Source organism: Notamacropus eugenii, chromosome 2 (genome assembly GCF_028372415.1).
Source record: "Notamacropus eugenii isolate mMacEug1 chromosome 2, mMacEug1.pri_v2, whole genome shotgun sequence".
Lineage (NCBI taxonomy): Eukaryota > Metazoa > Chordata > Mammalia > Diprotodontia > Macropodidae > Notamacropus > Notamacropus eugenii.
The window spans coordinates 509,507,842-510,661,274 of NC_092873.1; the positions used below are offsets into that span (position 1 = coordinate 509,507,842).

The 1,153,433-nt window shown below is 44.7% G+C and overlaps 2 protein-coding genes and 3 long non-coding RNA genes across 26 annotated transcripts; 4 read left to right on the forward strand and 1 right to left on the reverse strand.

The window, feature by feature from the left end:
- Positions 1-28,872: 28,872 nt before the first annotated feature.
- Positions 28,873-935,669, reverse strand: BEND5 (BEN domain containing 5). Of its 9 annotated transcripts, XM_072649372.1 has the most exons (13): positions 935,516-935,669; positions 853,643-853,765; positions 725,008-725,132; positions 479,593-479,687; positions 363,534-363,750; positions 269,514-269,553; positions 96,643-96,732; positions 82,107-82,221; positions 75,310-75,421; positions 53,983-54,135; positions 51,144-51,306; positions 35,711-35,807; positions 28,873-30,827 (listed from the first exon to the last, which is right to left on the reverse strand). In XM_072649372.1, the coding sequence occupies exons 1-13, from the start codon at positions 935,547-935,549 to the stop codon at positions 30,707-30,709; spliced, it is 1,485 nt and encodes a 494-aa protein (XP_072505473.1). In that variant the 5' UTR covers positions 935,550-935,669; the 3' UTR covers positions 28,873-30,706. The 9 variants fall into 9 exon arrangements, with proteins under 9 accessions (XP_072505473.1, XP_072505472.1, XP_072505476.1 ...); XM_072649371.1 differs by lacking the exons at positions 28,873-30,827; positions 35,711-35,807; positions 51,144-51,306; ... (2 more) ...; positions 82,107-82,221; positions 96,643-96,732 and adding exons at positions 155,496-156,259; positions 158,860-159,073; positions 165,090-165,238; positions 182,929-183,316; positions 187,389-187,522; XM_072649373.1 differs by lacking the exons at positions 28,873-30,827; positions 35,711-35,807; positions 51,144-51,306; ... (2 more) ...; positions 82,107-82,221; positions 96,643-96,732 and adding exons at positions 162,568-162,714; positions 165,090-165,238; positions 182,929-183,316; positions 187,389-187,522.
- Positions 401,344-409,778, forward strand: LOC140530115 (uncharacterized). 2 transcript variants are annotated; one of them, XR_011975801.1, is made up of 3 exons: positions 401,344-401,507; positions 401,729-401,815; positions 407,174-409,778. It is a non-coding gene; the product is annotated as an uncharacterized lncRNA (long non-coding RNA). The 2 variants fall into 2 exon arrangements; XR_011975800.1 differs by having other exon boundaries at positions 401,344-401,815.
- Positions 572,354-584,249, forward strand: LOC140530114 (uncharacterized). 2 transcript variants are annotated; one of them, XR_011975799.1, is made up of 3 exons: positions 572,456-572,714; positions 575,930-576,023; positions 583,795-584,249. It is a non-coding gene; the product is annotated as an uncharacterized lncRNA (long non-coding RNA). The 2 variants fall into 2 exon arrangements; XR_011975798.1 differs by lacking the exon at positions 583,795-584,249 and having other exon boundaries at positions 572,354-572,714; positions 575,930-576,577.
- Positions 767,948-774,627, forward strand: LOC140530111 (uncharacterized). 2 transcript variants are annotated; one of them, XR_011975797.1, is made up of 3 exons: positions 767,948-768,046; positions 768,628-768,698; positions 774,237-774,627. It is a non-coding gene; the product is annotated as an uncharacterized lncRNA (long non-coding RNA). The 2 variants fall into 2 exon arrangements; XR_011975796.1 differs by having other exon boundaries at positions 768,032-768,114.
- An 18,580-nt stretch (positions 935,670-954,249) lies between the features above and the next one.
- Positions 954,250-1,094,267, forward strand: ELAVL4 (ELAV like RNA binding protein 4). Of its 11 annotated transcripts, XM_072649387.1 has the most exons (9): positions 954,673-954,743; positions 959,270-959,405; positions 981,810-981,983; positions 1,033,189-1,033,429; positions 1,068,916-1,069,019; positions 1,086,097-1,086,250; positions 1,088,844-1,089,069; positions 1,090,789-1,090,827; positions 1,093,454-1,094,267. In XM_072649387.1, the coding sequence occupies exons 4-9, from the start codon at positions 1,033,201-1,033,203 to the stop codon at positions 1,093,779-1,093,781; spliced, it is 1,080 nt and encodes a 359-aa protein (XP_072505488.1). In that variant the 5' UTR covers positions 954,673-954,743; positions 959,270-959,405; positions 981,810-981,983; positions 1,033,189-1,033,200; the 3' UTR covers positions 1,093,782-1,094,267. The 11 variants fall into 11 exon arrangements, 10 of the variants coding, with proteins under 10 accessions (XP_072505486.1, XP_072505493.1, XP_072505487.1 ...); XR_011975802.1 differs by lacking the exons at positions 954,673-954,743; positions 959,270-959,405; positions 981,810-981,983 and adding exons at positions 954,250-954,431; positions 1,091,884-1,091,976; XM_072649385.1 differs by lacking the exons at positions 954,673-954,743; positions 981,810-981,983 and adding an exon at positions 954,264-954,431.
- Positions 1,094,268-1,153,433: the final 59,166 nt, after the last annotated feature.

The following is a 1,153,433-nucleotide window of genomic DNA, read 5'->3' on the forward strand; positions in this document are numbered from 1 at the left end:
AACCAGGACCAGGACAAGATACTGTCGGCTACAGGGAGATTGACTTAAGATGGAAAAGGAATGAAAAGAGGAGTTGTAAGGTGAAGGGGAGTTTATTCATAATAGAACTGAGGTTTCAGAGGATACCATGGAAGGTAAGAGCAGAGAAAGGTGAGACTGAGCTGGATAGAAATAAGAGGATAGGGACTAGGAAGCAGGGGAGATAATGGAAGATGCCTGAATCACAGGGACTGGGAAACTGGAGAAAGAAGCTCTTTAGTCATAGGAATAGAGAAGATGGCTAGCTAGCTACCAAATTCCAGCATCCTATGAAGCCCAGAGCAGGGCTTTGGGTTGGGCACTCATCTACAGATTACCACAGAGTTGGGCTGGGTTGGGTCTGAGTCAATCAGAAAACAAGTCGACAGGGGCCGGCCTGAGAATCACATGTGATTCCAATTCTCAGGCTTCATGTCAATAGAAGAACTCAGATAGTTTAGTATTATGGGAGCCAGGAAAAGAGACACCCTCCAGGACAACCATGTCAAAAGTAGGGGGAGGAAGACCCAGAAGACATCTGTGCATTCAGACCTGGACCAGGCCCACAGAGGTCCCATAGCAGCCCAGATACACACAGGTGTCTGATCCCCACTCAGTTCAGATTCTAACTACATACCTTCTTCAGTCTCTTTCCACCTCCAGATTCTGTGACTCCAAGATGCTGACAGGAGGGTGAATTTTCACTCTTTATCTTCACAATTTGACTCCAAATTACTTCTCTAGAATGATCTATCACTTCCCCTCATACCCCCTATGTGCTCTTTCCTTATACATGGCATGTTCACTTTATCTGGTACATTCTCCCTCCTCTTTTCTACCTCTTAGAATTCCAAGCTCCTTTCAAGGCTCAGCCCAAGGGCTGCCTCCTTCCAGAGGTCTTCCTTTCTTCCAAACCACTTATCAAGTCTCTTTTCTCCTGCTGAAGTGACTTTTTATTTACTTTTTATGAATTTTATATTTGTTTATCTGTGTACATGTGTTGTTTCCCCCTCCCCAGCAGAATGCCAACTCCTTGTGGGCAGATATGGTACCATTTTGTCCTCCATTTGACATGTAGTAGACTCTTAGTAAATGCTTGTAGTACTGGATTTATATAATAGTAATAACTCACGTTTCTCTCAGGCTTAAAGGGCCTTTGGCTCATGTGAAAGTAGGATTTCATTCCCCCCTACAGCAAACCAAGGCTTTGTGAATGGACCCCTAATGTTATTTAAATGAAGTCTACTAATTGAATTCTCTCTTTTTAATCACAGAGTTTGACTGGGAAAAACACCATCCAATACTTATTTTATAAATCCTCTAATTAGGCCTAACCCCCAAGTCTATTGATTCTCAAATACAACCCTCCAGGGCTTTCCATGCTCCCCGGTCCTTGACCCAGGTACAAAAATAATTAGAGACAAATTACAATCCAGAGTCTTGGCCTGATTCCTGGAGCCAGGATCTCAGGAGGCCCAGAATCATAGAATCCCAGAACTTTGAGGAAGCCATCTCTCCCCCAAGGTCGCTGATCCTCCAAGCTGACAGTGCCCTTTCTCTCCCCAAACTACCTTGTATTAAACTACTCTCTTTATTCTCTTTATATTTATTCTGTATTATGTCAGTTCTTATCTGGAGAGCAATTTGGAACTATACCCAAAGGATTATAAAGTGTGTACACCCTTTGATCCAGCAATACCGCCTCTAGGTCTGTGTCCCAAAGAGATCATACAAATGGAGAAAGAACTCACATGTACAAACATATTTATGGTAGCTCTTTTTATGGTGGCAAAGAATTGTCAATTGAGGGGATGCCAATCAATTGGGGAATGACTGAACAAGTGTGTTATATGAATGTAACGGAATACTGTTGTTGAGCAGGCAGACCAGAAAAACCTGTGAAGATTTGAATGAACTGATGCTGAATGAAGTGAGCAGAACCGGGAGAACACTGTACACAGTAACAGCAACATTGTAACAGTAACAGCAACTTTGTTAGACTTATCTCTTCTTAGCAATGCAAGGATCCAAGACAACTCCAAAGGACTCAGGATGGAAAATGCTGTCCACAGCCAGAGAAAGGACTTTGGAGTCTGAATGCAGATTGAAGCGCATTATTTGCTCTCTCTCTCTCTCTCTCTCTCTCTCTCTCTCTCTCTCTCTCTCTTTTTGTTTATTTCTTCTTTCTCGTGGTTTCTTTCATTGGTTCTCATTCTTTTTACAACATGACTAATGTGAAAATAGGTTCAATATGAATGTATATGTAGAGCCTATATCAAATTATATGCTGTCTTGGGGTGAGGAGGGGAGAGATGGGGAGAAAATTTGGAGCTCAAAATCTTATGGAAGTGAATGTTGAAGACTAAAATTAAATACATTTTTTAAAATATATGTTGTTTGATGGATGAGTGAGTTGTGTGACTCATACAGGTGTAGGTGTGTCTCCAGGTTGTGTAAGGCCTGGGGGTACAGGGCACCTGGAGAGTTTGTGAGAGACAAACAAAAGAAGGAAGAATTATGAATAAATAAATAAAGGGGAAAATCAGCAAAAAGTGAGAGGAGGACAGAGAGCTTAAAGAAAAGAGAAAAGCAGAAGGAATAGAAAGAAAAGAGGGGAAAGATAAAAAGACAGGGGAAAGGTGAGGGAGTAAAAAGAAGGGAATGAAAAGAAAGTGAAAAGGGAAGAGAGGGAAGGGATGGTAACAGGTAGAAAAAGAGAGACAGAGACAGAATAAATAGTCCAAGGACATGAACAAACAGTTCTCAAAGGAAAAAGTGAACAGCAAAGGATTCCCAACCATATGGAAAAATGCTCCAAATAACTAATAAGAGAAATGCAAATCAAAATAACCCTGAGGTTTCATCTCACATCCTGAAAATCAGCAAAAATGACCAAATAAATAGAAACCAATGTTGGAGGGATGGGCATGGATAGGCATACTCATATAGTATTGGTGGAGCTGTGAAATGGCATAACCATTTTGGAAAACAATGTGGAATTATATAAATAAAGTGACTAAAATATCCATATCCTTTAAACCAGAGATTCCACTACTGGACTTATACTCCAAGGAAGTCACTGATCAGAAGAAAGTCTTCATATACTCCAAAATATTTATAACAGCATTTTTTGTGATATTTAAGAATTGAAAACAAAGTAGATGCCCATCCATTGGGAAATGGTTAAATACATCGTGGTTTAAAAATGTAATGCATACTTTATCGTTGTTCAATCATTTTTTATTTGTATCTGACTCTGCATGATCCCATTTGAGATTTTCTTGGCAAAGATAGTGGAGTATTTTGCCATTTTATTTCTGGCTCATAGATAAGGAAACTGAGGTAAAAAAAAGAGTCAAGTGACTTGTTTAGGATCACTAGTAAGTGTCTGAGGAATACTGCTGTGCTATAAAGAAATTAAGCGTGTGATGAAGGAAGAGAAGCATGGAAAAATCTCCATGAACTGATGTAGAGTGAAGTAAGCAGAGCCAACAAAATAATATACACGGTAACTATAACCATGTAAATGAAAAGAACAATGACTCACCAAAAAATCCAAAGAAAATGTGAGAAAATTATAAAAACTAAGCAGTATTCAAATGAAGTGAAATGAGAGGACACTCATTTTACTCCTTTATATAAAGTGGAAGGTTTACAAGTGTTACACATATTTTCAGAGAGGTGGTCCTCTCTAAAAACATACTATTTGTCATATGGGATGGCTCTCTGGGAGGGGAGGAATACTTAGGATAACTACACTCTGCCCATGTTGGACCATCACCAGTCATCTTGACTTTTGTCTTGTCATTGGATTGATGACTCTAAAGGAGAGAGTAAGGCCAGTGACTTTGCCCAGCTCTGCCTCACTTAAATCCAATTCAAGCACAAGTCAAGACATCACCCTCATGATGTCATTGGTCCTTGTCAAAAATGAAAGACCAACAAAAATAATGGCGACAACAAAAGATATGAATAAAAACTTGAAAAATAAAAAAACAGAGACATAGAAAAAGAGACAGAAACAGGGATAGACCTCAGGTAGAACTCTTCTCTCTGGACTTCGTCATGCATACAATGCAGGGTTTGGAATAGATGATCTCTAAAGTTCCTGTTAGTGTAGAGCCATTAACAGACTTTGAAGGATATTGAAAATAGAAGAAAGAATGAAAAGAGAATGAGCAAAGACAAAAGAGGAGGAGATGGGGAAGGAAAAGGAAGATAGGGAAGTCAGTAGTTCATTTTCATATGGTATTGGTGCTTTCGAGTTTGCAGTGCACTACTTTTCAGACATTATCTCATTTATCCTTATGATAACCTTATGAGGTAGGTGACATTATTGTCCTAATTTTATGAATGAGGAAAGAAACGTTCAGAGAGGTTAAGAGACTTGCCAAGGGTCATACAGCTAGTATGAGTCTGAGAAGGGATTTCATACCCAGGTCAGTTAAGTAACTACATACCTTTCATCTAGTTAAAGGAAGAAGGAGAGAGAAACAGAACACAGAATGAAACAGAAATAAAAGGATTACCACTGCCAGAGGGAGAAATAAAGAATACAGTTCTAATAATCACTTCAAGGAAACTGGACCCAGATGACTCTGGAGGAGAAAGTGAGACTGACAGCCTTGCACAGCCCTCCATCACTCAAATCAGTCAATTGCAAGTTGTCATCATCTTCCTCATGTCACAGTCCTCTTCAAGAATGAAGGACAAACACAACCACGACCAAGGAATCTAAGACACAGAGCAGTTTATTGTGAATAAGTTTTAATCTTATCTCAACATTAACCCCAGCCCTGGAATTATGCTAGCTCTGCTGGAGAATGGGGAGAGATACAGAGAGAATCTAGGGGAAGGGCACTGTCTTTGTTTCTTCACTGCTGAGGACTTAGTTCCCCTTTAGAGAAAAGGGCATAAGACATACTCTGAGAAGGTACGCTCATGCCCAAAGGGCATGAGAAAGTACAAAAGGTCTAAGACAGGAGCCAGGCACAGAGGATCCTAAAACCCATCTCTCCAATAAAAGTCCAGACCAAACCATCACTGCTGCCTTTAATTACAGAGCACAGCTAGATGCTTGGACACATTGATTCTAGAAAGCTTTTGATCCAATGCCAACAAATAAACTCCTACTAAAGAAGCAAAAATGCCCATTTCTAGTGAGATTTCACATTGAGGCTGAACCTAAGGCCATATAACTTAAGCAAGCTCAAAGTGATAGATTCCCCAAACCTCAGAAACCTTCAGAGATATCTGCAACCAGTCCACATCTGAGCAGGTATTCTCTCTGCAACATCTCCAACAAGTGATCATCAAGCATTACTTGAAGACCTACTTTGATGAGGAACTCACTACCTCCTGTGGCAGCTTCCATTTTGAGACAGTTCTCATTGGTCAAAATAATATTTCCTGACTTCAGGACTAAATTTGGATCTATCATCTGAGGTCAGGTAGAAAAAAAACACATTCTTTTACCATGTCACAGCCACTCAAGAACTTGGAGACAACCACAACAATTAACAGGGATTTATTAAGTACCTCCTCTTTGTCCATCTAGGTTGGGCAAGTCAGTGAAGTGAGGGTGGGAAATAAGAGGAATGGGGGAGGTATCCAGCAAGGCAAAAAGAAATTAGAGGAGTATAAATAGTCGTTTAGCATGGTGGAGTGGAGACAGACCATCTGGATTCAACCCTAGCTCTGCTACTTACTATCTTCAAGACCTTGAAAAGTCCCTCCTCTTTCTACATTTTAGTTCCCTCTTTTGTAAAATGAATAGGCTGGACTGGATTATCTCTAAGGATCCTTTCACCCCCAGAGTTCTGTACTTCCATGGTGTGTCCCACAAAATACTCTCACTTTTCTTCTTGCACACTTGTGTGAGTCCAAAATTTCATTCATTCAACAAATACTCTTCAGAACTGTGTAGAGTGTGGGCTGGGGCAGCGAGGGCAGTGGGAGACAATACAAAGTTTACACCAGATGCCATTTTTGCCCCCATAAAACTTGAGGTCCAGAAGGGAGAATTGGGGTACAGTCTCTAGTTTGTGCTAAAAGATCAATAGTTAGACAAGAAATGTCGTTTGTAGAGACTGTTGTGTAAGGACGATGCATCTGCCATGAGGAAGGCTACAAGAGATGGCACTCATGGGCAAAATAAAGGAATGAGCAGCTGATGGAGGGAATAACTAGCTGGGCACCAAAGTCTGAAATCCACTCTTCCAGTACGCTGCAACAAGACTCTGATGACAGATTGAGGGAGAGGTATCTGGAAAGCTGAGAACTCAGAACAGAATCAGCACTAAAGCCAGGGACAGCGCCAAGCCTCTCAGAGATAGGTACTCTGTGAGATACCATAAGGATTTAAGGAGGTGGAATTTTGGGCCTCACAGTCAGGTTGGCTGCTATGGTAGAGATATGTAGCAGCTTCACTTGTTTCCAATCAGTGGCTGAGAACCCAAAGAGGCTTCATGTTTGGGAAGGGCCAGGTTATGGTGCCATGGTCCAAGGAAGCTTTTTTAGAATAGATACATCCCCCAGGATACTGATTCCTGGGGGGAAAGTCAGGAAAAACAGTTTTGTTTATTTCCCCCTTTCATAGTACACCATCCTCCCTCACCCTCAATTACCACCCCCCCACTCCACCCCTCAGCATCTCATGTGCCATGGCTGGGCTTGCCAATCCCCATTGTCTGGGGGACAGATATCTAATATTAAGTACATGTTGATGAAACTTTCCTGAAACAACCCAAGATTTGTGCTCTTAGGAGCACAGGGTGCCTGGTCTGAGACTTTTGCCCCACCAAACTCTGGGTGAATTTGAGATCCCCAGACATATTACATTCAAAGATCCTACGGACTTCTTGGATAGCACTACCACTAACTTCCCACAAGTAGAACACCTCTTCTGTGTCAAGGAGAGAGAAATTTCTGTTGGACACAGATTATTGAGGGAGATCTCAGGAACTGTGGGAAATATAGCACCATGGACCACTTTCAAGTTTAGCATGAGTGGCAGTGAATGGGATTAGATTTGCTCAATAGTAACATCTTCAGGACAAGTTACTCACTATATCCTGGGCCCAGTCTGGGAGAGAGATTAAAGAAAAAAGGGGCTAAAACATCAGAAAATATATGGCTAATTGCCCAGGAGACAGAATAGACATTGAGTGGATGAGTTCAGGAGATGCTCAGTTACCAGATACAGTGTGTGATGGGGTTGCTGACCTTAGATGCTCTGCTTAACCTCCTTACATTAACTTCCTTTTAATATTTAATTTTTATTTTATTTTTCCTCAATTACATGTAAACAAAAAATTTTCACATTCATATTTTTTAAAATTCTGAGTTTCACATGTATAGATTATATCAAATTATATCAAATTGAGAGGGAAGAAAGGGATGGAATTTAGAACTCAAAACTTTTTTTAAATGCTAAAAATTGTTTTAATTGGGAGGAAAACAAAATACTATTTAAAAATAAAATTCTGAGTTCCATACTCTTTTCCCCCTTCCCTCCTCTTCTCAATCCTTGGGAAGGCAAGCAATTTGAGGTAAATTACACACGCAAACATTGGCTTCTATGAAGTGCTCTTTACTCTCAGAAACGTTCGGTTCAGACTAAGAAGGATCTCACTCAGCTCTGTAAGCTATTGCTGCCTGAAGTTTCATGTGAGTTGTTTCAGGAAATCACATTATGTGAATATGGTTTGAGCTGCCATTCCATACCATCTCTACCAACAGACTAAGCAGGAAATATAAATCAGATAGAAGAGCAAATAACGAAAGAAAACTCAAGTGCTAGAATTATCCTTTCCTCCCCTCCTGTCCAACAGAAATCAAGGGAAGGCATCTCTCACTGGCTAGCATGCCAGAGGGAGAGGAGATAACCCATAGATATCTTGGCCTTTTAAGCAAGAAGGGTCACCCCAGGAGACTCCCTCTCTCAGCAAGGTAATGTGCCCCAGAGCTGCTGGTCCATTTTGCCACCATGGCTGCCTTTCTTCCTTGGATCCAAAGCTGTCATTTCCATCTTTTCTGCAGCTTCCATCTGCTACAGCTGTTGTCTGCCTCAATGGTTGCTGCTCCTACACCAAGCTGCTGCTGCCATCTGCTGCTGCCGCAGCCTCATTTACTCAGAAAGAAGGCAGTATTACCAAGAATTGCAAAATCTTAGGCAAAAAGCCCTCGGGTTCAGAGGCGGTGTTTTTTATGGCTGCTACCCACTGAAGGCAAGAGATTTGGATGGAAAATAGATTTGAAAAGTCAATTGTGAGTCAAGAAGTTAGCGCCTCAAAATCAAGCAAGTATTTTAAAAGTATTTTCCTTGTGCCATGTGTTATGTTAGATGGAATAGGATTGAGATTTCTCAACCTCATATTAAAATAAAGGAATGAAAGACTTTTGCTCATGGATAAAATGCATCTAAGAAGAACTGGTTTAAAAAAAGTGTGTGTGTGTGTATGTGTGTGTGTGTGTGCGTGCGTGCGTGCGTGCGTGCGTGCGTGCTTGACTGGAGCTGTGCAAAACTAATCAAAGGAAGTTAAATTGAAAGAGGAAGTGGCTTGCCTAGGGTCATACAGTTAATAAGTGTTGGCTTATAAGTGGACTCCAGGTCCACCCCTTTAGCCACTGAACTACCTCACTCAGGCCTCAATCTTACCCTCCCTCCAGATAAAGAGTCAGAATGAAAACAACCCAGACTACAATTATATCTTCTTACTGGTAGTTCAGTGATGTAGTGGATAGAGAGCTTGCCCTAGAGTCAGGAAGACCTGTATTCAAATACAGACACTTTCTAGCTATGTGACCCAGAGTAAGTCACTTAACCTCTACTTGCCTAGGTTTCTTCATCTGTAAAATGGGGATATTAACAACTCCCACTTCCCAGGATTGTTATGAGGCTCAAATAAGATGATATTTATAAAGCACCTAGCACAGTGCCTGGAACATAGTAGGTACTTTGTGTTTATTGACTTCACTTACTTGTGCCACATATATTCTTTTTTTCATAGAAGTATTTTATTTTTTCCAATTACATGTAAAGATAGTTTTCAACATTCAGTTTTGTAAAATTTTGACTTCAAGTCTTTCCCTCTCCCTCCCTTCCCTCACCCCTCCCCAGTACAGCAAGCACTCTGCTATAGGTTACGCATCATGTAAAACATATTTCCACACTTGTCATGTTGTGAAAGAAGAATCAGAACAAAAGGGGAAAACCATGAGAAAGAAAAGACAAAAGCAAGTGAAAATTGTCTGCTTCACTCTGCATTCAGACTCCGTCGCTCTTTCTCTGGATATGGAGAGCATTTTCCATCACGAGTCTTTTGGAATTGTGTTGGATCATTGTATTGCTAAGAAGAGCTAATACAGATGTTCTTTGAAAATCAGAGTTGCTGACTTTCACCTGTATACTCTTGCTTCTGTCCTAGTCTGGGAACATTCTCATAACATTGGGTTACTGCACAGAAATTTTAGGCTGTGAAGTCATTCCATTGTGCCTGGTCTCCTTTCTGGGAAGGGAAGTAACACCGTTCCTTCTGTTCTTCCTACTTGGCTCCTTATCAGAGCTGCCTAAGGCCCTGAGAGGACACCAACTTGAGGCAAACCCTTACTGATGTTAATAGCCTACCTGAATTCATTGGTCAATGATGAACAATCATACCTCCCCAGCCAATGGTTCTGCACCACTGACTGTATTTGTTCAGACTAGGTTCTCTGACTGCTGACTGCACCCTACTTCCTATTCCATCCAATACAATCCCATTAATGCTTCCCTCTAAAACTACCCACTCCTTTCATTGTGCTCTCTGGAATGCCTGCTCCATATGTAACAAACTTGGCTTCATCTTAAATGTTTTTTTTCCCACCCCTTCCATCTTCTTGTACTCTCTGAGACTTGGCTCCCCACCAATGACGTAGCCTCCTGCACTGCCCATCTCCTCCCTAATCAAGGCGCACTAACACCAGACCTCCTCCTATCTTCCTATCAACCACTAATCGTAACCTTACGATGCCGCCCACGTCCACTCCATCCCTTCATATACTCTTCAATGCAGTGAAACTGGCCTTATTGCTGTTCCTGAAACAGGGCACTCCCACCCCTGACTGTCCCCCATTCCTGGAATTTTCCCTTTCTTTGTCTCTGCCATTTGACTTCCCGGCCTTCCTACAAATCACAGATAAAATCCCACCTTCTATAAGAAACCTATCTTGATCCCCATTAATGCTCATTGCTTTCCTCTGCTGATTATTTTCAATGGATCTTACCTATTGCTTGTTTATATCTTGTTGTTTGCGTTCTGTTTCCTCCTTTAAGTTGTGAGCTCCTTGAGGGCAAAGACTGTCTTTTGCCTTTCTTTAAAACCTCGGTGCCTAGCACCATATCTGACACACAGAAGGTGCTTAGCAAGATAGTTATTGACTGACTGAGCCAGATAGACCCAGTTGTTTCTGCATTTCTTTTTCCTTGAAGGATGACTCAAAAGTCCTTCTTCCAGCCTATGATCCTCAGGTGTTCAATAGGACATGTCCTCCTCATACAAGACTGAAAAGAAGAAGGAAGAGGCGTAGGAGATGAGATAGGTAGCAATGATTATCAGTGTAGCTTCTGAGTATTGCCAGAGAGGCTAATTTCATTTTTCTAAGTTCAGGGCAAATGTTACCATTAATAATTCAGAGCAAATGTTATCATTAATGTTCAGAGCAATAATAAATGTTATCATTAATAATTCAGGGCACTTAGGGTTTTCTCTTGTTTTTTTTTTTTTTCCCTTGCTACTTTAGGGAGTTTAATTATGCTGATCATTAATTGAATAAGCTCAGAGGGATGGACAAATTATGGCCAAAGTGCTCCAACTTGTTAACCTTTGAGCACAGACTGGCTATCCTGTCCTGCTGCTTGATGGAACTGGAGAAAGCTGGGATACTGTGCTCACTGGGGCCACTACAAGTTTATGTTATGTAATCTTAAGTGGCCTCTCACTGTAGCAAGGCAATCCTTTCACATGATTCACTCTCCCATTCTCCCCAGCAGCTTTTCCAAATCTTTGCATCCCTTCTCAAACTTCTCATGGCACCCTCTCCCCCACCCATCAGCTAAGAACCGTGCCTCATATTTCACTGAAAAAATTGAAGCTATTTGCTGAGAGCTCCCTCTTCTTCTCTCCTCCTCACTTTATATCAATCATGTGTCACTTTCTTTTCCTTTACCCTTATCTCACATAAAGATCTGACCTTTCTCTTTGTCAAGGCAAACCCCTCTACCTGCACAAGTGACCCTATCCCATACTGATTCCCCTAGCAGATTGTCTCCCCCACTCTTTCAGTTATCTTCAATCTTTTCCTGTTTCCTGGCTGCTTCTCTGCTGCCTACAAATGTGACCATGTCTCCCTCATACTAATGAGATATTTCACATTATCTTCCATTTTTCCATTCTTCTCTCTTTGTTCTGTGATATCATACTTTCTCGCAAAGTCCTTAGCCTCCATCTGTGCCATTCTAGTTTTGAAAGAACTATTTTCTTCAGTGAGCTTTTGAGTCTCCTTTTCCATTTGGCTAATTCTGCTTTTGAAAACATTCTTCTCCTCATTGGCTTTTTGAACCTCTTTTGCCAATTGAGTTAGGTTAGTTTTCAAGGTGTTAATTTCTTCAACATTTTTTTGGTTCTCCTTTAGCAGGGAGCTGATCTGCTTTTCATGCTTTTCTTTCATCTCTCTCATTTCTCTTCCCAGTTTTTCCTCCACCTCTCTAACTTGATTTTCAAAATTCCTTTTGAGTTCTTCCATGGCCTGAGCCCATTGGGTGGGCTGGGACACAGAAGCCTTGATTTCTGTGTCTTTGCCTGATGGTAAGCATTGTTCTTCCTCATCAGAAAGGAAGGGAGGAAATGTCTGTTCTCCAAGAAAGTAGCCTTCAATAGTCTTATTTCTTTTCCCTTTTCTGGGCATTTTTCCAGCCAGGGTCCTCCCAGCCAGTGTTTGGGGTCTGAGATTCAAATGCTGCTTCCAGCCTTAGGGCTTTTGGCGGGGACAGGGCTGCTATTCAGTGTGAGAATTAAGTTCAGGTGGTCAGGTCGGGGCAGGGCCGCCTCTCAGGCTCAGTTCCCTCAGGGGGTTTATGCACAGACCTTCCACAATGGATCCAGGCTCCCGCCCGCTTGGGGAGCCCTGGTCTGCAGCCGCCTCTCAGCTTCTACCTCCCGGGAGGGCCCGAATCATGGGGGCACCCCACTCCCCTCTCAACCCGCCAAAGAGACTCTCTCACCGACCCCCGTCACCTGTGGGCGGAGGGACTTGTGCGGCCGCTGGAGATCCCGTCCCTGAAGCCTGCTCGGGTCTGTTTCTCTTGGTGCCGTGGCCGCAGCAGGTCTGGGCTGGGCTGGGCTCCGCGTCTGCAGCGCGACGGACCTTTTGCGAGAGGTTTGCAGGTCCCTCTGTGGATGGAGGGACCCGCGTGGCCGCTGGAGATCCCGTCCCCGAAGCCCGCTCGGATCTTTTCCTCTCGGAGCCATGGCTGCTGCAGGGCTGCCCTCAGCTCCCAGTCCCGGCGCCCAGTCCGCAGTGGGAAGGACCCCCCCACGAGAGGTTTGCAGGTCCCTCCAGAACAGAAATCTCCCTCACTCCAATATTCCGTGGCCTCTGGGTGCAGAATTCGCCCTGAGTTACTCCCCTGTAGCCGTTTTGTGGGTTGTGGGTTTGGAGCTATGTGTATGTGCGTCTTTCTACTCCGCCATCTTGGCTCCGCCCCCTCTCCCACTAAAACAAAACAAAATGTACTCTGTCTGTCCATATCTGCTAGCAATTATCAAATGTCTCTTCATCATTTTGTGGTTAAAGCCCTTGAGGAAGCCATCTATAATTAGTCCCTCTACTTCCTCTTCTCTCACTCAATTCTAAATCCCTTCTTCTCTTATTTTTGACATCATCATGAGGCTGAAACTACACTCTTCAAAGTCACCAAGGATCTCAGAGGGGAAAAGGTAGCTTTCTATGTTCACATTGCTGATAAGTTTTAGAAGTAAGATTCAAATTCTCTCCGATTCTAAGATCCTGCTTCTTAACACTGACTTACAAATCATGCTTTTTTATTTTCAAACTAGATCTTTTAATAGGTATAGGTTGTTCTCAGTGAAGAAACTAATGTACATTATCACCTTTTATGCAGCTGAAAGTCCAAGAGATTTGCTTTGAAATCTGAAAGGTTGTGACTGGCCTAGGGTTGTACACTCAGCAAGTGTCAGAGGTGGGGTTGCTCTTCCTGTGGATAGAGAGGCTGACTTTCTATCTACTGCTTCCCACCTATGCTGCAGCCATAAAAGTCCTGGAGCTCAGAATAGTCTGGGTAATGCTAGACTTATCTTCTGTCATTATCAGACCACATCTAGAGCATTTTATTCAATTCTGGAGATCAGATTTGAGGAAGGGAGGAGAGAGGTGACCAGAATGGAGAAGGCTCTGGAAATCATCTTATGAAGACCAGTCCAAGGAAATGGGGATTTTTAGCCCAGAGGAAAGAAGACTAGACATGAAATGTGAGAGCTGTCTTCAGGTATTTGAAGGGCTTTCAAGTGGAGGTGGTATTTAAATTGTCCTGTTTGGCCACAGAGAGCAGAACTGGAAAGCAAGGGATGGACGTACTGGACAGTCAGATTTTAGAGTGATTTAAAGCAAAATTTACTATTGGAACTGCCTAAAAGTGAAATAGGGCAGCTGGGTGGCACAGTGGATAGAGTGCCAGGCCCAGAGTCAGGAGGACCTGAGTTCAAGTCTGGCCTCAGACACTTATTAACCCTGGGCAACTCACTTAACCCTGTTTGCCTCAGTTTCCTTATCTGTAAAGTGAACTGAAGAAGGAAATGGCAAACCACTCCAGTATCTTTGCCAAGAAATCCCCAAATGGGGTCACAAAGAGTCAGGTGATACTGAGCAACAACAAAAAATTAAATGAGCTGTTTCGTGAAGTAATGAACTCTCTGTCACTAGAAGTCTTCGATCAGTGATTGGAGGATTCATCGCTAGGAAGGCAGGCATTCTTTCCTTGGTTGGGGTAATAATAATATTCAGGTGCTCAAAATATTCCAACGAACCTGTGATTTCATCTATTGATTTTCTCCTTGCTTGCCCACCTTACGCTGGCAGTTTGTCACTGAGAGAGAGGATGTAGGATTCAAAAGAATTGGCCACTGAGGCATGAAGAGCTGCCTATCCAGTGTGTATACCTTCAAAAGAGTGACTCCATCCCTATTACTCTCTCTTTATCCTCTCTTTGGACAATGTGGTATGCAACTCTGACTCTGTCTCTCTGCCTCTATCTTTCTGTCTCTCCACCCCCCCCCCCCATTTTTGGTGTGGTAAGGAGTGGCAGCCCTCTCCCTCTTCCCTCCACCTTCAGAGTACACAGGCTGCCTAGATAAGCCTGAGCTTCAGCCTCCAGCCTTCTCCTTTTAATATTTTTTTTTCCTGATCACAGATGCCTGAATAGTAATCCTGAGATAGACATTTTCAAACTTGGAGACAACAACATAACTTGAAGATATTAGGGGCTCCTGGGTCCCTCAGTGCAGACTGACTGGCAACAGCTGTGGGTTTCAGCAACGTTGTCCTTCTCAGAGAAGACAAGAAGGGATAATGAGTCTAAACCTTGATCTATTTGGTCAGAAAACATTGACCTTAAGGAAACTATTCAGCTAGTGTAAAAGACAAGGTGAAATGCATCTGCTTCAGTCCCACTAAGTGCTCCATGTTTTTACATTTTAAGTTCTCAGGAGAATACAGTAGTTCAGTTTATTCTCTCATGCTTTAAGCCCTTGTCGATGCATTCTTATGAATCTTTTTTGTCTAAAGCATTTCTTTTATTTGAGGAAATAAAGAGCTCACCCACACTTGACCTACATTGTGCATCGGGTATCCTTCCATTCCCTTTTGGGGAGACCCTACATCTGAGCTGTACCTAAGATTTAATCAAATTTTCCCAAGTCTTTGGGTTTGGGGTTTGGGAAAGAAGAGTCAGAGAGTTTGAGGAACTATCTCCATCTGTTTCATTAAAACTTCAGCTTCAGCAGCCGTGAACTTGGTACCCACACCCCAGAGCCCACAGCTGGGATCTCAGCTCCTGTTTGCACATAATATCTTTTTGGTTGCATCAGGCTGAATAATATCATAGAGCTTCAAGGAAGAATTCCATAATCACTCAAAAGAGATTGGCCAATCTACCCACATAGAGCAAACCAAGTGGATGAAGAATGCCTTATTGTACAGGTTAGGGACAGGTAGGTGATACCATGGATAGAAAACTGGACCCAGAGTCAGGAAGACCTGAGCTCCCATCTGGCCTCAAATACTTTCTAGCTATATGCCCCTGAGCAAGTCAATTAACCTCTCTTTGCCTCCATTTCCTTATCTGTAAAATGGGGATCCTAATAGTACCTTTCTCCCAGGTTTATGGTAAGGCTCACTTAGCACAATGTCTGGCACATAGTAGATGCTATATAAATGGTATTTATGCATAAATATTAGATGATGACATGTAGTTGGATGGACAAACTCGAAAGTTCATCCATTAGTATATATTCCTTGGCCATTATTTTAACCAGTCCTATAGTTTCATTGGCATAGGGAGCTTCTGGGGAAGAACCTTGTCTCCTAATGCAGATTTCCTCTTGGAACACTCTGCAGATACTTAGATGATGGGAAGCAGTTGATAGTTCTGTAGTCTTTAAGGCTCACAAAATGCTTTCTAAGCGCTGTTCCTTTTATCCTCTTGAATCTCTTTGAGGGGGCTACAAGAAGTCTTCTTAGACCCTCCTCTGTGAATGACAGGGATGGGTCAGTTCAACTCACAGGTGCCTCCTAGCTCTATGAACCTTTGATAAGAGAAGGTTTAGTCATGACCTTCTCCGGACGTCCTGCATGAGAGGGACGAGGGGAGGTTGAAATGAGAGAGGTAATTTATAGCAATGTGATTTTGATGACAATAACCATAACAAAACCTTAAGGTTTGCTACGTGCTTTACAAATGTCTTGTTTTGTCCTCTTATCATTATGTGCTATTATCTCTATTTTACAGAGGAAGAAACAACTTAAGTGACTTGCCCAGAATCATACAGCTAGTAAATATCTGAAACGAGATTTGAACTCAGGTCTTCCAGATTCCACAACCAGCATCTGATCCACTGTGCTACCCCCTGTGCTGGCTGGAAAATGCCAAGTGTTTCGCAATTAATTCTCAGTACCATTATTTTAGAATATACATTGATTAACTGACCAGGATGATAAAGGGACTAAGGCCTATGAAACACAAGAAATAAGATGAATTCCAATTGAATTGGAAATGGTTCATCTGGAGAAGAGAAGACTTAGAGAGATATGTCAGAGCTGTGTTTAAGTATCTGACAACAATAACATATTTATAAAACACTTTAAGGTTCTTGTTATCATGTCTGATGTCCAGTAGGGCAGTCTTCTCTGGCTAAACTGTTAGGGGTGGGTGTGATCATGATACTCATTTTTCAGATGAGAGAAATGAGGTTCAGGTTCAGAGAAGTCAGGTGATTTTCTGAGAGTCACACAGCTAGCCAGTGTCTGAGGCAAGATTCAAACCCAGCCCTTCCTGACTCCAGCGCCATATTTTCCACCTGTGCCATGCTTCTTCTGCTTGTAGATTTTTGACAGGGTCTCATGTGGTTGAGAGATTAGTCTTGTATCTCTTGGCTCCTATAGGAAGAACCAGGACTGAGTAGGAAAACCTGCTGAGAGGCAGATTTAGTCTTGATGTAAACGTGAGCTTCCTAACAATGACAATGCTACAAAATTTGTAATTTTATTGGCTGCTGAGTTGGAATATCAATTCCCTTTTCAAATATAAATAGTTTCATTTGTGGTATTTCTATTTCCAGCACAGCACAATACCTGGCACGTGGCTTGTGGATGGTTTACTGATTAATAGTGAATTGGCTACTATTGAAGGTTTTTAGACAGAGACTGGATGGCCACTGGCTGGGGCCATTGTCAAGGATCCTTATTCAAGGACAGTTTGGATCAAATGTCCTTTAAGTTCACTTCCAGTTTTGAGATCCTGTCATTTGTGGCCTTTCCTCCATTTCCAGGATGGGAGGAACCATAAGACTGCCCACCAGCTAGGAAGACCACCCTACTGGACATGAATTGATCCAACTGTCCATCCTAGTGGCCTGGATGATACAGATGGAATCTGGAAGAAGATTGGAGTAGAATGACCATGGAAATCCTCTGGGCACCAGCTGATTGTCTGGGTTTCTGGTTCAAGTACAATAGACAGTCTGCTAGCACTGCTGATGGGGTTCACAGGCCACAGCACAAGCAGTTTAGCCAGAGAAGATGCTGTGGACTCTATGGCTGTGTTGGCCCATGAAAGAAGTTGTGGAAGAACTATTAGCCAAATTGTGGGCTGGACCCAGGACACTAGGGTCCCTCTAAGAGAAGTGCCCCTTCCCCGGGCTCCCCTTCTTCTGTTGAAACTAATGAGTCACGATTGGAAGAATGTTTTTCTGTGCCTCCAAAACCATTTTGCTTAATGAGGTACTAAGTCTTTCTAATTAGGCCCAGAAGGAACCGGGTACGTGCCCCTAAAGAGCAGTAATGATTCCGGTTATTTATGGCAATAAAAAATGGAAAATAAGAATTCTCCAGCAGAATGTGCCCATTTATCCTCACACATTGTGCCTACCAGGCAATCACCCTATTTAGGCCGAGGCTTTGTTGCTAAAGACATTAATTGAAATGTAAATTCAATGTAAATCGGCTAATTAAATTGATGGGTAATGAGCTCATCGTAGAGGCTGCTTGGATCAGAAGCATTTTGCTAATAAACAAGCATTATCACAGCCCTCTGGACGTGCAGCCTGGGCAGATCTGTGCCCTGATACTAGAGGGGGGTTTGGCCCAGGAATGGAAGGAGGTGAGTAGCCAGGGGATGCTTGGATGGCATCCGCACTGCTTCAGAATGTCCAAGCACTCCTCTGAGTGTTTTATTTCCATAATCCCATTTGGGGCCTCAGTTTCCTCCTCTACAAAATGGGGATAATAAGTCCTACACTTCCCTTCAGCCTCCCAAGGCTGCTAAAAGCATTAGAAAGCAAGATGATGTGGTCAAAAAAATGACTTGGAGTCAGACAACCTCTCTCTCTCTCTCTCTCCTTCTCTCTCTCTCTCTCTCCCTCTCCCTCTCACACACACACACAGTTTCCCCCTACGATGGATGAAGATCAGATGGTCCCTAGGGTTCCTCCCAGCTCTATTCTATACTCTGTAATCTCCTTTTCCCAACATTCTCAGTTCTCTGGCTCCATTTCACACATAAGGAAACTGAGACAGAAATTAAATGACACTCCCAAGGTAACAAAGGTAGGATTCCATCCCAAGTCTTCTTGACTCTGTAGCATTTAAAAAGATTAGAGAGACACAGTTCCTGGGTAATTTAATCATTTTATTCATAATGTCAGCATTTTAATAAAAGGGTAATCATTTGGCCATCTGTCTCTCAGACCAAGGACCATCATGGCTGCCAGCTCACGGCTTACAGGCCCTTTTGGAAGAGGTGTGCCCCCAAGGATGGCAATCAGCTCTGATTGGCTAACAATTAGCGAGAATGGATATTCCAGGGAGGGGCTGGACCTGAACGTTGATTATGCCATTGACTTCTAAAGTTGGCCTCAGCCTTGGGCAGTCTATTCAAAGATTTTGTCTCCACCCAAACCTGAGCAGAACATGATGGCCACCCCACATGGGGGAGGTTTGGATAGAAGAGAAGGTTACTTCAGCCTTCAAAGACTGAGGTCTTGAAATAAGATAAGAGAAAAAGGGGAAAATCCGAACCTCTCCAAACCATTGGTTATTAATAATTGTTTGTCTCAACTCCAAGTCAATAAAGTACCCTGATAGTCTGCCTCCAATTCATGGAATATAATGTCCAAAAGAGATGGCTTGTAATAAAACACAGGGCAGTAGATGCTTATGCACACACATTCTAAACATAGAAAACCATGTGCAACAATCTGTCAAACTTGGCATCCTCAAGGGGGAGCACAAAAAAGGTAGACACTATACATGGAAGGCATAGCAGAAGAGGAGACCCTCTGTAAGGAGAGCTCCTAATAGGTGTCACTGAGACTTGAGATGGGGCCCATTGTTGGAACACTGCCTCAGACCTACCAAGAACTCCTTCCTAGTTCTGTCTTCTGAGACTAACATCTATTTAACTTCAAGAATGTGCTTTCGCATGGGATGTAACTGGACAGGGTACTCACCATCACCTTAAGCTTTTAAAAGATATATATGAAAGATGGAAGTCCAAGCAGGTAACAGAATGACTAAAGGAGAGTGGAATGTTCCTGCAAGATTAGTGTCAGGTGTAGGAAAGCCAAGAAGGATCTGGTGAGCCATCCCAAGGACAACAGAAATGTTTCTCTTGTTTGTTTTTCAGGGCAAAAAGGAGGATCAGAGAAGGGTAGAGATTGTTATTGAGCATGGGTGGGGGATGATGATAATGGATGATGGCAATAAGGCTGAACCCAATGTTTATTTCGATTCTGCTTTCTCAGCCAAGGAAAATGGGAAGTAAGTAAAGGAGCAGGGTATTAAAACTGAAAAGAAGATGCTGAGAGATGACCTCGATGTGCTTGAAGAGTTTAGGTCTACAGCCTCATGTTGTGTGGGACTTCAAGAACTGTCATGTTCAGTGTGCATGACCTTGAATACGTTGCTTCCTGAAGAATGGGAGAGAGATTCCAGACTAGAGAAGGGCAAGTGACCCTGTATTACAAAAAGAGAAGAGGCTAGAATGTGCAAATTGAGGTCAGTGAGCTTGACTTCCTAACAAAATCCTAGAACAATTACTAATAGGTTGGTTTGTGAACATTTAGAAAAGGAAATGGTCATCACTAAAAGCCAATATGGATTCATTAAGCATGTATGGGTATTCATACCAGACTTACCTTGTTCTCTTTCTTGAGGCAGCTACCTGGTGCAGTGGCTAGAGTAATGCACCCACGATAAGGAAGGCCTAGATTTGACTCCTGCCTCAAGTTACTTAGTGGTATGACCCTGGGCAAGTCACTTAAAAACTCAGTTTCAGTTTCCCCACCTATAAAATGGGAATAATAATTCTCTCAGAGGGTTGTTGTGAATAGCAAATGAGATAGAACATGTACAGCGCTTTGCAAACTTAAAAGCACTAGATGAATGCTAGCTATCAAGATAACAGTGATGATGATGATGATGATGATGGGGGAGGAAGGCTGTGGTAAGGTTAGGGAAATGTTGAAATTACCATTTACTTTGATTTTGTCATAACATCTGATAATGTCTTTCATGATGTCCTTGTGGACCAAATGGAAATAGAGGACTGGCAGTAATATAATTAGGTGAACGTGAACTTGGTTGAATGGATGGACCCAAAGAATGAGTTTGATGTCAGTTTGGAAAGTAATCGCTAGTGGAGTGTCCCAGGGATATGCAGTTGGCCAATTCTTTTTGACATTTTTATCAGTGACTCTGATAGCATACTTGTTGAACGTAGAGATGACAGGAAACATGAAGGGGCAGGTGACACCTTGAATAATGAATGTACTTAAAAGATGGGATTTAGCAAGCACAAATATGAGGTTGTACCCTAGGATTTAAAAAAAAAATCAACTTCTCAAATACAGAATAGGAGACATGTGGGGTTCATGGTTCATAGGGAAAAGATCTGAGGGCTTTAGTGTACAGCAAGTTGAATGCGAGTCACCAGAGTAACCTGGAGGCAACTGCTCTCCTGGCCAAAGTGAGAGATGCACCATGTCCAGGACCCCGGAATGGACAGTCCCTGTACGTTCTGCTCTGGCTAGATCACCCTGAGAGAAGAACGGTTCTGAGCACAAGATGGAAAAGATGCAGATGAGAAGGAGTGAAGATGAAACCAGAAGATTTTATCACATGCAGATCATTAGAAGAAACTTTTCATGTTAAGCCTGAGGAAGAGAAGGCTTTAGGTATTTGAAGGCCTATCATGGGGAAAAGGGACTAGGCTTTCCAGGTTTGGCCCCAGAGAACAGGACTGGGTACTTTGGGTGGAATTTGGAGAGGCAGATTCAGGCTGGATGTCAGAACAAATTGCCTAAAAATTAGAACTTTTCAAATATGGAATAGGATGCCTTGGGAGGGAGGGAACTCCCTTCCCTGAGGATCTTCATGCAGAGACTGACTACTTGACAGAGACATTGTTGGGAGTATTACTGTTTAGACATTTGTTAAACAATGCCTAACGTGGTAAGTGCCTGATGCATTATCTATCTATCTATCTATCTATCTATCTATCTATCTATCTATCTATCTATCTATCTATCTATCTACGCATCTGTCTGTCTACTTATCTACTTCTTTATCTAGCTAGTTAGCTATGTCCATCTGTCTGTCTGTAATGCTGTGTTTCAAAGTCTGAGGAGTTCAGAATCCCAGATGCCGACAGAAGTACCTCAGAGACATTTAATCTGATCTAAATAGGATCATTCCCTACAATACCTCCATCGCCTAGTCACCTAGCCTCCTCTTGAGGGACCTGAGAATTTGGGAACTAAAGATAATATATATTTTTGGACCTTTGGGTATAAGATAACAGTGGAGGAAAGGCAGCAAGGTGTACTAGATATATCATTGGATCTGAAGTCAGGAGACACTGGATTCAAATCCTGCCTCACACACTTACTAGGTGTGTGACTGGTCAAGTCACTTAATCTCTCCACGTCTCCGAGGTTGAATTCCATTACCTCTAAGGTCCCTTCCATCAATAAATCTGTGATCTTGCGTTTTGGCTTTTAGAAAGAACATTGCCATGTGAACTCCTCACCATAAAGGATTGCAAGGAGTGGGAAGTTAAAACTCAGGAAGGGAGCTGGGCCCTTTCCCTGAGGACTGACATCTAAGACCTACACTTCAATTCTCATTTTACTGAACAGAGCAGAGGTTGAATGAACCTGCTTTTCAGAGATAGTGACACCAAAGCTGAAAGCAAAAAGAAAACAAAAAGCAAAAAACCAAAAAAAAAAACCCAACTTAGTTCATGGAGGTCTAGTTATTTTCATTTGTAAAACAACCCACGTAGTGGGGGGCGGGGAGAGAAACAAAAACCAAGCCACAAAGTGAAAGGTTTAAGGAAAGCTAAAGAAATCAGGGCCACTAGGTGGAGTCACAGTGCACAGAGAGCCGGGCCTGAAGTCAGGAAGACTCATTTTCCTCAGTTCAAATCTAGCCTCAGACACTTTCTAGCTGTTTGACCCTGGGCAAGTCCCTTCATCCATTTTGCCTCAGTTTCCTCATCTGTAAAATGAGCAGAAGGGAAAAGCAAATCACTCCAGTTTCTTTGCCAAGAAAACCCCAAATGGGGCCAAGAACTTGACCCCTTTCTCTTATTCACCTAATGGAAGGACAAATTAGGAGAAGGTTGTCTGCTGCCACTGATGAGGAAGGGGCCATGCTCCACAAAGCTGTTCCCAGTCTCTTCTGACTACAGAGCTTGGCAAACAAGCTTTAAAGCTAACCAGAGGTGTGGCCAATCTTTGCAGATAATAGCCAGCTGCCCTTCTAATCCCATCAAGGAGAAAATGTTTCCTAAAGGGGAACCAAGGAGCTTTTTCTTTATTTTTTTAAAATAGATTTTATTGATTTTTCTCTGTTTTTACATTACCTACATTTTTCCTGGATTCTTTCCCCTGTCCTTTTCCAGAGTTCCACCCTGTACCACAAAGAATTTTTTTAAAAAAAGGAAAAGGGGGATGGAAAAACTGATAAATATATTGAAAAAAATCTTACCTTATCTACAATATTCCTCACCTGTGGATGCCCTGCTTCTGCAAAGGAGGATGGTGGAAGGAAGAGGAGATGTCTTCTCATATCTCTTTATGATTTACCACCATTTATCTTTAGTTGTTTTGTGGAGGTTGTTCCTTCCATTTACATCGTTGTCCTTATCTCGTAGGTTGTTCTCTTTGCTCTGCTGACTTGGCTCCGCATCAGTTCACCAAAGTCTTCCCATCTTTGAATTATTCTTACTCATCATTTCATACAGCGTAGTAAGATTTCATTACATTCACGAACCGCAATTCATCCATCCATTCTCCAAGTTATTAACATTTACTTTGTTTCCAGTTCTTTGCTACCACAAAAAGTGCTGCTGTGAAGAAATATGGAGCCTTTACATTTGCCCTTGACCTCTTTGGACTAGATGTTTAGCCACGTTAAGCCAAAGGTTGTGGACAAAAGTTATGAATAGTCTGTTTTCAAATGAGAAAAAAATCAAAGTTATCAGTAGTCATACAAAAAATGTTCCAAACCACTAATCATTAAAACAACTCTGGGGTACCACTTCATACCCATTAGATTGGCTAAGATGACAAAAAAGGAAATGACAAATGCTGGAGGGGAGGTGGGAAAATAGGTAATCTAACATGCTCTTGATAAAGCTGCGAACTAATCCCACCATTCTGGAAAGGAATTTGGAACTGTGTCCAAAGCAAAATCAAAGAAAAGAGGAAAATGACTCATACGTACAAAAATATTTATAGCAGCTCTTTTGTGGTGTCAGAGAATTGGAAATTCAGGGGTTGTCCATCAAACAGGAAATGACTGAACAAGTTATGGTATATGAATTCAATGGAATACTACTGTGCTGTGCTGTAAGAAATAATGAATGGGGTGACTTCAGAAAAACCTGGGAAGACTCACATAAACTGATGCAAAGTGAAATGAGTGGAATCAGAAGACCAATTTATATAGTAACCCAAAATTGTAACGATAAACTTTTAAAGACTTACTGTGGTTAACACAATGACCAACCACATTTCCAAAAGACTCATAATGAAACATATTATCCACCTCCAGACAGAGAATTAATGGACTAAGAGTACAGGTTGAAATATATTTTCTTCTCTTTGTTTTTCTTGACTTTTTTTCTTGGAACATGTGTAATATAGAAATTTATTTTGAATGATTATATATATTTGTAATGGGTTTTGTTTTTCTTGCCTTCTCATTGGGTGAGGGAGAAAATTTGGAACTGAAAATAAAATAAAATTGAGTAAAAAAAGAGGTATGGATATTTTAGCTGCATTATTGGCATAATTCCAAATTGCTTTCCCGAATGGTTGCACCAATCCACAGCTCCACCAACAATGCATTAAAATACTTGTCTTCCCACGATCCCTCCAATGTTAACTGTCCCTATCTTCTGTCATCTTTGCCAATTAACTAGGAGTTGGTTTTGATTTGCATTTCTCTTATTATTAGTGATTCAGAGTATTCCATCATATAATAGTTAATAGTTTGTAATTATTTTTAGAACAGTTTGTTCATATCCTTTGGCCACTTACCTTTTAGGGAACAGTTTTGGGTTATATATGTGTGTGTACATATAATCAAATAGGCATATGCTATTCATCAATCTTGGATAGCAAATCCTTATTAGATAAATTCGATATGAAAATGTTTATCTTTTCCCAGAGTCTGCTTTGGGATTGTCTTTTGCCTCTTTTTGCATCTCCAGAACTGAACACTGTGGTTGGCACAAAGTAGGAACTTAATAAATGTTTATTGATTGATTATCCTAGATGCATTAATTCTGTTTGTGCAAAAACTTCAATTTCACATAGTCAAAGTTGGGGCTTTTCAATTGCAAGTCATGGCATCATCTTGCTGATGTCATGATCCTCTTCAAGAATGAAGGACAAACCACACAACCTGTGTTAACACCTGGTCACCTCAGTTGGCTGCCCCTTTACTTTCTGGGATTCTTTTTGTTCTCTTTACGTTTAATTTAACATCTTGTTGTCTGTGACTACATCCTGGGCTTGGAGGACATCTATTGATCATCTCCCCTTTCTCCCCTACCCAAGCACACACTATGACATTAGCAAGAAGAGTGGAGAGTAGCTTACTGGCTGCAGCTCCCACTTTGGTGTTTGGTGAGTTGTGTGTGTGAATCATTGTGCTCACCTTATTATTAAGGGAGAAGGAAGCTGAAGACCCTGGTAGAACAGTGACAAGTGAATGTAGCAACAGAAGGCTAATGTGGCTTCCAGATTTTCCTTGGTGCATCAGTTGAAGGAACTGGGCATGTTTAGCTTGGGGAAGAGAAGACTCGGGGGGAACATGAGAGCTGCCCCTCATCATGGAGGAGGCATCAGTCTGGATCTATTTGGGCACAACCAGGAGCAGGGGGAGGCAGGCATACAGGCCAGATTAGTCCAGAGATACTCCTGTTAACCAGGAGGGCAGTCCCAGGATAGCATGGGCTCCTTCCTTGGAGGTCCTCCAGCCCAAGCTGGGCAACCACTCACCTATATGTTCTAAGAGAGCTTTTTGTTCCATTCTAGGTGGACTCAAAAACTCCCCAGGTCCCTGATAACTCAGAAATTCTGTGTTTCTGTGATAGGAGACTAGAAAATACAAGCCAATCTACTTATTGACCGTCAGAGATTCTATGAAATGAACTGAAAAATCTACTCTTACAAGTCACCATCCAGGACATATCTTGGGCTCTTCCATCTCACACTGTTCTTTATCCTTCAGTTTCTTGCTCTAAGAGTCCATTGGATACCAGAGGTAGTTCTTGTGGGAGCCCCAAGCCTTTTCTTCTATAGCCTAAACACCTCCACTTCCTTCATCAAGCTTCATTTGGCCTGCTACCCTAGCTCCTCACAGATTCATAGAATTTTAGAGTGAGATGGGCCCTTCAGTACCATCATGTTCAGTCTCATTTTAAAGATAAGGAAACTGAGGTCCAGGAGTGGGTGGGGTTGATTATAGAACAGGTTAATGGCAGAGCTGAGACTAGAACCCAGGTTACATGACTCTACTCTCCTAAAGTTTTGGAGCTCCTAAGTATGTTCTCACTAATCTCGTGGAAAGTCTTGGTACAAAGTGAGAGGATGCCTGGGAGGCCCTGAGGTCCAGCAGCTGCTGCTGGGGGTATCTTGCAGGACAGCAAGAGGTGGAAGCCATCCCTTCCTATCTTCATCAGCCGTCTAGGAAGTCCTGCTCTGCCCCTCACCCCCTACTGGCCTGGGGCCCTTCCCCAGACCCAGAGCTGGGGAGGTAGCCAGCCCCTAGGCCTCTAGAGCTGCCTTCAGGGCAGGCAGGTGGGCACCAGGTGGGAGGTGAGGAAAGAGGAGTCCGGAGACAGACCAAGGGCACTGGGGAGAAATTGGGAATGAGAGTGATCCAGCCAGGCTTCTCCAGGAGCTGCCTCTTCATAACCAGCATCAAATATTTATCATATTTTCAGTCCCTGGGCCATGCACTCAGACAGCTGTTAATATAAATGAAATGGTCTGACTGGCAGCTGCCCAAGAAAAGAATTTAATCTTTGGGGAAGGGGCAGGAGAAGTGAGTTCACATGCCTCACTGGGGTCTCCCCAAGGCTTTGAGCTTCAGCTTGTAACCTTACTACAAATCTTCTTACTCTAAAAGAACATTAGAGGTCACCAGGGGAAACCTCAAACCCCTTTGTTACCCTGAGACCCTGATCAATTGGGGTCTGTGTTAATATACTAATAAAACAAGCTCCCAATTCTACGGCTTGTTAAAAGTTAACTCACTTTTCTCATGACACAATACTCCTGTCAGTTTGGGAGTAAAGGATTATTATCCCCATTTTCAGAGAAGGAAAATGACGTGTCAAGGTCATACAGTTACTGACAGGGTCAGGATTTAAACCCAGCTCTGTGACCACTACACCACACTGCAAGCCTAAGACAGTGGGAACAGGAAGGTAACAAGGGTGAGCACCAGCCCTGAGGAGGGCATTAAGCAGATGCATGCCTATTCCAGAACTCCCTCAACTAACAGATAGAAGTAGGCAGAATCTGAAGCCCAGGGCAGAGGCCTGTGAAGCAGCCCTTTCTACGCAAAGGAAGCCATAAGAGAAGTTATGCTTCTTTGGGGGAGAGAGGTGGGGTCCCTCATTCCTCCTCAGAGCTTTCCCCCTATCTATTTGCCCCTGACCTTGGTGTGCCATTCTGCAAGATGCTGAATCTTGGACATAGAGTGCACTCACTAATGGTTGGACAGAGATGACGCTCATGCTAATCCCCTCTATACCACATCCAGTCAACCTGAACCACTTCCAGCCTTTGTCTCACCTCCTTCGTGAAGTCTTCCTTTAATCTCCCAGCTAACCTCTCATTTCTCACATTTTCCTAGACTATTGTGACCATTCTCTTGACCCCTTCCCTCCCTACCAGGATCTTTTTCATCTGTGCTCATGTTTGTACTCTCCAATAGGATGTAAGCTCCTGCACGCATGGACTATGTCTGGTTTTGTCTTGACATCTCCATCCCCTAGTACTACATTTGGCACACAGGAGGTGCATAAACAATGTTTGCTGGATTGGATGGAATTCTGTCCTAAGGTCAGTGACAGTTTGGCAATGATTTCTAAGGTCATCTCTACTGTCTTGGTTTTGGCAGTTACTAGAACCAGAGAAGCAACAGTCATAGGTTCTTGTCTGAACATAAAACAGAAGCAGAAGTATAATATCTGAACCATTAGTGAGAGGGAGTGATCGGGACACCAGATCAGGTCATACCAAGAAGGCAGTATTTAAGGATGGGATGCAAGAAGAGACTCCGGACGTATGGCTGACATGTATTACAGTGGAACTTAGGACAAGGCTAAGGTATGACCTGCTTCTGACCTGGGTCAGAGCCCCAGGCTGGGGATGCTTTAGAGACTTTCAGATTAGGATTGGTGCCTACCTATTGGGTCCCTTCTAGCTCTGCAATTCTGAGCTTCTTTGAGGGAGGGATTGGGACCTAGATCTGGCCAGATCAAGGATACCCAAGTCATGATCTGACTGGAACAAGGGTAGACATAGGCCCTTAAGACTTTTATTTAGGTTTCCTGGATGAAAGGCCCTTGCTGGGTACAATTGTTCTTCTTTAGCTTGCCCCCCAACTTCACCCCCACTCAGCTGGGTCCAGGCTCTAGTCTTCATGCCCCAGAGTGGGATTTGCAAGTCTATGTTTGCCACTGAAAAGATGGGTTTGCCCTTGACCTGGGGATGTGGGGAGCAGACTCTAGGGCCCAAAGTTGGGATGCCATTTGCATATGTGTGCAATGGATGAGATGTCCAGAGGTGTAGGGAAAAGGAGGCCTGTCCTTTGGTGATTGAAGAGGGCCAGGGCTAGACTTAGGATCCTGGAAATGGGAGAAATGTTCTTTGACTTCTGCCTTCAACCCTTTAGCTCTGATTATGAGAAGGCTTTGCCATTAAATCTTCATTGGCAGCATCCTCCTCACCTTCATCTCCTGATTCTTTCTCCAGGAGCCATCCCTTCTGCATATGACAACCTTTCCAATACTTGAGGATGGCTGCCATGTTTCCCAGGGTCCTCTTTCCTTTAGGTTCAATACAGTATATTAATTTCCTTCGAGTGATCCTATTACACCTAAATTAAAAGCTTCTTGCGGGCAGGATACATCATATAAACTTCAAATCCCCCTCAGCACCTAGCATAGAATTCTGAACACAGTAAGCATTTAGTATATAACTGGATGCTGGACAGCTGAAAGGATGGAGGGAAGGAGGTTCAAAGCCTGCTCTCCTTGGATGCTTCAATTAATAAGCACCCATCCCAAAATGTGATATTTTGAACCAAACATAATACTCTAAATGGAGTCTGAACAGGCCTCTTGTTCAGAGGAGTATCTACTCCACTTGTCAGCAGAGTGTTGGAAGGCATTCCCTTTGTAAATTGGGGACTGACTAAATATGAGTGGAGGGATTGATGGATTGATGAAAGCAGTAGGAAGGAAATGAGGGAAGGAAGACTCATGGAAAAGTCAACTGGTGCACAAACCCCTTTATTTCTATTTCCTCCAGTATAAAGACCCCCTGAGACAAGTTGCACACACAGCCAGGTGTTTTTGAGTCCATAAACAGAGAACTCTTGGCATCAATATTTAAAGACCATCATGCAAGAGGAAAACACTTAAAAGAAAATTCTCTCTCAATTTCTATAACTACCTTTGAACAACATCTTCAACAGAAATCTACGGACATCCGCCCAACAGGAGCTGTCCATGAATGCAGTCTGAATTCAAAGGGCCCGTTCTCCAATCCCCGCCCTGCTTCTTGGCATTTCTCCTAATCCATGTCTCCGTGAGGTCATTTTAATTATCGGCTGTCACAATTACTCATCTTGCTGCTTACCCAGACAGGGAGCCGCCAGCAGCCACTGGGGCCACATTCATCATGCTAAGGCACTTTTCCTTGCAGAAGAAAGACCCAACACTTAACCCCTACCACCTTGGGAAGGAGAATGGAGAAGGGGGCTTTGGATTTTTTTGTTGTCATTTATCTCTCTCCTCCAAACATGGCACAGGGGAGGGGTATGTGGGAAGGATTGTTCCGTCTTCGGTTCTCCAATCTTTTCCAGTGACAATCACTTCCCCCCCACCCTGATTCTTCCAGAATATGACCAGCAAAGTATGGATACAGGCACTAGTGTCAGCCCCCATCTGTGCTAAGGCTATGCATTGATCTCAGGATACCCAGGGAGAGAGGAGCAACAAAAGAGGCCTGTTGAAGGGCCCAGCAATCTTGGATTTCTCTGTAGCCAACATTTGAAATAAGCTTCCCAGGGAGCTCAGTAGGTAGTTTTTAGGGAAGCATTTGGGGAGGGGAAGGGAGATTCATGCTAGGAGCCCTATCTATAAGTCAACAAAGCTGCAGTAGCCAGCATCCTTTGCTTAAGAAACTAACAATGCATAGCAACATATGCAACTTAGAAAAGCTCTGGAAGGAAAGGGGAAAGTCTGATCCATTGACTCACTGAATAGCTAATGTGAGGGACATGCCCCATCCTTGCCTCTCTTACCCCACTAAGGTAGCTGGGTCAGCTGAGACAGGAGGGTAGAGAGGCAGCAGCAGCTGGAGCCCTTAGCCATGAGAAGGCTATCAGCCTCTCTCTGGCTCTGCCCAGGCAGGAGCAGGGAAAGCCAGAACCTCTGGGCCAGTGTTTGTTTTGGGCTGACCCATTGTCTTGTGGCTGCAGAGCTGTACCTTATGGAAAGAGGGAGGGCCAGAGAGCTGGGTGAGATTTCTGTGTGCAGCTCTGGGAACTGTGGGTCATCTTACTATGGAAAATGTCATTTGAATTTTATTGGCTTAGCAGCAAGTGGGCTCAAGGTCTGAATTCAATTTATTATCAGTGAAAGGAAAAGTCAGGAGTAAACTTCCACAGTATTTGTCCAAACATAGGCCATAATTCGGCTTATATAAAACCTGAGTGTGGCCTGTAATCCCATTATTTTTCAGTGTATGCTGATATGGGATATGTGTATAAGTGTATATGTATATAAACATACACATATACATGCATGTAAGCATATACACATACAGACATACATACACATACATACACACAGTCCTTTCTTGGGTCAGGTACATAGTCTCACTTTTTGGTTGGTCAATATTTGGATCAATATGGATAATTGTGTCTTTTCCCCATCCCCCTTCAATTCTCCCCTTTCCTTCCAGGCTACTTATCATTTTAGAAATCCTCACGTGGGAAATGAAGGAGGGCTTCTCTCTTTGGACCCTCCTTTGTGACACTCTCGCCTCTGCTGGCTCTGAAGGGTAACCATTCCTCCCAAGCCCTGCCAGCATCCTCTGGGTCTTTATGAAGACTGGGAGTGGTCTTTGTGATTGAAAGAGCTCTTCTTGTCTCCTTTGAAGGCTGAGTGGGAACTTGTTTGGGCCCGAACATGTGAGTACTTGAAGGGAGGTGATCTTTCCTTCCTACAAAGGGGAACAAAACAGAGAGAAAAGCATGATCCAGTGACTGAGGGCACAAGGCTGAGCCTGGAACCAGACCTCTGGATCTACTGCTGGGACAATGGGTTGCCAGTGGGGCCATGTTCATAGATTTCTAAGTTGGAAAGGTTCTATGCTGGAAGGGACCTTAGAACACAGGCAGCTTGTGCTGAGAGGGGTTTTATTATGGTCAAGGGCACCACCATCAATCATCCAGTTCCCAAACCTAGGTGTCATCCTCCACTCCTCACCTGCACTCATCCCACATATCCAATGTGGCTGAGTGTTCTCATTTGCACCTCCATAGCTTCTCTTATTTTTCTCCTCCTCTCTTCTAATTCTGCCACCACCCTGATATGAGTTCTCACCCTCAACTTCTCACACCTTAACTAATGAAATAACCTGGTGGTTGGCCTCCCTCCTCACTCCAGTGCATCCTGTACTTAACTGTCAAACTGATCCTCCTAAAGAGTAGGTCTAATCATGCCAATGCATTGATTGCATTGGTCAATAAAATCTACATGGTAAACATTTATTAATGTTAGATGAATAACTGACTTAGAAGATAGAACATAGAATGCCCAAGTTGGTAGGGACCCTAAGTCACAGAAAGAGAAATGTTTGATACATTGAAATATCCTTAGATCTCTCTGTCTTCATAGGCTGACCTGGGCTGGAAAAAATGACTCAGTGACTTTTTCTTAGATTTCCCCAGGCAGGATAAGAACCTGTGATTGGCCTCTGGTAAGAGAAGAGCTTCAGGGAAATAAGAGCTGAATGCACCAAATCTAGAACCTGAGAGCTGAGCACACTACTCATTCATCACCTTCTTTTTCTTTATGAAGAGGGAGTGGAAAGCCAAGAGAGTGAAAAGTAAGATAGACTACAAAAGAGAAATACACAATTAGTGACCACAATTGTGAATCTGAATGGCATGAACTCAACCATAAAATGGAAGAGGATAGCAGACTGGGTTAGAAAACAGAATTCAACATATATTGTTTCCCAGGAACACTTGAAACATAAAGATTTACACAGAGTTGAAATAAGAGGCTGAAGCAAAATCCATCCTGCTTCAACTGAAGGAAAAATTTAGAACAACTCTGAGCAATATAACGAAGAACAATTCCAGAGGTCTAGCAATAAAGCATGCTAATCACCTCCTGGCAGAAAGGTGAGAGTGCAGAATGAGACATGTATTTTTATGCATGGCCAATAGAAGAATTAATTTTGCTTAACTATCGCCTATGTGTTATAGGAGTTTGTTTTTCTTTTCTTTTTTCCAGTGGGAGAGGTGAGAAGAAGAAAATGTTAATACTTATTAACTGACAAAAAACAAAATAAAAGTTATATTAAAATTGTATTACAGTTCTTGATGCTCAGAATGAGCTACAAGGCTAGCCTGAGAAATTAAGGACAAAAAAAAGGTTTTGAGGGTTTTTTTAAAAAATCTATACGAGGGAAGGAAGATCAAAGGAGAAAGAAGACCTTCAGAGAGGATGGGATGATGACAACAAGAAATTTTGCTCAATTTCTTCCTCTTGTTTTCTTGGTCAAGGAGAAGGACCTTTGAGAACAACAAAAGTGAAGAACAAAAATGAATAATGGGAGGACGTCCAACATAAGGAAGGAGATAGTGAGAAGCACCCAGATGTCCTGGAGGAGGAGTTCAAATCATCTGGCCCAGAGGAAGGATGCTAAAACAATAAGCAGATGGAAAATAGGAGAGGTGCTACAGGACTGGAGAATGGAAACTTCTGCTTCAGAAGTGGGAAGAAGGGGGACAGAGCCAAGATGGTGGAGTTGAAGGACGGACCTGCTCTAGCCCTTCCCCCATAATCCATAAAATACCTGTAAAAGTGACTCTAAACAAAATATAGAGCAGCAGAAGCCATAAAATGACAGAGTGAAAGAGATTTCCAGCCCAAGACAGCCTGGAAGGCTGACAGGAGAGGTCTATTGCACCAGGCTCGGAGCAGAGTGCAGCCCAGCCTTGGCTGGGCAGCATGAACAGGACTGAAGCAGGCTTCAGAGTGGAACCACAGGCAGCAGCTGTGGTTCCCAGATTTCTCAAACCCACAAATGCCAAAGACAGCTTCAAAGGTCAGTAAGAAAGCTCTTTCATGTAGGTGAGAGGGAGGCTTGGGTGCCGCCCCAGCCCCAGGGCAGTGGCAGTCACCGCAGCAGCAGCATCCACTTTTGGAGCCCTGGGAGAATCAAGTGGCTGATCTGGATCTCCACCCTGAATGGAGGTCCTGGGGTGAGGAGGAGAACTGGCACTGGTGTGGTGGAACTGGTGGCTGTGGAAAGAGAACTCTACTCACAGATCCTGGGCAGAAAAGAGTGCTTGTGGTTGCTCTCAGACCAGAGCACAGGCCAGGAGAGGAGTAAACTCCTCTCCCTTGATTGTGCTACCTTGGAGGAACTAAGAACTTACAGGTCCCTAGACTATACCCTCCACTTGACAAAGGACTCAAAAGTCAAGTAACTGGCTGGGAAAATGCCCCAAAAAGGGAAGAAAAATAAGACTATAGAAGATTACTTTCTTGGTGAAAAGGTATTTTCTTCCATCCTTTCAGATGAAAAAGAAGAAAGCATATCATAAGAGGAAGACATCAAAAGTCAAGGTTTCTATATCCAAAACCTCCAAAAAAAAATATGAAATAGTCTCAGGCCATGGAAGAGCTCAAAAAGGACTTTGAAAATCAAGTAAGAGAGGTGAAAGAAAAATTGGGAAGAGAAATGAGAACGATACAAGAAAATCATGACAAGCAAGTCAACAGTTTGCTAAAGGAGACCCAAAAAAATGCTGAAGAAAATAACACCTTTAAAAATAGACTAACCCAAATGGCAAAAGAGGTTCAAAAAGTCAGTGAAGAGAAGAATGCTTTAAAAAGCAGAACTGGTCAAATGGAAAAGGAGGTTCAAAAGTTCACTGAAGAAAATAGTTCTTCAGAAGTGGGAAGAAGACAAGGCCTGCAGACTCTGGACTGATGAGCTTGACTTTGGTTCTTGGAAAAACTCTAGAACAGAACATTCAAGACAACATCTGGTAAACCTTGAGAAAGGAAGTGGTGATTGCAAAGAGCCAACAGGACTTCCTTAAGAACAGGCCATCTGAGATTTGCCTCATTTCCTTTCTTTGATGGGATTACTGTACTCTCTATGGATGGAATGCTAGGGATAGTCTATCTCAATTTAAGCAAAGTTTTTATAATGTTTCTCAGACCCTTCTTGTGGATAGAAGTAGAAGTTTCCTGAGGACAGGGACTGTTTGTTTCACTTTTTTGTTTATATCTCCTGGGCTTAGCAGAATACCTGGTGTACAGTCAGCACTTAATAAATGCTCATTGGTTGGTTGACTGTCTGGTGTGGGCTAATCGATAGTACCATTCAATGACTCAGAACTAGTTAGAAGGCTGATGGATTCAGGATGCTTGGACTCAAAGGGTAGGTCTTAGTAATTCAGCCTCATTATGGGCGGAGTTCCCTGGAACTTTTTGCTTGCCTCCCCTTTTTTACTGTATCCTGGAATGCATGCTCATGAAATCTGAATTTGGGTAAGAGTCTCACCTCTGATTCTTCCTAGGTTTGTTGTATTGTATTGTATTGTATTGTATTGTATTGTATTGTATTGTATTGTATTGTATTGTATTGTATTGTATTGCATTGTATTGTAGCTTTCTGACACTGGGCCTGAATTTCTTAATTTGAAAAATGAGGATGATATTCAGTGTACTTCCTACTCAGCAGTGATTGATTCCGAGCTGGACACAACCCTAAAGTTCACTCTCCATTTTCCAGGTAAACCTGAGGCCAGTTACCAACTCCAGCCACCTTCCTGAGCACTGGCCCAAGCAGTCGCTGACACATTTGGAGTGAGATAGTGGTTACTTGTCTGTGCCCTCTGGCCTAGATTCAGGCAACTCCAAGGAACAGTGGTCCCACTGGTCCTCCCTAGCCCCCCAGATGTGCCAGGCACAGGGGCTACCACTGACATCTCATAATTATCAAGAGAGATGGGAAAAACAATAGCTACAAATTCATAGGCAAAACATAATTTTCTTTAAAAATCTGAAGTGTTCCCTGTCATACCATTTGCTGCTTGGGGAGGAAGGAGGGATAGGCAAGGAATGGACAGAGTCTCACAGGGCCAGAGCTGGTCCCACTTCCCTGCCAGCCCTGAGGGCAGTGTATGTGCCCAAGGACAGACTTGGGGAAAGAGCCTCCAGAGGCAGAAGTGGGGGTAAGGTCTGAAGGCATGATCATAGCCACCGGAGGCCATGGGGTCTAACCCCCACATTACACAGGTGAAGAGACTGAAGCCCAGGGAGGGGAAAAGCAAGAACACAATAGGATTATGGAGCTGGAGCTGAAAATGCCCTTAGGAGTCATCTGTTTCAACTCATTTTACAGATGAGAAAACTGAGGCTGTTATATTGCTCCAGGTCCCACAGGGAATCAGCAGAAGAGGCCCGATCTGAACCTAGGTCTGCTTAGCCCAGCAGCATACTGGGCTGCCTCCTATCTCCACCACCAAAGCCCTCTCCTCCTAAGAGTCAAAGGAGGGGGGAAGGGTCACTGTTCCCATCTTAATCATCATAGTCATAATGGCCATTCTCACCATGACCCCTGATGCATAAACCCTTTAAGGTTTCCCCCACTGGACTGTGAGCTCCCTGGGGCAGATCCTCCCTCTTCTGCCTTCCTTAGTGTTCCCAACACGTAGCACAGGACCTGGACCGTGGGAAGGGGTTAGTAACTAGGCTTGTTGTGCTGTGCCATCTTCTATCAGAGCTGCCCATGTCCAGGCCAATGCCAGGGGTCAGAGCAGACCAGGCTGCCCTTCTCTCTGAGTGCTCTCTTACCTGAGCCTGGGCATGGGAAAGGACACTTTCTCCACAATGGGGTTCAGGCGATAGTAGTCCATGAAGGTCCGTGCCACGTTCCGCCCCAGCTTCATGTCTGAGCATTCTCTTGTTAAGGAGCTTTTCAGAAAAAGAGATTTCAAAAGAAAGCAAAGCAAAGCCATGGAGAGGGTCAGGGCTGGCCCAACCCTGCTGAGCATGAACAGACCCAAGTCCAGCAGCCCATAACCAAAGGAAGGTACCTTTGGCATGAGCTACTGAGCCAATCACAGAACCTGAGAGCTAGCTGGAAGGTCCCTGTAATCTGAATTACCTGTGGCATCCCTGATACATGGTCATCCTTCCTCCAGGGAGGAAACCCACTCCACCTGGGAACACATACAGGAAGTTTCTCTTGGCATCAGACCTAACTTAGTCTATTTTCAGCTTCCTCTCTACCTCATTTCCACTTCCCCGCTGGCTTTGGTTCTGCCCTCCAGGGTCAAGTGGAACACAGCTATATGTCATATAAAAGACAATCCTTCAAATACTGGAAGGCACCTGGAGCCTTCTCTTCTCCCACTAAATATGCCCAGTTTCTTCAATCTGCACGTCAGGAAAGCCAAGGTTCTTTCTTGGGGGCCCTCCCTGGGCCATTCTTCAGTTTACCAACATTATTCCTAAAACACAGTACCCACAACTGGTCACAGGTCCTCCAGATGAGGCCTGACTGGGGCAGGGGTCACCTCCTCCTTCCTGAGACATTGTGACTTCCTAAATGCAGCTGGAATGGTTAGGGAGTGAGATCCTTGGCAGGGGAGGGTTTTCAGACCTTACCCAAAGCTACCCACAGGGAAATGCATCAGATTCTGAGGAAGAAAACTTTGGAATTGATTATTGCCTTGTTTCCTTCTCCAAATATTCTGCCCTTCTTTATCTAGGGCCTTTCTCACTGCAGGCTTAAAAGGTCTCCTAACCACAGAAGCTGCTGCCTCCTTCTCCCCTGTATCTTAAATCTTTTTCCAAAGACAGGTTGTTTTAATTGAAAATGTTCTTTCCATCCCTCTCCCTCACTGCCCCCACTTTCTCCAATAAACAGACCCATTTGCAGTAAATCATTTTGTGTGAGGCTTTCTAAGCTGCAGGAATAAATAAGGAGGAGCTGGGGTGGGGGTAGTGGCAGCCAATGTTTAGGCCCTGCTGCTAGATGATAAACCTTCACTTTCTAAACCTTCACTGTACTAACCTCAGCCAAGATGGCAACTCTCCAAAGCTAGGCTGGTTCAGGGGCATTCCAAGGCTCACCAGAAAGGGGTGAGAGCCAAAGTATCCAGGATCTTGGGGTGGGGACAGGGAGGCAGACATTCATGTTGGTGGCAGAGGGCATCAGGTCCCTTCCCCTGGGCTGTAGTGGAGAGAGCCCTGGGCCTGGGGAAACCTGGATTTGAATCCTGTTCACTTGCCAAGGTATCTCTGCAGCCTCAGGGGAGCCCCTTAGTTTCAATGAGCCTTAAGTCTCCCCATCTGCAGCAGGAGGATAATCACCCCAAGTAGCCTGCAGCTGCCAGGGCCAGAGAACAGGAGAGTGCCATGGAAAGGGTGGCTCCCATTAATCTGAGCCTCAGGAAACAACACTGGAGGTCAAGTCTCTGAACCAGATTTCAATTCCTGGGACTGTGCCGAGGCCTCAGTCTCTTCTTTGTAAAATGAGGGAGAGGTCAAACTAAATGTTCCTTATTCTTTCCTCTGCCTCTGACATTCTGTGATTCCATGACATAGAAGTCATAACATAGATGACAAATTGAGAGCCAGAAGGGACCTTAGAGACCCTCCAGTCTAACACCCTGGTTTTACAGATGAGGAAACTGAGGCTCAGATATGGAGAAATGACTTGCCCAAGATCACTAAGTTTCTTTCCCTCCTCCTAACCCAGTGAACTATATTTATCTAAGACATGAGTGGGGATAGAGGTCCAAGGCCATTGAAGAGATAGATAGATAGACAGATAGACAGACGGATGGATAGATAGATAGAAAGATAGAAGGATATAGACAGAGAAGCAGATAGATAGCATTTATTAAGTGGTTATTATGTCCCAGGCACCATGCTAAGCCCTGAGGACACGAATATAAGCAAACAGGACAGTCCCTTCCTTCAAGGAGCTTATATTCCACAAGCTAGGGGAGCTGGACTGTAGCAATGACCTCCTGACTGACCTCCCTGCCTCCAACCTTTCCTCTCTCCTGCCTATACACTCAGTTGCTCAAGTGGTTGTCTTGATGTGGGTTCTGTCCATGACATTCGATTGTTTAAGCCCATTCTCGGCCTCCTTATGCCTATCCTATGCATCTCCTCAACCGCGGTGTGAAGCCCCAGGACCTGGTTCCCACCTCCTTTATCTCTTTTTTTGGAGTAGGAAAGGCAAGGCAATTGGGGTTGGGCGACTTCCCAAGGTCACACAGCTAGTGCGTATGTCGTGTCTGAGGCCAGATTTGAACTCAGGTCCTCCTGACTCCAGGGCAGGTGCTCTATTCACTGCATCAACTTGCTATCTCCCAGCTCCTTTGTTTCACTCCATCCCACCATGATTTCTGTATTCTAGCCAAATTGCTTCTCAGCTCTTCTCCCATCACATCCTTCTCTTTCTCACTTCTGCAAATTGCCAACAGCATTCTCCATGCCAGGTTAGGATCTTCCTCTCCTCATGTGAATAAGAAGAGCTCACCTTTGTTGGAACTTGAGTATTGGTCCAGCACTTTCTTTACCCACCCACCCCACCTCCTCCCACCCCCCACCCAGGAGGAAGGGATGCTAGGATTAGCCCATTACAGAGAAGGAGCTGGAAAGCTCAGCAGAGGAATGGCTTGCCTGAGGTGACCAACTAGGATCCAGCTGAGGAGGGACTCGAGCCAGGCTGCCCAGATACAAGGCTAGGACTCAGCTATAGAACGGATTGACATCCTTCCCCTTCTGCAAGGTCCAGTGCACTGTCCCTTCCTCTAGGAAGCTTCCCGTGAAGCACCAAATGGAACATCACAGAATCCCAGGAAGGAAGGAAGCTCAGAGCTTAGGGACAATGAAGGGGATTGGCTGGGTGGTCTCTAAGGTCCCTTTGAGTTCAAAAGTCAATCTATGACCTCTCTCATTTTACTGATGGGGAAACTGCTGGCCTCCACCCCATGGATCTTCAATAAAGGAATGTGGATGAACTGCCCAGAGCCTGGCATATAATGAGGACAGCTTTGAGGGCTGAGTTCCAAAAACAGGGTGCTCCATAAAAATTGTCTCAACAATTATTTCCCCATGAACATTTAGACTCTGGTAAGCAGAGCAGTCAGAACTATTGGAGGAGGAAGGGGCCTGGGAATAGGGGATGAGAGGGGCCTTAGAACAGGGAAGATCAGAACTGGGAAGAGCCTGAGAACAGAAGAGGTCAGGGCTGGGAGGGGCCTGAGGACAGGGAGTGTCAGACCTGGAACAGCATTTAAAGATTGTCCAGTCTCTTTATCTTACAGATGGGAAAACTGAGGCCCAAAGAGGGGACATAATTTGTCCTTGTCTTCCTAATGACAAATCCAGAACTTGGTCCCTTGCATTGCTTTGCCTTCTGTATGTAAACTCTTTGTTTGTTTTTTTAACCTTAGAAGAGCCCATACATGTATACACACACATCACACGCATACATGTGTTCACATACCTACACACACTTTTGTCTGGTTGTATGATCATCTGTATAGGGGAGCTCCTGTATGGAATCTCCCTCCCCTGAGGTGGAAGGAAGCTCGTTTGTCCCTGAGACACTAAGACCTTCAGTGACTTGCTGGGGGTCACACAGCCAGGATGTATTACTGACAGGTCTTGCTGCCTCCTGCTGACTCCAAAGACCAGTTCTCAAAGTACTAAGTCTCATTACCACTCATTGGTTAAGTAATCAAGTAACTAAAAACACTGTGATACAAACCAAAAGGGTGTCTGATACAATGACAACAAAAAAGGTCCTTAGCTCAGTGCCAGAACCCAGTAGGTGCTAAATAAATGCTTATTCCCTTCCGCCTTCCCTGGTCCATGCTCTATACGCAAGGTAGAGAGCTTAACTATTGGCCTCTGTGATTCTTCTGCTTTTCGCCAGAGGGCAGCAGTGAGACCAAAAGGTAGCTCATGCCAAAGTATAAAGAAGGCCTTGGGGACTGTGAGACGTGCTGGGCTGTGTAAGGTCTTCAAGCAGAGAATGGATAACAGATCAGTTGTTGGATGTGTCCCAGCAAGGGTTCCCTTCTGATATAAACAGGGGTCCCTCCCTCAGGGGCCCCTCCAGCTCTCATATTTGGTCCCTCTATAACATCTAGAAAAGTCTCCTCACAGTAAGAGCTGCCCCAAAGTGACTTGGGTTGAGTAAGGAGGTAGTGAGCGCCTCATTGTTAGACATCTCCAAGAAGAAGCTGGTTAACAGTCCATCAGGGTGTGCTCTAGAGGGGATTTTAGGTCAGTGATATCCAGGGGGGCTAATGCCCCTGAAGCCTACCCAGCTCTGGGTCACTGGGCCTCAGGCTCTCAGCCCACAGACCTGCTGAGATTAATTCTCCTAGTTTTCTGCTCCCCCAAAGCAGAAACGTGTTGGTGAGGAAATGGAAATCTCATGGGGAAGAATTCTGAGCAGAAGAACATGCTTGACCCCAAGGACCTTGGTGATAAGAACAAAGAGTCTGAGCTGAGGTCAGGGCATTTGGGTTAGAAGGCACCCCAAAGATCATTAGGTTCCCTTTACAAAGGAGGAAACTGAGTCAAATACCTTGGCCAAGGGGACAAGGCTAAGACGGAGCAGAGCTGGGTGTGAGGTCTTGGTCTTAGATCTAGGGCTCCATTGCAAGCTTGGCTTTCTCCTGGAAGCTTTTCCTGATTACTCCCCACTCCAAGATTGCTCCCTGCTTGAATCTGTCACCTCCTTCTGTCTGGTGTCTCCTTCGCATCAATCACATTCTACTTGGGGGAGGAGGGGGCTGTCATCTGGCTCCCCATGCTCTCCCCCAGAGCTAAATGAGGGCCCTGCCCCTAGCTGCATCTCAGCACTTTACAAAAGGAGCCTTTTCCTTTGGGACTGGGGTCATGAGGTGTCCTAAAAAAGGCCAGGAGACCTATGTTCAAGGTCAGGACTCTGCTGTGGTATGACCTTGGGCAAGGTCGGGGCCTGGGTCACCTCCTTTGCCAAGTGAGGGTGTTGGACCATCTGATTGCAGGTTTCCCTGCCTCCTGAATCTAGAAGACAGGCCGGGTCCACACCTGCAGCCCATCCCAGCCTCTGGTGGCATGCAGGGGCCTTCTCTCACTCACTCCCAGAAGCTGCTACCTTGGCTCTGGCACGCAGGACCTGCCTCTGTGCCAGCCCCACTTCAATCAGCAAGCTGCCTCCTCTGCCAGGTGTCCTTGGGGTACAGACAGTATTTACAGCCCATCTGTCTGTCTCAAATCCACTTCTTACACAAGAGGGACATTCATCTCCCCCTTTCTCGTTCTCAATGCCCCCCCACCACCACTTGAAATTTGACATCCTCTGCTAGTCCTTTCCCCATCCGCAGTTCTCTATGACTTTGGAAATTGACTCTGTCTTCCCACCTGGGTCCCAGCTCCATAAGTGATGGCATTTTGAGTTAGCTCCACTCGCCTCCTCCTAACGGCCAGAGGCCGCTCTCCTGCTGTGTGGGAATGTATTTTTAGAATTTTCAACTGAAATGAAGAAGAAAAAAAAATCCAAGAATAAACACTGGATAAATATTTGCCCATTGGCGCAGTGGGAGAAGCCGGAGAGGTGAGAGAGAGAGATAGAGAGAAAAAGAGAGAGAGAGAGAGACAGAGAAGGAGGGAGGGAGGGAGAGAGGAGGGGGGAAGGGAGAGAGAGAAGGGGAGAAGAGGTAAGGAAAGAGAAGAAGAAAGAATGAGAAAGGAAAGGACAGAGACAAAGAGAAAGGAAAGAGAAAGAAAGACAGAGAAAGAGAAGCAGAGGAGAAATAGAACAGAGATAGAGAGAAAGAGGGTGAAGGAGAGAGAGAGATGGAGAGGGAGAGAGACAGAGACAGAGACAGAGGAGGAAGAGGAGGGGAGGGGTAGGGAAGGAAGAAGAGGAGAAAGATTAGAGAAACAGAGAGGGAGAAGAGATGCACAGAAAGACAGACACACACACACACACACAGAGACAGACAGACAGAGAGTTGAGCCTACTTCCTGAAGCTAGTTTCTTCCTCTAATCTTTAATTTGCACCACCAGAATATAGGACTCAGAGTCAGTGTCTCTGACATCTTATCAGAGAACCATCAGATTTTAGAAACAAAATCTTATAGACTTCTAAGATTACCAAATCTTGTCAACAGAAGCATAGGACCATCGAATCTAAGGAACACAAACCATTGGCTCATAGGATTTCACTTTCTAAACCCCAGAGTCTTAGAATGATGGAATCACCAAGTTCACAACGTAGCTGGGAATGTTGAATCTGAAAGTGACCTGAGCTGGTGCCTGGCCACCCTTGGTGGGCCTTCCCCAGGAGTTTCTGGGAGGAGCCTCAGAGAAACTGTGGGGCAGGCAGAGGTGGTCTGTGACTGGAGATCCTCTCTGCTAACCAAGCAGTGGATGGAGGCTCAGGGATTGGTTTTATCACTGCCAAAGGGGCATCTTCTTCTCAGCCCTGGCCCTTCTGCCATTTTCTTCTTTTGGATGCACTTATGGTTGGATTTCTTCATTCATGGCACTTGATGAGAGATGATGTTATGCAGGGAGTGGTCTTGAGGTCTCTTCCTCATCAATGACACGTGGCCCAGAGAAACAGGCCTCAAGCCTTGGCTTCAGCATGTGTTTTTTCTCATGGTAGGTGATGAGATTAGAATCTCTAATCTTGTGAGTTTAGAAAGGCCAGGAGGGTACCTGGGCATCTTGAAATTTCAGAGACTTGGTTTGCATCCAGGGGAGCTTTGATGCCCTGAGGAGCAAGGGGGTCACCTTCAGGAATGACCTTCAAGACCCAGGCCAGTGGTGGCTGCAAATAGAACTCATCCTAAAGTGATGCTGCCTTTGGACATGGACTGGATGGACCAACACTCTCTAGATAGTGAGCTAAGTTTGAGGCTTCTCCCTCCAGAGAATGAAATGGTTCCCAAAGGATTAGGAGAAATGTTTCTTCTTTTTTCCTCTATATGTTTGAGGTAAATATCTCTTTGTAAAAGCTAACTGATGTTGTGTAATTAAATGGAACTGAGATATAACCAATCAGTCTAGTCACTGGCCCCCAATAGTGGGAGATGTAAGGGAACAGCTGATGGGGCTTGAGCTGGTGATATTTAAGAAGAAATACATCCAAATTAGGGTAGCTAGGTGGCGCTGGGTCTGGAGTCAGGAAGATTCATCTTCCTGAGCTCAAATCTGACCTCAGACACTTTCTAGTTGTGTGACTCTGGGTAAGTCACTTCATCCTGTTTGCCTCAGTTTCCTCATCTGTAAAACAAGTTGGAGAAGGAAATGGCAAACCACTCCAGTATCTTTGTCAAGAAAACCCCAAATGGGGTCTTAAAGAGTTAGACACAGCTGAACAACACCTTCAAATTCCTAAGGGTTATCCTAGAACCCTGAGGGACAAAGGTCTCAGTCTGGTCCTGGAAAAGTGAGGCCAGAGCACACTTAACGTAAATCAAATAACCAAACCTTAGAAACAAAGTCTTAGAATCATAGAATCTTAGATTCTCAGAACATAGACTCACCAAGCCATAAAAATAAAGTCTTTGCGTCTTAGAATCAAAGGCTTATCAAATCTGGGAAACAAAGCCTTAGAATTATACAGTCTATGGAAATCTTAGAAACAGAGACTGCAGACTTAATTAGAAGTCACTGATTGCAAGCTGAGTCAGTCCATTTTCCTGGCACTAGGTGGTGCAATGGACAGTGTTCACCTGGAGTTTGGAAGCTCTGAGCAGACCCTTATCTAGCTATGTGGTCTTGGGTGAGTTCTTGAACCTTTCTCTGACTTAGTTTTCTCATTTACAAAATGGGGATAATAAAAGCTCCTTCCTCCCAAGGTCAACATGGGGGCCAAATGAGATCACAAAGGCTTTGCCAACTTTAAAGTGCATGCATAAATGCTAGCTATCATTTTTATTTTCTGAGACTCAGTTTTCTCCTGTGCAAAATGGGTACACCTTCACTACATAGCATGAAGAATTCTTGGGAGTGAGGAAAGAGCTTTGAAAAGTATACAGAAAGTACTACTGAAAATGAACTATCAAAGTCTTCTAGCCCAGCTTTCTAGATGCTACAACACTCTCCACTTGCCAGGGCTCTGCTTGAATCCCTCCAGTGATCCACAGCTCACTACCTAACAAGGTGGAGAAGGGAAGGGGAGGAGAGAAGAGGGAAGGACACCTCACTGCATCACTTTTCACAGCAGCAAGGAACTGTACACAAAGCTGCTGCCCATCAGTTGGGGACTGGCTGGACAAAGCATGGTCCATGAATGGAAGGGTCTTTCACTACACCATAGAAAGTAATGATGACTATACAGTATGCAGAAAAGTGGGTCTTAGGCACCGAGCAGAGGGAGCAGATCCAGGAAAAACCAGGCCCAGTGGCTACAGCATGTAACCAGGAGAGAGGGCCCCTAAACTCAGAGCAGCTGCGATGACCCATCTTGGTCCCAAAGAACAGATGATAAAGCACATTTCCCTCCTCTCAATGGTGAGGTGGAGGACTGTGGGTGAAGAATGCTGCATACTAGTTCTGATAAAAGCTGGCATTGATATAGTGCTTTAAGATTTACAAAATGCTTTATGTATATAACATTTTCATAACAACCTTCAGAGGTCCCCATTTTACAGATGAGGAAACTGAGACAAATAGAGGTTGAGTGACTTGCCTGTAGTCACACGGCTAGTGAGTGTCTGAGGTCACATTTGAATTCAGGTCTTCCTGATTTTGCAGGTGCTCCACCCACCATGGCAACAATAGCTACCTCTGCCCTGTCAGATGCAGTGGCCTGGCCAGTCAACTTTGCTTAACTTATTTTTTTCCTCCTTATTATAAGGGCTTACTGCGCCATGGCAGTACCTCTGAGATACAGTTATCACCTGGTGATAAGCGATGTCAGTAAAAACTGTGTGAAGCTTTTCAAAAAGCAAATGTACTGATTTGCTGTAAATTTGATAAATGTGTTTGTAAATGCTGCTCATCATTCCTGCTATGAACTCTCCAAGTTAAGGATTAGGGATCTTACCTGGGAACTCTGTTGTGACAATTCACCTTTACAGATTTTAAAACATAATTTTATTTTTTGTCATTTTATTTTGTTGATCCCCCCCACAAAAAAGCCCAACTTAAATGTTTCTTCCTCCAGGAACTCTTCCTGGAGCATTAGTAAAATGAGGTTAATGAGACCTAGAATGTCTCCCTCCTAGGATGGCGGAAGCCTGAATAAGAGAATGACTGAAAGTGTTTTGTAAACCTGAAAGAGCCATCATACCAGTCGTCATCATCACCATCACCATCATCACCATCACCATCTTCATCATCACCATCACCATCTTCATCATCACCATCACCATCTTCATCATCATCACTATCTTCACCATCACCATCTTCATCATCATCATCATCATCACTATCTTCACCATCACCATCTTCATCATCATCATCACCATCTTCATCACCACCATTATCATCATCATAATTGTCTGTGACACTCAGAGGGCTGGACATGGAGTTAGGAGAGCCTGAATTCAAAGTCCTACCTTCGATACATACTGACTGTGTGACCTTGGGCAGATCACTTAACCCCCCAGTGCCCAGACCATTCTCTAAGCCTGTGAGTTGCAGCAAAAAGGGGACTGACTTGCATTGGAATAGGGAGCTTCCACACTGGAAGATTCCTTTGTTGATTCAAAGCAAGGAAGAATGAAAAAAATAAGAACAAAAGAACGAAAGCTTACTGTTTGCAAGGCTTTGTTCATCTCTGGGGATACAAAGACAGACGCAGCTCGTGCTGCCCTCACGGAGCTTACAGCCTTCTCATCACATGGAGGAGAGCAGGCAGCTGAGTGATGCAGCGCACAGAGCAACGGTCTAGAGTCAGAAAGGCCCAAGCACCAATCTGGACTGTCATTTACTAGCTGTGTGACCCTGGGCAAGTCATTGAACCCCATCTGCCTCAGTTTCCTCATTTGTAAAATGAGTTGGAGAAGGAAATGGCAAATCACTCCAGGATCTCTGCCAAGAAAACCCCAAATGGAGTCACACAGAGTCTGAAACAATTGAAGATCACACAGACATTGGGGGAAGAGTAGAATGCAGGCCTCCTGCCCTATAATCCAATGCTGTTTTCCTTCACTTCAGGAATAGACCTATCTCTCTCTCTCTCTCTCTCTGTCTCTGTCTCTGTCTCTCTCTCTCTCTCTGTCTCTGTCTCTGTCTCTCTCTCTCTCTCTTTCTCTCTCCCTCCCTCTCTCTCTCTCTCTCTCCCTCCCTCCCTCCCTCCCTCCCTCTCTCTCTCTCTCTCTCTCTCTCTCTCTCTCTCTCTCTCTCTCTCTCTCTCTCTCTCACACACACACACACACACACACACACACACACACACAGACACACACACATCAAGGGTTGGGCTGCTGGTGGGGTTACCTTGTGCACAGCTCACAATTCTACCAACAGTTTTCCAAGAAAGCAAATGTCTGCCTCCCTTGGAAGGAGAGCCAGCCACTGCCGATGCCAAATGCCAAGATAATGTTGGCTTTCCAGGGGAGAAGTTGGATTGTACCGAGTCACTTTGAGTGTCAAAGCATCTAATTACCACAGCTAATTAACACGGTCGACAGCGGGCAGAAGATAGGGGCAGAGGCTTGAGCCAAGGCCACTCATCTCTGGCTGGCAACGGGAGGGTGGACGGGCTCATTGGTTAGGAGCAGCCGTCCTCATGAGTCACCTCCCTCATGGGCCAGAGGAGCTGAGGGGAGAGAGCAGAAGACAGGCAGAATACCTCCCCGGCAAGTGCTCTATGCCTAAATCCTGCCTTCCTTCTGCTAGTCACCGGGCAGCTGACCTCGCAGACCCCTGCCTTGATGTCTCAGTTCTGTAAAATGGGCCTGCAGCTGCTAATCCAATCAGGAGTGTATGGGGGAAGATCCTAGGGAGGTGTATATGATGTCAGTCTTAGAAATGGTGGAATAGAATTGGGAGTGCAGGGAGAGACTGAGACAGAGACAGATGGGCAGCATCCTAAGACAGGGCAGGTTTCAAAGACTCAGACAAAGGGGAGCAAGGAAGAACAAAAAAGAGGGATGGCAAGCACTCGAGAAGAAAACTAGACAATGCCCTTAAGGTCAGAAGAGACAAATCCCGCTTTTCAGAAATGTGAAGAAACCGAGGCCCAGAAGTGAAGTGACTTGCCCAGAATCACACAGCTAGTAAGTGGCAGGATTTGAACATAGGAACCTGGACTCCAGTTTTCACTTACAAGTTATGCATAAATCATAGGATTTAGTTCTAGAAGGGATGGGAAGGCCTCCATGAGCGCAGTCCCCTCCTGAATCAAAGAATCCAAACTGGAGAGGAACTGAGCCTCTAGCCAAGCCTATGCCTGATTAGGAATGTCCTTTATGACATCCCTAACAAGACACTGCGCAGCCTCTGCTGGAAGGCCTCCTGGGGATGGTGATGACGACTACCCTCCCAGCAGCTCCCTTCCATCTCACTGTCTCTGAGGTCTCACCTGAGCCTGGATGTTCTCCCTCCTCTTCCTCACCTCCCGGTTTCCTTCCAGTCCCAGCTGAAGGGTATCCAGGCCCCCTCAACACTGAGAGATGATTTCCAGGTCAGCCTGAATCAATCTTGTTCCTATGTTATTGTGTCTCTCACTAGACTGGGAGTTTCTTGACGGTTGGGATGTCTCTTGTACTCGCTAGTCCTGGTTCTGCTGAGACCAAGCAGAGCAAAGCCAAGCTGGCTTCCCAGATAGCCTTGAAAGGCAACTCCCTGGGGGGCTTTTCTTCTCCAGCATAAACATTCCCAGTTTCTTTAATGCTTCTGGGCCCTGGACTCCAGACCCTTCATCATGCTGGTAGCACTCCTCTGTATACTCACCAGCTTATCTATATCCCTTGAATGCTCTGGTGCCCCACATTGAGCCCAGTGCTACACATGAGCTCTGACTAGGACTGAGGACAGAGGGTGAGCAGGAAAGAAATCAGTGCAGGGTCAGAAAAAGGCTGAGGTGTCTGCCCAAGGAGCAGGGATAGGGCAAAAATGGATCATTCAACCTAGACCAAAATGGACCAGGTAATGTCAGGGCTGGGAAGGGCCTTAGAACAGGGGATGTCAGGGCTGGGAGGGCATTAGAGTATGGAATGTCAGTGATGGGTATGTCCTTACAGAATATCTGGTTCATTCTCCCTCCTACCCCAGACCCATTTTATAGAGGAGTAAACTAAGGTCTTAGAGGGGAAATATGGGCAAAGGTTACAGGGTGAGCTAGTCCCAGAGTCAGGACTCCATTCCAGAGACTCTTATTTACATCCCCATGCTGATGCGTGGCAGGGCTTAACAACCTAAAAGAAGATGCCACCTCCCATTGGCATTTCTGGCCTGAGCCCCCTTATTTTGGGGCATTTCCCACAGAAGGCCCCAGGATTGCCTCCTCCCCATTTGCATGTGCCCTCGTTAACTGCTCTGTTAATCAAGCCTAGGTTGCCACAGATGACAATGAATAAGGCTGGAAGGAAGCTACCATCGTAGACCTTGCCCAGGCAGGCTGTTATTAATCAGCATTTTAACAGAGCCTAATTAGAGCCGCCCATGGCTTCCACCGGGAAAGGCCCTTGTTACCCCATTCAGCAAATGGACAGCAGAGCTATCCGCCGGGCAGGGGGCTCAGTAGAGGCTAGAAGAAGCCCCTTCTACCAGGCCAGAGCCTGGGGTTTGTTGGGTGACCTTGGATAAGTTCATGTCCTCCCTTCTCCTTTATCTAATGAGGCTAATGAGACTCACATGAGCAGCCTCAGGAAGCTACTCCTGAGATGAAATGAAATGACGTGGGTAGAGTGTTTTGCAAGCCTTGAAGGAGGATACCAATGTCAGCCATTCTCAATTCATTATAAGACTATGAAGACAAAGGGGGAGAAGAGATCTCATCCCAGCTTTGCATGGCCTTCAGTGCAGGACACAGGGTGTTACACACAGTAGGCACTTAATAGATGTTTGTGGCACTGAATGAAGTGGACTTATCATTACTTGTTCCCAGAACTGATGTTTTGTTTTTGTCCTTAGAAGAACGACGTTGAGTCAGGGCTGGCAGCTCATCTTCCCTGTCTACTACTAGGTTTTCAGCTCTATGTAAGTGATGGGAAGGGAATGAATGAAGGCCTCACTGACCTCCTTGGGGCTCCTCACAGATCCAGACTCCTCAAAACAGACTCTATTTCCCCCAAACCCTTCCCTCTGATTAATATTCCCATTATTGTCAAGGGGCCACAATCCTACCAGTCACTAGGCTCATGAGCCTTGGCTGCCCTCTCTGACTCCTCACTCTGGATCATGCCATGCATTCAATCAGTTGTCAAGGCCTGTCCATTCTACCTCTATCCTTCTCTGCATTTACAGAGTCATTCAAGAGTCAGAGAATGTCAGAGCTGGAAGGGAATTTAGAACAAGGAATGTCAGGGCTGGGAGGGATCTTAGAACAGGGGATATCAGAGCTAGGAGAGGCCTTAGAACAGGTAATGTCAAGACTGAGAGGCGCCTAAGAATATGGTATGTTAGAACATAAAGAGACCTTAGAGATCCTCATTTGTCCTCATTTTATCAATGGAAACCAAAAACCCAGGAAGAGGAAGTTGAATATCCAAAGTCATACAATCAATTAAGATTAGACTCAGGCATGAAATTTAGGTCCATTTCTCAGCCTTCTGTGGGCCCTCTTTTGGGGGAGCGGACACAGAGAAGGGAAGAAGAGCTGGCATTTTTCCTCTAGGAGCTTAGAAGACATGGACAGAGGCCTGAAGAGGAATCTGCAAGTCTTCATTTACAAAATCAGATGGTTGGATATGATGGCTGTGGGATCTCTTTCTGGTGTTTGATTCTAGGACCACTTCACAGAATTCTTGGGTGGGCAAGACACTGAGTCAATATTTTGGAGGTCCATCATGGAGAAGTACACGTGCCCAACAGGCCCTTGGTCATTCTCTCCTCCCCGGCCCATCCCCCAGCTCCAAGGTCCCTGAGGGTTTGATTGGGGGCTGTCTACTTATGGGGGCTATCCAGTTTACAGTCATAGAGTGGATGGCTGTTAATGTGGGGAATTACAGTGCTCTGAAGTCATTTTCTAGCACTCACTGTCTGCCTTGGTACATGTGCCTCTGGCTGCCATGGAAACCCAGCAGATGGCCAGGGATGGAGAGATTTGCTGAGCACTGAGGCCATTAGTGGGTGGCCAGGAGGAACTTGTGTTTGGTCCTAAACTCATTCTCGGTTTCCTATGCCCACAGATGTCATATCTCATGCTTGTATCTCTATCTATGACCTTCCCCTTTTAGAAAGGAGAGGGATAAGCTAGAGAATGTCCAGAGGAAAGAAGTGGGGATGGAGAAGCGACTGAGTCAGAAGGTGGCTCTGTCTATTCAGATACAGCACAGGGTTTGTAATTCAGCAGCATGCTTTTTTCATAAAGAGATGATAGGCTCAAAAAGTCAATTTTGCAAGGCTAGGAGCCAGACTGCAAGCGTCTGATAAAGATCTGGGGGTCACCGTGGGCTGCAAGCTCCCTATGAATCAATAGTGAGGAAGGGCAGCCAAAAAGCTGAAGTGATCTTAGGCTCCTCTGAAAAAGGTCTTCAATCAGGCTGAGAGTTAGAGCAGATGAGAGCGGGTAGAGGTCTCTGAGCTGTCTTCTAGCTCTGAGAGTCTGAAGGAAGATGGAAAAGAGAAAAGAAGAGAGAAATGAGAGGGGAGAGGAGGGGAGGAGAAGAGAGAAGAGAAGAAGGAAGGGGAGAGGACAAGAAAGGAGGGGTGAACAGTGAGCAGGGGAAGAGAGAAGAGGAGAGGGAGGAGACAGGGAGGGAAGAAGAGGGGAGGAGAGGAGAGGTGTGGAGATGGGAGAAAGAGAGAGAGGAGAGGAGAGGATAGGAAAGGAGAGAGAGGGGGAGGAAAGGAGAGAGGAGAGGAGAGGGATGGGGAGAGGAGAGGAAAGTGATTTCAAGGTTAGGGATCCGAATGATAGAGCAGTTCTTGCCAAGTTTGGTACCAAGATCACTGGACTCACATCCAGTCATTGTGTTTTAGGGGGTGAGTAAGGCAGCCTTCAGATCATCACTGAGTGGACTCTCACAACCTCCCATAGGCACAAACATTTTCCTCCCAAGCTCAGCCCTTTGCCCATGTAAAACATGGGGTCAACCTGGTCCTGGTCCTTGGTCTTGCCCACAGCCCTGGAAAGGATACAGGCCTCCTCGGTGTAGGGCACAGTCACTGCAGTACCCCCAATGATGTAGCTGAAGAAAGACACCTCAAGGGTGTAGCAGTAGGAGGTGTGGTCCAGCAGGCCTCCAAGGAAACGCCGGCCAGTTCCTGCCTTCACAGCATCCCGATTGAAGGATGTGCTGGACTGTGGGGAGATAAAGGGGACTGATCATTCTCATCAGGCCAGTGAAGTGGGAGAGCTGCCCACCAATCATCCCTTGATTTCCCTATGTCATTCACTAGCCCCTCTTCTTTCTCTTTCATTCATTTCTTTTATGACACCCTTCCCTTCACTTTTCTATGTTGTAAAACAAACACACACCACCAGATACCTCTCCATTGCCTCTTCTCAAGTCTTCAGAGACTATGGTTCTCCATCACTTTGAGCCACGAAAGAATACTGGACCTTGTTTCACAGAGAATTTCCCAAAGGTAATTTATGCTGATGCACAAACTCTAAGGATTGCTCAACTGCTCCCCGTCTAGATGTACATTCTTTATCCAATTGGTTTTTCATGTGTAAATATGTTTAGACCAAACTCATTAGCCATAACTATGGATCTCATTTAGGAGGCTTTGCAGTGCTCCAGGGTCTGATACAACCAGGACAATGTCATTTTAAACAGAAACATCCAAAACCTCCAGACCTCACAATCCATACACAAGGATTTTTAACCTTTTTTTTTGTGCCACAGATCTCTTGGACAGGCTGGTGAAATGTATGGGCCCCATCTCAGAATAATATGTTTAAATGCATGCAGTAAAATATATAGATTTCTAAGGAAGCTAGTTAAATTGATAATATAGTCACAAAAAATATTTTTTAAAAGTTCAGAGACCCTAGGTTAAGAACCCCTGATCTATAGAAAATCATTCTTTGACTTAGACTCCACACCATCTCTCCTCTATGTCAATGGCAAGTGAATATTTTGGATGGGCATCTCCCTACTGCTTTGCCTTGTCTGATAATACTGACCAGGTCATTGAATAAGGTTTATGATAAGTTGGAAGGTGTTCAGAGAAAGACAACCAAGAAGTCATGATTCCATAACTTATAACAATATTTAGTCAGCAGAAGAGAAGGTTCAGGGAGAACATGATAGTGTCTAAGTAATTGAGGGCCTGACATGGAATAGGGGTGAAATTTGTTTCATTTGTTCCCAGAGGATGGAACCAGGAATGGTGGGTGGAAATTGAAGAGAGGACAATTTAGGCTTGATGTCCCAAAAAGTGTCTTAACAGTTGGCAGTATCCAAAAGTGGAATGAGTTGCCTCCAGAGGAAATGGGTTTGCTCTCATTAAAGATCTTCAAGCAGAGGTTGGATGATCCCTTAACAGGTATATTAAAATGGGAACTCATTTGTGTATAGGCTGGATCAGACAGATCCTGAAGTCTCTTCCAGCTCTTAAAATCAGGTTCAGGTTTGCTGACTCCACTCTCCTTGATGGTGAAAAGAACTTCTTATAAACACATCTGCAGATCTTTTCCATCTTTTATTTGTTTGGGAACATTCCAGGTTCATCCTTAAATTCCCTGTGGTGACATTCCCCAGTTAAGTTTCTCACCAAGCTTTTTATAAGCCAATTTTTCTCCCTACTCTTTCTGTTTTATGAGGGGCTATTACAAGATCTTCTATCATTTTCTATAGAATATTACAAATGAGTTTATAGTCTAAGCTAGTGTCTAAAAACCAATGAGTTTAACAACGGAGTTTTTTATTAGATACCTAGATTTAAAGTTAGAAACTCCCTTAGTGTCCATCTAATGCCCTCCTCATTTTACAGATGAGGAAATTGAGGTTCAGAGAGAATAATTATGATAATAATAACCAATGCTTTATTAGTGCTTTTCAGTTTGCAAAAAGCTTTAAAGGGATTGTCTCCCTTGATTTTATCATATGACCCAAGAAGTGTGTGCTCCTCCTCCCTTGCCTCCTCCTCCTCCTTGTCCCTTTGTCTTGCTCCCTCAATCACCTTTTCCCCCAGCCTTCTCTCTTCTCTCCCTGTAGATTCACCTTGATAGAACTCTCATTTGCTTCCATGGTATTAATGCCCACCTCCATGCAGATGCCTCTTAGATCTGGATCACTGACTTATTTCTCAAGCTCCACCTCTGCATGTCCAGCTGCCTGCAGGACATCTCCCCCCACATCCCCCTCTAGCACCTCAAACAGGGTCTAAAACCTATACTCATGTTCTTTCTTTCAAAACTTGTTTCTCCTTCTGGGCTGGACTTTGAAAAAAGGTGAAAGTGAAATGGCTGTTCAATAATCCCACACTGTGTCTCATGTTTTAACACTTTAAATCCCAGTCTTCCAGGATGGTACAATAGGAGTTATGGGTTACTGTTCTCTGTATTTTAAGTCTTTGTCCAAGAGAGATCTCATAGTCTCCACCCACTCAGCAGATCAGAAGAGTGAGACCACCAGATGATAGAGCCACTCTCCTTCACCACTAGCCAATGTCCTCTGATGCAGCCCCACAATCCCCATGAGGAAGCTCAAAAGACCAAAAGGGAAAGCTCTCACGTTCTTAAAGCACCAGTCCTTCAGAGCTGAGCCAGGGTCCCAGGAAGTGGCCAAGAAGACCAGATAAGCTTCCTATGGGCTCCCATGGGCCTCCTCAGGTCTATCCCACCCCCCGCCCAGACCTATCCTTTCCAACAGTATTTACCTCCATCCCCAGCCAAGGCTCAGCATAGGACGGGCATGAACACTTGTATGAATGTGAATTGAACTGGAGAAGAGAAAGAGGAAGAGAGGAGGAGCAAGCCCAAGATGGGAGATCAGCAGGGACCTCAGGGGCAGGGAGAGATGCTTACAAAGGAGAAGTCTTCAGCATTCTGGCACAGGAGCTTGGGAAAGATGGCCTGCCTCTGGAACCTCTCCTCATCTTCAAAGATGTTTCCATACATGAAGCCGTTCATCATGGTGGAGTGTGCGTGGATGTCAATGTAGAACTCCAGGCTGGTTTTCTGGACAGAGAGACAGACAGAGACAGAGAAATAGAGACAGAGAGAGAGACAGAGAAAGAAACATGGAGAGAGAAAGAGAAAGAGAGAGAGGGAGAGAGAGAGAGGGAGAGGGAGAGGGAAAGAGAGAGAGAGAGAGAGAGAGAGAGAGAAAGAGAGAGAGAGAGAGAGAGAGAGAGAGAGAGAGAGAGAGACAGAGAGGGAGAAGGAGAGAGAGACAGAGATAGAGAAACAGAGACAGAGAAAGAAACAGGGACAGAGAGGGAAAGAGAGAGAGAGAGGGAGAGGGAGAGAGAGAGAGACTGTCAGTGACCTGGAGAAGAAAGATGGCCTGTGAAGGGCCAGCAGCCTAGAGAACACAAGTGTAGGGGGCCCTGCACCTCTTTATCTCAGGCAGTGGAACCTGTCCTGGTTTGAGCACCTCCTAAAGAGACTTGAGGAGACAGGTTCAGTTTTGCTGGGTTAAGGCACCTGGTTACCGAAAGGTTTAATAGTCACAAGGGGTTTGGTGTACAGAGCAAGACTGTGTACTAATGCAGGCTGACAAGTCCAGAGAGTGAGTTAGGAGAGACATTATGCTCTGGCTCAGTGTCCACTCTAGCCCATCCTGTGCTTTTAGGGTCTTTCACCTCTAAGATCCTGGTCTTAGAAACCACTCCTCCTTCACCTGTCACATGAGGCATTTGGACTAGATGACGGTCCCTCCCAGCCCAGACATTCTCTTTTCTCTGTTCCAAGGTTCCTTCTAACTCAGACATTCTCTGCTCTGTTTTCTAAGACCCTTTTTAAGTGCTGATAATCCATATTCTATGTTCTGAGATCCTTTCTAGCTCTGACATTGCAAGTTCTATGATCTAGGACCCTTCCAACTCTGACATTCTCCATTCTAAGGACTCCTCCCTTACCTGACATCTTTTCTTCTAGGTTTTATGCAGATATCTGAGAAGTTTCCTACATTTGACCAGTTTTAGCTGAAACTTTAACCTTATGAGGATCATCATGTGGCCAGGGAAGGAAGGCCTGGTAGCTGCCCCTTCAATCCCCAAAGCCTTTATTAAGTGGTCTATAATGAATCTGTGACTGTCCGTCTCTAAGTGGTATAGACTGTGAAGACACAAACAGGATGCCACCCACACTGAGTAATATCAAACCCATCATTTTCAGCTTTATAGGTGAAAGACAATGATTTACCAGGAACACTATAAAAGTCATCTTTGGTTTTTTTTATTTCTTTCAATTGCCTGTCTTTCCCCTGAGCTTTTGATGATCGGCAGACGGGGAAAGGGGCTGGAAGCAAGATAGTAAGAAGTGCTCATGGTCAGACTGCAATGAGGATGAGAGAATGCAGAGAATGTGATGAGGATTAAGAGCTTGGAGGCAGCTCAGAAGTCACCTTCATCACCTGGGTTGACCTCATTGGCTTTCAGATGGGGAAATTGAGGCCCAGAAGTTGATTTTGAAGAAAACTTCTGTTCTAATCCTGACTCCTTCATCAGGTTTCAGGGATTGTAAACTGATTCTGCTTCTCAAATATTAAATAGGAAGTCTGAGTAGGTCATTTTAAGTTTCCTTCTGTGTCTAACAGTATTATTCTATGGTCTGTGTCCTAGGTGTTAAGTCCCTCCCAGCTCTGATAGTCCCTGTTCTAAGGCCCTTCCCAGCCTGATATTCTCTGTTCTAAGGCTCCTCCCAGCTCTGACATCCCCTGTTCTAAGATTCCTTCCAGTTCTGCCATCCTGGGTTCTAAGGGTCCTCCCATCCCAAGCATTCAATGACTCTGGCTGGATTAGACCACAGCCAGCATTATTCTCTAGAGAAGACTGGGTCTTTCCTTATACTATATGTCAGCAAGAGAATGAACAAAAGATACAAACACACCCTCCCTTTCTTTCCTCCCTATAGTAGCTTGAGGATTTTAATTAAAGCCCAGTAACAAAGTGGGGGCCGTTGCCTCACTGGCCCACAGCTTCTTTTGCCGTCAGGGACTTGAGAGGAGATTAAAATCAGTGCCAATAAAATTAAAACCACCTCAGGGCATATTTTCAACACAATTTAACTGTAGAGTCAGTTTTTCTCCCTCCCCCCCAGAGCCAAGAGAGGAAATGGGTTTTCCATCCATCTCCTGGGACATTCTCATCCACTGCATTGTTTAGCAAAGAGCCCTGAAGTAGGAGCTGAGAGACAGGACCTAGGACTCAGCTCTGCCGCTCATTGATTCCCTCTGTGACTGGGTTTATGTCTAGTATTGCCATGATTCTTGTTTTTCTTGATCTGAAAGGCAGCAAGAGGGAGTGGAAAGTGCATTTTAGATCCAGTGGAATGGAAGTTTCTCGAGAAGACTGTTTGGTTTTGTCTTTGTATCCCTAGTGCCTGGTGCATAGTAATCAATCCACGACAAGCACTTATTCAGCAGTCTAAGAGTAGTTATACATTACCGATTCATGATTAAATCTTTGTCAATATGCATTTGTGAGTATTCCATGTTTTAAGCATTTCCTTTGTGGGGAGAAAATAAATAGCTGTCCCATACCTGATCTACATTGTATGTTAAATACCTACTTCCCTTTGGGGGAAGACAATAGACATGAGGCAAACCTAAATTTTAAGTGGTTCTTCCTGAGGCTCTGTAGAAGTGTCTCCTCTCAAATCAATCCTCACTGCTGTATACAGTCTGTTCCCTGATTGACTCTCTCTATTCCATTCCCCTCAGTGGAAGCTCCAAACCTCTTCTCCTCTCAAACTTCCTACACCACAGCTTCCAAAAGCCTCAAGGGAAACTTGACCTCATCAATGTAGAGATTCTTTCCAATGCTGTATATCCCAACCCATCCATGATGGTCCATCCTTTGTGCCCCCAGCCATGAACAGCACACATTTGTCATATTGTAGACAATCCTCCCATTGTTCTTATCACCCACTCTAGGCATGGAGAACTCAAAAAGACAGATCCCTGAGGTCCCACATTGACTTAGAAAACACAATTAACAATATCTATGTGTATTTTTATTTATTTTGTTAATCACACTGGGGAATTTTGCAGCAGAGTTTGACATCTCTGATCTAGTCCAATTCTCGAATGTTACTAATGGGGAAACTGAGGCTCAGAGAGGCTGTCACTTTCCCAAGGTCATTGAGTTAGAATTCAATCCCAGAACTGTAATCACAAGGCACCAGGGTCCCCTCTCTCATGATCTTATATAATCCCACATGTTTGCTGGTTGGTCATCTGTGTCTGTACCCTGTTCCCCTTCCAGACTGTGAACCCCAAGAGGGCAGAGAGTATCCAGTCTGCTGTGTCTTCTCTGCTGAAGAGAGAGTCCAGTCTCTTCCATTGCCAATTTAGGGCTCAGCACACAGCTGGCAGTTCAGAAATGTTTGCTGAGTAACTGAATGAATGGGAACATCTGCCTAGAAATGGAGATTCTAAGAACATCAGAGCTAGGAGGGAACTTTGTGAAGACGTGACCCCTGAGTCAGCCCATCCCGCTAAGAGACAGCAAGTAAGAGGGCATCAGAAAGAAAACTGGCTGCCAGAGATGGGAGGGTCTTAGAACAGACCACAAACACGAGGAGCCAAAGATCAAAGAATGCCAGTGTTGGGAGAGACTTTAGAACATAGAGCATGAAACCTTAGTACTGTGAGGTCCCTTAGAACATAGACCAGATTATTACACCCATTTGACAGATAAGAAAACTAAGGTTCAGAGAGGTCTGCGTGGATCATATTTCAGACTCAGGTCTCCCAACTTCAAGCTGGCTCTTTTCCCAGTACAAGCCCAGGAAGAGCCTGTTTTTTTCTTAGTCCTTGATGAAGATGTTTCACTTCACTGAACTCCTGACATGACCAGCCCAGTCTGCAATGCAAACTTTTCCATAACTCCTGCAGGTCCTCTGTCCCCATGCCCTCTACACCCTCCTCATTCTCTGAAGTTAGTAAAGTGCTGCCACTTAATGGGAAGTACAGCCTGGCACTGGGCATCAGCCTGGGCTCCTGCACCCAGAGATAAAGAGATAGAGAGAAAAAGGGAGACACACAGAGAGACCAACAGATACATGGCCTTCAAGGGAGGAGGACAGAGAGAGAAAGAACAGAAACATATCTGGAGATAGTGAGGTTAAGAAAGATGCAGAGATGGAGAAATAGAGATGGGGATATGTAAGGTGAAGAGGAGAGAGACCAGAGAAAAGATAGAGACACAGCACATACACATACACACACATACACACACACACACACACACACACACACACATACACACACACAGGAGGCAGGGAGAGTTCTGGGGATGAGGAGAGAAGGGAGGAGGAAGGAGGCAGTGCAGAAAGGGGAAGTGGCAGAGAGAAGCAGAGGATGTACAGACTGGAAGGCAAAGAGATACAGAGTGAGAGGAAAAGGAATAGGAAGAGGTGGGGGCAGAGACAAGAAAGGCAAAGACACCAGTGAGGGGACCACAGACACACACAGAGGGATGGAAAGCAGAGCTGTGTGAGATAAGGAGGCAGGGCTGGCTAAGGAGAGAGAGGGGAGGAGAGGGAGAGGGAGATGGAGAGGGGGAGAAAGAGGAGAGAGTGAGAGAGAGAGAGAGAGAGAGAGAGAGAGAGAGAGAGAGAGAGAGAGAGAGAGAGAGAGAGATAAGAAAGTAGAGAGAGGGGGAAGCATGCAGATACAGAGACAAGCATTCTGAGGAAACTATAAAGATTTAGGACCCACAGTTTCCCTGGGTAATTTTCCTTTTCTAAAGGAAGAAGGTCAAGGTGGAAGTGGGTCCCATCGACAGTCCCTGCACATAAGGAGGTCAGTGTCAGGGGCACCTCGGGCACCACTAGGCTATAATGAGGTGTCAGGGAAAGAATCCTACACTGCAATCCAGGAGACTTGTGATCCACTTGGGCTCACTGTTAATCCAGTGCAAGTCCCTTCCTCTAGCAGGGCATGCTTTCTCCTCTGTGAAATGGGGACAAGACATCCTTCCCTAGCTCCCTCACAGGAATGTTGCAAGACTCAGATAAACTAAAGGAGGGGGTGGCCACAGACCACCGCTTACATCTGAGCTGGCATCACTTTTCCTATAAACCTGCTCAAAGTGGGGGATGTGAGTACGTCCTACAGCCATGGCTGATAGGAGTCTCTGGCCTTTATGTAGAGATTTAGAGGAAATTTTTCCCCCTAGGGTTTCTCTTCAAACCAGACACTAAAGGTATGCTGGAATAGACAGATTATCTTAGTTGTCTCCTGTGGTCCTAGCCCTGTGCCAACTTCTGAGGAAGATACCGAGTTCAAATAAAATGTAGTCCCTGTCCTCACGGATCTCGCAGACTAGTTGGAGGGTGAGATTCAAACACAAGACAACTGCAGCACACCACACTACACAAAGAGTGACCCCAAACTCATCGACCATCATGTTTCATGTTCCCTGAAAAGAGGACCCTGCTGGTTGTCACAGAGACAAAAGGACCCTTGGTAAGAGTGAGACAGGTATCAAGTTGTATCGAAGCATTTGTATTCCTTTAAATCTTGTTTGAATTTTGAATCATATCAAAATTTAATATTTGTTGTTATTATTGTTCAGTTACTTCAGCTGTGTCTGACTCTTTGTGACCTCATTTGGGGTTTTCTTGGTAAAGATACTGAAGTGGTTTGCCATTTCCTTCTCCAGTTCATTTTACAGATGAGGAAACTGAGGCAGACAGGCTTAAGTGACTTGCCCAGGGTCACACAGTCATTAAGGGTCAGAGGCTGGATTTGAACTCCTGACTCCAAGCCTGGCACTCTGTGCACTATGGCACCACCTAGCTTCCCCTACACTAGCGTGCCCACACTAGTCAATGTTTAGGATTAGCGTAAATTGCCTGAGAGTGAGCATGGAGGTTGTAAGCTAAATTAGTGATGGGAAGAGCTTTGGAACTGTGGCATGTGAGGTATGCTGAGAAGTGGAGCCAATGGTCTGGGTGCTCACCTCTACCCTCCACAAAGTCCATGTTAATTTAGAATGATCTATAATGAAAACCATAAATGGAGACTGTTCCATCGCAATCATGGGCACAGCTGAACTCATCTTGGGTTTCTGTTTCCAAGGACAGTAGCTGGGATGGGGACATGGGACACCCAGTAAGATGTTCTAGATTGGTTCTGTGTGGCCCAAGGGGGCAGAACTAGGAGCAGTTTGGTTGGGAGGGAAGGAGAATTTCTAAAAATTTGAATTTTCCAACAACAGAATGGATTCCCTTAGACGACACTGAGTTCTCCATCATGGGTAGTCGACAAGAACACCCAAGTATCTTCATGAGGATCTCTCTAAGGGATTTTTGTTTTAAGGGATGGCTAAGGAAGACAGAAGCATGGATCAATATCAAAGCTGTGCTGAGTTGGAGTAATGATGGATGGGCTCTAGAGGGGGACACAGTGTGTGTGTGTGTGTGTGTGTGTGTGTGTGTGTGTGTGTGTGTGTGTGTGTGTGTGTGTGTGAAAGAAAGAGAAAGAGAGAGAGAGAGAGAAAGAGAGAGAGAGAGAGAGAGTTTGAGGTCCCTTCCAATTATAAGATTGTAATATTTGATGACTCATAGATTCCAGCTCTTTTGTCTGAATAAAGTCAGGGAAAATCTAGTCCCCTTTCCTTTTTAAAATATTAGTCTTTCCTTCCTGACTCTGTTTCCTGTTTCCTGCCTATACATGGGACCAACTCAGTCATGGCAGCCCTGGGAGTCTGGATGCCCACTTGTTAGAGTAAGAATTCCTTTTGTGTATGAGTATATGGGCAACCATTAAGATCTCTCCAAACTCTTAAGAGAAATTATTGTTTTACTATTACATTAATAACCAGTTATTAAATTAGGATCCAGGTTTTTCTCCTCAATTGACTCATTAAGGCCCAGCCCTTGGTAAAGTCAGTCTCTGAAGGACATGACTAACTGAGGAGATTACTCTTAGCCCTCAAAGAACACGGTCTTCAATCCTGGACAGGATCCCAGGTGGGGCCCCATCCAACTAAGAGACTAAACATGAGTTTAGAGTATAAATAGAATCTAGTCTGGGCAAGTCCTTACCCTGGCGAAAGGAGCCCCTAGCCTCACGCCCCTCTATTAGAGTTTAGGGTGACTCAGATCATGAAGGAAGAAAACCAGCCAGAGTGGTCTGGGTGAAGATAGACTCCCCTGTCCAGAGTGCTGAATCTCATAATCAAACCACATCCTCAGCAGAGGAACTGAAGGCTTTTAGTTTGTCTCCTCATGAAATGTCCATCAATCAGGGTTGATTTTCAATTGTCAAGAGAATTTCCAGGTTATTTAAAGCTTGCAGGCTCTTTATGGATCATCTTTGGTTAGAGAGACACCATTGACCATCAATTTATTGATTATTAGCTAGCCCAATTAATAAACTGATTAATTACCCAGAAACTCTGTCTCTCAGGATTTTTTATTCATTTCACTGTCAAAGTCTGCAATTCTGTGATCCCAGAGATCAAGGGAGAAGGCATGTGTGTTTGCCGAGAACTTTCTAAATTGAATCTGTTTGAACATAAAAGCTTTTGGGGTGAAATATTAAAGTCTGGGTGAGAAACTGAAGATATTAGGGGCTTAGCTTGTATGTTCATTGCTGCTTCTAGCTGAAGTAGAAGAGAAGGCTTTGGCCTGTGAACAGTTGGTTGCAAGATCAGGATGTCTGAGTTTTGAATAATGTAGCAGAGACAGATAAAGGTACAAGAAAGCCTGATGAACATTTGTTAAGTAACAGGACATAGCATGGGGCAGTTAGGTGGTGCAGTGGATAGAGTGTCAGGGCTGGAGTCAAAAAGACATCTTCTTGAGTTCAAATCTAACCTCAGCTAGCCTTACTAGATGTGTGACCCTGGGCATCCCGTTTGCATCAGTTTCCTCATCTGCCAAATGAGCTGAAGAAGGAAATGATCAACCCCTTCAGTATCTTTGCCAAGAAAACCCCAAATGAGGTCACAAAGAGTTGGACACAACTGAAAAATGACAACAACAGGGCAGGGCACTTTTCCTATACATAGTAAGGCTGAGCTCTCAGAAGTGTCTTGTGTCCTAAGGAATGATGAAGACACATGTATGTATGTGTATGTATGTATATATACATGTATGTATATATACCTCCTTCTATATACCTACTTACGTAGATGTTGTCTTTTCCATTAGTAAGTTCCCTGAGGACACAGAAAAGTTTTTGCTTTTTTCTTTGTATTCAATATTTAGAACAGCACCTGGCACATTGAAGGTGTTAAATAAACAGTTGTTGAGTGATTGACTGACATGGTATCTGGCGCAACATCAGGCAATAATGGTCAGAAGCAGAAGAGATAGAAGGTGAGTGCCTCCCTTCTAAGGGAGACTGAAATAGTAGCTTTTTGTGTGCCTGATAGAGGTGACTGAGAGTTCTCCTGTCTTCCTGGTGCCTGTATCTGGGGTGGCACCAAGAGCCGCCTTGGATCTGCCAAAGATGATGACCATTTCTGATTCTTGGGTGATTCACAGGAAAGCACATGGTCCTTCCAGTAGGAAGCTAGAAAGCATTGCTAATGACTATAAAGTTCTGGGCAGGGAGTTGAAGAATTTACAGAAGGCCCAGATGGTGTTTTCATCACGATTTCTGGTCCAATGTAGGGATAGAAGAAGAGAAAGGAAGATCCATCCAGGAAGTGAACAGTTAGTTAAGAAAATGGTATCTGAGAAGAAGGTTTGGATTTCTGCCCCAAAGCTTCAAAAAACTGAACAACAACCCCTTGGCCAGGGTGGAATATATCTAATGAGGGCTGGTAAATAGGAATTTATCTTCAGGCACACAATTGATTAAGAAGACCAAGCCAAAAATGACAGGAAGAGGAGACACTTAGCAACATGTATCTGCCAAGGCGGAGAGCGCCTGGAGGAGCGGGTGCAGCACAGGGAGAGTGTCAGTAATTCACCAAAGGCAGCATCCAAGAAGAGAATGAGCGATAAGCCCATGCCTCAGGTGTCTGTGTTTAAATGGCCCAAGTTTGGGCCAATAATAAGATTAACCAGAGACCTCAAGGCAAGGTGGTCAATTCAACTGAACAGGTAATCGCTGAACAGACTTGGTGGATAAGACTCATGACCAGATTGGAGCTTCAGAAGGAAATTCAGAAAAGGAGAGAAAAATGAGGGTTGTGGGATAGTGCTCTTTGCTAAGCGTGATCAAGAGAAAGGGCAATTGTGGTGGAGAATCTATGGATGAGATCAATGGAAGGAGAAATAGGAGTGATCTTGTCACAGGAGTACACTTTATAAACAGTAACAACAAGCATTTATGAACCACTTACTATGTGCCTGGCATTGTGCTAAGTTTCAATGAAAGGTAAAAATGCATTGGTCAGAAAAGAAAAACAAAAACAACCTTCCTAACTGTGAGGGCTGCTGGGGACTGGCCACTGCAGGACCTGGGGACATCTCTCTCAGGGGAGGCTGAATGACCTGACTGGTATGTTATGGAGAGGATTCTTGATCAGGGATGGGATGGACTGAGGTTCCTGCCAATACTGTGATTCTGGGAAGTATGGGAAGGGCTATCCTGCTCTGCTTAGAGATCAGAACCAGGAGCACCAGAGACAGATTGAGGTTCAATGGAGGAAAACCTCCTCACTATCAAAGCTGTCCTGGAGTGGAAGGGGCTGTCTTGAAAGGTGGTGAGTTCTCTTTCCCTGAAAATCTTTAGGCAGAGGCTGGAGGAAAACCTCATCTGTCAATCAATAAAAAAAACTAAGTACCTTCTGTGTACCAAGCACATTGCTAAGTTCCCAGACAGCTCTCTAGGATGGTGTAGAAAGGATTATTGGATGCATGAGAGTTAGACTGGATGCCCTCAGAGGGTCCTGCCCACTGAAAAAATTCTCTGACTGTGTGACCTAGGAGGATATAACATGATGGATAGGACTGTTTTTACTCACAGCTCCTGAAGACTAGGAACCTGTTGGGGACCAACATCTGAGATGTCAGAACCAAGCAGAAAGCTTGTGAGAGAGATCCTCTGGAATAGTCATGGCCCCACTCAAGGCTGTCAATATACATCCACTGAACAGGAGGGAAGTCACCACACCAAGACAACCTGCTTGTGTCACTGAGGTCATGTGCAAATGCTTTAAAGATGGTGGACATTTTCCAAGGGGAGGGCAGGACAAAACTTTCCATGCCCCAGTGAGAGTCCAACTTAAAATGTGGATCTGCAAGGCATCATGGGATGACAAAAAAGGTCTCACACTGACAAACAGATGATGGGGTTTTGAGTCCCAGCTCTGCCATGGATTCATGTATGACCTTGGGAAAGTCCTTTCCCCTCCGTGGGCCTCAGTTTGCTCATCCAGAGTCAAAATGTATGAGGAAAAGGGAGTCTAAGTTCTCTGTATCATCTGGGTCCAGAGCAGAGGAGCCCTTTTGGGAAAGGGAAAGGATACAGTGGCTCAGCCTCCATGGGATCGTTTGTGGTCCCTCCGTGCAATCAATGGGATCATGGATGACACATATAGAGTCAATGCAAAGTAACCTTGGATGGCACAGGCCCTGGGATAGGCTTCCCATAGGAAATGGTGCTGACTAATGTGCTACAGAGATGTGAGATATTATTAGACACAGGGATCTCTTGTGTTCCTCCTGAGTCTGACCTTCCCCATTCTGAGTCCAATTCAGTTGAGCTGACATTTATGAAGCACTGACTGTATTCCTCACCCTGGACTGGGTGTTGGGTTATAACCAGAGTATGAAAAGTGCCTTTCAGCTTTTCTTTGATTTGTCTATTGAAAACTGCCTCGCTTCCTACCAATTTTTCCTGCTTCCTGTTTCAGCCATTCCATTGGGGTGGCATGATCACTGTCTCCCAATTCTTAAAAGACCATCATGCAGAAAAGAGATGAGGCTTGTTCAGTCTGGTCCCAGAGGGCAGAACCAGAAGCGATGGGGAAGATAAGGGAGGCTGATTGGGTTTTGATTGAAGCAAATATTTATGCTCAGAGCTGTTCAGAAAAGCATTACATTTCATGGCAGGTGGGGGGGCGGTGGAGTGAGTTCCCAATTTTTTGTGGTATGCAAGCAAAGGTCAGTTGGCCACTTCATGGGGATATTGTGGAAACAATTCCTGTTTCAAGCAGCAGCTGGATTACATGACCTTGAAGTTCCTTCAAATTTCACAAACATTTACTGAGTAACTCTCCCAGCCGAAGTTCTGTGTTGGATGCTTTGGGAGTCACAAAGACCAGGTTCAAATCTTGGGTCTTCTACTTACTACTTGTGTGACCCTCCCTTACCTGAGCCTCAGTTCACTCATATGTAAAATGTTTATACTAGCTGGTCTCTGAGGACCTTCCTACCTCTAAATCCTGTGATCCCACAGGTATCCTCCAACCTTCTCCTCCTTGGTGCCCAGTCTCCTCCCTTAGGGACCTAGGACTCTAGATCAGGAAGGTCTAGGATTGAACAGAGAGCTCTGACCTGTGCAGACAGGGACGGAGGAACTTGTACAGCCTGCCTTTGACTGTCAATACTGAATCACTGGGGCTGGCTCCAGAGGCCTCAAGGATTCCAGGGCTGAGTGCAGGCACAGGCTATGCATCCCATATTCTCAGCAGCCATAAACACTGGGACACAGAGGCAGACTGGGAGCCTTGTTGAGATTCTACTCACAGCCAAAGTCATTTCCCAGCCGGCCACCTGCTGTCAGCCTGAGGTTTGTGTGTGAAAAATAGACAGTGTGCCCGCCTGCTGGCAGGTCCTGTTAGCCTCTTAAGGAGGGAGACAGGGAGGGAGAAAGGAAAGAAGACAGGGCAGAAGGGAGGAAGAAAGGTAGAGAGGGAAGGGAGGGAGGGTGAAAGGAAGGACAGGAGGGGAGAAAGAAGGAAGGGAGGTAAGGAAGAAAGAGTAAAGAAGAAAAGGAGAAATAAGAAAGGAAGAAAGAAAAAAGGAAGGAAGGAAGGAAGGAAGGTTGGCTACTGAGGTAAGAACTATAAGGGGATTATTTAACTTGGGGCACAAGCAGTTGGGACAGGGCAAGCTTGCTTGCTGGGCTGAGGACAGGTGAGTGGAGCAGGTGAAGGGCAGCCCAAAGACAGCCTGACCCCAAGGGCAGTCACAGAGACTTAGGGTCAGTCAGGGCACATGTAACACAGGCCAGCAGAGTACCAGGAGGCTGACATGGCCCAGCAACCACCATGTGGAGCAAGGAAAGCTCCTCCCTGCATCACTCACCAAAGTTATTGCCCTGGGCCCAAGCCCCATTCACTCTGTGCTAGATACACTCTAGCTAAGAACGATCCCTGAGCACTCTGGAGAAGTCTGGAACCAGACCAGGGGTTGGGGATCAAAAAAGAAGCTGGCTCCTTTCTTACATGCTTATGCCCTCCCCCTGACTCTGACACCCTGTGCTCCGCTGCACTTGGCCCTAATACTGGAATGGCCTTCACAGCATCACCAACACCATCCCAGCATCTGACTTTTGCTACATGGGAATCAATGCCTTGGGGACCACAGGATCTAGAGCTGGAAGCAAGTTTGTGAGCTCTGTATCCCAACCCCTCACGTGCCAGTGGAGGGGAGGGCCCTGCCCACGCCCACTCAGCAGGCAGGCACTAGCAACCCCAGTCTCCTGACTCAAGAACTCTTCCTCCTACAGCATGTGTTGCTCTTTCTGCTACCTTGAAGACTTTCAGAGTCATTGATCAACGAAAAGTTGTGGCAGAGGAAGTGACTGCCTTCTTCAAATGTCTGGCGGGCTGTTGCGGAGCAGGAGGAATAAAACTTCACTGAATCTCAGGGCCAGGGGGGCCTTCAGAGGCATTTAGTCCAACCCTAACTGAATAAAACTTCTTTCTACAAAATTTCATTGGAGCTTGAAGACCTTTAATGAGGCCACCCTCATGGTTAGGAAGACTTTTCTCATATGTGATACATGTGGTACCCTCCATTAGGGCAGGGATTGTATTTTTTTTTTTTTTGGTATCTCCATCACTTGGCATAATGCTGGCACATAGTATGTCCTTTTTTTTTAGAAGGACAAATTTCTGAATTTTATTTTATTTTTTATTTTTTTAATTTTTCAAATTATTTTGTTTTCAGTTTTATACAATCACTTCCATATATCTTAGATTTTTTCCACTGCCTCCCTCTTCTTTCCCCCTCCCTCCCCACTCCCTCCCTGAGACATAGTATGTCTTTAAGGATGTTTGTTGACTAAAACTGACTTGTAACTTCCACCAACTATAGCTGCCACCACTTCTAAGTCTTCTCGAAGCACCCCATCTTCTCCAATTGATCCTCTTAGGAAAATGACCTCTAAGCTCTTCACCACCCTAGCTGCTTTCCTAGCTTTTCTGTGTCCCTTCTAGAATTTAGTGCCTAGAACTGAGCTCAATACTCTAAAAGTGGTCCAACTAACACAAGGACATGGGAAATATCACCTCCTTTAAGCCTATACTTCATAGAGTTATTAGCATAATTGAGCGTTGTACTTTGTCAAAGGCGGTTTCATTTATTGGGCACCTACCTCTCAGGGTTATTGTGAATTTCATATAACATGTGCAGCAATTTACAAACCTTAAATCACTGTGTAAATGCTAACTACTATTTTCCTAATGTTGAACTACTCTTACATCTCTTATACAGATATAGCTTGGTCATAATGAATGATTTCTTGAACGAACTGCTGTCACCTAATAAAATTTTATTTAAAGTTTAAGTCAATGTTCATTGATAAGATTTAGGTATGGTGTTTGACTTATCAACTTTTGAGAAAAAATTGTATAGCATCCGTACTAATTGTTCTTCAAAAGTTTGATAGAATTCTCCTATACATCCATCAGTCAGGGCTTTTTGTTTTCCTTTGGTAGTTCCCTTACAGCTAGATCTATTGCCTTTTCTGAGATTGGGTTATTTAAGATGGTTTCTTGGTCTTTTGATGGTTTGAGTATTTTATTTTTTTGAAGGCATTCTTGTTCTTAGTTTTCTTAGCAAAAAACTGTGCTTAGTAGGTAATTTTTTTCTTCTGATTTGGTTTGAAATCATCTTATTGATTTGATTTTCTGATTTTTAATCAGGTTGGCTAAAGGTTAATGTTAGTACTCATATCAAAGCACCTACCCTATATATATATATATATATATATACATATATATATATGTATATGTATGTATGTATGTATATACAGTCTGTCTATTTCTCCTCTTACTTTTAACATCTCTTATTTTGTGCGTATTTTAGGCTTGCTCATTTGTTGACTTTCTAACTTTTTAAAATGCATATTCAGCTCATTAATCATCTTCTTTCCTAATTTGTTAACGCACATTTTTAGGGAAATAATTTTCCCCTGAGGAATGCTTTTAGCTGCATCCGAGAAATTTTGTAATTTAGTATTTTGGCATAATGATTTCATCAGTATCATTTTCTGTCACATAATTATTCATTGTTTCTACGATTTGTCCTTTGACATAATTCATTATTTAGGAAATTACTATTGAGTTTCCATTTATGTTTGTCTCTTTTGTTTGTGATACCTGAACTGACTAACTTTTATTCTGTTATGATCTGTAAGAAATGTGTTTGCTATTTCTGTTTCCATTATTTCTGTGCCCTAACAGGCAATTTTTGTAAGGTTCTATATGGTGTTGAGAAATACATATATCCTTTAACAGGTCCATTTAGAAGATGCCACAAATCTTTTAGCCCTAGTTTCTACAGTAATTCGTTAAATTTCATATTTCCTTTTTGTTTATTTTTCTGTTAGATTTGTCTAAAACTGAGAGGGGGCACATTGAAGTCTCCTGCTATTATTGTTAACATCTATATCTTATTGTAAGTCAATTAACTTTTCCTTTATGAATTTGAAGCATATGAGTTTATATAATACTGACATTAGTTTGTTTCCCATGATTTCTTTCAGCATAGTTTCTGTGTTTATCTCTTATGTTGTGAATTTTTGTTTTTGTTTTATCTGATAGCATTATTGTAACTCCCACCTTTTTTTGATTCACTTGATGGCTAGTAAATTTTTTTTCTATTGTTTCCCATTCAATTTTATTCTGTATATACCTTTGCTTTTTAGGTGTGCTTATTGTAAGCAAAAGATGGTGGATTTTTCTTTCCTTATCCAATATATCACCTCCTTTCATTTTATTGGATTGTTTAATCCATTCACATTTAAAGTTATGAGTCATAGGTTTAGTCTTCCTCCATTTATCCCTAACACTGCTTCTATTCCCCCTGCTTTTGGACTTTTATTGTTTCTCTTCCTCTGTAAAGACCATGCTTTGTCTTTTCAGTTATTTTTCCTTTATTAAATCAGGTTCTCTTCTTCTGCTTTTTAGATTACACACACACACACACACACACACACACACACACACACACACACCCCCAGTCCCCCAACTCCCATTTGTCTCCCCTTTCTCAAGTTTTAGAGTTTTATTTAATTTATTCTTTGTTCTTTCATGCTTTTATTTAGTTATCTAATTCTTCCTCTTACAAAAATCTCAGTTAAATAGTCAAGTAAATTTTCCCTTCTCTTCCCATTTAATTTCTTTTTCTTTTTAGGTGTTTTTTTAATTCTTTGCCTTTTTTCTTAAAAGGATTTCTTTCTTAGTTTTCTTCATTAATTCTCTAGCCTCTTCTTCTTTGATTCATGGTCCTTATACTTATTTATTTCTTTCCTAGCTCTTAATTCCTTGTGGAATTAATCTTTGATGGTATCTATTTTAAGCTCCCTCTCCTAAAAGATTCTATGTTATTGCCTTATAGGTCTTTCCCCTTCCTTCTTTATCTCTGTTATGCGTGGAACTATTATCTTCTTATTCCAGTTAACTCTGCTTAGAGACAGCAGGATGGTTCAGTGGATAGAACACTGGGCTTGAAGTTAGGATAGACCTGAGTTCAAATTCAGCCTCAGATACTTACTAGCCGAGTGACCCTGGGAAAGTCATTTAATTTCTATTTGCCTTACTTTTCTCAACTGTAAAATGGAGATAATAATAACACTTCCCTCCCAGGGTTATTGTGAGAATCAAATGAGATAATATTTGTAAAGCTCTGAGAGCAATATCTGGCAGTGTAGACACTTGATAAATGCTCATTTTCTTAATGCATCTCAAGAGAGTTGGCCCATCAGCTGGGGCATGGCTAAACAAGTTATGGTATATGAATGTGATGGAACACTATTGTACCATAAGAAACTACGAAGGGGATGGTTTCAGAAAGGAACACGGGAAGATTTGTAAGAACTGATGCCAAGTGAAATGAGCAGAACCAAGAGGACATTGTACATGGTAACAGCTGATATTGCAACACTGATCAACTGCGAAACACTTGGCTACTCTAACCAAGACCGTGATCCAAGATAGTTCCATGGGACCCATGATGAAAAATACTACCCACTTCCAGAGGGAGAATTGATGAACTCTGAATGCAGACTTTTTTTTTACTCCCTTTAAGTTTCTTGCTTTTCATTGTTTAGAGTTTTTGTTTTTGTTTCGCAACGTAGCTAATGTGGAAATATGTTATGCATGATTTCACATGTATAATGATTATCATATTGTTTGTCTTATTAAGGGGTGGGGGTGGGAGGGAGGGAGAGAATTTGGAACTCAAACTGAAAAAATGAATGTTAAATGACTAAAGTGGAAGTACATTTAATACGATTGTACATGTATAGCCCATATCAGATGGTATTCCGTCTCGGGGAGAGGAGAAGGGAAGGAGGGAAGAAAATTTAAAACTCGAAATCTTATAAAAATGAATGTTGAAAACTAAAACTAATTAAATAAATATTAAAAAGGAAAAAATGAATGTTAAAAATTTAATGTACTTGGGAAAAATTTAATTAAACAAAATGCTACCCAAGATCATATTAGCTTTCTTGGCTATTGCATCACACTGACAGTGACAGGAAAGAGACAAGCCTTTATTAAGTGCCTACTATGTGCCAGGCACTGTGTTAACTGCTTTACAATTATTACCTTATTATTCCCACTTTACAGTTGAGCAAACTGAGGCAGACAGAGGCTAAATGACTTACCTAGGGTCACTAGCTAGTAAGTGCCTGTGTCTGGATTTGATTCCAGGGCCAGTGTTCTATCCACTGCACCACCTACCTACATCTAAATGGGTACCTTCTCTGAAACTTGTCACCTTAGAGATTTTCTTAGAGCCCCTTGCTCAGCACGTATGGATCACAGAAGAGGCTTGAACCCAGGACTTCCTGGATCTCACAGATAATGATAGTAACTGTGATAATAAAAACTAGCATTTCTATAGTCAGAGTGACTTGACAAGGATCTTATTGGTATATACTATGATTATCTCCATTTTGCAGTTGAGGAAAGTGAGACTAACTGAGATTAAATAATTTGTGGGGAAATCACAGAGCCAGTAAGTATCTGTGGCAGGATTTGAATTCAGGTCTTTCTGAATGCAGGTCTGGTGCTCTATTCATGGGGAAGTCTGGAAAACCCCCCAGTGAGCTCTTTCCACACGCTTCTTTCTGCTGGGGCTCAGAGAGAATTTTAATCAATGGCACTTAGCAGGGGGGGTGGGGGAAGGGGAAGGAATAGAAGGGTTTGTTACCTACAGAGAAGCAGATTTTGGTTCAATATTAGGAAGACTTTCTCCCAGCCCCCACAATAATCAGAGCTGTCCAACAATGGAACAGGCTACCTGGATAGGTAGTGAGCTCCTCATTACTAAAAGTATTCAAATGGATGCAGGCTGACCACTTGTAAGGAATGGTGTGTGGTGGGGGGGGGGGGGGGGGCGGGAAGGGAGATTCCAGCTTCAGGTACTGTCTCATCTCAGTTACTGGGGTTCCTTGCAGCTTGATGATCCTGTGAATCTTGGAAAACAATGGCAGCATGTGGAGGAAAAGGATTAGGGTAACTGGGGGTGGGTAAAAGTGGGGAGGGCAGAATCTCCAGCCCAGCCTTGTGCAGAGGAGTCAAAAAGGTGATCAAGATTACATCACTCATCACAGGCTTCAAGTTGATAAAATAATAATTCCTTATAAAATTCCAAATTTCATAAACTGTAATACAAGCTCTCCCCTCAAAAAGCTGTAAACAAGTCAGCAAACCCAAGCCTCGCCTGAGGTCCCAGATGACAGACCCTTGACCTGTTTAATTCCCTTTTTATCAAATCCTGTCTCCTGGAGGGTGGTTATTGGTTTCCAGGGAGCCTGAGGGATAGGGAGGAGCTCGAACTGGCAGATGGTTGCTTTATGGGAGCGAGGTTGATATCCTGCCCTGAGATCTAAGCTCCCCCATTTTTCTTTGGGGGAGCTGGGTACCGTGGGTGGGGGCAGAGAGGCTGGAGTGAGGGGAGCATCATTCCCCACAGTAAACTTGAGCCCTGGGTCTGGAGTCATAGACCCCAGGTTTAAATGCTGGCTTTGGTTGTAACTATGTCTTCCAGTGAGTCCCTTCCCTTCTCTGGCCTCAGTTTTCCCATCTGTACAGAGGAGTTAGGCTTAGTAAGTTCTAATATTTCTTCTAGTTTTGAAGCCTTTGATATGATGATTGATTCCTAACTAAAATCCTTGTTTGGAATAGAAGACAGCCCTCAAACAGAACATGTCCCTAACGGGAGATCTCAGTGAAAGGAGAGCTGATCAGGAGAATGCAGTCAGGGTGGGGAAGGGTCTGGGGATGTGATGTATATGAAGGTCAGATGAAGGAGCTAAGGGTGTTTAGGAGAGGAGAAGACTCAAGGGGAAACAACAGCTGCCTTTAAGCACCCAGCTGTTCTGCAGAAGAGACTTAGCTCTGTTCTGTTTGGCCCCAGAGCAGAGACAAAGGTGGGGGGGGTCAGAAAATGAGCCGTCTCCCAACATGGAATGAGATGCATTGGGAGGTAGTGAGCTCTTAACTGCTGGAGGTCTCCAAGCAGACTGGACAGTCAGTCACTGGTGGGGAATGTGGGGAGGAGTCTGCTGTTGTAAAGATTAGACTAGATGGTATGAGCAGAATGGCACCTGGAGGTGGGCAGTGCTGTATCTCTCCATCACTCACTTTCCCTGGCTTTTTCTCTTTGTCTCTATCTGTTTTTCCCTCTGTCCCTAAATGCGCTCTCTTTGTCTCTGTCTTTCTCTGTCTCTCTCCTCCTCCTCCTCCTCTTTTGCAAGTAACTCCAGGTGGATCTAGAAGCTGATTACTTGGTCTCCAGGAGTTGGACAATAAAGGAGCCATACAGCCTGGCTGTTTGGGGCACTGGCCTTTATGGGGAAGATAAGCAGGAAGCCCAGTTCGGGCCCTAGATCTCCCAGATCTCTTTTGGAGTTTCTGAGGCTGAGGGGCCCAGGGAGGCGGGAGGCAGGGCTGCAGAATATAGACTATGGTCCCTCTGAAGTCTGTCATTGGGGCGCTGGAGGAAAGCCTGAGGCACTTGGGCTTGGGGAGGTCAGGGGGAAAAAATCTGGGGGTCTAGACACTGGGGTTCTCGATTCCTTTTTGCCAATGAGACTGGGGGTCTAGACACTGGGGCTCTCGATCCCTTTTTGCCAATGAGACTTTGTATGACCTTTCACAAAACATTTCCCTTCCCAGCTTCCTCTCCTGAATGATCTCCCAGGTCCACTTAAAGAATACTGTGGCAATTCTTTATTCAAGTCATGTTCTGATAAAGAAGAAAGATGTCCAAGAGGGAGGTCTTCCCCAGTTCTCCCTCCCCCCACTGTTCATGCCCCCCATCTGAGATTTCCATCCACTCACCCCGTAGGCATCTGGTATGTACAGAATTGTTGACACATTATCTCCCCCCTTAGACTGAACTCCTTGAGGACCAGGACTATTTTTCCTTTTCTTTGTATCCCAAGGGCCTGACACATAATAGGTTGAATGAATCACTTGGTTGCTGTTCAGTTGCATCTGATTCTTCGCAACCCCATTTGGGGTTTTCTTGGCAAAGATACTGGAGTGGTTTGCCATTTCCTTCTCCAGCTCATTTCACAGATGAGGAAACCAAGGCAAATAGGGTGAAGCAACTCATCCAGGATCACATAGCTAGTAAGTATCCGAGGCCAGATTTGAACTCAGATCTTCCTGACTTCAGGTCCAGGGCTCTATCCACTGCACCACCTAGATGCCCAGGATGAATCACTGTATCCTCAGAATTATCTACGATCTCACTTCCTAGAACAATGGTCACTCAATGAGCGGGCATCACAGCTGGATTCTAGGCCAAGTTCAGGTGTTCTCATTCATAGTCCCCTCTCCCATAACTTCCTCCTCCTCCCCCCTCACTCTACTGTTTAACTCTCACCCTTGTTTTTAGGGTAAACTTGAATCAGTTTCACCTGTTTTATTAAACTGACTCCAAGCCAACCCCAGGCACAGAAGCTCTCCTGCGTGAGGTGTGGGTTGCTCTTAACTAAATGGTTTAGTCTCTGAGAGATTGAATTGTCAGGATAAGGGGGTGTGGCAACACCCAAATACCAAGGGAATGCAATTGTTATGAAGCGGCCCCTGTGGCCTTAGCCACTGTCCCTGGAAGGTGTGCCTTGACCAGAGCCTATAGACCCTGTGCTTTTGGAAACCTCTGAACACCAGCTCTCTCAGTTCTCCTTCCTCTTCTTAGGCCCCTGGCCTTGGATCAAGTTGGACCAGACATGAATGTGTGGACAGAGAGACTTCGTGGCTGTCCCAGATACCCCAGCTGAAGGTAGCCTCCAAATGAGTGGGAAAAGCTACAGTGTTCCCTCAATGGAGAGGTCACCCTTGCTCCCTGCCGGCCTCCAGGCCCCACATGTCAGAACACTGGCATGCCAGCCCCATGGAGTTCTCCAGGGACAGAGGCAACAAGTCCATGTTTCTCTAGGTACCATCCCTGGTGGAATGTTCCAAAATAGAGTTTGTAATGAAAGGCGGCCAACCAGGGCTTGGTCTCATCAAGGAACTATGTAGAAACAGCTGAATTGGTGCTTCTTCTCTGCAGTGGCTGATGCCTCAGTGAGATCTTCTACCTCTGGCCCTACCTTGATCCCTCCCCAACCTCTCAGGCCCCCTGCCTGCGGGGCCATGAGATCTGAGGTCTCTCACGGACATCTCTCCTTCCCCCTCAGCTAAATCTGCCTTAGTACCGGCCAGAATTCCTGGCTATGGTTTTGTTACAATGGCCACCACCCCATCTCTGCCCCTGCCCCATCCTGAGGCAGAGGGAACATAGTTATGTTTGGTTATCACTCACCGGGTCATTGTGCATCTGGATAATGAGCTGCTTCACCCCATACAGAGTCGGATGGGCCCATGGGGAGGGGTCCAGCCAGTGTCGATTCAGGTCAAACCCCATCAGGGAGCACCTGGAAAAAAGCCAAGAGCAGCCATCAGGCAGGGCCTGAGAGAAGAAAGTCAGTTGGGCACAGAGCAGCAGCCCAGGAGGGGCCGCTAGAGCTTTACCCAGATGTCTCAGGGCAACCCTGGGAGGGAGCTTAGAGGGCCTTAGAATATGGAATGTCAGAGTGGGACAAGAAGTGGAAGGAGGGCCTTAGAAGCTAGAACAGAGAAATATCAGAGCTGGGAGGAACTTTAGAGCTGGAAATGCCAGAGCCAAAGGGCCCTTGCAAGAGAGAATGTCAAAGCAGCAATGTGCCTTAAAATACAGAATGGCAGAACGAAGAGGGCCTTAGAATCTAGAACAAAAAAATGTCAGGGCTGGAAGGGACCTTAGAACATGGAATGGCAGAACTGGGAGGGCCTTAGAATTTAGAACAGAGATACGTCAGAGCTGGGAAGAACCTTAGAACTGGGAATGTCAAAACCTGATAGGCTTTAGAACATGGAAAATCAGAACAGGGAGGGATACTTATACGTAACTTGATCCAACCTTGTTACTTTACAAAGGAGGAAAGTGAGGCTTAAAGAGAGCAAGGGGTCTATCCAGCCAAGGCTAGAAAGCCAGTGTGGAGCTTGAACAGGAAGCCAGCTCCAATCCATCAGTCTGGGATCTTTCCACTGAAGCACAGCATGGAACTATATCCATCAGTACTTGAGCCTCTGCACCTCCCCAGCTCTGGGCATGATACAAGATGAGCTAGAGCTCAGTCCAGGGAAGGGAGGGATCCAGGCTCTGAGTTCTCTCCTGTGGGCTCACAGACTCAGCTGCTCCCCTTGCCTCACACCCCAGTCTGCCTTGAAGATGCCATGCCCTTCCACCATGGGGGCAGAAGCCGCCTCCACACACAGCTTGGCCATCTGGGCTCTGTTCTGGGAGACCCGACATGAAGGTGATTTAAATAATTGCTTTTGGCCCAGCACTCTCCTGGGTTAGTAGCTTGATTAGACTTTCAGCCCTCAGAGAAACCTGGCTCCAGTTATAGAGGACACACAGAGAACTGGAGACAACTCATCCCAGGAGGAAGGGCCCAGGGGCTGGCTCATGCCACAAAGCGCAGACCTGAGGGGGAGGCTGGGGACTCTCTCTTCCTAGTGTGCTAGCTGACCTTGGATCAGTCACCTCTGTCTAGGTCTCATTTTTTTCACCTATCAGAGGATTAATAAACAGACAGTGAGACCATGGCCTGATAATGGGGCAGGGGGCAGGGAGGGAAGAGCGGGTGTCATCCTACTTATCCCTTGTGTGTTCTCACTGAAGCCTGCTTTCCCCAAACCTGGGGGGCCTGTCATAACAAGTATGGATTTCTTTTTCTCTGTCACTTTCTCTAGGAGGTAAGAGTCAGTTGGTCCCAGGGTTCCTGTCTTTTCTATCCAATGTGATCAGTTTCTTCTCATTCAAGAATCGGATCTGGAATAAAACCTTCCTGACCCTGGCCCCAGGCTGAGCCCTGACCTTGGCCCCAGGCCGAGACTAATCCTCATCACAGGCTGAGTCATTGCATGAATCTCTCCATTTGTCACAAATGGAAATTGGGCAGGCCAGTGTGGCTGGCTCCATGTAGTCTCTTCACGTATTGAGGCAATCATCTCCTAATGACATTGGGCTGGGAAGATTGAATGTGAGCACTGGGATGTCAGGAAAAGAGCTAGAACGGCTTCCAAACACTGCCCAGCCCAAGCCCAGCCAACACACAAAACCAGGGGAGAGTTAGTTTCCTTTGAAAAGAGATCCAAATATGGAGATTGTTTCTGTCGTGGGACTTCAGAGGCCATCCAGCCCAAATGCCCCTTTTTACAGAAGAGGAAACTGAGACCTAGAGAGGAGCAGTACTCTGCCCAGGTTCCTACTTGGAATTAGCAGCAGAGCTGGCACTGGAAGCCCTGTCACCTTCCTCACTCCCTCAGGTTTTTCTTTATCTTTCCCAGGGAGGGCAGTGAGTGAGTAGCCCATAGTTGGCCCTGAACCTCTGCACCTTCCCAGATCCCCCAAGTCCTGGCCAGGGTCGGGTCTACATCCCATTAGACTGGGAGTCCCTTGTGGAAGGGGTCATGTTTTTTGCCTTTCTTTGTATGCCCAGCACTTAGTAGAGTGCCTGATTCGTATTATCTGGGGCAAAAGCACAGAAGTGGGAGTGTCATCTTAGAGGAACTTCAAATGGGCCAGGATTGCTGGATTGTAGAGTATTTTTTATTTCATTTTCAGTTCTGTCCAACTCTCCATGAACCCACTGGGATTTTCTTGGCAAAGATACTGGAATGGTTTGCCATTTCCTTCTCCAGTTCATTTTACAAATGAGCAAACTGAGGCAGAAAGGGTGAAGTGACTTGCCCAGGGTCACACAGCTAGTATTTGAATTCAGGAGAATGAGTTTTCTTGACGCTAGGTCCAGCCCTCTATGAACTATGGCACCACCTAGCTGCCCAATAGGGCGTGTGTTGTTCTGTTGTTTGAGTCATTCCGGACTCTTCGTGGTCCCATCTGGAGTTTTCTTGGTAAGGATTCTGGAGCGGCAGGAGGCATGATGGATGACATCAAAGGACTCACAGAAGGGATTAAAGTCTCTCTGCCCAGAGCATGGTCCTGGTCCTCAGGCGTCCTGTGGGGAGCCAAGCAAGCCAGACCTACATGAAGTCTTGGCCACTATTTCCACTATCCTCCTTGGAGCACTGGATGCCAGCATCCCAGGGCATCACCCCAGATGTGGAGGAATTCCCTCGACTATATCCTGGACAAAGCATTGGTCAGGCTTGTTGTGAAGACCTCTCGTGATGGGGAGATCATTGCCTCTCAAGGTGCCCCCTTCCATTGTTGGACAGTTCTTACTGATAACCTGTTGTGCTCTATATGTTAAGATACCAAGGCAGCCAGTATTTATGAAGCACCTATGGTGTACCAGACGCTATGTGCTGGGGATACAAAGAAAGACAAAAGCCTTCCCAGTCCTCTAGCAATGGCTCCCAATCTATATGGTACCAAAATTTGTTTCTCCATAACTTAGCTGCCATTCTTCCTAATTCTGCCCTGTAGGGTCAAGGACAGACTCAGGAACTGTCTGAGCTGGAAATGTCTTTAGAACACACAGCACAAGGAATGTCAGAGAGCCAGGATGGAACTTAGAACATGGAACAGGTAGAACTAAGAATATAAAATATCAAGTTCCAACTGGGAGAGATCTTAGAAGAGAACATGGGGAGAGACTAGAACATAGAACACATGATGGTAGACCATAGTGACTGCCTAGATAAAACTCCTTATTCAAATGAGGAAACTGAGGCCTATCCAGGTTAAGGCACTTGCCCACAGTCACACAGCTAGTAAACAGTGGAGCAGGGTTTTGAATTCAAGTCCTATGACCATAATTCTAAGACCTTAGTACAGGGAACATCAGAACTGGAAGGGGCCCTAAAGATCATTTTATGTAGGGTCAAAGAAAGTCTCCAATGGGGAGGGGATCCGTCCAAGGTCACCCAGCTGCGGGCTGGCCCCAACGCAGCAACTTCTCCGCTGTACCATACCCAGACTTTATTCAGAGCACGTACATCTGACATCAGCCACCCTCCCCATACAAACGGGGGCTCTCTATCTCGAGATGACAAGATAAATGACTTTGCTGGATCTCTCTTCTTAATTAGGTCTTTGTCATGTGTACTCCACGGAGCCTGGGATAAGCAAACAGCTCTGGACCTCGGAATCCATATATTGCTCTTATTTCTGTTTCTGGGCATAACAAATCAATAATTGCCAGGTAGGGCCTCCCGCTGCCACTGCCTAACTGGAATTTAACGACAATTACCTTTTGTTACCATAGAAATGGGGCCGAAGTCCTTCCCTGCAATAGCTCTTCTCCCCCCAACCTCCCTCCCCGCCCCCTCCCACCAGACCCAGCTTGGGGAGGGGGGAGGCTGCGGTGAAGCATTACCATAGTAATTGCCTCTCTGTCATCATAAAAAGAGCCAGGCCCCCAAAGAGATCTCAAGGCTGCAGAATTTCTCATCTGCCAGAAAACTGGCGAGGAAGCAGGGGCGGTGACAGAAGGGGCAGAGAAAAAAAGTGCAGGCTTTCAGAGTTGGAGGGCACCCCAGGGCCATCTTGTCCAGCTCCTACCTGGCCAAGAATTCCCTGAGATGGAGTCATCTTGCTGGAACACCATCAGGGTCGGGGGAGTCACTACCTGCTAAGGGTGTGCATGCCACTTTTGGACAGCTCTCCTCACTGGGCTGTTTGTTTGTTTTTTGCCTTTCATGTAGTTGAAGGTGTTGATAGGAAGTATAGCTACTGGAGGAGGGGGATATCAGAAGTTAACCTCTTTCATAATTCGGTCTTAGGTTACATTTGGGTGGTTCCTGGGCTCCATGAAATCCTTGGGTTGTCAAAAGACCTCAAACAGGAAAGCAAATTTGGGGATGCCTCCCTTGCCCCCGTGGCAGACTCAATAGGGAAGATGGTCAGATCTGGAGGGGCTTTAATCTGCATCGCTGAAGGACCCTCTTGAACCAGCAAGGTTCCAGACTTTGTCAGAGGGTTTGGGGAATTATATCCATCTAGGGAGGGACATGACTCATTTACAAGCTTCCCCTTTCCAACAAATGGGTCTCACCAAGGTCATCTCACAGATCCTGTGCTTTTTGATAAAGTCTATCCCCAACCAACCCTTGCCTGCCTCCAATGATTCACCCCCACCTAGTAGCACAGGTGTATAAGTTTAGAGCTGTTGTGGAAAGATGCCTGGATTTGGAGCAGGAGACCAGGGTTTGAATACCAGTTCTGCCTCTTCATATGTTGGGGAAGACACTTTAATGCCCTGGGACTCAGTTTCTCCATCTATAAAATAAGGGGATTGGACTAGATGACTTCTGAGATGCATTCTAGTATCAAATCCACAACCCCATGAAGACTAGAGGGGTAAGTGACTTTCTAAAGGTCACTCAGGTAGTGAGGAGCACAGCCAAGAGTCAACCCTTGATCCTCAGAGTCCAGATACCAGGCTTTCCCATATCATGTAGAAAGCCACAAAAAACCAAATACATGAAGGTAGGCTCACTTCCTCTCATGTGGAGGTGCTCCAGAATAATGGCTCCAAGTCTGAGGCACTCTGTGTGTTTGCACCTCCTCAAAACCATAGCTCATGAGCCCCCACTGATAACTGTACTTTTACTGAACAGACAGAGGCTACATTAGTTCAAACAAAAGATATTTACTCAAATTGGGGTTGAGATTAGACCTGTGATTTCATTAATCCAGGAAACTCCTGGATAAGGAAACTTCCTCTACCCACTTTCACTGCTAATTATTATTATAGACAGATGTTCAGAGCACTGAAAGCATAAGGTGCTTGCTCATACAACAAGAATGTGTCATGGGTAAGACTCGAACCCAGGTTTTCATGACTCTGAGGTCAGCTTTCTATCTACTATTTCTCACTACTTCTTTTAATCAAACAGCATAATAAATAAAATGAAAGGAACTCTGCTCCCTCTGCCAGGTGCACATGGGGTATAATCTTCCCTGGGTTGCCATGGCACCTACAGGGAAGGGCACACATGCAAAGAGCAGTCATGACCATGGAGCACACAAGGAGGGAACAAACATGATCAGTGAACATACATGAGGAGGCACATATCAGGGACACTTGTGGCCAGGACAATTCACACCTCTGACAGTGCAGGGGAGTTGACATCCCTTCATGTCCTTGAGAGCAAGGTCTGAGCCAACATCTTTATATTTCCAGAACCAAAACCCAGCCTGCTGGACACAGGAGGTGCTTAGAGAATATTAGAGGGAGATGGGGCTTGAAGGAATGTTTAGATTTAGGGAGGAGGGAACTGAAATAAAATGCCCCCCAAAGGGCTGCCCAACCAAATCCATGCATCATCCCACTGCAGAGAAGGTAAAGGACCTGCAGTTTGTAATGCTCTTATCTCCTGAAAGGTGGGATGACCCTGAGCTCTGGTATGAAAGGTCAGCCCATTGGTCAACAAGAAATGCATCTAGAGCCATAGATTTCAATATGGAGGGATCCTCAGAGGTCGTATACCCTAAGACCCTCATTCTATAGAGGAATGAAATGAATCCCAGAGAATGTGAGTGACTCACTTAGGGTCATACGGTTCAGGAGCAGCAGAGCTGGGAACCAAGTCCAGAGCCAGTCCAGGCCTCATTGCATGGCATCAAAGTGCCCTCACCACTGTGAGGATGACCTGGGGCTTAATGTAGCTGAACGTGTGTATGAGTGTGTGTGTGTGTGTGTGTGAGTATGTGTGTGAGTGCATGTGTGTGTGTGAGTGTGTGCGTGTGAGTGTGCGTGTGAGTGTGTGTGTGTGTATGTGTGTGTGAGTGTTTGTGTGTGTATGTGTGAGTGTGTACGTGTGTGTGTATGTGTGAGTATTTCTAATCCCAGCTTGGCCACAAGTTGCTCTGTGACTTAGGCCAGGAAGGACATTTCCTTTATCTGAGCCTCAGTTTCCTCATCTGTAATTTAAAGGGGAAATACTTGGTTTGTGGGACCTTGAAGCTACTCTCCACCAATGCTGGTGCTGACCATCCCCTGGGGTCCTGGTCAGCCCAAAGCTTGTGCTTTAGGATCCTTTTATTCCTTCTTTCTCTTTCCTTAAAGCTCCCATACATGGGCTTTCCAGTGGGGCATCCCTTACCTGTAATTTCCCAAGTAGACTCCATCAGGGTTCAACATTGGTGCAATCTTGAAGACCAGGTGGTCCCGCAGGACTCGGGCAATTGGGTGATGGCTCACAAGGAAGTCAATGATCCCTGGGAAGAGGAGGGAAGGGGCAGAGTTAAAGGGGCTTCTTGTCTAGCCAATATGGTGGCCATCCTTACTGGTAACCATGTTGGCTCAGTGGTAGAGAGGGCACCAATTCTGGGAAAGGAGTATCTATTCTGGTACAAATAGCCCTGGGAGGTAGGTGCTGTTATCTCCTTTGTATAGCTGAGGAAACTGAAGCAGACAGAGGTGAGGTGACTTGCCCAGGGTCACACAACTTGGAAGTGTGTCTGAGGGCAGATTGGAAGACATTGGCCAGTAGGTGGGAGAGGGATTTGGCAGCACAGTTAGTGCAAGTGGACTTCTGGTGTCCCTGGAATGTATGGGTAGCCACCTACTCTTTCTATAGAAGTGGGATCCTGATGTTATCTATCACTTAGGGCTTTCACCAAAAAGGGGCTGATTTCTTCATTTTATCAGGCTCAGAGTCAGGAGCCCTGGGTTCTGTTCTTGGCTCTGTCACTTCCTGAGCATGAGCAAGTCTCCCCTACCTGAAGTCTCAGCTTCCCCTGTAAGATGAGAATTGGAATAGCTGGCCTCTAGGGTGAATTACAGCTTTGCCAATCTATGGTCTGTGTTGATGGTCCCATATGGTTCTGGGTAAAAAGGTTTTAGTGGCTTGCTATTGAGGCAAATCAGAGATGGGGTCAGCAGGGTTATAGAGCAATTGAAAAGCCAATGCATCAGTGGACTGCATAGTCCATAAGGATGGGAGACCCGTTGTCCTTGGTCCTGGTCAGGCCATGTCTGAGCTCTACTCTGGGTGCTACCAACTTAAGAAGAACACTGATAAGATGAATAGAGTCCAAAGGAGGGCAGCCAGGGTGGGGAGGGCCTGGGGTCCATATCCTGTAAGGGTCAGCTAAAAGAACTGGACATATTGAGCCTCCAGCAGAGAAGAGTGGAGGTGGGCGTGGGAGAAGCAGACAGGATAGCTGTCTTCAAGTGTTGTGGAGGAAGAATAACGATTTTTCCTTTAGTATGGATTGGACCAGATATGTCTGAAAAGCCTCCCTGGTCTGGGATTCTACCAACTCTTTCCTTCTCTCTGCTTCTCTGGAGTTTTGATGGGGGTCAGTAGCATCTCTCTGTCCAGCTGTCTGGCCGCAGGTCGGGCAGCAGATCCAGACCTTCCCCCTGGCTGGTTGGGCAGCTGCCTTCTTTCTTTCATCCTCTCCCCCTGCTTTTAATAGCTGCCTAATTGGCAGGCCAATTAATCTGCTCATCTGTGAAGAGGAAATTTTGGGCACGGAGGAGCTCGGCTTCCAGAAGCCCTCTCGAAGGTAACATTAACAGGACCTGGCTTGCTGAGCACCCTGCAATATGATGTCAGGCCGAGCTGGGAGCCCAGGTCAATTACTGGACAAATTAAGCAATTATTAGCCACTAACGAGGGCGGCTGGCATCATTACCCTTCCTGTTTACCAGCAAACTCTTATTTTTAGATGCAGACCAACAAATAAATTAGGAAATCTGCTTTGGTGTGGGCTCAGCAGGCAAAGAGATAGCATGTTGGCTCTTGTCTCCTAATGGGTGCCTGACCTCAGACCAGCCAGGCCTGGAATCCTAAGCCAAGCCAGATCCCCAAAGGGATATGGGTTTCTGTCTGTATATCATCCCTCTCTATCTGCTCTCATGGTCAAAAGAGTCACTCATTAGTGGCCCACTCCAGGACCTGAGGTCCTCCATTCTGTTTAGCCCTAACATATGTGGTGGCTGTGGAAAGCAACCTGGAAGTGAATCACATTTCCACTAGCTGGCCAGCTTTGGCTATGCCCCTTCCAGGCCTCAGTTCCCTAATATGTAAAAATGATTGAGTTGCACTAGATATCCAAAGTCTCTTCAGCCCTAAATCCTACGGCATAGCCCTCAACAGAGATGGGCATTTCTTAGCCTGCTCTCCTGTCTCCCCACTGGTAGCCTGGACCCTGCCCCTGGCCCTCAGGCAAGACCTTTTGCCTTGTCTCAGCAGGTGTGTGGTTGAGAAGCATGGGACACCACTGTCTCCACAGAATCCCAAAGCAGATACTGCAAACCAAAATTTTGCTCAGCCCCCCAGTGCAGTGGAGAGGTAGTGTGTGATGGGCTTATGACCTGTGAGGAGGGAGTGGGGGGTGGGGGCAGGGAGAAGCACAGAATATATCCGTAGGGATCCAGGTAACCAGAAAAGGGCTGGTCATTTCCCTGCATGGCCCCAGGGGGTAGAGCCAGGCAGATTTTTACCTTAATAGAAGGAAAAGCTTCCTAACAAGTAGAACTGGTCCAAATCAGGGGAGCACACCTTTGAAGCACTTGTTGGAGGTAAGAATAGCTGACACTGAGAGAATGGCTTAAAGCTGGGGAGCTTCTTTGTAGCTGCTATCTCACTTGATGCCCACAACAACCCCATTTCCTCATCTGTAAAATGAGGATAATAAGGCTAACCGGGTCACCCAGCTGATAAGGATCCCATGAGATGACATATGCAAACCTGAAAGTGCTATGGCTATTCTAGCTAGTGTTATCATTATCATTATTATTTTACAAGTAGGGAAACTGAGGTCAGAGAGGGTAGGAGGTTGCTCATAGTCCCATGTGGCATGTAGCAGAGCCAAGATCTGAATTCTGGCCCTCATCTCCACATCTAGGGCTCCTTCAGTCACATCCTAAAGCTTTTCATCCACATCTCTGGGAACTGACTAGATGGGCTGGATCCATACGGGGTGGCTTCCCTACTTCCCTTGAAGACTTTGCTACTACTTCCCTGGGCCTAGTCATCTCTCCTGTTCAGACTCCTGGAGTCCTCTGCAAACCCTAAGGGGACACAGATAGCACAAAGTCAGGCATAACATACAACCCTGGGCATGAAGACATGGATATAAGGTCTTATACGTGGGTTCAAAATATGACTTCAAAGTATAAGATGGCAACAGGGAGGAGAAAACAAAGACAATACTTTGTCTGAAAAAGATCTGGGGACTTGAATGGACCACAAGCTCAGTATGAATCAAGGGTATCATTGGGAAGCCAAAATACTTTTGGTGATACCAAAATACTATGGTAATCAAGAGAGGTGTCCTGGGATAAAGAACTGATAGATACACTGTTCTCTCCTGTGGTCAGGCCCCAGCTAGAGGGCTGGATTCAGTTCTGGGCACTACAGTTTAGAAGGGACATTGGCATTCAGAAGATGGCTACGAGCATAGTGAAGGGCCTCAAGTCCACATCACGTGAGGATCAGTTGATGGAACCAGGGATGGTTATCTTAGAGAAGAGAGGTCTTAAGGGAGACATAACAACTGTCTTCAAGAATCCAAAGGGTTGTTCTGTTTGACTGTAAAGGCCAAGACCAGGAAGGGGCAGCATGTGTGGGCTCATAGAAAGGTGGCCTTCAGCTTGAAGACTGTCCTAAGCCTGGGAACTGTCCAAAGGTGGAAGGTGCTGCCTGCAGAGGTGGCTGTAGGGATTTGTGCTCAGGCGGAAGTTGACTTGGGTGACCTCTGGGGTCCTTCTCATCTCTGACATTCTGGGATTCCTATTCCTTTGGCTTTTTGAAGATTGTAGGACCCACCTACACCATTTCCCCGACCCTCAGGCGGCCTAAGCAATTGAATCCGCTCTTTCAAACACAATAGCCTTCCCTCTGCCCTCCAAGCCAATTCTGCTCTCACTGGTGAGCTTTCCCTGACTTCTTCTGCCGGGAGGATCCCCGGGCCTTTCATAGAAAGTCTTCCACTCTCCCCCAGCCCCTGTGTTTGTGACTCCCCACCTGGCCCATAGTACCCTCCACCGTCATGGAGACCCCACTGCTTCATTCTGCAGAAGACATAGACCCAGAGAGGTTGTGACTTATAGAAGGTCACAGAGCAAGGATTTCATCCCTAGTTCCCTGACTCCAAAGTCTGGCTTTCTTCTTCTACACATGCCCCTGGCTCCAGCTCTGGCTTGGCCACTAACATAGCATTTCCTCCTTCAAATCAGGATCTTCAGCTAGACCTAGAACTACAGCATCTCTAGAGTGAAAAGAAGCCCAAAGGATATCTGGCCCAACCTATTCAGTTTTGAGGTGAGGAAACACAGTAATGGATGAGTGAAGTCAGCCATTCAATAAGCATTGATTAAGTACTTACCCCATGCTGGGCCCTTGACCTCAAGGAGCTCCCATTCTAACTGGGCCTGAGGTGTAAATGACTAGGCAAATACAAGATAGTGCAGTGTAGATGGAAGATGATCTGAGAGGAGGGCACTAGCACCTGGGGTAGTGATGGAGGATGGGGAAAGCTCTCCTAGAGAAGATGCCATTAGGGCTGAGTCTTAGGAAGCTTAGAGGGGAGAAGGGACAGTGTCCCAGGCATTGGGGACATGTTGCCAGTGGCAAAGTGAAACACTGATATGGATGTTCAGGTGTGAGGAACAGCAAAGACATGGGTGAGGCTGGACTGCAAAGTGCATGGAGAGGAATAAAATGCAGGAAGACTAGAAAGGCAGGAAGAGGCCAAGATGTAAAGGCTGCTTAAAGCCAAACAAAGGACTTTATATTTGAGCCTGGGGATAATCATTGGTCACTAGAGTTTACTGAATGGGGCTGGGGGTGGGAGGGTGAGGAGGGTGACATAGTCACACCTACACTTCAGAAAGATCACTTTGGCCTGGGTGTGGAGGAGTATTTGGAATGGGGAAGCCCATTAAGAGGTTACTACAATAGTCTGGGTCAAAGGTGATGAGGACATCAGATGGGGATATATATGACAGATATTCTAAAATTACAAGATCTGAGAAGACACTGGCTCTGTGGGGTGAGTGCAAGGCTTTTAAGATGGCATCAAGGTTGCAGGCCAAGGTGACTGAAAGGACAGTGATACTCTCAATGCAAAGGGGGACGTTCACAAAAGAGGAGAGTTTGGAGAAAAGATCATGAGCTCTGTTTTGGCTATGGGGGATCTGAGATGGCTATGGGACATCCACTCTAAGATGTATGAATGCAGCTCAGAAGAGATGTCAGGGCTGGATATATGGGATAGGGGAATGGATATGGGGATCTTCTTCATAGAGATGATCACTGAGTGACATAGGATAGAGAGAACAGAGAACAAGACCCAGGATAGAACTTTCAGGGACACCCCCTGGGGAGGCAGATTTGCATGCAGAACCAGCCAAGGAGATTGAGGAGGAACAATTAGGTTGCTAGAAGGAGAATTTAGAAGGCCGCATCTGGAAAATGCAGAGAGGAGAAAGTGTCCAGGAGGAGGGGGTGATCAAAAGGCAGAGAAAGATGAGGACTGAGAAAAGGAAGGAGGTGCCCTAGGAGCAAGTATGGCAGCTGGGATTGACCTGAGCTTGAGTCTTGGCTCAAATGTAACCCCAAGCAAGTCATGTATCATGCTTGGGGCTCACTATCTCCACCTGTCAAATGAGGGGGTTGGATGAGATGACCTCAGAGACCCTTGGCAATTTCCATTGGAAAGAAGCCAGAGTTTAGAAGAGAGTGAGAGGAAAGGAAGTAGAGGCAGAGGGTGTGGGTATCTTTCTCAGGGCATTTAACCAAGAGGGGAAGATCAAAATCCAAAGAAGCCTACCCAAAATGGATGAATTGAGAGAATCTTTTTAAGGATGGAGATGCATAGATAGGGAGACAGAAGATTATTGAGAGAGGGAAGAAGACAGAGGGGACAATCTGCTGGAACAAGGGGCTGGTCTTGGCCAGGAGAACTGTGCCTATATCAGAGGCTGAAGGGAAAAAGAAGATAAACTCGGGGTGATGTCAGCAAGAGCTCTAGGGAAATGGCCTCAAATGTTTAAGTGAAATACAGGAGGAAAAGATCTGGGGTAAGAGAAGAGCCATGAGAGGTTGGGAAGGGCAACAGTGGAGAGTGGGATAGAGAATCAATGAGAGAGAGAGGAAGTAATTTGGCCAAGACCACTAAGATCCTACATGGTAAGTATAGGATTAAAACTCAGATCCTCGGACCCTAGATCTTAAACTATCCATGTTTGTGAGATCCTGGAAGTCAGAGCAGAGCTAGAAGCAATGAGGGGGAAGAGAGAAGGAAGTTTGACATGAGGCTGAGATCTCCAACCACCAGAGCTATTAGATTACAAAACAGTTGGTCATATGAGGTAGTGAGCTCCCCATCACTGGATATATGAGTCTGACACACTCTCCTGTCAGGCTGGCTGCACTGGATAAAAGACTGGCCCCATGCCATCTAAGGCCCCTTCCATTTCAGAGATTCTGAGCTTCTATGGTTTCATGGGTTTTAGCTACACTTTCTCCATTGGTAAAAATCATACAGTCCATAGGAGTGCAGGCTTTAGAGCTAAAAGGGACCCTAGTGGGGTCTAGTGCCCAGTTTGTTTAACAGAGGAGGGAGCAGGTGCAGAGAAGGACAGACTCAAGGATGCAGAGGTGAGGAAGGGGCAGAGCTAGGCTCTGAGGCCCAGTCTAGACTAGGAGTCCTCTGGGGCTCCTCCCAGATCTGGCAGCCCAGGACTCCATGTGACCTTGAAAGGCCCTCTAGTGCTAAGATTCAAGACAGCCTAGCACGTGGGGTCCTAGACTGGAGAGTGTTCTGAAAAGGGCGCTGCTGGGACTGGCTGGCCCCCAACAGCCCAAGGTGTCCTGGAGCCCAGAACCAGCTGCTTTCCTCTGGCTGTGTCCAAGTACTCCCCCTCCAGACTTCATTCATTCGAACAACAGCGGGCCAGACAGGTAGGGGGTGGGAATTGGGCTCTCAGACAGATGGAAACAGTGAGGACAGAGGCGCTCGCTGGCTGCCCAAGGTCATCTTATTGGGGACTTATCAGGGAGAGGAAGCTCCAACTGCCTGCCATACTCTAACCCTCCAGCAGCTCCTGCTCTCAAAGGGATGGAAGAGAAGTGTGAGCCAAGGCAAGGGTCCCAGATTCGGCCCTAGTCTGAACCCCCACTCTTCCATCTGTGACAAGTATATCTCAGAGCCTGTCCTTCTTCCTCTTCCTCAATTTTATCCTCCATTAAAGGGCAACAGTGGAGAGTGGGATAGAGAATCAATGAGAGAGAGAGGAAGTAATTTGGCCAAGGCCACTAAGATCCTACATGGTAAGTATAGGATTAAAACTCAGATCCTCGGACCCTAGATCTTAAACTATCCATGTTTGTGAGATCCTGGAAGTCAGAGCAGAGCTAGAAGCAATGAGGGGGAAGAGAGAAGGAAGTTTGACATGAGGCTGAGATCTCCAACCACCAGAGCTATTAGATTACAAAACAGTTGGTCTTATGAGGTAGTGAGCTCCCCATCACTCAAGGGTCTCTCAAAATCTCTTGATCCTATTAGTGGGGATGGACCTGGGGGTGGGATGGGTGTACTACATAGGATGTTTCTTTAGCTGTGTGGCATGAGCCTGGGTTTTGTCCTAGACCTGTCACTATTGGCTTTCTGGGCCTCAGTTTCCTCATCTGCAAAATGGGGATAATAACAGCCCCTCTCTCCCAGGGCTGTTGTGAAGATCACATGAGATAATAACTGTAAAGTGCTCAGCACAGTGCCTGGAAAACTGCAGGTAGCTGCTGTGATTATAGTGAAGATGATGGTGATGATGATGATGTCCTGGTCCTCTGTCTACAAAGAGTCAGGGTCCTGAGGCAAAAGCAACCTTCATAACAGCTTTAGGCTGTGTGCAAACAAAGGGTGGCCAATGAGACAGGTTTAGGCTGAGAAGGACAGAGAGATCAAAGACCAGGTTCTGATTCACAGGTGACTGAACAAGAGCTCTAACCTCTTCATTTTGCAGAAGAAGACACCAAGACTCAGAGCATGCAAAGGATTAGGTCAGGGTCACATAGAAAGTCAGTGACAGTCAGAATTCGAACCCTAACTCAGGCCATACTCCAGGTTACTAAATAGGCATCCAAGGAAAATACAGATGTGAAATGGTTGGTCTATCTATTGAGATTCAGTTCAACAAAAATGTATTGCAGATGCTGAGTGATGGGGAGCTCATCCCCTCCTGTGGTAGCCCATTTCCATTTGGGGTAGGTCTCCTAAGTAGGCCTCTTCAAACCCTGGTGATCCTAGTTCTGCCCTCTTAGGCCAGACAGAATACCCAAGGTGTAATGACAATTACACTAGAGGTGATGTTGGGTGATCCGGGTACAAATCTCAGCTTGGAAGCTTGCTGGCTGTGGCATCTTGGACAGGTCACTGAGGTAGGTTAGAAAGGGCAAGGATTTTACCTCCATTTTATAGGAGAACAAGCTGAGGTTCAGAAAAAGGTGATTTGGTTTACAGAATACAGTTTACAAGCACTTCGGTAATGTCAACAAGCATTTACTAAGTACAGGGGAGGTAGGGACAAATACATCCCAAGAGCTGCCATTCTGCTAGAGCCTTCTATCTGTGTGAGGAAGGGTGGGGAGGAGGAAGAGAAGGAGACAGGTAACACAGAGACTGGGTGTTCATGTGAAGAACAAAGCACACACATATACCTATACTCTTACCCCTTTACAAAATAGGAAAGACTTCTCCAGAATGGAAACAGAGAGAAAGCTTTCTTCCAACTAGCAATAGACTGGCCTTGTCCTGTTGGCCAGCCCTGAGGTACAGCTATGTAAAGTTGCCCCCTGTGATGAAAGGTCAGAGATGGGGGATTTCTCCCTCTTCTACCCCGCCCCCCTCACCATCAGCAAGACTGCTCAAACTGTGGAAGACAACATATCCAGCTGGGAAAGAGAAACACAGAGACATAGAGATACAGACAGAGACAGAAAAAGGGACAGAGACATAGAGATACAGAGAGACAGAAAGAGGGACAGAGACATAGAGATACAGACAGAGAGAGAAAGAGGGACAGAGACATAGAGAGATACAAAGAGACAGACAGAGTCATTGGAGGTGAGTATGAGAAGAGAAGCAGTTGTAGATTCTGGTAGAACTAACCCTGGTGGCTGTGAATTGAGCCGGGGAAAAGAGAAGGTTCAGGGAGCTCAGCTAAGTAACCTGCCTAGCAGAGACCTATTCCAAAGGTGGAGCATCATGAGGACACCCTCAGAAAAGGAAGACCATTGGGGCACTGCAATGACAGAGGAATGAGTTACCTTGGCCATGTGTGTTCAGCACATATGTGCCTTTCCACCAGTGTGTACTTACTATAGCCATCAAGCTCAGTATATTTGTGGACAAAATGCCCCAAGTCAATGTGGGGAAGAAGGATATTGGAAGCTACTATTCTTATTATGCTACTTTAGTATAAATCCCTTTGCTTTACAGCTAACTGCATCTGGTGGCTGACTATTAAAAGTAAATGCACCTGTTGGGGCTCATAGCATCATAGTTAGACTCTCCCCATGGAGACACAAAGGACCAGAGATTTTACAGTAGAAAGGAATTTTTAAGATTATTCAGTCCAACATCCAACACCCAAAAGAAAAGAAAACTGAGGACCATAAAAGGAAAGGGACTTACTATCTATTTTCAAGTCCCGTATGGTAGTCACTGGGTCACACTGCCTCTCTGTTTTCTCCAGCATATGATGAGGTCTCACTGAAGGGGGTCTGATCAGGGGAATGGAATGGTTAGACTGGCCTGCCTGCTTCAAGAGGTGGGGCTAGGAGAGGTAAACCCACACAAGAGATTCATGGCAGGGCCCCTTTAAATAGTATTTAAGCCTTGGTTTCCGGATCATTACCTTCAGCCTGCAGCATGGGGAGGCTCTGCCCCAGTGTTACAGCCGAGATGCTGACAAGCAGTGGGACTGTGAGTCACGAGGAACATATGGTCTAAGTGACAGGAATTCAATTTTGCCAACTGCCCTGGCCCCCTGTTGGGAGAATTGAGGTCTGCCCAGCCTCACTTCATTTGCAAACTTCGTACTAGAGAGCTAGAGGGACAAGAAGTATCCTCTAGGTCAGCCCCCATGTTTTACAGAAAGGGAAACTGAGGTCAAGAGAGGGAAAGGGACCTGCCCAAGGTCACATGGAGAGTAGAACCAATATTTGAACCCAGGACCTCTGACTCCAAATCCAGGGCTCCTTTCCACTATACCTTTAACAGGCTGAAAAGAGTGTAGACTGAATGGGAGCTGAGGTGATTCTGATGAGTTTTGTAAGCTGTAAGGAAAGGTATAGAAATGGGAGTTATCAATATCATCATTGTCTCTGGACTGTAAATTTCATGGGAACAGGAATGAATTGTAACATCTCCTCCAGACCCAGAGATGGATACAAGGGATCTGCCTAGGTGTTGGATGGATGGATGGATGGATGGATGGATGGATGGATGGATGGATGGATGGGTGGATGGATGGATGGATGGATGGATGGATGGATGGATGGATGGATGGATGGATGGAAGAATAAATGAGGGGCAGAGGAAAGATTAGAAATGAAGATCTAAGCCTCACACAAAGAGGGGGAGGGAGGCCTGGAGCTTGTCGAGGACTGAAGGAGGTCACCTTGCCCTTGAAGCTGGGCCAGGACACAGACAGCTGGGATGGAGTGGGGGGGGGGGGGGGGGCTGAGAGCACAGCTCTGTCCAGTGTCCCCAGGCCTCCATCCAGGTTTCTGAGCCTGGCAGAAAATTGTCATTGTAGATTCCCCTGCCCCTTACTGCTTTTATCTCCTCCCCATTGCTGTTTTGGATTGTGGAGATTTGGGGGAAGCCAGATGACTCAGTTGGACCACCTTCTCTCAGTGGGGAGAAGAGAGAAAGTGGGGAAAAAAGACAAAATGTAGGGAACCTGGTTACCTCCCTCCAGGCTGCCCCTCCTAAGACTGGCCAGAGGATATGAGGGGTGAAATATGCCAAATGCATCAGAAGGCTTTGGAGCTCTGATATTCTTTGTTCCATGTTCTAAGGTCTCTCCTAGCTCTGACAACATGAGATAACATGCTTTAAGATCATACTTTTAAAGTCTACAGTAGACTTTTTCTGTGAAGTAGCACAGATTCAGTTACACTTGCTTTACAGAGGAGGAAACTGAGGCTTCAAGAAGCGACTTCCTCTACTTCACACAATGGATAAGTGAGGTAAATGTCCGATGACACAGAATAACTGAATTTGAGGGTAGGAAGGGCCCCTCTCAGCCAATGAGTCCAACATACAGGAAGAAAACCCCACTAAAATATGCCTAACCAGTGGAGACCTCTAACCTCAATGGCTGACCATCAAGAAGATCCCCTCATCTTCCCAAGGCAGCCCATTCCCTTCCAGACGCTTTCATGGTTGGAGAGTTTTCTTGACATTGACCTTGACATCATCTTGGCCCCTCCCCCTCATCAGTCCTGCCTTTGTCCCCTGGAGATGGACAGACCAAGGCTAATCCTTGTTCCTCAGCTCAGTTTCCCCTTCTGTCAAAAAAGGAGGTGGGCCTCAAGAATCCCTCTCATTCCTGAGGTTCTGTAGCCCTAAATTTGGGAATGAAATGAGGAAAAGAAAGAAAGAAAAAAGAAAGAAAATGAAATGAAATAGGCAGACCTTAAGTGCCACAACTTGATGTGTACTTGGCTCTATCTAGTAGCATGTCTTGCCCAAATCTCTTCTCCTGGTTGAATCTCTTCAACCTATAGGAACCCAAGGGTCCAGACTCTTATTCCAAAGTTCCGTTCTCCCTCCTGGCTGCTTCTCTCTCTAAAACTAGTTGCACAAATGCAATCAGACATTGCTTTGGTGCCTGTTATATGTAAAGAGCCGGGGTCTGAATTCCCAAGGAGATCAGCATTCAGGCCAGGGTCCAATCCCACCCCTTCCCTCCCCTTGTTGCTAATTCCATCAAGCAGGCATGTCTCCTTCCTCTCTCTTCCCCTTTCCGAAGAACCTCCACACTTTTTAAGGACTTCCTCTTGGGGCTAGATCTAATCATCACAGAAGAATGGAATTTTTAAGAGATCCAGAAGGAACTTCACAAGGCATCTCTCCTGACTCACATCTGATACAGGAATCCCCATCCTCTATTCTTGGTGCAGTGGAGAAAGGGCTGGGTTGGGAATCTGAGGACTTGGATCTGACCTCAAGGTCTGCCACAAATAGCCCTTGTGACCTTAGACAAGGTCAATGAATTCTTGAGTGCCTAGCCAGAGAAAACTCAGGTAGAAATGGATGGTTGTTGAATTATGTGACCAACTGTCTTAAGGAAGAAAAATAAGATTTATTCTGCTTTGGTCCTAGAGGGCAAAACCAGCATCCCTGGTGGAGGGAGAGTGAGAAAGGATGTTACAGAGATGCGAAGTTAGACTAGAGGTGAGGAAAGACTCCCTGAGCATGAGGCTGCCCCTATGTGGCCTGGGAGCCTCAGGGAGGAGGGAGCTCCCCTCCAGGGAGGTCTCTAAGCAGAGGCTGATTGGCCACTTGGGGATATCACTGGCAGAATTCTTGACCCATTATAGACCAGTTGAAATAGATGGCTCTGGGGCTTCCTCCAGTTTGGGAATTCTGTGATTCTGAGGTTCAAAAGTGAACTGAGAAGGGGAGTGGAAGTAGATCTCTAAATGGAACAGTATGGAAAAATCAGCTTTCCCTTACACCTGGTAGGGGGAAGATCCCAAACTCTTTCTTATCCCCCCAGCTATGAGTCTGGAGGACATAAAACTTGGAGCAGAAAATGTCAGAGCTGGGAGGGGCCTTAGAACAGGGAAGGTCAGAGCTGGGAGGGAATGTAAAACATATAATATAGAATGTCAGGAGTGAGGGGAGCTTGAAGTTCCATGATTATGGTCTTAGATGCTCCAGGAAGGAGCTGTACCTGAAGGAATGCCTAGGATTATATGCCAGAGCTGGCCCAGCCTCCCCAAGTCTTTGGCATTCTTATGGCATTCAATCTCAGGCATTCAACATGTGCCCAGCTCCACAACCCTTCTTTGCCTTCTTAAAGACTATCTGCCAGTGACTCATCTTGGCATGAGCTCTTCCCTGTCTTCTTGGTAAGGGGAATCACTGTTTTCCTACCTTTCCTGTTCTCTACTTCCATTTTTTGAAAAATCACTGCTTCACCCATCCATTCATCCATCCATCCATCCATCTATCCATCCATCATCCATCCATTCTTCTACCCATCCACCCACCATGGAATACAAGATCACAGCACCCTTGAGCCTTAGAGCTGACCATAGAAGTCACCAAATCCAACCTCCATTTGAATAGGAGTCCATTATATAATCTGCCTGGCAAGGACCTCTGTCTGTTTGGAGCCCTCCCATAATGGGGTGCTCACTACCTCCTGGGGCAGCAGGCTCATTCTACTTTTGGAAAGCACATTCTTTGGATGATCTTCCTTGCGCTCTTTTTCTTGAAGGTCACTGCAGTTCGAATGAGTCTTGGGCTCCACCATGTCACATTTGACCCTACAAAGTTATTCCCCTCTGGGGGCCTTGGTTACATCTCTTGAATAAACGTTTTGGTGTGGAGGCCCTCCAAGATTCCTGCCACCTTGACATCCAATTAAGCCTTTGGAACTGAATCCCCATTGCCCTTAATTCTGCTCTCTCCATCTCCTCCCTCTTGTCCCCAGTGTACAGAGGAAGCTGACGCCAGGGCTTTTATTCCTGTTTTACAGATGAAGGGCCTGATGCTCAGAGATGTTACATGTCTTGCCAGAGGTCACACAGCAAATGAGCTGTGAAATTAGAGATGGAGCAAGGCCGCCGGGCTCCCAGAGACTATTTCCAGTGACATTATTTGTTCAAAAAGGAGAAAATAGCTGGGTAGTGCTAAAATTATGACTTGGTTCACAGAATTTTTAAAAAACAGAATCACAGAGTTGGAAGAGACCTGTGTGGGCATTTAATTGAATTCCTGCCCTGAGTAATGAACCCTATTTACAATACCTCTGAAAAGTGGTCATTCATTTGAAGACTTATCATGACCTTCAAAGCTGCCCATTCCATTTTTGGACAGGCCTTGTTACTTTTGGTGATCAGCCAGAGAATGAAATGATGCAGCTGGAATGGAAGCATTGCTGGGGAGGGGGTCTGAGGGGTGGGGCGTCATCATCGAAACTTTAGGAAGCTCAGGTAAAAGGGCTCAGAATATTCAGCCTTAAGAAACAAAGGCCTAGAGGGGGGGTGTTTGGTGTGCACATGAGACCCATCTCCAAATATCTGAAGAGCCTACACAGGGGAAGGATCAGCTTTGTTCTGCTTGGCCCCAGAGAACAGAAGCAGAATGGACAGGGAGAAGTTGTAAGGAGGGAGATTTTGGTTCAATGTTAGAAAAGTGTTTCTAGTCATCAGAATGTCCAAAAATAGAATAAACTGTCTTGACAGGTAGTGAGCTCCCCGTCTTTGGAAAGGAGTACATAAGGGAGACTGTGGCACTGGATAGTAACTAGATTTGTTCTGAAATGTTAGACTTGTGACTGTCCCAGCTGTTTCAGAGACCTATAAGGGAACATCAGAAACATGGCTGAACAAAGGAGGGGAGGAGGCAAGGGCAGGGTTCTTAGGGCCCTCGGATACTCACCCTGGCACACAAAGGAGGAGGGGGTCTCCCCAGGGTGGATTCGGCCTGTAATGAAAACCACCTTCTGCTCAGCTCCATCGTAGAGGTTCCCTGCAAGGGGAAAAATAAGAGAGGTGAGGCAGGCAGGGCCAGGGAATACCCTGAAGGGCAGCTCATATGACCAACTTGGAGGCAGATGACCACCAATGGTGCAGTGGATAGAGCCTGGAGTTGGAAAGACCTGAGGTCAAATCCACCCTCAAACACTTACTTGCTTTGTGCAAATCACTTAACCACTGTCTGCCTCAGTTTCCTCATCTGTAAAATGGAGACAATAACCCCAGGGTAGTTGCGAGGATCAAATAAACACTTAGCACAGCGCCTGAAATACAGTAGGTGCTATATAAATGCTTATTCCTTTCCCAAGCAGTGTGGTATTAGATAAGCACACACTGGGTACCCAGCTCTCAGGCCCACAGACAGAGAAGTAAGGCACAATTCCTGCCCACTGGGAGCTCAGAATCTAACAGGGAGATGAGAGTCACACATGCTTCTTTAGAACTTAGTCAATTAACAAGTTGCTGTTAAGCACCTCGTCTGTGTTAGGCACCATGTTCAGAGCCATGGATGAAAAGAAACCAGGTCCACATCCTGAAGAAACTTTCTGAGGAGATATCAAGGAATATAGAGGCACCTACAGATCCACCTTAGAGTGGAGAGCACCGGTAGTCCTGGGGACTGGGAAAGTCTTTGTGTAGAAAGAAGTATTTGAGCTGAGCCTCAGAAGAAGCCAGGGATTCTAAGAGGAAGAAGTGATGAGGGAGGGCATTCCAAGCATGGGGGACAGCCAGTGCAAAGACATGGTGGTGAGAAATGGAGTGTTGCATGTGAGAAACAACAAATAGGTTAGAAAGCCTACTGAAACTTCTCTCCCCCAAGATACTAATGATCTCCTAATGGACAAATCCAATGATATCCTCTGTTCTAAGGACCCTCCCAGCTCTGATCATTCCCTGTTCTAAGATCATTTCCAACCCTAACATTCTCATTTCTATATTCCAAGGTCTCTTCTAGCTTTGACATTCATTCCCTCCTATATGTTCTAAGTATAAGGGTGAGATTGAGTAAGCCCATCAAATTACCCCCACCCTACTCAAAATTCTAGTCCTAGTTACAGTAACCAAGGAAGATGTCTCAATTGAATCAAATCAAAGGCATTGCAACCAAGTGTGAAAAGGTTCTGATTAGATTATATGTCTCTGATGAGTCACTGGATGAGCTGGGGTGATCATGCAGAAGAGGAGTCTCCAGGTTGGGTGAGGGAATCTGGTCACCCTCCCTGTGCAGAGATCAGTGCCAACTGAAGGACAGAGATTCTGGGAAGCAGCAGATGAGGACAGTATTCTGTCTCGGGGTGGGGGGAGGTTGCTTGGGGTGGAGGGGAAGAGCATTTTGGCTTTGGCCTTCATCTTCACCCTCATGGACCTGATGAAGGAAGACCTAATGAACTTCAGAGATCCAGAAGATTTGCCATCCTTCCAATGGCATCCCAGAATTGTCTCTGGAACAGCTGATAGTCATGCCTGCACCAGGAGCCAAGGACAGACTGGACTCAGATTGACAGTTGTACAGAACCCAAGAGAGATCCACTCAGTAACCTAAGGGGAGGCAGAAGCTGTGAGTTGCCTCTTTGCTACACAAGTTCTCTCGGCTTAAATGTACTTCCTTTTTTAATTCTATATGTATTAATGGGAGAGGGTGTCAGACATTTGGGGGATTTTTGTTAGCTTCACATTTATTCTTACTGACCATCATAGTAAATATCCATTTCTAAAAGTTCCTTAAGTCTGACTAAGTGACCATCTTGGGTGAGGAAGACGTACACTGATGGGGACTCATGAGCTACTACAGAAAGACAACTCCCAGTTCCCCAGTACTACCCGATGAATCCTCAGGGTGTATAGTAGATTATTCTATGCAAGGGTGAGTTGGATTCAGAGCATGTGCTATTTAAGTTCACTCTTACCCCCAACCTCTTCTTCTCTCAGCTCCCTCCCACCCCTGAAATTCTCAATTCCACATGCTAAGGTCTTCCCTAGCTCTGACATCCTGCGTTCTGTGTTCTAAGATTTCCAAACTCTGACATTCTGTGTTTAGAAGATGTCCCTTCCAGCTCTGAAATTGTGCTTGATCTATTTCTTTCTCTCTCTCTTTCCCTCTAAGAGAAAGAAGAGAGAACATAGATAGATAGGCATAGACCTATACATTCTTATGTAGATAGATATATAGATACAGCTAAGCATAGATGCATGTATATATCCACATATATATATATACACACATGCAGACTAAAGACTACACAGTCTTTAAGAGGTCATGGATGGATAGAGAGGAAGTCCACATGATCTGAACTTCTGGCTCAGGATTCCTTGGGACAGACCTTTAGACATGACTCAGGCTTTCAATCCCCACCTTCGCTCCATCTGGGGTGCTCCCCATACCTCTCCCAAACAGCTGGCTCCCTCCCTAGGCAGCCACAATCAATGGCTGGCTGCCAAGGCATTCTTCTTATTAAAGTCATTGTTGTCTTCACATTTATTCCAAAACAGGACACTTGAGGGGCTTTCCTGAGAGCCTCTCTCTTTGCCCAGACTGGCAGCTGGCATGTCGTGGGGGCTGTTGCCAGGCCCCCAATAGGCACTGCCCTTGCCCTTGCACCCAAATGATTTGGCTCTGGAACATTTCTGCTGATGGAGGGAAAATGTAAATTGTGTCTTCCATGTGCACCCTAATTTTATGCAGCCCCTGTGTCTTCATAAAAAGATAGCGCTTGGGCTAATAAAAATGAAGCATTCTGGGGCTAATGCAGTGAATGTTTATGTAGGCAGGTAACAAATTGGTTTGTCATTTAGCAGCCCATAAAAAGCATTCTAATCACCGGCCTGCAGACGAGATCCTGAGCTTTTGCTGAGCTCGGGCCTTCCAGGGGATAAACAAATCAGAGAGGGTGCAGCAATTCTGGGGTGGGTACTTATGGTACCCCATCCTCCACTTCTCAACTTCTCCATCCATAAGTGAGGTACAGGGTCACTCTGGTGGCTTGGATACAGCCCTGGACTTGGGGAATGAGCTCCAACTCAAATCGAGGAGAGCAGCCCTATTGACTTGCTGTTTGGCCTAGGGGGCAGGGGTTCTTTTACCTCTCTAAGATTTTGTTTCCTTCTCTGCACAATGAGGGAACTGGGCTAGCTGACCTCAAAGGGCCCACCTAGCTTTGTCACTCTGAAATGCAGGAATTTGGACTTTTCAAATTAAAACAAGAAGAAGCTGGAACATCACATTTGAGAGAACTGCAGAATCTCAGGACTGGAACAGACCTCAGGAAGTCCCTAAAACAATGTTCTTCCCAGTACAGGAATCCCCTCAATAGGCTTTGTGATGGTGGGGCTGACCAGCCTCTTCTGGAAGACCTCCAGTCACGCTTGGGGCAAGAATGAAGATTGACTTCTAAGTCAGCCTCTCCTATTGGGCAGCTCCCATTGGCACATGGACAGCTCCCATTGGCATGAAGTCTTTCTTGACACTAAGCCTCAATCCTTGCAATTCCCACCCCAACCCTGACACCCCACTGCTCCTAGTTCTACTGTTCAAGGTCAAGTAGAACAAAGGAAATCTCTCTTCCAGGTGACAGCCCTTCTACAAATGGAAGACATGGCTGCAGAAATCTCTTCTCTAAGCTAAACAGCCTCAAATACCTTCAACAGAACTTTTGGTTCACGAGATTAACTGATGGGTGGTGACTAGAGATCACAGTTTAATTCCCTCATTTTCTAGGTGAGGAAGCCAAGGCCCAAAGAAATATTTTAAGCCCCAAACCAGGGAGGGATTAAAGGTGTGGTCCCTAGAATCTGGTCCCCAGTCTCCAGACTGCAAATCCACACTTTTTCTACAACAGCCTCTATATCATGTCTGGTCATTTAATGCCCAGTCCTGTCCTCCTCCACAAGTGTGACCTTGGGCATGTTGTTAAACTTCCCTGAAGAAGAGAAGCTGGGTGAGCTGAGGTCCCTGTGTTTTTAGGGTCTCCAATTCCCCATCCTCCAGCAGACTGTGGAGCCAGAGGATGGCTTTGAATATCCTCTGCAGGGGAGGATATCAGTGGCTACTAGGAAGGAGGTCCAGAATATATCCCCAATCCATTATGGTGTTCTAGCAGAGGCAGCACTTGAGGAGAAGAGAGCTAATGAGAAAAAGAGGGTGAAATAGGAGGAAAAAGAAAAATACAAAAGAGGAGAAAAAAAGAAAAGAGAAAGAGATGGGAGAAAAGAAGAGAGAGAGAGGAAAGAAAGGAGTGGGGAAATGTGGAAAGAAAGAAAAGAAGAGAGCTGAGCTACTAGGGATGACTGAACACAGAGCAGCAGATCTTTAGCCCTTCCATTTAACAGATGGGGAAACTAAGGCCTGGAAAAGGAGATGACTTACATGAGTTCATTCTCAGCCTAGTTAAACAAGTCCTATCATCTGATCACTGATTCACTCCCCAATGTCCTTCCGACTGAGGTGGCCAAGGCATCCCTGTTGGATGACTTGGTGTAGCTGTCCCAGGATGGAGCTGACCATCCTTGGAAACTTTCCCCATCCACAATCAACCCCTTACCCCTTAGACCTTCCTACCCCACACTACAAACATCCCAGAGAGTGTGACCCAAGACCTTGCTATTCTGTGCTGCTGAAGAGACGCTGAGCATCTCTGCAGTGAAGGACAAGGTCGGCAGCCAGGTACCCAGGGGGGCTGCCAGAGACAAGCAGGGAGTTGGGGGGAAGCTGATCCACTCCCATGGGAGTGATATGCAAATCACAGCCAGAAAACAGTTGGCTTGAACATAGTAATGGGCTTTTCCAGAATAATGAGACTAGAGCTCAGCCTTACTGTTAATGGCAATAAACAAGCCATCTGCTTTCCCATGGAGGCCCATCCAAATATAGAGAACATCATGGTGAGACTCTAGAAGAAGTACACAGAGAAAAAGGCCCTACAGCCCCGAGTCGGCCCGGCTAAAAGTCAAAGGAGTTGTTATGACCATCAGACAGCTATTCATTGACAACCGGTTTGACACAGCTCCAACACTTTCCATGCCTTCCTATTCCCCATAGGATAAATGCCTGCATACAAAACCCTCCACAGGCTAGCCCCAATCCAGACTTCCAGTTTTAGCTTCCAGCCATTGCCCATCCTGCACTCTGTGCCCCCTCCAAACTGAATTCTTTGCTATCCTTTAAACATGACCAGGCAACTTCCCACTGGAATGCCGGCTCATGCTGAGTGTGCCTGTGTCTCCCCCTTACCTGGTGAGCCCCCATTCCCTAGCATGAGACCCTTGTCCTCTGGGTTCTGGCCTAGAAGTGGTGGGACATAAGGAGGGCTGTGTTCAGCACCATGATGTGGGGCTCGCCACCGTCACCCCTTTGTGGCTCAGCTCCACATTCTCCTTTCCCATCTCCCCCTTGGGCCCCTGGAGAGGCTTCTTACCCACCCTAGTGAAGGTCAAAGGCAGGACTTTGTCCCAGCTCTCTCCTGCCTCTAAGCATGACCTTTGTTCCGCTATGTTACAAACTTCTGTCTTTTATCCTCCTGTTGACACAGCATCCCATAGGAACCCAATTCTCAGCCCACCTGAATCAGGCCTAAGGCTTCATGGGAGCTGAAGTTCCTAGCCTGACAGGCTTGTGCCTCCCACGCAGCCTTCTGGCTTGCCTTTGTTTGGGTCATATTGCGATAATAATAAGTCACTTAGATTAATGGAGAACTTGACAGTTTACAAAGTTCCTTCCCCATAAAAACCATAGGGAGTACAAGCATTATTTTCATTTTTCAGAGAAGGAAATTGAGGCTCAGAAAGCGTAGTGGATTCTTAGTACAATCGAAAGAAGACTGGATTTATAGCTGGGGCTCAAATTTCATCTCTGCTGACAGCTAACTCTGTGACTCTTACCTCTGTGGGCCTCAGTTTCCTCATTTGAAAAATGAGAGGTCTGGATTAATGGCTCTTAAGATCCTTCCCAGCTCAAGTTCTATGAACCTTGAATCCCCACTTTGGCAGCACAGGGTCACACAGGTGGGAAGCAGCAAGGTTGGCACTTACAGCCGGATCATCTGACCCTAAGCCCTGCCCTGTGTGTGGCCTCAGTTCTCTTTCCATGTGTGGGAAGTGTGGACTACCTGCTTGTTCCCCATGGACAGACAGGGGGCTGCACATTCCTCTGTATAAACCCTGGAGTGGTGGCGGCGGCAGTGGCAGCACCAGGTACAACTTCAGGTTAGGTTGTGTTCACCATGTTGTCCTAGCTCCTCCTTTATACTACCACTCACTTCCTTGTCACATCCAGGTTTGCAAAACCCTTCCCTCAAAGCCCTGGAGGCAGAAAGGGCCAGTATTACAGAGGAGGAAACTGAGGCTGGGGCGGGAGGGCGCACGGCAGAGGCACCCAGGACCAATGAACTGCTCAATCATCAAGCATTTACTAAAGTGTCAGGCTGTGCCAGAGAGAGAAATGAATCCATTCTTGCCTTCAGGGAGTTTACATTTTCTCAGACTACGAAGCCTTGAGACTTGTCATATGAGTTAAAGAGTGTGGGGATGTTTATCTCCTGAGGGGTGACATGAGAGTTGTCTTCAAGTATCTGAAGGGTGTGAGACTTGTCCTGGGGTAGGGGTGGGGGGTGGGGTGGCAGAGAGAGAGGCAGAAAGTATCAATTTAGGCGGATATCAGGAAAAACTCCTCAGATTCCCAAATGGAAGGGACCACCTCAATAGGTGTGTACTAGAGGTATGTAAGTAAAGATAGGTCAGTGTTCTGATCCTGGGCCTGATCACCACGAGCATCCCAGGCCCCATTTCTGGGCACACCACCCTGAGGGACGGGCACAAACAAGTCACTGCTGAGCTGTGCCCTCTGAAAACCAAGGGGAGCACGAGTGAGCAGATGGCAGATGCCCAGGGCAGCAGCTCCAGGGTGGTGACATGGATGTGATCCGGGCCCTGAGTCAGACACCCATCTTTTCCTGATAAAGGTGGAATATTTGTGTGAATAGCACTTTCTTTCCCGTTGAGAACTTCATTTCCTCCTATAAAAGTCCTGCTTTTAATCTCAAATCCCCACTGGCGTCTTCATCTAAATCCAGGAAACGCTACTGGGCTTTAGCGATTAAGTCGAGCGAAGGCAAAGGATTTCTATTAAAGTTGGTGATTTTTTTTTTTAAAACCAGCATTTTTGAGGGTGCCCCAGAAGCTGGTTTATTTCAAGTGCTGAAAGAAAAAAAGAATCAGGCATTTTCTCCTGATTTTGCCGCTTCCTGCTGATGTGGATCCGAGCAAGGTCCTTGACTTCTGGGGGTCTCAGTTAACACTTCAGTGAAGTGAGAGGGTCTTCCATTCACATACATTGGGTTCTGTGACCCTGGGCGGTGCAGATAGACATGAATTAAGACTCCTAAGTCATGAACCAATTCTTGGTAGGAATCCTAACTTAGTGACTTACTACTTGTGTGACCTCGGACAAGTCAGCTAGCATCTGAGGGTTTCGGTTTCCTCACTCATATGATAGGGATCAGACTAGCTCTGACATCCTAAGATCCTGGCATTGAAGGCTGAGGGCTCCACCTCTCTCTTCCAACTAAAGACCTTACAAATAATCCATTTGAAGCCTTTCACAGTCTTCACATCACTGCTTTGTGGTCCACTAAAACCCCAAGATCTTTTTTCAAAATAAATGTTGCTGCCTAGCCATGATTTTTTGGAGAACAAAATGGCAAACTACTCCAGCATCTTTGCCAAGGCAACCCCAAATAGATCATGGAGAGTCAGACACCACTGACTGTTGTTAAATAACAACAACAAATGATGATTCCTAGAGTCACTAGGTAGTTCAGTGGATAGAGTGCTGAGCCTGGAGTCAGGAAGACCTGAGTTCGAATCTGACCTCAGATAGTGACCCTGGGCAAGTCACTTTACCTCTATCTGCTCCAGTTTCCTCATCTGTTAAATGGGGATAATAAGAGCACCTATCCCTGGATTGCTGTGAAGATCACATTTGATAACAGGAAAGTGTTTAGCTCTGTGCCTGGCACATGGTAAATGGTATACAAATGTAGCTAGTATTCATCACTTCCCTAAAATGTAGCGCTCAGAACAGCAGGCAGGGAGGCCCACGGTGGCCGTCAGCTTAGACTTGAATACAACCCCATCTGTTTCCATTAAGGTATAAAAAATAAAATTGTTCTACGGCAGCTTTTGGCATAGCAACCAGAACTGATCATGAGGAACGAGGTGGGGGCAAAGTGGACTGCTATTGGAGAAAAACTAAATATATATGAATATAATAGACTGTTATTATGCCTGGAGAAATGATGAAATGGACAATTTCAGCAGAAACTGAGCCGCTCTGACGCTCCCTGTTCTCAGGCCCCTCCCAATCTGATATTCCTTGTTCAGTGTTCTAATGGCCCTCCCAGTTAGGACATTCCATTACTTATTTCTGACCCAGGGGCTTCTTAGAAGAGGTGTTAGAAGAGGCATTAAAAGATGGATAGGAATCAAATATAAAGAGATAGGGCTGGGAGAATATTCTAGGCACTGGCCCCAGTGTGAACAAAGCTGCGAACAGGGGAAAATTCAAGGCCAATTTGAGCAAAGGTGAGAGTTTGGAGAAGAATGAGTAGTCATGGTGGAAAGTGGTGTAGGGGGAAGTGGGCAGAGGGAGAGGAGGTGCCTGAGGTCAGATCCCTTCCTGATACAGTAGCCAGCGGCACCTACAGAATTTATTAGTTTAAACTGAACTGGCCGTGTACTGGCTCATAAAGATACTTAGTACTCACTGGACGATCTATACCATCTCCCTACCTCATTATATGCATCCTAGACTCCTCATTATGTGTATCCTTGTCTTAGACATATTAAACATATATACACACGCACACACACACACGCACACACACACACACAGGCACACACACACACAGGCACACACACACACGCACACACACATGCACACATGCACACACGCGCACACACGCGCGCGCACACACACGCACACACACACACGCACACGCACACACGCACACACACACACACGCGCACACACACACGCACACACACACACACACGCGCGCACAACACATGCACACGCACACACGCGCACACACGCGCACACACATGCACACATGCACACACGCGCGCACACGCGCACGCACACACATGCACACACACACGCACACACACGTACACACACATGCACACATGCACACACACGCGCGCGCACACGCGCACACACACGCACACACCCACACACGCACACACATGCACACATGCACACACGCGCGCGCACACACACGCGCGCACACACACACACACACACACACATATACTCCCTTGTATACTATAGTATACTATACAATCTTGTCTAACAAGACATTGATGGGAGCAGCCTGGGTATTTCTCAGTCAGCCCTGAGCACTGGTTGACTTAGTGACATTGCAGGCCCAAAATCACACCTCCTTATAGCCCCTCTTTGAGCTATTTCCCAGTGAACTCTGGGTAAAAAGCCTGTACAGTAGTTACTGAAAGTGTATATTCCTTTAAGAACTGATCACTCCTTAACCACTCCCTGTGTGTGTGTTCGTCCTTCCTTGCTGAAGAAGACCATGCCATCAGAGAAATGATGACATGACTTGCATTTGACTTTGTTTTAAGTGAGGGAAGGCTGTGCAGGTCCCCAGCCTCACTTCTCCTTCAGAACCATCTGAATCCAGTGACCAGATATTCATCAGTATGATTGGAGATGACCCAGAATGAGGCAATCAGGGTTAAATGACTTGCCCAAGGTCACACAGCTAGTGAGTGTCAAGTGTCTGAGGTGACATTTGAACTCACATCCTCCTGACTCCTGCACTGGTGCTCTATCCACTGCACCACTTAGCTGCCCCTAACCACTCCCTAATCCTGCCCTGAATCTCCTAGTTAGCATATTTGGCACATGTTTTACTACAGTTTATCCTATATAAACTTTAACTGTATCCCTTTTAGATTGCAGGTTCCCTAAGAACTCTTGCCTGCTGAAAATTGTAACAATAAATCTTTGCCACCTTGACTTCAAGAATGCTTGAGTCCAAAAATTCATTCTAGCCACCCCCTCCTGTGCTCCAGTCCTTGAGGGGTCCTCTCCCCCAGACTTCAACCGTATCATCACTGGGGATCTCCCACATGTCCAGCTGTGTGCTGTAAAGGGAGACCAGGCCCCCAAGACCCAGGATTTGTTCACAGAGAAGTCAGAGTCTTGGGGAGGTGAGGGTGGCCCTCAGGGAATCCAGTGTGAGGGGAGATAGAGAGCATTGTTATGGGCCCCACCCTCAGGGACCTCACAGTCTGGGGGGGGGGAGGGGCGTGGAACTGAAGAGGGATGTCCTTAGCAAGCCCTAGTCATTAGTAGCTGTTCTTCTGATTTAGACTTGAACAAATCCCAAACCAGGCGAATAATATGGGATTTAAGTGGCCAGTGACAGTCATCAACAGAAATGGGAATGTTTGTTGAGTGAATACAATGAACAGAGAGATGAAGTCATGCTTTGGGCTAGTACCTCAAGCATAGAATCTTTGAGGCAGAAGGGACCATGCCCTCCCCCCCAACCCTTCTCAGGATGCCTGGTCTAATTGGACAGTTCTGTCCAGGTCAGAGTCAGCAGCTTTCCCTGAGAAGGTGGCCCAGACCCATCACTCCTCCAAAGGATGCTGAGAGAATGAATCCCCTTTCAGATTACAAGTTGGAAAGGTGAACTTTCACCCTGTCAGAAAATGCGAACAAATTTAATTGAAACATAAAATCATTTTCCGTGTTCCCAGGCCCTCAGTTCCTAATTAATGCTTGGTACAATTTCCAGGCCTGCAAATAGAGCAGCTCTCTCATGTCACTTAAATCAAATGTGGTGGAAATGAGGCTCAAGCGGAGCCTCTCCGTTAACTCCTATTTCCCAGGTGGTGGCAGTGGGATGGGCACAGTCCTGGGTGACTAGGCCAGGTGTCGATAGACACTGACCAAGGGCAGAAGGAACACACAGTCCCTGGGGATGGAGCTGCCTGCCTTGTTCCACCAGGCTCAGATACACAGGCAGAAAATCCAGCTGATTTTATCTCCAAGGATCTTGGCTGAGGAGGTGGCTGTGCAAGAGGGGGCTGGGTGGCAATTTGAGGTCACTTCTCAAAAAAATGACCCTTCACAAATTTTCATGTAGAAAGATAAGAGCTTCATCACGCACGGGTAGGAAGGAGTCTCCCCAGCTTTCAGCAACATCTAACCTCAGAAACTAGGTAACCACGGCTCTGGGACCACAGCAGCTGTGGGCTTCTAGAATCTCACCCACAAAAAGCTCTAGAATCATGGCATCAAGAGATTCTAGACACCAGTGGAAGAAAGTTCTAGAACTCTGGAGGCACCAATCATGAATAGGACCTGAACACAGGTTCACAGGATAATAGAATGAGAAATGGAAGAGGCTTCACAGGTCAGCCTAGTCCAGCCCCCTCATTCTATGGAGAGATCTAAGGAGGATAAAGGATTTTCCCAGGGTCAGGCATCCCATGGCAAGCCCACAGATCTTGAACCCAGGTCCTGTGGATCCCACTGCCTCCCGAGATATAAGGGCCACTGAGGCTACACACTTATTGGAACAAAGGAAGAGCTTGTTATGACTATAGAAGAAACTGACCCAGACTAAAGGTGAGGTGGGTCCCCGCTAGGGAGCCCCCAAAGTGCAGCATATGGGACCCTTAATAGACTTTGTTCCCTTGAGCTTCTTAAACCAGTGTACCTGGGGGACAGGGGTTAAACACCAAGATAGGGGCACAAGAATGACCTGTGAATAACAGTGGGGATGTCCCTCTAGAACCACCAAGAGCTTCCTGCCAGGCCTGGGGTCTTTTCATGCCTTGGGTACTTCCTTGCCTGCAGCTGCCCAAGCTCTTCCTGCTGGGCCAGACTGCAGAGATGGAGACTAGGGAGTGAAAAGAGTTCTGGAAAACTTGCCTCCAGTTAAGCCCCTTCCTCCTTGGGAAAAAAGATGGAGTTGGGCTAGAATCTAAGGCCCCTCCCAGCCCTGGCACCCCCTGCCCTCGGGCCCCTCCCAGCCCTGACCTCCTCTATTCTCTGTTCCAAGGTCACTTTCATCTTTAACAGTCGCTGCTTCCGCAGGCTTTACAATTTTTGTGTGTTTTTTGTTGTTTGTTGCTTCCGGGCTGTGATCTCACAGAACTGGGAGCTCCCAAAGGGAAAATTTCCCTCCATTCATACAGATCACCAATTCTTCTCTAACTTAGAGTATTAGAGACTTGTGGGGGGTGGAGAGGGGAACTGGGAGCTGGTGTGGGGGTGTCCCAGGTCAGATTTTACTCTAGATCCTCCTGACTCTAAGGACACCGGTTGTGACTCAGAGGAGCTGGGTTCTAATCTTAACTCTGTGACAAACTACTTGTATGACCTTGTATAAGTCCATTCCCCTCTGTGGACTTCAGTTTCCTCATTTATAAAATGAAAGAGATAGCCTTGATGACTTCTGAGGAAGAAATTCCAGTCCCAGGATCCTATGTTCCTCTCCCCATTGTGCTGTGCTGACAAATCTTGCTGGTTAGGATCTAGTAACTGAACAGAGAGCCTGGGGAGTATTGCTCTACTACCCCAGCTACCACTCCACCAAACACATCTTGACAGACATACTTTCATTTTCTTAATAATATTTTCTCCAATTACATGTCAAAACAATTTTTAACATTCATTTTTACAAGATTTTGAGTTCCAAGTTGTTCTGCCTCCTCTCCCCTTTCCTAAAATGGTAGGCAATTTGATATAGGTTATACATGTGCTATCATGTAAAACATATTTCCATATTAGTCATAGTTGCAAAAGAAGAAATAGATCAAAAGGGGAAAAAACATGAAAAAGAATAAGTGAAAAAAGTATGCTTCAATCTGCATTCAGAGATCATTAGTTCTTTAACTAGATGTGGATAGCATTTTCCTCGGTGAGTGTTTTGGACTTGTCTTGGATCCTCGTGTTGCCGAGAAGACCTGAGTCATTCATAGCTGGTCATCACACAAGGTTGTTGACACTGAGTACAATGTTCTCCTGGTTCTGCTCATTTCACTTTGCATCAGTTTGTACAAGTCTTTCCAGTTTTTCTGAAATCTGCCTGCTCATCATTTCTTATAGCACAATAGTATTCCATTACATTCATATGCCACAATTTGTTTAGCCATTCCCCAATTGATGGGCATTCTTTCAATTTCCAATTCTTTGCCATCACAAAAAGAGCTGCTATAAATATATTTGTACATGTGGGTCCTTTTTCCTTTTTTTTGATCTCTTTGGGATACAGACCTAGTAATGGTATTGCTAGATCAAAGGGTATGCACAGTTTTATAACCGTTTAGGCATAGCTCCAAACTGATCCCCAGAATAGTTGGATCAGTTCACAACTCCACCAACAGTTCATTAGTGTTCTAATTTTCCCACATCTTCTCCAACATTTAATTTTCCCTTTTTGTCATTTTAGTCAATCTGACAAGCATGAGGTGGTACCTCAGAGTTGCTTTAATTTGTATTTCTCTAATCAAAAATTATTTGGATACTTTCTTGATATGCATATAGATAGCTTTGATTTCTTCATCTGAAAACTGCCTGACAAATGTATTTTCAGCACATGAGATTATTCTAACAACAGCTCATCAGCTCTTTCAGGCTGACACTGCACTTTCCCCACAGCCACCCTGATGGGGAGGGAGGCAAAGATTATTAGACCCATTTCACAGACTGTGAAACTGAGGCTTCATGTGAGCAGAGGCCACATACCTCAGAAGGGTCAGAGCCAGGATTTGAACCCCTGGCCTCTTGAGTCTCCTTCCATACAACTGGCACCTCATCTTGAGATTTTTGCCTTATCTTAACGATCCCTGAATTTGGTGACAAATCTGGGTCACTATGGGCAGAGGAGTTGGCCATGCAGAGAGGTTGCAGCCAGCAGGGAGAGCTCATGTTGACACAGTTACTTTAAGAAGTCCTAATTCTCTAAATCTTAAAGGTTTATAGACCCCTTTCCTCACAATAGCCCTGTGAAGATGAGAGGCTCCACTTTACAGATAAGGAGACTGAAGTTCAGACAGAACAAGAGTCCTGCTTGAGGGTGTACACCAAGGCTGTGGTAGAGCTGAAATCTGAACTCTGATCTCTGTCTCTGTCTGTCTCTCTCACTGTCCCTGTCTGTGTCTGTTTCTCTCTCTCCTTCCCTGTATCTCCTTCTCTCTCTCTCTCTCTCTCTCTCTCTCTCTCTCTCTCTCTCTCTCTCTCTCTCTCTCTCTCTCTCTCTCTCTCTCTCTCTCTTTCTCTCTCTCAACAGCCCCTCACCCTCCTCCAGTGGAACCCCATACTGCATGACCACTGTCCTCTCCATCAGAGCTCCCTTCCAACATATCGTCTCTATGAGGCATAGAATCTCAGAGCCTAAAAAGCCTTCTGATGGCACCATATGATGGAGAATCTGCCTGGCCCAGAGCCCTGAGCAGTGGGGAGAAGGTGCTAAGAGGCAGCTTAGGTTTGATATGAGTGAGGAAAACCTTCCTTGAGCCAGCGATGTCACCAAGTCCCACAGGGCTGCCTCAGATTGATACTAGTAGTAAGCCCCTAGTTCATGGATGTCTTCAAGCAAAGGCTTCATGGCCACTCCGGTTTTAGACAAGAAGATTCTCATTCAGTATAGGTCAGATTCATGCTTTAGGAGGCCCCTCCTAATCGTGAGACTCTGGGACCTGGGATGACTGACAGGTCTGGGGATGCAGTGCATGATGTCACTATGATGAGGAACTCTCAGAAGGTGCAGACTGGCACCTTCTCCTACAGAGTCACCTCCAGCCCTGAGAGATGAGGTGATTTGCCCAAAGTCACGAAGCCAGTACCTGTCAGAAGCCAGACCTGAACAAAGGCCTTCCTGCACTCCAAGGCTGGCTCTCTCTTGAATACGTTAATGTGGCCTAAGCAGGCTGCTGGGTGGCTCTGTGATTAGAGCACTCGGATGGGAGTCAGATACCTTCTAGCAGCGTGACCCTGGACAAGTCCCTTCACTTCTGTCTGCCTCAGTTTCCTCATCTGTAAAATGGGGATAAACATGTAAAGTACCCTGTTCACCTTAAAGCACTATATGGATGCTGGCCATTATTATTAGAGCACATTCACAACCTTTTACTGTGTGACCCAGGGCCATTTCCTTCCCTTTCTGAGTCTCAATTTCCTTTAGGAACAGTAGGAATCCAGGTTGGTTCCCCTCATAAACTTGTAACCAAGGGCACTGAGTCCGTCCTGTCCAGCTGCCCCAGGTGATCACTGCCCTTTGAAGGATGGGTCCGACCTGCCTGAGCCCACATCCAAAGACAGCATTTCTTCCCTTCTATTAGCTCCCCTCCTGCCTGCAATTAAAATGCTGAGCAGGGAGGGAGGCACACAGGGGCCCAAGGAGCAGATGGTCCGAAGAAAGCCCCTGCCTGCCTCCTCTGAGCACTGGCCAGCTAATGACAGCCAGGGCCATATGGCCCTGCCAGAGCCCAGCCCTCTGTGCCAGTCACAGCCCAAACACCACTCTACCAGGGTGGCCTGAGTTACCCACCTCCCCTTAGGACCCAAACAAGCACTAGATGGGAGATGACAGGTGGGCCAGGGAAGCCCCAGTTCGGCGGTCCCCCCCAAAATTCCCCACAGGAGACACTTCCCAATGCGACTAAAACATGACACCCATACCCAGAGTGTTCTCATGGCAGTTGAAAGAAGGGGCCTCAGCACTTATCGAGTCCTACCCCCACCCTCTACAGATGGGGAAACTGAGGCCCAAGGTCACAAAGTGGTGAGGGCCAGAACATGATTCCAATGACAGGTAAAGAAATGAGAATATGTTAAAGGGCTGTCACTTAGAGACCCCAGGGAAGCAGAACCAAGGAGAGTGTGTATGGGGGGAGGGGAGGAGCTGCAAAGAAACCAGTTTGGGCTTGATGTCAAAAAAACAAACAGAAACCTTTCTCACCATTGGAGCCATCCCTGAGTGGAATGGAGTGGCTCAGGAGGTAGTGAACTCATCATCAGTAGAGGGCTCTGAGCACAGGCCAGGCATAAGGGAGAAGGAATTCCACTTTAGGCATAGGTTAGACTGGATGGACTTTCCAATGCTAAAATGTTTGTGATCTGGAGAAAATGAGGCCTCAAGGATGGGGCAACACATTGGCCAAAGTCCCAAGAACACAAGTGGCTCATTTCCCTAGATGTCAGGCCCCTGGTTCGCTTCACTGCACTGGAAACATTTCCCCATTTTATTATGGTCCCCATTTTACAGAGAAGAAAACTGAGGCCCAGAGGGGCAGGTGGCTCCCCCTCTACCCACACACATCACACAGAAAAGCAGTGGCAGAGTCAGACTAGAACACAAACTTTCTCACTTGCATTGGAGGACTTTTTCATTAGTCTTCCTCCCCCAAAACACACACACACACGTACATGCACATGCACGCACATGCACACACACCCCCTAAAAAATAGGTATCCAGTCCTAGAAAAAAGTGCCCTTAAAGTGCCCTTTTTCTGTTTCCCTTTCCTTCTACAACCTTGGCTGGAAGTGAGTTCAGCTGGGGCTGTCAGGCCTCCCCTCAATTAATGCAGCAGTCAGGCACTAAGGGGCAGCTGAGGTTGGCAAACACCTCCTTGAATTCAAGAAGAGGGAGACAACCCTGGAGTAACAAGGCCCCCGCGCTCAGTGCCCACCCCCAGACCTACACCGTTTCCAGGCAAGGTAAGTCTTCAAGAGATGCAAACATTCTGGTAGAGGAACCAGAAGGAGCATTGGAGGAGACAAACACAAACACAGGCTTTCAGACCAGTCCTCCCAGTAATGAGGGAACCAAAAGCCTCCCAGCCTAAGCTTAGAGCTGATAAGGGCCTTAGAGAAAAGAATGTGTGAGCTGGGAGGGGCCTGAGAACTGGGGACGTCAGAGCTGGGAGGGGTCTGAGAACAGGGGATTCAGGGCTGGGAAGGGCCTGAGAACAGGGGATGTCAGGGCTGGGAGGGGCCTGAGAACTGGGGATGTCAAAGCTGGGAGGGGTCTGAGAACAGGGGATGTCAGGGCTGGGAGGGGCCTGAGAACTGGGGATGTCAGAGCTGGGAGGGGTCTGAGAACAGAGGATGTCTCTCTCAAGCCTGTTATTGTACTAGTGGAGAAATCGAGTCCCAAAGAGGGGAAACAGACTTGGATTCTGAAAGCCTGTTGCTTGGTCATTTGGAAGAGCAGCTGAGAGAAGACAGCACCTCCCCCTGTGGAAGTGACTCTGGTCCTGAGGGCGAGCACACACTCCTTCTCCCAAAGGCACCTCATTGCCGGCTCTGTGTCAGGCTGAGCCAGGACAGCCCCAGCCCCAAGCCTAGCCCCTGAGACAGTCTGGGAGAGCAGTGGGAACCAGGTCTGCTGACAGATGCATGTGTGAAGGAAGGAGGCAGCCCCCCTCCCCCGAGGTCCTGGGTTACGTACATCCAGCCTGCACATCTGGTGGGGGCCTAGATGCCAAGGATGGGGCAAGAAGAGGAGAGAAGGTGGAAAGAGGCTGTCTAGCTCAGTGGTTAGTCAGTCACCAAGCACTTATTAAGATCCCACCTTGCAAATTTAAGAAACATCAAACAAAATGTGAATTTTTATGTGCACAGTAGCATAGAAAAAGAGGCTTGCACATGAAACTGGGTCTATTATAAATAGTTTGCATTTCTTTTAAAATACAATAAATTGTACATGTAATTTTCAAAAACAAAATCCCACTGTGCAGGCACCATGCTGAGCTCCGGAGCCCCAAAGGGAAAAGCAGTCCTTGCCCTAAAGGAGTTTATAGTATAATGGGGGGGGTGAGGGGGGAGACATACAACACGCAAACAACTAGATATGAGCAGGCTATAGACAGGATGACTGGAAATAGTCTCAGAGGGATGGCATGGAATTAAAGGAGTTTGGGAAAGACTTCTTGTAGAAGGTGGGGTTTTAGCTAAGACCTGAAAAAGGCCAGGGAAGCCAGAGATGAGGAGGAAAAGCTTTCTGGGCAAGGGGCACCACCAGGAAAAATGCATGGATTTGGGAACTAGAAAGCCATGAATGAGGAACAGCAGGGAGGCCACTATCCCTGGATTCCAGGTCTAGTCTGGGGCTGGCAGAAGGGAACTGGAAGGAGGGGGGAGGTTATGAAGGGCTTTGAACACTAACCAGTGGCCATCATATTTGATTCTGGAGGTCCTAGGGAGTCACTTGAGTTTAGTGACTAGACGGATGACATGATTTGACAGTGTTTTAGAAAGGGCACTTTGATACTTAACTGAAACATGGATTGTAATGGAGAGAGACTTGAGGCAGACAGAGCCCCCCCATCCTGGGCCATTGCCATAGTCGAGGTGTTAGGCGATGATGCCAGGGGTGGCAGTGTCAGAAGAGAGAAGGATAAATGTTATAAAGATAAAATCAGCAGACCTGGGTATGAGGGTGAGAGTGAGGTTACAGGGACAATACCTAAGCTGTGAGCCTGAGAGCCTGGGAGGATGGTGGTGCCCTTGGAAGTAACAGAGAATTTGGAAAGACAGGAGAGTTTGCGGCTAAAGCGAATGATTTTAGGTTTGGACATGTGGCCTTTAGGATGGCTACTGGACATCCAGTTTGAGATGTCTGAAAGGCAGCTGAAAGCGTGAGATTGGAGATCAGCAGAGAGGTTATTTGAGAATCATCAGCACGAAGATGATCATTGACTCCATGGGAACTGATGAGACACAGTATGGAGAGAGAAAGGAAGGGGACACTCCTGGTTAGTCGGCATGACCTGAATAAAGATTCAGCAAAGGGGATGGGCCTCCTTTGTGTTCAGACAGATGGGAAGAGGCTAATGGAGATTACTATCCAACCTCCCCACCCCCCCCCCAAAAAAAACAACCTAAGGAAAAGAGTATCAAGGAGAAGATGGGTGATCAGGAGTATCTGGTGGTGCAGAAGTCGGTGAAGAATTAAGATTGAGAAAAGGTCATTAGATTGGGCAGTTAAGAGACCATTGGTAACTTTGGGGAGAGCAGTTCCAGTGGAATGATGAGGCCAGAAGCCAGATGGTAGAGAGTGAGAGGAGAGAAGGTGGAGGAACCTAGTGTAGACAGCCCTCTCAAGGAGTTTTGCCACAAACAAGAGGAGAGAAACGGGACGATAGCTAGGGCGGATGGATGGGAAAAGTGAGGGTTTTGTGAGAATGGGGAGACATGGGGCAGCAGGAAAGCAGCCAGTAGACAGGAAGAGATTGAAGATAAGTGAGAGGGTGAGGATTATAGAGAGGAAGATCCACTGGAGGAGACAGCATGGAGAGGGCTCACTTGTGCATGTAGAGAGCTTAGCCTTGGTAAGGAGAAAGGCCTCCCCCTTCAGGAGCCCTACCATCCTCCCAGTCACCCAGGCTCATCATTTAGGTGTCATTCTTGCTCTCTCTCTCTCTCTCTCTCTCTCTCTCTCTCTCTCTCTCTCTCTCTCTCTCTCTGTCTCTGTCTCTCTGTCTCTCTCTCTCCTTCCCTCCCCCTCTCTTCTTTCCTCCCCTCTCTCTCTCCCTCCATAAACAATCTGATGCTAAAGCCTATAGATTCACCTTCCTAACATCTCTAATATCTGTTCCCTCTGCTGGCACTGCCAGCACCCTGGCGCGGGCTATTATCACCTCATGCCTGAAATGCTGCACAAACTGCTGGTTGGTTTTCCTGCTTCTCTCCTTGTTCCTACTTCCTAAAATGAAAGCCTGACCATGTCAAACCCCTCCCATCCTCCACCATTTGATCAACTCCTGTGACTCTCTATTATTTCAAGTCCTCTGTTTGGTTTATAAAGCCCTCGATACCTGGCTCCTTATCTTTCCAGTCTTCTTACACTATACTCTTCCCCCTCCCCACCTCCCACTAGATACTTTGGGATCCAGCAAAGATCTCTTTGCCACTCCTCAGCAATTCATCTCTAGACTCTGATCATTTTAATTGGCTATCCCCCATACCTGGAATTCTCTCCTTCCTCTCTGCCTCCTGGCTTTTCTGATTCCTTCAAGTTCTACAAGAAATCTTTCCTGGTTTCCCTTAATGCTGGTGTCTTCCCTCTGTTGATTGTTTTAAATGTATCTTTTCTACAGCTTGTTTGTAGATAGTAGCTTGCACACCGTCTCCATCATTAAACCATGAGTTCTTGAGAGCAGGGACTGTCTTTTCCCTTTCTTTGTATCCTCAGACCCTTGTACAGTGCCTGGCGCATAGTAGACACTTAGTAAATGCTAGTTGACTGAAAGACTGTGAACTAGGTACTGAGTTTCTTGAGGAAGAAAAGAGAATGTCCAAATCTTGATAGATAATAACTATCATGATCTAGACTGGGTGATGAATTTGGAAATTATGGTCCTCAAAGGAGGAGATGTTGCTAAAGTTATGGTAGTAGAGGGAGAGTGGAAGCTGCAATGGGGAGAATTCTAGCTCCCCCAACACAACCAACGAGTCAAGGGTTCATGAGCAAAAGGAGGGGAGGTTCCAAATCACTGGGATGGGGAGAGTAGACAAGAGTGGAAACTAGAGGGAAAAGTGAAAATAGAAAGAACCCATTAATCATATTATGAACAAAAGCCCAAACTGGAAACACCCAGGAATGTCATAACCAAAATTCACAGCTTCCAGAAAAAAAAAATTCAAGTAAAGAAAGAGCTCAAAGATCAAGAAGCCACATTTAAGATTAGACAAGACTACAATGCAAATATTATAAAGAAGAGGAATCTTGGAACATACAAAAGATGAAAGAAAAATAGTTTCTAGAAGCCCCTTAGCCCTATATCTTCCCTGTCTTTCCTGCAGACACTTGACACTCACTAGCTGTGTGACCTTGGGCAAGTCACTTAACCCCAATGGCCTCATCCTGGGTCATCTCCAGTCATCCTGATGAATATCTGGTCACTGGATTCAGATGGCTCAGGAGGAGAAGTGAGGCTGGTGACCAGCACAGCCCTCTCTCACTCAAAACAAAGTCAAGTGCAAATCATGTCATCATTTCTCTGATGGCGTGGTCTTCTTCGGCAACGAAGGACAAACACACACACAATGCTTCTAGGATACAATATAAGATCCTTAGCCCAACACTTAAATCCTTCCACAGTCTAGCTCTCACCTATCTTTTCAGTTTTGTGCATTTTGTTCCAGAAAAATTGGCCTATGAAAAGTTTCTTATACATAAGTGTCTTTGCCCTTGCTCAAGTTACCCCTAGGTCTAGAATGACCCCTCATGCTTTGAAGGGTTCCACCCTTAGCATTCCTATCTTCTTTTAAAGGATACTTTAGTTACCACATTTTACAGAAGACTTCTCCTGATCCCAAGCTACTAGTGCTCTCAGTTTCTACAAATGACATTGTATCTGACACTGACATATCTGTATATGTATTGTTTCTTCCATTCCAGCTCCAAAATCTAGTTCTCCCTTCCCATCCCCCTCCCTAAGTATACATAGTGCACGGATTATTTTCACTTTTGTTTCTGTCTCTCCCGCACTGAGAACATTACTAGGTGCTTGATATTAAAATCTGTTGTATCCTAGCTTGTATTCTGGTTGCATGTTAAGGGGTCATCTCCTCTATCCAAACATGAGCACCATGAGGCCCAGGACTGGTGAACATTCCTCTCTCTGCTCCACATGAGTGCCTAGCATGGGACATTACACCCAGGAGAGGCACAAGAAGCACACAATGAATTTCAAATGTGCCTTTCAGCCACTGTCTCTGGTCTCCTTCTATACCCCACCCCCTCTAGTGAATGTATTCATTCAATCACTCATTTACTCATAAATTAATTAATTCAGCAACCATATATTGAGCACCTACTATGTGCTAGGGCTGTGCTAGGTGCTGGGGAGCTAAGAAGCTGAGAGAAAGCTTCTCTCAAGGAGACTGTGGTATAGCCCAGATAAGTCATAGGTAAGTCCATACGAAATAAATTCCAGGGTAGCTAGGTGGCATAGTGAATAGAGCACCAGTCCTGGAGTCAGAAGGACCTGAGTTCAAATCCAGCCTCAGACACTGGACACTGACTATCAGTGTGACTGTGGACAAGTCACTTAACCCCAGTTGCCTCACCAAAAGAAATGGGGGGCAGGAATAAATTCCAGGCACATGGGAAAGGATGGGCAATGTACAAGTAGCAACTAGGGGTCCAAGAGACTGTGACTAGAAAGCAGCACTTGAGTTGCACTTTGAAGCAAACTAGAGGTGGAAACACCAAGTGACTGCATTTCAGACATGGGAGACAACCTGGGCAAAGAGATGGAGAGGGAATGCTGTGGAGGAGGGATGGTAAGAAGTTCAGTTTGGCTGGACTGGGATGTATGTGAAAGGTACTCCAGCAGTCCCCCTGAGCCAGGAAAATACTTCCTCACCTCTGCCTACAAGAATCCATTCTTTCTTTAAAAATTTATCAGGGGTGGGGAACCTCTAGGTCCCCAAGTGCAGCCCTTTGACTGAATAACTTGGATTCGAGTCCAAGGGCTGTAGTTGAGGACAGAGAGGGCCACATGTAGCCTCGAGGCCACAGGTTCCCCAACCCTTAGCTTATGGGCCACCTTCTCTACGAAGCCTCTCCTTATTCCTCCAGCTGCTAGTTAGTGGCTTCTCCCTCCACAATCCCCCCTAAAAAATGATCTCATCTTTCGTTTGGATATACACATCCTGGTCCACGTACACATTGTCTCTCCCTGTTGAATGTAGCAAGCTTCTTAGGGCAAGTGATGACCTCATTTTATTTTTAATTTGTATCCTCAGAGCCTAGTCTTGCTTGGCATGCAGTAGGTAATTAATGAATGCTTGTTGACTGTTTGACTGCAAAGAATCTGGAGCTTATGAGTATGTGTGGAATTTTGTTTGTTCACTGGAATGTGGGTTATAAACTTATAGTAAAAATTGTTCTAAAAATAAACCCCAGGAACAAGAACATGCATTTCTCTAGTTCTTCCAACCATCTCTAAGGTGCGCCAAGGGCTTTCCCTGTGGCAACCCCAGGGGCTGACAGACACCAGTCATCATCCCCCTTTTATAGATGAGGAAGCTGAAGCCTGAGTAGGGCCCAAGAAGGGAGCATGAGGCTTGGCTGACATGCTCCAAACACTGACTGAGCCCAGGCTATATCCTGGAGAAGCAGGAGAGCTGGGAAGGGAATGCATCCTGGGAAGTCGGCCGTGAGTGTGGAGTCTGATGCCAAAGCTTGGGAAGAGGAGAGGAGCTGGTGGGTCAGTAAATATTTATTTTGACCATGGATTTTCTCCAGCAGAAAGCTCTCTGGAGGGCAATGGGAGGCTGAGAATGGGCAGATGGTACCTTTGGGGCTTTCTGTTGCTGCTGCTTCCTGAAGGGAAAAGGAGGGGAAATCCAGCTAGGACCTGGCAAAGCCTTCTCTGGCATGAGCTCAGAGCCAGGAGGAGGCCCCTCCAAAGCCCAAGCCCCCAAATCTCCAGAGTCCCCTTTTTGCTCAATCACAGGCCCCATAAAACCAGAGACAAGGTTTCAGGATCCTTGTGTCCAGCCCCCTTATTTACAGAGGGGACAGAAGTCCAGAGAGGGAAAAGCAAGCAGGGACTAGAACCCAGGGCACCTGATACCCAGATCAGGTCACATATTAAGTGCCTACTTTGTGCCAGGTGCTAGGCTAAGAGCTGGGGATACAAATGCAAAGGATAGTTCGTGCCCTCAGTGACTTTATAATCTAATGGAGAAGCCTGAACAGAGGGTGGGGTGGGGAGAAGGTACCAGCATGGGGCATGTTGGAAAGGTCTAAGGAAGCCCCAAGCAGGTGTCCTTCCATGATGCCAGGCTGTGTGCCACGGGCTCCCAGAGAATTCATCAGGGGTTTTTAGGGGAGGAGGCCATTTTGCTACTGCTTTTCAGTAACGATGAGAAAGAGGCCATGATCTTCCGTTACAGGCCAGGCAGGCCCTGGCCTCTCTCTCCTTCCCCCTCCACAGTAGCTTCTATGGGAGACCTTTCCTCTACTTCATAAAGGTCAGGATGGTGAAAGTTACCCTTGGTCTGTAGGAGTTTCCTCATATCAACCTTACTAGGGAGGATGAATGGATGGAAGAATGGATGGATGGACGGATGGATGGATGTATGGATAGATGGATGGATGGATGGATGGACGGATGGACGGATGGACGGATGGATGGATAGATGGATGAATGGATGAACGGACAGATAGATGGATGGATGAATAGATGAATAAATATTTATAAAGCAAGTGCTACGGGCAGGGTACTGTGTGAGGGCCACGTCCTGACGTCCGGGAGCTTACTTCCTAATAGAACACAAGACTGGCCACAAGGATCCCTGAGCCTTGTCTCTGGCTCCGTGGGGCCTATGACTGAGTCAAGTGTGTGGGTGGGGGAGAGGTGTGTCTCCCACCACCTGCTGGAGGTTTGGGGGTCTGGACTACTTGGGGAGGGTGCTTCTCACCACTCTGAGCTCATGCCAGCAGAGAACTCAAAGGACTGTAACATTGATTCAGTTCAACAAAGGTTTGCAAAGCTCCTACTATGTGTAGAACACTGTATGCTGGGGATCCAAGGATGAAAACAGACACTGAGGGAGTTTATACCCTCCTGGCATGGAAGTCCCATGGGAGCTGGGGCTGGAGGGAGCCTGCCTAGACCAAGCTCCACGCCCCCAACCCCCAGTCTAATGCAGCCATGATGAGTGGATGAGTGGTGAAGTATCCAGCTACTGAGGACCTCCAGGAAGCGGAGACAGATATGCAAATGGAGGCCTGGGGAGGTGAAATGCTTCAGGAGGTGGTGAGCTCTCTCTTACTGAGGGTCTGCAAGCAGGGACCAGATGACATCAATCAGTCAGTCAGTCAACAAGCATTTCCAGATGTGAAGAACCGTAAGAAGACCAGTATGGTTAGACCTTAAAGGGCATGGAGGGCAGGAAAGAGTTAACAAGACTAGAAAGGAAGAAAGAGGCCCAGGTGTGAAGGGCTTTGAATGCCTGAGGTTGTAATTTTGGGTCCTGGAGGGAACAGGAAGCCCCTGGGGTTCACTGAGTGGGGTAGGGTCATATGGTCAGAATTAAACATTGGGAAAACCATTTTGGCAGGAGGACAGATGTGTGAGGCAGGCACATTAGAAGGCTACTGGTAGAGTCCAGGCAAGAGGTGTCCAGAAGCTGGTAGTCACCATGGGGTAGATGGGATCACTGTCAGGTGTCAGAGCTTCTTTTCCAGGAGTAGTTTAGCCTAGGTTGCCCTTGAGACATGGAAGACCTGAGACTTTCTGGCTGCACGCATAAAACTAAAAATGGGCCATGGAGGCCTCTTAATGGCTGAGGCATGTTTGTGTAGAGGTGACCAATGCCAGCTCACTGAGACTTCCTAAGCTGGATGTAGCCCAGGGATAGGCTGGGCCTCTTTCCTCCTCAATGGGCCACTTGGAGCTGTGAGCAACTTGCTATGAGAGAGGAGAACAGCAGGGCATCCCAAGAGGTTTCTAGACGCAGCCTCCAGCCCTGGTCATGGGTTCCCTCCTCCTGCTGACCAGACAACCCTAGCTCCAGGCCTGAGGGCAGCCTCCCTCTGCTCAGTCCAGATCAGAGTAATGGCTCCTTGGGAGACCTCTGGGATTTGACCAGGGTCACCTACATTTTCTATCTTCAAGCCAGAGCTTTTCCTACTGACCCATGTTGCTCCCTGAGCATGCAGATGGTTAGGCCTCTTCGACATTGTTTCCCTGTGTGATGAGAGGGTTAAACTAAATGATTCCTAAGAGGCCTCACAGTGAGGAGGCAGTGTGCCCTGGTAGGAGGATTCGAATGCTGTCTCTGATACTAGCTGGGTCACCACAGCAAAGTCATCTGGGGGCAGCTAGGTGGTACTCTTGTGGATAGAGAGCTGTCCTTAGAGCCAGGAGGACCTGCCTTCAAATCTAACTTCAGACACTTACTAACTGTGTGAACCTGGGCAAGTCACTTAATCCAGATTGCCTCCAAAGAAAGAAAAGAAAAGAGGGACCTATCCTTGCTAGTCTCAGTTTCCTCGTCTGTTAAAGGAGGATTGGGGCTAGATGACCTCTATAGCTTGATGATTCTAAAATCTCCCACTGGCTCATTTTAACCTCACAACGGACCCCTGCATTTGCTTCCCATTTCTCCAACTTTTTAAAAGTTACTTTCCCCTCTGTAGGCCTCAGTTTCTTTCTCTGTAAAATGGGAATGATAATACTTGTACTAGGGTAATGGGATCATGTAATATAATCCCTCATTACTTTATTCTTTAAAATTAATTTCATTTTCAATTCCACACTCAGTCCCTTCTCCCACCCATTGAGAAGGCAAGAAATGCAAAATCCATTCCAAATAGAAAGTCATGCAAAACAAATTTCCACATTAGCCATGTTCTGGGGGGGAAGAAAAGAAAAAGAGACCCTTCATTTTACAGAGGAGGAAACTGAGGACAAAAGAAAGGAAGGTGTTTGCCCAAAGTCACTCCTGGAGGAAGTGTGGGAATCAGGATTTGAACCTGGGTGTCTTTGACTCCAAAGTCACTGTGTTTGGCCATGGAATGCCCTGTCCCAGAATGCCAGAGCTCTCCCAAATCCCAATCCTGGGTAGGGCTAGGTTTCTTCTAAGGTCTCTAGAGTGTTATGATCTTCTGAATTCCCTCCTGCAGGAGGAATGGGACTTGGGGGCAGAGGAGGTCCTGGTAATGAGGACTGGAAAGGGAGATGGGATGGATGAAATTCAGAAATCCCCCAAAGACAGGCATATAGGGGCAGGTTGTGGGTCACCTGGAATAATTCGAGGACTAAGCATTCTTAAAGTCAAGGTAAAGATTTATTATGCTATTCAGCAGGCAAAGTTCTTAAAGAACCTGCAACATTAGAAGTTTATATAGGATATTCTATAGTAAGACATGTGCCAAACATGCTACTGAGGTGATTCAGGGTGGGATTAGGGAGTGATTAAGGAGTGGTTAGTTCTTAAAGGGACATGCACTTTTAGTATCTACTGCACAGGTATTTTGCCCAGAGTTCATTGGGAAATAGCCCAAGGGGGGGGCTACTTGGAGGTGCAGTTTTAGGCCTGCAAAGTCACTAAGTCAACTAACAGTCAGGACTGACTCAGGAATACCAGGCTGCTCTCATCAATGTCTTGTTAGACAAGATAAAGGTAAGGGAGTATACGTATGTCTAAGTCCAGGATGCGTGTGATTGGTCAGGGAGTACTAAATATCTTTATGACCCAGGACACAGCCAGCTCAGCCAGTATACAGCTGGTTCAAACTAATAAATTCTGTAGGTGCAGCTGGCTACTGTAGCAGGAAGGGAGATCTAGTGCAGGCTGGCCTTGGGCTGGGGAGAAACTGCCTGGGATAGTGTTTAGAGGCTAAGAAGAAAAGGTGATTTTGAGAGAGAAATGTGATTTTAGAATTGGGGTCCAAGCACACACATCCAAGCACTCCATCAAGAGATAATCAAAGGGTTGAAGCTAGAATAGACCTTGGGAGTCTTCCAGGTCAGAGAGACAGAGTTCAGTTCACTATGAGAAAACTGCTCTCCCTTCTAATGACCAGAACTCCACAATGGGACTGACTATTCAAGATGGGAATGAGCTCCTTGTCATTGGAAATGTTCAAGCAGGGTGCCCATTTGTCATGGATGATGTGGAGGGATTCCTCCTCACTGGGAGGGCTCTGAATCTCTGAGTTCCCTTCAGTTTCTATGGTTCTAAGATATGAAAACTCTGGGATTCTGTTAGTCCTTTTGTTGTTTTTCAGTCATGTCCACCTCTTAGTGACTCTGTGGACCACACTGTCCATGAGGTTTTCTTGGCAAAGGTACTGGAGTGGTTGGCCATTTCCTTCTCCAGTGGATTATGATAAACAGAGGTTAAGCGACTTGACCAGGGTCACACAGCTAGTAAATCTGAGACTGGATTCGAACTCAAGTCTTCCTGATTCTAGGCCTGTATCCACTGAGTCAACAAGCTGCCTCTGTTACTCCCTTTGGGAATTTACAGTTCTATGGGGACATGATTCTTTGACTTGAGACTGTAGGATTCACAGATTCTAGGATCTGAAAATCTAGGGCTTTCTCTGGTTCTAAGATTCTCAAATGGGAAGGTTCTTTTGTCCCAAAGATCCCATGATTTGAAGACACTAAGTGTCCAGGACGATTCCTGGAATCCCACCCGACCAGGTTCTGAGATTCTGGGCAGCAAGATCTACACCCTGGCCAAAGGCCCAGCCTACCCCACAGACACGCTAGCTCTCCAGGCCTCCCAGGGCTGAGAGGAATGCCCAGTCCTCTTTCCCCAGCTGGTAGCAATGATATGGAGACATGCCTGCTTTGCCTCGGTCTAATCATCCCCAAAACAAATGGCAGATACAAATAGGGCTGGGGGGGAGGGGACTAGTGTTTTCCATTTAGAGACCATGCATTATTTACATTATCATTATTCCACCCAATTTGAGTTCACCCTTTCATCCTAATTTCAGTATAATCAAAGGCAATGAATATTTAATCAGGCAGCCTTCCAAAAACTGGGCCGTCATTAACATAATGGCCCTGGGACTTCGAGGCTGCCTTCCTTCAAATGCACAGAATCCACCCCTTCAGGCTCACCAGCCTCGCCTCACCCCCAATCTCTTCCTCTACCCCTTGGGCCCCCAGCTCTAAAGTCTGCTGTAGAGGGAGTTCTGGACAGGGTCACTAGTGGCTGAGACTGGACAGCTCACCATGTATCTAGTAAGTGTCTCCTGAGTGCAGGGCTCTGTGTCTGCTAGTGACACACGAAGGTGGATGAATGAATGAATGATTGAAAACACATTTATCAAGCTCCTACTATGTGCAAAGTATTCTTTTAAACACCTTGGATACAATCCAAGGAAGCTACAAGTTTCAGCTCTCAAAGTGCTGAAGACAGGCCAACAATTCTAGTGGGAAGGGCTACTGTCCACAGGATTTAGCCTGTACCCTTGGGCTCTAAGATGACCCTTTGGCTTAGCTTGTACTGAAGCTAGGCTACTGAACCAGGCTGTCTCTACCATCCTCCTTTCCCTCATCCCCCACTTCCAACTCTCAGTGCCATCTTCCCCTAAGAGAAGGAGAGCTTCTTGAGGGCAGGGACTCTCTTGTTCGCTTGTATCTCTCCCCCAGCACATAGGACAGTGACCTGGCACAAAGTAAACACTCAGTAAATGCTTCTCCATTCATTCAGTCAGAAGCCCTAGCCAATTGACTGGATAAACTGAGGCAGTCACTGCCCCTCTCTGGGCTCCACTTCCCTCTCTGTTGAATGGAGATGGTAATCTATGCCCCCACCAACCTCAGAAACAGATTTCAAGGACCCAGTTAGAGACTGGATATGAAAGTACTTTGAAAAACACTGCCTCTGACTGGGAGTAGACTAGAGGTAGAGGGTGGGTGTTCCCTAACTGCCAAACTGTGGAGAACAGCTCTGGGTGGGAACTGCTGAAGAGCTACATAGCCCTGGCCCAGCCCCTTCCTCTCCCTCTGGATCTCAGCTCCTTCCCAGTCAAATGGCCAGGAAGAGGGGGTGGAGTTACCTGGCGATGCTCTCTCTCTAAGACCTTTTTAAAATCAGCCAGCCTATGGTTCTTTAAATATAACTCCCCAGACTCATGCTGGTATAGCTGGCATATATTCACAGAGGCCATTCTTTCCTTCTTTTTCTCCTTAGCTGGGTGGCAGAGCAGAGAGAAAACAGGGCAGAGTTAGGAATTGATGGGATATAGGCTCTGGAAACTGCCCCCCCACACACACACATACAGTCAAGTCTCTGACATTGGCCTGAGGCATCTACCCATTCCAGTAATCCTCTCAACAGATTTTTCTTTGCCATGATCTCCCAGTTCTTTGTTTCCAGTCCTCCACTGTCTGTTATCTCTGGATGGCCCAGGCTACTTCTCACCCTTGACTTTATCTAGACCCCATTCTCTTGGTCCAGGCATTTGACCTCAAGTCACCCCAGCCAACTGACCACTCCCATCAAGATCCACACTAGACCCCTCCTCCTGTCACCCGAGACTACTTGGCCACTCCTAGATCCTCCCCACAGTCTTTCTTTATATAAGATCCATCTTGTTTCCATTAAAGTGTTCAGATTCAATCTACCCCACTTGTCCATACAAGCATCACCAATGCTGACACTTCTTAAGAGTTTGGCCAATATGGCAGATTTTTAGAATCATGCCCACCCTCTATTGGTGTTCTAATAAACTTTGTTTTCCTTTGGCTGAAAGAAGGCTTGGGTTGAATTCATCAGGCAGGACCTGTGTGTCATTATTTTGGGGTCTCAGCACCCCTAAACCTCAACAGAATGACCTGATTTAGAGTTCTTCTTCAGACACCAGCTGTATGACCCCAACCTCTTCACCTCCCTGGGCCTCAGTTTCCTCATCTGTAAAATGAAGGGGCTGGACTGCATGGACCCTGAGGCCCTTTCTAGCTCTAAATCTATGGATCCATCTGTTGGTCCAAGGAGCAAAGATGAGGGAGCTGGACCTGTACTTCCTGAAGATGTGACTATTGACAAAGTCACCAAGAGCTGGTAGGGCCATGAGAGGCATCTAGTCTAATCTGTACCTGAGCAAAAATTGCCCCCCACCTCCAAGCCTTGAAGGGCTCCAGTGAGGAGGAGATCACTACCTCTGAGTCAGTCATTTCAATATTTAGATAACTCAGATTGTTAGGGAGTTTTTCCCGCCATCCAATGTGGTTCTGCCCTCTGTGGCAAAGCAGAACAGGACTAATTCTTCTCTCACCTGACAATCCTTCACATACATGAAGACAGATGCCATGTTCCCCTTGAGTCTTCTTTTCTCCAGGCTGAACACCCCCATTTCCTTCCACTGCCCTTCTTATGGCACAGACTTGAGACCCTTCCCTAGGCTGGTAGTCTTCCTCTACTGATCTATGCTGATCAATGTCCTCCCTACCTTGTGGTGCCCAAAGCTGGACCCAATCCCCCAGTGACCAGAGCAGAGAAAAATGGAGACAATGCTCCTCACCCTATTTCTTGTGAGGATTGTTGAGAAATAGGGGCATTGTAAATCACAGAACCCAGAGGAATGCCAGCTTTCTGTACTGTTATGATCTGAGAGGTTCACGTGGACTCCCAGCTCAGCAGCCTTCACCAGGAAGTTTTCCCTTATTCACAGTCTCTTCTCCCCCAACCCAGCTACACGTGATCTCTGGATTTCACAGCCCTCCTCCAGTGCCTCTCTTAGGAGCCTTACAGCATCCCCCAGGGCTGCTGTTAAAGGATCTCTTAGTGTGTTCGTGTGTGTGTGTGTGTGTGTGCCAGCTTCTTACAAGGTCCTGAGCTTCCTGAAGGCAGTGATCCAGTCTCATTGACCTTTTGTCTCCCCTTCAGCACCTTGGACAGGGCTTTCCTCCAGGAATCCAAATGGAATGCATGTGTGAACCAATGAATGAACCCAGAAACAGGAGACTATACCTTACCTGACCCTGTCTGAATACCATAATTAAGGGCTGCTGGGTCTAGCAGCTGGGAGCTGGGGCCATTTGCCTTGGCATTCAAAGTCCTTCTCAATCTGGATCCAACTTGATTTTCCGGACTTTGTTCATACACATGACTTTCCATGCTCTATGATCTGGCCAAACTGGATTGCTTCATGACAGATTTAAGATGGAAGGAAGCTTGGAAGTTATTTAATCTCACCCCTACATTTTATAGGTGAAGAAACTGAGGCCCAGAGAAATACTGTGACTCCTTTAAGTCCCCTGAGCCCTCACCTTGTCATTTTTTCATCTCTTACCTCCATGCCTTTGTACAAACCAATCCCAGACATGGAACACATTCACTCCTCATCTCTTCCAACTCATACTAAGTTGAGCTTAGAAGTCACAATGAAGTCCCTTGTTTTACAGAAGAGGACACTGAGCCTCTACAGGGTCAAAAAGGCAGTGGTAGATTTGGCATTCCAACTCATCTCCTGACTGGATACAGTGTTCCTTCTGCAGGGATCCTCTGAAATCTTTTTCTTCCTTCATGGACTAACTCAGTTGCTCCTTCCTTTGTAAAGCCTTCCCTGATTTCCCCATCCAGCTGAAAATCCATGGTTCTATTTATCCAGCTGTAACTTTTCTCCTGACTTTCATTCTCCAATCTCTAACTGTCTCTGATTGGACACCTCAAGCTGGATAGCCTGCTGACACCTCACACTCAACCTGTCCAAGTGAAGTCATTATCCTCTCCCCCACTTCCCCCCAAAGCATTCCCTCTTCCTAATTTCTCTACTACCATCAAGGACAATACCATCCACCCATTCTTCAGGCTCACAAGCCTGGATTCCTCTGTCATCCCCTATAACCAGTCTGTGGCCAAGGCCTGTAGATTTCACCTTTTAGACCTCTCTTCTCTTCTCTGTCACTGACCCAAACCGGAGTAGACTCTCTTCATCTCTCACCTGGACTATTGCAATAGCAGCTGGGGTGGGGGAGGGGAGGACTTCCTGTCCCCAGTCTCTCCCTACTCCCCACCCCCATCCATTCAGTCATCAAAGTGATTTTCCTAACCTGTGGGTCTAATCATGTCACACACACACACACACACACACACACACACACACACCACTCATTAAACTTGCATGGCTCCCTATTGTCTCCAGGATTAAATATAAAATCCTTTGCTTGGCATTCAGAGCCCTCCCTAGCTTTTGTTATTGTTGTTCAGTCTTTGTGACCCCATTTGAGGTTTTCTTGGCTGGACCGGTTTGCCATTTCCTTCTCCAGCGGGTTAAGGCAAACACAAGTTAAATGACTTGCTCAGGCTTAGTCAGTGGTTGCCTGAGGTCCAATTTGAACTCAGGTCTTCCTGACTTCAGGCCAAGTGCTCTATCCACTGAGCCACTTGGCTGCCTCATTTTTGTGGTGTTCTCATACATTACTCCCTTTTTCCACCAACTCAATCCAGTGACACTGGCCCTCCTTTTCCTCCCATAAGACATTCCATCTCCCAACTCTGGGAATTTTATCTGCTTGGAATTCTACCCCTCCTCCTCTCTACCTCCTGGCTTCTCTGGCCTCCTTTATGCCTCAGATAAAAGCCAATCTTCTACAAGAATCTTTTCCTAATCCCCTTTAACTGAGAGCCTTCCCTCTGTGGTTAGGTTCAATTTATTCTGTCTGTTCTGCTTACAGGCCAAATTTCCTCCTCTCCCCACCCCCCTCTTCTTAGACTGGCAGCTTCTTGAGGGCAGGAACTGTTTTGGCATCCCCAGGACTTAGCACAACGTGCCTGTCACCCAGCAGGTCTTTAATAAATGCTTGATGACTTGATTTTTATTTCTCCTCTGTCCATGCCTGGACCTTGCTTCTGTCCCCATCACACCATGCTTTGCATCCTTCCCAGATTCCCCCAGGAGATGGTCAGGGCATGAAGTCAGAGACAGGCTCTTTCCCCATCCTCATCCCCAGCTCCAGGCACAGGATCCTGAGTATATTAGCAGGACCTGGAAAGAGCTGTTTACTGGATTTCAGATTTAGTTCTGGAAGGAACCTGTCAGGGGCCGTCTTGTCCCATCTCCTCATGTTTTCCCCAGGGTAAGCAGAGGAGCCAAGATTCAAACCCAGGGCTCAGACTTCAGAACCTATGGCCGCAGGACCATCACAAAGAACTGAATGGAGATCAATGGACTGAAGAAATTGGCGTGGCCTCTGAGGCATAGGAAACTACCAGGGTCAAGTGCTCCACACTTCCTATGAGGCACTGGGGATTTGACTTCCATAGACAACATTTACCAGGACCAAGAGGTCAAGGCTTGCCAGGGTAGCTAGTGGAAGTTCTGGCCCACCACCTGGTGGTGAGTCCAAGAACTTCACCCTCTGCACTCAGCATCCCTAACCTGACCTTGGGGTTATCGGTCATTGAACAAGCATTTACAAGGCTCCTGCTGACTTCTGAAGTCTGGGCGCCAAGTGCAGGAGATAGAAAGGCAAAGAGGGAAAGTCTTTGGCTCTGAGAATGTCACATTCTAACTTGGGTGGGGTCATGTATATTTCTAAGTTTCCACAAAATAAATCCAAGGTAAAAGTTGGAGGGGGTGTGGTGAGGGTTCTTATATCTTGACAGACCCAGGAAAGATTTGGAGAAGGTATGACTTGAGCAGAGTTTTGAAGGACACAAAGGTTCCTACAAGGCTCAGATGAAGTGAGACTGCATTCTAGGTATGGTGGCCAAGCAATGGAGATGGGAGATGGAGGAAGGGAGAATGTGAGGAAGGGCAAGGTTGGCTTCCATTTTAGAGATGAGAAAACTGAGGCTGAGGGAGGTTAAAAGACTTGCTCACACAGTTAGTAGGTGTTTGAGGTAGGATTTGAACTCACATCTTTCAGACTCCTAGTCCAGACCTCTAACCACTGCACCACCCAGCTACCACCAGATTTAGCAACTGATTGGATGCATGGTGTGAGTGTGAGTAAGCATGAAGGATCCTGAGACTGCCAACCTGGGTGTCTGGAAGGATGGTGGGGCTCTGACAGAAATATGGGTGTTTTGAAGGGAAGTTTTGGTGAATGATGATGAGTTCTGTTTTGGGCAAATTAAGTTGTAAATTATCTACAGCAGAGACTCAAGATGTCCCAGAACAGCTGGGGAGGTGGGAATGGGACTCAGGGAGAGACGAGGGCCAGAGAGATGGAGCTGGGAGCCCTCAGCAGAGAGGTGGGGACTGAACTCACAGGACCAGCCTAGAGAGGGAACAGGGAGAAGAGGGCACAGGAGGCCCAAGTTTGGGTGCATAACAAGGAGAAAGTTCTAGCAAAGAAGACAGAGGCCAGGCCAGCCAGGTAGGAGGAGAACCAGCAGAGCAAGAGGATGGCAGGGAAACCCAGAGAGGACACAGAGGCAGGCAGAGATCATCAGCAAGGAAAGGGTGGAAAGAGAAACGAGAAAAGGCCATTAGATGTGCCCCCAGCTCTGACATTCTGTCTTCTCTGTTCTAAGCTGCCTCCCAGCCCTGACATCCCCTGTTCCCAGGTCCCTCCCAGCCCTGACTTCCCCTGTTCTAAGGCCATTCCCAGCTCTTACAGTCTGCGTTCTCTGTCCTAGAGTCCATCCCTGCTCTGTCTGGGAGTCTGTAAGCGTGTGATACAGGGCCGGAAGAATAGGGCAGAAGGAAGCATGTAACCTAAATTCCTCTCCCTTGGCTTCGTTCCTTGTCACCTCCCGGGGTGATTCAAACCCAAATACCTTTGGAGATGCAGCCAAAGCCCACAAACAATGGGGGCTAGCTGCCAATGGGCATGACTGAAAGAAACCAGACGGAGAATGCGTCTCTGTTCTCCTTCCCTCCCTGGCATGTGACTCGGACTGGGGGAGAGCCAGGCTGGGGGTGGGGTGCAGGGAGGGAAGGCTGCACAGCCATGGTCCATGAGGCAGCCTGCACGGCAGAGGCCTGAGATCTGGGGGCACCCAGGCCCCCAAATGAATCAATTCTGATTAACTAGGCTAATGGTTGCTGATTAACTAGGTGTGGGTGGGCTCTCTGTGACAACTGAAGTTATCCCAAAGGTCTCCCAGGTTTCCTGTATAGATGATACAGTGGGAAAAGAGCTAGGCCCACAGTCAGGAAGCCCTGAGTTCAAATCCAGCCTCACACACTTACTAGCTAAGGGATCTTGGCCCCGTCACTTACAGCTGTCTGCCTCAGTTTTCTCATTTGTAAAATGGGCACAATAATCTTATCTGTTGGTGGTAGTTGATCCCAAGAGGAGATGATATCTGTAAAGTACTTTGTAAATCTCACTATTTTAAGAGGTCCCCAACCTTGTCATGTTTCATCAAAAAAAATCAATATAAAACCATGGCTTCCCAAAGCCATGGTCTCAGTGGGCTAGTGCCCAAGGACAGGGCTGGTCCTCCTCCAGTAGACCCACATTTAAGCCTTGGAAATCAACCAGTAAAAAAATAAATCTTCTGAGCCTCAGTTTCTCTATCTGTAAAATGGAAGGGTTGAGTCCCTTTTAGATGGAGCACTCTGCTTTTCTCCACTATTTAAAAAAAAAAAGCAACACAAAACCTCTGTGCCAGGTGCCCTCACCTACAGCAGCTGCAAAGATCCAAGGCTGAGATCTGACGCAGTACCTGCCCTTGCACCATGGAAGGGAGGTAAGACACACCCACACGGACAGACACCCATGACACCCACGATCAGTTCGGTTCAATTCCTTTCAATAAGACTCTAGACCAGGCAAGAGAGGTATGGATTTTCATAATAACAGCCATCCCTTAGCCTAGGGAGGCTACTTATTCTCTACTGAGGCCATACCATAAGTGTATAAGAAGAAAAAAGCCTTAAGCGTCTATTAAGTGCCTCCCTCCTCTGTCCCAAGAACTGTGCTAAGTGCTCTACAAATATCATCTCATCTGATCCTTCTAACAACGCTGAAAGGCAGGTGCAATTGCTATTGTTACCATTTGACCAATGGGGAAACTGAGGCAAACGGCTGTTAGGTGACTTGCCCAGGGTGACACAGCTAGTAAGAGTTTGAGGCTAGATTCGAACTCAAGTCTTCTGGCTTCATTTCACTACTCAGTTGCCTCTGAGAAAGGTGGCAGTGTGTTCAGCTCTGGTCTGGACTCCTCAGGGAAAGGGGTCCTTCGTGAGGGGACTGAGGAAGGAGGGCTTTCTGGGGGATGGCATTTGCTAGGCTTTAAAGGCTGGGAAAAGGCATGGAGAGGGCAAACCAAGTGTCAGGCACAGCATGAACATGATCTTGGAGGCAGAGTATTAACACAGAGCAAGCCTTCAGAGGCAGATGTTCTCCAAGTATGGCCCCTGGACTTCTGAGGGCCATGGATCCCTCAATGGCCTGCATTGCTGAGGGTCACAAATCAGGGCCCATGACAGCAGGAAGGAGCCCAGGCTGGGGGGAGCCTGGGTGGGAGGCTAGGAGACTTGGGTTCGAATTCTGGTGAGTTGAGACAATGAAAGCTTACCTGAGCATATGGCCCAACCCTGCTACTTTACAGATAAGGAAACTGAGGCTAGGGGAGGGGCAAGGGGACTTGTCTAAGATAATAAAAGCAAACATTCTGTAAAATGAGGCTCTGTGGCCTCAGCTTCTTCTAGCTGCAGGATCCCAGGCTTCCTGGGGCCAAGGGGAGTTATCTGGGCAAGGACTTTTCTATCTGAGGCAGCAGGCTCATTTGCTCGTTCATTCAACAATAATTTATCAATAACTACTATGTGCTGGATGCTAGGGATACCAAGACCAAAGCCAAGTACCTGTCCACGAGGAGGTTACCCTCTAATAGGGAAGCACAACATCAATACACCAATAAATAAATTTAAAAGATCTGCAAAGCAAATAAAAGGTTATTTCAGGTGTAGATAGGAAGGAAACACTGACACCTTGTGGGGGGGGCAGTGGGGACCCAAAAAAACCAGCGTCTTCCACGGTGAAGTCAGTCAACAAGGCCTTGCTATGTGCATAGCACTGTGCTGAGTACTAGGGATGTAAAGAGAGTGGTGGGATTTGAACCCCGGGCTTCCTTGGCTCCAGGGCTGCTTCCCATTCTTTTCCCTCCCTCTGTAAGAGGAGGAGCCGGGTGGTCTCAAGCATCTTTGGTTCCTCTCATTTAATTTCTTCCATGATAAAAATGCCCAGGCAGAACACTGAAGAAATGAGCCTTCCTAGATGGCGGGGTGTGATCTGTGACTGTCACTGACTGCCTTCTCCAAACAGTCAAAGTGACCCTGGCACTGCTGAAGGACCACACACTGTAGCCAGTCATCAGCTGAGAAAGATGGCCTTCAGGACAGCCTGGGACTGGCTGTGTGCCTGTCGTCAGAGTAGACACCCATGGAAGTTGAAAGGGTTGGTCACCACAGGCTGACTCAGTCAATCCAGCAGCATTGATTGAGCACCTGTTCTGGGCCAGCTGCGATTCTAGGGCCTCAGGATGCAAGCACCAGGTGGAGATGGACCTGGCCTCAAGGAGCTTCACATCACTGGCCCCAAACAAGCCAAGGAGGACATGGGTGGCAATCAGCCACTGTGGAGGAGGTCCCATGACCCTGGGAGGATGAGAGTGAACTCAGTGTCTTCAGCTCGGGAAGGAGCTTCTGAAGGCAGAGGGGCCTGTGTCTGACCCTCTCGTAGAACAAGAATCCGCCTTTCGGCCACCTGTGCCTAGTGGACAGGCAGGATCCACTTTCTACTTGCATGCAATCTGGGACTGAGAGCTCATTACCCACCAAGGTAACCATTCCACTCTTTAGGCACTCTAAGAATTAGGATGCTGTTTCTTGGGATGAACTGAAACCTGCCTTCCTCCCTGTCTTCTGTTGGAAAAGACAGTCTCATCCCAGCAGAGATATTTAGTTCCTCTCCCTATCAACTATCAAGAAACACAGGACCCCAGCACCGGAGCTCGGAAAGGACCCCAGGGGACAGCTAGCCTGAGCCATTCATTGGACAAGCTCATTATAGATGTCAGGCAGAATTTATTAATCACCTACTATACACCAGCCACTCTGCCAGTGAGACTGAGGGGAAATCAAGTCACTCATGTGAGGTCATAGAAAAAACCAGAGGCAGGTTTCAAGCCCAGCTTCTCTGCCCCCAGAGCCAATGTTCTTTCCATTGCACCCACCAGTTTGGGGTGAGGGTGGAAAGAGGAGATGCCTAAGGGAAGACCTTGATGTCCACAGAACAACCAGTGGGCACACTCACTCCTGTCTGGGGCAGCAGCAGCCATCAGGTTGGAACAGTCACCCATGACGTAGACAGCCATGGCAGCCGCCACATTGGCCGACCGGAGAAGAATTTGTTGGCAGTTTTTCATGAACGTAGACTTTTCAAATGGAAAGGCAATTTAGTGATTTGTGCCATCTCGGCTTCCAATCTCCATGGGGAGAGGGCTTTAAATGAAAACTCAACCTGATTCTATTATGTGTCAGGAATTGTAGGTCACTTCAGTTCTACAGTCACTGCCTGGTTCTATAAAAGTGACAGAACCTGGGGACCTGAAAGGATCAGGACAAAAGGGAAAGAGGGCAAGACAGGAGCGTGCCAACCTGCTGTGTGACCATGGGCCTCAGTTTCCTCCTTTGCTAAATAAAGAGGGTGGGCCAGGGGGCTGCCAGAGCTTTGTTCGATGCTTAAGTGGTCCCACTGTGGAACTCTGATCAGGAAACCAGAGACGGGTAGCTTTCATCACTAGAAAGTTCTCCCTTAATTCAAAGTTAAATTGATCTCTTGGTGGCTCTCCCTCCCACGCTGCTCCTGGCTTTGACCTCTAGGTCCGGCAGACGGGTCTCATTCCTCTGGTAAGTGACTGACTTTTCAGGTGCTCAATGTAAGTTACCATGTCCTCCCTCCCAATCTTCTCTTTTCCAGGGGAAATGTGCCCAGTCACTTCAATGGTCTCCACAGGACACGGACTCCAGGCCTTTCACCTTCTTGTCCATACCTTCTGAACCCTCTGCTATAGCCACATCCCTATGTCCAGAACTGAACATAAGACTCAAAGGACCAATCAACACTTATTAATCACCTACTGTATACAAGGTACTTTACCAGGCACTCACAAAGCACTCTAGAATGGCTTCCATCCTAATAGGGGAGACAAGAACTCTCTCTCTCTCTCTCTCTCTCTCTCTCTCTCTCTCTCTCTCTCTCTCTCACACACACACACACACACACACACACACATTTTATATATATATGTATGTATGTATATATATGTGTAGGTATGTATATATGTTTATTATGTATATATACATATACACATATATTATCTATAGCTAAAAACACATATATTACATATGTAAGAATGCATATATGCATATACATGTATATGGAGCAGCTAGGTGGCGCCATAGTACACATAGCACCATGCCTGGAGTCAGGAAGACTCATTTCCCTGAGTTCAAATCCAACCTCAGATACTTCCTACCTATGTGACCCTGGGCAAGTCACTTCACCCTGTTTACCTCAGCTTCCTCATCTGTAAAATGAGCTAGAGAAGGAAATGGTAAACCTCACCAGGATCTCTACCAAGAAAACCCCAAATGGGGTCACAAAGAGTCATACATGACTGAAATGTTTAAACACACACATATATCCACATATATGGCATAAATATAAAGAAAGATAACTAAGATAAAGTACAGAGTAGTTAAACATGAGGCAAGTGTAGGAGGGCATTAGGAGCTGGGTGGAGCTCAGAAAAGGCTTCCCACTGCATTTTTTTTAATCAGTGCCTTGAGTCAGGCTTATCAGATTGGCAGAGGACACAAAGCTGAGACAGAAAGCTAAGACCATCGATGACAGAGTTAGGATCCAGAAGAATCTTGACTGGTTAAAATCTTTTATTGTTGTTTAGTTGTTTTTCAGCCACATCCAACTCTCCATGACCCCATTTGGGGTCTTCTTGGCAACGATCCTGGAGTGGTTTGTCATTTCCTTGTCCACCTCACTTTACAGATCAGAAAATAGGCAAATGGGGCTAAGTGACTTGCTCAGGGTCACATAGCTAGTAAGTGTCTGAGGCCAGATTTGAATTGAGGAAGATGAGTCCAGCGCTCTCTCTACTGCTCTACCTAGCTATCCTGGCTAGAGCCTTGAGATAAATCTAATAAGAAAAAAATTAACAAAAATAATGTAAAATCTTTGTCCTTGGGTACAAAAAAAATCAACTTCAAGTATCAGATGGGAGAGGCAGTTGTTCTGAAAAAGATCTGGGGGTTTGAGTGGACTCCAAGCTCAGGAGAAGCTAGCAGGGTGACGATGGAGCAGTCAAAAAAGCTCATGGGATCTGAGGTTCCATTAAATGAGGCAAAGCTTCCAGGATCAGGGTGATACCCATCCTGCCATCCTCTGGTCTATCAGGCCTCACCTGGAGTAAGGACAGTGACAGGTTGGAAAGAGGCAGCTAGGACGGGGAAGGGCCTTGCCATTGGAAGGAAGGTCCCTTGAAGGAAGGAGGGATGGTTAACCTGGAAAAGATCAGCCTTATCCTGTTTGTCCTCTGAGGGCTGATGCAGGGCTAAAAGGGGGAAGCTAGAAGAGGCAAATTGAGGCTTGATATCAGGGAGCATTTATAAGGTGTCCCAGAGTGCAATGGGGTGCTTCTGGAGGTGGTGAGTTGGCCTTCCTTGAAGGTCTCCAAGCAGAGGTGGGATGATCATTTGCCAAACGGGCTATAGTAGGGTTCAATTCGAGGCTGATGAGGTCACTTCCCAGTCTCTTTGCTAATCTCTGAAAGCTTCCTGGGAGTTTCCTTTTTGTCTCTGAACTCTCTGTACTAGGCACAGGGCCTGACTCATAAGGAGTTTGGGAAATTCTTGTTAAATTGAATGAAAACCCTTCATTTGACAGTGCCATGCCCTTTTACCATCAGGCAGTCTCTTTCCTCCTCTTCTCACTCAAACCACTGGCCAACACCATCACCACTCCTTGCCTTCACTTTCCTCACTTCCTAACAGCCTTCAATCTGGCTTGGTGGCCACCACCGATGGAAACTGCTCTCACCAAGGTAATCAATAACTATGACGTGCCAAAGCCCAATGTCTTTTCCCCAGTTCTCACTCTTCTCGACCTTCCTATAGCTTTTGACATTATTGTCGGTGGGTTCTCCTAGACACTCTCTCACCTGGTTCTCCTGTCCCGTCCTTTGCTGGATCCTCAGCTGCGTCTGACCCACTCACTCACTGGGATGTGCGCTAGGGCCATGGAGGTCCTAGAGTCAGCTCTTACAGTAATTTTTCAGGGTGAGCACTTACACCACAGAAATCAGCAGATGCTACAAATCAGGTCTTGCATTATTGCTGTATTGATTTTAGACTTACAGAAGTGTTGAGAAAAATGTTAATGAAACATTAAACATGGGTACCTTTTCTTTGGGGGGGAGCCTGTTGTTAAACATTCACCAGCACACCTCTGTCCTGGTCCCCTTCTCTTCTTTGACCACACTCTCTCCTGATATTTACTCCAACTGGTTCAAGTACCTTCTTTATGTAGGTGACTCCCAGATCCAGCCTCAATCTCTCTCCAGAGCTCCATTCCTCCATCACTAACTTCCTATTGAACCACTGAGCTTGGATGTCTCATAGTCACTTCAGATTCACCATGTCCAAACAGAATGCAAGACTTTCCTTCTTCTCTTTCCCTATACAGATCAAGGATTCCCTTCCAGGTTTCCAGGTTCACAACCACTGAAGTCAGCTGTGACTCTTTACAGTCTCTCCCTCCTCCTTTCCAATCCTTTGCTGAGTACCTCCACCAGGTATCCCATCTGTTCCCTCCTCCCCACTCACACAACCACCACGCTTCCCTGTACCATTTTGGCTGATTCCTCATTTGCCCCATTGCTTATAACCCCAAAGATTTTACAGGGAAAAGGGACCAAATAGAGGACCTTGAGTCCCACCTCTTCACTTCACAGATGAGGAAACTGAGGCACAGAGAAATTCTCTGTTCTAGGAGCCATGGTTAAAATAGAAACTTGTTGAAGGAAGGGGCTGCTCTGATTTGTCTCTGTATCCCGCAGTGATTAGGTGTTGACTGATCCTGTTCTTTGCCCTAGGGCCCCTCTCAACTCTAAATTCCCTCTTCTATGTACCAGACTTGTCACCCCCTGCATCCCCCAGTCCATGTGAGTGAGGAAATGCATCAGGGGGCTCATTCCCTTTGGCAGAATCTTCTCTGGCTCCTCTCTCTCCAGGCTGACTCCTCCTGGGCCAGTGACGTTTACCCTGAGGACATTTCCCACAATGCTTTACCATGTGTAGGCCAGCCTACTCTCCCAGCCCCGAAAGCTTCAGGCTCACAAGGTTTCTACTTGGATCAGTGATATTCCTTCCCTGCCTTACTTTTCAATACAACCTCCTTCCCTTTTCAAGACACTTGGTGGGCTCTTCCAGGCAACCAACTCAAGTCCAAACCCCTGATCCTGGAATTTGAGGCTCCCTGCTGTGGCCCCCACTTTACATTTGCAGACTTGTTACTATGCCCCTTCATTCCCCCCATGTTTGAGTCAAACTGGCCGCCTCATAACTTGGTAAGCCTCCTCTATGGCTCCCCACTTCTGGGCTACCTCCTGTTCCTCAGTTCACCTGCCTGATCAGATCCGTTTGTCAGACTCCTCCCCAGCCTTCAAGGCTTAACTCAAAGGCTAAAGCCTCTAGGAAACGCTCTCTGATCACCGTCACCTAGACACAGATCTTTCTCTTTTCCTGAACAGAGGTAAAAATAATAACAGCAGACATTAATAATAACACCTGACATTTATATAGCCTTAAGGCTTACAATTTGGCTCACAAAACCCCTAGGAGGTAGGCACTATTATTAGCCCCATTTTATACAGGAGGAAACTGAGGCTGACCGTGACTTGGCTAGGAGTTACATATCCAGTAAGCGTCACAGGCAGGATTTGGATTCAGGTCTATCTCCCCTTAGAATGTCTCCTTTCTAACGCCCTAGTCTCATCTCCATTAGCAGTCTCAGAGTCTATGTACTCTGGAGGGCAGAGCTTGGGCCTCTACATCCCCTTCCTCTCCAGAGGGTCAGGATGGGCATTCATTCAGAATAAGCACAACTCACTATCATAGAATTAGAGAATTTGAGACCCGAGAGGGATCTCAGAGGCATCTGCTCCGAACTATAACTGAAAAGCTGGAAAGAAAAGCCTGCCCACAACAGCTCTCACAACCAGCCTCTTTCATGGGGACCTCCTCCCAGAGAGGGGGGAGCTTCCCCAGGTAGCCCCTCCCTCCTTGGGGCAGATCTTATTAGGAAGTGATTTCAGACAACCAGATCCTGATGAGGGCTGGAAAGATACAGAAACCCCAAGACTAGAGTTCGCTGAAGGGGTCATTTTCAGAAAAGAATTCGTGGATTCAAGCATTCTTGAGGTCAAGGTGATAAAAAGATTTATTACGTTTTTCAGCGGGCAAGAGGGAACCTGCAACCTTAGAGGGGTTAAAGTTTATATAGGATATTCTATAGTAAAACATGTGCCAAGTATGCCAATTAGGTGATTCAGGTCAAAATGAGGGAGTGGTTAGTTCTTAAAGGAACATGCACTTTTAGTATCTACTGCACAGCTATTTTACCCAGAGTTCACTGGAAAATAGCCCAAGGGGGGTTGGCTACATGCAGGTGTGGTTTTAGGCCTGAAATGTCACTAAGCTGACTAACAGTCAGGACAGACTAAGTAATAACCAGGCTGCTCCCCATTAATGTCTTGTTAGACAAGATAAATGTGAGGGAGTATACATGTACCTAAGTTTAGGATGCATATGATTGCTCAGTGAGTAGTAAATGTCTTTATGATCCAGGACACAGCCAGTTCAGCCAGTATACAGCCAGTTCAAACTTATAAATTCTATAGGTACAGCTGGCTATTGTATCAGGAAGGGAGATCTAGGGCAGGCTGTCGTTGGGCTGGGGAGAAACTGCCTAAGATAGTGTTTAGAGGCTAAGGAGTAATGTGAGTTTCGATCTGGGGTCCAAGCACATGCACCCAAGCACCCCATGAATTCCACTGGTCTCACTGCAGCATCCCCTTCCTCCTAGCTCTCCACAATCCCCCAGCCCAACCTGGGACAACCCTTGCCCCCCATCCCCTCCACTGCCAGCATGATTCTCCTTCAAACCCTCTGGGCCCATGAAGAATCAGGTTGAGCCATCCTCAGAGCAGCAGCCCTTCCTATATGTTGAGGGTCAATGATGGCCCATTGAAAGGAGATAGATTTCTGGAGATAAGTAAAAGTACAAAGGGTAGTCAGGTGGTAGGTACCCCCTCACCTCCTAGCAGAAGCAGAACAACATGTGAAAATCCCAGAGACAAAGTCCACCAGCTGACGAGCTCACCGTTCACATTAAGAAAGTCTTTTTCCACATATAACAAACTTCCTTCTAACCCGGCCCAGCTTCCTCCACCTCCAATGCTGCTTATAGTCCATCCCTTCTTGTCAGTAAAACTTCTAGATTTTGAGAGGAATATAGATCAAAGATCTCTCGGAGAACCCTGAGACACAAAGGAGACGGTGCTGGAGTCTGGGTTCAAATCTCGGATCTGAGACATTAATGGATCAATCAATGGGTACTTATTAAGTGCCTGCTATGAGCCAAGAGCCATAGATACACATACAGTAAATGAAAAGATCCCTAATGCCAAGAAGCCTCTGTCCTGACTGGGAAAAAGAATCCAATGTGATGAAATAAATCCTAGGTTGGAGAGAATGGCACTGGTGGTTGGAGAGATTACCTAAGTCTTTTGGGACCAGGCGGAGCTTGCAGCTGAGTCTTGAAGGAAGAGAGGGACTCTATGAGGCAGAGGCGAGGAGAGAGTGCATTCCAGGCATGCTCAGGCAAAAGCATGGAGGTGAGAAATGGAGGGTCACGTGAGAGAGAAAGATAGGTCAGCTGAGGCAAAATAATATCCAGCAAGGCTGGGGACAGGTTGTGTAGGCTTTGAAAGCTAAACTGAGGAGTTTTTACTGGATCTTGTAGGCAAGAGGGAGTCGTAGTTTATTGAGTAGTAGAGTGACCTTGTCAGATCTGTGCGATCTTCTGAGGGTCACTTGACCACTCTGGGCCTGGAGAGGGGAAGGGTCTTTCCCAGGGTCACAAAATGAAGATGTATCAAAGGACAACCCAAAGCCAGGGCCACCAACTCCAGAGTCACCTCTCTCTCCAGTGAACTGCACCGGGTCCTAATAATAATAGCAATGACCAGCATTTCTCTGGTTCTCTCCCTTTTCTTTCCTTCTCTTCATTTTGAAACCTCAGTCTCTTCATTTCCTCCAGTCTCCGACAGTGAGGGAGCCAGCCCTTCTTGTGCCCCTGATCCTCTCTCTTCCCCTCTTTGCTAGAAGCCAGAGTTCTTAGTAATCTCTCTTCTCTCCAATCTTCAGGCTTTCCCTGTCTCCTGGCTCCTTCTTTCTTGTCTTTATCTCTCCTCCTCATCTGCTACCACCTCCTCCAGGCACTGCCATCTCTCTCCTGGCTAAAATAGAAATAGTTGGTCTACAGTGACTGCCTCTGCCCTTACCGTTTGCCTTCCCACCTCACAGCTGAAACTGTTCTCTCTGAAGTTACCAATGATCTCTTAATGGCCAATGCTGATGGTCTTTGCTCCGACTTGATCTTTCTCGACCCGATACTGTAAGTACCCTCTCCTCCCAGTCTGGGTTGGTATGATGCTGTGCTCTCTGTCGACCTATCAGATCAAGCTTGGTCCTCTCCACAATTTTCCCTAACTGGTGATTCCCAAGGCTCTGCCCCCAGACGCAGTTCCTCTCTCAACTCTCCTTCTCCAAGGTCTCTTAGTGACTTCCTACTGGGGACTTTACTATCTATGTAGATATTCCCTCAGAACTCCCATTTTCCTCACTTTCTTCTTCAGTCATAGAGATGGTCACACATGAGATCCCATCATTATCTACATGTTCCTCTTTCCCAGTTAGGAACTCTGAGGTTCCCTCCATCACTCCCCATCAAGCCACCTCTCCCTAGACATCACCCCCTCTAAACTTTCTTGTTCATCAAGACCTCCACTCTTCTCATTCCTCAGAATTTCCTTGGCTATTATCCTGGATCTGACTTAATTTTCTTCCCTCTAAACCCAATAGTTGGGCATTGCAACTCTGCCCTGTCCTCTGCTCTTGAATCTCTGTTCCCTGGATTATTCCTAACATTCACCTCCACTCCTACTCATAAATCATGATACCCTGAGGACTGGGTACATTACAAATTCATGTTATCCTGCTTCAACTGGGCTCTCCCTGCAGTGAAGTGGTCATTTCATTCTCTTATTGCTGTTCCTTTATCCCATTGACCATAGGTGCTATCTCACATCTTTTCTCCTCCAACCTCTCACACCTCCCCCTTCCACTCTCTCTCAACCCAGGATCTTGCTTCGGACTTGAATGAGAAAATTAAGGCCATTTGACATGATCTATTTCTTTGCCCTTTCTCTTCATCTCAAAACCCCTTGACAGTATCTCCTATTCTCTCCTCCTTTCCTCCAGTTTCTAACAAGAGATGGCCCTCCTAGGACCTTGCCAAGGTCAACTCCTCCCCTTATATGCCTGGTCCTTCCTCCACTTGTCTTCTGTAGTTGACTGTATCCTCAATCCACAGTCCTGCCAACCCACCATCAGCTTCTACCTCTCTGTATTTGCTGGTTCTTTCTCTACTGTGTTTAAATAGCCCAAGCACCCTTTGTTACCTTCCATACCTTCAAGCTTTGGTCTTATGTCTCCCCCCTTTGGAAGCCAAACTCTTTGAAAACATCATAGATCACACACACATACACACACACATGCACACACATGCACACACACATATGTATGTGTGTATTTTTTTTCCCAAGAAGGGAGGGGAGAATAAAATCTAATTTACTGTTCTCACTGTTCAACACTAACAATCTGGTTTCCAACCTCATCAGCTGAAGCTGCTCTCTCTGAAGTCACCAATGACCTCTCATTTGCCCACTCTGATGGTTTTTCCTTAGGTTTCTCAACATATTTCTCAACATCTCTGCTGCATCTGACACTATGGACCAACTTTTCTTTATGGACAGTCTCTCCCTTCTGGATTTTTTGGTGACCCTGCTCTCACCTATCTGTCCACCTATCTGACAACTCCTTCTCAGTCTCTTTTGCTGGTTGGTCACCTGTGTCCTTCCCCTTAGTTGTGGGTATTCTCCAAGGTTTTTCCTACAGATCTCACTTTTTCTCTGTTCTCCTCTCCCTTCTTCTCCTCCCTCTATTATGGGTAATCTCACTCGGTCCCATGAAGTTTATCATTTCTAACAAATGACTTAAAGGTCTATGTCCTTTTTTCCAGTCTGCGTTCAAGTCCTCCATCACTATCTCCCTAGTGAACTTTCAGACTGCATTTCCTGGAGATATCTTAAACTCAATGTATCTCAAGCAATTAATTATCCTACTCCCTAGATCCTCCCCCTTTCAGACTTCCTTTCTCCATCGAAGGCACCACCATCCTCCCATCATCTCAGGTTTGGGCCCTCGCCATTATCCTATGTGCCTATTTCTTGCTTTCCTCACATATCTAATCAGGAGCCAAGCCTTGCAATCTCTACCCCACAACATTTCTCAAATCCAACGTCTTCTCTCCACTCACACATTTACCACCTGAGTTCAAGCCCTCATCACCTCTCTTTTAAATTATTGCAGGTCTCTTCATTGATCTTTATACTTCTTCTCTTTATACCTCCTCATCCCAGTCCACCCTCCATACAGCTGCCTGAGTCATTTTCCTTAAGTGTAGATCTGAAAAAAAAGTCAAGAATATCAAGGGAATTAATGAAAGCAAATGTGAAGGAAGGCGGCCTAGCCACACCCGATCTGAAACTACATCACAAAGTGGTAATTATCAAAACAATCTGGTCCTGGCTAAGAATAGAGTGAGAGATCAGGAGACTAGATTAGGTACATGACATACAGAAGTAAACAACCTTGGCAATCTAGTGTTTGACAAACCCAAAGATCCAAGCTACTGGGACATGAACTCACTATCTGACAAAAACTGCTGGGAAAATTGGAAAAGTTTGGCAGAAACCAGGAACAGACCAACATCTCACACCATGTATCAAGAAAAGGTCAAAATAAGTACATGATTGGTACTTATAAAGAATGGTACCATAAGCAAATTAGAAGAGCAAGGAATAGTTTATCTATCAGGTCTATGGATAAGGGAAGAGTTAATAACCAAATAAAAGATAGCATTATGAGATGTAAAATGGATAGTTTTGATTACATTAAATTAAGAAGTTTTTATATAAATAAAACCAATGCAACTAAGATTAGAAGGAAAGGAGAAAATTGGGAAAATTATTTTACAGAAAATGTCTCTGATAAAGGTTTCATTTCTCAAATATATAAAGAATTAAGTCAATTTTATAAGAATACAAATAATTTCCTAATGAATAAATGGTCAAAGTACATGGATAGGCACTTTTGAATGAATCAAAGCTGTCTAGTCATATGAAAAAATGCTCTAAATTACTACTGATCAGAGAAACGCAAATGAAAACAACTCTGAGGTACCATATCACATCCAGATTAGCTAATATGGCAGAAAAGGAAAATGATCAATGTTGGAGAGGATGTGAGAAAATTAAGATACTAATGCACTGTTGGTAGAGTTGTGAACTCATACCCCAATTCTGGAAAGCAATTTGTAACTACGTCCAAAGGACCATATAGCCGTGCATACCTTTAGGTCCAACAATACCACTGCTAGGCCTGTACCTGAAAGGAAAACACAAACAAATAGGAAAAGGACCTATATGTGCAAAAATATTTATAGCAGCTCTTTTAGTGGTGGCAAAGAATTGAAAATGAGGGGATACCCATCTGTTGGGAAATGGCTGAATAAGTTGAGCTAAATGATTGTAATGGAATATGGTTATGCTGTAAGAAACAACAAGCAGGATGCTTTCAGGAAAACGTGGAAAGACTTATACAAACTGGTGTAAAGTGAGCAGAATCAGGAAAACACTGCACACAGTACCAGTACCATATAGTGATCAACTGTAAAGGACTTAGCTCTTCTCAGCAACACGATAATCCACGAGGACTCATGATGAAAAATGCTATCTACCTCCAGAGAAAGGACTAATAAAGTCTGAATGAAAATCAAAGCATAACATTTTTCTCTTAATTGCTTGTGGGTTTTTTTGGGGGGGGGATCGGTATTTTTTTTACAACATGGCTAATATGGAAATACTGTTTTGCATGATTACACATATATAACCTATATCAAATTGCTTACCATCTTAGGAAGGAAGGAGGTAGAGCATTTGGAATTCAAAACTTTGAAAAAACAAATGTTAAAAGTTGTTTTTATATGCAATTGTAAAAAATACAATTTCTAAAAATTGCAGCTTTGACCATGTCATCTCCTTTCCTTTTCACACTCAGTAAACTCTACAAGCTCTCTACTTTCTCTAGAATGAAAGTCTCTGTTTAACCTTTAAAGCTGACCCCAATCTCTTTCTAGCCCTACTGGATGCTCATTTTACTCCTGAGCCCTGAGATCTAGCTAACCTGGCTCTTTCTCTGTTTCTCACACATTCCACCTCTAGACCTTTGCACCGGCTGTCCCCCATGCCTGGAATGCCGTCCCTCCTTCCCTCCATCTCCTGAAGACCCTCTTTTCTTTCAAGACAAAGAGCAAGCACCAGATTCTTTGTTGTAATCCTTAAAAGTGCTTGTGTAGAAGATGGTGGAGTGATCAGTAATTGCTATCTCCCTCCCCTTGTTTACCCTGAAGTACCCAGAGAATATTTCCCCAGGAAAAATCTTGGAACAGTGGGATCAGGCAAAGGGGTAAACAGTCTTTTAGCCTGTGAGGCTAGGAAAATCGCTAAGCAGGGTCCCTCTTGCTGTGGCTGAAAGGGACCAGCGCAGGACCAGAGCTGTACTAGACAACCCCACCTCAGCAAACCCGGAGGAGATCCTGAGCCCCAGGGCAGTGAAGCCCACAATCAAATCACAAATACCAGGACCCCAGACGTGCCTCAGCACTCCAGGGTAATCGGGAGGACACTAGTGCAGACGGGTTGGCAAATCACTGAGCTTGCTTATGTTCCAGCTCAGCAGAGGAGACCTCGTGTGGCCAGACCACCCCTCTCCCACACTTAATGCAGCTAGTTCCACAGTAACTCTGAGGAAACCCAGAAAGACTTCAGCTGGCCTCTGCTTTCAGCTCAGCACCAAGTAAGCTGCAGAATTTTAGCTTCCAGCTGAAAGAATCAGAGGCCATAACACACAAAGCCTCAAGTTCAAGGTACAAGAAATATGGGACAGAGCCCCCTGTGCCCCAGAAGCAGAGACCTACTTTAAAATCCAGGTAAAGGATGATCATCATGAGCAAGAAGCAAGCCAGAAAATAAAAGACCATAGAATCTTTCTATGGGGACAAGGACCAAAACATGAATACCAAAGATGTCAGCATTGAGACTGTACTCCCATCTGAAACTTCAGAGGGAATATGAACTGGTCTCAAACCCGAAGAGCATTCCTTGAAGAGGTCAAAAAGGATCTTAAAAACCAAATTAGAGAAATAGAACAAAAACTGTCCTATGATATTAAAAATATGAAAAAAGAATTCACTGAAGAGAACTCCTTAAAAAGGGAAATTGGACAATTGTAAAAGGAAGTACAAAATCTATCTGGGAAAATTGGACAAATGGAAAAGGAAGTACAAAAACTAACTAGAGAAAGCAACTCCTTAAAAGGAACAATTGGACAGATGGAAAAGGAGATGCAAAAGTTAACGGAAGAAAACAATTTGATAAAAATTAGAATCGGGCAAGTAGAAGCTAATGAATCTATGAGACATCAAGAATCAACCAAACAGAATATAAACAATGAAAAGACAGAAGAAAATGTAAAATATCTAAGTTGGAAAAACAACTGGCCTGGAAAATAGATCCAGGAGAGAAAAATCTAAGAATTACTGGTCTACCAGAAAGCCATGATGAAAAAAAGAGCCTGGACAATATCTTCCAAGAAATCATCAAGGAAAACTGCCCAGAAGTCCTAGATCCAGAGGGCAAAATGGTCATCAAAAGAATCCACCATTCATCTCCTGAAAGGGATCCCAAACTAAAAACACCAAGGAATATCGTTGCCAAATTCCAGAACTCTCAAGTGAAGGAGAAAATACTGTAGGAAGCCAGAAGGAAAACATTCAAATATTGAGGAGCTACATTCAGGATCACATAGAACCTGGTAGTTTCTACATTAAAAGACTGAAGGGATTAGAATATGATATTCTGTAAGGCAAAGGAGCTGGGACTACAACCAAGGATCAATTACCTAGCATAATATTTCAGGCAAGGACATGGAAATTCAGTGAAATAAGGGATTTCCAGACCTTCCTGATGAAAAGGCTAGAGCTCAATAGAAAATTCGATCTTCAAACACAGGTCTCAATAGAGGCATAAAAAGGTAAACGGGAAAAAACTTGTTATTCAATATGGGCAAACTGTTTACATTCCTGTAAGAGAAGATGATACCTGTTAGTTTTGAGAACTGTATATTTATTATGATATATAAAAGGGATATAAATAGATAGAGGGAGTGGGTATAAGGTAAAGGAGGTGATGATAAAAATGTGATCTAAGGGTGCAAACTGATTGTAACGAGAGATGTGAAAAGCAGGAGGCAGAAAAAGGTAAATTACATCACAGGAAGAAGCACACAAATACATTACAGCAGAAGGAAAGGGGAGGGAGATGAGCACTGTTTGAGATTTACTCACATATGATTTGGTTCAAGGAGAGAACAACAAATTCAGTTAAGTATAGAAATCTAACTAACTCTATAAGCAGTAGGAGGGGAAGGGGAAAGAAAAGGGAGGGGAGGCTAAAAGGGAGGGAAGTAGTAAGAGAAAAGGGGAGTAAAAGGGAGGGGGGCAGAAAAAAGGAAGGAAGACTGTGGGAGGTGGTGGTCAAAAATTAAAACTCTATTGTGAAGGGGAAGGGAGAAGGGACAGCTAAAAGCACAAATGGTGGGAGAGAGGATGGAGGGAAAGACACCGATTGTAATCATAACTGTGAATGTGAATGGAATGAACTTTCCCATAAAACAGAGATGGATAGCAGAATGGATTAAAAACCATAATCCAACAATATGCTGTTTACAAGAAACACATATGAAATGGGAGCATGCACACAGGGTAAAGGTAAAAGATTGGAGTAGAATACATTGTGCTTCAACTGATGTAAAAAAAGTAGGGGTAGCAATCCTAATCTCAGACAAAGCAAAAGCAGAAATAGATCGAATCAAAAGAGATAAGGAAGGAAATTATATCCTGCTAAAAGGCACCATAGACAATGAAGCAATTTCACTACTAAACATATATGCTCCAAGTGATATAGCATCCAAATTCTTAGAGGAGAAATTGACGGAGTTACAGGAAGAAATAGACAGCAAAACTACACTAGTGGGGGACCTCAACCTCCCCCTTTCTGAACTCAAAAAATCTAACCTCAAAATAAACAAGAAAGAAGTTGAAGAAGCGAATAAAACTCTGGATAAGGTAAATATGATAGCTCTCTGGAGAAAAGTGAATGGGGAGAGAAAGGAATATACCTTTTCCTCAGTGGTACATGACATATATACAAAAACTGACCATGTACTAGGGCATAAAAACCTCACAATCCAGTGCAAAAAGGCAGAGATAGTCAAAGTATCCTTCTCAGATCATAATGCAATAAAAATTACATGTAGTCAAAGGTCACAAATAGATAAACCAAAAATTAATTGGAAACTAAATAATCTAATCCTAAAGAATGAGTGAGTTAAACAACAAATTATAGAAACAGTCAAAAATTTCATTCAAGAGAATGGCAATAATGAGATAGCCTGCCAAATCTTATGGGATACTGCAAAAGCAGTTCTTAGGGGAAATTTTATATCTCTGAATGCCTACATATATAAAATAGAAAAAGAGGAGATCAATGAACTGGGCATGCAGCTGAAAAAGCTAGAAAAAGAACAAATTGAAAATCTCTAAGTAAAGACCAAATTAGAAATACTGAAAACCAAAGGAGAGATTAATAAAATTGAAAGTAAGAAAACAACTGAACTAATAAATAAAACTAGGAGTTGGTTTTATGAAAAAACCAATAAAATTGATAAACTTTTGGTCAATTTGATTAAAAAAAGAAAGAAGAAAACCAAATTACCAATATCAAAAATGAAAAGGGTGAAGTAACCTCTAATGAGGAGGAAATTGAAACAATAATTGGAAATTATTTTGCCCAACTGTATGCCCATAAATTTGACAATTTAAATGAGATGGATGATTATTTTAAAAAATATAAATTGCCCAGATTAACAGAGGAGGAAGTTGAATACTTAAATAACCCTATCTCAGAAAAAGAAATTGAACAAGCCATCAGTGAACTCCCTAGGAAAAAAATCTAAAGGGCCAGATGAATTTACAAGTAAATTCTATCAAACATTTAATTCCAATACTATATAGACTATTTGGGAAAATTGGGGAAGAAGGAGTTCTACTAAATTCCTTTTATGATAGAAATATGGTTCTGATACCTAAACCAGGAAGACCCAAAACAGAGAAAGAAAATTATAGACCAATTTCTCTAATGAATATAGATGCAAAAATTTTAAATAAGATATTAGCAAAAAGAATACAGCAACTTATCATGAGAATAATACATTATGATCAGGTAGGATTTGTACCAGGAATGCAGGACTGGTTCAATATTAGGAAAACTATTAGCATTATTGATCATATCAACAACAAAACTAACAGAAACCACAGATTATCTCAAAAGATGCAGAAAAAGCTTTTGACAAAATACAACATCCATTCCTACTGAAAAAACTGGAGAGCATAGGAATAAATGGAGCCTTCCTTTAAATGATAAATAGCATCTACCTAAAACCATCAGCAAGAATTATATGCAATGGGGATAAGCTAGATGCATTTCCAATAAGATCAGGGGTGAAACAAAGATGTCCATTATCACCACTGTTATTCAAAATGGTACTAGAAATGTTAGCTGTAGCAATAAGAGAAGAAAAGAAATTGAAGGAATTAGAACAGGCAAAAAAGAAACTAAGTTATCCCTCTTTGGATAATATACTTAGAGAATCCCAGAGAATCAAGTAAAAAACTACTTGAAATAATAAATAACTTTGGCAAAATTGCAGGTTACAAAATAAACCTACACAAATCATCTGCATTTCTATATATTACTAACAAAGCCCAACAGTAAGAGATAGAAAGAGAAATCCCATTTAAAGCTAAGGTAGACACTATAAAATATCTGGGATTCTATCTGCCAGAACAAACCCAGGGACTATATGAACACAATTACAAAACACTTTTTTGCACAAACAAAGTCAGATCTAAGTAATTGGAAAAACATAAGTTGCTCATAGGTAGGCCAAGCCAATATAATAAAAACGACAATTCTACCTAAATTAATTTACTTATTCAGTGCCATACTAATCAAACTATGAGATAATTATTTTCTAGAGCTAGATAAAACAATATCAAAATTCATCTGGAAGAACAAAAGGTTCAGAATATCAAGGGAACTAGTGAAAAGAAATGCTAGGGAAGGTGGTCTAGCCCTACCAGATCTCAAATTGTATTATGAAGCAGCAATCATCAAAACCACTTGGTACTGGCTAAGAAACAGAGGGGTAGACCAGTGGAATATGTTATGTACTCAAGCTACTGTAGTCAATGAATATAGCAATCTACTGTTTGATAAATCCAAGGACTCTAGCTTCTGGGGTAAGAACTCACTGTTTGACAAAAATTGCTAGGAAAACTGGATAATGGTGGCAGAAACTGGGCATAGACCAATGCCTGATACTGTACACAAGAATAAAGTCCAAATGGATATATGATCTAGGTATAAAGATTGATACTATAAACAAATTAGGGGAGCAAGGGATGGTGTATTTATCAGATTTATGGAGAATGGAGAAATTTTTGACCACACAAGAGATAGAGAACATTATGAAGTGCAAAATGGATAATTTTGATTCCATTACATTGAAAAGTTTTTGCACAAACAATCCCAATGCAACAAAGATTAGGAGAGAAACAGAACGACAAAGGTCTCATTTCTAAAATATATAGAGAACTGGGTCAAATGTACAAGAATCTAAGTCATTCCCCAACTAATATATGGTCAAAGAATATGAACAGGCAGTTTGCAGAGGAAGAAATTAAAGCTCTCTATGGTTATATGAAAAAATGCTCTAAATCACCATATTAGAGAGATGCAAATCAAAACAACTCTGAGGTACCGCATCACACCTATCAGATTGGCTAACATGACAAAACAGGATGATAAATGTTGGAGAAGATGTGGTAGAATTGGAACAGTATTTCATTGTTGGTAGAGCTGTGAGCTGATCCAACCATTCTGGAGAGCAATTTGGAGCTATGCCCAAAGGGCTACAAAAATGTGTATACCCTTTGACCCAGCAATATCGTTTCTAGGACTGTATCCCCAAGAGATCATAAAAATGGGAAAGGGTTCCTCATGTACAAAAATATTTATAGCAGCTCTCTTTGTGGTGGCCAAAAACTGGAAATCAAGGGAATGCCCATCAATTGGGGAATGGCTGAACAAGTTGTGGTATATGAATGTAATGCAATACTACTGTGCTGTAAGAAATGATGAACAGGAAGACTTCAGAGAGGCCTGGACTTATATGAACTGATGCTCAGTTAGAGGAGCAGAATCAGAACTTTGTACACAGCAATAACCACAGCATGTAAGGAATTTTTCTGATACACTTAGTCCTTCACAGCAATGCAAGGACCTAAAAAATTCCCAATGGACTCTTGAGACAAAACGCCTTCCACATTCAGAGAAAGAACTATGGAACTGGACTGCAGAATGAAGAACATCATTTTTTTTTGTATTACGTTTTGTTTTGTTTTATGGCTTCTCCCATTCATTTTAATTCTTCTATGCAACATGATTAAGGTGAAAATGTATTTAATAGGAATGTATGTGTAGAACCTATACAAGATTGTACACTGTCTGAGGGAGAGAGTGGGGAGGGAGGGGGGAAGGAGGGGGAGGGAAGAGAAAAAAATCTAAGATATATGGAAGTGATTGCAGAACACTGAAAACAAATAAAATAACTTGATGAAAAAGTAAAAAAGTAAAAAAAGAGAAAAAAGTGTTTGTGTACTCTGGCCTTCTTAAATTATCTTGCACCCAATGAGCAGTAGCTAGGTGGCACAGAGGATCGTGCACTGAGTCTGGAGTCAGAAAGACCTGAGTTCAAATGCAGCCCCAGACATTTCCCAGCTATGTTACCCTAGGCAAGTCATTTAACCCCACTTCTCATGATTTCCTTAACTGTAAAACAGGGATAATAAAAGCACCTGCTTCCCAGGGCTGTTGTGAGACTCAAATGCGATTAGGTTTGAAAAGCAATTAGCAGTGCCCAGCACATGGTAGTTACTATATAAAGGCTATTGTTATGACTTGATATATATTTGCATTTGTTCACTTTACGTTTATTCTATGTTTTTTATATCTGTTTATCTCCAGTAGAATGGAAGCTTACTTTGAGTAGGGCCGATTTCATTCTGTCTTTGTATGCCTAGGGTCCAGCACTTGGGAAAGCTTGTTGATTGACTGACCAACTCCCCTAAGGTTAATTAGGATCTCTGCAGATGACTCTCAGACTCATCCATCCAACCCACCATTTTCCTGAGCCTCAGGCCTACACCACCAGATACCTACTGGGTATTCCAAACCAGACATTCCAGATGCACCTCAGACTCTAAGGGGCCAAAACAACTCATGACCTTCCTCTGACCAAACTCCAACCTCTTCCAGAGTTCAGTGGCACCACCATCTTCCCAGCGACTGCATTATCTTTGCCTCCTGACTCTCCCTCATACCCCATTTCTCATCATTTTCCAAATCTTGCTGTCTCTACCTCTACACCTTCATCCTTTCTCTCAAATCATAAGGCCTCAGCCTGAGTCCAGACCCTCGTTCCTCTTACCTACACTATTCAAGGGTCTCCTTATTGGTCTCCATGTCTCAGGTTTCTCCTCATTTTAGTCTGTCTTCTACTTAGCTGCTCAAGTGGCTTTTCTGAAGACCAGATGGGGCTGTGTCATGCCCTCACTCCATAACCCCAGGGGTTCCCTCCTTATTCTAGGAAGAAAGAAAAGCTCTTCTGGTTAGCTTCTGGAAGCTTCCAGCCTTATTATATGTTACTTCCCTCCTTCACTTTACAGTTCAGTCAAACTGGCTTTCTCTCTGTTCCTCATACATGATGATCCTCCATCTCCCATCTCCAGGTCTTTGTCCTGATTGTCCCCCAGGCATGGAATGCGTGCCTCCTGTCCTCCTTCAAGATGCAGTCCAAGTGCCACTTTCTCCAGTCTTTCCTGACCCCCTCCCCAACTATTGCTCCCACTCTCCCTCCTTCCTTGCTCAGGAGCCCTGAGCAAGTCTACCTGACCACAAGTTCCACATAAGCTGCCATTTGGCCCCATTGGGGATGTACCCAACAGTGATATCATAGGTACAGACCAAAACCTTCTCCACAGTCTTTCCTGACCATTTCCCCAACTATTGCTCACATTATCCCTCCCAAATTACCTTGTAATTGTTCTGAATACCCATCTACACTCATGTCTCATCTTTAGAATACAAAATCCTTGAAGGTCAGGGATTGCTCCATTCCTTGTCCTTGTGCCATTTGTGCCTAACACAGTGCCTGGCACATAGTAGGCACTTAATCAATTTTTGTTCTTAAATAGTGTCAAGGTTTGCAAAGAACTTTACATAATTAACTCACCTGATCCTCACAACAACCCTGTGAGGTAGGCATTATTTCAGCCCTCATTTTACAGAGGAGGAAACTGAGAGAGAAGTGGATAGCCGAACAGCAGTGGCTGCTGGATCCCCATGCCCATGTTGACATGAGGACCCTGCACAGCACAAAGGACCACTAAAAGAGGGGCTCTGAGCAAGTCTGTCTGATCACAAGTTCCACACAAGTTGCCATTTAGCACTGGCCTACGTAGGATGAGCCCCTACTGGGGAAGTACCCAACAGTGATATCATAGGTGCAGACCAAAAGGAACAAACAAACAACTCTCCTCGGAAAAACGGGTCCAAGTCATCCTGGGGGTGCTTAGTGGTTTCTGGCAGACATGCATTAACTAGATGTTGACTCTTCAAAGAAATCATGAGCCTTTATTATACAACAAAACATATGAACAGAGATAGAAACAGAGGTCCTGGAAGGAGTGAGACAGTTCAGCTCCAATACCAGTCAAGCACTTTACGCCTCCCAGCCCTCCCCCCTCAGACTCACATCCCCTCCCCCTCGGAAAGCAGAACACGACTGTGGGCGGCGGGTGGTGTACGGATAATAAGAGCTCCCATCTCTAGAGCATTTCCAAGTCTCCAGAGTGCTTTCCTCACAACAGCCCTGTGAGGTAGGTAGTGCAAGGATTATTATCCCCATTTGACAGATGGGGAAACTGAGGCCTGGAGAGTTGAAGCAACTTGCCCAAGGTCCCAGGTCTTCTAAGTGCTGGCACTGGGTTCTGAACCCAGGTCTTCGGCCTCCAAAATCAAGGCTCTTTCCCCTGCATGGCTAACATCTGAATGAATCTCAGGCTGGCAACGGAGCAGGCTCAGGGTGGGGAGCACATGGGTTCGAGTCCCCTCCAGACACTGCCCTCACCCACCCTGGAACCCCGGCTCTGGCGTTGGCCACAGCGGCCCAGATCCAGGCACAAGGAGCAGGCTGTGGCGCATTTATGGAAAGCCTGGTTTATTGCAGATTGTATTTGGCCTCTCTCCGCTCCTCGTTCTTACAAGACTTGTTGATGTCCATGATCTTCTCACAGATGTATTTGTTGACCTTGGATAGTCTCTGTGCAATCTCTGTCTCATCCACAGTTTCTTGTGCTATTCGATCATAGAGACACTCTGTGGGGAGACAGAGAAAGGAAGTACGAATGAGGAACCACTGTGGGAGGCTGACCATGCCCCTCCTCTGCTCTATAAACACCTATGGCTTCCCATACAACTCTTGTTAATTTTCAAAGCCCTGGAGTGCCTACAGCCTGCCCTCAGTGGACCTTACTTCTCCACCCGCACTCTGGGAGTAGTTCAGATCTTCTCTATTCTTCTGCTGACTCCTAACCCATCCCTACCCCACTCCATCCCACTGTGGCTTCCCCATCTCCATTCCTTCAGGAAGCCTTCCCAAAGTACCTTGTATTTACTCACTTCAGCCTCAGTTTCCTCATATGTAAAATGAGAGAACAGGAGTAGAGGACTTCTAAATATATAATTCTAAGCAATGAGTATCCATATGAAGGAGCCATGGGCCCCTAGGAATAAACCGGGGTGTGTGTGTGTGTGTGTGTGTGTGTGTGTGTGTGTGTGTGTGTCTGTGTGTCTGTGTGTCTGTGTGTGTGTCTGTGTGTCTGTGTGTGTGTGTGTGTGCGCGCGCCAAAGGACCTAACAGGGTTTGGAGGAGGCTCACACACCCCACTGAGGGGCCTCACTTCGGGGAGGGCTGGGGGAGCTACATTTTGCTTCCCTTCTAGGGGAACCACTTGTTGGGACGTCACAGTGGTGACTCCACTTGGGCACAGAGGCCTCGGGGAATCCTGCCACCTCCTTCATTCTCCTAAAAAGCAGTGGGGATGGCAGCTAAATCACAAAGTGATGAATGTCCTCAGAGTCTGGCCCAGTCCCTCCTCAAGAATCCCTCTGAAATTTAGCAAAAGTTTATCTCTGTATACCCCTCCCCCTTTCTCTGGAAAGTCTACCAGGAGCCCTGCAGACTTGGAAAGTGTCTGTGGGGGGGAGGGGTTCCCTTCCTGCTTCAGGATGACTCACATAGCCCATCCTCCTGCAAACCTCCAGAGGCTCCAGCTTTGCTTATATCTCCTCACTGACTGTGTAGAATGAGATGGCAAAGAGATACAGAATACAATAAAAATGGTCTATATTTGCCCAACATGAGAAGAAAGAGGGGGCCAAGTGCATCTTGGAACAGACACAGAAAGTGGTAAGGAGGAGCCACAGGAAAAATGGAAAGCCAATTTCTTTTTAGTATGGAAGCCAGAAGACCTGGGCTCGCAGGGTGATTGTGAGCATGTCCTCTCCCCTCCCGGGGCCTGCTTCCTTATCTGTAAAAGGAAGGGGTCGGGTGAGATGAGGGCCAGTTGCCCACCACCCAGCTCAGCGAGTTTGGGCTTCCTCTGGGCTCTGACATTTCTCATTCCAATGTTCAAAGGGCCCGCAGAGCTCTGACATTTTCTGATTTCTCAACTTTGGCATTCTCCATTCTAAGATCCTTCTCATCGCTAACACTCTCTGTTCTAAGGTCACTCTCAGCCCTAACATTCTTTGTTCTAAGATCACTATCAGTCATAAACTCCCTGTTCTAAGATCATTCTCATCCCTAACATCCCCTGTTCTATGCTCCCCAACTGACATTCCCTCTTCTAAGATCACTCTGAGCCCTAAACTTCTCTGTTCTAAGCTCTCTCCCTGCTCTGATATCCCATTTGTTCTCAGGCCCCTCCCAGCTCCGATATCCCCAGTTCTGAGGTTCCTCCCAGCTCTAACATTCCCTGTTCTAAGGACTCTCGTAGCTTCCTCTCAGCACTGACATCCCGTTTGTTCTAAGACCCCTCCCAGCCCTGACACTCCCTGTTCTGAGACCTCTCCCTGGCCTCCATGACACACACAAGGAAGTTCATCCCTTGACTTGGTCCTCACTCTCCAATGTTCTACCTCCACAATCCAGAACTCAGCCCTCCTCTTCTCTGTCCCAGGCCCCCTTGGTTCTGGGATCACTTTCCTACCTTCACCATCTCCAGCCCTGAGTTTCCGAGCTTGATTTCAAATCACAAAATTACAGAACATTAGTGCTGGAGGAGCCATAGAGAGGAGCACCTAAGTCTTGTTCCTGCCCTGAGGAGGAAAGGAGGCCCCAGCAGGAGATGTCACACCTTGGCCGGATGTCCAGCAACGGACCTGACAGAGGATGGAGGAGAATGCTCTAGAATGGGGGGCCCAAGGAGCTCATCCTTGGACACACAGAAGAAGAGTGATAGCTCTGGGAAGAACTTGGGAACGAATGAATCAAATGGCATTTACGGTCCTATGACTGGGGAGGCATATCAAAGCAAGAAAGAACCTCAGATCCTAGAACACAGAATGTCCAATCTGAAAGGTCATACAACATGAGACAGAGCTTAGCACCCAGCACAGAGACGAGGGAGCTTTAGGGACCCCCTAGTCTAGGCCCTACGGGACATGTTCAGCACCTAGGAGCACAATAGTGCAGACTATCAGAACTGGGACCTGTTCTTTGCCAGAGAGGAGATCAAATCAACAAAGCCTAGAGCTGAGAGGTCCTGGGTTCCAAGGCCACATCCACTCCTCTTCCCACTCCGTTCTTCCTGGCTGGCCTCAGAAACCATGGCAGGATCCTAAAGAGCAGGCGAGTCCTTCTCACTGGCACTGTTGGCCCTGAGAATGGGGCCTGCGGGGCTGAGTAGACCTACCTCTGACGATGCTAAGTTTGTGAGGTGAGAGGGGCGGCTTGGGGATGGCATCTTTCTTCTTCTTGGTGGCGACACCAGTGACGCTACGGTTCTTGAGCACGTCTGTCCCCCAGATCATGACGGCCAGGTTCTTGGTATATTTGGAGTCTCCTTGGGTGACCTGCAGCTGGTGCCATCTTTCCTCATCAACCCAGATCCCGCTTCCAAGGTGCACCTGGTGGGGCAGAAATCAGAGGATTGGTTGGTTACCTGGGAACAGGGACACAACGAGGCAGGTTTGTGGGGCCCTCTGAGCGCTGATGGGGAGGAAGGGAAGGAACCTGAGGGAGCCAAGTTACTGTATGTTAAGTCCTAGGAAGCCATAAGGAACCTGACAGAGGATGGAGGAGAATGTCTTAGAATGGGGCTCAGGAGGTCCAGCTCCAATATGTACTGGTGGCCTTAGTTGGGCTTCAATGGCTCGGAAGGTCTGTTACATGTCACACATCCTCCCATATGTGCAGGGCCTCAAGCTTGGCCTGGAAATGACCCCCAGGCTGCTCTCAAGGAACTGCCAGCCCTGCAGGGCAGAAATCTTAGCAAAGGGGACATCTAAATAGCATGGAATCAAAGATGGCACCCTTGTGTCTAGGCCCAGCTGAAATGCCACTCCTTGAAGGAACATAGGTCTTAAGGCTGTCAAGACTCTGAGGGACCCTCCAGTCAATGCCCTCATTTTACAGGGGAGGAAACTGAAGCCCAGAGAAGAAAGGACTTCCCTAAGGACACAAAGCTAGTAAAGAGGCAGAAGCCTGGAGTCCTTCCTTCAGGTTCCCTGGACTCTCCCAGGCAGCTTGTACCAAATCACTTCCCTGCTTAAACATTTCACACACATCCAGGGGTCTGTGAACCTGTGTTTTAAAAAATGCTGACATCTCTGTTTCAGCATTGGTGACCTCTGCAATTCTATGGATTTTAGGCTTTCCAAAACCTTACTCTGGGAAGGGGTTCACCCAAGGGCTTTATCCGATGGTGCACCTCAGGTGTCCATATGACAAACAGGGCCAGGAACCCTCCTTACTGAGGAAGCGGATCAGACCCACAGAAGGGGCCTGCCCACAGTCACACAGGGATGGGGAACGCTCAGCGAGAAAATTCCTTCTACTAACGGAGACAGGCAAATGTCCTGCTGCTAGGAGGTGGGCCTGGGGGTTTCGGAGGCTGACAACCACCATGGGGCTGCACCATGTCTGTACCACTGGAAGCTGCTGGCCTCCCAGTGCTACTGCTCACTATGTCCCAGAAAAGACACCGCTCCACTCAAGCATCATCAGTTACCTTTTTTCTCTATATTCTCTGCTCTAAGGCCCCCCAAGCTGTGACATCCCATGTTCTCTGCTCTGTGGCCAGCTCCAATATCCCATGTTCTCTGCTCTAAGGCCCTCCCAGCTGTGACATCCCATGTTCTCTGCTCTATGGCCAGCTCCAATATCCCATGTTCTCTGCTCTAAGGCCCTCCTAGCTGTGACATCCCATGTTCTCTGCTCTATGGCCAGCTCCAACATTCCATGTTCTCTGCTCTAAGGCCCTCCCAGCTCCTACATCCCATGTTCTCTGCTCTCAGGGCCTCCCAGCTCCAACATCCCACATTCTCTGCTCTAAGGCCCTCCCAGCTCCAACATTCCATGTTCTCTGCTCTAAGGCCCTCCCAGCTCCTACATCCCATGTTCTCTGTTCTAAGGTCAGCTCCAATATCCCATGTTCTCTGCTCTAAGGCCCTCCCAGCTGTGACATCCCATGTTCTCTGCTCTAAGGTCAGCTCCAATATCCCATGTTCTCTGCTCTAAGGCCCTCCCAGCTCCTACATCCCATGTTCTTTGCTCTAAGGTCAGCTCCAACATCCCACGTTCTCTGCTCTAAGGCCCTCCCAGCTCCAACATTCCATGTTCTCTGCTCTAAGGCCCTCCCAGTTCCTACATCCCATGTTCTCTGTTCTAAGGTCAGCTCCAATATCCCATGTTCTCTCCTCTAAGGCCCTCCCAGCTGTGACATCCCATGTTCTCTGCTCTATGGCCAGCTCCAATATCCCATGTTCTCTGCTCTCAGGGCCTCCCAGCTCCAACATCCCATGTTCTCTGCTCTAAGGTCAGCTCCAATATCCCATGTTCTCTGCTCTAAGGCCCCTCCCAGCTCTGACATCCTTTGACTCTCAGAAATAAAGCTCCTATCTGCACATACTGTGAGGTCCAGTGCCCTTGGCTTCCTGGCTGTCCCTGTAACAATGCTCCATCTCTGGCCTGGCTGTCCTCTCTGGCCACCCCCACACCTGCATGTTCTCCCTCATCTCCTCTTCTTAGCTTCCTTCAAGTCACAATTCCAGAGTCACCTTCTACACCTCCTTCCCCTCCCCCATTTTCATGGCCTCTGACTTGATGACAGATGGTTGTCGCACACTGACTTCGAGCCTGAGGGCAGGGACTGTCTTTATTCTTTCTTTGTATCTCTGGCACTTAGCCCAGGACCAGGCATACAGCAGGGGCTTAATAAATGTTTGACTGAAAGAAATGGGAAAGAAAAGGAAGGGGTCAAGTCAGGTGAGACTGCTAGTCTTCCACCCAGCTCAAAAAATCTGGGCTTCCTCTGGGCTCTGACATCTCTCATTCTGTTCTAAGATCACTCTTAGTCCTAAAAAAGCCAGTTTTAGGAGACATTTCTAAGGCCGAAAAGGTCATATTAATATAGGGAAACAATTCCACATGACCTGGGACCATCTGCAGCCTGTCCTAACCATGCTTAGCTGTGCAGTTGGCTGGGCTGGAGGTCCCTCCCCTGGATATCTCCCTGAAAACTTTTCTAGAGCCAGTCTTTGTCCTCTCGAAGTCCTCCAAGCCCCTCCCTGAGGCCCCTTCTACAGCTTCTGCTGCCTGGAGAATGTCTGTTGTCCTGAAGACTCTGTCGTAGGGTACAAAATGGAGGGAAAGATCCCTTGGGGTCATGATTTGGTGCTTGGAGGAGTCTTACTGGGTTGTCTTCTCCAAGCCCCTCGTTCTGCAGATGAAGAGGAGGAGGCCCAGAGTCACACAGAATCAGGATCCCCCCAGATCCTGGGCTTTTTCCAGTAGCTCCCCTCACCCACACCCTGGTCCCAAGGGAATGTGGGATGTTAGTGATTTGAAGCTTGTGCATATGGAACAAGATCCAATCCTAATTTCCAAGGCCCCTCTGGTGCACAATGAATCCCCCCTAACTCCAAGACCTCCATTAGGAAAGCTTTCCCCTGTAATAGGCCTGGCTTCATCACTTTCCACTATTCTGGTGGGAGAAAAAGCCTTTGAGCACAGAACACAAAGCTCCTCTGCTTCCAACCATCTCCTTTTGATAATGGGAAAGTGAGGCCCATGAAAACAAAGGGCCTTGGCCAAGGTGGTGCACCTGGCCTGCTGGGCCTAGTGATCCTCATTCCTGGGGTCTCTTCCAGGGATTTCTCAATAGCCCCAAAGGCTGGAGGAGGTGCAGTGAGGCCAATGGAGATAAATAGTACCTTTCTCACTGATGAACCCTTTCAGAGAAATGCTGGTGCTCACAGAAATCATTTTTCAACACAAACCATGATAATGGTGACTTCACACGTATAACTGATATCTGCTTGCCTTCTCAAAGGTGAGGGGAGGGGAGTGGGGAAGTGTGAGAGGGAGGGAGAGAATTTGGAATTCAAAAATTTCCTCAATGTAAAAATTTACATTTTATTTTGCATGTAATTGGGAAATAAATAAAAACATTCTTAAAAATTAAAAAAAAATAAAGATGTTAATTGGCACTCGTTTCTTTCACTCCCAAGGCAGCCTGAAGAATGCTCATAGCTCTCAATCTGTGTTCCTAGGAATTAATGCAGGCCTGGTGACCAGGCTGACCTGTGAATATTGCCAGCCTCCCCCTATTTTATGGGCCCCCCTACCAATACCACTCAAAGGATGGTCTGTCATTGTTATCTTTAAATAATACCTTACCGTGGTGAGAGCGCTCACCTGCTCAGAAATCTTTCATGGTTCCCTTGAGCACACCAAGTAAAGTCCAACCTCCTTGTCTCAGCATTCAAGGCCTCCCCCTGCCTGCCTCAGTTTCACAACATTCTAGACTGTGCTCCAGGAGGGCAGGGCCCACATTTTGTCCAAACTGCATGTCTCTTCCTACACATCAGCTAAGACATGGTTCCTGCCCACAGACCTCTGCACTGTCCCTGAAACAGAGACTGGGATAAATGTCACATGGTAAGAGGAGGGGGACTTGTGATTTAGATTAAGATCGTGCCAGATGGTATTAGAGCTTTTTGGAATCCACTTTCTCTGGCCCTACAAGGCTAGATCTTGAGACGGTAGAAGTCAGGCTTGAAAGGGTCTTTGGAGAGGACATGATGCCTACAATTTCTCTGATCTTTGATCCCATGGCCCTTCCCCCATCTGCCTAGGGTACTCCTTTCCCCGATTTAAGAGTCAGGTGACTCAGCCAAGGCCACAAGCAAGTAAGTGGTAGCACTGAAAGGAGGGCCCTGACGTCAGAATCCCATGTGACCTGGAGGCCAAGGCCCTTCCCAAGCCCAGAAACACCTAATTTGATGTTGAAGGAGTTAGAGTGGGTTGTGAGGGGCCCAAGCACTGTACTTGAGAGCCAGCATCATCTCAGCAGCTGCCTGCAGAGTGGCAGTCCCACCATGGTACAGGGCATGGTCACCTCTCTTTAATAACTCAGTGGATAAACAGGCTGGTCAGTGCGAGAGAGATGCCACAGAGAATGTGTCTGACCCTGAACCTCTGATGGCCTCTGGAACTGCCCTCTTCTGCCAAGGATGCACCCCACATGCTGGAGGCTGGCCTTCCGTGGGCAGGTCTTTGAGCATGGTGGGATGTAGGCTATCTAGTGGTTATCCCTAGAGTTTGCTATGTCTCCTGATGAGAGAGAAACCTGGTATCTGAATGATGGGAAGTCCTGGTGGGACATGAGCTGAGTCAGATGTCAGCATGCCCGCTTAGGGGACCATGTGGGGCATAGTGCTTCCCCTCTCGGGGTCTCAGGGGGCTGGACACAATAAACTGGAATGGCCTTCCCTGCTAACATCCTGAGTTTGTGACAAGTTCGGTCCCATCAAGACCCCTGATGACCCCAACCTGATCACTTCTCCCCAGCAGTTGTGGTTCCTTTCTATGAAATGAGGAGGCCAAGAGCAGCCTAATGGAGGACATGCCATCAGGAAGGCCTGGGTTCCCATACCTCCTCTGACACCTGGCCAAGTCACCATCCTTCTCTACCTTGGTTTCCCCTCTGTAACACAGAAGGGTGGTCTCAATACCTCCCAATCAATGATCCCATGATTAAACCATCTCTCGTGTCACCTTGGACAAGCCATTCCCCTTGCATGGACGTCAGTTTCCTCCTCTCTAAAATGGTTGTACGGGCACTCTGGGCACAGATGAGAGATGCGGTGACCTGGGGAGGGGCAGGAAGGGTGCGAGAGCAGCCTCTGAGGGGGACCTTTTCATAACCTAGGACCTACAGAAATAAGGCAGCCGGATACAGCCCCAGAGGAAAAAGGAAGCGCTTGAGTCCTGTGCAGCCAGCACACAGGAAAAGGCAGCCACCACGTTAACTGGGAATAGATGAAATCCCGGGAAGAGCAGAGAGGGAGCTGAGGCCACTCTTTAGACCCCACTGTGGACAGCTGTTGCCATGGGACCTTGGGGAAGTTGCTTCTTCTTGCTGGGCCTCAGTTTCTCCCTTTGTAAAACAGAGGGCCTCCCAGGTCCCTTCCAGCCCTAGAGCTCAGACTCTATGATTCTAGAGTGTTTTTCCCTCCCTGGTGCCCCTGAGCTTGCCTCATCTGTACAACACCTTGCCCTTCCTTGCACCAAGGGCACCCAAGGGACCCCAGAGAGACCCATAGGGCAAGGGGCTGCTGGACATGGCTTCCCGACAGTCTGGATGTGGGGCGGGGTGAGGGAGAGCTGGGGTGCTGTCCTGACATTCTGTGTGGCCTTGGGGAGTCCTGGTGTCCTCATCTGTAAGATGGGAGCAATACCACACTACTGCGTGTGTCTCACACAGCATAGGAGCACACTAACTCTACACAGACAGGGGCTCCTATGGGTGAGGAGAGCTGTCATAAGAATGCAGATAATCCCAGCCCCGGCCCCCTCCCAGGGGTCCCGGCCAGCTTGCTCCCTCTGCCTGCACCCAGAGGGCGGCCATGCAGGTAATACCTTGCCATTCTCTAGAATATACTTGTCCATAACGGGGGCGGGAACAGGATAATAGGCCGACGTATTTGCCTCCTCACTGAATGTCTTCTGTGATTCCAGCTCGGGTTCAAGGGACTCTGACTTTACTTTTTCCAGCTCAATAGCAGGACCTAGGCAGTTAAGAAAAGAGATCCGTCTGCCACTCCAAAGACAACAGAAAGCAAGCATTCTCCCTGACCCGTAGCACCACATATACCATGATGTCCTGGAGTCCTGAGAAGGGACTCTCGCTCGTACAGAAGAGAAGCCGAGGGTCAGAGAGGGGCAGGGTCTGTGGCTGAGCAGTTGGTCAGGGAACCACCGTCCTACTTCTCCAGATGCATTTTCCTCTATTTCCCAATAGGCCCCAGCCACAACAGACAACTCCACAGCCCCTGACCATGCCTGTGTTTTCTCATAGCTGTGCATCGAATGATAGTTGTCAAGTGTGTAGCACAGGGTTTAGTCCCTTCCTCCCTCCCCTCCAAGTCGGCCTTGTTGGTCAAGGCCCAGCTGCAGAGTCAGCCCCTTCAGGAAGCCCACCCTCAACTGGTAATGCACAAAGTCTCCCCTCACCCTTAGAATCACTGAACATTTGAGCTGCGATCAGCTGTAGAGATGATGTGGGACCCTCCTCCCCATTTGGCAAATCTCAGGCCCAGAGAAGGAAGGCCCCTCGTGGCCAAGATGAGGAGTAATGTCAGACGTTTACAGGTTTAGACTTGAGAGGGATCTTGGAAAAATTTTGTCCAAGTCCCTCCTTTTAGAGATGAGGAAACTGAGGTGGAGAGGTTTAAGTGAACTGTAAGGAATGCTAATTGACTGACTGACTTGCCTAGTTAGTACAATCTGAACGCTGGGCCTGCTCTAGAGCTGGTCCTCCTTCCACTGCCCTGAGACTCAGGCTGATGATCACGCCACCAGGACCCACACCGTGGTGTCCACGTTTTCTTCCCTCTGCTGGACTGTGAGGTCCCTCGGGGCCAGCACAGATGCCTCCTTAATGCTGGACACCCAAGAAATGGACTGATGAGAAACACTCAGCTCCTACCAGCATGCTTCAGTTTAGTCTGAGGCTCCCCTCACACCTATAAATGACCCCCTGGTGGGTGAGGCTACATATAGCCACTGAGCTTCAGGCCTTTGCCTGGAGGTAGGAGGTTGGATGAGAAATCCTCCCTGACCCCGGCTCCATACACACTCTCCACAGCACATTCACAGACTCACAGAATCTCAGAGGTCACAGCCTGAGGGCCAAGCAGGGATTCCCTTGACCTCCTCCTGGACACATATCCCACCTCCCACAAGTCCCATGCTGCTTCCTGGAGGTCTATGCAGCAGGAATGGGACAAGAGATGATGGCTTCCTCAGTGCTCTACACAGAACTGGGCACAGTCACTGGAAGGCAGACAAAGGCTATTGTTCTCAGGGGTGAGACCTTCTCTTGAGCCAGCTACAACAGCTTTCTTGACCAATAAAAGAGCACCTGAGGTAAGTGACTGAAAGGGAACCAAGAGGCCATGGAGACCAGTACCTTCATCTTCTTAATGAGGGAAGCTGAGGTCTACAGAGGTAAACGGAGGGGCACTCATAAACAAGTTCAAACAACTTGATTAGGGGACACTGTGAAAGAAATTGGGGATGGGGGTGGTCTGAGAAAACAGAAGGCCCAAGAAGAGTCAACAGTGTGATGAGACTGTCAAGGAAATGTAATGTGACAGTCAGGAAGAGAGGGAGGGAGGGATGGTCCCTCTGTCCTCTGCACTGGTCAGACCTTGTTGGGAGGATCTGCTGCATTCGAGGTGCCATGACTAAAGACAGCTGGAAAGGGTCTGGAAGGGCAGCTCAGATGGTGCAGGGACCCATGCTCATGAGGGTCAGCTGAGGGACACACAGATATCTGGCCTGGGGTGGGGAGGGGGACATAGGAGCTGGATGATGGGCTGTCATGTGGAAGACTTGGCCCCAGAGGAGACACAAAGGGCAAGGGGGATGTTGCTGAAGAAGAGGATGATCCTTCCAAAAGATGGGTCATTCTGGTAGTAAGAGTATGGGACAACTGCTGGACAGCCTAATATAGGGTCAGAGGCCATTCCTGGCCTTCTCTCCTCTTTAAAGCTTCCACAGGAGCCCCCAAAGACTGCCTCACAGAAAACAGAGGAAGCAGAGGCTGTTGGCCATTCTCCCCCACTTTGTCTCCCCCATCACCCCATCCCTGACCCATCCCTCTCCAACAAGGAGGCAGGCCTTCTCTTAGCTAAGGTCTTCCCCCATTTCCTCCTGTTTTCTCCAGAAGACAGTCCCTTCCATTATCTAACCCTCTATAGTCTTTAGCTTGTCCTCATCAACTGTTTCCTTCTTTGCTTCTTTGGAACTGGGCCAAACCAGCCTTGATGCTTTAAAAAAAACCATCCAAGACTACTGCACTCTGCCACAGCTAAGGCTGCACCCTATTACTCTCCTCATCCTCAGACTAGGATCTGAAAGAAGCTGCCCACACCCCTGGCCTCTGCTCCTCAAGAAACCAACTTCAAGGATATTCACTCATTTCCAAAGCAAGTCCAATGGCCTCTTCTTAACCTTCATTCTCCTTGACCTCTGAGCAGCCTGACACTGCTGGCTGCCCTCCCCTCCCTGGCCTCCTCCTCAGTCTCCTGTGCTGGTCACCCTCAGTGAGCCTGGGTGTTTCCCACAGCTTTGTCCAGAGCCCTCTTCCCTTTTCTCAGTGACCTCACTGGCTCTCCAGCTCAATGACCATCTTTGTGCAGAAGACTCTCAGATGTATATAGTCACCCCACATCCCCTACTGAGCACCAGTCCTGCATGCCAAATGTTCCCCCCGGGCCATCTTGAACTAAGCATCTCCAAAACAGAACTCAGGATCTTTGTCTCCAAACCTTTGTATTACTGTCAAGGACAGCACCATCCTCCCAACTGACCAGGTTCAACTCTCAGTCAGGCTCACCTCCCCATTCTTTCTCTTACCCCCCAGATCCATATCAGTGAATTCTGCCATTTTTAATAGCTAATAGATAGTACTTTGAGATTTGCAAAGCACTTTATATACATTTATATACACTATTGTGAGGGGGTTGGATTTAAAGAAAGGTAGACCTGAGTTCAAATATTGGCTCAAATACCAGCTGTGTGACCCTGGGTAAGTCACTTAACCTCTGCCTGCCTCAGTTTCCTCATCTGGATAATCACAGGGTTGGACTCAACAGCCTCTCCCCACTCCAATCCCACCTTCTACACAGCTGCTAGTCATTTTTCTAATGCGTGGGTTTGATAATGTGATGCCCTACTCCTCAGATTCTGACTGCCAAGGATCAAGTATAAGCTCCTTTGACATTTAAGTCCCTTCATCTCTGGGCCCCTTCCTACCCTCCTAGGGCCCTCTTTGCTTTCTCCATTACACCCCAATCTGCCCACTGGCTGTTCTGCACATACCCAGTCTCTGCACCTTTGCCCAGGCAGTTCCCTCTGCCTGATGTGCACCACCTTTTAGAATCCCTGGTGGCCTTCAAGACTCTGCTCAAAGACCACTTTCTACATGAAACCTTTCCTGGTTTCTCTAGGTTCAAGGGCATGCCCCTCTCCACATTACTTTGAATGAATTCTGCATTTATTCTTCATACAATTATACTTGCATGTGCTGACTCCTATAAGAAGAGAAGCTGCTCAGGGCCAGGGACCAGTCACCGGTATTTTAATAACCCCAGTGTCTCACACAGTAGTGCTTTGTAGTAAATACTTGTGTGACCAAGTACACATCTGAGTCTCTCCTGTACTCAATAAGCTGAGGTGTCCATTGTCTCCGCTTGGCATTTAGAACTCTGGGCAACCTCCACCCTCCACCTCTGACTTTTGTGCACATCACTCCACCCTACTGAGGTCCAGGCAAGGCTGCCTCTACCCTGATCTCCACAGATGACACTGCATCACAGGCCTCCAAGGTGCAGGAAAGCTGATCTTGGCTCTGTGTAACAGAGCTCGAAGGCACTGCCAGCTCTGGGGAGGTGTTCATGCACAGGATGGCTAGGGATGCTGCTGAAGTATTCCTGCACTGAGTGAGAGCCTGATATGACTTCCAGGGTTCCTCCCAATTGGGCAATTCTACTATACAACTAACAGTTGCTGGGTTCCGACCCAGTTCAATGAGCATCCTCCTTGGCTCCAAGGTGTGGGGAGACCTGGGGGTCCTGGGCTCTTCCCTGAAGGTACTCACTGCCATGCAGAGGGTCTTCCTTCCAGCCCCCTCTACAAGGAGGCTTTGCTGGTCCCTGGCAGGCAGAATTCATACCCTCTGAATGGTACTTGGTTATCACTACCCACAAACATAACTATTTGCTTATCCATGTACCTATCATGTCCTCCAAGCAGAATGCTAGGAAAGGGATGACTTCCTAGCAGTCTGTATTCTCAGTACCTAGCACCATGCCTAGTACAGAAGAGATACACCAGGCTCCCCCATGGTGATGTCTAAGTGCCCAATTCATGCATTCTCCCTCTATCCCTTACTCTGCAGGTCAGGCCTGGCAGGGGCCTTCAATGCCCTTGAATTCCACAAGCCTTTAAGGACCTAATACATGCCAAGCGCTGAGAAGACATAGGCAAAAGTAAACCATGAGACCTGATCTCATGTAAAGACATGTGAGAAGAGGAGGAATTTGAGATCTGGAGGGTGAGTCACCTAGCTGGTCAGTGACACTGGCAGGATCTACCTCAGCCCAGGGGAAAGGCCTCCAGCTACTCAGGGCTCAAGGACTTGGAGCTGGGTGACCCTAGCCAAGCCTCTGTTTTCTTTGATCCGCTGACTTCTACGAGGAGAGAACTTTGTAATTCCTAAAGGGCCATAGACAGGAGCAAAGGTTGCTATCAAAACCACTATGATGATCATGGAAGGCCAAAATGGTCCCACAGAGGCTTTGTCATTAAGACTTTAGCAGTTTGGGCCTAGAGAGCCCTATCTCCCAGGATTCCTGCCTCAGTCTGCCTCTAAATGCTCCACAAATGCCTGCCTGGACATATCTCGACAGGAGTGGGCACCAATGGAGCCCAGGAGCTTTCTCTGTGTGGTCGCCCTATAGTGTGCCCCTCCACTTCTCCCCCCCCCCGGGTGTCCCCCAACTTTATGAATTCTCAGACCTGTGCTATTCCAAGACTCACAGTCATGGAGTGCCACCAAAAGAACTCAGAGGCTTAAAAGATGCATTTTTACTTCAGGGAGAAGATATTTAAAAGTACTGTGAGATTTCCCCAAGGCAATGCTGATCAGTTGGTCTCACACTGTCCATCTAAAGTGTCCGCCCAAGCTGGCAGGCTCTCTATCCAACTGCATGGCACAGAGTGGACAGTCGGCATGCTTCACCCACTTGGTTTTTCTCACATGGAAAGCTGGCAATGAGTCTTCAAAATAATGATGGCTTTCTTCTGGGAGGCTCAGCAGTATGGTGGAGGCTTGGCCCAACCAGCACAGTGCTGCCTGGAAGCAGAAGCACCTGCAGGACTTGCAACATCTTTTGTCTTTGTATCACCAGTTCTATGCACAGTGCCTGGCATACAGTAGGTACTTAATCAATGCTTGCTGACCTCTTCACTGAGAGGGACACCCTTCTCCTTTTGGACTGCCCAACCCCAACAGTCACTGACAATGGTGATGACAGTACAGGAGAACTTATGAGGCCTTCTCTATCCTGGCAGTGGCCATCTGCACTTAATGGGGCATCCTTCCATGTGGAGGATGTGAGGCAAGGCTCAGTGGTTGGAGCTGGGCTATGACCTCTTGGCTCCTGACCCTACTCTTTATACTACACCTCACTGATCCTAGGAGTCAGTTTTTCTAAGAGGTGAAACCTCATCTTCTCCGTGCTGGGAACTGAAGGAGACAGTGTCTCACACCCACTGCACAGAATTCAGAGAGGAGGAGGAGGACAGTGCGTTCATGAAGACAGTATTTTCCAGAGCAGGCAAACTGGCCCCAGCTCTCTGCTCCAGGAGGCCTATCTTTTGAGGGTAATGGGATTATTGCAAATGAGATAGCATTCAGGCACTCTGAAATGCCCCAACTTAAGCCACAGAAATACTCATTATCCCAAAGGGATTGTTTATTTCACAGCATCACAGAGTAAAGGGAGTCAGAGCTGGACCACCTGGTCCAAGCCCCATTTACTGATGAGGACTCCAAGGTCCCAGGAAGGGAAGGTCACCCAGAGGATGGAAGGTCTGCAGCTAGAAGAGGCCTCCTGGACCAGCAATGCAAGAGTCCTTAACTTGGGGTCTGTGGACTTTTCAAAAGAAATGATCTCATTTGTGTTTCAATAGTCTCGGTTTCCTCAGTGATCCTACATAGCTAAAGCTATGGTTCTGAGAAGAGCTCCATGGGCTTCACCAGACCGGCTGCTGCCCCACTGATGAAGAATGAAGGCCCAGAGGAGAGAAGGACTTCCTCAAGGTCTGAGAGGTCATCAGGAACAGTGCCAGGATTAGATCCCAGCACCTTTTCCAGCACACTTAAAAGCTTTGCCCCCTTTCTTCTTGGCTCTATTGTAGAACAGAGAAGAAGCCACAGGAACCAGGGAGAGTCTTTGAGGCAGGTTTGCATGGGTTGGGGGAAGGCAAGAGGGAACATGGTGTGAAGCAAGGACTGGCACCCACTCATTCGGCCTTGCTGCGTGTGCGTATGTCCCTGGCCGAAGGCTCTCCCCTTTGAGCACAGGAACAGTCTCCCTGGCCCGGGCTTTGTGGATCAGTGGGGATGGATCATGGAATATCAATGAATAAAAGAGGAACACTTTTCTTTTTCCCACCTCTCCCAATTCTATTCAGTCTTCAAGGCCCAGGCTCCCCTGACTGCCCAGCCCATCTCTAGCTACCTCATCACCACAATAACAGTGACAGCACCCCCTCTCCCAGCTCCACCACTTCCCATGTCCTCCCAGGCTCACAAAGCACTTGACCATAAAGGAAGGAGCACAAATGCCCTCATTCTAGTTTTACAGATGAGGAAACTGAGGTATGTCACCGAGCCTTGGGCCAGGGCCTCCACCGGGGATACAATTGCCTCCTAGCATTTACTCCAGGCCAGGAGCCACCAGCAAAGCTTGATTTCACCCACATGAAATCCCAGATACCCCTACACAGGAGGAAGATAGGTGGGCCTGGGAATTGGCCACTGACCTTTACAGATCCATCTCCCCACACTGATGTCTGACTGTCACAGAGACAGGAACAAGGGAACTAGGGCATCAGCGTCCTCCCAGATCCCCAACTTTCAGCCTTCAGTGTTGAACTCGACTCCTGCTTGTCTCATCTCCCCACATCCAATCTGCTGACAAGGTCTGTCAATTTCACCTTCTCTCTTCAGACCCTGACACCACCCACCACCCAACTACCACTCCCATCCACCCTCCACTCAGCTGCCAAAGGGAAGAAGGTCCCACTCCCACCCCTGCCTCCCCTCCTCAATTTACTCCAGTGGCTCCCTTTTGTCTCCAGGGTCAACTATAAATGCCCCAGCTTGCATTTAAAGCCCCCTGCCCCCTCCTACCTTTCCAGTCTCTTTTGTGATTCTCCATCCTGCACTCTATGTTCCAAATACAGCCTTCCACTGCCTTATCTCCCTGCCTCTGTAGGGACTGTGGCCCATGCCTGCAATGCTCTCTCTCCTCCCCTCTGCCTCCTAGAATTCCTGGTTTCCTTCAAGATCAGCTGAAATCCCTCCTTCTGCAGGGGGCCTCCATTGCTCACTGCCTCCCCCAGTGCCTTCCCTCTTAAGTCCCCTTCCACCTACTCTGAATACATCCTGCAAGGACCAAAGTTTGTGCTGTCATCCATTAGAGGGAAGCCACAGAGCAGGGACCGTGCACACTTAGCAGCTCCTTCCTTCTCCCAGACCTGTATATGACTTTGTATAGAGCTTGTGTTCAGGTTATTTTTCCTCCCAAAAGAACACAAGTTTTTTTAGGCAAGGGACCTTTTAATTTTTATTGGCCAATGGCCACATTTGTTTGACTTCCCTGGCTCCAGGTCCCAACTAAAATTCTACCTTCTATGGGAAACCTTCCCCAGCTCCCTTAAGGAGTGCCCTCTCTTCCTACATTATAATTTCCTGTTTATACTGTCTATAGTGAGACAGTATATAGGTGGCTCCCCATGGGACTGTGAGCCTTTCTAGGGCAGGCACTTTCTCTTAGTTTTCTTTGTACCCTTATCGCCAGGCATGGCTCCTGGCATATAGTACACTTAAACACTTAAAAGGTTTGGGTTGACCACATGCAAATGCCCCTATGGTGCTGCCTAGACCTTCCTTATGTCTTCAACCTATTCTTACTTGCCCACTCTCTTCCCTCTCCCCATTCATCTTTACACCTGTTACCCCTATCACAAAGGATTCATCCCAGGGGAGGTAGAAAGGGCTTTGAAAAGGGAGGAGTTCCTATTTCTCTGACTTCAGCAGAGTCAGAAATAGGCTATCTCAGGCCAGGAGTGGCAGGCCTGGCTGAGGTTCTACCAGGGATTCCCTGTTTGGGTGTGGACTGGACTAGAGAAGGCTGAAGTTTACCTTATCACACAATCTAGGGTTCCCCTCTCTTTTCCCCCTGCAGGCCCATGCCCAGAAGGCACAGGACTGAACTCAAGCCACTGGAGTGTGCCTTATCTTTCTCATCTATAAAATGGAAATCAAGAGCCTAAGAGACTTTTGAGGATGTTCACTGAGAAGCATCCATCCATAGCCTTCCCTGGTCACATAGCTATAGCCTGAAAGCTCATCATGATGTGAGCACAATAGGGTGGTCGAGGAAGCCAGGGAGAAGCTGGACAGTCAGTATCTAGGCTTAGGGAGGTGATGGCTCCACTGACTTCTGTCCTCCTCAGGCCCCAGATAGAGCCAGGGGAGCTACGCTCTGGGAACATTTTAGGGAGATGTCAGATGAGCTGGGCTATGGCCGTGAAGGGATCAAGGCCTTTTTGTTCTGGTCATGTGGTAGAAGGGACTAGCCTGGCTCTTCAGGCCATTTCTGGAGGCCACCCCCTCCTCAGGGATGCTGCGAGGAGGGTCTGTTATTCAGACAGAGGAAGTGGCCTGCCAGCTGAGGCTCAGGGCCCTTTCAGCTCAGACATTCTGAGTGTGACGAGTGTCTGGGCAGGAGGCAGGCCAGCTTTCTTCCTAGGGCTCTCTCAAGAGAGAAGCCCTTACCTTAAGACGAGCAAAGTAGGGGATGAGGGGCAGACTTGACTGTGGCAATGTTAATTAGACCTTAACTAGCCGTGAAGACTATTGGTCCCAAGGGAAGCTGGGCTTTCTCTGGCCTTTCCACTCCCCAGGGGCTGCCCAAGGTGACAGGCTTCTGGGCCAGCAGCAAAGAACACAATTAGTAGAGGTCACCCAGGCCCTCAGGCTGCCTCCTGGGCCTGGGGATGCAGGATGTAGTGAAGAGTTTACTGTAGGCCTTGGACAAATGCTTCATTTCATGCTGCCTCTGCTGGGCAGCACAGTCCAGCAGAGTTTCCTCATCCCTAGGACCCTGGCATATCAGAGACAGAACACAGGCCGTCAGAGCTGGGAGCACCCTCAGGTCACAGAACATAGAAAGGCCTTCAGAGGTCATCTAGGACAACTCACTCATTATAAAGAGGAAGAGAATGAGATCCATGGGGATGACTGTCTCACAGTCACACAGGCATTGAACTGCAGAGCCAGGATTGGAACCCAGGGCCTTTGGCTCCAGTCAGCCCTCAACATAAATGACTCTCTGAGGCCCTCACCTAACAAATGGAAAATGTGAATGAAGGCCAACAGAGGCCTTTGGACCGTCAGCTGGACCATGTATGCCATCTCTGACTACGGGAGCCCCCAGAACAGGCTACCCCTTCTAGGAAGTCTTCTTGTTCCCTCTCATCCCTCCTCCCCAACACATCTATCATCTCTAGAGAGAGCATCTCCTGCTTGACTGAGATCTGGCTGTGCTTTGACCTCCCACCCTGACTTGACCCTCCTTGCCTGTGATCTCACACCATCACCATTAGTCCTGCCTTACCCCTCCCTGCAGTCGATGATAACCTCCCTCCAAGTCCTTTCAAATGAGGACCTGATATCACCTGCTCCAGGAGGTTCTCCAAGATTTCCCCACAAGCTGAGAGAGATCTTTTGGCTCCTTAACACCTTGACTGCCATCCAGGAGGGTCCTACACTGCAGAATCTCTCCATTTTGGGATCTCTTAGCACTTTATACTCCTTGTCTGTACTTGTCTCCACTTCTGTGTCCATCCCAGTACTGAAGGCTTTGGGGAAGGACATGAATAGTCTTGGTGTGATACAGGGAATGAGTTTCTCATCTAAGCTGCTGCTTTCTTAAGACCAAAGAACCAAATTTAACCATTCTTAAGAATTCAGGGTCATGCCTCTGACTATCAGTTAACGAGCAGGGCTGAGCCTGGCTTTGAGCACCCAAGTCAAGTTAGGACCTTCTGTCAAGGGGCCTGGCCTGCTCCTGTTTAACCAGTCTCTGCTGATCTGCTGTGAAGCTGCCCAGCACACAACAGGTAGGATGGAAGTTTGATTGAACAGAGGCTGGAGAGGGTCTCCAGCCCCTCCTGGAGAGACTGGGCCAGCTCTTCACTTCTGGTCTCTTGCCCACCTTCTCTAAGGTGGCCGAGGTGACCCACAGGTCTGACTGCAACAAGCCTTATGTTACTTCCAAAGAAAAGTGATGGGGTGCCTGGGTGCCTCTGCTTAGACCCCAGTTCTCAAATCACATTTCTCTTTAAAAAACACATTTCTTGAGCGGGGGGAGAGCCAAGATGGTAGAGTAGGAGAATGGACCTACTCTTAGCTCTACGCCCAAACTCCATAAAATAACCTGTACAAAATGACTCTAAACAAATTCTAGAGGAGTAGAAGCCACAAAACAACAGAAGAAAAAAGATTTCCAGTCCAAGACAGCCTAGAAGGCCAACAGGAAAGGTCTATCTCACCAGGCATGTAGCAGAGTACAGCCCAACCTTGGCCATACTGCGGCTCAGACAGAGCTGGAGCAGGTGGAATCTGGGGCAGCAGCTGCAGTTCCAAGATTTCTCACCCTCAAAATGCCAAAGACAGCTTCAAAGGTCAGTGAGAAAGCTCTTTCACCTGGGTGAGAAGGGAGCAGGGTCCAGCCCTAATCTCGGGCCCAGGGCAGTGAAAGTCACTGTGGCACAGTGTCCATTTTGGAGCCCTCGGCCTAAAGACTCTGGGGGGAACTGAGCTGTTGATCTGGATCTCAGCCCTGAGTGGTGGTCCCGAGGTGAGAAGGCGCACTGGCAAGGTAGAGCTGGTGGAAGATTTGGAGAGGGAATCCTTCTCATAGATCCTGGGCAGAAAAGAGTGCTTGTGGTTGCTCTCAGACTAGAGCACAGGCCAGGAGAGGAGTAAAGTCCTCTCCCTTGACTGTACCACCTTGGAGGAACTGAGAGCCTACAGGTCCCTAGAGTATAACCTCCACTTGACAAAGGACTCAAAAGTCAAGTAACTGGCTGGGAAATTGCCCAAAAAAGGTGAAAAAATAATTCTATAGAAAGTTACTTTCTTGGTGAAAAGCTATTTTCTTCCATCCTTTAGGATGAGGAGGAACGAAGCATACCATTAGAGGAAGACATAAAAGTCAAGGCTTCTGCATCCAAAACCTCCAAAAAATATGCAATGGTCTCAGGCCATGGAACAGCTCAAAAAAGATTTTGAAAATCAAGTAAGAGAAGTAAGGGAAGAGAAATGAGAGTGATGCAAGAAAATCATGAAAAGTGAGTCAACAGCTTGCTAAAGGAGACCCAAAAAAATGCTGAAGAAAATGACACCTTTAAAAATAGACTAACCCAAATGGCAAAAGAGGTCCAAAAAGCCAATGAGGAGAAAAATCCTTTAAAAAGCAGAATTAGCCAAATGGAAAAGGAGGTTCAAAAGTTCACTGAAGAAAATAGATCTTTAAAAATTAGAATGGAACAGATGGAAGCTAATGACTTTGTGAGAAACCAAGAAATTAAAAAACAAAATCAAAATAATGAAAAAATTGAAGACAATATGAAATATCTCATTGGAAAAACAACTGACCTGGAAAATAGATCCAGGAGAGACAATTTAAAAATTATGGGGCTACCTGAAAGTCATGATAAATAAAAAACAGCCTAGACAGCATCTTTCATGAAATTATCAAGGGAAACTGCCCTGATATTCTAGAACAAGAGGGTAAAATAAATATTGAAAGAATTCACTGACCACTTCCTGAAAGAGATCCAAAAAGAAAAACTCCTAGGAATATTGTAACCAGATTCCAGAATTCCAAGGTCAAGGAGAAAATATTATAAGCAGTCAGAAAGAAACAATTTGAGTATTGTGGAAATACAATCAGGATAACACAGGATACAGCAGCTTCTACATTAAGGGATCAAAGGGCTTGGAATATGATATTCCAGAAGTCAAAGGAAATAGGATTAAAACTAAGAATTACCTACTCAGAAAAACTAAGTATAATAATTCAGGGGAAAAGTGGTCATTCAATGAAATAGAGGACTTTCAAGCATTCTTGATGAAAAGACCAGAGCTGAATAGAAAATGTGACTCTCAAACACAAGAATCAAGAGAAGCATGAAAAGGTAAACAGGAAAGAGAAATCATAAGGGACTTACTAAAGTTGAACTGTTTACATGGAAAGATAATATTTGTAACTCTTGAGACTTCTCTCAGTATTTGGGTAGTAGGAGGGATTATATACATATAGACAGGGTGAGTTGAATAGGAAGGGATGATATCTAAAAAAGTAAAATTAAGGAGTGAGAGAGGAACATAATGGGAGGAGAAGGGGAGAAATGGAATGGGGCAAATTATCTTTCATAAAAGAGGCAAGAAAAAGCTTTTTCAATGGAAGAAAAAGGGGGGAGCTGAGAGGGAAAAAGTGAAGCTTACTCTCTTCACATTTGGCTTAAGGAGGGAATAACATGAACACTCAATTTGGTATGAAAATCTATCTTACACTACAGGAAAGTAGGGGAGAAGGAGATAAGTGGGACATTGGAGGGGGAGGGTAAATAGGAAGAAGGAGTAATTAACAGTAAACACTTTTGGGGAGGGACAAGGAGTCCAAAGAAACAATAGAATAAATGGAGTACAGGAAAGGATGGAGGGAAATATAGCTAGTCTTTCACAACATGACTATTATGGAAGTCTTTTGCATAACTACGCATGTACAGCCTATATTGAATTGCTTACCTTCAAAGTGCGGATGGGTGGGGAGGTAAGGGAGAGAAGTTGGAACTCAAAGTTTTAGGAACAAATGCTGAGAATTGTTTTTGCATGCAACTGGAAAAGAAGAAATACAGGCAATGGGGAACAGAAATCTATCTTACCCTACAAGAAAAGAGAGAATATGGGGATAAGGGAAGGAAGGGGTATGACAGAACAGAGGGCAGATTGGGGGAAGGGATATTCAGAATGCATGGGGTCTTGGGTGGGGGAGAGGAGAGATGGGGAAAAAATTTGGAACTCAAAATCTTATGGAAATGAATGTTGAAAATTAAAATAAATAAATTAAAAAAAAACCCAACACATTTCTCTCTAGTCTCAAAACACTATCCCAGGCAGTTCCTCTCCAGCCCAAGGACAGCTTGCCCTAGATCTCCCTTCCTGCTATAGTGGCCAGCTGCACCTACAGAATTCATTAGTTTGAACCAGCTGTGTACTGGCTGAACTGGCTGTGTCCTGGGTCATAATGACATTTACTACTCACTGACCAATCACATGCATCCTAGACTTAGACACATGTATACTGTGTTACCTTTATCTTGTCTAACAAGACATTGATGAGAGCAACCTGGTATTCCTGAGTTGGTCCTGATTGTTAGTTGACTTAGTGACTTTTCAGGCCTAAAACCACACCTTCATATAGCCCACCCCCCAAACCTTGGGCTATTTCCCAATGAACTCTGGGTAAAATACCTGCAAAGTAGATACTAAAAGTACATGTTGTTTTAAGAACCAACCACTCCCTAATCCTATCCTGAATCACCTAGGTAGCATGTTTGGCAAATCTTACTATAGAATATCCTATATAAACTTTAACTGCACCTCTCTAAGGTTGCGGGTTCCCTAAGAACTCTTGCACACTGAAAAGCATAACAATAAATCTTTACCATCTTGACCTCAAGATTGCTTGAGTCCTCACAGGGAACTCCAGTCTTGAGGTTCTTCCATCTTTCCTGAACCTCATCAGGAGCTCTGCATGATGACAAGCCAGGGGTCTGTGAGCCTGGTTATTATTACTGGAGAAGGGGACAGAGAATTAATTCAAGAGCTGTGCCTTTAAAGAACCTCTGAAGAGGTGGAGCAGGACCTTTCATGATGTGGAACTGGGAGCACACTACACAGGGGATCTTAGCTTTTTCTGTGTCCTGGACCACACCTGGGGTAGCTGGGTAAAACCTGGACACCTCTTCTCAGAAGGCTTTTAAATGTATAAAGCTAAATACCTAAAATAACGCAGGAAATGAGGAATAGGGAAATGCAGCTACTGGGATATTTTTTTTAAAATGTTCCCTGACCTCAGGTTAAGAAGCCCTAGAAAGTATCTTCCCTGCCCTGGTGGTCTCTAATGTATCCTGTCTGTATCGTGTTTACCTTAGTTGTGTGATATTGTCCCATTAGACTAAAAGTTCCCTGAGGGAAAGATCTGGTTTCTTCGTAACCTCTGGAGCTCAGTAAGCACTTCGTAAATGAACACAGTACGTCCTGAATAAATGCTTGCAGGTTCACTGGCTTTCTTACCAACCTCTCAGGGTTGCTGGGGAGTCCAAGAGCACAGACAAGTTAGAACCCTTCATTTGTTCTAACCTCCTCACTTTACAGAGGATGAAGAAGACTCTGTGAGGGTCACCTGGGTCACCAGTGCTTTGGCCCTGGTGTCCACAGGCCACATGTCTAACCTGGGGCCATGGACAGATCTCAGAGTGCCATGGACTTGGACTTTTTAAAAGACTTAAATAACTATCTCCATCTGATTGGTTTCCTTTACAATCCCAAGCATTTTATTTAAAGGATTTAAAAATGTTATTTTAAGGGGAAGCTAGGTGGTATAGTGGATAGAGCGGAGGTCTTTGAGTCAGGAGGACCTGGGTTCAAATTTGATCTCAAATACCATTCGACCCTGGGCAAGTGCCTTAACCCTGTTTGCCTTAGTTTCCTCATCTGTAAAATGAGCTGCAGAAGGAAAGACAGACCACTACAGTCTCTCTGCCAAGAAAACTCCATATGGGAGTCACACGGCTGAAATGACTGAACAACAAAAGATGCTTAATAGATGTTTGCTGGAGCTGACTGAACTGCTCTTCCATGGCAGCCCCAGAGGCCAGGATTCCCAGTCTATTCTCTGCACAGGGCTGGTGCTCAGGCTGCAGGGGCAATTTTTTCTAGGCAAATGGTTGTAGGAAAACAACAAAAACCATGCCCTATTCCAGCAGGCTGGTGTGCCTGCGATGGCCAAAGGCTGCTTGTTTGGGGATGGAAATTCCTCACCTCTGTCAAGCCAGCGCTTCTGTGGCTTCCAAAGAGGCTTCTTAAAGGCTTAAATTCAACTCTGACTAAGGACAACCCAGATTCTCCTTAAGTCACAAGGTTCATCTTGGAGTGGGTTCCCAGAAAAAAAAAAAAACAACAAAAAAAAACGATCAAAAATCCATGTTCTGCAAATACCTCCAGCTAGGAGCAGCCAACAGTGGCAGCCCTGGATTCCTAGGGCCAAACGATCTCCTTCCCTCCCCTCAGCAGCACTGATTCAGAAATCAATTCCCTCAGTCTCAGTTGGGATTGTCCTCAAGGAGCAGCTACCCCAACTCCCTTGGGCCAGTGATCCGTGCCTTAGCGATGGGCACTCACCACCTTCTAAGGCAGCCCTGTCCACTCTGGGATGGCTTCAATTGCAAGCAATGTCTTCCTCCATCCACCAGTCCTAGCTCTGTCCTGGGGAGCCAAGCAGAAGAGGTCCAATCTCTCCTCCTCTTCTTCCCCTCAGATTAAAAAGTCTGGTATGGACAATCATTCCTGTGGAAGCTCTGGAGGTTTCTAACAGATTTCTCTGCTGGTCCAGAGTCAGGCTCTAACTCTGGGTTCTGTAGCCAGAGCCTCTGCTGGGGCAAAGGAAACCAAGCAGGCTGAACCAGAGTTCAGAGTTCAGAAGTTCTGAACCCATGTCTGTGAACTGGTTTCTTTTGTATGTGGACAACTGCATTTCACTCTCTTTAGTTTCCTTTCTAATCCTACACATTCTGTTTTGTTCTGAGAGAGGGTCCCTAAGCTTCAGCAGACTTAGGGGTAGGGGTGGGGGTCGAAGACACAAAAATGGTTTCAAACTCTTTGAACAAAATGATCTCTAAGAGCCATTGAGATTGACAACCCTGTGAATCTCAGCCTGTGGGAGATGAGTGGGGCGGGTTAGGGAGGCAGCCTGGAACACTGGGACATCTGCTGGGTTACAAATTACCGGCTCCTAGGCTCAGTGCTGCTGCTGGGGCAGGGGAAGTCAGGTAACCTTGGGCAGGCCATATCACCTCTCTGTGCCCCTTTCCCTCATCAATCTGATCAGGTCCTAGAAAGGACCAAACAAATCGTAATAGTCACACCTGATGACTTTAGCACCTTATCACGGCCATTTTACAGGTGAGGATACAGAGAGGTGAGGGAGTTGGCCCCCATCACATAATCAGCTCAAGGCAGACAGCTGCACAGGCTTGCTGGGCCCAAGCCCCCAACTGGGGCAAGCCAAGATCACCACATTCATGGAGATCTGTGCCTCTGCCTTTGGAGACCAGGATCCTGAAGAGAAAGGAGCCCTTCCTTCTGGGGTCAGACACAGGGATTCAGGGCTTGTCCTCAGCACCCTCAGGCGCTACTGGCCTGGGAACAGAAGCTCCCATACCCCTGCTTTCCCCATACCTACCAAGGGCTTTCCAGAGGAAAAAGCCACCCAGATCTAAGGCGGGCACAGCCATGATCATCATTCCCCTTTTACAGGAGAGGAAACTGAGGCCCAGAGAGGGAAGTGATGTACCCATGGTTATACCAGCAGCAAGGGCCAGACTTCTGAGCTTTTGTAAGAGGATCTGATCTCAGCTTCCCTGGGCCTCCCTCCGCTGCTCTCAGCCTTTCAAAGACTGGCCCTTGTTCTTCCACCTGGCACCTGGCCTTGCAGCCCTGGACCATCCCGGTCATCCTCATCTGGCAACCCTCAAACTAAGCCCAGTCCTCTAGGCAGGGTCTGTCTGACCAGGGACAAAGATGAGGACAGTTCCCAGCTCTGAATGGGGAGCCTCTATCCCACGAACTTCTTGAGCTAACAAGCACATTGCTGGCAAATCCTGAGCCCCCTCCCCACGAATGCCCTCTCCAACAAACTGCTGCCTGGCCAAGGTCCTTCCATCTCATACTGGAGAATTGATTTTTTGAACCCACAGAGTAAAGCTTTACATTTAGTCAGATACAATGTAACCTCATCTTCATTCAAAGTGGCTGCCCTTCAAGGACTTTTTGGATGCTCATTCTGTCACCCAAGATGGTGGCTGTCTAGCTGAGCTGGAGTTCTATGGAAAGCACACCCTCTGTGGCTTCTGGATAAAGCCACCAGTGAAAACAGGAGGCAGCAAAGAGGCAGACAGATGCTCTGGCCCTGGCTCCAGTCAGGCAGCTCAGACATGCTGTGGATCTCGCTCAGCAGCCTCATTCTACAGGAGTTCCACCAGACAAGGGTGAGTTTCCTCCTTTGAGCCCCTCTCTACCCACCCCACCAGCATGGCCAGCACTTACCACTGCCCAGCCGCAGTAGCAGCACATCCTGGAGCCGGCGATTCAGGTCCCGGAGTTCCTTCATCTCTGACACCAGCGTCCCACATTCCTTGAGCTTCTTGGCCTGCTGCACGAGCTGTCTGCGAGTCCGCTCCAGTTCCTGCTGGATATGGCGCATCTCCTCCTGCTGCTGCTGGTAGCTCCTGAGCAGCTCCTCATACAGGGCCCGGGGTACCATGGCATCATCCATATTGTCCATGCCATCCACGCCCTTGGAGGAGTCCACAAAGATGTCCTCAGGGCTGCCACTGCCCACCAGGCTCAGCCCGTTCTGTTTCTCGAGGCGAGCCACCACGGCCTCGATGCTCTTGTGGGCACCTGACTCACTTTGCTTCCGCCCCTCTTGTCTCTGGGGGTGACAACAGAGGAAACAGAGGTCAATGTCAACTCCTGCATGTGGGCTCAAAAAGTCAACTGCACAAAGAGAGAAGAGGGAGCACTAGGGATAGAGGAAGGGTGGGTGGGGGAGGGGTGAAAAAGTCCTGGGACTGAGCAAAACCACCAACAGGAAGTGCCTGTTGAATACAGAGCATGGGGATCTCACCCTGAGGGAGCTCAGAGTCTTGGAAATGCGGGGGCACCAACACAGAGAGCACCAATATACCCCATTTCATGTAAATGCCCCTGAGAGGCACTGACCCAATGTGCCCCAGGGTCTGAGGAGGAGCATCTGACTTGAGATTTCAGGAATGGCGAAGGAGCTCAGTGTAGTATGCAAGTCTCAAGGTTCAGGGATGCTATCTGTCCAGAGGGAGGGAGGCAACCATCCTATCCCCCGCTGCCTGGCCAGAGTCTGCTCTGGACCACAGTGGGCAGAGGGGGCTGGAGACAATGCCATGAAAGGCACTGGGAAAGGCTCTGGGGATGCCCCTCCTAGAGCAGACTTTGGGGGAACATGATCTGGTCATCAAGCAGCTCATGGCTTGGGCCAGAGCCTGGACTCACTCTGCTCGGCCCCAGAGGACAAAATGAGGTGCAAAGGAGTGAGGTGGGTAAGACAGGGCCGGCTACGAGGAAGCAGATCTAGCCATTCACCCAAGGAGGAGGACATTCCAAACACCCAGGAGGGTCCAGGCAGAGAACCCCACACTTTTGACTTGGCCATAATTTAGTAAGTACCTACAGAATTCCATGCACTTGCCTGAGCATGGGGGATACAAAGAGAGGCAGGGCCCCACCCCCTCCCTCAGCCCCAGCCCCAAAGCCCATACAACCCAATAGAGACAGAGCCCTGACTGCTGAGGTCCCTTGTGCATCAGAGCTCAACAGAAATGCTCTGGTAACTGCCTTAGCCTTGGGCCTTTCCAAGCCCATCTGGAGACTTCTGTTCTTTATGTCCCAAGAGTTAAACAGAACCAAAGAATGTCAGACAGAGCTGGGAGGGGCCTGAGGACAGGGGATGTCAGGGCTGGGAATGCCCTTAAAACAGAAGAGCACATTCTGACATTGTGTTCTAGAGTCTTAGGCCCCTCCCAGCTCTGACACTGTCTGCTTTAAATGTCTCAGCCAAGAGAGCCCTTGAAGATAACCCCAGGATCAAGGTTGGCCCCTGGCTGACCTCCCCAGCTCCATGACTCCTACCCAGTGCTTGATCTTTCTAGGAGCCCCAGAGGCCCCAGCCAGGAAGGGGTAGAGTTGGGCTGAGCCCTGCCCCTCCACCCAGCTCCTGGAACACAGGGGTCCACCCGGCAGGAGGGGATGTCATTGGTGGCCACCACAGCTGCTGCAGTGCAGGGCTGGCCATAGGCTCCCAGGCCTGCCACTGCCTCGGGGCTCACAGCTTTATGATACCAACTCTTGTTGAACAAACTCATAAAGCAGTTTACAGAGGGAAGGTTAGAGCAGTGGGCTGGCACACACCCACCACAACGCAGCCAAACCCTTCAGAGCCAGCAGGGGCCCGGGCCATCACTCGGCTCCTGCCAAGGATCTGCCTCTGCCAGAGTGAGGGACCTGGGTTCTAATTCTGACACCACTACTTCCTCGCTGTATGAATGGGAGAGCAAGCCCATTTCCCTGTCTCAGTCCATTTCGTCCACTATAAAAGGAGGGCTTTGGATGAGAAGGTTCCCAAGGCCCTTCCCGCCACAGCACCTGTCAACTCTGTGACCCGAGGAAACTCAGTTTCCTCATGTCTAAAGTAGGAACAATATACTTGAAAGGCCTAGCTCATAGGACTGACATGAGAAAGCATTCAGAATCCCTGACTGAAGGAATACAGAAGGAACTGACAGGGTGCTTGGGTGCCTGTGCTTGGACCCTAATTCCAAAATCACAATTCTCTCTAGCCTCAAAACACCGCCCCTGGCAGTTGATCCCCAGATCAAGGACAGCCTGCCCCACCAAAACCTTCACCTCCCTTCCTGCTACAGTAGCCAGCTGCACCTACAGAAGTTATTAGTTTGAACTGGCTGTGTCCTGGCTCATAAAGATATTTAGTACTCACTGACCTATCATATGCATCCTGGACTTGGATGTGGGTATACGCCTGACATTTATCTTGTCAAAACAAAGCATTGATGAGAACAGCCTGGGTATTTCTCAGTCAGCTCTAACCATTAGCTGACTTAGTGAAGCAGGCCTAAAACCACACCTTCCTGTATCCCCACCTTGGGTTATTTCCCAGTGAACTCTAGGTAAAATGCCTGAGCAGTAGAAACTAAAAGTGCATGTTCCTTCAAGAACTGACCACTCCTTAATATATTTATTTTTTTCCTTCCTTCCTTCCTTCCTTCCTTCCTTCTTTCCTTCCTTCCTTCCTTCCTTCCTTCCTTCCTTCCTTCCTTCCTTCCTTCCTTCCTTCCTTCCTTCCTTCCTTCCTTCTTTCGTTCCATCTTTCCACAAAACCTTAAACCAGTTCGCCCTGAAGCTCATAACAGTTTTCTGCCCAAGCTTCATTTAATGGCTGTATTTTGGGTCCTCCTGGCTTACAGTGAATGTCAATGGTAACTGTTTCTCTTTGGAAGAGTGAACTTGAGGGTCTTCCCCTCCCAGCTTGATTTTTTCTTTTTTCTAATTAAAGAGCCATCCTTTGACTCACTTCTTTTTTTTTTTTTTTTCCTTGACTTCTTAAAGCAGCCTATTGACTGAACAGGTGTTACCTCACTCCAAGTGAGAATCTGAAAAGGCCTTAGCCTAAAAGGGCCAGGGTCTCCCATTACATCCTGGGTCATCTCCAGTCATCCTGATAAATATCTGATCATTGGATCCAGATGGTACTGGAGGAGAAAGTGAGGCTGGTGACCTGGCACAACCCTTCCTCACTCAAATCAAAGCCAATTGCAAGTCCTCTTCAGAAAAGAAGGACAAACACAACTCCTTAACCATTCCCTAATCCCACCCTGAAGCACTTGATTAGCATATTTGGCACATGTTTTACTATAGAATATCCTGTATAAACTGTACCCTCTTTTAAATCGCAGGTACTCTAAGAACTCTTGCCCACTGAAAAGCATAACAATAAACTTTTGCCACCTTGACCTCAAAAATGCTTGAGCCTGTGAATTCATTCTGGATGACCCTCTCCTGTACTCTGGTCTTTGGGGGGGTCCCCAAATACCCCCACCTTTCCAATCTCATCCGATTCATCAATTCCCTGTCTTCTGATCAGGCCCATGGATCCAGAACAGCCCCTGGAAATCAGTTGAGTCTGGCCCCTTATTGTACAGTGGAAACCAGAGATGGGCAGGGACTCCACAAGAGGCAGGATGGAGCATCCAGTCCAGCTCATGACTGTGTACTGAACACGTGCCCTCCAGTGTTTGCTTGAAGACCCCTCCCCACGGGGTGCCAGTCACAGAACCTTCACAGGGACCCCCATGCCACTTTGGATGGAGATGAAAGTTCTTCCTCCACCCCTCTGGCTGTTGCCAGTTCTTTCACTGGGGGTCAAGCAGAACAAAGCTAATCCTTCTATCGCATGATCTCCTATGCTGTTTCTTCTTTAAGCTTACTGTGCCCACTGCCTCCCACAGTCCCTACGATAGTACACAACACACTGGTCACTTTCCAATTCTTCAATGTCCTTCTTAAGCTTTGGTGCCCAGGACTGGACTCGTTGAGCCAACTGTGTGCAGGGTGAGCTGGGAGGGTCTTGGGTCTGCCCCTGTTCCTCCTCTGGACACTATCTCCCTCCTACAGCAGCCCAAGACCTGCAGTAAACACCCAGTGTTTTGGTTGCTATATTGAGCTGTAGACTCATCGAAAGGCTGCCATCTACTCAAAGCCCCAGATCTTATCTACATCTGCTGGCTCGCCATGTCTCCTCAAGCCTGGCCTTGGGCAGCTGATTTTTTGAACCCCGGTGTAGGACTTGACATTGATCCTGCTTCATTTCATACAAGCTGACCTGGAGAATTCTTAAGCTACAACTACTTCCCAAAGGCCTCAAGCCCTTCCCAAGACAGGAAAGAAGGCGATACCTTACTGTGTCTAAACTCCCCATCGTCATCGCCATAGTCTCGGACCTCCTCCTCATCTTCTATGTGATTGAGGGAAAGTTTGGGGATTTTGATTTTCTTCTGCATGACACTATTTTCAAGGTCAGTTTTGTCCTCTGAAAACGTAGACGAAAAGAACAAGGTGAGTTACACAGGTAGAGAGATGCCCTTCAGGTGCCCAAGCATCCCAAGTGCTGGCTAATGCTTCTGGCAAGACCAGTTAAAAATGAGAAAGCTTCCTCATGGAATTACGAGATGTCTGAGAAGCCAGGAATCTCTGGGAGAGCCAGGAACATGCCCAAAGTCACACAAAGAGCCATGGCACCACCAAGGCACTCAGGCTAGGACCCTCTCCATGATGCCGTGTGCTGAGCTCAGGGACCCTGACAAGGGCATCCTGAAGGATCTCAAAATGAGATCATAGGAACTGGATTCCTCCTTCTCTTCTTCCTCAAAGGTTCCCCAACTGATGTATTCCAAATGCATTTCCCAACATGACCTAGAAAGGAGCATTTGGCATTCAACCAGCTCAAAGGCAAAACAAAGGTCGTGCTGGGGAAGGTATTATGTTTGGGGGTGTATGGTGTTTTGGTGGATGCGATTTTGGGGTGCATCTCTTCTGATACCATGTTGGATGAATCCCTGTTCTCCTGAATTTCCACATCTCATTAGAGAATGAAGATCATGGAGGAATAAGCGCCATCTAAGTCAGATATTTTGAAGACACAAAAGGCCAAGACTTCCAAAGTTCAGCTCTGAGCCATGGTTTCCCTAGGCTCAAACTCTGATTCACTTAAAGATGTCTGCTTTGCTTAGAGCTGGTCCCCTGGATGGATCACAATCTATGTGGTCAGGGGACCTGCAATAGCCTTAGAAATGGAGGTAAACCCTACTGCACCCTGGGCACCTGTTTCTATACTGGGGAGAACCATCTGTGAGGTGAAGACATGCTTAGTGGACAGAAACAACTCTTCCACACTGGATGTTGAGGGGGACAGAGGGAGTAAAGGAAGGTGAGGAGGGAATGACAGAAAGGAAAGGAGGGAGAAAGAGAGAGAAAGGAGAAGAATGAGAGAGGAAGGAGAGAGAGAGAAAGGAGGGGAGGGAGAGAGAGAGGAGGGAGAGCAAGAGAGAAAGGAAGATTGAGAGAGGGAAAGGAGGGGAAGGAGAGAGAGAGGAAGGAGAGAAAGGAGGGGAGGAAGAGAGAGGGAAAGGTAAGAGGGAGAGAGAAGAAAAGGAAAGGAGAGGAGAGGAGGGAGGGAGGGAGAAAGGGAAGGAGGGAGAGAGAAAGAGGGAAGGAGGGGGGGGAGGGAAGAACAAACTCTGGGGGGAGGCTGGATCTGTGGACACATTAGTGGGCTGGCTGTGGATGTCACTCCTGGAGTCTTAGGGACAGGGCCCTGGCAGGGGCCAGAGACTAAAACAATAGATCCCTCTATTGGGGGCTTTAGTATCTATATAGCTCTCTCATCCTAACAGCCCCATCAGCAGCCTGCACATGACTCATTACTTCCATTTTAGAGAAGAAACTGAGGCCTGAAGATAGAGATTTGCTCAGAGTCACCAAGCTAGTCAATCTGAACCCAGGTCTCTTGACTCTAGGCTTGGCACGTGAGTATTCCAGGAAGCTGTACTGTTTCTTTTAGCATTTCTAGCCCTGATGCTGGCAAAGGACAGGCCTAAGACCTTGACCTAAGACATGAACCTTCCTCCTCCCTCCTCAAGATCAATCCGCAAATATCTCCACTCTAAGGTTGCAGCAGCAACAGCAGGCCCTGTCAGCATCTGCAAGAAGCTTTGGGTGTCTATAAGGAGAGGGGGCCAAGGAGGACAGGGAGGCGCCAACATCTTAGGCCTCAATCAAGGGAAAGTTTCTGGTCTTTCTTTAAAACAAGCAAAAAATAAAAATGTTTAAAGCTGTTCCAGTTCTTTTTTTCTCTCTCTTTTCTAGACCTAAAAATAAACAAATCAACAGAATTATGCAAAACTGCTATAAATTAACAGAGATCAGGGCAAGGGCTGAGGGTTTGCAGGGAAATGTTCAGAGCATGAGGTCTTGGGTTCAAATGTCAGCCCTCTCATTAGGAGGACATTGAGAGGCCAGGCACTTAGCACGTGAAGAAACTGAGGCAGGGACAGGAGAAGCAGCAGTAGGTGAAGCCCTGGCCGTAGAGGTTTCATGTGCGTCTTTGGATGCCTCCTGACTATGTTACCCTGGGCAAGTCACCTAAGATCTCTGAGCCTTAGGCTCTTCCTCTAACATGGGGCTGATCCCACGGTCACATCTCCCTCCCAGGGGATGCTGGGAGAGTCAAACAATGAGGTATTTGTGAATCTTTGGCAAGGACTACTACTATTACTCTAGCTGTTGCTGTTAGATGAGAGAAACACGGCCAGCTCCCTCCTCTCTTGGCCAGAGGATCGGTGCACAATAGTCAAATGGGGTGGGGCAGGAGGTATCAGTCCTGACCTGGGACACTTGGGTACCTCCATCACTCTGTCTTGCCATTGCTCTTGAGAAGGGTGGATCTACTGGCCTGTGGTCCCAGTCCCCATCTCTGTGATTCTGCCAACCCAAACGAGTCTCCCTGGCCACTCGAGGGCTGCCCGGGGATGTTGTCTCTACCTAGACAACAGAGGGCCTTCATCTGGAAGACGTGAACTTAGTTTGTAATAGTAGTTCAATACTACTGGTTTCCTTTGCAATCCTGTGCATTTTATTTTGCATATTTAAAAACAAAACTTTGCTAAAGGCCCATGGGCTTTCCCAGGCTGACTTCACAAAGGGAAAGGAGTCCTGCGTTAGTATGTCAGCTCCTTGTGGGGAGGGATCAACTTTGCTTTTGTATCCCTGGCATCTGGCACAGTGCTTGGCATTCAGTAAGAGGCAAATAAATGCTTTTTCTTTCATTCATTCCCTGGGGCTCAATCTTCATGTGTAGAATGAGAGGACCCCTTCCAGATCTTCACCCCAGAATCCTAGCAATTCAGGTCATCTGGTCCAGCCCTGCTACCCACCCACCCCAGGCACAGACCGTCTAGACTCGAAGCCTTCCTGGTTCTTCTACCAGACTCTGAGTTTACCAAGCACAGGCCAGTGGCTACAAAGACAGAGGCAGTGCCAGTGACTCTGATCATCACTCTTCACATCCCCCTGCAGCAGCTCCCTGACCCCAGCCTGGGAGGACAGACATGTCTATCCTCAGCTGGGAAGGCCCAAGATCCCCCAAAGGCCACTGGTCAATGACAGATCATGTCTTCCTGTCCTATTTCTTCCCCAGAGCAGAGGATGGTGTTAAGTGTTAGGATGTCCCTGTTCCTGCCAGCACAGTTAAGCAGAGCCCTGAGGTTAGCATAGCAAAGCAGATGATGGTGTTACCAAGGCAGACCCTGGAAGCCAGACTGGGAGCCTTGAAGCCCCTGGTCATGGAGAAAGCCAGGTGAGTAAGCAGCCACTGACTGCACTGACTTTTTTATTTCTAGGTCCCAGTCGGTGTTTGTAAGTGCAATGTGATTAGAGAAATTGCTTCTGAGCATGTTCAGGAGAAGGGAAGCCCTTCCTATGCCCCTGGTTAGGCCTGCCTTATAGGGCACTGAGTGTCTGCAGTCTTCACCAGCCAGCTCAGAGCACCAAAGGTCAGGAAGCATACCAGATGGGGACCAGAAGCCCTGAGTCCGAATCTCACCTTTGCCAGGGGTCTGGGGCGAAGACCTTCCCTTCTCTGCGCTTCAGTTTCCTCCCTTGAAAAATGAGAGAGATGGACTATGAAGTCCCCAAGGTATCTCTGACCTCTAAACAAGGATGGGGTGGATCAACACAATCTTGACCTTGGGCCTGAGCAATTCTGCCAAAAGCAGGGTCTTCCCAGAGAGGGAGCTAGGGGAGTTAAGGATGGCAAAACTCCCAGCCTGGCTATTCTAGGGAACAGATCCAAACCCAAGTGGATTGGAGAAGTGTCAGCCACAGCTTCTGTGGGCAGGAAGGATTTCCCAGTGTCTTTTGGTCCATCCCAAACTGCTGGCCATTCAGCCTCTGCCTGAAGCCCTCAGTGGATGGGAGGCCACCCCCAAACACAGAGTGGACTGTTAGACAAAGTGGACAAAGGAGGTTGGATTTAAAGGGTCCAGACTGGGGGGGCCTGCTCTGATTCAACCACTTGCTAGTTTCAGTCTCTTCATCAGGGAAATGGTATTAATCAAAGGATCACCGAGTGACTTCTTGAGAGCATGAAATCGGCACTGTAGGATACACTGAAAAATATGGGGATGTTTAGCCTGAAGATAAGACTTAGAGAGAAGGTGAAAACAGGAAGGAAGGGAATGTGACAGCTGTCATCTAGAACCTTAAAGGCCCCAAACAGCATGTCGTGGAGTGATGGGGGGTGGACAATGGAGGGAGGGAGATGTCATTCTACATGAGGAAAAATCTTGAAAGGTAGTAAGCTCCCCATTCCTAGAAATCTTCAAGAAGATGACCATTTGTCAGGGAGGGGATGTTGCAGTAAGAAAGTGAAGGTTGAGCTATATCCCATGAGGTCCCCCCAAACTCTCAAGATTCCATAACACATTAACTTTTCTTCCCTGGGACTTGGCTTCTCCATCTATAAAACAATGGGTTGGGACTGGAAGGACAATAAGGAACTCCCACCCCCGCCATCTCTGACACTCCTTTTTCTAAGGTACCATCCAGTTCTGATACTCTATGTTCTAAGTCCCCTCCCAGTCCCTACATTCTCTGTTCCAAGGCTCTCCCAGCCCTGACATCCCTTGTCCTCAGGCTCCTCCCAGCCCTGACATTCCCTGTTCTAAGTTCCCTCCCAGTCCTGATAATGGGGTGCTTAGGTGCCTGTGCTTGGACCCGAATTCTAAACTCACATTTCTTCTTAGCCTCAAAACACTATCCCAGGCAGTTTCTCCCCAGCCCAAGGCCAGCCTGCGTTAGATCTCCCTTCCTGCTACAGTAGCCAGCTGCACCTACAGAATTTATTAGTTTGAACCAGCTGTATACTGGTTGAGCTGGCTGTGTCCTGGGTTATAAAGTACTCACTGACCAATCATACGCATCCTAGACTGAGACACATGTATCCTCCCTCACATTTATCTTGTCTAACAAGACACTGATTAGGAGCAGCTTGGGTATGACTTAGTCTGTCCTGACCATTAGCTGACTTAATGAGGTTTCAAGCCTAAAACCACACCTCCACATAGCCCCCTCCTTTGGGCTGTTTCCTGACAAACTCTGGGTAAAATACCTGTACAGTAGATACTAAAAGTGCATGTTCCTTTAAGAACTAACCACTCCCTAATCCCTCCCTGAATCATTTAGTTAGCATATTTGGGACATGTTTTACTATAGAACATCCTATATAAACTTTAACTGCACCCCTCTAAGGTTGCAGGCTCCCTAAGAACTCTTGCCTGCTGAAAAGCATAACAATAAATCTTTACCACTTTGACTTCAAGAATGCCTGAGTCTGTGAATTCATTCTAGGTGACCCGCCCCTGTACTCTGGTCCTTAGGGAGTCTCACAATTTGCTTCCCCCTTTTTTTCCAACTCTAATCACGGACATTCCCTGTTCCAAGGTCCTCCCAGCTCCAACATTCCCCTACCCTATGGCGCCTCCCAGATGAGATATCCTCTAAGTCCTAAGATCCTTAACATTCTCTGTTACGATATTCTCTGTTCTCAGATCTAAGGACTCTGACACCTCCAACATTCTAGGATTCTCTCACTGACCAGGATGATGGATTTACCCAGTGGCCCCTGGAAAGCTCCTTAATAGACTTAATTCGTCTTACAGGAGTCAGGTCTCTGTTCCAAACCAGGCTTGCACTAGGAAAGACTCTATCTTTATGGCTTCCAAGGTTTAACTAAGCTCTGTGTGAAGAGGGGCCTCTGGCAGACACCCGAACCCTCCAGGTCACCCAAGTCCACCAAGAGTTCAAAATAGCCCAGCAGGGCAGCTGCCTGCATATTGGGCAGAGGACAAGTTCTTGCCTTGGAGCTGAGGCTGGATCCTACTGGAGCACTTTGTTTTCACCTGTGGGGTGGGGAGAGAGGAGAAGTGGGCCTTGAGGTGGGCATTCTCCATCAAGTCTACGCTCAGAAACTCAATAAGCTTCTGCTAGGAAAAGTGCAAAGAGCTACTTACCTGGGGAGATCTTCTGTAAGTGCCAAGCCTGGCTAAGCAATGACCCCCAGGCATGGTGGGGGCAAAAAAATCCAAATGCTCTCAAGGTCCCACAGGAGCCCACCAACACTGGACTGGACCTCAACAAGTGGCTGTGTAGTGTCAAACAGGTAGTGTTAGGAGGCATGCTATCTCCATTTTTCAGATGAGTAAACTGAGCCTCAGAAAAGTTAAGTGACTTGTTCAGGGTCACAAAGAGGTGTCCGATCAGCTCACATGAATGAGGAAAGAAGGTCAGAAAAGTCACATGACTTGCCCAGACCACATAAGTTTGGTCTCCCAATTTCAAGGGGCCTGCTGATCTCGCCCAAGTATACTAGAAGAATCTGCAAACAATGGAAAGATCCTCAGTGTCCAGGAAAAAGAAGGGTACCTTGCATGTTCCAGGAGTCTCCTTGAAAATGAAAGTCTGGAGGGGAGGGCACTGATAGTTAAAATCAATCAGTCAATCAACAAACATTTGTGGATACTATCAGGGAAAGTGAAGCCATCCTTATCTTTAAAGGGGAAACATCTTAGTAGAGATGCCCTGGGGGAAGTGGGGGGAGGGAGGAGAGGCACTACCAGGATAATCATGGGAGCCTTCCTGAGGGAGATGGGATACAAGCTAAACCTTGAAAGGAGCTAGGAGTCCCCAGGGGCAGGAGAAGCATTCCATTATGGCAGTGGGACCACCCTTGCAAACCACAGCCAGTGGGTCACAGGCCAGAGTTGGAGTGAGATCTATTATCACCCTGAAGAGGTCGTGAGACTGCAGTTCAGACTGGGAAGGACTTTCAATGCCATATACATGAGTTTGTACTTAATCCTAAGGGACATGGGGAGTCACTGCAGCTTCTTGAGTAGAGGAGGGACATGGTCAGATCAGGAACTGGGAGAAGGAGGATGGATTGGAGAGAGAGAAGAGTGGAGACATGGAGGCCAATGGGGAGACAGCAATAACCCAGGCAAGGGATGAGCAACAAGGGAGACTCTGGGGATATTGTGGAGGGAGAAATAACAGGATGGAGCAGCAAACACAGGAGGGGAGGGCCGGGCCTGGCAGCAGAACGGGGCTGTCAAAGGAAGAGGGACATGCAGAAGAGGGGGAAAGAGGAGTTTTAATTGGGGGTCCAGACTATGCAGTGAAGATGCTAGGGCTCAGGAGAGAGGGAAGGGCTGGATTTAGAGGTTTCAGAGCTGAGAATGGAATTCAGGGGAGTTTGTGAGATCACCAAGAGTTAGAAAAGGGGAAGGCCCAGGACAGAGGCCTGAGAGGCATCCGCCGTTAGAGGGGGCTACAGAGATGATGAGCCTGCAGGGGACATGATGAGACAGCTGACAGAAGAACCAGGAGACAACAGAGCAGAGGGAGAGGTCAAGAATGAAGAGGGAGGAGGAGAAAAAAGTCCAGCTGGGAGAGGCCTTAGGACAGAGAAATGAATGTCCATGGTGGAAAACTCCTTAGAACACAGAATGTCAGAGCTGGGTGGGCCCACAGGATAGAGAGGCCTTAGAACATGGAATATCAGAGCTGGGAGGGCTCTTAGAACAAAGAACACAGAATGTCAGAGGCGGGAGAGGCCTTAGAACAGAGACCATCAGAGATGGAGGGAGCTGAGAACTGAAATGAAAAGTGGAGAGGCCTTGGAGCTGAGAAAGTCACATCTATTGAGGAGCAGTCTGGCCTCTCTGGAGGCACTAACTCATGGATGAGTCCATTCCCTTCTCTGGAAACTGAGGATACTGCATCCTGCATTAATAGGTGTCCACCTATGTGTCCAGCTGTGACTTGTTCAAAGCTGGTCTAGGATGACCTCTGCCAACTCTGGCCTATAGTCTCAGTGACCTCTGGGGGCTGTGTAACCCTGTAGATGGGACTGACATGGTTAATGTTCTCTTGTGCTCTGGAGGTATGGGGGTGGCCCCCACAAGCTCCTCTCTTTGCTCCAGTGTATATCAGCTAAAACATGTCAAAACTGAAACTCTTAGCTTTGCCGCCTCCTCCCCCCAACCCCCTTGGCAGGCTCCCTCACTGATGACATCTAGCAATCCTGGCCAGCCCTCTGCCTCCCTGCTAATCCTGGGTGCTTGCCAAAGCATTTCTCTTGCCATCACTCTGTTTGGACCAAAGATGCCAAGATGGGCCGAGAACACGGAACAAACTGAAGTTATCCAAGAAAGAAGAAAGGGGCTTGGAAAGAAACCTCCTCCAAAGTTCTGAGCTTTTGCAGCTGAAGGACTGACAGAGGAGGCTGCTGGCTTTTTTTGGTCTTTTACATGGATGCAGGCGATGGCATGGCTCTGCAGCGAAGTTTTTTGGTCTGTGCTCATAACTAGCAGATGGGTGTTAGAAATGTGCCTGACCTGGAACCAGAGGCCTGGCTCCACCTTGAGCACGTGACTCTGCAGTTCTGGTTTCCCCATCTTCAAGAGGGGGGCTGGCCTGGATGACAGCCAGTGACCCTTCCATCTCTGCCACGTGGTGTGGCTCACAGGAGGAGGGCTAACAATGGGTGGCCTCCCCTATTCCTAGGCCCTGGCTGCTTCAAGCTCTGTCCAAAAAAGGGACCAGGCTATGGAATACATGGCTGCTAACAAAACGCAGATGAGCCCAGGCTCTTTGGGGAAAGTTGACCCAGGGAAATGGGGCCTGACAGAGAAAGGGTGGAGGGCTTTTAGAAAGGTTGGGAAAGGGTCCCTCCCTCAATTCTGCCCTGGGACTCTGTGCCCTGCTGATTGCCAAAGGCTCTTCAGAGGGCTCAGTGTTCTGGGCCTCGTGACTCACTCGCTGCACTCTTTGGGTCACAGTGCACTCATGAGTGCCTGGACTGGCTGACCTGAAGGCTCCCTGGGTGATGGGCTTGGAGGGAGCCTTCAGGAAGCAGGATGCTCTCCAGAGGCACCACAAAGCCTCTCTGAACCTCAGCTGCAGCCTCCCTTTGGGTGTCAGAAGAGAAAGATTAACTATCATGGCTGATTCAGACATAAGGAAGTCAAAGCTTGCCTTTCACATAGCATCTCCTCAGGGCACAGAAAGAAAGCCGTCTCTGACCCAACAGATTAGTGTTTTAGTGGAGAAGATGGCCAAGGTGGGGGGGGGGGGGAGGGAGAGGAAGGGGTAGCGTCAAGAGATAACTAGCAAAGCATCCCCCCAAATCACAGAATCACAGAACACCAGAAGGACTGAGGAAGAAAGAAGAGACAGCGGCAGAGCTGGGAGGGTCTTAGAACAGGGAAGGTTTTCAAGACTGTTCAGCCAAATGCCCTTCTGGACAGGAAACTGAGGCCCAGGGAGAAGTGACTTGGTCGAGGTGGCAGCTGCAGCCCATATCAGTGTGACTTCTTCTAGGAGTGATGCTGCCCAGCTTGCCCAATACCCACTCCCACTTGGGCTTTAAGAAGGGAAAATGCTACAGCAGCTCTAGGAAGAATCTCTAAGTCTTTTAGGGGATTTCAAGCCAGTCTATAACCAGGGAAAGGGCCCCAAAGGAAAAAGGAACCAGTTAATTAGAGTTGAACAAACAGATGAAATGTCTTGGTAGAAAACCAAGGCTTCTACCCTAAAAAATGGTGGGCCCTGACTCCCCCAAAGATTGGAGCAAGGAGTAAAAAAGTCTCTCCTCAGGTTTTGCTGAACATGGTGACAGCAAATCTTGGGAGAAAGTGGGCAATTTCTCAATGTCTCTCCCTCTTTCTATCTCTGTCTCTCTCTTTCCCTTTCTCCATCCCCCTCCCTCTTCCCTCCAGGTCTCTCTCTCTTTTCTCTCTGTCACACACTCACACACACACACACACACACACACACACACACACGTTGCACAGAACACAAAACTGCCAGGCTTTGGAGTCCCAATTCATTGATGCCTTTCAGACATGAGCCCCTGACTATTCTCCAGATCTGCTTTATACAGAACCAGATCACAGCATCTTACAAATCTGGTTTCCGTAGGATGCTTGTAGGACTATTTTTTTCCCCACTTGGTACCTCCACATTATTTTCGTTTCACCTCTATCTCTTTTTAGGAGGCAGCCTATACCTAAGAAGGCAGCTATTCAAAATACTATGGCAACCCTGGACCACAGGTGTGACCAGGCTGAGGAATGCTACCGTCCTAACAGGTGGGGAGAAGATTGCAAAAGGGCATGCCAGGGAGCACCATGGGACAAGAATGAAGACACAGGAATGAGAAGAAATAGACTTGCAGCATGACTTCAATCACAGACTTTCCCTTTTCTGGGCCTCAGTTTCCCTCTTACTGGGCTGCTGCAGAAGAGTGGTTTATAACACTAAATAAAGCCTTTCTTAGAGAAATGCTTTGGGGAAAACGTCAGGAGAGCAGGAGACTGGAGTCCCACCCCTCAGGCCTCGGGTTATCATCTTTAAAATAAGGATGTAGTCTCGAATTAAGAGTTCTGGCTCTGAAGGCAGTGAGATCTTTCCCCTCTGTAAGCCTCAGTTTCCTCATCTGAACAATGACCTCTACCAGTTCTCAGATCCTGCTAACCTGTTGCTGTTTACAACAGCATGTCATGGCTAGCACTGGAGATGGCATTAATGGTAGGAGGCTTCAGAGCTGACTTGCCGGGGCAAATGGTGGTGAATCACCCACTGGGATGGTTTTTCTTCCTTCTAGGACAAGACAGCTAAGGTTACAAATCTAGCGGGTGCCTCAGGCATCACATTTTAGGGAGGGTGTGGACAAGCTGGAGCTGCTCCAAAGGAGGGTGTCCCCAGGAGGTCCAGCCTAAGGACTGATGACAGAGGGAGTTTAACCTGGAGAGGACTCCAGTTTGTTAAGCTGGGTCCCAGAGCAAGAGCAGGGACTGGGGTGGGGACAGATTGCCCAGAGCCAGGTCAGAGTCTGTCTCCCCTCCTGGGAGGGACTTCTCGATCAGGTACAGAGTGGACTAGAGGGCCTCCACCTCCCTGTCTGCAGAATGGAGTCACACAATTCTATGATACCAGCTGACTCGGTTCCTACTCTTGGGAAACAGCTGATCTCTTTTGCTGAAGATATGGGGGAAAAAAAGGAAGTAGCCAAGACCTTTCCCCTTCGTCAGCTTTCAATCTGAGTGTGTTCCATGGCCCCTACATGACAGCAGGGTGTCCCATGGCAAGGCTGGCCCTCAGAAGATCCCCTGGCTCCTTATTCCAGAGGTCTGCCATGTACCCAGCTGTATTTTCTGCCTGTTAGTCCCAGACTACAGTCCCTCTCCCCAGCATAAGCAGCCCAGGGAGGAGGCCAGCCCCACAGCCCACCCAACACCTGCCCAGGGATCAGCATAGTGTTAACTGGCTGAAAGAACCCTCAACTCCCATGGAGAAGAGCTGGCTTTGGGTGACAGTGCTGTCACTTCTTAGCTCTGGGACTTGGGCGGGTTACTGAACTGCTCTGGCCTCAGTTTCCTAAGAAGGTTGGACTAGATATCATGAGTACTGTTCTCTGATGCTACACAGACAGCTAGGAATACTGGGTCTGGAGTCCAGAAGGCCAGAGTTCAAAACTGGTCTTAGAGCCTTACCTGTCATGCTACTCTGGGCAGGTCACTACCCTTCTGTCTCAGTTTCCTCAACTGCAAAATGGGGATAATAACAGTCCCAATCTCCCAGGGTTGTTGGAGGGAAATCAAATGAGAAAATACATGTAAATCACTCAGTGCAACGTGTGGATCAGAGTTGGTGCTTAATCAATGCTTGTTCCCTCCACCCTGCCTCCCTTTGGGAGCCTCAGTTTCTTTATCTATAAGGCCAAAAATCAAGAATGGTCCCAGTTCAGGGCTCATCAGAGCAATGCAGGGAGAGAGGCAGGAGGCAGGGGGACAGAGGCGGAAGCAGCGTTATGTGGGGGACTCTGGGATTTGGAGTCAGCAGACCTGGGTCTACCACCAGCTCTCAGCGTGACTATGCTCAGTCCCTGCTGGGGCTCATCTCCATTTGCAAGATGGGTTGGTGCCCACCAGGAGATCATTCATTGTGTGCGATGTGAAAGCAGGGTATGAACGGAAGGGCGTGTCGCACTTAGCAGGGTGCCTGGCACAAAGGAGGTGCTTAAATGTTTACTGACTGACTGGTATGGAACTATAGACCCCCAGGCTTGGCTGCCGCCTCCCAGAAGCCTCCCCAGATCACATCCCAAGCCACCTAGGACCCTGGAGCACTGGCTGCTGGGAATTCTTAAGAAGCATTTGCGTGTCAGCCAAAGAGGCCCAAGGAGGGAGCAGGACACTCCTGGGTTCTTTAAGCAGAACCGGAGCACCACCCATGAGGAAGGTGAAGGCACAGCCTTGGCAGAAATCAGCCCATCTCAGGAGGACAGGAACCTCAGGGGCTTCTAGCCAACTCACCCAGGCAGGAAACCACTGACAACTTCCCTTCCAAGCAGTCATCTAGGTTTTGCTTGGATACCTCCAGGGATGGGGAGCTCACTATTTTATAGAGCAGTGAGGGAGGCTCATGACCTGCCACTTGGGGACAGATCCAACAGGAACCCCTGACTGGGGCTTCTGGGCTAGGAACTGGTGAGGTTGAGTGATTTCCTTTCAGCCTCACTCCTCACACAGCCTAGCCCCAACAGGCTTCGTTTCCAAAAGTATGGACCAAAAGCCCTTGGGCCTCAACAACTCCTATATGTTTGAGGAGGGGCACAGACAGGAAAATAGCCCTCCTCCACCCCAGAAACCACCTTCTCTTCCCTTTTCCCTCCCCACCCACCCCAATCCATTCTTTAAAATTTTTTTTCAACAAGTCAAATGGAGGGAAAGATACAGGTGCCCCTTGGTAGACTGTCAACTCCCTGAAACTCTCCCTCGCCTCCCACTGCATCCTGGGCTGCACATGCTCAATAAATACCTGTCTGCTAATGCAGTCAGGTATTTTCCCAATTCACAATCTCTTCCCACTTTCTCATACTGTCTTGACCCTAAGACTCATCCTCCTCTTTACCCAGGGACCAACTTCCCAGCTTTTTTGATCACCACCCAGGCCTTTTCCCACTGCTACCTGACCAAAGGGGCTTACTGGCTGGTCATCGGGGGCGGATCCTTCCCCTTCTCTGGGCCTCAGTTTCCTGACCTGTAAAATGAGTTAATCCATATGACTGCTAAGGCCCCTTCCAGATCCAAATCCTAAAATTCCTGAGTCAAGTAAGGAAGCAGGGACTCCATTTCATAGCTGACTGCCTGGGCTGACCCTAATGGGAAAGCAGCATGTTTCAGGGCAACTGTTCATAGATGACTGTTCATAGGGGAGCCAAAAGAGGATTGTTAGCATACGAAGGTCACATCAAGACCAGGACACAGAACTGGGACTTTTTAGCTGGGAGAAGAGGGCTGCTAGGAGACACCTTCAAATGTGTACGAAGGGCTATGAAGTGGACCCCAGAGAGCAGGACAAACAGCAACTTGAATGATGATGGAGGAGTGGGTGTGGGGGAGGAAGCCCAGATTTATAAGGAGAATTTTTTAGGCTTGATGTCAGGAAACAAATTCCTAGCAGTTAAAACTGCTTGATAAGGTCTCTGTCTTGGGGGTGGTGAGTTCATCATCACTGATGGTATTTAACCCAGAGCTGAATGATCGCTTGCTGGGGATTCTGCAGGGGGACTCTTTGCTAAGGTATGGATAGGGACAGATGTCTATCTAGCCCTCTCTCCATCCTTCCCAGCTTTGTGAAAGTGATCCCAAGTAATCCTTGTTCTCCTTAGACACCCAACCTCCTCACCCCTTGGCTTCCTGGACTTGATCCCAGATACCTCCACAGCTCTGAAGCACCACCTGTCTTTCTCTTCCTCCTTGTTGCTTATGAATGGTGGGGGTGGGGGTGGGCATTAGAAGGCAGTGTGGTACAATATAAGGAACATAGTGGGCTGGGAGTTGGGAGACCCCAAAGGGTGCTGGATTTGGAGTTGGAGGCACTCAGTTAAAAAATCCAGACTGTCACTTACTAGCTAAGTGACCTTGAGCAAGTCCCTTCCCTTTGCTGGATCTCAGTTCCCTTCTGTGTAAGATGAGCAGGGAGCCTTCCAAACATCCATGAAATTGGAAAGACCACCTATGTCTCACAGAGATGCCAGGACTCCTAATTCTTAGTTGCCCTATCTGTACAATGTAGATAATTCCTGTTCTACCTACTTCACAGGAGTCCTTAAATGAGAGCTCATTGTCACAGAAAGAGCCCCAGCATCTGGGCTGGCCTCAATGGAAACTCTCCAGGCATCAGTTTCTCCATCTGAGACAGGGGATCCAGGTCCTTCCTTCCTTGTACACTTGACAGGAAGACTGGTGTGTGATGAGAGGCTCCTGGGAGCTACAGACAAGAGTCTACCCAAATACAGAGGGTTTGGGAGTAACTCACACCCTTCTAAAGCGGACGGAGGAGGAACAGGGGGGCATTGTGAAGTGGCCCTGGCTTCAGGTCCTAGACCAAAAGTCACCATGTCCCAACAGCTCTGTGTGTGTGTGTGTGTGTGTGTGTGTGTGTGTGTGTGTGTGTGCGCGCGCGTGTGTGTGTTGGGGGAGGGGGACAGGTAGCTACGGGACAGCTGCCCCGCCCCCCCAACCACCTTCTCCTGCCTCTCCCCACCTTCGGCTCTTGAAAACTCCTTTCCAACAAGTGCAACCAGACGGAGCAGAGGGCCAAGGGGGGCAGGGATGACAATGGGAACCGATCTCAATTTTAACTGGTCTGGCCTTTCAGAAAGAAACCTCGGCAAAAGAGCCTGGGAGAAGACCGCCGGGGGCGCGGCTGCAGAGGGCCGGCCCGGCCGTCTCCCGCCCCGGGGACCCCCGCCCCCGGCCCCCGGCCCAGCTCCGGCCCCCTCCCCGGCCCCCGGGCCTCACTCACCTGCCAGCGCCAGGATCTGGGCCTTGTGCGGCAGCAGCGCGCCCCAGGAGGCCCCGGCGGGCGCGGGCGCGGGGGGCGCCGCCGCCTCGGGGGGCTCGGGGCTCCGGTAGACCGCGTAGACCTTCTGGTTGTCAAAGTCGAGGCGCGAGCGGGGGCTGAAGTCGCGCACGCAGGACACGGGCAGCGCGTAGCACACGTTGTCCTCCAGGAAACGCACAAAGGCGTACATGGCCGGGGCTGCGGAGGCCGGAGGGGGACGGACCCGAGGCGGCACCGACGGCCGAGCGGACGGACCGAGGGAGGGGGCCCCCGGCGGCCGCGGCTCCGGCTCCGGCTCCGCTCAGGGGCCCGCCCGCCCGAGCAGCTGCAGGAGGCGCGGGGGCCGGGCCGGGCCGGGCCTGGCTGGGGGCGGGGGCGGGGCGCGGCACGCGCGGGGCGGGGGGGGGGCGAAGCTCCGGGGCTCGCCGTCCTCCCCCCGTTCTTATTGTTCCCGAAAACCCCCCGCTCTGCCCATCGGCTGCTCTCGCCTGGGCGCCCAGGAGACAGGAGGGAGAAAGGGGGAGGGGGAAAGGGGGACGGCTAGACCTGGGGGAGGGAAGGAGAGGGGGCGGCTCCGGGAGCGTCCGCCGCTTTGGCTAAGTCAGACCCGAGCAATCACCGCCGGAGCGCGGCGCGGAGCGAACGGCGGGAGGGGGGGCGGGGGCCCCCGGCTGGAGACGCGCGGAGGATCCGAGAAGCGAACGGCGGCTGCCAGCCTCACCTGGCAGCGGGAGACCCCCCGGCGAGGCCGCGGGGAGTCTGCCTGGGCTTCTAAGTTCTCTGTCCAAATCTTTCCCTGGCGCTTCTCCCGAAGCCTCTGCCGGAATCCCTTTCCCCTCCAAACTTCTCACCCTCAGCCATCCAAGGCTCCCACCCCCGACTCTGGCTCTCTCTCCCCGGCGCTCTCCCGCTGTCTGTCTCCCTCCTTCTCCCTCCCTATCTGTCTGTCTCCTTCTGCCAGGTGCCCACGGCTCGGGCCCTCTGCCCCAAGTTGTGCCCGGACTCCCGGGCCTGGGAGCCTGCTGCCCTCGCCCCAGGTGGAGGCTCGGGCAGGTGGGCTCCCAAGCTGGAGCCTCCTCCTCCTCCTCCCACCCCGCCTCCTCGTAACAGTTTTCACTTAGGATACAAAGTAGCAGACTCAGCCTGTGGGGACCACCCTGCCGTGCTGACTCTCTGAGGCCCTTGACCAAATCCTCTTCCTAGTGCCGGTCCTCCTTCGATCACACCTTAAGTGACAGTATTGTCCTGCTAGGTCTCTCAGGCCCCTCCCAGCTGACATTCTGTGACACTACAGGCGGCAGGTTTTGGGGGAGAGGTGAAACCCTGAAGCTCATGGAAAATACACCTGGCCTCTGCGCTCATCTGCGATCTCCAATCTCCGCTCCATAGCAGCCAAGAATGCCTCCCCAAGCCCGGGCCACCAATGTACCTCACCCCAACACTGGATCTTCCCGAAGTTCTAAACTTCATTGGAAAAGGAAAAATGCTTGATTGGTTTGTCAAAGACAAATGGAGTGCTAGGGCAGAAAGGGACCATCTGGTCCAAATCTTACATTTTACAGATGAACAAACTAAGGTCGGCATCCTAACAGAATGAACATTCAGGGCTGCCATGGGAGCCTCAGGCCTGAGCTCTTTCCACAGACCTGCTTCCCAACTGCAAACAAAGCTCTCTGTTATCTATACTAACAAAGAAGAACGTCAGGGAGATAAAACCATAGTTGGAGCAAAGCCTTCAAACCACTTCCACTTGAGAACTCCATCGCAAGTCACCTCTTTTGGTGTAAACAAGCCATGACTGATGTCTCAGGGGACACTGTCCAGAGGTGTCCTCAGCAAGGCCCAAGTATTCTCACTGATGGCCACTGCTAGGCCAATCATGCCCACTGGGATAAGGAAGCAGAAGCGCCCAAGCTGCCAAAGTTGTCGCCTGTACAGCAGCCTGGGCAGTGAGCTGACCCAGCAGAGTAGGCATCTAGGGTAGATGCTCCAGGCGAGGACTGTGCTGGGCCAGATGTGAAGAGAAGGCAGAGGGCTTGTTGAGCTGCCTCCACTCTGACCACCCCAAGCCACTCCCTGTCACAAAAATGCATCTGTGTAACGCTATCATAACGCCACAGTCTTTGACCTAAAATGGTGAGAGAAGCAGGTCACCTAAGCTAGAGGGATCAAGGGGGTGGGCCCATCCTTAGGTCAGACCTAGGGATGGCAGCAGCACAGCTCCTGAGCTGCTGGAGGAAAGAGGGAGGGCTCCCAGGGTCTTCAGAGAAGCCTTCAGAACATATCAAGGATAGCAGGGTCAGAATTTGCAAACACAGCTAACTGCAAGAGCATCCTGTAAAACGGATGTCTCCAAGGCACATCTCCACACCTCCAAGGGGTGATGGCCTGGCTCCCAAGGTGTGTGGGATCCTCTCGGGGTTGTCCCCTCAGTATTAGCCAAGACTCAGGCACCCACAGAAACTGTGCAGGTAACATTTTCCATCCCATCTCCAGCATTCCCACATCCTTATCACAAGGTCACCTTGTAACCCCCTAGAGTACTCCTCAGCTACTGAGGCAAAGGTCAGTGAGGAAGACTCCCCATCCCCTTCATTTCTCCAGTTTGCAATTGACATTACAGATGCCAGTGCATCATCTTTCTCCCCAAACTGGGGGCTCTTCCAAACTTCTCTTTTATTTTTTAGGTGCCATCTTCCTTCTATCTCTCAGATCCACAAACTCAATGTCATTCTCAATTCTTGCCTTTCCCTCACACCACATATCCAGGTAGTTTCCAAATCCTGTCCTTTCAATCTCCACATCTTTTCTTTTCATCCTTTTCTCAATTCCCAGGTATAACCAGGTGTAGTTTGCGCCCCCTTACCTGGATGATTCCAATATTCTCCTGCGTGGAATCTCCTTGCCTCAAAGTCCCACTCAAATCTGATCCATCCTCCCCAAAACTGCCAAAGTGATTTCTGTGAAGTACAGAAGTACAGGTCTGACCATGTCACCATCCTACTCAAACTCCAATGAGTCCCTATGGACTCTACAATCAAATATTTCTGCCTTATTTCATCATTTTAAATGTGTCTTTTGTGTATGTTTTATAATGTACATCATTATTAGCAGATTTTCTTTGTCAAGATTATAAATAATATACATACAGTGGGAGGCATATATCCTCAAAATTCTTTTTTTACTGATGGATCCCATTTCTATAAAGTAAGTTCAAGCACTGACATACTATCTATACTCATTCCTAAATGGTCATCATGCCAGTGATTCTAAACCTCCTCATCCAGTTGCTGATGTACAAATCCAATCTCCCATGCTTATCTGCTCCTACTCCATCCACCTCAACCTTTCTCTTCTCTTACCCTCCATATCACTCCAGATCCACATGCCTCTTCCATGGTGCTCTCTGGAATGCCTACTCCATAAGTAACAAATGTGCTTTCATCTTAAACCTATTCCCTTTCTTATTCCTTCTGCTAGATGCTTCTCCCAATGAAAACATTTCCCTTGGCACCCTTCCCAGAACTGATGGCACTTTCATACTCTCACTGGTCACAATGGGAGAGTTGGAATATCTCCTGTTCACCATCGCTACTTCAGACCTTTCCTCTATCACCATCACTCAACAACCTCTTCTTTAACCTTCATGTTGTCCAAGTTTATCACTCAGACCAGAGCCAGGTGGCCATTATCTCCTGACACTCCAGGTCGTTCTTCCTCTCTTCTCAATGAGTTCTGTGCCCCAACTCTTCAAGGTACTTCAGCATATAAATGGATGGTCCCTCATCATTCTAACCTCTTAGTTCCTCAACTTACTCAGTCCTCATGAACTATTCCTTCTGCCCACCTCAGCTGCTTACAGAGATGTATCTTTGAGCTTGATATCATTGACAAGTGCTCCATTCCCACGCTCATAATCTCTGAAATCCCATTATAAGATTATAATCTTTTTTCCTTCTATATTCCCTGCTGCCTTATGACCCTTAACCCTGCTCTTCATTCTCCCCATCACTTCCAAGCCCTCTACCATTCAGTTGTCTCCCATGCCATCACTCCTTCACAGGCTACATTCTCATCCTTCTCCTATCTCACCTCACTGGTCAATCAGTTCTATACTACACTGTCCTCTATTCTCTTCCCCCATTTTTTTCATCGATAACACCAAGGCAAAAACGAGCCCTGAATTGCTCCCACCATTTGCCTTCTTCCCTTCAATTCTATTTCTTTTCATTGCAAAATCTAAAGGTCTTTTCTCAATTTTAACTCTTTGGAACCTCTTGCAACCTTTGATACTATTGAACACCTCCTCCTATTTTATATCTAGGTTTTTAAAAAATTACATTTTATTAAAATTTTCACAAAGATCCATTTTTCTCCTCCCCCCCCCCCAAGAAATCACTAAAAACAAAACCTGTTACAAACATGGATAGTCAAGAAAAACAAATTCCCACATTTGCCACATCCAAAATAAAATATCTCAACGCACATTCTGGGTATATCACTTCACTATCAAGAAGTGGATGGCATTTTTCATCAGGAATTCTCTGGAATTGTAGTTGGTCTTTGTGTTGATCAGAGTTCCTATATCTTTCAAAGTTGTTTGTCTTTACAATATTTTTGTTGTATAATTTTTTTCTCTTATTTCTACTCACTTCACTTTGAATCAGTTCATACAAGTCTACCCAGGCTTCTCTGAAGCCATCCCCTTCATCAATTTTTAAAGCACAATAGTATTCAAACACAATCATATAACACAACTTGTACAGTCATTTATCAATTGATGGGTACCCACTCACTTCCCAATTTTTGACCACCATGATTATACATTTGGGTCCTTCCCGCCTTTCTCTGTCTTCTTTGGGACATAGACCTAGATATTGCTGGGTCAAAAATGTACACATAGTTTAATAGCTGCTTTGGCCTCATTCCAAATACCTTCCAGAATGACTGGAGGAGTGCACAGTTCCATCAACAGGGAATTAATGCACCCATTTTGCCCATGTGCCCTCAGCATTTGTTATTTCTTCTTTTTTGTCAACTTTGCCAAAGTGTGTGAGTTAGAATCTCAAAGTTGTTTTAAATTGCATCTAATTGTTAGTAATTTAGAGCATTTTCATATGGCTATTGATGATTTGGATTTCTTACTCTGAAAACTGCCTATTCATATCCTTTTATCATTTGTCAATAGAGAATGGTGTTTATTTTCATATGTATTTATACATAAATTTCAATAGGTTCTCTAAATATCTTAGATATGAACTCTCAAGTTTTTTTTTAAACAACACTGTTCTTTCTTGGTTTTCTTCCTACCTGTTTGACTTCCCCTCATGCTCCTTTGTTAGGTCTTCATTCTGGTCATGCTCACTAACTAGGGGTATCTTTCCATGGCGCTATCCTAGGTCCTCTTCTCCTCTCTCTCTCTAATATCTCACTTGTTGATCCATCAGCTCTCATTACTTCAACCATCATCTCTCTAAAGATGGCTCTCAAATCTCTAGTTCTACCTCTGGCCTCTCTTCTGATCTCCCATTCTGTACCATCAATTACCTTTCATGTTCTTAGGCATCTCAAGCTCAACATGTCCAAAACAGAACATTATCTTTAAAAAAAAAATTTAACTTATTTTTTAATTAACAAGCATTTATTTTTTCTCTGTATACTCTCCCTCAATTAGAACAAGGCAAAGAAAACTCTTGGAACAAATATGCACAATCAAGCAAAACAAATTCCCATGTGGGCCATCTCTTAAAACATATGTCTTATTGTTCATCTTAAGTCCATCACTTCTCTTTCAGGAGGACAGTAGCATGCTTAATCACTGGTCCTCTGGTTTGGTCACTGCATTGATCAGGATTCTTAAGTCTTTCAAAGTTAATTGTCTTTATAATGCTGTCATATAAATTGCTTTCCTAGTGCCTGCCACTCCCCTTTGTATCAATTCATACAAATCTCCTCAGACTTTTGTAAAATCATCCACTTTATCATTTACGACCAACACAAGAATATTCTATTACATTCCTATACCATAATTAGTTGATGAATATTCCCGTACTTTCTAATTCTTGGCTCCAGTAGAGAGAAACTACAAATATTTTTGCATATGTGAGTCCTTTTTCTCTTTTTCAGTAGGTATACACAATTTATTGACTCTGCCTTTCATAACACCTTGACCAGTTCTCTAGCAACAGTGCATTAATATGCTTGTTTTCCCACAACATTTGTCATTTTCCTTTTTTTTTTTTTTTTTTGCCATTTTTGGTAGAATTGGTTTAAATTGCATTTCTCTGTGTGTTCGTCCTTTGTTGCCAAAGAAGACCATGCCATCAGAGAAATGATGACGTGACTTGCACTTGACTTTGTTTTGAGTGAGGGAGGGCTGTGCAGGTCCCTAGCCTCACTTCTCCTCCAGAGCCATCTGAACCCAGTGACCATATATTCATCAGGATGACTGGAGATGTCCCAGGATGAGCAATTGGAGTTAAATGACTTGCCCAAGGTCACACAGCTGGTGAGTGTCAGGTGTTTGAGGTGATATTTAAACTCAGGTCCTCCTTACTCCTGCACTGGTGCTCTATCCACTGCACCACCTAGCTGCTCCTGCATTTCTCTGATTTTTAGTTTAATGGTAGAGTGTTAGTGGAGTAAATAATCCAAGTCATTCCACTGCACTTCAAATAGGTGATAAGATGCCTTGATACCTCAACTGAGTGAAAACAATCAATCAATTACACTCTTTAAACTGATTGCGAAAAAGACCTTCGAAAGGAGTGCCAATGCACAAGAACCATGCTTAGATGGGCAGAGGAAACTTAGTCCCACTCCAGGGGCTGTTCATAAAATGTCAAGCCAGTTGAGAACCTTTTGGAGAGGTTGAAATAAGAATGGAATTCCAGGATCAACCTTGGAGGAGAATTGCTTGGGGGGAGGGGAGGAGAAGACTTGTCTTGACCTAGGTCTCTTCCCCATCTCACTTCCAGCCTATTTTCTCTAGAGAATGACCCTTCAAGTTTCAAAGAATCCAGAGCATTTTGCACTTCCCATCTTCCCACTGGTGCTCGACTTCCAGGTGACAGCTGCGAATGAAACCAAAGAGAGACTAGGTGTAGATTTATGGGTCCTCAAGAAACCAAGCAAAGCAGTGGCTCCCATTCCAGAGAGAAGTTCTTGAGCCCCTCCAGAAGGGGAGGAGAGGACTTGCAGCAACCACGAGCTGCACTTTCCAAGTCCTTGGACTCTGTTTGTGCTGATGGGAGATGCTGGGAGAGAGGGTTATGCCAGCTGTTCTTACTGTATCATGTTAGTAGATGCCCCCAGTTACTTAAATCGACTCTTAACTGAAAATCCTAAGGGGAGACACAGAGGTAGAGGCTCACAAACTATATCTATAGAAGACCCCCCATACCTCCAATCCCTCACCATTACACCCCTGGAGCACTGACGTGATGTAGGAACCAAGCTTTGGGGAATCTGTTTGATTACTGGATGTGTGAGTGGGGATAAGCCCCTCAGAGCACAGGCTATATTAGTGATATGGAGTATTTTATCATCTGGCTTGTGAAAGCTTATATTTCTTTCTTTCAAAATTGCCTTCTCCTATCTTTTGACTATTTATCAATAAGAGAATAGCTCTTAGAACTCATCTTTCCCCCTAAATTCTCCCCACTTCCGAATCCTGGAGGACGGACATGCCATTCTCCTAGGCTTCCACCATCTTCACTTTCACTCACCTCACACAAGCAGTCTGTGGTCAGATCTGAGTACTCCCACCTCCCCTAGATCTCTGTGTACTTCCCTAATCTCTCCTCACACAGCCCACACTCCACTACAGAACGTTAGCACCTCTAAATGGAACTCTTCCAACATCCGACCACTCTTCTTCACTTCTTTCCCCACGAATCCCTTCTCCACTGAGCTGTCAAAGGAATTCTCCTAAATTACAGCCCTGACCATGTCACTTTCCCCTGCCCAACAAACTACAGCAGTTCCCTGGTATTTCCAGGATAGAAGAGAGACTCCTCTGTTGGGCCCCTCCATGACCTCCATGGTTCAGCCTGCTGACCCTTCTGCCCTCCAGCTCCCACGCCTTTGCATGGGCTGCCCCTAGGCCTAGACTGCTCTTGCTCCTGCCTCACCTCTTAGCTTCTCTGGCCTTTCCTGGTCCTTCCTCCCCAGTCCTGGGGCTTCCTTCTGAGACCACCTCTACTTTATCCTGTACAAACATCCATCCTGTATGTACATGCCTACTTACATATTTGCCTCTGCCTTTAGAATGCTCACATCCCTTGAGGACAGGGACCAGATTCTGGCTTTTCTTTGAGTCTCAGGCCTTAGCACAGGGCCTGGAAATGAGAGGGATGGAGAGATGTATCCTGCAGGAAGTGGCGCCCCAGGGGCTGACCCAGGCACTACTTCCTAAGGGCATTAAAACTGGCCAAGCACTTTCCTTCCCATAGTCCCTGTAAGGCATTATTGGGGGTTAGTAGCCCCAAGTTATAGATTAGAGACTTTCACTTAGAGAGAGGCCATAGGACCCTAAGCTTACATCTGGGAGGGACCTCGGAGGTCTTTATTTAAGATTTATTAAGCACCTGCAGAGCACCAGGCACTTGTCTGATGCAGCTGCCTCAGTTTACAAAGGAGGAGATGGGCCTCAAAGCTGCTAATGCCTTCCCTGCTAAGGATCCCTGCCATCTACACCATGCATTTTGTACAGGTCCACTGAGGGACATTGTGCCTCTCCCACCGGGATTGTGTTTGGTGTCTGGCACACAGTAAGTGCTTAATAAATGTTTGTAGACTTTTGTTATTGAAGTGAAGTGATTTGCCTGAGGTTGTGCCACTAACACATGTCAGATCCCTGACCAAAACCAGTTCCTCTGACTCCTCCAGACCAACGCTGTCATCGCAGCAACCTCGAGGCTTCCATGGGCAGTTCCCCCTGGTCAGCCAGGGAACATGGGAGATCATTTGGGAGGCATGTGCTACCATGGGAAGAGCAAAGAAGAGATGAGAAAATAGGTCTCCTTCCCTTCCTTGCAGAGGTCCTGGAGTCAGAGGATTTGGGTTCAAATCTTACCTCACTGGTCAAATGAAAGTCTTGTACTTACAGCCTTGGGATCCCTCTAAATATGATTGCTGACTCTGCCACACATGTGACTTGGGCCATGCTCCCAACCCTCTACTGATCATACACAAAAACAAGAGAGTTTCCAGGTATAGAAAACCCCTTCCCTTCCCTGGAGCTCAGAGATAACAGGACTTACCTACCACGAAGGACTGTTGGGAGGAAATCCTCCCTCCTGTGTGAGGCCCGCCATGGTTGTATACCCACAGCTGTCTTCCCCCTCCACTGTCTATATCCTGTGTTCATACAGTTATTTGCATGCTGACTCCCCCATTAAGCTGTGAGCTCCCCAAGGGCAGGGACCATTTTTGGTATCTTGTTGTATCCCTACCACTTCGCACTGTGTCCAGCATTTAGTGCTTAATAAATGCTTGTTGATGGAATTACTAGGAACTGGACCAGGGATTTCATGGGCTCCCAGTGAGAAATTCCTTCCACCATGGAAGTTTGGAACTTACTCTGCAGCTGACGGTCTTAGAGGTGTCTTACCCTCTGCCTGGGGCCCAGAAGGGTTCGGTGATTTGTCCAGGGTCGCACTGCCAACAGGAGTCAGAACTTGAGCCTAGATCCTCGTGGCTCCAAGGCCACCTCCATCACACTGTCTCCCCTTAGGAGAAAGGCCCTTTGACAATGGCCAAGGCTTCAACTCCTCTTTTCAACTGCTCAGACTCTCCCCCTCTCCTCACTCCTCTGCCAAGTGCATTTGGCATCCAAGCCAAGTCTTTTTAAAACAATCTGGGGAAAGCTTGGCTGCAAAGAAGAGATGAGAAAATGCGTCTCCTTCTCTTCCTTGCAGAGGTGGGGGGGAGGGGGAGAGGCAAAGGATACGGCTTTGGGAGATTTCATGGACTGTCAGACTTGGCCGATGTGTTGGTTACTTGTGCTGAACAGCCTTCCTCCCTTTTTTTATTTACACTTTGTGACAAGAGAGGACTCGGTGGGGAAGGCACAGGGAAGGGCCCATTTGGAATTTGGGGTTATGGTGATGGAAAAATGAAAGGCATCTATCACAATTTATAAAAGGATCGGGGGCTCCTGTTAGACCAAGATTGCTAGACCCTCTGTCACGGACCCTTTACAATAATCTCAGCTGAGCACAGTGGGGTGCAAAAAAAAAGGGGAATCTGGAGACATCACAGGAACCTTTTAATCTAAGCCTTCGGGTACCTCAAGTCCTTTTGGGGGGTTGTGGATGTGTGTTTGTATGTGTCTTCTAGTAACCTTGGAAGAGCTGAAGTGAAGGCAGTACTTACTATACAAGATCTAAAGCCCCACAGAAATACAAATTCTCCTTATTCACCTTTCCAATAGATGAAAGAGAGACAGTATGGTACAGTGGGCAGCACTTGCAGACAGAAAGACCTGGGTTTGAATCCCGCTTCTGACAGCTCTCGACTTCCTTCTTTACTCAAACATAAAGATCCTTCACCTCAGTTTCATCAGTAATATGAAGATGATCAAACCTCTCACAAAGTTGTGGTAAGGCTCTAATGAGATAATCATGATTTTTTTAAGCTAAAAATGAATTAAAATGACTGAAAGTTCTGACATTGTGATAGACCAACAGGCAAATAGACTGACTGACAAAGGAACAGACAGGGGTCGAGCTCGCCTGGCCATGATTTATTCCACAGGATCTTTCTGCTGAGTTGTACACAACTAACTGGGGGTTAAGAGCAGAGGCTCTTTGGGGGAGCGAGATGCCGGGGCTTGCGCCAAGAGCCCTGGATAGAAGCAGCGTCAGCCCTGTTTGCTATTATCGTGTGGAATTCTCCACGTACTTTGCAAAACTATTTTAAGGAGACCTGGGCTCTGGACATGTTTAGCGGCACTGGAGCGTAGCCTTTAAACCTCTCAACTAATGATTGACCACATTTTTTCATGATCTTGCCTCTTTTTGTTTGGCTCTGCTTGGCTCTCTGTGTCTTCTTTTTTTGGCTCAGACAGACCAGAGAGGAGCCGATTGTCCAGGAAATGGTGGCTGTCGAGCTTCCCAAAGCCCTGTGGCCCAGTTTCTGCTGGAGCAAGAATGATACCAGGAGAAAGAAAGGTCAGCTTGGTGAGCTCCTGCCTTGGACATGGCTTTGAAAGGGGAATATGAGGGAGGGACTGTGAACTGGCAAGCCGAAGACATGTGCCTGATCCTGCCACTGGCTGGGGGGCCTTGGTCAAGTCATCTGCACTGGCTAGGCCTCTGTACTTATATAATAAAAAGAATGGATTGATTAGATGGTCTCTGAGGTCCTTACCAGCCATGAAATTGTTTGATGTTTTGATGTCTCTCCTAGCTCTGATGTTCCATATTCTGTTTTCTGAGGTTCTTCCCAGATCAAACATTCCATGCTCTATATTCTAAAATTCCTTCTAGCTCTGACATCCCCTGTTCTCAGGTTCGCCCCCGCCCCAGTTCTGATAGTCTATGTTACCTATGTGAGGCACCATGTTATTCTTTCCATTTCACAGAGGGGAATTTGTGAAGCCAGGTGACTTGCCCAGAATCACATAGGTAGAAGGCAGTAAATCTCAGATTCCAGGCCTCCTGACACTTGACCCCAAACTGCAGCTGTTTCGAGCCAATGAAAGTTCAGCTCTCGGGTTCCTCATGGCCCCTACAGGTGGATGCTCAGCTTCTCTTTCTCCTGATCCAGAGCAAAGCCCCCAAGGAAGGCTTCCAGAGCACGCCTCCCATTCCCCCAAGCTCTATGAGCTATGGATCCCAGGAGGAAGTTCCATACAAGCCCTCCTGGGCAAAAAAGAAGGAACCCTCTTCCCTTAGTGGGAAAGAACTCCATCCTGAAGCACGAATTCTAGGCAATAATTGAAAGCAGAGTCACCAAACATCTATTTTCTGCAAAATGTCAGGGCTGGAAATATCTCTGAGAACAGTGGCCAGGGAGCTGGCAGAGAGCTTAGGACAACGACTCTCAGAGCTGGGAGTCAAACTGGAAAGAAAGTGAGGTGCCCAAGGTCTCCTGGTGAGATGGGGGAGCAGGGCTGGGCCAGGATCCAGATAGTGGGACTGTTTTCCAGCTGATACTGCCCCTCCCTGCCCTTACCCTCTCTACAGACAGAGGGCTCAGCTTCATCTCCTAGTCAGACAGCAGGGTCACAACACAGACTACCAAGGTGGTAGTGGTTGAGAATCTCTGAAGGACTACCACAAGGAAGAAGATGTGATGCTTTCTGCCTTTCCAGAATTACGAACAATGCAACCAGAGGGCAAGAGAGACAGATTTAGACTTAAAGCCCTGCCTAACAATGAGAGCTATCCATAAATGGAATGGGTTGCTCTGTGACACAGTGAGTTCCCCATCACTGGAGGTCTCTAAGCAAAAGTCTGGTGATGCTTTAGTGTCACCAGGAATATTTTAAAAATTATTTTATTTCATTAAATATTTCCTAATAATACATAAAATAATTTTTAACTATCATTTTAAAAACTTTGAGTTCCAAATTTTCTCCCTACTTTCTACCCCTGTCTCCTCCCTGAGAAGGCAAGCTTTGATTTAGATTATTAATGTGAGGTCAAGTCAAATCTACTTCCATATTAGCCATGTTGCAAAAGAAAACCCAAACAAAATAAAACAGTAAAAATAAAGAGAGTTTAAAAAAAGCATGCTTCCATCTGCATTCCAAGTTCATCAGTTCTCTCTCTGGAGGGGACAGCATTTCTCATCATGGGCCCCCAGGAATTACCTTGGATCACCATCTGGATCAGAATAGTCAAGTCTTTCACAGTTGGTCATTCTTACAATATTGCTGTTCCTGGATTTCCCATAATTCTAGTGTCCTCCCTTGCCAATAATACCCTAAACACATTGCTGCATGTCTTCTCCCCATGAGACTGGGAGCTCATCTACATGCTTTGCCTTTCATGCAAACAAGAAACGTTCAGGGTATTATTGGCAAGAACAGGGAAGACACTGGAATTATAGGAAATCTGGGAAGGCTTCCTGTAGGAAGTGCCATTTTTCCTGGGACAGTAAAGGAAGTCAGGGAAGTCAGTGGTCAGAGCAGAGGAGGAAGAGTGTCCAGGCATGGGGATCAGCCAGGAGGGTGGGGACACTGGAGCAAAGGGTATATGGTGGGCCTGAGGTGTGAGAAGGCAGCAAAGGGAGGGAAGCCCCAGAAGTTTATTGAGTAGAAGGTGATGTGATCAAATCTGTGCTTTAGGAAGATTATTTTGACAGTTGCGGGGGGTGGGGGTGACTAGGGGAAAGAATTGAGGTAGGGGGACCAATCAGAAGACTACTGTAATAGAAGTGAATATATTTTGTATATAGATAGCTATAAACAGACACACGTATATATGGGTGTGTATGCATATATGTGTATATATACATGTGTAGAAAATGTTCTGAAGGTAAAATTAACAGGACTTGGTAACAGGTTGAATCTGGGGATAAGAGAGAGGAGGCAAAGCTCATTCCTAGAGGAGTGAGGCTGGGTGACTGAGAAATTAGGAAGAAGAGACAACTTTTGGGAAAGACAGTGAGTACAGTTTTAACCTTGTTGAGTTAAAGATGTCTACAAGACATCCAGGTCAAAAAAGACAATTAGAAACGGGAGGCCAGAGGTCAGGAGAGGCTGTGGCTGAATAAGTGGACCTGGGAATTTTCAGCTTAGAGCTCCTCGCTGACTCTATGGGAGCTCACCAATCCAAAGAGTCCATAGGCAGAAGGAGCAGCACAGAACTTTGCAGGGTCCCCATGGTTAGTGGTCATGGGAGCAGCACAGAACTTTGCAGGGTCCCCATGGTTAGTGGTCATGAGCTGAATGAAGATCCAGCAAAGGAGTCTGAGAAGGAACAGGAGGTCATGTAGTGGGGGCAGAACAGTTACTTTGCATGTAATTTGCATTTCCTTATCTATGTAGATATTGTGTCCTTATCATGGTGGAAGGTAAGCTTCTTCAGGGTAGGAGCAGTTTCTTTTTATTCTGAATCCCCAGCGCCTTGTATAGTATTTGTTCCAGATCAGATGCTCCACATATGGTTGTTGGATCAAATACTACGGGCTAGCAATGGGTCTAAAGGGACCAAGGTCTCCCATTGCATCCTGGGTCATCTCCAGTCATCCTGATGAATATCTGGTCACTGCACCCAAATGGCACAGGAGGAGAAAGTGAGGTTGGTGACCTTGCACAGCCCTCCCTCATTCAAAACAAAGTCAAGTGCAAGTCATGTCATCGTTTCTCTGATGGTATGACCTTCTTCGGCAAAGGAGGACAAACACAATTGCTGTTACTGTATGTACTGGTCTCTTGGTTCTGATCAGGACCACTTCATTTTGCATCTGTTCATAGAAGTTTTTCTAGGTTTATTCTAAAACCATCCCTCTCATCATTTCCTCTAGCACAACAGTATTCCATCACAACTATAGACAACAACTTGTTCAGCCATTCTCCAATTAATGTGCATCCCCTTAATTTCCAATTCTTTGCCACCACCAAAAGGGCTGCTATCGATATTTGTGTACATATAGGTCCATTTCACTTTACTTTGATCTCTTTTGGATACAGACCTACTAACAGTATTTCTGGGTCAAAGGGGATGCACAGCTTTATAACTCTTCAGGCATAGTTCCAAATTGTTTTTCAGACTGGGATAGTTCACAACTCCACCAATTGTGCATTAGTGTCCCTATTTTTCCACATCCCCTCTAGCAATTTCCGTTTCTGCCATGTTAGGCAGTCTGATAGTGAGTGGTCTGAGGTAGTATCTCAGAGTTATTTTAATTCTCATTTCTCTATTCAGTAGTGATTTGGAACATTTTTTCATATCATCAGGAACATTAAAGGGGAGCTTGATGGGTCAGGTAGGGCTGGCTTGGATGAGGTGCCCTCTTCAGGCCTCTTCAGCATGAGGATTCTGATTCCAGGCACCTTGTGGTAGGAGTTAAGTTGGAGGACAGCTTGGGCCTCTACTTCATGGAGTGGCCCCTACAAGACCATCCCCATATCTGCTCCATGGGACAGATAACATGCAAAGAACTATGTACAAGAAAGCTATATACAGGTTCAACAGTTGGTTGGTTGTCCTTTGTTCTTGAAGAAGACCCAAATGACTTCACTATGTTGAGATCAAGGTGCAGTGTGCCCAACTATGTCTGATCAGACCAATATCAGCTTAGAAGGCTCTACCTCAAGTCAGGCACAAATAGTCTTATAAACACTTGGAGTGGAGAAGGCTCTAAATCTGCACATCTCATGTTTCCTTTGAGCTATTGCAATTCTGCTTTATGCATAGAGCACAGCACCGTCTTTGATGGGGCATGCCAGGTTGGGCAGTTCTGTGCCAGCGTCTCCCATGTCTCAAAATTGATTCCAAAGTTTTTCAGAGAGACCTTAAGAGTGTCCTTCTATCACTTCTGACCTTGATGTGAGCACTTACCTTGTGTGAATCTCCATAAAGTAATCTTTTAGGCAAATGCGTGTTTGGCATTTAAACAATGTGACCAACCCCTAGCAACTGCACTCAGTGTAGTAGAATTCTGAATGCTTGGGCTCAAGAAAGGATTTCAGTGTCTAGTACCTTATAGTGCCAGGTAAGCTTCAGAATCTTCCTAAGATTATTCAAGTGGAAGAGATTCAGTTACTTGGCATGACACTGGTTCACAGGCAAACAATGAGGTTGGTACAACAGCTCTGTAGACTTTCAGTTTGGTAGGCAGCTTAATACCTTTTTCTCCCACACTTTCCTTCAGAGCCTCCCAAACACTAAACTATCTCTGGCAATTCATGTATCAAGCTCTTCATCTATGTGCACATCCCTGGAAAGTATACTGCCAAGGTAAGTGAATTTATCCACAGCATTCAAAATGTCTCCATTTGCTGTAACTGATAGCTCCACATATATAGATGGTGTGGTGCTAGCTGGTGGAAAACCTGTGTTTTCTTGGTGCTAATTTCTACACCAAAATTAGCACAAGCAGCAGAGGATCTATCCATACTTTGTTGCATCTAGCCTCAGAGGCTGCATTGAGTGTACAATCATCTCCGAACAAAAAGTCACACACTAACTCTCCCTCCACTTTAGTCTTGGCTTGTAGCCTTATCAAGTTAAATAATTTACCATTAGTGCTGTAGCTGACCTTGAATACATTTAAAATAGGATATAATCAACAGACGAAAGACATTACAATTAAGAGAGATTGCAAAAAGCTTCCTGTAGAAGGTGGGATTTTAACTGAGAGTTGAGGGAAACCAGGGAATCTGGGAGGTGGAAATGAGGGGAAGCATTCCAGACATGGGGGACAGACAGTGAAAATTTCCAAAGTCAGGAGATGAAGTGTCTTATTTGAAGATGAAGGCTTGGAACACCAGAGGATTTTGTATTTGACATTGGGGATGACAGGGAGTCACAGGGGTTTATTGAGGGGGGTAAAGAGTGCCAAAGTTGTTGAACTGGAAGATGGATCAGAGTGGGGAAGATATTTGAGGTGGTCAAACCACCAGCAGCTGGTCTAAGCATGAGGTGATGAGGGTCTGCACTAGAATGGTGGCAGGAACAGAGGAAAGGAAGGGCATATTTAAAAGATACTGCAGTGGTGACATCAACAAGCCTTGGCAACAACTTGGATATGGGAGTGAAAGAGAGGGAGGAGTCAGGGATGACTCCTAGGACCTGGTGGACTACCCTCAACAGTAATAGAGTTTTGAACATACTGAGTTTAAGATGTCCACTGGACATCTAACGTAAGGTGTTTAATAAGAGTGGAAGCTTAGTCTGGGGCCAGGGTCAGGGCTCTGGCTGATAATCTGTTGGAGCATTTTTTCAGTCTCTGATGGGGCTGCTCCCTTTGGCTGAGCACTAGGGCTGCCTTGGCAGGAAACAGCTGGGCTGAGAGTTTTGTACAGACAAGGCCAGAGAGACAGCTCTGGCTTTGACTCCTGGTCAGAGCTTACCCAAACAGAGAGATGGACAGCAGGGCCAAAGGATCACGGTTAGGCTCCAGAGGAGCCCCAGCCATCCCAGTAGGAAACACCTTGACCCTGATCTGCTGCTGGCCCTATCCAGAAGTTTGAGAATGTTTTCTCAGAGGAGGCTTTGAGTTTGTTTGAATCTGCCATGGCTCAGCACTCCCTGGTTTCAACTGCAAGTGAAGGAGGAAATGTGGAAGTATTTTTAGCAGAGTCGACGTTGTGGGCCCTTACCCCAAGAGACTAGTGGCTTTCCAGGCAAGAATGCTCCCCCCCAGTCTGTGGGCAAGATGTGGGCAGGAAGGCCCAACATCAGCTACATGAATAACACCCATTTCTCGTGTGTTTCAGTCTTTATAAATCCCCTGGGCCCAGTGGGGCAGGTAGGGCAAGAATCAGCCTAGCTATTTTGTAGGAGAGATTGAGGCTTGTAAAGATTAGGGAATGGTAATAACATCATGCCATGAAGAAGGGAGGAAGCCAGGCCCAGGCCCCTGAATTTCATGCCCACTGTGTTCTTCACTATCCCACGCCTGTGGAGTACTCTAAGCCAGTAAGATCCTTTGCAGTTCAATGGTTAGTTATCTCATGGTCCTGAATCCAAAGGGATCCATAAGCCAAGAGTCTAGCCCAAAATGTGCTGCTCCCACAGAGCAGAGAGGGCCCATCTTTGCTGATGACTAGACAGTCCCCTGGTCACTGTTAGGGAAATAGGCTGGCTACTCAGGTGGCCAGCTTGGGGACCACCCTGTTCAAAACAGCAGCTGGATCAGGAACCAAGACATAAGGCAAAGTAACAAATGCTAAGTACTTACTACATGCTAGCCACTGAGTTACACACTGGAGATGCAAATACAACAAAAAGAAAGACAATGCCTGATTTCAAAGAACTTACATTTGGGTATGGGGGTGGGTATGGAAGGTGGGAGAGAGATACACAAAGGGAGCTGAAAAATCGGGAGGAGGGGTAGGAAGGAGATGGGAAAGGAAGGTACCCGGGAGGGGCTGGGGCATGGCTCCATCATAGTGAAATCCAACACTCAGAAGCAGAGTCAGGAGGGGAACTAATGTTGGTCCCTTCCAAAAATGGAAGTCTAGAATGGAAATCATCACTGGGAAAAGGGATTGGCATGGCCAAGGGACCTCGGTTCTAGTACTCGCCATGCCACTACCTGTTTGTGTGATCCTGGACACTGTGTGATTCATTCCTCAATTTCCCTATTAAATCAAGGTGATTGAACTACCTCTGACATTGTGTCCTGTCTTCAAAAGTTCCTCCCTGCTCTGACATTCTCTGTTCTCTATTTTGGCCTTCCCAGCTCTGACAAAATCTGTTCTCTGGGTTTTTCCAGCTCTGACAATATGTATTCTCAGGTTCGTCCCAGCTCTAATATTGTATGTTTTAAGATCTCTTTCACCTAGCTCTTTATCAGAAACAAAGCAGGTACTTAATAAACGACTGGTGGTTGAGTCAATCTTTTGTTCCTATTTTAATAGAAGGTCAGAGCTGGAAGAATTTTCAGAACTTATTAACAATTTGGGGTAAAGCTAAATAAATTTATTGATTATAAACCTTACAACTTTTTACATCTTTAAAAAAGATTTAATATGCATTATGTCCTCCTCTTAGGGTAGTCCCTAATTTTACATGATTCAGCATCAAGCTTACAAGATTTTGACTCTTTGTTCTTTAAAATTCTTCACTGTGAAACCATCCTTAAATAACACTGAATATTAAGCAAACCTTTGACAAATAGTTCGTTTTTCTAAGTCTAGCCTTAATCAAAGCCCATAAATCAGGTTATTTTAAAGGTCATTAGATAGCCTGTTTATCTGTAAGCAGTCAGGTGGTGCAAAGGGTAAAGTGGCCAGGTCTGGAGTTAGGAAGATCCAAATTCAAATCCAGCCTAGCTGTATGACCCTTGACCAGTCACTAAACCTCTGCCTCAGTTTCTCATCTGTAAAATAAGGATAACAATAGCACCTACTTCCAAGGGTTGTTGTGAGGATTAAGTATTTGTAAATTTTGTCTTGGCATAGTACTTGGCACATAGTGGGTTCCATATAAATGTTAACTATTATTATATTATCTCTTGCATATATTTCTTAACCTTTCATGATGTGCGTGTGGCATGGTGTATTTGGAAATTTCTGAAATAATTTTGCCTTTCAGTATTTCAATATGTTTTTCAGAGTTCATAATTTGCTCAATGGGCCCACAAGAAATTTTTAAAATCCCCAAAACATTTTGGGGGGTTGATGTTTTACAATCCAGTGATCTTGATCTACTTGGGCATTTTCTGATAATAACTTGGATAGAGTCTTAAATACAAAAGTGAGTTTTATTGATACAAATTACATTTTCCTGACTTCAGTAGTCAATTCTTTGTATTGTCAAGTCTATAGAAATAATTAGGAGCTTTTTAAAAATTTTTTTTAAAAACTCTGTTCCAACTTCAATCAGTTGCCTCTCCAGCACTGCAGGGGAATTGGCTGACTCTTTACCCAAGTGTTTCTGATAACCTGAGTTTTGCCTCAACCACAAAGAGGTCATCAGCAGTTAGCAAGACATAAATGTAAATCTAAATTGAGGCAGAGAGCCAAACCTCTGCCCAGCTAGGGGCCCAGAGTGGTTGGGATGGCATTGTTAGTTAATATAAACTCTCTAAAGCAGCAAAGGAGGGAACCACATGGACCTGAGGGGCATTAGATTGCCTCTGGGCTTCAAATGAGAGAATTATTATAACAGGATGTTAACAATTGTTTTCCAAGAATTAATTATCCTATTTTACAGCAATTGTTTGCCAGCTTGGGTTGGGATGTTATGCATTTTCAACACGTTCCTTTGTGCTTTGGGTACAGACCAATCCTATTTCAATTTTGAAACAGTTGATATCCTCACGCCAACAGCCTCTGCAATGTCTCTGTCACTGAAATGTGCTCTTTAAGAGCTACAACTTTTGCACATTGCCTTGGAGCAGTATCCACTCTTAAAAACCACAAAATTAAAAAGCCAACAAACGAGAGCAACATAAGATGTATGACACAAAAACGTATTCAAATGATAGAAAATGAACTAAAGGTGAAGAAACCAACCCAATCTCCTTTCTTCTCCTCAGAGTCATGTCCTGAGGAATTTAGCATCAGTAGCACATGTCAGCATAGTCTCCACTGAATCAAACTGTATCAAAATGATTACTCATATACCTCACTATAGAACTGAGAAGGTCAGAGACGGAATATCCCTTGAGGATCAAGAACAGGGAATGTCAGAAGTAGGAGGGCCATTAGAGAAGAGGATGACAGGGTTCATAGGGAAACATGGCATCACAGAATTTTGGAGCTGAAAGAGACCTGAATAAGAATTCTGTCTTTGGTGGGGTGGAGCCAAGATGGCAGAGTAGAAAGACAGATCTGCTCTAGCTCTCCCCTCATAGCCCATAAAATATCTGTATAAAAATGGCTCTGAACAAATTCTAGAGCAACAGAAGCTACAAAATGACAGAATGAAAGAGATTTCCAGCCCAAGACAGCCTGGAAGGTTGACAGGAAAAAGTGTATTGCACTGGGCCAGGGGTGGAGCACAGCCCAGCCTGGGCCATGCAGCAAGGACAGGACTGGAGCAGGCTTCAGGATGCAGAATCAAGGATAACAGCTGTGATTCCTAGATTTCTCAACCCACAAATGCCAAAGACAGATTCAAAAGTTAGTGAGAAAGTTCTTTCACCTGGGTGAGAGGGGTGTGTGGTCTGGCCATAGCCCTGGCAGCAGCCACTGCAGCAGTGTTCACTTTTGGAGCCCTTGGCCTAAAGACCTTGGGGGAATTAAGTGGTCAATCAGGGTCTCAGTCCTGAGTGACAGTCCTGGGGTGAGGAGGAGCACTGACACGGTGGAGCTGATGGAAGATCTGGAGAGGGAATCCTTCTCATAGATCCTGGGCAGAAAAGAGTGCTTGTGGTTGCTGTCAGACCAGAGCACAGGCTAGGAGAGGAGTAAAGTCCTCTCCCTTGACTGTACCACCTTGGAGGAACTGAGAACCTACAGGTCCCTAAAGTATAACCTCCACTTGACAAAGGACTCAAAAGTCAAGTAACTGGCTGGGAAAATGCCCAAAAAAGGTGAAAAATTAATTTTATAGAAAGTTACTTTCTTGGTGAAAAGGTATTTTCTTCCATCCTTTAGGATGAGGAAGAACAAAGCATACCATCAGAAGAACACATCAAAGTCAAGGTTTCTACACCCAAAACCTCCAAAAAAATATGCAATGGTCTCAGGTCATGGAAGAGCTCAAAAAGGATTTTGAAAATCAAGTAAGAGAAGTGGAGGAAAAATTGGGAAGAGAAATGAGAGTGATGCAAGAAAATCATGAAAAGTGGGTCAACAGCTGGCTAAAGGAGAGTCAAAAAAATGCTAAAGAAAATAACACCTTTAAAAATCGAGTAACCCAAATGGCAAAAGAGATCCAAAAAGTCAATGAGAAGAAGAATGCTTTAAAAAGTAGAATTGGCCAAAGGAAAAGGAGGTTCAAAAACTCACTGAAGAAAATACTTCTTTAAAAATGAGAATGGAACACATGGAAGCTAATGACTTTATGAGAAACTAAGAAATTACAAAACAAAACCAAAACATCGAAAAAATAGAAGACAATGTGAAATATCTCACTGGAAAAACAACTGACCTGGAAAATAGATCCAGGAGAGGTAATTTAAAAATTATTGATCTACCTGAAAACCATGATAAAAAAAAAGAGCCTAGACATTACCTTCCAAGAAATTATCAAGGAGAACTACCCTGATATTCTAGAACCAGAGGGTAAAATAGAATTGGAAAGAATTCACTGATCACCTCCTAAAAGAGATCTGAAATGAAAAACTCCTAGGAATATTGTAGCCAAATTTCAGAGTTCCCAGGTCAAGGAGAAAATATTATAGTTAGCTAGAAAGAAACAATTTAAGTATTGTGGAAATATAATCAGGATAACACAGGATTTAGCAGCTTCTACACTAACGGATCAAAGGGCTTGGATACGATATTCCAGAGGTCAAATGAGCTAGAATTACAACCAAGAATCACCTACTCAGAAAAACTGAGTATAATACTTCAGGGGAAAAAATGGTATTTCAATGAAATAGAGGACTTCCAAGCATTCTTGTTGAAAAGACCAGAGCTGAATAGAAAATTTTACTTTCAAATAGAAGAACCAAGAGAAACATGAAAAGGTAAACAGGAAAGAGAAGCCTTAAGGAACTCATTAAAGTTGAACTGTATACATTCCTACATGGAAAGATGTTATTTGTAACTCATGAGATTTTTTTCAATATTAGGGTAGTTAGAAGGAATATATATATGTAAGTGTGTATGGGTATATATGTGCATATTATATGTATGTGTAGGTATGAATATGTACATGTATGTATGTGTTAACACCTAGAAAAAATAAAATTTACTGTTGAATGGAATGTACTAGGAGTAAGAAAAAGCGAAAGGTAGAATATAGCAAATGATCTCACATACAAGAGCGAAGAAAGAGCTTCTACAATGGAGGGAAAGAGGGAGGAGATGAAAGGAAATACTTGAGCCTTACTCTCATGGGATTAAGTTTAAGGAGGGAATAACACATACTCAGTTGGATATGGAAATCTATTTTACCCTGCAGGAAGGCAAGGGAGAAGGTGATAGGAGAGGGAAGATAAGAGCAGGGACAGTAAATTGGGGAAGATGATAATCAGAAGCAAACACTACCTGGGAGGACAGGTCATGGGACAGAATGGAATAAATGAACGGCAGGATAGGACAGAGGGAAATGTGGTTAGTCTTTTACAACATAACTATTATGGAAGTGCTTTGCATTGTTATACATGTATGACCTATATTGAATTGCTTGTTTTCTCAATGAAGGTGGTTGGGGAAGGAGGAAGAGAATATGGAACTCAAAGCTTTAAGAATGAATGTTAAAAATTGTTTTAGTATGCAACTGGAAATTAAGCTATATAGGCAATGGAGTAAAGAAATCTATTTTACCCTATAGGAAAATAGAGGGGAAGGAAGAGGGATGGAAGAAGGGTGGGTAATAGAAGGGAGGACAGACTGGAGGAAGGGGTGGATGAGGTACATGCTGTCCTGGGGTGGGGGGTGGGGAGAGATGGAGAGAAATTTTGAATTCAAATTGTTGTGGAAGTGAATGTTAAGAACTGAAAAATAAATAAATTACATACTTAAAAAAAAAAAAACCAAAATGAATTCCCTCTTTACCCTGCTCAATGAGTGACCATGCTGTCTCTGCCAGAGGACCTCCGGAAGGCCTCTGGCTCAGCACTCCTCAGGCAGCCTCATCTTCTGTTGGTCAATTCTAAACTGTTAGAAAGATTTTCTTTACATCAAGTCTAATTCTTTCTGTTTGAAATTTCTTCCGCTTCCCCTCCTCTCCCCACCCTCACCCACTGCTTCGAGTTCTTCTGTGTAACAGACATTTGCACACTAAAGCGATCACATCGCCTCCAAGGCTTCTCTTCTCCAGGACAGACATGCCCATTTCCTTCATACAACAAGATCCCTGATCATTCTGGCACATTCCTCTGGTCCCAGAACTGAATCTGATACTCCAGATACAGTCTGACCAGGGCAGAGGGCAGCAAAGGAAGCCTCCCGCCTGCTTGTTCACACAAGTTGTGACTTTCTTAACCTAGCCCAAGATTGTATGAGCGTCTTTGGTTCATGGGCATAGGACAGAGAATGTAAGTCATTGAATGTAGCATGTCAGAGCTGAGATATGGAAAACTTACTGATGAGGAAACTGAAACAGAAAGGACATAACCTGCCAAAGGCCACACAATGAGTCACTGGCCAAGTCAGGCCTAGAAGTTGTTTCAGGTTTCACCCGAGCACATCTTTAACAGATAAAGGCACGATGAATCTGCAGTGAGAAGACCTAAGTCTCAGTCCTGCTTCTTCCAGGCAGAGCTAGGTGTTCCTGAGCTGACACTCCACCTCCCAGGCTCCCTTGCCACACCCTGTCTGCCCATCTCGTCCTTACTATGAATATGCCTCTGAGCAGCTGGAAGGCCTACCATGGTGGGAGGAGCACCGGCCTGCAAATCAGGAGGGCTGGGACTGGCTCTGTCACTCGCTTCCCAGTGACCAAGGGAAGATCATTTCATCTCTGGGCCTCTCTTGGTCTCCTCAGCTATAGAGTGGACATGAAGGATCCTAGGCTGGGCTGAGAGCAGGACTCCACAGATCTTCAAGTGTGGAGGACAGGGGTTTTACAAATGGCTTAAGCACTGTCTATAAAATCAGGACAAGGACATCCTGGGGCAAGTGGAAAGGGGCAGAGAGGGGATGTGCCCAAAGACCAGAATGAGGTGGGGAAGCTGGGGATGACATTGTTCAAATACTCAATCATCTCCCTTGTCTCCTTGACCCAACTGGGCTGTAGCGGGTCTGAAAGGGCCATGTAACCATAATGGTCATCCCCACTGACCCCATGCCAGAGAGTCATGCTGGGCATCCCCGAGTTGTCTGATGTGGTTGTTGTTGATTTGGATAGAGGCACAGCCTGAAAGTGATATTTAATAAGAATAAATGTGAAGTCTGACACTTAGGTTCAAAAAAATTAACAGTAAGTAAAAGGCAAGGGAGGCCTGCCTACAGGACAGTTCAAATCTAAACATTACCTTAGCGGTTTAGTGCACTTCAAGCTCAAAGTAAGTCAAGAGTATGACCTGGTGGCCAAAAACACTAACGTGATGATAGCTGGCATTTATTATTTAGCTCTTTGAGGTCAGCAAAACACTTCACTAGTGTGCGTGAATCTGATCCTCACAACAACCCTGGGAAAGAAGTGCTATTATCATCCCCATTTTATAGATGGGAAAACTAAGACAAACAGAAGTTAAGTGACTTGCTCAGGGTCACAAAGCTAGTCAGTGTCTGAGGTTGGATTTGAACTCAAGGAGATGAGAGTTCTGGGCTTTGTACCCTGTGGTGCCACCTAGCTGCCCAGTCTGGAGGTGCTTAATAAATGCCTCTTGATTTACCAATCAATGACGAGGTCTTTTTTTCTTAGGACATGTGGGCAGGCCTGTGCCCCTCTGCACCTTCACCCATGGCCAGTGTGGACTTCTTCATCTCTGCCTCAGACTTTCCCTGGCTTCCCTTGTTAAGCACAGCTATGGTGTTGCCTTCTCCACAGTCTTCCCTCATCCAGACTCTTTCTGGAGCAAGGAAAACTAGAGTTCTAACTCAGTCTCTACCAGTCACTAATTGTGTGACTGCAGGCAAATCTCTGTGTAGTCCATATTATTCTCAGGGACTCCAAGTTACAGAGGAGGAAGAGATCTGCCTGGGTGGAGAGGCTCTCTATGTGAGGAGTTCCCCACAAAAACGACATTGTGGGTCTGGGTCCTGGACAAAGCACCTCCTCCCAGGGTTGTTGGATGGGCCATAGGAGGTAGGAATGTACGTGGAACCGAACAGGGCTTTGGCCCCAGCAGCCATGACCCACACAGAAGCCTTCTCCTCCTTATGTTCTCTTGTCCTCCTCCTACCCATTTCCCATGCGCCCCAGACTGTTTTCGTAACACAGAGATCTGGCAGTGTCACCACCTAACTCCAAACCCTTTAGCGGCTCCCTCTGACTCAGCAGTCAGGCTCCAGCCTCAGAAGCCCTCCACTTGGTGCTCCACCCACGTGGCCTCTGCCTCAGTTCCTTCATCTCATCTCATCCTTGCCTGCTTTCTTGCTTTTCTTGTAGGCACTCTGTCCCCTGGGATAACCCTTCCCCAGTTCCATAAGCCAAAATTCTTCCCTTTCTTCTAGATTCAGCTCTAACATTTACTCCCAGCCATATCCACCCAGCGGTGCTGGTACTCTGGCCATCAGCTTCACCACAACCTTGGGCTCTGGCCCGGAACTGGTCTCCACCCACTTCCCTGCCCTCTTCTGTGACGCCTCCTCCACCTCCAAGCTGCCCTTTCAACGTCCAGTGGGCTGTCCTGCTTACTTGTATTTCTAGCCCTTGTGCTGATTATAGTGCCTGGTCCACAGAAAACTATAAATGCTCATTCCATCTGTCATCTATCTGTCCATCTGACTATCTCTGTCTATCCATATGTCTGTCTATATATCTGTCTATCCATCCATACCTCCATTCATCTATCCATCCATGTATCTCTCTGTTAGCAGTGTGATCCCAGGTAAGTTGCTCACCTTCTTGGTAGTTCCATTCTCTCCTCCTTATAATGAAGGGGATTGCCTCGGTGGCCTTTAAGGTTCCTTTTTGGTCTAAATCTCTGATCCTCTGGTTGCGTTATCCTTCAGGAAGTCTTCCATGACCTCCTCCCACCCCTTCACTCTGAGAAGTCACAGAATCTCAGAGACAGCAGGACTTTCCTACATTACAAGCTATCTACCTGAAGACAAATCCTGTCTGTGACCCATCAGACAAGCAGGTGTCCAGCTCAGATCACTCTCATTGTTTTTCTTTATATGAGGCCTGACTCAGCTCTGTGCAAACTCCAGTCATTACTCTTACTGTTATTCGCGAGGGCCAAGCAGCAAAAAATCTAGCTCCTCCCCAAGAAGGTTCACCCATGCCTTTCCCAAAAGAGGACCCGAGAACCAGGCACCATCCTATAGACGGACCCTGCTCAAGGGACGGTACAGGGGACATGATGTCTGGCACTGAGTAGGTCCCATACGTCCTTGGTGATTGAACTGAATGATTAATTAACTGATTAATTAATAAATGAAGCTCCATATCATCATTTGCTTTAAGCTCCACTATCAGAGCCCAGAGTCTATGGGCCAGCCCCTGAGGGCCTGAATGGCAGTAGTGAGGGGCCTGGTTTGGAGCTGGTTCATGGACTTGTGACCTGGGTGACAGGTTTCTCATTGATTCCTCTAGGACTGCACCTTCTTAGACTTGGCCTGTTAAAGTCTATCGTTCAGCATCTTTCCCTCCTGATTTTGTGTCAATGGTAAATTTGCTAAGTGGGCCACTGTGTATTTAAGGCAGTCTGATAAAAACTCTCCTTCTCACCCTCTATTCCAGCTTCAGCACGGTTCCCAATCGCCTGGATGATACCACATAAAACTTCCCTTCACAAACAGGCTTCAGTCTCTGCTTTCATTCTGATTTGATACGATGCCCCTCATGCTTGCCCTCCATTCTAGCCAAGCTGGCTTGCTTGATGCTCCTTGGACACATTTCATTGTGCAGTTCCCTCATCTCTGTCTTTGGGAATTCTGAGCTTACCCTGAGCTCCTACAAGGGACTTTTCCAGCCCTTTCTCATTAAGGTGCGCCCCATTTCCCCCACCGAAATTACTTTGTAAACTTTTGTATTTACTCATCTGGCCTCATGGTGTCTCCTCCCAGATAAATATAAGCTCCTGGAAGTCAGAGACATTTTTGTCTCTGAATCTCCAGGGTCCATCATAGAGCTTGGCCCATGGCAAACACAGAATAAATGAATGCTATCAAACTGAACTAGATGTGGACACTGAACCATTAACAACTACTCCTGATCATTCGATCAGTTTTGGGACTCCTTCTCTGCATCGTCTTCTTCTCAAACACTTTGATAAGTCCAGGGAAAGGAGATCTGCCTCAGTCCCCGAGTGCACCAGCAACTCTGACAAAAAAGACGAGTCTACTCTGGCAGAACCAATTCTGGCTGAAACAATTCTGATCACTACTTCTGTTTTCTGGTGCTCACTAAGCATCTCATTAATAAAGAATACATTCTAGAATTTTTCCAAGATTGAAGTCAAAGTGCACAGGCTAGAGTTGACCAACTCTACTCTTTTCCCTCTTTAGAAAATCAGACCATCACGTGTTCTCAATTCCCATCATCTACACTCTTCTCAAAGATGGCCGTCCTAGCTGCCTGTTGTTTTGGAACCCTGGGATGAAGCTGATTTGGTTTGACCTACTGACTTGAAATCATCATGAGCAGCTGGGTGCGCTTTTATTGCCTCTTGATTTCTCTTGAATATTTAGCTCTCTCTTAGCCATTACTTTCCCATCTGAGGACCATTATTACCCTTGGCAGGGAGAACAGCCAAATGGAACTGTGACCTCTTTGATGCCAGAGTCCCCTTCAGTGATACAATCATAGTCGTTCCCTTTCTGCCCATTCCATGTCTTCCTGGCCTTTTCTGGACATTAGAAGGGTATGGGTGGAACCCTCTGGCCTGCTCTCTATCATCCCTAGCCCTCAATCTAATTCATCTTCTCTTTCTGTCATTCAATTCTTTGATAGCACTTTTGTTGTTGCTCTTCCTGGAAGTTCCTCAGTTCCCTTTTTGCAGTCTGTTCACTCTCACCATGAGCCTCTCCACTGACCTCTGTGTTGTTGAGTTGTTTCAGTTGTATCCAGAACTCTGTGACCCCATTTGGGATTTTCTTAGCAGAGATACTGACATTTGCCATTTCCTTCTCATTTTACAGATGAGGAAACTGAGGCAAACAGGGTTAGGTGACTTGCCCAGGGTCACACAGCTAGTGAGTGTCTGAGGCCAGATTTGAACTCGGGTCCTCCTGACTTCAGGGATGGTGCTCTTATCCACTGGGCCATCTAGGTGCCTCTGTGAGATACTCATCTTAAATTCTTTGGAGGTAGTGGTGTTCCACATCTCACTGCTATATAAAAGGACTGGTATGAGTTTAATATTAAAAAGAGGGATCATTACTTCCATGGGAAGCTTGGGATCAGTAAAAGAACTTAGCAAATTCTAGAAGGCAGTTCAATCCACAAACTTCCCTCCTTCCAACTCTGGGCCCAGCTCACTGTCCATTTGCTCTGCCTGTCCAAGAATATACAGCTGGACAAGCTCTGCAGAGTGTATGTAAAGATCCTGTTGAAATCTATGTAATCAATATCCTTCATCCACGTGGTCTTTCCTGTGTGTATGGTCAGGTCAGGTTCCTTTGAGGGATGAGAGATCTCTTCCACAAGGATCTGAAATATTATGGAATTGGATGCAATCAACTCAATGTCATCTACCAACAGTAGCACCTGCAGGACCCTCGATCCACACATGCTCTTTGGGAATAAGCGAATGGGGACTAAGTCACCAGGGGACTACTTTGTAAGAGACACCAATCATTTGGAGGGTTGAGGAAGAGTCTGGAGTGAAGAGTTAGGAGGTCTGGGTTTTATGTCCAGCCCTGTCACTTACTGGTCCTCAGCTTCCTTACCTATGCAGCGGGCTCTCTGTTCCCACATAGACTTTAGAAGTGGAAGACATCTCGTGCCAAGATGCTTCTCTTTCATCCCCCCTCCTGTTCTCTCAGGCCTCTCTCCAGGCTTGTCCCTTCCTTCAGGTCCCTGTAGGACACACCCTCTTGTTAGGTCACTCCCTCTCCCTGGGAAAGTGAGCTCCCACCTCCAGTTCCCGACTTCTCTCTGTCCCTACACTATAAGCCTTGGACTATGCAAATCTGTGTGTAATGGATTTGGTATAATTCAGCAAATGTTTATTAAGCACCTAGTGCATGCCCAGTGCCAGACTAGGGGCTGGAGATACAAATAGAAAGAATGAAAGAAGAAAGGCCCTGCCCGCAGAGAGCATCTATTCTAGGACTGGGCAGGAGCTGCTTGTGGTTGGCTCCACGTCCCCCAGTCACCTTGGCAATCAACTAACAAAGCCCCATGACCCATTCAGCAGCCCTGACACCCTGACCCCAGAAAAAGAAGGGGACATCTCCAGACTCGCACTTTCTGCCCTGGTCGTGTGTTTCTTACCAGCTCATGGGCAAGGAAACAAAGGAGAAGTACTACGTCTGTGTGCCATGGCTGCGTGTCCCGGACCTGCAGAGGGGGATAAAGAACATCACACTGGTGGAGGATGGTTGGAAAGGCCTGGAGATGCTCATCAAGGACAAGAAAAGGCTTGGCTGAGGCTCCCTCAGAGGCAAGGTCATGGAGCTGTAGGAATTGTGGCCAAGGGGTCACTCATGTCCTGCTTGGCCCCCGAGGAGAGAACTAGGAGTGGGGGATTGGGGAGAGAAATACACCAGAAACCATTTAGGAAGGATTATAGAACATGCAAAGCAGCTCCCAAATGGAACAGGCATCTTAGGGGAAGAGTGAGCTTCCCTTCACCACAAGTAACAACCTGACTAGGATGTTGGAGACAGGATTCATGATGCTTTGTGCAGAAGTTGGAATAGTTGGTCTTCCAGCTCTGACATTCCCTGATCTAAGGCCCCTCCCAATTCTGACATCCCTAGTTCTAAGGCCCCTCCCAGCCCTGACATCCTTTCTTTTATGACCTAAGGTTCTCAGATTTGACATTCAATGCTCTCTGTTAAATGTTCTGTGTTCTCACATTCCTTCCAACTCTGTGGTTCTCCAAGATTAAAATCTGTCCCATTACCTTAGAATCCCAACTGGTGCCCCTGGGGGAGCAGAGCTCATGAATTCATTTAGAAGCATTCGGGGACTTGTCAGCATGACTGTTCCCAGGGTGTCCACGGCCAGGTCTGTTGCTGATTAGCTCAGTTCCCTGCAACACTCTGTTAATGAGACCACAGCTTTTAGCTGGATCTCCATCCATGCAGTGGGCTCAGCTGCTTGGCCAAGGTTGGCACCTGATGAAGTGTTTGTGGCTTGAGTCCCACACAGTGAGCACCCATCTCGCTGTTACCATCTCATATGGCATGTTACTGTAGAAAGCGGTAGGAATGGGTCCATCTGTACCTGAGGTGGAGGACGTGGAAAATTGGCAAAGCCTTTTCCAATTCTGCTGATGATGCAGACTCATTACTGTCTAAACCAAAGCATCTGGGAGTTGGAAGAGGCCTTAGTAGCCAGCTAGTCTAAGCTGTACCCTGCAAAGAATCCCCCTTGCCCCTATCCAACAAATGCCCATTTTGCTAGGCATCAAAGACCCTAGAAAGCCATTCTGCTTGAGATGGCTCTTAGTGTTAGGAGGGTTTTTGGTTTACTTTTCTGACACTAAACCCAAGTTTTTGCCTCTTTCATCTCTTCTAATCCTCCCTCTTTCCAACCTGACCTCCCAACCCCCAACTGCCCCACAGTCCTTTGTTCTAATTCTGTGCTGTGGAGTCAAAAAGTAAAGGTCTAATCCTTCTTTCCCCTCATTCCCTACTCCTCCAGTCTTCTCTTTTTTGTTTAGGCTAAACAAGTCATGGAAAAGAGAACATGGTAAAGAGGATGTCAAAACTGAGAGGTCCCTTAGAACAGGGAATGTCAGGGTTTGGAGGTCCCTTAGAACTGGGGATGTCAGGGTTTGGAGGTCCCTTAGAACTGGGGATGTCAGGGTTTGGAGGTCCCTTAGAACTGGGGATGTCAGGGTTTGGAGGTCCCTTAGAACAGAGAAGGTCAGATCTGAGAGGGGCCTTAGAACAGAGAATGTCAAAACTGAGAGGGAGATATTAGAACAGGGGATGTCAGAGCTGGAAGGGGGCCTTAGAACAGGAAATGTAAGGCTGGGAGGGCTCCGAACACATAAACAATGTCTGAAGTAGGAGTGCCTTGGCCTATCAGAACTAGGAAAGCTCTTGGGGGCTACCGACAGAACTTATGACAGAGCAGGCAGCCCAGCCCAGGTGTCTTGACCTTCCAGTCATCTCCTGCCTAGTGTCTCCCCTCTGACTACCCAGCACTGTCTTCAATGAGGCCAAGGTCCCCGATGGGTCAGTAGAAGAAGCCTCCTCCTGCCCAGGTCCTTGTGCCATGTGCCAGGGATCACGGAGGCCACTTGCCATCCTGGGGTGGTATGTACTCAGTCCTTCAGGATTGAGGGAGTCTGTGGTGGATGGCTGTCCATGCTTCCCCTCTTTGGATGTTCTTGGAGCCCACATTCAGAGTTTCCTTCCCCCCTGCCAAGCCTCAGCCTTGAGAGAACCTCTGGGCAGATGTTCAGAATTCTTGTGCACACACATCTGTGTGTCAGAAGGGCAGTGTGAGCCTCTGGTCCAGGGCCCTGACTGGAGGGAAGGGGGTGCTGCTAGCAGACACCTCACCCTCTTTTGGGAAGGGGCCCTCAGAGCTCTCCTAGGTCAAGTCAGCCAGAGCCTGGCCAGGCAGACAAAGACTAAGTCATTTCCACCCCCCCAAGAAAAGTCATGGCTCCTAGGTCAGTTCAGTAGGTGCCAGATTACAGATCACCAATTCAGGTTCTTGACTATACAGACGAGGAGTGAGGACTAGTGCAGGTAAGGTACTTGTAATCAGAGCACCTGCTGTGATGCTTTCCTTTGCCCTGGCTACAGGGCATATGAGAAGCAGGGCAGGGTGAAGATCTCTCCTTTCCCTCCATCCCCAGGCCCTACCACTGTACTTCATTGCCTTTCTGGAGCAGAAGAGGAGGGAGTCATACCAGGGAGCTGGGACAGAGAGCAGACTCCTCACCTCCATGCACCTGGGCGCTGACGCCTCAGCCTGTGCACACAGGTTTAATAAGTCAGCACGTATGTGTGGAGCACACACTAAGTGTGCCAGGAGATAGAGGTGCTCAGACCAAAGTGGAAGAGGCTCTCCATTAGGGAGCTTAGACTGTGTGGTGAGAGGAAACACAGAAAGAGGTAAGTAAATGCCAGGTAAATGGAGGGGCACCAAGCATGAGGAAGCAGAGATGGCTCTGCCTAAGGCCCTACTGACCCCCTCACTGCCTGCGTCGGTGCCTCTGAGTTTCCATCTTCTGTGCAAGAAAGAGGAAGGGAGAGAGGGAAGGAAGAAAGGGAGAAAGGAAAGAAGGAAGAGAGAAAGAAAAAGGAAGAAAGGAAGGAGATATAAAGATGATATAGATGGCTAGGTCATTTATTCAGCACGTAGGACACGTCAGGCTCTGAGCTGAGTGCTAGAAATACAAATACAAGGTCTTTGCCCTTCAGATGCTTCCATTCTAGTGAGGGAAGATGGCGTGTAACAGGGAGCTGGGGGGGCCTTGCGATGCTGGTGATGTTCCCCTCTCCTCCAGCCTCTCCGCCCTCCCCATGGTGTGTCCTCTCAGGAAGCTCTTCATCTGGCCGTCCCCCAAGCCTGTGCTCTTGTCTCATCTCATCTGTCTTTTCTCCTTCTTTGATGCTCCTTCCCTGAGCCCTCCCATTCATCCCAACAGCTTTAACTGTGATTTCTGTTCAGAAGCCCCCCAGATCTATAGCCAAGTCCCACCTGAGCCCTTTTCTGCTCTCCAGGCTTGCACCTCCAATCTCCAGTCAGACACCCTGGCCTGGACACCCCAAATTCAGTGTACTCTCTGCTCCTTCCACTTCCAATTCCTTTTCTCTGGCTCTGACATCACCCCTCACTTGAATTCCTGTGTCCTCAGAATTGAATTTCATTACATTTAAATCACTTTATTAAAAAAATTTATCATATGTAAGTTTTACTGTATTATTTTCCCAGAAATACAAAGTGTCTATTCATGTGTATTCGTGTGATCAGGGCTGACAGAGATAGAAGCTGAGAGAGTGAAAGAGAGGCAGAATGACAGAGACAGAGATGGCTATAAAGATGGGGATAGAGATATTTAGATAGTTTCCTCTGACAGGATGCGCCAGCTGTTCCATTTTGGTGTTTGTCACCCGAGGGTCTCACTTGTTTTTATGTATTATATATTTTTGATCATATGTTTACATATGTAAATACTCTCTATAATGTGTATTTCCATGTAGACAAATACACACATATCTGTATCCATCCATCCATCTAGATGTCTATCTAAAACATAGCCCCTTCTCACCAGGTGGTCCAAGTCTCCTGGGGGGAGGCCTTCCACAGGAGGTACCATAAGAGGTTCAGCTGTGATGGGACAAAGGAACAATCCAGACATAGGGCTATAAGAGAAAAGGGAGCAACCCTTTGAGCAGTGCAGGAGAAGGCCCACATGATGAGTCAACTCAACAGTCAGCAATCATTCATGAAGAGTCTACTGTGCACCAGGCAAAAAACAGTCCCTGCTCCCAAGAAGTTTATCATCTGATGGAGGAGATAACATGCAAACAGCTAGAAATAAGCAAGATCTATACAGGATAAATGGGGGAAGAGAGGTCTCAGAAGAATAGGGAAGAATGAGGAAAAGCTTGCAGAAGGTGGAACTTCAGCTGAGACCTGATGGAAGCCAGCAAAGCCAGGAGGCAGAGGTGAGGAGGGACAGCATGCCAGGTGGGGAGCACAGCCAATGAAGGTGTCTGGAGTCAGGGAGTGAAGGGAAAGCAAGGAGACCAATATCACTGGATCACAGGGCACCTACAGAGGAGGAAGGTGTAAGAATCCTGGAAAGGTTGGAGGGGGATAGGGTAGGAAGGGCTTTGAATGCCAAACAGAAGACTTTATAATGGATCTTGGGGGTGACAGAGCTAGTGTGTGTGTGTGTGTGTGTGTGTGTGTGTGTATTTGTGTGTGCATGTATGTGTATGTGTGTGTGTGAAAGAGGGAGAGATACACACACGGTTAAACTTGCATGTTAGGACTGGAGGATGTACTGGAGGGGCAAAGACATGACAGGCAGACCAGCCAGCAGCCGTTAAACTAGTTCAGGTGTGAGGCGACAACAGCATATGCCAGGGTGGGAGAAATGACAGGACTTGGCCACTGGCTAGATATGGGAGGGGGGAGGAGGAGGCTGAGGATAATAGCTGGGGATCCATCCTGGGTGCCTGAGAGGGTTGGTGGTACCCTCAAGAGTAACAGGCAAGGTTGGAAGAGGGGGTGGCGAGGTGGCACCACAGCACACAGAGCACAGAGCACAGAGCCTGGAGTCAGAATGATTCCAATCAGGCTTCAGAACACCTACTAGTTGTATGGTGTTGAGTGAGTCACTTAACCCTATTTACCTCAGTTTCCTCATCTGTAAAATAAGCTGGAGAAAGAAATGGCAAATCACTCCAGTGTCTTTGCCAAGAAAGCCCCAATGGGGTCACAGGGAGACGGACGTTACTGAAAAATAACTGTCCAGCAGTAACAAGAAGGAAGAGGGAGAAGATTTAGGAGAAAGATAGAGAGCTTCATCGTGTACACGTTGAGCTTAAGATGTCTACAGAGCATCGGTCTGAGACGTCCCAAAGACAGCTGGAGAAGCAGATGACGCTGAGCACAGTCAGGGCTGGGCAGGCAGATCAGAGAATCATCAGCATAGAGATCATCGTGCGAAATGGGGGCCCAGGACAGAGCCCTGGGGAGCAGCCTCAGTCAGAGAGGCTGGAGGACAGCCAGGATCAAGCGAGAGGAGACCGTCCAGGGCCAGGGTGGTCCGTAGAGTCAGGGGCTGCAGAGAGGTGAAGGTCACCAGAACCAGTGATGAGGATGTTGGTGGTGGCCATGGAGAGAGCAGGTTCGGTTCAAGGATGAGGTCTGAAGTCAGGCTGTACAAAGTCCAGAAGAGAGCAAGAGAGGAGGAAGAGGAGGCCCCTAAGGATCATGGACTATGGGCAGGCTCTTTAAGGCTTTTAACCATGAAAGGGAGAAGAGACAGGGGACAGCAACTAGGGGAGATGGAGAGAGCAAGGGAAGGTCTGTTAAGGCTGGGCTCTTATGACCTAAGAGTGTATGTGTGTTCATGTGTGTGTGGGCATGTGCAGGCAGTAGGGAAGAGCCAGCAGACAAGAAGGGACTGGAGTTAAGTGGGAGAGTGGGGATGACAGAGGGAGAATGTGCTGGAGAAGATGGGATGGAATGGGAACAGCCGTCCCCATGAAGGGGATTGCTTGGTAAAGGGCAGGGATCACTCCGCTTTCTGTCTTCCATCTGGCCATTCTCTTGCCCTACACCCTGCCTGCTTCTGTGAACCATAAGAACTTGCCACAGGTTCTGGTGCTGGACATTCTGGAGCAGAGGCCATCCTGCCCCTCTCTCAGCTGCCCTCTGGGGCCCATGTGTGACACTTGGCCAGTCATCGTTAGCCCCCATCTCTGCTGCACTCAGGAGCCCAGCCTGGGCATCTGCTCCTGAGCCAGCCTGCTCACTGCTGCCCTCTCTGAACCCTTGGACCTTGCCGCTTCTCCCACCATCATGGGCCCACTCCCCCATCAGTCACCTCCCCACCTTTTAGCTCTGAAACGATAACCAAACTGATATTGCTCCCAGAAGGGTCATGCCAACTCCTCCTGCCCCTGTGAGTGCCCTCTGTGTTCACCCCTCCCTCAGATCTCTATAGAAGGTCAGCTCCCTGAGGGTAGGAGCCAGAGTCACGCCTGTACCCACCACCGCAGTGCTCAGCACATAATAAACTTCATAAATGCATGTCTGTTCTTTCATTCACTTTCTGGGGTCTGGAAGACCCCAGCCTGAGAGAGGAGTCTGGGGCCGCAGGGCCTATTCATTCTGGGAATGAGAGTTCTCCAGCAGGGAACCAACTCCAGAGTTGGCTTCAGGTGGTCCTCACCATGGTCGTCTTCCTCATCTTTCTCTTCCAATCCCTTCCCTTGTCCTGCTGATGTCCCTTTGCAGAATCTCTCCCATCAGTCATTTCCCTGGCAACCCAGGCACTATCTGCCTCTTGAGGACCTCCCCACCTCCAGTTTCTCCCCCTGCCCCCATTTCTCCTTCATGCTCTACTAGAATATAATCATTCTGAGGCACACATCTATTTCTGGCCTAGAACCTTCCGTGGCTCCCACCTGCTTGGTTTGCCACATGATGCTACCTTTTCAGAGGTATCTCACGTTACTTCTCATCTCTGTGTGCCCCTCTCCAGTCATGCCAGGCAGCTTCTTTGTCTGGAGATGGACCCTGAGTCACAAGGTCTCCTGTGCTCTCTATTTTCCATCCCTATGTCTGTGGAATTCCTACCCAGCGTTTCAAACCCTATTCAGATGTCTCCTTCTGGAAGCCTGCCCTGGGACTTAGGTGGGAATGTGTCCCCTCCCTACTGGGCACTGAATTTCCTTCTCTAGGCTATATAGGCCCAGCCCCTTCAAATGAGTCTCAGGTCCTTTCTTTCATCATTTTTTTCTTTCTGGAGGGTGTAGGGAGTGAGAGGAGACATCCAACCAAAGAATTACAGGCTACAGTGCTGTCAGGCACTTAGACATTGTCTGGATTGGGGGTTCTTAACCTTCCAAGGGATCTGGGAACAAAGGTCATGAATGTGGATGAGAAAAAAAATACATCATTATTTACATTAACCATTAGATTCTTTTGTAATCCTGTGTGTTTCATGTAGTCAGAGAAGGGTCTACGACACAAAAAAGGTTAAAAACCCTTAGTCTCAATCAGGCTCCAGTTTTACAGATGAGGAAACGGAGGTCCAGAGGGAAATGATTTGCTCAAAGTCTCTCTGGGCTAAGATACGGCATTTCAGATTTGGGAGGTAATTCAGCTTCCATGTCTCCTGGCCACCCAGCATTCCCACAAAGATACTCTTTTTTGAAGATGTTCTAGACAGCCCCATCCCACCAAACTGGCTCCTCCTCAGCCTCCTAGTTCCGGAGCAGAGTGGAGCACAGACTCCCAGCCTCGTTCTCCTCTGCCTCCAAACCCAATGTCTTTCCATGCCGCCCCCTCCCTGGATCTGGGCAGGTTCCAGGGTGCCAGCTTCCTTATCTGTAAAGTGAGGGGGCTGCAGGAGATGGTGTGCCTGAACTTGGTGCCAGACCTTTGATGGAATGATGGGAACATCCCTCCCTGGAAGGAGGGGCCCTGGGGAGCCCCACTTGCTGCCAGTTGGCAGATCCCCTGCCCCCTGGGCCTCCCACCCTCCCCCCCCTTTCTGTGATGACAATCGATGTAACTGATACCCCGGGATTTTCCACTCCAACAGCCCTGCTGGAAGGCTTTTCGCATCTGATAAACAATGCCATATGGGCCAGAAGGATTCCTGTCCCTGGGCTTCCGTGCCAGCAGATGGGACACAATAGGTGTTTCACCAGAACACTGAACTGTCAGTGAGCCCTGGCAGCCACACAAAATGTCGCAATATCTCTCCCTCCCCCGGAGAGTTGCCCCCAGGACTGGGGTCTCCCCATGGGCATGTTTAGGAGCTACTTCATCCCTAGGGGACTGTCATGCGGAAGTGGGCTCATTTTGCTTGGTCCCTGAGGATAGACCTGGGGGAGTGAAGGGGTGGAGAGAGCATTCTGTAGAATCTAGACTTTGGCTCAATGTAAGCAAAAACTTCCCAAAAGTCTGAGCTGCCAACAATGAAATGGGTTACCTTGGGAGGTAGTGATCTCCCTGTCACTGAGGGTCATCAATCAGAAATTTTGGACAGCTGAAGAAGACAGTGAGGGTGGTACTCTGATGGGGGCACCAGGGCTCGAGATGTTGGCACTGTGGGCAGTTTCGCAGACCCTCGTGAGGGGAGAGGAGGAAAAATAAAATCCAGAAGAGACTGTATGCCAAGTCCCCCTCGCCTCCTGGGGGGAATGTGAGCCAATCAGAGCAGACTGACGGGCCACCGTCAGACTTGATGGGAGCCAGAGCCAGGGAACAGCGCACAGTCCAAGCTCACCCACTAGCCTCTAGCACAAGTCGGCTCCTGGATAGATGACTTTATTGGAAAGTGAGCAGAGTTAAATTCAGCCAGAGTGGGGAAGGGACCAGCACGAAGAAGGGCTGGAGGCTCGAGAGACAGATGGGTTCATAGTTCCAGGCACTTCTAATTACAATTCCAGAACTGACTGCTCCACAAGCCAGCTAGAGATAGCTTCTCCTCATAGTGCAAGCCCACCCTTTCCTTAGGAGCAGAAGCCATTTCACTAAAACTTAATTAATATAATTAATATATTTCATTACTTTGGTTTCGTCTCAGCTGCTCTGAGTGAATGCAGGAGAAGAGAGATTCCAGTGACCGAGAAAAAAGGAGCCTCTTGGCTCTGGGTCCTCTCCTCCAATGCCTTATTTTCCTGATACTAAGGGCGGGAGAGGAGAAGGGAGTTGTCCAAAGTCACACAGCTAATGAATGAGGGCCCAAGCTGGGGACCCAGGTACTGGACACCAGGAGCAGTGTCCTCTCCACCATACTGCCAGGGAATTGCTGTGTGTCTTAGATTCAGCAAGCTACCTACCTGAGCATGAACAAAAGCGACGGGACCAGACAGGCGCAGTTATTTTTCCCTCTGTAAAATTCACTTTGTCCCCAAACCTTGAGAAATCAGGATTCGTGACATGGGGTGTTATTTTCAGAAGCCTCCTTGCAGCCCATATGCTCACTGAAGGCTACACCAGGCATCATGTGGCCCCTTTAAATCAACGTGGAAGAAGAAAGAGCAGAGTTTGACTCCTTGGAACAAATAGGACACTCCTGGGGTTGTGGGAAGAGAGTGTAGACTTGCCATCTTTTAGATCTAGGACCCCCACATTTCAAAAATGAGGAAATCGAGACCCATAGAGGGGAAGAGATTTCTCCAAAATCACCCAGCTAATAAATGCTGCAGTCAAGGAGGGACCCCAGGTCTTTGGACCTCAAGCCCAGGCTTTCTTCCTTACATCCAATGACAAACCAGATACAGATTCCATCTTGGCTGATGAATCTCATCCAAGGCCTCAGGAGTGAATCTTGGGCCTTGCAGGGTGGAGGTGCCAAGGGGGACGTGGAATGGGGGCTCTGGAGGAAGCCTCTGTTATTCTCCACAGTGAAGTTGTTATCTTTTATGGCGGCCTTGTCTGCCATACCATAATGGACACCGTGACAGAGGGGATGGTGATCGATAAACAGCTCCAACCCTCCCGTTCTGCACCGATGGCTCTAATTGAAAAGTGACTCAGGCAGAACCTCTTCTCTTGGGCATGTGGCATTCTCCCCCACCCACCACTACCCCCCATCCCCCCACAGCTACCCCCGTTTTGATCAAGATAAGGATTAAGCAATAGTGGACGGACAAAGTGTAATTGGTGCTATGCCATTCAACAGGAAGCTGGGAACAAGAGAGCAGATGATGGTTGGGAGGTGGAGGGATCATATAGGTTCTGTTGGGACCCAAAGAACAGAACCTGGAGCAGAGCAGTGGGGATGGAGGTAGGGGTGGGGCTGCTGCAGAGAGACAGATTAGAACTCAACATGAGAAGAAGCTTCCTAAGAATTAGAATTGTCTAAAAGCCAAGTGGTTTTTTTTGTAAGGTAATGAGCTCCCCATCACTGGGGTTCTCCGGAAAGATCCTAATCCCTTAAAATACCTCAAGATGAGTACCATGTCCCTCTAAGTCTCTTTTTCTCCAGGCTAAACATCCCCAGTTCTTTCTGGAGCAGGAGTCAACCAGCCCTCTGCTAAAAATGGTTTTAATTTCAATGTTTTTAAAAAATGGTCCCCATAGAAACAAGACACAGGCTCTCCGGACACAGTTTGCTACTGTCCTAGAGCATGCTCTCAAGGCTGCCCTTCTGTGGTGTGGGCACCCATCAACATCCTCCTTAAAACATGGCTCCAGATGTGAACCGAGGAGTCTGGGTATGATCTGTCCAGGGCAGAGGTCGGGGCAGCACTCATGACTGAATGTTGCATCTTGGGATGCAGCCTAAGGCTCCAGGTTGCCCTGGTCACAGAATCACTGAGTGTCTGGGTCAAAGGGATGGCAGAGGACACTCATCAATAAAACTGCCCTGACAAGTTGTCATCCACGCTGAGTTTGGACCCTGCACCTAGGGGCAGTCACCAGCCCCAAAGGCAGCAGTGAGTTCACATCACTGACTGCTCTGAATCTTGGGTTTTTCCTGACATCATCTAGATTGATGTCTTAGTGGCATCTCCCCATGACCCCAGTTTCTTGCTCTTTGAAGCCAAACAGGAAAAGTCTAACTTCCTTTGGTGGGATAATGCTTCCCATGCTTGAATGCAGCATCCTCCTCCCCTGTGCCCAGCCCCAGGCCTTTCCCCTCCAAGCTAAACATCCCTAGCTCCTTTGATCATCTCCATAGAGCATGCTATCCAGCTGATGGGGTGCTTGGGTGACTATACTTGGACCCCAATTCTAAAATCACATTTCTTCCTAGCCTCAAAATACTATTCCTGGCAGTTACTCCCCAGCCCAAGGACAGATAGCCTGCACTAGATCTCTCTCTGTTCCTGATACAGTAGCCAGTTGTACCTATAGAATTTATTAGTTTGAACCAGCTGTGTACTGGCTGAGCTGGCTGTGTCCTGGGTCATAAAGACATTTACTACTCACTGACCAATCATATGCATCCTAAACTTAGGATTTATCTTGTCTAACAAAACATTGATGGGGAGCAACCTGGTATTCCTTAGTCAGTCCTGACTGTTAGTTGACTTAGTGGGACTGTTTCAGGCCTAAAACCACACCTCCATGTAGCCCCCCCCCCCCGCTTGGGCTCTGATTAAACTCCCAATGAGCTCTGGATAAAATACCTGAGCAGTAGATACTCCGAGCCAAAAGATGGGGAACAATGGGGAGGAGCTGGACCAAGAGCCTGAGGAAGAGGCTGATACCTTGGGGATTGTTCCCAAGTAGGAGGCAGAGGACCCGGGTTCATGTCCCAGGTCTGTCACTTGACACCTGTGTGACCCTGAGCAAACCTTTTCCCACCCTAGGTCTCAACTTCTTCAATGGTAAAAGGGGCTTTCAGGCATTGGGCTGATCCGTGTTTCATTTCTATCTCTGTCCCCAGTGCTTCATGGGAAGTAGGGCTTAAGGGGTGCTTGCTGAAGCAAATTAAATCACTAAATCTGTGAGCCTGGGGCAGTCACTTATTCTCTTGAAGACTCAGTTTCCTCATTTGGATAATAGGGATAACAACGGTGCCCATCTCCCTGGGCTGTGGTGGGGTTCAAATGAGACAGAGAACACAAACACTTCACAGATCTTAAAGAGCTATTATTGTTAATATTAAACATTAATACCAATGGATTGATTGGTTCTCTACAGAAAAAGGGAAGATGGGCAAGAATTGTAGAGGATACGTCCATAGAGCAGGACCCACAGAGAGGTCACGTCTCCACCTAAATGTTCTTAAGACAGGTGTATGATCCCACAATGTGGAGGACAGAAGGAGGAGGAGGAAGGGAGGAAAGAATGGGCCTTCGAGTCTGCCTCCTCAAGTGATAGAAGGGGAACTGAGGCAGAGAGGGGTTCAGAGTCCACAGATAGCAAGTATCTGAGAGAGGATTTGAGCCGAGGCCATCCAGACTTTGAGGCCAGTGCCAGAGCCCCAGTGCCACACTATAAGGGGCCTCTTTAGCCCTCTCTGCTCCCCAGATCCATTACCTATTGGCACTGACTCCAATACAGTCCTAGTGGACCGAGGAGCTTGGGACAATTCATGGATGATTTTGCCTGGAGGGCTCTTGCCTGCACTCTGCCAAAGACAGACTCTCTCCATCCATCCTTCAAGGCCTTCCCTATGTGTCATCTCTCCCTGGAAGCCTTCCCTGACTACTCTAGCTCTCGCTGACCTTACTCAGAACTTTAGGTTCAAATCCAGATCTCTGGGCTCAATCAGTCTGGTGGGAGGAGACTTCCCAAGTGGGAGACATGGGTAAGCAGCCCATGAAAATGGGCAAAGGCCAGAGTAAGAGGGACTTTTGAAGCCAGAGAAAGGAGCTTGTATTTGATCCTGGAGGCTTCTTGGGCAGCAAAGCATGATGTGGTCAGAGAATGCTTTAAGGTCCTGTGATTAGAGCCACCCAAGGGCACTAGGGATGGCATCTACATGTTTCAATCCCCAGCCTCTGGCTTCTGCTTGCCCCAAGTAAACACAAGCCAGCATCTCCGAAAAAACAGGGTCAGTGGTACTGTTGGGAGTCACAATGGGCAGCACCCTCCTGGTGGGCTTCCAGCTTTGCTGCAAGCACTTGCTTGTGCAGAAGGGAGGGTCTGGAGCAGAAAGTGGGCCTGCCCTTAGGTCACAGCCATGTAAAGATCACCCATTCCAAGCAGAGGGGGACAGTGACAGTTTTTCTTGGGATACCTCATCCTGAGCCCAGCCCAGGCCCCTGCAGCTAAAACATCTTTTCCAACTGCCCAGCACTGCACCATTGGAAGGAACCTCGAAGGTCATGGGGGCCACTTGACAGATGAGGAAATTGAGGCCTAGACAGAGGAAGGGACTTGCCCTGGTTAATAAGAGGCAGGGCTGTGGTTGGCCTCTCATCCTGACTTTCTTCTCACGAGGCCATAGGAGGGAGGCTCAGCTGAAAGCCCTGGGGCTCTCTCTCCTGAAGGTCAGTTTTGAAAAGAAAGATGCAACTTGTTCTATTTGGCTTCAGAGGGTAAGAATTGGTCCAGTGGGGATGGAATTTGATTTAAAGGGAGCAAAGGTGGGAGATCAGGGCTTGGGAAGGAGTTTTGAGAAGGTGGAGGGAAAATCAAAAACTTCCTAATAAAAGAAGCTGTCCCCAAAGTGGACCAAGCAGCCTCAGGAGGTAGTGAGCTCCCTATCACAGATGACTCCAATTAGAAACTAGATGCCCACTAGCCTAGGATACTGGGGCAGAAATTCTTGCTCAGGAGTAGGTTGGGTGAGAAGCTGCTGGGATTCTGTTCAACTTGGGTCCCAGGATTTTATTTAGTTTAAGGAATATTGGGGGGAACGATGGCACCTTCCTTCAAATAACTGGAGGGACTTCGTGTGGAAGAAGGCCCCCAGAGGGCAGAGCTAGGATCAAGTTTTTTTGGGGGGTGTTAAAGGTAGTAGATCTAGTTGTGCGATCCTGGACAAATCACTTAACCTTTGTTTGCCACAGTTTCCTCAACTGTAAAATGGGGATGATAACAATACCTGCCTCACAGGGTTGTTGTGAGGATCAGATGAGATAAAATTTATAAAGTGCTCAGCACAGTACATGAAATATATAAATGTTGTAATGACAATAATGATGACATTATTATTAACATCTAAGGAAAATGAAGATGGAGAGCTGGCTGTCCGAGAGCTCCAGCAATGGAATGGGTTGTAAGTTGGCAGGTAGTGAGCCCTCTGTTCTGAGCAGCTATAGTGGGGGGAGGCTAGGGAGGGGATTCATGCCAGGCATGTCTATGTGCTAGGCCTTCTTGGAGGGGTCTCTTTGGCATCACACCTCCCAAGGTTCTTGGGGAGCAAACACTGGCTTGGTTCATCACCAAGTCTCCCTGACAAATTACTTCCTCTGAGAGGCGGCTTGTCAGTCATCACCTTGGGGAGGGCGCACAGTTTACATAAGGACACCTAGGTTCTCAGAGAGGGATCCGACTTCCTGGGTCAGTTAGGAGTGGCTGGCCACTGGCTACAGCCCAGGCGAGACTTCTGGGCCAAAGTTCAGGATGACAATGGCACATGCTTGCCATGCTGGCTTTCATTCCTCTGAGACGATGGTCACCCTATGGGCCACATCTGGGAGTGGGCTCAGGGCAAGACGCCCACACGCTCAACCCTGCCAAGGTTATTTCTTAGGTTCCCTTAAACAAGGCCCGAGTTTTCTCCCATGTAAAAAGGGGGGGTGGTCTTAATGATCTCCAAGTTTCCTCCAAGCTCTGCATCCAGGGCCCCAGTCAGGCATGTGGAGGCCAGGGGGGACGTTTCCTTCTAGCTTAAGGTCTATAAGGGACAGAACTCTGAGCCTACAAAGCAATGCTCTCTGTCCAGCTCTCCCCAACTCTGCGCTGACTGATCCTCCCACTTTCCCTCAAAGGCCCTGCTGAAAACGGTGCCTCACAGATACCCCAGCCTGAAATAATTCAACCACTCCCAAGAAGATGTCCTCAGTGAGGAACCACTGTCCCCGGGAAGCTGCAAACAGAGCCCCAGAAAGAACTCCTCCCTTTGGCTTCATCAGCAGGGCCTGGCCTGGCTGCCCTGGCCAACCTTTCCCACGAACACTGAGGCTGTCCTCGTCAAGACACCTTCAGGCCACCCACCCCTCTGGAATGACCCTCCCCCCATCAGCCTTATCCAAGGCCCCCTTCTCCTTTACCAAGGCCCTTCTCATGATAGGACAGTTCCCTCAGTCCCAGAAAATCACCCCTTGGTTTTGGGAATGTGGCATCCCTCCCTCCCTAATGGAGGGACATCGCCTTTCCTGCCAGCCACCAGGTGTCATCAGACTTACTGTCCTTGGTCCTCATCCAGACTGGCCTCACTCACCCCAGCCCTCCAGCCAGGCTGGCTCCTTGGCTACTGTCACTGTCCAGCCTGGCTTGTTAGAAACCACTGCCAGAAAGAGCACTGAGCACCCTCCCAAGGGGCTGGGAACCCTGGGGCTTAGGGGTAATTTGTCTTCCCAGGAGTTAAATCACTTTAGGATGGAAAAATAAAATCGACTCAATGATTTCGGCTTTTTAAAACCGAAAATTACGGAAATTGTTTCTGACAGCGAATTGCTCCTAATTAATTCCTCGCTCTGCTGGGAAAACGTGCGGGATTGTTGATTTCCACATTTCACCAGCTTTATAACAAAAAAAAACACATTTTTTAGAAGTTGGGACTTTGAGAATAGTGTAGGGATGGGGGGGACTGGTGGGAGGGCATGAGCCCGCCCATGATGTCTGCTTGGTCTAGAGGCCATCCAAGCATCTGCCCCAGGTTCTCTCTGTCTCTGTCTCCTTCTGTCTGTCTCTGTTTGCTTCTCTGTCTTTCTGTCTCTGTCTTTCTCCCCTCTCTGTGTCTCTCTTACTCTCACTCTCAACAAAGTGCCAGGCACACAGTAGGCACTGTGTAAATGCTTTCTAGAAGGTTTGCTAAGCAATTTACGAATATTATATCACTTGATCCTCACAACAATTCTGGGAGATGGGGGGCTATTTCTATCACCCCCATTTTATAGTTGAGGAAACTGAAGGAATGGGTTAAGTGCCCTGCCCAGGGTCACACAGTTAGTAAATAGCTAAGGCTGGATTTGAACTCAGCTCTTTCTGACCACAGGCCCAGTGCTCCAAGTTCTACAGCAGTGCCTGAGGGCTGAGGCAGGGCCAGCAGAGAGGCCCTCCACCTTGTCAGGAAGGCAGTTGCTGACTCCCGTCTTATCCAAAATGTGGAGTGAATGGTCGGACCAGGGAGGGGTTCTCATGAGCATCTCACAACAATCTCTACATGCCATAACTGTGTCAATCCATCAAGTCCACTGGGCAGATGCCTTGAGAACTGCTGGGCAGGAAGTGTCAAGAGAAGCAGGGGCATGTTGGGGAATCATGAATGGTGTCTGTCCCTGAGCTCCTTGGGGCACATTCCTGGCACTGCGATTGCGGTAAGGTCCAAGGCTCTCACATTTTCCCACCATTTCATTTTTCCCCCAAAATAGCCGCCCCAATGCACGGCCTCCCCAGGCCATTGATGTCTCTCCTCCCCACTGCTCCTTCAACAGAGGCTAATTTCATCTTTTATCATCTTTGCAAATTTTCTGGGTGTGAGGTGAGAACTCAACTGTTTCATTTGAATTTCTCTCATTAATAATCTGAAGGGTTTTAAAAATTTGGTTGTTCATCATTTCTGAGGATACTTGTGTATATATTATTGTCCTTATTTCACAAAATAAGTAAACGGAGGCACAGATACACTAAGTGCCCACCTCGGGTCCCATCGCTAACAGTCATCGATTACATTCCTGGGGGACCCTAAGGTTTAGGGGGTGCTTTGCATACATCATCTCTCTGGAGCCTCACAAGAACCCTGGGAGGGAGGGCTGTAGGGACAGTCTAATTTACAGATGAGGAAACTGAGGCTTGGTTAAACGATTTACTCTGGGTCTTCCAACACTAAGCCTAGTGTGCTTTTCACTCTACTCCAGGATATCAGGGGCCTTTGGGGAGATAGCTCTGGGCAGAGGGGTAATTCTAAGAGTCAGAAATCAGAGAGGGCCAAGGGACAGTCTAAGGTCATGTCTAGTCACCAGCACAGGCGGAAGCCACCGCCAGACCTCCTGACAAGGTGCTCCTCAGCTCAAATATGGATGAGCTGGATCACATGCCCTTGGAGGTCCCTACTCTGACATGCTGAGAGTCTCTGATTCCAAGGGGGATAGGCTGCCTTCGTCGATGAGGTCTGACAAGTCACTAGGTCCCTGAATCTCTCAGGAGGCCTCCCCAATCCCTCTACAGCCTTGGGGACAGACAGGAGGTCAGTGAGCTTCTCACCATGGGGGAGGGTGTCGAGGAGTCTGCCAGGCCTGGGCTGAGTGTTCACATCCATCATAGAGGCAGGAGACCTAGAGGACCTCCCCAAAGCAGAATCTCTCCCAGAGCATTTTGATTCTTTAACACCTTGGCCTCACCAGAGCTCTTTCCTCATAAGAGACTTGTGAGGTACATCAGGCAAGCATTTTCAGACCAGTTTTACAGATCAGAAGACTGAGGCTCAAAACAGTGAAGGAAGTCACTTTTCATGTCACTTACATAAGTTTGGGATCAGGACCCAAACCCTGTTTGGTAACAACACCCTGAGAAGTAGGTGTTTCTTCATTGCTCGAATACCTTTAGTGATGGGGAACTCACTACTTGACAGAGCAGCCCAATTAATTGTGGGACAGTACTAATTGTTAAGGAAGGTTTTCTCCTTTCTGATACGGAGTTTAAATCTATCTCCCTGCAGCTCCCACCCTTTGGTTCCTGCTCTGCTCTGTGGGGCCACCCGCGGTTTATTTTTCCTTGAATCCCTCCAACAGCAGGGAGCTCACTTTTCCATGTTCTCTTCAATGTTAGCAGAATGTATGTATAGTGACACATTTAAGGGCTCACAGTAGTCACAGTAAACTTCAAGGTAACTGGCTCCCCATCTCCAACCTGGAATGAATGGCAACTTAAACTTCCTGTCCATTCACTTCCATTCCAGCTTGGATAAAGGCTCCTTGGAGATGTATGGAGTCATTCCTTCTGGAGCCCTAGCACTCCCTGATGAAAAGGGCCAGCTGTCACCCATGTGTTTCTGAGCTAGGCAGCCTGGGAGGGGATCTGGTGCTGGTCTCAGAGGGGCTGGGTTTGAATCCTGACTCTGCCTGTGTGGACTTGGATAAATCCCTTCTCTTTGTGCTTCAACTTCTGTATCTGTAAAATGGTAAACTGGGAGGGGGGAGTGGGCTACATGAGCTCCAGGGTCTTTTTCAGCCCACACTCTCATGAGTTAACCTTGCACTACATTAAACCAGGGGCTGGGAAGCAGGCAGTCTTCTTCTAAGAAGCATGAACCAAATAAGAATGCATGAAATAAAATACATGTGATGACAAAGGACACCAATCTTTGTGAAACAGAGTCATCAAAACAGTTTTTAAAAGTCCAAATTCACTCATCCAGGCTAAGAAACTGTGCTAAAGAAACGTGACAGAAGAAGGGGGATGGAGACAGAAATTACTGACTGGCTGATTAACCGATTGAGGGAGAAAAGATACAGAGAGACACATACACAGAGACATAACCAGAGACAGAGAGAGAAATGGTGTTTGCTGATTGAGGGGATGGAGAGAGAGAGGGAAAGGGAGAGGGGGGGGAGAGAGAGAGACAGACAGACAGACAGACAGAGAGACAGAGAGAGAGAGAGAGAGAGAGACAGAGAGAAAGAGACAGAGAGAGAGAGAGAGAGAGAAAGACAGACAGACAGACAGAGAGAGAGAGAGAGAGAGAGAGAGAGAGAGAGAGAGAGAGAGAGAGAGAGAGGCAGACACAGACAGACAAAGACACAGAGAGAAGTTGTGGTAAGTCCCTGAGTCTTTCCAGCCTTGGAGTTCCCAATCAATGAGCTCTTTCATTGTCAAATCCAGACTCCTCCTCCCAATACCTCTCTGGGACCAGTCCCCTTCTCCCGAGCTTAGACCATCACTCCTCATGTGGACAGCAGTGATGGCCTCCTCATTGGCCTCCTGGCCTCCAGGCTCTCCCCTCTCCAGTTCACCTCTCCAGGCATTGCCCACATCACTTCCTCGCTCAAGCTTAAGCAGCTCATTATTTACTAGGATAAAAAGGGTGTTGATAGGCTAATGGGTAGGGGGCGGAGAATGGTCTCTGCCACCTCCCTGTTTCTGTCCTTCACTTGCTCAGGGCCTGCCTCCTCCAGGAGGCCTTCTCTGATTCCCAAAGCCAGTGGTGAGGCCCCTCCTGGCCCCTCAGCCCTCCCTCCCTGCCTGCTCAGTGGTGCTTTCTCCATTCTAGCAGGTGTCTGAATTGTTCTCGTACTTGGCTCATTTCACTTTGAGTTCAGAGGCTCCTGGAGATCTCTCAGATCCAGCCTCAGGACCCTGGACAAAGCAGGGGCCTAAATGCTCCCTGCCTGTCTCCTGGCAATTCTTTAAAGCCCAGATCAAAGGCAATATCTTTCAGGAAATCATCCTCCATCCTCCCCCGTCCCCCAAAGTCAACAGAGACCTTCTTCTTCCCCAAGACCTCAGAGAGCCCTACTTTCGCCTTGCTCTGATGTGAGTGTCCAGCAATTATATGAACTGGAGACCTATGTACTGGGGCATCCTGAGGACCTAACACTATGCCTTGTATATGGTAGGTGCTTAATAAGTGCTCACTGGTTTGAACTGGACCGCATCATTGAATGGGCTGAACCAAAGAACCAGCTTTGCCTTTATAAGTCATTCAAGTCAAAGACTCATTTCTTCCCAGTCTACTCCGGTAAACCAGGCACAGAAGGCAGGGAGAGGGGCTTTGGAAGCCATGGGATGCCCACAATCACAGACAGAAAGGGTCTAGATTTACAGCTCGCTCACGCTCTCCCTGTCACATGCTCAGCCATCCTCTAGTTTACGAGCCATTGTCATCCTTTGTCCCCCCACCCCCACCCCTTTAAATATTAAAAAATGAAATCACCGGCAATTAATTTCTTCCATACTGTTCAATCATGACCAATAAGCAGGCAGCATGTGTGCAGAGGGGCTGTCGGGACAGCATGCGAAGACAGCATTCAAAATGAGTTTGTTTATCATTCCAGAATTCTAATCCAGGGGCCTCACTTTATACATTCTGCTAACGTCCTGAGATGTATACAAATGAGCTTGACTTGGGAAAATAACTTAATAAACTCAGGGTTAGCTGCACAATTAAAGGAGGCATTTGGGAGCTATAAAATCCACAGAACAGCATTTACATCTTTCTGGTACATCCAGGATTCCAACTCCCCAGCTCAAGCCCCCACCCCCGGTGCCCCATTTTCCCCTGCCCACAGTCCATAAATCTGCCACTTGGAAGAGGTGGTGCTGGGTATGGAGGATCACAGAATCAGGGTGGAGGAGACCTCAGGGATGTGCTCCCACCTCCTTGTGTTATGGGGCAGAAAACAGATGCCTACAAAGGCGAAAAGGCCTTGTCCAAAGTCACAGGGCTGAGAAGGGGCAGGGCTGGTCCTTGAACCCAAGATAGCTAAAGCCAAAGCCAGGCCCCTGGGGGAAACTCAGCAGAGCAATTTTTTACAAGAACTTGCTCTTACTTGGTTCAACCCTGTGCTCACTTCTGAGCATCACATGTTACAAAAGACATTGACAAGCTAAAGTGACCAGGAAGAGTTATCCTCTCTCTGCCCTCCCATCACACCCTAACATCCCCTGCTCCTATGTTCTAAGGCCCTCCCAGCTCCTATGTTCTAAGGTTCCTTCCAGCTAAAACTTTCCAGGTTCTTTTTTTTAAATAAATTTTTATTGTTTTAACATTTACTACATTTCCTGATGTATCTCCACTCCCCCCAAGTGCCTCTCAAGGAACCCTCCCTTACATAGATTTTTTTTAAAAAAGAAGTATGGGGTAGCTGTCCTGATGGGGCTCTCAGGGAGGCCAAAAACAGACAATCCTAGCATTTCTGTACTTCGTTATTTTCCCAAGGAGATTTCGTTGCTGCCAGAAAGGGAATGAAGAAGTTGGGGCCACAAGCAGCCATGTTACTCTTCTCAGAGACAGTCCTAGGCCAGAATTATATCTATATGCTCCCTTAAATATGACTAGCCAAGAGGTATAATTTTTAGGTTCAAGCTAAACTCTGAGTCTCTCTTCCTTAATGGGAAAGGAGAACTCCAAGTTCTCACTGCTCTCCTTCAAGAAGGCTTAACCCCTTTCCCACCAGATGCCAATTTCAAAATGAACACATATAGCAAATAACAGAGAAATCCACTTATCCAAGTAGACAGAAAAATGAAAATCAGAGGAAGTATGCATATGAGAATATATGCCAGACAGTACCAATCGAAAGAACTCCACCATTGGGAGTGAGAGATCTGAGTTCAAAGAGCATCCCCAATGTCACCCAAGGGGAAGTTTTCCCAAAGACTCTAGCATAGCTAGTTGAAGACAGGGACAAGATGGGGACTGCCAGCTCCTCTCATATTGGCTTCTTCCCAGAGTCTTCCTCTCCCTTCAGCCACCTGGAGAAAGGTTGGCATTGTACACCTTCTCTCTGGCAGCTGAAAGCCAGAAGGGCCCAGAATCTCTCTCTTTTTACTCTTGCAAACTCCAGCCTGCCCCCTACCAAACATGGTGCACTGATCTCCACCAGTGAGGGAAGTTCCATACAATTGGTCCTTTGAGCCAGGGTTACAGAATGAGAAAGAGAGGTCCATAAAATGAACCAATGTATTTTAGAAGTCTGGTGTTATATGCAACGTCCCACACTTGTGAGCTCCTCATCTCTGCGAAGGAGGGGTTAGAGGATATCCTCTCACGTCTCTTCTTTGGGGCCAGGCTTGTTCCTTGTGATCTTGGCTGCTTTGTGACTGTTCCTTCCACTTACATAGCTGCAGTCATTGTAGAGATAGTTTTCACGGCTCTGCTCACTTCAGGCTGTATCAGTTCATGCGAGTCTTTCCGTGATTCTCTGTATTCATCACATTCACTGTTTCTCACAGCACAAGAATGTTCCATTCCATTCATGTGCCACTGTTTGCTAAGCTGTTCCATAATTGATGGGCATCTGCTCTGTTTCTAGTGCTTCACTACCCCCCAAAACACTGTTGTAAATGTTTGGGTGCACATGAAGAGCTTTCTTTTGGTCAATGACCACTTTGAGGTGTGTGCCTAGCACTGGTTTCTAAGGCCCCTCCTGGCTCTAATGCTCCATAAGTCTATAAAAAACAGGAGATGTAACACAATTTGTAATAGTGAAGCCTTTTCTCCATGTTCAGTGACCCTCCTCAGCCACTAGCCATTGTCCCTGACCCAGCATTTCCAGAAAATAAAAAAGACAGTGAAAAGTAACCGAAATACCATTGACTCAGAGCTCCCCTGTGGGTGCTAACACCTTTCTGTGGGCCAGGAATAGTCGAAAATCTGGTTCATTCAAGGATGCAAGAGTTGGAAGCAAAAGTGGGGTCATGTTGTGGGAAAGCGTGCAGGAGGAAAGAATAAGCAGTGGAGCCAAGGGGGCCTAGAAATGTTCTGCCCTGGCAGAAATGGCCAGCTCTCTGGAACAAATTGGAACGCCCTGGATCAGAGCAACTTGCTGCCATTAAAGCATCATGTTAGTCACAGCATCTCAGAGCTGGAAGAAACCTCAAAGGCCTCCAGTTCAAAATATGACGGAGAAAGATCCCTTTTATAATATGCCCTAAAAGTGGTTATCCAACCTTTTATGGGGGGTGGGGGGGTGGGAGAAAGAGCACAGTATTGTACAGTATAATTAATATAGGGTTTTTTGGGGGATGAAGACTTCCTTCAGAATTCTTTATATAAAGTCAAATTTGGTATTTTTGGGTCAAACGGTATGCAGAGTTTAGTGACTTTTTGAACATAGTTCCAAATTGCTTTCCAAAATGTCTGGAACAATCCAAAGTTTCACCAACTGGGCATCGGTTTGTCTTCTCACAGCTCTTTCAACTATTATCATCATCCTCTTTGTTCTATTTCCCAATATAATGGGTTTGAAATAGAACCTCAGAGTCTTTTTGATTCATATTTCTCTTATTTTTAGTGATTTGCAGCATTTTTAGTTGATAGCTCACCATTCTTTTAAAAACTTGGTTCTTGCCCTTTGACCATTTATATATTCGAATAGCTTTTGTCCTTATCTAGTCCAATCATGTATCTGTTCTGTATCTGTACATCAGACTTTGCTGTGTAGACTGTTCCCAATTAACTCCTTTCCTTCTAAATCTAACTATATTGATTAAAAAGTAACTATAAAATGCATAACATCTGGGAGTTCAGTTAACAAGACACATGCAGGAATTATATGAATACATAAACAAAAAGCTCTTTACACAAAGACAGGTCTAAATAATTGAAGAGCAATTAATTACTTGCGATTGAATCATGCCAATAAAATTCAAATGACAGTTTATTGATTACCAATCATTTTACCAAAAGTTACTTTATGAAACTAGAAAAATAATAACAAAATTAATAAAAAAGTCAAGAATCTCAAGAGAAACAATGAAAAAAAATGGGAAGGAAAGGGGCAGAGCAGTACCAGATTTCAAACTATACGATAAAGGAGAAATCATCAGATATTTTGGTACTGGTTAAAAAAACAGAAAAAGTTGATCAGTAGAACAAGCTAGGTACACAGAACTCAAAAGCAACTGAACATGATAGTATAGTGCCTGGTAAATCTAAGGATTCTAACTACTGGAGTAAGGACTCACTATTTGATAAAAACCTACTTGAAAACTGGAAAGTAATTTGGTAGAAATTAGGTTTATTTGAAGCAACATCTCGTACCATGTATTACAATGAGATCCAAATGGATATGTGACTTAGATCACAGAAATTAGAGGAACTGAAGCTTGTTTGGCTTTTGACTATTCCCTCTTCAGTTCCGGTACCCCTTTTAATACTCTTTACAATTCTCCCTTTCTCTCTTTCCTTGTTGAGTTTAATATATTTCACACCCAAATTCTGTGTGTATATGTATGTCTGGTTCAGACGAGAGGCTATGAGGGCCTGGAGCAGGGTGGTCATGATTGGAGCAGAGAGAGCGAGATGAACAGGAGGGGTGTGCAGCAAGCGTTTCCTTGGCCATGATCTAAGTTTGCCTCTGTGCCTCTCTTCCTAGTTTTTTTCCTGGTTTTGTCCTCTGGTGCCAAGTAGAACCAGGCTACTCACAGATGAATAAATATTTATTTAATTGCACTATGATCTGGGTTATTTCTTTCCATCTTTTCCACAAGAATGGCATGAGATAAGCTAGCAAACACATTATCAAAATCTAGGTAAACTATATTTACAGTCAAAAAAGGAAATTAGGTTAGTCAGACACAACTAGTTCCTCTTAAAAACAAATACGTTTTATTGATGCCTTTTGTTTTTACATCACTGGGGGCACAGCCCTTTTCTTCCTTTCTCCTCGAATCAGTGAAACTTCTCTATGACAGAAAAACAATCAAAAACATCTGATGCAAAGAACACAGCTTACACTATTTACAACATTCTGCCCTAATAGCACTCCACCTTTCTGCTGGAAGGAAGGAGACTTGTTCCATGGTTGCTTCTTGGAAGCTCTTTGTGGTTTTTAAAAGTTCTCAGAGCTTCGCTTCCTTTTAATTACCTGCACCCATTATCCATATTGTTCTTTCGATTCGATTATTTTATTTGTACCAGTTTATACAAATCTTCTCATGATGCAATGGGTTCCTCTTTTTTTAACTGCATGGTAATATTCAATTGCATTCATTTAATAGAGTCCTTACAGCACTCCCCCACTAATGGGCACCCAATTTATTTCCAGTTCTTTTCTACCCCAAAGAATACTGTTATAAATATTGTGTCAAACATTGGAACTTTGCTCTGTCTTCGACTTTCATGGATCATATATCCAATAGTGAGGTAGCTGACCCAAAGGATATCTACAGCTTAGCAACTTTCTTAGAGATTCCAAAGTGATAATCAAAGTGACAGCTCACCTGTAGTTGTGTTGGTATGTCTATCTTACGATAACTCTTTCAACATTAGTTAGATTCATTTTTTGGTTAGTTTCATTAGATCCATTTTTGAGGTGAAGTCTCAAAATGTTTTTAATATGTATTCATCTTACTATTAGTGATTTGGAGCTTGCTTCTATCACTAATAATTTGCAATTCTTTTTTTAAATTAAATTATTTTTTTTAAGTTCCAATTTTAAGTTCCAAGCTGTCTCTCTGTCTCTCTCCCCCCCTCCCTCTCTCTCTCCCCCCTCTCTATCTCTCTCTCTGTCTCTCAGTGTCTCTCTCTGTCCTTGTCTCTCTCTCTCATACACACACACACACACACACACACACACACACACACACACACTAAACCACACTATACATCCTTCTATTTATCACTTCTTTCTCTGGAGGATGACAGCATCTTCCTTCATGGGTCCTTTGTAGTTGCTTTGATTGCTTCTAATACTCAGAACAGCCAAGTCGCCTGCAGTTATTTTTCAGACGATTTCATTGTTACAACACCCAACGTTTTCTTGGTTCTGCTCATTTCACTCGATGTTATTTCATGTGTCTTTTCCACATTTGTCTAATTGCAATTCTTTTGAAAATTGCTAATATCCTTTGATGACTTTATCTACTGGGAATAAATAACTTACACTGCCATATATTTGTGTTAATTGTCTACAGATCTCAAATGCCAATCCTACTCTAATCAATGATATTTGACAGAAGTCACTTAACTTCTTAGGGCTGCACAAAAATCTCAAGGATTCCAGGTTGTAGAGCAGGTGCTGATCTGACTGACAGAATGAATCCTTCAACAGGAACTCACTTCACCAGGAAAAGTACAGGTCTTTTTAAAAAAACATGATATGGACTTTTTCCCACTTTACATTTTACCTTTTTAATTCTGTTTTCATTTATTTTAGTTGTTCAAGAGCTTTCTGATTTTACATAAATGAAACAACTGCCTAATTTGTCTTAGTTTTATCAAGAATTAGCTTCCTAGTTATACTTAAGGAAGTTACCTCCTCTTGCTCTCGTCTAATTTTTAAATGCTATGACCTTTTATAGAGGTAGCACACCAGAGTGGATAATGAGTTAGCCCTGGAATCAGGAAAGTTTGGGATCAAGCCTTGTCTCTGTCAGGTAAATACTAGCAAGGTGACCCCAAGAAGGTCACCTGACCTCTCAGGGTATCTATAAGGCTATTTCGAGCATCTGCATTGGTAGAGGGAATTTCTTTGCTAGAAGTTTCCTATAGAAACAAAATTACACCTTAAAAAAGAAAAAAATATATTTTTGATCTTAATATTGTATATGATATAAAATATTGGTCTAAATCTCATTTCTGTCAAACCAATTTCTGGTTTTTCTAGCAGTTCTTGACAAAAAGGGAGTTTTTCCCTTGGTTACTTGATTACTTCTGTTTCATGCTGATCTGCTCTGTTCTACTTTTCTGATTTTTAGCCAAGAATAAGTCACTTTCATGATTATTCATAAAATTGTTTCATATATTGTAATACCATGTGCCCTCCTTTTCAATTTTTCCGCATTATTCTCTTTGAGATTCTAAGTCTTTTGTTCCTTCAAATAAATTCAGTTATTGTTCTGTCTAGCTCTATAAAGTACATATCCATTGCATTTTGATTTGTATAGTGCTAAATCTTTAAATCAATTTGGGTATCATCATTTATACACACACACACACACACACACACACACACACACACACACACATATATATATGATACATATGCATATATATTTATAATGGCACTCCTCTACCATAAATAATGAGCATCAATCTATTTAGTTAATCCTTTATTTCTAAAAATAGTGTTCTATGTGTTTATCTAAATTACGTGTGTGTTGGTAAATTAACTCCCAGATATGTTATACATTTTTGTAGTTCTTTTGAGTGGAATCCCATTTTTTTTTTTTTGGTTTTTGCTGGCACTATATAGCAAAACTGAAAACTTCTACAGATTTATTTTGTAAACAGCTATATTTCTGAATCTATTAATCATCTAAATTAGTTTCTCTGCTAATTCACTGAGGTTTTCTAAGTTTACCATACTGCCATCTGCAAATGGGGATAATATTGAGTCCTTTCTGTTGATACTGACACTTTTAATTTTGTTCTCATGTTATTGCTGTATCTAGTATTTCTGTCAAATATATCAAACATCAAAGAGTGAGGAGAAGTTAGGAAGAGGGGAAATCATTGCTTTACCCCTGTTTATACAAGAAAAGCTTCTAGATTTTTTTTCAAATACAAACCATGCTGGAGTTTATAAGCTTTGGATCATATTTAGAGAAAGTCTATTCTTGGTTGTTTTTTAGTCTTTAACACACGAACGTTACATTTTGTCAAAGGTGTTTTATGCATCTGCTAAAGTTGTCACGGGTTTATATTATTATTATTTAATCATTTAATGTTATTAAATGACGGCATGGTTTGTTTTAGATGAAGCCATGTGGTTTGTTGTGATTACCCTTTCTTTTTCTGTCTGTTCAGTAACCATCTCTTTGATAATTCTTCTAAAATTTCCAGGGAATTGATGTTTAATTCACTGATCTGTTGTTTGCTGAATCCAGTCCTTTTTTCTTTTCTTTTTACTTTCTGTAAACAAGGACATTTGCCCTCTTGAGCGCTAACACATGTCTCTTTTTCTTCATGACCTCTCAGTAACAGTGGTTCAGTAATTACAACTGCCATGTCCTTCAGGGTATCTATGCCAGGGAATTTTAATTCACTAGTGACAAATTAACGGATAAGCAGCAAGGACAGAAGAGTTAGGAAGATCTGAGTTTGAATCCAGCTTCAAGTACTTAATAGCTGTGTGACTCTTGGGCAAGTCACTTAGCCCAAGTCCCAGTTTTCTCATCTGTAAAATGGAGATAATGACAACTGTGGTACCAATTTCTTGGGGTGTTCTGGGCATCATGGAATAATAGTTTTAAAGCAGATGGCACCTTAAAGGTCATTTCATTTCCCTCCTCATTTTTGTACAGGAACTGAGGCTCTAAGAGGTTAAGAAACTTGCCCAAGGTCACATATGTAGTAAATGACAAAAGAAGGGGAAAAAAGTTAACATTGTATGCAAAGCACTTTGCAAACTCGAACGTGCTCTATGAATGTAATTAAAATTTATATCTATATATAATTCTAATATTTACGTTATAATTATAGATATATAATTATAGTTAATCTATGATGGAACAATGTATGCGAAGGGAGCTCTAACGGGAGACAGTCTGAAGCCCCCTCATCTTGGTGGGAATTCTTCCCCAAGGCAGCCACTGTGACCATATCCTCATACTGACCCAGACAAGAGGAGAGACAGTTAAAGGAACAGATAGGATTCCAGGCTTTCCAGTTAGAAAGGAAGTTGGAGGTCCCTTCTCCAAGGTGCACATTTGACAGAGGAGAAGAATGGAACCTAAGACAGGAAGGACCATCCCCTAGTAAAGTGGCCCAAAAAGGAGCCCAAGGCAACCCCCTACTCCAAAGCCAGTGCTATTTTAAGATTGATGCTTTACAATATGTTAGGGACTGTCATGTTCCCAAGAAGTTGAGCAGCCTTATGCTGCTTGGCACCAGAGGGCAGGGCCAGGAGCAGGGAAGAACGCCTCAACAGGGGTGAGCTCCCTGGGATGACCAGTTGCCACCGAGGGCTCTTTCAGCTCTGTGGCTGACACTCTTCCAGCACCTGCTAGTAAGGGTGCCTGATTTACAGGACCTGGGGGCAGGGGAAGGCCGAGAGTGCTCCATCTCCACTTCTCCTTGCCTCTAAGAACTAGCTGTGACCCTGCATGTGATGTCCTTTCAAAGCTGCTTCCTCCTCTCCAGTCCTGGGTCTCATATTAGGAATCCCTGTCTGGGTGCCTCCATTCACCCCAGCATCCCTCTGTCTGCGGGCCTGGACCACGGCACATTGTGGCGAGGCCTGGCGATCTCTGGGGCTTAAGGAGTACATCAATTACTGTTAGGGAAGAACGGTGTCTCTTTAAAGGTTATCTGAAGGTTGATCGCTATCTCCTTCCTTATAGCCAGCCAATCTATCTCAGCCTTATGAATGTATTTGACCTTTTTATAGTTACCAGGGAAAAAATAACAGAACAAAAGTTAATTTCTAGCTCGATAATACAGTGTCTTTTCCCTCCTGCTGCAATGAAAGGGCATTTAAATCGATCCCTGCACAATGGCCTGCTGATGAATGTTGGGACCCAATTTTCTCATTTTGCTAACTGGAGATGGGGAATTCTGAATAGTTCTCCAGGCCAGCCGTTGTCCCTGGCCGCCATGAGGCTGACTGCATTGTGCCCAAACAATGCCGCTGGCAGAGAATCATTAGGGGAGGATCGGCCAACCTGAAAGGTCAGTTAGTTAGAAATGTCAGCTTTCAATGGAGCCAGTCGGACCTGTGGATGCCTGGATCCAATTAAAGGGATGAGAGGAGGGCCAGGCAACACGACTCTGACCCAGAATGATAATCAGCCTTTGCAGGAGGCCAGAGGGGCTCCTTTTGTGCTCCTGGGGAGGTCATCAGAACTCAGAGGTTCCTCAGTGGAGAGAACTCCAAGGGTTGGGTGGGGAAGGAAGCACCTAGGATTTGGTACCTGCTCTGTCCAGAGCTCCATTCAGAACCTTGGGCAGCCTTTTACCACAGAACATTAAGACCACTGCAGAGGAGGAAACAGAAGCTAAGTGATATGACAGGAACAGGCAGATGTGAGATCTGAACCCAGGTCCTCAGACTCCAACACTCCCTGGACTATTCTGTGAGTTGGATCAGGCACAGAGATCTAAGCTCAAGACCAACCCCCACCCTCTCTTGTGTAATCTTGAATAAATTTCCTTCCCTCTCAGGACCTCAGTTTATATTTCTATAAAATGAGATGTTTTCGCTAGCTGGCCTGGAAGGTCCCTTCCTGCTCTGAATTTATGAGGCCACGATCCTGCCTATGTAACCGTCCCCTTCCTCCCGGCCCACCTACTGCCTTCAGGGAACCTGAGCCAGCAAGTTCCCTTGTTGGGGGGGGATCGTCCCTCCCTGATGTTGCAGGGTCCTGCCTGACTGGTCCTTACAGTCATTCTATTCTCCAGGGGATTGAAATAAGGTATGCCTATGAAGAAACAAAGCTACAACTTCTTTGCAGATGATATGATGGCATACTTAGAGAAAACTAGAGAATCAAGTAAAAAACTATTTGAAATAATTAACAACCTTATCAAAGCTACAGGATATAAATAAACCCACATAAATCATCTGCATTTCTACGTATTACTAACAAATCCCAACAACAAGAGATAGAAAGAGAAATTCCATTTAAAATAACTGTGTAAAATATAAAGTATTTGAGAGTCTACCTGCCAAGACAAACCCACAAACTATATGAACACAATTATAAAACACTTTTCACACAAATAAGTCAGACTGAAATAATTGGAAAAATGTAAGTCACTCATGGGTGGCCAAGCTAATATAATAAAAATTAATCCTACCTAAATTAATTTACTTATTTAGTGTCATACCAATTAAATTACCAAACATTTATTTTATAGAGTTAGAAAAAATAACAAAATTCATCTGGGAGTACAAAATGTCCAGAATATCAATGGAATTAATAAAAAGAAATACAGGGGAAGGTGGCATAACTGCATCAGATCTAAAACTGTATTATAAAGCAGTAGTTACCAAACTACTTGGTACTGGCTATGAAATAGAGTGATGGATCAGTGGGATAGGTTAGGTACACAAGACACAGTATTCAGTGACTCTAATAATCTACTGTCTGATAAACTCAAAGACTCTAGCTTCTGGGATAAGAACTCACTATTTGAAAAAATCTGTTAGGAAAACTGGAAAACAGTATGGCAGAAACTAGGCATGGACCAAGATGTTACAATGTGTACCAAGGCAAGGCCAAAATGGATACATGATTCAGACATAAAGGGTGAGAGTATGTTCAAATTAAGAGACCAAAGAGTAGTTTACCTTTCAGATCTATGGAGAACAAAAGAATTTATGACCAAACAAGAGACAGAGAACATTATGAAATGCAAAATGGATAATTTTAATTATATTAAATTAATAAGGTTTTGCACAAATAAAACCAATGCAACCAAGATTAGAAGGAAGTAGAAACGTGGGAAGTAATTTTTACAGCCAATGTCTCTGATAAGGCCTCATTTCTAAAATATATAGAGAACTGAGTAGAATTTACAAGAATATAAGTCATTTTCCAACTGATAAATGGTCAATGAACAGGCAGTTTTCATATGAAGAAATTAAAGCTATCTATAGTCATATGAAAAAATGCTCTAAATCACTACTGATTAGAGAATGCAAATTAAAAACAATTCTAAGGTACCACCTCACACCTATCAGACTGGTTGACAGGACAAAACAGGAAAATGATAAATGTTGGAGAAGATGTGGGAAAACTGGAACACTAATGCATTGTTGGTAGAGTTGTGAACCAGTTCAACTATTCTGGAGGACAATTTGGAACTATGCCCAAAGGTCTATAAAACTGTGCATATCCTTTGATCCAGATATACCACTTCTAGGTCTGTATCCCAAAGAGATCATTAAAAAGGGAAAAGGGCCCACATGTACAACAATATCTATAGCAGCTCTTTTTGTGGTAGCTAAGAACTGGAAATCAAGGGAATGCCCATCAACCGGAGAATAGCTAAACAAGTTGTAATATATGAATGTAATAGAATGCTATTGTGATTGTGTTGTAAGAAATGATGACGAGGAAGACTTCAGAAAAACCTAGAAATACTTATATGAACTGATGCTAAGTGAAACGAGCAGAACCAAGAGAACATTATACACAGTAACAGCCACAGTGTGCGAGGACTGTTTCTGATAGACTTAGCCCTTCACAGAAATGCAAGGACCTAAAATATTTTCAAAGGACTCGATGCAAAATGTCATCCACCTCCAGAGAAAGAGCTATAGAGTCAGAACGCAGAATGAAGCAGACTATTTTCTCCTTTGTCTTGTTTTGGTTTTTCTCATGGTTTCTCCTATTTCTTTTAATTCTTCTATGCAACGTGACTAATGTGAAAACGTGTTTAATAAGAATGTATGTTTAGAGCCCATATAAGATTGCATGCTGTCTTGGGGAGGAAGGGAGGAGGGAGGGGGAGAAAATTTAAAATTTATAGATGTGATTGTTGGAAATTGAAAACAAATAAACTAATTTACAAAAGAAAAAAAAAGAAATGATGAGCAGGCAGACTTCAGAAAAACCTGGAAAGACATATAAACGGATGCTGAGCAAAGTGAGAAGAACCAAGAGAACATTGTACCTAGTAACAACAACATTGTGCAATGACCAGCCTTGATAGACGCAGCTCTTCTCAGCAACACAATGATCTAAGACAATTCCAAAAGACTCATGGTGGAAAATGCTACCCACTTCCACAGAAAGAATTGTAGAGTCTGAATGCAGATCAAAGCAGATTATTTTCTCTTTTTTATTTCTTGTTTTTTCTTTCTCATGTTCTCCTCTTTTGTTTTGTGAACAAAACTTTCACAGCATTAGAAATGTGGAAATACGTTGAATATGATTGTACATGTAGAGCCTATATCAGATTGTCTGCCATTTTGGGGAGGAGGAAAAGTTTAGAACTCAAAATCTTATAAAAGTAAATGTTGAATACTAAAAATAAATAAATAAAAAAATTTAATTTTAAAAAAAGAAAGAAGGCATGCCCCCCCAGACCACTCATTACCGTGTGGGCTGAGAAGAGCAAGGAGGTGCCCAGGTCAGGCACATAGCTAGTTAGTAATGAGACTAGACCTTAATCCTAAATCCTAATTTCATATCAAGGGTTCTTTCCAGGAAAACACAGTAGCAGTTTATTTTTGGCTGAATGTATAAAAGACCAAGCTGAGTTGGGCTAGTCCCTTTGCCTCTCTGGGCTTCAGTGTCCCCTTGCGTAAAATGAAGGTATAAGATAAATGGCTTCCAGAGTCTCCCCAGCTTAAAGTCCATGACGCTATTATTTTATCCCCTAGGCAAATAAAGTGAGCAACCTTCCCCAGCCTGGGTGAAAGGATGCTCAGCTCAATTACATATTGTAGAAATGAAGGGAGCTAGGGTGATCACACCTGCTTATACTGAGCCACTGCTAGGAAGGAGAAGACCCAGGAATCCCCTGGCCACCCAAACAGGACTGGACTCTGAACCATCGAAATTTCCCTTGGCCTGTATGTCTCACCCTGGGTCTAGCAATCTTCCTAGGGTGGAAAAGATGCCTGGAGGGCTAAATACCACCTGAGGCAGGATGAGCTCAATCATGGACTGTTCTGCCTGGAAAGAGATCCTAGTATGACCACAGGGTTAAGGGCTTGTGTGGCAACTGTGAAAACTGAGTGAGCCACACTGACTCCATCTTGTGACTCAATTCTGGAGTCAGCTCAATTCCCTTTCTACCCAGTTATGGGTCTGTTCCAATTTCTGCTTTGTGAGGAAACTTTATTCAATTGTAGTAATTGTGAGAAAACCTCATTGTATTGTTTGAACCTAACTCTTTGTGGCTGAGGAGCTGGACCACCTCTACCTACTGCGTAGAGATCCTTTAACTAAGGACCTAGATTATGCTGACCAGAAACCTGGTCAGATCCAAAGACTGATGCAAGGAGTTTTCTCACAAACACACATTTCAAGAAAGCCATGGGTCTTATCTGAAAGCCAGTTCTTTGCTGGTCAATCAGTTACTGTTCCCTTATTCTCTGACTGAATATGGACACCTGGAGGGGAGTGCGACACCTCTTTTTCTGATTACAGAGAATTACACCTGTTGATTCTTCCCTTCCCAACTTGGAAAGCCCCTAATCTTTCCTCCAATTAAAAATCAAATTACCAATTCTTGAATCCTTGTTTACATTCTGTTAACTGTCTTTTTTTAATGTACTTGGGGTCCAATGCCAAGCTGAGGAGGCCTGGTCCCAATTTGTTAGGCAATTGGCATGCATTGCTTAATAAACTGATACACTTGGAAGCTTGAACTTTTTTGCTTCCTTGCATATTTCAGATTTCATCCATCATAGTTGAGCTACTACACAAACCTTGACCCATGTTCCACAGACTCCCAGGGAAAGCTCTCCATCCTTAACTTTGGGAGATTTACCAGGGTTTGGGCCCATAGGTTCAGGAAGGTTCCATGAGCTGTCTGATATCCAGGCACCAGGTAGGCTCAGCTCTGGGATGTGCTTCCTCAGTCCCTGAGGAGTCAGTGGAGGAAGACACAGATCTGGGAAGGATGGATGGAAAGTACTATAATGTTAACAATGACAGTGACTATGGCAATAGCTTGCTGGTTGGTCTCCCTGCCTCCAATCCCCTCCCCTGACTGAGAGTTCTCTCTGGCTGCTCCCCACCTTCCAGAAGGAAGGAAGTAGCCTTTCCTGATCCTCTCAAGCCTAGTGTCTTCCCTCTGCTGATGATTGTCTCCAATTTGCCCTGTCTATAGCTCATTGCTGATTAGACAGGCACTGTGCTTTTCATTTCTGGGTATCCCCTGCCTCCGCTTAGTGTCTAGAGCACAGCAAGTGCTTCCTGGGTGTTTGTGGACTTGATGATGCCCTTGGCAGTTGCCCCAGGTGCCCCAGTGAAGGGCCCTGCTGAGAGAGGAGGCTCCGTCCTACAGAGTACCCAAGCCCAGGTCAGGATCCACTTCTTGACCACCAGGCCAGGTAGGAGCAGTCCTCATTCATGAAAGCACAATGGCTCCCTTTGTCCATTCTGTAAAGTGCAGAGGTGGAGGGAAGAGGGGCAGAGCAGGTAGAAGACCTGCCTTCATGTCCTGCCTTGGACACATGGTAGACAAGCTTGTCAGGGCAACAGACAGTTCTCCCAGACTATACTCTACAGCTGAGATGCTGATCTACACTGGGGAAGGGCATTTCTACACCAGGAGCTCCCTTTTCCTGAGAAATCCCAGGTCCAGATCCCCCAAGAGCAACAACTTTGCCTTCATGTTGTCTCCATCCCTAGATCCTCATCTCCTGAAGGTCGTCAATTTGGTTTTTTATTCTTAGGTAGGCAGCTGGGTGACACAGTGGATAGACTTTCAGGCCTGGAGTCAGGAAGACTCATTCTCCTGAGTTCAAATCTGACCTCAAACACTTACTAGCTGTGTGACCCTGGGCAAGGCAATTAATCCTGTTGGCCTCAGTTTCCTCATCTATAAAATGAGCTAGAGAAGGAGATGGCAAACCACTCCAGGATCTTGGTCAAGAAAACCCCAGACGAGGCCATAAAGAGTCAGACACAACTGAAAGGCAACATCAACAAATCACAGTGCCTGGTACTCAGTAGATAGTCAATAAACATCTGTTGGATTGAACCGATGGGGAAACTGAGGCACAGAGCAGCAGAGGGTCCAGAGCCAGGCCTCCTGCTTCCCGAGCGTCAGCCCTGGGCCACTCCCCCAGTGCTCCTCTGCCTCCCAACAATTTGTTCTGGTCACGCCACCGACACCATGGATTATGTCACAGCCCACACGGTCATGCCTTGCCTCAGATCCTCTCCCCAGTGGCCATGACTCATCAGTGTTTCCCTAAAGGTCGTTGGGTGAGGGATGAAGGCAGTTGAGGGGAGCTGGGTTCAACTGGACACACACCTCCTGGCGGAAGTCTGGCTGCTGCCACACCTGCCACCACCAGCCACCACTTTAGATGCTGAAGAGGTCTGTTCACTGACATGGGGGCAGGCCCCCACCTTCAGATGTCTCAGGGCCAAGTTCTCCAGGCAGGCCCTGGGCCCTGGGACCTTGCCCAGGATTCTGACTGCCCAGAATCTCCTGACCCTCTTCTTTCCTCTGGGCTGCCAGTGGTCCCCTTACAGATCTCCCTTCATTACAGCCTTCTGCTCTCCCACCCCTGATCCTTCTGCCACTGGAGCCCTTGTCCCTTCTTGGCTGTGCCCCCTCACCACCCAAAACATTCCCTGTGGTTTGGCAGAGCAGGGGCGAACTTCAGTCCCCTTTGGGGCCTGGCTTCCCCTTATGCCTTACATGTGGTTACTATTAACCCTTGGGACCTTTCTCTTCTAAGATTCATTGCAGGCCTTCTGACCCCAAGCCAGCCCTTCCTCCTTCCTAGTGCCAGACAAACTGTGATTGAGCGGACTGTGGCCAGCCAGGGTTACACCGTGCTCTTGGCTTCCCAAAAATTCATTCCATCAGTCTTTACAGCCTTGGCTCTAGGCTGGGGCTAGTCCACATCAGCCTTCTTACCCCCAGCCTCCAGTCACCATACAGCAGAGATCTTAGTCCCACAGAGGCAGTACCTCTGACTGGCTCAAGGAGACATCTCCAATCGTTTCATGGCCTCTACCTCATCACATCCCACAGACCCTCTTTCCTGGAGGCCCCAGCTCTCCAGAGGTCACATCTCTCCAGACCAGCACCTTCCCTCCCAAGCTCCCTCTGGGGACTTTCCCACCTGGGTGAAAGCCAGCCTCAGCTCCTATGATCACCATCACTCCTAGCTGAGGCCAGACCTTAGCCCCAACATGTTCTCCTTCCTTTGTTCCTGCCGCCCTTTCACGGCTTCTGTTTGCCAACAAAGAGAGAGTCCGCTCCTTCAAACCCCAAACATTGAGCTTCCCCAGCCAGGCACCCCTGAAGCCAGCAGTGAAAGCCCTCTCCAGACACCAGGGAGAAAAGCTGCCCCTCCCTCAAATTCCTACAGACCTGCCACCCTGTGGCACCCAGCAGCCTTCTGGCAACAGGCCCTCCCTGTGCCACAAGAGGCTTGTCCGCTCAGGTCCTCTCTGTCCCTCCAGCTCAGGCTTACTTTCTCCTCTGACCTTGCTTGTGCTAGTCAGCTCTCAACTACTTAGAACCCTAGTCCATAAGACTTCTAGGATCACTCCAGGCTCTGCTTATATTCCAGCCCCCAGACATTGTCTGTCTAAAGAAGCCAGCAAAGATATCCACACCATAGAATGAATTCCAGTGAGGAAAATCCCAAAGACTCAACCCAGAGCACTTCCACAGATCTCTTCCCTCAAAGCAGTCAGGACAGGCCTGAGAGGAGAGAAAAGGTAAATGGCTTAGAGATACATCTGGGGCCTCTGCCCCAATGGGAATGCCCCTGGCCCATGACAGGCAGCAGCCCAAGAGGCACTGGAGAAAGGACCACAGGGACAGAGGAGAGAAGAGATGGCCAGTTCCCAAATCATCCCCACCAGGTGTCCCAGACAGGGTAGCTGGGTGCTACCTGGATCAGCAGGGAGCTTGGCACACCATGCCAGGCAACCAGCATCTCTTCGGGCAAACAAAGAGAATGTCAAGGGTCATGCTTGCTGACTCACCGGGGCTGGTTATGGTCAGGAGGTCAAGCTGCCGCTGTTGCTGGAAAAGACAAGCACAAGAAGGATTGTTAGAATCCAGGCAGCAGCTGTGGGGGCCAGGGAAGGGCATAGGGAGCACATTCAGGGCTCATGCTTGGCCGTCCAGTGTGGACATGGACAACAGGCCTGTTCTAACATCTAGGAGAGGATTAATCACATTACATGACACTGGCTGATGGCTATGGAGAACTGCTCTGCTGACCCTACAGAGGGAAGGATTCTGGGAGTAGAGTCACCAGCCTGGGAAGGTTTGCACCTGCCCTCCTGGCCACAGAACCCCCAGAATGACCAAGCTGGGAAGGTTTTTAGACCCTGCAGAATTTGAAGGCAGAAGAACTCCATTTTGCAGATGGAGAAACCAAGGCCCAGGGAGGGAAGGAAAGGGACTTCCCAAATGATATACTCAAACACTTTGCAGGACCTGAACTAAGGCTCTCTGAATCCAGAGACAGAATTCTTCCCACTAGTCTACTACCCTGGTTGAACAACATGCCTCAGTTTCCTCTTCTGTCAAATGAGGGACTTAGACTAGATAATAGGAGCACAGGTTTTGAGCCCCATGGGGCCTTTTGAAGGATGAAGACAGTGAGGTCCCAAGGTCCCAATGGCCACTGTTTCCCTGGTTGTCTTCCCCTCCTTCACCTCTGACCAGAACTGGGCTCCCACCTGTGGAGGAGCACTCCCCTTGTCTCAGTTGGTATCAGGCTCATGCCACTTTGTGGAGACCTGCTATGCTGCAGGGGTGTCCCCCCTGCCCCTCACTCTAGGTCCAATTAAATCAGCACGATCATTCCAAGAGATGCTCATCAACTGGTTCTGACTCAAATCATCAGCTCTGTGACCTCCCAGTCAACTACCTATGTCCTTGGCCATCACTCCCCATATAAATTGTCTTTCCCCATTGAATGTGAGCTCCTCAAAGGTATGGTCTTCTTGCTTGCTTGTTTGCGTATCTTTAGCATATTAAAAGTACTTTATAAATGCTTTTTATACAAGCAATCATCCATCCACACCTATCCATATCAATAAATCCATTGATCCTCTCATCCACATGCATCCATCTACCCATTCATTCACATCTCTCCATCTACCCATTCATCTATACATCCATCCAACAGCAGGTGAGCTTTCAAACCCAGCTCTTCTGTTCCCAGCTCCAACCCCCTTTAGACATTACTCTGAGTTCTCCTTCCCACTCTAAGGCTCTCACATCTTTTTCTATAAGACTCCTGAGAGGCAGGAAGGGCAAGTATTGCTTTATTCATTTTACAGATTAGGAAACTGAGTTCCAGAGAAGAGAAGTCAGTTGTTCAAGATCATACAATAAATCAGTTGAGAAGCTGAAATTGGAATGCATAATCTCTTGACTCCACACATAGGCTTTCCTCTAGACCCAATCCATAGCAAATAAATTATTTGCCTAGGGTCAAGAACAAGCCATCTAAGACACCAGAATCTAAACCCAAGTCTCCTTCCCTTCCACCAAGTTCAGTGATCACATCTCTGGTCATCCACAGCTTAGTAATTGTACAGTGGTCCTCCCTCAGGCAGTGCCCCCAGTCAGAAGCCAAAGGGCCAGAGGAGGATGAGACACTGTTTTTGCCCAAGGAATCCCACTGGTGAATAAAAAGCAGCCCAGTCTTCTTCCAAGGGGCACCAATCAAATCCACTAATGGTGAGTCCTGCTGCTTTAAATTGTAACCAAAAGAGACTGAGGAAAGAAAGGGGCACAGTGTGAGGGATGAGAGTCACCCAGGTCCAGTGGCAGAAGAGGCCTCAGAGTCCAGTCAGTTTAGCCCCCTGGACACACAGATGGGGAACTGGAAGTCCAGAGTGGGTGAATGACAGAATGGGTGATTGAAGGTCATACAGCAATTGGGGCAGGGGGAACTGGACTAGAATCCAGGCCTTCTGGCTCCTGGCTTCTTTCTTTCATAGCACAGGACGCCTTACTAGTTTTGCTCAAATAATCCTAGACTAGGAAAACTGATGGATCTGTAGAAGGCAGTGTGGTCCAGCAGAAAGGGCAGAAATCCGAAGACTGGGATGTGACTCCTAGGTCTGCTAGTCACTAGCAATGTGACCTTGGGGAATTCTCAAGCCTTCCCTAGGCTTCAGTTTTTCTACTTGTCAGCCAGTTAATCTTTGGCCTGTATTCTGAGGATGAGATGAGACAACAGATTCATGAATCCAAGTGTTTGGATTTCTGGCTGGTCCTCTGCATCACCAGTCATCTTAGGGCCTCTGCTCAGAGACCTGGAGGGAGACAGAGTCTACCACCTCTGGAGATGGCTCTCCAGGTAAGAAGGCTTCTCATTACTGCTAAACCCAAAGTGGGCTCTTGGTAAGACGCCCCACTGGGCTCAAGCAGAGTCAATCCCTCTTCCCTGGGACAGGCCCTAGGAGACTGGTGACAGGTCTCACGGTCCCCCTCCTCCTCCAGTCTTCTCTTCTCCGCACTAAGTATTCCCATTTCCTTTGATGAGTCCTCAGGTACCTGACCTCAAGACCCATTCCATCCTCGGGATACTGGGTGCTCTCCATTGGATCAGTGTGGCTCTCAGAATCCCAGGATGCTAAGAACACAGCTTCTGAGGTCAGTGAGGCCACCCCTCTCTTTTACCAACAAGGAGCTCAAGGGACTCACCCATCACCAAATAACTTGAGTCAGGAATTGAACCCAGGTCTTCCTGACTCAAAGGCCATAATGCCACTCTGCCCCTTTTCAACTGTGATAGTTGGGTCTGAACAAAATGTTACAGATTTCTAAGTGCTTTGCTAATTTGACATAATAACAAGGAGCAATAGAGAAAGGCAGGACTAGAGAGGAGGACTTCCTGACTCAGAATGGAGCATTCTGTCTACTAGGACACATACCTTCTCACCCTCCTCCTCTTCACCAGCAGCACCAACCCTGACTGCTTGGGGACTTCGGCCTCATCATCTCCATGCTTTTCCTATGAAGGAGAGAGGCAATGGCTCTGGCTCCACATGCCACGACATTGGGGCCCTTCAGCAAGAAACTTAATCTGTTCTCCAGATGTTCTGCCCCTGGGGAGGTAGGACAACCCATCTTCCAAGCTCAGTCTGGCACCGAGCACAGTCCTTGCTGGACCTGCACTCCTGGTCCACAACACTCGCTCGCCAACAGAACTAGGTGGCCAGGGCAGCTGGGAATGAGTAACAGCCCTTACTTCGATCCTGTCAGCGATAATAACAAACATGCTTCTAGAGCTCTAGGACGTCTACAAAGCTCCTTCCTCAAAAAATACCATCATGCCCACTTTACAGATGAGAAAGATGCGGTTCAGGGAAGGAAAATGTCTAGAGTTAGAGCAGAGAATGTCATAGCTGAGAGGGGCCTTAGAACAGGGAATGTCAGAGCTGGGAGGGGAGGTCAGGACTCTGGAATCTGCTATTGACTAAGCTGGGTGATCTTATTCGTACAGCTTGGCCTCAGTTTCCCCTTCTGCAACATGAGGGTATTAGACTCAATGGACCCATTCCAGTGTTGACATTCCACATCTAACAGGTTCTAAGAAATATCCTATGGTCCTCAGATGATGGATCCAGGGATGCCAGAGAATAGAAGACTGGATGTATGGGGGTGATATGAGGGCTGGGGCTGCAGGAAGAGGGAATCCACCTCTTTGCTTGGCCCTGAGGACAGATCCAGCAACAGGGTGGGGAAGTTAAAAACAGGCCAGAACTCAGAGACATACCAGTTCAGTTTCCACAGCACTGATTCCAGTCCTTCCCCTCAGAATAAGGACTGGGACCTTCTCCCTTCTAAGTGCCCTCTCCTTGGGAAGAGGCAGTACCACCTTCTCAGCCCTCAGGGTCACAGTCTGGGTGTGGCCATGACTCCTCCCTCCCTTGTACTGCCCAGTCCTGCTGATTTTACCTTCATCAGCCCTTCTCTCCTGTGATGGCCCCCACACACACATCTCCCACCCTGGTGTGGAGCCTCATCGCTCCATCTGGACGATAGCCTACTGGAGTGTCCCTGCCTCAAGGCTCTCCCCTCTCCAGGCCTTTCTTCCCAAAGGACGCAGAATGTGGTTCCCTGTTGCTCCAGGTACCCTGTGACCCAGTGACTCCGGCCCCCTCTGACATCCCACACATGGGATTCTCTCCCTCCTCACTTCACATCTCTTGACTTCTGTGGCTTCCCTCAAGTCTCACCCAAAACCTGCCTCCAGCAAGAACCCTTGCCCAGCCCTTTAACACCCTGTCTCTGCAGAGCCTTCCCTCTGTGATTACCTCCTATCTGCTCTGGAGGGCTGAGGTCACAGTGGTTTGTACCTTGTGAGCTCCCTAAGAGTGGCCTGTCTATAGCCACACACAGTAAGTGACTAATAAATGCCTGTTCACTTGACTTATATTGAGCTGAAATCTGTCCCTGCAAAGGCTTCCCTCCCCTTCCTTCTGCCCTCTGGGGTGAAGCAGACAAACGTAATCCCTTCTCCAAGAGACAGTCCTTTGAATACTTGCATGAAATTAGACTCAAGAATCATTTGCTAAGCACCTATCACGTACCAGATATTATGCTACACACCAGGAATACAAATTTGGGATAGTCCCCAAGTTAGCGTTCATTCAACATGCTGGGAAATAAGGAAACAGGAAATAAGGATGTTGGAACTCCCAGGTGAGGAAAGTCCCTCCACTACCTATGAAAGCCCCAAGAAGTCTGATGACTTCAGGGACCTTGTGCTCACTGGCTTCCCATGTGCAGAGAAGCAGTGATGGAGCTAGGGAGCTTGGATGAGTGGGGGACTCAAGCCAAATGAACAAATATGGACTTAAAGACAGCTAGCAGATTCCTCTGGTCCTATCTCTAATTCTGACTCTACCCATCTCCAGTTCCATGCCTTGGTTTCCTCATTTGTGAATTAGGTCTAATAATACTTGTGGCACCCGCCTTGTGGGGTCAGCACCAGTGACCATGCAGGCAGAAAGGGCTCTGCCAGCTTGAAGGTGCTTCGGGGAAGTCGGCTGCCATTACTGTTGTTATCACTCTTAGACTGATTACAGAAAAAACAGCAGCACAGTGAAAACAGGGAGTGCTCCCACCCAGCACCATCATGGCCCTGCAGTGAAGTCCTCCACCTCACTAGAGTGCTCCACAAACTAAAATCCCAAGCAGAATGGGCTGAAGCTAACAGCATTAAGGGGCAGACCACCGAGCAGTGGACCTGGAATCAACAAGGTCACACAAGCGGTGGGACCCTGGGCAAGTCACTTCACCTCTGCTTGCCTCAGTTTCTTTATCTGTAATGTGGGGGTGATCATAGCATCTCTCAGAGCTGCTGTGAGAATTCAGCAAAGACACATGGGTAAAGCACTTTGCAAACCCTGTGGTGCTATATTTTAGCCCTAATTATTAGCGATCTCCTCCCTAGTCAGGGACATGGCTTTGTTTGCCAAAGGACCACAGATCTAGAGCTGGAAACAGTCTCGGAGCTTACATAGACCCAGATCTTCATTTTACAATTGAGGAAACAGGCAAACAGAGGTGAAGTGATTTGCCCAAGGTCACAGGGCCAGTATGTGTCTGAGGTCAGATATGAACTTAGGTATGCCTGATTCCAGATCCCCAAGTGGCAAAATAATGCAAACACAGTATGTGCTTTATTCCAATTTTATAGGGATTAAAACATCCAAGGTCACAGAGGAAACCTGTGGCAGAAAGAAAACACTCAGCTTTCTCTTGAACCCTGTGCTAACACCACCAGGCCTCTCCAAAATTCTAAGCCCTTCTCTCAATGAGTCTCTGCTTGTTGCCCAGGGAGGAGAGAGCAGAAGCAGGGCCAGAGTCTGTCCCTTGCGTGCCCTGTGTGCAAATGTTCCAGCTTCAGGGTGCCTTCCTGCCTCTCTATCCCTCAGCCCACAGATAGGGGCCTGGCTTGGAAGGTGCCCCAAGGCTGCCCCGTCTTGCTTTTCTGTCCACATTCCTGGTACAGGTATCAGGAAGGACAGGGGGAATGGCTGGAGCTCCCCCAAGCTCCTCGTCAGCTTAGATTTACAGCCCAGTACTGTTCATAACCTGCCCCCAATGCATGGTTAGTCTAATTTAGGACGATGCCATCCCCTCCCCACCCTGCAAATGTCCCCCAGCATCTCACGGTTGCATGATGATTAAAGCTGGAACACAGCAGCACTTTCCATTTTTATTAAGAGCTGTAAAGCAGAGGGGGCCTTGTGCATCTCAATAAGTCCTTTTTACAGGATCCCAGAATGTCAGAGCTGGGGGGAGCTGCAGCAGCATGGGATCTGACTTGAATCCCAACGAATCCCCTCTGTGGCACATGCTTTCTGGAGTGGGCTCAGAGACCTCTGGGGAGGGGGCCATCCTCCCCCCACCTCCAGGTAGTGCCTTGGAGACTTCGGGGCTGGAGGCATGTCCCACCATCCATCCTAAATCAGCTTCTCTGTCACCTGCTCCTGTGGGCCCTATTTCTATAGGTGATGCCTCCCCCTGGGGTGTGTGTGTGTGTGCGTGTGTGTGTGTTTGTGCCTGAGTTTGTGTATACCTTGTGCTGTGCATGTGGTGGGTTGTATTGAAAGTGTGTGTGTGTGTGCGTGTGTGTGTGCAGGGGGATCCTAAAAGCTGTGTCAATCAATTAACCAATCAACAAGCATTTTCAAGCCCCTACTGTGTGCACTGCCCTGTGCTGCCCACCTGGATTCACAACAAGGCAGTCTCTTCTCCGTGGGATCTTATGTTAGTCACAAATAATCTGTCCTTAAGCACCTGGGTGCGCCCCGCTGGGCTAAGTACTGGCTTTACAAAGAAAGGCCAAACACTGGGCCCCTGTCCTGAAGGAGCTCCCCTCCCGAAGGGACAGCAGCCAGTATTTGGAAATTGTAGATGGAGTAAATGGAAGTGAGGGTGCACACGGATGGTCGGCCGGCCGAGCAGCTGGGGAGGGTGTGCAGGGAAGGGTGGAAAGGGGGAGCAGATACCTGTGCAGAGCACTGGGGACGGCCGTGCTGTCTGGGCACAGCAGCTGGGGAGAGCGAGGGCCAAGGACAGTGATGAAAGATAGGCAGGAGGGAAGGCTTTAAAACACCAGACTGACAATGAATCCTAGCAGTTCTAGGGAGCTTTGGAAGCTTATGGAGCTGGGGAGTGACCTGCTCAGACCCTGTTCTTTCAAACTTAATGGGAAGCAGGCAGAGTAGGCATTTCTAGACGCCACAGCACTGTGGGAGAGGAAGACTGAAGGTATCTACTGCAGATTGGCCATTTGCTTCTCTTCTCAAGTTTCCAAGTAACTCTCGAGGCTGTCCTGTGTCTAGGCAGCATCTGGTGGAGGGTGGACTGGCATGAGGGTGGGTGGGGGAACAAAATCCAGGCTGGCCTATGATGGGCTGTGTGCTGCTGCCTGGGGACCAGCCAGGCTGAGGGAGGGGAGACTCACCACCACGACGGCTGCAGAGGCTGACTGACTTTTGTCTGGCCACCTCCACTCTTGGTGACCCTCTGGTAAGGTGGGGAAGGGGTCCCACTCTGCACAAACACTAAGAAGGGGAGTCTGCTGCAGCAGGGTCAGGGGGCGTCATGGCAAAGCTGAATCTTAGAGGTGGAAGATCTGAGAATGAGCCTTGTTGGGCATGTCCTTCGACCCCTCTGTGCCCATCCCCTCATCTGTAAAATGGTGAGGACACTATTTCCCACTGCCTATCTCTGGGGGTAGCCTTTGGATATGACCTCGGATACCAAGTTTACACAATCATTATTAGTCTGTAGCACTGCAAAGTACAGAAGAAGGCACAGACTCCAGGGAGTGTAGAGATGGGGGCATGATTTCATCTTGGGGAAATCCTGGAAGACTCCCTGGAGGAAGTGGCCCCTGAGCCAAGATCGGCTGAGTGTTTGGTCATTCTTGCTGCTTCTAGAGGCGTCTGTCTGGTGGAATTGGGTCTCTAGAATCAAGTGTACTGAAATAACAGGAGATGCCAGGAGGACTGTAGGCTGATCCATCCTTCTAGGAAGCCTTAAGAACATGGTCCATTAAGCGAGGGATTCTGGAGCAGATGCCTGCTGGATCTGTCCTGCAGCACGCGAGCTAGTTGTGGGAGGGGCGCTAGCCTAGCTCCATCTCCCTTCTCCCCTCCAGGGATGTGAGTGAGCTCTGGGCCCACATTAGCCAGCCAACTGGTGGTGGTAGCAGGGGCCACAGTCTGCGACATTATCTCCCATCATATTCAGTCAATTTAATATCCGCTCTGTCAATGCCTTCACAGCTAAATGTTATTACCAGCAGGCGGGGAGGAGGAAGGGGGGGGGGGGAGACACTCCTTCCTTACCTAAGAACACACTTGGTCATGGACACAAACAGTTGGTGATGCAGGTAGGATGCAGAAGATCTCACTGGGAGGATGGGGAAGGCTTCCTGAGGCCAGAGGCAGCCGAGCTGGGCCATGAAGGACAGGAAAGAGTTCATGGCCTCCCAGAGGTTCTGCCAAGCCACAGCAGGGGGATGGGAGGTTAGGGCCAGAGAGCACTTGAAGGGCTGTCCCAGGGACAGAAAGCAGAGGGGCGGCTATATGTCAGGAAGAACTTCCTAGAAGCAGAGTAAGCCAGTGGGCATTTCTAGAGCACCCTAAGGTTTGCAAGACACTTTACGTATATTATCTCACGTGATCCTCACAACAGCCCTGCCAGGGAGGTGTTATTATCCCAGGAAACTGAGGCAAACAGAGGCTAAGTGACTTGGCCAGGGTCACACAGCTAGTAAGTTTCTGAACTCAGGTCTTGTTGACTCGAAGTCCTGTACTTTACTGTACCACTTGGTTGTATCTGCACATTACATGAAGGAAGACAGGAAGGAAGGGAAGAAGGGAAGAAAGGAGGGAGGGAAGAAGGAAGGAAGGAAGCAAGGAAAGAAGGATTTATTAAGTACTTCCTACATTGGATTAGCCAACCTCTGAGGTTCCTTCCTGCCTTAGGTCTTAGGATCCTGCAAACTTGCTGGCTAAAAGCCTCTCCAAACTGAGCTGGGCAATGGACCCAACATGTGCTCATATTTTTGGCCTTTCTAAGCCTGGGAAGGCTGGTCCTCTGCACCAGCATCTAAAAGGCCAGCACCTACCCCATATCCCTCTGAGACATCAGTTACCAAGGGACACACCAATGTGTTGAAAACATGGGCCCTCCAATTCTGTTGCCAATGAAAGGTGTATGTCTGTGTGTGTTTGCGTGTGCGTGTGTGTGTGTGTGTGTGTGTGTGTGTGTGTGTGTGTGTGGAGGGTAACCAAAAGGAAATTCTTTTATCACAAATTCAGAAGATAGTACCAGCCCCCCAAGGCCCAGCGGCAATGCCACATAATGGAAAACGCACTGGGCTTGTGTTCTCCCCCGGGCTCTCTCATTTACTTCCTATGTGATCTTGGTGAGGATGGTTAGATTCTGTATTCAGGCCAGAAAAATCTAATAACATCGAGACAATGTGAACCTGTGTATGTTCGTGTGTGTGTGTGTATGTGTGTGTGTGTGTGTGTGTGTGTGTGGTGCCTCTGTGTGTGTGCCTTTCTCCCTGAGAAGCAGCAGGTAAGGCTCTGATTGAATTTCATCTTGATTTCATTAAATATTCATAAAGGCCAATTAGAAGGGTAGCAAAGACAGCCAGAAGTGCCCCCCCCCTCACACACAGACACACACAGACTCTGCCCTGAAAGCTCAACTCAGCCCCTGCCCAAGGTGGGCAGGAAGCCTCTGGTGGGAGCAGCCCCATCCCTAGTGGCAGCACAGGCAGCCTTGGCGGGCAGATGGTGGGCAGTGAGGCCCAGGAAGGGTTCAGGATTCTGAAGCAGAGTGAGCTGCTTACTTGAGAGAATGCAGAATGTAGATGAGTGCCAGCATTCTCAATCAGGGGGCCAGAGATGGAAATCTCTGCTGTAATGAGCCTGACCCTGGCGTGAGGCTGATTACACTGGAGAGAGGCTGTTTAAAATTCACAATCAATCAGGCCCATTTATTCTAACCTTTCCCCACAAAACTGCTAGGTTACTATGGGATTTATTGAGGATGCTCAGCCCTCCCTTCAACTACTAATTTGAAAATTACAGCCAGGACAGAACTGGGTGAGCTGTGTCAGAAAAATATATATGGGTGTTTATGCTCCAAGGGACCCATTAGGAACACAGGATAGAGACTGTTAAGAGTTGGACAGACTCTTAGACCAGAGAGCAGAGAACATTAGAGCTGGGAAGTGTCTGAGAACAGGGAATATCAGAACTGGGAAGGGCCTTAGAACAGGGGATATCAGGGTTGGGAGGGGCCTGAGAACTGAGGATGTCAAAGTTGGAAGAGGCCTGAGAACAGAGAAGGTCAGAGCTGGAACTCCTTCAGACCTCTCTTATCTACCCTCCTGACATTCTGGACCGGCCCTCCATTTCTCTGTGGCCTTCTCACCCTGGACTCTCCCTTTTCCTGATTGTGTATTTTGAAGACTTGCCTAGACTGGCATTGCTCCCCCCTCACTTGTCTCCCACCTCCACAGCTGACTCTCTGCTCTCTCTACTAGGCTTCCTGTGGGCCCCTTTGCCCCCTCTTCAGCTCCCAGCCTTCTTTTTGCTCATATCTGCATTCCCTGCACCTGGCACAGTCTGCACTAGAAGTAAGTGCTGAATGACTGCTGGTTTGATTTGACTCGGGTCTCCCACTAGAACCCATTAGACTCTCTGTGGGCAGGGCTATCTCAGATCTGCTTTTGGAACCTTGTATCTGGCACTCTGTAACAGTTCTTAATACCTTAACATAAAATAAATAATTATATCTGGCACCTAATAAGTCCTTGAATAGGAACCCCAAGAATTGGATGGAAACTTGGAACTTAGAACCTAGAATATCAGGGTAAGGAGGAACGGAGAACATACGACATCAACTGTTAGGGGTCAGTAGAACCTTAAACTTCCCAAAAGTCAGAACTGAAGTCAATCTGGGTCTTTCCTTCCTTCCTGCTATGCTCAAAATGGGTTCAAAATGTCACTATGCTGTCGGGTAAAGGCTGGGCTGTCAGGGCACATGGTCTCCTTCACACATCCTTCCATCTCTCCTGCTCCCCCAAGAAACATCTCCTGGGGTGGTGCAGAGAGTGAGGCAGCACATAATGAGGGGGAGGGAGGGAAGTAGCATTTATATAGCACCTACTTATATATTAGCTTCCTTCTTCCCTCCCCTCCCTCTGTCCCCACTGGGAATCACATCCTTATCTGTAGGTGTTCTGCCCAAAGGAATATAAATTTTGATCTCTGAAACCTCACAAGATATCTTGGGGTTTATGGGCTAGATTTCTTTCTTCTCTTTCCTACTTATTTCTTCTATTATTAAAAAAATAATTGGGACAATTAACTCTTTTGCCCATGTAGTTTCATTTATGACTTCTTGAAATACAGCACTGGAAAACCAGACTTTGATAAAAATCCAATAGGATTCAAATATTTGATGGTGCCTTACCCCCAAATCACTGGGTCTCACTGACTGGCCAACAATAGATCCCAGACCAAGCCTCATTGGTCATTGTTTGGGTTTTGATGGCTTAGCATGAGCACAAAATAGCAATTGTTTCAACTTTAGCCAGAAACCCCTGCCAAAGTGATTTTCTTTTATTTTTTGACTAGGTAAAAGAGGCCATTATTTTAGCCTTAATCACTGATGTTGCCTCAGACAAACTGATACCTGGGAAAGACCTTAACTTAAAAAGGCCAAGGTCTCCCACTGCACCGGGGCCATCTCCAGTCCCATTATCTGTATCTGGCCAATGGACCCAGATGGCTCCAGAGGAGAAAGTGAGGCTGGTGACTTTGCACAGCCCTCCCTCACTTAAATCACTTCACTTACAAGTCAAATGACATCATCCTCCTGAAGTCATTGGTTATCTTCAAGAACAAAGGAGAAACAACAAAACTTTGTAATGTAACATTGTAACATAACAATTGTAACATAACAATATAATAATATGTGTATATATATATATATATATATAAATGTAGATAGATAGACAGACAGATAGATCATGGGAGGAAGGTGGATAAAGAAACTGAGGCAGATCAATGTTAGGTACGACTCGAAGGGAGCCAGAGAAGCCAGGAGGCTGCGAGGAGGGAGAGAGTCCAGTCAGGAGCACAGCCTTGTTCCAGATATACCCGGGAGGCCAGTGTCGCTGGATCACAGAACCCATTGGTAAGGGGATGGGCAAGAGCAGGCAATGAGGCAGGAGAGGCCAGGTGATTTACGGCTTTGAGCTCAAAGGGTTTTATGTTTGATCCTAGAGGTTACAGGGAGCCACTGAAGTTAACTGAATGGGGTGGGGGAGTGACGGGGTCAGAGCTGCTTTTCAGGAAGACCAGTGGAGGATGGCCTGGGGCGGAGGGAGCCTTGAGGCAGGCAGACCAATGGATGATGAGGTCTTAGGACACAGACCCTGAGCCAGCACAGGATTTTAGTGCCAGGCCCAACATCCCCAACCCCAGACTTTCCCTGGCAGTGCAGTCACTGCATTAGCTGAAAGATTTGGTCAGATGCTTCAACAAGATAGTAAAGAGAAGCATTTACTCTGCTCAGAGTCAGATAGGAGGCAAACTGGGAGAAAGCAATGTCAAGAAAATCCAGAGAAGAGAGAGTTCTTGGGAGAAGAAAGTGGTTCACAGGTGAATGCAGCAGACAGGTCAAGAAAGATGGAGACTGAGGAAATACAGTAGTATCGGGCAATGAAAAGGTTGTTGATAAATTGGAAGAGAGGAGACTCAGTTGAAGCACAAGGTTGGATGTCAGACTTGTGAGTACTAAGTCCTTAATAAATGATTTTGGATTGAATAGGAACTGTGAGAACTTGGTGGAAACTCAGAACCTAGAACTCAGAATGTCAGGGGTGGGAGGAACTGTTAGGGGTCAGTGATACCTTCAACGTTCCAAAAGACAGAACTAAAGCTGATCTAGGTCTTTCCTTCCTTCCTGCTATGCTCAAAATGGGTCCAAAATGTGACTGTGCTATTTGGGTCAAGGCTGGGCTGTCATTCTAGCAACTGAGAAGAGAAAGGAGAAGTAAGGAGAAGAGCTGTCTCTGGGAATGTGTCTGTGAAAAGGAGAGCTATAGGATGCTAGGTGGTGGTGACGGCAGGGTCTAGGGAGAAATTTTTCAGGATGCAAGAGACTTGAGCATGTTTGAAGGGATCAGGGGAGAGACTGAACATAGGAGGTTGAGGATGGTAAAGGAAGCAGTCTGCTAGAGGAGATAGAATGGAGCGGAGATCACAGTTGTTTGTAGACAGGCTAGCTTTGGAAAGAAGGACCCCTCCTCATCAAAGAGTGGAGTAAAAGAGGAAAGGATGAAGGAGGATGTCCAGGGGCTGGGAGGTGGAGGAGGAGGACAAAAGAGGGGGGTCATAGTGACCAGGTAAAGACTGAAGGGAGATTCTCAGCTGATGGTGGAGGGAAGAAGTGCCGTGGGAGGCTGAAGAGAGAAGGAAAGGTCTGGGATGGCTGCAGCAAGCAGATGACAGAGAATCACTTTGAACTTGTGACTTCATTGGTCCAGCAACTCCTTTGACCAAAGCAGATTGGTGTCTGCTCCCTAACTTATTGTTTTGAGAAGGTTCTAGGGCTCTGAGGTTAGGATCATGCAGGTAGAAGCTAAAGCCCCATCTCCCTGAATCCAAGGCCAGCACCATACCCACCACCGCACAATGCTTTCAATCAGGAAAGACTACAAACCCCCTTCCTGCAGTGAGGACACTGCACAAATCAGATACCATAAATCAGTAGTGGTCCTAGGCGACCTGGCACAAAGAGGGTAGGAGAGAGGGAGGCCAGTTGTAAGAATCTGGCAGGACAGAGGGCAAGGATTGGAGTGTGGAGGAGAAGGGAGAGACGCTGGTTAACTAGAGGGCTCAGATTGGGGAGGGAGGAAAGCACAGCCTTCAGATATTTGGAAGACTGGTTTCTGTGGGGCTGCCCACTCCCTGGTGCCTGGGGTGAATGAGGCGTTAGTGTATTTCATAAAGAAGAAATTGTTAATATTCCCACTCCTCCAATCATCTTACCGAATGTTTATTGTGCTCATAATATGCCCATGATAAAGAGGCCCCATTGAGGGCGGTTGGCCGCAAAGTTATTCCCTTCTCTGGCCCTCAGTTTCTTCCTCTATAAAATGAGGGGGCTGGGCTGGGTCCCCAACTGATCATCTCCATCTTTGTCCCTGACATTTTCTCCCTCTCCCACCCTCCTCTATCTAGCTGAAGGATTCCTGCTCTCCCTCCACTCCTTCCACCTCCAATCTAGGGACCAAGGAACATTTTCAGCAAAATGAAATTATCTCAGCTCCTTATTGGATTTTCTGAGAGCTAGCCTTTTCCATGACCCACCTCAGGGGGCAAGTCAAATTAAAATAACCTTAATAAATAAATTGTTAATGAGCTAATGAAATGAAAAGGGCCTGAAGCGTCAGAAACCTGTGGCAACAATAGCCAAGTCTGGCTGCTCGGCTCGAGGCCAACACAAGACACGTTGATCAGTCCCATGCACACGCTTGCTTTTTTCAGATCCTACTCTTCAAACCAACTCTGCAGGAAACTTTTAAGAACAGTCATTAGTGGCTTGGGAAGGAGTTTATAATGAATGAATGAATGAATGAACAAGTGGAAAAACAGGTGGAGTATATGGGCCCCAAATCCAAATATGAGGACTGTCTCTGAGAAGAAGGATTTTACGTGTTCATAAGATAACAAGACATTGGATCTGAGGGCATCCTTAGAGGTCTCCTGTCCTGTTTTACAGATTAGGAAACAGAGGCTCAGGGTAAAGTGATTTGTGCAAGGCCACACAACTAGGAAGTGTCAGACTCATGCTGTGAGCCCCCATATTCTATCTTCAAATGCATAGTTCTTCTGCTTGCCCCGCCTCCTCCCCATAGCAGGAATAAGAGTAATGGGGAGAAAGAGCAGGGGTCAGTCAGACTCATCACAGGAAAACAGTAGGAAGGGCAGTGCAGGGGGAGGACAGGCCTTCTAGAGTCAGAGGGCTTGGGCTCAAATCCCAGGCAGATGCTCACGCCCTATGAGACCTTGGACAAGTTCAGGGACCCAAGTGGAGAGGTAAACTGGACCTCCAAAGAATCAAGATGGGGCAGGAGGAAAAGCACAGTCAGTGCAGGGGTGAGAACTGAGGGGTGGGAGGTCTGGAGGTCAGGGTGAGGATGAGGAACAGGGGCTGGGCACTACGAGGCAGACAAAGAGAGCTCACGAACATGGAAGTAGCATGTTTGATGGCGAAGGCAAGATCCTGGGCATTGCCCCTCTGGGAGTGGCCCTCTCTGGGAGTGGCCCCCTCTGGGCTCCGCCCTCTCTGGGCATGGCTGTGTGGGGTGGGGCAGGAGGGCCAGGTGAAGAACTAGCACTGATACATACTACATATTGATCTATGCACAAGCTGAAGTCCTCTCGTTTGAGGGCAGAAGTCAGTCAATAAACATTGAATAAGTGCCCACTGTGGGCCAGGCCCTGTGCTAAGTGAAGAAGATACAAAGAAAGGTAAAAGTCAGTCCCTGCTCGCCAGGAGCTCGCAATCTGATGGGAAGACTGCATGTAGACGACCATGTATGAGCAAGCTGCTCACAGAGGGATTGGGGAAGGCTTCCTGTAGAAGGTGGGACTTTATCTGGGACCTGAAGAAAGCTAGGAGATGGAGATGAAGAGGGAGGGAGTTCCATGTATGGGAGCGATCTAGGGAAAATAAAGTCAGGAGATGGGAGTATCTTGTTTGAGGACAGCAAGGAGACCAGCGTCACTGAACTGACGAGAACATGGTGGGGGGGGCAGTTAAGGTATCATTATGAAGACTAGAGAAGTGGGGGGTGGGGCTAGGTTATGAAGGGTCCTGAACACCAGAGGATTTGATCACTAGAATTTACTAAGTGTATGTGGGGTAAGAGGGTAAAGGGGAGGTGACCTGTATTTTGGGAAAATCACTTTGACAGGTGAGTGAAGAATGGACTGAAGTGAAGAGAGACTTGAGGCAGAAGGAGACTCCAAATAGTCCATGCATGAGGAGGTGAGGGCCTGAACCAGACTGGTGGCAGTGTCATGAAGAGAAAAGGACGTACATGAGAGATGCTGGGAAGGCTGAAAGCATGCGATTTGATAACAGACTGGATACCAGAGGCAAGAATGAGAAGAAGTCTGAGAGGATGCCTAGATTGTAAGCCTGGGGGCTGGGAGGTGGGCGGTGCTCTTGACAGTAATTAGGCAGTTAGGAAGAGGGGAGAGTTAGGGAGAAAGATGTTGAGTTCTGTTCTGAGAAGGCTGAATTTAAGATGTCTAGAGTACAATCTGCAGCAGAGATGTGAAATTGATAGGTACTAGGCCACTGGAGCTGTCTGAAGGGGCATTATGGCCAGATAAATAGATCTGAGCATTATTCACAAAGAAATGATCATTGAATCCATGGAAGCTGATAAGGTCAGCACATGAAGTGGTTTAGAAGGAAAGGAAGAGGTCCCAAGACAGAGCCCGGTAGAACACCCACAGATCACCCATCTGACCTCAATGAAGATCCAGCAAATGAGACTGAGGGGTGGTCAGAGAAGTAGGAGGAAAACCAGGGCAGAAATAGGAGTATCAGGGAGAAAAGAGTGATCCACAGAGTTGGAGGCTGCAAAGGAAAATGAGCCTTGAGAGAAAGCTATTGGATCTGGAAACTAAGAGATCATTAGTAATGTGAGGAGCCAGAGTCAAGAGGCAAGGAAGAGGGAATAGTGCTTGCAGTAGCTTCTCAAAGAGTTTAGACCTGAATGGAGGAACGTATAAAATGATCACTAGCCCACAGAGTTGGATCAAGCCAGTAGAGACTGCAGATACATGAGAGTGGAAATGAGGAAGGGGACAATCTGCTGAAGAAAGGGGAATGGGATGGGACCTCTTGGGCACATAGAGGGGCTGACCTTGGCAGGGAGAAGGACCAGCTCACTAAGTAAGATGGGGTGCAAGGCGAGAAAGTAAAGAAAGCATCTGTGTGAAGTGAGATAAAGGGGAGGGGCAGGAGGAAGGAGTTCTCAGAAAAGGGCCACATATTTTCCTCTGATGTATGAGGCAATGTCTGTCTGTTCAGCTGAGAGCACCGGGGGAGGGGGAGTCATGGGAGGTTTGAGGAGATAAAAAAGTTTTGGAAGGGCTGTGGGCTTGGCAGGGCCCAACTGGTGATGTGACAAGGGGCCAAGGGACTCAGTCTGCGATCGTGGAGGTATTACAGCTCTGTGTGTCTGAGTTGTGGTGGAGGAACTGGGAGGTCAGGTCATCTGAGGGAGTGTCAGTGGGTATGCTGAAGTCCCCTAGGGTAAGGGCAGGAGCTGGGAAGAGGAAGATTGTGAGTGGGGCACCAAACTCACTAAGGAAGGAAGCAGAGTGTCCTGGATGTCTGCAGACACCAGCTACCAGGACCCTGATTAGAAGGCAAATGTGGAGTGCTTGAACCTCAGAGCAGGAGAAGTTACTGAGTGTGATAGAGGTGGGGAAGAATCTGGAAGTGGCAAACGGGGGTCATGGAGGATGAGTGAGCACAGCCAGTTGTAGAGAAGACAGCCAGGGAGGCTGTATCATCAGGAGGGCATCAGGTGTAAGTGAAAGTCAGAAGATGGAAGAAGTGAGGAAAGGAAAAGATTGAAAATGAAAGCCAATTTGTTACCTGTGGAGCAGGCATTCCAGAGGGCACAAAAGATCTGAAGGAATAAGGGAATGCATGTGAGGGATGGAGAATAGGGTTTATACAGTGAGAACTCAGAATCGCTGGAACAGGGAGAGTATGAAGGCAGAGGAGGGTATATTAACCTGAGTTCAGGCAGATAGTCATCCCCAGAGGGCCAAGGAGTGGTGTGGAAAAGGAGCAGTCCATAGGAGAGCTGGAGGTAAATGATGTGCAGCCCAGTTGGGTCTTCTCATGATAAAACAGTCCTTCTACATCATCCCAGGATGCTTGTTTCAGCAATGAGTCCTCCTCCCTCATGCATCTCTCCCTATTGGAGCCAGGAAGGGCCTTTGAACAGAGAATGTCATGGAGCTAATAATATAGACTCTTAATATCAAAGGATAGTCCAGCTCCTCTTTTACAGAGAAGGCAACAAGGCTGAGTCTTATGTGTTGTCTCCAATTCAAGATGGCTCTTCTCCTGGTTCTTGATCTTGTCATTCTAACAGAGAACAATCTCCTGAACTATGTGGAATGTATACTGATCCACTCTTGTTCTTCCAAGGGTAGCCTTCCATTGTAGAATGAGGTGGGCCCACTGATTCATTAACTCTTTCTGCAGTGGTTCAATCACGTGGATCAAGGTGAAGAGATAGTGGGACAATCTCAGGTTCACAAACTGGTCATGGGTCCTACAGGATGGCATGTGCCTTGAATGGTCAAGAAGTGTAGCCAGGGTATCCTAAAGAGATCATAAAAATGAGAAAAGGCCCCACATGTACAAAAATATTTATAACAGCTCTCTTTGTGGTGGCCAAGAACTGGAAATCAAGGGGATGCCTATCAGCTGGGGAACGGCCAAGCAAGCTGTGGTATATGAATGTATACTACTGAGCTACAAGAAATGATGAGCAGGTGGATTTCAGAGAAAACCTGGAAAGACTTATATGAACTGATGCTGAGTGAAGTGAGTGGAACCAGGAGAGCATCGTACACAGTAACAGCCACAGTCTGTGATAACTGATTTTGATAGACTTAGCCCTTCTCAGTATTGCAAGGACCTAAAACAATTCCAAAAGACTCATGATAGAAAATGCCATCCACATCCAGAGAAAGAACCATGGAGTCTGAATGCAGAGCGAAGGAGACTTTTCTTTTTTTTGTTGTTGTTTTATTTTGTTTCTTCTTTCTCATGGTTTCTCCCATTAGTTTATAATTCTTCTATACAACATGACTAATGTGAAAATATGTTTAATAGGAATGTATGTGTAGAGTCCATATTGGATTGCAGGCTATCTTGGACAGGGAGGGAGGAGGGAGGGGGGAAAATTTAAAACTTATGGAAGTAAATGATGAAAACTAAAAATAAGTAAGTCAACTTAATAAAAAAAAAAAGAAGTGGTCACCAGAGATCCATCCAGATGCTCACAACCTGTCTCTCTTGTACCTTCTGGATGGAGAGACAAGAGCTACCTCTGGGCACTTCTCCTTCCTGCCCCTCCCCTTCCCCAGTAACCAAGGAAGCAAGACTCTGATGGCTCACCCTGATGGGACCTCTCCTCCCTTCTATCTGGTGACAGGAGAGTCACCCAACTCTTCTTTTATAGGATAAAACAGGAAGGGATCCCAGAAAGGTCCTGAACTCTAGGGCATTCACAGAAGTGACTAGAAGAATCTCTCTGCATCTCTTCCCCTCTCCTCTCCTCCCCTCTTCTCCCCTCTCTTCTCTTCCTCCTCTCCTCTGCTCTCATTCTCTCTCTCTCTCTCCCTCCCTCCCTCCCTCTCTCTCTCTCTCTCTCTCTCTCTCTCTCTCTCTCTCTCTCTCTCTCTCTCTCTCTCTCTCTCTCTCTCTCCCTCCCCCCTCTCTCCCTCCCTCCCTCCCACATCACCACCCACCTCTTCTAAGAGTTAATAAATCCCTGTGGCCTCATGTTGACATAGGTCCATCTAGGCCTCAAATGACTCCTGACTGTAATCCATCCCAATCTTCTTTCCAGGATGCCAGGATACTTGTGTGCCTCAGATTTCAGGATCATTGCTGAGCATTCGATTTCCATTGCCTGGGGGTCATTTCTGGTGGGTTCAGATACTCACTGCTGATTTAAGAGTTGCCCTGATTGTGCACATTTGTGGTTGTATGCCCATTAGAGCTTTAATAGCTTTCCCTACTAGTCACATTCTTGATGAGCTCCATTAAGTCTCCACACAGATACATTTGCTTCATGGGGTTCCGTTTTGCTGCTGCTCTGTGACCAAGGCCTAAGGGCCCCCAGCAGGCTTTGGGGTGCAGCAGACTCAAACATGACTTTAAAGAGTTAGGGGAGCTTCTCTTCTGTCAGACTGGTTTAAAGAAGTGACTTGTGCCACCCCAGGCCCTCTGACACCAAACCTGATCCACTTCTTTGACCAACAAGTCAGAGCTGGAATGGAAATGAGAGATTTCCTAGCCTGATTCCTTTATTTGGTAGGGGATATAGGAGGCCTGGAGAAGGAAGGTTTAGCGGAGCTAGAACAAGGTCCCACCTTCACCCTGGGGGTCTTTCCATGGACCCCTGTCCCAGAGGAGGCAGGAGGAGACTGGAGGCCTAAAGGCCCCTGCCCAGCATCACAGGGCCCATGATGAGGAACTGGAAGGAAAGTGAGGAGTCCTAGAATGCCAGGGGTGGAAAGCTGCTGAAGGAGTCCAAGTCACAAGTCCTTCCCAACCCCTGCCTTGCTTCACATCTGTCCAAGTGTGGTCTTGGTCCTACCCCGGATAACTTGTGCAGAGCCCAAGGGCCAGGCTCCTTTCCAGCCTTCCTGGCCATCCCGTTATATGAAACACACTCGAAGGCCAACCTGCTTTCAAGTGTCTCAGGTCACACTGATCTTGCTCTCCCAGGAAGCCTCCCTGGGTTTGGGACAGAAAGGATCATGGATTTCTGCTTCCTCTAAACTCCAGTAAACACCAAAAGGAGTGGTGATGCAAGACTGAACCCTGCGAGGTCTCTCAACTCCACATTCATGGCTCTTTCTCCTGCCCTAGAATACTCTCTTCACTAAGGAGCTCTTCTGGCCAGTCCCATGTTGATTCAGAGGATCCAGGTGGTGCTGGAGCGGGGAGACAGGCTCTGACTGTTCTCCACTGGCTTAGTCCTTCCTCTTGGCTTTGTACTCCCTAAAAGTCTGAGGAACCTGCCCTTGGTGCTGATTTTTACAAGTCACTGATAAAAATGAGAAACTAGCCATGTCCCAGCACACTGCTCACCACACTACCCTACTACGCTTACATTGTCGCTCCCCTGGGCAGCTTCGGCCTGTCTCTGAACTTATTGAATCACTCTGGATGAGCCACATCTTTTCTACAACAGCAGCAGAATGGACTTGATGAAACCCTTTGAAAAAACCCAGGTACATCCTTCACTTTGCCAGCTCAAAGTGGGAATCCAACTGGTGTGGAGTGGCTCAGGCCCTCTGTGACCCCTGTTTCCTTTTCTAGACATCCATAGCCCACCCTCTAATGATGCTTCCTAGAATTTTGCAAGAAGTGGGAGTCAGGCCCACTTGCCTGCAGTTTGCAAACTCTGTTATCTTCTCCCCCCCTTTTTTTTTTTTAAATCCAACGCTATTTGCCTTCCCCAAGTCCCTCCAGTCTCCAATCTCTGCAGGCTTCTCAGTGCCTGAGCACAGGCACAGTCAGCGGACAAACATTTATGATGAATGACTATGTGTCAGAACTGTGCTATGCTCTGCAGAGACAAAGACAGAAGGGAAGGGGAAGGGAGTGAGCTTTTAGACTGCTCCTCCTAAGTGTCTGGCAGGCAGCTAAGTGGCACCATAGTGCACAGAGTGCTGGGTGGGAGTCAGAAAGACCCAAGTTCAAAACGGATCTCAGACACTTACTAGCTGTGTGCCCCTGGGCAAGTCACTTAACCTTGATTGCCTCCATTTCCCCATCTGTAAAATAAGATGGAATAAGATGGCAATCCACGCCAGTATACGTACCAAGAAAACCCAGATGGGGTCACAAAGAGTCTGAAACAACTGAAACCACAACAGAATGTGCCTGGCATTGTGCTTATAAGTACTTCCTACAAGCGTTATCTAACATGGTCCCCACAATAGGTAGGTGCTGTTATGATGTCATTTTACAGCTGAGGAAACTGAGGCAAACAGTGGTTAAATGATTTGCCTGTGGTCACACAGCTGGTCAGGGAGCTCAGGTCCTCCTGGCAGGAAATTCCACAAGTATGTAAGCAATTTGAGGATAGAGATTGTTTGAGTCCTTCTCTTTGAATAACCAGTGCCTGGCAACTGGTGCTTAATCAATGTGGCCTGACTGACAGATCCACAAGATCCAGGGCACTTTGACACATGAGGAGCCTTGGGCCCTGACCTGCCCAAGCCCACCCAGATAGGAGGTACCAGAGTGGCCTGTGGAACTCCAGGCCTCTGTCCAGGTCTGCAATTGGCATCTCCACTTGTTACTCCAGGGCCAAGTCAGGTCTTGGTCCTGGATTCCGTGTCCATGCCCTCATCCTTCACACAGGGATGTCTGAGGAGGGGTTAAGCCACCGTCTCTGGAGGTCTGTGAGCAGATCCTACATGGGGGGGCTGGTCTTGCCAACCTCTGTGATGCCTGCCTAACCGCCAAGCTTGGAGAATTGGTGAGCCCCCAGGGATTCCAAGGTCCCTCAGCCTGGGTGGTACAGTAAAAGGCAGCAGGAGGACATGGAGAGATGGAGGGAGCCAGGCTCTGTGTGACCTTGGACAAGTCCCTGCCCCTCCCAGTGCCTCAGTATCCTCAGCTGTAACACAAGGTGGCCTTCTTCTTCATCCTCAGGTACTTCTGAATGGGGCTGAGTTGAGCAGTGCCTGGGAAACAGCCCGACTGTTTGCTCTCAGCTCTCAAGGATTTAGAGTATTGACTTTGGAGGATGCCCAAAGATGCCCGTCTGATCAGGGTTTTAGCTCAGAGTCAGAACATGCAGGCTTGGTCTTAGTCTGCTCAGAATCCCAAAGTCTTTTAATATCCCTGGCAGCAGCATGATGCCAGGGGCTGAGCACACATCCCCTCATTTGCAGCAGGTGCCCCTTGGCCATGTCTGACTACAGCTGCCATTTAGCAGTGCTCTCAGGGATCCTAAATCCCCACTGCCTACCAAACTGAGACCCAACAAGTCTCCTGGACCAGCCCCAGAGGGTGGCCAAGCTGGAAGGAAGCTGGAAGGGTGCCTTTCACCCAAGACCCTCCTCTATGGTGGAGAAAAGAGAAGAGACCCACCTGTGCTCACCCAGCCCTCCAGGCCTGATTGCAGGCCAGAAGTTCTCTCCCCAAAGCTCCCCTCCCTTCGTGATGCCTGATGTACCAGGGCCCTGACTACCAGGCCACCTCCACTCAAGGATGGAGCATGCTGAGGGGAACTGGGAGTGCGGTGTCCCTGGCAATGAGCCACCCAACCTGACACTTTGGACAAGCAAACCTGGAGGCCAATCAATAAATATTCAGTAAGTGCCTACTGTGCGCCAGACACTGTGCTGAGCACTAGGGATACAAAAGGAGGCAAACCCAGGCCCTGCCCTTCAGAGCCAGAACACAAAACATCAGATCTGGCAGGGGCCTTCAAGATCCCTCACCTTACAAAGAGAGCTTTAGGCCCCATGCAGGCAATGGACCTTCCCTGGGTCCCACTACAGGGCTTCCGAGTCCAGAGTGTCCCCCACCACCAAGGATGTAGCATACTCAAGGCAGGGCCCCATAATTCACTAGCTGTGGGGCCTTGGGAAAGCCACCCCCTCTCCTCTGTATCTCAGTGGGCAAAGGGATGCCAAAAATTCCTCCTGGCTATCACACCACCCATCGGGATGGACAAGGAAGGCCAACACCCATAATACCTGATCATTTGTATCTGAGAATCCCAGAAGTAACCTGTGCAAAAAGTGACGCCCCTGCACATGGACTTGACATGGGGCTGCCTGTCCTCTCCTCCATCACTTCCAGTCAAGATGAACTCACAAGCTCCCGAAGAAGCCTGCTCCACTTTTGGACATCAGAGAACGTGAGGAATGTTTCCTGACCTTAGCCTGAAATGGGCCTCCTCTGACCCCCCAGGTCTACCCTTTGGGGCCAAGCAGAGAGCTTAATGACTGTGCACAAGTCACTGAGCCTCATCTGAGGAGGAAGACGAAGCTGCAAGTCCCTCCTGCCCAGCGTTGCTTAGAAGTCCAACACGACCGCGCAAAGCAAGGGTTCTGTAAACCATGACAGTGAGGACCCACTAGGACCCCTCCTTTAATAGTCTACCACTGCATCCTCCATAAATGCACTGGCCCTCCCCATCTGTGGCATGGTCCAAACAGACAGAGCCACGGACTCAGTGTGACATGTCAGGGTGACAACCTTTGCCAGTATCATGGCAGATGTCTGCACTAGGTGGATTCCCAGTCCTCCAGCATTCAAGGCCCTCCCCAGTCTGACCTTGCCCCACTCTTTCACGTACTCTATGCTCCAAAATAGTCCACTGTCCCATGAATGGGACTTGGCTTCTATGCCTCAGGCCTGGACCTGGAATGATCTAGCTGTTTCTCTCCCCAGATACGCATCTCTGCCTTCTCAATCTCCACTTTCCTTCTGGGCAGAGCAGATACTTCCCTGACAGCCTTTTCCTTCCCTGAACCACTCTCCCAAGGTCCATAGGGAAGCCTCTCTCCCTCCCTTGAACCTCTGCCACCCTCATCAGCCCTTCTCTTTGGGGGGTCTCTCCTCAAACTCACCATGGTCTACTTTGTACCCCTATGACACCATGGTGGGCAGAACCGGAGGGACCTTGGGGTGGCCTTGGCCATGCCCTTTATTCTACAGATGAAAAGTCTGAGGCTCAGAGAGGGAAAAGGACCTGCCTGACCACACACAACAGCAGACCTGACCCTTTAACCAGCTCCTCAGATCCCTAAGCCAGGGCCTTCTCCTGACCCACAACTGCATCCTCATCCCACACCAACATGGCACAACATCTCTCTTCCTCCCCAAGTTTGCCAAATGCTGAGAGACAGCACCTGAGCACCAGGGGCCTCCCTCCCCCTCAGTGAGGAGCAGGGCCTACCAGGATGCCCAGGGCTGCCAGCCAGACAACGTGGCCAAGATGACAGTGAGAGCACACGTCACACACGCCCAGGGAGTGCCTCATCAGCATTCCAGGGAGACACAAACTGTTTATGGGGTGCTGAACTCAATTAAAATTTTAATTGGAATCCAGACACAGATGGCTCGGAGGAGACCAGCACCCAGCGCTCTCCCTCTGATGTATGTGTGTATGAATATGCATATGTATGTATGGGCTGTACTGACTGTGTGTGCACAGACATGTGTATGGTTGTGTATGTATGTGTGTGCCTGGCATTCTCCCTCTAAAGAATGCATGTTTATGTGAATATGCATGTATATATATAGGTCATACTGACTGTGTGTGCACAGATATCTGTGTGTCTGTGTATGTCTATGTGTATCTCTGCATGTGTGTATCCAGCAGTCTCCCTCTGATCTATGTGTAGATGAATATGTATGTGAATGTATGTGACGTACTGTGTGTGCACAGATGTGTGTGTATGTCTATGTATGTGTGTGCCCAGCGCTTTCCCTCTGATATATGCATGTATGAATATGCATGTGTATGTATGGGCCATATGGACTGTGTATGAATAGACATGTGTATCTGTGTCTGTCTATGTGTGTCTGTGTATGTGTGTGCCCAGCACTCTCCCTCTAAAGAATGCATATGCAGGTGAATATGCATATTTATGTATGGGCTGTACTGACTGTGTGTGCACAGACATGTGTGTGTATGTCTACATATGCATGTCCAGCATTCTCCCTCTAAAGAATGCATGTGCATGTGTGCCTGTCTCTGTGCACATGGATCTGTAAACACACGTGTGCCTCTGTACTTGTATGTGACACTTATGTCAAGCACACATATGTGAAGAGGCAGTGTGGTACAACAGACAGGTCTTGGCAGGGCAGTGCAAGGATCCCAGAGCATATCACAAGTCTAGGCCAGCAGGAACCTCATCACCAATCCGGTACAAGCTCATCTCACATGGGGGGAAACTGAGGCCCAGTGACAGGGAGGGACTTGCCCAAGGTCACACATAAAAATGACAGCAGCTAGCAGTTATGCAGTTATGCAGCCCTTGAAGGTTGGTGAAGTGCTTTCCATTCTGAGGTTAATTCAAATCCAGATCCTCTGACTTAGAGGCCATTGTCCTTTCTCCTGAACACAAGCCAGGGGAACCTGGATTCCAGCCATGCTTCTTGCTCGCTTTCTGATCATGGACCAGTCCCTTCCCTGGGCAGATCATACACGTGATGATTGGAGGTTTATCTGCTAAGTTTACTGGGGCAGGAGGAGGAAGAAAGCACATTCACAAAATCACACATTGTGGAAATACTGAAGACATGTGAGTGAGTGTGCAACACCCAAGTAAATGCCTCAAAGGTTCATCCTCATGTTTGTCCTTCAATTAGACAGGTCCACTTGTTGTCCACAACACATCATCTCCTCCCTCTACACCTTCGCCTTGGATGCCCTGTTCCCCCGACCCCTCTGCTTCCTGACATCCCTCTCTACATACTGAGCTGCAGACCTACTGTGGTAAGTGAGATCAAGATGCAGCAAATGAGAGGGCAGAGAATTCTGAAAAATGGAAAGAGACCCAGGAGAGTTGTGAAAGACTGGAGGGAAGACTCCAGGGAGAGATGATGACTCAGGTGCCCAAGGCAGCAGGGAGGTCAGGGAGGACATGCTTTGAGACCAGGTCACTGGACTCACATGGAAGGATCAGAAGGTGCCCTGGATCGCTGGCAAAGGAGAAGCCACAAGGCCCAGCCCTGGCCAGAAGCTCAGGGGGCTCACATGAGCCATGGAACTTTCAGGGGCTTCCTCTCCCTCCTCAGTATCAGGAACAGTCTGGGACTGTGGACAGGGCATTCTGTGCCTGCCAGTTTCCAGACTCCCTTCTTCCTCTGATATTTTAGGACTTCGCTTGCTTCAGCTCCATCTTGTTTCTACCCAAAATGATGGCAGACAGAGCCACAGAGAAATGATCAGAGGGACATGGAATTAGTGTTTCAGCAGCAGGCCAAGGGGTAAAGCCTCCCATTGACCCTGGGAGCAGGGAGCTGTGGGTCTGAATCAGGCTGGGGGAGGAGGACGGATGGGTACCACAGGGCCTCTGAATGGTGGGCAGGGTGTGTGTAAAATGGGAAATGATCACTATCCCAGTACAGAAAGTCAGTGTTTATAGAGCGCGAGATGCTGAGACCATCAAAGTTAACAAGCATAGCCTTAGAACGGACTTATAGAAACCGCAATGTCAGAACTCAGGCGGATCTAAGAACCTAGAACAGGAGATCTCAAAGCTGGGAAGGAGAAGTCTTAGAACAGGGGATGTCAGGATTGGGAGGGCATTAGAACAGGGGATGTCAGAGTTAGGAAGGAAGGGTCTTAGAACAGGGGATGTTAGAGCTGAGTGCAAAGACGTAACTAGAAATTGTTACTCCTGGTGAAGGAGTTAGAGTAGATGGGAAATCAGGCTAAGGGATTTACCAAGTGTGTAGCTGCCTGGTAGAGTAAGTAGTTTCCATAACACTAAAGTACTAGATAGTGTTAGGGAAGTGTATAGGTGGGGGAAGTAGAGGGTGAACAGGAACATTGTGTATACAGAGGTCCTGGACCAGGGTGTAGCCAACAAGGAGAAGAAATGTGCTGTTAGCACTTTATCAATTCTACTGCCCTGGGTCAATGCACTAGTTGTCCCATCCTACTTCTACTTCTAGGTTAGAAGGGCATTTTAACATATAACACCAAGTCAGAACCAAGAAGGACTTTAAAGACCATGCAATCCTACAACTCCCCTACCCCCTTCCACAAATGAGACAACACAGGCTTAGCGCAAAGGAGGTGTCCAAGGTTATGCCACAGCCTGCTGTCTTACCTGGACCCAAGCCTGGATCCCTGAAGTCCAGGCCTTCCTACCCCAAGCCCAGAGTCAGTCCTTCCTTCAGCTGCCAAAGGGCAACAATTCTCTTGTGATGAGCTGAGCCAAAGGTTTTCAAACACATGCCCACCATAAATGGTGTTCAAGAGAAAGCCATTGTTTCGTGCAATTACCCGGTTGCCAGGGAAACATACGCAGGAGTTATTGGCAGTAAAAGTTTAAAGAGAGACTGTCACTTATCCTAAAGAAAAGGGGACGAAGCTGGTAGGGATGGCCCTGGGGTTCAGTGTGGGGAGAGTCCTCTTTTTCTGGGGCTCTCCTTCAACTTAGACCTTGAACAGGACTTTTTCATAGGGAAATCATGTGGTATTGGAGGGGAAAGAGCCTAGTGTTTGTGCTCAGGGTCAGAGACACAGAGGTGCAAACACCCAGCCTCACATTCTGGCTGGCTCATAATGGTGCTTATGTCATACATTATATCAGTCATAATGATTGATGGACAGAATCTCTGAGATCAGTCACATCACACACAGCCAGGGAGGGATTGGGATCTCCAAGGTTGCCCAAACTGGCAGCCACAGGCGACAGACTAAAGGGGCATCCTCCTAACCTCCTGGGCATTTGGTGAATGGTCAGTAGAGACTGAAGGAGGCTGATGAAAACGAAAAAATGATGCAGACTGACTGGACCAAGGGCGATGAGGATGAGAATGGAGTGGGGCAGGGGGTGGGGAGCATAGAGAGCGAGGACTGTGAACCGTCTGGCCACCATTCCGTACTAGTGCTGAATGGCTCTAGAAAGAGAAGTTGTACTTATAGGCAGCTGGGTGGTACCAGCACTTGGCCTGGAGGCAGGAAGACCTGAGTTCAACTTCTGCCTCAGACACTTACTAGCTGTGTAACTTGGAACAAGTCACTTGAAACTCTGCCTCAGTTTCCTCATTTCACATTAACAGATACAAATGATATGTATTTCCCTCCATCCTATTTTCTTCTGTTTATTCTTCTCTCTCTCTTTTTATTTGTCCCAAGTTTGTTTTGTTTCTCACCTCTGTTTCCCTTAATCCTCTCTCCCTTTTATCACCCACTCTCCACCATATCTCTTATCCCCTTCCCCTCTATTTCCACATTGGTTAAAATAGATTTCTACCCAGTTAAGTGTGTGTGTGTGTGGGGGGGGGATAATACACACATATATTCTTCCTTCTTTGAACCAATTTCAAAGACTGAGGCTCAAGCATTGCTTGACACCCTCCACTCTAAAAGCTCTTCCTTATAAGCTTTTTTATGTGAGAAATTTTCTGCATTTTACCTCTCCCTTCCCTCTTCTCCCAGGGCATCCATCTTTCTCAACCCTTCAGGTTTTTTTTCGAGATCATCCCAACATAATCAACTCACATCTGTGGCCTCTGTCTCCACAGACTCCTTCTAACTGCCCTGATAATGATTACATTCTTAGGAGTTACACATATCATCTTCCTATGTAGGAATATAAGCAGGATAACTCTACTGAGTCCCTTATGATGACTCTTTTATGTTTACCTTTTTATGCTTCTCTTGAGAATTCTGTTTGAATGCCGACTTTTCTATTTAACTCTGATCTTTTCATTAAGAATGCTTGAAAATCCTCTATTTCATTAAACATCCACTTCCTCCCTGAAGCATTACACTCAGTTTTGTTGGGTAGGTGATTCCAGATTGTAGTCCTAGCACCTTTGCCTTCTGGAATATGACCTTCCAAGCCCTCTGCTCCTTTAACATGGTAGCCGCTAAATCTTGTGTGATCCTGCCTGTGGCTCTACAACATCTGAATTGCTTCTTTCTGGCTCTTTGAAGTATTTCGTTTTTGACCTAGGAGCTATAGAATTTGGCTATAATATTCCTGGAAGTTTTCATTTTGGGATCTCCTTCAGGAAGTGATCAATGGATTCTTTCAATTTCGCTCTTTGGATCTAAGATATCAAGGTAGTTTTCCTGGATATTTCTTGAAATTTGATGTTTAAGCTTTGTTTTTATCATGGTTTTCAGGCAGCCCAATAATTTCTAAATTATCTCTCCTTGATCTTGTTTCTAGGTCAGTGTTTTTACATTCCTTTTTAAGACAGTACTCCTTGGTAAGAAGTTCTCCCTCAAATCCTAATGCAATTTGCCTCTTTATAACTCATTGCAATTTAAAGAATCCAGAACACAGAGTGGGGAAAGAAGCCTCCAGTCCTTCCTCTGCCTTCTTTAGAGGATGTCCCAGGAGTCCTGCTGGGTATATGTGGCTGGGATTTCAAAGACTTGTTTCTCCAGAGATTTGGGAAGGAGAGGCAGATACTCTTTGAGGATGAGTTTATCTTTCCCATTCCAGAAGTCCACAGAAACTATCCATATGGATGTGGTGGGATTATACAGGTTTGAGAAGGTCCCACATGGCCACTGTCTCTTTCCTCAAAGCCTAGGACTCAATCATCAACCACCATCAACCCGATGTGAGGCTGCTGGTGGTCCTATGCCCTGAGAAAGTAGAAAAGTGTTGGTGACATTTTCAGGAAAAAGAGTTCACAACAACCACAGAGCATGCCCAGAGGAGGGCAACTGCATAATGAGAGGGCTAGAGATCATGCCATTTACTGAAGGATTTACTGAAGTCAGCGGGATGTTTAGCCTAGAGAAGAGAAGGGGCATAGGGAAAAGGAGGGGAATGATGAAAGGTCGACACAGGAAAGAGGGATTAGACTGGCTGAAGGTGGGCCCTGGAGACAGAATTAGGTCCAATAAAACCACATTACAAATAGAGATTTGGGTTCAGCAGAATAACAAGGAAAGCTGGGATGGTCTGCCTCCACAGAGGCAGAGGCTAGGAAATCTCTTCTCAGAGATGCAGTACAGAGGATTCCTGTTTCAGCAGAAAGCTGGCTTCTTCACCTTCTCGGATCCTTTCCAGTTCTGACATTCTAGATTCTTTTGATACCAGGGCTTGGTTTGAGACTTGTTACTGGTCCCAAACAATCTTTTCTAAGCAATGGCAGATTTCTTGAAGTCAATGCACAAATCCTGTCCAAAGAGCATCCCATTGGGTGGTGTGTGACCCAAGGACTTGAGGGCCTCCACAGATACCCCCACACACCGGGCTGAGGTTTGCCAGTGGAGGTGACATTTTCTGGCAAAGGTGGTCATGGCAAGGTACATTTGGCTGGACAGTGGATGGAGAGTCTATTATGAAGTGGACCTGTAGGCTTTCCACACTGTGAACCAGGCCTGACCCTACCTGGATCCCAGCTTACCTGCCTTATCACTACATGCCTCTGGACAAGGCCTTTCTCCTCTGACAAATGGAAGAAAGGGAGGGTGGTGTCCAGTTCAGACATTCTGTCTCTGCTCTTCCTACTTTCTTCTCCCCTCCTTTTTCTTCTCCTCTCTCTTCTCTCCGTGTCTTTCTGTCTTTCTCTGTCTGGGCTTGAGATTTCCCTGTTATATGACATTCCTGATGCAGACTGTCTTTGTTTCATCTGCACTTTATAATCTGAGAGAGCTGGCTGGGGGCTCTGAGAGCGGGGAATGTGTCACAGGTGGCACCTGAATTCAAGCTTTCTTTTTGGGCAAGAGCTGGCAGAACAGAAGTGGAATGGGCTTCTCTGAGAAGGGGAGATGACCAGTGGGGGATGGGTGCAGACAGTGGACCAAATCTGGGGGTGACAAGATGTTTCTGAGCCCCCTCAAGCTCTGAGGTCCAGAGACTCTGAGATTCTGTCACAGCACTCATGGATCTGGGTTTCCTGACCAGAGCTCATTCCAGGGCAGTCAGAGGGGCTTCCTGAGGGGCTTGGATCTGGGCTGGGCTCAGTGAAGAGGCAGGGTTGCCTGACACATCATTTCAGGGAGGCCCCATCACCTGTGGCATCTAGGTCAGTGAAAGAAGTCAGGAAGACAATGGCTATTTCAGCATTCAGCAGGCCTTGTAGCAGAGTCCTGGGCTTAGAGACTGAGGACCCAAGTTTTAAGTGTCTCAGTGGCATCACAGAGGAGGGAAAGTAAGGAACCTCAGAGGCCCCTCATTTCACCGATGAGCCAAGTGTATGGCTCCAGGTCACCCAGGTAAGAGGTAGGGATTCAATACAAGGTTCTCTGCCTCCTTCCTTCCCCTGTGCTCACCACTGGTATAGTTGTGGAGGTCATGTCCCTGTCTTTAAAATTCCTATCTTTAAAATGGGGATATTTGTACACCATACCCTGCAGGGTAGTTGGTAGGGTAAGTCCTATGCCATCTCAAGGCTTTCTAGAACTGCCACGATCATTGCAGGAGCCATCAAAGCACTGCGATGATGTGCTCTACTGGCATTTACAAAAACTGTTTCATATCCACAATCCCTTTGGAGCTGTGAATACCCTTGCCTAGAAAGCCAGACCAGAGAGAGGACACAAAGCCACTGACAGCAGTGAGACATAAAAAGTGTTGGAGCTGGGGTCTCTTAATGTTCCCACTTTACAGATGAGGAAACCAAGGCAACAATAACTTCACTGACTTAACTAGGGTCACATACAGCAAGGGTGAGAGGCAGGACTCAGACCCAGGCAATCCTGACTCTGAGAGCAGCAGCCTGGCTACTTTCACAGCATTTCTGCTTTACAAGTGGCCAGTACTAGGTCCATACGAGGAAGGCAAGTGTCTGTGTAGGTCAAGGCTCTGGGAACAATCCTTCCCTCAAGGGCAGACTGGGCTGCTTGGTACTCAGGGAATGTGCAGGGGTCGAGGGAGGCTGGGAGCCAGGACAGGGGAAGGCCCTTTTCTCAGTCCCATGTTTGTAATTCCTGCTGAGCCAGAGCTGTCCAGTGAACCATTGTCTGTTGGTCTAGGCATCTAGGGGTCCATAGACCCTTCTTGGCCAAAAGTTAGAAGCAGCCAACATTTTAGATTAGGGGAGGAAAATCATCTTTTTCTAGAAGAAATATACCACAGGAACCAGGAGAACTGGATCCCAGACCTGGCCCTGCCACCAACTTATTATATAGCCTTAGGTAAGTTAATTCCACCTCCCTGAGCCTCAGTTTCTTCATTAAAAAAATGAGGAACTGGGGACAGGATTCCTTCCAGCCTCTTGAGTCCTCACCAATCACGCCTCTGGTGAGGGAGCAGGAAGAGAGTGCAGTGTGGCTGAACAATAATGATCATGATAGCAATAACAATTAATGAACATTTATTAAGTGCCTACTGCATTCCAGGGGCTGGGGCCCTGTGCTAAGCTAGCACGTAAACAACATTTTGATGTAAGCACATTTCATTTGAGAACTGGATGGTGAAACTGAAGATGGGAGGGAGTCTCTTCCTGGATTGGGTGCCCTTGGGTCCCAATGTTTCTCCTCTTTAAATCAAGGGAGAGAGACTAGATGCTTTCCAGGCCCCTGCCAGCTCTGATATCCTGAGACTCAGAGACCATGGCCAGTCTGGGTGATACCAGAATTGCAGAGTCCAGTGGTAAAGACACCCCCATTTGTTGCTAGGCAACTAGTCTGCCTGTTCCAGGAAGATTCTGAGCAGACACTGTCCCCTCACTGCTTGTCCCTATGTACAGGAGGAGAAAGAGAAGGAAGAAGAAATGCCAGGACAGGGCAGAACATCGGTGCCCTCCAAAGGAGATGTGGACAAAGGACCTGTCTCTACCTCCTGGGCCAGCCTGGGGGTATGCTGGGGAGCCAGCACAGACGGGCACAGTCCCATGCTCATAGAGGCTCACAGTTTTAGAGCCAGAAGGGACCTGGGTGGGCACAATCAGAATTTCTTTGAGTCATATCAGTCAACCATTCAACAAGACTAGAGAAGGGCCAACTTTGGAGGCAAAGCACTGGAAACACAAAGGCCAAATGGATGAGGTCTATTGGCAAGAAGCTGACAATCTGTGGGAAGAAAATGTGTGTGTATGTGTGTGTGCATGCATGTGCGTGCATGTGTGTGTATGAGCGTGTGTGTGTGTGTGTGTGTGTGTGTGTGTATGTATAGAACAAGTGAAAAGAAAGGATTTGAACACAAGGTAGTCTGGGAAGGAGGGCACTCAGAATAGGCTGGAGGACCAGAAAAGGTTTCATGCTTGGCCTGTGTCTTGAAGGAAGAGGATTCTCTGAGGCGGAAAGGAGGAGGGAATGCCTTCTAGGCACAAGGAAAGGCCTGGGCCAAGGCATGGAGACAATAGATGGAGTGCCATAGGTAAGGAACAAAAAGCCAGCAGGAACGGACCAAACATATAGGAGGGGAGTGATGCATAAGGAGGCTGGACAGGGAGGCTGGGGCCAGGTGCTGAAGGCATTTAAAAGCCAAACAGAGGAGTTGGTGCTGTATCCCAGGAGCCACTGGATCTTACTGAGTGGGAGGCAGGGCTGGCAAGGGCAGACTTATACCTAAGAAAGACCACTTGGCTATCTGTATGGAGGAGGGATCCTGGTACAGGGAGACTTGAGGCCCAGTGACCAAACTGGAGGCCTTTGGAATAACATGAGAGCCTTTCTGAAGAATGTGCCTGTGCATTCAGAAAAAGGTTCAGATGCAAGAAATGTAAGGGTAGAACTATAAAGCCATGGCAACTGACTGGATGTGTGGGGTGAAGGGGATGAGATGTCAAAGATGACACCAAAGTTACAACCCTGGGATTCCCAGAGGATAGTAGGGCTTTGTTAGAGACGGGGAAGGCTCTGGGGGAGGTCAACGAGTTCTGCTTGGGGGATGTCTCTGCAATATCCAACTGGAAAGATCCAGTAACAGTGGGTGATACCAGCCTAGAGTTCAGGAGAGTGTAAAGTGGGCATCCTGCCTTACTGAATGCATACAGTGAGGGCTCCCACATCCACCCTGGCCAGAGGTGGCTAGTTCTCGATGTGAGGAAGCTCCATCCTGACATCAGCCTGAAGCTGCCTCCACAAATCCCTGACCAGCTCAGGTGCTTCTAGTTCTGCCCTCAGAGACCAAGGTGAACAAGGCTCATCTCTCCTCCAGATGACAGCCCTTCAGGTACTTGAGGGCAGCTCTCCTGTCCCTGCCCAGACTCTCCCCTCCTTCTTCTTGTTCAGTCATGTCCCACTCTTTTCGACCCCATTTGGAGTTTTCTTGGCAGAGACACTGGAGGAGTTTGTCATTTCCTTCTCCAGCTCATTTTACAGATGAAGAAACTGAGGCAATCTGGGTGAAGTGACTTGCTCAGGGTCACACAGCTGGTCATTGTGAGCCAGATTTGAACTCACAAAGATGAGTCTTCCTGAATTATTCACCGTGCCACCTGCAAGTCAAGAGCTGGCCCCCTGGCACCTGGTCCTATTTTCAGGGCATTTTTGATCATTGTTGTTAAGATAATACTCCTGCCCAGGGGGAGCCTCTGAACTAAGATCAAGAGTGGAATCCAAAGCCCCTCCCTGAGAGGCTCGTTCCCTCCCTCCCTCCGGCCCCAGCTCTGACCTTCTCTCTTCCAGATGAGGTAATAGAAAGACGCTTAAAGTATGTTAATGCCCAGATTCTCCTCAGCCGCTCTGGTCACCCTCCTCTCTGGGTCTGTGAGACACTTCTCTCTCCTGGTTCTCCTCCTCCCTCTCAGACTGCTCCTCTGCCTCCTTTGCTGGATCCTCCACCAGATCATGCCCTTTACCTGTAGGGTCCGTCAGGATCTGGGCTCCTCCCTTCTCCCTTCATGCTGCGTCCCTTGGTGATCTCATCAGCTCCTATGTTATTGTCTCGGTTCTACCTATCTTGACCTGACCTCATTCCTGACCTCTGACCTTACATAACAAACAGGATGTCCAGTAGACTTCCTAAACTCATCATGTACAAAACTGAACTCATGGTATTTCCCCCCAACCCCTCCTGTCCTCCTACCTTCCTGGTCATCACCAACAGCTCCACCTTCCTCTGGCCCCTCCCAAAGGTAAAGGATGAAGCCTGTTGATTTTACCTCTTCAACATGTCTTCCCTCTACCCTCTTATCTCCTCTGATATGGCTCCCACCCAGGTATAGGCCCTGGATTATGGCAGTAGCTGCTGGGTGGGAGGAAGGTTCTGCCTGCCTCAGTCTCCCCCCACTCCAGTCTGTCCTCCATCCAGACACCAAAGTGATTTTCCCAAAGTGCAGGTCTGGTCATGGCCCCCAGCTACTCAATAAACTCCCCTGGCTCTCTGCACCAGGCCCCCTTTAATTTCCCCTAATAGGAAGCTCCATCTGGGCTCAGGCATTTCTCTGGCCATCCCCCACATCTGGAGCACTCTCCTCCACATCTCTGACTCCCGACTTCTCTGACTCCTTCAGGTCCCAGCTAACACCCTGCCTTCCCTAGGAAGCCTCTCCCACCACTTTTAATTCTGCTCATTCCTTCCTCTTTCTATTGTGCATAGCTTGTTTATACATTTTCCTTTGCTTTGTCATCTCCCATCAGACTGAGCACCTTCCTTTGTATCATCAGAACTTAGCACAGAGCTGGTACACACTGACTGACTGACTAATATACATGAGCTGTCTGCGTTGTGGTTATGAGCACATCCTCTTGCTTGGTCCTGCCTGCCCACCCTGACATTCCACATTTTAGGTTCTCAGTGCCCTCACTGAGGAGCAGGTCTCTAAGGGGAAGGAAGCAGGCTGTAGGAATGAAGCAGCCACAGAAGTATCCTTGGTGGGCAGAGGGAGGGATTCTCACTGCTGGGGCCAGGGCATCTTGGAGAAGGAGGTTGGGTAAGACTTGACCCTATGTTGGGCCTTGCCCTTTGCTTTAGACTCTTGTTTTCCTGTCTTCTGGTTTTTTTGTGAGGCCTGGACTCAGCCCTCAAGGGCGTCCTCACATCTGGCAGGGGGCTCAGGCATCCTGGGAATGATTCCCAGGGCTTGCTCCTCATTAGCTCTGTGGTCTTGGAAATCTTATGTCCCCTCTTGGAGCCTTGACTTTCCCATCTGTAAACTGAGGATAATAATGGCCCCATTCTCTGTGACTGAGTTGGGATGAGGAAAGGCAAGGGTCCGTTCATCTTTACACACTTCTGGTGATAGCCACATGGTCAGTAGGGGCCCATTTCCCAGCCCTTGGCCCCTCTGGGGCTTACCCCATCTGGGGCCAGGGTCTGGGGGCACATATGGTCGAAATGGGGAAGCTCTTCCTCCAGCTCCCCTGCGGACCACAGCCTGGGGTCAGTTCTGCTGCACTCAGGCCTTGGATTGCTCTGTGATATCGGTCAAGTTCTTGGCCTCTCTGCATCTTTGTGCCCTGCCTTCCCTCCATGGAACCAAACACATTATTAATACCTGCCTCATCATACCCTTTGGGGAGGGTGAAGATTAATGAGAGGGTATCCAGGAGGCCTCAGGAGCCTCTCAGAGAAAGGTCATCTACAAATAAGGAGGGACTGTGGCGGGGGTTGGGGGTGGGAGGGGAATGGGAGAGAAATGGTTTCTAGCTGATCAGAGTACTCAGAACCTGGGGCTAGATCCCACCTCAGCCCTCTGGGACTCCGTTTCCTTATCTGCAAAATGACTCTGAGGTTTTTTCCAGCTTTAGGCCTGTGATTCTGTGACCTTTGTGGCATTTCAGACATACATGAACACACATAAATCCAAATACACACAGAGTCCTCATTAAATCCGCTGGTTTTAGCGCAGAGTCACTGATCCTTTGACCAGGAAGGGACTTCAGTCCAAGCCAGCACTCAATGCCTGGCCCCCTCGTAGAGCCTGCTGGACAGAAGGCATGCACTGTGCTTGAATCCTTGTATGAAGGGGGAGCTCACTGCCTCCCAAGGCAACTCTTTTCATGCTGGGACATGTTGCACCCATTCTGAGCCAAATCTGCTTCCCTGCCACATCTCTGCTTTGCCTTCAGACTTAGTTCAAGCGCTGCCTTTCATAGGAAGCCTTTCTTGGCCTCCTCACCCCCAGCGACTTGGTTTGTATGTGTCTCTATCTCCCTAGTCTACACAGCGGTCTCCCTGATAAAATAGGAGCTCCTTGAAGGCAGGCACTGTTTTCACTTCTAGCCCCCACACCTAGCTCAGTGCCTAGCACAGACAGACAGATTAATCCCCCATTGCTCCTGTTTCTAGACAGAAACTCTTGTGTTCTCTTGTCCCTGCAATGGAGAACTATTTTACCATCTAGGAGTCACAGACTCATAGAAAGGGTCAGGGACCACTTGATTCAAACTACTGAGGAATCCACAATATAACCTTCCTGAGGAATGGCTACCCAGCCTCTGCTTGGAGACCTCCCCACTCCACACTGGGACAGCTCATTGATAGAAAGTTCTCCATGACATTCAGCCTTCACTGCCCACATGGATACTTCCATTGCCCTGGTTCTGCTCTCTGGAACCAAAGTCTAGCATAGATTTAGAGCCCAACTCACTCACTTTGCAGATGAGGAAAATGAAAAACAGAGGGAGAGAAGTGACTCACTCAAGGTCACATTTCCACATGATGGCCCTTCCCCATGTCCAAGAATCTTGTCTCCTCCAGGCCCTACTCCATCCTGGCTGTTGTCCTCTAGACATTTCCCAACTTATCTACCCATGCCATAGTTCCCAGAATAGAAGCCAGTACTCCAGATGGGGTCTCATGAAGGCAGAGGATAGTGGCACCATGGCCTCCCTCACTCTCAACACAGCAGAAGATAGCACTAGCTTCGGGGGCTGCCCTATACCCCACTTCTTGCAATCCACTAAGACCCTTCAATCTATTTCAGGTGGCCTTCCCCCATGGTCACACACTTGTGAAATGGGAACTGAGGCTCAGTCAAAGCCAGGTGCTGGTCAGGTGGCCTGCACTGATGACTCCAGTCCCAGCCCCTGCCCCCACCTCCAGCCTCAGTTCCCAGGTCATATTGACTTTGGGGACAAAATACAACAATGGACACAGAGCTTTGTGCTTGTCCCGTGGGCCGTATCTGTAGGCCCTCTGCATCTCTACTGCAGCCCTTGCCCAAGACAATGACTGTAACCTCTGGTGTTTGCTTCAAAATTGCAGTGATTTACATCCATCATGTCAACAAAGCCACCAAAGCACTGCGGGTACTGTCTTTTATAGATGAGGAAAATGAGGTTGGGAAATGTGGAATAACTTGTCCACCATCACACAACTAGGAAGTGACAGAAGGAGGGCTTTCAAAGCCAGGTTTCCTGATGTCCAGTATAGCCCTCTGGCTGCACCAGCCATTTCCTTAAGCCTTCTATAGAGGGCCTACCCAAACGGCAGAAACCATCCTTCTTCTGACTCTTTAAATACTACATGGCCACGAGTGAACCCCTTAGATTATATCTGTGCCTTCCTCTCCTTCAGATCCAAAGCACTGGTTGTGACGGGCTATAGCCTGCCCGGTACCTACCAATATCCTACAGGCAGCACCTTTCCAGTGACATCCCCTACTCCCATAAACAAAGGATCAAAGTTGCCGTGCTCCCCATTCTGGCTGCCCACCCCTATCTTGGAAAGATAGAGACTAGAGTGCCTAATATATTCAAAGCACCAACATTAATAGCAGCAGAGGAAATTGCTGGGCTATGGAGAACCACTGATGAAAATGAAGCTACAGGGTAATCAGTAAAATTGTCTCCAATCACAAGGGCCATTCAGTGTGTGGCAGACATTGTGAAGGGGGGGGGGGCAAGGAGTGGGAGGGAGAGAAGAGAGAAAGGAAAACAAAGTTGGAAGGAAAGAAGGGAGAAGAGAAAGAAAAGGAGGAAAAAGAAAGGAAGGAAGGGAGAGAGGGAGGGAAAAAGGAAGGAGGGAGGGAGGAAGGACATAAGAAAGAAAGGAGGTAGGTAGGTAAGAGGAAGTTAGGGAAGGAAAGAAGGAATGAAGGAGGGAAGGAGGCTAGAAAGGAAAAAGGAAGGGAGGGAAAGATAAGACAAAGGATGGAGAGAAAGAGAGAAGAGTGAGAGGTAGGTGCAGGGACAGGCTGTTGAAGAAAGTGACCAAGGATGGGCAGGAGACAGGTGTGTGGAGGTCTTAGCTTGGCCAACCCCAGCCTTCCTGAGCCTCCACTCTGGGTCACGAGATGGAATGAGGGAGCAACAGCACCCTCTGCTTCCTTGAAAGGAGCTCATGGGAGAGAAGGGCTGGTGACAAGGACCATAGAGAACAATGTGACACTGGATGGGCTTGGGAAATCAGTGAGAGACATGGGAAGCTTCCTGGAAGAGACAATGCCAGGGCCAGGCAAGCAGGCTTGGCAGGAGGAATGGCCTGACAAGGCAGAGGGAAGGAGGCCTGAACCTCATTTTAGAACAGCTCATGCATGGTTCACTTAATGTGGAGAAGAGACTGAAAGGCTGCTGACAGAAAGAAAGGTGCCAGTGAGAGGTCAATGGTGAAAGGCCTTGATGAACACTAGGCTAAGGAGGTGGCAGCAAGAGACAGCAGGGTTCCAGGCTCACAGCCAGGATCTTGGTCCTTAGAATAGACATGTTGGAGCTGGGGGGGGGGGCGCTCTTAGAACAGCCTTCCCCGATAGCTGCCCAGAAATTCTCCCTAGTTATGTGACCATTAGCAAGTCACCCAAGCTCGCAGAGGCAGAGACAACACCCAAGCCAAAATTCAGCTGCAGGGCAGATGGAGAGTCTGCAGAAGCCCTGAGGGGTGCTGGGGTAGAGGGTAGCCAGAGGTCCTAAGACAGTAGACCAGTGCTGGGGAATGGAGGGGCCTGGAGGACCTTGGGAGGCAGTGGGAGGGCAGAGGCCTGGGGGGGTCTTCATCTTGTTGGAAGGAACAGAGTCATTGGCTCCCAGCTCATCTGAGTCCTGGAGCAGAGTGTAGAGCTGGGGAGGGGGCTGGGATGGCCCTGGGATAGCCCAGGGGCTTAGCCCCATGTCATCGGAAGACCAGGCTAAGGAACCAGCCAAGTTAAGCCCAGGACAGGGAAGATTCAGTGATGGTTCAGCAACTGTTTTTAGGTATCTGAAAGGCTGTGCATGTGTGCATATGTGTGTCTGTGTGAGTGTATGTCTGTGTGTATGTGTGCATGCATGTGTGCATGTGTGTATGATGTCTGTAAGTGTGTGTGTGCATGCATGTGTGTGCATGCATGTGTATGTGTGTGTGTGTGTGTGTGTGTGTGTGTGTGTGTGTGTGTGTGTGTATGTAGGGGGGATTATTCTTGCCCTGGCTGGCCTCAGAAGTAGCACCAGTGGCAGGAGGGGAAAGCTGGGGGAGGGATGCTACACTGACCAAGTGGTATAGGTGGCTAGGAGTGGTGTTGGTAACGAGATCTCCATCACTGAGGGCTTAATGAAGAGGCTAGGTTTGCTGGGAGACAACATACCAGTCTCACTTTGAGGGGTGGGGTCATGACCACATAAGACAGCATCCTCTCCCATTCTTATCCTCATCCACCTCATTACCTTTACCATTGTTACAACCATCAAATAGAACCTTAAAGTGTGGCATACATGCTTCTACTATTTTCTTACAAATAAGGAAACTGAGGTCCTAAACAGTTAAATAACTTGCTGGGTAGCAAAGGGTGAAGCCAAAATTTGAACATAAGACCTCTTATTTACTTAGTGTGTGAGGTGCAGTAGATCTGAAGTGAGGGGACCTAAGTTCAAATCCCGAGGCTGCCAGTTGGTCACTGTGACCCCAGGCTCCTCATTTGTAAAATGGGGATAATGCTGGAATACTTGCATTTACCACCTTTTAGGGCTATGGCTAGGAAAGCCATTTGTGAACCTTACATTATCAGGGTGATGAAGAGGGGAGGGAGGGTAGAGGTGATGACCCAGACTCTTCAGGTCCTCAGAAAGATGGATCACACACTTTTCTTCTCCGTCAGCTCTTCCTGCTGCCACGACGTATGGGGCCACTCACCATTCTGCTGAGAGAGCCTTCTCTGAACTCTCTTCTCCTGACAGCTGCTCAGCCCTGAACTCCCTTTGAGACGGGCCGCCCCACTCACGAACATCACCATCCATTCAGACAGCCATTGAGAGTCTTAAGGGGGCCATTCGCTGAGATTGGATTTCTCCCAAAGAAAAGAACATACCAGTTTTATTTTCGTTATTTTGCCAGCTCATCGAGAAAAACACGATGAAAAAAATATAGAATGTCTGCTGCACAATTCATCACAGGAAGTGTTATGGGAGAAAAAGGATTTCCATTTCTAATGGTGGCAATAAGAAGTAGCTGCATAGGCTGGGGTCAGGAAGGAATTGAGGAGGGAAGGTCTCATTTACCACATCTGGATCCAGAGACTCAGATGCATCTTACACAACAGCCAGTCTCCACCCACCATGGACAATGTCACCTGACAAGAACTGACAAGCTTTGCTTGTTTTCAAAGCTGGGGTCCAGGGCAGGGCCCATGCTAGAGGAGGGACCCTTGTGCACTCACTAATGCAGAAGGCTCTCGTGACAAGAGCTGAGGTTGAATAAGAGGTGACTGAGGATTGTTATGGCCCTGTGACCCTAAGAAAAGCATGGACTCTGTCTGAGTCTCATCTGTCAAACCAGGAGGTGGAAGGGCAGAATGTCTAAGGTCCTTCCCAGTGGGGAAGAAAAGCACAGACACACATGAAATCTCTGTGTATGATTTCAATTACAGGGATTACTTCATATATAAAAGTTTCCAATGACTGGAATGCCATGGCAAACAACAGGCCGGGCAGAGTTACCAAATTCACTGTAGTTCCTGATACATTTCAGACCCTAATCCTCCTGATTGTTGGAAGAGGACCAACCCACTGTGATTCTGGAGTCTTATTACTGATGATCTCAATCTAAGGGGATCATGACCATGTGGTGAGAGCATGAGACTGAGTCACCTCCACCTCTCACCCTCATTCTCATCACCATCATCACCAGCACATACAATATCAGAGGAAGTAGGAATATGAGAGCATAGAACACAGAGTGGCAGAACTGGGAGGGGCCTAAGACGGAATGTCAGGGCTGGGAAGCCCTTAAAATATAGGATATCAGATCTGGGAAGGTCTTACAACATACTCCAAGAGGACCATGACATCAAGATGCTGACATGACTTTCAGTTGACTTTGATTTGAGTGAGAGAGGGTTGTGCAAGGTCACCAACCTCACTTTCTTCTCCTGAGCCATCTGGGTGCAGTGGCCTGAGTCATTAGGGTGACTAGAGATGGCTCAGGATGCAATGTGAGACCCTGATCTTTTCAGGCTAAGGTCTTATCACATTCTCATTTTGAGTGAGAAACATCCATTCAATGAATAGGCTTCTTTAAGTAGTTACTCAAGGGATGGCCCCTTCGATAAAAAAAAATCAAACTGGGAGGGGAAGACCCCAGAGCTGGGAGGGTCTTAAGACAGGGAATGTTAGGCCCTTAGAATACAGAATGTCAGAGCTGGGAGGGACTTTATGAGAACCAAAGTGAATTTTTTTTTTAAAACTCTTAAGCACTTATATATGCAGGACATGATGCTAGGCCCTGGGGATACAAAGAGAGAAACCAAACAATCCGTTGCTCCCACAACTCAAAATATGGCAGTGGAGGGTGAGGGAGGATACAACTATATAAAAATCTGTGCTTATAAAGGACACATAAGGTGGTTATTTGATATGTGTAGCACTGACTTTGCACTCGCTCCTCTGGCCTCCACTTCTCCCACATATTATTTCTTCCATTAGGTTCTAGGGTAGGGGTGCCTTCCCAATGTTCCTCTCTTCCTCCATTGGTTTGCTTCTCCTATTGATTATCAGTTGACAACAACATTTAGAAAAGGACTATTTACGAAGGTGGGGGCAACTTGGGGGTCAGTGGATAGAGCACTGGGTCTGGAGTTGGGAGAACCCAAATTCAATTCCCACCTCAGACGCTTACTATCCGTATGACCTTGGGCAAATCACTTCACCTGTTTGCCTTGATCTACTCGAGAAGGAAATGATGAAGCACTGGAGTCTCTTTGCCAAGAAAACCCCTTGGACAGTATGGTCCACAGGGTCATGAAGAGTCATACACGGCTGAGGAACCAAACAGATTTACTAAGGTAAATGCAATGATGGGTCCCCAGGCCATGCCCTGAGAAAGAACAAGTTCACCACCAAATAACAAACTATACACCTCTAAGCCCAAGGGCTCAGCAAGGTCTCATTTCCAGCCTCCAGCCCAGTCTGAACCCTGAGTGGAACAACTGAGCAGGAAGCCCAGACCAAAGGGGAGTCTGGAACAGAGGTTCCTAGCTATCAGAGAGTGGCTGAGTTTAGCAGTATGAGGGAAAGAAGGAGAGAAGGAGGGAAGGAGAGAAGGAGGGAGGGAGGGAGGGAGGAAGAGAGAAAGGGAAAGGAGGAAGGGAGAAAGGAAGGAAGGAAGGAGGAAGGAAGCACGTTTTCATTAAGTGTCTATAATGTGCTAGACACTGAGCTCAGTGCTTTACAAATGTTATTTAACTATCACAATAACCCTGTAAGGTAGGTGCCATTATTATCTTCACTTTATAGTTAAGTAAATGAAACAGACAGAAGTTAAGTGACTTGCCCAGGGTCACATGGCTAGTAAGGGTTTGGGGTCAAATTTCAACTCAGATCTTCCTGCCTAGAGGTCTAGGGCTCTAGTCATTACACTCCCTAGTTGTCTTCCAATTAAAGGCAAGCTAATGGCATTGTACAGATCCAAATACAGATTGGGAATTTAGAGTTCAGCCCAGAAGGGCAGTGATCAGACTGTGTCTGGAATCAAACCACTCTGGAAACACTGAAAGCTTGGAGGTCCCCAATCTGGCCTTTCCCCGAAATCTCAGAATAATGTAATACTCAGTACCTCAAGAAGCTGGACAGTCCCCCCAGAAGTGGATGGATCTGGTCCTAATACAAAGTCCAAAGCCAAGAATGAGGGTGGCAAAGGGGGCAGCCGCAACAGCAAAATGAATCCCCCTAACATAAAAAGCTTCTCACGGTGCCAGGGTGCCCAAGACACAGACCTGGAAGGAAAGGATGGCCCCAAAACATCTGTGAGCCAAATAGCAAAGAAAAACACAGCTCAGAGACAAGTTGAACTAAAGTTCCTAGAAGAGATGATGAAGCAAGAGATTAAAAAAAAGAGTTAAAAGTGATTTTAAAAAAACCAATTGAGAGTGGTAGAAGAAAAATCAATTAGAAAAAAAATGGAAGCTTCGGAAAAAAGGTTTGGAAAGAGAATTAATAACTTGGTACAACAGCTCCAAAACCTTGTGCAAACAACAAAAATGAAGTAAATATAAGCTAATGAATCTACAAGACAAAAAAAAAATATTAAAACAAAGTCAAAAGATTGGAAACAAGAAAATGTAACATCTCAGAAAAAAAACCAATTGACCTGTAAAACAGCATGGAGAAATGATTCATGAATCCTTGGACTACCTGAAAGTCATCACCAAAAAGAACAGAAATCTACCAAACAAGGAAGAAGACGTAGCGGAGTGGATGATGTCTGAACCTCATTCTCATCTCAACTGACCAAAGGAAGGAAGAACATACTCACATTTGAGTGCAGAAATATATGTTATTCAACATGAAAATTGAAGAGAAAAAGAAGGGAACAGGAGGAATAAGGGAAAGGTCCATCTTAAGGAAAACAAATTCTAACTAAGGAGGGTGAGTTTGGAAAGAACGGGTAAGAGCCTGTGCTTGGGCTCTGACTGAGGCAAAGGGAGACAGTAGTAGGGAAAGAAGTAGATTATACCAAGCCTAGAGAACTGAGACTAATAAGATTACTGCTTCTCTTTCACCACTCTATTCTCCAAAAAGGGAAGGGGAAACAAAGTGAATGAAAAGTATAAGACAATAGGATGGAGGTAAATATACAACTAACAAACGTAACTGTGAATGTGAATGTGATAAACTTGCCCATAAAACAGAATAGGACTAGAAAAGGGAATAGAAAGCAGAGTCTCACAACATATTGCAGACAGGAAATGCACTTGAAAAAGAAAGATGTACAGAAGTAAAGGCAGGATTGTAGCAAAATCTATTATACTTTAATTGAAGCAAAAAAGGAAGGGTAGCAACTATGATCTCAGATAAAGCAACCATAAAAACAAACCTAATTAAAAGAAATAAAAAGGGAAACTGCATTTGCTGAAAGGACCATAATGAATTAATATAAATACCAAATACATCAAATACCATAGATTCTAAATACTTAAAGAAAATGCTTAATGAAAAAGCTAAATGAGTTACAGGAAGAAAGAGACAATAAAACTATAAATTGGGTGACTTTAATTTACCCTTCACAGAATTAGATAAATCTAATAAAATAAACAAAAAGGAATGAAGGATCTGAATAGAATTTTAGAAAAGTTGGATATGATAAGGCCTCTGGAGATTAATGAATGGGAACAGAAAGGAGTATTCCTATTTCTAATCTGTTCATGGCACCTTCACATTTCATCATATATTAGCACTTTAAAACCTCACAAACGGGGGGCAGAGCTAAGATGGCAGAGGAGAAAGACACACAAATGCAGCCCATAAAATACTGGTAGAGAGGGACTTTCAACAAATTTTGGAGCAGTAGAAGTGGAGAACAACAGAGTGGAGGAGATTTCCAGCACTGGGTGACCTGAAAGGCCCACGGGAAACGTCTGTTGCATCAGATGCAGAGCGGAGCCCAACCCAGCCTTGGCCGCAGAAGCACAACTTGCAAACAGCCCTCAGGGGCGGAATCTCCAGTCATGGAATCCCCATTCCCAGTAGCAGTGGTTCCCAGATCCCTCAACCCACAGGCACCAAAGGTCAGTGACGGGGGTTTTTTCAGCTGGCCAGGAAGGGAGAAGGGCCTTCCCATAGCTCTGGTCCCAGGCAGCGGCCAGCTGCAGAGGCCACATTGGGCAGGCAGCAGCAGTTTCTGCAGCCCCTACAGCAGCCTGCATCCATTGTTGGATCATAAAAACCCAGGGGGCACTGAGGAGCTGAATATTACCTCAGCCCTGTGTAGAGGCCCTGAGGGAGCTGGCAGAACTAGAGACCAGGTGGCTGTGGAGAGGAAACTGCTAAGATCCTGTGCATAAAAATCCTTTCCTACTTCCAGACCAGTGTACACTCTTGATTGTGCCACCTTGCAGGAACTGAGATCTTACAGATTTCCAGAGTATACCTACTCTTGACAAAGGACCCAAAAGTCAATTAACTGGTTGGGAAATGCCCAAAAAAGGGGAAAAAATAAGACTGTAGAAGGTTGCTTTCTTGGTGAACAGATATCTTCTCCCATCCTTTCAGATGAGGAAGAACAATGCCTACCATCAGGGAAAGATATAAAACTCAAGGCTTCTGTATCCCAAACATCCAAAATTCAATGGTCTCAGGCCATGGAAGAGCTCAAAAAGGATTTTGAAAATCAAGTGAGAGAGGTGGAGGAAAAACTGGGAAGAGAAATGAGAGAGATGCAAGAAAATCGTGAAAAGCGGGTCAACATCTTGCTAAAGGAGACCCAAAAAAAATGTTGAAGAAAATAACACCTTTAAAAATAGGCTAACTCAATTGGCAAAAGAGGTTCAAAAAGCCAATGAGGAGAAGAATGCTTTAAAAGGCAGAATTAGCCAAATGGAAAAGAAGGTTCAAAAGCTCACTGAAGAAAATAGCTCTTTAAAAATTAGAATGGAACAGATGGAGGCTAATGACTTTATGAGAAACCAAGAAATCACAAAACAAAACAAAAAAGAAAAAATGGAAGATAATGTGAAATATCTCATTGGAAAAACAACTGACCTGGAAAATAGATCCAAGAGAGATAATTTTAAAATTATGGGATTACCTGAAAGCCATGATCAAAAAAAGAGCCTAGACATCATCTTTCATGAAATTATCAAGGAAAACTACCCTGATATTCTAGAACCAGGGGGCAAAACAAATACTTAAAGAATCCACCCATCACCTCCTGAAAGAGATCCAAAAAGAGAAACTCCTAGGAACACTGTGGCCAAATTCCAGAGTTCCCAGGTCAAGGAGAAAATATTGCAAGCAGCTGGAAAGAAACAATTCAAAGTATTGTGGAAATACAATCAGGATAATACAAGATCTAGCAGCTTCTACATTAAGGGATAGAAGGGCATGGAATAGGATATTCCAGAAGTCAAAGGAACTAGGACTAAAACCAAGAATCATCTACCCAGCAAAACTGAGTATAATACTTCAGGGGAAAAAATGGTCTTTCAATGAAATAGAGGATTTTCAAGCATTCTTGATGAAAAGACCAGAGCTGAAAATAAAATTTGACCTTCAAACACAAGAATGAAGAGAAGCTTGAAAAGGTAAACAGCAAAGAGAAATCATAAAGGACTTATTAAAGTTGAACTATTTACATTCCTACATGGAAAGACAATATTTGTAACTCTTGAAACTTTTTTCAGTATCTGAGTACTTGGCGGGATTACACATACACACACACACACACACACTCACACACACATAGAGAGAGAGAGACAGAGAGCACAGGGTGAATTGAATAAGATGGGATCATATCTTAAAAAATGAAATTAAGCGGTGAGAGAGAAATATATTGGGAGGAGAAAGGGAGAAATGGAATGGGGAAAATTATCTCATAAAAGAGGCAAGTAAAAGACTTTTCAGTGAAAGGAAAAAGGGGGGAAGTGAGAGAAAAAACATGAAGCTTACTCTCATCACATTCAACTAAAGGAAGGAATAAAATGCACGCTCATTTTGGTATGAAAACCTATCTTACAATATAGGAAAGTGGGAGACAAGGGGATAAGCAGGATGGGGGTATGATGGAAGGGAGGGCAGTGGGAGGAAGGAGAAATTAGAAGTCAACACTCTTGGGGAGGGATAGGATCAAAAGAGAGAATGGAAGAAATGGGGGGCAGGATAGGATGGAGGGAAATATAGTCTTACACAACATGACTATTATGGAAGTCATTTGCAAAGCTTCACAGATATGGCCTATATTGAATTGCTTGCCTTCACAAAGGGAATGGGTGGGGAGCGAGGGAGGAAGAAAAGTTGGAACTCAAAGTTTTAGGTACAACTGTTGAGTATTGTTCTTGCAACTAGGAAATAAGAAATACAGGTAATAGGGTATAGAAAGTTATCTTGCCGTACAGGACAAAAGAGAAGATGGGGATAAGGGAAGGGAGGGATGTTAGAAGGGAGGACAGATTGGGGATAGGGGTAATTAGAATGCTTGGTGTTTTGGGGTGGGGGAGGGGAGAAATGGGGAGAAAATTTGGAACCTAAAATTTTGTGGAAATGAATGTTGAAAACTTAAATAAATAAATGGAAAAAAAAACCCTCACAAACAAATGCAGAAAAGCAGGTTGGGACTGGGAACTTACACCTTGGAAATACTCTTTGCCCCTGCTGTCCCTCCCTCTGTTGGAGCACAGAGGGGTCCTCTCAGAAACCCCATTTAATGAAGGCTCCCAAGGCAGCAATCTCTTCATTTCCTACCATCTTTGATTCTCTGGACTTCTCCATCATGTCCCTGACCTGGGTACCTTTTCTCTCCCCTTTTTATGTGTTGTTTTTCCTATTAGAATATAAGCATTAGAGCAAGAATGTTCTTTTTGCTTGTATTTGCAAATTCTTAGTACTTAGCACAGTGCCTGGAATTGAGTAACCGCTGGCTGTCTTAACTTAACCTATATTATTAACATATTTTTTTTACTGACTACAAAACAACAAAAGTATGTATTCAAGGGTGGAGAGAAGATGGCAGAGTAATAGCACGGATTTTCTAGAGCACTCCCTACAAAACCCAGCCAAATACCTGTAAAACATGACTTTACCAAATTCTGGAGCTCTAGAATCCACAGAATGCCAGAATGAAGCAAATCTCTAACCCAAGACAGCCTGGAAGGTCACCAGGAAGTGTTTATTGTGCTTACTGGGAACAGAGCACAGTCCAGTGTGTGCTGTGCTGGCACAGATAGCATCTGAGCAGGCCTTGGGGAGGACTGAATTTCTCACACCTGTGACAGTTTCCAGACTTCATGACCCCAAAATGCTCAGGAAAAATTGGAAGGTCAGTGGAGAAATCCTGGACCTGTGTGAGAGAATAGAGTGGTGAGGCTCCAGTCTCAGGGTGGCAGAGTGGGGAAGGGGAAGAGGAATCCTTGGCAGATACGGTAGCAACAGAGGCATCTGCAGCCACTCTTTCTAGAGCTCTAGGCCCACAGATCATGAGGAAATCAAGAGGCTGACAATACACTGCCCCCCCAACCTTACTGGAAGCAGAGAACTACCTTGACAAAGAACTCAAAAGTCAAGTAAATGGCTGGGGAAATGAGCAAAAACCAGAAAAAGAATCAGTCTAAAGAAGCTTACTTTGGTGACAAGGAAGACCAAAACGTGCAAACGGAAGACAACAAAGTCAAAGCTTCTCTATCCAAAGCCTCCAAGAAAAATATGAATTGGTCTCAGGCCATAGAAGAGCTCAAAAAAGATTCTGAAAATCAAGCAAGAGAAGTAGAGCAAAAATTGAGAAGAGAAATGAGAGCGATGCAAGAAAATCATGAAAAACAAGTCAACTGCTTGCTAAAGAAGACCCAAGAAATGCTGAAGAAAATAACACTTTAAAAAATAGACAAATGGCAAAAGAGATCCAAAAGGCCAGTGAGGAGAAGAAAGCCCTAAAAATCAGAACTGGACAGATGGAAAAGGAGGTCCAAAAGCTCAATGAAGAAAATAATCCTGTACAGATTAGAATGGAGCAGATGGAAGCTAATGACTTTTTGAAAAATCAAAAAATTATAAACAAAACCAAAGGAATGAAAAAATAGCAGATAATGTGAAATATCTCACTGGAAAAACAACTGATCTGGAAAATAGATCCAGGAGAGACAATTTAAAAATTATGGGACTACTTGAAAGTCCTGGTTAAAAAAAGATCCTAGACATCATCTTTGAAGAAATGATGAAGGAAAACTACCCTGATGTTCTAGAACCAGAGGGTAAAATAAATATTGAAAGAATCTACCAATAGCCTCCTGAAAGAGATCCCAAAAGGAAAATTCCTAATAATATTGTAGCCAAATTCCAGAGTTCCCAGGTCAAGGAGAAAATATTGCAAGCAACCAGAAAGAAACAATTAGAGTATTGTAGAAATACAATCAGGACAACACAAGATCTAGCGGCTTCTACATTAAGGGATCACAGGACTTGGAATATGATATTCCAGAAGTCAAAGGAGCTAGGATTAAAACCAAGAATCACCTACCCAGCCAAACTGAGTATAATACTTCAGGGGAAAAATGGTCCTTCAATGAAATAGAGTAATTTCAAGCATTCTTGATGAAAAGATCAGAGCTGAATAGAAAATTTGATTTTCAAACACAAGAATCAAGAGAGGGATGAAAAAGCAAACAGGAAAGAGAAATCATAAGGGACTTACTAAAGATGAACTGTTTACACTCATACATGGAAAGATAATATGACTCTTGAAACTTTTCTCAGTATTCTGGTAGTTGGAGGGATTATATACATAAAGACAGAGGGCACAGGGGGAGTTGAGTAGGAAGGGATAATATCTAAAAAATAAAATTAAGAAGTAAGAGAGGAATATATTGGGAAGAGAAAGAGAGAAATAGAATGGGGCAAATTATCTCTCACATCAAAGCGGCAAGAAAAAGTTTTTTCAATGGAGGGGAAGAGGGGGGAGGTGAGAGGGAAAAAGTGAACCTTACTCTCATCACATTCGGTTTAAGGTGGGAATAACATGCACATTCAATTTGCTATGAAAATCTATCTTACACTATAGAAAAGTAGGGAAGAAGGGGATAAGTGGGATGTGGGGGGATGCCAGAAACAAGGGCAAATGGGTGGAGGGAGTAATTAGAAGTAGATGCTTTTGAGGAGGGATAGGGTCAAAAGAGAGAATAGAATAAATAGGCAGCAGGAAAGGACAGAAGGGAATATAGTTAGTCTTTCACAACATGACTTTTATGGAAGTGTTTTGCATAACTACTCATGGATAACATATATTGAATTGCCTGTCTTCTCAGTGGGGATGGGTGGGGAGGGAGGAAGGCAGAGAAGTTGGAACTCAAAGTTTTAGGAGCAAATGTTAAAAACTGTTTTTACATGCAACTGGGAAATAATATATACAGGTAATGAGTTATAGAAATCTATCTTGCCCTACAAGAAAATAGACGACATGGGGATAAGGGATGTGATAGAAGGGAGGGCAGATTGGAGGAAGAGGTAATCAGAATGTACACTGCCTTGGGGTGGGTGGAGAGGAGAGATGGGGTGAAAATTTGGAACTCAAAATCTTGTGGAAATGAATGTTGAAAACTAAAATTAAATAATTAAAAAAATATATATTCAACAAAGGGCCAATGAAGAAACAAATAAAATTAGTTGGAGATTGATCATAAAGAATAGATGGGTCAATGAACAAATCATCAAAACAATTTTAAACATCATTAAAAATAATGACAACAATGAGACAACATACCAAGACTTTTGGGAGGCAGTCAAAATAGGCCCTAGGGAAAAAGTTCTTATCTCTAAAACTTGCATCAATAAAAGAAAGAGAAGTCCAATAAATTGGTTATGTAACTAAAACACAAACAACCCCAGAAAAACAAATTAACCACTCTCCAATTAAACATCAAAAAAGAAATCATGAGATTAAAGGAGAGATTAACAAAAAGGGAAACAAAAATCCAATAAATTAATAAATAAAACTAAAAACTTAAAAATACAATAGATAAACCATTAATTTGATTAAAAAAGAAAGAAAACCAAATCATCAAAATAAAAATAAATAAGGTAAGTTCTTAACCAAAGAAGAAAAAAATAGAAGAAATTAGAAAATATTTTGTCCAAGTGAAGGCCAATAAAACTGATGATCTTAATGAAATTTATGAATTTTTACAAAAAAATAAAATGCTTTTATTATTAAAAAATAAAGGATTTAACCCAATCTTAGAAAAGAAACTTGAATAAGTCAATACATGAACTAGACAAAAATTCAAAAAATAACAAGCCAAGATCAGATGTATTTACTAGAGAGTTCTACCATACATTTAAAAAACAATTTTAATATAATATAAACTATTTGGAAAAATATGAAATTAAATAATCCTACCAATTTTCTTCTATGATACAAATATGGTCTTGTTCTCTAAAGCAGAGAGAATCAAAACACAGAAAGGAAACCATAGACCAATATCCCTAAGTGATACCGGTGCAAAATTTTAAATAAAATATTAGCATGTAGACGGTAGCAATGTTTTATGCATAATATTATATATGTGATAACTAGGCTGGATGTATAGCATATATGCATGACTAGCACAATATTTAGAAAATTCAAAACATAACTGACCATACTAATAACAAGAACTACAAAAATTACATGGTTAGACCAACAGACATAAAAAAAGCTTTTGACAAGATACAGTATCCATTCCTGTGAAAAATATTAGAAAACATAGGGATAAAATCTTTTCAGCAAGTTTCTCTAATAAAGGTCTAATTTCTAAGCTATCTAGAGGAAATGATTGAAATTTGTAACCATAAAAACCATTCCCTAGTAGATAAATAGTCAAATGACATGAACAGGCAGACTCCCCTCCTATCAGTGCCCAGGTCTCTGATCTTAACCCATGCTTATCTTGGGGGTTAAAGATACTCAACAAACTGCTCTAAGATAGAATATTCTAGTGGTTTTCCTCTTTTTTCGGTTCTCCCCTCATCCCCTTGGGGGATGATTTGTATTTTAAAAGAAGAGATTAGAGAAGCCTAGAGCTGAAGGAATAAACCAGTAATGAGACTATTTCAGGCATTCTGACTGGGAAAGGTAGTCATCAGAGCTCTGGAATCACTAAAAAAGCCTCCACCATTTAAGTCAGTCACAGCCTTAGAGGCTGAGTCCCAGGGCCATTTTGGAGGAGAGTAGAGGCTGATGCCCCCAAGGTGGGCGCTCTCTCCTCCAGCCATCACACATCTGCTGGTCTTTGCCTTCCATTCCCTAGCACAGTGCTCCTTGCTTTTTGTCTCTGTGTCCCCATTACCCAACATACAGGAGGTGCTTAACAAATGCTTGTTGGAGTGACATTGAATGGAGACTGCTTTGAAAATATCAAGTGCTACACGGAAATGAATGGTTATTATTGCCCTTATGGGCAGCTAGGTGGCGCCATAGTGCATACATCAGGAAGACTCACCTTCCTGAGTTCAAATCTGGTCTCAGACACTTACTAGTTGTGTGACCCTGGACAAGTCACTTACCCCTGTTTGTCTCAGTTTCCTAATCTGTTAAATGAGCTAGAGAAGGAAATGGCAAACCACTCCAGTATCTTTGCTGAGAAAACATGAAATGAGGTCATGAGGTGTTGAACACAACTGAAACAACTGAACAAAACAGCATTACTGTCCTTGTAGTCCAGCTGCACTACAGACACGATGGCTTGCAGGGATCAGCTGATTAACTGTAAATAATCAGTTATTAATCATAATAAAGGCTAACATTTATAAAGCCCTTTAAGGTTAAAAATATTATCTCATTTGATCCTTGCAACAACTCTGGGATATGGGTTCTATTAATACCCCTCTTTTACAGATGAAGAAACTGACGCAGACAGCACTTAAGTGATTTGCCCAGGGTCACGCAGCTAGTAAATATCGGAGGTTGGATTCAAACTCTGGACTCCAGGTCCAGAGCTCTGTCCACTACGCTACGTAGCTGTATTTATTGTGTGTACCTATTATGTGCCAGACACTGTGCTAAGCCCTGGAAATACAAGGGCAAGAGCAGAGTCAGGAGGCCTGGGTCTAAATGCCTTGGATTATCACCATCTTTCTGGGTCTCAGTCCCTTCTTCTCTAATACAAGGATAATAATCTTGTGTTCCCTCGTTCTCTCTAAGCTTGTCATGGTGGGAGCTGGGCAGAGGCAAATGAGTTTTTTAAGCTTAAGATGAGTTGTCACGATTCTCAGTGAACTTTTACCTCCTTGGTAATAACCAGAATTAGGGTTCACATGTGCATTCTGCCTCAGGGTTTAGACAGCAGGTACTTGCTGACTGATGGCTCCTTTGTTGCCATCTTGGGTAGCTGTGAGCAGTCCTTATTAAGTGACACGTGACTGGCTTCTGAAATGGGGCCTCATTTCTCTCTTCCCTGGTTGCAGCAGAAACAAGCCACTGAGCTGTCACTCACGGGCACTGGCCGGCAGCTCCGAAATGCCAGCCATCCTTCCTGTATGTTTAAGCTTTGAAGTGTTGGTTTTACAGAGCAGCAGGAAAAGTGACCCATGGTCTGGCTGACATTTGAGAAGGCCCACATGGGGCTCCACTGCTCTAGCTTGGCAGAGCCTAGAATGCTGGCTCTATAAGTCCCTGGGGCAAGATGGTGGCACAGCCAGCACCTACCTGGTGTCACTCACTAGGTCACAAGAAGCCCACATCTTCCTGGGCACCCCTTCTTACTCCATTGTAGAGGGGGGGGAGCAAGGCCCCCAGGGGCCTACAAGGAATAAGAAGAAACTCAAATGCCACCTGAAAAAGCTTCTGAAAATAGCCTGCAATTGTACAGCCCTTGAAGGATTACAGAAGGTTTTCTTCCCCACTATGGAGTGATGTTGGCAGTGAAAGGATGGTACTCCCCAGGGGCTGATGAAGAAAGTGAAGCCCAGGGTGCCAAGTGATTCAGAGCTCACACAGTGAGTCAGGGTCATAGGAACATGGGATCATGACTCTGGAGGGCACCTCAGAGGCTCCTCATTCTATTCTCTCCTTTTTCAAGTGAGGATACTGGGGCCCAAGAAGCTGCAGCTGCCCCAGGTCACTCAGGCAGTGAGAGTTAGAGCCATGTCTCAAACTGTGGGACTACAATTCATCTCTTCCTCCAAAGCCAGTCCTCCCTGAACTTCCCTCCTGTTGTCAAGGGCCCACCATCTTTCCAATCCCCCAGATTCCAAACCTCTGAGTTGTCCTCTAACAAGGTACCAGCCAAGGCAGACTTTAGGGATGTTCCTATGCTTCCGTCAGCAACTAAGTTTTGACTACTTCCATAACTTCTCTCCCCTCTGTCCCCTTCTCTCCATTAACATCACCTGGCCTCCACTATACTTTAGGCCTTCATTCTGTCTCACCTGGACTACTGCCTCCTGATGGCTTACCCTGTGACCAGTCTCTCCTTACTCCGATACATCCTCTACCCAGCCACCAAAGAGATTTTCCTAAAGAGCAGATCTAAACATATTGGTTGGTTAGATGTTGTCCTTTGTCTTCGATGAGGACCAAAATGACATTATCATGACAAAGTGAAATTTCAGTGTGTCCGACTGTGGCTGATTAGACCAACACGAGTTTGGAATGTCCTACCACAAGTTGGGCACAGGTAGTCCACATGAATATGTGGGATGGACATCCCAAATTTGCCCATCCTGCATGTACTTTGTGCTGTCTCAATTCTGCTTTGCTCAAAGAGCACAACACCCTTTCTGATGTGGGCATGCCAGGCTGAGCAGTCCTGTGCCAGTGTCTCCCCTGCTGCACAGTCAAATCTAAAGATCTTGAGAGAGATCTTGAGAGTGTCCTTGTATCACTTCTTCTGGCCACCATGTGATCATCTGCCCCATGCAAGTTCTCCATAAAATAGTCTTTTTGGCAAGTGTACATTTTGCATTCAAACAACGTGGCCAGCCCATCGGAGTTGTGCTCTCTGAAGCATAGTTTGAATACTTGGCAGTTCAGCTCGAGCAAGGACTTCAGCTTCTGGTAACTTATCCTGCCAGGTGATCTTCAGAATCTTCCTAAGACAATACAAATGGAAGCAATTCAGTTTCCTGGCATGGTGCTGGTGGACTGTCCATGTTTCACAAGCATATAACAATGAGGTCAGCACAATGGCTCTGTAGACCTTCAGTCTGTTAGTCAGTCTAATACCTCTTCTCTCCCAAACTTTTCTTTGGAGCCTCCCAAACACTGAGCTAGCTCTGGCAATGTGTGCATCAACCTCATTGTCAATGTGTACATCCCTGGAAAGTACACTACCAAGGTAAGTGAACTTATCCACAGCATTCAACACTTCTCCATTTGTTGTAATTGATGGTTCTACATATGAATGGTGTGGTGGTGGCTGATGGAGCACCTGTGTTTTCTTGGTGTTAATTATTAGGCCAAAATGAGCACAGGCAGCAGAGAATTGATCCATACTTTGTTGCATCTCAGCTTCAGAGGCTGCATTGAGTGCACAATCATCTGCAAACAGAAAACCATGCACCACCGCTCTCTCCACTTTGGTCTTGGTTTGCAGCCTTTTCAAATTGAAGAACTTACCATCAGTATGGTAGTTGACCTCTAACTATATTTTTCCCTGCTTAAGACTCTCCAGTGGCTCCTTCTTACCTCTAGCTATAACAGACTCCTCCATTTGGTACTTTTGTTTTCTCAATTAACAAACATCTAGGGCTACTTTTAAATTTTCATCAATCAATGTTAAGCTCACGTTATGTCTATAAAACAGTTTTGTCTGTGATAAGCTTCCACTTCCAACTGAGGTTCTTGGTTGAGTTCTCCAGAATACTGAGGTCTGTATTTATAGAATGGTTTAGTAGGGACATAATGCTTCTGAAGTATCATGTCTTGCAAAGGTATCTGGCAGGTGCTAAACTTTTGGAACCTACAATGATAGTTTACACAGAATCTACTCTTTGATTACATTATATGCATCAATCAATAAGTCACAACACCTTGAAGATAACCCTTCTGTTATTTCAGGTGTAACTTCTCGGTCCGAAATGATCATCAGAAATGTTTCCGACATTTGCACAACTAAGCCACTTGTTCTGACACATTTTTTTGTTGACAGATTGTGGGTTCAGTTTATTTGATTCCACCCTTGGAGCCCAGACATTTCATAGAATCCAAAGGGAAGGAAGCCAATTCGGGTTACACCTGACAAATCCATTGACATTTACCTATTGTTGGTCTTTATTACTGCTTAGTGAAGAGATGCTTTCTTGTTCCAAAAGTATGTGTTAAGATTTCAGCCTGTTTCCCTTGGGTTTGGACAACATTCTCCATTTTCTTTTTTGAAAAGGAATTGTTCTTCCTTCCAAATCTGTCTGGGGGTGATAGCCCTGTGTTTCATTAATATTTTATAGGCTGTGGTTGGGATACTTTCCACATCTGTTAGGAGACATAGACCCAAAAGTATATGCTAATATCAGTACTACGTGAACATCTTCTCACCACCAAGCTTCGATTTTAAGATGCTAGTCAGCCTCTTGACATGTGCAGTCACAATTTTCCCTCTGAGAACTTTATGCTTAATGTGCCTGGAGAGACAAAGCTATTTGTAACTGTGACCTTCATCTGATCCAAACTGACCTCTGAATTCAAACTTGAAGTTTCAGTCATGATCTCCCTTGATTTACATAAAGAATTTTATCTTTATCAAGACCCTTGAGAAAGATTCCAGGAGCAGAGAGACTACTTGGGTGTTTTTTTTAATGGGTGTTTTCGTGGAGCAGCATGACTTGATGATCCTGGGCTACCATGCAACCTTTTGTGCCACCATCTTAACAATGATCCCTCCCTAAAGTCTTTTCATACATCTTTGGTCACTTTCTTGAGCTACTCCTGCCATGGTAGGCTTAACTCCTGTCCTAAGGAACATTCCTCAATAGCTTTACCTTTCCTCCTAAACTTCTTACATTGACAATTGTTCAGATCCTCAAATATTTTTACTTTCTCTGGCTAATATTGAAGGACAATGGGCTAGTTGATGATGTTTTTAGCAAGTACCTGGTTGTCAGAACTGTATTTTGGTTTAGTTGGGCCGCTAATTGGATTCGTGCCATCAGAATCAAAAAGGGCTTTTAACAAGTCTAAGCTCAGCCGACCCATCTCCTCTAAAAATCATTTGCGATGTTGGAGTTATTTTTGATGTCTATTCCAGAATTAAGCATAATTTCTAGAGTTTGGGTTAGGTGCTTTTTAGCTTTTTAGCAACCTTCCATTGTTCATCTTTTCCTCTTTAGATTTTAGTGGCTCTTGTATTTAGCTCTTACTTTCATCTAACCCAGAATTGTTAATGTTATAGAAAATTCAGTCTTCCCATATTGTGTGATGATGTTTGGATAAAACCAGTCCTAGGACTCTCCCTCTATCATTCTTTTGTATTTAACCCTATGTGGACAATTAGACAGTTCAATAAAATAATTGTTTTTTGTAACTCAATCAAGCATTAGAATGTAAGCTCCTTGTTAGAATTAGCATTACACATGGGAAACATCTTTAGCATAAGTCCAGTGACTGATCCGATGACAAAACTGAGACATATCTCCTTCTATTCTCACATGAGTCTGATTATTATCCATTGATTATATTGACTGTAGTATTCTCATCATCATCTCACTCTTTTCCCCTCTTTCAATGAGGTTTACATATAAACAGTCCTGGGACAAGTTCCTCTCCTGAGATTCTATTTGTGTGTGTGTGTGTAATGTTCAATGAACATTGGCCAGGTGGATAAAAGGCTTGCTCTTGGCAGTTGAATCCAAGTACTGGGATGTCAGCCCATATTCTCTCTGCAGGGTCCCTGGGAACAGCCATGGTCTGACTCACAAAAGGGATGGTGTGCACCTTGTCCTGTGTCCACATGGTCTGGGTGCCCTGGGCCAAGCCTCTGGCCTTTCAAAACTCTTTTGATCCACTCCCTGGAGATGAAGTTTTGGTCTGGTGACATCTATTAAAAATATTGTCTGCAAACTTGCAAAAATGAATGTTATGTTAAAAATAAATAAATGAATAAAGAATGGATGTGATATCTGGGTCATGGTGGGGAACAGTTCAGTCTGTGATAACACTGTGAATCTAGAACCATTTATGCACTGGCATCCCCAGGATATTCTGAGGTCTGTATCTGTCACATGAGAATTTGTAAGTTCAGGCCAAAACAGTGAGTTTCTGACATATAATTTTAGCCATCAGGTCATGTCTTGTTAGGTCTTTATCAGGGGCTAAATGCCCCTGAAATTGCAGTTTCTTCTATTTCCTTATATAAGTGCTAATAATAGCTAGGTTTATAGAGAGCTTTGAGGTTCAGAAAGCTCCATAGAGTGGGCGCTACCTTGTCGATCATCACAACAGCCCTGGGAAAGCAGTCTTATTACTATTCCCATTTTACAGGCAAGGAAACTGAGGAGCAGAGGCTAAATGACTTGCCTGGAGTCACATGGGTAGTGAGTGTCTGAGGCAGGATTTGAACTCATGTCTTCCTAACTCCAAGTCCAGTGATCTCTCCACTGTGCCCCTCAGTTGGATTCATAAGAGTGTCTGGCTGCTTTTTCTTCTTCCCATCTTCCTATGTAATACAATGGTCTCCTGAGGTCAAAGTTTAGTGATAGCAATGACCCACGTGGTGGAACCAATTATTTACCTGGGAAATCTGCATAGACCAACCTTGTTCTCACACCTCTCAGATGGTGAAGACATATTTGGATTGGAGGTCAGGAGAGAGCCTGGGCATCAGGGGCCGGCTTGCCATGGCCTTGATAAAGTTAAAGAATCTCTACAGGCCAAGATTCCCTTCCACAAAATGGCACTACTAGCTATATTTCCTGGGGTTGGGTCTGGGAAAGTTTCTTACACAACTTAGGGTGATATAAAAATTTGAGATATTGTAATTAAGAATGAAGAGAGCTTGGAGGGTAGGGCTTTAGAACAGGGAATGTCAGAGCTGGGAAGGGCCTTAGAATAAAGAAAAGAAAATGCCAGACCTGGAAGGAATAAAATAACATAGAACAGAGCATGTCAAAGCCAGGGGTAATCTTAGAACAGGGAGCATCTGAGCGGAGCCCATGGAAGATGTTCAGCAAGTTTCGGCTAATATGGCAGGCAGCAGCACAGCACCAGCGTAGTTCTAGAAAGAGCACTGGTCATAGTTCAGGCAACCTGGATTTCAATCCTGCCTCCTCCATTTACTAGCTGAGTGAATACAGCACAGATGTCAAAAGTGGAATAGACCTCAGAGATAGGAACAGGGTGGCATTGTAGAAGGCGTGCTGGACTGACTGGTGGTCAGAACGCTTGGCAGGAAGGCCCTGCTTGGCTCTTTCTTAGCATTGTTCACCTCCTAAACGCAGTCCCTCCTCCCATCTACCTCTCAGAGCTACTCATTTCCTTCAGGCTCCCCTTAAGCATCACTTTCTAAATAAGGCCTTCCTTGAGTCTCCTAGATGCTGGCTTTCTATATAGTTTTCATGTAGTATAAGGTGTGTGCGTAATATTTACTTCTATGTATCATTCATGTTGATCCCAACCTAATAGAATGTAAGATCACTGAAGGCAAAGGTTATTTCCATTTTTTATCCTTGGTACGTAGCATACAGTGGGGGCTTAATAAAGCCTTGCTGACTAACTTTGTTGATTGATTGATTGATTGTGTGACTGCTGGCAAGTCACTTCGACTCAGTTTCTTCACCTGCTACACAAAGAAAATCTATCTCAGAGAGTTTGTAAAATTCAAATGGGGAACTGTATTGAATGTGCTGTAGAAAAGTAAAATATAAGCATGATTCTTATCTCCCAAGGCCTCTTTTCATGGTTACAGAACTTGGGATTCAGAGAGGGCACCATATGCCCAAGGTCACACAGCAAGTCAGCAGCACAGCTGAGACAGATTGAAGTTTGTCCTAATAGAATGCGGCCCCATCCTAGGGCCTCTCATCCACTCTTGGAGAGGCCGTCTTGGCAGCCACCTGAAATCCAGCAGCAGGCCTCAAAGAACAAGATATGACTCAGAGATTTAGCACCAGGCTGTTCCCGGAGTTCAATTACCCTAAAAAATCTTCCTCTCCACAAAAGTTCCGTTGCCTTCGACTTGCTCTGATTACAGCCTTCAGAAACCCCTTCGGGCTCCCTTCCTAATACTGGCCCATTCCAAAGACTCAACAGTAATCTAATCTGGGCCAGTAATTGCATCCTTGGTCAGAAGAACAAGACAGCCACTTAATAAAGAGGACACAGGCCCAACAGGGAGCAGGGAAATAATCCCGCGCTGGATGCAATGCACAGGTCAAGCTTGCATCGATCCAACCACAGGATGGAGGATGTTGTGGAAGAATCCTTCATCTGGGATCAGCATCGAATCCCACCCTTGAGCACAAAATCAACTTTACCAGCATATGGTGGACACTCAAGGGGGTCTGAACAACCAAAGATCCAGGGAGGACAGCAGACCCAGCTACACAGAGGTGATTGTTCTTCTCTCTCATCTTCCATCCTGTCCAGGCTACATCCTGAGTATGATGCCCAGGTCTTGGTGACACATTTTAGGAAGGGCATTGATGAGCTGGGGGGCATTTGGAAGGGCAGCAGGATGATGACTGGAGTAGAAGCACATTCATAAGAGGATGAAGGAACAATCAGGTGATGTGCTTATATTGCTTTCAGTCTGTAGAGTACTTTATTTGTGTCCTGATCTGACCCTTGTTTCACCCTGGAGATGGTGCCACGGGCATCATTACTGCCATTCTATTGATGAGAAAATTTAAAAGAGCTTAATCAACTCATCCACAGATACAGCTAGTAAGTGTTAGGAGTGAGATCAGAAGGCAGCTCTCTCCTGATTACAAGCTAGCAGTCTTTACAAGACCCCCCATTGCACCTTGTGGAAAAAATCTCAGGTATTTAACTTAGACCCAAATGACTCTGGGATAGTTTTCTTCAGGCATATAAAGAGCAGCAAGGTGGCACAATGGATAGGATGCCTAACCTAGAGTCAGGAACACTCCTCGTCATGAGTTCAAATCTGGCCTTAGACACTTTTTAGCTCTATGCCCTGGATAATTCACTTCACCCTGTTGACCTCAGTTTCCTCAACTGTAAAATGAGATGGAGAGGAGGGCGGAGCCAAGATGGCGGAGTAGAAAGACGCACATACACATAGCTCCGAACCCACAACCCATAGAACAACTAAAAAGAAGTAACTCACGGCGAATTCTGCACCCAGAGGCCACAGAACATTGGAGCGAGGGAGATTTCTGTTCCGGAGAGACCTGCAAACCTCTCGCAAAAGGTCCTTTGCGCTGCAGACTGGGCGCCGGGACTGGGAGCTGAGTACAGCCCTGCCGCAGCCGCGGCACTGAGAGGAACAGATCCGAGCAGGCTTCAGGGACGGGATCTCCAGCGGCCGCACAAGTCCCTCCACCCACAGGTGATGGGGGTTGGTGAGAGAGTCTCTTTGGCGGGTCGAGGGGGGAGTAGGGTGCCCCCATGGCTCGGGCCCCCTTGGGAGACAGAAGCTGAGGGGCGGCAGCAGACCGGGGCTCCCCAAGCAGGCAGGAGCCTGGATCCATTGTTGAAGGTCTGTGCATAAACTCCCTGAGGGAACTGAGCCTGAGAGGTGGCCCTGCCCCAACCTGAGCATCTGAACTTAATCTCACACTGAATAGCAGCCCTGCCCCCACCCAAAGCCCTGAGGCTGGAAGCAGCATTTGAATCTCAGACCCCAAACGCTGGCTGGGAGGATCAGGAGGCGAGGTGGGTGTGAGGAAAATATTCAGAGGTCAAGCCACTGGCTGGGAAAATGCCCAGAAAAGGGAAAAGAAATAAGACTATAGAAGGTTACTTTCTTGGTGAACAGGCATTTCCTCCCTTCCTTTCTGATGAGGAAGAACAATGCTTACCATCAAGCAAAGACACAGAAATCAAGGCTTCTGTGTCCCAGCCCACCCAATGGGCTCAGGCCATGGAAGAGCTCAAAAAGAATTTTGAAAATTAAGTTAGAGAGGTGGAGGAAAAGCTGGGAAGAGAAATAAGAGACATGAAGTCAAAGCATGAACAGCAAATCAGCTCCCTGCTAAAGGAGACCCAAAAAAATGTTGAAGAAAATAACACCTTGAGAACCAGCCTAACTCAATTGGCAAAAGAGGTTCAAAAAGCCAATGAGGAGAAGAATGCTTTCAAAAGCAGAGTTAGCCAAATGGAAAAGGAGATTCAAAATCTCACTGAAGAAAATAGTTCTTTCAAAATTAGAATGGCACAGATGGAGGCTAAGGACTTTATGAGAAAGCAAGAAATCACAGAACAAAGCCAGAAGAATGGAAAAATGGAAGATAATGTGAAATATCTCATTGGAAAAACAACTGACCTGGAAAATAGATCCAGGAGAGACAATTTAAAAATTACGGGACTACCTGAAAGCCATGATCAAAAGAAGAGCCTAGACATCATCTTCCATGAAATTATCAAGGAAAACTGCCCTGAAATTCTAGAACCAGAGGGCAAAATAAATATTCAAGGAATCCACAGAACACCACCTGAAAGAGATCCAAAAAGAGAAACTCCTAGGAACATTGTGGCCAAATTTCAGAGTTCCCAGGTCAAGGAGAAAATATTGCAAGCAACTAGAAAGAAACAATTCAAGTATTGTGGAAATACAATCAGGATAACACAAGATCTAGCAGCCTCTACATTAAGGGATCGAAGGGAATGGAATAGGATATTCCAGAAGTCAAAGGAACTAGGACTAAAACCAAGAATCACCTACCCAGCAAAACTGAGTATAATACTTCAGGGGAAAAATTGGTCTTTCAATGAAATAGAGGATTTTCAAGCATTCTTGATGAAAAGACCAGAGCTGAAAAGAAAATTTGACTTCCAAACACAAGAATGAAGAGAACCATGAAAAGGTGAACAGCAAGGAGAAGTCATAAGGGACTTACTAAAGTTGAACTGTTTACATTCCTACATGGAAAGACAATATTTGTAACTCTTGAAACATTTCAGTATCTGGGTACTGGGTGGGATTACACACACACACACATGCACACACGCACACATACATAGAGACAGAGTGCACAGAGTGAATTGAAGAGGATGGGATCATATCTTAAAAAAAAATGAAATCAAGCAGTGAGAGAGAAAGATATTGGGAGGAGAATGGGAGAAATTGAATGGGGCAAATTATTTCTCATAAAAGAGGCAAGCAAAAGACTCATTAGTGGAGGGATAAAGAGGAGAGGTGAGAGAAAAACATGAAGTCTACTCTCATCACATTCCACTAAAGGAAAGAATAAAATGTACACTCATTTTGGTAGGAAAACCTATCTTACAATACAGGAAAGTGGGGGATAAGGGGATAAGCAGGGTGGGGGGGATGATAGAAGGGAGGGCATGGGGAGGAGAGTGCAATTTGAGGTCGACACTCATGGGGAGGGATAGGATCAAAAGAGAATAGAAGTAATGGGGGACAGGATAGGATGGAGGGAAATATAGTTAGTCCTATACAACACAACTATTATGGAAGTCATTTGCAAAACTACACAGATTTGGCCTATATTGAATTGCTTGTCTTCCAAGGGGAAGGGGTGGAGAGGGAGGGAGGTAAAGAAGTTGGAACTCAAAGTGTTAGGATCAACTGTCGAGTAATGTTCTTGCTGCTAGGAAATAAGAAATACAGGTAAAGGGGTATAGAAAGCTATCTGGCCCTACAGGACAAAAGAGAAGACGGAGACAAGGGCAGAGAGGGATGATAGAAGAGAGAGCAGATTGGTCATAGGGGCAATTAGAATGCTTGGTGTTTTGGGGGGTGAGGGGTTAAAAGGGGAGAAAATTTGTAACCCAAAATTTTGTGAAAATGAATGTTAAAAGTTAAATAAAAAAAAGAAATAAAAAATAAAAAAAAAATGAGATGGAGAAGGAAACAGCAAACCACTCCAGGATCTTTGCCAAGAAAGCCCCAAATGGGGTCATAAAGAGTCAAATATGACTGAAATGATTGAACCACCACCAAAAAAGGCTGTCACATGAAGCGGAATCAGCCTTGTTCTAATCTGTGCCAGATGGTGTATATACAGGCTGTGGGAGGAAGAGGGAAATGAAACTTCCCAACAATTTGAGCTATCTCCAAGTGGAAAGGGCTGCCTTGGGAGATCATGGGTCTTCCTCCAATAGAGGTTTTTAGGGAAGACAGTGGAGGAGATTCTTGCTCCCATATGGTTTGGGCTAGGTGGGTCTCTGAGGTCTCTTCCATTTTTGAGGTTCTAAAATACTGAGATTCTACATTCCTAATTTAAAAAGAACAATTTAACAATTTACAATTAACCTACTGTCAGAACTTAAGCCTTTTTTTCTGGGTCTCTATTCCCCCATGTATAACACAATATATTTTATTGAGGATGTAATATATCAACTGTTTTTGCCATACCAAAATTGGATGATAAATTACTAAATACCTCTTGTAAAAAGTCACTTAAGGCTGGCTGACTGCATGATTCTCTCAGCTGTTATTCTTGGTGGGGGCTCAAGCTGATATCATTAGAGAATCACTCTTAACCCCTCAGAGTTCTAGAATTCTGAAGGGGAGAGGTAAACAAGCTCTGGAGACTCACTGCATCACTGGAACTTGGGCAAAGAATCTTCAGAGCATATGTGAGATATGTAGACATATGACACCACTCATTTACCCACAGGAAAGGGCAATAACATCAGCATGAACTTTCTTCACACACAGCTATGTATCAGTGTTACACTGATGAGGTTTTTCCTCATTGGAGCTTTCTGATGAACAAGTGTTTTCGTCCTGGATGAAAGTTTTTCCACATTAATTTTATGTGCGCGCGCATGTGTGTGTGTGTGTGTGTGTGTGTGTGTGTGTGTGTGTGTGTGTGTGTGTGTGTGTGTGTGTGTGTATGAAACAAAATGCACATATATACATATCATATAATGGAATATGTATAATATATTTATGTATACAGAATACGTATCTGTAGAAAATGGACTGGTGCTAAGTAACGTATTTGCATTGGGATAGTCTGGAAGGATGTACATGTAAAAAATTTGAATAAATAATTAAAAATTGCCTTTGTGGACCAGAGCATGAAGAAATCAGGAAGGTGTCTCACAGGAGGCAACCATTTGGCTGAGCCCCAAAGGGAGCTACAAGTGCAAGGTGGAGCATCCCGGAGATGTGGGATTTTATAGTGTGTGCCAAGAACAGGAGGCAGGCAGGAGAAGGCTCTACAGGAAAGAGTAAAAAGCAGAGCCAAGCTGCCCAAATAGCAAAGAGAGTTGTGAGACTGTAGATCAAGAGAGACCTTAGGGTGAGATAAGCAGATTCATGACTTTTACTTTATGAAACTGGGCCAACTTTGCATGATCGCTGCTTCTTTTTCTAAATGATCCCCAGCCACTCTTTTAACAACATGATTGTTACAAATACAATAGTATTTTCTCAGCATGTATACAGATGCTTTGGAACATGGGCTATGTGAATGACACAACTCTCAGTTAGTCAGTAGACATCTATTAAGCACCTACTACGTGCCAGTCACTCTGCTCAGTGCTGTCACAATTGAAAGAGAATTATGGTCTTAATTAAGATTTTCTTTCTAAGGTCTTGCAGGTCTGAAAAACATCCATTTTCTTTCACTCCATCCTGATGAAAATCAGGACCAGATTAAGGTCTTTTAAACAAATTACTTATGATTAGTCACAGGCCCAATGCCTTAACTCTCTAAGGAAATTTCGAGCAGCCCAGTGGTTCATCCAAAGAAATCTGTGTGAAGGAGCAGGGAGACCACTCCTGCTTTTCTACAAACTCATTGGGTGACATCCTCTTTCTGGGCCTCAGTGTCCCCTCCTTGGGTAAAATTAACATGACTTCTCTAAAGTCTCTCCCAACTCAGACACTCCAATTTCTGTAGTTTTGGGTCCCTTCCAGTTCTGACATCCCATGTCCTACGTTCTGAGGTCCTTCTATCTCAGGCATTCCCTATTTTATGTGCAAGTCCACCAGCCCTCTACCCAAGGTGCTATTCCTTCTCCACCTTAAGTCTCCTTCCCGTGATAAGCTCGCACAAAAAAATTAAGGAAGGCCGTGGGTACCTTAGCAGGTTTCTATAAGCCTTGATATCTAGCTAAAGGCTGCCACCACTAAAACAACATTTTTCTTTTCTTTTTCTTTAATTTTATTTACTTTTTGATTACATTGTAAGTTCCAAACTGTCAACCTCCCTCCTCCCCACCCTGCACTAGAGAAAGCCACCATTTGACACAGATACATACATACATATGTATGTATGTGCATATGTGTGTGTATGTATGTATTCATATGTATGTAAGAAAAGTTTGGGAGAGAAGAGTAAGTATTAGACTGACTATCAAACTGAAGGTCTCCAGAGCCATTGTGCTAACCTCATTGCCCTATGCTTGTGAAACATGGACAGTCTACCAGTGCCCTGCCAGGAAACTGAATCGCTTCCATTTGAACTGTCTTAGGAAGATTCTGAGGATCACCTGGCAGGATAAGGTACCAGACACTGAAGTCCTTGTTTGAGCAGAAATGGCAAGTATTCAAATGATGCTTCAGAGAGCACAATTCTGATGGGCTGGCCACGTTGTTTGAATGCCAAAAAGACTATTTTATGGAGAACTTGCATGGGGCAGGTGATCATATGGTGGCCAGAAGAAAGGATACAAGGACACTCTCAAGCTCTTTCTCAAGAACTTTGGATTTGACTGTGCAACAGGGGAGACACTGGCACAGGATTGTTCAGTATGGTGTGCCCACATCAGAAAGGGTTCTGTGCTCTTTGAGCAAAGCATTGAGACAGCACAAAGTAAACGCAGGATGCGCAAATTTGGGATATCCACCCCAAATATTCATATAGACTATCTGTGCCCAACCTGTGGTAGAGCATTCTGAGCTCCTATTGGCCTGATCAGCCACAGTTGGACACACTGAAATTTCACTTTATCATGGTGATGTCACTTTGGTCCTCTGTGAAGACGGACAACAACCAACCAACTATGTATTCTGCTATTTCTCAGTACCTTCTCTGGAGGTGGATAGCATCTTCTTTCATGGATTCTTTGTAGTTGATTTGAGTATTTGTAATACTCACAATAGCTTAGTCACTCACAGTTGTTCTTCTAACAATACTGCCATTACTGCACACAACATTCTCTTGGTTCTGCCATCTGTCCCTTTCTAAGACCCTCCCTGTCCCCTGTCAATTCCATCTGAAGATGGGAATAGTTCCTAGGGTTGCAGCCCAGAGGTTGGGTTTCCCAGCCCATGATTACACACTCATGCTGCTTCTAAAATCCTAGGGCTTCTATTCCAATAGATCTGATCCCTTAACCTTCAGAGGCTCAAACATTTCTCCTCTTGCTTGAAAAACAATAGAAAATTAAAGGACAATTTCTCTTTACCTTCTAAATCTTGGCAATGTGAAAAAGGGAGAGGGAAGAAGAGCCATGAAGGCCTGGTTTGGTGTGACTCTCACCTACCAAATGCACAGTTTTCTCTTTGGAATTTCAAGAACTCTTACTCTTTAATCTGTTATTTATTCTTCTCCAGCCTTGGCTTCCTTAAGAGCAGAAAAGGATTAATGGTTTCAAATTCCAGAGTGCTGACCTTTATTCTACATTAAAATGCTTATTGGAGAGCATCCTGCTGAGGGCCTGGGAGCCCTTTAGAGCTGTGGACCCAAGGAAATAGAAAGTTTAACTCATATGTCCCTGAAGAAGCCAGGCAGCATGAAAATTCACTGTGTGTATGTGTGTGTGTGTGTGTGTGTGTGTGTGTGTGTGTGTGTGTGTGTGTGTGTGTGTGTGTGTGTATGAAAGAGAGATGGGGGAGGGGAGGGAAGTAAGACAGACAGAGACAGACAGAGAGACAGAAACAGACAGACAGAGACACAAAGACAGAAACAGAGAGAAACAACGATGTGCTGAGTTTATGCATTGATGTAGAATTAAAGACCCCAAGAGCTTTGCCTCCAGGCAGGCAGTTGTCCATCTGCCCATCCACATCACTCTCCATCCTCTATATTACATAGTGGACACAGTAGAGAGAACAGAACCAGGTGAGAAGAAAAATTAGGAAAACTGCAGAATTTCTGTGTTGCAGGAGGACACAGCTCATAGCAGAAGAGGGATTCCTGGCACAGCACCCCTGACAAACCGAGATGCAGACTGCCTGAAGAATCCAGGGATGGGAAGCTCCTCACCTCTTGCGGAAGTTCACTGGCTAGCACTTCCTCATCTAGATGGCCAGCAGTCTTCTTAGAAACCACAACCTGGCTCCCCTCCATCACTGCAGTATTCTTATATTCTTCTCTACTAAACCCTCCACACTCCTGTCAAACCGACCTATTTGCTGTTCTACATATACAGCCTTCATTCTACCCCCAACTCTGTGCCTGTGACAAAGCTTCCTGGAGCCCCATCTCCCAGGCCCAGTCCCATTGTGGAGAATCCCCTTCCTCCTTCAAAGTGAAGTCCCTGATAGCCCTGATCTACCCCAACCACTGTGTTTGCTTAGTCTAGATTTCATCTTTGTTTAACTGGATACATCCTTCTGGCCAAATAATACCTTGAGGGTGGCAGCAGAGATCTCCTTTATTCTTTGTCTCCCCAGTCCTGGCAGAGCACCTTGGACAGAGTGGGGACTTGGTAAAGATCACCTTGTACAGGTGATCACAGATCTAGAACTGGGAGGGATTTGGGGAGCTTTTTAATCCATCTGCCTCATTTTATAGATGAGGAAACTGAGGCCCAGAGAAGTGATTGATCCCAGGGTGCCTCCTGCCCCCTTGAGTCAAACAGAACAAATGCCATCCTTCTCCCATGACATATGTGAACCCAGGCAGCACAGTGTAGACAGTACTCCATTTATTCAGTCATATGCCCCTGGAGTCTCCTTGTCTCCAGGCTAAAAACATTCAGCTATTTCAACCAATTTTCAAACAGCACAGAGCCAAGGCCCTGCAGCAGGAGGTCTGCCTCCTCTGAACACTGTCCAGGTGATCATCCCATGCTGCAGGTATGTGAAGCATGGTCTGACCAGATGCCCAGTGCTCAGAGAGGGGCTGAACCCAAAGGCTCTGAGGCCACTTCCTGCTCTCTGGTTCTCTGATTCTCTCATCTTCAACTGTCTACTATTAAGTTAATTGCAAATAATGATGGATGGAATTTATATAGAGCTTTCAGTTTCACAAAGCACTTTATGAAGAATGTCTCATTTGACCCAACAAATCTGGGGGAGGGTGCCATTGTCACCCCATTTTACAAGTGAGGGAAATGAAAAATTCTTAGAGGTAGTAGCACTTTAAAAACTCGGCAGCCATTCAGTGTTCCCTCTTCTTCACCATTCAGCCTCTGGCTAGGCCAGGGAGGACAGCTCTCTGGTCCTCCATCCCTGCAAAGCCCATGGGCTGATGCCAGGGCACTGAAAGCTGCTACGTCCCCAGTAAGTGCTGTCCCTAGGATCCTGGAGTAACACCACACTCAGTACCCAAAGAAAGTAGAAGGAGCCAGAAGGACGAGAGTTAATCTCAGACATTCCCTCTAGAAGTAGACAAGTCCTACCAATGTCCAAAGTCAGGAAGTAGGTTGGAAGAATGAGAAGACAAAAAAACAACGAAAAAGAATCCCACCATAAAGAGCTATTAGAGATCCAATAAAGAGGAACAAGTTCCACTACGTACACACATATTTATAGCAACTTTCTTTGTAGTGGCAAAAACTGAAAACCAAGATGATGTCCAACAATTGAGTAATGATTAAATAAACTTGGTATATGAATCTGATGGCATACTACTGTGCTGTAAGAAATGAGGAAATAGATGTATCCAAAACTATGAAAACATTTCTATGAACTAACACAGAATGAAGTGAGTAGAATGAGGAAACCACTTTATAGTATGACACCAATGTTATGGAAATGAACAGTTCTGGGAAATTCATAAACTGAAGCAGAATGAAATGAACAGACCCGCAAGAACATTTTGCACAATAACATCACTGGACAAACCAACAACTCAGAAAGCTGTAAGAGCTATGATCCATCGGATCATAGGATCTGGAGGATTTCAGAGGCCCAAGAGGCAGCATGCTCTCTGGAAGAGAGAGAGGACGGATTTAGCGGGTAGAAGGACACATAGAGTTCTGTGTACCATGCATTTGTATACCACATCTTTCTGTATAGCCATAAAGGGAATTTATTTTGCTTGACTGTGCACATTTGTTTCAAGAAATTTATTTTTATTTTGTTCTTCAATGGAATGAAATGTCAGTTGGAAAGAAAGTAAAAAACAGATTTCTGTTAATTAAAAAAAAATAAAGAGGTGAATGGTGGCACAACAATGTGAAATCTTGTACACCATATTGTTAGTTTTACTTAACTTTTTTTTTACTTTGTTAAACCACTCTCACCAAGTGAAAATAATATGTAAATGTTAGTAATGCAAAAATAAGACACATTAATAAAATGAGAATTTTTTTCAAAAGCTATTATGGTGATAGGGATATACTAGAACAAACCCAGAAGAAGAGAACATAAGACTCCAAAAGATCTACAAGCAAATTCTCAAAGGAAAATACAGCATAGACAGAAATTCAAACAGATTTTCTGGAATCGACGAAGCAGGAGTTTAAAAATGTATTTACAAATTTTAAAAAGGGTTTAGAATGTATTTGCAAATTAAATGAGAGTGCTAGAGGATAAAATGAAAAAGAAATGGGGACTGTGGAACAATGAACTGGAAAGAGAATTATGAAATGTTAAAACAAAGATAAAAAACAGAAAAAAGAGAAGAAAATATAATTTTTTCATATATCATAGCAAAAAACAACTGACATGAAATCAGATCAAAGGGAAATAATTTAAGAATCATTGGTCTGAAAGACACTGGACTTCCTGAAAGCCATGACCAAAAAAAACAAAAAAGAGAGCTTGGACATCCTATTTCAAGAAATCATAAAACTACCCAGATTTTTTTTAGAACCAGAGGACAAAGTGGAAATAGAATCCTCCACTAATGGAGGAGAGGACAACTTGGAATATAATATTCCAGAAGGCAAAAGATGTAGCCTTCAGCCAAGGATAACTTACCCAGAAAATGGATTGCTAATGAAACAGAGGACTTCCAAGAATTCCTGATGAACAAAACAGAGCTGCAAATCTCTTTGAAGTGCAAATACCGGAGCCAGGAGAAACATAAAAAGTTGGCATGAGCAAACAATCACAGGGAATAAAAACAGGATAAATTATTTACATTCTAATGGGGAGATGATAAACTGTCCTGAAGAACCCTACCATCATCAGTGGTCACAGAGGGATTTTAGTTAGAAAGTGGGCCTGGAAGTGGCTGTATTATGCTTTGTTGATTTCAAAAGAAAAATAAAAAGGGAGGGGAAGAGGAATACATCGGGCAGTCAGGAAAGAGAGAGAATGATGGGAAAACTATCTCATATATAACCAGTGTGTAAAAAAGAAGAGCCCTACAAGGATACAAGAGACAGAGGGAGGGGAGACATTTTAATTTCACTTTCATCTGAATTGGTCGAAGGAGAGAAGAAAACCTCACAATTGGGTAGAGAAATACACTTTACTCAAAAAGGAAACAGAAGAAAAGGGGGAGAAGGGAAAGGAGGAAATAAGGAGGGTAAATTGAGAGGGATATACAAAACTGTTTATAGTAACTCTTTGTGATGACAAAGAGTAGGCAACTGAATAGGTGTCCCTCAATTGGGAAATGGCTGAGCAAGTTATGGTCTATACACTGTGATGGAATACTATTGTGTTGCAAGAAATGATGAAGGGGATGGTTTCACAGAAACCTGGGAAGACTTTTATGAACTGATACAGAGTGAAGTGAGTAGAACCAGTAGGCCAGTCCATTTGTTGGTTCAGTTGTGTCCTACTCTTTGTGACCCATTTGGGGTTTTCATGGCAAAGATCCTAGAGTGGTTCACCATGTCTGTCTCCAGCTTATTTTTATAGATAGGGAAAGGAGGCAAACAGGGTTAAGTGACTTGCCCAAGGTCACACAGCTAAGTCAGTGTCTGAGATCAAATTTGAACTCAGGAAGATGACTGACTCCAGGCCAGGTGCTCTATCTACTGTGCCACTTACCTGCCTCAATTTATGCCATAATAATATTGTAAAGACAAACAACTTTGAAGTGTATTTCCATCAGTACAATGTTCAACCACAATCCACAAGCTGCCTGCCTCCTGAGAGAGAGGTGAAGGCAAAGTGAGAAATATTTCTTAGACATGGCCAATGCAGGAATTTGTTTTGCTTGACTATGCATGATTATACCAAGGGTTTTGTTTCTCTTGTTTTCTTAATGGAAGGAGGGATGTGTAGAGGAGATGTGAGAGAGGGAGAGAGAAGGTAGATTTTCATTAACAATAAAACAAATTTAATTTAAATAAATAAATGACATATCAACAAGTTGGTCTAATCAACAAGATAAGTAAATACTAACAAGCAAGGGGATCAGGGAAGAATTAAAGGACCCTACGAGGCCAGGGACGGAGGTGCAGGCAGGACCCGACAACCTGCCTGTACTGCTACAGTCTGAGTCTGGTATCCCTCTTCTCACTAAGTCCCTTATCAGACTGAGTTAGAGGCATTATGGTGATCTCCTATTTATCTAGCAACTAAAGGTTTGTAAAGTATACATGATCTGACTGGCATCCTGAAAAGCAAATGTTCCTTTTATCCCCATTTTACAAAAGTGGAATAACTTATCCTCTGACTTAATGCTAGTAAATATTTGGGACAAGATTATTTGATGTAGGGAATATGGCCCTTTCGCTTTCTGGAAGGGAAGTAAAAGGCTACCAGTTTTACCAGCTCCCTCCAGACTTTTTATATCTTGCTCTCAGGTTGACATGCATGGCAATCCAGACCACTATAGTTTAGAAAAAAATCTCCTCAAAGCAGCTCCAAGTCCTTTGTAGCTTTGCTAAGGGCAGTCAGTCCCTGGGATCATAAAGGGACCCAAGCCAGTTACACAGGGTGAGGATAGGAATTAAAAGGCATTTTAGATCCTAACCCAGATAAGTGTTTGGATTGATAGTATGAGGGGAGGAGGAGAGGAAAGATCCTTCAAAGATAGATGTAAAATACCTAGGGGCTTCTGCAGTTAGCTGGCCCAGTGGGCATGGCTGGGGTCTGCAACACAAAAAAGCTACAAGAGCCTCTAGGGCTAAACGATAAAGACCCAGTGTGTCCTTCCTGGTCTTGAAGAGCTGACCCAGGAAAGCTGAGCACCAAGCCAATGTCAGCATTCTCTCAACAGAGGCTGCATCACATCTGGACACCAGCAGATGGCAGCGCAGAGGAGCAGCAATTCAGCTGTTCTGTAGTTGGAGAAGGAAGAATTCAGGATGATGCCAAGGCAGAAAGCCTGGTGCCGAGGGTCTGGTGCCCTCTCCAGAAGTGAGGGTGCCTGGAGGAGGAGCGGGTTTAGGGGAAAGAGGGTGAGATCCGTGCTGGCTGAAGCATATGGGGAGCTACTATGACTCAGGACTGAAGCCTGGAGAAATCCGGGGGATGCGGAGGTGGCACTTGAAGGCGAGGACAGCCACGCTCTGGGGACAGGGTATGAATGATGGTGACCTGGCCCAGCCTCAGCGTCCGGCAACGAGAAACGGGCAGGGTCTGCCCAAGATGGAAAAGTGATACTTCACATTACTGCGTCACTCCACAATCAGAGGGCCACCTCCGCAGGGTATCCTACAGGAGGGGCATTTCACCTTTCCTTGCAGCAAACTGGGTGAAGTGCATCACCTACCTTTCAACAAAGTTCTATGTCTGAAACAACTTATAAAGCATGCAGCACTACAGAAATCGTTCTTATTACATGGCGATTTTTGTCTGTTTACGGTGAACTTTTGTCAGAATATCCTGGGGGTTCAAGTTCTGGTTGGGACCCATCCTATGAACCTAGAGGGCCCATTTAACTCTTCCAGGCCTCCATTTCCCTATTTGTAATCTGAACAGAGGACATGGGGTTTTAAGTCTTCCGAATCTGGTTTAATCCTCCCATTTTACAGATGATGAAACAAAGGCCATGAAATGTTAAGTGACTGACTAGATCTTTAAAAAACAAACATTTAGTGACTCCCCATTGCTGTTAAAATAAAATTCAAACCCCTCCCCTGCCTCTTAAAGCCCCAAACAGCCTGGATTCCATCAAGCTTTCCAGTCTCCTTTCATGTTCCTCCCCTTCCCACAATCTGTTCCAGCCCAACTGCCCTTCCCCATCCATGCCCCCACACCTGGAACATTCTCCCTCCTCTGCTTCCTTCAAAACCTAGCTCAGGAGCTTTGATTTGCTCCTCTGTAACAGAGGAGGGATCCCTGCCCCCTCTCCTTCCTGGACACATCAGCATCTAAGAAAGGAGTGAGCGGCTGTGAAGACAGCTTGGGACTCCCAAAGTCAGTGCTTTTGTGCCTCAGAGGCTGCTGCTTCTTCCTGTGCTTCCCTTGAGAGTGGGACAACTAGCAGGTAACCAATCACTAAAGAGCTGGGGCCGGGGCAGGGGAGGGGGGGTGCAGCAGGGAAAGCAGACTGCTACCTTCGAAGGCATCCCACATCTACAGTACCAACACAGCAGCCAAAGGCTGTGGGCAGAGTCCAAGAAATGGAGTCAGGAAAACCTGGAATCCAGGCCCATGGCAGGCACTTATTAAGTGGGTGAGTCACTGGGTAAGTCACCACATCTGTCTCAGCCTCAGTTTCCTCATCTGTAAATGAAAGGCTTGGTCTCAGCAGCCTCCAAACTGCCTTCTAGCTGTCTATTATCCTATGAAGGAGCAAGCAGAAGGTCAGTTCTCAGAGGGCAGGGGCTGGTGGGCTTTTTTCTCTGCACACCCAGCAGCTGGCACAAGGTTGGTGATTCATAAGTGCTCATTGACATGCTCCATCAAACATCAGCAGACCTGGGTTCTAATCCCAGCTGTCCTCCGTCTGGGCCCCAGTTTCCTCCTCTGTAAAAGGAGAGGGCTAGCGGGGGTGGTCTCTGACCTTTCCTCGAGCTCTGCCAATCTGTGCCTGTGGTGTTTCCTTAGGAAGACCCAGGACTAGCACTGCCCAGGGAGTGCTCACCTCGAGTCCTTTTCCCCACTGGTTCGAGGGTGCTGGCTTCCCTCCCGGGCAGGCTCCTTAAGCAAGAAATAGGGGTCCCAGGACAATGTTAGGCCTTCAGATAGTGTTTACAATGACTGGTGTAAGACCCACAGCAGTTTCTGAGGGGTCCGAGTCAAAGGCTCCCTCAGCATCTCCTGTCCAAAATCAATACTGGGCAAAGACCATTTAGCACTCTACTCCAACAGGTCAGGCCCAGGACCTTGTCATCCAGAAATGTGACTACGGAAGTGGAGGTGGAGAAGCTGATCTCTAATGATGACTCAGAAACTCTCACAGAATTGTTAATGTCCCCAGTGGGTGGAGAGGGAAGGAGAGGTGTGTAGCAGCATAGGATGGATCCCAGGCTTGAAAACAAGAAGGGCTCTTCTCAATCTTCTATTCCTGTGTCACAGAGAATGAAGCCAAAGCCCAGAGCAGGGAATGTCTTTGCCTAAGGTCACCCAGCTTGTAAGTGGCAGAAGCAGGATAGATATCAGCCTGGGTCTGTGGGCGCTAGACTCTCCCACAACATGGTAGCCTAGATGCATCTAGGGACCTGCCCACTGGGCCAGGCCTGGGGATGCTCTTCATTGTTACTTGGCATCTGCTTGAGAATGGAGGTCTGCTCAGAGATGCCTGCTGTATGCTTGGCAGCCACTCTGGGTGGGACTGTCTCCATGACAGTTCAAACAGAAAACTGTCCCTGTTCCTAATGCTCTCCCATCAGGCTCCTAGGGTGGGTGCAAGGCTGGTACTTCAAGGGGGCAAGGGTTGTGGCTGTCAGACCCATCCACTGGTACTGGGCAGAGAGCAGAGCGAAGGAACTGGGGGAAGCAACAAAGAGACAGACTTAGGTTGGAAGTCAGGAAGAACTTTCCACCACGCTGTCCCTGAATACAAGGGCCTGGGCTCCCCTATCCTTGGAGGTCTACAAGCCAAAGCTGGAAGTCACTTGTCAGAAACAATGGAGAGAACACTCTTAAGTCAAGTTAAGCTGAAATGAGACACCTCCGAGGCCATCAGTGACTGAATACACAATCCTGTTTTCGTCAAGGGCCTCCCCATCACCCCCACCGCCCAGGCCTGAAACCATGGACTTAGGTGTGTCCTTCTTTCCATGACTTCTGGCAGCCTGACATTCCTATGCACTGCTGCTCCCATCCCCCACACCTCTCCTAGATGCCCCATTCTCTGCTCTGACACAGCCCCCACCTCAGTCAGGGCCTCTCCCCTGGACGCATGCAGCAGCCTGCAGCTCAGTCTTCTGCCTTTCATCCCTCTCTCCAGTGCAACCTCCGCACAGTTGTCAAAAGGCACCTTCAGTCATCAGTCTAGATATGTGGTGCCTCTGAGATAAAATACTCATTTCTCAGTCTGCCATTTGAGGCTCTCCAACATCTAGCTCTAATCTGGACCTCTCAAGTTACCCCAGTATATCTCAATATTTACTAATATCCAGAGAAACAGAGTTGCCAAATTTCCCACATCTCAGCCCTTCCTCATGTAGTTCTTTATGTTTAGAATGCCTTCCTTTTCATCTCAAAAGCAAACACCAGCTCTTTTGTTTGGCCTTCGAAATGCTTTACCGCTCAGCTTCAGCTGACCCCCTAATTCCATCCCCCCTCAGCCTTGCCTGAGGATGTCCCTGCAGTGGCTCAGGGTCTCTGAACTATGGTCTGTAAAACTCCAATCCCACTTCAGACACTTGCTACTCCCTTACACTTAATTGGGCCACAGTTTCCTCATGTGTCAAGTGTGCCTGAAAATAAATACAAAGAAGAAACAAAATTATCACTTTCTGCAGATGATGATGCCTTGTTTAGAAAACCCTAAAGAGTTCACCAAAAATTAAGAGAAACAATGAAGTCAGCAAAGTTGAAAAATATCAGCCAAGTCTACATAAATCACCAGCATTCATGTGAGTTATCTACAAAACCCAGAAGGAAGAGATAGAAAGAGACTTTCCATTCAAAATAACTACTGAAGCCATGAGAGATTTGGGAATGTGTCTACCGGGATGTGCCCAGGAAATAGCTCGAAAACACTCCGTGCAGAAATAAAGATAGACCCAAATAATAGGAGAAACATGAATTGCTTATGAGAAAATCAAGTCAGTGTAATAACAAGTGATTTATATCTAAGTTAATTCACTTAATTAGTGCTATACCAATCAAACTATCAAAAGGATGTGTTATAGAGTTAAAAAAATAACAAAATTCATGTATAGAAACAAAAAGCCAAGAAACTCAAAGGTGATAATGAAAAGCAACAAGAAGCAGGGTCAGGGGAGGCGAGGGGTCTGTCAGCGCCAGATTCCAAACTGTACTCCAAAGCCATAACCATTCCAATGATTTGGTAATGGCTGAAAAATAGAGAGAGGGATGAGTGGAACAGATTAAATGCCCAACATAGAGAAGCAAAAACAAACACAATAGCATGATGTTGGATAAACCCCAAAACCCTGGTTACTGGGGGTGATGACTCACTATTGGACAAAACTGCTGGGCCAACTAGACAAGAAGTTAGGTCTAGATCAACACCTAACACCATAGACCAAGACAAGCTCCAAATGGGCTTGTCGCTTAGACATAACGGATGACAAATGGATGAACAAATTAGCTGAGCAAGGAAGAAATTATCACTTCAATCTATGGAGAGGGGAAGGAGGCATAACCAGACAAGCAATGAAAAGGAGAGCTGAAGAAATGGGCAATTATGATTATATAAATTTAAAAGTTTTTGCACAAGTAAGTTTAATAGAGTTAAAATTAGAAGAGAAAGAGGTCTGGGGTGGGGGGAGGAATCTTTGTAGCACGTTTCTGATAAAAGTCTCATATACAAGATACATGAGTTCATACAAATTTATAAAACAAAGAGCTATTCCCCAATAGATAACTGGTTAAAGAATATGAACAAAGGTATAAATACAAGTTATCAAAAACCACATTAAAAATAACCTAAATTACTAGTCATTAGGGAAATGCAAATTAAAGTCATCAAGGCCACAAGCATTTTTAAAGCACTTCTCATGCACGGTGCAAAGTCCTGGGAATACAGATCTAAGGAAAAAGAGAGACAGCTCCTGACCTCCAGGGATTCACATTCTAACTGGGTGTAGTAGAGGGAAAACAACATGATGAAGAAGATCAGAGAATTGACCTTAGAAAGGTGTGGCATATGGCTGACCCAAGCACTTCAAAATGGAGGTTCTGTGAGGAATTCGCTCATGGCAGAAGGAACACTGACGGATCTTCCAGAATGAGAAATGGGGAAATATCAAGAATGTCTATCATGTGCCAGGCGCTGTGCCAAGCCTGTGTGCAAATATTATTTCATTTGATCTTCACAACAACCCTTGGAGGTGCTGTTATCATCCCTATTTTACAGCTGAGGAAACTGAGGCAAAGAAGTGATGTGAGTTGCCCAGGGTCACAGAGTTACTAAAGTATCTGAGGCTGGATTGGAACTCAGATCTTCCTGACTCTGACACCCTATCTGCTGTACTATCTAGTTGCCTTTAGCTGAGAGGACCACAGGGGCACAGTGTTAAAGTCCAGAAAGTCAGAAACAACTGGAGGTTTTACCTGACACCCATGAAACTAAGAGGTAAAATGGCAGAAAAGAAAAATAACAAATATTGGAGGGGCTGTGGGGAAAAAAAGCCCACTACTGCCTTGGTAGAATTGTGAACTGGTCCAGCCAGTGTAGCAAGGAATGTCCAACTACGTCCCCAAAGTTACTAAACTACATACCCCTTTTGACCTAGCAATATCACTCTGGGGCCTGTACCCCAAATATGAGAAGAGATTATATAGGTAAAGTTATATGTAGCAGCTCCTTTCACTAGGAGACAAAAACCATAAACGAAGGTCGTGTCCTGTATCACATGAATGTAAAGAGAAATTACTTTGCCATAAGAGGTGAAACGGACAGTTCCGAGAAAGCCAAGAAGCCCTTTATAAACAGATGCGGAGCCAAGTGAGCAGAGCAAGGACAGTTCACATGGCAGAGGCAACGTAAGGGAGAACACGACCTGAAAAGCCTTCAGAAGTCTGGGCAACAAACCACGACGCTGACACACGGCCTCCGTGGGATGTGGCCAACGTGGGCAGTTGTGTGGTGGGACTATGATGAGGGTTTTGTATTTTGTATTTTTGTGTTGTTGTTCACTGGGGTAAGGGGGGCAATGGGAGTCACAGACTATAAATGCATAATAAAGTAAAGAAAAAGAAAGCAAAATAAAACCAAAGGATTGGATTCAGTGACCTCTAAGGTCTGGTCAGGGTTCAAACCTAAGATCCTGTCATCTCCTTTTGTTGTGCCTGGGACACACCCTTCTTTACTTCTACCTCTTGGAGTCCCTTCCCAGCTTCTGTCAGACTCCAGCTCCAGGTCCCCTTCCTACAGAAGCCTTTCCCCTCAATTACTAGTGCTCCCTCCTCCACAAAGCAAATGTATTTGCTTTGTATTATATATTATTTTATTCAATTTTTATTCAATATATTATATATTTTTAATTCATTTCTATGTGCGCATGTTTTTTTTTTTTCTCTAAATAGAATATCTGGCTCTTGAACACAGAGTCTACTTTGCTTTTTCTTTAAGTGTCCCCAACTCATGTAGAGTCCATAGGTGATTTGTAAAAACTTAATGATTGATGGACTATCTTAAGGTCTCCCCTAGCTCTAATATTCAGGGTTCTGAGGGCCTTGCACAGTATGTTCCAAGCTTTCTCCCTCTGCCTGGTCTGTGTTCTAAGAGCCCTCCCAGCCCTGAACATTTCCAGTCTGTTCCAAGGTTTCTGTCAGCTCTGAAATTCTCTAAATTCCCTCCCAGCTCTGAAATTCCATCTTGTGTTCTCCAGGTCCTTTTGCCTCAGATATTCTATATTCCAGGAACTTTCTATGTTCTAAGGCCCCCAAAAGCTCTAGGCCTCATTTCCAGGCTTTCATCTCTCAGGGTTTCCTAGAAAATGGAGTCATGGTCTGGAGCTCTCCTGTTCACATTTCCAGCCATTTGCCTTTTTTCCAGTACAGTAGCACCACATCAAGCCGACCTAGTTAGACAAAGTTCTGAAACTTTTAAATATGCATGAATGTTATTGAATGGAAGAAAAAGGCTGAAATAAAATGGCTGCAGTGAATATTAATATCTTATTATAATCCAATTTAATGCTGAAAATACGACCGCAACAGAACTTTCTACAACATAAAATCTGGGGAAGAAAATGTCTCCATTCTGTTTTCAGGAAATAATCACCCTTTTCAACTCAAACTGCAGTAAATAAGCTGCAAAGACCAGCTGATGAAAGGCGTGTCCAAGATAAAGAATTCAGAAAACAATGATGGTCGCTGCTCTCCTGTTTATGCTTTAAGCTTGGGGGCAAAGAAGGAGTCTCAGCCCAGGATCTGGGTAGAGGAGGGAGATTTTTGGGGGATCCTGACAAAAAGTGGCAAGATGGCCAAGTTTGAGTCAATAGCAGCTCATGGGCTTGGGGAAGGGAAGAGTCATCCTCTGTCCTGACCTTCTCAGCCGTAGGGCAGAGAGGCAGCATAGTATGGTAGAAAAAAGCCTGACTTTGGAGTGAGAGGAGCTGGGTTCAAATCCTCACTCTGCTGCTTCTCCCCTGCATGATCCTGGGCAAATTCTAGAGCCTTGGCCCCATGGAGAATGGACTGGAAACTGAGGAAAGGGAGGAGAGAAAGGCTCAAGGATCTCAGTGGGACCATGCCTGAGCCCAAAAGCATTGCTGTCAAGTGGTCTTCTTTTGGGGGCAGAACAGAATGAGTCTATTCATTCATAGGAACAGAGCCAGGGCTGGAAGAGACTTAGAGATAATCTGGCCTGACCTCTGGTCCAGGGAAGGGCAGGGATGCAAGGCCTGAGCTGGAGAGGTCTCTGGGTCTCTGATGTCAAATCTGGGGCTCTCTGTTTTTGGAAAATACTCTCCCTCTTCTACTTTGACTCTCATTTGTCCCCTTCCTTGTTCAATTAATTGCCAAGTTCTGTCGATTCCACAGCTACAAAGGCTCTCACACCCAACCCCTTACCTCTCCTCAGGAAGCCATGACCCAGGTCCTTATCCCCTCTCTCCTGGACTCCTCCCAGCCTACAGGCACATACCCCTCTCCTCCACTGCCCAAGAGATCTGCCAAAGACACCTGTCCAACCATCGTACACCACTGCTCAAAGACCTCCAGAGACTCCCTACTGGCTCCAGGGTAAGACATAGAGTCCTCCTCCTGACCCTGAAGCCCGTCCACAACCTGACTCCCAATTATACCCCTCCCTTCTGTCTACAGTCACATCATTCCCCATGCACAGTCTCTACATGCCAGACAAACTAGGGGCCTGTTTACCCAACTCAATGTGAGATTTCCTGCTTCAATGTGTCCCCACAGGCAATTCCCCCTTCTGCCCCTCCATTCCTGAGAGACCATTTATCCTCATCACTCTTCCCAGAAGCTTCACCTTCCTTCAAGGCTTAGCTCCAGTCACCTCCTTTGGTCTGACTGAAACTGAAGAGGAATTCCTCTGTAGGATAAGTTTAATGACTACCCCCTTCAGCACAAGGCTCAGCATCAGTCCAACCCAGCAAGGACAGCCCTCCAAGATCAGGGAGGTTGAGTTAGAATTGAAAATGGCTCCAACTTTTCTGAATCATCGATGGACAACTCCAGCTGGAGCATTCTGTGCATGCTCTGGGGGGTCCGCATGAGTGGCCAGCATGGATTTTGGATAGAAACAGGACCAAGCAACCTGGGAAGGCTTTGCATTTGGTCCAGGGACATCAAATAGGTCTGAAGCCTGACCACTGGCCCAGCAAAGAATAAAGAGGCAGTCAGCAGAAGTTGGGTAAAAGGGGGTGATGGCTTTGTTTTCACCATGGCAACTCACAAGGACCTTCCTAGGGCACAGAGGGAGGACTCACACTATCTGAATCATTGTCACCCTGAAGTATGGCTGGGGGGGTCTCCCGTTCTGGGACTGAGGAGAAAGCTCAGGTTTCATACCCCGTCTGGGAGACACCCATATCCTCAACAGCTGAGAACCCTCAGACCTAAAGAATGTCAAACCTGGAAGGGATCCTGGGGGTCATTGTGTCAAACTTCTTCAGTTCAAAGAAGGAAACTGAGGCCCAGAGAGAGGACATGACTTCTTCCCAATGACACAGGAAGCCTGGCAGGGCCAGGAATGGTCTTCAGTTTCCTAAATTCAGATGCAGCGTTTTTGCCTTCTTTTTGAGGAGGGGCCCACACCCACTCTCCTCCCTCTCTCCCCACTGAGGGCCTGGACCAGCTGTCCCTAATTCTCTGGCCTCCCAGCAGCAATCCCTTCCAAAGAAAGAGTCCCAGCACAGTGGGAGGACAATCTCCCTTTTCCCTCCCCTGAGGGTTTATGGGAGGATCGGGCTGGCAGGATGCTGAATCTCATTCCTAAAATCTCAGGATAGAGAAGGCAGGGATGTGGAAGATGTTGGGGATATTCTCCTCTCTCCCCTCCTCTCTTGGAGCCTCAGTTTCCTTCTTTATAAAATAAGATGGAAATGATTTCATCCATACTTTCCAGATCAAATATTCTGTTCCAAAACTCTACGTTTTCTGTTTCAACAATTACTATTCTAAAGTCCTTGCAGTTAGGACATTTTATATGTTAAATTCTTTGGACCATTCCATGACTGACTTCCCATGTTCCATGTTCTAAAGTCCCTCCCAGCTGATAGTCTATGGTCTAAAGTCTCAATATTACAGGGATGTTTAATCTCTTCCATCTCTGACACTGTGGCCTATGTTCTAGGGGTTTCTCATGGCTGACATCCCAAGTTCCAAGTTCTAAGGTCCTTTCTGGCTCCTACATTTCATGCCCTATAGTCCCATTCTGTTCTGACATCCTTTATCCTCTAAGATTTCTAACGTTTTTGGCACTCTGTGTTCTAACGTTCTGTCTTCTAAGTTCTCATCCATCTCTGACATCTGCTGATTCTGTGATTTTGAGACCTGAGCATACTCATGCCCAGATGCAGAGTTTTTGAGTAAACCAAGGATGGCAGGTAAACCATCAACCTTGTAGATAGCTTATCACATACAACTGGGGCAGCCCACAGCATTTGGTTCCATCAGGTGCATCATCACCCTTCCTCCTAGCCTCACACAGATCCTTCACATCTCAGGCCTTCTTGTTCAACAGGGGGTCAGCATGAAATTGGTCCTCACCAGGCCTTCTAGGCTCTTGGCTCCAAGGAGGCAGGCTTGCTCCAGCAGAACTCACTGCCTGGTGAGTGTCTTCTGCAAGCCTGGCTGCCTCCTGGGGATTGAGGATACGTGCATCTCCAGTTAATCTTGGTTCTCTGTAGGGAGAAGAAGGCAAACAGTTCCAAGAGCACTGTGTTTCAAGAAGTGGTACATCAGAGCAGAGTCAAAGGCATCCAAGATGGGAGGCAGAGGGGCCGTGCTGCATGAAGCTTAGAACAGATAGCGTTCCACCAAACGTTCCTGGGGCCCAGTTTACAGATAGAGCAGGCTGATTAGTACCTTCCAACAATTACTCAATTTAAAACTCAGCCAAAAGGGGGTATTAGCATTATTTCTTGTAATCATGCTGTGGTTCCCAGATCAGTGGAGATGCTCTCAGCTTTCAGAGGAGGGTAACAGATGGGCCAGGCCCAGACGCCATTAGCAGAGGAGGCAGAGGATGAATCCAAGATCTCTCCTTCCACGCCCAAGCACTACGCTAGATCTTTACAAATACTATTGAATTTGATCCTCTCAATAACCCTGAGAAGTAGGTGCTGTTATTATCCTCATTTCACAAATAAAAAAGGAAAATGATAATATTAGAAGGGTTGTAGGATGGCATGCACATTGATGCATTTTGGGTGGACCTGTCAATGGTTAATTCTGGAAAGAAATGTGGAACTATAAAAAAAAAAAATCCATTAAACAGTGTATATCCTTTGACCCAACTATACCACTGCTAGGCTTAAACCCAAAAGAGATCAATGAACAAATAAAAGGTATGTTACATAAAAAAAATTATAGCAGCTATTCTTGTGACAAAAAACTGGAAACTAAGAGGATATTCAACAATTAAAGAATGATGTAATAAGTTCTCATATGTAAGTGTGATGGCATACTATTTTGCTGGGGGGAAAAGCAAGAAATAGGTGAGTTCAAAGAGACATGGTAAGATATGTATGAATTGATAAAAGAGTGAAATGAGCAGAACCAGAGAACCAATTTATGCTCAACATTAATACTATAAAAATGAACAATTTTAAGGACTTATAAACTGATAAAAAATGAAATGAGCAGAATTAGGAAAACAATTTATACAATAACAACAACCCTGTAAAAATAAATAACTTTGAAAGCTTTAAGAACTATGATCTATACAATGACCAGTCATGATTACAGCGACTGATGACGAAACATGACAGAAAGGTGATAGACTTAGGGGCGGAATGAGACATATGTGTATATTTATATGGAGTCACTAAGAATATTTGTTTTGTTTGATGATAAATATTTATTTCAAGAAATTTGTTTTTCTTTCTTTTTCCCAAATGGGAGAGGGGGAGACAAAATGAAATTTGGCTAATTTTTAAGAAAAAAAGAAGTGGGGGTTGGAGCCAAGATGGCAGAGTAAAAGGACTATTGTGTAGAAGCTGTCCCTCCCCCATAGCCCATAAAATACCTGTAAAAAATTACTCCAAGCAAATTTTAGAGCAGCAGAAGACACAAAATGACAGAGTGAAAGAGATTTCCAGCCTTTAGCAGCATGGAAGACTGACAGGAAAGGTCTATTGCACTGGACGTGGAGCAGAGCACAGCCTGATCTCAGCCACACAACATGGTGCAGCACAGACAGGACCAGAGCAGGCTGGGGCACAGAATTCCAGGGAACAGTTGCAGTTCCCAGACTACTCAACCCACAAACATCAAAGACAGCTTCAAAGGTCAGTGAGAAAGCTCTTTCACCTGGGGGAGAAGGGAACAAGGTCTGGCCCCACCAGTGGCAGCAACTGGAGTGACAGCATCCAGTTTTGGAGCCCTTGGCTTAAATACCCTGGGGGAATTGAGCTGCTGATCTGGATCTCAGCCCTGAGTGGTGGCCCTGGGGTGAGGAGTGCTGGCTGGCATGGGGGAGCTGGTGGAGGCTTTGAAGAGGTAATTCTACTTGCAGATTCTGGGCAGAAAAGTTTGCGGTAGCTCCCAGACTAGAGCACAGGCCAGGAGAGGAATAAACTCCTCTCCCTTGATTGTACCACCTTGGAGGAAATGAGAACTTATAGGTTCCAAGAGTATACACTGCTCTTGAAAAGGACTCAAAAGTCAAGTAACAGGCTGGGAAAATGCCCAATAAAGGGGAAAAAAATAAGATTCTAGAAGGTTACTGTCTTGGTGAACAGGTATTTTCTTCCATCCTTTTAGATGAGGAAGAACAATGCATACCATCAGAGGAAGACCTAAAAGTTAAGACTTCTGCATCCAAAACCTCCAAAATAAATATGTAATGGTCTCAGGCCATGGAAAAGTTCAAAAAGGACTTTGAAAATCAAGTAAGAGAGGTGGAAGAAAAACTGGGAAAATAAATGAGAGAGATGCAAGAAAACCATGAAAAGTGAGTCAATAGCTTGCTAAAAGAGACCCCAAAAATGCTGAAGAAAATAACACCTTTAAAAATAGGCTAACTCAATTGGCAAAAGAGGTCCAAAAAGCCAATGAAGAAAAGAATACTTTAAAAAGCAGAATTAGCCAAATGGAAATGGAAGTTTAAAAGTTTGCTGAAGAAAATAGTTCTTTAAAAATGAAAATGGAGCTGATAGAAGCTAATGACTTTATGAGAAGCAAGAAACTGTGGAGCAAAACCAGAGGAATGACAGGATGGAGGATAATGTGGAATATCTCACTGGAGGAGCAACTGACCTGGGGGATAGATCCAGGAGAGACAATTTAAAAATTATGGGATTACCTGAGAGCTATGATCAAATAAAAGAGCCTAGACATCACCTTTCATGAAATTTTCAGGGAAAACTGTCCTGATATTCTAGAACCAGAGGGTAAAATAAATATTGAAAGAATCCACTGATCAACTCCTGAAAGAGATCCAAAAAGAGAAACTCCTAAGAATATTGTAGCCGAGTTCCCAGGTCAAGGAGAAAATACTACAAGCAGTTAAAGGAAACAATTCAAGTATTAGGGAGATACAATCAGGATGACACAGGATCTAACAGCTTCTACAGTAGGGATTGAGAGTCTTTGAATATGATATTCCAGAAGTCAGAGGAACTAAGATTAAAACCAGGGTCACATACCCAGCAAAACTGAGTATAATACTTCAGTGGGAAAATGGTCATGCAATGAAATAGAGGACTTTCAAGCATTCTTGATAAAAAGATCAGAACTGAATAGAAAATCTGACTTTCAAACCCAAGAATCAAGAGAAGCATTAAAAGGTAAACAGGAAAGAGAAATCATAAGGGACTTACTAAATTTGAACTGTTTACATTCCTACATGAGAAGATAATATTTGTAACTCTGGAAACTTTTCTCAGTATTTGGGTAGTTGGAAGGATTATACACACACACACATACGCATATAGACAGAGGGCACAGGATGAATTGAATAGGAAGGGATGATATCTAAAAAAATAAAATTAAGGGATGAGAGAGGAATATATTGGGAAGAGAAATGGAGAAGTGGAATGCAAATTATCTCTCATAAAAGAGGAAAGATAAAGCTTTTTCAGTGGAGGGGGAAAGGGGTGAGATGAGATGGGAAAAAGTGAAGCTTACTCTCCTCACATTTGGCTTAAGGAGGGAATAATACAAACACTCAATTTGGTATGAAAATCTATCTTACACTACAGGAAAGTAGGGGAGAAGAGGACAAATGGGGTTGGGCGATGACAAAAGGGAGGGCAAATGGGAGGAGGGAGTAATTAGAAGCAAACACTTCTGGGGACAGACAAGGTCAAAAGAGAGAATAGAATAAATGGGGGGCAGGATCAGATGGAGGGAAATATAGTTAGTCTTACACAACATGACACTTATGGAAATCTTTAGCAAAACTACACATATATAGCCTATATATTCCTTACCTTCTCAGTGGGGATGGGTGGGGAGGGAGGAAGGGAGAGAAGTTGGAACTCAAAGTTTTAGGAAGGAATGTTAAAAACTGTTTTTACATGCAACTAGGAAGTAAGAAATACCAGCAATGTGATATAGAAATCTATCTTGCCTTACAAGAAATGAGAGAAGATAGGGATAAGGAAAGTGAGGGATGTGATAGAAGGGAGGGCAGATTGGGGTCAGGGGTGATCAGAATGCATGGTGTTTTGGGGTAGGGGGAGGAGAGAGATGGGGAAAAATTTGGAACTCAAAATTTTGTGGAAGTGAATGTTTAAAACTAAAAATAAATAAACAAAAAAAGAAAAATCCCCAAAAGTGTCAGAAAAAAAAAAGAATCACCCATACTCAGCTTAGCCCCAACCTTTCTTTCAAACTACCCAAGTAATGATAACATTCTTAAAGTACAGATGTTTACACATATAAGAAACAAACAGTTTCACCTTATTGAGTCCCTTATAATTGGTCTTTAATGTTTACCATATATTTCTCCTGGATCTTATATGTCAAATTCTACATCAAGTTCTGTTGTTATTTTTTTTTTATCACAAATACCTAAATGTCTTTCAGTTCATTAACTATGTTTTTTTCATTCAAGATGCAAGCTCTTTTGCCCTTTGAAATGCAATGTTCCAAGACCTATGGCCTTTTGGCGTGCAGACTGCTATTTCTTGTGTAATCTTGATTTTGGCTCTGCAGCATTTAAATTTTTTTTTCCTTATTGCTTGTGATATTTTCTCCTTGATTTGGGAGATTTGGAATTCGACTATGACATACCTACAAGTTTTCATCCTGGGACCTCTTTTGGGTGGGAATCAGTAAATTTTTTTTCTATTTCTACTTTAATCTCCCATTCTAGAACTTCAGGACAATTTGTCTTAATAATTTCGTATAGTATTGTATCAAGATTCTTTTTTTGATAATGACTTTTAGATGTCCAATGTTTCTTATATTGTCTCTCCTTGATCTGTACTCGGATTAGTTGTTTTTCTAATGAGATGTTTCACATCCTCCTCTATTTTTTCATATTTTGGATTTTGTTTTGTTATTTCTTGGTTCCCCTTGGCCAATTCTAATTTTCAAGGAGTATTTTCTTTCTTAAGTTTTTGGATCTCTTTTTCCAGTTGGTTGCCTCTCTTCAAAAATTTCAAGATTTTCTTGGATTGATGTTATTTTTTTCTTAATTTTTCCTTTATCTCTTTTATTTGGTTTTTCAAGTCCTTTTTAAGTTCTTCCAAGAAGTCTTTTCGGGCTTGTGACCATTTGATGTTCCTCTTAGAGGTAAGAGTGCCTTTTTTATTTCACTTTCTTCCTCTGAATATGAACCCAGACCTTCTCTATGCCCATAGTAGCTTTCTAAAAGTGAATAAGCACATAAGAAAGAACCCAACTGTATTGTTTTGTTTTGGTTTTTCTCATGGCTTCTCTTATTTCTTTTAATTCTTCTATGCAACATGACTAATATGATAATGTGTTAATAAGAATGTATATGTAGAACTCATATAAGATTTCATGACATCATGGGAAGGAAAGAAGTGATGGTTGAAAACTGAAAACAAATCATTAACAAAAAAAAATAGAGAAGTGGGGAGGGGTCATACAAGTTTGAAATTCTGTATGCATTTTCAGATGAGGTCACTGCATAATTAATTTTACTAACTGCTTCATTTTGTTATAAGAGTAAATGTTTGTAAACGTAAAAAACAAAAGACAATACAACTTTTAACAAAAGGAAATAAATAGCTGTCCCATATCTGATTCCTACTATACATTAAGTACAGGAATACCTTTCTATTTCCTGCTTTGAGAAGAACCAAAGAATGAAGTGAATTTAAGCTATAGGTAAGGCTTCACTGGAATGGTGAGGTGGGGGAATAGAGAGTATAAGGAAAAGACCCTGACCCTTTGCTGAGGTTGTTAGGCTTCCTCAGGACTGATCCTGGTTACCCTGTGCATGGATCTAAAGAAGGCCTTTTATTAGACAGGGACAGGGCATGGTACCCCAATACTCTCAGCCAAACGGGTTTTAATTATTAGATAATTGTAACACAAGTAACATGTCAGAATATGATGTGTCCTTAGAAAAAGGGGTCAATCCAAGGGGAGAGAGATTTCAAGAAGCAAAAGTCACTTCTAAATGGGAGAGAGATGGAGGAATCAGGGACAGATTCATGGAGGAGGATTCATGTACAGATTGAGGTCTCAAGGAAGAAAAGGATTTTAAGAGATAGTGAAAAGGGCAGTTGAAAGGCAGGTCTGTACAAATATAGGCCAGATGGAAATGCTAGGACAAGAAGAGGGAGCAGCTCCTGCCCAGTCTGGCTGGACTTTGAGGGTATGGAAAGGAGAAATGGAAAGCAAGACTGAAAAGGAAGGCTGTGACCTATGGAGAACCCAGGATGACAGGGGAAAGAATATGCCCAAAGGGCTTGCGGGCACTGCTTCTGACTGGGAGAGGGATGAGCACGTTTCTTCATTTCCACAGCTGGCGACATGAAGCTGTCTGGTTCCAGCCCCTGCATCCCCGCCTCCTTCCCACCCTACCCCAAGCTGGCTGTTTGCTTGTTTACCCTCTCATCTTGTAATTATTGTGCCTCCAAATTAGAAAGGGAATTAACTAATCACAGCCTTTTCTGGCTCCTTTGGAAGTAAGAATTGTTCATCCCTAAGGAGGGTGCATTGCAGGATCATGGGGATGGGAGACCATACTTCCCAAAAGATTAGTCTCAGAGCTCATTCTGGCCCCAAAAAGCTCTGGGCTACTTCATCCATAAGGACTCGATCCTCACCCCCTTCTGATCCCTCTTTTACAATCTGCTGGGAGACTCATCCTCCTGAAAGGCTCATGGATTCCTAGAAGGGACCTCAGGGAAGGATTCCTGTGGGATCTAGAACAAGAAAAATGACAGAAATTGGGAGAAAGCACCCTCAAGGCTTGGAGAGTGGAAGAAAAGATGCATGTAGATGGAAGATGAATGACTAAGTTCAGGGGGATGTCCATGTCAGGAAGGAGGGTCCCATGAAACAGGACTGGAAAGGCAGGGGAATCTGCTTTTAACCTCTGGAAGATGGGGAGCCACTGACAAGTGGCAATCAAATTTGGAAGAAAGTTGCTTTTATGTTTTCTAACAGAAACACTAACAGTGAGTTTCACTGTGTATAAATGGCAAGTTTCAAGAAACCACAAGTTCACCCAGGATGACCTACTGGTCACTTATTGGGTCTAGAATGAATAGACCTCAATGTTCCAGGATCTGACTGTTTAGATGGGCACCAGAACCCCCCTACATCTTGGCAACTGTCTTCAAGAGTTTCTGCAATTAAATTTTTAAAACTCCAGTAACACAACCTTCAAGAACCCAGGGTGACCGCCACGCTACAATGAGGGTCTTCCATAGAGAAAAAAATAGAAATATAGCCTGGATGACATGCAATTTATAGTCAAGAATTCAATCAATTCAGTTCATTAATATGGGAACTATTACACGCAGGTCAAAGAACAGAAGTTCCAAAGACATTGGAAATATCTAGAAAATGAACAAGTGTTTAAATTGTTCTGAGAAGCAAATAACATGATGCACATGAAGTGGTTCACAAAACTTAAGCATAACATAAATATCAGTGGGTTTATTATAGTTGTAATTTAAGCAATAAATATTCTAATTTCTCTCATTAAAAAAATATTATGCTCAGGGGAGTAGCATGGTCCAACCTACGCCTTGGGAAGGTGATCCATGACTGAATGAGCAGAGATGATGCTCTTGGAGGCAGTCCTGACTGACCTGTCGGAGCACTAGGATAGAAAAGGCCAAGTCAATAAACAACCCTTTAGTGCACCCACTGGGGCCAAGGCTTTGGATCAGCTTCTTTGGAAGCAGCAAGATGATCTCCATATAAACCAGCAGGATAGAAACCCCTCTACTGGGGCTTCTGATTATTCCCAGACTCCTACATGCATAGGAGTTACTTATCCTGAGCAATATCTCTGGGTGTATAGGGCATGGGACCATTGAATAAATTAATGGAACTCTGTCTTTGCATGTGCTTTCATAGAGCCTACCTTTGTCTTGTGCTCTCTATCTCTCTCTATCTGTCTCTCTATCTCTATCTGTCTCCAATATTAATGGAACTCTATCTTTGCATGTGCTCTCACAGACCCTACCTTTGTCTTGTTCTCTCTGTCTATCTCTCTCTCTGTCTGTCTCTCTATCTCTATCTCTGTCTCCAATATTAATGGAACTCTATCTTTGTGTGTGCTCTCATAGACCCTACCTTTGTCTGGTGTTCTCTGTCTCTCTGTCTCTGTCTCTCTCTCAGATAGTAATGGCACTCTGCCCTTGTGGGAGAGCTCATAGGTTCTGCCTCTTGTTTTCTCTGTTTCTACCTCACGTACGAGCACATATATGTGCCTCCCTCTTTTTCTAGAGTGTGTTTCTGCCATTGGTCCAAGGGAGACAGACCTCTTCATCTGCGTCCCAGGAAGAGAGAGGATGCCCAGCAAGTTCGGCGCCCAGGGGTGGAGCCAGGTTCGTGTCCTGGGGGCAAGAGTCTTGATGGAAAGCAGCTCCAGACTGGTCTGGCTAGAAACACATGAAGGCATAGCTCGAAATCCTGCCTCCTTCTGTGAATGAGGGTCACCAGGGTAAGAAAACTGCCATAAACAGCCTGGATGATGTTGTTTATTGGAAAGATATATAAGCCTGTTCTGCAAACCAGCAGCTGTCTACACTGCTCTTTCACAATAAATTATTTCTCATGCCATCATTCACATTTAACAACATGACCACTTAGGTCCCTTGTCATGAGTTGAGACACCAAAGTATAGGAATTTCAAGACTGATGTCCACAAGTAATCCTACACATGCATTGACAATATCAGGGTCCCACAGGAATACCCATAAGAATAATTAAGAGCACAGAAAATGTTGCAAGGGACCCTGCTGTCACTGACCTTGATATGTAATCATCAATGCTCAGACCTCAAGTATTCTCTGTACCTAAGACCTCAGGTAGCACAAAGCACAGTCTGATGGACAAGACACTCCCCAGATATACACAGCAAAAGGGAATTTGATCAAATTAGAAAAAGCTACCCAAGTAAGAAGACCTCTCCACAAAACCTCACCCCAAACTCCAAACCACAGTATTTAGATCAACTGAAATATCACTTAGTTCTCTGTCTCTCTCTCAACCATCACTGTAACTTCAGTAAAATAGATTATTCTACAACAAACACCCACACAAAGGTTCATGGTCCCTCTGCTTCTCTTTGCAATCTGCAGGCCACCTCGGAGTGGAAGAGAGGCCAGTGACCTTCTCAAGGATGTTGGCAATGACTGCTGCCTTCCTACCCTTACAGTCCTACTTCCCTGCCTCCCTGATTGAGGTAACAGGAGAAAACACATAGGACTCACCACACTCAGTCCCAGGGGCTCCCGGAAGAAGTAGTCCATGTTTCTTTTCTGCAGGCTGTCGAGATAGTGTTGGAATCGTGTGTACGTGTATGGGTAGCAGTAGGCAAAGTGATAAATGTCATCTTCCCGGTCAAAGCAGAAAGCAAAGGACATCACGTAGTTTTTGCGATGGTCTGGGCAGCGGTAATAGTACACATTTTTTGGTGGCAATCGTTGCCTGAAAGGAACAAAGCAAGAAATATGAGAACGTCCAACTCTTGTTCAGGATGAGCAGTGAGGAAAATGAGGCTGGATGCCCGGGCTCAGAAAACCATTCACAGAGCAGCCAGAAAACGATGGAAGCACAGCTCATTAGAGCACAGCAAGGCTATAGGATATTAGAGATGGAGGGGCCCCAGGGCATGAAATGTGGAGCTGGAACAGACCTTGGAAGAGAGAACACAGAGGGCCAGAGCAGGGAAGCCCTTCACAACACACAACAGTAAAGGTCAGAACCAGGAAGAGCTTTAGAATAGAAAACAGGGAATGCCAGAGGTGGAAGGACCTGAGAACACAGAGTCCATAATGTCGGAGGGAGGGACTGAGACACAGTGGATTCCAGCCCAGGGACTATTCAACAAGGGGTCCACAAATCCAAACACATCCAACATTCTCTTTATGATCATCATTTAGCTCTAACAAAACATACAGCTTTATTCAATGGAAAGCATAAGCAAGGATACCTTTGGGGAATCGAATGGATGATGTGTCTTGTACACACACACACACACACACACACACACAGAAGTAACATACATGTGTTATTTTTTTCACTCATGTGTATAGATGCCATTTGTGATGAGTAAAATTCAAACTCATTCGAAAGCATTTGCCCGTTCAGATTAGACTTGTACCATCATGTTGTCAGAGAAGTCACTTTCATGTTAGAGTCCAAAGAATTATTTGACATTGAAAAAGCATACTCAGAACCAAAAAGGCAGGAAATTGTGGCATAGATTTGGGACTGAGAAGCAGGGCCATCGAGCAAATCCCAAGGGATGTCCAAGATGGAATGGGGGGCCTTAACGAGCATTGCAACCCAAAGAATGAACGTTCCCAGGGATGGCGAGAAGCCTGGAAAAGCTCTTTGCATGTATTACCTTATGCGATCTTCACAACTCCCCGGGGAAGCAAGTGTTGTTATTATCACTACTTTACAGATAAGGTCATTGAGGCTGAGAGTTTGCCCAGAGATCTGAGCTTGACTGCCCACACTCTGCCTAGAGCACAGACCATGAAACATCAAAGCTGGGAAGGACAGAGGACATCAGAGCTAGGGTGAACCCTCCACCACTCAGTGGCAGGGCCATGGGGATCTCAGAACACAACATGGAATGACAAAGCTGGAAGTGACCTTGGAACTTAGAAGGAAAACTTCTGGGGAGATGATAGGCCAGGAAGGGAAGGAGACAACCTCGACTGTCTCAGGTTTCTGTGTGCCTTCCTCTGGAAACTATGAGGGAGTGAGTAAAAAATCACTTATTGAGCTCTTCCCTTGTGCAGAGACTCTGTTAAGCTCTGGGGATACAAAGAGAAACAATGTGGGATTATTCTGGGGGAATGGTGAAAGCATGGATCCATTCTGTGCACCTCCACTTCCCCAACCCACCCAACACCACCTACCCAGGGAGCTCTGTGGGATGCACGAGGGCAGGAACCAGGCCATGCTCATCTTCTTTTATGCTTTTTTTTTTAAATAATTAAATTTATTTATTTAACTTTTAACATTCATTTTCACAAAATTTTGGGTTACCAATTTTCTCCCCTTTTATCCCCTCCCCCCCCCAAACCCAAGCATTCTAATTGCCCCTGTGACCAATCTGCTCTCTCTTCTATCATCCCTCTCTGCCCTTGTCTCCGTCTTCTCTTTTGTCCTGTAGGGCCAGATAGCTTTCCATACCCCTTTACCTGTATTTCTTATTTCCTAGTGGCAAGAACATTACTCGACAGTTCATCCTAACACTTTGAGTTCCAACTTCTTTACCTCCCTCCCTCTCCACCCCTTCCCTTTGGAAGGCAAGCAATTCAATATAGGCCAAATCTGTGTAGTTTTGCAAATGACTTCCATAATAGTTGTGTTGTATAGGACTAACTATATTTCCCTCCATCCTATCCTGTTCCCCATTACTTCTATTCTCTTTTGATCCTATCCCTCCCCATGAGTGTCGACCTCGGATTGCATTCTCCTCCCCATGCCCTCCCTTCTATCATCCCCCCCACCCTGCTTGTCCCCTTGTCCCCCACTTTCCTGTATTGTGAGATAGGTTTTCCTACCAAAATGAGTGTGCATTTTATTCTTTCCTTTAGTGGAATGTGATAAGAGTAGACTTCATGTTTTTCTCTCACCTCCCCTCTTTATCCCTCCACTAATGAGTCTTTTGCTTGCTTCTTTTATGAGAGATAATTTGCCCCATTCAATTTCTCCCTTTCTCCTCCTAATATCTTTCTCTCTCACTGCTTGATTTCATTTTTTTTTAAGATATGATCCCATCCTCTTCAATTCACTCTGTGCACTCCGTCTCTATGTATGTGTGCGTGTGTGCATGTGTGTGTGTGTGTAATCCCACCCAGTACCCAGATACTGAAATGTTTCAAGAGTTACAAATATTGTCTTTCCATGTAGGAATATAAACAGTTCAACTTTAGTAAGTCCCTTATGACTTCTCTTTGCTGTTCACCTTTTCATGGTTCTCTTCATTCTTGTGTTTGAAAGTCAAATTTTCTTTTCAGCTCTGGTCTTTTCATCAAGAATGCTTGAAAATCCTCTATTTCATTGAAAGACCATTTTTTCCCCTGAAGTATTATACTCAGTTTTGCTGGGTAGGTGATTCTTGGTTTTAGTCCTAGTTCCTTTGACTTCTGGAATATCCTATTCCATGCCCTTCGATCCCTTAATGTAGAGGCTGCTAGATCTTGTGTTATCCTGATTGTATTTCCACAGTACTTGAATTGTTTCTTTCTAGCTGCTTGCAATATTTTCTCCTTGACCTGGGAACTCTGGAATTTGGCCACAATGTTCCTAGGAGTTTCTCTTTTTGGATCTCTTTCAGGCGGTGTTCTGTGGATTCCTTGAATATTTATTTTGCCCTCTGGTTCTAGAATTTCAGGGCAGTTTTCCTTGATAATTTCATGGAAGATGATGTCTAGGCTCTTCTTTTGATCATGGCTTTCAGGTAGACCCAAAATTTTTAAATTGTCTCTCCTGAATCTATTTTCCAGGTCAGTTGTTTTTCCAATGAGATATTTCACATTATCTTCCATTTTTCCATTCTTTTGGTTTTGTATTGTGATATCATGCTTTCTCACAAAGTCCTTAGCCTCCATCTGTGCCATTCTAGTTTTGAAAGAACTATTTTCTTCAGTGAGCTTTTGAATCTCCTTTTCCATTTGGCTAATTCTGCTTTTGAAAGCATTCTTCTCCTCATTGCCTTTTTGAACTTCTTTTGCCAATTGAGTTAGGCTAGTTTTCAAGGTGTTAATTTCTTCAACATTTTTTTGGGTCTCCTTTAGCAGGGAGCTGATCTGCTTTTCATGCTTTTCTTTCATCTCTCTCATTTCTCTTCCCAGTTTTTCCTCCACCTCTCTAACTTGATTTTCAAAATTCTTTTTGAGCTCTTCCATGGCCTGAGCCCATTGGGTGGGCTGGGACACAGAAGCCTTGATTTCTGTGTCTTTGGCTGATGGTAAGCATTGTTCTTCCTCATCAGAAAGGAAGGGAGGAAATGCCTGTTCTCCAAGAAAGTAGCCTTCAATAGTCTTATTTCTTTTCCCTTTTCTGGGCATTTTCCCAGCCAGTGACTTGACTTCTGAATATTCTCCTCACACCCACCTCGCCTCCTGATCCTCCCAGCCAGCGTTTGGGGTCTGAGATTCAAATGCTGCTTCTCAGCCTCAAGGCTTTGGGCGGGGGCAGGGCTGCTATTCAGTGTGAGATTAAGTTCAGGTGGTCAGGTCAGGGCAGGGCCACCTCTCAGGCTCAGTTCCCTCAGGGGGTTTATGCACAGATCTTCCACAATGGATCCCGGCTCCTGCCCCCTTGGGGAGTCCCGGTCTGCAGCCGCCTCTCAGCTTCTACCTCCCGGGGGGGCCTGAGTTATGGGGGCACCCCACTCCCCTCTCGACCCGCCAAAGAGACTCTCTCACCGACCCCCGTCACCTGTGGGTGGAGGGACTTTGTGCGGCCGCTGGAGATCCTGTCCCTGAAGCTTGCTCAGATCTGTATCTCTCGGTTCCGTGGCCATGGCAGGGCTGCACTCAGCTCACAGTCCCGGCTCCCAGTCCCGGCGCCCAGTCTGCAGCGCGAAGGACCTTTTGCGAGAGGTTTGCAGGTCTCTCCGGAACAGAAATCTCCCTCACTCCAATGTTCCGTGGCCTCTGGGTGCAGAATTCGCCGTGAGTTACTCCCCTGTAGCCATTCTATGTGTTGTGGGTTCGGAGCTATGTGTATGTGCGTCTTTCCACTCCGCCATCTTGGCTCTGCCCCCTTCTTTTATGCTTTAAAAATACTTTTATTGAAAGTTTTGAGTTCCAAATTCTAGCCCTCCCTCCCCTCCCCCCTCCCTGAGACGGTCAGCAATCAGATATAAGTTATACATGCGCAATTATGTAAAACGTTTCCATATTGGTCATTTTATGCAAGAATGAAATGAAGTGAAAAATAGCCCGTTTCAGTCTGTATTCCAACAATATTAGCACTTTCTCTGGAGGCAGATAGCAAGCTTCATCACAGATTCTTTGAGACTGTCTTGGATCATTGCATTGCTGAGAATAGCTAAGTCATTTAGCGTTGATCTTTGTACAATGTTCTGGTTACCGTGTACAACACTCTCCTGGTTCTGTTCACTTCATTCTGCATCAGTTCATCTAAATCTTTCCAGGTTTTTCCAAAATCTGCCTGCTTATCACTTCTTATAGCACAATCAGACACCACAGCTTGTTTAGCCATTCCTCAATTTTCAATTCTTTGCCACCACAAAAAGAACTGTTATAAATATTTTTGTACTAAGAGGTTCTTTTATCTCTCTCTTTTTTAATCTCTTCTGGATACAGAGGTAGTAGTGGTATTGCTGGATTGAAGTGTATGCAGTTTTATAGCCTTTGCACATAGTTCCAAATTGTTCTCCAGAATGATTGGATCAGTTTACAACAACACCAACAGTGCATTAGTGTCCCAGTTTTTCCACATCTCCTCCAACATCCAACACGTTCCTTTTTTGTCAAATTAGTCAGTCTAATAGGTGTGAGGTGATCCCTTAGAGCTGTTTTAATTTGCATTTCTCTGATCAATAGTGATTTAGGGCATTTTTTCATATGACTACAGATAACTTTGATTTGTCTTAAAACTGTCTGTTCATATCCTTTGACCATTTATCGATTGGGGAATGACTTATATTTTTATAAGTTTGACTAGGTCTTGCTAATCCTTACTTCCCTCAAGTCAGGCTCTCTATTTCCCTCAAGGCTGAGATCTGGGTTCTGAACACAACAGTTGATAAATAACCAGTTTCATAATCAATATGAAGCCACTCCCCCCAACCTCTTGCCCCCACCCATCATGGTCACACAGGCCCAAAGATGTGGCCAGCTGTTTTGAGGAGCAATACAGTTTGTTAATAGCTCTCCCTGTGTGAGCTGTTGACTTTTATCTTGATGCTCTGGAAATATGCCAGCTCAAGCAGATAGCTGCCAGCTGTGTGTATGACCAGGAGCAACTTCATTCTCTGTAAAAAGAGGGCAAGAGGCAGTGTGGCACAGTAGATAGAGAGGTGGCCCCAGAGTCAGGAAGACCTCCAACATAGGCTGACTGAGTGACCTGAACAAGCCAACCCCTTAACATTAACATAAGCTTTCAGGGCTCCTGGCAGCTCCCTAAGAGTGTAAGTGGTAGAGAAGATGCTGACTGGCTCTGGGAGAAAGGATTTCCTCACTAGAAGGTCCCTACACCAGTGAAATCCCAAGTCCAGCCCTTGTCCCTTACCCCTCCAGCAGGGGCTGAGAAAGGGAGTTATTATTAATGGGTCGGTATCACCATGAGGGAGCTCTCTAGTGAGATGTCTCAGTATGTTTTTTATCAATGACCCAGACAAAGAGATATATGGTTTGCTTATTAAATCTGCAGGTTGCCATCCTGGACCTTGACACTGAACCCAAAGAGATAAGCTGAGGCTTCATGGAAGGACAATCTCCCCAAAAAGCTGAACTGTCCAAAAGGGGAAAGAAGTGCCTGGGGAGATGGTAGAGTCCCCCTGGAGGCCTGCAAGCAGAGAGCCTTGGTGATCACTTGGTGGACATGTAGCAACCAAGTCCTAGCTGGACCAGGTGCTTCTGAGGTCCCAACCAGCTCCAAGATTTTTAACTTCCATCTGCCAAACCTCAAGAGGGTCCTTAGACCATGGAATGTCAGAGCTCAGAAGGTCCTTAGAAAAGAGAACAGGGAAGCTATGAACATGAGCCAACTGAATAACAAGAAACAAAAAAAAAATCATATGATTACGGAAAGAAGCAGAAAAAGCTTCTGACAAGGTATAACACCCAGCTCTGACTGGGAAAAAAATCACTAAAAGACAGGAATATAAGTGTCTTTCATCAAGCAGTATCTACTAAAAACAAAAATTCAGGATTATAAGGCATTAAACAAGAAAGCCTTTCCAATAAGATCAGCCATAAACCACTATAAAAATAAAAAATAGCTATACTCATACAGTACTTTAAGGTTTACAAAGCACTTTGTAAATATTATCTTATTTGTTTCACACAATAACCTTGAGAAAGTAGGTACTATTATTATCCCCATTTTACCAATGAGGAAATGGAGGCTGAGAGAGGTTATGTCACTTGCCCAGGATCTCACAGCTAATAGGTATTTGAGGCTGAATTTGGATTCAGGTTTTTTTGACTCCAAGACAAGGGGCTCTATCCGCTGCACATGTAGAATGCAGAACTTGTAAAGAATCTCCCAAACTTGAAGATTAAAGAAGACAGTAGTGGCAAGATTCTATTTGGGGTACCTTGACAAAGGTCACTTGCATGTTTCAACCAGCAGCTGCTCTTCGCTAAACCCATCAAATTATTTAAATAATCATACCACCACCCGCCTTGCTCTTCCATGTCAGCTGTCTCCAGCTTAGATGTATGCACAGGGAGAATGCCTATCTTCAACAAACCCTCTGGACTTTGGTTTAAAATCAATGGAAAATGGAGCAGCCAAAGCAGTGAGTGGTGAAGCCTGCTAGTGTCTGGTGGGGGCATGAAGTGAGGAATCACAAACCCTTGGAGTGGGAAAGCTTTCAGAGGCATTAGCCCAACCTGTCTCTGAATAAGGATCCCCTTGGCCAATCCCTTGTCACAGAGCATCCTAGCCTCTGCTGGAGACTCTCCAGGAAGCTCACCACCTCGTAAGGCAGCACATTTCACTTTTGGACAACTCTCATTGTAAAGCAGAGTTGAGTCTTTCCCCAACTTCCACCCAACCCAGTACTCACCATGGTGCCCTTCAGGGCCAAACAGGAAAGAATAATGTCTAACCCTTCTTCCTCATGACACCCTGCAAATTCTTTGGGAAGGCTAGCACATGCCCATGAGGGGTTAAACATGCCCACTTCCTTCAAATGATCCTCCTGTGTCATGAACACATCCCCTTCCTATCCTGGCTGCCCTCCTGTGGCACTCAGATTGGAAAGTGGGCAAACCAGGGCATGAGACAGCAGGTCCTTTTACCTCCTCATTTCCAGATTTAAAGTCTCTCTTCATGTAGCCCAAGGCTGCCCCATCACACTACTGACTCATACTGAGCTGCTGTCTACTCAACCCCCAGAATTTTTTTAGGCAAACTGCTGACTGCTTGTACTTGTGAAGCTGACACTTCAAAGTCAAATGGAAGAGTTTCCACCAGCTCAGATTCAGCCCAAGGCTCCAACCCACCAAGACACTTTGGGATCCTGACTCTGTCCTCCACTAAGTTAGCTCTCCCTCCCAGTCTGGTGCCATCTGTAGATCTGATGAGCCTACCACCCATTTCTTTACCCAGGTCATGGATAAAAAAGTTAAACAGCATGCTGCCAAACACAGATCTCTGAGGAGAAGGGAGCTGCTGGAGTTTATTGAGTGGGGGGCCACTGTAATATGACATTTCAAGAGATGAGGGAATTTGGACAAGGTTGCCTGGCAAGTTGTCATCAGAGCCAGTAAGGGTACAAACCCAGGCAAAGTCCAGGAGTTCCACAGCAACTCAGCTAGAATTCCAAGGCCAGCCTTGAGGATAACATTGAAGAGCCTCTTCACAAGGTGACCTTGGTGGACATCATTCCCCTTTTCCTGATCGAGGCTCTCACCAAAGGGGCCTTTTCTCTGCCCCACACCCACAGTTCTCTATCTCTGGACCTCGTGTCTTTGTAGTGGCTATGCCCCATGCCTGGAAGGCCCCTGTCTTCCCCACTACTCCACAGAATCATGTCTTCCATCTCGACTCATGAATCTCATGCCCCATCTTTTACATGAAGCCTTTTCTGAACTTCTCAGGGTCAAGTCTTCCCTCTCAAACTGTTGCATTTTTATCTAAAAAAGATGGAATCTAACTATAGAAATCTCCCTGATTTCTTTTTAGAAATGACAATGGCACTTTCAACAAGATGGTGACATAAACTTCATTTTTAAAAAAGTCAGGTTAACCATAAGAACTCAAAAGAACTCTCAGATAGGCAGGGTGATGATCAATCTGATCAAACCAAGAACGAAGAACAAAGAATTCCTTCTAAGAGAACATTTCCAAGACAATAAGGTCATATTCGGCGCATGTTGCTACAGTAATTCTGTATTTGTTCTGCATGTATTTATCATGTATAGGCTTACATGTGCTTACATGTTACATATATGCTTACATAGGCTTACATGTTATTTCCCCTATAGAGGGCAGAAATTGTTTCGTTTTTAATCTTTGTATTTCTGGCTTCTGCCTTCAGCATCTCATTGTCAATGCTAACTGTGTCCTCTGTCCTGGAGGTGCCCCTGGGCTCCTGGAAAGTCATGCCATGGGAGCACAGACTCTGACTTCTTATCCCAGGGTGGAAAGGCTTGGAGTATGGTTCTGGCAACAGAACGATTCTGTCTTCCAAGGACTGGCCTAGCTGACTACTACAGAGAAACTCATCACCACTGGACTGGACACTCAGTAATGAAACTTTTTTGGAATTTATAACAACAAAAAGTAAACAGTAATGAGAAAAAAGACCTGGTCATAATATGGTAGTAACATAATATAATGACAGTAATAATATAATAGTAATAAGAAAAAAGACATACGATTAAGATTTAACTCTGAATTATTTAAACAAGCTATTGAAACTAGGAAAGGGAAAACAGAAATGACATTGTCATGGACTCTAATCATTTCATTCAGAAGTTAAATAAATGTAAATTAATTATAACAAGGAGAAAAAGATAGCCCAGAAATCACCTTAGTCAGCAAACAGAGAGAGATGGCTTCCAAGGTGACTATGGGTTAGAATGGAAATTTGTCTTTAAAAGGTTAAAAAGGACGTTGAATGATTATAAGCAGGATCATGTCATAAAGCAGAGAGAAGCAGTGGAGGGTAAAGATATTCTAAATAGATGTTGGCAAAAAGACCCACCCGAGCAAAGTCATCCTAAGGGCAATCAAGGATGAAAACAGAGAAATCCAATAAGGAGAAAAATGGCAAGGATTCTCCTTCTCTACTAAGGACAGCGAAATGCCATACTTGGTCAGAAGATGCAGAAACAGCATCATAAAGAGCAAATGTGGGCAAAGCAGCCACATGGGATGAGACGTTTCTAGTCTATGCTTGAAGCTACCCTCACATCCTCCCTCCCGCTAACCCAGAGAGTCCCCACAGCAAGGCTACTGGGGTCTACAGGGCGCTAGGAGAATAGTGACAACCAATGACCTGTCTGCTTCCTTTCCTATCTGTTCACAACCTTTATGGGGGTCATCTGTATGGGAGCTGCAGGGATCCTGGAGGAGGGCATTCACAGGAGCAAGCGGGCATTCACAGGAGCAAGCAGGCTTTCTCATGGATTTATCATTATCATCTCACAACTGATTGAGAGGTGTAGAGAAAATGAGACCCTATCATGTTTACTGTTGGTTAAGTGCAAAAAAGAAAGTATTTGACTTGGCAGAATGGAAGACTGTCCCAAAGGCAAGCATCTTTATCAGCACTGTGAGCTCATTCAGCAGCATCTTCACACGGCAATGGAATAATGTAGAGATGGATGATGGTGGGTCCAGAACTGCAAAGGAGGGGGGAGCAGTCTGGGGTGCTTTCACTAAGTTGTAGAGCACTCTTCCTGACCCCAAGCTGCCCGTGAAGGCAAGGGCCAATCTTTCTGATGCCAATACTTTACTAGTTTCTCTCCACAGCAGAGAGACCTGGAACACCAATGACTCTGAAGAACTAAAGATGAACATAACACTGAAAGCACTGGAAAAATGCATGGTGGGTATGAGCAGGCTGCAACAGGAAAAAGAGAGACTAGGAGGAAGACCAAGAGTCAAGGACATAATCAAGGAAGTGCATGACAGGGAGAAAAGATGGGCTGGTCATGAGGTGAGAGCACGAGATGCTAGGCACAGAGCCACAGAGCTCCCCTGGCACCCCCATGATGTGAACAGAAAGCAGGAAAAGGGGCTGCGGCATGCTGGGGGGACTTCCTCAACAAAGATTAGAGTCACAGAGCCTGGATGGGCTTCACCCTGCATCACCAAAGGGAACTCTTGAAGAAGTAAGATCCCAGGGCATTTGAGTATCCCCAGGACCGAGCATGGAGTCCAACACATCACAGACACTTGATAAATGTTTGTTGGCTGTCAGGAAGGAGCCGGAATAGCAGGAAAGGCACTCAGCTTGGAGAGCAAACCTCAGTGTTGACATTTGCTCCCTAACTTTGGACATTTCCTCTAACCTAGCTGGACTTTAATGGTCTCATCTGTAATAATGAGGAAGTTGTGGCAGATGACCTTTAAGATCCTTCCAATTTTAATCCTATAATCCTATAATTGATTGATTGAATAGGGAAAGTTATATCTGTAGGATCTCCTTTGAAGACCGTACTATGACATTTTCTCCTAGAAAGAAAAAACACAACTATTTCCTCATTGCCTTAATTTCTTTACTTGCTACTCCTCAGTTACTCACAACCTGACTTCTGAGTCCATCATTCAAGTGATGATGCCTTCTCCAGTGTCATCAGTGATCTTGTAACTGTCATATCTGATAATCTCTCGGACCCTATTGTCTATGACCTCTACAGCTTGTGACATTGTTGGCCACCTTCTCCTCCAAGACTTGTCTCTTTCCTCAGTTTTCATGACAACATTCTCTCCTGGCCTTCCTCTCTGACTCACTGTTCCTTCTCAGTCAACTTTACTGAGTCATCCTCCATCTCCCACCTCCGAAGTGTGGGTGCCCCCTAAGGCCCGATCATCTTCTCTTTTCTTTTTATATTTATTCTGTCTCTGTCTCTCTCTGTCTGTTTGTCTCTCTTTCATTATCTCCCATGAGTTCAATCATGTCTATGCAAATGATTACCAGATCTATATACCCAGACTAACCTCTCTATTAATTTAACTCTGGTCCCATATCTCCAACTGTCTACTGGACATCTACACCTAGATCACCCACAATCATCCAACCATACCCAAAACAAAACAGATGTTTTCCCCTAAATTCACCCCTTTTCTAATTGTTCTATTTCTGTCCAGATCACTACCATACTTCTCACTGGCTAGATTCGTAACCTCCAAATTCTTCTTGACTTCTCCCTAACCCACTATCACCACATATAATCAGGTGTCAGCTCTTGTTGACTTTCCCTCCACCATGTCTCTCATGCCAGCTCTCTCTTCCCCACCACCATTCAGGCCCTTACATCCTGAATTATCAGGTCACCTCACTGAACAAGGACCTTCTACGACTCCCCTCAGTCTGACCTTCCTGCCTCCTGTCCAGATAAATGGGCCTCTTCAACGTCCCCTAAAGGCCACTGGAGATAAAACCACCTCCATGTGCCATCTCCTCCTATTGAAATGTGAACTCCCTGGGAGACTTTCTATTTGTATCTACAGTGCTCAGCACAGGGCTCTGCACAGAGTGAGTGCTTAATAAATGCTCCCTCTCCTCCTCCCTTCTTTCCTTTCTTCCTTCCCTTCCTTCCTTGCCTCCCTCTCTCCCTTCTCTCCTTGATTCCTAACTTCCATCCAGGCTCAGCTCAAGGAGAATATCTTCCCTAAGATTTCTCCCCAGACATTGTCAGCGATCTTCCTGCCCCACTTAGCTGGTATTTACTTCATGTCTATACTTTGGGGTCACAACCTCTATGCTCCTCAGTAGGCTCGCCTCACTTGTCCGTATCCATGTTGTATCCCCTTAGTAGAATGTTAGCTCTGGAGGACAGGGATGTGTCCTTTTTGTCTCTGTGTCCTCATCCCCCAGCATGGAGCCTGCCTAATATAGGCAGGTGCCTAATAAAAGCTCGATCTGAATGATTACAATTCAGTGCTACAATAATGTGGGCTATGATCACACAAAACAAGGAGTCCCCTGGGCTGACTGACAGAGGCAAGATACACAAAAGATTCCAACAGGCTAAAATATTGCCCTGGACCAAAGAAGGTCACAATGAACAACAGTTAAATGAAAGGCTTGGTTGCTGTTTCTTTACTCTAGTTTAAAGAATCAACTTTACAAGCACGATGGGGGAAGGTGTGGCCAGGCAATAGTCCCTTTGGAAAGACCTGGAGGCTTTAGTGGACTATATGCTCAATATCCAGCAGCAGTGCGGGGGGCAGCCTGCAGGAGGGCTGCTGCATCCTGGGTAGACACGAGAGCGGCTGAGAGCATGCAGGGCAAGCAGGTGATTTTACCATCTGCCCTGGTCAGGTTCACTCGAGAGAACTGTGTTGAGTTCTGTGCACCACAGTGTGAGAAGGATGGTGGCAAGCTGGATAGCACTTTGAGTAAAGGTGAAGAGGAAAGAGAATTAAAGAGAGCGGGAGATGAGGAATGAGAGAGGAGCAAAGGAGGATGGGAGAGGCAGATAGATAAGTAGATGGGTAAGTAGGCAGACTGACTATTTATCAACTGCTTACCATGTAGTAGGCATTGCGCTAAATTCTGGGAATATAAACACAAGGAAGGACAGCTCTGTTCTCAAGGAGATGACAGTCTAAGGAGGAAAGATGCACTGAGGGGCACCGGGAGGGAGTGGGAAGCCTCCAGGGAGGGGACCCACAGGCCAAAGTTCATCTATCAGAGTTGCTGAACAAAATAGGGATAGACAAAAGAGAAGGTGCCAGGAGGCCATGCTGGCTGAGTTCATGTATCTGAAAGATGGTGGTCTTGGGGAAGATGGTCTACACTGACTTGTTCTGGTTGGTCCCAGGGGGCAGTGGAAAGGTGGACCAGCCAGCTCCAAGACTGAATCTGTGAGCGATTGATATCTCTGTTTGGCAACACTGATCTCTTGGGGGAGGGAAAAATGAAGTTGAGGGGAAAAACCCAACTCACAAGGTTGCTCCATTTTAAGAGTGTATGTGTCATCACAGGAAGGGAAAGCATTTGATTGGATGACTAATGCTGCGCTCTCTTCAACAAAGCTGCCATCACCTGAGAAAAGTCGTGGAGCTTTGAAAGCCCTGCCGAGTCCCGCTGTGGGGGAGGATCCCTGCCTTCCTGACACCAGCACGCCAACATCCTGTCAGTCACCTCCCTCTGGAGTACTTCACCCTAAATGGTGTCCTTTACCCACTTTCGTTGGTCCCCATGGGGAAGATGGGTCATCTCCAGCAATGAGGATTCAGGCCTTAACAGCTATGAGAGATGGGGGTTTGCTCTACCTCTGTCAGAACAACTTGACTGGGAAAAGGAGATGGTGGATACAGACCCTCTCATCAATCAGTGAACCAGCCTCTCACCAGTGATATTTTGTAGGCAGCCAAAGACAAGAGGTAGGAGCCTGGGACTAGACATAGAAGACCTACATTTTGGTCCTGACTCAACCTAGAACTGTGGCCCCAGGAAGGTTCCTTGCTCTCTCTGGGTAACAATATCTTCAAAGACCTCAATCTGCAAAGATGTTCTATGTTGTATGTTCTTTGTTCCTAAATCAGTCTCAGCCCTGACATCTGATACCCATCTCAGGTCAATCAATAAGCATTCACCAAATGCCTTCTCAGTGCCAGAAGGGAGACTAAGACAGAAGAGAAAATGACTCCTGCCCTCAGGGAACTACCATCCTACTGAGGGAGGTGTGGTACAAGACATACACAGATGTCTGTAGCCTAAACTCATTCATAGTAAACACAGAATGACTGTCAGGAGGTAGGTACAAACCCTTGGGAGATCAGCTATGAGGAAACTGTGTACTGCAGGTCACAAGCATGTTGGTGTGGATGATTGCCTCTAGGACCAGATGATATTCACTGACGTACTTTCAGAAAAGCACAGACAGTCTGTGCATCTCCATCACATGCATAACAGATGCCGGCCAGGGTCTGCAGAGAGAGTAGTGCTGCCACCAGCAATGTTGCATCCAACTACACTTTAGGTCTCAACTTCTCAAGCTGCAGGCCTGAGTAGTGGCACAACGTCCCAGATACCTGCTCCCAGTAAATACTTGGTTAGAAGACCCCAAGTGGCTAATGCCCATCCATGGTATCTCTACAACTTTTTCCATTCCCATCATCAGCTCTCCCCTCTTGCATCTCCACCATTGGAGGTTGGACCCTTACCACCTCTCATTCTATGGAACTCCTAGTGGTCTCAAATGAGACTCAAATGTCTCTGGTTTCCAAAAAGTTGCCAAAATACTTTTTCTAATGCAAAATTCTGCCCACATCACGCCCTTGCTCAGAAATCTCCTGAGATTCCCTACTGCCTTTTAGATAAAATAGAAGTGCCTAGGCAGAAATACATAAGGTAAAGAGAGATGAAACTGGAACCAGGAAGATATGGGTTCAAATTCTGCCTTAAACACAGTTTTATGACCCTAGGCAAGTCACCTAAACTTTGCCTCAGTTAACTCAACTGTGAAAAAGAAAAACCGGGATAAGAACAGCTAAGATTCCTCTCGAGTTGCTATGAAGATACAATCAGATATTTATAAAGCGCTTTGCCAACCTTAAAGCATTCTTTAGAGGTTAGTCATTATTATCATTAATAGCTCTTATCCTATAGGAGTCCCTATACACAGTAAATGTCTAATAATTACTTGTGAAATTAAATGGTAGTGAATGCACTATTTCCCTAAACTATGGAGCCCAGAGTAGAGGGAGCTGAACCGTGAGCATTGAACACTGCTCAAAGCCACCTAATGAAATTCAAGATCCCATTAGCTTTCTTGGCAGTCATATAGGACCTGTGACTCATGTGGAACTTGTGGTCCATTATAGCCCCCAGATCTTTCACAGATGAATGACTATCTAGCCAAGGTTCTCACACTTTTACTTGTTAAATTGGTTTTATTGAATCCAAGTATAAAATGTTCAATTTCACTCTTAGTAGATTCAGTACAATGTTCTAAGGTAATATAATAGGAACACATCTTTTGGAATCCTGACTTGGTCATCCAGTAGTATAGCTATTTCTCTCAGCATTGGGTCACCTACTAAACAGACCACCGAGGACTTTAATGAAGCCATTCACCCATTAAAAAATAATAATGTTGAGTTGCCAGGACTCTTCTCAGCTAATCAAGTCCATCCCCTAGAATGATACCCTTCCAGCTATATTATAACCTGTAGCCTGCGGTTTTGTTGCCTCTAAAAGGAGTCCTTAGGCCTGGTGACTTATGTAATTATGGGTCAGTTTTTCCAGCACTAGGTACTCCCCCTCCCCTGAGGAATTCTTCTCCAGCTCCTTGTCTGGGTTGCTGAGGGAGCCTTCTCTGGCCCTTTCCAAAGATTTATTCATCACCTTTTGTTTTAATTGTTTCTCTAAAATAATTAGAATTTCATTACTATATCTGAAAGTTTAATATAGTCATTAGAATGGCAAAGGAAGCCTCTTGGAGATGTATTAATATTTTCATCCTCGTGCAAGTGCTGGGAAAATGTTAACACAGAAGTTTAAATCAATGATTTCATTCATTCATTAACTCCATTCTGTCCCAAACTCTGGAAGAAATAAGGAACAAACAGCCAATTTGCCAGAACATAGAGTGCACCGCCTGGAGGTTTAGGAAGAGGGGTTGATGTTTTAGCCCTGTAGTTCCCAGGGTATCAGGACCTGGAGGGGAGAGAGCTAGAGGCTGGGCTTCCAAGGCCACCATGTTGGGGCAACTAGTGAAGGTTAACTCTTTCCCATTCTTAAAGCTGCTTCTCTCCTCATCCCCAAGAATCATCTCTGGAGCTGACATAATCTTCCCTACACAAAGACATGCTTGCATCTTCTCTCCATTGTTTGGAGCCTGTCATGTGTCCAGTGGTATATTGGCACACAAGGACCTCCTCTATGGGGCTCTGCTTTCAGGTGCCTCCATAGCACAGTCACCACTGAGAGCACTGACTCTGTAGTCCTGGGATCTGGCACTGCCAAGAGCAGGGCTAATCCACCTTCCCTCTGGCATATATGTCCTCTTCACTGCCACCACCTGGCAACCATGGTGGCCTTCAACATGCAGCTCCAGCACCATCTTCTACATGATCCCCTGGCATCCCCTTCCATAACTGACAGGCGTTCTTTTTGTATTCATTCTGTATATTCTTATGCTATGTGGGTTGGAGAACTGATGAGCATCTTTGAATTTTCAGTTCAGAGGGCCAAGCATTTCCATCTCAACCCTGAGAATCATCTGAGGCTACTGTCATCTTTGAGCCCAAAGTCAGACTTGTGTCATGCCCAGGAATTTTTAAAGGGGGTACATAGTCTGTGTGAGACAGACTGAGAGACAGGAGCAGGGACCTCAAGAACTGAGCAGCAGTGACTGGTCTGTCCCCAGCTTCACTCAGCAAGTAACAAGGTAAGTAGAATGGTAACGGCAAAAGGGAAAGGACAAAGTAAAAGGATAAAGGATAAAGTGAAAGGAAGGATGGAGGAAGAGAGAGAAGAAGGGGGGAAGGAGAGAAGAAGGAGAGATGGAAGGAGAGAGAGAAGGAGGGGAAGGAAAGATAGAATGAGAAGGGATGGAAGGAGAGAGAGAGAAGGGATTGGACCTACTCCTTGTTCCATCTCTTCAAGGATTGAGGGAATATTGTACAAAAAGAAAAAAAGAAAGAGAGCTCTGCTCTACTGTAACGTGTTCTCCCCTAAACATTTCCTGTCTCCTGAATTCTCTCTCCAATATAAGAAGCCCAGGATTCACTACAGATAAACATAAATTAAATTATGGCAGTTCCATAAACATTAGGCATTCTTATAACATGGAGCTCATGGTAATGTCAATGCACTCACGGTTCTCATTGAAAAGTTCCAGAGAACAGCAGAGGAAGGGGCTTGGTGAGCCAGAGCAGGCAGCATATTTTCCCTGGTATAACAGCAACAGCAACAAACCAAGCTAAATGCTGGCTCAAGTGCACTGGCTTTATATTTCTAGGTGAACACTGTTTCACTCTTGTCTTTGTCAAACCAAAACTGCCTTCTTCCTGTTCCTCACCCAACACGATCTCCCACTCTGTGCCTTTGCATTGGTGGTTGTCCACCTGGATCACTCCCCCTCCTGTTAGAATCCCTGGCTTCCATCAAGACTCATCTCCTGCACAACTACGTATGTGAAACCTTTTAGTTGGCTGCTGAAAGTGCCCACTCTCCTCCAGATTTTTTTAGGTCTTCTTTATATGTATTAAACCTATCCTTAATTGTATACAAGTTGCCTCCTTCAACAAACTGTAAGGTCCCGAGGGCAGGGGCTGCTTCCATTTGATCTTTATTTCCACAGACCTGGCACAGTGCTGGGCACATAGTGGGTGCATGATAGACACACACTGATGGATAGATTGATTACTAACCCTGAGGCCTGGGCTGCCTATACTGTCTTTCAATACTATACTTGTGGGTGGTCTCTTCATACCTTATCTCATTATTCTAGGTTGCCCTAAAGACCTCATCTGATAGTGACTCAACTCTGGAGGAGAGTTTCTCTAAGCTTACCTGAGATGGTCTACAGATGCTAGATGTAGTCTACCACTTTCCTTTTTGTTTGTGTGTTCCCAACACCTAACCCAAGACCTGGCACATAGGAGACCCTTAAAAGTTCCTGCTGAGTTACCAGCTGATTGATTAATTGATCATTAGGTCTATACAAAAGATCTTTCCAACTTGGATTGCCCTCCCTGAGCTTATGCTCCACTGGCCCAGATTTTGAGGGCCCAGGGTCATTATGATGGCCCACAATCTGTTTGGAGGTAGATGTCTGCAAAGGAAACAGACACAAAACTTTGATGCACTTGTTGAGAAACATTGCTGAGGTTTCTTTTCTGCCCCTTACCACAAAATTCCACTTCAATGAACAATTATTCAGGCCTTGCTGGGCAGAGAGTCCAGTGCTAGACACTGGGAAGATACGAGGTTTAGATCATAACCACAAGAATTTGCCTTCTTGCCTTCATCAGCTCACAGCATATATAGGGGCAGAAAAGACACAGGCAGGTGACTGCAGGTGCCTATAGGCATGAGCAAAGCATTCTCTGAGGCTTTAGGTTAATACTGAACAAGGAGAGCAAGGAGGACTTCCCAGAGGGGGTGGCTTTAAAGGATGAGTAAAGGAAATTGTGCAGCAGAGAAGTGGTTGAGATGGCAGTGGGCATGGCAGGCCAAGGAAACAAGCAGTGGCAAGGATGACAGAATCCTGGGGACCAAAGGGGCTCAGAGGGCTGCCCTGCCAGGAATCTTCTCAGTTGCCTTCCTCAAGAAAGCTGTCCAGTCCCTGCTTGGAGAACCCCAGTGATGGGAAACACCCTGCTTCCTCAAGGACTTTATTCTACCTTGAGACAGGCCTGGGACCATCACATTTAATAGGAAGATGGAAACACAGAAGAAGCTGGTCATCACTGTCCCTACCTGCATGAAATGTCTCCTCCACCCCTCCATCAGTCATCATAAAGAGAAAAAGTGGAAGAGGAGGAAGAGGCAGAAAAAGAGGAAGAGAAAGAGAAGGAGGAGGAAGAGGAGGAGGAGAAATTAAATTAAATGAAAGTGATGCAAGAAAATTATGAAAAGAGAATTAACAGAGTTTGGTAAAAGAGACACAAAAAATACTGAAGAAAATAACAATGTAAAAAAGAACTGGCCAAATGGTAAAAGAAGAACACAAATTCACTGAAGGAAAGAACTCTTTAAAAAGCAGGATTGGTCAAATGGAAAAAGTGGTACAAAAGATCACTGAAGAAAATAATTTTTTTTTTTTTGGACCTCAGCTCTTTCTCTGGAAAATGAGAGAGTTGGATTTAACGGCTTCTTCTTTTTTTTTTATTTAACTTTTAACATTTATTTTCACAAAATTTTGGGTTACAAATTTTCTCCCCTTTTATCACCTCCCCCCCCCAAACCCAAGCATTCTTATTGCCCCTGTGACCAATCTGCTCTCTCCTCTATCCTCCCTCCCTGCCCTTGTCTCCATCTTCTCTTTTGTCCTGTAGGGCCAGATAGCTTTCTTGACCCCTTAACCTGTATTTCTTATTTCCCAGTGGTAAGAACATTACATTTGATCCTAATACTTTGAGTTCCAACTTCTTTAGCTCCCTGCCTCTCCACCCCTTCCCCTTGGAAGACAAGCAATTCAATACAGGCCAAATCTGTGTAGTTTTGCAAATGATTTCCATACTAGTGGTGTTGAATAGGACTAACTATATTTCCCTCCATCCTATCCTGTCCCACATTACTTCTATTCTCTTATGATCCTTTCCCTCCCCATGAGTGTCGACCTCGGATTGCATTCTCCTCCCCATGCCCTCCCCTCCCTCCTCCCCCCCACCCTACTTGGGCCCCTGTCCCCCACTCTCCTGTATTATGAGATAGGTTTTCCTATCAAAATGAGTGTGCATTTTATTTTTTCCTTTAGTGGAATGTGATGAGATAGACCTCATATTTTTCTCTTGCCTCCCCTCTTTATCTCTCCACTAATAAGTCTTTTGCTTGCCTCTTTTATGAGAGATAATTTGCCCCATTCAACTTCTCCCTTTCTCCTCCCAATATTTCTCTCTCACTGCTTGATTTCATTTTTTTTTTAAGATATGATCCCATCCTCTTCAATTCACTCTGTGCACTCTGTCTCTATGTATGTGTGCGTGTGTGCATGTGTGTGTGTGTGTAATCCCACCCAGTACCCAGATACTGAAATGTTTCAAGAGTTACAAATATTGTCTTTCCATGTAGGAATGTAAACAGTTCAACTTTAGTAAGTCCCTTATGACTTCTCTTTGCTGTTCACCTTTTCATGGTTCTCTTCATTCTTGTGTTAGAAAGTCAAATTTTCTTTTCAGCTCTGGTCTTTTCATCAAGAATGCTTGAAAATCCTCTATTTCATTGAAAGACCAATTTTTCCCCTGAAGTATTATACTCAGTTTTGCTGGGTAGGTGATTCTTGGTTTTAGTCCTAGTTCCTTTGACTTCTGGAATATCCTATTCCATGCCCTTCGATCCCTTAATGTAGAGGCTGCTAGATCTTGTGTTATCCTGATTGTATTTCCACAATACTTGAATTGTTTCTTTCTAGCTGCTTGCAATATTTTCTCTTTCACCTGGGAATTCTGGAATTTGGCCACAATGTTCCTAGGAGTTTCTCTTTTTGGATCTGTTTCATGCGGTGTTCTGCGGATTCCTTGAATATTTATTTTGCCCTCTGGTTCTAGAATCTCAGGGCAGTTTTCCTTGATAATTTCATGGAAGATGATGTCTAGGCTCTTCTTTTGATCATGGTTTTCAGGTAGTCCCAGAATTTTTACATTGGCTCTCCTGATTCTATTTTCCAGGTCAGTTGTTTTTCCAATAAGATATTTCACATTATCTTTCATTTTTCGAATCTTCTCGCTATGTTCTGTGATAACTGTCTTTCTCATAAAGTCCTTAGCGTCCATCTGTGCCATTCCAGTTTTGAAAGATCTATTTTCTTCAGTGAGCTTTTGAATCTCCTTTTCCATTTGGCTAATTCTGTTTTTGAAAGCATTCTTCTCCTCATTGACCTTTTGAACCTCTTTTGCCAATTGAGTTAGGCTAGTTTTCAAGGTGTTAATTTCTTCAACATTTTTTTGGGTCTCCTTTAGCAGGGAGCTGATCTGCTTTTCATGCTTCTCTTTCATCCCTCTCATTTCTCTTCCCAGTTTTTCCTCCACCTCTCTAACTTGATTTTCAAAATTCTTTTTGAGCTCTTCCATGGCCTGAGCCCATTGGGTGGGCTGGGACACAGAATCCTTGATTTCTGTGTCTTTGCCTGATGGTAAGCATTGTTCTTCCTCATCAGAAAGGAAGGGAGGAAGTGTCTTTTCTCCGAGAAAGTACCCTTCAATAGTTTTATTTCTTTTCCCTTTTCTGGGCATTCTCCCCAGCCAGTGGCTTGACCTCTGAATATTCTCCTCACACCCACCTCGCCTCCTGATCCTCCCAGCCAGCGTTTGGGGACTGAGATTCAAATGCTGCTTCCAGCCTTAGGGCTTTTGGCGGGGGCAGGGCTGCTATTCAGTGTGAGAATTAAGTTCAGATGGTCAGGTGGGGCAGGGCTGCCTCTCAGGCACAGTTCCCTCAGGAGGTTTATGCACAGACCTTCCACAATGGGTCCAGGCTCCTGCCCGCTTGGGGAGCCCCTGTCTGCAGCCGCCTCTCATCTTCTATCTCCTGGGGGGGCCTGAGCCATGGGGGCACCCCACTCCCCTCTCAACCCGCCAAAGAGACTCTCTCACCGACCCCGTCACCTGTGGGTGGTGGGGCTTTTGCGGCCGCTGGAGATCCCGTCTCTGAAGCCTGCTCGGATCTGTACCTCTCGGAGCCGCGGCCGCCGCAGGTCTGGTCTGGGCTCTGCGTCTGCAGCGCGACGGACCTTTTGCGAGAGGTTTGCAGGTCCCTCTGTGGGTGGAGGGACCCGTATGGCCGCAGGATATCCAGTCTTCGTAGCCCGCTCAGATCTTTTCCTCACGGTGTTGCGGCCGCTGCAGGGCTGCACTCAGCTCCCAGTCCCGGCGCCCAGTCCACAGGGCGAAGGACCCCCGCGAGAGGTTTGCAGGTCTCTCCGGAACAGAAATCTCCCTCGCTCCAATATTCCGTGGCCTCTGGGTGCAGAATTCACCGTGAGTTGTTCCCCTCTAGCTGTTCTGTGGTTTGTGGGTTCGGCTATGTGTATGTGCGTCTTTCTACTCCGCCATCTTGGCTCCCAAGAAAATAATTTTTTAAAAAAATTAAAATTGGACAAGTAGAAGTTAACAACTCTATGAGACATCCAGAAGCAATAAAACAAATTTAAAAGAATTTAAAAAATAGAAAAAAGTGAAATATTCAATTGCAAAAACAATTGACCTGGAAAATAGATTGAAAAGAGATAATTTAAGAATTACTGGACTACCCAAAAGCTACAATGAAGAAAAAGGGTCTAGACATCACATTTCATGAAATTATAAATGAAAACTGCCCAATATCCAAGAATCAGATGATCAAAATAAAAATCGAAAGAATCTACCAATCACCTCCTAAAAAGAGATCCCCAAATGAAAACTCCCAGGAATACTAGAGGCAAATTCCATAGCTCCAATGTTAAGGGGAAAATATTGCAAGCAGCCAGAAAGAAACCATTCAAATACGGCAAAGCCACAGTCAAGATCACACAAGATTTAGCAGCTACCATGTTAAAGAAGCAGAGGGCTTGGGATATGATATTCTGGAAGACAAATGAGCCAAGATTACAATAAAGAATAACCTGCCCAGCAAAACTGAGTACAATTCTTCAGGGCAAAAAATGGAGATCTAATGAAATAGAGGATTTTCAAGTATTCCTGATGGAAAGACCAGAGCTGAATAGAAAATGTGACATTCAAGCACAAGAGAAGCATAAAAAGGTAAACATGAAAGAGAAATTATAAGGGACTTATTGAGGTTAATTTGTTTATATTCCTATATGGGAAGATAACAGATGTAAATCCTAAGAAGTTTATCATTATTAGGGCAGTTAGAAAGACTGTACATAAACAGAGGGTATGAATGTGAATTGATTATGTCGGAATAATATTTAAAAAATGAAAGAGAAAGAGGAATACACTAGGAGAAAGGGGAAGGGAGAAGAAGAATGGGTAAAATTATTTTTTAAAAAGAAGAGGCATACAAGAAAGTTTCTAGAGTGGAGGGGGGAAAAAGATGGGGGAAGGAGTGGTGAGCAGTGCTTGAACCTCACTCTCATTAGAACTGGTTCAAACAAGAACGATTTTATAAGGATATACATACACATATGTGCATACATATATATGTATGTACGCATGTATGTATGTATATGCTGGTATCTTAGTCAACAGAGAAGTAGGAAGTTGGGAAGAAGGGGGTAAGAGAAAGGGAAGAAGCATAATAAAAGGGAGGGGAGATTAAGGAAGATAGTGGCCAGAAGCAAAACAAACTTTTGAGGAGAGACTGGGTAATAGTAGAGAAAGAATAATAACCTGAAAAAAATAGGATGGAGAGAAATGCACAGTTAGAAATCATAACTATTAATGTGAATGGGATGAACTCATCCATAAAATGGAATCAGATATCAGAATGGATTAGAAAACAGAACCCAACAATATGTTGTTTACAAGAAACACACTTGAGAGGGGCACAGCCAAGATGGCAGGGTATAAGCAGGGACCTGCCTGAGCTCTCCCCCCAAACCCCTCAAAAAACCTGTAAAAATGACTTTAAACAAATTCTAGAGCAGCAGAAGCCACAAAATAACAGACTGAAGCAAACTTTCAGCCCAAGACAATCTGAAAGATCAACAGGAAGGGTCTATTGAACTGGGCTGGGAGTAGAGTGCAGTTTGGCGTGGATTGTGCTAACATGGACAGAGCTGGAACAGGCCTTAGGGGACTGTGGTTTCTAGACTTTTCAACCCACAAATGCTACAGACAACTTCAAAGGTCAATGGGAAGGGTCTCTCACTTGGTTGAGAGGGGAATGTGGTCTGGCTCCAGTCTCAGTCCCAGGGTGATGGCAGTCACTACTAAAGCTGAGGTTGCTTCTGTAGCCCTTCACATAACAAAGGGTTAAAAGTCAAGTAATTGGCTGGAAAAATTAGCAAACAGAAGAAAAAGAAACAGACTATTGATTCTTACTATCTTGGTGAAGAGGCATTTTCTTACATCATTGATGACAAGAAAGATCAAAATATGCAACCAGAAGAAGACAACAAGGTCAAAGCTCCTGCATCCGAAACTTCCAAGAAAAATATGAATTGGTCCCAGGCCATGGAAGAGCTCCAAAAGGATTTTGAAAATCAAGAGAAGTAGAGGAAAAATTGGGAAGAGAGATGAGAGTAATGCAAGAAAATCATGAAAAATGAGGAAACCCCAAAAAATGCTGAAGAAAATAATACCTTGAAAACTAGACTAACTGGGAGCCAAGATGGCAGAGTAGAAAGATGTACATACTCTAGCTTTTCCCCCCACAGTCCATAAAATACCTGTAAAAAATGACTCTAGACAAAGTCCGGAGCAGCAGAAGCCACAAAAAAACAGAGTGAAAGATTTTCAGCCCAAAGTAATTTGGAAAGTTAACAGGAAAGGTCTATCACACAGGGTACAGAGCAGAGTGCAGGCCATGGGTCCCAGCCCAGCCCTGGCCACTCAGTGCCAGCAGGAACAGGACTGGAACAGGCCTTGGGGACAGAATCCCCAGCAGCAGTGGCAGTTCTCAGATCCCACAACTCACAAGCACCAAAGAAAGCTTCAAAGGTCAGTGAGAAAGCTTTTTCATCCAGGAAAGGGAACACGGTATGGCTCCACCACCAGCAGCCACTGCAGTGGCAGCATCCATTGTTGGAGCCCTCCACCTAAAAAGCCCCTGGGAGAACTGAGCAGCTGATCTTAATCTTAGCCCTGAGCTGGGTTCTGGGGTGAGGAGGAAGAGTGTTGGCAGAGTTGGAGGTGGTTGTGGATAGGGAATTCTACTACTCACAAATTCTGGGCAGAAAAGTTTTTGGTTGCTCCCAGACCAGTGTGCAGGCCAGGAGAGGAGCCCTTGATTGTGCCACCCTGGAGAAACTGAAAACTTTCAGGTCCCCAGAGTATACCCTCCTCGTGATAAAGGATTCAAAAGTCAAGTAACTGCCTGGGAAAATGCCCAAAAAAGGGGGAAAAAAATAAGACTACTGAAGTTTACTTTCTTGGTGAACAGGTATTTTCTTCCATCCTTTCGGATGAGGTAAAACAACATATACTGTCAGAGGAAGTCAAGGCTTCTACATCCAGTATTGTAAAATAAATATGCAATGGTCTCAGGCCATGCAAGAGCTTGAAAAGCAAGTCAACAGCTTGCTAAAGAAGACTCAAAAAAATGCTGAAGAAAATAACACCTTTAAAAATAGGCTCAACTGGCAAAAGAGGTCCAAAAAGCCACTGAGGAGAAGAATGCTTTCAAAAGCAGAATTAGTCAAATGGAAAAGGAGGTTCAAAAGCTCACTGAAGAAAATAGTTCTTTAAAAATTAGAATAGAGCAGATGGAAGCTAATGCCTTTGTGAGAAATCAAGAAATTACAAAACAAAACCAAAAGAATGAAAAAATAGAAAATAATGTGAAATATCTAAATAAAAAAACAACTGACTTGGAAAATAGATCCAGGAGAGATAATTTAAAAATTATGGGACTACCTGAAAGTCATGATGAAAAAAGAGCCTAGACATCATCTTTCATGAAAACATCAAGGAAAACTGCCCTGATATCCTAGAACCAGAGGGCAAAATAAATATTGAAAGAATCCACTGATCACCTCCTGAAAGAGATACAAAAAGAGAAATTCCTAGAAATAATGTAGCCAAATTCCAGAGTTCCCAGGTCAAGGAGAAAATATTGCAAGCAGCTAAAAAGAAGCAATTCAAGTAGTGTGGAAATAAAATCAGGATAACACAAGAGCTAGCAACTTCTACATTAAGGGATTGAAGGGCTTGGAATATGATATTCCAGAAATCAAAGGAACTAGAATCAAAGAATCACCTACCCAGCAAAACTGAATATAATACTTTAGGGAAAAAAATGGTCATTCACTGAAATAGAGGACTTTCAAGCATTCTTGATGAGAAAATCAGAACTGAATAGAAAATTTGACTTTCAAACACAAGAATCAAGAGAAGCACGAAAAGGTAAACAAGAAAGAGAAACCACAGGGAACTTACTAAAGTTGAACTGTTTACATTCCTACATGGGAAGATGATATTTGTAACTCATGAGATCTTTCTCAGTATTAGGACATTGGAAGGAATATATAGATGTATGTGTACATATATATATATATATATGTATATATATATTCACACAGACACAGACACACACACACACACATATATATACATATACATATATATGTATATGTATATATATATATATATGTATATACACACAGAGAGAAAGAAAGAGAGAGAGAATAGGATGAACTGAATATGAAGAGATGATATCTAAAAAAGAAAATTAAGTGTTGAGAATAATTACTAGAAGAGAAAAGGAGAGGTAGAATGTAGTACATCATATCACATATAAGAGGCAAGAAAGAGCTTTTACAATGAAGGCAAAGAAGGGGAAGAGAGGGAATAAGTGAATCTTTCTTTCATCAGATTTGACTTCAGGAGGGAATAACATACACACTCAATTGGGTATGGGGGTTTATCTTACACTACAGGAAAATGAGAGGGAAGGGATAAAAGAAGGGGCATAATAGATGAAATGGAAGATTGGGAGAAGGGGTAATTAGAAGAAAACACTTTTGTACAGGGACAAAAGTCAAAGGAGAGAATAGAATAAATGGAGGGCAGGACAAGATAGAGGGAAATATAGTCTTTCACAACATGACTGTTTTATATAACCTATAATGAATTGCGTGCCTTCTCAATGAGGGTGGATGGGGAGGGGGGAAGGGAGAGAATGTGGAACTCAAAGGTTTAAAAATGAATGCTAAAAATTATTTTGACAAAGCTACTAGGAAATAAGGTATATAGGCAAATGGGGCATAGAAATCTATCTTACCCTACAGGAAAAGAGAAGGGAAGGGAATGGGGGGGGGGAGGTGATAGAAAAGAGGGCATATTGGAGGAAAGGGTAATCAGAATACACATTGTCCTGGGGTGTGGGGAGGGGAGAGATGGGGAGAAAATTTGAAATTTAAAATTTTGTGGAAGTGACTGTTGAAAATAAATAAATTGAATAAATAAATAAACAATAAACAAAAAAGAAAAGGGTGAATGCACCAGTGAAAATGAAATCAAAGCAATTGTTAGGAACTATTTTGCCCAATTATATGTCAATAAAACTGACAGTCTAAGTGAAATTGATGAATATTTACAAAAATAGAATACTTAAAAGACTCTACCTTAGAAAAATAAATTCAACAAGTTATCAATGAGCTTCCTAAGAAAAAATCCCTAGGACTCAATGGATTTATAAGTGAATTCTACCAAATGTTTACAGAATAATTCCAATACTATATAAACTATTTGAAAAAATTGGTAAAGAAGGTGTCTTCCCAAATTCCTTCTATGACACAAATATAGTTTTAATAAATAAACCAGAGAGAGCAAAAAGAGAGAAAGAAAACTGTGGATCAATATCCCTAATCAATATTGATGCAAAAATTTTAAATAAAATACTAGCAAAGAAATTATAATAATTTGTCACAAAGATCATTCACTAAGATCAGTTGAAATATGAACCTGGGAGACAGGGTGAATCAATATCAGGAAAACTATAAATATAATTGACTATATCAATAACTATAACAATAAAGAGATAATATATATCTCTATAGATGCAGAAAAGGTCATTGACCACACCTCTTCCTGTTAAAAATACTAGAAAGCATAGGAATTAATGAAGCTTGTCTTAAAATGATAAGTGGTATCTAAAACCAAGAGCAAGCACATCTCTAATAACGAGAAACTAGAAGAAATCAGAGCTATCAATAGTCACATGAATAAAATGTTCTAAATCATTATTGATTAGGGAAATGCAAATCAAAACAACTCTGAGGTACCACTTTACCCCTATCAAATTGGCTAACATAACAGAAAAGAAAAGGAAAATGACAAAGTCAGGACAAATACCACAACATGCTTTGTTGTGATCAAAGAAAATCAAGAGTCAAAGAAAAGGAAAACTTTGTACAAAAATATTTATAGCAGCTCCTTCTGTAGTGGCAAAAAATTGGAAACTGAGGGGATGCCCATCAATCTGGAAATGGATAAACAAATTGTGCTGTATGATTGCGATGATACAGTATCGTGTTATAAGAAATGAAAAGCACACTGCTTTCAGAAAAACCTGGGAAGACTTACCATGAACTGACGCAAAGTGAAACAAGTAGAACCAAGAGAACACTGTACATAGTAATAGTAGCACTGTAACAATAATCAACTGTGAATGACTTAGCTACTCTGATCAAGACAATGATCCGTGACAGTTCCAAAGGATTCATGATGAAAATTGCTATCTCCCTCCAGAGAAGGCTCTGATGAACTCTCTTTTTCACCTTCTTTATTTTTCTTGCTTTTTAATTTTTGCAACATGACTAATATAGAAATGTTTTTCATTATTTCATATGAATATCTCATGTTAAATTGCCCCCAAATGGGATGGACATAATAAGTTTCACAAGGTTGTTGGTCACTGTTGTTGCCTGAGGGCTGGCTGGACTCTTCTTGGTGATGTGGCTGAAGGTCAAGCACGGAATGTCACTGCTCTCTCAGGGAGCCCACTCCTCCAACTCAGGAGGCTAGTTCCCAGTAACTCTCAGAAGCCCATTGACCTAAAAGATCACAGTTAGGCCAATTGTCCCAAATGACCAATGATACATAATATATGGAGAGGCTGTCTTAGGGCCAAGAAGGTCAGGATTCAAGGTTCACCTCTCAAATATGCCAGCTGCATGACCTTAGTCAAGTAACTTAACCTCAAAGTACACCAGACAACTCTCTAAGGCTCTTAAGGAGCACAGAAGGGGGCAGATCTGCATTGGTAAAAGGAGTTTCCTCGCCTGGGATTTCTCCATACTGTGGTTTTCTCTTTGTGTGTGTGTCCATGTGTGTGTATGTGTCTGTGTGTGTGTGCATGACAGACAGATAAGGACAGAGAGAGAGATAGAGAGGCAGAGATACAAAGAGAATGACAGAAACAGAGAGTATAAGTGAATTCACAAATCCTGTCCCTCTGGAGATACTGGAGCAGTCCTGGACCCAGGTAGAGGGTGAACCCCCTTTTCCCGGGGTACTTTGGACACCAAGATCTCAAGAAAATGTCTAGGCATTTCTTCTGATTTTCTGTACTGTGCCTCCCACCAGCTCTGGGGAGTTCTCTATGATCTCTCTGTACAGTGGGTGTTGTGGTATTGATTTTAATTACTCAGTGTAATCACCTTTGGGCCAGCAGCAGGCTCCTTACTTAGCACAGGGGCTAGTTGAACCTCGCCGGATTGTCCTGGAGGCAAGCTAAGAGTCAAAGACTTGCCCACACATCCTGTCCATTAAAGGGAGCTTAATGGGGTCTCCTCATGGAAATGTCACTGCTCTCTCAGATAGCCCAGTCATCCTCCCCTCCCCCATCAGCAGGAGTAGCAATTTCTTATTAAAGGAAGCAAACAGAAGGAATATATATAGACATATACATACACATATATATATACATACATACATACATACATGCACACCTCATTCATTCTAAAAACTCAATCTGAGAAGATGGTGACATAGAGCCCAGTGGGGTATGGGGGTACCACATTCCTTCTCCAATGTAAGGGAGGTGTGGAATGGCCATAGAGGGAGGAAGGAGCCACAGACTCGGAGCCAGTTCTTAGGGTGACTCCACAGCCCAACTCAACTCTCCTGTTCCTAGTTTGTACAATGAGCTGGTTGTCCTAGATCAAGGGTCTTCACCTGGGCTAGATCTCAGGGGCTCTGTGAACCTGCATGGGAAAAAGTGGCCTCTTGATGTTCACACCCTCTAAAGGAAGGTCAGGGCATTTGTTTTTCTTATGAATATAGAGAATGTGATTCAGGGGAGGACTCCCAGTCTTCCCTGGCCTGCCTAGACAAGGGGTCCAGGACACAGAACAGTTGGACTGCTGAGCTCTAGCCTTCCTGTATTTCTACAGCTGACAATCTTTTGGATCCCCTCATTGCCTCCTCAGGTACCAGTGCCACCCCCCCCCCCACCCCCCCAGCTAGTCTCATCATCTCCCACCCACCCTCCATCCATCCTTGCTCAACAACACTAATAAAAACCCTGTGTGTATAAGGCTTTATGGTGACAAAGCACTTTCTCAGTCATGATCTGAAGATACTTCTCACAACAGCCTTGAGGGGAGGGAAGACAGACAGGGCTCATTGTACCTGCTGTACAGATGAGTGGAAGAGCTAGTTAAATGCACCAGGCAAATAGCTTCTCCAACAGAAATGTGATCTCCCACCTCCAGGCTTTTGTACTAGCCATTCTGTCTGCCTTCCTAATGCCCTCATCCCTCACTCCTCTGCAGCATTTAAATACCTTACATTTATTTCATTTTTACTCCTTCCACATTTTTTTCTGCCTAAACTTCTATATGTGCACACGGTCTCCCTTGAGGGCAGGAAATGTTTTTGCTTTTTCTCTGTTTTCTCAGCCTTAGTACAGGTCCTGAAATACAAAAGATGCTGAATAAGTGCCCTTCCTTCGAGCGCTTGAATGGCAGAGCCAGGCCTAGAATAGAGGACTCATAACATTGTGAGCTGAAAGACACCTTAGAGATGCTTTAGCATGGAGGATGCCAAGGCCCAGGCAGGTGGAGAGGACCATCTCAGAAAGCCAAGAGGCTACCCAGGAGGTGGGCCCTGTCCAGGCACACTGCTGACAGACTGAGGCAGGGCCACAGGGGCTGGAACTGCCAGAAGCACCTTCTCCATGCTCTGCTTCTCTCTTCCTGCTTCAATTGAGACATACTCTCCACTGGGGTCCACAAGTGTGCAGAGACTTCATTGAACCAAAGGTTCTGCTCACCAAGGAGCTAGCCCTGAGCTAGCCGCCAGGGTCAAGGGTGGTCAAGGTGGTTCTGGCCTCAGTCTTCCTGCCCGATGGTCAGCTAGTTTAAGTCTGGACAATCCAGGCCAACAGTTCCTGCTTTATGTAACTGGACGGTTCAGCAGAGCTCTAGGTAAAGCAATTTTTACTTAATTCAGATTTGCAGTGGACTTGAGGAAGGAAGGGAGGGAGTGACCCCTCCCCCTTCCCTAGGTACTGTGGAAGAAAGGGGCCAGCACATGGTTCAAGGATGCATGAGGGCCAGGGCTAGATGGGAGGTACGGCAAAAGCTCTCTCCTGGCACCAGAGGCCTCAAGCCAAGTCTCCGACCCCAAGCACCAGTGATGGTGGTCATCTCTCTGCCTGTCCATCTACCTGTTTTCATTTGGAGGGGTTTTTAAGTGTTTGTTTCATTTTAGGGTTTTTGGGGGTAGGGGTAGCAAAGAGGCCATGGTGCGCAAAAGACCGGAATAGAGAAAGCGCAGTACTGTACCCTAAAGTTAACATGGACTTCTTCCAGAATGCAGATTTCTTTCAGAATCCATGCAAAGTTGAATTTGCATAATGTGAATTTACATAAAGCAAGAACTGTATGTAAGTGTCACAGAAACACAGAACTATAATCTCTCCAAGGTCCTTTAGAAATCACTTCATCATGAAATCTCAGAGCCCATCATGACTTTAGATCCAAAAAGCACCAAATGAGCCAAGTGACCACGACTCCCAACCTCAGGAGCTTCCTTCACAAGCCCGGTATCCAAACTGGTAGCGAATCCACCTTTCTCAAGGAAACTGCTCCTATGTGTCTCTAGGACCATCTCCCAAACCCGATGCTTATCACCTCTTATCTATACCAATTTAATCGTTCCTTCACTGATCATCTCATTTTCTAACCCCTTTCCCTAATCTCTATGTTCTCAGGCCCCTCCCAGCTCTAACATCTGTTCAAAGCTATGACATTATCTTCTCTGATACTTTATTGTTTGCGTAAATTTGGCTTTTGACAAATACTTTAATAACTGTATTTTGATACAACTGGTTTCCTTTGTAGTTCTATTTATTGTATAAATATGCATCAAATGCATTTTACAACATTATTCTGTGCAGGAATCCACAGGCATCATGAAAATACCAAAACACACAGAGGGGCTAAGAACTCCCAGGATCCCCAGTTCTCTGCCCGAAGTGCCTTCCCTGCCAACTTACTACAAAATGACAAATTAAAAGCTCTTCATCAGCCCCATGAATAAAACTCTCATTTCCAAGGCACTTTAATTTTCACAAAGCACTTTCTTCATCACAACCCCATGAGGCAAGGTCATTATCCGCCTTTCACAGAGATGGAAACTGAGACTCAGAGCAGTCACAGAGGGTATGGATGGGGCTCTCCTCATGAACTCCTGACTCTGAGTTAAGGGGCCCTCCCCTGTAGTCTCTCTTCCATGGATGATGGAGACTTTGTGCGGTGAATCCATGAAATTCCTGCCCAGTCATTTTTAGTGAACAAGTGTCTGATGTCTCAGAGCACCAGACTGGTTAATTTCTGCTCAGCTTTGGTGGTGGGCACTGCAAACTACCGGAGAGATTAACCACTATACTTTTAATGAAAACAGAGGCAACGTCTGCACCTGTGGGCAGTGCGCATGCTTGTCACTGAGGGTGACATTTCGGCGGCTGACTTTGCTCCCCAGAGACCATGTCCTCTGTACCCTCCTGTGTGAGATCTTTCTAGACTCCTGCTCTGCTGCATCTAGGAGGGAAGCCCAGGACAGGAGAGGGACCTTAGAACCTGATACAGGGAATGCAGAGCTGGGAGGGGCCTGAGAACAGGGAACGTCTGGGCTGGGAGGGACCTCGATCAGGCCACATTCATTAAGAGCCCTCCATGTGCTGGTGCTGCATCAGGTGCTGGAAATAAAACTATAAGACGAGACCCAACTTTCCTGAGGCTCAGTTTCCTCCTCTGTACAATGAGGACCCACAGTCCCAGCCTCCTCAAGCTGTTCTAAGGCTGCAGTGAAACAATCCTAGCATATTCTCAGCAACGTAAGAATTAGCAGCACCATCGTGGAGGCTCCTGGCCTAAACCTGAAAACATTCTTGCTCAGTGTCAAATTTACAAAAAAATAATTAATAATAATAAGGCCAATAGGTGCCTTTTAAAAGGCAGGCTGCATATACCAAGAACATCAGGACCATAGAAAAGACGACCAAGCTTTGACAGAAGATGATCAATCCCGGGTTCTTCCGCCATCTGGCCCTCAGGATCTCCCAGGCTGCCCAGGACCTGGCCAGCATTTGACCTGGGAGGTTCCCAGTCAGGCTCTGGTTACTGGGTTTTATGGCCTCCCCTCAACTCATCTCTTCATTGTCTTCTGCTACGCCTCAAATGCCTTTCAAAGACAGAACAGCAAAGTACGTGGCATTTTTAGCTTCTCCACTGATTGGGAAAAAAACACCTAATTTTTTTGGAAACTCAGGTTGCAAGCTGTCACTTTTGAGAGTTTCAAAGGACATTGGGGAGAAAGAATGGACAAGAATAGGGCCAAAGTCAGTGTTCCCCAGCTCCTCAGGCAGCTTTCAGTAGCTCTCAGTCACCTCGAGGATTATCCAAAGCCTCCTCAGTCTAACCTTTCCAGCAATTCTCACATCACTGCCCTTTCTGCACCCTGGGTTCTGGCCACAATGGCCTACCAGGTGCTCCCCAAAATTGACCTTCCATCTCTGAACTCTGCACAATTATCCCAGTGTGCCTTCTCTCTGCTTCCAGAGGAGGGCAATTTCCAACAAAGCTGGTAATTGCCCAGCTAAAGGGTAATAGCCCAAAGTTGCACTGAGGCTTGAAATCAGGTTCTCTGAGAGCTGGGTGCATGGAAAGGAAGCTTGGAGGGCTATCTGGTGAGAATGATGGATAAGGGTTCTGGTCACTGGTGTCCTTGGGATGTCTAAAGGAACCAAGGAGAGCCCCCAGAATGAAGACCCCTGTAGAGACTGGGGGGGAGCAGGAGCCCCAAAATAGGATGGGTACCATGGAGTTCTGCATCATGGAGAAAATATCTTTTGGTGTAATTCCCGGTCCATTGGAGCATTTTTAGTACGAGGAACAAATCCTCCAGAGCTGTCCAGTAGTGAGACAGGTGAACCCCCCATTCATGAAGGCCTTCATCCAGCCTCTGCTTTTCAGGGCTTATGGATGGGACAAAACCCTAGAGACCACTGGGTCCAACCCCTTCATTTTCCAGACTGGGAAACTGAACCCAAGGAAGAGGCAGCACGTGATGCTCAGTGACTGTAAACAGCAGAGCCAGGATTTGATCCCAGGGATTCTGAAGTTGGAGAGAACCGTCTTCTTTCTGCCCCATACTGCAGTGGGCAGTGGCAGTGGAGGAGGAAGGGGAGGGGGTCTGGTCCAGCCCCAAGATTCTATGATTTTGTGTTTCTCTATAAATATGAGGAAAGATTACTCTGCCCAGCAGAAAGACACAGAGCCGGAAGGGGGCACCCGGAGTGCTGCTGAGGCCAAATATTGGCTTAATCTGTGCAGGTTCAAAGTAGAGATACTGTCTAAATAACTGTAATCTGGAGGGAAGGAAAGAGGGGGAGCCCTGGCTGGGAGATGGGGTTTCCATTTTAGGTATAGCAGGTAATGAGTATTGACTTTTATTGAGCTCAGGAAGGAACAGAGACAGCACTAATTGTCCTCCCTCCCCCAAGTCCCCCAGAGATGTTCCAGGTGTCCAGGCTTAAGGCCTTCCAGCCCCATCCTGGGAATCTGAAGACGAGCTTCCTGAGTGCAGGGGTATGTCTGGAATACAGCACAGAGACACTTTCTCATTCACTCATCTACATGGAAGAGCTCTGGCCTCCTCAGGCCTTGGAGGAGGCCTTAATTCAGCTTACTTAGACAAGCACTGAGGCAGGGGCCCTGGGCCCCTGGTGGAAATGCAGAGCTGCAGTTGGGGTCTGAGAGTCTGGGTTTGAATCTTTTCTCTGTGTGACCTTAGCCTAGTCACTGACCCTCAACAGGCTTCATTTTCTTCCTCTTTAAAACACCCATGGTGGGGTAGCAACAGGTGACTTCTAAAGGCTTACCTGTTAGAACAATGATCCTCCACTGACCTCGTCTCCTGACGCTTCCTCATGACTTTGGCCACACAAAGGGACACAGTAGTTCACATGTGCTTTCGATTCAGGTGGATCATGGAGGGAGGCTGGGCTGGCTGCAGGCTTAGTCACATTGTGGGAGAAGTGGAGAGGACCTCAGTCCTCTTGTTCAGCTCATTCACCAAACTAACATCCCCACCAGGACCCAACCTCTGCTTAGAAACTTCAAAAGAGGAGAAGCTCACCACCTCCAGGACAGTTCTCGGGGTGGCCCCTTCCCCACTCTGTCCTCTGGAGTCAAGCAGAACATGTCTGATCACTCCCTGCCTCCAGGTGACAGCCTCCCCACACTCGAAGGCTGTCCTTATGTCCAGACTAACCACCCTCAGCTTCTCGAGCCAATCTTGATGTGACATGGACTTAAAGACCTTTCACCTCCCTGGGTGCCCTCTCTGGACACTAGCCAACTTAGCCATGTCCTTCCTGCACTGACTGTGGTGCCTGGGAATGCACACACACTAGACAAGGGAGCTCAGACAGGGTAGGGCACCTATCATCTCTATATTACATCATATTACAAACCCTCCAATATTGGACCCTCTGGACACCTCTTGCTTTTCTGACTGCCCCTCTCCCGCCTTCTCACTGACACATGGGTACTGCCCCCCATCCACCAGAAGCCTGTCATCTTCTTCAAATAGCTGTCCTGCACTTGGGATTAAGGGCTACTTCGCACACAGGACCTTATTTCTCCTCGAGAAGCTTTGGGGAGGTAGGTAGCACAGTGTTGCTATTCCTACATTAGACATGAGGAATGTAGGGCTTAGAGAGAGAAGAAGACTTGCCCCAAGTCAAGCAGAGCCCAGTCAGCTGACTCTGAATCTGGCTGTTCCTCCAGAATGAATGAATCAATGAACGTATGCATGAACGAATGAGTGACTGTGCAGGACGGTAAACTGGGTCTGCTTGCTTCCCTCCAGGCCCCTCCCACCTTCCGCAACAATCAGCACTCCCAGCTGGGATGGGCACTGAAGTTCTTTCTCAGACCACATTGGCTCCCGTAGTAGTAACAGGTGTGCAGGCCTTGTCTTTGAGGCCTGCTGCTCTACCCGAACCCTGTCTAAACCTTGTAATTACGTAGGCACAGGGACAGTGAAATATAATCATATAGTGAATATGAAATCCCAACTGTTTGGATTTTCCAAGGCCCTGAGCTCCCGGCCCAACCTCTCATTTTCCCAGCAGACCCTCCCCTCCCATCTGCCCCCGGCCTTTGTTGGCCACCATAGACAGGGTGCATCCCCGTCTAGGAGAGAGGTTCCCCAGAAGCAAAGGAAATCCCCAGCTAAGTGACAGCCCCACCCCAAGTCATCTGAAGGCAGGTTTGGGAACAGGATCTCACATTTCTAAAGCTTCCAATAATCTGAATTTATAAAACCACATTGCCTCCTCCTGGGTCTCAGATGCTCAGCACAGGAAGGAACCTCAGAGGTGCTGCCTAGCTGAGTACATGTCACATCACGGATGACCAGGATGGGTGTTAGGACAAGTGGCCATCCAGACCACACTGGAACACCCCATCTTGCCCATGCCTCCATGCTCTCCGGTTCCTCTACCACCAGACAGTCTTTTCAACACAGCAATCACCTGAGAGCCTCCCTCATCTTTCTGTGCCATAGCACTGGCTCCCCATGCCTGGAGGGCCCTCCCTCCTCACTGCCACCTAAGCGTCTTCCACATGGAGCCTTTCCTGATCTGGGCTCCTTCTCCCTAACCCCTTACACCCCTGGCCCCCCAGCTGCTGGGGCCCTTCGTCAAACTGCCTGCAGTCACTTTTTACCACCATCTGTAGTAATTAATTGATGTATGTTCTGGGTTCCCTGATGGAATTGAACTCTTGGAGCGCGGAGCTCGTCACTTTGGTCTCCGCATCCCTCAGTGTTTACTAAATGCCTGTAGCTTGGCTGTCTGACTGGAAGACAGATGGCAATCCAGAACCTCAGTGAGGCTAACCTTAGGTTCACAAAGCTCTGGGCACCTATGAGCTCATGTAATCTTTGCTGCAACCATGGGAGGAAATGTCAGCAGCCTGAGGGCCAGCACCTATTTCTCTCTGCAAGCCCAGCATCTTGTACAGCTTCAGTACAAAGTGGGTTCTTAATAAAGGCTTGCTTACTGAATGAACAGAAAATAAGTGGTATAGGTATTACTGAGGTAGCTAGGGGGCTCAGTGGGTAGGGTGCTAAGCCTGAAGTCAGAAAGATCTGAGTTCAAATCTAGCCTCACACACTTACTGGATATGTGACTCTGGGCAAATCACTTAACTTGTATCTGCCTTAATCCACTGGAGAAGGAAATGATGAAGCACTGTAGTATCTTTGCCAAGAAAACTCCATATGGGGTCACAAAGAGTCAGATGTGACTGAACAACAACAGGTATTATTACATCAGCTTGAGAGATGCTAAAACTAGGGCTTTGAGACATAAAGAGCCTCTCTTTGGCCATAACACTACTGTCCACATCAGCATTTGAACCCAGGTCCACACTGCGCTCTCACAGCAGCTCTCCCCACTATGAGGCTTCCAGGACCATGAAGGTTTTGTGCAGAAGGTAGACTTTCAACTGTGTCCTGAAGGAAGGAAGTGACTGCATGAGGGGGAGGTGAGAAAGGGGGGCCTTTTCACACTGCAAAAGCCAAGAGAAAGTAGAAAGAGTACCACGGATAAGGACCAATGAAAAGGGCAGTGTGACAGGACTGAGGAAAGTGTGGGAAGGGGGCCCTGTGTAATGAGGCTGGAGAGGTCAGTAGGGTCCAGGTTGCAAAGAGTTCTAACACTAAAATAAAGTAGTTTATGTTCTGTCTATGATGATGATGATGACAGGGACAACGATGATGATAAGAGATTGGGTTGAAGTGAAGACAGATGGACAATAGGAAGATCAACCAGGAGGCCATCTCAACAATCCAGGTGAGACATAATAAGCTGAAGTGCTGGTTTGGTGAATGGTGAGAAAAGCGATGTCTACATTTGCTCTGGGTAACACTGCTAAATGTCTTAGGTGGAATTCAAACCCAGGACTTGCAGATACCAAGTCCAGAGCCCCATCTATCATACCAGGCTGCCTCTAGAAACAGAGGAATCCTCTGAGGAAAGTGAAAGTCTAACAACACTTTATCCAAAGCACCTGAAACATAAAAGGGATGACTTACAGAACTTATAGAATGGTTCAGAAAAGCAATCACAGGATTAAGTGAAATTCTTAAAGAAATAAGCACAGAAAGCAGTGTTCTTGTGAAATAAATCAACAAGTCTAACAAGAAACTAGAGAATTTTTAAAAAAAGATATGACTATTCAATAAAAGAGTAAACTCTCTGAAATATAGAACGGGAATGCAAAAATGCAGAAGCAGAAGGAAAATTTATTATCCAAAATTCAAAGGACAAAAACAAAAGTAACTATATTGGATGAATGAGAACACTATAAAAACAAGTATACTGAATTAAAAATAGGATAAAAATGTTAATCTAAGCAGAGGCTTTTGAGGGAGAAAATCATAGAAAAGAAAATATGAAAATGACATTTCAAGAAATTGTATAAGAACACTGCACAGAAGTGTTGGAAGTACATTGCCAAGTACAAATCAAAAGGGCTCAGAGAACATCAACAGAGAGGAATACCAAATGTAACTCCCCAAGAAACATCATGATCAGAAGTTGACAGCATAGCACCAAACTTCCACTGATCACAGCAATCAGAAAAAACAAAAACCTAAAATTCTCAGAGACTCAAATTGAATTCTTATTTAGGAGGAATTAAAGAGATAATCTGGATGATACTCCAAAAAATAAAGATCAGTTGGAACCTAAATATGAACTGAATATACAATTTGTAAGATTAGGAAAAGGGACAATTTAGGAAACCTAACACAGTAGAAAAGAACTCTCAAAAATCAGAAGAGAAAGAAAAACTTGAAAAAAAAGGTTATTTAAGTAAACCTAGAGACTATTTTTTAAAACACTAACAAAATCAATAAACCATTAGCTAACCTGATAAAGAAAAAGGAGAAAGGAAAATCAAATAAATAAAATAAAAAATGAACCAGGTGAACTCAACAAACAGATGGGAAATGAAGCAATTATCTGAAACTACTATACACGGTTAGATGCTAGAAAAACAGAATTCAAAAGAAATGGAAGAAAACCTACAAAAATATAAAATACTCAACCTAACTTTCCAGAAACAAAGACCTTACGTAACCCAAACTCATTAAAGGAACTAGAGTAAGCCATGAATGAACTGTCAAAGGAAGGGGGGAACTACTGAGCCAGATGGATTTGAAAGATAATTCTATCAAACACTTAAAGAGCATTTATTTAACAGCTATGCTCTAAAAATTCTTTTCAAAAATAAAAGACACTCTACCAAACTCATTTAATGAGATGAATACGATCCTACAAGCCAAAACAAGGAGATAAATCATAGAAAGAAAGCTGTAGGTTCATTTAAATAATGAATGTTGACCCCAAATTCTAAATCTTACAAGGAAACGACAGCAATATACCCAGAAAATAATTCACCACTATACAGACTTGACTGGGAACCAGGGCGATCATGAATGATACTTGGTGCATAACTCCCCAAAGATAGTGTAGAGTTGAGAATATGGACCAGTGTGTTCTAAAGTGCCTTGGCTTGATTTTCTGGAACTGCAAAGTGTTTAGCTGGTGAGGAGTGCCAGAGAATTCACAAGGAAGTCCTTTATTGATTTGATGAATCTCTCAGGCAATTTTATGAGATTCTATAAGGTCTGCAACTTTGTCCTACAGTGTGCCACCTCCCCCCGCCCCCTCCCAGCACACACACATATCTGCAGCATATTGCTGAGAGCACACAGAGAGATCCTGCCTGGTCCCCAGCAGTGAAGGCTGCATCCAAGAGGAGTGGCCGAGTGAGAATCGGGGAAAGAGCCACCTCTGGAAAAAGCAAGCTGTCAAATAGTCTGTTTCATTCCTTAGCTGTACCCTCTCTCTTGGACTTCTAGATCAGAGAGCAGTGACACTCGATAGGAAGGGCAAACCTGTATTAAATATCACCAATAAAATTCTGATATTAAACATCTAGGAAACTGCCCCACCTCTCTATCATGGCTATATGAAGAACCATCTCCTAATAGATAAGAGATAACTAGTAATGTCCCCATGGAAACATGCTCTAAATTACGAAGGGGAAAAAAGTACAAATTATAGCCATCCTGAGGGTTTACTTCATGCCATGCCAACTGGAGACTGACAAAAATGCTAACAGGCAATGCTAGAGTGGTTGTGGGCAGCACACACTGAAGGCTGTTGGTGAAGTAAAGAAAGGAAATCCTTGGTATGGCATTCAAAGCCCTTGGTACCCTGCTCCACCCCCAACCCCATCTTTCCATACTTCTGACACTTCAGATTCCCTGTCCCCACACCCTGGGAGTCAGGGACACTGGCCTTCCTTTGCGTTGGGAAGTCTGTCCCTTCTTATCTTTCCCTTCTGGCTCCCCAGGCTTCCTTCAGCTAAAGCCTACTTAATGTGAGGAAGCTTCCCCAGCTCCTTAATCACAGTGCCTTTCTTCTTATCCTATCTATGTCTTGTGCATACATAGTGTTTGCATGTTGTCAATTCTCTCAGACTCTGAGCTCCTTGAAAATAAGGAGGCCAATTTTGCCTTTTGTTGCACCTCCATACTCACAGCAGTGCCCGGCACATAGAAGGCACTTAGCAAATGCTTAACTGACTGGCTGAGGCAATGCACCTGAAAATTACCTTTACAAATATCCATCAGGGTAGCTGCATGGCAAGCAGGGTCAGGAGTGACATTCAGAGAGGGAAGGAGATGAAACCTCAGCTGGCCTCTCATTGCCCAGTGAGACTGTGGGCAGGTCCCTTTCCCTTCTTAGGTCCTAGACTGCAGTCCTCTCTAGCAGTGATACCTCATGACCTGATGACCCCATGGAGAAAAGTTTCAGGGGAGGGGGGCCATCTGCAGCAATCAGGGAAGAGAAAGCCCAAGGAGAACACCATGGCACTGAGACGGCGTCACGCGCAAGAAGGGTTATACATTCTGCATGGCCCCTGAGCATATGTCAGGCCAAACTTCCTAACCATTAAGCTGCCCCAGTCTAGAATAGGGAGGGGTGTGTGTGTGTGTGTGTGTGTGTGTGTGTGTGTGTGTGTGTGTGTGTGTGTGTGTGCCTGTGCACGTATGTGTGTGGTTGTGTGGCAGAGAGACTGCTCTCCTTGGAGCACTCCCAGAAAATGCTCACTCTTGACTTTTAAAGATGTGTGTATGGACCATTCTTGTTCAGGTAAGTGCTGTCAGAAGACACACCCTCCGAGGTACCTTTCAAAAGCTTTTCTGCTCCTGTGACATCACCTACTTAGAGATGACGGTAGAGGTTGGGGCCAAGAGTGGAATTGTGGCTGGGGTCCTGGGAAAGGCAAAAAGATATGTCACAGGAAAGCAGATTGGGTGTGGATATATGGAAAAAGTGTGGTGGGCGTTGCAACAGAAGGTAGTAGAGAGATAGAATGGGGCTCAAGATGCCTCCTCACCCACTGGAGATCTCTGGAGGGCTGGTCAGAGATTGGACCAGGCACCACACAATGGTTCTCAGCCAATAAAGACTTATTATTAAGGGCCTACCACGTACAAGGCTCTCAGCATCGAAAGGCAGAAAATGCCCAACCCCTGTCCTCACTGGCTCATCCTCACAAATAAATATGATTCAGCTTCCAATGTGCCAAGCAGTTGCTGGTGGTTCAGTATCACCTTAGAAGGTGATCACTCCTGCAGTGGCCCAGGGATTGGTGTTTGGCCCCGGGGGGTTTGCCAGTTTTATCAGTAACTCAGAAAAAGCAACCAAATGATGGGGGAGTGGAAGGAATTGAGAATGGAGCAGACAAGCCACGGAAACATGCAGCAACTGCCTTCAAGGTCTCCAAAGGAGTTCCCGGGGAAGGTTCATTAGCTTTTCTTCTTGGCCCCAGAAGACCAAAGAAGGATGAGTGGATGGAACTGGCAAAGATGCCAGTTTAGGCTGGATGACAGGAGATGTTTTCTACCAGCAAGAGCTCTATCTGAGTGCAGCGGGCTGCCCTGGGAGGCTGTTGCTGAAAAGGAGGTGGGATCAGCATTTTTCAGAAATTTCTGCTAAGGGGCAGGCTAATCCAATGGGCTGTGAGGTCTGTTTGCCCCTCAGAGAGCTTGTGGGTTTGTGGGCCATCCCCAGAATAGTTGGAAATACTGTGAGATCAGCTGAAGGAGAAAGCCTGGAGCACTTCCTGAAGGAGTAGATCCTTTTCCAAAGGGGATGATCCGTCTGCAGTGTGGCAGGGGATGCCTCCCCACAGATTAGTCAGAAGCCTGATGTGCACTGCCCTGGACTTTTCCCTGTGTACTCAGACTGATTACATCTAGATGAAAATACAATCAACTTAATTACAAAAATAAAAGTCAACCCCCTGACTGAGATGGAAAACTGGGAGTAAAGAGCAAATGTATAAATGAAATAGTCTCTATTTAGCTCAATGCAGTTTAATTAATTTAAATACTGCTGGACCTGGTGTTCACTCACTAAGTAATTTTGTATTGACTACGTTAGTTAATAGACTCAATAACTACAGTTTTCTCTCTAAGTCATATGCATATACATTATATCTCCATGTGTGCATGCATGCATGTGTTTGTACCTTTGTGTATGTGTATGCATGTGTTTGTCTGCATGTTTTTTTCCCTCCACACAGGTCAGGGCCTACCTTCCCACGTAAGGGCAGACAGCACTGATAGCAGACCTGTCCAGTGAGGCCACCACAATTTCAAAGGTCATGATTCATGAAGAGAGTACGTGGTATGGGAGAGTGGAGAGGATTCTGACCTGAAACTCAGGAGGCCCATGAGCAAACCTGATCTTAGATACTTTCTTTCATAATCTCCAGAATATATGGAGGGAAACGCTTTCAAAATATGGTGGCATGAGCATCCTTGAGATCACCTCCTGTCCACCCTGTCCATCTCCTGTTTGCAAAAAGTGGTTCATGTGTCATATCCCCCATTAGAACGAATGGGGGTTATCTCCTGCCTTTCTTTGTTTCTCTGTTGCCTAGCATATAGTACCCTAACCTAACCCTAACCCTAAATGCACTTACTAAATGCTGTTTGACTTTAGATAGGGAAAGAAATCATGTGGGAAGATGACAAAGCCCTCCCTGTCTGCCCAAGATGCCCTCTGTGAGCCAGCCAACACAGGTCACTCAACTACAAAAGGTTGTTATTTTGTGTTCCTCTATAGAACCTCGGGTAGAAAGGAGGAGGCAGGAGGGAGAACTGTTTCTATCTGACTGCACTGCATACAACAAGCAGAGTGAGAGAGTGGAGTGGCTTTCACTCTAGAGTCCTTTGGAGTTCACAAAATGCTACCCTCCTAACAACCCTTGGAGGTAGGAGGCTGGAAGAGGAATCATCTCTATATACTAGCAAGTGAGGCACTGAGAAAGGAAGGGACTTGTGGGTGTAGCAGGGTTCGAATTCAAAACCTGGTCCTCTGATAGGTCACACAACCATCCACAATAATCTTATTATTATTAGAAGAAAGAGCCCCTCAGTCACAGCCTCCAGCAGGCAAGTGACGATGTTGGGTGGAAAGCATGCTGGACATGGAGTCAGGAAGACCTTCCCCAGACACCAATCTTCTGGGTGACCAACCACTCTCAGCCTCAGTTTCCTCCTCTGTAAACTGGAAAAAATAATTATCACCTATATCCCAGGGACCTGTGAGGATAAAGGAGACAACTTCTGAAATGCTCTGAAAGCCACAAATGGCTCTAGACACAGGAGCTATCATAGTCATTATTACTACAACCTAGAACGCCCTCGTTTGTGAACCTTGCATGATTCACAGAAGAACGGAATTGACTGTGGGGCTGATTGCCAAAGGGGTGGTTCCTGATGAAAAGGTTCAAGAACCATTTAGTAAACATTCACAGAGAAAAGCTCTCTCCCAAGGGAAGCTTTGAGGATAAACGGTTAGCATTTACGAAGCTTCAAGGTTTACAAAACACTTAACAAAATTATTTTGTTTTATTCTCTTGACAACCCTGGAAGTAGATGATATTACCACACCCATCTGACAGATGAGAAAACAGAAGTAGACAGTGGTTAAGTGACTGGCACAGGGTCACAGAGTTAGGAACTGTTTGATGCAGGATTTGAACTTGGGTCTTTCTGACTCCAGGCCCCCTGTATTCAAGCCTCAGTGCCACATGCCCCTTGGCCTATCCCTAACATCTAAGGTTGATACAAAGGAGGATGATCACAAAATGTCCCCAAACACCCCACGATAGTCCAAAAAGAGACATTGGGCCAAAGAGTCATAGGGGCAACTTTGAAAGGCAGAGAAAACTCCCTCATTGATTCCCCCTCCACTCCACTCCTGATCCCAGTGCTAAAACTGTCATTTAGAGGATGACGGAGAAGGGAATGTGCTATTTGAAATTCCGACCAGTGAGGCCCTAAAAAAGGTACCATGAAAAATTGATAATGACACCACAGCCGGGCAAATACCATTAATAATGTATTCTTTAAACACACAGCAGAACCCTCCTGATGATGAGAGAAACCCAAGGTTACAAAAAGAAAAGTCATTTCAATGAGGTTCGGAGGAAGGTAAAAATCCTGTAAAGGACTGCCCTGGGCTTTGGGACCCTTTCACAGCTTTTGTAGGGTTATTACAGACACAGAATCTGCTACGGGGGCAGGAGGAAGGGCCTAGAACACTAGGGAGTCAGCCTGATCACCTTCTCCCACATTTCTCTTGTTCCATGCTCTATGTGCTAAGGTTCCTCTGGGCTCTGACATTCTCTGTTCTACGTTCTAGGGTCTTTCCCAAGTCAGACAATCTGTGTTGTAAGTGCTCTCCCAGTTCTGACATTCTCTATGTCCATACACTCATAAGCCTCAACTTTCCTCATCTCAGATAAAAACCTCAGGTCCTTGTCCAGTGGCGTGTGTGCCCTAATGACTTCTTCTGCCTGCTCTTGGGCAGCCTTTGCCCGGGACGGAGCAGATGAAGCGCTGATACTATCATACGCAGGAGTGTGGAGGAGTCATGCCCTGACCTCCTCGATGCCCAACTGCTGTTATCTCATTAACTTCTGGGTTATCTTGAGCTTCTAACACATTCTTGCCCACTTCTGTCCTGTCTTCTGCAATAAGAACACCCCCTTGTCTCTTGCAGAGCTTTACTGCTCCCACCATGATGCCTGGTGCACCATTTGACACTTCTGTACCCAGGTTCCAACACTTGCTTTTGCTTCCATCATCTTCCTTGAACAGCTTTCTTGAACCTGAGCTCAAAGGGTATGCATGTTTTTATAGCCCTTTTGACATAGTTCCAAATGGCTCTTCAAAATGCTTGAATCAGCTCACAACTCCACCAACAATGAATTAGTGTTCCAACTCTCCTATATCTCCAACATTTATCCTTTTCCTGTTTTGTCATGTTAGCCAATCTGATAGGTGTGATGTGGTACCTCAGAGTTGTTTTGATTTGCATTTCTCTAATCAATAGTGATTTAGAGCATTTTTTCATATGACTATAGATACCTTTAATTTCTTCCTCTGAAAACTGCCTGTTCATATCATTTGACCATTTATCAATTGGGAAAGGACTCGCATTCTTGTAAATTTTACTCAGTTCTCTATATATCTTAAAAATGTGACCTTTATCACAGATACTAGTTGTAAAAATTCTTACCCAGTTTTCTGCTTCCCTTCTAATCAATTTACTGTAATCAAATTATCCATATTGCATTTCATAATGTTCTCTATTTCTTGTTTGGTCATAAATTCCTCCATTTTCCATAAATATGACAAATAAACTATTCTATGCTCTCCTAGTTTGTTTATAGTATCAGTCCTTATACCTAGATAACGTACCCATTTGGACTTTATTGTGGTATATGGTGTCAGGCATTGGTCTATGCCCAGTTCACTACACTATTTTCCAGTTTTCCCAGCAGTTTTTGTCACTTATGAGTTCTTATGCCAGAAGCTGGGATCCCTGGGTTTATCAAACCATAGACTACTGTTTCCTGTGTTCCTAACTGAGAGAAGTTTCCTGTTCAGCACCCCAAGAACCTGTGTTAAAAATAAATCCATGGCCCATTCTATACATGAACTATCATGTATGTGCTCTCTGTCTTTCTGTCTCTCTTTCTATTTCATATACATTGCACACACAAAAATATGTGTGTACATACATGTATATGCTCATATTCATAGCTTTAGATCCATATGGGACCATCAAGATTAGTTCAGCACCCTCATTTTGTAAATGAGGAAACTAAGGCTCAGAGAACCAAACTGACATGCCCTTAGGCAAATGTGGATTTGAACAGGCATGATTTGAACTCAGGTTTTCCCGAGTTCAAATCCATGATACCCCTCAGTGACATGGACTGTGGGCACTAATGAAGATTCACAGATGTACAGATCACATGAATTTGGGGAGAAAAACTAATTCGTTGGGGGACAGAGACCTCCACAGGCTAGAATGTTGGACCACATCTAATGAAAAAGGAATTTCATATGGCCAAATGCAATCTCAAACTCAGTTTCAAAGAAAATCTATGTCTACTAGCATAAGATGGAAGGTGTAGGAATAGATAGAAGCATGTCTAAAGAAGACCTGATAGTATTAGTGGACCACAAGCTTCCTATGAGTCATCCATCTGGCAGTCAAGAAATTTCATGCAGCCTTAAGGCTGAACAATGCTTTGAACTTCGAAGGGGCTAGCCATGCTTTTTTCTGCTTTGGTCAAACCACACATGGGGTATTTGAAGAAGGACTCTGAAGAGCTGAGACACACCCATGGAGAGTGACTAGGTATGCAGCAGATTGGAATCTAAGCCATATAACAGTCACTTGAAGGAACTGAAAATATTCAGTCTAGAAAAGAGAAGACTGGATGTGAAGCCTTATAGGAATGAAAGAAGGAAGGAAGGGAAGGAGGGAGAGAAGAGGGGAGGGAAAGAGGAAAGGAGAAAGGAAATACTTAGTAGTTCACCTGGCCCCGGACTAAACACTTTACAAATATTATCACATTTGATCTCACAACAACCCTGGGAGGGAGGTGCTACTAGTATTCCCATTATACATTTGAGAAAACTGAAGTAGACAGAGGTTAACTAACTTGCCCAGGGTCACATCTGCCCAGAGGCAGTATTAAAACTCAGATCTTCCTGAGTCCAGGGTCAGTACTCCATCCACCAAACCATCTAGTGGTCCACTGGACAGAGGGCTAGACTTAGAAGTCAAAAATGTGTGTGACTGTGTAAATCATGTGATGCCTCTCAGCCTTGGTGGCTTCATCTCTCAAATAGGAATAATAATTATTATTTAGAGGTTTGTTTTGAGCATCAAATGTCTATATGAAATACCTACATTTTATATATATATATGTATATATATACATATATATGCACGTATATACATATATCTCCTTCTGCAATTCATAAAGAACCACCAAACATGAGCTATAATAATAAGTCAATAAGCACTTATTTTTTATGTTTATTTATTTATTTTTAGTTTTCAACATTCATTTCCACAAAATTTTGAGTTCCAAATTTTCTCCCCATCTCTCCCCTCCCCCCACCCCAAAACACCATGCATTCTGATTAACCTTTCCCCCAAACTGCTCTCGCTTCTATCACACTCCTCCCTTCCCTTATCCTCATTTTCTCTATTTTCCTGTATGGCAAGATAGATTTCTATAGCCCATTACCTGTATTTCTTATTTCCCAGTTGTATGCAAAAACAGTTCTCAACACTTGTTCCCAAAGCTTTGAGCTCCAATCTCTCTCCCTTCCTCTTTCTCCACCCATCTCCACTGAAAAGGCAAGCAATTCAATTTATGCTGTATATGTGTGGTTTTGCAAAAGACTTCCATAATAGTCATGTTGTATAAGACTAATTGTATTTCCCTCCATCCTATCCTGCCCCCCATTAATTCTATTCTCTCTTTTGACCTTGTCCCTCCCCAGAAGTGTTTAACTTTAATTATTCCTCCTCCCATTTGTCCTCCTTTCTATCATCTCCCCATCCCACTTATCCCCTTCTCCCCTACTTTCCTGTAGCGTAAGATAGATTTTCATACCAAATTGAGTGAGCGTGTTATTCCCTCCTTAAGCCAAATGTGATGACAGTAAGCTTCATTTTTTCCTTCTCATTGCCCCGCTTTTCTCCTGCATTGAAAGAGCTTTTTCTTGCCTCTTTCATGTGAGATAATTTGCCCCATTCCATGTCGTCCTTTCTCCTCCCAATATATTCCTCTCTCACCCCTTAATTTTATTTTTTTAGATATCATCCCTTCCTATTCAACTCACTCTGTGCTCTGTGTGTGTGTGTGTGTGTGTGTGTGTGTGTGTGTGTAATCCCTCCAACTACCCAAATACTGAGAAAAGTTTCAAGGGTTACAAACATTACCTGTCCATGTAGGAATGTAAACAGTTCAACTTTAGTAAGTCCCTTGGGATTTCTCTTTCCTGTTTACCTTTTCAGGCTTCTCTTGATTCTCATGTAGTCAGAATTTCTATTCAGCTCTGGTCTTTTCATCAAGAATGCTTGAAAGTTCTCTATGTCATTGAATGACCATCTTTCCCCCTTTAGTATTATACTCAGTTTTGCTGGGTAGGTGATTCTTGGTTTTAATCCTAGTTCCTTTGACTTCTGGAATATCATATTCCAAGCCATTCAATCCTTAATGTAGAAGCTTCTAGATCTTGTGCTGTCCTGATTATATTTCCACAATACTCGAATTATTTCTTTCTGGGTGCTTGCAATATTTTTTCCTTGACCTGGGAGATTTGGAATTTGGCTACAATATTCCTAGGAGTTTCTCTTTTTGGATCTCTTTCAGGAGGTGATCAGTGGATTCTTTCAATATTTATTTTGCCCTCTGATGCTAGAATATCAGGGTAGTTTTCCTTGATAATTTCATGAAAGATGATGTCCAGGCTCTTTTTTTAATCATGGCTTTCAGGTAGCCCCATAATTTTTAAATTGTCTCTCCTGGATCTATTTTCCAGATCAGTTGTTTTTCCAATGAGATATTTCACATTGTCTTCAATTTTTTCATTCTTTTGGTTTTGTTTTGTAATTTCCTTGTTTCTCATAAAGTCATTAACTTCTGTCTGCTCCATTCTAATTTTTAAAGAACTATTTTCTTCAGTGAGCTTTTGAACCTCCTTTTCCATTTGCCTAATTCTACTTTTTAAAGCATTCTTCTCCTCATTGGCTTTTTGGACCTCTTTTGCCAATTGAGTTAGCCTATTTCTAAAGGTGTTATTTTCTTCAGCATTTTTGAGTCTCTTTTAGTAAGCTGTTGATTTGCTTTTCATGATTTTCTTGCATCTCTCTTTTCTCTTCCCAATTTTTCCTCCACCTCTCTTGATTTTCAAAATCCTTTTTGAGCTCTTCCATGGCCTGAGACCAATGCATATTTATTTTGGAGGATTTTCATGCCAAAGCCTTGTATTTTATGTCTTCCTCTGATGGTATGCATTGTTCTTCCTCATCTGAAAGGATGGAAGAAAATACCTGTTCACCAAGAAAGGACCCTTCCATAGTCTTATTTTTTCCCTTTTTTGGGGCATTTCCCCAGCCAGTTACTTGACTTTTGAGTCCTTTGTCAAGAGGAGGGTATACTCGCAGGGCCTCCAAGGTGGCACAATCAAGGGAGAGGAGTTTAGTCCTCTCCTGGCCTATTCTCTGGTCTGGGAGCAATCATAGGCTCTCTGTTCTGCTCAGGATCTGCCTGCAGGGTTCCTTCTCCAGAGCTTCTACCAGCTCCACTGCCAACACTCTTCCTTACCCAGGAGAGCCACTCATGGCTAACATCCAGATCAGAGGCTCAATTTCCCCAGGGGCTTTAAGCAGAGGGTTCTAAAAATGGATGCTGCAGTTACAGTGACTGATGCTCACAGGTCCAGATTGCATTCCCCTCTCACCTAAGTGAAAGAGCTTTCTCACTGACCTTTGAAGTTGTCTTTGGCATTTGTGGGTTGAGCAATCTAGGAACTGCTGCTGCTGGTGGTGACTTGAGGCCTGTTCTGGTTCCTGTCCCTGCCGCACTGCATGGCCCATGCTACGCTGTGATTCTGCTCCATGCCTGGTGCGATAGACCTTTCCTGTCAGCCATCCAGGCTGTCTTAGGCAGGAAACCTCTTTCACTCTGTCGTTTTGTGGCTTCTGCTGCTCTAGAATTTGTTTAGTCATTTTTTACAGGTATTTTATGGGCTACGGGAGGAGATTCTACAGGACCATCTTCACCATCTTGATTTTGCACCCCACCCCCACCCCAAGACATTTATTAAGTACTTATTTACTATGTGCCAGGCACTGTTCTAAGTGCTGGAGATACAAATATCTGCCCTGGAGAAGATTACATTTTAAGAAGGAAACAGAAGGAGTATTAGGGCTGTTCTGTTAGGATCCAGAGGAAAGGCAGCACTAGTAGTAAAATTTGGAGGGAGGCCAATGGCCTGGGTCACCTCTGTGCTGGCAGGTCTCCAAGGGGAAGCTGGATTTGGACCCAGGTTGAGGTTGGATGAGATTCTTCAGAGTTCCCTTTACCTCTGAGATCCTGGGATTGCTGGGCTCTTTGGACAGTTCCTGCTTTTCTTTCTCATTGGATGAAGCAATTATTAGATCACAGGCAAAATCTGAGAGAAGCTTCAGTTGAGTTCCAGGGTCAGAAGTCAGATTGCAAGGCATTGAGAAGTGAGTGGGCAGACCATTTTTTGTTGTCATTTGGCTGTGAAAAGGAGAGAGGCACAGAATGTAGCTTGTTGAGAAGGTGGAAGGGTCAAGTGAAAGGTTCATTTGTTTTTCAAAGATGAGAGAAAGCTGGGCAAGTTCGTGTCCAGTGAGTAGGAAGCCCTGAGGAAAAGACTGAAGCTTAAAGAGAAAGAAACACCCAGAAAGGGGGACAGAGGAGGGCAGGGGGATCCAGGGCCACGATGCCTCCTCAGAACCTGTGATTGTATGAAGGGCTCCACAGTGTCAGGATGGAGAGGAGAGGCACCAGGGAGCCCTCAGCTGAGCAGAGGATGGCTCTCAGGGGTCTGAAGGATGGAGAGATGTACTGGGGAAGGTGAGTGGTGGATATGACCCAGAGAGGGACTTCAGAAAGGGGAGCAGGGACAAGACTGGAGGGTGGGAGTTTCAGGAGCAGACCAGTGTTGGTCTGGTCCACCATGAGGTTGGGCTTTAAATGAAGCAAAGTGAGGCCAGAGGGGGAGGACAAGGGGATGGGCAGAGTGGAGGTTGTGATGAGAATAAAAAACTGGAAATTACATCATTCTAAGGGGGAAGGGAAGAACCACGAGTAATACTGGAGGTTGGAAAGAGGTGAATTAGGGGAAAACTTCCTCATGAGGAGATCTGCCCTAGAACGGCATGGGGTATTGTGGAAGAGCTGGTAGGGTTCTTAAGTAGAGGCTAGATGCCCCTTTCTTGGGTAGAATGTAGATTTGGACTAGATAGTTCAGAGTTTCTGTGCTTATGTGACTAGGTATAGAAGAGGTAAGGCTAAGACAGAGATACAGATTTGAATTCTGGTCTTCCTGACTTGGGGCCCCACACCCCATGTCCCAGGCATGTGGCAGCCAGTTGTGACCCAAGGAGAACAGGAACAGGGCTGGGACTGGGGCAGCTGTCCACAAAGCACTCATTAAAGGGGGTCTGGATCAGAATCCATCCAATCCCATCTGGTTCCTAGCACAGTACCTCTACACCTTCTCAATCTAGTAGAGCTGACGGTGGGCCTGAAATCATGGCTCAGCCAGAATCTAGACTTTGGGAGCACGAAGGACACCTGCTTGGACCCACACAGGACCAAAGGAGAACTCCAGAGACCCAAATGGCCAAGGGGAAGTCATCAGGCCTTCTCTTGAGGGCTTCTAGGGATGCAGAAACCATTCCCCTCTCCTGTTGGCCTCCCTTCCCCCCAGGCTGGCCCCATCTGCACACTGGATGTCCATGCCTCAGGGTCTCCACAAACTCTAGGGTCCATCAAAGCTGATCTTCCTGCTTCTTCCTAAGGCATACAAGTACAACAATGGGCAGAGGACAGGCCTGTTGACTGGGTGGTAGGTCCATAAGCTGAAGTTTATAAATATGATGGGTAGATTATTAATGAGAAAGAAAAGCGCAATGTATGCTGGGACAGAAGAACCAATGGAATTCTTCTCCATCACAATTGTTCAGGCACTGGACGATGGCACTGTCCACACCTTTGCCACTGCCTCACCCTGCACATTCACCATTCCTTTCACCATCCCTTCAGAGGAGGACCCCATCCACATGGAGACCATCTCCTTCCTGGGTCTGGAACCTCTATCTCTCCCAAACTGTAGTGGCCTGCTGGCTTCCTTTCTACATGAGTGGTTCACAGCAAGCTCACAGTCTACTCATCATCCAGCTCTTATCCATGGTCTGTGGTATCTGGCAATGCCCTCTCTTTTTAACTCACATGTACGACCTTCCACTGATCCCTCCTGAATCTGATCTGAATGAATTCTTCCCAGGGCTCTGGAGCTTTTTGTGTCCTGCCCCTTCCATCCTGGGCATTTGTCCATGTCCCTTCCAGTCCCATACCATCTGCACATAGGATGAGCATACTATGAAAGCCATTGATAAAAGCCTGAATAGCCTGGGTGCCCATTGATTGGGCAGTGGGTGAACAACCTATGGCTTATGAATGTGATAAAATATTATTATTCAGTGAGAAATGGTAAAATGGGAAGATTCTTATGAAATTGACACAGAAGAAATAAGCAGACACAAAAGAATCATCTGTATAATGGCGATAGCAAAGCCAATGAAAATCTCTCCAACAGGAAAGCCAAACTTTGAGTCAGTAAGAAAGCAGAGGAGATGTCAGAGAATATGCCTGACATACACCTTCTGCCTTGGGCAGAGAGGTGAGGGGTGAGTGAGACAGAATGGTGCATGTGCCATCAGTTGTGGATCAAAGTAGATGTTCTTAGAGAGAGGGAGTGAGCCAGGGCCTGGATCTCAATGGGAATCAGTGCAGGTGGACCCCTCCTCTATTATAGTCTTAGAGAGCTGTCTAGGATGCCAAGATAATAAGTAACCTTTCGATGTCCCATGCCAACATAGGTCAGGAGGACTTGAACCCAGGTCTTCCGGGCTTTGAGGTCTACCGACCAGGCCACATTGTTTTTATGTAATCAATTTTCTTTGCGATAAGGGGGAGGGGTTTCAACAAAATAGTGGTGGTAATAGGGAAATTCCAGAAATGACTAGTATAAAATCAAAAGGCAATATTTCATTAAATGTTTTTTTTTTAATTAAATAAAAGGCTAAACAGTCTTAAGACAAGGGCAAATCTCTAGAGACACTCTACTAGAGACCTCTGTCCAATCTGAAATTGTTTCTTTAAGGAATCCTGTCTAAGCTTGGTGTAAGTTTTGGTTCTTGTACCTTGGATCACATACTCGAAGTTGGAAGGGACCTTTGAGGCCATTTCACCTACTCCCATTCCCATTTTATGGAAGAGAAAACTGAGGATGAGGGTTGTTAAACGAGCTACTCAAGGTCACACTGGTAAAAAGCCTGAGGTCGAATTTGAACCCAAAGGTTCTGACTTTCTACTTTTTCCTGACCAGTGGAGGGAGTCTCTTCACTTCTTTGAAACTCAATATCCACTACTGAAAACATTTGGTAATATGACAAATGTCACTGGGCTCATGAGGCTTCTGTGGAAAATGTCTTTGTAAGAAGAAAAAGAAATTGAAGGAATTAGAATAGGCAAAGGAGAAACTAAGTTATCTCTCTTTGCAGATGATGCAATGATATACTTAGAGAATCCTAGAGAATCAAATAAAAACCTATGTGAAATAATAAACAACTTTAGCAAAGTTACAGGATATAAAATAAACTCACATAAATCATCTGCATTTCTATATATTACTTACAAAGCCCAACAGCAAGAGATAGTATGAGAAGTCTCATTTAAAGCTACAGTACACACTATAAAATATCTGGGAGTCTACCTGCCAAAACAAACCCAGGAACTATATGAACACAATTACAAAACACTTTTCGCACAAATAAAGTCAGATTTAAGTAAGTGGAAAAACATCAGTTGCTTATGAGTAGGCTGAGCTAATATAATAAAATGACAATTCTACCTAAATTAATTTTCTTATTCAATGCCATACCAATCAAACTGCCAAAAATTATTTTATAGAGCTAGAAAAAATAATACCAGAATCCATCTGGAAGAACAAAAGGTCCACAATATCATGAAAAGAAATATTAGAGAATGTGGCCTAGCCATTTCAGGTCTTAAATTGTATTATAAAGTAGCAATCATCAAAACCATTTGGTACTAGCTAAGAAATACAGAGGTAGATCAGTGGAATAGGTTAGGTATATAAGATACAGCATTATAGCAGTCTACTGTTTGATAAACGCAAGGACTCCAGTTTCTGGGATAAGAACTCATTGAATGACAAAAATTGCTGAGAAAACTGGAAAACAATGTGGCAGAAATTGGGCACAGACCAACACCTGACACCATATACCACAATAAAGTCCAACTGGGTACTCATAAAGGCTGACACTATAAACAAACTAGAAGAGCAAGGAATAGTTTATTTGTCAGATTTATGGAGAATGAAGAAATTTATGACCAACAAGAGAACATTATGAAATGCAATGTGGATAATTTTGATTACATTAAATTGAAAAGTTTTTGCACAAACAAATCAATGCAACCAAGATTAGGACAGAAGCAGAAAACCAGGTAAGAAGTTTTACTAGTGTCGGTGATAAAGGCCTCATTTCTATAATATATAGAGAACTGAGTTAAATGTATAAGAATACAAGTCATTCCCCAATTGATAAATGATCAAAGGATATGAACTGAGAGTTTTCAGAGGAAGAAATTAAAGCTATCTATAGTCATATGAAAAAATGCTCTAAATCACTATTGATTAAAGAAATGCAAATCAAAACAGCTCTGAGATACCACATCACACCTATCAGACTGGCTAACATGACAAAACAGGAAAAGGATAAATGTTGGAGAACATGTGAGAGAGCTGGAATACTAATTCATTCTTAGTGGAGCTGTGAGATGATCTAACCATTCTGGAGAGCAGTTTGGAACTATGTCCACAGGATTATAAAAATGTACATACCTTTTGACCCAGCTATACCATTTCTAGGCTATATCCCAAAGAGATCATAAAAATGGGAAAAGGATACACATGTACCAAAATATTTATAGCAGTTCTTTTTGTGGTGACTAAGAAGTGGAAATTGAGGGAATGCCCATCAACTGGGGAATGGCTGAAGAAGTTGTGGTCTATGCGTGTAAATGGAATACCACTGTGGTATAAGAAATGATGAACAGGCAGACTTCAGGAAAACCTGGGAAGTATATCAACTGATGCTGAGTGAGGTGAGCAGAACCAGAACACCGTACACGTAACAGCCACAGTGTGTGAGGACTGATTTTGATGGACTTAGCTCTTCTCAGCAATGCAAGGACCTAAAACATTTCCAAAGAACTCATGATGCAAAATGCCATCCACATTCAGAGAAATAACTATGGAATCAGAATGCAGAATGAAGCAGACTCTTTTCTATTGTGTTTAGTTTTGTTTTCTCATGGTTTCTCCCATTCATTTTAATTGTTCTATGCAACATGACTAATGTGAAAATGTGTTTAATAAGAATGTATGTGTAGAGCCCATATTAAGATTGAACGCCTTCTTGGGGAGGAAGGGGGAGAAAATTCAAAACTTATGGGAAGTGAAGTTGAAAACTAAAAACAAATAAATTAATAAATTTGGAGAAAAAAAGAAAATGTCCTTGTAAACTTAAAAGCATTTTCACCGGGAGCCATCTGGTCCATCCTCCCTTGTTGACAGATAAGGATACTAAAGTTCAGGGGAAAAGGCCCTTCCTAAGGTCTGAGAGGGAGGCCAAGCCTGAGCCAACAAGCCAACTAGCTCAGTCCAAGGCCCACCCTGCCTGGACTGGGGGCCTTTGCTGGCAGGTTCCCAGGACTCCATAAGATCTGGGTCCTGACCTTCCTGCAGAAATACCCTTTGTGCTGCAGCACGGCTTTCCACCGCAGATTTATTATTACCGCCTGCTCTATTGACACAAAAGAACCTTCCATTTTCTGATGCTTAAAAAAAAAAAAGACAACGTTTCTAGGCTTCATAAATAATGCAAAGCTGCATAAATATTTTAAGAACAATAAGCCATATATTTTGGACTTGGGGAAAAAATGGAGAGGCCTGAAATGAGTGATTTGCAGCTGAGAACTTAATTGCAACCACATATTGATTCCTATTTCTGGCAAGCTTTATTATCTCTGCAGCGGGACAGAGCCCTCAGCCTGGTGCATGTCTGCTGCCAGCATGGCGTGTCTACCTGGAGCCTCCATGGGGGTCAGGAAAAGGAAGGGGAAAAACTTCCTGACTAGGACTGTGAATTCCTAGAGTTCTCCAGTCTCAAAAGTTTGGTCTAGCATAGCAGCTCTGGTTCCTGGGTGTGACTCTGTCTTTGGGCCTACTGGATGGTGCGGAGGCCTTGTGAGAGGCAGCATGATGTCCTCACCAATGGGTGACCCTGGGCAAGTCTCTTCCCCTTTCTGGGATGTCAGGAAAAACATCCTGATGATAAAAGCTGCCCCATCATGGGTGACACTCCTGGAAAGGTGGAGGGTCCAGCAGAGTCTGGACCAGAGGCAAATCTCCCAAATACAGACTGAGTAAAGGCAGGAAATGTTGGACAAGATAAATAAAAAATATAATATAGTACAGATAACGTTGATTGGTGACCCACAGGGATCTGTTTCCATTTGGCTGGTCACCACTGGTGTGCATGGCAACTTTCTGTACGGTTAGAACTTGGTGCCTCTGGGGCCCCTTCTAAGTCAGGCCCTCCAGGATTCTATGTGGAAATGAGCAGTGTGGAAGCCCACAGGATTCTGTAGCTGGAAGGCTTCCTTAGGGAACATTTAGCTCCAGGGGCTTCATTTTTACAGATGGGGAAAATGAGGTCCCAAAGGTCACATGGCTCTCACAAGTTCAGTGAGCTAACAAGTGTCCATGCTGGATTTGAACGCAGATCCTTTGGTCTCCAAGTTACTTTGTGCTGTAGGCTACACGCCACCCCAACTTTCCTCTCATCTGTGACCTCCTGACCCTGACTGAGCCCCAGATGTTGTGACCCTGGGAAATCCTATCCCCTCAAAGCAGGGAGGTGATGAGGTCGCATCTCTGCTTCTGCCTGGCCCTTGCTCTGTTTTCCCTCCTCTAGAAGCTCTGGGGTTTTGCCCCAGCAAAGAGCCACGGCCCCCAACAGCACTCTCAGAGATGTCAACCATTCTTCTTGCTGTCACTAGCACCACAACTCTGACTTTCTGAAAACATCCATTTCTCTGGCACTTTCTCAGCTACAGTGCTGGGCTCCCAATGGCTCTTTGGAGGCTGCCTTCCTTTTCACTGATCCATTGCGCCTGGTGTCTAGTTGCAGCCTCAGGAGACAGGGACACAAGAAGGCTGGTTTCTGCCTCTCCCTGGCCTCACATGGAGCACTGAGTATTCATTCTCAAAGGATCAGGCTTGAACTCAGAGCTGAACTAGTGCCAAGACCTCCTTGATCCCCAGGACCCCTGAGAGAAGCACAGAAGTTATTAGGTTTTACTCTAGGACTATCAGGTAGCCAGGGGAGGGGAGGCACTCGGAGCTGTTGGTGTTTCATACATTCAAGCTGGGTGGGTTCTGGACAGGGGGCCTCTCTAAACATGAGCTCTTCAGGCTATATGGCCATGCCCACAAATACCAAGGGAGCAAAGACCACTGGACTCAGAGAATCCCTGAAACCAGGACTGGAAGGACCCTCAGAAGTGTCTAGTCCCACTGGTTTTTTTATGCCATCCCCAACAAGTGGGTGTCCATCTGTCTTTCAAGGTCAGACAGCATCAGTCCATCATCTGTGCCCTAGAGAAAAGGCTAAAGGGTCTCTGGGAGCCTTAGCTGGATGCAAACATGTCAGCCATTGTTAAGATTCTTAGTGTTAGTAAAAGCAGAAGTCCAAGTTCGAATAAGTGTCTCCACAGAGAGCAGCAGCCTGGCCAAATTGAGGAAAGCCAGAACACATTGTGGGATAATTGGCCTACATCTGGGGCATGATAGATGGGGTCAAGGTCAGAAAGTCTGAGCAATTCCATGTGCCTGGTAGTCAGAGGATGAGAGAGTCCCAGGGTCTCAGAGGGCTCGATGTGTGGATTCCCCTCTCCAGAGCCCCTGGTTAGGGCTCTTTGGATCCTCAAGGATGGGGACCTAGTACCTCTCAAGGTGGCCCATTCTCTCCCTGATGCAAGTATAGAGTCCTCACACCCCTTCCCTTGTATGGGAAAGCCCTTCCCATACCACGGAACTTTGGTTGGCTGTGTTCTTTGAGAGGGAGCTGGGGATTCAGTCCAGGTCAGGAAGATCACATGCAAATGTGAGCACAAGGAAACATGGCGCTGGAATCACCCAGCTCAGCTCACACCTGACATTTTAAGAACAATAAGCTATGTTGAGTCTTTCTCTCTCTTTCCATTGAAATAACATCACTGTCCCATGGCAGTGTTGGTGAGGGAACAGCGTCACCAAATCGTGCTCATTAGGAAAGTTCCCTTTTCCAATTCTTGGCTGTCCACCCTCAGGCTCAAGGCTGTGTGGTGAGGAAGAGAAACCGGGATGAAGTCCTTATTGTGCTGGGACCCATGGCACACTGGGCAAGTCATTTCACTGCTCACACTCTAATTTCTTCCTCTTCAAAATGAAGGGAGTGGGCAAGGTAGCCTCTTTCGTCTTTTCCATCTCTGTGGTCTACAAGTCAGTCTCCTCCAGAAAGTCTACTTGGGTTTTTGGAAGATTTGGAGCTATCAATAGCTATATGAACAAATGTTCCAAATTGCTAATAATTAGAGAAATGGAAAATAAAACTACTCTCAGCTTTCCTCCTCACCTCCATAAGACTGATAAAGTTGACAAAAAATAAAATGATGAATGCTGAGGCAGCTGTGGGAAAACAAGCACATTAATGGACTATTAAACTAGACCTACCTTTTGACCCAGCAATATAGCTAGTAGGTCTATAATCCCCCTGAGAGGTCAGAGGAAAAGGAAAAGGGCCCTTAAGAACAAAAATGGTGATAGCAACTTTTATCTGGTGACCAAGAAATTCAGGAGATGTTCATCAATTGGGGAACAGCTCAACAAGTCATGGTATACAAATGTGATAGAATGTGTTCGTCCTCTGTTGCTGAAGAAGACCACGCCATCATAGAAATGATGACATGACTTGCACTTGACTTTGTTTTGAGTGAGGGAGGGCTGTGCAGGTCACCAGCCTCACCTCTCCTCCAGAGCCATCTGAATCCAGGGACCAGATATTCATCAGGATGCCTGGAGATGACCCAGGATGAGGCAATTGGGGTTAAGTGACTTACCTAAGGTCACACAGCTAGTGAGTGTAAAGTGTCTGAGGTGAGACTTCAACTCAGGTCCTCCTGACTCCTGCACTGGTGCTCTACCCACTGCACCACCTAGCTGTCCCTAATTAGCATTTACATAACACCAAAAGATTTGCAAAGTACTTTACATATATTATGTCACTGGATCTTCAAAATAGCCCTGGGGGCAGGTACTATTATTATCCCCATTTTACAGATGAGGAAACTAAGGCCGGCAGTGTGGAAGCGATTTGCCAAGGGTCACGCAGATAGTAAATGTCTGAGGCTGGATTTGAATCCAGGTCTAACTGGATCCATCCTCAGCACTCTGGGATTCCTAGCTACCTTAATGACCTTGAAGAGAGGAGACTCTGGGACCTGGGAGGTGGGGAGATGTGGAAGGTTGTCAGGCCATTGCCTGTCAGGTCAGTACAGGCTGGTGGATGTCTGGTCAGAGGCTGAGAGAAGCTCCTAAGGTCATATAACCCAGGAAGGCAGGATCACCAACCCCGCCCCTCCTCCCCCCAGCTTATAAGCTCACACTGTCTAAAGCCACCTCTCACTGGGTGATTCCCCTCTAAAAGAGACCTTAGAACAAAGAACAAGAATGTCAAAGCTGGGACAAGTTGAGAACATAAAAACCGAGAACATGAAGAGTTGGGAAGATCCTGAGAACATAGAACATGAGGGCGTTAAGGGATCTCAGAACACAGAGCTGGGAAGGCCCCAACAGCACAGATCTTTGTCAGAGGCTGGTAGACCACCAAGATTAACCAGTTTTGTTCATAGGGGAGAGAAGGGAGTTTCAGAGGTGCAATGATTTTTGCAGAGTCCCACTGCCCCACGATGACAAAGCTAGACCCAGGACGCAGGTTTCTTGCTCAGACCAACAGTCACATTACTGCCTCATTCTCTGTCTCTCTGCCTCACTGCCAGAGGAAGCACCTGTTTCTTGTAAATAAATGGCTGAAGATTAGCTGGAGAAACTCAGTTAAAATTGTTGTGGAAGGGCTGGGCCAGGCAGGAGCTGGGGAGCAACATTCAAATTAGCGGGTGGCCTGCATGCCAATTTGTCCAAGCTGATAAATAGCCTTTCTGGGATGCTGGTGGTCAAGCAGGCCAGGACCAAAGTGAACATGACAGGGAGATGCAGAAGGCCAGACCCAGCTGGGCTGGGAGGAAATGGAAAATGAAGCCATCATGGGTCATTAAGACTCAGATACACAAGCTCTCTTTCTCTGGTTCATGGACATGTGGATGGCTGCAGGCTAAAGAATTCATGGGGCACCTGGGCAGGAGGGACTGGGGTTAAGGCTCTGACACTAACCTGCTGTGTGACCCTAGACAAGGCAACTCCTTTCTCTGGTCCTCAATAGTGTCACTTGCAAAATGAAGGAACTGATATTGTTTAAAAGAAAGGGACCTCTCCTTCCCTAGCCTTCACCCTGCCCACCAAGCTACCCTACACACAGCCCAGCAGTTCCTGAGTGAGAGGTAAGCTGGAAGACTGGCAGTAGCTCTAGCCTAGGCACTGGCTGGCAGGAGGACTCTGTGACCTTCAAGGTCTTGTCCAACTCTAAATGGGTGATTCCAAGTTCCTTCAAGTCCATGACCTTGAGAAAGACCCTTCTCTTCTATAGCCCTGAAAATGGCACTCAGTTGATAAACAACAATTCTGGCACCACAGACCTCACAGTATAAGTGTGAGGACGAAGTGAGAAAAAGGAAATCAGGCTCTTGACAAGCCAAGGTGGGCTGAGGGTGCCATGATGGACAAAGGGGCAAAGTCGTTGTTTTCTGAAAATCTTGTCATCCTAGAATCCCTGACTGGGCAAGCACAAGCTGAACCCACAAAGAAAGAAGGCAGAAGTACTACTGGTCATTTGAACTGCCTAAAGCTACCATTCAGCATCCACACTCTCAGGCCATACCAGGCAGTACAAGCCAATTCGCAGGCTTGTAGCTTGGGATCTGGCTGTGAGGGTCCTGTGCACGACAGTGACTCAGTCTGGCCTTCTCACCTTTCCCACACAGCCCACCCTGAAAACATATCACAGAATATCAGACATGGATTCTGCTCAGCTACATGAAAAGGAAGGGGCAGCTGGGTGCTGAAGTAGATAGAGTACTGGGCCTGGAGTCAGGAAGACCTGAGCTCAGACCTGACTAGCTATGGGATCCTGGGCAAGTCACTTAACCCACATGTGACACAATTCTTCATCTGTAAAATGGGGCCACAATGAAGAAGGAAACAGCAAACCACTCCAGTATCTTTACCAAGAAAACTCCCATAGGGACACACAGAGTCAGAAACAATTGAACAATAACACATAAAAGAGTGGGGAACTGATGGGGGCAGGGGACAAGAAGGGGCAGCAGAACAAGTGAGGCTGGTAGAGAAGAGGTCCAAGGGACCCCAGCTGGAATCCATCCTCTCTCCACAGTGTTTACTTGGGGAGGGCACAAACCAGGCTCCCAAACCCCTCATCTCAAGGAGGCCCAAGGCTCATGCAGAAGGGGAGGGACCAAAGAATGAGGAGGGGATGGAGAGCACCCACCTAAAGGATAAGAGATGGGTGGAGGCCAAGAACAAAAGCCTGGTTATAAGCTGGGCTGCCAAATGGGCAAGACAACAGAGACTCCTGACAGCAGAAGGAAAGGAGTCCAGAGGTGAACTTGGCTGGCGATGCTGGATGAGCTCAGCAGTAGGCACCTCTTTTCAGCCTTCGCTTCAGCCATGAATGGTGCCTGCTCTTGCCAGGAGTGTCTCTGAAGGTTTTCTGAAGGACAGGACTGTCAACTGATGGATGACCTGACAAAGGAGGGTCACAGATTTCGAGCTGGAGGGGACTTGAGAGCCACTACTCGGAGGCACAGAGACATGAAGGGACTTGTCCAGAGTAACAGTAATAAGCATATGAATTAGGACTCAAACCCAAGTCTCCCTGATTCCACACCAGTGCCCATTGCAAGCCCCTCTGTGTTTTCTTCTTCTCTTCCCATTGGGAAGTGTTGAATCTTTCTAGAGCCATCATGGGCTGAGAGGCCACAAGGAACATGGACACAATAATGGTGCTTCAATATCAAATTGCAAAAATTTTCAACTCATATTATCACTGGCATGACTGCTTGTCGATTGTACATTATCCATGTTTTCAAGTCATATTAACAATCACATACTCTTTAATTAACTCCCCCTGAATGAATCTCCTTGCATACACTACTCACTCTAATTGTGAGAGCTGGGGAGGACACATGAGGATGCTGGGGCTAACTTTGCCCCAACCCCAAAGGTGTTCATTCACTGCACTGGGAGACCCTCCCCATGAATCATGCTCATTAGTATCCACAGAGAGAGTGGAAAATAGAAAAGAGAAGGCAGCATATTGTGCGAACACCAGTTGCAGGAAGAAGACAGCTGGTATGAGAATTTTCTAATAAACCTTAAAAAGGCTACTGTGTCTCTGGCAGATTAAAAAAATAGGAAAGCAATTTACACGGAGTGTGCTCTCCTGGAGAATGGGCATCGTCCTAAAATTGGGTCATAAGTATAAAAGTCAAGAGGAAAGACGTGAAGTGCTGTGCTGACAGTGATGGGGCCCCTCACCACCTTCCTCATGGGCCAGGCAAGAGGAGGTGCATCCAAGGCCCTGTCAATGGACAGTCCACAGGGGCTCTTTATCAAGAGATGAGTAGACAGGGACTGGCTTAGAATGTCTGTAGACGCTTGCTTGAGGAGCAAGGCACTGCATTATACAATGTCAACCTTTCGGGAAGCAGGATCCCCAGGCTGTTTCCTGCATTAAAGTCCCCACCTCCCACAATCAAAAAAGATTATCTCTGTCTCTGAAGGCGAGCCATTTGTCAGGGTCTAGGACTTTGGTGATAAGAGCTTCCTCGTCTGGGTCTTCAGCACCTATGACCTTAGCCTGGCTCTGGTTCTCCTGGTTCTTCTAGAATATGGTGGTCTTGCTGGGGGATGCTGTAGAACCAGAGGTAGGGGAATGGCTCTGTGGCTTTCTTAGTGCCAGGACTCCAGCCAAATCTTAGAAAATGACAGTTAATAACTGACACTTATCACTTCTTGCCTGATGCTAGGTCCAGCAATTTTTGTACAACACTACCTTGGCAGTTTCTTTGGAAATGTTTCCTTTTTTAAAAAAAATTCAACTTTATTTTATTTTCAGTTCCAAATTGTCTCCCTTCCATCTCCCCTTTCACCATCCATTGAGAAAGCAAGGAAAATAAAACTCATTACAGATATGATAGTCACAAAACAAATCCTCACATTTGCCATGTCAGGAAGGAGGGAGGGAGGGAAGGAAGGAAGGAAGGAAAGAAGGAAGGAAGGAAGGAAGGAAGGAAGGAAGGAAGGAAGGAAGGAAGGAAGGAAGGAAGGAAGGAAGGAAAGAGGGAGGAAGGAAGGAAGAAAGGAAGGAAGGGAAGAGAGAAGGAAGGAGGGAGAGATGGAGGGAGGGAGGGAGAGGAAGAAATGAACTTATGTTTCAATGTGTGTTTTGACGCTATCAGGTCTCTATTTAGAGGTAGATAGTGTTGTTCACAAGAACAACCCCCAAAACATGAAAGAGCTATAGAAAGAAAGCATTAGGTCATTTGGTAGAAGAAAGTAAGCCTGAAAGGAGGTATGGTTCCCTCTGGTTTAGACTCTGGAAGGTTTACATTATATAGGATTTTGACAAGGTTACCTGCATACACATAAACCACAAATATGCAGTTAAGCAATTTTGCTGAGAAGGTAACTAAAAAGCAAGGTAGACTGAAATGAATATCAGTAAATATAAACATCCAACAAAATTTGGGTTCAATGAAAGCACAGGAACCCAAAACGCAAGCTTGACTGGACTCCAAGCAGGACCTGGGTGAGAGCACTCCTTGTAGCTATCTCAGGAATTCCTGGAGAATGACTGAGTTCCAGACAACATTCCAAGTTCAAACAATCTATAGTAACACAGAGTTAGATTTAAACAGCATAATAATAAATGACAAATAATAATCCACAATAGTATGTTTCATCATGAGTTCTTTGGAATTGTCAGAGTCCATAAATATTTCAAGGCTGATTAAAATTGTTCTTATTGTATAAAAGGTTCTCCTGGTTCTTCTCATTTCACTTTGCATCAGTTCATACATGTCTTTCTATATTTCCCTAAAACCATCACGTTCATCATTTCTTATAGCAGAACAGTATCTCATCACATGCATAGACCATAATTGGTTCAGTCATTCCCCAATGGATGGGCACCCTCTCAATTTTCAATTCTTTGCTATCATGGAAAGAACTGCTATTAATATTTTTGCATATATGTCTCCTTTTCTTCTTTCTTAGATCTATTTGGGGCATATGCCTAATAGTGGTATTATTGGGGCAAAGGGCATGCATAATTTAATAGCTTTTTGGGGGCATTGATCCAACTTGCTTTCCAGAACAGCTAGACCAATTTCAAAGTTCCACCTACAGGGCATTAAAGTACCTGTTTTCCCACATCTGTCATTTTCCTTTCTTTTCAGTTTTCTTCATGGGATGGTCATGAAGTAGAAGCTCAGAGTAGTTTTAATTTATATTTCTCTGATTATTAATGATTTAGAATATTTTTTCATATGACTATTGATGTTTGGATTTCTTTCTCTGAAAATGTCCTGCTCCTATCCTTTGATGATTTATTGATTGGAGAATGGATTTTTCCCTTTTATATGTGTGACTCAGTTGCCTATATATATCTTAGAAATGAAACCTTTATTAGAGAAATTTGCTGCAAAAGTTTTTTCCCCCAATTTCCTGCTTCTCCTCTAGTTTTAGCTGCTTTGGATGGGAATATTTCAGCAGTTTTGGCATTTTCTGAATGTTTCTCTTCTTTCTGCAGGATCTTAGACTTACAATAATGCCTGATTATAAAGTCTCCCTAAAGAGAGAAGCTGTGAGTTGAGCACAAGGTGCTGACAAATCTAGTTCATCATGAAAGAGACAGGTTGTCCTGGTCTTTGTGTCAGTGTGTACTGAGGTCTTTGCCTGCACGCACTTGGATAAGTAATGAGCAAAACAGCTGGACATTTAGATGCCACTTGAAGGTCTGCCATGTTTGGCAAGTATGTTTTGCTCACTGGAATCTGAGCACCTGACTCAGGGGAGCCTGTTTGAGGCAGGGTCTATGGGTATTATTCTACAGACTTCACACATGAGAAGCCTGAAGCTCGAGGAGATGGGATCACAGTCAGTATGAGGGGCACGTAACCCCAGGGCAAACATTCCCGTAGGGCTTACTCACTAACAGTCAAGGGTGGAGATCTAAGAGGCTCCATTATCCAGTCTCACAGTGAGCAAGAACCACATGAGAACCTGAGTCCCACCTTTTCTACTCCATGATGTCTTGGAATTTTCTTCCACTTTAAGGGTATCAGCGAGGTAAAACATGCTACCCCCGAGAGCAGCCCATTCCATTGCTGGATGGTTTTTATGGCTAAAAAGCTTTCCTGTTGCCTGTAATCTGCCCAGCTGCAACTTCCTCACAATGTTCTGCCCTCCAGGGCCAAGCACAAGGAGTCTCATCCCCATTCCCCTTGGAAGCTCTTCAAGGACTGTCAGATCCCTGGCGTCCGTGTCCTCCCCAAACCTTCCCTTCTTCAGGCTCATCACCCCCAGCCCCCAACAATGCACTCAGGCTCCGCTTCTTACAGCATCATCTCATTGTCCCAGGCCACAGATGCGTCGTTTATCCTGATGTGGAAATGATGGCTCCCTGCAGAGCAATGGCTGGGGTTCTGGGCTGACTTCTTATCAATCATGTTAATTTGAAAATAAGGTATTGGTTTGCCTTCTTATTTCTCAGAGTCAGAACTAGACTCTCTTAGTCTTGGGCCATTTGCCCTTAATTAAATCCAGCTCAGAATGCCCATATTAATTAGCAAAGCTGCTTACCTGCTTACCTCAATCCTCACCGTGGAGGGTAATTAAAAGTCCCATGAATAAAACACTGGTTCTCATAATGATAAAAATCAACAGGGAAACAACAAAACCATTGTGCTTCTCCTACAAAAAACTAGGCTAGTGTGAAGACATCCATAAAGGGTCAGTGGTGCTGGGGCACTCACTGGTTCCATACTCTCACTGTGCAAGGGAGGGGGACTGAGAGAAGAGACACTAAGGACCTGAGCTCGCTGTAAGGAAGGGCTTCCTCATGAAGGCAGTAGAGTGGCCCAGGAGGCAGAACAGGCCAATGCTGGACTTCCACATCTGAGGGTTCTTGGCAGCCTTTTTTCCTAAGAGATTTGTGATGTGCCCCAGGCCCCCGGGACTCATGACAAGGCTGAGGATCGTGGCACTTGGTGCTTTCACTACCGCTTAAGAGCTTGTGTTCTATCCATTTAGAAGGTAAGCTCCCTGAGAGGACAGCAGTACTCGTACTGCTTGGCACAGAGACTGGCAGAATTGAAACTTAGTCAATCAATGGCTGGCTAACACTCTGCAATCTAAAACCAGAATGAGCAGCCTCCAGAGGAGGTCCATCTGCCCCTGGGGAAGGCTAGATGATCACATGGTAGGGGTGGGTGAGAAGGTCTTCCAGCATGGAGAGATTAGGGTTCTACTGCTTTGAACTCAGGCCTTCCTTTCAAGCCTCCAATTTTCAGTCACTTACAGTTGGTATATTCCCTTCCTCAATCCATGTCACTCCTCCAGCTGACTCCTGTCCCTATCATTCCGCTAATGTCACCCTCTAACAGGTCACTGAGGAGCTGCATATCAAGAAATTAAGTTTAATCCTCCTCCCCCTGGACCTTTATGCAATATTCAATACTGTTAACACTTCTTACATAGGTTCCCAAACTGGGTGATACTGTCCTCAGGTGTGGCATTGGAATGATCCAGGGGGGCAGTAGTAGCCTTGAATGCCGTTGGATGGAATGAAAAGAAATAAGGAGATGGTGGAAGCATAAGAAAAGAAGGGAAGAAAATTTTGAAAAATTCTTCATACATGTTTCATCTGTTGTGTAACAGAGTTAAAGTTGTGATTACATTATTTTCCAAATAAACACACAAAATGTAAATTATAACCAATCAATGGTCAAGTCAGACAACAGGTCTTAATAAGCAAGTGTTGGCAGGCAAGCCTGTGGAGCATTGTCAGGAAGTCCAGCATGCATCAGCAGGAATATGTATATGTGATCCAGCTCAGATTAATATAATACTATACAATTACATGATGCAATATTATGTCATCAAAATTCCAATGCAGGAAAAAACCCCACAAATTTACAACAAATTATTAAGTTTATATATATTTTTGAAATGATGCAAATTAAAAAAAAAAAACAATATTGGTTGGTTGGTTGTTGTCCTTTGTTCTTGAAAAGGACCAAAATGACATCACCATGATAAAGTGAAATTTCAATGTGTACGACCGTGGCTGATCAGACCAATATGAGCTTGGAATGCTCTACCACAGACTGGGCACAGATAATCCATGTGTACATTTAGGGTGGTTACTCCAAATTTGTGCATCTTATGTTTCCTTTGGGCTGTTTCAATTCTGCTTTGCTCACAGAGCACAGCACCTTTTCTGATGTGGACATGCCATGCTGAGTGATCCTGTGTCAGTGTCTTCCATGTCCCATAATCAAATCCAAAGTTCCTGACAGAGACCTTGAGAGTGTCCTTGTACTGCTTCTTCTGACCATCGTGTGAACACCTGCCCCATATGAGTTCTCCATAAAATAGTCTTTTTGGCAAGTGTACATTTTGCATTTGAACAATGTGGCCAGCCCAACAGAATTGCACTCTCTGATGCATAGTTTGAATGCTTGGCAGTTTAGTTTGAGCAAGGACCTCAGTTTCTGGTACTTTATCCTGCCAGGTAATCTTCAGAATCTTCCTAAGACAGTTCAAATGGAAGCACTTTAGTTTCCGGGCATGGTGCTGGTAGACTATCCATATTTTGCAGGCATGCAACAATGAGGTCAGAACAATGGCTCTGTAGACCTTCAGTTTGGTAGTCAGTCTAATACCTCTTCTCTCCCAAACTTTTCTTTGGAGCCTCCCAAACACTTAGGTAGCTCTGGCAACGCGTACGTCAACTTTATTGCCAATGTGTACATCCCTGGAAAGTACACTACCAAGGTAAGTGAACTTATCCACAGCATTCAAAACTTCTCCATTTATTGTAACTGATGGGTCCACATATGGATGGTGTGGTGGTTGCTGATGGAGCACTTGTGTTTTCTTGGTGCTGATTATTAGGCCAAAATTAGTACAGGCAGCAGAGAATTGATCCATACTTTGTTGCATCTCAGTTTCAGAGGCTGCACTGAATGCACAATGCACTGCAATTTTCCGCAAATTTCTGCAAACAGAAAATCATGCACCGACACTCCCTCCACTTTGTTCTTTGCTTGTAGCCTTTTCAAATTGAAGAACTTACCATTATACAGTAGCTGACCTTGATGCCTTGTTCCTCCTCATTGAAAGCATTTGACAACATGGCTGAAAACATCATGCTAAAAAGCATGAGAGCAAGCCCTGTTTCACTCCATTGGTGACTGGGAAGGCACAAGAGCTTTGTCCATTATCCAGAATCCAGGCAAACATACCATCATGAAATTCACATACAATATTGATGAACTTCTCTGGGCAATCAAATTTTGACATAATTTTCCTTAAGCCCTCATGACTGACAGTATCAAAGGTCTTGGTCAGATCCACAAACGTTGTCTACAGACCTCTGTTCTGCTCCTGGCATTTCTCCTGGAGGTGTTGGGCAGTAAACACCATATCGACTGTTCTTTGGCCCTTTCTGAAGCCACACTGGCTCTCAGGTATATGACCAACTTTCAGATGAAAGATTAGCCTATTAAAGAGGACTCTAGAAAGAATTTTCCAGCAATGCCTAAGAGAGAGACCCCCATGAGACTGTCACAGGAAAATCTATTCCCTTTATCTTTATAGAGACGGACAATGGAGGTATCCTTGAACTCCTGGGGGACAACCTCCTCTTGCCATATAACCTGGAATATTCCAGTCAGCACCGAGTGCTTTCCCACATTAAAGGTGTCTAATGGCCCTCAAAACCTCTTCTTCAGCTGGAAGTTTAGCTAAGGAGGGATTGACTTCAACCTAAGGCAAATGGTCAATGGGGTATAGGGTGTGTTCAGGGAGGTCCAATACCTTTGATATGGTGGCTGCCAAGCCCTTTTCGGGGCTCTTTCCACCTTTGGTGTCCACTTGTTCTACCCAACTCTTACCTGTGGCTTCAAGAAGCTGCAGCATGAGCAGTGGCCACACCTTGGTAAACCATTTCAGTAGATGGGCCAAACCAGGTTGAGGGTAACCAAGGAGTCTCATACACACAAAAAAAAACTATTCAAGGGTTAAAGAAAGTAGATTTCCATGGGGACACTGAATAATTTTTTTAAAGGGGGCAGTAGGCCAAGTAAGTTTGGGAACCTTTAATACTCATTCCTCTCTTCCAGGTCTATTGCATTATCAGCTATAGTAATGAATGAATCATTTCTCGAATACCTACTAAGGGCCATGCACTGTGCTACTGGTTGGGGATACAAAGAGAAACCTACAACTCCTCTTGCCCTTGAGGAGCTGACCTTCCCCCGGCTTTTCCCCTCCCTCATTTCTCCTTCTAGGTTCTCCCCCTTCTCCCCATCAGTGTGCCCACTCTCTGATGCTTGTCCTGGACCCTGGGTATTCTCCATACAATCAGTCTGTTTTTCTCTCAGTTTCAGAGGGAGTTTCCCAAAGCCATGCTGCCATCACTGGCCATGCCTCTGCACTCTTTCTAGTGCTCTGTTTCCCACTGCCTGTTAGCAATTCCCATCAGGAGATCCTACTGGCACCTCCAAATCAAATGCCCCCTGAGGAAGTCATCACCTTCATCCCAAAACAGGTCCTTTAGGGAAAAAGCAGAGTGCACCGAAGAGGCTGAACCTTCAGGAGGAAGATGTTGGTTCACATGCTGGAACTGTTGCTTGTATTGGTGGTCTTGGGCAAATTCTTTAACTGCTCTGGGTCTTTAATATGAGGGGGTTGTATCTGACTCTTCACAGCCCCATTTTGGATTTTCTTGGCAGAGACACTGGAGTGGTTTGCCATTTCCTTCTCCAGCTCATTTTACAGATGAAGAAACTGAGGCAAACAGGGTTAAATGACTTGCCCAGGGTCACATAGCTAGTAAATGTCTGAGGTTAGATTTGAACTCAGGAAGGCTAGATTTGATGCTAAGACTGGCGCTCTATGCACTATGGCACTCCCTAGCTGACCCTGAAGAATATTAGACAAGCTGAGCCAAAGAGTCAAGGGTGACAGCCCAAGGCTGACTCACAGTTGGACCATGAGGGCTCCAAAGACAAGGTAGGGACCTGACCTGAAAAATCTCCTGAGAAAGACTCCCAGAGGCACAGGCCCACCAAAGGCAGATACAATGGTCTGCAGAATGGTTACAAAGGAAGTAAATAATGATGGCCCTGGATATGGAGGCTCTTGCACCAATTTGGTGAGGGTGTAAAGAACTGTGTATAACTTGACCCCCTTCTTTGTGATTTATATGGTTTCGTGTGTTAAATCAATGTTTTTAACTCCAGTTCTTTGTAGAATGCGGGCTCAGGAAATGAACAGGATAAATGATTATTCTAAAAGAACTACGATCAGATGGAAGCTGGAGGAAGTTTTTCCTGACATTAAGCCTAAATATGACTCTGAAATATTCATCGCTCTAAAAAAAAGTTCCTTCTGATGCTTCCCTCTGAGGCCACCAAAAATATGTCTCATCAGTTTTCAACAAGACAGTGCTTCTAATACTTGAAAACAACTACCCTGACTCTCTCCCAAGTCTTCCTTTCTACCGGCTAATGGAAATCTTCATCTCCTTCAACGAGGTCACCTACATCACAGACTCAGGGACGTTCACCATTCTGGATGCCCTCGGGTTGATCACCGTCCTTCACAAACTGTGCTACCCCAGAGTCAACACGGTACCCCAAGTGGTGGCAGGGATAGAAGAGCCATCACCTTTTTGGCTTTCACCTCCCACCGCTGTCTCATACCGAACCTGTCATCCATTCAAAGTCCAAGGTCTTTGCCAAGCCTACTCCCTCCCTTCAACCCTCCATCTGTAGCATTGGGACATCAATCCTGCCATAAATGAAAAGGAAGCTGAATTTTCTTCAAGGAAGAAGGGACTTTTTCTTTTTTACTTCCCCTTAGAGATTCCTCCTTCTCCAGAGAGGAGCTTTGGACAGTAAAGATGCTTTTCATTTCCATGGAATGAAGACTGTCCTGGCAGAGCTCTGCAGACTTCTGGGATCTGACCCGTCTTCTCCCAGGAACTCCAGAAATTCATTCCATGGGGGAAAAAAGGCTGTGTCTACCCAAGTGCAGAAACAAATAAGCAATTACTGCTGAGGCTTTATCAAAACGCAATGACATTTCATGCCCAGCCTGGAATGCAAACAGAATGACATTCACAAAGCTGCTACCCCCTTCTCAGGGAGGAAACTCACTAGAAATTTCAGGTTTCAAGTTTAATCTAATTCTATAAACCTGCTTAATTAAGTAATCTCTAGCTCCCTTTCCCCTTAGGACTTGTTCTATCCTACCTTGAAAGAGGCCTGCGGAGACTAGCTGTATTTAATTTTTATCACAGACCCCAGGCTACCTCTGTACTCCCAGAAACATACAGAAACTGTGCCCCTGCCCACTCCCCCACACTTGCTATTTGGGCCTGTCTGTGGTGATGGAGTGAAAACAGCAGACAGAAGACAGGGTGAGAGATGGAATCCCTGGCCTTAGAAGGGTTTCATCAGGGTCAACCCAGGGTTTGGAATGGCAGCTATATGGGAACTCTTAGTATCTGGCAGAGCCAGAGTGTGTACAGACTTTTATCCAGGAAAGTGAATGGCTATGAATTTATAAATAGTGGATAAGATGTTTCTATTGAATTTTAACAACTTAGCCGTATGCTAAAAATGTAAACAGAAAAGCCCAGAATCCCTGAATATCTGATTTTCAGAAACTCAAGCTCAGAGAATTAGGGGGCCTTAGACTGCTTTTCAGAATTGTAGATGCTTAGAATCTCAAAAGGCTCCTAGTCCTAAAGAATTCAGGCATCTTCAAATCTTAGGCTGAGAGCTAGTTGTCCTCATCCATCATCCAGTCTGACTCCTTCACAGTACAGATGAGACAAGATTGAGTTTAAATGAACCTTAAACGCAGAGAAAAAAGAGAATCTTAGAATTTTGTAGGGTCAGTGAATTTTGGAATCAAAGAGAAAGCCCTAAGAGATTGACTAGTCTGGCACACACTTTGACAGATTACAGCTTTCTAGATGGAGAAGAGACCTCAGAAACCATGTGGTCCTTTCTCATTTTATTGATGAGGATCTGAGGTCCCATATGGTCCAAGGTCACATGGGAAGTAAGAGGCAGAAGTGAATCCACATCAGGGTCCTCAGACCCCCAAGAAAAATGCTCTCAACAATATATCTACATGACTTTGCTGAATTTGTCCCAAACATCTCCTGAGGCCGCCAGTCCTACTTGGAACAATGCAGGGTAATTTTTTCTTACTCAAATGGAATTCACTGATTTGTGAGTTCCCTCCAAAGCTGTATCCTATGTGATCATCCTGTGTGATTCCCTAGCTTTGTCCTTCTGCCTAGAGGACAGATGATTTCTCTTGAAATCATAAAGGGTTATGACTTTTTATCATACCACTGACTCTTCCAATGAGATAATTCTTTGATCAGATCTTGATCACGTAACAAAAATAATAAATATAGGGAATAGAAGCAAAAAACACAGACTGAAATGGAGACTTAATAACATCATCCTAAATAATGAGTGATTCAAAGAACAAATTACAGAAACAATTAAAGACTATGTGAAAGGAAAGGATAATATGATATCCCAAATCTTGGAGGATGCAGCTAAAAGAATCCTTAGAGAAAAAATTATGTCTCTGAAAACATACATTATGACACGTTCTCTTCGCAACAGCTTTTGTGAGGGAAGCAAAGATTTTTTTACCCACTTCACAATGCCTATACATATCCCTTGATAGAGAGGGAAAATGCTCCCCCTTCCCCTATTCCCCCCAAAGAGGATAATTAATTGATCAAAGACACACTATAGGTAGTAAGGTTTAGATTCAGAAGCCAAATCCAAATCTTCCTGAATCTTCCATTAAGAGCTGGCATAGCTTAGAGGAAAATATGCTAGACCTGGCTCTGAGAGACTGTGGGCAAGCCCTGCCTACTCTGAACTTCAGTTTCCTTACCAGCAAAATGGGGGCTAACATTTGCACTAGTCACCTCATTGAACTATTTTGTGATCCTTAAAGCAATATAGGAAATTATGCATTCAACAAGCAGCTTTTAAGTACCTACTATGTGCCAAATGTTGGGCTAAGAACTGGGGATTCAAAGACAGAAGGCAATAGTCCTTATCCTCAAGAATCTTATATTCTGTTGGAGGGGGACAACAACATATAAATAGAAAAGTAAACTTAAAATACATGTAGAGTGATGATTTGGGACAGGACCAGCAATTGGAGGCATCAGGATAGGCCTTATGAGGCAGAGAGAGGTGAGAGCTTGAAGGAAGCATGAAGGGAGCCAGGAGGAATGGCATTCCAAAGCACAGGGATCAGCCCAGGCAAAGTCATGGAGGTGAGAGATAGGTATCCTTGAATGAGAACAACAGGCTCCCACAGAAATGGGAACACTCGTTATTCATCTTTGTAATCCATTGTCCTCTGCTCCAGACCATGCTGCTTCCTCTCTCCACACTATATCACTAGCAAGGATGATGCAGGTCACTGAGACCAAATGGTAGACGTGATGACATGTTGCTTGGCAATGAATAAATCCTGTGTACATAAAATACACATAAAACACATACATACACACAAATACCACATGTACATATACATCACACACACATCCTCACTGAAATGCTAACATTAGCCATGGCCATGATTCACTGACATGGTTCAATAAGGCTCACAATGGACCTGGATTTATCCCATTCTCTGGTGTTAGCAAGAACCAAAGCAAATGTCTCCACCTTAAGCCTGAGGCTGGTCTCTCATTAGGGGAACTCTGCTCTGCTTCATTCCAAGGTTCTGTTTAGCCTTTAAACACCCAGATACCCTAGAAGGGTATCTATAACCCTATTCTACCTTTCCCAGGTGGATGAAAAGTGCTGAAGCCAATCAGTACTTTTGGGGAAAACATTCATCAAAATGGAGAAAAGTTCCCCCCCATCCATCCCACCATCCTCACATCTTTGGAGACAGATTGGTGAGGTACCAAGCTTAGGTCTTGGTGGCCAATCTGGCTCCTGGACTCTGAACCATGAAATATAGAAGAGGACCTTGGACAGAAGTCAATTAGGCTTTCATTTTCCCTTTACCATTTTCCAAGTGACCTTAGGCAAGGCTCTTTCCCTCTCTTAACCTCAGTTTCCATATCTGTGAAATGGAGCTGATAATCCTGCCTTGCCAACCTCCTTGGGTGGTTATGAACCTTAACAGAATGGTGTTTCACCAGTCCTGGGAGAACCTTTGTGGGCTGAAGAGACAATGAATGCCTACCATCAGACTATCTAGAGTTTGTCCTGGGCTCGCTGGACCCCAGAGAATTCAGGCCCATATCCCTGCTTTAAGCAGGTTTCCAAGAAGAGTAGTGAATGGTTGTCTTGGGCTTTGTTAAACGGACGTCTTGAGGCCCAGAATCCAAAACAGCACTTCTGACTCATCGGGAAACCTGAAGACAATCTGGCACTAGCCTAGTCCCATATGGTTTGGAAACACTGATTGGAAGCAACTGATCACAGTGTCCAAAATAACCTGATCACACCATGTTCATACAATAACAGAACTCAGAGAGTGAGTGAGCATTCCCGTGGGATGCACAAGCCTTTCGGCCCTGAGCCATGGACTTGAGGGAGAGGAGGAGAAGGAGAGGGAGAGAGAGAGAGGAAGAAGAGAGGGAAAAGAAGAGGGGGTGAAGGGAGAAGGAGGGAGAATGAGAGAGATAGAGGAAGAGAAGAAAAGGGGGAGAGAGAAAGAGAAGGAAAGAGAGAAAGAGGGAGGAGAGAGAAGAAAGAAAGAGAGGAAAAGGTAGAGAGAGGTGAGAGGAGAGGAGAGAGAGGAAAAGGGGAAATGATGGAGAGAGAGAAAGAGGAAGAAGAAGAGAGAAAAGAGGGGAGGGAGATTTAATAATTCTCACACAGGCCCAATATGCTCCATGCCAGTCTATCCGGGGATCACGGCTCTAGTCCTGGAAAGGATCTTTACCTAGGGCAAATACCTCATTTTCTAGGTAAGATCACAAAGCCAGAATTTGAACCTACGTCCTCTGATTCTAGACCCTGAGTTCTAGCCAATGAGTACCCTGAATTCAGGCACAGGGAACTTGGGCTCTGGTTATCACAACCTGTGCTGTGCAATAAGAATGAGAGGTTTGGATAGAAGGAGCCTCCTTGGAGTGGGGCCAGAATGGGGATCCTTTGGGGGAGGCTTCTTGTATCCTTCCATCTCTGAGATTCTGGTATTCTGCAGGTCATGGAGACCATAACCCTAGCACACTCCCTCTTTAGCAGGTCTGCAGGGTGGACTATGATGGGGCAGGGGCACAGCGATGTGAGCATGAGTTCCCTTGCCAAGGCTTCGCATGATCACGAGTTTATCTGCTGTAAGCACAGAACCTTGGGGGAAGGCAGAGAGATGAGTAGAGGAAGACAGGGGTGCAGGTAGATGCTGGCAACAGCCAATTATTGGCAGGGCTATAAAAGGACAATGACAATAATAACAGCTGACATTTATAACTATAACATTTAGAATAGGCTTTCTAAAGCACTTTATATTTATCACTCATTCCATCATGTAACATGCATTTATTAAGCTCCTACTATGTGCAGCTACATGGCACAGTGGATAGAGCACCAGGCCTGAAGTAATGAAGATGCATATAATTTTTTTTTAATTTTCAGATTAGTCGTGTTGTAAAGAAGAATTAGAATGAACGAAAGAAACCATGAGAAAGAAAAAACAGAGAGAGAGAAAATAGTATGCTTCAATTTGAATTCATACTTCACAGTTTTTTCTTTGGATGTGGATGGCATTTTCCATCATGAGTCTTTTGGAGCTGTCTCAGATCATTGCATTGCTAAGTAGAGGTAAGTCTATCAAAGTCAGTCATTTCATAATGTGGCTGTTACTGTGTACAATGTTCTCCTGGTTCTGCTCCTTTCACTCAGCATCAGTTCATATAAGTCTTTCCAGTCTGAACGTTGATCATTTCTCACAGCACAATAGTATTCCATCACAGTCATATACCACAACTTGTTCATCCACTCCCCATTGATGGGCATCCCCTTGATTTTCAGTTCTTGGCCACCACAAAAAGAGCGGCTATAAATATGTTTGTACACGTCGGTCTTTTCCCATTTGTATGATCTCTTTGGAAAAAGCCCTAGAAGTGGTACTGTGCATTTTCATAGCCCTTTGGGCATAGAGGAAGACTCATCTTCCTAAGATCAAACTTGGTCTCAAATACTTCCTAGCTATATGACACTGGGCAAGTCACTTCACCCTGTTTGTCTCAGTTTCCTCATCTATAAAATGAACTGGAGAAGGAAACAGAGAACTATTCGAGTATCTCTGCCATGAAAACTCCAAATGGAGTTGAGAAGAACCAGACAGGACTGAAACAACTGACCAACAACAACTAGCTGCCAGGAACTGGAGATACAAACACAAAAGTCAAATAATGAGTCATCAAAGAGTTTATATTCTATTGGTGAAAACAACATATACCCAGAAAAGTGAAAACAAGTAAATTTTGGAAAGGGTGGCATGGGGCTACACTAGCATCATGGGGGATTAGGTAGAAAGAAGCAGTTAAACTAAGTCTTGAAGGGAGCAAAGCCTTCTACAACACTGAGATGAGCAGGGAATGCATGCTATCACCTCAGCAAAGGCATGCAGGGGGGAAATTGCAGAGTGAGTATGAAGTAATATGAAGCATGCTGAAAAGGTAAGTGGGAGACAGATGGTGGAGGGCTCAAAGGGTATGGCTGGAGAGTTTGCACTTGATCCTAGAGGGAACAGAGTCTTCCTGAGCAAGGGAGTGATGTGGTCAAAGCCAGGAAATGAGCTAGGAGGCTGCCATTTTCTTGACGTCTCCCATGGCCTCAATCATTGTCCCCCCTCCAGCTCCCCATGACCTTGGCTGGATCCTTAGCAAAGTCTTCCTGGCTACATCTCCCAGCAGAGGTCCATAGTAGGGACAGACTCACAGACTGTTCCTCTGATCTCCTTATTGGGCTCCAATTTGGATTAAATAGACTCCAAGAAAAAAAGACAAAAAACTTCCTATCAGCCTGACTCACAAGTGGGGTTTGATTTGTCGTCAAAGTGACTCCTTAGAGGTCACAGACTGACTCATCAAGGACACCAGCCCACAGTCCTTGCTTATCTTCTCCCTTGTTTGTCCATCCTGTCCCTTCCACCACCTCAATTCATTTACATTTAGAGACATTGATTTCCACTTAACTGTTCTGCTCCCATTACACTTATGGCAGATAAAAAATAAAACAACAATTCCTGTCACCCAGAACTACAAAGTGGACTCTGTGTCCTCAGCCACTGTCGTTGAGCCTGGTGGGGCTGTTGAGGGCCCATCTGCTTCATGATGGCCTTATAGTTGGCAAGTGATGTTTTCATGAAAATGAGGACTTCCCTGAAGACTCTCTCTCCTGGCAGTCGAATTCTCCTCTCTTTCCCAGTGGCATATCTACTTCTGTTTTCTCTCCAGCATATTTTTTGAAAGCACAGAATTACAGAATTTAAGAGCTTAGAGGGTCTCCCAAGAGCATCTGGTCCAATCTGAAACTGAGGAGGAAACATGCTAGTCCCAAATCACAGAATTCCAGGGTTATGAGGCATCTCAGCAGCCCTCTGATTCTATCCATGGCCCAAAATGGGCTTCCACTATAACATACCTGAAAAGCGACTGTCCAGCCTCTGCTCCAGGGAACTCAGCAACATCTCTCCAGGTCACCAAGTCCACTGGTAGGCAGCTCTTCCTAGGACAAGGTTGCTGAAATGAAGTCCATATTTGCTTCTTTGCCACTTTTAGCCTTTGCTCCCAGCTCTGCTCTTTGGGGCCAAGCATGGCTAAGTCTTCATCCACCTTCCAAATGGTCTGCTTTGTAAGGATCAACTTGTTCAGTATGAAGAAGGATATCACCTGAAGTGGATGGTGAATTCTTTGGTCATGGCAACCCACAAAGCAAAGAAAAATACAAAACTGAGGGGGTGGCGCCAAGATGGTAGAGTAGAAAGACACACATATGCTAGCTCTTCCCCTACAGCCCACAAAATACCTGTAAAGAAAGACCCTCAAGAAATTCTAGAGAAGCAGAAGCCATAGAACAACAGAGTGGAGGAGATTTCCAGCCCAGGGTGAACCAAAAGGCCGACAGAAAATGTCTGTTGCAAAGGACATGGAGCAGAGCCCAGCCCAGCCTTGGACTCGTGTGCTGCAGCTTGGGGAGGAGGATGTGAACGGGGCTCAGGATGGAATCTCCAGTCACAGTAGCTGTGATTCGCAGATCCCTCAACCCACAGGTGCCAAAGATCAGTGAGAGGGCTTTTTCAACTGACAAAGAAGAGCAACGGGCCTTCCCATAGCTCCAGCCTCAGGCAGCAGCCCCAGAGGCCACATCAGCAGCCCCCATCCATTGTTGGATTGTAAAAACCCTGGGGGCACTGAGCCGCTGATTCTTACCTCAGCCCTGTGTAGAGGCCCTGGGGCAGCTGATCTTTATCTCACACTGAATGGTGACCTTGCCCCTGCAGCTTATCTGAATCTCAGCCCCGAGTGCTGGCTTGGCAGAATTGGAGGCAAGGTGGTTGTGAAGAAGAAACTCTGCTAAGATTCTGGGCATAAAAATCTCTCCCTGCTGCCACACCAGTGTACATGCTTGATTGTGCCACTTGGGAGGAACTGAGATGTTACAGATCCCCAGAGTATACCCTACTCTTGACAAAGGACCCAAAAGTCAAGTAACTGGTTGGGAAAAATGCCCAAAAAAGAGGAAAAAAAAATAAGATCACAGAAGGTTACTTTCTTAGTGAACAGATATCTTCTCCCATCCTTTCGGATGAAGAACAATGCTTACCATCAAGGAAAGACATAAAAGTCAAGGCTTCTGTATCCCAAACATCCAAAATAAATATTCAATGGGCTCAGGCCATGGAAGAACTCAAAAAGGATTTTGAAAATCAAGTAAGAGAGATGGAGGAAAAACTGGGAAGAGAAATGAGAGAGATGCAAGAAAAGCAAGAAAAGTGGGTCAACACCTTGCTAAAGGAGACCCAAAAAAATGCTGAAGAAAATAACACCTTTAAAAATAGGCTAACTCAATTGGCAAAAGAGGTTCAAAAAGCCAATGAGGAGAAGAATGCTTTCAAAAGCAGAATTAGCCAAATGGAAAAGGAGGTTCAAAAGCTCACTGAAGAAAATAGTTCTTTAAAAATTAGAATGGAACAGATGGAGGCTAATGACTTTATGAGAAACCAAGAAATCACAAAACAAAACCAAAAAAAATAAAAAAAAATGGAAGACAATGTGAAATATCTCATTGGAAAAACAACTGACCTGGAAAATAGATCCAGGAGAGACAACTTAAAAATTATGGGACTGCCTGAAAGCCATGATCAAAAAAAGATCCTAGACATTATCTTTCATGAAATTATCAAGGAAAACTGCCCTGATATTCTAGAATCAGGGGGCAAAATAAATATTGAAAGAATCTACTGATCACCTCCTGAAAGAGATTCAAAAAAAGAAACTCCTAGGAACATTGTGGCCAAATTCCAGAGTTCCCAGGTCAAGGAGAAAATATTGCAAGCAGCTAGAAAGAAACAATTCAAGTATTGTGGAAATACAATCAGGATAACAAAAGATCTAGCAGCTTCTACATTAAGGGATAGAAGGGCATGGAATAAGATATTCCAGAAGTCAAAGGAACTAGGACTAAAACCAAGAATCACCTACCCAACAAAACTGAGTATAATACTTCAGGGGAAAAAATGGTCTTTCAATGAAACAGAGGACTTTCAAGCATTCTTGATGAAAAGACCAGAGTTGAAAAGAAAATTTGACTTTCAAACACAAGAATCAAGAGAAGCATGAAAAGGTAAACAGCAAAGAGAAGTCATAAGAGACTTTACTAAAGTTGAACTGTTTGCATTCCTACATGGAAAGACAATATTTGTACCTCTTGAAAATTTTTTCAGTATCTGGGTAGTTGGTGGGATTACACATACTCATACACAGAGAGAGAGAGAGAAAGAGAGAGAGAGAAAGAGAAAGAGAGAAAGAGAGAGAAAGAGAGAGAGAGAGAGAGCGCACAGGGTGAGTCGAATAGGATGGGATCATATCTTTAAAAATGAAATTAAGGGGTGAGAGAGAAATATATTGGGAGGAGAAAGGGAGAAATGGAATGGGGCAAATTATCTCTCATAAAAGAGGCAAGTAAAAGACTTTTCAGTGGAGGGAAAAAGGGGGGAGGTGAGAAAAAAACATGAAGCTTATTGTCATCACATTCAACTAAAGGAAGGAATAAAATGCACACTCATTTTGGTATGAAAACCTATCTTACAATACAGGAAAGTGGGGGAGAAGGGGATAAGCAGGGTGGGGAGGATGATGGAAGGGAGGGTAATGGGAGGAGGGAGCAATTAGAAGTCAATACTCTTGGGAAGGGACAGGGTCAAAAGAGAGAATAGAAGAAATGGGGGGCAGGAGAGGATGGAGGGAAATATAGTTAGTCTTACAAAACATGACTATTATGGAAGTCATTTGCAAAACCACATAGATATGGCCTATACTGAATTACTTGCCTTCCCAATGGGGATGGGTCGGGAGGGAGGGAGAAAGAGAAGTTGGAACTCAAAGTTTTAGGAACAACTGCTGAGTATTGTTCTTACATACAACTAGGAAATGAGAAATACAGGTAATGGGGTATAGAAATTTATCTTGCCCTACAGGACAAAAGAGAAGATGGGGATAAGGGAAGGGAGGGATGTTAGAAGGGAAGGCAGATTGGTGATGATAGAGGTAATTAAAATGTTTGGCATGAGGGGAGGGGAGAGATGGGGAGAAAATTTGGAACTCAAAATTTTGTGGAAATGAATGTTGAAAACTTAAATTAAAAAAAAAGAAAAAAAAAGAAAAATACAAAACCTCTCTCTGTTCCATCTGGTCACCTTCAGAATTTTCAGTGGAGGTGGGTATTTGGTGGGAAAGGGAAAAGAGGGCATTAATGATTATATAAAGCTTTCTGAAATGCATCCAGATTTCATTGATTCTACTTACATATTATTGCATTCTGATCTCTTGTCATTCAACATGATAAGAACACAGTTGTATCCCCTCAACATCAGATTTAACAATCTCCTCTCTTTAGAGAGATTGATAGATGGCTAAAGATATAGACATGCCTACTGTCTTACAAACATTAACCAAGCTGCTGGCATTTAAAATGTGAGATCTTTGTCCAGTGACCAGAGCAGATACATACTACTAGAGAAACTGAGTCTTATCAGTCTCAACATTCTCACTGTTGATGAAATCCAATCCAGAAGAAGTTACAACTGAAGGCAAGGGTGGTTCATAGACTCTCCTTGAAGCTGGTTTTCATGAGCCCACCCCAGCTCAACCCTGACAAGAAACCCCATTTCAAGACATCTACCCAGCTCACATTGCTGAGCTTATGAAAAATATTTTTGTGGGTTTTTTTTTCTCATCATCTTACACAGATAATTGCAGCTGAAATACCAACATTGGTGGCAGAGGATGAGGAGACAGAAAAGTTCACTGAAAAACTCAACAGGACCCTCCAAAACCATACCTTCATATTGGTAAATTTGATGCAGAAGAAAGCAAAGAAGAGAAGGGTCAAAGTAGTAAGAAGCAAAAGAGACCCAAAGCTGGAGGGCTACACATACATCTCCTACCTTCACGTAAAGAGTTTGTTTTTAAGAGAAATGTTGGGAAGAATTGGGCACAACAAACACCAAATAACATCATAAAAAATTAAATGGACTGGATTTGGTTAGTTACTAGTATGGGAATTATTTCTGAATCTGTATACAGTTTGCTTAAAAACCCATTAGAGTAAGCATCAAAATCCAAATCAAATGTGTAGAACAAAAATGAGGTTCTACAGTGTGACACCAACCTGACCTAGGCAAACAATCTGATGCCACTGAAAAATGGGAAATGGATAAAAGAACAGTCATTGACACAGTGTCTTTTCATTACCAAAGAAAGTTTAACTCATGTAAATTAATGGAAACAATAATGAACCAAAAAGATGATGTAAATCACTTCAACCACTATATTACTTGTATTGTTTTCTCAGCAGAAAACTCAGAAGCCAAGGGTGATACCAATTTAGAAAACAAACTTGTTTGTAACATCTTAGAGATGTCTGTTAGAAAATAATGCAACATATTTTCTTGTAAAATAGCAAGAAGTAATAGGGGAAAGCTAATTTTCAGAAAACTTAAATGAAAATTCAAATTACAGAAAATCATCCTGTAGACATTCAAGTATAAGTACATGAGGACAATAAGCAGAAGAAAAATTGAAAAAATCTGTCAAGATCACTCTAAGAAACTACTGTCTCCATCAGCAATAGCTGAAACACCACAACTGCACACCAATATCACAAATCCCAACATGTTATATGAGGTTATCAAAATGGCAAAGATGGAAAAGCTGGGAAAGAAAGATGAGAAGCAACAACAACAAGCACCTTTTAGGTGCCAAGAGCAGTGCTGAAAAAAGCCCATCTGTGCCCTCCAGGACTCACAGTCTAATGGGGCACGAGGCACCAATCATGGGCAGCTGTGTGCACACAAGAACAAGATCTATACAACGTAAGTGAAAGGCAATCTCAAATGAAAGGGAGTATTTCCAAGGGTGAAGGGGGCAGAGCCAAGAAAGGCCTTTTGTGGAAGGTGGGTCTGGAGCTGAGTCTTCAGGAAGGTCAGGGAAGCTGGGAGATGGAGACAAAAAGGGGGAGCATCCAAGAGTGAAGGGGCAGACTGTGAAAAGACAAGGGGGACAAGTGGTGTGTCATGCCCCATGAAGAGAAGGTCAGTGCCACTTGATTATAGACCACATGGAGGGGACTGAGGATTTAGGAAGAAGTCAGAGTGTGTAGTCTTGAAAAGCTAAACAGCATTTTCTATGTAATCCTGGAGTTTGCTGAGTAGGGATTCAGAGAGAGACAGGATCCAAAGGGCACGTTAGGGCAGTCACTCTGGGAGTGGATGAATGATGAGCAGAAAGAGACCTCAATCAAAAGACTCCTGCAATCATCTAGATGGGAGTTGATAGGGCCTCTAGGAAGGCAGCAGACTCAGTGGGGTGATGGAAGGGAGGGAGGTCATAAAGGTGGCAACAACTTAGATATGGAGGGGTGGCTGAGAATGAGGAAGTGACAGTAGGACTGAGGGTAGAAGCTCGGGATGACCAGGAGGATCATGGGGATGTCCTCTCAGTCACCCCAGGCCTCCCCCTTTAGAGTTGTCCTCAGTAATAGGGAAGTAAAAGGCATAGCAATGAGGAAGATGGGAAGAGGAGAGTAAGGGACAGATGAGTTCTGTTTTGGACATGCTGAGCTGGAGATTTCCATGGGTCAGTTTGAGACATCTAACAGGCAGCAGGACATGTAAGAAAAGTAGACCTGAGAACCATCAGCATGAAGATGTAACTGAGCCCATGAAAACTTCTGTCTTGTCTCTCCCTGGTTTGGGAGCTGGAACACTCTCAGTCATCTAGCATCCTCTTTTTTGTGAACCACATAAGAGGCAATAGGCTACAGTGGAGGTCCAGTGCTGCCAAGCCCTTTCACATTGAGCAGGCTCTGCATGCCATGCTGGGATAGAGTGTGTGCCTCCTGAACAAGGTGCTGGGTGAATGAAGAGATGCTCCTGGCTAGGAGGCTGGCCATGGGCCACGGTCACAGGGGCTCAGGCACTCTGAGGCCTCCAAGTATATTTCTGGGAGCATCCAAACCTGTGGACTGACTGAAGTGATCCTGATACCACTGACAACAACAATGAGGATTTCTCCATGTCTGTAAACGATCAAGAGAGGCTTCCCAAGCACTTTTCTCAGAACAACTTTGCAAAACCAGCAAGGTTGTGATCATTACTCCTGCTTCACAGAGGATCAGATCAGATCTTCAGGTTGGAGAGAGGAGGTCATTTGCCCACAAGCAAACAAAAGAAATGGGGGAAACAGCTGTATCAAAGACTACTCATGTTGGCAGAGAATTCTGCAGACTACCAGGTGAACATCCACCTGAAGCCCCAAGTCGCTCTACAGCAGTGCTGTCCTACATAAGGCTAAATACTGAACAAGTATTTATTAAGTACCTACTATGTGTCAGGCACTGGGGACACAAAGAGAGACAGAAGTCAGTGCCTGCCCTCGAGGAGCGCACAGTACAATGAGGGAGATATGACAACATGCAAACAATGTACAGACAGGGTGAGGCTGTGGGATAGTCTCATAGTACACCATACAAAACACGGTCCTTGGCCTGGCTTTGAGGCCTGGACACTTCCTATGGCTCCCCTCTGCACAATTTATGCTCCAGCTAAACTGGGCAGTTTTCCAGATGCTCTCTCTCCCACCTGCATGAATTTGGGTTCACAATGTTCAGCCCCCACCCATGGAATGCAGGATCCTTCCCCATTCCTGCCTACCATACTCCGTCTTCTTCCATGAAACCTTACCCTCTCCCCTCCAGTTGGGGCATTCTCTCCTTTTTCATCTATTCCCAGAGCCCTCTGTCTGATTCCTTCATCTTGTATTATTATACTTCTCTGTGATCACAGCATATGCCCCTACTAGAATTTAATCACTGTTTCATTTTTGATTTTGTATCTCCAGAACCTTGCACACAGAAAATGTTGAATAAATGTTTGTTTAATGGAATTGAATTGAACTAGGAGAATATGGGGCATTAGCTGAAGGGAAGCAGATTCTGGCTCAACACAAGGAAAAGTTTCTTTACAATTAGAACTCTCCTAAATGAGGAAGTGGCAGGTCCCCATCATTACATCTCCAAGCTAGAATGATGGGCTGGATCAAAAAGTGGTGCTTTAATAGGGTCAAATGCTAAATCTTCTACCTGGGTTCAGTCAACTTCACAAATACAAGATGGGGGCCTGTGGGGCTGTGCTTGACAACAGCTGCTTTCCTCAAACTTCAAGCTCTTTTTTGTTGGTCAGTCCTGTCTCACTCTTCATGACCCATCAGAGGTTTGCTTGGCAAAGATACTGGAGTGATTTGCCATTTCCTTCTCCAGCTCATTTTATAGATGAGGAAACTGAGGCAAACAGGGTGAAGTGCCTTGCCCAGGGTCACATATCTAGTAAGTGTCTGAGGTCACATTTGAACTCAAAAAGAAGAATCTTCCTGACTCCAGGCCTTACATTTTACCCACTTCATCCCCAAGCTTCCTGACTTTAAGCTCAGTATGAGTCAATGGTTTTTCCCAGCAGCAGCACAAGAGCTAACTCAATCTTTTTGTGGTTGCTGTATTGTTTTCATTTTTGATTCACTGTATTCACTGAAAAAATTCCAAGAATTACATTCACTTTTCCTTTTGATTTGTACCTGTGCTTTTACTGGTGTGGGTAATTCCCAGCACAAATATGCTGTCCACCATTTCAGACTGACCACACCTCTGCAATTTAGATCCTCAGAGAGCAGCCCAGGGCATTGAGAGGCTGAGTGATTTATCAAGGCTCATGCTGCCAGGATGGACAATGGGGAGCTAAGGAATCTAAGTCTGCTGGGCTCGGAGGTAAACCCTCCTTTCATTATAAAAGTCCTCCTGTCAACCTGGCTTCAGAGTGCATGGAGGGAGATTGTTCAGACCTGGGCAGGGGATCACCCTGCACTTCTGGATTCTTGCCTTCAGTTGAGGGTGAGGGACACCTTTTAGGCAGGATGCTGACAAGTCACCAAAAAAAGGGCATCAGGCTGGAGAGAGAAACCAAGGGCCTTGTTATATCTAAAGGAACTGGAGATGATAAGGGGCAGGCTGGTGATTGGAGGAAATGGGAAGGATGAAGGCTATTTTCAAGTCTTTGGAGAATTTTTATGGGGAAAAGGGGGGAAGCATGTACAGCATCAGGTACTCAAATTCTTCTGGAACTTGCACAGGTATGCCTGAGTTGGAGCTGGCAGATAACCCACTCCCATCTCTTGTTCCCCTCAGCCCCATCACAGCAGTAACTGGAGCATGGCAGGCTGAGGAAGGAGATTTACTTGGCAGGCAAACAGTCAAGTGTGAGTCTAAAGATAAGAAAACTGAGACTCCATGAGGGTGAGGGCTTGCATAAGAACACAGATCTAGTGAGGAGCAGTGCCAGGACTCACAAAGCCATGAGACTTCAGAGTTGGAAAGGAGAGTGGGGAACGCAGTGTTATTAGAATGGTGATTAGAACGGGAAGGTCCTGAGAAGAGAGAAGGCTGGCAATGAGAAGAATTTTAGAGGGAAATCATCAAAGCCCAGAACAGAAAGGCAGGGCTGGGGGTGGCAGAGAGCTCCCAAGAACAAAGCAGTCTCGGCCCACGATGCCAGTCATGCCAAGAGGAGACAGTTCCTGCAGGTAGGGCTTGCTGCAATGCTCCCGTGGGCTCCCCCACTTTACTGAGTTAAAGACAGTTCATCTAAGTGATGAAAATAAAAGTAACCATGATAACCCAGTAGATTGACATGTTTGCCTTCCTTCCCCAGTACAGAAACTCCTTCCTGATATGACAGAACAGTGTTTTCCTGCGCGTTGGGCAGACATACTCCCCCACACACCCCTGCACTATGTTACTTACTAAACCCGGGAATCATTTTTCTGACAGAGCTGAATGAGTTCTCTTTCAAAGAGACTGGGAGTTTTTCCTTCCTGAGTCAGTGTGGGAAGGAGTTGGGAGCCAGAAGTCTGCCTAAGAGGCAGCTGGTGGCCCAATGGATAGAGCACTAGGCCTGGAGTCAGGGCAGACCTCCGAAGAAAACTGCTAGCTCTGTGACCCTGGGTAAGCCACTTAACCTCTGTTTGCCTCAGAACCCTCAACCGTAAAATGGGGATACTGATAGCACCTACTTCTCAGGTTTGTTGTGAGGATCAAATGAGACAATTTTGGCAAAAATACTTGGCACATAGTAGGAGTTTAATAAATAAATGTTTATTCCTTTCCCTGGGAAGGTGTATGTGCACTCTAGTATCTTAAACCCTACAAGGTCAGAGCTAGTAAAGGCCTCACAAACCACAAGTTTAATTCCAACATCTCCCTGTTGTGGTCTAGGGGTGCTAGAAACCCTGAAATGCAAGGGTACAGGGCAGGTCCGCCTTGAAAGAATTCAACCACTCAAGCCTTCTTGCAGTCCAAGTACAGAGTTTAAGACACCTGTTGGGCATCTGCAGTATTTTGACACCAATACAAGCTGGCCAGATTTTAAGAATCTGAGCATTTGATGAGGATGGGACTAACATTTTTATACAGAAAAAAGACTGTGAGAAAATCTGGATGGGATTAAGGAGTAGGGTGGTCTGGATGGAACACAGAATGAAGGGCTGGGCTGGAACAGGGGGCAACAATGAAAGGACAGTTGAAAGGATTATTGACTGCTATGGGCAGGATGCCTCAGGCAAACACCAGAGATCTGGGCTGCTGAAATTTGTGGAAAACGTCAAGGGCCCTTTTTAGGGGTTCAGGTTCCCAACCCCATCATGCCCACTTCCCTACACATTCTGCCAGGACAGATTCAGAGACGGAAATATCTGAATATCAGACTGAATTTAATAAGATGAAATTTAAGTGGGTGAATGAAAAGTTGGACATGGGTTCAAAAATCAACTGACAAGCACAAGGCCGAGCCAGAATGATTTCTGGGAAAGAGGTGCCTGCATGTGCTTGAAGAGGGGGAGCATGAATGGGGAGCACCTTCAGTAGGAGTCTGTCAGAGATGAACTTGACACACAAAAAAGGTATCAAGAAAATTTATTAAAAATGAAGTTTGGAGGAGGGGAGGCCTTCTTCGCTGCTCCCCCTGAAGGAGTGCGGAGCTTGAAGCACGGCCACCAGGACTACGACCAGGTCAGCATGAGGCAGGACCCTCACAGAATTCTGAACTTTGGATTTCCCGTGATACCGGCCCCTGGTCATGTGACTTCATGTTCTCCTCCCATAGGCTTTCCCTCAAGCAACTTATTGAGCATGAGCAGCAGTTGGATGACCATCACCTACATCACACACACCCCATCTCCGTGTGGAAATAAAACTTACTTCCTGTTTTCCCACAAATCCATAGTGGGTGCCATGTGAGAGGGAAGAAGGCAGAGGTGATGCAGGGCGACACTGAGGGAATCAGGGCTTCAAGGCTCCCACCCTCTGCCCCTTCAGCAGCCAGACCGGGATCATACCACATCTAGACTCTGTGCTGGGCTAAGCTGACTCAGCAGGGACATTCACCAGATAAAGTGACTGAGGAAGAGCCTTCAGAATGGGAAAGATTAGATGGAAGAAGAGGTTATAGGAAAGGGGGATGTGTGAGACAGAAAACAAATCTCAGTGAGAGACACTGGGCTATCTGCAAGTATCAGAGGATTCTCCTCATTCTGACACAGGGTCTGAAGTGGGCTCCGGAACAGGAAAACCTTCCTAACAGTGAGATCTGAACCAGGGTTGGGGAGGGGCTCTTTGGAGAGACAGTGAGCTCCCTATCTTGGGAGCTCTTTCAGGACCATGAAACACGGGCTATGGGAGCCAGTCAAAATGGCCTGGGAGACCTTTCCCAGCTCTGCTATTCGGTAATGGAAGTCCCTGATGCTGCTCTCCCAGTCCCCATTTCCCCAATGCTCCCAGCTGATTTAGCCCACTGTCCTTTTCCAGGTCCCTGAACATACTTTTGCTGTCACATTCCTGTGCTGATGGGGCTCTGAGCCCCTCCTCTCCTCCCTTGACCAGACACTATATGACCCATAGCTTGGTAGGCTCTTAGACTTCAGCACCATATGAAGGCTTTGGGGACCCACTGGATTTTTAAGGTCTCCCTTTTGCCCACAGAAACAAATCTGAAGCTTTCAGGCCCACCCCCCATCACTTTCTAGACATGAGATTGTTGGCCAGTCACTTCTTATCTAAGGTTTGGTTTCTTTGTTAAGTGAAGAAAACAGTCCTGGCACTCATACTTCCTAGGACAGCAAGGAGACAAGCACTTGATAATAAATAATAATGGGCATTTATACAGTGCTCTGGGGACTGAGTGGCACCCATCTGGTCCTTAAGACAACCCTTGATTTTTGTTTCACTGATGAGGAGATGAGGCAGACCAAACCTAAGTGATTTGGCTAGGTTCACACAGCTAATAAGTGATCCAGTCTGGATTTGAACTCAGGTCTTCCTGACTGTACATCTAGCATCTGCCCATGGCTTCACCCAGCAGCCTCAACAATCCATGCTAGTTCCTCATTCAAGGCCCTCCAAATCAAGTACTGCCCAGTCTTTCAAGCCCATCTCCCTTTCCCTCCACAGACCCCACATGGGATGTACTCTGGCCTCCTCATTGCCCTCCAAAGTCACCCTGCTCTCTTCTGCTTCTGTCTTTAGATTCTGGAAGCATCCTCCTTAAGACTCATGCATAGGTATGGAGGGTAGCAAAGTCTCATTCATTATTCTAGCTTGATTGAAGACATCACTTTTGACCTGGCAGTCAAGCTTAGGGTGACAACAGATCAGCCATGGTCTGATTTGGAGAGGGAAGGAAAGAGGAGAACATAAGATCTGGACAATGAGAGACTGACAGAGAGAGACAGAGATGGGGGATGGTGGGGGAAGAATGTGAGAGAAAAGAGAAGAGAAAGAAGAGGAGAGGAATGACCAATGAAACCATGGGATCACTGTGACCCAGGCACAGCCATCCCTAGCCCACAAGGTGCTGGATCCTGGGAATTATTTCTGCCCTCAGAAGACAGGTTTTAGCCTGGATTGCCCCCTCGTCTCCCCTCCCCTCCCACCAAAGGAGTGAGCAAGTAGACAAGAGCTTGGCTGGGGCAGAGGCTGGTTTATCCTACCTGTGCCCCTAATTGGAGACTGTGCTGGGAACCTGTGTCTTTGCTCCTGCCCAGAGTGTTGAGGTAGGGATGGAAAAGAGACCTGGAGCCCAGAGAGTGAGTGAGATCACCACAAGAGCAATAGCGTTATTTTATGGGCTCCATTCACTGAACTGATTCCAACCCTTCAAGGCCCAGCTCCCACACCACCTCCTCCAGGAAGTCTTCTCAAGGGAGTTCTCAGAGCCGAGCACTCTGCCTGAAGTTCCCCCCACACACTTCCAATAACATTAGCTCCCACTGCTAGAGTGATTTAAGTTTTAACAAAGGGCTCGAGCTTGTAGGTCTAATTGATCTGCATTATCCCCACCTTATAAATGGGGAAACTGAGACTCAGAATGGGGAATGAATTTGCCAGCTGCACCCAGCTAGTAGATAATTAAGCCCAAATGTAGATTCAGGGCCCTCAGAACTCCAAATTCAGCCTTTTTTGTGACAACACTGGATCTGATGAGATAATGCACAGGAAGCACACAACAAAGCAGGAATTGCACTATTAATGTGAGTGCTTGTGCACGTGTCCCGTCCTACTGTATGACAAACAGTTCCCGCTATTTGTGTATGTGCCAGATCCCCTACCTCAATTCTGCTCTGGGAGGGCAGAGGCTGCCTTCAGAATCCCTGGAGCTTCCTCATATCAAGCACAAAGCTTTCCACCCCTTGGTATCTAATAAATGCTTGTTGAATTGAGTTCACATCCTTCCAAAAGTCCTGACCCACATCTCCTCGCTGCTTGTCCAAGGCCAGGACTGGAAAGTAGAGCTTTCTACTCTAGGGGGAAAGGCAGAAGGCCCAGGTGGCTCCCTGCCACCCACCCAGCCATCACCAGGTGAAGTTTCTTCCCCTGGCCTCATTAAACGGTGGACTGTGTGTATCCTATCCCCACATCTCTAAATATCCCCATGCCTTCAGAAACAGCATCCGTACACTATTAAAATGTGTGCAAATGTGTTTTTAATAAACTGCCTCCAAATTTGCTCTCTGCATCCTGTGCTTATGGATTCTCAGGAGGGCTTATTATATACAGGGAAGAAGGGACAGAAAGTTCTCCCAACTAAATGTCTCACAGAGACATTAATCATTTTCAATTCCACCCAAATCAGGAGCAGGGAGTGATATTGCAGGCTTCGACTTAATGAATATAAATGTTAGCTCGTTCCTCATGAATTTCTGAGGCTGAACTTTTCCAGCCATGAGTGGAAGAGGTGCAAAGGAAAGTCACCGAATGTGATACAATCATGGAGCATGGAATGTCAGAATCATAGGACTGTACAGCACAACCCATTGTCCAACCCATACATTAAGGGATCCACGCACATAACAAGTGGCCAGCCAAAGTCAGTCTGAAGACCTCTGAGAACAAGGGGCTCATCACTTCTTACAGCAGTCTATTCCCCACCATGGCACCGCCCATACTGTTAAGTATTTCCTGACATTAAACCCAAACTGGCCATTTCAAACATGGATCCTGAAGAAATCTCAGTGCACAGAATATCAAAGCTGGAAAAAACCTTAGAACATTGTACAGGAAATGTCAGATCTGGGAGGGACCTTCAAAGAGATATCCCAGAATGTTGTCTGTGAAAGAGAGAATAGGGGGATAAATTGTGGCTCAGGGCTGAGATTAGAGAAGAGGCTTCCTGCCCAGCCCTTGGCTGCTGACTTATCCTCTTCTGTCTCAATAATAAGCATTCCTTGCCAAAACCATGCCACCAAAGGCTGTGGTAGAGAAAGTCCTTATTTGGAGAGCATGGCTTCTGCATCTTTGTTTCTAATATAACCCTGGAATCTGCAATATGTGATTCATTTTCCTCCAGATGTTCTTTTGCTCTTAGAAGATGGGTTTTCTACCCCTGTGATGCCCTGAAGACAGGGAGACCAGCTAGGGCCCATCCTACCATGCTTCCACGGGGGTCGTCCCTAGCACAGAGATAAAAATAAAAGCATTTTTCTTTCCAATCCACAGAATTAGTTTTAAAGTCCATGCTGTGGTTGAGTGGGCTCTCCTGGATACTCAGGTCATTTCACACTCCATTTGTCTTATTTTCCATGTTTATGTTGAGAAAATGAATGTTGATTATTTATACTAGGATGTAAATTAGATACTTAAAGGGATGAATGGAGAGATAGATAGACAGACAGACAGAAGAATGATAGGTGTCCGAAAAAAAGAGAAAAGGTGGACAGAATAAATGGATAGAGAGTAAAACAGGTAGTTATAGAAATGAATGGTTAAATGACTCTAGAACAATTCTACAAGAGGTAGCTAGATAATAGATATATATACATGACAGGAAGGTAGATGATGGATGGATAAATGGATGGATGGAAGAAGGGGGAAGTTGATGGAAGGATGCATAGGTAGAAGAAGAGACTAAGAAAGACAGACACAGATGGATAGACACTGAACTCAAGAGACAGAAAGGAGAAGATACAGAAATAGAGGGGATGGGGGATTAAAAGATTTGGGAGGAAGCAACAAAAGAAGATGTAAAGCCAGGTCCCCTGATTCAAATAAGTCTTCTTGCCACAGTCACAGAGGACCTTCTGTGAGATACAGAGCTTCTGGATGGTCATGTTGGAGCACACACACACAGAACAGAATGCTGATGCTAAAAGGAGTCCTGAAACCCAGAATGTTGGAGAATCTTAGACGTGGTCTAGTCCACAGTTCGTTGTCCTGGTCTGCTGTAAAATGGGAATTATAAGATCCTGATGGTGTGATGCAGAGAGCTACACACAGCGTCTTGAGACCTGGGCTCTTATCCAGGTTATGGTACAAACTGTGAGGCTGCAGGCAAGCCACCCAATCTCTCTGAGCCTCGGATTTATTTGCAAAGTGGGGATCCTGATCTTTTCTTAAAGGGTTTTCTTATAGGCTTACTAGGAGGAAATTGCTTCAGAAATCTAAATGTACTTTAGAAATTGGAACAATTATTGATTCATATTGGCTACAGAAACAGTTTTCAAAATGTGAGTAATTTTCAGTCTCCCATGAAAGCTCTGGTTTTCTGGATATTCATTCTCATTTGTATAAACTTGACAAGGAATGCTGGGACTCCATGTTGCTCTGTCACTGACGTTCTCCTTGGGGGCAGCCCATGCTCCCACTGACATGAGGTGTGCAGGTCCCTAGTTTTCCTCTTTGGAAACATTCCTACAGATGGGGAATCCTAAGGAAATAGACAAAAGACATCTTTGTTCTTCTCTCGAGTTTGGTGGGAGTTGTCCCTCATTTGCATGATTGATCAGTTTGCTTTCTACTTTGGCAAAGCCATTTTTCACATGTAAATGTGAAACCTAACAGTGAAAGAGAACTAACTGGGCCTACTTTTAAACTATCTATCTGGAAGTAGGATGAGGGCTGAGATACCGATTATGAAATGGCCACTGGCAAGCCAGGGCACAAGCTCCCCAAGCACATGAGAGTTCATGAGGTCTCACGGATGAGGGTTCAGCCTCCAAAGATATGGATTGTAAACCAGTCCCCCTCTGCCCATGGTGATTCTTGTCCCTGTCCTCCCATAAATACTCCAGAAAAGTGTACCTCAGGTGCTAGAGTCTTCCTCTGGGTCTTCTGTTACCACATAGATACCAGTAGGGCTGTTCACTGGTCATTACTCACTAGGCCCTATGGGCAGCAGGTCATTCATCTTATCTAGTAATGCAGCTCTCCCACAGCACCCTTGATACTGTTCCTGTGGCACAATCCCTGGTTTTTAATGGACTGTAGTCTGCTCATGGCCACCATGTGTCTCTCCATGGCCCATTGACTGATGCCCATCTTGAATACCTCACAGACAGGAGTCTAGGGCTTACAGTCATACAGTACAATGGGATGTGAGTTTCTGGGGAGAAGCTTCATAGCAGCACCACTAAACAAAGACAGGGAGCAGATCCCTAATGTCTCTGGGTAAAGAGACTCCTCCTAACACTGTTCATTACCTTCTCTTAGAGAGTTCAGGTGTTTGTGCCCAGGCTAAAGAGCCAGTATGTGTCAGAGGTAGGATGACAATAATACTTCTGGTCCATTACTTAAATAGTGAGTTTACCTGCCTAATGTTTAGTCCACAGTACATTAAATATAAAAGACAAAGCAGAAGAGGAACTTGTCCAGGAACAATTTCTATCTGAACCCTACTGGAAAAGATAAGAAGAAAAAGATGAAAATAACAACCCACAGGCCATGGAATAGAAAGGAGTGACAGCAATTTCATGCCTGTCCCAGACCTGTTCCTATTTGAACTCCAACGAGAAAGATGAGAATTGGGTTTTAATTAAACGATAATAAATTCCATTTCTACTATCTTCAGGCTTACAAAGACTTTTACACACAGGGGTTCTTCACGGTGGGTGGTGTATGTCCCATCATTCCTCCAGAAAGGTGAGGACACTATGGTCAAGAAAGGCAGATGGTCTTAGCCACAGTCACAAAGCTAGAAGCGTCAGACGTAGGGTCTAAACCAGGGGTCTCTTGTCTCCATTCATAACATCTTGTTGGACTCTCCCTTCAGTGTATGACAGACAATTGGTGCTTAATAAAGGTGTGCTAAGGGACAGACTGCTGGAATGCATCAATGAGACAGGGAAGTGAGTCTGGTCATGATAAGTAACTCACTGGCTTACTGTACTTTATAGTTTAAGAGAAGTTTTACACATACCATCCCATGATGACCTTCTGAAGAAAAGGATGGTAAACATAGAACTCAGACAGGAAAAGTGAATTGTCTAAGATCACACAGTCAGGAAATGCTAGAGCCAGAACTTGAATTCGGGTCTTCTGACTTAAAAGTCCATCTCCTGGTTGAATGATGAGCCTGTTCAGGCTGAATCTATGTGTTCCTCCTCATCTTCTTATGTCTAATGACTATGCTAGCCCACATACCCTTATAGAAAGTACCTTCACCTCCATCCCAACTATATATGTTCAAACTGTTTGATCAGTACTTGGGATCCAAAAAGCTGGCACAAGACTAGGAATACATATTTAGAAAGAGAATTAGAGATATATAGATGGGGTAGACATAGACATAGTTATAGAAGTAGATATAGACAAAGCAATAGATCTAGACATTGACACAGATGGATACAGATATAGACATGGAAATCGATGTAGACATAGACATGTAGACAAAGAAATAGATATAGACATAGACATAGACCAGATACTTACAACCCACTTAGAGTTGGTCTCTCTACACTAGTATTCAAAGGTAAGCAGAAGTAAAGCAGCCAGAAGACAAGGTCTTCTTGCCTCCTGGCTGCTTACTTGCTGTCTACAAACAAGCTCATGTACTGCCCATCCTTAAAAAAAAGTCTTACTTGATCCCATGGTCCTCCATAAGCTATTAACCTCTAAATCTGCTTCCCTTCTGTGCTAAATTTGGGAATGCTGTTTAGACTCAGTATCTCCACTTCTCCCCTTCCATTGTTCTAAACCCATTGTTATCTGGTTTCCAACTTCATCATTCAACTGAAACGACTCTCCCCAAAGGAATCAGTAATCTCAAATGCCAAACTGAACCCTCATCCTTCCTGACCTTCCTGTAGCCTCTGACATCATTGCTCATCCTTCTTCTTTCTAGGTTTCTGTGACACTCCTCTTTCCGTGTTTTCTTCTTACTCCTCAGTCTCCTTTGATGGAGGGAGCTTCATCCATGTGCCCAAGTGTGTGTGACCCACCCCCGACCTCAGGCCTTCCTGACTTCAGTCTAGTGCTCCATCTACTGGGACATCCAGCTGCTATCATTATCATTATTATTACTAAATCTATCATGTACTGGGGGCCAGCACCCCCTGGCTTGCCCTGGGGCCCATCTATCTAATGAGAGGTAGAGCCAAGCCTCAGACCCAAGCCATGTGACTCCCACTCCATATCCCTGAATGTGCCATGCCACAAGCTGGGTGCTTGTGCTTACCTGGGTCCCCTACAGCTATCTTCTAATCAACCACAAACCTAGATCAGTTCAGTCCCTCTTTCAAGCTGCCATCCAACTCCAAAGGCAGGGCTGTATCTGCAGGCTCAGTGTCCATAGAGATGCCTACTATGGGGTCCTAATCTCCAGCTGCCCACTCCCCATGCATCACACATTCATGTGGTTTCTGAGTGGGGCAGGAACAATACGAGGTCTATTAAGTTTAGTGAGAACTGCTCACCTGAGGAGACCTGGCTAGAAGATGAATCTTGGGGTGTGAGCACAGGCCAGAGCATCTTCAGGAGCTCATTACCTCAGAGGTCTCCTGGCTTTCTGCCATGTTTGGATGACAAGAATTCTAAAGTCCCTTCCAACTCTCAGACCTCCTGGCCATATGTCTCTCAACCTTCTCCTTGACGTAGAGGATGAGCAGTTTGATCCCTGCCAGGCCAGGGATATTTAAGTTTGACATGGCATTAATCTAACCAAGTGCTCCCCACCTCATTAAGCAAAGGTAAACCTCCTGAGGAATGTTTGGGGGTGACAATCAGGCAGAGAGAGGCCAAGGAGTCATGGTGCTGTGGAACAAGGGCAGGGCTGAGTGCCAGAGAACTTGGGTTTGAGTCTCACTTCTGATGACTGCTACTGAGATCACTGAACTTCTCTGGCCTCAGTCTTCTCATCTGTCAAACAAGGTGAATGGAACAGATGGCCTCCAAAGGTCATTTAAGCTCTCTTGGTGACCCCACAAGCCCACAGGAGAGGAATGGGTGTGGCAATGGCAGTAGCAAAGACAAGTAGATGTGAATACTCCCTTCTGTCTAGCAAGCAGAGGAGAGCACTGAGCTCCTGCTGGAGGTGGCCCTATGGCAGGAGAATTAACAACCAGGGGACTCACATTCTGACGCTTCTCCAGGGTGAAGCATCTTCACATCTGATAAACTCTTAACATCCTCTAACTGCTTAGCCTCCAGTGCAGCAGCCAAAAGTTAGAGTCAGTGCCTTTAGGCTCTCAGAGCATGTGCCATGTCCTATGGCATCTGATCACAGCCTAGAAGGTATTGTTAGATCTCACTTCCTCCATTTTACAGATGAGAAAACTGAGGTGAAGAGCAATGAGGTGACTTGTTTGCGGTCACATGTCTGACAAGCAACAGAGGCAGAGTCTGAACCCAGGCATTTTCTGACCCCTGGCATTGCTCCCAAGCCAAGGCTGCTGTCTAGTCACCAGGAAAAAGACCAGTTGGGCCAGATCAGCCCATGGTACAAAGTAAGATCAAAGGGAAAGCAAGCCTGTTCTAAAGGGCCCTGGAAAGAAGTAGCCACCTGCACATAAGAGGATGACTTGCAAAGCAGCATTCAGATCTGGGACAAATGAAACAAAATGGCTTTTTATCTGTGGCTGACGGTTTTAGATATTTGGTGGAATATGCCCTCACTGAGTCTGCCCAGAGAGCTGGTCTCTTGCTCGGGACCCCAAACATGGCCTTCTGAGAGGGTGTTTCTCATGAGATACAACCTCTGTAAGATGTGGCCCCGCAATCTCTGAACAGAGGGCAAGAAGAACCCTTCACTAAGACCTGAGCATCACCAGCCCCAGACTAGCTCATTCGCATTAGTCCCAGATGTGGAGAAGCCAGGGATGTCCTTCTCCATGATTTCCTCTCCCCAAGAAATAACTAGACTAGATCAAGGTCACTGGGTGTGCAAAGTTTGTTCTGGCTTTCCTAGAGCCTGCTGGCAGTCTTTCCACATCATCACATCAAAGAGCTTTTCATGCTTGGATCTCCGGCACTCTCCCAGGGGAAGTAACTGTGAAGAGCTCGCTGGGACCCACTCTGCCTTATCTCCTGCAGAGTTTGCATCTCCTTCCCAGGCCTCCAGCTTCCTGCCCCCACCTCTACACAAGCTGAAGTGACAGTCATATACTGGCCTGTCACACCATAAAGCACCTTTTATCCACCAGGATGAAGGCTGACTTTGGATTGGCCCTCTTCCCGTGGAGGGGTTATGGAAAGAGAAGAGAAAAAGGACCTCAGCAGGTCGGGTGAAGCTCCACTTGAGATTAGGCAACATAACTATGTAGTGGACCCAGCTGGTCTGGCCTCAGAGTTATTTTAATTTGCACTCTCTAATCCTGGGCTGGGGTCACTAATCAATAGTGATTTAGGAATCAAAACCTCATGTTTCAACACACAGTGTAAGAAGCACTGAAAAGATCTCGAGGGGGAAAAATTTAAGAAGCCCTGATTTAGAACACTTTTTCCTTGTGACTTCTGATGGCTCCAGAAACAGTCACAGAGAAAGGCAGGGGGTGGGAGTAACAGGCAGGGACTGGCAATGGGAGGATGGGTCCATGGGTTCAAGACTGGATGATCTTACAGTTCAACTGATCAAGCACAGAGTTAAGTCTACGAAGGGAAGAAAGTGAAGCCAGAGCAGGGGATGTGCTCTGAAAGACTGGGGGGATGGGTAGAGGGGAAAGAACAAAAACTAGTTTAAGGAGAAGCTGAGCAGGAGGAGTGGAGTTTCTGAGTTCTGGATCTTGGAGATAGTAAGTTTGGGTTGTGCAGTGAGGGCACAGATCATGGAATTTAAGGATACTGAGGAATTGGGAGGCCAGGGCATTTGAAGAGCAGTACATTGATACAGACTGTGGGCCAGGTAGTGACTTCTAAAAAACAGGAGTGAAGGCTGGAGGCTGAAGAAGATCTTGACAAGGTTTTGTTATTGTTGTTGGAGTTATTTTTTAAAATTTATTTTTAACAAATTTTTAACATTCCGAGTTCTGAATTTTTTCCCTCTCTCTAGTCCCTTCCTAACAAATTAAGGTAAGAAATTTATCAATTATACATGTGAAGTCATGCAAAACATATTTCCATATTAGTCATATTGCAAAAACGGCAAGAAAAATAGAAAAAGTATGGTTTAATATGCACTCAAAGTTCATCAGTTCTCTCCCTGGAGGTGGAAGAGCACTTTCATTATGGGTCTTGGAATTGTCTTGATCACAGTCTTGATCAGAGTAACCAAGTCTTTCACAGTTGATCATTGATACAATGTTGCTGTTACTATGTACAATGTTTTCCTATTTCTGCTCACTTCACTTGCTTCAGTTCATGTAAGTCTTCCCAGGTTTTTCTGAAATCATTCTGCTTGTCATTTCTTACAGTGCAGTAATATTATATTATAATCACCTTGTTCAGCCACCCCCCAACTGATGAGTATTCCCTCATTTTCCAATTCTTTGCCACAAAAGGAACTGCTATAAATATCTTGTACAAATAGGTCTTTTTCACCTTTTTTGATCTCTTTGGTATGCAGACCTAGTAGTGGTCCCAATTTTTCCATGTTCCTTCTGGCATCTTTCACAGTCCTCTATCAGATTAGCCAATCTGAAAAGTGTGAGGTGATATCTCAGAGTTATTTTAACTTGCATTGTTCAATCAATAGTGATTTAGAGCATTTTTTCACCACTATTGATAGTTTTGATTACTTCCAAAAACCGTCAGTTCATACCCTTTGACCATTTATCATTTGGGGAATGGCTCTTATTTTTATAAATTTGGTTCAGTTCTGCAAGGGAGGTTACTGAGTCATGGTGGCCAAGGAAGGGTCTGTAAGAAGCAGTGAAAAGCAAGGAGTAGAACAAAGATGTCACAGACTCCTCCTGGTATAGTGTGCCTGGGGACATGAGAGAAGTAGTGGCCAGCACTAGAGAGGGCAGCCAGGTAGTCAGCGTGTTTGGTGGAGATCTAGGTTTTTGTTCGTGCAAGAAGATGGAAAGAATGTGGAGTGAAGACACCCATAATAACGGGTAGTTTTTTTTAATGAGAGTCTCTAGGGTTTGCACTGGAAAGGGAGGAGAGGGTCTGGGCGGAGGCAAGGTAGAGGTGGTAGATGGGATGACAGCTCAAGAAAAGAGGAGGGGGAGGGGATATTGGCTAAAGCAGAACTCAATTCAGAATCACAGGGACAAAGTGACCAGTCTCTAGAAAGGCAACCACTATACCAGGGAGGAAGAACCAGGAGACCAGATACCCATTGCTGTTTTTTTAAATTTAATTAATTTATTTGTTTTCAGTTTTTGTGGAAAATAATCACTTCTATAAGTCTTACATTTCTCCCCCTCCCTCTCTACTCCTTCTCTTCCCCTCCCACTCCAAGACAGCATGCAATCTTCCTCTGAAAACTGCCTGTTTACATCCTTTGACCATTTATCAATTGGGGAATGACTTGTATTCTTGTAAATTTGACTCAGTTCTCTACATATTTTAGAAATGAGGCCTTTATCACACACATTAGTTGCAAAAATTCTTTCTCAGTTTTCTGCTTCCCTCCTAATCTTGGTTACATTGAATTTGTTTGTGCAAAAACTTTTCCATTTAATGTAAATCCACATTGCACTTCATAATGTCCTCTATCTCATTTGGTCATAAATTTCTCCATTCTCCATAAATCTGACAAAGACACTATTTCTTGCTCCCCTAATTTGTTTATAGTATTATCCTTTATGCCTAGATCATGTACCCATTTGGACTTTATTCTTATGTACAGTGTCAGGTATTGGTCTATGCCCAGTTTCCTCCACACTAGTATCCAATTTTCCAAGCAGTTTTTGTCAAACACTGAGTTCTTATCCCAGAAGCTGGAGTCCTTAGGTTTATCAAAAAGTAGACTAGTATATTCAACGACTACTGTGTCTTGAGTACCTAACCTATTCCACTGATCTGCCCCTCTGTTTCTCAGCCACTACTAAGTGATTTTGATGACTGCTCCTTTATAATAGAATTTGGTAGGGGTGGGTCATCTTCCCTAGCACTTCTTTTCATTAATTCCCTTGATATTCTGGACCTTTTATTCTTCCAGATAAACTTTGATATTTTTTTCTAGCTGTAGAAAATAATTTTCTGGTAGTTTGGTATGACATTGAATAAATAAATTAATTTATGTAGAATTGTCATTTTTATTATATTAGCTCAGCCTACCCATGAGCAACTGATGTTTTTCCAGTTACTTAGATCTGACTCTATTTGTGTGAAAAGTGCAGATACCCACTCTTCAGGGTCCTAGGCATCTAGATGACACAGTGAACAGAATGCTGGGCCTGGAGTCAGGAAGATTAGGGTTCAAATCTGGCTTCAAGCACTGACTAGTTGTATGACCCAGAGCAAGTCACTTAACCTCTGACTCAGCTTCCTCAACTTTAAAATGAGGGCTGTTGTGAGGATCAAATGAGATAATATTTGTAAAGCATTTAGCCAGTGCTTGGCACATAATGGGCACTATATAAATGCTTATTACTTTCCCCTTCCCTCCTCATGTGATAAAATATGACTGTGGAGTCAATGTCCCCCAGTGCTGTCCACTTCCACTGTTGCTCACACCAGGCTCAGAGGACCTGGCTGAGAGCTCTGTCTAGACTTACAGCATCCTTCTCTCCACTCACACCCATCACCAACACCAGAGGCCCATCCCAAGAGAGGAAGACATGGAGTATATCCAGAAGAGACCCCACATGTGAATGGAACCCTCAGTCCTCAACCTCCAGTTGTGGGATAGTAGAAGCTCCAGGCCTTCTGGGAGGCTAAGAGAGCCTCTAGGATGGATGTAAGCCATCTTCTTATTCTAAGTTCTAATATCTCTCCTGGCTCAGCCTTTCTGTGTTCTTCCCAGCACTGACATTCTTTGTTCTATGTTCTCATGTACTATATTTTATACAGTATACTCTGAGTCCAATTCTAGCACTGGAACATTGTGTTCTGAGTCCCCCATAGATCTAGTACCCCATAGTCTATGTCATAAAGTTCTCATCAATGACATCTATGTTCTTAGATCCCTTCCAACTTCAATATAAAATTTTCTATGTTTTAAGTCCCATTCCAGCTGACATAGTTTTAAGACCACTCCCAGTTCTGACATTCCATGTTCTAAGCTTCCTAAGCATTTCAGCATGCTGAATTCTATGTTCTCAGGGTCCTCCCAGCTCTGATGTTAGAAGACTCTTCATTAAATAATGGGAATATTATTCCTGCAATAATGACTGAACATATGTCAAACACTCTGAAAACTCTAAAGTACCATTAAAAATGTCCCCTTTAATATTATTCCTGACCCAGTCTACAGGAAGACAATATCCCATTCTAAGAGTCTCTCCATCAGATGAAAAAGTAGAGGAGCAAGCACCAATTATAGAACCACATGACAGCACAGCTGGTAGGGGCCCCCTAAAGCCTCTAGTCCAACCCATCCATGAAGGAATCCCCACTACCACATACTTGAGAAATGGTCATCCACCTTCGGCTTGTAGTCCACCAAGGATGAGGTACTCACCACCTTTTAGGGGAGCTCATCCTAATCTGAGTTGGCTCCAATGATTAGGATGATTTTCCAATATTAAGGCCCCAAAGCCAAGCAGAATAAGTATGACCCCTAAAGTCAGGAGTTCAGTTCTCATGCCTCCTCTCCCCCTTCTCTTCTACAGGCTGAATGGTTCCAGCTCCTTCACTTAATCCTCACATAGCATAGACTTAAGGCCCCTCACCAGCTGGGTCTCCTTCCTTCATATGCACACTCTCCAGTTTTTCCAAAACTACAGCGCCTAGAACTGAGGATGTGTGAGCTGTAAGGGTTCCTTTGCCAGAATGGATGTTTTAAAATGTTTTATCATGTTTTCCACGGCCTTGTAAGTACCCAGGGCTTTACCTAAACATTTCATTCATCTTCAGCAGGTCCCCAAGAGGCTGAGCAGTCTGGACAATGGCTTGGAACAAAGGCTGGAGAGATGGCTGAGAGTGATTGTAAACGGCAATTGTTTCTGTTTTGTCCAGAAACCCTGAAAATCTTCCCCTCTGACACTGAATTTTTTTTTTTATTAACTAGGTAAAAAAGGCCATTCTCTGTCTCATTTCTTACCTAACCTTAATCGCTGAATGGGCATTGTCTCAGTTGAGACCTAGAAAAGACCTTGGTTTAAAGAGGTCAATGTCTCCCACTGCATCTGGGGTCCAGTCTTCCTGATCTATATCTGGCCACTAGACCCAGATGGCTCCGGAGAAGAGACTGAAGCTGGTGACCTTGCACAGCCCTCTGTCATTTAAATCCATTTCACTGGCCATCTTCGAGAATGAAGGACAAACAACAGCAACTCTGAGATTACCTCCCATTGACACTGTGCATGAATGTTTCCTATTGTGTCCATTAGATAAAATGTGAGGTCTCAGAGGGCAGGGTCTACTTTGGCCTTTCTTTGTATCCCAGCATTTGGTGCAATGCCTGATGCACTTAATGCCTTTTGATTGATTGACTGATTGGAAAGAAGCTTATATCACAGAATAGAGAAAGTCAGAGCTGTGAAGGATCATAGAACATCAACCATCAGAACTGAAGGGAAACACAGACCATAGAATGTCAGAGCTAAAATAGACTTTAGAATTTAGAACATGGAATGTCAGAGCAGGAAGAAACTTTAGAACATGGCATGTCAAAGCAGGAAGAGACTTCAGAACATGGCACGTCAGAGCTGGCAGGGTTCTAGCGAGCTTATCTTCCAGATAAATATCCTTGAACAATTTACTTTCTTTCTCTGAAACTCAGTTGCATCATCTGTCAAATGGGGATAATAATCCTTCCCTCCCAATGTCTGTTAGAATGAGATAATGTATGCAAAGTGCTTTATAAACTGTACCATGCTCTATAAATGCCTGTTATTACTTTTAATAATAATAATTACACAGCAAAACCCTCTATCACATAATGAGGATTGATTCTACCTCCTCGCTAAGCTTGGCAGTTAATGGAAGAATTTATTTTTCTAAAAAAAGAAGGTAAAGAACCCAAAAGCGGAGGCTCTAATGTACAACCCCACATCTCCGTGCCCTTCCCACAGTGTTTTTGGTAATAAAATAGCTTGTTCAGGAGAGACCCAGGGCTGATGACTCACTGGCGGCAGAATACTTACTGCATGTTGGCATATAATCAAGCACATTAAAAATAATAAAAATGATTTAACCAGAACAAAAATCCATTTAGATATTGGGGAATTTTGTTAAATGCTCAAAGATCAGCTCTTGACAAAGCTCATTCTATTTTTTTTTTTAAATTAAAGAAAAGGAGATTGAAATAGATCGGAAAGCCTCCCCCTCTCTCTGGCAGGAAGAAAAGGAACAATTAAGAGGAGCACATTTCTGAGAAGATTATTTTTATTTCAATATTTCCAGTTTGTTTTCTCCAATTCAATACAGCATGGAGTCACTCTGGGTAACTCCAAGCCCAGAAGTGGCTCAGAAGCTCATGATGCTCAGATGCAGCAGATGCCACCGAGCTGTGCCCAGACCAGAGCTGTCTCGTTGGGAATCAGGGGCGGTCACAGGGACACTTCCCTCCCCCTCCCCAGAGAGACAGTTGAGGCTAGGACTGGCCCCATTTCATCCTGGATGAGACGGGAGCCCTCAGCACCCAGGACGGAACGAGGCAGCCACAGCTAGTCTTATATAGGCAGGAGACTGGGGAAGAAGGGGCTGAGGCCCTCTGGGATGTGAAACCTCAGTGTTTCATGGATGGACAGAGGCTTCCTAAAATGCCTCTTGAATGTTCCAAACCCTCCTGCTTCAAGGTGACGGGCACTGGTCCCTTCCTGTTTGTTCAGTGGGATCTAGGGGTGGGGAACTTGAACTCAGCATCCTATAAGACTCCATTTAGAGATTTTGGGGGTTCATCATCAGAAAGAGGGAGCCCCGAGAGGCTGAAAAGGGGCAAGTGAAAACCACCCCCCAATGGAAAAACTGCCTCGTGAAGCAGTGAATTGCTCCTTACTGGCCATGTTCAAACAGGCCTAGAGGACTTCCTGGTGAGCAGTGCTAACACCTGAATGTCTGCACTGCTGGAGATGAAGTAGATCACCTAATTCAATTCAATAAGCACTGACGACAGCTATCTTTGAGGAAAGCCAAAGATTCCAAGAGGTGCAGATGAGGGAAGGCACCCCAGGCATGGGAGGCAGCTTTGCAAAGGTAACACAGGTGGTGGAGGAAAAAGATGGGCTTTAGCCACCTCAGGAAAGGCTCTGAATGCCATACAGAGGAAAGTCTATGACCCAAAGATAAAAAGAATAACAGCAGGTAAAATGCCAAAGCAAGAAGTCTGACCCACACATGTATAGCGCCCCAGTGGGGGCCCACTGCCCAACTGGCACTGTCCTGACAGAGTGCATGAGACTACCTAGTCCCTTGGATTTCAAGAGGAAGCCCTGAATGGTTGTGGTGTTTGACACTGTCCTTCACAAGCCCCCATCTAGCATAATACCCATTATTAATCAGCTATTAGCTTTTGGAAAAGGTCATTTGCTAAGATAGTATAGTGAGGTTAGTTGTTACAAAACATTCCCACCAATCTGTCCCTTTTTAGAAGACACAGCCAGCACTTCTGTCTGGTCATTACCCTTGAGACTGTCTCTGTTTGGGGGAGAGGGTCTTTTTACTGATGCTTAGATGTCTTCCTCTGCTCTCAGTCCCTCCCCTCCAGCACTCTCTTATGCTGACTCTCATTTCTGGTAGGCCTGAAGACATCTTGGATGGATTTCCTCAATGTACTAGTCACCTAGAATTCCCCTCCCTAAATACTCATTCACCTAAGATGAAGAGAGAGCAAATACCAAAGAAACAAAAAACCGCCAACAGCCCTCTCCCACCCAGCAGCCCACAGAAGTCTTACTACTTTAAAGTTTCTCTGGAAGAGAAGAAAAGATGGCTGTATGTTAACCTTTTGTATTCTCACTCAGTTTTAGCTCAGCTGCTCCTGAATCATCAATCATCAATTGGATCCAAGGCCAGTTAGAAGATTTTTCATCATGACATGGTACTGACCTTGAGTCATCATGGCTGAAAGCTGGCTCCCCGCAGATTCCCTCATAGTCTCCTGGACTGAGCCCAGGAAGGGAATGTCTGTGCACACTTCCAAGGAACAAGCCCTCATGGCCACCACCCTCCCCAGGACATATGGATCAAAGAATATACAGTATCAAAGCTCAGAGGGACCTTGGACCAGAGAATGTGGGAACTGGGAGACTTAAGAACATCAGTTGGGAGCACCTTTGGAGATTATCCACTGCAACACGTTTATTCTGGCAGAAGAAACTGAAGCCCAGAGCAGGAGCAGGGCCCACCCAGGGGAGTACAGATAATGAATAGCAAGGCTGGAGCTTGAATTCTAGTCTCCTCATACTGTTTCACAAGAGCACTTCTCTAAGAACATCTAACCATGTTCTACCAGGACCTTTGTCACTTGGGGAGTGAGAGCTTTCCGAGTTCCTTGGATTCTCAGAGATGGAAGGTGCCTTAGAAGGCAGGTCATACTGCTCCTCCATGAAAGCAGAATTCTGCCTCCAAAATCCAGGACAAAAGAACACTTCTACAAAGCCATGGCCAACAGGCTCTGATCTGAGGCATCTGAACTTGGGCCACAAGCTTCACTCTGAGACATTCATTCCCTTGGACAGTACTGCCTTCGTCCTTCACCCTCTTCCAAAATTAAGTGCTACTGGTAGAATAAAGAAATAACATCTTTTAACACTTTAGTCTGAACGAGCTTTGAGCTTCTTAAATGATATGAAGAGGATTCGTCCAGATCTAGATCACATAAAGCTTTTGAGGCCAGAACATGTCATCTGGAACATCAGTTACATTATTGCCACTATCCTTATGGTATTTTCAATCAATCAACAAACACATATTAAGTACTTAATATGGATCAAGAACTATGTTAAGTGATGGAGTAGAAAGAAAAGATCTTAAAAGCCCCTGTCTTCAAGGAGTATCCATCCTTTCTCTAAAAATAGATTCTATTGATATTTTAAATTTTAACTTCTCATAGATTCCCCATGCCATCAGTTTCCCTCCCCATTCAAGAAATTCATCACTTATAACAGGAATTTTTTTTTAAAAAAAGACATAGGAAGATAAGGAAAAATTGGCAGAACCATCAGAAACCTTGAAAATGTCTGGTGTCATCTGCAATGCTGTGTTCTTGTGGACTTCTCCTTCCACCTCTACAAAGGAGTAGGCTGAGAGGTTAAGTCAAGTCAAATCAAGGTACATTCTTCTGTCTCTTCTTTGGGACCAAACTCATTCTTTACACTTTTTTATTTTTTCATGTTTATTCTTCTTTCCGTGGTCATTACTGTATTGATTGTGTACAGTGGTTTCGTGGTCCTGTTTCCTTCACTCTGCATCAGCCCAAGTCTTCCATGCTTCTCTACATTGACTGAAATGCTCATTTCTTACAACACACTAACAGGAGCTCATGTTCTAATGGGGCAGACAACACTCACAGAGATAGGCACACACAGGTGCAGACCTTAGAGGGTAAGGCACTGGCAGCAGGGGAGGACTGGAAAGGCCTCAGAAGAAGATGGCATTCAAACAGTCTTCAATAAAGACAGGAATCTAAGAGGCAGAGGGGAGCAGAGAGCATTCCAGGGATGGGGAACAGCCAGTGCAAAGGGACAGCTCACGGTGCTGGGGCACAGGCACTCAGCTAGGATGGCTCCACTGGGGAGAAGGTGTGTGTGGGGAAGATGGGAAGGAATAGACAGGAAGACAAGAGATAGGGACAGGCCAGGATGTGGAGATTGAGGCATTTCTGTTGGATGAATTTGTGAGTTCATGGATACGGATGGTCTCCATCCCTGCAGTCTCATCCCATATGGCTTGTGTCCTCCCCCCCAATCCAAGAGGAGCTCACCTCCATACTGGCAGCCTTCCCCCAGGTCTGTTGACAAGGCAAAGGTATTGTCATTCCCCATCCTCATAGACAGCCCATATCTCTCCTGGTCAGTTTAAATAATATCCAAGTTGAGCATATCCTACTCCAATGTAAAGTGGGAACTCTGTTTACACCCCAGGACAACAAAAGGACCAATGGCCCTAGAATCAAAGGATCTAGGTTCGAATCCTGACTCTGCCTAATGTCACTTGTGTGACTCTTGGCCTCAGTTTCTTCACCTGTAAATGAAGCTGTTGAAAAAGATGGCTCTGAAGCTCCTTCAAGCTTCAGACATAGGATCTTAAAAGGAAATTCGCATGGATGAATGGGGAGCACTTTCGGTAAGCTTAGCCACTCCAGTAGAAGAAAGAGATGTGACTTAACAGGAGATTATGAAATGAAAATCAGGGGTCTTAGAAGTCCCCTACAAGACAAGAAGCTGAGCACAGACTCTCAGAGTTGCCAAGGACCTCAGCAGCATCTGGTCCCAGCTGAGCCTGAACAAGAATCTGCTCCAGAATGTCTCTCACAGCTGCTCCCTGGTCCTTTGCCTCACGGGGGTCTGTCCCAGTCTTCAGAGACAATTCATCTACCTTGGGGAAGGTCTCACTGTTGGGTGGCACTGCTGCACAGAGCACAGTGCTTGGCAAGTGGTATACCTAATACAGGTTTTCTGAACTGAATAGAACTGTTTGGCTGGTGTCCAAATCACCTCTGCCCTCTGAGGCCAAGCCAAACAAGGCTAGTCCCTCCTGCCTAGCTCCTGAATGGAACTATAATGTCCAAGCCCAGGTTAAGCCCAGTCTTTGCCTAGGCCACAAACAAGGTAATTAGGCTACACCACACGACATGATAATCACACTGAGAAAGGGATACAAAAGGTAAGAGAGTCATTACTAACTGAGAAGGAAGGCAGATTTCCTGGAGGGGAGACCCTTGAGGTGGTGTTCTCAGGGCGGGGTCCAAGTCTGCCAGGCTAATAGTGGCCACATGACCTCATGGAGCTGGGGCCAGGGAAACTACACAGAGACACTGGTGAGCCTGCACAGGACCACTTTATAGGGGACTCCAAGGGCTTCACCAGGATATGCCAAGCCACAGCCCAAGAAGCTCAGATGCCAGACCCTGAGGGAGAACACCCAGGGCGGCTCAGGGTCCCCAGGCCCATGTCCAAAGAGGGCAGAAGCCTTCGCCCTGCAGACAGGCTCCACAGGAAGATGCTCCCTCCCCTTGGCCATCATTCATCTTTAATTCCCAATGTCCCTTCCACGCTAACCTCATTTATCACAGAAAAATAAGTCCTAGGAACCTTCCTGCCACTCTTCGAAGAAAAATCCCTCCATCCTGATAGATTTCTAAGGTTTTCAGAATACTTGACAGATGAGAGTTGGGGGGGTGCAGACAAGGAAACTGAGGCAGAGAAGCTAAATGACGATTAAAGCGAGAGGATCAAATGAGATAATATGGAAAGTCTGTGTGTGTGTGGTGTGTGTGTAGTGTGTGGTGTGTGTGGTGTGTGTGGTGTGTGTGTGTGGTGTGTATGTGTGTGTGTGTAGTATGTGTGGTATGTGTGGTGTATGTGTGGTGTGTGTGTGTTTGTGGTGTGTATGTGGTATGTGTATGTGATGTGTGTGAAGTGTATGGTGTGTGTGGTGTGTGTGTGTTTGTGGTGTGTGTGTGGTATGTGTATGTGATGTGTGTGTAGTGTGTGCTGTGTGTGTGTGTGTAGGGTGTGTGTGTGTTGTGTGTGTTGTGTATGTGATGTGTGTGTGCAGTGTGTGTGTTGTGCATGTGGTAGGTGTGTGTGTGTGTGAGCTCTGTTTGTCGTTACTCTCCTCCTACCTTCCTTATTCTCCTTTGCTAGGTCACCAATCATTTCATACCACCTGAACAAAACTGGGTCCGAGCCCTCTCCTCATCAGCTTCACCTTTTGTCTCATTCTTGAGAGGACAACTCCTCACATGTCCAGACTTCATCTTTCCCTTGAGCTCCTAGCGTCCATCATCACTGCCTGCTGGACATACCCGTTTGGATGTTCATAGGATTATTATTTAGAGAAATGCACATTAAAACAGCTCTGAGGTTCCATATCACACCCATCAGCTGGGCAAAGTGGACAAGAAGAAAATCCCAAATGCTGGAGGGGCTGCAGGAAAATAGGCACATTCATGTCCTGTTGGTGGAGCTCCAAACTTCCAGCCATTCTGGAAAGGAATTTAGAACTACACCACAAATTTCTTAAACTGTGCCTGCTCTCCCACCAAGTGATACCACCACAAGACCCAATCCCCAAAGAAATCAAAGAAAGAAGAAAGGGACCCACATGTACAAAAATATTAGAGCAGCTCTTTTTGTGGCGGCAAATAACTGGAAACTGAGGGGATGGCTGAACAAGCTACGGTAAAGGAACATGATGTAGTGCAAGGAATGACTAAGGGGTGGTTTCAGAAAACCCTGGAAGACCTGTATGGACTGACCCAAAGGACAATGAGCAGAATTAGAGAACAATTCATACAGCAACAACATCACAAAGATAAACAGCTTTGAAGGACTTGGGAACTCTCGTCAACAAATGACCAATCACAACAGCCAGAGGACTCATGAGAAAACTAGAGAGGCTCAAAGGGCAGGCTGAAACACAGCTGTTTGGATAGACCAATCTGGAAATGGGTTTCACTTGACTGTAACAGGTATTTTGTTTTTCGTGCTTTATCATTGGGGCTGGGGGTGGAGCTGTGAGGGCAAGAGGAGCGAAGGTTTATTTGAAAACAAAATTAATTTAATTTTAAAAAATCTTTCCCCCTGAACCAACCCCTCCCAAAACTTTTCCCATTTCAGTCAAGGACAATACCATCTACCATCCTGAGCCAGTCACCAAGGGTTTATACCTTCAGTCACCCTCAACTCTTCTCTCTCTCTCTGGATCTCTCTCTCTCTATCTATCTATCTGTATGTCCAATGAGTCACAAAATCCAGCTGTTTACACTCCCACAGCACCTCTTCATATGTCTCTACTCACATGCACAGAATGGTCTAATCAGGCCCTGATCCCCTCTTCCTGGACTACTGCCATAGCCTCTAATCAGGCTCCTTGCTTCCACTCCAGCTGATTCCCCCACAGATCAGCCAATAGACAACATCATCTTTCTACAGAGAAGGCCCAATGAGGTCACTCTCTCAACAGCTCCAGATTAACAGATGAACACCTCCTCCTGGCCTCAGAGGCCCCCCACAACCTGGTTCCCACCACCTCCTTTCCCTAGTTCCTTGCATCTCTATTCCAGCCCCAATGGCCCACTTGAAGTCCTTCTTTTCCTCATTCTTGGAACATGCTCTCCTCTCCTCTAACTCTTGAATCCCCAGCTCCCATCAAATGATCTTTCCTGACTCAGCTCATCAGCAAAGCTAGAAGCAGAAGCCCAGTCTTCAGACTTCAAGGCCAATACTCGCTCCATTGGGATGGAAAGCAAAGCTTCCATGACTTTGCTTCCCATCTGAGGAGGTGGCTTTTTAGGTCACTCTGGTGGGAGGAAGGAGGCCATCATGAGTCCTCCAGGGCAAACAGGGTTCTCTGTCCCATTATTCACTCGATGAGATTAAGAAGGGAAATGAATGGTGGCCCATGTTGAGGTCCACATTGATGAGGGCGTTTGCTAAAAATGCTCGTTTTCTCCCTGTGGGCCTGCTGAATCTCTTCCCTGATCAGTGGCCAGAGGAACAAGGGGTAGAATTTGCAAATTTAGTTTTGAGGTCAGGGGAAAACAACATTTCCTAGCACTTAGAGCTTATCTAACAATGGAATGGGCTAAGACTTGGGAGGGAGCAGTGCCCCCTCTGGAGAAGTCTCCAAGACAGAGGCAGAAGGAGAGTTTGGGGGAGCTTCCCGGTCTAGTCTGAGGAGACTAAGCCAGCCCAGGGGCCTTGATGAGAGCCAAGCATAACTGTGCGGAGTCCCATTCTAGGAGGGACAAGAAAGAGGACATGTCTGTGTGTGGCACACAGAAGAAGGGGCCTGTGGAGGTGGGTGCTGGCCCCCAGCAGAGGGTGGCTTCAGAGAAACTATATGCCTATGGGGGGAGATGGGTTAAAAACAGGGTTGACCAATGGGACACACACTGCATGAATACCCTCACAGCTGGCAGCCTGGCCAGGATCCACGATGTGGGGCAGGGCTGTCTCTAGGAGGTAAGGGAGCAGGCCATCACAGGAAGGCTTTACCAGAGGGCACAGAACTCAGAGAACACAAGTACCCACCACAACCATAGGATGATGGTGACAGTTCCAAGGCCCTTCCCATCCATTTCCTTCCCTGACGATGCTAGGTGACCAGACACACAGACAGAAGCAAAATGGTCCTTGGAATCGCAGCATCTCCCACTGGGAGAGACCTCTAAGAGTACCTGCTGAGCCCTGATCTGAGCAGGATTCACCACTAAAACCCTTCATACCAGTAAGTGTTTGACCAGTCTTCACCCGAAGACTCTAAGGATGACTCTGACCGATTCCCGTTCCCCTTGGGAGAGGCTCTAATTGTTAGAAAGTTTGGTTTGGTTCGGTTTGGTTGACCTGCAGTAGGTCAACATCTGCCTCCCTGAAACTTCCATCCCTTGTTCCTAGTTCTAAGAAAAACAAGTCTAAACCTCCTCCCCTTGACATTCCCTCAAATAGCGGTAGAAAATGTTCCTGAACCATCTGGCCCTATCTCCAATCTATTTTTCTCTGGGCTCAATTTCATTGTTTCCAGCCTCCTACCTATCTTGACTGCTGTCCTCTGTATGGACCTGCTTTCTCCCAAACCACAAAATTTGGTGCTCAGAACTTCCAGGGAATGTTTACAGAGAAAGCTAAACAAACGAGATGGAGGCCATTGGGAATGTCAGGGAAATAGCCCTTTGAATAACCCAGCAGTCCTCTGAATGGCCACTGAAGAAGAAGAAAGCCATAACTCTGGTAGCAAGAGATGGGAACAGAAAGACCCAAAGACATGGGAGGGAGTTAAGGCTTCCTCCCAAGAGTGGGGTCTCTGTCTCCCTATGGCTGACTCAGCTTGTGGGAACCACTTCCAGGAAACTGCACACAGCTCAATCCGAATGTTGGGATCACACACCTCTCTGGGCCTCAGTTTCCTCCCAACATATGGGTGATCACCCTTGCACAATCTGCCCCAAAGCTACACTGACCCTAACCTTACACAACCCACTCTCAAAGGGCTGTTTTGGGGAGAACATCTATACTACAAAGTGGTAAATAAATGAGTTATCATTGTCATGACGTCCATCTTTTTCTTCTTCATTTTCATCATTTTCTTCTTCCTCTTACACATTGCTTCATTCTCTTCCTTTTCCTCTTTTTTATCCCCAGCACCATCATCTTCATTATCACATAGACACCAGGGGCCATAGGGCCAGTAGCTCTGATACCCCATGCTCGACTGCTGCATCAAGAGGGGCCTTCTCTAGCCTCTCTCCCTTCCCCTCAGGTTGCTCTACAGGGAGCTAGGAGGCATCTACTTTACAAGGTATTTACCTTATGACCTCAAGCTCCAGCACCCTGTGGTGTTCAAGACACTTGCAGTGATTCAAGTCTGAGCAGTGCCTGCTTGCCCCATGAACAAAGGTGACAACCTCTCTCACCTTCCCCTCCATAGGACCTTTGACCATGGGCTGTCCCCATCTATCTGCCCTGGAGGCTCTGGTGGCTTTCCTTTGGTTCTGTCTGCCATTCTTCAGCACTGACACAGCCTGTGGCCTGCCCACCCATCTGTCTGTCACTGCTCACTGCTCTCTACTGGTGCAGTACACATTCTCTTCTAGGAGCCCATGAAGTCAATGGCAGCTCTTAGATCAAGGCAAAGGGTTTACTGAGATAGAGCTTCTCTTGTGGCTTGCCTTGTGGTCTCTCTCCTTGTGGTCAAAGCCAGTGATGCTCCCGTGGCCAGTGCCAAGGGAGGAGCTCTGGTCTACAGACACCTGAAGCCAGTCATGAGTACACTTGCTCCCAGCATGTACTCGTCTCTCTCCCCTGCAGGAGAGCACGTTCCCTAGAACCTACTTTTGGAGCTCACCTGCCCAGAAGCAGCCCCTCCCGGGACAGCAGGTGGTGCCATTAGGCAGAGTGCACCATTTGTGGGTTCAGTAGCTATTGTTAGCAGCTCACAGCTTCAGGAGCTGTTCTGAGACACAAGATTTACATGGACAGGTAACTTTCTGGTGCTTCAGAGGAATGAGGCCACAAACCAGGAAAATGCTTCATCTGTGACTGAGCACTAAGTTCTACCTCATTCTCCTCTGCAGCTTCCTCCTATGATGAAGGGGATGCTAGCCAATAGGGGACAAGCTCTGAGAGGTCCTGCCAGCTTTGAATATGGACCCAGGGAGGTTGGCCACAAGCTACAAGGAAGCACATCCACGGGGGGCGGGGGGAAGGCCCTGCCCACAGCTGGCCCTGCTTTTCTAGTCTCACTGAAGTGAATGAGGCTCTGTTCAGAAAAGCAAGTGCTCAGGAAGAATTTAGCTTTTACATCAGCGCTTTAGTAATGGATGCTTGTTGTTTTCAGACATGAAGCCTCCAGAATCATGTTTTACCTTTAAAATGCGCAAATAAACTCTGTGAATGGCCTCAGAATCCTGCTCAGGAATCAAGGGCAATCTGTAGCCCAGGAACCCTGCCACCACAGGGAAACGAGTCACCCTGGCCCACATGCACACCAGTTTTAGGGCGAGGAGAGTGCATTTCTCAGCCGGATCTCTTCTCTCCAATTACAACTTCAGTTCATCCCTTAGTAATAACTATTACTCCTTCTTAGGGGATAAAATGAGAAGGTGACTGAATGTAGCCTTGACCAACATGTGGGACTTAGGAGCTCACAAACAAAACCTGTGGAGAAGAAAATCAACCAGGAGCAATGGCCTGAGAGATCCAGAGGGACAAGTCTTCCACACGAAGCTCTCAGGGAAAGCATATAGTGCGCACGCGCACACACACAGACACACAGACACACAGACACACAGACACACACACACACAGACACACACACACACACACACACACACACACACACACACACACACACACACACACACACACACACACACACACACACCCCAACCAAGAGAGAGAAGGCATAGAATGCCAACACCAGGCCAAGAGATGAGGTTGTGAGACAACAGCAGGCCCCAAACATGGCACATTCTGTCCTGGGGACTACTAACTTGACAGAGGAGAGATGGATTCCAACTGGAACTCACCATTTGGGGCGGCTGGTGGACTTCACCATTGGGGTCATCCCATCTCTGTAGAGACTCTTGGTCTTGCTGAAGTTAACAATGTTGAAAATCACTCTCTGAGAGAGAAAGAGATAGAGAGGAAAGGAATGCCATTAGAACATCTCTTGAGCAGAGAGGGGAAGGGGAATGAGGCACTAAATGAATGCCTTCTGTGTCTTTAGCCATCTAATCTCTCTTAGCAGCTCCTGGGGACAGGCCAGGCTGCTCCTGGTTTTCTGGGCTTTGCCAAAGCTAACCAGGGCTCTGCCACAACTTAATCCAAAAAGCAATGATGTGCTTGGGTTTGAATACTGTATCTGCAATTGACTGGCTCTGTGAATAGAGGAAAAGAATTTTATAGGGAAAACCACAGCAATGCCCACATATCTGAAGGCCTGTCCTATAGGTGAGGGTGGGACTTGTCCTGCTTGGTCCCAGAAACCTACCCATCCCAGGTCCCAAGAGTGTGAATAAGGACCCCCCCACACAAGGTGGTCACATTCATTGAATTTGCAGGGCACCTTTTCATTGAGCTGAAACCATAATCATATTTTACATCACTATAACTTCAAATAGTGGAGATTCTAATTCAGGGGACCACTTTAGGAGATTCTTTATTTGCCTTAATTAGGACCTAGCTGTACAAGAGTGACTGGGGAACATCCCAGAGAAGCAGACTGAGGCTCTGAGTGAGGAAAAACTTCCTAACAATGTGAACTGTCTGAAAGCAGAACAGGCCGCCTGGGGGAGGAGAGGTAACAGGTAAAGGAGGTAAACGAAGCTCTCCCTCCTTTCTAGAGCAGAAATTCTTCAGCTCTTTTGTGTCATGGACCCACATATCCCCTCTCTGGCAGTCTGCTGAAGCCTACTAATTCTTTCTTAGAATCATGCTGTTGTTTTTGTTTTTTTTAATACAGAAAATAAAATACATAGGATTGCAAAGAAAACCACTATAATGAAAGATAGTTATAAAAAACCCATGTGTATATATATCAATATATACACACATATGTACACACACACACACACACACACATACACACATTTTATTGGATGCTGTCTCCCAACCAATTGTCCACTCTTGGTAGAGAAAGAAAGAATTTCAGTAAACACACTCTCTCTCTCTCTCCTTAAACTAGTTAGAATTTTCTCACCTGTTTACGTACGGTAACCCTTCCACCGCCCCCCAGTACACTTAAGCTCTGAAGGCAGGGAATTTTTGTGGCTTGGCCTAACACAGTGCCTTAAACACAGCAGGGGTGAAATATGTAATTGTGGATTGAACTGAATGTCCATGTAAGAGAATTTCTTTGTGATGACGACTGTCTCCTGCCTTAGGGTCTGGTCTGGAATCTGTTTCCAGAAGTCCTCATCCCTCTGTTCCTTCTGTCCATGTAACCTGCACTAAATACACTCATCACAAAACTGCAGGAATCTTTCTGAAAGGTTCTCTTTCATTCTTTCTGATTCTCATTCTGGGATTTCCTTCAGAAGAATCTATCTGTGCAATGCAAGGGCCATTCCAGCCCTGACATACCAAAAGCCTATCTATCTACAATTCTAACTTTCCTCCCACCCTGATGGGACTAATGACATTTTCATGAGTAATCAATTGAACACTATGGGGGAGGGGTGTTATTTTTATTTTGTATTTTTATCTGCGTTACAGGTTACCAGGGTCAAATAACTTAACTTGATAAAAACGTGCTGAATTAAAGGACGCTTTCATCCTTCATCCTAGTAGAATAATGAAAAAATTGGAAAAGACCAGTAAAAATTCCTAAAACAATCTATTTTCTTCATTAAGGGCAGTGGAACCATCACCTAGCATCACAGTCCTCAGTGTGGGGATGAAAAAGTGGCAATAATCCTACAGAAGCAGGGAAAGAGGAATGCCCCCAGAGGAGGCCTGAGCCGGAGCCTCAGGGAGAAGGGTCAGGGTTAGGGGTAGTTTCCAAAAGAGGGGAAAGGAAGCCAAAAGCTTAGAAAATACCACCTACTTATTATTACCAAAAAGTTGACTGAGAAAACAGCAACCACACATTCTATGCTTATATTCCAGCCATCCAGCCACAGTCTATAAGAACAAGCTGCACATGAATTGAAGACATACTTGATTAGGAAATGGGAAGGGAACAGGCAGGTGTTAAAAAATGTATATTCTACAGGAGACCACTTCTGGACAGTTCTACAAGGGGCCTGAAGAGGCACAAAATGCAAGATTCCACTGTGCCTACTGTTTGTGGACCACAAAAAGTATTGGATTCAGTTGAGCCAAATGTACCCTTAAAGGCTCTTCTCCAGCAAGACGTATCCTAAAAATTCTACAGACCTCTTAACACAAGAGGGCAAAGTGGAAATAGAAAGAATCCACCAATCACCTCCTGAACTCCAAACTCCAAAATAAAAACTCCTAGAAACATTATAGCTAAAATTGAGAGCTTTCAGATCAAAGAAAAAACATTGTGAGCAACCAGGGATTTGAATACTGAAGAGTCACAGTTACGACTACACACCATTTAGAAGCCACCACTATAAAGCAGTGGAGAGCGTGGAATATGGTATTCCGGGAGGCAACAGATATGCACTTAAGAGAATAACCTACCCAGCAAGGGTGATTTTACTTCCTTCCCATACCAGCTAAAATCCTGTCTCCCACAGGAAGCTCTTTAAAAAGTCCTTCATTCTTGTGCATTCCCTCTGTGGATGATGTCAAGTTTACCCCTATATAGTTTGTCCATACTTGTTTGTGTGTTATCTCCCTCACTGGACTGACTGTGAGCTCCTTGAGGGCAGGAAACATCTTTTGTTCTTCATTTCCCCAGTACTTAGTACAGTGCCAGGCACACAGTAGGTACTTAAATATTTACTGAATGAATGACTACAGGGAAAATTCCAGATTTTAGTAGAAAAGAGGACTGCAAGGAGTTATTGATGAAAAGACCAGATGATAAATATTGAGATCCAAGCTTTTGAGATGAGAATTCAACATCAGACGAAAATGGCAGAAACTAGGCATAGCCCAGCATTTCATACCATATACCAAGATAAGGTCAAAATGGATCAATGATTTAGATATAAAAGATGATAGGAAAATGTACCTGTCAGATCTATGGACAAGGAAAGAGTTTATGACCAAACAAGAGATAGAGAGCATCACAGGATGTAAAATGGATAATTTTGATTACATGAAATTAAAAAGCTTCTGCACAAATAAAACTAATACAACCAAAATTAGAAGGTAAACATAAAACTGGGGAAATTTTTACAGCAAGTTTCTCTGATAAAGGCCTCATTTCTCAAATATACAGAGAACCGAGCCAAATTTATAAGAGCCATTCTCTAGTTGATAAATGTCAGAGGATATGAACAGGCAGTTTTCAGAAGAAGAAATCAAAGCTATCAAGAGTCACATAAAAATGCTCTAAATCACTACTAATTAGAGAAATAAACATTAAAACAACTCTGAGATATCCATTAAATTGGCTAATATGACAAAAAAAGAAAACGGCAAATTCTAGAGGGGATGTAGAAAAATTGGGACACTAAATGCATTGTTGCTGGACTTATGAACTGGTCCAGCCATTCTGTAGAGCAATGTGGAACTATACCAAAAGGGTTATCAAATTGTGCATGTCCTTTGACCCAGAAATACCATATATATATATATATATATATATATATATATATATATATATATATATATATATATATATATATATATCAAGGGAATGACTAGACAAGTTGTGGCATATGATTGTGATGGAATACTACTGCATTACAAAAAATGATGAGCAGAATGGTTTCAGAAAAACCTGAGAAGACTTATATGAACTCATGCAACGTAAAGAGTACTTTACTCATTGTACACCCTGTACACAGTAATAGCAATACTGTGATGATTAACCGTGAAAGACGCTTAGCTACTCTGAGCAAGAAAATGATCCAAGACAATTCTAAAGAACTCATTGAAAAATGCCACCTACCTGCAGAGAGAGGACTGATGAATTCTGAGGACCGACTGAAGCATATTTTTTAAAACTCTTTATTTTTCTTGGTTGATTTTATATTTTCTTGCAACGTAGCCAATATGGAAATATGTTTTGCATGATTTCACATGTACAATCAATATCAAATTGCTTGCCTTCTTAAAGAGAGGACAGGGAAAGGAGAAAGGGAGAGATTTGGAACTCAATTTTTTAAAAAATGATTGTTAAATTTTTTTACATATAATTGGAAAATATTTAATGAAATAAATAAAATAAACTTTTTCCAAAGACCACATGCGTGTAAAAACTCTGAAGTGCGCACAGGAGTAAAGAGAAGCATGAAGAGGGTACATATGAACAAACAATCGTGCGGGATTAAACAAGGCTAAACTGTTTACATATTACTATGGGGACGTGATCTCTGTGTCCACTTGGAATTGTTATCATCAGAGATTACAGGCGAAGTCTAATTAGACAGAAAGCATGGGAGGGATTCCATTATATCTTTATGATATTAAAAATGAGGAGGGGAAGAGATCCTTCAGGGGTGGGGGGAAAGTAGGGGAGTGGAAAGAAAGGTTAAGGGAAATTATCTCACATAACCAGGGTACACAAGTAGAAGTCTATACAGACAAGGAGAAAGGAGTGGAAGAAGCAGTTGACATTGGAAACTGACTCTCATCTGAACTGGTTAAAGGAGAGAATAATACATAAACGGGAACAGAAATTCATTTCACTTAATAGGGAAATTGAGGATAAGGGAGAGTTAAAAGGAGGGTAGACTAAGGGAGGAATCAGGCCCAAGCAAAACAAACCCTACCTAGGTTATATGAAAGTATTTATAGCTCTTTTCGTGGTGGCAAAAAAATGGAAAACAAAGGGGTGCCTATCAATCGGGGAATGACTGACATGTTATGGTGTATACAGTCTGTTCTGCAACCCATGTTTCAAAAATGAAAATTTGTTTCAACTCAATTGCCATACTAGGGAACATTTAAAGCATGGTTTGAATTTCTTCCCCATCTTCCCCATCCCTTTGCTTCTTCCCCATCTTTTAAGACCTTGAGAAACATCAAGAATGCAGAAAATTTCACAATAATTCACAAGCTACAACTATTCTAATGCCATTTCTATGAGCAAACTTCAGGTCTCTGTCACAGCAAAGCAATACATTTATCATATCCTTCTAGTGCAGTAGGAGTGCTGGACAAAGGATAGATGGCTGGTCAGCACCCCACCATAACACCACACCATTCCCTTCCTCCATGGTCTTGGCTGGAGGCTCTGGAGCACCAGGTCTGCCCAGCTTCCTCCTGAAGCCTGGGGCCCAGAAAGAACAACAGCCAGATGGCAGAGGAAGCTACTAGCTATTTACATATGTCTTGACCATTTAACATGTATATCACGGTGCTGCTATTTTTATTAGGTCCTACCTTCTTTTTTTCTCCTAATATGTCACTGAAAGTTATTGATCACCGTGCCCAATACCATTTTCCCCATAAGCTCAGTGACTTTTCTTGTTCAATTTTGCATAGTAGGGTGCTTTTGGGGAAAACATGTTATGTTACAGAACTGCCTATGAATGTGATAGAATATTATTATATTGTAAAAAATGATATGGGAATCATTTCAGAGAAAACTGGGAAGACTTGCATGAACTGATGCAGAATGACATGAGAAGAACCAGAAAGACAAAGACAAGCATAATGTGAAGTAAGACAATGCAAGACTTAAAAATCAGCCTGAAGAGCTGGTCCATCTACATCTTCACCCATGTTTCCCCAATAACTTGGACAGATATTTCAGATGGGACAAGGAAGTAAGTAAAAATTGAAGAGGAGGAAAAGTGTGGGCTAGATTTCTTTGGGGAAATCAGGCAGCACTTTAAATGACCTTGAGCTTCTCCCTGAAACAAACACCCACCTTTTTCTTTTTTTTTTTTTTCTTTTTTTTTTTCTTTTTTTAATGTTTAACAATCACTGCCATACAATTGCGATTTTATCCCTCCCCACTCACCCCCCACTACCTCCCTCCCTCCCCACGACTGCATATAATTCTGTATAGATTCTACATATACTTTCCTATTGAGTATATTTTCACTATCGTCATGCTATGTAGTCAGACTAAGATAAATGAAAGAATCCGTATAACAAATCAGAACATGATACACAAACAGATACACATACACAAACATGATCTGCTACATTATGTGAGTGACTTCCATATTTCTCTCTCTGAGTGTGGAAGGCATTTTGCCTTGAGGTCCACCATTGGGATTTTTTTTTTTTTTCAGAAGTTCTTGTGTTATTACAAAAATCTAAGTCTACCAGAAAAAACTCTCACACACTGTGGTTGTTGCTGTGCATAAAGTTCTCCTGGTTCTGCTCCTTTCACTCAGCATCAGGTCATATAAGTCCTTCCAGGCCTCTCTGAAGTCTTCTTGTTCATCATTCCTTATGGCACAATAGTACTCCATTACATTCATATACCATAATTTATTCAGTCATTCCCCAATTGATGGACATCCCCCTGACTTCCAGTTTTTGGCAACTACATAGAGTGCTGCTATAAATATTTTTGTACATGTGGGACCCTTTCCCATTTTTATGATCTCTTGGGGATATAGTCCTAGTAGCGATATTGCTGGGTCAAAGGGTATGCACATTTTTGTAGCCCTTTGGGCATAGTTCCAAATTGCTCTCCAGAATGGTTGGATGCGCTCACAGCTCCACCAACAATGAATTAGTGTTCCAACTCTCCCACATCCTCTCCAGCATTTATCATTTTCTTGTTCTGTCATGTTTGCCAATCTTATAGGTGTGATGTGGTACCTTAGAGTTGTTTTGATTTGCATCTCTCTAACCAATAGTGATTTAGAGCATTTTTTCATATGATTATAGATAGCTTTAATTTCTTCCTCTGAAAATTGCCTGTTCATATCCTTTGACCATTTATCAATTGGGGAATGACTTGTATGATTATACATTTGGGTCAGTTCTCTATATATTCTAGAAATGAGGCCTTTATCCCCGAGCTTAGCTGTAAAAATTTTTTCCCAATTTACTACATCCCTCCGGATTTTGGTTGCATTGGGTTTGGTTGTGCAAAAACTTCTCAGTTTAATGTAATCAAAGTTATCCATTTTGCATTTCATAATGCATTCTATCTCTCCTTTAGTAAAGAATTCTTCCCTTCTCCATAGATCTGATAAATACACTATTCCTTGCTTCTCCAGTTTATTCATGGTATCAATCTTTATACCTAAATCATGTACCCATTCGGACTTTATTCTTGTGTACGGTGTCAGGTATGGGTCTATGCCTAATTTCAGCCACACTGTTATCCAGTTTTCCCAGCAATTTTTATCAAACAATGAGTTCTTATCCCAGAAGCTGGGGTCCTTGGGTTTATCAAACAGAAGGTTGCTATATTCCTTGCCTACTGCATCTTGAGTGCCAAGTCTATTCCACTTGTCTACCTCTCTGTTTCTTAGCCAATACCAAGTGGTTTTGATAATTGCTGCTTTATAGTATAGTTTAAGGTCTGGTAGCGCTAGGCCACCTTCCCAGGCATTTCTTTTCATTAGTCCCTTTGATATTCTGGACCTTTTGTTTTTCCAAATGAATTTTGATATTATTTTATCCAGCTCTAGAAAGTAATTGTCTGATAGTTTAATTGGTATGGCACTAAATAAGTATATTAATTTGGGTAGAATTGTCATTTTTATTATATTAGCACGGCCTACCCATGAGCAACTAATGTTTTTCCACTTACTTAAATCTGACTTTATTTGTGCAAAAAGTGTCTTGTAATTGTGTTCATATAGTCCCTGGGTTTGTTTTGGCAGGTAGACTCCTAAGTATTTTATACTGTCTACCCTAACTTTAAATGGGATTTCTCTTTCTATCTCTTCCTGTTGAACTTTGTTGCTAATATATAGGAATGCAGAAGATTTGTGTGGGTTTATTTTGTACCCTGCAACTTTGCCAAAGTTGTTTATTAATTCAAGTAATTTTTTACTTGAATCTCTGGGATTCTCTAGGTAAATCATCATATCATCTGCAAAGAGTGATAACTTAGTTTCTTCTTTGGCTATTCTAATTCCTTGAATATCTTTATCTTGTCTAATTGCTACAGCTAACATTTCTAGTACCATATTGAATAATAGTGGTGATAATGGACAACCTTGTTTCACCCCTGATCTTATTGGGAATGCATCTAGCTTATCCCCATTGCATATAATGCTTGCTGAAGGTTTTAGATAGATACTGCTTATTATTTTATGGAAAGTTCCCTTTATTCCTACGTTCTCCAATGTTTTTAGTAGGAATGGATGTTGTATTTTGTCAAAAGCTTTTTCTGCATCTATTGAGATAATCATGTGGTTTCTGTTAGCTTTGTTGTTGATGTGATCGATAATGCTAATAGTTTTCCTAATATTGAACCAGCCCTGTAGTCCTGGTATGAATCCTACCTGATCATAATGTATTAATCTCGTGATAAGATGCTGTATTCGTTTTGCTAAAATCTTATTTAAAATTTTTGCATCTATATTCATTAGGGAAATTGGTCTATAATTTTCTTTCTCTGTTTTGTCTCTTCCTGGTTTGGGTATCAAAACCATATTTGTATCATAGAAAGAATTTGGGAGGACTCCTTCTTCCCCAATTTTCAAGAATAGTGTATGTAGTATTGGAATTAACTGTTCTTTAAATGTTTGATAGAATTCACTTGTGAATCCATCTGGCCCTGGAGATTTTTTCCTAGGGAGTTCACTGATGGCTTGTTCAATTTCTTTTTCTGAGATGGGGTTGTTTAAGTATTCAACTTCCTCTTCTGTTAATCTGGGCAATTTGTATTTTTTAAAATATTCATCCATCTCATTTAGATTGTCGAATTTGTGGGCATAAAGTTGGGCAAAGTAGTTTCTAATTATTGTTTTAATTTCCTCCTCATTGGAGGTGAGTTCACCCCTTTCATTTTTAATGTTAGTAATTTGGTTTTCTTCTTTCTTTTTTTTGATCAGATTAACCAAAGGTTTATCAATTTTATTAGTTTTTTCATAAAACCAACTATTGGTTTTATTTATTGATTCAATAGTTTTCTTTATTTCAATTTTATTAATCTCTCCTTTGGTTTTCAGTATTTCTAGTTTGGTATTTACTTGGGGATTTTCAATTTGTTCTTTTTCTAGCTTTTTCAACTGCAAGCCTAAGTCATTGATCTCCTCTTTCTCTACTTTATTTATGTAAGCATTCAGAGATATAAAACTTCCCCTAATAACTGCTTTTGCAGTGTCCCATAAGTTTTGGTATGTTGTCTCACTATTGTCATTCTCTTGAATGAAGTTGTTGATTGTTTCTATGATTTCTTCTTTAACCCAATCCTTCTTTAGATTATTTAGTTTCCAATTGATTTTTGGTTTCTTTTTCCATGGCCTTTTATTACATGTAATTTTTAATGCATTATGATCTGAAAAGGATGCATTGATTATCTCTACCTTTCTGCACTGGATTGTGAAATTTTTATGTCCTAGTACATGGTCAATTTTTGTAAATGTTCCATGTACCGCTGAGAAAAAGGTATATTCCTTTCTATTCCCATTTAATTTTCTCCAAAGATCTATCATATCTACCTTATCCAGAGTTTTATTTACCTCCTTAACCTCTTTCTTGTTTATTTTGAGGTTGGATTTATCTAGTTCAGAGAGGGGGAGGTTGAGGTCCCCCACTAGTATAGTTTTGCTATCAATTTCTTCCTTCAACTCCCCCAACCTCTCCTCTAAGAATCTGGATGCTATACCACTTGGAGCATACATGTTTAGTAATGATATTGCTTCATTGTCTATGGTGCCTTTTAGTAGGATATAGTTTCCATCCTTATCCCTTTTGATTAGATCTATTTCTGCTTTTGCTTTGTCTGAGATTAGGATTGCTACTCCTGCCTTTCTTACATGAGCTGAGGCACAATATATTCTGCTCCATCCTTTGACCTTTATCCTATGTGTATCCCCCCGTTTCAAATGTGTTTCTTGTAAGCAGCATATTGTTGGATTATGGCTTTTAATCCATTCTGCTATCCGTCTCCGTTTTATGGGAGAGTTCATCCCATTCACATTCACAGTTATGATTACAATCTGTGTATTTCCCTCCACCCTCTTTCCCACCATTTGTGCTTTTAACTCTCCCGTCTCCCTTCCCCTCCTCAATAGTATTCACTTTTCTCCCCCTCCTCCTGCAGCCTTCCCCTCCTTCTTTTAGCCCCCCTCCCTTTTAGTCCCCTTTACTCTTATTGCTTCTTTCCTCCCTTTTAGCCACCCTCCCCTTTCTTCCCCCTTCCCCTCCTACTACCTATAGAGCTAGTTAGGATTATCTGCTTAAGATTATTGTTCCCTCCTTTGAACAAATCAGATGAGAGTACCTCTCAAACAATGCTCATCTCCCTCCCCTCCTTCCCTCTACTATAGTTTTGTACTTCTTCCTGTGATATAATTTGCCATTTTCTGCTTCCCCCTTTCCACACCTCCTATTACATTCCCTTCTCATACTTAAATCATATTTTTGACATGACATCATTTACTTTATGCCCGTTCCCTCTACATATATCCCTTTTATCATAATAGCTGCACAGTTCTCAAGATTAACAGGTATCATCTTCCCTTATAGGGAGGTAAACAGATTGCCCTAATTGAGTTGCAAGTTTTTGTTTTTGTTTTTTCCCCTCTGTTTACCTTTTTATGATTCTCTGGAGACCTGCATTTGAAGATCAAATTGTCTATTGAGTTCTGGTGTTTTGGTCAGGAAGCTCTGGAAATCCCTTATTTCGTTGAATGACTTTCTCCTTGCCTGAAATGTTATGCTGAACTTTGCTGGGTAGTTGATCCTTGGTTGGAGTCCCAACTCCTTTGCCTTACGGAATATTGGGTTCCAATTCTTTCGATCTTTTAATGTAGAAGCTGCAAGGTCCTGTGTGATCCTGACTGTGTGACCTTGATATTTAAATTGTTTCTTTCTGGCTGCTTGTAGTATTTTCTCCTTCACTAGATAGCTCTGGAATTTGGCAACTATATTTCTTGGGGTTTTGAGTTTGGGATCCCTTTCCGGTGGGGAACGGTGGATTCTTTCGATGACTATTTTGCCCTCTGAGTCTAGTACTTCTGGGCAGTTTTCCTTGATGATTTCCTGGAAGATATTGTCCAGACTCTTTTCTTCATCATGGGTTTCTGGCAGGCCAATAATTCTTAGATTTTCTCTCCTGGATCTATTTTCCAGGTCAGTTGTTTTTCCAATTAAATATTTTAGATTTTCTTCTATCTTTTCATTCTTTAGATTTTGTTTGACTGATTCTTGTTGCCTCATTGAGTCATTAGTTTCTACTTGCCCAATTCTAATCTTGATCGTATTGTTTTCTTCAGTTAGCTTTTGCATCTCCTTTTCCATCTGGCCAATTTTTCCCTTTAAGGAGCTATTTTCTCCATTTAATTTTTGTACTTCTTTTTCCATTCGACCAATTTTCCCAGTTAGGTTTTGGGTTTCCTTTTCCATCTGATCAATTTTCCCTATTAGGTTTTGAGTTTCCTTTTCCGTTTGATTAACTCTTCCTTTTAGGGAATTATTCTCTCCAGTTAATTTTTGAACTTCCTTTTCCATTTCTTCAATTTTCTTTTTCAGATTGATGTTCTCATCAGTGAATTCTTTTTTTATAGTTTTAAAATCATTGACCAGTTTTTCTTTTATATCCTTCTTCAGACGTTCCAGGTAATCTAGTTGTGCTTGCGAGAAATTCATAGTCCCATCTGAGGTTTCAGATGGAAGTACAGTCTCAGCTCTGACCTCTTTGGTGTTTGTGTTTTGGTCCTTATCCCCATAGAAAGATTCTATGGTTTTTTCACTTTTCGTCTGCTTTTTCCGATTCATGATGTTGGCTGAGTGTTGTAGCTTTTGGTTCTTTCAGTCAGAAGGTACAGATCTTTTAAGTTGAGTTGATGTCTGTCTAGGGTAAAAGCAGGCCTTTTTTTTGTTGTTGTTGTTGTTGTTGTTTCCCAGATCAACCCTGGGGTTAGCTTGATAGGTGTGTGGGAGGTGTGGTCTGGTCTCAGGATATCTCCTCAGCTGGCCTGAGGCAAAGGCAAGGTCCGGTGATGGTGATCCCAGCTTCCCTATTGTCTTCCCTTTCCCCTGGAGGGCTGGGGCACGCCTAGAGGCTAATGCGTGTTCCCGCCCCTCCTGGGGCTTGTCTCCCGGGCTGAGGCTTGCTTGGGTCTCAGTGCGAATTTTCTCTGCCCTGGGTCGTCTGTCCCTCCAGATAGCCTCCACCACGGTGGGAAGAATCCCCCTTTGCCACTTTTCCAGCCTCTGGTGTTATGAGACCACCCGCCCCCTTCTGCTGTTCCCACTGATCCAGGATTAATCTGGGGAAGAATTTTATGGTTCCCTCACGGTCATGGGGGGGAGGGGAGAGCACTTACTGATCATTCCGGCATCCCAGCTCCTGGATGTTCAAGTAGTGACCCACTGAAGTCCCGTCTTTAGGCTGAAGATTTCAAAGGCTGTTGCGCTGATATCGTTGGCTCGGCCTGGCTTATCTCCTGCTCCGCTGGTCTCACCCGCCACTCTCGGGCCCCTCGGGTCGCCTCCGCCCTGCCGCCTCGACCACGCTGCGCTGTGCGCCGGGGTCTTACCCCCGCGGAACAGATCCCTCCCGTGGACCTTCCAGTCCAGCCTGGGCTCCGAATCTGTCAAAGTCCGTCTCCCACTGGATTCTACACCTCCAAAGTCTGGTCAGACTCTCCCCCCAGAGATATCCAAAGGAGTTTTTCCAGGAGCTTAGGTGAGTCGTTGCTTTCACTCCGCCATCTTGGCTCCGCCTCCCCCACCTTTTTCTTAAGATCCATATTTGTCCCATGATGCTACGTTCTACGACTAAGATAATGTCACACAGTCTCTGAAGAATTATAGTTACAAGTCCCCCAAATGGCAATGGCGAGGAATGTGTTGGCTGCAAGAAGCCTCCAACATGTTAGCAGTGAAGAGCTGCCTAGGAGGAGTGGAAAGAAAGCTATCATTGATGAACTTTTTTACAAGTTATAACTGCATTTTACTTTACATCATCTTCATTTCTGAATATAGTCCCCCCTTTCTATATTCAATAAGCCTTTCCTTGTAACAAGTAGTTTAATTTTTTTAATGAAGTATATTCCTGCATTACAAGACCTCAGTTTTGGAAGGGACCTCAGTGGCCATACTGTCTGAGCCCTACAGGAATAAGAACTTCCTCTATGATATGCCAGCAAATATTCATCCACCCTTCATTTGAAAAAAGCCAGCAATGATGAAACCTACTATGCCCCATCCGGCTTTTGGACAGCTCTTGTGTTAGCTTAGTGTTCCTGGCTTGGTCCTTCTTGAAACATACGTGGGCAAAATCACAAAACAAAACTATCCCCCTCCCCTTCTTTCTCCCCAAAGAGTTGGATGAAAGGAAAAGGATGAGAATGGGATGCTTAGTGTTATAGAGAAATAACTGAGAGACAGTAGTCATGTAGTGCCAGGAGCTCTGAAGGAAGGAGGCCAGGACCACGGAGCAAGGAAATGAACACTGGGAAGCTGCTGGAAAGCAAGAAAACTCAACAGAGGAAGGGCTGACATGGACCAGAAAGTTGCTCTGTCTTTACTGAACAGTTTTTGGTGGGATGTCTGGGAGAATCTGTTGGAGACGAGCATTCTTGCCAGCCGGATGCTTTGCCAAGTTTAAAATGGATGATCAGAAGTTTTTCCTGTGTCTCCTTAACAACGGAAGATCAGCTCCAAATCAGTGTGAAGACCTTTACAGGCTAGAGATAAAAGCATCGAAATGTGGCAAGGAGAGGCTCCCAATCCACGCATCTCTGCCATCCATTTATCTCCTCAGGAGTCTGGGGGATGTCTTACAGTGCTCTGCAGGGGGGCAGAAGAGAGTGGCGAGAATCTGTCCTAGGAGTCAAGGTTATGTGGAGGAAAACCCCTAGACTGGAGTCCAAGAGAACTAGCTTGATAATGCAGCAGCTAGTGACCTTGCAATAAGTAATTTGACCCGACTAGGAATCCATTTTCTCCTGTCTAAAACAAATGGGTTGGACAAGATAGAAAGTAGGAATTCTGGTACCTGGAACAAATATAAATGAGAGAAAAGGAAAAAAAAGGTCCAGGACAGAGACACGAGCCATAGTGAGGGTAAGGGGGTAGGAATCAGAGAATAATCCAGCAAAGCTTATTTAGAAAGAGCAACCACAGAAGAGGAAGGAATCCCTAGAGAGGAGGGAAGAGTAGATAGGAGAAGAAAGAGTTCAACAGTATCAAATTCTGCAGAGATGTAAAGAAGGAAGGGAACTGAGAAAAGGCCACTGGATTTATCAGTCAAGACATCATTAGAAACCTTGGAGAAAGCAATTTCAATTGGGTAATAAGGTTGGAAGCCAGAGTACAAGAGATCTGTAAGTAAACTGAGAGAAGCAGAGGCAGCCAATGTAGGAAGTTGCCACCATTATCATCATGGCTAATGCTGCTGTTGTTAATAATAATATTAAAAATTATAATTATAATAGAAAAAACACCATCCACCCCAGGAGTTTGGCTATGGAAGAAAATAACTACACAGGATAATAACTTTAGGCTAGGAAGATCAAGTGATGACATGGGAAGGATGGGGAAGCCTTGAACATGTATGGAGGCGACAGGAACAGATTCAATAGACAGATGCAGACTGAAGATTAATGAGAGATGGGCAGTGACTATGGGGGTGATGTCCTGATGGAGACTGAAGAGGTTAAGATCAAGCACAGGCCAGCCTTGGTGAGAAGGGCCACCTCAGGGAGAATGGAGTAAGGGAGAAGATGGGCAATTCTGACAAGGGGCTGAGTAGGAAAAAGTAGGAACTAGCAAAATGGCCCTATTCTCCCAGTAAAATATGAGGAAATCAGGAATTCTTCTGAAAGGTAGAAAGAGAAGGGACATGTGAGAGGCTTGAGGGGAAAAGAAGTTTGGAGGACCCACTCTGAGGAATGTGAATGAGAACCAACTACACAGAACAGAAAGATTGCCTTTAAGAATGAGGTCTCGGGTAGCAGTGAGTAACAGAAACCTATCTTGGACCCAGTTAGTTCAGTTACACAACTTTCTCCAGCTCTGTCAGCATCACAGGAAAAGGAGCAGAAAATATGGATGGTGGATAAATGTGGGTTTGGGGTTTGCATAAGCAGGACAAAAAAAACAAGAAATTCTAGGAAAGAGGATGGGGCAGAATGTGAAACCACCTTAGGAGTGATGGCCTGATCGAGATCACTGAGAGGAGGAGGCCGTGGTGAGTATGGAGAACAGACCTAGGAGGAATGAGGCAGAGGGAGAAATGAAACCCTAAAAGTCAGTCACTTAATATGGTGGAAAGATGGCTCTTGGGGAATTAACCCAAAAGTTAGCATCAAAGAATCTGGGTTGAAATTTGAATCTGCCCATGACTAGAGAGGTGACTTTGAGCCATGGGAGATCCCCAAGTGAAACAGGATAGAGAGAAGAGGAAAAGGACAAGGGACAATGACAAAGCCTCAGGGGATTCCTACTGTGACTGGGCAGGACATGGATGAAGACCTAGCAAACAAAACTGAGGAGGAGCAGTCGGAGAATCAGAAGAGCGTCAAGGACACTTAGAGAGAAGAGAGTGTCAAGGAAAAGAGGATGGACAACAGTATTGCAGGCTGCAGAGACATCCAGAAGAATGGAGAAAAGACCACAGATAATGTCCCCATATTACAGATAAGGAAACTGAGGATGAGTGAGATGAAGTAACTTGCTCTTCTATGGTTGGACCCAGCTGTCTTCCTTCTGCTTCCAAGTCCAGAGTTTATTAATTACACTATGCTCCGTGATTCTTCATGATAATCACAGGTTCGATGAACCCAGAGAAATGCAGAAATGTCCAGTGCAAACCCTTTAGTCTCTCTGTTGCCATATCACACCCAGATCTGAAGGTGGAGATTTCTTTCAGGTCCTGCTAAGGTGGTTATATTTGTTCATTGGGAAGGGGGCTGCTCCATCTGGGAGCTTTGGGTGAGGCTGAAGGGATCTATGGATGCTAGTGCACATTCAAAGCTGGATTGTAACCATGGAAATACATGAGAGGAAGCAAAGTGAAGCAGGCTGTTAGGGGAGGATGGTCAGGAGTCCTCTCTAGAGCATCTCAAGTCAAGGTGGGAGCATTGGTGGAGTGAGTAAGGGGCAGGAAATGGAGAAAGTGGAGCTCACTGAGTAGCAGGCACCTGTGTTCCCCTGCCCCTCTACATCCCCTGGTGACTGGAAATATCATGGAGACCTAGGGCTCAAGCACAGAGACCAGACTCCCAAAATGCAACGTTTGCCTCTGAGTACACCTTGTACGCACACATACAGGAGAACGGAACCATCCTTAGATCTTTGTAGAAAAAGAGAACAAAGCATCTGACCTATTTCCAAACAGAAGAGTCGGCTCCAGCCCAGCCCAGCCCGTTTAATTCTTCCATCGCTGGAAGCTTAGGAAATAACTCTTTTCATTAGAGAGATGGAATTTATGTCTTAAATAATGTGAATGTCTTTAACTGTTTGTTTCAGAAATCAGGCATCTGCCACTCTAAAATAAAAGGGCTTTCAAAGTCGGTAGACCACCAATGGAGCTAACGGCCTAAATAAGAGCCAGAATCCATAAGGTTAGGGGACTACAGAATGTCAGAGTTGGGAGGGGCCTGAGAACAGGGAATATGAGGCGGTGAGAAAGCTCAGAGAAAGCCAATTTGTGCAGCTTGTAAATCCCCCCCATCACAAGTCTATCAGGAGTCCTCCACCCCCAAATTCCCCTGCAGCAGCTGAGTACTACTGGCCTCCTTCCTCTGTCATGCTCCAGCTACAGCATCTCTTCAAGGGAGGTTCCTGCCAAGGGATCCTGAGCGAGGAGACGTCAGGAATGATAGATGAGCGCCAGCCTCCTACTCCGGTCAACCTCCTCCTGGGCATGGAGCTGCAGCCAATTGTGAGGCAAACTCTCTTTTCCTTCTTGCTCATGTTTCTGTCCCTTTAATCCACCCAATGAGCCCCAGAAAATTTGGGCCACAATGATGTCAGCCTCTCCACACAGGGAGAACTCTGGATTCACAGCCACACTGCTACCTGCTCTTTACTGCTTCTCTTCGCCATTTTTCTGTCTTCCAAATAATCAGGAATCTTGGAATTCCAGAGCCATCCATGTTTATCCCCACATGATCAGGAATCCTAGAAGAGGGTACATAGTACATCTTGTCCCTAAACAGGAATGCCTTCCACAACATTTCTGCTGGTCTCAGCAGGAATTCCTCCAGTGATGGGGAGCTTCTACCCCCTAGAGCAGTCCATTACATTGATGGATAGCTCTGATGGTTGAGCAACTATGTAGTATGATAGAAAGGGCACTGGATGGAAAATCATCAGACTCAAGTTCAAATCTCAGATATTCACTGGATATGTGACTCTGGGCATTCAAATTATTCAGCTTCTCTGAGATTATCTTCTCCTCACCCTTAAAATGAGAAGTCCAGAATCAATGGGCTCCAGGTCCTTTTCAGTTCTAAATCTAGAATCCTATGAATTTCCTCCCCAAATTGACCCACAATCTGCCTCTTTGTAACATCACTTCAATGCTCCTGGTTCTACCCGTCTGGGCTCAGGCAAAACAAGATTACCCTCTGTCACATGCATAACACACACTCAGACAGCTGGCCAATCTGCTCCTGCTCAGGCTGAGCATCTCATTCCTTCAGTTGATGCAATCAAGGCCTAACCTCCTCTAGTCCTTTTATCATTGTGGGCACACTCCTTTCCAGTCTGTCACTACCTTCCTCACAACTTGGTGCCCAGAACTGAATATGGTACACTAGATGGCATGTGACCAAGGCAGTGGACAATTCTCTCATATCCCCTCCTCCTTCTTGGACACTAAGCCTATCTTTAAAAACAAATGAAGAAAAATCATGTATTTATTTGTTTGTCAGTAACATGGAAAGACATGTTTATCAAAATAAACAAGTAAATTTGTTGAAAAATATATCTATCATTTATTGAAATAAATTTATTTAATATTTTATTTAAATTTTATTTTATTTTGTTTTCAGCTCTGAATTTGCAAGAAAAACAAAGCCTGTTACAAGAATGTACAGTCATGAAAACAAATTCATGCATCAGTCCTGTCAAAAAAACCCCCAAACCCTGAAGGCCTCAATTGGCGCTCCGAGTCCTTGGTCTCTCTGTGGGGAGATGGGCAGCACATTTCATTCTGAGTCTCTGGACTTGTGGTTGGTCATTGGTGGGAGGCCTCTCCTGATGCAGCTAGAGATCCCCCATTCCTTCCGTGGCTGTCAGGCCACGCTGCTGACTCATCCTCAAGCTTGCAGCCTCCCGCAGTCTCATCGGCTTCTTTCCTCACCTCTCGCTGGCCCCTGAAGGCCCCTTACTCCTACTCCTGTACCTGTACAGCTGTTTGATGATCCCAGGAATCACCAGTTCAGTTCATCCATGATTACAGCCACTGTGTCCTACCCTCAACCGTGCAAGTCTCAACCAATTCATACCTTTTCATCCTCTGCCATCCCCGAAAGCCTCTAGAGCAAACCTACCCAACATACTCAAGCACTTCCTCTGGGAAGAAGGAAAATCTAGGAGAGACTTCTCATTTTCTATGAAATTCCACCTCATTCAATTCAATCAAATGGTAACTGGTGAAATCAGGACATTGGAGAGCACCAGCATTTGTGGGGTTTTAGTCCCGATTTCAGTGGCTTGCAAGTTGAAAGGGAATTCTTCCTGCGTTGTGGCTACAAGACAAGTCAACGCAAACTTGGCATGGCCTGAGAACAAGGAGCTGAGAGTGCCCTGAATTCTCTTTTGTCAGTGCAGAGGCTAGAATGTCCCAAAGGCCCCACTCCAGGAAGGGCATTAATAAGCTGGAGGATGTAAATGGGGGCCAAGCAGAAAAGGAAACCACCTGAACCCCCTGAAGCATGCTAGGGATGGAGAATCAGATGAAAAGAAGGGTTAAGGGGGAGCCTGAACGCAGGCTACTTGGATCCCTCCTCTGAAAATTCTCCCTCCAAAGAGACTCAGACCAAACTTATCACTCAGAATTCTGACATTATTAAAGCTGATGTAACTTAGTCCAACTATGAAAACAAAGACTCAGATGGTGAGGTCCAGCACCCTCTCTCCCTGTGCCCTGGCATAGTGGCCTAGTCAGAGAATTAGTATGAGAAAAAGGAGAAGGGGGCCTCTCTAGACCTACATGCTGGACTAGGTGACCGCTAAAGCCCTCTGCAATGCCATGCCCACTGAGTCCTGTGGTTCTCAGAAATGCCAGCCTGTCAAGGAGCAATATCCCTCTTGGGAGATTGCTGAGGAGCTGGGGAGATAGCCTCCCCTGAGCAGTAGACACAGCCTCTCCATTCTCTCTGGTGCGGCTCTGTGCGTCACAGTCAGACAAAATGAATTGGAAAAATATCCCTGTGATGTGATAAGACAAGCTTCACACACAGACTGTAATTACTCTTAACCTGATTATTCGTAAAGTCATTTTCAAAGAAAAACGTCAGCATGGTCACATTTCCTATTGAATTCATTAGGCACAAATGTGCATGTCAAATAATATCACATGTATTTGGGTGATTAAAAAGGAATATGTGTCAGATGGTCTTTATCTAATCACAGTTTGATCACAGTTAAGCTTAACTAGGATAAATCCAGTAATGAGGTTGGGCATGGGCAGATGTGTGTGCCCTTTATGTTACCCACAATTTGAGAGTGTCTGTTAACCAGTTTAACATCTGAGGCCTTTTGGGCTTCAGACATGATCCAGCTTGGCTGGGTAGAGACAGGAGGCCATGACGGATGAGCAGCCAAGGCCCCATCTGGAAACTTCATTCGAGACTACCGAAAACAGCATCAAGAATACTGGAGAGCCTGATCAACTAACGGCATTTGCTACAAATAAAAATGACTCGTTCTTTTTTTCCATGGCATTTTAAGATAAATTATTATTTCCTTACCACAACCTCTGGGGGAAGTAGAGCAAGTACTAGTATCTTCATTGTACAGATAAAGACAGTGGAATTGAGAGAGGTTGGAGGACTGGTGAAAAGTCACCCCAAAGAACCCAGGATTTCCTTGCCACCAAGTGCTTGTGTAGACATCTGCCTCTGCAGCAGCTTGTCCCTTTGAGAACTCCCATTCTAAGATTATGTGACTGAGACAATGAGTTGGATTCCTCCATCTCCTTCAAGGAAGGATTTCAGCTGTTTTATTGGATTATGGGATTTGGAGGGACAAAGAACTGGACTAAAGCTATTGCACATCTCATCGCACTGTTTCTGTACAATCTTCTTTGAGCTTCACAAAAGCCAGAGGAAGGAGTTACCAAAGGACTGGGGTCCAGTGGAAAAAGGGTTCAGATCGGAATGAGGATCAGAGCCTCTCGGCTCTGCCACTGTGATCTGGAATGAGTCATTTTGGTCCTCTTGGATCAGACAGCTGACCAGGTCCCTTCCACTAAGTCTGTGAGGCCATCCCCATTTTGAAGAGTAGGAAAGTGAAATATGAAAGGTCCAGTGACTTGTCTGTGGCCACCTGGCCAACATACATTTGAGTCACAGCTTGAAGAGAGGCTTTTGAGAGTCTGAGCCCAGCAGACTACTGACTATGGAAGGCTTTCTCCTCTTCTGAGATTACCTAGCCAAATCTCCCATTTTACAGTACACACTGTAAAATGACAATGAAGCTGAGAGATGAGAAGGGACACACCTCCAATCCCTCCCACTCACTTCCCATCTATCTCCCAGTCTGCCTTTCCTCTTCTGGACACAAAGAACATCAGCCCCACCCCACCCCCTCATTCTACAAGCAGGAGACCCAGAGGAGAGGGTGGGTGACTGGAAGAGAAGCTGATTAATGACCTCGCAGGGTCTGGTAGCTGAGCTAGTATGCCCAAATTCAGCCCAAGATAGGAAAAATGTTGGGGTCCTCTACAGAAAAGGGGAAGCTCTTAGAAAGGGAAATGGCCCTCAGTCATTTCATTAGGGACCCCGATTCCTCTGATCATCTGGAGACCCAGCTTCAAGTCCAGCTTGGCCACTCAATGGCTGGGTGACCTCAAGAGAGCCCTGTCCCCACTCTGGGTGGACAGTAAGGGTGCCCTTTGACCCATGGGACCCGGCTGGTAGATCATGCTTATCCACCCCTCCCTATTCTGCTCTTCCTGATGACTGTCGCCTAGGCTGACATTGGGGCAAGGTCCTTACAGGTGTCCTCCAGACCACCACACCTAGCCTAGGGCTCCTCTCACAACTGTCTCCTCCACACACCAGGCACCACCATCCAACTGGCACACTCACTATACCTTAGACTCAACCTACACTTGCCCCTCTCAAGTGCCACCATCTCCGGGAAGCCATCCTTCATTCCTCTGGTCAGTCATGAATTCTTCTTTCATACTTCCCAAGGTGCCTCGTTTTTCCCCTCAGATGCTCTTATCTTTAGTGATTTTGTATAAATGAGTGTGTGTATTCACCCAGTCCTGAGCCACGAACATCCTTAAAGGCAAGGCCTGGCTTTTCTCCAATTGATGTAACTTCCCTATTAGGGAACACACTACCACATAAGCAGGGCAGAGCACAGGCCCCCTCTCATCCCATCTCTCCCAGCAGGGTAAACACTGTCAGAGGAGGGCAAGCAGGGCTTCATCCTAGGGTGCCAACACTGAGCTTCATACTTCTTTGCCAAGCAGGCCACCATCTCCATATCTCAAAGTTTCCTGAACACTCAAGACCTTCTCCAGAGCAGGGCTACATCCCTACCTCCTCCCCACCACTGGTTCCTGTCCCAATGGTACTTCTCTCTTGGGAACCTTTCCCTCAAGCTACAGGATACCCAGGGATGCCCCCCCTTAGAGTATGTGGGCAGAATGGGTTTTGCACCATCCTATTCTGTCCTTGCCACAGGTGAAAGAATCCTTATGATGGCTGACCCTGCCAGGCATACATGAGGCTGCCTACAAATATCTGTCCTGTGGCATTTAAGAAACACTGGGGGCCATTCCTTGAAAAAGTGACCATAGAATTCATGGCCTGGGTTTGCCACCTGCTACACCTATGATCTCTGAAAAGGCCTTTCCCTTCTGTGTGACTCAGTTTCCTCCTGTGTAATATGAAGAAGTTAGACCAAATGATCTCTAAGGTACAGCTGTAGATTCCATGAAATGAATCCAGATGAATGGAATTCAACTGACCAATGAACTTCTCCTCCCCTATAGTGCAAGAGAAGCCCCCTTCCCTTCCCTGAGGGCATCCCAGGACAGCAGGCATTCTCAGGCAGATCTCCCCAGCACCACTCCATCCTTCCTTTGGCTGAGGGGTGAGAGTTGGGGGAGGGGGGGAGGGACACTACAGGAAGGGGCTGAGGGAACAGCTCCAGCCAACCCAAGCTCAGTGAATCTCCTTCCAAGGGACAAACAGTGCTTGCAATGCGGCAGCTGGTGATGTGCCTGGTACACATTTCTTTATGCAGTTATGGAAATGAGGCCAGCAATGCCATTTCTGGAATGCCAAGAGAACACGCGTACACACACACACACACACACACACACACACACACACACGAGCCCTGTACGTGGGCACATCCATACATATACGCATATACACATTCAGAAATAGAAGGGACCTTTCAATGTCTTTCCTGGTGCTGCCCCTGCCTCAAACACCCCCAGATGCTCTCCTCTGTTCAAACCAAGCCCATAACAGAAGTTCTGCCTTTTGCCTGACGGGAACAAGTACATTTTCTTTTGGGAGCCTGAATAGAGAGTCCAGTCTTTGGAAGGGAGGGACAGTTCCCTCCCTCTGCCCTGGACAACCACATGGGGACTACCGAGCTGAGCTGCGCTCTCTTTAGGAAGGATGATGGTAAACAGGAGAGTGCAAAGGGAGGGCAGCTGGAGACGAGTATTGAATCACAGTTTCCTCATCTTCAGAATGTAGGTAAGGGACGAGATGGCCTTTAGGTTCCCTTGCAGTTGTAAATCTAAGACCTAATGACATTAGGAGCTCAGACAGGTCACACTTGGGGAAGGAGACAGTCATCCAACTGTGATTCAACACTTATTATGTGTGAGGTCGGGTTAAGGGCTGAGGACACAAAGCCCTGCTGAGGAGCCTAGAAAGACTGGTGAGCTTTGGATAAAAGGGGAGAGTTAGGGGGCACTGCAGGCCCAGGGACAGACTAGAGACAACCCCAGCTAGCCTGCACTGGAAGCCAACAGCCAGAAGGCAATCTCTCCTCAGAATTCCCATTTCAAGCTGCCTTGTAACCATAGGTGTCCATGTATAGGCCCATCTCCCTCTAAAAGACCACCGCCAGAGGACGAGAGGTTTGGATCTAGAGACAATCAAGTTGAACCATCCCATTTTAGAGATAGGATCCAAAGAAATGAGGAGACTTATCCCAAAGGACACAGCTCACAAAGGTCAAATCTAGAACTTTCCTTGTTCTCCAAATCCTGGGTTCTATGCGCTGTCTCCCATTGTACATATGGGCTTCTTAGAAGCTAGGATGAGGATGGGGACTGGATGGAAGGGGAGGGGAAGATGGGCGAATTCCTCAAGAGAGCTCACAGCCAAGAAGGAAGGCAATTTTGCCATTCTACCAATGAGCACCTGCTGGGTTCTCTCCCTCTCCTACTGTCCATTACTTTCCAGGTATCCTCACTTTTCCAACACAAAAATGAAGGTACATCCATTCATGGTTCTTTCCCTTGGCTAAGAATTCACAAGGAGATTGAAAATAGCTCTGATGACTACCTCTACTCATCCAAGGAAATAACACCTGCGCTAGGGGAACCCTAGATAGACCAGGAGACAAAACAATATAGTCAGAAATCCAGACCTGTAAGGCCAAAGAAAAACTAGTGCAAGAAGTCAGAAAAAATAGATGCAAGAACCCAGAAGTCACAGTCAGAATCACAGAAGATTTAGCAAATATCCCTATAAAGGAGCAAAGAGATTCCAATACAATATTCAAGAGGCAAAATATCTAAGCTTACAGCTAAGAATAATTTACCCAACAAAAATGAATATACTCCCAAAGAGGAGAAAATAAACCTTTAATGAAACAGAGTACTTCTAAACATTGCTGATGAAAAGACCAGAGCTGTGGAGAAACACTGACATGCAAAAACAGGAATCAAGAGAAGCAGGAAAAGGTAAACGTGATTAAACAAGTATAAGGGACTACAAATGGATAAACTATTTACATTCTGATATGGAAGGAAGACACATGCATATCCTTAGCATACTTTCAGCATCTGAGATCACAGAGGGAGTCTAATTAGAGGACCTAAAAATGAATTTGTTATGCTTTGATGATCTTAAAAAAAGAATGGAAAGGGAGAGGAACTGGAATACACTGGAAGGAAGGAGAAAGCAGAGAAAAATTAGGGGAAATGATTCCAGATAATCAAGGCATGAAAGAAGAAGTCTATACAACAATGAGGAGGGAATGGACTAGGTGAGAGAACTTTACTTTTATCTGAATTGATCAAAGAAGGGAAGAAAACACAGATAATCTGGTTACAGGAATATATTTCACTCAGTAGGGGAACATGAGGGAAAGGGGCAAGAAAAAGGGCACAAATAAAAGGGAGAGTAAATTAAGTGAGGGATAAGTCCTAAGAAAAATAAACTCTTAAAGAGGAGGGAAACAAAGAAAGAGAAAAAAAGAATAAGAACATGGGAAGGAGGGAAATATATAATTACCAAGCACAGCTATGAAGGTGGATGAAATGAATTCATTTGTAAAATGGAAGATGACAACAGAATGCATTAGAACAGGGGGTCAGGAAACCATAACCCTGGGCCAAATCCAACCTAACATCTGTTTTTGTGTGGTCCATGAGTAAAGAACGGAAATGTAAAAACCATTCTTAGCTCACAGTCCATGCAAAAGCAGGTGGTGGGCCAAATAGAAACCAGGATCCAACAATATGTTGTTTAGAAGAAATACGTTTGAAAGAGAGAGAGACACACAGAGTTAAAATAAGAGGATGGGGCAGAATATATTATGCTTCCGCTGAAGGAAAAGAAGCAAAAATAGCAAATCATGATTTCAAACAAAACAACAGCTAAAATAGACCTAATTCAAAAAGATAAATAGGGAAAACTATATTTTGCTGAAAGGTACTATAGAAAATGAATTCATATCAATACTAAACATATATGCACCAAATGGTATAGTATATAAATACTTAAATGAAATGTTAAATGAGTTTCTAGAAGAAATTGACAATAAAAATATAATAGTCTGTGACCAAAATTTCCCTCTCAGAGTCAGATAAATTTAATTGAAAAATAAACAAAAAAAAGAACCTAAATAGAATTTTAGAAAAGTTAGATATGTTAGACATGAACATTAATGAACGGGAATAGAAAGGAGTATATATATTACCAATGCTATTCAGAGTACCTTCCCCAAAACTGATTATATATTAGACATAAGCATCTCCCAAACAAATGCAGAAAAGCAGAAATATTCAACGAATCTTTTACTAATGGCAATGCAATAAAAATTATGTTCAACATAGGACCTTTGTGATAGATTAAAAATTAGTTTGAGATTAAATAACTTAATCCTGAAGAATGAGTAGATTAAAGAAAAAAAATCAAAGAAACAAGTATTTCAATAAAGACAAGGAATACGATGAGACGACCTACCGAAATCTGAGGGATGTACACAAAGTCGTACTTAGGGAAAATTTTATGCCTTCAAACATTTTCATCAATAAGGAGAGATCAATCAGTCTGATGAATTTAGCACAACAACAACAAATGAGAAAACCAAACAAATTGTCCCCAATTAGACGCCAAAATAGAAATCCTAAAAATCAAGAAATTTACAAAACTGAAAGCAAAAAATAAACAAAATTAGAAACCATTAAAAAAATAATGGTAGGTAAATCATTAACTAACTTGATTAAAAAAGAAAACAAATTGCCAGTACCAAAAATAAGAAAGGTGAATTGATAACCAATGAAGAATAAAAGAAATTATTAGAAGTTGTTTCATCCAAATACAGGACAATAAAACTGACAATCTAAGTGAAATGAATGGATATTTACAAGATATAAGATGCCCAAATGAATGGAATAGGAAATAGAAGCCTTAAATAATCCTCTCCTAAGACAAAGACAGGAAAATCAATTGTTCTGACCAATTAAGTATAGACTGAAGGAATCAGGACTGGAAAGAGCACTATCTTGAAAAAAAACTGAGGGACTATTTTATAAAATGTCAGGATAGTTTGAGACATATTAAAGAAATACCACTGGATTAAAAGAACTAAGTAGCATTATACCACTGTTATACTGAAGGAATTGCGATAAACTACAGGGACGGAGAACAACAGAGAATATTACAGCCCAGAAAAGATGATCAATACGGGATTGGTAATGAAACATGCAAGGTGAGGGTAACAAGAGTCTGTCTGGTGCATGGGCAGGTCACATCAGCTTCTGGTGGAGGAACAGGCCTGAAACATTAAGAATTATACCTCACAACACTTTGTTTACAAATGAATCTTTTCTTTTTATGGGGCAAAATTACAGAACTCATGGGCACAGAGAAGAAAAGTGGAGAAAGATAAAGGGGAATATGTGATGTATTCTAATCAAGCCAAAGGCGAACAGTGAAGGCAAAATGATTTCTGTTGTCTCATAGGAACAAGAGGAGTAATGAGAGGATGAGTGAAGAGGTGAAAGGAGGGACTGAAACAGGGAAAAACTGAAGAGAAAAATCTCGTTTCAATGGTAGGAGGGGGTCCCACTAAAGGCACTCCCGTGGGGAAAGCAACAGAGGAAATGGGGTGAGTTCTCCAAAGGAATAAATAGAAACTTTAGAACTCAGGATAGGTACCTCAGAATCTTTAATTTCGTAAGGAATACAAAAACAAAGGGGCTAAATAAGTATAAAAGAACAAAAGTCTAGAACAGACAGGGAAAATAAACAATGAAGAAAAGAGAGGAAAGAAATTATTTGTAGAAAAAGTAGAGAAAATGAAATTTAAAAACAGAAGTTGAAGGGAAAGAGAGGCAGGGGATTGGGGCTACCAAACACGAAGAAAAAAAAAAGGAGAAATCAGATCCACAGATAAAAGGAATGAAAAAAAAGGAATCAGCAAATGAAGCAAAACTCCAAAATGAGGTAAAGGAGTGAAGGAAAGAGAGCAAACGTGGAGAGACTGGCCTTAGAGAGCATCAAACTAAAACAACCAAAAGAACCAAGTATTATTTTTACAAAGGAAAAAGGGGGAAATCCTAGTTTGGAAAATGAGCTACAGGCAAACTGAGGGTATCCTGATGAAAAACGAGAAGGAAATGTGCAGACTTGTGCAGCAGATGTCATCTTTACAATCATCGCAATGCCTGAAAAGAACACGAAATCCTGATGTTTTCTATTGTTTGGCGAGCACACAGGCAAAAAGCATTTAGTAAAATTTTGGAGATTTCTGGAAATTCAGCGGCCACATCGGTCAGCATATACTTGAAAAAGGATTCCTCCTGTAACCTTCTGAAGCAGTGGTGAATACCCCATGGCCAGCTGAAGCAGCCCGGTATATCTGGGGATCATTTCAGTTATTATCCTTTTTTCCTTATAACAGGCCTAAGTTTATATTTGAGTCTCCCACTCATTGCTTCCCTTTCTGCTCTATGGGGCCATTTGTCCCAGTTGAGAAAAATGTAACTTGAAAGTCTCTGCTCTAATAAGATATGCACAAATTTTAAAATCATACAAAATTCCTTGATAAAGGTGGCCACAGATTCTCCGGGTTATTTGTGTTTTTAGCCTTGGGTTTTGTGCTTTGTTCAGATGCTGCTTCTATCCATGCTCTCTGATGGCATGAGCAGGTCTTGCTTGGTCCAGGCTAAGATGAGGCCTCGATTTCTGCAGCAGTTCCTGGGATTTGATTCAGTTTCCTGGTGGTTGGACTTAAGCTTTGGCCTTGGCCCCTCCTATGTCTCACTCTCCCTATTCAGTCCTGAACCTGAAGGTGGATCAGTCAGTTTCTCAACCAAGTGTCACTGACTGTACTGGTGGCATCCCTGGTCCTGCCCTGACCCTTTCTCCTGCTGCAGCTCAGGTGCTGGCTGACTGGGCCCTGCCTCCTCCTGTAGCTCAGTGGGTGCTTGAGTGCTGGTCTAAGCCCATCTCATGCTACGCGTGGGCACAGGCTGCCCAGGACCTGTCTGGCACTGGTCCAGCCCTATAACCAGCTGTTTGTCTGGGATGCCTCCTGTTTATCCTGACTTGTCTCCATCCAGAGACTCTATGACATTATGGCATCTCTTTGCAGCATCTAAAACTGGATAGAGGAGTGTACAATGCTCTGTCCTTGGTTTTCATTCTCACTGTTCCTTCTGGTGCATTTTTAGAGCTTACTGGGGGTATGGGGGTTGGTGGGGAGCTGGGCTCCCTAGGGCTAAGTGATGCCATCTTTCCATCATTTGGAAGGTGACTTTCAGCTCCAATGTATAAGTTTTCATGTTTGACTCTAGACAATCTCCTTTAATTAAGTTCAGCCCAATAGTCTAGTCTGCTGAGGCCTTTTAGAGAGTCTGATTTGGTCATCCCTCCCAGGAGTAACCCATTATGGTTAGTCAGCCCTCCCAGGCTTGTATCTTCTGCAGCTGTGGTGGAGCCTGCCTCCAATGCCTTCATTCACATCACTGATACATAGTACAGGTCCATAGATTTCTTAGCTCGGCTTCCCCATCTGAAGGATAGGAGAAGGATACTCTTACCACCTACCTTCCAGGTTGTGAGGATAGCTTTTTAAGTGGTATTGATGCCTTTGGCTTTCATGTCACAGTTATTTCTTGATATGCCCTCCCCCACCCCCCAAACAGCTCAGTAACACCAATAGATGCCGACAGCACCCCCAACACCCAGGCCCCAAAGTCTGGCACTTCTCCAAGGAAAGGAGAAAGGGACATTTTGGAATAAAACTCTCAGTAAACCTCAAAGTGCTTTATGAAGAATTTTGCCAACAAATTAGCAAGTTAGTAGAGGAGCAGAAGGAGAAGGAGAGAAGCTGGTAATGTGAAACCTCCCAATTAAGCAGAAAAATAACAGGCTATGCTTTATACAGTTATTGTCTCAGGGCACCCATGGGACCAGGGAAACACTCTCTGGCCCCTCTTCTCCCCAGGGACCGAGCTGAAAACCAGCCCTCTGCCTGCTGTGCTCAGAGATCGTTAAAAGCCGACATTTGAACCCCCCATTTCAGGACTCCAACATCATTAATATAGGGAGGCTGGTTCTGAACTTCTCATAGGATGTGATCCCTGGCCAATGGCATCAGCACCCTGGGCAGCTCCCTTCTGGGGCTTTCCCAGGGAAATAATTGTATTCTTTCTTTCAGCTTGTACTTCTATACACACACACACACACACACACACACACACACACACACACACACACACACACACAGAGGCAAAATATTCACTTTTGCAACCAAGGCAACAGCTGAGGGTTTCTTGCAGGGACCCTGGCACAGACACCAAGTCCAATTGGCCCTTCCCTTTTGCAGTCCAATAATGGTCATGCAATTTCTCTTCTGAAATAACCTCACAAATGGGAAAACCAGATCCCTCTCAAGATGGGGAGTGACAACAAAGCAGGGGGAGGACAAAGATGGGAGAAGAATGAAAGCAGGGGAGGAGGGGCAGGAGAGAAGTGGGAGGAGAGGACACAGGAAAGAAAGATGATCCCAACCTTCCAGCTAAGGTACAAAACTAATGGGGGGACCTCGGACTCTCTGGTGGGACAGGCCATTCTGAGCCTGCTTCCTGGCTCGATACATAGGTCTCCTGGCTGGCAGCAAGTGTGGCAACACAAGGACCAAGGGCCCACAATTTGCCTTTTTAAAGTCACCCCTTTATCTCCTTCCAAGCTCAGCTCAAGTACCACCTTCTTTCATGCTTCCTAGGTGCTCCTCCCACTCCTTTCCTCCCCAAAACTACTTTGTATATATCCTGTATGTACTTATATGGGTGGATGGTGTCTCTCTGAGTAGAATGCAAGGGTCCTGAAGACAGAGCCCACCCAGGGCCTGGTTAACAAAGGCTTATAGATTGACTGATTAAGTGACTAGCCCAATATCAGCAGAGACTAATTTCCAAAGCTGGGTCACCCACCCATCATCTCAGCCATCAACAGAGGAGCCCACCTTCTCCTGGGGCTATCTGTAAAGCCGCCTCTCCAGCCCAGCCACTAAGAAGCTCTAGAGATGCTTCCTGGCCCAATCCAATCCTGAACGATCTTCGGAGAGGATGCACCCAGAGTACCTGGAGGCTTACAAAGCACTTTCCAGAAGGAGAGGGTACAGGACTTCAGCCCAGCTCCCTGGGGTCCCCACCCTGGACATCCTGGGCTGCAGTAGGAACAGACCCCCAACTCACTATAGTTCCTCAATATCGCCAGAGAACGGTAAAGCCAGACAAGCAGGCTTCATTCCCATTCTCTAACATCTAATTTGGAACCAAGAAAAGATTTATAACCTCTTCTTACATCTTCTTCAGTAGAGGGGGGTTGGAGGGAGGAAGTCACCTGATTTGCAGACATTTCAATGAAGTTTGGAATTTTCATTTGTCTTCAGCCTCCAATTCTAACAATAGTACTTAGCATTTCTATAGCGGAGCACTTGCCGGAGCGCCTCACTGTTAATTAGTTAATCCCCACCCGCCTGAGAGGTAGGTCAATATTATGATCCTCTCTTTACAGTTAAGGAAATGCAGGCTCAAACTTTCCTTTTGAGGATGAAAGATGCTATGGAGGATTATTGCAAATAAAAAGTACTGTTGGGGAAGAGTAAGTTGGCTGTGAGATCACAGACGAGGCAAAAGGCAACACGAAGTCGGCTGGGCCGCTACTGGAGAAAGGGGGTGCTCACAGACCCCTGGACTCTAGGACTGGCCTGTGTTGGAATCAGGGAATCTCCAGATGGAGCTAGGAGGATGCGTGGAGCTCATCTCTTTGAACTCTGCCATTTTACAGAGGGGGAAACTGAAACCCAGAGACTGCCCAAGGTCACAGAGGTCATCAGTGTGGGTATCTTCCTGCCAATCCACTGCATCCCACCATCACTGGGCTCAGAGCACACTAGAATCACAGCATCTTACAATAAAAGTCAACCAGCCAGTCAGTCAATAAACATTTATTAAGCACCTACTGTGTGCTAGGTATTGGGATATGAAAACACACTAGATCACACTCAGAACACAAAAGATCTTGACAAGCAGTGACAGCAGCGACTCAATGGAAAAACAATGACGATATCTGGGATAGATGCAAAGCCTGGTACTTGGGATCAGAACAACCAAGTGCATTAGCATGACATGAGAAGCACAGTTAGACAGGGCCAGTAATTTACCTGAAAAAGATCTGGGAAAAAGCTCTAGAGAACCACAAGCTCAAAGTCAATCTACAATGTGAGGCAGCAGCCCCCAAATCGCTGAGCTGGCTGCCTGAGCAGGCTGGGCCTCCAGGAGCGAGGCTAATCTGCTCTGCTGATGCCTCCTCTGGCTGGAGGTCTGCCTCTATAGCTTAGAAGGACACTAAGGTATCTAGAACGGCAACCAGGATGCTGGAGGGCTGGGACTGTGACACTGGAGAGTTAGTTAGAGGCACTGGGGACATGGGACCCAGAGAAAGGGGCAGGGGCTGAGTAAGAGCTGCCTTCAGGTCTCCCTAGGGCCCGATTTGGCCCTAGAGGGAAGAAACAGGAGCAATGGGTGAAACCCAGGGGAGGAAACCAATTAAGGCAGGAAGAACTTCTTACCAATCACAAGAGTCCCCAAGGGGAAGGGGCTGACTGAGAGTCTGGCTATCAAGGCAGAAGTCAGATGGCTACTTAACAGGCTCATTTCAGGGAATTTTCAGGGGGATCCTCAGGGGTCCTACCAACCTCTGACATTCACTAAGTCAGCAATTTTATGACTACCACAGCTCAGACTCATGGGTTTTCCGAACTCCAGGCTCCCAGACATCAGTGACCTTTCCCAGGGCAAGCAGCTCCCTGTAGACTTCCCAGTTCAGCCTCTGAGATCTCAGACTAACTTCCTTCCCAAATAACTCAGCTCATATGTAGAGACTAAGAAAAACAAATTTCCCTGCACAGCAGGAGGAGGACGTAGAAGAGAGGCCCAGACAACATTGCAGAGGGAAGGATGGGGGGCTCTCTCACCAACTCTGTGAGATCTGCCTGACCATGGACCCCTAGAGTTCCCAGCCTGAGAGCACTCCCCAGACCAAGTACGTCCCCAGTAGGGAGCATCATATCGGGTGGACTGGTGGGCGCTGGGAGGGAAACCCCAGCCCAGTCCAGCCCAGATTTGGCTGCTGTCTCTGCCTAGCTCCCCCACACACAGCAAGGAGGAACATCCCCCTTAAAAGAAAGAGATCAAGCTTGGTGTTCAGAGCCCTGGGTTTCAATCCCGGCATTGACTCGACATCTGCGACTTCCAGCAGGTCCCAAGCCCCCTCCAAGTCTCAGTTTGATATTTCCTTAACTCAGCAGGTATATTTCTATTATGTAAGTGCGCTGAGCTCTTTCACCAGCAAACAGAGGCAGCTTTTAGAAGACAATCACCCCTTTTTTGATAAGCTTTGCAATTAAGTGTCTTTCTGAGAGATACCTGGACAGTCCACAGATAATTATGTGCATTTTACAGATGAGAAAATCCCGGGCTCCAGTAGAGGAAATGATTTACCCAAGGTCACACAGCTGATAAAAAAGAAATCCAGGACTTGACTTTTGAGGACTCTGGATTCCCCAGTGAGAACTCTTTCCATGGGGATATGGGTAATGTTCAAACCATGATGTTACTTTAAATTGTGGCTTCTCCACTTACCAACTGCATGACCATGGAGGAAGGCCCCTCTTCTTCCAGAATTTCAGTTTCCTCATCTGTGAAATGGGCATAATAACACCTACTTGGTCTCCTTCAGAGAAGGATTAAATTCTAAATCACTGGCATTTAGGGAACCAACCCCCTTACCCCACTCCACAGATGAGTAAAGCAATGTTCAGAGAGGAGACTTGCCCAAGGTCATGCTGCCAGTAAGTGTCAAGACCAGGATTGTTCTGACTCTAAGCTCAGCTTTCCTTCCCCTCACTGCACCTTTACATACAGTATGTCTACAAGGTGTCTGGAAGTTCTGTAACTAACCTCTTGCCTGTGAGACCCCAGCAAATAAATAACTGAACTCCTAGGCGTCAGTGAACTCATCTGTAAAAATAACAGGCAGACAAGTCATTGACAAGGTCTCTCTGAGCTCTGGGCTGAAGTGCAGGGAGAGAAGCCCTCAGTAAGGATGCCAAGCTTTGTTGGAACCTGAACAGGTCCGAAGCCTCCTGCTCTGCCACCCAGTCATCTGCCCTAAGGGACAGAGCAGAGACCGAGCCCTACCTCCCCTTCTGGCTCTGGCCCTGCTTCTTTCTGCTCTAACGGCTGGCTCCCTAAAAGCCCCTGGATGCCCAGACTACCCTCTGCCCAAGCAGCTTTAGCTGGGGGGAGGGGGGGCTCCTGGCCCACCTCCATCCTCACCAGCCATGGTCCCCATCAGGAGTGCCCTAAAAATAACCTCTAAGCGTGTTCCTAGTGCCAACAATTCCGCCTGTGAGAAAGCGAACAAGCCCAGCCGGTGAGTTGTTTCTGCCAAAGCTAGAGGGTCCAGGAAGGAGGGATTGCAGTTACACACTGGATCCTTCCAGGTCCCCACCCCCACTGCCAGTACTCTGGGTTCCAGCTTGGGCCCCGCCACGGTCACCTCTGACACTGACCACCAAAAGTCCAATTCACTTGCAGGTCATGGCACCATCTTTCCAATGACATGGCTTTCTTTGAGGATGAAGGACAAACCACACACACTGAGGGCTGAATGAGGCTTCTCCCTTCTCCCCTTCACTGTCCCACTGTCCCACTCCCCACTGTTCCTTCACTGTTCCACATTCATCTTCCTCTTCAAAGCCTCATGACCATCATGTATCAATCATTGCTTTAGCCTCAGTGATTGCCTTTCCTCCTCCCGTAGGAGGCCTAGGCAAGGTTCCTTATTCCCATTTATACATGAGGAAACCAAAACAGGTCATGGAGGTCCTTGGTAACAGAGCCACCATGAATCCCCAGGCCTGATGCCAAGACCTCTTTCTTCAATAGCCTCTCACATGAGCTTCTAAGATGCCAGGGTAGGAAATAAACAGTGACCCCAGCTCTTCTGAATCCCTAACAGCATGGCCTTTGGGGCTACCCCTGCACCAGCCACCCCCTACTGACAAGCAGAACAGGGGAGTTTTAAATAGACTTCCCTGAAATCCATGTGGATTTAAATGAGGAAAAAATGGTACCAAGCCAGTAGTTTCCCCACATGGCCCCCAACTCCCTCCATTACATTCAAGGGTCTGCTCTTTTCTTCAGGAGAGCCCTAGGCCCCTCTGGGCACAGTTACTACTGCTCTTTTTAATATGTGTCTTGATCTCTATTTTGTACCTAATCTTGTCATCACTGAACCATTCCATCTATGCTGGTGATGAGGACAAGGAGTGAAACATTAGTTATTTGAGAGTATTTAATAAGAATCAGTTAAATTACCCAATGGATTGAAATTCAACTACTCAGGACAGAGGGGTCAGGGTTAGGTGGTGACAAGCTAAGACACCTGTCTTCATGTCTTAACAAGCCTGAGCAAAGGGCACAGGGAGGAGGAACATGAATATGTTGGGGGGCGGGGGAGACAAGCTTTGGGGGCCAGGGTGATCTTTGGTTCCAGAGAGCCACCTGTGGGAGAAGCAGAGGGGACAGGTTCTTTCCCCCAAGATAAAGGCTTCCTCTATCCTTCCTTTTGGAAGCAACATGCAAGCCACACTCTCTGGAAGCCACCTCCTTCACAGTAATCTACAGTACTGTGCAGAAGTGATCATCTGCTTCTGAAGCCAGAGAGGGGAGCTTCCAGGGATGCGTGAGAGCCAGGACCCTGAAGGCTGGCAAGCCAGGTGTTCTATTCCGCATGAGCGTGTGTCCCTCAGAAATCAGCATGCTACAAATCGGGGCTGGATTCATTGTTTTATTGGTTATTTGGCTTAAGAAAGTTTAAAAAATAAATGTTAATAATATAGACTAAACTTAAAAGTGCCCTCTTGCCCTATGCCTTGCCACTGGACTCCAATGACCCTGGAGGAGAGTGAAGCTGATGACTTTGCACAGACCTGCCTCGCTTGAATCTAATTTACTTTTGAGTCAAGCCATCACCTTGTGGCATCATTGCCTCTTAGAGAACAAAGGACCAGCAACAGCAGGCTGGTCTTTGGCCCACTGTATCAAATGTTTTGTTTTGTTTTTCATAACCAACAAGCACACTGGGCCTTAGAGCTTCTACATTTATCAGCCAGTTGTGGAGAAAAAAGAGCTGTGGTCCATTGTGAAGCATGACTTCTAAAAGTCTAACGGCTCAGGAAGATCTGGCACACAGGTCATGGTCAGTAGTATTGAGACTTTCTTGGCTTTGGCGTTAAGGAGATCTGGGGTTTTCTCCAGGCCTCTGGCATCTTTCAGATGACTTATACATTAGTTCTCACATATATGTGCTCACATTTGGGTCTCTAACCAGCCCTGGTCTCTTCTACATGGAGTCGATCCAATCCAAGTGATCTTTCCATCCTTGCCCCTCAGGGTCATCACCACTTCCCTTAGAATACACTGAGAACTATGATGTTATAATCCAGGGTGGTAACTCCGCTGTTCTAGATGGGGGGAATTAGTTCTAATCATCTGTGTAGAACTTAGATCTTGCCTCTAAAACAACAGGTGGGAAAGTTTGACATCCAAGATATCACACTCATCTCATTAACAGACTTATCTCATTACTTTAACACCTTTTCCCTTATATAAAATGTAGGCGTTAATTCAGGGGAAATGTAATATAGCTGGCCTCATATGAGAACTGCAGAAGATGCCCACATCTGTGGATCATCAAATCATGCTGCTGGAGGGGCACTGGCACATAGGACGTCAGAACTGGGACGGCCACATGAAAACAGACATGGCATCCCTTATCTCTTTTTCTCAGGGGCCTCACGCTTCCAATATTCTAAATCCCTCCAACAGTGCAGTTTAGGATCCATTAGGATCGGAGGGGTCTTCTTAATCTTAATATGGCCTCTGCTGCAACACATTTCTGCTGTGTTATTTTCCTCTTGAATTTAAAATTAAAGTCTGCCATTAGCTCCAGTAATGGCTCAGAGATGACCCCTTGAACCACTTAAGACTGAGAACTTTGTTATGGTTCGTCTTTATCTGGATAATCAAATAAAAAAGTCCAACCGGAGACACTGCTACACTCCCCTACCTCTAAAATACTTGAAATGCAATTTGTTCAGTAAACTGCACTGCATTAAATTTCTATATTCAGTCAATTATAAGAGAGAGTGCACTTTGCCAGATTAAAATGGGCTCTGTGAACTTATCTATTATTCCTCTGGGAAACTTTCCAAAGTATATCTCCTACAATTAGAGAACTTTTTCATGGACAGCTGAGGCCAGAGGGAATAAGGCTTTAAGCTCAGAAAACATATTTTGACCACACAGATCAGCTCCTTCCCCCTATATCTTGCAGAACAAAGATCCAGATTCAGGCAACGATCCTGGAGATGGTATCGATCAAATCAAAGCTCTGTGCTGGAACACTATTGGAGCCCTTTCACGGACACTCAGAAAACCAACCATCTCTTAATGCTGGCTCCCACTGTTTGGGGCTTCCCCCCCCCCCCCCCACTTCCCCAGTCCTATGAGACAGGTGTGGAAAGTCATCATTTCCATAGTAACTGAGGAAGAAATTGTGTCTTGGAGAAAAGGAAACTGCTCAAATCCCACAGTGACAGACTGAAAACTCCCACCAAGGTCTTTGGAAGTTCTTCTGATTCACCTACTGAACATCCAGGTCCAGAACAAGGCCAGAAATTCAGCAGTGACTTAGGTTCCAGTTTAGGAAGCCACGCTCCATCAATTAAGATTAGATTGTAAACTCCTCAAAGGCAATGGACTGGTTTGTTTTGTTTTGGGGTTTTGGGGGTTTTTTGGTATCCTCAGGTTTAGCATGGTACTTGGTACACAGTCTGAGTTTAATAAATGCTCAGTGATCAACTGACTGGTTAAGTCTCAAATCATCATAAACAGTGTGGCTCTGCTGGTGCCAGAGAGGTAAAATAAAGACAACCATGTGGCTTTGCTTCTGTTCCTCCCCATAGCCTTGCCTCCTCAGCGGAACCTTTGGTTCTTACTCATTTCCAGCTGCATGCTAAGCCAGAGAGAAATTTGGGAACACCCAACCCTGAATTAGATGGTTACTTACAACCAAAGCCTGGCTTTGATAAGGAGTTGAGCTGGCTCTTACCAGGGAGAAGACAGAATTGATACAGCCTACCTACTAAAGCTAAGTTGACTTGGCTCTGGCTGAAGGTATGGGGCCAGAAGAAAGCAGGAGGGAGGCCTGGGAGTCACCCAGCCAGAGACATCAACATGGAGCCAGCAGACCAAGGTACCCAACAGAGATGCCACAAGACCAACAGAGAAAGCCACCAATGGGGACTTTGTGCCCAGGCTATGCCACAGGACCAGAAGAGCTCGGCAGAACAGAGAGGCTCAGTGAGAGCAGGATGGTAATATACCCAGGAGATGCCAGGGGCCATGAAGGACCCAGAGTTGAAGGGGAAGCTGCTTTTCTCCATGCAGGTCCTACCTACAAAGTTCTTTATATGTGAACCTCCTGTATGGGTTCACCCTTCCCAGTGACTATGTGTAGATATCTATCTGTGAGAGAGTAAACCTTGTGCATTTGGGGGGGGCGGGAAATATTCTATTCTGAATTTTTCAGAGATTCTATTTCATGAAATGTCTATGCTTCAAGCTAACGACCCACCATTTGACTGGAGAGCAAGTAAACACGTGTGCTGTGGTTTGGGAAGGGTATGGCCTGAGTGGGTACACAGAATCTGAGGTCATCATGCTAGGTACTCCACACATGGAGGGAGGGGACGCCCCAGGAATTATATGAGCACTTATTACTATGGGCAAAACTGGATTTACACCAAATACGGTCTCTGCCCTCAGATAGCTCATGATCTAACAGGGGAATAAAACACATGCACAGATAATAGTCATGTAAAAGAGAAAAATGATTCATAATAATGATACTAATGAATCGACTCCTATTGGGCTCTGAAGATTCCAGCATGCTATCCTAAGAAGCTTTTGTTTTTGTCGCGGTTTGTCTTTCATTCTCAAAGACCAGATGATGTCTCAATTGTGAGTGAACTGGATTTAAGTGAGGTAGGGCTATGCAAAGTCACCAGCCTCATTCTCTTCTCCAAGGTCATCTGAGTCCAGTGGCAAGACATAGACCAGGATGACTGGAGATGGCCCCCTTGTTCAAGGGGGATAGAGGCTAGATGGATGACCTTATCGTCACGCGTGCGGGAGTTACAACCTGCTTCCAACACACAGAGACAGTGTCACCAAGAGTAAGTCACAACCCCTCGGTACCACTAGCAACTCTCCAAGGAGGCTCTGAAGCTGAGGGTCCAGGACCTTTTTTAATATACATTTTGTAACTATTTCAGTATAACTGGTTTCCTTTGCAATCCTGGGTCTTCTGGGAGATGTCCCAGGGCTTCACCAAACTGCCAAAGGGATCCATGATACAAGGAAAGCTAACACTGAGACTGTGAGTTGAAGATGAGCTGTTGTCCAGCAGTGGAAGAGTGTTCCTTCCTGGAGGTGTCCACACCAATAAAATCACAGGTCTGGACGTGAGTCAGCAGATGTGATGAGCCCGCTAGCAGGTTTCTGATGCCCCCCAAGTCCCTTGAGTCCAAGGCACCAATACACCCCCCTGCTCTGTGATATCTGACAAGTCTTGGCAATTAACTGAATGTCTATGAGGGGCAGGCTACTAGGTGCTGAGCTCAAGGGATAGACTGAGCACACAGTGGTACTCCCTCCATTTCATCAGATCTCTCCTATCTCTAGAATCAGCTCCAGAACCTCAGGCCAACACCGCACCCTCTCTCACCTGGTTCTACTCGCAGGCCTCATTTTCTGTCATTGTTTCAGACACATACATATTGATGCTCTAAATAGATTTTAAACTCCTCTGCCACTTATGTGTCTCTCCCAGAAAACAGCACAAGCCTGGTACCCGAGTTGGGCTCTGCAAGAATCCACAGGCAAGCTGACTGGGTAGGAAGGATGTTCAGGCCAGCACAAAGCCCCCAGGCCTGGAACTGTTCCCGCTGGTCTTCCCCAATTGGTTTTACAGAAGATGAGGAGCTCAAGCAAGTGAGCAGTCAATGGGCATTTTAAAATGCTTACTGTGTGCCAGGCACTGTGATGAGCGTTGGGGATACAATCCCTGACCTCAGCAGGCCCACAACAACTGCATAAACTCCCTATACATAGGACAGAATGGAGATAATCTCAAAGGGAGGAAGGGGAGAAAACCAGGAAAGGCATTCTGTAAAAGGTAAACTTTGGACTGAGTCTTAAAAGAAGCCACAGAAACTGAGAGGCAAGAGGTGAGGAAGGAAAGGATGACAGGTGGAAGGAACAGCAAAAGCAAAGGTACAGAGATGGGAGATGGAGTCATGTGCATAAGGAAGAGTAAAAGGCTAAGTGAACAGCAGACACAGAACATAGACAAAGATTTAGAAGGGGCAGCATCAGAGCTAGAGGAGCCTCTGTAGATCATTAAATTCAACCCCTTCATTTTACAGATGAAGAAACTGAGGCTTGCTCAAAATCTCACTGCCAGTTAATAAAAGAGCCAAGACTCATGCTCCTGATTACTATCCCACCGCTGTCATGAAGCCTTTCCCAACAGCTCCTGCTAAAAGACGGCTTTCTGGTTCTCTGAAAAAGCTGATAAGTGTATTCTTGGGTGGGATCCAGTATATTAAAAATAAATAAATAGATGAGAGCCATCCAACTGTTGCTTCTGACACCACCAACACAACTTCTGCCCAGCCAATGAGCCAACAGCCACCATTGGCTGACATTCCAGCTTCAGCCAGGACTGCCCCCTCCCAGGCTTCCCTGGAAAGCGGGATAGGTAACCACATGGCTGGGGTTCGGAGGTCCTGAAACAGTACCAAAAGGAAGGAAGGAATTCTGACGAGCCATGAATGAGATCCAGAAGGCAGCATCTGGGCCAAAGCTGAAGATGGCTGTCTTCACTGGTGCCTGATCTTTTCCAATATTTTGAGAATCTCAGGCCAAAGAGAGCAAATACATGGAGAGAGAATCTCAATGGTTGCCATGAAAGCTTGCCCACAGCTGCTCTTGGCGGAACCCTGGCATCAGAAGCACTTGGGCTGTGGGATGGCTTAGTGGTGATATGTCCAAATAGCTTTCAAGGAGTCACTCAATACCACGCCTCTAGGGGACCACATCTTGGCATACAGAGCCCAGCATGGGCCATTCAGAATGAGGACAGAGAGTAGGAGAAGGGGCCACTTCTGATTTACATGCAAGAAGGTTCAGGAGGAGAGAAGATGACTTGAGCAAAAAGAGGAGAAGGAAACAGTGATTTAGAGAGATTTGGACCAGTGGAAGAGGCCAGAGAATGAATTTGGGGAAACTGAGGAAAATGAGAAGAACCATGTCCAGATCCAGATGTCAGTCTGAATTCTACTTGTGGTTCTGGGAAAGAAGATGGGAGAGGCAGTATTAAGAAAAAATAGTAAAAGAGCTGGTAAGACAAACCAGGTAAAGGAGAAAACGTACGTGGTACCATGGGAGCATAAGGCTGGTCACTACAGAGGCAGATGGGGAAACTGGGGAAATGGGTTGGTGCAAGGCTAAAGGGGAAGAGGGTATGTCTGTGGAGCTGATATTGAGCCCAAGAAGAGGGTGTTGAGTGGGGTAGTTAAATGATGAAGAAGAGAAAATGGGATACTTAGGGGAAACACTCATAGGCAGAACAAAAACAAACACAAGGATGGAGATCTTGACCACTGGGCAGTGACTGCATGTCTGACTTGGCTGAGTGATGGTTGTCTGTGTTCCAACAGAGGCTGCTCTCCCTCCGAGGAGAAGGGGAAGGGACTCCAACACCACCTCTCTAAGATCCAGGCTGAAGGAGAAGAGTAAAACAGAGGCCAACCTGGGGAAGTTGGGGTGGAGCTGAAGGAGGAGGGACATGACCGAAGCTTGTCAAGAAGATGAAGGGTTGGGAAGTGTTAACCTAGATAGAGAGGGGAAGGTCAAGGACAGTTGTTCTCTTAGGATTCAAAGGAGATCTGAGACTCTCCCTGAAGAGGTTGAGGTGCTCTGATAAGGAAGCAGCTGCCCATCCTCCCAAGAATGCTGGAATAAAGCTACAAACAGCTCTTGGGTGAGAGATCCTCCAGGAAAGCACAGGGGAAGAGGGAAGGAGCTGCAGGAGCTGGTGATTTCATACTCAGGACACTGAGGCAGCTGTTTGCTGAACAGCTAACAATCATTGGGAGATCTGTTGTCTCCCTGGGACGTGGAATCTGGTCATAACAGAGACAGACCCTCCCAAGAATTGTGCAAACACATGACTAACCTAACACTACACTCTAGTGCTTCGTGTGGACACAAATGACAGTGCCAAAAAGGAGCTAAAAGGTATTTTCCCCAAATTAGGAACTCTTGGACAAGAAACTAAAAACCATAGGGGCACATATGTTTTCCTCACTGTGGCTCATGGGAAAAAAAAAAGAATGCAATAACAGAAATCTGATTTGGAAAGTAAATAACTGGCTAAAAAAGATGGTGTCCAGGAATGGAATCCAGATTTGGGATCACTGCTTAGAATATAGGGATGACAGATTCCTGGCCAGACATGTGGTTATCTATTAAGAGCTGGTAAGACTGTATTTCCTGAGAGCCTTGAAAATCTAATCAAAAAAGTTTTAAATTAAAAAGATGGAGAAAGGAAGGTAAAACACAGATAAGTATACACATGCCTATATACATATGTAATTATATAAATATATATTACATAATGAAAATCCTAGGGAATCAGCAAATAATTGATAATTCATACATTTAGAAAAGTAGATGACAGAACAAATTTATAAAAACGAAGCCCATTTCTATACAGTAACAACAAAATGCTATAGAGAGCAATAGAGTGGAAAGTCTCATTCAAAATAACTACAGAGGATATAAGTCATCTGGGAATCAGGCAGCTGGGTAGAGCAGTGAAGAGAACACCGTGCCTAGAGTCAAGATCATCCAACTTCACATCTGGGTTCAGATACTTACTAGTTGTATAACCTGGAGCAGGTCATTCAACCCCTATTGGCTTCCTTTCCTCATCTGTAAAATGAGGACACACTGGAGAAGGAAATAGCAAACCACTCCGGCATCTTTGCCAAGAAAACCCCATGGATATAGTCCGTAGGGTCACAAAGAGTCAGACACAACTAAATGACAGAACAGTAACTACCAAAGAACATTAGATACCAACATAGGGTACAATGAGACACAGTGCTTAAGGAAATCAGGAACTGGAGGGGTATGATAATACCTCTGTTGCTGTGTAAGCTCCAGCATAGACAGCGTCCATCTGGGAAACAGACATTCTTCATTTACTTGGTCTTTTCCACAGGGGTGGATGGTCCAAGCTTCTTTGGGTGATCACAGTTCTCTTCCACGAGACTCTGAAATATCCTGGGGGTGGATGCAATCGCACAACATCCTCCACAAACAGAGGCAGCTGGAGGACCTCTTTACAGACAAGGAATCTCTCCTCCACCTGGAGCTAGGCCTTGGCCTATATCACAATGGCATACACCTTTGGGGAGTATACAGCATGCTGTCTTCCTCACCTCTGGTTCAATATAGGTTAGTCTCATGACAGCCTGTCTTGTACCATATGCACGATAAATTCTAAATGTATATTTAAATACAATAAAATTATCATAGAAGCAGATCATACACCTTTTATTGCTACAGGATAAAGAGTATGCTCTTAAGAAAACATAGGCTAGAGGTGATTAACAAAGACAAAACAGAAGATTTCTGTTACATGAATCTTTCACATGAACAAAATACAACAAGCCCATAAATAAAATTAGTTAATTGGAAAAAAAGATCTTTACGTCAAATATCTCTCATAAGGGAATGATATTCAAGATCTAGAGACATGTAAGAGAAGCCTGTAAAACCAAAAGTCACAAGGGCAGTGGTCAAAGGATGTGACCCAACAAGTCTCAAGAGGTCAAAAACTCTTAACAACCACTACAAAGGATGCGCCAAGTCCTTGACACAAAAGCACACATCAAACAACTCTGAGGTTCCAGCTGACACCCAGAAAGTTGGGAAAGATGAAAAAAGATGGGAAGAGTTAATTCATGTTGAAGGTTTGCGGAAAGAAAGGCACACGAATGCTCTACTGGAGAAACTGTAAACTGGTGCGGTAATTCTGGAAATCCATGTGTAATTAGGCAAGGATAGTGACAGAAATATCCCTGCAGTTTGGCCTAGGAATGCCAGTGCCAGGTCTACGCCCTCAGGGAAGGTTAAAAAGAAAGGTCCTGTAGGGACCAAAATCTTGACAGCAGCATTTTTCATGGCAGCAAGGGAGGGCAAAGTCGATGCCTGCTGACTAGAGAAGGTGGTACCTGATAGAATGAAACACTGGTGAGCTGGAATGTGAGGAATACGGAGACACAGGGAAGACTTCTACGATCTGGTGCCAAACGAAGCAGAACCAAGAAATGCTACGTAAGATAACTACTCAATGAGTCAAGCCAACCAGCATTTATGAAGTGCCTACTATATACCAGGCACTGTGCTAAGCACCTGAGAGCCCAAGAAAGGCAGCAGCGGAACCAGACAACGGAAAAATCAAGAAGCTCACAGCCTCACACTTCAACAGTGCAAAGGAAATAAAAGTAAAAACGAACCACCTGAAAGTGAAGGTGAAAGTAAAATGAACACTTGGGTCCCTGCGCAGAGACAGGAGAAGTCTTCCCTTCTGGGGGGCCTCACTTTCCCTGCTGGGGGGCCTCGTCTGCCCCTCATTATTCACACAGCATCTCCTCCGTTAGAATGGGACCTCCTTGAGGACAGGGACTGTTTCGTCTTTCTTTGTATCCTTAGTGCTTAGCACAGTGCCCATTATAGTACCTGGAAAGCACTTACGCATGCTCGCTGGGCCTGGTGCAAGACAGTAGAGTCACGTGGGACTTCCTGAGTGATGACTTTCCCATTCACTGTAGGTATCCATCATCTCATGGGAGCATGGGATTGCAATTTAGAGCTTGAAAGAACCTCAGCGGCCACCTCATTTTACAAACAAGGAAACTGAGGCCCAGAGAGGTTAGCCCTGCCAAGGTCACACAGATGACAGTTCTGAAGGCCTCCTGCCTCCTGGCCCATCTCCTGAAGAAGACTGAATTCCTCCGGGGGATGCTGAAGATGAGGGCATCAGAGCAGATAACCTCTGGGACTGGAATCTCACTCTGCAATTCCAAGTTCTGCTGGGATGCCACCCCCAGAGGCATCGCTGGATGGACTAGATGAGGAATCTGGGCAGTCCCTCTGTCAGTGGGGGTGTAGGGGACATATACCTGCCAAACTCCTTGTAGGGGATAGGGGTGGAATCTGGCCATGACAAGCAGCATTGGTCTGTGTTTTGGGGGAATCCCTACAGGTCTTGTCCACTGCAAAATAAAGAGTAAGATCTGAGTCCATTATAGTCATGGCGAGAACAGCCCACAGTGACATTGGACCCCAGGGTTGGAGCTAATCATGACTGGAAAGCATCCTTGCTCACTGATTAATTCAGTGAAAAAACCATTTATTAAACATCTTTGAGAGCATTTCTTTCCCTCCCAGCCATGGAAGAGTCTGGGGAAGGAGGCACTAACCATCACAAACACTCTGTGGAATAAAGGATATTTTCTGAAACGACTTTGTTCCCATGGAAAACATGAAAACTCAGGCTGAACCAGAGCCTCCCGGTGCCTGAGCACACAAGGCTGCTTTGGATGCTTTCAGCACAATGTAAGTAGAGTCCTGAAAAGCCACTGACAGCAAGCTGTCACTAAGCCACACACGCCAGAGGCAGGGGTGTACAAGTAACAGATTCCCTGCTTAGAAAACTCCATTTTAGCTCTCACCTAGATTATACTTCTCCACCTCAGAAAAAAAGAAAAGTTGCGAAGGGTGCTGAGTGCATATCCTAGCCACTATCACTTAGTTCTGGTTCAAGGTTTTTCAGGGCCCATCACCACACCTTTGCACAGGCTGTGCCCTCCACCTGGAATGCGCTCCCTCCTCTGCCTCACAGAATTCCCAGCTTCATTCAAGGCCTGACTCAGTTGCCACTCTCTACACAGGGACTTTCCTGATTCCCCCAGCTGCTGGTGTTCTCTCCCTGACAAAGCTCCTTTGTATCTTCTTTGGCTAGATTTTGTTTTTATCTGCATGTGGACAGACACTCTCTCCTCAATGGAACATAAGATCTAGGAGGGCAGGGGCTGCTGCACCACCATCTCTGTCTCCACCTGGCACCTCAGAGATGCTGGCTAAGTACTCAGTGAGTGAATGCATGCATACCCTCAGGAGGCCATTCTTTGTGCCCAGCAGGAAACCCTGGGGCTTCTGGGAGACTTCTTAGGCCAGCAGCTGAGGGTCTTCCCTATGCCCACGATGGTAAACTGGTCAGGGCCTAGAAGGTCCTTTACAGAGGGAGTTATTCACCTTCTCTGTGTCATGGACACCTCTGACAGTCAGTGTGGTGAAGCCCAGAGTGCCTCCTCAGGACTGTGTTGTTTAAACAACCCTTAATGACCCAATGGCCCCTGCATGGCTTCCTGACGTGTGTTCTGTGATTTGTGGAAAAACACAGACAAGAATCACAGAGGATTAGAGGGCATGATGGTGAGATAGGTGGTTTGTATCAAGACTGGTAGAGCTCAAAATGCTGATCTATCCCTCGAGCATTTATGACGCACCTACTATGTGCTAAGTGCCAGGGAGAGAAAACCACAAGAGAAAGCATGCCCATCTTGGAGGAGCACATATTCCAGCAGACGAAACAACGTATGGGTGCATATAGATGAAGGGTGAGGAATTCAACCTAACATTTCACTGGTACCAGGAACTCTCAGAGTAAGGAGAAACTCTTTACCAATGCAGGTCAGCACCTTCTCTGAGTCATCTAGAAGACCAAGCCATCAAAGAACTGATAGAGACCTGATGGTGGTGGGATGGGAACTCATGCTTTCCTCTATGACATGATACTTCTTATAGCCAAGCCCAGGACAGATATGGATGTGACAAGGCATTTATACACATAAATAGGTGAGTGTGTGTGTGTGTGTGTGCACGTGCATATACAAACATATACCTAAAAGACATGATTATGGATCCACTGGACTATTCACATTTAAGCATTGGCCCACGCATCACTGGCACAGTGCCTGGCACCTAGTACGTGTTTGTTGATTGGCTGACTGACTTCTTTCTTGTCAGGGCTTAGAGCTGCTCCCTTAGCCCCCAGCTGGTAATGACAAACTAAACTGGGAGAGACAGCACCTTCCCAGCTCCAACTCCTTCTTGGCAAAGTCTCCATGCTTGGAACAACCACTCTGTGGTCCTGGGAATCAGCTCTCCTCCTCCAGACTCTATTCATAGCCGCAACTCGCTTTGCCCCATTTCCTTGGCTATAACAAGCAGGGGGAGCTTCCTCCAAAACGAACAAAGACAAGCGTGGCACCTGTTGGTCGGGCAAGAGCAAAATCGCCCCTTTTCGACCAACAATCTCAATGATCTTTTATTCATAAAATCCTTTCCAAAGTGATTTACACATTCCCCCAATTCCATCATTAACATTTACCTGTTCTCACAGTCATCTGGTCTCAGGTGGGGAAAGCCCCCAAGCCAACAAACAACTGCTGATCCCATCAGGAAGTGCTGTGTCTCCGGCAGGCTTGAGAAGCCAATTGACCTTCTGTGTTTGGTACCTCCTTAAAGACAGGGGCATCATTAGCCTACTGGAAAAGGGGAGCAGAGATGCTGGGTGGCCGAGACCCCCACCCTCCAGTGGATGACAAGCAATGGCTATGGATTCAAGAGTCTGTCAAGGGCAGAGAAGATGTGAGTCTGGCAATAGCTACTCATGGGACCTTGGCAGTGATCTTATCCAGCCTTGTTCCTTCAGAGGTCAGAGATGCTTTGTTTAAATGATCCAAGTGACCAAGAGCTCACTATCGCACAAGATTAGAGATTCAGAGATTTCAGAGCAAAGAGATCTATTAGACTGTGGAATCCAATATTCTCATTTTACATGTGAGGGGAATTGAAGCCCAGAGAAGTAGAGGAAGAGTCTCAGGTTTAATCCATTGCCAGTGTGCTTCCCTGACCCCTCAATGCAGCAGTCAGAAGGCAGGTCAAACGACTTACATTGTGTGTGAACACATATGCACATATATACCCATACATATATACACATACAAATACATACATACACATATGGAGGAAACAAGCATTTATTAAGCACTTGCTGTTTGTAGGCATTGTGCTAATGCTTTACAACAATTATCTCAGTCCTCACAACAACCCTAGGAGTTGGTGCTATTATTATACCCAAGCAAACTGAGAAAGACAGAGATTAAGTGACTTACCCAAGGTTACACAGTAGATGTCTGGAACCAGATTTGAACTCAGGTCTTTCTGATTCCAGTTCCAGTGCTCCATCCACTTCTCTGCCCAGCATGTGCACTTGGACTCTCTCTCTCTCTCTCTCTCTCTCTCTCTCTCTCTCTCTCTCTCTCTCTCTCTCTCACACACACACACACACACACACACACACACACACACACACACACACTTTGCCATCTTATATTCAGGATTTGAAATTTTTAAAATCTCATCATCCAACATGTTGGCTCTTCCTTCACATGCTGTACCACCCTCAGATTTCCCAGGTACATCCAGTGCCAGGCACTGTCTACCCATCTATCTCTCTATTCAAGTCAAGCTGAGAAAGAAGTTGGGGATTCTTGTTTAAGGGACAAAGCAGAGGAGAGGAGCACCAGCAACCAACTTGAACATGCACAGAGGAGATTCTGGAAAATAGTGCCCCCCCATCCCTGCTCCCCAGAAGGGGCAGTAAAAATATCTGTGTCCCCCTTTTACAGGCATGTTTCACAGACATTAAGTGACTTGTCTGGTCATTCAGCTGGCAAATGTGTGAGCCAGGATTCAGACCAGATTTGTAAGCTGTCTGTGTGCAGAACATCAGAATCTAAGGGGTCAGGAAGTGGGGGTGGGGGACAGTTTCCAGAGTGATGTATCAGGCTGGGAAATCTGGAAGTCAAGTCAGTAAATACCCATTAAGCACCATTAGTGTGCCAGGGCAGTAACTAGCCATGGGGATATGAAGCAGGACAAAAGCCAGTCTCTGGGCTCAGGGAACTCATAGTATAATGGGGGAGATGCATGTAAATAACTAAAGACAAACATGTCACGCCAAGGATGCACTGAGGATCATCTTTGGGGGATGGCATGGGGCAGTTGGGGACAGGGGAATGGAAAAGGCCTTTTGTGCTCTTGCATATGGCATGGTTCAGGCTGAGTCTTCAAGGGAACCACAGCCTCCCAGACCGGGAAGGGAAGATCGTCCAGGAAAACAGCCCGGGTCCAGAGATGGAGCATCTTGTCGAAAGAACAGCAAGGAGGTCAGCCTCACTGGATTCCAGAAAACAAGGAGGGAGTCACCAGTAAGAGGACTGGGAAGGCAGGTTGAGGGCCAGGTCATGAAAAGCTTTAACTAAGTGGAGGATTTTTATATGTGATCTGAGAGGGAGAAGGGCCTCAATGGAGTTTACTAAGCAAGGGACTGACACAGTCAGACTCAGGCTGGAGTTTGGGAGATGAGCCAGATGCAGGTGGGAGGCACCAAGGGTTAGGGTTAGAGTTGGTCAGCTGTTGTCGGAGGAGGAGAAGGAGGAGGATGTAGAAAACTGCTGTACATCCTTAGAGCCTATCTACTTGTCTAGCACAGCCTGCCTCCTCAAACACTGGTGTCTGCTGGGGTCTCTTCCCGCACTGAACCTATCTTGACAAGGACTCCCTTGCTTTGGTTGTGTCTGCCAGACCACCAGTTCATCAAGCAGGTCTTTTTCACCTGTGTGATATAGGAAAAACCTCTTCCCTTCTCTGGTCCTCAATATTCCCATAAGTTTTGTGTGTGTGTGTGCACGTGTGTGCACACATGTGTTTTAACAGTCTCCTCTGTAAAATGAGGACAGTGCACTACCTGAACTCTAGAGTCTCCCCTTACTTCTAGTCCTGAGGACTCTATTAAGGTCAGTCCTACCCAATCACACCAGACTGCTTAGGGAAAAGCGCATGTGACACCAAACAGATAACAACAGTCACAAGCCACATTCTCTCCAAAGAACTGGGGGAGAATGAAAATGGGTGCAGGGACCAGCAAAGTTACCTCCCCTCCCCATAAGGGAGAAAGCCACTAAGATTCCTCAGTCTTGGTCCATTCCCTTTCCCAGGCCTTCCTTCCTTAATTGGCATTCTTTCATGAGTGGATGTTTCTGCTGGCTTGGGTCCAATGACCCTCGTGAAGCCAGCACTCCTTCATGGGGTCATTTACCCAAAAGGACAGACACAGAGAAAACTCCCAAGATATCGCTTAATTAACAGCCTCAATCTCCAGATGAGTTGTATAACAGGGATGATAAGAAAACCTACTTCTCCTTCTCCAGCAAGTTAATATCATTTTCCTCTATCACCTGAAATACCCTAAAAGCTTCATTAGGCCCAGTCCAAATTCTGAAAGTGAGCCAGCAGCCTGCTGATGAGAACAATGGTGGATAGAGCTGCTTTGTGATAGTCTCATTTCTATTTGCATGACAAACATAAACTTGATGCAAAGTGACCTTGGCTGTAAAAAATCAGAAAGCGGTGTCAGGATTGATGGGCCCCCTTTGCAAGTATGTCATTCTGACAGGCAGCAAATAGGCTTGTCAGCACGGCATGGTCCAGACAGAGCCGCAGCTACATCCCGGCAACATGGCCAATTTCTTCCTCAAGTCATTTCCACTGAAATAGAAAGTACAGAAAGAACAGAAGGAAACTACCTAGAAAAGACATGAGCTTTCCAGGCTGGGGAGCAGAACCTGCCCAACCCAGGGAAAGTAACACCCAGGGAACTCCAGCTCAGTAGGCCCCAAGTGAAACAGATTCTATGTATGCCCCCGCTTGGGGTGGAGGTTGGGGGGGCAAAGAGGACAAAGTCAGAACCTGGCCTTCACACCTACAACCCCCCACCCCAGCTGTGTGACTTTGGACCAGTCTGGGGAGCATCTCTTTAGAATTTACCTCATGGTTCATGGGAGGGATAACTGCCTGCTCCTCCCCAAATGGCCCCCTCACATACTGCACCATGCCATAGAGCTCACCCTGCAGCCCCAAGGTCTTTGCCAGGGAAAAGCCCAGCCAGCAGGCCCCATGGTGACACACTGTGTACCCTCAGTATCTCCCTGACATCATCGCTGAGACCAAGAGAAGGGCTGTGACCCAGGGGTGGCCAGTGGAGGCCCTGGCAGAGGTCAGAAGCACCCCATGGCAGTCTTTCCTCCTTTGGGTGGAAAGCACCCTCAAGACAGTCACCAATCCAGTCTCTGGGAGGGGCCTGGGGAGGCAGCAGGAAAGACTGCAGGAGGTCCCACTAAGGAGGCAGCTCTGCCATATGGCCCACTTGGAGGTCTGTCTCTACTGGCAGATGGGCACCAGGATGGGGGTAGTACAACAACCCCCCCCCCCACACACACACACACATACACCCTGGAAGGTCCTGGGAGGCCCAAGAACACCATCCCCAGGGGACAGATGAGGAAACAGAGACCCACACAGGGCCAGGTCTTCCCTTTACCTCCACCCCTGAGATGCAGATCAGGCGATATTACCTGGAGTGCCAGAGAAATGTAGGTGATTATTAGAGTGTCAGGAGAGTGGGATCTTCTGAACAGATGTCCCCAATGTGGGGAGTAGCCAGGACAACCAGGTGTTAGCAAGGTTCGATAAGGGCCCCTCCCCCAGACACCTCCAAATTGGGGCAGAAAATGCAGAGATTTGGTCATTTGTCCAGCCTGGGTCAGTGGAGGAAGACAGGCAGGGAGGCTTCCATCACTGGGGACAGGTGAGGCCTGCCTGAGGAACCTCCAGCATCCAGGAAGAGGATGGGTGCTGTGGGGAGGGGAGGCTCCAGGCCTGCCCTGGGGCCCTGTGATGGGGCAGACCCAGAACAGAATTGTTTTCAGAGCAGGGAGGTCCTAGGCTATGTGTAGAGAAAGGAGTTAAGTTCAGAAGCCAGCAGCAGCCCTGGGGTGGCGCACACTCCAGGCCCAGCATCCAGCCAAGCCTACAAGGAAATCACCAGGGCAGAAATTTCTGACTGAAGGGGAACTTATGAAGCAGCAGTTGGCTGATAGGGCTAGCACTCAGCCCCAGCCCCAGGTAACTGGCACAGTTCAGCACAGGGGGACAGAGATCAGATCATGTGGAGAGCAGGTCCATGGCACATCCCTGAGATCCTGGAATAACACAGGCCCCAGGACCCCAAGAAAGCAGTAACAGGGACAGCCCAGCCTTTCCCTCTAGAAGCGAGGCAGGGCCCAGCCCCAACTTCAAGTCCTGAGTGAGGAAGTAGGACAGAAGAATGAGCAAACAAAAGAAGAACCACCCCATAAAGAGCTAGTATGTTTGAGAGACACTCAAGACACAAACCCAGAAGGAGAATGATTCCAAATCATCTCCAAGCAATGTCAGAGAAAAACATGGTTTGCATACAAGCTCAACTCAAATTCCTCCAAGAGACGAAGCAAGAGTTGAAAAAAAAAGAAAAGAGAGGGTACCTGAGGGAAAAACTGGGGAAGAAAGAAGAACTATGGAATAAAAATGCAAAGTAACAGCTAGGCACAAGAGGAACAGAGCCTTGCCCAAGCAATAGCTTCCCTGACCAGTGAGACACACCAAACAGAGGACAATGATGCCACTAGGCAACAAGATTTATGAAGAGAAAGTCAAAAGACTGAAAATAAAGAAGAAAGTTGAAAAGTACCTCATAGCAAAGACAACTATCACAGTCAAAGTCCAGAGTTTCTAGGTCAGAGAAAAATTCCTATCAAGTCGTCAGAAGGAAAGAACTTCAGGGCATGATTTAGGAGTCACCTCTAGCAAGGAGTGGAAAATGTGGAATATGATATTCTAGAAGCCAAAGGAAATAGGCTTGCCACCATGAATAACTTACCCAACAAAACTGAATGTGATGGCACAAAGGGGAAATGGACCCTTTAACAAAACAGAGGACTTGCAAGCATTCCTGATGAAAAAAATCAGAGCTGCAGAGGCACTGTGGAGTTCAAACAAAGGAGATGGCCACACAAGGATCCAGATGCATCTCAGGAATTCCAGCCAGTCACAGAATCACAATCCAAGAGAGGTAGCAGGGACCTCAGGGCCTGGCTCATTCGAATCACATTCTAAACGAATTCCCTCTATGATGTTCCCAAAAAGTAGGCAGCAGGCCCCTTTCCACTGGACCTCACTACCTTTCTGAAATAACAATCAGCCCAGTCTCCATGACTGACCAGTCACAGCTTGGAATCCCCTGACCCAGACTCTAAACGTGTAAGGTTCCTTAACTACATCCAAAGAAGGGTCCAAGCTTAGCTTTCAATATGTCTTGCATGTCTCAGTATGACTGAAATAGGGCCCCAAGCACTCAAATGATGCTCTGGTGGGCCCCCCCACCCCACCCCATAGCAGGGCAAGGCTTCAAGTCCTGGCCAGAGATGAGCTGTACAGCCCTCATCCAAGAAGTGGCCAAAGGAAGTTCTGAGAGGGGTAGCACCAAGATGGTGGCCACATAGAAGAAACAAAGACCTAAGCTCATGGACACACAGCCCACAATGGAGAAGTCAATGACTGTTGACTTTGGGAGGATTTAAAACTGTAACTGCTCGCTGGTGAAACCCAACAGGAGCTAGTCTCAAGATCGAAGCAGCATAGGGGTAGGAGTGGGATTTAGGATTAGGAGGCCAGATAGAACCGGGTTCAAATCTAGCCCCAAAAATCTGTGTGACCATGAGCAAGTCACTTAACTATCCTGAGCCTCAGTTGATCTTTCAGTTTCATGTCTTCGTGTCTTCCATGCATGTAGGATGTACTTAGTTAATAATAATATTACCTAACATTCATATAGCTCTTTATAAACATTATCTCATCTAGTCCTCACAACAACCCTGGGAGGTAGGTGCTATTATCATCCCCAATTTACAAATAAGGAAACTGAGGCAGGCAGAGGTTAGGTGACAAGCCCAAGGTCGCACAGAGGCCAGATGTGAATTCAGGTCTTCCTGAGTCCAGGTTATTCTCCTCTACTGAACAAAAGTTCCTTGTGGGTAACAATCATCATATTTTTTTTGTCTTATATCCCCTGTGCCTGACACATAGTAGGTGATTATTAGGTGCTTGTTGACTGAATGACTGATGTAAGGCAAGTGACTTTCCATCTTCTGACTTCAGTTCACCCCTCTACAAAGCAGCAATACTAAGGCTGGCACTGCTGACCTCAAAGGGTCTTTGGGAGGAAAGTGTCTTTCATGTATGATATAATTTTTATTGTCATTTCAGTCATGTCTGACTCTTCATGACCCTATTTGGGGTTTTCTTGACAAAGACCCTAGTATGGTTTGCCATTTCCTTCTCCAGTTCATTTTACACATAAGGAAACTGAGGCAAACAGAGTTCAGTGACTCACCCAGGGTCACACAGCTATCAGCGTCTGAGGCCAGATTTGAACTCAGGAAGATCAGTCTTGCTGGCCCCAGGTCCAACGCTCTGTCCACCACATCACCTGGCTGCCCCTTTGACATAAACAGGAATAGCCAAAGTCACCTACAGCCCTCTGACTGCTCCCATGCCAGCAGAGTACTCCACCTGCCAAAGCCTGAAATAAGGGACTGAATCTGTTAGGAAGTTGGACACACAACAGACAAACCAGATTCCCAGATTTGGCAGTGGGGAGGGGAAGAAGAAGAGTGTGGTCCAACAAACATGATAATTCAACTAGAGTGATCTGGAAAAGGCTGGTTTCCTTCCTCTAGGGACTGGGCAGCTGCTGCCTGACTTCACTTGGCCACTTTCTCCAGGCCCTTATGCAATTATCCCAATCCTCAATTGAATTAGAGTTGATGGTAACTCCAAGGCAACATACTCTTTGGGAAATACATCACTTGGCCTTTAAAAAAAAAAAGAAATTCTAGAAATTCAAGCAGAATCCTTCATGGGGAGGGCTGAAGAGAGGTCCACGGACAGACATCCATCAAAGGGCCAGGGAATCCTGGGATCTGCGAAAGAGTCTGACAGAGCTCTGTCTGAGGTGTGTCAGTCAACCAGCTCCGTGGCAGAGATGTCAATGGGGAAGCCTCAGTGCTGCCCACTACAAAACGTTTGGAGGGTCTGGAATGAAATGTTTTACGGAGTTCTCAGTGAACCCAAGAGGTATGAGAAGTCTTATTCTAAAAACATTCTGAAACTATATTTCAATACTATTAGTTTTCTTTGTAATCCAATGGATGTTATTTTGTGCGTTTAAGAACATCCTCCTGAGAAAAGGTACACATGCTCACCAGACTAGGACATCATGACATACAAAGGCTGAGGACTCTTGGCTGGGAATGTCAGAGCTGGGAGAGGCCTGAGAACAGGAGATGTCAGGGCTGGGGCAGACAGCAAGTCATGGAGGCCAAACCCACCCTTTTACAACACAAGCAGCAGAGGCCCAGAGAGGGACCAGTCTGAGGTCAGTTGCAGAAGAATCCAAAAGGGCAGAGAGAGAAGGCAGATGGAAGCAGACTTTTTATACTTTATTTTTTTGGGGGTTTCCTGTCTGTGTTTTCTTTTACGACATGGCTAGCAACAGAAATATGTTTCACATGACTTCACATGTATCACTGATGTCAAACTGTTCACCTTCTCAAGGAGAGGACAGGCAGCAGGAAAGAAAGGGAATTTGAAACTCAAAAAAAATTTTTTAATAAATGTTAAAAATTTTTACATATAATTGGGAAATATTTAACAAAACAAAATTTTAAAAAATGAAAAAAAACATGAACCTACTGTGGACAGAGCCCTGAAGGACATACAAAGTTTAAGATCAGGTTCAGGCCCACCTGAAGCTCCCAACCTAGGAGAGGCAGGAGAGACCAACACAGACGATGATAACCCAACAGTACAGAAGAGTCCAAACACAATGTGGCACAAGATTCTGGGGAAAGTCTTTACCAATGGGGAAGAATAGGAAAGGACTCCTTGGAGAAGGTGATTGAGACAGACTTAGAGAAAGAACAGAAACTCAAAAGAAAAAAAAGAAAGGAAGGGATGGGCAAGAATATGGGCAAAGACATGGGTGGAAAAGTTGGGTGGGAGGGAGAAGCGCTATTAAATCGGAGTGGGAGGGTGGGGGGTAGTATAAAGTGCTTGAAAGAGAAAAATCTGAAGAAGATTTGAAAGCAGAAGGGCCAAAGGTCTGGGCTGCCCAGCGCTGCCCTGGTGGCCATAAAATGCTGAGATACTTCTGAGGACTTATACGGTGCTCTGAGTCTGTCTGTCTGTGTTTGTCCTTCTTTTCCAAGGAAGACCATGACATCAGAGAAATGATGACAAGACTTGCACTTGATTTTGTTTTGAGTGAGGGAGTGCTGTGCAAGGTCACCAACCTCACTTTCTCCTCCTGAGCCATCTGGGTCCAATGACCAGATATTCATCAAGATGCCTGGAGATGGTCCAGGATGCAATGGGAGACCTTGGCCTTTTTAGGCTGACCTTTCCAAGTACTCACTTAGAGGGAGATAATGCCCATTGGGTGAATAGGCCTTTTAATGATCAAAAGAAAAAATAACTAAATCAACAGAAACAGTTACTAGTGATAATCACTCTGAGCCAGCCATTAAGTGAAGCCTGAGCAGGGACCTACTGTTGTCCAGCCCATGGGCTTCAGAGTGCACTGAGTTTAAGGTTTTGGGAAAAGCAAGGATGGAAGGAAGGAAGGAAGGAAGGGAGGAAGGGAGGGAGGGACATCTAGCCAATAAAACCCAAAGCAGGAGAGGGAGAAAGAAGGGAAAGGATGAGCTGGGTTAATGTGAAAAATTTTTACATATAATCGGGAAATATCTAACAAAATAAATTTTTTAAAAAGGCAGCTTGATCTACTCACAGTCTGTGTTTGTCCTGGGGCCTCTGTGAAGGGTCTCTGAAGACACGTGGTAGACAATTCCACAGTCTGAGAGACCTGGCCAGGCAAGTGATGACATGAAACCATGCACCAGGGAGACCACATGCCACTCCAGATCTCACCTCCAAGTCACCTTGCACTGAGACCCTGCACATTTCCTGTCTCAGTCCTCAAATACAGGGTGTTTACTCTAGGAGAAGGGATGCTCATTAAGGACGGAGGCCGTTTCATTTGTTTTTACATCTTTGGCTCAGATCCTGGCACAAAGAAGGTGCTTAATAAATGCTTCATGAACTCGCCCGAATTCAAACCACCGAGGATCACCCTCCTGGGGAATCCCTCTACGATGGAGCTGCTCCTGTCAGTGTTCCCCCAACACATTGTCAGAGGTGCACATTTCCTCTGTCTACACATGTACTGTCTATGTAAGTAGAAATAGAGGTTTGTGCCTATGTCTGTGCCTATGTACAAGGATTACATTATGTATGTGGGTCTAAAGCTCCAAGTTTGTAAATGTAATCAAACTGAGAACATTAAAGCTGTGCTTAGTGAGAGCCTTCATCCTCAGTTCCTTTATGTTCTTTTGATGGAGTTTCATTTTAATTCTCAGTTACAACCTTAGAAAGGGCTGTATATTAGAAAGCTAGATCAGTGTTTGAAGATCCTTTAATCAAACCTCTTTATCTCCTTCACACACATCTCCAGGGAAATTATTTTCCTCTTTAATACAAAAGTCCCCCAGAAGAAGAGGCAGAAGGATTGGAAAGATGGCCAGCCTTGGACTGGTTCCATTGGGTTTCAGCTCTTTGATGATCCCAGAAGTGCACTAGCCCATCCTCTCCTAGGGAAGCGAACCCACAATGGGGTTAAAGGCCCAGAAAAAAAGCCAAGGTGTGGAGAGAGCACTGGATGAGCAACCAGGGGCCCTGGTTCATGTCCTGAGGTTCTCATTAGCTTAATAATCTTAGGTGAGCCTGCTCCCGTCTCAGGGTCTCATGTGCCCCCCCACCTCAGCAGCACACAAGAAGGAAGGAGCTTGGCTAGCCTCAAAGTGCTCCTTACAAGTCTTAGGAAGGAAGGTAATTTCATGGCTCTGCCACTATACTTCCAGGGTGCTAGTCTAGAGAATAAGAGCTGCTCCTTGGGAAATGTTCCAAAGCATGAGCTCATCTGATCCTCAAAGATGCCCAGAGGGAGGCAGGGCAGACATGGCTCAGAGACATGGTCCACATCTGGGGCCAAAATGCAAAGAAGGTGAAGGGAAGAGTACATTCAGGTTGTCTGGAAGCAGACAACCTGAGGCCCTCTGTATTCATAGGATTCTGTGAGGCTCAGTAGAAATGTAACTTGGCTGAGGTCACCCAACTAGCTTTCGCCAGAGCTGGGTCTCAGACTAGGACCAGGACTCAATCCAGGACTAACCTGATATATGAACCAGGAACAGGGGTGTGAAGGGGGGAACCTCAAGGCTCTTGCCAGTCTAAAAGGTGGAGACTCTTTTTGAAAAGAGTTATACTTGAAGAGACTGTTGAAATACATTTTTCTACCAATGATTTTCATGTCATACTTCAAGGACTCTAATATCACTGCTAGAATGAAAGTGACCTGAGCCTGTACCTAATATAACTCCTTGTTTGACACATTGCAGAAAACAAGTGCTGATGTGAGCTAGAATGTGGCACCCAGGCTGCACCTCTTGACACTAGGAGGCCTGTCATCCCGGCGGTCACTACAATCTACCCTGCATAGGCCAGCCAGCTGCCATTAATGGGGACATCGATCATCCCATTTAATGGATCCTCAGAGAAAATTTTCTAACAGAACATTCTAAAAATTCTATTAGAATGTATTGATTCTAAGTCTGGAGGGAAAATGCAAACTTGCATGGAATTCATCTCCTTGAGTGACCTTGAGCAAGTCACTTTCATTGGTCCTCAGTTTCCTCCTTTGTAAAACAATGGCATTGAAGTAAGTGACCTCCAAAGCCCCTCCTAGCTCTGACATTCTATATTATAAGATCCTTCTCATCTCTAATATTCTCCATTCTAAAGTTCCTCCTTCTCCATGTTTTATGTTCTAAGGTCCCATCAAGGTCTGACATTCTCTGTTTATTTTTCTTTTCCTCCCCATGGAATTAAGTTTCTATTTGCCAGACACTGAGAGCCATGAAATTCCCCACAGAAATGAAAAAAAAACCTACTGAGGATATTACTTTCATATGGTCTGTACACAATTCAAACTCCTCAAGAATGCTTTAGTTCTACATTAAAAGTCACATTTAAAAGAAGATCTTTGTGGCAAGTCAGTAAAACAAAATGGTATCAACAAAGTACACAAGACTTGACAGTCTGACAGAGACAGTCCCTGGTGTAACATCATGAATGTGGAAGGCATGGACAGCAGAGACTTACTGTGGTACAGTAATCTGATCTTTCTCTGCAGAAAGAGACTTTTCAGTTGATCTTGAGGAAGCCTTAGAGACCATTTTATTTTCGTAGGACTAGAGACTTTCCATTCTGTCTAGTCCTTTACATTCTTCAATCAGGAAACATACTTTTTCAGCAACCAGAAAAAATACTTGAAATTGCATCCAGAATAAGCAAGCCAGTCTGCTATCTTTTCTAGATAAGAGGGTGATGAAGGGTTTGAGAATGCCTGTTTGGACAAGAGAGACAACCTATTCAATTATTCTCCCATTTGTACAGTTTGTGATAACCCATTTGGCTTCTATGTGTGACCGAGAGTCTCCCTTTGACAGGAATTCCAATCAGATGAGGAAGTAGTTGGTTATTCATGACTTGCACTGAGTCCTGAAGGAAGACATGATGCTTGACATGGTCCTTGTGGGTGCTGGTTTGGGAGTCAATAAGAAAGCAACATTGGCAATTCACCAAATCCTAGAAGTTCCACTAGCCATGGAACAACTCTGAGTTTCAGAGCCACTGCAATCCAGACATTTGAGTCACTTGTAAGGGACGAATAACCCAATAGGTACTGGTGGACCAGAACTTTTGGATCATGAGGATGCAAGGGCAAATTAAAGTAGGAAGAATTTAACAGATTCTCTTAGGGAAGCAGGACTCTCATTATGGCAGACTTGAACAGATCCAGGTAAGACTTCTTAAATGACCATATGCCCTCCAAGCATGGCTAGGTGAGAGTCTACTGTACTATCCTTGGTAACCAAGTTGCTACAGGATGAACAAGCCATTGCCTATAATAACTCACTGATGTGAGCCCAGAGACAGGCCAACAGAGCAATGAATGTAGGGACAGCCCATCCATTTACCACAGTTTCTGTCTAGCTTAATGTCCAAGAATCAATGTTGAATTTAAGCTAAACAAAAATACAGGCAGACCTCCCACAAAGCCCACAAGTTTGGGAATCACAGCAGTCTCGACTATTTGGTCTGAGGGGTGGTATTTTTTTTCCCCAAGAAAAGAGTTTCCCAGAAGTCTGGGTAGTGTAACGCTGACTCCCCTAAAGGATTCGTGTTTTGACCCTCATTGGTCTTCATGGAGAGAAGGGTACTGACGATGCATCTTTTCTTCCCTTTCTTCTGTTCCACATTCGGCTTCAACAGACAAGTATTTCATTTCTTTGCAGTCCCTCTCTTTGGTCTTGAACCTAGCAAGTCAGGCTGCTGACAAGGGAGCATCTTCATTGGTAGACAGGCTATGTTCAATCCCAGGAAAACGGTAAGCAAAAGAGGCAAGAGTACATGGGGCCCCTGAGAAGCCAGTGGGGGGAGGTGGCAGCTGTATGTCATGATGAATCTTCCCATTCTCTGTTCTAAGCCACCACCACCTGCCCCGATATCCCATGTGTTCTGTTCTGTGGTCCCTCCTCGCTATAACATTCTATGATTTCAAGCCCTTCTCAGCTGTAATGACTACTCATGAGGGGTTGAATGTCTCTCCCAGCTGTGACATCCTAGGAAAGTATGGCCCCCAGTGCAGGGCTGGGGCAGCCCAGACAGTCAAACATCATTCCCCATTACCCCCTTCCAAGCCCCTTTCACCACCCTCCTCCTCCCCATCCCCCCCACTTCCCTGACTCCACTCAACAGTTCTTTCCCTTCACACACTTTCCCACACATGGTGCCCTTTCCCACAAGGGTACTATCATCCTCTAAGGCACCACCTGGAAAGCTCAGCCCTCATAGTCAATCAATCACCAAGTCCTCTTGACTCTACTGTCCAAATCCCTTCCCTCCTGTGATGCTGCCACTAGCCTGTACAAGGGCCCTATCACCTCATACCTGGACTGTTGTAATGGCCTTCTGGTTGCTAGTCACACCTCAAGTCTCTCCCCACTCAGTCCATCCTTCACTCAGCTGTCAAAGTAATCTTCCCAGAATGTAGGTTTGACCATGTCACTCCTTCCTTCTGGCTGATAAAATGTGATAACTCTAGGGTCTGGCTTTTAAAGCCTTTATAACCTCTCCCCTCACTCCCCACCATTCCGGTCACCCCTACCACCATGACCACATCCTCTGCACTCCACTGACACTGGCCTCTTGGCCCTGGGCACTTTGCCTGGTGGTGCCCCATGCCTGGCATGCTCTCTGTCCTCAACTTCATCTTTCTTCGAGTTTCAGTTCAAATGCTACCTTGCAGAGGCCTTTGCTGGTCCCTTTCAATGCTGTTTGCCTTTCCTCTGGAAGCATTATCAATTGGCCCTCTACCCATCTAGCTGGACAAAGCTGCTTGCATGTTGTCTCCACTACTAGACTATGAGCTCCTTGGGAGCAGGACCTGGTTTTTGTCTTGCTTTGTATTCCAAATTCTTAGAGCCTGATACAGAGCAGTCACTTCATAAATACATGCTGACCTGACTTGTGCCCATTATCTTTATCCCCTTATTTGATTAAAAGCACCTTGGGGGAAGACATGTGTCCATCATGTTTCTTTCTGTCAAAGGGCCTAGTGTACTGTACTGGCTGGCCTGAGCTCTAGGGCTGGGCCAATCCCAAGGAATGACCCCTGATTTCTGCCTAGGCAGTCAAGGGACATTTGGAAGATGCCTCAGGGTTGATTAGGATCTGACAAATGGACAATTTACAGGAGTGATTAAGATGGCTTTTAAGGAGGTCAGACTCTTCCTGGAAAACATACCAAGACCAGCAAAACTAAAGGATCATCATTAGGACTTGGACATCTTGCCTCCCACATTTCAGACAACAGCCTCCTGAGAAAACAGGATTTTTTGCCAGTATGGACTCTCCTCACTCCCCACCTCCCAGTGCACACTCCAAGATTCCAGGCACATTAGAGGATTTGTTCTCCAAGCCATGTGTTAGGAAGGATATTGGCAAGCAGATGCATCCACAGGAAAGTGGGGAATGGCCTGCAGTCCACATGCAAGGAGTGGTGGCTGAAGGACTACTCCCTGGAAATTCACACCCCTTTCAGCTTGCTGGATCCCTACCCAATCCCAAAGCCTTGTTCTAATACCACTTCCTCCCACAACCCTTCCTGATTCCTTCTCAGACCTCAGGGAGGAAACCAACAAACTCATCCAATAGTTGCTGCTTCCTGTCCTTCATTTTCAAAGCAGCCCAACCACATCCTGGGTGATGACGTGACTTGCACATGAATTGGATTTAAGTGAAGCAGAGCCACACAAAGTCATCAGCCTCACTCTCTCATCCAGAGTTATTGAAGTTTAGTAGCAGGACACAAGTTGGGGCAGCTGGCGATGGCTTGAAACACAGTGGGAAACCGTGGCATCTTCAGTGCTTGACCAAGCTCTACGTGCTCCACACTTCCTGCGTCTGCCACCTTCATGGCCACTGGAACAAAATGTTCTCATCCACCCATTCTGCCAGGGAAGTCTTCATATGTTTAGGGTAGACACCCCCCTAACTCACAAATATGTATGCAGCCTGTGGGTTACTCTCAATTTGGTTTAGACTGTTTGCTGAGACAGTTTTTACCGGGGTGTGGCTGCACATGCTCCAGCTTCTTAGAGTCACAGGTGAAAGCTGGGTTACAGGTGGACCTCAAAGGTAAACGAACAGCCTTGAAATGGTTCAGCAAGTGCTCACACCAGAAGTCCTCCCTGGACCCCCCATGCACCCCTATCAGGTAGTGTTTTATAATAATTACCAACGTTGATAACTTATTCTTATTTTACCTTATCCTGAAGGCAGAGACCATGATTTACCTAAAAGCAAGATATCTCCTAACACTCATCATAGTGTCCTTTATAAATGTTGAACTTGATAAACATTTATTCAATAAATCAAAAAACTGAGGATGTTTGACCTGGAAAAAAGAGGCTTAGGCAGGCCTTGTTACCTGTCTTCAGGATCTGAAGGGCTTACCCTAGAAGTGGGAAACACTGTAAAACTTTCTCAACCTGTGAATCACTGGTACAAAGACAAGATTTGGTACAACTGGTTTGCTGGGCACCCTGCTCACTTTCTCCACATGCATGTAGTTTGCCAAAAAGTCCTGTCCAGCTTGTGTTCCTACCCCCTCCCCACAGCCTCCACACTGGTCAGCCTCTTATCACCTCAAACCTGAACTACTGCAATGGCCTCCTAACTGATCTCCTCACCTCCACTCTACTCTTACTTGTTCTGTCAGATGACCCTTTAACATCTCATAGTTCAACATCCCCCTCAAACTCCCAGTGAAAAATCACATAATCATAGAATGTCAGAGCAGGACTGGACCCTAGAGATCATCTAGGCTAATTTCCTCATTTTTTAAATATGGGGAAACTGAGGCCCAAAGAATAACAGCTCAACTTTCTATGGCTGAGGGGTTTACAAAGCCTTTTTCTCAAGACAATCCTTAAGTTAACTAGGTGGTCACCATTTTACAGATGGCCCAGGGAAGTTCTAGGGTCAGAGAAGAAGTTGATGTTGGGGCCAGATCTTGAATCTCAATCTTTAAGATTTGTTTTTGGGAGGAATAGGACCTATCTGTGTAAAAATATTTACAGCAGTCCCTTTTGTGGCAACAAAGAATCAGAAATTGAGGACATGTCCATCAATTGGGGAATGACTGAAGGAGATGTAGTATATGATTATGACAGAATGATGAGCAAGATGGTTTCAGAAAAACCTGGGAAGACTTACATGAACTGATGCAGTGAGGTGAGCAGAACCAGAAAAACATTGTACACAGTAAAAGCAACATTGTAACAAAGATCAACTATCTAAGACTTGGTTACTCCGATCAATGCAATGATCCAAGACAATTCTCAAGGATCTGTAATGAAAAATGCTGTTCATCTCCAGAGACAAGAACTAATGGGTTCTGAATGCAGTATAAAACATCACGTTTTTCACTTCCTTTACTCTTCTTTATTTTTCACAATATGGATAATATGGAAATAAGTTTTGCATGTCTTCCCAAGTGTAATGAGCATCAGAATGTTTGTCTTTCCAATGGATGGGAGAAGGGCGGGAGGGAAAAAAAGAATTTAGAACTCAGAATTTTAAAAAATGAATTTAAAAAAAAAAAAAGACTTGTATTTGGACACTGTGAGTTAATGGTAGAATGGGGGCTCCAAGACTCATGGCCCAGCTCTCTCCCCTCACTATAGCTGCCCTGGCATTCAAAGATTTCCCCTACCTAGTCCCAATCTGCTTCTGTAACCTCTCTCCCTTCCTTTGCTCTCTGCTCTAGGAAAGTGGGCCAATTCATGGCTCAGGAAATGCTCTGTCCAGGAAAGATGATGTGATGTACCATGCAAGATGCTGGATGAAGGAGGAATCAAAAGATCTAGATCTTAGCCCCAACCCATTTAGCTTATGAAATGACTTTGGGGAGAACACTTCCCTCTCTGCAATGGGGGAGGGGGAGAGGAAGAACCACATGACCTCTTAAATCCCTTCTATGACTCCATTACTCCTCCTGGCCCTCTGCTGAAGCTGTCATCATTGTCTACTCCAGCTCCTGAGCTGATGTAGGTCTCAGTGTGCTCATCTCCAGGATAGTTTTCTTGACATGGAGCCCAAATGGGATTCTTTCCAACTTTCCTCCCCCTTCCCCCAAGTCCCTTGTTTTGTCCTTTCCCAAGGAGCATCTATAAGCTTGAGGAGGGCAGGGACTATGGCATTCTCAGCTTGGTATCCCCAGAGCTCAGCACACGACTTTGGCTATAAGAACCAATTAACAAATCTTTGATGAGTTAGGGTGAGCTGCAGTGCATTCACAGATGACTAATCATGTGAGGGAGAGTGGCCTCATGTGGGCACTGACTCAGAGTTTTCCAGAGAGTGTCCTTGAAGGAAAGAAGGCAAAACATATGAGAAACAACCAAGGAAAAAACAGCAGAAATGATCCATAGAAACCTGCACACGTGGCATGTCAGCCCTCAGCATCACTTTGTCACACTATCATTTCACAGGTCAGCCAAGTATGATGTGCATGACCTGTGCTGTGCCTTCTGTGGACACCTCCAGCAGCCTCATCCCCAGGCCTCCAGCCCAGGTCAGCAGGATGAAAATGCTAATTCCTTCCATTGGAATGATGCCAGCAACTATTTTCTCTATAAATATAAAATCTCCCAGCTAGAGGAGAGTTCTGAGGCATGAGGTCTATCCTCAACTAGCACTGCCTACATAGCTCCCCCTACCTCCTTCAACAAGTGTCTATCCAGCTTCTGCAGAGGACCTAGAGCCTTACAACTCAAAGAGCCCTTAGGACTCATCCAAATCATCCCCTTAATCTTGCAGATAAGTAAACTCAAGTGAAAGGACTTTAGCCTGACCTAATGTAGCTTCTAAGTGGTGGGGTCAGGTTTCTTGACTCAAAGTCTAGTGTGATTCCTACTACCCCATCCTTTCTCCATCACAGCCATACTACCTTTGATGTTTACTAAATTTCAGACTGGAGGGACTCCAAGGACCATCTAGTCAAGTAATATGAAAAATTCCTTTGACAACCTTCCCTAGGAGGGGTCTTGCTCAACAATTTCCTTGCCCCCAGCCTCTACTCAGGACATCTGATTGTTCACGTTTCCTCAAAATGAGCTGAAATGCTTTGATAAAAACCTCACCAGATGTTCCTAGTTCTGCCCCTTGCTTGAAGTTGAACATACTGAATCCCTCTTGCATGTGAGGGAGCCAGCAGTCAGTGCAGAAATGAATGAACGAGTGAATAAGTAAGACAAAAAGGACTGAGTGAGTGCTAAGCTCCGCTCACTGGGGATACAACCTGCCCTCCAGGAGCTCCTATTCCAAAGGAGGAGTAGCCAGGGAGGGAGATTTCCTTCGGAAAGTTCACAGAGGTGGTGAGGGAAGCCACAGAGGAGGAGGTTCATACTGATTTGATTATGGTTCAAGAACTAGAGGGGTGGTGGTGTACTGGTACCACAGCAGGTCAGCTGTTGATAAGAATATGGCTTTAAGCAAAATGTAGTCTGGCTGGACCTCCAACATAGAGGGGGTTGTATGAGACTCAGTAATTCGAACATTCCATGGTGTGGCCTTTCTTTAGGACTGGGACATAAACGGGTCTTTTTCAATCCAGTGGCCACTGTCGAGTTTTCTAAATCAGTTGGCTTATTGAGTATAGAACTTTAACAGCATCATGTTTTAGGATTTTTAACTGTTTGCTCAACTTTTATGACACTTAAGGAAACATGAGGTTATGGCTTCTTGTAATGTTCATGGCCATAGTACACATGTTTCCTGTTCTAAGTTCAAGCCCCTGAGACTTAGGCAAATCGACTCCTCTGATTATCACACACTGAGAAAAGTCTATCACCAATCTTCTTATAGAAGTTCTATCAAGCTCTAGATGAGAGAGATAGAAAGTCAGGTTATTTTTTATGAACTCCCTTTGAATCCATGACTCAGCTTTCTGCTTCTGTAATTATGCTTTCTGCTTATGAGACTTGAGTTTTAAATCCAAAAAAGGGAATTACAGGGAGATATTATATTGTTAGGAAAATCTTATTTATTAATATTGTTTGAACCTAGCTAGATGTGGCTAGAAATTAACTGACTTCAGAGAAATTCCCAGGGAAGCCACATGGCAGCAGAGAATGATGGATCCTACCCAGGTCTAGGGTCTATCCAATGCTTGTGTTTTGGATTCCCCAAATCTGAATTTTTATGCTTACATCACACTGTTTTTACTTCCTGATATACATCTCAATAGACCTTGCCAGGGAACTGCCCTTTCTACATGGTGGACTGTTACTCTTCTCTGAAACCTTATATAAAGCATGAAATGCTATATAAAGTAATCCTTGAAGAGACTGAACAGGGGCAGCTTTCTTCTAGCTTTCCTCCTCTACCAAATGACCAAATAAGTTTCTTTCAAAATGATTTCAGATTTTGGCGCCCATTCTCAAGACTAACACAAGGAAGAGAGGGAAGAATTTTAAGAAAACCTTCATCCCAAACTTCTAATTAAATAAACATAAATAAACACACACTTTACTACTCATTGATTTCAAAATCAAGGTAGGCATTGGTCACAATAGCAAAAAATTACATATTGGGGAGAATGCTTGAGAAGTCAAGAACAATAGTCAAAGACATGGAGACTCATACATCATGAAGATTTCTTCAAGGAAAACATCAGAAAACACTGGATATGGAGGTGATCGTAGAGTGGTACACATATACAAAATGAAATTACCCATATTTTAAGAGACAAAAACCAGCATTTTTCAGGGAAAAGAGTGTTGCCTTCACCAAAGGATTAAATTCAAATACTGGTTCTCCTGCTTTCTACTACTGTAGTGACATTCAACAAATCACTTCCCTTCCTAGGTCTCAGTTTTCTCATTTCGACAATGAGAGAAATAGAACAGAAGACCTCCAAAGTTCCTTCCTGAATCTATGATGCTAGGAAACATCATGAAAGCATTCCTGAACCTGTTGTCTGTTTATAGTTAGAACACCAGTTTGTTAAAGCAAAGGTCAAAATTAATGCACAGCTAGAAGAAAGGGTAAAAATGGAGGTAGGATATCCAATTAAAACAAGCTGTAAATGCCCCATGATAAAGGAAAGGACACTGACATCAGTTCTAAAGTTTCACTGTTAGGATCAGTTGCCATAATAAGGAAACCAAGAAAGAGATTCTTAAAAATTCACAAACTCTTGACTTCTTTATGAAGGCAAATCATAGGGAAGCACAGGACAGCCCTAGCTCAGAATCTACATTTGTAAGTAATATCTTGGGAGGAAAGATCATGGAACATTATGAACTCACAGAAGAGTGAAAAGCAGTGAAGGGATAAAGCTTTTAAGAAGTTTGATTAGAGCCTTAACTAAGCAAGCCATGACCCTGAAGGCACTACCAAGGGCAGGGAACTCAGACCGTTGGGATGGGCCCAGGAGGGGATGTGGGGAGGGGGAGGGGGGAAGGGGAAGTCCTCCATAGCTAGGTCTGGGCAATCACAGCTGCCCATGAAGTCAGACGAGCAGTCCCTTACGTGCAGCAGAGCTGGCTGGCCACTCGTCAGTGACATCGTAGAGAGCACCTGTGGTCAAACAGGATTGGAACGAAGGCTCCTCCCAGTTCTGGATCCAAGGGTTTGAAATGGTATGATGTAAATCACAGGCAGCTCAGCAGCAGAGTGGAGAGGAAGTTAAAAGTGGCGTCAGGAAGACCTGAGTTCAAATCCAGCCTCTGACACTTCCTAGATGTGCCACTTAACTTCTTGTCTTCCCCAGCTTCCTCAAATGTAGAATGAAGCTGACAATCTTTCCTACCTTCTAGGGCTGTTGAGAGGATCCAGTGAGATAATATTGGGGAAGTGCTTTGTAAACATCAAAGCACTCTCTCAATACTGGCCACCATCATCACTGCTGATTCCCCTGTACAGGTAGGTCTCTGTGTTCCAAGGATACAAAAGGTAAATACAAAGGTAACATAGACAATTTCTCAAAGAACTCGGAATCCAAAAGAGAGAGGAGACACATCCACAGAAATGACCAATCTTCAAGTCAGAATATGATGAAAGGCAGGGCAGAGAGGGCAGATGGGGACTTCTGAGGAAGGAGCACTGCTCTGAGAGGAGTGGGGCATCAGCAGAGGCTTTGGAGGATGCTCATCTGGGCACTGAAGGAAGAAGAAGCTTTTCCAAGAGAGTGCAGGTGGACCCTGGGACAAGAGCAGGGCACAGTGACCTCCATCCACCTCAGGAGCCCCCAGAAAGGATAGAAAGGACAGGGTCCTACTGCACTCATAAAGGAGGCTCACTGAGGAAAGCAACTATTGATATGTAAATCAAGACATTAGCCCTATAATTAGCCTGCTCCAAAGCCCTGGCCCTTCTTTCAATGATACCCACACATTCTCCATTCCCCCCAATCACCCCATAAAAAGCCCTTTTCCCACCTTAGCCCTGGAAGGAGCTGGCCCAGTCCTCCCAGTGGGAATGACTAAAAGAAAGCTCCCTGTATCAGGAAGCTCCTGCTGGGAAAATGAGTGTGAGTACAAGAAACGATTAAAGCTCTAACAAATTATCCTTAGGAGATTGTTAAATGGCTTGGTAGTTTGTGTGGGCTCTAAAAATAGTTTTTCTCCCTGTATTAAATGGCTCAATTTTCCACTAGCGAGGCCCTACATCTGCTGCCATCAGCATTTTAAAAATGTATTGTGCAGATTCTGACATTATAAATCAAGGGGCCTGTGCGGATGGTTTTAAGATCAGATCAGATGAGCCCTGGCTTAATGCTTCTCTGTTAGGATGTCATGTCTCACAAAAGTATTCTTTGTGAGCCAGGACCCCTCCAAATCCATCTTACTAGGGACTAGCTTTTAAGGGAGAGATTGGGAAAAGACCATCCCAAGCCAGGCCCTCCAACCCTGCTTCCAAACAGGACTGCGGCTTCTGTGATACAGTTCAAGGAATGCTGACTCTAGCTGTGAGACAAGGAAAGGAAATTGAGGGAATAAATACAGGCAAAAAATAAAAAGACATATGGCCTTTTGTACATGAGATGATGGTCTCCTTGGAGAGCCCGAGAGAATAAACCGAAAACTGATGGAAACAATTAATAACTCAACAAAGCAGCAGGATACAAAATAAACCTTCATAAATCATCAGCTTTTCTACTTATTATCAACAAAACCAAGCAGGAAGAGAAAGAAATAGAAATTCCTTTCAAAATAACTACAGAATTTAACAAAATACTTGGGAGTCCACCTACCAAGACACACATAAGAATTATATGAATGCAGAAATAAAATTCTCTTCACAGAAATAAAAACAGGCCTAAATAATTGGTGGGGTATTAACTACTCACAGTTGGGTGTGGTATGTCAGTGTGATAAAAATCATGTCCCTTTATAGAGTCAGAGGCATCTCAGGGGCACCTCCCCATGGAGCCCTCTCAGACCTGGAGGAGAGGAGGCTGAGAACTCCAGTGAAAGCTGGAATAAAGGATGGACTTTGGGAGGAGCAGTTCCAAGAGGGCTATGAGTCAGTCAATCAACACACATTTATTAAACATTTACTATGGATTAGCAACTGTGCTGAATGCTGGAGAGGTAAAGAAAGGCAAAACAGGTGGATCCTTTATCACCAAGGAACCTGCATGCTAAGGGGGATAGCACATGGAAACCAGGGGGTGCACACAAGCTCTGTAGAGTGCAAATGGAAGGTGATCTCAGAGGGAAGGCACTGATGTTGAGCCAGGCAGGGAAAGTCCTCTGAAGTCAGTGGGATTTGAGATCAGTCCTGAAGGAAGTCAGGGAAGCCAGATGGCAAAAGCATGAGAACAGTTCAAGGACTATGTCTGTCTTCTGTCTCTCTTTACTTGGGTCAGGACGACTATAAGAAGTCATCACCACAGTGCATCAGGTAGGCAGTGAGGAGGACTGGGACCAAGGTAGTGGTCATGTGAGTAAAGAGGAAGGGACAGATGCGGAGGACACTGTGAGGGCAGAAGCCGTGAGCTTGGAACCTGACTGGACATGGGTGCTAAAAGAGAGTGACAAGTCCAAGGTGACTCAAGACTCTCCTCCTCCCCTCATCATACACACTGCTGGTAAATAAATATTCCTAAAGCACAATTTTGATTATGATGTCCTACCATCAAGCAAAAAACTTCAGTGCTCCATAGTGCCCCAAAGTCAAGGACAAACCTGTCTCTTGGGCATGGAAAGCTCTTAACAACTTGTCTTTTCAGACAATTCACTTTTGCGTGTTCTACATTCCAGCAAAACTTTATAATTTACTTTTCTCTGCACATGAGATTTCAGCTTCTACCTCAGGGTCTTTGAACAGGCTGTTTACTTGCCCACCCCCCAAGACATCCCTCTTCATTTCCATTTCTTAGAATTCCCAATTCTATTCAAAGATCAGCTCAAGTGGGAGCTACCTGAGGCCTTTCCTGATGCTTACCCCCCAGGGCTTATGGTAGCCCTCCCTCCCAAAAATTAATTTGTATTTATCTTATATGTGTTTATTCATTTCAGTACATGCTGATTCTTCCAAGTAGGGAGTAGACTCTTTGGGGACAATTAGTGATTTTCATTAGAGATGAAAGGGGCTGTGGGATGGGGAATGTGGAATGTCAGATATGGAAGGGACCTTAGAACATAGAACATGGAATATCCAAGCTAGGACAGACCTTGGAACATACAGTGTAAAACAAAAAAGAAAAATCACTGCTAGAAGGAACCTCAAGAGATCATAAAATTGATTAGCTTTTCTGGTTGCTATAGTATACTACTGACTCATATTGAGTTTGCAGAACACTAAGAACCTCCAGATCATTTTTAGAGGGAAAAAATCCTGCTGTTTAGTTATACCTATCCCTCTTATGTTTGTGAATTCTTATTTAAATTCAAGAAAAAGTTTCTCCAAAACAGGAATTATGTGTAAGAGATAAATTAATTTCTGATATCTGAGAGAAGGATAATCCCTACCCCTCAGCTTCTCAATTAGCACTCTTTCCCCAACCACCTAACATGTTCCATTAGGGCTGGAAAAGCACACTCACAGGCTTGCAACACGACAATTCAAATTCCTGCTTCTTTCCAGTGCCATGGAAAATCAAAAGGCAAAAGTTTGCCACAGCTTGGCCAAGCTATGAACGAGAGCTCAGGTAGAGAACTGACAAAGAGGGAAACCGGGAAGGATGCCAGTGGGTGAAGGTGTGTAGCACTGCACTCAGACTGATGGAAAGAGCCCAGCATTCACCCAAAGACAGTTATGACCCCCTAGAAGTCACTTGGGGCAGGCACTGGGGCTGATGAACCATGAATTGCCCAGCCTGGCAAGAGACTGAAACAGCTGGTCTATCCTTCAGGAAAACCACACTCAGAGGGGAAGAAATCAGAGAGTGAGCAATAAGGGACCTTTAAGGGGAAAAATAATTGAAATTAACAAAGATCTCAAGAGGAGAAGGAAAATTCAGTTAAAACTTTGAGCATAAGCAGATAAATTAACAGGGAAGGCATTAATAACTGGTTCTACAATCACCCTGGTACAAGCTCTCCTATTTGGCCTATTACAATAGCCTGGGGGAAGGGGTGTCAGCCTGTATGGAGTCTCCCCACTCCAGTCCCTTCTCCATTCAGTCGCTAAAGTGATTTTCCTAAAATACATGTCAGATCATGTCACCCCTTTCACTCCAGTAGCTTCATATCACTGCCATGATAAAATACAAAATCTTTTATAGTGTACTGAAAGCCCTTCATAGCCTTCCCTCTCCACCTTTTCAGCCTCCTTATACCTCACCCCACTCTACCCCCATGTGCCCTTTGATGTAGTGACTCTGACTTCACTATCATTCCATGAACCAGACACTCCTTTCTAGACTCCAGGACGTTTTTCTGGCTGTCTTCTTTGCCTCCTCATCTTCACCTTCTAGAGTCCCTGGCTTCCTTCAAACCCCAGCTAAAAACCTCATTCCCTACAAGAAGCCTTTCCTTATCTCAACTTTAGTGCCTTCCCTCTGTTGGCCATTTCCAGTTTATCCTGCATACAGCTTACGCAAACATACTGGTTTGCAATTTGTCTCCTCCATTAGATTTTGTGAACCTCTCAAGGACAAAAACTGCTTTCTGCCTTTCCTTGTATCCCAAATGTACAGCACAATGCCCGGCACAAAGCACGTAACAAATACTTACTGACAATATCACTGATGAATATCAATTTAAAAAATTTTTGCAAAATCCCATCAGATTTACCCAAGAAGCCGTTCATTATGACCAAGTTGAATCTGTACCAGGAATGCAACTGGGGTTGTTAAAATATTTTTAAAAAATCAACATAATTAAGCATAAAAAGCAAAAGCATAAAATTAAAAAATCCCAAAACCATATTATTATCTCAATAGAAGCAGAAAAAAGCTTTTGGAAAAGTAAAATATTAATTTACAGCAAAAAAACCCTATGAAGTAGAGATACTCTAAAACCTTATTTCTTAAAATATAAATAGCTTCTATCTAAAATCGAAAAAGCAAGCATCGTATGTAATAGGGGCACACTGGAACCTTTTGCAATAAATACTGGAGTTTTTACCCACTCTATTATTTGGTCTAATTCTGAAAAAGCTAGCAATAGCAATAAGACAAGAGAAAGGAAATAAAAGAATAAATATAGGTAAATAGGAAATAAAAATATCTCTATTGACAATAAGATGGTCTAATAAGAATATCTTAGGAAATCAGTAAAGATACCAATTGGGACACAATAATTTCAGCAAAGTTGCAGGCTACAAAATAACCTCCCATACACACAAAATCTATAAGTTTCCTATATAATAATATCCAAGAGTCTATAAAGAAAGGGAAATCTCAATCCAAACAGCTACAAAATGCATAAAGTATCTGGAGATCAATCTACCAAAGCACACAAAATACATGCATACATTCAAATACAAAGTGCTCTCTAAAGAACCTAGATAGCTGGAGGAATATTCAGTGTTCATGACTGGGTCATGCCAATATAATACAAATGGCAATGCTACCAAAGTTAATTTATAATTTTAATGTTTTATTATTCAAATTATCAGATACTTTATAGAATTCAATAAAATAAAATTCATTTGGAAAAATAAAAGATCTTGAATTTCAAGAGGAATATTGAAAAAAGTTAGGGATGAAGTGGGGAATAGCAATTCCAGATGTCAAATTAAATTATAAAATGTAATAATCAAAATAATTTGGGATATTATTTAATATATTTATGTAATATATTTATTAACATAATAATATTTTGTTAAATTATTAATATAATAATATTTATTAATATAATATTTGAAAAAGAAAGGTAGCTCAATGGAACAGACTAAAGAAAGCAGAATCAAAAACAATGGAACTCAATAACCCAGTGTCTGATAAGAGAGAAAACAGATTACTTAGGAAAAAAACTCCTTATTTAATTTTTTTGAAACTGCTGAGAAAACTGGAAAAAATTAGATTTATACTTTACCCTATATTCCTCAACATTCTAAATGGATTTGTGAGTTAATATAAAAAAAATCACATAATAAAAAATGAGAAGACGATCATATATTTTTCACAGCTATGAGTTAGGAGATATATTTCTAACCAAAGAAAAGATACATTACATGAAACTAAAAAGCTTTTGGACAAACAAAATTAATGTACCCAGGATAAGAAGGAAAGGAGTTGAATGGGGAAAAAAATCTTTTATCAAATTTCTCTGATAAGGATTTGTTATTTAAGATATAAACGATTTATATATGTTTGAGAATATATATACATATGTGTTTTATATATATGCAATAATATAGAAAAACATATACATGTATGTATACACACAAACACACATCCCAAAAGCCATTTCCAATAGATAAGTGCTAGAAGGATAAGAGCAAAGAGTTCTCAAAAGAACTGCAAATTATTATCAACCATATGAAAAATGCTCCAAGTTGCTAATAATAGCAGAAATGCAAATCAAAATAGCCCTGAGGTTTCACCTCACACAAAACAAAGTGTCAAAGATGACATAAAATGGGAACAATCAATGTTAGAGGAATTGTGGGAAGATAAACACACTCATGCATTATTGGTTGAGCTGTGAAACAGTTACAACCATTTTGGAAAACAGTTTGGAATTAAGAAATAAAGTGACAAAAATGATCGCAGCCTTTGAACCAGATTCTATTACTAGGTTTAAACCATAAAAAGGTCATTGATAAGAAGAACTTATGCAAACTAAAATATTTCTAGAAGTACTTTTTTGAAGTAAAGAACTGGATGCAAAGAGACTTTCAGAGATTAATGAATGGCCAGATAAACTGGTAGATGAATGTAATGGAATATTACTGTGCTGTAAGAATAAGGTGTGTGATAAATACAGAGAAGTCTGGAAAAGAATTACATGAACTAATGCATAGTGAAGTCATCAGAGCCAAGAAAACAATAAACATGGTGACTACGACAATGGGCCATACACACACACACACACACACACACACACACACACACACACACACACACACACACACACACACACACACCAAAAGGTAATATTCTAACATTGTAAAGAATAATTATGGCTTGAAAGAAGAGATACGAGAAGACACTCCCACCCCACATCCCTGCAGAGGTGAGAGATTCTACAAGTGTTGTACATCACACATATTTTCAGAGTTTTTCTCATACTGATCAATTATGCTGATTTTTTTCCTCTTCTTTTTTCCTTAAAAATATTATTTATTACATGGAATGATTCTCTGGGAGCAGGATGGGGACGGGCTATTTGGAGGAATTATGGGGATGTAAAAAAATTAAAGATCAATAAAAATACAGTAAAAAAGGGAGAGAAAGAAAAACTCAATAAACCAGAGTAAAAAACCTTCATATTTAAGGGAAGAAAACAAGCATTTATATATGCGCTTAAGTAGAAATATCATTTGATCTTCACAACAACCCTAGCAGGTAAGTATTATGATTTCCATTTTATAGTAGAGGAAACTGAGGCAAAGAGAGATGAAGTGATTTGCCCAGGGTCATACAGATAGGAGATATCTGAGGTCGAATTTGACCGTACCCATGGGTACCTAGCTGTCTCTTTAACCCTGTTAAATTTCATCTTAAAGCTTTGGCCCAGTACTCTAACTTGTCAAGATTATAGCATGTGGTTAAGTGTGACATCTATATTACTATCTCCATCACTGATAAACATGTTTCAGAGATGGAACCCTCGGCCGCCACACTGGAGACAGCCTGCCAAGCTGATGTTAACCCATTCAGAATACTGCTTGGGCCCCTAGATTTATCTAGGTCCAAATTCAGTCTGACTCTGAGGGAATGGTACTCTCACATGGCTCATTTCTCCATATTTGCCCCAAGAGTGCCATGAGAGGCTCTGTCAATGCCATGCACACCTGCGACATTCCTCTGTCACCTCACAGTCTTGTCAGAAGAGAAAGTGAGATTAGTTTAACACGACCCCTTCCATCTATCCTGGCTCTTTGTGAGTACGGCTTCCTTTGCTAGAAGTTCACTAACCATTTTTTTAGTAGCACATTCTGCAATTTTTGCAGATGAATGTCAAGGGATGAATGTCATGCTCACAGCCCTATCATGTTCCTACTTTATCCTCTGCCTTCTTTAAAAACGGGGGCATTTACCCCTGTAAAGTTGAGGATAGGGACCTTGACCCCAATTAATATAAACACGAAAAGGCCTAGGATTCTTAAATGAATCTATCAATTAAAGGTATAAATTAGATGTGAATAAATCTTTAATCAATTTAGGAGGAGGAAAGTCCTTTGATCGCTGGATCACAGCAATCATCTCCGCACCAGAAATATTTTGTGAATGCCTGAGGAGCATCAGACACATCTCAACTATGTGAGCTCAGGAGCTCTCCTGGGGAGGCCACCCAGGTCACTGGCACTGATAGCAGTGACCCTAAAGTATCAGTGCTTGTTTGCTCGTGGTTGTGTTTGTTCTTCATTCTCAAAGAGAACCATGGCATCACAGAGATGAGTTCATGACTTACAGGTGACTTTGATTTGAGTGAGGTGATCAGCAGTATCTTCATGGGGGAAAGGGGGGGGTTGTCAAGGACACACTAGGGAAAGGTAATTTCAGGGCTCTATCAGGAAGGGCATGGGCCCTCAGGGCCCAGAAGGGAGATGTATCTCAGGATGGCCACATGAGGGCCCCACGAATGGAGAAAAGGACTTCCAGTGACCAGGACTGATGACTCTACTCTTGGTTAAATGAGCTCTCTAAATCTGAGGCCCCAGTTCCCAGAAGCTTGTGTGTTCAAGGGTTGAGTGTACCACCAGTTTGCAGGGATGACTCAATAACTACTCTTTTTGTTACATCTTCTCAGCAAATATCCGTTATGTAGAAACTAATTTATATCAACTAGTTGACTGGTATTAAGAAGCAGACCAGATGGGGGTTTATCCGTGACCATACTAGTGACCCCTACAATTCTGAAAAGGTGGAAATGGATTCCTATTTAGGCATGGCTCAGGGTAAGTGACCTCTGGAGTCCCTTCCACCTGGAGATGAAGGAAGTTTCCAGCACCAGAGAATGGAATAACTCCTGGCAACAACTGCTTCATGATGGAATTCATATTCTGGCTGATCCCTTCCCCAAAGGAATTATAATTATAATACCTGAGAACTGGTCTACAACCAAGCTCTTTGCTGTCATCAGGGAGACTGCAGTGAAAGACAACAAAACACTAAATTGAATCTAAAGGCATGTTAGAAGAATATATAGTAAATACATATATTTAATATGGTAATTTGGATGCAATAGCTTTCCAAGATCTGGCTACATCTTTTCCCCTTTCTAAGATCTCTTATTTGTGGGTGCACCCAGAATTGAGAGCTGACCAGCACTGTCCTCACAGAAGGAGGGTACCGGAAGCAAAGCTCCAAGAAGAGCCTGGTGTCTGGGGTCACACTGCACATGTGCTGAAGCCCTGTTAAAGGAGCTGACTGGAGAGAAGACTAGAGCTGTCTGGGAATCTAAGCAGGGCTGTCAGGCACAGAAAGGTTGGGCTTGTTCTGCTCTGTGAGGAACAACATGAAAGTGCTAAGAGCTCAACTTGGAATCCATCAGAAAACACTTGTTTCCAATGACAGCTTTGCCAAAGAAGCATGGGACTGCCTGGGGAGGGCACACAGGGCCCCCTGCCTCCTACTACTCCAGTTGCCATTGCATGGGTGTGTTCATCCTTCATTGCCAAAGAAGACCATGACATCAGAGAAATAATGACATGACTTGAACTTGACTTTGTTTTGAGTGAGGGAGGGCTGTGCAGGTCACCAGCCTCACTTCTCCTCCAGAGCCATTGAAATTCAGTGACCAGATATTCACCAGGATGACTGGAGATGACCTAGGATGAGGCAATTGGGGTTAAGTGACTTGCCCAAGGTCACACAGCTGGTGAGTGTCAAGTGTCTGAGGTGAGATTTGAACTCACGTCCTCCTGACTCCTGCACTGGTACTCTATCCACTGTACCATCTAGCTGCCTCACTATTCCAGTTACCATTGCACTGAAATGCTGGATAACACCAGTCAGCATCAATAGCTCCAAGGCTTCCAAGGCACTTCCAAGAGCAATCTTGGAGAGCCTGGAGCAGTGTCATCCCCTCTGGAGGTCTTCTGACCTAGGTCCACCACACTGATCACAAAGCAGCCCTGTTGGAGAGAAATGATCTCTTCTCTCATATTAATATGGACTTAATGGGGGGGAAAGGGGGAGAGGCCTTGCCAAGTATTTTTTTCCTATTTCCTTATTCAAAATTCTCTCTCAAGGGCATTTCTGACCCTGCCCAAAGAACTCACCCCACCCAGACCATTTTATCTAGGTGGAATTCATCTTTCAGGGTTTTCTGATGGGGTGGAGGACAGAATTTTTTGTATAGATTGCCCAAGGCAGGAGCGGTCTGGCTAGGGATAAGTCTCTCTTTGTCCAGGAATGACGAGATTAGTCACTCAGCCAGCCCCTCATTAGAATAAGCCCACCCCTCATTATAATATTCATTATCTCATTAATTGTTATTATTATGTTCTTATATTAGCCTCTACTCTGGGGATGACTTCATTCACAGAGGCTCTTACTGAACTGCTGCTGCTTGGGCTCAGTGTTTATAGAGCAACACAAAGGTGTGCTGGTAAATGTTTAACAACCAGGTTCTGGGATGCCCATGAACACTTTCAATTTAATCTGCATCACTGATACTTTCTCAAGTCTAGACAATTAACAAAACAATAAATCAAGCCCTGATTTACAGCTTTGCTGATTTCTGAGGTGAAAATGGTTACACTAAAAATTTAACCATCAGCTCTTGCAAGCCTATTCTATATAATATGTACACATGTGTGTAGAAGAAAATCATATTAGAATCAGAAGTGATCTTAGCAGTTATCAGGTGGGTCTCCCAACTCTCAGACTAGAATTTGTACAGTGACATCAAGAAGAGGTTACTTCCCAAACAATCTTGGGTAACTTACTTTTCCTCTGAGCCTCAATTTTCTCATCTGTAAACGGGTTTAAGAATCTCTACCCTGTCTACCTCACAGACTTGTAAGAAGTATGGAATGAGAAATTATATTTAAAGAGTTCTGTAACCATTAGAACTGGATAAATGAAAGGTATAATTATGATAATAATTATTATAATTATATGAAACCTAGGTTGAAACAAGCCCACATTTTCATTTCTAAAGAAAACAGCGTAATAAGCTAATTGGGGATTAGGATGTTGTCTTTATCCATTCTTCCTTCTTTCCTTCCCTTCCCTCCTGCTCCTTCCTTCTTTCCTGTGCCATTCAATCATTCTCCCAATATTCTAATGCAGCACAGCTGACAATCTGGTGGGCCCAGGCGCAAAAACAACAACAACAGCGCCCACCCCCAGCTGCCCAAGGAGATCTCCCCAGAACAGAGTGGAAAGCACATGAAAAGAAACACTCTGCTCCTCAGGCCCTCCCATTTCTGGCATCCCTTGCTCTGTACTCAAAGGTGGCATCCATCCTCTGATGTTGCCAGTCCCTGGTACAGACCCCCATCACCTCCCCAAGCCCTAGTGCAGGAGCCTGCCTCGGACCTCTCCCCACTCCAGGCCATCCTCCACTCAGCAGTCACAAAGCTCTCCAAGACACACAGATCTGACCCTCCTGTACTAAGTGTGGAGTGTCCTCCATCCTCATTGCTGCCTCCTGGCTTCCCTGGTTCCCTTTAGTTAGAATCTACCCACCATGAGAATCCTTAGGTCCTTCCCATTTAATGCCAATTTGCTCCCTGACATTATTGCCAAGTCATCCCACACAAAGCTGGTTTGCACTGAAGTGTTCACATGCCATCTCGCCTATCAGAGTGTGAGCAGGGACCACATCTTTGTCTTTCTTTGTGTCCCCAGTGCTAAGCACAGTGCCTGGCACATAGGTGCTTAATCAATGCTTGCTGACTCCACTATCTATCTTATCTTTCAATATATTGCTACATTCTACATACTCTGTGGTGTAACCAGATTGGCTTACTCACACACCAGATTCCATGACCTTGAACTGGTTGTCCCCCATGCTGGGAATGTCCATCTTTCTAATGTCCACCTTTGGAATCCCATGCCTATATGAGACTTGGCTTACAAGTCATTCCTTCCTGGAAGTCTTTCCTGGCTACCTCCCCATCCCCCACCCCACCCCCAGCCATTAGGGGCTTCTCTAAGATTATCCACCATTTACTTGGTTTTTATCTTGTATGCATTGATTTATGTAAGTTGTCTCCACCAAAAGAATGTAAGGTCCTTGAGGTCAGCGACTGCTACCTTTTATATTTGTATCTCCAGGACTTAGCATGGTGCTTGGAATATAGCTGGTGTTTAATAAATGCTTGCTGATTAACAGATGATCTATTTCACTGTATCTTCCAACGCACTTAGGAGTAGCCATCCCCAAAAGCTTTGTCCAGGGATAGATCTCTCTTCTCTCTTTCTCTCTTCTCACTTTCTCTCTCTCTGTCTCTCTCTCTCTTTCTGTGTCTCTTCCTTGGGGTGAGTCTGCCCATTCTGTGCCTTTAGGATCATCTCTACATAGATGATTGCCACATCTACCTACCTGCCTCACTTCTCTCAGTTCCTGTACGACATTGCCAAAGCCAATCTAACAAATCCTCCTAGAGCACCCATGTCTCCCACTGAACTCCTTCCATTCACCTTGGAGCCCACTCCTGTTCCAAAAGTCCCTGTTTCTATGGAGGTCACCCTAGCCTTCCAGGCACTCAGGTTCACATCCTCAGACACACTCTGACATCCTTCCTCTTCCCCCTCCCACAAACCAGATCAGTTACCAAGGTAATTTATTTTATAAGTTACCTTATTTTCATAGCTCACTACTTGATACTCTCATGGCCACCATGCTACTTGTATCCAGTTATGATCACTACGGTTCTCATCCCAACTGCCTGCTACCAGCCCCTGGGGCAATAGGGGGCTCCTCCTCAACTCCCTACTCTCCAGGACAACCATCTGTCTGTTGCCATCCTGCCCCTGAGAATGAAGGGGTTTTTCTTTTAGTCTAGTGACATCTTATTGGGAAGACTTGAGACCTCAGAGAGATAAGATATTGGCTAAAGATGTCTGCGTGTAATCAAGGAAATAGTTCAAACTACCTTTAGGGTATTATGTTTGTGTATCTTGGCACTGTTTGGTGTTTTTTTTTTCCATTTTAACTTGATTTTTATATTGTTTTAAAATAATTTTTGTTACCTAAAACTAAAAGTTAGCATGATTTATAATGAGGAAAAATTTTCCGAATGAATAGAATGGTAAGTAAAAATGTCAATGCCTCTTCTCACAGTCTGAGAAATGCTAGTAACAGCCACAGAATAAATAAATATAATAATTTTTTAAAATGACAAGAAACACCAAATTATCCCAAGTTTCTGTTTACAAGATAGTTCAGATAGGTTAGAAAACCCTAGAGATTCAGCAAAGAAACTAATTGAGATAGCTAATAGATTAAATAAGTACCAAGTACAAAATAAAGTCACAAAAATAAGAAAGATTTTGATAAACTAACAGCAAAATCCAAGAGGAATAAAAAGGGAAATGACGTTAAAAATAACTACAAAATGAATAAAAAACTGGGATTCAATCTATCAAATTTTATATAGATGAATACAACACTAAAAAAAAAGAACGACAAATAACTGGAAGGGAAAATAAAGACATAGCAGACACATACAAACAGAACACTGATTAACAGCTTATTACGTACTAGATACTATGCTAAGTACTGAGAATACAGATACAAGTGAAAAAAAGACAGTTCCTGTCTTCAGGGAGCTTATAGTCTAGTGGAAGAAAATAACATAGAAAAGGACAGAAGGGAGGGGGCAGAGAAGAAGCCCAGGGAGCTATCCAAGTCTGAAATAAGTATGGCTGACATGGGAACATCCTCAAAGATTATTTATGGAGATTCAGGAAAGAACTCTCTAACTGGGGGAAGAAATTTTCAATGTGGATGTGTTGCGAGCATGAGAAAAGATATTCAGTGCTCATGGTTGGGCCACAACTATACAAGAAAAATGACAATGCTACTTAAATTAGTTCACAAATGCAGTTACATCAATCAAAAATCCAAGGTAATAGTTTACAGAGGCCAGAAAAATATAAAAAGAAAATCCATTTAAAGCACAGGTTCCCAAACTTATTTGGTCTACTGCCCCCTTTTAAAAAAAATAAATTACTCTGTGCTGCCCCCACCTCTGGAAATCTACTTTCTTTAACCTTTTGATGTTTTTTTTTTTAATTCTTGTAATTTCAAAAAAATGTAATTTTTTTAAGTGATGCATATTAAATTTAATAGTTTATTATAAATTTGTGGGGGATTTTCCTGCATTGAAATTTTGATGGCACAATACTGCATCATATCACTATATAGTATAATACTGTAAACAAGTCATTACATGCACATATTCCTGCTGATGCATGCTGGACTTCCCAACAATGTGCAACATGCTCACCTGCTAACACTTGCTTACTAAGATCTGTTGGTGAACTTTAACATTGATTGATTATAACTTGCATTTTGTGTGTTTATTTGAAAGAAATGTAATCATTGTGATTTTAACTCTGCTACACAACAGATGAAACATGTACGAATGCTTTTGAAAATTTTCCTTCTCTTCTTTTCTTATGCTTCCACTATCCCCTTATTTTTATTCAACACCCCTCAACTTCACTCAAGAGTACTTCTGCCCCCTTGAATCTTTCCAGTGCCCCTCCCCAGGTGGCATCAACCACTTTGGGAACCTATGATAAGAGGAACAAAAATTCAAGAATCTCAAAAGAGAAATAACGAAAAAGGTAGAAATAAAGGGGAAACAGCACTTCCAGACTTCAAGATACTATAAATGTTATTTTATTACTAAAATAAAGTAGCAATGATAAATACAGTTTAGTAAAATCATTAACAATTGAACACAACAACAATTTATTAAAACATTACTTCAGGAAGAACTAGCTATTCGACAAGAAGTTAGAAATGCTGGAAAGTAGTTTGGAAGAAATTAGCTTTAGCCCAACACCCTACAACAAATGCCACATTTATTGATCTGAACATTGACAGACAATATGAATGTAAAAGATTATACTATTACAACCAAAGAAAAGAGAGTCAGAGCAAGGATTTTTATAGATATGGCCAAGGAGAGAGTTCTTAACCGAGTAAGAGAGAAGAAATCATAAAAGACCAAACAGGCCATTTCAGTGAACAAATTGTTTTTTTAAAGTTTTTACACCAACAAAATCAATTCACATAGGAGTGTTTGTTAACAGGGAAAAAGTGAAATGTCACTGACAAGAATCTGATACGCAAAATATGTAGGGAACAGAAACAAATATGTACGACCAAAAGCCTTACAATGAAATAAGGAATCAAAGGATAAGACCAGTTCTCAAAAGAAACACAACCTAATGAAAAAAAAAAGTTAAATACTGCCCCAAATCACTAATAATAGGATAAATGAAAATGCAAAATACTCTGAAGTTTCACCTCACACCAACAATCTGGCAAAGACAGCAGAAGATGGGTACAGTCACCACTGGAGGATTGGCAAGTGCCCTGTTATACTCTCAGTGGTACCATGAACTGAGTCAGTCGTGTAAAGAAACTTGAAATTATGCTGAGAGTGATTTAAATATCTACACCCACTGACCCTGAGATCCCTATAACAGTCATATACTCCCAAGAGGTCTAAGACAGAAGATAAGTCCCACATAGAACAAAATATTCATAGTAGCACCTTCTATGCTGGTACAGAAGTGTCCATTGACTGAGGAAGAAGTAACCAAACCATGGTATAAGAAGGAAAGAAGGAAGGAAGGAGAGAAGGAAGGGAGGGAGGGAGGAAGGAGGGAAGGAAGCAAGGAAGGAAGGGAGAAAAGGAAGGAAGGGAGAAAAGGAAGGAAGAAAGGGAGGGAAGGAGGAAAAGTAAAGAATCAGTTATATAAGAAACTGGTGTCCAGGGAAGTGAGCTATGGTTTGGGAAGTCAGCAGTGGAGACAACCATTAACGGGCCTTTTCTAGAGGTACTGTTGGTTTGGTTACAATTCTCAAAGTAAAAAGGTGGAGATGTGGATAGTTTCTGGTTTCATTAAATGTATGTAATTAATGAGCTGTAGATGAAAATTCAAATACAAGGAATTTGGAGAAGCACAGGAAGATTCCAGAGACTGTGGAGGCCTGGCCCAACCTAACCTTGATGAGGAAACTTGGGCAGCACTTCTTAAACTTTCTCCACTCCCCACCCACTTTCCCACTGGGGCAGTATTCAAGGGTGCTGCATGGCCTGAGGGCATGTGCAGGGCAAGTGCCGAGCTTTGTGTTCAGAACCAAGGCTGCAGTGAAGCTGTGGGCTGCAACATGGGCCAAGAAAAGCTCAGATTCATTACGCATTTGACTTTTCATTAATTTTTGGTCACTGCATCTTCAGAAACCTTTCCTGTTGCCACATTGTCCATGATCCCATATGGGGCCATGACCCACAGTTTAAGAAGCGCTGCTCAGTGCACCCCCTGGCCAGCGTAGGACAGCTTCTGCTTGCACGATGCCAGGAAGTTCACTCTTTATCCCTGTTAAATTTCACAGACTCGCCCCATCATCTTACCCAACATCCCTGTCTTCCCTCCTACTCACACAATGCTCCATCCAGGCTCCCTGTCTCAGCTGGGAATCAGTTCCCTATGTCACTGATACTTGAGGCCATCCCCCATGGAGCTGCCTCTGCCTCCTCCCCTCAAATCACCCAGATGCCTTCTGTCCCTACCCCCTCCTTCAGCACAGTCTCACATGAAGGCAAACCCCTCGACATTCTCTCATCTCATTGCATCTGCCTTCTCCAGTGGTCGCCCTCTCAAGTTCCCTCCTCTCTCTCCCTGTCTGGTGCCTACCTACAAACAAGTCCATGTCTCCCCTGACTTCAAAAACACCTCCCTTGACTCCTCTACCCCCTCTCACCTCTTCTCCCCTTTTTGGCTAACTCTTCTTGAACTGTCTTCCCAAACTGACCCCCTTATCTTTTCCCCAGAACCTTTTTTTCAAATTTTCCCATTACTTCTGTGAGTCCCACTATCCTCCCAGCTCTGCAGGCTAGCAACCCAAGTGTCATCCTCAACTGGCATTCTCTCTCACCCTCCCCCCATATCCAGTAGCTGTCAAATCCTGTCATTTCTATATTTGTAAAATCTCTTTTCTACGTCCCCTTCTCTCCTCCAGCACCGTGACCACCCAAATATAGGCCTTCATTACCTCACACCTAGACTACTGCAATAACCCTCTAGTTGGTCTCCCTGCCTCATGTTTCTGTATAAAGGGCTTAGCATGTTGCCTGGCACATAGTACGTGATATGGAAATACCTATTCCCTTTTCCCCCACTCCAGTCCATCCTCCTATCAAAATCTAACCACATCCCCCCTCTAATACAATCAACTCCAGGCATTCCCTATTACCTGCAAGGTCAATATAAACTCCTTTCTGACTTTGACAGCCCTTCATAATTCTGTTCCTTCCTACCTTTCTAGTCTTCTTACACCATCCTCTCCTCCTTATACTCTGTGATCCAGTGGCACTGATTGCTCTCCTTGGTCCTGCTTGCACATGACTGAGTATTTGCATCTAGCCATGCCTCAAGCCAGGAATGTCCTCACTTCTTATCTCTTCAAGGTCTCTTCAAAACCCATCTAAAATCCCACCTACAGCAAGAAGACTTTCAGGATCTCTCTTAATGCTAATCCCCTCTGTTGATTATCCTCAATTTGCCTGTCTTTAGCTGTACATCATCACTTGTGTGTTGTCTCCCCCCTCACTGAACTGTGAGTACTGAGAGCAGGAACCATCTTGCTTTTCTTTGTTTCCAGTGCTTGGCACAGTGCCCAGCACATAGTAGGAACTTAATAGAAGTTCGAGTGATTGACTGGTGATCTATTGATTGATTGGTTTTTGCCTTTGCCATTCCCCTTTCGCCACTGCCATAGTCTATGAGAGAAAAGAAGAAGGCAAGATTCTCTTACAAAGTTTCCTGTGGCTACATCAATCCCACCTCTCTGATCACCTGGATGTTCTGCAGCACCTGCTTAAAGAGGTGTTAAAAAAAAAGTCAGTGTATTTTAAGGAATCACGCTTAGGAAGCAAGCTAAAGTCTGCTACATGACACACCCAGCGCAACAGTTCTGTGGATCTGTTCTCCATGGTGCAGAATGGATCATAAAATACCTATTTTGGAGGCAGGGACAACTGTGGGAGATAGGAAGAAAGGGATGAAGCAAAGGAGGAAGAAAGAAGTGAACGAGAGGAGTAAGGAAGGAAAAGATGGAGAGAGGAAGAAAGGAAGGAAGGAAGGAAGGAAGGAAGGAAGGAAGGAAGGAAGGAAGGAAGAAAGGAAGGGACAGTTGGGAAAAAAAACTTCTGTACCATACTGCTCATGTATTAAACTGAACTTGTTATGGGGAAAACCCACAGGGGCATGCCTCCACATATGAGGCAGATTCTGCTTCCTGGGGACAAAGGAGAGCAGAGTGGAAATTCCATTTCATTTGGAGCCTGGTGACCTGGGTTCAACACTGGACTCTTTGCTTACTATCCATGTGACCCTGGGCAACTCCTTTCTCTGCTTTGACACTCAGTTTCCTTATCTGTAAATAACAGAGTGATAATTGATGATCTCTGAGGCTTCTTCCAAAAACCAATGATCCTTGGATCAAAGAGGCAAAGCGAAACTATCCCCCCCACCAAAAAAATCTCCTCTTGGTGCCTGAATATCCACAACTAGAGCATTTGTCTTTGCCTGTTTGAGCTTTTAGGGGTTGTTTTAATCATAGCTCAAGTTCCTTTAGAGCTTGAAGGTTTATAAAGCACCCCTTGGCCAAAGAACCTAAGAGTAAGTTATGCAAGAATCCTCCTGGCCATCGACAAACGAGGAGATGGAGGCTTGATCCCTCTTGGGCTTCTTGCTCCTAGAACAGGGGAGAGAGCAGAGCTTGGCCCAACAGTAGGAAGCTTCAGCTCAACAAAAGAAAGGACTTTCCCACTGTCCCACAATGGAATGAGCTCTCTCAATAGGGAATAAGCCTCCCATCTCTGAACACGTTCAAGGAAAGGGAGACCCCCCTTTTTATTTGTAACATGGGGACTTGTCTTTGAGTTCAAGAGGGTGGATTTCTGATGTATCATTTTAGCCACCAGGACATATTTTGTAGCTATTTAGTAGGAGTTGGATTTCTTTAGCCTTCAGAGATGTGTGGCACAATTTCCACCATTTCCTTACATAAGCTGCACCAATCACTCATTCAGAGCTCCTTAAATTCAACCTTTCTGATTTTCTCGTGGAACTGGCTCAATCATGAATTTCATAATAAACCTTCCACTTCCACACACAAATTACATAACTCAGCCATTTGTTCAAACATTTCTTTGAGGCATAATGTTGACTCACTTGGATGGCACCCACAGAGGACCTTTGGATTCCACTACTATCTGGACAAATCACTGCAGGTCCAATAGGTCCAGTGTTGTCTACCTATTGTCAGATTTTACTATTGTTCTGTGACTTAACAGCTGTGAAGTAATGTGAGTCAATAGTTTCAAGAACATCTGGATGTCTGTGACCTCTTCGTCATGGACTCTGCGAATGTTTATTGATCCTCTTCAACCTTTTTGGCAAGGAATCCTTCTACATATCTCATTCAAATTAATCTTTCTATAGCAGTCTAAGGGTACTGAACTCTGTGTTTCATTAGTATTATACAGGTTTTTGTTAGGTTAAGGGTAGGGTCAAAACCATGCACCCCATTTTAGCCTGTGGTTGTTTAGTCATTTCAGTTGTGTCCAACTCTTTGTGACCTCATTTGGGGTTTTCTTCTCTAAGATACTACAATGGTTTGCCATTCCCTTCTCTAGCTCATTTAATAGATGAGGAAACTGAGGCAAACAGGGTTAAGTGACTTGCCCAGAGTCACACAGCTAATAAGTTTCTGAAATCAGATTTGAATTCAGATCTTCCTGACTTCCAGTCTGGAGCTCTATCTACTGCCACCTAGCTGTACCATTTTAGCCTAGCTAAATAGGTGAGAATCTGTCTCAATTAACCAATCATCCATGAGATTGAGAATAAGTATTAAAAGACCTTTTAACTGGAATACAACTATACAATAAGAGAGAAGATAGAGAAATCTGACCATGCCCCAGAAATCATTACATAAAGAGTTGTGCCAGAAATTGTAACAAGTGTAAATTTCCAGCACATCCTGGTGGAGGAAGGAAAGGAAGGAGAGGCCTCTACTTGGGCCCTTGCTCTTAGAGTCCAGGTGACTCAGTCTAGGCTTCCTCTGTAGGACAGCCCTTCAAGCACAAGAAGGCTTCTAGAGCTGGCAAGGGACCTTAGAGTTCACCTAATCCTACCCCCTTATTTTACGGATGAACAAATAGAAACCTTCCTTGTCTGTCCTCTAGGGCCACAGAACTCATTAATCCTTCTTCTCCCACCCGAGGCTGCCAGATGACTTCTCCTACCCCCTTCCTGAATAATGCCTCCATTAGGCTGCCAAGACTCAGGATAAACACACTGGGTGATTTTTTCACTTCATTCCTCTGACCTTTTCCAATGCACTCCTCAATGCCCACCCAATCAGCCTCTCGGCCCAGGAGTTCAGAGGATCTATATACACGTTCTTCTTTCTTTCTTTAGACCATCCAAGAAAAGCATCTTGGTGTTCCACACCTCACTTCTGAATACGTTCTCTGAGCCAAGAACAAGATTCTTCTGCAGATAGGTTAGTGTTTTAAGCAACAAATGGGAATCTGACTCATCTCAGAGATTTAGGAACATCCTTCAGCTGGGGCCATATGGTCTGACCCCCTGTTACAATAGCTGCTTCCCATGGCCCACAGGAAGGTGCAACAAAGGAGCAAAAGATGGTTAATCCTTCGGTGCAGTGCCAACAAAATTCCTGCGATTCAGAGCAGAAAGAGGGTTGAGCTGGGAGACCAGAAACATGGGCTTGAATCCTGGCCCCCAGAAGTCTGAGCTGGGGGAAACTGAGCAAGTCCCCTTGATTCTCAGAATTGATTTTTTCATGTGTAAATTGGGGACCATCCCAATGCACACCAAGATCACAGGATCAGTTTGGGAAAGTGTCATTAAAATATCAGTTATTTAAATTTAATACACAAACTGAGCTGGAGGGAATGTCCATTGAGAGAAAAATCCCATATCTGCTACAGTGAGGATGTACAAGGCAGTGTTGCTAAAGGTGATAGAGGACAGAAGAAAGACCACAAGCCTAAGGCCATAGGACTCTCCCTCAACTGAGAGATGGGAAGGACCTGGAAAGAAGGGGAGTTGTACCATTGCCTTCAGCACACAGAAGAGGAAATGGAGGTCAGAGCAAGGAAGGGGCTTGTATAGGTTCACTCAGGTGAGAGGAGGCACCCAAGCAATCTGACTCCAACCCACTTTCCATTGCAAGAGGGTAGAAAGTAAAAGCCAACCTGGCAGGTTAGATGAGAATTCTGAGTAGGTGTGGGACCCAAAACCTCAGGCTCCTCATGTACAAAAATAAGGATAACACCACCTGTCACTCCTCACCACAGGGTTGTGTAAGGATCAAATGAGATGATGAATATAAAGAAGGCCTTCACGAGCCGTTAAGTGGCATGGCAATCTCACCACCACCAAGTGGGCAGGCCATCTCTATTTCCTTATTTGTAAAATGGGCACAATCCTCCTCACCCCACCTACCTCACCAGGGAAGAGCTCAATTGTCACTCCTGCACTGAATCCTACAGACAAAGGGAGCACGGCACAGCCCTTGTCCTCAGGAGCTTACAGTCCATAGGGGAGAGGAGGTATATCTGTCACCTGGGCCTGAACAAAATGTTTCTGCAGAAGGTATTTGTAGTGGTTCCATGTGGGAAAGAAAACGAGCATTTATTAGGAGCCTGCGGTAGAGTGTTCCAATAGTATCCAATCTCATCCTAAGTGCTGCTGTCATTTCCATTTTACATTTGAGGAAACTGAAGTATAGAGAGGTTATAACTTGTCCAGGATGGGAGGCTGGCTTTGACCTCAGGTCTTCCTGACTCCGGGCCTACCATGCCATCCCCTGCACCACCTAGTTACCTTTAGAGATAGAAAAGAGTCCTGTAGTACATGGAGCTGTAAGGACAGGATGACTAGAACACAGAAGAGGGACAAAGAGTGACCTATGACCAAACTTGGGGCTTTAGCCATAGACTAGCTGCCCACAACAGACCTAATCACTAATGGGGTCCCTTTCTTGCCTGTCCCACCGGCTTTTCCAGAGCCTCTAAGACAGTGTTCTTTATTCTCTAGGCTGATGAAATCTGCTGAGGAAGCTTGGGGCTAGATGGGATGTCAGAAGAGACAAGTCATAGCCTTGCCCAAGGCAGAAAATTTCTCTAGGAGATTCCTGAAAAATTGCAGGGCAAACTTTCCTAAGGATCCCAGAGAGAAGAGATGTTCATGTCTCTCTACCTTCACAAAGCTGGGGAGGTCTTCTGAAGTCAGAGCCAGGGCTCATGCCTCCAGACACCTTCCAGAGACTCAGTCAGAGAATCACAGCAGTGAGGATGCTGAGCTAGAAGGGATGTGAGAGGCATGGAGTCCAGCCCCCCACCGCTTTTACATGACAGAGAAAGAAGGCTCAGAGGGTAGGAGATGGCCCAGGTACCAGGCAGGATTTGAACTCAGGGTGATCTCCCTGACTACAAAGACAGCACACCATCCACAACACCACACTGCCTCTCATCACTGAATCTCAGCTGACTACTCTGCTACTCTGTAAAATGGAGATAATAGTACTTGAAAGGCAATGCCAAGGAGAGGGAAGCCTCTGTGCTGGGAGGGGGAAGGCATATCTCGAGGTTTCCTCCCCCCATCCTCCTGTGCTGCTGTGAGATAGCTCCAGCTCAGGAAGCATTTCCACTAGGTTGATCTCTGACCAGGGCATGTCAGGAATGTGAGACTCTGGGCAGCTGATCCTTTCCCCACCCCAATACACCAGAAGCCAGGAACCATCTAGTCCTGACTTTGCCACTTACCAACCATGGAATAACAGACCCTCAGTTTCCTGTTATAAAAGACTGGGGTAATAGCACTTGAATGAGAATGACTTCTAATGATGCTCACATTTCTAGAGGGTTTTACAGACTAAAAAGTACTATTCTTACAATTGTACTGTGAGGTCAGTGGAACACACTTAGTGAGCCTTGGATTTAGAGCCAGGAGCCCTGGGTTCAAGTCCCAACTCTGCCAGTTGGTAGCTGTGTGAGCCTGGGCAAGTCCTTTCTTTCTCTAGGGCTCAGGGCTCTCTCTACCAAATGGAGCCAATGAGCCCTGCCTGTCTACTTCCCAAGGTAGTGGGGGGGGGGGGGGGAATTCTGCCAGCTGTGATGCCCTCTAGGAAGGGCATTACTGGGAACTGAGATAATGCCTTCATGACCCTGCAAGGCAGCCCCACCCCTCACTCATGCCACCCAAATACAAATTCTGGAAGGAGTCTGGCTGCCCATCCCTCACACCCTGCCCCTGCCCTGGAGAAGAAAACAAGAGGGTTTCTTCAAATCCTTCACTTAATCAGCCACAAATCTCCACTTCGCTTTCCTTCCCCTTCCCTGGATGCGACGCAGGAGGCATCCATTATTAAGTGGGGGGCCACATTCATCCCTGGGGAAGGTGGGCCCACAATGCTCGGCTTTGTCCCATGAAATAAAAGGGGCAGCCACAATTACCAGCAATTTGACCCAGGAAGTGTGGCATAGGCATTGTGAGAAATGTCCCAGCCAGCCCTGTGAATAATTACAACGTCCACCAGAAGGAGTGAGGTTTTCAATGAGCAGCACTTAGCTTAATTGGACATCTGAAACGTTGTATTTGTACAAAGGAAAGGTGTGTGGGAGATCAGCCAATCCCAAGCAAAGCCACAGAGATGCTGCTTGGTAGCTAATGTCCGGCTGTGCCCAGGTGGCTGAGGCAGGGGCAGGGTTGGGGATGCGGGTGGCTTCCTCTGCTTTGTCCGTAAGATTAGTCAAGTGTAAGCCTCATTTTGTGGAAGAAAACTCAGAGCCTGATCCCCAGCCCAGGCCTCCATGATATCCTGCCCTGGTGTAACCAAGGAGCTAACAATTAAGCTACCAAGGAGACAGGAAGACCAGGCAGACACTTGTTAGCCAGCAGGGTGACCCTGGAAAAAATCACTTAACCTCCCCAGACTCTGAACTAGGGAACAGTAACACCTGCCTGGCTGGGCTGCCAGGGGCCTCGAAGGAAACAAAGAACATCAAACAACTTGTGTATAACAGTAACGACCACGTCCTCTTCTGTCTTTTCAATAGAACTCAGACAGAAGTGGTCTCTAGATGAGTTGTCCTCCTCTGATTTCCCTTTTCTTTCTAATGTTGGGTGCACCAGGGCCCAAGTGGATGAAGCAGTTGCTCTGTCCAACTGAAGCAAGGCCATGGGATGGGAACTCATCTTCCAGGGCATCATTCCCTGAAGGCAGCATCAGGTCCATGAGGAGATGTGCCAGGATGCTGCTACCCCCAGATGGGGGTGATGGCTGACAATCAGGGGACTGGGCAAGAGGGGGATCTGCCAGATAGAGCCAAGGAGCTGGGAAGGAAGAGCTCTCCCTCACACACAGCAATGACAGGATACCCTTGGAGAGACCTCATGAGGCTGGAAAGTGCCCATGTGCACGACTATGGCGGCATAAGAACAATTTAATTCAGTACCATATCCATTTATTAAATCCTTGCTATGTGCAAAGCCCTGGGGATGCACAGATGAAATATGGCACAATCCCTTGCCCTTCTAACAGAAAGGTTACAAAATCTGATAGAAACAAAGAAGAGATCCAAGTCAACTGCTCTAGGAAACCTGACCAGGGATGGGGAAAGTGGAAGGGGAAGAAGAGAAAGAGAGAGAGAGAGGACTGAAGGCCAAGCTTCTGGAGGGGATGGGAGATAGTGGAAGGAAGTGACCACACAAAGGAAGGTTGGGGTTCCCAAGGAGACAGGCCACCACAAGGGAAGAGCACTGGGGACTATACCGAACTCACTGAAAAAAAAAGATCTGGGAGAAAAGGGAGCTCAAGACAGGCATCCTCATTCGAGATGGGGAGAGTGCTGGTGCCTTGAGGAGAGAAAAGGTTTTCTGCCGAAGCTACCTCCAAAGAGTCAATCACTGAAGGGTGAAAGGAAGGGCAGGGCAGCAGGCAAAGTCCATGGATGGGAAAGCACCAAGTCAAGGTGGGCCCCATCAGTAAGTGGGAGGAATCTGGGAAAAGGGGTGAGACAGGGGGAGAAGGAAGTCAAGGTCAGATTCTCAGAGCCATGATGGGGATTCTAGCATCATCACATGACAGGCTGAGATCTGGGACCCTGGAAGTCACTGCTTGTGCATGTGCATGTGCGTGTGTGTGTGTGCATACACGTGAGCACACACATCTCTGCTGGTGTGTCAGAACAGGCATAGGTGGGCTTGCGTCTTTCCACGTGTGTTCCTAGGTACGCTCCTGCTCACGTGCACACACGTGCCTCCGTCGTTTACCACTTTGCCTCCTGGAGCTCTCTTTATGGAGGGCTCACTTACTGCACGCTCCATTTGCTTGCAATTTTTGTGCAAATTATGTGAGAACAACCATCGCCCCCACAACGACCCTGGTGGCCCAGCAGCCCTGGGCAAATTAGAAGGAATCGCTGTTTAGCAGGAGAGGGGATCCCCCTCAGAACTGTTACTGCCCTCCCCCCCAATGGAATCACAAGGGGAAAGGGAGCAAAGGGGAGGTGGGGGGAAGGAGGGACAGGAGAGGAAGAAGAGGGAGAAGGAGGAGGGAGTGGGGGGGGAGGGAAGCTACCCTGCTTGGCTACAAGAGTCACCAGTGAGATGTCATCCCCAGAACCAGGCGTTCCAAAGCTCAGCGGGCACCAGTCAAACCCCAGCACAAGAAGGCATCCAACAGGGGCATGTAGAGGGGACCTTTCTGGACGGTTCCATTTGAGAGGCATTGATCAGTGTCTACCGTGTGCTGGACATCACAGCAAGGGCTGGGGACACAAATGAGAATCCTGCCTGCCCCCAAGGAGCTTAGACTATGGTGAGAGAAAGCACCTGGAATCAAGCTGATACAAAACAGATAAAGAAGTAGAAGAGAGGGGAGGGATCCCCCTGCTGTCCCTGGTTACCAGGACAGGTCCCCCAGGGCCGGGACTCCAGGCCTCTGTGGACATTGAGCACTGTCAGAAGTGCCAGAATCAGTGGTGGTGCCAAGCACCAGGCCTCCCTCTACTGCCAAAGACCCCTGCTTAGCTTGGGCTGTGATCATCTTGGGCCACTCCAGCTGAAAAGTCCACCACCTACCACCAGGCCCATACCCTGAGTTCCCCCATCCTGGGAGCACCTGCCACAGTCTGTATTTCCCTGGCAGAGCCTTCCAGAGTCTGTCACCTTCCCATCACAAGGAGGTCTCCATTCTTCTAAAGACATGGCCCACAAGCAAGCCTGACATTGTGGCTGGAGGATGATGGGGCAGGACTGGTGCCTCTGGAACCTCCCTCCCCCTTCTCAGCAGCCTCCTCTTACAGGAAGCAGGTTAGACACTCAGAGTGCCCTCCCCCTCTGAATGGGCACTGTCCCTCATTCTGGGAACACTGTGCCTCTGGGCCACTGCAACATGAGAACCTGAAGACATGTGAGCTCCATTTCTAAAAACACAAGGCTCAGTGTCAACAGATGTGGACGTTGGCGCTTTTCTGAACCATAAGGAGAAAACGTGTAGGACAAGAAATCCAGAAAAACTCTGGTTTCTTCTGCTCTTTGGGGTTCTTCTTCCTTCTTGGGAGCAGAGGGAATCTTCAGCCCCAGGAGACGCCTCAGCCAGGCCTGACCCAGGGAGACTCCAAAGCTCCGGACTTAACTGGTTAACTTCAGGGAGACAGCACCAAGACCAGAGAAGCCTGGAGGCCAGACTCTTCAGGCAGGAGGGAGGGGGAGCGGGCTGTTTAGCCTGGAGAAGAGCAGACTGAAAGGACACAGGAGAGCTGTTTGCCATCCACTGAAGGGCTGCTACATGGAAGACACCAGACTCACTTGATCCACTTGATCTCAGGGGCAGAACCAGGAAGGGGGCTGAGGGGAAGGGAGGAGGGAGGGCTTTGGCTTCTCAGAAAGAAAGTTTCCCAACCACAAGAGCTACCAAAAATAGAACAGACTGCTTTGCAGGGGCTGAGCTCTCTCTCACTAGAGGTCTTCAAGCAAAAGCTGGACAGTAAGTTTTCAAGGCTATTACAGAGGGAATTCTGATCCAGGTGTGAGTGAGATGGGATGCCTTTAAAGTCCCTTCCTACTCAAGAGCCTGCCATCCAATGATCCTTTGGTATTACTGCCCTAAGTGCACACATGAGACCTGGGTCTAGTAATTTATTAATCATTTATTTATAGGCATATTTATTAATAGTTAATTTACTAATAATAACTCATTTTCTTTCAAGGTGGGTACTCATTATCTCCATTTTATAGATTAGGGATCTGAGGGTGACTTCAGGTGGTTGAGGGGCCTAGGCAGCCAGGGTCTGACCAGGCTTTGCACCGAGGTCTTACTGATTACAAATCCAGGGCTCTTACCACTAGACTACCTCACTGTGCCTAGCACCCAGAAGGCCCTAAATAACTGAATGACTGAATGTCATATGTCACTTTGATTTGGCCTTTTGAACTCAAGGGATTGTAAACTAGGCAGACAGAGCCCTGGGCATCATCTCTCTTCACCCTCAGAAAACCCTCATAGCTTGCCAACAGACCCTGGAGAGCAATTGTCTGGGTTGTCTCCTGAGCTAGGGCACTCAGAAAATACCCTCTCTCCTCCATATCTTCTCCTGACCCCATGACCTGACCCAGGGGTCTCCAAACCTCTTACTGTAACAAGGACCACAAACACATCTTGTGGCGCTTTAAGGTTTTGTTGTCGTTCAGCCATGTCTGACTCTTCATGACTTCACTTGGGGTTTTCTTGGCAAAGATACAGGAGCGGCCTGCTACTTCCTTTTCTCATTTTACAGATGAAGAAACTGAGGCAAACAGGGTGAAGTGACTTGCCCAGGGTCACATAGGTAGCTAGTGTCTGAGGCCAGATTCAAAAACTGAGGTTCTTCTGAGTCCAGGCTTCTGCTCTGAGCACTGTATCACCCAGCTGCCTGCCTTAAAGTTTACAGTTTGCAAACCATAACACATGCTATATCTCTAGAAGTCAGCAACACCTGGGGAGGGAAGTACTTGACACAATCTAAGAACAAGCAAATGGAAGGCCAGAAAGTTAAGTCGTAAAAATTGTTCAAGTCTAGATTTGAATCCAGGTCTTTTCTGACTCCAATGCCAATTCACTTCCCAGCACCTCACACCATCTCATTAAAAAAGGTTTCTGATCCCCTTCCCCTTCTCTTTGCTTGCCTCCAACCACCTCTTCCAGCTAGGGCCCAGCATGCAGATCCTGAGAAGTCAGGAACAGAGGGAAAGAAGCCTGCAGAGATCGGGGCCTAATGTTGCGTGTTTTACCCATCAAGGTACTATGTTGGGAAGCTTGGCTGTTGAATGACTATAATATGAACTCTACACACCAATAATCCTACTAATAATAACCAACACATGGAGTCCCTGAAGGTTGTGAAAGCACTTTATAAATATTACCTCATTTTACCCTCACAATCATACTAGGTGGGCCAGTGCTCCTATTATCAGTATTTTACAAATGGGGAAACTGAGGCAGAGAAGCATCACTCCCAGGGCTACACAGATGGTAAGGGTGTGAGATTAGAATTCAGCCTAGGCCTTCCTGACACTTTAATCACCTCTCCACATAATAGTCTTCTGAAAATGAAGGAATCCTTCCTATTTGTGTCATTCTGGGGAAGGACATTGCCAACTGCCCAGTGAGCTGGCTGCTCTTCACTTTGTCCAGAGACAGCCCAGAGGTTGCTTGATGATGCCAGCAATGCCTTTGAAATGGTGGGCATTGCTCCAAGTCAGGCTCCTGCTTGGGCCAAAAGCATTCGCCTTTCTGTCGGGATCTGAAGGGCATCCAAGACACAGAGTCACCCAGAAATAGTCTCTCCTCAGCTTCTTCAGCCCTGAAAAATCCCACAGCACTCAGTCCCTTGGGGTTTGTTAGGAGCCAAATGGAGAACCCTAATGCAGAAAGAACCCTGGCGCCATAAGGAGATTCAAGTCAACTTAATAGGTACAAGGTATCAAGGACCCAATCATTAGAGCCACAGTGAATCCCTCCCAGCTCAGACCAGGATTCAGCCCCATGATGGCACAAAGCTCTGGCTGATTCATGACAATCAGTGAAGGCTCCTTCTCAATCCAGGGTAGGCCACATGGGTCTGGGGCCTGGGCCTCAGGCCATGCTGTGTTTCGGTTTGGTGTTGGTCCGTTTTCCCTTTGTGCCTTGAACATACCGTCCCACTGAGCCTGAGGGCTGGACCACATCAAATACTAGCTTCCCACAAGAGCCAAGTTTTCCAGTGAATTAAACTGAGGTTGGGATGGAAGGACAAGGAAGGCCAAGTTATGCAACCCAAGGTGATCACGCTTTCAGCCCATGAATTGTTTAGAGCTCATGGGAAGTTATCCTGTAAATACAAAATGGCATTATTAACTTTGTACTTCATTTGCACAAGATCGTCTTGTTCCAAGGCAATTAAAATAACATCTTTGATTAGATGAAATCAAATATCTAATGGGCTTCTGCATTTAGAAGCTAGATGTGTCAAGAGGTTTTTGCTAATCAAAGTTGGGTTTTGACACATTTGGGGATGGATGGATGAATGCTGGCTGGCAGTTTTGTAAATGCATTAAGTCTTATATATGTTCAAAGTCACATTAACAATCTCTGTAAAAATGGCCTAGCTCTCGACACTTGGGGAAACCCAGCAGAATGAGAGTGATGTTCAGAGGTACATTTCACAGAGCTTATATACTCAACAGTAGAATAATTCCCATACTGTCAAAGGGCATTCAAAGCCATCTGCTAAGGTGTCTGGGTTCCTTCCCAAGATCCATGCAAACAGACCTTTAGAAACCTTTCTCTCAGGGCTTCACTCATCCTACCAACCCAAACAGAATGAACGAGGGTCTTGCACACTTGCTGTGAGACTCTTGGGAGGCTCAGCACTTGGCAGACTTTTCAATGCTGTATTCAGATGAGTTATAAGCAGCACAGTTGTCATATGTGGGGCTTTCTGCCAGGCCAGTGAGACAGACAGAGCATGACGCCAGGGTTCAGGTTAGCCCTAGAGTCAGAGTCAAGAGAGGTGGGTTCAAATTCAATCTCTGTCACAAACTACATTATTTAGATAGTTCAATGTTTACATAAGCTCATTTAAGCCTAACAACCCTGGGAAGGAGAAAGGCTATGGGGCACCGTAGTTAGCAAGCTGGCCTCAGGGACAGGTCGGCCTGAGTTCAAATTTTTCTGATCCATCCTGGCTGAGTGTCCCTGGGCAATCACAATGAGTTATGGAAGAGATGCCAGGCGGCATCAGTGGAGGGAGCATCCTCACCAGCATATTCCTGCACCAAATAAAATCACAAGTCTGGTCCAAAAGCTGTAATTAGGACACCTGGATTCTAGTACAAGTCACCAGATGGCTCAGAGGGAGCCAATTCTTCTTTGGGGGCTCAGTGTGTCTATCTGTAAAATGGGGTGATGGGACAAGGTGATCTTCAAGGAACCTCTGAACTAACACATGCTAGTCTGTGCTTTCATGTCATTTCTAGTGGGAGATTTTCTGTTCTCTGTTCTAATGTCTATCCCAGAACTGAGAGGTTTCCAGGCTCTGGCTGTATGTTCTCAGGTCTCTTCCAGATCTGACTTCCTCAGTTCGATGTCTAAACTCTAACTTCTGTTTTCTCTAGTGATATTCCTCCTGTCAGAGACAGAGAGACAAAGACAGACAGAGACAGACAGACAGAGTGCCTCTAGCATCGAATGCTGCCTTTACACACACAAGCATCCACACTGTGGCCTTCTTTGAAGTCCCTTACTGCCATATCCAGTTGCTAACCAAGCCTCAGCCTTGGGTCACTCTCACCTTTGCCCCTCCTCAACAACACTGGAGAAAATCATGAAAGCATGCTGACTGGTTCCACTATAAACTTACATTACATAGTTTTAGCTGGGCCCTCACTGCAGCAAGGCATTCCTTTATACCTGCCTAAATGACTAGATGTAATCAGCACAGAGGCTTCTCCAAACCTTCTGATACTTCCTCAAACCTGCTATGTGTCCCTCTACCACCAGTGAGAACTCTACTGTCTCCTCCTTCACCTCTGTTTTACTGGAAGAGCTGGCCCTACTGCTCACCAAAGTAAGCTCCTCAACCTGCACAAGGCATTCCATTCTGCCCCATCTTTTGCCACCACTTCCCCTCAATCATCCCACACTCATCTTTAAATATGTCCCTGTTTCCTGGTCCCCCCCCTCTCCCGCTGGTCACAAAGATGACCACTCCTCCCCAATCTCAAACACCCACCTTAGCCTTCTTCCCTGTTACCTATTATCCTGTATCTCCTCTCCCTTATAATTGATCTTTCTATTCTTTCCTCTCACTCTCTTCTTAACTCTTTGCTGTCTGGTTTCCAGCCTCATCTTTCAATGGAAACTACTCTATCCTCCCTACTGTCCTTCTGCTGCTGCCATCTGACTCTCCTCAGGCTCCTTGACTCCATCCACCTTCAGGCTATGCCCACTAACAGGAGGAGTTCCCCAAGGCCCTGTCCTGGGTCCTCTTCTAGGGAAGACTTGGGGCATATTTTTAGACACACAGATAGCTGTGTATATATGTATTGGCTAGAAACTGATCCCAAGACCTCTTTGAAGAAAACTTTAAATAGTTAGATCTATTAGGGACCAAGGGAGTAGAAGAAAGGGGGGCAGGTGGGCCATGTTATGATGTCAAACAAAGCGGAGTCTAGCTTGGAGCATGTACAGACCTTTGCCCTTAATGGGCCACAAGCCAAGGAAGGATGGAAGAGCAGCCAGTCCTCTTGGGCATTCCCAGCTTTGAGCTGACCAGGATGTAGGATGGCCTCGATCACCATCCCCATTTCCACCATCACACGCATTTTGAAGCTCAGCAGCTTCATTTGCATGGTCCATGTGACAGCAGCCTTGTGAGCATGACAGCCTCCGCGTGGTGGCTTCTTGCCTCCCTGGCTCCCATCCTTAGCAGAGCAGCCTAGGAATCAGAGGCTGGAAGGGAGCCCAGCACATACAGAGTCCAAATCGCTGCTCCATGTTTTGTGTTTTTCTGCCACCCCTAAATGTGGGAGACACTGGAAGCTCAGGAAGCCAGTGGCTGCCAGGGCTGGTGACGACAAGTCACAGCACCGATGCGGCCCCTCCTCCCTGCCTTGTTTGCCACCAGGCCAACAGGGGTCAGCCCCCCAAATGACCCTGCCAGGCCCTAGTCTGTTGTTGTGGGGGCAGTCCCCTGGTGCTTGGGGTGGGGAAAGGTTCCAGCAATCAGAGATAATCTTCTATGGACAGCTGAGAATAGAAAGTGTTCATTTTTATTCTGACAATTCCAGAAGACTTTTACGATGTGTATTTTCATTTTGGCTCCTTAGAGGAATAAGGGTCCCAAAGTCTTACTGCTTTATGGTTTAAATAACAAAGCTGGAAATGCCCAGCAAGCCCCTCAGAACAGAAACCTTCATGTTATCTTGGATGCCACCCTTGATTGCTACATCAATGTCACCAGACCTGGCTGATTCTACTTCTGCAACTTCCCATAAATGGTCCCAGAGCCCCTCCCAGAGTTCAGACCCTCACCATCTCTCCCCTGGACTTCTCAAAGACCTCTTTATTGGCTGCTCTGGCATCAGCCTCTCCTTTCTCCCATCCGTCCTACACAAAATCGCCAAAATCATTCTCCTGAAGGACCCAAGTCGCTCCTCACTCCAGAACCTTCAGTGACTCCCTTTTGGCTCTGGGATTAAAAAACAAATCCCTTGGTCTGGCACTTAAGGCCCTCCATATGCTGACCCTACTGAACCTTCTCCAACTTTCCCACCTCAGCCAGACTGGACCTATCTTTTTGCCTTCTCATGCCTCCTCTTGCCTCTTTACCTCCTGGAAGGGGAAGGGAAGAGGGAGAGGGATCAGATGCTAGGGCCAAGCATATGTGTATATATGAATCATGAAGGAAGTCAGGGATTCTAAGAGATGGAGGTGAGAAGGGAGAGGATCCCAGGCATGGGAGACAGCCAACGCAGAGACATGGAGACAGGAGTGAGAATGTGTGACTGAACTGCAGCATGTTTGGAAGAGGAAGAGAGACATGGGAAGAAGGGCCAGGTAAAGAACTCTTGAGTGCCAAGTCCATGGCTGTATACTGGACCTCCAGGTAACAGGGAGTCACTGGAACTTATCAAGGGAGGAAGGAGATGATATGTTCCTGGTCACTTCCTCCCACTGGCTTGCCTCTCTGTAGCTCATCAGAAAACATTCACATTATCCCCCATACAACAGTCTATCAGATATTTAAAGGTAAAAGTCAACAGCAAATGAAAAATCTCAACTTAGATGCCATAACAATTGAAAGACTCACTGTCCACACGCACCACCATTAGGAGCCTGGCTTTGTAACTGTCCTTTGCAATAACTTAATGACCCATTGGTAACTTGTCCCATTCTAGCTCTGTACCACTGGAAGACATAACCCTCTCATTCCTCCATAGCCCCTGGGCCTGGCTTCCCCATGCTGAAAAGTCACAACTATGGGCCTTGGGAAAAGGCCATCAGCAGAGCTTACAGGGCTGGATTAAAGAGGTGCTTTACTGTGGCTCATAGGGCCAGATGTCCATGGGCACACCTCCGCTGGGGGAGCTGGAGGACAGGCAGCTTCTAGACTGGGGCTCCGAGAAGGAGAAGGATTTAGGCAGGCCTGAGTCCTCAGCAGCTCAGCCCTGAGTGAGGCCCTAAAGCCACAGGTGACAGGGGTGCTCCCACACCTCGACCTTCTGCATCATCTCTGGCAGCCCCAAGGAGGGCTGGAAGGGACACACCACAGAACCAATTAGGGGAGGGACATCTGTGTGTCATGTGTCTTTACAGTGACTACTGGAGAACAGATTCTCTTATTCCAAGGAGATCAAACACAGATGCAAATATTCCAAAATGTTCATAGATGCACTTTTTGGTGCAGCAAAAGAAGTGAAAACAAAGGGGGTCTCCACTACCTGAGGACTGTCTGTAGAGGAAGCCGAGACTATATGGAATGGAATGGAATGTGACTGGGAAGCAGGAAATGATGGGTCTGAGAAACTCAGAGAAATGCAGGAAAAGCTGCATGAACAGATGCAGGAAAACAAGCAGAACCAAGACAACAGATACACAAAGATGAGAGACCGAGAAGAGCAAACATCAGCAAAGGCCCCCGAGAGCCCCGAGTGAAGAACACCTCCTCCCCCCGGGGGCTGAGGATGAGGCAGCGCCAGCCAGGCTCAGCAGTGCAACTTGGTCTGGCAGCTTGTCCCGAGGCAGGATTCCATCTAGAGCAGGGGGAGATGAGCCCAGCGGAGACAAAAGGCAGCCATCACCCCTTGTTAAGACCTGTGTGGATGGATCTGCTGTTTGTGTTCAGCTGCAGATTTCTCGCTGAGCCCATATGCTTCCATTCTCCCTACACCCCCAGATCCGCTCCTTGGCCAAGTCTCGCTGACTCTTCCTTTGAAGGCTGCCTTGTAGCTGCCCCTTCTCTCACTCACTTGGCTGTCAGCGTGCTGGCTCAGGCCCCAGGCACCTCTCCCTTGCACCCCCCAGCCTGAGGGCATGGGCAGCAGGGAGGCTTCCTGGCCAGCAGAGCCTTGTGTGGCGGCATGCTCCAAGAGGCTCTCCAAGGTCAGGGAATCAGTCAATCAGGTCACATTCACCAATAGTTATGAACCTCTTCTACATGCAAGGAACACAGTTCAAGATGCTTCAGAAATAGACAAACACTCGACAGTGCCTGGCCTTGAGATGTTTACATTCTTCTGAGATAGGAACCCAAGTCCAGTGCCAGCACCTTTGCACTCTCCTACCAGAGTGGGCAAAGGAAGCAGCCCAACTTCTGGGAGGTGGCTGGGAAGACTCCCACTTATCCACTGTGGCCCAGCCTGCTGAGCCTGCCTGGTCTGCCTCTAGGACCCTCACCAGGTGGAGCCGAGCAGTGACTGGACCTCACAGGTGTGGGAGAGGCAGGGCTGGGTTCACCCCCAACTACGAGGGACAGAATCCTCATGAACAAGGCAACAGAAAGAGAGAAGAGTGGTGAGGGGCCTTAAAGGACCCAGCACAGCTAACAGGCCAATGAGAATGCCACAACTCCTCTGAATGGCTGTTCAATCTGTAAGTGTTTATTAAGTCCCTGCTATTTGCAAGGATGGGCAAAGAGGAAAAAAGAGGCCAGCGTACCACCAGGAGCTCCCATTCTTCTGGATGATTCTGTCTGTGAAGGGGTGACAAAATACAGGAAAATGGAAGGGGCAGAGAATGCTACTAAATAAGGAGATCACCAGTCACTGGAGACACACCCTGGCACTCAAACATGGAACAGATTTGGAGGCAGAGGTGAGATGGAAGAGCAGAGAGACAGGACCATAGCATGAGCCATGAAGCAGTGAACTCCTTCCACTGCACACACAGGGGGGCCTGACAACCACCTTCTCAGACATGAAAGAGCTAAAACCAGGCTGTGCCACAGGAATATGAGCTAAAAAACGACTGTCCCTGGTAGAGGCATACTGCTTGGCTCAGTCTCTGGTTCAGCTTATCTGTGCTATCCTGATGAGAGGGACTGCTCAGAAAGTCACCTCAAAGATCCAGAGTAGGAACCTTCAGGAACAATAAGGCCCTGCTTAGACAGGAAGGGGGGCTGTCCCTGGAGTCTGGCTACATATGGGCTACATAATCTCAGGGGCATAGAGCTTGGGGCTGTCTGCCAGGCAGCAGAGGCAGGGGAGGGACAGCATACAGGGGTGGGGAACCTGTTGCCTCGAGGCCACATGTGGTCCTCTAGGTCCTCAAGTGTGGCCCCTGACTGAATTCAAACTCCACAGAACAAATTCCCTTAATAAAAGGATTTGTTCTGTGAAACCTGGACTCAGCCAAAAATCCACACCTGAGGACCTAGAGGGTTACATGTGGGCTCGAGGCTGCAGGTTCCCCACCTCTGGGCCTGTCTCCTTGCCTGCTCATCAGAACCTGGGTGGGGGTGGGTGAGCCACGCGGCCTCCAGTAGGAAGACATCACTTCCTGAGAAATCCTCCTCCATCTGTCATTTTTAGATCCTGCTGATGCCACCTCCTCGTTCTCTCCCTCCCCCCTCTGCCTATACCCCTCACACTCTTGCAGGCAGCGCTAGCCTCATTACTCATTGCTTGGCCAAACTGCTCCTCTGTGCTTCCTGCATTCCATCCTCGAGAGTCCAGATCCAAAATTATACTGGAACAACTCTGCTATCACTGTGTAAAATCCTGGGGGAGTGTAAGCCGCAGCCATTAGGAAGGAACCAGCACCCAGCCCGGCCTCCCTCCTGACTGCCTTCCCAGGATCCCAGGACCCCAGGCCACCATTTCAGGGGGTGCTCCACAGTTTGGCCAGCCCTGGCTTCATCATTGCCCTGAGGAAGAGGCACCCTGCTTTTCTGCATTCTGCTACACAGGGGAGGGGGTCGTGTAACCAGGAGAGGAAGCTCTCCATGTTGGGGAGTAAGTTTGTATATTCATTACTAGACTTTTTAAAGTAAATACTCTTTTGTAAAAGCTCCTCCAATTGCTGGTGGTTAAATGGAACTGGGGTATAGGGACCCACTCCCAGCACTTGAGGAAGCACCCCCAGTGGGAGGGACTACAGCTACTGGCAGAGAGCCCAGACATTCCAAGCTCTCTTAGGGGGACCGGAGAACCCTGAGGGAGGTCTGGTCTGCAGGCAGGGATGCCATAGTACAGACAAAACCCAAGTCAATTAAAAGAAAGCAGTGGTCCTAGCACTGGAGGATGCCTAGTGAGGGAGTGGAAGTTTTATATCCTGCCTCCAAGGCTTACCAACTGGCCACCTTGGGCAGGTTACTCCTAGAAACAGTGTCAGAGTCCATCAGGACCTTGGGGCCATCCAGGCCACTGAGGTTCCACAAAGAACCCCTTCCATCTCACTGTTGTCAAGTGGGCATCCAGCCTTTGTCCCAAGGCCTGGGAAAGGCCTCAGCTGCTCCCCTCAGAGGGGGCCAAGAAGCTCAGATCTGTCCTTGATTGCATCATTCCCTGCTCCTGGTTCTGGCATCTGGGACCTTCTCTGAGCTGCAGTCCTTCAAATACCTGAAGAAAGGGATGGTGTCCCCCAGACTCTTCCCAAATTACAGCAAGACACCACCACAGGGAACAGTGAAGAAAGGCTTTCATTCAAAGGATTCGAACTGTATAGTGCCAGGTACAGAGGATAACAAAGGGAAGCAGAACAGGATTCGGGGAAGGTGGGGCACATGACATAGACTTTAAAAGATGGGTAAAATGTCAACAGGGAAAGAGGGGAAGGAAGAAATTCTAGACATAGGAAGAGTGTGAGAAAAGCAATGAGGTAAGAGGGAAGAGTGAGGAGATGGAGACTAGCTCATCTCGGCCAGATCATGGAAAATGTGGAGGAGAGGAGGATGAAGGGAGGAGACAGAGAAGATAGAGAAGTTGAGACTATGGACAACCTCGAGGAGCTGGGACCTTCCATGGAAGGTTCCAGAGCAAAGGAATGATGACCACTTTTTGGTGTCATTAAGGCTGACTTGATAGGGTCTGAAGGATGCCCAGGACTATCTGTACATTTTATGGCTTCCACCCATTCTGCAGATCTGGAACACTCTCTTCCTTGCCCGCTCGTGGAGTTCTGAGCTCAAGGTTCCCCTTCTTCTAGAAGTCTCCCCCAAGCCCTCTAGTTGCTGGAGTACCTGTATTTACTGTCTTTGTCATCTGCAGGGATGTCTTCCACTCCCACCTCAAAACCATAGAAGACTCCCCAGAATGTGAAAACACACAAAGAGCCCACTTGGATCACAAATGTCAGGTGAGGCATAAACTAGGGAGATGGGCCCCACCCAGTGCTGTGTCTGCTACTCTGATAGAGGAGGCACAGGGCATAGTTGAAGCGAAGGACAGATCTCCAGTGGATGCTGCCGTGATCTGGGGTGGTTTTGTGCTCATCAGGACAGAAAGTTCAGTCAAATTAGGAGATGCCAATGGTCTGCACCCAACATTTAGGTCAGGAGAAATGGAGGAATTTTCTTCTGCCACATTGGAGGGACTCCCTGGGGAAGCCTGGACAAGACATGCAGAAAATAAGAAGGCATGGCTGGGTTGCAATCTGCATGACGGGAGTGAACTCCCAAATCTTGGAGATCACAGATCCACTTGAGTATCTCCTGGTGCTTCAGGTAACATCCCAACCCCCACAAAAAACAAGATCCTTGAGATATCATCATCCTTGCCTGGTCTAGTTCAGTGTCAGGTATATCACAGGGGTTTAATAAATGTTGGCTGAATTGGATTGAATTCATGAGCCTGAGAAAGGGAGCAGAGGTGCAAGAAAGTCTCCAGAAGCAGGGGGAAGAGTTTCCATCACCAGAACGGAAAGGTCACAGACAGAGAGGATAGAGAGGCCAGAGGGAGCATGGGACCTGCAAGCAGTGCTGTGCAGGGATGCTTGGGGTGAATCTTCCAGAGCTCTGTCAGACTAAGGCCAAATAATCAATCATTCTGTGTCCGTCCAAGGAAAGGGGCACACTAGCAACCCTGAACTTTCACAACCCTCATATGCTCCCTCAGGAAAGGCAGAGAGAGGGACACACAGAAGCAGGTGCACCTAATGTAGAGAAGAAAGTGGAGCTGAACAGCTGCCTCAGCTCAGAGAGTCACCCTGCTGTGTGTTCCTGAACTGAGACCTTGAGCCCTGTGACTGGATCAGCAGCAAGAGCGGCAACTCCCCAGCACTGGAGGATTTGTAAAAGCTCAGGGCCAGAACACCACAGCCAGGAGGGAGGGCTCCATCAGACCTCCTCTTCTCTCCTGGCACTTCACATGGATTCCAAATGCCCAGGAATCCAGGATCTCCTGCAGCGGGCACACCAGCAGACACTGCAGAATGTCCCTCTCTCCATCTTCCCATGCTGGACCCTGGGACTTACTAGCTGGTTGTTGAACTCGGACCTCCTGCAGCTCCCTGGTCTGCCTGAGGGCTGCTGGCCACCACGGAGCTCTTGGGGCACTAGAGACCCAAGAGGGTCAGGCAGGGAGCTAGCTCTGTCAAGAGGCAGTGACAAGGCAAGGTGTACATCTCATGGGGAATGGTGGCCTTGGAGGTCCTTCGTACTAAGGGTGGGTGATACCTGAGCAGTGACAGGATCACCACCGAAGTAAATGACCAGCTGAGTGCAGGAGCCGTGCCTGCCTCCTCCCTTTCTGTGGGTCTTCTTGGCTCTTGGCACAGCCCTTTGAGGGTGCTCAGGTCCATCTGCCAGGGACCATCCGGGACTCAGAAGACACCACAGGCCACTGTAGCCATTCTCAGAGAAGGTTTACTAAAGGATGTGTGAAGGACTTGAGGTTGAACACAGGGCAGAATGTCACTGGGCCCAGAGTAAAGGAAAGAGCACCAGGTGGGCATGAGGGAGGGAGATAATGACCCAAACAAAGCTACAGATATAATGTGCACAGAGCAAGTTCCAAGACCAATGAGGAAGGGCACAGGGTTGGCCTCCAGGCTCTATGCTGGGAGGCTGCTACGATGGTCTAAGGGAAAAGTCTTGAAGACCTGGGTTATGGTAGGGTGGGAAGTCAAGTATATTTTGAACAATCTTTACACTACACCTCACTGACTTCCAACTGAAAAAGATCCAGAAATCAAAGAAGACCTGAGATAAACTACAACGTTACTAATAAAACACAAATAACACTAGGATATAGATGCATCAGTGCACATAGCAGGCCCTCAACAAACTCTTCCTTCCGTGTTTAGATGAGATGTGGAACTGATTAGGAAACACCCGATGCCCCACGAGAAGGAGGCACGTCACACTAGGAAGGACTGACCCTCCTTGGCCGGCACTGCACTGGGAATCGAGAGACCTAGCTTCACCACTTACTTTCCATCGCTTAGAAAAGTCACAGTCTCTGAGTCTCCCCGGCAGACAAACCTCCAGGCCTCTCCAGGTTGGAGGTCTGATGTTGTGCAGTTTCTTTGAAAGCTGCAAGGGACCTTCGAAGTTATCGACCTAGTCCAAGAATTCCCGTTAGAGCAAAACTATAGAGTACATAGAGTGGTTATTCTGCCTCATTTAAACACTTCCTTGATGGGAGGGAGAGAAAAGAACACGCACTTATTAAGTACCTAAGGTGTTTCAGGGACTGTGCTAAGTGGTATACAGAGATGTCATTTGATCCTCACAACAATATTGAGAGGCAGGTGCAATGATTATCCTCATGTTGAAGTTGAGGAAACTGAGACAAGCAGCAGCTAAGTGAGGTGCCCAGGGTCCCACAGCCAGGAATATCTACTCAGCATTCTGCCTGTGGGACACTAGAGGGTGGGGAGGTTACTACTTGACAAGAACACTTTTCCCACTGTTGAACATCCGTGATTATTAGAAAAGCCACCATTATATTGCAACAAAATCTCTGAACTGCTGACTTTCCCTTGCCCATTCTAATTCTCCATTCTGGGGACAAACAGAAGATGTTGACTCCATCTCCTACATGGCTACTCTTCAGAGATCTGTGTATGACTCTTCTATGGATAAAATGTCCATCCCTTTAGCTACTTCCTCTTTCTATGCTCTTCTGGACACAACTCAGGTTGGAAAAGGCTCCCTAAAAAGCAACTACCAAAACTTGTCACCCTGCAAGTGGGGTCAGTCAGGGTCATGGGAAGCAGGACCAGGTCCCAGTGTGGCCTGGGCCTTGGAGTCCACCCCAAGAGGACATTTGCTTTCTCTTCTCCCACCCCATCTCCAGCTCTGCCAGCTCTGAGTTCACTCCCCATATACAAGAAGGGATCATCTCCTCATTTAACAGAGGGGCAAGCAGAGATCGAGGCAGGTAAAATCATGCTGGGGGGAATGAGCAGAGGCAGGATGAGAACACAGGTTGGTGACTCCAAGGCCAGTGTTCTGAACTCCTGCCCACAAACCGCTGCCTCCACAGGCTGGAAATGGGACCCCATGGGGAGAACTTCACCTTGGTCCTGGCTACATTTCTTCTTGTTGGATCTGAGTAACCAATTTTTCTGTTTCTTAGTTTTAGCATCCAATGCTTAAAGGCATTGATCAAACCAGTGTTCTATCTCTGTCCCACAGACCTTTGCCAAGGATGACTTTGGTCTAAAGCCTCACTGCTCTAGCATCTGTCTAGTTTGGGATGCAGAGAGGGCAAAGGAGAGTCCAAATGAGCCAAGAAGGACTTGTTGGAAGGTGTAAGGCATTGAAGTAATATTCATTTAGAGAAGACAAGCTCAGGAGGGTATCTGCCACCACAAACCAGCCATCCAATTGTCAAATTCAAGTTCTCATTAGGAGGATTAAGGGCCATTTAATTTTTAAATTTCCATATTTTTCTTAGTGTGCTATATGGGGAAGCCTGGAATTTCTCTACATTCTGCATAAGCCTAATTCTCCTGAACAAAGGGCCAATATAGAAGGGTTCAGTATGTCTGAGGGAGAGGTGATGGGAACTTTCTTTCTCCCTGCTAGTATGTCCTCATTTGTCCCTACATGTATAGAAGTGAGATATGGCCTAGTTAGTTAAGTGTGGAGACCATGAGCTCACCTGACCATGAGACTCTGCATCCCAGCAAAACTTCCCCTCTCCAAACATCTGTACAGGCTATACTCTCTCCAAATCTCAATATGGAAGTGTTCAGTTCAGGTGTCCCCAATGAGGCACCTATCACCTGAAGAATACTTGTGTAATGGGGCGGACAGACCAATAGGTTCAGTGGGCTCTGCTGGGTTAATTCCCAAGGAGGCTGGACTTAGGGGTAGGTGCAAATAGTATTGTTTTAGGTCTGCCTATCACAAATGTCTGCTAATCTAAAAAGGAGAATGCATCTAAAGGCACTAGCTGACAAAAACGTTTGCCCTCTCCTTCTAAGCTGAATGAAGTCATGAGTTCAGAGCTGCTGGAAGCTTCTGAGTGGGGAGAGAGGCCTGGAGCCCCTATCCCACACCTGAGCTGCCACCACGTTGTCCATGAGCCTGTGGCCCTGCTGCATTTACGCACTGGGATGGAGTGGAGGGCCATTAATATCATAGAAGACATCACCCCAATCCTGCAGATGTACCCATCAAATCCTTGGCCTGGGGGACCCAGCTCATCAGAACAAATGGGAGTTGAGATGAGGACTGATCCTCAGAGCTTTCTGTTGGCACTTAATCATGTTCAAGCTCTATTCACCTAATCCCCATGCAGAGGGCAAGCTCCCTGAGGACAGGGATATATGTTTACCAAGAGCCTAGAAACTAACAGTGGCTTGTACATACAAACACTTCATGATTATTAAGTTGAGGTGAGCAGGTTACTTGACTGGCTCAAAATAAGATAAAAGTAGGTAGGCAGAACCAATCAACTTTGTCCTTCATGTCCAGGTTGGCAAGTCCTTAGAGACGTTTAGGTAAGACAGCACCTTTCTGGACCCTGAAGACAGCAGACTCCATGCAAAACGATAAACTGAGACCAGGGAAGGGACTCCCCCTAGATCGCTCAGTTGGTGGTAGTAGAGCGAGGCTTTCTTGTTGCCAGCCCAATGAGCCATCCATCAAGCCACACTCACTTCCCCCCTGTAAAGCTCAGCTTCTGGCACATCTCACTAAGCCAGAAAAGACCTGAGTTGGGGTTCATAGATGGACTAAGTGGGTTGCTGCTGTTCAAGGACCAGTCCAGGTGGTGAGAGGCTAACATCCACAAGGTCAACCACACAAGAATTTTGCCCACATGACTTAATCTACTGTCTCTGGAGGGTCTCATTGGCAGCACTTGAGTAATGACCCACACTAGGGACATCTAGGACCCTTGCATTAGTGATGTGTGATCTATATATTGACTGGAGAGTATGTGTGTGTGTGTGTGTGTGTGTGTGCGTGCACGTGTGTATACAGTGGCATACTGCACAGTACCACTTAACACCAAAGGTAACTATGCATTCCTTAGTCAGAGATCTGGCCAGTCCATGCTTTATCAACTCCAGAGTAAACAGGATGTGTCTGTCAGGTGACTTACTGTCTGTGAACATTTCCAGAGTTGTTCACCAAGCCTGGCAGCTACTGACTTCAGAAAAGCAATCTATTGTCCCCTTCCCTGTCTGCCATCCCAAGACATCAACATTTGTGCTGAGTGTTTGTCTCTAAGAGCCATGCTCAGTACAATGGAAAGAGCACAGACTGGCAGCCAGGAGACTCATGTCCTGATCCTGGCTCTGCCACAAGTGTGCCAGGTATATGATCATTGGCAGGAGTCAGCCCCCAAAAGAGAAGAACTGAAAACTGGTGACAAGAATTGTTGCTGTTCAGTTATTTTTCAGTCATGTCTTACTCTGTGACCCCATTTGGAGTTTTCTTAGTCAAGACACTGGAGTGGTTTATCATGTCCTTCTCCAGTTCCTTTTGCAGATCAGAAAGTGGAGGTAAAGAAGGTTAAGTGACTTGCCCAGGATCACAAAGCTTCTGTCCAAGGCCATATTTGAACGCAGGAGGATGAGTCTTCCTGCCTCAAGGCCCAACACTCTATCCACTGGACTATCCAGCTGCCCCAAGCTTGTGCCAAATCATTAATAAGAGAAATGGAAGTTTTACCTCATGAGGTCCAGCAAATTGACAAAGGGGACAAAAGGCAGACTGGCTGACACTAGAGGTACTGCAGGAAGAGAGGCGCACCAATGTTCCATTGGCGGAGTCACAGCCTGGTCCAGCCGTTCTGAAAGGCCACTCGGATGTATGCACGAAGTGCTTTGTCTGTTCTTACCTTTGATTCTGAGAACCAATTGCTAGACACAGGACCAATACAAAAGAGAGGACTGTGTTCACACCCATGTGCACAGCTGCTGTTTGCAGTCACCGAGAATGTGGCTCCAAGCAGGTACCCATCAATTGGGGCACAGCTGAACATAAGGCTGCAGTGTGTACAATGAGACCCGATGGCACTGGGAAAGGTGGAGAATGGGACGAAGTCAGAGAAGGACAGGCTGAAAAGCAGTGACTTCCCTCTGAGGCCAGTGATTCTCCTGCTTTCATCTCTGATTAAGAGATCAATCAATCAGTGAACATTTATTCATCACAGCTCATGATACATAAGAGGTATTTAACAAATGTTTATAGATTGGCAGATCACATAAACATTGACTAAAATAAAATAAAGCCCCTCAACAGCAAGATAAAATGGAGAACAATGTTCATCATGACGGCTGGGGTAGAGAAATGCCCCCTCCCCCACAGGAAGTGGGGGATTTGGGGTATGGAACGTGGTCCCTACAGTCAGGCAAGGCCATCGTGCAGGATGATTGGTCATGACCAAAACAACAAACCAAAAACACTCATAATAGCTCCCGAGTTCATGGAACTTTCTCATTTACAAACTTTAAAGAAGCAGCACCATGAGTAGTAGGCAGCATGGTTAGGATGTTTATCCCACTTCACCAAAGAGGAAACTGAGGCTCAGAGAGGTCACGTGACACTCTTTCTCTACCTTGTGGGAACAGTTTCATGCTGTATATTCTACACAAAGTGACCAGCACAGCTTGGGCTTCCTCGAGCCCTCTTCAGCACTCCTGGCCCAGAGGCAGTGTCAGATGAGGGGCAATGCTCCTGGGTTAGTAGCAAAGAGCCTGGCTTGGAATCCTGGCTCCTGCATTTTCTGGCTGTATGTCCTTGGGCAGGTCACTCTCCCTTTTAGACCTCCCTGGGCAGGCTAGAGGATGATCTCCTTGGTCAGTCCCCAGTCCTGGCCCCCAGGTTGAAAAGTGGGAGGATGGAGGTGACTGCAGCAATGATCATACAGCAGCAAAATGGTTTTTCTCTGGAACGGGTTTCTGTTCGAGGCATCTGAGGGAGAGACCAGCCTGGGCCGATGCTGAAAAGGCCCTTCCATCTGTTAGGAAGCTAAAGCCATCAGCACTGTAATTAAAAGGCAATTACTGTCCCCCCACTGCAATCCCTGGACAGCCATTCAATCTGAGTGATCTACAGTGGAAAAAAACACAAGTTGGGGCAATTTTCTAGCCCCATTAAGTTTATTCTCTTTCTATTAATTAATCTAACAGCACCAAGGGCTGCTTCTTGTTTTGAAAACACCAGCATCACCAACAGTGCCCGACCAAAGCTGGCAAGGGCAGGGAGTCTGAAAGCTCTGCCCTCCTCCTCCTCCCCAGCTCCAGCCTCCTCCCCATCCCAGTCCTCATGACTTGAAGCCTTAATTACTTCTGACTGCATCTGTAATTAAAATCTATCACTGGAGCAGGATCACCTGTGTGGGCGGGTGTGGAGGGCAGGCCTGTGTGATGGGCACAAATGAATCACCCCCAGCCAACACAAGGTGGGGAGGGGGGTGACAAACAGCCTGAGAAGTGGGGAATGAAGCTAGGGTGAGGCCAGGAAACAAAGGAGCCCTGCCACCTTGAAAATAAGGAAGGCATATCCGCCACCCAGCATCTTCTGAGAAAGCATTCTGTGTTGTGGGCTGAAAGGCACATCCCTCCTTCCGTCAGCCTACTTTCAGAAGGATCCTGGTCCCAGCACTGAAGACCCAGCTCCTCCTGCTCCCTCCACTTCCCTCCCTCAATCTAAAAAGGTCAACAGATCATGATGAGGAGGCAGAAGGGAACTTGGAGGCCCCAAATTTTACAGGGCAGCAACAGAGGCTCAAAGATGGTAGTGACTTTCACAAGGTCACAGAGGCATCAAGAGAGAGATTCAGGATTAGAACCCAGCTGCTCTGAAACCAAATCCAGTGACTGGCCCTTCCAGCACATCACTGGGTATTACAAGGTTCATAGTAAAATAAGATGCAGCAAAACCACAGGCATTTATTAACTGCCTACTGTGTGCACAGTCCTCCTCTGCCTTTAGGTAGTAGGGTAGGGAATACAGAATGCTGAAGCCTTGGGTTCAAATTCTCCCCCAAGTACCTGGGAGTTGTATAACTGGAGGTAAAGTCTCAAAGCTCCTTAACAGTAAAATGGGGCTGATGCAGCAGGAATGGTAGAGCAGAGAAGAGCTGATGGATACAAAGTGGTTTGTAAACTCTCAGGTTCAAGGGAGCTTCAATCATCACTAGGTAGGAGATGGGAACTTCTCATTACCCAGTGTGAGTACGAACAACACGGTGTGCTTGTGTCTATGTGTCTCTCTGCGTATGTCTGTGTGTGTGTGTGTGTGTGTGTGTGTGTGTGTGTGTGTGTCAGAAGGGCATTGTTTTTGATTTTAGCTACAATGAGGAGAAGCCAAGACAAGGGAAGGCCTTTGCCTGGGACACCCTCCCTCCTCCACTTGGCCTCCTGGACTCCTCCAAGAAGCAGCTCCCACCCCACCTTTTCCCAAGCTCTCCCTATGAGCCCCCAGGATTATCTGTCCATCATTTTACGAGAGCTTTATCTTGTTTGTACTTAGTTATTTGCACATCGATTCCCCCACTCGGTTGTGAGCTCCAAGAGGACTGGGACTATGCTTGTGCCTATCTTTGTACCGTGCCCAGCATGTGTTAAGTGCCTAATTATGGTTACTGACTGACCAGCTGGGGTGGTGATGATAATGATTCACATGAGGAGAACAGAGATGATCAACTCCTCCTGGGCTGCTCCTCTTCCTTTGCACTGGAAACAGCCAAACAAAAATGACTAACGGGGAGAAAGCCAAGGGGGGAGTCTGAGCCATCCTGGGGGAATCCAGGTTTGACCCTCCCAGCTTTCTGTTCACCCCAGAAAAGCCCATCTTATTTTGCAATTATGGTGCTGAAACTCTGAACCCATGTGGTAGGATTCCTATGACACGTGACAGACACATGGAGTTCAGTGAGACCTGAAAGGCACGGACAGACAGGTCATTGGAGACCTCCCTCTCCCCCTAGGATTATACAGAAGAAGACACCAAGGGCTGAGAGCAGCTGCAGACCCGAGGTCACTCAGGGGCCAGGAGGAGAAGCTCATTCTTCCTGGTCCCCATTCCTGCTTCTCCACAGCTGACAGGACCCAGGAATGGCAGGCAGGACACCTAGCTTCTAGACAAAGTTACTGCTCTAGCACTAGCAGTCCCTCCCTGTATGAACTTGGGAAAGGCCCTGCCCTGCCTCCCTTTTCTCCATCTGTTAAATGGGGACAATAAGGCTGGACAAGTTCCTCTCAAGGGCATTGAAAGGATTCTGAGACAATGCATCTGACAGCCTAGTGACTGAGAGACCATCAGAGCCGGCTGCCTCCAATGCTAATGGCTGGCTGCTACTGTCTGAAACAAGAAGGTCAGAGAAGCAGCTGTTTGTTTTTCTTAATTCAATTCAATATGTATTAGGAGCATGAATTTAGAACGGGGAGGGATCTCAGAGATCAACTTCATCTGACAGAGGAGGTGAGGCTGAGTAGCCAGGAGGTGACCTGCCCACAGTCACATGGGGAATGAGCACACTGTGCCTGGGCCTGGAAAGTACAGTGGTTGCTTGTGGGACACAGAGCCCTGCCCTATGGAGCTCACACCCCAACAGAGAGACCCACACAGTCACAGACAAACACAATATAGAACAAGGCAGTCTAAGGACAGCAGAGAACCTCCAGGTCCACCCCACCTCAGGCAGGTGGAAGAATCCCTTTAGGCCCCGATCAGTCCAGGGGCTCATCCAGCCTATGTCGGAAGAACTCCAGAGAGAGGACGCCTCTTCCTCCTGAGAAAGCCCAGAAGGACTTCCTGGCATACACCTTCCATCTCTCCCCACAGCTTCCCCCATGGTTCCAATCCTTCTCCCACATGCCAGCCCCTCCAACACTCTAAGACAGCTCTTGCCACCAGATCACAGAGGGCAGGCCCTGTCTGCTGCAGCCTCTTCCTCACCTGGGTCACTCCCCTCAAGATAAAGACTGTCCCCTCATGACAGGCATTGTTCAGACCCAGGAAAAACAGAAATGATCACAAAGAAACAACATCCAAATAACAAAACGGCGCAAGCCCGTTATCTTCCCAGAGGGAGAGAACAAGGCAGCAGCCCTCCAGGGACCCAGACCCACGGCATCCACTTTGGGAGGCCACCAGAGCTCCGGGGGGGGGGGGGGCGTACCCATTAATGCCCCTTCCTGCACTGGGGCAGAGGCAAGCTCTCCACTGTCCTGCTCCCTGCGGGGCCCAAGCTGCTGCAGACCCTCTGCTAGAGGCAGCCATAATGAAAGCCCTTCTCACCCACAGGGAAGGCCAATGATTTATACTTTTGCAAAGGTCAGAGAAACGAAATTACCAGTTTTTAACACCTGCAAGGAAAATGAACTCCTTGGAATGGATGATTATCCCGCTCCGTGACCTTCCTTGCAGGCTGGCAATGAATGTGTCGAGGATGGAATTCACTCAGAACAGATGCCAGGCTGAGGCCCCAGGCAGGCAGGGGAGTTGCTGTGATTCACTTTCTTACCTCCTGACTCCCAGACCCAGAACAGCTGCGTAGGCAACTGCCCGACACCTCAATAGGAGACACCATGCATCCCAAACCAAGACTCCAGATAAATCTGAGTGTGAACAGAGAGGACCTCCAGCCCAGGAATAAGCCTGCATCTCAAACTGAGCTCCCTCAGTCTGGAAAAACAGAAGATAACTGTAGTGACCACCAAAACAGCACTGAGGTTTCACAGCTGCTACACACACACACACATATCTGAGTAACACATCATCTTGTGAAGTAGGTTCTATTATCTCCATTTTACAGCTGAGGAATTTGAGGCTCCATGATTGTTTCCCCAGGATGTCCAAGGCAAGGCCTGAAGCAGATCTTCCTGCCCACCATACCATGCCTCCACATCTCTTCTCCAGCAGGGGATTTGTGGGAAATGAGGCTGGTATAGAGTCAGAGTTCGAATCTCAGCTCTGCCACTTACTGGTCCTGGGACCTTGGGCAAGCACCTTCCCCTACCTCTCTCAGTCTCAGTTTCCTTATCTTTAAAATGAGGTTGGGATAGATCGTCTCTAAAGCCCCCTTCTATACAAAAGAAAAAATACAAGGGACCAGCATGAGACAGCAAAGGACAATGACATAAAGCAGATGGACCAGTCAGGAGTACAAACAACAGCACCATGCAGCCACTGAGATCCTGGCCCACCAGGCTAGCCACAAGCCAGGGCTGAAAACAGTGAAGTCTGGAGGACCGACCGTGGTGGTGTGTGGGGGCAGGGGTGCTTTGACTCTTGCTATATCTTTTCAGTAAACACCCCTTTATAAAAAACTAATTGATAGTAATTGGTTCAATGATACAGAGCATTAATCACAGGGTGAATCAATGACATGTAGAAATACTATCAATAATTGGCAAAGTGATATTGCGGGGAACACATCAGAATGGGGGCTTAAGCCCACAGCCTTAGAAGAACCGTCCCCTCCCCTCATCCAGATACCCCTAGAACCCCTGGGTTGGGTGAAATATACCAAGCCAGTCTTTTGGGCACCTGATTCTTCAGTATGAATAGGAACTGGAATAAATACTGCTCTCCCAACTTAGATGGACTATATAGAGGTGATGAAAAGGGAAATTAGGAAGTTAAGGGATGTGTCCAAAGGACATGATTGACTCCTGCACTCTTTCAACGACACCACATCTCATCAGTTAAGAAAGCAGACAAAAAGAGGCTGTAGTTTGACTTACTGGGCATCTCTTAAGTGCCTACTGTATGTACTGCTCACTGCTCAGTGCTAGTGATTCCAAGGTAGAAAGGACACAGACTCAACTCTCACAGGGATCATGGGATCTTCTCCCTTTAGGAGGAACCTTTAGTCCAGGAACGTTAAGCCTTGAGGCCAGCCAACAATCACCTCCCCGTTACTCCACAGAATACCCTGTCTCCTCACTCCCCAAGAAAAGCCAAACCAAGCACCATCACAATAATGGCGAAATGTAAAATGAGTAAATCACATAGTACAGACAGTGCAAAATTCTAGCATCCATCAATTCTTAAAAAAGAGGAAGGAAGGATGAGTGTCCATGTTCTATTTAGTGAGGAGAGAACTAAGGGCCGGAGGGCTGGATGCTGCCTGAGTGAGCATAGCCTAAGATCACTCTGCCTGCTAAAGCCAGCAAGATGAAACAGAAATTCTGAACCTGGGTTCAAAACACCAGCTTCACAAGGACAAGATGAAGAGGCCTGGCTACACAGCAGTTCTGTCTGCTGGGACAAAGCATGGCATTTGAGAGCATTCAAGCTCCATCTGAGCTAAGTGTGACAGATGGACAAAATCTACTGGGATCTGGACCTGTATTAGAAGAGGTGCAGCATCTAGGACAAGGGGGAAGTGAAGAGTCTGCTGCCCTCTGCCCTGGGCAGGCTCTGCTGGAAGGCTCTGCTGAGTTATGCGCACCACATTTAGGAAGGGCATAGATAAGCTAGAGCTTCTGGATGAGGCCAAGTAGGTCAGGGAAGGCGGTCACACTGTGTATGCCCCAGTCGAAGCCACCAGGCTGGAGAGGAGAAAGCTTCAAGAGTGTGAACAGGCTGCACCCAAATAAGAATTACCCTGGTGTTGTTTTGAGCCCCATGGTCAGAATGAAGAACAAAGAACAGGAATTACAAAGAAGCAGGTCAGTGGAAACCTAGGAACTCCCTCTCCCTCTCTGGAGGTCTCCAAGCAAAGGCTGGACAATCTCCTGGAGGTCTATTATGGTTGGGATTCTTCGTCTGAAAAAAGCTAGAGCAGATGCCCCTGAGAATTCTGTGATTGTGGAGTGTGTGTGTCCTGGAGGCTTTTGGGATCACACCCTCCCCCAGGGTATGGTCTTCCCTTCTAGGCTGGCCCCCTGGCTCCACTGTCCCATTATCATAGGGATCAAAATCCAAATCTATACACTAAAGGTTTGTCAGGAAAGGAAGGAGGTGGGGGATCTTGCACAAAACTTGGAGGCTAGAGGCCTGCCAACATATTTTGCTAATTTCTCAATTTTGCTGAGGGCCAGCCCTCTCTTCCTATGACATATGCGAAGCAGATCTCAATGTGAGTTTCTGTTTGGAGATGTTTATCGCCTGACCAGCTTCTTAGTGGGAGGCCAGCCGGAGCTGAAAACCGTGATGAACATATTAATTTTTACCACATCCTCTCCTCTTTTTGCAGAGCTGAACTCACAAAAGCAAAGGAATGAAATGGCCTAGTTAAAAAGCAATGAAGACTCCCTCAGGCTCCTTAAAGCCAAGGAAACTGAGGCTTAGAAAAGGGAAAGTCTCAAGGTCAAAGCTGACCCAGGCTTCCAGGCAGAACAATGGATGGAGAACAAGTTGCCTTCTTGGATGCTGGCTTTACCAGTAGCTCACCCTGTGACTTTGGATGAGTCTCTTGAGTCTTGGTGGCCTCCCTGAGATGGGTTTGGCTAAATGATCTCCAAAATCCCTTTAAGCCTGCCTGCTCTGTTTCTAAATGAAGGAGGACAGTAACAGTTCCTCAACCTCCTGAAAGGTCTTTCCAGTCAAAACTAATTTCAAAATTCTCATTACAGCTCTCCTGTCAAGCGGAGGAGAGGTATAATCTCAAGCCATTTTAAAGAAAGAAATAAGGCCTAGAGAGGTAGGATCACAGGACAAGCTCATGACCAGCCCCTGGTCAGGATTAGAACCCAGGATCTCTGTACCCCCCGAAACCACCATCTTAGCACCTGATAGGTTACAAAGGATTCATTATCACACCAGCCCAGGGAAGGTATTTTCATTGCCACTTTACAAAGGAGGCTGATGGGCCCCACAGAAGGAAAAGCACTTGCCCAAGGTCACCAGGTGGAAATGGCCAAGTCAGGTTCCTGGTCTACCACAGTCAGTATTCTAGATCTGGGTGTCATTCTTGAATTAGACTCTGGAGAGATTTGAAGGGAGATCAGACACAGCACCGGAAGGGAGTTAAAAGGCTCCCAGGCAGAAGCAGCACTTGAGCCGAACACCAGAGTGTGTGCAGGAATTCAGTCGGGGAGGAAGAAGGAGGACACTCCCCACCAGGGTATGTGAGGGCACAGAGAGCTGCCATGAGCAGACAAGACGTTTCAGGCCACCTTCTGAGGACAGCCTGAATGTGCTTACTGAGGGAATGAATAAATAACCAATTTTAAGCACTTACTATGGGCTAAATTGTGCAAACTGGGAGAGAGGCTGGCCCTGGCATTTCATGGGAGATGGACCTCCAAGGGAACACATTTCTTTTACCAATATAGGCCACTTCTGCTCTCTTCGAGGCCTGAGATGTCAAGGGCCTTGCTTGGAGTCATGGCCAGGGTGTGTCTGCAGTCTTGCTCAAAACAAGACAATCCTTGCCCTGTTGGAGCTTACATTGTAGGCTGGGGAAAGGAGCTATGGTTTGGGAAGCCAATGAGCAGTCACAGCATGATGGTCATGAGGTCTGAATACTGTGCCCAGAACTAGAGAAGGTGGAAATCAGGGTGGTGGGGGAATACTGAGGAAGGGAGAGAGACAAGCACATCAACATGGCATAGAAAGAGCCAGAGAAGAACACCTCACTTGTGGCAAATGTGGCAAATTCTCCCTGATCATAGCAGGAATTGGAGTAGCTAAAGGTTTAGAGCACTGGAGTGGCTCGAGAACAGTGTGGATCTCCCATGGGAAGAGCACAAGGTAAGCCTGGAAAAGTAGGGAAATGCCAGGAAGTAGCCTTGAAGGCCAGGCTAAGGAAGCAGCTCCCAGGTCAGGGTTTTGAACTGATAGGTGACACCAGAAGAGGAAGAGTCATCAGGCAAGGCATGAAGACCAGAGCAAGGGGACAGAAGAGGTGGGCCAGGCCAAGGGACCTGCTGGGAGGCCCTGGGCCTAGTGGGCTGTCCTCTCTTTAACCAGGATCAGCCCAGAGTGAAGAAGATCCCTGATACTCCTTGATCTAAGGAGCATCCATGTCCACTATCACTGAGAAATAAGAGGAGAGGCCAGACAGAAGGGTCAAGCCAGCAGTGCTTCATCCTTTCTCTTTTTACCCCAACCAAGAACCAACACAAGGAGAAAACTGCAAACACAGCTGTGGTTTGCGGATGCTCTCTGCCAGAGCTTTTAAGCTCATTAAACAATGATTCATACAGAAGACACCTTCTCTTGCTTTAAAAAAAAAACATATTTAGGATTGTTGATATTCTTCAATATTTAATATTCTCCACTTTATACATAATTCAGATAAAATTTAATACAACTTCCTGGCATAATTTAAACATTCATCATTCTCCTTACACAAACTAGAACAAAGCAGGCGAGGGGATGTGGCAGATGAGAAATGACAGAGAATCCTAAGATGGGAGGGGTCTTAAAAGTGGTATGAACCATGAGCAAGTCTACCCCCTTCATTTTACAGGAAAGGAAACTGAGGCCCAGGAAAGGGAAGTGAGTGGGCTGAGGTCACACTGTTCTTGGTAGCAGAGCCAGAATCCAAACCCGGGTCTCCCACTTCTTTCTCCTTCCACAGTCCTACAGATCCAGAGAAGAGGCCTCAATGGAAAAATCAGCAGGTACTGTTCCAAAGCCCCTGCTCCCACCCCAGAAAACAGGCAGCTTTAGAGATGAAAGGGTCCCTGGAGATGTCTCTTCCCACCTCCACCTAAGGCAAGAATCCCTGAGAGAAGATCCTTCATAATGAACACAGGCTGGCAGCTCCCAGACACCCCAGCAGGTCGGGAAATGCTGCACTTGCTCAGAATCTCTGAAAGGCCCCACTCTTCCACCTTGTTCTCAGTAGGACCAAGCTGAAGAAGACAAAGCCTGTTCCATATGACAGCTCCTCCCACTCTTAGTTGTCACCTCTCTAGAAACAGTCCAACTACCTTTGAGGGACCTCCCCGCTGGGCCTATTCCTGTAGGGAGTCAGCAGAATGGAATAAGAGGAGTGATTTGGGTCCTGGCTAGGCCACATTCTTAGCATTGCAACCTCAGAAAAATCACTTCTCTGGAGCCTTAGTTTTCTCATCTATAAAATGAGCATAGCAAAACTTCTATGACAAAATTATCTCACAAGCCTGTAGGGAAAAGAATGTTTTATAAACCTTAATGTGCTTTGGAGACATCAGTTATTATTGGTTGTCAATGGCTCTCTTAAAAAGTGGCCCCAAGAGGTAACACCCTTACTTTCAGTCATGAGTCTCAGAGAGGCGGAATGACATGCCCAAGAACACAAAGGGAGTTAGTAGTAGAGTAAGGGCACAGATCCAGGTCTGCCGGTACCCACGAGCGGGACGTTCTCACTGCAGGACGAGGCAGCAGCAAACTGCCGTTATCAACCCTCCTTATAAGGCAAAGCTACTGGAAGCTAGGCCTCTGGGGAGAGTATTGACAGGGCTGAGCCTCAGGAGATGCTCCTGGTAAAGAGATGTGACCTGGAGAGAGGAGCCGGCACAAAAGACAGAGAAGGTATGGGATGGCAAATAGAGAAGAGCTGGGAGAAAGCAGTGTCACAAAAACCTAGAGGTAAGTGTCACAAAGAGAAGAAGGGGACCCACCATATCAAGGTCTGTGGAAAGACCGAGAACAAGGGCTGAGCAACAGCAGTGAAGAGATCCTTGGTAATTCTGGAGGAAGATGGGTGGGCTGGTGGACACAGGGAGCTCTCGGAGACGTCCCTGCCACAAAATCCCTTCTGCTCATGGGCCTCTCCATGGCTCAAATGCTCATTTTTGATTCTTCAGAGATGGGGCATTTCATGACTTGTGGTCTTATGGCTTATGGTATGAACTATGAGCCTGGCACATCATATGGGAGAAATCAGTATCTGTTGAATGAAATTGAAATGACCCAACATGTCTTACGCCCTTGAAGAGCAATGACTGGACTTGGAATTAAAAGACATGGATCCCATCGATTGGGGCCTGGCTAGCAAACTGCAACCCATGAATGCAAATGAACATTATCATGGGGTCAGGACTGAGGAGTGTGAGGAGCCCAGAAAGACTCAGATGAACAGACACACATGGAGGAAGTAGCACGGGAAAATGAGCTACACAGTGCCGACAATGATGAGAACGGAAAGAATGGTACCGAGAAAACAAAGACAGTGAAATCACAAAGAACAGTCCCAGCCCCAGAGGAGGGTCAGGAGATGAGCTCTCCCTCCTCGCTGCTGTGGGGATGGAGATGGGCAAGGGCAGTTATGGGCATGAGTTTGGCATTCCACATCAGGGCTGCTTTCAATGCTGTTCGGTTTTACTGGTTTTTTCTTTTCTTCATCATTTTCCTTTATTAAAAAGTTCTTTGTTATAAGAGAGGGCTATTGGAATGGGAGGAAGGGAAAAGGAAAAATCCAGGTGGCATAGAAACAAAAGATGCCAATAAAAATCTGTTTTTAATAAACGCTCTGGGCTTAGTACCTGGCTCTGACCACTTCACAGCACTATGAGCTTGAGGAGAGGAATCCCTCCACTTTTTCGAGGCTGGGGCAGTATTCTCCCACTACCAACCCCATAGGGTCAGTGCCCCCCTACAAGATGTTCTAGTGGGTACTGCCCTCCTTCACTCAAATCAAAGTCAAGTGCAAGTCATGTCATCATTTCACTGATGTCATGGTCCTCTTCAAAAATAATGGACAAACACAGTGGGCACATATTAGTCAAAGCCAAAGTCCACTAGAGCCCCAGTGTAAGGGGAGACAAGGGATTGTGTTTCTGGCATATCCATAAAACCTACTCTACATAAGATGGTGGCACTTTGTCTCTCCTAATAAAACAGTCATTAAGTGGAAGCTGGGCAGGGACCTATTGTGGTCCAATCTATGGGTTTCAGAGTGAACTGGGTTTAAAGTTTTAGGAAAGGAAGGACGGAAGGAAGGAAGAAAGAGGGAGGGAGGGAGGGAGGGAGGGAGGAAGGAAGGAAGGAAGGAAGGAAGGAAGGAAGGAAGGAAAGAAAAAGAAAGAAAGAAAGAAAGAAAGAAAGAAAGAAAGAAAGAAAGAAAGAAAGAAAGAAAGAAAGAAAGAAAGAAAGAAGGAAAGAAAGAAAGAAAAGAAAGGAAGAAAGAGAGAGAGAAAGAGAGAGAGAAAGAGATCTAGTCAGTAAACCCCATAGACACACACACACACACACACACACACACACACACACACACACACACGAGACCAGCTCCATAGGAAGCCACAGGAGGCTACACACAATTCATAGGAACAAGGCACCATGAATCTCAAGGATGCAGAAACTCCACGTGGTTGTCATGACCCCAGTGACAAGGATAATGGTGCCCAGAAGCAATGAGCCAGTGCCTCATCATCTTCCTCTGTCCAAGGACCATGGGGGAAGATGCCTCTGCACTGAATCCTGACAGCAACCTTGTCACCGCCACTTGTAGCCAGCCCAGCCTAGCATAGGCCTGATTCTGTGTCCTTGACATGAAAGGTATACTGGATATAAAACTGCAACCTCAGGTTTCTCTCAGAATCACTGATGTTCCACACAGAAAGAGGGCTTGGAGGCCAATAACCACATGCCAATCTCTGCTCTCCTTCCTCCCCATCTATCCAATAGTATTTATTCTGTACATTCTTCTTGAGAACAACTAGCATTTATATGGCACTTTGAAGTTTGAGAAATACTTTACATTATCTCATTTGATCCTCACAGCAATCCTGGGAGGCAAGTGTTATGATTACACCTATTTTACAGAAGATACAACTGAGGCAGAGGCTACGTGATTTGTCCAGGGCCATCCAGTTGTTATCACCTCACCCCTGGACACAGACTTTCAAGCCTGGAAGAGACATGGAATACCAAGATGAGAGAATGCTGACGCAGCTACAGAAATACACACATGGTCCCTGTTGTTGCTGTTGAAGGCGCTTGGAGAGACGTCAAAGAGAGCTCCCACTCAGCTGCTCACACTCAGTGAGGGAACTCTGGCAAGAGCCAGCCAGGGAGCACCACCCTCTGTCTCCCTGGACCTCTCTGCAGCTCGTTAATGTTAAAATTCTCACTTCTTCAGAATGGACACAGTTCTTCCATTCACTTGGTTACTTAACAGTGGGAATGTTCAGCTCTGACCACCTCCTCCCCAGGGATCAAGGGGCCAGCCAAGGCATGGCAGGAGGCATCCACATGTCCTGGTGAAGCACAGCTATTGTAAAGGCAGGGACCACCAAACCATTCCAAGAGAACACAGGGTCTTCGCGCAGGAGGGCACCTACTCCAAGCCCTGGCATGAAGGTAAGACCCTCAGAAGTGGTCAGACACCCCCTCCACTAGAAGTCCTCTAGGCGTGGGGTGGTTTCTGCCCCATTACAAAGCAACCCCTCGGGAAGGTCTTCCTTGGAATATCAAAAGATCCTCTTTCTACTGTGCTCCAAGAACCTGACACAGGCTTTTCCTGTCAGGACCTACGTTTGCCAAGGACACTGAACATGGACAGTGGTCAAGGCAGAGGGACCCAGTGTCTTCAATATGATGGAGGAGAGAGAAGGGAAAGAAAGCGAGGGAGACAGTGGCATAGGTCACACGACTTCCTTTGGACTATTCTCCCCCTGCCCCAACAGCCCCTTCATGCCTTGAGTGACAGTCTTAGAGAGATGCCACACTGGAAAGCTCATCGCCTCCACCTGAGTGCATGATGACCATCTCCAGATCTAGACAGGCCAGTGTTCATATGGCTGGGGCTCATGTGATGGACGCCCATACCCAAAGCTTTTCCAGGTAGGTAATGACAGGCCCTCTGCAGGCACAGGTTTTAAGCCCAGTTCACTTCCACAGCATAAGGTGGAGTCAGGGAGTTTAGAGTCAAGGCTCCATGCAGAAATAGCAACGAAAATCATGGGCACTGGCCTGCGGCTTTAACTTCAGTATAGCCCAGAGGAGTGGGAATAGAGGGCAGCATGGCTTGTTTGTTACCAATAAAGAGACAGTCTGAGAGAGGGGAGAGCCCCAGGATGGGATGAGCCTAAGACCCAAAGCCAAGCCTTCAGACGCCATACCCAACTGTCTTTCTATGCACCACACAGCCACTATTATCCCTATTTTACAGAAGAGGAAGCTGAGGACTGGAGAGGTATGCACATTACCCACAATCACCTAGGTGGTGAGCAGTAGCAGCCCATCTTTCTACTGAGCCCATACCTGGGGCTCTTTCCCCAACACCACAGCAAGGAAGGGGTAAGTATGTGGTGCAGGAGAATGAAGACCTGAGTGCAAACCTTGCCTCAGATGCTTACTAGCTGGGTGACCCTGGCCAAGTCATTTAACCCTTGTCTGCCTCAGTTTCCTCATGTGTAAAATGGGGGTGGTAACAGTAGCACCTGCCTTACAGGGTTGTTGTGGGGATATAGTAAGGTAACATTTTATACAGTGCTCTGCACACCTAAGCCACTGCCCCCTCTAGAGTCTGATTTCCTCGCCTGGACAATGAGGGGGTTGGATTAGATGATCTCAAAGGTCCCTGATCTCCAGGGGAGCTTGAGAGCATCACCGACCAGAACCTAGGGAACGAGAGCCAGGCCCAAGCCACTGTCAAGAGGTGAGAAATGCACAATGTACAAGGTCATTGTGACTACACCTGGGTAGGAGGACCCCAGGATGGAGAAGGGGTGGTGAAGAAGGCAAAGAAGTAGTACTGGTTCTAGTTTGATCACTTAGGAGCTTGGGGGCTTCTGCAAGTCCCTCCTCTCAATGATCCTCAGTGTTTCCATCTCTAACATGGGAAGGGGCAGTTGTGTTGAAGGTTGTCCCTTCAAAGGCTGACATGCTCAGATCCTGAGACTCATTAATAACAGATCGCCTCTGAGGGCTGTGCTGGGTGAGAACAAGGAGAAAGGCAAACAATTTTTCATCTCTCCTCCCCCCCACCCCCCCCCCCACCCTTTTCCAATTATTCTATCTCTCTGTGTTAACAGCAAGATTGTCAGGAGCATCATGTCCCATTCTGAGGAAAATGTATTTGCACTCACTTAAAAATAAATTAGTCACTCCGTCTGATACCTCTTGTAGGTGAACCCAGGCAGCATTAACATGAGCTTGTCAATTTTCTCAAAGGATTTGTCAATCATGCCTGTTGCAAAGTCGGAACACACCAACTTGAAGCTCTGTTTGCATCTCAGTGGGAAATTTGCTACATCAAAATACATTTCCTTGAGTTAAGTCAGTGGGAAGAATTGTGTAGAAACATTATGTTCATTTGATTAGATTTTTGAGAAACTCCTCTCAGCACAGCCTTACGCAGGTAATTAGAGCACAAGCATTGGCAGAAAAGACAAACGGTGCTCCTCGTGGTCCAACCGACCAGACTGATCTGCGCCTGCTCAGCAGCCCTCTGCCCAGGAGGTCTCAGTACTGCCTAGGCTCCTTCACAGGAATCCTGGGGTAGATTTTAAGAAAGAGTTCACTGCCTTATCCTTATTCCCTAGAGAACTGATGGGGTTTCTTTGTTCTGATGTTGGGTCTCTTAGAGAGTTAGACAGAGACAGATACAGGGAGAGACAGAGAAACAGTAAGCAAACGTGTCAGGTACCATGCCACCAAAATCTGCTGACACACACACAAGCCAGAACAGCCCTGGCCTCAAGGAGCCTACAAGGAATCTAGTGGGAGAAGACAACACTTCACGAAGGGGACGTGGATAGGGGGCTGGTAGGAGTGGTAGGGAGATGACCTGGAGATGGCCTGAGAGGACAAAAAGAGGAGACCAGCCATGTTGGGCCTGGGTGGAGAAGGACAGGGAGGGGATTAAAGGCTGTCCTGGGGAGGCCCCAGAGAATCAGACATCTTCTTATTGAAAAGAGCAAAGCTGCCCCCAGAGAAATGGGCAGCTTTGGGAGGCTCTGGGGCAGGGGAACCTTCAAGAAAACAATGAATGAGCCTCCTGGCAGAAGATGGAATTCCTCTGCAGGTCTTAGAGTGGCCTCGGGCCGCCTCCAAGCCACTGACCATGTGATTCTTCTTTTCTCGGCTCTAAATCCCACTGGCTGCTTCATATGTTGGGTGCACAATGGGGCTATCCTTGTCAGCCTCTTCTGGGCCTTTCAGAACAAAATTCTTCAGAGTTAGGGTGAAACCAAATGTAGACTAAGGAGGACCTGGGTTCAGATTGTGGGAATCCACAATGGGGAAGCAGACTGAACTTTTGTAGCAAGGTAAGCTCAGATTTCCAGAAACTGGGAACAGTCCCACCAAGGGGGCGACCCCCAGCATCCCTAGCTCAGGGGAAAAGGGAGGCTTCAAGGAGCCTGCCTAGAGCAGAGCCTCTTTCACAGATTCCCCATGGGGGTGAGGCCACTCAGTCTTTCCATCTATAGACTTTCACCAAGTCTCCACCTCCAGCCAGCAGAGGCTCTGTGACAAGAGTCCACTTGGGGCCCCTGACTGGTACGGATGCAACCTAACAACCAGAGAATTTCCTTTATAAGTGTGCTGTTGATCATAGGGAGCTTTCCACCGCAGCTATTATCTAGTAGCACTTCCTAAACCTTGTGCTTGTGAAGTCTATTGTTTTGTTCTCACACAAGCGAATTTATATTTCTGCCTATTCTACTGCATCATATTACAGTCTGCCTAACTTTTATTCTACCCAAATCTTGCTGAATCTTGATTCCATCCACAGGTTGGTTACCTAGCATCCCCAGCACGATATTACATCCAAATTATATAAATTTGTCATGCAGGTAGGTGAGGGGTCTTGAATTCATATGACATGAGAACTGGGCATGTTTAATCTGGAGAAGAGAAAACTTGGAGTAGACATGAGATCTGCCATCAGCCATCATGTGGAAAAGGGACTAGACATATTCTCTCCAGGAAGCTGTTGAGTATGTTGTGAGAAGGATCCCTTTCAGGGATGGTGTCCTCAATGGTGATTCCTGTGACTCTGTGATAATCTCTGCACCTGTGCCAGGTACAACAGAGCCAGATTTGGAGGCCCCTGTAGGCCAGGCTGAGGAGATTCAGATTCCCCATTGGTAATGGCATCGAGCAACAACTTGATCTACAACTAGGATCCCAACAACAGATGAGCCCCCTCCCAGAGCTGAAACTCTGTGGCCTGGACATTTAGAACAGAGCTCTGGAAGCGTGCACACCAGAGGCAAGAGGGCCAAATGGAGGCAGGGAGACTAGTGGAATAGCAGCGGCAAGAAATGACAAAAGGAGGATCTGCATGTTAATCATGCATTGAGTACACATTTAGTAAAGGCCTGCTGAGAAGAGCAAAGTACAGTCAAGTATGCTATACGCCCTAGCTCTGTGGGCATATGACGTGGAGAGTGGTCATCGCACACACCTCCTCTGGATCTTACCTCCAGAGGCACATCAACAGCTCAGCAGAGAAACACTGGTGTGGGAAACCTAAACCACCTGGCTCAGAAACATCTGCCTCCTTGCACTGAGCCAAGTGGAGCTCAGATACGTCCTCCTCATGACCCTGGACACTCAGAGGTTACTCACACCTTGTGACAGTAACCACCACATCCATCCCACTGGGCATGTCTGCCAATGTGCCTACTCTACAATTAATTAACTCTCTAGAGACCTCATCATCATCTGTGCACATTTGACAGCACCAAACCACTCTGATAATGAGCAGCAATCACCCTCAAATTATCCAGTAGCTAAACTTAGCCCAGTGTGCCTGACAACCTGGCCATGCTTTCGGTTGGATTCCTACATCTTAACAACAAAGAATCATCCCTGATATATTAGCAGGGTACCTGCCACAAACAGTGGGGACACTCAAATGGCCCAAACTGAACAACAATCAGAAGAAAATGCTAACATGCAGTTCTCCTTCCCTCATGGTCACATGGCCACTAATGGCTGTACACAGCTCACCCACAAGTGGAGTAGGGGGAATTTTAATTTTATCAGTCATAAGAACTAGTACAGGAGGTTGGGTGGGGGGAAGGGGAAAGGCTTGGCTGTGCTCCCACCTCCCTCCAGCATGCCACAGGGCTCAAGGTAACATCTGGGAGGAATCACTAGAAGGCCTGACTGCCTGGCCACCCCACCAGGTGACCAGATGCTCATGCCCTGCATTGTCCTGTAGGGCCTTTTGTGGGAGGGCATGGCTTCCACTCTTGCTCAGACACCACCTCAGAGGAGAAGGGACTTGCATGCTGTGCCCTGGGGAGCAGGATGGGCTGAGGGACACAAAGACCACTGGTGGTGTCTTGCGTTCATCTCCAAGCAGCAGGATGGGGTCATGGGGCAGATTTGAGCTAATCAGGCTAGAGGAGGCAGTGGTTCCTGGTAAGAACTAACTCCAGATCTGTCTATCTTGGCTTGGGTCTGAGAATATGGTTCTGCTTCCTCACCTGTTTATCGTGGTCAGAGGTAAAAAGAACTCCAAGGTACTGGGTCCTACGTGAGAAGCCCAACAAACACATCCCCTTTAAGAATCAAAGATCCTATTTCTGGAGCTGGAAGGGAAGCTGGAGGTCATCTAGTTCAGCTCCCTCATTTGAAAGAGGGAGCCCCAGAGTTTCAATGCCTAAGCCAGAGTCACGTGGGAAGCAGAGGAGTAGGGATACAATTGCCTGAGGCCAGCGTAGCCCTCTGTCCACTGCTTTGCCCTTCCTCTCTCATCTCAAGTATCCATGAAGAGATGCCAGGTGGGCTTAATCTTTATCCCATGTCAGAATTCTGCTGGCGCCATTCCCCCAACTCCATCATAACTGATCTCTTCTTCTCCTCTCTGTCCTTCAGTCCTCCAAGGACCTCTAACTGCATCCGCAGAGGTTGTCTCTCCACCACCATAGACCCGTACACCAGCTCTTCCTGAGGTGCCCCTGGCATCCAAAATTCAGCTCTCTGGGGTTGAGATCATTAAAATTTAGGAAGGATGGCTCTTCCCAGGTCCCACTCCAGGGCTTAGCAGCCAGCAGGGAACTGTTGGAAGCTGTATTCTATGAGGAGAATCTTAGGGAGTGGTAGGCTCAGCCTCCTGCCACCACAAGGCACAAATAGAGGACTACAAACATTCACAGCAATATTAAATCACTCAATAGATATGGAACATCACCCTGAAAATCAGCGTCAGTAACAAATGAGGAAAGTCAAACCAGCACATCTGAACTCAACTCCAAGTACCAGCCACCAATCAAGGGCATTTGTTTGGTAGATGCCTACTATGTGAAAAGCCCTATGCTACATACTGGAGACATGAATATACAAAGGAAGAGGTCCCTGCTCTCGCAGGGCTAATGTTCTACTGGGGATAATAATACATGCCTATAATTCTACATAGAACAAATACAAAGTGAATATGAGGGATCAAGGAGAGAGGGAGAGTGCCAGTCACTGGGAAGGTCAGAAAGAGCTTCACGAAAATGAGGCAGAGTGAGAATGGGGCTCGGGGGGGTCGGCACAGCCAGTGTAAAGGCAGGGGGATAAGCTATTGGGTGAAAGAACAAAGAGAACAACAAAAAGGCCAGTTTGCCTGGATAACAGGGGGCAGGAAGGGGACCATGTATAATAAGGTGAGAAAGGTAAGTCAGGGTCAGAGTGTGAAAGGCTCATGGAAGAGTTTGTTTTCTGAGAGGCAACAGGGAGCCATGGGAGTTTATTGAGTAGGAGAGTGATGTGCTCATAAGACAATGTCACACTTAGGTCACTGGCCTTCTGAAGAAGTAACTGTTGTTACCCAGAACCACAGCAGAGGGTACAAATGCAATCAAACCCAAATACTGACGTTAAGGCTTCCTATTCTGCTGGAATCTTACCAAAAGAACAAGAGATGGCCATTCAGTTAATCTGGACTATAATTTATTTTTTAAAAAAGAATACTTGCAGACAAAACCAGAACCAATTTCCTAGAGTGGGAAGGACCTCTAAAATCATTGGATCGAAATAGCAACAGACTAAGCCATGGAATGACCCAGGGGGATGCCACCCAGCACCTGCAAAGATGAGGGAGAGTCTCTGCCGCAGGGATAAGGGCAACAGATAGGAAGGATGGCCAGGGGAAGGAACCGCTGCAGTGACAGGTGATTCACTACTGCCTGGAGCAGTTCCTTCAGGTGTTGTAGAGGTCTGAGTGTTAGGAAACATGCCTCCTGCCACTGCCCTCTTCCACACACATCCTGGTTCTCTTCCCTGTGAGATGTAACAGTCATTCATTCATTCATTCATCAACAAGCATTTATTAAGCACCTACTATGTACAGAGATGTACTATGTGAGAGATACTAGAGAAGACACAGAGACAAAGAATGGAAGAAAGTTATGATGTGTTCTTGGTGTCTTCTCTCCTATCCTCCCCCTCAGGGACCTCTCTGCTTCAGGCATAGCCTTACTCAGCCTGGTCTCAGGCCTGTCCCTCATGCTTCTCCTCCTGCTCTAATCCTCCATCCCCAAGTCCCTGCAATCTGCTTAATGTTCACTGGAGCATCTCCCTGACCAGGGTGCTTGGGCACCTCTCTGAATGCTGTCTGTCCACATGCACCAAAGGGGTAGAGAACACACTAATGCAGAGACACAGAGACACACAGAGAAAACAGGATGCACATGGGTATAGACACTGGCTAGTGTATCCCTGTGGCCTTGAGGGCTGGTGCCAGATGGAGGCCTGGAAGGAAAGTCAGATCTTCTATGAGGGGAGAAGAAAGGGATTCAAAGCCCCAGAATAAGATGCCCAGCCTCAAGCACACCCAGGGAGGGCACTGGCCCACCACACCAATGCAGACTCAGAGGGGAGGTGGGATCAGCAGAGCAGGGAAGTGCACAGGCTGAAGGGCAGCCTGGGACTTGTTACTGGGCACATTAGAGGAAAGCCCCAGAGAGGAAGGGTGCTTGGTACCATTCAGAAAAGAGTTAAAATGGTTCAAACTCTAAAGGGGTTTTACATAAGAGCCTGCTCTGTAAATTATATCAAGCTATATAAAATCTGTCCCAAAATGAGTGCCTTGTTAGCCTTAGTACTCACAAGGGAGTTAAGGACCCTTTTAGAAGGAGTCACAATACATAATCTGATGATCCCAAAAGAGAATCTGGGTAGGGCCAAAGCAAATGAAACTGAATTCTCAGGGAAAGGGCTGAGACGTCTCTAAAATGAACAATCCTGCCAGTGTCCGAGGCACAATGGACACTTTTAAAAGAAGTTTATAAAAACATCCAAATTAAGCCACCAATGCTGGAAAAGGGAGTCACAGAGGCTGGGGTCAATGACCACTTGATGAGTATGCTACAGGGGCGGATGTTGGCTGGACCATACGACTGCTGAGTTCTCTTCCACTTCTCACATTCTGAGATTTGAGGCCATAAAATGGGAAGTTGGACTCTGTGAGCTGATTACAGGCTTAATCATTCACTTTGAATTTCCTAGCTTTGATTTTTTCCCCACAACTAATGAAGTACGATTGCCATATCTGTGTAGTATAAATTATCTTATTAAAAATAACCTTGGATGACTTAAGTTTATTTATTCAATTAGCGCTCTATTCTCCCCTCAATATATACACTACTAGAAATCAAGTCCCATCTGCAGATGAGAAAAAGAATGACCTCTAATTACAGCATCGTGTTCATGTGGTACCTGTAATCACACAAGATCTAATTTAGCAAGAGTCCCGGTCCTGTTTTCAGGAGTACTGGAGTGCAGTGCATGGAGTACTGGATGGTAAGCCAGCAAGACCTGGGTCTAAATTCTGTCTCAGTCCCTTCCTGGCTGTGTGACCTTGGTCAAATCACTTCATCTCCCTCAGCCTCAGTTTCCCCATCTGTAACATGTGGACACTAATGGCACCTATCTTATAAGGATGTTGAAAGGACAGAATAAGATATTTCTACAAAGATCTGTAAATCTTAAGATACGAAAAAAATACTAGCTATCATTATTACTATTTTTAATCACTTTATATCAAATTCAGATTATCCCTTATGGCACAATTCAAATGTTACTTTCTCCAGGAAACCTTTCTGCTCCATTTCATCAGAAACGATCTTCCCTCAGATGGAATCCTAATAAAGTTGCCCCGAGCCCCAGTATTCTAACCTCCTTAAGGGCCTCACCGAACAGCAGCCCTGACCTGATTTAACCATACAATCGGGCTGTAACCATATCACTGCCCTGGACTCAATCATAGGCATCACTGAGGAGCAGGCCCACTGCCCCTACCTAACTACTTCCTCCAGACTCAGAACTGCCATGGTATCCCCACCCCACTCAGTACCCTAACTTCCTCATCTGCGACTCACTGCCTCATTAGAACAGCAGGTGTGTCCATGTAATGGGATCCCAGCCACTGCCTCTAGCTAGCCACTGCCCCCAGACCCATTCCTCATATTTTCCACAGAAACAGCAGGTGGATCCATGCACTCAACCACAACCACATCCATCTATGGATAATGATAATGACGGTGACTAAATCAATGGGAGCCAATGAGATCACCAAGGGAAATAGCTATTGACATCTTAAAGGTAACTTGGCAAGGTGTTTTGGGCAGAGTGTGTGCAGGAATCTCAGAATGAGTGAGGAGGCCAGGAGGAGTCACAATCTCCCCCTTAGAGGGAGCCCCCAGCATGATAACATCATGGGACCCCTGAAAGACTGTCAGAAAAGAAAGCGAAGAAATCCATGTAAACCCACACACACACTGCCCTCCTCTGATGGCCTGAGGTACCCCAAGCACTGAAGGTGATGCCAAGGAACATGAACTGGAAAGTCTCCAAAGACAGGCTCTGCCATAGGCCTGGGAGGATGGGACAAGCTGAGGGTGGAGGAGTTCAGCAGCAGACCACCAGCTACCAGACTGTGATCTCTGCTGGTCTGTATCTATGGTCATAAAGACCATAGGAAGTACAGGGGAAGGTCAGGCAGGCACACCTCTCAGAGAAAGCAAAGGAAGGGCAATTGTGGAGGTGGCAGATCTCCAAGGGAATGGGGAGAGCCTTGTCACCAGGGCCACAGGCCTCCTCACAGTGGGGTCTCCCAGGCCAGTGTTCTGCTCATAACTGTATGGAGAACAAAATTAAACTGTGAGCAGTTCTTTCAGCTAGAGACTGAGCGACCACCATTTTGAGGCATCCCATCATGGCCTCCAGAAGAGCCCCCACAGCTCCCTGGGCCATCTTCATCACAGGCACATAGGAAGTGGGGTCAGAAGGTGTTTAGTGCTCATCTAATCCAAACCCTTAATTTGAGAGCTGAGAAACAAAGATGAAGAAAACTTAAGTGACTTGCCTGTGACTATGCTGATAGTAATCAGCAGAACCAGGATTTGAACTCAAGTCTTTATGCTCCAAATTCAGTGTGTTTCCCTTGATGTGTTGGCATCTGTAGATCAGGGCACAGTGCTGGGAGCACTCCTTTCTTATTCTCCAAATTATGCGTGTTACCAAAGTACTGCCCCTGGTCTGAATCAAAGGCACATTCTACCATACTGCCTCTCTCTAGACTTTGAAGAGGGACAGTCATTAATGTTGTTTTAAAAATCATCAGAAGGAAGAAAAAGGATGGAGACCACATCTGTCTTCAAGAGTTAAAAATGACTGAGATTTTCCATGGCCACAGCAAAACTGGGGCTGGAGGGAAGACAAAAATTTGAATACAGAAAGCCAGTCCCCTGACTCCTGGTATGGTACACTTTCTACTGCCCATAAATGTCTTCCTTGTTCCCTTTGGCAGAAAAGAAATGAAAAGAAGAGAGAGGAAAAGGAAGAGCCAGTTCTGCCCACACTGGGGAAGTCCCACTGCCAGGGGCACGTGGAGAGACCCCTGTCTCAATGCCAGTTCCCTACACCTGGTGACTCACACTCCTGTATGGTCCATAAATGGTTCATGGACTCCAGAACTACCACTTTCATGTGGGTGTCTCAGGAAGAAGAAAGGAATAAGGTGGGTGTGCAGCATGGCTACTGCTAAGGATTGCTCAAGTCCAGCCATGGAACGTTTTCCTGACACCAGACAATAGCGAAAGCGTTCTGCAACATGACGCAGTAAGCTTGTCCCCAAATCCCTCCACTGCTTGGGAACACTGGGCTTCACACAGCTGGAAATTCTGATTTTTCAAGGAATTGAGCCAAGGGAGTAGGACAGCCACAGGAAGACACCTGGTAGGAGGCCGTGGAAATCAAGTGAGGTGTTTTTATTTATTTCTTTGTTTCTTTGTTTGCTTGTTTTCTGTGTTCCACACTACCATACAACCTAGATTTTTTCTTTCCCTCCCTTCCCCCTCCCTACCTGAGATGGCATACAATTTTATATAGGTTCTACACATACATTCCTATTAAATATATTTTCAGAGTCATATTATATCAAAGGATTAAAATGAATGGGAGAAATCATATAACAAACCAAAACGTAATACAAAAGAAAATGATCTGCTACATTCTGCGATTGAATTTCACAGTTCTTTCTCTGGATGTGGAAGGCACTTTGCCTTAAAAGACCACTGGGAATTTTTTAAGTCCTTGCATTGCAATGAAGTTCCAAGTCTACCAAAAAAAAATACTCGCACACTGTGGTTGTTGCTGTGTACAAAGTTCTCCTGATTCTGCTCTTTTCACTCAGCATCAGATCACATAAAGTCTTTCCAGGCCTCTCTGAAGTCTTCCTGTTCATCATTTCTTATAGCACAATAGTATTCCATTACATTCATATACCATAATTTATTCAACCATTCCCCAATTGATGTGCATCCCTTTGATTTACAGTTTTTGGCCACCACAAAGAGTGCTGCTATAAATATTTTTGTACATGTGGGACCCTTTCCCATTTTTATGATCTCTTGGGGATACAGTCATAGAAGTAATATTGTTGGGTCAAAGGGCATGCACATTTTTGTAGCCCTTTGGGCATAGTTCCAAATTGCTATCCAGGATTGTTGGATCAGCTCACAGCTCCACCAACAATGAATTAGAGTTCCAACTCTCCCACATCTTCTCCAACACTTATCATCTTCCTGTTCTGTCATGTTCACCAATCTGATAGGTGTGATGTGGTACCTCAGAGTTGTTTTGATTTGCATCTCTCTACTCAATAGTGATTTAGAGTATTTTTTCATATGACTATAGAAAGCTTTAATTTCTTCCTCTGAAAATTGTCTATTCATATCCTTTGACCATTTATCAACTGGGGAATGACTTGTATTCTTGTACATTTGACTCAGTTCTCCATATATTTTAGAAATGAGGCCTTTATCACAGACACTATTTGCAAAAATTCTTTCCCAGTTTTCTGCGTCCCTCCTAATCTTGGTTGCATTGGATTTGGTTGTGCAAAAACTTTTCAATTTGATGCAATCAAAATAATCCATTTTGCACTTCATACTGCTTTCTATCTCTTCTTTAGTCAAAAATTCTTCCCTTCTCCATAAATCTGATAAATACACTATTCCTTGCTCCACTAATTTGTTTATAGTATCACTTTTTATACCTAGATCATGTACTCATTTGGACTTTTTTCTTGTGTAACGTGTCAGGCATTGGTCTATGCCTAGTTTCTGCCACATTCTTATCTTTTTGTCAAGCAATGAGTTCTTATCCCAGAAGCTGGGGTCCTTGGGTTTATCAAAAAGTACTTTGCTATATTCATTGCCTATTGTGTCTTGCATACCTAGCATATTCCACTTGTCTACGCTTCTGTTTCTTAGCCAGTACCAAGTGGTTTTGATAAATGCTGCTTGATAATACAATTTGAGATCTGGTAGAACTACACCACCTTCCTTAGCATTTCTTTTCATTAGTTCCCTTGCTATTCTGGATCTTTTGTTCCTCCAGATGAATTTTGATATTATTTTTTCCAGCTCTAGAAAATAATTATCTGATATTTGATTGGTATGGCACTAAATAAGTAACTTAATTTGGGTAGAATTGTCATTTTTATTATATTGGCTCAGCCTACCCATGAGCAACTGATGTTTTCCCACTTACTTAAATCTGACTTTATTTGTGCAAAAAGTGTCTTGTAATTGTGTTCATATAGTCCCTGGATTTGTTTTGGTAGGTAGACTCCCAAATATTTTATAGTGTCTACCCTAGCTTTAAATGGGATTTCTCTTTCTATCTCTTGCTGTTGGACTTTGTTAGTAATATGTAGAAACGAAGAAGATTTGTGTGGGTTTATTTTGTAACCTGCAACTTTGCCAAAGTTGTTTATTATTTCAATGAGTTTTTACTTGAATCTCTGGGATTCTCTAAGTATATCATCATATCATCTGCTGTTGGGGTGTAAGCTCAGTTCTCACGTGAACGGTTTCGGGCAGGTAAAAATGAGACCTTCTTGATTTCAAGCTCTCATGAGGCCCCCCAGCAAACAGCTTGGAATTGAGGAGTGAGACTCAAGCTTTCTTGTTTCTCCACCTCTTCTCAGTGGAAACTTGCTGGGGAGAGCATCCCACACTTGAGATTGGTCCATGATCTGAGCACACCTTTTTGTTAATTAGCTAAGGGGCTGAGAGCATGCACGGTATCCACGTGCAAACTGCGTGACTGGGAAAGCTTAGGCGCGGGCAGGAAAGCCTGAGAGGGGTCCCCTCCCAGGGGTCCCTCCCCTCTTCCACCCCCATCCTCTCGCTGTGTGATCCTTGCTCCTTAAGGAGGAGGGGGGTCCCTTTCTCCTGGGGAAGAACTCGCCCTGCATATGGACATGTAACCAAGATCCTGAATAAAGCCTAACCCTTGTTTGACTCTAGAAAGTCTCTTCTCTCCATACGTTTATCTGGCTGGCCACCGAAGACCTGGACTAAGGTAAGAAGACTCGGGCAGCCCATGGCAATTAGGCCGGGACAATCTTCAAAGAGTGATAACTCAGTTTCTTCTTTGCCTGTTCTAATTCCTTCAATTTCTTTATCTTCTGTAATTGCTACAGCTAACATTTCTAGTACCATATTGAATAATAGTGGTGATAATGAACATCCTTGTTTCACCCCTGATCTTATTGGAAATGTATCTAGCTTGTCTCCATTGTATATAATGCTTGCTGAAGGTTTTAGATAGGTACTGCTTATTATTTTATGGAAAGTTCCCTTTAGTCCTATGCTCTTTGGTGTTTTCAGTAGGAATGGGTATTGTATTTCGTCAAAATCTTTTTCTGCATCTACTGAGATAATCATGTGGTTTCTGTTAGGTTTGTTGTTGATGTGATCAATAATGCTAATAGTTTTCCTAATATTGAACCAGCCCTGCATTCCTGGTATGAATCCTACCTGATCATAATGTATTATTCTCATGATAAGTTGCTGTATTCTTTTTGCTAAAATATTATTTAAAATTTTAGCATCTATATTCATTAGACAAATTGGTCTATAATTTTCTTTCTCTGTTTTGTCTCTCCCTGGTTTAGGTATCAAAACCATATTTGTATCATAAAAAGAATTTGGGAAGACTCCTTCTTCCCCAATTTTCCCAAATAGTCCATATAGTATTAGAATTAACTCTCTTTAAATGTTTGATAGAATTCACTTGTAAATCCATCCAGCCCTGGAGATCTTTTCCTAGGTAGTTCATTGATGGCTTGTTCAATTTCTTTTTCTGAAATGGGGTTTTTTAAGTATTCAACTTCCTCTTCTGTTAATCTGTGCAATTTATATTTTTCAAAATAATCGTCCATCTCATTTAGATTGTCAAATTTATGGGCATAAAGTTAGGCAAAGTAATTTCTAATTATTGTTTTAATTTCTTCCTCACTGGAGGTAAGTTCATCCCTTTCATTTTTGATACTGATAACTTTGTTTTCTTCCTTTTTTTAAATCAAATTGACCAAAGGTATATCAATTTTATTTGTTTTTTCATAAAACCAACCTTAGCTTTGTTTATTAGTTCAATAGTTTTCTTAATTTCAATTTTATTAATCTCTCCTTTGGTTTTCAGTATTTCTAATTTGTTATGTACTTGGGAATTTTCAATTTGTTCTTTCTCGAGCTTTTTCAGCTGCATGCCCAATTTATTGATCTCCTCTTTCTCTATTTTATTCATGTTGGCATTCAAAGATATGAAGCTTCCCCTAAGAACTGCTTTTGCAGGATCCCATAAGATTTGGTAGGTTGTCTAATTATTGTCATTCTCTTGAATGAGTTGTTGATTATTTCTATGATTTGTTGTTTAACTCACTCCTTTAGGATTAGATTATTTAGTTTCCAATTAATTTTTGGTCTATCTTTCCATGGTCTTTTATTACATATAATTTTTATTGCATTATGATCTGAGAAGGATGCATTGACTATTTCTGCCTTTCTGCATTGGACTGTTAAGTTTTTATGTCCCAGTACATGGTCAGTTTTTGTATGTGTGCCATGTACCGCTGAGAAAAAGGTATATTCCTATATATCCCCATTCAGTTTTCTCCAGAGATCTATCATATCTACCTTACCCAGTTTTATTCACTTCCTTAATTTCTTTCTTGTTTATTTTAAGGTTAGATTTATCAAATTCAGAGAGGGGGAGGTTGAGGTCCCCCACTAGTACAGTTATACTGTCTATTTCTTCCTGTAACTCCCTTAATTTTCTCCTCTAAGAATCTGGATGCTATACCACCACTTGGAGCATACATGTTTAGTAGTGATATTGCTTCATTTTTTATGGTGCCTTTTAGCAGGATATAGTTTCCTTTCTTATCTCTTTTGATTAGATCTATTTCTGCTTTTGCTTTGTCTGAGATTAGAATTGCTACCCCTGCTTTTCTTACCTCAGCTGAAGCACAATATATTCTATTCCAACCTTTTACCTTTACCCTGTGTGTATCCCTCCCCATTTCAAATGTGTTTCTTCTAACCAACATTTTGTTGGATTATGGTTTTAATCCATTCTGCTATCTGTCTCCATTTTATGGGAGAAAGGTGAGGTGCTTTTTAAGGGTGGGGATAATATGGGCATGTTTGTGAGCAGCTGGGAAGGAAATGCCATTGGGAAAGAAGAGAAGGATATGAGTAGCCACAGAAAAGATCCCCAATGACATCCTTCTCCAAAGCTTCTTAGGGTAGAGATGACAAGAGCAGTAACCAGGGTGGGGCAATGAGATCCTGCCTAGGTGCCAAATTCAGAGAAGGCTGACAGAGCTGGCCATCATTCAGCAGCAAAGAAAAGGCAGAGTTTAGGACATCATTAGCAAAAATCATCAGGTAAAATAGAAAGCTATTAGTTCACAGGCACTGTCTTCCACTGGCCCTCTGGGGGGCTGTCCTCCTTCCTCCCCTACCTGAGGGGCACACTGTCCTGAGATGCTCCTGGCCTGGAAACATCTGTGCAGGGCTCTGGAGATGACCCTACTCAGGTCTCCAAGGTAAAGCCTCTGGGCAGGGCCAACCAAACCAGACAGACTCTGAGGAGGAGAGGAAGTGAGGGACAAAGAGGGAGCTCCAGCACATCCCAACTTGGGCATGGAGGAAGAGCACACTGTGAACAGAAGAATCCAGGCCAACTTCCTGGAGGAGCAAGGATTTACAAGATGTGGCCCTGTCTCTGGTTTCTGCACCAGCAGCCTTGGGGTCTTTGCCATCACTCTGCTCACAGCAGAGGGGAGTTTTCTGGCTGTGCCCCAGGACAGCAGCCACTCTGCTTCACACTATTAATAATAAAACCCAAACAACCCCATGCTCTCACAGGCTGAAATAGTCTCCTATTGATTACCTTTCTAAGAGTCCCAGCCTTCCCTTCTTAAGATTCTGGACATTAAGTGATCCTGATCAATAAAGATGAAGCGAGGGCCCCACCCACACAAGGAGAAGGTCAAGCTGAAGGAGACTGCCAGCCAAGGGAAAAACAGACCCTGGCTGCATCTCGTGTGCCTGCTGTTGCAAGGCTTGGGCTAGGAGCTAAGAAAATGGGGGTCATATCTCACATAAATGAGAGAACTTCTCTGAGCATCAATGTCCTCATCTGTAAAATGGGAGTCATCATTTTAGCATCACCTCCTTCACAGGGCTGTCATGAAGAGAGCACCCCCTAAATCATGACACAACTGATACATTGTACATTGTTATCTGTATAGCACCTGGTGCAATGCCCCTTGCATGGGCATCAAAATCATACTCAAGGCAGTCTCTGAACCAGAATTCACTCAAAACCACAGTGCTTATGCAGCCCCCACTGGTGTGCTAACATTTCCCAGTCAACCAGAGGACACATTAGCTTACAACAAAAGACATTTAATAGAAAAGCATTGCAGAGAAATTAACAAGAAAACATCCCCCATGCACACGAGGTACTTTCTCCCACTGGTTTCCACACCAGTGGGGAAAGTACAATGCAAAGAAATCCATATGACCAGGGTATATGTCCAGAGAGTACTATGTAGGGAACCTATAAGAACATAGGGCGGAAATGTGCAAATGAAGTCATGATATAAACACAGAAGGCTGGTCACAGCACCTGAGGGACAAGTCTGCAGTAAATATGCTAATCCTCTTTTGTCTCTCCTTCTAAGCAAAGAAAGCCTGTGTTTACAGGCACAACTTAAAACTGTAAATCTGGACACAAAAGCAACTTTTAATAGTGTTAAACCAGCCAGTCCTACCTGGTGGCTGCAGAGGCAGAAAAATCTCTGGTGTCTCAGATGGAAGCCAGCTGGGCTCACCTCCACGTCAAGGAAAGCATTGTGCCACCCCACACCCTGGCCAATCCTCCCTCCTCTGATCTCCAGGTGGTCTGGACCAGTCATGGGGTCCACACATTGCCCTGGGATGGTGCTCTGATTCTCTGCCTCTTTCATGACCTTTCTTTCCCATATCTATATCTGGTGTCCCAAGGAACCTGGAAACTCCTGAGCAAAGACCACATGCTTTACTTCCCTATTCCCTAAATCTTCCTTATGGCATAGAAATGGCCTTGAGCTATCAGAGAGATGACAGCAAGCAACATCTCTGCAGTCTGAGGACCAAGGTGGTTAGTGGAGCCTCTGCCCAGTCACAGATGACTTGCACATGAGGGATTCTACAAATGCAGCAACTCTTTTACCTGTATCTTGAAGAATCGTGATATGGGTCTATGGAGAGAGACAAGACCAAGAGAACTTGAGATCCCTTCAAGTAGTAAAGAGTGTGATCTGCTGAAGTGCTAAGCCCATTGATACAGTGAAGGGGGAATTGCTGAATGAATCAATGTGATGGACAAGATTGAATGGTGGACTTGGCAAACTTTGAATTTAAACCCAGACTACAGAATCACAAAATGCTGCCCCAGTTACCACCCACTTAGACCTACACTTTTTCTTTTGCACTGGGTATATCCATGATCCAAAGTTTCATTCTAAAAAATCTCAATGATACCTATGAAGTCAAATTTATTATTTTATTAATAAATATTAATATAATATATAACATATCAATATGATATATAATAAAATATATGTTTATTATGATATTATAAAATATTAAATACCTCTAGTATCAAAAAGACCAAGAATAAAGTTTTTACAATTAATTAATTGTCCAAATTAGAGGCTACAAAATCTTGAACTAGGGCCCCAACTTTTAAAATTTGAAAGGTAAAGTGAGCAGTGTCACAAAGTAAGAAGTCTAATGAAGCGTGGAAACAGGGCTAGAATTAGAAGAACGTCAAGGCTTCTGCACTTGCCATTTGTGAGACATGAGGCAACTAAGATTCAGTTTCCACCTCTGCCAAGTATAATAATAATGCTTATACAATCTCACTACACTGTAGTGAGATTGTTTGGAAAATAAGTACTGTTTGGAAAATAAAATGAAATAATATATTTGGAATTCATTGCTAGGAGACTTTAATTTAGAAAGACCATATATTAAGGCACACAAGAAATTTCAAATAAACATAAAAAGGCCAAAATGCTAACCACAACCTTTATAGAGCATAATGCAATTTAAGAAATAATAATTCAGAGGGCACACAAAAAATGCAAACCTTAACCATGATTCAATATAAAATCCAAATAATGAGGGAATCCAAAAATCAATTACAGAAACAGTTAATAATTACATGAAAGACAATGATAATATGACAGCATGCCCAAATTCTGAGGATGCATATAAAATAGTCCTCAGGGGTGGTGTGTGTGTGTGTGTGTCTGTCACACACACACACACACACACATACATCCACAAAAACATAAAAAGAAAGGGATAACTGAATATATATATATGTTTTCTAGAAAATAAAAAACCTAACAAAGTCTAAAAAATCATAAAAGGCAAATTTTAAAAATTAGAGGAAAAGAAAAAGAGGAAAACTGGAAACCAAGAATACTATATGAACTAATAAAGAGACACAGCCCATAAAATACCTGTAGAGAGGGACTCTCAACAAATTTTGGAGCAGCAGAAGTGGAGAACAACGGAATGGAGCAGATTTCTAGCCCAGGGTGACCTGAAAGGCCCATGGGAAACGTTGGTTGCACCAGACACGGAGGGGAGCCCAGCCCAGTCTTGGCCACAGGGTGTGGCTCTGGAAGGAGGACACCTCGGGGGGTGGACTCTCCAGTCACAGCAGCAGTAGTTCACAGATCCCTCAACCCACAGGTGCCAAAGGTCAGTGACAGGGTTTTTTCAGCTGACTGAGAAGGGACAAGGGCCTTTCCATAGCTCCGACCTCAGGCAGTGGCCACAGAGGCCACATCTGCAGCAGTTCCCACAGCAGCCCCTACAGCAGCCTGCATCCATTGTTGGATCGTAAAACCCCTGGGGACACTAAGGAGCTGAATATTACCTCAGCCCTGTGTAGAGGCCCTGAGGGAGCTGATCTTTATCTCACACTGAATGGTGGCCCTGACCCCACAGCTTATCTGAAAATCAGCCCCCAGTGCTAGCCTGGCAGAACTGGAGGCCAGATGGCTGTGGAGAGGAAACTGCTAAGATTCTGGGCACAAAAATCTCTTTCTACTCCCAGACCAGTGTACAGGCTTGATTGTGCCACCTTGGAGGAACTGAAATCTTACAGATCCCCAGAGTATACCCTACTCTTGACAAAGGACCCAAAAGTCAAGTAACTGGTTGGGAAAATGCCCAAAAAAGGGAAAAAAATAAGACTACAGAAGGTTACTTTCTTGGTGAACAGATATCTTCTCCCATTCTTTCCAGATGAGGAAGAACAATGCTTACCATCAAGGAAAGACATAAAAGTCAAGGCCTCTGTATCCCACACATCCAAAATAAATATTGAATGGTGTCAGGCCATGGAAGAGCTCAAAAAGGATTTTGAAAATCAAGTAAGAGAGGTGGAGGAAAAGCTGGGAAGAGAAATGAGAGAGATGCAAGAGAAGCATGAAAAGTAGGTCAACAACTTGCTAAAAGAGACCCAAAAAAATGCTGAAGAAAATAACACCTTTAAAAATAGGCTAACTCAATTGGCAAAAGAGGTTCAAAAAGCCAATGAAGAGAAGAATACTTTAAAAAGCAGAATTAGCGAAATGGAAAAGGAGGTTCAAAAGCTCACTGAAGAAACTAGTTCTTTAAAAATTAGAAAGGAACAGATGGAGGCTAACGACTTTATGAGAAACCAAGAAATCACAAAACAGAACTAATAAAGAAAACTAAAGTCGATTCTTGAAAAAAGCTAATAAAACTGGCAAACCTTTAGCCAACTTGATTAAAAAGAAGAGGGCAGAAAATGAAATCAACAAAATGAAAAAGGTGAAATTATAACAGAATCACCAGAAATGAAGAGAATTACCAGAAAGTGCTGGGTACAGCTATGTGTCAACAAAACCAAACACTCGAAACACCAGAGGACTACATTCGAAAATAAAACTGACAGTATCCAAAATAGAGATTTAAGAAAATATAATCTCATAAAAAGGAAATAGAAATAGTTTAAAGAGAAATAAAGAGGGGGAAATACTTTTCCTTCTGATGGATTTAAAAGAGAATCAACAAAAATTTCTATAAATAATACCTGTCTACACAAATTACTATTGAAAATTGAGAAAGAAAGCACTATACTAAGTTCCTTTTATGAGTCAAATACACTCCCAATACCTAAAACAGGGAAGGATGAGGCAATGAAAGAGAACTATAAAACAATATAACAAACAAATGATTTTAAAATTTGAAATAAAATCCTATCAACCAGACTTTAGTAACTCATGCAATAAATTGTTGATTATGACCAAGTTGGAATAATTGGAGAGATGCAAAGATAGTTTAATATTAAGAAAACAATCAACCTAAGAATTTATATTTGAATTATTTGCCAATTTTTAATATCACAGAAATACACAGAATGTCTAGCAGGCCTCCGAACAGAGTACATCAGAACACCTTGCCATTTGGCCCACTTCCACAGCTACCATTTGCATATTCTTGAGCTCTGGGGAAAACAATCAAGTCAATACCAACAACTGGTATAGAAAGGACAAGACAATGGACTGCTCTGTGGTTCTACTCCTCATCCCAAGTGATGTGATTTCATACTGAAGCCACCCTTCCCTATAGACTGTTTTCTCTAATAAGATTAGAAACATAATGAGAGGAAGGAGTGTCACACTTCTGAACTGGTATTCACAGTGCACAGCACAGATCTTGGCACAAAATAAATGCCTAGGAAATGCTTTCTCATGCACTGGTTCTTTTTTAAATATTTAATCAGCAAGTATTTATTGAGCATCCGCTATATAAATCATGGGAACGAGAAGGGGATCAGTGACAGATTTGGAGATGTCCACACTGAAGTATCAGGAGAAGCCAACAGCACAAAAACTATCAAGAAACAGATAAATGAGTACAAATTAATGCAAGTCAAATACTCTTCTGAAGGCCTGATGGGATACCAGGTCCTGGTATTTCTAGAGTCAAACAGAGCTGGTCAGGAAGGGATAAGCTTTAAACAGGGTCAGTGGGGGCATACACATGTAGAGTAAAAGGATCCTTCTAGGAGAAGAAGCCCCTATCAAGGCAAAGGCCTGGAGCTGGACATCCAAGAATAAAGAGATGAGCAAAGCATGCTGGAATGAATGAAGGGAGGCTTTCTGGAGGGGCGAACTTGTCAGGCTTGAGCCAAGTCTCAAACCCTAGACCTGGTGTCTTTATAGCTATGTGATTAAGAACATACCACCTCACCTCACCCCTGTGGGGGGAGGAATGAAGGAAGGAAGGGGAGGCCAAGGGCAGGAAGAGGCACCAAGTGAACCAAAGTGTTTATGGGAGCATTTCTGGGTTGTTGGAGAGGTGGAAACAAAGTTGATGCACAGCTCAAGCCCTACCAAGAAGGAAAAGCAGTGGGATGTCACTGATGCAAAGAACAAGAAAGAACAGGAAGAGTGCAAAGATCCAGGGAAGACCTACCAAAACTGAGGCCAAGGGAAGTCAGCAGAGCCAGGAAATTAAAAGACAATGACTACAATGCAGACAGAAATCAAGATTGACTGCTGGGTAATTATGACCATCCTTGTCCCCAGAAAAGAGAGTAGAATGCATTGCCTTTCTTGGAACAACCGGGTGACTGTAGACATGGACATCCCTTGTTCTCAGGCCCTGCTCCCAGTTCTGACATCCCCTGTTCTATGATCCCTAACTTTCTCAGATTTCACAGTCCCTTTATCAGGCCCTCCCATCCTGGGACCTGCCCACCCAAGAAAGCACAGTTTTACAAGGTGTTGCTGGAGCTCAGCTGTACTCTGGTCTGCCCAATCAGACCAGGCTCTTTGACATCACTCTGCCTTGTCTTCTGTGCCCAAGGGCTCCCCAGGCATCTCCATGTCGAATTCAATCAGCAGGCACCTGCGTTTGTGCCATTTTGCATTAAGGCCTCCTGTTTGCTCCAGCCTACAGAGCTCAGCCTCAGCCCAGATTCAATCTGAAGGAGAATCAGACTGCTCATTAGCATCAATGAGCTTCTCCACCACCATGATTAAGTATTACTTAGCATAAAATAAATTCTCCGCAAAGAGGGCAAATGGGAGGGAATCTTTATAGCTTTTGGAATCACAGGAGAAAGAGGAGAAAGAGCTGGCTTAAGTGAGGTGATGTGATGAGATGAGGCGAATCTCCTCAGGAAAGAGCCAGGCTCAACTTGCCTTGGGTTATTCCACTTACACAGTCTATGCAAATACAAGAAATGGCATTTCAGGTAATTCAGAGACCTTCAGAGCTCAGAGAATCCTTGGAACAGGGGATATCAGGGCTGGGAGGGGCCTGAGAACTTGAAATGACAGAGATAGAAGAGACATTAGAATAGAAGACACAGCACAGAACACAAGGAGAAACAACAGAACACAACATTTTCCAGACTATTAGAACCAGAAAGACTCTTAGCCCTTACAATGCTGAATGACTGAGACAGAAGGGACATCACGAGAGCTGAGAGGCCGGCCTTTCTTCTCACTGAACAGATCAGAAGCTGAGTACTCAGAAGGTCACAACAGGACTTGGTGGCAGGGCCAGACATAGGTTTTTATTTTTGAGGTATTTCTTAGACTTTCCTTTGTCCTTAGTCACTTTCCCCTCGTTTCTAATAGCTAATCGTTTCACTATGTTTCATCACTCAACATAGATGAAAGGTTAACACATTAACTGATATACCCTGAGACACTCAGGGAAGGTCATGCAGCGTGAAATCAGGTGAATTTGGAGCCAGAGTATTTACCACGGGATTCTCAATGTCCTCTTTCTTCTCTGATCTAGAGCCCCAAGGGCTCCAGGTCTTCATGACTATTAGCAGATTGTGCAGAGGATTGCTCTGCCTAGGTTAAGTCTCCATCTATCTATCTGTCTGCCTCCTTGTCTTTCTCTCCCCATCTCTCTGCGTATCTCTCTGTCTCTCTCTTTCTCTCCTATGTTTCCTCTATCCCTCAAATCATTTAAGCAGTTTCTTCATACCAGCAGATATATCTGTAAATTCTTCAATTTACTTTTTCTCTTTTCCCTGTTATTCACAGGTAATTGAGTGGAAAATGCTACTCTGCAGCTCTGAGTACTGAGCTCTGTGTCACTGGAGGTACCCAGGGGGCATGCTGGAGGAGGGGGAGAGTCTCCCAGAGGGTCTTTGGACTGAGCCTGTGGCCTCAGAATTCCAGGGCAGGCTTCTTGTAAGGAAATGCCATATGTGTGCTTGCGCTACTCCCAGAGGCAGCCTGGAAGATCTGTGTTAACAAGAAGGAGGATAATGGCCAAAAGCACTTTACATATGTTATCATGTTTGAGCCCCACAATCACCCTGGCAGGTAGGTGCTGTTATCCCCATTTTACAGAGGAGGAAATAGGTGAAGGGCCTTGTGCTGTTTATTAATGTCTGAGGAGGATTCAAACTCAGGTTTGATTCAAACTGAGTCCAAGTACTGCTGTGCGCTGCACCACAGAGCTGCCTTTGGTTTATAGGCTAAGTATGTCTTCCTACACACTGCTATGTGACCCAGGGAGAATTATGTCACTTCTCTGATACCAAAATGGACCTCCTCTTCCTCACCGGTAACATTCAGAGCTGGCACCAGACTTGTGCTCCCCACATTCTGTCAGGTTGGCACAGCTTTCTCACTCACAAAGATTAATGAATCTAGTCACACACATTGTCCAGCAAAAGTCACAAAGGTAGGCTCAAGTTCACTGGATTCGCTGAATTTTGAGGTCCCTCCAACTGTGACATTCTGTGGTTCCAAGTTACAGGGAGACAGACTAAAGGTTGAGGACAAACTTGCTAACTGTCCAAAAGTGGAAGAGGTCAGAGTGAAAAGGAGTGAAGTCCCCATCACTGGAGGTATTTCAACAGTGGCTGTTCAAGACAGTCCAGAGGAGATTCTAGCTTCAACTGGAGATTAAACTAAATGTCCTCCAAACACACCCGAGTCTGAAATGCAGGGACCCTATGATGCATGGCATTTTACTACATGGATTTGTGAGGACACTGACTATACTGATGATGGGGATGATATTGGTTGTGGTGGCAGCACTGATGATGATGATGATGATGATGGTGGTGGTGGTGGTGGTGATGAAGAGCCTGCCATCTTTGCAAAGCAGCTGTAAGAAAATAAAGGAGCTTCAGAAGTTGGTGCAGGGCCATCGCTTTCCTCAGTGTCCTTATCAGACAGAAGCAAGCACCTCATACGTGACACTATTCAAGAATGACTGTACGTAGCGCAAATTCATTTCATATAATAAGAATTATAATGGAAACATAAATTTTAATACCACAATCCGTATTTTCCCAGATTCTATTTGCATGAGCCCAGCACAAGTGACTATTGATTGTGGGCTATAGACAAAGCATCTCAGCCCTCTGAAGGTGACTGACTCCCGTCAGGGGAGACTAATGAGGGCCATGCTGGGGCAGGGCATCCTCAGAAACCTCAGCAGCTCATCTCAGCACAAAGGACAACTGGGTCTGAGGAGAAACTCATCAAAAGTCTTTGGCTCAGAAACAAGCAGCACGAAGTGGTTACTGGGTCACAAAACCTGGAACGAGGAAGACCTCAGTTCAAATCTTGATCCAAACACTTACTAGTTGTGAGAACTGGTCAGCCACCTAATGCCTCTGTGCCTCAACTGCCTCATCTGAAAAATAAAGGGAACATGCTCAATGGTCCCTAAGGACCCTCCAAGTCTAGATTTATGATCCTAAACATTAATAACTAATATGGAGAGGCACACTCTAAAAATTAGTCTGAGTTCCAATGCTAAGGGAATCTGGAGTCACTGAATGTCAGAACTGGGAGGGATAAAACATAGCATAGAGCATGTCATACTACATAAAACACAGAATGTCAAAGTAGGGAGAAATGTGTGTGTGTGTGTGTGTGTGTATGTGTGTGTGTGTGTGTGAATCAATCAATAAGCATTTGTAAAGTGTCTACTATGTGCCAGACACAAAGGTTGGGTCGGGGACACAGATATCAAAAAGGGACAGTGACTGCCTCAAGGAGCTAGCATTGGACCAGATGGACACAACACAGACACAGACAAGAATGTATGCGAATGTGTGTGCATATAATTCACAATGATGGGGGCTGGGGTAGTACTAACAATAGGGAGAATCAGAAACAGCCTCTTGAAGGAGACAGTCCTTGAACTAGGATGTGGGGGGAACCATAAGTGTCTAGTTCAAAGAAACTGGTATAAGAGCTGAGATTATATAGACATAGGTATTCCAGACAGAATATGCCAAGCGTTTGGTGAGATGTACCAGCAGGAAAGGAGACAGGGTGCCACAGAAGGGAAGGATGCCCATGGCCTACAAGAGCACAGAAAGACTTAGCTGAGGAGATGGCCCTGAACTGAGCCTTGAGGGAGAGGGGCAGATAGGCACTGGAGGCAGGAACTCTCAGGGAGTGGATTGCGCACAGGATGGCTCTGAGCATGTGGCTGTAGCTCCCAAAGAGGTCCTAAGCACCCACCTCTAAGCTGACTTTCTCAGTACTGTGTTCTTGGGCAGGGCTGCCCAACTCAAATGGAAACAGAGGACACTAAACCATATATAAGGATCCCTGCAGGCATATACTGGCTTAGAAAACCACATATTAAATGATCTGTTTTATGATATTTTTACTTGTTTTGTTAAATATTTCCCAGTTACACTTTAATCTAGTTCAGGCCATATTTAGGAGTGTTGTGAACTGCCTGTGTATGCGCAGTGTATGAGACCCCTGGTTTCAAGTCCCTGGCAGTTTATATTATTCTGTGTTCTAAAACCTGTCCTGGAGCTCTTATCTCATTACTCTATGAACTGTAATGAAATTTTTCCTCTTGCCTAACAATGACTATCCCAAGGTCACCTGTATACTCAAAAATGACTCAAGGAAAAAAGGAATCTAACTTTCAGATCTTTAGAAAAAAGGGCAAAATCTCAGAAGAGTTATGGAGCAAGTTTCACTCTAAGCAGACAAGGATAGGTGAAACTCTACTCACTAGAGAGCCTCACCACTGCACTTTCAAAGAGTCTACCTTCAGGATTCTCAGAGTCAAGAGAGTCAAGTTTGAACATCAGCTCTGACACTGAAAATGGGAAGATGAGTCCATATAATGAACTTCAGTCTTCACCTGTAAAGGATGACAATGATCTGTCCACAACATGCCTGGCAGGGCTGGCATCTAGACAGTGTCAATAGAGATACAAAGTACTTTGTCTAAGCTGCCATGCAGACAGACATGGGGGTTGTTGTCAGCATCATTATGGAGGTATTTAAGGCAACAAGGGGGAGCAGGAGGGTCACGGAGCTTGACACCAAGGTCACCTCGGGCCGGTGCTGGCTTGGACACTTTCTGGTTATGTGACTGAACAAGTAACCTCATCACTCAGTTGATGAAATACAGACAAAAACTTCTAGGCTCCCCACCTGCAAGAGCCGCTGGAGCACTTTGCACCCTTGTGAGTATCACAACTATGTTCTTTATTGTTATTAATCCTCACAATTGTAATAATTAAAATCATCACTTTCTTTTTTGGGTCAGGACACACAGAGAGGCAGAGGAGGCTAGAGGAATCTCCGCAGCTGGGAAGGATAAAACAAAGCGGGTAGAGGCAGCTTGGAACAACTTGGTAAACTTTGGGCCTGGAATCAGATAATCTGGGTCTAAGCTGTAATTCTGCCACCTGTTACCTGTGTGACCTTGGACAAACTTCATCACTTGGGGTCAATGAAATGCTGATCAAAATGCCTATATGTGACAAAACTTCACCTCTCTGGGCCTCAGTTTCCAAAGATCCTTCCAGCCCAAGACCTATGATCCCATGAGGCAGACAGAAGATGTCCAGTCAGCAAACCCAAAGAACTCCATTACATAGGGCCTTGAGGCTCAAAACAACTGGGAGGACAGAGCAACTGATGTTGCAAGGGTAGATAAAATTGAAGTTGAGGTTTGAACAGGGATAGTAGGCAGCAGAAAGGGGAGTGATCTTGCTTACGTGCATTTGTCTTACTAATAAGTTCCACATTTTGAAAAGGAGATTCTTGTATTCTTCTAGGCTCTAAACTCTGGCGGACAAACCCTGTCTTCCCAAAGACTACCGCCTGCTGTGTACCTAACCTGTTCCACATCAGTCAGGTTGCCGCTCACTTAGCATCCTTTCAAATGAATGAAGATGGGGGATTCTCTACTGAAAGAGCATAAAAATTGACAAACAACCAGGACATCAATGGCTCTGAGAAAAGCAGAAAAAAGGAAGAGACTGCCTGTGCTTGATACATATAAGAAGGAATCTGCCCTCAGAGAAAGGGTAAGAGGAGAACAAAAGGAGTCCAGGAGAGGGTCCCTGGGGGTCTCACCCTCGAGAAGGAAGATCACATACCGATGCATCATTAAAAAGAGCTCTCGTTCAAGGTGACAAATCAATGGCTTTAAAACAAGACTAGTCAGCCAGACGCTGCCCAGAACATGGCGGAGGGCTTGGAATCCACAATTGGATGGAGCTTTCCCACAAAAATCAGTTATATCCAAGTGACCGAGTAGTTGGGGCAAAGTTTAACTGGAGAGATTGCTTTTGGTGAGCTGGCCTAAGCACATGCTCTCAGGAGTCAGCACAGGGCTTAAAGCCAACAAGCACCCTTATGATAGTGGAAGCCAGGGGAAAATCAGAGAGAGGAAAGAGTCTGATGGGGAGTCAGGTTTCAGGTCTGGCTCAGTCACTTAGGCTCTTTGGGTCTCAGTTCCCAAATGTCAAATGGAAACAACATCTGCAGTTGCTGCCCCTAAAGCTGCTTCATAAGTGTTTTACAAACATTAAATTAAGCCTTTTAGACACAGAAGCTATTATTCATGCAAGCACACCCCACAAGGCAGGTGGGGGCACAGCAGAGGCAGCACTGGGCTTGGACGCAGGAAGGCCTGAGTCTGAATCTAGCCTCAGATACTTGCTAGCTGTCTCATCCTGGACAAGTCCCTGAACCTTTCTTTCAGCCTCAGTTTCTCCATCTCTAAGTCAAGTCAACAAGTACATATTGAGCACCTTTTCTGTGACAGATGCTATACTGGGCACTGGTAAAAGACAGTCCCTGCCCTCAAGGTGCTCTCAAGTCTTATGAAGAAGGGACACACAGGACACAGGCAGGATAAGCTAGAAACAATCGATAGAAAGAAAGTACAAGCATTCAGGGTCCTGGGACAGGCTTCTTTACCGTCTGAAAGGTAAGGCTTGAGCTGAGCCATAGAGGCAGCCAGAGAAGCCAGGGTAGGGGAGATGAGAGAGGGGAGTGTTCTAGGCCATGAGAGGGAGGGAATGTTCTAAGCCATGAGAGGGAGGGAGTGTTCTAGGCTGGGGACCCACCCATCACTCAGGGAGGCTGGGAGGACTGAACAAAAGGACATGAGTAAAGCACTTGGCAAACCCCCACAGGAGTACATAAATGCAAGCTATCAGATAACACTGACTGGGGAAATATTACAGCAAGGTATGCCTGAATTTGAAAATCTATAATTATCTGAAGAAAAATCAGATGATAACTTGGTTAAAATTTTAACAATACTGTACAGTACTGGGAAATGATATCTGTACCATCTTTCTGAAATGGCAGCCTAAGGTTATACTCTGATAAATATTTAAATTTTGTTTCTGTGTGAATCAATACCATCAAATGTAACCTTGACCTTGAATTTGTTTAAGGCCAAGAAAGTTAGCTAAGTGAGTCACAGGAAGGAAAGCCAAGTTCTCGTCTCGGCATTCACATTAACTCATGATGGTTCTTGTGCTCACGGTCTAAGGTCCTGTTGAGCCTCTGAACATGGTGACAGACTCGGAATCAGAAGAGGAAGGTCAAAGTCTTGCCTGGCAGTCTTGGGCACAGCACTAAATCTCTGAGCCTCAGTTTTCTCAGGTGTAAAATCAGCATATGAATATCTTTAACACTACCATCACATAATGGGGAAGAGCAAACGATTTCATTTATATATGTAAGCTAAGACATGACATCCCAACCCTGCACCCATAACAATGGGCTCTGATGGAATTCAACATTAGGGGCCTTCTCTGCTTGAAGCATTGTCTCCACTCTAAGACACTAGTAGAACACTCTAGGAAAAGACATAAATATATTCATGATACAGTTAAATCACTCTTCAGTTGTTTCAGTCATGTCCCCAGACTCTTTGAGACCCCATTTAGGGTTTTCTTGGCAAAGATACCAGAGTGGTTTGCCATTTCCTTCTCCAGATCATTTTACAGAAGAGGAAACTGAGGCAAACAGGATGCATTGACTTGCCTACGGTCACACAGCTAGTAGATGTCTAATGCCAGATTTGAAGCCAAGGAGATGAGTCTTCCTGACTCCAGGTCTGGTGCTCTGTGCACTGAGGGGCCCCTCAGCTGCCCTGAAGTTAATATCACAGTATCCCCAAAAGTGGAAAAAAGGTTACCCAGCTCCCACATCATCATCATCTTTATATACAGGATCTGCTAGGAGCCAGGTATCATGCTAAATACTTTACTAATACTGTATCAATTGATCCTCACAACAACCCTAGGAGGTAAATGCTATTTTTGTCCCCATTTTACAGACAAGGAAGTTAAGGCAGACAGAAGACAAGATCAAACAGCTCTAAAAGTGTCTGAAGCTGGATTTGAACTTCCATCTTCCTGACCCCAGCACTCTGTCCACTCAACTGGGTCATTCAATGGTCTCTCACGAGCAGTGCATTCTGTCTAGTAGATTTAAATTCTTCTCATATTGAGTTTTGAGGGTCAGCATCACTGTTACCTTCTTAGAAAAGTCAGGGACAGAAAGAGAGATGATCTCAAAGGGGAGGCACTGAGAACCCCAGAACAGACAGTGCTCAAGGTGAGAAGGACAGAACACAGAACCACAGAACCACATCACTCTCTTGTTCAAGAGTTGTCAGTGGCTCAGCAATGCCTCAAGGATTAAAAAACAAATTTCTTCATCTGGCATGTGGTGAACTATTATTATTCCTCTTCCCTCCCTCAGTGCTCCAGCCAATCTGCTATTACCCAACATGGAGCTCCATCTCCCACCTTTGAACCTTTGCCTAGGCTGTTCCCTATTCAGCACTGTCTCTGGGAACTCCCTGTTCACTTCAGGGCTCAACGCAGATGCCACTTTTCTGCAGAGGCCTTCACTGACTGTTCTACAAGTTAGTATCACCTTCTCCCAATTCCCTAATCATTCTGTGTATAACCTGGACCCACCCATCTGTGAATGTAGTGTCTGCTTCTACCTGGAATATAAGCTCTCAGAAGGAGAAGACACTAAACCAGAGCCTGCCACAGGAAGAGCTTAAGCTCAATGCTTGTGGGTTGAATGACAGAACATAGAATGTTAGGGTGGGGACAGACTTTGGAATGCAGAACACGGAATGTCAGAGCTGGGAGGGAGCTCAGAACAGGGGATGTCAGGGCTGGGAAGGACCAGAGAACAGGGAATGACAGAGCTGTTCTATAGTAATTTTCTTAAGAGCTGTGAAAAGCCTTAGAGCAAAGATTATGGCAATTTGGACAGCCCTAGGAACCTGAAACATAAAATGTCAGAGCTGGGAAGGGCCTTGGAATGTAGAACCTAGAATGTAGAACAGAGAATGTCAGAGCTGGGAGGGGCCTGAGAATCTTGAGTCCAATCCCCTTGTATACTTTTTTAACAAAAGAGGGCAATGAGGCTCAGTAAGGAAGGAAAGGTGAGGGGGAATGAAAGGGAATATTCATTCATTCATTCAATGAACATGTATTAAGTGCCTCCTATGTGCCAGGCACTGTGCTGATCATTGCACAGATACTGTCTCAGGGGCTTGCCGGAGGCCATAGAATAGCTGGGCAGCAGCACTGGACCAGAACTGCCCTCTTCTGACATAGGCACTCACTGTCTGAAGCAGAGTCAAGATATGGGTACACACAGAAAATAAGAATCAGAGAAATGTGTGAAAAGGTACAGAAAAACCAGACTATGTTCCTGCCCCGATCAGTGCCTCAGCAAGCTGACCTTGTTTGGGAAAGCTTCTGGAAGACTTCTTCCAGTGGGGTGGCACGGGGTGGCAGAGGGCACGGCTCAGGTCCTTAATCTTTCCCAACACCACCTTCTAAGACATGACTGGGATTTTCATCTGTAGGGCAATCTCCTGTGAGCAGTTCTCTTTGTTCAAGAAATTTGCTAAATAAGAAACTGTCTCCTTCTCAGAGGCTGATACCAGAATGCTAACATTTAGGACATTTCAAAGTTAGGGTTACCCACAAGTCAGTTCAATGCAACCTAAGAAATCTCACCTCTCTGGTTAGAAGCTACACCCTTGGGACCAGCTGCAGACCGAATGCAAATCTACTTGCATTGGAGGCTGTGGTTTAAGAACAATGTCTTTCAATACCCTTCTCAGCCCAAGTGGGTGTGCATATGCCCACCTCTGGCACCCACTTCTGCCATTTTCCTATTTTGGTAAAGTCATCACCACATCCTTTCAGGTAGTAGGAATAGTAACAGCACAATGTATTATCTTATTTGATTCTCACAACAGCCCTGGGAAGGTAAATGCTGTTATTATTTTTATTTTACAGCTGAAGAAACTGAGGCAGACAGAGGTTAAGTGACTTGTCCAGGGTCAAAGGGCCAGGAAGTGTCTGAGGTCAAATCTGAACTCAGGTCTTCCTGCTTCCAGACCCAGCCCTCTATCCACACCACCACCTAGCTGCCTGTCCCTCAAGTTCTCAAACTTAGAATCATTCGTAACTCTGCATTCTCCTTTGTCCCATATAGCCAATCAATTGACACATAAGGTTGATAATACCTCTATAGCATTTCGCACTTCCATCCCCTTCTTGCACTCACTTGATCACCAGTGTAGGTATTTGGGCCTTCATCTATGTCCCTTACTTGGACTACTGCAGGGGTCTCCTGATTGGTCTCTGCCTCAGGTCACTCCCCTCTTACATCCATCCTCCACAAACTGCCAAAGTCATTTTCTTTTTTTTTTTTTCAGCTAAAATTATTCTTTTTTTTTTTTAACTTTTAACATTCATTTTAACAAAATTTTGGGTTCCAAATTTTCTCCCCTTTTGTCCCCCCGCCAAAACACCGAGCATTCTAATTGCCCCTATCACCAATCTGCTCTCTCTTCTATCATCCCTCCCTTCCCTTGTCCCCACTTTACCTTTTGTCCTGTAGGGCCAGATAACTTTCTATACCCCTTTTACCTGTATTTCTTATCTCCTAGTGGCAAGAACAGTACTCCACAGTTTTTCCTAAAACTTTGAGTTCCAACTTCTTTACCTCCCTCTCTCCCCACCCCTTCCCTTTGGAAGGCAGGCAATTCAATATAGGCCAAATCTGTGTAGTTTTGCAAATGACTTCCATAATAGTTGTGTTGTATAAGACTAACTATATTTCCCTCCATCCTATCCTGTCCCCAATTACTTCTATTCTCTCTTTTGATCCTGTCCCTCCCCATGAGTGTCGACCTCAAATTGCTCCCTCCTCCCCATGCCCTCCCTTCCATCATCCCCCCCACCCTGCTTATCCCCTTATCCCCCACTTTCCTGTATTGTAAGATAGGTTTTCATACCAAAATGAGTGTGCATTTTATTCCTTCCTTTAGTGGAATGTGATGAGAGTAAACTTCATGTTTTTCTCTCACCTCCCCTCTTTATCCCTCCACTAATAAGTCTTTTGCTTGCCTCTTTTATGAGAGATAATTTGCCCCATTCCATTTCTCCCTTTCTCCCCCCAATATATTTCTCTTTCACTGCTTGATTTCATTTTTTAAAGATATGATCCCATCCTCTTCAATTCACTCTGTGCACTCTGTCTCTATGTGTGTGTGCGTGTGTGCATGTGTGTGTGTGTAATCCCACCCAGTACCCAGATACTGAAAAGTTTCAAGAGGTACAAATATTGTCTTTCCATGTAGGAATGTAAACAGTTCAACTTTAGTAAGTCCCTTATGACTTCTCTTTGCTGTTCATGCTTTTCATGCTTCTCTTCATTCTTGTGTTTGAAAGTCAAATTTTCTTTTCAGCTCTGGTCTTTTCATCAAGAATGCTTGAAAGTCCTCTATTTCATTGAAAGACCAATTTTTCCCCTGAAGTATTATACTCAGTTTTGCTGGGTAGGTGATTCTTGGTTTTAGTCCTAGTTCCCTTGACATCTGGAATATCCTATTCCATGCCCTTCAATCCCTTAATGTTAGATCTTGTGTTATCCTGATTGTATTTCCACAGTACTTGAATTGTTTCTTTCTAGCTGCTTGCAATATTTTCTCCTTGACCTGGGAACTCTGGAATTTGGCCACAATGTTCCTTGGAGTGTCTCTTTTTGGATCTCTTTCAGGAGGTGATCGGTGGATTCTTTCAATATTTATTTTGCCCTCTGGTTCTAGAATCTCAGGGCAGTTTTCCTTTATAATTTCATGAAGATGATGTCTAGGCTCTTTTTTTGATCAAGGCTTTCAGGTAGTCCCATAATTTTTAAATTGTCTCTCCTGGATCTATTTTCCAGGTCAGTTGTTTTTCCAATGAGATATTTCACATTCTCTTCCATTTTTTTTCATTCTTTTGGGTTTTGTTTTGTGATTTCTTGGTTTCTCATAAAGTCATTAGCCTCCATCTGTTCCATTCTAATTTTGAAAGAACTATTTTCTTCAGTGAGCTTTTGAACCTCCTTTTCCATTTAGTTAATTCTGCTTTTGAAAGCATTCTTCTCCTCATTGGCTTTTTGAACCTCTTTTGCCAATTGAGTTAGCCTATTTTTCAAGGTGTTATTTTCTTCAACATTTTTTTGGGTCTCCTTTAGCAGGGTGCTGACCTGCTGTTCATGCTTTGACTGCATGTCTCTCATTTCTCTTCCCAGCTTTTCATCCACCTCTCTAACTTGATTTTCAAAATCCTTTTTGAGCTCTTCCATGGCCTGAGCCCATTGAGTGGGCTGGGATACAGAAGCCTTGACTTCTGTGTCTTTCCCTGATGGTAAGCATTGTTCTTTCTCATCAGAAAGGAAGGGAGGAAATGCCTGTTCACCAAGAAAGTAACCTTCTATAGTCTTATTTCTTTTCCCTTTTCTGGGCATTTTCCCAGCCAGTGACTTGACTTCTGAGTTTTCTTTCCACCCCCACCTTGCCTCCAGATCCGCCCAGCCAGTGTTTGGGGTCTGAGATTCAAATGCTGCTTCCCAGCCTCAGGGCTTTGGCGGAGGCGGGGCTGCTAGTCAGTGTGAGATTAAGTTTAGGTGCTCAGGTGGGGGCAGGGCCGCCTCATGGGCTCAGTTCCCTCAGGGGGTTTATGCAAAGACCTTCAACAATGGATCAGGGCTCCTGCCTGCTTGGGGAGCCCCGGTCTGCTGCCACCTCTTCTGTTGCCTCCCGAGGGGGCCTGAGTTATGGGGGCACCCCACTCCCCTCTCAACCCGCCAAAGAGACCCTCTCACCAACCCCTGTCACCTGTGGGTGGAGGGACCTGCGCAGCCACTGGAGATTCCGTCCCTGAAGCCTGCTCGGATCTGCTCCTCTCGGTGCTGAGCGGCCACGGCAGGGCTGGGCTGGGCTGGACTCCATGTCCACAGCACGACGGACCTTTTGCGAGAGGTTTGCAGGGCTCTCTGGGACAGAAATCTCCTCTACTCCACTGTTGTGTGGCCTCTGCTGCTCCAGAATTTGCTGGGAGTTCTTTTTTACAGATGTTCTATGGACTGTGGGTTTGGAGCTATGTGTATGTGCGTCTTTCTACTCCGTCATCTTGGCTCTGCCCCCCAAAGTCATTTTCCTAAAGCAACAGCCTGACCACAGCATTCCCTCTGCTGCTTAGTAAACCCTACTGGTTCCCCAGGACTTCTGGACTGAGCACAAGCCCTCTTTTTGGCTTTAGAAATCCTTCAAAATCTCACTCAATTTACCTTTCCAGAGTCCTTCTCCATGATTCCCTCTCCCTCCTTCTATAATCTATCCAAACTTCTGTCTTCTTGCTGTTCCTTACATGGGACATTCCATCCCCATCTCTGTCTCTGTGCCTTTGTCTCTCAGGAAGCTTGGCTCATGCCCCCTTCCTGCAGGAGGCCTCCCCTGATTCTCCCAGTTGCCTCCTCCTCCAATTCACTCGAGGTCATTTTTTTCCATATTCTGCACATGTGCGCGCACAGACACACAGACGCACACACATATTCCAAGTGCTTCTCCCCAAGTAGAATATAAGTTTCTAAGGATCAAAGATTGTTTCATTTCTACTTCTCTAAACCCCAATGTTTGTTAATTGATTGATTACAAGTTACCATTAGCTGTTCCTGGACTGAGGTAGGGGGCAGAGAAGAGACTCCCTTCTTACCTAACATAGACACAGTTGACTGTCTTCTGGTCTGGAGTACAAGGGAGACAAAGAAAAGCAGGCCTAGAACCCAAGACAGTGCCTTGCCTGATTCTCAGGTGCCAGCCCTCTCAGGACCCACCTTAGTCAGAGGAATCTCCTCTGAATTCTCACTGACTGACATGGAAGACAGATGCCGGTAGCCAAGTCCAAAGCCTGTAATCTCATCAAACTCTCCCCTGATCAGACTCATCTTACATATGTAAATTGCTTTGCAAACATTAAAACAAAATATCACTGGCGGTTATCACCATCATCATCATCATCACTGTAGTGTTCAGTCTCCCAGGGTTACATCCAAATCTCCCATGATGTGCCTGTCTCTCTCTTACTGGAGTCCTCCAAGACACTATGACTACAGCTGGAAAAAAAGGACTTACAGTCCTGGGAACAGAGTCATATCCAAAGGGTAACAATCAGGAATATTGGTACAAAGGGATAACAGACATCCCAGGCCAGCCACAAGTCCCAAATTAGCAAAGGCTGGGCCTAATCTGTTGATGGCCTCCTTGGACAGCCTGTGGCTGATGCCTGTAGGCCCCTTCTCAGAATCTTGGTTTTTTATGTACAAAATAAAATGAATAGGATGGCAAAGGAAACCAATCACAGCAGAATGCTGTTACTCAAACATTTTTTCAAACACATTCCCTGAAAGCAGATGAAGAACCCCTGCACTAGTCAGTCAGTCAGTGGGTGTGAGCTCTGGGATTCCTGCTTACTTGGTGTACCTCCTGGATAAACCCCAAAGAGCCTCCATTTTCTCATCTGTGAGGAGAGTTGGTGTAAACCTTGAATTCCCTCCCCCACAGAGCTGATGGGATAAACACAATGTTTTTTGTTTGTTTTTAAATTCAATTCAGTTTTGAATTTTCTCCCTCCTACCCATTGAAAAGACAAGAAAAACAAAAATAATGGCAAATATGTATAGTGAATCAAAAGAAATTCTCTCATATCCATTCCCCAAAAAAAGAAGAAAAGGAAACCTGTCTCCATCTGCACTCTGAGTCCATCTGATTCTTGCTGGAGGCAGACAACATGTTTCATCTTGAGTCTTTTGGAATTATGGTTGTTGATATGAGTTACTAAGTATTTGAAGATGGTTTTCTTTGCAAAGTTATTATTGTATAAAGCGTCTTCCTGGTTCTACTCACTTCACTTTGTTTCAATCCATACAAGTCTTCCCAGGTTTCTCTGAAACCTTCCCTTTCCTCATTTCTTACAGAACAAACATATCCCATCACATCCACTATTCACTATTACCAAAATATCTTAGAAATGTGATCTCCATCAGAGAAACTTGCTACAAAGATTTTTTCCCCTGATTTCCTGCTTCTCTTTTATTTTAGCTATGATGGTTTTCTTTGTGCAATGGCATTTTTAATTTTATGTAACCAAAACAAAGGGTAGCCAAGTGGTACAATGGATAGAGTGCTGAGCCTGGACTCAGGAAGACTCCTCTTCATGAGTTCAAATCTGGCTTCAGATACTTACTACCTGTGTGACCCTGGGCAAGTCACTTCACCCTGTTTGTCTCAGTTTCTCATCTATAAAATGAGCTGGAGAAGGAAATGGCAGACCACTCCAGTATCTCTGCCAAGGGAAACTCCAACAACAAATCAAAATTGTTCATTTTACCTCTCGAGAACCTGTCTATCTTTTACTTGGTAATGAACTCTTCCCCTGTCCATAAATCTGATGGGTAATTAATTCTATCTATGCTTCTCAAATTTGTTTGAGATGCCATTTTTTAAATTCCAAATTTTCTAAAATCTTTATTTCTAAATTGTGTACCCATGTGGAGCTTGTCCTGGTATATTGTGTGAGATGATCTAGATCTAGTTTCTCCCAAACTACCTGATAAAACACTTCATAAAACTTCAAATCCAGAGAAATGGAGCTCCTGCTAACAGGATGGTCATAAAGGACTGAAGCAGAAGAGGATCACCTGCCTCATTTCACAGGCTCACCAGGTTTGAGATCTCTGTAGCCAGGTGCTTCTAATGTCAAGGGCCCAGATCAGAGCAGAGTCTTCACAATTGCCTGGGCCACTGTCTACAGTAGCATCTGCCTGGTGTATCTTTCCTTCTGATTCTTCTGAGGCCCCTCTGGACTTACTCCAGCCTGGGAGGCACCAGAACCAGCATCTGCAGCAAGCAGCTTCCCTGAATTATCCTCCTGGATGCCTGCCAGGCCATCGGTTTGCTCATTTTAGAAAGAAGTCACCTTTACTCAACATCACAAGAACTTTCCCCACCATTCTGACAGCTTAATTTGCTCTAGGAGACAATGCTGAGATGAGGTTGGAAAATCACAGTCTGTGTCAGGCCTGTTTGAGGAGAGGTGCTCAGCTTATGGGAGCAGTAGAGAGAGCCCAACAGAAGGACTCAGGGGGTCTTGGTGCAAGTTTGCAGGCCACCAAAAGGCTGAATTTATTCAGTGAAATTAATTTTGTTTGAGATGCTATAAGACAATGGGCACTGGAAAAGGTTAGTTAGGCCTTTGGGGAGCCCACAGTTTAATAAAAGAACATGTCATTGAAAATTAAAAAAAAAAAAAAACAACTAAAATACAAAACTAAATGTATGGACCTAAAAGAGGCAGAAACATACTGAATGAGTTCTGAGGGAGAAGGAAAGGCCTTGTTTTCCTCGAATTGACTAGCGAAGACTTCCTGAAGGACATAGCATTTGTGTTGGGCCATAAAGGATAGTAGGAATTCAGTAGACAAATGGGGAGAAAAAGGCAACCAAGCATAATGTTCAATGGAAAATATCATTCCCAGAGTTGACACACTGCTCCAAGCCATAATATAACTGACTCGCAAGCTCTCTGATTATTTTATAACATATAGATACTAAAATGGCTCAGGAGGCAAATCTCACAGGAACAAAGAATCTAAATTGGCCAGCTCCTTGAAGTCAGTCAGTCTAACTCTTGGTGAAGCACAGAGGCAATCTCAGAGCAGGAATGGAGTGGGAGCAGTATTTGTACTAAGTCTGGATTCAAAGCATAAATCTGCCACTTACTAACTCTCTGACCCTAAGCAAGTCATCCAATGTCTCTAAGCCTCAATTTTTTTTCACCCGAAAAATGAGAGGATTGAATAAGATGGCCAATAAAACTCTCACATTTAGAAATCCACTGAACTGAAACCACAGGCCGTCCATCTTACCCAGCCCATAAGTGAATAAGATCCCTCTGACAGCAGGTTTGATATTGACAAATAGTTGTCCAGACATCATTTGAAAATCTCTACTGAGGAGAAGCCCGCCAGCCCCTAAGGCACCTCACTCCCCTCTTGGACAGCTTTCCTTGTTAGGAAGTCCAGTTTATGTGGGCCTTTTTGCAGTACTCCCCCACCCTGTCCCAATCTTTTGCAGTCAAACAGAACAAGGCTGATCTCTCCTCTCCATGATGGTTCTTCAAAAATGTGCTACATGCCACTGTTGCTGTTGCTTCCAAAAGGTCAGCTCCATGATGGCAGGAATGGTTTTATTGCCCTCTTGGTTAGTACCTAGTACAGTGCCTGGCACACAGAAGGCATTGATCAAATGCTTACTGAACAAATGTCCCCTGAGACTCTTCTCCTCTTGACTAAATATTATCTGAGCCCCTTCTGACATGGACTGTCTTTCCCTGGGCCTTCCTATCTAGGTCCCTCCTAAAACATAGGACCTGGATGTAGTCTGAGTAGAGCAGAGGATAATGGGACTCTTGCTTTCTTTGTGCTGGGCAGAAGCTAAGTTCATGCAACCTAAGATCTCGTTAGCTATCTGGCCACCACATCACACAAATACTATGTTTGCAGTTCATAACGATGCTCCAGTCTTTCTCAGATGAACTATTTTCTTGATTTTTCATGAAGTCACTAGCTTCCATCTGCTCTATTCTAATCTTTAAGGAATTATTTTCTTCTGTGAGTTTTTGAGCCTCCTTTTCCATCTGGCCAATTCTGCTTTTCATTTCCATTTTTAACACAGTTCATATCACATAAAACAATTCCAACTTTTGATCAAGTGATACTTCTTTTAAAACATTTACAATACAGACCACAAATGAATTTTTTTTTAACATTAACCAGCTGAGACACAAATAATAACAATGTATGCTAACTTCACAAGCCCCTGACCTAATTGTCTCCACACTACTACTAAGAATTAAAGGACCCTGACTTATTGTTGCTGGTCTAAAGTCCTAAGCCTAATAGCTTAATTTTATACTTAGCCTCGGATGTTCCCCTACCAACAATCTATAATTTAATAGATCTGGTATTAAGCTTACAAACCTTTTGACTATAGGAAATTGCCACTAAGAGTAGGGACATTGCAGGGAACCAATATCTCCCCAACTTCATATCAATTCCAGGTAGGAGTAGAATGTCAACGTACATTCAGTCAGGCTTAGAGTCTGCCAGGTGTCAGTGGGGAAACTGAGTCAGGAAAATCCTACCTCAACCCAGGATGAACAGCCGCTCTCCCGCCCTTCCCATGAGATCACCTTTTGCAGTTCATACCAGCATCTCACAGGCTTACTGGCATCATGGATTGGAGGCTCAGACCACCTTTCTTGCTCTCCATACCTGGAGTTAGACTCAGAAGAACAGTCAGTTAATAGTCCCATAGCGTCTTAAAATGGCAAGTTCCAATAACCCGGTTTCAGATATGACTATAATTTCACATTGGCTAAGGAACATCTTTTGAGGCAAGTCTTAGGTGGCTTACATGCCTTCTGTACATGGTCTAGTTCCTAATTAAATAGCAATCATAAAATCAAATTTACCATTAAAACCTTAACTTTTCCAAATTTTACCCTATGTTACCTGCCTCTAGGAAACTTAGACTAAAATTCTTTTCCCCAAACTAAAGATGTTTCTGAATTAGTTTCAGTAATTAATTCAGTCAATTGTTTTAAAATAATTGCTTTTACATCACTTTGTAAGATGTCCAATTTTTCTCCCCATCTCTCCCCTCCCCCATCCCCAAAACCTTGCATTCTGATTACCCCTTTCCTCAATGTACCCTCCCTTTTATCACACCCCACCCTTCCCTTATCCCCATCATCTCTCTTTTCTTATAGCACAAGATAAATTTCTATACCCCATTACCTGTGTTTATTTCTCGGTTATATGCAATAATAATTCTCAACATTTGTTTCTAATACTTTGAATTCCAACTTCTCTCCCTCCCTCCCTTCCTCCTTACCCATCCCCACTGAGAAGGCAAGCAATTCAATACAGACTAAATATGTGTCATTTTGCAAAAGACTTCCATAATAATCATGTTGTGTAATGCTAACTATATTGTCCTCTATCCTACCTTATCCCCCCTTATTTTTTATTCCCTCATTTGACCTTGTCCCCTCCCAAAAGTGTTTATTTCTAGTTATTCCCTTCTCCCATTTGCCCTCCCTTCTATCTATCATTCCCCTCACCCCACTTGTAGCCTCCTCCCCTACTTTCCTGTAGAGTAAAATAGATTTTCATACCAAATTTAGTGAGCATGTTATTCTCTCTTTAAGCCATATGTGAAGAGAGTAAGTTTCACTTTTCCCCCTCCCCTTCTCCCTTTTCTCCTAAATTGAACAAGATTTTTCTTATCTCTTTTATGAGTTATAGCCTGTCCCACTCCCTTTCTCCCTTTCTCCTCCCAGTATTTTCCTCCCTCACCCCTTAATTTTTATTTTTTATGGAAATCATCTCTTCTGATTCAACTCAACCTGTACTCTGTGTGTGTGTGTGTGTGTGTGTGTGTGTGTGTGTGTGTGTACAATCCCTACCCAAATACTGAGAAAAGTCTCAAGAGTTACAAATATTATCTTTCTATGCAGGAATGTAAACAGTTCAGCTTTAGAAAGTCTTTTATGATTTCTCTTTCCTGTTTACCTTTTCATGCTTCTCTTGATTCTTATGTTTGAAAGTCAAATTTTCTCTTCAGTTCTGGGCTTTTCATCATGAATGCTTGAAAGTCCTCTATATCACTGAATGACCATTTATTCCCTTGAAGTATTATACTCAGTTTTGCTGGGTAAGTGATTCTTAGTTTTAATCCCAAATTTAATCCCTTAGTTTTAATCTAAATTTTAAACTTCTTTAATCAAAGAAGTTCCTTTGACTTCTGGAATATCTTATTCCAAGCCCTTTGAGCCCTTAATGTAGAAGCTGCCAGATCCTGTGTTATTCTGATTGTATTTCTACAATACTCGAATTGTTTCTTTCAAGCTGCTTGCAGTATTTTCTCCTTGACCTGGGAACTCTGAAATTTGGCCACAATATTCCTAGGAGTTTCTCTCTTCAGGTCTCTTTCAGGAGGTGATTGGTAGATTCTTTCAATATTTATTTTGCCCTCTGGTTCTAGAATATCAGGACAGTTTTCCTTGATAATTTCATGGAAGATAATGTCTAGGCTCTCTTTTTGATCATGGCTTTCAGATAGTCCCATAATTTTTAAATTGTCTCTCTTGGATCTATTTTCCAGGTCAGTTGTTTTTTCAATGAGATGTTTCACATTATCTTCTATTTTTTTTAACTTTTGGTTTTGTTTTTTAAGTACTTGGTTTATGCCATAGTCATTAGCTTCCCTGAACTCAATTCTCTCTTTTAAAAAACTATTTTGTTCAGTGAGCTTTTGAACCTTCTCCTCCATTTGGCTAATTCTGCTCTTTAAAGCCTCCTTCTCCTCATTGGCTTTTTGGACCTCCTTTTCCAGTTGAGATAGCCTCTTTTTAAAGGTGTTATTTTTCCTCAGCATTTTTTTTGGTTCTTCTTTAGCATGCTGCTAACTCACTTTTCAAGCTCTTCTATTGCCTGAACCCATTTTACGTTCACTTTGGAGGCACTGGAGGCAGGGGCCTTGACTTCCTGTGACAATGCCTTGTTCTTCCTCATCTGAAAGGATGACAGGAGACACTTGTTCACCAAGAAAGTAACCTTCTATGGTCTTATTTTTTTCCCCTTTTTTTGGGCATTTTCCCAGCCAGTTACTTGACGTCTAAATCCTTTGTCAAGAGGAGGGTCCTATTGCCCCTTCTCTCCCCAGTACAGTGTTCAAGGCTGAGATTCTACTCAGCTGCTTGATTTCCCTGGGGCTTTGGGTGGGGACAGGGCCATCACTGAGGGCTGAGGTTTAGATCAGCTGCTTCCTACTGCCAGAGGCTTTAAGCTGAGCTGCCTGAACAATGGACCCAGGTTGCTTCCCAGCCACCGTAGCTACCTGCAACCTGCTGCTGCTGCAGCCACCTGGGACTATTGCTGGAGGAACCCAGTTCCCCTCTTGCCCAGCTGGGAAAGCCCTCCCACACTGACCTTTGGAGCTTTCTTTGTCGCTTGTGAGTTGAGGGATCTGGGACCCTTCCCGCTGGGAATTCTTCCCCACAAGTCTGTTCAGGTCCTGTTCCTCCCAGTGCCATGCAGCTAGGGTTGGGTTATGCTCCCCTCAACATCCCATGAGATTTTCCTTTCCTGTTGGCCTTCCACGTTACCTTTGGCTGGAAACCTCTTTCACTCTGTTGTTCTGTGGCTTCTGCTGCTCTAGAATTTGTTGAGAGTCATTTTTTATATGTATTTTGTGGGCTGTGGGGGAAGTGCTGGAGTATATGCATCTTTCTACTCTGCCATCTTGGCTCTGCCCCCAATACCCCCCCCCAATTCTCCTTTCTAAGGCATTCTCTTCATTGGCTTTTTGGATATCTTTTGCCATTTGGGTTAGTCTATTTTTAAGGTGTTATTTTCTTCAGCACTTTTGTGGGTCCCCTTTTGCAAAAAGTTGACTCAGTTTTCATGATTTTCTTGCATCACTTTCTTTCCTCTTCCCAATTTTTCCTCTACTTCACTTACTTGATTTTCAAAATCATTTTTGAGCTCTTCCATGGCCTGAGTACAATCCATATTTTTCTTGGGGCCTTTGGATGTAGGAGCTTTGACTTTGTTGTCTTCTTCTGTTTGTATATTTTTGTCTTCCTTGTCACCAAACTAAGATTCTATAGTCTTATTCTTTTTCCAGTTTTTGCTCATTCTCCCAGCCATTTACTTGTCTTTTGAGCTCTTTGTCAAGGCAGTTCTCTGCTTCCAGTAGGGATGGGGGATGTGCTGTCAGCTGCACAATCCCCCCACACTCTGTGGGCCTAGAGCTCCAGCAACAACCACTGCTGTTGCTGCTCCTGTTGCCTGTGCCACTGTTGTAATTGCTGCAGGCTCCTCCACCCCTCCACCACCCTGGGGCTGGGGCCAGACCACTCTACCCTCTCACACAAGTCCAACAGGTTTTTTTGCACTGACCTCGGCATTTTGTCCTCAGCACACCCTTAGGGGTTGTGAAGTCTGGAAACCACCACAGGTGCAGAGATTCTGCTCCCCAAGGTCTGCTCAGGTCCCATCTGTGCAAACACGGCCCACATTGGACTGTGTTCTGCTCACAGCACAGCATGGTAGACACTTCCTGGTGACCTTCCAGGTTGTCTCGGGCCAGATATCTGCTTCACACCATCATTCTGTGGGTTCTACAGCTCCAGAATTTGTTTAGAGTCATTTTTTACAGGTATTTAGCTGGGCTTGGGGGGAGAGCTCTGGAAATCCCTGTTTCTACTCTGCCATCTTAGCTCCCTCCACACCCACAAATAGATGAACTATTTTCTAACCAAAAGCATCCAGTTATATGATTTGGCTGGAATGTAGGGAAGGGAAGATGGTAAGCTAACCACATGGTGAAGGGCTTTCAACGCCAAATACAGGCCCTTACATTTTGATCCGAGAGGCAAGAGAACTCAAGTTTATTGAGTGAGGGGAGTGACGCAGTCAGACTTGTGCTTTCAGAAGACTATTGAAACAACTGTGTGGAGGATAATATGAAAAGGGGAGAGACTAAAAACAAGAAGAGCCATTAGGAGATTATTACAATAGTCCAGGGGACAGGAGATAAGATTTGGCCTAAAGCTCTGGTCATGTCAACGGAGAGATGCTGTGGAGATACAAGTAATGACATCTAGCCACAGACTGGACTGGGAAATGAGGATGATCTGAGGGTGATGCAAGCCTGGGGGCTGGGAGGGCAGCAGCATCTTCAATCAAAATATGAAAGCTGGGGAGAAGGGTATATTTCAGGGGAATATATTCTTTTTTGTACATTTTGAATTTGAGATGCTATGGGACATCCAATTTAACATGTCCACTAGTTGGTGATATAGTACTCAGCTCACAAGACTCAGGCTGACTATATGGACTGGGGAGCAGAGTGGATAATTAAGCCCTGAAGACCTTGTGAAATCAAGAGAAAAGATAGAGACCAAAAAAAAGTAGGCCCAGTCAAGTCAACAAGTATTTATTAAGCACCTATTATGTGCTGAGCACTGGGCTAAGAGCTGGGGATACAAAGACAGGCAAAAAAACATGTCTGTCCTCAAGGAGCCAACATTTGTACAACTATACACCAAAAAGATCTAGACAGAGGATGAGCACAGTTGGGGGCCAGGACTTGAGGGAGAGAGCACACAGATGGGACCCCTGGGAGCAGCGTCATGAAAACCTGGAGATGTCAGAGTGCTTGTGAGGATAGAGGGGTCAACTTGGCCACACTGTACACAGAGGGTGAGAAGGATGAGTTGAGAGACGGTCAGTAGAGACAGGCAGCCTTTGAAGGGACAACTTCAGCGTGGCCATGAGGCAGAAAAATATGTGTGCAGGGACTAGAGAAGTGACAGAAAAGGAAGCAGAGGCACCAAGTGTTGGAAAGATTCTTCTAGGAAATGGGCTGTGGGAAGAAGGAAAAACGTAGGATGACAGTCTGAGGGGACAGGAGGCCAATTCCATTCACTATCTATTCTTTGAATGATTCTGCTAGAAATATCAGTCAAACCAACTGCCTTAACATTGGAAGCCTGAATTTTCTTCATTTCTTAAAAATGGAAAAACATGCCCCTCCCCAATCCTTTGGCACTTCTCTCTTCTTTGAAAGCCTTCAAACCACACTGCAAAAAGAATCCCCATTACTATATTTGCAATAGGTGGTCATTCCTGCTTGAAGACACTCAACAAGGAGAACTCTGCATTCTGAAGCCACCTGACACACTCTGGGACAGCTCTGAACATCAGGAAATGGATGCCTCAGTTGACCATTTCACAGCTTTCCCCCACTGCACTTCCTGCCCTTTGGGGTCAAGCAGAGAAAGGCTGGCCCTTCCTGCACATGGGGTGGGGCCCTCAAGACACATGAACATGGCTACCTTGTGCTCCTCAGGCCTCTCTTCTCTGAACTAAATGCCCAGGTTCCCTCAAGTCCTCCGATGATCTGGCCTCTGGACCTCTCATCATTCTGGCAGCTTTCTTGCAGACTGTTGTGGTGACACCAGGGATCCAGAGCACTCATCTCCATTTCAGGAAGACCTGGGGTCCAGTCTGGCCTCTGATGCATGCCAGTGACAGGAGCCACTGCATTTCCCAGTGTCCCTGGAGATGAACCGGATTGGTATGGGCAGTTCTGAGCTCAGAGCTCCCTACACTGCTTAAATCATGAGTCCAGTTATAATCCCTGGCATCCTTACAACCCACAGGATGGTTACAAGGCTCCAGATGTACATCAGACATTTTATAAGCCTTAAAGCAGGAGGACATGAATTACTTATCACTGTCATTTTTAATGTAAAGGGACTAAAAATTTTAACCATAGTATGTGCATAAAGGTTCCAATCACAGAAGATTGTGGGAGATTTTGAGACTGGACAACTGCAATACTGCTGAGGCAGAAGACTGACTCTGTTAGTGGTGGGGGCGGGTGTGGTAAACGTGGTCCCAAGCTGGGAACAGTAACATGGCCCATGAAGGATTCTGGGAACTACAAGTCCAGTTTAACCTGAGGGCAGAGATCATGAGACTGGGATTTCTACAGTGCTTAAAGGCTTTCAAAGCCTTTGCCAATATTATCTCATCTGATGTTCACAACAGCCCTGTGAGGTAGGTACTACTGTTATTCCTATTTTACAGATGAGGAAACTGAGGCAGGCAGTGGTTAGCACTTTTCCATGGTTACACAGATAAGAGGTATCTAAGGTCACATTTGAACTCATGTCTCCCTGACTCCAGGCCCAGTGCTCTGCTCCATCCACTGTGGCACCACTACATAAATGCTAGCTATTAAAATATTAAATTACATGGACCCTCTTAAGGAAGGAAGAGTTTGTAGAAAAAGGTTCATCTCCTCTTTGAAATCTGCAAAAAGGCACAAGAAATACCCTTCTCATAATGAAATGAGTTCAACAGAGGGGAAAGTAAATTTTAATTGAACAGCTTTCACTGTGATCTATTGGTTTCTTTTACCTTATTCCAATTTCTCTGGGCCTAGAGTGGCCAGGATGATTTAATATACAGAGAGATTTAAGCAGAATTTTTATCATTCAGGTAAATTTCTTTTAATTAACAAACATCTTTTAAGTGGCTAGACTCAGGTAATGTTACGCTCCATCCAATCTTCATAAATCAGAGCCATTCTCCACATAATGTAAAAATTGGCTCCATTTCTCTTTGTTAGGAAAATGGGACCAGCCAAGGTGGATCAGAGGCAGCAGGAGAGGGGGCCCGGGTGAGCTTCTGAGAGAAAGAGCCGGGCAGAAGACTTGGCCTGGCCTGCAACAGTGAGCAGGGGACCCTGAATGGGGCATGGTGAGGGATTTTGGATCTGTGAGTGTGCGGCCCAGCTCTGCCACCCCTTATAGGACATGCATCCTAGGGAAAGGCAGGTTCTTTCTCTGGGTCACAGTTTTCTTATCCAGAAATAGAAAAAAATATGAGGCTAAGTCTCCTTATGGGGCACCATTTAGAAAACACTCTGTCCTTGAGCTGGCTGGCAAAGCATGCGCTCTGTCCTCTGTATGGAGGATGATTTCCCAGGAGAGGGGCTGTTTCCACTGAGGCACACAATGTGTTTGAGCACAGTGGGCTCACAAAGTGCTTTTCATTCATCATCGCTTCTTTGTTGCAGTTCTTTTGAGGAAAAGCAGGCAATGTTACCAACAGCTGGGTGGTGCAGTGGTTAGAGCACCAGGCCTAGAGTCAGGAAGACCTGAGTTCAAATGCAGCCTCAGACACTAGATGGCTGATCCTGAGCAAGTCACTTCTCAATTTCCTCAACTATAAAATGGGGATGATTGAAAATAACACTGACTTCCTTGGGTCTTTGTGAAGACCAAATTAGATAGTGTTTGTAAAGTGCATGGCACTGTACCCAGCACATAATAGGTGCTTAATAAAGGCTTATTTCTTTCCCTTCACCCACATCATACACAGGAGCAGACAGAGGAAAGCCCAGGGAGGGGAAAGCTCCTTGACCAAAATCAGGAGGCGTGCAATCACTGGTTCCATGCCAGAGGCTCAGGCTCTTCCCACGCCAGCAGCCTAAAGACTCTAAAGGAGCCCCAAACCAGGAGAGGTCTGACCGCCTTCAGAAGCCTTCAGAGTACTCCTTTGGCTTCATGAGCTGCAGAAGGCCTGACATCTGGCCCTGGGATGGTCTCTGACCTTGGCCAAAGCATCTACTGTCTATATGCCCACTTTCCCACTCCTAATTAGCTGATTATGTGCCAGCCTACAGTGATGTGACCAGCAAAGTGAGCACCTTTACCAAGGGGAGGTTTTCTCATCGAATGAAGCTGCTGCCTTTCTCAGGGGAAACTGGCTTAAAGTAACCCAAAGCAGCAACAGTCAAATCAAGGTTGCCAACAGGAGGAGAGGACCTCGGAAGGCATCCGGCAGCTCAACATTAAGGGAGTCCTGTTAGAACACCTCTGACGAGGGGTCCCCAGCTTCTGCTCAAAGACTCCCATGGAGGGAGGCCCACCCTCCCCACCCCCCAGCTCCTGAGGCAGGCTATTCCACAGTGGTTCAGCTCTTGATATTAGACAACATTCCAGCCTCACATCAAGACTGAATCTGTCTCCTTGTAACTCCCTGAATCCATCCTATTTATGTCCTCTGGGGCCAAGCAACCTGGAGCTAATCTATATACCACATGAAAGCCCATCACAAGCTTGAAGACAGTCACCATGTCCCACCTCGGGCAACCAGTCAGCAAGAGACAGTCTCCAAATCTCAACTCTATCCCCTGCCTCTATCACTTAACAGCTATGTGACTTGATCCTTCCTGGGCCCTCAGTTTCCTCATCTGTCAAATAAGGATAACAGAACTTAGATGGCCTACCAAACAAATTTGCTGTGAAATTTAAATGAAATATTTAATGTATGTGAAAACCTTTACAAACCAGGAAGTCCTGGATTAATTCCCATTATAACTAATGACTGGGATGACCATAGCAGTGACCTCTACCAGTTCCCACCTGTGGTAACTTCTCATGGTACAGAGGTGGCCTCTTGAAAGCTATGCCCACTGCAGGGCATAATCCCCCATGAAACGCACCTGGGGAATGCAATCTCATCAGTGATTTTCAGCCAAACCTGACTAAACTACTATTGCAGGACCCGGCACACAGTAGGGACTTCATAGCTGTGAAGTGAATGAATGAATCAACTCTGGTCCCACTCATAGTATGGTCCTACCCATGACCTAAGACTCAGATCGGAGTGTGGGCAAGGAAAAGCACAGGAAGTGGACTCAGAATTCTGGCTCTCTTCCCTCTGTTACACGTGCTGAGTCACTTGGCCAAGGCACTGCCCTCTCTCACCCTCAGTTTTTTCTTCTTTAAAGTGAGAGAATTTGATTAAATGCTTTCTAAGTTTCCTTCTTGCCTGAGCTCTGCTGACCCTCTTAACTTCTCCAGAACAACAGACCACTTGCTGACCCCTGACATACCCTGATCTCTTCAACAAGGGTCCCAAGAGCATGGCATTTTTATGGGCAGGACAGGGCAAGCCTTCCCTTCATATTAGAAACTATTTGATAGAATCAGGTTCAGGGAAATAAGACACCTTGATGTATTTGGTAGAGGCCTCTTCAAGATGCCCCTTTCAATGTTTTCACTTGGAGATTTAATGGGAACACATTCCCACGCAGAGAATAAGCTAGAGATGATTCTGTGAGGGTCATTTATTTCCAAAAGGTCATCCAGCCCACTTGAAGGCCCAGATGACTCATTCTCTTCCTCTGGGTCTAACCATAATTTAAACCTTCTCCACACTTCACTGGTAGGGGGAGGAGAGCAGCCTGTCAATCATTCATCTACAACAACTAGCCCCTAAAAGCAGGGCCCTAACAGACACCCAGGAATTCTCCCAGAGTCACAAAGCTGAGGAACTCAAAAGAAGCAGCAAAGGTAGAGTGGGAAGAAGCCCTGGGGTGGGAGAGATGACCCGGCTCAGAGGCTCAGCCTGACCTGGGGGAGCTGTGCAGCCTCACTCCAGACACTTCCATCCCTATGCCCGGGGCACTTGTGAGGAGCGTGATCTGTAAGCCTTCAGGCATTTAAGTAAAGAGGCTTACGTTGTTATCTTTGTTACGATCAGCAGCAGCATTATTAATTATGATTTTCATTCCATTCAGCACTTTCCTTAAGCACTCCCTTTGGAAGGAGCTGGGCAGCCCGGCTCGACTGGCCTCACTTTGAAGTCCGAGGACCTGGATTCAAGTCCCACTTCTGATGCTTCTTACTTTTGAAGCCTTGGACAAGCCATTCATCTTCCTGGACCCCAATTGCTTCATTTATAAAACGAGCCAAAAAGGGATAAACGACAAATGCTGGAGGGGCTACAGAAGAATAGGCTCATACTGCGCTGTCAGTGGAGCTGAAAACTAGGCTGGCTGTTGTAGAAAAGCCACTAAACAGGCGTCTCCTTTGTCCTAGTGACGTCACTACCCAGTCTGCGTCTCAAAGAGATCAAAGAAGAGAGAAAGGATCCACAAGTATGAAACTGCTTAGAGTGGCTCTTTTCATGGCATCAAAGAATTGGAAATCGAGAGGATGCCCATTACCTGGGGAATGACCAAACAAGCCATGGTCCACACGCATGTGATGGAATGCCGTGAGAAATGAGAAACCTGGGAAGACTTCTAGGAACTGAAGCAGAGCAAGCAACACCAGAAAACAATTTATGCAATAACAACATTATTATAAATACAAACAACTTTGAAAATCCTAAGATGTGTGATCAACACAATGACCACCTCTGATTCCAGAGGACCCATGATGAAACATGCTTCCCACGTCCAGCTGAGGTGATGGACTCCAGGCACACCATGAGACAAGTGTTTTTAGACATGGCCAATGAAGGAATTTGTTTTGCTTGAGTGTATATGTTTGTTATGAGAGTTTTATAACAAATGGTTACATTTTGGTTTCAATGTGAGGGGAGGAGAAAAGTGAGAGGGAGAGAAAATGTACATATTAGTTTAAATGAGTTTATAGAAAATAAGTCAATTGGACTAGATGAACTGTGGGGTCCCTTGCTGTCTAGACCTGTGATCCTATAGAGGGGCCTAAAATGGAAAACCAGCCCTGGAGCCAAGAAGTCCTTGGTTAAAGGCTTGATACTTACTAGTTGCTTGACTTTGGGTAAATGTCATACAATGTCAGAGGCCAGGCAAAAATCTAAGATTGTAAGATACAGACCACTGGCCAAGATTGGGGGAGAAAATTTCCAAACTGAGAATTCCTCAGAGAGATGAAATTATTTTTCCAAACCACTTTATTTTATGTTAAAGCATAGGGCATGATATTCCAGAGGGCAAAGGAGTTAGGATTATACCCAAGAATTACCTATCCATCTGAGTATAATGCTTAGAGGGGTCTGGGGGGCAGGAGAAGGGAGGGAGAGAAGGGCATTTAATGAAACAGAGGACTTTAAACATTTCTGATGAAAAGACCAGAGATGAATAGGAGATCTGGCTTTCAAATACAAGCCTCAAGAAAAACATAAAAAGGTAAACAGGAAAAAGAAATTATAAGGGATTCAATAAAGTTAAGTTGTTTGCATTCCTACATGGGAAGATAATATTTGTAACTCCTAAGAACTTTATCATTATTAGGACAGGTAGAAGGAGTATACATAGACAAAGGGCATAGGCATGAGTTGACTATGATGGGATGATATACAAAAAAAATTAAGGGATAAGAAAAAGGGATGCACTGGGAAAAAGGGGAAGGGATAGCTAGAATGGGATAAACTATGCCATATAAAAGAGGCGCAAAAAAACTTTTACAATAGAGGGGAAGATGAGGCATGGAAGCAAATACACAAATACAAAAATATACAAAATATTATAACTGTGAATGTAAATGGTATGAACTCACCCATAAAACAGAAGTGGACTGCAGAGTAGATTAAAAACTAGAATTCTACAATATTCTGTTTATAAGAAACATACCTGAAGCAGAGTGACACACACAGAGCAAAGGTAAGAAGACAGAGAAGAATCTGTTATGCTTCAGTGGAAGTTAAAGAAAAAGCAGGGGCAGCAGTCATGATCTCAGAGAAAGCATTATTTTTTTTAAAAAAAGAAAGAAAAACAAATTACCAGTATCAAAAGTGAAAAGAGTGAATTCACCACCAATGAAGAAGAAATTATAATAATTACTAGGAGATACTTTGTCTAATTATATGGCAATAAATGTGACAATCTAAGTGAAATAGATGAATATTTACAAAAATATAAGTTGGTAAGAATAACAGAAGAGAAAATAGAATACCTTAAAAAATCCTATTTTAGAAGAAAAAGTTAGACAAGCCATCAATGAGTTCCTTAAGAAAAAATCCCCAGGACCTGATACATTCACAAGTAAATTCTACCAAACATTGCAAGAACTATTAATTCTAATAATATATAAACTATTTGGAAAAATAGGCAAAGAAAGAGTCCTACCAAATTCCTTTTATGACATAAATATAATGCTGATATATCTAAACCAGGAAAAACAAAAACAGAGAAAGAAAACTATACACCAATTTCCCTAATAAATACTGATGCAATAAAATACTAGCAAGGAGATTACAGCAACATATCATAAAGATCATACGCTAAGGAGGTGCAATTAATACTAGGAATGCAGGGCTGGTTCAACACTAGGAAAAAATAGCATAATTGACCATATCAATAACGAAATATCATATGATTACCTCAATAATGGAATATTCATTTTTATTTTTAAAAAAAACTTTAGAAAGCATGGGAACAAAGGGAAATTTCATGTTAAGTAGTATTTATCTAAAACCAGCGTGTCTCGGGGGGTTCTGCCCTGGACCCTCTTTTCGTCTTCCTCTACACTGCTTCTCTTGGGCAATCTCATCAGCTCGCATGGCTTTAATGACCACCCATCCTGATGATTATGAAAGCTACCTTCCCTGCCTCAGTCTTTCTGTTGCTCTCCATTCTTGCATCTTCACCTGCCTTTCAGACATCTCAAACTGGATATCCGGTAGACATCCTAAGCTCAGCATGTGTTAACAGGACTCATTATCTTTCCCCCTAAATCTCCTCCCACTTCCTATGTTCTTTATTGCTGCAAAGGGCACCTCCAAGTCCCAGGAGTCACCCTGCACTCCTTACTCTCTCACACATCCATCCCCATAATTGTCAAAGCCTGTCAATTTTATCTCTGCAGCATCTCTCCAACACGCCTTCTCTCCTCTGATGTTGCCACCCCACTGGGGCAGGTCCTCATCACTTCCCACCTAGAATATTATAATAGTCTGCCTACCTCAGTCTCTTCCCCACTCCCCTCCATCCTCTTATCAGCCACCAAATTGATTTTCCTAAAGCTCAGTGCTGATCACATCATCCCCTATTCAATAAATTCCAATGGTTCCCTATGGCCTCCAGGGCCAAACTCAAAGCCCTTCATAACATCTTCTCTCCTGCCCTCCCAGTCTCCTTATACCTCACTCCCTCACATTTACTCTGCAGTCCAGTGACACAGGCCTTCTGGATGTTCCACAAACAACAGCCTCCATATCTCAGCCCTGGGTATTCTCTCTGGCTGTTTCCCATGCCTGGAGGGCTCTCCCTCTCCTCCTCTCCAACTACAGACCTCCCTGGGGGCTTCCTTTAAGTTTCAGCTAAAATCCCACTTTCTATAAGATCTCCCCAACCCCATCTTAATTCTAGTGTCTTCCCTCTTCTAATCATCTTTTATCCTGCATATAGCTTATTTGTTCATATTTCTTTACATATAGTCTCCCCCATTACATGTTATCTCCTTGAAGACTGGAACGATTTCTTTTTGTACATCCATTACTTAGCAGGGGGCCTAGCAAATAGTACATATGCTTAGTGATTTACTTCCTTACTTTATTGATTGGAACTGATCAGAATTGAATGTCCTCTATATTTTATAATTTATAGAGCTGGCCCCAGTGTCATGGACAGAGCAGAGGATTAATAAACACTGGCTGAATGTGTCATTGATCGTCCAAACTCAGGAAAAGATGACAAGCTACAAAGTCACAAAACCAAACTGTTCCGTTCTTCACAAAAGCACACAGCGTGCAATGTGAAGCTCTGCCCTCCTCACGGCGTGACCTTGGGGGGCCCAATGGGTTCAGGGCCTTCACCACTTCCTCTGGGACCTGGGAGCACAAATGCTTGAGTGATATCATGAGGGCAAATGAAGGGTTTGGGAACAGAGATGTAACCCAGACAGGAGGTAGGAGTGACAGGGTGCACCCCTGCTGACCTCTGCGCTAAGCACAGAATTCGCAGATGGAGCAAGGTCAGACCTCACACGAAAGAACTTCTTAAATTCCTAGAGTAGGGGTGCTAGAAAGGCCCTAAGAACCTGCAATGGAGAGTACCATAGCTGCCAGTGAGGCTTCAGGACATCAGACAGAGGATGTCAAAACTAGGAGGGGGTCTTAGAACAGAGGATGTCAGAGATGGGAGGGGCCTCAGAACTGGGAATATCAGGGCTAGGAGGGCCTGAGAACAAGCAATGCCAGAGCTATGAGAGAATTTAAAACATAATATCAGAAGTATGAGGGAACTCAGAACATAAAATGTCAGAGTTGGGAGGGAGCCTGGAACAGAGAATGTCAGAGAGTGTCAAGTGGGACCTAAGGACACACAATGCCACAGCTCTTAGAGCACAGAATCTGCAGTGTCAAAGCTAGGAGAGACCTCAGTGAGGCAAAGTAAGACCCAGAAAATCAAAGCTGGGAGGACCTTGAAACATGAGATACTGAACATCAAAGCTGGAACAGACAACGTAAACCATGGAGGTCAGTGACTTGACTTCAGGAAGGATGAAACAGAGGCCAAGCCAGGGAAAGGGACTTGCCCTCGACCCAGTGGGCGTGAAGGGGTAGGGTCAGCACTGCTGCTCCAGTCATCTGATCCCTAATGAGGTTTCTTTCTAGCACTTCATGCCACGTCTTCTAAATTCTCAGTATTTTCCTAGACTCCCCAAGTGTAAAACTAATTGAAAATGGTTCATGAGCAAGGCTGCCGCAGCGTTCAGCACACCCTTGCCAACATAAATAAGACAGCATCTGTCCTGGGCATCACTCCCCTGGGGCACTGACGGGGTTTCCCTCCAGTTGGCATCAGGGTCTTTCTGGCCAAAGGAGACTAGGTTCAGGCCTCTGACTGAAGGAATGGAGATGACTTCTCTTTCTCTCCATTTGAGAATCTTTTGGGGCCAGTGGGTCTGGTCGCCCCAGGTGGATGTCACACCCCAAAAGAGGCGCCAAGGACAGCAAATCTGTGCATGTCTAAGTGTAGTGCAATGATGCCATTCACAGGTCCCCAGCTTCCAACTGGTGGGTCTGGGGAGCTGGAGGAAGAGCCTGCTGCACAGTAACACCAACCTTTATACAGCACCTACTCTACACCAGGCACTTTAAGTGTAGTAACTAGGGCAACTGCTTTACAAATATCATCTCATTTGATCCTCATAACAACCCCAAGAGGTAGTGCTATTATGAGCCCCATTTTATAGATGTGAAAACTGAGGCAAACGAAGATGAAGTGACTTGTCCAGAGTCACATAACTAGGAAGTGTCTGAAGCTGACTTTGAACCCAAGCCTTCCTGACTTCCCCAGAGCTCTAGTGTCCAGGGCAATAGTATACCCTCCAAGGAAAATATCAGGAATCCCAGCTGAAAGGGAGTTCAGAAGTCATCAAGCCCACCCAGAGCTGAAGAGTAAGACAAGACCCCGCCTTCAGCCAGCAGTTGCCCTGACTTGCTCACTGCCCTTGCCGCCCCTCCTCCCCACATCCACTAGCCTCCAGCAGGGGTCTCATTATCATTCAGCTTTAATGAGAATGTTAAAATCTTTGTCACTTCTACCTATTGGTATTATCTCTCCTGAGTCAAAAAGAGTAAGTTTGATCCATGTTTCACAGGGCAGTCCCTCAAACTCTTGAAGAATGTGACACCATCCTCTGATCCCCCATGTCGTCTGGACTTCTCTTCTGTGGAGGAACATCTTTGACTCCTTCAGCTGATCCTCAAAGGGATGTGATATCAAGGCCCTTTTCCTCCTGACTGCTGCAGCACAGGATCCTAGCATTAGAGAATTAGCGCAAAAGAGGTCATCTGGCCCAGGAGCTTTCATGAGAGGAAGCTGAGGCCCAAGAGAGGGCTTGCCCCAGGCCACACAGCCCTTCAAGGGAGTGATCAAGCTGGTAACAGAGCTCGGGTCTTAGAATCTGAAGTTCTTCCTACAAGGTGGCCCTTAATGTGACCAAATCAGGACCAAACCGAGCAGGACCAGCGTGTTTTCTGCTCTGGACACTGTGTCCCCAGGGGAGGCGGGGGAGAGAGGAATAATCAGTCTGCCACATGGGAAGAGTTGAGCTGATGTTCTGGCTTCTACACAGGGAGCAGGGAGGTGTCTGAGGATGTCATAACAACTCTACATCCCAATCCTAAAGAGGGGCAATGCCAAGGAATGTTCAAATTACCAAACAACTTCATTCATTTCACACACCAGTAAGGTTATACTTAAGAGTCTGCAAGCTGGGCTTCAGCAATATGTGAACCAAGAATTACTGGAAGACCAGGCTTGTTTTCAAAGAGGCAGAGGAACTAGACACCAAATTGCCAACATTCACTGGATTATGGAGAAAAAAAGGGAGTTCCAGAAAAAGATGTACTTCTGGTTCATTGATTACACTAAAGCCTTTGACTGTGTGGATCACAACAAAATGTGGCAAGTCCTCAAAGAGATAGAAGGACAAGATCATCTCACCTGCCTCCTGAGGAACCTCTTCCAGCCTAGAAGCAACAGTTAGAACTGAACATGGAACAACTGATTGGTTTAAGATTGGAAAAGGAGTACAAGTCTGTGTATTTATTGTCCCCTTATTTAACTTATATGCAAGATGCCAAGCTGGATGAATCAAAAGTTGGAAATAAGGTTGCCAGGAGAAATATCAACAATCTCAGCTATGCAGATCATACCACTCTGATGGCAGAAAGTGAAGAGGAATTAAGAAGCCTCTTCATGAGGACAAAAGAGGAGAATGTAAAAGCAGGCTTGAAGACACACATTAAAAAAAAAGATCTTGGCAACCAGTCCTATTACTTCCTGCAAATAAAGAGAGAGAAAATGGAAGCAATGTCAGATTTTCTATTCTTGGGCTCAAAGATCCCTGCAGATGACAACTACATTCATGAAATTAAAAGACTCTTGCTCCTTGGAAGGAAAGCTATAGTAAATCTTGACAGTAGACTAAAAAGCAGAGGCACCACCTTGCTGCTAAAAGTCCACATAGTCACAGCTATGGTTTTTCCAGTAGCAATGCATGGTTCTGTGAACTGGACTGCAAGGAAAGCTGAGCACCGCAGAAGCAATGCTTTTGAATTGTGGTGCTGGAGCAGACTTTTGAGAGTTCCTTGGACAGCAAGAAAATCAAATAAATCAATACTTAAAGATTTAATTCAGGCTATTCACTGCAAGGTCAAATACTGAAGCTAAGCCTTAAATACTCTGGCCATATCATGAGATGGTGGGACTCACTCAAAAAGACCTTGATGGTGGGAAAGAGTAAAGAGAAAAGGAAAAGGGGATGGTAGAGGATGAGATGGCTAGTCAGTGCATGCAAACAATGAACAGGAGCTTGGACAGACTTTGGGAGGGAGTGGAGGAGAGAAAGGCCTGGTGTGCTATGGTCCATGGGGTCACAAAGAGTCACACACGACTAAACAGCAACAACGTCTGACCATGAGAGAGTACCCGGGAACTCCATCAACCAGATAGTGTCCTCCCCACCACATGACCTCTAAGTCACCAGCAGCTGAAACACAGTAGGAAACAGAACACCCAAATAATTGGTATAATATTTCTCTTCATAATCATCAATTACTCATCACTTCACCTCCTGAGACCTCAGTAAGTCATTCACTCTCCCTCTGCCTCAGTTAACTCCTCTATAAATTAGGAGATCTCTATAGGAAGTTTAGAGCTGACCCAGAGTGGAATAAGCTGCCTCCAGGTGTCTGAAAGCCTGCACAGGAGTATGTGCTGGAGGCAGTTTGGAAGAGATGCCCTCTGAGGTCCTTAAGCCTCCCCTTCTCCCCACCCTCCCACTAGAATCCAGGTCCTGGAGAACAGCCCACTCTAGGCACCCGCTGCCCTGGCTGTTGACTCTATAAATATAAACCCTACAGACCCAATCTGTTGAGCCCACTCTAGATTCATGCCACCTTCCACTTCTTGCCACCTGACCTGGGATCACACATACACCGCTGCACCCCTTCCTCCCTCTTCCACAAATCATTATTGCCATTGATCCTGGAAAGAGAAAACCAAACGGCTTCTCCATGGCTCAGATCACCAGTGATTTCTGACCAAAACACCCTTCCTTTCCTGGACATTGGTGCTCTCCCCTCTCCCTATCCCAACCTAAACCACTGGAGGGCAGGGGCAGTCCAGCACCCAGCACAGGGTCTGATACTGAGTAAATGTGTAATAAATGGTTTTGAAAAATTCATTTATTCTGTAATTCTTAGCCCATTATTTTTCCCCACAAAAGGCAATGCAGTGTAGAGGATAAAGACCTACCTTAGAGTTGGCAGGAACAAGACTCAAGGCCTGCCTCCAACACATACTGTGGTTGGGAGTCATGAGCAAGTCATTTAATCTCTTAATGTCTCCAGACAGCTCTCTGTGGCTAAGTTACAGACAGGATACTGACCTGAATTGGGAGAAGGCATTTCCCTAGCAGAAGTTCCCTACACTGACGAAATGATAAGCCTGGATCCCCATGGACCTCCTAACAACAAATTCTTCCTGTCCTTTTTGCTTATTCTTAAGATGAAAGACCCTCCCCCCCCCCCATTTTATAGATGATGCAAATAACTTGAGCTCCATGCTGGGTCTCCTTCCTCCAAGACAAGACCTCTTCCCCTAGGCTACAGCCATCTATTAAGCACACATGTGTCTCTTGTGTGTATACATGCATATAACTCCTGAATCATATGTGACCACTCTAAAAGGCAGTCCATAAGGACCACATTCCCTTCAACTAATTTTCAGGAACCTCAGGGTCGAGAGCCAAATGCAGGATTTTCCTCTCTGCTGCTAAAATCACCAAGCAGGCAACAGGACAGATGTGGATAATAAAAAGGCCTCAGCATCAGTTCCCACAACTACAGAGCTGTGCTGCCTGTATATCTTCCTGCAGGGAAGTTGGCCAAGGCTCCACTGACCTAGTGCTTCAATTCTAAATAACCTGCAGAGACAATGTAAAGAGAGTAGGGTCAAATCTCAGATCTCCTGCTGATCTTCTTGACAGTCAGTCCACAAACATCTACTAATCACTTCCTGTGAACCAGGCCCTGAGGATCCAAAAGGGGACCCTGTCTTCTAGGAACTGAGGTCCCAATGAGGAAGACATGTAAGTCACTAGGTATATAAATGGTGTAGATGAAAGGTGATCTCAGATAGAATTTGTGAATGATGTCACTGGTCCTCTTCAAACCCTGCTCCTCCAAGGATGAAAAACAAACTGTAAGAAGATTGGGAAGGCAGAAGGGGACCAGGTTATGTAGGACTTCGAACACCCAATATAGAACTTTATATCTGATCCTTTTTGTAAGAGGGAGTCAAGGTTAAGTCAAGCCAAGCTTAAGAAAGCAAACAAATCGGCAGTTGAGTGGAGGATGCTCTGGAATAGGGACAGACTAGAGCACAAGGGACGCTTTAGAAGGTCATTGGAGTCATTTAGATAAGAGGTGGCAAGGTCCTGAACTAGTGACATGCTGTGGTAGCGCAAGAGAGAGGACTTATATGAGAGATTCTGTGAAGGTAGAAATAAGAAGACTTGACAAGAAATTGAATAAGTAGGAGAAATGAGGATTGTCACTGAAATTACAGGATTAAGGGAAGAGAAGACTAATAGTACCTTTGATAGAAATAAGGAAGAAATTGTTTTTACATGTAATTGGGAAAAAATAAAATATTAAAATTCGAAAAAGAGTAATAAGTTAGAAAGAGAGGATGGTTTTGAGGAAAAGATAATGAGTTTTGTTTCATTTATATGGAGTTTGAGATGCTCATATAAGACAGAGTTCAAGATGCCCAAAAGGCAGGATGAAATATGACTGTAGCTCAGGAGAGATGCTAGGGCTGGATATATAGACCTGCAAGTCATCTGTACAGAGATGATAATTAAACCTATGGGAACTAATAATGAACCAATGGGAAAGAAACAATATAGATAAAAAAGAGAAGGCCAACAGTCTCAGAGGATATTCGTAGTGGCTATGACCTGGATGAAGATCTAGCAGGGACCATAGGATCAAATGGACAGAGGAGACATTGGAGTAGTTGTAGGCAGTAGAGGAGCAAATATTTAGAGAGACTGAAAGCAAGAGAAAGAACAGGAATGATACAGGGAGCAATCTGCTGGAAAAGTCAGGAGGGAATGGGGTCAAAGGCACATGTAGTGGGGTTGGTCTGGGTAAGGAGAAGGGTCATCTTTTCAGTGGAAACAGAATTGAAGGAACAGATAATGGAGGAAGATGCCCGAGTCGTGTGGGAGGAGGAGGAGAAGGGAAAAGGAAACTATTGGAAAATGGCCTCCATTAAGTTGCCAGTGAAGGTCTTGGTAGACAGAGCATTGGGAGGAAACGGGTTTAGATCGACACAGGTCCATGACAAGGCCTGCCCCAGAAGAGCATCTTAAGGCAAACATTTGAGAACAGCCCTTGCAGAGTTCTCTGGGACTGGCACTCATGTGGGGAAACAGAGGGAGGAGGGTAAGTCCTGGCCTAAGAGTTTGGAAACTGGGACTATAGTCCTGGTCCTGAAACTGTCTATATTATTTCAGGTCAATCCCTTTCCTTCCCTGGGCCTCAGTTTTTTCATCATTAAAAAGATGAGAGGCCAATGAAGAGACCAACTCATTTGTAAGATCTCTTCCAGCTGACATTCTACGTCTTCAGTTCCCAACCACATCTGTCACTCTACTCCCTAAGGTCCCTCTCAGTTCTAACATTCTCTGTTCCAAGGTCCCTCCCAGCTCTGACATTCCATTATTCTAAAAGCACCATAGACTAATATATTAATAACACATTATTTTAATATTTGAGGTGGCATATGTGAAGAAACAAAGATGCTAAGTGGAAACCATAACGTATATACATCAATGAGAGGCATAAAACATCAATTAAGACAGCAATTATAGGATCTTTTATGTAATCAAGTTTATAATCGCATGAAATTGAAAAATATAGATATGTCTATACTCAGTAAGTGTCTGAGACAATGCACACTTATTACTGAGACACTGAGATGAGCAGCTCCAGTAATAATGAGCTGTGAGTCAAAGCCTGGCTCTGAGATTATCTGAAATTTATGGAGGGACTTCAGAAGCCATGCACTGTCCTGAGCCTCGGGATGAGTTATATGCTTGCTGAAGAGAGCCCTGTCTATTCTTTCTCTGTCTCTGTCTGTCTGTCTGTCTCTGTCTCTGTCTCTGTCTCTGTCTTACTCTCTCTGTCTCACTGTCTCTCTCTCTGTCTCTCTCTCTGTCTCTGTCTGTCTGTCTCTCTGTCTCTCTCTTTCTCTCTCTCCTTCTCTCTCCTCGTATTTCCTCTGCGGTGACAAATGGGTACCAGCCTCAGCAACTCTCCCAGCCTTGCTGCTACCCTGTGCTCAGAGTGTGGGTGAATGTGGATGCATGCGCATGGCAGTGACTGGAATTCTTGGAGGATGGTTCTTATCTCCACTTCGAAGGCGTGACTATCCATAGAGCTGACATTTGGCCACTCTAAAGCCAATTCTTGGACAGACATTAAAGTTCTTCCCTAGTTTTAAATGGCAACGACCAACAATATCAGAGAGCAGGAGGGTGACAAACAACATCCTCATCTATTGTACTTGTCTGAGTTCAGGACACCCTATAATTTTGCTGTCATTCCCCCAGATGAACTCATTTTTGAAAATGCAATGCCTCCATTATTAAGAGTCCAAGACACTCGATGGTCATTTCCTCTCATCCCATCCTCCAGTTTTGACCCATGTGAGTCAGAGATCTGGAGGGCACCTCTCAATATTTTTGGTGAACTCTCTGGTGAAAGCTGATGGGATGCCAAGAACAAGGGCCCAACAGGAAGAACAGGTGTGGATTGGAGACTCCCTATCTCCATGAGGTCATAAAGCCACTGCACTATTGGGCTGGGAACCATGGGCTGTGAGTTCTGGCTCCACAGATATAGGAGCCCCGTGGCCTTGGACTAGTCACTTGAACTGTCTGTGCATCAGGTCTCCTTCTGAAGATCATTTGCATCCCAACTCAAATGGAGCATGTGACTCAAACACAGACCTACCAATGACCTCTCCAAGGGCCTGAGCAGCCAGGCTCCCATGGAACCCACACCAAGGTGAGCCCCAGAAGCCTGCAGCGGGGCTGTCTCCTCATTTGGTTTGCCACAAAAGTGATGGTTTTGATAGTGGCTCCAGGTGCCCCAAAGGATTCTGGGGCTGGATCCCATCCTCCAAAAACTACTAGTTGTGTGACCATGGCCAAAGCACTTAGCTTCCTTTGCCTCAGTTTCTTAATCCATAAAGCAGGATAATAACAGTGCCTCACAGCATTCTTGAATCAAATGAGATGATATAAGTCAAGTGCTTTGCAGACATTACAAAGACATAAATTTTACAAATTATTATCATTACCTTTTATACTACATGTGCTTTGTATATAACAAGCATTTAAAGTTTTCATGGGATTCCTGGGGATCAAATGAATTAATTCTTGTGAAATGTGTTACAAGCCTTAACGTATTATATCCGTGTGAGATAAGGTAAACGTTAGCTACTCGGTGGCACCTTTACTTGCAAGCTCCTGAGCAGCACAGGCTCCACTGAAACATTGACAGGTGCTGGGAGAACCCTAGCGCCTCTGATCCTGGGCACCCACTGTGAACTTCTTCCAAACTCACCCTCTACCCTGTGCATCACTGAATGACTAAACAACAGGCTATGGAAACCTGAGGGGAAGGACCACCCCCTAACTGGGGCAGTGAGGGGAGGTTTCCAGGAGGAGCTGGACCAAGTAGGAAAAGTTCCTCAGTGGGGAGAGACGAGAACCACCTATCTAGCACCCACCAAAATAACAACAGTAAGAATAACCCCTTAAAGCCCAATCTGAGGAGACAGAAAGCAAGGACTCTGTAAGGCTTGGTGAGCACGTTGAAACACCGGGGAATTTAGGCCTGATGATGCCACTAGCTGGCTACCTCCCCTGCCAGTGGCATGAAGTTGATCCTGTGAAAGTAAGAAAAAGATGGGGTGAGAAGAGGTTTCTGGATGACCCTCCTTGGAACGGCTCTGGTGATCGCCTAGCTGAGAACGTCAGAGAAGCAAATGCCCACTCCTTCATGTTCTGATGCCACAAGTAGGCAAGATGCCTTGGAACAATCAACAATGCTGGTAGTCCACCCTCTGGAAATGACCCCTGAAGTCATGAGAGGACAGGAAATGGATTAAAGACACAAATCTTCTTAGACAGCCACAGTCTAACACGGTTGGTAACATCTCACAAAAACAAAGACTTCAGGCTTTATCGATAGTACCCTGAGCCCCAAGTCACACAGCCAATTGGCAGAATGTTATCTTTAGCCCTAAGCCCACAGACTGTAAACTAAAGGATGGAATAAAGGAGGTGTTGGAATCTGAAGAGGGAAAAGATGTAGACCCTGAGACCACTAAACACCTTCCCTTAATACAACACTTCATGTCCAAACAGATGTACAAAACAACATCAAGGTCGCACTTGGGTGACTTCCTCTAGGGTCTCTTTACAGCTGTGAGATGACTTTGAAAAGGTGATGGGCAAACTTTGTCTGGAATTCTGAAATGTGCTTTTTGTGTCTGACAGACTAACTTCAATCAGAAGATTAATGATACGAAAACAAAGTAACTCAAAAGGCTGCCATCTCTTACGAGCATCATGGATGAACAGTGTTTGACTGAAAGCACAAAAACATTTCAGGACCTGTACAAAATGGTGTAAGTGGTGACCACTGCCACAGAAGGAATCAGAGAAGGAAAGGTGGCAAGTGATGATGCTGAGAACAGCTGCAAAGCAGCCAGGGCCTTGGGCTCTAAATGGCAGGAAAAGAGGAGTTCAAATTTTCCCTGGGAGACATGCTAAGTAAGGGATCCAGAGTGAATAGCCTCATTTTCCTCATCTTTAAAATGAGGGGAGTGGATTAGATGATCTCTAAGATCCCTGCCAGCTCTAAATTTGTGATCCTCTGCTCCACCCACCATTGGCTGAAGGAACTTAAGAAAGCATATTGATCATGTGCAGAAAGACATAGGAAGGCCGCATGCAGAAAACCAAAGGACAGATATGTGAAATCTCAAGTTCTCTTAATTAGCAGTTGAATGAAAAAGTCAAAAGGTTAAAGCAATACAGTCAGTCAACAAGTACAGATTAGGAAGGCACAGTGCCTGGGAAGCAAAAAAAGTCAGAAATAGCCCTGCCATGCCTATGATGAAGGTCATCTCCAAGGGAGGCAGCAACAGCTGGGGAGACTAGAAAATCCTCCTGCAGATGGAAGGATCTGAGCTGTCACTCCATGCAAGCCAGTAGGCAGAGGTAAAAAGGGAGAGCATTCCAGGCAGGGGGCACAGCCAGAGAAAAGATACAAGAGGTGGGACATGGCTCATCCTGTCCGAGGAACTGCTAGTGGGTCAGGGTAGCTGTATTACAGAATGTGTGGAGAAGAATAAAATAGAAAGAGACTGGAAAAGGAGATAGGTACCATGTCAGGAAGAGCTTTCAATGCCAGAGAAGGAATTTTATAACAAGTGGGAGTCACTAGGCTCACTGAGTAGAGGGGAGATGTGACATGGTTAACCCTAGAATTATGAAAAGTCACCATGGCAGCCAATGGGAGGATGAATGTAGTCGAGAGAGACTTGAGACTGGGGAAGGGGAGGCGCAGCGGGGGGGGGGGGGGGGGGGGAGAGGCCGCTGAAAGCAGTACAAAGGCAGAATGAGGAGGGATGAGGGAATCAAAGCAAGGGAAGGACTAAAACAAACAATTCAACACTAATCAAATCTGGGCATCAAGGAAACAAGAGGAGACAAAGAAGCTTTGGAGGATGTATAGACTCTTGCTTATACATCTGGTCACAAGACGTCCAATACGATGAAAAATCACCAGTTAGAGTGAACATGACACAGAAAGTTATGCATCACAGATACAATGAAAGACAGGAAGGTAAAGGAAAGATGACGAAACACTAGTTTCTCTACAAAATCAGAAAGCAGAAGGACTTGATAAGATTCATAATCACTGTCTCAGAGGACCCCCAGTGGTACCAGGCAGCCATCTTGCCAGCCCCCTTTCAGGTGCAAGCTCGATTCCACTTTTCTTAATGGAAGGCATCACACATCTACAAAGCAAAGTTTGGAACACCAGCAACACCTCCAAATATAGACCAATTACAAATATATGTGCCTTTTACAAAGGTTTCACATCTTGGATCATAAAAAAAACTATGAACACTTGAAAGAAAATATATAAAGGTGTGCCCAAAGTCCCAGGAGCATAAGGAGTTTTACTGATTCAGTAATTACTGAGCATGTACCTAAAAGTGCCATAACATCTAAGCTGCCTTCACTGGCTATGCAGACCTTCTGACTCTGTCCTCGCTTTTGGCTTGTTTGTGTGCTACCAATATACGAGGGACCTAAGCATGCCGATAACACCAGTGCTGGATGTCTGCATAGAAAACTGTTTTCAATTTAAAGCGTGCCACGGACATTTCATGTAAAGTGTGATATTTCTTGAACACTTTAAACCACTACAATTCTTCCTAGCACTACATTCATTACCATTTCTCCCAAACAGATTAATATGGCTTTCAAGTTATAGAAAGATGAACCAAAACATCGTATTTATCACTTGATGTTCATAGATAGCATCGTCCTATTGGATTCTACTGAAAAACACATCACAGCTTCTTCTTCTCTTGGAATCTTTCTGCAACAAGATAAAAAAAAGTCAACTGGACCCAGAAGTATAAAATCCACAACATACATACTAAAGAAAGGTAGAGACTAAGGGCCTAAAACTTGAAGCCAGAGGTCACACTGCATCCATGAATGAAGACAGTACCTACTAACAGCCTGGCCTCCTCCATGCAAGACACATCAGCAGGAGGGCTATGGAAGAAGAGGTCAAGAACCTGCCTGGAATCCTGAAATCAAAGCTGAATTCAAGTCCCTGACACCTATTTGATCCCCCTCTTGAAGGATGCTTTCAGAGCTAGGAAATAGACCATAACATATTGGGAAAATAGTCTAACAAAGACTCACACAACATGAATGAAGCCCACTTAAGGCAGCTGCAGAAAGATGAACACTCCTCACCTAAAAGCAGGAAGATTGATAAATATTCTTAGAAAACATGAAAAACAGGTCAGAAACCAACAGAAATGCATTTAAACTCAGGAAACATCACTTCACTGAGAAAGAGTCTAGACATAATGGGTTTATTCCATGGAAACACAAGTCATTCATCATTAGATGGAAAACAGACCCAAGAGTGGGTCAAATGGCCCTCTGCAGGTGGCATCCACATGAACTCAACAGTGGACCAACAAGGTGCCAGACAAATGGCTGACTTATAGGTCTGTTTGGGGAAGGAGAGAGGTTTGAGATGGCAGCTGACGGGCAGAATTCAGCTCATTGTCGTGAGAAATTACAAAAAGCTTACAGTACCCCAACTTCATGATCAACATAGTTCATGCAAGAAAACAGTAGAATCAAACCAACATATGACTGTTGGTTACAAAAATTTAACATCTACCAAATATGTAGCAAGACATGACCTCTTGGTGGATTGAATTATAAGTAAAAACCTTGCTATCTTTTATAGTCTGACAGACAACCAAGCCTCTTAACTACAAATACAGATCTCAGAACTGTCCTGGAGAACTCAACTAATAAACTGCATAGCAACTAGACCATTAACACAAAGCAAACTGTTGCCCACAATTCCTTGGGCATAGCACTAATCCATAAAAATGTCAGAATGCCTTAAAGAGATGTCACCACACCAAATCCTCTCTTCCCAAGCTACACAAATAAAAAGGTTTCAGATACAGAGATGTAACAGAAGACATCAAAATCCTGTGGGAGCAGGACAAGGTACATAATCTCCCTGTCATCCTGCCTGCTCCTGGAGACACAATGAGGAGGATCTCAGTCTGAATTGGAATACTTGATGATGCCAATGTAATAGTTAACAGAACAGTAAATAAAAAGAATAGAAGACAGCATTTGTCTCAGTATTGTTTCTCTATGCACTCTCTCCAAAAGGATGAAAAGGAGATAATAATATCTAATTACAATCATGGTATATTTCTATAGGGCTTTCAGATGAACAAACAACCCTGTGAAAGAAAGAGTAGTGCAAGGAGTATCTACACTTTATAGATGGGGAAACTGAGACTCCGAAAGAGTAAGTGACTTTTCAAGGTCACATAGACACTATGTGCCCAAATTAGAGCCATGAATTCATGTCTCAGAGCTAGAAAGGACTTCAAAGAAGACCAACGCTGTCAATTCCATTCAAGAAACATGGATGAAGAACTTCATAAGGAGGAGGGCTGGCACAAGGCAGGGGCTAGCCTGGGATTTCACTGGTACAGGGAGTACATGGGGGAGGAAACTCCTTTCATCAGCGGGTCAGCATGCTGTTGGCCACTTGGAGTCCTGGAGAGTCACTTCAAGCCGTGGGATGTGAAGTCACATGGCTGGAACGGTCAGAGGCAGGACCAGGCCTCCAGGCAGTCTGCCTTTGAAGTACCACTCGGTTTACCATGATGTACTGTTTCTCAAGTGCTAGGAACATAGAGGTAAAAATGGAAAAAGTAATTGCTGCCTTCAAGGAGCTTACAGAATCACAGAATTGCAGGTGAGAAAAGATGCTATCATCCACCTAGTCCAAATTACACCTGGACAAGAACTCCCTATATAACACACTCCACACTAACATAATACAACACACTCAACAATCTAACACAATATAACACAAGCAACAATCTAACACAGCCTATACTGGATGATCTCCAGTGAAAGGGAACTCGCAACCTTCCAAGGTAGCCCAATCCATGTAACAGCTCTTATTGAATTTCATGAGAAAAATGTAACGTAACTCAACAGCACAATCCAAGCACTTCAGCCTTGGTCCTCTGTACAGGACATCAGAGATGTGTTGTGTCCAGGGAAGGGCAGCCTGAATGAGGAAGGCGCCACATAGACCTGAGCCATGGCATGATAGCAGAGTTACACTTCTTTTTGCCTCAGTACAGCAAGCAGTGGTGGCCTGGTCAGCTGTGGAGAGGCAGGTTTCTGACTGATGCCAGGACAAGCTTCCAAAGAATTAGAATGATGCCAAAGTGGGACCTGGTGCTAACCCTGCAAACAGCAGACATGCTCCTCCTTTGCTGGAGAGTTTTAATGAGAAGATAGATGACTACTTCTCAGGCAAGACATAGAGGGGATTCTATGTTAGCCTGGCATTCAGTGAGAGGCTGCTGAGGCCTCCCAGCTCTGAGATTCTGTGTGTCTGTGACTACAGCTATGCAATGAAAAGGGCATGGATTCAAGGGGCAGGATCCTGGGTTCAAATGCTGGCTGTAGCCCTTATCTGTGTGACCTTGGGAAAGACACTTCCTTTCCTAGATCACATATTTGTAGAATTTCAGAGTTGGAAAGCATCTCAAAGACCAGCTAGTCCAATGTAGAACTAAGCCAGGACTTGCTCTAGCCCTAACCCAAAAAGTGGTCACTAGGACTTTGCTTAAAGACCTCCATCGAAGGGGAACTCACTACGTCCCATGGCAAGATGGTTTTCTACTTTGTCACATGAGGAAGTGGATTTTAAATTTAACCCCTTCCTGCTCTGACTTCTCTGATCTCACAACTTACTGACCCTGTAGAGGAGCCACTATCACAAGCAGCCTTCCTGGACAGAGACTATAACGGGCAGAGCAAACAGGACTCCGGTTAAGGCCAAACTGGGAAGGTTCCTCCCAAGTGATGGATTTCTTGTTCTGACAGGAAGCAACCCTCCCCCTTGTCACCCCAGTACTCTGGGTGACACACTCACTCTGACGCTCCAGGGTCACCCCACTCAGAACCAGGGCAGCAAACAGCCACATGAAGAGTCTGTCAAAGGAAGCCCCCAAAGAAGCAAGCCCCATATTAGATGAATCCAGCCTAAATGCTGGCATAAAACATTAAGGAGAAGCATGCATTAGGGCGACATTTGCATTTTTATGAAGTATGAATCACCAAGACATAATACATGCAGCCGAGTTTCCATGAACTCCCATGGTTTCCATGGTGATGCCGAGAGGGAGTTTTCGCAGGATGTAAGCTATGGATTTTTTTAATGCAGTTTAAATAAAATTACAAACAGCAAGGCCTCCTTCCATTTTTTCTGAAACGACAGAAAGCCACTGCAAATAAAAATCACCTAGACACCAAGGCAGTACAAGGAAAAGAAGAAATGGGAGTTAGCAGTCACCGGCATGCCTCCTGACTGAGTCCTGCTAGCTGTACAAGCCTGGCTGGGAGTGCCCCTCTCTGCCTCAATTCCTTCTGCTGTAAAGAGGCCATAACGATCCTTTTACTATCTGTCTTGAAGGGTTGCTGTGAAAGGGCAAAGGGGAAAGAGCAGAAAAAATATTCAGTAAGCATCTACCATGTGCCAGGCACCCTGCCATAGTGAACTCTGCAAATCACAAAGCCTCTGACAAACTAGAGCTGCTGTTATCTAAGGAAAAGGAGACCATATGATGAACTTGGTTCCCCTGGTATTCCAAGGGTCGCCCCCAGCTCATGTGAATGCAAACATCCTAATTGTCAGCGAGACTGAAAGGCCCCTTGTGTCCTCCTTGTGCTGCTGGACCAACCAATTAGGGCAGTTCTTAACGATGTCTGTGCTCCTTACAGAGATCAGTGACAATGCCCCTGCAAAGGCTTCCTCCGGTGACAGAAGCAGAGGAGCCGCTCACCTCCCAGATCCCACTTCTAAGAAAAGTTACCCAAGTCTCTAATGAGCAATCGGGGCCTGAGGTTTCTAGGCTACAAAAATCCTGCAGTGGCCAGCATGGCAGAAACCTAACCCTGGAATCAATAGCATATTACTCTCTCCACAGGCAGCAGCTGCTAGGTCAGGGGATTCATGAAAAATTCATGGCGGAGGTGGCCGAGTCATCCTGAAGAGAGAGAAAAGAGCTGCGCGTCTCCAAAGATCCCGCAAGCAATCGAAGGCACTTTATAGATTTTGGGGGGTAACTGCCGCTTTTCCTCCTCTCTGTACTTCAAAGTGTGCCAGTCTGACCTCCGACAGCGAGCCAGGACATTCTGATCCATCTTTCTGGCGGCGTGTGTGCTCTGCTCCCCTCCCAGATCTCCCGCTGAGCCCCCTACAGAAGTCTGGGGAACAGGGAGGCACCGAGCTCAGGCTCCACGGGCACATCCGAGTCACCCTTGCCACGGTATCCATTCTATGTCATTCTACTCAGTCCCATTCACCAGAGAGTTCAGGACAACAGAACACAGACCCTGGAGAGCCCTGAAGGTCCCTTTTAGCTCTAAAGCAACAATCCTCCACTATGGTCCAATCTCCTCATTTTCTGCAGAGGAACTGAAGGCCCAAAAGGCTAAGTGATTCTCCCAGGTTTACACAAGGAGCAGGGAAGCAGAGCCAGGATCTGAACCCAGGTCCTCAAAATAAAAATCCTGTACACTCTGCACTATGCCCAGCTGTCTGTCTATTGATTAAGCCCTTGCCAGGTACAAGGCGCCTCTGCTCAGCCATCCTCCCATGCCACTAATGACCTTTTATTTCTTTCTATTTTATCCCGTCCTCTCACCATCACTATCACTCTCCCCTGTGGTACCCAGCTGGTGCAGACTGCTCCAAAAACAGGGAGGCTCCCAATGGGGACTGACTGCAGCAGGAGCTACCAAGGGCTGTACAAACAAGAGGCCCTCTGCCTCAAATACCATCCAGCTCCAGTGACCACACTAGGGCTGGGCACCAGGTGCTTCTACTCCCCAACTCTCATCTGCAAGGTAGGGATGCTCACACAAGAGCTGAATCCTAGAATCTCAAGGTTGGTGGGAAGGAAGGAAGAAAGGAAGGAAGAAAGGGAGGGAGGGAGGAAATGGGCATTTTGAAAGTATCTATGTGCCGGGCATGGTGCTAAGAGCTTTACAATTATTATTTTCTTTGATCCTCACAACAACCCTGGGAGGTAGATGATATTATGATCTCCATTTTGCAGCTGAGGAAACTGAGGCAAAGAGTGGTAAAGTGATTTGTTCAGGGTAACACAAGCAGGAAATGTCTGAGCCTGGATTTGAACTCAGGTCTTCCCAGGCCTGGCTCTCTATGCACTGTGGGTCTCCTAGCAACATTTAGAGCATCCATCCCACTGTCTGCCTGAACAGGCAATACCCCCTTAAGAGTGTCAACAAGGGGTGGCACAGCCACTTCCTTAAGACTTGCACTGTAAGGGAGGGCGCTGCCTCCATCCTCCTTTCAGATCATTCTGCTGTCAGCCGCATTTGGTCCCCATGGCACCCATCCTGCCTGCCCCGCCCCAGGTCCTGCCCCTTCAAGCTGGGCAGGGCAAGTCCCAGCTCTGTTCCATAGGTGAGCCTTCAGCTCCTGGCAGCCAGGGAGAGGTCTCCAGCCCCTCGTATTGTTCCAGAACGGAGCACTGCACTCCCAAAGTCTCAGATGCAGCCCCGGACAGCACCAGGACCACACGCCAATGCAGACTGGCTCAGCTTCCAGGCCCCACAGCGTCCATGGGAAAGCTCAGAAAGTGCGGCTTGATGGGCGGAGGGCAGGCCTTTATGTTAATTCTTTATTCTTTTGAGGTTTGATTTAGGTTCTGTACTCTCATCCAAAACATTCCCTAAACTTTCCGCCTTCTTCACCCCACAGCAAACAGGGCAGCAAGCCATCCACACCTTCAGCTATGTCTTCCAAAGAGAGTATACATAGCACTGACCCAAAGACAAAGCCCGAGAGGACTCCACTGTCCCATCCCCACCACTTCAAGTTAGCTTTGACCTAGGAGTGACTGCTCTCTCTCTAAGTCTAGCTACCCCACCACAGCCTGGCATGAACTCACCAGCACCTCCTCACAGCCAGCCCAATGGGCTTTGCTCATGGCCCTGCTGAAATCCCTCTGGGCTAAGCTCTGAGACTCTCTGACTGGCCCAGCCCATCCTCTTCCCTGCAATGGACCTCTAGGCAGAGCCATGAGTGTTCTGAAAGTTTTCAGCCCATCCTTTGAATAGTACATTCTAAACCATGATAGGAATCTGACTCATGCCCACCTGTCTCATCCTCTGGGGCACCATCTGGACAGTGCTGGGCCCCCCCGCCCCCAGCCCTGCAGCAGAGCCCATTCCCTTCTCCACTTTTCAAGCATTACGCACATCATCTGCCACTTTGCTTTCAGTCCTAGGATGAAGGTCTTCGTCTGGCTTCAACCTTTCTCTACCAACCCGTTTCACAGTGATTTATTTCACAGCGTTCCAGATAAGCTGGTCAACTTCTTGTCTCACAGACACGATATGCGATTCCCCACTGCTACATATTCGAACAACGGGCCGTAACCCAAACCAGGAAGACTACTCCTCTTCACTTGTGGCCTCACAAGCCACAGTCCCCTCAAGGCTCAGCTCAAAATTAGCCCTAACCTAGGACTTTCCTGGTCCCTGAGTTCTCTATTTGCCCCATTGCCACCAAAGGGAGTGTGTATTTTCTTATCTGTCTCCACGTCATAGCTCCCATGGAAAGTAAGCTTCTCAAGGCCAGGGATGGTTCTGGATTTGTTTTTGGGTCTTCACAGCCTAGTACAGGTCCTGGCACAGAGTAGGTACTTTAGAAATGCTTGTTGAACTGATTTGAGGGCAGCCAAGTACTTTCTTAACATTTTAGTTGATCTGTCTTTCCAAGGTCAAAGATTATCCTCCTTGGCAAAGGGGGGGAAAGCAAAAGAAGATTTGAGTAGCTTTTCCTTGTCTATATAGTCCATTACCATTACCAACCTCCAGTCAACTCTCAATAGGACTAAAACAAACCCAGAATCTCAGAGGCGCAGGAAGGAAGCCCAGATGCCAAGGTGTTGGAATCTCCTCTCCAACAGACTGAGAAAGTGGTCACCCAACCTTAGCGGAGCAAGCTCCACTTCCCTCTGAAAGAGCTCCTACACTGGGAGCCTTTTTCCTCTCTGTGGCTTCCCTCCACTACCAAACAGAACTACTCTCAAGCATTTTTCCCATGACAGACAAACTCTCTCCCCACTGAATCTTCTTTTCTCCAGTCTAAACACCCTCCCCCCTACCTCTAACTGAGTCTCATGGGGGGCCTCCAGGCCCTGTACTTCTTCATTGTTTTCAACTGCATTCAATGCTGTTCCTAAAGGCAGGTCCCAGGAAAAACAATCATCTCCAGAAGCTGGGGTCTGGCAGGGCCAGAGGACATGAGAAGCATCACCTCATCTCCTCACTTCTCGAATCTGGGCCTCTTCATTCAGCTCAATAGTGCATGAGTTAACCTTGGTTGTCATGTCCCATGGCTGTCTGCTATAGATCTGGGAGTCAACCTTTCATACATTAACCACTGTGGAACTGTGTCTCCCCTCAGTGTAAGAACTGACAAGCAGCCTTATTAAATTCCCTCTTTTTAGATCTAGTTCAGGGTCTTAACCAGCCAAGATCACTCCAAAACCTTCAACATTCTTCCCATTCTCCCAACCTTTCTGCTTCATTTCAATATTAAAAGCTCAGAACAATTTTACGATTCCAGAATTTTAGAATTAGTAACTAAAATATGCCTGTACTGTTCAGCTTGCTAGGTTATTAAGGGAGAAGTTATCTACAAGCATCAAGGCCTCACAGACACGTAAATCTTTGTTATTGTAGAAATGAGAATTATCAGTAACACGAATAAGGAAAGGAAGGCCAGAACAGAGCAGGGCTTTCACTAAGTTCACGTAGGGCCTCATTGGTGCCAACGGGACCCATCCCAGGTCTGCTGGTTCTGTGTCCAGTGACCTCTCTGTTAGCCCACTCAGCCTCCCCCAACAATGTCTAGATCTGTGCTTGTCTCTTTCCCAGGGAGAAGGTTTAAGCCACAATATTTCTTCAGCTTTCTGGCAAGCTGATATCATCCTGCCTTTATGTCATGAGAGTCATTCAGGGGGAGAAGCAGAAAGTGACTCTTCAGGGAAATAGCAGCACAGACCATGAGGCACTGAAGCTGAAAGACACTCTGGGCAGAATGCAGAAAGCCTGAGACCCCATTTCAAAGGGCTGTACACTCACTCTGTCTGTGCTGGAGAAGCACGGAGTGATCGGCTGCTACAGAATCTGATCTGAAGGATTATTTAAAGATGAAATGGCTGCCAAAGAGACCCTGACAGCTCTTAGTTATAACACAGCATTGGAGAATTCAATCAAATACCATTCTGGTACAAAGTGTTTTCTCAAATTGTATAATGTACTAGAGCTTGTACATAGAGAATGACACTGATGCAGAAAGAATGCCTGGGTCACCATCAGAGCTTAGAACGTCAAAGCTGAAAAGGCCACTGGAGTCTAGAATCAAACTATAAAACATGGGAGGGTACATAGAACTTTTAGAACTGAGGGTTTCAGGGCTGAGAGGGGCCTGAGAACAGGGGATGTCAGGGCTTGGAGGGGCCTGAGAACAGGGGATGTCAGGACTGGGAGGGCCCTGAGAACAGGGGATGTCAGGGCTGGGAGGGGCCTGAGAACAGGGGATGTCACGGCTGGAAAGTAGAGAATGCTAAATCCAAACCTAACACTTTACTCATGAGGGTCTTGATCTAGAAAAGTGAAATTCCAAGGAAATACTAATGATGTCTAATGATGGCTCGCATTCATATAGCACTTTAAGTTTTACAAAGTGCTTTACAAATACTATCTCACTTGTCCTCACAACAACCCTGGAAGTAGGTGCTATTATTCTCCCCATTTCAGAGATAATAAACTGAGACCAGTTATTTGCACAGAGCCACACAGTCAGTAAGTGTCTGAGACTAGATTTGAACTCAGATCTCTCTGTCTCCAGACCTAGCACTCTCTACGCTATGGTACCCCCTAGACATCTCTAGAAAGTGTCTCTGATGAGATGAGATTAGCCCCCAGGTTTCCTTACTCCTTGCTCAATTGTTGAATAGCTGCAGAGTGTAAGATGCAATGACAAAGAGAACACAGTTCCAGGCCCCAAGGACTGATCATCTCAGTTGGGACACAAGACCCAAGTATCCTAAGGATTAATCTGTATGTGTGTTCGTCCTTCATTGCTGAAGAAGACCACTCCATCAGAGAAATGATGACATGACTTGCACTTGACTTTGTTTTGAGTGAAGGAGGGCTGTGCAGGTCACCAGCCTCACTTCTTCTCCAGAGCCATCTGAATCCAGATATTCCTCAGGATGACTGGAGATGACCCAGGATGAGGCAATTGGGGTTAAGTGACTTGCCCAAGGTCACACAGCTAGTGAGTGTCAAGTGTCTGAGGTGAGATTTGAACTCAGGTCCTCCTGACTCCTGCTCTATCCACTGCACCACCTAGCTGCCCAGATAAGAGTTGTCAGAAAATAGGCATTTCTAAACTGGTGTTATGAAAGTAAGGACAAAGAGATTCTACAGGCAAGTCTCATGTTAACTGACCTGACCAAGAGTCAATGGTCAGTAAACCTTTATTAAATGCTTACTGTGTGCCAGACACTATGCTAAGCACTGGAAATATGTACAAAAAATAGAAAAGCAGTCCCTGTCTTCAAGAAGCTTACAATTGAATGACCAAGCAGGCTTTAGTCAATTCACCTTGGAAAGTGACACTGAAGAAAGGTTCTCTCAGCAGGAGCCAAAGCACTGAACCAGATCCATCCTAGTGAGAAAACTTTCTCAACACCTTAGCAGAAATGCTTAATCTACAGCACCCAGACAGTGCTCTGGCACCTCAAGTTAACAATACTTTTGCTCACTCTGTTCCCTGGACCAATGCCTCAAAGCTCCTTAAGTCTCTCCATTTCTATCAGTGGCCCTCCCTCAGCCAGAGATAGTGCAGAACAGAGAGAAGATGCCTGGACTGAGGTCAGGATCAGGTTTCAAATCCTTCCTCTGCTGCTCCCTGCCTGCAATGACCTTATGTCACCTGACCTTGACTCTAGGTCTTGGTTCCTCCATCTAGAAATGGCTGTACTAGATGACCTGATGTCCACAGTCCTAACAGTAAGTCTAAGGAGGTGAAATGGTGCTCAAGTTTCATTTGCACCTTCTCCCTTTTCTGCTCATTGGTGAATGTTCTCTACATTGTAATGGTCTAAGCCAAACACACTCTGTGCCAGATGCAGCTCTTGCTCTAGAGGCATGTATGTTTCAATGAGAAAAACAAAACGTTAATAACTAGATACTTACAAGACCCATAAACAGTAAATGGAGAGAAATCCTTTGTGTATTTCAAGACTTGGCTCAAATGCTTCCTCCTCCAAAAAGCCATGGAGTCAGGAAGGATGGCCTATGCCTTGGACATGAACACAATGGGACAAAATTCCCAGTATCACATTTTTGGAAGGACATTCGCCACCTGGAGAGTGTCCATGCATCTGGAGAACAACACAGAGACAAGGAAACACACAAGAAAGATCAATTGAAAAGAATGGAGAATTCTTTGTCTGAGCTCAGTGTCAGGACCATGGTCAGAGGGAGCTTTGCATTCCCAAGGCACAGACTGAGTCAGCACTGTGGCCAGCAGGAGAAATCACCCTGAGAGCAGAATGCTGAGTTAGCATTATGGGAAGCAAGGGACATCAAGACCCTCACATTATGGCCATTAATATGAGAGAACAGGGTCATAAGTAGGAGAAATTTGAGTAGAAAGAAGTGTGGAACCTGATGCCAAGAAGGACTGCCAGTCTTGGCTCCTGTGCAGTGGAAAAAATGCTAGATTGAAGTTAGATCACTTGGGGTCAAATCCCATCTCTGCTAAAGTCTTATTTTTTTCCTCTGGGCCTCAGTTTCCTCAGCTATAAAATAGGGAGTTAAACTTGCTAACCCTTCAGTTCCTTTTCAGCTCTCAATCTGCATTCCTATGACCCTTGCAGTGAGTGGCATCCCTGTGAGCCTCTAACAGTTGGGTGGCCTATGTCTGAATGGTGCGCAGCCCAGGGTCCGTCCTTGACATGGGACATTATTCTGAGGCTCTCTAGATAAAACTCACTTTGGAGGAAATAGTCAAGGTTGCCATATGTATATATATTTGCCTATTGTCCTGGGTACCCTCCTCTGGACACTCTCCTGCTAATCAATGTCTTTCCTAAAACATAGTACCTAGAGCTAAAGACACAATACCCCAAAACAGGGGGTCTGGTGAGAGCAGAGACAAAGAAAGTACAGCAGTTTTCTGAGAGCATGTTAGCAACATGGTGACAATCACCCAAGAGATGCTCAAGGGTGATCTCAGATAATCTCTATGGTGTCATGGGTGGTTCCCTGGCATTAGTGTAGTTTGGTTAAAGATTAATGATGCTGCTGCAATATGACCCTGATCAGAGAAATAGTGAAATACTTAGATGATTCAGAAACTGCCACTGAGTCAGCTTTGATTCAGATAGTGACGGAGTGCTGGACTTGAAGCCAGGAAGACCAGAGTTCAAAGTCACTGCAACTTGGCAAGTTGCTTGTCTACTTGGACCTTCCGTTTTCTCATCCACGCGATGCTGACAGTAATATCTGTTAGCCTTTCCCCCACTGAGGTGTCATGAGGATCAAAAGAAATAGCAAACATAAAGTGCTTCACCAAGCATAAAGCAGTACGTAAAAATGTAAGTCGTTGTCATTTGTCAGTCACACCCAACTCTGTGACCTCATCCGAGGCTTCCTCGGCAGAGATCCTGGAGGGGTTGGCCATCTCCTTCTCCAGCTCATTTTACGGATGAGAAAACTCAGGCAAACAGGATGAAGTGACCTGCCCAGAGTCACACAGCTAGTAAATGTCTGAGGCCACATTTGAACTCATGTCTTCCTGACTCCAGGCCCAGCCCTCTAGCCACTACACTATGTAGCCAGCTATTAGTAATGAACATTGATTCAGAACCCATTCAGTGCAGGGTATTGGTAGGTATGTGGTAGGTCCTGGAGCGATAAACAACTAACATGAAACAGGCTCCCTGATCTTGTGGGCCTCAGCCTAGGTGGGGAAGAGTAAACATACATACATAGATATAACAAGTCCTAGCCCTTTATTTTACAGATGGAAGAACCAAGGCCCAGACAAGGTAGGTGACTTACTCGATGCCATGCAGCTAATGGAGAACCATACAATTCAAGAGTTTTTCTGAGGCCAGAAGAAGGGAAGGTCATCATTACTGCCCCTCCCTTACCCCAGGTAGACAATATTGCAGGAGTTCACACAGCCTTGGGAGACTGGGAGTGTGATGATGATGCTTGTCATTTGACAGAGAAGGACCCTTAAGTGATCTGCCCACAGCCACATTGCTGCCTTTCAGTAGAAAGCAGTTTTTCCTGCTTTCTAAAGTCTGTGCCTGCATTTTCCCTTGTCCTCACCCTTATGTCAAAGTGTCTATCCTACTTCCTACTCTGAGACTAATGCAGATCTCTTGTTCATCATCTGGATCCCTAGCACCAAACTGAGGCTTGAACCACTAGTCCTACCTTCAAGGAAGGCTTTCTGGAAGAGGCAGGAATTTAGCTGGGTCTCATGGCATGTGAAAGCGGGAAGAGAAAGAGGGCACATCTGAGGCTAAAACTTAGGGCATCCCAATTACTCTCTACCTGGATCTTCCACCGACTCTTTCCAAGCCTATTCAAATTCCTTATTTCACAGATGAGCAGACAGAGGACTAAAGGGAAAGGGTCTTTTCTCAAAGCTAGTTATTAAGTATTAAGAAGGGATTCCAATTCCCAATCCTTCCCCCTTGGCAGGAGGATGTGCACTTCTCTATGGTCCCAGAATTTGGGTCCATTTTCCAATCTTCCTGTCATGCCCTCCCTCCCCTGCCGGTCATCATGAAGTTCCTCAGACTGGCCTCTTCTGACCCTCTGCTCATCCTTCAGGAGTCCCCAGTCAGTGAAATGGAAGGTACAGATCCCCTTTCTTCTGAAAGCTCAGCTCTCCAGAGCCATGTTCATAATGAACTATTAGCTTCCTAAGTCTTAGGATAAGATATTATTTGAGCTCCTTGGAGTCTGGTAATCGAGATTGAATACCTGAACATGTTCAGAAAATTTCCCGAAAGCTCTCCTGGGAACCTATATTGGCCTCTCACAATCTTCTTCTTCAATAAACCAGCAAGGAGCCTGACATCTGCCAATAACTGCCTTCCTTCCTCTCAGAGCCAGGGAACCTGATGCTGCCCTGACATGGAGGAGCTGAAGAGGAGAGGCGAGGGCCTGGAAGGTCTGGAACCCTGAAAAGCATTTCCTCTCTTCTCAGTAAAAGGCATTGCCATCCTGGAGTTAGAGGTAATGCCAGGTTACCTCCTGGTTTTGGAAGGACATGAGGTGGGGAAAGGGGAAAGTAGAATAATCCTCCCTCACTTGGCTTCATCCAGAACAACAGGTGACAGGAAAGGGCCCGGGAGGTTGACAGCCTATGGGAGCAGCTCTCTGTTGGACTCAATTTAAAACAGTGATCTCCAATGAGTCATGTGGGTTGCTCATATGGCACAGTGGAGAGGGCAGGTTTGGAGCAGGAAAGCCTGAGTTCATATATAGCCTCACTTATTAGCTGTGTGGCCCTGGATAGGTCACTTAACCTCTGTCTACCTCAGTCCACTCATCCTAGGATTGTTGTGAGGATCAAATGAGATAACTATCAAGTGCTTAGTGCAGTGTGTGGCATATCGTCAATGTTACTGTATATGTGTATACATACACAATATATATGTACAATATATGCAATACACATATATACACGTAACAACAAATGTTAGTTGTTGGTTTTGTTATTATCACCATCATGTAAACTGAACTGAGGAGGCAGCTGGCTGCTGGGAGGACCTCTGGACTCACAATCACACCTTCCCTGGAAAAGGGAAACCAAGCTCCCTGACCTTCAGAACTGGGAGAGCACTCTTAGAAGAGGTTTCGAGAAACTGGCTTTGGAGACGGCCTTTCTAGTCTTTGGACACCCTACTCACCCCTACTTCCTCTGCAATCCGGGGGCCCTGGTCTAAAACAATCCCCTGCAGTCTGTCTGCAGACTGAGCATTTTCACGGAGTGTCCTCCATGCCTAGAACGCTCTCCCTCCTCATCTCTGCCACCTGCTTCCTCCAGGACTCAGCTAAAATCCACCCTTCTACAGGAAGCTCTTCCCAATCCCCTTTCATTTTAGGGCTTTCCCTCCACCGATGACCCCAGCTTATCCTCTATCGAGCTTGTGTGCACATTTTTTTGTTTGTTTTCTCCTTCATTCGACTGTAAGTTCCTGGAGAGTGGGGGACTGTCTTTGCCTTTTTATTCTCATCCCTCAGTGCAGTGTCTGGTACAGAACAGGTGCTTAATTAATGCTTAGTGACTGACAAGCAAGAAGGAGCACAGCCAGCGGTGCGACCAGGAGCATGCCTCCTACTCTGACCAGCGACACTCTTCTTTGTAGTTGGGCAGGAGAGCAGAGGGGCAAGGTCTGAGTTATTTAAACCACTACCCAGGGCAATATTATAAGGTGTTTCCAGTTCCTCTCCTCCCCCATCCTTTGCAATCGTGTTCATTTTTTTATTTAGACCCATAAAAGAGAACTCCAGGTGAGCCACATTCCATAAAGGAAGGGTTTTCCAGCAAATCTTCTTGCTAAGATTTATATCAAGCAGCAACACAGAGAAGTCCAACAAGCAGGAAGAAAAAAATTAACTTCATGGAGACCAGACCAGTTGGCATGGTCAGAAAATCATTTAAGTGCAAGAGGGTTGCTTGTGTGCATCCTTCGTTGCTAAAGAAGACCATGCCATCAGAGAAATGATGACATGAGTTGCACTTGACTTTGTTTTGAGTGAGGGAGGGCTGTGCAGGTCCCAGCCTCACTTCTCCTCCAGAGCCATCTGAATCCAGAGACCTGATATTCCTCAGGATGACTGGAAATGACCTAGGATACACTGGGAGACCTTGGGCCCTTTAGGCCAAGGTCTTTGCAGGCACTCAAGCCAATGAGTGTTAGCAGAGTGAGATGAAGCTAAATTTGGAGCCTCAATAGAAGACTCCCAAGTGAAAGCCCAGGGCTTCCACTCAGAAAGATGAAGAGTCAGATGCCCTTTGCCAGGGACTGACCCATTCTGGATGATTTTGTTCAGCCTCTGGTGTCACAGCTGAGGAAGGGAATTGAGAGGAGGCTCACCTGATGACAGGTGAATTATGCTGTCACCCACCCACTTAATTGAATAAAGTGGGCAGATACCATTTATCTGCTTGTTTTTTTCTCATATGGAGGATTATACCAAATTCTTTGGAACATCCACATATCTTTTAAAGGAGCTGCTACAATATTCAAGGGCTTGCACCACTTAGAAGAGTGTCTTCCACAAACAGGACCATCTGGAGAATCTTCCCATCTACTGGAAGACCCTCCTTCAAAGTGGTGAACGCTTCTGACATATACACATCTTCCTATTTTGTGCCTCCCTGATGATTATGATCAGAGAGTCACTGAATAAGATTATCTCTGTTCTATATTTCAAAGACTCTTGAATGACACTGATGTATGAATGGGGCCACTCTCTTAGAAGAGAATCTTTAGGATAGTATGTGACTCAATGAATCCTGCATTTCATAACTAACAAGGAAGAACCACAGTAGAATCTTATATTCCTCTTATTTCTCAGTGAATTGTGCGATGTGTGAATGTGGACTATATTACTGATTGTGAAAGACTGCCTGTGTCTCTACGAATAATCTCAAGGATGTTCTCAATGTGTTTGAAGGTGATTTCCAACATAAATGTTTAAAATGGAAACAGAAATATAAGTAGCTGATATTCTACCCTCTTTATTCTTGGCGTTAAAAAAATTCTGAGATTTTTTTAAAACACTGTCGGCATCTTCCTGTCCTTCAGATTTCTTATGCATTGATACCTCAGCACCTGCACAACTGTATTACTGCCAGCATGGATCTCGGGATGCATTTGGTCTCATACGGCTGCTTTCCCCCTCTCTGTCTTTTGAGTACTATTTCCCCTTTTTCTCTAAGTACACCTGGAACACTGACGGTAGGATCAAAGTTAGTTGAGTTTACCGTCCTAGAGGGTAAAAAGAGTTTGTTATAAACATTGCTACGGATTCTTTCCGCTTTTTCTTCTCCCTATTCGCCTTTCATTGAATCTTTAAAGGCTCTCCACAGAACCTTGCTGAGCTGGGCCTCTCATTAAATTCCTTTAAACAGCTTTTCCTTTCTAACGCTTCTCTCCGCTCTATGATGTAACATCACTTCTAGTCTTCCATCATCTTTCTCCATAACAATTTACACACTCACTTCTCTTCTAAGTCGGCATTGTCTTTGCCCGCATCTGCTTCTCCTGGCTGGTCAGTTCTGTTTGCTGACTAGGCAGTTTTCAGGCCGTCCTCATTAAGGCAATCTAGCTACAAAGGTTCAGATTTCTGTGTGAAATCATTACGATTCTCTTCTTGTTACTCACTGGTCATTACAAATGATCAGTTTCAATGGATCACAACTGAATGGTCTCCACGGCATGACATACATTTTTTCTCACTTTTAACTTTGTACCAATTTTGATCATTAACAAGACACAGTCTGATGGCAAAGACAGCCAATTCAAAACAAGGAGCCTCTTATCTGCTAAATCCAATCAGCCTAAGTCTTTGTGGGGTCCTTTGGTGTTTGCCAAGTCCTTTTCACTCAGGAGGTATTTATGATGTAGAAGCATAAGCCTTCCCTGGAGCTCTCACTCCTCAGCCAGAGGGCAGCTGAAGGCACCATAGTGTACAGAGCACTGGGGTCAGGGCCAAGGGTCAGGAAGACCCATCTGCCTGAGTTCAAAGCTGTTCTCAGACACTCACCTGCTGTGTGATCCCAGGTAAGTCACTTAACTCTGTTTACCTCAGTTTCCTCATCTGTAAAATGAGCTGGAGAAGGAAATGGCAAACCCTTCCAGTATCTCTGCCAAGAAGACTCAGGAAGAGTCTGACACAATTGAAAATGAGTCAACAACAACAAATTCCTTACCCATGTATTCCCATGTATTTTCACCTTCCTCCTCTATTTCTATCTGTACAGTGAAGTCACCAAACACGAAACGTAGTTTGATTTAATTTGGTAGGTTTTTCTGAATTCTTCAAAGAATTTCTAGACCCTTCAATGTTAGCAACTAATGGTGGTGAATATGCTGTAAGTGTTTTCATGGCAGTTCTCCTGCAGATATCTCTGAGTGCATGTAAACTGTAAAGTACTTTAATGTAGTAATAGAGCTCTCTAAACTGTACAATATTTAATGTAAGAAAGAGAAATCTGGAAACTATAGAAGTATAGAAGTAATAAAGTCTGTAATAGAAGTAATCGGGTCTGTATATAAGTATATAAGTAACGGGGTCTGCAAGCCATAGAGGACTCTGCAAATGAAAAGGATTAAAGAAACTGCAAATTGAAATACCTCCTCCTGTGCCCTATCCTAAGTGAGAAAGAGAAAATGCTTGTTAATCCTTCTGACAAGGAATATTCAGACAAGAGCACTGTAAGAACACATGCAAGTTCCCCAATCAGACAAACATCTTCAGGCTAAGTAAGTCCATTTCCTTAACTCTCAGCCCCGCAACCTTTCAATTATTTCTGTTTTTCTTCTCAGCAGTCCAGGTGTATAGCCACTTCTCCATGCTGATGGCAAGGAAGCCCAGAGAAAAGCGTCACCATGTCCTGGTAGGATTAATAGATGTCTTTTTGCTTGAAGGAGCTGTAACATCCCTGTACTTCATTCCTCCAGAGACTTTCAGGAAAATGGGTTCTGGTCTTGTATGGCATGGTCAATCCTCTAGGCATCCACATGGGCTGCAGCCTCTGCTTCTTCTCCCAGGGCTTCCGAGCATCATGACATTGGTGATCTGCCCCCAGAATGGGAGTGAATGCTTCCTTTGGTGCTTCAAGGGTCACAATATTACTGCTGTGGGACTTCTTCCAACTGTGTGCATTATAGTACCTACATATATTAATCTGCTTCATGAATCACTGGGACCAAAAAAATCATCTTTAATTCACTCAGTAAAATGTACTGAGTGAGTGACCGGCTCATGTGGTTTGACTATCAGAGGTATTCCCAATTATTCAATCTATCAGGCAGTCTTGCTCTATCTGGTTCAAAGGCGAGACCTAATAGCCATGGGGCACAGAGACAGACTTGGGAACTGGGAAAGAGAAAGGCTTCCCACAGTGCAGATGAAGGGGCCAAAACTAAATGAGGTTGAGGGACCTGCCCAAGGTCATGAAATTAATTGTTGACTGAACAAGGACTAGACCCAAGCTTACGACTCTAAGTCCAGTGGCTCATTCCTCTGCACGATAAGATTAAAAGAAGAATCGGGGAACAATGGAAGGAACTGTGGGTCTGGAGTCAGAGAACCAAGCTTCAAATACTGCCTCTGATGCTTACTATCTGCTAATCAGAGCTTCATTGAGCCTGATGACTCAGTTTCCTCATCTATTAAAAAAAATGTTAGGCTAGATGACCTCTGAGATCCCTTCCGCGTCTGGTAAACCAATTATCCTACACTGGAAGGGGCCCAGCAGACAACATGAAGGAATTGTCCATGGTTCTAAATTGGCTTGCTAAGGGAACCACAGTCTAGTCTTCTCAAGAAGCCTTTATAAAGACCTACCATGTGCTAGGCACATTGCTAAGTGCTAGAGATGTAAAGAAAGGCAACAATCAGCCTTGCTTTTAAGGAGTCCAAAAAGGAAAACAACTACGTACAAACAAGAAACAAACAGAATAAATTAGAGTGACCTCATGGGGAAGGCACTAGCATGAAGGGAAAGGTTTCCTGCAGCAGTGGAAAGCCTAGCCAGTCATTAAGCATTTATGAAGCACTTACTATGTGTAAGGCATTATTATGCTAAGTGCTGGGGATACAAAGAAAGGCAAAAGCCCAACCTCAACTCTGGAGGAGCTCACATTCTAATGAGGGAGACAATTGGCCAACAACTACACCCATCTAAGATATACACCATATAAAAGGACAGCAGTCTTGGAGGGAAGGCACAAGTATGGATGGGAGCAAAGGAAAGCACCAGGAAAGGCTTCTTGTAGAAGACATCACTCGATCTGAATCTTGAAGGAATCCAGGACAGCCAGAAGGAGGAGGTGAGGAAAAAAAGAGTGCTAGGCATGGGGAAGAGCCAGTGCAGTCATGGAGGGCATGGGTAACATCTGAAGGCCAGCATGGCTTTATCAGAATCTGTCAATGGGGGGGAGGGAGGGGAGTGAAGTACAACAAGACCAGCAAGGTAGGATGGGGGCAGGCTGGGAGAAGCACTGAAAGCCAAACAGAGGGTTTTAATATTTGATCACAGAGATAATAAGGATCCACTGAAGTTTACTGAATATGAGAGGTGACACAGACCTGTAATTTAGAAGGATCACTTCAGCAGATGAGTGGTGGATGGGTTGGAGCGGGGAAAGACACTTCAACTGAGCAGTCAGCTCAGCAGATCTACAGTCCCACAACCATTCTTAAGCAGGCCAACATCTTCCTAGGTTCAATGACTAGGTTCTGCTTTTTCAGACCCCCTGAGGGTTTCTCCCAACCCTCAAACATACTCTAGCTCTTCAAGCTAATGAATAAGCTCTCAAACTCAATATCAGTCAACAGTGTGGCAAAAGAGTCACCCCCAAGAGAGTACATAAAGGGTAATTTTGGAGTACAATACAGGAGATGGTGTACAGAAATGAGGGATTCAACAGTCCTAGTACTCTCTGCCCTGCTCAGGCTACATCTGAGGCTAAATCTGGTGCTATGGTTCAGGAGGGACATTGACAAGCTGGACAGCATCCCAAGGCAGGGGAGTGGGAAGATAGTGACATAGAGACTAAGTCTTCCAAGGACCAGCTGAATGAACTGCTGATGTTTAGCTTGGAGGAAAGAAGAGAGAATGACTTCCTTCAGGTCCATCTAGGGACAAGTCTCTCACTGGCTGGCTCTTAGATCAGAGAAGTAGAGGCTAGAAAGGACTTTCAGGAGAGATTCCATAGTAGATTCAGGAGTTAATCACATGTCCAATGCTCCTCTCCAAAGCCCCTTTCATTGACCTCACCAAGTCTGGACTCAAAGCCTTTCCAGCCCACAGTGAGCTGCTGGAGCCTGGGCTCATTCCTCTGGCATAGCCTTCAAGAGCCAGAGTGATACATGAGGTTTTTTAAGACTAAGAAACTCGAGTAAATGATGCAGCAATCACCTGCCTTGACCTTACCCTCTCTGGCTCCATGATGTTATAAGATCCAAACCTCTTTGTACTTCAGTTTCTTTATCTATAAAAGGGGGTTCAGATTTCACTCCAGTGACGCAAATAGAAACCCATTTGTGGCTGGGTAGATAAGAGGGAGGAGACAAACATCTATTAAACATCTACTGTGTGCCAAGCACTGCTAAATGCTTTACAAACATTCTCTTATTTGATAAAAGGGGAAGATGAGATAAATCCTAGAAAATTACCACAGGAACATACAGGTTGAATGACTTGTCCAGGGTAAAATACCTAGTATCCAAGCTACTTCCAAGCAAGGAGGAGACACAAAGGCCCACTGGAACAGCCCCAAGAACAAGAACTTTCCTCCAAGAAAATCCTGCCCTGCTGGCTCCACTAGGCTCTTGAAGGCTCTCAGTTGAGCACACTATCAGATAAGTACCCCATGTAGACCTCCAGAGCCCCTTCCAGAGGATGGCCAACACAGTATCATGAGAGGACAGGTGTGGCTATGAGAGGAGAGCACCATCACTGGAAGCACAACCAACAAGCACTAGCAATGTCTGTTCACATTAAATGTTGAAGACAGACAGAGGAGTAGCAATCTGTCTGCCTCAATGGAAGGAGAAGCCGATCTAAGGAAGGGCCAGGTCCTTGCAAGACTAATGGTCACAAATGAATCCTGAGTGGTACCTGAACTCCCCTTTTCTGCTGTTCTCAGGCCCAAATTGATATAACGAATAGAGTAGGAAGCCTTTGAACTTTAAGGTCACATGGGACACACCTAATAAAAGCTCTCAATTGTGCTCATGGAGCTCTGTCTGTTTTTTTCACATGTACATATACCAGCAACACCAGACATGTCTGAACAGGACAATGTAACAATGAATGCTTATCCCATTTGACAATAATCTCTGCCCTACAAGCCCACTTCCAGCAATGATTCTGACCACACAAGCTAACTTACAGGATTCGTTCTGGGAGAAAAGGTACCACACAAAAAAATGACTACATGAGGATGATGCCATATAGGTAGCAACTGCCACTCAAGTCCTACAAAGGAGTCTTCTGGCCGATAGGATAGAGTACTGGCCTCAGGAGGCTTTCAGTAGGCAATCAAGCTTTCACTGTAGCACCACCACTTCCATTATCTCATGACTGACTCCAGGCCTCTGGCCATTAGAGTTACCCTCCCCCAGCCTCTCTAGTTTGTCAATACTTGTAAAAATGTGGGGTGGAGGGAAGGTAGTGAGGTTAAAGTTATTCTCATGAGAAGTGGGTTAAAGTGAGAATAACATATGCATCTAGTCAAGTAGAAAAGTCTTAACTTATAGAGAAATAGGAGGGGAAGGGGAGAGGATAAGGGAGGGACTTTTAGAAGGAAGCACAGATTAGGAAAGCAGTGGTCAGAAGTAAATTAGACTTCTAAGAAGGGATAAGAGAAGAAGAGGAGGAGAGAAGGATGAACTGACGAAAAGTGGATAGAAAGAAATACACAACTAGTAATTATAACTTTGAATGTGAATGGGATGAATTCACCCATAAAATGGAAATGGATAGCAGAATGGATCAAAAACCAGAACCCAACAATAAGCTACTTACAAGACATACATTTAAAAGTGAAAGACACAGGTAGAGTAAAAATAAAGGGCTAGAGTAGAATTTATTATGCTTCACCTGACGTAAAAAAATCAGAACATTATGTTAAGAGGTACCATAGATAATGAAGTAATGTCAATACTAAAAATATATGCATCAAATGCAATGGCATCCACATTTTTAAAGGAAAATGTAAGTGTATTATAGTTGAAGATAAATAGCAAAACTATGATAGTGGGAAATTTCATCTTTCTCCTCTTAGAAAGATATAAACTAACCAAAAATAAATAAGAAAGAAGTCAAGGAGATGAATAGAATCTTAGATAAGCTAGATATACTAGATATCTGGCAAGAACCGAATGGGAATAGAAAAGAATATGCCTTTTTCTCAGAGGCAAATGGTACCTTCAAAAAAAACTAACCATACAGTAGGGCTAAAACTTTAGAGTTAAATACAGAAAAGCAGAAATATTATTTGCATTCTTATCAGATCATAAAACAATAAAATACATTTAATAAAAGACAATGGAAACAGATTAAAATTTAATTGGAAACTAAATAACTAATCTTGTAGAATGAGATTAAGGAACAAGTCATAGAAACAATAAACAGTTTTATTAAAGAAAATAATAATGATGGAAAAACATTGCAAAGCTTATGGGATAGAGCAAAAGGAATAATCAGAGGAAAATTTATATCTCCAAAGGCTTACATCAATAAAAAAGAGAAAGAGAAAAATGAATGAATTGGGTATGCAATTTTGAAAAAAAACAAAGAAAAATAACAAGTTAAAAATCCTCAATTAAACACAAAATTGTAAATTCTGAAAATTAAAGGTGAGATTAATAAAACTGAATGTGAGAAAACCACTGGGTTAATGAAAGTAGGAGGTGGTTTTATAAAAAAAATAGATAAATTGTTGGTTAATATTTTTTAAAAAGAGAAAACTAAATCACTAGTATCAAAAATGAAAAGGGTGAATACACCACTAATGAAGATGAAATTAAAATAAATATTGGGAGTAATTTTGCCCAATTATATGCCAATAAATTTAACAATTTAAGTGAAATTGAAGAATATTTACAAAAATATAAACTGATCAGACTAAAAAAGGAGGAAATAGAGTATCTAAATAAAACTACTTAGAAAAATAAACTGAATAGACCATAAATGAGCTTCCTAAGAAAAAAGCATCAGGACCAGATGGATTTATAAGTGAATTCTACCACACATTTAAAGATCAACTAATTCCACTGTTAGATAAATTATTTGGAATAATAGGCAAAGAAAGGATCCCACTAAACCCCTTTTATGAACCAAATATCATGCTCACATGCTCACCAGGAAGAGTAAAAACAGATAAAGAAAATCACAGAGCAATTTCACTAATGAATATTGATACAAAAATCCAAAATAAAATACTAAGTAGGAGACTACAACAATACATCACAAAGATTATACATGGTGAAGAAGTGGGATTTATACCCAGAAGACAGGTCTGGTTTAATATAAGGAAAAGTATTAACATAATTGATTACATCAATAACAAAAATCACATGATTATATCAGTAAATGCAAAAAAAGCTTTTTGACAAAATACAACACTCATTTCTATTAAAACACTTGAAAAATTATATGAAGCAACTACCTAAAACCAATAGAAAGCATCATTTGTAATGGAAATAAGCTAGAAGCCTTCCCAGTGAAATCAGGAGTGAAACAAGGACCTCCATTGTCATGACTATTATTCAATATTGTACTAGAAATCCTAGCAATTGAATTAAGAGAAGAAAAAGAAATTGAAAGAATCAGAATGGGCAATGGGGTAATAAAGCTATCTCTTTTTGCAGACAATAAGATGCTATACTTGGAAAGTCCTAGAGTTTCAACTAAAAAGCTAGTTGAAACAATTAATAATTTTGTTGTTGTTGTTGTGTTCATCCTCTGTTGCCGAAAAAAGGCAATGCCATCAGAGAAATGAAGACATGACTTGCACTTGACTTTGTTTTCAGTGAGGGAGGGCTGTGCAAGGTCACCAGCCTCACTTTCTCCTCCTGAGCCATCTGGATTCAGTGACCTGATATTCATCAGGATGACTGGAGATGGGCCAGGATGCAATGGGAGACCTTGGCCCCTCTGGGAAGGTATGTTGATTTTAGAAGTATCCTTGCTAAGTATCTACCTCAGCATACAGAACGAGGTAGATTCTAATAATCAAGACTGAAACATATGCTTGAAATGGAAACAACATAGTCTCTAAAAGTTGTCACTCAAAAGAGGAGTCAGCAGGACTACCAGGTTGTTGTTGAAAGAAATTAATGTGGTTCTTCCTGTGCATATGTAACCCAATCCCAATTTTCTTTTGTACCTCCTAAATTTTGAGGTACTCAATTCTCAGCAAATAATCAGAATGTTGAGAAGTATCTGTTTTTAAGAAGCCAATCAATAGTGGAAAACATGTTAACAGGATATCTTAAGATATCAAAATCAACTACAATGGCAGAGTTGGAAATGGAGAGCATGCATGTCCTTTGGGGAATAACTGAACAAGTTGTGATTGTGATGGAATGTTACTATTCTGTAAGAAGTGACAAGCACGATAGTTTTAGAAAACTATACAAAGATTTGCATGAAATAGGAACCAAGAGAAAGTCATATACACTAACAGCAGAATTGTTTTATGAGTAACTGAGAACTCTTCTGAGTAATATGATCATTCAAATCAACTAAGAAGGAAAATGTTATCTACCTTCAGAAAAAGGATTGATACGTGGAATATATATATATATATAATATATATATAATATATATATAATATATATATAAAAAATGTATATCTATGTATATGATATACATAGATATAATGATTTTAGCAAAATATAAATCATCAGCATTTCTATCTAACACCAATAAAGATAAGAGATAATAAGAGGTATTTTATTTAAAATAACCATAGATAATATAAAATACCTAGGAGCACACCAGCCAAGACAAAAGCAGGAACTACATGAACACAATTATAAAATACTTTTTATACAAATAAAGTCTGATTTAAGTAACTGGAAATGCATGAGTGGGACAAACAAATATAATAAAAATGACAATTTCACTTAAACTGAAATCTATCTATTCAGTGCCATCCCAACTAAATTAACAAAACTTCTTTTACTGAGCTAGAAAAAATACAACAAAATTCATTTGGGAAAACAAAAAGTCAAGAATATCAAAGGAATTAGTTAAAAAATGTAAAGGAAGGAAGTCTAGTAGTATGAGATCTTAAACTGCATTGTAAAGCAAACAATATCAAAACCATCTGGTACTAAGAAATAGAATGGTGGATCAGGAAGGGACTAGACTTACAATAAAGAGTAGTAAATGATTAACTTTATGTTTAATAAATGTAAAGATTTAAGCTCTCAGGATAAGAATCCACTATTTGGTAAAAATTGTTGGGAAAATTGGAAAGCAGTCTGGCAGAAACTCGGTATAGACCAATCTCTTACACTATTTATCAAGATAAGGTCAAACAGGATACATTTGGGGATACAAAGGGAGATATCATAAGTAAATTAGAAGAACATGAAATATATTAATACAAGTGTCTGTAACAAATGGTCATCTAGCATCCATTTGGAGACCTTCACTAACAAACAACTCACTCTCCTTTGAGGGACAGAAATCACAGAATGTCCAAGTTGTAAAGGACCTCCAAAGTCATTAGTCAGACCCATAACTAAAACATAATCCTCTCTACAATATGCTCAATGAGTGGTTATGGAAGCACAGCTCTGCTTCTCTGAATGCACCAAAGACAGCTGTCCACTGCTTCCTACTGGCTCACAGTGAGGGCACAGCTCAGCACAACTCCTGACTTTCCTAATGAACACTGATGTATCAACATTTTGGAAAGAATATACCCTGGGACCAGGCTGGGTTTACACCAGGAATATGGGGTTGGGTTATCATAAGAAAGACCATCAATATAAAGTTAATAATGCAAATAATAAAAACCATAGAATTATAGCCACCAGACTGAAAAGGCTTCTGACAAAATCCAACATTCATTTCTATTAAAAACTTTAGAAATCATAGTAATAAATGTACCTTTCCTTAAAATAACAGAAGAAAAAATTGGGGTTTTTTTTTTGGAAATTACATTATGATATACTTAGAGAACTAGAGAAGCAATTAAAAATTGATTGAAATAATTATCAGCAAAGTTGCAAGATAGAAGAGAAATTTCTGTAAACATCAGCATTCCTATACATAAGCAACAAAATTCAACAAGCAGGAAGAAAAGGGACCAAGCATTTATTAAGGTCCTACTACTGGGCCAGCCGGGTGGTGCAGAGGGTACAGCACCAACCACGGAGTCAGGAGGACCTGAGTTCAACTCCAGCATCAGATGATCCAGTAGCTGTGTGACTCTGGGCAAGTCACATAATCTGATGCCTCCAAAAACGAATGACTACAGGAACTATAAAACACTTGGAAGAGTATCATCTAAGATTCATTCAGGGGCTGTATTAATCAAACTAGGAAACGTTCTTGACAGAAATAAAGGCAGACCTAAATAATGGCGAAAACATTCATTGCTCATGGGCAGCTCAAGACAATAGAAATGACAATGCCACCTAAAATGATTTACGTATTCGGTGAGATACCAATCAAACTCCCAAAAGAATATTTTATTGGTCTAGAAAAAATAACAAAATTAATATGGAAGAACAAAAATTCAAGAGTCGAAAAGATGATAACGAAAAAAATAAATGGTAAAGAAGGCAGTTTATAGGGAGTTCCAGATCTCAGACTACACTACAAAGCAATAATTTATCAAAACCATTTGGTACAGAATTTTTAAAAAAGAGATACTGATCAGGGGAAAAACTTAGGTACGCAACATACAGAAGCAAAAAGCCAGCAGGAGAGGGGCAGGTAACCCCTGAGAACCTTGGCACTGTGGGGAGGACTCTCTCTGACAAAGCCTACAACTCCTGGCTCAATCTCAGATGAGCTGCTTTCTCTCCAGGCCTCCCCAATCCTGGCCACCTGAAGCTGATTTCTGGAACCCAAGTATGAGAGTTTATATTTACTCTTATTAAATTATACCATAATGAATTCTGTTCACTATTTAGACTACCACGGTCTTTCAGATTTCTGGAATCCAGCTCCAGTTACTGCAAGGTCCCAAAACCACTTCCTGGCAAACTTTTACATGTGGCTCATAATTGTGTGCTCTTCTACACAAGTCTTTCAAACACTTGCAGAGTCATCATTCATATTCATTCTCTGTCTCTGTCTCTCTCCCTCCCTCCCTCCCTTTCTCTCTCTTTTTCATTCCTTCTCTCTCCTCCAGGCTAAATATCTTCAGTCACTGTGACAGCATCTCTAGTATCCTTTCTCCAGGTTGCCGATGTCTTTAAAAAGTAGCACCCAAAAGTACAAAAGTCATGAGCAAAGGAGAGGTTGCTGAGATGACTGCTGCCTTCACACTCCGTCCTGATCCTCTTTCAGTGGGGCATAATATGGCATTAGCTCTTTAATGAAAAAGCAGAATGCCCAGGACACTTTACACATGAAAGAAGTGGAACCCAAGGAGAAAACAATATTACTCCAGCAGACCTGGGATTGGATTTGGAGCCAAGACCCTGGATTCCACATCAAATGCTCCTTCCACCACATGATGTGGGAGACTGGCCCTCTGAAGGCCCTCTGACCTAAGTACCCTCACACTCTGAGAGTCTATGCTTCTAAGATATTACTTCAAAATCCTGCAGATAAAGTGTACAGTGATTATCTTGAAGTAACCAGAAAGCAGTGCCACCCAGGACAACTTAGGTATGGCAAATAGAAGTCAAATCTAAAATCTCTGGCTCTGCATCTCTCCCATCTCTGGGAAGCTTTTTTTCAGCAGGGATCATCAAATACTCATCCTCACTTTAGAAACAGTTGAATTTTCAGTTGTATGATATCATCTTCCTTCAGCCTGGATGTTACTTACTAAAAGGTGTCCAAACAAGTTGATTTTACATTAAAATGGTCGTCTTAGAATAAACCAAGCCAGAGAAGGAGAAATAATTATCAAGTCAATGTTGGGCTTAGGTTTTTATTGCAGAAATAAATTGAACTCTGCTCCAGCTTTTTGACATGTAATTTTGATCCTAACAGGTTCAAATCCATTTCTCTCTCGTCTACCTGCTAACAGGAAGCATTGTGTAATGGTGTGTCAGAGATCCACCCCTAACTGGCTAATGTTTCCCTTAAATAAAAAGTCCTTGCTTGTAATCACATCAACAGCTGTCAGCAGTTTACAATAATGAGGTGCAGGCCAGGGAGGTAGCTACATACAGAAATTAGATACTCTTTGTATCTCCTCCAATTTTGAGCAAATTAGAGGAATCAGGGAGTAGGCTGTAGCAGATGGGCTCTGCCCAGAGAGGTGCCTTCAAACCTCACCTTTCCTAAGCACCAGGTCACTCTCCAAATGCTGCCTGTTCCCTCCACAAAAGCACCATGTTCCAGAAAGTCAGGAGGCCTGGGTTCTAGGGTCAGTTGTGACCTGAGATGTGTGAATGAGGAGCTCCACAGTGGAGCGGACAGGGAAAACCAGGAAGGAAGGGATAATGACAAATGTTAAGAAAATGGTAGCTGACCTTGCCTCAAGTACAGCCATCCTGCAAGGGTGATGCAGTCACAGATCCTAGACCTAGAGGCAGAAGGTCCCACAGAGGCCCTCTAGTCTAACATCCCTCACTCCCATTTTACAGCAGAGAAAACTGAAGCTCAAAGATAGTAAGTAACTCCCCCAAATCATAATTCTAGCATGTGTGAGGACCAGGGTTTGAACCCAGGTCTTCCTGATGCCAGGCATCTGTCACTCACAACAAACAGCCCTTTGTAGGCAACCATTAAGAGTGTACCAAGAACAGTTGCATTCTTCAGCTTATTAAATCCTTACTACAATCCTACAGGACAGGCATGGCAGGGTTTATGAGATCCATCGGAAATATTTCTGGCAAAATTCTAGAAATGGTTAATGGAATGGCTGATAGGCATTTACACAGGGAAGCAGTGATTGCTAAGAGGTGGCATGGGTCTATTAAGGACAGGCTGTGCCAAACAAACCACTTTTCCTTCATAAGCAGAGCCATTAGACTGGTGGACTAGGGAGTCGCTGTAGACAAAAGGAAAAGTATCTGACAAAGTTTGGTCTGCTATTCTCTGAGGCAAGAGGGAACAATGAGAACCAAGAGGATAATGGTAATGCTGGGTGGGATCAGAAGGCCTTGAATGGCCTCACATGGAGAACAAATTGGACTGACCACAGGCAGTGTAACCTTAGAGCCTGCTGAACAAGTCCCCCGACCTCTCGATGCCCTGGCCGCTCATGCCCACAGCCATGAGACAGGAGGTCTCTAGTGCCCCAGTGATCTGTGCTTGGTCCAGCATCGCTCAATATTTTTATCAGTGGCCCAAGGAAAGGAGGCCCAGAAGGCTATTCAAATGTGCAGGAGGCATGGTTAACATTCTGAATTACAAACTGAGTATCTAAAAACATTCTAACAGGCAAGAACACAAGGCTAAGTGCAATAAAATGAAATTTCAGCTCACCAAACATAAAGTCCTCCACTTGGGTTCAAAAGGCCAACCGCACCATGCAGTAGGAGAGAAGCATCAGTGGGTAACAGTTCTGTGTAAGGTATTGGGGGATTTCACCAACTTCAAGCTGGCCCTAAGTCTATAGTGTGAGAGAGGAGCCCAAGGAACAGAGGCCCGATGTAAATGAGCCAAGTGGTCATCAGAGTCTTCTGTCCTGGCCAGACCACAGGCAAAGCATTTACTATGTCCAATTTTAGGAAGAGTCCATGCAAAGGAAGCTCTCCTTCAGTCTGTGAAGGTTGTCCCATGGAAGATAGGCCAGACTGGGACAACCAAGGAGCTCAAGGAGAAATTGTGAGGCAGTGACAAGAGGGCACTTTATGATCCATCAACCAACATGTATGAAGTGTGCACTATGTTCCAGGTCCTATGCTAAGTGCTAGGGACACAAGGAAAGGCAGAAGTTTGTCCCTGTCCCCAAGGAGCTCACACTCTAAAGGGTGAGACAGCATGCAAATACACACCAGGCAAGCTATACGCAGGATGAATAGGAGACAATGAACAGAGGGAAGGCACTGGAATGAAGAGTGACTAGTGAGGCTTCCTGTAGGAGGCAGGATTTTAGTGGTGATTTAAAGGAAGCCAGGACGCATCAACAGCTGCTGAATCATTATCCTTGGGGGCTCCTGGCGGAGGATGATCACTTGTCTGGGATGTGAAAGGATGTCAGGTTCCCTCTGGGGAACCTGCCCATTCTGGAATTCTGGACTTCTGAGGTTCCAAGTGTGGAAGTCCCCTGCTCCAGGAGCCATAGCTGGCACACAGTCAAGGGAAGGAACAAAGTCTGGCCCAAGCCAAGGCCTCTTGGCTCCCAGTATGCTCAGCAGGGCAGTAGGAGTGGCTGCCACCTTCAGAAGCCTGGCACCTGCCTCCCCTGCCATTCCAGACAAAGACAACAGAGCTGATTCACCCTTCTCTGGAAGCCACCTCTGCAGACAGGTATCTCCTTTCCATAAAAGGAAGGAAGGAAATCTCCATTAAGCGGCCCAATTAGAGTTTCTAGTAGACAGTGAGGTGAGCGGCAAGGTTCCATTAATCACCACCTGATGGAGTGAAAAGTTGTCAAGCAGCAAAGTGTCACATCCCAAAACAACAGTGCCAAGCGTGCCTCTCCTATCGTGATCTCCTCTCTCTGCACTGATTTTGTTGATGACATGTATAGTGTGCTCCTGACACTTGAGTGACAGCTGCCACCAAGCTTGGAAATGAGAAGCACCTGGTACCAACTTCTCTGAAGCACCAGCCACAGAATTAGAGGCATCAAAGTGTGTCTACAGAATTACAAACCAGAGGCAGAGAGCATGGGAAGGACCTCTGAGGACTCCACACTCCCCTGGTGCACAGGACCTGGCCCAGGGAGTCCACACCAAGTAAAAACAAACATCCCTCAATGGGAGCCTAGGACCCAACTGATGCTTTAGTGTCCAGATATGGAGCAATAGGGCAATCCAGAACCAGGAAAGTCACAGAGGGTCACGATAGAACAACAAAGACTCAGAGGGCTTAGGGCCCCAAAGGACTCTAGAGATCCTCTGATCTAATCCCTGTCCTTTGCAGCTTGGGAGACAGATGATCCAAAAGGGGAAGTAACATGTCCAATACTGAAGCCATACCCAAGAATGTCACCCCCATTTAAAACATTCCTAACGAGGAGTCTTAGCTGGAGGCCTACAGTGAAGAGGCAGCCTATTCCATTTCAGAACGTCTCCGTTGGAATGTTCTTCCAAACATCCAACCTCAGTTTATCTCTCTCCAACTTCTCCCCACTGCTCCTGGATTCCCCCTCTGGGGCCAAACATAACCTGGCTAATCCCTACTTCACTGGGCAGGCCTTGAACACAACTCTCAGCCCAGCCCCCAACTCCTCTTCTCTTCTCCAGAATTAACATTCTCAGTTCCTTTGATGGACCCACATATCACAAGAACTCAAAGCTGCCCCCCACTCTGGCTGCTCTCCAGTTCATGAAATGTGGCCCCATAATTGAATACAAGGACATAGTCATGCTTTGCCAGGGTAGAGCACAAGGAGGCCTAGCCTCAAGGAAAATCCACACTGGAAAGGAACTGTCACCATGACCTCCTGCCTGCCCAGGGGAGGTTCTGACTCACTCTAAAGTCTCTGCTGGGAGCTTCCCTGGCCACCATTTCACACACTGCTGCCCAACCTCATGGACACTAAGAGGAAGACATCACATCTGTTCCCTAATAAATAACATCACATTTGATTGGACCCAGCATTCTCGATGGGCAGGACCGGGGGGGCAGGGAATCTGTGTTCTCAACTTGCTAACTATGTCTCAAAATCAGACAGAAGCTGAGAAACCATGGCATCCAGTGTGTTCCTGAATGAGAGTGCCCTCTGAGATGTGCCCAAACAGCATCTTCTGGGAGATCTCAAGTGAAAGTGCCAAGGCAGTTGTCCCAGCTCTGTGTGACCTCTGCCCTTCATCCAAGTCATGCTATATAACCTGCGTATGAGGCTAGATCCTTGGGGCACTGCACTGGAGACCTCCTCCCAAGATGAAGTCCTACTATTCCACTTTATCCTGCCCTGGTTAGACCACATGTGAGTTTCTGAGGTCAGTTCAGGGTCTCACACTTCAGAAATGACATAAAAAATTTGAAGATCATCCAGAAAAAAGAAAAAGGACAGTGATGGCCCTCGACATGATTGTCTCCAAGGACCAGTTAGAAGAACTAGGGATGATTTTTTTTGTTAATTTATTTTAAATAAATATCTTTTTTCAAAATTTATTTATTTTTCATTTTCAACATTCACTTTTGTAACATTTTAAGTTCTAACTTTCTTCCCTTCCCCTCTCCCCTGCCTAGGATAGCCTGCAATGTGATATAGGCTGTACATGTACAATTATATTACACATATTTCCACAGAAGTCATGTTGCAAAAGAAGAATCTGAACAAAAGGGAAAAATCACAAGAAAAGAAAGAGAGAGAGAATAGCGCGTCCCAATCTGCATTCAGACTCCACAACTCTTCCTCTGGATGTGGACAGCATTTTCCACCATGAGTCTTTTGAAACTGTCTTAGATCACTGCATTGCTGGGAGAAGCTAAGTCTATCAGAGCTGGTCATCACACAATGTTGCTGTTACCATGTACAGTGTTCTCCTGGTTGTGCTCAGTCACTCAGCAGTTCATGTAAATCTTTCCAGATTTTTCTGAAGTCCGCCTGCTTATCATTTCTTATGGAACTATTGCTGCATACTAGTTCATTATGGTCATGTACCACAGCTTGGTCAGCCACACTGCCCAGTTGCTGGGTATCCCCTCAATTTCCAGCTCTTTGCCACCACAAAAAGCTGCCATAAATATTTCTGTACACGTGAGTCCTTTATCCTTGTTTTGGATCTCTTTGAGGTACAGATCTAGTAGTGGCATTGCCAAGTCAAAGGGTATGCACAGTTTTATCGCTCTTTGGGTATAGTTCCAAAGGGCTCTCCAGAATGGTTGGATCAGTTCACAATTCCACCAACAGTGTATTAGTAGAACTGGGGATGTTGAACTTGGATAAAGAAAACTAGTAGGGAAGGAATGAAAAAGTATTTATTAAGCACTTACAGTGTGCTAAGCACTAAGGATACGACCAAAGCAAGACAAATATCTGCCCTTACAGAGCTTGCTTGCATTCTAGTAAAGGAGGATACTGTGGCATATGCAGGGAGAAGGTGTATATTTGTTTGAAAAATGCCCTTGGCCAGGTATCAGGAGGTCTTCTTTCCAGGGTGGAGAGAAGTGGAGAAGTGATGGGGGCAGGGAAGCTACCTTCAACTGTGGGCAGGGTTCTCCTATGGAAGGAAAACAAGAAAGATCAGCCAAGGTAGCATGAGTGCTTCAGAAGGCAGAAGATTGATCATGATCATAATAACATTTCTATAGCACTAGAAGGTTTGCAAGATGCTTTACAGATGTTATGTCATTTGATTCTCATGACAACCCTAGAAAGTTGTTGTTCAGTTTTTCAGTTTTGTCTGACTCTTCATGATCCCATTTGGGGTTTTCTTAGCAGAGATACTGGGGAGGGGTTGTCATTTCCTTCTCCAGTTCATTTTACAGATGAGGAAACTGAGGTAAACAGGTTCGGTGACTTGCCAAGAGTCATACAGCTAGTAAGTGTCTGATATAGATTTGAACTCATGAAGACAAGTTTTCCTGACTCCAGGTCCAAGATTCTATCTTGGCTTATTCTACCTGCCCTTAACCCTAGGAAGTAGGCGCTGTCATTATCCCCACTTTAAAGATGGAGAAACTGATGCAAGCAGAGATTAAGTGACTTGTGCAGGGTCACACCACATGTCTGAGGCCATATTTGAACTCAGGTCTTCTTAACTTCAGAGCCTAGCACTCAGGGCACTATGGCACCACCTAGACATACAAATGATGAAACTGCAGCTCATTAGCTGATGTGCTCCCATTTGCAAAGGTAGGAAGTATCATGCCATAGAGAGAGAAGCCAATCCCAGATCTCCATTGACCCCAAGGTCATGGTATTTTGGCAGCACAGGTATTAAATAACTTGCAAATGGCTGCAGCCAGAGTCCATGGATAGGGCAGGAATGTGAGGTGGTCCACTCAAGTTTAGGAATGTACCTTACTAGCAAACGCATTTGTGCCAGTTGTTCTGTCTCAAAGAACACAGGTGATGAGAGGCCAGAAAACCATCAACAAAGCAGTGCAGGTTGTTCTAGGCACCAAGAGTAGGTTCAGAGAAACCCTGGCCACAGCAGATCAGGTCAGGAAAACCAAAAAGGAAACACCCTGTGAGATCAGGGCCAGGCCAACACAGGATTTGGTCCTCACAGCTTAGATTGGGCATGTATGAAACCATGCCAAGCTATGCTAATGCTGTTGTAATGAGAAGCAGGACCAGCAGAGTCAGAGCAGACTGGACCACTGTTCGAGTGACATCTGTGAATAAACAAGGATGTACCAGGTACATGACAGGGACAAGGCAAAGGAGGGCTGTGCCTCAGGAACTAGGAAAGCCCAGATTTCTGGGAGGGGAAAGAGAATTGAACTTTTCCTTCTTACTCCATCATTCTTCATGTGACTGTTGATAATAATGACTCCCATTTCTAGAGTACTTTGTAACCTAAAAGCAATTTCTCACAGTCACTTGGTAATGGAAGGCTGCAAATGTCATTACTCCCATTTAAAATCATAGGAAATGTATGTTCAGAGAATATGGTAGGTTGCAAACACTGCCCAGTTAAGTGCCAGAGCTTGTGCCAGCCAATGTCTCCAGCACTCTAACCACCATACCACAATGCCCGCTGATGAAGATGGTGACATCAGGTACTCTCATTCTTTGAATATTTTCAGGTTTACAAAGAGCTTCTTCATAAAGTTCCTATGAGGGAAAGAGTGTAAGTACAGCCCCCATTTTACAGATGGATAAACTGAGATTCAGCAGTTTGAAGAAACACACAACTGACCAGAAAATCTTGAAGTCAAAAGTCAAAATCCGGTCTCCTGACTCCAGGACTATCACTCTTTCTCCTAAAAGATGGCTGGTGATGATGTGGATGCTCAGTTCAAGAACACTGTAACATTTATAGATCTGACTTGAAGACAAACAACCAGCTCCAGTTTCCCCACTGCCAGAATTGCCTTCTCTTTGTTCTCTCCCTCCCTCCCTTCCTCCCTCCCTCCTTCCTTCCTTCCTGCCTTCCTTCCTTCTTTCCTTCCTTTCTTCCTTCCTTCCTGCCTTCCTTCCTTCCTCCCTTCCTTCCTGCCTGCCTGCCTGCCTTCCTTCTTTCCTTCCTTCCTTCCCCAGAGGCAGCAGGATGTGGAATTGATTTTCCTTCCCGAAACTGGACAGGCACAAACAGGCAGCGCAGAGGACATCAGTTGAGTTTGGTTTTAATGAACATTTCATGCAACCACAAGCAAACAATCAACTTAGCTGGTGGAGGAGAGAAGGCTCAGCAGGAGTGCCAGTGGCCTCTTCACCCTGGCTGGGTGCTCTCCATGCTGTCCCAGGGAAAGCTGATTCCTGCCAGTGGACCGTGGACAAACAGGTTTGTAACCAGGGTTATACACAAGAGGTATAAGCATTGTATAGAGTGACATGGACATGAGCTGATGTCATGGAAAACATGGATGTTCAGGAAAAGTCAGGCCAACTGGGCTAGGGGTAGGGGTCAGAATTCTTCCCTAAGGGGGTTCCACATAAAAATTAAATAAGGAGTTACCATTGCTGAGAACTGCGAAGTCACATTTATTCTGGATTTGCAGAGTAATGACCGCAGGCCTTCCAGAGCTAAGGGTTTATCCCAGCTGTGAAAGCTTTTGGTGGGCCTAGATGGGACTTGAACTTTGGCACTCCTCCTACTGCCTTACAAGTGTATTTTATGTGACTCTGTATAATTATCTAATAGAGAAATCAGCATCAATTAATACATCCTGTTTATTTATTCCCAAAGGGACTAATTCTCTGTACATATCTCCCGAGTCATGGGAATAAGCTAAAAACATCCCAGATTCATTTTGGGGAACTTGCCCACAGGAAGATCCTATCTTGTAAGCAGCATGTTGAGACAGAGGGAATACCAGATTTGGACTCCCGGAAAGTACAGATTAACTACTCTGTTCCAACTTGTATATGAACACGAAACCTATCTCTTAACACACTAACATCTAGCATTCATTTTAAAACCTCCAGGGAAAAGTCAGACACTAACCACCCTAGGCAGTCTAAGATACTCTGGGATGACTCTGACTGTTGGTTGGGTTTTCCTGAATCTTTCTAACTTCCAGCTGCTGGGTCTAAGTTTTTCCTTCTGGGGCCAACCTCAATAAAATTAATTCCTTATCTCCTGAGAGTCCTACAAATATACTTCATGACAGTGATTATGTCTATCTGCCTCCTATCTCCTCAAGTCTTTTCTACGTGAAACCACAGGAAGAGATGACACATAAAGCAGTGTTTCATACTATAACCACTTATGTTTAAGTGCATTAGAAATAGGCAGAACAAAATGCTAGATAAAGGTCAATGAGGAAAGCCATTTCCAACAAGATCAGGAAAGACAATCTAGAAGTGGTGAGTGTATTTGAATTGGATGTTTATACATAGAAAAATCAAACTAAAAAAATTAACAAGAAAGAAGTTAGGAACCTGATGAGAATTTTATAAATGTTAGATATGACAGACCTATGTTGATTGATGAATGGTAATAGAAAAGAGAATATATGTTTCTCAATTGAATATGAAACCTTTACAATTTTGGCCATGCATTGCTATGGCATAAAAACCTGACCAACAAATGCAGAATAACAGCAATACTAAGCATGTCATTTATAGACAACAGTGTAATAAAAATTATATTTTGTAAAAGTCCTAAGAATGAGTGTCTTGAAGAACAAATCATAAAATGATAGATAATTTCAATAAGATGATGATAACACCCATTCCTATGGAAAACACTGGAGAACATAGAAATAAATGGAGCCTTCCTTAAAATAATAAACAATACCTACCTAAAACCATCAGCAAGCATTATATGCAATGGGGAGAAGCTAGATGCATTTCCAATAAGATCAAGGGTGAAACTGGGATGTCCATTATCACTATATGGTACTAGAAATATTAGCTTTAACAATAAGAGAAGAAGAAATTGAAGGAATCAGAATATGCAAAGAAGAAACTGTTACTATTCTTTGCAGATGATATACTTAAAGAATCCTAGAGAATCAAGTAAAAAACTACTTGAAATAATAAACAACTTTGGCAAAGTTGCAGGTTGCTAAATAAACCCACGTAAATTATCTGCATTTCTATATATTACTAACAGCCCAACAGCAAGAGATAGAAAGAGAAATCCCATTTAAATCTAGGGTAGACAATAAAAAATATCTGGAAGTCTACCTGCCAAAACAAACCCAGGGACTATATGAACACAATTACAAAACACTTTTCACACGAATAAAGTCAGATCTAAGTAAATGGAAAAACACCAATTGCTCATGGGTAGGGCAAGCTAATATAATAAAATGACAATTCTACCTAAATTAACTTACTTATTTAGTGCCACACCAATCAAACTACCAGAAAATTATTTTCTAGAGCTAGAAAAAATAATATCAAAATTCATCTGGAAGAACAAAACGTCTAGAATATCAAGGGAATTAATGAAAAGAAATGCTAGGGAAGGTGACCTAGTCCTATCAGATCTCAAATTGTATTATAAAGGAGCAATCATCAAAACCACTTGATACTAGATGAGAAATAGAGGGTAGACTAGTGGAATAAGTAAGGTACTCAAGACACTGTGGTCAACAAATACAGCAATCTACTGTTTGATAAACCCAAAGACCCCAGCTTCTGGGATAAGAACTCACTGTCTGACAAAAACTGCTGGGAAAACTGGATAACACTGTGGCAGAAACTGGGCATAGACCAATGCCTGACACCATACACAAGAATAAAGTCCAAATGGATACATGATCCAGGTATAAAGACCAATACTATAAAAAAAATAGGGGAGCAAGGAATAGTGTATTTGTCAGACTTATGGAGAATGGAGAAATTTATGACCAAACAAGAGATAGAGAACAATATGAAGTGCAAAATAGATCATTTTGATTACATTAAATTGAAAAGGTTTTGCACAAACAAACCCAATGCAACCAAGATTAGGAGGGAAGCAGAAAACTGGGAAAGAATTTTTACAACTAGTATCTATGATAAAGACCTCATTTCTAAAGTATATATCAAATTGAGTCAAATGTAGAATAATACAAGTCATTCCCCAATTGATTAATGGTCAAAGGATATGAACAGGCAGTTTTCAGAAGAAGAAATTAAAGCTATCTATAGCCATATGAAAAAATGCTCTAAATCACTATTGTCTAGAAAAATGCAAATCAAAACACACCTATCAGATTGGCTTACATGACAGAACAGGAAGATGATAAATGTTGGAGAAGATGTAGGAGAGTTGGAACACTAATTCATTGCTGGTGGAGCTGTGAGCTGATCCAACCATTCTGCAGAGGAATTTGAAACTATGCCCAAAGGGCTACAAAAATGTGCATATCCTTTGACCCAACAATATCACTTCCAGGACTGTATCCCAAAGGGATCATAAAAATGGAAAGGGTCCCACATGTACAAAAATATTTATAGCAACTCTTTGTGGTGGCCAAAAACTGGAAATCGAGGGGATGTCCATCAATTGGGAAATGGCTGAACAAGTTATAGTATATGAATGTAATGGAATACTATTGTGCTATAAGAAATGATGAACAGAAAGACTTCAAAGAGGCCTGGAAGGACTTATATGAACTGATGCTGGGTGAAATGAGCAGAACCAGGAGAACATTGTACACAGTAACAATGGCAACGTGTGAGGAATTTTTCTAGTAGACTTAGCCCTTCACAGCAATGCAAGGACCTAAAATATTCGCAAAGGACTCGAGGCAAAATACCATCCACACCCAGAGAAATAACTATGGAATTGGATCGCGGAATGAAGCAGAATATTTTTTCTTGTGTTGTGTCTTGTTTTGGTTTGTTTTTTCTCATGGTTTCCCTCATTCATTTTAATTTCTCTATGCAACATGACTAATGTGAAAATGTCCTTAATAAGAATGCATATATAGAAACCATTTAAGATTGCATGCCATCTTGGGAAGGGAGGGGGAAAGGAAGGGTAGAAAATCTAAGAATTATGGAAGTCATTGTAGAAAAATGAAAACTTATAAATCAAAAATAAATAAAGATGATGATAATTGGACAACATACCAACTCTGAAGGTTTATTCCGTACCCATCAGTTTATAAAAAGTGACAAAAAGGGAAAATGACAGATGCTAGAAGGGTTGTGGGAAAACAGGTACTGTTGCTGGAGCTTTGAACTGGTTGATCCATTAGGAAAAGCAATTTGGAATCATGTCCAAAAGTTACTAAACCTTGCAAACCCTCTGATCCAGCAATATCTCTACTAGGCCTATACCCTTAAGAGATCAGTAAAAAAAGAAAAGGACCTACATGTGCGGAAGTATTTAGAGTAGCTTTTTTTTTGTAGTGGCAAAAAATTGGAAAGTAAAGGAGTGTTCATCATTTGGGAAAAGTGGAAAAAATGATACATGAGTATAATGGAATACTATAGCACTATAAGAAATGAAAGGATAGTTTTAGAAAACTTAGGAAGACTTACATGAACTGATACAGAGAGAAATAAGAACTAGAATAATTTCTATAATAACAACACCACAAAAACAAATGACCGAAAAACGTAAGAACTGTGATCAACACAATGATCATTCATGATGCCAGAGAATTCAAACTGAAGCGTGCTAGCTGCCTCTTGACAAAGAAGTAAAGAAGTCAGGGAGAAAAATTATATATACAAATACATGTGTATTTATATATATATGTCATATATATTGTACACACACACACACACACACACACACACACACACACACACACACACATTGGACATGGCCAATGGGACATTTGTTTTGCTTAACTAGGTATATTTGTTACAGGGGTTTTGTTTTTCTTTCATTTTCAAATAGAAAATAGGGTTCTGTTCACTTTAAAAAAAAAAGACGACTAAATATAATTTCAGGCTTTGAAGGTTTTAAAGGATTTTAGAGGATATACAGGAATTTTATATACACAAGGGGCTAAGAATACATTGTAGGCATAAGAAACAGTATGAGCCCTGGGAAGGGCAGGGCATGTTCAGAGGTCAGATTGTGAGTCAATTAACAGGAATTCCAAAGCGTGCATGGCAGGGAATAATATGGGATAGAGTTTGAAAGCATCTTCCTTTCTAAAGACCTTTCTGGTCTCTTAAAAGTCACTCTGCCCAGGGTCAGAAGCCTACCACAGCTACGTCCTGAATAACAGCTTAAAAAAATCTGTCCTTCAACACCATCTGGAGAAGCCCCCGATCATGTCTTGCGTACTACTCCTCCTGTCTAAAGTCACAATCTTGAATTGGAAGAGACATAAAGACAAAGGTGGGGCCCCCAAGCCATCAAGGTCTTCCCAGTGTTCTTCTGAAGCGCTTATTAATTGGCTTGCATGAGAAGAGCACTGGAAGGATAACTGGATTTAGCACTGCTAAATCAAGACTCCATGAGAGATGGCCCCATGGAACAAAAGCCCAGGCAAACGGGGCAGTAAGAGCAAGATCCAACGGACAATTCAAGTGGCACGTTAGAAGTATGAATTAACTTCAGTAGTGTTATTATTTTTACTATACTGGCACAGCCAAGCAATGAATACTAGAGATTCCTAGCTATTTACATGGTTCTTTGGTTTGTTTTTTTTTTTTAGAGAGACTATGTCATTGAATTGATGTCAATCTTTATGTGCTTAAGGAGGTTGATCTCCAAATACTTATTGCATTTTGTGGTTATTAGTAATGAGAGTTCCCTTTCTATTTTTGCTTCTTAGGGTTTGCTATTATTACATAGAAATGCTGTTCATTTTTAAGAGTTTAGCTGTAGCCTGGAGTTTTCCTGATTTTCCAAGCATACCATCATATCATGAGCAAATAGGGGTAGTTTTATGTCATCCTTATCCATTTTTATGTTTTTAATTTGTCTCGTCTTATTGTTGTTACTTGCATTTCCAGAATTACATCCAATAGCAGTATAGAGAGTGGGCATCCTTGCTTCGCTCCCATATTTATGGGAAAGGATTATAGTACATCTCCATTGTAACTGATGTTTGATGTGGGTTTTAGATAGATTTTTAATAATGTTAAAATGATCCCTCAATGCTTATAATTCGTAGGGTTTGCATACAAAAGAGTTCTGTGCTTTGTCAACTTCTGTTTCTCCATTCATTGAGATGACCATATGGCTTTGGATGTGTTAGTTTTTATGCTTGATGATGTCGATTCTTTTCCTAATGTTGCACCATCCTTGCTTGTCTGGTATTAATGTCACTTGGCTATAATGAATGATGTTTTAAAAAATAAATCGTTGTAATCTGTTTGACAAGATTTCATTTAAAATGTTTGAGTCAATATTTGTTAAAGAGAACAGACTATAGTCTTCTTTCTGTGCTTTATGTTTCCCTAATTTAGATGTTAGGATTCTACTGGACTCATAAAAGGATTCTAGTAGGTGCTTTCTTTCTAAGTTTTGAAAATAATTTGTGAAGGATGGGTCCTAATTGTTTTGTTTTATGAAAGATTCATAATATTCTCCTGTAAATCCACCTAGATCAGGAGATTTTGTTTTGGATTCTGTTTTATAATTCCTTTACAGCTAGATTTACTTCCTTTACTAGGATTGGGTTATCAAAAATTTCTATCTGATCATTCAATATACAGGGTATTTTATATTTTTGAAGTTATTACTCTCTTTTCTTTTCTCATATTCACTAGCATATAACAATGAATTAATATGCTCTGGTTATTCTTTTTATTTTTTTCTGGTTTTTACTGTGATTTCACCTTGCTCATTTGCTATTTTATTGATTTGACTTTCTGCCCTCTTCCTCTTTAATCACATTAGTTAAAAGTTTATCGTATTTATTAGTCTTCAAAGAACCAGCTTTTGGGGGGGGAGTTATTGTTCGCATGGGGATTTGCTTCTAATTTATCTTTCTCCATTAATTTTTAATTTCCAAAGCCTTTTTGCTGATTTTAGGTTTATTTATTTGTGGGCTCTCAAATTCTTTAAATGTGTATTCAGTTCATTAATCCTCCCTTTTGTTAGTATGTATATATCTAGGAAAGCAATTTTCCCCAAGGACTGCTTTAATTGCATCCCAGAAATATTAGCATGTTGTTTCATCACTATAATTTTCTTTCACATATAATTATTAATTGTTCTATGAGTTGTTCTTTGACCTGCTTGTTATTTAGGATTTCATTTCTAACTCTCCATTCCGATCTGTGTCTTTTGTTTATGGTCCCTGAACCAATTACTATTTTTGTTGTGTGTCTATAAAGGATGTATTAACTATTTCTTCCTTTTCACACTTGTTTGAAATATCTCTGATCCCTAAAACATATTCAACTTTTGTAAAAGTTCTATGTGGTATAAAGAAATACATAAGTTCTTTTGCAATCCCATTTAGAAAATACTTTTTTCACTCTAATTTCTCCAGCAATTTGTTCAATTCCATGTTTTCCCTTTTGTTTGACTTTCTGTTAGACTTATCCAAAACTGAGAGAAGGATACCGAAATCTTCTGTCACTATTATGTCACTGTCTCTGTCTTGGTGTATCTCAGTTAATGTCTCCTTTTCCTTTTCTCTATGGTGCTAAGTTAGCCACTTAAATCCTGACTCCTCCTGATCCATGGAACTGCTTTTTCTCCTTAGCACCTACCTCTCAGCACTGTTTTTCATCTCCTTTTATGTGCTGTCTTCCCTTATTAGAAGATAAACTCTTTGAGGATTACAGTCTTTCTTTGTTCTTGTATTTCTATCCCCAGCACTTAGTGTTGTGCCTGGCACAGGGTAAATGTTTAATAAATGATTCCTTCATTGCTGAAGAAGACCATGCCATCAGAGAAATAATGACATGACTTGCACTTGATTTTGTTTTGAGTGAGGGAGAGCTGTGCAGGTCACCAGCCTCACTTCTCCTCCAGAGCCATCTGAATCCAGGGACCAGATATTCATCAGAATGACTGGAGATGACCCAGGATGAGGCAATTGGGGTTAAATGACTTGCCCAAGGTCACACAGATAGTGAATGTCAAGTGCCTGAGGTGAGATTTGAACTCAGGTCCTGACTCCTGCACTGGTACTCTACCCACTGTACCACCTAGCTGTCCCTAATTAGCATTTACATAACACTGAACGATTTGCAAAGTACTTCACATATAATTATGTCGCTGGATCCTCAAAACAGTCCTGGGAGGTAGGTACTACTGTTATCCCCATTTTACAGATGAGGAAACTAAGGCCGGCAGTGTGGAAGTGATTTGCCAAGAGTCACACAGATAGTAAATGTCTGAGGCTGGATTTGAATCCAGGTCTAACTGGATCCATCCTCAGCACTTTGGGATTCCTAGCTACCTTAATGACCTTGAAGAGAGGAGACTCTGGGACCTGGGAGGTGGGGAGATGTGGAAGGTTGTCAGGCCATTGCCTGTCAGGTCAGTACAGGCTGGTGGATGTCTGGTCAGAGGCTGAGAGAAGCTCCTAAGGTCATATAACCCAGGAAGGCAGGATCACCAACCCCGCCCCTCCTCCCCCCAGCTTATAAACTCACACTGTCTAAAGCCACCTCTCACTGGGTGATTCCCCTCTAAAAGAGACCTTAGAACAAAGAACAAGAATGTCAAAGCTGGGACAAGTTGAGAACATAAAAACCGAGAACATGAAGAGTTGGGAAGATCCTGAGAACACAGAACATGAGGGCGTTAAGGGATCTCAGAACACAGAGCTGGGAAGGCCCCAACAGCACAGATCTTTGTCAGAGGCTGGTAGACCACCAAGATTAACCAGTTTTGTTCATAGGGGAGAGAAGGGAGTTTCAGAGGTGCAATGATTTTTGCAGAGTCCCACTGCCCCACGATGACAAAGCTAGACCCAGGACGCACATTTCTTGCTCAGACCAACAGTCACATTACTGCCTCATTCTCTCTGTCTCTCTGCCCCACTGCCAGAGGAAGCACCTGTTTCTTGTAAATAAATGGCTGAAGATTAGCTGGAGAAACTCAGTTAAAATTGATGTGGAAGGGCTGGGCCAGGCAGGAGCTGGGGAGCAACATTCAAATTAGCGGGTGGCCTGCATGCCAATTAGTCCAAGCTGATAAATAGCCTTTCTGGGATGCTGGTGGTCAAGCAGGCCAGGACCAAAGTGAACATGACAGGGAGATGCAGAAGGCCAGACCCAGCTGGGCTGGGAGGAAATGGAAAATGAAGCCATCATGGGTCATTAAGACTCAGATACACAAGCTCTCTTTCTCTGGTTCATGGACATGTGGATGGCTGCAGGCTAAAGAATTCATGGGGCACCTGGGCAGGAGGGACTGGGGTTAAGGCTCTGACACTAACCTGCTGTGTGACCCTAGACAAGGCAACTCCTTTCTCTGGTCCTCAATAGTGTCACTTGCAAAATGAAGGAACTGATATTGTTTAAAAGAAAGGGACCTCTCCTTCCCTAGCCTTCACCCTGCCCACCAAGCTACCCTACCCACAGCCCAGCAGTTCCTGAGTGAGAGGTAAGCTGGAAGACTGGCAGTAGCTCTAGCCTAGGCACTGGCTGGCAGGAGGACTCTGGGACCTCCAAGGTCTTGTCCAACTCTAAATGGGTGATTCCAAGTTCCTTCAAGTCCATGACCTTGAGAAAGACCCTTCTCTTCTATAGCCCTGAAAATGGCACTCAGTTGATAAACAACAATTCTGGCACCACAGACCTCACAGTATAAGTGTGAGGATGAAGTGAGAAAAAGGAAATCAGGCTCTTGACAAGCCAAGGTGGGCTGAGGGTGCCATGATGGACAAAGGGGCAAAGTCGTTGTTTTCTGAAAATCTTGTCATCCTAGAATCCCTGACTGGGCAAGCACAAGCTGAACCCACAAAGAAAGAAGACAGAAGTACTACTGGTCATTTGAATTGCCTAAAGCTACCATTCAGCATCCACACTCTCAGCCCATACCAGGCAGCACAAGCCAATTCGCAGGCTTGTAGCTTGGGATCTGGCTGTGAGGGTCCTGTGCACGACAGTGACTCAGTCTGACCTTCTCACCTTTCCCACACAGCCCATCCTGAAAACATATCACAGAATATCAGACATGGATTCTGCTCAGCTACATGAAAAGGAAGGGGCAGCTGGGTGGTCAAGAAGATAGAGCACTGTGCCTGGAGTCAGGAAGATCTGAGCTCAGACCTGACCAGCTGTGGGATCCTGGTCAAGTCACTTAACCCACATGTGACACAATTCTTCATCTGTAAAATGGGGCCACAATGAAGAATGGGAAGAGAGGAAAAAAGCACAGAGGGGCTTGCATTGGGCACTGGTGTGGAGTCAGGGGGACTTGGGTTTGAGTCCTACTTTATTCACTTAATAACTGTTACTCTGGACAAGTCCCTTCAGGTCTCTGTGCTCAGTTTCCTCATCTGTAAGAGGAGAAGGTAGTGGCTCTCAAGTCCCCTCAATCCTGAAATTTATGACCCTCCTTTATTAGAGCTTCCATCAGTGGACAGTCAGAAAACCTTCAGAGACACTCTTGGCATGAGCAGGCGCCATTCATGGCTGAAGTGAAGGCTGAAAAGAGGCACCTACTGCTGAACTCATCCAGCATCGCCAGCCAGGTTCACCTCTGGACCCCTTTCCTTCTGCTATCAGGAGTCTCTGTTGTCTTGCCCACTTTTTGCTCTTGGCCTCCACCCATCTTTCAACCTTTAGATGCCTGGTCCCCATCCCCTCCTCATTCTTTGGTCCCTCTCCTTCCCCATGAGCCTTGGGCCTCCTTGAGATGAGGAGTTTGGGAGCCTGGTTTGTGCCCTCCCCAAGTAAACACTGTGGAGAGAGGATGGACTCCAGCTGGGGTCCCTTGGACCTCTTCTCTACCAGCCTCACTTGTTCTGCTGCCCCTTCTTGTACCCTGCCCTCATCAGTTCCCCACTCTTTTATGTATTGCTGTTCAGTTGCATCTGACTCTATGTGTCCCTATGGGAGTTTCTTGGTAAAGATGACCAGATGTAAGTTGGTGTGATAGGAGTGATATTTTAACCCCTCCTTGCCCAGTTCAGAAAGTACTTAAAGGCTTTCTGATCCTTCTGGGTGCTGGTCCCTCCTAAATGTGTTCATTGTCTATCCCAATTTGAACGTGAGTTCCTGGCATGTTGCTTTTTGGTTCATCTTCCTAGTGTTTTTATCAGCATTTGCCACATAACAAGGACTTATTAAAAGTTTTTTTTTTTTTTTACTCACTGATTCTCCCACAATGGTGATGAAATTCTACTTCATGTCCTATGAGGATCAGTTAAAGAAAATGAAGCTGTTTAGGCTAGGGAGGAGAAGGCTCAGAGAGTCTAAGACTCACCTTCAAGAATTGATGGAGGAAGGATCCACTTTGTTCTATATGGCCCCAGGGGTCAAAACTAGGAGCTAGGAGAGGAAGCTGTCAAGGATAAAACTGGGCTTATAGTAAGAAAAACTTACTAACAACTACAGCTATCTGCAATGGGTATCCTCGGGAGGCCAGAGGTCTCGAAGCACCCAAGGGAAAGGACCGCTCTGTTAGACAGCAGGTCTTTTTACAAGTATAGCTGTGACCAGAGGCCTTCCCACTATATCAGGGCAGGCACATGGTTATTTCTAGATCTGAGGTGTCCGTGGATCCCACACCCAGCGCTCTGTACAGAAGAGAGGACTAATAAATATCTGTTACACCTTGTCTTAGCACTAGCAAAGAACTAGAGGCAAGTAGATTCTCCTCTTCAAAAATGGCCAAACAAGGTGGAACGTGAACTCGGTGAATTATGACAGCACCCTAAGAACCATGAATGTGAAGAACTGGAGCAGAAGGAAAGAAGCAGAGCCAGGGCAACGATTCCAAAAGAAAAGGAAATGGACCAAGAAAAACAGCACTTGAGAGAAAAAATGGACTTACCTTCAAAGAGGCAGGGGCTTACAGGTAGGAAATACTATGTACACTGTCACACCTACCTGATCGTGGATCTAGAGCCTAAAGAGATGTGAGAGGCCAGCTCTGCCTAGTCTGACCCCCTCATTTCAGAGGGAAAAGGATATTAAGGGATTTCTCCAATTTGCCCAACTGCTACAAGGCAGCTCAGTGGATCAGAAAAACACTAGCTGCAGGGCTATGGGTAAGTCACATCACCTCTGTCTGCCTCAGTTTCTTCCTCTCAAAAATGGGGGTAATAACAGCACCCACTTCCAAGAATAGTTGTAAGGGTCAAATCAGACATTTGTAAAGCACTTAGCTCACGGTAAGTACTTAATAAATGCTTGTTCTGTTTCCTTTCCCTTCATCAAGTTTACATAGTAAACCTCAGAGGCAGAATCTGGACCCAGGACTTATGATTCCAAAGTACCTTCTCCCTCTTCCGTTCCCTCCATCTATTCTGTCCATGTTTGTGTTGGTTGTTTTTGCTGAAGTGCCTTTTTTCTTTTTCTTTTTGAATTCTTTGTTACAAGAGATGATTCCCTGGATAAGGAAGGTGAGGTATCTTCCAAAATGAAAACATTATACAAACAACACATATTAATAGTTTCTTAAAGCCAGTGAGGTGGCAAGGTAGGAAGACTGCCAGACTTGGAGTCAAGAAGATCTACCTCAGTCACTTACTAGCTGAGTGACCCTCGGCAAGTCCCTTAATCTCTCCCCAGGCTGAGTTTCCTCCTGTCAAAGCCAAGGATCAAAAGACAAGAACTAGGCAAAGTGATTAGCAAACCACTCAGTGCTATAGAGATGTCAAGCCTGAGGCCTCGCCTTGGAGATGGCTGGGCCAGGCTCCGGGCCTCCTCCCATGGCCCAGGCTCCTTCCATCCCAAAGTCATCTCTTCCCATAACAGATTTCTGTTTTCCATCAGATCGAGCATCTCTAGAATTCTGCATAAAATCTGAATATCAATCTCCCGTTGGCTGGCAGTGATCAGCAGACGCCAGCCCGTGCAGCTAGGCTTGACGTGTTCTAGGAGCCAGATCCTCATTTGCATGGGGCTCTTCCTCACTTTCTACATCTGTGTTTTATTTATGTTGCCGCAGCAATATTTATAAGTTTATGTCACAATAAGCATCCACTCTAAATTTGGGGCTTTTTTAATTGTTTAGCCAGAAGATTCACACACAAAGAGTGAGAAGGAGCCTGGGAGGGAGGCAGAGCCTGGCCAGACACAAGTATGAAGGTGGGTCCCCTTTTGTACAGCACATCACTCTCCTGGTGAACAGCACCATGGAGATGCTGACACGAAGCACAGCAGAGAGGGCAGGAGCCTGACCCTGCAGGAGCCCAGGGGGCAGGGGAGCAGGGAGGCATGAAAACTCACTCTACAAGACTGGTTCTTTCCTCATTTTCCACCGCTATTATGGCATCAGCACTCACGTCCTCAACCACGCCACTATCCAGCAGAACGGCCTTCCTGAGAACTAGATGGACTTAAACCTGGATGTTCTGAGCTGCAGTAGGGCTACTGTTACTCAAGTAGCCACACTAAGTCCAGCCCAAGATGGTGAACCCAAGGATAGCTAGGGAGGGGACACAACCAAGCAGGTACCCAAGGGAGGAAGGGAGCTGGTCAAAGCTCCCTTGCCTATTGTTAAAGGATGGAGGAGAGGACAGAAGGAAGGAAGGAAGGAAGGAAGGAAGGAAGGAAGGAAGGAAGGAAGGAAGGAAGGAAGGAAGGGAGGGAGGGAGGGAAGGGGGGGGAAAGAAATACATTCAAATCATGAGACTAGCACGAGCAAAGAGGACGTTGACTCAAACAAAGCCAGTTTACAGTCAACCTTGGGAGAACACCAACCTCCTTTGCTAGGACAGTGACAGCCTCTACCATGCCTACATGACGCAGTATCATTGAACACACTTTCCAACATTTCTTCTTTTGGATTCTTCTGAAGAAATGAATGTGAGCAAAAAGGCAAGGTGAAGAAGGGATCTGTTCTTCCTGCTGCTAGTGGTATTTCATCCAGACCTGAGGGCAGGTTCAGGCAGTGAGGACATCTCTCCTCTTCTGCAGGCTCTAAAGCTGAAAATGATGGCTCTATCACACTTTGTGCTCTCCGGTGTGGGGTGGGGTGGGTGTTGCGGGGGGCAGACAGGAACAATGTCCTCCCAGGACCCAAGGAGCTGAACCATGGACTGAATGGGCACGGGAGGCATAACGATGTACTTCTCCCATTCTGTTTAAAGCCTCTAGGGAAGCCTGTGCTTGTCAACTACCTTAAAAGAAACACAGCACACACCAGACAAAAGGGATGAGTTTTCTTCAGGAGGATGGGGGCTAAGCCAAGAGAATGACTGGGTGAGAGAGCCCCACCCATGGCCTAACCTGAGAATCCAGAACCATCCACAAAGGGATGGGACCAAAGGGGAGTCAGCTTCTCTGAGTACTGAGAGAAGTGGGAGCTTGGCCAACACCCAGAGGTGCCTGCTGATGCTGGTGCTGCCTCAAGTTGTAACAATGGGAAAAGGGCATAGACCTAGCCCCAGAAAGTACCTGGGAGGTCATCAAAGAAAGAAAATAGGGGCCCAGGAAGCTAAGAAATGTGTCTGGGCTCACAGAGCTAAGAAGTGTCTAGGGGGCCTTAAAATCCATGTCTTCCTGCCTCCCAGTCCCAGCCTGGCCAGAAGTATCTCTGACAGCAGGCATGAGGACCCTGCCTTGGAAGCTAAACTTTCTCCCAATAGCCTCAGCTTCTTCTCAGGCACTAAAAGAGGCATTTTATTCAGCAATCCCCCACCCCACCTGCCATGGTGGATCAGCTTCAGGCATTGCCATCTCTCCTGAACTCAGCACAGGCCGGCTAGCCTATCTTCCTAGCATCCTTCCCAGGTGGCTACACCTTGTTTCACAGCCAAAGCTCTCATGCCTGTCTGCCTTTACTTGGGGCAAGTGACAGGGGTGCTCTCCTCACAGGAGATATATGTAGCCACTTGGCTGCCACAGTCCTGCCTTGTCAAGAAGGATGCCACCTCCCCAATCCGTCATCCCAAAGTTCAAGATTAGGTGTTTTTCAAAGCCCCCACTCTGAGCTTTTCCATCATAAGCGTGGTCCCCAAAATGACCAGACAGCCTATGGTGGAAAAACTACATGATAGGGAACTCACAGGTACCCCCACCTCTTGCCAAGAGCCCATGATCAATGGATGGGCAAGGTCGGCCTAGACTGGCCCCTTTGTAACACCCCCCCTCATCCTTGAGATGTGGTGGGAATAAAGCCAGGCACAATGTCAGGAGGGCCTAAATTCACAGCCAGGGTCAAACACCTAATGACTAGGTGAGCTGGACAAGGACCTAGATGACCCCTCTTCACCATGACAGCCCTTAAGATAGTTGACTTTGACTCCTAAGTCCTCCCTGAATCTTCCCTCCTTCAGGTCCTTGGCTTATAGTCCCCTCAACATCCTACTTGTTACAGCCTGTGTTCCTCAAGTGCAGTCCCAGAGCCATGTCCAGGGCTTCAGGCCTAACCAGACACAGGGAGAGCCTGACTAGCCATTTTAAAAAATACAAAGTACCTGGCTCCAGGCCTAATTCTGATGCTCACTTAGAGGCTAAATATCCTTTGGAAAAGAATCTCAAGTGGGTTAACCTTGGGCACCAACACAAAAGTGGTACAACAATTAAACCCTGTTCCAGAGGGCCATCAGAACGTCCCACTTGAAAACCCCAGGGCTGGACACTTAAATGAAGCAAAAGCTCAGCCCTCCAACAAAGGGCTGCTCTGCAGTTACAGGGCAGCAAACCCCCTCTGAGAGAAAACATTGCCAGGAAAGCCCAGTAGCCCAGAACACCAGCCTAGGCCCACTTCAGAGGGAGTCCTCTCCTCCCAGGATGCTTTGCCTTTTGTGATGTCTAGACAGATACCCTCCCCACCTTGAGCCCCCCGCAAGAGGGCATATCAAGCCTCAAAACAAAGAAAACAATCCTTCAGGTGGTGCTGGGGGTGGGCACTCTGAGTCCAGTGCTGGGTATGGGCAGCAGGGGAAAGTCCAGTGTCAGGCCAGGGATTGCCAAGCTGGGGAGGGGCAGGGGCAATGGATGTGATGGAAGTGATCAGCTGCTGGGCCTTAGGAAAAGCTGTAGAATGGGTCCAACCCCAAATACCTGGCTATAAATACCTGCTTCCATGATCAGCCAAGAGAATGAGACATACTGGGAAAAACCTGGTCCTGAGCTGATGCTAGCTGAACCTGAGGCCTCCTTCCTCACTACTTCTCTCTTAGACTTTGTTGTGATCTCTGGGCTGGTGACCTGACCTCTGCATCAGATATAACCTCTCACCTTTGACCTTCACAGAAAATCAGAGCAGGACAGAGCTTAGGAGGTACCTAGTACAACCCCAGCCTGAGGCCTGAGGGCACTTGAGTAGGCAACGGCAGAGTTCAGACATGCACTCTGATGTCCAGTCCTTTTCAGCACACAAAAGATCATGAGTTTTGGACCTGGAAAGGATTGTAAATATGCTCTGGTCTAGTCCCCTTGTGGATTGGCCCCAGAGAGAACAGGGGACTTGCCCAAGGTCACACAGTGACTCAGAGGCAGAACCAGGACTAGAACGCAGGCCTCTCAAAGGCCCCACCCAAGGTTCTGTCAGCTTTGAGTGAAATGAAAGGAAGAATAAGAAAAAGAAGTTGCTTCATCTTGTCCCAGAACACCGGGGGAAAAAATGTTCTCTGCCTTTGTGAGCACTAAGACCTCAGGCACCCCACAATGTGGCAGAGATCCAGAGAGAGTTAGGGAGAAGTCTTCTGGGCCAACTTGGGAGCAACTGGGAGCCAGAAGGCCTCTGGATGCCAGCATCTGAGACACTCAGTCTAGTCCCCCCTCTAGGCTGTAACCATTTCATGAGCCCGTTAATGGACCTATTGGCTTTCCACTCACACCGTCGCTGTCACACTGCATCAGAAATAAATTTAATGCCATATAAGAATATTTAATGCCAGAGCCAGAGGGAGAGAATTACTTTTCCATCAATGTAGCAGGAAGCTTGGCTTTCACAGACTTTTAGAAATACACTGTTTTACAAACTACTTGTTGGGTACCTATCTCTGCCCTACGCCATACGGCTCAGACCAGCCTGGGCCAGATGTGACAGCCATTTTTAACATAGACTCTGGGTCACCTCCCTCCTCTCCTTCAAAAGCCCGGTTCCAAACAAGACCCCAACTAGATTACATTTGTGCAGATCTCATTGGAACGGAAATTGGACAGATGAAAAAGATTAGAGGGTGACACATTATCCAAGCAGAGCTCACAAGTCAAACTTAATAGTAAAACCATTTTGCCTCCATGTAGACAACCACGAAAACAAATATCCTGTATGCTGTTGCAAGCGGGGCTATCTGCACAGCCCATCTCTGGGCCTCTGTGAGACAGGTGCCCATTCATTTGGGGCCTGGATCACCCGACTCCAGTTGATAGAAAAGGTCTAATAAAGCTCTAAGAAATCCAATAAGCACATTCATGATTCCTGGCTGTAATGTGGAAAGGACAGTGTGGAGGGCAAGGAAGATATAAGCCTGGAGGAACAGTCACCAAGGTTCCATCCTCCAGCTTCACACACCCAAGTTCCTTCAGTTAAATCTTGGGGCCACAATAGCCAAAGCTTCCTATAAGCCTGAATACAGATGGCATGTTTCCCCTCAAAGGCATCATCTCTACAACCTCAAGTAGGTCTAAATCAGAATTATCTGCCAGAGGATACTTGTACATTTTTTCACTTCAAAGAGATCAGAAGGTGGGGAGATTTACAAAATTATTTTAAAGGAACTAAAACTGAGACTTCCAGAGTTGAAAGGGACAATCAGAGCCCAGGTTCTCCATGTAGGTCTTTGGACTCCAAATCCAGAATTCTTTCCACTGACCCAAGTTTTTGGCACTGGGGTTGGTCTTTAGACCAAAACAATAACCCGTGGATAAAGGGGATCTTGGTATAGGAAGAAGTCTGCAAAAGTCAGTTGACAATACCTTTTAATACAAAAGCATCAAACAGTTGCCTGTGAGAAGACAATTGCCCAGACTACATTCCTCCTAGCAAATGTAGAGAAGAGAAAGCAAAATACTTCAAAATCAGCAAAGACAGGGACGTCTGCCCCAGTGGCTCTTTGGCAGGACACATTCCTCCCACCGTCAACTTGTGACCCCACTTGACGAGGCCAATTCCTTAGGGACTAGCTGCCTGCAAAGAGCAGAATGAGGACATGGGCCTTTGTTGTCATTTCCCCCTTCAGGTTGTTTGTTTCTGTGACATCTCTTTATTAATCACAAAGTAACTGCATATCAAGTATTCACAAACTATTGCTGTTTATAGAACATGCCAATTTTTATGCCATAATTAGCACCCTTCTATGTGCCTCGCAAGAATATTTGTCATTATTTCTGAAGAAATACAAGCCTATTTCCTGCAACAAAGCCAGTGAATTCTTTAAAGAAACAAAACCAAATTTCATTCTCATCAAAACAATGCTGAAAGTAGCTCTGACTTCACTTACCTGTGATTCTTTCACGTTTTCAACAGTGAAATTGAACCAGACTCTAAAGCGTGGATTGCAAGTGTCAGGCCTTATGAACAGGTCATATTCAAACTCGGATACATGATCCACCCGGCCAAGATTACCTAAGAATAAGCACAAAGATAACTGGAATGTAATCAAGTGAGGATGTCACAACCACTGATCACCAGCTGTGGACAATTACTTATAACTGTGACCTTAGCCCTCATTCTACTTTCCAAGTCACACACCTAAGAGATGAAACTAGCCCTATCACCAGGCCTGAACCTGCAATTAGGAGGTGCTACCACCAGGTGGCACTAGTGTCCCAAGCAGAGCCCATGCCCACAGTGGGCTAATAACTGTCATTAATTTATATGTTCCCAAAAATCCTGTGAAGATCATACTCAGGGTGTCATCACTCCAAGTCTATAGACCAGGAAAGTGCAGCCCAGAGAGCCCCAGTGACACCCACAATCTGAACTCAGGTCTTCCTGACCTCAGACCTCCCCCTACCCACTACAGAAGCGCTGCCCTTGGCTGCTGACAGGCACAGAAGGGTGCCTAGAGGCCACATACGAGCTTCTTAGAGCTGTGGTGTTGTCTGGGTCTGACTGAACTTGTATGTAGCTGATCAGACATCCCATCACATTGCCGTCCCGGAGCCCTCCCTGAGCCCCCCAGATGGGAAGGCTTCTCTTGCAGACATCTGCACTGAGAGCAGAGCAGAGGGCACCAGTGGAGCCTGGCTAGAAAAGACTGACAGCCACAAAGAGACTACAGTTACTGAAAGACAACAATGGTACAACTTGGTACCTGTCTCACCAATACTCTGTCATCACTAACTTGTAACAGATCTCATCTCCTGCCCAAATCTTGATTATAAAACCCCATTTTACCTGGTCCCAGTGTTTCCGATTCTGAGTCTTCATAGGAGCCGCTCTCTACCTCATCACTCACATCCACCTGTTCACAACTACTCCAACCACTATGACCCTGGTCAGTCGTTTCAATCCTGTCCAACTCTTCATGACCCCATGTGGGGTTTACTTGGCAGAGATTTTGGAGTGGTTTGTCATTTCCTTCTCCATCTCATTTTACAGATGAGGAAACTAAGGCAAGCAGGGTGAAGTGACTTGCCCAGGGTCACACAGCTGAGAAGTGTCTGAGGCCACACTTGAAACCAGTAAGATAAGTCTTCTTGACTCTAGGCAGGGAATTTTCCTCACTATGGTACTACCTAGCTGTCCTACAATTACCTCAGCTCAGTCATTTCTGGTCATGGATGTAGTGCTTTAAGAGTCAACTGACTGATCTCTTCATCTTTACACTATTTCCACTCCACATTATTTTTGCCAATATTAGCAATTATTGATCATCTTAAAATATTTTTTGATCATATCATGGGCCTGTTCAATAACCTCCTCTTCCATTACCAGATAAATCCCTAACTTCCTGGACTGCAATTTGAGGAATTGCATAATCTGGCTTCAACATGATTTTCCAGCTGTATCTTCTGCTAACCTTCACAAACCTTGCCATACAAAAACACTGTAGTCCAGGGGTGGGGAACCTACAGCCTTGAGGCCACATGTGGCCTTCTAGGCTCTCACGTGCAGCCTTTTGCCTGAGACCAAGTTTTACAGAACAAATCCTTTTATTAAGGGGATTTGTTCTGTGAAGGTTAGTCTTTACAACTGTAAATCATTTGAACATTCACATTTCCATGCCCTTGTTCATGTTCCCTCCCCTACCATCAGAGGAATACCTTAGCCTCCTCATCCCTCCCCTCCATCCATTAAAATTTTACCCGTATTTCAAATCCTAACTCAAATCTGACTTCCTCCATGAAGCTCTCTCTGATCACTACAGCCACCGATACCTGTCTGCCCTCCCTGACCTGCTGGCTATTCCTAGTACATGACACTTCATCGCTCATCTATATTCTTTCATACAGTCTGCCCCTCGTGACCAAAATGTATTCCCCCTTAACTCCATCTCTTAGAATCCTAGATTCCTCCAAAGATGACTATGTCACCTTCTAAAGGAAATCATCCCACCTGAAAGAGTTGCTAATACCCCTCCTCCTCTTCACTTCCCATTTATTCTCAGGACCAAGCTTATTTATTTTCACCTGTTTGTACCTCTTCAGTTCTATTGTTGCAGATATTATGGGGGAAGGGGGAAGAGAGGGAGGGAGGGAGAGGAAGAGAGGTAGAGACAGAGCACTTTACTTTGTATCAGTTCATGTAAACCTTTGCATGCTTTTCTGTATTTTCGTGTTATTTTTTTCTTACAGGATAGTAATATCATGTCATTTTCTTACACATGATTTGTTCTAATCTGCTTCTGATTCTCTGCAATCATAAAATATACTGCTATTAATATTTTAGTGACTCTAGGAATTCTCTGTCTTTGGGATACAAGCCTGGCAAGGGAATCTCTAAGTCAAAGGGTAGGTATTTGAGTCACTTTTTAAAAACATAACTCTACGCTGTTTTCCAGAACAGTTGGCTTGTAAGCTTCCTGAAGGCAGGAGCTGTCTTTTACCTCTTTTTGTGTCACTAGCACTTAGACCAGGGCCTGGCACACAGTTGGTGCTTAATCAGTGTTTAGTGATTGATTTCATTTCATAGATCCAACAGTAGCATGTTAGTGGCCTCATCTTTCCACAACCCCTTCCAATACGAACTCTTCCCATCTCATCATCTTTGCCAATTTGTTGAGTGTTTTGTATTTCTCTTCTTAGTGATTTAGAGAAATCTTTCACGTTTATAAATTTTGTCATGATTTGTAATTCCTTTATTTTTTGATATCAAATTTATTTTTCAGCTCTCAACATTCACTTCCACAAGAATTTGAATTCAAAATTTTCTTCCCATCTCTTCTCAACTCAACCCCAGGACAGCATGCACCCCATACACCTCTTCCTCCAGTCTGCCCTCCCTTCTATTACCCACCCTTCTTCCATCCTCTTTCCCCTCTATTTTCCTATAGGGCAAAATAGATTTCTATATTCCATTGCCTGTATAGCTTAATTTCTACCTGCATGCTAAAACAATTTTTAACATTCATTCTTAAAAGTTTTGAGTTCCATATTCTCTCCCTCCCTCCCCACCCATCCTCACTGAGAAAACAAGCAATTCAATATAGGTTTTACACATGTAACAATGCAACACACTTCCATAATAGTTATGCTGTAAAAGACTAACCACATTTCCCTCTGTCCTATTCTGCCCTTCATTTATTCCATTCTCTACCTTGACCTGTCCTCCCACAACAGTATTTGCTTCTGATTATCCCTTTCCTCAATTTGCTGTCCCTTCTATTATCTTCCCTCTCATATCTCCTTCCCCTTGCCTTCCTGCAGGGTAAAATAGATTTCCATATCCAATAGAGTATGTGTTAATCCCTCCTTAAGCCAAATCCCATGAGAGTAAGGCTCAATTATTTCCTTTCATCTCCCCCATCTTCCCCTCCACTGTAAAAGCTCTTTCTTCCCTTTTTTATGTGAGATGGTTTGCTACATTCTACCTCTCCCTTCCTCCTACTCCTAGTACATTCCATTCCACAGTAAATTTTATTTTTTTAGGTATTCTTCCTTTATATTCAGTTCATTCTGTGCTCTCTGTCTCTGTGTGTGTATGTATATATACATACACACATACAAACACCCATGTACATATACATACCTACACATATATAATATACACATACATACATACCCATACACACCTACATATGTGTGTGTGTATATTTCCTCTAACTACCCTAATACTGAAAAAGATCTCATGAGTTACAAATAACATCTTTCCATGTAGGAATGTAAACAGTTTAACTTTAATGAGTTCCTTAAGGCTTCTCTTTCCTGTTTACCTTTTCATGTTTCTCTTGATTTTTGTATTTGAAAGTCAAATTTTCTATTCAGCTCTGGTCTTTTCAACAAGAATGCTTGGAAGTCCACTATTTCATTGAAATTCCATTTTACCCCTTAAGTATTATACTCAGTTTTGTTGGTTATATGATTCTTGGTTTTAATCCCATCTCCTTTGACCTGTAGAATATCATATTCCAAGCCCTTTGATCCCTTAGTGTAGCAGCTGCTAAATCCTGTGTTATCCTGATTGTATTTCCACAGTACTTGAATTGTTTCTTTTCTCCTTGATCTGGGAACTCTGGAATTTGGCTACAATATTCCTAGGGGTTTTCCTTTTGGGATCTCTTTCAGGAGGTGATCGGTGAATTGTTTCCATTTCTATTTTACCCTCTGGTTCTAGAATATCAGGGCAGTTTTCCTTGATAATTTCTTGGAAGATGATGTCTGGCTCTTTTTTTGATCACGGTTTTCAGGGAGACCAATAATTTTAAAATTATCTCTCCTGGATCTAGTTTCCAGGTCAGCTGTTTCTCCAACAAGATATTTCTATTTTTTTCATTCTTTTGGTTTTGTTTTATAATTTCTTGGTTTCTCATAAAGTCATTAGCTTCCAACTGCTCCATTCTCATTTTTAAAGAAGTATTTCCTTCAGTGAGCTTTTGAATCTCCTTTTCCATTTGGCCAGTTCTGCTTTTTAAAGCATTCTTCTCCACAATGGCTTTTTGAACCTCTTCAACTTTTGGGTTAGTCTACTTTTAAAGGTGTTATTTTTTTCAACATTTCTTTAGGTCTCCTTTAGCAAGCTGTTGACTCACTTTTCATGATTTTCTTGTATCGCTCCCATTTCTCTTCCCAAATTTTCCTCTACTTCTCTTACTTGGTTTTCAAAATTCTTCTTGAGCTTTTCCATGGCCTGAGACCACTGTATATTTTTTGGAGGTTTTGTAGAAGCCTTCACTTTGATGTCTTCCTCTGATGGTATGCTTTGTTCTTCCTCTTCCAAAAGGATAGAAGAAAATACCTTTTCACCAAGAAAGTCACCTTCTGTAGTCTTATTTTTCCCCTTTTTTGGGCATTTTCCCAGTCAGTTACTGGACTTTTGAGTCCTTTGTCAAGTGGAGGGTATACTCTAGGGCCCTGCAGCTTCTCAGTTCCTCCAAGGTGGCATAACCAAGGGAGAAAAGTTTATTCCTCTCCTGGCCTGCACTCTGGTCTGTGAGCAACCACAAGCACTCTTTTCTGCCCTGGAACTGCAAGTAGGGTTCCCTCTTCACAGCCACCACCAGCTCTACCACACTAGCGCTCTTCCTCACCCCAGGACTGCCATTCAGAACTGAGATGCAGACCAGTGGCTCAATTCTCCTAGAGTCTTTAGGCCAAGGGCTCCAAAAGTGGACTCTGCTGCCACAGTGGCTGCTGCTGCCTTAAGGCCAGACTGTACTCCCTTCTCACCCAGATGAAAGAGCTTTCTTACTGACCTTTGAAGCTGTCTTTGGCATTTGTGGATTGAGAAATCTGGGAACCACAGCTGCTACCCATGATTCTGTGCCCTGAAGCCTGCTTCAGACCTGTCTGTGCAGCGTGATCCAGGATGGGTTGTGCTCTGCTCCAAGTCTGGTGGGATCGATCTTTCCTCTTGACCTTTCAGGCTGTCTTAGGCTGGAAATCTATTTTACTCTGTCAATTTGTGGCTTCTGCTGCTCTAGAATTTGTTTAGAGTCATTTTCACAGGTATTTTATGGGTTTTGTGGGGAGAGCTAAAGCAGGTCCATTCTTCTACTCTGCCATCTTGGCTCTGCCCCCCTCCTCCATGATTTGTAATTCTTAATTGGAAAACCATCTATGTCTAAAACTGCATGTCCAAAGTAGAATTCATTCAGTTTCCCCCATTCTAAATTTACTGTTAAGGGAACCCATTCACCCAATCACCCCAGACTGCAACCTTTATCTCATCCTCAATCCTTTATTCAAGTTCACTCCATATGGTCAGTCTTTTGTCAATTCTTGTGGTTTCTACCTTCACAACATCTCTCACCTATGTCCCTTCCTCTCCACTCCCACAGCAGTCACTCCAGTGTAGGGTTCGTGACCTCACACCTAGACCTCTGCAACTGCTAGTCTCCCTTATTCCAGTCTCCATATTCATTGGACTGTTTTTACCTTAATATTCTCAGCACTCAGAATGGCACTTGGTGCATGGAAAGCACTTAATAAATAATTCCTGACTGACTGGCATTGGACCATTGATCAGAATTATTTGAGGCAAAGATTTTTTTCCCCATTTGATACATCCCCTTTTTTATCTTAGCTACAATTATTTTATTCAAGCAAAAGGTTTTTTTTAATTTAACTTAATGAATTTATCTATTTTATCTATTGTGATCTCCCTTATCCCTTGTTTGGTTAAGAATTTCCCCCTTTAAAAGTAGATCTTTGGAGGAGGACTTGAGATGGCAGAGTAAAAAGAAGCATTAGAGTTTAGCTCTTCCCCTATACCTCTGACAAAGACCTAGAGAATGGACCCAACTGGATTTTACTTGGGAGAACCAAGAAGTCACAACAAGGGGTTTTCCTGAAAAGCTAAGCAGTATCCATCTAAAACCAAGACCAAATGTTTTCTTTAATAGGGATATGTTAGAAACGAAAGTCCAATATCACTATCACAATACAATATTGTACTAGAAACGCTAGCTACAGCAATAAAAAAAAGCAAAAGAAATTGGAGGAATAAGCACATGCAAAGAGGAAACAAAACTTTCCACAGATGATATGATGGTTTATTTAGAGAGCCCTAGAGTCAAATAAAAAAACTAATCAAGATAATTAACAACTTCAGCAAATTTGTAGGATATAAAAGAAACATATAGAAATCATCAGCATTTTTGCATATTGCCAACAAAATCCAGCAGGAAGGAATAAAAAGAGGAATTCCATTTAAAATAACTATGGACAGTATAACATACTTGTGAATTTACCTGCCAAAATACATACAGGATCTACATGAATACAAACCATTCACCACACAAACAAAAATAGACACAAATAAATGAAGAAGGATTAGTTGCTTATGGATATTCTGAGCAAATATAATAAAAAGGACAATATTATCTAAATTAATTTCATTATTCAATGCCAAACCAATCAAACTACCAAAGAATTACTTTAAAGAACTAAAAAAATATATTAACAAAATTGGCTTGGAGGAACAAAAAGTAAAGAATATCAAAGGAATTTTAAAAATGGAAAGTAAAGGCACCTAGTAGGACCAGAACTCATAAAGATATTTTGGTACTGGGTTAAAAATATAGAGAGGGTAATCAGTACAACAGATTAAATATGAAATATACAGAAGCAAATGAGCACAATAATTTAATATGTGATAAAAGATCCTTCTCATTGGAACAAAACCTCACTAAACTATTGGGAAACTTAGAAAGTAGCTGTCAGAACCTAGGTGCAGACAAATATCTCACATTTAATAACATTATAAGCTCAAAATGAATATGTGGTTTAAACATAAAGAGTGACATCAAAAACAAATTGGGGGGAAATGGAAGAAATTACCTATCCGCCCTATTGCTAAAAGAAACAGTTCATGACCAAACCAAAACATAGAAAGATTCAAAGATAAAATGGATCATTTTGATTACATAAAAAGTTTTCACACAAAACCAAAGCAGCTAAAATTGGCGGGGGGGAGGGCAGGAAACTGAGGAAGATACCTTTGCAGGAAGTTTCTCTGAAAGAAGTTTCATCTCTAAGATACATAGGGAACTTAGCCAAATTTAAAAGAAAAAAAAGCCATTCCCTAATTGCTACATGATCAAAGGATATGAATAGTCAGTTTTCAGAGGAAGAACTCCAAGTTATCAATAGTCACCTGAAAAAAATGCTTTATATCACTGACAATTACCACCTCATACCAGTCAGATTGGAAAAGATGACAAAAGAGAAAAATGACAAATGCTGGGGAGGCAGTTAGAAAACAGGTACGCTAATGGTGAAACTATAAAAATTTTGGAAAGCAATATAGAACCAAGTCAAAAAATTCTTAAACTGTGTATACTTTCTGACCCAGCTATACTGCCACAAGATATATACACCCAAAAGAGACCAAAGGAGAACAAAGACCTATATGCACAAAAATATTTACATCACCTCTTCTTGTGGTACCAAAGAACTGGCAACTAAGGACAATGCACATGGGGAATGACTGAACAAATTATGGTATATAAATACGATAGAATGTTCTCGTGCTATGAGAAAAGACAAAGAGGATGATTTCAGAGAAACCTGGGAAGACTTGTATGAACTGATACAAAGTGAAGTGAGCAGAATCAGGAGAACAACCTACTCAGAGACAGCAATATAGTAAAGATAATCAACCCTGAAAGACCTAGGAACTCTAATCAACATAATGACCCACCACAATCCCAAAGGACTCATGAGGAAACATGCTACTCACCTCCTGACACAGAGGTAATGGACTCAGAGTGCAAACTGAAGCATATTTTCTTCTTTTTTTTCCTTTCTTTTTCTTTTGTTCATCTTTTTGGGGGGAAGATGGCTAATGCAAACATTTGTTTTGAATGACTACACGTATTTGTAATGAGTTTTACTTTTCTTGCCTTCTTGATGAGCGAGGGAAGGGAAGGAGGAGAGAATTTAGAACTGACAATGAAATTAAATTTTAAAAAAGATCCATGGCAAAACAACTTTGAAAGATTTTAGAACTCTAGTCAATACAATGATAAGTCCAAAGGACTGATGCTGAAACAAACCAAGCACCAGAGAGGTGATGAAACTTTAAATGTAGAGAAAGAGACAGACATTTTGAGACATGGCTATATGGGAATTCTTTTCTCTTCTGAGCATTTAAAAAATGCCTCAAAAAGCCTCCAATCTTTCTGGGAACACTATTATTGACTTCCCATCACATCTCCACCCCAACTTTCCCCACAAAAGAAAGAAAACCCCAATGCTTGTAACAATGATCAGGGTCCATACTTTTTCAAGGTCCACAAATGTTTGCCAGAACCTGCAGCTTCAGCCTGTTGCTCTTCTTGTAGGAGTTTGGGAGCATGTTTCATGACTGGTCTCCTAGGTTCATGGTTGGTGACTATGCTGATCACACTTCTTTGGCATTTCAAAGCTGTTTTTTCTTTACACTGCTGTTCTCGCTACACAAGTTGCTCTCTTGTTCTGCTCACTTCACTCTTTATCAGTTCATACAATACATCAAACTCAACCATCATTCAGTTTCTCTGAAACTTACATTTCATCTTTTCTTATGGCATGATAATTCTCATGCCATGATTTGTTCATCTCTCCCCTTGGGAGCGGGAATGGCAGACAATTCTCAACCGAATCAGAGACAGAGGATTACAAAAGATAAAACAGATTATTTCAGTTACATGAAATTGAGAAGCTTTTGCATGAACATTAATGCAAATAGGATAAGCAGGGAAGAGGTCAACTGGGAGAAAATATTTTTACCAATTATCTCTGATAATGTCCTGATATCTAAGAAATATATGCAACTAAGAAAAATACCTAAGACCAAAAGCCATTCCCAATAGATAAGTGATCAAAGATATGAACAATGTCAAAAGAAAAATTACCAATTATTAGCAACCACACAAAAGAAATAAAAATCCAACCCAGACTAATGTTTCCCTTTATACCCAATCAATTGGCCAAGATGACAAAAATGAGAATAGTCAAATCTGCAATACTTGTATTAAGATAGGAACACTAAGGCACTCTTCGTAGAGCTGTGAACTGGTTTAACATTCTGAAAACCAATTTGGAATTAAGCAAAGAAAGTGATGAAAATGCTCCTACTCGTTGACCCAGAGATTCCAATGTTAGGCTTACAGCCCCCAGAAGGTTAATGGACAGGCTCCATAAATATCAAAATATTGATAGCAGCACTTCTTGTAGTAGCAAATAACTGGAAACAAAGCCAGATGCTAAACAAATTGTTTAAATGGAATAATAAAGCCTTATAAGAAACAGTGATATAACTGCAGAAAACCCTGGGGAGACATTAAACTCAAGCAACGTAAAACTGGTTAAGCAGGAACAACAGACCCAGTGACAGCAACAGAATGGAATGCTGCCAAATTATGGTGACCAAGCCCAGCCCCACATAGATATCAGAAGGGCCCTCAAATCCTCTTCCTGGAAGAGGGAAGAGGAGTACAAATGTAGTATATGATAGCCTTTTTCTAATAAGTTGTTTAGTTTTGCTAAACAGTTTCTTTTCCTTCTGTTTTATTCTTTGTTACAAGGGATGACTTTCTGGGAGCAAGAAGGAAATGGCTATACCGAGAGATGTAGGTAATATAGCATCGTTTTTTTTAAAAAAAATAATTTTCCTTCTAGACACCTCTATGGAAAAAAAAAAACTTCTCTCATTCCCCTCTAAATTTATTTTTTATGGTGTTAACTTTTATAGTCAGGTCATTCTGAGTTGCCATTTTGATCTTATGTGGTAGAAGATGTTGCAGATCTTCTCTCTTTAAAACCTAGTTCACGAATTCCCTTTGCAGCAACATCAGTCTTACTCAACAATATCTCTTTTTCCTTTTCATCAGAATTATTTCTCTTTGTGTCTCAAGAATTTCATTCCTAAATGGACTTCCCCTATAGAATTTTTAATCCATAGATGCTACTTAATCTTCCTTTAAAACCCTTTGAAATGTACTCTCCTAAAACCTAGAGTGGATTTCAGAATGGCTAGATCTCCCGTTTTGGCTGTGAGAGATGAAATGACTGAGGAAACAAAAGTTCAAGCTTCTGAGCATATCGATTTATTAAGAAATGCCTACCAACAGCCCAATAAATCAAGATCAGTTGCCTTCCTCAGCTTTAGCACTGGACCCCCAATACAGGGTCAGACAACTTTTTTATGTATCAAAAACAATTAAATAAGACAAATTAATTAAAAGGAAATAATTAATCAAGATACATTGTGCAATCTGATTTTTAATTGAAAGAAAGATCATGGACTTTCCAAGTTGGAAGATGGAAAGTAAATATGCAATTCCTTCACAGAAAAAGAGGTGTTCCATTCTCCCCAGCTATCTACAAACGATCAAAACAACATAGAAACAATTACTGGTTGACTGGTATGGGACCACAAGTTTTCACACAAAACATATGGACTGCTTGAGATGCATAATTGTGAGAAAACTCCTTCCACCAATCTTCAGATCTGATTGGATTTCTGGACAGCATAACCAAGGTCCTTAGTTAAGGGTCTCTAAGGCAGAAATGGTCCAGCTTCCCAATGACACATTCCAATGCTACAAAGTCTTCTCACAGTTCCCACAACAGAAACTGGACTAGACCCACAACTGAACAGAAAGGGAACTAAATTAGCTCCAGAACTGAATCAGCTTCCAAACTGAATCATAAGATGAAGTCACGTGGTTCACTCAATTCCCACCACCACCTGCTTCTCCAACACCCTTAATTCCCTTACTCTCCTTCTGAATCACCAATTGGAAAGTGATCACCTCTTCTAACACTGCCATCATTTCCACTCCTGAAACAATCCTGCCTTGCTAGTGAGGAGATCACAAATAAAATCACTGTAGGGAGGGTAAAAGTTCTTTTGGAAATGTAGGCAAAATGACTAACATATGACATAAACTGTGACTGTTCTGGAAGGGTTGAAGGCTCCTCTTTTTGGAGGCAGTGTCAAAATCAGTTATTCCCAATTATTTTGATAGAGTCCCATACAAGAGATCATGCTCAAGTGTTTAAACAGGAATTAGCATTCTTATGAGTCTTTCCTTCGAAATTTTACAGTTAACGGGGTTGAGTTTTAATATGGTATTCCCTATAGTATGTATTCACAGTCTATAAACAATCTATATCATACCTGCTTATAAAAGAAAATGGAGAGCACAAGGATACTCCATTACACTGGGAAGAGAGCTAGAAAGCATGTGAGAATATGTGAATTGCACCTGAAGTGTTGTTATTAACTGATGACTCGAAACTGAAAAGCTACATTGATTGTACTTCGTCTAGTCTTAGTTACTCTGATTTAAATGTCTAAATGATGTCTCCTTAAAAATGTGCTTGACTGTAACTCATGCTGTTGGGCTTTGGGAGCCATCACTGCACTGCAGGGGTCACTCATGTAGCTTGTGCTTCATTATTTTGTAGAATCTCTATTCCAATTTTATAATTTAAGTGATAGATAATCCCAATAACCATATATATGGCAAACTATTAAAAATGTTGATGATGTTTTCCCCTTGATTTATAGCAAATACCTATTTCCCATTTTATAACAACTTGAGAAGTTTATACTTTGTAGATCTATCACTTTCCTTATGCTTATTTCCTACTTCATAGCAGGATTTTGTTTCTTTTTGAAAAATCAACACACAACACACGGCACCCTATAGATTTTATGTAGCCTAATACCTCTTGGGAATAAATACATCATAGAATGGTTAAAAAAAGAATTGAATCATTGTTTCTTTGTTGCTTCTTCCACATCCTCCGTAATGAGACCATTATAGCACATCAAGAAACTATTGGACGATATACTTTTGGCAATCAGATGTCCAAGTAACAGAAGGTTCCCATCACTAACAATAATAATTGCTAATTTGTACATAGAACTTCGAGGTTTGCAAAGAATGGTACCTACATTCTCTCACCTGAGTCTCACAAAATCGATATTACCCCACCAGGGTCATACAATTAGTAAAAAGTCAGATGTCAAATGTGAATTTATGTCTCTCTAGTTCAAAGTTCAGCATCCTATCCACTGTACCAGACTTGTTCACAAATAAATACCACCAATCCAATAATCGTTTTTAAATGCCTACTTTACAAGACACTATACTTACTGCTGAGAATGTGAAGACAAAAAGCATTTGCCACACTTTAGAAGTCACATTCTCCCAGGAAATTCATCTCTTCACCACATCATGCATTTATGCCAGGCTTGGGATGTGTTTCCTCTTTGTACCTAGTGGTCTCTATGGTGTAATCTGATTCCAGTGTAAACATCCGGTTCCTGGATCTCTTCACACAAGTGTGAGCTACTTTGTTCTCCTCTCTTACTCAGTTCTTGAATAAGGTACTCCTAAGTAAACAGGCACATCCAGGCATGGGTCTCATCCTCCTGAGCATCACTTGCACACAAAAGACCAAAATTTCTTTCTTGCTTTAGGATCCTAATCCCAATCTGCTGGTGAGCCACACTTGGCACTTCTGCCAGTGACCTCCACAACAGGTCCCTGCACGGCAGCCAGCCTCTGCCTCCCATGAGGACGTCAGAGCACATTTCACACTGTTGTGAGAGATGAAATGCACGAGGAAACAAAGGTTCAAGCTTCCAGCTACATCAAGCTCTCAAGTCCTGGGTCTTAGGCCTCTGAGCGATGAGCTTTCACTTGATCCTGCCTAGATCCAGGCTCTTCCACCATTTCCCAGCCATCTCTAAACATTCTGCTGTCAGTGGCTTTTCAATGGCAGATGCCCTGGATGCCCCATTTTCCTGTAAGAGTGGGAAGTCCTTGAGGTCAGGGACTCTGACCTTTTTATGTCTATCGCCAGTGCTTAGCATAGCACTTGACACAGTCAGAGCTCCATAAATGCTCTTCATTCGTTATTCTGGAGGAATCACAAAGACCCTGTGCTTTGCTCGTAGTGCCTTTCTTAGATTCTGTCCTCCACCCTGTAGCCTTGAGTCTGCTCTCCTTTGCTGTAGCTGGGTCGTGTGGGGGAGTTCTAAACCTGGAGGCTGTGCATTTGGTTTGTTTAGGAGTGTGGTTTTTATTTTTTACTATTTTTAATAACTGTCTATGTGATTCTTTTGTTTCCATATGTTTCCACATAATTGTTACATGCTCCATGTGCTATGGGTTTCCCTTTGCTTCCATATAATTTCTTCACCAGTCTGATGAAGAGTCCAGGACAGAAAAAGGGGTTGAGAACTCCTGCTCTCTGATACTGAGATGGCTGGATTTATCAAGTCATTTCCTTCCTCCCTTTTCCATTTAAAGATCTTCTGAATTGCAAGATTTCAGGCAAATTCAGTTTTACCAGCCCTTGTTAAGCATGCTCACTCCCTAGGCAGGAGCCTGCCACTGTGATATTTGGACCTGTGACTGAACAATACAAATCCCATTCAATGTGACACTTCTTTAACCAACTACTGACTCCCCAAATCTCAATCTCCTCATCCCTAAAATGAGGGGATCATATTTAATGATCTTTAAAGCTCCTATTTCTAAATCTGTAATACTGTGACTCTTCTCAGACCCTATTCTGTTCTGTCCCATTTGAAAAAATGGTCTTAACCAACCTTACTGCTCCAAAGCGAGGTCTTTTGTGTAAAATGACTTGCCTCTATCTCATGTGAAAAATTGAAATTCACATTTCTGTCAGCCAAGCTCCAACCAGGCAATATACAATTATCCAAGTGTTACCAAGAAGTTTAAGATATCAGTGTTTCTGAACTATCAGAAAATAAAGTCCTCATATCAGTCATATACAAATTTAACACTGAGAAACAGGATAGTTTGGTCTTCTTTACTCTCTGTATGTCAGTTATTTCTTTGTGGGCACCTTTTTCAATGTTTCTTTCATTGCCTTTGTTCCTGTGCCTTTTTATTAATAAAAAAAAAAACCTGTCCAAATCAGAAAGGAGTATCATACTTATATGAACTGCTTTGCAAACCTTACATAAATGTCAACCCTTTCACTAAAACAGAATTTCTAACACTCCACATTAACAGAAATTGTTCACGGGACTCTCTTTTTTCCAATGAGAAGACAGCTAATTTTTGCTCTACTAAAATAAAAAATTCTTCTCTTTCTCTCCTACCACCCTCTCCTCACTCCCAACAGAAAATTTTATCTCTCTTGTCGTCCTGGGATTCTATCATTTGGTTCTGGGTCTATTGAATAGTACATGACATTCTGATGCCCCATTTTGGCATGGGGGGCATACTGTACCAATGAAGCCAAGATTGGCAGGTTGGAAAGGACAGGTACATGTGGCCCAGTGATGGGCTATGAGTCTGCCACCAAGAACTGGCCAAACTCAAGCCACTGGAGAAGGAGCACCCACATCAGTAAGATCACAGGCCCTTCAACCATTGAAGTAAGTCATTTTTTAGGCATCAAACATCACGTAACTGGTTGCCTTAGCAACAGCTCTCATATCCTGCCTAGAAATCAGTTCCCCTCCTTTGACTAAGCCTCCTTCCACCAGAACAAGTCCAAACTTTGACCTGAACAAAACTGGTAAAAGCAAGGACTATCACTGCTGACGATAGTGTAAATACTTCATGTGACCACAGAGGACTTAACTACAAGTACACAGCGTCCCTGAATGCGTAGGCTTTCAACCAAGTGACCTCTGTCAGCCTAGTCAAATATGGGATTTGTATTTGTATGTGTACAATAGATAGCATTGGACTTAAAATAAGTCACAAAAAATTATTATTAATAGAATTAATAAGACCTGAGTTCCAATCCTGCCTCAGACACTTACTGGCTGAATGACCTTTGGCAAGTCACTTAACCCTCATCTGCCTCAGGTGTAAAACTGCAGTTCTCTCACAGGGTTGTTGTGAAGATCAAATGAGGTAACTATGTAAAGTGCTTTACAAACTTTAGAGCACTATATAAACACTAGTTATTATTAAAAAATAGCCTTGTAGGCAGGCATGGGTCATACGTGATAGCAGTGCAATGGTAGAAAGAAATTTCTCTTTCAGTCCTATCACATCCTACTTTGCATCACACCTATTTCCACACCTGTCATATCCCTGCTAAGTCAAAGGACTTAACAACATCCAATTAAATATGGAGATGGGAAGGGGGAGGCATGAATACGCAGGAATTCAAGGGGAATAGGTCTGAAGGTTAAAGATAAGGTGCTAAACCTGGAATCAGGAAGAGGCCAATCCATATCCTGCCTCGGTACAACTCTTCATCTGCAAAATGGGGCAATAGTATCACCTCCCTTCTAGGACTGCTGTGAGGATCAGCTAAGAGGATGGGAGATCAACACTTTGCAGTCCTAGAAGTGCCCACCATCAAAGAGGACAGGCATCACCGGGAGGCCCGATCTTCTGATCCTGTATCGACACTGTGCTACACTTTTGTTCTCTCCATATCAACAGAAAGCATGCCCAGGTGTTTGTTTTGTCGTTAATGAAAGTGATGTCATTACAGCAATAATGAGTGGGAACTTTTCTTTTTTTTTTTTTATTTAACTTTTAACATTTATTTTCACAAAATTTTGGGTTACAAATTTTCTCCCCTTTTATCCCCTCTCCCCCCAAACCCAAGCATTCTAATTGCCCCTGTGACCAATCTGCTCTCTCTTCTATCCTCCCTCTCTGCCCTTGTCTCCGTCTTCTCTTTTGTCCTGTAGGGCCAGATAGCTTTCTTTACCCCTTAACCTGTATTTCTTATTTCCTAGTGGTAAGAACATTACAGTTGATTCTAACACTTTGAGTTCCAACTTCTTTAGCTCCCTCCCTCTCCACCCCTTCCCTTTGGAAGACAAGCAATTCAATATAGGCCAAATCTGTGTAGTTTTGCAAATGATTTCCATACTAGTTGTGTTGTATAGGACTAACTATATTTCCCTCCATCCTATCCTGTCCCCCATTACTTCTATTCTCTTATGATCCTTTCCCTCCCCATGAGTGTTGACCTCGGACTGCATTCTCCTCCCCATGCCCTCCCCTCTATCCTCCCCCCGACCCTGCTTGTGCCCTTGTCCCCCACTCTCCTGTATTGTGAGATAGGTTTTCCTATCAAAATGAGTGTGCATTTTATTCTTTCCTTTAGTGGAATGTGATGGGAGTAGACCTCATGTTTTTCTCTCGCCTCCCCTCTTTATCCCTCCACTAATAAGTCTTTTGCTTGCCTCTTTTATGAGAGATAATTTGCCCCATTCAATTTCTCCCTTTCTCCTCCCAATATTTCTCTCTCACTGCTTGATTTCATTTTTTTTTAAGATATGATCCCATCCTCTTCAATTCACTCTGTGCACTCTGTCTCTATGTATGTGTGCGTGTGTGCATGTGTGTGTGTGTACTCCCACCCAGTACCCAGATACTGAAATGTTTCAAGAGTTACAAATATTGTCTTTCCATGTAGGAATGTAAACAGTTCAACTTTAGTAAGTCCCTTATGACTTCTCTTTGCTGTTCACCTTTTCATGCTTCTCTTCATTCTTGTGTTTGAAAGTCAAATTTTCTTTTCAGCTCGGGTCTTTTCATCAAGAAAATTTGAAAATCCTCTATTTCATTGAAAGACCATTTTTTCTCCTGAAGTATTATACTCAGTTTTGCTGGGTAGGTGATTCTTGGTTTTAGTCCTAGTTCCTTTGACTTCTGGAATATCCTATTCCATGCCCTTCGATCCCTTAATGTAGAGGGTGCTAGATCTTGTGTTATCCTGATTGTATTTCCACAATACTTGAATTGTTTCTTTCTAGCTGCTTGCAATATTTTCTCTTTCACCTGGGAATTCTGGAATTTGGCCACAATGTTCCTAGGAGCTTCTGTTTTTGGATCTCTGTCATGCGGTGTTCTGTGGATTCCTTGAATATTTATTTTGCCCTCTGGTTCTAGAATCTCAGGGCAGTTTTCCTTGATAATTTCATGGAAGATGATGTCTAGGCTCCTCTTTTGATCATGGTTTTCAGGTAGTCCCAGAATTTTTACATTGTCTCTCCTGAATCTATTTTCCAGGTCAGTTGTTTTTCCAATAAGATATTTCACATTATCTTCCATTTTTCCAATCTTCTCGCTATGTTCTGTGATATCTGTCTTTCTCACAAAGTCCTTAGCGTCCATCTGTGCCATTCTAGTTTTGAAAGAACTGTTTTCTTCAGTGAGCTTTTGAATCTCCTTTTCCATTTGGCTAATTCTGCTTTTGAAAGCATTCTTCTCCTCATTGGCTTTTTGAACCTCTTTTGCCAATTGAGTTAGCCTATTTTTCAAAGTATTAATTTCTTCAACATTTTTTTGGTTCTCCTTTAGCAGGGAGCTGATCTGCTTTTCATGCTTCTCTTTCATCCCTCTCATTTCTCTTCCCAGTTTTTCCTCCACCTCTCTAACTTGATTTTCAAAATTCTTTTTGAGCTCTTCCATGGCCTGAGCCCATTGAGTGGGCTGGGACACAGAATCCTTGATTTCTGTGTCTTTGCCTGATGGTAAGCATTGTTCTTCCTCATCAGAAAGGAAGAGAGGAAATGTCTGTTCTCCAAGAAAGTAGCCTTCAATAGTTTTATTTCTTTTCCCTTTTTTGGGCATTCTCCCCAGCCAGTGACTTGACCTCTGAATATTCTCCTCACACCCACCTCGCCTCCTGGTCCTCCCAGCCAGCATTTGGGGACTGAGATTCAAATGCTGCTTCCCGCCTTAGGGCTTTTGGCGGGGCAGGGCTGCTATTCAGTGTGAGAATTAAGTTCAGGTGGTCAGGTCGGGGCAGGGCCGCCTCTCAGGCTCAGTTCCCTCAGGGGGTTTATGTATAGACCTTCCACAATGGATCCAGGCTCCCGCCCGCTTGGGGAGCCCCTGTCTGCAGCCGCCTCTCAGCTTCTATCTCCCGGGGGGGCCTGAGCCATGGGGGCACCCCACTCCCCTCTCGACCCGCCAAAGAGACTCTCTCACCGACCCCTGTCACCTGTGGGTGGAGGGGCTTGTGCCGCCGCTGGAGATCCCATCCCTGAAGCCTGCTCGGATCTGTACCTCTCGGAGCCGCGGCCTACGCAGGTCTGGGCTGGGCTCCGCGTCTGCAGCGCGACGGACCTTTTGCGAGAGGTTTGCAGGTCCCTCTGTGGGTGGAGGGAACCGCGTGGCCGCTGGAGATCCCGTCCCCGTAGCCCGCTCGGATCTTTTCCTCACGGTGTCGCAGCTGCTGCAGGGCTGCCCTCTGCTCCCAGTCCCAGTGCCCAGTCTGCAGCGCGAAGGACCCTCCGCGAGAGGTTTGCAGGTCTCTCCGGAACAGAAATCTCCTTCGCTCCAATATTCTGTGGCCTCTGGGTGCAGAATTCACCCTGAGTTGGTCCCCTCTAGCCGTTCTGTGGGTTGTGGGTTCGGAGCTATGTGTATGTGTGTCTTTCTACTCCGCCATCTTGGCTCCGCCCCCTGTGAGTGGGAACTTTTCAAGTCATTCTGAACAGCATTCTTGTTTTCCTCTGTGGCTGGCCCTCCACACAGATGCTGGAGTAATCTAACAACCTTCACATCCAGCTCAGAGATCACCTCCCCGGAGAAAATCTCAGACCGACCCTATAGGTCTCCACAGTCTGCTTCCAAACTATCTTGTCAGTCTTACTTCACCCTGTCCAACCTCACGTTCCATGTTCTAGCCCAGCAGGACTCCCTTGCTTTTCCATAAAGGTGTCTCACCTTGCTGTACCTACACACATGGTACAGACTGCACCCCCCCCCCCCATACCTGGAATATACCCTGTCCTCCCTCCAGGCAAGATAATTCTCTTACTTCTTGGTCCAGCTCAGATGACACCTCCTCCAGTAAGCCTGCCTTGATTCTCCCCCATATGCCAGAGTTCTGGCTATTATTAGACTCTCCTATAGGATTTCATCTGAGTCTCTCCTTTGCTACCACACATCATCCTTGTAGGACATACAAAGGGATAAAGATTAAACTTTTAAAATTCTCATTCAAGTAAGTAGGCACGAATTGTGTTTTCTTTCCCGTCTTCACAGAGGGGTGAGTTTAAGCCTCATAACTTTAAAAAATGTAATCTGATGGTCTTTTCCAAGAGTTAACTTTGGGAGTTACTCCCCTTGGCCTTACAGGCCAAGGAACCATCATTCTGCAGTACAGTGAGGACACTGGACATGCACTCAAGGATCACAGCCCTAGGCTCAATCCCTCTGAATGACTCTGGGAAGCCATAGTCTCTCTCCAGGCCTCAGAGAAGCGGGATGGCACAGTGGATACAGCTCTGGACCTGGAATCAGGAAGATATGAGTACAAATATGACTTCAGACACTTGGCAGTTGAGTGAGCCTTGGCAAGTCACTTCACCTGGGTCTGCCTTAGTTTCCTCTTCAGTAAATGGGGATAAGAATATCACCTACCTGCCAGAGTTGTGAGAATCAAGATAAAGTTTGTAAAGAAGTTTACAATTTAAACTCTATACAGAACAGCCAGTGAAGGAATTAGATTAGATAAACCCTAAACACTAATCCTAGAACCATTTCTGTAGTAGAGAGGGCTCTGGGTTGGGCGTCGGCAGCCCACCTCCTAGCCTTGGCTTCACTAGTAGAAAACTCTCTGACCTGCACTGATCATTTACTCTTCTTCTCTGGGGCTTGGCTTTCCTATCAATAAAATTAAGGGGTTGGATTGGTGAATCATAATACCCTTGAGGGATAGGACTTGACAGTCTTTAAAATCCTTTCCACTTTCCTCACCTGTGAAAGAAGTTAGAAAAAATCTATGAGTCTCAGTGTAATGGCTACAGTCCCTTGAATGGTTGGTTATTGCAGGGGGTCTATTTTCTTCATCAAAAGGTACCAATTGCAGCACAATTATCACTCAAATTTTAAACCATAGGTTTAGGTCAGAAGATAGAAACATAAAGTGTGTGTGTGTGTGTGTGTGTGTGTGTGTGTGTATTTGTCCTTCATTGCCATCAGGGAAATAACGGCATGCAATTGACTTTGTTTTGAATGAAGGAGGGCTGTGCAAGGTCACCAGCCTCACTTCTCCTCCAGAGCCATCTGAGTCCAGTGACCAGATATTCATTAGGATGACTGGAGATAACCCAGGATGAGGCAATTGGGGTTAAGTGACTTGCCCAAGGTCCCACAGCTAGTGAGTGTCAAATGTCTGAGGTGAGATTTGAACTCAGGTCCTTCCGACTCCTGCACTGGTGTTCTATCCATTGCACCACCTAGCTGCCCTGTATCTATACATACACAATCCATAAATATATAGCAAATTAGTTCAAATGCATACAAAGTTATTAAACACAAGATAGTTTGTGCAGAAGAAGACACAAACAGTTGGAGAGATCAGGAAAAGCTTCACATAGAAAGCAGGGCTTGAGCTGCATCTAAAATGAAGAGAGAAACTCTGTGATGGAAATAAGGAAGGAGTGCATTCCAAGAGTGAGGGACAGCCAGTGCAGAGACACAGAGATGAGAGATGGGAGTGTTGTGGGTGAGACCAAGTAGGTAGCAGAGGATGACCCCCAGAGATCCCTGAACCTGGGGTCATCTTAAGGATCACAAAGAGATTCACAACAAGACATTGGTACCAAAAGACAAAGGGAGAAGATGACACAAAAGGCTCAGGTTGGACTGAGTCCTGCTCACCTTTGTTTTTGCTTTGTTATTAAATGAGTTCAGTTAAACATTCACCTATGAGGCTTATGTGAAATGTAATTTTCTCAGCTGTTTTTAAGAAATTGATTTTATTACAAGGCAAGTAATCATTACGAATGTTGAAACAGCAGCAACTGCCACTTTCCCACAATAACTCATCACCAAGACAAAGGCCTTCAGCATGGAGTGCTATTCGCCACTGGTCATCAGATGTCCAGGCAGGGAGAGGGGGCCACTCAAAGGTCCTCCTACCCAATGGCTCTGCCACATCCTCCCAAAGCCACACAATGACCCAACTGGTATCGTCAATGAGTGTGCGTTAGCCTCCAGCTCATGGCTTCAAAACTGTCTTTAAGCTGGGTGCCTCAGCTTTGTTGGTCTTCCTGGACAGACTTCATGCTCAATTCTGCTCATTCTTATACCCTGCTTCCCTCAGCTTCATCCCTAACACAGAAAGAGAAACACAATGGAGCCATACAAACAGGAGGACAATAGCTAGGACAGAGTACCAAGTGATGGAGATACAGATGGTCACCCATGCCTGAGTCATCCAGGGCATTTAAAGGAAAGAAGCAATGGAAACCTTGGGAGAACAACATTACACTCTACTGTTGTGGAGAGGTAAGGAAGGAATGAATTGAATGAAAGAGCATTTATTAAACAGCTGCTACATGCTAAACACTATAATACAAATTTAAAAGTGAGTAGGTACCTACTCTCAAAGAATTCATACACTGTGGAAGAAAACAAATCAGAAAGAGTTCACCTGTTAGGCAGACAGAAAACTCAAAGTCTGAAGGGATTGGTGGCAGGATAGATGGAAAGGCCCAGGAGTCCTTAGGGCAAATACACTGGCAGATCAACTGGCAATGTCCAGGAACCCAGAAGGAATAGCATCAGGGAAACTTGCAAGCCCCAGAGGACCGGAGGATGCTGTTGCAATTGAGGCAGATGGTAAAGTGGTCCTCTATCTTACCAGAATAACTATAGTTGTCTGAGCACATATGCCCATTCTGCATGGTAAGAAACCTGGAGGGATTCAGCCCATCACTCTGGAAAGGTACAACTCAGTCTGAGGGCCCAAGAATAGTAGGGATTCCTGGTTCCCTTCTTCAGGAGTGGTAATGCACAGGGAGAAAGTGAAGTCACTGCCCACCCAGGAGGGGAATATTGGCAGAAGGGTTAGGAGAGAATGGAGCTACCAAATGAGCTCTGTGTAAGACAGAAGGGGAAAGAAGGAATCAGGAAGTACTCTTCTCTTTGAAGAACACTGAGGGTGGTAGTCCAGACCCAAAATGAATGCATTATAAGAGACAGAAAAAGAAATTCCATCTAAAGTTAACTGTAGACATCATAAAATATTTGGCAGTCTACCTGCCAAGGCAAACCCAAAAACTAAATGCATACAATTACAAAACACTTCACACAGATAAAGTCAGATCTAAATAATTGGAAAAACATTAGTTGCTCGTGGGTAGGCTGAGCTAATATAATAAAATAACAATCCTACCAAAATTAATTTACTTATTCAGTGCCATACCAAACTACCAAAAATTGTTTTATAGAGTTAGAAAAGAAAATAACAAAATTCATCTGGAAGAACAAAAGGTCCAGAATATCGAGGGAATTAATGAAAAGAAATGGAAGGAAAGGTGATCTAGCTGTGCCAGACCTTAAATTGTATTACAAAGCAGCAATCATCAAAACTACTTTGTACTGGCTAAGAAACAGAATGGTAGATAAGCAGAATAGATTAGGCACACAAGGCATAGTGGTCAATTTCTATAGTACAGATTGTCTATAGTTTGATAAACCCCAAGACTCCAGTTTCTGGGATAAGAACTCACTATTTAACAAAAACTGCTGGGAAAACTGTAAAACAGTATGGCAGAAGCTAGGCACAGACCAACATCTTACAACGTATACCAAGATAAAGTTAAAATGGGTACACAATTTAGATATAAAGACTGATACTATAAGCAAACTAGGAAAGCAATGTCAGATTTATGGAGAAGGGAAAAATTTGTGACAAGACAAGAGACTGAGGGGACTTACTGATTGGGAGTGTTTCATCTGGCTAGATGAGACTATAGGCAGTCACTAAGGAGCCCCCCAGCTCTGAAAACCTAAATGCTGGTGCTTCTTTCTCCAGTAACTATGTATGTATGGTCAGACAATTATCTGTCTGTTGATCTGTCAGGCAGCTGGAAGTACTGTCTGTTGATTTTGATTTCTCTGTATTTTCTCTGAAGTTTAGGTTGCTGACTTTTTTCCCTGAACTGAGTGAATGATATATGTGCTTGATTAAAGTGATTGTTGACCCCTCAAAAAAAAAAAGAGATTGAGAGCATTATGAAATTGCAAAATGCATGATTTTAATTACATTAAATTAAAAAGTTTTGCACAAACAAAGCCAATACAAGCAAGATTGGAAGGGAAGCAGAAAACTGGGGAAAAAACTTTACGACCAGCGTCTCTGATAAAGGCTTCATTTCTAAAATATATAAAAAATTGAGTCAAATTTATAAGAATCAAGTCATTCCCCAATGAATAAATCGTCAAAGGATAAGAACAAGCAGTTTTCAGAGGAAGAAATTGAATCCATCTATAGTCACATGAAAAGATGCTCTAAATCACTACTGATTAGAGAAATGCAAATCAAAACAACTCTGAGGTACCACATCACACCCATCAGATTGGCTAACATAACATAATAAGAAAATGATAAATTTTTTGGGAGAAGATGTGGTAAAGTTGAAATGCTAAAGAATTGTTAGGGGAGTTGTGAACTGATCCAATCGTTCTGTAGAGCAATTTAGAACTAGGCCTAAAGGGCTATAAAACTATGCATACCCTTTGATCCAGCAATGCCAGTTCTAGGACTATATCCCAGAGATCATAAAAAAGGGAAAAGGATCCACATATACAAAAATATTTATAACAGCTCTTTGTGGTGGCAAAGAATTGGAAACTGAGGGGATGCCCATCAATTGGGGAATGGCTGAACAATTTGTGGTATATGTATGTAATGGAATACTATTGTTCTATAAGAAATGATGAGCAAAGGGAGGGTGGAGTCAAGATGACAGAGTAGAAGGCCAGACCAGCTCTACTTCTTCCCTCATAACCCATAAAATATCAGTAAAAAATGACTCTAAACAAATTCTAGAGCAGCAGAATTCACAAAATGACAGAGCGAAACATATTTCCAGCCCAAGACAGCCTGGAAGGCAAACAGGAAAGGTCTAGCCAACTGAGCTCGGAGTGGAGTGTACCCCAGCCTAGGCCATGCTGCATGGACAGGACCCTTTAGGACCCATGTCCTAAAGACCCTGGGGGAATTGAGCAGTTGATCTGGGTCTTAGTCCTGAGTGGTGGTCCTGGGGTGAGGAAGAGAGCTAGCATGCTAGAGCTGGTGGTGGCTATGGAAAAGGAGCCCTACTCACAGTTCCTGAGCAGAAAAAAGTACTTGTGGTTGCTCACAGATTGGAGAGCAGAGCAGGAGAGGAGTAAATTTCACTCCCTTGATTGTCCCACTTTGGAGGAACTGAGAACATACAGGTCCCTAGAGATATCTCAGACAACAGCTGCACAAAACCTCTGAAGCCTAGGGTAGTATACCCTCCACTTGACAAGGGACTCAAAAGTCAAGTAACTGACTGGAAAAATGCCCCAGAAAAAATAAGACTACAGAAGGTTACCTTCTCGGTGAAAAGGTAATTTCTTCCATCCTTTTGGATGAGGAAGAACAAAACATACCATCAGAGGAAGACATCAAAGTCAAGGCTTCTACATCCAAAACCTCCCCCAAAATATGCAATGGTCTCAGGTCATGGAAGAGCTCAAAAAGGATTTTGAAAATCAAGTAAAAGAGGTGGAGGAAAAATTGGGAAGAGAAATGAGAGTGATGCAAGAAAATCATGAAAAGCAAGTCAACAGTTTGCTAAAGGAAACCCAAAGAAATGCTGTAAGAAAATAACACTTTTAAAATAGTCTAACCAAAGAGCAAAATAGCAAATAAACAAATAACAAAAGATGTCCACCCCTAAATGCGCTCTCCAAAAAGAGGAGAAGGATGCTTTAAAGAGCAGAATTGGCCAAATGGAAAGGGAGCTTCAAAAGCTCACCAAAGTAAAGAGTTCTTTTTTATTAATTAATTTTATTTATTTTCAGTGTTCTACAATCACTACCATACAAGTTAGATTAGTTTTTCCCTCCCTCCCCCTCTCCCTCCCCAAGGAGGCATATAATTTTATATTGGTTCTATACATACATTCCTATTAAATACATTTTCACTATAGTCATGTTGTGCAGAAGAATTAAAATGAATGGGAGAAATCATATAACTAACAAAAACATAATACAAAAGAAAATGATCTGCTACATTCTGCGATTGAATTCCAAAGTTCATTGTGTATGGAAGGCATTTTGCTTAAAAAGACCCTTGGGAATTTTTTTAAGTCCTTGCATTTCAATGATGTTCCAAGTCTACCAGAAAAAACTCTTGCTCACTGTGGTCGTTGCTATGCACAAAGTTCTCCTGGTTCTGCTCCTTTAGCTCAACATCAGATCATATAAGTCTTTCCAGGCCTTTCTGAAGTCTTCCTGTTCATCATGTCTGATAGTAGTATTCCATTACATTCATATACCATAAATTATTCAGCCACTCTCCAACTGATAGGCATTCCCTTGATTTCCAGTTTTTGTCCATTACAAAGAGGGCTGCTATAAATATTTTTGTATATGTGAGGCCCTTTCCCATTTTTGTAATCTCTTGTGGATACAGTCCTAGAAGCGATATTGCTGGATCAAAGGTATGCACATTCTGGTAGTCCTTTGGGCATAGTTCCAAATTGCTTTGCAGAATAGTTGGATCAGTTCACAGCTCCAACAACAATGAATTAGTGTTCCAACTCTTCCACATCTTCTCCAACATTTATCATCTTCCTGTTCTGTCATGTTAGCCAGTCTGATAGGTGTGATGTGGTATCTCAGAGTTGTTTTGATTTGCATCTCTCTAATCAACAGTGATCTGGAGCATTTTTTCATATGACTACAGATATCTCTAATTTCTTCCTCTGAAAACTGCCTATTCATATCCTTTGACCATTTATCAATTGGGGAATGACTTGTATTCTTGAACATTTGACTCAGTTCTCTATATATTTTGGAAATGAGGCCTTTATCACAGATACTACTTGCAAAAATTCTTTCCCAGTTTTCTGCTTCCCTCCTAATCCTGGTTGCGCAAAAACTTTTCAGCTTAATGTAATCAAAATTATCCATTCTGCACTTCATAATGCTTTCTATCTCTTCTTTACTCAAAAATTCTTCCCTTCTCCATAAATCTGATAAACTATTCCTTGCTCCACTAATTTGTTTATACTATCACTCTTTATACCTAGATCATGTACCCATTTGGATTTTATTCTTGTGTACAGTGTCAGGCATTGGTCTATGCCTAGGTTCTGCCACACTTTTATCCAGTTTTCCCAGCAATTTTTGTCAAACAGTGAATTCGTATCTCAGAAACTGGGGTCCTTGGGTTTATCAAACAGTAGATTGTTATATTCATTGACTACTGTGTCTTGAGTACCTAGCATATTCCACTTGTCTTCCCTTCTGTTTCTTAGACAATGCCAAGTGGTTTTTATAATTGCTGCTTCATAATACAATTTGAGATCTGGTAGAGCTAGGCCACCTTCTCTAGGATTTCTTTTCATTAGTTCCATTGCTATTCTGGACCTTTTGTTCCTCCAGATGAATTCTGATGTTATTTTTTCTAGCTCTAAAAAATAATAATCAGATAGTTTGATTGATATGGCACTAAACAAGCAAACTAATTTAGGTAGAATTGTCATTTTTATTATATTGTCTCAGTCTACCCACGAGTAACTGATGTTTTCCCACTTACTTAGATCTGACTTTATTTGTGCAAAAAATGTCTTGTAATTTTGTTCACATAGTCCCTGGATTTGTTTTGGTAGGTAGACTCCCAGATATTTTATAGTGTCTACCCTAGCTTTAAATGGGATTTCTCTTTCTATCTCTTGCTATGGGACTTTGTTGGTGATACATAGAAATATGGAAGATTTGTGTGGGTTTATTTTGTAACCTGAAACTTTGTCAAAGTTGTTTATCATTTCAAGTAGCTTTCTACTTGAATCTCTGGGATTCTGCAAGTATATGATCATATCATCTGCAAAGAGTGGTAACTTAGTTTCTTCTTTGCCTACTCTAATTCCTTCAATTTCTTTGTCTTCCCTTATTGCTACAGCTAACATTTCTAATACCCTATCGAATAATAATGATGATAATGAACATCCTTGTTTCACCCCTGATCTTATTGGAAATGCATCTAGCTTGTCTCCATTGCATATAATGCTTAATGAAGGTTTTAGATAGATACTGCTTATTATTTTATGGAAAGTTCCCTTTATTCCTGTGCTCTCCAGTGTTTTTAATAGGAATGGGTGTTATATTTTGTCAAAAGCTTTTTCTTCATCTATTGAGATAAACATGTGGTTTCTGTTAGGTTTGTTGTTGATATGATCAATAATGCCAACAGTTTTCCTAAAATTGAACGAGCTCTGCATTCCTGGTACGAATCCTACCTGATCATAATGCATTATTCTCATGATAAGTTCCTGTATTCTTTTTGCTAAAATCTTATTTAAAATTTTAGCATCTCTATTCATTAGAGAAATTGGTCTATAATTTTCTTTCTCTGTTTTGTCTATCCCTGGTTTAGGTATCAAAACCATATTTGCATCATAAAAAGAATTTGGGACGACTCCTTCTCCAATTTTCCAAATAGTCTATATAGTATTGGAATTGACTGTTGTTTAAATGCTTGATAGAATTCACCTGTAAATCTATCTGTCTCTGGAGATTTTTTCCTAGGTAGTTCATTGATGGCTTGTTCAATTTCTTTTTCTGAGATAGGGTTGTTTAAGTATTCAACTTCCTCTTCTGTTAATCTGGGAAATTTATATTTTTTAAAATAATCATCCATCTCATTTAGATTGTCAAATTTATGGTCATAAAGTTGGGCAAAGTAACTTCGAATTATTGTTTTAATTTCCTCCTCATTGGAGGTGAGTTCACTCCTTTAATTTTTCATATTGGCAATTTGGTTTCCTCCTTTTTTTAATCAAATTCATCAAAGGTTTACAAATTTTATTGGTTTTTTTGAAAACAGTTCCTTAAAAATTAGAATGGAACAGATGGAAGCTAATGACTTTATGAGAAACCAAGAACTTATGAAACAAAAGCAAAAGAATGAAAAAATAGAAGACAATGTGGAATATCTCATTGGAAAAACAACTGACCTGGAAAATAAATCCAGGAGAGATAACTGAAAAATTATTGGTCTACCTGAAAACCATGATCAAAAAAAGAACCTAGACATCATCTTCCAAGAAATTATCAAGGAAAACTGCCCTGATATTCTAGACCCAGAGGGTAAAACAAAAATTACTTCCTGAAAGAGTTCCAAAAAAGAAAACTCCTAGGAATATTGTAGCAAAATTCCAGAGTTCCCAGGTCAAGGAGAAAATATTACAAGCAGCCAAAAAGAAACAATTTAAGTATTGTGGAAAAACAATCAGGATAACACAGGATTGAGCAGTTTCTACATTAAGGGATCAAAAGGCTTGGGATATGATATTCCAGAGGTCAAAGGAACTAGGATTAAAACCAAGAATCACGTACCCATCAAAATACTTTAGGGGGAAAAATGGAATTTCAATGAAATAGAGGACTTCCAAGATCTGACTTTACTTAGATCTGACTTTATTTGTGCAAAAAGTATCTTGTAATTGTGTTCATAGACCAGAAATAAATAGAAAATTTGACTTTCAAATACAAGAATCAACAGAAACATGAAAAGGTAAACAGGAAAAAGAAGCCTTAAGGAACTCATTAAACTTGAACTGTTTACATTCCTACATGGAAAGATGTCATTTGCAACTCATGAGACCTTTTTCACTATTAGGATAGTTAGAGGGAATACATATACACACACACACACACACACGCACATACATAAATATATATATACAATATGTAGGTGTGTATGGGTATGTATGCGTATATTATGTGTAGGTATGTATATGTACATGGGTATATGTGCATATGTATATATGTGTATATATGTATGTGTATGTGTATATATATATATACATATATATGTATATATATATACACACATAGACAGAGGACATAGGGTGAGCTGAATATGAAGGGAGAATACCTAAAAAAAATAAAATTTACTGTTGAATGAAATGTTCCAGGAGTAAGAGAAAGGGAGAGGTAGAATATAGCAAATCATCTCACAGAAAAGAGGGAAGAGTTTTTACAATGGAGGGAAAGAGGGGAGAGATAAAAGGAAATAAATGAGCCTTACTCATAGGATTTGGCTTGAGGAAGAATAACATACACTCAATTGGATATGGAAATCTATTTTATCCTGCAGGAAGACAAGGGGGAAGGAGATAGGGGAGGGAAGACAGTAGAAGGGAAAGCAAAATGAGAAAGGGATAATCAGAAGCAAAGATTATTGGGGGAGGACAGGTCAAAGGAGAGAATGGAATAAATTGAGGGCAGGATAGGACAGAGGGAAATGTGGTTAGTCTTTTACAACATAACTATTATGGAAGTGCTTTGCACTGTTACACATGTATGACCTATATTGAATTGCTTGTTTCCTCAATGAAGGTGGGTGGGGAGGGAGAGAGAGAATATGGAATTCAAAGCTTTAAGAATGAATGTTAAAAATTGTTTTAGCATGCAACTGGAAATTGAGCTATAGAGGCAACGGAATGTAGAAATCTATTTTGCCCTACAGGAAAATATAGGGGAAAGAGGATGGAAGAAGGGTGGGTAATAGAAAGGAGGACAGACTGGAGGAAGGGGTGTATGGGGATGCATGCTATCCTGGGGTTGGGTGTGAGGAGAGATGGGGAGAAAATTTTGAATTCAAATTCTTGTGGAAGTGAATATTCAAAACTGAAAAATAAATAAATTATATATAAAAAAAGAAACGAGCAGGTGGATTTCAGAAAATCCTGGAAAGTTTTACATGAACTGATGCTGCGTGAAGTGAACAGAACAAGGAGAACACTGTACACAGTAACAGCCACATTGTGGGAGGACTGACTTGGATAGACTTATCTCATTTCAGCAATGCCAGGATCAAAGACAACTCCAAAAGACTCATGATGGAAAATGCACCCACATCCAGACAAAGAACTATGAAATCAGATCAAAGCAAACTATTTGCTCTCTCTTTTTTTGTTGTTTTGTTTCTTTTTTCTTGTGGTTCCTCCCATTGGTTCCAATTCTTCTTTACAACAAGACTAATATGAAAATGTTTAATATGAATATACATGTAGAGCCTATATCAGATTGCAGGCCATCTTGGGGAGGAGGAAGGTCAGGGAGGGTGAGAAATTTAGAACTCAAAATCTTATGGAAGTGAATGTTGAAAACTAAAAGTAAATTAATTTTTAAAAAGGAATGGATTATATACAATGCACCAGAAATCATCCTTGGGAATCTATTTGAAATAAAACCTCAATAAGTCCATATGAATCATCTATTGTGCATGGAAGCCTTGTGCTAGGTGTTGGGAAAGTCCAAAGCTGAACTAATCCTCTGTGTAACATAGCCCTGTGGGATGGACTTGAAGCCCAAGAGACCAGGCCTCCTTCCTGACCTCTGCTGCTAGTGATATGAGTACAGACACTTCACCTTCACTCAATCCCTCCACATCTCAGTCTATAAAATGAGGTAAGACAACTGTAGTCAATTCAAAGACTTGTGTGTGATCATCCTTTGTTGCCAAAGAAGACCATGTCATCAGAGAAATAATGACATGACTTGCACTTGACTTTGTTTTGAGTGAGGGAGGGCTGTGAAGGTCACCAGCCTCACTTCTCCTCCAGAGCCATCTAAATCCCATGAACAGATATTCATCAGGATGACTAGAGATGACCCAGGATGAGGCAATTGGGGTTAAGTGATTTGCCCAAGGTCCTACAAATAGTGAGTGTCAAGTGTCTGAGGTGAGATTTGAACTCAGGTCCTCCTGACTCCTGCACTGTTGCTGCAGAAGTCCACTAGAGCACCTAGCTGCCCCCACAGACTTGTGAGGAACTACTGAGAGGTGTGTGAAGTACTTTGCAAAGGCAAAAATAAAAATAATAGTCTCTGCCCTCAAGGAGCTTACAGTCTCCTGAGAGGGAATACATGTCTGTGAATGAGTAAATTCAGTTTTAGAGAAAGTAATCTGGGACACAGCATTAAGAACTGGAGAGGCAGATATCACTCTTTCTCTCCACAGGAAATCTGCAGACGTCTTGTTAGAAACATCATCACTTTAAAAAGCAACATTTGTTGTGACGTCAGGAAAGGTTTTATTAACCTTTACATTGATTCCTGAATGAATGAATGAGTAGTTCCTAATGGACTACTACACTTGTTTCAGACAAATGCAAGGTTTATATGCCCTGCTTTCAATATGAATTTCCAGCCTGCCTCCCACTGACCACCATTTTAGGGTTCACTAAACCTCACTCCATGGGTCTACCACATTCCTTTTTTTTCTTTTTTTTTTTAAATTTATTTATTTAACTTTTAACATTCATTTTCACAAAATTTTGGGTTCCAATTTTTTCCCCATTTCTCCCCTCCCCCACCCCAAAATGCTGAGCATTCTAATTGCCCCTTTCACTGATCTGCCCTCTCTTCTATCATCCCTCCCTTCCCTTGTCCCCATCTTCTCTTTTGACCTGTAGGGCCAGGTAACTTTCTATACCCCATTACCTGTATTTCTTATTTTCTAGTAGTAAGAACAATACTCGACAGTTGTTCCTAAAACTTTGACTTCCAACTTCTCTTCATCCCTCCCTCCCCACCCATTCCCTTTGGGAAGCAAACAATTCAATATAGGCTATATCTGTGTAGTTTTCCAAATGACTTCCATAATAGTTGTGTTGTGTAAGACTAACTATATTTCCCTCCATCCTATCCTGCCCCCCATTGCTTCTGTTCTCTCTTTGGATCCTGTACCTCCCCAAGAGGGTTGACTTCAAATTGCTCCCTCTTCCCACTGTCCTCTCTTCCATCATCCCCTCCACCCTGCTGATCCCCTTCTCCCCTGCTTTCCTGTATTGTAAGATAGGTTTTCATACCAAAATGAGTGTGCATTTTATTCCTTCCTTTAGTCAAATTGATGAGAGTAAGCTTCATGTTTTTCTCTCACCTCCCCTCTTATTTCCCTCCACTAATAAGTCTTTTGCTTGCCTCTTTTATGAGAGATAATTTGCCCCATTCCATTTCTCCCTTTCTCCTCCCAATATATTTCTCTCTCACCACTTAATTTCATTTTTTTAAAGATATGATCCCATCCTATTCCATTTACTCTGTGCTGTGTGTGTGTGTGTGTGTGTGTGTGTGTGTGTGCAATCCCATCAACTACCCAGATACTGAAAAGTTTCAAGAGTTACAAATATTGTCTTTCCATGTAGGAATGTAAACAGTTCAACTTTAATAAGTCCCTTATGGCTTCTCTTTACTGTTTACCTTTTCATGCTTCTCTTCATTCTTGTGTTTGAAAGTCAAATTTTCTTTTCAGCTCTGGTCTTTTCATCAAGAATGCTTGAAAGTCCTCTATTTCATTGAAAGACCAATTTTTCCCCTGAAGTATTATACTCAGTTTTGCTGGGTAGGTGACTCTTGGTTTTAGTCCTAGTTCCTTTGACTTCTGGAATATCATATTCCATGCCCTTTGATCCCTTAAGGTAGAAGCTGCTAGAACTTGTGTTATCCTGATTGTATTTCCACAATACTTGAATTGTTTCTTTCTAGCTGCTTGCAATATTTTCTCCTTGACCTGGGAACTCTGGAATTTGGCCACAATGTTCCTAGGAGTTTCTCTTGTTGGATCTCTTTTAGGAGGGGATCTGTGGATTCTTTCAATACTTATTTTGCCCTCTAGTTCTAGAATCTCAGGGCAGTTTTCCTTGATAATTTCATGGAAGACAACGTGTAGACATTTTTTTTTGATCATGGCTTTCAGGTAGTCCCAGAATTTTTAAATTGTCTCTCCTGAATCTATTTTCCAGGTCAGTTGTTTTTCCAATGAGATATTTCACATTATCTTCCATTTTTTCATTCTTTTGGTTTTGTTTTGTAATTTCTTCGTTTCTCATAAAGTCATTAGCCTTTATCTGTTCCATTCTAATTTTGAAAGAACTATTTTCTTCAGTGAGCTTTTGAACCTCCTTTTCCATTTGGCTAATTCTGCTTTTTAAAGCATTCTTCTCCTCATTGGCTTTTTGAACCTCTTTTGCCAATTGAGTTAGCTTATTTTTAAAGGTGTTATTTTCTTCAGCATTTTTTTGGGTCTCCTTTAAAAAGGTGTTGACCTGCTTTTCATGCTTTTCTTGCATCTCTCTCATTTCTCTTCCCAGTTTTTCCTCCACCTCTCTAACTTGATTTCAAAATCCTTCTTGAGCTCTTCCATGGCCTGAGCCCATTGAATATTTATTTTGGATGTTTTGGATAGAGAAGCCTTGACTTTTACGTCTTTCTCTGATGGTAAACATTGTTCTTCCTCATCTGAAAGGATGGGAGGAGATATCTGTTCACCAAGAAAGTAACCTTCTATAGTCCTATTTTTTTTCCCTTTTTTGGGCATTTTCCCAACCAGTTACTTGACTTTTGGGTCCTTTGTCAAGAGCAGGGTATACTCTGGGAATCTGTGAGATCTCAGTTCCTCCAAGGTGGCACAATCAAGCATGTACTGGTCTGGATGCAGAGAGGGATTTTTATGCCCAGAATCTTAGCAGATACCTCTCCACAGCCACTTGGCCTCCAGTTCCCAAGTCAGCACTGGGGGCTGATTTTCAGATAAGCTGGATGGGCAGGGCCACCATTCAATGTGAGACAAAGACCAGCTCTCCCAGGGCCTCCACCCAGGGTGGAGGCAAGACTCAGATCTTCAATGCCCCAGGGGTTTTTAGGCTCCAACAACGGAGCTTCCCTATGGGCTGCTGTGCAGGCTCTGTGGCTGCTGCCTGTTGCTGGAGCTACGGGAAAGCCCTTCTCCCTTCCTGGCCTGCTGATTAAACCCTGTCACTGACCTTTGCCACCTGAGGCCCCGCTACGATTCCGCCCCTGAGGTGTCCTTCTTCCAGAGTCTTGTTGCACTGAGTTGCTCGGCCAAGGCTAGGCTGGGCTCCACGTCTGGCACAACCTACATTTCCGTGGGCCTTTCAGGTCACCGTGGGCTGGAAATCTCCATTCTGTTGTTCTCCTCTTCTGCTGCTCCAGAATTTGTTGAGACTCCCTCTCTATAGGTATTTTATGGGCTGTGGGGAGGACCCTGTGTAAGTGTGTCTTTCTAGTCTGCCATCTTGGCTCCGCCCACCCTCTTTTTCTTTATAGAATGATATGATATAAATTCTTTTAAAGGAATTCCCTTAATTGATGTACAATCTTCTTTGACCTGAAGGTTTGGCAAAAGAGGCAAACAGGTTAAGTGATATCTTAATTGAATAGGAGGTAAATACAATAAGATAAGAGAGCTGACAAAAGGTATTTGTGTTTTCTTTACCATCAAAATCCCATAACATAGTATATGTCCATAAAATATTAAAATGTGGAAAAAGTCCCACTATTCAGGATCTTATTTTGGGTTAAGGGTCCATCTGGCCTTGCTGACGCAGCAACAAAGAAGCTGTCAGGTCCAGGTCCTTCTTGTTTATCAGTTTAGTCTCTGGCCCTTATCAAGGATACAAAATACTAAATGATACTAAATGATTATCACTGATATTACTGATATTACAGATAGTACATACTTTCTGTGGAAACATATGTTCAATTCATCTCTTACAATCCCTATAATTTCATTGCAGCAATCCTACTCTATCCATCTGCCCATTTCCACTTCCTGCTCTGAGAATAGCAAAGAATTACAGCTGCTGCTCCTAGAAATGCCATGCCCCTTTGTCCCAACTGTCCCTCTCCCTCCATCTGTCCCCTTATTAGAAGATGAGCTCAGGGCCTGACTCCCTTTCTCCCCTTTCTCTCTGTATCCAGAATCTGAGCCATCCAACTCATCGAGCAAAGGAATTCCTGCTCCAATGTACCTGACAAATGGTGGCCCAGCCTCTGCTTGGAAACCTCCTCCAAATGATAGGGACATGATCTGGAACTCTAAAAGGAAAGGACCATTTCTTTGGGACATAGATCCCAATGCCCCTGAAACCTGATCTCTGGCGTTCCAGAGGCACCTGGCCCAACCCAGTCAATAATCCTTTTAACTGCAGAGCCACTAACTCCCTCAATTGTCTGCACCTGGCCCACCCCAGGCTACTTGCCACTCCTTAATTCTACCCAGCTCTTCCCACAGTCTTCCTGTATAAAAGTACCAATTTTTATTCTCAGCAAATGAGCAGATTCTTAAAATGTGGCCCACTTGTACTGGCCTCATGGACTCTATAGTAGAGTCTGGCTCACTTTTACTGTTGTTGCAATATACTCACTAGTTGCCCTGAAAGAAGGCTTGAGTGGTTGAATTCTTTCAAGGCAAGCTCCTGTCTTGTAACCTTGGATTTTGGGGTTCCTACCACCCGTAGGCCACAATAGAAAGGGAAGCAGCCATCCCTCAAGACAAGCCATTCCAGTCCTCAGCACTCTCTAATTCAAAAGTTCATTCCGAAATCAAGCCTCAGTCTGCCTCTCTAATTCCTGCTCGTGTGAAAGCCCTTCAGAGACTTGAAGAGAATGATCTTGTTTCCCCTGAATCTTTTCATCCCCAGGTTAAACAAGCCTAGTTCTTTCAGTTGACCCACATCATTCTCTCAAGATTCCTCCCCATGCTAGTGACCCTGCTCTAAACAACCTTTCACGTTATTGTTCATGATGATTCACCCACAGAAGTCATCCTACAATGCTTCATCATTAAATGGAAACAACTCTAGGTTCTTGTAGACTGGCTGGGGAGCTTTGAAAGGTTTTCCAACTTTCTGACGCCCAGCCTCGCTAAGGGTATCAAAGCTCCTCACCAGGAAGCTGATCACTAGCTAACAGGTGCTTGGCACACCAGGATTCTTGTTCTTTATGATTATTATACAAGACAGAATGGAGTAATGGAAATCACACTGAATTTTGAGACAAAAGGCCTGGCTTATAGACCTGGGTCTCACTAGCTGGATAATCCTGGACAAATCATTCCTTTCTGAGACTCAACTTCCTTCTTTGTAAAATGGAAATGATATTTGCACTGGCTATGTCACAGAGATGATGCAGGGAAAGTTTTCCAAATACTAAAGTATAATAAGAAAACCAGTAATTACAATGACTGTTGTGATATCTGATCCCTGTAGTTTAATGAAAGCCAGACATGGGAGTAGCAGGAATTTCTCGGGATGATCCTTTTCCAGTCAGAAAGCAGTCATTTTCCCCTCTCCCTGGGGAAGATCTTTCTCCTCCCTTCAGGTGGTTGCCTGCTGGGTGTTTACGGATTAATTGCCTGAACCTACATACAACTGGTCTCCTTGGTAACAGCCCTCCTAAACTCCCCAGCTGTAAAGCAGCTTCTAATTTTTAAAGGGGACATACTTTTTAAAACCCAGCACATACCGTTTAAAATACACATGAGTTTATTTTAAAAGTGGGATTTTAAATATACAAAGATTTCTTAGTCCCCCATAACAAACCTCATAATTCACATTTGACAGACCAACACTCAAGCAACCTTCCGGACCCTCCTCAACTTTCATTCTTCACTCAAGATTCATCTTATTCCCCTCCCTCCATTATTTTCTTCTAAACTGACTACAAAAAGCCACCTCTTCATTCAATCTATCAAGCCCTAGTGAGAGAAACCCAGAATATTGAGGATGGTGAGGGGATGGGGGAAGGGGATTCTAATCACACCCTCGAAGTGGAAGGCAGGAAAAGGCAAGAAACTCGCTCAGAATTACCGGAGAGCCCTGGGTCACTCTCCTCACTCCACCTGGGGGCTCTCTGCACCATTCCTTGCAAACTTCCAAGCAAGAAAACTAAGACAGCTGGCTGGATCAGCACAGCCAACAACCGGAAGCTTTAGTCTTAAGGCCCTGGGTCCTGGCAGAGGTTCAGTTGGCTGCTGTGTGGACTGGCCCATCTTCCAGTCCCTTTAAAGGCCACTCCCCTTCACTTGCTCCAGAATCCGAAGCCTGAACATCCCTAATCTTCCAGCCTGTAACGCCTTCCTCAGAACCACCTGAAATCAGAGATCACCTGATTTCTTTCAAGGCTCAATTCTGGGGTCCCCTCCCCAAGAAGTTTTTTTGATTGCTCTAGCTGTTAGACCCTCTCTCTGGAAACTCCCATGTATTTGCTTAATTCTTCATACTTAAATGTATGTGTACATATAGTCTCCCCCTCAGAAGAAAGGCTTTATTTTTGTCTTTGTACATCACTGCTTAGCGCTGGGCCTAGCACCTAGTAAGACCCTTCCCAGGCCCCCCAGCTGTCAGAGGCCTCTCCTCTGAGAAGACCTTTCACATACTCTGTATCTATCCTGCATGTACATGTGTATTCAGAGGACATCTTCCCCATCGGAATGGGAGGTCTTGGAGGGAGAGACCCTCTGTTTTCTTTTCTTTGTAAGTCCAATGTGGTTATAGTACAGTGCCTGGCATAATAAATGATTGTTGACTGAGGGAAGGTTCCTAATTGTTGAAGCATGGCAGCTGGACTAGATCCAACTTGAGCTCCCTCCCAGCTCTACTAGCCCTGGCTTCTAGAAGGAAGGGGGTGCCAGGTCCTTTTGCCTGGGTGAGCTCTGGAGTGTCTCCTCCAAGCAATCACTGAAAACCCTGCAAAGTGCTTAAGTGGCCCTGGATGAGTCATCCCTTTAAAGGGTCAGGAAATGCTAGTGGGACTCCTACTGAACCAGCCAGAAAGGGATCTTGGCCTTTGAACAGCCACTCCTTGTACAGCCTCCTCAGGATGATGCAGAAGTGAGGGGCCAGCATGGATACATGAACATAACAAATTTGCCCGGCTCTCATTCCTTGCAAATGAAATCATGAGGAATGTACCTTTGTGGATAAATACCAGCTGAGCAAATGTGCAGCTTGGGGGAATATTGTTGTGATTGATTTTTTTTAACAGATGCAACACTGATAAGCCTCCAGGCCCATATATCAGGGAAAAAACAATGTTAAATATCTATTTCCTATTGATGGCTACTGGGTTTGCCAAATGTCCCACATGCCTTACTAAAGAGGTAACAGCTTTTGAACCAGTCTGGAAGAAAGCAAACCCGAGCATTTCTATGTTGAATGTGGGGTAAAGCCCTCCCTGGAGGGGAGACGCACACAGCTAGAACCAGAAGACAGGGCTCTGCCATAGACAAGCTGGGCGCTTGAGCAAGTCACTTGCCATCCCTAAGCCTGCTTCCTCCTCCGTAAAATGGTCCTAAGAATCTGTGAACATCCACCTCACAGGCTATTTCGATGAAAGTGCTCTGCAAATAGAAGGGTGATCTTTCAAGGGAGTCATCATTATACTTATTCCCACTTTTGAAGGCAAAGAAGGACTGTGAGAGAATGGAAGCCTGGGTTCTCACCTTGGTTCTTCTGCCAAGTGGAGGGATCCCCTTGTGACCTCTGCTCTGTCAGGACAGAAGTTCTGAAAACTCCTGGGCAGCATGGGGAAAGGGGCGGGACATGGAGCCAGAATGATCTCCAGGGCCCCTTCCAGAACTCTAGGAGTGCACCCTTTGGGGAATTCTACAAAGCACCAGGACAACACAATCTTTTTCTTTCCTTTCATTGTCTGGGTCCAAAGCAAGGAAACATGAAGCTTTCTGTATGATGTCATTTGCAGTAAGGAAGGGTCTCCTGTCTCCAGAATCACTCAGGAGGACTCTGGGTAATGAGCAGGTGTCAGAGGCCTAGCATCCCAATCACAGCCAGATGGGGCCCTCCCTGGCACCTGGGCTGTAACCCGAGACTATGGCACCCAATTATAACCTGGGAAACCTCCCTGAAGGAGTTGGTGCCATCCCCCTCTAAACGCAATTTTAAAGGCTTGCAGGAACTGAAAGGGAGTCAGCAGGCTGGATACAAATAACAGGAAAAATGCAAATCCATGAATCCAACACAAAAATATGCCTGTGGACAACCCTGGCACCAGAGATAACAACTGTTCCACCTCCACCTGGCTGAGAGGTGTGAAAAGACTCAAGGGAGGCTGATTTGGTGACTCCAAGTCACTGTCACACTGCGCAAAGCCAGAAGCCAATTTTATCAGGTGCACACTGAGTCCAGCGTGTGGTGTGCCACAGAACCATGTGAGACGCTGGGAGGTCTGAAAGCCCCGGAGGGATGGCAGGCCTGAGAGGAGGGGCCTGCCTCACACAGCTGTAGCGCAGGACCCTGCACTAACGAGAACCACCCCAGCTGAGCCCTAACTCAATGAACCTGCAACAATGGGAAATAATAATCCCTCCCATGGCTATAAGCCTTCATTAGAAGGAGCCTCCCTGTCCATACTGTCACACGATCCTCCAAACAGCCCCAGGAGAGACAGGCACTCAAATGTTTTTGTGTGTTGAGGGTGAGGGAAGAGTCTGGCAGGAAGGTCATGGGCAGGTCACTTAAAAGAGATGGCAAAGGGAGGCCTGGCAGGGCTGCCATGTGCACCGGAAGACTTCCTGGGCCTTGTCCTGCTTGGCCCCAGAAGGCACAACTTGGGCCCAACACAAGAAACAGTTTCTTAAAGTCCAGAGTTGTCCAGTAACAGTGGAATAGGTTCTCTCTCCCTGGAGGTCTTGCAGTGGAGGCCAGAGAACCCTGTCAGATATTCTCTGGCAGCTAAGTGGCCTAGTGGGCAGGGTTCCAGACTTCCAGTGCCAGGAAGGCTTGAGTTCAAATACTGCTTCAGATACTTACCAGCTTACACCTGGGTCATTCACGTCTCTCTCAGCATCAGCTCACCCATCAGTACAATAGGGATAACAGTACCTACTTCCCAGGGCTTGTGGTGGAAAAACCTGAAAGTGTTTTATTTTTCTGAGCTGTCTGCCATTGTCAGAGGACCTCTCTCAGCTGAAGAATTCATGGCTTTATGATGTGCCCTGCAGGGAGGCAGGATGTCCAGAAGTTGGAAGGCAGGGAGGGGAGGACGGGGGAAGTCCGGGATGGCAGCAGACCCTCCCAGCTCAGGGGAGCTCTCTGAACCCAGAGGGTCTTGCGTCAGTGTGCCCTAGATCCCCACCCACTGCTATATCCATTCATCCATCCATTCATCCAGCATTGCCTAAGCTGTGACACTCGACACTCTTGGTATAATCTTCATGTGGTGGGGAGGGGGGATGTAAAGGAAAAGACCACTAGATCCCAAGAACAGCCCGTGTTCTGACTAAACAGGCAAGGCAGGAAAAATTACAATTATACAAGAACTCGTCTGACAGTACGTGAGTTTAGTTACAAGGAAAACATTGTCTTTGGAAATGAATTTGGTCAGGAGGGGAGAGCTGTGTTACCCAGTGTTCCCTCTTTTCACATTAAAATCAAACTCAGAGGATGTTAGAGATGCAAGGGATCTTAGAGGACTCAGACATGTACCCTAGACCTAGGGAGAGGACATTTCAAAAGCTTCAGAGGAAGGAGAGTTAGAAAGACCCAGTGGCCCCAAATTACCTCAGACAAGTTGCCCAGGAAACATGTCAGAACAGCCATCTCCGGCAGAAAGGACTTGGGTGGGGAAGAGGGTCGGACTGGGTTCCATTAGGCCTCAGGAAGCAGAACACGGGAGCTATCAGATTTGGAAAGAGGTCAGTGGAGACTTAGGAGAGCTTGTAACCCTCAGAGCTGTCCCCAAATAGAGGGAGTAGGCTGCCTCACAAGGAAGACACTTCCCAGGGGACTCCAAAGTCCCAGGTAATGGAAAGGAAAGGCAGCTTCAGGTGCTGAACAAGCCGCTGCCTCTGAAGCTCCTTGGCCTCCTTCTGCCTCCTCAACAGCAGAGTACGTGCCCTGAGTGTCCCTCGGAGAACTCTCTGGACCTTCAAAGCCTGGCCCAGCCACCTTCACAAGCAGCAGAGGCTGCTGCCCAGCTGTGCTCCCTTCGCTGGCTCCTTTCATGTGCTCTCTTCCCCAATTAGGATAGAAGCACCTGGAGGGGAGACAATGTCTTTCTTGTGCTTGGATTCCCACCATTGAGCACAGGGCCTGCACATAACAAGCAGATGCTGTGATCTAATGAAAATTCTCTGAGAGAAAGGCAAAGCTCAAAGGGGCTGCAGAAGGTACAACACAGATGTGAGGGCTGGAAGGTGTCTTGCAGCACTTGCTAAACTGTGTAGAAAAAGTTTAAGAAGCACTGCCTCAGCCTAAAGCAGAGGGAGAACTTAGAGAACAAGGGGATGTCAGGGCTTGGGAGGGGCTTCAGAAACACCCAACTCTAATGAGCTTAAACGCTGGAGTAACTGTCTTGCTTGCTGGTAGTCACAGAATCAGAGGCCAACAAGCTGAGTCCCTCTCTCCCCTGGCCACAGAGAGGTGGGGACAGGGAGACAAGCCCTGGACCGGGGGAACTGGGGGGGGGGGCAGAGCTCGGCCCCACATAAAGTGAGTCTGAGGCTTGAGCCTCTTGCCACCTCCCTCACAAAGATGCAGGGAGGACAGGGCGCGCTGGGGCTGTGGGAGCTACACAGATGGCACTATGATACCGTAGACTCCTTTGGGCCCTAGAACACCTACTCCTTCTCCTTCCAATAGGTGGGCCTGGCTCAGCCTCAAACACAGAGCCCTGGAGGCAAAGGAAAGTCACTTCCCTTCTCCTTGACACAAAGACGACAATACTTAGGAAAACAACACTGAGGGGCTGGCATGGTGAGGAGGCTGCTCGCGCTCTAGATGTGGAAATTATGAACCAGTGTCACTGTGACTCATGTTAATTATACTGGTGAGCTCCATGAGCCACTTCAAATCCCTTAAATGCATTTTAAAAATAATACCGACCACTTCCGGCAGACGACTAGCTTGGCCAAGGGACGTGTGCCCTGACAGTTTGTACCTATGCTGCAACATGTGGACAGGGAGGGGAACAGGAGGGAAACTTGGGGCACTCACCCAGCCAGCCTGTGGCCCGTTCAGTGCCCCATCTCACCTTATAGAAGCATCAGCCTCTGGGATGGCCAGGTCAGACCCTGAGGGGCACCAGGCAGCAGGGTACCATTCAGGGCTCATGACAAGATCCCAGGGCCCCTGAGGGAGCTGGGTAAAGGTTCTGTTTACAGGCAGTATTTTTGTCCTCGTGGCTCACCAGAGAAAGAGATTTTAGAAGTCAGAACATTTGTCTGAGGATGCACAGACCATGAAGGGAGGACAGAAATCAATGCCATTGCCTCACACCCCCATTTGACTAACGGCTTATGTGCCTTCAATACCTGCCAGGACCATGGGGGCAGCCAGAGACTCAGCCAAGGATAGAGTCAGGAATAAGAAATGTCTGAAGCACAGACAACCAGGATGATGTGGTTCGATAGCAACAGTAATGGAGAACTGACTCACGGGCCTTGGAACATAGAACATGAAATATTAAGAGCTGGGAGCGGCATTGGAACATAGAATGAGGCTTGTCAAAGTTGGGAGGGGCCCTGGAACATAGAACACAGAATGTCAGAGCCGGGAGGGATCTTAAAACAGTCAATATCAGATCTGGATGGGCTCTAGATTAAGGAAGGTCAGAGCAGAAAACTCGGAACACAGAACGTCAAAGCTGGAAGGTACCTCAAATTTCATCCCCTACTAGGAGAAAACCAAGACCCACAGGAGGTCACACTGCTGAAAATGGGTGAGCTGGCATTCCAAGCTGGTCTACACCCCTGTCTCTACCCCAACCCCCAACAAAGTTCCCTCCATGGTCATGGAGTCAGATCCCAGCTGATTCTTGCTAGCAGAATGACCTTAAAGCAGCCCTCTCTGTAAAACAGGCCAAGGCTGCTGCTGGGATGAAATGGACGCAAAGCTGTGAATAACACATGACAGAGATGGGAGCTCTGCTGTTATTATGTCATTATTATTACTTGGAGAGGCCCTGAGTTGAGCAGGAGCTTACCCAGGGCCTAGACACAGTCAGACACTAGGAGCTTTGTCCTCACTTCGATGAGCCCGCCCCCCCAAGGGACCCCAGTGCCCCCAGAAAACAAAGCAAATTCCTAGAAATATATTAGGCACTATTAACAGCAATTAAACATTGATTACACAATGAATATTTGATGCTCTGCATCCTATAATCCAATCAAGCATAAAAACAGGGAGGCGGGAGGGAGTGAAGACATTTCAAAGGTCATTCTGTTTTTCCCAGGTTACAGAATGCTTTCTGAGCAGATTTCCCTGAATTTGGCAGCTGTGGACTAGAGGAGACAGCACTAGGAGGTAAGGGTTGGAGTCCAGATTCTGCTGCTTCCCCACTTGGTGACACTGGGTAAACTTCAGGGTAGAGAGGTCAGGGAAGGCTTTCTGGAACTGGGGGGAGGAGGTTTGTTTTTTTGTGTTCATCCTTCATTTTTGAAGACCATGCATGACATCAGAGAAATGATGACATGACTTGCACTTGACTTTGTTTTGAGTGAGGGAGGGCTGTGCAGGTCACCAGCCTCACTTTCTCCTCCTGAGCCATCTGGGGGCAGGAGCGGGGGGAGGACTAGTCAGGAGATCCCTTCTCCTTTCCTAAGCAAAGCCAGAGGCAGGATAATGCACAAACCACACAGGAGACATTTAGGAGACCAGCCCCAGCTGGAGCAGCAGGGCCAGGGCAGGAGGCGACCTGTAGGAAGTAGGGTTCCCACGCTCGGGGGCTTCTTTCAGGTCTATGGAGGGTTGTAATGAAGAAAAAGCTCAGAGTCGTTCTACTTGACCTCAGTGGGAGTTAAAGTAAGAGAGGGGCAGATTTTGGCTCAAAGTAAGAAGAATTTTCTGAAAAACCAGAGTAGTCCAAAAGAAGGATGGGAAGTAGTGAGCTCCCTATGTGCAGAAGACAGATTTCCACTCATTCAGGATATTGCAGAGCGAGTACATTGCTGTTGAGAGTAACAGCTGGACCCAATCACCTCAAAGGCCCTTCTGAGGACTTACGAGTCTGTGATTGTAGAATTCCTTGAGAGCTATTATCCAGGATATTCTCCCTCTAGGAACCTTCTGCTTCCTACAACCCCTATAAGCAAGCACAAGGGAGCCGGATTCTGCTAAGCTCCCAGACTGGGGGTCCCTTGTTCAGCTTTAGTGTCTGCACAGCCCACCCAGCCCTCTCCACAGAGACTGCCACCTCTCAGAGTTGGGCCTCATTCCATGTTCAGACTGCTTGTTTCTGCCATCATCCCCAAGGAAGAGCCACACTTCATCACATATGGCAAATACAGGGAAGGGAAGAAGGGGAGGTCTCCCTGAGACATTGGGGGATGGGAGATAGGGGCTGGAAAAAGAGTGCCGGGTCTGAAGTCCAGACCTGGGGACACACAGTATCTCTCTGAACCTCAAGCTCCCTCACCAATCAATTGGTCCCATAATCCTTGTCCTCTTCACCTTGTGAAGTTATGACAATAAAAAGGCTTGGAAAACCATCAGTCTAGAATGGGAACTGGTGCTGCTGCTGTCATGAGTATACCTGTGGGGAATGCTGAGGATGAAAAATAACCCTAGAGGGTGTTGGGGAGCAGCAGGCAGGACCAAAATCAGAAGCTTTGCTAAGAAGGATGAGGATCTGAACAGTTTGGAGACAGCCCAAAGCTCCTGTGCATTCTCCAGAATTTGGAGCTGAAAGAGACCTGAGGGGACAGTGAGTTTATTTTACAAAGGACAAAACTGAGGCAGAGACACGATGTGATTTCATGTTGGTCGTTGGGCATTAGGGCTGAAAGGCAGCACAAGGTCATTCAGTTCACCCTTCTTGTTTCACAGAAGACCAAGCAGAGGCCCCAGGGGGAAAGATCGCCCCAAGGCTAACCTGAGACATGGGCCAGTGTCCTGTCTCCAAAGTCACCTTGCTATCCCCCAGTCACTGGTCGTCGAGAAGACTACTGCAGCTCTGGCCTCAACTGATGAGTGTTGGGTTAGGGGAGGGGGCACGACTGAGTCTCAGTGTCTCTCTTATGTGAACACAACCATTACCAACATTCACAAATGCTGTCTACAGGACTGATGGTTCATTCTGGGTGCAAAAGTACAGGCTCAAGAGGTAGGCTTGAAAAGAGAGATGCTCTTCAGGAAGGACCAAGGCAAATTCTCACAGTAGACTGGCTTCATATCATCCTCCCACAGGGCCAGGGATGAGGCTCTAGGTCCTGGGCCCCCTTACCAGAAGGTCAGAGACACCAGGGACCTTTGAGGTTATCTCATCCAATCTCTTCAATTACAGAAGGGGAAGCAGGTACAAAGAAGTTAACAGATGTTCGTAGGTTCCTCCAGCATTTGGAAAAGACAAGGCTTGAGCATGAGTCTTGACGCCTCTGTTTTCAACATTCCATTTGACAACAATCTACCCCGGCCTCTAACCATATGCTGTTCCCTAGGAAAGGGAAGGCCTGGCCTGAATAAACAAGGTCAGAGGCAGCCTCCACTGTGGCAAAGCACTTTGGCCATCCACTGGAGGGCTCCAGGTGGGGTCCCTGCACGATGATGAAGGGGGCAGCTGTGCCTTTTCAAATGATCCTTATCTGGAAGAGAAAGGTCCTTGCACCTGCCATAGCTAATCCACAAAGGCTCAACATTGCCTTCCCACCTCCATCACCAGCATATTCAGAGGCTGCAGAGCCAAGAGGAACATAATTCCAGCTCACTTAATGCTCAAAAGTGTGCCCTGTGGCGAAGTGGAGAAAGGAGAGAATGAAAGCTCAGCGAGGAGATGTCAATAAATCCATCGTTGGCAAACCCTAAGGAGGGCAAGAGCACAAGCCATTGGGGTCTGCTAAGAGTCAGTTTTTCAAAAACAGAAGCTGCAAAGTGCTCCCGTGTTGGTCAATACACAGCCAGGTGGAGAAATACTATTTTTCATCTACACAATCAAAGCCCTGAAAAGGACACAATGGAAAATTGCTGTGATGCCAGCCAGCTGCACTTCAATCCATGCAAGTTATAGAGGTTCAGCCTGGGGAGCATAAAGAAGGTAGCCCAGAGACCTCAGGTTCAGAGCTCCTGTCCATACTACCCTGAGACCCAGGTAGCCCCCAATCCCACTGAGGCTTAGCCTGCTTCCCCAGCTTAAAGGACAAGGCCCAGAGCACTCTCCAGCAGACAAATCAAGGGCAAGACAGGCTATTTCCATGGGTGGCACGTCCTAGTCTCAGAGATGAAGTTCTGGCAGACACAATGCCTGTAAGTTACACAACCAATGGCCTCCAACTGCACTCTCTCTCTCTCTGGACAGATTCAGGAAATGCACTTCAAGGTCACACATTCAAGAGCACTTGGGGCCTATGTTCCCTATACTGTGTGCTTCTCACGCTTCTACCAGTGTGACCCTGTGGAAGCCAATTCCTCTCCTCAGTTTTCTCCTCTTAAAGTGGGCAAGTTGGCCTAGCTTCTGAGCCGAGATTCTCTGAGTGGCCCCTCATAACTCCAGAGTCCCCTTCTCCCTCTTCAGCTGTGAGCTGTGTGAGCTCTTTCTGTGCGAGGGCAGGGGTTCCTCAGCAAGGCATCCATCTTTGGGGCCAGGACTGACCAGGTCTGGTCCAACCTGGCCCTGTACCTGGTTCTAAGGCCTCTCACGGCTTTGGCTCTTGGGGAGAACACAGGCTCACCTCCGTGCCATGTCTCCAAAGAACTCCAAAAAGAACAGCAATCAATTACTAGAGAAAACACTCCTCATCACAATAACAGCTTCCTAATTTACAAATAACTCCTATTTCTCTAATACTGTAAGGCTTACAAAGAGCTTCCTGAGCCTCCTGGGGCTCCAACGACTCAGTCAGTCAATATGGGAAGTGGCCCCTCGACCCTCTGCCCCCAAAGCCCTCCTCTCACACCAAGTCATGTCATCATAGCTGCCTGCTGTCATCCTCACCTTATGGAGGAAGGGCCTGAGGCCCACAGGAGGCAATGCTCAGCCCAAGGCCAAGCAGAAAGCAAGGGACAGAGCCAGAATTCCCATTGAGAGTGGGGATCTCTCCACTGAGGCGGCAGCTGATTATAGAGATGAGGAACCAGAAAGAAGCTGCACAAGTCATAGATGTGTGATGGGGCCACCCCAGAGGGGCCTTTGGAGTGTGATCAGGCTCTAGCTGATCCCAGATGCAACATCAGAACAAAAACCAGGGATTCTCCTCACATCATTTCCCCAATTCCATGTGAATGTATGATATCCTGAAACCCCAGAGGCAGAGCTGCAACATCCTGTTGAGGCTTCTTTGAAGCCTAGGACTTTCCTTGTCCCAAACATCACGATCATGACTGGCTCTCATTTGTACTCCCTGCGATCATCACAGAGGCCTTTCCCATAGACCCCCTCAATGGGGTATAGTGGCCCTAGGGAAAAATGGGACAAGAGTGATTCCCCTCGTCTTACAGGCCCAAGGTCACCCAGTTGTTAAAACTAATGCTAATCAATACTGATGGGTGAAACCAGGGATGACTTACAGAAAGTCAGACAGGAGGGAGATGATTGTCAAAAGGGTGAGCAGGGGGAGACTATTACCATCTGCCCCAGACAGGAGCATGTCCATCAATGACAGCATGAACCCTCGCCGAGTTCCATGACTGGAGACCCAGACTCATAAAACTTTCTAGGTGGATGGGTCTCATATCAGAAATTCAGCTCAGTTCACATTTGCCTCCTACCCAGTCTAAAAATTCACTTCCATGTTTGGCTGTCTTCACAGAGACAAATCAGATCTACTGCCTTCAACTCCAAGAGGCACAGCTGGAAGCAAGCGTGATGAGTTGCTCAGTCCACACCTTGCCAAGTGTGCTCTCCCCAGCAGACACTGCATCCAGTCTGGATGCCCACCCCTCCTTATTCCTTTCCTATCACTTCTATAAGCACATCCCAGGCTGGGATATTAAGTCCAGTGGTGAAATGATGGAGAAAAATGTTCTTAAGAAAGGCTCAACATGAGGAAGAATTTCACAGTGCTTAGAAGTGCCCCAAATTAGAAACTCCTTCTTAAGGCAGCAATCCCCCTCTCCAGCCCCCTCTCTGGATCCTGGCCCATTACTGGCTTTGATACCATATCAAAGATTCCGCTGAGGAAACTTCATGAACACGGTAGGAATCATAACCACAAAATCACAGAAGGTTAGGATGGTAAAGGACTCCAGTGGCCATATGTTTTATATCTAAGCCAAGGGATATGTGGAGGAATGCCCACTCCGGCAGACCTTCAAGTAGTCATCCATGGTTCCATGTAGTGTCTTGGTAGTAAAGAGGTTCATGCTGATAGTAACCTGGACCATAGTTCCTCCTCCTCCTCCTGGTTTTGTTACTACCCTCCAAAGCCAAGCAGAATAATGCCACAGAACATCCTTCACCGGACATTTGAGAGGATGGCCTCATGCCAGGAATAAAAGTGTAAGAAAAATGTGGTGCCTGCTCTCAGGGAGCTCCCAATCTAGAGAGGACAGAGGATGAAGAGAAGGACACAAATGACTATGACAGAAAAGAGAAAGTGAGATGAGATCAAAGGAGAGACTCAGGCTAAGTACAATGAGAAATGTGAAGAGGGAGTGAACACTGACTTAGTGAAGAAAAGTCCAGGTGGGAAACCCTTCTTAGGATCATTGACTAGCAATGATCTAGTTTTTACCTGAATTAAATTCAATTCAACTCAGTGAGCACCTATGAAGTCCCTACTATGTGCAAGACCCTGAGTGAGGCATTTCAGAAGTGAGGAACTGATTATCTACTGAAGCAGTCTCAAGTAAACTAAGGAAAATAAATGATGCCCTCCAATTTCAGCCCATTCTGACTCTTCTCTTCTCCAGGCTGAACTTTCCTAGTTCCTTCAGAAATGACCTTGTGTGACTGGACCTCTAGAGTCTTGCTCCTTCCCTTCCAAGGGACACAATCCAGGTGGTCAGGAAAGAGCTGAGAACAGAAGCGACTGCGGACAACTAGCTGCCTTGCATCTACTCCTGTGGTAAAACCCACATTAAAAATTTAACCCAGTAAAAGCCTTATAACTTGGTCATGAAAGAGTCTGTCAGAACTCCACATGAGCAAGAATTTTTACAGCAAGGTAGCTCTCATATTTCCAATACCAAGCAGAGTCCAACTTGAAGCATTTATTTTGCATTCATGTATAATTTAAAGAATAATTTAAATCTGGCATATCAAAAATTGTGTAAATCATTAAAATATGTTTAGAAATTCAAATACTGACTTTTTATAACTACTCAAGGGAGGACGTCGGAAGGCTTAAACGCATTGAACGGCGCTGGCGGGTAAATCGGTATAGAAGGAAGAGGAGGAGGATATTTTTAATTGTGGTGGGCAAATCTGAAAGGTTCAGATGCAGCTTAGCTAAGCAACCAGAAAGTCATCCACGCTTTTACAGAGGCCACTGAAAGGACCCAGGGTAGGGAAGAGAGTGTTGGGCTTGGGCTCAAATCCATCCTCTGACCCTTACCATGTGTGTGACCCTGAGCAAGCAACTTCAGCTCTCAGTGTCTCCATGGGCTCACCAAGTCTTATCTGCTAATTCACAGAGAAGCAGTTCTATGCTTCAACGGAGATTGTCCGTGTATATAAAATCCCTACACACACACACACACACACACACACACACACACACACACACACACACATACACACACCCCACCCCAGTGAATCCCTCTGACAAAGCCAAGTGACTAAGAGAGATGAAGGCTCTGGGGCACCCAGTGGACAAGGTTCAACTAATGCCTCCCAGGAGGAGCCATTTGCTCACCTACATCTTTGTCTTTGAGATGCCTGCTCTTCAGTAGGGCTGGCAGAAGAAAGGGCAGTGGTAATGGACTTTTCTCAAGGTCTGTCCTTCTGAGGACAAAAAGAAACCATTGTGCTTTAAAAGGCAGGACAAAGGAAGAGAATGAGTCCAAGTGGAGGGTTCTCTGCTCAGTCCAGCATGGACACTTCAGGGTACAGGAGAGATGGCTGTGGGCAGAACATCCAGCTCCTGGAGCTGCCCCTTAACTGGCCTGGTCATCTTCAACACAGTAAAATGTGTCAGCCATTGGCAGGGGCCAGAACAAGTACTTCTGAGGATCCCTCTGTCAATAGAAAGGACTAGAAATCTCCTGGAATAGATCAAAGGAAGACTCTCCCTTCTGCCTCTACCCTCAATACTGGTGCCTCTTAGACTCCAGAGATCTAAAGCCCCCTCCATAAAGGAATAGTACGCTCTCACGTGGCTGTTCCTCTGGCAACTTTCTGATGGAAAGCAGGGATGCGTTTTCACTAATTTATCCACACTCTAATGCTGTGACCAATGACACCTTGCCTGAATGAGTCTCAAAACTGAAAGAAGTCTTGCAGGTCCCCTAGGCCAGCTTCTCACCCGACCTGAAACTTCCCACATGACCATCCAGCCTCCATCTGAACTCTAATGGATCAATTCAACAAACACTCATAAGGCACCTATTATGCAAGGTCAACACAAGGGTCCCTTCCATAGGAGGCAGCTTAGTACATCCCAAGGCAGTACCCCCAAAACTTGCAGGTCTCCTTGGCCTCCATGTTTCCTCTCCTCTAGGTTAAACATGAGAAGATAGTGTCATGCTAGGAGGCAGATGATCCCAGATCCCCTGCACATTGTCCACTGGGGCCTAGACACACACTACTCAGACAGGCCCATAGAAAGAATCCCCTCCAGACTCCCTCACTCAACACAGAGGGAGCAACAATCCCACAGAGATAATGGAGTAGACAAGGTAAGGCAGGTCAAAAGCCAAGCACGGAGAAGCCACAGGGCAGTCCCAGCACTCTTTGCCCACACTCTACAGGCCCAAGAAGGCCAGAGCCTTCTCCCTGGTCCTAAGACTGCAGAAGAATGACTATGGGGCATTCTAGAGATCCAAACTTTCACTAAAACCTGTTTCTAACTGCCTAAGCAGCCTTACTCTGGAGAGAATAGTCTTGGGAACCTGCTGGGCAGATCCAACAAGGCACCAGCAGCTCTGCTCAAGCTATAGGAGAAGTGGCTTAGGGAGGATCTAGCCCAAGCAGTATCTGAGGTCCCTGGTAGGAATTCAGGCCAGGAGTAGTCCCTGGGCCTAGCACCAGAGGGGAAAGACTCTAATGAAACCTATGGAGGGAGGGAGAATCCAGACCCCTGTGACAAAAGAGTGCCTTCAATCCTTGCACCTGACAGGAAGGGCCCAGTCTGAACCACTCTCTCAGAACCAATTAGACTTTGCTCCTAACATTCAGTTCAGAGCTTGAACTGAGTGTAGAACCACCCCACGTACCACTCTACCCTGCCGCCCCTCCCCTCGACCCAATGAATAAATCAAGGAGAAAACTGACCATCATGAAATATTTTCATCTGGGATAAACCCTAAAGAGGACAATGAACCCACAAATTCAGCAAATGCCTCAGAGAAGGAAATGTCCCAGTCACAGATAGTGCAGGTGTGACTGGAGGTAATAAAATGAGAGCTACAAATTGGAAAATCCAGGAAGGAAAAAATGAAAAGGAAAAGTCCTACCTTAGAACAAAAGGTAGAAAAACCTAGCTGGAGTACTTAAAATTAGAATGGGCCAGACAGAAAACAAAGCTTTAATAATAATAAATAGCAAGCCAAAACCAATAAATTGAAAAAAAGAAGAAAATCTAAGGAAAAAGACATCAAAATCAAGTAACCTAAAAAACAAGTCAAGAGAGAAAATCAAAGAATAACTGAACTCTCTAAAAGTTTTTATTGGAAAAATGCTGCATACTATATTTCTGGAAATTCTTGATGAAAAAAATGTCTAGAATTCTTAGAACCAAAAACACAGGGCAAAAAGGAGAAAAATGCATCCATCACCTCCAAAAAGAAACCTCAAAGTTTAAACTCCCAGGAACATCATAGCCAAAGTCCAGGGCTTTTAGAGAAAACAAAAATATACTTCAAACAGTCAAAAAGAACGAGTTTAAATACAATAAAGGTTACAATTAATCAATTACATTTACAATACAATTAATACAATAAAGATTATACAAGAATGAATGCCATAATAATGAAAATGAATGCCATAATCATAAAGAAGAGAGTTTGGAATATGAAATTCCAAAAGGCAATAGAAAAAGGACCAAAGAAAACCTATCCAGAAAAAATAAATATAATCCTTCAGGGAAGAAATGAACTTTTAATGGAATATAGGATTTCCAAGCATTCCTGTTGAAAAGCTCAGAACTGAGAAGACATTTGTAAATGGAAATGCAGATGTGAAGAGAAAGTTACAAAACTTGTATAAGTGAAAGTGAACACATGGGGATGAATTTTTTACATGTTAATGGAGAATAAATAAATGTCTTCTTAGAACCATAATAACTTTAAGAATAAAAGAGAAAAATTAAAGTTACAGGGGATCTACGAGTACTTTTGTTCCCTTTTAATGGTCTTAGGAAAAGACAAAAATAGAAGGGATAGAGGACTATACTGAAAAGGAAAGAAGGAAGAAGAAGGGGGAATCACTATTGTAGAATAAATCTAATGTAGTAAAGATATAGGAGGGGAAGAGGTAAAAATCTCTGCAACAAGTTTCTCTGATAAAGGTCTAATTTCTAAGATATATAAGGAAACTGGTTCAAATTATAAGACTAAAAGTCCTTCTCCAATAGAAAAGTAGTCAAAGGATATGGACACGTAGTTTTCAAAAGAAGAAATCCAAGCTCTCAACGATCATGAAAAAAATGCTGTAAGTCACTAAAAGTTAGAAAAATGCACCTTAAAGGAACATTAAGGTGGGAACAAGGAAGGAGAACACACACTTATTTAGCACCTACGATATATGCCAGACGCTGTGGCCTACCCCCAAAGAAACACAATAAAGAGGAAATGGGCTTATATGCACAAAAATATTTACAGCAGCTTTTTGAGGTAACCCAAAATTGGAAATTATGGTCAAGGCTAGACAAATTGTGGTACATGAATGTAATGGAATAATATTGCACCATAAGAAATTATGAAATGGATAATTTTAGAAGAAACTAGGAAGACCTTTATGAACTAATGAAGAAAAAAAGAAAACAATTTATACATTAACAATATTATAGAGAAAAACAACTTTCAAAGACTTCAGAACTCTGATTAAAGCAAAATGCAAAAGTATGAAGACGAAACCTACCACTCACCTCCTACTAGGGAAGTGATGAACTTAAAATGCACTGGAAGGAAGTTGTACATTTTTAGACATGGCTACTATGAGAATTTGTTTTCCTAAACAACATAGACATGTATGGAGGAATCCAGTTTTTTTTTCTTTTGTCTTTTTGTTTTTTAATTTGCCAAATGAGAGGGAGAATAAAAGGAACAGATTAATAATAAAAAAAATTTAGGTCTGGAAAGTCAAATAAACAAAATATGTATTAACCAGAACTTATAAAAAAAGTAAACATCCCCAGACCTAACCTAAATCACCAGAACTGATCTAACCTCTAGTTGAACACCTTCACTGATGGCAAGCTCACTACCTTATAAACCAATCCTTTTCATTACGGTGAAATTCATAGAATTCACAAGGTATCAGTTTAGGAGTGAAGACTGAAAATGGAACAAATTTTCTGTCTGTGTAAAGCTGGTGTCGCCAAACCCACAACTTTGGCTATCTTCAACGGCACCACACCTAAGCTAGGCAGCCTTCAAAAATTCACATAGTTAACTCTCAATGAGTGGCAGCCCACACTTTTCCTCTCAGAGTCTGAACCCCAACTGCAGAAAGCGATGCAGACTTGAGAGGAGAGAAATGTTATAACATTTACACATCCTTGGACATCTGGCCAGGTCTAGGTCAGTATCTGAGGTCTACTTCAGAGGTTCGGGTGCCTCCAAGGAACAGCCCCAAGAGCAATCAAAGAGCAGATCCTGGTCCTTCCCCAGCCTCCCCAAGGCATTTCCATGGTTCTGCACTTGGATTCAGAAGACTCAGCTCTGGCAATGCCTACAAATTCTAGGAAGATCTCTACACTTTTCTGAGTCTTGGTTTCTGACTGGGGTAATGATTTTTGCACTCCCTCCTTCATGAGGAGGCTGCCAAGTGGTGTCTCCCTCCTCCCACTGTCCTGAAGCAATCTATGTCTGTCTTTCCTTTGCCCCTATGGCTCTCTAACTAAGACATAGTTATCTGATGGACATGTTGTCCTCCCTCTCCTTCTCTCTACCCTTAACCCCTGTCACTAAGCTGTAAACTTCTTGAAGGCAGGGACCGTACTGTATTCCAAACCCATGGGAAAACAGGCCCCTGTACAAATGAGGTTCTTAGCATTTCTGATGAACCAGATTAAGCTGTAGGCTGTGAAGGACAGCTCCAAAGCAGGGCTCAGCCCAGTGCCCTGCACAAACATAGACCCGAGATCTCCACTCTCTGCTGGACTCTCCTCTTGGTCACGTCCCTCAGTGGCTTTGTGAGATCCTGGGCATGCCAACTGTTCCTCAGAAGACAGAAACAGTCCATTGCTGCAGCTATCAGACCTTCCAGAGGTAAGTAACACTGGGGGCCAGGCATTCCAAAGCCACCATGTGAATTTATTCATAAATTAATGAAATTTAATTCATGGATTCCATCACTCACACCGGGACTGCAATACACTGGTTGAGAGCCGATCTTCAAGCCCTCTCCTGACCTAGTGGAAAGAACACTAGAATTCAAGTCAGAAAACCAGGATTTGGACTGGCCTAACTACCTGTGTGAGTCTAGGTAAGTTACTTCCACTCTCTGTACCTCAGTTTCCTGATCTGTAAAAAGGAAGAAGAAACAGACTGACTCTAAGACTTATCAAGCTGTAAGATCTTAAGGAATGTACAAACAATCTCTCTGTGTGTAGAGCTATCTCAGCCTCTGGAAAGAAGACACAGCACCTTGTACCCAAGATAGTTCAATTCTAGAGAACATCACTTGTCTGGGGAGCTAATCTATGATCATTTTGTAGAACTCTGAGAATCCAGACAGTGTCCCAGAGAAGACAGACCAGGAAGTCTCTAATACAATTTCAAATCCTGCCAGCCAGATGAAATTCCAGCAAGGCTGATAAGGTTTGAGATTCATTTGCAAGGCTATTTTAATCTCCTATTGAAGCTACTTCCAGAACGTAGCCCTCTCCATAACTTCCCACTGGCACAATGCCAGCCCAAGTGGGAAGGCTATACATACCAGCATCAGGAAAATGAGCTTGGTTGTGGCCGACCTCTCAAAATTGCTGAAAATCAATAGGCCTAATTTAACAGTGCACAAGAACTGTTAGAGAGGCATATGCCCGCAACTTTGCAGAAGCTCTCACCTGCAGCCCAGGGTTTCACTCGTCCTGCTGGACACCAACCCCACTGCTATTGCTGCTGCCTCCACTCCCACCCCAGCCCTGCCATTTGTGGCCTCTGCAAATTTCACCAAATACTTCAATATTGTCCTCCATACTTTGCCACTGGACTGAATGACTTTCAAGTTGTTTTCAAACAAAATTCCAAAACTATAAAAAAATTTCCATGGTCTGAGCCCTAGAAAGGAGGATTTAGTTGTGAAGGTTCCTGTTTTCATAAAATCATTCCAGGGTTCATGTGCCAGAGTGGTGATGCCACATATCATGAAGGTACTGATGGCAATGGTAACTTTGGAGAGAAATTTGTTGGTGAAAAGAAATTCATTCTGAAGTCCAATAGTTCTGGCATCCTGTCCTTGGTAGATGCTCTAACCAACACAAATAGCTCCCAGGCTTTCATGTATCTTGCTACAATTGATTGGATGGCGGACATATTGTCTTCCATCAGGCCAAGGCAGGGCCAAAGGCTGGAAGCCAGAGAATATTTTGGATGCTAGGATGGCAAAACCAGCAAGCAGATGGACCATCATTGCTGACCGTGGAAACCTTTCATGAGTCGTGTTTTGTTTGGTCTTAAGAACCAAAGCATACCTTCGGGAGTGGAGGAAAGCACTCTAAAGATAACAGTGTGCCTCCAAGGGTTGAGAACACAGGAGACACTGAAGGGCCAAATTGCTAACCGTTCCCTAATTCTCACTGGAAAGAGCTAGCAACCTCGGAAGTAACTAAAAAGACACCTATTCATCCTCCTACTCTGACATTCCTCTTCGACCGAGGAGAGGCATGGGGAGCCCAAGTGTTAGGGCAAGGTAAAGACAAATTTACACTACGTAAATTAAATTGTAGGACTTTAGACCTGGGAAGAAATTTAAAGACCATCTAGTCAAGAAGTATCAAAACAAGCCTTTCAAGGCTGCCCAACCAAATTAAAATGTAATTGGGAATATTTAACAAAATAAATAAAACTACCAAAGGAAAAAAATAGAGTGGAGAAGAATACCCCTCACCATCCTTCTGTAAATTCTCATCCTGTAAAAATCTATGTACTCTCACTTGCTGTAATTCTCTTTAGATTTAATTTCAAAGGTCTAGCTAGACAGCAGAATTAAGTTCATGATTATGAAATAAAAACTTGTCTAGCTGTACCAGATCTCAAACTATATTATGAAGAGGTAATCATCAAAACAATCTGGTACTGGCTAAGAAACACAGTAGAGGATCAGTAGAATAGGTTAGGTACACAGTACACAATGCACAATAGTAAATGACCAAAGTAATCTACTGTTTGATGAATCCACACTTTTGGAATAAGAATTTACTATGTGACAAAAACTGGTGGAAAAACTGGAAAAGAAGTTTGGCACAAATTAGGTACAGACCAACATCTCACACTATATACCAAGATAAGGTCAAAATGGGTACATGATTTAGACATAAAGAATGTTAGCATAAGCAAATTAGGGGAGCATGTTCTATATTAACTGTCAGACGTATGGATAAAGAAAGAAGTTATCACCAAACAAGAGATAGAGAGCACTACAGGATGAAAAATGTATAATTTTGATTACATTAAATTAAAAAGGCTTTGCACAAATAAAATCTAGCCAAGATTAGAAAGAAAGGAGTAAATTGGAGGGGGGACATTTTATAGCAAGTTTCTCTGATAAAAGCCTCATTTTTCAAATATATACAGAACTGAGTCAAATCTATAAGATAAGAGTCACAATTGATACATAATCAAAGGACACGAAAAGGCAGTTTTCAGAAGAAGAAATCAAAACTGTCTATAGTCATGTAAAAAATGCTCTAAATTACTATAAATTAGGGAAATGCAAATTAAAACAACTCTGAGGTACTACCTCACACTTATCAGACTGCCTAATATTACAGAAAAAAATAATAAATGCGAGAGGGGATGTGAAAAAATTGGGATATTAATACATGGTTGGGGGAGTGTTGAATTGATCCAACCATTCCAGATAGTAATTTGGAACTATGCATACCCTTTAACCCAGCAATACCACTGCTAGGTCTGTATCCCAAATAGATAAAAGGAAAAGAAAAAGGACCTAGTTGTACAAAAATATTTATAGTAGCTGTTTTTGTAGTGGCAAAGAACTGTAAATTGAGGGAATTCCCATCAAGTGGGGAATGGGTTCAACAAATTGTGGTATATGATTGTGACAGAATACTACTGTGCTATAAGGAATGATGATAAGAATGCTTTGAGGAAAAAAATGTGGGGCATGATGGCAGAGTAGAAGAACTATCTGTAGGAGCTCTCCTCCCACAGTCCATAAAATACCTGTAAAAACAATTCTAGGGGGGGGCGGAGCCAAGATGGTGGAGTAGAAAGACGTAAATACACATAGCTCCGAACCCACAACCCATAGAACATTTGTATAAAGTAACTCACAGCGAATTCTGGAACAGTGAGGCCACAGAATAGTGGAGCGAAGGAGATTTCTGTTCCAGAGGGACCTGCAAACCTCTCGCAAAAGGTCCGTCGTGCTGCAGACGCGGAGCCCAGCCCAGACCTGCCGCGGCCACGGCCGCGGCACCGAGAGGGACAGTTCCGAGCAGGTTTCAGGGACGGGATCTCCAGCGGCTGCACAAGTCCCTCTACCCACAGGTGATGGGGGGTGGTGAGAGGGTCTCTTTGGCAGGTCGAGAGGGGAGTGGGGTGCCCCCATAACTCAGGCCCCCCCCAGGAGGCAGAAGCTGAGAGGCAGCTGCAGACCAGGGCTCCCCAAGCAGGCAAGAGCCTGGATCCATTGTTGAAGGTCTGTGCATAAACCCCCTGAGGGAACTGAGCCTGAGAGGCGGCCCTGCTCCCACCTGAGCATCTGAACTTAATCTCACACTGAATAGCAGCCTTGTCCCCGCCAAAAGCCCTGAGGCTGGAAGCAGCATTTGAATCTCAGACCCCAAATGCTGGCTGGGAGGATCAGGAGGCAAGGTGGGTGTGAGGAAAATATTCAGAGGTCAAGTCACTGGCTGGGAAAATGCCCAGAAAAGGGAAAAGAAATAAGACTATGGAAGGTTACTTTCTTGGTGAACAGGCATTTCCTCCCTTCCTTTCTGATGAGGAAGAACAATGCTTACCATCAGGCAAAGACACAGAAATCAAGGTTTCTGTGTCCCAGCCCACCCAATGGGCTCAGGCCATGGAAGAGCTCAAAAAGAATTTCGAAAATCAAGTTAGAGAGGTGGAGGAAAAGCTGGGAAGAGAAATGAGAGACATGAAGTCAAAGCATGAACAGCAGGTAAGCTCTGGGCTAAAGGAGACCCAAAAAAATGTTGAAGAAAATAACACCTTGAAAACTAGCCTAACTCAATTGGCAAAAGAGGTTCAAAAAGCCAATGAGGAGAAGAATGCTTTCAAAAGCAGAATTAGCCAAATGGAAAAGGAGATTCAAAAGCTCACTGAAGAAAATAGTTCTTTCAAAATTAGAATGGCACAGATGGAGGCTAATGAGTTTATGAGAAAGCAAGAAATCACAGAACAAAGCGAGAAGAATGGAAAAATGGAAGATAATGTGAAATATCTCATTGGAAAAACAACTGACCTGGAAAATAGATCCAGGAGAGACAATTTAAAGATTATGGGACTACCTGAAAGCCATGATCAAAAAAAGAGCCTAGACATCATCTTTCATGAAAAAAAAAACAATTCTAAACAAATTCTAGAGCAGCAGAAGCCACAAAACAAAAGAGCTTAAGAGATTTCCAGACCAAGGCAGCCTGGAAGGTCAACAGAAAAGGTCTACTGCACTGGGATCAGAGTGGAGCACAGCCCGACCTTGGCCATGTAGCATGGCAGGGACAGTACCAGAGTAGGCTTCAAGGCACCACTGGCAGCAGCTGCAGTTCCCAGATTCCTCAATCCAAAAGTGCCAAAGACAGTTTCAAAGTGAGAAAGCTCTTTCACCTGGGTGAGAAGGAAGCAGAGTCCTCACCTAGCCCCAGCCCCAGGAAGCAGCAGCAGCAGCATCAATTTTTGAAGCCCTTGGCCTAAAGACCCTGGGAGAATAGATATACTGATCTGGGGCTCAGCCCTGAGTGACCTCCCAGGGGTGAGAAGGAGCATTGGCTGGTGGAGAATATGGAGAGGGAATTTTACTCGCAGATCCTGGGCTGAAAAGCTTGCAGTAGCTCCCAGACCAGAGCACAGGCCAGGAGAAGAGCAAACTCCTCTCCCTTGATTGTGCCACCTTGGAGGAACTGAGAACTTACAGGTCCCCAGAGAATACCTCCTCTTGACAAAGGCCTCAAAAGTCAGGTAACTGGCTGGGAAAATGCCCCAAAGAGGGAAGAAATAGGACTATAGAAGGTTACTTTCTTGATGAACAGGTATTTTCTTTCATCCTTTCAGATGAGGAAAAACAAAGCATACCATCAGAGAAAGACGTAAAAGTCAAGGATTCTGCATCCAAAACCTCCAAAAAAAATATGCAATGGTCTCAGGCCATAGAAGCTCAAAAAGGATTTTGAAAATCAAGTAAGAGAAGTATAGGAAAAATTGGGAAGAGAAATGAGAGAAATGCAAGAAAATCATGAAAAGCAAGTCAACAGCTTGCTAAATTAAAGGAGATCCAAAAAAATGCTGAAGAAAATAATACCTTTAAAAATAGACTAACTCAAATAGCAAAAGACGTCCAAAAAGCCAAAGAGGAGGAGAACACTTTAAAAAGCAGAATTAGCCAGGTTCAAAGGTTCAAAAGCTCACTGAAGAAAACAGTTCTTTAAAAATTAGAATGGAGTAGATAGAAGCTAATGACTTTATGAGAAACCAAGAAATTACAAAACAAAAACAAGAGAATGAAAAAACAGAAGACAATGTGAAATATCCCACTGGAAAAACAACTGACCTAGAAATCAGATACAGGAGAGACAATTAAAAAATTATGGGAATACCTGAAAGCCATGATGAAAAAAAGAGCCCAGGTATCATCTTTCATGAAATTATCAAGGAAAACTGTCCTGATATTCTAGAACCAGAGGGTAAAGTAAATATTTAAAGAATCCACTGATCACCTCCTGAAGGAGATCCAAAAAGAAAAACTTCTACGAATATTGTAGCCAAATTCCCAGGTGAAGGAGAAAATATTGCAAGCAGCCAGAAAGAAACAATTCGAGTATTGTGGAAATATAATCAGGATAACACAAAATTTAGCAGCTTCTCCATTAAGAGATCAAAGGGCTTGGAATATTATATTCCAGAAGTCAAAGGAACTAGAATTAAAGCCAAGAATCACCTACTCAGCAAAACTGAGTATAATACTTAAGGGGAAAAAATGGTCATTCAATGAAATAGAGGACTTTCAAGCATTCTTGATGAAAAGACCAGCACTGAACAGAAAATCTGACTTTCAAACACAAGAATCAAGAGAAGCGTGAAAAGATAACCAGGAAAGAGAAATCACAAGGGACTTACTAAACTTGAACTGTTTACATTCCTACATGGGAAGATATTTGTAACTCTTGAAACTTTTCTCAGTATTTGGGTAGTTGGAGGGATTGCACACACACACACACACACACACATATAGACAAAGGAAATAGGGTGAGTTGAATAAGAAGGGACGATATCTAAACAAATAAAATTAAGGGGTGAGAGAGGAATATATTGGGAGGAGAAAGAGAGAAATGGAATGGGGCAAATTATCTCTCATAAAAGAGGCAAGAAAAGGCTTTTGCAATGGAGGGGAAAAGGGGGGAGTTGAGAGGGAAAAAGTGACGCTTACTCTCCTCACATTTGGCTTAAGGAGGAAATAACATGCACACTCAATTTGGTATGAAAATCTATCTTACACTTCAGGAAAGTAGGGGAAAGGGGGATAAGTGAGATGTGGGGGGATAATAGAAAGGAGAGCAAATGGGAGGAGGGGGCAATTAGAAATAAACACTTTTGGGGAGGGACATGATCAAAAGAGAGAATAGAAAAAATGGGGGACAGGACAGGATGGGGGGAAATATAGTTAGTCTTTCACAACATGACTATTATGGAAGTCTTTTGCACAACTACACATGTATAGCCTATATTGAATTGCTTGCCTTCTCAGTGGGGATGCGTGGGGAGGAAGGAAGGGACAGAAGTTGGAACTCAGAGTTTAAGGAATGAATATTGAGAACTGTTTTTGCACACAACTGGGAAATAAGAAATACAGGTAATGGGGTATAGAAATCTATCTTGCCCTACAAGAAAATAGGGATAAGGGAAGGGAGGGGTGTGATAAAAGGGAAGGCAGACTGGGGAAAGGGGTAATCAAAATGCATGATGTTTTCGGGTGGGGGAGGGGAGAGATGGGGAGAAATTTTGGAACTCAAAATCTTGTGGAAATGAATGTTGAAAACTAAAAATAAATATATTTTTAAAAATTTTGGAAAGACTAACATGAACTGATGTAAAGCGAAGTGAGCAGAATCAGGAGAACATTGTACCCAACAATAGAAATATTGTAAAATGATCAACTCTGAATGACTTAGCTATTCTGATACAATGATCCAAAACAATTTTGAAGGACTTAGGATAAAAAAGTGCTATCCACTTGCAGCAAAAGAACCGACAGTCTTAATGCAGATAGAAACATACTTTAAAATTTTTCTTTATTTTTCTTTGGCTTTGTTTTTTTTGTCTGTGTATTCTTTTGCAACATGGCAAACACAGAAATATGTTTTGCATAACTGCACATATATAGTCTATATCAAATTGTTTGTCTTCTCAAGGAGGACAAACAGAAGAGAGGAAGATAGACAATTCAGAACTCAATAATTTTAGAAATGTATGCTAAAAATTGTTTTTATTTGTAATTGAAAAAAATTTTAAAATAATTTCTAAAATGAAATAAAAACTAAACCACATGAAAAAGAAAACCACAAGTCTTGAGGCAACATCTCCACATCAAATGGAGAAGAATCAGAGAGAAGAAGGTACCCTAATGTGCCAATAGTCAATTATCATCCTGAAGGACACTGTCCATCCTTCCAAAAATAAATCATTTTGCTTCCTGCCTCTTACTTTACTCCCATTTCAATAAACAGACAAACACTGGGGAGAAATGAAACATAAAGTTCTTATACAAAGTACCTTTGGCAAGTGAGTCACCTAAGTTCCAGACAAAGAAGGTTTAGGGCTGGCATTCATCTCCAAAGGCTGGTCCTAGAACAACTTGAATTCCAATCCTATCCTAGAGTGGAAAAGAACTCTAGAGCTGTCTAGGAAGCCTCCCCAGATCTCCTGGTTCAGGTGCCTTGGGCTGAGGGGATATCTCCCTCCTCTAACTCCCCCTCTCTTAATTCCAGTCCTGCCCTCTAGGTGAATGCAAAAAAAAATCTTACTCCTTTCCCATATGACCCATCATCCTCTTTCTCTTCCCTTTTATCTTGGACACTTCACTCTCAACACTTGCTTTACACGTGCACAGTGGCTCTCAAAGGTTATCTCTGAAGAAGGAAGCCTCTGAGTATCACCCTCCATCAAGGCCTATTCCAGAGCTTCTCTTTCCTCTCTCTTTCGTGCTCCCCTTGTCCTTCCATTCACCTCCTGGCTCCATGGCCCCTGTCTACAATCAGGTCTACACATCTTGGAAACCTGCCACCCTCCTCAAATTCTTGTCCCACATCCCTCCTCCCTCATTCTGCTAAATTCCCAGCAAAACTGTTGGAACTTCTTGCCTGCCTATCTCACCTCCCACTTTTTTTCTTTTTTTCTTCTTTTTTTTCCTTTCAAAATTATTTATTTTAATTTAAAATTTAATTTAAAAAATTTATTTTAAAAATTATAAAAATATATAAAAATTATATTGTTTTATCATATACTTGACAAATACTAATAAACATGAACATTTCCTTACACCAAGAAAAGGAAAATTGCATATACCCATATACCCTTCCCCCTCCAGTAGTAACAATTTTCCTCTTTTTATCATCTCTGTCAATTGACCAATGAGATAGAATCACAGAGTTGTTTGAATTTAAAGTGATTTAATTATTTTTTGATTTGGAACATTTTTATATGGTTGTTAATAAGTTTTGAGAACTGCCTGTTTGTATCCTGTGACCATTAATCTTTTGGGGATCTACAGAATTTTAAGTGTGACTTCATTCAATATTGAATCTAGTCCATATGTCTCATTTCCCTTTAAAATTACATAGAAACATTTAGTCTTTCTAGTCTTTACCATGGCAAATAGGAAACAATTGTCATCTTGAAAGATTTGAACTACCTGGTCAGATCTCAGATCTTCATGAGTACTGTATCTAGATCTGAGTCCACACTTTAAATAGAGGATAGACAGGGGGGAGACAGACAGACAGACAAACAGAGAGAGAGAGAGAGAGAGAGAGAGAGAGAGAGAGAGAAACAGAGACAGACAGAGAGACAGAGACAAAGAGAGAGAAGGAGGGAGGGAGAGAGAAAAAGGAAGGGAAAGAGGAAGGGAGAGGGGGAAGAGAGGGAGAATACTTATTAGGTGTTTACTATGTCCCAGAAACTGTGGTAAGCACTGAGAATATAAATAGAGGCAAGTAAAATTATTCCTGCCCTCAAAGAGCTTATACTATCACGGGAGAAAATACAGAAAAAGGAACTGGAAGTTGGGTAAGAGAGGAGAGGAGAGGAGAGGAGGAAGTTTAGAGTTCTTTTAATATTTTTCCAATTATATGTACAATTTTTAACATTCGTTTTTTAAAATTTTGAATTCCAGACTCTCTTCCTCCCTCCTTTACCTTCCTTCCTCCCTGAGAAGCACACAATTGTATATAGGTTATACACATGCAGTCATGCAAATCATATTTCCATTTTAGACATGTTGCAAAAGAAAAAACAGACCAAAAACCCTAAGAAAAATAATGAAAAATTTTAAAAAGAAGGTAAAAAACCTGTTCCATAAGTTCTTTCTCTGTAAGTGGATAGCATTTTTCATCATGAGCCCTTTTGAATTGTCTTAGATCACTGTATTGCAGACAATAGCTAAGTTATTCAGAGTTGATCATTGTACAATGTTGCTGTTACTGGGTACAATGTTCTTCTGGTTTTGTTCACTTCACTTTGCATCAGTTCATGCAGGTTTTTGTGAAATCATCTTGTTCATCATTTCTTATAGCACAATAATATTCCATCACAATTGTATACCACAATTTATTCAACCATTCCCCAATGGGGATGAGCATCCTCTTGATTTCCAATTCTTTACCATCACAAAAAGAGCTGCTATAAATATGTTGTACAAATAGGTCTTTTTCCCTTTTCTTTGATATCTTTATAATATAGAACTAGTAATGGCACTGCTGGGTCAAGGGATATAACTTGATTGCCCTTTGGGAATAATTCCAAATCCCTCTCCAGAATGGTTAGTTCATTTCACAATTCCACCAACGGTACATTAGTATTCCAATTTTTCCACATCCCCTCCAATATTTGTAATTTTTCTTTTCTGTAATATTAGTCAATCTGATAAATGTGAGGTGGTACCTCAGAGTTCTTTTAATTTACATTTGTCTCATCAATAGTAATTTAGAGCATTTTTATATGACTATAGGTAGTTTCGATTTCTTCTTCTGAAAATTGCCTGTTTGTATCCTTTAACCATTTATCAACTGGAAAATGACTTGTATTCTTATAAATAATGAGGCCATTATCAGAGAAACTTACTTTGAAAATATCCCCCCCACCCCGTTTTCTGTTTTCTTTCTAATTTTGGTTGCATTATATTGTGGGATTCTGATTTTTAATCCATTGTGCTATCTACTTCCATTTTATAGCTGAGTTCTTCTCATTCACATTCACAGTTATGATTATTGAATATCCTCCATCTTATTTTTCCCCATTTATCCTTCTCTCTCTCTTTTTTCACTCTTTCCCTCCTGGGGTAGAGGGGGACACCGTCCCAACCTTCAGGTTTTTTCTGCTGCTGTTTTCAGAATTAGTTCTGGGGGCCTGTAAGCTTTCAGTTCTTCCAAGGCTGTATGATCTAAAGAGAGGTGTGGTCACTCATCTCCTGGCCTGTGCTCTTGTCTCTGAGCAACCAAAAGCACTCTTTCCTGCTCCAGAACTGTGATCAGGATCCCTGCTCCTGCTATTGCTCCTCCTTGCCCTGGGACTGTCACCTGGAACATCATATGGACAATGCAATAGACTACTGCATCCAGTGCCAGTCTCCTGTAAACTTGTGACAAGTTGTCTGGACCCCTTACTATCTGTGGTCCAAAAGTTCCAGAAGCTGTTGCCAATTCAGTCATCCCACAACTTGTCGCTAACTTGGCAGGGCCTGTGCTATACTGTGCTCTACTTTCACCCCAGTGAGACACACCTTTCTTGCTGACCTAAATTGCCTACAATTGGAAAACTGCTTCACCCTTGGTTGGTTCTGCCACTCCACAATTCATTGTAAAGACTCATTTTAACATTTAGAGGGAAATCTGGGTAAGCTCAAACAAATCCTTGCCTTTACTCCACCATCTTGACTAGAGTCCTTTTAAGGAGGATATTGATGATCTAGAGCACATCAAAAGTAGGGTGACTGAGAGGCAAAGAAACTTAATACTACGTCAAAGTGTGATCAGTTGAAGGAAACAGAGATATTTAGTATTTCCTCCTGGTTTCTGTTAAACCCATATGGAAATTCTCTTTTCAAGTGGTCAGCCTTACCTTCAGGCTTCACTCCAGCCATCTTGCCATCTGCCCTGCTGGTACTGCACCCTCCAAACCCAGACCTCCAGAGGTGATGTGCTTGAGAAACTAAGTCTCAAATCTTTGGAATTCCTTCCCTCAGCTGACACCATTTCATTTGGTGGCAGCCCACAGTTTCTAGCGGAATCTAAACCCTAGACAACAAGTTTCTAATTTTCCTGCCATCCACCTTGCTGCTTCCTGTATATATCCAACCAACAGAAAAAAACCACCTCTAACTCTGGCTCAGGATAATTAACCACTGCTTCTGGAAAGGTCATGTCAGTCAATTACCTTATGTTCCTACTCAAAATTTCTGTTACATTCTAGAACCAAATCACTCTTACCTAGCCCCTGCTACTCTATGTAAATTGACCCTCATTATTAGAATGAAAGCTCCCTTGAGGGTAGCGATTATCTCCCTATTGTATCAGTATCCCCAGTACATGTACAATGTCTAAAAGTTAGTAAGTACTTTCACTCAAATATCTGAAGAGCTGCAGAGAGTATTTTGAAATTGCACTTGTATGTTTGGTGTAGGATAAAAAATTACAGGCTTTGGAGTTAAAGAATATTGATTTGAATCCACACTCTGCCTCCTATTTGTTAGCTGTGTGACTTAGGTATGCTGTTTGACCACTGGCCCTCAGTTTCCTTATTGTAAAATAAGGTGATTGCAGTAGATGACCTCTAAGGTACCTTTCAACTATAAATCCATATTTCTATAAACTTTGGTTCCAATCCTGTCTTGAAGGTTAACTATCAGCTAAATATTTTGTATATTTCATAGTTATTTTTTTAATTTACTTATTTATTTTTAGTTTTCAACATTCATTTCCGCAAGATTTTGAGTTCCAAATTTTCTCCCCATCTCTCCCCTTTCCCCACCCCAAGACACCATGAATTCCCCTTCCCTCACCTTGCCCTCTCTTCTATCACATCTCTCTCTTCCCTTATCCCTATCTTCTCTATTTTCTTGTAGGACAAGATAGATTTCTATACCCTATTAGCTATATTTCTTATTTCCCAGTTGCGTGCAAAAACAATTCTCAACATTCAATCCTTAAACTTTGAGTTCCAACTTCTCTCCCTTCCTCCCTCCCCACCCATCCCCACTGAGAAGCAATTCAATATAGGCCATATATGTGTAGTTATGCAAAAGACTTCCATAATAGTTATGTTGTGAAAAACTACCTATATTTCCCTCCATCTTATCCTGTACCCCATTTTTTCTATTGTTTCTTTTGACCCCTTGTCCCTCCCCAAAAGTGTTTACTGTTAATTACTCCTTCTTCCCATTTGCCCTCCCCCCAATATCCCACTTATCTCCTTCTCCCCTACTTTCCTGTAGTGTAAGATAGATTTTCATACCAAATTGAGTGTGCATGTTATTCCCTCCTTAAGCCAAATGTGAGGAGAGTAAGCGTCACTTTTTCCCTCTCAGCTCCCCGCTTTCTCTTCCACTGAAAAAGCTTTTCTTGCCTCTTTTATGAGAGATAATTTGCCCCATTCCATTTCTCTCTTTCTCCTCCCAATATATTCCTCTCTCACCCCTTAATTTTATTTGTTTAGATATCGTCCCTTCTTATTCAACTCACCCTATTTCCTTTGTCTATATGTGTGTGTGTGTGTGTGTGTGTGCAATCCCTCCAACTACCCAAATACTGAGAAAAGTTTCAAGAGTTACAAATATCTTCCCATGTAGGAATGTAAACAGTTCAAGTTTAGTAAGTCCCTTGTGATTTCTCTTTCCTGGTTATCTTTTCACGCTTCTCTTGATTCTTGTGTTTGAAAGTCAGATTTTCTGTTCAGTGCTGGTCTTTTCATCAAGAATGCTTGAAAGTCCTCTATTTCATTGAATGACCATTTTTTCCCCTTAAGTATTATACTCAGTTTTGCTGAGTAGGTGATTCTTGGCTTTAATTCTAGTTCCTTTGACTTCTGGAATATAATATTCCAAGCCCTTTGATCTCTTAATGGAGAAGCTGCTAAATTTTGTGTTATCCTGATTATATTTCCACAATACTCGAATTGTTTCTTTCTGGCTGCTTGCAATATTTTCTCCTTCACCTGGGAATTTGGCTACAATATTCGTAGAAGTTTTTCTTTTTGGATCTCCTTCAGGAGGTGATCAGTGGATTCTTTAAATATTTACTTTACCCTCTGGTTCTAGAATATCAGGACAGTTTTCCTTGATAATTTCATGAAAGATGATACCTGGGCTCTTTTTTTCATCATGGCTTTCAGGTATTCCCATAATTTTTTAATTGTCTCTCCTGTATCTGATTTCTAGGTCAGTTGTTTTTCCAGTGGGATATTTCACATTGTCTTCTATTTTTTCATTCTCTTGTTTTTGTTCTGTAATATTTTGATTTCTCGTAAAGTTATTAGCTTCCATCTGCTCCATTCTAATTTTTAAAGAACTATTTTCTTCGGGGAGCTTTTGAACCTCTTTTTTCATTTGGCTAATTCTTCTTTTTAAAGCATTCTTCTCCTCATTGGCTTTTTGGACCTCTTTTGACATTTAGGTTAGTCTATTTTTAAAAGGTATTATTTTCTCCAACATTTTGGGTCTCCTTTAGCAAGCTATTGACTTGCTTTTCATGATTTTCTTGCATTAATCTCATTTCTCTTCCCAATTTTTCCTCCACCTCTCTTACTTGATTTTCAAAATCTTTTTTGAACTCTTCCATGGCCTGAGACCACTGCATATTTTTTGGAGATTTTCAATGTAGAAGCCTTGATTTTATGTCTTCTAATGGCATGCTTTGTTCTTCCTCATCTGAAAGGATGGAAGAAAATACCTCTTCACTGAGAAAGTAACCTTCTATAGTCTTATTTTTTCCCCTTTTTTGGGCCTTTTTCCAGTAAGTTACTTGACTCTTGAGTACTTTGTCAAGTGAAAGGTATACTCTAGAGACCTGTAAGTTCTCAGTTCCTCCAAGGTGGCACAATCAAGGAAGAGGAGTGTCCTCCTCTCCTGGCCTGTGCTCTGGTCTATGAGCAACCACAAGTATTTCTTTCTGCCCAGGATCTGTGAGTAGGATTCTCTTTCCAGAGCCTCCACCAGCTCCACCACACCAGTGCTCCTCCTCACTCCAGGACTGCCACTCAGTACTGAGACCCTGATCAGCTGCTTGATTCTCCCAGGGTCTTTAGGCTGCGGGCTTCAAAAGTGGACACTGCTGCCACAATGGCTGCTGCCACCTGGGGCCTTGACTGAGGCCAGAAGCTACTTCCACTTCAACCCCAAACACCTCAGTATAGTAGTCCTAGAACACTGAGGACAGATATATCTCAGGGGACCCACCCTGGCTGTGTAAGTAAAGGTTGGGGCAGTAACTTTTGAGTATATTCCACATATTGATTATATTAAACAAGGATACTCCCATGTTTAGGCTTTTTTTTGGTGTTTTTAACATAAATGAGTGCTGTAATTTGACACTGGCTTTTTGTGCCTTGTGCATGACTAGTTTTCTGGTTTTGTTCAAAGTTTATGCTATTTACTAGAGTGTTTTTCTTCTGTTACATCATTTTTGCATTCATGGAGAAATCCAATTTTGTGACAATGAATAATATTTGGATATGTCCTTAGAGAATTTGGTAAAATTGTATTTAAAATGTTTACATCAACATTCATTAGTGAAATTATTTTATAATTCTCGTTTTTTACTTTATCTCTTCCTAATTTGGGCATCAGAGCACATAAAAGGAGTTTGGTAGAGTGTGTTCTTTTTTCTCAGTTACTGAGAATAAATGTTTACAATGTAAATATTACCTATTCTCTAAATATTGAATAGAATTTACTTATAAAAAATCTTCCTGAACCAGGGATTTTCTTCCCCCTTGGTAATTTATTTATGGCTTATTTAATTTCTTCCACAGAAATTGGCTCTGGATGTGTTACTTGTTTGTTTTTGTGTACCTAGGGTCACACAGTGCCTGGCACACAGCAAGTACTTAATAAATGTTTTCTCATTCATTCATTAATTCTATTTGTGGTTTTGTGCCTTGGGGTATTTATCATTTTATACATAATGATATATTACCATTAACATCACAGTCTTGTCAGAAAATAATTGTGATATTAGTTTCTGATATTTCATTTCTTCTTTGTTAAGAGTGAATTAATTCTGATTCTTTTATTTTCTTAATAATTTGTTTTTCTTGATAATAGTTTTATTGATTCCATTAGTCTAAAAACATCTCTGAGGTCTGTACATTTTTCTACTTTTATTTTAATCCATCTATTTTTACTCCTACCTTAGATGATTACCTGTATGAATTTGGCACTTAATTTCTTCATTTATAAAATGAGAACTAGGAGACTAGATTACCTCTGAAGTCACTTCCAGATCAATATCTATCATCCTATATTCTATTTCCCATATCCCTTTCAAGATAACTTTTCCTTGTGCTTATTTTGAGTTTGTTCATTAATTTTTCTAGGTTTTTCAAATTGCACGCTCAATTCATTAATCCACTCTATTTGTATTTTGTTAACATGTATTTTTAGAAATATAATTTTTCTCCTGAGGATTGCTTTAATTGCATAGCATTTTTTCAGTATATCGTCTCTTGCTATCATTCTTTTTAACCTATCTGAATTGTTCTGTAACCCATTTATTTTTCAGGTTGTCAGTTACTTCAGGCTCCATTTAAGATGGATCTACTGCTTTATTTTCCTTACGTTAATTACTTGTTGTATGGTGGAAAGTACACTGACTTTAGAATCAGGGGACTTGGGTTTAAATCCATCCTTTTCCACTGACTATCTTTGTGACTTTGGGCAAGTCACTTAAATTCTCTGGGTTTCAGATTCCTCAGATGGAAAATGCAGAAGTTGGACTAGATGACTCTGAAGGCTCATTCTATATTTAGACTCTTTCTTATTCTATTCTCAATAAAGCACATTACTTTTGCCTTTTTGCACTTATAATTTTTTGCTTTAGCAAAGATCAAACTTACTGTCAGGTGAGGCTAATAATATGTATATTCTTTAATGTTATCATTGAGAAGATGCCATGAGTCTTTCAAACCTCTTTTTCTAAGTCTGGTTAGCTCTTTTCTTTCTTTTTTATCTTTCAGTTATATTTATCCACTTTGGAAAGAGAATGTTAAATTTCCTATAATTATTTTTGTTATGCCACTTCTCAATTTGGATCACTGGAGTTCCCATGCTGATGTTCAATTCCAGGGGTTAGACCCTCCCTGGATCTTTGAGGTTCAGCGTTCTGGATTTTTAGGGCCTTCTGTGGCATCTAAGGACAGAGTACTAAGAATCTAAGTCCTGAGTACCTGAGCTGTCTCTTTCTTTCTAAGGCCTGTCAAACTATAATGATCACTGCCATTGTCCCTGGCTTCCAAGGTCCCCACCCTGGAGATTTGACCAAAGGAGGATTTTCTGATGTCTCTAGGATTTTCTGTCAAAGATGGAAAAGAGGACACCTCACTCTTGATGGCTCTAGACAACAGTCCGTCTGGTTATGTGTCTGTACGGTCTCTCTCTACAGTCACTGGGAGGTTGTTGACTACTGTGCTTATGCTGGTGCTGGTTTTTACTGGAGGTCTTTTCTATCACTAATGAGCTTCTGGCTGACTTTCTGTGCAGTCCGAGACAGAAGTCACTGTAATTTCTCTTTAGATTTTTTGATCATTATTCAACATGATACATATTATGGTATGTATTGGTTTGTTTGTTTGCTTGTTTCTGGAATAGGTGTGTGGAAGTTGGATGTCTGCCTCTGTTCAGGAAGCCACTTCGACCATAAGACATTCTCAACCCCTCTAACCTGGCTTGTAATTCCAGTCACTGGACTTGCTTCCCCTTTCAACAGTGTTTCCTGTCTTTGACTCTTCCAGCTGCCTAGCTTCTATTTCAGTTTCTTGATCATTGTCCATTTTTATAATATTCCTGACCACTCAGCATCACTTTAACCCCTAATTCCCAAAACATAGGGCCTAAGATTTAGAACTAGATGTGATCTGGAAGAGTACCTAGGGAGAACAGAAAGGGGGACAAATAGAGAGAAGCAGTATAGCACAGGTTCCATGACAAGTATCCCAAGAAAGATTTCAGATATGCACCAGAAGCATGGAAAAATAAGAAATCTAAGGAGAAATCACCATGGGTTAAAGCACAAGATCATAAATTTGAACCACAGGCAAGTGACCAGGGCAAGAACTGTAGGACAAGGATGGGTCAGAATTGTAGAGCCAGACCCTGAGAGCAGAACGGTGTTATTGCTCTAACACTAGAGAGAAGATTGTGATCATGGACTCACTCACTCCCTGGCTACAGAGGCCATAGTTCTGTAATTCTTAACCCAGAGAGGGAACTGAAACATCAAACATATATCCCCTGAATGCAGGCCCACCACTGTATCACTCTGACCCTGGAGAGGAGATCTCAGAGCAGACCCAGGAAGAATAAAAGGGTCTCAGCACTGCCACTCTGATCCCAGTAGCAGCAGACCATACAAATTCACAATAGTACAGTCCCAAGTATACAAAATCTGCTTACTGCAAAGTCCCAATCAGAGAAGGAAGGCTTAAAGAATGGGTAAACAAAAAAGACAAAGAGTTATTGAGGTGCTACGGATGCCCAAATCAAAAACCCAGAAAAGAAGAATAAGTCCAAAACATATCAAGACAAAGCCTCAAAGCAAAATAAAGTTTGGCTAAGATTAATTAGCATTCTTAGAGGAAATTAAGCAGCAGTTTAAAAATAGATTTATATAAATGAAATGAGAGTGCTAGAAGAAAGAATTAGAAAAGAAATGAGAATTATAGAAGACAGACTTGGAAAGAGATTTAAAGCTTAACAACATAGGTACAAAATCTTATCTTAGTAACTGGCTCTCTGAGAATTAGAACAGATCAACAAAATTTAATGATTCCACAACAAAACCAGAAATATTAGAACAACTCAAAAGAAACAGTAGAAAAATAAAAGTAAATGTATCTCATGTCAAACACAAGTTAGATGAATAACAGCCTAAGGAATGATAATTTAACAATATCTGGTCTACCTGAAAGACCTGACTGAAAAAAGGAACCTGGATATAAAATTTCAAGATATCATGAAAAAGAAATGGCTGTATTAGAACAAGATGGTAAAGTGAAAACAAAAAGGATTCACCTCCTGAAAGAAACCTCAAAATGAAAACTCCTAAGAATGCCATGGTCAAAATTCAGAGCTTCTAGGTCAAAGGAAAATAGAGGAGCAGCCAGGAAAAAAAGAGATGATGTAACAAAGAACCACAGCTGAGATCACACAAGATTTCACAGCTATTGCTATAAAAGAGTCCAGAGCACAGACACAATATTCCAAAATTCAAACAATATATGCCAAAAACCAAGAGTAACTTAACCAGCAGAAATGAGAATAATCCTACAAGGGAAAATTAATGGCCCTTCAGCGAAACAAAGAATTTCCAAGCACTTCTAATGAAAAGACCAGAGCTGAGTAGAATCTTTGAAATATAAAGATGGGAATTAAGAAAAACACTAGAAGGTAAATACAAGTGAGTAATCAGAAGAACTACTTTCATTCTGGGGAGTAGAGGGGAGGATATAATACAAAAGTACCTTCAAAATCCTAATGTCATCAGTTCCTCGCATAAGACCTTCCCTCTCCTGGTTCTGGGCATTCTTCTGACTGTCTCCATTCCTGGAATTCTCTCTCTCCTTATCTCCGCTCTTGGGTTTCCCCAGTATCCTTTAAGTTCCATGTAAAACTGCATGTTCTATAGGGAGCCTTCCTGATCCCTAGTGTTAGCAGGGCGTTCCCTCTGTTGATTATTTCCAACTTATCCTATATATAGTCTGTACACACTTATTTACATGTTGTATCCCTCATTAGATAGTAAGCTCTTTGAGATCAGGAACTATCCTTTGTCTTTCTTTGCATCCCAAGTATTTAGTCGAGTGCCTATCACACAGTAGGGCCTATAAAAAATGTTGACTGATTGTCTGACTAATCAGGTGTCACACAGGAAGTCAAACAGAGATTATCTATTATAAAAGTCCTCGGACTTTTTGGTCTCAGGACACCTTTATACTCTTAAAATTTGTGGATGACCCTGCCTCCCAAGAACTTTTGTTTATGTAAGTCATATCTATCAATATCTACCATATTTGGAAATTATAACATCTTATATGAAAATTGTTTTGGACTTGTGGACCTCCTGAAAGGGTCACCAAGGAAAACCATGGATGTAGTCTAATCTCCTCCTCAGAAAACTGAGACCTAGAGAGGTCAGGTGACCTACTTGAGGTAACACAGCCAGTAAGTACCAGGTCAAGATTCAGACCCAAGCCTTCTAACTGCCCTTAAGTGTCCCTTCTACTGGGCCACATTGCTATATATCATGGCTGCTCCAGTCAACACTCTTGCTCAATTTGCAGTCTTAGCTGGGGTGTCTCATGGCAAATTTACAAGTTCAAATATGGGGAGAGTTCAAATATGTCATGCTGACATGAAGTTGTAAAAAACATAATCATGGAAATGTTCAGTTCTTTTAAAGTATTATCTGAAATTGTCCCCAATTCAATATTTTGAGGGCCTAAGATTTCACAAGTATGAATCTCCCCCACTCCCACTGCTCTACCTCCCCACCAATGTAGTTTTCAGCCCTCCAGATGTCTTCTGCTAAGAGCTCTTAAGGCTGCTAAATATTAGGCCTCTACATCTCACTAGGCTGGGCCTGGAACCACAGATACAGAGTCCCTCACCAGGCCTTTCCTATAAGGTTGACTTGTTTAGGAAGACTTGACTTTAGCTGTAGTGTCATTGGAAACAATAGGAACCAGCCCCAAAGCACTGAGGGGACATCAGTGAAACATTTGTCATTGATGGAGTTTTATATTCTAAAGTTGCAAATTTCCCTTTAATGCTGAGATACATTTTCATTTTGATTATCTTACTGTCTGACAGATTGTTGAAGAATGAAAACTGTATTCTGGTACTTCCTCCAGGTACGTGTTTGTCTTTGTCCCATGAACTGGCAGAGCTCAGGGTTTGGGCCTCTTTGTTTAAGCTTTATGGAGCTCAGACTGATAATTCAATACTGACATTTTCAATGTTGATTAAAAAATTACAATTACAACATTTTATTTAAGAGTCTGGGTCTTCAATGTTTATTTCATTTCACCCGATCAGAAAGTATTTTCCCTTGTATTGCAAAGATTTCCAGCCTTTTGTAAATTAAATACTAATCTTCCTCAGTAAATGTCAAGGGATATTTAAATGTTCAGTGGCAGATAAATGATAATTCATATTAATCTTCAAAATTCATGGCTGTGATTTATTTTTCCATGATATTTAAGAAAAAGCGATGGATGTCAAAACAATTCAGCAAACAGAGAATTTACTATTCTACCATCCACTAATATGACCTGAGGCTGAAAGAAAAGGAGTCTAATCTATAGTATGAGAGAACTGATACTCCCATCAAACACTTCACTGATCAGGCTACATTTAAGGAACTGTTTCTGATTCTGGGTCCCACATTTTAGAAAGGACAGTGAGAAACAGAAGCAAGTCCAGTGTAGGGTGACCAAGAGAATGAGGAATTTAGAAACCATTCAACATAAGGTACAGAGTAGGAGCTTAATAAATACTTGATGACTGATTAATTATTTGATTAAAAAAACAGGAATGTTTATCCTATAAAGGGGAAAGACCAGAGCAGGGGAAGAGAGGGCCAACTACAACCACATAAAGGCTGCCTTCAGCCTCAGAGAATGTTGTGAAGAGGACAGGTCAGATAACTTTCAGTGGCCAGAGGGAGTCCTAGGGGAAGTGGGGGAGGCTGGGGAGGGACAGGACAGCAGTTACAAGATGCAGTTTCCATTCACTACTTCTTCAGGACTTCCTAGATTCTCAGCTTCATCAGTGTGTCATGGTACCACTTCTCTGACACAGACTATAAGCCCTGTACAACTCATAACCACAATAATGATCACTGATCATATTTCTTTGGAATCTTAAGGTTTCCAAAGTATTACATGAGGATTATCTCACTGGAGAGCTACCACACGTCCTCCTGGAGCATCTCCAAAGTTGATGAAGCTGGTGCTGAGGTGGCCAGGGCCATCCCAGGTCCCATACTTGAAACTTGGTGGCATTTGCATTCTGTTGCCATAGCTTTCCAGGATCCACCTTCACCCTCATACCCACTAGGTGCCAAAGTTAATACAGAATTGAACTCAACAGTCAGAAAGTCATGAGCTCTAATCTTGCCTCAGACAATTACTACCTCTATAAGCTTGGGCAAGTCATTTAACCTTTCTCAGTCTCAGTTTCCTCACCTGTAAAATGGGAACAATAACAGTACACACCCTCCTAGGATTGTTGTAAGGATCAAATGAGATAAATAAACCTTAAAGTGACATATACATGCCAGCTACTATAATCATACAAGGAGGACATAATTGGGACTTGCACTTAATCAAATATTTATTAACCACCTTCTATGTGCCAAGCACTGCAGCCTCAAAATACAAAAATGAGAAAGCCTCTGCTCTCAAGGAATGCCCCTTCTATTAGGGGACTAGGAGAATTAAGGAGTAGTGAACAAGGAAGGGAACTCTGGTCTAGGCACTTGCAAAGTCTGGGAGTATAACTCTATGATAAGTTCTGCCCATTTCCAGTAGCAGTGAAAATTGTGATTTGAGTATTAGCAAAAGTTGGAAAGCCCCCAAGGGATGGGGGTGATGTAAATACACAGCAGCAGGGCAGATGTTGAAGTGCCTATGGCTAGGCCTTGGTGATGTGGACTGGGTGAAGCATGATCAGAGACCAGTTAAATTTAGAAAGCCAAAGTGAGAACTGACTCACTGACCTTCATTCCAGAGCAAAGCCCAAAGCTGCATGAAATAACGAGACTACAGGGTAGACAAGGTCTCTGGAGGTCAATGTCTGGAGGGTCGCTACTCCTGGTATAGAGAGGAAGAAATGCAAAGCAGGCAGGGAGATGCCCGAGCAGCCAAACCCTGGCTACCATGTGGATAACAGCTGCAGGGGATTCAAATAAGAAAGACTTCTCCTCACTGGAAGCTGCTCTGCACACTGAGGTCTAAGGATCCTAGGTGAGGTGATCAATGTAAAGCAGGGTTCTGTGGGTGGGTGATGCATTCCCCCCAAAGATATTAAATGTGAAATTATATGCTTATGTATCAAAAACTCTTAATATAGGAAGCATTTCAGTGTGAAAATGAGCTTAATTTCCCATATTTCTGTACAAAACCATCCTCTATCAATAAGATCCTAGGATAAATGCACATCTCCAAGAATCCTGAAGCAATAAGAATGGGTTCAACAAATATGTTACAAGCCTAAAAGTGTTCCATGACAAAACTGATTTGAGAAACACTGGTAAAAGCTACCAAAAATGTAACAATGCCTTGGTGAACCCCAGCTGACTGAAGGTATTTGAGCAGAAGTAGCATGATCAGTTGTAAAGGACATGATTGAAGCAAGCTGTGTTTCAAAATGAGGTTCACAGAGTATAAGATCATAGGACTTAGAGCAAGTGAGGAAATTAAAAGGTATCTCTTTCAACATTTTATAAAATAAAATAAAGTCCCTGAAATCCTACTGGATTAGGAGGTCACTAGGTAGAGCAGTGGACAGAAAGCTGTCCTTGGGACCAAGGAAAATCTAAATTCAAATCCAGCCTCTAACAGTGCCTAACTGTGTTACCCTGGGCAAGTCACTTTACCTCTTGCTGTCTTCATTTGTAAAATAAGGATGATAATAGTACCTACCTCCCAAAGTTGTGAGGGTCAAATGAGATAATATTTGTAGAGTGTTTTGTAAACCTTGAAGTTCTATATGTTATTAGTGTTATCACTAATTCCCAAGGTCATATAGATAGTAAGAAACAAAAACCAAGATTTGAACTAAGGTCACAGGATGACAGATTTAGATTGGAAAGATAGTTACAGATCACCTTGTCCAGATTCTTCATTCAGCAGATGAGGAAACAGAGGCCCCAAGAGGTTAAGTAATTTGTCTAAGGTCACATAAGTCATGAGAAGCAGAGCTAGGCTTCCAACTTGTGTCTTTTGATTCCAAATCCTGTGCTCCATTTACTCTACTACTTGCTACTACTTTCAGTGATCTCCAAGTTCCCTTCCAGCTTTAAGAATCTATGATTTTATGATTTTCTCTCCATTAGACTGAGAGGCAAAAGAATTACTGCTGTTGTGAGGTGCTGAGTTTTGAGTCTCAAAGAGAGTCTAATATGAATTATGACATCAATGAGATGGTGTGAGGACAGCAAATGTCGTGAAGTTAATTTTCATTAAAAGCCCCCTTTGGCCACTCAGGAAGCTTTCTCAAAAATGAGAGCCACTGTCACACTAATAATCAGCCCTCCTCCACTATATGAAATAGGAAAATAAAATCTGATCAAAGGCAGAGGCTGTCAAGGTCATAAATCAAAGCAGAGAAGCCCAACACTGAGCTTTGTGAGCCTGCCAAGGATTCGGCCCCTTAGTACTTCAGTACAAAGTCTGACTAAGACCCCCACCCACCCCACACACATACATGGTACAGAATGCCAACCTGGAACCCAACTGTATGTAGCTGGGGAGGATCTTTACTTGTATGTTCTGGGACCTGTAAACACAATTCCCCGTAAGAAGAAAGAAATTATTTCAGGACCAAGGACAGGACCAGAAGGCAAACAATTGCTATGGGAATGTCCTCTTCTCTACAATCCAAAGTCAAACAGATTGAACTTCATCTTCTTCCTGCTTGGGCTCACAGACCAGAGCATTAAAAAGAATCCCTGCCGATAACAAGGGAACCTGAACCACAGAAAAGAGTGTCAAGCAAAATCCTAGAGAAGCTTAAAAAGCAAGTGTCATGGATATCAGTTTTGGAGGGCATATGCAGGACTTTGCATGTGTGCTAGGCAAGTGGAATGCACATCAAATCCCAGATTCCCTAAAAGGCTCTCTGGAGGATCTAGTCCAACTCTAACCTGGGCAAGAATTTTATAAAACATCTCTGCAGACGTGGTCATCCAGCCTACACTGAATGAACTCCAGAAACAGAGTCAATCCATTCCAAAGACAGCTCTCCTGAGGTCTTCACATCAGGGAACACTGACTTCTCCACACCTTCACCCTCATGGCTCCCTATTTGACTATTTAAAGTCAATCAAATGAAGAGTAATTTAGCTTCTGCATGGCAGACCTTTAAATACTTCAAGACAGTTTTTATAATGCTTTCTGTTCCCCCTGCCCCATATTTATACAGGATAAATATCTCCAATTTGCCTGGTCATTCATAAATATAAACTTTTCCCAAGTTCAGTTCAACACTTATTAATCACCTTCTATTTGCATGGCACTGCAAGTGACACTATTGGTTTACAATAATACATTGTTGAGAATTATAGGAGTCAGGCGACCTGAGGTCCAGTCCTGGCTCTGTTGTAATTAATAGCTCTACCCGGCGGAGCCAAGATGGCAGAGTAGAAAGATGCACATACACATAGTTCCGAACCCACAACCCACAGAACATCTGTAGAAAGGAACTCACGGCGAATTCTGGAGCAGTAGAGGCCACAGAACAGTGGAGCGAAGGAGATTTCTATTCCAGAGGGACCTGCAAACTTCTCGCAAAAGGTCCTTGCGCTGAGGACTGGGCGCCGGGACTAGGAGCCAAGCACAGCCCTGCCGCGCCCGCAGCACCAAGAGGAGCAGATCCAAGCAGGCTTCAGGGACGGGATCTCCAGGCCGCGCAGGTCCCTCCACCCACAGGTGACAGGGGTTGGTGAGAGGGTCTTTTGGCAGGTTGAGAGGGGAGTGGGGTGCCCCCATAACTCAGGCCCCCTCGGGAGGCAGCAGCTGAGGCAGCAGCAGACCAGGGTTCCCCAAGCAGGCAGGAGCCTGGATCCATTGTTGAAGGTCTCTGCATAAACCCCCTGAGGGAACTGAGCCTGAGAGGCAACCCTGCCCCCACCTGAGGCCCTGAACTTAATCTCACACTGAATAGCAGCCTCGCCCCCACGGAAGCCCTGAGGCTGGGAAACAGCATTTGAATCTCAGACCCCAAACACTGGCTGGGAGGATCAGGAGGCGAGGTGGGTGTGAGGAGAATATTCAGAGGTCAAGTTACTGGCTGAGAAAATGCCCAGAAAAGGGAAAAGAAATAAGACTATAGAAGGTTACTTTCTTGGTGAACAGGCATTTCCTCCCTTCCTTTCTGATGAGGAAGAACAATGTTTACCATCAGGCAAAGACACAGAAGTCAAGTCTTCTGTATCCCAGCCCACTCAATGGGCTCAGGCCATGGAAGAGCTCAAAAAGAATTTTGAAAATCAAGTTAGAGAGGTGGAGGAAAAGCTGGGAAGAGAAATGAGAGACATGAAGTCAAAGCATGAACAGCAGGTCAGCACCCTGCTAAAGGAGACCCAAAAAAATGCTGAAGAAAATAACACCTTGAAAAATAGGCTAACTCAATTGGCAAAAGAGGTTCAAAAAGCCAATGAGGAGAAAAATGCTTTCAAAAGCAGAATTAGCCAAATGGAAAAGGAGATTCAAAAGCTCACTGAAGAAAATAGTTCTTTCAAAATCAGAATGGAACAGATGGAGGCTAAGGACTTTATGAGAAACCAAGAAATCACAAAACCAAACCAAAAGAATGAAAAAATGGAAGATAATGTGAAATATCTCATTGGAAAAACAACTGACCTGGAAAATAGATCCAGGAGAGACAATTTAAAAATTATGGGACTCCCTGAAAGCCATGATGAGAAAAAGAGCCTAGACATCATCTTTCATGAAATTATCAAGGAAAACTGCCCTGAGATTCTAGAACCAGAGGGCAAAATAAATATTCAAGGAATCCACAGAACACCGCCTGAAAGAGATCCAAAAAGAGAAACTCCTAGGAACATTGTGGCCAAATTCCAGAGTTCCCAGGTCAAGGAGAAAATATTGCAAGCAGCTAGAAAGAAACAATTCAAGTATTGTGGAAATACAATCAGGGTAACACAAGATCTAGCAGCTTCTACATTAAGGGATTGAAGGGCATGGAATAGGATATTCCAGAAGTCAAAGGAACTAGGACTAAAACCAAGAATCATCTACCCAGCAAAACTGAGTATAATACTTCAGGGGAAAAATTGGTCTTTCAATGAAATAGAGGACTTTCAAGCATTCTTGATGAAAAGACCAGAGCTGAAAAGAAAGTTTGACTTTCAAACACAAGAATGAAGAGAAGCATGAAAAGGTGAACAGCAAAGAGAAGTCATAAGGGACTTACTAAAGTTGAACTGTTTACATTCCTACATGGAAAGACAATATTTGTAACTCTTGAAACTTTTCAGTATCTGGGTACTGGGTGGGATTACACACACACACATATGCACACATGCACACACACATAGAGACAGAGTGCACAGAGTGAATTGAAGAGGATGGGATATCTTTAAAAAATGAAATCAAGCAGTGAGAGAGAAATATATTGGGAGGAGAAAGGGAGAAATGGAATGGGGCAAATTATCTCTCATAAAAGAGGAAAACAAAAGACTTATTAGTGGAGGGATAAAGAGGGGAGGTGAGAGAAAAACATGAAGTTTACTCTTATCACACTCCACTAAAGGAAAGAATAAAATGCCCACTCATTTTGGTATGAAAACCTATCTTACAATACAGGAAAGTGGGGGATAAGGGGATAAGCAGGGTGGGGGGAATGATGGAAGGGAGGACATGGGGAGGAGGGAGCAATTTGAGGTTGACACTCCTGGGGAGGGACAGGATCAAAAGAGAATAGAAATAATGGGGGACAGGATAGGATGGAGGGAAATATAATTAGTCTTATACAACACAACTATTATGGAAGTCATTTGCAAAACTACACAGATTTGGCCTATATTGAATTGCCTGCCTTCCAAAGGGAAGGGGTGGGGAGGGAGGGAGGTAAAGAAGTTGGAACTCAAAGTGTTAGGAACAACTGCCGAGTAATGTTCTTGCCACTAGGAAATAAGAAATATAGGTATAGGGGTATAGAAAGTTATCTGGCCCTACAGGACAAAAGAGAAGATGGAGACAAGGGCAGAGAGGGATGATAGAAGAGAGAGCAGATTGGTCATAGGGGCAATTAGAATGCTTGGTGTTTGGGGGGGGAGGGGAGAAAAGGGGAGAAAATTTGGAACCCAAAATTTTGTTAAAATGAATGTCAAATAAATTAATTAATTAAAAAAAATTAATAGCTCTACCCAACTGCCTTGGGTAGTAACTTCAAAAAAATTCCCCCAATACTGATTGTGTCTAGTACTTGAATAGCCCTTTGCTAGGCACAGAGAGAAATGCCACAACAAACAGGAGAGAATCCCTGTCCTTAAAGAGCTGACTGCCTAGTAAACAGATAGGATTAAAATATAGACAAATAGGATATAAAATGAAACAGAAGAAATGGAGCCTGATCTAAAAGAGGCCTGTACTGGGAGACAGAGACACTGCCTCCCTTTACTGAGATCCATAAAATGGATGATATGATAATATATATACCTGGCTATTGTGAGGAAAGTACATTATAAACCAGAGTTTCAAATAACTGACTTTTTTTAAAATCATTATTACAAGAGAAGTACAAATAAAGTGCTAGGAAAAGTTCAAGGAATAAAAAATCCTTTTTTTTTTAACCTTCTCTGTACCTCTGTTTCATCCTCTGTAAAATGAGAAAGTTGGACAAGATAAGAAAGCTGGACCTCAGCTCTGACATTCTCTTTCTTTTCTAAGTTCCCCCCCACACCCTCACCAGGTCAGTAAAGAAGTATTTATTAAGTACTTCCTAGGCTCTAGGGCCTCCCCACTCTGACATCCCCTAAGGCCCCTCCCAGCTCTGACATCCCCTGTTCTATAAACTTTCTGACTCTTACTCACCCCATATATACAACAAACTATTGCCAAATCCTGTTGTTCCTACCTTCCCCTTAATTCCATTCAGACACCCCTCACCCTAGTTCAGTCCTTCTTGACTTCTTATCTAGATTATTACAAAAGTCTCCTAACTGGCCTTTCTGCTGCAAGCCTTTCCCCATTACTATCCATTTTCCACTCAGCTGCCAGTGCTTTTTCTAAAACATAGGTCTAACTATGTTACCCTCCTCCCTACTCAATAATGCCAATATTACCACCACGATCAAATAGAAAGCCCTCTATTTGACATTTAAAGCTCTTCCAAACCTGGATTAACCAAGACATGTCCTGTAAATCTGTCCTAGTGATACACAAGGGGTGAGATAGACAGGCACCAGAGTCTCACAGGTGACCCACCCTGACCTGGGCATCCTCAAGGGGAGAAAGAGAGAAGGCAGAGTCTAGAGCATAATCTTGAGCTTCTCACTCTGACACCAAGGAGTCGTTTGATCTCAGGAAGGTAATGGCATCTTACTGGGAATCAACACCCTATCTAATTTATAAAATATAGAGATTCCAGCACGGCTCATCCAGATCTCAAATCTTTTCATTGCCATCTTTCTGAACCACAGGGCATTCCTGTTTCAAATAAGGATAATCATATCTCCACTCCTTACTAACACTGGGAAAGCCATCTCACCTCTGTCTGCCTCAGTTTTCCTCATGTATAGGATATAACAATACCACCAATCTCTCAGTACTGTTGTGAGGATAAAATCAGATATTTATGAAGTACTTTGCAGACCTTAAAGAATTTTATAAACATTTAGTAGTAGCAGTAGTAGTAGTCATAGTCATAGTCGTAGTTGTAGTCATAGTAGCAGTAGTAGCAGTAGTAGCAGTAGTAGTAGTAGTAGTAATATTAATTCACAGGATAGTTGTGTGTAAAGTACTTTGTAAATACCAAAACTGTGCAGAAAGGCAAGTTATGAGTCCTCTAGTCAGAGGGGCATAGTGCAAAGACCTCTGCACTTGAAATTATGGAATGAAAGAATTTCTGAGCTAGAACTTATCTCAGAAGCATCAAGTCTAGGAGTCTCCTAAAAGGATATGGTCATCAACATCCCAACCAGGGGTATCCCAGATCTGTTTGAAAACCTCCAGGCAAAGGAAGGGATCCCCCTACCCACCAAGACAGTGCATGGCATTTGGACATAGCGGAACCTGCCAGCAACTTTTCTGTCCCTGACACTAAGCTGAAATCCACTTCTCTGCAAGGCCCTTCTTAGACTCATAGGTATCAGGAGGCCCTGTAAAACACAGTCACTCAGTCATTAACCTCACAGTCCCTCAGGTGTTTTAAGAAAGATCATATTCACACACACACACACACACACACACACACACACACACACACACACACACACATCCCCCAGCTACAAGTTTGTTTTTCTGAAATCTAATCATAGCAGTTCCTACAATCCATCTTCACTTAAAAAAAATCTTCCCTGAAGCCCTCTGAAAGGCCCTGTGACCTTGGACAAGCGTGTCCCTGGACAAGTACTCACCCCTTTCTTTCATAGTCCTCCTCTACATAATGAGAATAAGATTTTCACTAAGCATCTCATAGTGCACCTGTGATGAAAATGTTTTGTAAATGTAAAAACTCTCCCAAAATGTGACATGCTCAGATTGTCCTCATGCTGTCAGAGCAGCTTAAAGACAGGCAAAGCCAGGGAGGGAAACAATGAGTTCTGTTTTAGGGTGAATTTGAGATGTTTAAGGGTTAACCAGTTTGGAATGTCTAGTTGGCACGTGCTCAAGAGAGAGACGAGGGCTGAATATATCAATGTGGGAGGGAAAGGTTAGTTATGAAATCTACAGTTTCATTCTATGGGGAAGTTGTGCTCCTTTCTCTCCCCGAGAAAACTCCATCTTACCAAGGCAACCAGCACCTTCTCTGCAACTTATACTCTTAAAAAGTTGGTTAGCATATTGAGGGATGAAATGACTGGCCCAAGGTCACACCGCTCGAATTTGTCAGAGGTAGGTCTTCCTATCTCTGGGGACAGCTTTCCATTACTCCATGGTGTTGCCACACCCTCCAAATAAAGATGACAAATTAATGGGAGGTGATGAGATCAACAGTAGAGAGTAGAGGGAGAAAAAAAAAAAAGAACCCAGACTTGGGGGACTCCGACTGAATCAGTGTGATCAGGCTGGTGATCCAGCAAAGCCCACTGAGGAGGGATCGGACAGGGAGAAAGAGTACTAAGACAGAACAGTGTCATGCAAATCCTAGAGTGAAGAAGGTATTTAGGAGAAGAGGATGATAGAGGCTACGGACAGGTCAAGAAGGAGGGGAATTGAGAAAAAATTCATCAGGTTTGGCACTTAAGAACTACCCCCCCACACACTCCAGCCCAGCTAAACCCCACTTTCTCCCTGACAAATGGCCAATTGAGCCTTTGTTTCAACATTTCCCTTCATGGAGAGCTCACCACCTCCTAAGGCAGTTCAGGTTTCTACGTTACACACAACACATACATTCAAGTATCTTAAGGGCTCTAACACTGAAGCACTCAGTAAAAAAAAATACATACACATACACACACACACACACACACACACACACACACACATTGTCTTCTCTTGGCCCCAGAGAGATAAGCAAGGAGAAATAAATGGAAATTACAAGGATACACTTTTAGATTCAATGTATAGTAACACAGCATCACAGTACACTGAACAGTAATAGTAGCGCATTCCTCTATATGGTCTTTTAAGGTGTGCAAAGCAAACTCATATTATCTCATTTGATCCTTACAATAACCCTGGGACTAGATACTAATATTATGCTCATTTTGCACATAAAGAAAGTGAGGCAGTGACTTGCCCAAGGTCACACAGTTAGTACATGTCTGAGGTCAGATTGCAACTCAAGTGTTCCTGACTGTAGACCCAGCACTGCGTACTGTGGTGCCCCCAGCTGGAGTCAGAAGGCCTAGGCTGGGAGCCGGCCTCCTGTCAGCTGTGTGACCCTGGGATAGTCCCTTATCCTCTCTCTTAACCTCACAGTTTGCTTTTCTCTGATGCCTACATCACAAGGTTGTTGTGAGGCACACAGGACACTACCAGAATGCCCCTGAGATCTCTTCACAGGGGAACAGGCTGTTTCTTCTCAGGTGAGGGCTGGGATGCAGGTCAGAGTACAGGGCCTGCGAGGGCCTGGCCAACCAGGAGATTCCAGGATTTGGTGAGGTGTCTCATCCAGCATCAGTCAATGAGTTACTGACAAAAGTAGGATTAGAACCCAGAGCTTCTTACTCTGAATTCAGGGGGTTGATTTTTTTTTTCACATTTTGTTTCTCCCCCCACTGACAAGCAGCTAAAGATGGCTCTGAATTCCAGTCATGTGTCTGTCTCTGGTAGAAAGCTCCTTCAGTTTCTAATCTCCTTAACATGCGAGAAACCAGATAGCAAATATTGTCAGAAATATGTCTAAGAGAAAATAGGCTCTGAGGCTCAGTCTGAAGAGCTTCTATGAAAGAAGTTACATTGGTGGATGGATGGATGGATGGAGAGATGGAGGGATCAAGGAGGGTCAGAATCTAGGAGAGAAGTAGAGAGGTAAATCAAGAGAAAGTTAAATTTTCAGGAAAACAGATTTCAGCTCAGCATTGAGATAAACTCCTCAATGCTTCAAAGTGTTGAGCAATGGGGCAGGCTACCTTCTAGGGAAAGAAGCTCTCCATGATGGGAGGAGAATGGTCCTCCATGTGCTGGAAAGGACAACTCCCCTCCCATTCACTGGGTGACCTTGATGGTCCTTCTCAGGTGTGACTTTTAATGGTGTCTGCCCACGATTACAGACTTAGCCAGAGGTCTACAGTAGGCAGAGCAAGTGGCACCAACCTATACTCAGGGTCAACCTTCCCCAACATAGAAGATCAAAACCAAGTGAATTATTTATCACCAGAAGTCTCTGAAAACAGTGATTTCTTCTCTGGCTGTCCCCCAGGTCTTTAATTCAAAGTCGACTGATTCCTCTACCAGAAAAAAAAGATCCTAACGAGCAAAGGAAGGCTTTGTGCTCCTTGTCTGTGTCAGCAGAGAATGCAGCACAGGACACACCTCAGAGGACCTGAGACAAGCCCTCCGTGGCACTAAATGCCTACTTCTTGGCTCTGAGAAAAGACCTTCTGCCATGTGGTTTACAGAAACACTCAAGATGAAGGCAAAAGTGGCCACTTCACTCTCTTCTAAAAGCCCTGTGGATATTTGGGCTTGCTACTATTTCCTGTGCCTTGGAGTCTCTGGGAAGTTTAACCCCAATCTCACCACTCATTCTGTGAAAGCTCCAAAAGATGAGAGGCACCCAACACAGCACACAAAGCATATAGCCTTGGGCTAGGAATGAGAAGGCCTGGGCCTGACAACCTAAGAGAGAGACAGACAGACAGACAGAAAGATCATGGAGATAATCTAGTCCAACTGCCTCCCTCAGTCTCCATATTTTACAGATGAGGAAACTGAGGTAAGAAATGGACACAATAACTTATCCAGTAGCACACAAGTTAAGTCAAATTAACAACAATTTTTTTAAAATCCACCTACTATGTGCCAAGTGCTGGGGATATAAAGGAAGATAAAAACTAGTCCATGTTCTCAAGGAACTCACAGTCTAATGGGGAAGACAATATGCAAATAGTGATGCACAAACAAGATCCAGACAAGATAAACTGGAAATACTCAGATAATCTCATAGGGAAGGCACTAGAAGAAGGATTGGAAAAGGCTTTTGCAGATGAGATTTTAGCTAAGACCTGAAGGAAGCTATGGAAGCTAAGGAAGCCAGAAGGAAGAGACGAGGAGTGAGGGTATGCCAGGCAGGGGGCACAGCCAGAGAGAATGCTCAGAGTCAGGAGACAGAAGCCTTGTTCCTGGAACATGAAGGAGGACAGAGTCACAGTTTTACAGAGTATGTGGGGAGAAGGGGAAGGTCAATGTAGGGTGTAGGAAGACTGGAAAAGGAAGAAGGGGTCAAGTGATGAGGGCACACAGAAGATTAATGGCACAACTTTGACAAGAACCCAGGTACCAACTTCTTTTCTCTACACCAATGAAACTGAAGATGATTTTCAACTGTTTTTAGTTTTCCATATAAATTGCAACCTTTCCATATAAAGCTCAAGGCAACTTCCTCAGAGCATTCTGAGATCCTTCCAAGAGCTTTCTCTTCTGATCTCACAGAAGATCTGGACTCAGACCACTTCCTTTCTCAAAAGAATCTGGTGGCTTCCTGATGTCCACCAAATAAAGGATACATTTCACATCCTGACGTTCAAGACTCTACAATAAAGCCACATGTCCCATTTTCCACCTGCAGTGGCACGCTGGAAGAGGGTAGGCTAGAGCTGCAGAAACGTTCACAGAATCATCCTCATCCTGATTTTCTCCTAATTTGATATTACTGTTAAACCTTGTTCTGACTGATTCATGGTCTGAGCGTACACAGAAAACTGTTTGTGAAACATCACATCAGAAACATTTCATTTCCTGTCTTTCGAAACAGTGGAGCCAAACTCAAACAGAAATGGGGACCACTAAACTATACATGGGCAGCTAGGTGATGCAGTAGAATGCTGGACCAGGAGTCAGGAAGCCTCATCTTCATGAGCTCAAATCCGACTTCAGATACTTACTAGTTGTGTGGCCTTCATCCTGTTTGCCTCAGTTTCCCCATCTGTAAAATGAGCTGGAAAAGGAAATGGCAAACCACTCCAGCATTTTTGTCAAGAAAATCCCAAATGGGGTCATGAAGAATCACACATGACTGAAAACAACTGAACAACAATAAACCATACATAAGAATCACTGCAGGCCATATATTGGCTTAGAAAAACACATGCTTATGTATTTCTTTTTAATTAATACACTGATACATTAAAATCACATAGGAACTACATTTTAATCTGGTTTGGGCTGCACTCAGGAGCTACATAAGGGATAAGTATTTGACACTTTTGTTTGAAAAATACATTAAATTTATTTGGTATTTACCATGTCTTTCCAATTTTCTTCTCAAAGAAAATATCCATGACATCTACAGTTAATGTGAGGTTTCTAAGCAGTGTGGTTACCTATGGTCTCTAGAGTTTTACCATCCTGAGTTATATTTTCCCACATATTTTTCATCGTTCTCTGTGCCCACCTTTACGTCGAGGTCACCAAGCATCAGAAGATGTTCTGATCTTATTTAGTGGATCATGTGAAGTTCACTCATTTATTCATTAATTCAACTAGCATTTATTCAACACCTTCCACAAGACTGAACAGAGTCCCACGAAGGTAATGGGAGAGGGGAAGTTAATATCTGCTGGAGATGAGAAAGTGGACTGGTGCTAACAAGAGAATGATCAGATGATGACATGCCCATGGATATTTGGTGGCCAGAGTGCCAAGGTGGCACAGAGGAAGATAGCAATGAAACTCTGGACATGGCAAGCAGTGAATGACATTACCAAAAAATGAAACTGACAACAACATTTTCAACAAAAGATGAAAAATCATTAGTTATTCATGTTTGAGGCAATTTAAAATCAAGTATTTGTAGAATTCAATATAAACATCAAATTAAAATAAGAGAGAAAGATTTTGATTGTGCTATTAAAACCACACAGTCATTCCAAGCCAATCTTTTTAAACAAAATAATAATGATGATGACAACATTTTGTATTTTAATAATAGCCCCTCAACGTTGACAAAACACATTTCTAACAACAACTTTGCTAGAACAAATATTACTATTCCCAATGTATAAATTTTAAAACTGAAGCTCAAAAGGTCAAGTGATTTACCCAAAGTAACACTGGGATTCAAATCTAAGCCTATCGATTCCAGGTTCAAGACACTCAACCATAAACTACACTGGTTTAGAAAAATGGGAAATGGGTGAAGGAAAAGACATCCATCCCAGCAACCATCATTTAAAAAAAAGAGCGAAACAAAGAAGCACCAAAAACCCATGAACCAACTCAGCCTCCAGACATCTGAGGTCTTTGTCAAGTGGAGAGAGACATGACAGCCAAGAATAAAAATGACTCGGGAGACCAGTTAATTTGCACCAAAAAGGAAGATGTACAATTATATAGCATCACCTCACAACCAAGGGAAAAATGGTGCCACAGAGAAATTGGCTAGGGACTCAGGGAAGCCATAGAATCATGAGATCACCTAAAGACAAAGCCAGGACAAGAAGCACAGAGTGCCATCCATCTGCCATCATTGGTGTGGGGATCCACTCTGTCCAAAGATGAGCCTCCACCATCTCTATACCAAGAGTGTTCTGTAAGGAAGTAGTAATGACTCACATGCAGATGGAAGAAATTGGTGGCAGAAGAAACACAATGTGAAAGAGCTCAAGAAGAATGATCAAAATGTCTGCAAAAAGGGAAGATTTTGAAAGAAGAAAAAGCATGTTTTACTCCAAAAGGGGGAAACCTTCCAGATGTCCCTGCTTTCAATCTCCTCGCATAACAGGTGGAACAGCAGCAGGTACTGCCTCTGGTTTAACTCCTGATAGCTACGTAGAATGGGAGCATCTTTTGTGTCTGTGAAATGAATACCTGCCCCATAATTTATCCACACTACACTGAGAACTTTTCTGCTCCTTTCTTTTCAGGGAAAGCTAGACATGAACCTGAGCTATGATGGTCCCCAGGGTGATGGGGCAAGGCTTTAACAAGCCAAAGAGTATGATAAAAGGAAGCCTATTCCCCCTCTCAAGAGAGGCCAGGCTCCCACAGGCTTGACCAGTCTGGATCTTGTTCCTAAGTCCAGAGCAGAAAGGCTCCAGGGGAGAAAGGGTGGGAACAGTGAAGCAGTCACTGTGGGTACAATGGCCCTTCCTGAGGGTTCTACATCTCTTTACAAAGTCTTCCGCTCTGATCCTCTCAACAGCCCGATGAAGTCAAGCATGTCAACAACAGCAGTCATAATAGGAATAACTCCAATTTCTACATCACTTTAAGGTCTTCATATCACTTTACACACATTATCTCATTTGATCCTCAACAATTTTATGAGGTAGGGAATATAGTTACCTCGTTTGTCAGATGAAGAAACTGAGTCTTGGGACATTGAGTGGCAAAGCAGGGGCCAGAACTTTGACCCTTTCTCTTGTACCACTAGGACGGTAATCACTGAAAACATTTGTTTTAGGTGAATGGCTGAGGACCCTTCCGAGCTGAATGAAGAGGCCAGAGAGCAAAAGCTACCACCCTCCTCTTCAGAGCAAGATGGGGAAGTCTGCAGGATGCAGCCTCTGCTGTGGACAAGGGCACTGGGGCACTCAGCTGCTGCTGGGGAAGTGGAGCTGGTGGAGCATCCCCTGCAGGACCCTCTACACAGATGGCAGTGGCAATCCTCTTTCTAGAGGAAGAGCTGAAGCCTGGAGGTTTCCCTTCTTCAGCTACTCCAGGACACAGCACCCTAACAAAGACATTTTACAGTAAAATCTAATTGTGAAATCAGTCTTTGTTCTCTCATGAAAAGCTGTCACGGCATTCATGAAAAACTTCCCCTAAATACAACACACAATGCGTCAGAACCATCAGGGACAGCAATGAGCTAATGAGAAGTGTTTACTTAAGGACATCCAAGGTTAAGGATGGCTGATCATTTTACATACATGTAACCAAGGCTGGACAGACTGATTCAGACACCTCAAAGAGCCTGATAGATTCCATTTATTAGGAGCATTTATGAGATTAACAAACATTGTGGGCTGTGACATCAGCACAAGCACCAGCTTACAGAGAGCCCATTGAATAATTCATAAATCTGGAATTCACAAGATCACTGGGTTTTACTCTTACAACAAAAGTGTAGTTCTTTTGTCTGTCTATACAACAATAACATAATTGTTATTTTGATTTCCTAATGCTATGCTTTAGAGATAATGAATTCTTTAAGTAGAGAAAGAATAAATATTTTGGATTTCTCTGGAATAAACTATTGTTATCTAAGTTTGATGATTAGAACAAAATCTATTAATGCATCCTATAAATAAATTCTGATCCCTATTCAGCCATTTACCGGCTAGATAACCTCAAGCGGGCCATCCCCCTTTTTGTGGCCTGAATTATTTCATCTATAAAATATGAGATTAAACAAGTTTGTCTCCATGGCTCTTCCCGGCTCTGACATTCTGTGTTTTAAGGTCCTTTTCATCTCTGTCTCTCCTCTCTGTCCTCAGGCCCCTCCCAGCCCTGACACCCCTTGTCCTCAGGCCCCTCCCAGCCCTGACCGCCCCTGTCCTCAGGCCCCTCCCACCTCCAACATCCCTTGTCCTAATACCCTCCCAGCCCTGACATCCCTTGCTCTAAGGCCTCCCCAATCCACCCCTGCCAGTTCAGACATGCTCCTTCTCAGATCCCTTCCAGTTCTAAGGCCTCTCCCAGCTCTACGTTCTAAGACTTTTTAAACAATGATTTGTTATTGTTATTGTTGTTCCACTGCTTGGTCATGTCCGACTCTTCAAGACCCCAGACCACTGCTCGCCAACACTGTCCATGGAGTTTTCTTGGAAGATACTGGAGTGGTTTGTTATTTCCTTTTCCAGTAGATTAAGGCAAACAAGGTTAAGTAACTTGAACAGGGTTACACAACCAGTAAGTGTCTAAGGCAGGATCTAAACTCAGATTTTCCCAACTCCAGGTCCAGCACTCTATCCACCGAACCACCTGGCTGCCCCCAAAAATAATTTTTACAAACATCTATTATCTTCCCCTCCCACTGCTCCTGCACATTAAACATTTTTTAAAAGGAAGGACAATCCTCACTCATAACAAAAGTGCATGATGGCAGAGCCAAGATGATAAGAGAAGCTAGGAAGTTGCCTGAGCTCTCCCCAGTTTCCCTCAGAAACATTAAATCAAGCCTTTAAACAGATTCTGGAGTGACAGAACCCACAGAAAAATAGAATGAAACAATTTTCCAGCTTAAAGTAACTTAGAAGGATTTCAGGAAAGGTTTGTCTCACTTAGGTAAAAGGGGAGAACTAGCCCAGTGCAGACAGGGGCTGGGCAAGCCAGTGGGAGACTCTTAGTCATAGCACAGGTCAGCAACCAAGGCCCCACAGTTATGGCTCAGCAGGCCAGCTGTGAGGCCTCCAGCCCCAGTAGAGCAGGAAAACTGCCAGCCCTGGAATCAGAGCACAAGAGGCATGACGAGACTGTGGGAAAGCCCCTAGGACCTGAGGCCCTGGTGCAGAAAGCCAGTGAACAGGCCCCTCTGCCCACCAGCACAAGAAGCTTAGGACAGTGCCCCTGTGCCCAAGGAGCAGAGTTCAACTTTAAAAGTTATGAAATGGGCTTTAAAAATGAACAAAAACCAGAAAAAAGCCTTGACCACAGAAAGCTACAATAGTGGCAGGGAAGATCAAAATACAAATTCAGAAAAGGACAACAATGTCAAAGCCTCTACAGGTGAAGCCCCAAAGGGGAATGTGTATTGGTCAAGCCCAAAAGGCTTGCTTGGAAGAGCTCAAAAAGAATTTAAAAAGTCAAATAAGAGAGGCAGAAGAAAAACTGGGAAAAGAAATGAGAGGTATGCAAGAGAGAGTCAACAGCTTGGAAAAGAAAGGACAAAAACTGACTAAAAAAACAATTCCTTAAAAAGCAGAATTGGTCAAATGAGAAAAAATCCTTAAAAAGTAGAACTGGCCAAATGGAAAAGGAGGTTCAAAAACTAAGTAAAGAAAGTAATTCCTTAAAAATTAGAATTGGGCAAGTGGAAGCTAATGACTCTCTCAGATATCAAGAATCAGTCAAACAAAATCAAAAGAATGAAAAAGTAGAAGAAAACATAAAATACCTCATTGGAAGAACAAATGACCTGGAAAACAGATCAAGAAAGATCATTTAAGAATCATTGGACTAATAGCAGTTCTTTTGTGGTGGCCAAGAACTGGAAATTGAGGGGATGCCCATCTACTGGGGAATGGCTGAACAAGTACTGAATGGCTGAATGTAATGGCATAATATTGTGCTATAAGAAATGACGAGCAGGAAGACTTCAGAAAAACCTGGAAAGATTTACATGAACTGATAAGTGAGCACAAGCAGGAGAACACATTAATAGCTACACTGTGCAATGACTATCTTTGACAGACCTAGTTCTCCTCATCAGTGCAAGGATCTAAGACAATTCCAAATGATTCATGATAGAAAATGCTGTGCACATCCAGAGAAAGAACTACAGATTCTGAATGTGGATGGAAGCAGATGATTTGCTCTCTTTTTGCTGCTTTGTTTCTTCTTTCTCATGGTTCTTCCCATTGGTTCTAATTCTTCTTTACATTATGACTAATGTGAAAAAAAGGAATTATTAGACTACCTGAAAACTATGATCAAAAAAGAAGATTAGACAGCATCTTTCAAGAAATTATCAGGGATAATGACCCTGGTGTGTGTTCATCCTTCGTTGCCAAAGAATCAGAGGGTAAAATAATCATTGAGAGAAATCACTGATCGACTCCTGAAAAAAATCCCAAAATGAAAACTCCAAGGAATATTGTAGCAAAATTCCAGAATGATCAGATAAACGAAAAAATGTTGCAAGCAGCCATTAAGAAATAATTCAAATATCAATGAGTCACAGGATTACACAGGATTTAGCAGCTTCTACATTAAAGGATCGGAGGGTTTGGAATAGGATATTCTAGAAGGCAAAAGAGTTTGGATTACAACCAAGAATCAAGTACCCAGAAAAACTGAGCATAATCTTTCAGGGGGAAAAGATAGATATTCAGGGAAATAGTGGACTTTTAAACTTTCCTGATGAAAAGATCAGAGCTGAACAGAAAATTCATTCTTCAAATACAAGACTCAAAAGAAGCATATAAAGATAAACAGAAAAGAAAAACAAATATGTTATTCCACATACCACAATTTTGTTTAGCCTCTCCCTAACAGGTAAGCATTACCTTCACTATCACCAAAAGGGCTGCTCTTATTTTTGTGCCCATAAGTCCTTTTCCTGTCTTTGATCTTCTTGAAGACACTTCCAGTTGTGATCTTGCTAGGCCTACGGTCTAGGTTCTGAGGACCCTTTCACTCCAACATGTTGGCATCATCCAAAAACGCATACAAGGATACTTGGTGCTTTCTTTCCTAATTCACATTTGAATGTCTTCAACCCTAAAAGAATAAGGCCTCTCTAAAGGCCACCCTAAAAGGATTCAGATCCACTCACCCACTGCTTCAACAAATCAAAAATAAATCAGGAAAGAAGAAAAGTAACTTCTTTCCTCAATTCATCACCACTCAAAATGGTTCTGTGTCCCCACTGCACAAAATCCTAGAGCATTTCTAACTAGTTCCAATAGGGTTTGATTTGATATCAATATAATCCTGTTTTAATAATATTAAATAACAGCCACAACAGAACACTGTCAGAATGATGGACATGAGACTGTGTGTGTAAGAACTAAGGAACAGGGCAAAGAAAACAGAGCAAGTAGCGATAAAGAAAGAATTCAAGTATTGAGGAGCCACAGTCAAGTTCACACAGGATTTAGCAGCCATCAATGTAAAAGAGAATAGAACTTGAAATAAAATATTTAAGAAGGCAAAGGATACAGGCTTACATCCAAGAATAACTTACCCAGCAAAACTGAGTATAATCCTCAGAGGAAGAAGTGGACCTTGAATGAAATAGAGGACATCCAAGCACTCCTGATGAAAACACCAGAGCTACATAGGAACTTTGACATTCAAACACAGGAGTTAAAAGAAAGCACAAATACACAGCCATAAGGGACAAAGGAAGGATAAACTATACATTTGTCTCATCTGAACCCCGTTATCATTAGGGGATCAAGGGGAACTGAATTAAACAAAAGGACTAAGAGGGTTTGGTTATGTCATGATGACAATAAAAAGAGTGAAAACAGGGAAGAGAGAAGTACACTGGGCCAAGGAGGAAAGCTCAGGAAATTATCTCACATACTGAAGTGTCCAAGGAGAAATCTATGTGGACAAGGAGGTGAGTGCAGGGAGCAGGCAGCACTGGAACCTCACTCTGAGGCAGAGATCAGTGAGAGTTTGTGAAATGTAAAATATGGATCCAGTTGTTTAGACTTAACAAGAATGCCATCTCTAGTACCTGAAAACAAAGCCCTATACATCAACCAAAAACAGGCAAACCGCTACAATCGTCCAGGTGAAAGGTGCTGACGGCCTGAGTTAGGGTGGTATCCATAGGGATAAAGAGAAAGGATGGGTTTGAAAGAAGTCATGGAATCAGAAAAGCCAAGATTTGATGACTGATTGTGCATGTGGAGGGAGCAACAGTGAGAAGCTTATGATAACATGAACCTTATAAATATAAGAGATTAGAAGGATGGTGGGACATTCAGGAGAAATAGGGAAGTTCAGACAACAGGCAATTTGGGGGTAAAGATGAATTCAGGTTTGGACATGCTGTATCTCAGAAGCCTACAGAATATCGAGGTCAACTAATAAGTAGTTGGTGATGGTAGGAAGATGATGGGAAGAGAGACCAGGACTGGATATGTAAATATGGGAGTCCTCTTCATGGAGATGACAGATGAAACCACCGGAGTAGATGAGACTGCCAAGTGAGAGACTAATGCAAAGATTCTTCAGATCTTTTTGGATCCTGGACCCCCTTGGCAATCAGTCTAGTGAAGCCTAAAGATTTCTCATCAAAATAATATATTTAAATGCATGAAATAAATTACATAGGATTATAAAGGAAATCAATTACACTGAAATACAGTTATCACAAGGCAGCTAGGTGGTGCAATGAATGGAGCATCCGGCTTGGAGTCAGGAAGCCTTAAGTTCAAATTCAACCTCAGACACTTAACAGCTATGTGACTCTGGGCAAGTCCCTTAGCCCTGTTTGCCTCAATTTCCTCATCTGTAAAATGATCTGGAAAAGGAAATGGCAAACCCTTCCAGCATCTTTGCCAAAAAAACCTCAAACAGGGTCACAAAATGTCTGATAGGACTGAAATGACTGAACAATAACACTTGTTGTCACAGTCACCAAGAACTCCTGGTAGAGACAGAGAAGAGGGTCATGCTAAGAGATGTAAGGGATTATATTATTTTCATATAGTCTAAGAAAAATACAAAAGAAAGTTGATAACTCAGGGGCAATATTGTGAACAGGAGGGATGTGAGAGGCACAGAAAAGTTGCTCCTAACCCTGAAGTATTTCCTCAACTAATTGGTCACAGGACCAAAAAACTCAACTTTGAGATTTACTCCTTAAGAGTTTTGTCAACAGGAAGATGATAAATGCTGAAGATGCTGAGAGATGAAACACTAATTCATTCTTGGTGGAGCTGTGAACTGATCCAAAAATTCTGGAGAGCAATTTGAAACTATGGCCAAAGGGCTACAAAAATGTGCATACTCTTTGACCCAGCAATACTGCTTCTAGGACTGTATCCCCAAGAGATCATAAAAATGGGAAAGGGTCCCACACGCACAAAAATATTTATAGCAGCTCTCTTTATGGTGGCCAAAAACTGGAAATCAAGGGAATACCCATCAGTTGGGAAACGGCTGAACAAGTTGTGGTATATGAATGTAATGGAACACTATTGTGCTGTAAGAAATGATGAACAGGAGGACTTTAGAGAGACATGGAAGGACTTATATGAACTGATGCTGAGTGAAAGGAGTAGAACCAGGAGAACTTTGTACACAGCAAACAAACACAGCGTGTGAGGAATTTTTTTGGTAAGCTTAGTCCTTCATAGCAATGCAAGAACCTAAAAAATTCCCAATGGACTCCTGAGGCAAATGCTTTCCATATCCAGAGAAAGAACTATGAAATTGGATCGCAGAATGAAGAAAACCATTTTCTCTTGTGTTATATTTTGTTTTGTTTTGTTTTATGGTTTCTCCAGTTCATTTTAATTCTTCTATGCAACATGACTAAGGTGAAAATATATTTAATAGAAATGTATGTGTAGAACCTATACAAGATTGCACACCATCTCGGGGAGGGCGTGGTGAGGGAGGGGGAAAGAAAGGGGAAGGAGAGGAAGAAATCTAAGATGTATGGAAGGGATTGTAGAAAACTGAAAACAAATAAATTTTTTTTTTGAAAAGAGTTTTGTCAAGGATTCCTTTCTAAATGCAAATACCTTCTGGTGGAGTGACAAACAAACCACTTATTATTCATTCACACCTAAGAGGTATTTAGTTTCAGAGAATCAGTTTAGATTTAGAGAATCACAAAACATGAGAGTTGAACCAAACCTTGATGTAGAACCAGGTCCACACACACTCAGAGGAATCCCCACTATAACATGCTCAACAAGTGACTGTCTAGTCTCTGACTGAAAGTCTCCAGCATAGCCTCTAGTCCAATCCTTCCAAAGGCTCTGAAGCGGGAGGGAGTTGCTGAAGAAGGCAGAATATGGAAAACAAAAGCTTCCAGGGAAAGAAGAGGGGAGCCGGGAGGCCTGTTGGGCAGCCCAAAGCTGTGGAAATGCCCAAAGCATCTGAGAAGGGAGGGATAGCAAGATTTCCCCAAAATGTCCCTGAGCTGAAGAATAGGAATCTGAAACTTGGCAAACACAAAAGGGTTGGTGGATGACAGCCCATCCTCTTATGAGACTGTGCCCATGAAAATGTCGGAAAAATACCCAAGGTCCCAGCCCCCAGGTCACAGGGCCACAGCAAGCCCACTAGGCATCCAGAAGACCTTTGAGGAGAGCATGGAGACTACAACCTCACCGTACAAATGAGGAAAGAAGGGAGCAGAGAAGCCCACAGGCATTCACGAAGTGCCACTGCCCCCAGCATCAGGCAGTGTGGACACAGATCTAAATAAGGAGCGATTCAAACGGTGGCCAAATTGAGAGACGATCCCAAGGCAGGCATTTCTGGGGGGTAAGTGCAGCATTTGGAGCAAGAAGATGCAGACCCAAATCCCAGCTCTCATACCTCTGACCCCCCTGACACCAAAGCCAGATCCTTCTCACAGGAGATGTACAAGAAGATCCTTTCAGTTCTAAAACACCATAATCATACATCAAATTCTTTCAACACCCACCTAGTCTGAGCAGGGATGCATTTTTCATAGGTTGTTTCTTCCCTATCCCCACCCCCACCAATAGCAATAATGTTTAGCTGCAACAGAAGGTAATGAACCTGGTGATCTGTTCTGTCAAACTGTCCCCTTGCTTCAGCAGAATAAACAAATATTCATTCAATCAACAAGCAATGAGTATTCACCCACTAAAGCTAGGAGAGGAGAAAGTACAAAAACAAAAATGAAACAAGCCTGCCTCCAAAGAGCTTACATTCTTCCAGGAAAAATAACATGCTCATTCCTCAGTGAGTGCACAAGACCATGGGGGGGGGGGGGGGGGCACAGGCAGCTGGGGGCATCACGAAACAGTTTGTGGAATAAGGGACCTCTGCCCTGAGTTCTGGGGGAAATGGGGGGGCCCTAAGAAGCAGATATGAGAAAGGGGTCACTTTTAAGAGACTCACGCAACCAGGTACAGGGTTCAATCTCCGCTCCCTGTGCCAAAGGCATCAATTTACAACTGGGTGACTTCCTCGGGCTATGTCTCGTAGGGGCTGAATCTGTGTGTTAGCCAGAAGGAGCCTCCTAGTTTTGCATCTACCCCCATGGCAGGAGAGGGGCACTAGCGATCTAGGAGAGCTAGCCTGGGAGAGGAAGTCTGGCCTAAAGACTGGGGCCCATTCTGCTACTGTCTGGGAGAGCTACTCTGAAATTCCCTATCTCTAACCCTTAGGTATAACTTGGCGAGGGGGGGAGGAGGGTAGAGAAGAAGGGAAAGCTTCATGAGGACTGGGCATGTGGAGGCATCTATGCAAGAGGACAAGGAGAGGCCAACAATATAAATGTACCCTTCACAATTTACAAAGGGCCAGGCCTCCTGGTAGCAATGTTTTCAGAAATTAAACCTCTAGAAACTTCTGAACAAATTAAAGTTAAATTTAACTACAGACTACAGATGTTTAAAAGACTATAATAGGTCTATACAAAGACCTATTTAAAGATATCGGCAAAAATAGAATAGAAATTACACAGGGATAGGCCTCTCAAGACTAAATCCCCAGAATACCCCTCCCCCTCCTTTCCTCCCCCAGGCCCAAAACAGAGATCAGTGAAGTCTACGTTCCTGCAGTGACTCCCACCAGGAAATCATGAGTTGAAGACCCTGGGCCCACTCTCTCAAGCAGATGCTCCTGCTGTAGCAGAAAAAGAATGTAGAGAAAAAGCTTAACTGCACTGAAAGACTTTAAGTACAGATCCAGAAGGCTCCATTTAAGGGAGACAGTGAGCAAGTACCTTCTTTGTGCTGGTCACTCTGTTAAGTGCTAGGAATAAGAAAAGGAAAAGCAAAGGCAGTCTGTGTTCTCTGGGAGCTCAGGGTCTAAAGGGGGAGAAACCATGAAAACAACTCTGTACAAACAAGATCTTGTCAGAGTATACCGGAAAGGATCACTGGAGAGGATTAGGGGATCAGGAAAGGCTTCCTGCTGAAGGGAGGATTTCAGCTGGCGGTCCGATCTGAAAATCACTGACAGGATGATCTGGCGTGGGGAGGGGTCTGACCAGGTCACTCCCTGACTCTCAAGTGCCCAATGACTTCCTACTCGACCTAAAACAAATACAGATTATTTACATTAGAAGTTAAAAGTTCTCCATCTGGCTCCAGATGATCTCCACAGCATCCTCCTTTTATCACTCATCTTTACCCTCATGCCTTTAGACAAATCATCACACATACCCAGGACTCATTCCTTCTCAACCTATACCTGTCACAATCTCATCTTCCCCCAAGGCTTGGCTCCAACACAAAGCCTTCCTCTAGCCCTCAATCATCCCAAGTGTTACTATTCTCTTAATCTGCAAAATTTCCTGGGTCACTTTGTCTGATATCATCCTTCCTGCTGTTAATCACTGCTTTGATGATTATATTTTATAGATATATAAGATACATAGATATGTGACTATAATAAGGGTTGGTATTTGAAGTACAGAGGGACAGGCATCACCTTTCAACCTGGAGCAACATTTGGAATGATTCCCTGGCCCCATAAATACAAACTAGAGGGTCCCCCATGATGCTAAATCTCCCTAGTAGAATGTAAGTTTCCTAAGGTCAGGAACTACTTGATACTTCTCTTTCTATGCCAAAATCTGGCATAATGAATTATACATAGTAGATGTTTGATAAATGCTTGCAAAATTAGGATGTTGGGGTGAGAGAGAAGGAAAAGGACAGAAGAGGAGGAAGAAGTAGGAGAGGAAGAAGAAGAAAAGTCCCATGTCCCATCTCCATGTCTTTACATTGGCCCCCAGGTCTTGAGTGTTCTCTGTCCTTACTTCTCCCTTAGAATCCTTCCATCACTTCCTTCAAAGTCTGGCTCACGTCCTTTCCCTTTCCCCTCCAATCATTAGTGCCTCTGTCTCCAAGGTGACACTATATTTGCATTATGTGTGTTTTATTTCTGGATACATATACACATACATACATACATACATACATATGTGGACATTTGGCCTTCACCAGTAGTGTAAGCTCCTTGAAGGCAGAGATTATTTCACTTTGGTCTTTGCTTTCCAAAGGTCTGACACAGTCAGAGCTTAAGAAATTCTTGTTGACTGAGTGACAGATAAGTAGATTGACTGATCAAGCAGGCCCAGGTCAGGATGCGCACATTGTCTGGAGATTTTCTAGGACCCCCTTGGCTACAGGGACATCAGGTCAGTACAAAGGACAGGACATCACTTCATCTTGCTCTAGAACCACTAGAAAAAGGAAGAAAGTGAAGGACGGTAAGCAATGTGTCACTCCTCCCCTCAGCTCAGTCACAGAAGGAAGGACCCATGGCCATGGTCACACACCTCCAGACAGTGAAATGGAGACCTAGGAGCTTCAGGGGACTCCTGTTGGACAATCGGGTTGTGCTTAAGTGTAGCAGCAGCACCGTTGCTGAGAAAGGCTCGGTCCCAATGGGCTCCAAACCACGGGAAGGAGAGGACCAAATGTGGAGGCAGCAAATCTGGATTCAGGCCCCAACTCAAACTCTACATGCTGTGAATTGAACTCATCTGGCTCCACCACACACTCGCCGCGTGACCCCAGGCAAATCACTTAGACTCAATAAGCTTCATGTTTCCCATCTGTAAAATGGGGACAATAATGTACCTAATGCCGATCTCAAGCTGGGAGGACAAAATGAGACGAGGAATGGGACTAAACACATCTGAGTTATCTCGTTTTGGCTGCTGCTGCTGTTCCTGCCCAAGTTAGCTCCCCACAACAGACTGCTGGGACATACAAGCCCCCTGTACACATGAGGGCAACTTCCCTCATGATTTCATTGTCCTCTATTCTGAGGCTGCCACTGGCTTCTGAAAAACCTGCTGTGATAATATAGGGTTTGTTCCCTGTTTGCTTTTTGAAATAAAAACACTAAATCAAAATTAACGTGGAAAAATTTCTACCCAGTAGGCACTTAAGCAATGGAATTGAATCAATACAAAGATTTCCATGCTCCCAATGGAATGTGACCATGGAAGTTTACAACTCGGCTGCCAGACAAGACCCAGCTGGGCAAGCAGACCCCATCAGCACAGAACAAGACAGCAGCCTCAGTGGCTTGGTCTTGTTCAGTGCAGTGGCAATTGTACTTGAAGACTTGGGAGGCCTGGGGTATCTGCCACGTTGGGCAGGTCACTTGCCCTTCCAGGCCTCAATTTCTTCATCTCTAACCAAGGAATTCAAAAAGGGCTCACTGACTTCTCAGCCCACACCTAAGGTGTTCATGGGAACAAGGCACTCCATCAACCGATGCAACTATTCTGCACCTTAGAACCTAGTCCTAGCAAGTCCCCGAGGGCAGAGAAAGGAAATGATCTGGCCAGGGTCACGCTCAGCCCTTCTGTGAGAGAGGAAGGAGTCAAGCCTGGCATGCTCTCCACCCACTGCTCCTCACAGCCTCTTACCTTCCTCACAGGATCATCCTGCATGATGAAGAGATGCTAACAGGACAGTCTAGAAAAGGCTGGCTCAGCTGCAGGGGCTTGAGGCTGATCATGCCATGGGGACAAGCAGAAGGAGCACCAGCTTCACAACCAGCTGACCAGAGAAGCGCAACAGGTGTGGTTATTCTCATCTGACAAATGAGGAAACTGAGTCTCGAGGCAACGAAACAACCAGACAGCCAAGGGTTTGAGCCCCAAACAGCTTTCTATCTTTTCCTTTGTCAGACCTTGTGGCTCTCTGACCTAGAGCCTTGAATTCACAAGGATTGAAGCTGGAAAGTCAAGACCATTTTTTTTCACCTGTTTTAGAACATCAGGGAGTCCCTGGCACCTGACACCTAGAACTAAGGAAATGTGTAAATGAATTCTTATCTTAATGCTGATGCCTGGGCTTCTAACCCGACCTCCCGATCCCAAGCCCTAACAACTTGTTTCCCCACTTTACCTTTCACTCTTTTCTCTCCCAAGCCTCACCTCTTCTTCACAGAATCCCAGACCCTTGCTTTCCAAAGGCACAAAATCACTGCATTGTCATGCAGTTGCCATAATGCTCATCCTTCATAGCCTGAGCTGGGCCACCTCCTCTAAGAAGCCTCCCTGGCCCCTCATTCTTATCTCTGTATATATTTGTCATCACTGGATCTGGGTTCTCTTTATCTATGTGACTATGCACTCTCTGAGGTCAGGGTCAAGGCTGCATTGATAACCTTGTCCCTGAAGGTCCCAGGAGCCTCCCAAACTCAACATGCTCAAAGCAAAGTTCATTATTTCTCTCCCCACACCAGCTCATTTGTGCCTCATTACCTTAGTTCCCCACGCTCCTCCAGGAAACACTGCAGGGTCTCCTTCAGCTCCTTCTTCTCCCTGACCAGCTGCTCACACTGTCAATTCTGCCCCAACAATGTCTCTCTCATCCATTCCTCCCCTCTATTCCTTTTGTCCCTGCCTAATCAAGGTCCTTCTTACCATCCCTCTGGACTAATGCAATAACATCTGGATGACTTTTTTCTGCCTCCATCTCTGACCCCCAGCAGTTCATTCTTCCTTCTGCACAATCAATAAACATTTATTAAACACCTACTACATGTGATACACCATGCTAGTTAGCTTCTGGGGTAACAAAGACAAAAGATGAAATAAAACCTGCCCCTAAGCAATAAATGAATGAATGAATGAAAAAAGTTTTTATTAAGCACTTATTCTAGTGGCACAAAAGATAGAGTATCCAGCCTGGAGTCAGGAAGATTCATCTTTCTGGGCTCAAATATGGCCTCAGACACTAGCTGTGTGACCATAGCCAGTCATTTCATCCTGCTTGCCTCAGTTTCCTCACCTATAAAATGAGCTGGAGAAGGAAATGGCAAACCTCTCCAGTATCTTTGCTCAAGAAAACCCCAAACGGGGTCATAAAAAGTTGAACATGGCTAAAATGACCAAACAGCAACAACCATCATGAAAGGGGCCTGATGCTGATGATGCTATGGCAGGCATTCTTGTGTCAGGAGGACTTGGAAAAGATGGTGGCTGAGGCCCCATCTCAGTAGCTCCACTTTCCAGAAACATAAAACATGACTGACAAACAGAAGCCTACTGGGGTCTCTCTTCGGAGCTTAGGAAGATCAAAGAAGTCCAATTACGCCCAGTATCCACTTCCTACATCTTCACTCACTTCTTCAGAGGCATTCATCAGCCCAGCGCTCATACAGGTCTGCCGTTTCTTGGCTCAGGAAGACCTCCTCATGTCTCATTTTTACTGAGAAGAAAGACCCACCAAACATTAAGAAGTCATGGTCACCAGGTCATCAAGAAGTCAAAACAAAGGGTAGGCTTCAAGCTGCGTTTTTTCTGGTCCCTGCCTCCCATGTCCTGCCTTCTCCAATGATCTCCTCCAAACTCCCACTTGTGTATGTATCTTTGCACAGGACATCTGTGACTGCCCTCTAGACACCCTGTAATAAGGATACTAGTTCACATCTCAGTGAGGCTCTAGAATTGGCAAAATGTTTTCTTCAAACCACCCTGTGAGTCAAAACGAGAGAGAATAATCTCCATTTTACAGAATAAGAAACTGGGTCTCAGAGGTGGAGAAGTGACTTACTAAGAGCCACATAGCTGAAAAGCATCAGATCCAAGGCTCCTGTCCCCAAGTTGCTCTTTCTACCAGGCAACACTTACTTTCCCCTCATTGGTTCACCCTCTTTTCTCATCCCTGCCCTAATCTAACACTTCTCTGCTTGCTTGTTCCACATTCTTTTGTATGTCAGAGGGGAATAGAGGTGTGTGTGTGTGTGTGTGTGTGTGTGTGTGTGTGTGTGTGTGCAAGAGAGAGAGGGAGAAAAAGAGAGAAAGAGACATAGAGAGAACAGAGAGAGAGAGAAAGAGAGAGAGGCAGAGAGACACCAAGGGTAGGCAAGTGTAAAAGGCAGTGTGGTACAACGGGTAGTATGCTGAAAGGATTCAGAAATTGAAGAAGAGTTGAGGTCAAACTCTACATCTAACATTTATTAGCTGTGTGATGATGAATACGGTGTGCCCTAAGTCTCTGAGCCTGGGCTTTCACAAATGCAGAGTGATGATACTAATGCCTCTATTTCCTATCTTACAGGTAAGACTCAAATAAGAGAGTGCAGAGTGCACTCTCTTATGAGGAAATGTAGAAATAGGGAAATGTAGGGAAATGTAGAAATATCAGTTATCATTATTCAATTCCTATCCATCAGGAATCTCCTGGGGATAACATCTGGGATTTTCCAGGACAGGCTTTGATTTCAAATATGGGTTCCAAATTCTCAGCCTGGTAAGTATGGTCTATGGAAGTTGTCAGGATGGGATCAGAGGAGAGGGAAGGAGTCTTCTGGGGATGCCAAATCCTCAGGCCCAGGGGTGCCAAACAACAGACTCTGCTGCCCAGCCTGACCAATCCCACAGGCCCCAAAGCTCTCCTCCTCCCCTACCTTGCCTTTTCCGCACTCACACAGACCTCTTGCTATCCTGACCAGGGTCTTTCTCAGCTTCACAAAACTCTGCTCACTCCCAAAGAATGACCAACCTGCCTCCTGGCATCCCTCCAAAGCCCTTGAGGGCAGCCTGGGGCTCTGGAAAGGCTGGAGGGGCTTGAGTCTAGAGGACTGAAACCCCAGCTTTGCTACTGCTTCTCACTTCCTGTGTAACCTTGGGAAATATCTGTTCACTGGACCTCAGTTTCCTCACCGGCAAAATAAAGGAGCTAAACAAGGTCTTTCTAAAGTTACTTCTAGCTACATATCTGATGATCCCATCAGTACCACATTGACTGAGAGGGAGCCACCACATTTAGCGATGGACTCCCAACATGCATCATAGTTGACTAGGAAGAAAATCCATTCATCAGCCAGTCAGTAGGCAATCATTCATTGTGTGCCTGCCAAACACTGCTCTAGGCACCACTGGCACCAGCAGAATTGTCAGAAATGCTCATCTTTAGGTTCTGTGGAGGGGGAGGGCAGAGGTTACAAGGGATGAAGGGCAGGACTTTCACTCTCCTGGGGCCTGCTCTTTTGGACAGGTGAGTCAGAGGAGATAAAAGGCTCTGAGCATATTTCAGTGTAGACTATTTGACTGTGGGCAAGTCCCTTTCCCTCTCTGTGTCCTCACCTGTAAAATAGGCATGAAACAGCCTGTGCTGCCCCAAGGTGGCAAGACTATGCAAACAGACAAACGAAAGAACAGCACCTCCACTAGGGACCCCTTCACCAGCAGCCTAGCTGAGGGCAGAAAGCCTTGGCAGCAGAAGGTTTTACTGGCAAGGGTGAGATCTGCATTGGTCGATGGACTATCCGACAAATTCAAAGACATTGTCAATGAAGCTGGAAGCAGTGCAAAGCTAGGCCTCCCCAAGGTCCTTAGCGGAAGGAATCTTTGTTCTTGGGTTAGAAAGGCCAAGAGGGACACAGCTAATATCCTATGGGTGGTCCTCCGAGTGATTTTATTTCTGTTCTTATCTGAAACAGCCATTACATTGCAATACTGTCTATGCAAGTCTAATGAAGAACTATGTCCTCATAGGCCCGTGTCATACAGCACCCCCTCAAAGACAAGGGGCAGAGGACCAGGGTTCAAGAGCTACAAGTGACCTCTCAGACCATCTGGCCCGGACCCTTATTTGGCAGATGAGGAAACTGAGGTACAAGGAGAGGACGTGAATTACCCAAGGTCACATAGACAGCAAGTGAAAGAGACAGAATCTGAACCCAGGATCTCTAACCCCCAATGCAGCATTCTCTCCATGGCATCAAGCTGTCTCCCCATGTTCAGAGACAAGCACTTTGCAAACATTAAAGCTTTAGAGAAATGGGGAATGTTGCTGGAATAAGAGGGTACAGCCTTCCAGGGGACACAGGCTGTGGGAAGCTCCCCAGGGCCCCTTGTGATGTCTCTCCCACTCCACCCTGCCCCCTCTTTAGAGGCCTTGAAGGTCAGCACTGAGCCTCGTTTGTGAAGCTGATGCAGCAAGAAAGAAATTCATTTGGCATTAGAGCAGGAACATCAATTTCCCGTGTAACTTTCATAATGCATTTACGGGAAGGAGATTAATATCAATTCCATAAATCATTCACAGGCCTTTTCCGGAGTGGGAGACATCTGAGTAATGTCATATATGTGAGCTGATGTCACTCGGGGCTGGCTGCCCCATTAATCTCTGCCTGGAGCTGTGTGCGAGTGGTCAGGAGAAAAAGAAAGTCCTCTCCTGAGCCTCCACTGGGGCAGACAAAGTGGCAGTGGCAGCAGCCTCTGAAGAGGGGGCATGCAAATGTTGGGGCCCAGATCGCTTTAAGCATCTGCAGTGAAAATGCTGACTCCACTGCAGCCGGCTGGCACCAGCTACTCATGTTCAGTAAGCCCTCGTGGCATTTTTGGGAGCAACGTTTAATTACTCCCTGCTCCTGCTGTTGCTCCCTGTGGAGCGACAACAAGGGCCAGGGAGAAAAGCCTCTGGCAGGCCCTCTGACACCCGAGGAGCCAGCAACCTCCTCATTTGTCAGATAGGAAAACTGAGGCCTGAGGAAGGTAAATGATTTGCACATAGTAGGCACTTAATAAGCCTGCTACTTAACTGACTGATTGATTGCCCAACATCACAAAGCTATTTGAACCTAGCTCCTCTGATTCTCAGTCCTTCACTCTTTGTATTATACAACACATTCCCTCTATGTGGAAAGCTGCTGGCATAAACAACCATAAGGCCTCCTTCTCCAGGTTTTCACTGTGCCCAGCACTGGGTCAGAGAAATTTCCACCCTTATAACAACTTGCCAAGTCATACAGGGTCTTCTGGAAGCACATAAGCGGTTGTTGCTGGTCCTTCCCCTTCCCAGAACATTCCTAACAGGCCCGAGGCAGAAGAAGGGTGACCACCTTGCAAAGGAGACCGAGAAGAGGTCAAGCACACCATCTCCTCTGCATATCACCCCTGCCCCACATCACTTGGCCTCCTGGCAGCACAGGGGAAACAAAGACCTCCAGAGTTGTATCTTTGTGGCCCCAGCTCTGCTCCACATAATGCTATGAGGGTCTCACAAACCATTAGAATGTATCTGTTTCACATCTGTGAATTCACAGCATGTCTTTGTGACACATTAGCAATCCTCTATCACACAGGAAGTGCAAAGATTTGAAGACCTCAGATTAAATAATTAGGGACATCCCTTAAATATTTGGGGAGGGGCTGTCTTATGGAAGAAGGATCACCTGTGTCTGGTGGCCCCTAAGGGCAGGCCACGGAGGCTTGAGGACAAGAAAAGCTTTCTGACCATCCCAGTTATGCAGCAGTGGACTAGGTTACCTGCCAAGGTGAGAGGTTCCCCCACCATGGAACATCATCAAGCCCAGGCTGGATGACCACTGGTCAGGGACATTCTGGAAGGGATTAACTGATATCTCTGAATCCCTTCTTGCTCTTTGATTCTATAATGCCAAGAGATAAAGCCATACCCCAAACTCCTAAGGTGGGATAGAAGAAACAAGGGTTACAATCCTGCCCTGCTCACATATGTATGCTCCAGCTTGAGATGGTTGTTGATTTCCCACAGATTCTGTCTTTACTTGTCTCGAAGAGAAACTCTTTCTAAAAAGATTTGTCCAAGCCCACACTGTGATAAGCTACTAGCCAGAACCAAATAGCAAATTCTAATTTCTTTTTTTTATTTTCAGTCTGTTACCATTTGCAAACTGCTTCTGCTGATGGTTATTTTGAAAATGACAATGCTGGTGATAAATTTTATACCTCTGGAAAATGCCCATTGATGCTCTGCAAATGGTAAATTGAACTCAACTGAGCCAGAGGATTTTCAGGATATGCTTGTTAAAAAAGGCATAGAGCTTGATACTAAGCATTCACATCACTCCTGATCCACAAAATCCTGAATAAACATGAAAGTACCTCTTTGCTCTACTCTGAAGGCTCCCAGAATCTCATACAGACTGAACCAGAATTATTCATTCAGCCATCCACAAAATATCCATCGTAGACAGGGCATGGTGGGCAAATGAGCAACAAAAGGTCCCTGCCCTCATGAACTATGTGATAACCACAATACAAAGCAATAAGAAGAAAAAGAAAGGAAGTAACTGAGAAATAGTGAGTCTGCAGGAGAAAAGACAAAGAAGGAACATGGTAACAATCTTCAAATATTATAATACTGAAGACTCATGGTAAAACAATCCCAGAGGGAAGGATTGAGGGGAGGGGGCAGAGTGAGAGACAGTACTGGAGTCTAGTTTTCCCTTCCCCCACACACACTCCTCCTCAACAAAAATCTAGAAAATGCACCCCAGCAAATTCAGCTCAAGAAATCACAACAGATGAGGAAGCCAGATGTGCAGCTCAGGCAGGCTGGAAGAAGAACACAAAGGCCTGGGGGGTGACCAGGAGTGGGTACAATGTGGAACCTAAAAGGGGCTGAGGCAAGGCAGCAGAGGTCCACAGAGAACTCTGAGCAAGCAGAGGGTGCAGGCAAGGTATCATTGGGCAGCTCTGTCACCCACTGCCCAGGCCCAGGAAGGAGAGTACAGGCAGAAGCTTTGGCCACAGCCACGTAGTGAGCAGGGAAGAAGTGCAAAAGGGCATATGTGTCTCTGCCTCTGGCAGCAGCACACAGGATCCTAACCCCCAATGGAACTCCCAACCAGAAACAATCCAGAAGATCCAACTCTGGGTCAGTAACTTGCAAAGCTCAGTCTAAGAAGATAGTGAATAGGCCTCCTCCCAGATCACATCTCTTTGGGGGCACTGAACGTCTGCAGGCCCCAGTTAGAGCTGTGAAAACATCACAAGGATATAAAAGGACAGAAGTTCAGACCAGACATCCCCGCCCCCCATCCTGGCAGAAGTGTGCAGAGCCTTACGCTAACATAAACTCCAAAGACAAGAAGGAGGCTAGAAGAATGAACAAACAAAAAAAGAACCTGGACATAAAGAGATATTTCACTACAAAGAACCTCTCAAAGACAAAGAGACAGACACAGAGAATTATGCAAACACAACTTTTACAAGCAAAGCCTCAAAGAAAATGCAGCTTGGAAACAAGTCCAACAAAAATTCCTAGAACCAATAAAGCAAGAATTTTTTTTAAAGAGCTAAAAATGATTTTAAACAAAATGAGAGTGGTATAGGAAAAAATGGGAAAAGAAGTAAGAGTTAGGGAAGAAAGATACAAAAAGAGAATTAACAGCAAAAGAATAACAAAACCTTGCTCAAAAAAATAACTCCTTGAAATTTGGAATTGATCAAATGAAAGCTATTGATTCCAGGAGAAATCAAGAAATAATAAAACAAAACAAACACAAAATTGAAAAAATAGAAGAAAATGAAAAATATCTCAGGAAAAAACAACTGAACAAGAAAACCAATCGAAGAGAGATAATATGAAAACCATTGAGCTACCTGAAAGTCAAGGACAAAAAAAGGGTCAAGACACATCTCAAGTTAAAAGAAAACTCCCTAGAAGACATGGAAAAAATTGAAAGAAATCACTCATCACCTCCTGATAGAAGTCCCAGAATGAAAACTTTCAGGAATATTATAGCCAAAACATAGAATTCTTAAGTCAAGGAAAAAATATTGCAAGCAGTCAGAAAGAAAGAATTCAAGTACTGAGAAGATGCAATCAAGATCATGCAAGATTTATCAGTAAGAACTACAAAGGAGCAGAGAACTTGGGATATGATATTCCAAAAGGCAAAAGATCTAGGCTTATAACCAAAAATAAGCTACCCAACAAAACTGACTATAATACTATAGTAGAAAAAAAAGAATTTTTCATGAAATAGAGAACTTCTAAATATTACTGTTTAAAAGACTAAAGTTAGAAAGAAAATTAGATAAACAGGCCTAACTAACAGATGTGACAGGTTCGGGTTCAGACCACTGCAATAAAATGAATATCACGATAAAGTGAGTCACACAAATTCTTTAGTTTCCCAGTGCATATAAAAGCTATGTTTATACTATACTGTCGTCTATTAAAAATGCAATAGCATTATGTCTAAACCAACAATGTATATGCCTTAATTAAAAAGAACTTTATTGCTCAAAAATGCTAAACATCATCAGAGTATTCAGAGAGTCATAATCTTTTGGGAGGTGGAGGGTCTTGCCTCTATATTTACAGTTACTAACTGATCAGGGTGGTGGTTGCTGTAGGTTGGGGTGGCTGTGGTAGTTTCTTAAAATAAGACAACAATGAAGTTTGCTGCCTTAATTGACTCTTCCTTTCACTTAAACACTTAGAGGCCATTGTAGGGTCATTCACTGGCCTAATTTCAATATTGTTTTATCTCAGGGAATAGGGAGGCCAAGTGAAAACAAGAGGAGAGGGAGAAAGATGGGGGAATGACCAGTCAATGGAGCAGCCACAACACACACAACATTTATCGATTAAGTTCGCCATCTTATATGGTCACAGTTTACGGTGTCCCCCAAAATTACAAGAGTAACATCAATGATCACTGATCACTATAATAGATACAATAAAATTTTGTGAGAATTACCAAAATATAATACAGAGACAAAATGTGAGTATGTGCAGTTGGAAAAAAAAATGGTGCTGATAGACTTGCTAAATGCAAGATTATCACAAACCTTCAATTTATAAAAAACACAGTATCTGTGAAGTACAATAAAATGAAGTATACCTGTTCCAACACAGAAGTCAAGAATACATACAAAAGAAAAACATAAGTGAGAAACAATAAGGGACTAAACAAGGTTAGACTGTTTACATTCTAATATGGAGAGATGATACACCTAGATTTAAAAACTCTATCATCAGGGGCCACGTTGTTCAGTCATTCAGTCATGTCCAATTCTTTGTGACCTCCATGAACCATAGCATACCATTAGTGTCCACGGGGTTTTCTTGGCAAAGATACTGGTTAGCCATTTCCTTCTCCAGTGGATTAAGGGACCATAGAGGGAGCCTAATTAAACAGAGGGTCTGGAAATGACTCTGTTATGTTCTGAAAATCTCAAAAGAAAGGAAAGGGCAGGGAAAAGGGACAACAAACCAGAAGGGAGAAGAAGAGCAAAAATGATGTGACATAAATGAGGCATACCAAGAGGAGCTGATACAACAAGGATGGCAGCAGGGAAGGCGGGCGATATGCTGAAACCTTGCTTTCACCTGAACTGATTAAGGGAGGCAGGAATACACACGCACACCCACAAAAGAGATGGGTACGGAAATACACCTTACTCAAAAAGGAAATAGGAGCAAAAGATGCTAAGGGAAAAGGGGAGGGGGAATGAAAGGGAAAGAAGATTAAGGTAGGTATTAGTCAGAAGCAAAAGAAACTACTGTGTTGGGGGGGCAGAGAGAAAAATTTAAGTGATTAACATGTCAGGAAATACACAGCAATGATAATTGTGAACAGGAATAAGACATACTCATCTATAAAACAGAAGAGAATTACAGAATAAATTAGAAACCAGAATCCAACAGCATGATGTTCACAAGGTTGTGTTTCTCTTTCATTTGCAAAGAGGACCATGACATCATGGAAATGATGACAAGATTGGTAGTTGACTTTGATTTGAGTGAGAGAGGGCTGTGCAAGGTCACCAGCCTCTCCAGAGTCATCTCAGTTCAGTGGCCAGATATTCACCAGGATGGGTTGAGATGGCCCAGGATGTAATGGGAGACTCTGGCTCTTTTAGGTCTTTTCAGGTACTCACTTAGAGTGAGGTAACACCCATTCAAGTGAATAGACCTCTTCAGGAAGGGAGTCAAGGGATGGCCCCTTTAATTAGAAAAGAAAAAAGAAAAAATCAAGCTGGGAGGGGAAGACCCTCAGGGTTGCTGTTCCAAAGAGAAACAGTTAAGAAAAAGATCCCCACAGTGTTAAAATAAGGGGTTTCAGCAGAATCTTTATTAGATTCAGAATTTTATATTTCACCTGAAATAAAAAAGACAAGGGTAAACAAAAACAAAAACAAAAAGCAAAAATAGACCAAATTAAGATAGAAAAACAGGGAAATTACATTTTGTTGAAAAGTATCAAAGACAGTGAACTAATATCAATATTAAACATGTATGCACTGAATGAAAGTGTCTAAATAATTAAAAGTAAAATGGATTACAGAAAGAATTAAGAAGCAAAACTATACAAGAAGGGGGCCTCAATTTACCCTTCTCAGACCTAGATAAATCAAACCAAAAAATAAACAAGAAAGAAGTTAAGATCTGAATAGAATTTTAGAAAAAAAATAGATATGATAGATATTGAATGGGAAAATGAAAGAATGTATTATTTTTCAACTGTGTGAGACAACTTCACAAAAATTCACCATGTATTAGAGCATAAAACTTCATAAATATAGACAAGCAGAAATATTCAATGCATTTGCAATGATATAATGCAATAAAAATGACATTCAATAAAAAGTTTTTTAAGTAAAGATTAAAAATTAATTGGAAACTAAACAATCTGAAAGAATGGGTGGTTCAAACTATAAATTATAGAAATGATCAATAATTTCATTAAATATAGTAAAAACAATGCGACAACATAGTGACAACAATGAGACAACAACAAAACGTGTGAGATGCAGTCAAAGTAGTACTTAAAGGAAAGTTAATATCTCTAAACTGCTTCATCAATAAGAGAAAAAGTAGATCAATGAATTGGGCATGCAACTAAAGAAAACTAAAAAACCAATAAATTAAAAACCCCAAATGAAATACAAAATGACAATACTGAAAAATCAAAAGAGGAACTTAAAAAATTGAAAGAAAAAATTTAATTAGTAAGTAAAACTAGAAATGACTGCTTTGAAAAAATTAAAAATAAATAAACTATTAGCTAGATTGATTTTTTAAAAAAGAAAACCAAATTATTAGCATCAAAAATGAAAAAATGTGAATTAAGAACTAATGAAGAAGATATAAAAACAATTATTTGGAGCTTTGCACCCAATTATATGCCAATAAAATTGAAAATCTAAATGAAGTAGAGAAACATTCACAAAAGTATAAATTGCCTAGATTAATAGAATAGGAAAGAGAACACATACAATGATCCTAGGAAAAAAACAATTAAACAAGTCATAAATGGACTTCTAAAGAAAAAACTACAACCACCAGATAGATTTACAAGCAATTTCTATGAAACATTTAAAGAACAATTAATTTCAATACTACATAAACTCTCTGGAAAAAATAAAGAAATGGTCCTACCAAATTCTTTCTATGACACAAATAAAGCCATGATACCTCTACTAGTGAGTGTCAAAACTAAAAAAGAAAACTATAGACCAATATTCTTAATGAATATTGATAAAAAATTTTAAATTAAATATTAACTAAGAGACTACAGCAATATATCAGAAAGATTATACACTATCAGCAAGTATGCTAGGCTGGTTCAATATCAGGAAAATTATAAGTGTAGTTGAGCACATCAATAACAAAAACAACAAAAATCATAAGATTATTTAAATGCAGGAAAAGTTTTTGACAAAATAAAATACCCATTAAAGTTTTAAAATACTAGAAAGTACAGGAATAAATTGAAATTTAAAATACTAAAGATTTCCGTGGAGAGGAACAAATCTATTGAAAATCAAGAGTTAGAATTATCCGAATAAGAATAAGCTAGAAATCTTTCCAATAAGATCAAGGGTGAAGGAAGAATTTCCATTATCACTATTACTATTCAATATTGTACTATAAATGCTAAATACTGAAATAAGAAGAGAAAATTATATGAAAAGAACAAACATAGGCAATGAGGTAATGAAATTATTACCTTTTTTTAGGAATTTTTGTTTTTCTATTTTTTTAATTGATCTATTTGTTTTCAGTTTTCTACAATCACTTCCATACATCTTATATTTTTCTCCCTCCCTTCTCCTCCACACCCCCTCCGTCCCCAAGACAGCATGCAATCTTATACAGGTTCTACGATACATTCTTGACCACCACCTCCCACAGTCTTCCCTTCCTTCTTTCCAGCCCCTTCCCTTTTACCCTCCTATACTCTTACGACTTCTTCCCTCCCCTTTCTTTCCCCCTTCTCCTCCTACTGCCTATAGAGCTAGTTAGATTTATATACTTAAGTTTGTTGTTCCCTCCTTGAAACAAATCAGATGAGAGTACCTCTCAAACAATGCTCATCTCCCTCCCCTCTTTCCATCTACTATAATTTTGTACTTCTTCCTGTGATGTAATTTATCATTTTCTGCTTCCTCCTTTTCACATCTCCTGTTACGATCCCTTCTCACCCTTAAATCACATTTTTATCATCACATCATTTACTTTATACCCATTCCCCCTAACTATGCATATCCCTTTTATATTTCATAATAGATATACAATTCTCAAGATTAACAAGTATCATCTTCCCTTACAGGGAGGTAAACAGTTTGTCCATATTGAGTAACAAGTTTTTCTTTTCCCATTTACCTTTTTATGCCTCTTTTTAGACCTGCATTTGATGATCGAATTTTCTATTGAGTTCTGGCCTTTTTATCAGGAAGGTCTGGAAATCTCTTATTTCATTAAATCCCCATCTCCTTGCCTGAAATGTTATGCTGAACTCTTCTGGGTAATTGATCCTTGGTTGTAGTCCTAGATCCTTTGCCTTACAGAATATCATATTCCAATTCCTTCCCAGATCCCTTGCCTTACAGAATATCATATTCCAATTCTTTCAATCTTTTAATGTAGAAGCTGCAAGGTCCTGTGTGATCCTGACTGTAGCTCCTTGATATTTTCATGGTTTCTTCCTGGCTGCCTGTAGTACTTTCTCCTTCACTTAATAGTTCCAGAATTTCGCAACAATATTTCTTGGTGTTTTTAGTTTGGGATCCCTTTCAGGAAGTGAATGGTGGATTCTTCTGATGACTATTTTGCCCTCTGGCTCCAGCATTTCAGGGCAGTTTTCCTTGATGATTTCTTGGAAGATATTGTCTAGGCTCCTTTTTTTCATCATGACTTTCTGGTAGGCCAATAATTCTTAAATTTTCTCTCCTAGATCTATTTTCCAGGTCAGTTGTTTTTCCAATTAGATATTTTACATTTTCTTCTATCTTTTCATTCTTTAGATTTTGTTTGCTTCTTGATGTCTCATAGAGTAATTAGCTTCTATTTGCCTAATTCTAATTTTTATCAAATTGCTTTCTTCAGTTAACTTTTGCACCTCCTTTTCCATCTGTCCAATTATTCCTTTCAAGGAATTATTTTCTCCAGTTAATTTTTGTACTTCCTTTTTCATTTGTTCAATTTTCCTTTTTAAAGTGCTGTTCTCTTCGGTGAATTCTTTTTTCATACTTTTAAAATTCTTGGCCAGTTTTTCTTCTATTTCCTTCTTCAGCTCTTCCAAAAGTGCTCTTTGTGCATGTAACCAGTTCATAGTGCCTTCTGAAGTTTCAAATAGAAGTACAGTCTCAATACTGACCTCTTTGGCCCAAAGGGCTACAAAAATGTGCATACCCTTTGACCCAGCAATATCGCTACTAGGACTATATCCCCAAGAGATCATAAAAATGGGAAAGGGTCCCACATGTACAAAAATATTTATAGCAGCACTCTATGTAGTTGCCAAAAACTGGAAGTCAAGGGGATGTCCATCAATTGGGGAATGGCTGAATAAATTATGGTATATGAATGTAATGGAGTACTATTGTGCCATAAGAAATGATGAACAAGAAGACTTCAGAGAGGCCTGGAAGGACTTATATGACCTGATGCTGAGTGAAAGGAGCAGAACCAGGAGAACTTTATGCACAGCAACAACCACAGTGTGTGAGAGTTTTTTCTGGTAGACTTAGATTTTTGTAATAACACAAGAACTTCTTACCAAAAAAAAAAAAAAAATCCCAATGGAGGATCTCAAGGCAAAATGCCTGCCACACTCAGAGAGAGAAATATAGAAGTCACTCACATATTGTAGCAGATCATGTTTGTGTATGTGTATGTGTTTGTGTATCATGTTCTGATTTGTTATACGATTTCTTTCATTTATCTTAGTCTGACTACATAGCATGACTATAGTGAAAATATACTCAATAGGAAAGTATATGTAGAATCTATACAGAATTGTATGCAGTCGTGGGGAGGGAGGGGGGGAGTGGGGGGTAGGTGGGGGGGATAAAATCACAATTGTATGGCAGTGATTGTTAAACATTACAAAATAAAAAAAAAAAATACTGACCTCTTTGGTATTCGTGTTTTGGTCCTTGTCCCCATAGAAAGATTCTATGATCTTTTCCTTCCTGCTTTGCTTCTTACTCATGATGATGAGGCTTTGTGTACTGTGGCCTCTGATTCTTTCAGCTAGAAGCTAAAGAACCTAGTGCTGAGCTGGCTGGTGTGAGAAAGCAGGGGTCAGGTGAAGTCCTTTTTGCATTTCCCCAGATTAGTCCTGGAGCTTATTGTTAAGTGTGGGGGAGGGGTGGTCTGGTCACCAGAGATCTCCTCAGCTGAGCTAGAGAAAAAGTAAGCTCAGAGGTTGGTGATCCTAGCTGCCCCATTGTCTTTCTGTTTCCTCTGGAGTACTGAGGCATGCCTGGGGTCCTGGTGTTGGTGGTTGTGAGGCTCCACCCCCCTGGAGCTCTGAATTTCCTCCTGGTTTGCTGAGATGGGGCTGTCTGGGATAGCTCCAGTCCTCTACCACAGCAAGAGGGATCCTCCTTAGTGATTTTCCCAGCCTCATGTGCTACGAGACTATTTTCCCCTTCTGCTGATCCCACTGATCCAGGTTTTTTCCAGGGAAATATTTTATGGGTTCTTTCAAGGTCAAGAAGGGGAGGGGGAGAGAGCCATCACTCTGCCATTTTGGCTCTTGGAAGTTCAAGTAGGTGACTTACAGACATTTAATCTGCAGGCTGATAGTCTCAGGAGCAGCTGCTACAGATACCTGGGGCACCATGTCTCTTACTTGCTCAAGTCTGCTGACTCCCATCCTGGCCTGCTATTGTGCCATGCTGCCACTGCCTCAGATCACCCCGGGGCTTTCCTGCTTGGCTCTGCCACAGCAGGGACACGCTGTGCTATGTGCTGTATGCTCCTCCATCCCCACAGAACAGATCTTTCCTGTCGACCTTCCAGTCTGTCCTGGTCTGCCACAGTCTGTCTCTTATTGGATTCTGCACCTCCAAAATTTGGTCAGATTCTCTTTTTGGAGGTATCTGAAGGAGTTTGTCTAAGAGCTTAGGTGAGTAGTTGCTCTCACTCCACCATCTTGGCTCTACTCCTCTCTAGATATACATTCTTATTAAAAACATTTTCTTCTATTTTTTTCATTCTTTAGATTCTGTTTGACTGATTCTTGATGTGTCATAGAGTCATTAGTTTCTACTTGCCCAATTCTAATTTTTAATAGGTTGTTTTTTTCAGTTAACTTTTGCATCTCCTTTTCCATATGTCCAATTGTTCCTTTTAAGGAGCTATTTTCTCCAGTTTGCTTTTGTACTTTCTTTTCCACTTGTCCAATTTTCCCAGTTAGGTTTTGTGCTTCCTTTTCCATTTGCCTATTTTTCCTTTTAAATTCTTCCATGATTTATTTTTTCATATTTTTAAAATCATTGGTCAATTTTTCTTCTACTTCTCTAATTTGACTTTTAAAATCCTTCTTGAGCTCTTCCAAAAGGCTCTTTGGGCTTGAGACCAGTTCATATTCCCTTTCTTAGTTTCAGATGGCCCTTGTCCCCATAGAAAGATTCTATGGTCTTTTCTTTTCTGGTTTGCTTCTTGCTCATGATGATCACCCTTTTCCTGGCTTTTAAAGAGCATTTCTGCTTCTGGGGCACAGGGGGCTCTGTCCCATGGTTCTTGTGCTTAGAACTTGAAGCTTTGTGTATTGTGACCTCTGGTTCTTTCAAGCAGAAGCTAAAATGCTGCAGCCTGCCTAGTGCTGAGCTGGCTGGTGTGCCAAAGCAGAGGCCAAGTGAAGTCTTTCTGAGTTTCCCTGGAGTTACCCTGGAGTCCACTGTGCTAAATGTGGGGAGGGGTGGTCTGGTTACAGGACATCTCCTCTCCTGAGCTACAGCATAAGCAAGCTCAATGGTTGGTGAACTACATCTGCACTAGAGTCTTCCCAATTCCCCTGGCTGTGCTGAGGCACACCTGGGGTCTGGTGTTGGCGATTACAGGCTCCACCCTCTGAGGCTCAGGATCTCCTCCCAGTTTGTTGAGGTGGGGCTGTCCAGGACAGCTGTGATCCTACACTGGTCCCCTTCAGCGACAGCAAGAGGGACTCCCCTTTGCAATTTTCCTATCCTCATGGACTAAAAGACTGTTTACTCCTTTGACTGATGCCACTGTTCCAGGATTTTTCCTGGGGAAATAGTTTCTGGATTTTTCAAGGTCAACAAGGGGAGGCAGATAGCATTTACAGATCACTCTGCCATCTTGGCTACCAGAAATGAAACTATTACCTTTTGCAGATAATATGATGGCTTAGATAACTTTAGAGAGCAAAATATATAGCTAATTTTTTAAAAATTAGCAACTTCAGCAAATTTGCAAGATATAAAATAAACCCACAAAAATCATCAGGATTTCTATAAATTGCAAACAAAATCCAGCTTGAAAAGATAGAAAGAAAAATTCCATTGAAAATAACTACAGACATTAGAAACTACTTGGGAGTCTACCTGTCAAGATACAGAGGAACAATATGAACACAAGAGCAAAACACTCCACTTAAATACTGGTCTAAATAAATAACTGCTCATGGTTAAAGCCAAACCAATATAATAAAAATATAATACTACTTAAATTAATTTACTTACTCAGTTCCATACAGAACTATCAAAGGATTACTTTATAGAGCAGGAAAAAAATAATAAAATTCACCTGAAAGAACAAAAAGTCAAGAATATCAAGAGAATCATTCAAAAAATGCTAAGGAAGAGGACTAGCAGTACCAGATCCCTACATAGACTACAAAGATGTCATTGTTACTGGCTAAGAAACAGAGCAGTTGATCAGTAGAATTGATCAGGTACACAATATTACAGAAGCAAATAAGTACAACTTTGCATTTGATAAAAGATTCCAGAAATTGGGCAAGAGTGCATTATTCAATCAAAGCTATTAGGAAAACTAGAAAATTGTTGGGCAGTAACTGGGTGCAGACAAACATCTGGATAGGCTGGAGACATAGAACAGAAATACAAGGCACAATGCATGGGGAACACTCCAGTATGCCAGGAAAGGCTATGCACTAAGTCTTGACCTAGGAAGTCCTTTGGGGCACCCCCAGACCCACATATGGGCACTGTGATAGGGACAGGTGCCACATGGCAGCTTTGTAGCCCACTCCATAGTCCGGAGTCACAGAGCCAGGGAGGAGTAAGAAAGGGACCTACACACAGCAAAGGTATTCCCAACTAGGAAGACCCTCAGTGGTACATGAAGAAAGGAGGACATTCAGAAGCCAGCCGTACTAGCAGTGGTATGGCACAAGCCTCAGGTACAAAGAAGGGTCTCCCTTCCAATGTCTAGCCCAGAGGAATGTCTAGTTGCAGGGGAATAACCAGGTGAGAGCTATAATTCTGCTGTCCAATGATATCATTGGGGTGGAAGGCACAAGTCAGGACCCTCTATCTGCTAGGTCCAGGTTCTCTCCAAGCCCTGATATATACCCCTTCCCTGTGCTGAAATGATCAGCATGGATGCTTCTCAGCAAATCTTGTTCCTAGTGTCCACAGACCCCTAGGTCCAACTCCCTATGATGCCCTGGGCTAGAAAAATGACTCAATGTTCATTTTTTTCTTGGAGTGATGGATCAGGACTTAGTGTGGGATATTCTTATAGCTCTGTATGGAGGAGCTGAGTGGGGAGGAGTGCTCGACTTCTGGCTCCTCCATCTTTGTGGCTCCAGTTGGTGCTTCTGGCACTCCTGATCACTTGGGCTCCCTGTGAAATCCTTTTAAGAAGGAGCCCCCTGCCCATTTCTTTTCCATTTCTTCCTTCAGGTCAGCTCAGTGGCTTCCTCCAGCCTGAAGCCACCCCTGGTCTCCTCCACTGATGGTGATCTTTGTCCCATCAGACAGCATGGCTCTGGGCAAGGGACTCTCCCTGGCATCTTCCTGCTGTCCTCTGGCTTGCACACTGGACGCTCCCTTTCTCCTTACATTGCGAGCTCCAGGAGCGAAGTTGTCTCTATTGTTATACTCCCAATACCAGTACAGGTTAGAACCCAGGCATGTTTAATGAACTCAAACTGTTACCTGGGATGTACATGCTTCTGTCTTCTTGAAAATAGTTACCAAAAAATCAATCAATATCGAAAAACACTCTGCCCTTCACATTTTGTCTATATGAAAGGAACAAAAGCCACATACTGAGAAGACATTCATTAGTGCATATGGGGTGAGCATTTGTTTCGTAATGTGGAAATTGGATCTGCCCTATGCAATGTCACACCCAACACATTTGTTTGAAACCAGTATGTTCTGCCATCTTTAGGGGGTATTTCCCAAGGAAACTCCTTGGGATGAATCTGTAAGTGATGAAGAATGGCACTGCCTGCTCCCTCCATCACTGCACCAGGTACAGTCTACGCAAAGCTCTGGGGGGCTGAGGCAGACAGGGGGTCCTGGGTGGCGTTAGCCAAAGGTGAGGCTCATCTGGACCTGATATGGTATGGAGACCAAGCCCTTCATTTCACAGAAGAGAAAACTGAGGCCCAGGAAAACAAATTGACTAGCCTCAGATGACCCAAATGGTGAGGGGCAGAACTGGGATGTCCCAATCCAATGCTCCTTCCTCCATCCTCTAGGTCTGGGTCCATCTCACTCTCTGGAGGTTCTCAGCCACATTAGAGGCCTGTGTTCCCCTGTAGGCTAGCTCTCACTGGCATACAGGACCAGCCCCCTCCACTGTGCCACCCACCACTTCTACTATTCTTATTGGCTTTCTCAAGAGCATGCTCGCCTATGGCACCAGAAATGACCACAATCATCCAAATGAGGCCTAACAAGAACAAGGCAAAGAACGCTGGCTCCTCCTTATTCCTGGAAACTACATTTCTCCTGATGCAACCCAAGACTAGCTTAGTTTTTTCTGGCTGTTCACTCATGTTGAGCTGCTGACAATTAAAACCTCTCAACATTTTTTTAGACAAACCACTGGTGAGCCACACTTCTCTTCCATCTTCTATATGGGAAACTGATATTTTGTACTCCAGTGAAAGGCACTATATTTGTACGTTTGGAATTTCAACTCATGCTCTAGACAGAGCCTTTCAAGATCTTTCTGGATTATGACTGTAGCATCCAGTGTGCTATCTCTCCCTTGCAGATCTATGTCATCAGCAAACTTGACAAGTGTGCCATCTCTGCTGTTATCCAAGTCACTAGAAAAAGATCAAATGCAACAATTCCCCTGATTATCCATCCAGCCTTAGTTCCTATGCTGAGATCCAGTCTCACATCACTAACTGCCTAGTAGCTTTTCAAATGACTGCTCCTTAGACATCTCCAATTCCATTCTAAAAGAGAACTCCTGTCCTCTTCCCTCCTGCCCCAGGTTCTGGCCCTCACCAGATCAGACATGAATTGTTGCCTTGGCCTCTCATGGGGTCTGCCTTCTCTAGCCCATCATCCATGTGGCTACCAAGTGTTGTTCCTCTAGTTCAGGTCACCAATCACTCCATGGCTGAGGCAGCTCTAGTGGTTCCCTCTAATATCAAAGACACAGACCTGGGCTTGTCAGGGATGGCTCCAGACAGTCTGGCTTCCTCTCACCTTCCCAACTTCTCCATGCCTGGCTGTCCCCTAGTCCTGGGGCACTATCTGCCCCTCCCTCCACCCCTGCCTCTTAGAATCCCTTCTTTCTTTTACTTCCACCCTCTACACAAAGCCTTCCAGCCCCAACAAAGGTTCTCATTTTGTGCCAGCATCTTGTATATTCTTAAGTATGTATATGATGTCACCTCCAATAGAACGTAGGGTCGTAGTGGGCAGGGAGGGATCTCCTTTTGTCTCTGAATCCCCAGAACTGAGTACCTTATAAATGCCAGCTGACTGGCTCTGATTCCCTAGAGCAAGTATGCTGGAGGAAATCATCCCCAGGAAGGCCAGGCGACTGACCTCAGCTCGCATCCCCTCCTTTTTCTCCTTCTGGTTTACTGAGAGCCTCCTTAGATGTCTCTCTGTGGCATGGAAGGGAAACTGAGTTCTCAAAGGTTTTCCCAGGGGCATGCAAGGTCTGGCAGGATCGAACCAACAGAGAAGCTTTGAGTAGTAGCCTCACTTCACACAGGCAGGTTCATCTGAGAAGGAGCAGTCATGTGGCATTGAGGATCACTTTAGCCACAAAGACTCACAAAGGCTATATGCTGACAAGTGGGGAAGCTGAGATCTCGGGAAATGGAGGGCCATGGGGGACCTTCATGCATGTCTGGAGGTGGGGGAGGGGTGAAATACCACAATGTAGTATAGTTTGGTAATGACTAGCCTCTTCCTCCTGGGGGAAGATGTGCCTTCCTCAGCAGAAATCCTTCTGTCTTTGCTTGAAGCCCTGAAAGCTCACTGCTGATTTCATTGCTGCCAGAATAAGAATACCTCTCCACATAAAGGTATCATTCCTGGGGACCCTAACAATGGTCCCCACATAAATGGACCCAAAAATTCCAGTCAGAAGCAGGCATATTGGCTTCCCAGTCAAGTCAAGTTCAGCCACCAAGACATTTCCAAGGCTTGCTCTAGCCACTGCCCTCACTACTTTTGAACACTAAGCCTCAGTGTCCTCCTCTTTAAAGTGGGGCTAACAACACCCACACAACATCTTTCCCTCCATCACAAAGCTGATACAGAAGGGGAACTGCATTATCGGGGATGGGGCTGAGAACAGGTGTGGGAGTGGCTTCTCTCTGCAACCTTTTCTGTGTTAAATCAAGACTGAAAATCGGCATGCTCCCTCTCCATGAAAAGGCAATCTGAATGGTCTACATCACCAAAAAGACATTGGTCACTACTGCATATTTTCCATTCAAAAGGACTAACAGTTTTTATTGGTAAAAGGTTGAAAAATGTAATTTCATTGTTTTGAAATTGGAAGCAAACCCCAACACACGTCTTCATTTCCCAGACTCGTTTCTTGGTATATTTATTTCTCATGAAACAATGAGTTTCTGTGCTTCACCAATTGATTTGGACCTCCACTCTCCTGCCACTTCCTCATGGCTTAGGGATACACCAAATCCATTGCTGGGGGATAGGGGTGCAAGAACAGTGGCCCCCCCAAGCTCCTACCACTCAGCCTGAGGCAGTATTCCTATGCACCTGCTGCATTGCTTAACCAGAATTCCTAGATGCATGCATCATAAATTGATCTAACGGATTTTGTGTTTCCACTTTAAAGATTTTCCCTGCAAAAATCTGAAATCATTTTTTCCATTTCCTAAAACTCCTTCGTGCAGGATGTTAGCAAGCCCCATTGCTTACTCTTCTCTGCCTCTCACATGTGAAGCATGTTGGGGGGAACACAAAGAGGACCTGGCCCAAAGTCTCAACTAATGTTTATGACCTGTGTCAGGAGCTCACTCCCTCTGGACTCAGTATCCTCAGTGAAATGATCACCCTGGCACGTCCACATTTCTCTGAAGATCTAAAGCACTAAGAAATGTGCCTGCTTGTGAGTCAAATCAGCAGAGGGGGTGTGGGATATGTGGGACACAGGGGCCATGTATGAAGTGCTGGTTCCAGGCTTTAGGCTAAGCACTGGGGATACAGATACAAACAAACCAAGTCAGTCCCTGGCCTTGGTGGAGGGAGAAGAAAAGGGTGAGGGGGGATGGATATGGTGTGGAAAGTGACTAATCCAGGCAGAGATGCTCAGAGACCCACCAAAGCCAAGGGTGCCAGGGTTCTGGTACAGGGACAAGATGACGGCCAATATGGACTGAAAAATTCTCAGTCGTAGCTGCACGACAAGCAATCCTCAGTCTCCGAGGTCCTCCAGTAGCTCTGGCTCTTCAAGGAGCACCTTCCCCCATGGGCCAAAGGGGAAACGGGAAACCCCAGCCCATCCAGAAGCGGGGGGGTGGCCTAGGAAGGGTGCCGAGGGTCTCTGGGAGGCAGAGCCATAGGGAAGCCAAGAACCAGGCCCCTGGCTTTCTTTGTCACCAGGACAGCCAACAATCAGTATCCAGAGCCTGCAAGAAGTCAGAACTGCATTGAAGGCTGCTGGGCAGGCTAAGGTCTAGCCTCCATTCTTCTGCAGGCCCAGGTGCTCTAGCAAAACATGAAGCCAGGTGGGTTTTGTGGGCTTCTGAATTGCAGGTGATGCTGAACTCCGAGGAAGGCAGGGGATCTGGGCAAGAGACTGCCCTAGGACCTTCCTCTTCCTCCAGATATGAACAACACTTAGCGCTGTCTGGCACATACTCAGTGCTTAATTAATGCTTACTGACTAACTCACTGACTGCCTACAGCATGGGCAACCACGTTCTACAGGGAGAAAGAGAAGGCCAAATTTGCAGACCTTCTAATATTAAAGAAAAGAAAGTTAAGGAGTGGGTTTGATCACCTTAAATTTACTCCTTCTGTCTCAAGTACAGCACAGACTGACCACTCCTTTCCTGGATCAACATCATATCCCATGTAAAGAGGTATACCTATGACGTTTAAAAAGTTCAAGAGACATAATTTCTGAGTAACTAATCATTTTATTAATAAGGCTAGCATATTATTAATAAAACAGGTCAGTAGCACTCTTAAATGCCAAAGGCTCTCATGACAGTGGGCTGACAGCTTATCTGCTCTTGGAAGAATGGGTGCTCCTGATGGTGGCAATAAACTCTGATTGGTTAACAATTAACAAAAAAGGAATATTACAATGAGAAGTGGACCTTTTCTGATGAAGACATGGAGGTGTAACTTTGATTATGTTACTGACTTCTAAATGATCCACCATCTCAGGAAATCTAATCAAAGAATTTATTCCCACACAAACCTGACTAGAACACAACCAGCAAAAATTCACCTCAATTAGATTCCCTGTAAGATTGGCTGGGGGATCTGATCATGCTGGAGGAGAAAGTTAGTTCAGAATGAATAGAGTGCTTGACATGGAGTCAGGAAGACCTGAGTTCAAATCCAGACTTGGTTGCTTAGCTCTTTAAGGGTAAGAACTGTCTCATTCTTGTCTTTGTATTTCCAATATCTAGCACAAGGTTGGATGGTTGGATGGATGGATGGATATGATGGATGCACTGTAGAGTCAGCTAGACAAGATGTCAACACAACTGAAATACAGGACAAATAATACAACATACAACATAATACAACACCATGAGTGGTCAAAGGAGAATGTGGCCAGATTCTGTCATCACAGAGGAGAAAACCTGTTGCAAAAGACTGAACAAACACACACCATGGTCCAGTCCAGGGGCCTTGTCTTTCCCTGCTCTTGGAGATTTCTCAGTAGCATCTGATGCCACTGACCCCTCCCCTTCTAGACATCTCCCCTCCTCTGAGCATTTCTATAAGAATTCATTCTTTAAGTTTTCATCCAACCCTTCTGGAGGTGTCTTCTCCATCTTCTTTACCAGGTACCCCTCCTCCTGCCTTCTAAAAGTGCAGGTAAAGCACAATTCAGTACTGTCTTTGAGAATTACTGAATGTAACCAATGTTGACTAGGCACCTACTATGTGCATGGCCCATGCTCAACATTGGGGAAACCAAGAGAGGTGACTGACTGCTTCCTATTAGGCAGGTAAGCCAGCTGAGCTGAAACAGTCAGATACCTGGAGGGAGGAGGCATCTTGGGCCTCCATGCAGACCCTGAGGGGGACAGCTCAGAATGAAGCCAAGAGCCTTCAGAAGAGAAGGCCTCTCCAGACCACAAGGTGTGCTTCCAGCCTGGATCCCACAGCTGTCATGGAAGGGAAAAGTTCTTTCCCCTTGGAGGTGGGTTGGGGGGAGGGGGAACCTACATTTCTTGACACCACTAACATCAACTGCCACTAACAAGCAGGTAATTCCAAGAACCCTGGAAGTGGCAGCATCCCCTAGACTAGAGGTGATGAACAATGTGCCTTCCCCAAATGTAAATGGGAAATATTTAACAAAACAAATAAAAATGCAATAGAACACAGATAATGTTAATATGTAGTTTTCTAAGTCCACACACAACCATGGGATCTCAAGTAGGGTTTGGCAGCTTTGTTTTCATTTGAGTTTGACACCACAGCACCACTGGTGCTGCTTCCAGCTCAGCACCCACAGCAGCCATCTTCCCAGGAAATAACTGGTCTGATTCTACTTTCTCTCCTATTGAGACCCAGACAAGAAAATGCTCTCCACCATGGTCTTTGGCACCTTGGACAGTTCAGAGTCTGAAACTATATGATTCTCTTAGTGGATGTGACACTCAAGGAGAGGCCACTGAACCGCAATGATCAGGGACTTTTCATTTGACTTGAAGCTGATACTCCCCATGCGACAATGAGCTCCTTGAGAGCAAGGACCATCTGCCTTTTCTAGCTATACTCTCAGGGCTTACTCTGGGCCTTGGCACAGTCAGGGCTTAATAGAGGCTTTGCCCTTCATGGCTCAGTCTGGACCTCAAGAGCTAGCACCGTAAGGGGAAGAGGGCGTGGGCAACTAAGGCATGTTTATGCCACCGTTTTCCAACATTTGCCCATTATTTCTTCTCCACTAATTTTTCTAAGGATCAGGGTGATTGTGTAAAGTGTTCAACATGGCACACCACTTCAGAAAGGCCAACAGGAAGGCCATTCTCTCTGCAATGGGGTGGGTACTCACCACTCTCAAAACAGGCATCAAAGATCAAGTGGCCCTTCTTGGGAGGCCCATAATAGCCGGCCGGGACAGCAGCAAATTTGCTCACATTCCCCGCGATGATTTCATCCGTTCCAATGTCATTGCCTGCAAACACCAAGATGTAAATGAATACTTCTGAATTCAACACACACAGAAGCAGAACAAGCTTCGTAATATTAATAGGGTGGGGTTTTTTCCTTTGTTTCATGGATTAAAACAAAGAAAAGAAGTCTGCACCTCAGCAGCAAATTTTAGGGAGAACATGGAAGCAGGTGCCTGTCTCAGTTCTCTCTCACTCCAGTACATCCTCCAGTCAGTCACTAACATGATTTTCCTATAATGCAGGTCTGGTTAGGTCACCCTCCTACTCTATAAACTCCTGCAGCTCACTATTGCCTCCAGAAGCAGATACAAAATGCTCTTTGACCTTTAAAGCCCTTTCTGACCTGGCCCCCTCTGCCCTGGCCAGTCTTCTTATACCTAACTCCCCAACATGGACTCTCATCCAGTGAGCCCAGCCTCCATCTTTCAGCTGTGGGCATTCTCTAGGGCTATCCTCCATGCCTGAAACAATCTCACTCCTCTGCTTTGACCACTGACCTCCCTAGCTTCTTGTAAATCCCAACTAAAATCCCAGCCTTTACAGGAAGCTGTCCCCACCCCTCAATCCCAGTGCCCTCCCTCTGTTAGTGATTTCCTACCTATCCTACCTATACAAAGAACTTGCTTTGTATATATGTGTTTGCATGTTGTTTCCCCATTCAGTTGTAAGGTCCTTGAGGGCAGGAACTGTCTTTTGCCTCTTTTGTGTCCCCAGAACTTAAGAGTACCTGGCATATAGCAGGTGCTTCATAAATGTTTATTGATTGATTGACTGAAGACAGGCAGGCAGTGACAGGCTGATCTGCCCATCACTGGCAAGAACTCAAGGAGCACTGAGAACACAGATCCATTAGATTATTAATTATATTATATTAATTATATATTAATTTATCAATATATATTATTATTATTTCATACTTAGTCCTCACATATATAATAGCAAAACTTCCAAGAATCACAAAATATATGACCTCAGAAGTCACAATGAATAAATCAATCTGGCACTGTGTGCCAGGCATTGTGCACTGGGGCTACAAGAGAATGAAACAAGCCCTCAGCAATCTACTTCAACCTGTACCAAACACAAATGGTCTGTTTAGTCACTCAGTCACTGAAACAGGGATGGGAAGCTCACTACTTCCACTGCTGGTTCTCTCTGTAAGGAAGTTCTTCTTTGGGTTAAGGAGAAATCTTCCCTCCCTCACCTTTCCTCACTCCTGGTGGTACTGCCCAGTAGAGTAGGGATTACCCCCCTTCTCCATAACAATAACCCAAGAGTTTTGAAATCGTGACACTGCTCCCATGAAGGTGAGCCACCTGCTCTAAGTTCTCTCCATCCTTCCTCACAGGACACAGCTTCCAGACTCTTCACAATCCTAGAGACCCTCCCTCTGGGTACCTTCCATCTGTCACTGCTCATCTAACACATCACCCGGCCTGAGACAACCCCCAAGTCACAGAATCTGAGGTGGCAGGCTCCTCAGAGGCCTCAAATCCAGAAGCCTCTCTACCACACAGCTGCCCAGGGGTGGGTATCGAGACCAGGCTGGACAACCTCTGCATGCAAAATGTCCCACACCAGGACAGTCCTACTCCTTAGGAAGGTTTCCCTCAGACCAGGCCTCTGTGGGCCTCTTGGCCATCTCCACATATTATTCATAAGGATGGTTAATTAGCAGTTTGCTGAGAAACTTCTAGGGACTGGGGTGGGGGGGGGGAACCACAAGATGAGTAGGAGTCAGCCAGGTGATGAAACAGTCAAGGGGTGAATGAGGTCTTGGGCTGCCCAGGGAGAAGTAGAGGTGGCTTCTAAGAGTAAGGAGGTGAGAGTTTCTGAGTTCAGACCCAGGCCAGTCTGTCTGGGGCACCCCACAAGGGGCAATGACACAGCAAAGGGGCTTCAGGCTCTGCCATTTGAGGGAGCTTAAATCCATTAGGCATCTCTAGTCTAAAAAAGAGAAGAGCCAAGGCAGATAGGAGAGCTGTCCCCAAGCATCTGAAGGGTTGGCCCTGACTTTCTACTACTCCCCTTCTCCACATCAACCACACTGGCCAATATTTTATTTCCTACAGAAATCATCTCATCCCCTGGCTGTGCCTTCTTCACACTGGCCCAGTGCTATGCCTGCCTCAAGGTGAAGGCACCACTGGCTAGCATGTGCTCTTTGTCTGTCTCTCTCTCCCTCTGTCTCTGTCTCTTTCCCTTTGTCTCTGTCTCCCTCTCTGTCTCTGCCTCTCTCTGTCTCCCTCTGTCTCTGTCTCTCTCCCCTTCCCTCTCTCCCTCAACAGGTGACATGTGGAATGGGGGAAGTCATGAAGGTCCCACCTCAAGAAGTCTATAGTTCTCTGAAAGGGAGAGAAGAACACTAAGGGCCACCAGGAACCTTCATTAGACCATTCATTAGTTCCCCAACTTCATTAGTTGGGGAACACTGGGTTGGAATACTTTGAATATAGAACTTGGCAGAAGGAGACCTAGGACAACCAGCCAGATGTTGTTTTTCAGGTTTCTGTTTTTAGCACAAAAATGAAAATTTAGTTCAGGAATTCAAGTCTAAATTAGGAACAAGAATGCTGTTGTATATCATGAAAAATCATCTATGCAGATTTCACAAAGGCCAGAATAGTGTGTGCCTTCATGGGGCCTGACAGGGAGCAAGAGTCACCCCATACTAGAAAACTGGGCCCATCAGCCCTAGAAGCTTTTCACCAACCATCAATTAGGCCCCTTCCTTGGTAAAATGAGACCTTCTGACATGTCCATCACTAGTACCCTACACTTCAGTGGTTTTCTAGACCCAGTGGTCAACCTGGCAGCCAGCTGTAACCATGGCTTTGTCTTCATTCATGTGATAAAGACTTCCCCATGTTGGACAATGCTGTCATCATAGCAAAAGGTTATAAGTTATTAAAAGAGCGTCATTAAAACTGTGTGCCAAGGCTCCTTTCTTAGTCTGGGTCTTCCCAAATAATAACAACAATAAACAAAAACCTATATGGTTTTAATAAAGCACAGGGCTAATTACTCAAGGCAGCTCCACAAAGATGAGTACTTCCTTATTATAAAAAAGGAGATTGTCGGGCATTCTCAGAGGACGCTATAAACAGTTAAAATTTTTACCAAAATGCTTTTGAAACAAGCAGACTTCAAAAGTAAAGGCGAATAACAGCTATGTGGATCTGTTGAATGTAATTGAAAGTGGCTTATTTCTGCACAGAACCTATGAAATGGCTAAAACCCAACAGAAGAAATCAGAAGTTGCTCCACGGGTGATAGCCACATGAGCTCACCCAAGAACAAAGTGACGCAGCTGAGCCAAGCAGCCCTGTTTCTAGGATCAGAGGGTGTTATGATAGTGTACATGGTCTCAGGCAGCAGAAATGACAGAAAGGGGATCCTGGGAGACTCGGTTTTTATTGATCAGGGCAGATTAGGCAGTGAAATGATGGACGAGAGTGGGGTACGGTAGCAGGGAGCTGAGATTCAGCAGCTACCAGTCACCTAAAAAGACGCGGGTGGAGACCATGATACACCAGAAACTCACTGTGCTTTATAAACCCAAAGACAAAAATACAAATCACAAAATATCCTTAAGAATCCAACAAATTAAACTGTCCCAGAAACAAAGCAACATGACAGAGGGAGTTGCAACCCACAAGTACCTGAATAGAACATGGATCCACAACAAATTTAAGAACAATATTATTTAATAGATGTCAGCTTACCCTGCCAAATAGTAACAATCTCCAAACTACATAGACTCAAAAGCTTTCAAAAGAGACAAACCTGCTGGGAGAAGTTACAATCAGGTGGGAACAGGAGAAGGCACATCTGAGTCATCGTCCCATTTAAACTGCCCAGGGCAAGTCCTGACTCTCCACATCACATTCCCTATCTATAAAATGGCAGGTCTGGACTCAGTGGCCTCCGAGGTCTCACCCAGCTCTCAATCAAGGACCCTATGATCATGACAGTGTCTCAGGGAGTTCACAGAAAATGAATTTACATCCCAATCTGTTGTTGTTTCAGCAGTGCCCAATGACCCCATTTGGGATTTTCTTGGCAAAGATACTGGTTTGTCATTTCCTTTTCCAGCTCATTTTCCAGAGGAAACAGGAAAACAAGGTTCAGTGACTTGCCCAAGGTTACACAGCTAGTAAGTGTCTGAGACTGGATCTGAACTCAGGAAGATGAGTCTTCCTACCTCCAGGCACGGCATTCTATCCACTGTACCACCTAGCCACACTTTACATCCCTATACTCTCATTCAGTTACAACAAGCAGCCTCTTCATTCACCACAGAAATATAAAGAGCAAGGAACAAGACAGTGGTTTGTTCTTATGTCAAGTCAACAAGCATTTAATAAGCGTCTTTTTTGGGCCAGGCACTATATTAAGCACCAAGGATACAAAGAAGGGCATAAATCAGTCTCTGCTCTCAAGGAGCTCTAGTCTGAAGGGTGAGACATCGTGCAAACAACTACTTAGGAGACAGGTTAAGTGGGAGATGATCAACAGAGGGACAGCATGGTGAGGAAGGAGGGCTAGGAAAGGCTTCTTGAAGAAAGTAGAATTTGAGCAGCGATGTTAAGAAAGCCCAGGATACCAGGAAGTAGAGATGAGCAGCAGGGAGGGAAACCCAGGGCTGAGGGATGTCTGTGAAAATGTCCAGTTAAATGACAGAGTATCTCATGCCAGGGACAGCCAAAGGGACAGTGTCACTGGATCACAAGGTAAATAAGGAGAATGAGGTATAAGAAGAGGGGGCCAGGTTCTGAAGGCCTTCACATGCCAAACAGAGCACTTTGCACTTGATCCTGGAGGCAATAGGAGGTGACATTGGGCTTTACTGAACAGAGGAAGGACACAGTCGGAAATGTATTTTAGGAAAAATTGTTTTGGCCCCTGAATAGGGAGAGACTCGAGGAAGGCAGATCTCCCAGCAGCCATTGGGGGTACACCTCTAAATCACTGTCCACAATGGCACAACTCTTCACAGGTGTCCTTGTTTTCCCTCAAACCCTGCAGCATTGAATATTTTCCTTCCTGTTCATTTTGCCGCTGATGTGAGGGTATGAGGCAGAACTGCAAGGTTGTTTAAATTTGCATTTCTACAATGATTAGTGATACAAATGTCTTTCAATAGAATGGATTTCTTCCCCTATGCCAGTTTCCTCAGGTGAGGTAGTATCTTTCCCCTTCCATCTCCTGCCAGGCACTTCCATCTGTGCCAGCTCAGTCTCCCACCTGGGATGTAGAGAACCTCCGGTGCAAAGAGAAACCCCCCTCTTACTTCAGGCCTTCCCTCCCCTGCTGCTCCTATCCTTAGAGGGTAGAGGATGGTACCCACCACTCAATGATGAACATTCTCACACCTGCCCATACTCTTCCCATCCCCGTGACTCTGAACCCCTGTAGATCATCATCCAAACCTGACTTAACACCCTTGAGTACCTGATTCTTCCTTCCCATCCCCTTCAACCATCCAACCCTCAAGTTCCAACCAAATACCACCCAGGCTTTCTACTGTGCCCCTGCCCACTGTTCCATGTACAACAAACTTCCCTTAATCCTAAATCTTTTCCTCTCTTGCTCCTTCCATCTACTAGCTATTATGGAAATCTGTCTCCTTTCCATTGACACAGTCTCCTTGGCCACTTTCCAGTACTGGCTAAACCTTCACTCACTCCCTTCTGCTCACCAATAGAGTTGGAGGACCCTCCTCCTCCTTCACTCAACAACCTCTTTTCCTTTGAAGTCCATACTATTCAGATGCACTACACAGGTAGCTCCCCAGTCAATGGCTCACAACCTTTCCCTCCTCCCCAACTCCTATCTTCATACAAGGGGATTTCAACATACATATTGATTCTCCCTTAAACACCCTCAGTTACTCAGCCTACTCACCTTCCACGAACTACTCCTCCAGCTTACCTCAGTCACATGTAAAGATGGCCATACCCTTGATCTTAACATTACCCACAAATGTGCCACCTCCATGTTCAAGAATTCTGTAATCTTCTTATACAACCATAATCAACTGGCTTCCCTTACAAAACCCTACTCTTTGTTTGCACCATGACCTCCAATCCCTTGACCCTTCAATTCTCTCCCTGGCCATCCCCTGTGTACTAATCACTCTCCTCTTGTCCCCATATTAATCATATGGTGAACCAATTCAACTCTGCACTATCCTCTTCTCTTAAATTCCTAGCCCCCTTATCATATCAGCCAAGACTCAGGCTTGGATCATTCCCACCATTCAATGCCTTTGTGCCTACCTACATACAACTGAATGAAGGTGCAGAAAATCAGACAAATGTTCTGGCTGGGTCCACTACAAAATTATGTTACACAACTTACTGCAGCCAAGCTATTCTCTCTCTCTCTCTATCTCTGTCCCTGCTCTCTCTCTCCTATATCCCTCTTCAAAAGTTTATTTTGCTTCTAACCTCTACCTCCCCTAATCCACCCTCTTCTTTATCATTCTTCCCCTCATCTTGCATCCCTTTCCCTTCCTATTTCCCTCTTGGGTGAGTTACATTTCTATACACAACTGTGTGTGTGTGTGTATAAACATATATATGTATATGTATATGTATATATATATATATATATATATATATATACATATACATATTCTTCCCTCTTTGAACCAATTCCAATGAGAGTGAAGTTCAAGCATTGCCTGCCACCACACCCATTTTTCCCTCTGCTGTAAAAGTTCTTCCTTGCAAGCTTCTTTTTTTGTGAGAAAATTTTCCCCATTCTGCCTCTCCTTTCCCTCTTCTCTTCAGTGCATTCTTCTTTCTCACACTTTCGGGGTTTTTTTGGGGGGGGGGAGATCATCCCAACACATAATTGACTCACATGAATACCCTCTATGTAAACTCTTTCTAATTGTCCTAAAGTTCTTAGGATTTATATGTATCATCTTCCCAAACACAAATGCAAACAGTTTAACTTCATTGAGTCCCTTATGATTATTCTTTCATATTTATCTTTTTATGCTTCTCTTGAGAATTCTGTTTGAATGTTAAATTTCCTATTCAGCTCTGCTCTTTTTATCAGGAATGCTTGAAAGTCCTCTATTTCATTAAAAATCCATTTTTCCCTGAAGGATTACACTCAGTTTTGCTGGGTAGGTGATTCTTGGTTGTAATCCTAACTCCTTTGCCCCCTGAAATATCATATTCCAAGCCCTCCACTCCTTTATTGTAGAACCACTAAATCTTATGTTATCCTGACTATGGCTCCCAATATTCGAATTGTTTCTTTCTGGCTCCTCAAGCATTTTTTCTTTGACCCAGAAACTCTAAAATTTGGCTATAATATTCCTGGGAGTTTTCATTTGGGTATCTTTTTTCAAGAAGCAACTAATGAATTCTTTCCATTTTTATTTTACCCTCTGGATCTAAAATATAGGGGTAGTTTTCCTTGATCATTTCTTGAAATTTGATGGCTAGACTCTTTCTTTGATCATTAGTCCAATAATTCTTAAGTTATCTCTCCTCAATCTGTTTTCCAGATCAGATGTTTTTCCAATGAGATATTTCACATTTTCCTCTTTTTTCCATTTTTTGACTTTGTTTTATTGTTTCTTGATTCTCATGATGTCATTACCTTCCATTTGCCCAATCCTAATTTGTAAGGAATTATTTTCTTTAGTGGGATTTTGTACCTCTTTTTCCAGTTGGGCAATACTGCTTTTTAAAAAGTTCTTTTCATCAGTGAATTTTTGTGCCTCTTTTACCAAACTTTTAATTCTCTTTTCATAATTTTCTTGTGTCACTCTCATTTTCCCAATTTTTCCTCTATCATTTTTATCAATTTCTTTAACTTTTCCAGGAATTCTTATTGGACTTGGGTCCAATTAGCATTTTTCTTTGAGGCTTTTTTGGTAGCTGTTTTCACATTGTCTTCTTCTGTGTTTATATCTTGGTTCTTCCTGTCAGCAGAGCAGTTTTTTATGGTCAATTTGTTGTTGTTATTGTTTGCTCATTTTTTCAACTTATTTCTTGATTTTGAACTTTATGTTAAAGTTGAACTCTGCTCACCTGGGCATAGGTAGACACTATCCTCAGGTTCAGGCTTTTTTTCTGCTGTTGTGTTCAGAGCTAGTTCTGGGAGTCTGCAAGTTTTTGGTATTTCCAAAGTGGTGTAATCCTGGAAGGGGTGTGGTCACTGCTCTTCTGGTCTGTGTTCTGGCTTTTACCAAGCCAGGGCCTCTGGTTCCCTGTAGCTGTTCCTGATTGTGCTGTTTTTTGCTTTGGTACTATGACCATGCCTCCTGCTCCTTGCGACCAGCCCCTAGCACTTCTCTCTACCCTAGAACTGTGATCCAGAATTGCAGGTGAGAAATAATAGAACTGTCGATCAATACCAGCTATACTCGGTGCTAGCAAAAAGTTCCCAATAATCTCTTTCTGACTAATTGTCTGACCTCTTTACCCTCTCCAGGATGAAAGCTCCCAAAGCTGCTGCTGCTGAAACCACTGTTGCTATCACGGGGTATATGAGCTCCAGACAGACCTCCACCAGATTTGCACCTGATGTTACAGATGTCTCCTGTCTACTCTAAGTTTTCTTAGGCAGGAAAAACACCTCACCTCAACTTTTCGTTAATTCTTCTGCTTCACAATTTGATTTAAGGCATTATTTTAAAGTTGTTTGTAGGGGGATGTTGAGAGAGTTGAGCTGGGTGGCTGCACCTAATCCACCATCTTGGCTCTATTCCCCAGTAGAAATCTTTTTTGTTTTGTTTTTTTTCTCTTAAAGACCAGCCTTGACCCCAAATAACTCTGGCCACAGGCCAAGCCCTATTTGGTCACTGTTTGGGCTCTGATTGCTCAGAATGAAAGTAAATAACAATTGTTTCTGTTTTGGCCAGAAATCCTGAGGGTCTTCCCCTCACAGATTTATTTTTTTTAAAGAGGCAACTCTTTGTCTCATTTTATTAAAGCCTTAATCACTGAATGAATGCTGCCTCAGTCAAACTGAGACCTGTTAAAAGACCTTTGTTTGAAAAGGTCAAGGTCCCCCACTGCATGCTGGGCCATCTCAAGTCATCCTGATCCATATCTGGCCAATGGACTCAGATGGCTCCGGAGGAAAAAGTGAAGCTGGTGGTTTTGTACAGCCCTCCCTCACTTAAAACCAATTCATTTGCATGTCATGGCATCACCTCCCTGATATCATGGTCCTCTTTGAGAATGAAGGACAAACAGCAGCAGCAGCAGCAAGTAAACTCAATAAGTTCAAAATTAGGAGCCCATTATCTTTCCCCCAACTCCCCCATCATCTATATTCTTTACTGCCATAGAGGGCAACATCATCCTCTCAGTCCCTCAGGCTTGCAACCTAGGAGTCCTCCTGAACTACTCACTAAACCTCAACCCCCATATCCAAGCTATTGCCAAGGTCTGTCAAGTTCACCTCTCCGAAGTCTCTCAAATATGCCTCCTTCACTGCTCTGACACTATTTCCCCCTGACCCCAAGTGCAGGACCTCATCACCTCAAGCCTGAATTCATGCAATAGCTACTTGGGAGGGGGCAGCATCTGCTGCCTCAAGTCTCTCCCCCATTCCAATCTATCCTCCATTAAGACACTAAAGTGATTTTCCTAGAACATAGGTCTAATTATATCCCCACCACCTCCACTCAGTAAACTCCACTGGCTTCCTATTACCTTCAGGATTCAATACAAAATGCTCTGTCTGGCATTCAAAACCCTTCATAAGCTACCCCACCTCCCCAGGGACATCCAGTTGGAGATGTCCAAAACACAATTGGAGCTTAGGAGGGAGATTAGGTTTGGATATGTAGTCTTCTTACACCTTATGCCCTGACATGTATTCTTCAATCCAATGACATTGGCTTCTTGGCTGTTCCACACAAGACACTCCATCTCTCAGCTTCAGACATTCTCTCTGGTTGTCCCATACAGCTGAAAAACTCCCTTCTACATTCGGATTACTGACCTCCCTGGTTTCCTTTAAATCTCAACTAAAATCCCACCTTCTACAGGAAATTTTCCTCAATCCCTCTTAATTCCTAAGCCTTCCTGCTGTTAATTATCTCCTAGTTACCCTATTCGTATCCTACTTACATTTGTATATATTTATTTGCACACTGTCTCCCCATCTTAAATTAGAAGCTTCTTGAGGGCAGGGGATGTCTTTTGTCTCCTTTTGTTTTCCCAACCCTTAGCACAGTGCCTAGCACACAGTAGGTGCTTAATAAATGTTTCTCATTTGACTGATTTGGCAATTTGTCAATTGGGGAGTAGCTCAACAAATTATGGTATATGAATGTAATGAATACTATGGTGCTAAAAGAAACAATGAAAGAAAAAGTTTCAGAGAAACTTGGGAAGACTTGCATGAACTGATGCAAAATAACATGAGCAGAACCAGGAGAACAATTTCTATGTCAACAGCAACACTTCAACTATGAACAACTTTGAAACAGTAACCAATCAATTCCAGAAGCCTCATGATGAAACATCTCTGGTGAGGTAATGAAATGAGGATGCATAATGAGACTTAACAGAGGAGGACATGGTGGGGAAGGGTACTGGGTTTTTTTGACTGTATATTTTATTACAAGGGTCTTGTTTTTCTTTTACTTCCCAATGAGTATAGAGATACGAGGAAAAGGAAATGCATTTTTATTAATTGAAATAAATAAAAATAAGGTAAAATAATCAGTACACTCTGTACCTCTTAGGTATCATCAATAAGCATTTATGAGGTGCCTACTATGTGCCAGGAGTATTGTGAGACTCACATAAATTACCTAAAAAGTGGGCAAGTGAATGAATAAAAGACAAAAATATTTATTTAGTGCTGATCAACCACTGTGCTAAGCACTGGTTATACAGATACAATCTCTGCCCTCAAAGAACTTTCTAATATGGGGAGACAACACACGTAGGGCAGCGGCTGGAAAGTCTCAAAGACAGGTTTTCAAGGTCTCAGGAAATGCCTGTTCAGAACTGGATCCTGCCTACTAAAAAGCTGCTATAAGCTTTATAAACCCCCAGAAGGCTGCCTCTGCTCCTGCCCTCCTCGCCCTCTCTGACCAATGGTTATTGTTGAGAACCAGCCTTTGAAGAAGTGCCCAGTCCTTCCATGCTCACCTCTCTCCCAGCTCCACGCTGGACTCTCCTGAGCTTGCTGTTTCCCTCTCCCAACATTTCCAGGTCACTTTTACATGTGGTCTTTCCCCTGTGGAATGGAAGCTTCTTGAAGACAGAGACTGCCTTTCTTTCTTCTTTTCTTTATATTCAAAGCACTAAGCACAGTGCCTGGCACACAGTAAATACCGAATAGATGGCTTATCATTCCATTCATCTTCTACCTGCAAGGAGGTATTCTGCGCATAACGTTGTGAGATAGCATAAATGGAGAAACATGTCAGGAAAAAAACACTCTCAAAGAGACTATCTTCCATGCTGAGAGCTGGGACAAAGCTTTCCCTTCCCAGGTTCCTCTTTGGCGGTCTTGCTTCCAGAAATACCTTCCGGAAGATGGAGAGTTCCAGCTCACCTTCTAGCCTGAGAATTGTGGGCTGAATTTCATCCTGCATGTAATTTTCTCTTGAAATGATGAAGGCCTGGAAATGTGGCTTTCTAATGGCGCTCCTGACAGATCCCTCCTCATGGCATGTCACTGAGGTCTGCCTCTCATTTCCTTCTAAGGTGTTTTTGGCTAGAGAGGTGGAATACATATTCTGGCTAAAGGTCAATTTTAATTAATAATCTGTTTTTGTCATTTTAAACCAATATGAATTGCTTGCAACTTTTGTGTGAAGTGGTTTTCAATATACAAATAAAACAAATTGAGCTTTATGTCACATTCCTCATCAGCATAAGCCATTTAAATGTCAGAAATTCCATGTAGCCCCAAAGTCTCTTCCTGGAAGTCTCAGTAGGCCTCTTTATCAGAGGGAAATAAGATATCATTATCGCGTTATTTCATCAGGTGCCTGCTCTATCGAAAGACATCCACATTTCTGGGACTTCTCTCTGCCAGAGCACAATCCTAATTTTGATTGTTAAACGTTGGTTATCCATGTGAGGGTGTGTAAAGGCAGCAAAACCCACCTCAGAAGAACAGACAATGACTGCATTTGCTGGGGAGACTACATATTTCTTTCATTACAAGATAAGGTCAAATGGCTGTTTTTCCCTCTCTCCCCCCTAACTACCTGAAATGGAAAGAGCCCCACTTCATTACTGTCACTATGTTTGGAGACAAACTGTTTGCATGCTGTAATAAAGCGATTATACTGTCTCATATACCTGGAGCCCTGCTATTCTGTGTTTCTGAGGCTCCTCCTCGCTTTAGGACTTAAATGGCATCCTCAATTATCCTCACCTCCTCCTGCTACAGCTGATGAGGTGTACCATTCTTCAGAGGTCAAGGGAGCCTAAAATGTATTTGTTATTACACATGACTCCCCATCCACCACCTCCACACCTTTGCATTGGACTAGTATGCTGTCCCTCCTTATCTCTGATCCACAGAATCCCTCTCTCACTTCAAGGTGGAGTAAGCTTCCAAATGAAGAAGCAGCCCTGTCCTGAACTCCCTCCTATGTTGCGCCCCATTCTCTTCCTGGCATTTAACTTCAGTCTAACTATTTGTATTTCTTTTCTTTGTACTGATGCTGGATATGCTTTTCCATGTGCTCTCTGGGAGCTCCTGGAAGACAGGACCAGCCTTGCTTTGGTCTGTATGACCCCAGGAGCATCACATATGAGGCTTCTTAAGAATGCTTCCAATTACTATGCCCAAAGGGATATAAAAATGTGCATACCCATTGATCCAGCAATATCCCTTCTAGGGCTTTATCCTAAAGAGATCATAAAAATGGAAAAGGGCCCACATGTACAAAACTATTTATAGCAGCTTTTTTTGTGGTGGCCAAGAACTGGAAATTGAGGGGATGCCCAACAATTGGGGAATGGCTGAACAAGTTGTGGTATGTGAATGGAATGGAATAACTATTATGCTGTAAGAAATGATGAGCAGGCAGACTTCAGAAAAACCTGGAAAGACTTCTATGAACTGATGCTGAGTGAAGTGAGAAGAACCAGAATACTGTACACAGTAACAGCCACACTGTGTGGTGACTTGACTTTCATAGACTTAGCTCTTCTCAGCAATGCAAGGATCTAAGACAACTCCAAAAGATTCATGATGGAAAATGCCATCCACATCCAGAGAAAGAACTGTGCAGTCTGAGTGCAGATGGAAGTATGCTATTTGCTCTCTTTTGTGTTTTGTTTTGTTTTTTCTTTCTCATGGTTCTTTATTCATTCTAATTCTATACAACACGACTAATGTGAAATGATGTTTAATAAGAATATATATGTAGAGTCCATATCAGATTGCAGGCCTTCTTGAGGAGAGGAGAGAGGAGAGAAGCAGAGAAAATTTAAAATTTATGGAAGTGAACGCTGAAAACTAAAAATTAATTAATTAAAAAAAGGAAAGTTTAAAAAAAAAGAATACTTCCAACTGACTTATTGAATTTGATGTAGGAAGTGACCTCAGGAGCCACTGGTCCAAGGGCATCATTTTACAATGGAGGAGTTGAGATCTAAAGAGAAGTGACTTGCCCAAGGTCAAACAGAGAGTAGATGACTGAGCAGAGATCAAAACATGGATCTTCTGAGGGCAAGTTAAATACCCTTGCCCCCCCTGCCAATCCAGGCTTAGGTTGATGAAGTCACCAGTTAACTGGAACCCGTGTTATGACATCATGAATGCATGTCACAGAAAGACCTGTGGCCAGAGGAGGAAGAAACAGTTCCTTGGCACCTGCTATCCTCCTTAGCACGTCACTTAAATTAGATAGGCCTTGGTTTCCTTAATAATAAAAATGAAGTAATGTAACCCAGGCTCTCTCTGGTCCCTTTGGCTCAAGTGCTTGTAATCTCTGAGATCCCATCACAAACAACTCCTGTGAACCCACAGCCTTCTCCAAAGTTCAACTTAGGCACTGTTTCCAACCCAAGAAGAGTGATGACTTTGCTGGGGTCACAGAGCCATGAAAGGTGAAAGGAAGGATTCAAACTCAGATCCCCCTGATTCCAGGAGGTGTGTGGACACCAGATGGCTCAGAATTCCTGAGTTCAAATAACCCACCAGGCTCGGCCTCTTTGGGAGCAGGGATACAAAAGTGGCCAATCCCTTTTTTATATGGAGAGGCATAGGGAAGGGAAGGACAAAATATTTTAGAACATGCCTGCACAACCTGTGGTCCACTAGTCAAGTATAGCCCACAAGGCCAGAGGAAAACATCCTTTCTTTGTAGAGGAAATTCTTTGCCAGTCACAAGTTGTGCAAGTCTGTTTTAGAAGCAAATGGCAGATGAGAAAAGAGCTCTAGCCTGGGAGCCAGGAAGTTCTGTGTTCCAATCCTGCCTCTCGCACTTCTTGGCTGTGTAACAACCTTGGGCAAGGTACTCCCTCCTCCAGTCTGGGCTTGCATTTCCTCATCTGTAAAATGAGTGGATGGATGGCCTCAAGGTAGCTTCTATCTCTAGGGAACTGAGGCTCCCGAAGTGCAGCCTGGCCCAAAGTCACGCAGACAAGAAGAGGCTGAGCCTGGCCTGAAATCCAAGTCACAGGTCTCCCCACAATGCTACTGACTCTTCACTTCAGTCCAGTTCAGCTTCCAGAGGAAATGGGATAGATACCTCCAGTAATAGCCTCAACGTTATGAATGTTCCTCAGTTTGAAATACAGTACCTGTACTTCAAAGAACAAGTTATACAGCTGAGGGCACTGGAGCCCAGTCCAATGGTCCAGAACAAAAATCCAGGTACCTGAGTCCAGAAATGAAAAATTATCATTCCACTGCAATTTTAAGTCTGCCACCTTAGATTATTTTGTGTTCCTGTAAATGCCATTATTTTTTAATGGCTGTGTGTGTGTGTGTGCGTGTGCGTGTGTGCGCACGCGCGCACTGTGTAATTGAGTTATGACTGCTGCTGGAATAATAACTTTGAATTTCCTGACTGGAACATTTAAATGATCAGCCATTACAATGCATTAACATAGCACTGAGGTCGCACTCTCTCCTCTCTCTCTCTTTATCTCTCTCTCTCTCTCTCTCTCTCTCTCTCTCTCTCTCTCTCTCTCTCTCACTGTCTCTCTTGCACACACATAACATTCTCTGTCTCACACACACATTTTCACACACACACATTCTCAAACACACATTCACACACACATACATTCTCTCACACACATTTTCTCTCACACATTCTCACACACACATTCTCTCTCTCTTCATACAAACACACTTTCTCACACACATTCTCTCTCTCTCTCTCTCACACACACATGCACACACGCGCACACACACACACACACACACGCACACATTCTGCTTCTTTTCTGGCCTATGTGCACACAGCAGTTTGCCTCTGACCTTGCCCACTCAGTTTCTCTGATCACCGCCACTTTCCCAGTCAACTGGAAATTTTAGTGTGCTCTTTGTTCCCTTGATTTCTTTAAAATGCACAAATTGCCTCTGGTCACATCAGTGCTCACACCAAAACCAAACTCAAACTTTGCCATTGTGCTTTTCATTAGCAAATATCCAGGGACTTTCCAATCTCAGAGCTCAATAAGGGCATAGACCAGGAGTCTGGAGATAGGGATTTGAAGGCCTCCTCTGCCACTAACTCAAGATGTGACCTTGGGCAAGTTCTTTCCCCTCCCTGGGCCTTGAATTCATAACCTGTAGAAAGAGGGGGTTGTATCAGCTCATCTTGACAGTCTCTTCCAATTTCAACATTTTACAATCTATGTTCTAAGCCCCTACATCACTAAGACATTAGGTATTCTGTGTTCTCAGCACCAGGTCCAGTATGGGAACAAGGAGGCAGGGCAAGATGTGGAGGTGGGGAAACACTTGGTTGATTCAAGTGATAGTGAGGAGCCTAGGTGAGGATGGCTGAGCAATGGTGGTCAGACAGAGCTTGTGAGGTCAGGATAAGGAAAGAAGGAAGTAAGCAAGCGTCTATTTAGAGCCTACTATGTGCTAAGCACTTAACAAGTATGAGCTCATTTTTCCTCACCACCCTAGGATGGAAGTGTGATTAGCATGCCCATTTTTTTACAGATGTGGAAACTGGGGCAGAAAGAAGTTATGTAATCTGCCCAGGTTACATACTTAGTAACTGTCTGAGGCTGGATTTGAACTCAGATCTTCCTGAATCCAGGCCTGGCACTCTATCCACTGGGCCATCTAGCTGCCTCTCCAGTGAGCAGGAAAGACTTTGATCTTAGGACAGAGGATGCTGAGTTTCAGAGGGAGATGCCTGTGGCCAAGAGCCTCCCATGAACCCCGCCCCCCCAACATTAATATGGCTTCAAGAGCAGAACTCCTGGTGGCTTCATTCAGCAGCAGGGGAAATCATATGACCTTTCCCATGCCAGTGACAAAGCCCTTGGCCTCTGGGCCCAGAGTCTCCCACTAGGCAGAAATGAGTCCCGCAGTCTCCACGGGAAATCCAAGGTGCCTGGCTTGGCATGAACGGTCCTGGACAATCTGGTGACTCAGAGTCAGCTTTCCATCAGACAGCCAAAGGGGACCAAGCCAGTCTAGTGACTGGTCCTGGTCCCAACAAGGGGCCCTGAAGGACCTCTCAGGGGAGGACAGGAAAAGCCCCCTCACTGCTGTCTGTTCTCCTTTACAGCCTCTCCAAAATCCATCCCTTTATCTCTTACCCTGCGATTGTAGCAGCTATTCACAGATGTGGGAAATGAGAAGACCCTGAACTGAGTCCCCTCCCTGCCTTATCTACCTTCTGACTAATGAGGGGCATAAAATTCTGGGAAAGTCACTATCTCCTCACATATAAAAAAGGAAGGGCCCTCTGGAGAGGCCATCTGATCCAATTCCTCATTATACAAATGAGGAGAGTGAGGCCCAGAGAATTTAGGTGACTTTTCCAGGGTCATATCACTAGCATCACACTGCTAGATTTGAACTCGGGTCTCCAAGAGTCATGTGAATAAGGAGTTCTGTGCTCTATACCACAATGATGATGATGTGCAGTGGTGACTTGATAAGGTTGTTGATAAGGATGTAGCAACAAATAAAAGAGAATTTTTAGGTGCCAGTGATACACTAAGGATAGAAAGATAAACAAGACTACATCGATGTGAATTGTTGCTGTCGTCATCGTTGTTTCCAAAGCATTCTCTCTCCCGCACGGTTCCTGCCAATGAATTCGAGAACCCGAACAGTGAAAGCTGGTCTACACCTACAGAATGTTTATTCAAATTCCACAATTTTTAAGCACCCACTTTGTGCAGGGAAGTTTCCTTTTCCATATGACAGGTCTCATAATGCTTGCGGTATTTACCTCATGAAGTTAGGGAGAGAATCGAATGGCACAATATGCAAAGCTCTTTCCAAAGGGTGGAATGCTTTGTAACTTCTCACCCTGATTCCATTCACGGCACTGCTACTGATTCATCCTATTACTATTCCTGACACTCCGATGGATACAAATGTCAATGGTTTGGGTAGTCTCTCCACCAACGCAGACCTTCCTGTTTCTGTTGAGGACACCCAGTCCTCCCTTCCCAATGCGCCTGGCTCACCACCTTGGCACCATCCCCAGCTCCTCGCTCTCCTCTCCTCACTTTAGATACTGATCTATTGCCAGGTCGTGCTTGTTCCTTCAGAGAATCCTTTCTCTCCACTCACTTGCAGCCACCACTTGAATTCAGGTTTTCAACCTCTCACCTGGACAGGTGAAACAGCCTCTAATTGGACTTCCTGCCTCCTCCTGACTCTTCCTCTCCTATCCACCCTCCACTCAGCTCCCAAAACAGTTTTCTGAAAAAGCAGGTCTGACCATGTGGCTCCCCTGTTTGATAAACATCAATGGTTCCCTATTCTCTCCACACCCAAAAATTTTAAAACCTTTATTTGGCATGTAAAGCCCTTCCCTCCTACCTCTCCAGCGTCCTTCCCCTCTCCTTCCCTCCATGTGCTCTGGGATCCCATGACGCTGGCCTCTGAGCTATTCCATACACACATAGTCCATCCTTTGAATCTTCCTGCAAGGCTTTCTTTTCTCATTCCTGCCTCTCTGGCTTCCTTCCATACTCAGTTCAAATCCCATGCATCTGTAAGAGGTCATTCCTGGTCCCACCACCACCACCAGTGCCTCCCTTCTGAAATTCCCTTACATTTGCACTGAATACTTTTATGTTCTCTCCCCAGGTAAAGGGTGAGCTCCTCAATGCCCCTGGCTGTTTTAACCTTTCTCTGTATCTATAGTGCTTAGCACAGTCCCTGATACATAGTAAGTGATTAGTCAATGCTTGGTGACTGAGGGGCTGATTTCTATTACTTTCTAGTCTTCCCAATTCATACTCTCCACTCTGACCCTCTCATCCTGTCTACTGTTTCCTTAGGTGCTCTCTGGGACTTGGCCTCATTCCTACCCTTTCATCCTGTCAGCTTCTTTAGAAAGGAGCTGCTCATAGGAAAAGCCTAGGGATTAGGGCATGCATCCAATAAGACCAGGCCCAGGATTAGCTCACTGTTACCTAGACAGGCTAGATAAGCAGAAGTGAGTGCCTCGAAGTCACATTGGGTAGAGCACTTGGGCCTGGTATCAAGTAGACTAAGTTCAAATCCAGCCTCAGATACTCACTACTTATATGAACATGGGAAGTCACTTAACCTCTGTTTGACTCAGTTTCCTCAACTGCAAAATGCAGATATAATCTGAAAGCTGTTCTGAGGATGAAATGAGACGACATTGTAAAGGGCTTAGCACAGGACCTGGCACAAAAGAGGTGCTTAACAAAGGTTTCTCTCCTCTTGGTCTCTGCTTTGGGGTGCCTGTATTTGGGGTACCTAGTGTTGTTTGTCCTTTATACTCAAAGAGGACTAATGATGCCATGATGTTGGGGTCTAGGTACAGCGAGTTCAACTGTGACTGATCAAAGCAATTTGAGCTCAAAAGGCTCTACGATCAGTCAGGCACAAATAGTCCATATGAACATCTGAAGTAGGGATGGCTCTCCATTTACACATCTCACTTGTCTTTTGAGCTACTGCAATTCTGCTTCACTCACAGAGCACAGTGCCTTCTTTGATGGGGGCACGTCATTCTGGATGGTCCTGGATGTGTCTCCCACGTCTCATCATGGATACCAAAGTTCTTCAGGGAGCCCTTGAGAGTTCCCTGCCATTGCTTCTTCTGACCTCCATGTGAACAGGTGCTTTGCATGAGTTCTCCATAGAACAGTATTTTAGATCAATGTATGCTTGGCATTCGAAGAGTGTGACCAGCCCATTGGAGTTGCACTCTCTGCAGCAGAGTTTGAATGCTTGGCAGTTTAGTTCAAGAAAAGGCTTCAGGGTCTGGTACCTTATCTTGCCAGGTGACCTTCAAAATCTTCTTAAGACAGTTCAAATGGAAGTAATTCAATTTTCTGACATAGCACTGGTAGACTGCCCAGGTTTTACAGGTGTACAACAATGAGGTCAGCACAATGGCTCTGTAGATCTTCAGTCTGATAGGCAGTCTGATACCTCTTCTCTCCCACACTTTTCTTCAGAGCCTCCCAAAGACAGAGCTAGCTCTGACAATGTGTATGTCAACCTCACCATCTATGTGGACATTCCTAGAAGACAAAGCTATCCCTGAGGAGATCAAGAATGGCTCCATTGTACATCTCTTTAAAGGTAAAGGACAACCAAAATTCGGAGGGATGTAGTAAATTGGGAAAGAATTTTTACAGCTAATCTTGGGGATAAAGGCCTCATATCTACAATATCTAGAGAACTGAGTCAAATGTACAAAAATACAAGTCATTCCCCAATTGATAAATGGTCAAAGGATATGAACAGGCAATTTTCAGAGGAAGAAATTAAAGATATCTAAAATCATATGAAAAAATGCTCTAAATCACTTTTGATTAGAGAGATGTAAATCAAAACAACTCTGAGGTACCACATCATACCTATAAGATTGGCAAACATGACAGAACAGGAAAATGATAAGTGTTGGAGAGGATGTGGGAGAGTTGGAACACTAATTCATTGTTGGTAGAGCTGTGAGCTCATCCAACCATTCTGAAGAGCAGTTTGGAACTATGCCCAAAGGGCTACAAAAATGTGCATATCATTTGACCCAGCAATATTGCTTCTAAGTCTGTATCCCCAAAAGATCGTAAAAATGGAAAAGGGTCCCACATGTACAAAAATATTTTTGCAGGACTCTTTGTAGGTGACAAAAACTGGAAGTCAAGGGGATGCCCATCAATTGGGAAATGGCTGAATAAATTATGGTATATGAATGTAATGGAATACTATTGTGCTATAAGAAATAATGAACAAGAAGACTTCAGAGAGGCCTGGAAGTACTTATATGATCTGATGCTGAGCGAAGGGAGCAGAACCAGGAGAACTTTGTGCACAATAACGACCACAGCGTGCGAGAGTTTTTTCTGGTAGACTTGGAACTTCGTAACAACACAAGAACTTTAAAAAAAATAATTCCCAACGGTCTTCTAAGGCAAAATGCCTTCCACACTCAGAGAAAGAACTATGGAATTCATTCACAGAATGTAGCAGATCATGTCTGTGTGTGTGTGTGTGTATTATGTTTTAATTTGTTATATGATTTCTTCCATTTATTTTAGTTTGTCTACACAGCACAACTATAGTGAAAACATATTCAATAGGAAAGTACATGTAGATCCTATATAGAATTGTGTGCCGTCTTGGGGAGGGAGGGGAGTGGGGGGGTAGGTTAGGGGGGGAGAAAAATCTAAGTTTTATGGTAGTGATTGTAGAACATCAAAAAAATTAATTAATTAAAAAAATAAAGGTAAAGGAAACAAACTGCCCTGTGACAATCATGGCGGGGGGGGGGGGGGGGGGCGGGGAGGGTGTCTCTCTCTTAGTCGTTGCTGGTAAGATTCTTGCCAGAGTCCTCCTTAATCAGTCAATGCTTTACCTGGAAGGTGGTCCTCTACCCAAGAGCCAGTGTGACTTCTGAAAAGACCAAGGAATAGTCAACATAGTGTCTGCTACCCAACAACTCCAGGGGAAAATACAGGAGCAGAACAGGGATCCACAATATTTAAGATCAAAGCCTTTGACGCTGTCAATCTTGAGGGTGTGTAGAAGGTCATGAAGAAATCTGGTTCATTAGTATCGTATACCAGCTTCATGACGACATGCTTCCATGGGTTCTGAATAAAGGATGACACTCTCTGGACAATACGGTTTTGGAGGGTCACTAAAAAACTAAATTCTACTCAGAAGAGGGAAGCCAAGATGGTAAAAGGACAAAAGCCTACTGGTGAAGACCAGTTAAAGAAAAATTCCATCTTCCACCTCCATGTCTTTACACTGTCCTGTATCTGAAATGTGTTCCCTCCTTTATTATGCCCTCAAAGAAGCTCTTTTCTTGAGACACACAGCCAGCTTGGCTTCCAACAAGGCCAGCCTCTCCTGATCCCACCCAACTGCTCTTCCCCTGCCTCCCCAGTGAGCTAGTTTTAAACAATCTGGCATTTCTTCTCTTCCTGTTTATTTCTTATATACTTAGATAAGCATTTGTTATCCTCCCTATTAGAATGTCAGATCCTTGCCAGTACACATGGCTTCCTTCATTGTATGTGTGCTCTAAGCTCCCACCACAGTACTTGGTACAGAGCTGACACTTCAGGAAGGCTTCTTGACTGACTAAAAATGCAAGACTCATAACTAAATTGTGCCAAGGGGACCTAAATGACAGCAATACCAAAATGAATTACAAATTTAGCACTATACTCATCAGCCTACCAAGAGGATACATTATAAAGCTAGGAAAACAGTAACAAAATCAACTTAAATGAACTAAAGAGTATCAAGAGAAATAATGACAAAAATTAGAACGAAGAGCAAGCAGCACTTTGGACACTTCAGATTACATTACAAAGCTGTAATCACCAAAATTATTTGGTACTGGTTTAAAAATGGCAAAATATATTAATGGAAAAGACTAGATTAGGAAAAAAACAGAAAAAAACTGAACTCAGTAACGCAAATAAATGTGAAAACACAAATTACCTAGGAAAGAACTTTATTCAACTGCTGGGAAAACTGAAAAACAATCTGGCAGAAATTAGGTTTAGACCACCATCTTACAACATATCATGCAATAAACTCAAAATGGATACATGACCTGAATAGCAAAGATCATGTCATTAAAAAAAATTGTTTTTTAGAAAGAAAATTAGGCCAAGTATCTTTTACAGCAACAGCTAAGGAGTGAATTAACTAAACAAGGGATAGAAGCAATTATAAAACATGAAATTAGTTATTTTTATTATAAGAAATTAAAAGGCTTTTGTGTGAAAATATTTAATGCAACTCTAAAAAGGAGGGAAGCAATAGGTAGAAAAAATACTTGTATCAAATATTTCTATTAAGAAGCTGATATCCAAGACACATAGGCAACTAAAAGAAATGAAGCCCCTCTTTTTGTTGCCAGAGAGCAAACTTAATCTAGGCTTGTGGTTAAGTGTAAGACAGCCTCTCACAGGCTGGCTCTCTCTTCTGTCTTTCCCAGAACAGCCTGTCTTTACCTAGAGACAAAAGCATTATAAAAGCACAAACATAAGATAAAGAAGATGTAAGAATGGCAGAAAACTCCCAAGGGTAAGCTATGCCAGATGCAGCATCAATGAGGCATAGGTAAGGTGTACAAGGTAGAAAGTGTATAAATTTAACTAGGTCACACCGTGCAGCAAGGTAGATACAACATTCAAACCAACAGCAAACTGTTGGTAAGCAGATCACACCACAAATGGGTCAGTGAGCAAGACAGAGCGCCAACTTCTGGTGATTATATTCAGTACAAGGAGAACCTTCACTTGCAACTGACTCAGCACTGCAGAAGGTCTGTACCCCTGACCCTTCTCCTCTCCTTGCAGCTACAAAGTTCCTGAATCTCCTTAACCCAACTGACTCTCAGCTCCCATGATTCTTCAGTTCCTTCTTCCATTTGGGAAAGCTCCTATTTCCCACTGGCTCCATATGTTGTTAAGAGTCTACAAAAGAGTCTACAAAAACCTATTCAATAATATATGTGGTCAACAGATAAGAACAAAACAGCTCTCAAAAGAATTATGAACTATTAGCAACCATATGAAAGAATGTTCGAAATCACTAAGAATAGGAGAAATGTAAATCAAAACAATGCTAAGGTTCTACTTCATGTAGCAAAGTGACAAAAATGACAAAAGATGGGAATAGTCAATGGTGAAAGGAGCTGTGGAAAGGACAGCATCCTGAAGTACTATTAGTAAAGTGTTGAATTCATCTGCCCGTTCTGAAAAGCAATTTGAAATTAGGACTACCACCTAATTTAGAGGTTGGACTCGGACAAGCTCTCTAACTATATTCCCTGTGGAACTACACCAGGAGACCAGGAGAGTCCTATCCAGCAGTAACAGTGAGAACAGGAGAATACTACTCTTCAGGTATTACATGATCTGTGAGATCAAGGAGAACAGCTCAGAAGATTTGAGTGGCCCAGCAGCCCTTGGGGTATGAGACTACTCTCCACTCAGGCATCCTTAAATGGGCCCACTCTCCCTATAGGAGGTATGTATATTTGTGGGGCAGTGCACCCCTGGTTTATGGGGAACTATACTATCGCTACATTTCTTACTGCACAATATCACTGAATGTCTTTGCTTTGAAAAAACTGTGTCCTCTGGCTGACTGGTAAAGGTAAGCACATCACTGGGGTCCAAAAGGTTATATGTGAGAAGTGTTACCTCCAAGTGACATAAACATAGTGACAATTCATAATTATTGATCACCACATAGCTGACCAGGCATTTTCCTCAAAACATCTCTGTTAGATAAGTGGTACACATATAATTATCTCCACTTTACAAATGATGGAATTCAGGTTCAGAAAAGTGACTTTTGCCCAAAATTACACAATGAGTCACGTGGCAAAGCAGGCCACAGAACTTGTCCTTTGCCTCCAGACACAGCACTGGCCACTCTTCCATCCTACATCTGCTTCCTAACCCTCAGAGCTCTCCAGCTCTACCACCAGCAGCCTTGGAAGGGCTGGCAAGCCCACCTCGAGAAGAGGTTTTCAAGCAGCTCTTAGAGGACATCCTATTGGGCATGAAGCAGGAAGGTGACTTGAAGTCCTGAGGTTCTGGGACTCCTTTCTATTCCACCACCCTTCTCATTATCCAAAAATTATGAAGTGCTCCAACTGCATCTGACCATGGAGATGTCCCCAGGGTCTCATCATTTCCCAGTCAGCTACTTTCTGAACTTCATTATCTCCAGAAACTCATCATTCTGCAAGATGAATTCAACTAAGAAACTCATCCCTCCTCAGGGTGGAGGTGGACATGGCAGGGGGCTTCTCCCTGAGCCTCCTTCATTTAAGGGAATTCTCTTCATCTTTCCCACTCAGCCTCTCTCCTGGACTTTATCACGCCCAGAAAATCCCATCTCCTTAGGCCATTTCCCACCCGACTGTAGGACTTTCTTGTGCTGCTGAGTAGCCTCTCCCACTTCCCCCACTTTTCAGCTTCTTTTGATGATCTCCTCCATTGGACTATGAGCTCCCTGAGAGTAGGGATTTCTTTGTATCTCTATGCTTAGCACAATGCCTGGCACACAGTAGGTGCTTTAAAAATTATTATTGAATCTGACTTCCTTAGGGAAGACCCCCAGTGGCACTAAATTCAGCGGCCCTAATGTGGCTTCTCCAAAGAAGAGAGTCCATCATGTTTTTAGAAGCCAACAGGCCTACTAAGCTCTTGGTCTCACTCTAAAGCAGGTGTTCCAGTTTGTGGCTTTTGTTCTTCCCTCCTTTTTACTGTGTCCAGTCTATGCTCCTGAAAATGACTGCAAAGAAAAGACTGAACTCATTAGCTAGGACTAATATAGAGCCCTACTTCATTACAGAGATGATGGAAAATATGCCTCCAATATTCCATTTTCATTCCCTTCAGAGACAGCCTCAAGAGCTCTACATCCAGCACTTCATCTCTCTCTTGAGCTGCAGTCTCACATCACCACATGCCTTCTGGACATCTCTGCCTGGATGAGATGCCAACACCTGAAACAGACCCCACCATCTTGCCTTGTTTCCCTAGTATCAAGGGCAATGCCAGGTACATGATCAACAGTTCACAAATGCTTTCTCATTGACTGCTTCCCTCCTAAAACCAACTCTCCTCCATACTTCCCTATGTCTGTCAAAAGCATTCTGGTCACTCAGTCACCTTTCCTCAAAGTTACCTTTGATGCTGATAAGAGTCCAGAAAAACAATAGCTCTAATAACTAGCATTTGTAGTGCTTTAAAGTTTGCAGAATGTTCTATAATTATGTTATCTCATTTTATCCTCACAACAATCGGTGAAACTATTATTATCCCCATTTTATAGACGAGGAAATTGAGGCAAGCAGAGGATAAGTGATCCTCCCAGGATTACAGCTAGTAAGCAGAGACATTAGATTTGAACTCATATCTTTCTCAGTATGGGTCCAGTGCTCAGTCCACAACATCATTTAACTACCTTTCATTTTCTCATCTTCATCTTTCTCAACTCTTACCTGGTCATACCACTCCTGCCCACAAGACCCCATTTCTTTTCTTGGGAAGCCTTCACATCTTGAAATCTCCATACCCTCTGCATCTTTGAAAACTGATACCTCCCTGTCACTGGGGAGTCAGATTAGACTGATCAAGATCATGCCCACCTCATGAAACACAGGCCCCCTTCCACATCACAGAAGGGCCCTACTCTGAGCATGTCTTCCCAGGGGTCAGGAGGGTCGCCTCCTCTCATCTTATTAGGCCCAGGCACTGATGGCTTAGTGAGGGACAGATCTACCCTTACTCCCCTGGCCATTCAGACTGATGTAGGGACATCTTTTTCTCACCACCCCTCAGGCCCACAGACTTAAGTAAAGAGCCCACCCCCTAGGATGAACTAAGGTGTGCCCAGCAAGAAAAGGCCTACGGCTTTTGACAGCACTGCCTGGCTTTTTTCTGTGGTCCTAAAGCCCTGAGAGCAGCTGCAATGGACTGGGAAGTTCTTCCCATGTCCTCAGCCCCCACTACAAAGCTGCATCCCCATGTGAGGTCTCATCACCCACCTTCTGGTATTCCATGTCCAAACAGTCACTAAAGATCTACCTGTGCCTGCCACTGCACCACCAAATGAGGACGTGAAGATAAGAAACCAACGGTCCAAGAGCTGCACTCAAAGGATTGACCTTCTACTGAGAAGACACAATACATACCCCAAGTCAGCACAAACCAGGGTAAACTGAGGCAGTTAATCCATCTGCAGCTCTCCTTCTATGCCAGATACAGTGCATTTTACACATGACAGACATTTAACAAAATCTGTTAAATGAATGAAGATTCATAACTGTCTTTGCCTCCCATCCAAAGCTCTAAAATATGACAAAAAATTCTTTAGGAGAAACATTCAAACTGGAAATGTAATCATTACCCAACTAAACAGACACAAAGTTTCCACACACGCCTTGTGAAGGGAAGCCACAGAGTTTGCTCTGTGTCTACAAGAAGCAGGAATCCAACCAGAAGCTGCCTTCACCAGATTTATGGCTAAACTCTTACGAAGAAAGAAAGTGGAGACACGCCAAGATGGCAGAGCAGGAGCAAGAAGTAAGCGTAGCTCTCCCCATTAATTAGTCCTTGGAGGACTGCAGGTTCAGTGTCCTTGGAGAACACACACTAGACCAAGTACTTGTCAAGAAATGCAAGAAAAACTCCTATCCAAAGCAGGTCAGCATAAGAAGACAGGCAGAAAAACACTGGGGGAGGTCTACACAGAAGCATGCTGCATGGAACCCTTCAGCTTGGGGACTAAACAAGGGTCTACGTACAGCTGCACACTCAGCATTAAATCCCAGATGTAGGACAGAGGGAGTTGAGATGCCAGATGGGAGTTCTGCCCCTCCCAGGCCAGTGGTGGCTCACAAATCCAATGCAGACTAAGAAGGCGACCTGTGCCCAGGGGTGGGAATCCAACCCCCTCTCTCCTGACACTGCCCCCACCCTGGTGTGGCCCTCCTCCCATCACAGCTGGGGTGGTTCCTCCCCAGGGTGGGGAGGAACAAGCAACAGTTATGGACGTGGCTATGACCCTGGGAACAGAGCTGGGTCTCAGATCCAAGCCAGCCTGAATCCAGCAATGGAAGAACTAGTGCTGGAAGCATGGACCAAAAAGGAACCAACAGTTCTGTCACAATGAATCCACAGAGCTTTCTGGCTAGACGACCAATGGTGGTGGAGTCCAGCAGAAGTCAACTGGAGCTCCAATCAGGGGCAAATCCATAGCTGTGTTGCTCAGATCCAAACCCAGGTCTAGCTAGGAATAGCAGAGCTCAGACTGGGAGAGAAGTATTCAGACCACTTTGGGAGCAATGGAAGCTTGCAAGTCCCCACACTGCACTGTCCTTGTGCTTCTGGGAGAACATAACATTCAATATCCCATGGGAGCATCTGGAGGACCCAATGAGTCACAAAATAAGACTTGTGATGGCACAGACATTCCCTCCAGAAGTGCACAGTACCTGGCCCTGACACAAAATCCAAAATCAGGAAGTAAGACTTGAAGAACAAGTAAAAAAAAGAAAAAAGTAAGATCTCACTATCTGACAAAAACTGGAAAGCAGTCAGGAAGAAACTAGGTATAAATCAGCATCTCACATGGCAAGATGAGCTGTAAATGGATACATGACTGAGACATAAAGAATAACATTATAAATAAATCAGAGGAGAAAGGAATGAATTACCTGTCAGATCTATGGATAGAGGAAGAGTTCAGAACAGATGATGGAAGGTAAAATGGACAATTATGTACATCACATCTATATAAACAAAATTAATGCAGCTGAAAGTATAAGCAAAACAAGCAACTGGGGAAAAATCTTTGTAGTGAGTTTCTCTAATAAAGGTCTCATTTCTAATGACCCAAATCAGATTTATAACAGTAGGAGCCATTCCCCAATTAATAAATGATCAAGGGATATAAATAAGCAGCTTTCAAATAAATGCTCCAAATCACCAATAATTAGAGAAATGTAGAACTCTGAGGCTCTGTCTTACATCTATCAGAGCAGCAAAGGGAACAAGAAAATGAAGACAAACGCTGGAGGGGCTCCGAAGAAACAAGCCCGTTAGCATTGGCAGAATGGTGCATTGGTCCGACCATTCTGGAGAACAATTTGGAAGGATGCCTAAAAAGCTACTGTGCATGTTTTTCTGATCCAGCAATACCACTACAAGAGATCCAAGAAAGAAAAAAGCATTCCTATGTATAAAAACGTTAATAGGAGCTCTTTTTTTGGAGTGACAAAGAACCAGAAGTGAAGGGAGCACCCTATCAATTGGTGAAAAGGTAAACCAATTATGGTTTGTAAATGTTTTGGAATACTGTTGCATTGTAAGAAATAACAAAGGGAATAAGTGCAAAGAAAACTAGGAAAACCTTTATGAACAGATGCAGAACAAAGCAAGCAGAACTAAGAGATTGTTGGAAACTTTGGAAAGAGTAGTTTCATTTGGATGACAAGGTCAGAAGCCAGACCTTCCAACCAGAGAGGTTAGAAGAGAATGAGAAGAGAGGAGATGAAGGCACCTGATGCAGACAGCCTTCTCAAGGAATTTAGACCCAAAAGGGAGGAGAGACACAGGATGATGGCTGGAGGAGATGGGGGCGTCAAGTGAAATGTGAGGCAAGGTTCTCATTTCAGAGGAGAATGAAGCAGTTTATTAAAGGCGTTTCACCGGAAAGTCATAAGGAAAAGGTTCCTTGAAACATGCATATATTCCTCAAGGCTCCCAGTTCACTTTCAAAGTCAAGTTCCGAGTATACATTGTGCTAGCGCATGTGTGCCATGCCATTCCTGGCACATCTGCCTTTCTCTTCAGGGTTCATGCCCTTTGAACTCCCGGGTTCTTCTGTCCTTGTGGCTAATCTCCAAGGACAACAGACTGGGAACCAAGACCTTTGGGACTCTGGCAGCACCTCCCCCACCTCCATCAGGGCAGCCCCAAGCAAGTCCCCTTGGCCTCTTGGCCTCCATCTCCCCAGCATTCTGTGCTGGACTGGAAGGTTTAAGTGCCTTCCAACTTGAAAATTCTGAGATTCTAGGAGAGTGAGAATTACTAATAAAGGTCACGATTAAGCAAGCTTCAAAAAGATGGTGCCCAGATGTCAAACTGGATTAATGACAACTCAAACAAAACAGATTTACTAGATCACTTATTTCCCCAGCTGGTGCTAACAGTTCGGAAAGCTTAGAGGATTTAGCCAAATTAAGGGGAGCAGAAATCTCAGTCTATAGCCCTGCCAAAAATAAATCTAGTCAGACAGCTTTGTGGGCGAGAAAACGTGAATGTGCACTGCCTGGGAAGAGTGTACATCCTGCAATTAGGGTGCCCACACACATAGAATCTTGTGACCTATGCATAGCAGAGACAGTAAGAGCTAAGAAGTAGCTTAGAACAGAGGATGTCAGAGCTGGGAGGGGCCTGAGAACAGGGAATGTCAGAGCTGGGAGGGACCTCAGGACAGAGGATGTCAGAGCTGGGAGGGGTCTCAGAACAAGGAGCTTCAGGGTTCATCTATTTGACTAAGGGGAGGCCCTCTATCGGATTAGATTTGGATCTGTCCTCCCACTGGAGGGCTAAGTGATGAACTCCTCCCCAAACCCCCATTTATGGTCAACCATCTCTTCTTCCACTCCCACTCTAATTTCTTCCTTTTATGTGTTCTCTTCTCCCATTAGACTATAAGCTCCTTGGAAGCAGGGATATTTTACTATTTGTATCCCCTGTTCTCAGAATTGTGAGCCTCTTCTCCCTGATCCCACATCCCACCACCTTCTCTCCTGCTTCACCATCTGACAGAAGTGGTCCTTTTTTCCAAAGTCAATCTATCCCCTTATGCCCTCTCCTCCCAGCCAGAAGCTTGTCCCCTCAGCCTGTCTAGTTCTCAGTTGTAATCTCTTCTTATTTCAAGGCTTAAAAAGCCTTCCTTTCCCTCGTCCATCTCCTCAGGCTCCTGGCCAAAGGGTCTGTCTACACTCAGTTCTTCCAGCTGAAAAGTACACATCTGACCAAGTCATTCCCCAGCTCAACAATGTGCAGTGGCTACCTATCGCTTCTAGGACAGAGAGTCCTTTGCTTGGCACTGAAAGCATGTCATCATCCATACTCCAATCTGCCTTCCCAGGCTCATTACACGACTGGCCCAGTCTCTGGTTCAGGCAAAGTGGCCTCTTGTGTTCCTCCTACAGGACACATCCTCTCCTGCATTCCTCCCTTTGGGGACATCCTTGGAGCTGTTTTCTGGCAGGACATTCCATCTCTGCCTCCCTCAGGCTTTGCCCCTGGTGCTGTAAAGCCTACCAGAGTCTCTCAGAATCCTTTCCTTCCTTCTCAATACCCCTCAGGTGTGGCCTGCCTTTCCTGAGCCCCCATGTCTCTCTCTTTCTAGAACTGGCTTTGTCAGCTTTCATATGCTTTATGTTCCGTGCTCTGGGCACCTGCGGAATCCCTCCAAGCTGGAGGTGAGACCTTCATTGGCAAGGAAAGCACCTTTTCTGACTGCATGATTTTCCGATGCCTGACCCAGTTCTTTATACACAGGGGGACTGAACATTAGCTGAAGTGTTGAGCTGGTCACACAGAGGTCTCTTTCAGGTGAGATAGAGATGAGAGGTGAGGAGGGATGGGAGCTATCCAAAAGCAGAAGAAGCCAGTCTGAAAGGGGGAGCCACGGAGGCTGGCTGCCCATCTCTGGGGATGTTCTCGAGCAGGTAGCGAACAACAGTCTGTGGAGGAGCGCTGGCCAGGGGCTCCATTGAATGGCCTCAGAGGCACAGCTCTAAGACTAGGGGACTATGCGAGTCAATGCCAGCCACAAAAGCAACCCTGGCCTCTGGCAAGAGGAAGTGGGCAGCCATCCATTAGGAAGAGTTCCCAGATCTATCCCTACAAGGAACCTCGGAGACCGTCCAGTGCAACCTGCTCGTTCTAACCATGAGTAAACTGAGGTGCAAAGAGGGAAAGGGCCCGACCCAAGGTCCCACAGATGGTAAAGCTTCAATATTTGAATTCAAATCCTTTTTGCACCACATCCAGCTGCTTCTCAGCACACTGGGCAAACCCCAGGGCCCTTTGGGAGACACGTAGGAGAGGTCCTGGAGCTTGGCAGGGGAGGCCAGAGAAGCGTCAGCAAGGCAATCACAGATGAGGAAACAGGAACAAGACCCATACAGAATGCCACAGATGCGCAGTGGATCACACCTGGTTTTATGGGCTCCTAAACAGCCAAAACATCTTTCCATTTAATTTAGAAAAAAGACAGAAAGTGCTCTATTGACACAAAGCCATATCTGAGGTGTCTCCATGCCTTATAGCTATTTCAATTCTCCCTTTCCCCCTAGAGCTCACAATACAAAATGGAAAACTATATTCAAAGGATTTGAGAGTGATTAAGGAAAAAAAAGCCTGCCCAGCAGTTAGCCCGGTCACCTCTTTTTTAAAAGTTCAATTAATGGTAAGTGGTTAATATCTTTCTTATTAAAAAAAACCTTTATATCTCTGTGTTCAGACATTCCAATTTATCTAACAAACCTTTCCTAAATACCGCACCATTTTGTGGTAGGTACACTGGGAAGATGGGAAGCTTAGAAGAGATGCAAGTTCCAGTGAGGAATAAGACACCATCCATCACAGACACTTGAACACACACCCAGGATGCTTTACTACAGAGGGGCCAGCTGCTAGGTACACTGGAAAGGAGAAGTTTGTTACAAGCTGGGAGGATGCCAGTGACGACAAAGGGATTTCTAGCCAGGGACCAGCTGGATCATGGAAATAAGGTGCTTTTAGGTGTGGGCAGGCTTCTAACAGTACTAATACCTCAGCTCCTTACCTCTTGTTTAGGTTTCTGAGCAAATAAATAAAAATATTTACTAACTACTCACTACGTGCCAGGCACTTTACTAAGTAAAAGGCACATGCAAAAGCAATAGGTAGACAGATCCTGCCCTCCAGAAACTGGCACTAAAATTACAGGAAGGAAGGAAGGAAGGAAGGAAGGAAGGAAGGAAGGAAGGAAGGAAGGAAGGAATTCATTAAACACTTCCTGTGCACAAAGCACTGGGCTAACAGCTGAGGAGACAGACAGACCAGGAAGACGGTCCCCATTCTACAGAAGCTCCTATTTCTAGTAAGGGAGACAACTCATTCAAGATTTCAGCCACACAGCAGATGGAAAGATCACTTGGTCCTCAGAGTTCCATGGCAGGAGAGCTGGTCAGGTATCTTCCCCACTGATAACATTATCCATTTCTCGTACAGATGGTGCCAAGGACTTTGGTAACAGGAACTTTCTGGCCCAGGTCTCCAAGAGCTGTGGTTGTATCTTCTGGGGGCCATGGGCACAAACCAGGAAACCAGGGTGCTCCCAGGCTCTTGGGCTCAGGGCCCTGGGCTGCCATCAGGGTCTGAGGGGAGATGGCTGTCAAGGTGGGGCTGTATGGTTTGACTTGCCTCAAGGGCTGGCTCTTTTCCATGGGCCAGCTGGTCACAATCCCCTTCTAGAAATAACCAGAATAGTAACACAGTAACGGTAACAGCTAGCACTTCCATGCGTGCCCTTTACAGTGCACAAAGTGTTTTCCACACCTTTGCCCTTTGGTCTTTACAAACACTCTGGGAAGTAGGTGCTTCATTATTCTGATTTTACAGATGGGAGAATGAAGACTACCAGTTTGATTTCTGTGCCCAGAGAAAGCTGCATGGGCCTGGAGTTAGCTAGCAGATGGAGGGTGCCTTAGCAGGGCTAGTTTGTACTCCTTCAGTTACCAATCCAATGAGCTGAGCCGCAGGGCGGGGACATTAGGAACATTAACCTCCACAGGGCTTAGTGTACTGAAGTCCAGCATGTGCAGACACTGGGCCAGTATAGATGGGAGAAGTAGAGTAGGGGTAGCACATGGTAAGATAACCTGCATAGACGGCTGCACGGATAGATGAAGCATGCTCCTGATGTCAAAAGCAATACAATTCTGATTACACAAAGCAATTATTAGAGGGGATGGATAGACAGAAAGAAACATAAACAGACTGATATATACTACGTATATGTATATGTATGCATACATATATGTGTATGCATGTATGCGTATATATGCACACGTACATGTATGTATAAATGTTTGTATAAACACACACACACACATACAAACACTTCAGTAAAACAAGAACCAAGTGCCCAGTAGTATTGGAAGGAAATAGCTCAGGTGAGGGTCAAAGGTATTTTCATGGCCCAGTGATGATCTTTCTGTCTTAGACAGTCATCAGCAAAGAATTCCTGGGGAGACATCTGAGTTCCACTGGGCTTCCCTCTGGAGAAGCCATCAGCTTTTGCTCATGGATCTGGCATCCAGATGACCCAATAAATACAGCTCTGGGCCTGAAGACCTGAGTTCAAATCTAGCCTCAGATAATTACTAGCTGGGTGACCCTAGACAAGTCACTTTACCCCTGCCTGCCTCAATTTCCTCATCTATAAAAGAGGGAAAATAACAGTACCTACCTCAAGGGGTTATTGTGAGGACTGGATGAGTTAATATTTGTTTAATTTTTTTAAAATGCTTAGCATACTGTCTGGCACATAGTAGGGATACATTAAGTCTTCTTGCCTTCCCCTCTCCCATCCCACTGGGCTGAATAGCTTTGCTGGGTGATATGAGCCATGGTTGGTTAGTCCTAGTCCCCCAAAATATTAGGCCCAGCCCTGGGACAGATATAATTTATCCTTCAAATGGAGAATGTGCCTGAGATGGCAAGACCAGTCAAGTTTATAAGTCAACAAGTATTTAGTAAATGCCTACTATGTGCTAGGCAGAGAGTTGAGAGTAAGCCAGCGAAAGAAAGGCCAAGAAGCCCAATCACCACCAGCAGCACCCAGCAATCCCTGTTTCCCAGGAGCTCAGATTCTGATGGGGAAAGACATGAAAAGGAGATGTACAAACAAGACAGAAACAGGCTGACCTGAAATAATCATGGAGAGAAGGCACTGACTGGCATCAAAGGGGATGGGGAAGGGCTTCGTGCAGAAGGTGGGATTTAGTTGGGATCTGAAGGAAGCTAGGAAAACAAGGAGGAGGAGGAGGAAAGAGAGAGCATTCCAGGCAGGGGGCACAGCCAGGGCAAATGTCCAGAGTCAGGAGATTGGGGGGGGGGGTTACATCAGGACAGCAAGATGGCCAGTGTTCTTAGGTCTCAGTATGGAGTTGGGGGTGCTATAAGAAAAGGAAGGAGGTGTCAGATTATGAACTGAGAATACTGTATTTCATCCCTTGATAGGGAACCCCTGAAGTGTACTGAGGAGAAAGGCATGCTGGTCAGACATGCACAAACATTGTTAAGTGCCTACTATCTGCCAGGCACTGGGCTAAGCACCAGGAATACAAAGGCAAGGAAACCCAGTCCCTGCTCTCCAAGAATTTCCTGTCCAATGGGAGACAAGGAACCAACAGCTCTATACAAACTGGAGATAACCAACAGAGGTTACTGCAGAAGCTTCCGGGAGCAAGGATCTGGAAGGAAGCGAGAGGCTGAGAAAAGGGAGGGAAGGGAGCAAGGAGGATGGATGCTGAGGAACAGGCAGGAAGCCCATGACCCCAGCTCACAGAGATGCCAAGTGAAGTGGCACATTGGGAGACAAGGCCCAGGCTAGGACAGAGTCCTGTGGGACCCAGAAAGATCTAGTCAAAGAGACTGGGAAGAAGGGAAGCAGGAGAGGCGCCTGGACTGCTGATGTGGAGTCCTGATCAGCTCTCCATGACCCCAGTTGGAGTTTTCTTGCCAGAGATACTGAAGTGGTTTGCCATTTCCTTCTCCAACTCATTTTACAGATGAGGAAATGAAGGCAACTAGTAAGTGTCTCAGGCCAGACTGGAACTCATGAAAATGAATCTTCCTGATTCCAAGCCTAGTGCTCTACCCACTGGGCCACCTAGCCACTTGGTACATATGCAGAATTCTCTAAACTGGCCAATCTGTGAGCTTCAAAATGGCAGAGACTCCATGACCATACAAATGTTACTAGCACCACAGCAAGAGACCATATATGTGACAGCTCTGTGTGTACTACCCACCCAATCCAATTCTTAACGTGGCAAGTCATCAAAAATCTCCATTTTGGGGCCTCCTAATGGTGGAGAGGGCCCCCAAGTTCAAATAACTTTGAATGTGGGCCTAGTGATTGGCTGAGCTCTAGGCCTTTCCTAGTGGATACTGTGGATGAGATATCCTAAAGATACCTCAAACTCAACAGGTCCAGAACTGAGCTCATTCTCCCTCCTGCCAAACCTGCCCTTTCTAACTTCTCTGATACTGTCATGGGAGTGACTCAGCCTTGACTCCTCACTTCACTCATCCTGCACAATCTGCTGCTACATCTATTGTCTGGTCTACACCCACTTTTCTTCCCCCCTAAACTGGCACCATCCCAGTGCAAGAACCTGCTAATTGGTCTCCACCCTCTCACCCCTACCACTGCCAGGTCTGACAATAGCACTTGCCCTAGCCAAGAAGCTAATGTGACCCTGTGGCCAGTAGGATCAATTAGAAACTCCTTTGTTTGGCTCTTAGAGCCATTCACAACCCAGTCCCAGGCTGCCTTTCCAATCCTGTGTCTCCCTTTTCCACATTTCAGGAGCCGGTCCAAGCTGCCTTCTTGCTGGTTCTCACATCCCATCCCCAACCCTTCCCCAATCATAGGCCTTGCTTCCAACTCAGCCCCAATAGCCATTACCCAGGGGAACAGTTCTTATGGAGAAGGGGCCAGTCATCCCTACTACCATGACCATCACCAATGGGGCATGAGGAGTCCTGAGGGAAAAGGAGGGGACAACACGTACCAGGCAGGTCAATCCACTGACCTTATCTTGAACACTACCTCCCCTCAGACCCAGGGGTAGACAGCCTACAAGCATGTATCAAAGAGCCTGAGTGCAGCAGCAGTCCCTAAGCCATGAACCCTACTTTCAAATTGACATGGGGCAATAGCAATGGAAAAGAGGCTCAACATCTGCACCGCTGTCAACTGCTGACCAACTGCCACGGATGGGCAGAAAACTGAAGAATTTAGACACAGCAGCAGCCCCAGACCATGTGCCTGACTTCCACTGCCCAGGAAAGCAAACCTTGTTTCCAGGAGGTGTGCCAGCCCCACCCCCTGCCCCAGAACCACCACCATCCTCCCAACAGCTATGGAAGATCCAGAAAAGAAAGTTCTCATCACCACAGTCTACAGCCCAAATGGCTGTCAGAAACAGACATGAAGGATCAGGGGGGCTGGAATTATGAATGGAAAATGACCTTTAAAAAGACACATAATGGAGGCAAAGCCAAGATGGCAGAGTGAGAGCAACGACTCACCTAACCTCTTAGACAAACTCCTTCAGATTGCTCTAAAAAGAGAATCTGACCAAATTTTGGAGGGGCAGAATCCAACAGGAGACAGATTGTGGCAGATTCACAGCCCGGGACAGACTGGAAGGTTGACAGGAAGGTTCTATTTCACGGGGTAGAGGAGCACACAGAGCACAGCAGCCTGCAGCAGAGCCAAGCAAGAAGCCCCAGTGCGACCTGAGGCAGTGGCAGCACTGTGGAAACTCAGGCATATCAGCCCAGGACTGGAGTCCAGCAAAATCGAGCGAGTGAGAGTCACAGAGCCCCAGGTATCTGTAGCAGCTGCTCCTGAGACTATCAGCTTGCAGATTAAATGTCTGTAAGTCACCTACTTGAAATTCTGGAAGCCAAAATGGCAGAGTGATGGGTAAATGCTCTCTCCCCCTCCCCTTGTTGACCTTGAAAGAACCATAAAATATTTCCCCAGGAAAAGCCTGGATCAGTGGGATCAGCAGAAGGGGCAAACAGTCTCGTAGCATGTGAGGCTGGGAAAATCACTAAGGAGGATCCCACTTGTTGTGGCAGAAGACTAGAGTTGTCCCAGACAGCCACACCTCAGTGAACTGGGAGGAGATCCAGAGTCCGGGGTGGGGGTGGGGGGGAGGAGGTGGAGCCTTGCAACCACCAGCACCAGGACACCAGGCATGCCTTAGCACCCCCAAGGGAAACAGGAAGACACTAGGGCAGCCTGGATCACCAACCCCTGAGCTTGCCTTTGCTCTAGCTCAGCTAAGGAGAGCTCCCGTGGCCAGACCACCCCACCCCATACTTAACAAGCTAGCTCCAGGGCAAATCCAGGGAAACACAAAAAGACTTCACCCAACCTCTGCTTTCTCACACCAGCCAGCTCAGTGCCAGGTTCTTTAGCTTCTAGCTGAAAGAATCAGAAACCACAACACACAAAGCTTCATCATCATGAGTAAGAAGCAAAGTAAGAAAGAAAAGATCATAGAATCTTTTTATAGGGAAAAGGACCAAAACATAAATCCCAAAGAGGTCAGTACTGAGACTGTACTCCCACCTGAAACTTCATAAGGGACTATAAACTGGTTGCATGAACAAAGAGCACTCTTGGAAGGCCTAAGGAAGGATTTTAAAAGCCAAATTAGAGAAATAGAAGAAAAACTGGCCAATAATTTTAAAAGTATGAAAAAAGAATTCACTGAAGGGAACAGCTCTTTAAAAAGGAAAACTGGACAAATGGAAAAGGAAGTACAAAAACTAGGGGGAGAAAATAATTCCTTAAAAGGAATAATTGGACAGATGGAAAAGGAGATGCAAAAGTTAACTGAAAAAAAAAATTTGATAAAAACTGGAATTGGGCAAGTAGAAGCTAATGCCTCTATGAGATATCAAGAATCAAACAAAATCTAAAGAATGAAAAGATAGACAAAAATGTAAAATATCTAGTTGGAAAAACAACTGACCTGGAAAATACATCCAGGAGAGAAAAATCTAAGAATTATTGGCCTACTACAAAGCCATGATGAAAAAAAGAGCCTGGACAGTATCTTCCAAGAAATCATCAAGGAAAACTGCTGAGAAGTCCTAGATCCACAGAGCAAAATGGTCATCGAAACAATCCACCATTCACCTCCCAAAGGGGATACCAAACTAAAAACACCAAGGAATATCGCAGCCAAATTCCAGAACTATCAAGTGAAGGAGAAAATACTGCAGGCAGCCAGAAAGAAATTATTCAAATATTGAGGAGTTATAGTCAGGATCACACAGGACCTTGCAGCTTCTACATTAAAAGATCAAAGGAAGTGGAATATGGTATTTTGTAAGGCAGAGGAACTGGGACTACAACCAAGGATCAATTACTCAGCAAAGTATTTCAGGCAAGGAGATGGACATTCAGTGAAATAATGGTTTTCCAGACCTTTCTGATGGAAAGGCCAGAATTCAATAGAAAATTTTATCTTCAGATGCAGGTCTCAAGAAAGCCATAAAAAGGTAAACACGGGAAAAGAAAAACTTGTTACTCAATATGGGCACACTATTTACATCCACATAATGGAAGATCACACTTGTTAATCTTGAGAATAGTATATTTATTATGAAATATAAAAGGGATATACATAGTTAAGGGGAGTGGGTATAAAGTAAATGATGTGATGATAAAAATATAATTTAAGGATGAAAGGGATTGTAACAGGAGAAGTGAAAAGGAGGAGGCAGAAAATGGTAAATTACACCACAGGAAGAGGCACAAAATTATATTACAGTAGAGGGAAAGAGGAGAGGGAGATGAGTATTATTTGAGAGGTACTCTCATCTGATTTGGCTCAAGGAAGGAACAACAAAATTAAGTATATAAATCTAACTAGCTCTACAGGCAATAAGAGGAGAAGGGGGAAAGAAAGGGGAGAGGAGGGTAAAAAGGAGGGAAGAAGTAGTAAGGGTAAAGGGGAGAAAAGGGTGGGGGACTGAGAGAAGTAAGGGATGAAGGCAAAAGGTGGTGGTCAAAAAATTAAAACTCTATTGTGGATGGGAAGGGAGAAAAGAGAACTAAAAACACAAAAGTTGAGGAAAAAGATGAAGGGAAAGACACAGAGAGTAATCATAACTGTGAACGTGAATGGGATGAACTCTCCCATAAAACAGAGGTAGACAGCAGAATGGATTAAAAACCATAATTCAGCAATATGTTGTTTACAAGAAACACATCTGAAACAGGTGGATACACACAGGGTAAAGGTAAAAGGTTATAGCAGAATATATTATGCTTCAGCTGATGTAAAAAAAGCAGGGATAGCAATCCTAATCTCAGACAAAGCAAAAGCAGAAATAGATCTAATCAAAAGAGATAAGGAAGGAAACTGTATCCTGCTAAAAGGAACCATAGACAATGAAGCACTATCATTTCTAAACATATATGCTCCAAGTGGTATAGCATCCAAAGTCTTAGAGGAGAAGTTAAGGGAGTTAAGGAAGGAATAGACAGCAAAACTACATTAGTGGGGGATCTCGACCTCCCCCTCTCTGAACTTGATATAAAAATGATATGTAATAAGAGGCCATGGAAAGATAGACCAAAAATTAATTGGAAACTAAATAATCTAATCTTAAAGAAGGAGTGGGTTAAAGAACAAATCATAGAAACAATCAAAACTTCATTCAAGAGAATGACAATAATGAGACAACCTACATAATCTTGTGGGATACTGCAAAAGCAGTTCTTAGGGGAAGTTTTATATCTTTGAATGCCTACATGAATAAAATAGAGAAAGAGGAGATCAATGAATTGGGCATGCACCTAAAAACGCTCAAGAAAGAACAAAATGAAAATCTCCAAGTAACACCAATTCAGAAATACTGAAAACCAAAGAGTAGAGTAATAAAATTGAAATTAAGAAAACTATTGAACTAATAAATAAAACTAAGAGTTGGTTTTATGAAAAAAATGAATAAAATTGATAAATCTTTGGTCAATTTGATTTAAGAAAAAGAAAGAAGAAAACCAAATTACCAATATCAAAAATGAAAAGGGTAAACTCACCTCCAATGAGGAGGAAATTTAAACAATAATTAGAAATTACTTTATCCAACCATATACCTATAAATTTGACAATATAAATGAGATGGGCAATTATTTTCAAAAATATAAATTGCCCAGATTAACAGAAGAAGAAGTGGAATACTTCAATAACCCCATCTCAGAAAAAGAAATTGAACAAGCCATCAATGAACTACCTAAGAAAAAATCTCCAGGGACAGATGGATTTACAAGTGAATTCTATCAGACATTTAAAGAACAGTTAATTCCAATACTATATAGACTATTTGGGAAAATTGGGGAAGAAGGAATCTCCCAAATTTTTTATGATACAAATATGGTTTTGATACCTAAACCAGAAAGAGTCAAAACAGAGAAAGAAAATTATAGATCAATTTCTCTAATGAATATAGATGAAAAAATTTTAAATAAGACTTTATGAAAAAGAGTACAGCAACTTATCATGAGAATAATACATTATGATCAGGTAGGATTTATAGCAGGGTTGGTTCAATACTAGGAAAACTGTTAGCATTATTGATCATGTCAACAACAAAACTAATAGAAACCACAGGATTACCTCAATAGATGCAGAAAAAGTTTCTGACAAAATACAATACCCATTCCTATTGAAAACACTGGAGAGCACAGGCATAAATGGAAGTTTCCATAAAATAATAAGTAGTATCTACCCAAAGCCATCAGCAAGCATTATATGCAATGGAGATAAGCTAGATACATTTCCAATAAGATCAGGGGTGAAACAAGGATGTCCATTATCACCACTATTATTCAATATGGTACTAGAAATGTTAGCTGTAGCATAAGAGAAGAAAAAGAATTTGAAGGAACTAGAATAGGCAAAGAAGAAACTCAGTTATCACTCTTTCCAGATGATATGATGATATACTTAGAGAATCTCAGGCAATCAAGTAACAAAACTACTTGAAGTAATAAACAACTTTGGCAAAGTTGCAGGTTACAAAATAAACTTGCAGAAATCTTCTGCATTCCTATATATCAGTAACAAAGTCCAACAGCAAAAAAATAGAAAGAGAAATTCCATTTAAAGCTAGGGTAGAGACTATAAAATATTTGCGAGTCTACCTCCCAAAACAAATCCAGGGACTATATGATCACAGTTACAAAATACTTCTCACACAAATAAAGTCAGATCTAAGTAAGTGGGAAAACATCAGTTGCTTGTGGGTAAGCTGAGCTAATATAATACAAATGATAATTCTACCTAAATTAATGTACTTATTCAGTGCCACACCAATCAAACTATCAGAGCTAGAAAAAAATAATATCAAAACTCATCTGGAAGAACAAAGGTCCAGAATATCAAGAGAAACTAACGAAAAGAAATGCTAGGGAAGGTGGCCTAGCGCTACCAAATCTCAAGTTGAATTATAAAGCAGCAATTATCAAAACCACTTGGTACTAGCTAAGAAACAGAGGGTAGACTAGTGGAATAAGTAAGGTACTCAAGACACTGTAGTCAACAAATACAGCAAACTACTGTTTGATAAACCCAAGGACCCCAGTTTCAGATAAGAACTCACTATTCGACAAAAATTGCTGGGAAAACTGGATAACAGTGTGGCAGAAACTAGGCATAGACCCATGCCTGACACCATACACAAGAATAAAGTCCAAATGGGTACACAATCTAGGTATAAAGATTGATACCATGGACAAACTGGAGGAGCAAGGAATAGTGTATTTATCAGATTTATGGAGAAGGGAAGAATTTTTCACTAAAGAAGAGATAGAAAGCATTATGAAGTACAAGATAGATAATTTTGAGTACATTAAACTGAACAGTTTTTGCACAACCAAACCCAATGCAACCAAAATTCAGAGGGATGTGGTCAATTGGGAAAGAATTTTTACAGCTAATCTTGGGGATAAAGGCCTCATATCTACAATATATAGAGAATTGAGTCAAATGTACAAAAATACAAGTCATTCCCCAATTGATAAATGGTCAAAGGATATGAACAGGCAATTTTCAGAGGAAGAAATTAAAGATATCTATAATCACATGAAAAAATGCTCTAAATCGCTTTTGATTAGAGAGATGCAAATCAAAACAACTCTGAGGTACCACATCACACCTATAAGATTGGCAAACATGACAGAACAGGAAAATGACAAGTGTTGGAGAGGATGTGGGAGAGTTGGAATACTAATTCATTGTTGGTGGAGCTATGAGCTCATCCAACAATTCTGAAGTTTGGAACTATGCCCAAAGGACTACAAAAATGTGCAGACCCTTTGACCCATCAATGCCGCTTCTAAAACTGTAACCCCAAGAGATCATAAAAATGGGAAAGAGTTCCACATGTACAAAAATATTTATGGAAGCACTCTTTGTGGTGGTCAAAAACTGGAAGTCAAGGGGATGCTCTTCACTTGGGGAATGGTTGAATAAATTGTGGTAAATGAACGTAATGGAATACCATTGTGCTATAAGAAATGATGAACAGGAAGACTTCAACAAGGTCTGAAAAGACTTATATGAACTGATGCTGAGCAAAAGAAGCAGAACCAGGAGAACTTTATACACAGCAACAACCACAGTGTGTGAGGAATTTTTCTGGTAGACTTAGAACTGCATGGCAATGCAAGGACTTAAAAAATTCCCTATCGTCTCTTAAGGCAAAGTGCCTTCCATATCCAGAGAAAGAACTATGGAATTTGACTGCAGAATGTAGCAGATCATTTTCTTTTGTATTACATTCTGGTTTGTTTTATGATTTCTCCCATTCATTTTAATTCTTCTATGCAACATGACTAAGATGAAAATGTGCTTAATAGGAATGTATGTGTAGAATCTATATAAAACTGTATGCCATCTCAGGGAAGGAGTGGGAAAGTAGGGAGTAAAAGGGGGAAGGGAGGGGAAAAATCTAAGATATATGGAAGTGATTGTAGAACACTGAAAACAAATACAATAATAATAATAAAAAAGAAATAACAAAAAAAAACAAAAAAAGGCACATAACAACCATCAACTTTGCCATTGCCCTCTAAGGACCCTGTGGCCTTTCTGTCTGGCTTACAGTTGACTCCTCCATTGGGATGGGCATTACTGGTGGGCAAGGATGATTTCTACTCTTCTCTCTATATTCCCAGTGCTGAGCACAATGTGCCACATACTGGAAGCAAGGGAGAGCACCGATGCTTTAATAAATCCCTTCCATTCATTCAGTGCCCGTGGCTACAATACTTTTCCTCCTCTCTATCTCTTAGAATCCCTCATTTCATTCAAAATTCTGCTCAAATTCCACCTTCTACAGAGCTCAGAAGATCATAGATTGGGAGTTGGAAAGAACTTCAGAAACCATGAAGTTCAACCCTTCATTTTACAGATGAGGAAACTGAAGCCCAGAGAGGTCAGGCAACTTACTCAAGGGTCACATAAACGCTAAGTATCTGGGGCAGAATTTGAACCCAAGACCAACCCTTTAGCCGCTGTGCCATGATCCATACCCTCAGTTGATAGTGCCCCTCGACCCTACACTTCACAATGGCAGTAAGTATAGATTTAATTACACTTATGTTGTCTACCCAGCAAGAGTACATGCCCAAAAGCCAAGGACTAGTTATTTTTGACTTTGCATCCCCAGCACCTAACACAGCAGATGCTGAATAAACATTCCACAATTAACTGGCTGACTTTACTATTTCAGTCTGAGGACCAGCATAACTAGATTCAGAGACCTAACAACAGGTGTTTGTGTGCATGCTGCATGTGTGCGTGCACGCACATGCGCTCACATACACTCTTGCTCAAGTGTCCATCCGTGGATGAGGAGGAGAGGACTAACAGACCTCAGAGACTCACTAGGATCATCTGTGTCAGTGGGGGAGTCATCACACTCAGGATACCTTTGATGTATTAAATTGTTGATAACAATAATTGAGTGTGAAACTACCACTTATGTGAGAATAAAACAAGTTTTAAAACCCATCTCTAGGCTGTTCTGCAACAACAAACCAACTGGAGGAGCATGCCTTGGCTTGGTGGCGAGAGCCAACCTGCGGCATTTTCTGCTCCCTGCAGGTACTGACCTACTATCTCTAAATAACAGTGTGTGCCCAGGAGAGTAACCACAGCCCACCCAGCTTCCATCGAATCAGGTTATAAATAGTCCTGTGAACGTTTGCCCTCCTTCAGCCGCTCCCCCGTTGCTCTCACACACGCCGCCTAAATCATAACTCAATTAGAAATAACTAGGGTAGAAACCGGTTACCTAACGAGCTCTTCTTGGAGTCTGGAAAGAGCCTGAGGGCAGTTCTCGAGGGTAAGAGTTTTAATGAAGAGCCAGATGCATGAGATGACGTTGGAGGCCAAATCAGCTCCCCTACCCGCAGCGAACTGCCCCCAGCAACGTGTGCCCTGAACACAGCACAGTCCTCCGACTCCCCTGCACTTCAGGGGGGCTACTGCCTTTGAGAGAATGAAGAATGTCCCATGATGCTCCAGGACATGTTTACTCCTCTTGGAGCCATCCAGAGAGCCTCCCTGAGGCAACAACTCTGGCTACCCCAAAGTGACCCCATAGCCGCATGGCTGACACCCCACCTTAACCCATCATAATTACCTCCTGGTTCATCACTTCTTAATTACATCTTGGTCTTTCCAAACTGTCACTGCCCCATATCCTCTCAGCCAGAACTATCAGTGCTGGTTACCAAGGTCGACTCCAGAAGGCTAGGGGACTAGAGCTTGTCCCCTCCCTAACTGGACCTGGGTGTCATGCCACTCCCACTAGCTTCACGATCTCAGGAACTCAGGGCTGAGAGGGAGTGGAATCAGCTGGTCCAACCCCATCAGGAGATCCAGCCACCTGAAATTCTCACCTGAGGCCCTGAAGCTACTGGCAAAGCCAAAGTTTTTGACCACAAGGCCAGGGCTCCCTCTCACCATCCCACCTGACATCTCTCTTCCCAGTCATTCAATGAAGAGCATGACTTCTGCATTTTAAAAAAAGCCTCATTTACTAGAGAAAGCAAACTCTTCTGGAAGGTGGAAGCCCAAAGAGAGAGACTGGGTCTTCTCTTAGGGTCTCTTGATGCATCTCATACTGACACCCAATAAAGGTTTGTGGACTGACTGTTCGAAGGAGATGCCTGGGAAGGAGCCAGCCCTGGAGGGCTTCAAACAGAAGCTGAATCTGGTTTATCACTTAGGTGTGCTGTGGTCTGTACCAAGGGGACTGGATGGCGTCTGAGGTCATTCCCAAATCTGACATTGTGTGATTGTATGGAAATGTACCCCCCACTCCTATAGGTTTTCAAGCTAAGCCTTCTTAGTTTTTTTTAAATTAAACTTTTTTTTAATTAATCAACAGAAATCTGCCTTCTTTCCCTCCCACCACCCCACCTCCAATTAAGAAAGCAAGAAAAACAAAACCCCTCTTACAAACATGTATTGTCATGAAAAATGAATACCCAGGTAGGCCACATCCAAAAAATAAACATCGGTGCCCTCTGTACGGTTCGAAGCAGGTTTCACCCTGAGTGCTCTGGAATCATGGGTGGGCAGTCGGAGGCAGGGCCTTCCAAGTTGTTTGTCTTTCCAATGTAGTTATGATCATACCAACAATGCTCCAGGTCCTGTTCACCTCAATATGCTTTCCCCTAAAGCCTAGTCTGCCTATGTTTCCCTTCGATGCTTCTTACAGCACAATAGTGCTCCAGATGTTCTAGAAGTAATTCCTTCTCCACAACCTCCAAGGGACCTTCTAGCTCTGAGGTTCTCAGCTAATCATTGTTTTCTTGTCCTCTAGTCCAGGTTCAGAGCTCAGCACCCTATAAATCCTAAGCGTCTGTGGAACAAATGCTTCTGGAACTGAATCTGAGACATTGAGCCCCACTCAGGATTTCTAGTAAAGTCATCTCCAGCTCACTTTGTTCTGACTTACTTAGTAGGTTAATTTCCACAGTGTTTTGTGACAGGCTTTCCCTAGCTGCCCTAACATGACTGAGCTTCCAGTTATAGCAGCAGAGACTTTCATTAACGGGAAGAATTAACTTCTGTAAGTCGGATGCTAGGATGAGTCAGGGTGAGCAAACCACCTGCTGAAAGCGTCTCCTATGATAAATGAGTTCTCCGAGGAGATCATTTCATGGCCAATTGCCTCGGAGTGTACTGAGTGGGCAGGTCCCCTCCTCCCAGCAGAATGTCAGTTCTTTGGGGGCAGGCAAGGTCTCTATGCCTTCTCCATAGGCACATCTCCAGAATTCAGCAGGAAGCCCACACCACAGAAAGCACAAAATCAAGTTGTGTGACCCCACTGCACCACAACTTAGCCAATCAGGCGCTTCTGATATTGTCTGTCCCTGTCGTTCTCAGCCATATCATCAGGCCACACAGCCACTCCTTCAAGTCATACTGCCTAACACTGGACTTTTACAAAATAATTCATGATACGTAGAGGGGCATCCTTGTCCACCCTCCCCCAGAGATCCACTGGCATGGGGGTAGAAGCCCCTTTGCTTTAAGTTAGAGAAAGTGAAAGCAGACATGCCCCTTAAATTCAGCAACCTGGCTCCCTCACCAGACTGACTGCAGACCACATTTTAACCAGACTCACAAAAACACTTTACTGCAAAGCTGCCAAGTTTTGACAGAATACATAAAGCCACAAACACCAAGGAAAGAAAGGCCACAAAAGAGCCCAGCCCTCCTCCAGAGCCTCCATGTGTCGGGTACAGGCTCCCAACGACAGTAAGAACAGATTCTTCCAATCATCTTGGCAAAGCCTCGCTTGCGGGTCTGAACGAGCCGGCAGGCACAGGAGTAGTGCCCACTCACTCGCTGCCTTCATCTGTTCTAGAGGCTTCAACAGGACGAGGATGGAGAAGGGAGGGCTCCCTTCCACCACCCACAGCCACGGTCTCCCTCCCACCAGGAAGCCCAGCTGACTCCTCTGAGCAGCAGCCTCTTTTTATAAAGGTAAACGAGCATCTTAGGCTCTTCTCTCCTCTTGCTAGGAAAGGATCTCCATGCCAGAAGCAGGCTCTGGGCACACAGGACTAGAGAGGACCATCTAAGTACAAATTTCTCATTTTACAATGAAGGAAGCTGAGGCCAGAGTGGGAAGCAATCTTTTCAAGGTAACACAGGTAAGAAGCTACAGAACCAGAGTTGGAGCCCTTGTGCTGAGCTTCGCTCACCGCACAGATGCCTCTCACTCCCTTAGGGACCAAGTGCTGAACTTCCAGAATAAGCCCTAAAAGTCAGAGATTGTTTACACTGAAACAAGTATCCTTGAGAATGACGCTAGAACAATACCTGGGGGAGGGAGGGGCCAGGCCTGGTGGAGAAGGGAGAATTCATATTCCAGTGCTCAAGTTTCTAACCAGCTGCAGAACAAGTCCTCTGGATCTCTTACATGGATCAAACAGAATCCTACCAGATTAAAAAGGGTTATGAGATAACAGCACATTAGCTGGAAGGGACCAGAGAGATCCTCTCATCCAAATGAGGCTGAAGAGGAGAAATGGCTCCTGCAACATCCCATCTTCCTCTGTTAGAAGGAAAACACCCTGAAGGCAGGGCCTTCCTTGTTTCTCTATCTATATTCCCTAGTGCCCTTCACCATACTTGCCACATAGTAATTGTTTAAGCAATGCTTTTCATTCATGCATTCATTCATTCATTCATTCATTCATTCATTCAGGAAGGTAGCAGCAGAGGTGTGGTTGGAACACCAGCATCTGGGCTATGAATCCAGCAACTGTTTCACTGTACAGTGTTAATTTGCCCAGCCCTCCTTTCTAGTCCTGTGATCCTAGAACAGAGAGCTGAGATAAAATAAGCTATCTATAGAGTTATTATTTATTCCTGTTAAAAGATTCATGTCTGAAGCATAGCCTTATGAGGGAGTGATGGGGGAAAGGAAAGGGGTAAACAGAAGTTAAATAAACTTTTTTGCAAATAAAATCAACTTCTGTAACACAGTCAATAACCAGATTACTTGGAAGAAAATAGTCCCATAAATTATACACCATTAGGAAGCATCTATCACTTGAAGATATGTTCATCTCCTTTTCTTTACATGAAGCATGATTTCAGAATCAGAGGACACATTCAGGAGAAAGAAGAAACCAAGGCGGTGAGAAGAGCCACTGCTAACTCTCAGCTAGCATGGCTAAGTCTAATCATGCTTTTCCACACATCTACTCAGGACATTAGTCTTCAAATAGTAATATTTTCCATACACTTTTTTTCTCTGAAGTTGTCACTGATTTATAACATCAAAGGGAACTAACTGAGGCCTCACTTCATCTTTCAATCCCATCCTCATCATTACCCCTCCCCTCCTGATGTGATCTCAAAAAAAAAGAAGAATTACTTTCACTGTGGCCCAGGCCCAAGGGTCGAGTCTGGCTAGGATCTGGGTCATCCTCTCCCCCCACAACACTCTTCCTCCTCAATGGTCTGGGTAAACTGCTCCCTCCCCAGTACAGAAGAACAGGGGGCAGAGAAGAGACCAAGGAAGAGAATGTCATACCCAACTCATCCCAAAGGGAGGGCAAGTGCTCACACAATCCCACTGGGCCAAGGAGTACCCACATTCCTTGTAATAACTATTTCTAAAAGTATGTTCTCTCTTTCTCAGCCTCAGTTTCCTGCCTGATAACTTCTGCAATTCTCCCAGCACATCAGGACTGAGCTGTGCACCCCGGACCACTGACCCTTGAAGTGGGGCTTTCCTTTCCCACTGGCCATGAGGAGCCTGAGAAACTCTATGTATGAAAACTGACATCAGGCACATGGAAGGCCCAGCTCTGGGCACCACACTCCAAGAACCACATGGACAAGGTGCAATGCTTCTTGAAGATGACCTCTGAGTGGATGGGCCCCAGATGAGGCTAGGACCAAGGAAGTGGAGATAGTTAGCCTGAAGATGAGATGTGGAGGTGGCAAATGACAAGCGGAAGGGCTGCCTTGAAGAAGGGGGAAGAGATTTGTTCTGGGTGAGCCCCTGAGGGCAGAACAAGGAGCAGTACAAGGGTAGACATCACACAGAAGATTTCAGCACAATAGAAAGAATTGGAGTTTCCTAAAATCAGATGGAGATGGACTCAGGAGGTAATGAGTTCCCAACCACTGGAAATATTCAAGGAGAGGGTAGGAGATCACTTCTACAATCCTTCTTTTTCTTCTTTTTCTTTTTTTCCAAATTATTGCCAGCCATAAAGTTTTATTCAAATCAATTCAATACATCAGCAAGGATTCTTAAAGGCCTCCTTCATGCCTGGTTTGGCCCACTCCCCAGGGTTCCAGGAGGTTATGGGAAGCTTGACATCCAAGGGAGTGAAAACACACCATGCATGCCTGGGGAGACTGTGGAGTGGGAAGGGAATGCTGAAAAACCAGCCATCCCAAGATGAAAGCAAGACCCACCTGCTGCTCTGGCAGCTCAACTCTTCCACTATGCTAAGTCTAATGGGTCCCCTCGAAGACCAAAGACCATCGCCTATCTTACCACATCCCTTTAATGCAACCTCTCCTGCAGAGATTTTAAAGAACACAGCAACCATCCCATCCCCAAGAACAATGAAGCCATGTTGGGAGAGCCTGCCTTTCTCATTTCATTCTAATCAATAAACATGATGGGGTACCAATGACATACAAGGCATTAGGGAGGCCTGCGTCCTGACCATACCCCCTGAGCCTCGTTTCTATCCCTGGGAATCCTGCACTCCAACAAAGGCTGGGCCAGACACAGTCTCCTCTCTGTCTCCAAAGTGTACTCAACAGAAGAATGGCCATGAACAGAAAGGATATCTGTCAACATGTACATCCACAGTCTCAAAGCCCCTTCTTCTTCCTTTGCCCCAATTTCAATGCAGTGGATCTTTTTCTAGGGACAGTTAATTTTCCAAGGGTCCTCTCTCCTCCGATCTAGAATAGTACCTCTAGACTTCCTCATCTTCTGAAATTGGTGTCTCTGTCTTTCGGTACATCTGTACATCTCACTCAGAAAACTGGAAGGCCTTCACTTTCAATCATCCATATGACTAGAGAGGAAACCCAAAAAGCTGTTGTTGCTGCTGCCGCCACCACTATTGTTACTAAGTCGTTCAGGCATGTCTGACTCTTTGTGATCCTATGGACTGCAGCAGCCAGGCCCTTCTCTCCTCCATTATCTCTTGAAATCTGTCCAAGCTCACATTCATTGTTTCCATGACATTATCTAGCTATCTCATCCTCTGCCATCCCCTTTTTCCTTCTGCCTTCAATCTTTCCCAACATCAGGGTCTTTTCTAATGAGGCCAAAGTATTTAAGCTTTAGCTTCAGTATTTGACCTTATACTGAACAGCCTGAATTAATTTCTTTAAGTAGTGACTGATTTGGTCTCTCTGCTATCCAAAGGACTCTCAAAAGTCCTATCCAACCCCACAATTTGAAAACATCAATTCTGCAGTGCTCAGCTTTCCTTACAATCCAATTCTCATAGCCATACATTGCTACTGGAAAAACCACATCTCTGACTATATGGACCTTTATCATCAAAGTGATGCCTCTGCTATTTCGTCTGCTGCCCAGATTTGTCACAGCTTTCCTCCCCAAGGAGCAAGCCAAAAACAGATCACCTGAAAATCACCAATATCAGCCTTCTGAGATTCCAGGATTCTGTATTTAGAGTTAGAGGGGCCTGTGCAGTAACAGGTAATTACCACTGGCTTTCTGTCAATGTATCTATTTTCTTAAACTTCTCACATCTATTTCTGGTACAAGTTAAGATTGATAAAATCATTTTCTCAAAAATCTCTGTTACAGATGAGAAAACTGAGGCTCAGTTTTGTGAGCTGTCTAAAATCATGAGGTGAGCCAGATTCCTGTGAACAAAGGTCCCTGTCTCTTGACCATTCGCCAGGGGGGTGAATGAAGAACACCCTAAACAAGAGGAGGAAGCCAGGAAAGACAAAGGACTATGGGAAAAGAGGCATTGATTCATTAATTCTTCAGGACTTACTAAGAGTCCCCTTGAATGGGCACAAGGCCATCATCTAGACCATGGGTCCTCAACCTCGCTTGTGTCTGGGGCTCCATGGATGATCCATCTGAGAAAGGTGTGGAATCCCTTCTCGTAATCATGTTTTTAAATACATGAAGCAAACTGCGTAGGATTGCAAAGGAAACAAATTATAGTGACACACCCAAGGGTAACAAAAGGGTGCCGCTATTTTGAAGTCCTGGACCCAAGTCCCCAGCCTGATCTGACAGATGAGCAGAGGCAGCCTCCTCAGACCCCAAAGCGAGCCCTTTTGCTAGTGTACCAGCCTGGGAGAAAAGAGGATAGACAAGAGGAGCAGCGGCAGTGGTCGCTGCTTCAAGTCTGTTTGACGAATCAAGACGCAGAGCAAGATAACAACTGGAGGGGAATTAAGAAGTAACATCTGAAAAAAGGAGATAAAATGATGAAAATCATGCATTAGCCCAATAACAAACATCCATTTAGCAACTACTGTGTGCCTGGCAGAAAGAACAAAACAGTCCCTGCGGGTAGGGAGCTGGCAAGCTAACAGGGAAACTCTAAGCATGTCTGGACACCTGCACAGCACAAATAAAAAGGGAATAAGCCCCAATACACACAAAGTAGGCAGATCCAGAAGAGCCGCACAGACGCAGCCCCAGCATGGGGGAGGGAGGATGACTAGGAAATAGCCTGAGCAAAGGTCTGGGCTGTGAGCAGGAGTGGGCCATCCTGAAGGGGGCAGTGAGGGGGAGAGGGCCCAGCTGTAAAGACGGAGGATGGTCCTGTGCTGGGAGGCAGCTTGTCCAGCAGATTGTCCTGGGAACACCTGGGTGGAGTGTGGAGGGGGTCACTTCTTCTCCAGCCCCCCAGGGAGCCAAGCCTTCAGAGCACCAAGGACTGAGGACCGTGCAGAAGGAGTGTCCTGATCCTTCCTAGAACCCACGCGGGGCACACCTAACTTTCTGGACTTGGACTAACACCTCTTTCCCACATAGGCGGCCCTTCACAATCTACAGAGTTCTCATGACCAAATGAAGGACATGAGGAAAGTGCTATCATCCCCACTGCTCAGAGAAGGAGACTGAGGCTCCTCCTAAGATGAGGAGTGCTGGCTGTCATAGGATGAGGCAGACTTTTAGAGACCACCCCCCCTCAGCCGTGCAGTGCAAACCCCACATCTGAGCCTCCACACCCAGCGGTGTGCAAGGTGGGGACTGAGGACCACAACATCTGAACTCATTTCCTGGCTCTGCTCCTTGGTGGCCTCTCCCCTGGATGACTCTTCCTCAGCTTTCCTTCTCAGCTGACCTCCCCCATAAGCTCCACAGAGATACAAAAAGGCAAGATGGTCTGACCTTCCACTCCATGCAAAAACCCTCCAATAACAGCCAGCAACAGGGATAAGGACAAGACTTTCACAGTCACAAGATGCTTCCCTAATCACAAAGCCCCTGATACAGTGAGGGGGAAAAAAAGGCTATGGGCCAAGCTGTATTCCCGGGAGCATTAAGCCCCTATATGGCGTAGGCCCCTCCAAATCCTTGTGACAAGGAAGCCCCAGAGGGCAGGAGCATACACAGCTCTGTCCTCCCAACTCAGAAACAGCCAGAGCCCATCAAATACTACTGTCTCAAGCCACTCACTAAGGTTCTGACTTGAGTATGTAGGAATCACATCACAGCCCCTGGGTACTCAGGGTCCAGAATGCCTCCCGTATAGGAGCTCAGGGAGGGCCACAGGGCCCATATGATCAATGAGCTCAACCCCAGCAGGCAGCGAATCCCTCAGACAACAGTTGATCTCTAAAGGAAAAGTGTGCACACTTGAAACAGTATGAAGTCATTCACTGCACAGGTCACAGGATCAAAGTGTGCTTGCTAGAGACGGACAGACCCTCCTGGGCCATCTCCTAGACAAGCAGATAAAGATAAAGAGGATTTTATAGGAGGAGAAAAAGAGAGGAAAATCCACTCCCCAACACCTAGAAAGGGTGGGCAAGCTGGAGAGAGCTCAGTGAAGAAAGCTGACTAGGAGAAAAGGAGGAGGGCTTGAGGAGGGGCCAATGGAGGATGTCAATGGCCAGAGAGGAATGAGGGGCCAACTACAAAGGGCATGATGGCCCAATACCAACACATGAAATGCTTAACAAGGAGGCAGCCATAACCAGAGAGATCAGACCTAATGAGGCAGATGCAGAAGCAGCACAAGAAAAACACTTCAGAACAAAAGGGATGAGTCTCTCTTTGGCCAGGAAACAGTGAGAGGGCCCTGCTCACCACTTTATTGTTCTTCATCAGAGCATCAGAAACCCCTTATGGCAGAAGCAGGCCTAGGACAGCCCCGCTCCCTAACCACAGGCTATACCAAGCAGTGCCCATGATGCTGTGACTAGTTGCTGCCTCAGCCAATAACTGAACAGGACAGCTTCACAGAGAGACTGCCCCTCACAGGTGCAGGGGTCCCCAGGAGTCTTCGGACTTTTATTGCCCTGTACATTTGCGCCCAAATCCTGAAGGTCCAAAAAGATGGAGCACTGACAAAAACTGGGAAGGAGTATTGCATGAGAAGCATTTCTCTCAACATCGTACAAAATGCACAGGAATCAGCCCAGGAAAGGGAGAACAGAGACGTGTGCATGCATTTCTTATCCAAAAGGAGTTCTGCAGCTCAGACACCAGAGTTCCAGTGATGTTGCTATAGAAACTATTCTCTTATAATGACGAGATTAAATAACTCCTTGAAATGAGTGTAGATTGTAAGTACAGAGACTGTCCTAAAAGAGCCAAATCTGCACAGGCTGTTTTCATGACCATCACAGAACACTGGATATGAGACTAAGGCTGCCTTTGACCCTTACAGAGGCCTCAGAGCCCCCCACTCCAAGGTTCAGGAGAACCGAAGTCTACTTCCTAGTAAAAACCGCACTAAGGAGCAGCCCTTCCTGCTTACAGGAAGGCTTCTGTGATCCACTTCCCACCCTATCTGCTAGTGCCCATTAAAATGACTTTGTATATACTTTGAATTTACCTATACATGTATGACTGTAAACTTCTTGAAGGCAGGACCCATTTTGGTTTTGTCTTTATATATTCTCTACACCTAGTACAATGACTGGTCTTACCTGGGATCTATAAACTTGTGCTTTTTTTTTTTAATATTTAGAAAACGTAACTGGCCGTTTTGTATTTTAAGCATTTAAAATGTTATTATGAGAAGGGGTCTACATGCTTTACCCCAGCTCCTGCCAGAGGAATCCAGGGCACAAAATAAGGTTTGGGACCCATGAACTAAAATAAAGGCTTGTTGACTGATTGACCAATCACCCCAGACTTTCTCTCATCTACCTTCCTAAATGCTTCCATTCAGACCCTGCAGGCTGGAGCCCTCAGGACCTCAATGCTCTGCCTAGGGCCAGGAAAGACATTCTAGGACCACCACAGGCCATCCTTTGCCTGGGACTCCAAGACCTAGAATCACAAGAGCTGCTCCATCATGGAAAGAACGTTCAGCCAGAAAAGTGTGGATGCTTCTGCACTGGTGGTACTTATTGCTTCCAAATGGATTCCTGGATGGCACCAATACAGTGCTTTCCAATTTCCAGATATACAGGCATTTCTGAATGAACAGTATCAGGGATTGGGACAGGAAGCCTTGAGGTGGCTGCCTTCTAGACACCCCAAAGACATCAGGGGCAGATCATCCCCAATTATGTGCCCCTGAAACTTTATGTGCCATTGCTCTCGCTCTGGTCCACTGGGGTATAGGCACAACCTTGGCTTCATGAAGGCTATGCCAGCCTAGCGCAAACTATGGCCCAGTCCTTCACTGACCAAGTGAACTATGTGTCTGAAACCCTCAGCTCAGACTCTTTGCATTCAGCAAGGCTACGCACCTCTAGCACTTGTGTGACCCCAGACAGTCCTCAGCTCCCCCTGTATGAAGTGTAAATATCCCAGGAAGCACCAAAATCCCAGCCTCCAATGGGGACATGCTGGAGTCATCCTGCAAGCTCTCAGGCTGCCAGTGAAGGCGAGTGGCTCTTCCCATGATGACCACCATCAGTCTCTTGCATCTTCCTCTTCTGTTCCTTGGAGCTGCCTTCCCACCCAGAAGCAGCTATGTCCTGAAGAAAAATGCCAGGAGCCAGGAGACCGAACACAGTTGGGATATTTTAGAAGTTTCCCCCAAAACCTACAGTCTCCCAGCTCTTCTGCAGGGTCAGAAAGTCAGCTCTGCCTCTTAAAAATAATATCCCCTCTCTAAACCTCAGTTTCTTCATCACAAAAATGGGGATAATAATTATGCCACAGGATCATTACAAGGAAAATTCTTTGTAAAGTATGAAACACTACAGAAGTATCAGTGATAGCCCTCTCTTTTCTCCCTCCATCTGCCCAGAACACAGAGGGGCAGCATGGATAGCTGTTCAGCTCAGATGGGAACATGAGGAGTAGAAATGAAGGAAGGAAGATGAGAGAGGGAAAAGAGAACAGGACCATTTCCAGGCCTTCCTCCCCAGGCACCAATGACCCTCAAGTGGCCCTTGGGGTCAGAGATGTATCCTCCTCCTGACCTAACCCCCACATTCCCTCAGTTTTCCATGCCAGCTCAGAAGCATAGCCAGATTTTTTGCAAATGTATTTCACTTATTAATAATAATCTGCTTGTCAAACACTTTACCACTTTAGAAACATTTTCACATCCATTATCTCATTTACATTTCACAACAACCCTGTGAAGAAGGCAGAACAAGGGAACTGATCCCATTTTACAGATAGGAAACTGACTCATGACAGAAAATGACCTGCCCGTGATTACAAATGGAGCTGTGGGCCTTTCCCACAACCCCATGCTGCCCCTGACTGAGCCTGGCAAGCACAGTCCTGGCCTCTGCAGGCTCTTAATTTTAAGAGCCATGTTTTAACAATCCTCTCTGTGGCCCCATATTTAATAATGAGTTCTGGAAAGTCTAGAAATGCTGCTGTGCATCCTCTTCTCTGTACTGAGCTCTTGACACCTGGGGAAATCCCAGTCCCTTACAATGAGCTGCCAGTTACAGTCAGCATATACCAAGCAAAAGAAGGTGCCAACATCTGTTTGCTTATACGTTCTGCCACCAATCACCTGGTCTTTCTTTCATATTTTAAGCTTTCATTTCCCTTGCCCCATCTCTTAACCACACTAGACATGGAGATAGGGAAGGCCAGAGTTGGCATTCTGGTTCTGACAGCTCCCAATGGCCTGTGCCCATGGTCAAGTCCCTAATGCCACGAAGAGCCTAGGAAACAGGAACAAAAATCCCCCCAAAGGCTAGTCTGAAGATCCAATGAAATTGTGTATTTAGGCACATCAAGCATGATATAGAATGTCAGTTGGTTTTGTTATTGCTGCGGAGAGGAAGCAGTGTGGCCCAGTAGGCAGAGAGTTGGTTTCACTATGGCATCCTGGCTTCAAGCCCTGCCATTAACCCCTGCTGGCTTTGCTGCCCTGGGCAAAGTCAAGTTTTAGTGCCTGTGCCATTCTCAAAACTATGATGAAATCCAAGTCAAAGCAATAAAGCCTCATACTGTGGTTCTTGCTATTATGAAGCAGGCTATGCCACACAGAAACTGGAGGGGACACAGAATTGAGATGATGTGGTCTGGCCCTTTTAGGGAAGACAATTCAACTCCCTTGCTGACAGACAAGATCCCAGGCTTGCCCAAGGTCACAGGGGCATCAAACACCAAAAGGATGCCAGCAGGGACCCTTCGCTGCCACGTCCCACTGTCCTGAGTTGCTTCTCACCTATCCTTTGGAAAAGGCCACTAAAGACTTGGGATAAGGAAGGAGGAATCAGGAAGAATCCATGGAAAATATGGCACTTGAGTCAGGTCTTATAGGACAGGTCCCCTCCCAAACCACTCTGGTAAGATTGCATGTTGTTAGTGTGTGTCTCCTGACCTGACTCACAAGTGGTGTACCTCACCCTAAGATAGCAGCACACAAGAGGAGCCTAATGTTTGTTACAATGTATGAGTAGGAACTCGGCAGGTGAAGTCGACAGAAGATGTGAAGTCAACAGAAGATGTGACGGTTTCAGTCACTTGCTCCTCTAGGGAATCTTTTCCCTGCTGCTATGGGAAATGATCTATGTACAATACAATCACTTGGGAAGACCCAGTCATATCCTGGCAGGACTGCCTACTACATTTAATGCTTGGCAAGCACTTTTTAAAAAACTCTGTCCCAAATTAGAGTGATTCTAATCATATCTGCAAATATCAAAAGGAAAAGAAAGACAAGGGGGAAAACAGTCCTCAGTCATAAGTTTCTACGTTACAGATTCCATTTTCTGAAAACAAGCCTCTCAGCTAAGGAGCTTTTGTGTACTCACAATGTGTGTTGTATTAGCACTGTCCTAGGAAGATCTGAACTCCTAAAAATAGTTCTTCCTAAAGGCAAATGCCTTTATCAGCTTTTCACAACTAAGTGTCCAAGACAACTTATGATATCATCAGGATATGAAAGGCAAAGAAAAATGGAATTCACATTGAGAAAACAAACCCAAGCAATTTCAAAGTTCCTACAAGGAAGAGAGAGCTCTCTTCCCACAGCTGCTGAAATAAACCAGATGAACCCAAACAAGATGATGGCTAAGATTTTAAGCCCTCCATATCAACACCACTACATGTGGAAGTTCCCACGCACGCATGCACACACACACATGCACACACACACATACACACTCACACATTCACACAAACAACCTGAAGCCACTCATAGAGAAGTTGCTGTCCCAGGTGCTAGAAATTCAAGTCCATCAAGAACTCACTGTCTGAGAGAGTTTATACTAACCACTTTCCTTCCAACAGCAGGTACTCAAGAATCATTAGCTACATTTTTGTGGTGGAGGATATCGAGGCTCAGGGACTTAAAGAAACCTGGCCAGGGTCACACAGCCAGGAAGCCCAGCTTCTCCTGACCCTAAGTCTTTAAAGCATGGTATACATCCTCACCAGCAGTAAGTAAGCATGCTCACCACTGACTCTTGCAAATGCAAGCTTTATTAGCTCATGTGAAAACCAGCCCTGACTGTTCATTAGAAGGAATCTGGGCCGGATTTCTGCCCCTGGCCCATTCTTCCAGGAAGAGAAACATCTGCGTAGGACTGACAGTGACCCCATCTCTCAGTGTGGATGGAGCCCATGAAGGCACCAAGTGTATTTTTATGGCACTTTGTTTGGAACATTATTAAGCCTCAAACAGTGCATGCTATCAGGCTGGTACACTGATTAGGAATATAAAATGAGAAAATCCATTTATCTTTAAGAAGGAAATGAGCCAATGCTAAGTTGCAATGAAATAGTTTAAAAATACAAAGCCCAGACGGTATAAAAATAGCTTAAACTGGTTCTGTAATTATTCTTTAATAATTATGCCATCCTAATCAAGTTTGAATCTGCCCATCTATCTACCTAGTCTTTCCCACTTTAATTTTCCAAACATACTCCCTGGTAGCACCAGGCTGGGGTCAGGGGGCAGAGGGGCTTCAAACATGGGACAGAATCCAGAGGTCATCTGCACAAGTGAGGCACTGTTTGCATTTATTCCTTCCTTCAAAGAACAGGTACAAAGGGTTCCAGGCATGGGCTCAGTGCTAAGGACACAAGGACAGAAACAGAAGCTTCCATTCTATTGGTGGCTGCCAAGGAGCAGCTTCATGGAGGAGGGGGCACTGGAGGTGAGGGAGCCCCAGGAGAGCCTGTGCCCAAAAAGGGAAGGGACACAGAGATGGACAGGGAAGAACCAACAAGCTGGTGTAACTACAACACAAAGGATGGAGGACAGGAATGTGTAGTGAGCAGGAAAGGGCAGGGGCAGCCAGAGTGGGCAGGACCTTGTATCTTATCCTGGAGGAAGCAGGAAGTCACTGAAAATTCCTGAGCTAGGGGATGACATGATCAGACAGCCCTTTAGGAACAGTCATCTGGGCTAACAAGATCTGTGCCCCAAAGAAATCAGAGAAGGAAGGAGAGGGCCTATTGCACAAGGCTCTTTTTATGGTGGCCAAGAGCTAGAAGCTAAAGGGAAGCCCCTCCCTCGGGGAATGGCTGAACAAGTTGTGGTATAGGACTAAAATGGAAAACTACTGCGTTGGAGGAAATGATGAAGGGCCTTGAACAGCACATGCTGTTGTATGGAGAGTTGTATGAACTGATACAAAGTGCAGTGGGCAGAACCAGGAAAACTTTGGGCACAGTGACAGCAGTGTTGTAGCAAGGATCAAGACAATGATCCACCACAACTTCACAGGACTCAAGACAGAAAACACCATCTACCTCCAGATAAAGAGCTGAGGAATTCAGTGCAGGCTAAAAGATATTTTTTCTTCTTTCTTGCTTTTTCTTGCTTTCTTTTCTTTTTATTTTTTTATTTTTTTTGGAACAAGACCATAACTTCATGTATATAGCAGGTATTATATTTCCTGCCTCCTTGATGAGTGAGGGAGGGTAAAGGGAAGGAGAAAGTTTAGAGCTGAAAAAATAAAAGTGAACCATTTTTAAAAGGCATATTAATTCAGGAGATGTGTAGGAGATGGTTCAGAGAAGAAGGCAGAGGCTAAGAGACTGTTACATTTGAAAATTAGGGTAAACTGAGAGGCAATGATATGAGCATGATCAATTTATTAGTTAAGCTAGCAGCAACCAATAAATTGGGTAAATGAACATAGTTGGGTAGGTGGGAAAGGCACTGCTATCAGCTACAGGGCTGGCAGCATCGTGGACATGAGAACACGACTGGCTGGAAACTGGGAATGAGGGGTTAGCAATGACCCCCTCCTTCCTTCCTGTGGTTAACAAGTTCTCATTGCTTGAGTCCCCCTGCAAGGACAGAGGTAGCTCACAAGATGTTTTCAGGTTTGGGGGCTAGATGTCTTTCTTAAAGACCATGCCTTAAACTCAAATCACTCTGGTTCTCATTGATTGGCCAACAACAGGTCCCAGGCCAAGTCTCACTTGGTCATTATTTGGGCCCTGATGGCTCAAAGTGAGTGTAAATAGCAATTGTTTTTTTGTTTTGGTCAGAAACCCTCAAGGTCTTCCTCTCTCAGATTGATCTCTTTTCACTAAGTAAAACAGGCCATTCTTTGCTTCATTTCTTACCTAGCCTTAATCACTAAATGAGAGTTACCTCAGTCAAACTGAGACCTGGGAAAGACCTTGACTTAAAAAAGATCAATGTCTCCCCTTGCATCTGGGGCCATTTCCAGTCCTCCTGATCTACCTTTTGCCACTGGACCCATATGGCTCCAGAGGAGAGAGTGAGACTGGTGACTCTGCACAGCCTTCCCTCACTTAAATCCAATTCATGATGTCATGATCCTCTTCCAGAACAAAGGGCAAACAACAACACCACCAACAACAATATTTCTTGAAAGTCATTGTACTGAAATATGGTGAAGGCAGAAATGAAAAGACATTTAAAAATGAGAGCTTTTCGAGAATACTCAATATCCCCAGCAAGACTAAAATCCAATGCAGAGATCCTCTACTTTTCAAAAACAAATTCAGAATGGCTTTGGAAGGAGAAATGGAATTCTCATAAACAGAATCCCACACTGGTAACAAAAAACTGAACTGAACTGAAGTCATAGATGACCATATAGCCTGAAAACAGAAATGAAAGTGATTTAGGCTACATAACACATTTAGCAACAGCTCCTGAGGTAAACAAATTGTTGCATCTAACTTAGAGAAAGGTTATCCGCAAGAATAACTAAGAAGGGATGCGAATATTCAAAACTAAATTTAAAATACAGACAAGGAGAGAATCGAAAATAAGAGTTCAGTGAGTCAGTTAAAAGAGGGATCGGAGAGATGCAGGAGCTGCTGTTTGGGATTCCACAAGACTGTGTCATGGAGAGCTTAATGAATATTTAGTCAATCAAGTCAATCCATCCCGTAAAGGAAGTGATAAGATACACAGCCAATCAATTAATCTCAATCATTGGCTTTTGGCTAAGTGTAAAAAAGCCTTTGAAAGTAATGGGATGAAGTAAAATCACATCAGAAAGGAAATAAGGTCCGAATGGCTAAGGAAATCATCATGGTCTCAGGGTCCTGTTAGCAAGTTCCAACACATATCAAACCAGCAGAAGAGAGTCATCCAGAAAGTAGAGCAAGCGAGGCATTTCAATAAAACCCTGACGTGGAGACAAGAGAAGCCTTTCTTTTCACCTTGGATTTCCTCTGGCAGAAAGAATCACAAACTCTGAAGGAACTTTGAAAGGACTTTGATGATCTTTCCCCCCAGCCACATCTCCAGATCAGATGAGGGCAGTATCTGCATTAGGAGTCAAGAACAAACAGTACACAATCATGGATCCACAAGGAACCCAGCAGAGAAACTGCATGATGTCAAGAGGAACCTGTACTGCATCCAGGAACCTGTGAGTTATTCCTCTGCCATACATTCTCTTTAAGCCTGAGGCCGCTGTATGTATACTGGGGAAAGAGGGTGTCACAGACTTTTAGAAATGTTCCCAACCAAGTGTTCTTAATGTGTCATGTTAGTAAATATCCTTTCTAAAAGCTACTTAAGACTGACAGATTAGAATGTTTCTCAACTCACATTCTGATGGGGCCCAAGCCAATAGCTTAAGAGAACTCTTACTACCTCCTCAGGGGTGTATATAGAACTCTGGAGGGGGAAATGAGCCAGTTAAGCTCTAAGAACCAAATCCACCCATGGAAGTGAGAATTGAGATAAGAATCCTCAGACAGCCTCACAAGGACAAAGGGTGACTCCTGTGGGGGAAAGTTAAAGGTAAAGGATAAATATGAACTCAAAAAAAAAGAATTTCAAAGTTGGTATCTGGGAAACAGGGTTTGTTTTAGAGCTGGAAGACCCCTAAGGTCACATATAAATATAGAAGCAGTGTTGTACAGAATCAGAAGACAAGAGTTCAAATCCCAGCTCTGTTACTACCTGGGCACTGGGTAGGTCACTTCCCCTCTCTAGGCCTCAGTTTCCTTCACTATAAAATAGGAGTGAGAGGTTTGGGGGAGGTAGACTAGATGGCATCAAAGGTCCCTTCCTAGCTCTGTATCCTATGAGCCTATGATAGAAGGTAGAATGAATTAAGAGCCAAAAAGAAGTACAACTTGTTGCTGTGCGTGTTTGTCTTTAGTTTTTGAAGAGAACCATGACATCAGAGAGATGATGACGCGACTTGCAGTTGACTTTGATTTGAGTGAGGGCTGTATGAGGGCTGTGAAAGGTCACCAGCCTCACTTTCTCCTCCAGAGCAATCTTGGTCCAGTGGCCAGCTATTCCTCAAGACAACTGGAGATGGCCCAGGGTGCAATGGGAGACCTTGATTCTTTTAGGCAAAGGCCTTTTCAGGTACTCACTCTGAGTGAGGTAACACCCATTTAGTGAATAGGCCTCGTTAGTGTTAAGAGAAATAACAGAAGACAGAGAAAACATGTAACTCAGGACATCAGGAAAGGCCTAGTAGAGCAGGTGACACTTCAGTACAACTGAATCAACAGGGATTGGTCCTCAGGGGATACAAGAGCTCCAGCAAGAGGAGCGACTGAGACCACTGGCGCCAATTCTAACCCAGCTCCTGAAGCAAGTATCTAGGGGAACAACCCTTGGGGAAAAGGGCTAAGCATTTCTGTCGCTCTCAGGGCAGGCGAACCAGCCTCCCTGAAGTAGCAGAGTGTCCTGAGAGATGCTGCAAGGGGGTGTACCAATTAAATCAAGCCCTTCCCCTCCTCTCAGACCTGGACAGAGACAGCCCAAGATCCTGAGCCCACAACTCCGAGGAATAGCATGGCCCCCAAAATGTCCAGTCTAGCCTCCAAGCCTCCTCTGGAGAGATGGCCTGGCAACAACTTCTGCAGTAATATGCCCCACCACCACCAGCAGCAGTCAGGCAATAAGTACTGGCTTAGCATTTATCAGGCATTGTGCTAATGGCTGTAGGCAGAGAGAAACTCAAAAACGATCACATATAACTAGACACATGTAAAATATATACAGAGTAGACGGAAGGTAATCTTCGAGGGCCACCAAAGTCCTTGCTTCCGTCAAATGGTTCAACAACAGAAGTGACTGGACAAGGTTTTATCTGTGGAAATTATACTGAAAAAGAGGCATGACCATCTACGCGGCCACTGCTTCCTAAGGGCCATAGGGCTTTCCATAGGGCTCTCCATCGGACCTGGAGCTGAAACCTCCCATCTGGGCTATCTCTCTACTAGAATGTCAGTCAGTCAAGAAATGTTTATTAAGCACCTACTATGTGCCAAGCACTGTGCTAAGCACTGGGGACACAAAAAGAGGTAAAAGACAGTCCCTGCCCCCAAGAACTCACAATTTAACAGAGGAGTCAGCATGCAAACAACTATGCACTAACAAGCTACAAACACAACAAACAGGAAATATAGCAGCAAGAAGGTACTAGCATTAAAAGGGCTTGGGAAGGTGAGATTATAGCTGAGATGTGAAGGAAGCTAGAGAAGCTAAGAGAAAGAGATGAGGAGGGAGAATATTCCAGGCAAGGGGGCAAGCCAGTGAAAACACCTGCAGCTGAGAGATAGAGAGTCTTGTTCATGGGCCAATCAGGGAGTCAGTGTCCCCAGATCCAAAAGGATGTGTTGGAGAGGACAGTGTAAGAAGGCTGGAAAGGGAGCAGAGAGCTAGTTTACAAAAGGCTCTGAACACCAAAGAAAGCATTTTGTATTTGGTCCTGGAGGCAACAGGGAGGCACAGAATGGGGAGGTGACATAAGCACTGCTGTCACACCTGTGCCTCAGAAAAATCACTGTAGTGGCTGCAAAAAGGATAGGTTAGAGCAGGGAGAGATTTCAAGTGGACACGCCTCCAGCAGCTACTACAGTAGTCCAGGTGCGAGAAGGACTTGCACTAGAGGGTGCTGGTCAGAAGAGAGAAGAGGCTTATCTAAAAGATGGAGTGGGGGAAGACTCTCACCTCCTTGGGAGCAGGAGCTTCCCTACTTCCCTCTTTATATCCCCAGAGCTTAGCACAGTGCTTGGCACATAGTAAAGGCTCAGAACGGGCTTTGTCATTCATTGTTTCCTTCAGTGGAAGAGATGCAAAGTTTGGTTGAGGCAAGATTCCTGCCTTCCAAGGGCTTCTTACAGTGCAGTACAGCAAAGAACTTTATCTCTCTCTCTCTGTCTCTCCTCTCCTCTTTCTTCCTCCCCTTCTTTCTCCTTCTCTGCTCTATTTATCTCTTCTCTATTTCTCCCTCTTTCCCTTCTCTCCTCCTTTTTCTCTCTCCCTCTCTCTCTCTCTTTTGCCCTCACCTCTATTTCTCTCTCTTTTCCTCTCTCTACACACACACACACACACACACACACACACACACACACACACACACACACACACACACACCTCTATTCTCTCTTATCTGACAGGTTGTTTCTTGCCCATTCTTTCATATCAACCATAACTTTAAGAAATCACTTCATTCACATCAATGGGAGAGAAGCAGAGGACTGAGAGCCATTCACATGATGGTCCTACATTGTCCCCTCAAGTGTTCTCAAGATGTTCTGCAACCAACCTGAAGCATATGCTGTGTGTCTGCACAGAGGCCTTTGGGGGAACGAGCGTCACCCACAGCTGGCTCCCTGGCTCTCCTTTCGATGTCCCTGGACTCCGCAGAGACTTCGATTCTTCAAAAAGCCTTTCCTGGTCCTACACCCCCACCCCCACCCCCGCCATGTACCCATCTATTTGCATATCATCTCCCCTGTTAGAAGGCCTGTTCCAAGAAAGCAGGGTCACTCTCCTCATTTGTATTTATATGCACGTAGTAAGCACTTGACAAATGCTGACAAAGGCATCCAATTTGACTTAAGAGAGGGTAGGCTGGTGACAGAAGTATATTAGAAAAGGTGAGAATAGCACCCAAAGGAAAAATAAGATAATTCCATGGGCCTTAAAAGACCACAGAAGCTGAAGGTGGCCCCAACCTATGCCAGGATCCCCTGGAGGACTCAAGACCTCTTAAGGCAGCCCACTCTACACAAATGATCCAACCCACATTTGTTCAGCAACTCACCCTAGAGAAGTGAATCCAATAGACAGTAGAAGACTGGGTGCTGGTAAATATTTAACAACCAGCTCTCTGAAAATACCTGACACATTTTAAAGTTTAAAGGGTATTATTAACATTCTCTCCATCACCCTAAGTCTAGATAATCATCAGAATAATAAGTCAAGTCGAGATTTAAAGCATTTGTAGATTTCTGAGGTGAAAATGTTCATAATGAAAATGCAACAAGGACGGAGCCACCCCCAGCACAGCCTTGATAAGCAGGAATCAATAGTTTTATTCCCTTTTGACCCACACTCACTGCATTACAGGGCTTGGAGTAGCCTTCTGGCCCACCTAGTCCACAGATTCTTCACCTTTTTGTGTTCTTTTCTAGAAAAACGTATGGACTCCTCAGAATAGTATTTTTAAATACATTAAATGGAATACATAGGACTACAAAGGAAGCCAATCATATTCAAACATACAGGCAGCCAAGTGGCACAGTGGAGAAAACACATGGAGAAGAAGGCCCTGAATTCAAGAAGACCTCAGTTCAAAATCCAGCCTCAGACACTTGACACTTACTAGTTGTGGGACCCTGGGCAAAGCATTTAACCCAACTGCCTTGCAAAAAAAACAAAAAAACAATATAGTTACTGAGATTTTAAAAAAAAACAAAACTCTGATCTAGTCTAAACTCTCCATTCTTCAGAGGATAGTGAGTCCCAGAAAAGAGAAGACCTGTCCAAATACACACCCATAGCTGACCAGCACCCTCACCAGGTCTAGAATCTGATCTGCTTCCTTAGGTCCTAAGGTCTGCCTACAGTGGTCAAGTCTGCCTTCGAAGGAGTCTTGTCTGAATTAAGGGGGGATCTAAGGGAATGAGATAACTTACTTACCTGAAGCTAAGCTAAGGTCATCTGCTGTCTCATACTATCTGTTTCTGTCTTCTCTCTCTACTGGATGGCTTATAAGCTCCCTGAGGGCAGGGGCTAAGTTGCCTGAATTTTGTATCTCCCCCAAGGCTGCCTCCAGGGATATGCTCACCCTAAGACCTCAAGGAGTGTCTGTCTCCTGAATGGCACTGAAGGTAAAAAAGCTGATCTTGGTTGGTTCACAGGCAAGGCAATGATGTGTCTCAGATTTCCTGGAAAAGTCTGAATTTTAAGAAAATACATTTTTAATGAAGTTTTGCAAAAGAATCTTCTTTGTCAAAGAGTCTCCTTTGTCCAGACTTGGGGCTCAGAAAGTACAGCCATTGTCCTCAAAGATCCTCAAAATTAGAGCTGGGCTTTGGGTCTATACTGGTGGAGAGGAGGAAAGGGCAGTTCCCACACCAAGGAAAGCACCAGTCTTTGATGCCTGGCCATGAACCCAGACTAAAGAAATGTGGAGCCAAGGTCACCCACAGCATGTCAATCATTTTGACTTTTGTCTGGTCACTGCACTTGGATGACACTGGAGGAGAAAGTGAGGCTTGCGACACTGTACCACTCTGCCCTGTTAAATGCAACTGACTCGAAAGTTAAGACATCGCCCTCATGATGCCTCTTCGAGAACAGAAAGACAAACAACAACTATGTGCCAGGCACTGTGCTAAGGGCTAAAAATATAAAAAGAGGCAAAAGACAGTCCTTGCCCTCAAGGAGCTTACAATGTGGCAACCAATATTTGAGGGGATGGAGGAAGGGAGAGGCACCTCTGCTCCTGTCACAGAGCAGCCCCAATAGTGCATTTCTTGATAGTTAGGAGAGGCAGCTCAGCAGAGTGGAGAGGGCAAGGCTTGGTACCAGGAAACCTCCCCAGATATGCACTGACCCCATGGCTTCTCCAGAACTCTGCATCCTGCTCTGTAAAATGGGGTGACAACCCTTGTTCTCCTTCCAATGTGAGTCAGGATTCTGAGGACCCCATCAGGGTAGATACCCCACTACTCACCCACCTTAGTCATGGTTTTCAGAAGCCTGTACTGAGCTAGCCAGACCAGGCTGGGAGGGACAGGAAGGTCCTTCTCCAAGCCTGGACTCCAGAGATACTTCACAGCACAGAGATGCTGACCTTGTGGAGGGTCTCCAAGGAAGATACAGAGTACAGGTTCTTTACTGCCTTTAAGAGTCATGAAGCTCTCTGGCTTCAGAATGAAGGTATGTGGAGGTATCCATCCAGCCTGATGAATCTTTGCTGAGCCCCTACTAGTGGCCACACTACTGTGCCCTATCACCCCCTCCCTGCCACCCATCCCAAATCAGAGAAGTGCTCTTTGCACTGAGGTCTCTTAGCAGGAGGATTTGAAGAAGTTAAAGCTGATTTGCTTGGTCCTTGAGGAAGTAAAGATGAAAGAGCCAGAGACAAGCTCTCTTTCTCAGAATAGAATACCTGACCTTGAGATCAGCACCACTTCACAGTCTACGAAAGGCTTCTCTGCATTCCCTTAGTTGATCTTCACAACTCTAGTGCATTAATAGTGAAAAATAATCAATCAACAATCATTTATTAAGCACCTCCTATGCATCAGGCTCTGTACTAGGCAACAGCGATAAAAAGACAAAAATGAAAACGACTCCTGCCCTCAAAGAACTTACTAGTGTAAGTGGGGGAAACAACACATAATAATGAAAGAGGGGGTCCCAGAGCCCTATCTCAATAATTACAAAGAATCCAGACTTCTCTAATGAATCAGTCTATCACAGGTATGAACAAGGCCTGAACACATCCACTGAATCAATCAATCATCACCCCCACTTAAAAGTAACTCTTTTAACAAGGTGAGACCCCACTAATGGATCAATCCATAAAATAAGGACACTGGACTAGGTGTGAAACTGTTCTTAAAGGCCATTAGATGAGATGGAGTCTAGCTGCACTGGAGGTGTGCTGGTAATGGATGAGGATGTTCAGCCAGCCTGTGGATCTTTTATAAAATAGCAGACTTATTCAGAACCCAACAGATTCCAGTCTGGCAGCTGAGAGAGAGATGTTCCATCCAACACCTGAGAGGAAAACATTTGAGGAGAGAAAGGAGGGAGGAGATAAGCCTCAGTCAAAGACTACAACATTTTGGAGCATGGGAGGATTCTGGCTCATCAGCATCAGAGCAGAGTCCTGGGACAACAGAGACTATATCAGGAACAGAGGACAAAAGAGACAAAGCACCTTCAAAAATCTACAAGGAGGTCAGCAGAAAGACTCATGATAGCTAAGGAGAACTTGATGACTGACTATACCCACAGAAGAGAGAAAAGGACCTTCTCTAACCACAAGTTGGGGGTACCCATACTCCCTAAGCCTAAGCCCAATTTCTCCTCAATACATGTCAGACTTTGGGGGAGATATTTTATACCAGCTGTTTTTTATTAGTAGGCTTCCATTCTAAAAGCTAATTAAGTCTCCACCAGTGATCACAGGAACAGTGGGCAGAAGCCCACTAGTGTCTCACAAACTATAACATTAGAAAGACACATGACTACCCACTGGTGACCCAGCCTACCAGTGCAAGTCAAGGTTGGGACAGTAGGTCCAGAGTTTATACTACATGTGGGGATTCATCTGGGATCAATACTGGGTCCTTCATATTTGTAGGGACCTACAGAGAGATTCTTCACCCTGGACTTTTGTCAATAAACACTCCAGTGTTTGAGCATCACTAGGTAGCGCCATAGGCACAGGGTACAAGTAAGGAAGACTCATCTTCCCAGGTTCAAATCTGGCTTCAGACACTTATTAGCTGTGTGACCCTGGGCAAGTCACTTAACCCTGTCTGCCTCAGTTCTTCATCTTCAAAATGAGCTGGAGAAAGAAAAGCAAACACTCCACTATCTTTAAAAAGAAAACCCTAAATGGGGTCCTGAAGAGTCAGACACAACTGAACAAAAAAAGAAAAAACAGCCTTTTTTCCTCTTGTTTCACACTGAAATTGTACAAGTCAATTGTAGTTGTCCCAATGCATCTCCTTACAAAATCAGATCATTTTCTTTAGAATCAGTTTTAATCCTCTTAATGAACTCTAGAACAAAATATTGGAGTATGAGAAACAGAGATGCTACATCCCTAAAAACTGGTGCTTAACTCCTTAACACTCATCTCACCATTTACTTTCAAACAGACCTAGAATGCCTGATTTGTACCAGAAGTCCAAGGAGCCTGTCTGGGATCTCATGGCCTGCAGAGCCCTAAGATGAAATTTGTCTGCTGACAACCCTGAACAAGCGACCTTAGTGCTTAATCCCTTTCTGAAAGCTCCACACCTCTTGGGGGCTTTCTGCAGTTTATTTTTCTTTAAAGTTAACCTATTTGTCCTAGTGAAGGATGAGTCAGAAACTCCAACTAGATTGATTGCCCTTGTGGTGGCAGAGCTCCATTGGGGACAATTTCAGATGCCCTTTAGTATAAGGACCCAGAGGAAATCTCCTTGACCATCCAAGGGAACAGCAATGGTCTAGGAACCATTTTGGGAAATTCTGGTGTGCTCTTTTAAGGGATACTTAGAAATTCTGTTTGGATGCCAGATGAATGACCTTCAGTGCTGAGAAAATCATGGGAGAGTTCTTGCTCAAGACAGTTTATTTTCTGACCTGAGTATACGACGGTGATGACCAGTCTACCCAGGATCCTAGTCCCTATAGGGAGAGCCCCACATGCTCAGGTAACTCTGTAAAGGCTGACAGATAAAAAGTTCAAAAGACATAAATTCTGGGTAACTGATCACCTTATTAACTATCGCTAGCAAATAATTAACAAAAGGGGTCAGCTAACAAAAGCACTCAGGAATTCCAAAGACCCCTTATGGAACCCACTAAGTGCTCATGTGCCGTTGGAAGAGTGGGTGTTCCTGAGGCTGGAAATAAATTCTGATTGGTTAACAGGTAACAAGAGAATGAATATTATAATGAGAAGTGGGTTTATTCTAACGAAGGTCTGGAGGACATGCCTCTGATCACTAAGTCTTGGACAAAGAGACTTATCTCTTCCCAGACCACTCCAGTCTAGGGCACTCTGGACAAAAGGGGGAATCCACTTCCCTTCAGACGTGTCTGACTAGAATACAATGGGTCAGAATTTACCACTTCCCCGAGACTAGAATTTCTTTTCATTTTGATCCTAGCTAAATTTTCCCAGTTAGTTATTCAAATAGGAAGGGGGAAAAGCTTTAATCCTAATTCAATAATTGATTTTTAACATAAGAGAAATAACAATTTCTCTCAGGGCTTACTGCCACAGTCGAGGCAAGAGGCAATAATGGCCTAACCGAGACAGCTGGGTGACTAGAGGGAAGAGGACAGGTGCAAGAGATGTTGTGGAGATGAAAGCAAACACATCTGGCAACTGGTCAGACTGGGGGTCAGGAAGAAGGAAGAGTCAAGGATGAATGATTCCAGGGTGCTGAACCTGGATGAGCGGCAGAAATAAGAAAGTGTCTGAAAAAGGATGAGGTAATGGACGTACTTGGTTTGAGATGTCTGCAGGACAAAATGGTAAGAGAATAGAACTCGAGAGACTGGGGCTGGAAAGATCAGGGAGTCAAGAGCACAGAGAGAATAATGAAACCCATGGAAGCTGAAGAAGTCACCAAGAAAACAGAAGAGGAACTAGGGAGTGCCTTGGGAGACACCCACATTTAGGGAGTGTAATATGGATGATATTCCATTGTGAACTCAATGTTAAATATGCACGCGCGCACACACACACACACATACACACTACAAACTACATATTAGAAGTTTTTTAAAGATGTACAAAGATGTAAGGTTGGTTTAAAAGTGCTTATTTTAAATTAAATTAAATTAAATTTTATGTAAAGCTTATTTCTGTATTTTCATTTAAGACAAGAATAAAATGAAAATGCTTGCTCACACATATGTGGTGGAAAATGGTAAGAGAATTTTATAAATTTTCTTGCTGAGATGGAAATATATTTTTTAGTTAATCAACAAAAATGAACAGCATATATATATACATATACATATATATACATATGTATGAGTATATATATATATATATATACATATATGTATAAATATGTTATTTTTCTCCTGGCTAATTACAAGTGTTGTATTGAATGATAAATGCACTTAAAAGTACAAGTGCATACATAGCTAGCTTTACTTTTAACAATATTTACAAACAAACAAACTTTTGTAAGGAAAGACTTTCTTCGGACATGGAAACATATTCTCTCCTCTTCTACCTCTGGCTCTAATTTTACAGAAATTCTACTAAAGGAATGACCAGTGTGGCTGGTCAGGTGATATTAAAATCCTCCAAACTGAAGAACAGTAATGTAAGCTGACAGTAAGTTTACATCAGCAAACAGACTTGATACTACAATAAGAGGCCATACAAGGTTTATTTCTGCAGAACATCTGTGATGGTCAATGATAATTTCAAAGTGGTTTATAACATGCACACCCAGAAACCTCAGCTTTCATAAAATCCAATATTTGTGCTGCAACATCAAACATTTGTACCACTTCAATCCTGTGACTTTACACAGCTAATGAAGTACAATTACATGGTAACAGAAGGAAATAAGGGAGCTATTCTGGCGCAGTGTACAGAATGCAAATTAAGGCATGTGCATCCATCTAACAAACTGCTGGAAACTGATTTGCATTCAAATGTTGAACCTTTGCAGCAGTTTGGAAACAATCTGATGACAGGTTGAAAGATTGTAAGAATACACTGTGCTCGATCAGAAATGGTCAGAGTTTTCTTATGCACCTGCTGCAGAAACACCAAAATAATTGCGCCCATGATCATACCAATTTCGAACTGCTACAGAAATAAGCCTACGATGCTTCAAACATGAACATGTTTTAACAGAAAAAAAATATATTTGTAACATAATTGAGAAATTATTGACTGCTTAAGGTACCATTAGTGACCTTTTAGCATGAACTCCTTGGACCACTGTCTCAAACCACTAAACTGAAACCACTGGTATAAATCAATAAATTTAATTATTTTATTCTGTCCCTCAGCAGTTTACATGCCACTGCATATACAGTCAACATTCAGGACCAGACAGTTGTTTACTCTGCCAAATCTCTTGCAACTCAGCAAGAAAAAAACTACAACTCCCTGACCCCAGATCCAGCACTTTATTATCACACAAAACAAATGGAGTGAAGTGAGAACAGGTAAAAATTTTAATAAGCAAACTCAGAAAAAGGGGAGGAAAAAAGTTTGGAGGCTTTACTTAGTGTTACTGGAAAGGAAAATATTAATAATATAAGAAAATTAAAATCAGTAATCTGAAGACATTAGGCTTAATAAAGGAGAAGGCTGTTATTTTTGTTATTCTATGTGAACCTATTTTAAAAATAAATTTGATCCAAACCACTAGATTTTGAAAACATGTTTTATTCAAAGTTAATGCTTTGACAGGAAAGAGGAATTCTCAAGGGCTGTATAGATAGTGTATATTTTTCAAGAGTGATGAGGGAGAGGAAAAGAGAGTGATAATTTTTGTGAACCTAAAAGAGAAACCTTAAGAACACATTCTACTTCTCATCCAGATCACATACAAGTTTGCTGAAGAATCTTGGGACCATTGGTTATCAGAGTTACAATTATCCATACAGCTCATCAAATCCAAGGCTCCCAATTCTACAGATGAGGAAATTGAGGCCCCAGAAGGGAAAGTGGTTTTCATGACTTGCACACATTAAGCACAGAATAAATAACTGAATGAATCACCAGAAAATGTGCATACATGCAGGAATGAAGACTGGTTGAAAGCAATGACACTGAAGATATATTTGAATATTGGCCTCATTTCCTCTCTCTTTTCTAGCCAAACCAAATTACCTGCCATTTGAACAACGAGACCTTAAGATCCCTTTGGGATCACGCCTCACTATCAGGCCTGCAAGCTGCACCCTAAGACCACCAGGTCTTGCCTTCCTCACTGCAGCTGCACCAGCCTAGGTATGCTGGCTCTTCAATTAAAACGTAAGGTTCTCGAGAGCAAGGCCTGACTTGCTTTTCTATTTGTACACCCAGTACTTAGCACAGTACTAAGGACATAGTAAGTGCTTTCTTAATAAAGGCCTTTTTATTCATTTATTCACTCACTCATTCAAAATAAGTCCTGGAATCCAGATTAAAATCAAAATCTCCTCATTTCGCTATGCTAAGCTGCTTCTTAAAGAGTGGACTTGAATCTTAGCCAGGATCTCTAATAAGTTACACACAACACCCAGGCAAGTCACATTTTAATTTAAAAAACAGCCATTATTTCAACTGTGTATTCAATTCCTTAATTGAAGAAAACCAATCAATTAAAAATACACTGTCTTACTACCATGAAAAATCTCCCACTCAAAGAAAGTTCCAATCAGCTCAGTGAGTCTTAAGGTTAAACCCCAACCATATGTATGTAAAGATCCCAAAGATCTCGCATGCTCTCTCAAGTCAAGTCTTAGCTCTCAGCTTGTGCCAAATGCTGTTTCCAGGAAATAGAACCAAGGTGATAATCCCGATAATGAACCATGGAAGAGATTTCCTTTTACACAGTTGGATCCCACATCATCAAGACTGAAAGCTGACTCTGAACCCCTCCAGAAGACACCCACCAGATTTCCCTTAAGATTAATGCCTTTGGAATGGTGACATTAAAATATTGACTCCTCTGATAAAATCACTATATTCTCAGTTCAATGCAGTGAAGTATGCCCCATCATTTGAGGGAGAGGGAATTAAGAATTGGGTAACAATAACAACAATAATCCCTGTCTTATTCACCATAATTAGGTGAGGAGCGCCAAAGAGTTCAATGGATCTGACAGCTCATCAATTCAGGAGTTCTCTTGTCATCTCCTCACAGCCCATCCATGCCTGTCTGACCTGAATTACTCTTGTCCACATCCCCCTGCAAATTTGTCACAGGACAGGACAAAATGCCAGTGAAAATCTTGAAGGCCTCTAAGAATTGTTGTGGGCAGGACTTAGCTTAGACTGACCTATAATATCAAACTGAACTGGCCCTCCTACACCTACCCTAAGGTACCTAACCAAGCATGCCCACTTGGTGCCTGCTTTTCTGCACCCAGACAGTGGCAGATTTAAAAATGAATGTGAACTGGTAGGCCCTGGGCTTCTCAGGCAGACAAAGGTGAACTAGGAAGAAGAGAAAAAGCAAAAAACATTTTTATTAGGGATGAAAGGGACTCCAAGTACCATTGAACTGAACAAAGCAAAGCCTGAAGAGTTTGAGAACTGTCTGGCATCTCTAGTAAGTGGGAGGACAGGGCCTTACTCACTTCCTCAAGCTATGGATTATTGCCCCCTGGTTTTCACCCAAGAGTGCTTTGTCCTTGACTGCCTCTCTCCTGACCTCACAGCTGCTCTTTTGTGACTAAGAAAGACACCTAATCAAACCCAGGGTCCCATGTGCCCCACCTGTAGCCTCCCACCCTCGAGGAAGGGAGAACAGACACTTTTATCCGCTCTTGGCCCTACAGGGGTCATTGGCTACTTGGCGCAGATCTTTCATTCCATACCGCTGGAGTGAGCTCACGGTGGCACAGGCACCAATGGTTTGTTTCATAGCTCCCGCATCTGTAAAGCCTAAAGTGAGGTTGGGACCATTTCTTCCCCAGAGCTGCTCTAAAAGAGGCCACATTAGACTAGCCCTCTTTCTTTTTTTTAATTGTATCATTATCTTTTGATTTTACATCACCTACATTTCACAATGTATCCCTCTACCCAACCCTTCCCCTGAGAACAAATGGGAGAGGAAGGGGGAGGGGAGAGGAAAACAAAATGAAGTGACCTACCATGAAATCTGCCATTCTATGGAGGGTCCTGCACCCACAATCCCCGACCTCTACAGAGAAGAAGAGGAAGGTGCCCTCTTCCACCTCTCCTGAGGCAAGGCTCAGTCACTGCACTTCTGCACTCATCTCTCTGAACTTCCTTCCAAACTGGACTTGAAGCCAAAAGACATTTTCATCCTGGCTCTGTTTCTTACCAGCTTTGACAAATAATTGGGGAAATGTAATTCCTTTCTCTGGGTTTTAGTTTCTTCATCCATAAATGAGACAGAAAACTTACATTTCAAGGCTCTTTTAAGGTTTACAAAGTACTTTTCTCACAACAACTGTGAGAGTTGGGTAATTTTACTACAACCTCCATTTTACAGATAAGAAAACTGAGGAAAGGGGAGGTCCCTGTGCCCAAGGTCCCATAGCTAGTCAGTGGCACAGCTGGAATTCAACCCCAACCTGAGGGCTCTGACTGTGGCATTCTCAAATGCTGAGTGATCACTAATGAGAAAAAGAGCTGTCTTCAGACTGTGGATGGCCAAACGATCCACAGCAGAGCCCCTTGGAGGTTGTTTTCACTGGCATCCAAGTGGGTATATGGGAAACCTATTTTCAGGAGAGCAGGAGCAGGTCTTGTTGGGCAGTTTAAGTGTTCAAGAATAAGACCTACTCCAAGGAAAACTGAAGAGAGGGAGAGAAGGGAAAACAGATGATCATGGGTAAGAGTCATCTAGTATACCAAATCCAGTAGAAAAGCCCGACTTGTTCCCCCCACACCCAAAGAGAGGTATCATCTCCTAGGCAGCTTATGCTCACAGAGAAGGACAGACAGGCTTGCCTGGGAAGCTTATGCTCAGGAAGTGCCAAAGAAGGGTGTGAAGGCTGGCTTGACACATTCCGCTGCAGCAAGGTTAGAAAAGTAATAGGGTTGGCAGGCTCAGTAGTTAGCGGCTCTGGCATGGAGATGATCTACGACGTCAGACAGGTACTTTTACAGGCCACCTGCCAGCAAGCCTGCCAGAGCTACCCCTGGAAACAAAGTCTTGGGGGCCGCTGGCGAAGGGAGCTGCGGACAGTGGGCTATCTACTCCTCATAGTAACAAACGCATGCCTGCTTACTATTCAAAAAGCAAAGAATTCAAGGCTGAAGTAAATCACAAGCACATCATGGGCCAGGATGCTGCAGATTATATGCACTGTCTCATGGGAGATGAAGAGGCACATGAAAACCAATTCTGACAGCACACAGAGAATGATGAAACTCCCAATTGGACACATGTACAAGAAAGTTCATACTGGCAGAAGAGAGAGTCCAGTCTATGAAAAGAAACCCAAGGGGAAGTTAAAGAGAAGGAGGGGCACCATTTCAAAATGCCCCTTGCCCAGAAAGAAGACCGAGATGCTTGGAAGGGACTGGGCAATTTTCCTCAGAAGCACCAAGAGATATACCATCACAATCTGTCATTTCCTAGGAAAATTTTCAAACTAAGATACTAAACCAATTGTACCAAGGGAGGAAGAACTACTTCCTGTTGGGTGCTTTCAGGGTTCCCAACCACTAGCCCCCCTCGAAGGTGCATGTGACAGAAACTGAAACTAGCACCTTCAGTTGAAAAAATACATCTTTCCTAGATCCCATAAAATAAAAGAATAGTTAGTCAGTCAACAGGCATTCATTAACTATGACTACGTGTCAGGCCCTGTGCTAGACTCTGAGGACATAAAGAAAGCAGAAAACAATCTCTGCCTTCAAGAAGCTTACATTCTAACCAGGAAAACATGTAACAACATGTAATAACACGTAACAACTGGGCACAAACAAGACAGAGATGAGAGCAGTTCATCCCAGTGGGATTCGAGATCACAAGTGAATGAGCAGGAGAGGCCTCCTACAGAAGGCAGGCTTTGAGCAGAGGGGCCAGGGACACCTGAAGGCAAAGGGGTCAGGTGTGCCATAGGCACAGGGATCAGAGATTAAGGGTCATACTTGAAGAACAAGCCTGAGAGAGAGATGCTGAGTCACTGAATGCACAGAGGGTAGCAAAGCCACAGCCTGGGGCAGGAGACAGGAGCCGGGTTCCAAAGAGCTTTAAATGCCAAAAGGAGTCATTTGCTTGATTCCAGAGTTGTAAAAGCAAAATCGCTGAACAAGTGGCTGATGGGCTCAGATGCACCTTTAGGAAAATCAATTCTACAGAGCAGTGAGGAAGGCCTTGAAGTAGGGAAACCAGTTAGCAGACTACTGTGATTGTCCAGGCAAGAGGGAATGAAGGCCCGAATGAGAGGGGAGGCAACCAGAGGACAGAAACCAGAGACAAGATGAAGACCAGAGTCCAGATATGTGACCCAGGGAGAGAGAGGCTGAGAGCCTCAGTGACTACAAGGTCAGTGGTAAAAGGGAAGCCCAGAAGAGGGAAAGTTGGGGGGAGATGATAAGTTCTGTTTTAGAAATGTTGAGTTTGAGATACCATGTCCCAGGAATCAGCACATTCTCACCCAGGTAACTCTATGGAAAACCTCAAGGGTTTCCCCACATACTCAGCAGATTAAAACCAGAAGCTTCAGCATCACTGCCACCCCTGGGCACCTCCTGGGGCCTGTCCAGTGCTCAGGTTCCATGACCACACAAGTCTATGAGGCTACTTTCGGCTGAAGTCTTGCAAATGAAAAATGAGGCTCTGAACCACATTCTTCTATGACTCAAGAGCAAAGGCATATTTTTAGTCAGCATATGGATGCAAAAGAAGAACCTCTGTCTAGTCTCTAAACAGGACAAGTTCCCCAGCACCATTCACCGAAAGTGACATTGGCCAAGATACTGGGATCAAAGCCAAACATACATTCAATAGCTCCCAGACACACAGACATTATTAGAGGATGGTCACCAGCACACTGGAGGCATAGTAAAATGCAGGAAGATCTCCAGACCAGTTTTGTATAATCTGGAATGAAGTTGGGAACATATCCTACCTGACATCATCATCACGGATATTTATATAAACATTTTAATATTCACTAAGGGCTCTGAGGAAAAGGGGCAAAAAAGTTTAATAATGTTAAAAGGATAATTTAAATTTCTAAGGATTTTTTTAGATATATTTCCAGAATTATTTTAAAAAGAGAGAAAGAAATATATTTACATTTAAAAAGTGACTTTTCTCCAAATAATTAGGAAACATTAGAGTAGAAGCTTTTTGTTTTTATTTAATTCCTATAAAAAGATTAACCAGAGCTTTAAATGAAGGAGCCTCTAGTCTAGTAAAGTATATTTTTCAATCAATCTGTAAGGGCCTACATTGCCCAGACGCTATACTAGGAACTGGCAAAACAAAGACAGAAAAGGAGCCTACCTTCTATCAGAAGAGACAATGTGCAGAGGTCGGCATATACGGACAAAGAAGAAGGCATTTCCAGGCAAGGCACCAGCAGCTTCTGAATCCGACATACATCACACCATTTCAGCATTAGGAGTAGAAGGAAGAAACTGTCCTTACCCTCAGTCAGTCAATTTGCACTGATTAAACCCCAAGCACATGCCATGCTAAACACTACCGACACAAAAACAGAAAGTGTCTGCCCTCAAGGAGATTATATTCTAACAGAAAGACACTACGTCTATATTAAGAATGTCCAGGCTAATATGGAAATGTTTTTCATGATTGCATACATATAACCTATATCATTCTGCTTACCATCTCAAGGAAGGAGGAGGGAAGGGAAGGAAGAACAGAATTTGGAACTCAAAACTTAAACAAAACTTAAACAAAAGTTTAAAATAATTTACATGTAATTGGGGTAAAATATTATCAAAAAAAAGAATAGATTCCATACAAGGTGGTTAGGGGAGAGGGCAGCAGATTGTGGGGTGGCATGGATGTAGGGGACGCTTTCTGCAGAAGGCAGCATTGCAGCGGAGTCTAGAAAAAAGCCAGGGGTTGTGGGATGTGAAGCAGAGGCCTGGGGGACACACAGACCAGAGACAGTGGACTACAGAGTGTGGGAAAGGGAGTGATGTGTAAAAAGATCAGAAAGAGAAGGAGTCAGGTTGGGCAGAGCCCTAACAGTCAAACAGAAGAGTTTATACTTGGTCCTTCAGGCAATAAGTCAAGTCAAGCCCACAAGCATTTTCAAGCACCTACTATGTGCCAGACCGTGTGTTGAGGCCCAGAATAAGGAACATTTCTTTCCCCACTAGCTCCAGGCTACTATGAACTTCCCTCTCCTTCACTGTACCCCTCCAACCTTGCACAGGAAGACCCCCAAGCTTGACCAAACTTCCCTTTGTAACAGAGCAGCAGTCACCAGGCTGTGTCTGTAAGAGACCTGTGGAATTCCACACCTGGGGTCAGATCCAGGAAGCAGGGACAGCAGCAGGAGCTTGGCAGGGTCAACCAGCCAGATGGGAACCCCAATAAAACCCGTATCAGTAACTATGCAGTGAGGAGAGGAGGAGAGGAAAGGGAAGAGATCTAAAGAAGAAGGTCCAGCCTTGGCCCTTGGGGAATACAGGGGATGAGTGGGAAGATAGGGGCAGAAATCAGGAGCTGCCAAAGTCAGCTGTGTCACATGTTTAGTCCTCAATAGTCATTCAAATAATGCCCCAGGGCATGTCCCTCTCAGAGAAGAGGGGCTTTCTTGGAGCACCGTGAACACTGGTGGAAATCATTTGTAATTATAAGAGCAACAAAAGGGTGGTTGTCTGAGTACCTTCCCCTCCTGCAAGGGCTTTCCTCCCACCCTGGGTCACCATCATCAGCTAGGCAAAGTCTCGAGTGTGACCAATGTAATTCCCTGCTGTCTGGAGCCTGTCCTCCTGCTGACCTGCCCTGGAGAATCCAGGACCCCCTTTTTGATGCTGCCCCAGGCAGGCCAAGAAACCAGAGGTGAGTGCTCCTCTCCCTTCACCTTCCCCTCCCTCAGGCGCCACCGCCAGCTCTAAAGAGTGAGAGCCCTGAGCAATGGGGCCAGCCACCGTTCAGCATGCCAGGAGCTTGGCAAATAAAGTGCCTGCCCTCAAGAAGGCAATGTTCTAATGTTCTAGGCATGATGGTGACACACAAAGCAGATGGAAGAGAACTCCACAAGGGGAGGCCCGCCCAGCTGAGGAGGTCACGAGGCCAGTAGGGCTGGACCCTGGCATGTGAGGAGGGAGAGGAAGAAGACTACAAATGACAAAAAGAAGTGTCTAAGTTGGAGCCTGTGGTGTCAGGAAGCCATGGGAGCTTACTGAGTAGGAAAATGACATGGTCAGGCTTGGACTTTGGGGAGATCCCCTGATACAGAGTGGGCAGAGCCTTGAGGTGGCATGGGGACCCCAAAACAGCCCAGCATGAGGTGGGAGGGCCTGGGTGTCAGAGGACAGGAGGGGGTGTACTAGAGAGACACAAGGGACAAGAGAAATGAGAGGGAATGACTGTGGTATCATGGGCCAGCATTCTGCTAAACACTTTACAAATATTATCTCATAAGAACCCTGCGAGGGGAGTAGTAGTATTATTATTAGTATCCCCAAAATTATAGCTGAGGAAACTGAGGCAGACAGAGGATAAGTAACTTGCCCAGGGTCACTCGGGACCTGATAGGAGGTTTTCTTGGCAGAGACACTGTAGTGGTTTGCTATGTCCTTTTCCAGCTCATTCTACAGATGAGGAAACTGAGGCAAACAGGGTAAAGTGACTTGCCCAGGGTCACACAGCTAGTAAGTTTCTGAAGCAGGATCTGAACCCAGGTCTTCCTGACTTGACACCCTATCCACTGCTCCACCAGATGCCTCTATTGGGTGGATTTTTAGGAAAAGATGAATTCTCTTTAGGATAGGTGGAAGACAGGCGGAAGGAGACACAAGGAAGAGAGTGTAATATGACCTTGGAGGGGGTCCGTGTGAGGAGTTTGCGGGAGTTTGGAGGCTCTATAGGATTCCCCCACACCCACTCCAGCCAACTGGTCCCATTAGTCAATCGGTTAACAAGCATTTATTAAGCACCTTTGGGCTGCCTATAGTAAGCACTTAAAACAAACACTTACTAACTGGCTACTTCAGAGGAGGGTCCAGGGGTCCAAGTGAAGCCCTACCAAACTTCCAAGCTTGCTCTAAGCATTAACTACTAGGATTGCACAGGGAGCCCCTGCCCCAATGTACCCCTCCACACACACACACTCCTGCCCAGCGCCCTCACGGTCCCCCAACCTCCCAATTTATGTCATGAATTATTCCACGTTTTCTACGTCCTGGCCCTTCGGCCCTCGGGGGCAGGGGCAGCACCAGCCCTTACCACAGGGGCTGGCACACAGTAGGTCTTGAACCAGTGCTATTTCCCGGAGGCCCCTTCACGGAATGATGAAATACATACATACATTCTGCTGAAACGGTCATTTCAAAGGAAACGCTGCCAACAAGCACGAGGGGGGGACCTACTGTGTGTCCGGGCAGTGGCCTAAAGCCCCAGGGCCACCAAGAGGGGCCGGGCAGCCCCGCCCAGACAAGGAAGCCCCTCCCTCCAACCCCGACCCCCCCCACCTGCTGCCCCAACCTGGACCCTGCTCCCACCCCAAGGGACCCAACCCCAACCCAGACGGGTGACCCCGTGTAACCTCAGCCTCCAACCCTCCCCTGTGCCTCACGTGACCATAACCCCGGATCCTTTGGCCCCGAGTGACCTCACCTGATCCCATCCCCAATACCCCTCCCCGCGTGAACTCGGGGACCCCTGGCCCTCACGTGACCCCAGCCCCCCATGACTGCGCCTGCATGAACTCACGTGACCCCGGAGCCTCATCAACCCGCCCCACTGGTGACCGCGGCAGGGTGCGCACACGCACACCCCACGGCCACGCGCGCGCACACGCTTACAGACCTGCCTCGGACGCGGTCTGGCTCCGCTCCGCCATGATGGCTGTCCCTCGGCCTCGTCCCACGCCTCCTCGTCACGCGCGGAGACCTCTCCGCGCCACGCTCCACGCGCCCCCCCCCCCCGGCCGTGCCCCACGCGCCCCGCGCAGTTCCGTTCCGCGCCTGCCCCCGCCGCGCACCCCCGGGAAGATGCCGCGCCGCCGTTGCCTAGACGACAGGAGGTCGCCCGGACGAAACTCCGCCCCCTGGCGGAACGTGCCCGGAGCCCCGCCCCTCTCGCCGCACCGCCCTAGCCACGCCTCTTATTCTGGCCCCGCCCTTCTGCCTTCCTTTAACGGATCGCGCGGACAACTGCTGCCGAGGCCCCACCCCTCGGCGTGGCCACGCCTCCTTCGGTAGCATGGTCCCGCCTCTCCCACGCTCCCCTCTCTAGGAAACTGCCTTAGGAGAGATTTCCCAGACTCCGCCCCCAGTCCCGCCCCTGGCCTTCCTCCCACATCCCCGCCCCGCCCCCTGGACCCTGCCCTGCTCCTACCGCACCTGGTGCCGCACCTTGGACACAGGCACCTGGGTTCAGATGCTGGTGTTCCTTTACCCGGCTCCGCGAACCTCAAGAAGTCCCTTCCTCTACTCTGGGCCTCAGTTTACTCATCTGAAAAATGGGGCGCGGGACTCAAGTTGACTGGAGGTTACTAAAGGTGCTAAAGATCGTCACTGAGCCCTTAAAAATCAGTGATTCGGAGACATTCACCGCAGCGACAACCACTGCCCTGATGGTCTGAGGGCTTGGAAAGGGACCAGAAATAAGGAAAGGTGGATAGAAGCCAGGTTGTGCCAGCCTGGGGAGCCGGGGTCTCATCCTAGGGGCAGTTGTTGTGTTCGTCCCATTTCAGAGGACCCTGACATCGGAGAAATGATGACATGACTTGCGCTGGACTTTGATCTGAGTGAGACAGGGCTGTGCAAGGTCATCAGCCTCACTTGTCCTCCAGAGCCATCTGGGGCCAGTGGCCGGATAGTCATCAGGAATTTCTGAAGATATTCCTGGACGGAAGATGGCCCAGGATGTACTGGGGGACCTTGACCTTTTTGGGTACTCACTTAAAGAGGATAATGCCCATTCAGTGAACAGGCCTCTTGAAAAGGTAGTCAGGGGGATGGCCCCTTTAACAGAAAAGAGAAAATACATAGATTAATCACTCTGAAGGGCCAGGAGTGAATGAATGACTTTTATAATAAGGCAGTGAAGGTTGAGATGTGGCCTAGAAGATTATTTTGGTAGCTGTCGGAGGCAGATGGATTGGAGGCTACTACTTTGGTCCCAGTGAGAAGTGAGGAGGTTGGTGATCATGTGACCAGACACTAGATATGCTCTAAACTCAATATTCTTTCTCCTGCTTCCTTGAATGACCAGTAGCCATTTCCCATTCCTGGAATGTACCCCCTCCTTATCTTCACCTGGTAGAATCCTTTCTTCTGCATTTAACTCACTTAACACCTCCTATATGAAACCCTCCCTCACTGCCAGCCACTTCTCAGCTCTATTTCCTCCCTCCTCCGTTGTCCTTATTTATGTAAATTCTCCACCACCACCACCCCAGTAGAATGTCTGCTCCAAAGGATCATAGAATCCTAGATCTAGAACTGAAAAGAACCTCAAAGTCCATCTCATCCAACCTCAGCATTTTATAAACAAGGAAACTGAGGCAGGCTCATGGAAATTAAGCAACTTGTCTAAGGTTACACAGGTTGTAAGCATCAAAGGTTGGATCTGAACCCATATCCTCTGATTCCCAAGCCAAATTTCGTTCCACTGTAGAATGCTTAATAAATTTTGAATTGAATTGTTGAACTGAAGGGGACAAATGTAAGAGTATTATAGAGAAAAGATTCTTTACTATCTTTGTGTCATGGACCCCTTAAAGGGTCAGTCTTATGAAGCCTAGGGACTCCTCAGAATGTTTTTAAGTAGATAAAATGCAATACATAGAATTATAAAAGAAATCAATCATACTGAAATATAATATTCATGATGATATACTCTTTTAATCAAAAGATTAAGGAAAGAATGAAGAAAATAAGCATTTACTAAGTACCAACTAGTACATAGTACCAGATATTATGCTGTATAATTACTTTTTAATTAATTCTGTATAATTACTTAAAAAATTATATTTTTACCTGGAAGGACTTACATGAACTAACCCCAAGTGAAATGAATAGGACATTACATGGTAACAGCAATACTGTAAGATGATCAACTGTGAATGACTTACTTGTTCTCAGCAATACAGGGATCCAAGACAACTCTGAAGGACTTATGAAAAATGCTCTCCATCCCCAGAGAAAGAATTCAAAGAGTCTGAATACAGATTGAAGAATAGGTTTTTTTCCTTTTTTTTTAATGGAGTTTTATTTTGGTCTGTGTTTTCTTTTACAACATGACTAATATGGAAATATGTTTTGCATGACTACACATGCATAACTTATGTCAAATTGCTTGCCTTCTCAATGGGGGTGGGAGGGTGGGGAGGGAGGAAGAGAGAATTGGAAACTCAATTTTAAAAACAAATGTTGAAAATTGTTTTTATATGTAATTGGGGAAAAATAAAATACTAAATTTTGAAAAAATAAAAAATGTTCATAGACCCAGGTTTAAGAACCCTCCTTATAAGAGGTCATTGATAAGACCTTTCCAATCATTGTTAATGTGAGTTATGTGGACTCTATAGGTCCAGCAGGAAAAGGGGCTAACTCTAGTAGCCCTAAGTAGAAAGTTCACTTTGGAGGAGTCTAGAACTGTAGTATAGCACTCTAAGTCTGATGACCCTAGATGAGTGAAATACTGAAGGGATTCTCTCTCTTTGGACCTCAAGGACATTTCAGGAAAGTCTAAATATCAGGGCAGGCAGGAGTCACTGGAGAAGGAAGAAGAATTGCCTTGACTCTGTATGATCTTCTGGGAATCCTTTTCCTTTTTTGCTTTCTTTCCATGGGGTAAAGAAAAATCTGTCCTGTATCTGATGGTAGATAGATTTTATATATATGTGTGTGTGTATGTATATGTATATGTGTGTATACAATAGATTATATATCCTTATTATATATACATATATATCTTTATAAGTGTATACATATACATAGATGGATCACATATATCTTTATTATATACATATATCTTTATTAAATATGCATACATACACATAGATAGATAGAAAGATCTGAGTGCTTGCATGAGAGATAAGAGGGAGATCTGCAGGCCCTTTTCACTCAAACTTGTAGAGACTAAACATGAGTTATATCCTGGTATTCTCAAGAGGAAACCCTGAAGAGATCTCCCTACATATGCACAAGCCCAAGATTGTCAGGTATCTCAAAATGTTTATGACTAGGACAATGACACGCAGATTAATGGGAAACCTCTCATATAAATCATTACATTACTGTGTAAAATGGACAGCAGCTAGAGAATGGACTGGACCCAGGATTACATAATAGGGGGAGTTTATTACTTTGAATTTACTCAGTTTGTATTTTGTGGAACATGAGCTCCTTGAGGGCAGACTGTACAGCTACTGTCATTATATCCTCAGCATCTAGCACAAAATAGGCCCTTAATGTGTGTTGAGATAAATGAGACTGAACCACATTTGGGAATTCAATCCAACAAATCTTTTTTTTTTTTTTTGTTAGTTTCTTCTAGCCCTGGTTTACATGCTAGGGCTAAAAAGACAAAAAGGAAGTAATCTCTGCCCTCAAGGTGCCTACATTCTACAAAGGGGAAACAGTATGGACATAAAGAAACAAATTGCAAGACAATCTGATGAGAGAGAGAGAGAGAGAGAGAGAGAGAGAGAGAGAGAGAGAGAGAGAGAGAGAGAGAGAGAGAGAGAGAGAGCGTGCATTCAAGGAGAGGAACAATTTCCTGTAAAAGGGGACACCTGAGTCTTGAAGGAAGACAGGGCTTATAAGTAGCGAAGCTAAAGGACTTCATTCCAGGCATGCAAAGACCCAAGGTAAGAGATGCCACGTCAAGTTTAGGGAACAATCAACAGGCTGGTTGGACTGGATTATAGTGTACATGAAAGGAATGAATGAAAGGAATGAGATCACATTGGAAAGATAGGTGGAAGCCAGGATATCGAAGGCTTTAAGGCAAGGGCTTATTTTCCTTCTTAAGAGGCAGCTAGGTGGCAGAGTATGGGACCTGGACTCAGAAATACCTAAGTTCTAATTCTGCCTCAGACACTTCCTAGCTGTGTGACAGGTCATTTCCCTGCTGTTTGCCTCAGTTTCCTCAGTTTTAAGGTGGAGATGGTGACTTCGGACTTTCTTCCCAACTCTAAATTTATGACTCTGTAAGAACGTTGAAGTTGTTCACTGTTGCAAAAACAAACCCTTATTTCTATAGCATCAGCGTTCTCCTAATAATATCTTATGGCTGCAAAATCTGGGGTCCCATCATAAAGCAAGATAAAACATGTGATTGGCATTATTGTAAGCATTTACAACACATTTAGGAAACCCCACCCCCACCCCTCCCAAGTCATAGCTCATGGTACTCTATGGGTCTGTATTCAGTCATTAGAACTTTAGGTCACAGGTCCCCTCCCCCAACAATGTAATCAATCAGTAACATTTTATTGAGTTCTAGTATAGGCCCAGCACGGCGCTAGGTCCTGGGGATACAAAATTAAAAATGAAAGTGTCCTTGTCCTTAAAGACCTCACATTGCATGAAGGGGTACAAGATGTGTATGAATCAGAATAAGCGCCCCCAAAGAAACACAGTTTTATAAATATTCCTTGATTATAATGTTGGAGCTTAAACCCAGAGAAAGGGTTGAAACAATACACCTGCCTCCTCCTTTCGCAGAGGTGGGGGACTGTGAGTGGGATACGTTGCATACACTGTCAAACAGTTAAGAATTGATTGATTTCATCTTATCATTTGTATTCTTTGTCACCAGGAATGGTTCACTGTGGGGAAGAGAGGGAGGGATCTATTCAGAGGAGAGGTGAGGGCAAGATGTCAAAATGAAATAAGATCTCAGAAATAAATGTTCATCAGATTGAATTCACACAGTGCTAGGTTTGGAATCCAAGGACCAGGGCTAGAATCCAGGCTTTGCTGTGGGATCTTGGTCAACTCACTGGGCCTCATCTTTAAAATAAAAGGGCTAGACTAGATGAGAGTTAAGTTTCCTTCCAGAGCCAAAACCCATGATCCTAAAAAGGGAGATTAACAGACAGACCTTGCCTCGATCCCATCTGAGAAGTCTTCTTCCTCCAGAGGTCCCATCTCTGCATCTAGGGAAGTCAGCCCAAGATCCTGCCTAACCCAAGAGCCAGATCTTTCTCCTCCTGGGAGGCCTAGCCCAGGACCCACCATCATTTTACAGCTCACAGGCCTGGCTGCATTTTCTGGAAGCTCCAAAGTCTTGGGGGACAGAGACCCCCTGGAGCTTGTCCTGCTGGGTGCAGTCAGTATTTCAGACCTGGTCCCCCTCAGTTGCCAGCTCTGCCCACTCTGTTGATGACTCATGCCCTAGTTCCTCCCTCCCACTTGCCAGGGAACTGGTCCTTCCCTCAAATCCCATCTCACAGTTTTTCAATATCCCAGTGCTTACTCGTACAGTACAACTTCCGCCCACCATCGCAGGAGGGAGGCTTCAGCAGAGTACAGGGAAATGGAGTCAGAGCCGACATTTATACAACAGTTTAAGTCCGCAAAGTGCTTTACCAGGATTCGGGTCCAGATACCTCCTGACTGTCTATGAATCTCTCCCTCCTCCACCCCAGATGCTCTGTTGCCCCCTTCTGTCTAGCACCTTGACCCTTAGAGACAGGGAACACCATCCTCATCCTGGCATTCAGTCATTCTCTACAATGAGAGAGACCTCAGGGGCTATACAGTCCAGCATTCTTATTTGACAGATGAGGAAACTGAGGCTCAAGGGGCTGCATAGGGTCATAGACTTAGAACTGGAAAGGATCTTAGAGGTCATCTTATTCAACCCTCTCATATCACAGATGAGGAAACCAAGGGCCAGAATGATTAAATGATTGCCCCAAGTCTTACAGGTACTAAGTAGCAAAGTTAGGATTTAAAACCAGGGTCTCTGACTCCAAACCCAGCATCCTTTCCACGCAGTCCCTCCTCAGGGGGGAGTTTGTCCCAGGTCTTTGAAGCTGTCCAATTCAATCCAACAAGCATTTTATGTCTGAGAGCTAGCCTTGCTAAGAGCCAAGAGGTGGGCAAAAGATCACAAATGTGACCTTTCATGATTCAAACATAGATGGGTTGGGATAGTTACTAACGTCCAATTTAAATGAGGAAAAGTGAGGTTTGGAAAGGTATCAGACAACAGGCTTGTTCTTTTTGGCCCCAGAGGGCAGGAGCAACGTGGAGAAGTTTGAGAGAGATCATTTCAGGTGGACAGACAAGAGCTGCCAAGATTCGAATGGGTAGAGTGGGGTGGGCTTTCCTTCACTTCCTTCCAGCAGAGATGGGGGACCGCTTGTCTGGGGTGTCATCAAGAGGTTGGAATGCACATGAGAGATGTCTCAGATCCTTCTGACTCCAAGATTCTGAGACTTTCTGTGGTGAGAGAACTAGGAAATATCTACTGAGACGGACTCCAACTCAATCTCCAGACTCAAAATGACGCCAGCCATTATTCCTCTCATCAACTAACCATATGACCTTGAATTCCCTGAGAGGAGAAAACCCCAAGTCTTCTCTGGAAAAGGGGAGGATGGGGCTAGGTGGGCTCTGAGGTCCCGTGCAGCTCCAACCCCTCTGACTTCTTTTTAAAAGGTCATAAAAACAAAGGCCCACCACCAAACAAGGCCACCACTACCACCACCGACAACAACAACAAAGCAAGGCAGTGGGGGATATGGGGAACATAGGGAGGGGACAGAAGGGAGCTGCTCCCCAGCTCCAGCAGGACAGCACAGGCCAATGTGACACAGCAGTCTCCGTAATTCTGAGCCAGGAGACTCCAGAGGAAAGGAATACAGGAAATGAGGGGGTGGCAAGATATGGCATTCCGTTTTTTCTCTCCCAAGACTGTAGTCTAAAGAGATTTTCTATGTGTCTCACCACACAGCTCTGTGCTGAAAGTGTCTCAGAGAGGACTCCTGCAGAGGACCCCAGGGTGTCTGCCTCACCAGAAATGTAGCTTCCCCACTGGGGCTCCTGAGGAGGTTTCTGTCCACTGTCAAAGAAAGGCCTCCCTCTGGGTTCCCTGTTGCGTCTGTTTCTGTAAACACTCGTGGCCCCCGTTCCCCTATCTTCCCCAGTCCCCGGCCAGTCTAGTCTCTCTCTGGAGCCCCCTCCACAAATGCTTTAATTCATTCGCTGAGCATAGAGATAGAACCAGCAGGGACCTAAGAGACCAGAGAAGCACAGAATCTTACATCTGGAATTGGACGAACCTCAGGGGCCATCTAGTCTAGCATCCTCATTTGACAGATGAGGAAACTGAGGTTCTGGGGGACACCACACAGGATCACAGACTTAGAAGTGGATAGGACCTTAGAGGTCATCTTGTCCAACCCTCTCATTTCACAGATGAGGATGCCAAGGGCCAGGATGATAAAATGATTGCCCTAGGTCACATAGGCACTGAGTGGCAGAGATGAGATTTGAACCCAGCTTCTCTGACTCTAGACGCAGCGCCCTTTCCACCGTACCAAGCCTTTCACAATCCTCAGTCTACAGAATTTGGTCAAGGCGCTTGAAAGCAATCCAATCCAATCCAACAAGCATTTATCAATGAACATTTATTAAGTACCTACTATGTACCTGACACTATGCTACCACTGCAGTGCCTACTGTGTATAAGGCACAATACTGGGCACTAAAAGCATCCTGTTCTCAAGGACATATTGGGGGCAAGGGAAGATATCTGAAAACAGACCAGTACAGACATGTTCATTTGAGAAGAAAGCAGTAATTCAGGCACCAGGCATTTCCCATAGGAGAGAGCATACAAGCTAAGCCCTGACTGAAGCAGAGGTGGAGGTGAGTAGGGAGAGCATCCTAGGCACAGAGAGCAGGCAGGACAATGGTCCAGAGATGGAGATAGGATGCCAAGTTCAGGAAAAAGCAAATGCACCAGTTTGGCTGATACAGAGCACATGTCAAGGGGTGATATTCTGAATGCCTGGAAAAGTAGGCTGGCATCAGATGATCAGGTCAAAGCCACAATGACTTAATAAGTGCTTACTGTATGCCTGATGCATAAATGGAATTCTACCATTCATCCAATCAGGCTTCTGATGAGCTGTGATTCTAGCGAAAGGGGCTCTTTCCCTCTAATGCTACAGAATGCATCCTATTCACCCTGAGCATCCTGGAGGATTCCCTACCTCCTCTCCCCACCCAACATCCTGAGGGGTTGTAAGGAGACATGGGCAGCCCTTCATCTCCTTATAAGTTTGCCCCATCTTACTTGTCTGATCACCCATTTCGATAAGGGCAACTTCATGCCCGATATGTTGCATAATCCTCAGATAAATGAGAGGATTCCTAGTTTATCATAAATAAGAATGTTTGAAAAAACATTAAGTGAGAATGGAGTGAGAGGACAAGGTAGGAAAAAACCTGGGTTCTGGCCAGATTTGCCACCTTATCTGCTGGGCAGCCTTGAGCAAGACATTTCTGCTCTGACCCCTAGTTTTCTCATCTGCCCATAGGGGGTGCTAGACAATAGAATAATTACTATTGATAATAACAATGAGCATTTATGTAGCGTTTTAAAATTTGCAAAGTACTTTATACATAGTATCTCATTTGATCCTCACAATAACCAGTAGGAGCTAGTGCTAGCCCATTTTACAGATGGGGAAACTGAAGCTGAGCAGGGTTGAGTGACTTGCTCAGGATCACTCAGCAGTGTCTGAGATAGGATTTGACCTCTGTCTGCTCAGATGGGCTCTTAGATCCCTCCCAGTTCTAAAATAACATCCATGACCTTTCCTTCTTCAGATTTTCTTAGAGTATTTTACCTGTGTCTAGAGAATTTTGGCCCTATTGTATTCTCCCTTGGATCAGACCCGTTGATTCCCCTGTCATGTGTTGCTTCCCACCATTTTATCCCCAGAATCATGGGGTCCTCCACACAGTAGGTGCTTATATGAAATGGTCCTGACTAGTCTATCCCATTCAATTCATCTAGTATTTATTAGGCCCCCACTGTGTGCAAGGCATGGAGCTAAATGCGAAGGAGCCAAAGACAAAACCCAAGAATCTCTGGAGGACCTTCCAGTCTATGGGGGTGGAGTGAGGTAGGGAGTTGGGAATAACATGTACATAGAAAATTAAATTCAAAAATACAATTTCTATTAGGAGTAATGACCATAATAGCTAGTGTTCATATGGTGCATTAAGATTTAAATATACTTTGCAAATATTAGCTTAGCTTATCATCAAAACAACCGTAGGAGGTCCATGCTATTATTATCCTCATTTTACAGATGAGAAAACTGAGGCACTCTCTACCCACTGCACCACCCAGGGACCTTGTAACTGGCAGAGAGGATGACCGGGCAGAGGAATTGGGACTAGTTTCCTGTAGGAGTTGGCACCTGGGCTTAACTTCAGAAAAGCTTGGGGTTCTGTGAGGCTAACAGAAAGAAGGAAAGCACTCCAGGTCATGTGCATGGGGACAGGAGGTAGAAGGTTGAGCCCAGGGAATGGTTAGCAGGATGGCTTGACTGGAACGCTCTAAGGGCAGGCTGTGTGACAAACCAAAGGTCAGTCAGAGTCTGATTGTGAAGGGCTTTGAGGGGGCAAGCGGGAACCAGTAGGGTTTCACCCCCATCCTCGAGGTTCATAGAACTTGACAACTATCTCCAGGATGGGCTGTAGAGGGAAGGGAGATACACCAGTAAAGTCCAGTGGAGAGGTGACAAAGGCTGGGCCTACTCCGGGGAGTGGGCAAGGTCAGAACAGAGAAGGGGACCAATGAGAGAGACATAATGGAGAGAGCTTTGGGGAGAACATGGGGAAAAGGTGCTTTGGAATGGAAGTTGTGTTCTTAGCTGCCATGTGGGCATGGGCCTTATTTTTAATCATTTCACATTTCTAACATGAGTGAAGGATTTCATTCTCTCTTCCCCACAATCCTACCAGGAAGGAGTCCCCATTAGACAGAGGAAGAAACTGAGGACTGGAGAAATGAAGAGACTGATCCAAGACCATGTGCCTAGCTGGAGAAGGGAGAGAAGGAGCTGTTTCATTTTAGTCTGTATTGACTGAGAGGGAGTCATTTGCCCACGATCCCATAGCTAGATGGTACTGGAGTCAGGATTTGAATCCAAATCTTTCTGATTTCAAGGTTGGCCTTCTAGCCACTGTGCCATGCTGTCTCTCAGAGTGGTTGATATCTGGATAAATGCAAAAGCATTTATTTCTTCCTGTAATCTGTCCACTCTGGGAAGCATAACTAAGTCAGCATTCAGATGCCTTCTTTTCTAGAAATAGCATTTTGCTATGCCAGGGCCCAGCCACAGGACCTCTGGTAGAGGGAAACCCTGGGACCAGGAGACAAGTTCAAATATTTAGCAGAAAGTCTACTGGCTGAGTAAAGTCTATAGGGCTGGACTCGGTTTCCATTTTTTCTCAAGGAGCAAATTTTATCTTTTAAAATTTAAATTTTTACCTTTTCAAAAGTAAAAGAGCTTTTATAAAAGCTCTCCTTCTAGGGAGGCTGATGCTTCTCAGCCTTCTGGTTGGAGTGACTCAGTGATACTGTTCATTCCTTCCACTCTCTTCTCAGCTTCCATGGGAAATGGGAGATCACATGTTCCTTCCTTTGCCCTTCTCTTCTGGTCAACACATGCGCGCGTGCGCGCACACACACACACACACACACACACACACACACACACACACACACACACACACACACACCATTTCTTGGATAATCTTCTAAGATGAAAAAGCCAGTCTCTATGTACCTAATTATCACCTTTGATATTCAGGGAACTCTCAGAATCAAAGCGAAAACTCAGACTCACAGATGACAAAAGGCAGCACTGACTTCAAATTAATAACAGGCCATTCCATTGACAATAATAAAGAAAACATGAGAAAATTTTAAAATAAAAATTCTTCTGTCCAAGACAATCAGGAGCTCACTCTCTTGGCGCTGGATGGGAACTTGGGGTGTGAAGTCTGATCTGTTACTGAAGAATCTCTTCTCCAGCTGTCTTAAGTATCTAGAAGGGTGTCCAGAAGAGGAAGGGTGAGCTTGGTCTGCTCAGCCTCAGAGGGCAGAACCACGAGAGGGGTGGGGAAGCCCAGGGAGGTTTAGACAGGGGCCAAAGTGTGGATTGTCCTGGTGGACTCTCCATAGGAATGTTAGGAAGGTGTCCTTTTGCATTAATGCCCTGGGACTGGACACGATTGGATATGAGGGATGAAAGATGAGGCCCCACAAGCATCAGAGAAGGGAATTGGGATGTTTACCTGTTAGAAGTAAGGATTCAGGGGGATACAAGACCTGGGCTCCCATATAGACTGCCATAGAGAAAATATTGATAGATCTAATCTCATGAACAGCTCTTTGGGGGAAGGATCCTGAATCATTGTTAAGCGAGTAAAGGGGCCCTGAAGTGAAGAGTTTTGATAACACCTGAATTCCACTACCCAGTCATAGGAGCAGGGAAACCCTATAGTCAGAAGGGACCTCACAAGCTAGCTCATCCCACTTCCTCATTTTACAGATGGGGGAAACTGAGGTCCAAGGAAGTTAAAGGACTTCTCCAAGGTCCTGCAGGTAGTAAGAGATCGAGACAGGATTTAAACTCACTTAAAATGTATCCTGAAGGATGGGCATTCTAATGCAGCATCACCAGCAAGAATGAGGCCTGCTTGTCTCACCTTTCACTTCTCTTCATCATTGGCCAGGCTCTTTTCTATCCATAAATAATTACTTCTCTCATCCCTTAAGCACAAATCATAATTGCCATGGAGCAGCTGAGACCAGCTGGAATTTTTCATCTTTGTACAAAGGCTAAGACATCTCCTCCCAGCTCTAACATTCCCTGTTCTAAGGCCCCTCCCAGCTCTGACATTCCCTTCTCTGGGGCCCCTCCCAGCTCTGATATTCCATGTTCTAAGGCTCCTCCCAGATATGAAACTACAAGGGACCTCAGAGGTCATCAAATCTAATCACCTCATTTTACAGAGAAGGAAACTGGGCTCCCAAAGAAGTGGAAGTGACTTACCCAAGTCATACAGTGAGTAAATAGCAAAGTCAGAATTTAAGCCCAAGCCCTCTCTTTGCAAATCCATCAATCTTCCCACCCCATTCCCTTTCAGTTATCATGAGCACACAGAGAAAACTGAGTCAGAGAGAGGTGAAATAACTTGCCCAGGGTCACACAGGTAGGGAGTCTCTCAAGTTTGGTTCTGAACTCAGGTCTTTTGGATGCCAGGCCCAGCTCTCTATCCACTTTTGTCAGTTCGCTGGGGAAGAGGTCGGAGGCCCCAGAGGGTGGAAGGAGAAGTAGTGGTTGGAGAGAGGTCAGTGTGAGGGGGGTGTCCAGGGAAACCTTACAGCACAATTAGAGCTGACTGGAGAGGCAGCAGATCCCTGTCCTGGAGGCCTTGCTCCCAGTATCTTCGTGGGGATGTTATGGGGTTAATTTCTGAATATAGACTGGACTAGATGGTTTCTGGGATCCTTTCCCCACCCAAGAATTTGTGACTCTATAAGACTTCTTCCAAGTGTCAGAGTTCTTTTTAAAACAAATGAGTGAGACCTTCATGATAATCTCATATTCTGTTCTGTATTTATGTTTGGAAACAGGAGCCAAGACACTGGAAATCCCTCCCCAGTTGTCTGAGAACTATTCAGAGGCATCCAATGTCAGAGCTGGGAGGGGCCTTAGAACAGGGGATTCAGGACTGGGAGGGGCCTGAGAACAGGGGATGTCAGGGCTGAGAGGGGCCTTAGGACAGGGAATGTCAGAGCTGGGAGGGGCCTTAGGACAGGGAATTTCAGAGCTGGGAAGGGCTTAGGACAGGGAATGTCAGAGCTGGGAGAGGCCTTAGGACAGGGAATGTCAGAGCTGGGAGGGGCCTTAGAACAGGGGATGTTATCTGGAAGAGACTTTAACAGGTCAACAAGCCCAACAGCTAACTTTTACAGGGGAAAAAACTAAGGTGCAGAGATTAAGTGGCAGACCCAAGACCCACCGCTAGTAAGGAGCCCAGTTGGAGAGCCATTACCATTATCCTCTTCTATTCCTGCTGAATTCTAGACCTTAAGCTAATTAATTAAGAAATTGAGAGGCAGAGATTTCAGTAATGAGGCTTTAGCAGTCCACCAGTGGCCCCATCTCCAGGCTTCGGGGGCTCAGGGGATTGCAGAGATGCTCTTGATGAGTTGGTCCCAACAGGCAGGAACAGGACAGGTGGGAGGCGCCCCCAACAAATCAGCTGCTCAGGTGGGGCCAGCCCTACAAACAAAGACTTGCAGGTGCCATTATAATCAGCAGACACAAAGAGCAAGTGAGTCCTTTATGAAACCGAGTCTGTCTATGAAATCAATCCCTGCCCCAGAGCCTGGGAATTGCCTTCTTGTGGAGAAGGGTAAGTGACCATCTTCTACCTAATTCTGTTTTGTTCGGTGACATTAAGGAAGAAGGGGGCCTCAGACTTCCCTCTTCCACCCCACCCACCGAGAATAATGAGAGCTTTTTAAGTACTTCCTGTGAAATTGGACAAAGAGCCCAGATGTAAAATCACGGTCTGCTTGGGGAAGAGCACCTGTTTTTACAGTGGTCCATGTGTGGTCCTTCCAGCTGGCTCATGTTGTTACCCAATTCTGGCTTTAGCGGAAGAGCCCTCACTATATGGCCATTCAGTTTTCAGTTCAGTGTGTGCGATCCCAGATAGATCCGGGGCCAGACAGGCATCTTCCCCTACAGGATGCTGGCTTTACTTTCAGAGATTGGAGGGAGCCCCAACAGGTAAACACCTCTCATGGCCCATCTGTAAAGTAAGCTGGGTGCACCCACTAGCCTCCTAGAACACACCCAGCTCTACCTCTAGGAGCCTCAGTGACTTTTCCCAAATCATACGCTGGCACACCACGTCCCAGTCCCTTAGATTATGGGTTGAAACAGGAAAACTGAAAAGGCAGATTCAGGCTTAATGCCAAGAAATATTACCTAACATGCAGTGTTGTCTAAAACTGGAACAGGCTGCTTTTGGAGTGGTTAAGGTTAGGGTCCTCCCTATCAAATCAATGCTGAAGGATTCAGTGGGATTGTGATGGGAGGGATTCATTTGTCAGGGTATGGGTGGGACCAGAAGTTTCCCTTTCAAATCTCCTGTAATTCTACAACTCCAACAATGGAGACAAGAGTTATCAAACAGAAACTCTTTCTGCTTGGTGTGGATTTTGCTAACAATTGTTAGGAGACCTTATAAACTCCAAGTGCAAAATTGAAGCCCCCAGCGTGGCCAGTGAAAGGCACGGTAAATGGAAACCCCAAATGCTTTCCTCTGAGGCAGTGTAGGCAGAACTGGAGGGCAAACAAGCAGAGAAGTCATCCGCTTCTCTGTGATGAGCCAGGCTTGGGATACAAAAACAGGCAAAGACCAGTCCCTGGTCTCAAGGATCTCCCATCTAATGGGGGAGACAACATGGGAACAAAGTACAGACAGGCATGAATTGGAGAGAATCTCAGGGGGGAGCTACAGGCATTAAGGGGCCTATGGAAAACCTTTTTGCAGAATATGGGATGTTAGCTGGAACTTAGAGGTAGCTGGTGAATCCAAGAGGTGTTGGTGAGGAGGTCTGGGGGACAGTCTGTGAAAAAGACCAGAGGCAGGAGATGGAGGCTTGAGCTGGGGGAACAAGGAGGCTGGTGTCACTGAATCACTGAGGACAGAAAGGGAAGAAGGCATAAGGAAATGTGGAAGGTAGAAGGGGGCTGCATTATGAACATCTTTGAATGTCCAACAATATTTTATATTTGATACTGTAGGTAATGGGAGGCACTGGATTTATTGAGCGGATGACTAACATGTTGGACTCCATGCTGTCTTGGGGAGAGGAGAAAAGTTAGAACTCAAAATCTTAAAGAAGTAAATGTTCAAAACTAAAAAGAAATAGTTAAAAAGCTCCATAGTATTTAAAAGTAGGAATGTCCTAAAAATTCAGTTTATTTCTTTGGACAGGACCTTTTTCCTCCAAAATTTGAGCTTTCTAAAATATGTCCTAATTCAGAAAACTCCTGGTTTGTCCAAGTTCCTCCATGATTGTCTTAATGTTTAGGTACATTTTGGCCACTTCTGACACTTTCAAGGGAAAAGAGAGGTAGGTTTGAAATGAAAGGTTCAAGGGTCTGGTGCCAGAAAGGACCTGAGAGGCCACTGAGGACTATTTCCTTATTTGACAAATAAGGAAATTGAGGCACAGAGAGGGAGAGGGATTTGCTCAGGCTGCCACAGCTGGGGTTCCAAATTAGGTGTTATGAGTTCAAATCCAGGGCTCCTTCCCTTGCTTCTCAGAAAGGAGCAGGAGGAAGCTGGGGACCAGCATTAGCCATCCATGAAACCATAGTGATTGTGGTTAGAGAAGCTGCCTCCTGTATGAGTGGGTCACTTTCTAACTGTTGGAAAGCCCTTATTAGGGACAGACGAACAAAAGAGGGAGCTGCATGGTAGGTAGCATAAGACACTTAGGATCAGGAAGACCAGGGGGTTCAAATCCCCTATCTGGCCCCTTCTAGTTCAGGGACCCTGAGCAAGGCTATTATCCCCTCTGAGGTTTTGTTTCATTGATTCTGTAAAATGGGGACAATAATTCCTGTGGGGCCGATTTCACAGGGTTGTCAGGCTCCAGTGAGATAAGTTTATGGAAGATTGTGCAAACTTTGAAAGGTCTGGCAAAACTTCAGGGTGACATAGACATCCACCACTGTTCCTTTTGCTCCAAAAATCGCCTTATAGATTCAAGTCCAGAAGGCAACTTGGGGTCTTTCTGTCCTCCTTTTCTTAATCACTTTCAAAAGTTCTTCACTCCTAAGCTGGGGTCTGTGGTAATCCCAAAGAGGGGGACACAGAGAACACAACAGAGGAGAGGATTCAAGATAGCAGGAGCAGCCCTGACCCTGAGTTGTAAGACAGTGGGTCCTGGAGTCAGGAAGACCTTTGCCACCTTTGACATTTACTAACTGTAATGACGACAGGGATTCTTCATTTTTCTTTGTATCTCCAGGGTTTAGCACAGAGCCTGGCACATAGTAAGCAGCTAATGAATGTTTGTTGATTGACTGATTGACTTTGGGGATCATATCTTCAGAGGCATTTACATCAAATGGGATGGTGTCTCTGTGTGTAAGACAATTGGCAAACTCTAAAGGGATATAGAAATTTCAGTTTTTATTGCTGTGGTTAAAGATTATTTCCCAAACTATTGTTTCTTTAATTCATTTTGGCAAATACTTGTCATCTATGTCAAGAGAAGGGACATATATGCATATATATATATATGTATATATATATATATATATATATATATGAATGTAAAAGATATATATTTTGGGGGGACTGGAACTTTTCCATTGAATCATGTTTGCCAACTCTTATCCCACAAGGGCGAGGTTTCCTGGAGTGTCTGTGCGGGAAGGGATGACATTTTGAGTCTAGAATCTCAAAAGGTGACAAGAATAACTGCATGGCAAGACTTAGGCAGCACTTTTCATCTGTAAAATGAGGGATGACAAAGAGGAAGAGGAGGAAGGAGGAAGAAAAAGACAAAAAGGAGGAAAAGGTGAGGAAGAGGACAGAGGATTTTAGATTTAGTGCGGAAGAGACCTGGGACCATAGTCCATCCCTTGTCATTTTACAGATGAGGAAATTAAGTCATAGGGGTTGGGTTTTTCAGTTGTGCCTGCCTCTTTGTGACTCCATTTGGGGTTTTCTTAGCAGAGATCCTGGAGCAGTTTGCCATTCCTTCTCCAACTCATTTTACAGATGAGGACCTAAGGTAAAAAAGGGTGAAGTAACTTGCCCAGGGTCACACAAGTACTAAGTGTCTGAGGCCAGATTTGAACTCAGGAAGATGAGCCTTCCTGACTTCTAGCCTGGCCCTCTCTCCACTTCACCACCTAGCTACTCTAGGGGGTTGGAATAGATGAAGTCTATTTAAATAAACATAATTTTTATTGCCTCCTTACCTTGTTTAAGGACCTCAGCCCACTAAGTCAGACCTAAGAAAGATGTGCTATGTATATGGAAATGTATCCTAAAATGTGAGTGATGGCACAAAAGAAAGACCCAGACTGTCCTAGGAAAACAGAGAAGAGGAACACTTTTTCAGCTGGAGAGAGAGGGACAGAGATCAGGGAAGGCTTCTTGAAAAAAGAGGATTCTGAGAAGCATGAAAGGAGCAAGGAGGGTGGTGCAGGTATAGGACCAGCCTACATAAAAGTATGGAGGATGTAGATGACAGGCTAATCTTGGAGAGGAAGGTGGGGTCAGACCAGGAACGGTCAGACCTATGGGTCCAGGAGTTTGCAAGATGGAATCCCTGAACATCGCATAGGGGTGAGGGCACCTTAGAAGCTTGGCTCTGCTGTGAGCTTCCTTTGTGGGCTTAGACTAAGCGGCAGTTGCTTAATTCGTCTATCCAGCCCCGGGGGTATTTATCTCAGAGGGGCTTTGTGAGCTTCAAATGAGCCAGTAGAGGCAAAGCACTGTTGAGAATTTCAGTGTTAGAGAAAGGTTAGCTATGACTGCTCCAGACTAAGGTGGTGGGTGGGACTGGGCCCTTTCTAGCTTTGAATCCTGGGGCCCAAGTCAGATTCCTGATCACACCTGGGCTGCTTTAGGAATGTGCCCCCCCTGGCAACTGCTGGGTGGAAGGTGGTGGGGCTGGCTCAGAGAGTGGATAGAAGAGGGGCGCTGCACAGGTGGACAAGACTGATCAGAGATGAGTTCGGGGGAGGGCTTGGGGAGGCAGAGGAGGGCTCTGGAGGCTGCCAGCCTGGGTGCCCGGGAGGATGGTGGTGTCGCGGGCACAAGGGGTCAAGAAAACCACCTCCAGCCTGGGAGACAGAATTTGATCTTCTCGTGGGATGTGCCCTCAGAGCCAGGCACCCAGCAGGCAGGGGGTGGTGAGGGGCGCTGTCTACACTGATTGCCAGACATCTGTGTAGGGGTGGTAACTGATCTCAGGGGAGCCGGTGAGATCACCACCGGCAGAAGAAAGCCCAGGCAGAGGAGGGCACCCTCCGGGTGGGAGATGAGCAGGGATGATCGGCGAAGTCGGAGCAGAACGGGGGCTTAGCCCTGGCAGACGCCCAGGTGGGCAGTAGGCATCGAGGAGGAGGAGGGTGGCCAGCCTGGTCCACCGTAGGGTGGGGGGTGGGGGAAGGCGCGGGGACTTGGGGAGTCCGAGGCCAGGGCGCTGTCCGTGGGGTGTGGGCGGGGAGGCACACGGGTCTTCCCCACCTCACTTTCCTCCTCTGTCCATGGAACTCGGTGGCCCCCATGACCAGGCCCCCCACTTCTGGGGCTAGGACCCCTTCCGCCCAGGGGGCTTTAGGAGGAGAGGGGGGCGGGGAAGGACGGGGGCGGGGGCCCTGGTCAGCTCAGCCGGGTCCTGCCCCCGGGACGCCATGTGGGCCGCACGTGCGAAGCAGGGTGGCGGCCACGTGCCGCTGGCTGAGGGGGAGGGGCACAGGGGGAGGGGCACAGGGGAGGGGGAGGGGCCCGGCGGCTCCCTCCGAACGTGGGGTCGCGGGTCTGCGTCCGCTCCGCTCCCGGGGACGTTCTATTCGCGGGCTTCGCACCGGCCCCGGTCCGGTCCGGCCCGGCTGCTCTCCCCGCCCCTCCCCCACCGGGCCGCGGCCGCTGCCGAGGAGAAGATGCGCCTGAAGAAGCAGGTAATGGACGGGACGGGCGGACCGGGCCGGGGGAGGGGCGGCTGCGGCCCCTGTCGGGAAACAGTCACCCCGGGCCGTCTCCTCGAGGAGGGAAGGACTCGGCCCTCCCCTGCTCTCGCGAGGACTCCGCGGCCCCTCCCCTCCCCTGCTCTTTGCCGGGACTCAGTTTCCCCCTCCCCCTTCCGGCCCCCTCCGTTGGCGCGGAGGGGGCGGGGCGGAGCGGCGTGGGGGGGGGGTTCCGAACGCGGGGGCACGTGGACCTCCCAGGCCGGGCCCAGGGCCTAGAGCGCCGCCGCCGACCCCCTTCACAGGGTAGGGGGCGTGGGGGCGGCGTGGGGGGGCGGGGAAGGTAGGGCCCCTTCTGAGTGCCCTCCCCAGCTGTGTGACCCTGGGCCAGTCGCTTCCCTCCTTCCACGCCTCAGCTTCTAGGGCCCCCCGGAGCCTAGGAAGCGGGGACCCCGGCCGCTGGGGGTGCGGCCCCTTTGTGCGGTTGTGCGTTAACACCCCCGCAAGCCAGCTGGGGGCCGGCAGGGGGCCCCTGGTCATGGGGAGCCCGACCACCCCGAGGCCCCAGGGTGGCTGAGTCCCCCTCTTACTTCCCGGGGTTATTGAGGGGCTTAGTGTTTACTCTAAAAGCGGCCGGCCCCGGGCGGGTCTGAGTCTTTGGGGGGCCCTTGGTTCCTGGTGGGGGGAGGCCTGGGGGGAGAGCAGACACCTCCCACCCCCATGGACGTTCCGACCTTCCTCCTCTGTATTCCCTAGCCCGCCATCTGCACGTCGTGTCCTCTTAGACTAGGCTCCCGGAGGGCAGGGGCCAACGGCACCTAACGCCGTGCCAGCCACGGTTCGCCGAGCTGGCTGTTCCCCTGCCCCCTCCCCAACGGGCAGCCCTGCCCCCTCCCCCGACGGGCAGCCCTGCCCCCGCCCCCGACGGGCAGCCCTGCCCCCTCCCCGACGGGCAGCCCTGGCGCAGGCCCAGGTTGGCGCCGCTCTGGGTGCCCAGTGTGTGCGGGTGTCCTGGGGCGCCCTTTGGGCCTCCTGGGTCCAGGTACCCCGCCAGGCAGCCCCGGCCCCGGATGGAGCGGGCAGCGCTTCTTAGAACAAGCGTGCTGCTTGGTTTTTCCAAGTACAGATACCCCCTTCCTTCCCAGGCTCCAGAGGTCTGAAGTGAACCCGCCCGGTCCCTGGCAGCTCCAGGCTGTGCCCTCGTGCCCCTGGATTTTCTGGCTCCCGTAAGCGTTTCAGTCGGGGCTGCTGGGGGGAAAGGGACAAGGGGAATGGACGGACTTGTAGCGTCACCGTTGGAAACCCCTCTGTGCCTAGGAGGGAGCCAAAAGGCCGCCTGGCTGGGGTCCTGCGGGTGGGCAGTGATGCGGGGACCCCAGGCCTCCCGGGCTCCCGGCGCTGGGCAGGCTGTCCTGGAGGCGGCTCCCTGGGTACGGTGCTGGAGTCTGGAGGCGCTGTCCTTCCTGGGCAAAGGCCCTGAAGCTCCCTTGGCCTCCGTTTTCTCCTCTACCGAACGGGAATAGCGCGGGTACCGGCTCCCAGCGTTGTGATGGGGAGGCGCAGAACGTGGGTGTGAAGCGCCCCAAGTGCCGGCTGGGGTTGTGTTGCTGACCCTGTTAGGGGGTGCTCCGTTCCCATCGCCCTAGTCTGAGCGGAGACTTCACGTGGAGACCCCCTGAATCAGTGGGAGAGTTCTCCTCTTGTCCTTCCGTTCCAGCCGCAGTCCTTAGCGCAGTATCTGGCACATGGGGGATTAATAAATGCTTATTGGCGGGCATGAGAGGTGATTAATAGTTGCTTATTGATTGCCATGTTTCGTTTCTATCTCACAGTGCCAGGCACTTTATAAATGCTTTTTGATGGACATGGGAAGTGCTTAATAATTGTTTATTGCTTGTCCTCTATGTAGCTCAGTGCCTGGCACATAGTAAGTGGTGCTTTAATTAATTAACCTTGAGCGCAGCTGTCACTACACAGCTCAGATCCAGTTGAAACTCTAGACTGTCATACCAGGTCCAGGGTGGGGAGCCTGCAGCCTCCAGGCTACATGTTGCTTTCTAGGTCCTCAAGTGTGGCCCTTTGAGTCACAAAACAAAGGACTAGAGGGCCACATGTGACCTGTTAACCAGACTTTGGGTGGGTTTGGTGCCATGGCCCCTTCTGACCCCCTCCTCTTTTTCCTTAGAGTCAGTCTTGTTTGTCCCCTGGCCCTCTCTGGCCCTGGAACCCTGATTGCTGCCCCTACCCCATCTCCTCCAGTGGAAACTTAGTTTGTGCTCAGGATTTTGAGCGGGCTGAGTGGGACCTTGGGGTGATATAGTCACAGAATCACAGAAATAAAGGTGGACCTTATGGTTCCTTTCACCCCAGCCAGTTTTACAGGTGAAGAAACTGAGAGGTGACTGACTGGCCTCCCAGTTGGTAGGGAGCACATGAGGGCTTAAAGCCAGGTTTTTTGACTCCTAGGCCAGCGTTTTATAACTCTGCCAGTTTATGGTTGAGGAAACTGTGTTCTGGAGAAGGAAGTAATGTGTTCACACAGGTAGTATCAGTCAGGAAACATTCTGTGCCCACCATTGTGCTAAGCCCTTGGGGTTACAGGAAGAGGCAAAAGAAGTCCCTGCCCTCACAAAGCTTGAAACCTTATGGAAGAGATAGCGAGCCAAGAGACCTAGACAGAGCGTGCTGTGGACGGGGTAAATAGGAAAGAACTCATGGAGGGAGGTCCTGGAATTAAGAGGGGTTGAGGGAGGCTTTCTGTAGAAGGTGTAGCACAGCTGGATTGAGTGTGTGGGGCATTGCTCATTTAACGTATGTCTGGGAGCATATTAGGTAGGTGTGGGATATCTCTTGGTGCATCCCTGGAAGCACGAGGACATGACTTCAAATCCAGCCTCAGACATTTAGTAGCTGTATGACTCTGGCCAAGTCACTCGACTCTTTCTGCCTCAGTTTGTCATCTGTACGAGTTGGAGGGGGACATGGCAAACCACTTCAGTATCTCTGGCAAAAAAATCCCACATGGGGTCAGGAAGAGGCAGATAGAACTGAAATGACTGAGCAGCAGCTGTGACAAATGGAATGTCTGCGCCATCCCTTGTCTTGTTGTCTCTTACCTGCACCTCTCAGTATGCCCACTTCTTTCTACTCACATAGGCACCACCTTAGTTCAGGTTCATATCACCTTTCCCTTGGGCTAATGGAACAGCCTTATTTATTTTTTCATTACAACAAAAAACTAGCAAAAATTTCCCTCTTTCTCCCATTCCCCATTCCCACTCGACAAAAAAAAACATAAACACAGAACCCATAATGACTACGCGAAACAAATTCCCTTGTTGGCCATGTGCATCTCCGTGGATGCCTTTCGTCCATCACTTCTCTCCACGCCTCAGTTAGTCAGGACTCATTGATGAAGTACCAGTCAGTCCATGAGCATTTACGAAGTGCTTCCTCTGTGTCAGGCACTGTGGTGATCACTGCTGAATGCCCAGAAAGAGAAAAACTCAGACCTGCCTTTAGGGAGTTCACTTCTAATGGGGGAAGCAGCCCATAAACGGCTGTGTTCATTTTAAGCATGTACTTGTCTCTTCCCTCTATAATCCATCCCCTCATACAGATGTTAAAGGGATCTGACACCATTCCTGCCCTCCCCAGAGTCAGCTCCCTATTACCTCTAGGATTAAAGACACTTTTTTTTTTTTTTACTCTTAAAGCCTTTCACAACCTGGGCCTAACTCGTTTTTCCAACTTAGTTATATGTTCCTTCTTTACCTTGCACTCTGGGGTTTTGCTGTTTATCCCCCGTGGCACTCCCACCTCCTACCTCCAAGCCTTTGTACTGGCCATTTGCTCATACCTGGAATGCACTCCCTCTACTAAATAGTTTTAATTTGGAACTTAGAAACATAATTATTTTTCTAACCTTTGTTTCCTTTAAAACTTGACTCAAGTGACATCTTCTAAGTGAAGTCTCTTTTTCTGCTTTTCTTCCTTCTCTCAGGCTGCTGGTACCCTTCTCCCCAGACCCACTTACCTTGTAGGTGTAGTCTGTAAACGTTTATTCATATAGACATTGCCTTCTCTAGTAGGTCTAGTAGGGCAGAGATGATCAAGACATCACCCATACCAGTTTTTTAGACATCTAAACCAGAAACCTACAAATTTGTGCTTTAAAAAAATTGTGATAACTCTATTTCAATGTAATTTAGTTTGCTGTATTTTTTTATTTTAGGTATTTAGTCAACAAATATTTATTAAGTATTTAGTATGTGCTAAGTGCTGAGGGACATGCAGGAGACAGAGAAAGGCAATAAAAACATGATTTTTGAGGAGGGATCCCTGCACTTCCCCAAGCTTCCAGAGGGGTTGTGGACACCAGCAAGCTAGAGCAACCTCTACCTGAATAAGAATTCTCCTCTACCACATCCCCAGTAAGGGGTGATCCAGCCACCACTTGAAGTCTGCAGGGAGGGGGCACCCACCACTTCATTAGATTGTTCAGTCATTTCCATTGTGTCTGACTCTCCATGACTCCATTTGGACTTTTCTTGGCAGAGATACTGGGGTGGTTTGCTGTTTCCTTCTCCAGTTCATTTTACAGATAAAGAAAGTGATGCAAGCAGGGTTAGGTGACTCACCCAGGCTCATACAGCTAGTGAATGAGGTCAGCTTTGAACTCGGTTCCTCCTGACTCCAGGCCCAGTGCTCTATCCACTGTACCACTGCCCATCACCAGCTCTACTTTGTAGAAACTTAAGCTGAAACCTGCCTATTATTTATCTGCTTGCCCACATTCATTGCTTCTTGTTCTGATTTCTGGGACCAAGTAGGACACGACTCGTCCTTCCACTCCTGCCCTCACCTGAGTCTCCTCCAGACTGAGCAATCGTGGTTCCATCAAATGGTCCTCACATCCTGGCTGTCCTCTTCCTGAAGATCTCCAGCTGAGTCCCGTTCTTCCTAAAAGTGAGTGTCTGCATAGGAGAGGGCAAGGAGAGGGAGAAGCAGGCAGAGCTCCCGGGGCATGGGCTGCTGGAGCCCAGAGCTTTCAGGAATCCCTTCCACTTTCTCTTTTCTTGGCATGTAACAAGCCCTCTGTGTTGACAGGTGACAGATTGTGAGCTACAAAGCCTACAGAAACCAGAGCTGTCTTTCTCCCCATTTTATAGCTTTATACAAGTTTGGAGAAGCTGTAGCTTGCAAATTTCAGGAGACAGTCACCAGAAAGGAGGAGGGGGCTGAAGGAGCCTCCCTTTTGCTTTTATTTGTCTTTAGGCAGGGAAAAGTATGAATTTGGAGTCAAGACCTGAGCTTGAATTCTTGACTTATTCCCTATTAACTGTGGCTTTGGGCTAATCACTCCTCATCTTCAGGTCTCAGTTTACCCTTCTGTAAAATGAGCAGGTTGCATTAGATGAACTGGTGATGGCTAAGTCCTAAAGTCCTCTTCAAATGGGCTTCCTTGCCTCTCTTGAGCCCTAAAGACTATTCCAGAACTCCTGGAACCCTGGGCCAGCCCAAGTGAATCTGCCTCTCTTATGGTTCCTCCCTCCCTCCCTTTCTTCCATCCTACCTTCTCTCACTCTTTCTCTTTTCTCTCTTCTTTTCATTCCCCTCTCCCCCTCCACACCTCTCTTCTTTCACTTTCTTTTTTCTTTCTTTCCCTTCCTCTGTCCCTCCCTCTGTTCCTTCCTTCTTTCTCTTACTCTTTTTCTCTTTGTCTTCTTTTCCTCTCTCCCTTCTTTCCTTCTTTTACTCTTCTCTTTTTTATTTCTTTTTTCCTCCCTTTCTCTCTTCCTCCTTTCCTTCTTTCCTTCCTTACCTCCCTCTTTTCCTTCTTTCTTGTGTAGCTGGTAGTGCAGGGATAAGAGCAGTAGTCCTGGAGTTGGGAAGCCCTGAGTTCAAATCCAGCTTCCTGTACTTCCAACATGTGAACCCTGGGCAAGTCAGGTTAACTTCAGTTTCCTTATCTGTAAAATTGAGAGAGTAATAACACCTACCTCCCAGAGGATCAAATGAGATAATGTTTGTAAAGTGCTTAATCTGGCACATAGTAGGCACTTTGTAAATGCTGTATTCTGTGTTCATTACTGTGGGGCAGCAGAAGTTGGCTTGGGGGAATAGTTCTGTTTTGGTGGGGGGGCTGTAGTCTGGGGTTCACCCCAAAGGGGAAGAGACAGGGAGGTAGCCAGTGTATCATATGAACTGAGCAGAGGACAGATCATTTTAATCCCATATAAGAAACAATGATGTGCCTAAAATTAACTTCGCAGCCTTCATTAACAGGATGATTTGAACAGGATTCAGTTCCAGGTTACAATCTGCTGCGGGGGAATCTGTGTGGGGGCGGGGGAAGGCAGGGCTGCTAATTAGCCAGTGGACATTTCCAGTACCAGGAACAACTTTTTTTGTCCCCTTCCCACCAATGATGCCTCCCCTTAGTAGCCTGCTTGGGCTGTGCTGTGTACCCCGGACCCTCCTCCTGCAGCCTCTTGGGGAAGGAAGCAGAAGGTGAGAGAGCCTTGCCTGGGTGCAACATGAGCCTTAACTTTCAGGGGCCTCCATTACTTTGCCACATTCCAGCTCCCGAGGTGGGTGGGGCGCTCCTTTTGTCCCCCCTACCCCAGCACAGGCCTGGCTTCCACTTTATATCAGGGTCCTAGCCTTAGTCTAAGGTACATTAAGTAAATCCTTAGGGAAAAAAAATGGTTTTCATTTCTTCATTCGTGATCCAACCCTTTTAATCCTCACAGTAACCCTGGGAGGTAGTGTTATTATTCTCCCCTTTTTATAGATGGGAAAATTGAGGCAGACAAAGGTGAAGTGACTTGCCTGGGTTTACACAGCTAGCAGGAGTCTGAGGGCAGATTTGAATTCTGGTCTTCCTGGGTCTGCTTGGTTACCTCCAACTTTTCCCTCACTTGCCTCTGCATCTGTACTGGTTGCTACCTTTCTCAGGTTACAACCCTTAGATTGTTCCCCTTGGGCTCTGGAGTTGCTGATGCCCCTTGGAAAAAGTCACAGAGTTGAATTGATGTTATGTGTGTTCTGGCAAACAGCCACATGGGGACCCTCATCAACCCTGTTCCTCCCTTTCTGGAGAGTTACAGACCCTCTGCCCTTGGGGGACACACCTTCTTCATCTCTTAAATAAGAGGAGTTGGATTTGATGGATCCGAGATCTTTTCCGGTTCTGAGTGGAACTCAGCTTTCTTGCCTGTGTGTGTGTCCTTCGTTGCTGAAGAAGACCATGCCATCAGAGAAATGATGACATGACTTGCACTTGACTTTGTTTTGAGTGAAGGAGGGCTGTGCAGGTCACCAGCCTCACTTCTCCTCCAGAGCCGTCTGAATCCAGTGACCAGATATTCTTCAGGAGGGCTGGAGATGACCTAGGATGAGGCAGTTGGGGTTAAGTGACTTACCCAAGGTCACACAGCTAGTGCGTGTCAAGTGTCTGAGGTGAAATTTGAACTCAGGTCCTCCTGACTCCTACACTGGTGCTCTATCCACTGCACCACCTAGCTGCCCCCTCTTGCCTGTGGAATGAAAGGGTTGGAGCAGATAGATACCCTCTCAGGGTCTTCCTTGTTCCAGATCCATCTGCTGCCTGTGACCAGGGCATGGCACTCAAACTCTGATGTGACTATGGTCTCCTTGGCTGTTCCACAAACGAAACCCTCTCATCTCCCGACTTGGGTATTTGCATTGGCTGTGCCCCATGCCAGGAGCTCTCTCCCTCTTCATTTTTGCCTCCTGGCTTCCTCCAAATCTCAACTAAAATCCCAGTTAGTACAGAATTTTTTCCTAATCCTCCTTAATTCGGGTGCCCTCCCTTTATTAATTCTTTCCTATGTATATGCTGGTTTGCTTTTGTCTCCCCCTTGAGATCCTGAGCTCCTCCAGGGCAAGAACTGTCTTTTGTCTCTTTTGTATCCCCCGGTGCTGAGCACAAGTGCTTGACCCCTAGTAAGAGCTTCATAAATGTTTGTTGACCAACTGACTGATGTTCCTCCCAACCAAGTCCATTTGGAGTGGGACCTTAGTTAGCTTGGGGCCTGAGGGTCCTATAGCTTGTGGTCTCTTTGGACTCCTGGCTTAGACTAGATCTCTTAGTCTCTGTCTTTTATAACCACAGAAGGTTAGGGGATGGAAGACACCTTGGAAATTGTCTAGTCTCTCATTTTACAAATGGAGAAACTGTTGTCCCATAGAAGGTGGGTCAACATCTCCTTTGAGGGCAGTCTGTTTCCTTGTGTTCTCGATGCCCAGCTCAGGGCTTGGCGCATCCTAGGGAGTGTTTTTGGAATGGAATGGAATCCTAGACAGAACTGGAAAGAAGGCTCATTTGATGGTTGGGGAAACTGAAGCCCAGAGTCCATGACCCCACAGCTGACAGGACTAAGAGCACAGGTTTTCTGAGAAATAGCACCCTGTCATTTGGAGGGGCTTCTGGGTGAGGATGGCAGATCATCTCTTTTTAGCTGTTTGGGGCTGTCTCTGAGGTCAGCTTGTGTTGCAACCTTGGACAGGTGACCATCCCTCACTGAGCATCCCTCTTCTGGTGAGTGAGCTTCAAGGACCTGATATCTCCAAAAGTTAATTAAAAGGGAGGTTGAGTCCTGGGGCACCCTAGAACCCTAGGAACACCCTGTGTTCCCTTGGGGTGCCTGCATGGCAGTCTCCTGGATCATCAGGAGAGGAAGGAAGGAAGGTTGGATGTGTGCCAGGAGCTTTGCTAAGCCATTCTCATCTCATTTGAGACTCACAACCACACAGGGAGGTAGGTGCTATTATCCCTATTTTTACAGATGAGGAAGCTGAGGCAGACAGCAGTTCACTCAGATAGGAAGCCTCTGGGGATTGATTTGAACCCCAGTTTCCCTGCCTCCCACATCCATACTTCTTTCTATCCATTATACCATCCAGCTGCCTCTAGGTGATGGACATGGTCCTGTCTTGTTGGCTCATGGCCAAATGGCGGTGGGAAGAAGGGAATATTGATCTCCAATGTCTCTGCAGGGGGGCTTCTCTTAGCACCAGCTGTAGAACTGAGCAGGCCTTTAGAGATGGAGCCCAGCCCCCTTGATTTTGCAGGTGAGGAAATTGAGGTAGAGCTGGCATTCAGGTTCCTGGCCTTCTGATTTCAGATCCAAGGTCTTTGTACTCTCTGGGCTGGTTTCTTCTGCTCTGAGGCAGGCAGATTGAACAGGAGGGGCTGTAAGTGGTATATAATTGTGAATTATTCATGTTGCTATTAGCCAGGCAGGTCCTTCTCCCTCTTCCTCCCCCACCCTGGTTGGGCATGTCTTCCCAGACATGTTTTGAAGATAATCAGATTCACAGACTCTTGGACCTCAGTTGCCTAGTGGAGGGCTGTCCTTCGGGACCTCCACCTTTGCATTGCCCCTTCTTACCCGGAGTGTTTTCTCAGCAAGAAGGAGGAAGTCTGGGCCCTGTCTCCCCTCCCCTCCCCTCCCCCACCCCTTATTATTAATCTCATCTTAGAAGTGCTTACGCCTGCCTATCCTCAAACCTCAGGGGTTGGTTTGATGTGATTTCCTTTCTCTGAAATGACTGTTCTGACCTCCGACCTGAATCCAGGATGGTGTGCGCAGGAGGGGGCAGGAGAGATGCTGGCCTGCCTCCGGCCTCTGTGCACATTTGAATTTCTACTCTAGTGGGCGAAATCTTCCCATTCTCACTCCCTAAACCTTAGGAGGATGCATCCTGTAAGTCCTCAGCAAGGTGAGATGGAGCAGCGCCGAGTGTGAACCAGGGAGGGGAGGATTGGGTGGTTGGGCTGAACTTGCCTGTAGGGAGGATGGTCCCGAGTGGGAGCTCAGGATGCAGGGCACCTGCTTTGTTACATTGTGTGTACAGAATCCTAATTTTCCATATTGGGGACATCTGGATACTTTGGATCATAGATTTGATTTAGGGCTCATGGAGTGGAATTGAATCCTAGAATGTCAGAAGGATGAAGGACCTCTTAAGTCATCAATGCAATAGAAAAAAATCGTCTGTTTGTTAGGTGCATAATGTGTGCTGGGCAGGGGCAGCTAGGTGGCGCCATAGTGCACAGAGCGGTGGGCCTGGAGTCAGGAAGACCCACCTTGGGAGTTCAAATCCAACCTTAGACACTTAGTAAATGTGTGACCCTGGGCAAGTCACTTCACCATATTTGCCTCAGTTTTCTTCTCTGTAAAATGAACTGGATAAGAAAATGTCAAAATGTCCTCTCTGGTCACCCTACTCAAGTCAGGAGGATCTGGTCTTTTATACTAGAGGCAAGAGGGAGCCCCCAGATCTTCTTGAGAACAGGAGTGCTGGGGTTATGCTTTAGCAGTATTGCTTTGTAAGCTGTGGAATGGGTGAAGAGGAAAGTGGAGACCAGTTAGGAGGCTGTTACAGTAGTCTGTGTGAGAGAGGATACAAGTGATCCTGCATGAATGGGAAAGAGGGGAAAGGGCTCCTAGGGGAAACATGTTGTAAAGATGGCAGCGGATTGGATATGTGTGTTTGTGTGTGTGTGTGTGTGTGTGTGTGTGTGTGTGTGTGTGTGCAGGTGTGTGCGTGCAGGTGGGTGTGGATGAGGGGGCAGGCACTGGAGGAGAAGGAGGTTTTGAGGATGACTGGCGTTTTGAGTTGTTATTCTGGCCTCATTTTCTGCATTTCTTAGCTTTTTTGGAAAGAGAGGTGAGCTCTCACAGTTGCCAGAAGGACCTTTGTGACTGTCCTAGATGTCACTGCTGTCTTGTTTGTGTTTTTTGGACGGTGCAGGAGCTTGGTGACCCGAGGTGTGGTGTTCCAAGGTCATGTTGTCAACATGGTGGGGTGTTTGCCTCCTCTCTGGGAGGTTCGTGAACCTCTGGGACCATTCCGTCTCTTCCACACAGATAGTGACTCTTCCTCCCCTTTAGCTGCTTCTCTTTGTTTGGCTTTTTTTTTATTTTCACAAAAATGAAACTTGAATCTCTTTGGGGTGACATAGTATCAGATTTCTTGATTTCTTCCTTTCATTTCTTAATGTTAAAGATGGACATTGTTTTCTTCAAAAATACATCTCTGGAGGGCCAGAGAAGAGAAGGGGACTGATTTCTAGGAATGGGCCAAGTGTCAAAGTGTGGTTTTATCTAATGTCCTGCAGTCATGCAAATTTTCCCAAGTGTGGCTTGTGCTTGTGGGTCTGGAGATCTAGGAATTGGACCTTGTAGTAGCAGAACTGGTAAGGGATTCTGTTGATGTGTGGACACTCCTCTGGTGGAACCAGTTTCCCTGGAAAATCATAATTGGAGTTCTGCAATGTTTTTAAGAGTGATATTCAAACCCTCCTCCCTGAGGATGGAGTTCCTTTGTCCTTTGCCTTAAGAAGGGCAGGAGAACGGGAGGAGGCTGTAAACCTTGTTCTCAGGGGGATAGGAGGTGATGTCTTCTGCTTATGTGGTCCCTGGGGCTGAGATTCTGAGCTGATGATACAAAAATAAGACTTCTGCTTAAGGTGGGTGGGGTAGTGCCAGCTGAGGAGGGAGGGGCTCATTGATGAACAGGTGGGAAGGATTTGGAGAAAGATCCTGCCCCCTGGCTTGTTTTGGGTCTTGATTTCCCTACTAAGGCTGTTCATGTGGTACTGGGAAGGGATCATGAACCAGAGATGACTGTGTAGATGGTATCTCTTCTGTCCCCTCCTTTGGTTCAGGGTCCTAGAATGTCAGGTGGAGAGGACCTTGACTGTCTGCTGGCTGTGCCTCAAGCTTTCCAGCCTCAGTTTCTTCAGCAGTAAATGAGGAAGTTGGTCCAGCTGGAGGCAGTGTGGTGTAGTATAGGGTCTCCACCTTCTCTGGGCCACAGACCCTTTGGAAGTCAGTCTGGTGAAGCCTGGCACCTTCTTGGAATCATGCTTTTAAATGTGCAAAATAAAATATATAGTACTGCAAAGGAAACCAATTATTTTGAAATGCAGCTCTAAAAGTGTTTTTTAGAAAATTAGAAAGTTAAGAGCTCTATGATCCTGTGAAAAGTGATTAATTCATGGCCCAATAAGATCCTAAAGAAGCTGCCCCTGACCCTCTTCGCCTGCCTTGTCCACAGAGCCTTCTTATCTCCAGGCTTCAGCCCCTTTGCATTTCCCAGGTTGGTACCTGTGTGAGGTGAGCCTGGTGCAAGCTGGGCATCCTGTAGAAGGCTCCAGAGATGATCATTTCCTAGTGTGGGTCATTGACCAAGTTTTATGGCCTCACTGAGGCTCAGTTTGCTCATCTGTAAAGAGAGGAAAACAGTGTTTGGGCAGTTGAATGTTGTGTAAGATTGGTGGAAGAAAGTTCTGTGGCAATATCCATTAAAGGGGTCAGCTGGGATGCAGCCTGGTGGAAGCAGGGCAGGGGGTGCCCTAGACTAAGGGTCAGGAGACCTGGGTTCAAGTCCAGATCTCTGTTAACTCACTGTCACACTGAGAGTTGTTGCTTCCCCTTTCGGGGGCTCAGTTTCCTCATCTGTAAAATGGTCCCTGGCTACTTTAAATCTGTCATCCTGAAATGACTTAGCCAACTGGCAGTAAATAGCAATAATAATGCTAGCTAGCATTTATGCCTTATGCCAAGCACCATACTAAAGACATTTGACCCTTGTAATAACCCTGGAAGGTAGGTGCTATTATTATGCTGTTTTATAGTTGGGGAAACTGAGGCAGGCAGAAGGACTTGCCCAGGGTCACACAACTAGTTCTGTTGCTGGATTTGAACTGAGGTCTCCCTGACTCCATGTCCAGCTTTAACCACTGAGATCCCTAGCAGCCTAGCATGCCAGAGCCAATGCTCTGGCCCAGGGCCTTTTCCAAGGGGCTTCCCCTCATCTCCTCAGCCTAGCATCCTGGAGCTGGAGCAGGGAGAGTCCTCAGAGGCTGCCCAGAGAAGCCTGGGTTTAGGGGAGGGCCATGGTAGCCTATCAAGTACTGGAAGGTCTGCCCATGTGGAGCTGAACCAATAGGGGGCGTCCCCCAGGGAGATCCAAGCTGGACATAGGTCAGGGCCTTTCCCAATGAGAGCAGTCTGACTGCCCCCTGCCCACATGCCCCCTATCTCGGGTTCTGTGAGAGGCCCTCGCTCAAGGGGAAACACACAGCAGGCACCAAAGCTTGGTTCTTGTCCCAGGACTCTTGACTGCAAGCGCAGCAGTTTTTACCTGAGAGTCTCTTTTCTTTGAACACTGAACCATGTTCCTCCTATTCTTGGACAGTTGTTTCCTGGGCCTGTAGTTTGTCTCCTACCACATGGGTGGGCACAGGAACTCCCAGAGTGGAAGTTTTTTTCACTGCTGCCAACAGGAAGCTTAAGTTACCAATGTTTAGAGGGGAGGACCAGACCTTGGAGAGTTCTTAAATCTTCTCTCTATCTGGCAGCCCTCTTTGGTGGGTGGGGAAGCAGAGACTCAAAGGGGAGCAGTTCCTCCTTTGCTGAGATCTCCCTACCAAGATTTTAGGGACAGCCTAGTAACTTAATAGTTCTTTGTAGTTTTAGGAAGTCCATCCTCACTGTTCATTATGGCATCGGCTGCCTGAGGGTCAGTAGGGAGTTCCCCATCCCTCCAGTCTCCAAGCAGAGGCCAGATAAACCCAGTTTTCAGGGATGCTGTAGAGAGATCCCTGCCCTGGGGGGAGGAGACTTTAAAACCATCTTTTCCCTACTCCCCTGCTTATACAGGACCATATGAGAGCTGGAGGAAGTGAAGTTTCTCACTTGAGGCCCAAGGGAATAAGTAGCCTCTGATCCCTGGCTCTGGTCTCTCTCTCTCTTCTCCTCTAAGAATCTGGTTGTCCCTGCTGGATTTTGGCCAGCCCAGGCCACATCCTCTGGATTCTGCAGCCACTCCTGTGACTGGCATGAGTGACATGTTCCTATCTGGTTTTCCCAGGCTGGGTGTCTCCCGGGCCAGCAGCATCCTTGGAGGAAGAATCTGTTGCTGGCCTCTTGCAGGGAAGGGGATTCAGCCAGGACTGTTCTGAGGTGATTTGGCAGTTTGTGTCCTCCATGCCCATGAGACGAGGGTTGGTAGTTTTTCCCACTTCTGTCTAGATACCTGCATATTCCAAAGGGCTAACTCAGGACCCCCACAGGGGCATTTCTTCCTCTTTGCCCGGAGCAAGGCAGGCCCGACAGAAATGGGAGGGAGGCCCAGATTCTCTCTGTTGAGTCAGAATTCCCTGACTAAGCAGGAACAAGGCAAGCATGAGGCTTCGTGTTCAAATCCCCAAACCCAATCAGAATTAAGGGGTGTTTAGAGCGCTCCGAGATCCAGGGTCCTTGAGGGTGCTGTATGCTGTTTAGTTTGTTGACATCAGTGTTTAGACATCTCTGTTCTCCTCCTGGTGAGGGAGGTGCCTAGTGTGTTTTTAATACCCATATTGCAGGGGGCAGAGAAAAATGAGGGGTATACAATCAGAGGAAGTGGTTTTTCTTCCTCTGTGTCCTCAGACAATCCTATTACCAGGGGGTGGTGCTTCTGAGTTTACATATAGCCTCAGGCACACTTAGTTGTGTTACCCTGGGCAAGTTAGTTTTCTCTTCTATCAGATGGGAATGATAATGGGACCTCCTTCCCAGGGAAGATCAGATGAGATACTATTTGTGAAGTGCTTGGCAAACCTGAAAGCTCTATATGAACACCAGTTATTCCCCGGATCTTAATTTTCTCATCAGTAAAGTCCATCCAGTTCTAGAGCTCGTGTTACATGAGACGGGAAACTGAGGAAGTGACAGGAAGTAAAGTTGGCTTTATAACTAATCTCCTGACCCCAAGCTAGTGCATTCCCCAGTGACATCTATTCCTTGGAGTGCATACAGAACGAGTAAATAAAGAGAGGAAAACAAGGTAGAATCCTGTAGTAAAGACAAGAGAGAGAATAAGTGCTCCCACAGTGATCTGCTATGTGCCAGGTGCTGTGTTAAGTGAAAACACAAATTGATCACCTTTTATTGTTGTTTAATTCACATTTTCTCTTTATCAAAGGGTATGGACATTTTAGTCACTTTCTTCGCATAATTTTAAATTGATTTCCAGCGAAGTTGGACCACTTTGCAGCTCTACTAACAATGCAGTAGTATGTGCATTTTTCTGAAACCCCTTCAGCATTGATTTTTTTCCCATCCGTTCATTGTCTTTGCCAACTTGATGAGTACCATGGACCTGGAGGACTAGTTGAGAACTTGGCTGTGGACTGTTTTAGGACTTTGATGGGGAGTGCCAGAGAACTCAGGGCTCTCCCTTGCTGACTGCTTCCCTCATCTGTGAAAGGGGAGAGTAGATCATACTAGACCAGGGGCAGGAAGTCTTTGGCCTTGAGGCCACATGTGACCTTCTAGGTCCTTGGGTGTAGCCTTGTGGCCAGGTCCAAGTTTTAAGGGGATTTGTTCTATGAAGTCCAAGGGCTCCACTTGAGGACCTGAAGGGCCACGAGGCCTTGAAGCTGCAGGTTTCCCACCCCATACAGTTAAGTTAGACTCTCTTCCTCTCCTCAACTTCCTTTTATATGTTGATGCCTCATGCTCAAAGGGATGCTTCCTCAGGGCAGGCCCATCCTTGTCAGCCTTTTGACTTCTATTTGGATCCTTAGCATTTGTCACAAAGCCTGGAACACAATGAACACTCAGCAGATGTTTGTTGCTTTAGCTGTGCACGTGTCTTCCATCCTCTGCTGTGATCTTAGTGGTAAGATGGTGAGCTACAAAGACGGACAGTAGTGTACAGCATTATGGTTTGGGTTCAGATGGACACTAGCCTGGAGGGAAGTCTCTAGTGCTGTGCCTCAAGGATCTGTCCTTGGCCTTAGACTCACCGTATCACTACAAGTCCTGACTATCCAATGGTAGCAGCTTCTCTCCCAGAATTATCACCTACAAAGTCAATAACCTTACCAGCTATATTTTCATCCAAATCATTGACATTTGTGTACATACACACGTATACATTTATATGGACACATAGCATATGAATGTGTGGTATGATTATTGATTCAATGAGTGATAAATCTGGGAGGGGTATCTTATTGAGTGATGAGCAAGGCTAAGTGAAATGTAATAATGATTGATGCAGACTGCTGCATTTAGGTTAAAAATCTGAACTTCCTAAGTACAATCTGGGGTGCAGGGGGCTGTGAGAAATACCTGAGAGTTTGGGGGGATTGCAAGCTCAGCTTGGATATTGTGCTATATTTCAACTGGGAAAAGGATCATCATTTTAGGTGGTGTTGCTGGAGTAACGTGCATGATTCTGGATCCCACAGCTAAAGAACATTTACAAACTGAAGAGAGAGAGAGAGAGAGAGAGAGAGAGAGAGAGTGTGTGTGTGTGTGTGTGTGTGTGTGTGTGTGTGTGTGTATGTGTGTGTGTGGAACCGGGCCACTATCATGGTTGTGGATCAGGGGACCAACTCTATGAATTGTCCGTTATTGTCTGGACAAGAGGCTTCCCTTATTCCTTTGGTTTTCCCAATGTAGACAGTCTAACTCTTCATATGTATTTTGAATTTCTTCCAGGAGTCATTGCCAGGTGCCAGAGACTGAGGAATATAATACAGTGTCATTTACAAACAAGAACATCAGAAAGACTTGGACATTGGTCACAAGTCCTTCCCATTGGACATCCTCTATGACAGTGTTGAAGGTCATTGTCAAACTCTTGTGAGATTTTGACATGGCCTGGGAGACAGACCCCTTGTTTCAGAAGATCCTTTAAGGGTGTGTTTTGCTCAGGGGATTAATGCATGATTTTAGCCAACCAACAGTTAAAAAGGACGGAGGAGTCTTGCCTTTTCTATCTTTTTCTGTCAGTTGTGTGATGGTCAAGAGATTACTTACTGTGGATTATTGCTTTGGACAGCCTGTGCCAGTATCCTCATCAGGGAGGCTTTTGATGTGTATGTGTAGACCAGGCTCTTAAAATTTTTATAAAGTGAAAGTGGCCTTATTGATATTCTTTGTCACCTTTTCCTTGGGTAATCCTAAGGTCCAATATTTTCTCCATCCCCTTGGCACCTTCTTTTCTTCAGATACTTTGGGCCAGGCCCTGTGCTAAGTGCTGGGGATAGAAAGAAAGGCAAAAATATTTGTCTTTGTCCTCAGGGAACTCATACTCCAAGGGAAAGAGGGGAGAATGTGTACAAAGAGCTATCTATATACATGTGAGATACCACTTGTTTATCTTCCACCATCTTCCTCTCTTAAACTAGTGTGTTTTCTAACCCTCTGTTGGCCTTGGCTTTTATAATCTCCCTCTGCCTGACAGATTAAGTCAAATGTTTGCCAAGTTAGGGTCCTTTCTCAATTCTTGGTTTCCTTGTTATATCACTTAACTAACATTGGTTAAACATCTTTCTAAATAGAGTCTAAGACCTCCATCCATTTCATATTTTCAGTCATCAGTAACTGCTAAAATGGATTGAGTTGGGTTTGTTTTAATTAGCATTTGTTTTCTCATTTTAAACTGTTGTCCTTTGTATTACTTTTTATGTCAGCTCTAAGAAGTCTGTGTTCTGATATTGCATTCAAAACAGGTTTAAGACAGACTTGGACATCAATAAAATATTGTTTCTTGTTTGTTAAAAATACACTCAACCAGCTAGTTAGGGTATGTGGTCTAGAACTGATAGAGGGAACTCATGGATGAAGAGACTGCTTTTACTAAGGTAGATTGGTACTTTTATCTGCAAAGTACTGTCTTGCAGAGTTGGCTAGAGCAAAGGTGTCAAACATGGCCCATGTGACCCATAACAGTCCCTAGTGAGGCCTTAAATAGATTAAAATACACTTGGGAAATATTTAACAAAATAAATAAAAATGCAGTGAAACATAGATAATGAGAGTATGTGGTTTTCTAAGTCAGTGTGTGCCCGCAGTGGTCCTTGTATATGACTCAAGGGTTCCTTTGTCTGTTTGGGTTGGATACTCCTGGCCTAGAGCATTGAGAGGTTAAGGGATTTGCCTTGGTCACACAGCCAGTATGCGTCACAGGCAGAACTTGAACCTATATCTTCTTGGCTTTGAGGTTGACTCTCTGTGCCTCTTTTGGTGGTCAAATAAATACATTCTGGAGTCCTTCCTCACATACTGACCTTGATTTGACCTGTGGTGGCTCCTTGGGTCAACCAGAATGGGGTAGCAGCTTCAAGTGATCTCCAAGTCTTTCAGGTTATGTGAGGCAAGGATGCAAAAAAGAAAGTTAATCCCTATTTTATAGGTGAGGAAACTGAGGCTTAGAGTGGGGTAGTTACTTGCCCAAAGTCACACAGCTTTGGGTTTGATAGAAAGAGTTGTGTGACCTTGGGAAAGTCATTTGATCTTACTGTGTATCTCAGTTTCCTGGTCTGAAAAAGAGGGGATTGGGCTACATAATTGCTCTTATTCCAGACATCCCCAGCGCTGGAGCCAAGACTTGGTCCCAGGTCTTTGACTCCAAGCCCAGTCTTCTTCTCTTGCACCTTGATGTGAGATGCTCTGGGCAGGGACTAGGTCCACTCCTTCTCTTTTTACCCCAGAAATGCCTAGGACAGGGTAGGGCTCAAAACAAGCTCGATTGCTGCTTTAGCAACTTACTAGAAATCAGTGAAGGAGAGTGAGAAGGGACTTGAGTTGAATGGGATGGTCTGAGACCAGAGAGAGCTGATTTTTGCTTTTGGCCAGGGTGGGGGTGGTATGGAGTGGGGCCCCTAGGGTTAGGGGTCTACCACGAATTGCTTATCTGTTTCCTTTAATGTAAGGATTATAGGAAGCTATTTTGGGCCCTCAGCAATACCTCTGATTTCTGGCCTCCAGCCATCCTTCCATCTCCGGCTTTTACTGATTGTGCACCATGCTGCCCCATGCGTGCATGCCTCAGCTAGGTGAGCTTCCTCAGCACGTGTTCACAGTGGTCTCCAGCCTTCTGGAAACACCAGAGAGAGCGCGGGGGTGCTGCACCTGCAGAAATCTCTCGCTGTCCTTATTTTCTGGTCTATAAATACTTCTCAGAGGCACACAGCAAAGGAGGCTTATGGATTCTATGAGAGGGGAGGGGCCTGTTTGGGACATCAACACCTTTGGGCCTTTCTAGGTGGGATGGGGAGGCCCCTCCTCTGCAGTAGTGTGAGGGAACCGATTAAGAAGGGGCCATAATGTAGCTAAAAGCACAAAAAAAAAAAAGTAAACATGGGACTGCTCTCCTCAGGAGAAGCTAAGTACCTTGAAGGCAGGGAAATCTCATTTTCAAGGTTTTCATATCCCTAATACCTGGCACATAATAGGTATCTAAATGAACACTCATTGGTAGGTGTGAGTTACTGAAACATAGAAACATATGAGCACCAGCACAGGGGTAAGTGGGATGGTGATGTCACTGTTTTCAAGTCTCTGAAGGGCTGTTCTATTGAAGAGGGCTGGGTCTTGTTCTTGGCCCAAGGAGGCCAGCTTAAGACCAATTTGGGGAGAGTTGCAGTGAAGAACGGTTTAGCTCTAAGTAAGGAAAACCTTGCCAATAACATTTCTTAACTGTTAGAGCTTTCTAAGAGTAGAGTGGGCCAACTCAAAGAAGAGGAGGTCTTTCCTCCCTGGAGATCTTGAAGCAGACTCTGGGTAGCCAGTCAATCAGTAAAAATTTTATTAGCGCCCATCCTGTGGTAGAATACTCATTCCAAGCTGGTCTGATTGTCCGACTGTAGCATAGTGATGTCATTTTGGTCATCTTGGAGGACAACAGGTAACGATCAGCCAAAATTTATTAAATCACCTGCTGTGTGCCAGGCACCATGTTAAACGCTAGGTGATGTACTAATCATGTATCAGGTGTTTTATAGAGGGACCACAGGATCACAGAGAGAGAGCTGGAAAGGACCTGAGGGGTCCATGGAGACCAACATGTTTAGTTTGCAGGTGATCATTAAGCACCTACTGTGTGCCAGGCACCATGCTAAGTACTGGGCATGCAAATTAGAAAAAGACAGTTCCTGCTGTCAAGTTTGCAGTCCAGTGGGGAAAAGAAGACATGTGGGGGGATGGGGAGGGGCTGAGGAAGGAGGGTCCCAGTTGAAGGTGGGAGAGCCCATTGCAGAAAGGTAGCCAGGGAGAAATGAAGAGTTGGATGATCTGGGAGCTTTGGGAAGAGTCCTTTGCTTAGCCCGCCAATCAGAGGAGACTGAGACATATTAAGTGACTGGTTTAGGGTCACAGAAAGGGAGTAAGGCATCTGAACTTACGTCATCTCACTATATGATAAGTTCCAAAGTATAAATTGCCAAGGAAAGAACTCCCTATTTGAGAAGAACTGTTAGTAGAACTAGAAAGCAGTTCAGCAGAAATTAGATTTTTTTAAAAGACAGTTTCTTACACCATATACCACAATAAACACAAAATAGGTACAGGAACTGAATGTCATACTATTTTTAAAAAATGAGAAGAACCCCAGATGAGGTACCGTTTGCAGCTGTGGCTAGTGGAGAAAATCTTTAACCAGACAAGGGATAGAGGCAGTTGTAAGATAAAGTAGATATGTCACGTACATTAAATTGAGAAGCTTTCAATAAACAAAATGAATGCTCCTGAGATAAAAGGGGAAAACTTGGGGGGATTCTTTGTAGTCATCTGTCTCTGATAAAGGCCTGATGTCTAAGATTTATAGACAACTAGCAGATCTGTATGAGAAAAAAGCCATTTCCCAGTAGTTATGTAGCAAAAGGATAGGAATGAAGGGTTCTTCATAGCAGATTTGCAGACTCTCCATAGCTATTATGAAAGAATGCTCTAAATAACTAATCATTTGGACAGTGTAAATCAGTACACGCAGAGGTGTGGCCTTTTCCCCCAGTGTCCCCTCACCTGGTGCATTGGATCACTCAGAGCCCGAGGGTGCAGATAAACAGTTCTTTAATGAGAACATAAACAGGAACTCCTAGCTTAAAAAAGTGTCCCCAAAGTGATAAGAAGTTGTCCAGAGTGAGGAAGAGCTGTTGGCAATAACATGAGAAGTGTGGAGCAGGGCATTCCCTGGGTTCTCAGGAGCTGCTCACCAAAGTGTTTTTATAGCTTCCTCACCCAAAGAGCTCAGTCCACCTAGGGGCAAAGTGAACTCAAGCTGCTCTAGATTTGCTCCATGGTGTCTTGGCTTATAATATGATGATCTGAGAGAATGGGAATAAAGTCACCCATTCCCCAGCCTCACTAGTGTCCTGGCCCATAATGCTCAGAAAGTTGATAAATATGTTGAAAAGATGGGGAAAAGTCATTGCTAGAGGGATTTCAGCAAAATAGCACACTAATACATTGTCAGTGGAGCTGTGAATTAGTCCATTCAGGCTGGAAATCCATTTGGAATTATAAATGAGTAAAATGTCCAGACCTCTTTTCAAAGCAGTTTCACTGCTGTGCTTCTACTCCATGATAAATAAGAAAGGCCATATATATTTGTACCCAAATATTTATAGTACTGACACAAAATTTGCCTCCTTTCTCTCCTAATCCCTGTTGTGAATGATAATTCTTTGCGTACATGAGGACAGCTGTTTATACATCAGACAAATGTGCCAGGCACTGTACTGAACCTGGGAATAAAAATATGAGCAAAAAGAAAGAAAATGCCTTCCCTTGAGAAGCTTCTGTTCTGATGGGAGAAGACAACCTTCCAGGGGAGCTCCTGACGGGAAGATGAGAGCATCAGGCTGAGACAGAAGAAAGCGTGGCTGGCAGAGATTTGGGGAGGAGACCTTAGACTGGCAGCATCTCCAGAGTGAGAAAGCCTTCAGGGTGTCCGTGAAAGAATCCATCGAGTCAGGCAGGAGCTGAGCCAGGGCAGACCGTAAGCATGGCAGGTGAGGAATCTAAATGGTGATTATGTCCCACAAGTCTTGTTCTCAGGCTAAATAGACATCTCCATTTGCTTCGACTTTTATATAGCATGGACCTTCACCATGTGGTTACTTTCAGGGCTCTATATCAGGAGTGTGCTAGCATAAATGTTTAACAGTCAACTCTGTGAAAAAGAAAATGTTCCCAGGAAACACTTTCAAGTTTAATCTGCATCATAGCATTTTCTTCAGCACTTTCCTAAGTCTAAATAATCAGCCAAACAATAAATCAAGCCTGACTTGTAGCATTTGCTGATTTCCAAAGTACAAATGTTCATACTACAAATTTAACAATCATCCCCTTCCTTTCAGCTCTTTTTTGTTCAATACTCACATGTAGCTTATCACTCTGTCTCCTGAACTTCAGTGTCTAGAACCGAACCAAATGCTCCACATATCTCCTGATCTGGGAAGGAAAGAGTTAGTTAGTCAGTTAACAGTCAGCAAGCATTTATTAAGCACCTACTGTATGCCAGGCACTGTACTGTCAAAAATATACCCTTGTCTGTCCTGCACCCTCTTGATAAAGCCTGCTTCCGTGTTCTTTTTAGGACACCACATTGGATTTGCATTCTATGAAAGCCATTGTATCTATTTTTTCACAAAATACTCTCCATTCTTGTTAGAGGTGGCACTACAGATAGGGTGTTGAACCTAGAGTCAGGAAGACCTGAGTTTGAATTCGACATCAGGCACTTATTAGCTGTGTGTTCCTGGGCAAGTCACTAAGCTGCTTTCTGCCTTAGTTTCCTCATCTGTAAAATGAGAATAATACTACCACCGACATCAGAGGCTTGTTCTGAAGCTAAAAAAAGATAGTATGTTATAAAGTATGTTGCAAAATTTAAAGAGATATTAATGCTAGCAGTAATTATTTTTGCTTTCTCCCATCTGGTGCTTGCATCTTTTGAATCTAATCCAAGAGTAAGACTTTCCTTTGTCCTTACTGTGTCTAATTTTACTATAGTAGTATGATCCCTACCATCACTGCTATATCATGCCTCTCTATACTGGGCTTGTGGTCTGTTTCTGGGATTTCTTCATCTGCTTTCTCTCTGTATACAGATAGTTTGGTGGAAGCCTTGATGGCGTCATGTCTGTTTCTGCCTCCACTGACATTTATCCAAATGTCCTTTGTACGTGTGATTCCCTTAGGAGTATATCTCAACATAGGATGCTATAGACCTCTCCATTAGCTCCTTTTACTGTCCTGTCCTGAATAAGAAAAGGACCACTTTTCAGTGACTGGTTTCATCCCATCTAGTCTTAGGAGGTCATGTTCACTTCCTTGCATTAAGAACCCTAGTTCTTTTGGAGAGATGATGGAGGATGTGACTTTCATTGTTGTTTCTTTCTCATTTTTGTTTTTTCCTTATGACTTCATAGGTGTTTCATCCACTCCTCTTTCTACATTGTGGATTTTCTCTGTGGAATTTAGGTTTGTGAATTTGTATAGTTGTCTTTCTCCCTCCTTTTTTCAATTTAGAGACCTTTTGATTAAGTTTGCAAGACTCCAGGCAAATACAGCGTTATCAGTGCTCTCTCTCAGACCTGTCATTCTCTATTTTAAGCCATGGTCCAAAAGTCATCTTATTTAACTGGTACCCCAAATCCCTTGGATGGAAAAGAAATCCCTTTAGGGTGAGGACTTTTCAAAACATTTTCTAATCTCTTTTATATGATAGTTGCCAAATATTTGTTGAATTGAATTAAGTTGAATGTCATTTTGGGGATATTTGGCACTCGTTTTTCTGTCTTTTGAAATCCTTCAAGTCCTGGCTCTCTTTTCTGTTAAGCCTTCCTTTGCATGAGCACATAGAGGGACTGAGGTTTTAGAGTCCAGATCAGTATTTCCATCATTCATTAATTAAAAGCTCATTAGAGACATGCTAACAAATCTGTTCCATTTTTCTCCTGTTTGTTTTCTTCCTTCTAGTTTTATCTTAAATGTCATTGTTGAGTCATGTCAGTTGTGTCCAACTCCTCATGGGCCCCATTTGGGGTTTTCCCAGCAAAGATACTGGGATGGCTCACCATTTCCTTCTTCACTTTATTTTATAGATGAGGAAACAGACTTGCCCAGGGTCACACAGCTAGTGCACATCTGAGCTGAGTCCTTCTGACTCCAGGGCACTACCCTAACCTAGCTGCCCCATTTATAAATGTATTTAGGGATAATGTACATTTGTTGGTGCTTAGTATTCTTTCTGTGGACCCATTTTCCCCTCTGTCAGTCTTCCCTTCTTTACAAAGTGATATTTCTCATGCTCTTCTGTCGTCTTCCTTTGTATCATTTTGCAGATTTCTTTATATTCTAAACCAGCGCTGCCACATCTCTGTGCCCAGTGAGCAAACAACTGTGTGCTGCCTGTGGCTGTTTCTGGGCTCTAAGCTTCCTTGTTGGAATAGTTCCTTATCACTTCAGCTTCTCCAAGACATGGTGATGGTCCATGTTGATGTTGGTCCCTTTATCTGTTTTCCAGATAAGGTTCTGACAGCTTGTTTAAGTAGGTCAGGTTGTGCTGCGTCTTGTCTTCCTCTCCGTTGAGGCTTTGACCTCTGCTTACTTAACTAGCAGATGCCATGCAGATGGCTGATTTAAAAATGTTTCTCACATTAATAACCAGTTGTTTCTTGTCTAAGGTACACTTGTTTTAATTTTTTGGCAATGTTCTGGGCTCACCATGCCTAACATCTTTTAACGCTTTTCTTGAAGATATCTATAGGAATTTAGGTTTAAAGCTGTTAAGTCCTCTCTGAGCCTCAGTTTCCTTATCTTTAAAATGAAGGAGTAGGAATGAAGCTTCTGAGCCCTTCGCTAACCTTTGTCTTCTTTTTGTTCTGACTTCTTCCGTAATACTGAAATGTGTATCTTTTTGGCCTCCTTTTTGGCGTTGGAGTCACTGAAATATAGGACACCTTGCTTTGTTCTCTGATGTTTTCTCCAGTTCTTCATTTCTGGAACTGATGTTTATGGGTACTCAAGTGGCGCCGATCTTCAGGATACTCTGTCTTTTTTAGTGTTTCCATCCCAAGCCCTGAAAGATGCTGTGATGAAGTGACCCCTCACCCAGCATCTTGTTCTCTTCTGTAAAGTAGGGGTGTTGTACCAGGTGTCCAGTGGAAGGTCCTTTCACCTCTGCATCTGTGATCCCCCAACCCAGTGACGTAGGGCATAAAACAAGGCCAACTCTGCTGACTTCCTTTCAGGTCTTTTCAAGTAAGTACTTCTTTCTTTCCAAAACTGCCACCTACTTCTTTACTTATTTGTTGATTTTTTTGTTTTCATTCGCATCGGTAGGGCTGGTAGTGATAGAATTCCTTTGCTTCAGTAGTGTTTGGACAGCGTGCCCCTTCCCCTCCCTGCCGTATGTATCACCTATTGACAGAGCACAAGGTTGCATGATGGCAAGAGTGGAGAAGTTGGAATAGTCTGAGCCTCATTTTTCTCATCTGTATAATTGGAGTATCTATGCTTGTGTTATAACCAGGAGTAGAGGAGTGAGGACATGCTTTGTAAACTTTTGTGAAGGCAGCAGAGCATAGTGCAGAGAGCCCCAGGCATGGAGGCAGAGGCCCTGGGTTTAAATTCTGCCTCTTTCCTCTTGGCTAAGTAAATTCCCTTCTGTTTCCTATGGGATAGGCCTAGATGTCTTCTAAGGATCCTCCTAGCTCTAAGTCTGTGATCTTACAATGTTTAAAGCTCCATGGAGATGCTATTTATGATCATTCTTGCTGATGTGATGAGATTTGGAGATGGCAATTATAATTAATACCATTTCCCTCTCCATGGAGACTGCTCTTAACCTGAGTCTGTGGTTCAGGCAACTTGAGTCTAGTTCAGATATGTTTCCAAGTCTGTGTGAGAATTTGGGGCCATCAGCTGCCCCTCTCTGGGCCTCAGCTTCCTCTTCCTCTGTAAACTGAGGTAGTCAGACTTGAGCTCTCAGGTTCCTTTTCTTCTTTAGTTTCAGAGACAGTGACCAGAAAAGACAAGAGCATGGGGCCAGGTATCCTCACTCCCATGTCCAGTGTTGTTTCTCCTCACCCTGGGAACTAACACTTTTTTGTGTCCTAGACCCACCCCTTTAGCATCAGGTGAAAAAGCCTGGGGGATAACCCTTCTCAGAACCCAGGTTTTTAAATGCAAGAAATCAAATGCTGAGGTACCATATCATAACTATCAGATTGGCTAGCATGACAAAACAGAAAGATGATAAATGTTGGAGATGTGGGAAAGTTGGAATACTGATTCATTGTTGGTGAACCTGTGAGCCGAAACAACCACTCTGGAGAGCAATTTGGAACTGTGCCCAAAGGGCAACAAAAGTGTACATATCCTTTGATCCAGCTTCTAGGACTGTATACCCAAGAGATCATAAAAATAGGAAAGGATCCCACATATACAAAAATATTTACAGCAGCTCTCTTTGTGGTGGCCAAAAACTGGAAATCAAGGGGATGCCCATCCATTGGGGAATGGCTAAACAAGTTGTGGTACATGAATGTAATGGAATACTATTGTGCTGTAAGAAGTGATGAACAGAAAGACTTCAGAGAGGCCTGGAAGGACTTATATGATCTAATGCTGAGGGAAAGGAGCAGAACCAGGAGAACTGTGTACACAGCAACAACCACAGTGTGTGAGGAATTTTTCTGGTAGACTTAGTACTTCACAGCAATTCAAGGACCTAAAAAATTCCTGGTGGACTCATGAGGCAAAATGCCTTCCAGATCTAGAGAAAGAATTATGAAATTGGATCACAGAATGAAGCAGATCATTTTCCCTTGTGTTATGTTTTGTTTTGTTTTATGGTTTCTTCCATTCATTTTAATTTTTCTATGCAACATGACTAAGGTGAAAATGTGTTCTATATAAGATTGTACATTGTCTTGAGTAGGGAGTGGGGAGGGAAAAATGATGAAAGAGGGGACAAAAATCTAAGATGTGTGAAAGTAAATACTGGAAACATAAAATAATTATAAAAAAAGAAATCAAATACTTAGGATTACAAAGGAAACCAGTTATAGTGGAATGTTGTTGTTTGGTCGTTTTTCAGCCATGTCCAACTCTATGGTCCTACTTGAGGTTTTCTTGGCAAAGATACTGGAGAGGTTTGCCATTTCCTTTTGTAGCTCATTTTACAGATGAGGACACTGAGGCAAACAGGGCAAAGTGACTTGCCCAAGGTCACACATCTGGAAAGTGTCTGATGCTGTATTTGAACTCAGATCTTCCTCATTCCAAGCCGAGTGTTCTCAATAAGGATACAAACACAAAAAACACATCACTCCCTGCTCCTAAGGGAGGGATGCTTCCAGCATGTAGAATGCATTCCTTGTGATCAACTTCAGCTAAGGCATGACTTTCTTAGGATCATGGGATTTAGAAATTGGGAAGACCTTAAAAGTCAATCTTGTCCATGTATTTTACATATGAGGAAACTGAGGCCCGAGTTAAGGGACTTGGCCAAGGGCCTTGGAAACCCAATCCCTTCCTTTTACAGATGAGGAAATGGAGGGCTGAGGAGATGGAGTGAGTTGTCCAGGACACAGGCAGGGGCTTTCAGAGCCAGGAATCCAACCCCAGTTCTCAACGTCCAGGTCTTACTGGGGAGCCGAGATCCACCTGCCATCTTGGAGGAGTTCCATTGCAAAGTGACGCATCACTGAGGGATGAGGCAAGTTACTCTGTCGTCCGTCCATTTGTAGATCTGCATTTTTGTCATTTCAAACAAACCACTGGGATGCAAGTGACAGGTACCCAGCTTGTGCCTTCTCTTTGCTTCTTTACTCATAGAGTCAGAGTGGTGGTGGGGTGGAAGGTGATGGTACGATGGACTTGGAGTCTGGAAGACACTGATTTAAATCCCAATAGTTCTGTGTGTGTGTGTGTGTGTGTGTGTGTATGTGTGTGTGTGAGAGAGAGAGAGAGAGAGAGAGAGAGAGAGAGAGAGAGAGAGAGAGAGAGAGAGAGAGAGAATTCTAAGTGAGAGGATCACTGAGAAATGGAGAAAGCTTTGACCCTTGGGTTAGGACCTGGCTTACCCTCCTTCCTGCTCTGTGACCCTGGGAAAGTCCTTTGACCTCTCAAACCCTATTTCTTCATCTCTAAAATGAGTGATTCTGTGTTTCTTCTGACTCGCAAGGCAATTGAAAGAATCAAAGAGAGGGATCAAGAAGGAGGCTTGTGATTTCATTCATAGGGGAAATCCCAGATGAGGAAAATCCCTCCGCTGGTGCATGTTGGCACCAAATCTGCAAGTCTTTGGGGGCTGCCTGGAGCAACTTCCCCTAGGACCACAGTGCCAGGAGGGGCCCAAGACAGGGCCTGATCTTCAGCCTTCCTGGCCCCAAGGCCAGCTCTTAGGGCCAACATTTTATAGATGAGTATGTATTTTGAGCAGTGTTTTAGGAAATACATCTGAAGTGATTTGCGAACCTTAAAGCCCTATATCAGTATTAGCAATTATTATTAACATTAATTAATATATGAAATAATAATAAGGTGTTAAGAGTTGACTTACAAAGGATTATGGTTTCTGAAAGGTCCAGGTCCAGGTGTGTGCCCCTTCTCCCCTCCCACTTTTTTTTGGGGGGGTGGTGAGGCAGTTTGGGTTAAGTGACTTACCCAGGGTCACACAGCTGGTCCTTGTCTGAGGCCAGATTTGAACATTTGGACCTCCTGACTGCAGGCCTGGCGCTCCACCCCCTGCACCACCCAGCTGCCCATCCCTGCTCACTTCTTATACCTTCTTCCTATATGGGAATAAATCTTGAGGTTTTCAAAATAAGTCTTTAGGCATCTGAGAAATGATCTGTGTTAGTGGGAGTGTTTTCCTGGTGACCAGAAGACTGGAAGTGGGGGTGGGAATAGGATGATGCTGTTGTGTTTTTATCCGTATCTGAAGGGCTATCATTTGGTATAGGAATGGCCCTGGAGGTCAGATCCAGAAGCAGTGGGAGGACACTGCAGAGGGGGAGACTGAGGCAGAGTCTAAGGAAATGTTGCAAATTTCAGTGGTGAGGATTTTCTTCTCACTGCATTTGTTGTTGAGGAAATTCCTCTGCAGGGGGGTGTGTGTGTGTGTGTCTGTGTCTGTGTGTCTGTGTGTCTGTGTCTTGGACTGGAAACCTCCTGAGGCTCCTTACCACTTTGAAAATCCAGGAGAATTCTCCAGCCAGATCCTGATCTGCCCTTGCCCAAGGCTCAAGGTGTGCATTTTCACAGCCCAGAACATCCACCTATTGTGCAGATGTATATTTTTTGGACACAGCCCCTGTGGGAATTGCATATTTGTTGCAAGGGTTTTGTTCTTTTATTTTTCAATTGGCGAGTTGTTGGGAGGGAGAGAAAATAGATTTTTGTTAAATTGAAAAAATTTAGATTTAATGAAAAAATAATGCTGAAGGATAAATGGACAGTCCAGGTGGGGTTCCCATATTTGTCTGCTCTGATGAGTTCTGGTTAGATAGGCTAAGCATCTATCTGTGCTGTTTTCTGCCCAAAGTTTTGTCCCCCTAAATTTAGGGTCCTCTCTACCTCATCCACTGGGTTCTCAATTATGAGGCAGTTATTTAGGAGGGAGGCAGGTACCCCTTGGACAAGAGAGATTGTCTGTGTCTTTGAGATAGTTCTGTGAAATCTCTAGGGCCTTTTTGGTGTGTCAGAATGACTCATGCTAATTTTGTGTGCTAGGTTGTCTATGGATCTTTATTCCCATTTTATGGATGACTAACCTGAGACTCAGAGAAGGTTTCCCCATTCATTGCCAGATCTGGGATGTGAACTTGGGATTCTCCTTTACTCTAATGCCCCCCTTCATCAGATCCATCAGTAGCTATTTACTTTAAAGTTTGTATCTGAGTTTCTCCATAACATCCCCCCTCCGTTTTCTTCCATTTTCAAATCAAAAGCCTTCAATAGTAATCAAAATACAGAGGTTACCTTGAGATAAACACCGTGACTGCCTTAAATGGTAGGGCCCAGAACTGAACCCCTTACTCCATTCATGGCCTGAGAAGAATAGAGAGGGAGGGGCTTTTCTGAGCCATGATAGGACCAACTGACTCTGCCATGCTGTGAAGACTCCAAGTACCAGCCCTATGATGGATTATGTGTCTCTCCTACCAGATCCAGGCTCAGTGGATGCCAAGTGGGTTATTCAAGAAGATGGCCCACTAGGTTATGATTTGGGGTATACAAAGACTGTTGACTGAAGTGTGAATCAGTGGAGACAGACTTTGTCTTTCTCTGTACCACCATGAAACCTGAGAGCTTTCAAAAATGTGGTTTAGTGGATGAAAACTTTGGGTTTGGAGTCACAGGACAGGGGTCAGTTACCTCCAAGCTCTTGCTTACATGTCATATCAGTGCTTTTGACTGAGTCCTTTCCCTTTCAAGGACCTCGATAAGATGACTGTGTTGGACAGGATGGTCTCCAAGGACCTCCTCATTACAGGCCCAGTGTTCCTACAGAAAAGGAAAAACAAATATTTAAATGAAAAGCAAAGTTTGACCTTTAACCGGATCTTCTTTAAAACGGTCTCGAGGCATGAGACTGTGTTTCTTTGTGCTATTTTCCTTTCCAAGGGATGAGAGCCTGAGCATAGGATGGAGCTGCTTAATCAAGGGCAGGCAGGAAGGGGGAGGGAGAGAAACTGAACCAGAGGGAAATGTCGGGTCAGAGCTGCTGATGACGGTATTTAAATGGTTTTCCGTAATCATATTAGGGGGCAGCGAATGGAATTCTTTATTTCATGGAGGGAAGGACTGTGGGGGGAGGTGGGGAGGGCTGTGCCCAGGTCCCTTCCCAGGAAAAGCTCTGTGGCCACACCCTGTGAAGGAGCTGGCTGGGGCGGAAGGCTCTGGTGCATTGCTAATAGCCTGGAAATGAGGCTTTCTGGAAGGGAAAAAAAAAGTTGTCTCTCTCACAGGCCTGTTTCAGCCACATCCCTCGGCAGATGGCTGGACGGCAGTGGTTTGCTATTGATTGGTTGAATTTGCCTTAGGGTAACAAAAGTACAGGCCATGGTCCTTAAAGATATGTTTCATCTTCTTTTCTTCTTTGTGCGACTGTACATTAGTAAGACCCCCCCATAACATCCCCACTCCGTTTTCTCCCATTTACAAATCAAAAGCCTTCAATAGTAATCAAAATACAGAGGTTACCTTGAGATAAACACCCTTTAAATTATCACCCAGGCAGGCAAACCCGAGAATATTTTATTTACTAGGCTGATTACATTTTAATGTTTGACGAAAGTGACATTTTTTAATTAGTGTTTAAGACATATGGTGAGTGTACAAATTAGCCTATTTCATAGAACTAGAAATGGATGAGAGACTCCCCCCTTCACTGGCTCCCCAGTTAAAAATTGTCACTTGAAACTTAATATATGCAAGGAGGTTAAGCAGTATTAAGTGATGCTGGCTTGACTTTAAGGTGAGGAGAAGCTGGCTCATGGATGTTGCCCGAGTGTGCCAGAAGAAAAGGGCCCTCCTTTGACTGGAGACCCAGGGGGGTGTATTTTGTCCAGTCAAGCAAAAGCCCATGTATCTGGCTTATTTATTTAAAAAAAAACTGGCCCCCCTAGCATCATAAAGCAGAAGAGTGTGTGTGCTTGGTTAAGGAATAAGATTCCTTCTGAACTGAGGGACGGTGACTGTTAACCAGTAATCCTGGGGGCTTCTAGCTGGATGACTCACTTCTGTGTCACTGATCATCTCCTCTTCCATGTGTACCTTTTAAAGGTGGGTCAGCAAATGTCTGGGGAATAGTAAAGGCAGGATGTCAGCAGGCCAGGAAGGATTCTGTACACCAAGTAACTGGAGTCTAGCAATAATTTGGAACAGATGTGAACAGACGTGAGGAGGATGATTTGGAGAAATGGGATGTACCTCTCAGGCAATCCTGGAGAACATATTCTCATTTTAATTTTTTTTTTTTTGGTCATCGGGTAGTGGTGGATATTTTCCTTTTTCCAATATTTGAATTTGTGGGGGGAAGCATGTAGGGAAGGGGGTTAGAATAATGGCATTGGTTTCTTCTTCATTCATTTCTTCTGGTGGACGTCAGGGCATTGGAACTGTTATAGTTCTTTGCTATCTTTCATTTTACACTTTGCCTGCCCCTTCCATACTTGCCCAGATACTATAGGACACTGTCCTGGGATCATCGTACTTGGTACTTAAGTTAAGCATTCATTAGTCATTTATTTGAAAAGCAAACCCCAAAACACTCTTTCTGTGCCAGGTACTGTGCTGTGGAGGTCCAGCCTGGCCTTGCTTGCCCTCAAGGAACTTAAGTGTTCTATGAGGGTGACACACACTCAGACATACTCAAGATAGAAACACAAGGTCACTTGGAAAAACAGTTACCTGCGTCCTTGCACACTCACCTCCATTTTGTCCTCAGTGGAGTGCCTCTGTCTTTCCTGGAACTGGTTTTTCAGAGCGCGTGTAGATGCTGCGCATGTTACACATGTATACACACAGAATGTGCGTATTTTTCATTCCTGTTAGAGGAGGCTTTTGCCAAGGGGTCCTCGACAATTCTGTTCTCTCTGCCCACTGGATTTTTTTGGCTTTCTTTTCCCCTTCCTAATGAATGAAACAGAGAAACCTTGTATCATCTTGTCCTGTGATTCCTAATCAGGGCTCTGGGCAGGTATTTCTTTTCTAATTCGTTTTTTTTCCCCTTGGCATGGGTCAGGGGAAGGGGTGGGGATCCTGTTGACTTAATTTGACAAGACCCAGACATCTTTTGCCTGCCTGGGATTCCAGATTTGCTTTTGGCCCACCTTGTGGCAAGACACTGCTCCAAGGCACCAAGAGAAAGAGGACCCAGGTGCCGCCTTTTGAGACAGTCCCTGCGAATGTTCACGCTGCCCACCTGGTGGTATCCGAGTGAACTGTTACTTCACAGAAGAGTGTCCGGGGCAGGCTGAGCTCCGTGCAAAGCCCACTCGTGCTCCTGGCCTGGCCGCTCCCTGCCTCTCCTGGATGCTCCCATGTGTCCATCCTAGGGAGATGCTCCATCTCCTGCTCCAGGGGGTGAGGGAGAACTGACTGAGCTGTTGCCGCCGGAGTGTTGTGAAAGGCAGCCTTCCCAGTGTTCCTGAAATCTCATTCCGTGGGAAGATGTTTGAAATCAGCCGGACGCTTAATGCTGCCTTGTTAAACACCGAGGTAACATCTCATGCCTCCTGCCTGGGTAGCCTCAGCGTGCTGGGGGTGGGGGGAAGGAGGGAGAAGGGGACCCTTCCCCTTCTTGGTGTGCTTAGGATCAGATTTAATTTATTCTGCCCAAGCAAAGTCTGGAGGAGGCAGAATTGGGGCTTTAGGTTCCTTTTCTTCCTTTGGGAGCTCAGCAGGGATGGGGCTGATCTCTTTCCTTTTTCTTTGCCGTCTCGATTAGTGGCTGCTGCTGCTGCTGCTGCTGCCTAGGACCCTGCCGGGCACAGCTCCCCACTATACGGAGTGGTGAGTTATTCACTCAGGGCTGGCTGCTGTTATAGTCCATCTGGGCTGTGTGTGTGTGTGTGTGTGTGTGTGTGTGTGTGTGTGTGTGTGTGTGAGAGAGAGAGAGAGAGAGAGAGAGAGAGAGAGAGAGAGAGAGAGAGAGAGAGACAGACAGAGAGAGAGAGACAGACAGAGAGAGAGAGACAGAGAGAGAGAGAGAGGGCGCCGGACGGCTGGCAGCTCCCAATGCTAAGATATCCGTATCCCCTGGGAGGTCTTCGTGGTGGTGAGGGGCTCACTAGTAGACCTCGCCATCTCAGGGACCCTGTCGGCACTAATGAGTCCAGAAACTGCTCATTTCTGGTAAGCAAAGAGCAATCCAGACCCAACCCCCCCCCCATCCCAACCCCCCACTCCTCTAGTTATTTCATTTTCACTTGGGCTTGATTGCTTGAAGACAAGTTTTCTTCCTGATGTTGGAAGATTGGGGTGGGGGTGTGGGGTATGGAATGCCATCTGAGAGACTTGATTCCTGTGATAATCTGTTGAGATTCGGATGCTTTACCAATGTCATAGCGCTGAGATGTAGCGGTCAGCACTTTGCTCCCAGAGATGAATGGTCCTATTGGAAATCCGATAATAAGGTTGACTTTTCTCAACAATGGGATTCTGCCTTTGTCCTTAGAGAAAAGACCTCAGAGGATGCTTAGGGCATTTGTTTTAGGATTCCAGAGAGAGACTAGAGACTGGGGATGTTTCTGGAGCCAAGATAAGGCCTTGGGCAAAGTGCATCTGCCATTAAGGCATACTTGATAATGCTTCAGAGAAGTGACTGGAACGTCTCCGGCTGGACCTGTGGTTAATTTTTATATCTCCTGCTTGAAGGGTGTGGAGGCTGGGAGGACCAAGGAAAAGAGGACCTTTTCATTGCCTTCTTTATTTTTAATAACCTCTGTAGAAATACGGACCAAACACTTTTTGTCAAGCAAACGGCTTTTCTCAAGGGGTTTGTGAGTATTGTTTCTGGGGCTTGTACCCCGCAATATTTTAACACTGGCCAGGTCATACTTGTGCTCATGAGACTTTTGTTGGCGTGTCAGGGAGCAGATATGTATTGTTTTTGTACACATAATGAAACCACGTAGACCAGGGAACCCACAAATGCATCTTTGGCCCTGCCCAGTTCAGCAAATATTGAAAAAACTCAAGTGACTCTCGGTGCCCTTCAGTTGGAAGCTGAGTTGGTCACCTGGAAATCAGACTGTGCTCTATTTTTTCCACCTGAAGCAGCTGTCAGTTTAACATTTTATGTGTTCTGATTCCTTGTGTTTTTATTTTGAGCAGTGTGATTTGTTTAAATACAGGGGGGAAACCCACAAGTACACACACACACACACACACACACACACACACACGAGAGAAATATTCACGCACCAACACGTACAGATATAAGCACATGGTTCTATAGTCTGCCTGAAGGAGTCTCGTGTTTCTGGTATTTGCGCTCCTGATCTCATACCACAGACCTAATACTTGTAATTAGGAAAATCAGTTTGTCCTTCATGGCAGGAAGCCATGAACTTGAAGCCCACTGGTAACCTTTTCTCTAGGATTTCAACCAGAGTGAACCTTGGTGCTATCTTTGAGAATATTTGTGACCTGGGTTTATTTCTTAGTAAACTTATTGACTCCAAAGGGGAGATATTTCTAGGGGAGACAGTCACCCACCAAGATTAGCAGCTGCACCAGCCAGCCAGGCCAGGGCAGGTGCACTGAGTGTGTATTCTGGGCATACCAACTCTGTGTGTATGTGTGTGTATGTAATCAGTGTGGAGCCTTGATAGGCCCTTGTGAACAGCAATGGGGGGCAAGGGACACATTGCCTCTCCTAATCTAGAGCAGTGAAAAGACCCCCGTCCAGTTTGTGTCCAGGTTTGCAGCTTGCGACGGTCTCAGAGGGTACCGCTGCTGTTGTCTGTCAGGTGGGTCCAGGCCAAGAGAAGGAGGGGCATGGTCATGCCAGTTAGGTCCCTTCCAGAGTTGAGAAGTAATTCCATTAAAATAAGTCGTTCATCATTTTCTCTTCGCTAGAAAGAAGGAACAATGCAGTGAGATAGGCGAGTGAGTCTGCACAGCTGCTCTCCCCACCCCCACCCCACCCCCTTCCATTAAGAAAATCACTCTCAGCCCTAAAGTTCCTTAGGCAGATCCCAGAGTAGCAGTGGGGGAGGGGGGACATCTTGAAGTTGCCTTCTTCTAGAAATGCCAGCTCAGGTCCCCCCACTCTAGACAGAACAGGCATCTCCATAGTCCAACCAGTGATACTGAGCAACCCCAGTTAAGGTTCTGTTGTGTTTTGAAGCCATCAGCCATACAGCTGAGAAGAAAGCCACTGGACAGGCTGAAAAAACAGGCATCAGCATGGGGAGTGGATGGAGGAACCCCTGGACTGTCCAGGGGAGGAAGGTAGGAGACGAAGGTTTGCAGACGGCCACGGGTGACTTGCCCTTGTGGGGAGTGCCTGGATGGGGAGGGAGGAGATAGGTCAAAAAAAAAGATACATGCATGGATGTTGTTGCTTTCAGCTGGGCCTTAATTACTAGACACACGAAGCAGTTCAGAAATGTGGTCTCTGTTGTTGTAGAGGTCAGCGAATCATTAACATCGTCAATCTGGCAGGAGCTAATTTAAATAGCGCCTGATGCTTCAACGCCTCCCTCGGTCTCCCTAGCCAATGGGCGCTGGGCTCTGGCTGACAGATGGTCCCATAAATGGATGTAAAAAGGAGAGGCTGGAAGCCAATTTTCAGCGAGGCTCTCTATTCAGTTCTTACCTACATCCTAGAATTGGGGGGCTCTGAACACACGGCGCTTAGCTTTCCTCTTTCCTCTTTTTTTTTTTTTTGGCCTTTTTTTTAAACCCTCCCCCTCATTAAAAAAAAAATTGTGATTGACTACATTAATGTCCGCACTTTGCTTTGTGGATCAGAAATAATCCTATTAATTGTAATAAACCTGAAACCTTTGCAAATTCTGAGAGGAATTGAAGCCCCGCGCGACCCAATATTTGCCTCTAAGAATGGTGATGGTAGGTATTGGTAAATTTATATTCTTTGTTTGTGTGACTGCAGTTTAAAGGGAAAAGAAGCCTGTCTGTCTACACCCTCAGCCAGCCTTCTGTTCGTGCTGGGTTTTTACTTTCTGTTGGTTCCTCTTTCATTGACTAGCTCCTTGGTGTGTGGATGGTGTCGGCATATCCAGTAAGGAAGGGCAGCCTGGGGGTGATAGTCGCTAAGTCGTTTATTTTTTAAGGTCATTGTGATTTGCTTTTTTTTCATTCTCAAAATAAGGTGGAGGGGGTGGGTGGGAAAAGCCGCTGCTTTCTTCAGAGAGCTCAGTAAAAATGGAAAGGCTGAACCAAGGGATTTTTTTTTTTTTAATTTTAGGTTGAAAAAGGGTGTGTGGATGTGTGTTTGAGATTTTTTTAGTGGGAGTGGGGGGTGGGGTGAGGTGAGTGTCAGGTTTTGGGTCTCATCTACATTTTGGCACAGAAAATGTAGACCTTTTTCACCCAAGACCTGGCGCTGTGGGCAGTGGCATTTGGCTGGACTGCGCAGAGGGCATAGGAGGGTGGGCAGGGAGGGCAATCTCTCTGGGCTTGGGTAAATGCTGCATATTGTATTTCAAAGAGTCCCCTGTCATGACCTCATAAAAAGGAGGAGGAGGCATGCATGTGTCGCGGAGCCTGGCGTGTGTGGGGATGGGTGGCTTCGCCGGGCGGGCAGCAGGGCGTTTGGAAGGAATGCCAGCTTTTACGTAACGTTCTCTTTGCTCCTGACACCGTGCGAGGGTCCATCTTCCCGTCACGGATGGAGTGGAGTGGCTTAAATATGGTAAGTGAATGGGCTGGAGGTTGCGTGGTGGTGCTGGGGCGGGGGACACGCGTGTCCGTGTGTGTGTATCCGTGTGCGTGTAGGTGTGTAGAGGGGGAGCGATGGGTTGTGGATCTTAGATGGCTTGTCAGGTCACCCAATTGTGTCTTTCCACAAGCATCCTAAAAGACAGGGAAATATGGACCTGGATACAATGGCAGTGCCTACTCATACTCTCTCTCTCTCTCCCTCCCTCCCTCCCTCCCTCTCTCCCTCTCTCCCTCTCTCCCTCTTTCCCTCTTTCCCTCTTTCCCTCTTTCCCTCTCCCCCTCTCTCTCTCTCCCTCTCTCTCTCCCTCTCCCTCACACACACACACGCACACACACACACACACACACACACACACACACACACATACACGCGCACACACACGCGCGCGCGCACACACACCCTCTCCCTGTTTCTCTTTCTCCTTTTCTCTCTCCATCTCTTCCAATGAACACACTCTCCAGTCAAGCTTAGACTGGTGCCTGTGACAGTCACTATGTCCTGGAGCTTGCTGAGGTCTTCTAGATTCGGGTTCCTCAATCCTTCATACATCCCGCCATGACTGATGGTCTAAGTGACCTGTGCATCCCTTCCCCCAAGTGCATGCTAGGAAAAGAGGAAGGATGGGGTGGGGTGGGGGTTCTTTTGGTAGAATCAGACAAGACTGTGAAGGAAGGTTGTTTGCTATGGAGGGGGGGGGCTAGTCCAAAAATCCCTTTCTTGCCAGAGTAGTAAGTCTATTTTTGGTGCCTCCTTTTCTGAACAAGAAATCGGAGACTCCCCTCTCACTCCCATCTTATGCATCCCCCCCACCCCCAGATCCTTAAAGAAGCTCTTCAGACTAATAAATGTCAGAGCTTGAGGTGGGAATGGAAAGGGGAAAATGTTGGAAATTCATCTATCCGTGGCCTGAATATTGAACCCCCCCTCAGACAAGTGCCCGTCAGACCCTGGCCCCGGCTGGCTTGTGGGTGGGTGCTGGGGTCTCCCTCCCCTTCTGGAGGCTGCCTTTGTCTTCCTGCTTGTTGTGATGGGTGTAAAACAAACAAGATTAGACTGAGCGGCCCGCTGAAAGCCATCTCTGGGAGGAAGAGAGAATGAAAGGTTGCCGGGGAAACAGGCATCGGGGAAGCCAAGGAGGGGGAGCAGGTGGTTGTCGTGTGAGAAGACTGCAAACAGTGTCGGAAACCGGGGGGCGGGGGCCCCTCGATTCCCTGGCCACAAAGCCGGCCCTCACAACTTTAATTATTCCCTATAAAGAGGTGTTAATTACATTTCTGACTGCTATACGCTGATTTCCAGAAATCTATTTTTAAGCATCTGTTCGCTTGCCTCTCTCTGTTTAAGGGGGGGGGGGAGGAAAAAAGGGAGAATGGAGGGAAGGGAGAAGGGAATCTTCTTTTTCCAGCCCCCCTTCCCCACGCTTTTCCTTGCTGCAAATTGTACGTGTAAAAAATGGCAAGGAGGAAAAAAATGTAAATTATATTGAATGAAGTTGACAGCAGCGTAATCGGGAAGTTGCCTGGCTGATTGTGCCTGCAAATCATTTCTTAGAAATTTCCAGCAAATGTTGTCCCTCAGAGAGCAGGAGGGAGGTAGAGATTAGGTCTGGAGGGATCAGGGGATTTTTTTTTTAACTTGGAAAAGGCAGGTGGTAATGTGGAAAGGTAATCATTTCAGGACCATCTCATCTTTTCTCTGACGGTCTATTTGCTCATAGAAATTGCAAAAAAAAAAAAAAAAATCTATTTCCGTATAAATCTTTGTCCTTTCCCCCCTTGGCTTGTCTTCATTTCTAAGCTCCGCAGTGATCTCTTCTCCTGGTCGCTCTCCATTGGGCTGAGGTGCTGATTTATCAGCTTCCGAGTCTTGCAAGCGGCAAAACTGGTCTTTATAAAACAAACAAGCAGAGATGGCTATTTGTGAGTGTCTCGAGTAGCAGGGGCACAGGTGGGCACTCTGGCACATGCATCCATCCACACTCAGAGTTGGTGTGATCTAGCCCAAGTCCCTTCCTTCCACGATGGTGGGTACTGGTGGCTCCCGAAGGTGTGGTAGGCACTTAGATGGGGAATGGATGACGGTGGTAGAGAGGACGGGGGCTGGTGGTGCTGGTGAGGCTCTTTCCCTTCCAGTCACTTAAAGGAGGGTTAGCTGGGCACTCGGCCTTTCTCAAGAGGGAAAGGTGGGAATGGCCATCACAGCTTTCGTGGCTTTTAGATGAAAGGGGGAGGATATGGGTACGTGGATATTACGAGAAATGGAAGCTTTCACATTCCCTGTCCTCATCTTCCCTTCAGCTCTTTTCTCAATGAGATTTCTGCGTTAGATCTTTTGCGGGGACAGAATGACAGAGGTTGTTTTTTTCTTTTTTTAAACTTTCAGGGTCCAAACTGTCATTTCTTCCCTCAACAAGGCATAAAATAGATGTTTCAGTCCCACCTAAACCCTGATTCTGTGTTTTAATTTCAGAAACTTCTACTCCCTGCCCACTAGGCTTTTTGAAAGATGTTGGATCCTTTGGGCTTCCTTAGAAAATGCCCATCAATGAAGGTTTAGTTTTATTTCCATGAATTATTTTGATATTTTTATTTTGTGTGGGGCACTGGAGAAAAATGGAAAACTCATTTCAGGGACTGTCATTTGGGTTCAGGTTGTAACAAAGGCACGTGTTTCCACTACTGATCTTTGTCCTTCCTTTGTCTTAAAAATGCCCCTCTCTGCTATCTATGGGTGGTAAGCTAACACAGAGGGCTGTTTCCTAAGTGGAAAGTCTGGCTAGGAATATTTCTCGAGTAGTTTTGAGGATTGTGAATTTTGGGATCTCAGAGAAAACATGGCATAATCACTCAACCCAGAGACGCAGGGAATAAATAAACATAAGGGGTTGGGGATGTGGGAGGGGGAACTAATCTGGAAACTCATAGTTTAGGAATAAATGATTTAAAAGAATCATTTGTGTTTTGATTAAAAAGAAATCCCTTAACCATTTGTGACACCCTGCATTCATCCTCTTCTCTCATTCACTTCGACCTTCCTTCCAGCATGGATACAGATAGCCTAACTTGACTTTCTTGGGTTGGATAGCCCCCTTAAAAACTTTTTTCTCTCTTCATGTCAGAATCTTCTCTTTAATTTTTTAAAATTCTGTGAATTTGTGTATGTGTGTATTTGAAAGATGCTGTATCTTTTAAGGGGAAATAATAACCACTAGCCTGAGCGATGAGCATTTAAGGAAAATGTTCTCTGTTGCAGGGCATTGATGATTGTTGATGGGTACAAGTGGCTTTCAGTTCTATTGCTCTACCCTCTCTGTTAGGAATCCTCCAAAAGGAAATGGGAAGCCTAGAAGTCATGGAGTTTTTTAAGGGGTGTTTACAGTGTGCATTGATGCTTCCAAGAGCATTTCTTTCCAGGGGACTAGAGACAGCAGCTTTCAACTTAGAAGTACTTAGCAGCAAGATGGTGACTTGAATGTAAGTTGCTTGAGTTTTAGATTGGTTTAATTCTCTTCCACCTTTATTTATATCTCCTTCAAGTATGTGGAGAAAGCCTACATTTTATCTGCATGCAGAGACTCATGTTCGTAAGCAAGCTGTGTTGGACTCTACCAACTCAGGCCTCACTTAAATTAAAAAAAAAAACCGGACCCCCACACACAAACTCTACAGAAAAGCAAACTGAGAATTTCTGGGTCCCACAAGCAGGGACTGTGTGTGTATGTGTGTGTGTGTGTGTCTGTGTGTGTGAGTGATGGATTACATTGCGCATCTCTGGAGGTGCACTCTTCTTGATAGATCTCCTTGTCTGTTCTGCAATCTGTGACCACCAGACACTTCATTTACATGCTTGGATACATTAAAATGTGTATTTGTTGGTGTACGGTGGGCAGCTGCCGCCAGATATACTCCCCTGCCTTAGTAAATGGTGCAGTGCAGTATTTTTGTTCAATGTCATCAGGGGTTTTTTGGGGAAGGAAGGGGTACAAGAAAGTTTGAACCTTCAGAGCTGGCTACTTTGCCCATTGTCCAGTTGTTTGGCCAGGCCAAACGGAATTTGTCCCATTCTGACACCACAAGAAGCCAGCCTTCCCTCCTCTCAACGTAGCACATGTGTCTATGTATGCGTTTGTGACTTGGTTGACGTGACCAAATATATGTGAGAGTATATGCAAACATACGGGTCCATGTAGATGAAGGTGGAGGGGATGGAGAAGAGATAGTCCTTGCCTATTGGAAGCATCTTCTGATCCCCTCAAAAAGTCATTTATGCTAGAATAGGTAAAACTTCAGAAAGACCAACATGGAAAACACTAAATTAATCCATAAAGCCTTTAGAGTTAAGGAAAGTTAGTACCTTTACCTGCTGCCACCTGAAACTATCCGTGGGCTCAGTGTCAGAGGGTGTGCTATTAATGCCCAAGATGGAAAGCACTTTTGCAGATGAGTGATGGCGTTCCTACCTAAAATGAGAGTCTTGGCTGATGTGGGAGGTTGGGAGAGAAAGGAAAGGAAAGGAGGTTGAAGGGGCATGTGTGTGTGTGTGTGTGTGTGTGTGTGTGTGTGTGTGTGTGTGTGAGATGCATACACACAGCTTGTTTTTTGCTTTTTGTTTTATCCCTTTCTAATTTCTAGATGAGACGTTTATTTTTGGTATCTGTATTTTAGGGACAGAGGTCTTTTTTTAGGTCATTAGCTTTACACTGTCAAAAAGATGGGGGGGCACATTGCCTATTACACATATTAATAATTTGAGATGACTAGAAATGGGAACAGTGATTTGGAAGAAAAGAATATATTTGATGACAGGGGTATGGGATACCCCAAGGATCTAACATGGACTGTGACCAGGCATACATTAGGGCAGCTTACCACCTTCCCTCTTGCCCTGGTCTGTGACCTGGGATACCCAGGTTTGACCCTTTGTCAGTAATGTAATTAAGTATTTAATCAGAGTGTTACTTGTCCATCCCATCCATGTTAGAAATCTAACCACTGGAAATGGTATTTTGGGAGGGATTGAAGCCGCTGGTTTTAGGGTGTGTTCCTCCTGGCCCATAACTAGCTGGGGCATAGATAGGTTAAGCTCCATTCCCCCCAGTTGCTCACCTTGGGAGTCCAGCTCTGCCTGGGCTGGTTGAAATCTGCATGTAAGTGTGTGTCTTCCTCCTTGGGGCTCCACAGCCCAGGGACATCCTTACTTAATTGTTTTCTCTTTGAATTGTGTCTCTTCTGAGTACCGAAGACTGTCTCTTCAATAAAGAAAGTAATATGTGGGAGTCTGGAAGGAATTCTTAGTTCAGTTTGGTTTGAAAAGACAGTGAGAATGATAGGAAATAAGGTCTTCACCATTGTTGTTCTTGGCTTTGTCGGGGTGGTCTTACTTAGCTGATAGTGGAAAATGTGATTTAGGTCTTCATGCTCATCTTTGGAAAAGAATATCAGGGTAGGGTGTAGAAGGCTGCAGAGTTCTGGAGTCCAGCTGGAAGGTGACTGGTGAGCTCTTGCCATGGAAAGTGATATTAACTCTTCACTTTTTTTTAACCATTCAAGATCCTGATCTAAGAAAAAAAATTCATTTTTGAAAAACTGATTTGTATCTAGGTATCTTTATGAGTGTAATGAAGTATGAGAGCCTGTAATGGTAAATGTGCTGCCAAAGATTCCGAAGGAGAAGTTTATTTATGCTGCTGAATTATAGACTTGATCATCTGTTCAGGAAACAAAGTAAGCCCCTGGCAGGCAGACTCTGGGTTGGGTTTTGTTCCCCTTCATCGTTGTTGCTTTAGTGCCTACAGTTCCTACACACAGTAGGCACTTAATAGTGATTGTCAGATTTAAATTTGAACACTTTACTGTCAAGAATACTCTTGCTCCCCATTTAACTGCTCTGTCTTTTCTTCCTCCCTCCCTCTCTTCTTTCTTTTCCTTCCTCCTTCCCTTCCTTCCTTCTTTTCCCTTCTTTCCTACTTTCTTTTCCTCCTTCCTTTTTCTTTCTTCTTTTTCCTTCTTTCTTTCCTCTCTCCCTTCCTTTCTTTGCATTAATTGTATTTTATTGTATTTTACCTTTTTTAAAAAGGTAAGTCAAATGAGAAGACCTAAAATTCTTTACAAACCTTTAAGTACCACATAGATGCTGTAATCCAGTTTCTCACACTTGACCATTTTGAAAATAGAGGCCAGGTTTGTGTCATGTGTATCTGCTAGAACCCTTTGCCCTGTGCCCTCCCTATGGTTACCACTTATAGATGTCTGTCGGTTTTTTGAGCTTTTAAAGTATGCCTAGGATGGTGCTGGGTCAGGGTGAGTGGGGATGGGGTAGACAGAGAAATGTTGGTGCTAGTTTCTGCTCTGACAGGAACCATATCCCTTGGGATAGTAGCGTTAAAGGTTGCTTCTTTTTTTTAAGGCTGTTTAAATTTATGTTCCTCCCTCGTGTCTTTGTCTTAGGAAAAAAAGGTGGTTTGCTAGGCTAGAGATTTTAGTTTGGGACTAGGGGGTCTACTAAAGAATGTGGTTGAGACGTAGGTCAAAGAGAGGAAGAGGACAGTGGAGGCACATACAAGGGTAAGGAGAGCCTCATGGGGCCATCTTATCTAGATTTTGCCCACTTTGTTTGAGGTCTGAATAAGAGCATGAAAATCTCAATCTGTCTTCTGAACACTTTGCCTCTTCAGCTCCACACACCAGAGCTGGGCTTTGTGAGGGAATAATTCCTAATTCAGTTCTTATATGCTTTCTGTAAACCTATGGGAATGCAGGCCCTGGGCTGCTGAGGAGAGGGGGAGGAATTAGATGAAGGAAGAGTTAGGTGGCTGCTGAGGGGCACTCACTGGGCCCTGTCTTGCCCGGCTCAGCTGGAGACAGAGATGTGGAGGGATGTTTCTTTTGGGTTGAACCTCTCTTGGGAGTGGCCCATTGGCCATGACCCTTGTCCCTGTTGTTTTTAGAATCAGACATTTCCCGGTAGATACCGTTTGGATGCGCTCAGTCACCTCTTGTATGATATGCCCTGGTTACATGGGTGAAAGTGTACTTTCTGTACTGCCCTTCATTTACTTGGCAAACGTTTCCTGAACATCTGCCCTGTACCAAGCCCCACACCAGGCACTGCAGGGGATCCAGGAGGAGTTCAACATGGCCCCTGCTCTCAAGGCACACATAGTCTAGCTGAGGAGACAGAGTACATGCTCTCACGTTCTCACACAGAGGCAGAGTGGGATGAGTGAGATGAATATTTTGGCTGTGACCAGTCCTGAAGGTCATTCCACCAAATCACAGAGGGATCCATGACCTGTGTCAGATGGATCTCAGCTCCTTCAACTGGTCCATGTGGAAAATGTGTGTCTGATACAGCAGCACTGGAGACTGTCCCACCTAGTGCCCTGATGTGAGCCAGAATCAGTTTCTAAGGATCTAGTCCTCTTTATACTGCAGAGCTGAATACTTCCCTGTGAGCAGTGTTGCTCTCTAGGTTCTACATGAAAAACAGCAGGCTGGTCTGAGCTGTAGAGAAAAGTGGACCCTTTGAAGAATCCACCTGACATCTCACGCATAAAGGCAGCTCTGCTCATGGCCTTGGGCTTTGGACCATGGAGGCATGGAGGGTAATCTGTCCCTAAGAGTGAAGTAGAAGACCGGAAACTCACGATTCCTGATTTCAACAGAACTTGATGCATTCTTTTTCATGGTGTTTCCCGTTAGGCCTCTGATCGGCATAGAAAATACTGGGCTGGTTGCTCTTTGTCAATATTAATTATCTGCGGCAATCCACGAGGGTGCAGAGAGCACAATTCCCAGAAGCCTGGATTCTCCCTCTAATGCCAAAACAAAAGTGATATTTATGAATAATATTGGAGAAGTTGTCCTTACAGTAACCATTCCCCCGAGGCAGCTTTACATAAACGTGCATTTATTATTCAGGCTATTAAAAGGGATTCCTGAGCTTTTACTCTTTAATTTGGTCTAAAATATGTAAATTGGTTTTATTTTGGAGTTGTTCTGTTTTAGGTGGCTTTGGGGGGGGATAACTTTCGGCTTGATTGTGTTTTAATCTCCTCTGTAGTGGCAAAGGCACAGCAGTTCTGGAATCAACCTGGTTATGGTGATGAGGCTTAGAGAGCACACGCAGATGGGCCTGCTAGCCCCCAGGCTCTCCTGACATCCCACCACGTGGGGCTTGGAAGAATGAGGGGAGATCCAGCTGGAATATATCCTCCACTGTGGCAGGCCTTTGTTCTTAGTGGGCTGTGGCCCACTGAGCCAAAGTGAGTTTCTTTTCTCCAGGCCCAGAAAGGACTTCATGAACTGCCTATGTGTGGTCCGGTTTGCAGGAATAGCTTTTTGTTTCTTCTCTCATCAGAGCAGTTGTGCTTGGAGGGGGGACCCTAATACCCAGAGTGGTCATCAATCACAGATCTAGAACTGGGATGGACCTCAGAGGTCATATTGCTCAACCTTCCTCTTTTATTGATGGGGAAACAGAGTGCCTTCAAGGGGAAATGATTTGCCAAGGTCAGTCAGGTAGCAAGCTGCAGAGGTGGGGTTTGAACCGTGCCTCTGAAACCATTCCATTTCACTTTCCAGGGTATCTATCTGTGTCTCATTCTGGGAAGTGAAACTGTAACATTGACATGATCGCCTTGAAGAGGGTTGGGGGGGGGACATTTTGCTTGAAGGACTAACAAGAAAGACCTGGAGTCTGGGAACTTTTTTAAAAAAATATTGTGATAATTATTTTTTGATGTAAGTTTTTTTCTTTGTAAATCCTCTGCATTTTGTTTTATATCACATTATTTCATATTATGCATTAACAGGGTTCTGAAACTGCTTGGTATCGGAGCAGCTGGGGTATTAGCACAGGCTTCAGCAGACTGCCAGAGGGGTCCAGGACACAAAAGGGGTTAAGAGCTCCTGGATTAGCAAGCAGTTTCTATTTCTCTAATGCTTTAAGGTTTGTGGGATCATCAGTTCAAAGCTGGGAAGGATCTTGGAGAGTGATCTCATTCCCTGAGGACTCTGAACCTCGGAGAGGTGCAGGTCACCTAGCTGGCACCCTAGCTGCTCTGACTCCAAGATCTTTTCTCTTGCTCTGCTACGCTACCAAAGGGAAGGCCCCTGTTTTACAAAGGAGGCGGATGAGCCTCAGAGGGCCCAAGTGTCCAGGACAGGATTCAGATCTGGGCCTTCTAACTCCTTCTGCTGCCATGTGCCTCCTACCCACTGGCAGCAACCCCTGGAGCTTCCTCTTGGGCTCTCTTAAGGGGCCTTTGGGGCATCCTTCAGAATTTGGCATTTTGCTCAATGATTTCCAGAGCTGGGTTTATGGTTAGCTCAGGATTTCCTAACTGGAGGTGGGGGAAAAAGTTGAAATATATTTTTTTCCATTGTGATTTTCTGGGCCATGACTGTCACTTTGCCAGCCTGACAGTGAGACTATCACTGCATTGAGTCGTCAGCTAGAGAGTGGAGGGGTGGAGGGGAGAAGCCTCTCAGGCTAAGCTGAGGTCACCTTCCTGTGCCCCATCAGACTAACTGCCAAGGGCCATCCCCCATTTCACCGGCAGGGAAACCAAGGCCCAGAGAAGCAATGGTACCCTTCTGAGGTCACACTGCTAGTGGTTTGTGTCTCTGAAATGTATAGTTGGTTTTACAGTATTTTATTCACCAAGGTGGAGACCCTCAGAACCATCAGTAAGTGTTGATTTTAACTAAGTTAGAAGGCTCAAGTTCAAGTCCGGGTATTCTCTGTGGACTTGGGTAGGTCCTGTTCTGGTTCTGAACCTCAGTTTTCTTAGCTGAAAAGTGAGGTTGGACCTCATCAGGTATTCTGAATCTTTTTTGGTGTCAACTCTCATGTCTGTTGAAACCTAGGGACCCACCCCTCAGAATAATCTTCTTAAATGCATAATGTGAAATACAGAGGTTTCCACAGTAAAGCAATTACATGGAAACAGTTATCCAAATAACTTATATAATGAAGTTATAATAAGTTAATAAAGTTAATAAATTCCCAGACCCCAACTTAATAATCAAGCCCTGGATGCCAGATGATCTCAAAGCTTGATTTCTAGAAGTGTGGGCTTCAATGTTTTCCTTGAGGGGCCTTTTCATTCTCCCTTTCCTTCTATGTCTTAGCTAACCTCCTACCTCTGATTCTTTACTCATGTCATTTTGTAGGATGGTCATTATTGCATTTTTGAATTTTTATTTTTTATCCCCAGTACCTGATACATAGTAGGTGCTTAATAAATGCTTGATGAATTGAATTCACACATTTTTCTCCCATTGAATTTCTCTATCTTTTAGAACTCATTTCAAATGCCAAGCTTTCTCTGGTTGCCTTGGGCCAGCTAGTTGGCACAGTGGATAGAGCATTAGACCTGAAGTCAATAAGACTTGAATTCAAATCTAGCTTCAGATACTCAGTAGTTGTGTGACTCTGGCAAACTCACTTCACCTCTGTTTGCTTCAGTTTCCTCAACTGTAAAATGCAGATAATATTAATAAAAATGTCCAGATTTCTTGCCGGAGAGGGTTTGTTCAGAGGCCCAGATATTGGCAAAACCCTTGACAAAAATCACTTCCATCATCTTCATTCTGATCCTCAGAGGGTAACTTTGGGTAGTACGATATCTTCCTTTGGGGCTGATCTTTTCACATCCTGTGAATTCCATGGGGACTGAGTCTGTATCTTGTCTTGGTGTTACAATTCCCTCAGAGCCAGGCTCTGAGGCATTTAATAAATGGTGCAGCATTTGATGGGGTCTCCCTTCACTCAGGACTGCTGTCTTCAGAGTGGAGAGGGAAGTTGGAACAGTTGGTGAAGGACCAAAAATGGCTTAATGAGATTTTTTTCCAAACTTTCCACCATTTTCCTTCTCATGCTTGGGCCATGCTGAATGATGGATTGTCACAGCAGTCTAGAGAGCTGGAGAGGCAAACGGCCCTATTGACTGATGAGTTGCTCTAGATATGTGTAAGATCCTGATTGGAGATGGGTTGCCTACTGTTTGCTGTTAGGGAGGGGCCTGGGAGAAGAGACCAGGCTGGGGAAACTGATGGCCAGGTAGCCAGAGGATTTGTCCAGCTGTTCTTCTTACATATTTTGGGAGTGGGGGTTAGGGGAAACATCAGGGAGGAGAGGGGTGTTAGGTCTTGCTTGATCTTTACAAAACCTTTGTTTGAAGCATGTTATACAAATTCACCAGATAGTGCTAGATTTGTATGTGTCGCTAACGTTGGTGAGGGCAGAGGAATCTTTGGCACCTCCCAGAAATGGCTTGAGATTCAGACGGAAAGAGATGAAATTAGGTTTAGCCTTTGAAAAGAGTAATGCTAATAACTGGGGAGGGGGGAGGTGCAAGGACACCTCTGCATAAGAGGAAGGAAAACTCTTTTTTCTATCTTTACCTATAATTCCTCAGCCTTTGGTGGAATGGCCAGGTGCCATTTTCTATTCCCTGATTTTTTTAAAGCCCTTTATGGGGTGCAGAAGATCTTGCCCAGATCTGTCCTCTGATACTCTGAATTTGAGAGTCTTCCTGGTGGATCCCAAGCTTTCTCTGAGATTCTTAAAATAGCTTTTTAGTCTGAAGTTGCCACCCTGATGACCTTTAGTGCACCTGGAAGAACTTAGTTGGATTAGAATGGAGTTCCCAGTAGGAAAATCAAGCCCTGTATTTGGTTTAAGAGATAGTTGTCTAGGAACTTAGATGGAAGGGTCTTAGTTAGTCCAATCTTCTCATTTTACAGTTGAGAAGACTGAGTCCTAGAGAGGGAAGGTGACCCACCCAAGGTTACACAGGTGAGTTAAGTGATAGATTCCCCAGACCCAGGTTGGCAGTTCTCTAGTCTGAATCCTAGAGTTGAAATGGAACTTAGAGAGCATCATCAGCCTAACATGGAGAAAAAAGCATTGGTCAGGTAGATAGAACAATGACCTAACCATGACAGGGAATAGTACCACCCAGCCACAACTTCCTCTTGTTGGAGATGAGGCTCATTTGACCAGGATTCACTGACCAGTGCACCAGGTCATTGGTTCCTCTTTTCTAGAACAAATTCTTTCAGATAGTGATGAAAGAAGTGTGAATCAGTGCCCCACAGTTGGGGTGGAGTGCAGGGGAGGGCCAAATGAAGCCAGAGAAACAGTTGGCTCAGTGGGCTCAGGTCGGAAGGCCTGGAAGAAAGTAGCTTTCCTGGAGTATGACCCTGCTTGTGAGATGAGGTCACTTAGCTCATTGTGGTGATGCGGGAACCTTCCTCATTCTGGGGGAGGCCCCATGGAGGGGTGATGTAACTTCTGATCATCTCTTGATGGGTGGTTTGTGAGGTTACATCTCTGACCACCTTAAGCACTCACGCACAAGGAGCAAAGAAGAGATTGGATTGGGGCGCCCCTGAACTTGGGGATTTTCTTGTTCTAAGGAAGGTACCAGGGATCAATGATCCACTTGATTCTTTTCTTATCTGGAGTCCTGGAAGCCCTTTGACCTTGGTCAGACCCCTCTAACTTAGATGGCACATAGTAGCATCTGGAGGCAGCAAAATACAATGGAGCAGGTATTGACTTTTGTGTCAAATCAGCTGAGTCCAAGTTGTGGCTGGAGTGCTTGTGACCTCTGTGACTTTGGGCACTTAACCTCTGTGCATGGCACACAGTAAGGATTTAATATTGTCTGTGGACTGGCACTCTGGCTGAGTTTCTTTTTTTTTTTTTAATTAATTTGTTTCCATTTTTCAGCAGTTACTTCCGTAAGTTTTATATTTTCTCCCCTTCCTTCTCCCCTCCCTCCCTGATATAGCATGCAATCTTACATGGGTTCTACACATATATTCTTATTAAACACATTTTCACATTAGTCACGTTGCATAGAAGAATTAAAATGAATGGGAGAAACCATGAGAAAAAACAAAATATAACACAAAAGAAGTCTGCTTCATTCTACGTTCTAATTCCATAGTTCTTTCTCTGGATGTGGATGGCATTTTGCCTCAGTTTCCTTTGGAAATGTTTTAGGTCCTTGCATTTCTGTGAAGGGCTAAGTTTATCAGAAACAGTCCTTGCATACTAGTGGTTGTTACTGTGTACAATGTTCTCCTGGTTCTGCTCATTTCACTCATGGCTGAGTTTCTTATTTGTAAATGAAGATGGGTTAGGCTAGATGATCTCTGGGGGTTCTTCTAGTTCTTAAACCATAATTCTATGATAGGTACTTTGGAGCTCATTTTATAGAGGAAATTGAGGCCCAAGGAGATTGTCTTGTCTGTAGATGAGGGGGAGCTTGGCTACCACATTTTCATTTATCTACGTCGTTTCTGAACTCTATTGTAAATTCTTTTTTTTGAGGGGGAACAATGAGTCTTATAGAATCATAAATGCATAGATTCAGAGCTGAAAGGAATCTTAGAAATTAGTGAGTCTGGCCTCCTTATTTTAAAGATGGGGAAACTGAGACTCTAAGGAATTAGGTGATTTGTTTAAGATCACACAAGTAGTAAGTATGAAAGCCAGGATTTGAACCCAAGACTTCTGACTTTGACTTCCATGAATAAGTCTTCAACAAGCATTTATCTTATGCAAGTAGAGAGATGAATAAAACTTTAGTCCTGCCTTCAGGATGATTATAGATTCATAGGGAAGCCAAGTAAGCATCAATGTTGGAGTCAGAAGACCTGAATTTAAATTCAAGTTCTGTTGTTCAAATATAAATAATTCTTTACCTGAAAAAAATATACCTCTGGATCATATTATGTGAATATGTATTATATATACATATGTAATATATTTATAATTATAAAACTAGTATAGATGATAATACTCAGAAACTCAGCATTTATGGCTTGGACCTGGGAAGGAAGGCTCCATAGAGAGGCTAGCATTTGAGTTGGACCTTGAAGAATAACTAAGGATCAGACATAAGGGAGTGAGCTTCCATGGAACAACTGGGGAGAATTATTAACTGAGGCTTGGAAGGAGCAAATACTCTTGTGTTCAGGAAGGGACCCAGTTTGCTACGAGGAGGTTAGAGTGATTGGTGGGGCAAAGGGAGTTGGATTGAGGCTGCAAATGTCATCCTTTTATTGTCCTAAATCTGCCTTTAGGCTTTGAGGGACTTTGTCTAATCACTGGGAAAGTGATTTCCTCCAGTCCTCAGACATCTTGGGTGTAGCCTCTGATAGGTCCCTGATGGTCCCTGGTTGGATACTTCCACTAAGCTCTAGAATTTTGGAAGTCAGTATGTCAGAAATGATAGAATGATTAAGATGAGATGTTCTTTCCGAATTTTGAAGGATTCTTAGTGAAAGTGAAGAGCATCGGGTCCTGGTTCAAATCCCAGTGCTACCCAGTTGACCTTGAATAACTCACTGAACCTTTTCTGAACCTTAGTTTCCTAATCTGTCCCTTAGATGCCCTTTAAGACCCTTTCCAGGACTAAATATCTTCTTTTGTTAATGAAATGTTGTTGGCTAAAGAACAGTGGGCCTGGAAATCACAGGACTTCTGTCCCAGTTCTGTTATTTTGTAGCTCTTTGTGGGTAAATCCCTTCGTCTTCTTGAGCCTCAGTTTGCTTGGGGGCAAAAGAGAAAACAATCCTCTTCCCTGCATCCCTGGCAGACTTTTTGTGAAGATCAAATGAGATGGAATGGATAGGTAAGTCCATGGTGACTTGGTAAGGCAGTGGGTTCATCATGAAGGTCTGTACAAGGTTGAGTTTCTGACTCAGAATCACTGAATCTGAGAACTGATGCTAGGGACCTCAGTGGCCATTTCATCTGGCCCATGCACCAAAGGAATCTCTGTTTAACATGTCCAACAAGTGGTGATCTCCAAGGAAAGGGAACTCACTATCTCTCCACTTTTTGAATTTCATTTATTTTAATGAACAAGATCTATGGTTTTTGTCCCTATCACTTCTCCTTCCCACTGAAAAAAAAGAGAAAAACAAAACTGTAATGTGCAAAATGATATCTCATTCTTCTCCCTGATGCCGTCACCTCTTTCAGAAGGTAGAGCTCACACCCTCTGGAGGTCACCCATTCCTCTTGGGAACAGCCCTCATCAGTAGGGAGTTTTTCCTGACCCAAAATGACCTCTTGGCAATTCCCTGCCACTGCTCCCTGGGACCAAATAGAATAATCCCATTTCCTCCTCCACACTATAGCCCTCCAGATATCTGAAGGACAGCAATCATGTCTTTGCCTGAGTCTTCTTTTCTCCAAGACCCTATAGAGGCTCAGTTCTTTCAGACGATCCTCATTTCATGTGAACACCAGGATCCTTCTCCATCCTGGTTGCACCTCCCCCACTCTACATTTTCCATCTTATCTAGGGATATCCTTCCTAAACTAAGGCACTTACACCTGAAACCCTTTCCTCCAAGTAAGGTCTGATGGGAGCAGAGGACAGAGAAATGATCGTCTTCCTACTTCTGGAAGCAACACCCTCAATATCATGAAGAATCCCATGAGCTTTTTGGGCCTCCTTATCACAACTGCTGACTCATCGAACTTGTAGTCCACTAAAATCCCCAGCCCTTTTTCAGGAAACTGCAGCTTCTCCATGTTTCTCCCTATCTTATGATCATGAGGTTGATTCTTTTTAGCCTAAAGCTTAAATACTTCACATTGACCTTTCTTGGATGTCATCTTGCTAGATTCAGGGCAATTCTCTAGTCTGTCAAAATTCTTTTGGAGCCTGATGTTGTCATCCATTGTGTGTGTTCCCCTCAGATTTGGGCTATTTGTCAGTAATCAATGCCTTTGTCCCCATCTTTCTTAAAAGTATTGAACTGTGTGGGGCCAAGCACAGATCCCAAGATTTCTCCACTGGAGACCTGCTGCCACATTGACATTGAACTATTAACAGTTACTCTTTGTGACTAGCCAGCCAGCCAGCCAGTTTTGAGTCCATCTAATTACAAGATCATTTCATTGACATCTCTCCATTTTCTTTATAAGAACAGTATGAGATATTTTATTAAAACCTTTGCGAAAAATCTTGGTCAGCACAGTATATTCTCTTTGTTTCCAAGTTCAGTAATCCCATCCAAAAAGGACATGAGGACAGTCTTGTATGGCTTACTCTTGACAAAGCCATGCTGGCCCTTTGGGATCATTGTTTCTCTTTCTAGAGGTTCACCAACTATCTCTTTGTTTATCCCTGCTAGAATTTTCCTGGGTATCAAAGTCAAGCAGAGAAGGTGGAATAGAAACACAGACAAGATGACACAGAGGAAGGAGGGTTGCCAGCTTGGAGGCAGAATCTTGGCTCTGCCACTTGCCACCTGTATGACCTTGAACTAAATCACTTCATCTTTCATGCCTCAGTTTCTTCATCTGTAAAGCAAAGAGGGTTACAATAGGTGGCCTCCAGGTTTCTTTCCAACTCCAGAACGGTGATACTCAAACCAGATCCTAGAAAGACAATCAAATGGTTTTCTAGTCTCATAGTTCATTGTCCTGTGACCTTAGGAATAATTACTCATGTACGTGGAGTGATTTCAGATGTGTAAAGCACTCTTCTAACAAGAGCACCAGACATAGAGTTCTGCACTCTCTGGTTCATACATGGAGAGGGCGTAATGTCTATCCTGCCATCTATTGAGAATCCTCATGGCTGTAGCTCCAGTAATAGTTATGCCCATGTCCTTTTTCAGTCACATATTAATGTTTCCCTGGGAGCACTCCCTGAGCTAGTTAAGAGGGACAGTTGTGTTCATGATCATCCCTGTGTTCTGTGTTTTATTTATTGTATTCCATCCCATCCTCTGGGTACAGGTTTCATTGATGGTGGAATGACCCCCCCCCCCCACCTTTAATTTGATTCTCAGCTGTAGGGTTTGTGTTCATTTATTGGGATCATGGCATACTGGGTCTAGCTATCTGATAATAAATGAAGCTCTCTAGTCATGGAAATAATTTTCAGTCAGGATGCCCATTTTTGGTGTCTCTTTTTCTAGAGTAATTCAGGGAGTTTACTGCTTACCTGATTTGGATAATTAGAGAATCACGCTTGGTGCCATTTATGTGCCAGGCACGGTGCTAAGCAATTTACAGATACACATAACATAAGATTTAAACAAATGTATATGAAGATAAAAGAAATATAAAATAATATAAAAATGCATTTTGATAACTACAGCAAGTGTGGGAGGTAAGTGCTCTTATTTATCCCCATTTTACAGTTGAGGAAACTGAGGCAAATAGAGTCCAGGGTCACATAGCTAGTAATTGTCTGAGGCAAGATTTGAACCCTGGTTTTCCTGACTCCGCGTTCAAAGTTCAATCCGTTGCTCCACCTAACCTCTTGTGAGACAAAACCCTCAAGTGGGAGTCAGGAGACCTCACCTTGCCACTAACTTTCTGTGAGATATCCCTATTACTCTCTGGGGACCTCCATGTCTGTATCCATAAAATATGAGGGCTGAAATCAATGTTCTCTTAGGTCCATTCTTCATAAAAAGATGTCTTTCTTTCCTTGGAAGTTCTCCTTCCTCAAGAGGGAACATTGGAGTGTGGGCACCATCCATCTGTCTTCATGTTGGCCAGATCAATCCCTGTTGGATGTGGAGAGAGAGGCTGGGGATGAAAGGAGACCAAATCTTTTAAGAGTTAGAATTCAGAATCTGGCAAAGCTGCCAGAGAGAACATTCATTATCCAAGCTTAAAAAAAAATAAAAATAGCAAAGTACACAAAAAATATATTGTGTCAGGGAGGCAGCTTTGCTAGGATTGTAAGGATCTGTGGAAGATGGAAGGTATTTGAGCCCTGTGTATATGTGAGCATTGATTTATCTTGTTCAATGGGTGTCTTTCCCTAATGTAGATGAAAGGGTCCTCTGGGTTCAAGTCTGGCCTCTGACACATACTGGCCGTGTGACCCTAGACAAGTTACACTCTGCTCTAGGGAACACTCTGAAGTGTCTGAGGGACTTTTCTTATCCAGGAGTTCTTTCTAACAGTGAAGTCACAGGTCTGCACTCTATCTCTATCCCTACTGTGCATTAGACAGTAAGATACAAAGATCAGTATGATGTAGTTCCTGCTCTCAAGGACCTTATATTCTGCAGGGGTCATATGTTATGCACACAGGCAGGTGACTATAAAGTAAGTCTCACTGAGATGATGAGTACTAAAAATTGTCAAGATCAGGAAAGGCTTTTTGAAGGAGATACTGGTTGAGCCAAGCCTAGAAAAAAGTGAGGAATTCTGAGAGGCACATATGAGAAGAGAGATCATTGTACAACCTGGCCAAAGGTTGGAGGTAGGAAATGCATTGTCATGTTGGGGAAGAGCAAGTATGCCAGTTTAGCTGGAATATAAGAATGTAGAAGTTGGGGGGGAAAGGGGTTATAATGCATAATGAGCCTGGAAAAGTAGGATGGAAACAGGTTATTAAGGTCTTTAAATACCAAGTGGAGGACTTTGCCTTTTATCATGGAGGCAAGAGGGAGCCACTGGAACTTCTTGAGCAGAGAAGTGACGTGGTCAGGCATTCAGGTATCAGTTGGGCAGCTTTTTGGAAAATAGATTGATGATAGCTTGGACACATTGAGGGGAACATTACAATAATCTAGCAAGACTAGGATTGAACCAGGGCTGATATGGCCTTCTTTCTGTTAATTATCTCCTATTTAATTTGTCTAGATCTTGTTTGTACATTTTTATTTTGCTTGTTGTCTCCCTCATTAGACGTAAGCTTCTTGAGGGCAGGGGAGGTGTTTTGCCTCTTTTTGTATCCCTAGTGCTTAGTGTGGAGCCTGGCAACATAGTAGGTACTTAATAAATGTGTACTCACTGAGTAGAGAGACATTGTGAAGATAGGATTGGCAAAATTGGGTACGTGGAAGCTGAGAATCAGTGTGCCATAGTGTATAGGGTGCTGAACCTGGTGTTAGGAAGGACTGGATTCAAATACCACGCTGGCACTCTTCAGCTAAGGCTTCATTACCATCTTATTGCTCTAGTTTTCATTCTTTCTGTCCCTTATGCCTGGATGCCCCCTTCCTTGCTTCCAAATTCTTACTTCTCTTTTAAATTTTCTCCTTGAATGTCACCTTCATCAGGAAGCCTTGGAATGGCTTGGAAGTAAATGAGATTGCCAAGGGAAAGGGAAGAAACACAGACAAGAAGGGTATATGGGACAGAACCTTGGAGGACCTGAGATTCTAGGCCATGAACATTTTCATCTTTGAGGCTAACAAGTGAGCACGCACTGTCCCATCCCATTTTGCAACGGGTGCCCCAGAAGAGTGCCATGTCTAAGTCTCCCTCAGTGCCCATCCCAGGGTGCTGTATATTTCAGGGACTTCCCTCTACTTCCCAGTGTAGCTCATAATCCCCTTAGCAGATAGTACTCATGAGTGTTGTGGTTGGAAATATCTGTCCCTTGCTGACTTGCTGTGTGGTGCAAAGCCACTAGGCCCAACATGTGTAGTCTTCGACTGACTTGTGATTGATTTTCCTAGACAGATAAAACTTACTGAATGTTGGGCCTTTGAGGTTTAACACCCCGTTAATATAAGGTATTGAAGGATTTGAGTAGAGGCTCTGCACACATGGGCGATGAGTGCTTTCTTGTAGAACTTCATTAAACTGAATTGTAGAGGAGTTTGAAGGGCCACAGAATCCTAGAATCTCCCGTCTTCCAAGGTTCTGTCCTGGACTCCCTTCTCTTCTGCGTTTCTTCCTTTCCCTTGGCAATCCCATCTACTCCCATGCTCTCAACCATCACCTCGTGATGGAATAGCCTTGTATTTAGCATTTTAACAGTAACGTTTATTTAGTTCTCTTAGGTCAGTAGAGTCATGGAATCATAGATCCAGAGCCTGAAGGGACCTCAGAGGCCGTCTAGTCCCCTTCCCTCATTTTATAGAGGAAACTGAGGCCCAGGAAGTGAAGCCAGAGCAGCAAAGCCTGGACTGAATGCCAAGGAAATGTAGAGTTCATTTTGTCTGTGTTCAGCTGCGTTCTGCACACGCCCTCCTCCAGAATAAGAAGGCTCTCTCGTGGGGAAGAAGAACAGAGGAAGCTATAGTTCATTCTCATTCCAAGACTCATTTGTTTTAATTAGTAATGTAGACTAGAATTAGCATTTTAAGAGAGAAACCCTTTCAAGAATAGTCCCTCCAACTCGAAGAGATGTCAAAGTATTTACTAAGTGTGTCAGCTGTGGGCAGAACGTGGAACGAGGCCCCCAGTACTGCTTCTGCCTCTGGGGGGGCAGAATCTGTGTGTCGCCAGTTGGCCGCATAGATTCGGTTGGACTTTCTTTAGTTTCCTCAGCCGCAGTTCCTTGTTTGTTTTGTTCACAACGTCTGCTTTTGCCAAACACCAAATCAGTGCAACAAATGGGTGTATGCAGGGCCCTCTGCTCAGTCCTGGGCGGAGAAAGGTGAAGAATTCCACACGTGTAGGCTTCAGGAAGCCTGTGGTCTAATGGAGGAGATGCAGCTAACATAACTACATATGAAACAAGGGAGATTGTGATAGGGGTGCTGGAGACATGTACTTTAAACGCTGATTAAAAAAAGCTAGTGATCCACTTCAGGAGCTCAGTAGAAGGAAATTAGGGTAGACTTTCTTAAGGAGGAAGCCTTTGAACCTAGGCTCTGAATGAAGAGATTTCAGTAAGGATGATGAGAGTGTGTTCTAGGCATGGAAGATGGCCTATCTGAATACATAGCAGCAGTAAGAACTCATGGTGCAGTGGAGAGAACTATGGATTTGAGGTCAAAGGTGATGGCTGTTGTCACAACAGAAAATAGGAAATTTGGGAAGTTGTAATTTAAAAATAAATAATTCAAAGGCATGTCTTGAATCTACCAGGAATGTAGAATCAAATACTGTCCTTCTTAGTGTGCTAAGGATGAGTATTGACCATTCAGGGTCAGTGAGATCTTGAGTAATGTCAGTGACGGATTCTGCTTGGTATTGATCACCTTCAAGGAACATGTAAGCTTGTCCAGTGTTTACCCAGTAAAGCTCTGTTCCAAGAAACAACATAGCCCTTGTTCTTTGATCTTTGATTTGTAGGTCAAATGGTAGCATAAGGTAAATACATCAATATTTGTGGTCCTTACTCTACACTGTTACCATGTTCTTAAAGCCAACTTTCAAGAAGAAGTGGGAGAACAGCAGTTTGTGGCCACCATCTTGAAAAGGTGGTTGAGCCCACATTTGGGATGACTTGTTCAGGAGGGGATGGGAGGTAGATTGTATCCCTGTTACTAATCCACACTAGGGTGTTTTTGTTAGAGGCACATAATCCAGAATCTGAGAATTTTAAGGGACCCCAGAGATTACTAGTTCAGCCTGGACCTGAGAAAGAATCCCTAACTTAGAGTCATCCAGCTTTCTTAAAGCAGCCCATTCCCTTTTGGACAGCTGTAGTGTTTTCTGGAAACAAGTCTAGATTCTTTCTTTTTCAAGTATACCCACCTTCCCTTAAAAACAAAACAAAACAAAGCACATGTCACAGTAGAATCCCCATTCTTCTTCATACTCTCTTCTCTACATTTTCTTGAGGCCTCTCTCTTGCTTCTCCTGACCACTCCTCAGTTTCCTCTGCAGGTTCATTCCATGTCTTGCCTTCCCTCATCTTTGTGGGTGTCCTCCAAGGCTCTGTCCAGGACCCTCTTCTCTTTTCCCTTTATGGTCACCCACTTCATGACCTCATCAGTTCCCATGGTTTTTCAGTGACCATCTCTATAGAGATGTCTCACGGATCTGTATATCTGGCCTTAGTCTTTTTCTTGCATTCCACTTCCACATGACTACCACTTGGGACAGTTTGAATGAGATGTCCCATAGGCATCTCAAACTCAGTATACCCAAGAGGGAAATTTCTTATCCCCAGCCTCTGATCCCAGAATACTCCTTTTCCAATTTCCCTGTTTCTGCAACAGAAACCTTCCAGTGGCATAGGTCCTTAACCATAGAATAATCCTTGATTCCTCTCTTTATGCCCATATCCATTAAGGTCCCAGATCTTCTTATATCTGCCTCCGGAGTATTTTTCACATCTTTACCCTTCTCTCCATCAGACAGTCCCATATGTTCAGCCTTGCAGTCCCTTGGGACTCCTCAGTGATTGCTGTTTCTCCATTCTCTGATACATCCTCCTCAGGACTGCCAACGGGATATTCTCAGAAACACAGATCTAGGTCACTCACCTCTTCAAAAAGTTCAGTGACTCCCTATTGCCTTTCTCTTCTGTTTGATTGACTCTAATCTGTTTTCTCAGATTGATTTCAGTCTGCTACCCTTCATGCACTTTCTGTCAAGTAAAAGACCGTCTGGCTTTCTTGCTGTTCCTCACTTAGGACATTTGTCCCCCATTCCTGGAATGCCCTTCTTTCTTCACATGCTTGCCCTCTTCAAAGCTCAGCTCGGGGTAATAAAGCTGTATCATTTTGGGGGGAGGGGTGGGCATCTTCCTCTTGGCTCCCATTTGTGGAAGTCAGTGTATGTCCTTCTGCAGCCTGCCCTGGTCTAGGTTCTTAGTAGAATTTCCTAGTGATTTCATCTTCCATAGCAGATGGTGGCCCATCAAGGCACAATTAGCTTCATCAAGGTCTTTATCAAAATTCTCACCACAAACACTTGGAGATGAGATAGCTGAAAATTCCATGGAAGGATGGAAGGATGACTTTGTGGGTGCTTGACGAGCCCAGCTCCACTAACATCCTAATTTGCACAGAGACCCCATGACTGGCCCTCCCTGCACCTTCCTCATGGCAGTTTCCTTTGTAGCCTCTCTAGATCTTGTTCAGTTTCTCCTGCTGTGTTTCAGGTGGTTGGGTCACAGAGCACAAAGCTCATGTGAAGCATGTCAGTCGTTCCTTCACTGTGGACAGGAAGCATCAAAAGTCCTAGTTCCTTTCATCGTCCACCCACCTTCTCACTGCTCCATCACTGTCACTGCAGAGGCCAGAGAGGGCCATACAGGACTGATGGAAGACTGTGTTTATTCATTTATTTGTTTGTTTTTGTTGTGTGGGTTACAATGCTAACAATACACTGGTGAGGGTACTGGCCCTCGGGGGCAGAACCTGCCAGGATTCAGGTTGTGTGCTTGGGTGAGCGCCTGTGTCAGACTGGACACTGTTGTGGAGGGGAACAAGGGTTTATAAAATCTGCCACCTCCTCTTTGCAGATGTGGCCAACTCGGGGCACATAGTCTTGTGTGTCCTGTTAGACTTGAAGGATAGACTGGTAAGTTTTACTGAGCTATTTGTGACTTTCTCCCTTTTTTTTCTTTTTGGTTATATGGGATGGTTTGTTGTATGGGGTGAGGGGAGGGATGTATTTGAAAGACCAGGTGATTTAGAAACAAAAAGCATCAATAGAAAATTTTAAATGCTATTTTGGAGGAGTATGGTAGAAAATTATGGTCGACAGTCAGTCAGAAAACATTTATTAAGCGCTTATTGTATGCCGGGCACTGTGCTGAGTGCTGATACAGGTAACATTGCATCTTGAGATGATGATAAGATGGAGGAGAAAGGGATGGTTGCAGCGTCAGGTTCTAGTCTGGGAGCTGAAAAGGGCTGCACAATGAGGAAATTTTTTTCCCAAGGTCATAGAAAGTATCAGAGATGGAATTTAAATCTGTGGCTTCTGATCCCTTTGCTGCATGAAACCCACCTAAGTTCATCTCAAGGACATTTGTGTGTGTTCGTCCTGAAGAAGACTGTGCCATCAGAAATGATGACATGACTTGCACTTGACTTTGTTTTGAGTGAGAGAGGGCTGTGCAGGTCACCAGCCTCACTTCTCCTCCAGAGCCATCTGAATCCAGTGACCAGATATTCATCAGGATGGCTGGAGATGACCCAGGAAGAGGAAATTGGGGTTAAGTGACTTACCCAAGGTCACACAGCTAGTGAGTGTCAAGTGTCTGAGGTGAGATTTGAACTCAGGTCCTCCTGACTCCTGCACTGGTGCTCTACCCCCTGCAACGCCTAGCTGTCACTCAAGGAAATTTGTAGGTCAGCCTAAAAGGAGGAAACAAGATGAAACACCAGAATAAATCTTGGCGTTTTTCTGATAACAATTTTTATCATCCACAGTGTTGAACCCCATGATATTGGATTCACCATCTCAGTCTCATGCCTTTGGCATAACAGATATTTAGTGGATACTTATGGGATTAAATTGACTTAATGATAATAATGCTGGTGCATCATTTTTTGCTGGAAATTTATATAGCTCTACAGTTTGAAAAGTGCTTCATAAGTATTTTCTCTTTTGATTCTCATAACAACCCTGGGTGCAGGTGCTATTATTATCCCCCTTTTATAGATGAGGAAACTGAGGTAGGCAGAGTCACACAGCAGATAAATGTCTGAGGCTGGATTTGAACTCAGAGATTGCCTATTCCAGCTGCCAGTGAAACAGATGGCGATTTGGGAAGGAGGGCACTTACAGAAAGGAGAGACTTCCTGCAGAAGGGGATGCTTTAGCAGTGTGGAGAAAGCACAGAACTTTAGAAATGTGTCTGGAGCCAGAAGAGATAAGGGATGACTTCTCTTTACAAAGGGAGTGAGCACCAGATATCACAGTGAAATGCTGGTTTCACAGTCACATGGGTGATAGGCACTTGTGAAGCTCTGACTTACGCCACTTTGGGCTTCAGCTTCCTCACCTGTAAAATTCACATAGCCATAATCAAATAATAAAATACTTCTAAAATTGTAAAATTAAGAGACTGCTGGATTAAAGACAGTAAACAGTAAGATGGGCTTGGGTGAGATCATCTTTCCTTTCTCTTCTAGTTCTATAAATTTAGGATTCAAGCATTTAACTGCATTTTGTTGTGTTTTTTTTTTTTTTTTTTTTACAAATGCTTTTTTTAGGAGAGGTTGCGTGGCCTAAGTAACGTGCGCCTCCAATGCAGTTCACCCTGGCTCTGTGTTACATTCTACCTTCCTCAGTCTGTTCCTTAACCTTAGACAATTCTTTGTAAACCACAGATCTCCCTATCCATCTGAGTTGGCCCAGTGATAACAGTGCAGTTGATGTTGACTTCAGGGTGTGTTCACCAGGCTGGCTCCGCCAGGCTGTATGCCTTTCGTGGGCAAAGAGTGTGTTGTTGGCCCACACTGTCTGGGACCTCCCCTGAACGTGCCCTGCACACTCGTGGGCCTGGCTCAGTGTTTGACTGTTGTTTCACTCTGGGTCTCAAGGAGAGGGCAGAGACACCAGAGGGTAGTGACAAGATCAGACGAATGATAATGACAATTGCCAACATTTGTGTATCACTTCCAGTTCTTTTTTAATTTCTAATTTATTTATTTTTAGCATTCTTTTTTAAAAAAAAATCTTGAGTTCCAAATTCTCTCCTTCCCTCCAGCCACTTCCTTACCTAGTGAGAAGGCAAACTATACGGTATTGACTGTCCATGTGAAAACACACCAAAACATGCTCAGCAGTTCTTAAAGGGCTGGAGAGTCTTTTCTCTTTTGATCCATACAGTCATAGGATAGCAAGCAAGGCTTGTGACCCCATTTTACTGGTGAGGAAACTGATAGTCACGTTAGATGACATGTCTAAGGTCATCAAGGTCCACACTGCCATAGAGAGAGCCCTGGATTTAGACTTAAGAGGATTTACCCAGCTAGGTGGCGCATGTGTGGATTGAGCACTAGGTTTGGATTCAGAAAGATCTGAGTTCAAATCCTGCCACAGACACAAGTCACTTTGCCTGTGCCTGCCTCAGCTTCCTCAGCTAAATGGAGATAGACAGCATTGACTCCGTAGGGTTGTTGGGAGGATCAAATGAGATCATATTTATAAAGCTTTTAGTGCAGTGTCTGGTACACAGTAGGTGCCCTATAAATGCTAGCTATTAGTGTGGTTATGAATATTCTCTACATGTTATTAGGACTGGAGCTCACTTCTTCTGGCTTCAGAGTCAATGTTCTTTTACTTCTCTAATTGGAGGAAAATGTGTCAGAGTGGAAAGAGCCTTAGATTTGGAATCAGAGGACCTGAGTTCAGATCTCACCTCTGATACTTACTAATTGTGACCTTGGTCAAGTCCCATTGTCTTTCTGTACCTTGGTGTCCTCATCTATAAAAATAAGGAGTTTGGACCAGATAGGGGTTCGGGGTTCCTCCCAGGGGGTAGATCCAGGGGCTGAGAATCTTATGTCTGTGAAATTCCCATTTAGCTACAGAGAGAACTGGTGCCAAGGGTAGAAGTTACAGGGAAATTGACTTTGGAGCAAGGTAAGGGCAGATTTTCCTAATAATTAGACCCAAATAAAATGAGCTGCTTAGTGAAGGGTTGAGTTGTCTGTCACTAGAAGTTCTCACTCAAGAGGTTGGATTGGGCCCCATCAAGGTGGTCAGAGAAGCCCTTCCTTCCTCAGCGAGGGGTTGGACGAGGCCTTCTTGGGGCATCTTTGATTCACATCCATGAAACAGTTGTGAAATCCACACTAGAAAGGAGGAGAGGCAGAGAGAGATGGAGAGAAAGAATAAAGAAGGGAGAGAGGAGAGGAAGAGAGAGAGGAAGAGAGAGAAGAGGAGGGAGGAGAGGCAGAGAGAGAATAGAGAGGTGAAGGAGAGAGGGAGAGGAAGAGAGAGGAGAAGCAGAGAGAGGGAGATGCTGTGGGTTTCTGTTGGATGGCGTTTATACATGCACAAGATGTCCTTGAAGCTCGAGAACACAACAGAGACCAGGGAAATTTTGGCAGCTGCGTTTGGGGGAATGAGCGGCTGGTGTGTGATTGGGCAGATTCTGCTAAACAGGCCCCTGCCTGCACCGTGTAATTAAGAAGAGAGCGAGCGTCTGTCCAAGTGCAGAATGTTCACGATATCAGAATTTGTCGGCCGGGTCTGTGGGAATAGATCAGCACTTTCTGCTCCCTGGTGCTGGGAACGTTTCTCCTGTATGTCGGCCTCTTGTCTACCTTGTTCTTTGGCCTTGTGGGGAGGGCGAGATCTGGGAAGGAGCCTTGGAGAGGCTGCCGGCAGCCCTCTGATGAAGCAGGGGAGAGTCTCTGAAGAAGAAAACCTCAGCTTTCTGGGTGACCTTGAGCAAGTGTTCTGGAGGGCAGAGAGGGCCTATCTTATGGCTTGGCCTCCCTATGGCCTGCCACATAGTGTGCACTTTATGAATGCACATTATGAGTCTGCCAACACACGTTTTATTGAGCGCTTTCCTTGTGCCAAGTATTGTTTTGTTTAGGATCAGGGCCAGAGCCTGGCACCTGGGGTCTGGAAGGGGGGTCAGGTCCAACCAAGACCTTGGGAGACTGTGCCACCTCAGGTTTGTCTCTTTACCTCAAGGATTCTGTGTTTTCTGTCAGTAAAATGGGTATAATAATGGCGCCTGTGGGATCAGTGGTCGTAAGTGGGAACCATGTTCATCTTGTGGTCGCCTGGGGCAGAGGGGACTGTTGTCATCACAGCCACTCCTCCTCTTCCTCCTTCTCTTCTTCCTTTTCTACATCCTCTCTCTCCTCTCCCCCTCCCCACTTCCTTCTCCTCTGCTTGCCCATCATGTAGTGCTGCCATTTTTCTCAGTGTGGCTGAGAAGGAACCTTGACCATGGTCCTAGGCATGTACTGTCTGGACCAATTCCTGCACCCAGCTCCGCAGGATTTTAAGGCCTCCAGCATGCTTTCCTGACAAGAGCACGATGACGATGGAGTGAAGGAACTGTCCCCATTTTCACACATTATCAGCCAAGTCTGTGGGAATAGGTCAGCGCTTTCTGCTCCCTGGTGCTGGGAACGCTTCTCTTGTATGTCAGCCTCTCTTCTGCCTTGTTCTCTGGCCTTGTGGGGAGGGCGAAATCTGGGCAGGGGCCTTGGAGGGGCTGCCAGCAGCCCTCTGATGAAGCAGGGGGGAGCCCAGGGCTTTCCCTGGGAGTCAGAAGGTGAGCCCAAGTCATTGGCTCTCTGCACTTGTCAGTGCCTGCTCTCCGATAAAATAAGACCTTGCCCATTGACTTTGATGATGGGCACCTTATGCAAATGGTATGCTGCTTCCTAAGATCATGGATTTAAAGCCCAAAAGGATTGTAAAGTGACCATGCCCAGCCCCTCATTTGACAGATGAGGCAGCTAAGACCTTTGAAGGCTCTGTGGTCTGCTGAGGTCATACACAGAGAGTGAGGGTCTGAGGTGGGATCTGTCTGAACTCAGATCTTTTAAGTTGAAAGACAGGCTTTGTCCTACTGTGAAAATGATTTATTCTGCATGGGAAATGTTTTTGACCCGAGGGTGCTGGACATCCTCTACCTCTTAGGTGGCACAAGGTGCCAGTAGCTCTATTGACTGGGTATCCCCTCCCCAGGAAAAGCTCCAAGCAAAGATTTTTGGAGGCTCTCCCCTCTCACCCTTTCTCAGCTCTGTTCATTTTAAATGCACATGTATATTCCAAAAAACTGATAGGGCTGTCTGGCCATTGACAAGTAGATTGAGGCCTAGAGCTGGTTTAGGCTGTGGGTGCCCACTGAGCTTATCTGCCTGTCCCTCGATCCATCATAGTCTGACAGACCTGGGCCTGGCCCAGGGTGACTGTTAACAGGCCAGGAAGTTAAATCGGTCTGACTCTGTGGGTTGCTTTCTTTATGGTGCATTAGCTGAGCTTTATCCCAGCCAGGGATGCTGTATATTTACCCCTGGAAGATCCCAGCCTGGATGTAGGTTCAGCTCAATAGCTTTCTGCAGCAAGCATGTGGTATTTCAGGATTTTGTTCCCCCATTATTCCTAGAGCCAGTGTTGTTTGTCAAGTACTAGAAAATATTTACAGGAAGATAGGCCCCAAACCAAACCGTGGGTTTCTTTTTGCAGGGTTACAGCATTTAGGGTTGGTTGGGGCCTTGGAGATCAGCTCCTGAGACCCTCACAGAGAAAGGAAAGCCTTGGCCAGAGGTCAGGCAGGTCATAGGGTCAGCATATCTGAAGGGGCCTTAAAGGGCAGTGATCCCAGCCTTGATGGCTCTAGATCTGGGATCCAGCCCATCTCTGAACTGCCATCATCTCTATAAAACAAGGGTGGACTCAGTGACCTTCAGTGGTCCTTGACCTTGGATTCCAGAAACCGATGCTCCCCCTCCTCTCCTCTATCACTTTGGGTTTTTTGTTGTTTTTTTTCCCTCTCTCTACTTATCTACAGAAACTGAGCTCTGGAGAAAGTGAAACAATTTGGTCAAGGTCACACAGGTCATTTAAAGTGGAGAAGAGATTTGAATTCAGGTCCTCTAATTACAAATTCTTTTGACTTCCCACTGTACCAGGGGGTCCCTGTCACCCTGGGGGACCAGAGAAGAGGGCTCCTTTGTTCTCATCATGAGCTTTCAACCCCAGTTTCAAGCACTTCACTGATAATAGAGATTCTTGGAAAATGCTGTGTCTCTGAAGAAGCCCTCTGAGATGTGCAGACGGCCAGATGTTACCGACAGGGGTAGAAACTCAAGTCTGTGAGGCTAGCAAGAGCGAAGGAGGACAATGCACTTGCATTTCTGTGAAGTCTAGGATAATTGCTAAGTGAAATTAATTTTTGATTATGCTTTTAATATCCATCTTGGTGCCAGCGTTTAAATTATTCATGCCTTTCGTTCAGCCCAGTGGCTGGTGACTTTTTAAAGGCCTATACCCTCCCACCGAGCTGTGCTTTCTAGCCTCTGTGAGGATGTATTTCTAAAGGGTGAGTTCTACAGCATGCCTCCCCATTGCAATTAGCGGCCCTGAAACCTGAAGCCAGTTTCCTCATTGCTGCAGCTGCAGAATTTTAGTGTTAGAACAGAACTCAGTTTGCAGGTGAATGAGGAGCCTAGAAGAATTGGGAGGGGAGGGGGCGTGAGGAGAGGGATGGAGCCTCTCTGGGAAATTGTACTCTGTTGAAGGAAGAGAAAGGAATTTGGTTGTTCAGGGTTTTAAAGAGGATGTCACTTCTCAGTTTGGACTGGACACCTGCTTCTGGTGCATTGCCAATGATCTTCCCCAGGCTCTGAACCCCAGAGCATTGTGATTGGCTGTTTGGAAAGGGATGCCAGAACCCATCAAGGCTAGCAAAGACCTGAACCATTGTCCAGCCCCCAACCAGGACTCCCAGCACTGCTAGAGCATTCCTGACTCCCAAGGTGGTCAGAATGGTTTGTAAGGGCTTCATAAACTGTAAAATTGTAGGGTGAGTCTGTCGCCTCCTCTGCATCCTGAACCTTTTAGGCAGACAGGCAGGCTGTCTCAGAATCCTGCTTCTAAATGTACAAAAAATGCATAGGATTATAAAAACCTAGGAATACAGTTTTCCAGATATTAAAAAAATGTTCACAGACCCTTGGTGCTGGAGGTTAGTCACAGCACTGGTTATAGAGGGTCAGGACCTTTTGTTGTTGTTGAGTTGCTTCACTTGCATCTGACTCTTCATGACCCCATTTGGGATTTTCTTGGCAAAGATACTGGAGTCATTTGTCACTTCCTTCTTCGGCTCATTGTGCAGTTGAGAAACTGAGGCGCGCAGGGTTAAGTGACTTGCCCAGGGTCACACAGCTAGTAGGTGTCTGAGGCTAGATTTGAACTCAGGAAAATGAGTCGTCTGTCTCTTTAAATCTGTGCAGCTAGAACCAGGCATACACTCATGTCTGTTTTCACAGTGCTGCTCAGCACCCTTCAGAGGGTGCTTGGTCCAGGGACAGAGGGATGGGTGTGGGGTCACCAGAGCTTAAGCTGGAAGGGAACAAGAAGTAGGAGCTCTTTTAAACCAGAGACAACAATTTTGGTCTGTTGTCCCAAACCCAAGTGAATGATTGTTGATTGATTGATTACTGGAGACTGCTCATGTCCAACTCATACAACATCATTTCTCAGATTACTGCATAATGCAGTCAGCTTGTATCAGTGCACATATTGGGAAGCGACCCAGCTGAGTAAAGTCTTGACTCAGGCTAGGAGATGGCAAGAGGTTTGGGGGTGCCTCCTCCAGGTCCTTGAGAATCCCCTTTTGCTCCACTCTACTGGTTTCCCAACTAGTGGATATTCAAAGAGGTTTCATCTCTCCTTTCCCTCCCTGAGAAGCATATAAGCCACCTCTTGGCTTGATGGCTGCCTTGGCCGGAGAAGCATTTGTGACTCCTGTAACTTGGGCTGGCCTGGAGGGGAGGGGGTGCTCATCGGTGGGGGTCTGAAGCTTTCTGGGAGAAGGGAAGGTTAAGTGGGAAATCACTCTAAAGGAGAATTAGGACTTTTATTCTTGTTCTCATGAATAATTTAAACCTGTTTTGTAATGGTTTGATTCAGTGCCTTGGCCCTCAGTAAACATTATTCCTTCATGCTGCTAACAGTTTGGGAAGGTTGGGTTTTTTTCCCTCCATACCCAAGGGTTAGCGTTTATACACAGAGCTTCAGAAACCCGCCAGTGTGGGAAAAGAATATGCCTTTAAATAAATATTGTTGTATTGAAATAAATAAACTCAGTTGCTCTTTGGTCCAGATGCTGCCCTTCTTCCTCATGTTCTTTGTTATCGGCCGGCCTTTTCACATGAGAGTCACAGCTCAGCATGAGAGTGCGGGATTTGTATCAGAGAGGCCCAGGTTCAAATATGAGTTCTGTTTCTCCCTGACTCGTGTGACCTTGGAGCAAGGTTGTTCTCCCATTGTCTGTGTTCTTGGGTTATAACATAAGGAGATTGGCTAAGATGACCTTGAAAGACCCTGCTAAGTTTAAATGAGGGCTAAGGTAGTAGAGTACTACATCTCAGTTCATCCAGTCACTTATTCAGGGAGTATTAAGCACCTACTGTGTGCTAGGCTCTGGGGTTGCAAATATCACTTCTAGATAGTAGCCCTGTTCAATTCTTTCCTTCTCCTTGTGATGGTCAGACAGAAAGAGAGATGTTTGGGGTGGCCAGAGAATGACCGGCTCCTGAGAGACCTGACAGCCTAGCCATGAAGGGCATCCGCTCTCAGATTAGCTCAGGCAGGTGAGTGTTTGGGGGCCTGAATCTCTGCTCTTGGTTAATAAAATGTTGGCCATGTGTCACTCAGCTTAAGCAGGGTCTTGTTGAAATGGTGGCCATAAATTTTTATTCCCCTTATGGAACAGAGGCCATAAATCTAAGTTATGTTTGGATAAATAGAGACTCTCACAAAGTTTAATGTAAGACTTCCATTTATGGGCAATATTAGGGCTCAGGGCATGGCAAACATTTGAGGGTTACTCTCCTCAGGTCTGGTTCAGGAGGGAGTGGGGAGAAGCAGAAAAGGCAGTCAGAGGCTGAGACCCTCCCCCTTCCTGTGTCTCACCTGCCAAGGACTAACCCTCTGAGAAGGGGATGACAGCTAACTGCCTGTGACTCTTGCCCTCTTCCTTACTTCTCACAACTGTTAAAAAAAAATCTCTGAGTTACCTTTTCCAGCTTTATTTCTGAGCAACCATTAAGGAATCCATTGTAATTAATTTTTGTTTCACAGGCATTCTTCTAGCAGTGGGAAACTTAGAAATGTTAGTAAAGTCTGAGTGTCTGCCCTTCAGGACCTTGCAGGTTTCTGGAATCAGAGAATTGGAAGGGACCTTGAGCCTCTAGAATGATCTGTACCAGATCAACAGTCTCCTTTCTCTCCATCATGCATCCTCAGCCTCTGCTTGTTGGCCCTCAGAGACCATTAACTGCTGCCTCCAAAGGCAGCTTGTTCCATTGTGGGACAGCCCTCATTGTTAGGAAGTGTTTCCTGACATGGAGCCTCAGTTGGCCTTTTTGTATATTCTCTCCTTTTCTCCTAGTTCTCTTTTCTGGGCCCCAGGCAGACCAAGCTGGATCCATCACTCCTCAGATCCTGGGAAGGCATCTACCATGTCATTAGCCCCCTCTTCCCCAATGTTCTGTTCTCCAAGCTGAAGGCCTCTTTTATATGCCATGTTCATCATGGTGCTCAGAGCTGAACACAGTATTCTAGAAGTGATCACTTTTAGACAGAAAGTATAGCACTTTAGAGGTGTTCTGCATCAGACCAAATACAGTCAGACTTACCTCTCTTATACTAGGCCCCTATGTTCCTCCTAGCAGCCTGACCAATAGCGTCACCAGGTAGCCTAACCAGTCAATCCATCCGTCAACCAGGAGGCATTTATTATGCACCTACTATGTATCAAACACTGGGCTATGGTGTACCCCAGGACAGTGAACAAAACAATCCCTTCTTGCAAGAAGCTTACATTCTAATGGGGGACCCCATTGGCATTGGTTTGTCCTCTCTTTGCCTCCCATATCATACTGGTGACTCATTAAGCTTGGTATCCACTAAGACCCTCAGAACTTTTTTTCAGACAAGCTATATTTCATCCATCTTAGGACTAATGAAGTTGATTTTCAAGATGATTGGCCCAGGTGATCTCTAAGGGTCCCTTCTACATCCAGCGTTTTCTGATTCTAAATATTTAGTCTTGCCTTGAATGCAGAAACATGTTGATGTCAGTAGTTCAAACGTTGACTGTCTTCAGTAAATGGAAGTTCTGGGTTTTGAACATTTTTCTTTTTGTTTTAGATGTGAGAAATGAATTCAGTTTGATTCAGTAAATCTTTTTATGATGATTATTATTACCTCTGTTGGGAACAACATGTACAGGTTTGACATTTGGAGAATATCTGTGGATTGAGTTAGAAGACCTGAGTTTGAATCTCACCTTCCTGAATGAATAATCCACAGCATCTCTAGCTGGAAGAACCCTTTGGGAATCATCTTATGCAACCCTGGTATTTCACAGGAGAGGAAACTGAGGCCCAGGCAGTTGAAATGATTTGACTGAGGTCACACCATCAGTATCAATAGTAGAGTTCAAATCTGCATTCTCTGGCTCCGAAGTCATGGTTCTTTCTGTTTCTTTAGAGAATGATCTAATATAATCCATCATTTAACAGAAGGGGGCAAAAGACTTGGAGACATGCTCATGGCCATATGCTAAATTAGTGTTAGGGTTGGAAATGGAAGGTGGACCTTTTGACTCCCAAGTACGGGGCTCAACCAGTGTGAGTGAGTGTGTGTGTGTCTGTATATGCAATGGGGATAAGCTAGATGTATTTCCAGTAAGATCGGGGTGAAACAATGATGTCCATTATCACCACCATTATTCAATATGGCACTAGAAACGTTAGGTGTAGCAATAAGAAAAGAAAAAGAAACTGAAGGAATTAGAATAGGCAAAGAAGAAACTAAGTTATCACTCTTTGCAGATATGATGATATGCTTAGAGAATTCCAAAGAATCAAGTAAAAAACTACTTGAAATAATAAATAACTTTGGCAAAGTTTCAGGTTACAAAATATACCCACATAAATCATCTGCATTTCTATGTATTACTAACAAAGCCCAGCAGCAAGATGTAGAAAGAGAAATCTTATTTAAAGCTATGGTAGACACTATAAAACATCTCTCTGTGTGTGTTTAAATAAGAGGAAAGCGAGGGTGAAGTTAATGTGCTGAGTACAACTAATTAGCCATTCCCATCATTGACATCCCTAGTGACAGGATTGGAGTGCCTTCATCCTTATGCATAGCGCTCCCAGCCTGTCTCTTTCTTATTACATGGAGTGAATTGAAAAGGCTTAAAGCTAGGCTTTTCACCAGCTCTGCCTGCTCAGGACTGTCTTTCCCCAGACCTTCCCATTATGAGCTGCCCTCTTGATGGTTACTGGGGGGACAAGGGACAAGGGACAAGCGGGGGCGGGGGGGAGGGGGGACGCGGTTAAAATGCATTCAACAGTGAAATTGACTGTGAGAGTTTTAGTAAATACTGTCATGCTTTGGAAACTGATGTATTTATTTAAAATGAGAGTTTGAAGATAGAAACATGCCAAAGTGCCTGGCCTCGAGGAGTTTGCCCCCAGCGCTGACTTCAAGGTGAGGCAGGGCCTGCTGTTCAGTTCTGGCCTCGCCCCAGGCTTTGCCATTAGGGAACATTTCATGAATACTTGCTGAGTTTCTGCTAAGCTGGGTACAGTGGTTAGACAGGTAGGTACTATTATCTCCACTGACGCAAACAGGTATAGTGACTTGTTCATGGTCATACAGCTAGTATGACCTAAGTTCAAATCCAGCCTCAGATCTTCCTGACCCCCAGGCCTAGGGCTCTATCCACTGTGTCACCAGCTGCTTCTGAGGTGCTGTTTTTATCCTCATTTTACAGATGAAAAAATGGAGACCTAGAAAAGCTAAGTGATAAGCTCAGGATCACACAAATGTAGGATTCAAACCCAGGACTTCATGATTTCACTTCTAGTACTCTATCTTTTAGGTCTGGCTTCCTCACAGAGTACCTACTACCTGTCAACTCTTCACTCATTGTGTTGTGTGTTCATCCTCCGTTGCTGAAGAAGACCATGCCATCAGAGAAATGATGACATGATTTGCACTTGACTTTGTTTTGAGTGAGGGAGGGCTGTGCAGGTCACCTGCCTCACTTCTCCTCCAGAGCCATCTGGATCCAGTGACCAGATATTCATCAGGATGACTGGAGATGACCCAGGATGAGGCCATTGGGGTTAAGTGACTTGCCCAAGGTCACACAGCTAGTGAGTGTCAAGTGTCTGAGGTGATATTTGAACTCAGGTCCTCCTGACTCCCGCACTGGTGCTCTATCCATTGCACCACCTAGCAGTCCCATTACTCCAGTTACCATTGCGCTGAAATGCTGGATAAGCACCAGGCAACATCAGTAGCTCCAGGACTTCCTCACTGTAAGGAAAGCAGAGATGAAAAATAGCATTATCCCTGCTGTCAGGGAGCTCTCACTTCAAAGTAGTGTATGTGAAATACATGTCTGATGCATTGTGAACACTCTCTTGGACAGACTGGTGATGCCCATGGCCCCTTTCTCAGGATCATGTTTTTAAGTAATTGAAGGAAATGTAAATTTCAGTTAGAAACTAGTGAAAATAAAGATGTAATTTTTTTCCCATCCAAGGTCACAGACCCCCCTGAAATCTATCATTGGACCCCTTAGGGAGGGGAGTTTCCATGACCACAGGTTAAAAGTCCCTACTCTCTTTCTAACCCCTCACTTGGAAGTAGAGTAGTTTCTAGAGAGTTCTTCTCTCGGTACATTGGACAGAGCCATGGATCTAAGAGTGGAGGTTCTGGGTTTGATTCTCTGAAGGACTGGGAGAGACCTCTGAGATTTTCCTGGTGTAGCTTCCTCTTTGTATAGATGAGGGAACTGAGGCTGACAGATGAAGTGATTTAACCAGGATCACACAGCTGATTAGTGTCTGAGGTGAGATGCAAATCTGCATCTTCCTGACTCATGGATATTATGCAATACCCACATGTAGTGGGATGCCTTAGATGTCTGTGATTTCTTTCCATTATCTCAGTATATTTGGACCATCAAATGTAGCAGAATGAGTTTCTCTTCTCTTTAAAGGACATGGGGAAATGGGAATCTTTTGTTTAAAAAAAATCCCTTTACAAATTATGGATTCTTCAGTTGTCCATTGGGTCATCTCTGTCACATGAATTACCTTAAAAATCCCATCCTCTTGTCATCTGAGATGATAAAGTCAAACACTTTACTCAGATATTTTGGTAGATGCCTTAATAAGGAACATCTCTATACCTCAGTTTATCTCTAGAATGGAATTTCTTAGGATCTTTCCTCAGACACTTGGTAAATGAAATCAGGAAGCTTTTAGGAGGTGTTTGGGGGGATAGAAAGGAAAGGAGGCAAGGTCTGAAAGGATACCTGAGACCACCTGTGCTGGGCCCTAGAGGTGGAAAGAGGAATTTGAGGGGGATTGTGTTTGATAGGACTTAATAGATTGGTCAGCCCTGCCATACTGAATTTGGGTTAATTCTGTTTTGACTTGATTAAAAATGATGATTGTATGTGTATATGTGTGTATCTGCATGTGCGAGGATGCATGAGTGTGTTGTTGGGTGTTGGTGGGTCCTAACTCCAGGAAGCAGGACAAGTAGGAAATGAAAGAGCTTAACAGAAAGCTGGAGACAGATATCTGGAAGAGGAAATACCTCCTTTCATCACTTTAATTTTTTTTAAAACTTTCTGTGGTCATACCCATGTGCCATATGTGTATTCTGATGTCCAGGATTCGCCTCTACCTGGCTTCAGCCTCGAGAACCTTCCCTTCCCTCTTCTCCCCCAGTGACCTTGTCTCAAGGGCAGACCAGCAGACAGGAACTGAAAACCAGTCTTGGTTTCCTGACAACGCTGGGGAAAGAAAGGGAGCTGAAGGCAGGCAGGGGAGGCCCTACTATTATCTCTTCCTCAATGCCTGTGCCCTTTCTTTGCCCCTTGATCTGGAGCTGCCCCTGGGAGGCTGCAGGGGATGTGAACTCCCCAGAGAAGAAGCACATGATGGAGGCAGCTGAGCCCTTAGCTCCTTATAGGCCCAAATAGATCAATATGCTGTCATGTCTCTCTCCTCCCCACCCTGACTTTCCACTTTTCTTCCTACCTCGGGAGACTTTCCTTCTTCACTCTTTGTAAGATTGGAAAGAAAAGTGGAATTAGGTGAGACACCATGTGTAACATATTTTACAAACCTTAAAGCACAATAGAAATGCTGGCTATTATTAAAAGTAGGTGCTTGGGAGGGTGAGAGATGTCAATTGGTCTATCAACAAGTATTGATTAAGTGCTACTCTGGGCCATGCCATTGTCCCTGGCATTAGACTCCTTGCTGTCAAAGAGCTTCCATTCTCAATTTGGTGAGAGGTGGAGGGACTACATGGAACATTTAGAGGGAGGACGAGGCAGCTTCTGATGTCCCTCTTAGTCCTGAAATGTTGTGATACCATGGAGTCCTGGGGTAATGACTACATGTTTAGGATTCAGCATCGGGCAAGTCAGTCTATTTAAAACAGACTGCCAGCAAGAAAGCAACGTTGGCCTTTGATTACCTGGACTCCAACAAGGGTAGTAGTGGGGAGAAGTTATAACTGGCACTTAAAAAAAGTGTGTGTGTGTGTGATAGAGAGAGAGAGAGAGAGAGAGAGAGAGAGAGAGAGAGAGAGAGAGAGAGAGAGAGAGAGAGAACGAACCTAATGTGGTGTAGCAAGCACTGTGATCATAGGACTTAGAACAAGAAGGGAAAGGATCAATTTCTTAAAGAGACAGAGAAAGGGACAGGCCCTGAGATAGAAGTGAGATGCCCAAGGTCATATAGATAGTAAGTAGGTGTAAGCCACAAGCTCAGAGGCGTCTGATAGTCTGGGACATGCAGCCTCACTCAGTAGGCCTGGCTCTCTGAAACTTCTCTCTGCCTAGTTGCTCATATACAAGATGTGGGGTCTCTCAGGCTCAGAGGTCGAGAGCTGGAAGGGATCAAGAGACCATCCTATCCAACCCCTTTATCTTCCTAAGGGGAAAACTGAGGCCCAGAGAAGGGAAATGACTTGCACCAAATCACACAGATTTGAGAGTCCCAGATAGCTGGGGATTTACCCTGTGTCTATCTATCTTTGTGTTCACTGGGTTATATTGCTTGAGAGAAAGATGTTATACTTTTGGGGTTTTCTTGAACTTTGCCACATCATAGAAGAAGTGAAGGAAGGTACTCTAGGAGCCATGAAGTCCAACACCTCCATTTTATAGATGTGGAAACTGATGCCAGAGAAGTAGTGGCAAGCATCAGAGGTGACTTCCTGGCCAGGGATCTTTCCACTGTCCCTTCTTGGTTTTATGGCCATACCCTGGAGCCTCCAGCTCAGCCCCCTGTCCTCAAACTTTGGGTCACAGGTCCCGAGGCATGGGGTATCAGATGGAGTCGAGACTAAAGGTAACTCTTCAGGAGTACCATTGACAGGCTGGGCATATGGTGCTTGTTGTTTTCCCTGTGTCAGAGGAGAATTTTCACTGCTCAGCCAGCCTCCCCTCATGACCAGCAGTATGTTTGCCAAGACTGCTGACATCAGGAAAGCTAGCTAGCTGTATGTGACCATAGAGGGGAGGTAACTTAACTAACTTGTGACCACCATCCAGGCTCTGTCTGGTGAATGGATCGCCCAAGCTGCTGCAATGACACTTCAAAGCACGTCTCCTCCCCAAGGTCAGGTGCACTTTCATCTACGTGTCCAGAGGAGGCATTATGTCCCTGATCAGCTTAGGGTAGGTTGACCTGCATGGCCCCTGTGGTCTCTTTAAAGGGAGCATTCAGGATCCTGAGAAGCTCCAAAAAGCTGTTTTCAGGAAGCAGGAGCTTTAGTTCCCTGACACAGATATTTGATTTATAAAAAGAGGGTCTCCCTGCGAGTACAGTGAGCAGATGGAGCCAGGTAGGCCCCCTCATCCCTTGGTAACTGTAGCAGTCTTCAAATGAATCCCAAAGGAACTGAGACCCCAGCACCCTCCCCGTACATCTGAGAACCTCATTCTCCCCTTCCTACATACATTTTTTCTTAGTACATCCTGATGGAGGTGTTAAAGGACCACTGTCTTTGTTTGATGCTATCACCCTGAGTTAATTACATCTTCATCCTTACACATCTCACATCTGGAGAACCAACCTCTGGCTTGGATGTGCCGTCCTTTCATCACTGGGGTGTCTGCTGTCTGGGCTTCTGGAGACAAAACTGTTTGAATGTAGAAATATGGTAGGGAAGAAGATGTACAGCTGATTACAGTTTTTGGAAGTGTATTTTAACTGGAAATAGAGGAGACTGAGGTGCTTACCCTTCCCTTTCACAAAGTCAAAACAATAGCTATGAAGTAGCATGTTTGACAGATGCTCCAGTTGTCCAAAAGCACTCAGGAAGTGTTGGATCATGTATGGGGTAGAGTTCAGCCTTATTTAGAAGGATGGTGGAGACTTTATGTTTTATATTATTTTATTTTAAATTTATATTACTTTGTAAATGCTTGTTTGCTTTGAGTTCAGTTGAGTCTATTCAGAGCGCAAAGAGTTCTGAACTAAGACCTGGTATGTCACCCTGACTGTATGGCAGCTAGCTGTGTGATCTTGGGGAAGTGACTTGCCCCCTCTGAATGCCTGTTTCCTCCCCCATAAGACTGGCATAATTTTTGGCCTGTTTGCATTGCCTGCCTCCCTGGGCACTTTGTCAACTCTGCACTCCTGCACCAAGGTGAATTACTGTTATTCTCTCATGCTTCTCACATTGTTACTGTCATCACTACCATTCCTGTTATTACCAGGAGCGGGGGGAGTCTGATGGGATACTCTTATTCCGAGTCACTTTGTGTTCAGCCTCAGTCCGTTTTTAGGAGGAGGACCGACCTGTACCTAGAATGAGACCAGGAGAGAAGTTTATCTTTTGTGCTGATGCGCTTCTCTGGCCTTGGGAGTTCTCTCTGAACCTTAGTTTCTTCATTTGTAAAACACTTGCTGTCTTGATCTCACAGGGTAGTAGTAAGCAAAGAGACTTTTTATTTGCAGGGTTCTTGTATAAAGGAAATGTTAATGATGATAATGGTCATTAGCACAATGAAAATGATATGATTTCCTCAATGGCAGCGACTTGAAGAGAAGGCATGACTCTTTTGCTTGACCTCTGCCCCCTCAGGACTAACAGGTCTTTCCATCTGACATGCAGCTGAAGCTGTCTGGAACTGTCTGACTTCTCTGTTTGTATACTTGGTGCTTGTCACAGGACTTTGTTTGTATATAGTAAGTGCTTAATACATGCTTTTTCATTCATTCATAGTTATATAGTCCAGAGACAACTAAACAAAAAAGAATAATAGGAAAGCTACTTGCCCAGCATGGTTTCCATTAGAAAAAACATCGAGACGTGGAAAGAGGGCAATGATAATAATGACCATGCCATTATTTTATATGATCATGATCTCATTGTCCTCATGGGCACAGAAATGCCAGGAAGACAGTGGTTGGAGAAATCATCCGATGGCCCTTAGCAGCTGCTCCCATCATCCTCCCGCCATGATTTTGGGAATGGGGCTCAGGTGCTCAGAGGTCCCCATACAGAATGGTGCCTGTTGACTCTGTCATCTTTCTTTACAAAACATCTAATATCAAGTCTGATCTGTTTGGCACAAGTATGAGTGTGTGTGTGGGGGGGGATTTCTTCCCCCCCACCAGCTTTAATAGAACTATCACTTTAATCATGGTTATTACTTTATGTTTTAATTATAATTTGGTGTGGCTTAAGTGTACATTTCTGCAAGTGATTATGTAATGAAAACAGGAATTAGCTTTTCATTAAAAAAAACTAACAAGAGATCTTCCCCCAGCTTTTCTCTCTGTTCTCTGTTCGGAGTCTCCAGACGGGCCTAAAAAGAACATGTGGAATTGAATATTATGGTTCAAAAAACAAAAAAGATCCTCAGTTGACATTTTGTGTGTATGAATATATGTGTATATGTATACATGTGCACATGTGCTCATGTATGTATATGGCTGTGCACCTTACCATGTATGTGATAAGTAGTTAACAAGTGGATTGATTTGTGTTTGAATGCGTTCTCTTAAAAAAAAAAAACTCCTAGAAGAGTGATTTGATGATGCTTTTTGAAAGGTGACAAGCTTATTTTAAAAAATTTTTTATTTAGATAATTAGCACCATGGAGCCTCAGGTATCAAATGGCCCTACATCCAACACGACCAACGGACCATCCAGCAATAGTCGAAACTGCCCTTCACCCATGCAGACCGGGGCCACCACTGACGACAGCAAGACCAATCTCATCGTCAACTACTTGCCCCAGAACATGACCCAGGAGGAGTTCCGGAGCCTCTTTGGCAGCATTGGGGAGATTGAGTCCTGCAAACTTGTGCGTGACAAGATCACAGGTACGTGCTAACCCTTGGGGGACTGTCATCTCCAGCTAGAAGGAATGCCTTTGATTCCTTGGATGTCCCCTCATAAACAGAACACTCACTGCATGTCCCTCAGACCGCATGGTGATTTTCTGTGCTGGAACGGTCCATGGTCTGGGCCTGGGCCATCTGGGGGCCATTGAAAGTCTCCCCAACTTGAATTGACTTAGGCCCCTGACCAGGTGTACTGGAGGTTTCATCCTTCTTCATCTCTTTGCTCCCAGCCTTATCTTCCCTCCATCATTCCCCAGATATTGGCATGGGGAGCTCCTTTACAGAACACTTGGACGAATGGTTACTTGGCCTCCCTCAGCTGCCTGTGGGAACGGCTCCCCCGACCCCCCGTTACATCTGTATTGTTATGCCAGACCTGGGTGACCCTGCTCTGGTAGGGAGACTAGGGGCTAATATAATAGTATTATAATTATTACTAATTTTTAATTAATTACGTATTATTAATAATTTGTTATCAAAGGGTGCTTTGACATTTACAAAGTTCCTCACAAGGATCCTGGAAGGTAGGAAATCATCTTATCCCCATTTTAGAGATGAGGAAATTGACATTCAGAAAGCTTAATCAGTTGCCCTTCAAGTGACTGGTCTTCTTGTCCCCTACATGTGACACTTCTGCTCTTGCGCACTGTTCCCCATGTCTGGAAAGTGCTCCTGCTTCCCCTCCCCCCCTCCCCCACCACTTCACAGGGCACCCAGCTGCCTTCAAGATTCCCTCGCAGTGAGCACTTCCCAGGAGACCTTTCTTCATCCCCCTTAGTTACTAGTGCTTCCCACCACTCAGTAATGACCTTGTGTTTGTCTTGTGTATGTTTTGTGGAGAGAGGGACTGGGAGGTAAGAAGGCCTGGATTTATTGTGTCCAACAAATGCTGGCTGTATCACCCTGGGCGAGTGACACACACAGACACACACACAGAGACACACAGACACAGAGAGGCACACAGACACACACAGACACACAGACGCACACACACACAACATCCCCCTGGAAGCTTTCTTCCTTTCTCTTTCCCTTCTTCCTTCCTGATCCTTCCTTTCTCCCTCCTTCCATCCTTCCTTTCTTTCCTTTTTCTGTCTCTCTCTCTCTATGTGTATATATATATATATATGCATATGTATGTGTGTCTATATATATATAGACACACATATATACATATATACACACATACACATATATAACTCCATGTCCTAAAAAGAGATGTTTCCTATGTCTACATGTATTTTTGTATGCACACACACATATGTGTGTGTGTATTTTTTTTTTTAGCATTGTAGGCATCCTAAGATAAAGCACAGCAAACTACAGCCCACAGCCAAATCCCATTGTCTAGAAGTGGTCAGTGGAGGGGAATCTTGAGGAAGATGGGTGTCCTAAAAGGTGAAGGGAGAGGCAGAAGCACTTTCCAGACATGAGGGACAGTCTGTGCAAGGGCAGAAGTGTCATACGTAAGGGACAAGAAAACCAGTCCCTTAATAGCAAGTCAGGTAAGCTCTCTGAGTATCGGTATTTGTATGGCCTGAGCCAAGAGTGACTTTATATTTTCAAATAGCATTTTATTGTTTATTAAAGCATGCGAACCATTCTCAGCTCGTGGGCTGCACAACGTCCAAACCTGCTGGATTTGGCCCTTGGGCCGCAGCTCACTGACCCGTGCTCTGAGACACTAAGTCCCAGAGAATGTGACCATCTGCAGCGGTAGGAAAGCTTTGTCTTGGAGCTCCCCACATCACTGAGATCATGGACTTGATCCCTGTCCCTGTATTCCGTGCATACGTAGGTGTGCGCACGGCTTCCTTTGATGCAGTGTACACTCTTGGAGGACAGGGGCATTTTTATTTTGTTTATTTGATCTCTATCTCCTGTAAGGGCTTAGTAAATAATTACTTGTTGGTTGGCTGATTGAGGTCACACAATGGATTAATTAGTTGAGGTCGCACAAGGAGTAATTGGCAAAGGTAGGATTTGAACCAGGGCCTCTTCCTCCAAAATCTATTGCTCTTCTAGTAAAGTCATGATGCAGAATCAAGTTTACTCCCTCAGGAATGGTCTTGAGGTAGCCCAGATGCTTGGCAACATTACTCACCATCACCAGTTGCCTCTTGGAGAGCTCCAGCTGGATGTCCCGTAGGCATCTCAGACTCAGGCATCCCAAAACAGACCTCATCTTTCCCCCACTTTCACGTTTCCTATTACTGTCTTGGACGTCACTCAGGTTCATCACTTGGGCTCATCTCCCACCTTTTCTCACTCATTCAAGTCAGCCAATCAATTGCTCAATCTTGTAATTTCTTTCTAATATATTGTGTGTATACGTATATACATGTGTGTCTAACATCCATATATAAAACATAACATGAATATGTATATATGTAATATATTTATGTATCTTCTCTCACTCAGCCACCAACCTAATTCAATATTCCTAGACCTTCCTCACCTTTTACATAGACTGTTGCAATAGCACTCTGACTCGTCTTCCTGCCTTACATCCCTCTCGACTCTTATCTGTGGCCAAAGTCATCTTCCTTAAGTTCAGGCTTGACTCAGTTGCCCCTTGTACTCAGTAAGCTTTGGTGCTCCCCTGTTACCTCTAGGATCAGACTCCTCTCATTCTGGTCCCTGGCTGTGTTTTCTGTCGCCTGTCTCCACTCTCTCTCTCTGGTCCAGCTAATAAGACCAGGAAGAGGCCACCCTGTGGAAGGTTCAGGATGCTTTCATCTCCAGACCTCTCCAAGGGGAAAGGGCCTGTCTGTGGCTGACGTTACCCAAGATGCCCGATTTTGCCAGCGTGGGTGTCCGGTGATTCAGATCACACTCTTCTCCCCTAGTCTTGTGTTACATGCATCCTTGTGTTACTCTCGTAAATATTATGCTAACCCCTTTGTCATCTTACCCCTTTCACTCATGTCAACACAGTGGTACAACACAGTTGGCTGTGTTGTCCCAAATAAATCTTGAGGAGAGCAGCAAGTGTTGAGTCAAATTAAAATCATAGCAGAATTGTTGGCTCTCAGAATAGGGTCAGGGCCTGATGCCCCTTACTCAAAAATTCTTCCTAAACCATCTTGTCAAAAAAAAAAAAAAAAAAGAAGATGGGGGCTAGGTTTGGAAAACTTGAGTCATCCTCACCTGAGATAATCTTATTTCCATCCTTGAGGGCTCTTGGTCCATTAGACTGTGAACACCTTGAAGGTGACTTCATCTCTTATAGCTTTTTTTGTATCCCCGGAGCTTACACAGTAGCTTCTTACTAAATGTTTACTGACTGACTGGGATTCCATCCGGGCAGGTCCTGCTTCCATAAACACTCATCACAGTTCCTCTGTGATTTCAAAGATAGTTTTCCAAAGTGGCGGCAACAATTTGCCGAACTACAACTTGGGGATGAAACTGAACTCACTTGTGTCATATAAGCATTTATTAAGGTCATGCTGTATGCCAAACAACGTACTGAGCTCTGGGGATATAGAGAGGAAAGAGAACCACAAGTGTCGCCTGCCCTGCCCTGAAGAAGGCTACAGTCTGCCCCTGCCTTACAGACAGTAAGCACTTGATCTGTCCCCAGGCTAGAGATCGAAGCCTTCAGACTGCTGTGTGGCCTGCCATGGCCTTTGAGGGCTCAGGGTCATACTCTCAGAGCGGTCAACACATCGATAGAGGACATAGTGCTTATTAATAATAAAAATAACAACAGTGATGGCATCCATTTCTCTGGAGCCTTGAGGCTGGATATAGAATGATCCTGGACAAATCCAGCTTCATCTGTGTTCTCCTCTAGAAAGTCATTATTTAAGAAGGCACCCTTTCTAATTCAGGACCACCTGCCCCTACCTGCTGGGTTCTTGGTGTACATTAGGAATTGCTTCTCCATGGTTCCTTCAGGCTTCTGGAGCTGGACAGTTTTCTTGAAATTCCTATTCATGATGGTGTTCTTCTTTTCCAAAGACACATGTTGAAACAAGCAGACTCCTTGACTGAGAGCATGTTGATTTGGCTCTGCATTGGGGAGAGGGGAATCTGGAAGGGAGTGACAACTTCCAAGACAGCCTTTAATTTGGTATACAAAACCCAAATTGTTAACTTTGGTTCCACTGAGTTGTTTTCCCAGCACAAGCAGAGATATGCAGGAACATCTGAGCTTAAAGAGGAAACTAACAGGTTGAAAGAGGAAATATAATTCAGGCATAAAGTTATAATTATGTGGGCTTTTTTTTTTTTTTTACTTAAGGGGGGTTATGGGGTGGGTGGAGAATTTTATTTGCAGAGAACTGGCGGAAACGAGACAGGGAAATATAGGGAGACCAGAGATGTTTGCCCTCATTTGATTGCGATGTTTAATAAAAGCAGTTGTAAAGTGTGCTTATTAAATTCTTCATTTACACTACCTAATTAATTCTAGCATTTTAAATTAACGGTGAAACTGGTCCCTGCTGTACCATTCCATTGAAGCCAAGTGTTCTGTCCTCCCACCCAGTGGTTTGAGTTTAATTGGCTTCCCTCAAAAGTCATGGAAGAAGGGTGAGATGGGACTGGGGGACCAAGCCAGGCTGGGCCAGAGGGGGGATTATTTAGGAGGGAGAGAACGCTTCAGTCTGAAAATGGTGCAGTTGCCAGTGGGAGACCAGGTCCCTGTACTGCGGCTGGTACAAGCTGGGGTACAGATGAGATGTCACCCCAGATAGTTCAGAGTAAAGTTAGATGATATCGTGTTTATCTCAGATCATCTTGCTCTTGCTCCCTTGCTTGGATTGTCTTCCTTTGACATCTCCCCTAATTCTTTGAACCCTGATCTTGTGAGGCTCCAAGAAGGGAGGTGGTTTTTTCCTGAAAGGTATTGAAGGTCTCTGCAGAAATCTTGAGTCCTTCTGAATCACATGCTGAATGTGGGCTTTCTGAGCCTCTTTGGGCCCTAGATGATCATCTCTTGAAAGATGCAGAGACAAGATGACTGACCTTGGTTTGACCTGAGTTTGAATCCTGTCCCTGACCCTTCCTAACTATGACCCTGAGCAAGACCCTCAGCTCCCTCCCCCATGAAGTGGCAAGGTTGGGTCAGATAGTTCCCTCCTGCTGTAAATCTGTTCTGGTTGGTTTCTTCGACCAACAGAATTCTAATCATTGTTAGGCATTTCTATGGGCAGTGTTTTCAACAAACTAGTTGTAGAATTGGCCATCAACTGACCCCCCAGCACTGCCCATGCATGGTTGTAATTGAAAATTCACTATGGGATATCTCATGGGTACATACTCTAAGGTTAAAATTCAGAGGAGTCTCCCAAGGGTCTTAGAGCTTAGGAACATGGGAATCTCATGCTGTGTCCTGTATAGACTGTCCTTCTCTTGGTTTCTTCTTCTGTGTTACTCCCTTGTGTTATAAAATGCCATTTGAACCTCTGGCCAAACGCATCCAGTTTTTGCTAATGTCACTTTAAACTGGGTCATAGATAAATTTATATGAAGATACTCAAAAACAGCTGTATTTATTCTGTGTCCCCAAGCGCTCCAAGGCAGTGTGGCAAGAATCCTGGCCTTGGAGGCAAAACCTGGATTCGAAGCTTGTCTCTCTGTCCCTTTTTTGTTACACAAATGTAGACAGTCCCTTCCCCTTCTCTCGGTCTTGGTTTGGGGACTGGGCGAGGGGATGATGACATCTAAGCTCTAAATCTGTGATCCTGTATGATTTCAAAACATGGCTTTGAAGCTTCTTTCATCTTGGGGAGGTTGAGGCACTGAGAAGGCCCAGCCTGGTGTCTCACTGTTGTGACCACAGGTGTGTTTTGTGGCTTCTCAGAGTAAAGTACATGGGAGAAGGGTGCTTATCCCCAGAACCTAGGTGGTGGGAATGTCCAACTGCTTGGAGAAGGTGTAGGCTTCAAACTTTCTGTGGCCTGGGAGGCAGGGTCCTTTGTTTGCATCTGTCGTCCCTAGTAGAATGGAAAGAGAGGTGCTGTACCTTCTTCACAGGTGAAAGAATGCATCTGAAGAAAGCACCTGGGACTTTTTAAAGTGTTCTCTGAAGGCCGTTGTTAATAATACTAGGAAGAGAAAGACACGGTGCCTGCAAAGGAGAAAGTTCAGCATTTTTATACGTTTATACTCTAGTGTCTTTCCCGTTTAAGAACAAGTTCCTGACAGTAATTTGGTCTAAATGTTTGTCTGCTGGAAGTACTGGGCCTGGAGTCAGGAAGAGCTAGACTGGAATCCTTCCTCGATTGGTCAGCTGTCATCTTAAGTGCCTACATACCATGTGCCAGGAGCCCCCACACTCAGTGAACCACTTAACCCTCTGCAGATACTTAGCTGCTCTCTGGCCTAGGCCATTGGTCCTTTCATTTCTTTGGTTTTTCCAGCCAGTCCCCAGTCAAAGAGCTGCTGACTTTGTTTCTTCTACGCTGCTACTGAGAATCTTTTGTTGTGTTAAACTACATTTCTTTCTCTGATTTCTTGGGCTCCTTCCTTGTTGAATAACTCAGATTGTTAGGAGTTAATTTGAGGTGAAATTTGCCTCCCAGTAACTGCCTCCACTCTCCCCCAGTTACTCCTCATTCTGCCCTGGGGGCTAATCCTTCTCAGGAAGCCTCCCTCAGCAAGCATTCAACCCAAGTCTTCAGTTTTTCTAGGCTAAATGTACCCAATTTCTTCACCTAGCCCCCTGGGAAGTGGTTTGGAATCCTTCCTCATCTAGTTCATCTCAGCTTTCCCAGTGTATTTCCTAGCAAACCCTGCTAACACCACCCTCTTTTCTTCCTTCAGAAGGAAATCATGGTTTGTTCTAAAGCACCTAGTTTATTTTTATTAACATTTAATTTTAGTTTTTTCAGTAAACAAAAATCTATTTTCTCTCCCTCCCCCCATTTGAAAAAAAAAAGGAAGGAAAAACTGAAATCTTGTAACATAAGTATAGTTAAGCCAAGACAGATTCTCCCATTGACCATGCCCAAAAATGTATGCCTTACTCTGCCCTTCTCAGGCTGGAGGTGGGGAGCAGGCTTCCTCATGACTTCTGTTTTTTTATTCAGATATAATAAGTGTTGATTAAATTTCCTATGTGTAACCCAGTGAGAATAGTGGGCCCAGGGTCCACTTTGGACAAAATCAGGAAACCCCAAGGTAAAATGAAGAAGGGGCCGAGTGGGGGTTCGGAGCACCTGGGTCCAAATCCTTCCTAGAGTGACCTGAAGGAAGACACTCAGTTTCCTCACTGGTAAAATGAGGGGGTTGAACAAATGTCTTCCCTGTCTTCTCCTCTCTCTGAATCTTCTTGTCCTTTTTTAAGAAGCTGCGATGAAATTATAAAACTTCATTCATAAGTGTTTGTTCCGCTGAATGTAAGTAAGTTCTTTGAGGACAGGGGCTGTCTCACAGTTTGATTGGTATTCTCTGGATCTGGCACGTAGTTACTTCATTAAAGTTAATTAAACAAATATTCAGGCAAACAGAGAGCCATTTTCTACTTATCCCTTGGCTTCCTTTCTTTCAATACACGTCTTTCCCTTAATTAACAGAAATTTCAATGGAAAACCCTCCTTACAGAGGAAATTGGAATCAGTGTGAGACTCTGCCATTGAATGTAGTCAAAGATCTTCAATTTAAGATTATTAACTCTTACGAGGCCATTTTGGGAGGGGTCTTCTGGTGCCATGTTGGAGGTGTGGGCAGTCTTTTGTTGGTAGAATGAATCCTAGGATCATAGACCATTGATTAGAGCAGGAAGAGACATGGAGGACATTTAACCCAATCTTTCCATTTCACACAAGGGGAAACAACTTCATGGAGATGCCATGCCTTGCTCAAGTTTGAATAAGGAGAAAGCATCAGAGGCTGGATTTGAACCAATTAATTACCGTTGGGAATGATATTCCCATCAGCACTATTGTAGCCAGAGGGAATGAATGGAGGTTACCCACCGTATATATTCACTCAAGACTGGTGCTTGGACCCCATGTAGAGATGTCAGGCATGGCCTCTGTCCTCATGGACCTTATAGTAAACTGTTAACATTTATAAAGCTTGTTACAGTTTTTAATTCACTTGAGAAAACCCCAGGGCCTAATGGGACATGAACAGACATTAGAGAGGCAGGAAGCCTGTCAGATCCAAGGGGGGGAAGGAAGGGCTTGTTTCTATAGAGGAGAAGGGGGTGGGGAAGTTAGAGATGGCTTCTGGGAAGAGGTAGCATTTTAGTTGACCCCCAAAGGTCAACTGGAATTAAGTGAGGTTTACAATGATGAATGTGGGCCCCTGCCCTCAGAAACCTCACAGTCCAGAACAGGGACAGAGAGAAAAGACATTTAAACAAGTTGTCTGTAGTTTAAGTAAATACAGAGGCAGCTAGGCGGTAAAGTAGGTAGAACTCTGGACCTGGAGTCAGGAAGATCTGAGTTCAAATCTAGCTTCTGCTAATTATTAGATGTTGGGAAGGTCACTTAACCACTATCTGCCTCAGTTTCCTCATTTGTAACATGGGGATAATAATAGCACTGGCCTTAAAGCTGTTGTGAGGGTCAAATGAGAGAATATTTGTGAAGTGCTTTGCACAGTTGCTTATGTGGTACCATATAAATGTTAGCTATACATAAATTCCGTAGACATGGTCCAACAGCTAGTTATTCGCAGAGCTTCCTGCTAGGCTTTGTGTGGTCTCTCTGCACCAGGAAAATAGAAGGTGCCTCAGGTCAGGGGCTATTGATTTTTCGCTTTATGCTTCCAGCACTCAGCATAGTCTCTGACTGGTCATTGTTGAGTCATTGCAGTCATGTGCAACTCTCCATGACCCCATTTGGGGTTTTCTTGTCAAAGATACCAGACTGGCTTGCCATTTCCTTTTCTAGCTTATTTTACAGATGAAGAAACTGAGGCATATGGGGTTAAATGACTTGTTCAGGGTCACCCAGTTAGTATCTGAGACCAGATTTGAACCCAGGAAGTTGAGGCTTCTTGATACCAAGCCTAGTGCTTTATTCGCTATGGCTCCACCTAGTTGCGCTGACGCTTAGTAGGCTTGTTGATTAGCTGATTGACTCATGCAGAGGACAAGGTCATCACTGGCCCCCAGAAATTCCTGTGCTCTGGTGAAAGGCGCCCTGCATCAGGAGTCTGAAAAGCCTGCTTGAATTTATTTATGCCCAGTGCCAGATGACCGACCTTCCTAGAGAGGAATAATGGGGGCTGCTCACAGACTAAACTAAGGGGATGAGCTATGGTGCCCAGGAAGAGCCAGAGCTGGGAGTCAAGAGGCAAGTTGGCCTTGCATCTTAGTGCCCTTGGGCATGTCCTTAACCTCAGCCTTTTCTGCTGTTAAAGGAGAGGTTTACATCAGATAATCCCCAGAGCTTCAAAATCCTGTGAACATTAGAAGGTTCTGATGGGTTCTCAGGCAATTCTGCCCCAGCGCAGTGTCACTGTTCAGGCTGCCTCCTCAGCACACCCCAGAGGCCAAGTCGAATACAGAGTTGGATTTCTTAGGTGTCGATTGTTCCTATGTTTTGTGTTTTTTTTGTTTTTTGTTTTTTTAGCAATTTTTAGTAATTTCCCACTCAGTCGTAATCTCCTTGAGGGCAGGGACTGTCTTTTGCCTTTTTTTAACCCCCAAATTTAGCACAGTGCCTGACATATAATAGGAATTTAATAAATGTTTATTGACTATTTTTTACTCCAAGATTTGACCTCTTCCGTTTATGTGTGTGTGTACTCTTAAGAAATGAAGGGAAATGCATTTTAATATTATCCTCCCCCAACAGAAAATAGCTATGATACTATAAACCTTTTTTAAAAAAAGAAAAAGATGCGAACATTCCTACATATTAAAGCTAAGTCATAGAAGCATTTATCAAGCATTTACTACGTGCCAGGCAAATGTCTGGGGATTCAGACAAGGATTGTAGGTTTTGGTGAGCATTCAGACCAGTATTAGGGGCAAGGCCTGGGGAGAGATGAGATGAGAAGGATGTGAGAGTTAACTAGGCCCTCCCCCAGCATAGGTGGTGGACAGAGGGCTGGCTGTTTTTTAGCAAGGGCTGTTCTTCTTCTCTAGTCTGGGGGTCCTTGAGCATCTTCCCAGAGCCCCAGAATGTTACCCTCAGAAGGTAATGATGTCGACATTCTGTGTAGCTCTCAGAGTTTGGATGAGACTTTGGTATGTAATTTTATTTGATTCGTATAGTGATCCTGCCAGAAGTTGTTATTCTTCAACCAGTTTTAGAGAAGAGGAAACTTAAGGCCCAAGGATATTAATTGACTTGTCCAGGGTCATTGCATTGCAAGGAGGCCTTGCGTTGCAGGCAAGATTAGAACCCAGGTTTTTTTTGACACACTCTGCTGCCTCAAAGAGATCTTCTAGTTTGACCTTTTCATTTTACAGATGAAGAAACTGAAGCCAAGGGATGACACATCACTTATCCATGGTAACAAATGGCAGGACTTGGACCAGACTCCAGGTGTGTGGCTCTTCAGGTACCCTGAGCTTCATCCTATTGACTTTATTTTATAGGATGCTGCCTCAGAGCACAGAAGGCCCCACTTCCTCAATGAACGGCCAGGAGATACCCCCAGCTATTGATTAGTTAGAGGAATGTGTGTCTGTTTTGCTATCAGAAGGAGCTTCCTCAGGGAAAGGCAGTAGAATGGACCAGCCAAAAAGCCTATTTTGCTTCATGTATTTGAACATAAGCTTAGCAGGAGGGTGTTCTGAATTCTGGGGGAAGCAGGGGCCATTTCTATGTGCCTCATGGCTTGAACCACCTCTTTGCGCGTTCTTTCAAACAAAAGAATTTGGATTCCTGGGTCTGAGATGGGACAGGAAAGATGTTAGGTCTCCTGGATGACCACATCAGCAAGGCTGCCAGCCTGGATAAATGGGAACACCTGAGGTTCATTCTCTGGGGCACAGCTTCCCAACTCAAAGAGCCCTAAATGGAAACAGTAAGTAATTATGATGACTCCAAGAGCCCCATCATAAGCCATGTTGGGAGAGCTGCAGAGGCCTGGCACAAGCTGGGCCTGGAGGACCAGGCCTCTCCACAAGGCTAGCTATAGGCATGTTGGCCTCCAGCCCCCATCTCTCCTCCACCTCCCCATGAGCTCTTCTTTTGTGCCTGGCCTGCTTCCGGCAGGCACATCCCTGAAATCTCTCAGGACTTCTACATAGGACGTGAATCAGGCCCTGGTATTTTTAGGACTTTCTATTTCCGTATTTGAGCTGAGAGTTTGGTCCCTGATGCTTACTCGATCGCTTGCTTTCCCTGTCCCTGATTCTCCACCCCCTCCCCCCTTCCCCCACCTCCTCAAAAAACTCTCCTTTTCTGTGGTTGTGATTAGGGTGATCAGATTGGAAGTTCAATCCATCAGGAGATTCTGGTGGAGCCAGAGCTGCCCCCTCCCCAAGGCTTCCAGCAAACTCCCTCTACTTGCTGCCAGTGAGGGAGGCTGTATCCAAATCACTGGCATCCTTTTACGTCTTGGAAAAGGGAAAGTGATCGATTGGGCCAAGTCAGTGTCAGAGCTGGCATTTGAACTCCGGTCTTCTGATTCTACGACCAATAAGTTCTCATTATACTGCATCATATTCCCGTCTCATTTCCAGGCTAGGGTAAGATCAGGGACAGTTTCGTTTGCATTTTTCTATCCTCAATGTGCAGCACACAGTAGGTGCTTTGTAAATGTTAGTCAGGTTGGGTGAGAATGAAATGAATCTATTTTAATGTAAACTCTGGGCTTTTGTTTGTGTGTCCTCCTCAGTACAGTACCTGGCAGGCATTTATTGCCATAGTAGCTGCTTGATAAATGTTCATTAAACTGAGTTCAGTGGGCAGCGATGGTGATGAGAGCATTTATATAACACTTTGAAGGTCTGCAAGGTGCTTTTCAAGTAGTCTTACACCCCTACAACAGGACAGTTATGTCTGTGCTGTCATTATCACCCGCATTTTACAGATCAGGAAACTGAGGCTGAGAGAGGTGAAGCATCTTGCCCAGGGTAACATAGCTACTAAGTATCTGAGGCTAAATTTGAACCCAGGTCTTTCTGACTCCATGCCCCCTCACTCCGTGCACGACGGCACCACCTAGCTGCTCTCTCGCTCCCAGTAGGTGCTTACTATATTCTGAGTGTTGTCCCAGGTTCTGGGGGCTGCTAAGGAAAGCCTGTCCCAGCTCCCAAGGAGCTCCTGAGGGAGACAAGCAATCATGTACAAACAGGTACAGACAGAATCAATAGGAGATCACCTCTGAGGGAAAGACCCCTTGTGGAGGAAGGGGGCACAGCAGGCAGAGAGGAGGAGGAGGGAGAGCATTCCAGCAATGAAAGGTAGCCAGTGAAATGTCCCAGAGACCCAAAGAGTGAGGGAGGAGTGTGAGGAACAGGAAATTGACCATGTTTCTGGATTACCTGGATCAGATGTCCTTAAAGACCCAGGTGCACCACCCTCCACTGGGGCAGATCTCGGCCCTTCCGTGGCCCGCAGTTATCACTATGTGACTCCCCAACATGGTGAGCCTCGGTCCTCGAGACCTCTGGAGTATGGCAAACAAAAAATATTTTTGTCAAGAGTTTGCCAGTGTTGGGACAGGATGTTTCTGACGCAGTTTGTTACAAAACTGGCTGGACTTGGAGGAAGGCTTTATGGGACCAGGAATTGAGAAGACCCCTTGCATTCTGCCCTGGGTTCTCTCTCTTAAGAGCTGACCTTGTATAAATTATATCCCCTTTTTAGGTCCTATATTTCCTTCTTATCTATGAAATGAGGATGTTAGACCCCTGCCCTGCCCTATAGGGAAATGCTGTATTTGGGGGTAGAGGGTGATCCCCTTAGGGACTCAAAGGGACTTAGTAAAATCAAACTTCTTCCAGTGAGGCTCTGCTTGGATGAAATCTTTCCAGCTCTGTGGGGGCTCCTTCCCTCCAGCTGGCAGAACCTTGGTGCCCTCCCCACAGCAGGGAAGTATCAGAAGAAACTTGAGCAATGTCTTTCCCAATTTATCATTATTATTTTATCATTGATAATCATAAGTGGGATTTATGTAATGCTGTTACGCATGTGAACTCATTTGCTTCTCATAACAGCCATATGAGGTCGGGGTTATCTCCCTTTTAAAGATGAGGAAACAGGCTGAGCAAACCCTGGGTACCACAGCTAGCCCTCCATCCGCTGCCCCATTTTAAAGGAAATCTGATTACTGGCAGCTGCCTCAAGGCAAGCTCAACTGGGCACAGTTTACGAGGGTAACAAATATTGTAACTCAGAGGCCTTCTTTTACAGATGAGGAAGGGAAGGGTCAGGGACACAAAGGATGTACGTGACTCAGCCAGGCCCACCATTATAGGTATTCAGCAGCTTAGGGAGGGTTCCAACTCAGGTTTCCTGGGGGGCTGTGCCCCCAGGTCTGTTTCTCTGGCCTTTTGTTCTGTATCTATGTCAATTCCAGCTTGGACATCTGAGCTTCATCTCACCCTTCCATCCTAAATATTACTTATGTTTGGGCTGATCTGATTAAGCGCCTGCATATCTGGTCCAGGCTGGTCTTACTGAATTACATATTCCGGTCTGGAATGAAAGACTTTTCCTTTGTGCATTGGAAAAACTGGTTAGTGGATCCATCAGGGAGCTTAATTAGGAGGCTGTTTGAGGAAATAGGGGCTGTTTGAGTCATGGTGTGGGAGGGCTATGAGATGTCTCAGGGTGGAGCTGTTCCCCCAGGGCTGCCGAGGACACTGTCTGTCCGCAAGAAGATGCTTCTGGTCCCCTGAGCATCGGCATGTAGCAATTTAAGGACCAGAGCTCCAGACTGACCTAATTAGCAGGACCCCAGGTCATTGGGTGTGTAGTGTGTGTATGTGTGTGTGGGTGTGTAAGAAGTGGGAATTGAGTATTTATGTACCCCATTTTACAGGAGAGGAAACTGAGGCTAAGTGATGTACCCAACTTCACTGAGCAGGGGTGCCTAGACACTGATCTAATCATGTGACTCCTCTATTCAACCAACTCCAATGATTTCCTAGTACCTCTGGGATCAAATATAAAGTCTTTGATTTAGCTTTACAAACAACTGGCTCCAACCCACCTTTCTAGGCTCTTTGGGACATTAAGTCTCCTTTCTACAGTTTATGTATTCCAGACAAATTGGTCTCACCCAGGATGCTCCCATCTCCCGTCTCTGGGCCTTTGCACTGGCTGTCCCTCACACTTGGAATGCATTCCCTCCTTACTTCCACCGCACAGTTTCTATCTTCATTTTAGATGCAGCTCAAACCCCACTTTATACATGAAGCTTTTCCTGATGTCTCCAACTGCTTGTGTCTTCTCCCTCACAAACCACCTTGTGTTTAATAACTTTGCATGCATTTGAACTAATTTGGTATATATTTATGGGGTATGTATGTATACATATAGGGCAGCTAGTTGGTGCAGTGGATAGAGCACCAGTGCAGGAGTCAAGAGGATCTGAGTTCAGATCTCACCTTAGACACTTGACACTCACTAGCTGTGTGACCTTGGGCAAGTCACTTAACCCCAACTGCCTCATCCTGGGTCATCTCCAGTCATCCTGATGAATATCTGGTCACTGGATCCAGATGGCCCAGGAGGGAAAGTGCAGCTGGTGACCTGCACAGCCCTCCCTCACTCAAAACAAAGCCCAAGTGCAAGTCATGTCATCATTTCTCTGATGGCATGGTCTTCTTTGGCAACAAAAGACGAACACACACAGAATGTATACGTGGTCATTTCCCCCATTAGAATGTAAGTTCCTTGTAAGTAGGAATTGTTTCAGTCTCTGTACTTGTGTACCCACGGCCTGGCACATAGTAGGCACTTAATAAATCCTTTTTTAATTGATTGTGTTGGGGATGGAAGCTCAATTCCATGTGGACAGTCTCGGGCGGGTAAAGGTGGGAACTTCTAAATCTTAGAGTTCTCATGAGGCCCCCCATGAAGCACCAGGGAATCGAGAAGTGAGACCGAGCTATCTCGTGTATTTCCGCCTCTTCCCGTGAGAAACGTGATGGGAGGAGCATCCCCGCCCTCGAGACTGTCCCGGATCTGGGCACACCTATTGTTATCTAACAGGCATGGTATTCAGGTGCAAACTACATGGCCGGAGAGCTTAATTAGGGTCAGGAAAGCCTGAAGGCGCTCTTAGCTCGGAGGGGCCCTGACAGGACAGAAGGCTCACTTTTTCCTCTCTTCGCTCTCCCCTCCCCCTCTCTCCCCACTTACACTTCTGCTTCCAATCTCTTACTGTAAGATCTTTGCCTCCTTGGGAGATTTCTCTCTCCCTCCTAAGGAAGAGCTCCCCCTGCACATGTAACCAGGACCCTGAATAAAGCCTAACCCTTGTTCGACTCCGGAAAGTCTCTTCTCTCATACGTTTATCCGGTTTGGCCAACAGAAGACCTGGGACAGGTAAGGTAAGACTCGGGTAGCCCTCAGGCCTCTAGACCTGGCATGATTGCTTCCTCTTCCCCAAAGCTTTTGTTCTATTGTTTCAGTTGTGTCCAACTATTCCTGACCCCATTTGGGGTTTTCTTGGCAGAGATATACTGGACTGGTTTGCCATTTCCTTCTTCAACTCATTTTACAGAGGGGAAAACTGAGGCACACAGGGTTAAGTAACTTGCCCAGGGTCACACAGTTAGTAAAATCTGAGACTGGATTTGAACTCAGGTCTTCCTGACTGCAGGCCTGGTGCTCTATTCACTGCACCACCTAGCTGCCTCCTTCCAAAAAGCTATACCTCTGTTTTAACATAGCCCAAGAGCCTGTGAGGTTTGTTGGTGACCACTGTCAGTTGCTGTCCATCTTCACCTCCTTTATCTTCTGTGAAGTTGCCTTTTTGAATCCAAGTTTAAGACTTTACATTTATTCATATTAAGTGTCATGTTCTTAGCTTCTACCCAGTGTGTTAGACTGTCAGGTTTGGGGAGTCTTAATCTGTCATCCACTGTATCCCCCTCAGCTTGGTGTCATCTGTAAATTGGATGCCTTTTTCCATGTTGTTAATAAAAATGTGAAACACCCCAGGGTCAGGCACAAATCCCTTGGGCACTCCACTAGAGACTTCCTTCCATACTGACACTGACCCGTTAACACCTACTCTTTGAGTCCAACCATCTCATTCAACCAAGTCAAAATCCATTTAATTCAATTCTTGTCTGGTCCCCTTTTCTCCACCCTCTTTCCAAGAACAGTTCGAGACTCTTTATCAAAAAGCTTTATTGAACACAGTCAATATAGAAATATGTTTTCCGTGACTTCACGTGTATCATAGGTATCATATTGATGGCCTTTTTCAATGGGTAGGGAAGGGAGAGAATTTGAAACTCCAAATAAATAAAATGAATGTTCAAAAATGAACAAATAATAAAGAAACAACAAAAGCTTCACTAATCTAAGTAAATGATCTTTACAGCATTCCCCTCACTGACCAATCTAGTATTTCTGTCAAAACAGGAAATGAAGTTAGTCTGGCATGACTTGTTCCTGATGAAGCCACTCTGGTGTGCCCCTGACATGGCCAGCATGAACTGAAAAGACCCAGGCCTCCGTCCTATTCCATTTGTAGATTTCTCTGAGCATGGTTTGAGGATATTGCTAATTATGTCATGCACCAATTATGGGTCTTTAGATTTATTTCTCTTAATAAGGAGAAGGCTGGAGTTCACTGGCCAAGGGATCAGGAGACCTGAGAACTTGGTGTGTGATGCTGGGAAATCTAATCCCTCTCTTTGGATCCTAGTTTGAACCCAGGAGATCCCTGATGCCCCTTCTGGCTTTGGCACACGTGTAAATTGTGGTGAAGAGTTTCTCCCAAGTTGTAAATCCTTTCCCTTACTTTTGGAGAATTAGTTCTTTTCTGAGAAATAGGGATTCTTCCATTTGGGGAAGAGACACGCCTGATGAGATGGTGCTTCCTAAACAGTATAGGAAGGTCTCGGAGACTGGCTTCAGCTCAGCACATGGAAGAGGACCCTGACAATTAGAGCTATTCCAATTGGGCTGACTCAGTAAGTAGTGAGTTCCCTGTCACCACAGGTGACTGAGTAGAGTCTGAACAGCCTCCTGTTGCTGATGTCATAGAGGGATTCATGTTCTGATTAAAGGTTTAGAACTGATTGCCCCCTAAGGGCCTCTCTAGGCCTGAATCACATTCAGAGACTATCAAGAGACACTGGTCTCTTGTTCCATAGAATGACCAAGGCCATGGGGCAGAGGAGGCTTCCATCTTTAATCATCGATGTTGCTCACTTGGGAAGATGTCACCATCCATTATGTCCACTTCTGCTCCTCGTGTTGGAAACTCAGGTATTCAACTCTGGAGTCCCTGAGGGGAAACCATTGTGTATACTTCTAATGACTGACTTCCATTTGGAGCCCCGCCATTGTTTCTTCCATTGATTGGAGACCCACCGTGTCCTGGTGCTTGAAAAGGCTTTACTTATCTCAGAGATGGAAGAGATCATAGGTGCAGCTGAATGAGGATCCCTCCACTCCAGGTTCTGCTGGAAGACCCTCAGGGAAGGGGGAGCCTGGACAGCCCTTTCCACCCTGGGACAGAGTTTATCTTGAAACAGAGGTGAGATTGGGACATCTTTATTGTGACGGAGTTGATGAAAGACAGGATGATTGTTCTGTCTCATTCTCTATCCAACTTCTGTCTCTTTTTGTTTTTGATTGTGTAAGGAAAGAATTGAGTTTTCCAGGACCAGTTATCAAGGCCCCTGAAGGCTATTGGGTTTCAGTAGCCTAAGGAAAGGCCTAAGGAAACTATACCATAGGTAGAACCTTGGATTTGAAGTCAGTACTCAGGTTCAAATGCCACCTCTGCCACTTTGTCCCTGTGTGACCTTGGTCAAGTCATTCACCCCTCTCATTTTCCTTGTTTTTAAAATGAAAGGAGTTTTAGGGGAGGGCCTCTGAGGTCTGTTCCAGAAACCTGTAATTCTTTTTAATAATTCTCTTTTGTCCTCCTTTCTCCCTCAAAAGAAGAGCACCTCTAACTTCTAGATATCTAGCTGTAGAAGTCTAAGTGTCAGATGCAGAGTGTTATCACCCCCTTTTTAAAGGGGAGGAAATGGTGACCCTCTCCAGGTCACATGTGACAGGCTGTGCAAAAACTGTGATCACAGCCCAGGTCTCTGTGTGGTGGGGGTGAAAGAGATTGAGAGTCAGGAAGCCTGAGTCTCAGACTTGACGTTTCCTCTCCTTTCCTGTTCTTGGGCAAATCTGGGCCCTCAGAATGATTTCTTAGGTCCCTTCCCTTGGGTTCTGTCTGTGATTCTATCAAGTTTACATCTTATTAATGTATTAGTTCATTTCTACTGTGAAAGTCTTATGGACTCATGCACTTGGAAGAGACCACTTTAAGTAAATAGTTGCCTGCAGGGTGCTCATTTCATGGATCTTACATGGAGGGGATGGAGGGCCTGGAGTGAGGAACAACTCGAGTTCAAATGTTGCCTCAAAATCATCTCCAGCTGTGCGCCCCTGGGCAAGTCATCTAACTTGTGCTTGCCTCAGTTTCCCCATTTGTAAAATAGGCATAATTGTAGCACCTGACCTCCCTGGAGTGGTTGTTGTGAGGATCACTTGAGATAATATTGGTAAAATATATTGCAAACCTTAAAGATTTGTCATGATTATTCATTATTATTACAAGGAAACTGAGGACCAGATAGGAAAAAGGACTCACTCAAGGCAGCACTCCTCTTAAAGTGAATGAATCCGGATAAGATGAAGTAGTCTGCTTTTGGAAGCAGTTCTCAGGAATCATCAACTTCAGCCCAACCAGCGACCTTGCCCAGGTCCTTGGCCCCTGCCCTGATTCCTGCTAGTCTCTGCCACCTCCTCTGCAGCCTTACAGGCTCTTTCTCCTCAGTCCCTCCTCCTGTGGGCCAAAGCACCATTCCAGACACTGGGAAGCTAAGGAGAGAGAGAGAACCAACACCCTTGGTCCCGTAGTTTATATTCTGCTGACAGGTACATACAATAACATACTTTACTGTAATACATCACACTTAATAAGTATATGAGGAAAAACATGCAAAGTAACTAAATGCATAGTCAGTCATTTATCTAGAGCTTCACGGTTCACATTGTGCTGTACATGCATTATGTCATTTGATCCTCATATCAGCCTTGTGAGATGGATGCTACATCTGGAGAAACAGAGTCTGGGAGAGATGAAGTGATCTGCTCAGCTACGCAGCCACTCGTGGAGCCTTTGAATGGTGCTGCCAAAGAATAGTGTATATTTCTCAGTGCCAACCACATGACATTTTATATAAAAAAGGATTCTGTATTGGGACACGAAAAGTTATAAATCAATATCTAAAAGCAAAGTGTTGAACACATCCTTTATAGATCATGATACAATCAAGATGGCGATCACTTCAGGAAGCACCAATAAAAGGCACAGGCCCAAGTGGAGAATTGTTAGTGAGATTTTAAGTGATAAATAGGGTAAAGAACAAATTGTAGACAGAAGAATGGCTATGTGAAAGCAATGGTGATGGTGACACACACACAGCTCAGAATCGCAGCTTAAGTCGTCCTCAGAGGAACGTTACATCCCTAAGATTAAATGTCTGAGACGGAATTTGAACTCTGGTCTTCCTGACCTTGCTGTTACGACAGTGTACCACCTAGCTCCTGAGCCGTGGCTAAAGAGGAAGAAGTAAGGAAAGAGCGTGCTGCAGCTTTGGGAGACCGCTGGTCCCCTTATTCATGCATGTCATTTCCTGACCTCTTCCTTGCTTATGACTTAAAATATATCACATAAACTCAGAATTCTGCCACAAAAAAATAGAAGAGGGAGAAGTAAGCACAAACGTATTATATTGCTTTCAGACGTACTTCTTAGTTTTGTCTAAAATTATCTGGTCAGGATCCAGCTCTTACTTGATTCCCTTGGTTTATCCGTTATATATGTCATCAACCAGCATTTAAGCACCTACTGTGTGTCAGGCGCTGTGCTAAGAGCTGTAAGAAAAGCAAAAAAAAAAAAAATGTAATGGGGATTAGAGGTCATCCTAGGACCTTCCTAGCTTAGCTCATCATCTCTGTCTTCATACCTTTGTTAGCCACCACCTTGGTAAAAAGGTAAAAAGACTTCTTAAGAGTTTATTTTGTTACTGTATATTCTCAGGGATAAAATTTTTCCTCTGAGGACTATTTAAGCTGTATTTCTGAATTTTGTGTATGTTGTCTTTCATGGAGTTATTTTTCTGTCTGTAATTTGTTCTTTAACCTATTTGTCACTTAAGTCTTCACCAGTAACTCTCCACCTAGACCCGTGTTGTTGGTGCTTCCTGAATTGATTGCTGTTTTTAATCGTATTATGATCTGTAAAGGATGTGTTTAGCATTCTGTTTTTTAATATTTGTAATTTTCTGTGCCCTAATATAATACATAGTCAATTTTTAAAAATGTCATGTGGTTGATAACTGATACGTATGTGTGTATATATGCATATATATGTATACATATATGCATATGTATATATATGTATACACACATATATGTTCTTTGGTAATACCATTCAGAAGGCACCACAAGTATTTTGGCTCCAAATTCTCAGTTTCTTCAGTTCTGTATTTTCTTTTATTTATATTTCTGCTAAATTTATTAGCTCTGAGGGGAAGAACATTAAAATTTCCTATTATCTCTTTTATCAGTTGTTTTATTTATGAATTTAAATACTATCCCATTTAGTGCATATAAGTTAAATCCTGATATTGACTCATAGTGTGTATGGATCCCTTAAACATAATGTAATTTTACTGATTATTATTTTGATATTATGAATTTTTATTTTTGCTTCTTCTGATCGCCACTTCCGATGCTTTGGAAACATTTGATGCATAATCATTGTTTTTCCAGCTTTGTGCTTAGAATCTATGCTTATCTTTGCTTTTGTACTTTTTTTACTTAACTATTGTAGGTAGTAGATTGTGGAGTTGTGTTTTCTCATTCACTGTGCCACGAATTCTTTTTTTTTAGTTTAATTCATTTATTCTTAACAATAAGAAAATTTGGTTTATATTTCTCTCTGTTCATATCTCTAATATTGGGTTTTTTTCTCCAGAATTTCCTCCTTTCCAATTTTAAGTCAGTACTTTGTCCCTGTATATAATTTTGCTTTAATGCACTCTTATTTTCATAAACTGTAACCAGTTTAAAACTCTAACAACACTGTCCAGAAGTGTCCAGGGACTGCTAATTCATAAGGATATTGCCACACCATATTTAATTTCCAGATCTCAAAGCATCCTTTGTTCTAGTCCAGACAGGAAGCTTGTAAAATACTACTACGTAAGTATACGTTCACTGGTGTTACTCTTATTGTGCGTTCTAAGTCACCTGTATTTTTTTCTATTCTGTCCCCCAGTCCTTAAAGTCTGTGATTTCATCAGCATGGGCTCTCCATGCAGATTACAACCCACCTACAGCCTGTAGTGGTTCACAAGATGTGAGGTATCTGCAAAGCAAGTGACCAGGCATGCTGCCTACGGATGAGTGTTCTGGAACCTAGTCAGATGACCACCCCCACCTCAAAGCCTTCCCACCTTGGTGTAGGCCCTTCTCAAGCCCATCTAAGCCACCTCCCAGGCTCACAAACTGTGTATGGATACTATGTGCATATTTCTCCTCCCTCTTAAATAAAATCTTTTCCAAAAAGTTGTGATTTTTAAGGGGGATAATAAGACAGGGAAGAAGGAAATTTCTTAACTAGAATAGGAAAGAATGAATGCTTTCCAGGGTACTTTCTTGACTCTACCTCAGAAACCTTTACACCCAGGAAACTCCCTCTACCCCTGGACTTCACACAATGAAAGGTTTCTTATCTCCCCTCCTACCCCCACCCCCCCTCCCCCACCCCACCTCTCTGTCTGCTTGGCCAGTTTCTTCTAGAATCTCCATTTTAAGGATGCTCATGCCAGCCATATCTTCATTCCTTTCCTTGTTGCACTCCTGACTCTCCCAGACTGTCTCTTCAATGCCCCTTAGCCATGTCTGGGGGGTGGTGATTAGAGCATTACACCAAGGAGTTGTGTCTGGGTATAGCATAGGACATGGGAAAATTGGCTGGAGCTGTATCATGGAGGCACCAGTGAGGGCAACTGGGGTGGACCCAGTTGTTCAAGTGCTTTTTGTCCAGTACCCAGCCTAAAGTTGTAGAACTCAAGAGCTGAGAGAAACTCCTTAGAGTGTCTTGGCCAGCCTACTCCAAACCTTGAATCCTATCCCTTCTCCTAAAACTCCTCAGAAGAGACCTGCACTGAGGACCTAAGCCCAACTGAGCACCACCCTGGACTCCAGTGACACTGCTCAGAAGGGAATACACTCTCCTTTACATCTGGGATTTCGAAGAGATTGGAATCCCTCCCCATGGATTAGGATATAAATAGCAGCCAGCTTTTTATCTTTTCTTTTTTTAAAAATGAAACTAGCAGCTATATCCTCATGCTCCAGAACAGTGTTTGTGTGTGCACTGGGTGCTCAGAATATCTGTCTTTTTAGGTACAGCCCCAGGCAGGTAATCATTCTTGGTGACTTCACACTTAATTCCTTTGAGAATAGCCATATGTTGGGCTAGACTAGATTGTCAGAGCTGAGGCCTTAGAACATCAAGCAAGAAAGGTCCCAGCTGAGGATTGCAGACTCTCAGGATAAAGTGACAAGACCAGCTAGTCAACCCAACCAGTGTCCTCTAAGGAATGCCTTCTTACACTGCACCTGATAAGTAATCATCTGAACTGTGCTGCAAGACCTCCAGGGAGGGAGAACTCATCACCTCCCCGGAGGTGATTAGTAGGAAGTTGTCCTTGATGTTGATCCTAAATCTGCCTTTTGAAAACAGACACCCATTGTTTCTAGTTCTACTCCTTGGCTTTCCTATGACTATCCTTCAGATACTTGAAGGTAACTGTCTCTGTGACCTTGGCAGTTATTTAAACTCTCTGTAAAATGAGAAGTTTGGACTATATCACCTCTGAGGTCACTTACACCTCTAACCCTGTGGTCCACCCTATGTTTTCTCTTCTCTGGGGTAAATATCCCTTGTTCCTTCAATAGATCCTGCTATGACTTGGACTTAAGAAATTTACCATCTTGGCTGCCGTTCTGGACACTCCAGCTTAGCAGAACCCTCAAACCGTATGTCCCAGGAGGAAAAATAAAATGGCAGAGAAGCCGGAGTGGGACTGTGATCTCCCTGATCCTAGAAGCCATCCCTTCCTTAATGCATCCCAAATCACATTAGCTCTTTGGACCGCCAGGTCACGCTGGTGACTCATACTTAGCTTTCAGCCCACTGAAATGCACTAGTCTCTTTCAAACTGCTGTTTATCCATGCCTCCCTCATCTCATGCTTGTGAAGTAGATTTTCTGAACTCTCGTATAAGACTTTATATTAACTCCTATTGAATTTCATCTTGTTAGATTCAATCCAGTGCTCTAGCCTGTCAAGTTCTTAAACTTGAAATCGTCCACTGTTAGTCATCCCTGCTTTGGGTCATCTGTAAATTAGATAAACATACAACCTGCCTTTATTTAGCTCATTGGTAAAAATGTTAAACAGCACAGGGCCAAGCACAGATCCCTAGGGAACATCTCTCAAGACTTCTTGCCAAGATAATATTGAAACATTAAAACATTCCTCATCCAGTCCCAAATACGTTGAATTGGGATAGCATCTAGCTTATATCTCTCCATCTTTTCCCAGAAGACTAGCAGTAGAAGTTTTATCAAATGCTTTCTAAGTCTATGTCTGCTCCTTCTATAGAATCTAATCTCTTAGTTCAGTAACCCTGTCAAAAAAAACGAAGGTTAGTGGGCATAATCCTAGTCTCGATGAAGCCATGACAGCTCTTGTGATCACTACCTCCTTTTCTAAATGTTCACTAACCATGTCTTTAATGATCCTTCATAGACATTTCCAAAGAATCAAAGTCAAGCTCGCTTGACTTATACGTTGAAGGCTCACAATTCTATTCTTTTTCTTGAAAATTGTGTGATTACCCTTCTCCATCATCTTTCAGTGGTTATTATGCATTGGAAGTCACATCTGCCAGTTTATAATGGATCTGACTCAGATTCATTTAGGTGTTCTAGCTAGGTGCTTTCTTATTGTTTCCCTGTGTTTCTTGGGTATCAGCCCTGTTAGCCATTTTTCTTTTGTCCTTTTCAGGGCAAAAGTCACTCTCCTTATCTGATTAAATGGGCAAAATTAGAAAAAAGCCACTCTACCTTCTTTCTCTTGTCAGTGATTATTGGCCTGACCCACCCCAAGTCACGGGTCTAATCCTTTCTTCAATCTTTCTCCTTCCCATCCATATTGGAAGGAACCTTAGGGATCATCTTGTCTGGTGTCTTTTGTTGACAGATGAGAAAGATGAGCAATCCTGAGGTCACTCAGCTAGTAACTAAAAAGCAGATTCTAGACTTGAACCCGGATCTCTGGCTTGACTTCTACTGCTTGAGCTCTCAAGCCATGCATCCTCATTTGATAAAGGCTTTATCGTCAAAGTGCTCTGGCTCGTATGTTTGTGTTAAGCCTCCTTCCTCTCTGCACAGAATGGTTTGTTTGCTGATCAGCAAGCATAGAAGTAGGTCTAATAGAATCAGTCCTTCCATGAGGGAGAAGGGGACCCCAGAGGATGTCTGCTCCAACCCCTCCATGAAGAACACATTCCCTCTATGACATCCCTGAAGAGGGGTTTGACTCGAGGTGATAAAAAGCTGCATAATTAATTAAAAGATTCCCAAGTTGAAAACCAGGGAGTTAAGCAATTAAGTTACTACCAAATACCTTTGAGTTAACAGCTATTTTAAAAATACTGAAATGCATTTTTAAAAGTTTGAGCTGAAAATAGGGGAATATTTATTAACCTAATTTGTACTATTCCAACTCAGTAAAAGTGTTTTAAAAATGCTCTGTTTTGTTCCCTCTCCCCAGCCTTTTCAAAGTCTTAAATCCAGATTTTTTTGTCCAACTTGGACAGGCCCTCTCTTCCAGGTTTCCTACAGGGTTTTTTCTCTGTATGGGATGGAGCTCACCACATATAGGACATGGACATAGAACTCCATTTCATTATGTTTTCTTAGATCCTGGAGCCTTTATACCGTAAACACACTACCACCGTCATTGTTTCTTTTATGGTTCAAGGCCTTGCTCAAATTTTATCTCTTCCAGGAAGCCTTCCAGGAATTCACAAGGAATTAATGACTTTTCCCTCCTGCCCTCACTTAACAAGTACCTTTCCTGAGCGTCTTCTTTTATTCCAATCTACAGTGAAATTATTTTTAAAATAGTATTACAACCTTGCTTAGGCATAAACATAAGTCATATCTCCTCTGGCTAGAGGTTAAAGTCTGTGAGGACAGGGTCTACCTCCTAAGTATTCTTGTGTCTTTTTCAGTGCCTAGTGTCCTTTGCTGAAATGGTTGGTCTCAGTCATAGTTATTGTACAAGTTTATATATTTATGAAGTCAAAGACTCTTGTAACCAAGAGAAGCCTTTAAGAGTTAGTGTGGGTTAGTGGAAGGGTGACTGGCTGGATTGGCCATCACAAGACCTGTGCCATCTTGGAACTACTGAGAAGCATTTCCTCATTTTGTTGACCTTGAATGAGTCCCTGGATCTCCTGGAGCAGGGATTATTCATCTTATTTGTATCATGGCAGGCAGGCTGATAATCCCATGGACCCCTTCTTAGAATCATGTCTTTAAATGCATAAAATAAGACACGCAGGGTTACAAAGGAAATAAGTTGTATTGAAATACCAATATCAACATTTTTTAAGTTCATGAACCCCCCAGGTTAAGAACCCCTTGTCCTAGAGCCTTCATTTCCTTGTCTATAAAACAGGAATAATAATGTCTACCCAGATTAAGGTTGTGAAAATCATTTGCAAAAGAATGAGTGAAAGTGCTTAGAAAACTAAAATGATGCCAGCATTAGGTATTCTTAGCTCATCTAGTCCTTTTTTTGACAGATAAGGTGACTTGTGGGGACAGGCTGAGCTAAGTGGCCTCTGAGGGTCTGAGAGTTTGAAACTGAGTCCCAGAAGGGATGTACTGTGCCCTGGATCACGCAGCAGCTAGGCATCAGGTCCAGTACTTGGGCCCAGACCCCTCCATTCCCAGTCTACCCTTATTTCTTCCCTGGCTAAAGGCAGTTCACACAAAGTCGACAGCAGGTATTTATATCCTGTGATTCATTCCTCCATGGACTCCCTCCACTCCTTTGCTAACCTTTGTTGCTGGGCGCGGCTTTTTACAGTGGGTTTTAAAATGCCTTTGAGTTGACAGTAGCTAAGACTCAGAAGATGGTAGCACAAGCCCCTTGAGCCAGTGGGTGGTGGGCGAGAAGTCTCATCATCTGAATTTGGGCCCCCTGGTTTCATCAGTGTGCTACCTCCTCTGCCCTAGCTTGATGCCCTTCTGTCCATCGGCATCTGGCTTGATGTGAGATACTGTTACCCAGAATTGTTCATTCTCAGGTATCTTTGGTATGGCACACAGACAGTCCAGCTCCAGGCCTGGGCAGGAGTCTAGATGGCACTAGATCTGCTTTATGAAAAACAGATCAGCAGCTTGTCCTCTGGAGCTGTCCAAGACTGAGGTCTCTATTTTTGTTCATTGTTTTTGAATGCCTGGTCTTTACAGAAGGTGATAAGCACATGAGAGATTTGTGGATGGACTCACCCAGATGTCTCCCTGCTTCATGAATGTCAGAGGTGTCGGAAACGGGAGTGAATGAGGAGTGACCCAGGACATGACCTAAATATTGGGGTGTCATTGTAACCATCCAAGAGAGTTCCTTTTCTTGTGATCTGTTTTTCTTAAGAAATGGAAGAACAGACAAAAAGTGGTTGAATTCAGCCTTCTAGTGAGTGAGGTTGTATTTAGAAAGAGCCCTGAAGAGCCTAGTTTGAATTCTGCTTTTTCACTTACTAGTTCATGGGAAAGTTGCTTCATAGTTAGCTCAAGTGCCACTTTCTACCTGAAGCCTTTTCTCACCTCTCTCCTTTTCCAGATGCTGCTGCCTCACCCTTACCTTGAATTTATTTTACTTATGTGTATATGTACATATATACATATGTATCTATCTGTGTGTGTAGACACATACATGTCTGCATGTAATCTCCATCACTAGAATGTCAGTCACTGGAGGTTGGCCATGAGTCTTTGCATCCCCATTGCCTAGCAGAGTGTCTTAAGAAAGGCATAGTTCATTGAACTGTATAAGTCTCAGTTTCCTCATCTGTACAATGTGAATGATAATCTTCACAAAGAAAGCATTTTTTAAACCTTAATATGTGATAAAAGCATGAGCTGCTGCTGTGCCTGTCACAATTCAGTATTGAAGAGGTAGAAGGGATCTTAGAAATTAGCTGATCCAACCCCTTTGTTTTACAGGTGAGGAAACTGAGGCCCAGAGAGGAGATGAGGTTCCTAAGGTCACACAATCAGTCAGCCAGCTTTTATTCAGTATTTATTATATGCCAGGGTCTGCACTAAGTACTGGAAAGAAGCATAAATTCAGGTGTGCAACAAGACTTGCCCTCGAGGGGTTTCCACTCTATTAGAGGAGAAAACATAGACGTATAAATAGGCATAATATAAATCTATACTTACATATAAATGATATAAATAGAGTAAGTATAAATGGGTATTCAGAGCAGACAAGAAGTGCATTGAGAAGAGGGCACTAGCAGCTGGAAAAGGAAGGGCTGCCTCATGCAGCGGGGTGCGTAGGCCCAAAGCCAGGGTGGTTGGAGGCCAGTGGGGCAGCAAAGTCAGTCTGGTTGGACTGTAGTCTGTGTGAAGGAGAATAACATGGCATATGGCTGGAGAGGTTGTTAAGGCTAGCTTGTGAAGGGCTCAGCATGCCCATCACAAGGGCTTGTATTTGATTCATGAAATAAGAAGGGTTTGTTGAGTCAGGAGGAAAGACACCATCAGACCTGGACTGTAGAAACATCATTTTTATGCCAAGTGGAGGATGAATTGGACAAATGGGAGTGAGACTAGAAGAAACAAATGGAAGACAGGAGGACCTGTACCATGGTAGTGACTGTGTGAATGAAGAGGAGGGAAAAGATAAGAGAAATATTTTCTAGGTAGAAATGACAAAATCTGGTACTTGATTTTTGAGGGGTCATGGATGACACCGGATTTGCAAATCTAGGGGGACTGGAAGGCTGGTGGTGCTCTGGACAGAAATAGAGAGTTTGGGAAGTGGGGGAATAGAATGAGTTCCTTTGTGGACATGTTGAGTTTGAGATACCTATGGACAATCCAGTTTGAAATGCCCAGCAAATGGATGATACAAGACTCAAACTGTGGGGAGAGAATGGGGCTGGATGTATAAATGAGAATTATCAGCATGGAGAAGATAATTAACTTCAACTTGAATTGAAGCTGTCTGTCATAGGAACGTCTAATGGAGGGTGAAGTGTTGGGTATCAGGAAATCAAGGGGCCACTTCAGGGGGCTAGGGCTTCTCTTTCCCTGTCTGAATTCATATTGAGATAATAAACCAAGGACTCTTGTCCCCAAAGAGGCATGTGCCTGTCACAGCATATGCATCCCTTCATCTGAGTGTCATCAAGAACTTAAGGCAGGCCCCATGTGCTATTTGAATCAACCTCAAAGAAACATATTTAGTATCAGAGTCTTTAAATGGGAAGGGACCTAAGGGCTCATCTGGTTCTTCCAGAGGCGCGTACTGATGTCATGATCCTCTTCAAGAATGAGGAGTAGTAGCTGCCCCACTGTGGACCCAACTGAGCAGTTTCAGGTGGGCAACTCATCTTGCTTCCTTCTTTCCTTTTTCCTTCCTCCCTTCCCTCCTTCCTTTCTTCCTTCTCTCTCTCCCTCCCTTCTTTCTCTCCTCTGTCCATAGAGTATCATGCCTTTACCTGCAGGTGCTTTGCTCAAAAGAATATGAATTTTCCTGACTCTTAACTCAGAATTTGTTTGGCTCTCTTATTTGAGTTTCCTGTACCCTTGTCTACTGAGATAACGATTTAAAATCCGTCCTTCTACATATATATCAATCTTTTCATGTAGATGAAATAACTATATTATTTCATTCTTATAAAATAATAATTGATATCCATATAATGCTGCAAGGTTTTCGGTGAACTTTACAGACATATATCATCTCATTTGAGCTAGGTAGATAGCACAGTGGAGAGTGCCAGGCTTGAAGTCAGGAAGACTCTTCTTCCTGAGCTCACGTCCTGTTCCAGACACTTACTGGCTGTGTGACCCTGAGCAAGTCACTTAACTTAGTTTCCTTATCTGTTTAATGGGCTGGAGAAGGAAATTGCAAACTACTTCAGAATCTTTGCCAAGAAAACTCCAAAAGGGGTCTATGAAGTGTCGGACATGACTGAGGAATGAATAAACAACAGGAAGAAAAGAAATGGAATTAAAGCTCTCTCAATAAATGAACAGAATTAATTAAGCATCTTAATTATGTGCTAAACTCTAGAGACAAAACACAGCTGAAAATGGTATTTTTATTGGTTATAACACATACATTTTGCAGAGGAGTAAACTGAGTTTCAGAGAGGTTGTACGACTTGCCTACAAGTTACATAAGTGAGTCATAAGCCAATAAGTATAAGAGGCAGGATTTGAACCCAGATCTTCCTGATTCTAAGGCTAGCCCTCTATTCATTTTGCTAGGCTGCTTGTTTAAATGTTTCTTAGGTATTTCTATACCTTATCTCTAAAATCTGATGTGCCTCACTTGAGGTACGGGTAAAAAGAGGATCACAAAGGACTAATGGATAGCACTGGGGTACAAGAAGAGTAACCCCTCTCCCCATCATGTGGGGCAGGATCCATGCTTGTGTCAGTCAAAACAAGTCAAAACAAGCTGAGTTTCTGCTTGATTTTTCTTCCTCTCCAAATTCCATCTATCCAGCAAAACTCATCTCATGACTTACACATTTTATAAACTTTAGAGCCTAAGATAGGAGTGGGAGACTGGTTGTAGGAGCTGACTTTTCCAGGGTCACACAGCTAGTAAAGTGTCTGAGGCAGGATTGGAACACAGTTCTTCCTGACTCCAGATACAGGCCTCTATCCCTCGCTATATTGAAGGAACAGGAAGAGAGGAGGCCAGATACCTGGGATGTTGCTTTCAGACCTGGATGGGACCTCGTGGTTGTTTTGATGATCAAATGAAATAATATACATGAAGTGCTTTGTAAACCTTAAGACACTGTATCAGTGGAGGGAGGGAAGAACAGAGGAAGAAAGAAAGGAAGGGAGGGAGGGAGAGAGTGGGAGGAAGAAGCATTTGTTAATGGCCAACTCTGTGCCATGAGCTGTGTTAAGCATTTTGCAAGTATTATCTCATTTGATCCTCACAACAACCCTTGGAGGTAGATACTATTATTAATCTCATGATACAGTTGAAGAAACTGAGGCAGACAGGTTAAGTGACTTGTCTAGGGTCACATAGCTAGTATGTATCTGAGGCCAGATTCAAACTCGGGCGTCCTGACTCCAGGTCCAGCTCTCTAATCCACTGTGTTATTTAGCAGCCTCATTGTTAGTATTATTATTATTAACAGGTGTTTGTTGATGGACCGTCCTACAAGTATTTACTTGCTTTTCAAAAAGATTTAAATTATAAGACTTTTTATTGGTCCCTCTTCAGTTTCGTCTTTGATCTGGCACATTTTCTGCAGCTTTGTGTCATTCACTTCATGAATATGCATCTATTAAATTCCTACTCTGTGCCAAACTCTGTACTTTGTCCACATCAAAGAACTTTTATTTTATTGGGGAGGTGGGGAGGGAGGGAAACAATGACATAGATGACCTCATACCTACATAAGAACACATACAAGTTAAAGATGCCATCTAAGTCTCCTCCCAGGTCATTGGGGACCACATGAACAATATTGGACCTATATGGGGGCATCCAGGGGCCTGCACTCAAGTCTCCCTTATCTAGGCCAGTGGAAGGAAGAGAGCAAGCCACAGCCCAGGCTTTGCCTTAGGAGTGGTTAGTGCCTTCCTCTCCTCCTCCCCCCAATCATCAGATCTTTTTCACTCTAACTGTATTTTGGGTCTGTTTGGGTAAATTTATCAGTGTTTTCTCTGAGCCTCAGATGGGGCTGCCTGGGACTGAGCGGGCAGTGAGTGGATCATTCACACCCACATTATCAGGTGTTCACTGCCCAGGGATTTCATTGTGCCTGGAGGAACAGTATTTCAGCCTGAGCCAGGGATTCTTACACCCACCAAAAGGCCTTAGTGCACTCAAATGTTGTCATCACAGCAGGTGCCCATCTGACCCGGCCTCGGGAGCTTGGCAGATAGAGGAGAATGGGCAGGAGGCCCTGTGAAGAGGCTGACTGACTCAGTGTGCCTGTGCAGGCTTTGCTGCACCCCCACCTTGATGAGCCCCGCTGGTGCTTTCTGCCCCTTCTCAGACCCATTTTAAAGTATTCTCTGCCGTGCATAATTCTCACACACTCTGCAGTCTGTCTGCAACAAACTCCTTACCATCCCTGGCACATCGCACTCCATCTCCCATCACCAGGTCTTTGTATTGCCTGTCCTCGTTCCCTCCCGCCTCTCCTCCTTCAGTGCTCAGTTTCAGCCCCACCTTCTCTGGATCTTCTTGGCTCCTGCACCTGCTAGGGCGTTTTCGTCATAGCCCTTCTTTAGTATGGATATGCCTTACGTGTACCTAGTTGTTGCCTCCTAGGACAGTGAGCTCCCTGAGGGCAGGGCCTGCTTTGGCTTCTCTTTGTGTTTGCAGCATTTAGCCTAGCATTGGGCGCATAGTAGGTTCTTTATAAATGCTTTTTGTTGTGGTTTTTTTTTGTCTGTAGTAATGGGAAAGTTGCTTTAAAGCAAAGGGGGAAATGAATTAATGATTAAAGATCCTTTTTATCTGGCTCAAATGCAGACAAGCACACTTGTAGCACACACATGCTCATTATAATCCAATTTGCTCTACTCCAGACGAAGCCGTGGGATGTCCCAACCCAGACCTCATCAGCAACCAGAGTTACTCTGGATACTCGAGTGGATCATGTGCCTTTTCTTTATGTGTCCAGGTATGGAGCCGCTTTTACAGACTCCAGTTCCTCATCTTTTAAAGAAGGGAAAAATTACCCTGCCTGGGGTTTTGATGCTCTGGAGCACAATCTAGCACTGGCACAGTTTTTGAGGACTTTAGGTGAAAGTTCTGATGATTGGGGCAGAAGAATTCACTAGTCACATGTGCCCAGAGGGTACTTTTCCTTAGGTTTTCCATATCCTATCCCCTACCCACTGCCTCAAATGATGAATTAACTGTGTTTTCCTTCAGAGAATGGTCTGCCTTGGTAAATGCTTACTTGGTGATGTTGTGTGGGGGCCATTGGTGGGTACCTGTCCTGTGCCTCTGATGGCAGGTGGTAGCCTTTTCTTGGTGTTTCCTCATGAAACAATAACTTCTTAGCTCTAGGACAGCCCAGTGGTCTTCATGGAAATGGCAGACAGTCAAGCATATGTCATCAGGCATCCCTGCTTGACGACCTCCAGGAAGGATCCCAAGGGTTTGAATGTGGGAGGCAGGTGGGCCAACATCCTGATGAATATCTGGTCACTGGATTCAGATGGCTCTGGAGGAGAAATGAAGCATTGCACAGCCTTCCCTCACTCAAAACAAAGTCAAGTATAAATCATGTCATCATTTCTCTGATGGCATGGCCTTCTTTGGCAACAAAGGATGAACACAACAGGTTTTTTACTTCTGTAGGCTTTCCATCTTGGGGGTTTCAGATGGTCCCTACCTGAGAACATATAGGTGATTGGCCTTTTATGAGAACTTGAAAAGTGAAGTGTATCTTTAATTTCCATGGATGTTTGCCTAATTTTAGATAGGCTCTCGTCTTCCCTAGAAATAGACACCAATTCTCTTGTTAGGAATTCTCCTACATAAGTTCTCACTGGGAGCCGCGTGTCAGGAGGGAACAAATTGTCACCTCTTTCAGGTGTTAGAGGTAAGTCAGGAGGAATTTCAGGAAGAGACAGTTGTGGGTATTAATGAAGTGCTTTGGAAACCTTAGAGCACTCTATCAGTGTTAGCCATTATTTTTGTTTTGTTTTTGTTTTGAAGTGGCCAAGTATTCCTGGCTTTCTATCTTCTGATGTTATAATATTCTTTTTCTCTCCCTCCCTTCCTCTGCTCCTCTCTCTCTCCTTCTCTCCCTCTTCCTTTGTCTCTCTGTGAATTGGGTCAGAAGTGCTAGCTATAGACCTGACTACCTTTCTGAGTTTGATACATTGGGTGAATGTGACCCACTGAGAAGCATGTGCTTCAGGGGAGCTCAATGGAAGTAAAGGATAATAACCTGGATGCCATTTAAAATAGCGACACGTTGTGTCTGGAACTGTCTGTAAGCACTTAGTCACTGAAAGGAAGCATGGGTTTAAATAGAAGAGATGATAAAAAGTGTTTTGGTACACGATTCTCTTTTTTTAAATGGCTTCTGTTGTCTTCAAGGTAAAGTTAAATGAGAAAATTGCAGGATATAAGTGGATTTAATTAGATTGATGTAATCTGGCTGCATAAAGCCCAGACAAAACGAGAAGAAGCTGATGTTTTAAAACCAAAGACGTTCAGGCCTTGCTCTTGTACTTTTCAAAATGGAGCCAGAGAAGGCTGTTGAAAGGAGGGAGAGTCGGGTAATTGACAAGGGCACTACTCACTGATGCTATTCAGTGAATGGCCCTGTGGGGGAGTGTTTGAATGCCAGTGGTTGTGGATGATAGTTGTCCCATGTCCCCTCCAGGACCTCCCCCCAATATATCTAATGAAAGATATACTTGGCAGGTTGTATATACCGCTGTATCCTTCCAGAGTCAGAGTAAGGAGGGAGATGGGAGCACAGGGTGAGTTTGACTAACAGATTGAAGATTGGGGTGTGTGTGTCGGGGGGGGTGTGGGGGGGTGTGTGTGTGTATCTATCTCTATCTCTCCATGATATAAACACATATTCGATCTATAAATATATACACATAAGTGTACACATGTATGTGTGTATGCACGTATGTGTAAATGCTGCAAGAAGGTGGCCTGATTCTTATGGAACTTGATGTCTTTGAATGTATGGACAGGTATCTTTCTCTAGCATTTTTTTTAAAATTATTTTTAAATTAGGTTTTTAAAAAAATTTCATGATACAAACCCAGTTGTTTCCTAGGGTCCCCTCCTACTACCAATATCAACACAGACATTTACCAGCAAAACAGAAGCTGTTGAGCTGATTTTGGCTGCTGAAACGGGCTCTCATCAAGCAGCAGTGACAGGCTGTTTGGTCTCCCATAGGCGTCACCAGTACTCTGAAGGAGGCTTTATATAACCCTTCTTTCCTGGCATGCGATGTCCTTTCATTTCACTCATGGCGGCTCTGCCTGACGCCCACAGCACCTGGACACTCAGGCTAGTTCGTGTGGCTGTCCCCCAGCCGTGCTGCTGAAAGGGAGGGAATGTCAAAGACATAAAGTTTCCGAATGATATTTTTAGCTGATGACACATGGTGGAGAGAGCTGATGGACTATTTATAAGCATTAGCATGGTTGCAAGCACATTGTTGGGTTTGGAGTTTGTTGCCCGTTTTTGGTGAAGGTGGTGGTGATTTTTCTTAATTAGAAACCCCATTGTCATTTCCTTATTTCCTTGTAGACACATTATCCCCGTCTCCTTACAGAGCAGCTGAACCCCTCATTATAAATGTCTTTTCACTTCGCCCTTTGTACTACACTCTCACTAGTTGACTCTGGTGGAATTTTGGGGGAGGGGGATTTTTTGGGGATGAATGGCAAGACTGAGGGTACACAGCATCTGCTTCAAATTCTAGCATCATTTATTCTCAAAGCAGTAAACCTATTGAGTCCCTTTGGTGGAAAGGGCACTGAAACTAGAATCAGTGGACCTGGGTTCTAATTCTACCTTTGACAGCTAGAAAGCTTTGAAACATTGGGCAAATGAAGTCCCCTTTCTGAATCTTAGCGAGCTCAGCTTTACTATGAGAGGATTGTACTAGATGGTGACCTTTCCATCCCTAAAGCCATGATCTTTTGATAGATCTTCCTTGTTCTCATGATTCTCTGTGCATTGGGCTAGGGACCCATGTGGCCAGTAAGACCAACCCATGGTGGCACCTTCCATCTTGTGTGTGGAAGACAGTGATGTCTGGTCTCTCAATTCACTGCTGTACTGTGTATATAATGTGCACACTTTTATGGTATTGGAATATTGTTCCCTCACTTAAAGTTGTAATGGAGGAAGTTTTTGGAAACCTCCATGTCAGGAATCACATTTGGCCATGGCAGTGGTTTGCAGATGTGCTCCTGATCCTGGGAGTCTTGCCTTTCTCTCTAAAGATACTAAGTTCACTTCTGTCTCTATTGTTTTAACAGGACAGAGTTTAGGGTATGGATTTGTTAACTATATTGATCCAAAGGATGCAGAGAAAGCCATCAACACTTTAAATGGACTTCGACTCCAGACAAAAACTATCAAGGTAAGAGAATGCGAGAGCTGTCCATCTGTCTGCTCCACCATCCAAACCCAGGGAGAACCAGAGCTGACACCCTCTCCCTGCTACCCATAGACATGGCTGTGTGGTTGGTATCTCTTCTCCAAAATCAAGGCAAGTCCCTTGGCAGCTAGATGAATGTTTTCATCATCACCCGCACCCCCACTCCCCTCGCCCCCAGCCCAACTGCAACTCTTTCAGATTTTTATTTATAGACAAAAACATTAGCAAGAATTTTGAACATTAGCAGGATTGGGGATGTTAAAAAAACAACAACAGCCAGAGGTAAAGGAAAATTCCAGTGGGTTAAAACAATTAGCAAACAGCTGAGGAGGGGTAAGGAGATATGTCAAGGCAGCTTTGGGTCACGCCCTGAGAGATGTTGCTTCCCCAGAGTTTTTCTCTGATTCTATTTTGTGCTAACATGATGGACCTCTAAGTGAGGATGAGCATGTGCCTGCCCCCTCTCCCCCGACCTCCATCTCTGGCCTCTATCACACTGGGTCCCATGCTGGCCAGTGCCCAGAATTGGTCTCCCAGCTGTCTTGTTCAGAGCACTGGGATCTGACAAAACATAGGAAGAAAGGAGAAATCCGTCCCAGAATGGGACCACATAGCTCTTGATTTCTGGGAGCATGAAATGGAAACTTTGACCAGAATAGGTTCAGTCATCCCAGCTGATAGAGGGAATCCTCTCTGAAGAAGGTTGGTCCAGCAAAGAGGGTGGGGGTGGGGGGAGGTAGGTAATCTGATGGGGAAAAAAGTGATCTTCTTTCGGCCTTTGGCTTAGGTGTGGTGTGTTCAAGAGGGATTCTCTGGGCTCTTTGGGGAGCAGTTTTACTTTTCAAACTGAGTTTATCTCAGATTTATGTTAAAAAGTGTTTGCCTTGGTCAGGCACATGAAGAAGGGTGTGGAGAGGCCCATCAGATTCTGAATAGCAGGAAGAACTCAAAGCCCAGCTTTGGACTTCAAAAACCAAATAACCAGGGAAAATACACAGCCAGATTAGCAAGAGTTGATTCAGTGCCTGCTATGTCTGCTGTGGGGAGGGACTGGGCAGGTGTTCCCCTTTAAGAGGGCACTCCTCCCATCTCAACAAGGCTGCTCAGTCCACTTGGTTACCTGCTGTGGTCATTAAGTCTTTCTTTTAAGCATTTTCACCCTTAAAAATACTCCCTGACTTTGAGCCCAAAGGGGCCCCTCCTTCGCCAGCCCAGGTCTCTCTTCTCTTTGGTTTCATCCAGTCCCCATCTCTGTATTCTTGTACCCGGTGACACCAGCCTCCAGACTGTTCCATGAACAAGACACTCCATCTCTCAGCTCCAGGCATTTTCTCTGGCTGTCCCCCATCCCTGGAACACTGATCTTCCTCATCTCTGCCTATTACCTTCCCTGGCTTTCTCGTGGTCCCAGCTCAAATCCTACCTACAGGAAACCTTTCTTAGCCTCTCTCAGTCCTCATAATCTCCCTCTCTTTAATTGTTGCTGTGTGTCCTGTACGTAGCTTGTTTGTACGTATTTATTTGCTTGTTGTAAGCCCGTTGAGGGCAGGACCTTTTGTCTTTCTCGGTGAGCCTGGTGGTGGTTAATGACACACCACTCCCCTGCCAGAAGACCCTTTGGCCCCAAGCTCCTTTATACAGATGAAGGAACTGAGGCTTGGAGAAGTGACAAGTTTCTCACTTACCTGAGGTCACTCAGCCACTCTGGGTGGCAAACGTACTCAGGTAGCAAACCTACAAATACTAAAATAGTTTCTCTTCCAATCTTCCATGTGAAGATTCCATCACATCTCAGTTCATCGCGCTTCTGAGCTGGGAGGGACCTTAGAATCATTTTACAAAGGGGAAAATGGAGCCAAGGGAAGTGACTTGCCTACCCGTGGTCACACAGATATTGTGTAAATCTCTGTAAAAATACACTAAATTCCTTGCCTGATATGGTTTACTTTGAGTAGCTTGAAAAGTGTGTGTGTGTGTGTGTGTGTGTGTGTGTATGTGTGTGTGTGTGTGTGTGTACGCATGTGCAGAGAGATTAAGGGACTTTTTCTTTCATGTTTGGGCAAATCTTACTCTCCCTGGGCTTCAGTTTCCTCACTATAAAACGAAATGGGCAGATATGAACTCTGAGGTCCCTTCCCACTTTAAATCTATGTTCCCACAATCCTGAACCCCAACACTGTGGGGCTTCTGTTACACTGTCATTAGGGCTTGAACCCAGGTCTTTCTGACTATAAAACTGGCTCTTCATCCACTAGGCAGCACTGCCCCTCTGGTCCTCGTTATATAAATGGTGGAGGGGTCTTCAAGACCTTCCAGGCCACCCTTGGCCTGCCCTTTCCCCAGTTCCCATGTTAGCTGTGCCTTACTTCTAAAAGTTGATTTGCACAACAAAATAGCCTCATGAGGATTTTGAAATTTATATTCACCAGGGGCTTAGTTGGGGAATTTCTTTAAATCATTCCTAATTTGGATTTTAAGAACAAATTAAATTATTTTAGAACTCTGTTTCAGAGTGGAGTCTTATTCCCTCAGATAGACAGGCACTGCACCTCCTCACTGAGAAGTCAAATTAATTCCCCACATGCGCACAAGGATTAACAGGGCATGTGTTCATGGGTGGGTGGCTGTGTACATACACACACACACACGCACACTCACACGCACGCACACACACTTACCTACTGTCAAGAAAGGAATCTGTAAGGCACTACTGAGCAGTGTAGTTCAGACTGAAGCCTTGTAGAGCTCAGATGTCCAGTGGGCTAGAATGGGGGCAGTTCTGAGCCCAGTTATGTACCCTCAAACCTTCCCCTATTTTTCCTGAATGACCTGTAGGGCCTATGAGGTCCCTTCCAGGTCTAAAGGCAATGTCCCATGATCGCAGGTATGTGACCTCCTCTCTCCCTGTTCCTTTAATATAGTTAGGGAGTGCAGTGGATAGAGGACTGGATCTGGAGTCAGGAAGACCTGAGTTCCAATCCTGCCTCTGACTCTTTAGTAGCTGTGTGACCCTGGAAAAGTGAGATCATGTCATCTGCCTCAGTTTGCTCATCTGTGTGTAAGTTTAGATAATAATGGCACCGATATCTTAGAGTTCTTGGAAAGTTCAAATAAGATCTCATGTAAAGCTCTCTGAAGACTAAAGCGCTGTATTCAGTAGCTGTTATTGTATTTATATAGCAGGAGGAGGGTTGTGGAGCTGGCGAGGTTGATGGGTCAAGGCACAGAGACACACAGACACACACACGTACGTCACTGACCAGCCTTCATGATTCCTCTTGCCTTTCGCTTCTGGTGGAACTCATGCACACTCTTGCTTTCTCAGAGGCAGACACACAAGTCCATCATGTTACTTTCACCCCTCAGTGCGTGTGTGTTAATTAAGCAAAAAGAAAACTATATGCTCTTTATCTCCTAAGACTGTTTACCCGTTGTTCAAATTCATGCTTGCAGTGTTGGGGAAACCTTGGGAAACATGGTTGACACCCACTCTGACTTCTTGTGCGTTGGAGTTTTGATGGTTCTTCTCTGAGGGGGCGAGGTTGATGGCAGGGTCTGGGAACCCTCTCTAAGCATTTGTGTGTCTGAGTTGAAGTGGTGGGAAAAGAAGGATTTCTTACAAGTCAGTCACATGCATTGTGGAGGTAGCTTAGTTCTTAGGCTCACTGTAACATTTTTATGAGCGAGTACTTTGACTAATCACCTCCCACCCTCTCCTTTGGGAATCCAAGAGGTTGTGAGAGGTGAACACCGCATTGGCAAATGGAAGCCCACATGTAGGCATGAGGTTGACACATTGATGGGAGAGTGAAGATACCTGGGTTCGCTAAAATAAGCTGATGTCCAGAACAGTGGATGGGGATAAAAAGGCAAGGCAAGTAGCATTGATTAATTTGCTTAATATATTTTGTGCACTGTGCTAAGCACTGGAAATATAAATAGAAGTAAAAAGAAAATAAAAGCCAAAAAAAAAAAAAGCCTGCCCTCAGGAAGTTTCCATTCTGATGGAGTCATCAATACAACCCATAAAAGGGAGCTGAAAAGCCAAGGGGAGAGTGTTGGGGATAATAGACAGCAAATAAACTGTAAAGTCTCTTCTGTGCAGCAGGTCACACTGTTTGTGACCTTGACCAGAGATAGAGTATTGATAGAGACAGGATACTTGCCCTTATGGAGCTTAAAGTCAAGTAGGAAGAGATGATACCTATTCTAATGCATAACTCTGTATGCGTGAGTGAGAAGCATGATGGATTAACCAACAGTGAGCTGTCTTCAGGCACAGAAAGACCTGGGTTCAAGCCCAGCCTCTGCCATATGCTGACTCCATGAGTCTGGATGGTGATTCAGGCTCCTCTCTAAGGAATCTGGAAGTTGCTGCTGTCACCTCATTTCTCAGCCAGCTTGCCCCAGGATAAGCTCATCATCTTGGAGATTGTTGCAGCTGTGATACTCAACACTTCCTCAGTGTCCTTATTACCTCTGATCGATGACAAAGCAAAAAGCTCTTCCCATAGCCTTCCTTTATTGAGGGCTCTGAAATTCCAGCCATCTCTTCCTTTCCTAGCAGCTGCTCTGCTCAGTTTTGACTCCTCAGGTGGCACTATCCTCCCAGCCCTTTTTAGTCCCTTTTATCCATTGTCTTCCCCTTGAGAACAGGCACTGTCTTCCTTTTTCTTACTTGTATTTCTCACACTCAGCATAGTGCCTGACATATAATAGACCCTTAATAAATGTTTATTGATTATTGACTATAAAGGAGTAGGAATAGGAGGGTGCAAAAGAGAGAGGTATAAAGTCATCCTGGTCAGGCAGGGTAGATGCTGACTGCTCCACCAGAGTGGAGGATGCTTGAGGTCAGGGATTCGCTTTTCTTTTTGCTTGTATTTAGATCTCTGGTGTTTTACAAAGTGCAGGACACATAGTAACTGACAGGACTTTTCTTCTCCAAGGTGACTCTGCATATCAGCCCATTTAGTCACACAAATGACTTCATTATCCCATCAGTGGACTGGACTTGAGGTCAGAAGATCCTGCACTTAACTGTGCAGTCATGGCAGAGCCATCTGACATCGTCTAGCTGAAGTTTTCTCTGCTGTAGAATGGGAGATAATATTTTCAGTGCTGCGTTGGGAGTAGAAGTGCAATGTAAATGTGTGTGATTATCACCACTGTGTGGGCCTGATGGAGATGGCGTTGAGTGGGGTTTGAGAGTGAACAGGAACCCATCAGAGAGCTGGGGGGGAAAATGTGGTAGGCATGAGGTTCACAGGTAGGGATGGAACATAGATGGGTAAGAGGGCAGTAGGCTAACACAAGAATGGAAGGGCTTTGGATGACATACACAGAGTTTTAAGTTTTGTTTAGCTGGGTGTGCAGTAGCTAGAACTGTGGACTTGGAGTCAGGAAGGTATAAATGCGAATCTTGCCTCAGACACTGAACTGTTTGTGTGGCCCACTAAACCTCTTCTCTGTCTCAGTTGCCCAGTCTATAAAATGAAGATACTAAGACCCTTCTTCAGAGGCACTAATGTGTCACGCATTTCCTACAGTAAAAAGTGCTGGATAAATGTTAGCTATTACTGCTGTTTTTGTCACTGAGTAAATAGTTGGGAGCCATTGATGGGTTCTGAGCTGGGAGGGTGGGGTTGATGTGACCAGAACTTTATGTAAAGGAGATGAGTTTGGTAATCTAGGAAGAATGGTTTAGCTCTCAGAGAAAGCAGGCATGAGAAGACCTGTTACTAAAGTAGTGCAGTAGCTTAGGCAGGTCATAGGGAAGCCTGGAATTCAGGTGACGGGAACAGAGAGGAGGAGTTGGTGGTAGGATTGACAACAAGCCAGGGGAACTGAATAGATAGCAGTAGTGAAGGACCTGGACCATGAGGTCATCCTTGTACCCCTTACATGGGGAGGTTTGGAGCAGACATAGGCAGTTTGAGGCCACCAAGGAGCCATGGGGAAAGCAGAGGGGGCACCAGCAACTGGGTCTATAACAAAGAAGCCTTCCTAGAGATATAAATTTGAAAATCACCTGTAGCTAGAACCCTATAGCCAAGGGAGAGTGTAGAGAGAAGAGAAGAGGGCTGAGGGTAGATCCTCGAGGGATACCCATATTGGGGGCTCAGGAAGAGAGTAAGGAAGCAGGTGAGAGAGGAACCAGGAAACTGCAGTCTCTAAAGTTGAGGAAAGAGAAGGGGCAGTCAGCAGTGTCCATACTGTGAGATCTAAGGGAAAGCCATTGCATTTGGTCCTCTGCAACCTTCAGGATCACCACCTTGGTAGAATGGCATGTGGCTGGGGCGTGACAAAGAGAGGAAAAACCAGATAGGCAGATGGTAAGAAGTTTAGGAGGGCGTAGGTAGTATCGTGATAGAAGCATCGGGCATAGACATTTTTCCCCCAGAAAAGTAGCAGTGAAGGGGGAGGAGTGAGGTGGAATCATACAGTTGGATGAAGTAGATATGTCAAGGGAAGGATTATTTTGAGGATTAGGGAGACCTCAGCATATTTGTAGGCTGCCTTGAGGAGTTGGATATGCAAGGGGGGTGTGGAGGGGGTGGTGGGAAGCTCCTGGGTGCAGGCTGAAGGAGGAGGGGCAGGGATCCCCTCCTTCTGGGGCCAGGGTGGGGGAAGAGTAGGTGATAAGCAGTGCTTAAAAGTTTGCAGGAATGGAGCCCAGAGCCAGGAAGCTTGATGCAGATGGTCTCAGTCTCCTAAGTGAAGCGAGAGGAGACATCAGGTAGAGGATGGGGGTTAGAGGGAGGAAGAGTTGGCCATAACAGATGCTCTGGAAAGTGAGAGAGGGAGGCAATAAGGACAGTGTTTGGGAGCTGAGAATTATTCACCTTGGTGTTCAGAGGTCAGAACTAGGAACATAAAGATGGGAGTTAAAAGAAGATTTCAGCTTGATTTTGAAGTCAGCTTTGCTAACAATGTGAATGGGCTCGAAGTAGAGTATGCCACCCTAGGAGGTCTTGGGCTTCCTATCACTGGGGGTTTCCCACCAGAAGGTGAATGGATGCTTGATGTTACTAAGGGGTCTCTTACCCACACAGAGATTGGCTGGGTAGAATTCTAAAGGTCTGACAACTCAGGCATCTTGGAAGTAGAGTGTTCACTGGTTTGGTAGCTGGGTCACAGGTGGTATGGAAGCCTGGATTTTAGGGATAGGGAGACCTGCACATGCTTGTAAACAGATGAGTGGGAGATACTGAGGAGGCTTGGGAGATGGGATGGAATTGGAGCTAGATCCTAGAGGAAACCACAGGAATGAGATGGCAAAAAGGTAAAGCTTCAGGAATGAAGAGACTTTTTCTGTAAAGTCAGAGAGGCCAAATTATGGGGGAGTGATGTAGAGAGCTGGAGTTGGGAAGTTCATAAAAAATCATGGGATCTAAAACTAAAGAAGGCCTTGGTGGCCATGTAGTCTAAGGGTGGAGAACCTGTGGCCTCAAGGTCACATGTGGCCCTCTGGGTCCTCAAATGTGGCCCTTTGACTGAATCTAAACTTCACAGAACAAATCCCTTTAAGAAAAGAATTTGTTCTGTAAAACTTGGACTCAGTCAAAAGGCTGCACCCAAAGACCTAGAAGGCCACAGGTTCCCTGCCCCTAATCTAGTCCTATGTTTAGCTTGGATGCAGTTAGGAAGTAAAGAACCATCTAAGGTTCTTGGCGAGGGGTAATGTGATATTTATGAAAAGTTAGACTGGTAGCAGTTTGCAGAGTAGATTGAACAGAGGGAGAGAATGCAGTTAGGGATCTCAACTAAGACAAAGTTGTGAATTTCTTCTTATTCCTGAGCTTGAGGTATGGGAACTGTGCCCTTCAGTTCATTTCAATAGTGTTTAAAATAGAACTCACATTAGCTCTCCCTTCTGTGGCTAGTTACCTTCCCAAATGGACCTTGTAAACTGGGTTCCTTGAAGGGTAGCTGTGCCGGGTCCGAGGTGCTCTGTGGGTCTGCACTGCTGGCATGAGAGGTCATGAGCCCCCACCAGTGTGGCTGAGATGGCATTGGAAGAGCAGTGGCAACAAAGCATTTCCCCATTACATTGGGGGAATTATCTCCCATAGCCACGTTTAGCTATTCCTTGCCTAACTCCCTTCATAGAGGGTCTCTCTTTTTAAAAGGGCCATCGCACCAGGGGCTTGGCCAGTTTTTGGCCAGCCATTGGTCCTCTAATTCCATCCGTTTTGATCAGAGAACTTTATAACTTGTAAAGTGGTAACAAAGTATAGACCCTTGAAGACTATAAACCTTCTGTCTTTTACCTTGCTCTTAACTTTTGAGATTTAATTAGCTAGGCTGGGGAAGGGGTAGTGATGGCAGTAGGAATCAACTCATTAGGGATATCCCCATCAGTTCCCCCAGTCTTAAAATTCAGTTTATACAAACATACATTTCCAGGAGTCTTTCATTTAACTGGGTTCTTTAAACCAGTCAGTAAGCATTTATGAAGTGACTGAACGTTCCTTGCCCTGAGATTGCAAAGGTAAAAATGAAAGTCTCTAAAGAATTTACATTTTATTAAGAGAAATCATACGTACTTGTGAAAGTAGCTACAGAACATAGAGACCCCAGGTATTCCCCCACACGAGTCTCCAGACTGGTCGACTTCCTTAGCATCTGCCCTGAGCAGCCTCCTCTCTAGAGTCTGTTCTCCTGATTGCTGAGTCTGTGCTCCCCTCACTCCCAACTCATCTGACGCTAGACTCTCCACACCCACACCAGCAGCCCTGCTTCTCCTTCTGACTCTGCTCTCACTTTCTAGCTTCTTTTTATATTTTGTCTTCCTCTCTTAGAACACAGGTCTGGAGTCAGGAAGACTTATCTTCCTGAGTTCAAATCTGGCCTCAGATATGAGCTCTGTGACCCCTGGGGAAGTCACTTATTTCTTTGCCTCAGTTTTCTTATCTGTAAAATGAGCTGGACAGGGAAATTGCAAACTACTCCAGTATCTTGGCCAAGAGCCCAAATGGGGTCACAGAAAGTCAGACACAACTGAGAAAGAGCTGAACTACATTACAATGTTAGCCCCCAGAGAGGAGGGCCTCCCTCACATCCCTGTCAAACAGCTGCAGCCCATTTTGTAGATGAGGGAAGAGAGGACCAGAGAGGTTTAGCAGCTTGCCCATGGACACACAGCTATCCCAGGCCTTTCTAATTCTAGGTCTTAGGACTCATTCAATTCCATCTTCTATGTAGGGGCAGGAAGAAAGAGGGGGTGCCTGAACATGTAATCTCTGCTAGAGAAATATAAAGATAGAGATGGCAGAGTCCCAGCCCTTGGTCTTCCAGTCTTTTAGGAAAATAAGACATTCATATATATTTTTTATGGTGCTTTAGGGTTCAGTTGTGGGAAGCAGTACAGCTCAATGGATTTGGAGTCATCAGACCGGGGTTCAAAACTTACCCCTGCCCTTTTCACAAGTCACTTAACCCTTAACCTGCTTGGGTCTCGATTTTCTCTTCTCTAAAATGAGGGGGTTGGACCATGCTTGTTGAGGTCCCTTCCAGCCCTAAACCCATTTCAATACTGTGTTCTTTGGCCCTGTGATGTAGGTAAAGGCATCTGGGTGTCGCAGTGGGTAGGGTGCTGGAATTAGAGTCAGAGACCTATGTTCAGATCTTGCCTCAGACACTTAATAGCTGTGTGTGACCCTGGGCAAGTGGCTTAACTTTGGTCTGCCTCAGTTTCTTCATCCATAAAATGGAGGTAATAATGCCAGCTGTCTCCCTGAGTTGTATCAAAAAAGGTAATACTGTAAAGCCCTTAGCATGGTGCCTGCCACATAGTTAGCCCAATACAAATGCTAGCTATTGTTATTATAGTGCTGTATCAATGCTTGCCATTGGTGTCATGTAAATTGTGATATAGTGTTTAGGAGCGACCTGGGAGACTCGAGGATAGAGATATCACTTTGCGGTGAGGGGAAGTATTTGGAAGAGGGAAGGATGGCAATGAGTAGTAGCACTGAACCTAGGTCTTAAAGGAGAGAAATTTCAATAAATAGACTAGGAGGTAGGTCAAAAAAGCCATTCTAGCCATTTTAGGATGGTGCATACAAAAGGCTTGGAGGTTGGAGAAAACAGGATGAAATCAAGGACTGGCTCTTCACTCCCTTTGATTAGCACATGAAGTGTGCAGGCCTTGAAATGAAGCTGGGAAGGGAAGTCTGGGCCAAATGATGGGTTTGGGGAGTGAATTGCATAGAAATAAGAGGCATTTGTGGTGGAATAGGTAGTGGATGTGGAGGTGGAAGTCAAGAAGAGCTGGGTTCAGATCCTGGCACTCATTAGCAGATCCCGGCACTCATTAGCAGATCCCTTCTAAGGCTGCCATCTCATGGGAAGGGGGCATGTGCACATGCCTAACACTCAGGACAATTGGAGCACATTGGCACAGCTGTGGTAATGAAGTGCTGAGTGCAGTAAGATCAGGTGGTCTAGGGCATCCTGCCTGGAGGTGGCAAGACTCAGAGCAGCTGGTCACAAACATTAAGGCTTAGCCCCAGGCCTGCTGCTCTGTGTCCCTGTAGCTATTTTAAAGGTCATTCCTGTATACCTTGACTGTTCTGCTTTAGCCCAGCACTTCTTGGGAGAGTGCTGGTTAGGGAGTCCTAGCATGGGGAGGCAAGGAAAGTTTTGTGATAAGTGTCAGAAAAGCAATTAACTGCCTAAGTGCAAGCCTATAGGAGGAAGAGGAAAAGCTACCTGGTGGCAGTCTGTGGGGGAAAAGATCTAGGTGTCTTAGATTAGCTAGGACTCCCTGGGATTCTCCAGCTGCTAAAAAAGCAAAGGTGACCTTAGACAGAGCGATGTGCAAGAGATTGGCTCAGTTGTTGTCGCTGATCCTTCCTCCTCAAAGAGGACCGGTGACACCTTGACTTCAGAGTCAGTTGGCTTTAAGTGAGGCAGAGCTGCACAAAGTCATCAGCCTCACTCTCCACAGTCATTGGAGTCCAGTGGCAAGACAAGAGTGGAGACAATGGGTGATGGCCCAGGATGCAATGGGAGACCTTGGTCTTTTTAAATTAAGGTCTTTCCCGACTGTCGGTTTGCCTGAGGCAACACCCATTCAAAAAAGACTAAGGGCTAGGTAAGAATTGATATGAAAGATCGTTTACCAGAACAAAACTATCCATCTGGGAGGGGCACAGTCCTGCACAATTGATAGCAGTTGTGCAGCAGTGAGTTGCTCATTAATGAAGGTGTCCCAGCAGAGGCTGAATGGTCCTTGTGAGGGGGAGAGCGTTGAGAGGATTCCTGTAGAGGATAGACTGGGAGGAACCATGAACTTGAGATGAGAACAGTAGCTGTAGACAATGGAAAGCCATCTCTAGCCATGGTCGTAGGCTGTTCACCAGCGCTGTTGGTCAGGCATGTTTTCCTCCAAAACTGCTTCCCCCTCTACAGTTGCAGCCAGTGTGTTCCAGAGATGAGATGGTCCCTGGGGGGCTTCCAGGGCCCTATTCTGAGGCCCTATTCCTTATCCTTGTTTCTGACAGTTCTAAACTCATCTTCCTAGAACTATTCAAAAATGTTTTCTTCTGTTCAAGTATCATCTTCCCTTGAAAAAAAAATGAGTTTCATGGCCCTTCTCCTGGGGTCCTTTATAACGTGAAAAAAGACAGATATACTCAATTCTGCAACCCAGAGCCCACAGTGATATCAAACTTGAAGTCAGGAAGACCTGAATTCAAATCTTGTCTCAAACATTTATCAGCTGTGTGACTCAGGGAAAAGTCGCCTAAACTTTCTCAGTCTCAGTTTTCTTAGCTATAAAATGGAGATACTAATAGCACCTCCCTCACAGGGTTGTTACTAACCGTGTGACCCTGGGCAAGTCACTTAACCTTGTTCACCTCAGTTTCCTCATAATTAAAATGAACTGAAGAAGGAAAAAGCAAACCACTCCAATGTTTCTATCAAGAAAATTCCCAGTGGGGTCACAGAGTTGGATGCTACTGAAACAACTCAACAGCAACACAGCGTTCTTGGGGAGCCCAAATGAGACAATGTATGTAAAGTATGAACCTTAAAGTGCAATGTAAGTGCTTGTTTCTAGCTTGAATTCAAGATGGTGACTGTATGTCAGCAGATATGACAGGAGCCCTTAGATGGGGAGGTTCGGCGGTGTGCTGCTGCTTGGGTTTCTTGACCACCCGCTCTCTTCCTTTGGCCCATAGTTGGTTCCTTATTAAGGAGATCCCACTCAGAGTTCCTCCTGCCCGTTACGTGACAGGGGCCATCTATTGCTACTTGACCGTTTTCCATGGATAATAAGCTCTCAGAACAGTTCATTCCGATGTTGAATAGTTCTGTTTGTTAGAAAGCTTCTTCCATTATTTAGTCTAAATCGTCCTCCTTCCAACTCCCTGCCCTGACCCACATTGACACAGAGTGTGATTATGTGTTTTGGACAAATAAGTGCTTGTTAAATAGCTGACAGTCATGTTATTTTAAGTAAGGAGCTCTCCTTTATTACAGTTAAAACAATTTCATTTTGTCAAACTTTGGTCTGTGTATAAATTTTGATGTTACAATGATGTAAAACTTTGAAGTGGGTCTCTTGCCTACCTGTTGAAGACCAAAGAGGAAAGGTAAGCATGGATACTGCTGGAAGTTTTTGGAGAGATCCCTTGGTACAAGTGGAGTGGCCTTAGATGTTTCTCTCTTCCACCCCACCCCCAGCCTCTCATGTCTGCTGGTGATTGTAGGAATGACTTCGAAAGGACCCGAAAGATGATTTAACCCACAGGTTCTTAACCATTACCACCAGTGACTCTTCCAAGACTATAAGATACTGATGACTGATGGGCCCTATCAGTGGAGGGAGTGTTTACATACCCCGAGAGTTCCCCATGCTGATGAAAGCTTAGATTTGTATCAGAAACAGCCAGCCATGTTCCCACAGAGAGAAGTAAGTAGTAAAAACACCTACTTCTTGGTTCATCCTGTAATTCATCAAGGTAGCACTTATTGAATAGATAGAGTATTGGACCTGGAGTCAGAAGACCTGTGCAGATCACTTAGCCTTTGTCTCAGTTTCCTGACCTGTAAAATGGGAACCCTGTCTCTCAGGGTTGCTTGTTGTGAGGATCAATCTGACAGGATGATATTGGTAAAGCTTTTTGCAAGCCTTCAAGTGCTTAAAATGCTACCTAATTTCTGTTGTTATTATTGTCATCAGACATTTTATTAAGTCCTAAAGACAACAGCCGCTGACATTTATATGGTGTTTACTACATGCCAGGTGCTGTGCTAAGCACATCACAATTATTATCTCATTGGATCCTGACAGCTACTCTGGGAGGCAGGTGCTATTATTATCCCCATTTTACAGTTGAGAAAACTGAGGCTAATAGGGATTTGCCCAACTAGAAAGGGTCTGAGGTCATTTTGACTCCAGGTCTGGCATTCGATAGCTGCCACCCATAGGAATACCTACCATGTGCCAAGCACTGTGCCTAGGAACTGAGAATCCAAAGACAAAAGTGATACTGCCACTGCCCTCCATTCTGTCAGTGGATACAGCCCTTGATGCCCTAGCACCAACTGCCAGCTGATTGGTAGAGTTGGAAAAACAGCTTCTTCTCCCCCCAAAGCAAGAAGGATCCATCCATCCTAACGGAAGAGGCCAAGACTGGACACCCACGTGGGTGTGTTGTTAACATGGGCACCCTTCCTTGGGCCCAAGGTTGAACCAGATGTCCACTGACATCTCTTTCAATTCTAGGATTCTGAGGGTGAGGCCATACTCCTTTGGAATAAGGTCAAGGGTGCCCCCCAATTTATGAGCCACTTGTACCATGAATGTCCATTTGTTGTCAGTTAACAAGCCTGTGCCAGGCATTGTGATACAGAAAAATGTTTACGCTGGCTGTTTGGGACCCTGACCCCCTTTTCTCCTATTACAAATGAGAATTCCATTTCTGGGCTAGGCCTAATAACCCAGGTGCTAGCAGCATTGAGGAACATTAAAGAGAGGCTGATGAGACGCTTCCTCAACCTTAGAGAATCTACAAGTACAGTGAGTACTTGGGGAATCAGGAAGGGGTGAACCTCCCCACTCACAGAAGTCTTCTTTCTGAAGCTGAAGGACTCTTGATTTATCAGAGACACTGCCAAGGGGGCAGTTGCTCAGCTGTACTTTGGATTCAGTGCCTCTGAGGTCTCTTGCAATTTGGAGTTCTGTGGTCCTCAAATTTGGATGAACGAAACCAGACCAGCTTATTTGCTGGTCTTTGTCTATGGTGTCCCATTTCCCACCTCCTTGTCTTTGCACAGGCCATCCCTCATAACTGGTATGCTCTCCCTCTTCACTTCTATCTTTTAGAACCCATAACTCCCTTCCAGGCTCAGCTAACATGCCATGTTCTTCAGAAGACTTTTCCTGATTCCTCCAGTTGCTGATATGCCCCAGTTACTTTATATCTGTTTGGTTTCTATTCTAGTTACTTGTCTGTGAACATGTGGTCTTCCCCTCTAGAATGCAGACTCATCTTTAGAACCTCAGTACCTGACACACAGTGGGTACTTACTAAGTACTAATTAGGCACTTCTGAGTTTGCATTTCTCCCTGTGGCTCATTCTTTTGCTGTACATGTGTGTTCATATGTGTGCCCCATACCTATACATCCTTACAGTCTCCCAACCTCTGTCTGAGGAGCGCTGGTCTAAATGGGGTTCATAATGTGACTGTGGGAGCTGAACTCCTCTGGGGAATCAAGCTCTGAAGGATAAAAGCCCCTCCATCCTACCCACAACATGTTGGAGCCAGGCAGATGGACAAAGGGACCAGACTCCCAAGAGGTGACCTGTGCCAGGCTGTCAGCTTCCCTGTGCTTGCAGCCAGATGGTGGGAATTCAGGCCCAGGCAGGGGTGGAGGCAGCCTTGGAGATGCCCTCTGCCTCCTGTGGTAGGAGGAAAGCCTTCCCCTCTAGTAATGAGGTCTCTGTTACTTATGCAGGTGCTGGCTGCCCATTTATCAAGAATGTGGTTCAGGAGATGGGTTTTATGTTTCCCAGCATCTGGCATCATGTGAGATAGTATTTGTGGAGCACTTAGCATGGTGCCTGGTGCATAGTAGGAGTTTAATAACAAATTTTTGTTCCTTTCCCCTTTCCTATCTAGCACAGTGCCTGGTGCCTAGCTGAGGTATTTAGGAAATGTTTGTTGCTTGACCAATTGATTGACTAGATTCTGGGATTCTAATATAGCTTCTTCATTTTACAGATAAATATATCTGTATAACAGATAACACCGCTTTGCTCCAAGCCCTGCCGTCTTAGCCTAGCCTTCCATGGCAGGGAGTGGGAAGGGGGCTCCTCAGGGAGATGGACTGTCCTTCTTTTGGCCCTTGGGCATTAGACTGACAGGCAAATGTATGTAGGGTTGGGATTTCCCTGCCTCTCCCTCCCTAATAGGCACCACTTGGGTTAGCCCCAGCATCTTGTTGGATCCTGGCTTGTTTCTCTGGGGTTCTAGAATGTGCTTAGAGGGGCCAAGACAAGTTTTGCTTCTCAAGCATTCTTACCTCTGTGCCATGGATCCCTTGGTTGACTAAGCCCCAGCTCAAGAGGGCCAGTTTCTGCTGGCCATTAGCACAGGCTAGCCCAGGGCAGAAGTCCCCCTGTCTCTATGGTGTAGGAGCTGACAGCCCCCCGAGGCTCTCTGGCCCCCTGTGAATTTAAAGACCTTGTTGTCCCTCCCACCACAAAGCCCCAAAGGCAAATGCTACAGACCACTGCCTCTGCCTCCATCAGCAGCAGCTAACATTAGTCACTCTCACCCCATCTCTCTGTCTGTTGAGTCAATGTCTATTTTTAGGGAAGATCAGAGAAAGTGATCCATTGTGTGTGTCGTGGGGAGGGACTTGGGGCCCAGTGGTAGGGGACAAAGGGGACAAGGGCAGGCCCCTAGACACACGGCCACCAAGCCCAGGCTCTTTCCCAAATGTGTCAGCCCCATGCAGTGAAAGCAGGGGTTCTGTGATCGCCTGCATTGACTGGCTCACTCTGCTCACACACATGTGTACCCATGTCTCTGTACATGGATGCACATGCATGCATCAATCACCCATTGGTAGTCTGGGTTAAGTAACACTGTTTGCCAAGGCATACTTCTGGTGGCCAGGCCAGTGTCCAGCAGCGGCAGCAACAGCCTGTAGAACTGGCCAACTCTATTTTGAGCTGAGGCTGCCCTAGAAATAGCTGGAGCAGGAGAAGACTGGCTGTAAAGCATCTTTGCCAACACTGGGTGTTGTTTGTCTTTTGAATTTAAAAAAATAAAAAATAAAAATAAATTTTAAAAAAATCTAAAATTAATGACTCCTGAAATGTGCTTTGCTTATGTGTGTGCTGCAGATTTGGCTCCTTGCAGATGGAATTTCAGATCTGTTTACACGTCTCTGTTAGCATTTTGGAAGAAAACAGTTCACAGAGATCCAGGGAGATAATTTTTCTGAAATCGCACCTCCTCTTCGGTGCACCAATGGGCTCTCACTTCCCCACTGCCTTGTCTGCTTGCTGAGGTCTGGCCTCCTTGGGGGTTGCTCTGTAGCTGGCTGGGTTGACCCACCCTGGTACAGATGTGATCAAAGAGAGGGAGGGTGGGGTGGCTCATGAGTCCTCTCAGGAAGGTCTGGGAAGAAAAAGAGATGGAACTGGTCAGGAATTTGGTATCTTCCATGAATTTGTAGGGGAAGGTGGCAGGAGGCTCTGAGGAGTCAGATTCTGTGTATGAGATAAGGGGCGTGGGATTGGTTGTTCCTTTACCTGCCAGTTCATGCTTATAGAACCCTGGCTGTGGACTTGCTTCATCTCAGGTTGATGGAGTGCCGTCCTGGCTCTCATGAGGACCTAGAAGGGGAGTTATTTAAGCACATTCAGGGTCAAGTCAGTGGAAGGTGGGCAGATGGGAGCTTGGATGACTCAGGAGCATGAGAGTGGCCCAAAGGTGGACTGACTCTCTCTTCTTCCCCCTCTCCCCTCTGTTCCTCTTCCCCTTTTTTCCTCCTCCTCCTACCTCCCCCTCTTCTTCCCCCCACTCCAGGTCTCTTACGCCCGTCCCAGCTCAGCATCCATCCGGGATGCAAACTTGTATGTCAGCGGTCTCCCAAAAACCATGACCCAGAAAGAACTGGAGCAGCTTTTCTCGCAGTACGGCCGCATCATCACCTCCCGCATCCTGGTGGATCAAGTCACAGGTTCATCTGGGGGCTTTTTCCTTGCCACCTTCCCCACCCCCTGTCCATGGTGCTGAAGCACACAGGCCCTGGTCCCAGCTCAGCTTCTAGCCAGTTCAAGCAGGGTTTAAGGGATGTCAGGCAGGGCTTGTTTAACCCTTCTGCCTCCAGGCACCCCTTATTTTTAACTCTTATATACTATGTACAAGAAACACACACATATTCACTTCTGAGCTTCAGGTTTCATGATATCACCAGTGTGGATTTTCCATTCACCAGCCCAGATGGCAGCCACCTCAACACCTTAGATGAGGATTTGATTTAAGCTGTGTACCTGGCACATAGTAGGTGCTTAGTAAATGCTGATTAGCACAAAGGAGGTTCTCATATTGGAGGCAATATGATACAAAGAGCACCAGCTTTAGAGTTGGAGGACCTGCGTTAAAATCTCAGCTTGGACACTTCTCATGTGACCTCTCTGGGCCTCAGTTTCCTCCTCTGTAATAATTCAATAAACAAAGTATTTTTAAAATATAAATGATAAGCAATAGGCATACCAAAAAAATAACCAAACCACCCACAAAGACAAAGAAGTCTCTGCCCTTAGGAGTTCCCATTCTAATCAAAGAGACAACTGTAAATATTAGGTGAGGAACAAGACAGACCCAGAGTGGATGATAGCAGAGGACAGGGAGTGAGTGAGACCAGGTGAGGCCTTAAAGGAAGCCCCCTCTCAGTGACCTCCAGCTTCTTCCTAGCTGGAAATCTGATCTCAAAAGCCTATGCATATGTAAGTACTGTAACTAAAAATCATACCACACTCAGGTCTGGTGGTTAAGCTTCTGGTGATGACCCTCTCCACCAGTCAGCAATGTCAGTCATCAATAAGTATCTTGCAAATGCTCTTCTGTGCAGGACCTTGCTGAAAGAATGATCAAATGAATCCTTAGTTCTTGTCTTTAGGGAGCTTATATTCTGTTGAAGGATTCAAGTCATATTCAGGGGAGGGATGTGTATGTGCACATGCACCCATGTGTATGCACATGTGTGTATATATCATATATGTAAGTGTGTATATATATATATATTGTATTATATATGTGTATATCCTCCATCCAGTTTCACATCTGTATTAACTGAAGAAGGGTGTGGGTGTTTTAAGGACCCAGACACATGTACGTCTTTTTCGATGTCTGGTTTGCTCAGCAGCAAATGGATGAAGTTGACTGGTTGAATTGAGTATTTCAGGTTCATCTTAGCACCTCATTTTACAGAAGAGGAAACTGAGGCCCAGAGAGGGGAAGCCACTTGACTTGAGATTCCATAGTGAGTTTATTGGCAAAATAGAATTTAAAGCGAGGTCTTATAATTGAAAAAATTAAGGCCAATCACCCCCCCTTAAAATAAGCTCTCTTTACCCCTCAATGGGTAGTTCAGCTCTTTACTTCTCTCAGATAATAGGCTCATCATTGACTAGGTATGTGAGGATACACAGTTAATGAGGAACAGCCCTGTGGCAGGTGGCACACAAGACCCCTCTTCTTGACACGTGTCCTACCACGCCCTGGAGGTCATCTCCATCGGCTCCTCACCAGCCAGCCTCCTTGAACCGAAGTCCCATGCCAATGCAGGCTTTACCTTGTTTGATAAGCAGCCTTCAGCAGTTTGCCACCAGGGTGATTAATGTGTTTGCCAGGTTCCCTACATTGGAGGTCTTTGGGAAGATGCCTTAGTAGTGAACCAAAAGGAACGTCTTCTTCCATGGGTCCAGGGATTGGGAGGAGGACCCTGGAAAGCTTCAGGCACAGGGTCTCCCTGGCAGAAGAGACCACAGGAACTTTTGAGCAAACCAGCATCCAAGGAACCATCCAACTTTCTGGGAAGGCAAATCCCCTCCCTCCTCAGGCATTTTGTTTTCCTTTGGGATGGCTCCATATGCTGAGGTTTTTTGAGGTTTCCCAACCTAGCTCCTGGTTCTGCTCTTTGGGGTCTCATCCCTTCCTCATATGCTAGACTTGAACCCAGATCTGGTGTTGTCCCTTGGCCTGAGCCCTCGGACCTTTGTCCTCTCCAGAGCTAAATAACAGCTGTAGGGTCTCCTCTCTGCAGCCCACGCACTAGGCCCCTATCACTTAGTAGCTGTGCAGCCTTGAGTAAGTTAGCTCTGAGAATCAGTTTCTTGCCACTGAAGAAGAAGGCTCACATTTGGATCCAGACTGCCTGAATTTGAGTTTTGTTTCTTCTCTGGGACCTATGATCATGGCCATCCCCTCTCTCTGCCTCCTCAGTGTCTCAGGCCTCAGATGCAGCTTCATAGACCAGCATTACTTCATCAAGATGTTCTTCTTCATACCAACATGGTTTTAGTTCAGATTTTGACAAAGCATTTATTAAGTGCCTACTGCATGCTGAAGCCTGTGCAGGGTGTCAGAAGAGATCTGTCAGTCCATCAACAAACGTTTATGAGTGCTTACTATGCTGGGCCCAGAGTGGAAGAGTCCCTGCCTTCGGACTGACAGGAAGAAAAGCTGGGGCCCAAATCTTCTCCTTCTGATCTGGATCATTCTGTTTCTTGCTTCCTCGCCCCTTTTCACCCCCTCTCTTCCCCACTCAGGCGTTTCTCGAGGTGTGGGATTCATCCGCTTCGACAAGAGAATAGAGGCAGAGGAAGCCATCAAAGGCTTGAACGGTCAGAAGCCCAGTGGTGCTACGGAGCCCATTACTGTGAAGTTCGCCAACAATCCCAGCCAGAAGACCAGCCAGGCCCTGCTTTCGCAGCTCTACCAGTCTCCCAACAGACGCTACCCGGGGCCTCTGCACCACCAGGCACAGAGATTCAGGTAGGGTGGGCAGGAGGAGCCCGGACCAGGGCCATGTATGCCAAGAGAGGCGTTGCTCCTCTCGGGGCCTCAGATCCTCTTCTGTGAAATGAAAGGTCCCCCTCAGCTCTCATATTTTTTGACTACGGAGAGAGACAAGTAGATGGGGTTGGGAGAGAGGAAGACAGAGAATTTTTAAAAATAATTTTATTTAACGTTTGCATTTTAAAATGTTGAGTCCCTATTTCTCTCCCTCCTTCCAGCCCCCTCTCCACCCATTGAGAAGGCAAGCAACACAATATAAAAGTTTTTATTTTTTTAACCCAGTGAGCTTAATTGCTAAAATGAGGCCATAAGTTCACTCTGACTTTGGGCCAGTCACTCCCCTGGGGGACAGGGGCAGGTGGCCTGGATGACCTCCTGACCTGTAGGGCTCCTGCTTCCTCTGACTCTCTTACTTCAATCCTAAGGGACAGTCCAGGCAAAGAGGGCAGAGTCTGGATTCCAATTCCCAGCAGGTAGCTCCCACTGGGGAGTGGGTTTCTGCTCCCACACAGCTTCTCTCCCAGCTGCTGTGTATACTGTAAGATCCTGGTGGCCTGGAACACAATTTGGGAAGATTTATTCCAGGCCTAATTAGCTTCCTGGGGTCATTGCCTGCGTTTGATGGGCAGAAACACTGTGTAGCTTCTCCCCCTTTTTTTGGTGGAGGAGGAGGGGATTTTCCTGTGATTTGCTTATTTGAAGGCCTGGTCTGTGATTAAGGGAGGGGGGAGCTGTTCTCTTAATGGCCCCTAATATATTTCCAGTAGCACGCTTCCCCCTACCCCCCACCTTACCTCCTTCACTCTCTTTCCTTAATTAAAGGATGATTTTCATTACCTAGGATCTCCTAGGAATGTGGCTGGAAGGACTGGCCTGGGTGGGGGTGGGGGTCAAGAGAGACAATTAGCTTTTTTGGAGTCCTCTCCATTGCCAGGAATAATAATGGGAGCTGAAATTGCTAATGATTTCTTCCTCACCAAGCATCCAAGTCATCTAATTTTTAGTTTGTGTGAGCGCACATACAGTATTTATGTAAAAAACCCTCTCCTGGAGATTTCTAATAATGGAAACCATGGCTACTGCTGCCCCCAGGGTGTGAGCAGCTTTTCCTGGGAGGGCCGGGTGGGAGGTGGCTTAGAGCACACTGGCCATCACCTCAGAGAGGATGCTTTGGGCTTTTTTATTTTTCTTTCCTTCTTTCTGCCCTACCAAGCCCACCACCCCCTTCAGAAAAGGATAACATTTGGAAGGGATACAGCTGGGGTGCCGTTGGTTCATGTCAAACAGAAAATCCTTTATCCACAAATTTGATTGCAGTGAAAGGGAAATAGTTAAAACAGCATTTAAAATTATTTTAGACCCAACCTGAAATTCAGAAATTAAGAAAAAAGGCTCAGAGGGTGGAGCAGAGTAAGGAGTTATTTTTAGTTACTGATACAGACCTGGAGAGAGGCAGAGAGAGAGGCAGAGAGGGAGACTGAGCAAGCTTTCCTCCAGTCCCTGAGTCCCCTTCACTGGGCATCCCACCATGGCGAGGGCCTGAGAGGGGCAGCTGCCACTTAGAGCTTAGAAGACCTGTCTGGGGAAGTGCTGGAGCGTCTCTGTCTGACAAGGGGGCCATCAGAATGAATCGTTCCATTGCTCAATCTTGCCATCTGTGAGAAATTAACCCCGAGACCCTCCTTCTCTTTTCAGGCTGGACAATTTGCTTAATATGGCCTATGGCGTAAAGAGGTAATTAAGGCTCCACAGAGCGCCAGATGTCCGTGTTGGCACAGATGGGTGCTATCTTTTATTATTTTTTTAAATTCACTAACTTTTAAAGTTTCTTTGATTACTTTTTTCTTCCACCAGCATGTCAAATCCTTAATTTTTAGTTCGGACTTCAGTTGGTTTTGTTTGTTTGTTTGTTTTAAGGGCACACAGAGTATGTGTGCATCTCACATTTTTTTTGCTTTGATTTACAGGTGGGTCTCTAACTTGGTTCAGGTGTCACAGCTATAGTGCCTCGGCTTAAGAATGTCCTGGCCCTCTCATGATTACTTTTAGGAGAAAAGCATCTGTCTTTTCTTCAGCTCATTTTGCAAACTTGAACAATGGGGGGCATAATAGCAAAGAGCCCTGGGCTTTACAGTCAGCCTCAAATTCTGGCTCTGCTGCAGACTACCTGGATGGCCTTGGGCAAAGAATTCCAACTACCAGGGAGTAGGAGATCCTTTGAATGGTAGTTCAGGCACTACCAAAATACTGTTAGAAAAAATAAGCTCCAAAAAATGACAAGGGCCTTGTATACAACAGGTGCTCAACAAATGTCTTAGAGAGGGGACAATCATCTGACAAGATTATGTCAGATTAAATGATCTTAGTCATCATAGTTGATGATTCTTTGACCATTGAAAGAATCGTATTAGAGATGACCATGGGTCATTTCTGTCCCCAGCCTCCCAGCTCAGTGCTCCACATTAAAGTAGCCTTTGGAATGTAACTGTGTACACCTTAACTGGTCTTGGGTGTCTTCTGTTCACAGGTTTAACCTATACCAACTTCCTTTTTGGTTCTTTGCGTTCTTTTGTTGTTTCAGTTCAAGAAGTTTGGGGATTTGGGTTGGACTGGGGGGGGCAGGTTGGCTTACAGGTTGAGGCCCGATCTCAGAACTCCTTGAGAGTTTCTCTGATGGGTGGGGCTGGGTGGGACGGGGGAGGGTGGGGGGAAGGTCGTGTCATGTGTCCTATTGACTCGTGTTTGTGCCTCATTAGCTGACTAGACACACATGGGCTTTCCTTCTTCCAGTTTGTGCCTGATTCCACTCACCCCCCATATTTGAGAGGACACTTGTACCCTTTAACCAGACAGTATTTTAGCCACCCACCCCTGCCCTGTACGGTAAGTGATTCCTTGTCCTAACTCACCTGAACACAAAATCTCAGCCTCAATCATGAACCTGAATCACAAGACTGGGGAGAAAAAAGGGCAGAATTATCTCTTGTCCTTGGATTATTCTTTGGCCCCCAGCTTTCTCTCCCTCTACCCTCTTCAGCCTCCTTCCTGGAGGACAAACATGACCCCTGGGACCCAGCATCAAGAGCCCCTAGAAAGGGAATCTGCAGGGCATGTGCTGAAAGTGGGTTAGGGAGGTATCTTCCTCGCATGTCAGGTGATTACTAATAAATTTTTTTTAAGAAAAATATCCAAGATCAAAATGGAAATTAAACACATAGCTAACCTTCCAGGTCTGAATTTTTTAAAAACTCAAACTTGGAAAACAATAACAATTAGCATTGATATACCACATTGATATAGATGTGCGTGAGGTGCTGTGCCTAACCCTGTCAGATCCTGTGAGCTCACAGAATCCCTGGGATGATGTGACTGCAGTGGGGGAGAGGTCAATATGCACATCTCAACCCTTTCCCCTTACTGAGCCTCACTTTCTCCATCGGTGAAATGGGGCTAATCTGTCTCCACCCCCACGTTCCCGTGTCCATGGTGAGGAAGGTATTTTGGGGAGCCGAAAGATACTCAGAGGTGAGATGATAATCGTTATCCTGTACTGCAGACCCAAGGCCGGTTCCAGAAAGAAAGATTTCCTGAGGATAATTGGGCCTTTGACCCCTTCACAGACAGACCTCAAACTTTCCTCTTAACAAGCTGCTGGGCCAGCTGAGGAGGCTTCCTGATTATGAGGCCGTTCACCTTTCACCCCCCCACCCCAAACAAAAGTAGTCCCTGGAGCAGAGCTTTGGTTTTCCAAGAAGCCAGTTAGAGCAGTTCACATTCACAGGCCCATCTGATGGGCCTGGCTGTCAGTACTTCCCAGAGCTGGTCCCATCCCAGCAGAGAGCCATGCAGGGATGAAGAATCTCGACTTCCAGGAAGGGGAAGCATTTCTGGGGCCTTCTTGACCGAGGGCAAAAGCCCTACTCAGAGTGGAGCAGAGCTGTGAAATGATCTGACTCTGGGCTGACCGCCAGAGGAGCCAGTCTTTTTAAAATTATTATCAATTTTGTTTTCAATTAATAAATGATTTACTTATTCTCTCCCCTCTTCCATTAAAAAAAGAAAAATAAAACCCATATCACAAAAACACTCCATTCTTCTAAATGCAAATAGAATAGAGAAATAGATCTTGACAGATTTGTCTGAGGGTCTCCCCTGTAAGTACATCCCTGGGCCAGTCAAGAGAACCCTCCAGGCGCTCCTCCATGTCAAAAGAAAATGCTTCAGGTTTCTGTTTTGTCAAGGGACGGGCTAAGCTCTCTCTGTGTTCTGTGTGTGTCTCTGTGTGCATTGGGGGTGGGGTGGTGGTCTCATGCTCAGAGTGACATCTAGAAGATTTCCCCCTACTCTGTTTGCTCCCCAGGTTCTCCCCCATCACAATCGACGGGATGACGAGCCTGGTTGGAATGAACATCCCGGGACACACCGGGACTGGATGGTGCATCTTTGTCTACAACCTGTCCCCCGACTCTGATGAGAGCGTCCTCTGGCAGCTCTTTGGCCCTTTTGGGGCCGTGAACAACGTCAAAGTCATCCGCGACTTCAACACCAACAAGTGCAAGGGCTTTGGCTTTGTCACCATGACCAACTATGATGAGGCCGCCATGGCGATCGCCAGCCTTAACGGGTACCGCCTGGGGGACCGAGTGTTGCAAGTTTCCTTCAAAACCAACAAAACCCACAAATCCTGAATTTCATATCCTTACTTATTAAAATATATATATAAATATATACGAACAAACACACACAAAAAAAGAGAGAGAGAGAAGGAGAGAGAGAGAAACAAACTTTTGGAGGCTTATGTTCAACTATGGACTTTCTAAGCCAGTGTTGCCTAAGTATTAAAACATTGGATATCCTGAGACGTCCCAGGAAAGGGTTTTATATAATGCTTAGAAAATAACAAAACAAATCTTTGATGCATTGAATGTTCTTTCATAGTTGTTATTGTTGAATATGACCTACATAGATGACGATGTACAGGGATTTTTACCCAGCCGGCTAACTTTACCGCCTTCTTTGAAGGGGAATCTTTTTAAGGTGACCATTCGCTTATTTGAAGAAAAAAAAACACACAGAAAAAAACATAAAAAAAAAAACAAACACAATTTTTACAAAGCAATGGAATTAAAAAGAAAGAACAAGATTTTTCTTTTTTTTGTCCTTTTCAAAAACACTTTAATCAAATTGGTAAACCCCTCCAACTTCAAATTAAAGAGGAATAATAAAAATTGCAAAACGGGAAAGAAAAAAACTTTTGCAATTGTTTTTAATTTTTCTTTTCCTTTTCTTTTATATCATGTGAACTCAGCAGCCTTCTGTTAGGGGGATGGGGCCGAGGAGGACACCTGATGACATTAACAATTTAATATCATTAATGTTGCCAAAGAGGTGGTCTCTTTGCTGAAAATGGGTTTCAAGAAAAATCTATTTTTATAAAATATAAAGAATTTTTACAAGAGAATCTGGATTTGAGAAAAAAAATATTTTGACTGGCTAATTTAGGGGAAATTGACAGCTTTGTCATGTTCATACTGCACTGGTAACTTTTTAGAGATCAAAGATGTGTGTTTTAATCCGGATTCGTAGATTGTTTTTTGAAGGATGGGCTATAAACAGATGATCTTCATATCTTTTCATAGCATGTAATAATTAAAAAAAATATTAACTACTACAGGAAGGGAGAGCAGAGAGGGGTCTACCCAGGGTACCACAGTTCCCCACAGTCAAAACCCAAAAGCAAGGAGAGGAGATGTAAGACGGTTTTTCTTTAAGTCATCAGTATGGGATCTCAACAGAACGAAAGTTTAAACGATTAATTTTTTTTCTTCTAATCGGAAGCTTCCTTAGTTTAAGCAGTAGGTGCTACGAAATTATTTACGTATCTTAGTGTCATAGTTCAATGTAATGTGTTTAGGAAGGAGAAGAAACAAACAAAAAACTACATTTGCTTTAAAATTTGTTAAGGAATTTTGAGATTGACTTTGTGGCCCACGCTGATAGAGCTGGCCTGTGTCGGCATGTTGGAAGCACCAGTTTGGGTTTTTGCTCGAATCACTATTTATTACTTGCCGATGTGAATGACGCATATGGGCCAAAATCAGATCTAGCTAGTTTTACTTCTTTGTTTGTTTAAACTATGGGAAGAAGCATATTATTGTGTCATTTTGTTGTGTGTGTATGTGTATATATAATATAAATATATATATATATATAAAGTTATTTTTCCTTTGGGTTAATTTATTCTAAGTTGTAACACTTTGCTAGTTTTGTTGGTATATGTCCTTAAAAAAATGTTTTCTTATAATTGAGTGACAGAGGTATCAAGTAACTTGTGTAGAAATATCGTTTGCTCTCTATTGTCATGTTTGTTGTGAATATTTTTTCTTACTGCACAGTAGAAGAAAATCACCACCACCGGGTCTTTCTTTTTGTGTAAATTCAGATTGGGGAGAAACAAACACACATTCGCAAAATCAGAGCGAAAGGAACAAAAAAAACATCTGGGGGGTGGGGTGGGGAGGGCTCTCCCAGTCCCCGTGCACTGACCGACCACCCGAGTCCATTTGTGCTTCGTGTGGTTCGATATCGAAACCAGGAAAACGGGAAAAACAAACAGACAAACAAACACCAAATCACAAAGGGTCCATGCTCTTCCCTGGGTCATAGAAGCAACTTGCTATGCATAATCTAGTTGATAGTTAAATTGGTTATTGCTTTTCTTGTCTTGTTACATAAAAATCTTTTCAATACAAGTTTAGTCTTAAAGGTAATAAAACGTTATGGTTATTTATAACTTGGGCTAATTTTGTGCGTTTTTTTTTCCCATGCTAAACCCCCTAAGTGCATGTCACCAAAACTCTAGTTTCCACAACCCAAAGAGGCAAATTTTTGTAGATGTAGAGAAATACTGAAAAACCACGGCTTGCATCCTCAATGACATCTCCTTTGGGCTTTTCTTTGGTTTTCAGCCTCTACAACGTTCAGGTTCTCTTTTCTAAATTAGCAGCTTTTCAGTTGCTCAGACACTCATTCCACATTCCATCACATGCTGTAAAGAAGCTCGTTTCTCTGGCCATGTTCTGACACTGGCTGGGGACTGGTGGGGAAGGCATGCCAAAATCTTTTCTCTACAATGTGTTTACTATTGGGGGAAAAAGGGGGTGGGAAAAAGAAGCTTTCTTAGGACCAGGCAGTTGTATACTTTAGTTGCAATGAATGACTTCATGTTAACCTTGCTAGTTTAGATCATTTCAGAGGGAAAAAGTATTGTAAATGTTTCTTTTCTTAATCTTGTTGTGTTTGAATTATTTGTACTTTAACTGTCCAGACAATAAATGAAAGTGTGTAGAATGGCTGTGGACTTTGCAGATTTTTAAATGTATTTATTCAGAATTTTAAAAATATAAACAGTTGCATGATAATCCTGATTCCTCTCAGGTCTTTTACCAAAATCCTGTGTTGGGTACATTGACTCTTTCTTTGAAAGGACTGTTCTCATGAAACTTCAGTGGTTCCCTATGGTCTCTAAGATAAAATACAACCTCCTATTTGGTATAAAGTCCTTCACATTCAGGGTCCAGCCCACTTTTCCAGACTAATAACATATCACTTCCTTTCATACATTTAATGATTCAGCAAAACTGGCCCACATTCCCTCAAATACCCATTTCAGAGTGGCTTTGCAAAGACTGCCTCCCAGTTCTGGCATGCTCTCTCCCTCATCTCTGTTTCTACCTGAGCCTGCTGGCTGGAGGCTAGCCTCACTGAGGGAATCCAAAGCTTCCTTCGCATGCCACCTACAGGAAATTTTTCTTGGTCTCTCAGTTGTTAGTCCACTCTCCTTTATCATCATGATCATATTTATACACGTTTACATGTCATTTCCCTTCAGTTGAATGTGAACTGGAGAGCAGGACTTATTTTTTCCTTTATCTTTGTATTTTCCCATCCCCTAGCATCATCCCCTGTAGGCAGCAGACACTTAGTAAATGGTAATGTGATTGAACTGGATAGAAGACACTTAAAAATAACAATCATTGATAGGTCATGCTTTGATTTTATGTAAGCAGAATTTGAAATAAGTGTGTAGTTGAAGTTTGAACCAATATGGCATTTTTCTCATGTAGATAGGTAGATAGTACTTGACAAGTTAAAATTTGCTTTATGTATCTCATCTTGCTGATGTCCCCAAGATCCTTATGAGGTAGATTGTCCCCATTTACACAAAGAGTAAGCTGAGGCTCAGATTGATGAACTGACTAATATGGTGGGGCTGCGACTTGAACCTAGATCTTAGGGCTCCAGCACTCATTCTCCCACATTACAATGATATTTTTTGCTCAATGGTACTCCTCCAAATAAAATTTCCATATGCAACAATTTCAAGCCAACTCAGCTCAAAAAGTAATGTAAAACCTGCCGTAAACTCTCGCTGGCCAACTCAAAAAGGCCAAACACTCCTAATTCACATGAAAGCAAGATCTTCAGGCTTTCAAGGGCTTAACCATCTAAGGATGTGAGTGGAGCCTATTCCAGACTTGCCCAAGCCAAGAAAGGCTTCTTAGCCATAATGTTCACCTTTAATATAACCATGGTGAAGGTTTTATGTATTTTAACTCATATTCTTTGAATAGGAGCGCTGAAAGACAAACTCTTCCAACATAAATCAGTCTTTGTTTGGAGAGGGAGGAATCTTCACATTCACAACTCAGGTAGTTGATGTTAGACATGGCTTCTACACGTTGTGGGCCCCTTTCCTGGTTTGGACTTATGAATAACTATTCTATCCTCTCTTTCTCTTCCTTTTTTTCCTTAACTGTACTTCCCAGGCCCCCAATATACCTTAATAAATCAGAACATTGGGAAGTGTTTTGAGTTAGAGACCTAATAAAAACAGTTTTATTACAAGCCCTTTTTCTCTTGCCTCTGTGAGAGGTAGACAGCTCTGGATTCTTGAAGGCTCCACAGGTATGGCACTAACTTCAGTAGGTCCTGCCAAATTGAATAGGCTTTGGGGATGACTCCAATGCCATCTATCTGAGGTCTTGCCTCTCCAAGACAGGACTTGAGGCCAGAGAGCTGACTGCCAGAAGACCAGTCATTCTAGCTAATAATTCGGACCAGTGGTCAGGCATGGAAGGACTAATCTGCATTAGCACAGAGGGAATTGCCCACAGTAGATTGCTAATCTTTGGAGCAAGAGATCCCCTTGGTTACCATCATTGAATCAAATTTCAATTTTCCAATACTTGCAAGTTACTGGGTGCCATCCATATGAACTTTAAAAGTCCTTGGTCTCTTTGGCTTTCAAAGAAGCTGCCATTTTGTTTTGTCTTAAGAGAAAACCAGATTTGTATTTGGTCCCCTGTGAATGAAGCAACCTTTTGATCATAAGAACTACATATAAAAAACAGTTTTGCAGGCCTAAAAAATGTTTGTTGTCATGCCCATGCTTTGGGCCTCGTGTTGCTGCTTATGTCCCAGATGGATAGATGGATGGAGCATTTGTCCTAGAATCCTAGACGGAGGAGTGGGATCTAAACAGATTTATCCTAAGGGGTGTTATTCCCCCCAACCCTGCCCCACCTCTTTCAAATATCCAGAAGAAGAATGGTGTATGATGTCCTTTGGTCACATTCTCCATGATGCATCTCTGTAATGTTCTCTACGACCTTGTCCCACTAGGCTGACAAGATAGAATATGTGGACCCTTGATAGGGGCTGGCCAATCACAGAGAAGTTGGGTTGATAAAATTTCCTTAGGTCTAGAGATGGTCCAGTTTGCATGGTTCAACTATTGTATGTTTTAGAAGCCCTGTGGCATTTACTTAACATCGTTTCAGTTACACGGGGTTCTAAACGAAAGAGGAAAAGCAGTGTCTAGTGAGTCTTATCACCTACATCATCCTCCCACCTCCCCAAAGTCTTATGTAAACTGCTCCACCAGCCAAAGCTTCCTCAGGGCACCTCCAACAGGGACAAGCTCATCAATTGGGGTCATACTCATGCATCTCTTCCCACGATTAATCATGTGCTTATTTGGAAGGAGGATAGCTTGTCCTCATTAGAGCCCTTTGTGCTAGGTTGTAAATAAAAAAAGATTTGTACTTCCACAAAACTGAATTTCATAATAGGGACTTGGATTTAGGCAACACTTTGGTGTTTGACACAATAAATACTTATTGACTGACTGACTTTAACTAAGACAGCCTATTCAGTCTTTCCTGATGTATCCCTTATTCGTGAGTCTCCTTAGTCTTTCTTCCTGCAGACACTAGGGACTGGATCTTTAGCAGCAAGTATACACACTTCCTCTTGCCAAAATCAACTGGTTTTCATATACCCAGTGGCAGGCACACAGTAAGCACTTAATAAATGCTTTTTGACTTAGCATAACAAGAATTGCCCGATTAAATAAAGGGTAGTTTTAAACACAACCTATAGATAAGAGAAATCCTGGCTGAGAGCAGAAGAGCAGTTTTGTAAACATAGAGAATTTGATAAAAACTGGAGCCTGAAGCTGTCACAGTGACCTCACAGGTACTTCATCCAAAGATCCACATGCTGTGTTTTACCTTCTCCCCTTTCTCTGTTCAGCTGGGAGAAGAGAATATTGAAGAAAATTACATTTGATTTCTAGAAGCTAAAATCAAGTTTCTGTGTAGTCCAGAAAGTGACTCACACTGTTCCTTTATCTTGTTAGCTCTTTTGGTGTAATAGGTAATAAGATAATTTCTTGTGGAACTCTATTTGTGCAAGAATCAGGTTTCATCGCTCTGTGCAGCGCACTTACAGAAGTGTCTTCACAGGAGAGAAAGAGGCGTAATCTGCACTTATGATTTAAATAGACATGAGAATATGGAAGTGTTCGTTTAAGGGAAGTAGGAAGAGGTACTTCTCTAGCCTCTTTCCCCGTTTTTCTACTAGTAGAATAGCCTTTAGCTCATTGTCAAAGCTAAAGTTCATTACTGGAAAAAATTCTGAGTGGCCACTTCTGGTTTGGTAATTAAAGGGTTTCAGAACTCATTATTTCAGGACAGTGATTGGCCAAAAAAAGGAAAAAGTAAATTAGGCAGAATGCTCCCAGAATTTGGGCCTCATCTCAAGACCCCAAACCTAACATTAACTCTGGCATTTATGGCATCATTTGCTCCTTCCGTTATAGGTGGATCAGTTCCATTGTATAAGGAGTGAGTGAAGTCATGGTATCCTGAGGCTGCTGACTGTCCCCTAAATGGTTCTTTATATGGAAAATGAATCCAAATTGTTCCTTCCTCCCCACACAAATTGATAAAGAGAAACAGAGTGTGACCACAAATGGATAAGATTTGGAAATACAGTTAGGATGTTGACAGTGAATTTAGCAAGCAAGACTTTCCCAGGAGGAGAGGAGCAGGGAAGGGCAAAGTTGGGTTATTGTATTTCCCCAGAAGATTGCCCATTTGGATGAGAGCCATGTCATCTCCTGGGCAGCTTTACTCAGCCACTCATGGTGTTAAAGCTGAATCATAGGCTTTGCTAAGAGAAACTCAGTGTCCAGAATGAGGGGGAGGTGAGAGTCCCGATGTCCTTGGCCCTCATGGAGCCACAGTTGTAGTGAAAGGTTTAGTCGTAGGTGTAATATTTGAGAAAGGATATTGACCAAGTGGAGCATGAAGAAGATGGTGATCAGGCTAGTAAGAAACCTAGGGACCAAGCCTCCAGAAGACCAGTTAAAGGAAGGGGGTATTTAGCTGGGGACGGAGAGGATGAGGGAATTGAGAGCAGCCTCCAGGTATTTGAACAGTTGTGTGGCAGAGGAATTAGATGTGTTCTCTTTGTCTCTGAAATGCAGAATAAGGAACAGGGCAGGAAAAATAAAACAGGAAAACTTTACAATCAAAGCTGTTCAATGGTTGGAATGTATGATTTCTGGGAGTATTCAGCTCCCTGTCTCTAGAGTTGTTTATGCAGAGACCAGGTGCCCACTTGTCTCTATATTGGGGATGCCTGTTCAGATACTATTGAGACTACATACTACCTGGCTAATGGTTAAACAGGTGGCATAGCATTGTCAAACACAGAAGGTGGAGGGGGCTGGTTTGATCTAAGGATAGCTCAGTAGCATATATGAAAGTTGCCAGGTGTGGGTTGCCTAATCTCCATCTATACTCAATCCTCTCTCAAGGAAGGGCACTTGCCTTAATAAGACAGGGACCACTTACTGATGAATGTGGATGAATGGGAAGTGGGATAGCTCACCCATGGCCTAAGGGACTTGGGAGCTGCAGAGGGAAGGGATAAAAAAACTTTCCCTTTCCTCCAACATGTCGAGTTTACAAAGTGCTCTCCTTAGGCATATTCTACTACATATAATGGATGAAGTGCTGGGCCTTGAATTTAGGAAGATCTGAGTTCAAATCTTGCCTTGTTGTTGAGCCACGTACAACTCTTCTTGATCCCATTTAAGATTTTCTTGACAAAGATAGTAGAGTGGATTGCCCTTTCCTTCTCCATCTCATTTTACAGATGAGGAAACTGAGGCAAACAGGGGTTAAGTGACTTGCCCAGGGTCACACAGCTAATGTCTGAGGCTGGATTGGAAGTTGGGTCTTCCTGACTCCAGTTCCAGTGCTCTAGCCATTGAGCTACTTAGCTGCCCTTATTAGCTGTGTAACCCTGGGCAAGTTACTTAACTGCTCAATTTTCTCAGCTGTAATATAATAACATTATATGATAATAATGTGATAATAGCATATAATAATAACAGCACCTACCTCCCAAGGTTGTTGTGAGACCCAAATGAGGTATTGGTAAAGAGCTTGGCACATGGTAAATGCTTAATAAATTCTTTCTTTCACAAAAGCCCTGTGAGGTGGGACTTACAAATCATGGCAACCTCATTGTTTAGAAGAGGAAATTGAGACCCAGTGATGGCAGTGACTTGTTCAAGGTCACACAGTTCAGCAAATTCAGAGAGAATTCTCAGACCTGCTAAGTTCAATTCTCTTCCTACCAGGGCAGGCTATGTCTGCAAAAGACTTGTAGTCAACATCTCTCACAATATCTATTGGTCTGAGTATGGGCCATCCCATTAAATCAGTTTTCTTTTGTAGAAAAAATAAATAAAATATTCTTTTTATATCTTTTTTGGGATGTACCTGCATATACCAAAAAAGAGAGGAATATTTCAAAAAATTACTGATTATGGGCTGCACTCAGGTTTTTTTTGGTTTTATACAAGGTATTTTATGCAACATGAGACCTACTAATTCCTTCCTTTCCTGTCTCTGAAGTTCACTTTCCTTCTGTGAAAGGATTTTCATTACTGATTCTTTCCACTTACGTATTCCAAAATATGCTGCAGCTCTGACATTCCCTGTTCTACGATCCCTCTCAGCTATGACATTCCCTGTTCTAAAATCCCTCCCAACTCCGACATTCCCTGTTCTAAGATCTCTTCTAGCTCTAATCTATATTCAGCATTCTAAGAGCCAAGCCTTGAGATTTCCAGAGATCCAGTTTGACCTTGATCTGAATGGACGATGTGACTTGGCAGAAATCATCCAAAAGACTGGTGCTACATTTCAGGAAGGACTTTGATAAGCTGGAGCATGTCTGGGAAGGGAGGATAAGGGGGGACCTGGAGACCATTTAACCAATGCAGATTTACGAAGTACTCACTGTGCTAACTAGGATGCAAAGACAGAAACAAAGCAATTCCTGCCCTGGAGGAGCTCGTGTTCTAATTGAGAAGACAATACTTATGGAAATAGTTATAGACAAAATGGGGACCCTGGGAAAGTCATCCCACAAAAGGGAGGATGAGAGTTGAGTTCTGAAGGAAGTCAGGGATACTAAGAAGCAGAGAGGAGGAAAAGGTTTCAACGCTATGTGAGGTCTGGTTAAAGGACAACTTAGGATGGTTGTCAGATATTTGCAAGGTCATTATGTGAAAGACAAACCTCAATTCAGTTCAACAAACATTAGGCATCTGTTACGTGCAGGTCATTGTTCTAGGCTCTGGAGATACAAAGGCAAAAACTAAACAGTCTTGGTCTTCCCAAGATAGACTTGTTCTGCTTGACCCTAGAGGGCAGAACTAGGAACAACTGATACAAGCTGTAGAGAGGCTTAATGTGAGGAAAACTACCCAACAGCTAGAACCACGCAGGTAGAAAGGGCTGCCCTGGGAAGAAGGGGCTTTCCTCCATCTGAAAGTCCTGGAGCCAAGGATCGGAAGATCAGTTGAGGCATTCCTCTTCAGGAATGGATCAAACAGGATGCCCCATATGGTCCCTTCTGGCTCTCAGAAATGGCTCTGTGGCTAGTGACCTTTCAGATTTCTTCTGGCTTTTCTCTTCTCTTCTAAGATGGCAGAAGATCTGTTGATATGCAAATAACTTTTCAAAAACCCAAAGTTAGGAGTGCATCTCACCACATTCTTATCATACAATCTTAGAATTTGAAGGGACCCCAATGGCCTGTGCCTCTGTTTACCTGGCACTTAGGAATAGGAGTAGGAACTGTACTTGTGACTTCATGCATTAGTTCAGGGAACTCTTGGATAAGGAAATCCTCTCTACCAATGCAGGCCAGCACCTCCTCTATGATTTAGTCTCAAAGAATTGTCTGAGTTACTGAGAGATTAAGATTACAGAGGGTCACATAGCTAATGTCTGATGTGGGACTTGAACCGGTCTTCCTGGTTTCAAGGCCATCTCCCTATCCACTAGGCAACACTATCTCTCTAGAGAGTACTTCATAGATGCTCATTGGTTGATTGATTGATAGATTCTGGTCTTTAAGTACAGGACCCAGAACTGAACACAATCCTATATATGTATGTGTGCCTAGCCCCTCCAGGCAACACAAATGGATGAAACATAGTCCTCCTAGAACTTACATTTTACAAAGGGAGATGACGTGAGCATTTGAAAAATGTGAGTCGTGTCCATCAAGAAAATGCCTAGAATCTTATCTTAAGATTCTTTAATATCCATATAGTCACTCAAATTCCTTAATCTTCCACTTTGTCAACCTCTTTAAATCCCATAACCTTGACTCCATCATAATCACCACACATAGTCACACACTAGATTGGGCCATTCCTTACAAGGAATGGCCTTACACTTTCCTAACTAGATGTTGATGTTCCCTAGCTGAACACAACCTATCACTCTACCCCCTCCTACCCTTGTTCTTCATCATTAAGACCTCCTTTCTCCCAGCCTTTTCTTAAGCCAATACTGCAATTCTGACTCCCCTTCCTCTATATCTTCAACCAAGTAGCTAGCCATCACAACTCTACCTTATCCTCTCTTCTCGAATCCCTCGCCCTCTTGTCCTTTTGAGGCTCTTCTCTTGCCAAATCTCAACCTTGGATGATTCCAACCACCTACCTCCTCCATCTCTACTCACAAGCCACTGAGTGAAGCCAGAGCAAGTCTCCCAGCTGTGCTGACTAGGGATGTTACCCATTCATGCTATCCAACCTCATGGATGGTCTTTGTATTCCTCCCTAATGGATTCCCTATCCTACTCCCCTATTCTCACCTCTGTTCCTCCTCCTTCTCCCTCTCTCTCAGAAGAGGATCTTGTCTCCCACTTTATTGAAATAAGGGATATTTATTTGATGTGAGTTTCCTCTTCCTTGTTTTCCTCATCTCCATCCTCTGCCACCATCTCCTCCTTTCCCTCAGTCTCTGATAGAGGTAGCCTTTCCTTGCCAAAACCAACCCCCTCTCTATATGTGCACCTGTGCCCATTCCTTCCCATCTTCTCCAGTAAATTGTATCCTCAATTCTCCCTGACCCATGCCTCCCGAACTCTTTTTGTCTTTATCTCATCTTTAGCCTTTCCCCACCAAGTGATTCTTTCTTTCCATGATGCCTTCAAACAGGTCCATGCCTCCTCCCTCCTTTAAAAGAAACAAAGCCCTTCTTTAGACCCTACCATCCCCTCAAGCTATCTTGCTGTGCTTTTCTCTCTTTTTCAGTCAAATTCCTTGAGAAAGTTATCTACACTGGAGGTCGTCACTTAGCTCTCTTCACGCTCTTCAACCCTTGGTAACCCGACTTTCAACGTCATCATTAAACTGGAACTGTTTTCTCCCAAGTTAGATCTCATGGTCTTTTCTCAGCCCTCATCTCTCTTGGCTTCTCTGTAGCATTTGGCCTTGTTGGTTACTCTTGTCTCCTGGAGGCTTTCTCCTCTAGGGTTTTGCAGTCCTGCTGTCTTCTGCTTGGCTTCCTACCTGTCTGACCACTCCTTTCTTAGCATCCTTTGCTGGCTCATCATCCATGTCATGTCCCTTTCTCTGTATATGTGTCATTTTGTCTCTCTCTGTTTTTCTCTCTGTCTCTGTGTGTGTGTGTCTGTCTCTGCCTCTCTCTCTCCTCATCAGCTCCTGTGAGTTCCCTATCATCATTACACAGTTATCTCCAACTCTATACACCCACTCCTAGTCTCTCTCTTGAACTTCACTCCTGCATCACCAAGTGGCTCTTCTCCATTCCAAGCTGGATATCCTAGAGTTGCCTAAAGCAGTATATCCAAAACTAAAATCATTCTACCCTTCCCTCTTCCCAACTTCCTTATTTCTATCAAAGGCAGCTCTCTCTTTCAAGTGTCCCTGGTTTGTAATCTCAGCATCATCCTGGACTCCTCACAGTCCCTTGCCCCATTTAACCAACCTAACTTCGAATATTGCCATTTCTGCCTTCACAGCATCTCTTGAATCTGACCCCTTCTCTCCATTTATATAGCTCCCAGCTGAGGTCCAGCCCTCATCACCCCTCACCTGGATTATTACCACAACTTCCTAGTTGATCTTCCTACCCTGAGTCTCACTCCACTCCAGTCCATCCTCCATACAGAGGCCAGCGATTTTTCTTTTTTTAAAATTTAATTAATTTGTTTTCAGTTTTCAACAATCACTTCCATAAGTCTTAAGTTTTCTCCCCCTCCCTCTGCCCTTCCTCCTGAGATGGGATGCAGTTTTATATGGGTTCTACAGGTACATTCTTATTAAACACATTTTCACATTAGTCATGTTGAATAGAAAAATTAAAATGAATGGGAGAAACTATGAAAACAAAACATAACATAACACAAGAGAAAATAGTCTGCTTCATTTTGTATTCTGATTCCATAGTTCTTTCTCTGGATGTGGATGACATTTTGCCTCGGCAGTCCTTTGGGGATGTTTTAGGTCCTTGCAGTGCTGTGAAGGGCTTAGTCAATCAGAAACAGTCCTTGAAGACTATGGCTATTACTGTGTATAATATTCTCCTGGTTCTGCTCCTTTCGCTCAGCATCAGATCATATAAGTCCTTCCAGGCCTCTCTGAAGTCCTCCTGTTCATCATTTCTTATAGTATAATAATATTCCATTACATTTATATACCACAACTTGTTCAGCCATTCCCCAGTTGATGGGCCTTCCCTTGATTTCCAGTTTTTGGCCACCACAAAGAGAGCTGTTACAAATATTTTTGTACATGTGAGACCCTTTCCCATTTTTATGATCTCTTTGAGATACAGTCCTAGAAGCGATATTGCTGGGTCAAAGGGTATGAATATTTTTGTAGCCCTTTGGGCGTAGTTCCAAATTGCTCTGTAGAATGGTTGGATCAACTCACAGCTCCACCAGCAATGAATTAGTGTTCCAACTCTCTCACATCTTCTCCAACAATTATCATCTTCCTGTTTTGTCATGTCAGCCAATCTGATAGGTATGATGTGGTACCTCAGAGTTGTTTTGATCTGCATCTCTCTAATCAATAGTGATTTGGAGCATTTTTTCATATGACTATAGATAACTTTTAATTTCTTCCTCTGAAAACTGCCTGTTCATATCCTTTGGCCATTTATCAATTGGGGAATGACTTGTATTCTTGCAAATTTGACTCAGTTCCCTATACATTTTAGAAATGAGGCCTTTATCACAGACACTAATTGTAAAAATTCTTTCCCATTTTTTTGCTTCCCTCCTAATCTTGGTTGCATTGACCAAGTGATCTTTCTTAAGCATCCCTGATGATGTGACTCCCCTACTCACCCACCTCCTGTGGCACTTTGTCATCTCTAGGATCAAACAGAAATTCTTCTGCTAGCTCCTAATAGCCTACACAGCACATTCCCAACCTATCTTTCCAGATTCATTGGATATTCCTCCCTTTCTAACACTATGATCCAGCCCAACTGACCTTCTCTCTGCCCTCATACAATGCTCTATAGCTCCCATCTCCATACTTGTGAATTGCCTAGAAGGCACTCCCTCTGTCTCAGAGTCCCTCTCTTCACTTAAGCCCTGTCTTCTACATGAAGACTTTTCAGCACCTAGCACAATGCTGGGCACATAGTAGGTGCTTAATAAATGTTTGTTGATTGATTCCCTCCCAACTGCATCACTTCCCATTTATGAAGCAGATTTTTAAACATACCTAACAATAGTAACTAGCAATTACATAGAACATTAAGGTTGGCAAAGCACTGTACATGTTATCTTGCTGATTCTCACATAATCGTGGGAGGCAGATGCCTCTCTTCATTTCTGATGTTGAGTTATTTCAGTTGTGTCTGACTCTTGGTGACCCGATTTGAGTTTTCTTGGCAGAAATACTGGAGTGGTTTCTCCTTTCCTTCTCCAGCTCATTTTACAGATGAGGAAACTGAGGCAAGCAAGGTTAAGTGACTTGCCCAGGATCACAAAACTAGTGAGTGTCTGAGGCCAGATCTGAACTCAGGAGAAATGAGTCTTCCTGATTTCAGGCCTGGCACTCTACCCACTATGACACATAGCTACCTCAGATACAAGATTCACAAAATAATTCTGATTGTTTTTTCCATTTATTTAATTCTTCTAAAAATTCAATAAATATTCATTAAGCACCTACTGGGTGAAAAACTTTATGCTTGGGGCTGGGGAGACACAGATGAAAAACGAAACTTACAGTGTTGGGAGGACAATAAAACAACTTGAAGAACAACTTTTTGAGTGTATTCATTATCTGTGCCTATAAGAACGTACCTAGTTTTGAACTCCAAAGTTCCCTGGTTCCCTGGGGGTAGCTGGCATCTAAATGACAATAGTGTGTAGGGAGAGCTGAAAGGTGAGTGAATGAATTCTCCATCCTAGATGAATGACAGCCCCTACACACACCCAGCCTTTGTCCTCTTTAGAGATAGATGTGTGCAGAATTCATCCCCAGACTCTTGTGGAAATAGGAAAGCAAAGAGCTTCTTCAGGTCCTGACAAGCAGACAAGTTGTCATCAAAGCCCTTTTGGACCCAGGGAGATGGGGGTGGATGTTGACTAGGATGAGGAGAAGAGACTGGAAACCATAGATCTCAAAGCTGGAAAGGAGCTCAGAAGGCATTATAATAATCCAGGTGAGAGGTGAGGAGGATGTGAGTAGGATCCAGATATCTAGGTGATACACTGGATAGAGTGCTAGACCTTGAATCAGGAAGACCTGGGCTCAAATCCCACACTTCCTGGCTATGTGATACCTCTAAGACTCTGTTTTCTCATTTGTCAAATAGGGATAATTATAGTACCTACCTCATGGAGTGGCTGTGAGGAACAAATGAAATAACGTGTAGAGTCCTTTGCCAATTTTCAAGTACAATGTTCTATTACTATCTTTTTTTCAGAAACTAACAGAGGAGAGAGTATATGGAAGAAAGTAGTTGACACTGACAAATGATGGACAGAATTTAAGTATAATGAAGACTGAGAAAAGGGTTTGACAATCGAGACCATTGATGACCTTGAAGAGAGCATCTTAATGTTTCAGTCAGTGAATCTGAAGACTACAAGGAATTGAGAGTAAAGAAATGGAGATGCCAGATTCCTTTTCCAGGAGTCTTATTGTGAAAGGGAGAAGAGATATAAGATGATGGTTTGAAGAGATGACAGAGTCTAGCACAGGTCCCCAGAGTAGGTGATGCTACACTGTGGGTGGCACCGGAATGATCTTGGTGGGGGCGGTACTAGCCTTGGGTGCAATTGGGGGGCACTGAATAAAAATAAGGAGGTGGTGGAAGCATAAGGAAAGAAGAGATCAGAAAATTTTCACACATGTTTCATCTGTTGTGTAACAGAGTTAAAGTTGTAGTGTTTATTTTCTAAATAAGCACACAAAATGCAAGTTGTAACTGATCAGGGATCAAGTCCAAAGACAGGTCTTAACAGGCAAGTGTTGGTAAGTGAGTGTGTCGTAAGCTGTCATAAGTCCAGCATGTGTCGGCAGGAATACGTGCATGTAATGACTTGTTTACAATACAGTACTATATGGTTACATGACACAATATTGCATCATCGAAATTTCAATGCAGGAAAAATTCCACAAATTTGCAATAAATTATGACCTTTAAGATGCAGCATTTTAAAAATATATTTTATATTTTTTGAAATGACACAAATTTTAAAAAACTGTTAAAGGGATTTCAGGGGGTGAGACGTAATTTTTTCAAAAGAGGGTGGTAAGTCAAAAAAGTTTGGGAACCTCTGGTCTAGAGGTTTTTGTTAGGATGGGCAAGACTTGGGCATGTTTGTAGAGAGGAGAGGCAGAAATAGTGGAGACAGAAGCACAGAGAAAGAAAGGGGACAAGGACCTTGAAGCAACGAGAGGGAACAGAATCCAGAACGTAAGTAGAGGGGGATAGTCCTGGCAAAGGGAAGAGCCACCTCCTCAGCAGAGACTAGGGCAAAGGAGAAGAAAATTAGAATGGTACAGCATGATTATGGGATGGATGAAAGGGGAGAAGACAGAGCTCGTGATGAATGGTTTCTATTTTCTAGGCAAAGCAGAAGTTGAGGTCCTCTACTGAGGGCGGAACAGGTGTGTGTATAGGCAGGTGTGCTGGAGTCAGCTCAAACCAGCTCAAGAGAACAGTTTGTTAAATTTGGCGTTGGCAAAGGCTCTAAATCAAGACTAGATTTATCATTTTCTTGATTGTCTAGATTTTAGAAAGTGATGGAGATAATGTTAATGATGCCAATTAAACTTAAAAATGTACTGTGAATACTTTTATTTTTATTTTTCCCAGAGAGCTGATTGTTAAACATTCTCCAGCACACCCTGGCTATAGGGAGTAGCAGAGAAGAGATGACTTGGAATAGTGACTAGGGAAGGTATAATAGAAAGATAATCAAGGGAGTAAAATAGAGTTCCTATGTCATCACCTCCTGGAGCAAAGGAGGAGAGAATGAGGGGAATGAGGACAAGAGTTTTCACCTCTATAAAAGAAGAAGCTTCTAAATAATCAGAAGTATCCAAAAAGGAATAGCCTCTCCCATCACTAGGCTGGGAGACCCATAGGTTTGTCTCCCAGGGGTATTGTGGAGGGGCCGTTCATACTTCAGGCAAGGTCAAGCTTCACAATATCTGAAATATTATAGGTTTATGGAATCTAGACCCTAAAGGGACCTGAGAGGTCGTATAGACCTTCTCTTTAATCAGTAAGGATACCAAGGCATGCAGGCAGATAACAGGTAATAAGCTTACTATGTGCAAGATGCTGAGTTTAGTAGATTTGTACTTTTGTACAAATTTGTACAAATTTGTATCTTTGGGGATACAAGTCCAAGGAAAAAGAAAGATAGTCTCCGCCCTCAAGGAATTGACTTCCTACTGAGGGAAGACAACAGAAAGCCTTAGGAGGGAGCAGGAAGAAGGCAAAACACAAGCAGGAGGGGAATGAAGTATGGTGGCCTAGGTCCATGCCAAAAGAGAGCCCTTGGGAGTAACCCAGTCATGGGAGAAGAGGGCTGGCATGGCAGAAGAATATCCCAAGCTGGGCAGTCCCCAGGTGTTCAGGGAGTCACAGGGGGAGAAGGCACATGAATTGGGGTAGAAAAATCAACGACACAGAGAAAAGCAATTTGCCCAAGGACACAGGTAATTACGAGTCCCTTCCCGCTCTGGAGTTCAGACGCTGCCAGGAAGGAAATCCAAGAAGCCCACTGGAGTAGAACATGTGTTGCTTCTGACCCTCAGGTTTTTCTTTTATATAATGAGGTGGTCAGACTAATAGGTACCTCAAGTCCCTTCTACCTCCAAATGCTTTCTGTGATTTTTTTTCCTGACTTCAAATATTTGTGTATTTATACATCAATAAATAAGATGTAGGCTTCTTGAGGATTGGGATGAGTTCACTTCTATATTCTTAGCAACTAGCACAGGCCTGTGCATGCAGTAGGCACTTCATAAATGCCTATTGTTGTATCATTGATATAACAAAAATGTATCACTGTTGTTACATCTCTTCTAGCCTGACATTCACTTGACTGAAGTAGGCCTAACCACTAGGTTCAAATGAGAATGTTTGTATGGTGCTTAACACAACCCCAGGCACATAGGAGGGTGCTTCTGGTTTCTGCTTTTGTTGAATTGTTTTTCAGTTGTATCTGACTCTTCGTGATCCCACTTGGGTTTTCTTGGCAAAGATACTGTAGTGGTTTGTCATTTCTTTCTCCAGTTCATTTTACACAAGAGAAAACTGAAGCAAACTGGGTTAAGTGACTTGCCCAGGGTCACACAACTAGCAAATGTCTGAAGCTGGATTTGAACTCAAGATTCTTGACTCCAGACCCTGCACACTCTCCACTTCACTGCCTAGTACCCATAGGAATAAGCTGTTCACTAAATGCTGATTCCTTCCCATCCCCTAAACAGACCCCACTGTGGCACTGCTCCCTAGATTCACTGATATTTAGATCCTGCATCCTAATTTAGTATGAGAAAAATCCTAAGCAGAAATGAGATGCTGAATTAGGACTTTAGGGCAAGAGTAGTTAAGGGAAGACAAGTTATCTGGGAGGGGAATCTGACACACTGGATCCTTTTTGGATTTCACCTGATGCTCTTGGGCAGGCCTGACTCGGTCCAGTCAGTGATTCAGGTTCAGGATTAGAATGAAATGAGACACTTGGAGATTGCCAATCATTTAGCAAAAGGAGTTGACTTAATGGTAACATGGAATGAATGTTCATCAAGGATACTGAACTGGTGCAGGGGGATACAGTCCCCCTTCTCTTCATAAGATGGTGAGACAGATCAGAAGAGTGTGCTGGTTGTCACAACTGTAGAGAGTCCATAAGGTCTGAAGGACCCTGACTCTTCATACACTGAGTAACCAGGTGGCCATGCCAATGGTTTGTACCGCAGTCTTCTGGCTCAGTTAAGTCTCAAGAGTAGTTTCATGGTATTAGCCTAGTCTATGGCACAGAGACTTTTAAGTCTTGGAAAGATGTTATAAAACTAACCTCACCTTTGTTGAGATGTTGCTCTAGCTAAGAAGCTAGACGGACAGCTAGGCCCCGGGTACTGGGCCTGGAGTCAGGAAGACCTAAATTCAAATCCAGCCTCTGATACCTGTGTGACCCTGAGCAAGTCACTTAATTTCTATTTGCCTTAATCCACTGGAGTAGGAAATGTAAACTACTCCAGTATCTTTGCCAAGAAAACCTCATGGGACAGTACGGTCCAGAGGGTCGTGAAAAGTCAGATCCAACTAACAGTAGCAACAAAGGGCAAGAACCTTTTGTTGTCAAGGTGTAACTGCTAAGTCATACTCAGGCCCAAGAAGTAACTTCACCAGTATAATATGGGGAAGCATGACTAGACGGAAGCAGGTCTGAAAAGGATTCGGGGATTTCAGTGGCCTGTAAGTTCAACGTGAGTCTATGCTATGGCATGGCAGCCAAAAAGCTGATGATGAGGATGGCTAGCATTGGTAGAAAATGTCAAAGTGTGTAAAACACTTTATGGATTTTTTTTTCATTTGATTCTCATGGAAACCCTAGGAGGTAGGTACTATTATTACCCCCTTGTTATAGAGGAAGAAACAGAGGCTGCTTGAGATTAAGTGACTTTCCCAGGGTCAGGCAGAATCCAACTCAGGTCTTCCTGACTCCAGGTCCAAAATTCTCTCCACTGTGTTACTGAAGCCATTTTCAGCAGCATTCAGAGAGTTAAAATGTTGAGGGTTAGGGAACTGATCGTGTCACCATATTGTCCCCTGGCCACCTGGAGAGTGTTAGGTTCCGGATGCCCCATTTTAGGAAAACATCCAATCCATGGTTGTTCAATGAAAAACCAACCCCCATCCTCAGTGGACTCTAGCAGGACCAGAGGGGTTCAGGAGAGGTGCGGGAGGGGTTCAGAATTTCCACACAGCAGCAGACGTAACAGTCGGCTTTGAAAAGGGTTTACGTTCAGAGTTGGGAGGGAGCTGAGTTCCATCTGCTCCAACCCCCTCATTTTACAAGAAAGGAAACTGATCCTGGGGTCTTCCTCTACTTCTCCGTGGCCCAGGAAGTGCGAGGCACGGGGTGCACTGGCTTCATTCCCTTGCACTTTGGAAGTCAGCACGTGGGCTCTGTAATTGATTTTGTTGGCTCCCGAATCCCTCGCCAACCCCCAGTGCCGCCCACTCAGCACCATCTGTCACCGGGAATTCAATGTGTAGCTCATGAGTGAGAGCCTGCGACGCTGGTGCAGAAAGGTCTTCGCCTGAATTTAAACAAGGCTGCGGAGCCCCACAAACACTTCAGGAGAGGGCATGCGAACAGCCCCCGGTGTGGCCATCTGGGGAGAAGGAAGCTAGCAGGGGAGCCCCTCTTCCTGGGGGGCCCCTCTTCCTGGGGGACCCCTCTTCCTGGGGGGCCTTAATGAATTTTCCCTTCCCCGCCTTCATGCCTCCCCAATACTACGCTGGAGAAGGTTCGGACTCAAGACCTGCCAGTTCTGGTTCGAGTCCGTCTTAGCTGAGTGAGTTCCTTATGATTTCTGATGAAACAATACCTTTTATTTTAACCCGGTTCCTACCACAGTGCCTGGTACACAGGGGCACTTAATCGATGAATCGAGAGCTTGTCTGATCAAAGGAGTGTGGCAGAGAATCCTAAAAAGGGAATGTCATTTTGAGCTGCAACCCAAAGAACATGGCTTCCAGAAGCAAGTGCTGAGACTCCCCTGTCCTTTGCAGACCACATCTGGAGAACTGTGTTCAGCTCTGGGAACCATGGTTGAAATTAGAATTTGTGCAGAGGAGGGCAGCCAGGCTGATGAAGGTCTGGAGTCCATGATACAGGAGGCTTTGCTGAAGGAACTGGGGATGTTTACCCTAGAAATGGGAAGACTCAGGAGGGGACATGATAGCTGTCTTCACCAGTGGGCTGCCCTCCCATTTTCCTCCTTCCCTGCACTGCTAAATTTTGGAAAATGTTGTCTCTGCCCTATGCTCTTCTACCTACTCCCCCATTACTCTCCAGTAATATGTCTTCCTCTATCACTGTACTCCTGGAGCTGCTTCCTCAAAGGTCATCAGGGACTGTCCCAGGTACCATATGCAGCATCCTCCTTGACTTATGTGGTCTTTAACCCTGGAGACCATCTTCCCTCCTTTAGCTTAAAGACAAATTAAACTCTCTTTTGTCTCCTTCTACATCTCTGAACATACCTTCTCTCTTTCCTTTCCTCAAAGTAGGTTTTCCCCAAGTATCTGATTTGGGTCTTTTTTCCTCTTCATTTTTTTCTGTGACAATCTTATTCACTTCCATGGCAACCATTTTGTTATTGTTCAGTTGTTTCTATCATATCCGATTCTTCAAGACCCCATTTGGGATTTTCTTGGCAAAGATATAAATGGTTTGCCATTTCCTTCTCCAGCTCATTTTACAGATGAGGAAACTGAGGTATACAGAGTTAAGTGATTTGTCCAGGGTCACACAACTAGTAAGTGTCTGAGGCCAGACTTGAACTCAGAAGACTCATCTTCCTGACTTCAGGCTGAACACTATCCACTGCTCCTAGCTACCATTTAGAGACTCACATTTCTACTTGTCCACAAGATATCTCTATCTGGATCTCCCATCTGCATTCCCAATCTGGTGCATCCCAAATCAAACTTATCCTCTTAACCTTTTGGACTAGACTGTTTTGGAATGTGACGCCATCATTCATTACTCTCCCATATTTAACCCTAAGGTTATCTTTGACCCTTCTTCTCCATGCCCTCTCGCATCCAAATGATATGCTACTGAATAACCTACTGAGTTCTTCTCCACAGTATCTCTTGATTTCTCATCCTCTTCTCTGGTCACACCACTGTGACCTTGGGACTAAAAGTCTTTGTCACTTCTCCCATGGATTATTTTACTAGTTTCCCCTACAGATCTTTTCATCTATATCCCCTGTCCCTTCTAATGCATCCTTCAGATTATTGCCAGAATAGTGTTATCCAGGCATGCCATCCTTCTGATCCAAAGACTCCCTTGGCTCCATATTGTTTACTGACTGAAGCTGACCCCTGTGCCTGGAATTCAAGGGCCTAAGCTGCCTAATTCCACCCTGTTTTTCTATGCATTCCATGTTCCAGCTAAACTGGACAGCTCCTCAGCCCTTCCTGGCCTATGTGACATTACTCATGATATTCACTATGTCTGGAATGCCCTCCATCTTTCTTTTCTCTTGTTCTATCCTGTTCATCCTTTGAGTTGAAGGGCAAATCAAATGCCCCCTCCTCCAAGATCTTCTATTTCATCCTCCCTGGCTCTTCTTCCCATTCTCCAGACCATTCATAGCCCCTTTCTCCTCTCTAATGAACTAATCATGTTTTGTTGTGTATAGAGAACTCCGAGCTGGGGGCTTTTCCCCTGTTAGATCTCTGAGGAGGGGATCATATCTGGTGTCTTGGTTCAACTGTATATCTCCCCCATGCCCAGTCCAAGGCTTTTCATAGATAAGTGCTTGATTCAATTCCACAAACATTAATTCTTACTGTGTGCCAGGTCCTGTGATAAACTTTGGGAATACAAAGACAAAAATGAAATTATCCCTGCCCTCATGGAGCTTACATATTTCAGGGGTGGTAAGGTTGTGAGTCTGAAGGGATGGGGACAGGCCATGTGCTTACTTCATTGCTACAGTGGACTTGTGATTTCATCATGGGCAGTCTGTTCAACAGTGCAGATTGCCACTCTTCATGCCTGCCCAATGTGTATCACTCTTGTCTGTGCCTTCCCACCCTTCCTTTAGGAGGTCCATCCAATATGCTAAGAGCCTTCTTCTGAGTCTATTCAAGGGACGTGGATTCCAGCAGAGCCCCTAGGTTTTCCAATGGTTATTCCTCACTGTTGCTGTGTGATATAGGTGGTAAATTGGATAGAGTGCTGGGCTTGTGAGCAGGAAGACCTTGTTCAAATTCTGCCTCATATACTTACCAGATTTGTCACCATTTCTTACATTCTCTCAGCCTGTTTCCTTATCTGTAAAAGAACTGGGTTTGGTGGCCTCAAAGGTCCCTTCCAGTGCTAAATCTGTGGTCCTCCACCACACTATCTTTTTATTTTTCTGATCATAAAAAAGTTAAGTGACTTGTCCAGATCAAACAGGTAGTAAGTATCTGAGACTGGATCTGAACTTAGGTTTTTTTTGACTACAGGTCCAATGCTCTATCCACCTAGCTGCCTCTAGGGAGGAAGAAGCTTGGGGCCAAAAGAAATAAATGATTTCCCAAATGCAATCTCCTCTTCTTGCTCAGCCAAGTTTGTTTTCCATATATAGGGTCCATCAGAGGGGAGGAGGGAGAAGATAGAGAGCTAGAACTACCTAGCCAGGTGATAGATTGATAGATTATAAAGAGAAAAATGATACAGCTAGGTAGGTGATAGATGAAAGAGACAGATAGACAGACAGACAGATAGATAGATAGACAGATAGATAGATAGACAGATAAATGATAGATGCCTTCTATGAGTTTTTCATTCTATTGCGTATCATAGTCTGGACAGTAGGCATTTTTCATCCACTTGGTTTTTCCTCTGTAGTAGTTCAGCCAATCTCTTTGACTGATTTTTGTATTTTTGTAGGAACTTCTGCAACAATATGCAACTTGATGTAATCAGCACAATGACATTTACAAACATGAATATCTTACCACCTCTACATGTTGGGATACCAACAGTGTTATTGATGACAAGAATGTAAAAAGATCACCAGTAACCTTGGCACTACTCATTCTTACTCTCTGTAATTTCTGTGGAAACCATGTACCATGAGTAGTATGTAGAACTGAGAAGATCTCCTTTACCACAGCTTTACCCAACTCCTTTGTAGTTTTAATAAGTTAAACACTGGAAAATAATTTACCAGAACAAGAACTATGATAGGAATTAAAGAATTTCTAACCATAACTCATAAGAATTAAGCTGAGAAAGTCAGAGGAGAAGATTATGATGAAAAGAAAGACTTGAGATTCCCAAAGACTTTCCCTAGCCAGCTGGCTTAGTGTCACTGAAGAGGGTCTGATTCCAAAAAGACAAGACTTGTACTATGGGGTTTTCAGGACGGGGACCACAGAAGCTACAGTATAGCCAAGAGATCAAATAATAACAGTGAACATTTCTATAGCACTTTAAAATTTGCAAAGGACTTTCCATATGTTATGTCATTTGACCCTTACAATAAGGGTCAAATAAGGGGATGCCCATTCCCTTACAATAACTCTTTGTGGTATGTAAAATTCTCCATGTAAAAAATTATTTATTTTATTTTTAATTTAGGGAATAAAATAAGCATTTCCATAACATAGTATAATGAAAAGGATGATTGCACATGAAATTGCAAATCAATTATGTACAACTTGCTACTCCTTTTAAATTATATAATAAAATTATCATGTGGAATTCTTTTTTTCCCTTTTTTTCTCCCTCCCCCCACCCTAGAGATGACTACCACTGGACTCAAATACATATATGTGAAATCATTATTATTAAATGCATTTTGATTTGAACTAGCATGTCCTCTGGTAGATTGGTGAAACAAGCACATCAGTTGGGGCTCATGAACTTTGGTTTTGAATGGATGCTTATGCACACCTAGAATACACCTTAAGTTTGGGGGAGCTTTCAAGAGTGCCTTGTGATAAAGGAGGGAGAAGCTTGGATGGTAAATTGTGAATCCATCTTCAATTTACATTCTGTACTGGATGTTCTCTGTGACAGAGATGAACACATTTGCCAAGCAATTGTCTCCATGATTTATAATTTGCTTGATGTTAATAATCAAAGAATCCTTGAATAGAGTTATCTTTGTTGTTACATCTTTCAAGAAATCTTGTATGATTTTTGACAGATGCACCAGAGACAACTTGTCAGAAGAGAGCCTGCTCCATTCAATCAAAAACTTTTTTTAGAAAAACCAACAAATAAACACTGTGGAATTTTGTATTTCCTACACCTGTGGGGCAAATTCAAATAGAAACGGGGCCACTAAACTGTACTTAAGGATCCCAGTGAATATATATTGACCTAGAAAGCCACATATTAGCATTATTCATGTTTTGTTGTGCTTTTGCTAATTTTGTCAAATATTTTTGTTAAATGATTATTGATTTTGTTGAATATTTAAATATTTGTAAAATATTTAAAACATTAAATATTTAAAATTACATTTTAATGTGGTTTGAGCTATACGTGTGTGTGTTGTGGGCTGCATGTTGGGCTTACGTTTGACACCACTACTTTTCACTTTTCATTCAATTGTATGATTATGGAGATGTGGTTTGCTGTAGAATATCTTTTGTGAAACTCTGCATTTCTTTCTCATACCTTCGTCAAGTTGGTCCTTGATGCATATGTCGATTAGTCTCATAAAATTTTTGTACAGATGGGAAAGTAGGTATGTGAGTCAGTAGTTACTGCTATTCTTTCAGATGACACTTACCTTTCTTTTTTATTTTTTAACAATGATGTTTCATATTTTCCTCCCACACATTCCTGGTATCTTTTCATTCACTTAATTTGATCATCTGTCTCTCAACATCATCAAAATCAGGTCTTCATCTTGTGCAGAGATTTCCCCTTTTTTTTCTTCTTTCTGGGTCATTTTTGCCATTTTATACAGCACATTGAGCAAGGTGATGTGAAAGCATAATGTGATGGCTCCAGTGTCCTCCATGGTGAAGAGAGTCTGTTATAAAAATATTTACAGATCTTTTCCATTTTTTATCTCCTTTTGGTTCACCTTCCAGGATCACCCTTAAATGGCCCCAGAACATTGAATTCTCCAATGAAACTTTGTTTATTTTTGTTTCCTCCACTGCTTCTCACTTTTAGAAAGCGATATTACTTACGCTTTGTACAGGCTCATCCTTTCTAGGTAATGCATGCTCTGTGAGTTACTCTTCCAATTCCTACTTGCATTGGAAGCCAGGGTCCCCAGAGCTTAGCCACTATATCTCCTCCCAGCTGAAGACCTGGGGTGGGAGGGGACAGGCAGGGAGGAATAGTTTTTTTAAAAAGTTCTATAACTTATAAGCCCCCACCAGTGTGTTCCTCCAAATGATTATCAATTCATGTAAACAAATCAGACAGCCTTACTTAGCTTTTAGAAACAACATTTACTAAGGTAGTGGTATAGTAATCCTAGCTTACTAGGTAAGAAACAGCTCCACAAACTAGGATGTGCACTCTATTCCTGTAAGTACATACAGAGTCCATTAGGAAAGGGAGTCCAAACATAGGAGGTACATGTTGTAATGGGGAAAGAATATAGCTCCTAGGATTCCTTTAGATTGAAGTTCTTCTTGCCCTTCATTTAGCCTTCAGTAAGTTGCTTTTAGGAATGGGACAGCTCTCTGATGGGTTCCTTGCAAAGTCCTGAAGCTGCCTTTCTTCAGCATGAGTAGTTTGTCCTTGGCTCATGATGCAGACACCATCATCAGTTATTGTTATTCCAGGGATACTGATGAGAAGTCCAAATCCTCCAACCCTCCAAAGTTCACAAGGTTCTCCTCTAATCCAGGGTTGGGGGAAGAGGCCAAGGTTCTTTACCCCCACTCACTCCCACCCCCTAGGTGATATTTTTCTTCCTTGACTGAAACAGTTCCTTTCTCTATGCTGTTCAGTGCTCAAATCCCTGATTCCACATGAACTTACTTTGTTTGATGCATGTCTTAGATGGCATGACCAAGTCTTCAATCAGTCCAAATAGACTTCCCATGCAGCGTGGCTCCATTTCATCCAATAGCTTCCAAGGACTTTGGGCATCTAATCTAAAGATTTTTTTACTGATTAAATAGAAGTATTTTTGAATGATTAATATATCAAGGTATAGTTACCTTTTGTGGGAAGGAGTGAATGGGTGATTGATTAATCTACCCCTACCCTTATATACGTAAGATTTTATAAATGTTGTAAATTAGTATTGCCCTTGGTTGTAGCATCTCTCTCTCTCTCTCTCTCTCTCTCTCTCTCTCTCTCTCTCTCTCTCTCTCTCTCTCTCTCTCTCTCTCTCTCATATTTCTTTGTTTCTCTCTCATCTCTTTGCCTCTCTATCTCTCTGTCTTTGTCTCTGTGTCTATGTGTGTGTCTGTCACTCTGTCTCTGTCTTTCTGTCTATCTTCCTGTCTCTCTTTCTTCTTGCAAGGAGGTCAGATTTTTCCTGAATGAGTCTATTTCTTTGCTCTTTTGCTCTCTTTGTTTTGGTCATTGATTAACCCACGTTGAACTTCTGTAGGAAATGGCCATAATCAGCATTGATGTCGATTCCTCTGATCATTTCCCATTTTTCTACATCAGTGACTTATTTAAATGGGTTAGGCTGAGATTGTTATAATTGTACATTCTATCTTTTCTTTATCTTTACTCTTTGTTGTACTTTTGAATTCATTTTGACTTTTGCTCTAACAAGTCAGTGCTGTGCAGAGAAAGCTGATTCAGCAACAATTTCCACAACAGTAATGTCATTTTTTTTATCTGTTAAAATATAATCAGTGTGGAGTTTTTTGGAGGGTGGGGCTCCCCATGCCCAGTGCTTCCCAATTATTTTCTCAGAGAAAGTATTCCTGGTCTATAAGTCTAAGCCTTTTTTGAAATCTTCAAGCCTTTGGCTTTATAATCTGTATTCCTGAACCCTATTTCCCAATGTCATTTTCATTGTCCCACTTTTTCATTGAAATCTCTCAATATCAAAGCATATGCTGATGTAATTTGCCTCTCATGTGGAAAGAGGGAGGGATAACCAGTGATGACCCAAAGTCTCCACTGCTATCCATAGAATCTAAGAAGATATAGAACAAGGTAGGCTTTCAGCAACTCTGGATGTGGTGCATTTAGGGGGAAGATAGACAAGATTCCTTCACAAAGTCTTTCTCTGATGTTTCATCAAGGCATGGAGGGGACCCTGCCAGTTAAGGGCAAGCTCTGGGCTTCACCCCCTTGTAAAAGTCCTAATTATAGTCCCAGCAACAACCTATATCCTGGCTCACCTCATTTTTGCACACTTCCTCAAGGACCTAAAATAAATACAGGGTAGAGTGTGATTGAGACAGCTAGGTGGTACAATTTATTGAGTGCCAGACCTGGAGTTGGGAAATCATGAGTTCAAATCCAGCCTCAGACTAGCTGTGTGACCTTGGACAAATCACTTAACTTCAGTATGTCTCTTTTATCTCAAATATAAAATTGGGATAATAGCAGCATCTACATCCTGGGGTTTTTATGAGGGTCAACTGAAATAATATTTGTAATGTACTTAGCACAGTATGCAAATATTTATTCCCTTCTCCCCTCCCCTTCTAGAAAAAGAAAATCCACATACCAAATCATCGTAGTTAAAAAAAGGAAATTCCCTTATTAGCCATGTACCAAAATATGTGTCCCATTTCGCAAATTAGTCCATTCTGTCAGGAGCTGGGTAGTAAGCTTTATCATTGGTCCTCTGACCTTAGAGATCATCCAATCCTTCTTATTTTATAGAGGGAGACATGAAGATGTAGAGAAAGAAAGGGATGTGTTATAGTCACACAAATTATTAGCAAAGCAAGATTTCTTGCCTCTGGATCCAGGTTGCTCTGCCCATGAGCATGTGATAAAGTTGGCCAAAGATTGGATATAGTCATCACTCAACTTCTCAAGGGTTCCCCTTGGTTTGCATTTTAAAATGGATGCTTTGCTGGATGGGAATCTTAAACTCCAGTGGCTCCCTATTACCTCTGAGGTATAATATAGAAGTTCCTCTATTTGACATTTAAAGATGTCTACAATGTGTATCTTTATTATCCCTAGGCTTAGCACATAGTAGGTGCTTAATAAATACTTACTGATGGATTAGGTCCTAATGTTGTATCAGGGATTTTTTTTTCAAGCAGGGGTTAAACCAGGTGCCACTGAGTTGTTATGCAATCAGACAGCTAGACAGATGGGGAAAATGATAGCTAGCTAGATGATAGATAGATAGATAGATAGATAGATAGATAGATAGATGATAGATAGATAGATAGATGATAGATAGATAGATAGATAGATAGATAGATAGATAGATAGATAGATAGATAGATAGATGGATGGATAGATAGATGATAGATAGATGACAGATAAAGCATTTATTAAATGGCTATAATGCGTCAGGCACTGTGCCAAGCTCCGGTAATACAAATATCAGGAAGCAAGACAGTCTTTGCCCCTCATTCTATTGGTTGGAGTGGGGCTGCTTATAAAAGGGACTTAGAGGTGGGTAAGGGGTATATTGGGAAAATAGCTTGTCAGCCTGATTCCAGGACAGACAAGGTGAATTTGGCCGTATGATGTGGACAGAGCCCTCCCAATCTGAGATTCTATGCTAAGCCCATTCCCAGGAGGAGCAGGTGATCCCAGTGAAGGGATTCTCCCAAAAGATGAGAACTCTCAGATCAGAACAGGAGGAATTATCTCCTGCAACACCATCCCCCCTGTTTTACAGGTGGGGAAACAGAGACCCAAAGAGGGGAAGTGTCTCACCCAAGGCTACACAACTAGGTAGATTCAGGCCTTAAGCCAAAAATTTCTGGACTTGGAGTCAGGAGATGATCGGATTCAAATCCCACTCCTGATACTTCTTATGATGTGAGCAAGTCACAATCCACCAAAATTAAAAAAAAAAATCAGACTCTCTGAACTGGCAAGAGACCTCAGAACCACCTGGATAGAAATCCCCACTACTGCATCTCCAACAATTTTTTGACCAACCTCTACTTGCATACCTCTGTAGATGAGAAACTCATTACCTATCATGGTAGCCCATTCTACTTTGAGACTCATTGTTAAGAAGTTTTTCCTAACATCAAACTGACATCCACCTCTCTGTAACTCCACTCTGACCCCATTGCTCCCGGTTCTGCCCCTGGGGGCCAAACACAAGTCTCCACGTGGCAAGTCTTCAGATACTTGACCACACTTATCCTGTCTTCCCCCATACCCTGAATCTTCATTTCTCCAGGGCCAAGTATGCTCAATCAATCCTTGAGGCATGGACTCTAGGCCTTTCACCATCCTGACTGCCTTCCTCCAGACAATCTCCAGCTAGTTAAAGTCCTTTCCACACTGTGGTGCCCAGAACAGGACACTGTAGCCCATATGAGGTCTGATCAGGACCAAGGACAGAGAGATGCCCACCTCCTGATTCCTGAGATCTAACACTTTCTTAACACAGCCCAGGACTGAACTCCGTTTGCCTCATCTTTAAAAGGGAGGTGATAATATCTAGTCTGTTGGCATCACTGAGGTGGTGGTTCTGTTAGGTTCTCTGACACTCTCTATTAAACCAAGATAGCTCGGCATCCATCAGTCTGTGCCACAGGAGGAGTCACTGAAGCAACTAAGGGCAAATACCCATAGAAGAGAAGACTCAGGGGAAAGTGAGAGCTATGTTCCCAAATGGAATGACTGGGCTGTCATATGGCCCCAGGGGGCAGAGCCAGGAGCAATGGGGCGAGGAGGAGTGAGAGGAAATAAAATTGCAAAGAGACCAATTTAGGAAAAACTTTCTATCAGTAAAAGCCATTCCCAAATGGAATGTGCTGCCTTCTGAGGAGGTGGGTGCCCTTTCCTTGGAGGGCTTTTTCATCCATGGGTTGGACTAGACAGCCCACCAAGATCCTTTCCAGCTTTCATTGCGTGAGTCTCTGATTTCTTCCTCCAATCAATCAGTAAGATCCAGCTGAAAGCCTCCCTAATCATCAGCACCCCTGTCGAGCTGAGTCAAGCCGAGCGGAGCTGGGTGTCTGGATGTGACTTGTCATGGGAGCTGAGCTAACCTGTCACATCTCCCATCTCCTGGAAAGTCCTCACCTGGAGTTGAAAGATAAATATTGCATCTGTGAGTCTCTCTGTCATGACTCAAATCACTTTCAAATTGTCTTTGCCTAACAATGTTCAAATTGTTCTAATGGAGGAGAAAATGGTAGTTTCAGGCCCAGGCATGTCACTTTCAGTGAGTAATTTCCATACACTTGTTATTGCTCAGTGCTGAAGACAAAAGAAGGACTCCAGGCTTTCCCGGCACCCGCATCCCTACAGGCTTGGAGACCCTTACTCTGCCCAAAGAGTCTAGGTAGGGTGTGTCAGACTCACTGCTCAGAGGGTTTGGCGAGCTCTCACTTAACCACCTCATTTTACAGATAAAAGAATCAAGATGACAGAAGGAAGTGAGTTGTATAAGGTCATATATGTAGAAAAGTATAGAATTGAAATCTAAACCCAGATCCTGATTCCAAATCCAAGACTCTCCATTTCCGTATACTCTGAGAGACGTGTTCTAGAGTGTGGAAGGTCAGGCTGTATGGGCACTTATTGGATGGATTATAGAGATAACTCTTGAGCAGGTGTGGACTGGACTAGAGGATGCAGAGGGTCATCTCAAAGTCTGTGATTCAGTTGTTCGTACTCTTTAATACCAGTATAATCAGGGGCAACCTCTCTGGGCCTCTGTTTTCTCACCTGTTCACAATACAGACAGTTCTTTGTACACCTTAAAGTACTGGAGAAATGGGAGCTATTGAGGCTGTGGATAGTCTTGGACTTGGATTCAGTAAGCCCTAGATTCAAATTCTGCCTCAGATATTTTCTAGTTGTATGTCTTTCAGCAAGTCACTTAACCTCTGTCTTTCTCAGTTTCTTCATCCTTAAAATGGATGTAAAAATAACACTTACCTCCTAAGGGGATTTTGAAGATCAAATGAGAACGTATCTACAAAGTGCTTTACAAACCTTAAAGATCTATATGAATGAAAATTACTGTTATTATTATTTTATACAAATGGGAGTTGTGATTATAATTTTGATTATATGGAAAGAATTCTTGTTTTGGCACAGATTGGACCAGATGCCTTTGGGGTCCCTTCCGACTCAGATAGTCTGGGATTCTATAGCAATGTGCTAGTTCAACCTCCTCATTTTACAGTTGGGGAAACTGAGGTATGAAGAAGGGGAAGGTCATACTGCTAGAAGGTGACCAAGAAAGAAAAGAATGAGGATTGAATGATCTCTATGGCTAATCTATGACAGTCAGATTCTGAGGTGTGGAAATTTTCTCATCTTTTCCTCTTGGTTCAGCCCCATCACCCATGGCTTAGTACAAAAGGGGGGAGTCCACCCCCATCATCCCCATCCTCCCATCCCACCATCCTCAGGTACATCTGATGGAGGTTAACAAACATGGCTTGAAGAGAAGGGGTTGGGAGCCAACAGGAAAAGAGAGTCTCGCCAGGTCTCACTTAAGTGATTTTTTGGCAGAAATCAAATTAACGGAGAGAAGAGGGTTTGCTGACAAGCCGCTCTATCATTCCCTGGGGCAGAAGAGGCTTGTTCTGCATGCCACCGTTTCTAGGAGCCCTTCATCAGATGATGATAAATGACATTTTCGTTTGAAAAGAAAATATTAAAAAGTTTTGATTTGCAAGAGCAAGTTTGAATAAATATATTATTACATCTTGTCACTTGTTCAACTCTGAGAAAACAATAATAACAAATAATAGTAATAATATCGGGGTCAAAGTTCCCTGATTTTCACTTCTCTCGATGTGACATGCTTATTTTTCCCATAGCTAAAATGGACCTTAGGGACCATCTTGCCTAAGTCCTAGGTATATACGGGGATACTGAGGCCCAGAGAGGTCATATAACACAGGTAACAGACCCAGTACACAAATCTGACTTCACATTCATCCCTAGTGGATTGAACACTGGGCCTGTAGTCAGAAAGAACTGGGGTGGAATCCTGCCTCTCCTACCAGACAAGTGACCTTGGGCATATCACTTAGCTTCCCCAGGACTCAGTTTCCTCTTCTGTAAAATAGAGATAATAACAGTAGCTACTTCTGAGGGTTGTTGTGAGTTTCAAATGAGATAATTGTAAAGTGCTAAACATAGTGTCTGGAAAATAGTAGGAGCTTAATAAATGCTTATTTCTCTCCTTCCTTCCTTGAAAGCCCTGAAAAGGCAAAGGCTAAAGTTTTGAATAAAATATGATAACAGGGTTAAAAGCTGGAAACATATGTAATTTGTCATTTGGCCTTGCCCAGGCAGGCAGGGGCCTTACAAAGAGAGTGTCAGAACTAAGGGACACCTAGAACATAGAATTTCGAGTGGCCGAGCTGGGAAGGTCCTTAGAAATCATTTTGCCCAATGTTCACTATACCACTGGGGCCCAGATGGGGAAGGGAAGCAAATAAGCATTTTTGCAGCTTCTGCTATGTGCTAACCACTTTTCAGATGTTATCTCATTTGATCCTCCCAACAACCTTCCAAGGACCCCATTTTACAGATTGGGAAACTGAGGCAAACAGAGGTTAAATAACTTTGCCCAGGTCACACAGTAAGTACTGGAAGTTGGGTTTGAATTCAGGTCTTCCTGACTCCAGGCCCAGTGTCCAGTGCTCTGTCCACTGTACCACCTAGTTTGCCCAAGGTCACACAGCAAGCTCCTAGCAGAGAAGCCTGGCCTCCCAGACACCCCAACCACTGCTCTTTCCCCCAGAACCATGCAATCATCTTTCATATACAGTATTTTCATTTTTGATTAGCAATTGAAATCACTAAAGAGTGAAGTCCCAAGTGGAGCCCAAACCAACAGTCATGGCCCCCAATCGCATGGAACTCAGTGACCCCACCACAGGCCTGATCTCCTCATCAGATATTTTGTCCATCAGACTTCTGCAGCAAGAAGTTCCTTCAGCATTCCTCCCTGTTTTCATTTTCATCTCAACAAGTCATTCAACTTGTCTAACACTAATGCAAAATTATGAAAAACAATCAAAGGCTAAAACTCAGGTTATTAAAATGCATGGGGACTAATTATTGATCTGATGATTGTCTACCTAAAACAAGCACGCCTGACTGGAGGAGGATGTTTGAGGAGCATTAATATACATGCGTGTGTTGTGTAGTGTCTAAATTGGAAGTTGGATTTGCTCCTCATTGTCTGATGATCCCTGGCTCCAGGCCACCCAATGTGTGATTTCTTCTTCAACCCAATTATTAATTTCTGTCAAATTAAACCTAGAATGACCTTCTCCCCCCCTAGGAGCAGCCACAAAGAGGAAATTCAAATGTGAAGCACTCTCTCTTAGAAAAACTTTGCACTTGAGCTCATAACAAGCAAATCAATCTTCATCCTGCCCACTATGGATAGCTACAGTGGTGAGTGGGTGCTGGCTGAGTGGGGCTCATCAAGGCAAAGAGCTGGACTCAAGAAGCAGGGCAGAGAGTGGTATAAGGCACCGGGCAGGGCTGAAGAGACAGCAGCAATGAGAAAGGATCTGGGAGAGATGTGAAATTTAGTAGGCCACTGTAGTAGGATGAGAGAAGGCCTGAATGAAGGTAGCAATTGGATGGGTTTTCTGCAAGTGGATGGATGATACAGATGCTGAGCAGGTGTGATTGACCACATTTATCAACCAATTGAACATGGCAGTTGAGGTGGGGTGTGTGGTATGGTGAGAGAGAGTGAGGAGCTGAAAATGACTCTGAGATCATGAGCCTGGGTGACTGGAAGGATAGACAAGGGAGTTTAAAATTTTGTCATCTATAAATAGGAGACTCTAAGCTGCCTCACTCTCTATAGGGAATTCTGCTTGGACTTGGCCACTGTTCTGGATTACCTTCATGAGGGTAGAGAGCACCTTTGTCCAGCATACATTTCCATGTTTTAGCACTAGTTTAATGTAGATCATCAGAGTATCACCGAAAAAGATTATTGCCAGTGTTTGATCATTGAAGAAATCTTCCACAATTTTGGCATATGCATAGAAGACCTCCTTGGTGGAGGACTGCCTTGAAAGGGAGTGTTTTGTCTGACCCATTCACAGGTAGCGTTCTTTAAAAATAGACAACAAACAGTAATCACAGTGGGGCCTTGTCTAAGCTCCATCTTTCAGTGATTTTGTGAAGCTAAAGATGTGACCTGCTGTGAAACATCATTTGAGAAAGCCTGCCTGTCTCCTTGTAGTAACTTCATCACTTCCTTTCTGCTAAAATAGAAGCAGCTTCATTTTTTGTGATGTTGTGGGTACTTGCATACTATGGCTGAGGAGTCTTCATTCTTTTCTTGAAGAGAGAATTCAGAGTCTGTGAACTGGAAGGGACCTCAACAGCTACTGGGTCTGACCCACTCCCCAAAGGAATCATTCATGACCTGGAGGTAATGAGGCTTCTGGGCAATTCTAGAAGTTTCAGGCCTCTTATCATTCCTTATTCTTGAACCATATATTTCAACATGTATATTTTTCCATTCCTTATGTTTGCCCACCTTTTCATTCAAGTCACTGAGTCAATGAAGGATGGATAAAGGAACTTGGGAGCATATCCTATGAGGATTTGCTGAAAAAACTGGGGGATGTTTAACCAGGAGAAGATAATTCAGTGTGGTGGGTACCTCCGTTCCCTATATTTGAAGGGTTGTCACTTGGAAAGGGGTTCAGATTGTTTTCTTTGGCCCCGGAGTAGAAAACCAAGAATGGGGAAAATTGCAAAGAGGTAGGTTGAGGCTTCTTGTCAAGAAGAATTTCCTAACCATGAGAGTTATGCCATAGTGGGATGGCCTGATTTGTAATGGTTTTTTTTGGGGGATGGTTCTACTAAACTGGGGATCTCTAAGCAGGGGGTGGTTGACTCCTCGCCAGGTGTGTGATAACAGGTAGTCCTTTTGGGTATGGATTGAACCAAAAGGCAGCTGAGGTCCTGTCTGACTCTCCAATTCTATGGTTCTATATGAAAGTATGTATTGACTTAATTTAGAAGAGGGGATTGTCATCTTTTTTGTGTAATGGCTCCCTCCAGGAGTCTAATGAAGCCTAGGAACCGCTTCTCAGAATTATGTTTATAAATGCACAAAATAAAATACAAAGGGCCATGAGGGAAACTAATTCTATTGAAATGCAATTCTCAAAAGACGTTTTTTAAAAAAGCTTATGAAGCTCAGGTTAAGAACCCCTGATTTAGAAATTCATAGAATTCCTCCCCTTTTTATCCTCTGCTACAAATGTTGGTACATAAGCTGCAGTAATTTTCCTGATGATCAGCTATCCCATTAAATGATGTTTCCACTTATTTTCGGGGTTCTGATTGAATTGACTACTCTACCAACTCCATTCTTTGTCTTTCCAAGGAGAACTTGGGGTCCTCCTTCCGCTGAGGTGCAGCTTTTGCTTTCTAGCTTCATTTGTCTTGAGAATGGCTGGAGGGATATGACCTAGCCCCTCTAATAGCAGCTTCACTTGTTGGTCATTAGACAAGGCTCTCACATTTAGAGAACCAATGGCTATGTAACTGTTTGGAGTTAGTCCCCAGATGGGTGATTCTGAATACTCTCTGCCCCCTTTCCTACTGAGCACCCTCAGTCACTCTCCCTCTGTCTCTCTCTCTGTCTCTCTCTCTCCCTCCTCTCTCTCTCTGTGTCTCTCTGTCTCTGTCTCTGTCTCTCTGTCTGTCTGTCTGTCTGTCTCTCTCTCTCTCCTACACTCCCTCTCTTTCCCTCCCCTTTATCTCTCTCTGTCTCCCTCTACCATTACTATTAAAGCAGAAGGGACCCTAGGAGACAAAGGGCCATTTTTGTATTATTTTTTTTGTGCATTGCCATGGCCCAAGAATTCATCATTCAATGACTACCCTCATGGATAACCTCTACGCTCATCGAGGTTGGTCTTTGGAAATTATATTCTCTCAATTACTAGGACCAGATGATGTGACCTTCCAGATAAGTAGAACTTTCCAGAGCTTGAATTCATAGCTCTTAATGCATAGTTAACCCAGGGTACTCCTACACTACGCTGAAGCCCTAGTGTAGGATTGAGGAGTTTCAATCAACTAGGCAAGCAACAGGCATTTAAGTATCTTCTATGTACCAGGCATTGTGTGAGGACCAGGGATACCAAAATAAAATAGTCTCTGCCCTCAATGAGCTTCCATTCTGATGAGAGAGACAATACACAAATGTATAATCATATGTAGAGCACACAAAAAGTAGTTATAAGGTAGCCTGGGGTGGGTGTGGGGGGACGGAGACTGGCAGCTAGAGGGACCTGAAAGACCCATTTATAGCACTAAGACTTGAAGGAATTCAGGGATTCTAAAAGGTGGAGATGAAGAAAGAGAGAGAAAGGGGCAAGGAGGGAGAGAAGGGGAGGGAGAGAGAGATAAGGGGGAAGGGAGAGAGAGAGAGAGAGAGAGAGAGAGAGAGAGAGAGAGAGAATGTGTGTATGTGTGTGTGTGTGTGTGTGTGTGTGTGTGTGTGTGTGTGTACAGGAACAGGTATGATATTTGTCAATACAAAGTCATGAAGATGGGAGATAAGGTATGTATTAGCAACAGCAACATGTATGACTGAATTGTAAAGGGAATGGAGGGGAGTGATGTGCGAGAAGGCTAGAAAGGTAGAATGAGACTAGATTGTGAAAAGCTTTAAATGTCCAGCAGAGGAATTTATGCTTGATCCTATAGGTAATAGGAGACATGAGTTTACTGAAGATTTCAACGACATGGTCAGATGTGTACTTTAGGAAAGTCCCTTTGGCATCTGTTTGAAGGATATGAAGAGATGTTGTAGAAATAGAAGTGAGAAGACTTGGGTCAAATCTATTGAGATTAAATTTCACAGACAGAAATGTAAATTCCCACACCTGGGTTCAAAAAGCCAATGTTGTCCCTCCTATTCCTTATGGTTCTAGATTTGGCACATCTATATGAATAGTGTTCTGACTCCTTCATTTTCAAATTACAACCTCTTCATAGATTGGCCAGTCTCTATGTCAACATAACTTGAACAACCTTTCTCTTTTTTTATAGGTTACATTGCTAGCGAAGAGCCCGTAAGTTCTGTGTATTAAATCATGATCCAGAAATCCAAATTCCATTCTCAGGACACATATTTCCAGCCAGATGTTCATTTCCCAAATGTGCCTTCCTTCTTTGAAGCTCCTATGTTTATGTGGCCAGATGGATGAAAATGTTACCAGTGCCACCCTGATGTTCACTTTTGCCCCAAACTCTATCATCCTTTTTCAGTTTCCTTTTTGATGGCTTTTCCCCCAGCATGCATCAGCAGGATTGGGTGGTGGTCAGCAGATTTGATGTGTTTCACGTAACCTTAAGAGAAGGTCTTCTCATACTTTAAGAAGAAGACATAAAATATTTCTTTTGTTCCTTTCCAGAAGATAAAGAGCTGCCTTGGGATACCTTAGCAGGAAATTATCAGCCTCAACTAGTCTTCTCTCTCCAGTCATTCTTGGGTGGCCATACACTAGATGACATCAACTGCATCACCTGAGTCTTTGGAGGTATGAGGAGTTGCATCCTCCTAATATCATTCTCCTCCATCTGCAGGAAGAACCTCATAGCTATTATTATCCAGAAGCTCAGTGGTCCTTCTTTCCCTTGGTCACATTCTTCTGCTCTCTGACCTCCTGATACAGGAGGGCAGCTAGGTGGTGCAGTGGATAGAGCACTGGGCTTGGAATCAAAAAGACCTGAATTCAAATCAGACACTCATTTGCTGTGTGACCCTCGTCAAGTCAGCTAACCATCTACCTTGATTCCCTGAGCTATAAAATAAGGATAACAATAGCACCAGCTTCCTAGGGTTGTTAAGAGAATCAAATGAGATAATATTTGTAAAGTGTTTTTGCACCATGCATTTTCTGCATGATTGGATAGTGATCAGGAAGTCCTGAGTTCAAATCCAACCCCAGAAATTTATTAGCTTGGTGTCCTTGGGCAAGTCACTCAACCTCTGTTTGCCTCAATTTCTCAACTGCAAAATGGGGATAACAAAAGCATTTACCTCCTAAAGCTGTTGTGAAGATCAAATGAGATATCTGTAATGAGCTTAGGACAGTGCCTAGCACATAGTAGGTGCTATATGAATGCTATACTTATGCTTATTAGTCAAGAATTCACCTTTCCCTTTCCACATGCGTTTTCTTCTTTGCCTCTGCCCCGTTTCCTATTTGTAACCTCTGTACTCTGGCCCCACTCTTGAAAGTACTACATTGTCTCTCAGGGTTCCAGGGTACCCCAGATGGGGTTGGTGGGATGTCTCTTTTCTATGCCATTAATTTGAGTTGTGTTCCTATTTTAGGGGCCATTGACTACAATTTCCACTTTCATGTAACCACTTAACATCAGTTAAGCTTTACACAAGACTGTTTACTTTGAAGATAAGGCAAAGAAGAAATGTAGAAAAATTTTTCCCAATACCTCTGGGGCATACTCTTCCCTATATCACCTTGGTGGGAGAGGGAATACAAGTTCCTTCTCAGTTCCTACAGAGCATGACCTCCCCAAGTTCATGTCCAGATCCAAAAGAGGCACAATTGCCAGATTAATCCCTCCACTCATTGTTGGGTGTGTTTGTCCTTCGTTTTTGAAGAGTACCATGACATCAGAGAAATGATGACACAACTTGCACTTGATTTTGTTTTGAGTGAAGAAGAGCTGTGTAAGGTCACCAGCCTCACTTTCTCCTCCTGTACCATCTGCACTGGCAGAGAGAACCAACCTAGACTTTGAGTACTGAGGCTTATTCTCCTGATCTTTTGAAACCCCCAAGGTGAGAGGGTCCATGTCTTTCACTGTACAATGTGAGTGAAGGAGTTACCAACATCTTCCTGTAGTGAATGAGGCAAGGAAAGAGTAGTTGAAGATAAGGTGTCTTTTTGAAAGTCTACAGTTCATCCAACACACTTTTCATCAAGATGGAGCTAGCCACTGGAACTAGTCATATAATAGTAATAGTAGTAATAGTAGTGAAAGTTAGCCCTTTCACGTTGCAACTTTCCCCATCACGGTTTCTTTATATCATGGGTCAGCATAAGAAACTAAATGGAAATTTTGAGGGAGTTTTGTGGTAGCCACAGATGACATAGAGCCTATGACCAGATATTTAACCCAAATTTTACAATCAGGTACTGTAAGCACCCAAAGAAGAAAAAAAATTCAAACTTTTTTCTGATACCAAGGGAGGACCAAAAAATTTTATGTGGATTTTACAGATCACAGAGGGCACTGCACTCCTAACCCCAGCAATGTGGAAGGGATAACTGTAGTAGTAGTAATAGTAGTAGCAGCAGCAGCAGCAGCAGCAGTAGTAGTAGTAGTAGTAGTAGTAGTAGTAGTAGTAGTAGTAGCAGTAGTAGTAGCAGTAGTAGTAATAGTAGTAGCAGCAGCAGCAGCAGTAGTAGTAGTAGTAGTAGTAGTAGCAGTAGTAGTAGCAGTAGTAGTAATAGTAGTAGCAGCAGCAGCAGCAGTAGTAGTAGTAGTAGTAGTACTAGTAGTAGTAGTAGTAGTAGCAGTAGTAGTAGCTAGCATTTATATAGAGCTTTAAGATTTACAAAGCACATAGCAAATATTACCTCTTTTGATTCCCACCATAACCCTGGGAGGTAGGTGCTATTATTATCCCCATTTTACAGATATCGAAACTGAAGTAGACAGAGGCTGACTTGCCTAGAATCACACAAGTAGTCAATATCTAAGGTAGGATTTTAACTCAGGTCTTCCTGAGTCCAGGACGAGTGCTCTATCCACAGCTGTACCACCTAGCTGCCTTTAAAGTCCATGCATACTTCACAATCTCTCTCCAAGATATTTCTCTTAACCATTATCATAATTCTTCTGGAAGTACTTTTTTTCCAGTATTTTTTCCTCCACGTGGAAAGATGTCATCTCTCTTAAATTCTTATCTTGCCTCTTTGCCCATTTCTTTACTTGTCCTCTCACAGGTTCATAGTTAATGGGACCAGTCTTCTGGTTAGTTTTTTCTCCCCCTTTGCATTATTTCATAAAAATTGTTCCTCCCAAAAAGATCTTTCCAGATTATTCTAGATTTTACTTGCCTTTTAGTTAAATTACAGTATTGAATGATATTATTGTACCACAGCTTACTTACCTGTTGGTGGACATTTGGGTTCTTCCTTTCTTTCTTTCTCTTCCTTCCTTCCATTGCAATTACATATAATGCTGTTACAAATATCTTTGAAGAGATAATTTGTTGTTTATTTGTTCTGATAAAGCTTTCAGTATATATGCTTAGCAAGGGAATTATTGGTTCAACAGGTATGATTATTTTTTTCTCTTTTTTAAAAATTTTTTTATTTAACTTTTAACATTCATTTTCACAAAATTTTGGTTTACAAATTTTCTCCCCTTTTATCCCCTCCCCCCCAAACACCAAGCATTCTAATTGCCCCTATGACCAATCTGCTCTCTCTTCTATCATCCCTCTCTGCCCTTGTCTCCGTCTTCTCTTTTGTCCTGTAGGGCCAGATAGTTTTCTATACCCCTCTACCTGTATTTCTTATTTCCTAGTGGCAAGAACATTACTCGACAGTTGATCCTAACACTTTGAGTTCCAACTTCTTTACCTCCCTCCCTCTCCACCCCTTCCCTTTGGAAGGGAAGCAATTCAATATAGGCCAAATCTGTGTAGTTTTGCAAATGACTTCCATAATAGTTGTGTTGTATAGGACTAACTATATTTCCCTCCATCCTATCCTGTCCCCCATTACTTCTATTCTCTTTTGATCCTATCCCTCCCCATGAGTGTTGACCTCAAATTGCACTCTCCTCCCCATGCCCTCCCTTCTATCATCCCCCCCACCCTGCTTATCCCCTTATCCCCCACTTTCCTGTATTGTAAGATAGGTTTTCATACCAAAATGAGTGGGCATTTTATTCTTTCCTTTAGTGGAATGTGATGAGAGTAGACTTCATGTTTTTCTCTCACCTCCCCTCTTTATCCCTCCACTAATGAGTCTTTTGCTTGCCTCTTTTATGAGAGATAATTTGCCCCATTCAATTTCTCCCTTTCTCCTCCCAATATCTTTCTCTCTCACTGCTTGATTTCATTTTTTTTTTAAGATATGATCCCATCCTCTTCAATTCACTCTGTGCACTCTGTCTCTATGTGTGTGTGCGTGTGTGCATGTGTGTGTGTGTAATTCCACCCAGTACCCAGGTACTGAAATGTTTCAAGAGTTACAAATATTGTCTTTCCATGTAGGAATGTAAACAGTTCAACTTTAGTAAGTCCCTTATGACTTCTCCTTGCTGTTCACCTTTTCATGGTTCTCTTCATTCTTGTGTTTGGAAGTCAAATTTTCTTTTCAGCTCTGGTCTTTTCATCAAGAATGCTTGAAAATCCTCTATTTCATTGAAAGACCAATTTTTCCCCTGAAGTATTATACTCAGTTTTGCTGGGTAAGTGATTCTTGGTTTTAGTCCTAGTTCCTTTGACTTCTGGAATATCCTATTCCATGCCCTTCGATCCTTTAATGTAGAAGCTGCTAGATCTTGTGTTATCCTGATTGTATTTCCACAATACTTGAATTGTTTCTTTCTAGCTGCTTGCAATATTTTCTCCTTGACCTGGGAACTCTGGAATTTGGCCACAATGTTCCTAGGAGTTTCTCTTTTTGGATCTCTTTCAGGTGGTGTTCTGTGGATTCCTTGAATATTTATTTTGCCCTCTGGTTCTAGAATCTCAGGGCAGTTTTCCTTGATAATTTCACGAAAGATGATGTCTAGGCTCTTCTTTTGATCATGGCTTTCAGGTAGGCCCATAATTTTTAAATTGTCTCTCCTGGATCTATTTTCCAGGTCAGTTGTTTTTCCAATGAGATATTTCACATTATCTTCCATTTTTCCATTCTTCTGGCTTTGTTCTGTGATTTCTTGCTTTCTCATAAAGTCCTTAGCCTCCATCTGTGCCATTCTAATTTTAAAAGAACTATTTTCTTCAGTGAGCTTTTGAATCTCCTTTTCCATTTGGCTAATTCTGCTTTTGAAAGCATTCTTCTCCTCATTGGCTTTTTGAACCTCTTTTGCCAATTGAGTTAGGCTAGTTTTCAAGGTGTTATTTTCTTCAACATTTTTTTGGGTCTCCTTTAGCAGGGAGCTGATTTGCTGTTCATGCTTTGACTTCATGTCTCTCATTTCTCTTCCCAGCTTTTCCTCCACCTCTCTAACTTGATTTTCAAAATTCTTTTTGAGCTCTTCCATGGCCTGAGCCCATTGGGTGGGCTGGGACACAGAAGCCTTGATTTCTGTGTCTTTGCCTGATGGTAAGCATTGTTCTTCCTCATCAGAAAGGAAGGGAGGAAATGCCTGTTCACCAAGAAAGTAACCTTCTATAGTCTTATTACTTTTCCCTTTTCTGGGCATTTTCCCAGCCAGTGACTTGACCTCTGAATATTTTCCTCACACACACCTGGCCTCCTGATCTTCCTAGCCAGCGTTTGGGGTCTGAGATTCAAATGCTGCTTCCAGCCTCAGGGCTTTGGGCGGGGGCAGGGCTGCTATTCAGTGTGAGATTAAGTTCAGATACTCAGGTTGGGGCAGGGCCGCCTCTCAGGCTCAGTTCCCTCAGGGAAGTTTATGCACAGACCTTCAACAATGGATCCAGGCTCCTGCCTGCTGGGGGAGCCCCGGTCTGCCTCCACCCCTCAGCTTCTGTCTTCCAAGGGGGCCCGAGCCATGGGGGCACCCCACTCCCCCTCAATCTGCCAAAGAGACTCTCTCACCGACCCCCATCACCTGTGGGTGGAGGGACTTCTGCGGCCGCTGGAGATCCCGTCCCTGAAGCCTGCTCGGATCTGTTCCTCTCGGTGCCGTGGCCGCGGCAGGGCTGTACTCAGCTCCCAGTCCCGGCGCCCAGTCCGCAGCGCAAAGGACCTTTTGTGAGAGGTTTGCAGGTCTCTCCGGAACAGAAATCTCCCTCTCTCCAATGTTCTGTGGCCTCTGGGTGCAGAATTCGCCGTGAGTTACTTCTTTGTATTTGTTCTATGGGTTGTGGGTTCGGAGCTATGTGTATGTGCGTCTTTCTACTCCGCCACCTTGGCTCCGCCACCAGGTATGATTATTTTTATAACGCTATGTACTGCTGGATTATTTTCCAAAAAGCTTTTACAAGTTTGCAAGTCCACCAACAATGAAGGAGTGTGAACAGTGGTGAAGCCATTGCACTTGGAGTCAGGAAGACCTGGATTCATATCCCACCACCAACACTCACTGGCTGTGTGATCCTGGACAAGTCTTTCAATTTCTCTGTGGCTCAGTTTCCTCTTTTGTATAATGAGAAGGTTGGAGAGATCACTTCTAACTAAGATCCCTAGATTTATCACAGCTAGAATTTGAACTCTGCTTGTCTGACCTTATACCCAGGTTGCTGTGTGACTCAGGGATGAGAGAGAGCTCAGGACTGGCTTGGTTACCACACTATCTCTCCTCAGATTCTGCAGTGGCCCCTGGTCAAACCTTTGCCACTCTCCCAATCCTTTGCTGGCAGGAGTGGAAAGAGAAGGTGCCCAATCCCTCCCACTCCCCCACCCTGGGGCAGGCACCCCATTCCTCCTCCTGCAGCTCTTGTCTTTAATTTTGCAAATCCTTACCCCAACGCCCCCACCAGCATGGGGCATCTTTTATGCATGACTGGCCCCGCAGCGCCAGCTAGTTGCTATGCGACAGATGAACCGGCTCCACAGGGGCCTGACATTAGCAAAAGCAAATTGACCAGAGGGACAGAGATATAACTTGAAGAGCAGCCAGAGTCCTCCCTGCCTTGGCTCCAGAAGGATTCCCATATTAGTGGGGGGGCAGCATCCCCCATGCACCCACCTGGGGCCCTGGGGTAGCAGCACCTGGCCTATGTGCCATCCATCACCCTCTCCCAGCTCTCCTCTTCTTGGCCTCCACCTCAGCCCAGGGTGGAGGGACGAAACTGAGGGCAGGGGAGAGCCAGAGTCCTCAGGAAGGCCCTGATAGCTGACCAGCACAAGACTTCTGCAACAAGGACAGTCAGGGGCAGGGCAGGAACCTTGGCCTGGGAGTGAAGAAGCCTGGGCCTTGGTCTCAGCTTTGCTACTGATACTCTGAGGGTGTATCATCTTGAGCATGTATTTGAACTAGGTGGGCTTTAAGGCCTCTTTCAGCTCTGGCACTCTGTTCTAAGCTCCCTCCCAGCACTGATATTTCCTATTCTAAACTCCCTCTCAGCCTTGACATTTCTTGTTCTAAGCTCCCTCTCAGCACTGACATTCCCTGTTCTAAGTTTCCTCCCAGACCTGACATTCTCTATTCTCTGGACATTCTCAGCCCTGACATTTTACACCGTATATTCCAAGGACTCTAAGCTTTACTGTTCCTTATTCTAAAGACCTTTCTAACTCTGATATTCCATCAATCACAGATTCAGAACTGGAAAGGAATTTTAGAAACCACTGAGTCCAACCCTCACCCCCTTTTTAAAGATAAGGAAATTAAAGATGGGGTTAAGTGACTTGCCCAGAGTCGAGTAACTGCCTGAGGCAGGATTTGAACTCAGGTTTTCTTGCCTTCAAGTCCAGTGCTCTATACACTTCATCACCCAGCTCTCTTGAGGGCTGAGCCCTCCACTATCTCGATCTCCACTTGCCCTTGCCTCAGAACCCTCCACACTGAACCTTTAGAATTTATGGTCCTCATCCCTTCCCTAGAAAAGGAGGGAGCATGTTCCAGGCATGGATGAGGGTCAGTACAGAGACAGGGAGATGGGAAATGGTGCACTGTGTGTGTAGAACAGCAAGAAGGACAATGTGGCTGGATCAAAGAATACATGAAAGGGAGTCATGAATAAGAAATCTAGAAGAGAATGTAGAAAGGGCAGCTAGGTGGTGCAATGGCTAGAGCACCAGGCTTGGAATCAGAACCTGAGTTCAAATCCAACTAGCTGTGTGATCCTGGGCAAGTCACTTAACTCTGAAAGAGTTAAAAAAAAAAAGAAAAGAAAAGAAAAGAAAAAGAAGTGTGTGGGAACCAGGTTGTAAAAGAGTCTAAATCCTCAACTGAGGAGCAAGCTTGTACTTGATCCTAAAGGAGCCAATGGAGTCTACTGGAGACATGTGCTTTAGGAAAATCCCTTGGGCAGCCCTGTGAATGACAGTCTGTAGTACAGAGAAGCAGAGAGGCCAAGTAGAGAATAACACAGACTGTAGAATGCAAGAAATGAGAGGGACCTTAGCAACTTATCTACTGAAAGCCCTTCCTTTCAAACACAGTGATTGATTAATCAATTCAAATTAAATCCATTCAGAAACATGTATTAAGTGCTGGGCACTGAAAACGAAAATGGAAGAAACATGCATACTACTGGGTAGATACAACATGAACATAGACATGAAATAACATGAGGTAGAGAATACACTAACCAGGAAAGATTCCCAGAAGGAAGTGGCTTCTGAAGGAAGCAAAGGCATCTAAGTGGTAGAGGTGACATGTTAGGCATGAGCATAAGCAAAGGTGCAGAGGCAGGAGATGAGGTTGTGAACTCAGAATGTCTAGTAGATCAGGTGGGCTGAAAGAGAGAGGAATGTTCAAGAAGGTTAGAAATCCAGGTGGAAAATAGGCTGCAGAGGTCATTAAATCCAGCTGGAAAAAAAAGATGGTTTGGGTTTTTTTCCCGAAAAGGTAATAGGGAACCAACGAAGATTTTTGATCAAGACAGTGACAAAATTAGAATATTGTTTTTAAGAAGGTCCAGAATATCAAGGGAATTAATGAAAAGAAATGTTAGGGAAGGTGGCCTAGCCATACCAGCTCTTATATTGTATTATAAGCTGCTATCATTAAAACCACTTGGTACTGGCCAAGAAATAGAGGGGTAGATCAGTAGAACAGTTTAGGTATACAAGACAGTAGTCAGTGATTATAGCAGTCTACTATTTGATAAACCTGAAGATCCCCATCATCTGGGATAAGAATTCACTGACAAAAACTGCTGATAAACTGGAAAATAATATGGCAGAAAATGGGCATAGAGCAACATCTGACATTGTATACCAAAATAAAGTCCAAATGGGTATATGATCTAGGTATAAAGGCTGATACAATAAACAATGGCCTTGTTGTTATGTTTCTTCATTCATCCTCATTAATGGTGAATCTTGGTGAATGGTGGGTCAATCCTCCCAATCTGTATCATGAGCCTCTTGTATGGTTCTCCTCCATCAGAATGAGTGGAATTGTAGCTCTGGCTATCCTGTTATTTTACTCAGAAGATGGAAAATTCCTCCTGGAGTCCCTGGGAATCATCTCAAGGCCTGTCTGTCTTCCTGGGTAGGTTCTATCTGGAGAAAACGTTCTCTTGTTCCCCCAAGACATCCCATTTCTGTGTCAAGGTTGTAAGATCTCTCTGCTCCTGTTTCCACCTATTGGTGTCTCCTGCAAGCTCTTGGGGAGGAAGCAATAACCTCTTTTTCAGACTTAGGGAAATGTGACAGACAAGATCATGAGACCAAAGAAGCAAATATATGGTTGTCAGAATAAACATGGGTTTTTGAGTGAACTGCCCTTCAATTTCCAGGATGATGCTGAAAAATGTTTTCTTGTTTGTTTTCTGGTTCTAGACCTGATGACCCCAGAAGTATGAGGAATTCTCTGTGTGGAAATTGCCTTCATTGGTGCAGATCTGCACTGTTTTTTGGCTTTATAGGTCTTAGAGAGATTCCTGGAACACTGAGGTTAGTAACTTGTGCAGAAACTCATAGCCAGGCAGCTTGGTGGGTGGTGCAGTGGATTAAGGGTTAGACTTGATGTAAGAAAAACCTAAATTCAAATCTTCCCTTAAATATTAACTTGATGTATGGCCCTGAGAAAATCTTTGTGTCTCAGTTTCCTGATGTGATAATAATAGCAGCTGTCTCCCAGAGCTATTGTGCAGGTCAATGAGATCACATCATACAGTCTTAAAGTGCTGCTATTGTTATGTGATGGACAATCACCTCCCCACCCTGTGTGGTTCTTGTCCACATCCTCTCCTATGCTAATCGCTGGAGGAACCTCCAATGCATGGCTGGTGGAGGGGAGGGGCAGGGCTTCTTCAGTTTCTCCTGACATCTTGAGGATACTGGTGGAACACATGAGCAGAAGACCCGGGCCATCCACCTCCAGGCAACCAGCTCATCTGCTTTCCCTGATGACCTTCTTTCTGGCACATCTTTGGACCTCTTTAGCTGTCATATTCTCCAAGAGGTGCCCTCCATGCCCTTTCCAAGAGCTTGCTGTGGTTGTCTAGTCATTGTTTTCTGTTGTGTCTGACTCTTCACAATCCCATTTGGGGTTTTCTTGGCAGAGGTACTGAAGCGGTTTGCCATTTCCTTCTTCAGTTCATTTTACATAGGAGGAAACTGAGGCAAACAGGACTAAGCGACTTGACCAGGGTCACACAGTTTGTAAGTGTCTGAGGCTGGATTTGAACTCAGGTCTTCCTGACTCCAGGTCCAATGCTCTATCTATTGTGTCATCTAGCTGCCAAAGAGGTATGTGCTTAATTCTTTGGAGGATACATTATTCCATGTAATGTAGTCATACAATGCTGATAGGATATTATAGTCATACAATGATACTGATGGAATATTCTGAAATGATAGGTCTTTATTTCTGGGAAAAGTTTGGGGTCATTAAGAGAACTTTGCAATTTCTAAAGGCCATCCAGTCTGAATTCCTTGTGTTCACTTATGGTCCCAACTTGGTCATTTGTATTGTCTACCCAATATATGTATAAGAAAAGCTCTACAGGTTGTCCACTAACTGTATGGCATGAAGTGGGAACTAGACCTTTGTGATCCACTTGGTTTTTCCTGTGTAGCTGGTTAAGATGAAATCTTTTGATTAGCTATGGATCTCATTCAGGAAGTTTAGCAATGCTCTAGGGCTTGAGGCCATTAGCACCATTTCTTTCACAAATACGAATCCCTGAAGAGCCTCACAATCCATAGGGAATCCTTTGATTTGGATTCTGTGCTAGATTACCTCCATGACTGTCGTGAACCCTTTTGGTGAGCTCGTATCTCCCTTTTCTATGCCTTGCCTGAAGGTTATGATCATGAATGAGATTATCCCTTCTGAAGTGACTTTCCAAACTTCCACTCAGTTTTACTGGCTGGGTCTCCAGATTACCAACATATCTAGATTTTTTCAAGCTCATAGAATACCTCAGCATCTCCATTCTCGGCACAGATGTGGGCATAGGCAATGTCATGGGAACTTTTTGCTCCTGCTCACCTTTAGCATCAAACGCCAGATGACCAGGTGACCCATGAAATAATGTTTCTTGATCTCTTTAGATTCACAATGAAACCATCTGCTTTATTGTTCTCTCAAAGGAGAGCCTGTGCACTATCCTTCCATTAGGATGAATTTCTTTATGTCTCTTGATTTCCTTTATGGCCAGAAGGTCAATACCAGCATGCCTCACTTCTTTCACTTCACTTCATTATAGTATAATGTCATTGGTCATTTAGACAAAGAACTCATGTTTTGGGTATCAATAGCCAAGGTAATATCTATCCACTCTGTCCACATCACTACATGGTAAGAACAGGATCACAGGACCAAGGACACCTTGTATTTGTTCTTTGGCCCATGTCCCATGGGTTGCCAAAGAATTTAGATTTATTCTTGGAAAAGATATTAGGACGATACCTGTTACTGGGACTATACCCTAAGCTTTTCTAGCAGGGTAGACCCTTCTGGAGCTTGTGATATGATGCCACCTAGCCTCAAGAAACCATGATAATCTTATGGCAAGACAAGGTAATGGAGGAAAACTGCTTGTTTCTCTGGGCAGGGAAAGACATGCCTGTCTGCATTCCTGGCTTGTGCATGTTTGGATGAATGTGGACATTCATGCACCACATTTCCCAATAATGTCTCCCCTTTTCTAAGGTCTTTAAGGTTGACAAAACTCATTCATCCCCAAAAACCCAGAGAGAGGGAGGGAGAGGGAGAGGGAGAGGGAGGATTCTTGTCCCCATTTTATAAAAGAAGAGAAGGGATCTGGGCCAGTTCATACAGCTCATGAGCACTGGAGGTGAGATTTGATTCCAACTCTCCTGACCCCGGGCCTAGCACTCTCTCAACCGCAAACACTGCTTCACAAAACTTAGAGTTTGATGGGATCCCAGGGAGAGTCTTTTTAAAATCAAACCTTAGGACAAACTGTCTCTTACAGTAGCTTTGAAAAGTGGTCTTGTGGTGTCCCTTGAAGTCATCCAATGCCAGGGTGATCACTACTTCCTAAGGCAGCTCGTTGTGTTTTTAGACATGTTTTACTGTAAGGAAGCTTTCCCTCATGACCACTTTACTGTGCATGGATGTGAATGTGAATATGCAGTTGCCTTCTCTACTCTGGTCATATGTGCCTCTACTTACCTGTGAGTCATAGCTATGGGCATGTCCTTATGTGTGTATATGTGTGTGTATATATACATATATACATATATACACACACACACACACATATGTATATACACACACATATATGTATATACACAGACATATACATACAGACATAAACATATATAGTATATATGTGTATATATACATAAGTATACAAATACACATGTGTGTGCATATATATATGTATACATGCATATACACACACAAATATACAGAGAAAGTATCACCTGGATGGGCATCATATTTGTGAATTCTTGTGTGTGTTTGTGTGTGTGTGTGTGTGTGTGTGTGTGTGTGTATGTTGGGTGGCATTAGGGAAAGAAGGCTCAGTGTTGAGAAGCATCTAGATGGCACAGTGAATATAGTGCTAAACTTGACTTCAAGTCAGGAAAAGCTGAGTTTAAACCCCATCTCAGGTACTTACTGATTGTATATCCCTGGACAATTCACTGAACCTCTCTCAACCTCAGTTTCTCCATCTGTCAAATGGTGATAACAGAAGCACCTACTTCCCCCCCCCCACCAGGGTTGGTGGGAGGATTAAATGAGAAAACCTACATATAACATTTTGCAAATCTTAAATGCTCACTATTATTAGTATTATTGTCAGTTTAGAAGACTTGAAAGAGAATACAGCAGGGGCTCTCTCTGGGCCACAATTAAGATTCTAACCTGCTCCCCCTGGATGGTACTGAAGTGCTGACACCGTGGTCTTTGTCACCTGAAACTTGCTTGGAATCAACCATCTGCTCTAGCAGGAAGGGTTCTGGCCTCTCTCAGCTGCAGGAGTGGACTGGGAAATGCCTTAATTATCTAGGACCCTCAGATTGATGAGACAGCATTAGTGAAACTGTAGTACACTGCCTGGGGCAGGGCCACCACATGCCAGTGATTAGGCATATCACATGGTGGGGGAGGGCAAGCCCCTCCTTGGCCTGAGGACCCTGGTTCTGAGTGGAGATGAAAATGGGGGCAGAACTCAAAGCCTGTTGGTACCACGGTGTCTGTGGTACCGATTCCAAAGCTGAGATGAGTGGGAGCAAATCCACTAGCATTTATTAAGCACTTATCATGTGCCAACACTGTGCTGGGCACTGGAAATCCTCCTGGCTGGGCAGAGATTCATACCAGGGAAGACTCAGCAATGTCAAGGAAGAGCCAAACCATACAGGGAGCTCCAGGGATCTGCCCATCTATCTGATGCAACTTGCTTCAACCCAATTCAATTCAGTGAGCATTGACTAAATACTTACTATGTGTGATGTGACAGACAAAGTGGTATGGGGGATAGAGGTCAGGCTTCGGTGTCAGAAAAACCTAGGCTCGAGCTTTGTTTCTGATAAATATTAGCTGTGTGATCAAAGGCAAATCATGTCATCTCTTAGTTCCCCAGCCAACTCTCTAAGACAATTAGTTCCATTTGCTGAAGTGCATTCATGGTTTAGCACTTTTGATACCAGGAATTCCTCCCTCACTGATGACATCATAGGTCTATACCAGCCCCCTCCAAAATATGATGGATGTACTCTCCTTGGTGCTAGAGTTACAAAGTTACAAAGATGAAAAACAATGCAATTCATGCCCTCAAAGAACTTGAAAACTACTTGGGAATATGTGATATATTCTTTTTGGCCTCTGAGAACTGGAATAACAGGTTTGAAATCACCAAAAGGCAGATTTGGGCTTGACATGAGGAAGAACTCCCCAGTAATTAGAGTTGTCCCAAAGTGGAGTGGGCTACCTTGTGAAGGCAAGGGTTCTACCTCTTTGGAGATCTTCAAGTGAATGCTATATGTGATCACTTGCCTGGCATGTTATAGTCCCTGAAGTCCTTTCTAACTCTCAAATTCTATGATTTGGTGGTTTTTGCACAATTTGGCATAAAACGACATGAAAGAAATGAAAGGAGACATCAAGACAAGTACTGGAAAAAGAAAAATGAGGAGACTTGTCTGGGAGACTTGAGGGGAGAGCAGTTAAGACTTCATGGAGAAAAAAGCATCTAAATTTGACCTTGACAGATGAGACAGAAGTAAAGTCCTCCATCTTCTTGGAAACTGCACACACACACACACACACACCACAACTCAGCAGAAGCTAGGAAAAAATTTGAACCAGGGAAGCTAGTGCAAATCCTAGTAAAAGGAACTACACCTGGGTAGATACCAGTAAACAGAAGAAAACCCCAAACATAAGAGAGAATAGTGTGGATTAAGAGAAACCAAGAGGTAATTGCAGATGAAAATAATAACTTTACAAGAAGTACAAGTAGAACCACAGATAAAATAATTGTATGACCATAAGAACTGTAAGACTGGCTGGAAGAAAGAAGTTTGGAGACTGAAAAAATTAAATAAAAGTTGAAATAAGAACTGTGGAAGAAAAAAATGGAAAGTGAACAAACAGCTTAAAACAGAAGGATGAAATCCTCAGTCAAGTATAAAATATTTCTTGAAAAAAAATAGAACGGAGCAATCTGAACTCAGTGACTCCATGAGACAAACAAGAAATATTAGAACAAGATCAAAAGACTGAAAAATAGAAGAACATAAAAAATAAATGACAGCAAAACCAACAGGCTTGGTAAACAGATCAGAGAGTTAATTTAAGAAACAACAAACTTCCTGAAAAAACATTGCCAAAGAAATAACTGGATAACTTATTTCAAGAAACCACAAAAGAAAACTGTTCAGAACTATTTGAATTATAAGGAAAACTGGAAAGGGGGGGGGGGGAAATGCACCAAACACCTATCAAAAGAAACCCCAAATTGAAAACTTCCAGGAACATTATAGAGAAAATCCAGATTTCTAAGTCAAAAGGAAAAAATATCCTGCAAGCAGCCAAAAATAAAGAGTTCAAGTACCAAACAGCCATTCCTCAAGATCACGTGAGACTATTTTGCAACCACTTTAAAGGTGGAAAAAAACCACCTTATTATACAATATCCTAAAAGGCAAAAGGATAAAGGCTTAAACCAAGAATAACTTTGCAAGATTGGGTATAAAGCTATAACAAAAATGGATCTTCATAGAGAACTGTCAAGCATGCATGACAAAAACAAAAAGAAAAAAACAACCCAGAGCTGAAGAGGAACTTTGAAATATAAATGCAGGAGACCAGAAAGACCGCACTTCCAACCTTGGTGAGATAGGGAGACTTCATCTCAAACCCAAAACAAAACATACAAATACAGAATCTCACCGTCTAAGTCTTCCGGAAAGAAGAATTTAAATAACACAGGGAATGGGTGTGATTTTGTTCCATTTTCTTAATTATAAGAAAGGAAGAAGGGCAATAGAAAAACAACATACAAGGGAAGAGGTGAGGAAGAATGAGAAAGAACCTGCTTCTTTGCATAATTGGGATACGTGATAAAACGAGTGTACAAATATAGTGAAAGGGGTGGAAAAAGCAGGCATTTCTGAACTTTTTTCATATCTGGAACAGACAAAGGAAGGTTGAACACATAACATGCAGTATCTGTTAGTATTTTACAAAATAAAATAATCCTTTATATTAGGACAAAAAATTAAGAGGTGTAGGAATAAATAGAACATTCCTTAATTTGGTAAATATTATCCATCTAAAACCAAAAGCAAATATTATACATAATGGAGAAATGCTAGAGTCCTTTCTAATGAGATCAGGAATAAATCAAAGATGGTTACTCTCACCACTACTATTTTATATATTTCTAGAAATGTTAGCAATAGCAATAAAACAAGAAAAAGGAATTGAGAGAATAAGCATAGGCAAGAGGAAATACAATTATTACTTTTTCCAAATGATATGATAATTTATTTAGAGAACCCTAAAGATTTAAATAAAATAATTGAAACAGTAACTTCAATACAAATAGCAAAATATCAAATATAAATAAAATCATCAGCTTTTCTGTATATTATCAACAAAAACCAGCAAGAAGAGAGAAAATTATTTTAAAATCACCATATAATATATAAAATATTTTAGTGTATCTACCAAAATATACATAAGAAATATGTGTATACAACTACAAAGCACTCTTTTCAGAAATAAAGACAGTCAATAATTGGAAATACGTTCATTGTTCATGACTGGGGCATGTCAATATGATGAAAATAGCAATGCTACGTAAATTACTGGTGAAACTACCAAAGACTTAGAACTAAAATTTAAAAAAAAACTTCATCTAGAGAAACAAAAGGTCAAGAATATTAATGGTTACATCTGAATACCAATTTTTAAAAAGTGGATAAAGAGACCCAGCAGTACCAAAAACTTGACAACAAGTTAGTAATCATCAAAACTATATTATTTTGGTTAAAAATTAGAAAAGCTGATCAGTGAAACAGTTTAGGTTTGTAAGAACTAGAAACAAGTCACACACTGTATCCAAAAATTCTTTAAAAGCAATAATCTCAAATACTGTAAGGGCTCACTACACAATGAAATTGATGGGAAAACTAATTCAGTAGGGAAGAAGTTAGTCATATTATCTCATACACCAAGATAAACTCTTAATGGAGACAAGCCATATATATAAGGTTATAACATAAACTTGAGGAACAGAAAAAGAAAAAAAACCTTTCACAACATTTAATAGGGAAAGAGTTCTTGAAAAATAAGGGATAGAGAGCATCAAAGAAGAGCAAATAAAATATTTTGATTATGTAAACTGAAAATTTTGCATAAACAAAATCAATGTAATGAGAATTAGAAGGAAAACAACTGACTGGGGAAAGTCTTTTCAGCAACTTTCTCTGACAAAGGTCTGATAACCAAGATATAGAGGGAAGTAATATAACTATACAATAAGAATGATTTTTTCAACAGATAAATCATGAAAAGGGATATGAACAGGCAGGTTTCAAAGAAAAAAAGATAAGCTATCAGCAACCATATAAAAATTTGGAAATCACTAATAATATAAGATATATGAATCCAAGCAACTGTGAAGCTTCATCTCACATTTAACAGATTGGTGAAGATGAAGAGAAAAAAGGAAAAAAATGTAGTGTTGGAAAGACTGCAGAGGGACTGGCACACTAAGGCACTTTGGTGGAGCCATGAATCCACTCCCATCCAACCATTTGGAGCTACCCAAGAGTCATTAGACTGTGCATCCTCTGTGATCCAGATATGCCATTACAAAGAGATCAGAGCAAGAGGGAAAGACCCTGTGGACACAAACATATTGATTGCAGTTCTTCTTATTGTTCTAGAACTAGATCAAAGTGAGTGTCCATTCTCTAAGGAATAGCTGAACAAATTATGGTATATGAATGCAAAGGAGTACCATTGTGTTATATGCAACAATGAAAGGGATGGATCCAGGCCTTCCAAAGCACTCACTCATCTCCCGCATTCATGAAGCTAGTAAAATGGCAGAGCTGGCACTGGACTCCAGCTTTATGATTCATGTTCTTTCTTGAAACCAAGTTGTATTAAATGTGCAATGCAATTTTTGATATTATTATTATTATTAGATAAAAAGATAACTAACCAAACTGGGTCATCTTATTCATAATACGAGGGTGTTGAACTAAATGGCCTCTGAAGTCCTTTTCAGCTCTAAATCTATGATCCTGGAATCCTATGATCTCAGCTAAAGAGTCAAATGAGAGATCCAGGTGGGAAGCATTGCAGCTGATCAGACAAAAGTGTAATTCCTATAAACCAGAGTAGTTTAGGAAGGCTACCTGGAGGCAGTGATCCTGGAACTGGGCCTTTTAACAATTTGAACTGTCCCCAGAGAGAATATGTTGCCTTGAAATAGTGAGCTTGCATAGCTGTAGGTCTATTATAGTTCAATAGGCTTCCTCTTTAGACTATACTAAGTGACCTCTGAGGGAGAGAGTGGACCTCAGAATCAGGAAGAGGTGAATTTGAATCCTGGCTCAGCAACTAGCTGTGTGACCCTGGACAAGCCATTTAATGCCTTTCTGTGCCTCAGTATCCTTATCTCTAACACGAAGGGGTTGAATGGTCCCTTACAGCTCTAGCTCTATAATATCTATTATTCTGTAACCCAACCCTGAGATTATGTTCTTTGTGATTCCGTGAAGGACCAGCAAGATTTGGGAAGGATAAGCATAGGAAGTGAGGAGGAATCTCAGGTAAGGAGAATGGTATGAGGTAGGGAAAATACAAGGCACATCTTGGGGTTTCAGAGAGCTATGTGGACCCTTTCCTCAAGGGCTGGATAGGTCTCTTCCTTTCCCTGTAATTTCCAAAGCTTCAGTGACCCCTCCCTGGAGCCCATGAGGCTGGATGATGCAGGTAGACTTCATACCTCTAGTTTCTAATTGTACCACATTAAAATTAGGCTCCTGCTCCACGGCAGGTATCTCTGAGGATCATGCCATATTTTAATTTTGTTTCTATTGGAGAGATACAGATGAAATATCTTCTAATTAGATAGAAATATCCTCTTAAAGACATCTATCAATTCTTTCTATTAATATGGACAATTACAAGAAAGCATAAACATTGTAAAGTAAGTTTTTTTAGTTAATCACGAAGACACAGGCGTGGAAATGTCTCTTCTCTTTGCCTCATGCTATCAAACATGGCATCCATCAGAGGTGCTGGCAGTGGGAGGGGCACTTCAGGAGTACTGCTTGTTGTTCTGGCATAATGGAAGGAACATAGACCCTTGAGTTAGTAGGCATACATCCAGTTCCCTTGAGTCAGTAGGCATATATTCAGCTCTCTCCTCTGACAGCCTTTGAGTGGGAGAGAAGCTGGTACCCTTGTTCTAGCTATTGGCCTCAACTCCCATCTTCCTTCCCACAAATCAATGCTCTGCCTTCCTGATGGAGATAATGCATCCATCACTGGGTTGCTGTGAGCAAAGTGTTTTGCCCACCTTAAAGTGCCATAGAAACACAAGTTATTATTAATGCACAAACAAAGACATTTTCTAGAGTCTTGTGCTCAGATTGCTGGTGGAAAAATTAAAAATAGCACAATGTCTAGTCGCAAAGAACCAAAGTTCCATACCCCAGGCCAACATTTCAGTCTAGAGTTTCTGTATCTGTATCTGATGACCAATCCTGTTGTGAAGATGACTCAAATCACCTGTGGAAACCATGGCTTATACTCCTGTATCGGCTTAGGGAGGACCCAAACTGTATATTTACTAGAACTCGTGGGTCCAAAGAGATCATCTGTTTTAGGGATGTAGGATGTAGGGATATAGGAAAGCAATGGTCCTACAACTGCTTGGTAGACATTTTTACATATAATTCTCTTTTCATTATGTACTGTTCATTTGCTTGTCAATGGTTTGTCCAATAAAAATACTGCATATAGTATCTAAACAGGGTTGTCTTTTGTTATATTTGTTATAAATTGTCATTTGTCATATGACTGAGACTTAGTGAAATATGGTAAATTTAAGAAGGCAGTAAAGCATTTTATTTTGGCCAGTAGTTGAGCTGACTTTTTGGGGGACAAACCCCTGAGTTCACATGCCTTTGCTGTCAATGATGTCTTATGGAGAGACACAGAGGTGAAGGATGGAACTTAGACAACACTTCTGCCCAATGGGAGGGGTAGAAAACACCTACTAAGTGCTGGCTACTGTACTAGGTGCCAGTGAAATGGTCCTTCCTCTTCAAAATCTTGCATTCTACGGGGTGAGGTGGGTGGGGCGGCAGTGATACATCCTGGATCACCCCCCTCAACCCCACTCCAGATAAGTAGGTAAAGAAGTCATCCTCATCTGGTCAACCTCTCCCCTCCACCCTCTCCCTCCACAATATTCCAGAGGGAACCATGGGAATAATTTGCTATCAATGCACAGGATTCCAGTTGTTGGATTCACATCAAGCCATAGTTCTACCAGATCTAAAAATCCTGTTAATTTATGTGTCTCTTAATGAGCCTCATTTCAATACTGCCAACTTTTCTCCTATTTAATATTCACCCCTGACAGTCATTAAGGCACCTCATCTCCCATCCCCCACTCCCATCAACTGGTATGGTTTTTTCTTCCACACTGAGAGAATCAAAACCAATTTGAGGATGAGGGTATCAGCATCTGCTCTTCTCTTGACCCCTCACTTCCTTCCAATTAAGTTCATCCTAATCATAGACCATTCAAAGCTGTCAGGGATCCTGGAGATCAATTTGTCTCATTTCTCCCTTTTCTGTAGAGGAGAGGTACAGCAACCCCCTAGATCACACAACTAGAATGTCAGAACTAGAAGGGATCTTTGAGATGATTGAATTTGACTCCTAAAATTTGCCATGAACTGAGGCTCAAAGAGGAGAAATGACCTACCCAAGATCACATAGCAGGAGGTAGACTGGAAACACCTAGAGAACAAGTGTTGACATCACCTGAGGTCCCTAGGGGATCTGGTAATTACCAGGGGTGCAAATTCAGTCCTGGGCATCATGATCACATAATTATAATAATAACTAACATTTATAAAACACTTTACAAATATTATCTCATTTTATCCTTACAATAACCCAGGGTATTGTGTTATCTCCATTTTACAGATGAAGAAACTGAGGCAGAGAGAGGTTAAGTGACTCACCTATGAGCACACAGGCAAGAATCTGAGGTAGCATTTGAACTCAGGCTTTACCTGACTCCAGGTCCAGGAGTCTATCTACTGTACTACCCCTTTCCTTCTAAACTCCCAGACCACCTAGTTCAACATCACTATATAGATGAGGATACTGAGTCCCAGAGTGGGGAAACAGCTGGTAAGTGTATCCTCTAGGCAGTTGGGAGACATGGGGGCAGAGCTTGGGAGAGAAGTCTGGACTAGGGATATAGACCTGAGAGTCATCTGCAGAGAGTTGTAGTTGAAGCCGTAGGGATCATTGAGATTACCAAGTGAGAGATGAGAGAGCAGAGAGCAAAGGAAAGGCCTTGGGGAATGCCTACGTTAGTTAGAGTGGGAAGGGGATGGGGGGACCCCAGGAAGTAGGCAGAGGTTCTCAGCTTTGGATGGTTTTTTCTTCCTTTCTCTATTGCAAGGCATAGAAACTATACCCTTGATTGCAGGGGAGGGGAGGAGAGATAGGAAAAGGTGCTGGTGGGACGGGAATCAATCTGTCCTTTACAAGCTCACTACCTACTAAAGCAGGTTGTTTCATTGTAGGGCACTGTTAGAATTTTTTTTCCTTCTAATGAAGAGAAATCTGACTCTCAACTCTCACCCATTGTCCCTATTTAACCGTTTGCAGAAAAACAAGCCTAATCTTTCTTATTCAAAATGTATTTCTATTTAACATAGTAAGTACTTTTATTATCTCCATCTTACAGATGTGAAAACTGAGGCTCAGAAACATTAGGTGATTTCCCTGGGATCAGAAAGCTAGTAAATGTCTGAGGAGGGTAGACTAGATGACCTCTAAGATCTCTTTTGGTTCTATAGTTATTATCCTATAGATTGTACAAATGTGTCTTCCTTCAACTGTGTGTGATTGAACAAATGAGTTTGTTTTAAACCAATATTGTCCCTTCGACCCAATCTCTGTACTTGCAAAGGAAACCAAGTGTTGCTGATTGAGGTGGTTTCAATTCTCTTTTTGTCTCCTTCCTGTGGGGTCTGATTTACCTTGTTTAAGCTTTCTTAGGCAATAGTAATAGTCTGTATCCATTTCTGTTATTTTGTCTTTTTCCCATTTTTCATTGTCAGTTGCTTGTTTTAACAGGTCAGATTGATGATACCTTAAGTGCCTCTCTTCTGGTTTTTATTCTTTTTTCAAATGAAAAATTGATTTTGATCTTTGCTCTAACAAATCAGTGGTCTTACTATTCATAGACAGATGATTTAAGAATAAATCCCTGTAATCAGATATTTCTCATCTTTTGAAAT

Excerpts from the sequence above, each read along its gene's own strand:
- ELAVL4 (XM_072649382.1), top strand. The coding sequence starts at position 987,446 with ATGTTTGAAATCAGCCGGACGCTTAATGCTGCCTTGTTAAACACCGAG. Across the intron at positions 1,089,070-1,090,788 it reads CACCAGGCACAGAGATTCAG|GCTGGACAATTTGCTTAATA; the intron begins GTAGGGTGGGCA and ends TTCTCTTTTCAG. Across the intron at positions 1,090,828-1,093,453 it reads ATGGCCTATGGCGTAAAGAG|GTTCTCCCCCATCACAATCG; the intron begins GTAATTAAGGCT and ends TTTGCTCCCCAG.
- BEND5 (XM_072649371.1), bottom strand. The coding sequence starts at position 935,549 with ATGGCGGAGCGGAGCCAGACCGCGTCCGAGGCAG. Across the intron at positions 725,133-853,642 it reads TGATGCCTGTTTTGAGAGTG|GTAATCTTGGCCGGGTGGAT; the intron begins GTGAGTACCCAC and ends GCTTATTCTTAG. Across the intron at positions 187,523-269,513 it reads CCTGACCATAACCAGCCCCG|AGGACAAAACTGACCTTGAA; the intron begins GTGAGTCAGCAA and ends CTACGTTTTCAG.